Here is a 1,116,045-nt window from a genome sequence, read left to right as displayed (position 1 = left end):
CAGGCTTCATTCAAGATTTTCTCTTGGTTTTTGATTTTCTATTCATCCTTCTTGTAAGGACAGAAGTGAGAAGAACTTCTAAGCTCTTTATATGCCAGAATGAAAACTGAAAATTATCTTCTATTTTAAATTCTGTTCTTTCTCCTGGCCTCTGTATTTCTGTGCATGACATGTTTCTTTACCCGTGACTCAGAAAACAAGAACATTGCCCTTAAGTTTGTCCTCTCTGTTCTCCAAATCTAATCCCTCACCAAGTCTAATCAGTTCTACTTCTAATGGAACCTTCAAACTTACCCCCTCTTTTTTCCACGCTCACAGTCTGTATCTTACAGCAGGTTCCCTGTCTCTCACATTGAGAAGACTCTAGTCTCCCCATCTCCAGCCCAACTCCTAATTTCTTTTCCATGTTGCTTTCATCATAAATCTGGTGAAATGCAAAATTGATCACATCATCCCTAACTGACAGCTCCCCCTTATTTTCTAAAGAAAGTCCAAGCTCCAAAATATGGCGAAAGGGTTTTTAATGATCTGAATAAATTCACCTCTTCTAACACATTCCTTGCCACTTTGCACTTATCATGCACCTATAAGCCAATCCTCTTCAAACTGCTTGCATTTCAGGATACACCAAGTTGTCTCATATCTTGTTCTTTGCACATACTGGGTTAGTCCTTCGTCCTTGCCTCGTGGGCTTGGCTTTCATCTTCTGTGGCTCATGTGTTGACTACCTCCACAAAACCCCTCATAGTTATCTCCCCAAGCCTCCCTCAGAAACTCTAGTGGATTTCTTATTAAATTCTTTTAAAAAAATTTTATTTGGGGCTGCACTGGGTCTTCACTGCTATGTGTGGACTTTAGCGCCAAACAGGGGCCACTCTCTGGTTGTGGTGTTTGAGCTTCTCATTGCCGTGACTTTTCTTGCAGAGTACTGACCCTAGAGCTCAGGCTCAGAAGTTGTGGTACATGAGCTTAGTTGCTCCGAGGCATGTGGGATCTTCCTGGATCAGGGACTGAACCTGTGTCTCCTGCGTTGGCAGGTGGATTCTTTACCACCGAGCCACCAAGGAAGTCTTCTAGTGAATTTCTTAAAGCCAAAACTAAGAATACATCTTTAATTTTTTAAGAAAGGCATTCTGTTTTATAAAGGATGATGTAAAGGAAATAATCATATAAAATGTAAATGGTATTAAATACATTTCCCTAGTACTTTTGCTGAGGTACAATTCCAGTAAGAGTTTTGCTCAGCTGGTCATTACTCAGCTCTCCCTGAGTACCCAATTATGTCTTCCCAGAGCTGGACTAGTTGTCCCTCATGCATTCTTCCCACAAATTCTCTAAAACATAATCATCCACTGCACTCCTAAGCCTCCAGACGCCCCATCACCCTCCAATTTAGTTCATTTTCCATTCAACAGATATTTAATGAACACCTAGTATGTCACAGGCTATGAATCAGCGTGAGTAACAGAGATAAGGTCCTTGCCCTTCCATTCTAGTGGGAGGGGAGCCAGAGGCCTAAGAACAAATTAAACTGGGACAATAGGGATTCTGATGCTCACCCCTAGAAAAAAAAAGGAGATGATCCCCATAAAGCACCCAGTTTGAGCTTAACTCATAGTAGGAGCTCAACATATATTCGTTTCTTTCCCTCTAGCTGTTTGGAGAATAGCATTGCCTTCCCGTTTTTTTCTGTTTGTTTTTGTTTTTGAGGATTTCAAGCATTTTTGAGTTCTGATACATGCAGAGGACCAGGATGAAGTGAATAAATGTGAAGCAAGTTACAAAGTTGTTAAAAATCTTAAGCTCTCACATTTTCCCCCAAGTTCAATAAAAAGAGATACTGATGTATTTCTGGAAACTAATAAAGTATATCAAACCACCTTAAATGTGTTCAATGTTGTTTGCATAATAATTCTCACTCTGGGGGTTATCTTAAGGAAATAATTTAAAATGAACCCAAAGATTTATTTTCTTGTACAAGGATATTTATTACAGCTCTATTTAGAATAGCAAAACTTTTGTTGAGGGGGGGGGAGGGATGGACTGGGATCTGGGGGTTAACAGATGCAAACTAGTATATATAGAACAGAAAAACAACAAAGCCCTACTGTATAGCACAGGGAGCTATATATTCAATATCCTATGATAAACTATAATGGAAAATATTAAAAAGAATGTACATATACATGTATAATGAATGACTTTGTTGCACAGTAGAAATTAACAACACTATAAATCAACTATACTCCAATTTTTTTTAATTGAGAAAAAAATTAGTAAAACTTTGGGAAGACTTAAATTTCTAAGAATGGGAGATTAATCAAATAAATCACATCATTTTTATTAAAAAACAGTACAACTATTGGAGTTTGCTCCACATATTCAAGGAACAATGATAAGTTACATCTTGCAAATTGTTGCTTTTAAGTGTGTAAGTAGCAAACACCTGCAGCTCTGTGCTGGACCCTGTTCTGGGTCCTGGGTGTGAACAGACAGATAGGCTCTTAAGGAGCTTACATTTTAGAGAAAAGAGAATTTAATGAACAAACAAGCACGTTGATGTTAAACAATAAGTGCTAAGTAGGATAAAAAATAAAATAGGGTGATATACTTAAGAGACTGGAGGTAACCAACTAATCAGATTGATAGATAGAGAAGAGATCTATGGGGAAGCGACATCTTTTTTTTTTAATTAATTTATTTTTTAATTTAAGGATAATTGCTTTGCAGAATTTTGTTTTTTTTCTGTCAAACCTCAACATGAGTCAGCCATGCTGCTGCTGCTGCTGCTGCGCCGCTTCAGTCATGTCCGACTCTGTGTGACCCCATAAGCAGCACCCCACTAGGCTCCTAGGTATACATATATCCCCTCTCTTTTGAGGGAGGTGACATCTGAGTTGAGACCTGAAGAATGAGGGGCAGCCATGCCACAGGGAAGAGTGTTCCTCCAGAAGGAAGAACAGATGCCAAGGCTTAGGTAGAAGGCTGGTGAATTTGAGAAGCAGAAGGACTGTGGGGCTGAGGCAGCAGGGTCAGGGGCAAGTGATGGAGTTGAGGTTAGAGATGGCTGCAAGGCCAAATAGATGAGGGTAGCACTTTGCATGGTTCTAAAGGTATTGGGAAGGCATTGGAAGTGTAGCCATAAGCTGCTCCAGCAGCACAGATTTTAAAACTTACCTGCATCTTCGCTCCCTACTGACCCTGGCATGTCTTAGAGCTTTTAGATAATGACTAGTTGAGTGGGAGACAATCTTGCTTAAGAATCCCAGGGACTGGCCTTAAGAATACGGGAGCAGACCAAGCCTGGAGTAGAAGACTAAAGGCACATAAACCCTTCTAGATGGTGCTGACCAGAACACCACATGACCAATTTATTATTATTATTGGGGCTGACTTTGCTCTTCTGCACATAGCCCCATCTCGAACACCCCTGAAACTCCACTTTAAAACCCTTTGTCCCATAACCAGCAACTTGGAAATGGCAACTATGGACATTAGTCCACCGTCTTCCCAGGTTGATGACCTCCTGAATAATGCAGCTAGTCCTTTCCCACCAATACGTGTCTCTTGAGTACTGGCTTTCAAGAAGCAAACAGATGAACATGAGTTCAGTACCAGCCCTGTCTGGTTTTAAGCAGGAGAATGCCAGGATTTAATTTAGAGCTTAGAAAGCTCACTGGCTGTGTAGAAATTGGATTATTCAGAAACAAGAGTGGAAACACACCAGGAGGCTATGGCAGTTCCGTAGGGAAAGAGCACAGTGACAGTGTGAGTGGAGAGGACAGACGCGGATATATTTTGGACACAGAACTGATAAGAAATCCTGCTGGAGTGAACCTTGGGAGCGAGAATAGGGAGGAATCAAGGGTGATTTGTAGGTTTTGGGCTGGAACAACTAGATGATCATAGTAACAATGAGATGGGAAAAACTAGGGGAAGAAGAGTTTGAGGGTGAAATTAAGAACTCTGTGGGGCCGCTTTCAGTCTCAGATAAAATACAGGCTGTGGAGCCAGACTGCCCAGGTTCCCATCCTATTCTAGACTGCTCAATGATTTTTGACAGGTACCCTAGCCCCTTGCCTCAGTTTCTTCATCTGTAGAGGGGGAATTACAATCCAACTATCTTACGCGGTTGTTGTGAAGATGACAGTCATTCTTATACATAAGTAAAGTCGCCCAGTCATGTTCGACTCTTTGTGACCCCATGGACTGTAACGTACCAGGCTCCTCCATCCATGGGATTTTCCAGGCAAGAATGCTGGAGTGGGTTGCCATTTCCTTCTCCAGGGGATCTTCCCGACCCAGGGAACAAAGCTGGGTCTCCCGCACTACAGGTAGACTCTTTACTGTCTGAGCCACCAGGAAAGCCATAGGTCAGTACCAAATTCTTCTTCACTCACCAAGTATTCAGTGAGCATTTTCATGCACTAGCTTCTGAGCATATAACAAAGACCAAATCAGACAAAAATCACTGCTTATATTACACTGTTTATAAATATAAAAATCACTGTTTATATTACAGTTGGGGCAGGGGAGACACAATAAATAAATGCATTGTTAAACTATTGAATATGTTGGATGTAGACAGGTGTTATGGAGAAAAATAAAGCAAGGAAAAGTGGTCGTGAGAAGAGTGGGTTGCAATTAAAATAGTGTGGCCAGGGACTTCCCTGGTGGCTCAGAAGTAAAGAGTCTGCCTGCCAATGCAGGAGACGATTGAGCGATTGAGACAATTGTGGGTTCGATCCCTGATCCAGAAAGATCCCACATGCCTTGGAGCAGCTAAGCCTGTGCACCACAGCTACTGAGCCTGTGCTCTAGAGCCTGGGAGCCGCAACTACTGGAGCTCGAGTGCTTAGAGCCCATGCTCTGTAATAAGAGAAGCTACTGCAGCGAGAAGCCCTCCCTTGAGCCACAACTAGAGAGTAGCCCATGCAGCAGTGAAGCCCTGGCACAGAGAAAAATAAATAAAAAACAAAATTGGGTGGCCAGAAAAGCTTCCATTAAGACAGTGATATTTGAGGACAGGCTTCAAAGGAGGGTACCTGCCACCTGGATATCAGGGGAACGATGTGCCAAGCAGGGAAAACTGTCAGTCCGAAGGCCATGATGTCAAGGCTTTGAGAAACAACAAGAAAGTAGCCATAGCTGTTATTCTGTGAGAGGTGAGGCGCCACTGGGGAGTGTGAGCAGATTGGTAACATAATCTGATTGACATTTAAAAGCATCCCCTGGCTGCCAAGTTGAGAATAGACAGGGAAGGGCAAAGGCTTGCGGGAGAACTGGAGCTTCGATCCAAGTGATGGAACATGGTGGATTGGACTAGGATGGGGCAGTAGTGGTAGAGAGAATTAGATAATAAACAAACGATACAAAAATTCAATATAAGAACATCACATGGTAACATGCACTCTGGAGAAAAGTAAAGAACAAGGGGGGACAGCAAACATGGAAGGTGCTGCAATTTTAAAACAGAATGGAAGACCAGAGATGGTGACAGTTAAGCGAGTCTTGAAGGAGAAGAGGGCATGGGCCCTGGGGCCACGCGGGAAAGAAGTCTGCAGGCAAAGTGCAGCCCCACTGAGCTTGTGGAGCAGGAGTGTGCCCCACACTGTCCAAGTATGAAGGGGCCAGTGAGCTGGATGGACTGAGCCTGGGGCGGGGAGGGGAGGGAGGGCGGAGTCACAGAGCACTCTAAGGACTTTGATTTGAGGGGGTGCAGTGGAAGGCTTGGAGAAGGCAAGGGCACCCCACTCCAGTGTTCTTGCCTGGAGAATCCCAGGGACGGGGAAGCCTGATGGGCTGCCGTCTATGGGGTCGCACAGTCGGACACGACTGAAGCGACTTAGCAGCAGCAGCAGCAGCAGCAGTGGAAGGCTTTGAGTAGAGGACTGACACGATCTGGTCCACCTGCTCGTTCTGGCTGCTGTGTGAACAGGGTGTCAACAGGACAAGAGTCAAAGCGGGGAAATAATTAGGAAGCAAGTGCAACAGTCCAGCTGAGGGAGGAAAGCAGCTTGAGCAGGATGGTGCCTGTGGAGGCGACGAGGAGTGGCCAGAAGCTGAACACCTATGGGAGATAGAACCAGCAAGATTTGCTGACAGATCCATTGTGGGTTATGAGAGAAGGAGAGGAGTCAAGGGTGACTCCAAAAGTTTGGCGCCAAGAAACTGGAAAGATGGACGTGCCATTTTCTGATGTAGGAGGGGAAGCTGCAGGAAGACATATGCTGGAGCAAGGTCATGAGTCTGACTTCAGACCTGTTATACTTGGGGTGTCTATGAGACAGCCACATTGGACAGTCACATTGTAAAGATATTGAGACGGCAGTAAATACACAAGTTTGGGGTTCAAGGAACACATACACCTTGGGGAGTCTTTAAAACCTCAAGGCTGGCAGAGCTCACCTTGGCAGAGTGTAGCTGGATGACAGACAGCCCAGGGCAGAGGCCTGAGTCACCCCAACTGCCGAGTCTGAGCAGAGGCAGAGGCACCAGCTGGAGAGTGAGAAGGGCAGCCGGAGATCCAAGGGACCAGGAGGGCCTAGTCTACCATCTAGTCTCCAACCGTGGTGTTTTCAAAGAATATTTAACTCTGTAGGAATTTATGGGCAGGGTGCCGGGGGGTGGTGGCAAGCAGCATGTGAAACAATGTTAAGTTACTTTCTGTACATGGTGGGAGTTGAGGATTATTGTTATTTTCTCCTTTACCATTTTCTGTATTTTCTTAATGCTTAACACTGAACACATATTACTTTCGTAAAAATTCTTTGACAAGGATATTTGAGGATCAATACTGGAAAGTGAGTTTTGCTGTTCCCAGAGAAGTCCAGCCTATTTCTTACCTCAAACGTGTGCCCATAGAAGGGAATTTAGCTCTTTCTCTCCATCAGGGGGTGCTGTGGAAGGGACAGTCCCCCTCAGCCCAGGTAGCTTCAGAAGGGCTTCGGTCAGTAGAAGCACCCTGGGGTGGGGGGAGACTAGCGGGGGAAGCACTGGAGGCTGTCCTGATGCCAAGCGGCCCGCATTAAGAGCTGCTGAGGGCTGCCGCTGGTGGTCTGCCAACCACGCTTCTCAGAACTAAGGGTGTCAGAAATGCCAAGTTGCATCCCCAGGATAGGCCATGGGCCCACACTCCTTAGCTCGGTATAGACTGACACATGGACAGAACAGCAGCTTTATTAAAAAACGGTTTATTAGCATCTACGTCTAGCATCTGTGCAAATGAGATCAGCTCCTCCCAGGGGCCCAGGTCTCCCACCTGAGCCCCTGGGGAGCCTCTCTGCCGGAGGCCCCTGTCTTGAGGCAGTGTCCTTGCTCATCTGACATCAGTCCCATTGCTTCTGGCTCAGGGCTAAGCCCCACCTCGAGAGGCCATGGGGATGGTCTCCCGTGAGCGACCGCTGCCTCTAATGTCTGAGAAGGCCCCGCCTCCGCCGGCTGGGGCTACGTCCACCTGGATGACCCCGTGCACCTGGGAGAGCTGTGGGCTATCCAAGCTGGCAATGAGCTGGCGGGGACCTGGTCTCACAGGCACAAACGTCTGGCGCAGGGTCACTGTCTCGTTGCCCCCAATGTCCCTGTGGGCAGAGATAGGGTCATGGGCCTGGGGTGACAGGGTGCGGAGTGGGGAGAAAGGGCTGATGGGGCAGCTGGAAGGAAGGAGCAGAAGGCGGAGCCCTTCCGGCATTTCTGGGCTCAGCTGGAATCTCTACACCCACGACCTAACCTACTGACGGAGGACAAAGCCTGAATCCCAAGTCCGCCTCCACAAAGTGTGATCAGCGGCTACCCAGCCAGCTGCCGAGCTGGAAATCTCCTCGGCATTCAGCACTCCTCCCTCCCTGCTCTCACAAACATCTGGGCCGAAGAGCGAGCACAGCCCCCTCCTCTCCATCACCAGTGCTCCTGCCCCAACCAGGTCAGCCCCATGCCCTGATGGGTTTCCAAGATCAAGGAAACCTCAAAAGGAGACTTTGGGGCTTGACACAGTGTTGCCAAATACTTCCAGGCTTGCCAAGGAAGAAGGTGGAAGAAAAGGAGTTCTCTGCTACCATCACCTCTTAGGATGTTATCTCAAAAACAAAACAAAACAAAACGAAACAAAACAAAACTGGAGTCCCCCAAAAGACAAGCAAACAAAACTGGAGTCCCTCCCAAGAACAGACAGGCGGCATCTTTAAATTAAATTGACACACACCAAGTGTGTATGTGAGAGAAATACACATGCTGGTGTACACAGACACACACCTCAGTGTCTTTATTTTCTTCCTTCCCATGCACCTCTAGTCCCAGATCACCCTCCAGGAATTTACAATTTCACCTGCCTTCTATCTGCCCTCCTTGCCTCTCATCTCATTTTCCATTCATTTTTCCAATCCCTCAGAGGTGAACTGAGCCTTTCAAGGGCTTGGCTTCCTTGTTGCTTAGGAGACAGACGAAACTGTAGCTCCGTAACCTGACACACAGGGTCACTCTGACTCACCCCGCCTGCCTGTGATCATTCCCCCCCACTACCACCACATTCCTCCTGCCCACCAGCCCCAGTGAGCTCCACCCCTCTCCTGAATTCACCTTGTTTTCATGCCTTGCCCCTGGGCTGCCTCCAGACCCAGTTCACCCTTCCTCTTAAGTGAGGGCTCCCTGGAGCACCTCCTACCCTCAGGAAAATGAATCTCTGAGCTTCTCCAGCGATCTGCGAGTCCACAGGCATACTGACTGTGATTGAATGTATGTTGCAGTTGTTCACACCTGTTAGCATCTGTCCTTTCCTGCCTCTGCCTGAAACCCTTACCTCTGGCCCCTGCTAAACTTGAGCCTGCCTTGGGGACCATTTCTGGAGCCAGACTTGTGCAAACACCACAGTCCTCCAAAAGAATGAGCCAACACCCCAACATCAAGGATTTCCTTGGGGCAAAAACATTTAGCTTGGAGCCTGCTGCCAAGGGACGTCCCTGGACCACTCTGTACTCCTTCTACCCCATTAACTGTGTAGTTTAGAACACGTACCAGTCATCCTCACATTCTGATGTAAAATGGAAGTGAATATAAAATGAGGGGGTGGGATCAGATGGTCTTGAAGGTGCTTCCAAGCTCTATGAAGGTGAGAAGTAGGAAAGTCTGGAAGATAGATGTCTACCTGATAGGTTGTAGACTTAATTTCTAGATTTTCTATCATAATATGCAACTTGAAATTCAGTCTACAACTTAACAGGTAGGCTATACTCTGCGTGCGTGCTCAGCTGCCTCAGTCATCTCCGACTCTGAGACCCTGTGCCCTGAAGCCCGCCAGGCTCCTCTGTCCATGGGATTCTCCAGGCAAGAATACTGGAGTGGGTTGCTATGCCCTCCTCCAGGGGATCTTCCCAACCCAAGGACAGAAATTGCATCTCCTACAGCTCCTGCACTGCAGGTGGTTTCTTTACCACTGAGTTACAGCGGAAGCCCCAAGCTGTACTTTGCCTGGTAACAAATCTGTGTTTTTAATTTGCGCCCACTTTTCCATTGATATGAGGTTAAAGGTTGTTTGGGTTCAGACCAGCCTTCAAAAGTCTATTTACCCATACTATAATTGAACTGTGGGGCTTCTCCAGTGGCTCAGGGGTAATGAATTTTCCTGCAATGCAGAAGACTCAGGAGACAAGGATTTGATCCGCAGGTCGGGAAGATCCCCTGGAGGAGGGCATGGCAACCCACTCCAGTATTCTTGCCTGGAGAATCCCCATGGAGAGAGGAGCCTGGTGGGGTTCAGTCCATAGGGTCACACAACTGAAGCAACTGAGCACACATATGTGTAATTGAACTGTACGATTTCAGAGCCTAGCCTTTATTTATAAGATTATTTCCAAGATAAATTGCTCTCTAGGTTCCAACTAGGGATGTCAAGATCTCTCCCTACCCTGATCTTAGTGTCAGGCAAGACCTTGGCTGCACCCTAGCTTAAGGCAAACACATCAGCTACTAACGCTGGAATGAGCCCACAACATACTGAGTGCCAGTAATAAAACTCTCTGACAGGACATCAGAACTTAGACATCCAAATTAGCATTGTCTTTGATGCTAATTTGAGTATTAGCATAAAATTAGCGTTTATGCTCTTGTTCAACCACACTGAACATTTAAAAAAGCTCCTCTCAGATTTTCCTTCACAGCCATTTAAAACTCCACACACATTACATGTACCCACTTGGGCGTGCACTCACACCTGGCCAAGTCACTGTCCCTCCTTTACAGCCAAGGTTCATTTCTGATTGAAAAGGGCATTATGACCCACCTAGCTCACTTATTTACCTTATTAATCAGTCTTAGTTCTAAATGACTTGAAGCTGTTTCCCCAAAGTCAAATCCACTTCCTTAGAAGACCACCCTAAGGACATTCTAGAGAATGTGATTCAGGCTCTGGGGGAAATTCCCAGAAGGGTTTGGAGCAGACTTCTAGCTTCCCTTGGTGCCTGTTTTAGTGGTGACAACAGCCATCTGGAGGAGTAAGTGCTGGAATGTTTATTAAGTGGCCAGTCAGCAGGTGGGGTGGCACACCTTATGCCATAATGAGGCTCCATACCACAGCCTTTGATGTCCAAATGAGAGTGAAGTAATGCCAATTTTGGAATTGCTTGGGTTGGCCAAGAAGTTTGTTCAGGGATTTTCTCTAAGATGTTAGGGGAAAACCCAAACGAACCTTTTGGCCAGCCAATAATACACCCAAATCAGCAGCTCGGGGCTCTCACCTGTGCTGGAGGCCCCGCCTGGGCTCACAGTAGCTGGAGGAGCCACAGAATGTCAACCGAGGGCCTGCCTTGAGAAACCACCATCCAACCCTCTCATTTACTGGTGGGGAGACTGGGCCCACAGTTGAAGAGAGGGGCTGAGTCTCCAGTACAGAGTGTGGGTGGCCCTTGCCTTACTCCCTGGAAGGGGAGAGAATCAAAGATCTGGCAGGGAAGCTGAGCGGAGCCCAGCTCCGGGGACCCCTCAGGACAAGGGAGCCTCTGCCTGTCAGCGGCAGGCGAGACCCCAGCAAGCAGGCTGCCTGGGAGTTCCACGCTCCGCTCTCTAAGCTGCCAGAAACTCTTTTAGGGCGACAGGAGGAGAGCGCTCCTTTGTGAGGTGTCCCATCACCCAGGAGCCCAGCATGGGGCAAAGCTAGAACAGCAGCCTTTTCAGCTCTGGTCTGTTGGCGAAAGTGGCAGCCACCCCCAGGCAGAGCCTGTGTGTGGGGAGAGGGATGGGTAGGGTGGTCAGGGACCCTCTGTTTCCTCACCCAGCCCCTCCGTGAGTGTGGTCACTTTCCCTCGGGTGCTCTTTATTGGATGAGGAAAATGCCTGCCCGTGTCACCAGAAAGCTGATCTTAAAGGTCAGCCTCTGGCCTTCTCTGCTGTCCCTGTTCCTGCATGTGTGAGTCCATGTCAGAGGTGGCAGCACGGCCCGGGAACACGACCTTGGGCACTTGCTGGGCACACAGCCTCCCCTGGCTTGGGATCAGGCCCCAGCAGGTGGGATGAGGGCCTGAGGCACAGGGCTCTTTCCTTAGGAACTGTTCACTCTGCTCACCACACCAGCCCAGCAACCAGCTTGAGAGCCTGCGTGAGGTGTGCACCGTGGCGGAGGAGTGGAGCCTGCCCCTTAGGAGCCGAGACGCTCTGGGAGATGTGGCCACCAGCCGCCCCATCTGTAAAGGGTGGGCAGCTACCAGCAGAGCACTGATGCTGTGCCCAGCACCACGCTGAGGGCTTTACATGTATTGTCTCCTGTGATTCTCAGAGCCAGGTTATTACTGTTATCCCCACTTTACAGGTGAGAAAACTGAGGCATAGAGAAGATCATACATATAGCACACAGCCCATGAGTGAAGAAGCCAGGACCTGAAGCTCATCATATGATTATCTCTAATGTACTTTCAAGGGTACTGGGCATCTCCAAAGGAGCTTACATTCCTGAAAGTGCCTGCTCAACTCTTGAGTGCTGGGCAACAGTAGTGACAAATAGCTAGTGATTCCTATATGAGGCTTTAGCTCCCTAACAAGCCAGCAAGGCAGGGCAGGGACACCAAGGAGCACTGCCTGAAGCAGGCCTTCTTGAACTCAGTCAGGAGGTGTTGCTGGCTGGCCCCAGGTGACAGACCTTACTGTCCTGACCTGAGCAGGAGAGGGACAAAGGTGGGACCCATGCAGCCAGGAGGCTGGCAAGGGCAGTGGCCGGGGCAGAAGGAGGGGTTGCACTCACCCGACATTGAGGATCTTGGGCCTCTGCAACCCGGAGCCCTCGAGCCGGAAGACGACGTTGGTGAGGGTGACAGGCAGCGGGTTCTTGAAGACAATCTGTACTTCGCACTCCTGGCCAACCACAGCTGCTCCCAGTAACTGAGAGAGAAAGAGACCCCCATTATCAGAGCCTCGGGCCAAATTTATGGGACTGGACACTCCCACCAGAGAGGGAGGGAAAGCTCCTTAGAATGAAGACCGCCCTGAGCCCACATTCTTGCCTCACCCAAAGCCAGAGAGGAAACTCCAACCTACTCCCCAGCTGAAGCCACTCCAGAGTAAGGGAAATGAGATCTGATTTTCCAGAACAGGGAACCGAAGCCCAAGAGCCCAGGCTGGTCCCTGACCTCCTCCCACCACTGCTTCTGGCCTCGTGCCCCGTGCCTCGCCCTCCAATCTGCCCCCAGCCCAGCCCGCTGCTCTACCGTGAGACTGAGGTCTGGGGTACGCAGACGGAAGGTGTGCTGCTTGGCCAGCACCTGCCCGTTCTCCTTCACGTGGCCTGAGACGTTGAGCAGCATGGCTCCCTGGTCTACGAGCTGGGCCCGGTATTCCTTGTAGGCCACGGGCATGGTCACGCGCTCCGCTGCAGGGAAGAGGCCTGGCGTCACCGAGGCCTGCTTCCCCAGACTCGGCCTCCCCGGGTCTCCATGTGCCCAGCCCTGGGCTACCCAGACATGGAGAGGGGTGCTACAGGCTGGGGAAGGGGCACTTACAGGCCCCCGGCGCCAGCACCACCTCCTTCTTGCTCTCCTTGAAGACGGATCCCGTGACGCCGGTGTAGAAGGTGACAGAGAGGTAGAGGTGCAGCTTCACGGTGCGGGGGCTGCTGCCGCGGTTGGTCAGCACCACGCAGACCGTCAGGTCCTGCCCCATCACTGCGTCCTGCGCCTCCACCTGCATGGCCACATCCTCCGTCGAGTCCCGCGTGGCGTACACGTTGGGTTTGCTGCCGTGGGCGGCTGCGGTCTCCACTGCCTTCCGCTCTGCTTCTGAGCCTGGGGGTTGAGGGTCAAGGGTGAGCTTACAGCTGCTGCTGGGTGGGCGGGCGCTTGGAAGGCACCCTTGGTTGTGGCCAGAGCTGGCCGGGATGGGGAGCTGGTACCTTCTGGGTGCTTATAGGTGTGCGTGACGTCTTCTCGCATGTTGGAGCCGATAGCCTTTGTAATGATGAGTGAGCCGATGGCTTTCTCCTCCACATACACGATCTTGAAGCTGCCGTCATCCTGTCGCTGCCAGTAAACTTTGTCACTGTTTACCTGTCAGGAGGGCAGTTTTGAGGGGTGTGAATCCGGAATGAATGAGCCAGAGGGTCTGAGGGTGGGCCTGACCCCCCAGCTGCCTTCCTGGGATCCTAGGAACTGCAGGGAAGGCTGGATCCAAAGGTTGGGAGCTTCCTGGCGAGTGAAACTGGGAGACTTTTCAAGCTGAGCCAGACAAGGCCAGAGAGCAGGAAAGAAGTTGATCTGGGAGGCTCCGCACAGTGCATTGGGCATTAATAACAGTAATCCCTTGCACTCACTTGCTGACTCCATGACTTATAGAGCAGTTTCATACCCATTACTTCTTTTGATCCCGAGCACAGAAAGCACGGCAGCCATTATTATGGCTTTTTACAGTTAGGGAAACTAAGATTTGCAGAATGAGTGACCTGCCCAAGGTCACAGAGGTAGTTGGTCAGCAGTGGGGCATGCCTGGAGAACCTAGGACCAACGCCAGTGCCCTGGTCTCCCCAGGATGCCCACGAGGGCACAGGGCGCACAGCCCTCACCTCTGCGAAAATGAAGGGTGTGTCGTACTTCATGTAGACCAAGCCATTCTTGATGGACTGCACAGAGCAGGGCCCACAGCAGAAGATGCCTACGGGAGTGAGGGCACCACAGGGGTGAGAGATCCAGGGAGGCTGAGTGGGACCCCTAGATCCTGGGCCCACCCTTCCAAGCCCACCCAGTCCCCACTGCCCAGGTTCAGCCCCCACCAGTCTGGATTCTCTGGTGGCTCAGATGGTAAAAAGTCTGTCTGCAATGCAGGAGACTTGGGTTCGATCCCTGGGTCAGGAAGATCCCCTAAAGAAGGAAATGGCAACCCACTCCAGTATTCTTGCCTGGAAAATCCCATGGACGGAGGAACCTGGCAGGCTACAGTGCATGGGGTCACAAAGAGTCAGACATGACTGACCAATTTGACTTCACAGTCCAGCTCAGGGAGGGAAAACAAAGGGGAGAGCAGTTCTATTTTGCTTCAGTCATTGGTGGGGATGTGGGGAGCAGCGACAAGTGTAGGGGGACAAGCCTGCCTTGGTAACCAAATTGCTGGCATACTTCCTCCACTGGCTGAAGCTGGATGTCGGCTGTCTATGACCCCCAGAGGTCAAGACCCCACCCCCCCCACCCCATCCTACATCAAAACAAACCCAGAGCCCATTATGGCTCTGCTTGCCAGCTGGGAGAGAGATGACATCACAGTCACCATTCCAGAAAGATCCAGAACCACCCTCAGCTCTACAGTCCATGGTATCCTCTCTGTGGGGAGGTGACTGGGGAGCTGGTAGGAAACAGTGTCTGTCTTCAACATGCTCCAGAGGGCTTTCTGGAGGAGACAGGTTGATAGAGAGGAGGTGTGGCTGAGAGGACACAGAACAGGAAGTGAGGGCTGTCCAACAGGAGGGAATCTTAGAAAATACCTCAAACTAGGGTCTTCTTTTACAGATGGGGAAATAGGCTCAGCAAGGCAAAGTGAATGCGAGGACGTAAGACAGCCGGACACAGAGAGACTGGAAGGAGCTAATCCTTACCAAGTAGCTACTAAGCTCCAGCCATGCTGCTAGTCTAATATGCTTCTCGTTTGATCCTCCCAATCACCCTATAAGGTATACATCATCCCCATATTACAAACAAGAACACCAGAGCCCAAAGGTGCAAGGAACTGGCCTAAGATGACATATCTAAGAAGTGATCAAGCTAGAATCAAGCCCTGGCTGGCCTCAGAATCCCTGCCTGCCACCTAGCCCACCCACTTCCTAGAGCAGGGACTGGAACTCATGTCTCCTGGTGTCCTGTGACAGGCTCTTTCAATATCACAGGCGTCTCTGGGGTTGTATAACTCAGGGGGCACTATTCACAGAGATGACTGGGAGGGAGGGGTCTGGTCAAGACCAGAAGAGGAAGGTAGGCTAGGAGAGGGCTATCTGACTCAGGGTGAGGAAGGGAGAAGCGGGATGCAGGGAGGGGAGAAGCAGCTGGAGGGGCAGGTGGGGGCCACCTGGGGCCAGATTATTAAGTGGGAAGGGTGTGGGGGACCTGTTTGAGACCTAATTTTGTTTTTGACCACATCTCACGGCATGCAAAACTTCCCCCACCAGGGACTGAACCTGCAGACTTGGCAGTGGAAGTGAGGAGTCTTAACCACTGGACCACCAGGAAAGTCTGGGGAGATCTGATTTTTGCAGAAACATATGTTGCAGAGAAGAGACTAGTAGGTTATGCCATCAGTGATTATTTCTTAGGCTGGACTGGGTTATAGAAGCTGTTACCTCCTTTGAACCTACCTGAACCCTGATTTTTTCCCCATACCATACATATAACTCAGTGGAGCAATGAGAAGAACTTGGTAAAAGCAAGAATATGTGTCAAAAGAGAGGAAGTTAGGGGCTGGGTTCACCCTGCTGCTGACCTAACACTGTGCCCTAGAGAAAGCCTCTAACCCAGCTGATCCGCAACATCACCAGGGGAACTTTCAAAAACACACAGATTTCTGGAATCTGTTCCTGGAGTTCAGGTCTAGAAATTTCCTTGAAACAAAACTGAAACCACCTGGGAGAGAATAGGAAGTTTTACATTTTACGTTATGCAATTCTATTTTTTTTCTTCCAAGCATGTTTTACTTAAAATGTGCTTAGTCACTCAGTTGTGTCCAACTCATTACAACCCCATGGACTATAGCCCACCAGGCTCCTCTGTCCGTGGAATTCTCCAGGCAAGAATACTGGAGTGGGTTGCCATGACCTCCTCCAGGGGATCTTCCTAAGCCAAGGAATGAACCTGCATCTCCTGAATTGGCAGGCGAATTCTTTACCGCTGAGTCACCTGGGAAGCTCTTCACTTAAAATAGTGACTTTTTGAACTATATATATATGGTTTAAAAAGGTCTTTCAATTAATTACCTCCAGGACATGTAAATAAAAATGTAAGTGGGAAAAGCAGGTTTGTCGGGCGAGGGAAACCTCTCACTGAATTCTCTCAAATCTTGGGACTTTTGAGCCATCTGAGTGTAATAACCATTATAAATAAATAAAATTGGGGCTAATAATTATGCAGAAAGGTGAAAATAAATGAAGGGTCACATGGTGATTGTCCTCATGAGTCCGTCTGAAGAACTGTGGAACGAAAGGACCTGACTCCAAGGCCCCGTCCAGGACACTGGAGTTTGTTCCCCTAGCTGGGGACACAGGGAGGGGCCCCCAAAGGGATCTGGGAGCCAGGCAGGGGCCCTGCTCACCACTGCTGGTCTCCTGGGGTGTGGCATCCACAACCTGCCACCCATCGAAGCCTGAGGGCAGATCTGGCCTCTTCATCCAACAGTCATTCCACACGTGGAAGTTCCTGGATGAACGCAGATGGAGGGTTCAGTGGGCTGCCTGCCTGGGGCCTCCCCAGCATCCCCAGCTCTCGGCATCCAGGACTCGCATCTCCGGTCACCAGCAGGGACAGGCAGCCCAGCCCAGCCCCAGCCTCACCAGACAGAATCATGGTTCAGGTGCTCCAGGGGCTTCATGTTCTCATCAAAGTAGATGTCCATGGTGAGGGAAGTGTCTGTGTCGTGCGCGGAGTTGAAGTTGGTGACAGTACGGGTGGCCAGGCCCAGGCAGCGCAGCACTGTGGGGGGGCAGCCAGGGTTGGGGTTCAGGGCCCTGGGCCAGGGCAGGGGTAAAGGGCAGGTGAGGCATGAGGTCAGGAATAGCAAGGGGACAAGGGCAACTGGGGTTGCCAAGCTGGGTCAGGGGTCACTAGAGTCAGAAGTTCACCGAGCCAGGGAGTGTTGGGGGTTAGGGGAAGCCAGGCTACCTGCCTGGCCTTGTGCCTGCCTGTCCCTTCTCCCTCCTCTCCTCTAGGCCTTTCTGGGTTGTTAACACTAATTAATGATAATTAAGGCCAGCCTGCCAGCCACCCCCGCCTGTCCCTGCACTGTAGCCGCAACTGGGCTGGGCTCGCGAAGGTGGAGCCTAGCTTCCTTCCATCCTCCGTGTAGAGCCCAGGCGGTTCGCGTCCCATCCCTCCACTACCTGTGGTGGTCACACCGGCGAAGACCCAGCACTGGCCGAAGGGGACAGAGTTGCCGGTGCGTAGGTAGCTGAGAAGGATCTCCACGCTGCCCACCCATGCTGATGGGTTGGTACCGCGGGAATAATCTCCAGACCAGTTCCCAATCAGGACCCCATTGTCATCCAAGGAGTTCACCTGTCCAGGACAGGATGGGGTGGGGCAGAGTTGGGGAAGAGGCTCAGGACCTGCTTTGTGGCCCCCAGCCTAGCCCCTGGCCCTGCAACCACCCCTCACCCCTAAACGCTCAAGATTCGGAGGCAGCCTGAGTCCTGCCTGCCCCTCCCACAGCCCTCTGCCCCCCCATCCTGGTCTGACACAGGAATGTGAATCCTGGGTGTGCCAAGTTTGGGGTTTGGCCCTACATTCCACAAGAGCTGGAACTAGAGCCAGGAAGGGGAGGGTTAGGGGGCAGGCTGGGAGGGGAGATGAGTGAGATCCCTTCCCACCGTACCTTTTGCAAGGGCACGGACAGGGCTGGGGTCCTGGAAGAATCAGAAATGGTAGGAATGGGGGAGGGAGACAGCAGGCAGACACTCAGTAGGTCTCAGAGGCTCAAGGGAGCTCACCATGGCAGAGATGACCCGGGAGACACTGACGGGGTCCCTGCGGCCTCCATAGGGCATGCCCCGCCGGTCCAGGATGTACAGGCAGGCGTCCAGCACCCCGTGGTCAAACTAGGGGGAGCCAGGGCAGAGGTGACCCTTAGGCTAGCACCTGCGCCGCCACCCCGCCTCACCTGCCTCTAGTGCCCCCGAGTGCACGAGGCCCCAGCGAACCCTACCTGGCCGTAGTTCCAGGTCCGCTCGCCAATCTGCGCTTCTGTCCCATAGTAAATTCGCCCAGACTCATTAAGCACATACTCCTGCCGCCAGTCCTCATGGTCCACATACACGATGTCCTCTGTGTCCCCAAAACACATATGCTTGGTCCCCTTCAGCCCTCTCCCTGGGTCCCACCTGCCCCTTGGCTGCTTCTGCAGGGCTCATGACTGCAGAGGAAGAGCAGGGACACCTCTAACCTGGCAGCACTGCTTCCAGGACGGATGGAGTAAACAGGATAGGGGACAATGGGAAAAGGGTGGCTGTCACCAGGGCCCTTCACTAGGAAAGGTGATGCAGCTCTGTGACCTTGGGCTGGTCACTTCTCTACGTCTTGCATTGAGGTCCCCTCACCTGGACACTGGGAAGCTGGCTTCTCCTAGGGCTAGGCACCCAGGCGCGTACCCAGATCTAGCAAAGGAAACCCTACATGCCCTCCCCTCCTGTCCACATTTTACTCCAGCAGCTCACCGGGGCACCAGGGATTGAAGAGGATGTAGATCTCGTTGCGGGGGTCAAAGGGCAGTTGGAACTCTCCAGCTTTGCAGCGTGTGCGGACAGTGAACTGAAACTTGCCGATGATGGCGTTGGGGGAGGTGTGGACCCGCAGGTTCAGATTCTGCCCGCTGGACTTGGTCACCTGGGCCTTCCAGCCTCCACTGCCCCCCTTGCCCACCGGGATGATCACGTGGGTGCCCTTGCCCACCTCGGGATTGTTTCCTGCCATGGGGGAAACACTGATTAGCTGCTGCAGCCCACTTGAAGCAGGGGGATGGAGCCTTGGACTTCTCTCAGCCCCACCCAGGATGTGTGTCCCAAGTTGGACAACTGCCTGGGCCAGACTGAGAATAGCTCTGTCCCCACCCGACGCATGCCCACATGTCAGGGCAGAGCTCCAGTCCAACATCCCAAACCTGTTCCCTCGCACTTAACTCGGAGGTGAGTAGAAGAGACCAGGTCACCGTCACCCTCCACCTGCCTGACTGTGCCAGTATCTGGGCAGGAGGAGCAGAGCCACCCTGTCTGGGTCTAGGTGTCCCCACCCCACATGAAAACACAGTTTCCTGTCCTGAAAGCCTGCCCGCTCTCTGAGGCTGCAGCTTCCAGAGCCCAAGGCATCCCTGCTGGAGGTGGTAAGGGTACCTGGGAAATTAGAGGCTGGGGTGGGCAAGGCTAGGCCCTAATCAAAGGGTACCAGGAGTCACCCGCCCCCGGCGGCAGCATAATCACCAGCCTAGGCAGTCAATGGCCACCAAGCAATGCAATGAGGGAGGCACATGCCCTGGGCCATGGGGACAGAGAGACAGAGTTGGACAGAGAGTGAAGTCACATCCTGGGGAAGGAGGGCAGACCCAGAAAGAAAGATACACAAAAGCAGCAACACTGGAGAGGATGCGGTAGTAAGGATCCAAAGGAAAAGTATCTTGAGACAAATGCTCCTGGAGGCTTGGAGAGGGTGAGTTTAGGAAATGAAAACAAGGAAGCCAAGACCCTCCCTCCGGGGGACATACTTACATGATTACACCTGCCTTAGCTGGCAGGGGCGAGGAGTGGGGCAAGGGAGGAGCCTAAAGACATCCCTGTGACCCTAATACCAGGGCTGGCAGCCCTGCTAACCAGCTCCCTATTCCTACTCCACCCTACCTGGGGTCTTCACCACCACCATCCCCATCCCCCACTGCAGGCTTCACTGACCGATGCACAGCTCCAGGGTGACATGATCGGAGGACTCATAGGGACGAGACAGGAAGAGGACCATATGGAAAGGCTGCCCACGGCGGAGAATCAGCTCATCGTACTCGAACTCGTCTGTGTGGTGCTCTCGGCGGTTCTGGTCTGAGCGTGAACTCAGCAGATCCATGCCAGTGACCACCAGCATTCCGTCTGCAAGGCCACAGCTCTGGCTCAGTAGAGCCCCACAGGGTGTCTAGGCCCCCACCACCAGCCTCCCAGGCCCCCAGAGATGTCAGAATGAGCCTCAGGCCCAATTAAGGCTTTTTGGCTCTCAGATAGCATGGCCAGGTGGGCCTCACCCCGGATGGTGCCATCTCCAGCTGCGTTCACAGCGCTGCCCCGGGAGCCAGGCCGGCGGGAGTCTGAGCGGCGGGAGTCTGAGCCGCGGGAGTCTGAGCCCCGGGAGTCGGGTCTTCGACTCCTGGAGCCAGACCCTCGACCTCCCCGGTCTCCGCGGCGCTCAGGCCCCCAGTCATCGTCTTCTGCATTCCTGCAAGAGCAGCAGCCGCAGCAGCGAGCCCAGAAGGATCGGCCCCCGCGGCGAGAACGTCTGTCTGGCTCTGGTTCCGGCTCTGGAGAAGGGGTGGTGGGGGGCCGCCAGGGGTTTCCACCCCAGCGGCCGACATCCGAGCGAGGACCCCCTATGTGGAAGAGGCAAGGAGGCTCTGATCACTCACTCAGACCTCCTTTACCCCTACAGGATGCTCCAGTCAGCTCACTCAGAAACCCTCCATCCAGAGAGCTGATTCCGTCCCAGCCAGATGACAGGTGATCTGACCCTGACCCTGAGATTCCCTCAGATCCACCCAGAGACCTTCCCCCAAAGACTCCTCTCACTCACCTAGAGAAACTTCCCACATTAGAGAGATGAGTCTTTTTCCCCTCTCACCCTCACAGGGACATCCTTCAAAGCAGATGCCCAATCCAGAAACCTGCTCCCAGACTCATCCCGGGAAACAAGTGCACGCTTGTCACCGCTTCGAGAGGCGGCAGCACAGACCATCCTGAGCCTGCTCCCCCTGCCAGCTCCTCAGTCTGGAGATCCAATGCTGAAGCCTCAAGGACCATTGCTTAGAAGGAATCCCCCACCCACTGCTCCCCGAATTAGATGAGTGACATTCACCACTGGGGGTCCTGGCATTTTCCCACGTTGTCGGGTCAAACACCCATGAGCAGCTGCTGGGAGGGGAAGGGGGTGGAGGTGCCTGCAGTCAGTCTTCCCAGGCAGGGGATCTCTGGTCGCCGGGAGCCTCGCTGGGGCGGACAGGCTCTGGCTGGCCCACACTCCACCTTGTTGGGACCCGACCTCGGCCCCCCAGACAGCATCGCTGGGGTTCAGCATCGCAGTGCCCCGTCGGAGCCCCTCACCTGATGAAGGTGTTGGCGACGACATCTCTGAGTCCCGCAGCGGAGGTGGAACAGGTCGGGACCGATGGGACGGGACAGACTCCGCCGCTCGAATGGAAAGCGTGGGGCGGGCCGGTAAGTGGTTTTTAAGGGGGGAGGGCGGGGCCGAGCTTCTGGGAAGAAGAGGAAGGTTGCTTCGTCACCCCCACTTGGGGGAGGAGGTCCAGCGTCTGGGGGCCGGGAAATGACTCTGGGCCACACCCTCTTTTCCCCTTTCGAGGAACTAAGGACCGACGAGTAGGGAGAGGGCGCGGTTGGTATCTGTGAGGGCTCAAGTTGGAAAGACTCGGGGCGATCACCTGTCTGGGGGATGCTGCCTGCCAAACTGGGTGCATCAGAGACACATTCTCAATGGAGAAGCTCAGAGGGCAATGGGCCAGGGGCCACCTCTATCCAGCAGACTTGCTGTTCCCAAGCCCAGGCTGCCTGCCTGTGTCTCTGAAACTGTCCATGGGCTGGCTCTAGGACCTGTCCAGCCCAGGGAGGTCCCTGGATCCCAAGTTGTTAGAGACTGGTGACATCAGCACCTGGCCCTCAGACTGGCTCCACCAGCCAGCCCTTGACCTGCCGGCTCTACCAGATCCTCTGACCCTACCATCCACCTGTTCCTCCTTCTTCCTCTGGCTCCGCCAAGCCCCCAGTATGAGTGAGAGCTGCTTCCTGCTCCCTGGGTCCCTCCACCTTTGGGATTAGGAAGGTCAGAGTGGAAGCGATCTCGTTTTCTAATGGTCACCCTTCCCCAACCCCCAGGGGTTTGGAGGTGACTTTAGTCTTTGCTCTGGGGCTCAGGTGGAAATGAAGTCTCTCTCCCCAGTCTGCAGAGTACCCCTTTCTTCCACTGAGACAAATGTCTGGTGAGCTGGAGGCCGGAGTTCTCAACTTGGAATTCTTCCTAGGAATCCTGACCAACCGGCTGCAGGCACCTGCCCAATTCCATCCCAACCCTGAGAGAAACACCACAGAGGCCACCAACAGAACCCCAAGGCAAAGAGGAGGTCAGGCATCTTCCGGAAGGTTGGGACCCTGTTCTTAGGTTCTCTTCTCTCCATCCTGCCATTGTCCCAGCTCTGCCCATGGGACACTGAACAGAAGACAGTAAAAACAGGGAGGGCAAGGAGATACAAGGAAGCTGCCTGGAGGAGAGGCTGAGTTTGGTGATGCATGTGGCAGGGAGGTGCCTAGGGGAGTGGGGACAGAGGCTCCAGGACCTAGCAGAGCCCTCCGCATCTTCATGACCTTTTCCTGTCCAAGTCTAAGCTCCAGACCTGGCAGGGGGTGGCTAACCCCACCTCCAGCACATTCAAGAATAGAAATCACACTAGCAGAAATAAAATTTCCAGGCAGGTCAGCCAAAGGGCTTCACGGAAGGCTGTTTGTATATCACTCCAGATACAGAAAGGACAGGGAGGGCCCTGAGAGTCCAGTGTGTGTACATGTAGGCCCAGGTAGATTCTCAGGGAAACAGGAAAATGCCTGGTCACATTCTCTCCCTCCTGTTTCAATCAATCTTTCTGTTTCCCCACCCAGCCAGGTTTGACTCAGGGCCCTCACCCCTGAGCCACTCCCCTTTCGTCCCAGGAGGCTCAAGTGCCGCAGGGCTTTCAGAGTCAGGACAAGGTACTTGTGTGTGTTGGAGGGGGGACCCTGGGAAAAGACACTATCTTTGTACTTTAGGAGCTAAGGCCAGGTTCTGCCCAATCCAGAAGCAAGAACATGAATCTGGAATCCCAGACCAAGTTACAGAGACAGCTTTGGCTCCAGCACTTGAGCTCAGCAACCTTGGGTACGTCTGAACAGCAGTTTCCTCATCAGCACAATGGGCCTAATCATCTCAGCCCTGAGAGCTTGCGGGGATCAAATGGGATCAAGTATTTTCAAGCGCTCTTTATCCTGGGCATGCTACTCATGGAGACTAATAGTGTTGTTATAAGACAGTGGAGCCAGGGCACCCTGAACACACCTCCTGGGAACAGCTTTGGTGAAGGAGAGCCAGGGCAGACAGGGTGTCTGGAAGGGACACAGATCACAGAAGAAACTTCTCTCAGCCTTTCTAGTTGGAGAGACTTCCAGGTGCTTTGTAGCCCCACTCAAACTAGAACCTGAACCCAAACCTGATGCCAGCCTGGAGGTTAGGCGCAGCCCAGCCCCAAAGCAGAAGGCAGACTCCAATCCAGCCGTGGCCCTGATTCTGCCCCCAACATGGAGGTTCTGCTTCTCCCCGACAGGGAACAGCAAGACTGAGCATGAAACGGAAGCACAGCGGGGGAGCCGACATATCTCTCTCCTTTTCTTGTCCAGAAAAGCAGTGGTGACAGCAATAACGGTGGTGGCGGCAGCAGCTTAGCAGTGCTCAGGGACCTCCTCATTGTTTATTCAGTTCCAATAAGTTAAAGGGCAAGGGTGGGGGCAGGGCCTCTTAGGTGAGGATGCTGCTAACCGAAGGCAGCAGCTCGGCCAAGTGCTCCGAGCTGCCCTCCGCCTGGCACAGCGGGTTGCCCTGCAGGTTGAGGAGGGTCAGCCTGGGGCAGGAGGCGAGAGGCTGGAGCACCGCAGGCTGTTGGAGGCCTTGGGCAGGAGTCAAGGAAAGCTCAGCTGGTTCTCCAGATCCGCCTGCTCCTGAACACCTGTCACTGCAGATCGAGCACTGCTACTGAGCAGCCCGCTGGATGGGCCCCTTGGCCACTTCACTGTAGGACACAGGCCTCTAGGCTGCAGATACCTGCCCCTGGGAGCCAGGCAGGAGGCACAGGACCCTGAGGGGATATGGTCCCGGAGGAGTGGTGGAAACTATGGCCAAGGGGAAAGCCAGCCCCTGCTGCAGAGGCGCCCATGATTCATCAGTGGCCAAGGGCTCCCAAGTGGAAATGCAGGCCAAAGCGTGCTTCAACTTACACATTTGAGAATAATCAGAATTCTAGATTTTTAAAGAATATAAAACCTCCTGATTTTAAACATACGATGTGGTACCCAAGAACATCTGTAGGCAGTGGTTTGTGAACTTAGGTTTGAGGGAGTCACTTCCTTCCATCCTGCAAAACTCTACCAGTGAGAGTCAATGACAGCCTCATACAGCGCCAGACTATCCTCTTCTCAGTTCAGATGGCCAATGCCCCCTCCTCACGCCCGGGGCATGCCCGCCCTGCCTCTTGGCCATCCCTTCCTGGTGTGGCACCTTGCCCTCCCTGCTGTCTGAATGGCACCCAGACGGAAGGATACGGTTGTTACACAGGACAAGCTCCTGCAACCGGGGCAGGTTGGTGACACCATCCAGGGATTCAATTACGTTATCATTGGCCTGCAGCACCTGGGAGCAGGGAAGACAAGGCAGGTAGGCAGGCAGCTGTCAGTATGGGATTTGTACAAGCCACCGGGGAGCCCAGGGTGATCAGCTTACAGGGCATGGAAAGGCTCCTGGGGTCAGGCTGGGTGACAGAAGAGAAGGCTGGGGTCATCTGTGGGGGCTGGGAGGACCCGGGCATCTCTTAGTAGGGTGGAGTGACTTGTGAGGTGGAGGAAGGGGAAAGGGAAACCCAGAACAATGACAGAGGATTGGGGGCTTTACCTCAAGGCAGCGCAGGGCAGCCAGAGCAGGGGGCAGGGCTCGGAGACGATTGTGTGACAGGTCAAGGTGAGTGACCAAGAGCAGCTGCTCCAGATGGCAGAGCACCGTCAGATCCTGAGGAGGGGGACGAGATACCCAGCGAGGCCTGGCGGACAGCTCTCAGCTGTCGTTTATCAGGCCTTTGCCCAGTGCGCCCCACACAGGCCCTGGGGGGTCCCCAGCTGAGGACAGGAGGGAGCAGCTGGGAAGCATACCTCACCACCCCCAGTAGTACATGCTCCTGATCAGGGACACGGGGTCGGGGTGGCCTGTAGTGCAGGGAGCGGGGCAGGTACACGGTGCTGGTATGAACACAGATACCAGTGGGAGAGGGCCCAGTGAGCCCGGAGTTGGATTGGTGGGAGCAAAGGTGGACAGCAGCACCGTGATAAAAATAACGTGTTGGGGAGATTGATTAGGAACGACTACAGAGGAAAAACAGAGTCAGGAGTTTGTCAGGAATCTCTGAGAACTATTCAGCTGTTAGGTGTTGGGGTCTGCCCCAGGGAGAGAAGCATGGAATGAGCTAAGGAAGAAATGTCCAGAAGGGCACGTGAGATGGAAGGCAAAGCGGGGGACGGTGAGTGTCTTGGCTGAGGCCTGAGGAGCAGATATAGACACAGCCGGTCCTGAGGAAGAGGGAGGCGGGCCAGCGGGGTGAGGGTGGGGGAGGCGCATGCGCACGCCCTACCTTGTGACCCAGGTGCAGCACGCGCACCTCCGCGTACTCCATCTTGAGCACGCTGTTCTCCAGCAGGAACTTGCTGCGCAGGTCGTCCAGGTACGCTGCCCTCATTGGGTCCACAGCCTGGCGGGGAGAAGAGAGCACAGGGGCTGTGTGTCAGCTGCCTGGCCGCTGCGTGCTGGGCTGCCCCGGTGCCAACTCCCGCGGACCCAGCTTGCCTTGAGGGTTTGGAAGTACTGCAGGGTCTCCTTCTCGTACTGCAGGGGGTCCAGCGCCCTCATCAGCAAGATGATGGTGAGCAGGCACCCTGGGGAGAGGGTGGGGATTAGGACAGAGGGATCCTCCTGGCAAGGAGCCTGCCTAGGATGGGCCCCCAGAGAAGCAGGAGCTCGGGGGAATCGGGCCTCACATTTATTCTCAGGCTCCAGCTCCTGCAGCTCCTTACAGGACTCCAGCTCCGACTGTAGCACGGTGGACTTCTCCACTGACAGCTCACACCTGAGGGTGGGCAGGGTGGGGGAGCAGTGCTGGTCATCCCCAGTAGCCAGTCTGAGACATCTGCTTGAGCCCTCAGCACCCCACCCAGCTGCCCAGAGTGCACAGCCCTGCTCCTATCCGTGTGCTTCCCTGTGCTCATCACCTGAAGAGCTGCTCATCCGTGGCGGAGTCCCGGCACCAGCCCTCTTGGCGGCCTGAGAGACAGAGCAGGGGTAGGAGAGGACACCCATGAGACGAAGACAGGGATTGGGGGCGCTGCTGCAAAGGGGGGAGGCTGCAGGCTGGCTCACCTTTTAAGAGCACACACTCCTTCTGGGCATCGCCTGCTGTCCAAATGACACGAAATGTATGCTGGGGCAATTGGTCGTTGAGGGAGGTGGCGGGCAGGTCACAGAGCTGGGAGCACGGGGTTAAGAGAAAGCCCAGGCTGCACCACTTTTCTGACTGTCCCACCCCAGCCCTGTCCCAGCCCCGACTCCACCCACCAACCCTGGGATACCCAGACGTGGCTAGGCCGGTTCCTGCCCTCTGGGGTCCTCCACTCCACAGCCAGGGGTGACTCATCAACCATGAGCAGCAAGGTCTCCATGCCGGAGCCCACCTGATGCAGGGGACAGAGACAGACCATCACTCCAACGGCACCAGGCCCACCATCCACGGTACCCTTCAGCAAAAGCTTCGGGACTCACGAGGAGAGGCCGAGAGAAGGAGACAGTCAGGCATGCCTCATCCCGGCTCACGTGCAGGCAGCGCAGGGCATCCTGGGGATCAGCTGTGAGAAGAAACAGTCTCAGGTCTCCTTAAATATCCTTCCATTCCTTCTTGGCTCCAATCCCCCACTTCTTCCCTACTGTTCACCTCGTCCCAGGAGCCAGCGATGGTAGAACCAGGCACTCTGATCATTGGGGTCAGTGAAGAAGGCGTTCTGCACCAGCTCCAGCTCTGCAGGGGCCAAGGAGGCATGGTGCTTTGGTTAGGACCCTTCTGGGCTCCTGTCTACCCCTACATACTGCCCTCTCTTTGGAGAACTTCCTGCCTTCAGTTTCACTTATATGCCAGCCTTACCCAGGGGCTGCGTACATCAGGAGCCAAGTGGACACTTGGGCTCTCTGCAGCCAGGGGCTGGATCTTATGCATCCCCAGAGCCAGGCATTTTCCCGAGTGGTAGGTTCAGGAGCAGGCCTAGGCATCAGGGTCAGAAGGGCAGCATGGGAGAGTCCTCTCAAGCACTCCCTGACCCTGCTTACCTTTGAGCAGCACATCCTCAGGGAGGCGCCCCTGGGGTCCAGAGTCTGGCTGAGGGTGCAGCTGGGGCAAGAGGCAGGAGCGGTAATGCCAGGAGGAGTAGTTGGAGAAGTTTCGGGTGATGAGGCTGTCAGTGAAGGCAAGCTCCTCTGCAGGGGGCACAGCTGCCTGTGCAGCCACAAACCGCCGGTAGTCCCAGCAGTGAACTGGGGGGATAGGCAGACAACACATCTCAGAAGCAGGGCAAGAGCTGCCTGGCTGGGACCGTGGCATCCCCTTGGAGACCCCAAGAAACACCTCTGTGCCCTCCATGGAGGACACATTTGGCCTCGTCATCCCTTGTGTCATCAGCTCAGTGGACCCATCCTGGCCATCCCTCCCAACTCTGGACCTTACTGAGGCCCTAGTACCGGGACATGGGGCAGGTGTAGGCAGAGAGACAGAATCTGCAGGCACGTACAGTTCCGCTCGTCAACCTCGAGGAAGCGGGCACACAACTCCAGCTCCCGGGCCCAGTTGGGCTCTGGCAGGCGGCCCAACAGCCAGCAGCGGTGGTGCCAGGTACCATAAGACTTGGGGTTCACCCTCAGGCAGCTCTCCAGGAAGCCCAGTTCTGCCTTCACCAAAGCGGCCAACTCCTCAGGGGACCTGTGCCCAGAGGAATGGGGGTCAGGGCCCTCCAACACCCAGTCTCATTTCACCCTTGACTTTTTGCACCTAGCCCTCCACTGCCCTCTGCCTATGCCCCTGGCTGCCCCATTCTTCTTCCACCCCTGGACCTAGGCCGGGCAGGGCCAGAGCGAGGGCCATCTTCCTTGGGCCCTAAACCTCTACATACTTCTGGACCTCCAGCTGCTGGAGCACCTCTCGTCGACAGTTCCAGAGGGTGGCAAAGTCAGGGTTGGCTCCCAGAATCTGGCTTGTCAGTTCCAGCACTGACTCATCCAGCTCTCCAGCCTGGCGCTGAGAAGATAGATAACAGGATCAGGGATCACATCACTCTTCTTCTACAGAGCTCCATAACATAAATAGAACTACTGAATGTTCTGTGAATGCCACACTTTACTACAAGTACTATACAAAGCCCTTTATGGGATAATATGTAATCTTGCAATCATTGATTTTCACAACAGCCTTATGCAGTAAGTACAATCGTTAGCCCTGTTTTACAGATGGGCAAATTGAGGTCCAAAGAGATTCAGTAGCTTGCCTAAGGACACACAGCTAGTAAGTGATAGAACCTAGATGTGGATTCTAGCAACCTGACTCTAAGGCGCAGTTCTTGGTCAAGTGCTATGCTAAGGGAGCCACGGTGGGAGGGGACTACCTCTGAGGGCCCCACCTTCTGGAAGACAGTCTGGGTGGCTGCCTGGTATAGCTTCAGCTTCTGTTCCCGCTCTAGTCTTTTGGCTTCCGCTTGCTCTTCCGATGTCTTCACCTTCAGGCGCCCGTGCTATGGTTGCAAGAGTGCAGGCTGCCTTGCTGGGGCAGACCCACCGGAACCACCCCTGCGGAGCCCCAGGTTTATATCGGGAAACGGAGGCAAGCCCACGCCGGACAAGGGCAAGGGCGTGCGCATGCAGAGGTGAGGAGCTGGGCTCAGGGTTCTCACCATGGTGCTGGCTCAGATTCAGGGCAGGGGAAGGGTCCAGTGGTGCCTGTGAAACCTGGCGAAAGACGTGTCAATCATGGGAGTCCCGCCCCTCGGAGCCCCGCCCCTCGATGTCCCCAGGAAACCGTGAGCAAGCCCGGGCGGAGACCCCTGGGGTGTTAAGGGGTCCCGGGACAGACACTGCAAGTCCAGGAGGAACCCACCCGAACTGGTCTTGCACACGTGCGGCCCTGCCTACAGCCCGATCCGCCGGAGCTGGGCCCGAGTTGGGGCACTTAGCTTATGGAGACCACTCTGTGCCCAGAGGTTGCCGCTACCCGCCCGCCCCAAGGTTCCCAAGCACTGCTGCCCCCCGCGGGCGGACCCACCTGTGCTGGGAGGAGGCGAGCGGGACGCGGAGCTGCGGCGCCCGCCACCGAGCCCGAGCGCTGGCTAGAGCGGCGTCACGCTCTGGCTTCTCCGAGGCGCAGCGCCCTCTGCAGGCCTGGGGAGGGGCTCGCAGGAGAGCTTCCGACTCCGGAAGCGCCTGCGCAGGATTCCTGCGCGCTCTGTTCGAAAACGCCAAGTCCTTGTTAGCCTTCTGGTGTGTTAGTGTGAACGCTTAACTCTGATGAGCTCGGGAAAGCAGCGCGGGGTGCAGTTCCCAGCCAGCTGCTCAAACTGCGTTTCAGTTGAAAAAATTTCTTCCACAGTCGGAAACCACCCTTTCAGCGCTCGAGTGACCTCACTCTGACCGCACTGGCCACCTCTTAGTTGCCAAACCTAACATGAAGTTTCCTGCCCTTATCTTCGTTGACCTCTGCAGTGTTTGATGCTACTGACTTTCCTCGACTTGACACCATGTTCTGGTCTCTCCTGCAGTTTCGTCCCTCTCTCCTCGTCTCTTCAGCTTGTTTTCCTCTAAATGATGTTGATCTCCTTTCCTACTACTTCTTTCTTCACACCCTGCTCCTGGAAGAATGTTCACAAATCCAAGCCTTAAACTGCTTGGAGCTGGAGCTCCTCAGAGCTCAGTCCTGGCCCACACTTTCTCTGAGTGACTACATTGACACTCTTGCTACCTGTACACCAATGGCACTCAAACTTGTATCTCCAGTCCACATGTCTTGCAAACTGTAATAATGGAAAAAAAAATACAGACACACACATATTCATAAGCCTATTAGGTATCACCTGGGTGTTCAAGAGACACCTGGAACTCCAGAAGTCAAAAAGTATCATTGGCTCCTCTCCTTCCAGTCTAACCTTTGGCCTTCATGTTACCTATATCAGTGGATGGCCTCCGCACTTTTCCATGATATCTCATAAATACCCCCTCCATTCCCACTGTGCTAAGAATTTCAGTTCATTTATTCCAGAGATAGTTGAAAGTCTTTTCAATGTCCCCTCATTTTCACCCTGCCACCTCTTTACCTCTGTTGCTGAGTCAACCTTTCTGAAATGCAGATTTGATTGTGATGTGTCTCTGCCAACAACCCTTCCATGAAGCTTTTTGGGAAAAACTCTGATTCTCTCAGATCAGCACATCAGGCTTTTTGGCATTTGGGCCCTCCTTATCCTTATGGCCTCATGTTCTGCCTCTATGAAAAACTCTTCATTTCTGCTGATAGAACGGCTTGGGGTTTCCCAAGCTTGTTAACCTGTTCCCTCTTCCTTACTCTCCTTCCTCCACACCTCTTCCTTTGCCAGAGTAACTCCCGTTCACCTTTAAAATTTAACTCAAGTGTCACCTCCAGGAAGCTTTCCAAAATACCTCAATCTGTCAATGATAACACTTATTCCTCTGTCCTACTCTGAAGTCTTGATGTGTATGCTAGCTTCTCCTAGGAGATTCAAAGTTCCTGGAGGACAGAAACAATATTTTTTTGATCCTCCTTCTCCAATACCTGGGCCCGATTTTCAGTAGTCATTGGATAGTTATTTGAATGACTAGAACACTGCATAGTGAGGGCTGGCTTGGCTGGGCCTAACGGTCAGTGCTGTGCACATTTAGGGATCTGAGAGATTGTGAGGCCTGGCCCAGCTCAGGAAGGTTTCCTGATGGAAGCTTCATGGGTTCAGAGTGGTCACTGATTGTGTATTTGTGAGAAGTGTGTGTCCATGTGGCATATGTATAAGACACATCTGGGTAAAATATGGCTTTAAATTCTTTATATTTCTTCCCCACCTTTCTTAGGCCCTGGAAATGCGTGTAAAGCATCCACTCTCTATTCTGTCCTGACAAGCTTCAGGGAAAGAGACACGTGCCCTGGCCTCCTATACTTGTAGTCACCTTCCTCACTGGGACTGCAATGACAAGCACCGTGTCAAGGGCTTTGCACACACACAGGATTACATGTGGGAGGCAGTAAGGAGAGTGCTTAGGAACATGGACTCTGGGGTCCAACTGCCTAGGTGCAAATTCTGGCTTTGCCATTGATTAGCTATGTGACCTGGGCAAGGTACTTAATACCTGTGTTGAGTTTCTACTGTGTCTCAGTATTTTCAGCTGAAGCATAGGGAAAATAATGTTACCTACCTGCTAGTGTTGAGTGAAAATTAAATGTAAAGTCTATGTAAAGTGTTTAGGACAGTGCCTGAACAGTACTAAGTAAGGACAGTACTGGGTAAGGTAGATAATAATGGTAATAGTTTTTTCTTTTTGGCTGGGCTGGGTGTTCATTGCAGCATGTGGGGGCTTCTCTCTACTAGTGCATGTGGGCTTAGTTGCCCCACAACATGTGCTATCTTAGTTCCTTGACTGGAGATCAAACCCATGTCCCCTGCATTGGCAGGCGGATTCTTAACCACTGGATCACCAGGGAAGTCGTAGTAATTTTCTGATTTTCTTAACAAATATGCCAGGAAATAGAGGCTCAGAGAGAAAGGCTAAGTAACTTGCTAAGTGTCACCCATGTAGTAAGTGGTCAAATGGACATAGGTCTGATCTGGCCCAGTCCTCGCTCCACCTCGCCAGCTACTTTTTTGTTTTGTTGGTTGAGTTTTTGGTCACCATCTATTCTTGCTTCCTACTCTATAACCACTCACATGTACAACCAGATATCTGGGAAGACAGGTGCCCACAGGTGCAGATGTGACAGGTGCAATCTTATTACATCATAGTTGCAAAGGGTGGAGGAGACGGGGTGGAGGAAGGCTGCAGTAGGCATGAAATATTTTTTCGTGATTAGCAATCCTGAAACTGGGAAGTTTGAGTCAAGCAGACTTAAGGGAGGAAGTGAGTCTTAAATCTGCTTCCAAGAAGGTGGAGCCTGGTTTTGGAAAGAGGACAGGAAGGGCATTTCAAGCACGTGTTATGACAGGAAGGTGGGTGAGAGATAGCCAAACAGACTTAGCTGGCTGGCAGAGACTGATCCAGGTGCCTGTAAAGATAAGAGCAGTGGAGCCAAGACAAGCCTCTTGCTTTAAGGCAAAAGGATGTGTCAGGAGTTATATTTGGCCTCCTGTGTGGGATAAGTGGGAAGCAGGCATGTGTCTGAGTCCACAGTCTGAATGATGCTTGAGGAAGGGATTTTACTCCCTTCTGTGCAGAGAAAAGAGCAAGAATAACCGAGTACTGATTGGGCCCAGATATCCTATTTGAGGCGCTCACCACCTATTATGATTGTACGGTGAGGACCAGTGCACACAGTGGGTTCCTACAGAGGTTAAGTTGCTTGCCCAAGGTCGCAGAGCTGGGAGGAAACCAAGTGCCCCTAACACCGCGTTCACTTACTGAGTTTAAGATTAGTCTCTCTAACTAAAAATTTATTCCCTTCCTTGTACCCTCTGATCTCAATCCTGTGCTAACTGAACATCAATCAACCAGAGTCAGATGACTAAAACTGCTGTTGTCGGCAACAGAAGAGGGCAGGGTGGGCACAGGTAGGAATTCCACCCAGTAGGGAATGGGGACCATGGGAGGCAGAGTTGAGAGACCCACCAACAAACTCTAGTAGAGGCATGTGAGGGCCAGACTAGGGCAGTGGGGCAAAGAATCCTCACTGGGGAGTGAAGGAAAAAATAGACTATGAAGAGAGGTTCTGTGACCTTGAAGCCAATATTAATAACAACTAAATTCTTTACAACCAGGATAAGAAGAAACTGAGATTCTGCCCAAGGTCACACAATTTGTAAGTGATACAGTCTGGTGTCACGCTGAAAATCAGGGTGCCCTTCAGAGGACAACTGAAATCACCCTTTATATACACACAATAAAGTTTTCTCCTTCTCTAAAACAAACTGACCAACCAACCAACCTTGGCTGTCTCGTTTCAGAAGACACCGTACTTTCCCTCTGTCTAGCTTGTCCACTGTGCTCAGCTGTGCCCAATGAACGTCCAGAGTGTGGGGATGTGAAGCGTCGCAAGACTTCCGGGAAGCTGGGGTGGGTGTGCTGGAGATCCAGGTTGGGAGAGAGTTCTACTCTGAGGAACTCAGAACTGATGGTCTGGATATTCTTGAGGCCATAGTTCTGCCGGGTATCAAGTGAGCAGTGGTTAGATGTTTGGGTGGGGGCACCCCAGGCACTTGAAGGGAAATCAAATGCTGGGAAGTCTGGGCCAGGCTCCTCTGTCCATGGAATTCTCCAGGCAAGAATACCAGAGTGGGTTGCCATCTCCTCTTCCAAGGGATCTTTCTGACCTAGGGATTGAACTGGTATCTCTTTCATCTCCTGCATTGGAAGGCAGGTGTTGTTTTTTTTTTTGTTTTTTTTTTTTACCATCAGCACTTTTTTTTTTTTACCATCCTGGGCTTTTGGGAAGCTCAGGGATCAGCTTAAGCTGCAGTAAAGGAGTTGCAAGGGGGAATAGCTGAGCCTGCTACCTGCCACCCTGAAGGAAGGGTGGAGTTGAAGCTTCTCTACACAGGAGCAGAAGTGCCCACTTCCTGTCTCTTGCAACATGGAAGCTTCTCTCCCTCACCTTCTTGACCTTCTCTAACCTTGACCACCACCAGAACAGGACGTCAGAGCTGGAGAGGGCTCCATGGATCATCTGGCCCCTGCTTATTTCCCAGCAGCCCTCACACACTTAGTAACGTGAAATCACATACACATTGGTGGCAGCCAGGGCTGGAAACCAGGTTTCCCAGTGATTATCACAGAGGTTCTGCAGCCATCAGCTCCATACTGGGACATGTTTAGGGATAAAATGGTTAACTGTGGGTAGGATGATAGGATAGTAGATATAACTGGTAGGAATTTCATCTCCAAATAATAGTGGTTAATGTGTGTTTGTCAACTTAAAGAGAAGTCTCTACTGGTGGGGGCACTTTTCAGTGACATGCTGGCTAAGCACACTGCCATTCTCAAGAACTGAAGGCTGCTAACACATAGTTGGGAGCAATGCTGGATGATGGAATCCGGATCTAAACTTAATTTGAGGGCCCAGATTTGACCAGATGGCATCGAATGGGGACAGAGGCACAGTCTGGTTCTTTGGTCCTCACACCATCCTCTGCACAAGGGCATGATGTGTGGGCAATGGGATGACACCAGTGGGCAGACAGGGTGATTCTGGTTGGGACAGGGTTGGTAAGAGCTAGCACCTTGCCAGAAGTAGTGGCCTGACTTTGAGCAGCATGAAGAGAACTTTAGGATCCAGAATGGGGGGGGGGTGCAGAGGCCCCAGATCTGTGATGGTCAGACCCTGTTGGGAGTGTGTGGTCCATTTAAGATGGACAGGGACAAACAGCGAGGTCCAGAGGGAGAAATCAAGATGGTGAGAGCAGGCCATGACCAGAAAGAGGACATGGGAATGTCAAACTGGGGGAGAAGACTCCAGGGGCAGATGATCTTCAGACTCTAAGGGCTTCTAGTTGGAACAGAAGCCACACTGATTCTGTTAATCCTGAGAGCAAAGACCAGTGAATGTATATAGACTTGCTACGGGGGAAGACTTTCTTACAATTAAAGCTGTCCAAAGATAGAATGGGCCTAAATAAGTGGTGGTGAATTCACCATCATGGGAGAGGGGGATAACCAAATGTGTGCTGGTCAACAACTTTGTGAAATGGGGTAGAGAACATTCGAGGACTAGAATGTTCTCCAAAGTTATGAAGCAATCTGACTCTTGGGATGGCCTCTGAGGGCTAGCATGACTCAAAGTCCAAGAAGATCCTTTATATTCACCACCTCCCCAAGGTTCTGGGGTCCTTCGTACTTGATTTTGAGTGCTACAATTTTTTTCTGTCCTCTCTGCTCCTCAGTTCACTCTGCCAGGTTGGGGAAATTCCTCAATGACCAGTGGTGCCACCAGATACCCATAACTGGAGAAGAAGAGAGAATAGACTGGCCAGTGAGAGGGAAGGGCAGGGTGCCAAGGCTGGGCCCCAAAGACAGAAGAGCCCCAGAGGGAAAGTCCCCATGCTAGAGCATCCTATTTCCCCCAGGGTGTGGCAGGTGCTGACGCAGGTTGGCAAATCTAGGGGAAGAGATGAAGGGAAAGCAACCAGGAAATGCAATTGAAAAGCTGGAAAAACTTCTTGAACCAGAACTAGTCTCTATTACTAGAGCCAGGTACTGCATGGTGGCTGGTGAAGATGACAAACTTGCCTTAAAATTGCCCAGAGTGTGGTGAGGCTGGGAACATGGCCGAGAAACTCACTGCTTGGCAGGGCCTGGATGACAACCACCAGTGCACAAGTCGAGGGTATGCCTTGGGTTTGGGGCATATACAATGGGGGTGGTGCCAAGAAGTAGTAGCCCTGGATTCTACGCCTGCATGAGAAACAGAATCCTTGGAACAAGGAGAGACTGTGGGGTGCTCTAGGTGGTAGATGAGAACAAGGGACAGAGGACAGTCCCAGGAAGGAGGAGCTGCTTGCTTTGGGGAGGACCCAGCCCTTACCTCTTCCCTGTCCATTCCTTTGTTCAACAGAGAGTGACTGGGTGCCCCAGCACTGGATGCCATGGTAGGCATGGAGGGCAAATAGATACATGGAGCTTATGGTCCCGAGCAAGGCTGTCCCACAGAACCTTTGGAAACAGTGTAGAGAGGCAGTCAGGTAATCTTATAGGCAAATGTAACATTACAGCTCTGCCCTTAGAGAGACACGTGTGACTCTGGGGGAGCTCTTACACTAGTGGGTGAGGTTCGCAGGGAAGTGAGCTTGGAGTTGAGGCTGCAGGTGCTGGGGAGGAATCGTGGCTTGGGGCTCAAACACGCATCTCCTCTGTGCCTCCCCAGCAGCAGGCCCTATGGTGCCTGCAGTCAGGTCATCCTGTGGGGTGCGCATCCCTGCTTTCTCTCTGGCCGCGCTCTCTCAACAAGGCTGCTTTGATTGCATGTCCCCTCACCTAGTCCGGTGCCTGCACCATGGTGGCCACTAAACAACTATTTACATAATTCAGCCAGTCAGTCCTTGAGTAGTCATCACTGAGTACCAATACAGCTCACCCCACAGCATGATGAAGACTGCCAAGGTGCCTGCTCTCATAAAGCTTATTCTCAAGCTGGGGAGACCCAATCTGCAGAAGCAAATACATACAAAAGATGGTTTCATCGAGTCATAAGTGCCCCTAGGAAAATTAAATACCCCTAGAAAAGATATAAGCATCTGAATGCAGAGTTCCAAAGAATAGCAAGAAGAGATAAGAAAGCCTTCTTCAGCGATCAATGCAAAGAAATAGAGGAAAACAACAGAATGGGAAAGACTAGAGATGTCTTCAAGAAAATTAGAGATACCAAGAGAACATTTCATGCAAAGATGGGCTCGATAAAGGACAGAAATGGTATGGACCTAACAGAAGCAGAAGATATTAAGAAGAGGTGGCAAGAATACACAGAAGAACTGTATAGAAAAGCTCTTCACGACCTGGATAATCACGATGGTGTGATCACTCATCTAGAGCCAGACATTCTGGAATGTGAAGTTAAGTGGGCCTTAGAAAGCATCGCTATGAACAAAGCTAGTGGAGGTGATGGAGTTCCAGTGGAGCTATTTCAAATCCTGAAAGATGATGTTGTGAAAGTGCTGCACTCAATATGCCAGCAAATTTGGAAAACTCAGCAGTGGCCACAGGACTGGAAAAGGTCAATTTTCATTCCAATCCCAAAGAAAGGCAATGCCAAAGAATGCTCAAACTACCCCACAATTGCACTCATCTCACACGCTAGCAAAGTAATGCTCAAAATTCTCCAAGCCAGGCTTCAACAATATGTGAACTGTGAACTCCCTGATATTCAGGGAATATTTAGAAAAGGCAGAGGAACCAGAGATCAAATTGCCAACATCCGCTGGATCAAGGAAAAAGCAAGAGAGTTCCAGAAAAACATCTATTTCTGCTTTATTGACTATGCCAAAGCCTTTGACTGTGTGGATCACAATAAACTGTGGAAAATTCTGAAAGAGATGGGAATACCAGACCACCTAACCTGCCTCTTGAGAAATCTGTATGCAGGTCAGGAAACAACAGTTAGAATTGGACATGGAACAACAGACTGGTTCCAAATAGGAAAAGGAGTACATCAAGGCTGTATATTGTCACCCTGCTTATTTAACTTCTATGCAGAGTACATCATGAGAAACGCTGGACTGGAAGAAACACTAGCTGGAATCAAGATTGCCGGGAGAAATATCAATAACCTCAGATATGCAGATGACACCACCCTTATGGCAGAAAGTGAAGAGGAACTAAAAAGCCTCTTGATGAAAGTGAAAGAGGAGAGTGAAAAAGTTGGCTTAAAGCTCAACATTCAGAAAACGAAGATCATGGCATCTGGTCCCATCACTTCATGGGAAATAGATGGGGAATCAGTAGAAACAGTGTCAGACTTTATTTTGGGGGGGGCTCCAAAATCACTGCAGATGGTGACTGCAGCCATGAAATTAAAAGACACTTACTCCCTGGAAGAAAATTTATGACCAGCCTAGATAGCACATTCAAAAGCAGAGACATTACTTTGCCGACTAAGGTCCATCTAGTCAAGGCTATAGTTTTTCCTGTGGTCATGTATGGATGTGAGAGTTGGACTGTGAAGAAAGCTGAGCGCCAAAGAATTGATGCTTTTGAACTGTGGTGTTGGAGAAGACTCCTGAGAGTCCCTTGGACTGCAAGGAGATCCAACCAGTCCATTCGAAAGGAGATCAGCCCTGGGATTTCTTTGGAAGGAATGATGCTAAAGCTGAAACTCCAGTAACTTTGGCCACCTCATGTGAAGATTTGACTCATTGGAAAAGACTCTGATGCTGGGAGGGATTGGGGGCAGGAGGAGAAGGGGACGACAGAGGATGAGATAGCTGGATGGCATCACTGACTCGATGGACGTGAGTCTGAGTGAACTCCGGGATTTGGTGATGGACAGGGAGGCCTGGTGTGCTGCGATTCCTGGGGTCGCAAAGAGTCGAACACGACTGAGCGACTGAACTGAACTGAACTGAGGGCATTGACTAAAATATTTTATGTCATGTTATTATGTGTGAAATCTTCATAGAAAATTGAAATAATTAAAATTCACAGCTTATTGTGTACTTTACCTTAAGTAGAGAACAACATCAGAGATTTGTTTGAATCTTTTTAATGAAAATTGGTAAAGTTAATAGCATTTTAAAGCAATTTTTAAAATTTAATGTCATTCTGTACATTGTGTGTGGAGAGATATTTAACTCTACTTAGTGTCAAGGATAGGAGAAGCCTTGACAGTGGTCTCATGTGACAATATTCTCAATAGGACACCACTAAAAAAGGAAAGGAGTCAATGCTTTAAAACAAATTCTTCTGGACAAGTAATGTATTTGTGTCATAAGTAAGTGGACCATGATCGAAAGCAGAGCCTATCCTTGTGGTCCTTCCTGTGTTGAGTGATGCGTGGGCACAGGGTGAACTCTCAGAAGGTCAAGTGTGACGTGGGGAAACAGGAAAGGCTGATGGGCAGGAACCTCCATGTGGACAGGCAATGAGAGGAGCATCATTTTTGTGTTCCGTGTATGTATATTTTTATGAGTCGTTTTCAAATCAAATTTTGTTTTTATCCTTTTGTTTTTTTGCTTGTAAAAGGAATCTGGACTTTTCACTCTGTAAATAGTGTAGATGCACCTTTGCAAAAAGAAATTCAACATCAGAAGACAAGGTTGCCCTTTAAAAAAGGAACGAGCTAGGACCTGTGTGCACATCGGGAGATTTAGACAGGAGCATGTGGAGCAGTGCAGGGTTGTTTATGTGGATACTATCGTTTGTTTCAGTCTCTAAGAGAGGATACTTAGCATAAAAATTATAAAGGTAATATTAACTACCATTCTTAGGTATTGCTTTATTTTTACTAGTGATTTTCAACAAAGGTGTCTCTAGGTGTTACTAGTGATTGTCAACAAAGGTGTCACTGACTGTCTCTAGGTCAGTGCTATTCAAAATGTGGCCCACGAACCAGAACTGGTCTGTGAACTATCTATTTATTGGCCTGCAATGAGATAAGAGCAAAAACTGACAGTAACCGTTTAGACACTTGCATGGTAATTTTTGTCTGTCAAATGCAATAAAATGGAACTTATATTCTGTATGTTTTAATTTTTTGTTTCATTTTCCCCTAGTGACTCTTTTTTTTTAAAATAAAAGTATAGATATTGGACAGATTATGGAGTTAGGGAAGGTAACTGGCTTTTTACCATAGGTAGTTTGAGAGACAGTGTCCTAACGCATATTTTAGGAATGTGTGGAGGTGTTTGGGAGTATAGTAATTGGGGGAATACAAGACATTCTGCTTCCCTTGTGGTTCAGCTGGTAAAGAATCCACCTGCAACGCGGGAGACCTGGATTCTGTCCCTGGGTTGAGAAGATCCCCTGGAGAAGGGAAAAGTTACCCACTCCAGTATTCTATGGAGAAGGCAATGGCACCCCACTCCAGCACTCTTGCCTGGAAAATCCCATGGACGGAGGAGCCTGGTAGGCTGCAGTCCATGGGGTCACGAAGAGTCGGACACGACTGAGCGACTTCACTTTCACTTTTCACTTTCGTGCATTGGAGAAGGAAATGGCAACCCACTTCAGTGTTCTTGCCTGGAGAATCCCAGGGACGGGGGAGCCTGGTGGGCTGCCGTCTATGGGGTTGCACAGAGTCGGACACGACTGAAGCGACTTAGCAGCAGCAGCAGGGCACTGAGATAAAGCTAGTGGTGGCGGTAGGGGTCCTGGGAAAGAATGAATGAGTGAGAGAATGAATGGCGAGCCATGGCAGTCAGAGCAAGACGTGCTGCACCCATCTGGGTGGGGCAGAGGAGGCCGAGCTGGGACTTAGATCCTTTAGATCCCAGGGCCAGGAGCTTAGGGTAAGGTGGGGAAGGGTAGTCAGAGGTGTCTGCACCCTAGACCTCATGCGAGGTGGGGAGGAAGTGGACGGGGAGTGGTGTGGAACCTCTGAATTCAGTGCAAAGAAGCAGAACGGCTGGAATTGCTGACTAAAGCAACACTGTGTCTCTGTATCCCCTTTGCACCCATTGTGACTCAGGCTTGAGTTCCGAGGGGAGTGGAAGGGTGGGGCAGGGAGGACCCGGAGCTGAGGTTCAGGGAGCTTGCAGGGTTGGCCAGCTTCCCCAGGGCTTGTTCCCACAGAGGTCCCCGGTGCCCCCACAGCTGGCAGCTGTCCTGTGCAGTCCTCTCCCAGGCCCCAGACCCCTGAGCAGGAGGCAGGGAGCTGAGGTTGAGGCAGGAAATAGATGGGCTCCAGGTCAGACATTTACAGCCAGCCCCCTGTTCACACTGCTGAAACTGTGTAACTCTGACTGTGACTTGAGTCCAGCCTAAACCCAGAATGGGACTTGAACCCACAGTTTTTTATTTGTGTATTTATTTTAAATGTCAAAGCCTAAACATTTTTTAATATTTATTTGTTTGACTGATTCGGGTCTTGGTTGCGGCACTCCGGATCTTCACTGTGTCCTGTGAGATCTTTCCTTTAGGCACACGGACTCTCCAGTTGTGGTTTGCAGGCTCAGCGGTTGCGGCATGTGGTCTTACTTGCCCCATAGCATGTGGGATATGAATTCCCTGACCAGGGATCAAACCCACGTTCCCTGCATTGCAAGGCAGATTCTTAACAACTGGACTGCCTGGGAAATCCCTCATCATCTTATTTTTAAGTTTATGGAGAGTCACACTTTAAATTTTTATTTACTTCTGGCTGTGCTGGATCTTCCTTGCTGCTCGTGGGCTTTCTCTAGTTGCGCCGAGTAGGGGCCACTCTCTAGCTGCCGGTGCTCAGGTTTCTCATTGCAGTGTCTTCTCTCATAGAGCACAGGCTCTGGGCGCACAGGCTTCAGTAGCTGTGATGCACAGGTTTAGTCGCCTGGTGGCATGTGGAATCTTCCTAGACCGAGGATCAAGCCAGTGTTCCCCGCATTAACAGGCAGATTCTTAACCACTGGACCACCAGGGAAGTCCCCGCTCATGGTCTTTTAATTGAGATCACAGGCCTGTTCTCAGGACTTAATGAAGCTCAGGTTCTTGATATCTCATTGCAGAAAGAATTCAGTGAGAGACAAAGGGATAGGTAAGAAGTGGATTTGAGAGAAACATGCTTCACAGACAGAGTGTGGGCTGTCTCGGAAGACAGGAGGCCCGGAAATATGGGGTGTCAGTTTTTATGGGCTGGGTAATTTCACAGGCTAGTGAGCGGGTGAATTATCCAACCATTCTGGGGAAGGGACAGAGATTTCCAGGAACTGGGCCACCACCCACGTTTTGATCTTTGATGGTTGGCCTTAGAACTGCCATGGCACTGGTGGATGTGTCTTTTAGCTTATGCTAACGTATTACAATGACCGAAAGCTGGAATCTGAGACCCCATGGTTCTGCCCGGCTTCCATCACCTGGTTTTTTGCGTCAGCTAGTTGGTCAGAGCTACCTCCCTGGGGACTCCCTGGGGACAGAAGCTCCACAGGTAGCCTCATCTGGGCACCCCTAATCCTTGGGCAGCTGCTCTAGAAAGAGGAGTCCACTTCAGGTGTGACGTGCATCTTGCAGGAGCAGTGTGGGTCCACTTCTGAGGAGCCCAGGGCTGGCCAGGCTGCTGAGGCCCGGCTCTGGCACCACTGCTGCTTCTTGCAGCCATTTTTCTCCATTCCTTAGGCCATCAGCTGCTGTTTCTCTTACTCTCCCTGCTAGCAGGGTAGGGAAGATTTTGGCGATGGGAGCAGCTCCATAAGAACGTGGGAAGTGGTGGGGCCTCTGGACCCAGGGCTGCCCCTTGCTTGGACACAGGGGTCCAAGTGTAGGACACAGGGGCCAGAACAGGCCTTTTGAGCCCAGAAAATACAACCTCTTAGCGCAAGAGAGGCCCAGATTTGCATGCAGTCAAATCTCTTCTCTGAGTATGCTTAGCTGTCTGCTTGCACAGGCGTGGTCTCTCTGTGGCTGCTTCTAGGTTGGGACTGGCAGTGGTGAGTAGAGATAAAAGGCTTCTTTGTATACGTTTTGGATTTTGACACATGTGAATGCTGTGTTTTAGAAATGTACATTTTAAAATGCTAATCAAAAGTCTCTTTTCCATCCTGCCCTGGGCTCCTTTAGGGGATTAAGCATCTCCTGGGGATTGACCAGATCCCTAGGTTTGCTCTGAGAGGGGTGGGGGCTCCATCTCAGCAGCCCCTGTGTCTCACCAGGGCTGACCTCCGGCAGGCTGGTGTCTCCTTCACAGCTCCAGCACGCTCTTTCTTTCTTTGTGCCTGTTGTTGCTTTCATGACCCCTGCGCTTGTAACACCGCAGCAGTCCTGCAGCAGCCCCCTCCCTTCCAACAGGCCCCGTCTGTTGACTCCGCCTCCTGCAGTCTCTCCTGAGCCCACACCCCCACTGCCATCACATCCTGGGACACTGGTCAGCCTCCACACAGCTCTTCTGATGCCTGCCTGTTTTCCCCCGGTCCATCTTCCCCACCCCTGAGCCCCAGTCAGCTTCCTCAAATACAAATTGTGCACACTCGTCTCCCGCTTACATCCTTCTATAGCCAACAGCATTAGTGCTCTGCTCAGCTCTGCCTGGATGCCCCTTTCCATTTTTGTACCCAACGCCCCCTTCAAGTGCTTTCAGGGTTGACACCTGCCACTATTCTTGGAGGGTTGCCCTTGATCTGGATCTGGTTTACTCCGCCCAGCCCCACCTGGGCTGCGCTGTGGCTGGTGACTGCTCAGTGGTAGCGGTGGTGGGGAATGAAAGCCCAGCTTCTTGCCCCAGCAGGGCTACCCTGAGGCCGTACACTCTAAGGCTGTCCTGCTGGGCCCTGAGGGAAGTCACCTCCACAGCTGAACTGGAGCTCCAGCTGGCCTCTCTCCAACCACCTACCTCCCCTGGGTATTCTGCCTTAATAGTCAGTCACTCAGCATCTAGATGAATCCCTCATGTGGAAACCTACCGCCTACAGTTTAAACCACTGATCTGTATTCATCTCCTTTCTCTGAAAATTTATCCCGTATCACATCTACAGTCACGTCATAGCAACTTCTAGCTGTCCTGCAACTTTCTGTGTGTCAATACCTGCCTTTTTTTTTTTTTTTCCAGTTAGGAAAAACTACTCCACCCCATTCTTTAAATCTCTGATCAATATCACTCCCTTCAATCCCCTAGTGGAGCCAGCTGCTTCCTCCTGTACTCTGTAACTTATTACAGCACATATCTCACCAAATTGAACTAGTCTTCTCTAGCATGGTGCTGGGCAGAATGCAGGTGTCAAAGAAATGTTCCTGAATGAATACTGACTCCCAACACGTCCTAAGACTCTCTGCTATCGGGTTTCTCAGATCTTAACACTCTTCTGCCAATCAACACTCACTGTCCATGTTTCATTCTCTCAGACCTCTACTCTACTGTTTACATTTCTAAGATTAATTACGTCTTGTTGGAGGGAAGCAGTGTGGTGTCTTTTGAAGAAAACCGCTCCCTCTGGCTTCTTGAGACCCCAGGACCAAGGCTGTACCCTGCATGGTGTGGACTCTTGGGGCCCCAGTTCACTCACTTCCTAGGGTAAGTGGAAGGTCTAGCTGACTTCTAAGGTCTTCCAGGGCTGAATGAAAGTCCTCTGTGGGCTGGAGCCTACTCTGCCTGGTTCTCTGCTCTCCCAGAGCCAAGAACAGTGCCTGCTGCAAAGCATACTCCTGCATATTTGTCAAGAGAAAGTACTGACTGACAACTTTACTGGCTCCATATTGCTTGGCCCATATGTGTTATTTCACTTAATTTTCAAAGGGGTGGAGTCAGGGTTTGTATGCAGATTTGTACACCTTTGAAGCCCATTTTCTTCCCATCATGCCTTCTGACCTTTAGGGGACAAGGCCCTCATGAAAGGATTTGTCCCAATGATGTCTTTTCAAGATGCCTGTGCAAGGCTGGAGGAGATCCTGAGGCCCTTGTCCTTCTTAAAGCATATAGGCAATTGCTGCTGCCCCTGACCAATCTCAGGGGAATTAAGGTGGTGAGTGGAAGGGGGTGAGAGGGTGTTGAGGAAATCTGATTGCTGTGATTTAAACAGGGTGCCTCAGCAAATGGTGGGGTTTAGGTACAGTTTCAGTCACATGCTTGTAAGCTGGCTGGCTCTTTTGAAAAAAACAAAACAAAACAAAACAAAAAACCCCTGGTTGACAGCAGTTGTTGATTCCTGTAGCATGTATATTTTCATCATGGCTGAACTCAAGCAACCACTGTGAAGTCGCTGGCTGCAGGACTGGAGGAGATGCACATATCAGCTCTCATGGGTCAGAGAGTGACCCCAGCAGTCACTGGAACAGTAACTGGGGCTGTTCCCAGAAAGCCACGGGAAGACTGCAGCTCCCATAGGCTCTGTGGGCAGCTGCGGGAAGCCTCGGCTCTCCCCCTGCCTTTTTGGAAGATTAGAAATGGCTTCTGCCACTCTGATTTATAGTAGCTCTCCCATTAGCTTGATGACCGTGGAGCTGCTGGCGGGAAGGTGGCCTCAAAGCGGCCTTTGGCTCCTCCTTGGAACATACCCGCTGTTGCCTTGCCTCAGGCTGGGACAGACCCCCAAGTGGGGAAGGCAGCCCTGAAAGGCTCTTGTGACCAGTTCTTCAGGAAACAATTCCTGGGGTGTCATCCCAAGAGGGAGAATGCGAGTGTGTCGGTGCCCTCAACTAGTCCTCTGCCTCTCCCTTGGGATTTTCCTCCCCAATTCCAGGAAGTCCTGAACATCATGGACTGTGCCCTCCCTGGATTGGGCCTCACCCTGGGATCAGGCCCAGCTAGAAGGCAGTGGGCATCCCTGAAGAGACAGCGGAATGAGGGCATGGGAAAGCAGTGAGGAAAGGGGGTGTGCCTGCTTCTGGCTGGGGCATGGGATGGGCAGCTCTGTAGGGAAGAGCAGGAGCAGATGTGGAGGAAAGGGGCCTTGTCCTGTGGATGCAGCTCCTTGAGAGCCTCAACATGTTGCATATTGTTAGGTCTTCCTCTAAAGTGCCTACCACCTTGCTGAGCAAAGGATAAGCACTCGAAAATGAGTTGAAGGAGAAATGAGAGCTTTATTATTAGCCCCTAGAACATTTTTCAGTGTTCAGACAAAAAGTAAAATGCAGGGTTAAGGAAGGCCTGAAGAAGGACCTATAAAGGCCCCCAGGGCTCAACCAGGGCACAGCAGAGGCTTCTCTTCAGATCAGTGGTGTGCAGTAGGTAGGCGGGGAAGGCGGCTGTGTTCCAAATGAGATAGACCAACCACTCAGTCCAAAGGGAAGAAGAATTGTGTGAGGCCAGCAGGGTTAGAACTTGCTAGCATAGAGGGTCATGACCCACTTGGGCACCCGGAGAAACCCAGGCAAGTAGGAGGCCAGCCAGCCCAGGCTGGAGACATGGGAGAGGGCGGAGCTCAAAGACAAATAATCCTGGACAGGGCGGCCTGTGGACCACAGGAAAAGGAGAAGGATTAGATCCTTGTTTCCCATTCCTCAGACACCCCCATGTGGCTGCAGAGACCGAGTGGAATGTGAGGAAGGAAGGGAGATGGGGAGGAGTGAGCTAGAAACAGAAGGAAGAGAGGTTCAGGCTGGCTGCTGGGCCAGAGCTCTTACCATCAACATCCTGCAGGCCGTAGCGCCGTGCGAGGTCACAGGACGGCAGCACCTTCCCGCTCAGGCTCAGGATGTTGGGATCTGTGGGCACACAGACAGCTGAGACAGCCTGCGAATGGCCCAGGGTGACAAGGCTTGGGCCCAATGGCACAGGGCATCACCAAGACAGACTTAAGAGCCCATATTTGTTTCTTTCTGTTCCTAGGAAGGTTTCTGGGCCTCTGGCTCCTGGCCACTGTTTCCAGGATCCGTTTTGAGGCTCCCACACCTCAAACTGGGCATCGGACCCTTTGGGTGTCCAGAAGCCATAGAAAAGAAGGGCATATTCTGGGCTCAGGACCCAGAACCAGTGGCTACCACCCTGCAGATCCTCCATGCCCTTCCTTGTTACCAGCTGCCCCCAACCTTTTCACCTGTTGCCAACGCCACCACACACTTGCCACTCATTTCTGTGGTCTCCGCGGATGAGAAACGAAATTTGAACTGAAATACAGGGGCAGAGAGTGAAGGGTTAATTTCCAAGAGCACTGCCCAAGTCCCTTTCCTGCTTTCAGCTTTTGTTTCAGGAGAGGGAGGCCCTTGTCACTGCACCTGCAGGACTCAGCATCTGGGAAGGTATGGGAATCACTCCTTCCCACATCCGTGAGCCCTGTAACCGCGTACTGGTACCCACTGCCTTTCTGCCTTTCCTAAGTGGAAGAATATGGGGATGCCACCTGTATCTGGGCCTTCTAGATTAGTTCAGAGTGGAGGTCAAGACTATGGGCTCTGGAGGTGGATAGTCTTTCCACTTACAGGATATGTGACTTGTAGCACGTTTCTTAACCTCCCTGAGTTTCAGTCTCCCAATCTGTAAAATGGAGCTACCATCTCCCTTACGGAGTGAAGGACAGAATGTGCGTCAGTGCTCAGCCCTGCGCCTGCCCCTCGAGCCCTGGTATCTACTCTTTGTTGCTGTTAATGTCTTGTCTTTGGGGAGGGAAAGACTGGTTCCTTGTATTCCCTGCCACCCTCGCCCTCCCCTTGGCCACCTGCTTAATCAGGGGATCTGAAGCATTCTCCTCCTTCATCATGCGCTCCTTCAGCAGCTCTGTCTGCACCATCCCCGGCCACAGAGACACGTAGCTGACCCCGTGACGCCGCAGCTCCTGAGCACAGTCCGCAGCCATCCTGTCGCACTGCAGAGGGACAGAAAGCCGGGTGGGAGTCAAGGCACCTGGTCGTGTGACCTCCCTCTCCTGCCTTGCCTGCTTCCACCGAGGATGCCCCCAACCCCTGGCCTTCCCAGGAGCCCGGTCTTAGCTATCCACCTTCCCCAGCACACTGGCCGGCCAGCTGAGAGGAGCCCAGGCTAAGGAACTGTCTATATAGGGGCAGAGGAAGAGGGGAGGGCCAATCAGCCTCACCGCCTGGACCACCAAGGACCATTTCTCCTGAGCTCTGGGAACCGTGACTGTCTACCCCAATCCCTGTGCCAGTGGGTCCTCACCGCAGCTTTGCCCACGCCATAGGGAACGCTGAAGAGATACTGCAGCCCCCCAATGGAGGAGATGATCACGATGAGCCCCCGGCCAGCTGGTACCATCAGCCGAGCCCCATACACTGAACACAAGTAATGGCCTCTAGAAGGTGGGGCAGAGAAGAAATGAACCACGTCAGGGCTGTCTCAAGAAGCTTCTTCTGCCCCCTAGTGGCGTCTGAGCCAGGTGGTGGTGGTGCTTTAGTCACTAAGTCGTGTCCGTCTCTTGCGACCCCACGGACTGTAGCTAGCCAGGCTCCTCTGCCCATGGGATTCTCCAGGCGAGAATACTAGAGTGGGTTGCCATTTCCTTCATCAACAGGGCCGCCAACATCGTGAACCAAGGGCCTGAGGCCACATTCTAAGAAACCCACAGGTAAAAGTAACCACCGAAAGAGGAGAAATGGCAATTTTAGAAGACTGTAGCAGAAGAAAAGTGCTCTGCCATGTCAGTGATGACAAAGCTAAAAGAGCTTGGGGGGATAGAATATAATAAACACATAGGATCTACAAGGAAAAACTATGAAGTTCTATTTAACATAAAAGAATACAGGCCGCTCTCTCCCTCTGAGATGGCCCACACTCTATGTGTGGATTGTGTTTCTCTCTGAATAATCCACTTCTTACCTAAATATGTAAAAAAAGAGCAAGTACAGACAGAACCTGTTCAGGAGAACCAACACGTAAAGCTTGAGTTCTGCTTAAATTAATCCGCAGACTCAACTTGAGTTATATCTCAAGACTTCTGGAGAAATTGATCATAATCTAAAGGTCAAGGAGAATAAATGTGTGAAAATAGCCGGGAAAATTCTGAAGAAGGAAGATTAATATCTTGTGGGTGAGGGGGATATGCTGCCATAAAATGTACAATGACATAATACGTAAAAGAATGCAGAGGGCTTCCCTGGTGGTCCACTGGCTAAGATTCTGAGCTTCCAATGTAGAAGTTTCAATCTCTGGTCAGGGAACTAGACCCCACGTAGATCCCACATGCTGCAACAAAGGTCGAAGATCACGCCTGCTACACCTAAGACCTGGCTCAGCCAAATAAGTAGATATTTTTTTTAAAAAGAATTCAGGACTGGCATTATAATACCTAAATACGTCAATGAAACAAAATACTCAATAGGTAATCCAAGTGTAGAGAAGAATCCAGCAGTTAGTAAGGGGACATTTCAAACCCACAGGGAGAGACAGTTGCTGAGAGGACCCTTGGAGACATGACTGAGAGGCCGAACAACGAACATCTGGCCAACACATAATTTGGGCTTCCCCAGGGGCACTGGTGCACAGAACCCGCATGCCGGTGCGGGAGACATGAGAGACGTGGGTTTGATCCCTGGGTCAGGAAGATCCTCTGGAGGAGGGCATGGCAACCCACTCCAATGTTCTTGCCTGGAGAATCCAAGGACAGAGGAGCCTGGCGGGCTACAGCCCACTTCAGAGTTGGACATGAATGAAGTGACTTAGCATGTATGCACAGTCAGTTATTTAGTGGGTGGGATGGGTTCTCTACCTCATTTATTGCTTTAAAATGCAGTCCCAAAATACCTGGGTATAAAAAAATGAGTGCCTAAAAGCAATAAAAGAAAGTATAAATAAATAAATTAAATAAATGAATTTGCTCAGTTGTGTCTGACTCTGCGACCCTGTGGATTGTAGCGTACCAGGCTCCTCCATGGGATTCTCCAGGCAAGAATACTGGAGTGGGCTGCCATTTCCTTCTCCAATATCTCTTTGAGCCCCTTTTTTGGAGGGGGGAGGCAAGAATACTGGAGCGGGTTGCCATTCCCTTCTCCAGGAGATCTTCCCGACCCAGGGATTGAACCCAGGTGTCCCGCATTGTAGGCAGACGCTTTACCATGGGGAAGCTTGTGTCAGTACCACACCAAGATATAAACGACTTATACATTAAGACATGTATATACGTAGATATACAAATACATACATGTATACACATTTAAGTACGTTTGGAGAGCTGAGGAAAGCATGCAGGCAAGTAACAAGTAATAAATTGGGAAAGATATTTGTAAAATACACATTAAAGGGATCTATTCTACAAAGGCATCTTATAAATTGATGTGAAAAGAATAATTTAGTAACACAACTCACGAAAGAATAAAGAACCGATACAAATGTAAAAAACAAAAGCTCAACTTCACAAATAATAGAGAAATGTGAATTTAAAAAACACCTTCAGATATCTTTGGCTTATTAGAATGACCAAACTTGCCTGACCTTGTGGCCCGTTATTGTCTAGTATGATAGAGGACATGGGGAAACAGATATTCTCCTTCATCGATCTGAGATTATAAATTGGTGGGGTCTTGGACAGTTTGATAATGTTTACTAAAATCTCTGAGGTACATATTTTTTAGCCTAATTTTTTCCCACTATTGCAACAGATAAGGGGTTAGATAAATTATGGTATCTCTTCCCAGTGGAATATTTAAATGAATGGTAGAATATATACTAGGCTATTAACAGCAGCTATATCTCAGGCAAAAGAGGAAGGGTTGGTGATTATGGAATAAGATTATACTAATCTACCCAGTATATTTGGGGGCTTCCCTGGTGGCTCAGTGGTAAAGAATCCACCTGCCAATGCAGGAGATGTCAGTTCGATCCCTGGGTCGGGAAGATCCCCTGGAGAAGGAAATGGCAACCCACTCCAGTATTCTTGCCTGGGAAATCCCACGGACAGAGGAGACTAGCAGGCTATAGTCCATGAGGTCACAAAAGAGTCAGACATGACTTAGTGACTAAACAACAACAACAATATCTCGGGCAAAAGAGAGGGGTGGTGACTAGGGGAATATGATTACACTGGTCTACACGGTATATTTAAAAAAAAATACTTGATAACCAGAAAAACAATTCTTTTGCACAGGAAACAGGACACTTCAAATGAAAACAAGTAGAGTGAGTTATGGTATCAAAAAGAAGGCCAGCCTCAGGCAATGCAGAGGAAAGGCACAAGTATGTGTGTGAGAGGTGAGAGGAGGTGTTGGTGCGCTTCCAGCAGGGTCCCAGAGTAACCTTCGCTTTGGAGAATTCATCAGGGCTCTGGCACCAGGGTCTGGGCCTTTGCTTTGCAGGCTCAAAACCCTGACCAGCAAGAGATGAGAGTGTGGAAGGCCCCTCTCTTTAGAGAGCTAAGGACATGGGTCTTGCAAATTTCTAGTTCTTTGGGTTTTCTTGACTCTTGGTTGACCATCTCCCTCTCCTCACAACATTTATTCCACTTTGGAAATGACAAGTGGATTGTAATCCTGCTTCCCTGGGATTGCCACTAGAAGCTGAGGGCATCCTTAGATGCTTTAGATGTAGATTTGCATATAATCTCTGGGTGACTCCCACAGGTGGCTGATCACATCCATGCAGGATAGTTTCTGAGAGGTGCCCTCTTCCCAACAATAAACACAGACCTGAAGGATGTATGTCATGCTGGGTGAGCTGTAAATGCTGTTTCATCTCATTCCTTTTCCAGATGTAGGTGAAACCCCTGCCCTCTCTACTCACACCTGGAACACTCTTGCCTGTAGGCCTGGAGTGAAGAGGGGAAGACTAAGATGGCTGGCACTCAATCTTCCTCACTGACCTTCTTTTGATCTAAAACAAAACAATTCTTTCCTCTAGCCATGTTTGGACATACCGACTATAGGTGGCATGCTTTACCGAAGGAAAGAGGCTTCCTTATGGATCATGCATTTGGACAAGCAGAGAGTGAGACAGGAGAGCCGGCAAGGGCAAGTTCAGATGAAAACTACTGACAGAAACAAGGCAGAAGTTGACGTTCCTGGGTCCAGATTCACCTGGTTGAAACTTCTTCAGAGGTCAGTGGACAAATAGAACAGATGGGAGAAGAAGGAGATGAGGAGATCAGAAGGAAAAGGAGAGGACACTTGTTAATGTTTGGCTGAGTGACTGACGGGAGCCCAGGCTCTTAGGTGGGTGGCCGGGGAAGCACCTACCTGAGTCCAACGTTGTTGATGTCATCCCAAATGGAGGCGGGGCTTTCCCAGAATGACTTATTGGAGTTGTTCAGGATCGACTGGAAGGCACAGGGAGAGAGATGAATAGTATGCTCTGGAGGCAAGAAGGGGCTGGATAATGGAAGGGACAACCAGTGGGGATGAGGACTCAGAGCTCAGAGGGGGAGGTCCGAAGTGTGAAGCTGGGGTCAAAGTTCGAAAAGCACCTGGACCCCAGCATAGGCATTGTTGACCAGCACATCCAGACGTCCTTGCTGTTCTCGATCCACCTGCTCAAACAGGTTTCGCACTTCACTCTCCTGGCTTGAATCACATACCACGGGCACACACCGGCCTCCCCGGGATTGCGCCTGGAGAGGGACAGAAGGGATATGAGCTCCGAGTTGCACAACGTGAGACAGAACTCAGCTCCCGTCAGCCCCAAGGTGGGAGCTAAGGCAGTTCTAGGACTCAGGCAGGAGCTGAGGCAACATGGTGGGCAATACTGCCCTCTGGTGTCTGTTTGAGGAGTTTCAGTGATGCTAGGTCCTGTCGTAGGGCAAGCGGGATAGGGAATCCCGGGTTTAAAATTTGCAGACATTTTCTGAGGTCTACTATGTTCAGGGCACTGTATTACTCTGCATGTGGAGGCCGAGGGACAAATAGGCTTGGAGGTTCCTTGAGAAAGGAGTTCTTTTCCTTCATTCTTAGTCATGTCCATCTCTTGTGCCCTTAGCTCCCACCCTTCACCACTCATCTGGAATCTCAACTCAATCCCAGCCTTCTTACCCTCACTCCACCAACACTGCTGCCTGGTAAATGAAAAAAACAAAGCTCTCAGACGTGAACTATCTCTACTTCCTATTCTGCCTCACCTTCTACAAATGTGTCCCCTCCTCTAACGTCAGAGAAAGAAGAAGAATTTATTCAAGAACAATCTTCATATCTTGAAGATTCATGCTCTGGGCCCCACCCTCTGACCTCCCTGCCTAACTGCTCACTCACCTTTCTAGTACATTCTGGACTCACTTATTGCTTATCATGTTCATATTCATTACTTTCATCTCATCACTTCCTGTATTCACATTACATTGAAATGATCCATTTCTGCCTTAGACTTCAGAGCAAAAGTTATGTCTAACTAAATTTGGTAACTCCACTGTTTCACCCAGTGCCTAGCAAATAAAAGGCACCCCCAAATTTATTTAACTGAAATTCAGTAGAAAAATCAAATGAAAACATACAATTCAATAAAATCTTAACAAGAAAAGAGAAAGAGCACAGGTCCACAACTCTTGAAATGCAATTCCAAAATCCCTAAAGCTCTCAAATAAAGTTGTTTTTTTTTTTTTTTCCATAAAATTCACTTAATGGCAAAATGTGCCCTGATCTGAAGTTACTTATGGGGTTTACTTATCCCACTTAGAATAAATGTTCATGTTTATTGAGGAATATTTTGGTTTCAGGTAAGGGATTAAGAGGAGTAGTTAATGGAAAGAGCTCCCTCAGGTGGTTTCTGCCCCCAGGGACTCCAGAGGAAGCACTCACCTCCTGAGCAGTGGCCTGCAGCGTGTCCAGGTGGCGGCCAGTGATGTAAACTGTAGCGCCTGCTTGGCAGAGCTGCAAAGCGATGCCCCTGCCAATACCCCTGGAGGCACCAGTCACCACGCACACCTGGCCCTTCATGGTAGCTGGCATGACTCAGCAAGCAAACGGGTTAAATCTGTGGAACCAAGGACTTGCTCTGAGGGAAGCCTGCAGACTGCGTTATTCGGAGGGGGGCGATCCTGATAGAGGTAGGAAGGGGAGCCAAGGTTGAGATCCTTTGATGGGGAGAGAAGTTTCTGAGAGGAATAACTAGCGCAGGCCCGGGACAAGGTTAGCTGTCCCTTTTGGGAGACCAAGGAGGGAAGAAGGGGGCTGCGTGGGGCTGTCCAGGCCGGCCACCTACTGGGACTCTGAGTGGGACTGTGGCGGGGCAGTCCCTCTCGGCACGTCTTGCAGAGTCCTGAGCTACGGAGTTCAGGCCCCTTGCCCAGAGGTGCGGCTTCTGCGTGGAGGGTTGGCGCGAGGCCCAGGGGCCCTGAGCCCGATGTGTACGGAGCTCGAACTCCATACCTGCCACCTGTGCTGCCGCTGGAGTCCTCGCGCCGTCTGGCTCACAAAGTTCTCGAAGTTGAGGAGTTTTAATTCTGGTCGCAGGGGCGGGACAAGAAGTCAAGAGGACGACGGTCGAGTGGAAGTTCACATTCCGGTCCGGTTTCCGCAGGAGACTCGGAGGATCGGGTCAAAGAGTTCGACACGCAGGAGCCTGGACAAGGGGCGGAGGCCAGGACCCACCAGCGGGGCGGGGCGATCCAGAGACTCAGCCACGCCTTCACCAGAGAGGCCGTCGCGAGGCTATGACGTATAATGCTGCGCCTTAAGCGCGCCGGCGTGTCTAAACTCTGCCGGGCCCAGGCCCGCACCCTGCTGACTGAGGTTCCCTCAGCGGCTAAGGCAGCTTTTCCGGGCGGAGCGGCCCCGACGCACCCATGGGCTTGGGTCCGCGTTCCCCCCACAAACGGGGGCGCCGGTTCCCAGCTGGCGGAAAACGAGGGCGCGGGGCCAAGGGCTCGGGGCGCCCCCCACCAGGCAGCCAGCGACATCCCTGCCCGCCTCCGGATGGGCGTTCGGAGCCGGCCCCAGATGCGCACCCTCACCTGAGCCCAGAAGCTCTGGGGTATTTCCGCCGGGCTCTGTCCGCGCTGAAAGAGGCCCCAGAGACGGGAGAAGAACGAGGTAGGGAGCAACTTGGGGAGAGGGATCAAGGGAGGAACTGGTTGGGCATAAAATTCAAGACAGTTAAGGACAATTTCGTGGGTCCCCAGGGTGTGAGGACTTAGTTTCATCTCCCCTAAGGCATAACCTTATCCTCCTCTCATTCTCTTTAATGTATTTTTTGGTTTTTTTTTCAGAGCTGATGGTGCACAATGTTTTGAAGGAAGTGGAAGCTCAGGCCCTAGCCTTGGCCACAAACCGGACTGGCAGTGAGATGCTGCAGGAACTGTTGGGGTTCAGCCCCCGGAAGCCGTTGTGTCGAGTATGGGCCGCTCTGCACTCCAATTTGCGCTTTGTGGCCTGTCATCGATGTGGGGTCCACGTTTTGCAAAGCGCTTTGCTGCAGCTGCCTCGATTGCTAGGGAGCCCTGCAGAGGAGGAGGAGGAGGAGGAGGATGGGAAGGATGGTCACGTGGAGACCCTGGAGGAGCTGGTCCTGGGACTAGCTGCTGAGGTCTGTGATGATTTTCTTTTCTATTGTGGAGACACACATGGCAGCTTCGTGGTCAGAACTTTGCTGCAGGTATTGGGAGGGACTCTTCTGGAGTCTGAGAGAGCCAGGCACCGTGGCTCCCAGTCACCTGGTAAGTATTACAAGAAAGGGGTGTGGACCTCCAGGGAAGGAGAGTTTAGGAAGTTCAGAAGGAGAGAGTAAGCAGAAGATTTCTTCATGTCCTTGAAGAATTAGCAGTGAAATTAGGACAAGGATATAGCAGGCCAAAGATTAGTGGGCATGGAGGCCCAGAGGTGAGGATGCCTATGTGTGTTTAGGGGACAGCTGTTAGAAGAATGGGGGTAAGTGGAAGAGGTTATTCACTTGAGCATTGCCTCTCAATTTTTTTTTAACTACAGCTCACAGTAAGAAAACAATTTTCAAGCATCATTCAATATACATGTGTGTGTATATACACATATTGGATTCAAGCCAAAGGTCAGGAAGCAAGACCCTTCTACATACAACCCACTGATATTTTCTTCCCCCCCCTTTTTTTTTTCCTGTGCCGTGTGTGGCTTGCAAGATCTTAATTACCCAACCAGGGATCAAACCCTTTCCCCTTGCAGTGAGAGTGCAGAGCCCTAACCACTGGACCACCAGGGAATTTCCTCCTTTTTCATTTTATTCTGTGTGTTACATTAAAAAGTGCTTGTTGAGACCCACTAGATTGATTCTATAATACACTTACAGGCAGCGGACCTACATTTTGAAAAACATTGGAAAATAGGATAGTGAGTTTAGGTGAGGCCTGATTTTGGAACACCTTGAATTCCTGACTGAGGAGTTTGGACTGTCTCCTATGGACCATGCGTTGAAGTTCCTTAGAAAAATTAAAAGGGAAACGGAGTCTCAGTTCAGTCATGGAGATGAGACGAGACGTTGAGTTGTACCATATGCATTCTGCATCTCCAGGCCACGTCCTTATTCAGCTGTGCGATTCTTCTCCCTTCAGGATGGCAGTCTGTGGTCTCACCACTGTATATGTTCTTGATCTTCCTTCAGAAGCACAAAAGGCCCCATCTCGGGAATGTAAGCCAACTGATTTTGAGGTCCCTGAAACCTTCTTGAATTGCCTTCAGAACCTGAGCTCCTGCTTTCTAAAGGACGTTGCTGGTAAGGAGGGAAATAGAGGAAGATCTCAGACCTTCTTTTTTGGAGAGGATTATCATCAAACAAGGCCCTTATTTCCATTGGTCTTATTTGTCTCTTTTTCAAATCTTGCCTGGTTTGATGTTGTAAAGGCTCTATTTAGACCCTTTGTCTCCATAGTCCCTTGTACCCTGTTGCCTGAGGTTTGAGGTTGTGTAGGTTGTCTGGATTGGGGGAAAGCCACTTTTATTATTTCTACCCTCCCCCACAGTGTTTATCACTGACAAGATATCCAGCTTCTGCCTTCAAGTGGCCTTACAGATCTTACACCGCAAGCTGCCCCAGTTTTGTGCCCACCTCTGCAGTGCTGTGATTGGCTATCTGAGTAGCCGGAATTCCTCAGCAGATGGCAGGTATGGACAGGGCCTCAGGATTGATCAAGGTGGTGGGCCATGTGAAATGAATGACACGATGTGGGTATTTTGTTTGTTTCCATTCTCTGTATGTGTGTGTTTATTTTTTTGTTTTACTTTTTTGTCTAGTTTTATTGAGATATAATTGACATACAGCACTATATAATTTTAAGGTATACAGCATGATTTGACTGGTTTACCTCACAAAACAGTTACCACAATAAGTTTAGTGAACATCCATCATCTCATTTTTATACAAAATTAAAGAAATGAGAAAAAAAAATTTTTTTTCCTAGTGATGGGAATTCTTAGGATTTAATTTCTTAATAACTTTCGTATATAACGTACGGTAGTGTTGTTATATTTATTATGTTATGCATTACATCCTTAGTATATATGTACCTTATAAATGGAATTTTGTAACTTTTGATTGTCTCCAGCCAATTCCCCCCCCCCCCCCCCCCCGACCCCTGTCTCTGGTAACCACAAATCTGATCTCTTTTCCTTGTTCGTTTGTTCTTGAAGTGTAATTGACCTACAACATTATGTTAGTTCCTGTTACACAATGTAGTGATTTGCTATTTCAGTACGCTTCAAAATGATCACCGTGTAAGTCCAGTGATGTGAGTATTTTGAACAAAGTGAAGACTACCTGATCGTCTTCTCCTTGTCCTCAGCCCCCTATTGCTGTTTCTGCGAGATCAGACAAGCTCCAGGCTCCTGGAGCAGGTGCTGCTAGTGTCAGAGCCCCCAAGGCTCCAGAGCCTCTTTGAAGATCACCTCCAAGGACAGCTGCAGGCCTTGGCTGCACATTCTATTGCCAACTTCCCTTTGCAGCGTTTCTTGGATGCTATCACCACCCCTGAGCTGGTGAGTTGAGAACTTGGCCAAGTCTGTTTCTGTTAGTTCTTGTTCACTGGGCTTTGGTTTATTGTGTACATGCCTCTGTATTTCCAACAGCGTGCTGGCCCTTCCCCTTGAGAAGTCACTCCTGGAGGCTTCCCAGAGCTTAGGGTGAAGGTGCCTTCTTCCCAGAAAGGATGTGCTTTAGCTTTTCTCAGGTGCCAATGTCAGTAGGAGATTGGCTTAATCCAAGTTCTCAGCCTGAGCTTCCGTGGCTTGCTTAGTGTCTGGGTGCTTGGCTGCAAATCCATGCGAGCAGCAGAACTGCTTTCGTAGCTTCTCTTTCTCCTTGCTGGTTAGTGCCAAGGCATGCTTTGCCAGGATCCCCTGGGTTGAGAGCTAGGATGGAAGGGCAGGTTTAATTCTAGTCCTCCCTTATCCTTCCCCTCTCCATGTGAGGGCTCACCTCTAAGACAGATCCTTTTGTTCTGGACCTTCCTTATCCATCCAGACCAAAGTCTTGCTATTGCCAATGCTTCCATGTTTTACCTAACCTTTTTAGTTGCTTTTGGCAGGAAGATTTCATCGAATAACTTAGCCCACCATTACCAGAATGTCAAATTATTTATCCCATGTCTCCCCTCAGCTGTCCCCTGTGTTTGAGGAGCTGAGCCCCGCCCTGGAAGCTGTGCTGGCCCAGGGTCACCCAGGGGTAGTCATTGCCCTGGTTGGCGCCTGCCGCAGAGTTGGGACCCACCAAGCCCAGGTCCTGCAGCTGTTGTTGGAGGTCAGTGGGGGTTACCTGCAACCCATTTGTACCCTGAGTTCAAGTTCTATCTGCTAGGATTTAGCTAATCTTCAGTTGTTGTATTTCTGGACCCATGGGATCTGATACCCAGCGAGTTCACAGGTATGGGGGAAATGAAGCCAGAGCCATCTCATGGCCCTGGAATGAAAAGTGTCTCCTCGGACAAAGAAAGAAGTTTTAAGGAAAAAATATTTATTCAGCCCCTATTATATATATGGAGGCTGTGAATACAGCAAGGAAGATAAGATCCTCTCCTCATGCAGCTTATGTTCTTGTGGAGTCAGGCACCTGTCCTGGCTGGAAAGCCGAGGTGTCGGATAAGGTAGTTCTCAGCTTCATCACGTTCTGTCTTCCCTTCTAGGCATTCCACTGTGCAGAGCCCTCTTCCCGGCAAGTGGCCTGTGTGCCCCTCTTTGCCACTTTGATGGCTTATGAGGTGTACTATGGACTGGCGGAGGAGGAGGGGGCAGTGCCCATGGAGCACCAGGTGGGTGAGGTAGGGGAGAGGCCAAGCCTGTGACTAGTTGGGAACCAGACCTCCCAGAGCTGAGGAAGTGCCTCGCCACCGAGGTGAGGCCGCTGGGATCTCTTGGCTTCATCCAAGTGAGGTGGCGGTTTGGTGGCTGCCTCCTAACTGCCCGTCTTTGTCCTCTCAGGTGGAAATGGCCACCGCCAGGGACCTGGGGGAAGTGACAGTTCTTGGGTCTCTCCTGCTGCAGCATCTGCTGCACTTCTCCAGGCCCTGTCTCATACTCCAAAGTCTCAGTGCCTTGACAGGACCGCAGCTTCTGACTCTGGCCCAAAGCCCTGCCGGCTCCCACGTGCTCGATGCCGTCCTCACCAGCCCCTCCGTGACACGCAAGCAGCGCCGCCGGGTGCTAAAGCTCCTAAAGGTTAGATTTTTGGCTCCTGTTTTAATTCCTCTGCTATCCCTCCATTTGGAGAGTGTGTGCTTTCCCCGGGACGGGCCTTCAGTCACAGAGAGGATGCGTAATTCCTAGACTGCTTCAACTTGGCCTCTTAACTTCACCTCCCCACCCTATCCCCACCAACAACACCCTTTTATGGACTGCCCTAGATGGCACTATCTTACTTATCTCAACGCAGGGACATTATGTGGCGCTGGCCTGTAGTCGCCATGGCAGCCGTGTGCTAGATGCTATCTGGAGCGGAGCAGCCTTGGGGGCCCGGAAGGAAATTGCTGCTGAGCTGGGTGAGCGCCTTGTTTTGACCTTTCCAAACGTTCTCTTTCCTTATTCTGAAAAGCTGAATGGCTGGGAGTGGACCTAAATTCAGCAGAGACTTCAGTTCAAAAGGGTGGTTTTGGCTGTGGGTTCTGAGCAGTCTGCTCTCCCCTGCCCCTCCATGTAGTCTGCCCCTCTGTGTAGCCCTCCGCTCCCATTTCCGTTATTTGGACAGTGAGGTGTTAACTCTATCCTGGGGTAGACCCAGGGTTCCAGAAAAATGGAGGGACCTTCTCCCCAAGTAGAGTCTCTTCAAGCCTAGGGGGATGACTGCATGGTGATACTGAACATGAATGGTTCCCTTTGCAGGGGAGCGGAACCAGGAGCTGATAAGAGACCCTTTTGGCCACCATGTGGCTCGAAACGTGGCCCTGACTACCTTCCTGAAGCGTCGAGAGGCTTGGGAACAGGAGCAGGGGGCGGTGGCCAAGCGGAGGCGGGCCTTGAACTCCATACTTGAAGACTGAGGGCTTCGGATCTGGGACTGGATGTTGATGGGGGGGTGGGGAGAGGAAGTATCTATCCTGCCCTGTTCTAGTTTAAATTGGAGTCAAATGTCTTACCGATAAACATTTTTATATTTTTATTGGAAACACTTTTGTTATGTTGCAGGGGGAAGGGTACAGAGAGATCTCAAGGTGAGGTTAGAGAGGCCTCTGTTCAGGGCACCGAGGAGCCTAGGGGAGCAGGGGAGTGGTAATGACTTCTAGATGTAGTGGCAATCAGGATGGGATCCAGATACCTGGGAACAGGCTGTGGCCATTCAGGGTAAGTGGGAGGCTGGAACGATGGTCAGGAAGGGATAGTGTTCTTCAGGAACAGGTGTAGGCTGGGAATGGAAGAATCATGCCGACAGGCCTGTTGTTACCACATCAGAGGACAGTGGGGAGATCAGGTGAGTTAGCCAGCCTGCCCTGTGCAGGCCCCCAAGCTCGATGCTGTCACAGTCCTTTACAGTCTGTTTCTTGGAATGAGGCTGGGGCAGAAGCTCAGACCCCCTTCTCAGTAGGGTTTAAGGCGACCCTGCCGTTGCCACCGCTCAGTCCCTTCTACTGCACGACGAAGGGTGGAGGAAATCCCAAGCAGCATATGGCCCAGGCCTTGCAGCAGTGAGGAGGCCCATCGGAGGAGCTCCCTGCAGGGTGGAGATAAGAGGAAGTCAGAGGTGGGGGGAGCCTGGGAGGCGGCCACAGGCTGGAGGCCGGGGGTTTTCTGCAAGGGAGAGCTAACAGGGTTGGGGGGCGGGGGGGCATGAAAAGGAATTGTTGGAGCTGCAACTGTAGGGGTGGAAAAGTGTGACATGTGGCCTCTGACCTGAGTATTTTCTTTGGGCCGAGTCCTTGAATGTCACAGCTCATGGAGTAGAGCCCGTAAAATGTGGCTTTGATATTCAGGCTGCCGAAGAGATCTCGAGGGCTCTGCTTGTATACGTCGAAGGTGATGCGGGCGATGTCCTTGCTGTGCTTGGGCTTCTCCTGGCCCAGGCCATACGACAGCACCCCACTCTGCAGGGCACCCCCCCTCATCAGTGTACTGAAGCTTCACCACTAAACCCTATCAGCCCTGGGACAGACACTGACCCCCCGCCCCTTGCCTGGATTGTTTGTCCTCTATGAGGAGTCTGACAACTCCTCACCTCTCTCATTGCCTCTGCCCTCAAGATCAGGGCTAGGCAAGACAAGAGGCTTGGGAGAGACAGAAGGGATCAGTGGTCTACTGCAGCCCCAGTATGGGCCTCTCACCCTGCGGGGGCTCCAGCGCTGTCCCAGCTCCAGCACCATCAGGCACGTGTCATCCTCCAACAGCTGGAAGAAGTCCTCGCTCTCCACGGTGGTCCCGTCTTCCTCCAGCACCAGTGTGAGTGCTCCACTCAGCGCCAGGGCCTCCAGAGCCTGCCCAGTGGCAAGAAGCAGGAGGGGAGGGGCAGAGCTTATCCTGTGCCCTGTCTCTGCCCAGCACCCAGCACCCAGCGGTGGGCCCTGGGTGCTGGGTGCTGACCCCAGCTCTCCGCGGCTCTCTGGCGTCCCTGCAGAAGGCTCCAGCTCACAGTGTTGTTTGGTTGTTGGGAAACCCTCATTAGGGCCCATTGTTTTCCCATTTGTCCTGTTTTGCTCCTGCCAGGCACTGTCACCTCTCCCAGCTTCCAAGCCACACCTGCCGGTTTGGAACTGAAAAACTAGCCAAGTTCTCTGGGGTTAAGGTATTATGCTGACAAGGCCTGCCATGATGGGGTCTCATCTCCAGCACCCCAGCTCACTCTCCCCAACCCTCACAGTTCTCCAGAGCTGTTTGCAGTAATGGTGACTTTTCACCTTTTTGAGTCTTCACAAGGGTCAAGTATCTGTTGTAGCACTTTCATACCTTATCTGCTATACCTTTCCACAGCCCAAGGAGGCAGCTGTATCGTTTCCTTTTTACAAATGAAGAAACTGAAGTTTTGATGGGCTGAATACCTACCCAAGATTTGACAGTAGGAAGCGGCAGAATCAGGATTTGAATTTGATCTGTCAGACACTGCCGTTCCATACATTGGAGTTCTGAAATGTATTGCTCCAACCCTATACACTCCTCCCCCACCCCCAAAGAGAAGCTTGCTCCTTAGAAAAAAAAATAAATCGCCTCAAATGCAGTAGAAGCCATCGGGCTGACCTCCCTGCTTTCAGCCCTCAGAGGGAGGGGCAGCCATGTAATAACCACAGCTCTTTCTGCTCATCATTCCAAACTCTCTCTCTTGACTAGCCCCTTGGCTGCCCCTACTCTTGGCACCCAGGGACTTGACTCACTCGCCTTGTCTAGCAGTTCCTGACGGGTAGCGGCTGTCAGGCCTTTCCGGGTGGTCCGCTTGTGATCACAGACTCGGAAAGGTCGCTGGGGTGGTGGAGCCGAGGTCCAGACCTTTCGGCCCAAATCGGCGCTCATGTTGGATACTGACCTGGTAGGTGGGAAGGAGGGTCAAGAAGGGGTGAGAGGCCTGCTGAGTGCACTGGGGGTGATGGGCATGGGTGGGGTAGCTGCAGCGTTAGGAGAGTTGGGAGAGAGGCTCTAGGTTTGCAGATTAGAGTAGCCCAGGGAGAGGAAAAGACTACCGAGCAGGGATGGAGGACGTGGGGGGCTGGCGGGGGAATGGGGAGAATGGGGGACTGGGTGTGGGGCAGAGTCTAGACAAGCCCACTGTGAAAAGTGGTGGCAGGGAGGGGGAGGGGCACAAAGGAAGCTAGAGGCTGAATGGAGTGTTGTGGCTCTGCCCATATACCCAGAGCTGGAGAGTGGAGTGGGGGGTTAGGAGTCACCTGAGCAGGCCGCTGGGGTCCAGGTTAGAGAGGTACTCCATGGTGGAGGGAGGGACCCGGAGAGGAGCCTCTCCCTGGATACCTAGGCTGGGTGCTTCTCTGCTGGGCTGGAGCTGAAGTGGTGGTGTTTTCTGTTACAGAGCTGGGATCTCAGCCCCAGTGAGTAGGGGGATGAGTCAAGCCTGGACTCTGGCCCCCTCTGCCTGGCCAGTACACAGGGCAAAGTCCAAGTTGGGGGTGGGGGTGTGGCGTGGTGGTGGAAGGACTGTGTCCCCAGATGCCAGGCAAAAGCCATGGAGGTTTTGTGAGAGTGTCTCTGGTGGCAGTGTGTGATGTGAGAGTAAACAGGAACTATGTAACTGGAATGTAATCTCTGGTGTTTTTCTTTATATGGAGGGAATTTCTAGCTGCCAATCTGTGCAAAGCTGCGTTATGTGCTTTGCTTTGTATGTGCTGCCACCTACTGAAAAAAACATTTACTGCAGTTTTAGGAAAAGGGAGGCTGTGCTGAGGATCTGCAGGGCTTGGAGAAAACAGGTTAGGAGGCAGTATGCACCCACGGGGTGTAACCCATGGATCTAGGATCATCAGGATCTTGTCTGGGACCTTGGCCTTCCTGCTTCCCTGCTCTTCCTTCTGTGGTCCAGGGGAGGGGCTGGCTTAACATTTCTCTGACTTCCGTCTCTAGAACTGCCTGCTTCAGTCACAGTGGATTAGTCACTCACTTTTCCCTCCCACTGGCCAATAAATAGCATGAAGGAGTCATGGATGGGGGCTTCCCAGGTGGCGCTAATGGTAAAGAACCCGCCTACCAATGCAGGAGACAGATGTGGGTCCAGTCCCTGGGTCAGGAAGATCCCCTGGAGGAGGTCCCTATGGACAGAGGAGCCTGGTGGACTAGTCCATGGGGTCGAAAAGAGTCACACATGACTGAGCGACAGGACGCACAGTCATGGTTGGGGGCAGAGAAAATGCCTCCTTTAATGGACTTTAGGTATCCCGTGTCCCATCTCTCACTTCAGCTGTGGTTGTGATAACAGTTGTGTGGAAGCTCAGACTCTCACTGTCAGTGAACACATCACACAAACACTGTCCAGGAGCCTTGTCTGAAGCTGTACAGGACAGGCTGCAAGTGTGCGTCAGGGCATTATAGCCTCTAGGACAACCCTCAAACAATGGGGAAGGTGAGCTGGACATAAACATCTGCCTTCCGTCTTTCGGGAAGGTATTCCGTGTGCTCAGAGGTTCCTGGAGCCCACTGAAGGAACACAATAACACACTCTTACTGGCTCCCCTCTTCCCCTTCCCTTGCTCTCACTCTGGCTTCCCGAGCTGACCGCCTAGAGACAGGATTACCTGAATCCACACCCTCGACTCAGGCTCTGCTGGGAGGGAAACCAAACTAATACTGGTGTCCTGGCTCCCAAGGAGCCTCTTTCTGGCTGTTAACAGGCAGAAGCCTTTTTCCTTCTTCCCTCACTGTTATCAATCTGCCAAATTTCATTCCTAAGTTTTGCCTGACCTCACCACCCAGAGACGGCTTCCTTCCAGTGTGTCTCTCACCGCAGCCTCTCCTTTTTCCTCACCTCATATCCCGGTGCAGCCCAGCAGTGTGGCCTCTTCATGGGTGTGTGTCACAACTCTGCACGCAGCCTATAAGCCCGTCACACCTCCGTGCATCTCCCACTCCCCCCAGGCACTTAGCCCCATGCTTTACACTGAAAGTTGTCACTGATAGCCCTCTGAGAGCCGTGAGGCTGGAGTGACGAGTAGGGCCCAAGGCAGGAGGTGAGAGGGGGTAGGTAGGAAGCTGAGGAAGAGGGGCTTAAGTGTCAGGAGTCCGAAAACAGGCAAAGATACAGCAGCTATGGGAATGAGGAGTTGGGTTGCCTTCTCTGCTGAGAGCTGGCAAGGGACGCCTGACAGTGTAAGAGCTGCAGGGTGGGAGGGCTGAGAACCGGGGGTGTGTGTGTGTTGCAGGGGGGAAATGAGTGCAGAGGCAGGACCCAGGGCCAGGATCCGGCAGGGTCCCTACTCACCCACACACCCAGGGAACCTCATCTGCACCCCCTCAGCCTATCCTGTTTCTTGGGGAGGCGGGCTCTCACATGCCTGGACGAGTTAGTGATGGGAAGCAGCAGGGTGAGGGAGGGCTCCTGGAAAGGCCCAAGAGGAGCCCCACCTTGTCCCTCCCTGTTTCTGCCTCACCCTCTGCCAACCTGACAGGCACAGGACAGACTTAGACAACTTGCCCACTGCCGCTTTGCCTTTGGGCTTCCCCAGGCCCCTGGAGAGCCCCCAACCCTGGTCCCGCCCAGCTGGGTAAGTAGATCTGCCCACTAGACCTTACTCCCCTCCACTCACTTTTGCCCTGCGGTATATACATATAGGGAATGGGGCTGGACCAAGAAGGAGAGGCTAGGTGAGAAGGGTGGAGGTGGAGGCAGGGACAGCCTGGAAGTCAGGACTGGGGAGGTGGCCTGACAGCAGGGGATATGGGTTCCAAGAAGTAGTGTTTGAGCTGGGGCTGGGGTCCTGCGGGGGAAGAGACAGAGACCCCCAGACAGAACAGAGGCAGGCTGCAGAGGAGTAGGGGATGCTCAGTCCCTTCTCACTGGCCATCAGGCGGAACGTGGGCTTCTGCCCCACCTGAATGCGCCCCACAACTCTTTCCAGCCTCCCGGAAGGACAGAGGAATGTCGGTCTGCTACCGTCCTCCGGGAAACGAGACGCTGCTGAGCTGGAAGACCTCGCGGGCCACGGGTACGGCCTTCCTGCTGCTGGCGGCGCTGCTGGGGCTGCCGGGCAATGGCTTTGTGGTGTGGAGCCTGGCCGGCTGGCGGTCCGCGCGAGGGCGCCCCCTGGCGGCCACGCTCGTGCTGCACCTGGCGCTGGCCGACGGCGCGGTGCTGCTGCTCACGCCGCTCTTCGTGGCCTTCCTGACCCGGCAGGCCTGGCCCCTGGGCCAGGCGGGCTGCAAGGCCGTGTACTACGTGTGCGCGCTCAGCATGTACGCCAGCGTGCTGCTCACCGGGCTGCTCAGCCTGCAGCGCTGCCTCGCCGTCACGCGCCCCTTCCTGGCGCCCCGGCTACGCAGCCCGGCCCTGGCCCGCCGCCTGCTGCTGGCCGTCTGGCTGGCCGCCCTGGTGCTCGCCACCCCGGCGGCCGTCTACCGTCACCTCGGGGCGGACCGTGTGTGCCAGCTGTGCCACCCGTCGGCCGCCCACGCCGCCGCCCACCTGAGCCTGGAGACCCTGACCGCCTTCGTGCTGCCCTTCGGGCTGGTGCTCGGTTGCTACGGCGTGACGCTGGCGCGGCTGCGGGGCGTCCGCTGGGGCGCCGGGCGGCGCGTGACGCGGGTGGGCCGGCTGGTGGGCGCCATCGTGCTGGCCTTCGGCCTGCTCTGGGCCCCCTACCATGCCGTCAACGTGCTGCAGGCGCTCGCCGCGCTGGCTCCGCCCGAAGGGGCCTTCGCCAGGCTTGGCGGGGCGGGCCAGGCGGCGCGAGCCGGAACCACGGCTCTGGCCTTCTTCAGCTCCAGCGTCAACCCGGTGCTCTACCTCTTCACCGCCGGGGATCTCCTGCCCCGGGCGGGTCCCCGCTTCCTCCTGCGGCTCTTTGAGGGCTCCGGAGAAGCCCGAGGGGGCGGCCGCTCTAGGGACGGGACCTTGGAGCTCCGAGCTACCCCTCGGCTCAAAGTGGTGGGGCGGGGCGGCGGCAATGGAGACCCTGGGGGCGGAGCACAGAAGGATAGTCAGGGTTGGGACCCTTGACGTCAAACCCTACCACCAGGCCTGCTCTTCCCTGTTCCCTTCCAGCGGCCCCTTGGAACTCAGGGAACCATCTGGATGGTTTGGGGATCCTTCTCCCGCCAGCGCTGAGATCTCTCTGGGCAGAATTATTATACATCTGGGGCAGGTCCAGGCTCCTCCCAGGACTGGGAGTGGTGATGGCCCGTGTTAAAGAATATCATGTACCTGCAGGCTGGCTTGTGCCAGTGTGCCAGAGCTGCTAACTTGTTGCCAATAGCTGTTGTGAAAGACACTGTGAAACTGTGTGAAATACATTACAGAATGGCTTAAGAGTGCTCCCTCCAGTGGTTCATCCTACTTGAGTGAAACTACACCGTGTTCACCTAGCTCACTGCTGGGTCAGGCCAAGGCTGGGCCATGCAAGCCCTCGGTGGCATCTTAACCTGTCCTCCCCAGCCCAGGTGGCCTGGTTCCCCCAAGCCAACCCATAGAATCGCTCTGGAAATAAAAGGAGAAAGAGGAAGGAAAGGTGTGAGTGATTGGCAGAGGGATGGTGATAAGATCTATTCTCCAGGTCTGTTAGAGCTAAGTGGGTGTGAAACTGGCCCTGGGAAGGGAAAGTCAGTCTGTAGGGTTTGAAAGGAAAGTTATCTTGTCTGTCTTGTGGTTGGAACAGTGAGGGAGGGACCTTGAAGTCGGAGACTTACCTTCTCTGAATGTAACTCTCCCTGAAAAGGTAACCGGACTCAAAAAAGGAGCTCAGGAGCAGACACTCATTCACCCAGGAGGCTTCTGGGGGTTGGAGTTGAGGGGTATGAGGAACAGTGCGGATATCTGGAAGACAAAAAGAATTTTTCAGGGAGATGCCACTTCTCCTTTCTCTCTTTTTCCTCTCTGCCAAGTCTTGGCTTCTCCCAAGACTGCTAGCTGTTCCTCACCTCCCCCAGTACTTCTCGGTTCCCATCTTTTGGAATCTCTCTAGGTCTCAAAACTGTTCTGGATCCTGACAATTTTGAGTTTGGGAATGTAGGATGGGGTACTTTTTAGGGGATGTCCATGTGCACGCACTTGTGGTCACTAGGGTAACCAGCTCATCTCCATTTGCTTAGGGCTTTCTCAGTTTTAGCACTGCAAGTCTCTTGTCCCAGCCCCCTGAGTCTCTAACAAACTTAAATGCTTGATTACTTGAGTGGTCCCACCGACCATCACCCTAGGTTCTGCTTTTGTGACTGTTCACACCACCCAGGCAGAAGTCAAGTCAGAGGAAATCCAGTCCTCAGGGTCAGGCCAGGGCCACCAAAACTGGGGTTGGACAGAGCTCTGGACTTGGGGGTGGGGCAGAAAGTATGGTTAGAGCATCTAGTCTGGGGCAAAGGGAGAAAGATCATAGCGATGGAGGTGGGGAGCAGTGTGGAAGAGGAGGCAAAGACAACGTAGTTCCTGCAGAAGGGGCCTCTGGGTGACCCCAGAGCTCTGAGCCAGAAGCTTCTATCCCCAAACACTGACTTCATGGCTTTCTTCCTGTCCTCACGCACCAGAGCAGAGGCTTCCTAACTTCTGTTACACATTCCCCATCCCACAGGCCGTCTGTGGTCAGAAAGCTCTTCCTCAACTCTGCCTCCAGTTCCTGCTGCGGTTTCAGCCCATTTCTTTTCATCATATCCTCTAGCTGATAGCTGCTGGGTCAACTCTGCTCTGGCTCGTCTCTTTTTTTATTTCTTAAAAAAATTTAATTTACTTATTTTGTGCTGTGCTGGGTCTTCGTAGCTGTGCACGGGCTTTCTCAAGTCGTGGTGAGTGGGGGCTACTCTCTAGTTGCGGTGTGTGAGTTTCTCACTGCGGGGGCTTCTCTCGTTGTGGCTCAAAGGCTCTAGAGCTCGGGTTCAGGAATCGTGGCACACAGGCTTAGTTGCCCCTTGGCATGTGGAATCTTCCTGGAGCAGGGATTGAATCCATGTCCTCTGGCAGGCAGATTCTTAACCACAGGGAAGTCCTGCTCTGGCTTTTATCAAAGCAGGAAAGCTAGGGCCACTACAAAGGTTAAGCGACCTCAATGACCACCATTCCACTCTTACCCATTACCACCATTATGCATATTTTCCAAGAAGTGGAGTTGGAAGGGAAGCAAGGCAGCTAGTGATTGGGTTGAAGATTAGACTTCTTGGTTCCTAGCTTCTGCAGGAGAGTCAAGAAGAGGAGCGTGCCCTCTTTCCAGGGAGGGGGAAGAGTGGTCCTTTCGGGGGATGTTTCGCTTTCCACATTCCTGGTTTTCCCCCTCTCTCACACCTGCTTCTTGTGCTCATCTCTGCTTTCCCTCTGTGTTTAAGGTGGGACAGAAGTCAGCTGTGGGAAGGTAGGAAAGAGATGGTACTGACTTACTTGCCCAGCGCCCACATCTTAAGTCAATTCATGTGGCAGCATAGCCACACTGGCAAGTGCAAGGCAAGTGGTTCAGGAAGGGGAAGAAATTGTCACTCTCTGCAATGGCACCCCACCCCAGTACTCTTGCCTGGAAAATCCCATGGACGGTGGAGCCTGGTAGGCTGCAGGCCATGCGGTCGCTAAGAGTCGGACACGACTGAGCGACTTCACTTTCACTTTTCACTTTCATGCACTGGAGAAGGAAATGGCAACCCACTCCAGTGTTCTTGCCTGGAGAATCCCAGGGACAGGGGAGCCTAGTGGGTTGCCGTCTATGGGGTCGCACAGAGTCGGACACGACTGAAGCGACTTAGCAATAGCAGTAGCAGTGATACTAGAGAGACCATTTGGCTTCTACGAAAGAAAAGGGAGATGGACCTAGAATGGAACTAGTTCTTTTAAATAAGGGGAGGGATGGAGGGTGCTAGAAGGGGGTCCTCTCCACCAAATCCCAGTCACGGCTTGAAACCAAGCCAAAGGCAGAGTGCTGTCCTCTTTAAGTCATGACGTCACCTGACCTGAACCCAGAACTGAGCCACAGCCCCAGCCCACATTTCCTATTAATCTGAAAATCTACATCGTTCACAGAAGATATAAAGATACTCAACATTCTGACCTCTCAGTCTGAGTCCATTTCCCCTCTCTGGCTTCCTTCCCTCCTCCTGCATGACACAATTCATCATTCTGTTCGATTCTTCAGTCTAGACCTGCATCTGAGGCCACACTTCAGCCTACCCACCCCTCCCTCCTCTTTCCTCTCTCACTACCCCTTTGGGGCGCTTCTCTTCTGGCCCCACCCCTGAGGAGTCCTCCTCCCCACTGGACTCTGGAACACAAAGACTATTCCACCCCACCTAGTGAAGGGAGCGGGTAGGAGTTTCCGCCCCACCCTCAGGAAGATGCATCTTCCCTCCCCTGCTCTGTGGTACTTCCTCTCTAGCTGACTTAACTGATAGCACCCAGACCCCAGGCCAGGCCCCTGGCACCGGCACAGATCTCGGGATAGGCTACACCATTCTGCCCTCACCCTGGGATTGGCACCAGCTTCCAACCAGTGCCCAGCAAAGCCTTAAGTAAGTACCCTGGGAGTAGGGGAGGTGGGGGGAGGGAGCACAGCTGTAAGGTCCAAAGGACTTCCAAAGAAGGCTGACCAGTGGTAAAGGAACTTCAGAGGACTTGGTCTTGTCTCCTGTCCACGAAATCTTCCCCGTCCCTGTTATTCTTGTTGGACCCTGGGCACCTCTGGGGTGAGTAGGTAGGTGATTGGAAGAGGGCAGTGGCACTTGAGTGGGCTGAGGGTCTGGCAGGGGTGGAGTGGTGGTCGGGGAAAGGAGCTAGCCTTTTGAGAGGTGCAGCATTGTTAAGGAAAGCCTCCACTTTGGTTCTGGGTTTTAGGGTCTCCTGAGGGATGGAGGCTGTCGGGTCTAGAAATACTGCTTCCGCTGTTGCTGTATATCTTGCAATTGGGTCTATGGGTAGGAAGGGGCTCTGTGGCCCAGTTCGGAAATTAATCTTTCTACTCAGCCAGATCCCCTTAAGACAGGTCAGTGGGTGGTGATGAGGGTAGTATTCCCTGGTGAGCAGCATCTGATGGTGCTGACGTTTGGAGACGGATGCGAGTGCCCAGACTAGGTGTGTCTGGAGTGTCAGGAGACCCTTCCTTCATGCGCGTGTCGCCCTCACTCTCCAGGTCCTTGCTATAGCCATGAACACCACATCCCCTGCAGCGGCCTCCTCATCAGGAGTCAGTTTCATCTCTCTGCTGGTCATCATCGTACTGTCAGTGGCACTGGCTGTAGGGCTTCCTGGCAACAGCTTTGTGGTGTGGAGCATCCTGGCAAAGCTGCAGAAGCGCTCTGTCACTGCCCTGATGGTGCTGCACTTGGCTCTGGCCGACTTGGCCGTGTTGCTCACTGCCCCCTTTTTCCTCCACTCTGTGGCCCAAGGCACCTGGACTTTTGGATTGTCCGGCTGCCGCCTGTTCCACTATGTCTGTGGAGTCAGCATGTATGCCAGCGTCCTACTTATCATGACCATGAGTCTGGACCGCTCCCTGGCAGTGGCCCTCCCCTTTGTGTCCCAGAAGCTGCGCACCAAGGCAGTCGCCTGGCGGGTGCTGGCCGGCATCTGGGTGGTGTCTGTTCTGCTGGCCACTCCCGTCGTCTTGTACCGCACGGTGCACTTGGAATCGAACAATAGGAGCCTGACCTGCTTCCCGAAGTACCCCAGCGAAAGACATCGGGCCTTCCATCTGTTCTTCGAGGTGATCACCGGCTTCCTTCTGCCCTTCCTGGTCGTGGTGGCCAGCTACTGCGACATTGGGCGCAGGTTGCGGGCCCGGCGCTTCCGCCGCAGCCGCCGCACCGGCCGCCTGGTGGCGCTCATCATCCTGGCCTTCGCCGCCTTTTGGCTGCCCTACCACATGGTGAACCTGGTCGAGGGGTTCCGCGCGGCAGTGGGCAAGGCCCTGGGTTCCGGACCGGTGGGTAAGCGGCTGCTCCTGGCCCGCCACGTGCTCATTACGCTGGCCTTCCTGAGCAGCAGCGTGAACCCCCTGCTGTACGCGTGCGCCGGGGGCGGCCTGTTGCGCTCAGCCGGTGTGGGCTTCATCGCCAAGCTGTTGGAGGGCACCGGCTCCGAGGCGTCCAGCAGCCGTCGCGGGGGCACCCTGGCCCAGACGGTAAGGGGCATCCCCGCGTCTCCCGAGCCTGACCCTGCCGAGAGCCTCACTGCCTCCACCAACCCTCTCGAGTGAAGCAAACTCAACTAGGCCTGCTGCGTGGCCGCAGTGCAAGGACGGTAGCTTTCCTCCAGGGGGAATGCCCTCCCCGCTGGCCTGACCCAATTTTTGACCAGCCCTCTCCTTCCCCCAGGAAGAGAACGCTGGTGGGAGAATGGAGCGGAAGGCGGGGAGGGGCACAACTCAGGGCTGAATGGGAACCGGGTCCCCACAGGCAGCTTTACAATTAAAACTGAAGTCTGAAACTGGGTCAACCCGGGTGTGTGTGATGTGTTCATGATGGCGGACTGGGGTGCTCCTGGTTGCTCCTCAATAGCAGAGTGGCACATCCTTTAGTTTCCTGTGCTTTTCAGTTTTGGGACACAGAGACAGAGAAATCAGACCTTCCCACCCAGATTCTGAGGAAGGTAATCTGCAGATCATACTTGGAAGAACACAGGTCTGCAGACCCCTGAAGGAGCTGGCCAAAGAAGACCACCCAGGTGTGCCCATCACTCCAGACTCCCTGACTCAGCACAGGAAGAACCTTTAGACCTGCTAAGAGGTGTCTGCCCAGAAGGCTGGGGTGGGGATCTTTGTTAGCGGGACTCCAACCTCCTGCCAGTACTCTTTGTCCTGTCAATGGGAGATATCTTAGGGGATGGCCTCTTTTTCCTCTCTCTTCCGAGGCAGTCTCACCAGCGAGCCAAGTCATCAGATCTTATTCCTTAGAACTCTGCACATCAGCATCTTGCCAGCCCGTAAAATGCTGTGGCACAGGCTGGAGCTGAAGGCCCTCTGTGATGTGATCACCCTTAGGAAATGAAGATTTGCAAAAGTGAGAGGGTTGGGTCATTCTTTACTTGGGAAGACTGTTGTCTTGGAGAGCCTTGGGCTGGCTCTGTTCTGACAGCATTTTAAGAAGATGGTAGTGGCAGTTTGCTTTTTTGAATCTCTTGCATAAAAAGAGAAAGACAACTATGAGAAAAGTCAAAAATCTTCGTGTAACATCTGCACATCAAGATACCTCCCATGGAACCCAAAACGTGAGCAGGAATGAGCCATGGATGCTTTAGGACCTATGTAATATCAGCATCTGGGCAGGAGGCAAAAGGAAGCAATGGAAAATCTGAGAGACCTGAGAATTGGAGACCCCCCAACTGTATACATGTCCTTGCTAGAAAGCATGGTGGGTCAGCTTGAGAACAGCAGCAGAAATGAGGAGGGACCTAACAGATTATACCCCAGGCCTCCCACCCATGCTACATAGCGAGCACATAACAGGTGCTTATTTAGTGTTTGTTGTGTAAATAAAAATCAAATGACATTTTCCTGGAGACTCTTTCCAGTATCTGTGGGTGGGAAGCAGGAGAGGACAAGTCTTTGTTTTGAGTCACGTGGATAAAATTCTTCATACTTCCAAGGGTGCCCAATACTGGAATCAGGTTGACATGCAGGCAGAGAGGCAGAGGCAATCCTTTTGCTGAGCTTGTGAGAAAAAAATCACTCCTTTTTAACACACTCATGCGCACACTTGCACACACACATTCAGTGTGGCCTGGGAAGAAGCAGTCCTACCGAGAGGCAAGGAGAAGATGCTCCTCAGCTAAACTAGCAGCTTCTGACATCAATTCTAACCCAGACATACCAGAGTCTCTTTACTGAGGATCTTACAGATGGAGAGGACAGGGTTGGGTTCTCAGCCTAGGGTGGCTGAGGGAGGTCCAGTTCGTGTCAAATCTGTGTTCAAGAAGTAGGTGCAGAGCTGCCCTTTGCCTTTGACCTTGATGATGCCCCGGCTGTAGCAGGTGTAGCCTAAGGACTGCAGGGCCCAGGCTGTCTCTTCTGTTACCTGCGATTGGAAAGGCGTGAAGGAATGCGGGGTGTCCTTAACACTGTCCCCCTGTCCCCACGCTTCTGAGTGGCTCCCTCACCTGAATCTTGCCCAGGACGCCTGTGCTTTCCATGCGGCTGGCCACGTTCACCGTGTTGCCCCAGATATCATATTGTGGCTTCTGGGCCCCAATCACTCCAGCCACTACAGGTCCGTGATTTAACCCTGGCAAGAAGTGTGGTAAAGAGGGGCCCTGAGGGGGAATTTTGAAGAAGGAGAGGGAGGAAGAATGCTCAGGGAACTAGACTGAAGGGGCTGGGGGCCTTGGAGGAAAGGACGGGCCAGAGGAGCGCTGCTTAGGGAAGGAAGTGGATGGGCCTCCTAGCTCCATGCTCCATCCCAAGGGGTGAATCTTGCAGGGGTTTTCCGGGATGAGCTGGGGAGCAGCTAACAAAGGACTTGGGGGAGGAGAGCTTGGGAAGCTGAGAAGGAGGTCCCAAACTGCCCCAGGAAGGGAGGGTCCTCACCTACACGCAGGCGGAAGTTGTTGAATGAGTGCTTGTTGATGACATCCAGCTTAGACCCAAGGGCCACAGCAAACTCTACCATGGTGCCAAGGTGGCCGCAGCTCTGCTCAGCATCCTGGCAAAGGGCCAGCCCACCAGGACGGGTCAATGAAGGCACAGGGATAAGGCCCACTTATGGGCCCACCAAGGAGAGCCCAGAAGAGGGTCAGTAGGTAAGGAAGGGAGATGCGGCACCTGCTGTGCATCCTGTCCCGAGGCGGCGTTCAAGCCAGTAGCTGCCATGTAGGTGCTGCAGATGGTTTTGATCTTCTCCACCCCACTGAACTTGGGCTTGGAGAGCAGCTGTACAGAAAGGAGGCTGTGTCCCCAGTCTCTCTGGCTCTCACCCAGAAGCCCAGCCCCAGGCTTTTGGAAGCTAAAGGACCAGTTGTGGGGTCAGGGGTGGTGGGAGGGCGAGAGTCGGCAGTGAGCAGAGTTGCTGGGGAAGGCAGAGCTGGGGGATCAGAGGAGGAGCAGGGCGGCTGGGGAGGGGAGGATGGTCCTCCTGGCCAGGAGAGTGAAATGGAAGGAGGGACTGGTGGGAAATTCTAGAATCTAGGACATAGGGTCTGGGGGTGATCCTTGGAGCTGTCACCTCATCAAAATCAGCGATTATCTCATTGAGCAGCCGCAGACACTCTAGCCCCTCATGGTTGATGCTGGACTCAGAGTAGAACTCCTTAAAGTCTGGGACCGAGGCGAAGAGGACACACACACACTCATAGGACTGGTGGTAGAGGTCCTGGGAGGGCAGGGGGCCAGGGTGAGGGGTCATGCCACATTCTTCCCCCCTCTGGGTCTGTATGGGTCCTCCTCCCTGTGTCCACACTCCTCCCCCTCAGTTTAAGAAAGATCAGGAAGGAAGGAGAGGGGTAGGGTCAGCTTACTCCAGGGATGTGACTCAGGAGTTAAAGATTGGGTGTCACTGTGATTCCAGGAAAAAGAGAGGTTCGGAGTCAAGATCACCTCACAGCAGCGTGAAGGGAGTCTCTTTTGGAACTGGGATCATATCCATGGGAATTATCTTTATATCTTATTGCTGAAAAGTGTTAAGTCAGCTTACAAAGATAGCTACACTTTGGAAGATAAAATGAAGCAGTAATAGCCTCCAGAACTCTGAGAAATAAATTTTGCTATTCAAACTAAAAAAAAAAAAATAGCAATAGTAGGGAAAAGAAGAGTCTAGAGCAGCAGCATCCAGCAGAAGTTTCTGCGGTGATGGAAATGTTCTGTTGGCTGCACTGTTACATACGGTGGCCACAAGCCAAAGCAGCGGCGGAACACTTGAAATGGGGACCAGCGTGACGGAGGAACTGAATCTTCTATTTTAATTAATGGCCACACTGGGGCTAATGGCTACCGAACTGGACAGTGAAGGAGTAGAGAGATAGGAGGACTGTGTCCTTCACACAGTTCCCATTGACACTCCACGAGGCTTTTGAAGGGTAGGGAGCAGCCGTCGGAGAGGACACTCCTTCCCAGGAAGACCTTGGGAGGCAGAGACTGTGCTCACCAAAGAGAGCCTAAGGACTTGTAAAGACGGAGGCCCCTGACAGGCGTGGGGGCTTGGGCGGCCGCCCAGCCCATCAGGCAGGAGCGCAGACAAGATGGGCCAAGCCAAGGCTTCCATCTCTGGGGCTGAGGAGTTGGGGCTGGGGAGTCACCTCATTGCGCCGATTCTGACCAATAAACTGGGGGGCCACGTGGGCAGGGAGCACGTTCTCCAAGAGCAGCCGAGTCAGGTTCTCCATCGTCTCCGTCTCCTCCTGCTCTTGCCTCAGCTTCTTCTTCCACAAAAAGTCCAGGCGGCAGTAATATTCGTTCTGTGGAGGGTCACAGGGGGCCGTGGGGAGATACGGTACGGGGGGCCCGGCTTCTGAGCATTCACCCCTCACTCCATGATGCTTAAAACACACTATACCCCCAGTTTAGAGAAAAGCTTAAGGTGCAACTCTGCCCAGGGAGACTGCCTCGAATCTAGATTCAAATGAGGGAGGGCAGTGGGGGCAGAAGATTTTTTTCTTAAACATGATTTTCCTAGATTGGTGTGGGAGGGAGGGGCGGAGGGGAGGATTTAGGGGCACACCCCTTGGGGAGCAAAGAAGAAGAAAGGGAGCAGGAAATTTCACTTAGAAGCTGCCAATGGACAGACCATTTGGGTTCGCCCCTGGAAATGTGAGATTAAGGGAAAGGGTGAGAGGGACTTAGTTACATATATGGGGACCCCGCCTCACCCTTCCTAGGGAGGCCCTGGGGTGGTGAGCTGGGAGACTTACCTGCCGAGCCAGGACTAGGAGGGTGAAGAAGAAGATGAAGAAGGAGGCTGCTCCCATCAGTTTGGGCTCCTTCAGCACCCCTGGCCTGAGGAGGCCACAGATCAGGGTTGTCCCATGGCCTCCCCATCACTTCCCGCACCGGGACCCATATAGCCCTCTGCCTCCCTCTCTCTTTGCCCTGTGGGTGGTTCAGGCAGAGAGATGTGGACAGTTCTGCTCTGTCCCATCCCAGCCTGGGCCCATCTGTGCAGCGGCTGTGCGCACCTGGAGTCCAAGGTGCCCAGGTAGAGGCGGGCGATGAGGCAGTCGGACAACCAGGCGTGGGAGTGCAGGAAGATGGAGCAGGAGGCCGTCAGCCACAGCAGAAGCAGCAGCAGCTTCAGTTCAAAGCTCATGTGCAGGAAGAGGGAGCAGGAGAGGAACCCCAACACGCAGCAATGCATGGAGTACTGAGGGCCAGGCAGGGCAGTCAGGAGGTGGGGCCTGTCCTGCGGGCAGGGGCAGGGGACACCCCAGGGCTCCCGTCCCATCAAGGGGGGGCAGAGGTGACAGCCACACAAACTCATACCGAGTGGGACTTGTGTCTGCCCCTGTCCGCAGGATGGAGTGGGGGAGGGACAGTCAGGGCTGTGGGGGACACTCACGGGCACGCTGATGAGAGGCAGGGACCCAGGGATCTCCCAGGAGAGGTTGGAATCCATGGAGGATACATTGGGAGCCTGGAAAGGGCAGGCTGATGTTGCTGGTAAGAAGACCTGTGGGAGACAAGGAACTGAGGCGGCAGGCAGCTGCTTGGGCACAATGGTGACTTTAGCTGGGTATCAGCTGACCCGGGGTGAGTCAGGGCCAGACTCTGCCAAAATGGCGGACCCTGCTGTCCTCCCTGGTTGGTGAGGGAGTCTCGGTGCTGGGGTCCTTGCTGGGAGTGAGCAGGGATTGGGGGAGTGGGTGTCATGAGCACTAGTCTGTCATGGATCAAGAGATCCATGATCCAAGATCACTGTGTGATCTTTTGCCAACCACATAATCTCTCTGGGCCTCAGCTTCCGCTTTTGTAACTTGGTTGGGGGATGATTCCTAAAGTGTTTTTCAGGGATAGAATTCTAGGAATGATTCTAAGTTCTAAACAACCTGCCAAACTCAGCTTTCAAAATCATAATTGTGTAAGGCAGGGCTTCCCCGGCGGCTCAGACAGTAAAGAAATTGCCTGCAATCTGGGAGACCCAGGTTCAATCCCTGGGTTGGGAAGATCCCCTAGAGAAGGGAATGGCAACCCACTTCAGTATTCTTGCCTGGATAGAGGAGCCTAGCAGGCTATAGTCCATGGGGTCACAGAGAGTCAGATACAACTGAGCGACTAATACTACTTTCATTTTAGAGGTAAGTAAGGAAAAGCTGCCTACATAGAAAAAACGATAGGAAGGATGTCCACCAAAGCGTTATTAATGATGATTATGCCCAGGTGATAGGCTGTGCATGACTGTAATTTTCACTTATACTTGTGGGGGAGCCTGGTGGGCTGCCATCTGTGGGGTCGCACAGAGTCGGACACGACTGAAGCGACTTAGCAGCAGCAGCAGGAACGTTTCCAGTATCCCCTGGCCTTAGTCCAGCTGTTCTCCCAAATCCAAGGGTCCTCTTTCAGCCTCTGGAAGGTCCAGCTTGGCCTGATGGGGATGCATAGGGCCCCTTCTCTCTCACCAGACTGGTAATGGCCATGACGAAGACGAGCAGGATGGTAGCGGTGCCCAGAGCCACTCGCAGTCCTGGCCGTGTGGCCACCAGGACAGACAGGGTGGGTAGCCAGTGCAGCATCTTGGGGCCTTTCAAGACACACTTCTGTGGAAGGAGCACAGGAGTCTTAGCCCTGCAGCCGGAGCACCCACGAGGGGCCAGGTCGTGGTCAGGGCCCCAGCTCACCACTCTGCCCCCAAGCCCACCTCACCATCAGGTGCTCTGAGAAGCAGACGAAGAGGAGGAGGAAGAAGAGGAGGAAGGTGATGCTATAGGTGATGGTCAGAGCTGGAGGCCTACAGAGAGACAAGAATGAGGCCTTGAGGAGCCAGAAGAGGCTTTCTGTGCGCTGGGAAGACATCCTGCAGTCTGGGTGGGAGACACAGGGAAAAGTGGTCCTGGGGATCTGAACTGGCTGCTGATGAAGATGAAAGACATTACATACTGCTGACCTGGGAAAGCTGCAGGGTCGTGGACAGTACTGGGATAACGCAGGGACAATTTCTGAAGGGACGGGGGCTCATGAGAGTGGCCGAGGCTGCATCAGACTGGTCTCTGGGCTTTTGGGCCAAAGTTCTTTCACCTGGCTGAGTTCTGAATGAGTCCTCACCCTTCCTAGCAGCGAACTAGGAGTGAGGACCTACTCTCTAAGCTCATTTGCTGTGAGATTTGGATTTCTTAATGGAAACAAAAGAAATCCAAATCTCATGGGACTGTTGTTAGAACAGGGAGATAGGCACGTGAAAATGCTCGGGGGGTATGCAGAAACTGCACAGGGTGGAAGACAGTGAGATGAGGGCTACATTACTGGTTCCCCAGAACAAGTGTTTCCATTTCCTCTGTGGTTCAGTGCCCTGAGCCGAGGGGAAGTGAGTAAGGGAAGAAAGTGTGGGTTAGGGGTCTGGAAGAGCCAGGGGATCTCTTTTGGAGAATCAGGGCTTTCCTTTTCTAGGGGTCTCTCACCTGTTTGTCACCAGCATCTGGATAATGAAGTTGGAGAGAAAAACCAGGAAGGTGCAGGCTGCATAGTATTTGAAGGCAGGGAGTGCAGAGAGCCGATACTGCAAGGGTTGGGGTGGGGTCGGCACCAGTGCTGCCCATCACCTTGAAGGTGTCAATCCCAAGCAAGAAGTGGCCCCCAGCCTCACTGTCCTACCCTCCAGTTCTGACCCAGGAAGCCCGTACCGGTTCTCCAAGGAGCTGTCCTCCTTCCTCTCATCACCACCCAGTAATTCAAAGGACTAGTACGAGCCCTTCACCCCTCCAAGGTCACAAACTGACCAGAACTGGGAAAGGGAGGTGGGACCACAGGGCCTGTGCCTCCCCAAGGCAGAGAAACTGAGGTTGGGAAACCCTCTGGTGCCATCTCCCCAGCCTACCTCTTTCTCCATCTCCTTCTCTCTGAAGTACAGTGTCAGTGGATTGAAGTCCTTTGACTGTTTCCACTGTCTGATGGGAGGTAGGGGGCAGTAAGCCCAGAAGAGGAAGGGGCAGGGAGGGGAGGTATGGTCAGGTGAGTGGAAAGGCTAGAGCCGGGAAGGTTTTCCCTTCCTTTCTGGGCAGAGGAAGCACTGTCCTTCCTCTACCACCCGAGCCCCGGCCTCCAGCCCTCCCAGCCCTCTTCAGATCTCCGTACTTCTGAGAATTGAGCTGTTCGATGACCTGGAAGAACTTGGCATCCCCAGTGTCTAGTTCCTCGTCAAGTGCCCGCATGGTACGGCTCCTGTACAGTGAGAGCCCAGCCTGTCACCAGGAAGACCCTCAAAAGCATCTGGGCAAAGCAGGAGGGCAATGCAGCCCCCCAGGAAGGATGGAGGTGGGTCACAGGGACAACCCCACTCAAATTTGCTCAGGCCACCTCACCGGTCCAGGCTCCACTGGGGGCTGAAGGAAGACAGGGCCTTCTCCTGCAAGGAGAACACAGGGATGGAGGAAGATGAAGGATGGTGAGCATCCTCCACCATGGTGGAGCCTCTCTGCAGCGAGGCATTTCAAATTTGCACGGGCCTTGACTTGAGCATCTGACCCACCTCTCTCTCTCTCCCATTCTATCTTTATCTCTCTCTCTATATATACACATCACCATTTCTATCTCCATTTCCTTCTTTACCAAATTCCACCTGCCCACAAACCACATTTATTTCTTTAAGCTTCTTTCTGACCTTTCAGACTCCAAGAATCTCTATGCCCTCTGATTTCCTCATAGTTTCTATCACTTAAGAGGCAACCCTGGATCTTCTTTAGGCTTGATGGCTGTGATTTCTTGTGTCTCATCTTCCCTAAGGGCTGCAACAGATCCCAAAGGCAGTGACTTGCCCGTCACCCCATGCCAAAAAAATCCCTGTTGGTTGAAACTGGAATGGCAATGCAGAACACTTTGAATCTCCTCTGCCTTTTCATGATGATCAGGCTGAGCTGGGAGGTGGTAGGGGAGAGAACCAAAAGTGGAGAAGAAGGGGGAAGAGGAAGAGAAACCTGGTTGGAGTCATTCTCTTCTGCACCAAAAGGAATATGCAATGTGTGCAGAGATGTGAGAAGGAGCATGCAACTGAGGATGAGCGCCAAGGAAGGAAGTGAAGTGCCGCAGCCACTACCTAGGGCAAGATGTAGGGTGACCATCCTTCCCCACTCCCCTGGCTCACGTGAAGAAAACAGGTCACAGGGGGGCCACCCTGTGGGTTTGGCCCACAAACCAAAACCCTGTGTACGTGAGAGGAGCAGAGAGGGAGAGACAGAGTGATTGAGAGGTATGTTTCAGGCATGGAACCATCTATACATCTACACCTGAGCCTAACTTTCATCAAACTACCTCCTGCCCTCCCCTATGGCTATAAATTATTTAAAGGCAGGGAACTATCTCATTCATTTCTGTCTTTTCAAGAACTACCCTAGTGCATGCCACACAGTAGGTACTGAAAGGCTGTAGAAGGGATAAATATGGATGGATGGTAGCCACCACACAAACACTGCCCAGTCACCCCGTGGTTCCACATTGTTTAATAATAATCCAAGTGTGATTCCCAGGATCCCTAACATTTAAATGAGACCCTGGAACGTCAGGGACTGAGAAGGGAGTTTCTGGGCTGGTGTGGTCCCACATTGAAAGATACCTTAGAACAAGGGGTTCCCACTCTGCCCTGACACTTATTAGCCTGCATGACAGTGAAGGATTTAGCGAGGTCTGGCAGGGTTCTGAGGAGGCATCCCCACCATGATGGATGAGGACTGCACTCAACACTGTCTTACAGCCCCTGGGCAAGCCCCCTTCTCCCCTACCCACACCGGGCGGCCTCATCCTGCACTAGTCACTGGGTCTTGGGTCCTTCCTTCCTCTCCACCCTGCCAGCATAGCATTCTGACCTCTCTCCTTCCCACGCTGAGGCACTCAGTCACTGAGCCACTGCTGCCAAGGTCCTCCACCCCTCCCCGCACCCCAGTGCTCACTGACCTCTGGCCTGCTTTCCTGTTGGATGGGAGAGGAGGGGGGATGGGACACAGAAAGGGTACTCTGGAGTTGTCCCATAAATCCAAGCAGGTTTACCTGGCTGAGAAGATTCTGGGAAGATCTGTGGACAAGTGGCTAGGAATGCTGAACAGTTTTGGGGAAGATGGGGTACAATGGAGGAGAACAGGCTGAGGAATCAAATCCCAGGGCAAGCCTTTAGGGACATGGCCTGGGTCCCTGCATGAGGGGGTTCAGGCCACTTGTCATCAAGTACCAAGAGCCTGTGGGGGAGATGCAGGCTCTCCCAGCAGGTGATGAATCACTCATTACTTCGAAGTGCTTTGCATAGATCAGCTAGTAACATCCTGCCCTAGCTTTCCCCAGACAAGGGGCAAGCCGGCCTCCCTGCCCTCTCCCCGACTGCCCACTCATGGTTACTTTCTTCTTCAAGGTCACGAGAGATTTTCACTTTCACTTCATCTTATCTGTGTACAAGTGCTGGAGAGTGGGGGCAATGAGTGATTGGCCCCCACTGTCCTGGTCCCAGTAGGGACTGAAAAAGAGAGCGTGCGGTCTGAGCTAAACAGACCCATTTCCTGGTGGGAACGGGTGTGCAGCACTGGCCTCAGAGTTAGGAGGGAGTATGGTTCTGGGGGAAGGGGCTTCCTGAATGGAGGCTGGGGAGCAATGGACACAGTGTCTATAAGGTCTTGAGTCTTCTCTAAACTGAGCTCAGAGGGAACTCATCTTCGTCCTTTCTCTGGAAAGAAGGGCAAGAAAGGTCCTGAACCAGTGACTGGGGTGACCAGACAGTTCAGGACCTTGGGATGTCATCAGGCGACTCACTGGTGGAGGGGCAGGAAGGGCTGGCAGTGGGCCACGGGGGTGGGTTGACGTTAAGTGCTGGGCTCATGAAGGAGGTGCACATACCGGGAGAGGGGTAGACGTGGACACAGGGCTCTCTACATGGCTCAGGTGGGCGAAAGGCTTGGCTGCACCCCAGGACTCCAGGTAGCGGGTCATCAGCAGGGATGGACGCATCTTGGGGCCCTCCAGAGAGGACAGCAGCCCTCCTGCAGTGCCCTTCTCGTCCTCCTCTGCAGCCTGGGCCATATGAGGGCTGAGAGTCAAGATCACGTTGACTTGACTTCCCCATTCTCCCCACACTCCTTTAAGGCTGTGTCCCCTCCCTCATGATTTATACATCAGGACCCAGGAGTTCAATCTCTGGCATGGACGAGATCAGGCTCATTGGCTGTGAATGTCGGGGCGGGCCAGGTCACGGGGTCCAGGCTGGGTTCTCACCCAGGGGTCGATGACCAGGTAGGTCGGCTCCCCTAGCTCCCGAAGGTATGGGTCCCGGTGCTCCATGGCTGCATCCTCCACAGCATAAGCCCCGGCCAGCAGGGCCAGCGTGGCCCCTGTGATATGTACTCGTCTGGAAGAAGAGGGCAGGGGGAGTCAGGAGGGAGGGATTCCACACCTCGCATTTCTTTCGAGGCTCATTCCTGGAGGTCTGACTTCCAGCAAGAGCCTGTGCTACAGGAGGTGTCTCCCAGCTCCCCCCCACCATCCCTAGGATCTCCCTGAGACCCACTTGAGAACATGCTCATTTTAAAGAACTATGAAACCCAGGCATGTGGGAGGCCTGATGGGTCTTTTGCTATAGCCTCCTGGAGCCCCAGCTCTCACCCTGGCACTCCACTCGCCTCCATGTGGTTGGCTAGAGTGACGTCATGGGACCAGACATCATACTGCCATTTCTGTAGCCCGATGACCCCGCAGAGCACGCTGCCTGAGTGCACGCCCACACGCATGTTGATATCCACGCCCGTGGCTGCCCGAAGTTTCCTGAGCAAGATGTGTAGAGAACAATCTGAGTGCTGACTTCAGCCCTACCCATGCTGTACTGTACCCCGCCCTCTTTCCAGGAGGACTTCCACCATCCTGCCTGCTCCCCCACACATCCGTCCTGCCCACCCCAGCTGACCTGATGGCCCGGCACATGTCCAGCCCCATGCGCACACAATTGATGGCGTGGTCTGGCAGGGAGAGCGGCAGCCCAGAGACACAGTAGTAACAGTCTCCCAGGATCTTGATCCGCATGCATTCATGCTCCTAGGGAAGGGTGTGCAGGGGGCAGGGGCACCTGGTGAGCAGCCAGAGGAAGCAGGAAGGGGCTGGGACAAGTGGGAGCAAATGTGGTATCCCTGAAGAACTTCTGAGGTTGGGAGTGTCGAGATCAGATCTAGGGCCTCCCTCAACTTGATATGGGGCTGGCTGAGGTTTTCTATGTGGGTGTCTTTCTCAGAAGATCATCTGAAGGGTTGGGATGTTTGTGAATCTCTCCAGCTTTGGCACATGTAGGGTGTATCCAGATTTGAGCATATGAAAGTCATCTCAGGATTGAGGGGTTCTTTTTGTAGGATATCCAAGATTAAATTTCTTGGGGGTATCCCTGGGGACTAAGAAGGTAGCTAAGCTGAGGATGCAGAGGGCAGAGATTTCCCTTGGAAGGGCCTCCTAACATTAGTGCATCAGAAAAATCCATCTAGATTTGGTTGTGGTGTCCAGAGACACCTGTGCTGGGACTCAGAGCCTGTTCGGGGGTGTTGTAGTTAGGGCATCTGTGAGGATGTTGAAAAGATCCCTCCAAGTCTGAGGTGTGCAGTGAGCAGTTCCATACCTGGGGATGTTTGAGAAAGTTTCCTACGGCAATGGAGTATCTGGGAGCCCCCATGAGCTTGGAAGTGGGACAGGGATCTTATAAGGCAGGACTTTCCCTGGCAGGGTCTCTCCAGGGTGGGGAGTTTGAAGGTGGGGAAGGAAGCCACCTCTGACCTTGGCGATTTGGTCGAACTTGCCAAAGAGTTCGTTGAGCATAAGCACCAACTCCTTAGGGGAGCACTCACTGGCCAGTCGCGTGAAGCCCACGATATCAGCATACAGCACACTGGGCAGGGCAGAGGGCATCAGTGGGGCTGGGGTCTCAGCCCACACTCCCTCCCCTCTGCCCATCCTTCATACCTGACTCCCTGGTGCCTCTTGACATAGAGGCTGTGGAAGTTGTTGGTGCTCTCTGGCCGTGACCCCTGTCCAGCCTGCAGTCGGGCCATGATCTCCTCCTTCATCTCTCGGGCCAGGTAGGCAGGAAGGATGGACAAGAGAAGGTGTTCCTGAGGGAGGCAACTATGAGCACCAACCCTCACCCCCACTCCCTAAAGCCAGAAGCCCCAACCCCCTCAAACCCCTAGGAGCCCACAGACTCCCCCAGCCCCAGAGGTGTTCACCAGGGCGATGGTCCAGGTCCTTCCCACCCCCCACAGCCCAGCTCCAGCTCTGCCCCAATCGATGTTACGGATTAAACTTCCAGCACCGACACAGGAATTAGAGCCCTTCGTTTAATATCATAAGGCTCTGAAGTGCTTTCACAAGATTCAGGTTTTTTTGAACCTCACAGCAGCCTTCCAAGGTGGGCAATAGCTATATTTTATAAAGGAGGAAACAGGTCAAGTGACCCGCCTAAAGTCATTCAGTCTCCGGACCCCGGTGGTGTGACCCAAACAACTCCCCTCTCCGAGCCCCAGCCCCGCTGGGCCTCCTGGCCCGGAGGACCTGATGCTTCTTCTCGGTGTCCAGTCTCCGCCGCGAGTGCAGGGAGCTAAGCGCCTCCCGGAACGTGGCGCGCAGCGCGCGCTCCATCAGCGCCTTGTGATAGGCTCCAGCCGCGTTCCCGCACAGGAACAGCACCGCGTTTGCAGCCAGCTGCGGGGAGCGTCAGTCTCAGGGGACGCTGCACCCCGAGGTGGTGGCGGGGGGCTAACCGAGATGGCAGGGAGGACTCTACAGTTAAGAGTATTTCGAGGCAACCGGTGCCGCATTGTGGAGTCTGTAGGGGGCTCTTCTCCCTCATCCCATCACCCCATCCAGACCCTTGGTTGCTGCACCAACATAGCCTCTTAGGTCGAGAAACCTTCTGCCGGAATACCTCTCCACCATCCCTGCCCACGTGGCAGTAGGAAACTACTTAAGCTCTAATTTTTACGTTCTCTGTGAAGGTTCTGTTATCCACATCTGTCCCCATCACCCTGGTCCCCTGGCGAACTCCCTTCCCTGGGGGCCAGAGCCCTCCTCTGGCGTTTGCAGGCATCAAGCTGGCACTGTGGACCAGCTCCACCAGGTCTGTGTTTGAACCCTGAGCCCTGCCAAGGAGTCAGCTCAACAAAACAGCTGATGAATCCCCAGAGAAAGCAAGCAGCGCCCAACAGAGCCAGCCCGGGACGAAGCCTGTGCTTCCTGTGTGCTCACCTGTGGCAGCAGCGCCGGCCGAGAGTCGGGCTGAGGCCCAAGATACAGCCCAAGGACCAGTAGGTGCAAGAGTGAGGTGGTGACCCCCGCGGTGATGGCGTCCCTCATGTCCAAGGGCAACATGGCATACACAGTGAAGATGACAAAAAGGAAAAAGGACACCTAGGGCAGAGGGGCACTGGAAGTTGCAAGCTTACGCTGTTCCTCCAGCCTGGGTGCATGCTTGAGGCCTAGGAATCCCCATTCCCCCGCCCCACCTGCCTCACCTGGTCCCAGGCGCTCACCACGCCCCCAGTGAACAGGAAGCTGTGGCCCAGTGCGAGCAGTGCTGCCCACACGAAGCCTGACAGGGGACGCGTCCAGCGCTGCAGTCGCTGCTCCCGGGAAGCCAGGACCAGCAGCAGTGAGAAGCCGCCCAGAGCACAGAGCACAGTGGTCAGGAAGGCTGGGTCTGCGGCCAGCTCCTGGTGGGGAGGGGAAACATGAGGCAAGATGGCAATGTGGGGTTTGGGGAGCTTATCCAAGAAGAGGAGGAGCAGACAGCAGTGAGCAAAGACCTCCACTTGTCTTTCACATTAGATTGAAATACATGAAAATGCTAATAATCTGTTTTTAATCAACAGAGCCAGCAGTCTCCTATGATTCAACTCACTATCTCACTTGCGTACTGCAGGGCAACTGACCCAGAAGACCTTGCTCCAACCTCATATTGGCCGCTTGTGAATCTAGGACCTTTCTGAGCCTCAGGTTTTTCACCTGTCAGATAGGAACTGTAGCACCCCTCCCATCCCTACCCCACCCCTGGAATCCCAAAGGAAGTAAAAAATTCTAGCTCACAGAGGGACTTAGCATGAGTGTATCCAATTTGGTCAACTGGCTTGGGAAATTCGAGGCTTGGAGTTTCAGGCCCTGTCCCCACCCTGCCAAAGCACGGGGACACTGAGAAACTCCTTTGCCTGCCTAGGAGCTGGATCTCCCCATTCCTCAAGGCGTAGAAGCACCACCCCATTCCCAGTCTCCACCGTTTGTCCCCACCTCTTCCTGGACTTGGAGGAGGACCATTGGTCTCATCCAGTGGGGTTCCCACCTTGCCTCCGAAATGTGGAAAGAAAACATGGAGCAGGATATTTCCAGAAATGGAATTGAAGAGCCCTTTTCCCCCACAAAAGAAACTGGAAATAGGTTATCTTCAGTCTAAATGAGAGCAGGATGGAAAGTGCTTTCTGGGAGTCTGTGGGTACAACTGCGGCACAGCCCCCGAAGAGGGAAAGAAAACCAGGAAACAGATTCCCATGGGGCCCAGTGTAATTTCCCCCCCGGAAAATCGGAAAACCTGGCGTCGGATTAGTCCTAGGACCAGCAGATCACAGGCGCTGGCAAGACTGGTCAGACCCACAGTGAAATGAGAAGCATCGAGGGCCCAGCTGTCTCCTTGCATAGACCCAGGACTGTGCCCTGAGAGGCAGTGACTTGTGCAGGGTCGCTGCTGCTCCTAGCAAGGTCTAGCACTTGTTTCCCAGGTCCCAGCAAAGAAAACACATTGAAAAGAAGACCCACGAATCCCAACCCTGAAAATGCCCTGGAGGCAGTGCCTGTCCCGCAGTCCTCAAGGACGCCTGCACCAGAGCCCCCCTTCGCTCCCCTGCTCACCCTGCCACTTGCCCAGGCCACAGGGAGCAGCGCCAGGAGCCCCAAGAGCACGATCAGCAGCAGCAGCAGCAGCAGTGGGTACTGCTGGCTCAGGCTGTAGTAGGTCTCGTAGAAGAGGTCTTCGCTGGGGGGCTGCCGGGGACTGAAGAGGCGGGCCATGGTCTCGCAGGGCCCTGTGCCACACCGCCTGGGGGTGGACCCCTGGGGCTGAGGAGGGCCAGGGTGAGTTACTGTCTGATGCCCCGACCAGCCCCAACTGTGCCCTTCTCACCAGGACCAAGCCACTAGCTCCCAGACCTCCCAAGCTCACGGCAATCCCGTCTCCTTCCAGGTACTCTCTGGGCCTCCCAGCCTTCTTCCAGCTGGCGGTGAGGGGACTCCCCACTCGTTTGATGTTGCCCCTCAAACCCAGACTGCAGAGGTGCTCAGGCAAAAGCCAGGGGCACAGGATTTAGGGTTAAAGCAAAGGAGCCCCAGCCCTCCCCTTTCCCCCCAACTCACGGCCGCGATGCTGCTGCAGCTGAACCAAGTAACTCTGGGGCAGGTTATGGAGTCAGCGTGCTGCTAGGCTAGTAGCTCTAAGCCCAGGGCAACAGGCACTTCCCTCCAGGCGCCTCGGCCCCCTCCCACTTCCCCGATGGGATAGCCCGGCCCTTCCTGTGCCCTAGCCAGGCTCGGCACTCCCACCTCCTCCCCCACTCCGATTGTCTCTCCTGACACCACAGCCTCCCCACATCTGTTCCCCTCAAGGAAGGGGAATGCAGACCACAGGAGAGATGCAAGGAGTGGTGTGGGCTGCACCAAGTGTTAAATGTCAAAATGGGCCCCAAACCTTGGGTGTGGGGAGACTGAGGGTGGGCTGGAGCAAAAGCTGGCAGGGATGTGGGGAAGAGGAGCATGGTGGCGTATGGGGACCAGGGTCTAGGTCCAGATGAGAGGCGATCCTTCCCTGCCCCTCCAGCCTGGATGGCAGTGCTGTAGCCACGTCTGAGCAGTCTATACTCCAGTGGTGTCCAGCTCCATGGGAGGGGCACATCTGCGTGTAGCTTCATGGAGCCATTGCTGTCCACTCCCAAATACCAGCTGAGAATCAAAGGTTTCCAGTGTGTCCATGGAAGCAATGTGTGCGTGAATATACGTGGGGGAGGGAGGTGGTAGTATGGGGGCTGACCTACGAGAGAGACTAGGGGCATCATGCAGGGCAAAGATGCGCTGGGGTCTGAGAATTCCCAGGGAGAGCCCCTCCCCAGGACTCCACTGCCAAGTGTCTACAGCCCAGAAGAGAAGGTGGTGGCAGGACCAGCCTGTATCCTCAGGGTTTGGTTTAGGGTGGGGTCTTGCCTGCTCTACAGGAAGTGCTCTGCCCTGAGATTAGAGCTGCCCCAGGAGCCAAGATTCCTTCCAGCCCCCACCGCCAGCAGGGCCCTGACCTTGTGTGCCACAACATTGCCCACCCACAGCCCTCAGCATCCCACTTCTGGCCACACAGAGAAGCCACAGTGCCTCCCATCCCCTCGACGTCAGCTCCGCCATCTCTCATCCATGTCTCTTCCTGCCCCTGGCTGAAGCTTTAGCCTCCTTCATGGTGCCTTGGTTAAACGGCCACATTTATTGTCTCCTGGGGCCACAAAGACAGTTCAGGTGAAGGCCTGATGGCCCTCAGAGAAAGTCTAGGCTAGCAGCCTCAAGTCCAGGTGGCAGTTGAGAAGCTGCTTCAATTCTTGCTATTAGGCTTCAGGTTCTTTCGGTCGTTCTTTTGAACTTTTTCCTTGAGGGGTGCACTGAGGGACCCTATCCACGGCCCCAGGTGCCACGCCCTTTGTGGAGAAGGCTGTTCTTCCTTGCATAATTATGCGGTTGTTGTTTCCAATCTGTACTCCTTGGCAGTTAAAGATGGTAGGAAGCCATGGCCCTTTAAGAGAAAGAGTGAGGATGTTCGGAGGATTAAGTGGCTGGAGATTTATAGCAAGGAGGAGCATCAGGATGGAGGGGCAGCGACACCTCGTGTTCACCCTGGGGAAATGCAAGTGTGGGGTCTCAGCCTGCCTTCAGCCTTTCCCTTCGGGCTACACCTTCAGAATTTGGTTTGCAGAAACTAAAGAGGAGTGGCAACTAACATCTGAGACTTTGATGTTGTTCAATCACTCAGTCGTGTCAGACTCTTTGTGACCCAATGAACTGCATTATGCCAGGCTTCCCTGTCTTTCACTATCTCTGGGAGTCTGCTCAAACTCAAGTCCATTGAATAGATGATATCTGGGTCTTTTCTGATGGGCGACCCTCTGAACCGACACAGCGACAGTGGAATGGAATTTAGAGGTTCACAGCGCTGGTGGTGGGGCAAATCCAAATGCTCAGGAGCCAAGTTGGCTTTAGTGTGTGACCTCAGTGGCTGTCAGTTTCTTCATTTACAAAATGAGAAGGCTGGGGTAGGTGGGCTCTAGCGCTTTCTCATTCCCCCTCCCCAAGTACCCTGGATCTGTATTTGGTCTTGAGGAAGAAGCTAGTAGAATTGAACAGGGAAAGGCAGGAGTGGGGAATGGGTACCTGGTACCAGATTTGGTGCCGGCCCTCTGGGAGGGCAGTTGGTGTCACGTCTCTCAGCCCCCTGCAAACAACACAGGGCTCTCAGGCTCCCTGTCCTGGGGCCTGATCCCTTATGGCAGACACCCTCAGCCCCAAGTGTCCCCTGGCAAGGGGACAGGATTCACAGGAGTCCTAGCGCATCCTGTAATACTTCCAATGTCTCACCTGACTCCCTTGGGGTCCAGGACCTGGGATCCAAGCAGAGGTGGGCCTGGGATTCTGGGTTCTGAAAGGTAAAGTCTCTGGAGTCTGAAGAGGTCGGGCTGTTGAATCTGAAGATGTCTCTGCTGTCCAGGCAGGCGGAACCTGCTCTCTCGGGACCCTGATGTTCTCAAGAAGGTTTGTACATTTTTCAGGAACAGAGCTGGGGCGCCCCTCCAGATTCAGCTTCATCATTTCAGAGCCCAGGGAATCATGGCTTCCTGTGGTTTCCTTAGGACTGTCTATTTCTGTCCTTTCCAGGCCTGGGCTGTTGCTGCCCCTGTACTCAGAAAGGAACTCCTTCACCTGTAGGGATGGGGAGCTGGCTGGGCATGGAGGTGGGAGAGCCGGAGTAAACCCAAGGGAGTTGGGTCCATATCTGTTGCCTGGGAACTCAGGGATGGGGTGAGGAGAGAGGGGACCATGGTCAAAGCTTAGAGAAGGGTGGTCAGTGGGGGGTCACTGAGTGGCCAAGGGGGCCGCGTTTGCCATCCTGCCCAGCTCCTGGGTGGGGGTGAGCACTCACCACGTAGACTGCGGCATTCATCTTTCTACCAGGCGCATCTCCTTTATTTACCAGATCAAGGGCTTTCTGGGTGTTTATTCGGCATTCTAGAGAGAAGGCAGAGTGGGTGGCAGGTCAACAAAATTTCTTTTCCGGGGGAGAAGCCCCTGCTGACAAATTCAGGCCTGTCTCAGCTGCCAGCCGGATGGCCAGCACACCTTGGAAGGAAGGCCTCTTCTGGGGCTCATGGCTCCAGCACCTCTGCATCAGATCTGCCAGCTCTTCCAAGCCAGGAGTCTCAGGCCCAGACGGGGGCAGCTCAGTCAGCGGGGGCCGGATCCGCCTCTCACACACTGCTTCCCGCACCAACAACGTCTGGGGCACTACTAGGGTGGGGGTAGGGGTGTGAAGAGAAGGCATTCAGAGTATGAAGGCTACCCCATCACGGAAAGGGCTGGGGAGTGTAGGAGATGTGAGGAGGGAGTGGGGCAGTCTGAGCAGGTAAACAGGAGGAAGAGGGCTTGGGGTTGGGAGACTGGGGGCTTAGAGGAGGGGGGCACCTGAGGTGAAGGATCCCAGAGTCTGTCTTACTCTCAGCTTCTCTTCCGGCTAGCACTGCCCATGTTAGGATCCCAAAGCTGCAGTAGACACAAAGCTGAGGCCTGACTCAACTGCTGGCAAGATTCCTTTCCATACAGCATCCCTTTGAAGGACCCAGGCAGGTGTAGAAATTGGGGATATATGTTTGGATATATGTTTGGAGTGGGTGCCTTACCTGTAGACATCACTGGCCCTGGAGGCCTTCTGGTTTATATTAGCCAACAGTTCTGGGGCCAGGTAGGCTGGGGTGCACCCTGACTCCCAAGATCCTGCCCCTGACTGTGAGCCTCCCTGAAATGTGGACAGGCCAAAATCTGCCACCTGCAAAAGGGAGATAAGAACGAGGAGATAGGGGATGGAACAAAAGGGAGATAAGAAGGAGATAGGGAATGGGCAGGTCCAAGAAACTCCCAGAACCCTTTCCTTACTCCTCTCCCCCCAAAAGTGCAGGCCCAGCCTTGCAAAGACTGTATGGAGGGTTAGGGGAAGGGTAGGACCAGTGGGGCCCCTGGCTGGAGGCCTGGGTCCCCTCTCCATGGCACCAGGTTGAGGTCTGAGTCTCCTGGGATAGATCAGCTACGGGTCTTTGGAGGCCCGTGGGGTGGGCCTGTGGAACTGACCAGGGTAAGTCAGGTGATGGTCAGGTGATGGTCAAGGCCTCCATCACCTGGTGTGGCAGGGGCCAGAGCTCCAGGCTAGGCCTTGACACTTGGGCAGCCCTGTGTCCAGAGGGAGATGCTGAGGGTATTCAGGAGACAGGGCTGCAGCAGATGCGGGTCCTATGTCCCGTGGATGGGGTTGGAGCAGCTCTGGGGCAGGACCTGGTCCAGAAGATGGGCTGGGTGAGGGTGGGCTGACCTTGGCGTGCAGCTCTGAGTCTAGCAGGACGTTGGAGGGCTTGAGGTCCCGGTGGAGAAGCACTGGGTTCTGGCTGTGCAGGTAGCACATCCCGAGCACCAGCTCCTGCAGCAGGCGGCAGAGGAGCGGCCAGGGCCGAGGGCAGTGGGGCTGTAGCAGCTCCGCCAGGGAGCCGTTCTCCATGAACGGAGTCACCAGAGCCGGCCCAGACACGTACTCCCACTCCAGCTTCTCGGTGACCCCCAGCAGGAGCAGCACATGCTTGTTATGCAGACTGGACATGGCCTTCACCTCCCTGGATATGGCCCTCCTGCTCTCAGGGGAGAGGTGCCGTCAGCTCTGCGCCCGAGCGACCCTCCCCGCCGCCCAGGCCCCGCCCCGCACAGCGGCCCCTCCTCCCCGGCCCAGCCTCCTGGACCAGACCCCACCTCGGGTCACTCACGAGTTCACGATCTTGACCGCCACTTCTACGCCCCAACTCCTGTGATGTGCCCGGAAGACAGAGCCAAATCCGCCCTTGCCTATTAACTCCGGGTTCTCCAGTTCCTCGATGGGCACCAGCGGGGCTGAGGCACCGCTGGGCCTGAGAGAGGGGGGCCACGTAACCAGCCGGCCGCGGGCCCAAGGCCTCCCTACTCCCCTCCGAGGCCCACCCCTCTAACCGCCCCCCGCGCCCACCTCCGTGACTCGGCTCAGCGCTGTCAGTTCGAGCCCCAGCCCCTCCCGTGAGACGCACTGTGCCCTGGTCTTGGCACGAGGCGCATCCATATCTCAGTCTCCACTCACCATAACGCAGAGCCAGACATCAGGCTGGAAGATGAGAGAAGCTTCTGGAAGTTGCGAGCCCCCACGGATGAAAGAGGGGTTGGGGGCGGGGAGAGGAATCAACCTCCAGGCTCCTTCACGGTTCCGCTTCCCGCTTCGCGGGGTTGTGCTCTCTGCCCGATCCACTTCCTTCTTTAATTGATGCCTCTACAGTCCCGCCCCGGGGGCGGGGAAGGGCACAGGGCAGGGTGCAGAACAGAAACTAGTGCTGCTCCCAAGGTGTCAGGTCAGGTCTGGTTGTCGCTGGGTATCCTCACCCTCCAGGAACCCGCAACCACCTCCTACCGCTGGCCTCTCTCCCTTCTTCCACAGGATTCCCAGCTCCAGCGCCAAGCTTGGGATACCGCGGCGGGGTTCGGGGAGCGGAGGGTTGGCGGGGGGCGGGGGGAGTGCGGGCGGTGGCGCTGAGTAGGATGTCATGGTCCTAGGACTCTGTTCTCCCACAGCTGCCCTAAGATCATAGTTAACACTTCTCTAAAGCTCACCACATGCCATTAGCTCACTTAATCCTCACATCAACCCAAGGGGATAGGTACTGCTTTTGTTACTTCTTTATAGGTGAGAAACCACTGAGCGTATAAGCACCTGGCCCAAGCTGACATGGAACTGACGTCAGAGCCTGGCTCTGAACCGTGAAGCTTTGCCGTTTTCACAAAGACGTCAGCTGGTGGGGAAGGTGACGGGGGAAGGTGTGGCTTGTCCACTGGGCTCTATTCTTTCCGAATACAGACCTCTCCCAGGGTGCTGTGGTCAGCTAGGTGAATTGGCCCACCAGAGAGTTGCTGATACTGTGGTGTACACGGCAGTGGAGACACCGCAGAGCCTCTCTGCCCTCTCTCCCCACCCTCCATTGCAAATTCTCTGGTTAATATTAATAAATCTTCCTGACAAACATGCTCTGGACAAGGGTCTTGGAGAACTCAGGAGCTTGGGGAGACTTAAGGATTCAGGGTTGACAAAAGGTGTTCATATTTTACCTGCCCAAGGCCTGACCATAGCTGAAGGTTATGGAATTAGATACGGCCAGCCTTAGGCACTCAGTCCTTCATGGGGAGACTCAACCCTGTGGGTCATGGGGCAAGACTCCCTGGAAGGTGCTCACCTTGTGGAACTTTCCATCCTGTCCAGTGGTCCATGGACTCCTCTAGCTGGAGCAAAAGTGGCCAGCAGTTAACTGTGGTTCCTCCAGAAACTGGAACTCCAGGATACACATCTTGAATTCTGATGGAGTCAGTGCATGCTATTTTTGACCTATTTAGGGAATTCTTAAATTGTAGTCTCTTTAAAAGCTGGTACAAGGTAGGTATCCAATAAATATTTGTTGAATTGGATTAATAAATGAACAACCCAAACTTTTTGAGGCTTCACTGAGATGCTAACCATCCCAGGTGGTGCTCCATAGTCAACAGAGAGGAGCTAGGAGGTTGGGTTTATTTCTGGTTTGGGGTCTCTTCACGTACCTGCGCAGTCGACAGAATTAATCTGAAGTCTTATGGTGATACGGTGGTATCTCACGGAATATAAAGGCAAGTCTGGAAGTTCCTCAAAAACGTCTAGTTCAGGACCTAAGAACCATCAGAGAGGACAGTCATTCCTTCCATGATTCTTTCTGAGCTCATGGTCTCAACACCTGGCCTCCGTTTGAGGAGAGTAGTCAGAAAGGAGTTAGAGCTACATTTAAAAACCTTTTACAGCTAGATTTCTTTAGACTGACATACGAACCTGAGAACTGGAAGAAGTTACTGTAAAGTGTAAGGTTGGGGATGGTGTCAGAACCTATAATAGTTTTTGACTCAAAATAAACCAACTTGGGCTTCCCTGATGGCTCAGTGGTAAAGAATCTGCCTATCCATATAGAAGACACAGATTCGATTTTTTGTCCAGGAAGATCCCACAAGCTGTGGGGCAACCAAGCCCGTGTGCCGCAACTACTGGGGCTGTGCTGTAGAGCCCCTGAGCTGCAGCTGCTGGAGCTTATGCACATTTGAGCCCATATTCCACAATAAGAAATGCCACTGCAATGAGAAGCCCTCGCATCTCAACTAGAGTCTTCCCTGCTCACTGCCACTGGAGTAAAAGCCCACACAGCTACAAAGACCTAGCTCAGCCAAAAATAAATAGACGTGCCCACTGAGTTTCCAGCAAATGTATGAAGAAAAAAGTCCATACTCAGGCACATCATCAAGAAATTTCAAAAAAATATAAAAAACAAACCAAGCATCTTTAAGAGAAGGAGGGGTAGGAAGAGGAGCCTGGAGTGAGTGCCTGAGAAGACCTCTGCTTTCTTCTTCCAGCAGTTGGGGAACTGGCAAGGCAGAGTTGATTCCTGGATTTTGAAGCTCTGGCCTTTTCTGAGGCCAGGGACACCTGACCCTGGTTGTCCCAGGCCTTTGGAGTCTATTTGGGTGTCTCTCATCCCTTCAGTTCTCTATAGCTGATTGTCTTCAGTGACCTTCAGCCCATCCTGTGTACCTGCTCTGATTCCGCATTTCTAGTTGCTGGGATGCAAGTGAGGGGCAGAGATTGTGGTCTCTCTTCTTGCATATTCTAGCCCTAATTCTCCTCTGTCGTTTGATTAAGAGATTTCAATTATAGAATAAATTGTATTAATTGAGGTGACAGTAAAAAAGATTATGGAGAATTTTTGTTTTCCTTAGTATTTGAATATTTTATATTAACAGGTATCACTTTTATAAACAGATAAAGAAAGAAAAGTGTTATGATGTATGCAAAGATTTAGCCAAAGTTTCAGGATATTCACGGAAATGTTGTTTAAAATAGCGAAAAAATAGAAACTTAAATACCCAATAATAGGAAAAAGATTGAATACATTATACATTGGAAGACTATGCAGCCATTAAAATGCTGTTCTAGACCTGTATTTATTGTACAACAGGGGTTTATTATATATCAAAGGAAAAAAATCAGGTTATAAAACAATATATACCATATAATCACATTTGTTTTGGTTTGCTTCAAAAATCCTCTTCCAGTAGTGTGACAGAGCTCATAGAAGCCTCCCATGGCAGAATACCTAAATGCTATATAAAGCACAACAAACATATTTTAAAAGTAACTTGGTGAGGTCCCGCGGAAATAAGGATAATCTCCCACATGCGTCCCCCTGAAGCAAACAAAATAATACAAAGCAAAAAGGAAATAGTAAATAAACAGAGAGGTCAACTAAGTAGAAACTTAGAACTTTGGGAACTGGGTAGGGGTAAGACAGTTTGGGGCAGAACCAGAGAGTAAAGAGCTAAATGTGAGACAACTCTACTCCCCCCAAAGCTTGGATCCTCAAGGGGTTACATTCTTAACAGAAAGGAAGAAGTCTGCCTGCTTGCAGAGAGAACCTACAAGCAACCTATCCAAAGTGCAGCACTAGAAGTTACCATTAATAAAAGGTTAGCTTCCATGTGAGATCTGCTAACATAGAGATTTGCGGTTGGAATTTTAACTTTTCCTTTTTTTAAGTAAACCATAAGCTTAAAACGTTAAATGGCCCCATGTTATTAATGCTCCTTGAAGTCTAACAGAAGCAAATAGAATTCTCCCTAGAGAAAAGCATCTTCAATTCAAACTTCTGGATTAAATTCAGCCAAATATAAACTCATCAAAAAATTACTGAATATAAATATGTAAGGATTGAAGTCACCACAGATGAGTATCAGCAGAAATGATAATCAACAGGCTTAAATCTTTAAGGGGTCCAGAAATTGGAACAATCAGATGAAGAATCTGAAGCTATTGGGAAGTGTTTAAAGAAACAGAAGATGGAATAGAGAACATAAACCAGGAATAAGAGATTATAATAATACCTGGAGATATGTAGAAAAAAATAAATTATCAAGAAATACAAATTTTTATGTAACCATTAAAATTAAAACTGCCATACAGACGATATAGCCGAAGAAAGTCCACTAAAAGATGGATCTGAGAAAATTAATCAGAATGCAGCAACAGAGACAAGCTGATAAAAAAAAAATTGAGGCAAAAAAATCGAGGTGATCTTTCAGTCATCAAATTGGCTTCTCCATGAGGAGAAGAGAAAGAAAAATGGGGTAAGGCAATATTGGAGGAGCAAATGACTGAAATTTTTCCAAAATTGATGGAAGACAGGAATTCAGAAATATAGGAAGCACGATTTATGCCAAGAAGGATAAATTTGAAGAAGTCCACATCTAGACACAATTCAATAAAACTGCAGAACAATTAAGAACAGCAAACTAAAGGCTAGAGAGAAAACATAGACCATCTATGAAGAAACACAGCTAAACCAGTGGCATAGTTCTCGACGGCCACTGGGAACCAGAAGACGTTGGAATGACTCAAAGTGCTAAAATAAAGGGGTGGGGGGAATCTATAAACATTGAATTGTATCCTCAGTAAAGTTATTTTTGAGACAAACTATTTTTTTTAAAGACACTTTCAAATAAGTGAAAATTGACTTTAACACCGACAGAGTCTTCTAAAGAAATTTCTGAAGAGTCACCTAAAGAAATTTCCAGTGGATGTGCACCAGGAATATGAAGAAAACCTGCCCCAGATGGAACATGCAAAATGCAAGAAGGAATATCAGTTTCCTCATAAGTTCAACCACAAAATCATTTAGCATCATATCAGACTCATAGAAATGAGAAGGTGTGGTTCACTGATTTTATAAAGGATCTGCTGGGACTTTCCTGTCTGTCCAGTGACTAAAAACCGAGTTTCCATTTTAGGGGTCATGGGTTCCATCCTTGGTTGGGAAACAAAGACCTCACATGCCACATGGCCAAGAAAAAAAGGGAAAAAGGAAAAAGGATCTGTTACCAGCAATTCCACTTCTGGAATTGAAATTCCACTCAAAGGAATTGAAAGCAGTGGCTCAAACTGATATTTATACACCAATGTATGTATTGGTGAAAGGCAAGCATTATTTACAATATTATTTGTAAATGCAGCATTATTTGTAATAGCCAAAACGTGGAAACAACCCAAATGTTCATCAGTGAATGAATACAAAATGTGGTCTGTGCCATACAATGGAATACTATTCATCCTTAGGAAGGAATAAGATTCTGACACATGCTATAATGTGGATGAACCTGGAAGCTATTATGCTAAGTGAAATAAGCCAGTCACAAAAAAGACAAATATTGTATGATTATACTGTCATGACCTACCTAGAATAATCAGTTCATAGAGACAGAAAGGAGAATGGTGGCTGCCAGGGGCTAAGGGGAGAAGGCCATGAGCAGTTACTGTTCGAGAGGTACAGAGTTTCAGTTTAGGAAGATGAAAATTTCTGAAGGATAGTGGTGGTGGTTATACAACAATGTGAATGTACTTAATGCCGCTGAACTGTGCACTTAAAAATGGTTGAAGTGGTAGATTTTATGTTATGTATGTTTCACCACAAAAAGACCTGCTAAAAATGTGATTCCATATATTAGCTAGGGAGATATGAAGATTTCTATTAATATTTAGTTATTTGGTTTGAACATTAAATTTTACTAGGAAGAAACATTAAACTTTCAGTTCAGTTCAGTCGCTCAGTCGTGTCCGACTCTTTGCGACCCCATGAATCTCAGCACGCCAGGCCTCCCTGTCCATCACCAACTCCCAGAGTTCACTCAGACTCACGTCCATCAAGTCCGTGATGCCATCCAGCCATCTCATCCTCTGTCGTCCCCTTCTTCTCCTGCCCCCAATTCCTCCCAGCATCAGAGTCTTTTCCAATGAGCCAACTCTTCGCATGAGGTGGCCAAAGTACTGGAGTTTCAGCTTTAGCATCATTCCTTCCAAAGAAATCGCAGGGCTGATCTCCTTCAGAATGGACTGGTTGGATCTCCTTGCAGTCCGAGGGACTTTCGAGAGTCTTCTTCAACACCACAGTTCAAAAGCATCAATTCTTCGGTGCTCAGCCTTCTTCACAGTCCAACTCTCACATCCATACATGACCACAGGAAAAACCATAGCCTTGACTAGACAGATCTTTGTTGGCAAAGTAATATCTCTGCTTTTTAATATGCTATCTAGGTTGGTCATAATTTAGTTCCTTTTCACTTTCTGCCAAAAGGCTGGTGTCATATCTGAGGTTATTGATATTTCTCCCGGCAATCTTGATTTCAGCTTGTGCTTCATCCAGCCCAGCATTTCTCATGATGTACTCTGCATATAAGTTAAATAAGCAGGGTGACAATATACAGCCTTGACATACTCCTTTTCCTATTTGGAACCAGTCTGTTGTTCCATGTCCAGTTCTAACAGCTGCTTCCTGACCTGCATATAGGTTTCTCAAGAGGCAAGTCAGGTGGTCTGGTATTCCTATCTCTTTCAAAATTTTCCACAGTTTATTGTGATCTATACAGTCAAAGGCTTTGGCATAGCCAATAAAGCAGAAGTAGATGTTTTTCTGGAACTCTCTTGCTTTTTTGATGATCCAGAGGATGTTGGCAATTTGATCTTGGATTCCTCTGCCTTTTCTAAAATGAACTTGAACAGCTGAAAGTTCATGGTTCATGTATTGCTGAAGCCTGGCTTGGAGAATTTTGAGCATTACTTTACTAGCGTGTGAGATGAGTGCAACTGTGCGGTAGTTTGAGCATTCTTTGGCATTGCCTTTCTTTGGGATTGGAATGAAAACTGACCTTTTCCAGTCCTGTGGCCACTGCTGAGTTTTCCAAATTTGTTGGGATACTGAGTGCAGCACTTTCACAGCATCATCTTTCAGGATTTGAAATAGCTCAACTGGAATTCTATCACCTCCACTAGCTTTGTTCGTAGTGATGCTTTCTAAGGCCCACTTGACTTCACATTCCAGGATGTCTGGCTCTAGGTGAGTGATCACACCATCGTGATTATCTGGGTCATGAAGATCTTTTTGTACAGTTCTTCTGTGTATTCTTGCCACCTCTTCTTAATATCTTCTGCTTCTGTTAGGTCCATACCATTTCTGTCCTTTATCGAGCCCATCTTTGCATGAAATGTTCCCTTGGTATCTCTAATATTCTTGAAGAGATCTCTAGTCTTTCCCATTCTGTTTTCTTCTATTTCTTTGCATTGATCACTGAGGAAGGCTTTCTTATCTCTCCTTGCTATTCTTTTGGAACTCTGCATTCAGATGCTTATATCTTTCCTTTTCTCCTTTGCTTTTCACTTTTCTTCTTTTCACAGCTATTTGTAAGGCCTCCTCAGACAACCATTTTGCTTTTTTGCATTTCTTTTCCATGGTGATGGTCTTGATCCCTGGCTCCTGTACAATGTCACGAACCTCCGTCCATAGTTCATCAGGTACTCTGTCTATCAGATCTAGTCCCTTAAATCTATTTCTCACTTCCACTGTATAATCATAAGGGCTTTGATTTAGGTCACACCTGAATGGTCTAGCGGTTTTCCCTACTTTCTTCAATTCTGAATTTGGCAATAAGGAGTTCATGATCTGAGCCACAGTCAGCTCCCGGTCTTATTTTTGCTGACTGTATAGAGCTTCTCCATCTTTGGCTGCAAAGAATGTAATCAGTCTGATTTCAGTATTGACCATCTGGTGATGTCCATGTGTAGAGTCTTCTCTTGTGTTGTTTGAAGAGGGTGTTTGCTATGACCAGTGCGTTCTCTTGGAAAAACGCTATTAGCCTTTGCCCTGCTTCATTCTGTATTCCAAGGCCAAATTTGCCTGTTACTCCAGGTGTTTCTTGACTTCCTACTTTTGCATTCCAGTCCTCTAGAATGAAAAGGACATCTTTTTGGGTGTTAGTTCTAAAAGGTCTTGTAGGTCTTCATAGAACCGTTCAGCTTCAGCTTCTTCAGCGTTTCTGGTTGGGGCATAAGCTTGGATCACCGTGATATTGAATGGTTTGCCTTGGAAATGAACAGAGATCATTTTGTCATTTTTGAGACTGCATCCAAGTACTGCATTTCAGATTCTTTTGTTGACCATGATGGCTACTCCATTTCTTCTAAGGGATTCCTGCCCGCAGTAGTGGATATAATGGTCATCTGAGTTAATTCACACATTAAATTTTACTGGGAAGAAACATTAAACTTTAGATATATATAAATATCTAAATGTACAAATAGAAAAATGTTTAAAGTGATGGATGGTAGGTTTTCAGGTGCTTTAATTTTCTTATATTTTATAGTCATATTTTTCTATGTATTTTTAAATTTTTATTTATTTATTTGGCTGTCCCGGGTCTTAGTTGGTGGCACACAGGATCTTCATTGAGCCATGTGGGCTCAGTAGTTGTGGCCTGTGGGCTTAGTTGCTCCAAGACATGTGGGATCTTAATTCCCTGACCAGGTATTGAACCTTTCTCCCTTGCATTGCAAGGCAGATTCTTAACCACTGGACTACCAGGAAAGTCCCGTTTATGTGTATTTTCTAACTCTCCTAAAGTGAATTTGATGGACTGCAAGGAGATCAAACCAGTCAATCCTAATATCGAATCCTAATATTGAAATCAACCCTGAATATTCATTGGAAGGACTGATGCTGAGACTGAAGTTCCAATACTTTGGCCACCTGATGTGAAGAGCCCACTCATTAGAAAAGACCCTGATGTTGGGAAAGAATGAAGGCAGGAGGAGAAGGGGACGACAGAGGACAAGATAGTTGGATGATGTCACTGACTCATTGGGCATGAATTTGAGCAATCCCTGGGGGCTGGTAAAGGACAGGGAAGCCTGATGTGCTGCAGTTCATGGGGTTGCAAACTGAGCGACTGAACAACAACACAGAAGTAAATTTATGAGAGTTATTTGGTAGGGCTCCATCTCAGCCTCCCCTTTCCCCCAGGACTGGAGGTGCAGCAGCTTCCCTCTCCCACCTATCACTACCCTGACCTGGAAATCCATTCTGCTGCTTCCTCTTGGCTTTTGCAGCTATCCATCTGCTGGCGTCACATTTATTACCAGACTGAAGTTGGCCCTTGGTGTTGCAGTGACGAATAGGGTTTTGACAGACAAAACCTGGGAGAAGTGATTCCAGCAGAGAGGATGTCATGAGCAAAACTGCAAACTTTACAGTGTGAACTTTGGGAAAGACAAGGGGTCCAGACTGGTTAAGTTGCCTTTCCCCACCATAAGTCATTATCATCATTATCATCAACAGTGATAAAAAGCTAGTCCTTTTTACACTTGGTGGTTTACGAAGTCCTTTCACAGAATGTCATCACAATTCTGAGAGGTCAGATCTATCGTCAAATTTTATAGATGAAGAAATTTTGTATTTCTCTCTCTCTCTCTTTTTTTATTTATTTTTTTGGTCTGGATGTGAAGAACAACCATAAAACAAGAACCTCTGTTACTGTGGCAGGGCAGGTCCTCCCCTCGCTGGCACACGGCTGCTTCTGCTTATCAGGGGAAATCTTATCTCTGCTCCCAGCTGCTGAAAAATACCCTCCCCAGAGAGGGAAAGGGTATAACTATGGGCAAATTAACTGTCACTTTGGGAGACTGGGCTGCATTCTACTTAGAAAAGTCACAAACCAACCCACCCCCATCCCCTACTCCAGGGAGCAGAGAAGAGTTATGCAGAAAACGTTCTGCTTGGAGAGGAATCTATGGTATTGTGATTTAACAAGATATAGCTGCTCTTTGGCCCCATTCTTGGCACAGAGCTCCTAAAACACTTGGAATTTCCAGTGTTGAGAGAGGAATGTTGCTACATTGATGAAGTGACTTTTGGGAAGCCCTTAGGTACCAAAGGGATGTGGGCTGGTTGCCAGAGGGACCAACCTTGTGATTAGAGGGCTGGAACCTTTGGTACCTGATCCATCTTCAAACTCTGGATCAGAGAGAGGGGCTGAAGATTGAATCAATGGCAATGAGTTAATCAATCATGCCTATGTAATGAAGCCTCCACAAACTCTGAAAGGATGAATTTGGAGAGCTTCCGGGTTGACGAACACATTGATTTTCTGGGAGAGTGGCACCTGGAGAGGGCATGGAGGCTCTGTGCCCTTTCCCCCGTACCTCACCATGTGCATCTCTTCCATCGGTCTGTTCCTGAGTTAAATCCTTTTCTAATAAACCAGAGATTTAGTAAGCACAATCTTTGTGTTCTGCATTCTCTAGTAGATTCATTGATATCAAGGCAAGGTTTGATGGAAACTTCAATCTATTGCCTGTTGGCTAGAAACCCAGGTGATAACCTGGAATTGAGACTACTATCTGAAGTTGGGGGAGGGGCAGACTTGTAGGACTGAGCCCTTCTCTACCTTGTGGGATCTGATGCTCTCTCCAGGTAGTGTCAGGGTTGAGTTGAATTGTAGGACACCCTGCTGGTGTTCCAGAATTGCTTGGTGCTGGGGGACACCTGCCCCTTCTTGACACACATTGGAATTGGGTCCAGAACCTTTAGGATCCCTACTGAGGTGGCCCCTGCTTCTCTCTGCCTTTGGATTCATTTTGGAGGGAAACCTTTTCAGTGCCCGGGGCATGCTCTTCTCCTTTAGTGTTCCAAGGAGGATAAAAGCCCCTTTTCACTTGTTTTCCTCAGCAAAGTGGAGAGACTGATGCTTTCACAAAGAACTGCTCTGTCTAGGGCTACCTGCCTCGGCAAATGGAATCTCTGCTCACCACTGGCTCTTCACAGAGCGGGTTTGGCAGAACCTAAGCTGCCTGTCTGCACCTTCAAGGCGAGGGAAGTTGGAAGGGTAGCTTCTTTCTGTTCCGCCTTAGCATGAAGAGACTAAAAAGATTTTGAACAACCATCAGTGACAAGTGTCCATACATGCTGTTCTTTAGTTGCTAAGTCACGTGTGACTCTTTGTGACCCCATGGACTGCCACCTACTAGGCTCCTCTGTCCACGGCAAGAAGACTGGAGTGGGTGGCCATTTCCTTCTCCAGGGGACCTTCCCAACCCAGGGATTGAACCGGCATCTGCTTCACTGGTAGGTGGATTCTTTACCACCGAGGCACCAGGGTAGCCTGTCCATACACAGACAGCCGTAATTCGCCTTCTAGTATCAGTGTGGAGCCTTTCTCTCTTTGCTTTCTGTGTCTAGTTAATGTTGATGATTTAATTTCTGTGCTCTCCTAGCCTCTCTCATCCCAGTAAGGCAGCTTTCCCAGCTGAATGTTCTGCTCTCTCTCACTCATAGGGAGTTAACTATAATCTAGTGGTCAAAGGTACAGGCTCTGAGGTTAGGCTACCTGGAACTTAATTCTGCCTCTGCAAGTTACTAGCTGTTTGATATTTAACAAGTTACTCAGTTTCTCTGCACTTCAATTAATTATACTACCGACTGGACTGGGTGACTGAGAGGATGAAAAGAAATAACACAGGAAAGAATACAGCCCATTTCCAGGTACATGTTGTGTGCTTAATAATGGACACTAATACAATCAGTATTATTGTGTTTCCAATCTGAGGAACATTGCTAATTCACTATTTGTAGAGCAGAGAAAAATGATTTCACTGCTGCTCAGTGAAATAGCTAGCTTTTCCTTCTGGTAAATTCCCAGCCCCACCCTTTCCTCCCAGGGCCCCTTTAATGACTCACCCCTCAGGTATTCTCACTCCTCTCTCCCAGACAAGTGTCCAGAGGGAGCAGTTGAGGAAGTCAGTTGTGTCCCTGCCTGTGGTCTAGAGGAGGACTTGAACCCCGGGTCGCAAGCTTCTCAACTGTCAAGTTGCCTAAGGTTGAGGAGGTCACATGGTTGACCCAAAGATGGGCTTTGGGCCCCAAGCAGCTGCTTTTGGTGCCCCCCACCACACATTCTCAGGCCCCTTTTGATTTGAGCTGCACCCACGGTGGCTCTGCCCCCCGATCCCCCCGCCCCAACCTGCCTCCATCCTGCCAGCGCCCCATCCAAAAGGCCTGTCTCAGTCTTTCTCCCTCAGTTGACAGAACTATGGTGAGAGGGGAGGAGAGTTAATGCCTTGGGGGCAACCCTCGTGGTGGAGGACATGGGTCAGTGCCCCGGTCTCCTGTCTTTCAAAGGGTCAGTTCTATTTTTTCTTTTCTCTTTATGGATCTATTGACTGTAGCCCGCCAGGCTCCTCTGTCCATGGAAATTCCCAGGCAAGAATGCTGGAGTGGGTGGCCATTTCCTTCTCCAGGGAATCTTCCCGACCCAGGGATTGAATCCGGGTCTCGTGTGTCTCCTGCACTGCAGGCAGAATCTTTTACCACGGAGCCACTGGGAAAGGCCCTTATGGTCTAAAAAATTAATAATTTTTTTTTTTTTTTTTTGCCGTGCTGGGTCTTTGCTGCTGCTCCAGCTTCTCTCTAGTTGCGGTCTGTGGGTTTCTTGATGTGGGGCTTCTCTTGTTGCGGAGCATGGGCTCCGGGTACACAGGCTCAGCAGTCGCAGCTCGAGGGCGCGGTAGGTGAGGCTTCAGGCTCAGGCCCAGTAGTTGTGGCTCAGGGCTTAGTTGCTCTGTGGCATGTGGGATCTTCCTGGATCAGGGATCGACCTGTGTCTCCTGCATTGGCAGGCGGACCCTCCACCACTGAGTCACCAGGATAGCCTCAAAGGGTCACTTCTGAGCTTTGTCCTATTACTCTTCAGAGGGCCTCTGACAGGACTGAGCTCCACAACAGTAGCCAGCTCAACAGATGCCTTTTGGGGACACCATCTCCTCCCCTGACTCACATTTTCTGCTCCATCCCTTCTGACCCTTGGGACCACCCTCCGGACGTCTCATGTTCTGGCCTCAGACGGTGTTTTCAGGGGAACACAATCCAAGCCCTCTGCCACGTTTCCTCCTCATTGTTTATCCTCTGGATGTCTTTGTGTCTAGGATCCCTCCCTGTCTGGAGGGAAAGAGGGCAAAAGTGGGAACAGAAATGGATCTAACTCCTTCAGAGATGGGAAATCATGTATTTATGTACCTACAGCTTTCTCATCTGTTATCTCACTCAAATTTTAGCAACAAACCTGTGAGGCAGATTATTATTAGCCCCATTTTATGGATGAAGAAAATGAGATGCTGTGAGAGTTTAAGTAACCCGTCTAAGGTCATACAAAAACTTTAAAAAACCAGGCCTATGCTCTTTCATCCATGGGGTCAAAAAGAATCAGACACTGAGCAACTGAACTGAACTGATGCTCTTTTAGCTGCTTTCTTTTATGGGTGACGTCCTCTGAAAGAGTACTCTGAAAGCAGGACTTTGAATCAATCAAGTAAAAGTTTATGTTTTTCTTTTTTTTTTAACTTCATCCTGTGGCATGTGGGATCTTAGTTTCCTGACCAAGGACTGAACTCCTGCACTGGAAGCTCAGAGTCTTAACCACTGGACCATCAGGGAAGTTCCTATCAACTTTTTTAAGTTAAATATTTTAACAGCATTATTTAAGTAGAGTTGACATTCAATACATTGCCCATATTTAAGGTGTACATTGTAATGAGTTTTGACATACTTATGTGCCAGTGAAACCATCAGCACAGTGAAGACAGTGAACGTATATATCACATCTGAGACTTCCCTGTACCCCCTTTTAATCTTTCCCTCTGCCTTTCTATGCTATTTTCCCTTTCTTGGCAACCACTAATCTGCTTTCTGTCACTTTAGATTGGTTCACCTTTTTAATTTTATTTTATTATAAATGGAATCACATAGTACGTGTTCTTTTTTTATCTGATCTCTTTTACTTAATGTGACTATTTTGAGATTCACCTATGTTGCTGCGTGTATAAACAGGTTAGGGCTTCCCAGGTGGCACTAGTGGTAAAGAACTCACCTGCCAGTGCAGGAGACATAAGAGACGCCGGTTTGATCCCTACATTGGGAAGATCCCCTAGAGGCGGGCATGGTAACCCACTCCAGTTTTCTTGCTTGGAGAATCCCGTGGATTGAGGAGCATGGTAGGCTACAGTCCAAAGGGTCACAAAGGACTGGGCGTGACTGAAGTGACAGCATGCATGCATAGTTTACTCCTGCTTATTGCTGAGTGGTTTTCTGTTGTACCACAATTTCTTCATCAGTTTATCTGTTCACGGACAATAATTTTCGGCTCTTACAAATGCACATGTCATGTACAAGTCTTCGTATAGGCCTATGTTTCCAGTTCTCTCAGGTGAATATCTAGGAGTGGAATGTTCAGTCACATGATAGGGATATTTAACTTTTGAAGAAACTTCTAAACATCTTGTCAGTGTGGTTGTACCATTTTACACTCCTACCACTGATGAGTGAGCCTGCGCTCACAGGGGATTGTCCACCGCAGAGTCCCAAACAGACCTACACCAAGACATATTATAATAAAAGTTGCAAAAATTAAAAGTAAAGAGAAGATCCTAAAGGGAGCAAGAAAAAGAAAAAGGTTTAATAACAAGATAATCCTCATAAGACTATCAGCTGATTTCTCTACAGAAACACTGCAGGGCAGAAGGGAGTGGCAAAATATATTCAAAAGCCTTAAGAGGGAAAAATCTACATCCTAGAATACACTACCCAGTAAGATTATCATTTATAATAGGAGAAATAAGTAATTTCTCAGATGAGCAAAAACTAAACGAATACAGCAATACTAAACTTATCCTAAAAGAAATACCGAAAGGTCTTTTCTATATAGAAAAGAAGCAAGAAGATATAGGAAGAAATTAATCATAATTGGAAAGTAAATCACTTAAATTAGCCAGTATAGAGATCAAAGGGGAAAAAATACCTATTTGTGAAAGTGATAATAAAAAAAAGGAACAGCAAAAGGTTAAACGGGAAAATGTGAAAAAAAAAAAAAAAGGACATCAAAACCATAAAATGTGGGAAAAGAGAGTAAGAACATGCAGGTTCTTCTTTTCTTTTGCAGAATGTGTTTGAGCCTCAAACAAGCAAAAACTAAAAGAATACAGCAATACTAAAGGCTGTATCAGCCTAAAGTAAACAGATATAGGAAGGGGTTAACATACTTGAAAAACAGGGCAGCCACAAATAAAAAACATACAATAGATTCACAAATGCCAAAAAGAAGAGAAAACAAGCATGAAATAAAAGGAAATTCAGTTCAGTTCAGTTCAGTCGCTCAGTCGTGTCCAACTCTTTGTGACCCCATGAATCGCAGCACACCAGGCCTCCCTGTCCATCACCAACTCCTGGAGTTCACTCAGACTCACGTCCATCGAGTCAGTGATGCCATCCAGCCATCCCATCCTCTGTCATCCCCTTCTCCTCCTGCCCCCAATCCCTCCCAGCATCAGAGTCTTTCCCAATGAGTCAACTCTTCACATGAGGTGGCCGAAGTACTGGAGTTTCAGCTTTAGCATCATTCCTTCCAAAGAAATCCCAGGGCTGATCTCCTTCAGAATGGACTGGTTGGATCTCCTTGCAGTCCAAGGGACTCTCAAGAGTCTTCTCCAACACCACAGTTTAAAAGCATCAATTCTTCAGCGCTCTGCCTTCTTCACAGCCCAACTCTCACATCCATATATGACCACAGGAAAAACCATAGCCTTGACTAGATAGACCTTAGTCGGCAAAGTAATGTCTCTGCTTTTGGATATACTATCTAGGTTGGTCGTAACTTTTCTTCCAAGGAGTAAGCGTCTTTTAATTTCATGGCTGCAGTCACCATCTGCAGTGATTTTTGGAGCCCCCCAAAATAAAGTCTGACACTGTTTCCACTGTTTCCCATCTAGTTCCCATGAAGTGATGGGACTGGATGCCATGATCTTTGTTTTCTGAATGTTGAGCTTTAAGCCAACTTTTTCACTCTCCTCTTTCACTTTCATCAAGAGGCTTTTTAGTTCCTCTTCACTTTTTGCCATAAGGGTGGTGTCATTTGCATATCTGAGGTTATTGATATTTCTCCCAGCAATCTTGATTCCAGCTTGTGTTTCTTCCATTCCAGCGTTTCTCATGATGTACTCTGCATATAAGTTAAATAAGCAGGGTGACAATATACAGCCTTGGCGTACTCCTTTTCCTATTTGAAACCAGTCTGTTGTTCCATGTCCAGTTCTAACTGTTGCTTCCTGACCTGCATACAGATTTCTCAAGAGGCAGGTCAGGTTCTCTGGTATTCCCATCTCTTTCAGAATTTTCCACAGTTTATTGTGATCCACAAAGTCAAAGGCTTTGGCATAGTCAATAAAGCAGAAAAAGGCAATTATCAAACTACCAAAAGAAAAAGAAAGAACCAAAAGAAGAAACAAAGAATCAACTGGAAAACAAAGTTTAAAATGGCAATAAGTACATATGTATCAACAATTTTCTTAAATTCAATGGACCGAATGCTCCAATCAAAAGACATGGAGTGGCAGACTGGATTAAAATTTAAAAAACACGAACTTACCATATGCTGCCTACAGGAGGCACACCTTTGGGCAAAGGACACACATAGGATGAAGTGAGGGAATGGGAAAAGATACTTCATGCAAATGAAAATGACAGGAAAGTGGCAGTTATAATACTCACAGGAGACAAAATAGACTTTAAAGCAAAAGCTATAAAGAAAGATAAAGAAGGACAATATATAACGATAAAAGGACCAATCAAGAAGATTTTATTAATACACTCATCAATATAGAAGCACCCAAGTACATACACAAATACTGACAGACATAAAGGGAGAAATTGACAGGAATACAGTAGTAGAAGATTTTAACATCAAAGGACAAATTTTCTAAACAGAAAATCAATCAGGCAACAGAGATCCTCAATGATACAATAGAACAGTTAGACTTAATTGATGTTTTCAGGACATTACACCCCCATGCCCATCCCCCCAAATCACGCTCTTCTCGAGTCCACATGGAACATTCTCTAGGACTGACCACATACTAGGGCACAAAACTAACTTCAATAAATTTAAGAGTATAGAAACTATTTCAAGCATCTTCTCTGACCACGGTGGACTAAAACTAGAAATCAACCACAAGAAGAGAAAGGACAAAAAAGCCCAATTACATGAAGACTAAACAGCATGCTGCTAAAAAACCAAAGGGTTAACAAGGACATTAAAAAATACCTTGAGACAAATGACAATCAAAATGCATATAAAATATATGAGATGCAGCAAAAGCAGTTCTTAGAGGGAAATTGGTAGTGATACAGGCCTTCCTTAAAAAAACAAAAACAAGAAAAATCTCAAGTAAACAACCTAACCTACCACCTAAAAGAATTACAAAAAGAAGAAAAAACAAGACCTAAAGTCAGTAGAAGGAAGGAAATAATAAAAATCAGGGAGGAAATAAATAAAACAGAGATTAAAAAAACAATAGAAAAAAATCAATAAAATCAAGAGCTGGTTCTTTGAAAGGGTAAACAAAACTGACAAACCTCTGGGCAGACTCAACAAGGAGAAAGGAGAGAGAACCAAAATAAATAAAATAAGAAGTGAAAAAGGAGAAATTACAACTGGTACTACAGAAATTGAAAGAAACAAACAAAAAAAGAACAATTATATGCCAACAAATTTGACAACCTAGAAGAAATGGACAACTTTCTAGAAACACACAGCTCAACCAAAACTGAATCAAGCAGAAACAGATAATTTGAACAGACCAATCACTAGAAGAGAAGTAGAATCTGGAACTTAAAAACTCCCCACAGGGACTTCCCTGATGGTCCAGTGGTTGAGTCCATGCTTCCAATATAGGGGCTGTGAGTTTGATCACTGGTGGGGGTACTAAGATCCTATATGCCATCAGTTTAGTTCAGTTCAGTCGCTCAGTCATGTCTGACTCTTTGCGGTCCCATGAATCGCAGCACGCCAGGCCTCCCTGTCCATCACCAAATCCCGGAGTTCACTCAGACTCACGTCCATCAAGTTGGGGATGCCATCCAGCCATCTCATCCTCTGTCATCCCCTTCTCCTCCTGCCCCCAATCCCTCCCAACATCAGAGTCTTTTCCAATGAGTCAACTCTTCACATGAGGTGGCCAAAGTACTGGAGTTTCAGCTTTAGCATCATTCCTTCCAAAGAAATCCCAGGGCTGATCTCCTTCAGAATGGACTGGTTGGATCTCCTTGCAGTCCAAGGGACTCTCAAGAGTCTTCTCCAACACCACAGTTCAAAAGCATCAATTCTTCAGCACTCAGCCTTCTTCACAGTCCAACTCTCACATCCATACATGACCACAGGAAAAACCATAGCCTTGACTAGACAGACCTTAGTTGGCTAAGCAATGTCTCTGCTTTTGAATATGCTATCTAGATTGGTCATAACTTTTCTTCCAAGGAGTAAGCGTCTTTTAATTTCATGGCTGCAGTCACCATCTGCAGTGATTTTGGAGCCCAAAAAATAAAGTCTGACACTGTTTCCACTGTTTCCCCATCTATTTCCCGTATGCCATCTGGAACAGCCAAAAAACAAAACAAAACAAAAACTCCCTACAAACAAAAGTCCAGGACCAGATGAATTCACAGGTGAATTCTACCAAACATACAAAGAAGACCTTATACTGATTCTTCTCAAACTCTCCCAAAAGAAGCCACTCTCACACTGATACCAAAATCAAAGATACTATCAAAACAGAAAATTGCAGACCTATATCTTTGACAAATATAGATGCAAAAATTCTTAACAAAATATTACCAGACTCCAACAATACATAAAAAAGATCATATACTACGACCAAGTGAGATTCAACCCAAGTTCATAAGTGAAGAAAGCGAAAGTGAAAGTCACTCAGTCGTGTCCAACTCTGTGACCCCCATGGAATATAGTCCATGGAATTCTCCAGGCCAGAATACTGGAGTGGGTAGCCATTCCCTTCTCCAGGGGATCTTCCCAACCCAGGGATCAAACCCAGGTCTCCCACACTGCAGGCAGATTCTTTACCAGCTGAGCCACCCGGGAAGCCCCAAGTTCGTTAGGATTCTCCTTTTCTTTTAGTTCTGCTATCTCTCCTGTCAAAATGTTCCTCTTTTGCTTAAGTTATAGGGAACCAGGCTCTGTTGCTTCCAACCAACCATCTCTTATGGATAGAACTGTTTTGTTACGTCACCTGAATTATTGGTTATTATTAAATTTTTTATTAGTTTATAACTTTCACCTTTATGTTTTATCTTCCAATTACATAATATGTAGCTGGAAGGAACCACTAAGTATCAGGGTGGTCTGTTACACAGCATTTGCTCAGGCTTGAGGTCCAGGATCTAGGTGATGAGATCTGGGCCCTCGTGCCTGAGCTTGGTGCTGTAATGGGATGAGACTTGAAGGTCTTATGGGGAGAGGATGAATGCGAGAGGAATGTGGATTGTTATGACCAGATGGAGACAGATTTAATTTTCTAAAGAAGACCATATGTATGTGTTTACTGCATTCTACATGCTCTTCTTCCAATATAACTGATACTTCTTCTACCCAGCGGCGGGGGGTTTATGTTCTCATCCCTTGATTCTGGCCAGGGGCTTGTGACTTTCAGGACTAGGACGTGGGCTTCCCTAGTGTGTCAGTGGTAAAGAATCTGCTTGCCAGTGCAGGAGACATGGGTTCAGTCCTAATCCCTGATCTGGGAAGATCCCACATGCCGCAAAGGAACTAAGCCCACGTGCCTCAACTGTGAAGCCTGTGCTCTAGAGTCTGGGAGCCTGAACTGCTGAGCCCACATGTCGAAGCTACTGAAGCTAGAGCACCTAGGAACCCTTGCTCTGCGATAAGAGAAGCCACTGCAATGAGAAACCCGTGCACTACAACTAGAGAAAAGCCTGCTCAGCAATGAAGACTAAGCACAGCCAACGATAAATTAATAAACGAAAAAATTATATATATTAAAAAAAACTAGGCTAGGAAAAGTACGTAGCGTCTACCTGAAGCATGCTCTCGAAGCTGCTGTTTTGTAAGGAAGCCCAAGCCACACCGAACAGTCATATGTATGTGGTACAACCAGTTGTTCTGGCTAGTTTCATCCAACAGCCAATGTCAATAGCTAGACATGTGACAGTTACAGCTCCTAGCCTTCAAGTCCCTCACCAGACGTTGTGGAGCAGATAAGGAGCCTTCCTCACTCCTGAATTTCTTAACCATGAGAGATAACAAATGATCATTATGGTTTGAAGGCACCTGGTTTTGAAAGTGATTTGTTATGCAATAATAGAAACTATTACAGTAAAAATGTGAAGTGTTTGTATTTAAAACATTTCAGTGAAGGAGGCACCTGAAAGCTGTTAGCTTCAAGGAGAAACAAAAACGTATTGCAATTTTTGGAACTTACTGTGAAATGGGATTGTTAATGAATTGTGCCAATCTTTTCCTTAGATTTTTTTCTATCTATTGCTTTCTGTGAAAAATATTTTTAAATCAAAATATTTAGTCATTAAAAGGAATGAATACTGGTATGTACTACCAGTGGATGAACTTTGAAAACATTAGGCTAAGTGGAGGCAAATTTATAGGGACAGAAAGTGAATTATTGGTTTCCAGGGAGAAAGGGAAGGGGGAAATCGGGAGTGACTGCTAGTAGGTAGGGCATTTCTTTGGGGGTTATGAAAATAGCCTGGATTTAGATATGGTGATAGCTGCACAGCCTTGTACATACACTAAAACCTACTGAGTTGTACATTCCAAAAGAGTGGATTTTATGGTATATGGATTATATCTCAAAAAATTAAGACTATGAAAGTTTTCTTTGATCAGCCATAAGTCAGACAGAACAACAAATCTGGCTGTACTGTCTACATGTGAAGATCAATTTTGACAAAATCATTGACAAATTTGCAAAAATTAAGACCTGGAACAGAAATTGTAATGTTATAATTCATTCTTATGACAGACCGATGTGTAAGTATATGTTTTTTCTTTATATTTAAAATAAAAATTATATGCATAAAATCATAATTATTAATCTGTTGCTTTTTTCTTATACTGCCATATATATATATAAATGTAGATAATCTGTAACTATATGCCATGTATATCTATATCTATATGACATATATATAGATATATTTACTTGCCTTTTTAAACACGTGAGCATATGAAGTCAATAAAAGAAAATTATTATTCTCTATTTTGGCTATTATTGTTTCATACATGATTAATACTGAAAATCATATAGATAAGGTTTAAAAATTATATGCTTCAGTTATCAAATGTGTAAAGTATGTCATTGATGTTAATACTGTTATTGAGAGTCAAGGTCTATACTGGAATGGCAATGAAGGGAATGCAAAGGAAGGAGATAGATAAGTATAGATAGATAGATACTCTGTGAATAAAATAGATAGTTCTGTACAGTTAGGGGGCAAGGAAGAAGGAGATGTCAAGTATGAAATGTATCTCCCACCTGATAATAACCAACAATTCTTGGAGGCTTGGTCTATAAATATAGGCACCCAATGCCCAGAAATGCCTCTAAACATTGAAGTTCCTCAATACATATTTTTTGTTTGAATGAAACATCTTAGATAGGACACATCTTACTTAGCTCACTTATTCTCCATCCATCTTTTTACTCCAGCTATTACTATGGCAACCAACTGCTTGCCCCTGTCACCTGAGAGTACCAGCTTGCAGGTATAGCTCCTATTTTTATGCCTCTTGCTCAGGGGCTTCTTTGCTGCAGCACTGTGGAATACCTACCATTTTCTGACACTTGTGTAAAGCTGGAAGAGTGAGGGAATTAACAGTCAAAGGGGAACTTTTGACCATTGGGGGTGAGGGTGAGTAGATGAATATCCTGTCTCTGGAATCACATTCTGTATGGCTACACAGAAAGTGCTCAGTGGGACAATGTTCCAAGTTGTTCGAGGTGGCCACCAGCTCCACATCACCTGTTTGGATGGCTTTTCCTCTTTCCCATTTCACTCTTCCCATTTCCCCATTTTTGTCCCCTGTGGTTGCTCTCCACAATACCTGCATCTCATTGTTTTTTAAGGGTTTGATTGTTTGGGGGTGGGGGGAAGGCCACTCTAAGATTCCTACATAAAATGTGGTATAGTAGAATTAGCACTGGACAAGGACCCAGAAAACCTGGGTTCCAGACCTAGCTTTCTCACTAATCTCAAATGAAGAGGAGTGTTTTTATTACTATTTTCAAATGTACATGTACTGACAGGAAAAGATCTCCAAGTCATTTGTTAACTGAGAGGGGGAAAAAAAGCAAGTGAAGAAAAATGCTTGCAACATGGTCTGACATACACAAGAAGGGCAGGCATGCATATGTGCATGCTCAGTCGCTAAGCTGTGCCTGACTCTTTGGAGCCCCATAGTCTGTAGCCCTCCAGGGATTTTCCATGGGAGAATGGGGACTCTGTCCATGGGATTTTCCAGTCAAGAATACTGGAACAAGTTGTCATTTCCTCCTCCTTCTTCCCAACCTCTGGATACAACCGGGGTCTCCTGTGCCTCCTGCATTGACAGGCGGATTCTTTATCACTGAGCCACCTGAGAAGCCCGGGCATGTGTACCATATACAGGTTAATAAACGTAGACAAAATGGTGGGGTATCACAGCTTACTATATATTTTTGTATGGCTTGAATTCTTTACAAGGAGACTGTATTTTGTGTAATTTAGAAACAGCAGCAACAACGAAAGTCCGCTTCCAAGGCCGTTGAGTCACGCTTGTGAAAGTGGAGAGCAGAAGTCAACGCTCCATGAACACAAGGTGAGAAAGAGGAGCTGTGCTCAGACGTGCGCGCTAGGGGATCGCGGATCGGGGACCAAGGTCAGGGGTCGAGAAACTGGACCCGCGGGAGGGCAGGCGGCTGGGTCTTTGTGGTCGCCAGGGGGCAGATGTGCGGTGTAACCCAAACCTACAACTACCCACTCTTCCCCGGACTTCGGGGGACTTCGCAGAAGTTATAAATTCCATCCCTTAGCTGCAGTTCAGACAGATCCGAGGGTTCTCAGAGTCGAGGGGAGCCCCCCCTTCCTCTGCCCCACGAGGAAAGCTTGGCGCTCTGAGCAGTCTGCAGGCTCGTTCATACCACTTTTACGCGCAACAACTCTTTTCTCCGTGCGCACTACACCTCCCGGCCCCCACCCGCAGAGGGGAAATTGAGTCACTGGAAGGCGAGGCCAGAGTCTCCAGGGGAATGTGCGCCAACGCCAGTCCTCAGGGCCTTCCAGATGCTGGGAGGAGGGGGAGGGACCTCAGGAAAATACACAGAGGGGGTGAGGGCGGGGGGAGCGGCTGGCTGGGCAGGAGCTGAGCCAGACACATGGAGAAACGCTGCCCAGGATCAAAGGAAATATGACATTTGAAAAGAATGCGCACGTCTGCTAGCGCTGCCGAGCGAATCAGGGGGCGGGGGGGCCGCGGGGTGCGTGGGCGGCGTGTCGGGGATGGAGAGCTAGAGCAGGGGCAGGGTCTCCACCCCCGCCCGCCTTGCCTCGGCTTCCCACGGCCCTCGGTCAGCCTCTTGGGTGCGGGTTGGCAGTCCGTCTCAGGATGCTCCTCACTCTCTCTCTCCTTGGGTCTCTCCTTTCTTTATTTCCATGATGAAGCTGGAAGGGAAATGTAACCTGAGGCGACAAACCAAAGCGGGGAAAAAAAGAAAGGGAAAAAAAAAAAATCAAACCAGGCCACCTCCCCGCTCGGCCTCGGAACATTCTTCTCTCCCCGCCGGCCTGGCTTCTTCTCCCCGCCCCTCCGGCGTCGCGGTCCTGGGCTCGCCGCCGGGGCAGCTCCGCACGTCACTGGGGTCCCCCGGGGCTGGGGGGTCCCCAGGGCGGGCCAGAGGGAGGGCGGGAGGGGAGGGGGGCGGGCAGTCGCCTCGGCCGCGGCGGAGCTCGGGCCGGCCGGGCTAGCCCTCCCCTGCGCCCCGGCCCCGCCGAGCCTGTTTCTCATTAGAGTAGCGGGCGCGGTCCCCGCCCGGCTCCCGAGTGTTTGTAAACGTCTGAGCGGAGGGCCGTCGCTTAACCCCTTCGGTGCGGGGCCCGGGCGCAGCTGCGGGCTGGGCCCTGAGCTGGAGGTCTTTAGACTAAAGGCAGCTGCGGCCTGCTGATAGGTTGGTAGCCTAAGGTCTGCGTAGGGGGAATGGTACCGACACCCATGCCCACACCCTAACCGACCGGCGTCTGAAAAACTAATTTCGACTTAAATCCCTCTCGCACAACAGGACCCCACTATGCCTGGCCTTTCTAGGAACTCCAGTCCGAGTCTTTCTTCCTTCTCCCGCCCAGGTGACAGGTGTCCAACCCAGAGGCCCACCCGGTCTCGGGACTGCTGGACGCCGGTAAACCTGGCCAGGATTCTCAGGAGAGCTGGAGCGGGATGCCAGCGGATCCGAGTTTCATTGCCGACTAAGGTTCTAGGGAGGAAAGAGCCGGCTTCCCTTGGAGGCTAGTTAATGGCCCCTCTGGGTGGCTGGGACTAGGGCAGCAGTAAAGTCCGGCCTGGATTGTCGCCCATCAGGAGTCATGGACCTTTGAACAGTGCCTCAAGACCAATAACTCTTCTTCACTTTTGGGGGACGGGGAGAGATGGACCGGTGGAGGGGCTGGTTCGGCCAGGCACAGGCTTCCTTACAGAAGGCTTAGGCGGGGCGGCCTCAGGCTAGAGTCTTTAAAGGAATGGCCTTCTCCACTTCAGAGCAGCCTGGAGCCATTCTGCACCCCAGAGCCTCGTTGGCCTTAGACGAGGGAAAGGGGAGAAAAGGTGGTGCTTCTTTGCTAGTTGCTGGCTGCACAACTCTCCAGAAAGGGTCTTCCGTGGGCCCTCTACACTGTGGGCCCAGGATGTGGCCCCTTTAAGGCATTCGGACCCAGAGCCCTAGAACTCAGACTAAGTTGGGGATTGCGGTGGGACTGCGCCCTGCGGGAAATGATTGTCACCACTGAGGGCCAATAGGCATCATTATGGTCCTACCAACCCTGGAGAGACCGTTTTCCAATTCAGTTTTGTTCTTTTTTTTTTTTTTTTTTTTTTTTGAGGGGGAGGGACTGGAGAGAGGACCAAGGGAGGGAGAGGGGGAGGGTTGCGGGAGGGAGGGGGCACAAGGAGCGCGTGGTTTTCCCATCTCATCCCTGGAGGAGGGGCTGGAGCATCCCCGGCAGCCAATCAGAGACAGGTTGGGGGAGCACTTTGAAGAAGTTCGGGGAAAAAAGTTTGGAAAAGTTTCTATAATAACGAGGGGGCGTCCGGAGGGAGGCGTCAGCGGCGGAGGAGGGGGCGTCTCAGAGAAGGGAGGGAGGGAGTCGCCGGTTAAGACACTGCAGCCTCCTGAGATCCCCCCTCCCGCCCAGACCGGGACCTGGGGGCTCCGGCCGGACCCATGGGGGCAGCGAGCTGCGAGGATGAGGAGCTGGAGTTTAAGCTGGTGTTCGGGGAGGAAAAGGAGGCCCCCCCGCTGGGCGCGGGTGGGGCGGGGGAAGGTCAGTGCCGGGCTGGGAAGGGGTCTGGGGCTCCGTGAGGGAAGGGAGCGGGTGTCCTGAGTCTGGGGGCTTCAGGAGAGAGAGCCTGGAGTGAGAGATGAGGGGGTCAGAGGTTGCGGGAAGTCGCGGGGCTCGGGGGGATCTGCGGACATGAGGCTGGGGGCCCAGCACCACTTTCTCCTTTTTAGGTCGTGACTGGGGTGGGGGTGGGGGTGCCGTTGGCTGCGCGCCGCCTCTCGGCAGGGCCGACTGTCACTGGGATGCGGGGCGGGTGGGAACACGGTCCTGAGAGCCCAGGGCGCCGCCAGGGAAAGGGGACATTGCGCTCTGGAGCTTGCCCCTCGGGGACGGAGCCCTGGGCCGGCAGACGGGACGCCAGGGGCTGGGGGCGCTCTCAGGCCCCGCCAGGGCGCCCCTCCCCCTCCCCTGTCTGGCCGCAATGAGAGGCAGATGGCTGGGATTGAGCCGGGGGCGGCGGCCGCCGCTCGCACGGAATCCGCGCAGCCCGCGCCCCCGCCCCCCCGCGCCTCGCCGGGGCGGCGCGCAGCACCCCCTTCGCTGCACCCCCGCCCCCGGATTGGGGGGAGTGAGGGAGGAGCCACCTTCCCTCGTCATCACAGCCCTGGCGCCCCCCTTCCCCTGGCCACCGTTGCGATGGCAACTGGGGCTCCTGCCAGCGCCGTTTGGGGGTTTGGGAACCGCTACTAATTGGGTTCATGTGTGAGTCGCCCCCAGCCCAGCCCAATGCTTCCCTAAACACGCCTCCAAACCCAGCTCCAGCCCCTCTCGACCCGCCTTGAGACCCGCCCCCTGTTTGGTACCCCAGATCCCAGCGCCAGAGCCCTGAGGTTCTCTGAGTAGGAAAAGGTCCGGCACTTCTGGATCTATCTTCTCCACCTTCCCAAGTCCAACTCTGCTTTTGTCTTTGTGGCTCTGAAGGGCATTTCAGAGACGTCTCTTTGCTGAGGCGGGGGTAGCATACCGGCTGGGGGTGGCTGCCCACTTCAGGAACCTAGACATCTCACCTGCCTCTTTCTCTCCCCGCCTTCTGCGTCATCCCTGTCTCTGTCTCCTTCCCTTTCCACAGAACTGGACTCAGAAGACGCCCCACCATGCTGCCGTCTGGCCCTGGGGGAGCCCCCTCCCTATGGCGCTGCTCCCATTGGCATTCCCCGGCCTCCACCCCCTCGGCCTGGCATGCACTCCCCACCACCCCGCCCGGCCCCCTCACCTGGCACTTGGGAGAGCCAGCCAGCCCGGTCAGTGAGGCTGGGGGGGCCGGGAGGGAGCTCCGGGGGGGCTGGGGGAAGCCGTGTTCTTGAGTGCCCCAGCATCCGCATCACCTCTATCTCACCCACTCCTGACCCACCAGCTGCGCTGGAGGACAACCCAGATCCCTGGGGGGAAGGCTCCCCCAGGGACTACCCCCCACCGGAAGGCTTTGGAGGCTACCGAGAGGCAGGGGGGCAGGGTGGGGGCCCATTCTTCAGTCCGAGCCCAGGCAGCAGCAGCCTGTCCTCCTGGAGCTTCTTTTCGGATGCCTCGGACGAGGCAGCCTTGTATGCGGCCTGTGATGAGGTGGAGTCTGAGCTAAATGAGGCAGCCTCCCGCTTTGGCCTGGGCTCCCCACTGCCCTCACCCCGGGCCTCCCCGAGGCCATGGACCCCCGATGACCCCTGGAGCCTGTATGGTCCGAGTCCCGGAGGCCGGGGGCCAGAGGATAGCTGGCTACTCCTCAGTGCTCCTGGGCCCACCCCAGCCTCCCCACGACCTGCCTCTCCATGTGGCAAGAGGCGCTATTCCAGCTCAGGAACCCCATCTTCGGCCTCCCCAGCTCTGTCCCGCCGAGGCAGCCTAGGGGAGGAGGGGCCTGAACCACCTCCACCACCCCCCTTGCCTCTGGTCCGGGACCCTGGCTCCCCTGGCCCCTTTGACTATGTGGGAGCCCCATCGGCCGAAAGCATCCCGCAGAAGACCCGGAGGACTTCCAGCGAGCAGGCCGTGGCCCTGCCTCGGTCTGAGGAGCCTGCCCCGTGCAATGGGAAGCTGCCCTCGGGAGCAGAGGAGGCCGGGGCTCCTCCTGGGGGTCCTCGGAAGGAGGCGGCTGGCATGGACTACCTGGCGGTGCCTTCTCCACTGGCGTGGTCCAAGGCCCGGATCGGGGGACACAGCCCCATCTTCAGGTGAGGGTTGTGCCTGAAATCACTACTGTCTCCAGCCATCCCACACAGGGAGCAGGAGGGTCAAGGGATGAATTTGGAAAAGGTCCTAGGGCACAGAAAAGAGAATCTACTACCAGCTTGACTGCTGCCATTCACTCAGTTTTAGGAAGCATTTTTTAACATGCATCTCTTTGGACAGATGATTTGCCTAAGGTCAGTCACTCCTTGTATATTAATTAGAAAAAGTCCCTGGAACCCTAGAAGGACCACCTAGGTAAAGGAGGAATTCCTCTAGGCATCCTCCATCCCTAGCTCTGTGCTGGATCCTGGGCTGGAATTCTGCCCTGCAATGGGCAGCGGGAAGTCCCCTTTCTCTAACTCAATTTCTCAGGCCTGACTTGTGGCTTAAATGTATATCTGCAAAATTTGGATGAAGTAGCATGTGTTTGCAAGTCAAAGAATTCATGTTAAAACAAGCAGTTCTTACTGCCCTTCTACACCTCTCACCCTCAAAGAACCGTGTCTATTTCTATAATCCTAAGGCTTGGATGTCAGATTGAGCTGGTTTCATCCAGAAAAATTCCCTGGGGGAAAGAAACCTTAGCACCCATTCCTCTGGGTTCTTATAGGGCAGGGTTTCTCAGCCTCAGCTCTCCTGATATTTTGAGCAGAATAATTCTTTGTTGTGTTGGTTATGCTGGACATTGTAGGATATTTAGCAGCATCCTGGCCTCTATCCACTCTCCTAGTTGTAACAACTTTTTAGTTGTTTCCAGACATTGCCGAGTGTCACCTGGAGGCACTTACCAGTTGAGATTCCCTGGCCCAGAGTGTCTGGGTGCTCACTACAAGGAATTTGCATCTGTATCCCCAGCTCTCTGGAACCCACCCGTCCAGCGCCAACTAGTGGAAAGTGTGCTGGCCTGGGAAGGCATGCGATCAGTCCCTGCTCTGTTAGTTGCTGGGTTGCTTAGGCCACTGTGTTCTACTTGAAATTCGAGATCTTAGCTCCTGATCACTAGACCAGGGATGGAACCTGTACCTCCTGCAGTTGAAAGCTTAGAGTCCTAACCACTGGACCACCAGGGAATTCCCTGGATTTGTGCTTCTTTATTTGACTCTTCCCATCCAGGCCTGGGAGGGTTAGACCGGGCTTGGGGTTCCTCTGTATCCCAGGGGAACACTTGCCCCACCCCCACCAGACCCAGTGTTCAGAGCTGGGAAGAAGGGAGTCTCAGTCCTGGTGTCCCCCACCCCCCTATCTTGAGGGCCTCTGAGAGGCCTGTCCCCATTGCCCCTGATTCTAGGCTGTGGACCATTTTACTTCTGCTCTGATTTCCTTTCTCTCAAACCCACCCGCCCCTTCCTCCCTCACACACCTGGGAGTTGGGACCCAGGGTTGCCCTGACTCAGGTCTGAGGCTGCAGGTGATCACTGCTTCTCTGTGTCTCTCTCCAGGACCTCTGCCCTCCCCCCGCTGGACTGGCCTTTGCCCAGCCAGTATGAGCAGCTGGAGCTGAGGATCGAGGTACAGCCCAGAGCCCACCACAGGGCCCACTATGAGACAGAGGGCAGCCGGGGAGCTGTCAAAGCAGCCCCTGGTGGTCACCCTGTAGTCAAGGTAAGTGGTAGAAGCCAGGCCTGATAGCCTGTCTCTTCTCCAGTCCCAGATCCCTGCAGATGGGCTCCAGCTGTGCAGACCCATGGCACTGCCCTTTCCCACACTCTCTTCTCAGCAATGACCCTGCAGGCCGCCTGGGGGAGGGACTAGTGCTGGGGGAGGAAGGGTGCACTTCAGGGACCCGGATGTACTTTCTACTCTTCTGTCCCTCCACCCCCACTCCATTCATCCCATGGGACACCAGCCTCCCGTCTACTCTGGAAGATGGTGGGCTGCCAGATGTGGGGGAGGGGTTAGGCTGAGGCCAAAGTTCACTGGGAGTTAGGTTTTCTCCGTTGAGTTGGGCCAGTCTCTCGTGGAAGATTTTCCCCTTCACCCAGCCCAGTTTGGGCCTCATTCCAAGAATAACACTGTGAACTCCAGGCCACGTTTTCTCCCCAGCTGGTGGAGAGTTGGTGCCCAATCCCCCCTGGGAATCCCTTCCAGGATATCCGTTATCTTTCACTCCTCTGGAGGGGGCTGGGGTGGGGACTGAAAACTTGGGGGTGGGTGAAGGATGAGACAGGGCAGATTTCAGCTGGGTGGCCTCGTCTCCCTCTGCCAGCTCCTGGGCTACAGCGAGAAGCCCCTGACCCTGCAGATGTTCATCGGCACCGCGGACGAGAGGAACCTGCGGCCCCATGCTTTCTATCAGGTGCACCGCATCACAGGCAAGATGGTAGCCACGGCCAGCTACGAAGCCGTAGTCAGTGGCACCAAGGTGCTGGAGATGACCCTGCTCCCTGAGAACAACATGGCGGCCAAGTAGGTTCTCACTCCACCTCCTTCTAGTCTTTGGGCTTCAGGACTAGCCTTTTCCATGGAGCCTAAGCTAGGCCAACTCTTCCTCTCCCCAGAGGAGTTAGACATCCTCCCTAGGAGGTGCCAGGCCCTCTCACTATCTAGAAGAGGACTTTGGGCGTGGGGAGCACTCTGGGTTAAAACAGCCACCCCCATAATCTCCCAGAGAAGGTCATTTAGGGCTTTGGATGGAGGATGGGGACTCCTTTCTTGGGGGGCATCCCCTTCTGGCCTCAGATGGGACGGCTTGCCTTCTGTTCTTTGGCTTCAGCATTGACTGTGCCGGAATCCTGAAGCTGCGGAACTCAGATATCGAACTGCGGAAGGGCGAGACGGACATCGGGCGCAAGAACACACGCGTGCGGCTGGTGTTCCGAGTACACGTGCCCCAAGGCAGCGGGAAGGTGGTCTCGGTGCAGACAGCATCGGTGCCCATCGAGTGCTGTGAGCAAAGAGGCCCTGTGCCACCTTTCTGCCTCTGGCTAACTTCTTGTCTGTGTATCTGTCTGCCCATCTCCTCCGCAGAGTGTGCCTTGCCTGGCTGGTCCCCTAAGGGACCCAGCCTTTATTTCTGTTGTGCATGGGCTGGGGGAAGTGTTCTATTTTCCCCCTGCTGCAGATTCGATCCCTGGGCTGGACCAGAGCAACCCTAGCCTCCATCTGCCCCTGGGCAGCCCCTTGTTGCCCTCTCTCTCCGCCCAGGAGGGGTTCCTTACATGGTCTGTGTGACCCCAGGAAGACTGTTGTTTTTCTTGTGTGTCTGCCGCTGAGGAGGGCTCCTCCAGGCCCTGTGGCAGTTATCCTAGGCAGGGTGGGGGCGCAGGAGCCTGTCCTCTCCATAGCAGCCCAGCCAGGCCTTTCCTGCACTGCTCTGCAGCCCAGCGATCAGCTCAGGAGCTGCCCCAGGTGGAGGCCTACAGCCCCAGTGCCTGCTCTGTCAGGGGAGGGGAGGAGCTCGTGCTAACTGGCTCCAACTTCCTGCCAGACTCCAAGGTGGTGTTCATCGAGAGGGGCCCTGGTGAGTACCCATTCCGGGAGGAAGAGCTTGGAACGGGGAGGGTGAACAGTCTCTCAACTAGCAAGTGGAGCCTCAATTTCCTTATCTGTAAAATGGAATGGAAAGGCTGCCCTTCCTCTTACACTGTCTGCTCCCCATGGGTATGACAGCCATCTGAAGTGCTCAAGATGGCGAATAAACGTAAGAAATACACATTCTTTTTATTAAAGATGAGTCAGCTGTGAGCTAATTTACCCCCATGTGGATAGGGAAGATGAGAAAGGAAGAGGGGACTATACCCTCACTGCCAGACCCTGAGCTCCTCCTGAGTTTCGGGACTGGCAGCACAGCTATGGCGACAGGAGCCTGTGAGGCACCCCAGCAGAGAGCTGCAGGGGTGCAGATGGGAAGACTGAGGGGCCCAGGTATACCCCCAACCTGAGGCTGCAGCTTGCCCCTAACCCTGCCTGCCCAGAGCCCCAGCCCCTGCCTTCAAGCTTAGCACCCTAGGACCATATCAGAGCAGAGTCAGAGGTTCTGGGTCCTGAGACTTGGAGTCTTATTGACTCCCTTCAAGCTGAGACCATTTCCTACCCATGAACTTCCTTCCAGCTCTATCATGGGAGGGGATGTTTGGAGTTGGGTGGGAGGGCTCATGAGTTTTTTCTGGTTCCTGGACTGGTCCTGCCATTTCTTTTGGCTCAACTGATAGCTTGAGATCTTGCAGACAGTTTTAAACCTGGCCTGTTCCATTCAGTTGAGTAAACAGGGAGTGGGTTCTTTTGTGAGCCAGGCTTTGTTGGGACCTTCCGAGTCTGGCCTTAGCTCAGCAAGAGGGGAAATGGCAGAGGCCTGGGCAGTGGGCAGGGACTGTGGGGCTGGGCTGAAGCTCCCTGTTCTTTCTGCACAGATGGAAAGTTGCAATGGGAGGAGGAGGCCACGGTGAACCGGCTGCAGAGCAATGAGGTACCCATGTTCCTAGGGTCTCCACCCTGGGGGTGGGAAGAGTCAGGAAATTCTCAGCTGACTCCCTTGCTTTGGGAGTTGACTCCAGAAGCTACCTGTTCTTTGCTAGAGGAGACGTCCTGGCCATTCTGGAAGCAGGGACACCTCTGGGGGATGAATTTTGCTCCTTTGCAAATGGAAGTAGCCAGGAGGTGGCGTTTGGGCTGAGCCTAGATCCAGAGGGCTCCCTGCCTCATCCTCTCCTCCGCCCCAGGTGACTCTGACCCTGACGGTCCCCGAGTACAGCAACAAGCGCGTGTCCCGGCCGGTCCAGGCCTACTTCTACGTCTCCAATGGGCGGAGGAAGCGCAGTCCTACCCAGAGTTTCAAGTTCCTGCCTGGTGCGTTCTGGCACAGCCTGCGGTGGCAGGGTGGGGATGTGGGGGCTAAGGCAGGGGCAGAGGGATGCAGTGCCCCATGGGGAGGGGCTAAGGGGTGGGTGAGGCCTGGGCTGGAGAGGTGGGGTTGACTGGTGTGTGGTGGGGAGACTGCCAGCCCTCTCACCAGCATGTCCTCCTGTTTCCCCTCCATCCAGTGATCTTCAAGGAGGAGCCTCTGCCGGATGCATCTCTCCGGGGCTTCCCCTCAGCATCGGGCCCCCCCTTTGGCTCTGACATGGACTTCTCACCACCCAGGCCCCCCTACCCCTCCTATCCCCATGAAGACCCTGCTTATGAAACTCCTTACCTGTCAGAAGGCTTCAGCTATGGCACGCCCCCTCTGTACCCCCAGACGGGGCCCCCACCATCCTACAGACCCGGCCTGCGGATGTTCCCTGAGACTGGGGGTGCCACAGGTTGTGCCCGCCCACCTCCAGTCTCTCTCCTTCCCCGGCCCTTCCCTAGTGACCCCTATGGAGGACGGGGCTCCCCCTTTCCCCTGGGGCTGCAGTTCCCTCCTCCCTCCCCCTTCCGGCCCCCACTGCCTTCATCCCCACCACTTGAAGGTCCCTTCCCTCCCCAGGGCAGTGTTCACCCCCCACCTGCTGAGGGATACAGTGAGGTAGGGCCAAGCTACGGCCCTGGGGAGGGGGCTCCGGAGCAGGAGAAATCCAGGGGTGGCTACGGCAGCGGCTTCCGAGACAGTGTCCCTATCCAGGGTATCACGCTGGAGGAAGGTGGGTGTGGGACCCGGGGCTGCGAGTGTGAGTGTGTGCAAGAGATTGCTCTGCATGTTTACTGAGGGCTGGAGTTTGGCTTTCCAGAGACTGGGCCCTAGTGGCCCCTCGGGGCCAGTTGGAGGTTCTCAGAAGGCAAGTGCCTGGTGCGTGTGGCCAGCTGACTCCGGTTAACTTAATTCTGAAGGGGGCAGGGAGTACCCACCCCACCCTTCTCCTGCCTAGGCCCTTGACCCCAGATCACAAAGACACAGGGCTAGAAGTACTTGCAAGACCATTCAGTCTAGCTCCCTCAATTTGCAGATTCAGACACTGAGTTTCAGAGAAGGGCAGTGGTTTGCTGGTGTTTCAGTCAAGTTTTCCCTTGTCTCACCTCCCCCCAAACATGGTGACTATGGTCTTAAGTGGCGATGAGGACACTTATTTCACCTCTTCTCCTTCCCATTGGCTACACCCACTTCCGGCCCTGCTGACAGTGTGGGCTGAGCCAGCAGGAAGGGGCTGGCGTGAGGGCTGGAGAGCCCACGTGGACAGAGTTGAGCAAGATTTGATTGAGAGCGGGTGTTAGGACACAGTGGGGAAACTGAGGCCCAGTGGAAGAGAAGCCAGCCGGTGCAGGAGGAATCTAGAGGCATCCTAGAGGGAGGCCTACCTGGAATGGATTGGGGGTCTCTGGAAAAGGAGGCGACCTGCCCTGCTCCCAGTCTCTCAACTGCCCCTCCTTTACAGTGAGTGAGATCATTGGCCGAGACCTGAGTGGCTTCCCTGCACCTCCTGGAGAAGAGCCTCCCGCCTGAACCATCGCCTGGCACCCCGTCCCCAGCTCTACCCACTTTCCCTTGTCCTGGGGTGGTGGTTCCAGAGGCTTGGGGGCCAATCTGGTTCCATTTTCCCCAGCTCTCGCCTCCTCTCCCTTGCCCTCCCTCCCCTCCTCTAGCTGAGGTGTGGCCCCCCCGTCTGGTGCTGCCTTGAAGGGGTGGGAGCAGGAGAGTGTGGAGGACTGGGGTGGGGGTGGACTCTGGGTGGGGCCTGCACACGAGGACTGGAGGGTTGCCGGGAGCGAAGGCCCTGCCTAGACTGTGTACAGGCCTCCGCATGGGGAGGTCCGGACAGGCTGATGGCTAATAAACTGCTCGCTGACTAGTGCTTCCGGCTCCAGAACTCTTTGGGGAGAGAGATATGGGGCAGCTTACTCTAGCCCTGGCTGGAGGAAGCTTAGAACCTGGTAAGGGGTGGGCTGTGGCTGGGAAGACCACATCCCAGAGTCATGGTACAGGGGGCTGGGGAGGGTTTGAAGGGTCCCAGAGGCTCCTTAGGGGGTTTCCTTGGTGGTGCAGTGGTAAAGAATCTGCCTGTCAATACAAGAGACACTGGTCTATCCCTGGGTTAAGAAGATCCCCTGGAGAAGGAAATGGCAGCCCACTTCCATCTTCTTGCCTGGGAAATGCCATGAACAGAGGAGCCTGGCGGGCTCTAGTCCATAGGGTCACAAAGCATCAGACACAACTTAGGGATTAAACAATACCAACAACAGAGGCTCCCCCTAAGCAACCAGGGCGAGGTTGGGAGCGAGAGCTTGTAAACCTCCTCCCTGGGGATTCAGATTCCTTTAGGCGCTTTGGGAAAATCTGTGTATTTTCAAGTTACTTTCTCTTACTATCACTGAGATGATTCTGATTCATAGCCAGGGTCAGGAAACACCCGTCTAGTCCCTCTCCCTCATTTATCAAGGAGGACTCATAGGTTCAGAGAGGGAAATGGACTTGCCCTTTATCACACAGCTAATCAATAGCAGGTTGAACGCTACACTCCTGGGCTCCTGCCCCCAGCCCACCCTCAGATGTCCTAACCTGTGGGGGTCAGGCCCCCGAAGCTTATTTCTCTGGAGCAGAGTAGGGGCTGAGGGAGGAATGGCCTGGGCCCATCCATGCTCTGGATTCTCCCCTCTGGGGACTGTGAAGATTTGGGAAAGATCTATGCTTCAGAGGTAGATTGAAGGAAGCTAAGCGGCTCCCCGGAAGCCCTGGCATTGCCTGAACTCCGGCCCACTCTAAACGTGCACCTTTAACCACTGACAAGCCCAGCCTGGGAAACCTGGATTGGCCCCTGTCTTCACAGCCTAGGGGGCCCAAGTCCCAGTGGGTTGGGGAGAGCCTGGCACACAGCAGGGGGTCATGCCCCAGAGATATTCAAGGTATTAGGAACTTGCCTTGCCTCAAGGCTGATGGGGCCTCTCTGTGTCCAGTGTGTACAGACAGGCTTGGCAAGTCCCCATGTGTTCAGGGGTGGGTGTGACAGAAGCTGACTCTGGAATGGAGCACAAGAGAACCAGGATGACCTCTGGTCTGGTCATTGCTGTTTTGCAATGAATTTGCTTTATCTTCCTGAACACAAACTGCTGCGAACCAGACTGACATCAGGTGATTGGCTCGCCGGGGCGTGGCTGCTCCTCAAAGGTATCCTCCACAGGGCTAGTGTGGTCACCCCATGCTCCCGTGGCAGGAGGGACCCAGGGCGCATGTCCTAGCGAGCACTCTTCAACTCCCCCTGCAAGATCTCTGACAGTGGATGCATCAGCCTGTGTGAATGAAAGGTTTTAGTGATGAGGGCTCATTGCCTCCCTGGGCAGACCATTTTACTCTCTGCCAGGGCACTGCCATTCATTCACTGCCAGGCATTTATTGAGCAGCTACTAAGTGCCAGCTAGTGGATCCTGGAGGACCCTGTAGCCTCATGGGGTGACAGATTAAAAACAGTGCATTGTAACTCAACAATTCAACTCAGTAAAGGTTTCTTATACAGACAGTATGTCAGATGGGTGGGGGGGGGAATAAATAATTTTAATATGGGATACAGAGAGTAGGGACACTCCATCCAGCTGTGGGGGTCAGAGGGAACTTTGGGGTTGACCTCTAGACTGAGATCTGAAGCACGACCTGGGGGTTGACTGGGCTGAGAGTGGTGCAAGGGCAGGCCCAGGCAGTACCCCCAAATGGACTATATCTGGAGGGAGGGCCCACAGATCAGGGCCTTGGCACACTCATAGGACGGGTGAAGTTCTAGAAATGGGGTGCCATGAGTAAGGACCAGGGGGAAGCAGCAGCTGGATTCTGAGGGGCTTTGTAGCCATAGTGGGAAACCTATCCAAAGGTAAAGGGCGCTTTCCCACTAGATGGTTGGGCTTAGGCTTCTCCAGTAGTCATGTATGGATGTGAGAGTTGGACCGTAAAGAAGGCTGAGGACTGAAGAACTGATGCTTTCGAACTGTGGTGCTGGAGAACACTTTGAGAGTCCTTTGGACAGCAAGGAGATCAAAGCAGTCAATCCTAAAGGAAATCAACCCTGAATACTCATTGGAAGGGCTGATGCTGAAGCTGAAACTTCAATACTTTTCCAATGAATTGGAAAAAGCCCTGATGCTGGGAAAGATTGAAGGCAAAAAGGAGAAGAGGGTGGCAGAGGATGAGATGGTTAGATAGCATCACTGACTCAATAGACATGAATCTGAGCAAATTCCAGGAGATGGTGAAGGACAGGGAAGCCTGGTGTGCTGCAGTTCACGGGGTTGCAAAGAGTCAGACACGACTTAGTGACTAAACAATGACAGCAACAGGTTGGGATTGGTACAGTCGATTTGCCTTACAGTTCTTCCATCTGCTTCCAACTGCTCTGCCACGGCACCGTTCTGCCCTCTGGGCCCACAATTTAAAGCGCTAACCCCTCTTCCCATTAGAATCCTAAAGTAGGTCAGCTCCCAGGGTCATTGTCTCTTCCCAGGTTCCTACAGACATCCAACTCCCTGAGGCTGGAGTTGGGGGAGAGAGGAGAAGGAGGGTGGACCTTTGGTTGGTGCCAGAAAACATTTTCTTGGCCAGGGTTTCTCGAAGTGTGGTCTGAGGATCACTTGTGTTTGAGTCATTAGGGAGGGTTTGGGGCTTTATTTATTTCTTTTTTCATTTTTGTTCTTCATACAGATTCCTAGGCAACCCCTGAGCTACTCTGTTGTATTCTCTGGGGGCAGGCCTGAGTTTCAGCATTTTAAACAGTACCCTAGGTGATTCTCCAGGACCAGGAAGCTTGAGAACTAGAGTTGCTTGTCAATTAAGGGTCATTCCTTCCCACTTCAGGCTCTAAAACGGCTCCCTGCCCCCTTCTCACAGATCTAGTCTGGCCTACTCTGGATGGAAGGTCACCTGGAAAGGTGTGCTAGGGGAGGGGAAAGGCACACACATTCTTGCCGTTGCAGCTCACCACTCCCCTCACCTGGCTCTGTCTTGCTCCCTGGACAATCTGAGATGGTCTCGGGGCAGCAGGGAGCTTTGGTGCAGGACGAGCTGCCCTAGAACTTTCAAGTCTCCTTCTCTGGCTGGATGTCTGGACCTCTAAGGCACGTGGGGAGGGCACACTGGGCAGGCTTCCAGGTGGGTTTGGGCTCTGCTTGGAGCACCCCTTGCCAGACTTGGTAAGTGTCGGGAAGGAGGCTGCAGAGGAGTAACATCTTACATACCTCCTGGAAACTCCAGACGCAGTTTGGGAAGTGTGCAGGGGTTTGGTGTATTTTTAGAAGATGGTTTTAATGGCATCATTGATGGATTCCACAAAAACATTTCAAGAAAAGAAAAGGGAAAAAAAGGAGATGGGGAAGGAACCTCTTGACTATATAAGACTTATAACAGTGTGGGTATTCTTTATAAGATTAAGCATAGACTTGCCATGCAATACCACCAGCAATCTCTTCCCTACATATTGACCCTGGTAAATAAAAAAATATGCCCATACAAAAGTCTGTTCCTGAATGTGTATAGCAGTTTTATTCATTAACAACCCAAACTGGAAACAACCAAGATGTTCTTCAGTGGGTAAACAGATGAACTGTAGTATGTCCATGTGGTGGAATGCATGCGTGCGTATGTGCTAAGTCACTTCGGTCGTCTCCAACTCTGTGTGACTCTGTGGACTACAGCCTGCCAGGCTCCTCCGTCCATGGGATTCTCCAGACAAGAATACTGGAGTGGGTTGCCGTGCTCTCCTCCAGGGGATCTTCCCAACCCAGGGACTGAATCTGTGTCTCTTACATCTCCTGCATTGAGGCAGGTTCTTTACCACTAGTACTGCCTGGGAAGCCCCATACAGTGGAACACTACCCAGCAATAAAAATCAATGAACTATTGATTCATGCAACAATATACATAAGCATTAAATGCACTTTGCTAAGTGGAAGGAGCCAGACTTAAGTGGCTACATTTTGTGTGATTCTATTTACATGACATTCTGGAAGAGGCAAAATGAGAGAGAGAAAACAGATCAGTGGTTGCAGGGGGAATACTTAGAGAACAAGCTGGTGTTGACTGCAAGGGGATCGCACATGGGAATTTTCAGTGCGATGGAACTGTTGTGGGTGATTATCGTGACTCTATGCCACTTTTCTATGTCGAGATCTATAGAACTCTACAAAAACAGAACTTAATTGTAATCAAAACTTCTAAAAGTCATTCAATCCTAAATAGAATGCAAAATGTACTATATGAATCTAACTGTATTATGAACATAAACAGAACATGTTGGGGAGGAGCTAAAACAAGTAGTTTTGGAAAACTGTTTTGACTGGATACTGTGAGACAAAAGGAATCACACATAAAGATCATAGCTGGCAAATGCGTCACAGGTTAACAATTCTGAAACTACTTAACCTGTATGCTAGTGTTGAACAGTAAGTAAATAAATTGTAGTGAGATAGGGTTTTCACTGCCAGGGAAAGAAGAGGGTGGTTAGTTTGATGTGGGGGGTGGAAGGCCAGAATAAACTGTGGTGCTGGATTCAAGTTGGAGATAACAGAATGAACTCATTCTCACTTTACATATATCTATGTCTATGTCTATCAACATAATATTATCCATGTTATAGAATATATATAACGGAGATATATAAATATCTACATAGACCAATAATCCATAGGTATCTCTATGATATATATATATATATATATATATATACATATTACACACAAACACAAAGAGATGCAGAGATAAATATAGCTATTGTGGGTATATAGGGGTTAATATACATACATATATTTGCTAGCTTTGTCTGCTAGGAAAGCCTGAAGTGAGTGGCACTCCATTAGCAATGGAGACACCTAGCATCTAGCTTTTGGCTTCTAAATAACATTCTCCAATAAAAGGAACCAGGGTTCTTTGGAAAAATGGCTAATTCTAGAACTGGGACAGGGAAAATACAAGGTAATTCTGGAGCAATGTACATTGCCAGAAAGTAAGTGCCAAAAAGGCAAGGCGCCTATTCAAAAGACACAAGAGCCAACTCAAATGATGTCCCAGTGGCCAGAGCTGAAACAATTTGAGCAATGTAAAAAGTAATGATAATATTAGATTATAATTCAAATAATAAATCTCTGTAAGTCCACGCTGCTACAAATAAATGACTGAATAACTGAGAGAAGGGACAATCTTTTCAGAAAAAATTTCCCTTAATATGTGTAGATGGAATAAGGGAAATAGGAAATCACCATTAGACCATGGTAGTAATGATTGTTATGGGCAAGATCCATTGATGAGTGCTAAAATCAGTAGGTAAAACTTTCAGGAAGACCAGGATATTTGTAAAGCCTCAACGTATCTGCTCCAAAATTAGCCCTACTAATTACTGTGAGGGTTTTAATGTACTGTCCCAAATTCTTTGATACCCCTTGCTCTAGAAGATGGAGCTTAATACCTCTTGCCTTGAACATGATCTGGACTTAGTGACTTGCTTCTAACAAATGGAAAGTATGGAAAGGGAAAAATTAAAACCTTCACAGTAGAGAAACCAGGCAAATACCACCCTAACCAAGAAATCAAGGTTAACATCACCAGCAATAAGTCATTTGATATCAGGGGGTCCCTGATGTGATACATTAAGAATCTCACGTAACCTCCATGATATTCTTTCCCTAAACCCATAAGAAAGCACCAAACAAGCCCAAGTTGGCAAGCATTCTATAAAATATATAACTGTGAATCTTGAAAAGGGTTGAGATGTTTATCTTTGTTACAAGGAAAAACACAAGCATGTTTATACACTGACGCCAGTGAGGGAGTGAAGCTGAAGCTCTGGTGGGGGGAGGGGCAATCGGCTCTCATGTGTCCCAGTCGCCTCACTTTTGGAGACACGGCCCCTCTGTCTGCTGCTCCCAGGCCTCGCAGCCACTGGAAGTGTCACAGGCACTTTGGATGCACTTTCCAGTGAACCATGAATGCCTGGTTTCTTCCCTCCCCTCCATCTAGACAGTTGCTGTTTGTGTCCTTGTCCAGGCTGAAGAGCCTGAAGAAAAGAGATCCCTTCCTTCCCAGCGGGTTTCCCTGGTGGCTCAGATGGTGAAGAGCCTGAGACCCAGGTTTGCTCCCTGGATAGGGAAGATCCCCTGGCAAAAGGAATGGCTACCCACTCTAGTAGTCTTGCCTGGGGAATTCCATGGACAAGGCTACAGTCCATAGGGTCGCAAAGAGTCGGACACGACTGAGCAACTAATACTTTGACTTTTTTCATTTCCTTCCCAGCAGGACCTAGCCAATCTTCGGTCCCACTTGGCTGTGCCCTGGGGCAGGTGGTGGCCCCTTCCTCCTAGTGACCCAGGGGTGAACAGCGCCCAGGAGCGCTAGGAAGGTGATAGACACCAGGGGGCAGCAGTAACAAGGGGGAGGGTGGGGTGGGCAGATGGGAGGAGGAAAGTTAGAAAAAGCAAGACCTTGTTCCTGTTCCTAAGAACTTCCCATGCCATAGCATTTTCTTCGGTTTCTCAGACCATCCCTTGAAGATCAATTCCCCTTTCTAAGAATTTACAGTCATGTGGTCCCTAGGAATCATAGATTTGCCTGTTAATTGTATTCTTTTAAGAGAGCTTTCCCTGTTTTCTCCTACTAGATTGTAAGGTCCTAAAGAGCAGAGTCAGTGTTTAAAACTCTGTCTCTCCTTGTACAGTGAATAATAAAAGCTGCCATTTTCGAGATGTGTGTTAGGAGCATGCATTATGTGTTTTAACTCCATGCTTGCTGCAACCAAGGCTCCGAAATATGTACCAAGAACAGCAGCAACAGAAGTAGATAACATTTGGGGAAGGCTCACTCTGCTCCAAGCATCTCATCAATCCCTCAAAAAGCACACCTCATTTAATCCTCTCCCAGCAATCCCAGGAAGTTGTTCTATTACTACTTCCCATTTCATAGATGAGGAAACCGAGACACAGAAGGCTTAAGTAATGTCGAGAGTCACACAGCTTCCCAGGGACAGAGCTGGGATTCGCAGGTTAGCTTGTAACTCCAGGTCCAGCAATATTTTCCACGATATTGCAGCCGGTTCCTCATCACATGAGTGAAATCAGGTGAAAAGTAAACATGCAGGGTTGCCTTCACGTGAGGCAGACAGACAGTCCAGATACTGAACTTCAGACTTGGAATCAAAGGCCCTGGGATTCATGCTCCCATTTGGATATCACTCATTTTTTAAGTAGTGAAATGCAGAGGTTGTGCTGGTCCAAACAGTGTCTGAGATTGCTTCCAATTCCAATGTGCTAGAGTTTTATGGTGTGATGGGAATACCAGACCATCTCACCTGCCTCCTGAGAAACTGGTATGCAGGTCAAGAAACAACAGTTAGAACTGGACATGAAACAACTGACTGGTTCCAAATTGAGAAAGGAGTATGACAAGGCTGTATATTGTCACCCTGCTCATTTAACTTATATGTAGAGTTTATCATGTGAAATGCTTGGCTGGATGAAACACAAGCTGGAGTCAAGATTACCAAGAAAAATATCAATAACTTTAGATATGCAGATGACACCACCCTTATGGCAGAAAGAGAAGAAGAACTAAAGAGCCTCTCGATGAAAGTGAAAAAGGAGAGTGAAAAAGTTGGCTTAAAACTCAACATTCAAAAAACGAAGATCATGGCATCTGGTCCCATCACTTCTTGGCATATAGATGGGGAAACAATGGAAACAGTCACAGACTTTATTTTCTTGAGCTCCAAAATCACTGCAGATGGTGACTACAGCCATGAAATTAAAAGATGCTTTCTCCTTGGAAGAAAAACTATGACCAACCTAGACAGCATATTAAAAAACAAAGACATTACCTTGCTGACAAAGGTCCATCTAGTCAAAGCTATGATTTTTCCAGTAGTCATGTATGGATGTGAGAGTTGGACCATATAGAAGGCTGAGCACCAAAGAATTGATGCTTTGAACTGTGGTGTTGCAGAAGACTCTTTAGAGTCCTATGGACTGCAAGGAGATCAAACCAGTCAATCCTAAAGGAAATCAACCCTGAATATTCATTGTAAGGACTGATGCTGAAGCTGAAACTCCAATTCTTCGGCCATGTGATGTGAAGAGTTGACTCATTAGAAAAGACCCTGGTGCTGGGAAAGATTGAAGGCATGAGGAGAAGGGGATGACAGAGGACGAGATGGTTGGATGGCATCACTAACTCAATTGACATGAGTTGGAGCAAGCTCCGGGAGTCGGTGAAGGACAGGGAAGCCTGGCATGCTGCAGTCCATGGGGTCACAAAGAGTTGGACAGGACTGAGCAACTGAGAAACAACAACAACAAGAAGAGCTTTATGTAACAAATGGCAGAGTGCAGAGGAGGCTACAGAAGGTGACCTTCCTTCTCAAGGTTGCTAGATAAAATAGAGGGTGTCCAAGCCCTGCCCCCAACCCCCCAGTTCCTCCCTGGTTGGGTGGAGTTGGGGTGGATAAACAGGCTGGGTGTTTGTAGAGACAAGGGGCAGAACTTGCTTTGAACCTTCACTGTGCCCCCTCCGCATCCATTCTTAGGTCCTTTAAGGATGTTGCTCAGTCTCAGAGAAGTCTTCTTCATCCTTTACCCCTCATTGTGGCAATAGGCAGAGGAAGAAAGCTACAAAACCATACCACTTAGATTCAACCAGGTGCTGAAACATCTTATCACCCCTAACACGAGTGAAGATACAGAGCATGAAAGGTTTTTCCAAGGCGAAGGAGGTTAAACTCCAATGCCATGTTAGGTTGTTTTGGTATCATTTTCTCCATTCTGAAAATGTTAGCACCTCTAACTTAGCACCCCATTGGCTACTGACCATCGCCTCACCTGATTTGGGGGTCATTCAATTTTGAGTGGCTCTGGCTATGCTCCATTTCCTGCCTCCATCAGGACTTCACATGGTGTCCCTGAAGTTGTAGTACAAGAGAGTAGAACAAGAGGGTGATCTTTTCTTCTCCGAAATGTGACACTGTCACAAGTTTGCTCTGGCTTCATTGTTCATTGCTCTGCTGTGCTTAGTCACTCAGTCGTGCTTGACTCTTTGAGACCCAATGGACTTCAGCCTGCCAGTCTCCTCTGTCCATGGGGATCCTTCAGGCAAGAATACTGGAGTGGGTTGCCATGCCTTCCTCCAGGGGGTCTTCCCGACCCAGGGATAGAACCTAGGTCTCCCATATTGCAAGCAGATTCTTTACCATCTGAGCCACCAGGGAAGCCTTCAGAAGGAAGTGGGAAGTTGTATTTGATTGGGACCTCAGACTTCAGATAGGGTTTTGATGGGTTGAGGAAGTGAACGAATGTAATGGACAAAAATTCAGAGTCTGTGTTATCTTTGTGCAAAGCAGATGATCAGTATGGTCTGAATGTTGGGAAGGTGAACAGTGCATTTGGGGGTGGAAGGACATCAGATTGGGCTGAGTGATTAGTCCTGTAAGCTGGGTAGAATCATGATGTTCAGATAACATGCGCTGATTTTTATATCTCATATTTTAGACTTCCTTTAAGATTGACTATGAGCAGGAGTATTAACAAAACCACTAAGAGCTAATGATTGTCAAATATTTACTATACATGCTAGTAAGCACTTTGGACTTCCCAGGTGGCACTAGCGGTAAAGAAACTGCCTGCCAATGCAAAAGATGTTAGAGACACAGGTTCAGTCCTTGGGTGGGGAAGAGCCCCTGGAAAAGCATGTGGGAACCCACTCCAGTATTCTTGCCTGGAGAATCCCATGGATAGAAGAGCCTAATGAGCCACAAGTCCATAGGGTCACAAAGAGTCAGACACGACTAAAGTGACTCAGCACGCATGCAAGCACTTTATGTGTTTTATCTCCTTTAAAGCCCCATAATCTCCCATCTCCTTGACAAGTAGTATTATCATCGTCTCTTTAAAGATGAATTTGGGATTCTTAGAACGAGGATGTCATCTCTGGACTACAAATATCAGAGCCTGTGCTTTTAATCATTATATTCTGCTGCCATCACCAAATGGGTTCCATGGATAAGAATATTGGAAAACCATTGGTAGGAGTTACTGTAAATGTCTGAGCAAACTCATGCCACAGAGAAAGTGGCATTCTTCTGTAACCTGCAGATCTGGATTCCGAGTCAAATCAGCGGTGAAGGTGGTGGGGGCATCTGGTGACTGGGCAGACTAGTGTAAAGATCACTTCCACAGCCTGGGCAAATGGTGTCTGTGGCATCTAAACCAAATAAATATCAGAAGATAAGGGCACATTCATGGGTCAGATAAGAAGGAGCAGTGAATGAATTGTTTGCAGAACACTAATGTAAGCACACCACTTCCTTTTTAGAAAGCTTGTAGGCTCCCTACTGCCTGCAGCTCTGAGTCTCACTGTTATTACATTATTGTATACATATAATTTTAAATAGGGCCCTAATGTGGCCCTAATGTAACTGTGGACTTTGGTTGGCACTGATGTGTCAGTGTTGATTCATCTATTGTTACAAAACCACCACACACCACACTGATGTGGGATGTTGATAGTGGCACGTATGTGAGTGGAGGAGGCATATGGGAACTCTGTACAGCACTTTCCACTCAACTCTGCTAAGAACCTAAAACTACTCTAAAAATAAAGTCTCTATGTTCAAAGTAAGGCGGGGTGTGAATTTCTGAGGTCAGTTTAGGAAACACAGGCAAATAAAGTTAATTTCTTAAAGCAGTTGCAGGACTTACAGCATTCCTTTCTTTCATAACGCTTAATACAATTACAATGAAATACTTAAGTCGTCCTTGTTGTTCAGTGCTAGAGATAGGCTCCAGGGACCATGATCACTGATGCACCTCTCATACTTAGAACACCATTTGGCACACAGTGGGCACTCACTACTTACTGGTTGAAGAGAAATCCATCTACCAGACTTGATGACAGGCTGGATGGGAGAGGCCAGGGAGCAGGAGGTGGACATAGCTTTGGAGTAGCTTTAATTAGTCATAGCCTTGTTAGAGATCCTGCTCCAAAGCTCCCCACAGCCTGTCCTGCTTTGTTTGACTTGTGCTGGCCTCTGACCTCTGGAGCCCCGCTTGGGCAGCTGGGCTCCCCACCATAGTGGTCTTCAGGAAGTCCTCATTTGCCCCAGTGACCCCCACCAGACCTCCAGCCTCTCCATACTGCTCACCCTAAAAGTCCTTCCACCCAGCTTCAAAGCCCCAGCCCCACACCCACAGAGCTCTGAAATATCGCTGGTCTTGGTGTTTTGCAACAATTACCCAAAGTGCACCAGTGTTTCATGGCCATAAATACAAGGAAAACGTGGGAGGGGTCCACGGGTGGCCCTGGGAAACCAGGGAGCGGATCCTCGTAAGCCCCGCCCCAGGCTTGTTCTAGGGAGGGCTGGAAATCTGCCAGGACTAAGGCAGGCAGAAATGGCCCTATCTGGAATGATGTCGGGGACAGAGACTCTCTTTGCCAGCTCAAGCCAAGATAAACAATAATCCTAAAACCCTAAAGCTGGTCTTTGTTTCAGGAATGAGTTCAAGAGAGATGTCACTGAGAAAATTCTCAATAACAGACGGAATCTATTCTTTCAGTAGTGATATATTTGTATAATATCAGCTATGTCTCCTTCCTGTTAGTATTAAAAACTCTAAAGGCAGTGCATGCGTGCTCAGTTGTGTCTAACTCTTTGCAACCCCATGGACTGTGTATAGTCCAGCAGGCTCCTCTAGGGGATCTTCCCAATCCAGGGATTAAACCCAGGGCTTCCCTGGTGGCTCAGATGGTAAAGCATCTGCCTACAATGCAGGAGACTTGGGTTTGATCCCTGGGTCAGGAAGATCCCCTGGAGAACGGAATGGCAGCCCACTCCAGTATTCTTGCCTGGAGAATTTCAGGGACAGAGGAGCCTGGAGGGCTACAGTTTAAGGGGTCGAAAAGAGTTGGACACGACTGAGCAACTAACACTTTCACTTGCAACACTCCCACATTGCAGGAAGATTCTTTGCCACTGAGCCACCTGGGGAGCCTATACTTGTTCACGAAAAAATATTTTTAAAATGTAGAGGACTCAAGCAGAAAGTGGAAGTCTCTTCCAACACTGCCTACCCACCCCCACTACCCTCATTTTAAAATCAAGTTCTATGTCTTGTTTTGCAGCCTGTGCCCTGCTCCCCCACTTTGAGGAACTGGTCAATCATCTCCCTCATTATTTTTATTGGCCATGTAATTTTCCATGGTCTCAGAGCACCATAATTCTGGAGAACAACCTGAGCAGGCACAGCCTTTAACACAGCAATTCTATTTCTAGGAATCTGTCCTACAGAAATGCCAACACCCGCTGAAAGGCGATATTACGTGAATGTTTGCCAGCAGTGAAACACGGGAAACAGTTTGTTAATTTGTCTTACAATTGGGGAGAGACAAGGAGCAAATGCTTTAGGTATGAGAAACTTGGCTTCGGTAACTCTGTAGAAGAGACAAAGGGCCATTATCAGATAGAGGACAGGGGTTTCCTACTAATAAAAGTTTCCTTTTAGGGGAGTCCAAACAGATAGTATCAGCCTAGCTGGACTCCTGAGGTTTAAGCCAATAGAAGGGACATTTCAGACAGTAGACAATTTTTTTCCCCCAAAGATAGAGGGTAGCAAGGGATTTAGCATTTTGTTTATTATTTTTGGTATAAAGCATAGAAAATCACAAAAATGTTTCTTTAACGTTAAGAAAAGCATAAATGTCACAAATACTGTAACATCCAGAAAAATATCATGGTATTTAAAAATTTTTACTGACTGCTGTGCAGTTCATGTGACCTATACCTCGGTGTGACCAGCCCAGATATGGTGATACACTGGGCAACAGGAATATTTCCGGAAGCCATTTCGACACAGGGACCCCAAGCAATAACTTGGTTCTGTCAGGGAGGTTACTCTAGGCCATATAAACCCATATCACCAACCTGTAATTAATGTGTCTCCAACCCACCTTCCGCCTGGCTTGGCTGCCCTGATGCCACCTGACACAAGGTGTCACAAGGTGTGACAGAGGGGAGTGTGAAAGGAAAGACACTGGTTTTATCAACTGGATTTTAAATATCTTTTGCAGATTTTACAAAAACACAAGATCTGAGCACAGCTGGCCAGGGCCTGTCCCAGGGCCTTAGCAGTGGCCTATGTGAGGGAAGAGCCCAGAAGCCTCAGCTCCCTTAGGGACACAGTGAATGAAGCTTTGGGTGTGGGTACTGGTGGATGGATTGGGGCAGCCAGCATCTGAAGGTACCCTCAGCCCTCCTTCCCTTGAACTTGGCTTTTTAAAGTTCATCCTCAGATGTCTTGGACATAGTTCCATATTAGGACAAATAGAGGACCTTAATTCTCAGTTCAGTTCAGTTCAGTCACTCAGTCGTGTCCAACTCTTTGTGACCCCATGGACTGCAGCACACCAGGCTTCTTTGTCCGTCACCAACTCCTGGAGTTTACTCAAACCCATGTCCATAGAGTCGGTGATGCCATCCAGCCATCTTACCTCTGTCGTCCCCTGCTCCTCCTACCTTCAATCTTTCCCAGCACCAGGGTCTTTTCCAGTGAGTCAGCTCTTTGCATCAGGTGGCCAAAGTATTGGAGTTTCAGCTTCAGCATCAGGTCTTCCAATGAATATTCAGGACTGATTTCCTTTAGGATGGACTGGTTGGATCTCCTTGCAGTCTAAGGGACTCTCAAGAGTCTTTTCCAACACCACAGTTCAAAAGCATCAATTTTTCGGCACTCAGCTTTCTTCACAATCCAACTCTCACATTCATACATGGCTACTGGAAAAACCATAGCTTTGACTAGATGGGCCTTTGTTGGCAAAGTAATGTCTCTGCTTTTAATATGCTGTCTACGTTGGTCATAGCTTTCCTTCCAAGGAGCAATCATCTTTTAATTTCATGGCTGTAGTCACCATCTGCAGTGATTTTGGAGCCCCCCAAAATAAAGTCTGACACTGTTTCCACTGTTTCCTCATCTATTTGCCATGAAGTGATGGGAACAGATGCCATGATCTTCGTTTTCTGAATGTTGAGTTTTAAGCCAACTTTTTCATTCTCCTCTTTCACTTTCATTGAGAGGCTCTTTAGTTCTTCTTCTCTTTCTGCCATAAGGGTGGTGTCATCTGCATATCTGAACTTATTGATATTTCTCCTGGCAATCTTGATTCCAGCTGTGATTCATCCAGCCCAGCATTTCTCGATGTATTCTGCATATATGTTAAATCAGCAGGGTAACAATATACAGCCTTGATGTACTCCTTTCCCAATTTGGAACCAGTCTGTTGTTCCACGTCTAGTTCTAACTGTTAGTTCTTGACCTGCATACAGATTTCTCCAGAGGCAGGTCAGGTGACCTGGTATTCCCATTTCTTGAAGAATTTCCCACAGTGTGTGATCCACACAGTCAAAGGCTTTGGCATAGTCAATAAAGCGGAAGTATATGTTTTTCTGGAACTCCCTTGCTTTTTCCATGATCCAATGGGTATTGGCAATTTGATCTCTGGTTTCTCTGCCTTCTCTAAATCCAGTTTGAACATCTGGAGGTTCACATTTCACATATTGTTGAAGCCTGGCTTAGAGAATGTTGAGCATTACTTTAATAGCATGTGAGATGAGTGCAATTGTGCAGTAGTTTGAGCATTCTTTGGCATTGCCTTTCTTTGGGAACAGAATGAAAACTGGCCTTTTCCAGTCCTGTGGCCACTGCTGAGTTTTCCAAATTTGCTGGGATACTGAGTGCAGCACTTTCACAGCATCATCTTTCAGGATTTGAAATAGCTCAACTGGAATTCCATCACCTCCACTAGCTTTTTTTGTAATGGTGCTTCCTAAGGCCCACTTGATTTCGCATTCCAGGATGTCTGGCTCTAGGTGAGTGATCACACCATCGTGATTATCCAGGTCGTGAAGATCTTTTCTGTACAGTTCTTCTGTGTATTCTTGCCACCTCTTCTTAATATCTTCTGCTTCTGTTAGGTCCATACCATTTCTGTCCTTTATCGAGCCCATCTTTGCATGAAATGTTCCCTTGGTATCTCTAATTTTCTTGAAGACATCTCTAGTCTTTCCCATTCTATTGTTTTCCTCTATTTCTTTGCACTGATCACTGAGGAAGGCTTTCTTATCTCTCCTTGCTATTTTTTGGAACTCTGCATTCAAATGGGTATATCTTTCCTTTTCTCCTTTGCCTTTTGTGTCTTTTCTTTTCTCAGCTATTTGTAAGGCCTCCTCAAACATCCATTTTGCCTTTTTGCATTTCTTTTTCTTGGGAATGGTCTTGATCCCTGGCTCCTGTACAATGTCAGGAACCTCTGTCCATAGTTGACCAGGCACTCTGTCTGTCAGATCTAATCCCTTGAATCTGTCACTTCCACTGTATAATCATAAGGGATTTGATTTAAGTCATACCTGAATGGTCTAGTGGTTTTCCCTGCTTTCTTCAATTTAAGTCTGAATTTGGCAATAAGGAGTTCATGATCTGAGCCATAGTCAGCTCCCGGTCTTGTTTTTGCTGACTTTATAGTGCTTCTCCATCTTTGGCTACAAAGAATATAATCAATCTGATCTCAATATTGACCATCTGGTGGTGTCCATTTATAGAGTCTTCTCTTGTGCTGTTGGAAGAAGGTGTTTGCTATGACCAGTGCATTCTCTTGGCAAAACCCTGTTAGCCTTTGACCTGCTTTGTTTTGTATTCCAAGGCCAAATTTGCATGTTACTCCAGGTATCTTTTGACTTCCTACTTTTGCATTTTGACCTTAATTCTACTCTCCACTTTTTGTTGAATGATAATATTTCATTATGTGAGTCCACATTTAGATTTTTTCCAATCTGCCATAACAAACGATGCTGCAAAGAATATCTTTGGTCATATATATTTTTAAAGCACATGTGAGAATATATCTGTAAAATACTATCTTAGAGTGCAGCTGGTGGGACACAGAATATATACAGTTAAAACACCGCCAATTGATGGATATTACCAGTTGCTGTCTTTGGAGTCTGTGAGGACATACCAGCAGGATACAAAAGTGGCTAACCCCGCTTGTTAACAGACATTGCTGATCCTTGCCACTTAGTAGGTGAAAAATGCTGTCTGGCTGTGGTTTTAATTTGTACTTCTCTTATTTGGAGTGAAGAGGAGCATCTTTTTAATATGTTTAAGAACCATCTTACATTTCCTCTTTTGTGGACTTTTTATAGCCTTTGTTCATTTTTCTGTTGAGTTAGACTTTTTCTTATTGATTTGTAAGATCTGTTTAAATACCAAGGAAACTAGGTCTTGGTCTGTGACATAATTGGCAAATATGTTTTTCCAGCTTTTCATTTTGTCTGTTGGTTCTGCTTAGGGTATTTACTTTCCTATGGGAAAAAATTCTATATTTATGTAACTGAATGTATTAAACAAGTTTTTAATGACTTCTGCTGTGGTGTCATTCTTAGAAAGTCATGCTTCTCCCAAATATAACAACAACAACAAAAATTCTCCCATAGTTTGTTGTAATATTTTCATGATGTTATTTCTGAAGTTTCACTTCTTTCTTTATTTTTGGCTGCATGGCACTTTGATGCTGCATGAGGGCTTTCTCTAGTTGCAGTGCTCCGGCTGGTTATTGCAGTAGCATCTCATGTCGTGGTATGTGGGCTCTAGGCATGCAGGCTTTAGTAGTTGTTGCCCATGGGCTTAGTTACCCCATGACGTGTGAAATCTTCCTGGACTAGTGTTCCAGGAATCTTGCTGAACCGTGTTCCCTGCATTGGCAGGCAGATTCTTAACCAGCGGACCACTGGGGAAGTCAGTGTCATTTTGATATTTAAATATTTGATTCTTCAGGAATTTGCTTTGTTGTATGAAGTGTGGTTTTATTTTATCGCAGAAGGCTATCTCATTGTCTCAAGATTATTTATTAAAAAATCCACGGTATCTCTTCAGTTCAGTTCAGTTCAGTTCAGTCACTCAGTCGTGTCCGACTCTTTGCAACCCCATGAATCGCAGCACGCCAGGCCTCCCTGTCCATCACCAACTCCCGGAGTTTACTCAAACTCATGTCCATCGAGTCGATGATGCCATCCAACCATCTCATTCTCTGTCGTCTCCTTCTCCTCCTGCCCCAACCCCTCCCAGCATCAGGGTCTTTTCCAATGAGTCAGTTCTTCGCATGAGGTGGCCAAAGTACTGGAGTTTCAGCTTCAGTTCCAAAGAACACCCAGGACTGATTTCCTTTAGAATGGACTGGTTGAATCTCCTTGCAGTCCAAGGGACTCTCAAGAGTCTTTTCCAACACCACAGTTCAAAGCATCAGTTCTTTGGCACTCAGCTTTCTTCACAGTCCAACTCTCACATCCATACATGACCACTGGAAAACCATAGCCTTGACTAGATGGACCTTTGTTGGCAAAGTAATGTCTCTGCTTTTAATATGCTGTCTACGTTGGTTATAACTTTCCTTCCAAGGAATAAGCATCTTTTAATTTCATGGCTGCAATCACAATCTGCAGTGATTTTCGAGCCCCCCAAAATAAAGTCTGACACTGTTTCCACTGTTTCCCATCTATTTCCCATGAAGTGATGGGACCAGATGCCATGATCTTCGTTTTCTGAATGTTGAGCTTTAAGCCAACTTTTTCACTCTCCTCTTGCACTTTCATCAAGAGGCTTTTAGTTCTTCTTCACTTTCTGCCATAAGGGTGGTGTCACCTGCATATCTGAGGTTATTGATATTTCTCCCAGCAATCTTGATTCCAGCTTGTGCTTCTTCCAGCCCAGCGTTTCTCATGATGTACTCTGCATGTAAGTTAAATAAGCAGGGTGACAATATACAGCCTTGACGTACTCCTTTTCCTATTTGGAACCAGTCTGTTGTTCCATGTCCAGTTCTAACTGTTGCTTCCTGACCTGCATACAGATTTCTCAAGAGGCAGGTCAGGTGGTCTCGTATTCCCATCTCTTTCAGAATTTTCCACAGTTTATTGTGATCCACACAGTCAAAGGCTTTGGCATAGTCAATAAAGCAGAAATAGATGTTTTTCTGGAACTCCTGGTGTTTCAACGATCTAGCGATGTTGGCAATTTGCTATATACTAAATTCCGAGATGATGTTATGACCAACCTAGATAGCATACTGAAAAGCAGAGACGTTACTTTGTCAACAAGGTCTGTTGAGTCAAGGCTATGGGTTTTCCAGTGGTCATGTATGGATGCAAGAGTTGGACTATGAAGAAAGCTGAGTGCCAAAGAACTGATGCTTTTAAACTGTGGTGTTGGAGAAGACTCTTGAGAGTCCCTTGGACTGCAAGGAGATCCAACCAGTCCATTCTAAAGGAGATCAGCCCTGGGATTTCTTTGGAAGGAATGATGCTAAAGCTGAAACTCCAGTACTTTGGTCACCTCATGGGAAGAGTTGACTCATTGGAAAAGACCCTGATGCTGGGAGGGATTGGGGGCAGGAGGAGAAGGGGATGACAGAGGATGAGATGGCTGGATGGCATCACTGACTTGATGGATGTGAGTTTAAGTGAAGTCCAGGAGTTGGTGATGGACAGGGAGGCCTGGTGTGCTGAGATTCACCGGGTCACAAAGAGTTGATCACGACTGAGCGACTGAACTGAACTGAAATTCTGAGATGTAGTCCAGATTCTTTTCATGCACCAGTTACATATAGTAGCTTCATATATTTTGTTTCAGGACTTTCAGCTTCCAGAACTTTGAGAGACTACATATCTGTTGTTTTAAGCCATGTTAGGGAAATTAAAATGGAGGAAGTCTTGTTCAGGTTTCAAAAGCAGGAAATCAGGCCTCTGACCTGCTTCTGACCTGCCTGGATTCCATGCTTGCCAATAAACTCAAGTCAGGTGCCACTTTAGATAAGAAAGGGAATGGGTCTCAGAATTTTCTTGAGCCCTTGAGGGTCTGGCTAACCCCCAGGGTCTAAGAAGCCTCGTGATCTTTTCCCATCTGGGACTCCAGATTGCTGTTAATGAGGGACCTACCAGCGTTATTCAAGTCTGGATGTTGGTCAACATAATTTGGTGATGTATGTGCTGTTACTGTTCTCTATTGTTTATATTTCTCTTCTCTTAATGACTATATATTGAAATTAAAATGAATAATCCTCTATTAAATATTGAGATTTTTTGTTATGTGTGATGAATGTTTCTAATGAATCCCTCAAAACTAAAAAGAAAGTAAAACTTTCAGCAAAACAAGCCACCCACTTGGGGTAATTTGCAACAGCAGCTCCTCAGAAACTGATACAGTGAGAGAGCTGGGGTTTGTACACAAATCTTTGTAAGTCCTGTGTTCTGCATAGGAGTGCAAGGATATTCTTCCCTGTTCCTAAATGAGTGCTGGTGAGGGGAAGATTAGTATAAATTCAGTGCCCTGGGACCTCATTAGCTTGTGGTTGCTAAGGGATGAAGGGGTATGCTGCCTGTTCTCTGTCCCTTCCAGCCTCCCTCCTTGCTGTTCTCCAACCTTCCCTATGTCCTGGAGGCTGACGTCAGTGGCCAGTTTGACCCCGCTGCCTTTGGCTTTTTATGGAGTTTGGCCAATGCTTGACTACTGGCAGAATGTTGAAAGGTAGCTCCCTTCCAGCTTGTCAGTGGCTCTCCATCTTTCCCTAAGACCACAGATCACATCTTGTGGCCTTTGGCAGCTCCAGCTCTGGCCTGTTGTTTGGTTCCCCTATTCCCTTTCAGGCTTCCAGGTATTTGACTGCTTTCCCTCAACAAGCCCTAGAGTACTACTGGTTTTCTCACCAGTCTCTTACTGGTTTTCCTTAATCCTGCCCACGCCTCATAAAAGACCCATTCCTAAAACTTCCTTCAGCCTCCCCTTTTGAGGGGATTCTGTGTTTCCTACCCAGATCCCGACCAACATGGGAGCCCCTGCTTAACCCATTTCCTCAGCTCTTGTCTCCACCTGCTCATTTGGAACCACCTTAAGCGCTGATCTTCCATGTGCCTTTGGGAGGTCATTTCTGCTCTGATGGAAGCCTTCCAGGAGCGCAAGCCGCTCAGGCACTCTGGCAAAGTTAAAGGGAATCCTGCCCCCGCTTTTGGTCACTCCCTCACAAAGGTCCCAAGCAGGCTGACTGGCTCTCAGGGCTCCCCACCCTCCATCCCCAGGAACTGGGCTAGGTGTAGATCTGAGCTAGGCAGGGAGGTATTGAGAGACAAGCCTCTTTTCCCACGAGAGCCTTGGAGGTATAAGAAAGATTCTATTACTCCGTCAGTCTCACAGGGCAGGCCCCTGCTTTAACCAAGACCGCCTACTCCTCTGAGGCCTCCTGGCAGGGTGTGCTATCCTGTTCTCAGACATGCCTGCTGCTGCTGCTGCTGCTAAGTCACTTTAGTTGTGTCCGACTCTGTGCGATCCCAGAGATGGCAGCCCATGAGGCTCCCCCATCCCTGGGATTCTCCAGGCAAGAACACTGAAGTGGGTTGCCATTTCCTTCTCCAATGCATGAAAGTGAAAAGTGAAAGTGAAGTCGCTCGGTCATGTCCGACTCTTAGCGACCCCATGGACTGTGGCCCACCGGGCTCCTCCGTCCATGGGATTTTCCAGGCAAGAGTGCTGGAGCGGGGTGCCATTGCCTTCTCCGCAGACATGCCTAGACAGACCTAATTCTACTTACACTTGAGCTGGGATCCTTGTGTAGAAGGTTGAGAAGGTAGATTTGGGCTCAGGGGAGGAAGGTTTCCAATGCAACAAGGTTTAACCCAATATTCTAGGCAAGAAACCACTGAATGTATCTGTGTTGGAGAGAGATTTAGGTCAAACACTGGGACAAGCTCAGTGTGTTGTCATCTCAGTGTCTGCGGTCTTGTGCCCCCTCTAGCTGAAATATCATCTCGCCTGAGAGGACCCCTTTGGGAACTCTCCACCATCACACCTTGTCTTATTCTCAGCAGAGCATTTCTTATTCTCTGAAATCACAGCTGTTTTCTTCTTTCTTCACCCATTCCTTGAGGGCAGGGAGCTATCTTTCTTAGTCAATGCTATACTCCCAGGGCCCGGCTCATAGTAGACAATCAGCATGTGTTGAATTTGTTGAGGGAGTAAATGTATTTGACTCAATGAATGAATTCAGATGAGGAAGACTGGATCGATCAAGGGACTTGGTTACCTGCTAAGAGCACATCAAGTTGTACTAGAACCAGGCTATATAACTAAATCTGCTACATCTAGGGGAGAGACAGGAGTGGGGGATGGGTTTGCAGGAAGGATAAGGAGAGCCCGATCTAGGCGATGGGCCGGTGGCCGTAAGCTGTAAAAAGATAGAACGGGACTTCCCTGGCAGTTCAGTGGTTAAGACTCTGCACTCTGCCTAAGGGGGCACAGATTCAATCCTTGGCTGGGGAGCTAAGGTCTCATATGCCATGCGGGGCGGGTGGCCAAAAAAAAAAAGGCTGGGAAGGAGGGGATCTCTGGGAAGGTATTATGATGTACTGGCCAGAAGTGAGGTGGAAGAAGAGACAAGAACAAGGTAGGGAAGATGAAAATGAACTGGGTGTCTACTTGGTGCCAGGCGATGTACCAGGTGCGGCACCCACGTGATCTAATTTACAACCCATGGCATAGGTATCATGGTTGCTGTTGCTCATTCACTAACCTGTGTCCGACTCTTTGTGACCCAGGCTTTCCTGTCCTTCACTATCTCCTGGAATTTGCTCAAACTCATGTCCATCGAGTCAGTGATGCTATCTAACCATCTCTTTCTCTGCTGCTCCCTTTTCCTTCTGCCCTCCATCTTTACCAGGATCAGAGTCTTTCCCAGTGAGTCAGCTTTTTGTATCAGGTGACCAGTGGAACAGTGTCAGACTTTATTTTTGGGGGTCCCAAAATCACTGCAGATGGTGACTGCAGACATGAAATTAAAAGATGCTTACTCCTTGGAAGGAAAGTTATGACCAACCTATATAGCATGTTAAAAAGCAGAGACATTACTTTGCCAACAAGAGTCCGTCTAGTCAAGGCTATGGTTTTCCAGAGGTCATGTATGGAGGCGAGAGTTGGACTGTGAAGAAGGCAGAGCGCCGAAGAATTGATGTGTTTGAACTGTGGTGTTGGAGAAGACTCTTGAGAGTCCCTTGGACTGCAAAGAGATCCAACCAGTCCATTCTGAAGGAGATCCGTCTTGGGGGTTCATTGGAAGGCCTGATGCTGAAGCTGAAACTCCAATACTTTGGCCACCTCATGCGAAGAGTTAACTCACTGGAAAAGACCCTGATGCTGGGAGGGATTGGGGGCAGGAGGAGAAGGGGACGACAGAAGATGAGATGGCTGGATGGCATCACCGACTTGATGGACATGAGTTTGAGTGAATTCCAGGAGTTGGTGATGGACAGGGAGGCCTGGCGTGCTGTGATTCATGGGGTCGCAGAGAGTCGGACACAACTGAGCTACTGAACTGACTGAACTGACTGACCAAAGTATTGGAGTTTCAGCTTCAGCATCAGTCCTTCTAATGAATATTTAATAGGGATCATTGTCCCTATTTTATGGGAAATGGGGATGCAAGAGTTCAAATAAATGACCCTCTTCTTACCCCCTTATCAAGTCCCTGATGCCTGAGTTTGACCTTGTCCCACCCTCTGCATGGCCCCTTTGAACATAAGATTAAGCCTGAGAGTTTTCCTTCAGGATGTCACCGTGCCTGCAGTTCATAGTCAGTTGTAAGAGGGCAACAAGAAATAAGTGTTTATTCAAGGCAGGAGGGGTGGGGCCTGGGTAAGAGGCTGTCATGTGCTTCAGAGGAGAAACTGAGGCACAATGAAGCAGGGGCTTCTTCTGATAAAGGGAGAGCAGTTAGCAGTGGGAAGAGTGGAGAGAGATGGGCGCTTCACTGGAGGGCCTTCTGCTGCAAGGCACTCTGGAGGGGCAGCCCAGGGACAGCAGACCTTGGAGCCAGAGATGACATTGGTCCGCTTTTCTGGATTTTACCCTAGGGTAGGTGGGAGTGGAGCTGTGGCACAGGAGGGGCTGAATCCAGACCAGAGGACTGGGTGTGGGCCCCTCTCCCCGCCCCTTCTTTGCAATGGGGTGCCCCTGGCTCTTTGCCTGCACAGAAATGTGCAATGGCCCCTGCAGCCCAGATGTCCCAGGGCAGGCCTGAGGTCCACTGCCCTTTGTCCCCATAGGTACACTCACGCCTGTCAGACAGAGGCTCTGGGTTTGGGGTTGGAAAAGGAAGTTCCCGGAGGCCCAGGATGCAGACTCTGCCCTCCACAGAGCCGGGTTCTGTTCAGGCCACAGGGCTGCATAAGGTGTTCTTTGTGCCCCTGATGCCTCCTGAGAAGGATGTTGGCGGCAGCCCCCCAGTCCAGGGCTGGTCCCTGACCACCGAGGCCTAGCAGCTGACTGGCGGCAGGTCAGGGGTTGAGGGAACCCTCAGAGGTTGTCAGCAACCAGACCCTCACTCCCATCCTAAAGCTTCCCCTCTCGGCTTAGCTCAAACTTGCTCAGAAAGGCTTTCATAAACAGTGCAAGTCTGAAAACTCCCGTAAACTCGGGCGCTCTCCCCGCCCCTCCAGGCCTGGGGGCTTCAGGAGGCTCCGGGCTGCCTGCCAGCCCCAGGCTGTCCCCAGACTTAGGGGCGGGGGGTGAGGGGGCGGTGCTTTTACCCTCTCCTTCCTGCTCGATCTCCGGCCCGGAGTTTTCCTCAGGCCCCAGCCTCCCAGGCTCCCCACCCTGCTCTCCTTTAACCCTTTCTTGCGAGGGAAGGAGGGGCGCGGCTCTCGGTTCTCCTGGGAGGCCTAGGAGGCGGCAGGGCTGGCCGGAGGAACGGAGAGAAAGGCCGGGTGCCGGAAACCAAGCCCCCTCTCCCCCACCGGGGTGCCCTTCCTTCCTCTCCCTCCCCCTGGGGAAAGGGGAATGTGGAAGGAAATTAACTTTGACCCCCGGATTCTGGCTCTGAGCCCGAGACTTGAGTGGAAGGCAGAGGTTTTCAGGACCCCCGCCCCCGCGCGTCCCTCTCCCCCTTCCCCCGCCCCGCCGCCTCCCTCCGCGCCCCTTTAAGCTGCCGGGCAGACACAGCTAAAGTTCATCCTGGAGGGGCTGGCGCGGCGGTGAAGCGGGGGAGGGTGGGGGCGGAGGGAAGGGCGGCGGGAGCCCGATCGGTCCCACCCCCGTTGCAACCCCTGGCAGGAAGAGATTGTCGCGGGAGCCGCCGCCGAAAGGCTCGGAGCTCCGGGGGAAGGGCGCCCGAGCCGCGGCGGGTGGGTGCGCGAGCCGGGGGTGGGGTGTGTGTGTCGGGGGGACCCAGGCCGAGGCGGGGGCGCGCCGCCCGGAGGAGGGGGCGTGGCCTAGGCGCCTCCGGCCGGGGGACGCCGGTGACACTGTCGGCTCCCTTCTTCCAGGGGCGGGCGGGGCAGCCATGCTCCTGTCCGGGGGCGACCCTCCGGCGCAGGAATGGTTCATGGTGCAGACCAAGTCGAAGCCCCGGGTGCAGCGGCAGCGGCAGCAAGTGCAGCGCATCTTCAGGGTCAAGCTGAACGCTTTCCAGAGCCGCCCGGACACCCCCTACTTCTGGCTGCAGCTCGAGGGACCCAGGGAGAACATGGGCAAAGCCAAGGTAAACAGCGTCTGGCTTCTTATCACTTCCAGCCAGACCTTTCTCCCGCCCTTCGCCCCCCTTCCCTCCCCCTCCCCCCCCCACTCGGGGAGGGAAGGGTCCCCAGAGGCCCCCCGACCTGGACTGGGCAGTATGGCGGGCAGGTACTGGGCCATTCTCTGCCGCTCCACTTCTGCAGCTTTGGGTCCTTCCCTCTGGTTCCTTCTTTCTTTTCTGCCCCACCCCTCTCTTGCGTGTCACTTCAGTCCCTCAAGTGTGTTGAGAAAGGCTCTGCGTTGTGTGTCCCCCCAGGAGCCTTCTCTGGCCAGGGGCCCGCATTTACAGCCTGTTCCTCCATCGGGGGAGCAACTTAAGGTCTGGTATTTCTGTGGTCTGTGCAGCGTATCTCTTTGTTCTCCACCCAGAGGCTGGAAGGCCCAGGTCTTTCTGCCTTCATGTAAGTCTCCTTAAATCCTGGGCTGCGTCTCGCAGCCTGAGCGCTGGGACTGGAGGGGCCATTAGAAACTCCTAGAGAAATGCTGGCATTTTACAGATGAGGTACTGGGGACTGGAGAGCGTCAGGGGATACTTAGGGTTGGGAAGGTGGGGGTGGCAGGGGCTCTGGGCTCAGCACCCCACACTCTTGATGCCGTAGGCGGCCTCTTGCAGGGGCTCAGGGGCAGGGGTGCAGCTGCTCTGGAAGGTAGCAGGCTTTGGGGATGGGTGGGAATCCTCTGGGAGGAGGGCTGTGGGCTTCAGATGAAAGGGCCTGCTGTGTGGGGCTGGATGCTGGGCAGGCCAGGTCACCGTGTGCCTCTCTCGCGTTTGCTCTAGCTTCTCTCACCCGCTTCTCCTCCACTTGGGCCTCTCAGGTTCCCTCTGATCCCCAGTCATGGCCAAGGTCTCCCTCTTCCCCCAGATTCCCTTATCTTATCTTTTCCTGGTAGGAATACTACAGCCTCCCTCAGTCCCAGACCACCCTTCTCCCCCATGCACCCCACCCCACCCCAACACACTCCCCTTCCCCAGCTAGGTCTCTACCAGTATCCTAATTGGTCAAGGCCATGGGTGGGGGAGGCCCAGAACACGCTGGCCAGTGGACAGGCAGGCTAGAAAGTTCCTGCCTCAGCCCCTCCGCTGAGCTGCTTCGTCAGCAGTTTGTCCAGTTCTGACAGAGGTGCTGGGGGAGGGGAGGGGTGCCTGCCCACATAGCAGATGTGCAGGAGCCCTGGAGATGCAGGCTTTTCAGTAGCTGGGATAGGCGGGTTAGCCCGAGGAGCCTTCGGGTTCTTTGGGGGTCTTAATCTTTTTGTTAATTTGAAAGACACCCGCTCACCCTTTTGTGAAACTGGGGGTGTCTAGCTCCCCTGACCCCTACTTACATCCTTCATCAGCTTCTCCAGCCTCAGCTACTCCTCCTCCCACCGCTGCCTCAGGGTCCCTGGGGCCACTGACTTTCCCTCACACCCCAGGCCCTGCTAGTGCAGCCAGTGGCTTTCTCCAATCCCCCCATCCCACCCCATCCTTTCACCTCTTTCCCACCTGTTTTCTTCTGGAGAAAAGCACAGTTTAAGATGGAAACAGCATGAGGGGTTTTGGGTAACTCCCTCCCTTATTGTAAAGAATGAGCAGAAAGAAGAGATGAGTAGAGCTTTGGAGCGGGAGGGCAGGGAACGTGGGGAGGGTGAGGTTTTGTTCTAGAAGTAGGAGATCTGGGCTCAATTTGCTGTCACCAAGTTAACTGCTGGGACAGATGGGTGTGGTGGAAAGAGCTGGAGATTGGGGTTTGCTACCTTCTAACTGGCTGACCTGGGTCAAATCACTGACCTTCTCTTGAGCTTATTTCCTCATCTAGAAAACAATGTAGTAATACTCACTTCATAGAAGAGTTGGTAAGAGTCAGCTGAAATAATGCATGCTGACTTTTGCCAGTGTGGAGAGTTATAGGGTAGAGATGTCAGTAAGTGTTGTGGTTAACAAGCTGTGTAACTTTGAATGAGTTCTTTTCCCTCTCTGCGTCTGTCTCCTTGTTTGTGAAGTGAGAGGCTTGGATGAAATGCTTTCTAAGGTTCAGCGATCTGATGCAGGAAAATTTCCCATGTATAAGGATGTCTTGAGCAGCTGATTAGTAGCTCAGCGGTAAAGAATGTGCTTGCAATTTGGAAGACCTGGGTTCAGTCCCTGGGTTGGGAAGATCCCCTGGAGGAGGAAATGGCAATCCACCCAAGTATTCTTGTCTGGAAAATTCCATGGACAGAGGAACCTGGCGGGTTACAGTCCACGGGGTCGCAAAGAGTTGGACATAACTGAGCACCCAAGAAGAAGGAAGTCTCGGGGTTTCCATGTAGAGGTGCTGTGGCTGACCCCCATCCCAGCTGTAAGGACACAGAACCATGCACCTTGATAGTGAGTTGATATACACAGCCAGCTGGCAGAGAGAGCTCAGTGAGACTGAAGCTTGTGGCATGGAGAAGGGGTGATGGATGTCCTGTCTGTGAGGGAAGAAGGGGTCAAGAAGGGTACGGGGTTCTTTGGAGAAGAGCTCAGATGTGTTTTGCTATTATATGCACTGGTTTTCTAGGAAATCTCTGTAGAACTCGAAAGTACCTTGAAGTAGTTTTCTTGTGGTGGGATTTAAAAAATAATGCAGGCATTGCTGGAAATCACATTCCTAGGCAGCAAAAACAGGCCCTGGGGAGGCGTGACCTTTCTGAGGGGAAATCAGCAAGTAGAAAGGAGAGTTTTTAGTTAATGATCAGAGTCTCTCAGAGATAAGCCCTGCCCAGCTTTTCTGTCCTCCTTGACAACGGTGTGAAGAAGGATTGGGTGCTGAGAGGACAGGTGACAGTTCGATTCTACTCTTTTTTGGAGATGATGGAACAAGGTGAGGGGGAGCTCGAGATTGAGATGGGGAGCCGTGGGACAGGGTGTGGTTTGCTGACTCTGGGCTTGGCTCTCAGGTGCAAGTTGGCCTGTTCCTGCCCCACACGGACTGTGAGCAGTACCATGAAAGCTGGTAGTGGCCAGGGGTGTGCTGAAACTGGCTCCTGCTGACCCGTTGTTGAAAAGTCTTGAAGTTTTTGAGTCGGCGGAGTCCTATTCGTAGTTTGAAATCAGCCAGGATGGGAGTAGTTACACCGCAGAAATTAGAAAATGCTACAGATCAGGACTGCCCTCCCCACAACTGGATCCCCACAACTTACCAGCACACATAATTGTGTTGTGGGCACCTGAGCCTTCTCCTTTAATTATTTGTTTTCATTTATTTTTTTAAAAAGATGCTTGCGCATTTATTTCTCTCTCTTCCTCTCGAGCTTCCCTCCCACGTCCTTCCCATTCAACCCTTCTGGGTCATCACAGAGCACAGAGCTAAGCTCCCTGTGCAGGACAGTAACTTCCCACTAGCTGTCTATTTTTACACATGGTAGTGTATATATGTCAATGTACTCTCTCAATTCCTCCCACCCTGCATACGTGTAGCTGATTCATGTTGTTGTACAGCAGCAATGACATTGTAAAGCAGTTATGCTCCAATTTTAAAAAGATGCTTATTTACATTTAGTTTTATTTAGTTTTTGGCTTTGCGGCACGTGGGATCTTAGTTCCCTGGCCAGGGATCGAACCCGTGCCTCCTGTAAAGGAAGCAAGGATTCTTAACCACTGAATTGCCAGGAAGTCCCTCCTTTATCTTGAACTTAATTTTTCTTTATCAAAGTAATACATAATTTAAAAGGCCAGTAATTTTTTTAAAATCCACAGTATAATGCAGTGATTCCCTGCCTTGTCCTGCCAACTCCCTCTTCTGTGCTGTTCTGGAATTTATACATCTCTACATTCCTAAAAAATATGTAGATCCTGTATCTTTCAATTAATTTTAGATACCTTTTTACTTCCTATTATTATAGGTGAGGACTTTCCTGATAGCTCAGTTGGTAAAGAATCCGCCTGCAATGCAGAGACCCTGGTTCAATTTCTGGGTGGGGAAGATCCCCTGGAGAAGGGATAGGCTGCCCATTCCAGGATTCTTAAGCCTTCCCTGGTGGCTCAGAGGTTAAAAGTGTCTGCCCGCAATGCGGGAGACCTGGGTTCGATCCCTGGGTCGGGAAGATCCCCTGGAGAGGGAAATGGTACCCCACTCTAGTCCTCTTGCCTGGAGAATCCTGTGGATGGAGGAGCCTGGTGGGCTACAGTCCACGGGGTCCCAAAGAGTCAGACACGACCGAGTGACTTCACTTTCACTTTCCAGTATTCTTGGGCTTCCCTTGTGGCTCAGTTGGTAAAAAAATCTGCCTACAATGCAAGAGACCTGGGTTCGATCCCTGAGTTGGGAAGATCCCCTGGAGAAGGGAAAGGCTACCCACCCCAGTATTCTGGCCTGGAGAATGCCATGGACTGTATAGTCCATGGATCGCAAAGAGTCAGACACGACTGAGCGACTTTCACTTTCATTGTAGGTGAGGATTTAGGTCCTTTATATTGCCATCCCTTTTGTCTTCCCAATATAACTATATTTCATTTTCTGTTAAATCTGTATTTATTATTCACAACATTGTGCCCATGCAAATATCACTCACATCTAAACGTTGAAGTGTACTATGATTGGGTTTTCTATCTTACTTTTCAATTTTTTCTGAGGTAAAGAGCTCACACCTTACCTGTTTGTTTGTTTTCCTTTGAACCCATTGCTAATTCTTATAACTTTCAGTAGCTGCTCACGACAGTTTTCTGCAAGAATAAGGCTTTGATTTCAAGGTGGCCTGTTACAGATTTTTTCCTGGGGGTACCCTTCTTTCTGTCTGGTCAGGCTTGCGTGGCTATCATCCTGAGACTCCTGTTTGCTGTCATTCTTGGCATCCTTTTGCTGTTTGTTAAACACCTTGTTTCCTGAACGCTGTGTCTTTGTCTTGGGTTGGTGGAGCACGTCTGTCAGTAGCGTCATTAAGTTAGAAAGATGGTGCTGTGCTAAAGATCATGCTGATAACTGAGGTCAGCCTTCCTGTTTCTGGAATTCCACTCTTCAGCCTGAACTAGTTGCCCTCTATGCCTCCCAGAACAATGCTTGAACATAGTAGATGCTCAGTAGTGATTTCTTGAATGGATGAATACATTCTGAACTTTCTCTCCACAATCATTCTGGAGATTGTCTTTGCCTTTTTTCTGAGTTAGGTCTCCTTTCTTGGTTTTTCCTTTCTTGATTTGCTGGAAAATACTCTTCAGGAACTTCCTGAGAAAGGCTTTAGAGGAGGTAGATTCTTGGGGTTGCATATCTGAGTATCTCCATGGAATAGCTGAAGGTCACTTGATTGACAGTTTGGCTGGTATCGAATTATACATGGAAGACTATTTTCCTTCAGAAGTGAGAAGGCATTAATCTATTGACTTCTTGCTTTGGGGACATCTGAAGCTATTCTTGGTCCCTGGTCCTTTGATGTGAAGTGTGTTTTTCTCTCTGGAAGTTTGTAGTTTCCCCCACTCTTCTAAGATGCCCCAGGGAGACCCTTTTGTGTGGGCATCGGACTTCATCCATTGTTGGTTACTATGGCTGAATCTCTGAATGAGAAGAATGAGTTTCTCTGCACTCAGTGCTCACTGTAGACCTCACTGTTGGCCTTCTTCTCTTCCTCCATGATTTTGTATGCTACCCACACTCTCAAGTACACTGATCAGCTTCTGCAGAACAAACTTCAGTGGGTTGGGTGGTACTTGCTCAGCCTTTGTGTAGTGGGGTCGGTAGGCTCCCAGATCTAACTGCTCCTCAAACAACTTTATCTTAGTCCACCTTTTATTTAATTTTTTTTTTTTAATGTACTTGGCTGCACTGGTTCTTAGTTGCAGCTTGTGGGATCATCAGTCTTTAGTTGTGGTACGTGAACTCTTAGTTGAAGCATGTGGGATCTAGTTCCCTGACCAGGAATTAAACCCGGGCCCCCTGCATTGGGAGCATGGAGTCTTAGTCACTAGACCACTAAATCCACTTTTTAAAAAATGTTCTCCTTCACTCCTAATTCTGGAGTTTTTTGGTGCTGCCATTTTTTTTTTTAACTTTTTGAGTATTCTGCAGTGTAATTTGGTGTGCTTCTGGAAAGCAGACAATGAATGGTAACTGACTTATGAGAAAGAAGAATCCTAAGTCAGGACTGATAAAGTATACAGCAGTAGTAAGCTGTCTGGTGGTATTATTTTTATTTAACTTACACATTGACCGATGACTCACAGGACACAGGGCAGTATATTTTAACAAATACACAAGGTTTTTCTGTGTGTACTTCATTCCTGCGTCTTCTCTACTTCTCCTCTTGGAGAAAAAGGTCTGGGTAGGCGTAAAGCAGGAAATCTGCTCCTGATTTTTCTGGATGTAAAGGTCTGGGTGGGCTTAAAGCAGGAAATTTTCTCCAGATATTTTCTGGATGTGAACGCCTTTTTCCTTATCTTTTTTTTCTCTAATGTGCCATTGGCTTCCTTAGTGGCTCTGTGGTAAAGAATCCGCCTGCCACTGCAAGAGATGCAAGAGCCTCGGGTTCTCTCCCTGGGTCAGGGAGCTCCCCTGGAGTAGGAAATCACAACCCATTCTAGTATTCTTGCCTGGAAAATTCCGTGAACAGAAGAGCCTGATGGGCTACAGTCCATGGGGTCGCAAAGCGTTAGACACGACTGAATGACTGAGAACACACACTCATATAGACAGCATCATGGTTAAGACCTCAGACTTTGGAGTCAGAGTGCCTGAGTGTCCCAGCCTCTGTCTGTGTGACCTCAGACATCTGTCCTTTCTTGCTCACCTTAAATGGGAAGGATAGTAATTTCCATATAGGTCTGAGAGAGGAATCAATGAATTAATGTATGTAAAGAGCCTGGCACCTAGCAAGGACTCAATAAATATCAGTTCAGGTTTATTATTTTGAAAGTCACCTCATTTCCAATATACATTTACATTTTCTTTCTTTCTTTACTGGCTGTGCTGTGAGCAGGCTGTTCTCTAGTTGCGGCGAGGGGGGGCTGATCTCTGTCTGCAGTGCGTGGGCTTCCCGTTGCAGCCGCTTCTCTACTCTTGTTCGCACGGGCTCTGGGTGTGCCAGCTTCAGTAGTTTTGCGGTTCCTGGTCTCTAGGCCACCAGCTCAGTAGGTGTGGCACATGGGCTTAGCTGATCCGTGGCACGTGGGATCTTCCCATGACCTGGGCCAGGTGGAAGAGGTAAGCTCAGACCTGAGCAACCTCGCTCACCCACCACCTGGCAAGGGTGAATCTGACCAGGTGGAATAACTCTTATAGGTCTGAATACCGTGATCCCCATGTGGTCTTTGGGATGGCTGTAGGAGATCCAAAATGGAGCCTTTGTTCCTTATGGATCTGTCAGGGGAAGGCAGGAAGAGGGGTGACTGTCACTGACACAGGGGTGAGGAGGTGCTTGAAGATGAATGCCGTCATCAGGGTTGGCCGATTAAGAGGCAATTCCCATGGTTCCTTGGAGCCCATGGGGTCATGCTGGTGGAACTCAATCAGAGAGTAGAAGAACCCAACCTCTTCCATCCCAACGGAATGGGAGACTCTAAAGGCTGAGTGTGTGAGCCCTGGAAACATGAGGGCCTGGTGCCCAGATAGCCAGAGGCCTCCCTTCCGGCTCAACCATTGTATATATCTGTGGGGATCCCTTGGATACCAGACCAGGGACTTATCTTCTCCTCTGTCCCCTCTGGGCAACAGTTACCATGGTTACAGTTACAGGTTGTGCCAGAGACCTTCTGCAGGGGGATTAACCAGAATCTCACAGGATTACCCCGTAGTCACTGTGTAGTCAACCCGCGGAGGTGGGAAGAGCTCTGGTTTCAGAGTCAGACAGATGGCAGCTGTGGTCTTCACCCAGTCACCCACTGACTGTGTGTCCCTGGGTCAGCGATATGGCCTTTCTGAGCCTGAAAAATGGGAGGAGACTGTACCAGGCTCAAGCTAAGCACTTCCTTTGTATTAACTCACTGAAACTTCATGATAGCCTAATGAGGGGGAAACCATTATCCCCATTTTACAGATGAGGAAACCGAGGCACAGGGAGAGTTAATAGCTTGGAGGGTCCTCAGTAATGTGCCCTCTCCTCCCCTCAGCTAGTTCCCAATTCTAGAACGCCAGGGTAGGCCTGGCCCTTGGGAGTGTCTCGTTTAATCCAGTTTTTACAGGTGAGGAGACAGAGCCTCTGAGAAGGTGATAAATTTTTCACAGTACCCCTAACGTATTGAGGTCAGGTTGGAACTAGAACCAGAACCCTTGACTCCAAGCCCAGGTACTCCTCTCCCGAATCTGTCAAAGCTCCCAGGAAAGAGATGAGAGTGTGAGGAGGCAGGACTAGGGAGAGAGGGCTGGGTCCTGGGCAGGGGTTGGGGCGGGGGGAATGGGTCATTTGGCGCACGTGCTTAGTGAGGGGAGTGAGCCCCAGGGACGGCCCCTAACAGCTGGCTTCCTTTGTGTTCTCCCCACCGGCTGCAGGAGTATCTGAAGGGCCTGTGCAGCCCGGAGCTATGGAAGGAGGTCCGCTACCCGGCGGCTCTGCACTGCGCCTTCCTTGGGGCCCAGGGCCTCTTCCTGGACTGCCTGTGCTGGAGCACCCTGGCCTACCTGGTGCCCGGCCCCCCGGGCTCCCTGATGGTGGGCGGGCTGACCGAGTCTTTCATCATGACCCAGAACTGGCTGGAGGAGCTGGTGGGGCGGCTGCGCTGGGGCCCGGCCCCTTTGCTCACTCCCCGTGGCATCTGGGAAGCTGAGGTGACCCGGGCCTTTGGGGCCCTGGTCTGGATCCGTGGTGACCAGTATGCTGGGGACCTGCTGCAGCTGCCCCCGGCGGTCCAGGAGCTGCTGCTGAGCCTGGTGCGGGATGCCGCTGGCAAGGAGGACATCATCCAGTGGCTCAGCCGCATCGGCACCTCCGACTCCCGCTCAGATCCTGAGCTCCTGATCTGTCCAACCCACCAGCAAAAGGAAGGTCCAACCATGGTGGCCGTGGGAGACGGTCCTGGCCCCTTTGTGGAGATGGGGAGCCCAGAAAATTCAAAGAGATTAACCAGCCTGGGAGCCACAGGGGCCGTAATCTCGGGTACCCCAGGCCCAAACACCCAGCAGGAGACAGCAAACCAGCTGGTCCGGTAAGTTCTGATGAATCAGTTTGGTTTCTTTCCTGTTTCTGTGCTCCAACCCCAGGGAAAGAGTTTGGGACCTAACTCACCTTCCCACCTTTCCAACAAACTCGGGTTTCCTCCAGGGTCACATCCAACAACCAAGGTGGTGTGGACTGTTCTCGCGAGGAAGGGTCAGTGCAAGCCAGCAGCAGCCAGGACCCCGTGGATCACACCCAAGCCTCGTCTCAGCAGAGGCAGGTCCGGAGAGGGGAAGACAAGCTCCCGCTCCAGCCTCCAGTATCAGCCCTGAGTGTGTGCTCACCCTGGAAGGCCTGGACCCCAGGGCCAACCTTTGCACCCATGTGGCCAGGGGCTATTGCTGCTACCTTCTGGAGGATCAATGAACTGCATTCTCTTCACCTGGCCTGGCTCCTGTCCCAGGCATGCTTCAGTTTCCCTTTCTGGCAGAGGCCACTGGGCCCCATTCAGTTCAAGCTGCCAGGGCAGAATCCTTTGCCCTTAAATCTGGGATGGAAACAGAAGGAGCTGGTTCCTCTGCCCAGTGTGGAAAGCCCAGACTGTACACCAGACGGCGGACCGGGAGGAGAGGCAGCCCTACAGAACTGCCCAGGGCCAGAGACCCCCAAAAAAGTCGTGAGTTTACTGGTGGTCTCAGGAGGCTCAGGGGTAAAGGACAAGTCTATCCCAGGACTTCCACAGATAGGGCCACCTTTGACCTCTACACCGCAGCTCCAAGCCAGAAGTGAGCTGGGGGATCAAGGAAGTGTGCAGTGGGATTGTAAGGGGCCAGAAGAGGGGCCCGATGCAGCACCACCCACTGGGCAAGGGGTGCCTGCTGCTCAAGGGGGACTGACAGCTCCATTGGGACCTGACTCGAAGACAGTGCCTGAAGCTCTCAAAGTGCCCATGGCTGCCGCAATGCCCACAGCTCAAACCCCACCCACAAGTCCAGCGCTGCCTGCAGCCCCCAAAGTGCCTGAAACACAGATGATGGCGGCAGCCCATGAAGAACGTGCAGCCTCCGAAGTGCCTTCAGTTCCAACAAAGCCGGCAGCTCAAGTGGTGCCCACAGCACAAAAGGCCGCAGCTCCCCATACTCCCGCAGCTCAGAAAAGACAGGCGGCCAAAGCATCGCCTACAGGTCCCCAGACACCCAGAGCCCAGCCTGGGCCTGCCCCTAAAACCGGACCTACAGCTCCCAAAGCCCCTGCCGCCCCCCAAACTTCCAGAACTCCGAAAATGCCGGTGGCTCAGAAGGCGCCCGCAGGTCCGGGGTCCACCCTGGATGCAGGCAAACTCGTGAGTGAGGGCCAGCCTCCGTCAAGGGGCAGTGCTTCCTTCCTGAAGGGCCAGGGGCAGCCTGGAGGTCAGGGGCCACAGTGCAGTGGCACCTTGGCTCCCAGTAGCAAGCGCCAGCCTCAGGTGGAGGGGCTCCTGGGGGCTGGGGAGGGGACCCCAAGGCAGCCGACTCGCCACCCACAGGCAAGCAACACAGTGACCAGCTTCCAGAGGTACCACGAGGCCCTGAATACACCCTTCGAGCTGGACCTGTCAGAAGAACCTGGGAACCCGGAGTTGCGGCGGGTGGTCATTGATGGCAGCAGCGTGGCCATGGTGTGAGTAGCCATGGGCCTGGGGTGGACTGGGACTGCCGGGGAGCTCAGGCACCGTGTCCCCAGGGCTTCCTTTCTCGATCTCTGTGTATGGGTGCCATGGGGTTCAAGTGGGGGAAAGAGGGGAGGAACAGGCACATGTTGGGCAGCTACCGGGCGCTGGGCGGTGCTCGCGGAATCGCCATAGCAGCGTTCGCAGGTGGCTTTCTGTTCTCCTCCCTTGATAGAGGCAGAAACAGGCTCAGAGAAGTGATGGATCTTGCCCAAGCTCCCAGAGCCAGTAAGGGGCCCCGCCGGCCTTTGGGTTCAGCTCTGCCCAGGCCCACAATCTTTCCCTTTCAGCCTGCCTCATATAGCAGGGGGCCTGTAAACCCCAGTTTTCAAATGTCCAGCCCAGCCCTTAAGGCCCAGCACCGGTCTCAGTGAGGATTTTCCTCACTGTGCCAACCTGTAGCGATCAGCTCCCTGCACAGCACTTCCTGCTGTATATATATGTCAGCATAAGTACGTGCAAGGTGTCTTCATTTGCCCGCGTGGTGGAATCTGTGCTGAGAACATTGCCAGCACACGATCGTGGTCAGCAAATGTTTGTTTGCTTCCAGCCCTAAACTGAGCTCTTTGGTTGTAGAGGCTGCCCTCTTCCTTTTGCCCTGGAGGCCCCTACACACGCGCGCGCACACACACACACACACACACACGCACACACAGAGCAGGTGAGTGGACCCGGCAGGTGCTCACTATTTGATGAGGGAGGGAAAGGAGAAGGCACGGTTGGTGCTGATGCTGGTGCCCTGGCATTTCTGATGCCCTGTGCTGTCCTGGGCTGGTTCTGAGGGAGGGGTGGAGAGGCAGGGCCATTCCTAGGGCAGAAAATTGCTCCCTCCCTGGTCCCCCTAACCCCTAACCCCACCTCCAGGCACGGTCTCCAGCACTTCTTCTCCTGCCGGGGCATTGCCATGGCAGTGCAGTATTTCTGGAACCGAGGACACCGAGAGGTCACGGTGTTTATACCCACCTGGCAGCTGAAGAAGAACCGGAGGGTGAGAGGTGAGCTGTGCCTGCCCCCCGGCCCCTCCAGTGTCACCACGCCTTCCTTTTCCTTGTCTTTCTGTTCCCATCTTAGCCTTTTCCTGTTAGCGCTTCCTCTGACCATCACTGTCTTCTGCCTTTCATTTCCAGAGAGCCACTTTCTGACAAAGCTACACTCCCTCAAGATGCTTTCAATCACCCCCTCCCAGCTCGAGAACGGCAAGAAGATCACCACCTACGACTACAGGTGTGTGGCTTTGCAGGCCTTCTCTCGTGGGGCCCCGGGCTTGGGCTGCACTGATGTGTGAGGCAGAGTCTTGCTTCATCTGCTCTGGGGAGATGGAGGCGAACATGTCAGAGGGTCTTGTCAGAGAGGGAAGTGTGGTGCATTGGCCCTCTGTAGGCAGAGGTAGGAACACAGAGGAAAGGGCTCCAAGATGGTTCTATTCAAGCCCAGGGACTGCTCCTGAATTTGGGACTCTGCAATCCCATTTCTCTGAGTTAATAGGCTTTCCTCCCCCATCAACTGTGGGCTGAAACCCTCTACTGTCTTTGGATGGCACTAGCCCATCCTGGTGACTCCTGGTGCTTCAAGCAAGCTGCTTCCCCCAGAAGCTGATTTGGGTGCCAGTTTGGGTTGAAGCTCAGGTTTTCTCAAGGAATTGCTGCAGTCTTTTCCTCCCACTGCCTTGTCTCTGGGAGGAGGTGTGTGTGTGACTGGAGCCCTGGCTCTGAAAATGGAGCCCGACTGCCCCTGCCGCCTAGATAAAGGCTGAATGACTCCCTATCTGTCAATCCTCAGCACACACTCAGCATGACTGCTGGTCCAGTGTGCACAGGGGATGCTGTGATGCTGCCTCTGCTGGGGGCAGAGAAGGCCCTCCCAGCTCACTGGCCCTGGGCTGGAGTTGATGCCTAGCAGGCACAGGTCTTGGCTTCACTTAGACACCTCCCATGCCAGGCAGGGAGAAGTTTGGTTCCTCCCTAAGATATGGTATCCACTCAGCCTTCAGGTTTGGGTAGGGCAGCTCAAGCATCCTTCCTTCAATAGCATAGACCCTAAGCATGCAGCTTAGACCCTGTATAAGGTCTTTAAAGTGAAAGTGAAAGTGAAATCGCTCAGTTGTGCCCAACTTTTTGGGACCCCATGGACAGTAGCCTGCACCAAGCTCCTCCGTCCATGGGATTTTCCAGGCAAGAGTCCTGGAGTGGGTTGCCATTTCCTTCTCCAGGGAATCTTCCTGACCCAGGGATCGAACCCAGTTCTCCCACATTGTAGGCAGACGCTTTACCTTCTGAGCCACCAGGGAAGACTCTAAAGTGTTAGTTTAGCTGCTCAGTTTTGTCTGACTCTGTGATCCCATGGTCTGTCCATGGGGTAAGAATTCTGGAGTGGGTAGCTATTCCCTTTTCCAGGGGATCTTCCCAACCCAGGGATCGAACCCAGGTCTCCTGCATTGCACACAGATTCTGCTGCTATTGCTATGTCACTTCAGTCGCGTCCGACTCTGTGCGACCCTGTAGACGGCAGCCCACCAGGCTCCCCCATCCCTGGGAGTCTCCAGGCAAGAACACTGGAGTGGGTTGCCATTTCCTTCTCCAATGCAGGAAAGTAAAAGTGAAAGTGAAGTCACTCAGTCATGTCCAAATTTTAGCGACTCCATGGACTGCAGCCTACCAGGCTCCTCCGTCCATGAGATTTTCCAGGCAAGAGTACTGGAGTGGGGTGCATTCTAGTGCCTTTTAATTCAGGCCTGGGTTTGAGGGAAGACAGCTTTTCTGTGGGGCTTCCCAGGTGGCGCTAGTGGTAAGAACCTGCCTGCCAATGCAGGAGACTTAAGAGATATGGGTTTGATCCCTGGTTCGGGAAGATCCCCTGGAGGAGAGCATGGCAATCCACTCCCAGTATTCTTGCCATGGGAGATCCCATGGACAGAGGAACCTGGCTGGCCCCAGTCCATAGGGTTGCACAGTATCGGACAAGACAAGCGACTTAGCGACTGCAGAAGGGCCCTCTGCTGGGCACTTGTGGAATTGCATGGTCGGGGCTGCTGGAATTGCTACTGCCGCAAAAGCTGAGAAGTAGGTAGCCTTTGCTTTCTTTCCTGGTCACAGCCCTCTTTCAAGGAGAAGTGATCCTTGGAAAAATGGATTTGTTTACTCAGGTAGGTGTGTGGCTTGGCATGTACATGAATGTTGTCAATTGTTGAAGAATAATCATGGAGTATTGGATATTGATATCTGCTGTGTAGCAGGCACTGAGCTAGACACTTAAGCGTATTGTCCCATTCAGTTTAATTCTCACAGCAGTCAAGGGTAGGTATCTTATGTTTGATCGACAGGTATGGAAACCGAAGCAATAAAGAGGTATGTGTGGATGTGGATAAGGCATGGGTTTCTGTGTGTGTGTCTCAGCATGTGTATGGAATGCCTATGTGTAAAATAGGGGGCTTTGTTTGCGTAGACAGTTGGGAGATGTGCATCCAGGTTGCCTTTCCGGGGGCTCGTGCTCCTCCAGCTAGCTGCAGAGACGAGGATGGGCTCTCAAGCCCTGGCTCCCTATCAAGGGTGGTGTTTTTGTCCTACAAAAACAACAAGTTCAGTTTCTCAGAAGACTGGGGAGGTGAGAGGCTGGGTACTGGGTCCATAGTGACCCCCCCCTCCCCGCAGGTTCATGGTCAAGCTGGCGGAAGAGACAGATGGCATCATCGTCACCAATGAGCAGCTCCACGTCCTGATGAATAATTCCAAGAAACTGATGGTCAAAGATCGGTGAGGCGGCTTCCATGGGATTGGGCTGTTCCTCCCCCGTGGGTGCCAGGCAGCCCCTGGCAGGGGAGGGTTGGAGGCAAGGAGGGGGGCGTTGGAGCAGTGCTCACCAGCCCCTGCTGGGAAGATGTATTGGTCTCTGCTCCAGCTGGCAGCAGGGTGTGGATGGGTCAAGGGCTCCACAGTGACCTTTCTTCCTCTGTCCCGGGCCCAGCCTGCTGCCCTTCACCTTTGCGGGGAATCTCTTCATGGTGCCCGATGACCCCCTGGGCCGTGATGGCCCCACCCTGGATGAGTTTCTGAAGAAGCCAAACAGGTAATGGGCTGGACCTCCCCAACCCCCTGCCACCTCCCAGCTCCTCCTGGGACTTTCCGGAAGCTTCCCCTTGGTGCTAGCCAACATTTGTTTAGTGCTTAATAGTGAGCAGGGTGATTTGACTTTTTCAGGTCTTTGTACTTCCACCCACATCTGCGCATCCATAAACTAATTACAGTATGGTTTTACAGTTTCACAGTCTTGCACGCGTGCTTTAGCACTGTACGTATCCTTCCACAGCTGGCATCTGTCCCCATGTTTGATTGTTTTTCCCAGGCGCGTGCCGTGTTAGTTCCTGTGTCTGGCTTTAACGTCCATTCCCTATTCCATTGCATGAGTGCCTGACAGGTTTACGGGGTTGATGGGAGGCCGTTTGACAGTTTCTGCGTTATGCTGTGGGCACCCGTGCTGCGGTGAACCACCTCATTCTTGTCTCATTGCATACAGAGGGTGCTATGTCTGGAGTATATACCAAGAGGAATTTTTTCCACGTGTCTTTCCCCCTTTGACCCTCACAGCTTGAGTTAGACACATGTGACCACTATCCTTGTTTTACAGATGAGGGATCTGAGACTCAAGTACTTTCCTCAGGTCACTGTGCTGGTGCCGGCAGAACTGATTTGCAGTAACTCAGTTCCTCTGGCTTCCACCCACTCGGAGCCTCCCAGTTCCCTGGGCCCAGCAGGGGACTGTGGTTAGCACCTTCTGGGTAGGGCACTGCTTCCTGTGTCAGGTCCCCCAGTCCTGTTTCCCCATTTTGAAGAAAAGTGCTGTGGCCGAGGTCTGTGTGCTGTGCCTCCTAAGCCCCTTGTCAGGCCCCCTTCCCCCTGTTGAGCTGCCCCGGCTTGCTCACCCTTGAGTCTGTTTGGAAGGACCGATCATCTAATTCTGATCAAACCATTGGCTTAAAACTGCTAGGAAATGTCACTTGGTCAATGAGGTTTTGATTAAATAAGCCTTCAAAGCCCAGATGAATATCTGACGTTGCGGTTTAGTGGATGCTGGGGCTGGAGGGAGTATCTGTGGGCAGGTCGTGCTGTGTGGGAGGCTGGCCTGGCCTCAGGGGCACTCAGCCATTTGGTTTCGCCTCAGGTGGCCTCTCAGGCAGGCTGTCCCGCACCTCCTCCATCAGACTCTTCTGCTCTGCTGTTTTGGTGTAGGTTGGACACCGACATTGGCAACTTCCTGAAGGTGTGGAAGACCCTTCCTCCCAGCTCGGCCAGCATCTCTGAGCTGAGGGACGACACGGACCCTGGCCCCCCGGAGAGTCTGCAGAATGTGGAAGAAGTCAGGGAGGAGCAGGAGGAGGAGGAGAGACAGGATGAGGAGCAGAGAGAGGAGCAGGAGATGCAGAAGCCAGCTGAGGAGGAGGAGGAGGACCTGGACTCTTCGCTGATGTCTGTGTTCAGGGCTGAGTGCCCTTCCCTCTCAGAGGAAATCCTCCGGTGCCTCAGCCTCCACGACCCCCAGGACGAGGCCCTGGACATTGATCTCCAGCCGGCAGTGGCCTCTCCCTCACTGGGCATCCCCTGGGATGGAAAGGCTCCCTGCCAGCAGGTCCTTGCCCAGCTGGCCCAGCTGACCATCCCCAGCAATTTCACCGCCCTCTCCTTCTTTATGGGGTTCACGGACTCCCACCGGGACGTCATCCCCGACTATGAAGCCCTTGTGGCGCCCTTGCACAGCCTGCTCAAGCAGAAGCCGGACTGGCGGTGGGAGCTGGACCATGAGAAGGCCTTCCTGGCCCTGAAGCGAGCCCTGGTGTCCGCCCTCTGCCTGTCGGTCCCCAACCCCCAGCTGCCCTTCCACCTGGAGGTGACGGTGAGCCAAGTGGCCCTGACGGCCGTTGTGTACCAGGAGCACTCGGGGAGGAAGCACCCTGTAGCCTATACCTCAAAACCCCTCCTCCCCGATGAGGACAGCGAGGGCCCGCAGTCAGGGGGAGACAGCCCTTACGCCGTGGCCTGGGCCCTCAAGCATTTCTCCCGCTACATTGGGGACACCCCTGTGGTCCTGGACCTTTTCTACGCCTCCCGGACCTCTGTGGACCCTGAGGCGTGGGACGGCCGCAGGGTTGCCAAAGCGTGGTTGATCAGATGGGCCCTCCTGGTACAGGACAAGGGCAAGAGAGCGCTGGAACTGACCCTTCTGCAGGGCCTGCTGGGGAAGAACCGGCTGCTGACTCCCACGGCTTGCATGCCTCGGCTTTTCCAGGTTCTGCCTCCTTTTTCCGACCTGTCCACTTTTGTCTGCATCCACATGTCGGGGTACTGCTTTTATCGGGAGGATGAGTGGTGTGCTGGCTTCGGCCTCTATGTGCTGTCTCCCACCAGCGCCCCTGTCTCCCTCTCCTTCTCCTGCTCCCCTTACACCCCGACCTACGCCCACCTGGCGGCCGTGGCCTGTGGCCTGGAGCGCTTTGGCCAATCCCACATGCCCATTGTTTTCCTCACGCACTGCAACTGGATCTTCAGCCTCCTCTGGGAGCTCCTGCCCCTTTGGAGAGCTCGGGGCTTCCTCTCTTCCGACGGGACCCCACTACCTCACCCAAGCCTGCTCTCCTACATCATAGACCTCACCTCTGGCCTCTCATCCCTCCCGTTCATCTATCGAACCTCCTACCGGGGCTCCCTGTTTGCTGTGACGGTGGACACCCTAGCCAAGGAGGGTGCCCAGGGGGGCGATCAGTGTTGGAATTTGCCAAATGACGTGCCGGCCCCCATAGTGACTCCCCGTACCGTATGCAAGAGGCCCGACTTGCTGGCGTTGCAGCAGAGCGACAGCACCCTGGCCGATATCATGGCCAAGCTGCAGGCCGGGCAGAAGGTATCCAACTCCTCACCCTTCAGTTCTGCCTTTAGCTCCCTCAGCCTCGACAAGGAGAGTGGCCTGCTCATGTTCAAGGGAGACAAGAGGCCCAGGGTCTGGGTGGTCCCGCGGCAGCTCCGGAGGGACCTGATTTTCGCTGTGCACGATGGCCCCATGGGGGCCCACCAGAGGCCCGAGGAGACCTACAGGAAGCTGCGCTTGCTGGGGTGGTGGCCCGGGATGCAGGAGCACGTGAGGCATTACTGCAGGAGCTGCTTGTTCTGCATCCCCCGCAACCTCCTAGGCAGTGAGGTGAAGGTCATCGAGTCTCTGTGGCCCCTCAGGTCCACTGCCCCCTGGTCCAACCTGCAGATCGAGGTGGTGGGCCCGGTCACCGTCAGCGAGGAGGGCCACAAGCATGTGCTGATCGTGGCCGACCCCAATACCAGGTGGGTGGAGGCGTTCCCGCTGAAGCCTTACACGCACACGGCTGTGGCCCAGCTGCTGCTTCAGCATGTGTTCGCCAGGTGGGGCATTCCCGTGAGGCTGGAGGCTGCCCAGGGCCCCCAGTTTGCCCGCCATGTCCTGGTGAGCTGTGGGCTGGCCCTGGGAGTTCATGTGGCCTCCCCGAGCAGGGACCTCCAGTTCCCTTGCCTGACGAGCTCCGGGGCCTACTGGGAATTCAAGAGGGCCCTCAAGGAGTTCATCTTTTTGCATGGCAAGAAGTGGGCGGCTTCCCTGCCCTTGCTGCACCTGGCCTTCAGGGCCTCCTCTAGCCAGGCCTCGCCCTTCCGTATCCTGACAGGGGCCGAGGAGAGGCTGACCGAGCCCCTTTGGTGGGAGATGAGCAGTGCGAACATTGAAGGGCTCAAGATGGATTTATTCCTGCTACAGCTCACGAGGGAGCTGCTGGAGCTCCACTGGAGGCTGGCCGAGAAGACAAGCGAAAAGGCCGAGAATAGGCGTTTCAAGCGTGAGAGGCAGGAGAAGGAGTGGAATGTGGGGGACCAGGTCCTCGTGCTGTCCCTCCCCAGGAATGGCAGCAGTGCCAAGTGGGTGGGTCCCTTCTATATCGGGGACCGGCTAAGCCCATCCCTCTACAGGGTCTGGGGCTTCCCCACCCCGGAGAAGCTTGGGTGCATCTATCCCAGCAGTCTGATGAAGCCCTTTGCCAAGAGCGTCACCCCGCTGTCCTTCAAGGTCTTGGAGCAGTGAGCTGGAGCAGTGGGGGAGCCCCCCTCCAGGGTCCTGGGCTGCTGCTGCTAGGTCTCCCCCTGCCCCAGGCATGCTCTCACAGCCCCCCCACCCCTACCCCCGGGACTCTTCACTGTGCCTTTTGTAGAGAAGTTACTTCACAAAGCTTTGCTGAACTGCCTTGAACTGGGGACCAGCATCCCTATGAAACATCCCCAGTATGGGGTACTGGGAGGATCTGCTGAAGGCTGTCGGATGTTGGCCTCTGGCAATTCTACCTGGGGGAGCGGAGAGCTCCTTTCCCGAGGTAGGCCAAGTTCAATGTCTCCCCCTGAGTGAGAATGTACACGCACACACGCACAGCTCAGAATCTTGCTCCTGGCTGTCCTTACCATGAAATGGTGTGGCTCTGGACCTCAGAATTGAAACCACATTCCCCTGTCAAACAGAAACCCCAGATATGGGCTCCTCCCCCGTCTGTCCATTTGGGGAACCTTTGCCCTTGAAGCCGTAACAGCTGAGACAAATCCATGCAGGCTAAGGAGAGGCACCCATCCTTGGTCTCATGGGCCGCTTTCTTAGGCCAGGCTAGGCCTGGCCATTGATCAAGGAAGGACTGGCAGTCCTAGGCCCTGAGGCTTAGAGCTGGGGTGGGAGGATGGCCAGCCAGGTGGGCGGGTCCTGCCTGTTGGCTCTGGAAGGGCAAGGGGGAGAGAGTCAGCCTACCTCATTTGACTCCAGCCAATGGAGACACTCCCTGACCCTGTCTTTAAGGACATGGACCCTGCAGGAGTCAAGGATCTCGATGCCAAGTGTGGCATCTCTACCTGAAGAGCTGCTTTGACTAGACCAAGGGGCCCAGGCCTCTGTTTTGGGTTGGTGGGGGGGTCACTGAAATGAGCAGTCTGGCACAGCGTGGTGCTGGCGTGGCTCTTCACTCCAGCCCCACCCCGAAACCCACAGCCTCCTCCTCCCACCGCCCCTGTGCGCTGCATCCCCAGACCCGACAGAGTGTGGCTGCTTGGTCTGGGTTCTCCCATCCCGCCCCAGTCCCCTCGATTTGCCTTCTGTGTAGAGACAATCCTGGCCCTCCCCTGGCACCCCCCAGCCACTCTTTGCAAAGATCAGTCAGTGCGTTGCCCACAGGTGTGTGCTTTCACTCACCCTCTGAATTGCTGCTGCTGCCAACAGAGAGGGTTCGAGGTGGAGGCCAGCACTGTGTCACTCTGGCTGAGCCTCTATGTCGTTTAACTTCTCCAAAGCTGAGCCAGTCTCCTTGTCTAGCTCATGTTGCCAAAACACTTGATATCGCTAGAGCCAGAGTAGAACGTGCCATCAAGTCCAATTTGCTTGTTTTACAGCCAAAGGAAGAGGCCCAGAAAGGGGAAGTGACTTGCCCAAAGTCACACGGAGTTGGTGGCTGAGCTGGGACCAGGATTAAGCTTCTTAGTTCTCCGTTCACCATAGATGGGGGTTCAAGTGAGAGCAGCTCTTAAAATCCTGTACCCATCTTCCATCCAACTCCCCATCTCCCAAATCTTGTAGACAAACTACTTAGGTGTTGCCCTTAAACCATTTCTAGCGGTTAATTCTGTCCAGGAAAGAACGATTGGGTGACAGCTGAGACACTGAGAGGTGAGCCGTGGGTTTTTTAGCAAATACCTCCTTCCCCCTCCTCCTCCCGCTGCATGTCCCCCTCTTCCCTTCCTCGTCCTCCCTCTGATGGTCTGCTCGACCTTGTTCTCCCTCCCCAGTGCTGTACCCCTTCCCCCGTTAACCACATTTATAATACTATACCTGTTTGTGACCTTTTTTTTTTTCCATTTGATTTGTCAATAAATGGATCAAAATGGAGCTAATGTTCAAGTTTTTGTTAGTTTGTTTTAACTTTAGACTCAATTATGGGCTTTCCGGTGGCTCAGATGGTAAAGAATCCACTTGCAATGCAGGAGACCTGGGTGGAGAAGATCCCCTGGAGAAGGAAATGGCAGCCCACTCCAGTGTTCTTGCCTGGAAAATTCCACGGACAGAGGAGCCTAGCAGGCTACAGTCCATGGGGTCACCAAGAGTCGGACACAACTGAGCAGGTGGGAATGAAGATGAATGAAGGCTGGTGTAAGAATGGCATCCATGCTGAAACAACTTGGTTGTGTCGGAAACACAATAGAACTAGGTCTGAATGCTGACTCCATGGCTGCCACCTGTGTGGTCCTCTCCTGAAGTCTTGGTCTCCCCATCTGTCTAGGGCAGGCTAACAATTCCTAAATTTCAGATGGTGCAAGGATCTTATGAAATAATCCATGCAAAGAGGCTCCTGTGGTGCGGGGTATGGAGTAAGCCTTCGTCACCGGGATAGACTGCATGTTTGCGTCCCCTCAGATTTATAAGTTGAAATCTCAACCCTTAGTGGGATGGTATTAAGGTGTGGGGCTTTGAGGAGGTAATAAGGTTTAGATAAAGTAATGATTAGTGTCCTTGTAAGAAGAGAGAGAAATTGGAGCTCTTCTCTCCACCACTTGAGGATACAATGAGCAGATGGTCATCTGCAAGTGAGGAAGTGGGCTCTTATTAGACACCTGATTTGCCAGCCCCTTGATCTTGAACGTCCGGCTTCCAGAGCTGTGAAAACTGAATTTCTGTTGTTTTTGTTATAGCAGCCACAACAGACAAAGGCAATCACACAGCTCATGTCTCTTCCTGTCCTAGAACGCTGGCTGTTATTGCCCCTCAGGCTCAGAGACCTTCCTAACCCTGGCCAAGCTTCCGCACGTCAGGTGTCTGCTTCTTGCTGCTCTTCTCACTTGTCCGCTCAGCACTGGTTGGGGGATGGAGGGGCCGGAAGGAGCCCTCCCTTCCTGAAAGCTCCCCAGCTCACGTGGGCACGGTCGCTTAGTGTTTATAAAGCATCTATTGTGTGCCAGGCCCTGCCTAGTGCGGAGTGGGTGGAGGCAACGGGAGTGGCATGGTCTCTGCCCCACTGCCAGGTGAGGGAGGCATTTCAACAAGCAAATACAATGCAGAGTGGTAAGGGAAGGGGCACGGCGTAGGAGCCCACAGCACAGGAGCACATGATCCAGAGAGGTCTTGTCTTCCCTGACCCCCTTCACTGAAAATAATGCATGTGCTCTTAGGACAGGCCAGTAAGTGAAAGGTTCGTAACCCCTCAGAGGAAGTTGATCCGGGAGGGGCTTGGCAAAATCACTACTTTCTACTCAAGAGAACTGCAGGCAATACTCCTGTTTTACACACATTGGCTTATGAGCCTCCTGTTGGTGAGATTTCTCTTCTTCGCTGTTGAACAATTTACAAGAATCTAATTTGAGATTCCCCCTATTTTTAGAGGGGCAAATAAAGAAGATGGTTCCATAGTTGAGCACCGTGGGCGCTGCAAACCACTAGTCACTGCTTCTCTCCTTTATTCCATCACAGTTTCCTTTTCTCATTTTGGGCACTGGCAGCTGAGTTTCCCGTCTCAACCAGAGAAATCACAAAGTCATCAGACAGTCCCAGACATAAACAAAATACAGAGAACATTCTATACTGTATCTCATTCTCACATTAAAAAGTACTTAAATTACTAACATATCATTGTAAATCAACTAAACTCCAATAAATTTTTTTTAAGTACTATCTGGTGAGACGGGCACCCCCTAAGCCTTGCTATTCTGTGTTTTCCTAGGGACTCTTTATGATATCCTTGTGTTTCTGGGTAGACGTGAACACATCTGAAAGAAAGAAGCATTATAACAGGTAAATGGCTACAATAAAACAATACAAAAATCCTACGCACTTTAAAAAGATTGTCCAAGAATCCTTAGGACATGGATCAGTTTTGACTTGTTTCTTAGTTCCTATGGTAACAGTAACTTACACATATTAGATGCTTGGTCTGTGCTTTCCAGTCCTGTGGGATAGATACAATGTTTCCTCTGTTTTGTAGAGGAAGATAAAAGGCAAGGGGAGGTTGAATAATTTGCTGAAGGTCATGTGCAGCTACTGAGAGGCTCCAGTGCTCATCACTTCACCACCATATTTACTGGTTTTCACACAAGTATATTCACTTTGTTGCTAGAGTTACTTTCTCCCCACTAATCTATGGCCTCTCCATCTTTTGTTGATGTATTCTATTAATATACATTAGTATAATGTATATTAAGATTTCTCCATCTAGGTTTGATTTCTCCATTTCAGTCTGGTCCAGATTAAGACAATTTATAAACTAAAACAGAGTTGGTCTACTTCAGTTGGGTCCAAGAACAATTCTCTTGGCCCTGATCAATGTTGACTTGAATGTCATGCCCTTGCTTTCTGAGCTATAATGAGAAAAAAGCTATTTCGAGTTGCTGTTTAGGCATTTTACAGTATAATGACCCAGAGTTTGGACATTTGGATAAGGACTTGAATTTAGGATTCCTGCCCCAAATTACCACTTGCTTTTCCTGGGGCACCTTTGAAAACGACCATTTAGAGTTGAACCTGTATAAAGTTAGTGACCTGCACCCCAATCACCTTATACGTAATACGCTCTTGCTAGCCTGTTCACATGTGAACTGGGTCAGAGCACTGCCCTTCTCCTTACTCACTGCCTCCCTTTCCCTGCTCCTGGTTTCTGGGATCTCTAAGTAATAAGTCTTTCAATTTTACTTCCTTTGTGGATTGTACTGTACCTTCAATCAAAACAACTGCAGGTCTTTACTTCCCCAGCTGGGCAACCGAGGGAGTCACTTGCTGATCCCGTGTGGTTGTGCCTCCTCATTTAGCAGGTCATAATCTGCATATTCTTAATTTAATACGCCAGCTACATGTCCCCCAACACATAAAGGGTGCCATTTTCCCTCAGCTAATAAATGGTGCTATTTTGTAAGTTTCTACACTCCTGTAAAATGAATAAAAGGAGATTGCAGTATCTAGATTGCAAAGGACCTAAAAAAATCTCATTAAGGAATATGGTTTTAATCCTAGACCCTCTCCCTTCCCCCACAATCCCCTAAAGGGCTTTAAGGCAGTGAAGCTCTTTTAACTAGATCACTATGGCAACCCCAGTGTGAAGAACAGACTCACCAAAGGCCAAGGGGCCAGTTAGGATGCTTTCATAGAACTCTATCTGCGATGTGGGTCGGTAGTTTGAGCCAGGATGGGTGGGAAACAATGGATGGAACTGATGGATGTGAGTGACTGGATGGGGTCGTGGGAGAGGGAGGCAGGATTGTGGCTGGTTGTTTCCTTGGGGCAACAGAGATGGTCTATTTTGAGACACAGAGAATAAAGCAGGAAACAGATTAAGGGATGAAAGCCTAGTTTTAGCAAGTTTACTTTGAGGTGGGATAGGCAACGTGGCAATCCACTCCAGTACTATTGCCTGGAAAATCCCATAGACAGAGGAGCCTGGTAGGCTACAGTCCATGGGGTCGCAAAGAGTCGGACACGACTGAGCGACTTCACTTCACTTCAGGCAACGTACAAGCCTGAGATTTAGGAGGGAGGTTATGGACAGAGATTAAAGAACGTGGAAGTTGTCAGCACATGGACGGAGACGCGTGCTTTTAGGAATGCGTCAGGACAAAAGGAATTCTAAGACAGAACCTCGAGGGAAACTGCCATTTAGGAGATGGGCCGGGGTACAGGAGCCTGAAAAAGGCCTCAGCAGAGAGCTGCAGGGAGAGCCCAGAGCGTGTACAGTCAGGGAAGTGGGGGCAGGGAGTGCGTCTAGAAGGAGCAGGTGGCCAACAGGGTCAAATGTTAGGGAGAGCCTGAGTGACAGAGGACCAGACTATAGTGACATTAGTGACACGCGAGTCCTGCGTGACCAGCTGAGGGCAGTTCACATACAGCAGCAGAGGCCACAGTTGACTTAAGGCGTGAGCAACCTGGGCGCATAGGTATCTGGCTGTAAAGGGGAGGAGAGGTGACGCTCACTAGCATATAAAGCTGAGGGTAACTACATGTCTACCACGGTTTCCACATCCATCTCTTTCTGTTTTAGATTTAAGAGACTTGAGTCTATTTAACAGCTAAACAGAAGGAGGGAGTGGGGAGGGAGACATCTAACCTACAGGAGGGAGGAGAGGAAGAGAAAAGGCTATGTTTGCAGGAAACGGAATCCACGACAGGTGGATGAAGATAGCTGCCTCGACAGAGAGAAGGATACAACTTCTACTGAGCCAGATAGGAAGGAGAGATGAGGAGGACGGTGAGTTTCCGGATGTGCTGGTGGAAGGGTCTCTCCTGGGGTTTCTGCTTTCTCAGTGAAGCAGAGTGAAGAGTCTGCTGCGGGTGGTGGGGGCAGAGTTGGAGGAGTAAGAGGTTTAAGGAGAGAACAGAAGTCTTCAGCTGGATTCTGGGGAGGATGAGAAAAGAAGCTGGCAAAGAAAACCACAAAAGAACTGCTGGGAGAACAGAGGACCAGGGGCAGCAAGAGACCATGGATTTAGCAGCACAGCATACCCTTCAGCAGGACTTTTCTTTGTAGCAATCAGCTGCCAGGGCGTGGGTGTAGAGAAGGTGGACAGTTGGATTCTATTCTTAGGTTCCTTAAAGTCCTAGGAGATTTTTGTGTCTGGAGAGGAACACTAGCCACCATCTGTGCTTTATTTGTTGTCTAATTTATTTACTTCACAAAACCACTTATGCAAAAATCGTCTATATATTCAAACACTGTTTATATAACCAAGTCAAAATCTACACATTTTGCACATCAAATTATCTAAACATTGATCGCAAATTTAAATCTTCCTACACATTTCAGTAGAATCATCATTATAATATGTCAGCTTCTCTACATGTTTCAAACATTTCGGTAAAGCACACATATCTTATAAGGATTATAAACTTTTTTACACTTACACTCATTATAAAAATGGGTTTGTAAACCCAAGAGAAGGACATTATCTCAGTTTAGACCAATTATTGAATTTAGATATCCGAGGTTAAAGCGTCTGCCTCCAACACGGGAGACCCGGGTTCGATCCCTGGGTCGGGAAGATCCCCTGGAGAAGGAAATGGTAACCCACTCCAGTATTCTTTCCTGGAGAATCCCATGGACGGAGAAGCCTGGTAGGCTACAGTCTATGGGGTCGCAGAGTCGGACACGACTGAGCGACTTCACTCATGCACTCACTCAGAAGAATATTATCTCAGTGAGATGATGTTTTGAATTGTTAATCAAATTATTAATCATTATCATTAATTATGAATTCTTGGTTGGGACCTGGGAACTACTTGACCTTCTAAGATGATGAAAATATGAGCCAGTGTTTACGTTATATGATGTTTTGAATTGTTAATCAAATTATTAATTATTATCATTAATTATGAATTCTTGGTTGGGACCTGGGAACTACTTGACCTTCTAAGATGATGAAAATATGAGCCAGTGTTTACGTTATATATCACTGGAAATTTTCAAGTCCACACTTTTCCCACGAATTAGTGTGTTATAACTGGATACTTTCTCTTTAATTATTTCACCTTTAAGTTTAATGATTATAACATGCAGATGTCCCAAAGATGTCCATACCCAAACCTCCTGCGTTTAATGGTAAAGGGACATTTTCTATGTAATTAAAGTTACAGGTCTTAAAATAAAGAGATTTCCTGGATTATCTGTGTGGGCCCAATCTAATCATATGAGCCATTAAAATTAGAGAATTTTTAAAGTCAGAGACATAACCTAAGGGTAGGTCAGAGAAGTACTGTGAGAAGTACTTGGCCTGACCTTGTTGGCCCAAAGATTGATGGGTAGGAAACTCAATCCTGCAACTATGAGGAACTGAATTCTAAATGAGCTTGGGAATGGATCCTTTCAGTTCAATGAAGATGGCAGCCCTGCCTACATGACCTAATGAAACCCCGAGCAGAGAATCCAGTCATGCTTTGCTGGACTTCTGACCTATAGACACTGTGAGATAATAAATCAGTCAAAGTTGTGTTAAGAAATGAACTTTGCGGTAGTTGTTACAGGGCAATAGAAAACTAACACAATAACTTTACTGACATCATTTATAAACTTAGCTCATTTACATTTTTACAAACTCCCCCAATATGGTTGTTTTCCCCAATATCCAATTGCTCCTTCTTTCTTATATAACTCCTGACATTTAGCTGGACATGGCTGCCTGGAATAAGGACTTATTTTCTAGCCTTTCCACCCCTACCCAATGTGGACACATATGACAAAATTATAGCCAATGAGATGCAATCAGAATTGTTGGACTTCCCTGGTGGCTCAGATGGTAAAGCGTCTGTCTACAATGTGGGAGACCCAGGTTCGATCCCTGGGTTGGGAAGATCCCTTGGAGAAGGAAATGGCAATCCACTCCAGTACTATTGCCTGGAAAATCCCATGGACAGAAGAGCCTGGTAGGCTACAGTTCATGGGGTCACAAAGAGTCTGACATGACTGAGCGACTTCATGTTCACGTTCACCTCTCAGAAAGCTTCTTTTAAAGGAAATGGGTGTGTCCTTCCTTCCTCCTTCCTGGGGACTGTAAGGCTGATGTAATGGCTGGAGCTCAAGGGGCCATCTTGGGTCAGAAGGTGATATGCTAAAGGTGGTAGAACAGCAGAAGGGAAAGTGGGCTGTGATGCTCATAAAACTGCCATCCACTCCTGGGCTCTTTATTTGCAGATTCTTCTATGTGAGACAGAAATAATCTACCATTTCGTTTAAGCCAGTATTATTTTGGGTTTTAGTGTTACTGTAATCTGATTATAATTAGTAGGGTAGTATAGAGGCTTTCTTTCCCAAGAAATGAAGGCTCATGTTTGAGCAGTGAGCAATTATCTTTTGGATGTTTGACTAATTCATCACCATGTAACGCACTGCTGGAATTTCTTCCTTCCTAGTTGTAATATATGGCCAGATGGTGCCAATCAGTCTCTTTCATTTTTGGTACAGTTCCAATTTTTTTCTGGAATTACTCAGAGCTCTCTTGATCCACCCATCCCTACTTTTGCAGATAAGAAAAATAAATGTACCTTATGAATAAATATAATATCTGCTATATGTATACTCTTCTACTTATCAAAATTAACTAAAAATATCCTATTATGGTCATACTTCTTCACTCGGTATATTAACTACATTTTTGCACATTGTATAGTTGCTTTTTTCTTTCTGAAAATCACAACAGAGTTGTGGATTTTAAAATTTCACCTTGTTCCAATTAACTATATTATTTTCCTTTTGATTATCAAATTGTCACAAATGCCACAAAGGTCAATTTGTAGAAGCCTATTAAAATTTGCTCCTTTGCCTTCATAGATCTAGCCCATACATTAAAAAAAAAAAAAAACTTTGCTTTTTGTCTTCACCAATATGTTTGAGGCCTAGGGTCATTCATGGCATGGAACTATTCTCTGAGGGAGCCTGAATCCCTTTAAAGGTGAATAATATTTGAGGCAAAGATCCAGGTGCTAAGAATGCACATTAGAGTTTTCCCTGATGTTTTATGCTACTTTAGTGATAAAGTTTGAAAAAGTAATTGCTTTTGAAAACCACAAATTCACATTGGTATTTCCTATTTAACTCAAGCACGACCAAATCCTTTTTTATTTGACTCTAACATACAATTTTACATGTATTGTCTCTACAACATAGCTCCTTGTATCCTGTAATCCCTGAACCTGTAACACCATCTTCTCTCTTTAGTGATCCTATAGCATCTCACTGACCATCATTCTCTAATTACTTTACTGACAGAGTCATCCATGCTGGGCCAATGGGACAGAGAGATGAGACAAAGTTTATAATACTGGCAGGAGAGTGGTTGAAGGGATGCACCATGGAATCCAAGCTAACAGGAAGTCTGAGAAGGAGGATAAGATGCCATAAATCAGGAGAAAAAAGAGAGGTTATGAGATGTGTGAAATAGGTACAGTGAAGGTCAACGAGAGAGTTGGGAGGAAGGAGGTGGTGGTCAGAGCATGAAGTGATTGAACTTCAGACTATAAAGGTGGAGCAGTTCTAGGAGGCAGTCACAGTCACTGATGTGTTCTATGCCTGCAGACCTACCATGGCCTGCGTGTGACCTACCTCTATCTCTAGCTGTCAAAAGAAGCTCTGTATACCTGCTCTCAGCCAAAGCAAACATACACACACCATGTCTTGGGTGGAGAGATGAGGGCCAGAGTCCATCTGGGATCTGCCACAAATAGATGCCTGGGTTCACCTTCTGCTGGCTGCCCCAGTGTACACAAAAACGAGTACTGTGTTCAGGCTGGGTGCATGCCCCCTTCCTGTTGCACCAGTCATGGGCTCTTGGCTGCTCTGCTGCCCTCCCTACACTTCTGCTAGTGGCTGAGCCTTCTTCCTTCCCTGGTCCACACAGTGCTGGCTCAGCTTTTGACTGCAATGGCTGAGATCTGTGATGCTGGCACTCCTCACAGGAAGGAGCCTGCTGGGTATGCTGAGGCTGGTCCATCTGGTCCCATGCAGGGGCCTGTCAGGCTCACCTGAACCACCTGTTCCCAAATAGCACCAAGCAGGAAGCAGCGTTGGGGGGGTGGGGGACAGAAAGAGCAGAGTCTGCAAAGTAGCACAGGTCTCCCTACCTGTCAAACCCTGCCCTGATCCGAGGACTGCAGGCAGGAGATGCAGTGGGAGGCTGGGGGGGCAATTGTGGGGGTGGAGTAAGAAGGGCAGGTCCTGAGACACCAGAGCTCTACTCTTCACCTTGGATGTCTGGCACAGGGTCCCATGCAAGCAAGTAGAATAAAAATACAGCCAGAGGGCATCTCTCTCCTGCCTTAAAGACAATACTTCTGGGGCAGAGGGCAGAGGGCAAAGGTCAGGGGCTAGGTTTCCATCCTTGAAAGGCGTGAGTCCTCAGAGTGGGAAAATGAGGAAGCCAGAGAAGCTTGAATATTTCCAACCACCCAGCAGGTTCCCTCGACGCAGGCGCAGAGATACCCGGTCTCCAGGGTCCAGGGGCAGTAGCACAGAGCTGGTGGCTGCCTCCCGGGTCACATCTGGATCGTTGGCAAAGGCTGAGACAACAGGCCATGTGTTCAGCATCAGGCTCACCTGGGGAGGGGAATCCACTTAGCACCTCTCCTTGGCCCTTGGCCCAGGAACCCCACTTCCCTCCTTTTCTCCACCCCCAGAGAGACACTCTGGAAGCTGGGGCTCAGTGCGCCCTCCTGGATGACTAATAGGTGGCCAACATTGGACTCTGTGCCTCCTTCCCAATCTCTGCTAAGCAGGCCCTCCCCGCTCTTGCTTCTGGCCCTCCAGGATATAGGTTAATGGAGGTGTGACTGGGGGTCCCCTGCGCTCCCCTCCTCCCTCCCCATCCTGAGCCAGAGATGGGACAGGGCCTAGGGTTCAGGTCACCTGGACAGTTTGGCGGTTGTACACCTTCACCACATGGAACCGGAAGCTGTAGACACCCCGTACAGGGGCCACGAAGGAGCCAGAGGTGCGGTCAAAGCCACCTCCCTCGTTCACCAGGACCTGTGGGAAGCAGACCCTGCTGAGTGGGGCTCGGGGATGCTTGGGGCTCTGAGAAGCCACGGCACTGGGGGAAGGGGCAGTGAGTAAGGAAAGGAAGGGGTGGCAAGTAGACTAAACAGGAAGAATGGACAGATTTAAAAGAAATGATGAGAAAGGGAAGGAAGGTATGGTGGGAGTGAAGGGAAAGGAGACGGGCAGCGGGCCCCACAGCAGAGCCATTTCCTTAGCAGCAGAGTGGGCTTGGACAGTGATTCCAGGCCTTTGCAGGGTAGGGGGATTACCTGGTCGAAGTAGATGGCTCCACTTGTGCCATTGCCGATCTCCCCTGCTGGCTCGTGGTGGTGGCTGCGGACTGCAGCAAATGCCACTCTTCCAGGGGGCGCCTCTCCCAGGGCTGCTCCCCCTGGCCCTCCTGCAGCAGCTCTGCCGGGCTCACAGACCACCAGGCACTCGCCTTCCAGGAGGACTGGCTCTGACCCCTCCTGGGCCCACCCGGCCCTCAGGGCCAGAAGTGTGAGGGCCAAAGGCAACCCCAGGCTGAGTGAGGGACCTGGCGGCCAGTGTCGCTTTGTTCCCAGCATGGCTGAGTGGCTCTGTGACCCACGAACCTTCTCTTTCTGCTCCTCGGTTCTTCCCGCCTCTCCCCCAGGCTCTCGCCACCCCTCAACCTGCTTCTCAGCTCTCTCTCTGGGGCTCCTGGTCACCTTGTCTCGGCGTCTCTCTCTCCATCCCTCTCCATGCCCCACGACTCTGTCCTGCCTCTCACCCCTGCTATCACTGCAGTTCCCGCCTCCTTGGCAGGGCACAAAATGACAGCAGTTGGGCGTTAGGAGGGAGAGGAGAAATGAGACAGCCAGACAGGGGGGCTACAACCAGAACCCCAGGGCAGCCCCGCCGGAGAGCACTGAAGGCTGAACTGGGACCACTGGGTGTCTGAGTGAGACTGAGTGCACGTATGCGTGTGTGAGTGTGTGCAGATGTGTGACAGCCCCTTCCTCTTCACTCCTACCCTCTTCAAAAATCCTTCACAAGTCAGCAGCCCTCTTAGCAGTATCTTTTCCACTGTTGGAAGAAAGGGAATGTTCTTGTGTTTTCCCCACAATTGTTTTGGTGGAAAGTGCTTGGGTCAAGGGTGTCACTATCCTGTGACCGTGGGCCAGTCTTTTTCTTTTCTTAGTCTTCTGTGTCATCATCCGAAGGGACTGGATTAGTCCCTTTAAGGCCCTCTTCACCTCCATCTCTCACTGAAGTGGTTCCTCATTCCTGAGAAACAACTGCGCCGAGCCCCTGAAAACTCCGAGGAGCTAGGAGACCCGACCCGGAAGGCTCGGAGCCAGAGCGGGCGAGTGGGCGGGGCGGGGGCGGGGCCGGGGGCGGGGCCCCGCTGGGGCCTGGGCCGGGGCCGCGGCCGGGGCTCGGGCCGGGGGCGGGGAGCAGCTGGCGGCTGGCGGGGGCGGGGGCGCGCTTCGGGGCTCGGTGCTGGCCCAGCCCCGGGAGGGGCCCAGCTGACTCCGCCCCCGGCCAGGAAGTGACTCAAAAAACTGTTTGTGATGTGGGGAAGAGAGGTCCCCGTTGGGTGAGGAATCGGAAAGGCCCGCCCCGACTCGGGCCCCCCGCCCTTCTTCCCTGGGCCGGGGGCGCGGGCGAAGCTGGGGCCGGCGGGCACCGAGCGGCGCCGGCGGGACCGAGGCCGCAGCGGGCGGCGAGGCGGGTAGGCGCGCTCTCCCCCGCGCCCGGGCGGCGGGAGCCAGAGGGCGCAGCGCCGAGCGCAGGCGGGGGGCGGCAGCCGCCAGCGGCTGTGGGCGGGGCCCGGCTCGGCCCCTCGGCCCAGCGTGGGGCGCGTGGCGCGACCGAGGGGGGCAGCAGGGGGAGGGGAGGAGTGGGAGTGGCCAGAACCTTGGAAATGGCCGACGAGGGTCCCCAGAGGAGAACCCAGTTCAAGCCCCGGTGAGGATTCATCTCTAAGAGGCCGTCTTGGACCCGGAGGTTGCAGAGACCCGGAGGAGAGGGACTCTTTGTCGTCACCTGTCCACTCCTTCTGGCCTCCAGACCCAGCTGGATCCTCCTCCCCGTTCCTGCTCAGGGCTGTGGTCGTCATTTTCCCAAGGCCACACGGCCATCCCAGATAGACAGCCTTGTTTATCCGTGACTTCGTCTCCGGGGAGAAGCCCCCCGTGTCCAGATAATCTGACATTCCCTCCCTATTCCAACTGGACTGAAGTGGTGGTTACCTCCTGGGTTGTTTACAGGTTTGATAACTAGGTGCGACCTGTTGCTAGCTGGTTAGGCCAGGAAACCAAGATTTGCGCTGAGGGGACATCAAGGCTGAGCTGCTTTCCCTTTTCCCAGGGTCGGGCGGCCAAGCAGCCATGCCTACCTGGGGGGCCGGCTCCCCGTCCCCTGACCGCTTTGCGGTGTCTGCGGAGGCCGAGGACAAGGTGCGGGAGCAGCTGCCCCGCGTGGAGCGCATCTTCAGGGTGGGGATGAGCGTCCTTCCGAAGGACTGTCCTGAGAACCCTCACATCTGGCTGCAGCTGGAGGGCCCCAAAGAGAACGCCAGCAGAGCCAAGGTGAATGCTTCTCCTTGACCCTTCCGGGGAAACGATGACTCCCTCCCCCGAGGAGGCCGGAGAGAGGAGGGGCTGGGGAGGATCTTCACTTCTTGCTTGTCTCACTGGCCCTGAGCTTTGACGAACTTGCACATTCTCTGTCCAGAGTTTTGGTTTCATTTCTGCTGTAATGACCCAGGTTCTGCCAGGGTTTGGAAAGAAGTGATTCAGGTCAAATCAGTTTGTACTCTTGGGGAGGATAGAGATAATCTGGTTGGGCAAGCAGGCCCCACCAAGGAATTCACTGTGTGGTGGAAGCCCACATTGCTTCCTCTAGAGTTAGTCAGGGCTTCCAGTAAGGCACCACCACTGAATACTATCCTTGTAGTCCTAGTTTCAGTTTCCTTATCTTTAAAGTATGAATAATAACAGTATCCACCTCACTGAATTTACTGTGAACGAGATAAAGCACGTAAGGCATAATGCATGATCTCTGTAAAAGTTAGTGTTGATGATCCTTACGATGGAAATATGCAACATACGTACACACACATAAATGTTTAGAAGAGACAGCCTTTTAACCAATTACTTATAACAATATCTTAAGTTGAGTCGAGTTCTAAATGGAAATTCAGCCACAGGTTGTTAACTGAAAAGGGAAAGAAGTGAGTTTCTCCATCCTCTTTTAATCCCCACCTTTTTTAGGATCTATAGGGCTCCATTTCTCTGCCCAGGCATCCTGGAGCTCAGGAGACAGCAGTGGGCCAGAAGAGGCTATGGGACCACTTAAGATTCCAGCAATCTCCTTTTTCTTCCTACCTGCCTTCCCTCCCTTTTCCCCCAGGAGTATCTGAAGGGTCTCTGTAGCCCGGAGCTACAGAATGAAATCCACTACCCACCCAAACTGCACTGCATCTTTCTGGGAGCCCAGGGCTTCTTCCTTGATTGCCTGACTTGGAGCACATCTGCCCACTTGGTGCCTGGAGTGCCCGGCTCGCTGATGGTCAGTGGCCTGACTGAGGCCTTCGTCATGGTCCAGAGTCGAGTGGAGGAGCTGGTGGAGCGGCTGAGCTGGGACTTTCGTCTGGGGCCATCCCCTGGAGCCTCTCAGTGTGCTGGAGTGCTGAGAGAGTTCTCTGCCCTGCTGCAGGCCCGGGGGGATGCCCACACAGAGGCCCTGCTGCAGCTGCCCCAGGCCATCCAGGAGGAGCTGCTGAGCCTGGTGCAGGAGGCATCCCGGGGGCAGGGGCCCCAAGCATTCCTGTCCTGGGGTTGGGGGGGCCCAGGTCCGCTGGGCGCTCAGCAGCAGGGAGTCAGGACTCCCCTGGGTGACAGTGGAGTGTCTCTGGACACGGGACCTACAGGGTGGCAAGAGTCAAGGGGAGAGAGACATGCCGTGGAGAAGGAGGGGACAAAGCAGGGTGGTGCCAGGGAGATGGATTTGGGGTGGAAGGAGTGGCCCGGGGAAGAGGCCTGGGAGAGACAAGTGGCCTTCAGGCCACAGTCGGGAGGAGGAGAGGCCGGGCAGGCAGGGCCTCCAAAAGGGAAGGCCCTGGGGAAGGAGGTAGTGCCCCAGGAAAGAGGAAGGCTCGGGGTCCAGGGCCAGCCTCCTGGTACCCAGGGCCCCTATCAGAGGGCATCTCAGCTCCGGGGAGCCTCCCTCCTCCAGCGGCTCCATAATGGGGAAGCCTCACCTCCAAGAGTGCCCAGCCCCCCACCCGCGCCTGAACCCCCGTGGCACTGTGGAGACCGAGGGGACAGGGGAGACCGAGCAGACAAGCAGCTGGTTGTGGCTCGAGGCCGGGGGTCTCCATGGAAACGAGGCACCCGGGGGGGCAACTTGGTGACTGGCACGCAGCGTTTCCAGGAGGCTCTCCAAGACCCTTTCACCCTGTGCCTCGCTAATGTGCCGGGCAAGCCAGACCTCCGCCATATCGTCATCGATGGCAGCAACGTGGCCATGGTGTGAGTACCTGGTGGGGCTGAGGGTCCCAGGGAGGGGATGAGGTAGAGGTGGGCAGTTGTGTTCACCCTGGGGACGTGTGCCAAGCGGAGGGCAATGCAGCCAGGCTGCCAGGTCTCCACTCGAGGGCCCTTGAGTGCTGACCCCTTCCCACTGCAGGCACGGCCTCCAGCACTACTTCTCCAGCCGGGGCATTGCCATTGCCGTGCAGTACTTCTGGGACCGAGGCCACCGCGACATAACTGTCTTTGTGCCTCAGTGGCGTTTCAGTAAGGACTCCAAGGTCAGAGGTGAGTTGGACCTGGTCTCTTGTGTCTGGGGATGGGCCCTGAGTTCACCTCAGGGATAACCCCATTGTGCGTCTCTGTTTCTCTAGAGGGTCACTTCCTGCACAAGCTGTATTCCCTCAGCCTGCTCTCCCTCACACCCTCCCGGGTCTTAGATGGCAAGAGGATCTCCTCCTATGATGACAGGTACTTGCTTCTCCCTTGTCCACAGACTTGACATTCAGGGAGCCTGGTGGGAGACTGAGGGGGAGACAGAAGCTCTGGCCCCTTCACACTAAGACTTGAGTCATGGGAAAAGGGCCGCTTCTCCGTGTGCCCCTATGTCTGGGGAGGTGAAGCTGCCCTGCAGACAGGATGAGATGGAGGGTGAACAACTCTGTTTCATCCTTCACTTTTTTACTGATCAAACTAAAGGATGCTTCGTATTTATATTAATAGTGCCTTACCATCTAGAAAACACTGTTTTAATGGAAACATGGGAAAGCTGGTGGTACGAATAGCTAGCTGACAAATGCCTCTTACAACCTAGATGTCCAAACACATAGAGAAATTCTCCAACCTTCTGGGAAAACCAGAGTAAATGATCCAAATAATGATAAATAAAGCATGGATTCCATGCATAATACGGCTGTACAAAACATGGTATTTAAAAAAAGATAAGTGAAAGATCAATGGTCTTAGAATTTGAAGGTCTGAATTTGAGCCTCAAGTTGCATAGTTATTGTAGATTCTCTTAGTGGATTAACCTCTTTGTCTTAAGTTCCTCTTCCATTCATTCATCCTCCTTGTGAATGTCAAAAGAAGCTAAGGTATGTGCTTGCCTCACTCAAGGTGCTCTGCCGGAAGACAGTGATATTCGTTAGTTTTTCAGGGACTCAATCAAGTGTGGCAGGGCGTCTTATCTCCATTGTACAGAAATGGAGACAGACAGAGGGTTGGAGTAGTTAGTTCTCTTGGCAAAGGCTATGACGTGGCAAAGGAAAAACGAGAACTTAAAGCTGCTAGATGGTTTAATTGAAGAACACAAGACACATTTCCTCCCTGGTGTACAGAGTGTGGGAGACAGGTGGATCTTATTATTCTTATTTTTCAATAGGCTTTTTTCCCTCCCTTTGGCTGCATTGGATCTTTGTTGTGTCAGGTGGGGTCTTAGTTCCCCCAACCAGGGACTGAACCCTCAATCCCTGCATTAGATGGTGTATTCTTAACCACCGGACCGCCAGGGACATCCCATGGGTGGATTTTAAAAGCTAACTAACCCATTTGAAAAAATTACAGTGATAAGTTCTTTATTCTCCAGGATTCTGAATTTTAAATTAAAAAAGAGTTCCCAAGCTGTACTGATTATATATTTTGTTTTTTCAAATACTTAGCTTTTACTCCCTAACAGGTAAATGGTATTCTACAAAAAGACAATTCATGTTCTCCCAGTGCAGTTCTGTTTTAGGCCTAGATTTCACAGGTTATCCGAAATACAGAACCTTCTTTACATGCCATATTGACACAATTAAAACTGAAGGTTGTCACTTGTAATAAATTTTGAAGGCACGTGTCTGCACAGTTGTGTAGGTCCTGACAGGCAGAGGCACAATATAAATTTTGTATTTTGCCTAGTTACAGTGGCATGTAGCACAGACCTACTGAATACTGGAGAACAACATACGATCTCATGTGGTAATAGTACAGTTATCCTTAATTTGAAAATACCTTTTGTGTATTATATGGTACCCTATATATTTATAATGTCATCTCTTTGTTTCCCAGATAGAAGCTCAGAAGCAGACATCTGTCATACTGAATGCTGGTTAATGGTCCCCTATATACCACACTAGGGCTTCCCTGGTGGTCAGACAGTAAAGAACCACCTGAAGTGCAGGAGACCCGAGTTCCATTCCTGGGTCAGGAAGATCCCCTGGAGAAGAGAATGGCTACCCACTCTAGTATTCTTGATGGGAGAATCCCATTGACAGAGGAGTGTGGCGGGCTACAGTCCATGGGGTCACAAAGAGTTGGACACGACTAAATGACCAAGGCTATACCACACTGTTTTTCAGATACTGACTGCCTGTGGGGTCCTAGGTGTCTGGGCTGCCGAAGGAGGCAGGAATCAGGGAAGACTGCATTCATGACTTCAAAAAGCCCAAAGAAACTATAAATCAAACACTACAGAACTGAGAGGAAAGGGATCTCCCTTCTGGCTGGGGTCTTGTGGGAAAGGAAGGATTTGAGAGTTTTTGTTGATTGACAAGGATATCGGATGCACTGGATCTCTTGGTTTCTAAACCTGTTAAAAGACTTATCTCATGAGTTCTACCCCACTCCTGTGGAATCAGAATTATTAAAATGGGGCCCAGGCATCTTTTTTTTTTTTGACGTTCCCCTTGTGATCCTATCAGTGAGGTCTGGTTTCCTTCCAGATGGAGGGAATAAAGGGAACAGTTTGAGAAACATGAAAGTCGGACAGTGCAGGGCATGTTTGAAGAACAAGGTGAAATCTGATCGTTGGTTTTTGGCAGGAGCTATGAGTGCATTAGGGAGGATGGGGAGAGATAAGGCAGTAAGAGTGGCTTGGAGCTAGTTGCTAGGCCTTAGCTGCCAAGCCTGGGAAGGGCAAGTTTGGAAGACTTGTGTAGGGGAAGAGCATGTTCTATCAGGGGAGGAGAGGCTGGAGGGTGGTAAATGGCTGGGGGCAGGAGACCGCCTTATCAGGAGGCTATGCAGTGGTACCTCAGTTGCATTGTCCAAGTAGTGCAGGTGGTAATGGCAGGACTGGAAATGAAGGAAGCGGAGTGGAAGGCCTCAGGGGAGGCGCATGAGGGATCTGTCACTGATTCAAGGGGCAGCGGGGAAGAAGCCAGAGCCAGAGCCAGGTCTTTCTGTCTCATTCTGACAAGACACAAAGTGTTGTGGAGGGTTGTGGTGACTGGAGGGGTTGCTCTTGGGAGACCATGAAAGGGTTCATCTTTGTTTCCTTTCTAACCCATGGCGCCTGTATCCAGTCAGTCATCTGGTGGTTGGTTCAAGGTGAGGGGCCAGATCTCCATCACTGGAAGTGCGTCACGGGAGTCAATAACGCGCTCTGGGGTTGGGACCTTGGAGAATCCCAATATGGCTGCTGTGGTTTTCGAGACAGGTTCATGGTGAAGCTGGCTGAAGAGACCGACGGGATCATTGTCTCCAACGACCAGTTCCGGGACCTGGCAGAGGAGTCTGAGAAGTGGATGGCAATCATCAGAGAGCGGTGAGGGAGCCCTCCCCTGAGAACAGGGCACAGACTCAGACTTTTCTCTAAAGCCAGCTCTGTCCTGCCACCGGGTGAGGACTCTGGGAAGGGGCTGACACTGCTTTGAAGGATGGTAGCCGGCAGCTTCTGATGGTGTTGGTCTTCGCTGTCTGGGCGGTGGGCAAGGGGCCCTCTGTGACCACACATTCTCTGTGCCCATCCAGCCTGCTGCCTTTCACCTTTGTGGGAAACCTCTTCATGGTGCCGGATGACCCCCTGGGGCGAAATGGCCCCACCCTGGATGAGTTCCTGAAGAAACCAGTCAGGTAATGCCCTGCATGCTCCTAGGCAGCCCTGCTCTTGCTCTGCAGGGCCTAGCAGGCCTGGAGAGTCGGGTGAAAAATGACTCAATCCAGGCCAGCTTTATCCTATAGTAGTTCAGGTTGCCTGGGCTTTGGCCCAAGGAATCCTGACGCAGACCCTTCTGGCTGGGAAGGAAGCTCCTGCTTCCTGTTTCCCCTCATCAGTGTGTTGGACGGAGTTATTTACGGAGTTACTTGGTAAATTGTTGCTTTTACTCCTAGCTGGTTGCGTCGAGTACGCCCTCTGCTGGACAGAAAGTAATTATTAGACTAAAGCTAGATTCGCCATCCGGTTCCAAAGGAACCAGCCATCTTCCCTTCAGAAGTGGGTTGATACTGCCACTCGGTGGTCAGTTTCTAGAACTTCAGGCTCACTCTAGGATGCTTACCAGCTCATTCTGTTCTCTCTGCTTCTTCCTAGGGCACCGGGGTCTTCTAAGCCTCAGCATTCTGCCAGGGGCATCACAGAGCACAGTAATCAGCAGCCGGGGAGAAAAGAAGAGGAAAAAGGCAATGGTGGCATTCGGAAGACGCGGGAGACAGAGCGGCTTCGGCGCCAACTGCTGGAGGTGTTTTGGGGCCAGGATCACAAGGTGGACTTCATCCTGCAGCGTGAGCCGTACTGCCGGGACATCAACCAGCTCTCTGAGGCCCTGCTTAGTCTCAACTTTTGAGCCTCACCTGGCTGAGTGGCTGCCCCCCCGCTCAGCTCCAGTCTCACCCAGTTCAGCTCATCCTGTGAGGTTCCCTCTGCTGCTCACACCCCGCCCCAGTCTCCCCCTGAGTTGGTGCTTTGTGTCAGGGAAGTTCTGAGGAAGAGCATTCGTATGTGAGGAATGCTCTGGTGTGGAGCACTTTGGGGACAGGTCCATGACGTGACCTGATCTCGAGTCAGGACCTCGACCAGCTCTCAGGAGGTTCTTCTCAGCCTTAACTTCTCAACCTTGCCTTATGCAGGGTTTCTGTAGGGAGTGGGGGCTGCTGCAAGGGGTGGGTTCCGGAGATTGGGACTGCCTCCTCCATGCCGAACTGGGGGTGGAGGCTAGGGTAGGTGGGAGGGGAATGGAGAACAGGTGGCTGGGAAGCTAAGCCTTTCCTCCTTGTGGCTGCTGCTCTGAAGGCCAGAGGACAGGGATGCTTCCCAGGCCTGGCTGGGCTCCTGGGCACACCAAAGGGAATGCTGGCCCCTGGAAAGGCTAGTGTTCCGGGGTCTGGGTCACAGTGGAGCAGCAGCGAGCTGGTGGAGAAGGCAGAGGGAGGCTTGGCTTCTGGTCTCAGCTGTGCCTGCCTGTCACCTTGACCGATCTTGGTCTTTACTTCTGCCTACAAGATGGGGGTAAAAATGCGTTGGGAGGAGAGATGAGAACGTGGAGGAAAACCCTTTGGACGACAGGTACTTGGACCAAGTCTCAGGTGTGTCTGTCTGTGGTTGCACAGGCTTCTTAACCAGAACCTCACTTTCAGAGAGCTGAGGGTCCTCTGTCCCCAGGGCCTGTGCCCTGGATTTTAACACTGCACCCTCAGTATAATGTGCCCTGTAATGGCTGCATCCCTTTTGGGCAACCCTCCCCCCCAATCCACATTTACAGAACAGGTGATTAGGGTGACTGCATTACCAGTAAACTCTCAGGGTTTGTTCCTCTCAACGGCAGCTCTCCTGTTGCATCCAGGTGTTTGTTTACAGATGAACGAATGTATCGGGTGGTCCCAGTCTCTGCTTAACGCACTTGCTCGAGCGCTGAGCAGTCACCAAACCGATGAAGCCATGTTCTGTGAGGACAGCGATCGTGTGACCCGACCCCAGCATTTTCTCTACAGGACAGATATATCGCATAAAGTGAATCCCACTTCTGCTCTGTGTGTGCGTGTGTGCAGATGGGAAGGGTCTACAGAGGTTGCACCTAGAGGAACTAATCTGGAAAATGACAATGGAAGGATCAGAGTCGGACCAACTGCTGTCACCTCAGGACTTTCTTTGTCCACCTTGGTTCCTACATGTCGTTGTCCTGTATCTGCTTGTAGTCCTCCAGTGCCAGGGAATCTACGACCTCCGAGGCAGCACATTCATCCATAGACAGTACCAGTCAGTCCTTCCTTCTGTGCAGCGCTAAACATGCTTCTGTTACTTCTACCTTTGAGGCCAGTCGTTCCCTCAGGAACAGTACAGAGCCAGGCAACTTCCTAGAGTCCAAGACCGGATAAAGAAGCAGGACAGGTGCCTCTGGGTTCAGAGCTGTCTGAGCCTTGCAGCAAGTCCCTGGACAAGGCTCTCTTTTTAGGCTCTGATTTCTGCTGCCTGAGTGATAACAGGGAGTTGAAATCACCTGAGATCCTCATACCAGCAACTAGCATGTGGAGATGAATGATGGAGGACGCCCTTGGGTCCCGGTGTTGCCACCCTTCCCCATGGCTGAGGCGCACACTGAGCAGGGCTGGGGGCAGTCGTATTGGGGAGAGACTAGTTGGGGCGGTGACAATGATTCAGAGACAACCCACAGTCCCCTCAGAAGAAAATAAATTGGTTAACATGGTCTGAATTGGGAGCTAGGGGAATTACTTCTAGTCAAACTGTGGCAGAAGTCAGGGTTGATAGAGGGAGATGGTCCTCGATGAATACTTGGGACTTTTTTCCCCCGAAATGTTCAAGTTTGTAGTTTTTGATAGGTTCCTTGTACCTTTCACTTTCAATGCTGGTGGATGTGCAGTGGGCTTGAGGTAACATCTGCCCTTTTGTGCTAGGGACTCTGGTTGACTGAAGCGGCCTGAGATGAGAGGCAGGTCCTTAGCTACCGACAGTCCTAAGCTTTGCACAGCTTTGTCCTGCTGCAGCTTGATGAACAGGCCAGTGTGTGATTGTTTATCAATTCACTGCTGTCCAGTGACAGGCCAGAGGCTGTCCTAGACTCTGGCCTTGTTTCTTCCTCTGCTGGTACCCTAATAGCATTGTGTGAACAAGTATGCAGGGTGACCACACCGCCCACTGGAAATGGATCACTGTCCCTCTTGTCTTCTCGCCTCTACCTTTGTTATAACCTTGTGCCTCAAATCTGTTGCCAGCTCTTTTGGCAGTCAAGGGACCAAGAAGGGAGATGTTGCACATTACCATTTTCAAAACTCCACGTAAAGGAAAGGGTCATCTCAGAGGACATTCCTTGAAATAAATTTTAGGAGAATCTAGAACAAGAGATGAGCTGAAGCTAGTCAATTAATTTGTCTTTATTGCCTAAACTGCAAAACAGTCTCTGAATACCAAGAAGGAGAAATGGGGCAGGAACAGGACACACAAGAAGACCAAACATATTTATCTATGAGGAGTTGAAGGTCCCAAGCTGATGCAACTGTAGCCCTGAAATAGCAGAAATCTCTATAAGATGGGGCAATGGGACAGTGAGCAAGAAAGAGGGCTTAAGGACCAGATGGTTTTCAGTCTCTAGAGGAGAACCCGAGCTTATGTAGTCTCTCACCAGCAAGCCCCTGCTGAGTAACAGGCCTCAGGCCCTGCCTTGAGCTTCCTGGTTTAGGCTATGACTTCCTTCAAGGCAGCCCCCAGCTCTGGGAAAGAATACTGGTAGCCAGCAGCCAGTGTCCGCCGTGGAACCACCTTCTGGCCCTCCAGCAGCATGACGGCACGTTCTTGTCCAAAGACAGCTTGTACCACGGCAGTGGGGAGAGGGATGAAGGCTGGGCGGCCCAAGGCTGTGCCCAAGGCCCGGGCAAACTCAGCATTGGTAGTGGAAGAGGCAGGAGCCACTCCGTTCAGGATCCCCTGCACATGGCTTGTTTCAAGGGCATGGGCCAGGATTCCCGCAAGGTCTCTGATGTGAATCCAGGGGAAGAACTGGTGACCTGAGCCAATGGGGCCCCCCAGGCCCAGGCGGAAAGGCAACAGCATATGACCAATGGCACCGCCTCCACGACCCAGCACAACCCCTAGAGCAGGCAAGAAGGATGGTATAGGGAGGCCCCTCGACCTCCAGGCACCCCCACTGCTCCTCTCCGTTTTTCCTTCATCACTCTTTACTTATACTGACTCTGTGGCAGGTGAGGGCTGTGGCTCTCTTTGGGCTGACCTGCAGGTGAGTCAGCCAGAAGTGGTGGCATCTCCTGTGAGCTCAGCTTCCCTTATCCCCACCCTCTCCTGGCCCAGAGAAGATACCAACCCTGTCTGATACCCAGACCCCTTGTTCTCACCGGAGCGCACCACCACTTGGCGTGTAGAATCTCCAGGAAGCCTGGCTGCAGCTTCCCATTTGGTTACGAGGTTGGAAAAAAAGTCGAAATCCCCTCCTGGGCTGTCCTCGTCGTACTCCGCAGTCAGACTGGGCTGGTAGTAAGCTGCCGGAGGAATAGCACTGGTTTGCCCTGGGTGTCCTTTGTCTCATCTGGCCCGTTGCAGTCAAGGCTCCCCTTACCTCACCCTCCTTGGTACCTTGGGAATCTCTCCATGGGTAGTCAGAGCCATGGATATTTTCCCCTACAACTTCTCCATGAGCTGACCTGTTCCTGCCTTGGAGTCATTCTTATCTTTCATTAGAGGGCTAAGCTGAGACTGCTAGTGTGCAGAAGCTAAAAACAGACTTTGGTGCCAGGCTGCCTGAGTTTTAATCTCAGCTCCAAAATTATTTGTCACTTTAGGCAAATTACATAACCTCTCTGTGCCCAACTTTTACATCTTTAAGAATAATACCCATCACATAGGTTTCTTGTGAGGACTATATGGAATATGTGCAAAGCACTTAGAATAGTGACTAGTGTATATGTACATGTAGTGTATATAGTGTGTATGTGTAGGTATGTATATCTACCCTGGTGGCTCAGTGGTAAAGAATCTGTCTGTAATGCAAGAGACGTGGGTTCAATCCCTGGATCGGGAAGATGCCCTGGAGAAGGGACTGGCCACTCCAGTATTCTTGCCTGGAGAATCCCATGGATAGAGGAACCTGGCAGGCTACAGTCTGTGGGGTTACAAAGAGTGGGACACAACTAAGCGACTAAATGTGTGTGTGTGTGTGTGTGTGTGTGTGTGTAAAATTTGGTCCCAAAGTCAAAATACAAAAACTGACAATTCTGTTCCTAAAGCTCTGTGCTATGAGAAATAAGGGGCCTGGGAGTAGGTGGGGCTTTCTCAGGCACTGGGAGCAGTGCCACTCCTCTCACTTTCTCTGAGGTCCCCATTTCTCAGTGAAAGTACACAAAAGTCAGGAGAAATATGGGTGGAATGAGGCCCTAGGTAGTTCCTATACCTGGAAAAGGCCAGCACTCTGGAGCCTGAGCTACCCCTCAATGTACTCCCTCCTTTCCCTGGCTAGTCTAAAGGCTGGTGACTTGGGGGGCATACCTACACCTGTGACTAAGGCCCAGGCCTGGGGGGGTTGTGGGGCCTTGGCTATGGCTCTAGCCAGTGTTTGGGTGGTCTCCAGGCGGCTGCTGAGAACTTCTTTTTGAAAGGCTGCATTCCACCTGCAGGAGAAACATGCGTGCATGCACGCTCAGTCATAGGAGAAACACGGGGGAATAAAACACCACTAAATACACGCACATACCCTTCCTTCCCTCTTTCCCTGGAGCCCACCTATATCCACACCTAGTAAAGCCCTCATTGCGGCTTAGAGAAACGGTCCACCTCTCCTGTAGAGGGAAAAGGCACAGGTACTTGGGGGCATCCTGAATGGGGAGTACGGTCCACTGACTGGGAAGAAGGGCAAGTGAGTGTGGAGGAGAGGGTGAGGGAACGAGTAGTTCGGAATATGGGTTGAGTTCTCCACCTGCCAGCCCCAATCTCCACAGCTCATAGGTTCCCATCAGAATCGGCCCTCTGCTCTGAAGAATGTCGGCTTCAGGGCCCGGCTGACCTGCGGAGAGGGTTGAGGATGTTCTCTCCCGCCAGGTTGACTGCAGCATCACAGCGGGGCAACCCCGACGTCGTGAGATCATCCTGTGGGAGAAAGCACACAGGGGCCTCGAGGCCTCGCTCAGCGCTACCCAACTAACCCTTCTTGCCAAGCCTCCAGAATATGGACATACCCACGTGATCCGATCTGGCCCTGGCTTTCGGGAGATCAACGTCACTTCGTGGCCCCTGGCCTTCAGCAGCTGGGTTAGGGCTGTCCCAATGAAGCCCGTCCCGCCACCTGATCAGAAAATACGAGGTGTTTATCCGCCCCGGGGGTGGGGGGGCCTTCCGTCCTCGCATGTGGCCCCCTTCTCTGGTGCCCTTCCATCTGACTTCAGCCTTCTCCCCTCCTTTCTGCCCCCTCCCCGCGATGCGTGCACGGTGAAACACAGGGTTTAGGGAGATTCGGTCCCTAGCGCTTGGAGGCAAAGGCCAGGTAGCCTGTGCACGAGACGGTACCCTTTCTCAGAAACAGTCTCCTAAGCCCTCAATTTCTGGCTGTATCTTCTTGTTATAAACCTGCCCCCTCCCGCCCCCACCCCTTTCCGGCCCTCCCTCACCCACAAGAACTCTCATCCCGACCACGACCTAACGCGCCTGCGCAAGGTTTAGAGCGTGCCTTTTCTAGGACGCCGCTATAGCCTTTTGCGCATGCGTTTTTCCGGGACGCGCGCTCCCCCTGTGGGGCGGGCCGGATTGAGGCTGGGCGTGGCCCTGCCTGGCGACCCGGAAGAATTCGTAGAGAAGGCGGTATTTTTCATTGCAAGGCGTGGCTGGGACCAGACTAGGAGGCGGGGCCGGGGAGTAGACTGAGGGGACAAGGCAAACAGGAGAGGAGGCGGAGGAGGGAAGATTTTAGCGTAGAAAAAAACCTTTGACCTAAAGCCCGAAGCTACTCAAATCGCCGAATTCTGGATGTCTATTCAGTTAGATGGATCAGTAGTCCAAGATAATCTGTCCAGCGGTACAATGGATTTCTTTCTGCCCAGCCTATTATTTTACCTTTTCTTCTGCCTGTTCCAGCTCCTTGCTGTCGGCATTTAAACGTCCTCAAGTTCTCTTCTACTTAAAATAATCCTTCTCCAGCACTGTTCTTCCTCTGCTAATGTCTTTATAATCAGAGTTCTTTAAAGAGTGGGGTCCGTTTTCTACTTTTACTTCGCAGCCTCTCTCGCCAAGATCACCAATTTCCCATGTGTCACCAAAACTAACGCCTAGTTTTCGTTTTTCTTGACCTCTGCATCGCTGGACACTTGTTGACTCGTCCCTCCCTTTAGAAATGCTTGTTTCTCAGCCTCAGCAAAAGTCTCACTCTCGTTTGGGTCTTTTGCTTATCTTTATTCAGTCTCTGTTGCTTGCCCTACCTCCAGGTCTTAAAATGTTGATATTCCTCGAAGCTGGGTCCTAGGATCTTCATCTCTTCCCATTTTGCACTTTCTCCCAGGTGTGTATCTCGGGGAACTCAGTTGCCAATTTTTAAAAATAAGACTTCCCAAATCACCTGCGACCCATAGGAGAGCCTGAGAGCTACTAAATTGTATAAAAACTTCCCATTAGATATCTCTTCTTGGATATCTAAAACTGTTGACTTTCAGTTCAGTTCAGTTCAGTCCCTCAATTCAATTCAGTCGCTCAGTGGTGTCCAACTCTTTGCGACCCCATGAACTGCAGCACACCAGGCCTCCTTGTCCACCACCAACTCCCGGAGTCCACCTAAACCCATGTCCATTGAGTTGGTGATGCCATCCAACCATCTCATCCTCTGTCGTCCCCTTCTCCTCCTGCCCAAAATCTTTCCCAGCATCAGGGTCTTTTCCAGTGAGTCAGCTCTTCGCATCAGGTGGCCCAAGTATTGGAGTTAGAGCTTCAACATCAGTCCTTCCAATGAACACCCAGAACTGATCTCCTTTAGGATGGACTGGTTGGATCTCCTTGCAGTCCAAGGGACTCTCAAGTCTTCTCCAACACCACAATTCAAAAGCATCAATTCTTCGGCGCTCAGCTGTCTTTATAGTCCAACTCTCACATCCATACATGACTACTGGTAAAACCATAGCCTTGACTAGATGGACCTTTAAGTTAACCTTAAATTAAATAAGGAGGGTGACAATATACAGCCTTGACTTACTCCTTTTCCTATTTGGAACCAGTCTGTTGTTCCATGTTCAGTTCTAACTGTTGCTTCCTGACCTCCATACAGATTTCTCAAGAAGCAGGTCAGGTGGTCTGGTATTCCCATTTCTTGAAGAATTTCCCACAGTTTGTTGTGATCCACGTAGTCAAAGGCTTTGGCATAGTCAGTAAAGCAGAAATAGATGTTTTTCTGGAACTCTCTTGGTTTTTCGATGATCCATTGGATGTCGGCAATTTGATCTCTGGTTCCTTTGCCTTTTGTAAAACCAGCTTGAACATCTGGAAGTTCATGGTTCAGGTATTGCTGAAGGCTGGCTTGGAGCATTACTTTACTAGCGTGTGAGATGAATGCATTTGTGCGGTAGTTTGAGCATTCTTTGGCATTGCCTTTCTTAGGGATTGGAATGAAAACTGACCTTTTCCAGTCCTGTGGCCACTGCTCAGTTTTCCAAATTGGCTGGCATATTGAGTGCAGCACTTTCACAGCATCATCTTTTAGGATTTGAAATAGCTCAACTGGAATTCCATCACCTCCACTAGCTTTGTTCGTAGTGATGCTTTCTAAGGCCCACTTGACTTCATATTCCAGGATGTCTGGCTCTAGATGAGTGATCACACCATCGTGATTATCTGGGTCGTGAAGATCTTTTTTGTACAGTTCTTCTGTGTATTCTTGCCACCTCTTCTTAATACTTCTGCTTCTGTTAGGTCCATACCGTTTGTGTCCTTTATTGAGCTCATCTTTGCATGAAATGTTCCCTTGGTATCTAATTTTCTTAAAGAGATCTGTTGACTTTACTTACTAAATATCTTCTAGATCCATCTATTTCTATCTGTGCCACCATTACTCACCTTCAAGTTATTAATATTATCCTCTTTGATCTATTTTCTGCAATAGTCTCTTTAATAGATCTCTGTTTTTGCCTGTTTTTTTCCTCTCCAAACTGTTCCACACACTGAAAAGCTGAATGAGTTTTAAAAAATATGTGGGAGGAACACTGTGCAGCATAAATTCCAGTTACAGAGTTCCTGAATGTTCTGGATAGACTTGAACTCATCTTCACTTTAATGCGTTGTTGAGTTAGCTAGAAAATAAATCTCCAGAGACTAAAAACAAAGTGTGTTTTGGGACTGAGGCTACCTTGTGGGTTGCCAGACTATCTTTGTAACCCAAAGGCTTGGTTGCCAGACAGTGCCTGGGAAGAGGCAAGGGTGAGGAGCTGTGGGGAGAAGCGGAGGAGTGTTTGCTAAATCAGGTACCTTTAGACCACAGATTCAGGAGGGTGGAGGTCCATCAATAGCCTCATGGAGGTGAGGTGGGAATCTCTTCTAGAGCTTTGTGCCCCTTGTAAGAGGGGATATACATACAGAGTGGGACAGCACTCTGATCCCAGCCACCACTCCTCCCCTGGGAGGCTGATGGAGAGCAGGCTTTTAATGCCTTAAAGATGTTTTTGTTTGGTGTTCTGGGGATTGGTGGGTCAGCTTCTCCTTCTTTTTCAGCCTCTGCTTTGACAACTGATATAGTTAGATTAAACGGTTCGCAGATCTCACAGTCTGTCTGACACATTGGCAGTTAAAACATTCAAATGTGAGCCAGATAACAAGACATGAGAAATTTCCATCTGCACATCTGGGTGGAAGGGCAAGTGCAGCTGGTGCCCTTCAGGAAGACAAGGGTCCCTCCTGAGTCTGTTGTAATCATAAGGACTTCATTCATTGAAATGGAACTGTTTCCCTCACAGTTGCTTCCTGAAACAGCAAAAGGAGCTGAGCACAGTCCCTCTGGGTGGTCAGGCCATCACTGTGGGGCAGGACAGTAATTCAGGACTCAGGGAGGTATCCTTCCTTTAGCAGGGGCTGAGGCAGGACAGGATGGGATGTTTGCTGGTGGCTCTGCATCTTCCCTGTGCAAGCTCTAACTGTGTGAATGCCCTCTTCATTTTGTTTGGGCAACTTCTCTCAGGCTCTTGGATGTGACTTGCTAAATGCTGTTCACACCATCATTTCACGTAGTTTCTGATTAAAATATGATAGAAACAATCAACCAAAATCCTTACATGGAGACCCAACAGATAGAAGACCATAGAACCCCTCTGGTCTCCCTTTTTAACACAGTCTCAGACCCCAGAGTTTGTGGTGATAGAAACAGTGTCCTCTGAGCCTTACCCTCTGTGCAGATGCCAACTCTTCTCCCAGGGCCATACCTCCTCTTCTCTTCCCTCCATGGAGATATCTAGATGCCACCCTCTCTAGCCAGACCACTATCCAGACATCCTTTCCCAGTGGGGCCTTACTCTGGAGTTGATACTTTCTCACCTCTGGCATCAGCCCCATGTCTTTCTGCTCTTGCTCTGGATCTACCATGAAGACCAAGAGCCCTTGAGATCTGTCTTTTTCTTTCCAGATGCTCCTGTGTGTTTGAGTACTGGAGTGTGTGTGTGTGTGTGTGTGTGTGTGTGTGTGTGTGTGTGTGTGTTTGAGGGATTGACCTTTGGTCAGGCTGAAGGGAAATGTTTAGCATGAGTAGCTCTTGTTGCACCACCAGAGGTCTCAGTAGCCCAGAAATTCCACTTCCTAGCCATTCAAAGGAAGGACTATGTTGTGATCTGAGCGTAGGTTGGAAAAGAATTTCCAGACACAAGGAAGAATGAGAAATGAAGAGAGTTTATTAGAGTGAGAGAGGACATTTGAAGAGCGCGCCAGGTCAAGGGAGAACTGAGCCTTTTAAGGGTTAATAGCAAATTTTTACAGCCTCAAAACAGAAAGTTCCTGCTGAATTGGTGGCATTAGTTCATTGGTTAGGGTGTTATAGGGTGGATATTTTTATCTACTGTGGAGTCAGGGAGCTGGCTGGTCAAGATTAGGGGCAACTCATGCTAAGGGGCTTGGTCAGTTCTGGAAATGACCTTGGTATAGATCTCCACATTTGTGACCTTGGTACAGGGCTCCACAGGCTACAGGCTGCAGATTGTTTCCAGGGTTCTGGCTTTGGGCTGTGAAACGGCCATCAGGAGACTTTTCCTGGTTTTGTTTCTCCCTGACTGATAGTACAGCAAATAGACAAAGGCAGGAAAAGCCAAGCCAGGTGAGAGATATGGTCCTCCTAGCTCATTGCTGGATCGTGAATCTTTTTATTTCTTTGGTAATTTACTAAAATTTGCTGCACAGGCTGAAATCACGATTGCCATGAGAAATATCAATAACCTCAGATATGCAGATGACACCACCCTTATGGCAGAAAGCAAAGAAGAACTAAAGAACCTCTTGATGAAAGTGAAAGAGGAGAGTGAAAAAGTTGGCTTAAAGCTTAACATTCAGAAAACTAAGATCATGGCATCCAGTCCCGTCACTTCATGGCAAATAGATGGGGAAACAATGGAAACAGTGACAGACTATTTTGGGCAACTCCAAAATCACTGCAGAAGATGACTGCAACCATGAAATTAAAAGATGCTTGCTCCTTGGAAGGAAAGTTATGACCAACCTAGACAGCATATTAAAAAGCAGAGATATTACTTTGCCGACAAAGGTCCGTCTAGTCAAAGTATGGTTTTTCCAGGATGTGAGAGTTGGACTATAAGGAAAGTTGAGCGCCGAAGAATGATGCTTTTGAACTGTGGTGATGGAGAAGACTCTTAAGAGTCCTTTGGACTGCAAGGAGAGCCAACCAGTCCATCCTAAAGGAAATCAGTCCTGGATGTTCATTGGAAGGGCTGATGCTGAAGCTGAAACTCCAGTACTTTGGCCACCTGATACGAAGAACCGACTCATTTGAAAAGACCCTGATGCTGGGAAAGATTGAAGGCAGGAGAAGGGGCCGACAGAGGATGAGATGGTTGGATGGCATCACCGACTCGATGGACATGAGTTTGAGTAAGCTCCGGGAACTGGTGATGGACAAGGAAGCCTGGCGTGCTGCAGTCCATGGGGTCACAGAGTGGGACACTACTGAGTGACTGAACTGAATTGTTACATCATAGTGCCTAGCACACGTCATTCACCCATAAACATTATGTTTATAATAAGAATAGTACTTTCAGCTTTATTCAGTCTAAGTGTTTGGCACCACATAAGCAAAAGAAAGTGGAAATCCATTCTATTTAATTATTATTATTGAGTAAAGCACTTAAAACAAAGCTTGACCACCATTGTTGTTGTTCAGTCCCCCAGTTGTGTCTGACTCTTTGCGACCCCATGGATTTCAGCACACCAGGCCTCTCTGTCCCTCACCATCTCCCAGAGTTTGCCCAAGTTCGTGTCCATTGCATTGGTGATGCCATCCAGCCATCTCATCCTCTGATGCCCCCTTCGTCTTCTGCTCTCAATCTTTGGAAGCATCAGGGACTTTTCCAGTGAGTCAGCTGTTCCTATAAGATGACCAAAATACTTAAGTTTCAGCTTCAGTATCAGTCCTTGCAAGGGGAGTATTCAGGGTTGATTTCCCTTAAGATTGACTGGTTTGATCTCCTTGCTGGCCAATGGACTCTGAGGCGTCTTCTCCAGCACCACAGTTCCTTCCTGGGTCCTACTGCCCGCCATGGTCCTAAATAATCTTTGGGGCTGTTGCTGCTGTTGCTCCTAAGTCGCTTCAGTCGTGTCCGACTCTGTGTGACCCCATAGACAGCAGCCCACCAGGCTCCCCGGTCGAGTCCCTGGGATTCTCCAGGCAAGAACAGTGGAGTGGGTTGCCATTTCCTTCTCCAATGCATGAAAGTGAAAAGCGAAAGGGAAGTCGCTCAGTCGTGTCCGACTCTTAGCGACCCCATGGACCGCAGCCCACCAGGCTCCTCCGCCCATGGGATTTTCCAGGCAAGAGTACTGGAGTGGGGTGCCATTGCCTTCTCCGATCTTCGGGGCGATGGTCCTTAATTCTGGGCATCCCAAACCCAAGCGAAAACCCACCCCCAGCGGCCTGGCAGCCCCGCCCCTGCAGCCAGAGCCGCGCGTGCGCGCTGCCCGGCAGGTGTTCAGCGAGTTCAGCTCCCGGCCGCCGAGCGCGCCTGAGCCCAGCCTGGCCGCTCGCTGTGTGCTTGGTCGCGTGCCAAGCTCTCGCAAGGCACCGCGGCCTCGTTCTCTCCCTCTGCCACTCTAGTTCGCACACCCCGGCAGGCAGCCCACTTTCTGTATTTAAAGGAGCTACAGCATTCACGCCTCCCTCCGCAGGCGGCCTTTCATTGGTGTCCGTGCCAGAGGTGCCCGGCCGCCCAGGAACATGGCGAAGTGGGAGCCAGTCCTGAGCCTCGAGCCTCAGCAAGAGCTCAAATCCTGGGGAAACGCCCCGCCTCCCCGCCCGGGCTGCGGGGTGGGTCACAGATTAAGAACGGAGGTTTGAAACCCTCTGTGGCAAATGAACAGCATAAGAGGGCTTATCTGATTTACCGGGACAAAATTCCAGAGTAAAGGACATGGACAGGCATATGAGTGTAGTGGCCCTGTGAGTGAGGAAGGCGTAGATGATCTTGAAGTGAAAACTTACCAAATGTCTATGGGAGGAAATAACATTCTTATGTAATTCTCAAAATCACACTTGCTTGTAATGTCTGCTGATTGTGTGACACAGTATAGTCTTAGAAGTTACTTTAGAAGACAAATCATTGCCAGATGAATAAAACTTTATGTATTCATTGGCCTTCTAGAACAATTTGGCGTCCTTTTTAGGAACTCTGGAATGAGTAGGTGAGGTAGTGAGAGGCAAAGTATACTTTTATGATTCAGGATGGATGGGAGAGGGAAATGGGAATGTGAAAAAGCGGACCACTCTCTATTGTGGGCCCCCTAACCAGACCGGAGAGGGCAAAGTGAGATTAGAGAAGCTGTTAATTTAATACAGACTGGACTATTTGAGGAAACAAAGGATGGACAATGCCTTTTTAGGGTGGAAATTAGAGGTGATGTTTTTACACAAGGTTTTAGGTTTTAGAAATAGACTGCAATATAAACCATACCAGGTAATGGTGTTTACACTCAGTTAAGTCCACATCCTTGTGGGAGAAGGGAGGTAACTGAGATACAATAGGAAGATTAGTTAGTGAAAAGTTGAAAGATACAATATCAAAAGGCAACAACCCATAAGAACCCTACAAATTAAGAAATAAATTTCTGGGTTACTTCTTTCAGGCACTTAAATTCTCCTTGGTGATTAACCAGCCTAGTCAAAAAAGCTGCAATAGGTAAAAATACCCCTTTTAAAAATACGGTGAAATTGGCTGGTTGGGGAAAAAGAGAAGTCACTGATTAGTAAGAATTAGATGGTAACTAGAAATAAGGCAACCAAAAAAGCTGGACTCAAAACCGACTTAACAAAAAACCCTCCTAAACCTTTAATTACAGTCTAACACTGACATAACTCAGTGTGAACACATCCATGTAACCACCACTCCAGTCAGGACGAGCACATCAGGCGCACATCCACACCACCCCCCCAACACCCCCCCCACCCCCCCACCTCCCCCCTCAGAAGCTCCCCTATTCTCCAACCTCCACCACTGTCTTGAATCCTGTCTCGTTGATCTTCACCAAAGGTAGGTGTCTATTTTGACTTTTAATACCATAGATTAGTTTTGTTAGTTTCTGAGTTTGATAGAGATGGACTGACAGTAGGTCTTCTTTTAAATCTGCCTCTTTTCCTCCCCTCAGCATTATGTTTGTGAGATTCGTCCAGGTTACTGTACATACCAGTGGTTAATTTTTATTGGTAGTATCCCAGGTGATATTACCATTCCACAGCTGTATTTTTTCCTCCTACTGTTGATGGACTTTTGGGCTGCTTTCAAATACGCTGTTGTTTTGAGCATGCTTCTTTATGCTTTATGATGCAGATGTTTCTTTAGGGCACATTACTAGGAGTGAAACTGTTCAGTTCAGTTCAGTTCAGTCGGTGAGGGGATATGCAAGTTTTCAGTTTCCCGACGGAGGCTGTCAAAGTGGTTGACTCAGTTTACACTCCCTTCATCACTAGAAGAGTTCCTGTGGCTCTCCTTGCCTAGACTTGTATTATCAATCTTTCTAAGCCATTCTGGTGACTGTGTAGTGATAGTGCATTGTAGTTTTAATTTGTATTTTCCTGATTACTGATAAGATTGGGTGCCTTTCACGTGCTCATTGGCCTTTTGGATATCTGATTTTGTGAATGTCCTGTTCAAGTCTCTTGTCAGTGTTTCTTTAGGGTTGTTTGATTTTTTCTTATTGATTGATGGGCATTATCTATAAATTCTGCACATGAGCCTTTGTTGACATATGTGGTGTATAGATCTTCCTCCGTGGGGTAGCTTGCCTGTTTACTCTCTTAAAGGTCTCTTTTGATGAGTGGAAGTCTTATAATCTGATTTATCAAATCATTTTCCCTTTAAGACAGTAGTTCTCAACTGGCGGTGAGTTTCAGGTAAAATACAGGACCCCTAGTTAAATCTGAATACTAGATAAGTAGTGAAAAAATTTATTGCCTAGGAAATTTTTCGGACACACACTATTTTTGTTGTTGGAGCTGAGATTCAATTTTACCTGGGTGTTCTGTCTCCCTCCCCAAATGGCAGCAGTTCCTCCCAGGGGCTATTTGGCAATGTCTTGGAGACATTTTTGGTTGTCGTGACTGGGGCTGTGATGGTGGTGCTTTTGGCATCAGTAGGGAAATAGATGGGGAAACAGTGGAAACAGTGTCAGACTTTATTTTCCTAGGCTCCACAATCACTGCAAGATGGTGACTGCAGCCATGAAATTAAAAGATGCTTACTCCTTGGAAGAAAAGTTATGACCAACCTAGACAGCATATTGAAAAGCAGAGACATTACTTTGCCAACAAAGGTCCGTCTAGTCAAGGCTATGGTTTTTCCAGTGGTCATGTATGGATGTGAAAGTTGGGCTGTGAAGAAGGCTGAGTGCTGAAGAATTGATGCTTTTGAACTGTGGTGTTGGAGAAGACTCTTCAGAGTCCCTTGGACTGCAAGGAGATCCAACCAGTCCATTCTGAAGGAGATCAGCCCTGGGATTTCTTTGGAAGGAATGATGCTAAAGCTGAAACTCCAGTACTTTGGCCACCTCATGCGAAGAGTTGGCTCATTGGAAAAGACTTTGATGCTGGGAGGGATTGGGGGCAGGAGGAGAAGGGGACGACAGAGGATGAGATGGCTGGATGGCATCACGGACTCGATGGATGTGAGTCTGAGTGAACTCCGGGAGTTGGTGATGGACAGGGAGGCCTGGCGTGCTGCGATTCATGGGGTCGCAAAGAGTCGGACACGACTGAGCCACTGAACTGAACTGAACTGAACTGAATTTATTTATGATGTGATTCCTGGAAGGGATGGTGGCTTTAGGACTGTCAACCAAAGACATGAGAGACAGAACAGGCCAAAGGACTCAGTGGAAGTTTCTCTTAGGAACTGGGCACAGACAGGAAAAAGCTCTATTCTCCACTCACCTCCTCAGATCCACCCTCCACCTTGCTCTGGGACCTATTTTTTGCCCTGCTTCTAAAGTCCTCCTTGGCCTTTGGTTTTCAATTTGGATTGGCAAGTGGGGTCACTGATAGGAATTGGGGGGCAAGGGAGGAGTGAGATGGTGGAATTGTCCACTTAGCCCCTCGGTGCCAGACCGCCAGTTGTGAATCCTTCTACCACAGCCCGCGGCTCCTGTGCTGCAGCCGCAGCTGGAGCTGGTGGAGGCAGAGCTTCAACTTGCCTTCTGAAGTCCAGGAACCACTCCTCCCCCAAGTCCCCTCGTGCCCAAGGGCCGTGGTGGCTTCTCACTCTTGCCATCTCCGGGGTGCGTCACCACCTACTGTTGCTTTCCTGTAACTCTGCTTCCTTTGCAAACAGATCCTCTAGTAAACTTTCCCTAAATTATTCTGTGCAACTGTGCTGTTGAACAGACACACCTGACAGATACACCCTTTGAGGATAAAGGCCCAAAGAACAGGTTGATGTGGTTGTTCCACAGCCCAGAGGTGGAATTGGTGATGGAAACATTCATTTAGTTGTGGCGTGCTTTTTAGAGCCAGTAGCCCCAGCAAAGATAAGCTCATGTGTGAGATGAAAATCAGAGAAGATTTTCATCAGGAAAACCATTATGAAAACTAGCAGAGATCTTATCGTCCTGTCTACCCTTGCTAATGGCACAGGTATTAATGAGAAAAATGAACCCAAAGGGATGCAGGCAACGCCTCTTTTGGGGAGGGGTGGTTTTGAATAGCCCTAAAGCCATGTGACAGAAACAAATTCCCCAAATTACAGAAACTTCCAAATAAACTGAAAGCACTGAAAAGGTTGAATAAGGACAGAAGCTGTCCATCATTTAATAAAAGACATATACTTAGTAAATAATAGCTCCAGCTGTGAACCATGTAATCTGGCCAGAGATCCATTAGCTTCTCATCTCTGTCTGGCCTGGTGGACTGAGATGAGATGTCAGTCATGTGAGAAGAGGAAAAGTCCAGGGTCTTCCCAGGAAAAACAAACACTGCCTTAGAACTCCCATACTAACACATATTTCCCCCACCCTTACTACATACACGATGTTGGATCTTGACACATAGAAACAAGCAGTTTTTTAAGCAGTCAGAAACAAGCAGTTTTTTAAAAAAGTTTTATTTATTTTGTGGCTTTGCCTTGCAGCCTGCAGTATCTTAGTTCCCTGACCAGGGATCAAACAGGTGCCCCTTGAGGTAGAAGTACAGAGTCGTAACCACTGGACCACCAGGGAAGTCCCTAGCCTCCTGACTTCTGTCCCTGCCTTTTTGGTAGAACCCAGGGTAACTGGCTGCTTTGGGCTCTGATTGTTAGGGTTTGTCCTGGGTAGGTCCTGGGTTGTTCTTTTCCATGGCATGGGGAAATCCTCTTATATCTGAGCTAATTCTACTCTAGATGTTGTAACATTTTCCCTCCTCTTATCAAACCCCAGCATCTGATATCCAGAGCAACGGCTTTCTCTGCATCTCTGAATCAAATCTACACTGGTTGATCTTGTTTTTTCTGGGTAAACTAGTTGATCAGTGTGCCATTATCAGCTTTTTCCACACTCTGTGTCCAAGAAGAGCTTATTTTTTCTGGACTCACGGCCCTGCAGAGCAGCCCTGGAAGAGGCCAGAGAGCTGGCCCATGATCCTCACTGAACAGTTCTTAGATGGCACTGCCCTGGGCAGGGGATGTGGCCTTTGACGAGGGCAGCTCCTGGGGAGGGACTGTGAGCCCCCAGCAGGCCACGCTTACCCTGATCCTGCAGGGCTCCTACAGCTGTGCAAGGCACACCTCTCTGAGCCTTCTTCCTAGGGTCACCAGGCCTGGTACTTGGACAACTTTCTAATATCCTGAGCTTCCGCATCTACTGGGGGCTCCATGGTGTGTCCACATCTCTCTCTGAGCAAGAAATGGAGGCTTTTGGTCCCAGTTTCTAGAACTGTCACTAAGTACTTTACATGTACTGTTGACTTTAATTTTAGGAGGAGCATTAGCTGTTATCCCCATTTTGTGGATGAACAAACTGATATTGGGGCTTCCCTGGTGGCTCAGATGGTAAAGTGTCTGCCTGCAATGCGGGAGACCCAGGTTCGATTTCTGGGTCGGGAAGATCCCCTGGAGAAGGAAATGGCAATCCACTCCAGCACTCTTGCCTGGAAAATCCCATTGACGGAGGAGCCTGACAGGCTACAGTCCATGGGGTCGCAAAGAGTCGGACACGACTGAGCAGCTTCACTTTCACTTTCAAACTGATATTCAGAAAGGTGAAATGAATGCTCAAGGTCAGGGTCAGAATGTACCCTAGGTCTGCCTGGTACCTTCACTGCCCTGTGACTCTGCCTCTCACTGTCAGACGAGTGAATGCTCCTCGGTTCTTTGTCTCGTCACAACAAAGATTTGGAGTGATGGACATTAAAGCCCCCTCAGCATGTCACAGCTCTTGGGTCTTGGACGGACCGTATTATAGCTCTCAGGTCTCGAACGGACCATGTTATAGCTCTTAGACAAATCAGTGTTACAGCTCAGTGTTACAGCTCTAATTTTACTTAGAAGATAGCAGGAAAATCCATCCTCAAGGCGTGAAGGCACGTCGATCCAAAGACGCGAAGAGAAGAGCCCCAACGCGCAGGAGAGGGAGCAAGAGAGCTGGCTCTGGCTCCTCTTTTTATATGTGGTTCTCTCCCTGGGCCTGCCCTATGTAAATTGGGCCAGCCAGGATTGTTGTTTGTTTCACCTGAGGTCTTCACTCCGGTCCTCAGGACCTTCCTTTGTTCTATTTTCGCGGGCTTTTCCCTTCCTTGTCTTTTAGCCACCGCCATTCTGGACTCCTTTTCCCTGTTCTACCTACCTAACGTCCCCATCCACCACTTTCTTATTAGCTGTGTCATCTTGAGCAGGTCGCTTAACCTCTTTTGGCCTCAGTTTTTTTGAAAACGAATTCTAGCCTCTGTTGTGACTCCCTCCGAGGGTTGTTTTCGTCTGACCCCCAAGGAGACAAGACATAGTGGACCTTGTGCCTGGGCCTGTGACCCTGCTTCTCTGACTCCCTGGGCCCAGCCAGCTTGCCCCCACCCCGTGCTCCCCCTCATCCAGGCCCCTGGTAGCTCTCAGCCCCTGATCCAGAAGAGGAGGAGGGAGGAGGGGGGGTGGGGTGGGGGAAGATCTCATCTCTGGCTGCTTGCGGTTTTCAAGATTGACTTGTCACCTTTGTAGTTTCTCTTCATGCCAGGAATTATGCAGGACTGCTGTGAACGATCATATGGTGTAGGTGCTGGGGCTTTGCCAAGGAAGAAGTGGGGGGTTGAAATCCAGCCCACGCTGGGCACCTCTTGCTTGGCTCAAAGGCACCATCTGCCAAGAGGATGCATCTGCCCAGAGGGGACAGCCTTTTAAAACTCTTACAAAGGCTACACAGAGGTTCGCTGTGGGCTGGGAATGTGTTGGCTTTGCAGGAGCCAGTCCAGGGCTTGCAGCTCAGCCCTCTGACCCTGGAATCCAGATGGAGAAGGGGCTGCTGCTGCTGCTAAGTCACTTCAGTTGTGTCCGACTCTGTGCGACCCCATAGACGGCAGCCCACCAGGCTCCCCTATCCCTGGGATTCTCCAGGCAAGAACACTGGAGTGAGTTGCCATTTCCTTCTCCAATGCATGAAAGTGGAAAGTGAAAGTGAAGTAGCTCAGTCGTATCCAACTCTTAGTGACCCCATCGACTGCAGCCTACCAGGCTCCTCCATCCATGGGATTTTCCAAGGAGAGTGAGAAGTAAACCCCAGATGCAGGGGGTTTACAGGTGCAGTTCCAGAAGTCAGTGGGATCCCTCCCTGGGAACTGCCCAGCCTCCCAGAGACGTGCAGAGGGATTCGCAAAGCCTTCGGCTCACTGCTCTCCGCAGACCTCTGCACGGAGGGCCCCACTCCAGACTGAACTCCCTAGAGCAACCACAGTCAGTCACAGTCTATGCCTTTACTTGCTCCAGAGAAGTTATTCTTCCTTATTCATCTCTCCCTTCCCAGTCCTTTCCATATAGGCTCCAGATCAACATGCCTCAAACCCAGACTTCACTACATTCCTTCCTCCCCTGGCTCAGAAACTTGTCCAGCATTCAGTGCACATGATCACACACACACACACACACACACACACACACTCACACACACCCACACACTGTCCTAATTTTAATTTCCCTTTGACCTACCACCTCCTGTCCCCAGGTCTCACCTTCAGACCTTTGCCTCCTGGATCTGTATCCTCAACCACTCCTTTTCACTCTCTTAATAGTGACTTCCCCTATGGGCGACACAGAGCCCCCTCATTCCAGGCAGAGGACCACTGACTTCAGGGGGGTGCTGTAGGCCAGGTGAAGCAGCTCGGTGCCTCAGGTGTCTTGAGGACTGGATTTGAAGCAGGTGCTCTGTGGGGCCTGCACCAGACAGCAGCTTCCTCTGTCATGGGGCTCCCCAGCAGGTGATGTTTAGGTACAGGTTAGAGGAAACAGAGGCGACACATGGAGCCCAGACCGTCGCAGGTGCCAGGTGCTGGCCCCAATGCTGCTCTGGGGTGGGAGGGCATGGCTGGTGCAGCTGCTTCCTGCTCTGGGTGCATCTCAGAGCTGAGCCTCTGCTGGTGGGAATGGCAGCATCCTGGGTGTCTGAGTGCATGGTGTGTGCAGATGAAGACCTGTGACTCTGGGGAGGAAGCAAACAGATCCTTTCCAGGCGGTCTTCTTACCATTCTGAGAGGTGACTCATCCAGACCCTGCTCCCCTCGGGCCACCCTGCGTAAATGACCACTACTCACAGCAAATCACTCTGAACCACAGTGTGTTGGGGAACTAGGGGTGGGGAGGAGGGGATTCCCAGCCAAGAACTGGGGTGTGAAGGAGGCCATGGTGCTCACTGCATCCACCCATGGGGCTCTGGAGCTTTCAAGAGATGCTTTCAGGGGGACCCTGATGGCTCTTCTGTCCTAAACTAGTTGCCATTTCCCAGCAAATCTGCAGCCAGAGTGAAAGGCTCAGGACCTCTGAGAACCAACACCAACACCAGATTCCTTCCCCCACCCTCTTCCAGTCCCCCAGAGTGTCTCTGGCCCAGAAGGCTAGGATCCTTCCCCTGCCATCCTTCCACCCTAGCCAGAGCACGGGGATTGCAGAGTGAATCTATGAGCAGGTAAGGTGCCTTTTCCCTGGGGCAGCCTGGCCTTCCAGTGGAGTCCTGGTTTGTGGAGGAGGTGTGCCCTCTGCAGGACTAACCTGCAGGCACAGGTTCCACAGCAAGGAGGTGGTGGCGGGTTCTAGAGCCTATACCTTGCAGCTGTAGGAAGACACAGTTTTGAAAAGGCCTTTCCTCCTGTGGCTACTGCTTCTTGGGTTGAAGAATAAAGGATCATTGTTGTTGTTCAGTCACCAAGTCATGTCCGACTCTTCTCGACCCCATGGACTGCAGCATGCCAGGCCTCCCTGTCCCCCACCATCTCCTGGAGTTTGCTCAAGTTCAGGTCCATTGTAATGCCATCCAACTATCTCATCCTATGTCGGCTCCTTATCCTTCTGCCCTCAGTCTTCCCCAGTATTAGAGTCTTTTCCAGTGAGTCAGCTCTTTGAATCAGGTGGCGAAAGTATTGGAGCTTCAGCTTCAGCATCGGTTCTTCCAATGAGTATTCAGAGTTGATTTCCTTTAAGAGTGACTGGTTTGATCTCCTTGCTGACCAAGGGACTCTTAAGTCTTCTCTAGCACCACAGTTCAAAATCATCAGTTCTTTGGCGCTCTGCCTTCTTTATAATCCACCTCTTACAACCATACGTGACTACTGGAAAAACCATAGCCTTGACTAAATGGACCTTTATCAGCAAAGTGATATCTTTGCTTTTTAACACACTGCTAGGTTTGTCATAGCTTTCCTGCCAAGAAGCAATCATCTAATTTCATGGCTTCAGTCGCCATCCTCAGTGGTTTCAGAGCTCAAGAAGAGGATATGCTTCCACCTTTTCCCCTTCTATGTGCCGTGAAGTAATGGGGCTGGATGCCATGATCGTGTTTTTTTTTTAATAGCTTTAAGCCAGTTTTTTCACTCTCCTTCATCCCCATCAAGAGGTTCTTTAGTTCCTCTTTGCTTTCAGCCATTAGAGTGGTATCATCTGCATATCTGAGGTTGATATTTCTCCTGGTAATGTTGATTCTAGCTTGTAACTCTTCCAGCTCGACATTGCTCATGATATGCTTGGCATATAAGTTAAATAAACAGGGTGACAATAAATAGCCTAGTCATATTCCTTTATCAGTCCTGAACCAGTCAATTGTTCCGCACAAGGTTCTAACTGTTGCTGTTTGACCCACATCCAGGTTTCTCAGGAGGCAGGTAAGGTGGTCTAGTATTCCCATATCTTTAAGAATTTTCCACAGTTTATGATCCACACAGTCAGAGGCTTTAGCATAGTCAGTGGAACAGAGGTAGGTGTTTTTCTGGCATTCTCTCACTTTTTCTGTGATCCAGCGAATGTTGGCAATTTGACCTCAGTTCCTCTGCCTTTTCTAAACCCAGCTTGGACATCTGGAAGTTCTCGGTTTACGTAATGCTGCAGCCCAGCATGCAGGATTTTGAGCATGACCTTACTAACATGGGAGATGAGTTGTAATTATCCGGCGGTTTAAACATTCTTTGGTACTGCCCTTCTTGGGAATTGGGCTGAGGGTTGACTTTTTCCAGTCTGTGGCCACTGCTGCTCATGGTGCACCTGAAGCCTGCAGTATCTGCCCAATAGCTGCCAGTTCTTTGAGTTGACATTTACTGGACTAAACACATTTATAGTCATTTGTGTTAATAGTCTGTAAAGTAGGTCTTTTTATTACTAATTTATAGGTGAGAAAACAGAGATGTGTTATGTGTTGTCCAGAGGGCCACACAATAGTTACCTGGAGTCTGACTTCAGAGTTCACGGACTAAACCAGTTTACCCTGCAACCTGCTTAGGGTGTGGCCTCCCAGGAGGGAAATAGGGCAGACAGCCCTGGTGACTGTCATTGTGGTGGCCTAAATGAGGGGAGGGTGATGGAGAGGTGGAGGGGCATGGGCCCTGGGGTAGGAGTAATACCAGGCCGTTTCTGAGTTCTCCTGAGAAGAACTTGTCAATCTCCAAAGCCCCAGCTGTGTGTGATAAGTCCCCACTGCTTCCCTTCCCCTCACCAAGGCAGCTTCATTCTGCTGCACATGCTCTGTGGTCAGCCACAGGATCCCTGTGGAAGAGAGAAAAACTCACTCATTGATTTGGTTTTCACACTTCCTCCCATTTCACAGAGGGAGAAACCGAGGCCCAGCTGTGGGTCGCCTCACTGGTCGCTTGCAGCCCTCAGGCCTGCTACTGTCAGTGAGTGGGCCTGAGTCATGAAGCTGTGTCTTTGCTGAGGAGAGAGGTCAGGAGTTGTCGCTGAGTGTTTTTCTGGGTCTGTGCTTGGGAGCCTCGCCCCTTCTCTCCCCATCACAGCAGACCTTGTGTGTCTTCTAAAGATTCCTTCCCTCCTTCCTCCTGCCTTTGTTCTGACAGGCTGACATCCTCCTCTACTGAACTTAAGACTTTTGAGAACTCATCTTCCCCAGTTCCGCCTCGCCACTTCTGTGCCTCTTTGGCATTGCTCTCATCTCATGCTGCTCGTGACGATGACCTTCACCACGCCCACCTCTCCCCCTGCCTCTTACCTGTACCCCCCGGCCTCTGCACGCACGGCCATCACCTGCCATTGCCAGCAGCATCGCGCTGTCGTCCTCCTCCTGACTTCCATCAGTCTCCCCTCCTTGTCGCCATCCTTTCCACCACACCCATTGTCAACATTACCTCTAGCATCCCCATGTCACCCATAGCATCACATCCTATATCACCCCTGTAGTTACCATCACCAGCACCACCGCCATCTCCGTCACATTCACCGTCACCTCCGTCACTTTCACCATCACCACTGCCACCTCTGTCACATCCACCGTCACCTCCGTCACTTTCACCATCACCTCCGTTGCATTCACCGTCAGCTCCGTCACATTCACCGTCACCAGCGCCACCGTCACCTCTGTCACATTCACTGTCACCTCCGTCACCTCCGTCGCATTCACCGTCAGCTCCGTCACATTCATCGTCACCAGCGCCACTGTCACCTCCGTCGCATTTGCCGTCACCTCCGTCACATTCACCGCCACCTCCGTCACATTCACCATTACCTCCATCACCTCCATCGCATTCGCCGCCATCTCCGTCACATTCACCGTCACCTCCGTCACATTCACTGTCACCAGCGCCACCGTCACCCCCGTCGCATTCGCCATCACCTCCATCACCTCCGTTGCATTCACCGTCACCTCCGTCACATTCACTGTCATCTCCATCACCTCCATCGCATTCACTGTCACCTCCATCACCTCTGTCGCATTCACCGTCACCTCCGTTGCATTCACCGTCACCTGTCACATTCACCGTCACTTCCGTCACATTCACCATCAGCAGCACCACTGTCACCTCCGTTGCATTCACCGTCACCTCCGTTGCATTCACCGTCACCTCCATCGCATTCACTGTCACCAGCGCCACTGTCACCTCCGTCGCATTCACCGTCACACCTCCGTTGCACACCGTCACCTGTCACATGTCATTCACCATCAGTGTCACCAGTTGCATTCGCCGTCACCTCCATCGCATTCACTGTCACCAGCGCCACTGTCACCTCCGTCGCATTCACCGTCACCTCCGTCGCATTCACCGCCACCTCCGTCACATTCACTGTCATCTCCGTCACCTCCGTCGCATTCACCGTCACCTCCGTTGCATTCACCGTCACCTCCATCACCTCCGTCGCATTCACCGTCACCTCCGTTGCATTCACCGTCACCTCCGTTGCATTCACCGTCACCTCCGTTGCATTCACCATCACCAGCACCACTGTCACCTCCGTCGCATTCGCCATCACCTCCATCACCTCCGTCGCATTCACCATCACCGTCACCTCCGTTGCATTCACCGTCACCTCCATCGCATTCACCATCACCTCCGTTGCATTCACCATCTGTCACCTCCATCACCTCTGTCACCTCTGTGCACCATCGTCACCTCCGTTTGCCATCACCTCCATGCGTGTGTCATCTTCTCAGCCATCCCCAGCCCTGCCACTTCCACCATCATCTCTCCCATCACCTCCACCACCTCCACCACCCCTGCCAACACTACTCTTTCCCCAAGAGAGAATGACCAGCATTGCACCAGGGACTTGGGTAAGGAACCCTGGCAGGGAACAGCCTCCTGCCTGACAGACACTGGCTCCCAGATTTCTCAGAGAAGACCACCAGCAAGTGGGTGTCAGAACAACCCTTCCTCTTGACCTTCCTCAGGATGCCTCTGACGGGAGACAGCTCAGCCCTCCGTGGCAGCCATGCCTGTACCTAAAGAGACAGCAGCTGTTTGGATGAGGGATCAAGGCCATTAATCTGGGACTGCCCTTGTTTGCATAATGATTGCATATATTTGCATCCTATTTGCTCCCAGCTTCTAAGCACAGCACTGTGGGTGTTTAGGTGCCATTTGCATATCACTGCAGGTGAGGCTCAGGCCTTTGAGATGCGGGCACTTATTAATTCTCTGTTCTTTTATGTGCTGGTTCAGAAAAGAACTTGAAATGCCTAATTCTAGAGTCATTCAGATGCAGGGTTCTGAGAGTGGGGGAGTTGGGACGGTCCAGTTAAGAGCCAGTGGGGAGAGGGCAGCTGGAGCCTTTGGTGTATCCAGGGTGTAACCGATGGTGGGGGGTTTGGCTGCAGAGACAGCTCTGGTTCTTAGTTCAGAATAGTGGCCTACGCAGCCACTCCTGTCCTCCCCTGCTATGATCCCTTCACTGTGTGACCTTGGGAATGTCCCTCCCCCATCCTGTGTGGAAGGCATTAAACCTCTAAGCTCACTCCATCCACTGTCTGCTCTGAGCGCAGGGGTTCTCCTGACTGCATATTGGAGTTAACTGAGGAGCTTTTTAAAAATACTAGTGCCCTGGCACTGCCCCCTGAGATTCTGATTTCATCAGTGGGCCCTGGATATGGGTTATTAATAAAAGCTCCCTGGGTAACTTTAATGTGCAGCCAAGATTAAAAGCTACTGCCTCTGGCTCTATCCTCCCACCCTGCCCCCTGCCCCCCAAAGCCTCCCAAGACCCACCTCCCTCATTTCCAGTTGCTGCTAATCTTTCTCTCACTGTAGGTTTACTTAGCCGCAGGGTCTGGCAGGACCATTTGGATGCTAGTGCTTCTGTTGGAGCCCTCAGAAATAAATCCACCACCCACCCCGCCCTCACCCAACCATGTGGCTGATGGCCCTCATGTGGCAGGAGAGCACTTGGCAGGGGCTGAAAACTCCTATCTCCGCCTTGGCCTTGCCCGGTCTCAGCTCTCTCAGTCTCATCACTCTGCCTGTGGCTGGTCCAGAGAGGGGTCTGCAGGGGCCAGATGGAGTGGGGGGCTGCTTCTGTGCAGCTCTCCTCCCCACTCCTCTCCTAGACTCATGCATCCAGCTCATCCCACCCACCCAGGCTTGGTTGTCACAGTTTCCCCACCTGGCAGAGAGGCCTGGTAGCCTCTCTTGGCTCCTTACCCTCAGCCCTGTGCAGTGGTCTCTCTGTAACCCCAGAGCCCCAGCCCAGCCTCCTCTCCCACCTCACTTCCCCACTCCCTGCCCCCAGACCCATTCTAGAGAAGGAATGTCCAGAGCAGCCTGAGCAGTATTTCAAACCAAGTTGTAGTAGACATGGCTGTCATTTGGTCTTCCCCAAACTTGCTGGACTCCTAACAGGCCTGTCCTGCACAGGGCAGGACGAGGGAAGCAGAATGGTGCCCCTGCACATCCCCCCACGTAGTCCAGCACTGGAACACCCCGGCCCACTTCTGGGTCCTCAGTTGCCAGGGGCCTGTGAGATGGAGGTCTGCGCATAGAGGACCAGACAGAACACCAGGCAGATGTGTGCCTCCGGCGAGATGGGAGACCTCGAGGGAGACTATGGGCAGGTGAAGATGTGAACTCAGGGACCGAGGCTAGCAGTGTGGGCTACGGGGTTTGCTGTCAGCGCTCACATTCTGACTTTGCCATCACTGGCTGTGCAGTCCAGTGCCTTGGGCTTCTCACCAGTAAGAAAAAGTGTGGTGCTGGCATCTGTCTTCTGAATTTGAGGATTATGGGAGAGGAAGCCTGTGATGTAGCATGCAGCTTGAAAGAAAAGTGAGTGTCAGTCGCTCAGTGGAGTCTGACTCTGCGACCCCACGGACTGCAGCCCACCATGCTTCTCTGTCCATGGAATCCTCCAGGCCAGAATCCTGGAGTGGATAGCCATTCCCTTCTCCAGGGGATCTTCCTGACCCAGGGATCAAACCCAGGTCTCCTGCATTGCAGGCAGATTTGTTACCACCTGAGCTGGGCTTGGGACATAGCAGTTGCTCAGTAAGTGCTGTTGTGATTATTGTGCTCTCCCTTCCTGACCTCCTGGGGCTCCAGCCACTCCTTACAGCCACAGTCCCCTCTCCCTTGGGTTCCAGGCCCCTAAGCGGTTAGTGGGAAAGTGGGATTAGGGAAGACTTGTTCCTTTGCCCTTTGGGGTGGGGACTTCAGCTCCACCTTCTGGGGCCTGAGGCTTCTCATTGGGGTTGGTGGTGACAGTAGCAGGAGCACCAGGGCTGGGGCAGCGCCTGCCACCTACCAGGATGCAGCTCAGGTCCCGCAGTTCACGAGCTTTGTTCCTGCAGACCCTGGCCTGAGTCCACCCAGAGGGAGGAGGGTCAGTGGGCATGGTCAAGCCATATTCCCTCCCCAGCAGTGACAGAACTGAGCACCTGGTCTCAGTAGGTATGAAACTGGCGGAACTCGGTGATGGATTGCAGTGTGTACGTGTGTGCATGGAGGGGAGGTGGCAAGCGCAGTAGGGAGGAGGAGCAGAGAGTTCCTTTAGTCTAAATGGACCTGAACATCCCTCTTCTGAAAGGTGGACAAAAGAGACATTTCCAACTTAGTTATATCTCAATCAGGTTGAACAAGAAAACCACCAGGGATACCCCGGGGCCGCAGTGTGTGTGTGTAGAGTGTGTGTGTGTGTGCATGTGTGTCTGTGCTCACATGTGTATTGTGGCTGGGATGGGGCAGTGGCCTGGGAAACACATCCGTGAGAAGCATCAGCCTTAAGACTCAGCGCACAAGCACCATTTGTCACTTTGCCACACTCTGCCAACACTATCGCGTCTGTTGATGGTCACTAAGATGATCGCTAGTTGAAAAAGAAACCTTACATTCCCTCCTATTTCACTGCCTCCCCCAATGTTCTATAGCACTTCTCTTTTTCTTTCCTTAAATTCCTGTTCATTCTCTTTCTTCCTCCTATGTCCCCTTGAGAAGCCAGTGTTACGTCTTTAAGCCCAGTCACATGAGTGCAATTGAGTCCCGGGTAGTGGAGGCCCCACCCACCAGCTATGTCCTTCCCCCTGCAGCAGGTAGAGCCCTTACCCCCCAGACAAAGGTCTGGGCTTCAGCACAGGACTGGGCTCTGCTGGCTACCAGCTATTTCCTTTATCCTTCTCTGAGTCAAAAATATAGACTCTGGGGCCCAGAGAACTTGAGTTTACACATGCCACCTCTGTGAAGCCTTAGCTGGATAGAAAACCATTTTCCTGGTTCCAGGAACAAAGAATGGGCTTAGGGTCACTCAGGTTTGCTGGAGAAGGGAAAATGAATAACCTCCAGGAAAGAGGCTTAGAACAAGAGTGAAAGGAGGAGAGGTGGGATGAAATCATAGAATGGATATAGCCAGTCCAGGCTTTCACATGAGGCTCAGGACCAAGTTTTAGAAAGCTTAGATAGGGCCTGGGTGCTTCCATTTACGTTATCTCTATGCTCATGACCGCTGTCGCTCTTTTAAAACATTATATTTAGGTCTTGCTCACTGGAAGTATGTAGACACTAGTCTTTCCAGAATGAATTTGTCCCTGTTTTCATCTCCATGACTGCCATGACTGCCATTACCACCAACCCCGTCACCAGTATCAATACAGAAATGGCCATTGTAGACCGTTTTTGTTGACTGAATGAAAGCCAGCACTACCATCACCACCCCTGACATCTTCATCTCTACCACTGCCAGAATCAAATCATCCCTACAGCCACCTCCACTGTCATCAATTAATCATACTTTCTGCCACCATCCACCCCCCACCACCACTGATACCAACAATATTGCTAGCAACCACCATTATCACCAACACCCCCCCATCAGCACCCAGACTTATATTGCCACCTCTGCCTCCACTACTGCACCAGTTTTGACATCAACACTACCACCATCACCACCACCGTCATGGACATCACCACTGTGGTCCTTATTGACATCACGACTACAGCCATTCCCATCGTTACCAACATTGCAGCTCCTCCCACCCACTGTCCTCCTCATCGCCATCATGCCTGAATCACCGCTGTTGTCATTGGTGCCACCGTCACCACCTCTCATTGCCATCTTCTCTCCTAGAACCATGTTCTTCCTTCAGAGCACAAAAGGATGTGCAGTTATATATTCTTCAAGGCAATTGTCTGGTTCCCACTCAACTGCGACTGCCATGGAAACAGGGATTGTGTCCTTCTTTTCCCCACGGTGGAATCCTCAGTGCCTGGACAGTGCCTCACAGTACAGACTCCATAAATGTCTGTTGAATTAGCAAGTTATTTAGACCCACACAATCTCTACACTGAAGGGAACTTAGATCTCTTGGATCTGAATGCTCCGCAGAGTTCTACCTCAGGACTGGACTTTACTAGAGGGGGAAAAAAACATGGGGTGATAAAAGTGATAAACTAAGAGAGGAGAAGCCTGTGCTGGCTCCCTGATGCACGCGATAACAGTGTGGGAAGATCTTAATCTGCAGTCCACCAGCCAGGAGCACAGCAGGCGAGCTGAGATGTTCAGTCTTCTAAGATCTTCATTTCCATCACTGTATCACTTGGAATTTATCTGAACCTGGATCAGTTCAGCATCAAGACTTAATCCAGCTCATCTTGAAGACAAACAATGGTGTTCACACATGCTCCCAGTAAGTCAGAGCCTCCTTGGAGGTAACTTGGAGGAAATGATGAGCTTCAAAAAGGGGTCTGAGAGAGCGATCACAGACAGGCAGACTTCTGGACTTCCCAACCAAATTTCAACCACAGAACTCTTACTGTAGATTTTGTAATAATGGAACTCCAGTAATTTTAAAATCAGGTTTGAAAACCACTGGCCTAGGTGGCAAGTACTTGAATTGCTTAGTTGTGGAGTGGATGTTTGTCATTGATGTCCCAAGCAAAAATCATAAGCCAATTAATGCCACTAGGCGAAAAGAAGCATTAGAAGATGCACATGTGACATTTTTATGGACTCTTCCCAAGGCCACAGTTAGCTCATCTTTTAATCTGGTTCTTTGTCGAAGTAGAAAACAGTTTTGTTCCTAGAGAACTGTATTCCACACAGGATCCTTATTTAGATAAATTGTCTTGGGAACAGAAGCTTGAGGAGGTGCACAGTATATGAATTTACCCATGTACCCTCTTGCCCAGCAAATGCTGGCTTATTAACCTTGCAGAAAAGACCCTGGATTGGGGGGGAAGCAGGACCCCACTCTTCCGAGGAACCCCCTCCAGCAGAGGCACAGCAGACAAGAGACTCAGAGCCAGCCGTGGATGGGAGATTGTCACCTGAGGGGAGGAAGACCAGCCACTAGTTGGGGACATAGTGCCTTTCCAGTGATGGTCACTGAGAGTGACAGGTGGGAGCAGGAGCATGACAACGGCAGTCGTGTTTCACCCACAAGAGCCAGGTCCACAGCGAAACCGCAGACCCCTCCCGCCCATCCATCAGCCCCCTCTGAAGAAGTGTAGCCGCTGGGCAGGGCTCGTGTGTGTACATACACACAGTAGGTGCACACACGTGCCAAGCAGCTATGGAAGCACCTGGCCAGACCCCCGTCTCTCTGCAGGTTCAGCTTTTTCCAGCTAGTCTTCATGTCTGCCCTCAGGGTCACCCTCAGAGCGTGGGCAGGCTGGGTGGGGGGCTTGGGGCAGGCGCACATGTTGGGGAGAGCAGGTGGCAGGAGCTTCTGCCCTCAGGGAGAGACTGCTCTGCCTGAGTCAGGGAAGAAATGCCACTATCTGGAGAGACAAAGGCTGAAAAGGGGAATTTAGTTTGAGGCAGCATTTCAGGCTGAGAAACAGAAGGTGCAATTGTGAGGGGCTTTGAAAGCAAGGAAGGAGCCTCTTGCTAGCCAGAGATTTGTGCTGTGACCTTTCCACAGGCTGCTGGGGAGGTTCTGGAAAAGCAATGTCATGTATGCTTCGTGTGTGGGGAGTACAGAAGAGCCATGGTGTGGGAAGCCCTGGGCTCGGGCCCCCTCTCTGGACCAGGGATTGAGCAAGCATGTTGTACGTGTCCATCTCTTCACAGGAGGCAGCCCGCTCACAGAGCCGGTTATGCCCGCAACCCTTTGCTGCCTGGCGCAGGACCACTGCAGCCTTGGAAAACCCACAGCCCCGAGGAGTCGCTGACCAGCACCGTCTCTTCCCAGTGTGTGCCCTTTCTCTAGCCCTCCCATCTCTCTTCTCATTAGACAATCCTGTCTCTGCCCTCACTCCCCACCCCAGGAAACACACTGCTCACCACAAACCATGACTCCAGAAGGCCGTTGTTATCACAGCTGTATTACCTACACCCTCACCCGAATGCCCCATCGGACTTCATGCTGACCTCACAGCTGAAGCACCACCTCATCCTGTCCATGGAGGGCGTCTGTCCACTGTGAGCAGTCTCAGAGAAAGAAATCCTTTAACGACTGAGGGACCTGGGGGAGAGGAGGTAGGGGTGGACAGACATCGGTCTGGCCCTTATTCTTCAGTTCATTCAGCCTGTAACGTTTCCCTGAGCCCCTGGGTGCCCAGCCCTGTGTCCACATCTGCCCGGAGGGATGCAGGGAATGAGGGATGAGAGCTGGGTTCTCAGAAAGCACAGTCTGCTTGGTGAAGCGCAAGTTATGCGTGCAAGCAGTGAGAAGTCTGTGCAGAGCAACCCCCGGGGGTTGGCGGCAGAGAATATAGCACAAGCTATGTCTCTGAAGTTGAACACACCTGCCGTAGACTGGGCTTGGGCCACTGGGGAAGGCCTCTTGGAGGAAGAAGGGAAGAAAGACAAATAATCAAAGTGACTTACATCCTTCTGGATGAGCTCAGCGTAAACTATGCAGGCAGCAGAGATCAGCTCGTCGGCATCGAGGTCAATGAGGTTGTTGCAGGCCTGTGCCAGAAGAAGGTGGGTAGAAGCAGGTCTCCCTAGGCACAGGCTGGCACAGGCAGTGACCCGCTGCTTCAAGGGGACGAGGCTGCTGCTCATGGCAGTCACTTGGGGCCACCCAATCTCTTCTCAACTAGCTTGGCACAGTGCCTGAATTTTACCATCGGAATTTTATATATTGGAGAGATGGGGAATGCAGTTTTCATTTTTGGCACTAGAGGGTCCCCAGGGTTTCCCCGAGTGTTTCATGGGATTCTGGGAGGACTCATTTTATGATGGGGGTGCCATCTAAGATGTGGATCAAAGACTTCAGCTGCTTTTCAGAATTGTTGGAAAACTCTAGGTCTTTGTCACAGGAGGACCCTAGGGCCAAAGAGTTAACTGTCAGTCAATCCAGCCTCAAGGTTAAGAACTGTTCAGGGCCTCAGCTCCACCAGATGCTAAACAGGGGTACTGGTGATGATGATGGCTATCACGCCTCTGTGTCAGGCTTGTCTGGAGGTTTACATGAGCTGGTCTATCCAAGCACTTGGCACAGTGTTTGGAGTATGTCAGTCTCCCCGGTATTGCCCAGGGGCAGCCAGGGCCCCTGAGTCGGTGTCAGGGGGCTCCGGGAGCCGGTGGGGCTGGGCTGGGCTTGGCTGGAGGACGCTCTCACCAGGAGGATATCGTCGCCTGTCATGCTCTCCTGTAGCACCTGCGGGCGCACCATCTGCAGCATGCTGTAGGCCACCAGCACCTGGAAGTTCCTGCAGGGCTTCCCTGTGAGCAGCACCTGCAGGGGCCAGTGAACTACAGTCTGGCCTGTGGTCTGAGACCGCAGGTGCCCTTAGGATGGTGCGGTACCCACCAACCACATGACCCGTCAGCCATGCCTGGGCCTTGCTGCCCATGTGCTCATTCACTGACTCTCATTCATTCATTCAAGCTCTGGGGTTCTAGGCATTGTGCTTGCTATTGGGGGACTCAGGGAAAAAGGCTTTAGGGAATTCATCAGCTAGAAGGAGAGAGAGAGAAAGAGAGAAGGAAGAAGGGAAGGAGGAAGGGAGGGAGCAGGAAAGAAGAAAGAGAGAGACAGGGGGAGAGAATGCCAAGAATGACTGGGTAACTCTCTGTAGCTTCCAGTGGTGCTTTGGCAAAACAACAGTTGATGGAATGTCAGCAATCCAGGGGTGTCACTAAAGGCCTGGTGGTTGAGCATGGAGATCAACAGGCCAGAAGTGAGGAATGAGGTAGGAGGAGTTCACCTGTGGGGCACTGAATGCCAGGCTGAGCAGTGGGCCCAATCCTGCAGGCAGCAGTGGCCACAGGGTAGGGTGGTGGGTGTGTTCCCTGGGGAGTGCATCTTGCCCTGGAGACTGGGGTCAAAGAAGTGCAGGTGTGACCTGTCCTTGGGGAGCCCCTCCCTCTCCAGGAGTCGGGGCTCAGAAGGTGTGGGCACTCAGCTGGAGGGGAAGGCCAAGGAAGAGGTGGCTGGGAAAGTGAGAGCAGAGTGAGGGCCCTTGGGCAGGCAGGGTGGCAGGGAAGCTGAATACAGATCAGGCTTCTGCTGCACGAGCCTCAATGCCCCTCCTGCCTGCACTGCCCTGAGAAGGTGCAGTGGAGGGCTAAGATGAACAGAGGGATCAACTGACGTTCTCATATCTCTCAACAGGGCAGGAGCAGGGTCATTGGCCCAATAAATCTCACTGAGCTGTATCCAAAATGAAGTGAAGTGAAAGTCGCTCAGTTGTATCTGACTTTTTGCAACCCTATGGACCCATGGAATTCTCCAGGCCAAAATACTGGAGTGGGTAGCCTTTCCCTTCTCCAGGGGATCTTTTTAACCCAGGGATAGAACCCATGTCTCCTGCATTGCAGGCGGATTCTTTACGAGCCGAGCCACCAGAGAAGCCCAAGAATACTGGAGTGGGTAGCCTATCCCTTCTCCAGAGGATCTTCCCGACCCAGAGATGGAACCCGTCCAAAGCCGGCAGTAAAGGGAAGCAAGGACAAGGGCCTCCCTGCTGCCTGCCCCAGGGGAAGAGCATGTTCCTCTGCCCCAGAGCAGCAGACACCTCACCTCCCAGAGCCTCCAGACGTCGTCAAAGGTCTTGAAGGCACGTTGAAAGCAGAGGCAGAACCAGGGGAAGAGGGATGGCACAGCCCCCGCACCCTTCCCTTCTGTGGGGAGAGAAGCCCAAGGGCCATGGTCAGGGGATGGGAGATGAAGCAAAAACACACATGGGCGAACAACAGCACGGAAACACACTTGGGAAATTTAAAAAACCCAGGCTGTCACATTTCCATCTGCCCTTGGAGACCATTCGGGGTGGATTTTCAACTGTCCAGATTCTAACCCCATCCAGATGAACCCTCCTCCCAAATGAGCTCACCAAATGATCTCACTTCCTCCCCCACGCTTGGGAGCTGCTGGCTTGGACTGGGTGCCAGCCCCTTCCCACGCCTTCCCTGGGGTTGAGGGAGGTGTATGGTAGCAGAGGGGGCCACTCACTTAAGTGCTCGGCAAACACGGGATCCAGGAAGTCGATCAGGGTGTTGAGCATGTCGAGGTTCTTCCCTACCCCGATGTTGATGACACAGCTGTGTTCCTGGGACAGATGAGTGGGCAGGAGGGACCCCCTTGAAAGCACTAGATGAGTCAGCCTTGCTCCGTCAGCTTCCCAATGCTGGAGGCCCTGTGTGTGTCTGGCTGGGCCTTACCTGAGTCTCTGTATGTGTCTGGGTGTTGGAGTATGGGTGTTTATAAACACACATCTTGTCTGCGTGATGTGTGTGCGTGGTGGGGATGTAGAGATGGACCGGATATGGCTCACAATGCAGTGAACTCAGGTATTCTTCCAGACACATACCATGGGTCTGAACCAATCAGGACAAGGAAAGAGCAGTGGCACGTTGTTTCAGGGATGGAGAAGGGGATGAGGGTGGGTTCTGGGCAGCCTCTCACATATCATGAGGAAAGGGAGTAACAGGGAGCAGTACCTTTAAAGCTCTCAACCTCACAGTGTGGGAATACCGAGTGCCTGGAGGGCCTGGGTGCAGGTCAAGTAAAAGTAGCAATGAGAGACAAGAGTGAAGACGAGGCCTGGAATGTTTGGCTGAGGTTTTGGGATTCTATTATGGAGCCTATAGGGAACCATGGAGGGTTTGCAGGAGCAGAGCCGTGTTTGAGGCAGGGAGAATGCCAGGGGAAAGGTGCCCTCGTTGGGCCTTTCCAGACTTTTCAAGGTTTGACAAGAGCTGGACCCAGTGCATCGCTATCCTCGTTTCTCAGTTCCAATGCTTCCACCCCCCAACCCAGAACAAACCCCACTAGGGCTGGCATTGCCTTTTTCTGGGAGAAGCTCCTCTGGGACTCAGAGGGCTGTTTCAGGGCTGGAGGAAATGACTGGGGCTGCCAGTGCCTGCCTAACCTCAAGGGGTCATTTGAGGAACGCGGAAGTCCTTAAGCCAGGCCCAGCTCTCACCGTTTTCTGTAGGAAGAACTGGAAAAGCCAGAAGGTCTCATGGTCATGTTCTAGCATCAGCTGGAAAATCATCACCATCTCATGGAAGCCCTGCTGGTACTCTGGAGTGAATGAGGGGCCAGTGAGGAGGGGCTGGGGTGGGGAATGGCGGGGGGATTACGTGGAGCCTGGGCTGGGGCAGGGGCACTGTCCCAGGAAGGAGTTGAGAAGGGGGAGCCGAAGGGAGGCCCCGCCCTGTGGCTCACCTGCTTGCGTGTTGCAGACATAACTCAGGAGCAGGATCTTCTCCAGCTTCTTCTTATCGAGGAGGACATTGCCCAGGGGGTCTTTGTCATAGAGTTTTTTAATGTCATATGCTAGGTTGGGGGCAAGGGACAGGTGGGTGTCACCAGATCACATCTAACAGAATGTCCACGGGTGAGTTTATTACCCCCAATCCAAGAGGGTAGGACCCAGGACATCCTGGGAAGGGGGGAATGAAAAAATCTACATCGGGGACTTCCTTGGTGGTCCAGTGGTTGAGAATTCTCCTGCCAGTGCAGGGCACAGAGGTTCTACCCCTGGTCCGGGACCTAAGATCCTACATGCTGTGGAGCAACTGAGCCCGAGTGCCACAAGTACTGAGTCCAGATGCCCTAGAGCCCATGCTCCAGAGCAAGATGAACCCACTGCAATGCAAAGCCCATGAAGTGCAACAACAGAAAGCCCATGCGCAGCAACCAAAGATAGAATGGAAAAAGATACACCAGACAACCAAGCTTTACCCTTCACCACAACCTGAGCTGCCTGGAATTTTCCCTGCCTCCAAATCTTTGACCAGTCTGTACCCTTTGCCAGGAATGTCCTGCCTCCCTGCAGTTCAAATCCAACCTAGTTCAAGGCTAAGACGGGAAGAGATGTAGACAACCAGCGAAAGCATACGCCCAGGGACACACACTGCTGGGCCACTTGGGGCAGCCGGTGGAGCCAGGCTGGTAGAGTAACCAAGATTGAGCCGGCAAAATTCGCAGCATGTGTCAAGGGAGCACCCAGGAACCAGGGCACAGACGTGACATAGGAAGAGCCAGGGAGGAGGGCTTCCAACCCTCCCCTCTGCCGGGCCCGGCCCACCCTCCTCGGCTCACTGATACTGTTCCGAGTCTCTATGAAGTTCCGGTGCAGGTTTTCCAGGAGGGGCTGAATCTTCTGGTACATCTGGCATAAGGCCTCGTAGTTCTTCCTGTGAGGATAGACCCGAGGCTGAAGGAGGCATTCTTCCCTGCAGGCCAGTCGGGGGAACTCCGAGCAGTGCCCTGACCCAGGTGGTGCACGCTCCCTGTACTGCCTCCCATCCCCCCAACTTGCCCAACCCTAACCATCCTCCGATGGGCACCTGGAGTGCATGGGAGGTGGCTCTGCAGTCTGACCCCTGCATCTGAATCCTGGATCCGTAATTTAAGAACTAGGTGTCTGCCATTAGGGGATAGCATGACTTGGGGATATCACTGCCCTCCCTAAGCCTCCGTTTCCTTGTCTGTAGAGTGGGGCTAACGCTAGCACCTGTGCCTCAGGATTGGAAGGACCGGATGAGGCGGGGTTTGTGCCCATCATTGGAATGAGCTTAGGTGTGTAGTGGGCTGAATGGTGACCTCCAAAGATAGGTCCATGCCCTAACACCTGGAACTTGTGAATATGACTTTCTTTGGGAAAAGGGTCTTTGCAGGTGTACTTAATTAAGGATCTTGAGCTGAATTATCAGGGTGGTCCTGGATCCCCCAGCTGTCCTGGAGTGTTCTCTGGCTGGCCCCTGAGCGTGTGGATATTCCCTACCTCAAGAAGGCTGCACAGGTCTAGGGATGGCTGGGCTGGGCTGGGCAGGGTGGCGGGGCAGTGCGAGGAGGTGCCAGGGTCGAGCTCAAGTTGGCAGGGTGTGGACTGGGTGGGGCATGCAGCATCCAGGGTGGGGGTGGGGGAGGTGCCTGCGCCCCCTGTGTGGGGGTCCTGAGTCAGGAGAGCCATGGGGTTTTGCCTCTTGAAAAGAGAAGTCCGTCTGGAGGAAGCAGCCTGGACCTAGCAGGCTGGGGTGGGCACCCCCTCCCACCCACACGGTCGCCTCCCTCCCTTGAAAGGATCTGAAGCGGTCTACCTCCTTGTGCTGTCCACCGTGAGCCGCTCGTCCTGGGAACTCTGCCATGAGTAGTAGCCCGTGAGGAACTTCCAGGCTTCTGTCCTCACCGTGGGGTGCAGGCCCTGGGTGCAGGCAGAGGTGAGAGGTTGTGAGCCCCCTGAATGCCTGAAAGAGTCCCCTCCAATGCCATGCCCGCCCCATTGCCCACCCACGCCCCCAGTTCCAGGGTGAGGCCGAGGGTAGCTTAGGACTGTACCCTTTCCAGGATGTTAACACAAATGAAGTCTCGTGACTTGGCCAAGTGACCATTCTCGTCAAAGAAGCCATCCCATTCCGTCTTGTCGATGGGCGGTTTTCTCTTCACCTGGCAAGGACAACCACCTCAGCCCTCGGTTAGGAACATTTGGCTTTTCTTTAAGAGTGAGTTTTAAGTGATATACTCTGGATTTTGCAACATGAAGCAAAATTCACAGCCTCTGACTCACTTCTGAAAATTTAACCTGAGGAAATTACTGAAAATATATAGAAAAATGCTGTATGCGCAATAATTTTCATTGCACACTGCTTGCTAGAATGAAAAATGCAAGCACTCTCTAAACGTTGTGCAATAAGGGAATAGTTAAGTAAACTATGGTTTCTATGCTCAGTGGGATATTGTGAGGCATTTAAGTGGATACTTACAAGGAATGAATAATAATCTGGGAAAATACAAATGTTAACAGAAAAAAACAGAAAGCAAAGCTGTATATTCAGTCTGTATTCTGTCTGTGTACATACTCCATATACATCTGTTACATATTGTAAAAACCACACCTTATATACTCAAGTGGATTAACCACTATAAAAATCCTGTTTTAAAAAAAGACTGAAAAAAAAAAACCCTGAAAAAAAACCCCACCTAAAAACAAAATAGTGATTGTCTTTGAATGATAGGATTATAAGTAATTTTCCCTTTTTCTTGTATTTTCAAGCTTTTCTATAACTATAATGTATACTTGCCTTGATAATGGAAAAATAAAATAAGTACTAATTGAACACATCTATGAGATCCATTTTACCTTTTCTAGAAGTGTAAAATGGTACATCATAAGGAATGGTTTCTGTTTACATAAGGGGTGTGTGTGTGTGTGTGTGTGTGTGTGTGTGTGTGTATGTGTCAGGGAAAGGTGAGTGCAGTGCACACAAAATACTTTAAAATGCTGATAAAACAATAATTAGGAGTTGAATTCCTGTTGGAACAGGCGAAGATGCCTAGAGGAGTCTTGCATTGAAGAGAATATCTTGAAATGCCACATCTCAGTCTTGAAAGTATACTGATGGACAGAGCTTGGCAGGTGAGTAGACATGTCTGATATATATATTCCCAACTTCCCACTGATAGATACCTGAATATGCATAGGTGTGACTCAAACTTAAATTTGTGTACAAGTCAACTGAAGATCTTAAAATTCTGATTCTGACTCAAAAGGTCTGGGGTGGGGGCCAAGATGACCCGTTTCTAACAAACTCCCAGGGCACTGCTGATGTTGATCTGTTGACCACAGGTGTAGAAAGGTGTTAGCGACAAAAACAGCACTGGAGATTAAGAATTAGAGCCCACAGGCCCAAATTTGGGGCAATTTCTGCTAACTCTGTGTGGTAGAGAGGGATCAAGCAATATACTTTAATAACACATCCATGCTCCATCTTCTAAACCAAAATAAGATATATGGGCCCAAGAAGGTACAAAAAATCTTGGCCTTGGCCTAACCTTGGGAAGCAGGGTCTGCCCTGATGCTACATTCCAATTGTATAGACATTGTTGTCTGAGCTGATCAGAGCCAGGTTTCTGCCCTCTGACAGCAGTCATGTTCTCACAACCTGTACTCAGAAACTGCAACACTTACTTGGCAGGAAATAGAAGAGAATAGGAAGAGCAGGGCTGTGTCCTGGGATCTTTCATTATGAAAGGGAATGACTGAACTTTAGGGATACATTTCCTTACGAATTTTAGTCAATTGGTCAATTTCTACAAAAAAAAAAAAAGGCAGCTGTGATTTTGATGGGGATTGCATTGAACCTCGGAGAAGGCAATGGCACCCCACTCCAGTACTCTTGCCTGGGAAATCCCATGGGCGGAGGAGCCTGGTGGGCTGCCGTCTATGGGGTCGCACAGGGTCGGACATGATTGAAGTGACTTAGCATCAGCAGGACTGAAAGTATAGATCAATTTGTGGAGAATTGATAATGCTATTGAATCTTCTGACCCATAAAACATAGTATATTTCTCCATTTATTTAGGTCTTCTTTAATTTCTCTCAGCAATGTTTTGTGCATTTTGGTATGTGTAGGTTATTCATATATTTTATCAGATTTATTCACAAATGTTTCACATTTTGGATGCTGTTGTAAAAGGTGTCATTTTTAAACTTTCAACTTCCAGCTCCTCATTGCTAGTATTTACAGATATAGCGGATTTTTGTGTATTGATCTTGTATCCTACAACCTTGCTAACCTCACTTATTAGTCTTAGTAACTTTTTTGGTGGATCAATAGGATTTGTTATATAGGCCAGCAACCAGCAAACTATAACCCATGGGCCAAATCTGGCCTTCAATCTGTTGTTTTTTTTTTTTTTTTCAAATAAAGTTTTATAGGCACACAATCATGCCTGTTCACTCATTTGTTGCCTACAGCTGCTTTTATGCTACAGTGGCAGAGTTTAGTAGTTACAACAGAGATGTATGACACACACAGACCTTACTGCTTTGACCCTTACAGAAAAAGTTTGCCAACCCTGACATAGATGGTCATGTTATCTGTGAATAAAGGCAGTTTCACTTCTTCTTTTCCAAGCTGGATGTCTTTTATTTATCATGTCTCATGCACTGACTAGAACTTCAAGGGCAATGTCAGATAAAAGTGGTGAGAACAGACATCTTAGCTTTGTTCCTAATCTTAGAGGGAAGGCATTTGGGCTTTTATGATTCGGCATGATGTTAACTGTAGGCTTTTTGTAGATGCCCTTTATCAGGCTGAGGAAGTTCCCTTCTCTTCCTAGTTTGGTGAGAGTTTTATCAGGGATGGATGTTCTTCATCAATGGAGATGATCATACGGTTTTTCATTTTTTAGTGTACTATGGTAAATTACATTGAATTATTCTGAATGTTGTCATTCCTCGGATAAACCCTTGTGGCGATGTATTATCCTTTTTAGACATCATCGGATATTATTTGCTACAGTTTTATTTAGGATTTTTGCATCAATGTTCATGAGAGAGCTTGGTCTATAATTTTGTTTTCTTGTAATGTTTTTGATTTTGATATCAGGGCAATGTTGGCCTCAAGGAATAAGTAGGGACCTATTCCTTCCTTTCAATTTTTTTTAGAATAGTTTGTATAGAATTAGTATTATTTCTTTCTTCAGTATTTGGTGTAACTCACCAGTGAAGCCAGCTAGATCTGGAGTGTTCTTTATGGGAAGATTTTTAACTACAAATTCAATTTTTTATTAGATTGAAGGATAGTGGCAGAAGAAATTATTTTATTTTTGACTTTTTAAAATTAGAGATTTATCAGAATAGGGCATTTTCCTTCTAATTCACTTTAAAAAATAAACAATACAGGAAACAGTAAGGAATCAATAAATGCATAAAGCATAAAAGTGATTGAAACCCAAAGAAATTAATTATGGAAACAAATGCTGAAGTTTCCTTAATAGTTGTAAACACTTTAAAAGCACTGGTTTTATTTTAAGCACTTTATATTTACAACTGTTTGATCTTCACAACTACCTATGAGGCAGGTGAGGTTGTTACACTGCTTTACATGTTAGGGAACCAGAGGTCTAGAGGGTTAATTAGTGTATCTGAAGTCACACAGTAAATATCAGAGCTGAGATTTGAACCCAGAGTTGTTTGGTGCAAGAGTCAGGGTGCTTAACTCCGATGCCATGCCACCAGGGAGTGTAAAAGGCAAGGATTTTCAGTTTAAATAAAAAAATATACACCCTCCTCGAGCTGTTAGGCTTTCCAGGTGACTCAGTAGTAAAGAATCAGCTTGCCAATACGGGAGTCTGAGGAGACACGGGTTTGATTCCTGGGTCTGGAAGATCCCCTGGAGGAGGAAATGGTAACCCACTCCAGTATTCTTGCCTGGAAAATCCCATGAACAGAGGAGCCTGGTGGGCTACAGTCCATGGGGTCACAAAGAGTTGGACTGAGGGACTAAGCATGCATGAGGGCTGTTAACAAAAGGTATACTTTAAATGCCACAGGGTAAAAAATAAATGATGAACAAAGACATGAAAAAGGGGTTACACATAATGAAAGTGGCAAACTAATCAAAGCAATATTCACAGAGCACTGTAATAAAAGCATCAACATAATAGGGCAGAGATCATTAGAAACATCACAAGACAGCATCTGCTGAGTGCTCGGAGAATCTGCATCACTAAACCTCTACCTGCAACAGTTGGCCATCTGCCTACTTTGCTTTGGCTGAATTTGTTTTTAAAAAGCCACTGACTTCCTCCAGTAAACTCTGCTTCTCTCTGCCCAGCCTCTTCTCTGTATCTCCCTGGACCCAAGCTAACTACGGGGCACCCACAAGAACTTGTAAGACATTCGCTAGCAAGCCAAGGACAAGCTCAAAAAGCCTGACCACCTGCAGAGGCCTGCAGGTTGGTGCGGGGGTGGGGGCAGAGGCAAGGTGGGTGGCGATAGGAATTTCCACAGGAAGTCCCCTCCCTCTCTTCACTAGTACATCAACACTGCCTGTCTGTGCCAGAAACCATAGAATCTGTATCTGGGGTTCTCCAAAATAATGAAGACAGTGATCTCAATGGCCCCTGAAATCCACCTTCATCCTCCTATATTCCTCTATTCCTTGCTCCGCCAGCCTGTTAACACCCTGCCCACAATCTGGGTACAAGGACCTGGTTATCCAGGAGGAGACCCTGGTAGTCTATGAGGTGCTGGGTACTCTTCAGCTCTGCAATAACACCTTTCCTAGTCCCCTAGAAGAGCACTGCTAGGCAAAGCAGGTATGGAAATCTCTTTCCGCCTTTGTGGTGTACCTCAGCAGGCTGAAACTCCCTACCGATAAACCTGGGGGAAGGTGGGCCATGCTTCCCCTGGAGAAGGGGGCCAGAGGTGGGAGCCTTAAATGGTTCAACCTCTCTAACAGCTGTTAGTGGCCCTTGCTGCAGGCATACATCTTTCCAGCCTCTTTCCCCCACTTCATCATTAGGTTAAGGATTTTCTCCAGTATGTTTTAGTAAAATAAGAAAGCCACTGGAGGATAAGAAAAATTTTCTTGAAGGGTTTTTTGATGCCATGTTGCTCTGCATCCTCATAGCAACAGTTGTTGTTTAGTTGTGTCCGACTCGTTGTGACCCCACGGTCTGCAGCATGTCAGGCTCCTCTGTCCTTTATTATCTCCTGGAGTTTGCTCAGATTCATGTCCTTTGGGTTGCTGATGCTATCTAATCATCTCATCCTCTGCCGCCCTCTTCTCCTTTAGTCGCCAATCTTTCCCAGCATCCGTGTCTTTTCTAATGAGTTGGCTCTTCGCATCAGGTGGCTGAAGTATTGGAGCTTCAGCTTCAGCAGCAGTCCTTCCAATGAATATTCAGGGTTGATTTCCTTTAGGATTGACTGGTTTGATCTCCCTTGCAATCCAAGGGACTCTCAAGAGTCTTCTCCAGCACCATAATTTGAAAGCATTGATTCTTCAGTGCTCAGCCTTCTTATGGTCCAACTCTCACATCCTGTGTAGCAACAGAGCCCCCAGTAAAGCCTGAGTTCAACTGTGGGACAAGACGTACTCCCAACAGTAACCATAATCGTCTCAGTGATTCCTACCAAGGAAAGAGGGGGTGTCCCAAGGAGGGCAGGCATATTAAGAGTAGACAGTTTGAGGGAGGGATGTGTGTGACCTGAGAGAGTTATCTGGGTGATATTTATCAACCCAGGTGTGGAGTGTGTATAGTAGTATAGTATCTTTAAAAAATGGCTTAGGGACTTCTCTGGTGGTCCAGTGGTTAAGAATCCACCTTGCAGTGCAGGGGATGCAGATTCGATCCCTGGTTGGGAACTAAGATCCCATATGCCGCGAGCAGCTAGAGATTCGTGTGATGCAAAGAAGAGGTTAGGTGCACATCAGAATCACCCAGAGGGCTTGTGAAACTATAGACTGATGGGCCCCACTCCCAGAGTTTCTGGCTCAGAAGATCTGAGACTCAAGAATCTGCATTCCTCATTAGACTGGAGTTGATGCTGATGCTGCAGAATCAGTCACCACACTTGGAGAATCACTGATTAGGAGATGGACTCCACAGCTTGGGCTTGAACACAACTCTGCCACTGACTGGGCTTCCCAGGTGGTGCTAGTGGTAAAGAACCCGCCTGCCAATGCGGGAGGCATAAGAGTTGCAGGTTCGATCCCTGGATCAAGAAGATTCCTGGAGGAGGGCATGGCAACCCACTCCAGTATTCTTCCCGGATGAATCCCATGGACAGCGGAGCCCGGTGGGCTGTGGTCCATGTGGTCACAAAGAGTCGGACATGACTGGAGCAACTGAGCACAGCACAGCTGCCATTTACTAGCAGCGGGTCTGTAGGAAGTTGCTTAGCCCCCTGGGCTCAATGTTCTCATTTATAAAGTGAGTGTAATAGCTTCCTCTACCTCACAGAGTTTTGATGAGACTGACTGTAAATAAATCATTTACAACAGTCATTGTACATAATAAATGCCATATGACAGTTTGTTATTTTATTATTATCCTTCTCTAAGTGTAGAGAAATGAAGAGAGATAAAAAAGAAAATTCAAATCAAGGCCTGGTGATAACTTGCAATAAAGCAGTAACATTTAAAACTCAGGGAGAGAGGTACCCATTTTGCATTTCTGCTTTTCTATGTATCACTCTCTAAATCACAATGATTAATGAGACTTGAGATTGGTTAAGGTCATTATAATTAGTCACCATGATTTTGAAAAATATACAGTGTGGAAAATTCTGACTGAGGCTGAATTCAAATGAATAGCTTCTCTTATTAATTGGACGTGGAACCACCTGCTAACAAAAGCATTACTGCCACCTGGTGGGAGCATACCAAAATTGTTGGCAAAAACACCAAGGAAAATTCAGCATCTTTAAGACAACTTGCAAACCAGGAACTCCTTAAAGTTAGAATGTCACATATGGGAGAAAAGTAACACTGGCTTAGATAGAAGGGTAAAGAAAGGACTTGTGTTTTTTAGTCCTGTTGTCGGTGATGATGGCGAGACCAAGGTTTGACCTACCCTGCTCCACCTTCTAGGCCAGCTCAGGGTTCCAGTCCTTCCCACCCAACAGGGAAAAATAGCCCTAACGGGAAAATATCCCTAATGCAAACCAGGGATTGGGGAGGGAGGGACTCGGAGCTGATGAAGAACACCCACCAGGATGAAGGAGGCCGACTGCCTGGCAGAGAGACTGTTTTCGGGAGAGAGGGTGGTCATGGCCCCTGCTGGCTGTCTTCAAGCAGCCTCTGACTGGAGTTTACTTGGAGCCCTAAGTGATGCTTTAATTAAGCAGGGGAAGGTGGTCTTCCTTTGGGGGGATGAGTTGCTTTCCCAGGAGGAACTGGGCCTCTGCTGACCTCCCATACTTGAACAGAGCCAGCCAATATGTCACAAAGCCCCTGGAATGCTCATCACAATGGCCTTGGAACATGGGAGCACTCAACTTTAGAGATCAGACACACCCAAGAACCAAGAGGACTAAACCTCCCAGTCACCCAGAAAAAATTGTAGTACTCACAGGATGTATAATGGGGGCTGGGATCAGAAGACATGTAGACCAGTGTGTTGGGCTGATCAGGGAGGGCTTCCTGGAAGAGGTGAACCAGGAAGTCTTTCCATCTCTGGCTCTCCCTCTTCCGGGCCCCCTTCACTTGTTATCCCACCAGACTAGTACAGAAACCTGGAAAGCACCTAGAATAGGAGATTTAGATCTCTTGAGTATAACTTTCAGAGATTCAGAATCAGAATGTCTGAGCTGGGGACATGGGGAACTGTATTTTGAAAAACTCCCTGGGTGATTCAGATTAGGTATTTGGATGGTAGCTTCAAGGGGTAGAGATCAGTTTCATTTATCTTTGTGTCTAGAGCACTAAAGACAGTGCCCAAGTGACTGAACAAATAATTTAATTGAGGAGAAGAGTAAATGAAGCCCTTAGATCTCCTCTTACTTTCCTCTCTGTATATATTACAGAGGTTTCTATACGTGCCTCATCCCCACTCCTTCCCTGAGTTCCTTTTGGCCAAGGTCAGTGTCTGGTCCTTGTGCTTTCCCCTCCCAGTGCCAGCCCCACCTCCTGGTGGTGCTCAGTATTTGCTGAATGGACCTGAGGAGCTGACTTCTCTTGGCTCCAGCATCAGTTCTCCACCTTAAGCGTTGCTTGCATTCCTGCTCAGGTCTCAGCCGTTAATGCCATCTGTCTCTAAAGCATCCTTAGTCATGAGGAGAGGATAGTAATTAGACCAACCAAATTGAAATCAGGAGCTTAGAGCTGGAGTGAGGACTCTGACCTCAAATTTGGATGTTCCCCCCTTCTGAGCCATGAATCCCCCAGCCATGAAATCAGAATACAGTCAGCCTCTGGCTTGCATGTCCTTATTAGCATAATGAATCAGCATCCACATGGAAGTCTTCAGTGGACACAATTCACTGTCTCATTTACTGTTACTGTTCTGCTCGCTTGTGGCACTGTAGGAGGCCTTTTAAATCAAAACGCTTTATTCTCTGCCTCTCTCCACTACTCCATCCCAACCTAGGAAAGCGTGACAGCCTCTTCCTCTGGATCTGTTGCCCCTAGGTCTTCAAGGAGCAGGAGGTGGGGCAGCTTTGAGTAGGGGAGGGGTGGAATAAGGACAGAGCAGCCTCTAACAGCAAGATACCTTCCTTCTGCGCCTTTCGAAGCAAATGTCTAGAGCGTTGGGCATGGCGAGGGCATTACTCCCCATTTGGGATTATCTATGCCTCTGTTCCTCCACATCAACAGCGCCAACAACTGAGAATTAACTATGATTTTGCCTCGAGAAGCTGAGGATCAGGCAGGGAACTGGAAAATCTGAGTGCTAAATCCGGTGTGGCTTCTAAAATGAACATGACGGGCATAGATCATCTACTGAACTTCCTTTCACCTCTGGCTCCTTATCTGCAAATTGCAGATAATAACCCTTCCCCAATTAGCCAGTATAGCTTGGTCATATCACAAAAGCCTCGTAGCAACTGCATGGAGACTTAATATTCAAACAGGACCCTGTGCTGAAGTGACAGGGATTTTGAGCCCGGTTTCCCCTCTTTCTGACTCTTATAAGGTATTTCCATGTGTCAATGTCATTTTCTCTAGGGCTGAATGGTCCTTCCCATGTCCATTTATTTGCATGTAGCTCAGCTGGTAAAGAATCCATCTGCAGTGCGGGAGACCTGGGTTTGATCCCTGGGTCAGGAAGATCCCCTGGAGAAGGGAACAGCTACCCACTCCAGTATTCTGGCCTGGAGAATTCCACGGACTATATGGGGTTGCAAAGAGCCGGACGCAGCTGAGTGACTTTCACTTTCCAAATTCTGTAGATTCTCCTGCATTACACTCCCCGCCTCCCTGGTGGGGGCCCACTTTTCTGCTTTAAATTCCCGTATGTGGGGATTCTTCCGGGCACAAGAATCCCAGGTTTTAAAATATTATTCTTGATATTAGAGTGTGGGTAAAGGTTGGCGAGATGGAGCATTTGTTATTAGAGAAGTCCTGGGAGGGAGAAAACCTCCCAGTCCATCTTTGCTCTGAGGACTCTGATTGTCCAGGGGCTGCCAGGACAGTGGTGGGGAGGTGGACTCGGAAGAGAGAGTGGCTATGGGAATCTCTTGGTTATAACTTACCCCCCACCCCCACCAGAGCCTATAGATCTATGCCTGTTCCACACTGCATATTTATTTGCTATTTGTAATGCCGATCTGGGTTTGATCCCTGGATTGGGAAGAGTCCCTGGAGGAGGGCATGGCAACCCTCTCCAGTATTCTTGCATGGAGAATCCCATGGACAGAGGAGCCTGGCAGGCTACAGTCCACAGGATCGCAAAGAGTCGGCCACGACTGAAGTGACTTAGCAAGCACACACACAGTGCTGATCTGCAGTACAGTTTTTCTGAACTTCTTAAATAGAAGAAGTAGGCAAGGGAACCCCAGTGATGCTGAAACATGCCTCAGTTCCCTGTATGGAAATGGTGAGAGGTGCCTGGCGGAGTGACATACAGTGCTGGTGCGATGAGAAGGCTCGTGGGCTTTGAAGCCAGAAAAACCCAGGTTCAGATCCTGACCCTGCCTCCCAGCCCTGATGTGAACTTGGCCCCACTTGTTGGGAGAGACCATTTCGTTTGTGCTGTCTTTCCACCCCTACTAAGCATGTAAGAGTGGGCCTTAGGCTTGGGGCACTCCCTTGCCAAGAGATAGGGAGCCCTTGCCGGCTATGCTGGACTTACTGCCTCGTGGGGGGTGGTCTTTCCCTGTTTAGATCTGGTGTGTGCTCCTTTGTTCTGCTTGAGTGTGTGCATCATATGGCACCTGGCCAATCCTGCTGCTGTATCTCCACCCAGCAGGGAGGGAAAGGGGGCTTTTCGGGGCCCCGGGGGACCAATGCCAGCTACTGAAGCTGGTCCTGCTCTGTCGCTTCTCTGAGTGAGTAAAGCACTCTTCCCTCCAGTGCCTGTGTGAGTCGTGTCTGTCTTGGTGACCCTGGCACACTTGCAGACCACAGAGAAGGTTGACATTCTGGGCTGCTGGTGGCAGGCATTGCTGTGCTCTTTGCTCTCCTCCATGCAGTGGGACTCCCCCCACCCCCACCCCAGAGGTGGTAACACGTGTCATTTGCTTGACATCATCTCTTAACCTTTCTGAGTCTCAGCATCATATGTCCTGAGGGGGGGAATGATAGCACCTCATGGAACAGGTACGTATGAACCAGCATGTGTTGAGAGCTGAGCAGGGTCCAGGAGCCCAGGGCACGGGCATGGTTAGGAACCTCAGCATCACCATTAGTATTACCAATGCCCAGGAAACATCTGTGAAAATCTCTATGAACTAGACTTGAGTCAAGATGCCGCCGGCTTCCACCAGGCTTGCAAAAACATCAGTGCAAAAGTTCAAAGAGCTTGTGAGCCCGACAGTTCCTGTTTCTCTGCCTTTTTCCAGGAACCCGAGGACCACGGTTGCTATGAAAGCGGGGTGAGGCCCGTATTAGAAACCAAGTTCACTCCAGTTCCCTTCATGTCAATGCAACATGACACGACTCTGTGAAATGAGATGCGCCAGGTCCCTGTAACAGTTATCAGGTAGCCTCCTTCAAAGGACACCTACCCGTGACTGTCTAGTCTGGGGCATGCTGCCTCTTGGTGTAAATCACATACATTCTGATTTGATTTCACTGTGAAGTGCCAACAACCTTTTATGCTAAAGCAGTGCATTTCTCTTTGCCCCTCCTTGTGGGGAACCGGGATAAGTTTAGGTTTTCGGCAGCAGGTTTTTTGCCCTCGCCCCCATGGAGTGCGGTATTTCTGACAATGCTGGAGACAGCTGCACCTCATGTGTCACTAGCAGGAGGGAAAGAGAGGGCTGGGGGTTGCGGGTGGAGACAGCTGTCTTCTGAGCGTGTGATGTTGGAATTCCCCAGAGCAATACCCTGCCCAGCCACCTGAAGTCCCTGGAGCCAGTTGGGGTGTCCTGGGTTATTTGCTGCACTAGGGGCCAACCTCATCATCTTGGGGAGCCCTCCCTTGCTCTATCCTTCCCCTTAGTTAGTTGAAGATGACACCGCTTGTCACTTTCAATCCAGCTGTCATGCACGCCGGGAATAACTCATAGGAGCAATTCTAGGTAGAAACCACCACAGTCAGCAAAGAAGAGGTGCTTTCAGCCCTGAGCAGCTGTCCCCACAAGCTCTCCCCTGCTCTGAAGGTGGTCTTGCTCCTTAGGGGGTCCTCATCATGGTTCTTCCTGACTCTTGCCCTCCAAGCCCTGGGGCTCCGCCAAGCACAGGACTCTGATTCTCAGTGAGAGGCTGCCTCTTTCATGCTGCGCTGTCTACTGCCCATTCAGTCCCCAGAAGCCCCTGTCTCGTCCCTGGACATCCTGACCATGACTTCCTTTTAGAGGGCACCCACTGTGTACCTCAGAGGAGGGGCTTTGTATATGTCATTGCCAACCTTGACCACCTGGTGAGGGCAACAGAAGCTACTTGCTTGGGATCTCCCAGCGAGTCGGGGGGGAGCTAGGAACCTCCATGCTCTACTTAGACTGGCTACCAGCCAGGCCAGCTCTGTGTCATGTCAAGCTGACCCCCTCATCCTATGAGCAGAAGTGGGCATCTATGAACCCCTTGCTGGCCCAGAGGACCATGACCCCAGAGCCCAGGGGGGAGGAGGGAGCTTGCTCTAACTCCTCATCCAGGCTTTAGAATAGTCATTCCATCCAAATTCAGAGTGTGCAGTGTCGGGGGAGACAGTGGAGCAGTGCTACAACCTACATGTAAAGAGGATGGGAAAGAGTGAAATGGAGAGGAAAAATGACAAGGAATTCCAGCAAACTCCAGGGACAGCTAATGGAGAGAGATGACATGGCTAATTACATCTCTGAAGGCTATCTGTTCCAAAATGAATTTTTAATGAAAAAATAATGCATTTCTCCTGCAACTGAAATCCAAGAAGAAAAGGAATGGGCAGCGTCTCCCAGCGCAGGCAAGAGCCTCTGTGTGTCCGGTGGCGTCTCTGACCACTTGACCTGAGTCCCTTCCCAGCATCATCCCCCACAGCGTGATGCAAAGCAGGCACAAGAACCAGCAGTGGGAGCCTTGCACACACAGGGCTCCAGGGACAGCAGTGTGGACTGAGATCTGTACATCAAGCTCCATCACCTGTCAGAGCTGAGAGGGAGTTCTCTCCAGTAGTTCCAGGGGCCTTCGCTAGGCGGTGGTGGAGGTGTTCAGTCACTCCATCGTGTCCGACTCTTTGCAACCTCATGAACTGCAGCACGCCATGCTTCCCTGTCCTTCACCATCTCCCAGAGTTTGCTCAAACTCATGTCCATTGAGCTGGTGATGCCGTGCAACCATCTCATCCTCAGTCACCTCCTTCTCCTTCTGCCCTCAGTCTTTTCCAGCATCAGTGTCTTTTCCAATGAGTCAGTTCTTCGCATCAGGTGGCCAAAGTATTGGAGCTTCAGCAACAGTCCTTCCAATGAATATTCAAGACTGCTTTCCTTTCGGATTGACTGGTTTGATCTCTTTGCAGTCCAAGGGACTCTCAAGAGTCTTCTCCAGCACAATTTGAAAGCATCAATTTTTTGGTGCTCAGCCTTCTTAATGGTCCAACTCTCACATCCGTACATGCCTAACTGGAAAAACCATAGCTTTGACTATATGGGCCTTTGTCAACAAAGTGATGTCTCTGCTTTTTATTTCCCCTGGCCACCCCCTCCTATTCTTCTCATCAAGAGTCATGGATCTTAAATCCATGGGTATAAAACTCCTTCTGTGAAATTAAGGTTTATCCATGGCTTTGTGAAGAAGTGAGCCCCATTCTCCCCTCTTTCTAAGACAGTCTGTAAGTGGGAATAGGGAGAGACGAGCACAAATTTTAGAGTCAAACAGTCTTAGGTTCAGATCCGAGTCTTACAACCTCTTTGCTGTGTGACCCAGGGCAAGTTATTTAATTTCTCAGGCTCAGTTTCCTCACCTGTAAAATGGGGAAATAGTAGCTACTTGGTATACTATTGTGAGGTTTAAGTAATGTCTATATGGTGCTTAGCACAGTGTCCAGCACAGACTGAGCAGTTGTTTGTGTTATTATTTCTTTCAGAACACATCTAGGCTAACCTTGAACCTCCCAAGAAACTCTCTCCTGGGACCCCAGAGAAAGTTATTTAATTTCCCAGGCTCAGTTCCCTCTCCTGAAAAATGGGGAAACAATAGCTACTTGATATACCCCAGCCTCAGTCAGCCCCTACCTAGCATGGCCACCTGGGCCGGGTATTAAGAACCACAGGGACAGCTAGGAGCACTGAGCTTGCTGCTGACCGTTGACCACAGACAGGCTGTTTGGTCAGAGGCCCAGCTTGCCCTTTGGTGCAGAAGATGCAGCAAGGCTAGAGTTGGCAGGAGGCTTCTCCAGGGAAAGACGAGACCATGATGCTCGAAGGTCTGCAGGTGCCCAGCCCACGTTACCCTCAGGGCAGACAGATCCCGATGTCAGTGCTCTACGGCCACACGCTCACCCCTCGGTGGGTTCACACCCCTGTCACTCATCCTACGTGAGAGCTCCAAACTCATGCATGACACCCCGCAAATTCAGGAGTCCACAAGCGCCCCTAAACTGCAGGACCACAGGCTTTAGTATCATTCTCCATGTAGTCACACCCAAACAGCCCCAGCAAAGTGTGTGCAAACACACACATATTCTCCCCCTACCCCCAACACACATCCACACATTTTCTGAAACACAGCATGATGTCAATCCAGGGCACCTCACCTCTACGCCAAACTTGCCGTCTAAAGTGTGTCCTGCAGATGATGGGATGGTAAAGCCTGCCGTGAGCACGTGTGTTTCTGAAAGGGAGGTGGGAAAACAGGCTTTTTATTGGTTTTATAGAAACAGAGCTCCTTTAGAAGATCAAGTTCCCTCCCCAGTTAAAGGCCAAATTGAAACCAGAAGCTGGTTTGCTGAATTAATGAGCCTCCCCAGGTGACTTCTTCAGGTCTCACACTGGTGCTGCTCTTGCGTTTATTAGCCACGATTACTGATGTTCTTTGGTCTACACGTGGAAAGGAGAGACTGGGAAACCGTGCTGACTTTAGGGGTCTTCTGTGGTAACCAGGCTGGCTGCGGTAGGACGGGGGCCTGAAGTTCAGTGATGCCAGGGCTCTCGTGAAAAGAAACGTAGAGGGCTTCAGTGAAAGTCACTCAGTCGTGTCCGACCCTTTGTGACCCCAAGAACTGTATAGTCCCTGGAATTCTCCAGGCCAGAATACTGGAGTGGGTAGCCTTTCCCTTCTCCAGGGGATCTTCTCAACCCAGGGATTGAACCCAGGTCTCTCGCATTGGAGGCAGATTCTTTACCAGCTAAACCACAAGTCTTTAGCTGGACAGAAAATGTGGGGGCCAGCACTCCAGTGGTGGTCTTGTTGGAAGCAGAAAGAGACAGCATTTGAGAATGAACTTCCATGTGAAGCAAGGTGATGAAAGGAAAAGAAATTCTAAATTGGGGGTTCTCCAGTTTCACTCCATCTTAGTCTTCTTCATGCTGATCCTTTAGTAATATAGGTCGAGTTACCCATGGCTTCAAATTCAACCTCGTTTACAAGAGGTTTTGCTACTAGAGATTACAAAGACTGGAAAAGTAAGGCGGGAAAGAATTGTGTTATCATGGAGGACTTTCAGGAAGGTATGCATGTGTGTCAAATTTGATAAAATCTCATCTTACATGTTTTTTATACTTTCATAAAGTGTGTACTACAGAGTACATGCACGTGTGTGTATGCGTATGCACACAAACACACGCCCACTCTCAGGCACACACAATGGGCAGGGTGGCCGGGCTGGCACAGCTGGGCCTAACCAATCCTGGCAGCAGATCACAGGTGGTTCCCGTTCCAGAGAAAGCCCGAGCTGCAGAGGCCAGTGAGGGGCAGTAGGCCAAGGGCTGACTCTGGGGACTTCCTGGAGGGCAAAACCAGAGGACTCCAGGTGTCCAGAGTGATGGGAGGGGGCATGCCATGCTGGGGCCTGGGGAGGTGAAGGAGGTGGCTGAAGGCCGAGTCCTGGAGGCAGAGAGGAGATCCTGACACACATCAGCACCTCATAGAGCAGGGAGGTCGAAAGTATTCCTTTCCCACCTGTTTTTTCTGGAACAGTTCTATCCCCCAGACCCTGGGAGACTGAGAGCACTGCTGGCTCTGACCTCAGGAGTAGGTCCGTGACTGTTCTAGGGACCAGACACAGGAGACTTATTACTGGGATTCTCAGCAGGAGGCGTCTGGCTGGTGCCTAAGCCATGTCAGCTCGTGGGTCCTGCTTGAAGGTCCAGGACTCCTGCGGTCTCTGTCCTCTGTCTTTGGGGCCTGCTCTTGGGGGTGGGGGGTGGGGAAGAACACAAGTAGAGAATCTTAATTCTTCTGTGTGTGCAACTGTTTCCCTTGCCCAGCTGGGGAGGGGCTGTACCTGTGTGGGGTAAGCTGGCATTCAGGGTAGAAGAGGCTTATCAGCCCTAACCTAATTCACCAGTCTGGTGGGATTATAAGCATGCCACATGCGGAAGCAGAAGGTCCTAAGAAGTTCCTCCTCCCACCGCCTGCTCCTCCCCTGTCCTGTGCCCCCTTCTCTTCTTCCTCCAGCATTCCAGGGACACAGCCTGCAGACTTCTCTGCTTTCTGTAGTCCTCGAGCAGCTGGGGACAGCTGTTACAGGAATTGTTCCTCCCCTTCATGAGCAGAACCCACGGACTCATCTTTCCAGTGATAGGATTATACAGAAAAACATTTGGCCAAGAACTTGGAGGCAGTCAGAGTTATGAGGGCTGTTCTGTGACAGGATCTGAGAAAGACGATGCTACCATCTGAACCTGAATGGAACCCTAGCCTGGGCACAGGCTGGTCTTGATCCCAGAGTTGTAAACTGAAAGCTGAAAAAACACAGCAACTCTGCTTCATAGATAGAGAAATTAAGCTCCAGAGTGGGGAAGTAACTTGCTCAAGGTCACACAGCAAATCAAAGGCAGACTTGTAAGCAGAATCCAGTCTCCTGCCTCCTGTCTTCGTGTCTTTAGATCTCAGCAAAATGTGATGTTTTAAAGCCAGGCTTTGAACAAAAGAAGGGGGACGTGCAGGTGAGGAGGGACCCTGATGAAACTTTAATGAAGGAGTTGAGGAAGCTCTCACTTTCTGCAGTGGAGGCGTTCTTTTACCTCCTCCTCCCCTCTGAGGTCGGGCTAGGTGAAGGCCAGAAAGTGCCAGGTTCCTCTCATCCCGGGGGGTGGATAAGGAGTTGAGGGGAAGCAGCAGGCCTGGGTCAGGCATTACCTGCTACTCTGGTCTCGGCCGGAGTAGCAGCGGCTGCAGAAGCTTGTGGTGCCACCGCATAGAGAAGCTGCGATAAGAAGGATTGATCTTTCTGCTGCTTCAAAGAGGATGGAAGCCGTCCCTGTCATGATTGTTGATCAAAGTCTCTGCAGAGGATGTTTTGCGTGCCCTCCCCTCCCCTGCTTCAGGCCGTTGGAGCAGAAGTCCCACTCCTTCTCGTCATGCTGAGGCCTTCCTCCAAGTCTCCCTGCAAACTAGAGAGAAGTCCTCCAGCTAGAATCCCGCAGCAGCTACCAGAAGCCAGGTGTCCAAATTCTCCATTCAACCTTTTCTCCAGGCAGCTCAGCCCAAGGTCATGACCCAGTCTGTGGAAACTGATACTAGCCTCATTGTACAGAGGACAAATTGAGGCATAGAGAGGTTAAGTGACTTGTCCACAGCCACAGGCTAGTTAACCTTTGGGAAACCACAATTATTATGGAGTTACATGGCCCTTGTCCTCAGAAAGTCCCCTGTCTGGTGGCAGAGGCATGCTCCTGCCTCTGGAGCCGGTTCACTTAGCATGTGTAGACTCCATAAAGACTGTGAAAATAACCTCTGTGAAAAAGGAGGGATAAGCCTACTTCTAAAATGTCTTATTTTAGGCATCTGGAAACGTCCAGATTCTTTGCTTTTACTTTGCCTCTTTCGCAGGACAGAACACAGATTTTTCCTTCCCCAGCCCCACCATCCCCCAATCTATATCCAACTGCCTCTATCTGCAAATATGCGCCTTATGTGTGAAAATCCTTAAATGCTTATCTATTAAATACAGTGCCAATTCCAAATTCCTTAGCCTGGCCTTCAAGGTTCTGAAGAACTTGGAGAGCCACGTGGCCTGTGGTTAAGAACTAGCTTGCCGGCTCCTCAGACTCCTAGATTTTGACCCATGTATTATTTAGCAAGCAGTGTGTTGCTTAATTTCTAGTGTTTGGGGGATTTTCCAGATATTCTCATTTTTGTTTCTTTTCTTTTATTAAGTTCCAAGTTTTCTTCTGGTGTCATTTCTTTCTTTCTTTCTTTTGGGAGAGGGCCTTACCATCTGGCTTGTGTTCCTCCACCAGGGACTGAACCTGGGTTGCTGCAGTGGAAGTGCTGAATTCTAACCACTGGACTGCCAGGGAATTCCTTCATTTCTCTCTCTTAAAGAACTTCCTCTTACATTTCATTTAGAGCTGGCATGCTGGCAATTAATCTTCTTGGTTTTCCTTCAACTAAAAATGTCTTACTTTGCCTTTAAAAAACATTTTCACTGAACATAGAATTCTGTGTTGACAGTTCTTTTGTTTCAGCACTTTAGAGATGGGGTTCCACTGTCTCCTGGTCTCCGTGTCTTCTGATAAGAAATCTGTAGCCCTCCTGGTGGCTTATTCGGTAAAGCGTCTGCCTGCAGTGCGGGAGACCTGGGTTCGATCCCTGGGTTGGGAAGATCTCCTGGAGAAGGAAATGGCAACCCACTCCAGTACTCTTGCCTGGGAAATTCCATGGATGGAGGAGCCTGGTAGGCTACAGTCCATGGGATCGCAAAGGGTGGGACACGACTGAGCGACTTCACTTTCTTTTATGTGTAATGTATTGCTTTCCTCTGGCTTTTTCAAAAATATTTTCTTTTTCTTTTCTTTTTTTTTTTTTTTAGCAGTTTGATTAAGATGTATTTGAATCAGGTTTTCTTTGAATTTGTCTTTCTTTTGGGGTTTGCTGAGCTGTTTAAATCTATAAATTTATGTCTTTTCACCAAATTTGGAAAATGTTCAGTCATAATTTCTTCAACATTTTTTTGCACGAAGCCTTTGCTCCAATCTGTCTGAGACACCAAAGATAGGAATGTTAGAGATTTTGCTCTTATCCTATAAATCCCCAAAACGCTATTCATCTTTTTCCCAATTTTTTTCTGTTTTTCAGATTCAATAATTTCTACTAATCTATCTTCAAGTTCGCTGACTCTTTCCTCTTCATCTCCATTTTGCCATTGAGCTCATGGAGTGAATTTTTTATTTTGGTTAATGAATCTTCAGTTATAAAGTTTTCTTTTGGTTCTTTTTTATAGGTTTCATTTCCTTCTAAGAGTTTCTATCTTTCCATTCATTTTAAGACCATTCCTCCTCACTTCATGAACTATAGTTGTAACATATATGATATGCTTTATATGATATATGCTGTGTGATGTAACAGTCTTCGTGTGATAATTCCATCATCTGGATCATCTTGAGGCCAACGTCTGCTAATTATCTTTTCCTTTGAGAGTAGCTGAGATTTTCCTAGTTCCTTGTATGTGGAGTTATTTGGGGGTGTTTTGAATGTGATATAATATTGTATAATCAATTCTATTTATTTTAGACCCCAAGTCCTGACCTGCCTTCTGCTTTGGGTCAGTTCTGTGAATGCACAGCTCAAGAGTGAGTCCAGGACTTTATACACAGTTTTAAGAGAGCTTCTTTTCCAGCTCTCCATGACTGACCTCACCCTCTATGGCTCCTAGAAGCCCTTTTCCTGATCCTTGGGCTGGAAACCTGGGCTTTTAGCCTCTTCATGTTGTCACACACTTCCCCTGACTGTGTTCACTTTCTGGGTAAAGCAAGATAAGAGAGAGAAGAATTAACAGACTCTCCCCCATATTCCCCAGAAGGGCCCCTTTACTCAGTTTCTCCAGCTAGAGAGAAGGATTTCCTCTCAGAGTTTAAGGTCCTGCGCCACCAACACTGCAGGAGTATAACCTCAAGACCAGGGCTTTCCTCACATCTCTCTCTGGACAGTAAATGGGAAAAAGTGGAGATTCGGCACCCCCCATCCCACTTGCCATCCTGCAGGGTCCCTCTCCCCAATCCTCTGGTAAGAGAAAGAGGGTTTTCCTGGCGTTATTTCTGTTTGTGCCACTGCACAATCTGGGGATCATGCTTTCTAGAGTCTAAGCTGGGAAATGGTGGAGGAAAAAATACTTAAGAAACTCATTTCTGTATTGGTCATCCTTTGAATGTTTATTTCCCTCTCCAATCCACCTTCTATTATTTATTTTTCAGAGTCCTTAGGCAGCGTTGTATGTACCTTTTCCAGGGTTTTTATTTATAATCAATGGGAGTGGGAAAAAGAAGGATGCTTATTCTATCTTAGCTGTAGCCAGAAGCCTGTAGACACGTAGTTTTACATTGAAAGGTATGGGAGACTCTAACAAATTTTGCAAAAGTACTGCAAAATTTAAAAGAATGTGAAAGTCACTGTATTTATAAATTTAATTTGTCAGACTCACAACAATTTTACGAGTACCAGATACTTGTTCAATTAGACATTTAAGTTACTTAGGAAAATCAAATATATTAAATGTTCCTATGAAGTTGAAATTGTTTAAGCAAATTTAATAAAGTTGTAAATGGTACTGATTGTTTAAGAGTTTAGTTTTTCCAACATGAGTTAATCAAACTTTAATTGGAAAAAAAAGTGAAGGTCTTGTGCTGATTACATTACACTTATAAATAGAATAAGATCAGTAAGTGGAACTTAATCCTGAAGAAAAGCTTTGCTTTCAAATGTGTGTCCTTAGTAAATTGAATATTAATTTTTAAAAGGCAACTATAAGTAGTATTTTTGTGTGCACAACCTCCCCTCTTGGTTCGGTTCAGTTCACTCGCTCAGTCGTGTCTGACTCTTTGCAACCCCATGGACGGCAGCACACCAGCCCTCCCTGTCTATCAGCTACTCCTGGAGCTTACTCAAACTCATGTCCATCAAGTTGGTGATGCCATCCAATAACCTCATCCTCTGTTGTCCCCTTCTCCTCCCGCCTTCAATCTTTCCCAGCATCAAGGTCTTTTCCAAGGAGTCAGTTCTTAGCATCAGGTGGCCAAAGTATTGGAGTTTCAGCTTCAGCATCAGTCCTTCAAATGAATATTCAGGACTGATTTCCTTGAGAATGGACTGGTTGGATCTCCTTGCAGTCCAGGGGACTCTCAAGAGTCTTCTCCAACATCACAGTTCAAAAGCATCAATTCTTCGGCACTCAGCTTTCTTCACAGTCCAACTCTCACATCCATAATACATGACACTGGAAAAACCATAGCCTTGACTAGACGGACCTTTGTTGGCAAAGTAATGTCTCTGCTTTTAAATATGCTGTCTAGGTTGGTCATAACTTTTCTTCCAAGGAGCAAGGGTCTTTTAATTTCATGGCTGCAGTCACCATCTGCAGTGATTTTGGAGCCCCCCAAAATAAAGTCAACCACTGTTTCCACTATTTCCCCATCTATTTTCCATGAAGTGATGGGACCGGATGCCATGATCTTAGTTTTCTGAATGTTGAGCTTTAAGCCAACTTTTTCACTCTCCTCTTTCACTTTCATCAAGAGGCTTTTTAGTTCCTCTTCACTTTCTGCCATAACGGTGGTGTCATCTGCATATCTGAGGTTATTGATATTTCTCCCAGCAATCTTGATTCCAGCTTGTGCTTCTTCCAGCCCAGCATTTCTCAAGATATGCATTGGAGAAGGAAATGGAAACCCACTCCAGTGTTCTTGTCTGGAGAATCCCAGGGATGGCGGAGCTTGGTGGGCTGCCGTCTAAGGGGTCGCACGGAGTCGGACACGACTGAAGCGACTTGGCAGCAGCAGCAGCAGCAGCAGCAGCAGCATTCTGCATAGAAGTTAAATAAGCAGGGTGACAATATACAGTCTTGACGTACTCCTTTTACTATTGGAACCAGTCTGTTGTTCCATGTCCAGTTCTAATTGTTGCTTCTTGACCTGCATACAGATTTCTCAGGAGGCAGGTCAGGTGGTCTGGTATGCCCATCCCTTGAAGAATTTCCCACAGTTTGTTGTGATCCACACAGTCACTCTGCACATACACTAAAAGTCAGTGATGGGGCATCACCTCCTCCAGAGATGACCATGCCGCTCTCAGACCACTCTCACTGTTGGTAAAATGTCTTTCTTTTCACCTGAAATCTTGGGGTAGTGTGGACTGAACAACTCTGAGAGATTGACTGCCCTGTTACTTTACTCCTTGGACACTCAGTTTTCTTATCTGCAAAATGGAAAAAAACCGACCTCTAAGGTCTGTTTTAAGATCCAGTAAGATGGTGCATGTGAAGTGCTCGCGTGTGTAAGTGCATGTGAAGTGCTCGTGTGTGTAAGTGCATGTGAAGTGCTCAGCATAGAAGCTGTAGCAGTCGGAGCAGAAGCAGAAGTAACAGTAACGCTGTTGCTGTTGCTGGTGGTGTGCTCTGAACCAGTTCCCAGAGGTGCCAGGCCCTGGCACTGGGAGAGGCAAGGAGAAAACCAAACTGAAATGGTGGTTGGCAGTAGGGCTCTTGCTCCTGCCCTGCCTGCCTGGCTGTTCCCGCCTTGGCCCAGGGCTCCTGACAGTGAGGCAGCTGTCTGGTGTTGCCAGATAGTGGCTGAAAGATGCAGAGCTTTGCAGAGAGACCCATATTCAGACCCAGGCTCTGCCCTTTCCCCTGGGTGGTTTGGAAAAGATCCCCAGGCTCTAAAAAAACAAGCCTCCGTTCCTTCCCCTATCCATGGAGGTGAGGATCATGAACCCAGTGGGTAGATCTGAGTCTTACATGAGGCCCTGTGCAGTGTCCAGCTTAGTACCTAGCATGAGCACATATACAGGGCTTACCGTGTATCTCCGCAGTGTGAATTTTATTCCAAAATGGGTTCTTTTGCTCCCGGTAATCCAGTTGTCTGCACTGACCCAAGTTATCTGGCTATCTTGTCTACACTGATCCAGCTTATTTGGTTATTTTGTCTACACTGACTCAGCTGAGGAGCAGAAGGCCAGGTCCTAGTCCTAGACCTCGATACAGGTCAAACCCCTTCTTCTCCCTGGGACTCAGATTTCCAGTCTCTAGATTGGGTATAATAATCCCCATTTTGGGGCCACTGGACCCGCATAGCTGAAATGGCCTATGGATGTGGAGGGCTTAGTTCTGAGGGGCGATTTGCCCTGACAGACCGAGGAGATCTGTGGACAGAGCAGGATTTCCTGGCCCCTTCTCACTACGACCGGAAGTTGTGCCTCTGAGGGCTGATAGTCAGCTTCCGTTATGATCAGGCCTGAGGGCAGAAGCAGGCAGCCATCTGCAGGCCTGTGTTCTGGGTCATTCATTCATTAGTCCGGTGCCCACTCCTTCACAGAAAAGGCAGAAGGGAAGCTCCTGGGCGCCAGTGCCATCCTGCCTCTGCTTGAATCCCCTTGCAGCCACTGCTGGCTCCCCTGCAGCTGGACTTCTGTGTCTGGGGGTCTGTTCCTTAGCACTGCCATGGGTGGCCTCCCAAGGAGTTTTGTGTGCCTGCCTTTGAGTCTTGCAACCTCAATCAGCCATGCCCAGGCTCACTGCAGCAGCAGTCATGTCCTTCAAGGTCAACTCAGGCCCTTCCCTTCTGCCAGGAAGCCCTCTTGGCTCATCTAGCCCATGCCACCCTATCCCTTTCCTGGAGCGTCTGAGCCCCACCCTTTAGCTCCTGCTCATACTCTGTCCTGCCCTGGCCTCTCCCTGTTCTTTAGGAGGCTCTGTCACCTCATCAACGCCCTAGGTGGGAGTTTCAGGAGGGAAAGCCCAGAACACCTTCTCTTCCTCCCTGACAGCCCTACTCTGGGATGGGCCCAGAGGGGCTCTGAAGCTGTTGACTGGTTGGGTGAGGGGCTGGGGCCAGCTCCTGGCTGTGTTCCTCAAAGTATAGGCTGCAAAGAGGGTCTTGAGCCCCCACAGTGAGACCCAACACTCCTTGGGGACCAATCTCTGGTCTTAATAATGAGAACATCTTCCATATATATAGGGTCTCATGAATTCAGAAGGTTTTTTTCATCCCTGCAGCCATTTGATGGAGTGAGTTTGATGACCTCTGCCAGCAAAAGAGACATTCAGGTATAGAAAAGCTGGATCTCCCAAGGGTGCGAGGTGCTAAGGCAGCTGCCCTGGCTAGAACCTCAGGTTTTGTTTGACTTTCAGCCTCTTCATCTCTGTCTCTGACTTGCATGAGGTGAGGTGGGAGGTGGTACAGAAGTGAGTGAGCGCCTGCCTGCAGCCTTTCTGTGCTTCCTTCAAGCCTTCTCTGCTGGAGAGGTGGCAGACCAGGAAGGAGGTGGAGCAGAGAAGCAAAGCTGGGGATTCTGCCTCGCATCTACTCCCATCACAGTATCTGAAAGCCACAAGGGCGTGGTGGATGTGAGTATAGGCCTGGCGTCCCTCCACACTGCTCTCCCAGCCCTGGACATGGGAACCCCGTGAATTCCTTACCCAGGCTCCTTCCTGGTATCCCAAGGGGCACAGATCTGAGTGTCTCTAGAATGAGCTGGAGGTGAGGTTGGAGAAAGCAGTGATCTCAGCTAGAGGCTGCAATCTAGCTCAGAGGGCCCTGCCTCCTCTCTTCCTGCACTGTATCCCAGGAAGATTTGCTGTCTGAAATCTCTTGTCCTTGTTTTCAATAAGCTGACCTAGAAGGGTCTTCCCCTTTCTGGATAATTTTTCTCTGGTTCATCTTCTTCCTTTCTCTTCTTTTCACCTGACTCTAGCACAGCCTGTCAGCATTCGTTCCCACTGGTCCAGCAGAAGCTGCCAGGAGATGAGCGCGCATGTGTGTGTGTGTGTCTATGTGTACGTGTCCCTGTGTGTATTTCCTAAAGACAGGCCAGGACTCCCCTGTCAGACAGGCAGGGACCCAGACTTGCCCAGCAGAGCTTGCAGGAGAGATGACCCCCAACACCAAGCTCACTGGCAGGCTCAGGAAGTGAAGGCTGCTGGCAGTCAAAAAAAGCCAGGCCAACTCAGTAGCCACCTTCCAAAGGTTTGGCCAGGGCTGCCGGCAGGCAGGGAGATCTGATGCTGAGCTTAGGGCCAGTGGGGAGTGGTGGAAGGAACCAGACCAGAGCTGGCAGCTAGAGGACTAGGCACATGGACGAGTGTCACAGATGCTCAGCATTGGCAGGGAGTGTGGAGAAGGGGCGGCACGGCCCCTCATTATGCACATGGGGAATCTGAGGCTCAGAGGGGTCAGGGCTTGGCCAGGTGTCACAGAGCAAGGTTGTTCATTCACCCAGTCGTGTTCAACTCTTTGCGACCCCATGAACTGCCGTGTGCCAGGCCTCCCTGTCCCTCACCATCTCCCAGAGTTTGCCCAAGTTCATGTTCACTGTGTCAGTGATGCTGTCCGGCCATCTCATCCTCTGATGCCCTCTTCTCCTTCTGCCCTCGATCTTTCCCAGGATCAGGGACTTTTCCAATGAGTCATCTGTTTGCATCAGATGACCAAAATACCGGAGCTTCAGCTTCAGCATCAGTCCTTCCAGTGAATATTCAGGGTTGGTATCTCTTAAGACTGATTGGTTTGATGGTCTTGCTGAGGAGCAAGGTAAGCACTGAAAATAGATCTTTGAAATTTTTTTTAAAATTTTATTGGAGTATAGTTGATTTGCAATGTTGTATTTAATTTCTGTTATACAACAAAGTAATTCAGTTATACATACTGCTGTTGTGAGCAGTGCTGCTGTGAACATAGGGATGCATGCATCTTTTTGAATTATAGTTCTGTCTCAATATATGCCTAGGAGTGGGATTGCTGGATGATATGGCAACTCTGTTTTTTTTTAGGAACCTGTATACTATTTTCCATAGTGGCTGTACCAGTTTACATCCTTACCAACAGTGTAAGAAGGTTCACATTTCTCCACACCCTTTCCAGCAATTATTATTAATGATGGTCATTCTGACCAGTGTGAGGTGGTGCCTCACTGTTTGATTTGCATTTCTCTAATAATTAGCCTTTTCATGTTATTCATGGGGTTCTCAAGGCAAGAATACTGAAGTGGCTTGCCATTCCCTTCTTCACAATAAACTGTGGAAAATTCTGAAAGAGATGGGAATACCAGACCACCTAACTTGCCTCTTGAGAAATCTGTATGCAGCTCAGGAAGCAACAGTTAGAACTGGACATGGAACAACAGACTGGTTCCAAATGGGAAAAGGAGTACGTCAAGGCTGTATATTGTCACCCTGCTTATTTAACTTCTATGCAGAATACATCATGAGAAACGCTGGACTGGAAGAAACACAAGCTGGAATCAAGATTGCCGGGAGAAATATCAATCACCTCAGATATGCAGATGACACCACCCTTATGGCAGAAAATGAAGAGGAGCTAAAAAGCCTCTTGATGAAAGTGAAAGAGGAGAGTGAAAAAGTTGGCTTAAAGCTCAACATTCAGAAAACTAAGATCATGGCATCTGGTCCCATCACTTCATGGAAAATAGATGGGGAAACGGTGGTTGACTTTATTTTTTGGGGCTCCAAAATCATTGCAGATGGTGACTGCAGCCATGAAATTAAAAGACCCTTACTCCTTGGAAGAAAAGTTATGACCAACCTAGATAGCATATTCAAAAGCAGAGACATTACTTTGTCAACTAAGGTCTGTCTAGTCAAGGCTATGGTTTTTCCTGTGGTCATGTATGGATGTGAGAGTTGGACTGTGAAGAAGGCTGAGCGCCGAAGAATTGATGCTTTTGAACTGAGGTGTTGGAGAAGACTCTTGAGAGTCCCTTGGACTGCAAGGAGATCCAACCAGTCCATTCTGAAGGAGATCAACCCTGGGATTTCTTTGGAAGGAATGATGCTAAAGCTGAAGCTCCAGTACTTTGGCCACCTCATGCAAAGAGTTGACTCATTGGAAAAGACTCTGATGCTGGGAGGGATTGGGGGCAGGAGGAGAAGGGGACGACAGAGGATGAGATGGCTGGATGGCATCACGGACTCGATGGACGTGAGTCTGAGTGAACTCCGGGAGATGGTGATGGACAGGGAGGCCTGGCATGCTGCGATTCATGGGGTCGCAAAGAGTCGGACACGACTGAGTGACTGAACTGAACTGAATAATTAGCAGTGACGAGCAACTTTTCATGTGCCTATTTGTCTATGTTTTTGTCTTCTTTGGAGAAATGTCTTTTTAGGTCTTCTGCCTATTTGAAAATAGGTCTTTGGATTTCAGGGTTTTTTTTTGTTTGTTTGTTTCTTTTACAATGCATCATGTCACATTGTTCAAAAATCAAAAGCTGGAAAGTGTATTCATCTCTATTTGCTGCCCCCTTCCCAGATGCTTCTTAGTATCAGAAACTCTGATGAGCCTCTGTGAGATCTAGGAGTCCTGGAGGCCTGCTCCTTCTATGGCCGGGCAGGACCTACTTACTATTCAGAAACTAGCAGAGCTCCAATGAGTTAATGGCTGTGCCACGGTAAAGCTAAGGCAGACTACAGTGGGATGTGGGGAGGGGCAGAGAGGAAAAGGAGGGAATTTTACTCATCTACACCTTGTGCTCTTCCTAAAAGGTTTAAGGTGGCTAGGAGGCTGTGTATCCATAAAGCTCTCTAGAGTATGACCTGACCTTGAAGGAAAAACAGGATACAAAGAGGACAAGACAGAATAGGCATTCTAGGAGGAGGGAATAGGTTGTGTAGAGATATAGTAAATGTGTGAGGCCTCACGAAGCCCAAGGTGGCTGGAAATGTGAGGGCAGTGGGAAACACCGAAGGAAAGGGGGACTCTACTCAGACTCCCTAATAACCAGCCCACTGTGGGCACTATTATGGATAAACTCACATCTTCCTAGGCTGATCTCCTTAGCCTCAGTCACTGTATAATCTCAATAATGCTGTGTAACAAACCCTTGGAATTCAGTGTTTTGAAATAATAAGCATTTAAGTTACTATTCCGTGGGTCAGCAATTTAGGCTGGGCTCTGCTGAGTGGTTCTTCAGGTCTCAGTTGGGCTCACTCACATGTCTGGAGGTTGGCTGGCCACCGACTGCCCTAGACTAGCCTTGGCTGGGGTGACTATGATGACTTGGCTCTGCTCCACCTTTCTCATCCTCCAGTAGGCTAGTGGGGTGTGTGTTTTCATGGTGATGGCAGAGCACAAGAAGGCAGGCTCTGGTGTCAAAGCACATTTCAAGCCTGCTGGCATCCCGTAGGCCCAGGCAAGTCATGGCTGTTCTCAGGGGTAGGGGAGGATAGGGAAGAGCAATGCAGAATCACACAATAAAGGGCATGGACATGGTGTGGGGGTAAAGCACTGGGGCCGTGAATGTGGTCCATCGTAGTCATTTTCTGTCCAGCCTTGCTTGGTGCAAGTATCCACACCTGCATCCTTGGACAGAGGCAGAGCAAGCCTCCAGGACCTAGTTCAAATCCTGCCTTCTCAGGGGAACACTCCGTGACGGCTTAGCTCTCAACTTCTTGGTCCTCTGAGGGCTCAGGTAGGAGTGTGTATGTGTGTGTGTGTGTATGTGTGTGTGTGCATGTGTGTGTGTGTGTTGTGTTGTGTTGTCACCTTAGTGAGATGACTGGATCTAGTGAGTGGCTGCCTGCTGTTTTTATTTTTTAATCATCCCACCATGCTGGGCTGTGGAGCACAGAGGTGAATCAGAGATACCCTCTGCCCTCCAGGATGCCCAGTTCTCTGAAGGAGACACTCCTTCCAGCAGTGACAACCCAGAAAGGACCAAGACACAAGACCATGGGGCACAAAGAGAGACCAGGGGTATTACTGGGCCTAACCTGGTGGCTAGGAAAGGCTTCCTGAAGAAGGTAGAGCTTCAGTGGCATCTAGAAGTGGACTAGAAGGACTAGAAGCAGACCAGCAGTTCTAGGCAGATCTGGGAGAATCTGTCCTGTGCAGAGGGCATAGCATGGGAGAGAGCAGGAGGGAGCAGGTGGGTGTGTTTGGGGAATGGCCGTGGCTGTGTGAAGCTGAACCCAGGGAGGTATGTTGGGGAGTGTGTGGATGGGCCTGGAGAGGTTACAGGGACCCTGTCACTGTACCGTGGGTGTTGGTGCAGGATGAGGGTGGTCATGAAGCTGAGCTGGAAAGCTGGCCCTGCAGTGGATGGGGCAGAACAGAGGCTGAATGAGCATATACTCAGTGGTCCAGGGGTCACGTGAGGAATGTCTGATCCGAGCAGAGGTAGTAGAACCAAAGAAGAGGGGGTGGTTTAGAATCTGCTGGGCTTGGTGGCCTGAGTCATCTTTGGCCTGGAATTTAGGGGCTGGGACCCCCTACAGCTCCAGAGACTGCCCACTGGTTAGAAGTCATTGGAACTAGGCTAGGGTGGCTTGGGAGCCAGGGCCCCCCAGAGGTCAGGGCTCTAGCCTCCTAGGCTGGGCCTGGGCTGCTGACAGGTTTCAGGGCCCTGCCTCTGCACAGCACCCACCCAGGGGCCCCGGCCTTCCTCTGGAGCAGCTTGGCACAGCCTGTCCTCCCCACCCCCGCTTCTTCATTGGGCGCATCCTGCCAGGACAGCACTGCTGACCAAGAGCAGAGGAGTCTTGAAAAAGCCACCAAAGAAAGGGGGGGTCAGAGCAACTTCCCAGACCTGCTCCAGACACCTCACTCGTGCCCCAGGCCTGAGGACGCTGATTGACAACCAAGGAGGACCCAGGTTCCATGTCCACTCCGTGGGGAGCTTTCAAAGACAGCCCTGGACGGCCAACCTGCTGTTTTCCACCAGAAGTGGAAGTCTCAGCCCCCCTGGGAGCCTTTGGTGCCTTCTCCCCTTACCTTTGGCTGATATTGGCTCAAGGAGCACCCCTTCCTCCCCCACGGTGTCCTCTGGCTCCTGGGCTCCCTTTGTGAACTTGTCAAACATGTCACTAACTGTGCCCCACTGGCCCAGAGCAAGGGCTTCTCTGCCAGAGCCTGAGACTGGCTCAGCGTGCAGGTGGCCCAGATTGCTAAGGGCAGTGAGGCCCCTGGATCTCAAATTAAGAATTCCCTAGGGAAGAACCATGTTCTGTTGAAGTCTTTTCTTTCCTTCTTTTATTTGTCATCAGGAGCTGGGCTTTGGAACAAGCTCAGGCTGCAGAATCAGGAAGCCTGGGTTCCTATCATTTGACTTTTGGAACTTCTTTGGGCTTCAGTTCCTTCAGCTCTAAAATGGTGCTAATAAACCTCAAAGGCTGGTCTGTGAATCCCTTGGCACATCATAGGTGGTAATTTTTTTAAAAATTCATTAATTCAATAATGTACATAAGAAGTTATCACACACCCTCAATTCCTAGTACATGGGGAAGCCCCAGAAGGGAGAAATCCTTGAGGGGAAGGACCTTGGAGAGTTCACAGGTGTATCCTGTTAAATGTCCCTGCCCCACACCCTGCATCAAAGGACACAGATCAGGATAAATCCAGCCAGCAGGTCCCAGGGTTGGAGACCTGGGACCAGGTCAGGCTTCCGAGGCTGGGGCAGGAGATCGTGGCAGGGGCTGGGTGATCAGGAGGAGAGAAGTGAGCTGGGCCTAGCATTTTGAAAGGCAGAGAGGATAGAGATAAGACATCCTCATAAGCCCAGTGTGGTACTGATCAGGGGCCCTTTAGAGGACCTTCTCCCCTGGAAGGAAGAGACTTTGATCTATGAATACTTGGTCTCTTGGCTGACAAGGTCATGTCCTATTGGTCTGGCCAGGGAGATCAAGCAATCCTACATTGCAGGCCCTGGGCCAGGTCTGCTCAGGCCCAGGATAGTGGGGCAGCATGGCCTTGCACCTCTTGGACATCCTGGAGCATTTTCTGCCACAGACCCACCTGAGCAATGCCAGGGGTTTTGCTGCTGGAATTGGAAGCCTAGAAGGGGAGAGGTCCTGGGATACAGAAACTACACAAGGACCAGGAGGTGGCCCTCCGAAGACCTGGAGTTCCTGGGTGGAGGGAGTGTCTTAACCTCTGGCTAAGATGAAGAGGGGGTGGGGAGAACCATAAAAAGGCAGAGCACACCCAGGGCTCCTCCAGAGCCGGAGACTGTGCCTCATTTTCTCCCCAGAGCGCAGGGCCTGGTGCAGTAGCCATGGCAGTGTTTGTCAAATTGGTTTGATAAGAAAGGTAGAGTGAGATGCAGTCACAGAGACGGGGAGACCAACAGACAGAGAAGCAAAGAGAGGAAAAGACATGCAGAGTCAGGTAGAAAAACCTAGAGAGATAATGGAAATGGAGAGAGGAGAGAGAGGAGAAATAAAACAGAGCAGAGATGGAGAAGGAGAGAGAGAGAGAAGATTGTGTCTTCACCAAGTCCCAAAATAGCAGCTGCTGGTGCCGGCAGCCTGCCCTGAGATGGCCCCTTAATTGGGGCTGAATTCAGCATTCTCTGAGCCCAGCGCAAGTGTCACTGAGGATGGCATGTGCTGGGCCAAGGTTGACAGAAAGGGCCCAGCTGGAGCTGAGATGTGCCTGGGGTCTGTGGCTTCCTGCCCCAGGCTTCCTACGCCCCCTCCAGCTCCTGTTATGCACACTCAGCTCACTCAAGGATGCTGCTCTGAGAAGGGGTTTCAGCCTGGGGAGGTCAGGGCCTCTTCTGCTCACCTGAGGAGGCAGGAGAGGGATTGGGCTGAGGGAGCAGGGAGACAGTGGAGGGGAACAGAGGCTCCTTGCATTTGGGAAGAGACAGTGGTTGAAAAATTGGATTCTTGGTGCTATTATTTCAGTACAAGTTGCACTTTCACAAAACGATCTTAACAGGCCGATTTGTCTGCTTACCTGCTCTCAGCCAGCACCCAGCAGTGTGGCCCCAGCAGCCATAATCTCAGGTACCACCCTCGCTCCAACCCATTTCCCTGCTGCTTGGGAAAATGGGCTGGTCCTGTGTCTTAAGGAAACACAGCCCCTGTTCCAGCCAGGTATAAAAGGAGGTCTGGCTGGCTTCCATTTCCCCTTAGGGCAAAATGAAAATGCCTGCTATTCCTTGTGCTGTGAAGAATTTTCGTTGGATGCCAAGAACTTTCCAGCAGCATGAAAATCAAGGCTAGCATATAAGGAACGTTGAGTTGATTGACCATCACCTACTCCCTTGCTCTGGCACATGGAAAATTCGAAACTTTTCCTGTAGACCTGTGCCACCCCTGTGCTTGTGATGCTCAGTACTGGGTTAACTAAAATTTGTTAATAGGCAGTTATATGGAAAGTGTCCCAGACCCAAAAGAAGAAGGAAAGGAAATTCATATATGTTGAGCACATTTTTATATGCCAGGCATTGTGCTAAACAGGTTTCCCTATGTTGTCTGTGATGTTTTTATTATAATTTCTGCTTCTGACATGGGAATAGTGACTTGAAAAGATTAGGTAATGAGCCCAGGTTCACCTAGCTGCTCAGTGGGGGAGCTGAGACCCAAACCCTGATCTTCTTGCATTCAAAGCCCATTTGAGTATGGCAGGTGACCCAGAGAACATCAGGGACGGCCTGCTGCTAGAAGCAAGACTGAGGGCTGTCATTGAAAGTGGAGTGAGCAGTCTTTAGAAAACTGGGGAAAAATTGATATGCAAGGTGGCTCTACTGTGCCTTGACGGGCCTGGATCTGAGTTCTCAGATGGTGCAGGGGTATCAGTAGGAAGCTTAATCCCATGGGGCCAAGATTTTAGTTTGTGTTCACCTGGAAGCATACCCTGAAATGATTAATATGCAGAAAATTTATTGGAGAATGGCCTCAGGGCCAATGTTTGTGGGGGAGGAAAGGGAGCAGGATTGGGCAGAGGGAGAGGCTGAGCTGCAAGGCAGTCTCAGTGATAGTCTCAGCTGACTCTGCAGGCGCTCTGAGGCTGGAATGATCCTGCTGAGTTGTCTTGAGTTGGGGTTAAGGAGCTGGGCCTTTATTCTGTGTCACTGACCAGTAATTGGGTATTGACTGCCTTGGGAAGGGAATGTGATCTTGGACAAGGACACTTTCTTCAGAGACAATTCCGATAGACAGTGGAGAGATGAGAGCTGTCAGACAGGCACCTCCCGTCAACTGTGAGAGTGAGTCCTGTAAGGGCCATCTGGGTGCTGCAGCACAGCCTCCATGGCAGGGTTTCTCACTGATGCCAATGGGAGAGGTGACTGGCGACAACATCCAGGCAGAATAAAGACCATGGGTGAGGGTTTCATAGGGGCGGGGTCCTACAGCCTATGGGAGGAAGAGAAGACTGGACTGAGGAGTTCTGGCAGGCAGCTTAAAGTTTGAATATTTCCCCTCTACTCCCTGTACCAACAATGCCAGATAGAAAAGGTGCCCAGGATGGGACTGTGAAAGGAAAAAGCTGAGGACAAATTCATCCTCTGGCGAATGCCTAGCCCTGTGTGGATCTGCAGTGAGCAGGAGGACAAGGAGGGAACAGAAGAGACAAGTAAAGGACAAGCTGGTCCTGTCTCAAGGCATCACATTCTGGGTAGGGGTGCTGCTTCATATGTGGGAGCCGGCGGAGAGCAGCACACGGTGTGCTCCCAGGCTGTCTTGGATGGTTCTGCCAGATCTTGGGGTAAATTAATTCAGAGAAGGGAGCCAGCAAGGTGGGAAAGTCAAGGAGAGATTCTCAGAACAAGAGACTTAGGATGAGCCTTGAATCACAGAGAGGAGTCAGGCAAGCAGAGATCCACGCTCCTGAAACGTCCTCTCACTTCCCTGCTCTGCGACCTTGAGGGAAGGGAGTCAGTATTCACCCAGGGCTGGTCCATCTCCAGTAAGAGGTGACCCAGAGACACACCCAGTGCTTTCTTTTATCTTCATAAACCTTTGCTTTCTCAGGCACCCTGGATCTATCCATGGTGCTGAAAACCAGGGCGCTTGTCCTGGCCTCACCTGGGGAGGACCAAGTCTGCAGAGTTTCAGTTTCTCCTTCTGCCAGAAAGTAGCAAGATGAGCCTCTTCACAGAGGGTTTGTGTATGGGGGCTGCAGCCAAGACCAGGAGATCTGCCCCTGGATACCCAGGCCTTAACTTCCCTTCACTGGGCAGAGCCGGACAGGATAAGTAGACTGTCCAATCTGTGAGCAGAGCACAGGGGCTCTCACGTCCTTGGTGCCTATGAACATTATAATGGGGGCCATTCAAGTTGTGCCCTCAAGGGAGCTTCTCTTTGGCAATAGAACCATTTTGTATCTTGATTGTAGTGGTGGTAATACAGATTTATACATGCAATAAACTTATAGAACGAAGAATTGATGCTTTCAAACTGTGGTGCTGGAGAAGACTCTTGAGAGTCCCTTAGACTGCAAGGAGATAAAACCAGTTAATCCTAAGTATTCAACTCTGAATATTCATTGGAAGGACTGATGCTGAAGCTGAAACTCCAATACTTTGGCTACCTGATATGAAAAGCTGACTCATTGGAAAAGGCCCTGATACTGAGAAAGACTGAGGGCAGGAGGAGAAGGGGGTGACAGAGGATGAGATGGTTGGATGGCATCACTGAGTCAATGGACATGAGTTTGAGCAAACTCCAGGAGATGGTGAAGGACAGGGAAGCCTGGCGTGCTGCAGTCCATGGGGTTGCAGAGTCAGACACGACTAAGCAGCTAAGTAACAAACAACAACTACACATACACATATACAAAAACTGAATCCAGGCGAAAACTAGTAAAATCTGGGTAGGGTCTATCGTCTAGTTAATTTATATTGTGCTAACATCAGTTTCTTGGTTTTGAAATCACTATAATTGTCCCTACGTTGCTCCATACCATTGGGGTAGCTGGGTGACAGTTACTCAAGGACATTTTTATGCTATTTTTGCAACTTCTTGAAGTCTATAGTCATTTAAAAATTAAAAAAAATACATCATGCCCAATGGCTGAGCTTGCTTAATATCCTCTTATCAGCCCCTGTTCTTCACCCATCTAGATGCTTTGAGGGCTGAGCTCTAGTTTTTTCTTCTCCAGGAAGCTTTCTGATTACCCTTGCCCACCTCTGGGTTCCCACAGCACTTATGCTGTGAACTCGTAGCCAGGCCTCTGACCTCTGTGGTTTCATGTGTCTCTTTTACTTCCATAGCCATGCTGAGAGTTCCCTGAGGGTGAGGATTTTATCTTCCGGGACTTTCATTTCCTTCTCAGATCCTGAGGATACACAACTGGTGCTCAGTTATTACCTGGTGACAGACTGATAAATACCTGCTTCTCACAGAACCCGGGCTTTCCCAAGCCTTTAATTGCCTCCTTCCTTCCAGCGCTCCTGTTAAGTACAGCCTTGTGGCAGCCTGTCTCCGACAAACATACGAGGAAGTGAGAGAACACGGGGCTTGGAGCCGCAAGAGCCACTGGGCCATGGACCTGTTACTGCACGTCCACATCATGACAGCGCTGAACGTCCCATGCCTCTAACCTAATCTTCATAGGAATGCTGCAACTAGGGAGCTGCACCCCCACTTTACATATGAGGAGAGACACACTGTAGGAGGGGGTCACAGTAAAGAATCAAAAACCAAAGCTGTTTCCCAGATGTGCCACTGTGTAAACTTGGGCCAGCTGCTTAACCTCTCTGCTCGTCAGTTTCCTCATCTGTAAAATGGGAAGAATAGTACCTTCATCACAGGGATTTTGTGAGAGGTCATGACATAACCTTCGTATTTTTCATTATTCTGTGGACTCCCTAAAGGCAGGACCAGGCCTAAGGTGTAGTGGATGTTTACCATGTATTTGCTGAAGTAACTGGTGAGTGACTTAATGACCAAAAGAATGAATGAATGCTTATAAAGTGCTCCCTCAGTTCTGAGCACAGGGTAGGGACTCTCTAAACGTCGTTGTTCAGTTGCTAAGTCATGTCTGACTCTGTGTGACCCCGTGGACTGCCGCACGCCAGGCTTCCCTCTCTTTCACTATGTCTCTGAATGTTAGCTCCTTCCTTCATTCCACCTCGGCCCCTTCTGGCATGAACTCCCGCTCAAACAATGCCAGAATGGTGGAGAAGCTGCCAGTCCCTTCTGTTTCCAGAGGAAGGAAAATGCACCCCTTGCAGTTTGGGAGGTTTGGGCGTGGGAAAGTGGCAAGTCCAGGCTGGACTTGAACTGGACTTGCCTTGAACTCCTGAACTCCTCTGCCCCTGAACTCCTCTCAGGGCTAGCGGAATGCTGTGCAAACCGGTTACCTGGGAGTTGGCTGCTCTAGGGTCTTTTCCAGGGTGCCTAGAGAGTGAGCCTCAAGCATCAGGCCTGCGGCCCCAGTGTTCTCCCACGAAGTAACCCTATGCAAATAGGTCAGGGCACCCAGGGAGGATTGTAAAATGCCCCCTGTGGGGAAAAAGCAACAGGGCCTTAGAGCATCTGTGTTTGTGTCCTTGACAAAGAATCTTGGAATCCAAGCTTATGAGGGAACTTGTATATCATTAATGCACACTTCAGAAGGCTGATTCCTGGTCAAGGAACTGGTCCAAGGCTTGACGCCACTAAGGATGGGATCTTTCTACTTCCTGGGCATGGCCATTCACTGCTTATGCTTGTGAGAAGGGCAAGAAGGACCATTTGCACATTTCTGCGATTCAGGGGTGACTGAACCAAGCTGAGAGAGCAGTGGCTGTGTAGTTGAAGGCTCCATGACCAATTCTTTTCACTGTGATAACTGGGACAGAATCTTGCATTTGCCTGGAGGGTCAGGCTGACAGATTAACCCCTTAGGGAAGGGTAAAGTGGCTATAGAATTCACACTAAAGTGTAAATGATTGACAGGCTGGGTTCTTCCCTGTCTGATCAAGACCTGGCCTGCTGGTCCCAAACACGGAACTCTGAGGGGCCATTCCAGATAGGTATTGTCTCGAGGGCTGTTTGACCAGGTGGATAAGACAGCACATCTCTACTGGTCCCTCTCTCCTTGGTTCCAACATCCCATCCCTCCATTTTGGCCCCAGGAGTCCACTTTGGTAGAGGATTATTGGATTTAATCAATATGTCCTTAGCTTGACATAATTCTCCTCATTCTGGCTCAGTTGTGCAGGTCCATTCCTTTTGCTTGTTTCAATTTCAGGGCTGAAAAGAATTCCCGACGCTTTTAAGGTCCTTCTCATAAATCATCTCCCATGGTTAAACATGGATGGATTTATAATTCTGTTTTAAAGATAAGGAAGCCAAGCCTGCGCAGGTGATGGTAAAGGGACGTGCCTAATGTCACACTGGGAGACCTTGGCAAGGCTGAGTCTGAATCCCAGGGCTCCTAGTTTCTGCTCTTGCACTTGGCTCAGGGTGTGTGTTCCCACCACCTTTCCAGTCTGCCAGCAAAGGTACCAACTACAGTGGTTTTACCTTTTTTACCGCTGCCAGCTAATGTCATCCTTTATTTCCAGTTCTTCCTGCTTAGACATGAGTGCCTGCTTTCAGGAAGAAATAGGGCTTTGTCCTCAGGAGGCTCATGTTTGGGTGGGCAGACAAGAGTGTGACTCAGCGAGCAAGGAGATGCAGCAAGGGGGTGCAGGCTGAAGGGGGTCAGTGCATGAACACCAAGGAGAGCTGGGAGATCACCAAGGTTTTCCCAGAAGAGAGCACTTGGGAAGGCTTGCAGCCCACTGTGGGCTCAGGGCAGCTTCTTGAGTGGAGTGTCAGCGAGGTGATGGGCTCCTTTTGGGAACAGAGGCTGGAGAGTCAGTGAGGATTCCGTGTAAATCCTCCCTACCTGTAGATATTTGCTTTTTTCCATCACACATCCCCTTACTCAGCAGAACCCTCCATATGCCCAGAGTGCCTGGTCAAGCTTGCTTCCTTCTCCAGAGGCCAGATGCCCTTCCCAGGTCCACAAGCTGCCCTCACATCCACTTCTGAAGACGGGCCTCCAGAGGGAGCCTGGATCTTAGCCTCACTTTTTCCTGCCTCTCCCCACCCCCAGCTTGGAGCATATTCTAACAGAGCAGCAGTCTCCCTCGAAGACTCCCCCGGGGACTTCCCTGGCAGTGAGTCTAGTGGTGAAGACTCCCGGTTTCCAATGCAGAGGGTGTGGGTTCAGTCTCTTGTCAGGGAACTAAGATTACACTGGCACATGCCATGCGGTATGACCAAAAAACCCAATTTTTTAAAAATTGAAAAAAAAAACCTTAAAAAAAATGTAGAAATTTATTTTAAAAAAAGACTTGCTCAAAGTCCCCAGTGGTCTTGATGCCCATGAAAGGCTGAGCCGCGGGAGCAGGGCTAGTCCGTGTCAGTCATACTGCAGTCTCGTCTCTAGGGGTCGAGGATTTTTTCTAAAATGATTAGTAGAATGAAGGCTCAGGTTAGGCCCAAAATGAAGTCCTGTCTCTGGACAGTCAGCGCTCAGTTGTAGGAGTCAGTGATGAGAGGTGTCCCAAACAGTGACACTACATGGTCTTTGTCTTTTGTTTCAGAAAGCAGGAAAGGACACGCAGCCGTACACATATGACTTTACTGTGTGTCCGTCTCAGGACCCCCCCCCCCCCCCCCCGCCAAGCCAGGTGCTGTGGGGGAGGTGGAGGAGACAAACCCCCCTCAAGGAGCTCCCGGCTCTGGAGGCCAGATTGGCCTTACTCAGAGAACAGTTCCCAAGCCTGTTCGTTTCCTAGGGCTGCCATGAGAAAGTACCACAGATCTGGTGGCCTAAAACAACACAGTTAATTTTCTTACAGTTTTGGAGGTCAGATGCCTGGCGCAGGTTTCACTGGTTAAAATCAAAGTGTTGACAGGACTGTGTTCCCTTCTGGAGGCTCTAGGGGAGCATCTACTTCCTTGCCTTTTCCAGCATCTAGAATCTGTCCCCATTCTTTGGTTCATGGCCCCTTCCTCCAATCTTCAAAGACAGAAATGCTGGTTGTGTCTTTCTAGCACAGCACTCTGACATTGACTTATTTGCCTTCTGCTTCTACTTTTAAGGACCATTGTGATTGTATGCATGCATGCTCACTTGTGTCTGACTCTTTGTGACCCTGTGGACTGTAGCCCACCAGGCTCGTCTGTCCATAGAATTTTCCAGTCAAGAATACTAGAGTGGGTTGCCGTTTCCTTCTTCAGGGGATCTTCTCCATCCAGGGATTGAACCTGAGTCTCCTGCATTGGCAGGTGGATCCTTCACCACTGAGCCACTAGGGAAGCCCCCTAATAACTAAGGTACTCTAAAATATTAAGAACCACTTTTCAGGGCACTGTATTTACCTGCTTGGCTGTAGCTGAGTCAGAGGCGGGTCTTGAGTATGGGCTTGTGGGAAGGGAGGATAATGGAGCACATGGCCCAGGCCTGGAAATGGGGTATACTGCATTCACTATTGGTGAGAATTTGGTCTGACAATTGCACTTGGTTGCACAGAGGTTGGGAAATATAGTCCTAGCTGACAACCACATGGCTAACTCCAACTTTATCATTATGGAGGGAGGAGAATGGATTTGGTATAGAACTAGCAGTCCTCACTGTAATTCTTTAGTTCTCTGCCATCTCATGGGGACAGGAATAAAATCTGTCCAGATCACAGCTTCAGCTGATAAATACCCTCTAGAGATGTGTCCTCATCTATTCCAACTCAGCCATAGCCTCAGGTCTCTGGGCATCCTGGTGACAATCATGATACCGAGGTCATGTTCAGAGTGAGGGTGAGCCAAGAGGAGAAAATGGCTTTATGTTTTGGTCTGCCTAAGTTTGAGAAGGCAGTCAATCTTAGAGAAAATCAGCCCTGAATACTCATTGGAAGGACTGATGCTGAAGCTGAAGTTCCAGTATTTTGGTCTCCTGATGCAAACAGTTGACTCCTTGGAAAACTCCATGATGCTGGGAAAGATTGGGGGCAGAAGGAGAAGAGGGCGTCAGAAGATGAGATGGTTGGATGGCATGACCGATGCAATGGACATGAACTTGGGCAAACTTTGGGAGATGGTGGGAGACGCGGAGGCCTGGTGTACTGCAGTCCATGGCGTCACAAAGTGTCAGATACAACTGGGAAACCGAATAACAACAAGTTTGAGTAGACAGAAGTTGGGGTTAAGGGGTCATATTTAGGATATTGGACATACTTACTTTGATTTGTCCCCTTGGAATCCATAAAACACTGGGGATTTTCAAGATATACCAAGGACAGCAGGATGGGGAACACACTGGTTCCTGCCCCTCCCCCTCTACCTGTATCATCAGTGCCAACATTTACTGAGCGTTCACCGCGTCTCAATTCCTGAGTTGTATGCTTAATGAGAAAGTGACTCCGTTTGCCAAAGACTTGAGAAATGCTCAAAGTTACAGGTGGGGAAAATGGGGAAATAGCTGTCCATCCACTCCTCCCTCCCTCCATATTGTTCCAGGAGCTTCTCAGGGTAAGGTGAGAGGCCTCTTTCTTCACACTGATCATGGCCTAGGGAGCGAGGACGGAGGTCCTGCCTTGCCTTGGGTTCAGAAGCCCAGGGAGTGCGTCTTCCGGTTTTCTCTCCTCAGTTGCACTGAGCTTCTCCATTCAGACTTTCTGACCATGGCGTGAATGTTCTGGACAGTCACTCCCAGGTGGCCTGTGTTTTCTCCCCTCTGGCCAGTGCTGGCTGAGCTTCCTGCAGAAACAGGGTCCTGAGCTGGGCTGTCTGGAGCTTGGGGCCAGGCCATGACTTCTGCAGAGGAACTCTGAAGAATGTGCCTGCATTTTCTGTGGCTGTTGGGGAAGATGCCGCTTGTTGTGCAGCTCAATGTCCCCTTAGTGATGGCTCCCATGATAAATTTTGCTTAGAATTTAATGCCGAAGATATGTTTATGTCTCCTGAAAAACTGGCCTTTTGTTCTGGCAGGGCGAACACTATATCCTTTCGGTTCCACTTTGGTCTGAGCTGCCAGGAACCTTGGAGCTAAATTTAATGATTAATTGCAACAACCTCAATATTTTCAGCAGAGGATGTAGTTCTTGCTTCCTTTCCCATTCACCAGAGCTTCTCAAAGAAAGGGCTGTAGATGCCTGGAACAGAATCAACTTGCTAAAGTGCAGCTTACTGGTCCAATCTCAGACCTACTGGAGAAGCATCTGGGAGAGGTGTGGGGGTGGGGAAGCATGTCTTCTGCATCCCAAGTCCATTCTTATGTAAACTGAAGACTCTCTGCTATGAGTCATGTTGATCTTTTATCTCAAACAGCCTCCAGTAAGGGTATGGTCTCCTTCGTGCATGCATGCTTAGTCGCTCAGTCGTGTCTGACTCTTTGCAACCCCATGGACTGTAGCCCACCAGGTTCCTCTGTCCATGAGATTCTCCAGGCAAGAAAACTGGAGTGGGTTGCCATTCCCTTCTTCAGGGGATCTTCCCAACCCAGGGATTGAACCCGGGTCTCCTGCATTGCAGGGAGAAACTTTACCCCCTGAGCCACCAGGGAAGCTGCATGGTCTCCTTCAAACCACTTCAAAATGTGTTTGGATGTAGAAAGATTTTTGAATTACGTAAAGTCAGCAATGGAATACTGTGTAGCTGTGAAAATGAATGAAGGGACTTTCTAAGAAATAAAAAGATCAAGATATCTCATTAGGTGAAATAAGAAAGGAGCAGAATAGGATAGGACACTATATAGGATATAGTATACTAACTTTGGTGAAAGTTAGTATAGGATACTATAGGGTATAGGATACTAACTTTGGTGAAAAATAGGGGAGAAATGTGAATATATATTTGGTTATGTTTATAACAGACATAAGGAAAGTCTGGAAGACTTCATAAGAAATTAGTAGCAGTTTGGAGGTGGGGGCATAGGAACTGGTTGGATCTTAGATGGGAATGAAAGGGAAACTTTCACTGTATAGCTTTAATGTATTTCCTTTCCAGGCTAGGTGAAGATATTTCAGATTCAAAAAAAATTTTTTTAATCTGTATACCTGGTCAAAAGACAGTGCTGTTTCACAACCGTGTTACTTACCAGTTCTGTTAAGACGTGTGTTTGGAGCCATAACGTTTCCTCTATGTGAATCCTTATCTCACACAACTCCATCCCAAGTCAGCTTTCTCTGAAAGTACCCTGGAGCTCATGGTTCTGGACAGAACCAGCTAAACCTTGAAAGAACGCAAAGTGGAGTGAGGAAATTAGCGTGAGCATGGTTCCTAGCTTCTAAGAATGTTCGATGTTCACTGCCCATGTTCAAGAATGTTTCTCCAACAATTTTGCCTGTCCAAGGGGGTTTCTTGCTAAGATAGGCTCCTCCGAGGCCATTAAATATCAATAAGACCGATCAGAATTTGGAGACTGAGGCTTTGGTTTGCATCTGGGTCAACAATGGGGTTATTTGCGGTCTGGCAAAAGGTGGTTTGAAATAAGCAGTTTGTCGGAAGCAGGATGGCAAAGTTCACGGCAGGCATAAATCAGATGAGAATGAAAAGAGAGGCAGAGTTAGAGAATAAGAGAGCAGAGGGAAAGAGGGCAGCAGGACCAGCGCCGAAGCCCCTGTACTGCCCTCCTGCAAAGAACAGCTCCCTTTGGTATCCTCCCACGGTGAGGGTGACAAAGCATTATCTTCACAGCCCCTGTGACGATCCTTGACTTTAACTTCTCTCCAGAACGCTGGGAGGCCTACCTTTTGCTAGCTGTTGTCGTTCAGTCCCTAAGTCGTGTCTGACTCTCTGTGACCCCATGGACTGCAGCACGCGAGGCTCCTCTGTCCTCCACTATCTCCCAGTGTTGGCTCACATTCATGTCCATTGAGTCAGTGTTGCTATCTAACCATTCCATCCTCTGCCCCCCTTCTCCTTTTGCTAGACTTTGCCTTAAATGAGCTGAGGTCTCCAGGACACATGCTTACCCAGTTTTTGGTGGCGGGGTGGGGGAAAGATTTAGAGTTCATCCAATCAGGCCCCTTCATTTTCCAGAGAAGGTAAGAGTGTGGAGAGTGAACTCTCCAAGGCTACACAGTTTGGACCTAGAGTTGCCATTGTTCCCTTGGAGACATCAGGGGTGAAGCGGTGGGGTTTCCCTGAAATGCTGACATCCCCAGGGGATCCAGCAGGCAAAGGGACCTTATCTTCTCATCATCATTCAGTTTGTACTTTGGGGACCTGTACCCTCAGATCAGAGGCAGGGACTATCCCAAGGTAAGTTTGGGGGAGATAATGGAGAAAACACCCCTGAAAGGGGCCGCAGATACACACGTCTTGGGTCATTAGGAATGGCTAGCCAGGGAGATAGAGATGTTTCAGAAAGACTGTCCCTAAGAAGGAGAGAGAATGGCATAAATTATGACTTATAACTCCCGCTGCCCCCCCCCCACCCCCAGTAAATCCTGACCTGGTATTTCACTGTTCTAGCTGCAGGCACAAATGCTGGGCCTCTGACGGATGGATGGATGGTGTACTTGAAATGATGGAGCGCTCCTCCTGCGTCTCTCCAGTCTCTTGAATGATGCTGGCCCTGTTTTATGCTCAGTATCTATAACAAGGACGTGTCCTGTAATAAATGATGGTCCAGGGATGGCAGGACCAACCTGTCTCCATTACATCCTCTTTGGCAATGGAGGCCTGCTGGCCCGCCTTGGGGCCAGTGGAGCTCACAGTCCAGCTCCTAGTGGCAGGAGGATACCTGGGCGCTGGCCTCCTCTCCCACCGTGTATCTCACCGCTGTGTGGCCATGGTTGGGGGGGCGGAGTGACTTTGATCCTTCACTACTGGCACAGCAGAGGGGGGACATTTATTCCAGTCTGTGGTTTCATTTTCTATGGCCTGGGGAGTAGGTCAGGATTGGGGAACCTGTTGTGTAGACATGAGAGTAAGAAGCCAGAGTCCTTGGCTGATTGGATCTTGAGCTGACTTGGAGATGGATTCATCCATCTGGGGAAGTGAATGCACCCCTGGGCACAAGCTCTACTCACAGAGAAACATTTGAGCCCATAGTGGCCTTGGACCTGCTAGGATTGCCTAGGAGTTCTGTGCACCCCACCCTGGACATTAATTCTGTGCTGAAGTTCAAAGAAACTCTTTCTGAATATTCTTTCTCATCTCTATGCATTTACCTAGGCACTGAGCCAGCCACGATGCATTCCGATCCTCTGATGTTTCAAGTCATTCTTTCTCGTCCTGCAAAGGTCAGATTCATGCCCTTCCTCATCTAAGAAGCCTGCACTAAGGACTCTGGCCTGCACAGAATTCCTCCTCCCCCAGCTCCTGTGCATTCATTCACCATGTGAACCACCTATCACTGTGGGTTACTACCTAAGTGACAAGTGACTTATATCTAATTACTAGGAATAGGTTTCAATTCCTAACAAACCTTGAACCTCTTAAGCTTCTCTCGCCCTGCCCACCTGGCCCTTGCAGGGAGTAGATTTTCAATAGATGGGAGCTCAATGACTGCCTTGAATTGGAGGACAAGTCTCTTCTCTGCCACCAGCCTGGGAGGTCACCAAGCATAAAGAAGCTGCCTTTTCTGCCAGCCTGTTGCCCTGCAGAGAGCACTGGCAGAGAATGCAGGGAGAATGCGGGCCAATAAAGCCGGCCAGTGCAGTCCCACAAAGCAAAGGCTGAGCTGGCTCTCTCAGTAGCGGCTGGCAGAGCAAGCCTGCCCCAGATGTCAGTGCTGAGCCCTTGTCCCTAGTGTGAATCTCCCCCTGGATCCCAGACACCCCACCTTCCATGAGGGCCTAAGCTCCTTCTCCTCCCAGTGTCCCTGGGCTTCTGTCCATCAGAGCCTCTGGAAAGCCCAGGAGGACGCCTGCTGCTTCTTCTGGGTTCAGGGAGTGGAATTCACACCCTCTGTATTCCTAGTCTAACGAGGGGCAACACCAAAAGAGAAAAAGGGGTTACTCGGAGCTGTCAGACCCAAGCACGGTGACATCCTCCTCCATGGGGGCCTGGCTGAGTTCCCACCCTCCCATTCTGGCCTGCAGAAGGGCTCTGGGACTTGCTATACACTGAGCCCCCTTCCGTGTGTCCTCTTCCCAAATGTCATCTGTGCAGACTCCTCACTCGACAATCAAGCTGTTCTTATTCCTACAGATCTTGGAGAGGTCAGTTCGTCCAGACCCCCGTGTCCAAGTCAGTCCAGGAGTGAAGTACATGTCCTTGGGGAAAGAAGATGATGTCCTTGGGGAAAGAAGATGATGTGACATTTATGCCAAAGTTTGCCCACCCGCTTCTCCAGGAAGTTCATCCTTGTATCCGACCCACATCTCTCTTGGTGCAGCTGCAGCCCAGCTTGCTCACTGTCCTCCACGGATCTTGGCTCCTATCCTCAAGCTCCCGCCCTTGCCACCTCTTCACTGGCTGTTGGCCAAGATGGGATCATCCCATGACCTCGCTTTAAATCTCAGAGCCTGGGGAACGGCTTTTATCATCCCCGCCGGTTGATTCCATCTGTCTTAATTACATTTTCGATTTTGTCACTTTACCGTCATTTCTTATTTCATTCAGCGGCTGAACGTGGCCATGAGGACCGGGGTGGGGGTGGTCCCTACCTTTCCTGGCCACTCAGCGGTTCCCAGCTCTGTCACTCAGGACTGGCAAATTGCTGGCATCTGCCCTGGGGCTCACTGCAGAGGAGGATGAATAAGTCGCCACCCTTACCCTCCACCCCAACTAAACAGTCTTGGCTGTCACCCAAGGCTCTGATCCAGGACGTCCCTGCTGCCAACTCCTCCAGCCAGCTGCCTGCCCGCCCGCCTGCCGCCTGCCCGTGGGTTTCAGGGTGACCTGGGGCTTGTCTCCAAAGCACTGCAGGAATCTGTGAGGGCACCAGGCTGCCCTGGGCTGGGCACCTGCTCAGCTGGCCTCTTGCCTGGTTCTGTCTCTTTCTGAACTTGCTGTGAGAGGCGAGGCAGCTCATCTTAGTCCTGTACCTGTCTTCGCTCTTCTACCAGAGGGACAAAGGGTCTGTACTACAAGTTTTGGGGAAGAGTGATGAGAGGGTTTTGAAAGTTAAGAATGATATAAATGAAGATATTACACTTATACCTGGATAGCCTTTAATTATGGTTTATTATCTAGGAAGCTGATGAAGTTGAGCTCGTACACAGGGGGTCAGTTAGTTCAACACTCTTTCCCCATCACAGACAAATCCAGGGGCTTCCCTGTGGTCCATGACTGAGACTGTGAACACCCAGTGCAGGGGACCTGGCTTCCACCCAGGGGTCAAGGGACTAGATCCCGCAAGCTGCAACTAAGCGTTAGCACCCCTCAACCAGAGATACTGCCTGCCACAACTGAGACCCGGTGCAGCCAAATGAATGAATATTAAAAAAAAAAAACAGAAAGACTAACTCCATACTCCAGCGGTAGCATGGACTCCACTGAGCCTTGCCAATGGTCCTCGTCACAAGCTAAGCTATGACCTTGGCTCCAGGCCAAGCCCAACCCTAGTTACCTGATTGGTCCCTGTGCCAGGCTGATTTCTGATCCTGGCCCTGGACTGTGCCTCTGTGCTGGACAATCCTGGCCTGGTCTCTACATGAGCCCCGACCTAGGCCAGCTGGGGTGTATCCTGTATCTAAATGCATACTCTTCCCACAGGTGGGTGAGGAGAGAATGACTGGTTGGCTGTGGCATTACCTTAGCGCTTGGCATGAAGGTTCATCTGACTGTCCTGTTCCCCAGGCTGCAGGCCCAGTAAAGGGATCCCTGTTTGAAGAGTGAATGCTGTGTGCCTTCCTAAGGAGGAGCCACAGGGTGGGGAGGGGGCTAGTCAGAACCCAGCCCCAGTTCATGACCTGGAGCCCATTACTTGAGGGTGTTCATCCCCATCCTGTCCTGTCTTCAGAGTCTAAATATCTGAGACACAGGGCTCTGCCTTTGGAGCCAGGCTTAGCCCCTCACCCTGCACACCTCCTGGGTCGCCATCTGGTCTCCATTCTGCTGCAGGTTGAAGGTAAGCCCCATCCGGTGAACCACAGGCACCACGGCACCACACCTCTCTCCCTCTGCCCCATGACAGCTTGCCGCTTGTACAGCCCCGGGAAAGGGAGAATAAAGTGGCCCCCATTGGAAAGCCTTTTTCTTCCTCCCTATCTCCAGCTCCGCCTCCTCCAAGAAGTCTTTCACAACACCCCATCCCCTCCGAGCACTCCACAACTTCCCTCCGCATAGCCGCAATGGCCCATGTTTGGCGCCAGCCATGCACAGCCCTGAATACTTCTTTCTCTGCTGATGGCATATTTATTGCCACACTTGTAATGGCCAGGTTTGAACTGCTCCTCCAGTAGCGTCAACACCACACATTCTGGAAGCGATACCTCTGAGACCTCATTTCACACATCACGATGCTGTGTCAGGACCCAGGCTTGGCTGCTAAAATGGAGATGAAACAAGGGAGAAGTCTCTGTCTCATTCATGCAAAGCCCCAGCCCCTCTGGCATCTCGGTGACCTCTGTTGTGATTCTCCGCCAGGCTGGGATGTCACCTTCACCCTCCTGATCTTATTTCAGCTGCCCGGAGGGCTGAGGGTGATACTGCTAGCGTTTGGCTCCCCACCCCACCCCCTCCGCCGTGCTTTCACTTTATCACAGGGCCTGGAAACCTCCTGACCGAATTTCTGAGTCCTATGAGACTAGGACCAGGTTATGAGTTCCGGCCCATGTGCTCCACCCACATGTAATTTGGAAAGCAAAACAAGGGCTGTGGCCGCTCTTCCTTAGGCGATAGGCATGGATGGTCTGTAGCCACTGGCTCATGGGAGTTTTGACAGTAGCTGGATCTTCAGTGCATTGTCTGGTCACCTCATGTCTGTTGGTGGCTGTGACTTTGGAGCCATTTCCTGGGGCATCCTGACCCCTGGTTTGTAGCTGCCGTGATGTGATCAGCAATCCTAGCAGCATCCCACAACCTCCATACTTCCAGCCCTGCCAGTGACTCTGTAAGCGCCTACCCCTTCATCAGGGCTTTCCCAGGTGGTACAGTGGTAAAGAATCCACCTGCCGATGCAAGAGACACAAGGGACGTGGGTTTGATCCTTGGGTTGAGAAGATCCCCTGGAGTAGGAAATGCAGTCCACTCCAGTATTCTTGCCTGGAAACTCCCATGGATAGAGGAGTCTGGTCGGCTACCATCCCTGCGGTCACAAAGAGTAGGGCCTGATTGAGCACAGCACAGCACCCCTTTATTAAATCTCATTTTACTTGGAAAACCTAGAGTAGTTTCCTGTTCTGCACCCAGACTGATTCTGACTCTCAGATTACATCCACGACATCCAGGGAGGATGAGAAGTGCAGGCTTTGCTCTGAGAGGCCATGTACCCAGCGGAAACACAGTCTACCTATTAACATTACCATAGGAAAGGGGAGCAAATGTGTGTGGAGGAGCACCAGGCATCTGCCTTGGGTACTATGATAAATCTGAGAACACAGGACAGGCCTCATGGGTGCTACTACCCCAGTTTATTACCTTTAAAGCTCCCCAAGACCACATAAGATTCCTGAACCCCATTCGTCAATCCAAATCCACTGACTTAGCCAGTTTCTCTGCCACTGATGTTCTGACCAAGGTATGGAGATGAAGTGAGATGAGTGGAGACAGTTCAGGCTGTGGGACACTGTGTCAGCTGGGCTTCCTAAGGGCCCAGCCTTTTGCTCTGTGCTAAGGTTACATTAAATTCATTCATCCCATAAGCCCCAGGTGGAGTGAGCTGACCCCTCTCTGGACTCCTGCTCCTCCAGTGCTTATCTCCAACTAGGCACCGGCCCCAGTGGATTGTACTGGTCTGTCCATGGCTCTGCCTCTCCCATAACATGGCATGTGGGTCTGAGTTGGCGGGGGCCTTGTCTGATCCTCCTCTGGAGTCTCAGAGCCCCGTGCCGCCTTACCTATCCTCAATCCACGTACAACCCCTGCCCTTCCCAAACATGTAGTACGTTCTTCTATCACAGAGACTTTAAAAGGGTACTCCTTCCACTACGTCTTCTCAACCTCCCACCCCTGAGTCTTACCAGACAAGACCCACCAGGTACCACCTCCTCCAAGAAACTTTTCCTTCATCCCCAAAGATGGACCGAGTGCCTCCTCTAGGCTCCCACAGCCTCTAAGCTTCCCTCTATACCCTCCCTACTCAGAATGTGGTCAAGGACCAGCGGAGCTGGCATCTCCTGGAAGCTTGTTGGAAATGAAGACTTTCAGGCCCCACCTTGAACCTCCTGCATCAGAACAAGCAGTTTTGCAACATCCCCAGGTGACCCCTGCGCACATTCAAGCTCCTGCCCTGCGGATTACAAGGACTGGGATCATCTGTCTGGGGTCTTTTATCTCCAGCCAGACGGTGAGCTTGTTCTAAGGGTGAGAAACACTTCTTATTTTTTTTATCCTTTCCTTCCTTCCCCAGTAGGGTTGCCAGACTTAGCAAATAAAAATACAGGATGCCCAGTAAAATTTGAATTTCAGATGAACGATGAATAATTTTTCCTAGAAATACGTCCATTACAACATGGGGGGTATAGCTACACTACACAATGACTCGTTGTTTACCTGAAATTCAAGTTCAATTGGGCATCCTGTGTTTTATCTGCAACCCTACCCCGGCCCTTGCTCAGTGCGGACTTGCACAAAACAGGTGTTCAACCCACATTTGCCGAATGGGGGCTTAAAGGACGTGTGAATGTGAGCCTCATCTGTAAACCAGAGAAGCTTGCCTGCCAGTCTCCTTCCCAGGGTTGCCACTAAAATAAAACTAGTGAAAGTGCTTTAGAAACGCTAAAGCTGTGTACAAATGTGGCTTGTTATTATAGTCATCATCACCATTGCCATCATCCAAATGGCCCCAAATACGCCTAAGCTAGGCTTTGCGAGCATTTGTGTATGTCAGTAATTCTTTTATATTGCTCAGATCAATCTGGATTTAGCACATTAGGGCAGATGACATTATATTATAATCATGTTTTTACTATTATTATTGCCACTATTGATATTGTTACAGTATGCTACTTTATGGATCACTGTGATTATTTTCCCTGCAGAGAATATTATGTTCTTGTCATTGACTTCATTATAACAATGATACCTGAGACCTTCCCCAGGGCTCTGAGTGGCAGGTGCCTGGAAGCCCTGCCTCTCTCTCTCTCTCGGAAGCGGAAGTGTGCCGGTCTTGGATCCTTCAGGAGAACCAGAGATATAAGGTTAATTTCTGAGTCAAAATCTAGGTCAGCAGTTCTCACAGTGTGCTCCTTGGACCAGCAGCGTTGGCATTACCTGGTAGCTGGTTAGAAACACAGATTCTTGGATTCCACTCTGGATCTTCTGACTCAAAAACACCCAGGGACCCGTGTTTTGACAGCCTTCCAGGGGATTTGATGCACCCAAAATATGAGAAACATTGGGACTTGGAGTTCTTGGGCCCCTTCCAACCCTACAACTATAATTCTACTTGTTCAGCAGGGTCTGGGGAGACAGGGGCCAAGGGAGTGGGGTGAGGGGAGCTTGGGTGCTGGGAGAAGGGATAATACTGTGGTGATAGGCCGCATGGCCAGGGCCCTCCTTCTATTCACAGGCTTCCTAGGGAAGAAATGGATTTCCACAGGTGGGACAGGGGAGGGTAGAGCACTCTAAGCAGAAGAAACATCGTGTGCAAAGGCCCTGAAACTTGGAAGAGAGGGCTGAGTTTGGGAACGGATGGGTTTCCAGGTTCTCTGGAATCTGTGATATGAATGAAGATCGTTCAGAGAGCTGGAGCGTGGCAGCCCTTGGATGCCATGGGAAGCTTCAGATTTCCTGCAGTTGGTTTGTGAAGGCCTCTGGAGGCTTTTGAACATCAGCAGAGCTGTGCTTGTATATAATGGAGGAGGTAAGACGGGAAGCTGTGAACACAGCCAGGGAAATTCTGTCAGGGCTGACTCGAACAGCCAAGAAGGCAGGCCTGAGTTTGCACAACATGCCACCCATGGCTCTGGCCCCAAGAGTAAAGCTGGTGTCCTCCACACAGCTATCATTTTTTTACTCACGGCATGAAAAAAAGTGAAAGACCAGTCCTGACTGGTTGGCCTTTCCTGCTCCGCTGACTAGGAGATTGCCATCTGGGACAGTGCCAGGCATGACAGGCCTGGCTCCCTCCGGCAGGCCCTGGGTCCCAGTCCGGGCAGAGGCTTTGATCTGGCTGCAGCTGGTGCCAGGGACTTTGGTGAGGGTTGTTGCCTTGCAGGAACCTGGATGGGTTTAGGGACACACAGAGGGCGTGGGGACAGATGGACCCTTGCCCTGGCCCCTCCCTGCGTCCCTGGCCAGTAGGGAGGAGGCTGCCTTTGGGTATGGCCTCATCAAGGTCTGGAGAAGGAGGAAGCAGGGTGGGGTGGGGTTGAAGGTGCAGCAGAAGGAAAGGACAGATGATTATGCTACTCCTGTTCCCTTTCTCTCGCAGCCTTCACCCTGCCCCTGAGCTGCCTCAAGGGACGGCGGCGGCAGCGGGGGGCGGGTCTCACCTCTTTCTTTGAGGAACATCAGAGAATATTGTGCCTCTTGGCCTCTTGAGGACTAGCAACATTGGGAGCACAGCCACACGTGACCTTCTCATAAGAGGGACTGACCGTGCAGGCAGCCGTGGGGCCACCTCCTATGGCTCTATAGGAAGTGGGCGTCACTGAGAGGGTCTCTGGCAGGAGAGCAGGGACATGGCCTACCCCCAACTGATGAGAGAAAATACTAGTCCGAGTACAATGGACATACCCCATGGAGACTCCAGGTATCACTGTATGTGCTGGGGGGCATCTGTACATGGGGCTGGTCCTTGGATGGCAAGTCAGGCAGTTGCGGTGACTGTGCCTTCACTATGGGCTTCCCTGGTGGCTCAGATCATAGAGAATCTGCCTACAATGCAGGAGACCCAGGTTCCATCCCTGGGTCAGGAAGATCCCCTGGAGGAGGAAATGGCAACCCACTCCAGTCTTCTTGCCTGGGAAATCCCATGGACAGAGGAGCCTGGCGGGCTACCGTCCCTGAGTCCCTGGTGGGCTCAGTCGGACATGACTGAGCGATGAACACTTTCACTTTTTTTCTTTCTGCCTCTATTGTGCTCCTAGGTTGGGGAGCCAAGAATTACACATGCAAAGTCCCTGGCATAATATTAGCACCCAATACATGTTCAAATTCCCTCAATTGTCTTGAGCAGTCACTGTGACCCAGGTTCTTTTGTGACCCTGTGGGCCTCTCCCCCCGAGTCCCTTGGAGACAGGGCCATTGATACCTCCAAGTCATGAAATGTATGTTCTCTGCTTCCCATGGACATCTGGTCTCACCTTCTGATGGGGGATTCCCAGGGATGCTTTACATATCCACTGCCTAAAGCCAAAATGTTGGATGTGAGGCTCTTCAAGGCTTTGTAACTAACGGCCCATTCACATGGTAGAGGTAAGAAAGGGGTCCAGTGGTGGAAAATTCCTGGCCCCAAGTCATGAAGGGAGTCAGGGAGACAGCATTAGAGTCTGGGATGTCTGACTCTCACTTGCTCCACTGAGTCGTGTTATCAGTCTCTGGTACCATCCCTGGAGGGGTGGAGGAGGGTTTGCCGCAGAGAGCCCTGACACCATGAGGCCAGTATGCCCCTTTCCCCCATCCTCCTGACAAAGGACCTTAGGAATGCTACTCCTCACCCCTCTGGATGGTTCCGGCTTTTGAATCACATCACCCATGCCTTTAGAGCAGTTGCTGGGCTTACCGATTACATATTGGGCAACTTAATGGTTAAGGGCACAGAGTCTGGAACCAGATTGACTGAGTTCATGTTCCTGTTTTGAACCTAATGCCTAGATTGACTTGGGCAAGAACCTCAACCTCCCTGTGTCTCAGTTTTCTTATCTCAAACTAGGAATACCAACAATGCCTACCTTATAGGGTTGCTGAGGATGAAGTGTTGACCATCTGGTGATGTCCATGTGTAGAGTCTTCTCTTGTGTTGTTGGAAGAGGGTGTTTGCTATGACCAGTGTGTTCTCTTGGCAAAACTCTGTTAGCCTTTGCCCTGCTTCATTCTGTACTCCAAGGCCAAATTTGCCTGTTACTCCAGGTGTTTCTTGACTTCCTACTTTTGCATTCCAGTCCCCTATAATGAAAAGGACATCTTTTGGGGGTGTTAGTTCTAAAAGGTCTTGTAGGTCTTCATAGAACTGTTCAACTTCAGCTTCTTCAGCATTACTGGTTGGGGCATAGGCTTGGATCACTGTGATATTGAATGGTTTGCCTTGGAAACGAACAGATATCATTCTGTCGTTTTTGAGATTACATCCAAGTACTGCATTTCAGACTCTTTTGTTGACCATGATGGCTACTCCATTTTTTCTAAGAGATTCTTGCCCGCAGTAGTAGATATAATGGTCATCTGAGTTAAATTCACCCATTCCAGTCCATTTTAGTTTGCTGATTCCTAGAATGTCGAAATTCATTCACTCTTGCCATCTCCTGTTTGACCACTTCCAATTTGCCTTGATTCATGGACCTAACATTCCAGGTTCCTATGCAATATTGCTCTTTACAGCATTGGACCTTGCTTCTATCACCAGTCGCATCCACAGCTGGGTGTTGTTTTTGCTTTGGCTCCATCCCTTCATGCTTTCTGGAGTTATTTCTCCACTGATCGCCAGTAGCATATTGGGCACCTACCGACCTGGGGAGTTCCTCTTTCAGTATCCTGTCATTTTGCCTTTTCATACTATTCATGGGGTTCTCAAGGCAAGAATACTGAAGTGGTTTGCCATTCCCTTCTCCAGTGGATCACATTCTGTCAGACCTCCACCGTGACCCATCTGTCTTGGGTGGCCCCACACGGCATGGCTTAGTTTCATTGAGTTAGACAAGGCTGTGGTCCATGTGATCAGATTGGCTAGTTTTCTGTGATTATGGTTGCAGTGTCTACCCTTTGATGCCCTCTCGCAACACCTACCATTTTACTTAGGTTTCTCTTACCTTGAACGTGGGGTACCTCTTCTCAGCTGCTCCAGCAAGGCAATACAGTCAGCAAAAACAAGACCGGGAGCTGACTGTGGATCAGATCATGAATTCCTTATTGCAAAATTCAGACTTAAATTGAAGAAAATAGGAAAAACCATTCAAGTATGACCTAAATCAAATCCCTCATGATTATAGAGTGGAAGTGAGAAATAGATTTAAGAGACTAGATCTGATAGACAAGAGTGCCTGATGAACTACGGACAGAGGTTCGTGACATTGTACAGGAGACAGGGATCAAGACCATCCCCATGGAAAAGAAATGCAAAAAAGCAAAATGGCTGTCTGAGGAAGCCTTACAAATAGCTGTGAAAAGAAGAGAAGTGAAAAGCAAAGGAGAAAAGGAAAGATATTCCCATTTGAACGCAGAGTTCCAAAGAATAGCACGGAGAGATAAGAAAGCCTTCCTCAGTGATCAATGCAAAGAAATAGAGGAAAACAACAGAATGGGAAAGGCTAGAGATCTCTTGAAGGAAATTAGAGATACTAAGGGGACATTTCATGCAAAGATGGGCTCGATAGAGGACAGAAATGGTATGGACCTAACAGAAGCAGAAGATATTAAGAAGAGGTGGCAAGAATACACAGAAGAACTGTACAAAAAAGAGCTTCACGACACAGATAATCATGATGGTGTGATCACTCACCTACAGCCAGACATCCTGGAATGTGAAGTCAAGTGGGCCTTAGAAAGCATCACTACGAACAAAGCTAGTGGAGGTGATGGAATTCCAGTTGAGCTATTTCAAATCCTGAAAGATGATGCTGTGAAAGTGCTGCACTCAATATGCCAGCAAATTTGGAAAACTCAGCAGTGGCCACAGGACTGGAAAAGGCCAGTTTTCATTCTGTTCCCAAAGAAAGGCAATGCCAAAGAGTGCTCAAGCTACTACACAATTGCACTCATCTCACATGCTAGTAAAGTAATGCTCAAAATTCTCCAAGCCAGGTTTCAGCAGTACATGAACCGTGAAATTCCAGATGTTCAAGCTGGTTTTAGAAAAGGCAGAAGAACCAGAGATCAAATTGCCAACATCCGCTGGATCATCAAAAAAGCAAGAGAGTTCCAGAAAAACATCTATTTCTGCTTTATTGACTATGCCAAAGCCTTTGACTGTGTGGATCACAATAAACTGTGGAAAATTCTGAAAGAGATGGGAATACCAGACCACCTGACCTGCCTCTTGAGAAACCTGTATGCAGGTCAGGAAGGAATAGTTAGAACTGGACATGGAACAACAGACTGGTTCCAAATGGGAAAAGGAGTACGTCAAGGCTGTATATTGTCACCCTGCTTATTTAACTTACATGCAGAGTACATCATGAGAAACGCTGGGCTGGAGGAAGCACAAGCTGAAATCAAGATTGCCGGGAGAAATATCAATAACCTCAGATATGCAGGTGGCACTACCCTTATAGCAGAAAGTGAAGAGGAGCTAAAAAGCCTCTTGATGAAAGTGAAAGAGGAGAGTGAAAAAGTTGGCTTAAAGCTCAACATTCAGAAAACTAAGATCATGGCATCTGGTCCCATCACTTCATGGCAAATAGATGGAGAAACAGTGGAAACAGTGTCAGAATTTATTTTTCTGGGCTCCAAATCACTGCAGATGGTGACTGCAGCCATGAAATTAAAAGACGCTTACTCCTTGGAAGGAAAGTTATGATGAACCTTGATAGCATATTCAAAAGCAGAGACATTACTTTGCCAACAAAGGTCCATCTAGTCAAGGCTATGGTTTTTCCAGTGGTCATGTATGGATGTGAGAGTTGGACTGTGAAGAAGGCTGAGCGCCGAAGAATTGATGCTTTTGAACTGAGGTGTTGGAGAAGACTCTTGAGAGTCCCTTGGACTGCAAGGAGATCCAACCAGTCCATTCTGATGGAGATCAGTCCGGGTGTTCATTGGAAGGATTGATACTGAAGCTGAAACTCCAATACTTGGCCACCTCATGTGAAGAGTTGACTCATTGGAAAAGACTTTGATGCTGGGAGGGATTTGGGGCAGGAGGAGAAGGGGACAACAGAGGATGAGATAGCTTGATGGCATCACTGACTCGATGGACATGAGTCTGAGTGAACTCTGGGAGTTGGTGATGGATAGGGAGGCCTGGCATTCTGCGATTCATGTGGTTGCAAAGAGTTGGACACAACTGAGCGACTGAACTGAACTGAACTGTACTGAACTGAGAATGAAGTGAATTCCTCTTTTTAAGGGACTTAGAGCTGTGTCTGGTGTACTGTGAGAGCTCGAGTTACATTAAACAAGAGTTTAATGTAACGACCTAAACTGTTGTAATTTAGGTTTCCTGGAAATGGAGCTCAAGACAGAGATTCAGGTGCATAGGATTTATCGAGGGGTTCTGGGAGGAGAATGGGAGGGAGGGAGAGAGGGAAGGAAGACAGAAGAACATGGGGAAGATTTAAGTAAGGATGTGGTCTCAGCTGGGGTCTGGCTGCCCCACTGTGAAACAGCACCTGCTTCATAGAAGGAGTCTCAACCTGAGGTAAGGGGCACATGGTAAGAAGAAAGGATGCAGCTTTCTGCCTATACAATTCAGTGCTTACCTATAGGGTGCTCTGAGTGCAGTGAGAGTGGAAGGTTCCAAGAGAGGTGAATGCTATTTGCCAAAAGCAGTTCTAGAGAAGAAGGAGCCTGAGAGCCATTGGCAGCTGACATTTGCAGCAGCTGGGCCCAGCAAAAAGGATCTGGGCAGGGCACCAGTGGTGCCAACTAGCTTAGAGCACTGCTACTGCTGCTGCTGCTAAGTCACTTCAGTCGTGTCTGACTCTGTGCAACCCCATAGATGGCAGCCCTCCAGGCTCCCCCGTCCCTGGGGTTCTTCAGGCAAGAACACTGGAGTGGGGTGCCATTTCCTTCTCCAATGCAGGAAAGTGAAAAGTGAAAGTGAAGTCACCCAGTCGTGTCCGACTCTTTGCGACCCCACAGACTTCAGCCTACCAGGCTCCTCCGCCCATGGGATTTTCCAGGCAAGAGTACTGGAGTGGGGTGCCATTGCCTTCTATTGCACTCAGTTCAGTTCAGTTCAGTTCAGTCACTCAGTCGTGTCTGATTCTTTGCGACCCCATGAATTGCAGCACACCAGGCCTCCCTGTCCATCACCAACTCCCAGAGTTCATTCACAGATTCACATCCATCGAGTCAGTGATGCCATCCAGCCATCTCATCCTCTGTCATCCCCTTCTCCTCCTGCCCCCAATCCCTCCCAGCATCAAAGTCTTTTCCAATGAGTCAACTCTTCGCATGAGGTGGCCAAAGTACTGGAGTTTCAGCTTTAGCATCATTCCTTCCAAAGAAATCCCAGGGCTGATCCCCATCAGAATGGACTGGTTGGATCTCCTTGCAGTCCAAGGGACTCTCAAGAGTCTTCTCCAACACCACAATTCAAAAGCATCAATTCTTCGGCGCTCAGCCTTCTTCACAGTCCAACTCTCACATCCATGCATGACCACAGGAAAAACCATAGCCTTGACTAGATGGACCTTTGTTGGCAAAGTAATGTCTCTGCTTTTGAATATGCTATCTAGGACCTCGCAAATTCCCCTTCCCTCAGCAGAAAGAAGGAAGCTGTCCTTGGTCCTGACTCTTCCATTCTAGCACCTCTTGTAGGCTGTGCTTCCTCTCCTACTCTGTCCCCAGCAAGAAATCAAAGCTCTCACCAAGAGCTAGAGAAATTCAAGTGCATTCCCTAACCCCTGTACCACTTTATCAGATCCCACCAGCACCCTCCTAGCAGAGCGCTCTCCCAAGGACCTCTAAGCTCAAGAGGTTCTGACTCCTGGCACTCCAGCTCTTCGGGCGATAGCTTGGTCTCAGTGCCTCCCCCCACCCCTGGGCCCCTGTGGTGGGTTCTTAACCATGCAGGAATTTCTATCACACCATGAACACCTTGGAGGAAAATTGGCAAAATTAATTGGAAATTAAAGTCACCAAATGAGCACTGAATTAAGAAACCATTAACTCCAAATGACTGCTGGAAGGGAGCGGAAGTTAATTACAAAGGCTGCCTGGTTATTTTGTGTGTTTTCAGCATCACAGTTATCATCTTAGATCCTGATGTCGGAGTCTGATTAACATTCTCGGCTATCAATATTGCTTTTGGTGTGATGTGCAACCCTCCCCAGGCATCCATGGACCAACTCAGGCATTGAGGAAGCCTCCCCCGCCCTGCCTGATGCACAGCCATTTCTTCCCACATCTGCCCCCTGCCTCAGTATCCTCTAAGGGAAGCCATTGCCGCTGGCATCCCAGGGAGTCCTTGCCCACACATTATCATTGCATAATGGGCACCACCATCCACCTCATTAGGCTCTGCTGGGGATCAGGATTAAATGGGATAAAATGGAAGAAACACATGGCTTATTAGCCAAGGGGGCTGTGGGAAAGAGTTGTGAGGAGAAGCTGACTGTTTGAGAAAGAACTGCCCAGCTGTACCACCCTAAAAGGCAACTCTGGGCCAGCTTTATTCTCTCCCTGGGAGCAATCTGAAGCAATAGAGATGACTATAGGATGGCTGCTTCATGAAGACATGGGTTTTTGTTATTTTGTTCACAGTTCTAGCCCCGTGGCCTAGACCTAGACCTAGAACAATAAGTGTTGAATGAACGAGTGGACTGAACTCCCAAGAAACCTTCACTTGCTCATTTGCTGAGGGAAAGTTGCTGTTTGCGATGACAAATCACCTGCTGGGAGCCAGGGTATCTCACCCGCAGGATGTGGTTGAGGCCGTTATGATCTATCACTGGTGCTGTGGCAGAGCCGGGCCCTCTATCTGACCTTGCATTCCCCTCCCCCTCCCCCATTCTCTATAGTACATCCCAGTGTGATTGTTCCAAAATCTCTATCTACGGGCGCTTGCATGCATGCTCAGTTGCTAAGTCGTGTTCACTCTTTGTGAACAAATCTCTGAGGGTCTCCAGTTCCAGGCTGGGGCTCCTGCCGCATCTCCTGCATTGGCAGGTGGCTTCTTCACTGCTGAGCCACCAGGGAAGCCCTCAGAGATTTATAATCCCCAAAGCTTCCCTTCCAAAATGCAGGAAGGCAATGGCACCCCACTCCAGTACTCTTGCCTGGAAAATCCCATGGTCGGAGGAGCCTGGTGGGCTGCAGTCCATGGGGTTGCTAAGAGTTGGACAGGACTGAGCGACTTCACTTTCACTTTTCACTTTCATGCATTGGAGAAGGAAATGGCAACCCACTCCAGTGTTCTTGCCTGGAGAATCCCAGGGACGGGGGAGCCTGGAGGGCTGCCGTCTATGGGGTCGCACAGAGTCGGACATGACTGAAGCGACTTAGCAGCAGCAGGAGTGCCCCATGAGTGGTTTCTGTCCCTCTCCATATTGATTATAATCTCCTTGGGCAAATGGATTAGTATATCCTTGGGCCTCCCACGGAAAGTGCAGGGAAGGGCTGAGAACATAGAGATCTCATTACGAAGGACATTGGTTGCTCGATCAATGAGTTCCTCGGCTTCCCCTTGTTGCACTCCCCCCCATATTCAGCACATCTCTGCTCCATAATTCTCACACTATCTTGTAAGCATTGATTTTCACATCTGGCTTCATCCTCTTGGCTGTGGGATCTTAGAGAATAGGGGATGAATGCCCTCTCTTCCTGTTTTCCTAGCAATTGGCACAATGCCTGGCACCCTCAGTAAACAAGAGATGATTAAAATGATACCTCCCTGGCTCTATGTTCTTATCCTATACTCTGAGAGAACCTTATCTATACCTTCCATAACATTCCTTTCATCTCTTGCTCATTTATTCATTTATTTGTTAAGGAACTGTTTATTAAACATCGATTCTGTGTCAGATATGAGGCTACATATTGGAGGCAGGGTGATGAATGATAAGACAAGCAGTCTAGACATTTTCATTTCTCTATCATACATTGAATTGCTTGAGGTTGGGAACATGCCTGAATGAACTCCATGGTTCCACTGCTTAGCTCAGGACTTGGCACTTGAAGTATTCACTAAGTGTCTACTGAATTAATCGAAAATGTGTCTAATTGACTTCAGTCCCCTTTAAGCTTGTGGTCACCCATTAATTCTATTTTTTAGGTGGACTGGAATTGCTATAAGGCTGGAGTTGGAGAAGTCACACAAAGGCCAATGCATTGGGAAGATGTTTTCATTCAACAAACAGTTCTTGAAAATGTCCCTGCCCTCAAAGAGCCCATAATCTAAAGGAAAAGACCACGAGTAAGCAAAGAGAAATAAGCCTTGTGGGATAAGTGCAGGATCAGGGGGAGAGTGGATGTTGGTATAAGACTAGCAGAGATGAGGGAATGCTTTCTTCTGCCCCGGGATGGGGAGCAGACTTCCCAGAGAATTTTTGATTTGGGCAGGGAATCAGAAGTGTGTCATGAAGACAAAATGAGAAAGGCCGAGGGAACAGAGTGTGCAAAGACACAGTAAAGACCTGGGACACTAGGAGAATTTCTGGTGAAAGGTCGACGCTGCTAGAGATTATAAGATAAAAGCGAGTGGTGGGGCAGGCAAGAGGGAGACTACGTGGTAGCCTAAAGCCCAAGAAGCACAGGCTTCAATTACATAAGCTGGGAGAGACTCAGACTTTGCTATAGCCTCTTGAAAAGACAGCAGAGAAAGAGAAAATAGAAATCCATATGGGAGAAATAATATGAACCCAGCAGGTGGGGTGAGGCTTATTTGTAGTCCTTGCTTTTCTACCTAAGTCTATCTAAGTATCTATCCAGTGGGGTTGCCTACCTGACATCCACCCCACCACATAGCCCACAGCTGACCAGTCACAATATTCTACTCCCCAGGCCAGTGGTTGGCTTAGAGTTGATCGTGTGACCCCATCCAAGCCGCTGAGACTCAGTTCTGGGATGTTTTGTTAGGATGAAGGGGATAGCTCTTCTGCTAAGGATGTTGAGAGGGTATGAGAAACTGAAGCTCTTTGCAGCCCTCTGCCCACCATGTGGTAAAGGCTGGCCTGAATGAAGCCAGTTTTGAGGGCTGCAGAGCCAGGAGATGAGGTGCAGCTAAGTTCTGGTGTCTTCACCTGACTGCTGGAAGCAGTGAGTTGTATTTCTGGATTTTTCAGAGAATTTTAAAAAATTTTTTACCATTTTTTAAAAATTGGAGCATTAGGCATCTATTATTTGCAACTTGAAAATTTCTAAGAAATTTTCTCTCACACTGAGAAAGATTAAAAAGGAAGTGTAAGTTTCCTAGGGGTGAATACCAGGTCAACTGCTGGCATTGTCTGGACTTGCTAGACAATGGATTAATATATTCTTGGACCTCCCACAGAAAATGCAGGGAAGGACTGAGAACATAGAGATCTCATTACGAAGGACATTGGTTGCTCGATCAATGAATTTCTTGGCTCAGGGAAGATAAGCATAAGGCCGTGTGCCTAAAATGGATAAGTTTGGGAAATGCCTGTAGGAAAAGGCCAGAGAACATCACTGAGTTAGTATCTGAGGAGAGTAGTGGGAATTTAAAGAAGTGAGATAGACCTAGGACTCATCTAGGCAGGGAAGTCTGTTTATCCAGGAATGGAGGGAGCTAAGAAAAGACCCCATCCTGAGTTAGGGGGAGAAGTAGGCATAAATGGAATTACCAGTAATACAAGATCGTGCTCAGAACTAAAGTTTGCCCCAAGAGAATAATCTAGAGCAGGCATTGGCAACTTATATCCTATAAAGTTCTAGTTAGGAAATATTTAGGTTTTGTGGGTCATAAAATCTGTTGCAGCTACTCAACTCTGCTGTTGCAGAGCAAAAACAACCATAGACAATAAGCAAACAAATGGGCATAGCTGTGTCTCAATAAAACTTTATTTATATGACTCAGATTTGGTTGTGCATCACGCTTTGCTATGTTAGGCCTTAGTTAGACCTTGCATAGTTAGACCTTCAAACTAAAGAACATAGACTGTTTAGTACTGTAAACAGAGCCATGTAAAAGCATGTGTTTATAACTCACAAGTCATTTTCTATTTATCCCTTCTTTGCCCACCATAGAGGAATTCCTCAGTGGAGTAGCAGGAGTGATGCTAGGGTGGACTGTAATTCCCTGAAGTCCTCTAGATCTTGGTATAAAAATTCAGCCTTGAAGCTGAAAAGAAAAGGCATTAAGGTCAACAGTACCAAGGACAGCGCCTCTCCTTGGAGGGCAAGTGTGGTTTGGAAAGCCCCTCGTGTTTCATACAGATAGAACGAGCCTGTGATCAAGGGCCAAGAAGGACATCTTTGCAACTCTTACCATGAGGTGGAGGAGCGAAAAAACAGGACCTGACATCCTGAGAAGTGTCCTGAGAATCTCAGTGCTTGCCTCTACCTGCTGACCCCTGGGCCTGTATAACCAGGGACGAAGAATCTTTTTCCCAAATGACCTAAAAATGAGCCACCATTTCATGCTAGTAGGTCTAGATATGAATGAAAGGGGCGGCTCCAGTGATCACTTTGGCTCATGATGTCTCCTCCTCACCTGTCAGATAGAGATAATAATTGCTTCCCCGCCTGGTTCACAGGGTCATTATGATTATCAAATGAGACAACGGGCAGAAAAATGCTGTGAGGAGCAGAAAGTACTCAGTCCAAACGTCCAGCTCAGCCTCTGACCTGCCATGACTCTCATCCTTTTCTTTTTTTTATCCCTTAAAAAAAAATAATCTTTCCTTTCCAAGTGATGCAGGGAGTCAAAACTAGTTTCAATCTTACTACCAGTAGCAGGCATTGCTGCTCACTTACCCAATATCCATCCCACCTTCCAACCATTTCTCCCTCTAACAGAGCTCAGGCTGTGTTCAGAGGCAACCCCCTTCTCTAGAAGGTGGTGGGTTTCATTAAAGTAGTCATAGTGGTCCCGTTTGCCTTGCCAATTGTTGTCTTAGGAAAGGATGACAATTCTGGCCAATGAGATGTAAGAGAAAGACTGGTGGGAGGTATGGATAATGAGCCCACATTGATTTTCTTAAAAGTTAAAGGGAACATTAGGAAGAACTGATCTCCCAGAATAGAGTGAAGCCAGTAGTGGAAAAGCACAGGGGAACGTCCTGGAGCCTCTGGAGTCCACCCCACCTTTGGGGCTCTTGTTTTGTGAGATGCTAAAATTCCTATTGTTTAAACCAGTTGAGCCAGAGCTTTCTCTTATCTACAACCAAAGGCATTCTCACTGGAAATCACGGCTCGTGAGGAGACGACCTGGGAATGCTGTGTGCTCACTGGTCCCTACCTCCTCCCAGATCCTCTCTTTCTAACCACAGCTTCCTTTCACCTTCTTTTCAGAGCTTCATTTGGAAGTGGAACTGACAAGCCATATGCTCCCCAGGCCTATGCTCATCTTTAATTAATCTTTGGAGGCAGAGAGCTGCAACTGTGGGGAAGAAGGCTGGCTGTTAGAAGCACAGTCCTTGTCTCCCCACAACCCGCAGACCTGAAGAATTTCCTCCTTCACTCACATGCCTCTCCTACTCACTGCTGAGGGATAGAACATTTTTAGGGAAATATTTACTCTGACTTGGACCAAGAGTGGAAGAAGGAACTTGTGGCTCCTGGGGTATGTGCTTGAGAAGAGCCAGGAGTTAAGGCCCATCCATTTGGGAGCACAGAGCCAGGCTTAGGCCCTGAGAGTTTATCTTGGAGCTTGCGTCTGGTATGGGTTTGTCTGAAGTGGATGGCTCAACTTACTCCCAGAGTAAAAAAGCCTCTAATTAGGACTCAGCCCCTCTTGGCTGCACCAGGCATCAGCTGTCTGTGAACAAAAGACGTTCAGAGCTAATGGATATTCCAAACCTTAGAGGACATGGCTGAGTTAGGGGTAGGGGTATGACATTAGGCAGACCATGGGGAAGCCCAGGACTTCCTCATAGGGTGAAGTAGATCAAGTGATGTGGGGCCCAAACTGAGTCAGCAGAAGTGTAAGGTGTGGTTGGGCTTATTCAGCTGGGAAAGAGACTTATCAGCTCCAGAGACTGGTAGACAAGAAGGAGGCTCAGATGAGAACGGGCAAGGCACGGGGTCACAGGCCAAGGCCAAAGAAAACAAGGTGATATCCTGCTTCTTAGAAGACTAAATTATGTTAACCCCAGAGCCATCTATTAATAGCATGGGCTTCCTTGCCAGCTCCAGCCCAATGTAGCCCATTCTCTTAGATGTCTTCCTCTCTGACAGCAGACTAGAATGCAAGCAAAAATGTTTCTGGCTTCACCAAGGAGCTCTGCTGGAAGATGAATCGTGGCCTCTACTCTGGGTTGGCTATAATAATAATCAGTTCAGTTCAGTTCAGTCGCTCAGTCGTGTCCGACTCTGCGACCCCATGAATCACAGCATGCTAGGAGTAATTGATATTTCTCCCGGCAATCTTGATTCCAGCTTGTGCTTCCTCCAGCCCAGCATTTCTCATGATGTACTCTGCATATAAGTTAAATAAGCAGGGTGACAATATACAGCCTTGACGTACTCCTTTTCCTATTTGGAACCAGTCTGTTGTTCCATGTCCAGTTCTAACTGTTCCTGACCTGCATATAGGTTTCTCAAGAGGAATCTCTTTCAGAATTTTCCAGAGTTTATTGTGATCCACATAGTCAAAGGCTTTGGCATAGTCAATAAAGCAGACATAGATGTTTTCTGGAACTCTCTTGCTTTTTCCATGATCTAGCAGATGTTGGCAATTTGACCTCTGGTTCCTCTGCCTTTTCTAAACCAGCTTGAACATCTGGAAGTTCACAGTTCATGTATTGCTGAAGCCTGGCTTGGAGAATTTTGAGCACTACTTTAATAGCATGTGAGATGAGTGCAATTGTGCGGTAGTTTGAGCATTCTTTGGCATTGCCTTTCTTTGGGATTGGAATGAAAACTGACCTTTTCCAGTCTTGTGGCCACTGCTGAGTTTTCCAAATTTGCTGGCATATTGAGTGCAGCACTTTCACAGCATCATCTTTCAGGATTTGGAATAGCTCATCAAATATTAAAATACATCCAGGCTTCCCCTGACTCAATCATTCTTGCTCTTTCTAACCACCATCTCTCACCCTGTTAGGAGAGCCTCCTGTTCCCCCAACTCCAGTGTCTTCCTCTTTTATCTACTGTCTCCCTTCTGGAAACTAGAAAGACCTTTCTAAAGCATAAGTCTTAACACATCACTCTCTTGTTTAGAACTTTCAGTGGCTCTTCATTACCTTCAACATGAAGGCCAATCCAATTTCCTTAACGTGGCTTATGAGGCCTCCTATTATTCTGCCTCGCTTACCTCTCAAGCTTCATCTTAAACCAGACCCATTTTTTAAATTCAGTGCATTGGCCATGTCAGACCCTCAAATACATCATGTTCTCTTGCATCGCTGAGCCTTTCTGTGTAGACTATTTTATTCCCTACAAATTTCCCTTCTCTCCTCTCCCACCCCCATCATTGCTTGTCTGTTCCTACCCACCCTTCAGCTCTTACTAATGCCGCTTCCTCTGGGAAGGCTTCTTGATGCCCCAACTCAGGCTCACTCCTCTCCTTGGGGTTTCCATAATTCCCTGTGCTTATTCCCATCAAAGCTTGTCATTCCATGTGGTGGTTGCCTCTGTATCACCCAACTGCATTGGAGTGTCCCAAGTATTTTTCCTTGCCACGCCATGTGGCACGTGGGATCTTCCCCAGTCAGGAATCGAACCTGTGCCCCCTGCACTGGGAGCATGGAATCTTAACCAGTGGACTTCCAGGGAAGTCCCAAATGTTCCAAGTATTAAATTGCGATATGCAACGCTCAGTATTTGACCATTCTGACTTACAAATCGGTTGCCTTCACATGGTTCTGCTCAACACAGTGACCGTGACTGTTCTGTTATCTGTTGGATCCCAGTGTCGAGCACAAAGTACAAAACACAATGAGCGCTCAGCAAACGTAGATCGCTGATTCTTAGTGCGACTTCAGCTTGAGTTTTCATGCCTGATGGCCAACATCGGCAGAAATCTCTTTGATGATAGAAACAAGGTGTATAAGGAAGAGGTCTCCTAGGGTCACCTGATCCAGCCTCCTGCCTCCTCTTGGCATTGAGGCACATGTGAGTATTGACTTCATCTATAGCTGTCCCCCACCAGAAGTATGCTCCAGCAGGACCTAGGGCATGTTCTGAAGCTGGGGGACACCAACCCAAGTCTAGTTGGTGACATCATCATGGTCACAGATGATCATTGTCTGATGAGAACATTCTGATGTTTCTTTGGCCAAAGGTTGAGCAGGTCTAGTACAGCTCTGCAAAGCCGTGCTTTATGCTAAGTCGTTTCAGTCGTGTCTGACTCTTTGCAACCCATGGACTGTGGCCTGCCAGGCTCCTCTGTCCATGGGATTATCCAGGCAAGATACTGGAGTGGGTTGTCATTTCCTCCTCCCAGGGATCTTCCTGGCCCAGGGATCGAACCTGCATCTCTTGCATTGGCAGGTGGGTTCTTACCACTAGCACCACCTGGGAAGCTCCCCTGCAAAGCCAGGCTAGGCCTTATGGACTATGAAAATCATACATTGCAAAGCCCTATTAAAGTTCTGGAAACCTGTAGAAAACATCAAAAAGATTAGACTTGATATTTGGACCCTCCTCATTGATACATGACATTGTGCTGCCTCAGCGACCACATAGGGTCTTGGATCAGGGATGGAGAGTCCAACTACCTCTCCCAGAAGCATATCTCTCAAGTGAGGTCTGAGTTAAGGCATCAACAACTCATTTGTCCTGTTCCTCAGTTAGGAGGGTGAAATGCAATGGCATCCTTCTAGTAATAATTAAACAATTAAGAGTACTTTTGATTTTCAATGACTTTTTTCCTTTTCCAGGGCCTTCTGCCTGTGATAAAGCCACAAGTGCATATGAGATCCAATGTATGGACTGATCCTGGTGCTGTTGCCTCGAGGAGAGGAGAACAGTTTGTGGGTCTGCCAAAGCATCCCACCATCTTCAGCTGAACCTCTGTGCCCTTGCAGTGCTGTGGGTGGTTTGGCAGAGTCCCTGTCAGCAGCCAGAGCCATGCTGGCACAGATGGTCCAGCAGCATTTCCTCCAGGTACGTGGGAGGCTGGCGGGGAGTCCTTACAATTACTTGTGGTCATGTCACGTCTCTGTAGGCCTGGGGTCCCAGTGACATTTTCTCAGCTCACATGCACTTTCCTCCTGCACACACATATATACACCTCTAGGGCGAAGCCGGTCGCTTCTGCCAGGATTGGCAGACTACACACTGCTTTGTTCTCATGCTTCTCAATCTCAAGAGGAGTCCAATCTGGAAGGCTGCTGGGAATTCCCAGGGCTTGCCATCTCAGGGCCCTTTTTCCTCTTGGCTTTGCCCTTTCAGTGCCTACCTCTGTCCTCAGCAGGATGGTCTAGGCAAGAAACCCCACCTTCTCCAGGCTCCCCCAAGGAATGCACTCATACCTGAGCATTAGTGAGAGATGCAGTGTTTACTAAAGAGTTTATAGGGCAAATAAAGGGCATCTATATCACACACTTCAGGAACATCAGGACCTGTCTCCAGAACCCCTACTTGACTGCCCCCACCAGGGCATTCTCTCTTGGGCCCTCCCCACTCCAGACTCAACCTCTGTGTCTCCCCTCTTCTCCAGGGTCTGATCACACCCACCCCTAGTTGCATCTTCAGCCCTCTAGGCTCCTACTCCCACACTTGACCAGCAAAGTACCTGGTGGATGGGAGGCCTTCCTGGTTCTCATTGCCAACCCTGGAGGATACCTGGAGATTCAGAAATTCTGTCCTGCCTGATTCTCCTGGTTGTGATACCACAGTATCCTTGCACCTCCTTTAGCCATGCTGCCTTAGCACCCCCGCTGGGTTATTTCCTGATTCCTCCCAGCTTCAGTTCTGCCCCTGGTTCCAGCAATGCCTCCTCCCACAGCCTGGGGTAAAGCCCCTTCCCCTAGCTCAGCTCAAGCCCCAAGACCTGTGATCTGTACGCATCCCTGACCTCTGACAGGCTGTGTGCCCCGCTCTTCTTTCCTCCTAGTCTTGCCAAGGGGACTCAGAGCACAGAAGTAAGGAGTAACAGATGGAATGGTTTACACTTGAAGAACCAGGAAACTGTGCTAGTGAAGAAGACAGGAGGGATATGGAATTCAGAGAAAATATTTTGGCAGTGGTGTCAAGGAATAAAGAGGAGCCACTTGAAGATTTTTGGAGTAGATTAAGACTAGGGCCATGGGCACCTGACCTAGGGTGGCAACCTTGAGAAAGGAATCAAGGGGACGGGCTAGGAGAGCTATTTTCTGAGCAAAGTAAAGAATTAGTTGTGGAGTTAGCTGTGGAGCTAACTGGGTGTGAACAGTTGAAGTTGAGGGAGAGAGTAGAAAAAGAAATGAAAAAGGAGGAGGTGGGAGAGATTGACAGCAAGATAGCAGGAATTTCAAGGTCCAGGAAAGAGATGAGAAGACAGAAGGAAGCAAATATCGAGAGAGAGGAAAGTGGAAAGACAGCTGGAGGCAGAGAACTGTGCAGAAATCATAGTGGGGTCCACCGGGGCCTGTCGCAGGATGCGAGCCCGCACTTGGGAGAAACTGCAGGGGAACGAGCCGTGTTCATCGTCCCTCCATGCCAGAGCCAGGCTGGCGCAGCCCAGGGAGAGTGTCCATCCTGCTGGGTGTCAGAACAGGGACCTGGGGCCTGCAGGAGGGGGACCTGATTTACTCACGGAAGATCAGCAAGTGCAGGGGTTCACTTTGAGTCCAGACCCCAGCCCAGGAACCTGCTTCTTCACCTCATCCTGCCCCAGCCTGACTCTGACTCCCTTTTCTAGGCAGCAGCCTGTGTGAAGGGGCTGCAGCCTGAGCCCTCCCTGGGGAGAGGAGAGACTGCAGGCCCCGGAATGGAACCAGGCTCTTAGTTTTGGAGAGAGAAGCAGGGCATAAGCATGTGGGGAACTGGGAGCATATAGCCCACACTCCCACCAGCTCCAGAAGGCCCCAGGGTGATCCCTTTCCTTGCCTGGAGTGGTAAAGCCTGAGTTCTTAGCCCATCACCCAAGGTCCTGCATGGCTAGGCTGCCTTGGGCTGGGGGAGTTTCTTGCTCCTCTAGATTGGAGTTTAGGGGAGCTTCTTGCTCCCCTAGAATGAAGGCCCAGCCGGGGCCCCATACACATGAGGGCCTCCCCACCTCCTCATCCATCCTCAGGCATTTCTCCTTGCCTGGGGTACTCCCTGTGACTCCCTGCCTCTGCTGACCTTCCTCCTTCTCTCATAAGCTGCTCCACACTGCCTTCTCCAGGCAACTGCGCAGATCCCTGCGGCCTGGGCAGGGGGGGCGGGAAGCTGAGGCAAGAACTATGCTGGGGTGGGGCAACATGACATCTGTCAAAATGGTCAGAAGATAGAATATGTATTGAAACTCCTGGAAGAATGGATACGTGTGTATGTATAGCCGAATCCCTTTGCTGTCCACCTGAAACTGTCACAACATTGTTGATCATCTGTGTGCTCAGTCTGATCACTGAGCAGTCGTGTCTCTTTTCAACTCTATAGACTGTAGCCTGCCAGACACCTCTGTCAATGGGATTCTCCAGGCAAGAATACTGGAGTGGGTTGCCATTTCCTAGCTATACCCCAATACAAAATAAAAAAAAATTAAAACAAAAACTCTCTATTTTGGCCAATTTCTCATTTACCAGCTCAACCCTAGACCCAAGATACAGGAGGGCGTCATCCCACAGCCTCCAGGGTGAGCTGCAAGGTGTGAGCTGGACACTAACCTCATAGCTCAAGGCCCAAGTGACACACACCTCCTCAGGACCCCAAGCAGGGAAGGTTCCAAGTCTCTGCCAGCCCTCTGCTCACCCGCAGAGTCCCTGACCCCAGCAGCCGAAGCCACATCCTCTGTCCATGAAGAAAAGATAGGAAAGGACTAGAAGGTGTGACCCGTCTCAGGGGCCTGTGTGGTAAAGCTGATCAGGGCAGGGTGCAGGATGGGGGCTCTTTGGAGTCAAAGTGGGGAGGGCACTTCAAAACCCCTCACAACACACTGGCAGCATCCCCAAGCAGAGCCTGGGGTCCTGCACCGCCCCTCAGGGCAGCCCTCACACCCGCCTCTATTCTAGGTCCCCCCCGGCTTCTATTGCTAGGACCTGCAGTGACTCAGAGACGGATCAGCTCCAAGATGTTTCCTTTTCATTTAAAAAGGAAACCAAAAAAAAAAGAAAAAAGATGCAGAAGAAAGTGTTTAAGATGCCCTTGGCTAAGAACCTCAGCCATCCTTTAATGCCAGATGTTAAAAGTCTGGCTTCCAAAGAGCTGCTCCTGAGTGGCTGGCTCAGCCAGGGAGGAGGCAGCGTGTTGAGAGGGCGGGCCAGGGTGCAAGCTTGCCCTCACTCAGGCTCAGCTGCCCCTTCCCTGACCTCCAGACCCACAGCCCTGCCCTCCCACTTTGGACCCTGTTCTCAGTAGCCCAGCTCATTCCTCCACAGCCCGGGGCACTGGAAGGAGCCCTCCGCTGAGGTCAGAAGGGCAGCCCTGCTGTGACGAGCTGAGTGGCCATAGGCAAGTCACTCTCCTCCTGATCTCAGCCACCTCACCTGGCAGAGGGCGTTGTGGGTATACTGATCACCAGGGACCTGAGGTTATTAACTGTTTTCTCGCTTTGTCTCCTTCGTGCGCATCTGGACATGCCTCGTGGTGCCTGCCCCCTCGGAGCCTCTTTAAGAAAGGCCTCCCTGCTGCAATCCCTGAAGCAGAGACTGTTCTGATTTGTCCCCCCCTCACCCCCCTACCTGGCTGCTGCTCATGGGACAGACATAGGCATGTGGGCCAGTGTTCATGAGCCAGTGACCTGTGTTGATGAGCACATGCCAGGGGAAACTGTCCTTGTGAGAGAGCTTCCTTGATAAAGTGGCATTTAAGCCAAGATCTGAATGGAAAGTAGGGTTGGCCAGGTGGGAAGGGAGCACAGTGTGTGCGGAGGCCAGGGACGGGGGGAGCCTGGAATGGGAGAGTTGGTGAGGCTGGCACTGCGGACTTGGAGGAGGGGGAAGCAGGGGCGAGATAGGGAGAGGGACAGGCCTCCGGGGTCCTGTAGAGCCCACGTGGCGTTGGGACTGACCCCTGCCTGCTTGCTTCTGTCCTGCCTCCAACTAGCTGTCTGTTCCCTTGTGGCTCCTGCTGCTTTGTAATTTCAGCCTGTCTGTAAACTCAGCCTCTCTGGAGACCTCTGTCTCCTGACGTTACTGCGTCAGCTTTTGCTGCTAACAAGTACCTGCTGTAAGAATCCCCAGCAGCTGCACAGCCACTATTTCCTGGGCACAGCCTCACTGCCCTCCACAATGACCCTGACAATATGGTCTCCACTTCCTAGATGGCAAAACCAAACTCGGAGAGGTGAAATCGCTTGCCCAAGCCAACGTGGCTGGCCAATGTCAGAGGCTGGATTGGGGCTCATATGAGTCTGATACCACCCCCACCCCCACTGGTGCTCCGGGTGCTATGAGACTGCAGGCAGGGTTGTGTGGAGTAAGCGGTCCACTGTGGTAGGCTCTAATGGGAGCCAAGAGGCCCAGGGCTTCTACAGGCTGATCTGGAAGGTCTGAGAGGTAAGCGTCTTCCAATGGTGAGGGTGGGCAGAGGGCAGAGCCTGGACCACCTGGGAGCACTGGGGCAGGAGCGTGGTCTATGGGTGTTCAGAAGGCCTGAGACCATGGCCTGTGCAGCCAGTCTGCCAGCATGGCCTGAGTTCCATCTATCCTGAGTCTGGGGCCCACTGTGGAACCAAGAGCCAGGGGCATCTAAGCCCTGCAACAGAAGTGACCCAGCTGAACCAAAGACCCTCAGTGATCTAGACAATCATTTATCCATGGAGCACCTCAAAACCAGATGCCTGAGACCGGTTTTGTTGGGTGGCAATGGATTTCACTCCTTGATTGTGCTTGATTTGGTTGAGATTAAATTAATTTGTGTTTCCTTCAGCACACGGTAATTAGAATAGCACAGCGATAGGAATGCGAGGACCCTTGCAAGTCACTTTGTCCACTTTTCTGAAGCCTCTTCAACTCCAGCCTCCCTCTGACAAATACAAAAAGCTCATACCTGGGCTTCCCTTGTGGTCCAGTGGTTAGGAATCTGCCTTGCAATCCAGGGGATACTGGTTCAACCCCTGGTCTGGAAAGATCCCACGTGCCGCGGGGCAACTGAACCCGTGTGCCACCACTACTGAGCCTGCGCACCCTAGAGCCCCTGCTCCACAACAAGAGAAGCCACTGCAATGAGCTGCCCGTGCACTTCACTAGAGACAGCAGCCTCTGCTTGCTGCCACTAGATAAAGCCCACGTAACATGGAAGACCCAGTGCAGCCAAAAATAAGTGTAAATAAATAAATATTAAAAACAAAACCTCACACTTGCCTTTAGTGATGGGTGACATTTCTAAATGGATTCAATGCTGTGGTTGTAGCAGGCTGAGTAATAGCCCCCAAAGATACCAGGTTCTGATCCCTGGGGCCCAGAAATGTCACTTTATTTGGAAAAGGGGTCTTTGGAGACGTGATGAGGTTAAGGGTCTAGAGATGGGGAGAGTGTATTTTGGAGTATCTGGGTGAACTCTCAGTGCTATCCCTGGTGTCCTTAGAAGAGAGAGACAAAGGGAGGTTTGGAGGGACGTGGCCAGAGGCTGATGAAAGCCACAGCTCCCAGAATGTGGAAGAGCAAAGAATAGATGCTCCCCTGGAGCCCCTGGAGGGACTGCAGCTCTGCAGAATCTTTGATTTCAGCTCAATGTAAAAAATTTCAGACTTCTGGCCCCCTAGGTGAGAATGAATCTATGTTGTTTTAAGCCACCCAGCTTGTGGTAATTTGTTATGGCAGCCACACAAAGTTAATACAATGATTTGCTAATACAATCAGAGTCACAGTGAACTAAATAAGCTGTTTACAAACCTGAAAAGTCACCCTTGGAGGTTCTGATGGTCTCCCAGGCTGAGTGTTTGATATTATTTAATGTACCCAATTTACAGAGAAGACTGAAGTCTAGAGAAATGCAAGGACTTGCCCAAGATTACAAAAGTAATTATTAGCAGAGATAGAACTGGAACCCAAGAAAATCAACTCTCAGTCCTCCCATGGCCCCAAGCCACCTCCTTCCACCTTTCATTCCCTGTCTGGGGAGAAGTTTCTAGAAAGTTTCGGTGAAACAGAAAAGTGAGATTGGGGCCAGGTTGGGGAAAACCTGGAACAGCACAGTTCAGAGTTGGAAGCTTATCTGATTGATAAAAGGTGCAGATAGCTCAACATTTTTCTTACTAAAAAGTAGCTTCCAGAGATTGTGAGAAGTGTCAAATCTGATGCATAAGGCCTTAAGGAAAGACTGTGGTTATAGACCCCATGACAGATGTCAGACCTGGGTACCTGTCAGTCAAGAAAGGCTTCTGGTGGGGAAGCAGTGCACAGAGAAGGACAGAGGAGTGGGCTGAGAAGGGAATGAGAGGCAGGGCGAGGGCCAGAGGGAGTAGTGGGGTCCAGCTACAAAGTCCTCAGACATCTCAACTTTGCCAAAGAACAGCCTTTGCCATGAGCAGAAAAGTGAAAATAGTGAAGTGAAAGTGTTAGTCACTCAGTCATGTCCGAGTCTTTTCGACCTCATGGACTGTAGCCTGCCAGGCTCTTCTGTCCATGGAATTCTCCAAGCAAGAATACGGGAGTGGATTGCCATTTCCTTCTCCAGAGGCTCTTCCCACCCCAGGGACTGAACCCCAGTCTCCTGCATTGGAGGTGGATTCTTTACCATCTCAGCAACCAGGGAAGCCTCCCATGAGCAGAAGATGTGACCAGTGTGATCACTGGTGTATGTATGCACACTGCATGTACACATGTGCTCAGAAGCACACATGGGACCCAGCCACGTATACACACACACACACACTCGAGGGCTGGAGCCAAGCCTGGGCATCCAGAAAGAGCTATCTACAATTTGCCAGTTGCCCTTTGGGTTGCATGTAAGTCCAAAAGCCAAGTGGCGCATGTTGCCACAGTTTGTTCTCCTGGCATCCCAGCTCTAGCCAGGATCCACAGTGTGAGATGCAACGTGGCCGAGAATCACACTGCTTCCTCTCTGTGGTGCTCTGCTGCCAAGCCGCCCAAGGGCCTCTCTCCCTGGACCTGACTCCCCCACCCCTCCCTGGTGTCCCCCTGCTGGATCCCCAGCACAGGAAGTGGCAGATCCAAATCCTCATGATCGATGGCCAGACTCAAATGCTCCAGGATTTTGGAAACACTGTTTTGTAACTATTTTTAAGGGGAGAGACAAGTTTTCAGCTTAGAGGGGAAGAGGGGGCTCAGGAGAGCAGCTGACCTAAGAAAAGCGCCTCAAGCCCAGAAGCACCTGTCACATGTGTCCAGCATCTATCTCAGAAAGACCATTGTCTTGGAGAGCAGGAGAAATATACCCAAGAAAACCAGCCCAGCAACGGGCGCCAGAGCAGAAAGTACAAAGCACACAGCAGAAAGTGAGGGCACAGCTGAACAGTCAGCCCCCTTGGCTTGGAGCAGGCGGCCATCCACATAGCACAGACCCCTGGGGTACAGGGACCAGAGGGTGACCTGCTGGAACCCAGGCACAAAGGAACATCTGTTACCATGATTCTGTGCTGAGGTTTTGCTGTGCTGCTGCTATTTTTTCGAGAACCTCCCTAACCAACCTGGAGGCAGGCCTAACACCAGGGGAAGACCAGGAAACTCTACTATGCCCCACCCAGGCTGACACATACATTCAGAGATGAACCAGGCTCCTTCTTGGTGCAGGGACAGGTATAGCCTCCTGGCAAGCAGTCCAGGCCGGTGGACTCTGGGCCTCGGGTCTAGCCTTATCCTCCTTCCTTAACAGTTTGTATGAGATAGATTGGGGCAGGGCACGGGGGCTTGGCTCCAGCTTCCATGGTTAGGGGTGGTGTGTCTACACAGTATGGTCTCCGTTCTGCTAGGTCGGGTGCTCACTGTCCACAGGTCTGTCTCTCCCTGTAAGGCTGAGATAGTTCTTCCCTGACCCCAGCATCACCCGGGCCAGACTTGGAGCAGAGCATGCCTGGTGGGCCCCCATCTTGGGAGAGATGAAGGAGTGCCCATCAGGGGCCCCTCAGTTCTTTTTTTTCAATTTTTGGTTGTAGTCTGTAGGACCTTAGTCCCCTGGCCAGGGATCGAAACCATACCCCCTGTGCTGGAAGGCAGAGTCTTAGCCACTGGACCACCAGAGAAGTTGCAGTGGTCCCCAAGTTCTGCATGGAGACTCCAATGTTCCCCTCTCCTCCAGAGTTTCGGAGACAATATCTGTTTAGGGCCCTCCTGGTGAAAAATGGTGGAAACCCAGTCTGAGCCAGTTAGGCACAACAGAGATGTTACTGGATCACAAAATCAAATGTTGGGGAAGGCCAGGGAGCTGGCTGCCTGGGGGAGACTGGACGTGAGGCTCCTACACCTCAGGTCCTCTTCTTGGCCTCTGCTCTCTGCTGGTCAAGGATGCTGGCCTCCTTTTCCCAGGCTAGACTTCTCTACAGCTGGACCCTTGCCCACAGGCTGCTCCAGGGTTCCCTGTACAGAGCACTCCTGGAAGAAAGAAGGAGCTCTCTTTCTTGGGCTGTAAATTTTCAGATCCCAGGAGAGAATGCTGACTGGCCAGACTTTGGGTGGGAAGTGGTGTTAAAGGTAGGAGTTCTGTTGTGTGTGTGCGTGCGTGTGTGTGTGTGTGTGTGCAGGGGGCGGTTCTATGATGGATAGCTCCCTGAGAAGCAGGGAGAGGGCTGGGCAGATAAAGCAGTGAGGATCTTAGATCGTCTACAACATTCCCTGCCCCTCTGAGCTGGCAGGAGTCAGAAGCAGGGGGTGGCACTGGTGGGAAAGAGGACACACAGAGGCTGTCACTTCTCTTGGTTCCCTGGCACCTCTCAGGTCACCTCTCAAACCTCTCTTTGGCATTTAAGTCCCTTAACAGCTCCTCCCCCACACACTGATCTGCCCAACTCCTGCCGCCCAAACCCTCCCTCCACTCAGGTAACTTCACACACAGCGGAGTGGTTATGAGCATGGTTTCCGGAACTAGACTGTCTGGATTCAAATCCCAACCTTGTCCATCACTAGCTGTGTGACTTTGGGCAAGTTATTTAACTTCTCCGTGCCTTATTTGCCGTGAGGGTTAAATAGATTTAACCATGCGAAACTGCTTAGAGCAAAGCCTGACACGCAGTAAACTGTCAGGAAGTGTTAGCATTATCCTGGCACCTAAGTTCACACCATCCCCTACCTAGGATCCCCCTTTCTCTTGTCCAAATCCTCCCCATCCTAAGGCTCTGCTGACCACGGAACCAATATGGACACTCCTCATCTCAGAATCCCTGCAGCACTCAGAGCTTAGCATCTGTGGGGAAGACTCGTCTTCCTGATTGGTCCAGGTTCCCTCTTGTGGTGCACTCCGTCCCCGGAGCACCCTAGCAGATCTAGGCACACTGGGGTGTCAGGAAATGCTTGGACTCCCCTCCCCCACAGGACAGGCCAGCAGTGGGAAGAAGTGGCTGTTAGCAACCCTGGAGATCAGTGTGGATGGAGGCCATTAGAGCTAAGTGAGCATGGCGTCATCTCCCTGGAAGCCAGGAAGCCCCTGTACCTGTGACATCACACCTTCACCCATAAAAATAGCCAGCACATCTTAGCAGACTGGGCACAGCCTGCTCTGGGAGGTGACAGGTTGTGAGTACAAGTCAGCACGTGCCCAGTGGATGATACCCCTCCTTTCTGGCCCCAGATCAGGGGATGTACACCATTGGCGAAATTCTCTAAGACAGAAAGACAGGAGAGGCAGGAAGACAGATAGAGACAGAGTCCAGATTTTCCAAATTTAATTCTGGAAACTGGAGCCTGTGTGGGTCCCTGCATCTGAATGCGAGGCCTTGCCCTGGCTCTGAAACTAGGTCTCTGCCCCTGCCCTTCTGTGAGTCTGCCTCGGCTGAGAGAGTGCCAAGGGCTGTGGGCGGCTGGGCAGGCAGAGGGCAGCATGACGGAGGTTTTAGGAAGACAAATACAGATTAGTCAAGGACTGTCAGACCCAATTACATCTCCAAGAACCCAACAGTGACATTATTTAGTCTTTGGGCCCTTCTGAGCCAGATACACTGGACTCCACCGCCTCCCATGGGGCCTCTTCTGGGCTCCAGCCACAGAACGGACCTGAGTGCCTCACTTCATGCTTTTTATTTTTACTTTATCTTATTTTTGTCTGTGCCGGATCTTTGTTGCTGCGTTCTCTAGTTGCGGCGAGCAGGGGCTACTCTTCATTGTGGTGTAAGGGCTTCTCATTGTGGAATTGTCCCAGACCAGGGATTGAACCCATGTCCCCTGCATTGCCAAGTGGATTCTTAACCACTGGAGCACCAGGCAAGTCCCCCACCTGACTCTCTGAGTGAGTCAGGATCAGAGTGGGTGCCCTACCTGTTCCTCTGGGCTCAGTGAATGTCCCGGGGTGGGGAGGGGCGTCCGCCTGCCCTCCCACCCTGAGGGGATACAGACAGTGGCAACTAGCGGGCTGGGGTCACTCTTGGCCTAGAGTCCTCCAATCTTCTGGTTGTCAGCATCTAAAATGTTACGAGATGCAGCAATGGCTTGGAGAAACACCCTGAGCTGCCCTGCACATGTGTGTGTGTGTGTGTGTGTGTGTGTGTGTGAGTGTGAGTGTGAGCGTGAGTAGAAGCAAAGGGTTGTGGCAACAGTCTGTGAGTCTCACGTGCTCTGAGGTGTGTGTGTACTTGAGCTTGGAGATGAGTGCTCAGAGATGAGTGTGAAATAGCTGGTTGGGAGAGTGTCTATGTGATGCCTATGAGGGTGAAAGCTGGGGAGGCTTCCTGGAAGGGGAGATGGTGAAGGAGCCTCCTGATACACATATCTGGGCTAATCCCCTTTATCCTCCTATCCTATTTCTATCCCTCCTGGTGAAGAGTGGAGCCACATAATTCCAAACGCCAACGCCAAGTCTGTATAACTTGGGACCTCATTACAGAATTATTTCTTTCCCTCAGAAAATTTGCTGAAGCAAAATGGTGTTTGGCTTCAGCAAATACTCAGCCAGTTTACTTTCCCAGAGCTCACACTGGAAGGAGAGTGATGAGGAGCCCTGGGCAGTGGGAGACCCACTGGGGACCTTTCATTAGCAGGGAAAACCCTCAGTAAGCAACCTCGCTCCAGAAAGGACCTCGTCCTTCTCTGTCTTTGCCCGGCTGTGCCCTTTGCCTGACATCTTTTCCTCTGCCCTTGCCCACCTGATAGACAGGAGCTCTTTGGGGATCAGTGTATCTGCTATGTCTGGGAAGCCATCTGATCCCCTTGCCTGCAGTGCCCACATCTTGAACTGCACTGGTTCCTCTGGATTAAGAGTCTAGCATCTTCCCCATCAAACTGGGGTTTCCTTGCAGAGAGGATTTTGTTCAATTCTCTAACCCTAGCACAGTAGCTACTTTTTATTTTTATTTGACTTTATTTTTTGATTGGAGTATAATTGCTTTGCAGTGTTGTGTCATTTTATGCTGTACAACAACGAATCAGCTATGTGTATACATATATCCCCTCCCTCCGAAGCCTCCCTCCCACCGACCCCCAATCCCACTCCTCTGTCATCACAGAGCGCTGGGCTGAGCCCCCTGTGCTGGACAGCAGCCTCCCAGCAGCTCTGATGCACACAGGGCAGTGCGCATGTCAGCGCTCCTCTCTCAGCTCACCCCACCCCTCCTTCTCTCACTCCCGGTGTCCACAAGCCTGCTCTGTACATCCGCATCTCTATTCCCAGTAGCCACTTTCCAAAAGTTAACATACTGGCCACCTACTATGCGCCAGGCACTTTATTTTATTCCTCTTTTATTCCTCAAAAAGCCTGTGAGCTCAGTTCTCTTCCCAGCATAACCTTTTATACAGGACATTGAGCCTCACACCGTCTGGGAGAGGAGGTGGGCCTTGAAACCATGCCTTTCCGACATCAGAGCCCAGGGCCATCACTGTTCCGTGCTGCTGCCTCCCTGCAGGCAGAAGTTCTAGAGTTGAGGTCCATGCTGGCCACGCCACTTAGCTCTTGTCACCTGAAGCCTTGGCTTCTCGATCCATACAGTGCAGACAGAGGCAGATGCTCCCAGCTTTAAAGGTCTCTGCCAGTAGCAGGAAAGGCAGTTATTGTGTGTTTAAAACATCTCGGTTTAAGGATTTTTCTCTCTGCTTTGTTTATTTGATTACAGTCTTTTGCCCGTGGCCTCCGCAAGCCAGGCTGAGACACAGGTGTGTTTCCTCCTGGCAGTTTGGAGCAGGGGAACAGAGCCCAGAGCTGAAGCCTCAGAAACTGGGTTTCAACTCCCACTCTGCGTGATCTGCACTATCCAGCCTCTGGTGCCCGAGGCCAACACGTACCCACTGAGCCAGACTGGAGCTGTCACTGGGACTGTGCTGACTGCAGACAGAGCGCCTCTTTACTCCTGTCTCTGAGGGTCTGTCATCCTGAGTGTCCCCGAAACTCAGGCTGAATACTGTACAGATCCTCCCCAGGCCAGCAGAAGGAGGCAGAAACCCAAGTCCCCAGCTGGGCAGGCAGTAAAGGGAGGCAGAGCCCAGGATGCTGGCTGCCTGAGCACCCAGCTGTGCCCATACAGCCCCTGGGCACTCCCAGACTAGCCCGCCCACACCACCCAGGTCCAGGACAAAGGAGCCCGGGAAGAATGAATCAATGGGCCCTGAGCCACGGCATCTGAGCGCTTCCCGCAGGGCAAGCTCTCTCTCCTCCCCCCACCCGCCCTCCTTCTTGTTCTGTCTCTGTTACCTCTCCCCTCCCTCGCCTCCTCTTTTCTTTTTTCCCCTCTCTCTCCCACACAGATGCCTCTTAAGAACTCCGGACGACACTTCACAGCCTTGAAGCAGAGGGAAGGCCACAGGGTCGAAGTTGTGCTGTTTGTTCTCAATCAGAGGCAATTCTCGCTGGAGACAGTCAACCCAGCTCAGGGTACCTGAACCCTGACCTGTAGGAATGTGCCTTTCTCACCAGCCTTTTGCCTCTGATTAAAGTCTCAAACATAGCTGGGAGTTTGCTGCATTGTGAAGTCACCCACTATACACACACACACGCGCATATGTGTGCACACATACATGTCCATGCACAGGCACACACATGCACACAATCACACCTGCCTGACTGGGCCAGGGGCTAAGTCGATGGATGGTTGGATGCTCGAGAGATGGAAAGGTAGGCGCCACCATGGGTGGGCAAACGAGACTGGCTTGATCAATGAAGGCGTGATGGGAGGGAGACTCGGGGGTGAATGGGAGAACAGAGAGCTGGTGAACAGAAAAATGAAAACAACTGTTTTGCATTATCCCAGCATGGAGGTGCTGATGAGCCCACGGGGGGCTAGGCTGATATCCTTACAAGGTGGTTATGACATGCCCGTGCGTGCATGGGAACTAAGAGATTACCTAAAAGTTCATGATTGGTCAGCTTGGCAGCTCCCATGATCCAGAAGGTCTCTAAACAGTCTCAGGTCAAGAGGAGAGTGACAGCAGCTCAGTAAAAAGATAAAGGCCCAAAGAAAGGTGAGGGATTGGTCTAGAGCACAGGTCAGAAACTTCTTCTATTAGTGATCACATAATAAATAGTTCAGGCTTTGCAGGTTACACAGTCTTGGTAGCAACTACTCAACTCTGTGGCTATAACACAGAAGGAGCCATAGGTCACAGGTAATGAATGAATGACCTGTGTTTTATTGAAACTCCATTTGTGGGGTGTTGAAATTTGAATTTCATATGATTTTCACATTTCATGAAATATCATTCGTCTTTCATTGTTGTTCAGTTGCTCAGGCATGTCCAACTCTTTGCGACCCCATGGACTACTACATGCCAGGCTTCCCTGTCCTTCACTGTCTCCTGGAGTTTGCTCAAATTCATGTCCATTGAGCTGATGAGACCATCCAACCATCTCTTCCTCTGTCATCCCCTTCTCCACCTGCCTTCAATGTTTCCCAGCATCAGAGTCTTTTCCAATGAGTCAGTTCTTGGCATCACGTGGCCAAAGTATTAGAGCTTCAGCTTCAGCATCAGTCCTTCTAATGAGTATTCAGGGTTGACTTCCTTTAGGACTGACTGGTTTGATCTCCTTGCAGTCCAAGGGACCCTTAAGAGTCTTCTCTAGCACCACAGTTCAAAAGCATCAATTCTTTGGGACTCAGCCTTCTTTATGGTCCAACTCTCACATCCATACATGACTACTGGAAAAACCCATAGCTTTGACTCGACAGATATTTGTTGGCCAAGTGATGTCTCTGTTTTTTAATATGCTGTCTAGGTTTGTCGGGCTTCTCTGGTGGCTTAGAGGATAAAGCGTCTGCTCAAAATGCAGGAGACCTGGGTTCGATCCCTGGGTCGGGAAGATCCCCTGGAGAAGGAATTGGCAACCCACTCCAGTACTCTTGCCTGGAAAATCCCATGGACGGAGGAGCCTGATAGGCTATAGTCCATGGGGTCGCAAAGAGTCAGACACGACTGAGCGACTTCACTTCACTTCTAGGTTTGTTAGAGCTAGAAATGTAAAATTCATTCTCCGCTCTTGGGACATAGAAAACAGGTGATGTTTGGCCTGAGGGCCATAGTTTGCTGGCCCCTGGGGTAAAAGGTGCCCGAGACAGATCAGGTTCCAGGGTGGGGAAGAAACCTCAAGCTGTTAAACAGCAAATCACACAGCCAACCCCCCTGCCCCCAACTCTCTAATTCAGATTTACCAAGGGAACTTCTGACACCTTCTAACTTGCTTTCAGAGAAAGAAGACAGATCTGGGAGTTCATGAGTACACAGGCCCCTCAAAAATTTGATTTCTCACTGTGAATTACCAACCCAGAATTTTTTATGATAATCTGACTTCTCCCATTACTTTCCTGCTGGGAGAAACTCTGTTCTGCCAAGGCAAACATCCGCTCCACTTGAGTAGCATTTCTTATTATAAATTAATAAGTTGGCATCAGGGTGTGTATATAAATATCAGTCCCTGTGAGCTTGGTAAATGTAAGTCTGTCACAGAGAGATGAATCTCCTTAGCACCCAGCTCACCAAAGCAGATTCCTGTGGCTCCAAGGCTTGCAGTTAGGCCCTCGGAAATGCCACTGAAGAAGTCTCCAGGGTGCCACCCAGGTTGCTGGTGAGGAGCCTCTGCTGTACTCACTGTCTGCCTCTCCATTGTGTAGGTAGCTGGCTAGAATGGGTGGCTGGGTGTAAGTGGATGGGTGGATGGATGGTGGATAGGTCAGTGGGTGGATGGATGAGTAGGATGAGTAAATGATGTATGGGAGACTGCTGGGTGGGAGGATGGGTACATTGTGGATGGAATCTACAGATTTCTGGGTTCAGGCACCCAGAAAAAGTGGTCCTGGTGGGCATGGAGGGTGACAAGGCAGCCACTTTTGCCACAAGGGATAAAGGTGGAGCCAAGAACAAGCATGTGTTAAGGCCTTCCATGTGCCAGCACTGAGAACAGGGCTGGTTCCCTCACCCTTTCTCTGCCCCTTTCTGTATTCTTCTGACCTTGTATTCCTGAGCTTGATCTTAATATGCCTTACTCAGGCCTTTTCTGGCTCATTCACTGATTAAGAGACTCCTCTCTTGTTACCAGGCCTTTCTGGAGCTAGGGGTCTCCTCACACCCTCTGAGCTCCAGCCCTTGGTTTATTTATAATGGGTGCAAAGTGTTTTTGCCCTAAACCTTACTTGAGGAACAGAGTCCATCTCAAGAGGATTTTGCAGTCATTTAAGCTTCCAAAATGGGTCTCCAGCCCACTCACTCATCTTTTTCCCCGCTTCCTTCTCTCAAAGATTGAGGGCGGAAGGAAAAAAGGGCAACAGAGGATGAGATAGTTGGATGGCATCATCAACCCAATGGACATGAGTTTGAGCAAACTCCAGAAGATAGTGAGGGACAGGGAAGCCTGGTGTGCTGCAGTCCATGGGGTTGCAAAGAGTCAGACACGACTGAGCGACTGAACAGCGACAACTTCTTCAAAGCAGTGCTGTACCCATCCCTGTCTGGGGCCCATTAGGGGTCAGACTCAGATTTCCCCCTTGCCATTCCCAGATATTCAGGTTCTTCCCTCTAGGAAGCCCTCCCTGATTGTTTCCAGTTGAGCCCCAACACCCATGGGATATTGACACTCTGAAATTCAAGTCACACTCAGAGATGTACTGGGCTATGGTCTGTGTGTGTGTGTGTGTGTGTGTGTGTGTGTGTGTGTTGGAGGGCTGGCCCCTTGGAGCTGACCTAGGATGAGCCTCCATAAGTGCTGAGCAGCAACAGCGCAGGCTGATTGCTCCATCTTAAATGAAGAGTCATTTCATTTTCCCAGCGAAGCTTCCCTCCGTGGACACACTGAGGATGTGCAAAGGGAACATGCCTAGCCCACTGGAGGAGGGAACCGCCAGGAAATAAACACTGAGCCTGACTATTATTACTTTTTTTGTTGTTAATTTATTCTGTGCTTAGCTTCTAATAGGCTCCAAGATGACTAAATAAACCTGGGAATTGACTCCCTGCTCCCCCAAACCCCATCTTCAGCAAGGGATAGCTCTGTCTGCGGCATAAATTAGCAGAAGCCAGAGTGTAAAAATATGATTCTGTGAACAAACAAAAGCCTCCAGTCATGAGACCAGCAGCGGCTGAGCTGTTCCCACTGCCGTCAGCTCTGTTTCCAAGCAATTAAAAGCAGAAGGAGAAGAGACGGCAGTCCCCCAGCGGGGCCAGGAAGGAGGCTGGCAGAAGGGCAGACCCCAGGACCCTGCTGCAGCCCTCAAGACCCTCAGAGCTTGTGCTGGGGCTGGCCTGGCAGGCAGGAGACCTGGTCCGTCTGGCCTCAGGCTCTGGGGGACCCTGGGGCACGGTTTTGCCTCCTGACCTCAGTTTTTTCATCTTTAAAATGAGCGTTGTTTTTTTTAAAGAAGAGGGACTTCCCTGGCAGTCCAGTGGTTAAGACTATGTGCTCCCAGCACAGGGAATGCGGGTTTGATCCCTGGTTGGGGAACTGGGATTCCACAGGCTGCTTGGGAAAAAAATTTTTTTAATGATCATGATAACTCCTGGGGGCTTTCTCACTGATGTTCCACGAGAAGCAGACAAAGTAAAGCGTGAGAAGTAGGTTGAAGAAAGGTAGAGGTGTGTGATGGGTGATTTCCAGGCCTTCTGGCAAGTCAAGGGGCTGCCAGGGAGGGTACAGCCCACCAGAGACCTCCTTTCTGTTCACAATCTCCACTTACACCCAGACTGTAGACCTCAAAAGTGAGACTGAAGGAGGTTGAGTTTGGCCCAAGGTCACTTTCTGGAAATCAAGCCATGTCTGCCAGTCATACAAGCCTCTGCCTCCCTGCTCCACCTCATAGAACCAGAGCATCAAGTCATGTACTTCAACTCAATGGACATGAGTTTAAGCAAACTCCAGGAGACAGTGAAGGACAGGGAAGCCTGGCCTGCTGTAGCCCATGGGGTCGCATCAGATTGCCCCACTGGAGACTCTAGAAACGTTAGAGGACAGAGCCAACCTTCCCCACGCACAGTCTCAGGGCTACGTGTTTGTCCTTCTCTCTCAGGCCTGTCCTCCCGCCCAGCTCCATGGCGCCTCGTCTCTGAGCCCGGCCCAGGGCAGTGAAGAAACAGGAATCCCTGCCCTGCTGGAGCTTCCATTCGAGTGAGGCCAGATAAACCTTAAACAGAATGAAGTATAGGATGGTGGTAGGCACAGCGGAGAAAAATAAAGCAGGGAAGGGGGTTCAGTTTTCAATCAGGTGGTCTGTTTGAATCTTTAAAATAGGACTTGACAATTGAGGAAATTGAGACTCTGAAAGGGTAAGTCACTTGCTCAAGGTCAGACAGTGAGGAAGGGAAGAACTAGGATTCAAACCAGAACGTTCTGATGGGGGAACTTTGCTCTAAACTACTGGGTGACCGTGACTCGAAACAACCCCACAGCAGACAGAAGCTCCAACAAGGCAGCCAACAGATTGAGGAGTTCCATTTATCCTGTGCAATCTGGAGGGCTTCTCATAGGAGGTGGAAGCACTTGAGGCTGGAGGGGAGAAGACCTTGTCGCCCCCATCGGAGGCTGCACTGGGCCTGGGAGAGAGTGCTGGTTCAGGCAGGGACAACCTCTGTTTCCCTGCCCGCCAGCCTCCCCTCTGCCTGTATGGCCTGCCAGACTCTCTAGCCAACTCCCGCCTTCCGGTGCCGACTTGACTTGGGAGGCAGGCCGAGATGAGAACCCTCCTGTGCCAGTCTAGGGCAGGCCAGCAGCCAGCCTGAGGCTGTGTCTCCTCCCAGCTGCCTGCATGAAACAGAGGAACTGCCAGCCTTGAGCTCTGGGCAGTAGCCTGTTGGCCCAGCAGAAAGCCTGCTGGGGGAAGTTTGGTAGAAAAAAAAAGGAAAGTGAGAGAATTGATTTTTTTTTTTTTCGGCTACACAGTCATAAACACAAACTGGAAGATACATCTCTTCCTTTATGGGAGACAATCTAAAAACACAATACAAGTTTATAGAGGGAATGTGTCTTACACGGGATATTTTCCCCCAAACACTTGGCAACTTGAAACCACTTCATTCTAGAGATAAGTAATCAAGCGGAAGAGGAAGGGTGGGGGTAGGAAGAGAGAACCCAGGGTTTTATGAGCCAGAGGCCCCAGTCAGTTAGGGAGGGGTGGCTCTCCCTCTACGTCTCACTCCCTTGGAGGTCCAGTGAGCCCAGGGGCCCAGAGTCAACCTTGGGCAGCCAAGGGCATCATCTGGGTCATCACCATACTAATTCTTTCAGTGCAGCTTCCCTGGGCAGCTCCTCTATGCTGGGAGCCGAGGACAGGCAGCTCAGACCTGCTCCTCACTCTTGAGAAAGAAGGGTATGTAGGCAACTGAGGCCGACCACAAGCAAAGTGAATCAAGAGTGTGTAGACGTCTTGTTCTTCCCCTCCTCCTCTGCTTCTCTTCTTCACTCTCCACTGCACTCCAGGGCACCCGGCTGGGCACCCGCCAGGAACTGCTCCATAGAGCCCACCCTCTGGATCACTGAGCTGGGGTTTCTATGGCAGCAGTAGTGTCCAGAATTTTGTGGTTCTAAAGCCATGCAACCCCCTCCAGTACTGTTGCCTGGAGAATCCCATGGACAGAGGAGCTTGGTGAGCTACACAGTCCATGGGGTCACAAAGTCAGACACGACTAAGTGGCTTAGCGCACGTGCACACTGAACTCACCTAACCCCCTGTAGCAGAGGCCAATTCTGGCGTGGCCAGAGGAAGGAACAGTTCTACGCCAGTTCAGCGTCCACCTCAAGGATTTGCTGCCAATCTCTCTTTCTGGTGCCCTAAGAGTCTGCTGGGCTCATGAGCAAGTGTGATCCAGGCGAGCAGAGGAGTGAACACCCTTCTGGGGCACCCCCCAGCCCATGGGGGATGGGACCCAGTAGATAAGTGTTCCAGCCTTCCATCACTGGGCAAACAGGTTGGAGAGGTCTTAGGGAGCACAGCCCAGTCCGTACCCTGGCTTCTCTGCTAATGCTCCTATACAGCATCTTTCCTGCCTTCCCCCTCTATCACCCCGCCCCCTCCTTCCTGCTTCCTGACACTCCCTCCTAAATACACCGCAGGCACCCAAGTCCTGGTCTCAGATTTTGCTTTCAAGGGAACTCAAACTAAGAAGGCCTCTCTAACTCCCACTTCCATACTCCCCAACATATAATCTCCCTGGCCTGCCAAGCACCTCTAGAATTGCTCAAGACAGGAACTTCTCTGGTGGTCCAGGGGTTAAGAATCCACCTTCCAATGCAGGAGAGGCAGGTTCAATTCCTGATCACGGAACTAAGATTCCACATGCCATGGGGCAACAAAGCCTGGGCACCACAACTAGAGAGCCTGTGTGCCACAAAGTCCAGAACCCATGCACTCGGGACCTCGCACACCACTAGAGAGTCTGTGCACTGCAAGGAAGATCCCGGGTATCGCAACTGAGACCCAACAGCAGCCAAAACTAAATAAATAAATATTAAAAAAAAAAAAAGAATTGCTCAAGACAGATAGATCTTCACGGCATAGGAGCAGAGCCCAGTCTCAGCTGTGGAAAAGAGGACAGTGGGCCTCTTGTCCGGCAACTTGTCCCTGTGTCCCCTCCAACCTGACCACAGAGTGAGGATGGGGACCCAATGGATGGAAGAGGCTGAGGTTCAGCTCCACCACCACCACCACCACCACCCATGTGACCTTGGATGAGTCACTTAACCTCCCCAGCCCCGTTCTTCCTGTCTGTCAAGTGAGGATAATAACACCACGCTGAAGAGCTGTGAGAACTAAATGAGACCGTGTGGAAGAAAGAGGCACAATCCAGACTGAATAACATGAACCACTGTTTGTATGAATTTTATCTCCCTAAACAGACTGCCAATTCCTTGAAGGCGAGGGCCTGCTCTATTTCTTCCTGTCTCCCCCACAGCACCAGCATGGAGCTGGTGCATAGGAGGCTTTCGCTGAAAACTCCCTGGTGGGAGTGGGGGTGGGCCCCGGGCCCTGGCTCCTCTAGATCAGCTGTGCCTGAGGGGCTGCGGGATGGCACTGGCCCTGAGTGTGCCCTAGACGGCACAGGCTGGCCTGGCCCCCTGCCCCCGGCCAGCAGTAGAATCCAAGCTGGCAATGGAGGAGGCACTGGTCAGAACCCTGGCAATGTAGTGCTGGCTGGCACAACCATGCCAACTCTTGGAAAAAATCCAGGATGTAAAAAATCCAAGATGACGATGTTGGGGGCTTCCATCAGCCCTGGACTCTCTTTGAGTAAAGGGAAAAAATTGGCTTCCACTCTGAGCCCAACTGCATTCGACATCTGGCAGCTCAAAGTGAAGTGACTCATGCAATCCTTAGATACAAGGAAGTGGGGGGAGAAGGAGAAGAAAATCACACAGAGCACGGAGGGAGGGAGGGCAGACGGGTGATGTGATGCTGCCCAGACAAAAGACTCAACAGCCAGGGTGGAGAGCAAAGGCTGGTCCTGTTTCTATGTGCCAACATTGAGTTGTCCAGCCTTTATTCTGCTTAGCTTTGGACCTGGTGTCAGAATCTCTGGCACCAGGCACTGCTGACTTAAAGAGACACAGATGCTGACCAGCCCAGGCAAGATATGGAGTGATGCTGCAAGTAGTGAGCAGCCTGTCGCTGGAGGCATGTAAGAGAAACTGGATGAGCCCTGGTAGGGTTGTGTTATAGACTCTGGGCTAATAGCCACATGTGCCTGTCTGACCCTGAAGTGATCCATGAAGGGCTGGGGAGGGGGCTGGTCTGGGGAGTGAGTGAAGTGGAGGTTAAAGTCACCTAATATCATGCCTAAAGCCTAGTAGTCCCACTGCAGGAGCAGAGGCCATCTCTCTGCCATGCAGGTGACGAGGGCAGGCAGGATGGAACCGAGGGGCCCTGCTTTGGCTTTTCCTGCAGACCAGGGCTTGATGGCCTTCTTCTCTCCAGCATGACTGCTCTGGGGGGATAGGGGAGGAAGAAGATCAGCCTAAGATAAAATCATCACCTCAGAGAGTTCAGGGCATAGCAGGGGAGGAGCGCAGGCCTGTGGAAGGACAGAGGAAGAAATTCTGATTTCACACCGTCCCATTCCCTTCAGCAGAGCAGACTCAGGCTAAAAGCCACTCAAGGAAGAGAGAGGTTGGCAGGTGGCGGCGATCTTGGGAGAATTCTTGGAGAAAGTAGAGCCTGGGGCTGTGTCCAACCACAGATAAAGGTCCAGCCAATCCAAGGGACATTTGGAGAGACAGAAAGGAACAGGGAGGTCATCCCTGGTGCCAGGGCTGCTGAGCCAAGATGTGGACTGAAAAAGAGTCTGGCCTGCAAGGGGCCAAAGCAGGCCGTCAGGGGCCAGGAGGTCTGCCTCTGTCCCTTTTAGGCCTTAGTTTATGCCTCTCTGCCAAAGATTTATCTTTTCAGGCTTCCTCCTGGATGGTTGGAAAGCTCAGACAGTGTTTCCTGCCTGCTGTTCCCCTGGGACCGCCACATACCAGCAGAAGGAGGTAGGAAGGCCTGAGAGCTGCCCTTCCCTCTTCGGGCCTCCTATTTCCCAGGAGCACAAGATGTGTTGGGCCACCTGATCTGGAAAGGTTCTGTTAGCTCAGCTATTCTCAGATTCTCAGGTCTATGGACTCAAGTCAGGCCAAAGCAGAGGTCGCTACTCAGCTGGCTTAGTGGCCTGACTGCCACCATCTGCCTTGGCCTCAGCCAAATCAGTTCAACTTGACTCTGGCCTGTGGGTCTTGAGCACCCCTCCCCACCAAGTCAGGCCTTCTCTTCCTCTCTAGGAAGGCCCCAGCAGTCACCCTCACTGGCAGGCCTTAGCTCATGCTGTTCCCCTTGCTGGTAATGCCCTTGCTCTTCATTTCTGAGCAAACTACACACCCTGGAAGGGCCAGTGGCAGATCCACGTCATGTTCTTTCGTTCAGCCTTTGAGAGAGAGCAGAGGCGCTGCGGGGCCCCGCCTGGGAGCAGGTCCTAGGCAGGGGTCTGCTCAGGGTGTGCCCTCGAGGAGGATCCTCTCTCCCCTAGGAGCCTTTGCCGAGTACCCCGCCCTGCAAGCACTGAGGAGCTCACATGCTTTCTTCCCCACCTTGCCCTGTTGCTGCCGACCTGCCTCTCAGGAGAGCACGATGTGGGCCTTAGGAGCGTGGGCTCCGCAGTGAGATCCCTGAGCTTGTGTGCAAGTTCCCCGCCCCTAACTGAAGGATCATGGACAAGTCAGGGAACCTCCCTACACCTCAGTGTCTTCATCAGTTAAATGGGGATAGGACAAAACCTACTCCACAGAGTTCTCATGAGCATAAATAGGTCATCTACATAAAATGCCAATATTGCACTTGGCTTATCGTAGGGGGTCTCTGTTACTCAGGCGCAGTGCTCAAATGGTACCACGTGCATTTGAGGACCCCAGCCCCTCCCCCCACTTGTCTCTGGGCTCTTCAAGGGCAGGGCTTTGGAGGCTTTCAGAAAGGGGCAGCGTGCATGGTTGAGGACTCCATCATGAATATATACTTGACTGTTTCATCAAGCCCTTGAGCCCCATGGACTCCCAGGGACCACCTGAAGGGAAAGAACCAGGACAGGTAAGTTTTGACTATACGGAGTAGGGCGCTTGAGGCATCCCAGAGGGGTTCCTAGATAGTTGAGGTACCTGGTAAGCTCTGGGGGTCAGGGCTACTGCTGAGGTTGAAGCAGCTTTGGCTATATCGGGCCTCATTCAGGGCCAGGGAGATGGAAGGCATGACATCCATGGACAGACAGGCCCCGTTGCCCTCCTCAGGCTTCAGAGCCCCAGCATCTGCCTTACTGCACACTTGAACTGGAGATGGAGGAGTTAGGGGCGCTGCCAGGGAGGAAGCCTGGCCAAGGGGGTCTGGGAACCACACTCTAGGGGAGACTGTCACCTGCTCCAAGGACAGGTATTCTGACTTTGGTCTGTTTCTTTCCTGAGATTCCCCCAGCACCCAGAATGGGGCCTGCACGTGGTAGCTGCTCAGTAAGCTTCTGTTGAATGAATGAGTGAATGAAGGGAAGGAGGAGTTATCAGGCAGAGCTCGCTTGTCAGACCCTCCCCCAGGTCTCCCAAAAAGCCCATGTTTCTCAATACTCTCACCCCTCTAGGCCCCGCCCCTACTCCAGCTGCTACCCCTAGCCTAGCCCCTCCCGGGGCCCTAATGCAGCCGGCGTCAGACCCCTTCCCGCCCAGCCCCCACTCGTGCCCGGCAGCCCCACGCAGGCTTCCAGGCAAACCCAGGGAGGGAAGCCAAGCTGCAGGCTTTCTGTTGTCATTCGCTGTCAGGTCGCAGGTAGTAGCTCCCGTGGAGAACCAACTGCCTTCTCCGAAGAGTTTGCAAATGCAGCCTGGGAGGGGGCAGCAGGCACACATCACAGCCGGCTCCATCTCTGGACACCCTGCCCCCATCACCGTCTGGGTGTGGTGGGGGGTCTCTTGCGCACTCTGAGAGCTCTCCCCTCTCGACAGGCTTTGAGGCCCAAGCAGTACATCCCTGGCCTGGAGCTCCTCTCCCCAGCCACACCCCTACCTGGTCCTGGCCACTCCTGGGCAAGGGGGAAGGCAGATGGGGAAACTGAGGCTCAGCCCAGGCACCTGCCCTCCTCCTGACAAATGCCGCGCTGTTTGTGAAGCAGCAGGTCCAGAGCTCATGTCTGTCTCCTGCTCTGGGTGGATGAAGTGTAGGCAGTGGGTGAAATGCCCAGGACACTAGTGGCGCTGACAGCCCCTGTGGGTCACGGTGTTGGCTGCTACAGGTCAAGAGGCCAGGGTGGGAGAAAGGGTGGCCCCTCCCTCCTATAGTTAGGAGGTCCCACCGCCCAGAAGGAGCCACAGGGCAGCTACTCGCACCCCAAAACTAGCGCTGTCAAAGGCACTGCTGCAGCTGCTGCTGCTAAGTCACATCAGTCGTGTCCGACTCTGTGCGACCCCATGGACTGTAGCCTACCAGGCTCCTCCGTCCACGGGGTTTCCCAGGCAAGAGTACTGGAGTGGGGTGCCATTGCCTTCTCCAGGCAAAGGCACTAATTGTGTCCAACTAGAGTGACCGCTCATCATAGTTTGCCTGAGGCTTTCCTTGTTTTAGCACCCAAAATCCCACATTCCAGGAAACCCCTCAGTTTCATGTAAACCTGGACAACTGCTCAGCCCACTTCCAAGCTGCCCTGTATCCACCCACCCCGCCGAATACACTTTGGGCCCTAATCTCTAATCAGTCACCTCCACCACCTCTGCAGGGTCTGGGTCTCCCTGGAAACAGCCTTGGTCTCCTATGGAGCCCTTGAAGGCCTTCCACCCCAGAGAGTTTCTGCTTCTGGGCGCTGCTCCAGTAAAGGCTTCTAACTGGCCTCATGGAGCCTGCAGCTCTTTCCTGTTAGGACTCTCGACAGCCATAATGAGATGCTGATAAAGGGGACTTTTCAGGTAGCCCTCCACTGAGGACAGGCCAAAGCGCCTGCCTCTCGCCACCAAGGGGGCAGTCCAGGGCACTAGAGTACTATACTTCCACACCATCCTGCCAGGCTTAACCTGCCCTCTGGCCCCCTCCTCTGCTGGCTCAGTGCCCAGTGCCCAGTGCAGCAGGGGCTGAGCATCTTTAACTGGGTCACCCCCGCCTCCATCCCCACCATCACGCTTTCACCAGTGATAGCATTTCAGCTGCAATTAAGAATTTCAAGTTGCAATTAAAAATTAATTGGAAACCGTGGGTTGTTTGTGTCTCTCTGACCTCCACCTGGCTGGCGGGGGGCGGGGGGGGGGGGGGGGGGTGGATGCGGTGCGGAGGAGGGAAGGACAGGTGAGAGGAGGAGGGCTTTTTAGAGGGCTCAGATGGTATAAAGAATCTGCCTGCAATGCAGGAGACCCGAGTTTGATCCCTGGCTCGGGAAGATCCCCTGGAGAAGGGAATGGCCTTCTGCTCGGTTCCCTGTGGACACAGAGGTTAAGGTCTCTTTAGCATTGTTTTCTTAGCCTTTGCCTTCTGGTGGCCTCTGTCCCCTCTCCATCTCTCCTTCTCAAGTCGTGCTGCCTGCAGGTGGCCCTTCCAGGCCCAGGGTTCCCTCTTCCTCCAGGAAAACCCTTCTAGTTCCTTCAGGCCACTGCCTCCTCTGAGTCCCAGAGCACCTCCTGGCTCCACGGACCTAGATTTTATCCCCTCTACACTGATGATATAGGACTTCCCTAGTGGCTCAGATGGTAAAGAATCTGTCAGCAGTGCAGGAGACCTGGGTTCGATCCCTGGGTGGGGAAGATCCCCTGGAGAAGGGAATGGCAACCCACTCCAGTATTCTTGCCTGGAGAATTTCACGGATAGAGGAGCCTGGTGGGCTACAGTCCATGGGGTCGCAAAGAGACACGCCTGAATGTCTCTTTTACTTTCACTTTTGTGCTGGTAATAAACCAGGCTATGTGAATCTATTTTCCCCAGGGTCTTAGAAAGGGCGAGTCCTGGGTTCTCGTCTATTCCATGATACAGAAATTTGATCTAACAGTACCAAAAGCAAAAAGGCTGTCAATAAAGCAAATTATAGATGCCAGATCATGGGTTTATACCCCCAAGGCCCCATGAGCCACAGTGACTAAAACCTGGGGTGGTGGACTGAGGAGGCGGTTGAACTCCTTGCTTAGAGAATGATTGTGACGGCTTCTCCCCCACTAAAATTGTGTGTGTGTGTATGTACACATATGTGTCCATGCCTTCTTGCAGATATATGTGCTTGTGGAGTGGGATCCATTTATCACATTTTCAAAGGAGTCAGTGCATTAGTTAGGATTTGCATTCAGCTGCTAATAACAGAAACAGTGGCTTAAGCAAATTAGAGGTTCAGTCTGTCATATGAGAAGTCTGGATTTAAGCAGTCTAAGGTGTTATTGTAGGTCCATGATGATTAAGGATCTGTGTTCCTTCTATCTTTCGACCCACTATCCTTAGCAGACAGCATTCATCCTCAAGGGTCCAAAATGGCTACTTGAGCTTCAACCATCACTTCTACATCCCAGGCAAGGAGCAGAAATCAGGAAGCTAGTGTAAAAGAGCACATGTCATCTGTCTATCTTCCCCTTAAGGAATATTCCCAAACATCCATACTACTGCTTATATGTCATTGGCATATAGTAGTATACACCTATATACCAATTAGTAGTATACACCTATACTTCTAGGTGTAAGGAAACCTGGGAAATGTAGTCTTTCAGCTGGATATATTGCTACTGAGAATAAAATGGAGGTTCTGTTACTAAGAAAAAATGGAGAGAACAGGTACTGGAATGCAATAAGTGGGCCATGTCACATTCAGTGACCCAAACATGCCAAAGAAGTCCCAACACCTTGAGGCTGGTGTGGGCCAAGATGTTATGTCTTTCTGGAAGTAAAGAGACTCCACATAGTCCCAGGGCCACCACTGAGTCGACACTTTCCTGTCTGCACAGAGTAGGAAGCCAAAGTTTACCTGAGCAGGCGCTGGGCAGAGCTTCCTCTTAGCTGAGTTTATAGCCATGCAGGAGAGAGTGGGAGGAAGATTGGCCAGGTGAGGCCTGGGCCCTGACATAGGCAGACAGATCAAGGACTTAATTATTTTATTCTTGAATTTGCTGTTTCATTTTGCATCTAAATTGCAGGCCTCCAAATTACTCTTCTAGAAGGTAGTGGGCAGCACGACTGCCCCCCTTCCTCAATTATTTTCTAATGAAACACCTTTGCCTGCCTCTAGCTCCTGCCAGGAGAGGTGCAGGATGCTGCCCAGAGCCTGCAATCACCCTGCTGTTTTAATTAGGAAAGAAGTATCTTCTGAGGATGTCCATAGTGAGGCTGGTAATTAGTGAGCAAACTAACTGCCTGCTTTTTCAAAACGGACTTGGATACCTTACAGGGACTGCCTTGACCAGGGCTGTTTGGAGCCTTATTAACAAACTTGTTTTGAGCACCTAAGATGTATTAAGCAGGGGCTAGGTGATGAGGAAGACAGACTCTCCCCACCCCATCCCCCATGACACAAGTAATTATAAATGTGATATAGGGATTTTGAAGGAGAGTCCAGGATGGATAGGGACCAGTCATAACCTGATAGGTAGAACAGGGGAGAAATGGAGGAGCAGGAGCCCTAAGCCCCTCTTCTGAAGGTTTAGGCCAAGGAGAGACAGGGTTCAGCCTCATGGGACAGGAATAGAAGCACATTCATTCAACCAGTGTTCACTGAGCACCTGCTGTGTTTCAGGCTCAGTTCTAGGCCTGGGCATACCTCAGTGTATAAAGCAAGAAGCTGCCCTTAAGGAGCATACACTCTAGCTTGCAAAGACAGCAAACAATTGAGCAATTCAGTACAAGTGCTATAGAGAAATAAAGCAGACTCAGGGAATATGGAAGAATGCAGGAGGGAGAAGGGCAGTCGGTCAGGAACTGTGCCATTTGTGATGAGATGGAAAAGCAGTCACAGAGTAAGTCTTCAGAGTCATCTAAGCCTAAAGCCTATAATAGGCAGAAGAAAACACAAGTGCAAAGGCCCGGAGATGGGGATGTGTATGCCCAGGATTTGCTGAGAAGCAGCAAAGAGGTCAGTGTGGCTGTAACAGAATGAGGGGAAGAGAAAAGGAACAGGAGGGGAGGTCAGGTTGGTAAGAGAAGGCAGGTCATTGAGGGCCTTAAAGGCCACAGTGAGGACACAGGGTGTTGAGCCCGCTGCAGTGTGGAGAGGAGGCTGGAGAGGGCAAGAGGAGGAACTGGGAGATCAGTTGGGAAAATATTACAACAATCACAGGGAGTAGTAAGTGTTTTGGTCAAAATTGTCAGGATATATTTTATTAAAAAAAAAAAAAACCCAAATGGTCTAGTTTCCAGTTTATTAACTCAGCAATTGCAGTGGAGGTCACCGTTTTCTCAATGGTTCCAGCAAGAGTCCCAGAGCAGGATCTCATTGGCCTAGGATGGATCATGTGACCACCATCATGACTCTAATTGGCTCGGCCTCAGTGATGTGCTCATTCTTATAAGGACAGGGATGAGGTAAACCCTACCCACATCTCAGACCGAAATGAAAAGAATGGATGTTTAACAAAAGGAAAAGATGATTATGATTTCCAGAAGAAGAGGGGAACTGATGGTGGAAGAGAAGAAAAAACAGGTTTACTTTACATGGCATATACAGAACAGCCAGGCTGAGTGCACAGCTGTTATTAGAGGAAAGAAAGGGAAGGAAAGGGGAGGAGAGGGAGGCAAGGAGGATGATTCAAACCTAGAGGACTTGTTCCAGGGGGTGGTTAAGGAGAAAAGCGGTATCAGTGAGGGTGTCCTGGAAGAGTAGAGCTGATTCACAGGCAGGAGAAGGCCTTGGATTTGGGCACAAAAGGGCCAGACTGATCCACTGCAGGGGCAGGCAGAGAGCCTGGCAGGCTAACTGCAGCAAGAAGACACAGTAGCAAGGGTGGGCCTGCCTGTGTCTACCCCATGCCCTTGGAATATGTCCCACCAACAGCCTCCCTGGCCACCTTTCTATTTGTGGAGCAGTCATCACGCCCCATGTTAGACACGGCTGCTGTTCCAAATGGATTATTGCAAATGATTTAATCACCCACATTAGCACTCCCTGGCTCCCACGTGGGGGCCCCGGAGCATCTCCTCTCACATCAGCCCTGGCAGAAGCTTTTCTGAAGGGGCTCCTGCCCAGATCACTGCAATTGACACAGGCTGCTAGCACGTGAAGTGGTCCCCAAAGTACTTTCCTGCCCCTGGTGGGGGCACAAAAGGATTCACCAGGGTGTGGGAAGAAGGTTACAGAACCTCTATTTTTGTTTGATTTTTTATCTGATCCTGTAAAAATTACTATTTTATATTCATTTTATAACAAATAGAATACATGAGCCCAGAAATACATGCATATAGTTTACAAATGAATCAATATCTATGTATACTCATGATATCCTTCAATTTTTTTTTTTTCTGATAGGAGTGAGCTGTCAGAAATGTTTGGGGGCGACTAGTGCAGAAAATGGGCTTCCCAGGTGGCACTAGAGGTAAAGAACCCACCTGCCAATAAAGGATATATAAGAGATATGGGTTCGACGGAATGGCAACCCACTCCAGTATTCTTGCCTGGAGAATCCCATGCACAGAGGAACCTGGTGGGCTACAGTTCACAGGGTCTCAAAGAGTCAGACGTGACTGAAGAGCCTGCGTGCACATGCAGTGCAGATAATCACAGCTAATAATTATGCAAAACTTGCCGTGTCCTAGGTCCTGTGCCCAATGTCATTTACTCTTCCCAGCAGCCCATTTTTACAAATAAGGAAACTGGTGCACAGAGAGCTTAAGTAACTTGCTCAAGGCTACTCAGCCTGGAAGACGCAGGGCTGGGATTGTCCCCAGTGGTCTTTCTGGGAATCCATGAGCTTTTCAAATTAGACTGGGATCCTCGGGAAGGGGCAATCTGGGATTATCAAGTATATCTCTTGTTTCTGACAGGATCATCCGTAAGCCATCCAAAATCAGTGACTCCGGTCCCAGAGGAGCCCCCCAGGCTCAGCCCATTCCTGCTTTTCGTAGCCCTCTCTTGCCAGCCCACCTGTGCCATTCTCATCACCCCCATTAGATTTCAACCCTTTTCTCCTCTTGGAAAATAGACAGCTCAGATTAGTTTTGTTGGCTGGAGCTGGGAGGGCTGGCCGGTGACTGGAGTTCTGTCCTTTTAGAAAACATCCAAATGGAGGAGAGGGGATGAAAGAGGAAGCCACAAAGTGTGAATGAATCCTGGAGTCATGTGATGGAGGGACTGAGAAGGGAGCCACGGGGCTGCTGGAAAAGTGAGAAAGAGGATTGTGGAGCCCAGGCTACAGGTGGGAGAGGGCATGGGGGAGGGAAGCCAGCTAACTGCCTGGGGTCCTCAGCTCAGGTGTGGCAGCTGAAGGGGTCAGGGCTGCAGGGCTGATCATCCCCCCAGAGAGCACAGGGCCACCACGCAGCGAGTTCCTAAAGCCTCAGAGAAAAATCGAAGTCATCAAAGGAGTGAGACTCCTGCCCTGAAAACTTCCCTACCCCAAGCCTGCCTCTCACTAGCTAAGATCCCCAGGACTTAGTGGCTCTCTTGACCAGGGCTGAGCAGTCAGGCTGGTCCTTTGACTCTCTGACCCTACTCCAAATCAGGAGGGCAGCGCTAGGGCCAGCCATAAAGTGGTGAACCCAGGAGCCTCCTGTACAATGATGTGGGCATATATGTCCAGACACGTGTATCACAGAGGCTAACATTTCCTGGCACAGTGTGCCAGGCTCAGAGCCAGCATCTTTTCATCTCATTCAGCCTTCCCAGTCTATGAAGTCCTTCTCATTTACAGGTGAGCAACTCAAGGTTTAGAAGCCAGGACATTGCCCAAGTGAAAGTTGGCAAGTGGTGAGCCAGGATTTAGACCCAGCCTATCTGATGCACAGCACCCTCTCTTAAGGCTGACCTTACACCGCTCCCAGCAGGCAGTCCCAGACCTCCGTTCCCCCACCCCACTGGAACCTTGCTCTAAGGAAGTTAAGTCCTAGAAACCTTAGCTTATGATAGCAGCCCCAGGCTGAACTCTGAACATGTTCACACAATGAACCAATCACACTGCACCCCACACCAGGTCACCCTCTGAGCCCCGATGGATGGCCACATTCAGAACAGCAGCCAACACCATCATTTTCTGAGCAGACCATTGCCAGTGGACTTGTGAGAGTCCAACCTTGTGAGTGGACTTGTGAGAGTCACAGCCTTCTCAGGAAGACGTTAGGATGTTCGTGCCCTGTGAGATGCTGATGGGATGTTGGGAGTTTGGCTGGGGACTCAGGATTCATATGGGGTTCTTCTTGCCATCAGGTTCTGAATCTTGGAAGTCAGGCCCTGGGAGACATACCAGGCAGGCAGCTGGCAGGAAGGATAAGCAGGCTGGAGGCTTCTGGGATGGCAGTGATTGGCACAGCGGGGACATGGGTGGGGAGGGGGGACTGTGTCTGTCCAACTGAGTCCAGCCAACTGGGAGCCTAGCCTATTGATCAGAGAGAGAAGGGTCCCAAGGGCCCCTGACCAGGAACATTGGGCAGCTCGAGCAGAGAGGTGGTCTCCTGTGCTCCCCACAGGGAATGGCCTTCACCTCTCCCGGATAAAACTGAGTGCATTTTCAGGCTTTGTGCTTGCCTGAAGCTTCCAAACAGAATCTTAATCACTCTCCAGCATACTCTCCAATACTCCCAGTGGAAGGAGGGAGCAGGGCAAGGATGCCACTTTTTATTTTCCAGATGAGGCATCTTGAGTCCAGAGAGGGCAAATAGCTCATTCAAGGTCCCACCCCTCTTCTCCAGGAAGCCTTTTTGATATCTCTAATCTTCCTCCTTCTTGTAGGTCAAGAAGCAACAGTTAGAACTGGACATGGAACAAAGACTGGTTCCAAATTGGGAAAGGAGTATGTCAAGGCTGTATATTGTCACCCTGCTTATTTAACTTATATGCAGAGTACATCATGCAAAATGCCAGGCTGGATAAAGCACAAGCTGGAATCAAGATTGCTGGGAGAAATCTCAATAACCTCAGATACGCAGATGATACCACCCTTATGGCAGAAAGTGAAGAAGAACTAAAGAACCTCTTGATGAAAGTAAAAGAGGAGAGTGAAACAGTTGGCTTAAAACTCAACATTCAGAAACCTAAGATCATGGCATCCGGTTCCATCACTTCATGCAGATAGATGGGGAAACAATGGAAACAATGAGAGACTTTATCTTCTTGTGCTCCGAAATCACTGCAGATGGTGGTTGCAGCCATGAAATTAAAAGATGCTTGCTCCTTGGAAAAAAAACTATGACCAACCTAGACAGCATATTAAAAAGCAGAGACATTACTTTGCCGACAAAGGTCCATCTAGTCAAAGCTATGATTTTTCCAGCAGTCATGTATGGATGTGAGAGCTGGACTATAAAGAAAGCTGAGCACTGAAGAACTGATGTTTTTGAACTGTGGTGTTGGAAAAGACTCTTGAGAGTCCCTTGGACTGCAAGGAGATCAAACCAGTGAATCCTAAAGGAAATCAGTCCTGAATATTCATTGGAAGGACTGATGCTGAAGCTGAATCGCCAATACTTTGGCCTCCTGATGCGAAGAACTGACTCCTTGGAAAAGACCCTGATGCTGGGAAAGATTGAAGATGGGAGGAGAAGGGGATGACAGAGGATGAGATGGTTGGATGGCATCACCAACTTGATGGACATGAGTCTGAGCAAGTTTCGGGAGTTGGTAATGGACAGGGAAGCTTGGTGTGCTGCAGTTCATGGGGTCACAAAGAGTCAGACACAACTGAGCAGCTGAACTGAACTGACCTTCCTCCAGCTCTCCATCCTCCTCCCACAAGCACCAAGAGCTCAGGGCTTCTCCTTTCACAAGGTCATATTCTATCTTTACAACTTCGCAGGCCTCAATGTTGGAGTAAGTGATGTGTTCATTCCTGGTGACTGGCTTGCTGCGTGGATACAGTCTGTGTCAACATCACAGATCATCCAAAAGCCTTCTCCATCCCTCATGCTCCATAGGGTTCTGGCCTCTATCCCCCTCTGCCCCTTCACTACAGAGATCAACTCATCCCCAGCTGTTGGTGTATGGGGTCATTCAAACTCTTGTGTGACCCTGGACAAATCACTTGCCTCTCTGTATAGTTCCATCATGGAAAATTAGGATTCCAATAGTGTCCATCTTACAGATTTGCTGCAAGGGTTACATCTGGCAGTGCATGTAGAGCAGCTTATAATGAGCGGGATCCAGGAAAGCACCTGGTACTTGCCTGGTCTTAGTTGATGGTCGATTCAGCCAAGTCTCAGTTCCTGCCCTCTGCCTACCACCTTCTCTATACCCTGGTTGGCAGGAGGTGGGGTAGGGTGTCCTTGCCTGGCCAAGGGATCCTGAAAGCCCAAAACCCTATTCCCACTGAAGTCTCAGACCATCCCGCCTGCTAACTCATTCCAGCCATTTTTCCACTCTGCCTGCCCCCACCTCCTGCCTTTGCTCTTGCAGTTGTTGGTTTAATGTGTGCAATACAATTAGGCAAAATGACTTTTCCATCAAACTCCCAACAATTTTCCTACCCCCACCCCACCCCAGCATTGCGAGGCCCCATTCCCACCCTCCCTTGGGGACTATGGAGTCTAATTTAAGGAAATCACTCCCTGAATAACTCTCCTCTATGGAGACCCCACACACACACCCCCAGAGAACCCTTAGAAGCCAAGTTGGGATTATGTTGGACAGGAAGCCCCAGGAAACAGAGTCAGATCCCAGTGAGAGAGGGAGTCCACAGGCAAGACGTTTCTACCATGTGGCTCACTCTCTGGAGAAGGGCTTTCTCCAAAATAGGATCTAAAACCAGAACTTGGAGAGCCAACGGGAAAGAGGGACAGGCGACACGAGGAGCATCCTCAAGGCCCCCAGGGTGGAGAGAAGCCGCCATTCTGCCTCCACGCCTGGGGAGTGCACAGACTGTCCCCAGAACTGTCTGCCTGAAAGGCAGGTCTCTGGAGCAGCTACACACTGGCTCCAGCCTCCCCTAGGCTGAGGCTTTCAGGGCAGGCTAGGCTCCCCTGCACTTTCAGCCTGTGTTTGTTCACAGGCCAGGCAGGCTTTTCCCTGGCATTGCACAAGGCCCTGAGGCAGAAAGTGAACCTCTCCAGAGTATGCTGTAGTGGGGACAGTGCCGGCAGGGAGCCAGCCGGAGCTCACCCAAAGCATGCGCCGCAGCTGTGGCTGTAATTGGAAGTGAGCAGAGAAGATGCGCTAGGCACAGAGAGATCCGCTATTCTGGGCAATGCCTTCCTGCTTCCTTTCCTTGGAGACCCTACAAGAGTGAAGATGACAGCCTTCCTCAACTGGAACCATCCAGCGCACTCACTCATTCATTCTACAAACATTTCTGGAGGCATGCTGCATGCCCGACCCTGTGCGGGGTGTTGAAGTCATGGAGATGAATTGGCTATGGATCCTTCCCTTGAGGACATCTCAGGCCAGGGGAGGAGGCGGAGCTAAACTTAAGTGATGCCACAGAGGTTTGAGAAAGTGGGAACACAGAGGAGAGAGTTAGCTAGGAGGAGTCAGGGAGGGCTTCAGTGGGGAGATGGTGTTTGAATTGGGCTTTGAAGGAGAAGTAAGAGTTTAGCAAGCTGAGAAGGAGACAAGGATTGTTTAGGTCTAGCGCCTGTTCACAGCACACCCCATAAATAGTCAGCAGATCACCTTTCTAAAATCCACAACGATCCCTTTAAGAGTTCCAGCCCAGCTCTGTCTACTCTCCTACCCCACCATGAACTGGTCTGGGATCTGATTCAGCACTGGGGGAGGCTCTTCCTGGACCTGAGCCATCATCTCTGGTCCATGCTAGGGCCTGGATCTCGGGCTGTGCCAACCCTCATATCCATCACCTACCAGACCTCCCTGATGCCACCTTGTGGCTCACAGCCCTGTGAACCCCATAGGGAGGCAAAGGGCCTTGGCACTAGAATCCTGGGATACAGATACCTGGATTTGGATCCTGGCACCAGAGTTGCCAGAGTTTCTCAAGTGGCTCAGTGGTAAAGCATCTGCCTTCCAAAGCAGGAGATGCAAGAAATGAGGATTCAATCCCTGAGTCGGGAAGATCCCCTGGAGAAGGAAATGACAACCCATTCCAGTATTCTTGCTTGTGAGATCCTATGGACAGAGGAGCTAGGTGGGCCACAGTCCACGGGGTCGCAAAGAGTGGGACACGGCTGAGTAACTAAGCACGCACGCACACCCCAGTTGCCAGATCTGCAGCAGAGTGCCGCTTTCTGTGAGCTCATGTCCATGGGATGCAGGTGAGGGTTACAGGTAACAACTAGAGGGGCGGTAGGTGGGAAGCATCTCGGGCACAGGAAGACAGACTGAAGGCGGGTGTTACCCTTAAATGAATTGTTATTTACTTGCCTGGGGAGATTGGGAAGGGGCACTATCCCACTCCTGGGCCCTGAGCTGTAGAACCTACCCAGCTGCCAGGGGACTGGATACTATGGTACCAGTCTGGAAAGGACCCTAGAGACGCTGGCCCTGTGCCCAGGGCCCAGGTTTGCAGTAGGTTTCTACTGTGGGCAATTTCCCCTTCAAGCTATTTCCAAACTCTCTCATATTAGCATGAGAATGGGAGCCGGCTGTGATCTAAGGGTTCAAAGGTATTTGCATTCCAGAGCGGTCCCTCTGTTCCCTCAAAACATCACTATCTGAGTTGGGAAGCTGGGCTGGGATCCAGAGGCCACAGCAGGGCGGGCGAAGGGAGAGAGACGCCCGTCAGAGGGGAGCCGCCCTGGGCTCCAGGCTTTCTGCCACCTTCCCTTCCAAAGCCCTAGCCAGCCCTCTCTCAGCTTGACCTGAGGGTCTCATAAATCCAGCCTGAGCTATTCTTACCTCCCCCACCCCTAAAGGGAGCCTGGGTTGTGTGTGTGTGTGTAGGGTAGGGGTGATTTTTAGTTTGTAAAAGCGTATTTTATATAATGAGTGCTTTGATTTGTTTTTGGCTTCAATCTTTTATTTCTTTGACGTTTTCCATCCTGTACCATCAACAAGAAGGGTTTGAGGTTGCATGCTTATCACAGGGAAGCCTGGAATTTTTTAAAGTTGAGAAACGCTGCCAGTAGGATTAATAATAACAATCATAATACTAGCTAACAGTCGTGAGCATTTGCCCCTTGCCAGGCATAATGTTAAGCAGTTCACATACATTATCTTTTTAATCCTCATAATGACTCCATGGGATACTGTTACAATCTCCATTTTATTGATGAGGCTGCTAAGGCTCAAGAGTAGAAGTGACTTGCCCAGGACCATCAAACCAGTCAATGGCAGAACCCCGCACCCAAGCAGCCCCAAGCCCCAATCCTCCAGTTGCCTCTCTGGGACGGAGTGGCACCAAGGCCTGGGGGCAGACACTGTCCCAGACAGATGTTCTCCCTCCACCCATCCTGTTCTGGAGGGGCCCACTGCCAGGAGGACCAGCCGGCCTCCGGCTCATCAGCACCCTCTCAACCTGCGTGCAGCACTGGAGCTCAGAGCCCCATTAGGGCTCTACTATGGGCTGAGCTTGGTGGCATGTCCAAGGGGAGGGCAGAAGAGTGGCCCCAGTTCAAGGTACAGCATCCAGTGCCGCTCACAAGAAAGAATCCAGGATGCTGAGTCTGCCCTGCAAGGATGCTCTCTGCTCATAAGCCCAACTCCCTCTCCCTGTCTTCTTGTCATTCTTGTCCAGACGCCCTTGGCACTTTCTCTTCCCTCTTCCTTCGCCTCCTCCTTGCCCGCTGCGAGCCCAGTACACAATGAGTGCTGGGGCCACTGGACAGCAGAAAGCTGCAGTCCCCACTGAAGGCATGCCCCTGACCCACCCAGACTCTCCCCTGAGAAACCTGTCTCTTGCTTCCTGTTCCAGGACTTAATCACATGAACCAGAAGCCTTCATGTCTGGCTTTGTCACTTCCTCATCCAAAGGGTCCAGGATTGAGGAGATCCTGGCCACTCCTTCCATATTGGGTAGGGCACATGTTGTGACCCCACAGGAAATGCTAATGGGGAATTCCAGGTACCAGGTAGTCCCTGTGACCTGGGCATCCCACAAAGACCATGACTTCCCAGATCCTACTGCAGACTGGGGTACAAGGTCTTCACTTGTGTCCAAAGAAGCTGAAGGTGGGGGGTGGGGACAGGCTGGGGGCTGAGGCAGGATGGGGGAGGGACTAGGGAGATACAGCCTTGCCAGGCTTTTCGTCTGCTCATTATCCTCTGCCTGAGAAGGTAATTAAGTCTTCCTCCCATCAAAGGCTAAGGGCTGGCTTCACCCCAAGGCTAGCTTGTATGGAAGGGAGATAATGAGCACTCTCACCAGGGCTGGGGAGGGGGCAGGAACCCAGTGCAGGCCCTGCTCCCACCCCATCACACACACACACACACACACACTCACACACACACACACACACACACACACACACACATCCAGGAGGCGGATTTGCTGCCCAGGGCTGGAGAGGAAGGCCCACTCCCAGGGTATTCTGATGACCAAAGGAGCCAAGCTACATTGTCCTTGGCCTTGGAGTTCAGGACAAGGCAGTGATGGAAACCAGGAGGAGAGGGAGATGCCCCCAAGTCACTCTTCTAACTCAGCAGAGCACGGGACAGGGACCAAGGATGCTCTGGGAGCTGGGGAGAGAGAACCAGATTCCCAGCCGTAGAACGATGGATGAAGGGGCTGGCGCTGCTCGCTCTGCTTGGGCCGGGCGTGGTGCTGGGCCCTGGGGAGGCGGGATCTCATTTGGTGAAAGCCGAACCACACCCTTTCTGAAGCAGATTCTTGTCATTCCCTCATTTTTTCTTCCCAAAGGTACAGTCTGAAGCTTGGAGAGGTTAAATAACTTGCCCCAATCACAGAGGAATTCTTCCTGGTGGAGGGGCCTCTGAAGGATGGGAAGATGACAGGAAGGCCAAGATGAGCTTGGAGGGGAGGACATCAGCACAGGTGCTGAGATGGTGGAGGGGCTGGTCAGGCTGAGCATAGTGACATGGGGAGGGTGAGCGGAGGGAAGGGTGACGGAACCACCAAATATTTAGGAGCAGAAAATGACCAATAACAGGAATAGGTCTTAGGAACAGTGTCAGATAGAGAGAACAGGCCAGTATGTAGCAGCGCCAAGAGCGTGGTCTGACCCCTGACCTCAAAAGCCCGCATTCCTGGGCTTTCCCAGGAATTCCCACCTTCCTGATGGCTGTCTTCCAACAAGGGAGGTGGTTGCTAGAGGCCAACACAGGGTACTCTGACCAGGGATAAGGTGGCGGGGGCTGTGCCGTGAACTCGGGGAGCCAGCTGCCCTGACGCTTGACCTGGTACAACTGGAATCAACCACACCTCTCTGAGCCTCAGTCTCCTTACCTGTGGGATGAGATGATGATGATGTTCACCTCAGGGGGCTGCAGAGAATTAAGTGACGTAACATTTGTGTCATAACAGACCTGGTCTGTGTTGCCACAGGTGTTTTCCAGACAGAGGAGGGCCTGGATATGCTCACTGCCTTGTAAGGGATTTTCAAACCTTGGGGATGTGCACATTTAATAGGAGGGTTTCAGGCCAACCCCCAATTTTCAAGTGCCTTGCCCAGAATAGCTACTCAATTACCCAATTACCCTTAATCTTGATGATGAGAAGCTGGGCCATTGCACGCCCCAGATAAGTCACCAGACAAGTCCCCAAGCCCTGTCCACCAGTTACTCAACCCCCTCCCCCACCACAACCAAGTCTCCTCTTTACAATCCCCAGGTGACTGGGTGCCCATGTGGACTGCTCAGGACAGCTTTTCTCTCCTGCCCAAAACCGCCTCCTTGTGCCAGCGGGTCAGACTGCCAGGCTGGAAGAGAAAATGCTTTGGGCCACAGAGACCTGGTTTGAAACTCCACCATTAGCGCTTGGCTCTGGGCCTAGAAGGCCCTTCTCAAGCTGTCAATCCCCTTCGGGCACCCTTATTAGTCATGAACAGCTGCCTCTAGGAGTGATTTTTATTAGATCCCTTCTAACCAGGAGATCTCTAGGTAGAAGCAAGTTTGGATGGTGGGAGAGCACAGCAGAGGGCGTCTGCCTCCGGAGGCTGGAAAGGAAGCCAAGAAGGCTCTAAGCCTGATAACCAGCTGGGCTGGGGACTCACCTCAAAGGCTGAACACAAGGGGTCCTGCCTCACACAGGGTGAAACTATGTTATTACAGGAGCCCCAGGAGGAAGTTCTTTAGGTGTGTGATAACACACATGGCAACTTCTATGCTGAGTGAGACCCCTTTGGCCATCAGAAAAGAGAAAGCAAATGAAAGGCTGAGGCTGGTATCTCAGGCAAGGTCTCACTTGGCTATGGACTCATTTTTTATTTCTGGAAAATGGGCAGATTTTCTGACTTCATGTGAGCAGCCTGTGACCCCATCCCCTTGTCCAGACCTGATGAAGGTACCACATAGCACTGAGCTCTGGGACCTGTAGCTCCAGATGAAAGGACTGAGCTCCGATGGCTCCCCTGGAGAAGGCAGTTCATTTTATCATGGACGAGAACGGCTGGATCAGATGTTTTGAAAGTGGTGAGACAGGCCTGGGCATGGAGGATAAGAATGGTGGGAGGAAAGTGTGTGTGTGTGTGTGTGTGTGTGTGTGTGTGTGTGTGTTTCACTCAGTTACTCTGGTTTCAAGAAGATGCTGCCACAAGGTGTCACTAAAGGCCCAGAGAGGTTGCCTGACTTCCCCAAGGTCACACAGGCCTTCAGATGCCCAGTCCTGAGCCTTTCTTGCCAGACCCAGTGTGAATCTCTGCTCTCCCTCTGAGGTTGGGTGAGGGAGCCATGCAGAGAACCTGGAAGACCTTGCTGTGCTGTAACACTGGAAGTAGCCTCCTGGGCTCAGGGCTCTGAGGGGTAAGGATGTCAGATCATTGGTGGGAAGAAGAGCTTTTGGGTAGGGACGTTGCCTGGGCCCTCTGACACTGGGTGGGGGTGGGAGGGTGGGGCGGGGCTGACATTGCTGAGAGCAGTGACCCACCCCTCGTGCCACAACCAGTTCATGGGTAACTCCACCCCCCCTGCTGGTCTGCACATCTTCTCCAGCCTCCAAAAGAAGCCACTTCATAACTGGTCAGGTGAAGTGGGGGTTTGGATCTGGTGGTATACAGTAGGATCTTATTGTTTATCCTAACCTTTCCATCTTTTTTTCTGCCTGAAAGGTGGACAGAAGTCTGGCACTGCTACAGCCATCTTGCTATTTTGAGGCAAAATCTCTAAGACAAAGGCTTTCACACTAAGGATGGGTGGAGGGGATGATGGAAGGAGCTTGGGGCCTGCACAGCCTAGTGGAGCTTTCACACTGGCCCTGGACTATCCACCCCTGAACTACAAGTTATATGGGACAAAGACCCTCCTGCCTGCCTTATGTGTTAGGACACTATTAGGTTTTCTTTTACTTCCAGCCATCCTTAATTGTTGGCTTCCCAGGTGGTGCTTGTAGTAAAGAATCCTCTTGCCAATGAAGGAGATGCAAGAGACACAGGTTCCATCCCTAGGTTGGGAAGATCCCCTGGAGAAGGAAATGGAAATCTACTCCAATATTCTTGCCTGGAGAATCCCATGGATGGAGGAGCCTGCTGGGCTACAGTCCAGGGGGTTGCAAAGAGTTGGACACAAATGAGCACATCCCTAATTGCTATCGTACCCTCCAGTCGAGAAATGCTGAGTCCAAGTAGAAAGGGATCTCTTTCCTCTGTGCTTAGTATTTGTTGCGGGGTTGGGGGGGGGCGGTGGTCAGGACCCTGCACTTTGAGTCCAGGACCCTCCTGGAGCAGGAACTGACCTGGAAATAAAGCTGAGTGTTGAATGTCAGTAACTCCAAGAATGGACTGAGATCAGGGACCACGTCATCTCTTACTCCCCTGTATAATTGTACATGCCTTTCCTACTCCCTGCACTCTGTCCCAGCTCTGTCAACCTCCTGATAGCTCCTTTTTATCTTTCTAAACCCAACCCTGCTCCCTCTTCCAATGCACCCCCAGCGCACCTTTAGTTCATCCCCAGGTGGATTAGACATTTTCCTTTGTGCCCCCGCGATGCCCTGACCCACTCTCAGCACTGCATGTATCACCCAAAGATGTGATGCCACTTGTGTATGTTGGCCTCCCTCAGCAGACCAGGTGTCTTTTTACCCTTATATGCCAAGAACATATAGTAGGGGTTCCAGCCATCCAGGGAGCCATGGTTCTTTTGCTCATTCCTCTGTTCAGGGTTTACTGAACAGAGCTCTCTTTATCATCTTGATGCCACATGGAGCAGCTCTGCTGTGCCAAGCTGTCACAGGGCCTAGAACATCCTTGCATAGGGGATCCCTGGGAACAGTCCCCAGAGGGCCAGATTCAGGGATGGGTACCTCCAGCAATAAGCCCAGCTGCTTACAGAGCAGGGAGGGGATGGAAGCCTGGAGCCAAGAGAGCAAAGTCTGTTCTCATTCTGAGTATTCTGCCCCATCCCCACTCAGCCCTGCAGTTCAGTGGGGAAGGAGAGTGGAGGGCAAAGTGTCAAGGGTGATATGTTGCAGGGCCCCACCTTGCCTAGGTTCTGGAGCTGGAGGGGTGGTCATGGGGTATCTTGCAAGGCCTGCAATTATAATCGCTCCTCTAGGATTCAGATTTAGAAGTCAGGGATCAGGGAGGAGGCAGAGGCAGGGGTTTGTGGTTGTAACCATCTGGCCCTGAAAGCTTACTGGACAGGGAAGGCCTTAAAACTCACCTCTCACTCCTCTGGACCAAAAACCTTCTGCACCCCTCCCCCATCTCCTGGTTGCCTCTCTCTCTTCCTATATGTATTACCTGAGTACCTGAGCACCATCAGGCACTCAGCACTTCTAAACCAGAGCTGCTGGGCCCATGGATGTGGAGGTCCTGGGGGCTCTGCTTCCCCTGGCTCCCTGGGGTGGGGGGTGGGGTTGGTCCAAGGCCTTGGACAGCCCCATCCAGCCTCAAGTGCCAGTCTTTCAGAGCCTTCCTGCCCTCATTCAAGTCTCCCTGGCATTTTAGAAGATTTCAGGTCCCACATCCAATGGGGAGGCACTGGCCCCCACCCTGGTCCTCTTAGGCCCTAACGGAGGGAGTGGTAGACAACAGGATGCCCAAGTGCAATGTCAGGAACCCTAATGTGTTCCAGGCCTAGGTGGGCATGCTGCTCAGTTACTATACACAGGGAGTAAGTAACTCAGTCAATATGCCCCCAAATCCTGCCCGGTAGGAATTGTTGTTATCTTCTTAAGGAGAAGGACATTTCTTAAAACTAATATGAGAAGAAATAGAAAATAGAAATGCTTCTGAAATTGTTAAAGACAATGAATTTGTCTTCAAAAAGTCTTCTTACAGAGAAAAGCCTAAGCCCAGATGATTTTCCTGGTGAATTCTACCTAATACTAAAAAAAAAAAAACCAAAAAAACAAAAAAACAAAAAACAAATAAACCTTATTATACAAAATCTTCTGAATAATAGGAGAAGAGGGAATTCTTTCCAAGTTCATTGTATGAGGCCAGCCTAACCTTGATACCTCAATTCCCACATCTGTAAATTATGTCTATCTCAGAGGTAGAGAGTGGGCTTAGGATTAAAGGAGCTGTATGTACAGCCCTTGGCATGGTCTGGGACACCCAGGACATGTTCAGTGTATGACAGTTGTTTCTACATGGACAAACCAGGATCCAAATCAAGGCCTGGGTCTTCTCTGTGCCATGCTGAGACCAGTACAGCATTTCCCTTTGACAAAGAAAGAGAGAAGAGAGTTGGGGGACCACCACGAAGAGAGCCCGTTGGGTGAGAGCCACTTAGCAAACTTGATCTCATTCAACTCAAAAAACTCTTCCAGGTAGGTGTATCAATCCCATTTTACAGACAGGAAAGCTCAGGCTCAGAGACTCTAGGACAGGCTGTGTAAAGTCTAAGCCAGGTCTGTCTGAAGACAAAGCTCATAATTTTCTGAGCCTTGCTAACCAACCAACTCACAGCCGTGGAGCTCTCTGAACTTGGACTAAGCTGACTCTGAACTTCAGGGTCCTGTCTATAAATGGGGGGTGGGGCAGCTCTCCAATTTGTTGAAAGACATGAAGCACAGGGAATCCCCTGCGCTGCCATGTCTGTTTGAAAAGTTCCCATGAACTAGCCCATCTAGGCTATCAGGCTCATGCCTACTAACCACAGCCTCCCCGGCAGGTCACCCCCTGCCCCAGTCCTCACACCACACCGCTCCTGACATGAGGAAATGGGTCACCAGAGCAGGAGCATTCCTCCTGTGTACCATGTTTTCACTGCACCAGCAGTACACAGAGACACTGTATATAACACACTGTCTACTTCTAATAAGAAGCTGAACCAATTCAGAAATATATTGGATGATGAAGGAACAAGCCCCTGTGCCCCATCTCCCCGCCCCCCCACCCAGAGATGAACATGGTTCAAGCAGCAGCAGAGGTCTCCTCCCAGGCCTACTTCTGTGCATTTCCTCTCATATACATGTATACACATCGGCACATGTCATTCTGAGGCCGTTTTGCACACAGCTGCAATCATCCTGTGTGTATGGTTCTGCAACTTGCTGTTTTCTCTCCCCAATCCCACGTGCTATTTATATCTTCTCTGCTTCCCGAAGGATTTGAGGAGGTTCACCGGAGTTCCTGAGGGCGGAGTGCAGAGCAGCGAGAGAGCGGGGCCCTGGAGTGCCACTGACCTGAATTGATACCCCAGCTCTGCCACCCACACCTGGGGCACCTTGGGCCAGTCCCAAAATCCTCTGGGCCGCAGTATCCTTCTCTGTGAAATGGGGAGAATGATAGTATTTACCTCCCAGGGTCAGTGTGACTTTGCTCCGGGACAACAAATTAAGCATCTCGGCTCCCCAGCCTCCCTGGGGCTTAAAGAAAAGGACCTACGGGGTCTGGAAGCCAGAAGTGGACCGGACAGTCCTTAGAACTTAGGTTCTAGACCTCCAGTCCTCCTGTTTCCCCACAGGGAAAAGACAGATATGTGGGGTGAGCAACAGAGGGGGAAGGTTGGGACTGACTTTGCTGCCCTGCAGCTGCGGGTCCCTGGGGTCCTTCAGTCACGCTGGATGTTCTGAGGGGAAGGGTGGGGCTCCTGCTCCCTTGGAGCCCACAGGAGTGGCCGCTGTGACATCAGCCTAGCCCTGCTTGCCCTAAGCAAGAGGAGACACAAGCTGTGCTTATTCAGTAACTGTCCATGTCCTTTTTAAAAAAGTATTTGTTTACTTACCTATTTTCGGCTGTGTTGGGTCTCAGTTGCATCATGCAGGAGCCTCCGTTGCAGGTCACGGCCTTTTCTCTAGTTGCAATGCTCGGGGCTCCAGGACACCTGGGTTCTACAGTTGCAACGTGCTGGCTTAGCTGCCCCATGGCATGTAGGGTCTCAGTTCCCTGACCAGGGATCGAACCTAAGTCCCGTGCATTGGACGGTGGATTCTTAACCATTGGACCACCAGGGAGGTCCCTATCGATGTCCATTGAATGATTCCATGACCCTTTCTTTTGCTTCTGAGATCTGGTGGCAACTTTGTTCTCCCTTTTTGGAAAACGGGGAAAGAGAGGACAGGGAAAATCAGAGCTGTTGGGTCTATGGACATTATCTAGCCCAGCATCTTCATCTGACACCAGGAAACAGACCCTGAAAGGAAGAAAGTTAACTGGCCCATGGATTGTTCTGGTATCTAGTTAGTACAATCAACGTTCACTAGATTGGGGCCAGGTGCTTTCTTTAATTCTCGTCCAGCACAATCAGGTAGGTGTTGCGGTTTCCCATTTTAGGGGCCAGACAGCTTAGGTCGCTTTCTCAAAGGGAGGCTGCTAATAGGAGTTACAGTCAGAGCTCCATGTGTGAGTCTCGGCAACCCACTGGCCAGGGGTGCCCATCTGCACAGAATGTCCTCTCTGCTTCCTGCCAGCACCTCCGCTGCCCGGCCTAATCCTCCTGGCATCACCGCAAGCTGCAGCTCCCAAAGGAAGTCTCTCCTGGCCCCAGGGGTGAGCGGGGGTAGCTCTGCCCATCCTCCTGTGCCCCGCCTCTCCAACCTGACACTCAGGACCCCTCAGCTCAATGACCTGATGCTGAATCTGTCTTCTCCCCCAAGACCGTGAGCCCACAAGGAGAAGGGTCTGGCTCTGATTCATCTCAGCACAAGGCCTGGCACAGAGTGAGCAAATGTGGATCTTTGTGGAAGGAAAGGAGGAAGGGGGAGGGGCAGAATTCCAAAGCCCACATTCTTTCCTCTGACCCACAACTTCTTTTGAGAGGGTCAAGGTCATGAGACAAGTCCCCCAGGTTTTACACCAAATTTGACCTCTTTCCCTGCTGTCAGCATCATTGCCCCTTCCCCGCTCTTCCATAGGCTGGTGCTCCCCACTGCCAAGGACAGCAGCTCCTCCCTGCCGCCCTTGCCATGCTACCCACAGCTCTCAGGAACCATCCTGCCACCCCACTCCCATGAGGGCCCAGGTCTCAGTAAGGGGTCTTCCCACCAGGCCACTCGCCTTAAACAGACAACAAAGCCTTGACCACAGACCAGCAGGGGAAGGGCCTGGACGCTTGGCCTTGCCTTGACTCTGAAAGCAACTGAGAAAGTAGCGCCTTCTCTGTCAATGGCATCCTCCTGCTCAGTGGGAGCCCTTGTGGTCCATGCTTTTCCTCCAAGGTGGGTGGGGGGCTGGGGAGACTCCCAGTGTTTATCAGCCAGAGTGCTAGAGTGGGGAGGACTGCGTTTCCATGGATACAAGCCATGGGAGCTGCTGGGAGATGGGGCCATGGTGTACACAGACACAGATCCACACGGACCTGCAAGAAAAATAGCAACAGATTTGCTGAGTCATTGGCCCCACATATTTATAGTCTCTGGCAAAGGCAGACCTGCCTATCAGAGGCTAATAATACTGCTGTAGCATGCTAACTGCAAAGACGGAGTCTTCAAGCCTCCATTCAGACACCCGAAACTGCTCCTTGAATAAAGAGTGGGGCCCTCACAATGAGAGCCGGCACGCGTGTGAGGGTGTGTTTTCAGGAGTGTGTGTGTGTGCAGGTATGTGGAACCAGGCGCTAGCAGATTAAGAAAGTGCAAATGTCATGACAACTGGTCTGAAACTACCCTACGGCAGTGTCTGTTAAAAAGCACTCTGCAATCCCCTAAGGGAGTCTAGGACTCAGCCCAAGTGGAGGGGTGGACGGGAAGAGGAGAGGAGGCTATCGACTATCTCCCTGGGATGGGGGTGGGAGACAGGATGCTGCCATGCAGACCTGAGTCCTCCATCCCACAGCCCATAGGGATAGCCTTGCTCCTCCCGCTCTGGGCAGTCGGTCAGTTAGAAGAAAGGGAGAACAAGCCTTCTGGGAGGTCAGCCCCAGGGGGCCACTTGACACACTTGAGATCACACAGGGGCTCAAATATGGGAAGCAGAGTCAGGGATGATGGGTGCCCAGGAGCCTGTGCGCCATCTTGAATAAATACCCAAGGGCCAAACTCAACTCAGGAGGAAAGTCTTTGCACCATCACCTCTGGGAACCAGGAAATCAACCCACCTAGCTTTGATTCAGACAAATCAAGCCCTCGCCTCCTACAGCTTCCATCTGGACCTGATGGTTCTGCCCCTGAAGCCTTACTGTGGTGTGAGTTATGTTCCCGTCCACCACCTCTGCCGCTCTGGCAGCTCCATAGAGACTGGGCCACATGTTCCCGGTGCCTGGCAGAGAAGGGCCTTGCTAAAGATTGTGGGTGAGAAACCGAATCCCTCCCGTTCTTTGAAGGCAGTTCTCAGATCCCCAGAGTCTTCTGAACTCCAAGCCAAGTAGGCCCCTGGCAAGGGTTCAGGACTCCTCTCTGGCTCTGTTCCTCTGGATTACTACTCCTTACACTGTGTGCCCCCCATGGAACAAAGAGGGCAGAGGAGGGGGCCCCAAGGGGTCGCAGCTGCAGACCCCATAAATTCACTCCTGCCCTCAGGACAAAGGGGTCAGGATTGCGGAGCCCAGCGTTGGTTTGGCTCCAGCTGGGACATAGCCCCCAGCCTCTGCCCCCTGTTTCAGCCTAGGAGGATGGATGCCATCCATACTCAGGGGTCTGACAGCACGGGGCGTGAGGGGCCTCTGGGGACCCACAGAGGAAAAACAGAGCAAGGCTGTGCAGGGAGGAAGGGTAACTGGGTTCGGTAGGGGCCCTGATTCCTCCTACTTTAACCCCCCAAACAACTCATTCATTCGTGACGCCATCTGCAGTTTTCTGAGGGAGGGAGGGAGGGAGGAAGGGGTGAAAGAGAAGGGCCATCCTTTCAGTTCTCAAGTCTCTTCAAGAGAACGTTGACTCAAGAGCTATTATTAATAGTAAATTAAATAGTGTGGTTATTCTGAATAATAAAGAGCTCTCCTGTTCCAAGTTGCCACTGTCCTCTCTCTAGGGAAATACCTGCTGTGGCCCGAGATGTGGTGTCCAGTGATGGGCATCTGTAAGTCAGTGCTGAGGCTCTGACTGAACCCAGTCACAGGCAGCCAAGTCGGCCAGGAATGCCTCCACCAGCCCAGCTTCAGCTATAGGGGAAGACATTCCAGGTACTCTCAATGAGTTCACCTTGGAGCCCAAAGTCTCCTCGCCCATGACACCCCTGCTGGCAGAAAGTAAGCCTTCCTGCTTGCTAGCCGTGACCTTGGGCAAGTCATGAACTGTCAGCTCCCTCACCTATGAAATGGGGATAATAATAGTACTACATCATGTTGGTTGGAAAAATTAAAAAGTTAATAATAATATTGGTATCATATATATAAAGTTAATAGACATAAAGAGCTCATCATTCTACTGGGCACTCAGTAAGCACAATGTAAATAAATTTGTTGATTTTTTAATATAATTAAGAGCCTGCCAGGATGTTCATATGGGCTTCCCTGGTGGCTTGGATGGTAAAGAATCCACCTGCAATGCGGGAGACGTGGGTTCAAGCCCTGGGTTGGGAAGATCCCCTGGAGGAGGGCATGGCCACCCACTCCAGTATGCTTGATAGAGAGTCCCACAGACAGAGGAACCTGGGGGGCTACAGTCCATGGGGTTGCACAAAGTCGAACATGAACAGGATGTTCACAGCACCGAGGCTGAGGCCCAAGACTGCAGGCATCAAGGTCCCTGTGCCTGAAATCATTACTCCTTGCAGCAAGTGTGGGCGCTCAGCCGTGTCCGATCCCTTGCAACCCCATGGACTTTAGTCCACCAGGCTCCTCTTTCACGGGATTTCCCAGGCAAGAATACTGGACTCTGGTTGTCCAGATCTTCCTGACCAGACATCGAATCTGCATCTTCTGCACTGGCAAGGTGAATTCTTTGCCAGTGAGCCACCTGGGAAACCCAATATTCCTTGCAGAGAGCTCCTCAACAGACACAAGTCCAGGCTGAGAGGGGCTTCAGCAACCTAACGTCTTATGCCTCTCTGGGACCTAGTTTCTCTATCCACCAGTGAGTGAGGTCTCAGCTTATGAGGTCACAGCTACACCCCAGCCTGCTCTGACCTGTAATGTATTGAGTTGGCCAAAAACTTTTATTCAGGAATTCCCGGAACATCTTACAAAAACCTGAACAGACTTTTTGACCAACTGAATGTAACATCAGCCAACATTAATGGAGCAAATACCGTGTGTCAGACACTGCACCAGTGCTTTCCAGTCAGTCGCTTTCATTTCATTTAATCTACACCATAGCCCTGGAGGTGGGCACTCTGTGCCTCAGATGAAGAAACTGAGGCCCAAAGAGATTAAGCAACATGCCCAAGATCACACAGCTAGCAAAGGGTGGAGTTGGAATTGGAACCCAGTCAGCCACCACCAGACCTGACATCCTTTAAGCCATGTCACCTGACTTTTCATCAGATTCTTGTCCAGGACTCTGTTGTATAACTCAGGATTGCTGGGGAGAGGGGTTGGAGGAAGTTGGGTGCAAGAGAGGAGTCAGGTCTGGGCTGCCCCCACCCCACCAGGGGCTTAGTAGCCAAGCAGGTCTCCATTTGATATCAGTTTGTCCCAAGGGATAAAAGCTCCAGCTGGCCACCTGGTGACTGAGGGAAGGAGGAGAGTTGAAAATGAATCCTCCAGAGCAGCGGGCCTCAACCTTTTTGGCACCAGGGACTGATTTCATGGAAGACAATTTTTCGTGGACCAAGGTGAGGGATGGTTTCCGGATGATCCCAGAGCATTACATTTAGTGTGCATTTCCTTTCTATTATTATTACATCAGCTCCACCTCAGATCATCCGGCATTAGATACTGGAGGCTGGGGACCCCTGCTCTGCAGAATGGACAGAGGAGACCCCAGGAGGACGAGCCTGAGGCCCAGTGGAGAGATAGAGGCAGCACTTTTGCAGATTATGTGCCAGCATCTAGGCTGCGAGGAAACCCAGGGGGGCACAGCCCATCAAAGGCCCTCCCGCCCGTCTATCCCCAGTCATCTGGTTCCTCCTGGGCCCACTTGTCTTCCCCCGCCTGCATCTCCAACAGCAGCAGTTTTGGGTGGGGGCACTCTCCCCTGGGGCCCTGATGCTCCGCTAAGTTGTTGTTTATGAGGAGGAAACAAGGCTGACTCCATTTTCTAAAGAGGCTCCAGGGAGCTGCTGCCGCCTGTGAGGCTGGCAACCACGGCCTCTCGTTGTTCACTGCTTTCGGAGCTGGGATAGCCCTGGGACTCACAGGTGGGTTGGGGGGCTCAAGTGGTGTGCATTCCTGAGTGAGCATATTGAGTGTGTTCCCAAGTGTGCTCACTCTAGGGCTGATGGAGTAACATGTAGTGGGGCTCGGGTCTGGGAAGTGGGACCCTGGGTGGAGCAGGCGGGTCTTTGGATTCCTGGAGCTGCTGGAGGTAGTGGTGCACAGAGAAAATACCTTCCACCTGAAAGAAAGTGAAGTCGCTCAGTCGTGTCCGACTCTTCGTGACCCCGTGGACTGTAGCCTAGTAGGCTCCTGCCTCCATGGGTTTCTCCAGGCAAGAGTACTGAAGTGGGTTGCCATTTCCTTCTCCAGGGGATCTTCCGGACCCAGGGATCGAACTGGGGTCTCCCACATTCCAGGCAGATGCTTTAAGCTCTGAGCCACCAGGGAAGCCCAACCTGGTGAGCCCCAAAGAGCCAGTGAGCTGAGGACTATGGCACTGGGGGCGGGGCTCCTAACCCAGCCCTCTAGGGCAGGGCGGCTCCCTGGAGGAACTGGAAGGAAGATGGGAAGGGCACTTCAGGCAAGGGAACAACATGTGAGAAGGCCCAGAGGCCCAGAAGGGCACATGGGTTTGCCATCTGCCAGGATTTCCATGTGATTAGCGGGGAGAAGGCGGGGTTATGGAGGGGTGGTGGGAGAGGGACAGAGGCTAATTGGAAAAGGCCTGAGCAATGTACCTAGAGACCTTGGTTTTCAGCTGAAGGCAGTGAGGAGCCGCGGAAAGGAGTCATCTGGTCTGACTGATGACCGGTGTTGGGGACCAAAGCCTGAGCAGGCTCACAGCCATGGGATTCAGGGCACGCATGCTCAGTCGCTTTAGTCATGTCCTACTCTTTGTGACCCCGTGGACTGTCGCCCGCCGGGCTCCTCTGTCCATGGTATTCTCCAGGCAAGAAGACTGGAGTGGGTTGCCATGCCCTCCTCCAAGGGATCTTCCTGAGCCAGGGGTTGAACTGGCATCTGCATCTCTTGCACTGTAGGAGGATTCACAGCACAGATCTGCTATTCAACCAGATTTCTTTCAGGCAGTGGATCTCCTCCCCATTCTACAAATGACTAAGTTAGAAATACAAGGGGGCAAAGATGATTATATATCAGAAAATCAGTCCACATAATTAATCATGTCAATTGCCAGAAGGGGATAAGTTATGTGACAATGTTAATAGACAATGAAAATGCATTTGATAAAACTGAGCATCCGTTCTGATGAAAAGCCTTATAATAAAAATAAAAGAACATCTCCTTGACATAATAAAAAATATTCATCTGCAACCAACAGTCAACATGATTCTTAACAATAAAATACCAGCAAGAGGTATTCATATTTAAGTCAGAGTGGGACAAGAATGCCTGTTATTACCACAATTAGTTTATATTGTTCTGGAAGTTCTAGCCAACAGAATAGTACTTTAAAAATAAAAAGCATAAGGTTTAGGAAGGAGGGGAAATTGCTATCATTATTTGTTCATGATATGATTGTTTATCCAGAAAACTCAAGAGAATAAACTGAAAAACTAATAAGAGACTATGAGAGAGGTCAGTAAGATGGCCAGAATCAAAATAAATACAGCTAGCAAAATCCAGTTAGAAAATGTAAAAGAAAAGTCCCCAACACGGTTCTTTTGTAACTTCCCATGTCCTAAGAAAATGGAGTGAGGAAGCAGCCCAAGGGTACTCAAAGGGCCCTGGTGGGGTGGAAGCGAAGGGGGCACACAGGGTGGAGCTGGAGAGGCCGGGGAAGGAGGAGGAGGGAAAGCAACAGTTAGGCTTGAGCTGAGAGCTGCCCAGTCCTTGGGCCTGGTTTTCAGCAGCCCTTGGACAATGAGACCTGGCAGTTCCCAGTGGCTCAGTGAACCTGGACTCTCTTGGGGGCAGGACCTGCCCACTGGTGGCTCCAGGCTGCACTGGATATGGAGTAGGAAGGTGCAGCTCCTGATGGAGAATTTTCAGCCACTACAGGGTACAGACTCCCAGCAAGTGAGATTCTAGCTAAAAGAGTATTTCTGAACATTTGATGGGCTGATTGCAAATTGCTCCTCTGAATTCATTAAAGCATAGTTCTCAGGAAAACCTGTCTGTGACAAAGAGAGAGACCCAGCCAATGTCCAAGCTCCACTCCAATGTCGGGGGTTCACTCCCAGCTCTCTGCATCCAGACTCCCAGCCTCGTGGCACTGCCTGGCTTGGGGTGGCATGATTTACCTGGAAGCAGCCTCCAACCAGGACTGTTGGTGCGAGGGGACTGGCTACTTTGTTCCCAGGGGCCATCTTGAGAAGGTAAAACTTGTTGATTTCTCCTCCTTTTCCATGGTATGAGTATGTCATGATATGCATATGTGGCTTCTCTCAGATGCTGAATAATCTGTGAATAATTAGTTTTGCATCACTGGCCATGAGGGTAACCCCTCAGCCAGTGGCATGACAGCTGGCAGCATTTCAGGGTAACAAACTCTTGTTCCTACCCCTTACTTTTCTGCCCTTACCCCCTTTCTCTTCTGTCCTCACTCGTAGGCTCTACCTGCACTAAAAAAGAATCACTGCTCCCACCTCCCAGCACTACTGCCCTTGCCCAGAGATGGAACAGTTACATTCCCCAGTGAGATGTTATTACTATGTAAAAAGAGGTTTGGTGCAAAGCAGTGGTGCTTCCATGGGAGGATTTTAGGCACTGGGACAATGTACAGTGGTCTTTAAGTCACCAAGGATGTGAGGATCAAATTATTCAGTGCCTGAAAGCAGGAAATTAATGAGGGGCAGTGTGGTGCTTCAGATCCCTTCAGGAAGCTGTGGTGGCCCCGCAGTGTGGGGGAGGGAAGGGCAGGAGTGAGGAAATAAACACTTTTTGAGCACTCACTACAGGCTTTACCCATGAAAGTGAACGTGAAAGTGTTAATTGTTCAGTCATGTCCAACTCTTTGCGACCCCAAGGACTGTAGCCTGTCCCTAGAATTCTCTAGGCAAGAATACTTGAGTGGGTAGCCATTCCCTTCTCCAGGGTGTCTCCCCAACCCAGGGATCAAACCTGGGTCTCCTGCATTGCAGGTAGACTCTCAGCCATCTGAACCACAAGGGAACTCCACATGCCTTACCCACGTATCCCATGAAATCTGCAACCATAGGGCACAGGTGTTATTTACACCTGGATTGAAACCCTGGTCACATGGATTCCACAGCCCATGTTCTCAGGCGCTGGCCCCTGGCTGATCCTTAGAACACCAAGCTTTACAAGGCGGATAAGGCCCTGATTCCTCACCAGATGATAATCTCCTTCTCCTTGCAAACTCACCCCTCAGTTCTATTGCCCACCTACCTCCGTCTCCTCACCTGCCTTGGTGCCTAGGGTTAGGAGTTTCCTATCCTTAGGATCAGAACATCTCCCTGTGGGTGCTCTGTGACCGTTTAGGTCTCCCTGTTAGGGGCCACACTCAGCACCATGCCCTTCGGCAGGACAAGGGTTGCGACACAGAAAGGAAAGAGGAGCACAGATTTCTTTTTCAGGGTCCAAAAAGAGCCTGAAAAAGAATCTTCGTGCCCCTTTATTTTCTTGGACTCCAAAATAAATGTGGACAGTGATTGCAGCCATGAAATTAAAAGATGCTTGCTCCCTAGAAGAAAAGCAATGACAAACCTAGACAGCATATCAAAAAGTAGAGACATTACTTTGCCTACAAAGGTTCATCTAGTCAAAGATATGGTTTTTCCAGGAGTCATGTATAGATGTGAGAGCTGGACAATAAAAAAGGCTGAGGACCGAAGAACTGATGCTTTTGAATTGCGGTGCTGGAAAACACTCTTCAAAGTCCCTTGGACAGCAAGGAGATCAAACCAGTCAATCCTGAAGGAAATCAACTCTAAATATTCATTGGAAGGACTGATGCCAAAGCTGAAGCTCCAATACTTTGGCCAAGAGCCAACACATTGGAAAAGACCCTGATGCTGGAAAAGATTGAAGGCAGGAGGAGAAGGGGATGACAGAGGATGAGATGGTTGGATGGCATCACTGACTTAATAGACATGAGTTTGAGCAAGCCCTGGGAGATGGTAGGGAAACCTGGTATGGATAGGGAAACCTGGCGTGCTGCAATCCATGGGGTTGCAAAGAGTTGGACGTGATGGAGCTACTGAAGAACTGCATGTCCCAAACCCCTTCCTTCCCACTTCTATAAACTCATGCGTTATATCCAGGCCCCTCCCGTCCAAGTCCTGGAGATGACTTGGGGGTGGGTTCGTTTGTCCTAATTCACCAAGTCCCCCTGGTTCCTTGGTCTTGTCACCATGGAAATCTTGTGAGGACACCAGCATCATTAAATAGGGAGAAAAAATCTCCCTCTCCCACAGTGAGTGCCCACTGGGTTCCGGTGGCTTTTGTGCAGTAGTGAGGAAGATGACGGAGGGTAGGAGGGGAGACCTAGCCCCATCCTCAGGGATGGATTAACCCCTGAGGCCCAGGGTGCTGGCTGCTCAGACATAAGTCTTCTGCCTCCCTGAAGTTTCTCACTTTTTCTCTTACCAGGGAAGAGAGAATCCAGCAGACTTGAGCACGTGCCCAGCGGGCTTCATGCTACACCAGGAGAAGTGAGAAAGGGCTCTTCGCAGGCAGTGCTACTGAGTAAATGCTCGTCTAGCAGGCTTGAGGCACTGCTGCTGGGGAATAGAGGGAGCCAGAGTTCTGGACCACTGTTCTGGGCCCTTCTCTCTATCAAGGCGAGAGCGGGATTGCCGGTTGGGGCTGACACAGGACCAGAGAGGGTCGGGGTCCATGGCTTCTGACGTTGGATCACGCGTCACACACCCTTCACACCGTCTTCCTCCACGCTGCCAGTGGCCCTCAGATGACTGCTTGCACTGGGGAGAGCCTACTCTGCCAGCTGCTCGCCTTCGAGGCCGGGAGTGGGACTGACCCCTCAGCTCCTCACACTCTCCTCTGCAGGCACACTCTGTCCTGCCTGCTCCTCAGCTCCTGCCCATCTTCCCCTCAGGATTCAAAAACATCTCTCTGGGCTTCTGTCCTGGAGGCCACAGTCCTCCGGCCACTCTCAAGACCCTTGGCAGCACCCACGGCCGCTGATTTGCTCTCTGGCCCTGCAGTGGGCCTCCCTGCCATTCTAGGCACTAGATTCATGTTGCTGCCTTTATTCACATTTTTTTCTCATCCTAAAGCTAATCTGTCTCTCTCTTCGTACCCATTTAATCCTATGTTACATTCCTCATCATCACTTACACCATTTTCACCTTCATATTTCCATAGCACCCAGTACTATCAGCAAAAACTTGTCCAATACCCCACCATCACGGCCCTTGACACCACCAGCACCACTGGGCTCACTTCACCACCAATACCCACTCTCAGCACCACCAGACCACCACCACTGCCCCTTCTGTCATCCACGCTGCCTCTCAGTGCCATCATCACACCTCATCACCCCACCACTGCCCCACCGTCATCGCCAGCATCACCATCTCCTTCATCAATGCTGTCCTCGCCAGCATTGCCACCATCGCCGTTCTCAGCATCATCCTAAATCATCACCACCAACAACTGTTTCCACTGCCCCCGCCATCCCACTGTCAACACCACCACCCCCGTCTCCATCATCACCATGGTGCTCACCATCATCACCACTGCTATCTGTCACCACCCCGACCTGGCCACGCGACCACTCATCGTTGCCATCACTACCACTGCACTCATCACCGTCACCCCCATTTGAAGGGAAACGATGTCAGTCTTCAAAAAAACATCAGTCAATCAATGTCAAATCCTTCAGTGGAAGCCTTGGAAGAATCCATATAGGGAGGGGCAGCTGGATCCCATAACCCCATTCTTGCTCCCTGGGAGAGTCTTTATCCTTTGAGGAACCTCTCACCCGTTGCCATTGTTGCCACCAAAGTGTTCACAGGGGCCCTTTCTGTAATACTTCAGGGCATAACTGAAACAAACTATTTCATTTATAGTAAGTAGGACAATAATACAAGCTGCTGATGAAGAGTGTAAATTGGCACAAACTTTCTGAAAAGTAGTTTAACAATATGAAAAGGCCTTTGGAAAGTGCATTTTCAGAACTTTTACTTCTAAGAATCTATCCTAAGAAAATAAGTAGATAAATGTGCATGGATGATGTGTGGGTGTTATAATAGCAAAAATTGGAAACAGCCTAAATGCAAAGCCGAAGAAGAGATGGTTTAAAGAAACCATATAGACTAATATGCAGCCACTAAAACAGAAAATGTAGATATATCTGTCAACATAAAAGTATGCTGACTCTGTATCGTTAATGAACACAAGCAGGTTTCACACCAGCATTTGTAGAATAACCCTCATTCCTAAAATTATAAATGTGTTCATGAAACAAGGTGAAAATATTTTATCTTAAAAGCTGGTACCAAAATTATTCTTAGACAGGAAACTGTTTGGAAAAAATATTTGGGGCAACTGTTCTGACCAGTGATGACGGCAACCTGCTCAGTGTGAGACAAGGAGAGGAATTCCTTTTGCTCCTGAGGAAGGTGACAGAGAGGTGCCTTGATTCGGGAGGAAGAGAGAGAAGCAGGGAAGCCAGCCTGAAGGAGAAAAGCCAAGCTGGTGGGCTCATGCCAGGAAACTCCCTGTGATGCGGGGGAGTGGAGGAAGGCTTTAAGAGCTAGACCCTGCCCGTTGCCTTTGGTCTGGAGTATGGGCCATTTCTTTTTCTCCCCAACACTGAGTATTTAGTCAAGTCTTCTAAACGCTCAGAGTTTCTGAATAGAATTGGAGAAGGGGCTGAGTCTGCAAAAGGTGGATCAGGTCTGACCTGCCCCAAAGTGACTATAGTGATGATAGTGGTGGCCGTGTAGCACTCTGCTAGTGTGCGTATGCAGCTTTTGTGTGGGTAATTTACTTTCCCAAAGTAAATTATGAGTGGTATATGTAGTTTTTAGTTTTATTTGCATTTTCTGCTTTTCTACAGTTAAAAAGAAAAGGGAGTTTCAGAAACCACCCATTGGGAATACACCACAGAGTCAGATGAAACTAGCAAACCCAGGTTAAAAAGCACAGCCTATGCCCGCCCACCAGAGACCCCAAGTTTCCTTCACACTGTGAGCACGGTCTTGAGAACCCCCACTTGGGAGCACCCATCTAGATGTCTCAGCACCTTGAGTCTTGGTCCCAAGATTCTCTCCCTGGGGAGACACAGGGAAGCCCCACTCCAGTGCTTTAGACCTGTGTTCTCACTCTGGTCTCTGCTTAGAGGACCTTCATTTCCTACAGGGTTAACAATAGGAATGATCTCTGCTTTGGGGGGATGTCCTGACATTCACAAGGACTTAGACGTATGAACTTTCACAAGATAGTATTTTAAGATAGTGTTAGTCGCTCAGTTGTGTCCAGCTCTTTGTGATCGCATGAACAGTACCCCCGTCAGGCTCCTCTGTCCATGGAGTTCTCCAGGAAAAAATACTGGAGTGGGTTGCCATTCCCTTCTCCAGGGGATCTTCCTGACCCAGGGATCAAACCCAGGTTTCCTGCACTGCAAGCAGATTCTTTATCATCTGAGCCACCAGGGAACCCCAGTATCTTAATATCTTAAGATAACACCACAGCAGTTCTGACAACCACACAAAAGATTCAAACACACATTAGTAGGGTGGTACACCACCACCACCACCATCATCACCTTCACCACCACCACCATGATAATCTCCAGCCTCCTTTCTGTCCAAACAGTGTACATTCTACCTACACTGAGGGTTAGCGCGAGGTGGACCTGTGAGCACACAAAGAAGAAAGTGGGGAGAGGCCGTTTGGTCCTCATGTCCTGACACATCCCTGATCCTCACAAAACCCTGTGCAGTTTATTCACTTGGTATTCAATGGAATAATGTAGCTGGTAATGAATTTGTTTTGCATTCAGTTGGATAACACTGTTAGTTATGAATTTATAATTTGCACAGGGCTAAGGCTTTTTTTTTTTCCTTTGAGGCGTCAGAGAAGCTGTTGCTTACAAACTTGTAATTTGCCACTGCAGATCCATCTGTAAATGACACTATTGCAAACTGAAAATCTCCCAGGCACAAGGAATACAGCCTTAGAATTAAATTGTGTGCTTGACAAGAAGCTGCTGTCCTGTCCCGCCCCAGCCTGGTTGGCCCTGCCCTTCCTCCGGGTTCAGCCTCAGCTTTTCCCCCATAGACCTCACACCCCAGCAGCCTGGCACCAAGCCCCTGCTCCTCTCCTTGCACGTCCAGAACGGGGTCAGCGGCCGAGCCAACGTTGCCTGGCTCTCTGGGAGAAATCGCAGAGTGGCTCAGCCAGCACGGTCATCACCTGGGTCTGTGGCATGAACATGGAACCCCACGGTCTACTTCTAACGGTCTGGGTCTTTGTTTCCTGTCGTTGTTGGGATCCCAATTCCCTTAGAGGTGTTTTCCCGAATTTATCAGCCAGAGTGTGGATACACAGTCTGAGTCTGCTCAGGAAAGCAACCTCTTAACCAGGCTTGAGTCCAGACCAGGGAGGGGATGTGGGTGGGTGAAGAATTGACCCAAGGCCCCAAAGGGAGAATTGTGTGGGGATATCTGGGATAGCTCAGTCCACAGACTCTATGGGGCCAAACCTCTGCCTCAACTGTTTCCAGGCTCTTGTATTTTATACTTTTTGTCTTATTTATTTTTGTGCTTCCCTCAATTATTGGCTCATTTATTCTTTTTTTTTTTTAGTAAAATTTCTTTTAAACTTTTATTCTTCAATTTAGGATGAAAATAAAAAGGAGGCTCAATCCATAGCTGAGCTAAAGAATGAAACTGGTTCTTGGCAGAAAGGCAGAGCTAGAAAAGAATCTGGGGAACTCATCAACAGAGAGTCAAACCAACAAGGGTACACAGTACTCCAACCCAGCCAAATGTCAGATGCTGAGCAAGAAGCAGGGGTATAGGAACACGTAAGATAGCATGGCCTCTGCTTGAGAGGCTTAGCAGGGAGAGGGGCCATTGCCCAAACAGCTAGGATAATGTGTCATCTGCTGCTCTGATAAATGTAATGTGTGTGTGTGTGTGTGTGTGTGTGTGTGTGTGTGTGTGTGTGTGTGTTGGGTCCCCTGGCAGAGGCACCAAAACTAGTTTAAAAGGGTTTAAGATGAGACTACTGATAAGCTGTGTGGCCTTAAGCATGTTGCTTAGCCACCCTGAACTTCCTCAGTTGTCAGTATTTGCTGAGCACTTATATTATAGTCAATAACAGGGATTTACATTCTAGTAGGGAATGCAGGTATGACATAATTAAAAAAAAAAAAAACAGGGGGCATGGGCTAGTTTGAAGGAAGGTTCTGGGAAGGGCCTTAAGGATGAGCAGGAGTAAGCTGGGTGAAGAAAGGCTAATACCTCTGGGGCACAGGGGACATAAACAGCACGTGTGCAAGTCCAGAGGCACTGAAAGGAGGTCTGTATAACTGAAGGGCAGAGGAGAGGTGAGGAGAGAGGGCAGGTGAGAAGTATAAGTCAGACCACCCAGGGGCTTGCCAATGTGGGGAGAATTTGGACTTTGGGACAATGTGAAATATGTGAGGGATTTTAAGCAGGAGAATGATATGCCAGACTCAAAGTTTTAAAAAATCCTTCCAGCTGCTGTGCAGCGAATACTTTAGAGGACCAGAGAGCAGCGCATGGTGGAAGGTGGATTTCATTGTCTGATGGAAAGATGACGGTGCTTCAGACAAGGAGGGTAGCAGCAGAGAACATCCAGATAGAAAACATCCAAGAGGCAGAATGGGCAAAGGCAGGCTCAACGTGGAGAGGGAGGAGAAGGTATGAAGGAATATTCCCAGAGTTTCTATAAGAGCAGCTGAGACAGTGGACACACGGGGAAGAACTGTTTAGGAAATATCCTGAGCTTGGTTTTGAATTTGATGACCAACTAATGGCCCAGGAGTCAGGAGGCTCTGCAAGTCTGGAACTTAGAATTGGGCTGGAGATGCTTATTCAGAATGGGAGCCTTACGGGCGGAAACAGCAACCAAAAAGGGGCATACAACAGAGCAGGAAGAGAGAGGGGTGAGAATGAAAAGGACACAGAACTGAGCACTGAGCAACTCCAGCATTCGAAGACGGGCAGGGGGCGAAGCAGTCAAAGCAAGCTGAGGGACAGTGGTGAAAATGAAACCAGCAGAGACCCAGGAAGACAGTGTCCCTGCAGCCCAGGGAACAGGGTGGCTGACAGAAGAGGTTGTGACTGAACCAAATGCAGTGGGAGGGCAAGTGAGATCAGGATTGTGGACTGAGCATCTTGGAGGTCACTGGCGACCTCAGCATTTAAAGTTTTGTTAGGGGAGCAGTGGAGGCGGACCCCTGACTGCAAAGGGAGGGAGAATGAGTGAGCGCTGCAGGAGGAGAGGCGGGAATGGGAACAGCTCTTGGGGCCACTCTGCTTACAGAAAGCAGAAAGATGGACAGCACATGGAGAAGGAAGCGGGATCTTGCTTTTGAGATTTTCGAGTTTAGAGAGCAGGTTCAAATACTAATGTAAAGGAAGCGGGAGAGAGAGGAAGAGAGAGGGAGAGGGAGGGGAGGAGGGAGGGAGGCAGGGAAAGACAGTGATCTGACCAGAGGGTGGACAGTAAAGGATAAAGGCCAGCGTAAGAACCCCCACCTGATGTGAAGAGCCAACTCATTGGAAAAGAGCCTGATGCTCTGAAAGACTGAGGGCAGGAAAGGAAGGGAGTGACAGAGGATGAGTTGGTGGGATGGCATCATTGACTCAGTGGACATGACCTTGTGCAAACTCCTGGAGATAGTGAAGGGCAGGGAAGCCTGGATTGCAGTCCATGGGGTCGCAAAGAGTCAGACACGATTAAGTGACTGAACGATAGCAGCAACAAGAGATCCCAGGAGGCAGGAGGGCTGCTAATGCCACCGTTCCCCCATGCTGTTGGCAGACTGATTGAGGATTCTTCGTGTGAAAGTACTCTGCAAAATATCATCTTCCTGGAATACTCCAACATCCCATTTTTAGAAGAGGAAGCAGAGGCACGGGGAGGATATGTGATTGGTCTAAGTCAAATATCGGGGTTTGACTTACAGGCCTTTCTTGAGGAAAGCAATGCTGAGTGTTAGAGGTTCATCGGAGGGGAGTGAAGGCTCAGGTTGTGTGTTGGGGCGACTCCTGAACTATGTGCCATACCCCTTCTCTCCAGCTTTTCCCATCTCAGGTCACCTTAAAATATTAATATTTTGTTTAATAAAAATATAAAACAACTAAGTACTTTTGAGATTTAAATTTAAAAAAAACATACCTTGAGAACTGACTATAGAAGACTCTGCTGGGCTTTGAGGGCATGAAGGTGTCTGCTCCCCAGCAGCTCGTGGTCTGATGGGAGAGAGTCAGGCTCACGGTGACAACGTGATGTGGCAGGTGCTGAACTTGCACTTGAGTGGGGACTCTATGGTGGCAAAGAGGAAGGACCTCACACACTAAAGGATACTTCAGGAGGCTCTGGCAGTTGGCCTGGAGGAGAAGGGTGAGAAGGGAAGCATTCCAAGCGAAGAGGACAGGAAGTAGATGAAGGTAGTAAGGCAGGAGCTGCAAGTCGCTCAGCCTGGCAAAGACATCAGGAGCAAGAGGCAAGAGACAGGAGCTCGGAGAGGCAGACAAGGGCAAGAGTGCAAAACTGAGGGGGCTGGACTTGCCTTGCAGGGATGGGGGATCCACGGAGGGTCATGAGCAGGTAGATCTGAAAGCCGACACCATCAACAGTGAACTCTGAGGGTAAGTCTAAGGGTTGGCAGATCCATTAGTTGACCGTGGGTGCCAGAAAGGGCCTGGTCATCAGGAGAGAGACAAAGAAACCTGTCTACATGAGGTCAAGAGGGTAGAACCCACAGGACTCAGTGGGAGAGTCAGAGTCCAAGGTGATCTCAACTCTATGGCTTGCATAGAGGGTTGTGTCATTCTCTGAGATGGGGAAGATAAAAGGGGACACATTTGGGTGGAGAAACAATAGGTTCTGATGTAAGCACATTGAGTTTGATGTGCATGCAGGACTCCCTCATGGAGATGTCCAGTAGGCAGGTGGCAACATGGTCTGAAGGTTTGGAAAGGTCTTGTCTGGAAATAGCAAACTGAAAGGCAAGAACTGTTGAGGATTTGAAAGAGCTCCCTTGGGGAAGGTGCATGGAGTGAGAAGAGAGCCCGAGGAGCCCACAGATAACCCACACTTAAGGGACCAGAGGGAGGAGACACTGAGCCGCATGAGAAGCAAGCCTCAGAGAGGCAGGAAGAGAATCACGAGAAATGAAATGTGATGCCACGGAGGAGAGGGTGCCTGGAAGTAGGATGAGCCTCAGCAGGGCTGAGTACCACAAAGCCATCACCTTAGCAAGCAGAGGAAAAGTGTTCACTAATCTTAGCAAGATCAGAGTCTCGCTTTGTGAGGGTAATTTCAGCCATGCAGTGCCGACTCAACCAGGTTACAAGGTTTGAGGGTGGTGAGGAGTGAGGAACAGGAAGTAGCCAGTGTAGAAAACTCTTTTGAGAACCTTGCCTGAGCTGAGGAGCTTACAGTGGGCAGGACCAAGACAGAAATCCCCAGACATTGCTTCCCCAACATGAGCCCCACCACCGTCCAGTCACAGAAGGACATAGGACACCTAGTTGAAATGGCCTTTCCTGGGAGACTCAGATACAGACTCTCCTTGACTTGGGGACATTCTACATGAAAAGTTTGTCTGTAGAGTTAGCCACTCACCCCACCTTTATGTTCAAAAAATTTCCCGAAGCCATAAGTATTCATAATAATAGCTTGGGACTTCCCTGGTGTTCAGGTGGTTAAGACTTCACCTTCCAACGCAGGGGGTGCAGGTTTGATCCCTGGTAGGGGAACTAAATCCCACAGGCCTCATGCCCAAAGAAACCAAAATATTAAAAATGTATATATATTGTAACAAATTCAATAAAGACTTGTAAAAAATAGTCTACATCACTGAACACTATTAAGCCCTGTGCTGAATATGTTACATGGACTGCTTTATTTAGTTCTCAGGATGACTCTCAGAAAGGGATTTCCAGAGCAGGGAAACTGAGGCTTGAAGATTTAGTGAGTCACACGGATAGTGGAAAAGCTAGCTGATGGGCCAGATCCTTCCAACTCCACTGCCTAAGTGCTGGCTACTCCATTCCTCTCTTTCACCACCTGAACACACTCACTCTGGCCCTGTCACAGCCTCCCTGGTGCCAGGACTCACTCCTTCTGTGAATCCAGTTTGCAGATTGAATCCTCATTCCCTCCTGATCTGCATGCCAATCTCATGCATTCGTGCTCCGTCGCTCAGTCAAATCCAACTCTTTGCAACCCCATGGGCTATAGCTCGCCAGGCTCCTCTGTCCATGGGATTTCCCAGGCAAGAATACTGGAGTGGATTGCCATTTCCTACTCCAGGGGATCTTCCTGCACAATCCACCACAATGGATTTCAGGCTAACAAAAACAGCTACTCGTTTTCTAGGTCCTGTCTCCCCTGCCCTCACTTTGGGCACTAAGTGTGTTCTTTTTGTTCCTTTTCTCATCCCATCCTCAAGCCAATCCTGTGCAGTCACTATCATTTTGTCTACTTCACAGATAAGGAACTTCAAGTCCAGAGAGGGCAATAACTTGCTTAAGATCACATAGCTGGTGAATGGCAAAGCTGGGACACAAATCCAAGCCTGCCTGATTCTGTGTTGTTCCAGCACCCTCCCTCCCTTCCATAGCCTCAGGGCAGCAACTCCCAACTCTCTAGCTTCAGGAACTTTGGACATCCCATCTCAACTGGGAATCCAGTCATTTAGTCAATCATCTATCCATTTAGTATTCCCTGAGTTTGTCAAGTTCCTATTGGTTTCATGAGACTAGAACCCAACAAAATGAGCTGGAACAATAAAGGAGCATATTGGCTCTTTTAGACAGAGACAGGTCTGAAAGGACTGCAAGAACCAAGGCTGTGAGAGCCCAAGTTGGGACCCTCAGCAATGCTACCAGCATGCTCTCTAAACTCCCCTTCCCTCCGTTGCATTGCTTGGATACTACATTTAGTGGGAAAGATGACTTGTTCACAGCCTTGGGACCATAGCATCCAACCTTGTGCCTCAGGAGAAAGAAAGCTTCCTCCTCCTGGCATCTACATATCAATCCCAGGGAAAGAGTCTGATTGGCCCTGTTTGGGAATGTGCCCACTCCTTGAACCAATTACTGGTGCTGGAAAATAGAGTTCTATGATTGGTGGAGTCTGGATCACACACCTACCTGCTGGCAATGGGGTGGGGATGGGTGGGAATAGTGGGCACATTAACAGACATCTCACCAGGGCTATGTGGCAACAGGGAGGAATTTCCCAAAAGAAAGGGATACCTGAAGTGGGATGATGGAAAACAGGCCAAAGTAAAAGTCACTAGCCGTCAACTCCACTCCATTCCACTGGTTCATGTGAAAGACAAGGGCAGACAGTGTCTGGGAGTTCACAGCCTCACAAGGAAATAGGCTTATGGACACAAAGCCATTAATAAGAGCTGAGAGCAGCTACAATCTATGGAGTGCCTACTAGGTCCCAGGCATTGGGCCAAGTGCTTCCATGTGCTCACAATGACCCTGAAAAGTAGGTACTATTATCATCTCTATTTTTCTGAGTCAAAGAGACAGCAGAAAATGACCCTTCCCCCGCCCCCTACTTTTGGCAAGACAGCCAAAACGGGGGAAAAAAAAAATAAAAATGTTTATGGGCTCCTTATCCCTGTTCAGAGAGGTTAAGTGACTCTCCAAAGGTCACACAGCTAGCACATTAAGTGAATACCCTGGGAAACATTTGGTAAAGGGCCAAAAGAGTACTTCTGCTTCTCCCTATTGACTGAAGGACTAGGGAAGGCTGTCTGGAGGTGGCGGTGGGGGTAGATCTAAGCAGAGATCTGAAGGATGGGATATCTGGGCAGATGGCCAGGGAGGCTGAGGGGAAGAGAGGATGGGTCAGTCTCCAAATACTAGGGAAGGTGAGCCTGAGCATCACCTCTCCCTGTGGCAGTCCTTTGAAGATTTACACCCAGAGCTCCCTGCTCCTGAGACTCCTCCAGCCTTCCCTGACCAGCCTAACTCTTCTTCACGGAGAACTAGAACTCTTCTTCTCCCCACTCCCCACACATATATTCTGCATCCTGGTTGCCCTCCTGCGGACATACCCAGTGAATCCGGGTCCTAGACATAGTTTAACCCACACGGAGGACAAGAAATGTCACCTTCCTTCTCCCAAACACCACACTTTACTAATGCACGCGTGCATGCTCAGTCACTTCAGTCGTGTCTGACTCTTTGCGACCCAATGGACTGTGGCCCACCAGACTCCTCTGTCCATGGGATTCTCCAGCCTAGAATACCGGAGTAGGTGGCCATGCCCTCCTCCAGGCTACAGTGTGACCCAACATCAATTAGCTATTACGTAGTTGCATCCTATCCCTTCAAACTGAGTTCACTGTCTCCTTACACACCCAAGTTCAAGTACACCTGCCCCAAGCCGTGATGTGGGCAGATGGTTCCATGGACCCCAGATAAGAAACTCACTTTATTTCCTCAGGCTCAGCCCATTTTTTACTCTGGCTATCCCTTTGCATCATAGCTTTCATGAAAGTGACTGGTGGGGCTGTACAATTCCACCTACATAAGGTATCTAAAGTAGTCAAACTCAAAGAGACAAACAACAGAATAGTAGTAGGTGCCAGGGGCTGGGGGGAGGGGGATGGAGAGTTAGTTACTGGGTACAGAATTTTGGTTTTGGTTTTGTGAGATGAAGAGAGCTCTGGAGATGGATGGTGGTGATGACTGGATAACAGTGTGAACGCACTTCATGCCGTTGAACTGTACACTTAAAGATGAAGACGGTACATTTTAGGTTATGTGTATTTTACCACAATCTTTACACAAAGTGATTTGTGAGCCCTCTGGACCCACCTTCCCAGGAGAACATTTCCCCTACCCCAGGCAGCTGGATTCACACTTCCACAGCTTCTGGAGGACCCAGTGCCTCCAAGGGACCCCTCTGAACACACCTCTGAGAGAACTAGGAGAACAAGGGAAACCATTAGTACTCACAATACATCACTGTCCCTGGAATTCAAGCCCCCTGTGGGCCAGCCTCAAACCACCACCCAGCTCTACCTCCTTTGACCCCTCATCTGCCTCTAGTTCAAGACCTCTAGTCCCCTGTCATCTGAACTTTTGACAATGTCACCTATATTTACTAACTCCTATTTCTCACCGCCCACTCAGCCCTCAATGCCGGACAATCTGCTTCCTCCCACCTCCCCACCAAAAACAACAACAACAACAACAACAACAACAAACAGGATTTCTCTGGTGGTTCAGTGGCTGAGACTCTGCACTCTCAATGCAGGGGGCCTGGGTTCGATCCCTGGTCAGGGAACTAGATCCCACATGCCGCAACCAAGAGTTTGCATGCTGCAACTAAAGATCCTGCAGGCCACAACGAAGATCAAGGATCCCGTGTGCTGCAACTAAGACCTGGGGCAGTCAAAAACAAACAAACAAACAAAGCCCCTCAAGCCCAGGCATGGACCAGATACTTAACTGTCTTCAGGGTGTCTCCACCCGTCCCAAATCAGACTCCTCATCTTCGCCCCAGATCTGTTCTTCTAACTCAGTGGGTGGCACAACTATCTACCTAGTCTCTCAAGCTATAAGCAGAGGCATCCTTGACCACCACTCCCTCTCCAAGTTGAACCATCTTCCAAGTCCTCCCACACTCTCCTGAATGATTTCTTGAAGCATTGCCTCCTCTCCACCCCTACTGCTGTGTAGAGCCCCTCCTCTCTCAGCCTCCTAACTGCTGGTCTCCTGTCAGGGGCCTCGCTCTCAGATCCACCATCCACAAAGCCCTGGAGGGATCTCCTGAGAGGTGAGCAGGACCAGGTTCCTCACTAAGACCACAGCTTCCCACTTTGTTGCTGTTCAGTCTCCCAGTCACGTCTGACTCTTTGAGACCCCATGGACTGCAGCACGCCAGGCCTACCTGTCCCTCACCATCTCCTGAAGTTTGCCCAAGTTCATGTCCACTGCACAGGTGATGCCATCCAGCCATCTCATCCTCTGGCATCCTCTACTCCTTCTTCCCTCAATCCTTCCCAGCATCAGGGACTTTTCCAATGAGTCTCCACTCTACCTCAGTATAAAATCCAAGCTTCAAACTATGGCCTCTGACTGAGTTTCTCAGGATCTGGTCTTCCTCTAATCCACTTTCCACAGAGCTGTCAAAATCTCTAAAAGGCCACAGTTGGTTCAAACTCCGCCTCCCCTCACTTCTGCTTTTGAGCCTCTGCTCTTACCCTCCTTCCTGCCTGGAAGGCTCACCCCCACCTCCTCCACACTGACAGTCACCTGGGTAACTCCTACTTCTCCTTTGAGATTCAGCTCAGGGGTTGCCTCAGGGACAGCCTGCCAGCCGCTGGGCTGGGCTGCTCCCCAACCCCCCCCCCCCCCCCCCCCCCCCCCCCCGCCCTTATCATCGCTTCTAGAACTTGCCTTTGCTCTGCATGTACCACCTGTGAGTTTACTCGGGAATGCCTCCACAAGCTGTGAGCTTTCTGAAATGCCGCTTTTCCTTCCTGTGACCCCAGAGTCTAGCGTGGGGTCTGGTACAGAGAAGGTGCTGAATAAATGTTGAGTGAATGGATAAGGAACTGAACAAAATGACCTGTGTCTAATGTATCGCTTTCATCCATCTGCGGAATCTCCAACTCCAGCCCCATGCAGCCCAGACACAGCCTGGCGGCATACAGTAGGTGCTCAGCAAATGTCGTCGGTATTGCATTTTCTTAATTAATCTGATTTAAGGCCATGTCTGGGAGTAGTTTGAGCTATGACAGGGAGAAGGAGGAAGGTCTGATGCGGGAAATTTGGCCGAAAGGGAAGCCCGGAGCGCACCGCAGTGGGGGCAGGGGTAATGGGGGCTTACGGAAAGGTAGGAACTGAGTAGGGCCCCTAGCCCGCTGCCCCTCCGCACCCCGAGGTCAACAGGAGTGCGCTCGGGAGAGTCCGCCTCCAGCCCCGTCTGCCCTGGACGCTTCCTCGTCCCCCGGGGTAGCGAAACCCCCCGGCTCGCGCGCTCGGTGCTCGGCGCTGGGAGGCGTGTGTGTCGCTTTAAAAGCTCCCTCCCGGCGCGCCGGGCCGGCCCCTTCCCTTACAGCGCCGAGGCGCGCCGAGCCGAGCCAGCCGGGCGGCCTTTGAGGGAGGCAGCGCCCGCCCGGGCGGCCAGTCCGGCGGGGGGCGGCGGGGCGGGCCGGGGGCGGCCGGGGCGCGGGCGGCGCGGCGCTCGGGGAGCGGGCCCAGGCCCGCGGAGCCCGGCGGGGCGGGGCGGGGCGAGGCGGCCGAGGGAGGCCCAGCCAGACCCGGCGCCCGGTGGCCCCGCCGGCAAACCCGGCGCCCGGGGGCTGGCCAGGCGGCGAGCCGAGAGCCCGCGGGCGGGAGGCGGCGCGGCGCAGGCTGCAAGCCCCGTGCGCCCCGGCCCGCCAGGCTCGCCGCGCGCCCCCTCCTCTCGGCTCCCCCCGCCTCGCTCCCTGCTCTCGCTCTTCTCGCCTCCTCCCCTCCGCCCGGCGCCCCTCCCGCCCGCGCCCGGGCCGCCAGACCCAGCCCGGCCGGGTTCCCTGCCCCGCGCGCTCTCGGCCCGGCCCGGAGGAGACCGGGTCCCCACGGCCGACACCGCCCCTCCCCCCGCGACCCGGCGATTCCGGACCGTTGCGACCGCGGACTGAGCCGCGAGAGCGTCGTCGCCCCGGGAGGCCCGCGGGGCTGGGCTGAGCGGACCCTCGCGGCCGCTCCGGACGCCGCAGGTGCCGGAGCGCGGTCGTTCTGGGTCCGGACTGAGCGTGTCCCGGGCGCCCACGGGTGCCAGCTCACTCTCGGCAGGGCAGAGACCACGGAGGAGCCCGGAGCCGGCCGATCTGGACTGGACAGAGCGGATCCCGGACGGTGCCGAGCCCGGGGAATACCGGGCGTGGGCTGAGGGGATCCCGGCGCCCTCCGATCCCTCCGACTTTGGCTCGCGCGCTGGGACCGGCCCGGCGTCGCCTCGGTGGCCCTGTGCCCGAGTCACCTGTGGCCTCGGAGCCCCGGACCCGCTGGAACCTTGCTCATTCCCCCCGACCGGAGCCCGGCGGGGGCTGACGGAGATTTTTCCTGCCCCCTTCCTTGGAGCGGGGAGGCCCCGCCCCCTCCCACCGCCCTGATGTCTCCGGTGGCGGCTCTGAGGACCTCCTTGAGGCCAGGGGCCGAAGGGTCCAGAGAGAGAAGCCCGCCCTAGGGAGCCTTGGGGGCCCCCAACCTCGTCTTGGGACTTGGCCCCCGACGCTGCTGGGAAGGAAGGTCGGTGCCCCTACCCTTGGTGAGTCCGAGAGCGGAGTGGGGGTTCTGACGGAAGGCGGGGCTGGGGAAGGGAAGGTCCAGCTGGGAACAAGAGCACCCCCGGGGCGCTAGGAGCGAGCGGGGAAGCCTGGAGGGGCCCTCCAGTGAAGCAGCGGGACCAGGCCTGAGTGGGGGTGGCGGGAGCCAGGGCAGGGTGCCCCATGGCAGGCTGAGGACTTATGCTTTTAAAGCAGGGGCTCTTTCCCCTCTAGAGGAGGGGCTGTGCTCTAGAGCGTCTGCCTCCACCATGCCTCCCCACAAAGGAAAAAACAAGCAAGCAAACAAAAAAACTCCAATCCCCAGCGAGGAAGGGTGCAGGCTGGGGTGAGGAGGGAGGCAGCGGCATTGCATTGCCGGCTGGTGCTGCAGCCTGGGAAGGCTGACGCCAGGCTCGCTCTCTCTGCAGGGGGCTGCCCTCCTCCAATCCGGCTCCCCTCCCAGAGCCACCCACATCTGGAGCCCCCTTCACATCTGGAAGGCCCTGGCTACCATCCCTCTGCAGGTGTCTGTTGCATCTTGACACCTCGGCCTTTGCAATTGCCTAAGAGTTGTGAGGGGATTACTGCTGCCTTCTGTCCATCCCAAGGGCACCTCTCACCCTTAGTCCCTGCAGAGTCATCCCCCTGCCTCTGTGTCCAGCTCAGCATACCCACAGGCACTTCAAGTTCTGGAAACCACTCCTGAGACCCACGGCCCCTCCCCCTGCCCTCCTGTGTCCTCACCTTGACCCCCCTCTGCCAGACTGTCTCCCTCTGGGTGTCCCATTCTCCACCCAGAGGTGGAGGAGCGGGGTGGTGGCAGGGGGCTGGGGCTGGGTGAGGGCCGCCCAGGGCCAGGGTGGGCTGGGGGGCCGTTAAGATGTGGAGCTCTGCCTGGCTGAGGGGGGCTCCGTGGAGGCAGACACAGCGTGTGCTTGGCTGGGGGGAGCATGGGCAGGCCTGCGGCCACGTGGTGAAGGATGAACATTCGGGGCACCCCGGACCTCGGGCAGCCCAGTGACGACCCCAGCAGTGGTGGCGAGCGGGAGCGGATTCGACAGCGCATGAAGATGGTCATCGGGCAGCTGGAGGACATCCTGCGAGAGCTTAAGGAGGTGGCCAAGGAACTAAGGGAGGTGAGTGAGGGGCTGGGCAGCCCCTAGGCCAGGTATCCTGGGCCTGGCACCAAAACATACTCACGTGTGTGTGTGTGTGCATGCGTGCACACACATGCACGAGCAAAGCTGGATGCACCTGTGTCCCTCTGCTTGGCACTTCCTTCTTGTTCTCCTTTCCCCACATCTGCTTTGCTAAAGATGTCACTGTACCCCAGGGCTGGAGGGGCCTCCTTGATCCAGGGACTGCTTAGGCAGCATGTGTGTGTGGGCCCATGGCTCAAAGCTGCCATGGTGGCCAATAAAAGACGGAATCCCACCACAGCCTCTTAGTAGAAGACAGTCTTCTGGGACCCAAGCTGACCTTTGACCCCACCATCTGCCTCCCAGACGCCGACTGGCTTATAGAGGGCACTGGGAGAGCGTGGGTGGCTTTACTGAGACAGTTCCTACCACTCAAGTCACAGCTCTGAGCATTCTCTGGAGATCACATAGATACTTAAAACCCTGAACCTGGAAAAATGAAAGCCAGCTTTGCCTTCTGTGCCCCGAAATGGGTCTAGGGGCTGCTAGTGGATATCATCGTTCTTGTGTATGTTGGCAGGGGCAGGGAGCTCCTCTGAAGGATGCATTCCTGTCCCATGGTTTCGAATGGTTTTGGTTTTTTTTTTTTTCCACCAAGGCTGAAAAGTCACCAAGAGATCCTGGTATGTGTATCCCTCTCTGCCTCTCTAAGCGGAGCCGGTTTAATTACAACTTCCCACATCGCCAGGGTAATGAGATTCACATGTCCTCAGCCCTGCCCCCTGGGCTGTGTTCGAGCCTGAAATGCATGACCAGCGTTCTGAGCCGCTGGCCTGAATTTGCCCACTGGGTGCCATTACATCAGCCAGGTGGGCTTTAGGCAAATTTCAACTCCTTGTAACCAGGGTCCCTGCAGAGATGGCAGGGAGAGTGACTGAACTGGAGTTATGGGCTTGAGCTCTCCCCAGCCAGCTGTGTGGGGAAGATGGGGGTTCTCAGAGGGTTTGGAAGAGGAGATGATGGTGGCAGACCCACTCCCGACTGGCAAAGTGGCATTCCAGCCTGGCCTGAGAACCTAGGAGCAGAGGGTATTTGAAGGGAGTCATGTTCAGAGCAGAGGGGATTGTAGAGATGCTGGAACAGAAGCAGAGGTTGGGCAGGGCAGCCCCTCTACCCAGGGTGAGCCTAATGGAGCATCCTTTCTCAAGAGGTAGGAATGGCTATTGCTGCAGACAGAGTAGTGGTGCTTCTTCCCACAGACTGGGCTGGCCGTAGCCTAAGCCAAACATCTTTGAGGAATGTCTGGAGATCAAAGACCAGGTGTCCCTGAGCAACCCCTGCTCTCCCAACCTCAGTGGTCCAGAGGACTGCAGTTCCCACTTTGACTCGTCCCCCCACCAGCTTTCAGAAGCTCTGTGGTCCCATCAGGGTCATGGGAACTATCCAAAGCCTCAGTCCTCGGCAGGAGGAGCATGGGACCTATGCCCCAGCAAGCCTGCTGAGAAAGAGCCAGGATTGACTCAAGCCGGGAGGCAGCTTTGACATGCATAGAGCCTCCTCCCAACTGAGCATCTTCCAGGCACCTAACTTCATCTTCCCCTGCTACGTAGCCATCCACAGTTTGAAGGCATCTCACAGTTCATCCAGACTAGCCCTGTTTGTTTGCTGTTGAAGAAACTGAAGCCAGAGAGGGACAGGGGCTTGTGTAAGGTCACATAGCCTACCAGTGGCAGAACTAAACCTAGAACTCAAGTTTCTGATGCTTATGCTGGGGCTTCAGCAGGTGGACTAATGATCGTCTTTGCATTTTGACAGGGGCCTTCTAGAGGGGGCACCTTATGCTCATGCTGTGATGCTCTGAGGGGTACCCTTTAGGGATGAGGCAGGGAGCTTAGAAGTGTGACAGTTCATTTGCGGATCTTTTAGGTGTTCCTTACCAGCACGCACACTCACCTGCTCCCATGTCTCAAACAGCAGAGCGCCAGATTCCCAGGCTTTGCAGCCCAGAGGCCTGAGCTAGGATGGGGAGAGATGAGTCCCCACCCCCCATACACCCTGTAGGCCATGTGCCTCCACCCAAGACTTTGGCAGGTTGCTATGGCAACCAGAGTCTACCCCGTATGCCATTGCCTGCCCGCTGCCAATGGCACCCAGCTGGGAGAGGGGCCAAGCCTCAGAGCTTCCCCATCCCCCAGGCAGGGTCTGGACATGGGGTGATGGGCAGAGGAAGTAGAAGGCAGGCAAGGCTCTGAGAGGCCCAGACAGAGGAAGAGATGCCATAACCGACTTCCTATAAGGTGGGATTTGTCAGGAATGGGGTTACTGGGTTCGGACGGGTTTGGAGTAAAGTGTTGCAGTCCCCCAGCTCCCTGGAACCCATGATCTGTCAGCCTCTCCTTGGTAGCTTGGTGTGGCATTTTCCCTTGGGGGTGTGGGTGGGGCCAAGGTCAAAACAGTGGCAGACGCTGGCTTCCTCACCTTATCACACCCTACTCCCCAGGCAGTACCAGCTCAGAGCTCACCAATGGGGTTCTCATGTCAGAGGGGGAAAGTACTTAGATGTGAAGACAAGATTTACAAGCAAGACTGCTGGGAGTGGCAGGAGATGCTGGACTAAGGAGCAAGGCCAGCAGACAGAAAGGGCTCAGTTGTATCCCCCTCTGTCATCCTCTCTCTGCTGCTCTCTTCCCCAACCCCGGACACCACCCTTCATGGCAGACTCTCCTCCCCATTTTGACCATACAGCCTGAAGTTCATCGAAAGACGAGGGACACTAAAGCCCTCCCTCTCCAGGCCCCTGAGCCTCAGTTTGCTCATCTCTGAGATGGGGATGGTGATCATTTGCACCTCAGTGTTATCTTAGCACTTCATCAGGGTTTGGCATGGGGTAAGGGGGCCAACGTGCTTCCAAGATGGTGCTAGTGGTAAAGAACCCACCTGCCAATGCAAGTGGACATTGAGACATGGGTTCAATCCCTGGGTCAGGAAGATCCCCTGGAGGAAGGCATGGCAACCCACTCCAGTATTCTTGCCTGGAGAATCCCAAGGACAGAGGAGCCTGGTGGGCTCAGGTCCCTAGGGTCACAAGAGTCAGACATGATTGAAGTGATTTAGCACGCACATATGAAAGGGGGCCAACACCTACTCATTTCCCTAAAGGGTTTGGGGTTTCCCATACTATACCTCCCCTACCCTGCCAAACCCCTTCTGCAGCTCTCCCATTGGCCTCCCAGGTGACGAGGAACAAGTTCTGTCCCATGAATGGGAAGAGTAGTTTAATGGACTGAGTGAGGTGAAAGCTAAAATTGTGCTGCAGAGAGATGTGATGGTCAATCATTAATTAGCCCTCAGCTCCCCTAGGTTCCCCAAAACTCCAGGGTGCCAGGCCAGTCCCAGCAGATTCTCTAAGCTCCTCAAAATTCAATGGATCTTACTTTAGAGATAGAGCACAGCCTCAGGGCCAAGATCATGAGCTCTGCAGCCACGTGTCTCTGGTTCAGATCCAACTCTGCCCCCTACCCAGCTGTATAAGCTTGGGAGAGTTACTTTACCTTGCTGTGCTTCCATTTTCCGTGTAAATAAGGATAATGAATTTTATACTCCCCATCCCACTCCTCAGACTCAGGGTTGTGATGAGAATTAAATTGTATTATATATAAAGTACTTAGCAGAATGATGGGCACAAAACTTACTCCGTATTTGTTAGATATTACTAATGAAATATTCAAGCACTGGCCTGCTCCCTATTCCATGTATGGCTTTTAGAATCACATCGCTTCTTGGCTGTCATCAGAGAGGTCAAAGTCAGGACCCTGACCTCCTGGCTGGCACCTTTATTACCGCCGACAGTGGGCAGTCCCACCCTTGTGCAGCAGGGAAAGGGGATGGAGAGTGATAGTGATGGGGATAGGAAGAGGGTTTCCAATAGGATGGCTGTTGAACTCAGAACCAAAGGAAGTGAGGGTGGTATCTAGGGGATGAGCTTTCCGGGCAGTGGGAACAGCCTGTGCAAAGGTCCTGGGGAAGAAATGTGCTTGGTATTTTCAAGATTAGCAAGGAAGGCAGTGCAGCTGAAGTGGAGTGAACTAGAAGGAGAAAAGCAGAAAGACAGGTCAGAGAGGGAGCAGGGAGTCAGGTTACACAGAGCCCTGCAGGCCATGTTATGGAATGTGGATTGTGTTCTCAGGGAGAACCCCGCCTGCTCTCCAGGAATCTCCTGGCTGTATTTCTGGGTGGGAGTCTGCCTCCCCACTGCTCTCCAGGTGCTGTGCTTAGTCACTCAGTTGTGTCCAGCTCTGCGACCCCGTGGACTGTAGCCCACCAGGCTCCTCTGTCCATGGGGCTCTCCAGGCCAGACTACTGGAGTGGGTTGCCATGCCCTCCTCCAGGGGATCTTCCCAACCCAGGGATCAAACCCAGGTCTCCAGCTTTGCAGGTGGATTCTTTACCAGCTGAGCCACCAGGGAAGCCCCTGCTCTCCGTGATCCCTTGCCAACTGGGAACCCCGACACCAGGGGTAAGGGCCTTGCCTTTGGCCTCCTGGGTGCTGAGCTTACCTTGAACAGGTCCCTGGCCTCCTCCTCCTCCTCCTCAGATCCCCCCTCGCCAAGATGTCACTCGGCATATCGGGGTTCAAGGGTGGTTATTGTGTTGATCACTAGTGTCTCTCACATCATCACTGACTCTTGGGTAGGACGTAGCTTAAGGGCACAGTTGCCCGCTTTGGCCCGAACACCTCAGGAGGATGGAGGGGTGGGCACAAACCCTGCACAGCCAGCGGTGGTGGAGGATCCCCCATCCAGTGTTCAAGGGGAACAAGCCCACTGATGATTGTGCAGTCCCCTGGGCAAGGCGCTGCATATGAGGTGGCAGGGAAGCCAAGGGCTGTGCGGGCATGAGATAAATGTGGCCCAGCCAGGAGGCAGCTGGAGCAGGAGAGGCTGGGGACCACAGAGCTGTGCCAAAGTGGGTCAGTTCCATCACCCGCAGCTCAGCAAGAATTGTGTGGATTTTTTCTTATTATTTTTTTGGTCTCACCTTCCTTTCCTCCCTTTTCCCTTCGAGCTCTCCTCCTCCAGACAGATTCACGAAGCTCCTTAGCCAGTTAGGCCAAATTGCAGGTTGAGAATCATGTATCATGGTCAACTCACTCCCCACCCCTTTTCCCCAACTCCACAGCCCCCCAGGAAGACAATAAGTAACATAATCAAGAATTAAAAAATAATCAGTGATCATAAATAATGCAGAGTACCCAGTTATGTAACCAGCTGCCCAGGGAGCTGGGAGGGTGGGAAGGAGTAGCAGCTTGTCAAGAGAGTTGAAGGGACCAGAGGTGAGCAGGGAGGGGATAAACGGGTCCCAGGGCTCCCCAGGTCCTCAACCTGGGGCCTTAGGGAACACATTCATGCTTTCCTTGGAGAGGGGTCTCAACCAGGGGTGGAGGCGGGCTAGGGCAGGCAATGTTGGGATTTCTAAGACTGGAACTTTTTCTCGTAAAAGAAGCCCCAGGTGGTTTTTATTAAGTCCTCTCTCTGAACTCATGCACTAGTCAAAAGCTGTGTCTGTAAAGAATGTGCCAATCCCTGTACTAAACTGGGGCTGCAGTGGTGGGCAAGACAGATCTAGTCCTGCCTTTCATGGGGCTTCCTGTCTAGTGAGGTCACAGACGTCAATCACATGTACACATAAAATGGTAGCAGCAAGAACTATTGGAAAATCAGGAGAGGTGCGGGGTGCTTTGAGATCCTTTCATAGGGAACCTGTCTTCAGCTGGGGATCAGGGAAGACTTCCTTATGGAAGCGAGAGGGAATGAGTAGGAAAGAAGGGAGACATGCCAGGTGAGGCACAGAGGCACAAGTGAGCTCTGTGGAGTGAGTCGGGCCAGTGGGCCTGGCAGGGTTGGAGGCTGCTTGCTGGAGAAAACAGAACCTGTGGTCAGATTTGGTGTTGGACTGTGTTTGGGAGGCTCAGGAGTTTGGGGAGCCAGGAAGAGCTGGAAGCAGGTGGGCGATGTAGTCCTGCTGGCTGACTAGGAAGGTCCTTGGATGGAAAGGGAGCTGGACTGGAAGCCGCTGTCAGTGGGGAGACTGGATGGGTGCCGTGTTCAGGGAGGTAGCTGAGGCTATGATCAGAACGTGGATTGTGGACACCCTTAGGGACAGGGTTTGGGACCCAGCAGGTTTTGTCGCAGCCCTTAACCCTGCCCTTCCTATCTAGTGTTTGCTCTTGCCTCACATAGAGTAGGTGATTCCTGTTCTGAACTCCCCTCCACTTCCAGCCTCAGCTCAACTCCTGGTCTCTGGGTCTCTCAGCTTCTCATCAGCAAGCACAATGAGAAAGGTGGTCTCAATGGTGGCTCCAGGCCCTGTTGGCTTCAAGGGTCTGTGGTTCTGTGATTTCTATTTCTCTCTCCATTCTTTCTCTTCCCCTTTCTTTCCTTCTGTGTATATAATTATTTCCCTGCACTCCAAGACAATCCCAAATTACATGTAGGCAAAATGATTATTAAATCTCAGAGAGAAATCATAGATTTCAAGACAGCCAAAGCAGAGAGGCAGTTAGCCTGGGACCTGCCCCCATTCCTGCCTTCCACACTGGCTCCGTGAAATGAGGCACCGGGGATGGGCAGCAGGGGTTGTGAACTGACCCAGGCCCTGCGTACCATCTGGGTCCCCACGGCGTGTCACTCCCTTCTGACCCACGCTTATGTCATTCATCTGATGAGTGTGACATGTCTCACCCAGTGGAGTAGACCAAGAGTTGCCTGTGAGGCTCAACTATTTGACCTGTAGTATCTCTTCTCCTACACTGTCTGTAGACAGCTTTACTTGAGGGAACATAGGTGCCACCCGTGTGCTGCAGTTTGAAAGGTCTAATAATATCCCATTATTCTGCCACAGGCACTGGAAATGTCCCTGTTACAGTGGCATTCCTTTGGTAAAGAGCTGACTCGCGTTTGCTCTTGGACCTGATGCCAGGGCCCTGGCCATATGTTAGCACCCACAGGTACACAGTGGATATTGGGGGTCTATGTTGTTCTATGTGCTCTCTGTGCATCGAGTCATTAACTCCTTACCAGAGCCTTAACAAGTAGATACTACTAGAATTCTCCTTGGATGAAGACATTTAGGCCCAGAGAAGCTGAGTAACTGAGCTAAGGTCACACAGCCTGTAAGTGGTGAGGCTGGACCCTACGTCTGGCTTCAGAGTCCAGGTTCTTAAGTGTCTGTGCGGACTCTGCAGTTTAAAGCACATTCCTATCTATTGCATCTCTAATATCTGGTGAATAGAGGCATGTCGTCCTATTTTACAGGGGAGGAAATGGGATATGGAGAAGGAAATCACTTGCCTCTCAAACCTCTTGGCCAAGATGAGGCAGGCTTGGGACCTGAGCCCAGCCCTCCTTCCCTTCCTTCCCTCCACTCTCCCAGAATGGAAGCAGAGAAGGGCATTCTGAAAGAGAAGGGGGAAGGGCCACAACCTGAAGACCTCCTGAGCAGGAGGCTGGCAAGGGCTTCTTGGGCAGGGAGAGGGTCTTGATCTGAGGGTTCTAGGGCTCTTGCTCTGTGGACCCTGCATCTTCCTCACAGGGGATTAGGAACCCAACTTCGGGGCCCGGCTTGGCCTCAGCCAACCCTGTGAGCTCACAGCCGAGTCATTTGACTCCAGATTCCTACCGTCATCGTCATCCTCGCACCCTCAGGTAGCAGCACTCTCAGCAGCAGTGCTTGATCAGGGAATCTAATTAGAGGGTGCGGCTGTCCCAGAGGCACAGGGCCTTTCCTGAGGGTGGCAGTGCCTGGACTGCTATTTTTCACCAGCTTAAATCCCCAGTCTGCTAGGCCTATTGCATGCATGTTCAGCTGTATCCAACTCTTTGGGAGCCCATGGACTGTAGCCCACCAGGCTCCTCTGTCCATGGGATTCTCCGGGCTAGAATGCTCGAGTGAGTTGCCATTTCCTACTCCAGGGGATCTTCCTAACCCAAGGATCGAACCAGGCATCTTCTGCCACTCCTGCACTGGCAGGCGGGTTCTTTACCACTGTGCCACCTGGGAAATCCAGTCCACCAGGCCAGTAGTCCTCCAAGTCTGTTCCTGCACCACCAGCAGCAGGTGAACCATCTCGAAGCTTGTCAGATATGCAACTCTCGAGCCCCACCAGGACCTCCTGCATGGAACACTGGGAGTTGGCTGATGCACATCTGGGGGTTTTTTGTCTGTTTTCATTAGAGTATAATTGCCTTACAAGGTTGTGTCATTTTCTGCTGCATGACAAAATGAATCAGTTATGTGTATATATACATCCCCTACTTCTGTGCATTTGGGTTTGAGAGCCCCTACCTTTGGGTTTGAGAGCCCCTACTTGAGGCCAGGGCTCCCACCAGCTCTCAGATGGGGCTTGGTTTACACAAAGGTTTCAGGGGGATGCAAGCTTCTCGGAGGTATAGGAGTCATTCTGGGCAGTGGAGGGCATGAGAAGGGGTGACCAGACTGGAGGATGGAGTTTATACTCGTTGGCTGTCCAGGCCCAGAAATCATGGCAGCACTTCAGCTGTGTGCAGTGTTGCAGGGCTGGTGGGGGTAGGAATCTCAGGTCCCTAGTGACTGGTCGCTTGGGCCCGTCATCTATAAATCCAGGCCGTGATGATCTCGTGGGTGGAAAGCCTGACACGTAGTAGGTGCTCAGAGCTGGGAGATGATGTCACTTCTATCACCAGTGCCCCCAGAGAGCCCTAGGGCATTGGGAGCAGTGGCCTCTCACTGCTCCCCAGAAAGCTCTAGTGAGGCTGGCAGGGCCGGGATTTCCATACCCCCTTGGTGTGACTGAAGCTGAAGTCCGGAGAGGTTATGTGAGTTACTCAAAGACACATAGAGCATTTGATGTCCAAATCAGGAACTTGGGGGTCTTTATGCCCCCATCTCTTCCATAGGCCTCTGCCAAGAGTTCCTTTCACCCCTAGTCTGGGGCTGTGGGAAGTGGGCATCCCTAGGCACTGACTCCCCCAAAGAGTGTCTCAAGTCCTCTAAGCACAGAGTCCTAGAACCTTAAAGATGGAAGGAAACTTGGAGATAGATAAGCCGCCCAACTCCCTGTTCACAGATTGAGAAACTGAGACCCAGAGGGGGAAAATGACTGAGCAGGTCTCTGGCTCCCGATGAGGCAGACACCCCACCGAGCCGGGCTCCTGGCCGGCCATCTTCACCCTGGCTTTCCTCTTGTACTTTGGAGCACTCACCAACCCCACTCCTTGCCGAACCCCTAGCATATCCCTGGACAGCAGTTGACTTCAGTAAAGGTTTGTTGAATGAGGGACTTCCTTAGTTAATGAACTGACTGGCCACTCCGGCCCCAGGGAGAGAGCTCTGAGAGGGCCGGGAGCTGCCTCCGGGGCCTGATGACTCACTGCGTCTGTCTTTGTCCCTGGGTCTCTGGTCCTCCCGCTTTGCTTCTGTTGTTGTTTTGCTGGTTTGGATTCTGGCCTGCATCTCCTCTCCCCGCCTTGCTCTGTCTTCTCCCTGTGTCTCTGCCTGGGTCTCCCTTCCTCCTTCACTGTCTTCATCGCCGGTGTCTGTGCTGACCTGGCCTCGGCGAGGGGTCATCCTGAGGCAGGGCCACCTGTACGGAGCAGGGCCAGGCAGGTGCACTGACCTCTGCAGCCCGAGTGCATTTAACAAGCAGCTCTGGGCCCAGGATGGATGGTTTTCTTACTGCTTACCAAATAATGCTTGCTTTATTCCTTCCCCTACAAGCCAGGATTGATCTCCACTCATCAAGCAGTGGGGAAAGGGAGGAGAGAGGAGGCTCTAGGGCTATCTGTGTAGGAGTGGGGTGGTAGAGACCCATGGGGGCCAGTTTCTGACCTGCTGCAGAGGCCAGTCCAGGATGTTTCAGAAAGCCTGGGCAGAGTCTGTTTGCGGTTCTCACATCTAATTTCCTCTCCAAGGGTGAGTGGGCTGCTCATCCCGCCACTGAATGGACTTGCTGGAGTCTCTCAGCCCTGTTTCAAATGGTCCCCAATCAAAGGAAGATCCAACTCTGAGAAATAGGGCTGCCCCCCAGAACAGCAGCTGGCTTTGGGACAGGAGGGGCTGTGTGTGAATGGACTGGGTGCAGGGCTGCAAGGCACCTTCCCTCTGCCAGAGGCACTGAAGGGGTGGAAAACAGGCAGATGGCCCGAACCAGCTGTGCTCACCCAGGTCCAGCTTTGGCCCTCAACAGGGGGAACAAACCTGTGAACTCAAGTCCACCGGTGTCCTGTAGGGTCCTGAGGCTACTCACTCGCACCTTGGTGATGCTGGCCCCTCACTCCTCTCCCCTTGCCCGGCCAGGTGGTGAGCCAGATCGATAAACTAACCTCGGACTTCGACTTTGAACTGGAGCCAGATGACTGGACCACAGCCACTGTGAGCAGCACCTCCAGCAGCGACAAGGCAGGCGTGGGCGGCCCCTTTGACCTGGGCCACCTGGACTTCATGACGGCCGACATCCTCTCGGACAGCTGGGAGTTCTGCTCCTTCCTGGACATCTCCACCCCCTCAGACTCCGTGGACGGCCCCGAGTCGACCCGGCCGGGGGCCGGCCCGGACTACCGGCTCATGAACGGTGGCCTGCCCATCCCCAACGGGCCCCGGGTGGAGACCCCGGACTCCTCCAGTGAGGAGGCCTTCAGCGCCGGCCCTGTGAAGGGCCAGCCGCCCCAGCGGACCCCGGGGACGCGGGAAAGGGTGCGGTTCAGCGACAAAGTGCTCTACCACGCTCTGTGCTGTGACGACGAGGAGGGCGACGGCGAGGAGGAGGCCGCAGAGGAGGAGGGGGGCCTGTCCCCGGAGCCTCCCCACACAGAGGCCCCTGCTGGCCCCCTCAAGCCCTCCTCAGCTCCCTACAAGCCCAGGCGCTCTCCACTGACTGGACGCCGCTCAGGCCCCACCTCAGTCCCTGAGCAGACCCGCAGGGTCACGAGGAATAGCAGTACCCAAACGGTGTCGGACAAGAGCACGCAGACGGTGCTGCCCTACACGGCCACCAGACAGAAAGCCAAGGGGAAAAACTAGGGCTGGGGAGGGGCTGGGGGGCGGTGGGCACATAGAGCTATAAATATATATATATATTTAAACAAACGCAGTCATAATAAAATTTTAAAATGCTAAGGATCCATCCCACAGGCCCCAAGGCTTTCACAGAGCTCATCTTAGACACGAGATGCCTGCTTACCTCTTAGTTCCCAGGAAGTGTGGCCAGAACCACCCTCCCTTCCTTCTCATGGCAGGACCCCTGAAGAGGGTGTCCAAATATGTAGAAATGAGGAAGGGGAAGTCTGACCTGGGACCCCCACACCCCCACCTGCAGAGCACGGTGGTGGAGGCTGGCTACCAGTCTGGGCCTTGCCCTGAAGAGGGTTCGTGAGCAAGAGGCGAGCTCCCAAGCCACAGGCCTGAGGCCAGGGCTCGTGGTCGGTGATTCGGAAGAGGCTGCAGGACCCAGGGTCTGGGGGTGGCGTCACTCCAGCTGGGCCTGGTCACTCACACACCCGTGCCTTTTATGCCTTTTACTCTAAGGTTGACTTTTGCTTCTCCTTCCCAAAGGCAAACTTACCCGGGTACATCTAGGAAAAAGACACTAGCATGATAGGGCCTCCACGCTCAGAAACCTGCAGATCCTGGAGGGCCAGGCTGGGCTGGGCAGAGGTCTGTTTCACGAACCTGGACCACTCCCAATCCTTTCAGCTCCCATGCACAGCCTTGACCTTTAGAGATGAAAGACTCAAGGAGAGCCTCAGCCAGTCCCTGCTTGGCCCTGAGCAGAACTGAGGTCCACGTGAGAAAGCAGGCAGCCACCGTCATGGGGCTGTGAACCAGAGCCAGAGACAGACTCCTGGCCCCCTTCCCCAGGCAGGCAGCTTGGAGTGGAATCCTGACTCCCTCCTCTGTCCCTGCTTCTCCACACCGGGATCCTGAGCCCAGCTTAGCAGGTCTTGTGCGACACCAACAGAGACAAGGTGGGAGCCTGGAGGTAACAGGGCTTTAGCTGGGGTGCAGCCTACCCAGGGACAGCATCTGAGTACCCTTGGGATAATAATCACAATCATTGCTCACATTTATGGAGCAGGCCCCCAGGCCACGACTATGCTGAGGTCATTTTATAGCATTATTTCATTTAATCTTCACAGTAATCTGACAAGGGGAGAAGGCAATGGCACCCCACGCCAGTACTCTTGCCTGGAAAATCCCATGGGCGGAGGAGCCTGGAAGGCTGCAGTCCATGGGGTCGCGAAGAGTGACTTCACTTTCACTTTTTGCTTTCGTGCTTTGGAGAAGGAAATGGCAACCCACTCCAGTGTTCTTGCCTGGAGAATCCCAGGGACGGGGGAGCCTGGTGGGCTGCCATCTATGGAGTTGCCATCTACAGGGTCGGACATGACTGAAGTGACTTAGCAGCAGCAGCAGCGATCTGACAAGGTAGGAACTATCACTATCCTTATTTTTCACATGAGAAGACTGAGATACAGAGAGGTTAAATAACTGGCCCAAAGTCACAGAGCCTGTGCCACCCTCCCCACCATCAGCATGTAGGTGATACCTGGCTCTGTCATCTAGCAGCAGTGTGACCTTGAGCAAATCCGTTTGCCTCTCTGAGCCTATCCACCTCATCTATAAAATAGGTCTGATAGTCCTCACCTACCTCATCGCGGGCTATGGGGCTTTGATGAGATGCGGGATGTGAAAGCACTTGGTAAATGCCAGGGTATAGGACATGCACGGTGGTCAATGCAACCCCCACCCAGATTCCAGTGGTTTCCAGGTGGGGAGCCCTGAGTGGAGTGGGCAGAGAAGCCACTTCCATCGACTGGGAGCTATCCCTGGGTCACTGCTTCACTTTGTCCCCCGCAGTACCTTGATTCACTGCCCCTTGTTCAGAGCAGGGGGTAAGGACACCACTCCTTGCAGACCTCCCTCCTGCACATTTTAATTAAGACAGATTCACAACCCACCTGTCAGGAGGGGTCTCTGCTCCTCTTGTGGGGGGCCAGAAGGGCCTGATGAGCAACCTAGCAGCACCTATTGCGCTTGTGCAGTCCCAGCAATGGGGAAGATAGAGATTGTGCAGGCCAGTGTGGAACAGGTGCTGAGGACGCTATCAGGATGAGATGGGCCAGGCCTAGGCTGCCTGGTTTGCAGTATGGGAATCTCCCTTCAGGCCCAGGGTTAAGGTCAGAGCCCTAAGGATCTAGTCTAGGTGCAGCCTCCAGAGTGGCAATCCAGCCAGAGGGGGTTGGAGCGGGGTAAGTGGTGGCTAGCTCTTCCTGGCCCAGGCCTGAGAACCTGGGGTCTAAACTCATTTATCAGTCCCAGGAAATGCTCAGGCAGTTGGGGCTGATCAGTGATGGAACCCTGGTTCAGAGGATGAATGCCAAGCACCCAGGGCCAGCTGGGTTCTGCCCTGACAGTGAGGAGGGGGCAATCCAGAGCAGCCCCGCCTCACCCCAGGTATGGACACACCTAGCTCTGAAGAAAGACATCCAGTGCTACCTCTAACACTTGATTTTCCTCTCCAGTGGCAAGATCGGTTTTAGACTTACAGTCTCTCGTCTTTACAAGTCAAGGAAAAGAAACCTACACGATAGTACCCATTTCTCCAAGGAAGAAACTGAGACCCAGAGCCAGGGGTCTCTGAGAGTCCCGGGGAAGGCATTGACCTTGCCTGGGAGCCCCTTCCCCACCCTCACTCTGGCTTTCTGTGATTGCATGTGGTCCCTGTTAACAGCCCTCAGTTAGCCAGACCTGTTCCTTGGTCCCCCACCTGGCTACTTGCCTCAAATAGGACAGAGGTATGAGGGTGTCCAGAGAAGGCAATGGCACCCCACTCCAGTACTCTTGCCTGGAAAATCCCATGGATGGAGGAGCCTCGTGGGCTGCAGTCCATGGGGTCACGAAGAGTCGGACACAACTGAGCGACTTCACTTTCACTTTTCACTTTCATGCTTTGGAGAAGGAAATGGCAACCCACTCCAGTGTTCTTGCCTGGAAAATCCCAGGGACAGCGGAGCCTGGTGGGCTGCCATCTATGGGGTCGCGCAGAGTTGGACACGACTGAAGCGACTTAGCAGCAGCAGCATGAGGGTGTCCTAGAAAAGGTGGGGGGATGGGTATTTGTTCTAGAAGACCCCCCAAATGACTTAACTTCCTTCGTAACTATGCCACCTCCAGTCTGAACCTTGCTGCCAGTGGCGTCGGATGCCCATGAATTTCTTATGACTTGAATTGGAGAACATGGACACTTAGGGAAAGAGCTATAACAGTCAGAGTTCCCCTAAGACCTCCCCCTCAACCCTCATGCTCCTCCGGGCACAGTCCCTCCCTGTTCTTCCCCACTTCCAAGCCTCTGCTGGTTTCTTTTTTATTTTATTTATTTATTTATTTTTTATTTGTCTGTGCCAGGTCTGTGGCAACATGTGTGTGCTCAGTTGCTTCTGACTCATTGTGACCCCATGGACTTCAGCCTACCAGGCTCCTCTGTCCACGGGATTCTCCAGGCAAGAGTACTGGTTGCCATTTTGGAAGATCTCCAGGGGATCTTCCCGACCCAGAGATCGAACCAGCCATCTCCTGTGTCTCCTGCATTGTAGGCGGATTCTTTACCACTGAGCCACCAGGGAAGCCCACATGGGATCTTAAGTTGCAGCATGTGGGATCTAGTTCCCTGACCAGGGATTGAACCCTGGCTTCCTGTATTTTGAGTGGGGAGTCTTAGCCACTGGGCCACCAGGAAAGTCCCTTTGCTAGTTTCTGGGGTTTCCTTACCCAGAATGTCCCATCAGATCTCCCTGTTAGCAAGAGATCTGATCCCACTGACCACCTCCTGTGTGCTTGGACTTGTGCTGACCCGTGCTGTGGAGGAGGCAGAGAGGGGCAGACCCTTGCGAAACAGTGTAGAGTCGTTCACATTCATCGAGCATGCGCTGTGCACTGAGTGTTGCTCTAAGTATTGTGTTTTGTTAAATCCTCACGGCAAATACGAGATAAGCATTTTTACTTATGCCTGTTTGCCAGATGAGGAAAGTGAGGCTCTGAGAAGTTAAATAATTTTCCTAAGGGCCCAGCATGGGTTATGGCACCAGGATTCGACCCCAAAGTCAGTGACTCGGCCCTAAAACATCTACTGCAGTCAAAATCCTTGGTGGAGCCAGCGCTCTGGTCTCTGGGAATGAGGGAGGGGCCTGGGGCTCTTAGAGCCAGGTGGGTGTGAGTGAGAGCGTTGGGACAGGAAGCTTGTGAATGCCATTCAGTCTTTGGAGAACTTGGCTACTGTTAACCTGAATGTCACAGCCGTCGACGCAGAGCCTGGCACCCAGTGGATTATGGGTTCAATAAATGTTTGTTGAATGAATGAATGAGCACCATTAGCAGAGAGGATTTGCTGTGCATTCATGCAATCAGCTTTTATTTCAGACTTCCTCCATGCCAGGTCTCATGTTACTGGTGCTCACACACACATACAACTCTGTGAGGGTCTGGTCTGATGAGAGCTGGGCAAAGTCAAAATGGAAGAATGTGGGGTTTCAGTGCTGAGAAGCCCATAGGTGGTGGGTCCAGCCTGTGGTCCCTGGGAAAGGAGCCTGGAACATGAGGCAGGAGACCAGCTTAGTGAGGAGACAGCTCTGTCCTTGTGGGGGCAGGGGTCCTCCATCTGATGCCACTTTCATGCGGCAGGCACATTGCAGTACCCGCATGTCTGAGAATCAGACACTGTTTTCCAGGCAAGGGATAGATGATCTGGTCTACAGAAGTGGTCTGATGAAACCAAGGGACAGAAAGTGAGGCCAACTATTCAGAGACCCAGCACCATCCCGTGCCCATCCCCCCTTCCTTAGGCCCTGTCACCTGAAGGGCAAAGAGGAAGCTGGGGGTTCAAGGCAGGCGCAGCCTTCTGCCTGTGCCCCTCCTGAGTTTCCTTTCTATGTTTCGACCTCCCCTCTCCCGCTGCCCCCTACACCGATATCCCATCCTCCAGCTGCAGCTTGCAGAGGAAAACTGACATTTTCCGACCACGTAGTATATGCTGGGCATTGTGCTGCATGTCTTAACACATACTAAATGACAGATCTAGTTGTGCCTGGCACCTAAGAAGTTACTCGAATATTATTTATTAAATAAATGGATGGACCATAATCTTTATTTTACAGGTGAGGGAGCTGATGAACAAACAAGGAATGTGTTTGAAGATGCACAGTAGGAAGTTGGTGGAGCTGGGGATTTACCATTGCTGTTATTATTGACACTGTGTAAGAGCTACTATTTATGGGATACCTATTATCTGATGCATTAGTCACTTTACATAAATTACCTACTTTATAGCAACCCTCCAAGTAACTGAGACAATTGGCATTTTACAAATGAGAAAACTGAGACTCAGAGAGGTGTAGTATTCATTCCCAAACAGCCAGCTCCTAAATGCAGAAATAGGATCTGGATCTAGACTTCCCCATGCTCCCCACACTCCCAGCTTCAGGATAACTGGAACCTCTGCAAATAGAAATGTTGTCAAAGTATGGATTTCCCTGGGCAAAACTAACCAGTGCTCACCAAGGATCAGGTCCTACTTTCTTCAACTCAGTCTTTAAGCCTCTGGGAGCAAGACTTCTAGAACATATTCTTGGTTCCCTGTGGGTCTGGGGCCTGGACTAGGGACCAACGGAAAACAGCCCCAGGTCCGAAATGTCCTCTTCTCCTTCTCATGTCTCCAGCAGAGTCAGGAAGACTAGGCTGCCCTCAGCCCAGGAAATGTCCAGCCCCTTTCTGCTATGGGCTGAACTGGCATTAGTTAGGGGCCAGAGTATCTAGGAAAGGCTTCTGGGTGGAGGAGGATTTGAAATGGAATTCATCTGCAATGGCGTAGAACTTGGTCATTTGAAAGTGGGAATGAGAGACTTCTGGGGCAGGTTCAGTTCAGTTCAGTCGCTCAGTTGTGTCCGACTCTTTGCAACCCCATGGACTGCAGCACACCAGGCTTCCCTGTCCATCACCACCTCCCGGAGCTTACTTAAACTCATGTCCATCGAGTCAGTGATGCCATCCAACCATCTCATCCTTTGTTGTCCCCTTCTCCCCCCGCCTTCAATCTTTCCTACCATCAAGCTCTTTTCCAATGAGTCAGTTCTTCGCATCACATGGCCAAAGTATTGGAGTTTCAGCTTCAGCATCAGTCCTCCCAGTGAATATTCAGGACTGATTTCCTTTAGGATGGACTGGTTGAATCTCCTTGCAGTCCAAAGGACTCTCAATAGTCTCCTCCAATACCTCAGTTCAAAAGCACCAATTCTTTGGTGCTCAGCTTTCTTTATAGTCCAATTTTTACATCCATACCTGACTACTGGAAAAACCATAGCTTTGACTAGATGGACCTTTGTTGGCAAAGTAATGTCTCTGCTTTTGAATATGCTGTCTAGGTTGGTCATAACTTTTCTTCCAAGGAGCAAGCATCTTTTAATTTCATGGCTGCAGTCACCATCTGCAGTGATTTTGGAGCCCAAAAGAGTAAATCTCTCACTGTTTCCATTGTTTCCCCATCTATCTGCATGAAGTGATGGGACTGGATGCCATGATCTTAGTTTTCTGAATGTTGAGTTTTAAGCCAACTTTTCCACTCTCCTCTTTCACTTTCATCAAGAGGCTCTTTAGTTCTTCTTCACTTTCTGCCATAAGGGCGGTGTCATCTGCATATCTGAGGTTATTGATATTTCTCCCAGCAATCTTGATTCCAGCTTGTGTTTATCCAGAGCGGCATTTCTCATGATGTACTCTGCATGTAAGTTAAATAAGCAGGGTGACAATATACAGCCTTGACGCACTCCTTTTCTGATTTGGAACCAGTCTGTTGTTCCATGTCCAGTTCTAACTGTTGCTAATTGACCCGCATACAGATTTCTCAGGAGGCAGGTAAGGTGGTCAGGTGAAACTTTACAAAGATGAGTGGCATGGTCATCAGGGGACAGCAGAGAAAGGCCTTGCTGAAGCAGAGTGTGCATGTGCATGCTGGCTCACAATAGAAAAGATGAGAACACATGCAGCAAGGGGATTGAGAGTCCCACGACCCCCTCAGAGCCACTGCATCCTCTTGACTGCAGGAGGGAGGCACTAGGCATCATTTCCCTGCCTAGTCTGAGACTGGGAGAAGAGAAATCAGGGAGCAAGATAATGTGTTATCTAGGAGAGACTGTCATGATAGGGACCCACTGTAATGAACTGGTGAGAACATCACATGATTAGCACAATGGTAAGTAAAATGGTAAAAAAGCTGACTTAAAATTTAATGTTCAAAAAACTAAGATCATGGCATCTGGTCCCATCACTTCATGGCAAATAGATGGGGAAAAAGTGGAAACAGTGACAGATTTTATTTTCTTGGGCTCCAAAATTACTGTGGACGGTGACTGCAGCCATGAAATTAAAAGATGCTTGCCTCTTGGAAGGAAAGCATGACAAAGCTAGACATAGTATTAAAAAGCATATACATCACTTTGCCAACAAAGGTCCATATAATCAAAGCTATGGTTTTTCTAGTAGTTATGTACCAATGTGGGAGTTGGACCATAAAGAAGTCTGAGTGCCAAAGAATTGATGCTTTTGAACTGTGGTGTTAGAGAAGACTCTTGGGAGTCCCTTGGGCAGCAAGGAGATCAAACCAGTCAATCCTAAAGGAAATCAACTCTGAATATTCATTAGAAGGACTGATGCTGAAGCTGAAGCTCCGATACTTTGACCACCTGATGGAAAGAGTTGACTCATCTTCTCCTGATGCTGGGAAAGACTGACGGCAGGAAAAGAAGAGGGTGACAGAGGATGAGAGTTGGATGGTATCACCGACTCAATGGACATGAGTTTGAGCAAACTCTGAGAGACAGTGAAGGACAGGAAAGCCTGGCGTGCTGCAGTCCATGGGGTCTCAAAGAGTTGGACATGACTTAGTGACTGAAAAACCACAACAACTTAAAACAGTTATGCTAAAGTCCCATTGTATCTCACAAGTAGATTAAACACCCCTCCTGAACACATTCTCCCTGAACCTTTCTTTCCTCTCTGGGGTGGGGGTCGGGATGCAAGAACCTCATTGGCCCCACTACAGGTGAGTTAGCCAAGATCCTGACTGTGCCCACCTGCCTGCCCTGAACACTGACTCCAGAAGTTGGCAAAGCTGCTGTCGCCACCCAGCTCTCCCACTCTGCTGTCTGCAGTCATGTCAGCCAAGGAGACCAAGGTGGGTGACCTCAGGCCCATTGCTGTCCACACCTAGGCATGGTGCCTGATCAGATCTGACTCCCTGCCAGGAACGCTCAAGCTCACACACCTGCCTGCGGCTCTCAGTCCCCTGCTCAAGCTGCTCCCTCCCCAGCCCTGCAGAAGGTGCGCGCTCCCTACAGCGGACAACAGTCAGCGGTGCAGACCCAGCAGCGCGTCCTTCCCTTGCCACTGCTGCTGCCACCATCTTAAAATGACCGCAGACACCAGCTCACCTGCCCTTCACTCTACCTAACCCAGCCTCACCCCCAAGAAAGCAGGACAGGGCAAGGGTCGCTCCAAGTCACAGCCTGTAGAGGAAGTGTGGCAAGAGGCGTGGAGGCCCTGACTTTTGCATCGTTTCAACGTGGCCAGTGGTAGGGCCTTTCCAGGAGATCTCTGCAGGGTTGGAGAATTTTCCATGAGTCAAGTAGTAGACTGTGGAGGGTTTCCCAGAGGAGGTAGTGACAGTTACATCCACTTTGGAGAGGTGGGGAAGGAAAAGAGTTCACTGGGGACCCCGGAGAACAGAGAGGGGGCAGAACTCTTTGCCTCCAAGGCTGACCACTCCCTTCCGGGTCATTGTTAGGGGTGGCACATTTGCCCCAGAGACCCAGGGTAAGAGACCCAGGGCAAGTGCGGAGAGTTAAGAAAATCAACGAGAAGATAAGTCTCGGAAGTGATGAGCCCAGAGTTTGGGGTGAGGATGTTTGAGGGCAGCTTGTCATCCAAGGGGTACCAAAGGGAGAGGGCAGAAGGTCCTTAGGAGAGAACAGGCACATGAGGCAAGAGGCCAGCCTGGCAAGGCCCAGGGGGCTCAGTCTAACACTGCCTTCATGGGCGGGGCACTTTGCAGTGTCCCTGGTGCCTGAGAATGAGGTGCCGCCCTCTCAGGATGGATTTCACTCCAGGCCTGCCTTAGGCAAGAGGAAAGGCCATTCAGGTAGCCCCCTAGATGTGGAGTCTAGTCTTGCCCACTCAGCATCTGGGTCTCCCTTGGGGTCCTGTGTCCCTCAAAGAAAGGCCCCATCCAGGCCCTTGCCTCTGGCTTTCCTGTGCTCAGTTCAGAGGCTGAGAACATGTCTAGAAAGCTGCAGGTGTTTCTCTTTCCGACTTCACTCTGTCTCCAGGTCCCCAGTGAATATATGTTGAATGAACATGCCCCTTGCTCAAACTCTCAGTAGCTCTCCTTTGCCTTCAGGACATAAACTCCTCTCCAGATTCACAGCGTGGAGGTGGGCGGGGGGGGGGGGGGGGGGGGGGGGGGTGGGGAGGCGGGGCATAGTCCCAAAGTCTTCCTAGGAGGGAGTGTCATTCTGGGTCTTGGAGGAACAAAGGGGCAAGCAGGGCACGTTGCCTGACTCTGCTCTTCTTCAAGGGGCCCACCTGCTTGAAGCGCTGACACATCCACTCAGTTTTGTTTTGCTTTCTTAGTTTTTTAATTTAGAGGCATCATTGCAAGACCAAGGGATGAATTCATTCTTTTTAATAAAGGAATCTTCAAATCAAATAGCCCTTCTAGCTATTCCATCAACAACCCACTGGAGTGCCAGTCACAGAGACCATTCATTTACCAGGTAATTGCTGTCATTCAAGTGTCAGATGGGACGTTGTAAGACAGCAGTTAGTGAATTTTTGCTTAGTCAAGCGCCTTTCCCCCATCAGGTTTGTACATTCTGAAAGCGCAGTGGATATCATGAGGGATGGACTTGGCTAGCCTTGCTTTCCAGGTCTCTTTATTCCTCTCCTAACTAAAACCCTGCTGGGATGTGGCTGGGGGAGGGCCTGGAGTCAAAGCGCTCGCCTGGAGGCCAGCAGAGCACACCCAGCTCCAGGTTATTATTACGTGCTCCATCACCCCCATCTGGTTGCAGGAAGCTCCAGGTTGTAATGAGAGTGCTCTTCATTATGGAAAGGAGAGCTTAATGTTCTAGGACAACTTCCTCTCCTCCCTGCCCTCTACCCCTCCTGGTGCTCCTCTGTTCACAGGTGCAAGGCAAGCATTGTTCAGTCATCCTTCACGAGGAAGCTGACACTCCTCTGCTTTTTAAAGATGTGAGCTCTGGGCTGCGGACTCAGTGACAGAGAACGGCTGTGATGAGTGAATCACTCTTTCACCTGATTGCCCCTGTGATCAGCGGCCTTCCTAGGATGGCTGGATGAGATAAGGGGTCAGCGGCTGGACAGGCTCCGTCTACATTAAGAATTAGAGCTCAGGGAGAAGCAAGGGAGGGGCTCTGTGTGTGACTAGTGTTGGGGCAGAGTTTGCTCCCCTGACTCAGCTTCCTGATGTCTTATTTAAACCATCCTTCACATACAAAATGCAAAACAACTTGTCACTCTCCTGCCTTAAAACCTCCTATGAAAGAAAGAAAGAAAGAAAGAAAATTTCAGTGGTTCTCTAATGGCCTCTAGGATCACAAAGGACAGTTAAGGGAATTCCCTGGCAGTCCAATGGTTAAGACTCCCCATTTCCACTGGAGGGGGCACTGGTTCCATCCCTGGTTGGGAAACTAAGATCTCACATGCCTCATGAACCCCCCCCTGCCCCCCCCCCAAAAAAACCACCAACAGCAAAAACGAAGCAGGACATTTAAGACCTTCCTAGCTTGGTGTCTGTCGGTCCCTGTCCTCCTTGCCCCTCCCTCCATGCAGCTTATGTTCAAGGCAGATGAGCTGCTCAAAGTGTCTGAAGTGCCTGCTTCCCTCTTGCCTCTGAGTTCTCACGGCAGTTTCCCATGGTGGGACTGACCTTGCTTCCCCTCGGTATTGTGTAAGGCCTAGAAGCTCCAGCTCTAGAACTGAGCAAAGCTGGATTGGATCCCTGCTTTATCACTTGCTGACTTGGGAGGAGGGGCAAGTAGCTTAGCCTTGTCAGAGAACAGAGGACGGACATGGCACCCATGCAAGGGCTGGGGTGTCTTCCAGGGCGTGCCCACTGATAGATTTTCACACATATGACCCACTTTTATTTATACATTTCTTCGCTGCATGGCGCAGCACACGGGATCTTAGTTCCCCACCCTGGATTAAATCTGCCCCCCCCCCCCCCCCCCCCCCCCCCCCGCGCCCCGCCCTGCATTGGAAGCACTGAGTCTTAACCACCAGATTGCCAGGGAAGTCCTGCGCGTGACTTATTTTGAAAGTGAAAGTGAAAGTCGCTCAGTCCTGTCCATACTAGAGTGGGTAGCCTTTCCCTTCTCCAGGGGATCTTCCCAACCCAGGGATTGAACCCAGGTCTCCCGCGCTGCAGGCGGATTCTTTACCAGCTGAGCCACAGGGAATCATTCATTATTCCCTGTTGTGTTTGTGTCTGGTTAACACTTGGCCTTCCATTCCTACCTCTTCCTAGTGGTCTTGTTAGACTGCTGTGATTGGAAAACTGAAAAGGATGCCTCCTTGGCCCCCTTACAACAGAGGCTGTGTGTGAGCGTGGGGGTACAGCAATTAGAGGCACCTTGGTGGGTCTGGAGGTTCTCTGTGGCTGCTTTGGACTGTCTGGGGCCGGCAAGCCTGGTCATGGAAATGCAGCCGCATTTCAGGGTTGAGTCTTCCGACTCGGGGTAAGGGGAGGCGGCAGCACCATCCTGGCTCCCTGGCCCGGCTACGGCAGCAAGGTCCTGAGCCCAGTGCTCCCAGAGATCCCTCCCTACACCCATGTGCTTTTTGCTGCCATAACCAAGTGCCACGGACTAAGAGACATTAAACAACACAGCTTTGTTTTCTTAACACTGAAAGTCAGAAGTCCAAAAATGCACTGGACAAAAAAGTCAAGGTCAGCAGGCCTGTGTTCCACCTGATGCTCTAGTGGAGAATCCATTTCCTTGCCTTTTCCAGTGTCTATAGGGTACCTGCATTCCTTAGGTCACAGCGCCTTCCTCCACATGCAAACCAGCTCGTACTTCTGTCATCCCATTTCTTTCCCTTTCTTTCTTTTTTTCTGACTCTGCTCTCCTTCCTCCCTCTTATATTAATATAACCTCCCTAGTGGTTATGTTGGGACCACCTGGATAATCAAGGATAATCTCCTCATCTCAAGACTTTTTTTTTTAAGTGACGTATAGTTGATTTATGGTCTTCCCTGATAGCTCAGTTGGTAAAGACTCTGCCTGCGATGCAGGAGACCCCCAGTTCGATCCTTGGGTTGGGAAGATCCCCTGGAGAAGGGGAAATAGTTGATTTATAATATCATTAGCTTCAGGTGTACAGCACAGTGATTCAGGGTTTTTTTTCCAGATTGTTTTTAATTATAGTGTATTACAAGATAGTGAATATAATTCCCTGTGCTGTACAATGAATCTTTGCTGCAGTTATCTATTTCATGAATAGTTGTTTGTTTTTGTTAATCCCATACTCCTAATCTGTCCCTCCCTTCTTCCCTCTCCACTTTGGTAACCACAAATTTGTTTCCTATGTCTGTGAGTCTGTTTCCGTTTTGTATATAGATTCTGCTGCTGCTGCTGCTGCTGCTGCTGCTGCTGCTGCTGCTGCTAAGTCACTTCAGTCGTGTCCAACTCTGCAACCCCATAGATGGCAGCCCATCAGGCTCCCCCGTCCCTGGGGTTCTCCAGGCAAGAACACTGGAGTGGGTTGCCATTTCCTTCTCCAATGCATGAAAGTGAAAAGTGAAGTTGCTCAGTCGTGTCCGACTCTTAGCGACCCCATGGACTGCAGCCTTCCAGGCTCCTCCATCTATGTGATTTTCCAGACAAAAGTACTGGAGTGGGGTGCCATTGCCTTCTCCGGTATATAGATTCACTGTCACTTATATTACTTTTAGATTTCACATATAAATGATGTGATATATCATTTGTCTTTCTCTGCTTTACTTCACCAAGTATGGTATTCTCTAGGCCCATCCAGGTTACTGCAAATTGCAATCTTTCATTCTTTTTATGGCTTATATTTAGGTCTTTAAACCATTTTGAGTTTATTTTGGTATATGCTGTGAGGGAGTGTTTTACCTTTGTTGGTTTACATGAGGCTGTCCAGCTTTCCCATCACCGCTTGTTGAAGACATTCCCTTCTCTCCATTGTATATTCTTGCCTCCTTTCATAGATTAATTGACCACAGATGCATGTGTTTATTTCTGGGCTCTTTATTCTGTTCCATTGAACCGTATGTCTGACTTTGTGCCAAAACCATGCTGTTTTAATTACTGTTGCTTTGTAGTGTAGTCTGAAGTCTAGAAGGGTTATTCCTCTAACTTTGTTCTCTTTTCTTCAGGACTGCTTTGGCAATTCTGGGCCTTTTGTGATTTCCAGTATATATTTTAGGGATGTTTGTTCTAGTTCTCTAAAAAATGTCATGGGTATTTTGATAGGGATTGCATTAAATTGGTAAATTGCTTTGAGCAGTATGTCCATCTGAACAAATATTAATTCTTCAAATCCAAGAACTAATGGATATCTTTCCATTTCTTAGAGTCATGTTCAGTTTCTTTTATCAATGTTTAATAGTTTTCAAAATATAGGTCTTTTACCTCCTTGTTTAAGTTTATTCCTAGGTATTTTTAATGCAATTTTAACTGAAATTGCTTCCTTTCTTTCTCTTTACAGTATTTCATTATTAGTGTAAAGAAATGCAAAAGATTTCTGTATATCAACTTTATATCCTGCTGCCTTGCTGAATTCATTTATTCTAATAGTTTTGTGTGCAGACTTGTTTTCTGTATAGAGTATTATGTCATCCATAAACAGTGAGAGTTTAACCTCTTCCTTCTGATTTGGATACTTTTTTCTTTTTATCTTGTCTGATTGCTCTGGCTAGGACTTCCAGTACTATGTGGAATAGAAGTGGTGAGGGTGGGCATCCTTGTCTTGTTCCTGAATTTAATAGGAAGGCTTTCAGGTTTTCACTATTGAGTATCATGTTGGTTGTGGGTTTGTTGTAAATGGCTTTTATTATGTTTAGATATGTTCCCTCTATACCTGCTTTGATGAGATCTGCAAAGTCTCCTTTACCATTATAAGGTAGTATTCAAAGGTTCTAGAAATTAGTATGAGGATACTAAGGGGAGCAGGAGGCATTATTCAGCCTACCATAATGCCTTTCTAAAGTGGTCAAGGCAGCAGGCTCCTGGCTGGTCAGTTCTATAGTATTCTGAGAAGTCGTTTCTGGAGACCCAACCTTACACCTCCTCCTTCAGCTCTTCCAGTGATTTGGAAACACCCAGCAAGTACCCTGTGTTCAATCCTTTTCTGCTTAAAATACAGTAGCTTCTGTTTCCTTCACCCAACCATGACTAAAATACCAATTATCCTTCAAGTCTCTGTTTATCTTTGGGAAGACTTCCCCAATTCCTCCAAAGTTCCTTCTCTCTACTCCAGACCCCACAAGTCCTCCTAAATCAAATCTCCCTAGTAGACCATGACCCCTCCATGGGATCAAATGAAAAGGAAGTCTGCAAATGAACCAAAGGCCATCATCTGAGATCCACTTCATAAACATTAAGCCTTGGATGTGGGCCGAGGCAGGCGTGACCTGAGAAGGACTGGGATTAGCCAGGGTGGGGCCATGCTGTCTGGGCAGCTAGCAACACAAGAAGGGAAGACTGGGATAGGAATGCTATCTCAACCTTACAAAACTCCTGGGACTCAAAAAAAAAAAAAAAAAAAAAAAAGAAGGGTATTTTCAGATACAGAAGGAAGTCGGCATGTGGATACACATGAAACAGTACATTCTTCAGGTCCAGGGTTGCTGTCCAGTCTGGGGCTTCATGGCCCTTAATCCAGAAATGCAGAAACAATGGCACATGACAGAAAGGACAGGCCCTGATCCTCAGGAAAATGTGGAGGGTCAAATCTAGAAAGCAACCAATGAGCAGAAGCTGCATTTCCCTTGACAAGGCAGAAAAGGGAACAGGCCAGGTGATGCCCTGGGCCTATGGCAGGCCCTGCCCCTACCAGCAGTCTGGCCCAGTACCCAGGAGGGCATGCCCATGCCTGGGTATCAATGGAGCAAGGAAACAAGTGTCAGATGCATCAGTTCAGTTCAGTTCAGTCGCTCAGTCAAAGACGACTCTTCATGCCACCTTAGATGACATGCATCTGAAGATGGGACAATAGGGAAAGAGAGCCTGGCAAAAGGCCACCTCCACTGGCAAGCAAGAACTTAAAAGCCCAAGCTAGAAAATGCAGAGGTTCCATTCAGCCCGTGGCTATCGTGTGCTGTGGCATCACACAGACCCCATGCCCTCCCCAGGCCTCAGTCTTTCCTGTCTGTAGAGGGGAACAGTAGACTCTATGGAAGGGTTCAGGGAAATAAGGAAAACAAGAAAGTGCTGTGCAAAGTAGGGGGTTAGGGAAGACAGAGGAGTGGGAGACGCAGATCCTGCACCATGGCAGGAAAGAGGCTCCGGCTGAGGAGGAGGCCTGGGAGGCCTGGGGTGTCACTAATGAGGTCCCAGCAGACAGGGCTGGGCATGAGTGAGCTGAAGGATCCAGCCCTCCTCCATCCTGATGCTCGGCACACTTCAAATTAATAATTAAAATGCTTCCTGTCAGATTCCAGCCTGACACGTAATTAGAGCAGCTCCAGGCTTTAGGCAATGGTGATGAAAACAGTTCTTGTTAGAAAGAGACTTTTCTGGGGATCAGCTGGATGAGGATAGAATCCTCCTCCCCGGATTTTGCCATCAGGGCCTCCCTCCATCTGCATTCCAGATAGATATAGACAGGGGTTTCCCTTGCAGCCTGGGGAGGGGCAGGGGCATGGAAAGGAGCATCCATTTCCCCTCTACCTGCTCCAGGAGGAGGCTGGACAAAGTTCTATCCTAGCTGACATGAGAGGGCAAAGCAGGGATCTGCGCAGAAGGAGGGAAGGTGGGGATTCCTTGGACTTTCAAAGTCCAGACAGATATATCTGGGTCCTGCTGCAGATTCTGAGTGCTGCTCCAAGATATTGCTATCATAGCCTTTCTTCCCATTGCTTGTGGGTAGTTGCTGAGCTCAGCCACCAACTCTTAAGAGGTCGAGGCATCTCAGGCCCCTCCCCACCTATTCCCTGGCATCTACCACCTCCTTCTAGAGCAAAGACCTTCCTATCAACAAAATGGGGCATGGACCCCGGAGTTCTAGCTCCCAGTCCCTGGGTTTCCTCAGCCTCTCAGGAGCAAAGCTTGGAGGTGCTGTCCATGGTTCCACAGAAACTTCCAGTTTCGGGCTCTTCTCCTAGCAGTTCTTCCAGAGCCTCAATCAGTCAACCCCTTCCTCTGGAGTCCAGTCCCCGAGCTCTGTCAAACCATCCTACCTGCTCATCTGCCACCCAGCCTGGCCCCCTCAAGACTGTGAAGGGACCACCACTGCTAAGCTCATTTAGGAGAGTCCCAAGTGCCTACCCAGGGGCTTCACCCTGCTGGCTCTGCCCTTAGGAGCTTGGCAATCAGCACTCATGCCAAAGCTACCTATTAGAAGAAGAAAATCATTTTAAAGTAATGTTGTGTTTCTTCATTGACGTTGCCTTCATAAATATTTCAAAGGTGTTTATTAGGAACACCACAGGAACAGAGAAGAGGCCGTGGAGCCTGAGAGAAGAGATTCCTCGTGAGGTCTCAGCTGCCTCTGCTGCCGCCACCAATGAAGCATCTACTCCCTCGGAGGCCTGGCCCTGTGGGGGCTGCAAAGAGGAGAAGCCCACTTTGTTGGGTTGCCCTCCCCCACCCTGGGGAGGCAGCTGCTCCGAAGCCATGTACCTGGCCTCAGATTGAACCAAGCTCAGGAGGTAATATAACAGAGTCCTGTGGACCCAGCGCTGAGCTGGTGCAGGGGCCTCCTAGGTCCTCCTCTGAGTGCTGTTCCCAGCTACTGGACAATTGTTCCCCTCCTCTGACTCAGGCTTCCCTTGTGGCTCAGTTGGTAAAGAATCCACCTGCAATGTGGGAGACCTGGGTTTGATCCCCTGGTTAGGAAGATCCCCTGGAGAAGGGAAAGGCTACCCACTCCAGTATTCTGGCCTGGAGAATTGCCTAGGTCACAAAGAGTCAGACAAGACTGAATGATTTCCACTTTCACTTTCTGACCCAGTGGTACAGGGGAAAGAGCTGGGAAGCCCCTTTGCGGGCAGGCTGATGTACCCAGATTTGGGGCTGCTGTCCTTCTTCACTCTCCTCTCCCCTCCCCACTGCCTCATTTACTCCCCTCTCCCCAAGCACATACTCATCCAGGACCACATCAGACTAGGAGCAGCAGAGCCAGAGCAGGTACACAGGGCCAAACAACCAACCCCAGGAGCCCATCAGCCCAGGCATCTCAGCCTTGTCTTGCCCCACTCCATTGGGCAGGGAGAGCCCAGCCCAGGATCTTGAAGAGGTGGTAAGAATGGTGTCTTCTTTCCCTTCTTCTCTCCGTGGGGGTGGGGCAGGGCTGGAGACACCACGACTGCCTCTGATACAGCTCCTCCCCTTGGGAAAGAGCCTCTTTCTCTTCCCCAAGCCAAAGCCAACAAGTCAATTAAACCCCGAGAAAGCAGATTCAATCTGCAGGCCAAGGGACTATATTGATCTGCAATGCTGGTTCCCTGGGGGCCATGGCTGCCTCCCCTCGAGCCTGGAGCTCCTCTTCTGCCATCTTCAGCTGAGACAAGAGCAATCCTCCCCGCCATCACCTCCATCCTCCTCCATCCCTCCACCCCCGCCACACCCTGTCTGATTGCCTATCCCCTCTCTGTTGGTCTCAGGTCAAATCTCTTTTGTTTGTGCAGGCTGCGCCTGAGGCCATCTGTTTAAACCTATCCATTCACTCAGCTTAAGTGCAGGTGAGGTGCCCCTTGAAACCTCAGTCCTTTGGGCAATCTCTCTTCATCCTCAGTCAACCAGAGAATGGGGGGGACTGTTCTTGACCCCATTTTGCAGAAGTGACCTGCAAGGACACAGAGTAGCCAGCACCCCAAGGGTTAGAAGGTAGCATTCCCCACATAGAATGTGGGGGTGGGTGAATGGAGCTCAGGGAAACTTCCATGGTAAATAAAAAGGAGAAAGACTTGCAATTACCATATCAATTGTTTCTGGGTAAATAGGGGCTTCTAAGAGATTTTTAAAATAGATTATTCCTTTAAATAGGTTAGGCACCCTTTGACAGCCTCATTTACATTATTCCTTTGCTGGGAAATTCTTTTTTTTTTTTTTTTTCTGGGCATAGTGCAGAAGTCAACTTTAGCCTCAGTGTGAATTCCATTCAGAGACTGGATGAATGTGGTTTGGGTACTTGGTGGAGGACAGGGGCTGCTCTGCACTCCAGGCTGGGCGAGGCAAATCCAGAACTGCTCTGGGGAGAAGGAGATGAACTTCCAGAGAGCAGCAAAGGAGCCAGGGCTTTATTATGGCTGTGAAACACTTGAGGTGCAGTCAGGGATCCAGGGGATTCACAGCAGGGAGTGCGTAGGATTTACACAGGCAGAGAAAAGAGGGGGCAGATTCAGTGAGGCACGAGCTTGAGCAAAGGCTTATAAACAGGACTGAATATGGCCCATCCAACTCCCCCCACCCCGTCAGTCATCCGTGGCCCCTTCTCCCTCATCACCCATCCTCCAGACAGAGCAAAATGGACTCCTCTCCCAGCACTAACGAGCCCACTCCACAAATGTCCCACGTCTGGAGTCCCTGGCGCAACTTCTCTTGCGGTGGTGGTGATTTTGAGTCATTAAGTCATGTTTGACTCTTTTTGACCCCATGGACTGGAGCCCACCAGGCTCCTTCTGTTCATAAGATTTCCCAGGCAAGAATACTGGAGTGGGTTGCCATTTCCTTCTCCACGGGATCTTCCTGATCCAGGAATTGAACCCAAGTCTCCTGCATTGGCAGGCAGATTCTTTTACTGCCGAACCACCAGGGAAGCCCACATTCTTTTGCAGGGCTGACCCCTATCCTCCCGGCTGCATTAGGTGGGTGGACACTCAGAAGGGCAGTCTGGATGGAGAGACCAAGGAAACCAGCATCCTGGCCATGCTTCCTGTGTCACAAGCCCTTGATGTGGTCAACCATGGAGGCTAAGCTCCCTCTGCAACTTGGCCAGCTTCAGGTTCTCAGAACGTTTGCTGATGTGCCCGCCAGTGAGCATATAGACTTCAAGCCGTTATGAAAGCTATAGAAATAAGGAGTAGCGTGTTCACTCATTAGCAACAAGTTATCGTAGCAAATAAGGCGAAATGTCAGTTTAGTGGCCAGCAGAGATACATGCTGGTCCCTCCCCCAGTGCCCTGAGAGTGAGGGTCACATTCTGCAGGCACTGTTTCAGAGAGGATATTGAAACACAAGGGGGCTTCCCAGGTTGCGCAGCGGTAGAGAAGTCACCTGCCAATGCAGGAGCCTTAGGATACATGAGTTCGATCCCTGGGTTGGAAAGATCCCCGGAAGTAGGAAATGGCAACCCACTCTAGTACTCTTGCCTGGAGAATCCCATGGACAGAGGAGCCTGGCAGGTTACAGTCCATGGGGTTGCAAAGAGTTTGGACATAACTGAAAGACTGAGCATGCACACTGAAACACAAGAGGCAGGAAGGGAAGGAGACAGGGTGCAGACTAGCACCCCAGAAGCCTGACAGCCTGAATTATGGGACCAGACAGGTAGACTCCAGATAGCTAAGCTTTAAGACCGAGGGCGGGCTAGAGGCCAGGGACCACTCAGGAGGGTGGTGGAAGGCAGTGGTAGAGGAAAGATGCTATCCTCTGGCTACTTCGGCTGCAGCAAGTCTGCAGAGCAGATAGGCCACAGAATATCCTGGGGCAGAAGCAAGTTTGAGGCAGGGAGGAAAGGAAGCAGGAAGAGCGTGAAGGCTGATTTCTTGAGCCTGGCACACACGCACAGCCTGCTGGGCTGCAGTGAGCAGGACAGATGGTCCTTCCCTTCGTGGTACTGGAGGGAGGGAGGGAACCAGAACCAGCCGCATGACTGTGCACATCTGGAGGCCTGGGGGCAACAACGGAAAGAGAGGGAGAAGGGGAGGCAGTTGGAGGAAAAGGAGGGAGCCCCCTGTCTCCTGTCCTCAGGCTGAAGGGGGCTGCACGGTCATCCCTGGAGCCCCCTCTTTTCTCACTTCCCCAGAGCCTGGGTACCAAGAGTGGGAGCTTAGGGTTCCTGCTCTCCTCTGGGCCCCACAACAGAAGGAACAGGCCCTCTTCTTCTCCACACTAAACAACATCCCTCCCTTAACCTTCCTTGCACCTGTATTTTCTGTTCTTCGTTTAGTGAGAAAACAAACACTCTTTGGTCTGATTCAGTCTCACTGAGAACAGCTGGCTTGTCTCTTGCCCCTGGTCCCAGAAGCCTCTGCTCTGGGCTGTCTCCCTGAATCCTGTTTTGCATTAACTTGTAAGGTAGGCTCAAGCCCCTGGGGTACACACATCAGCTATTTAGCAGTGATCCATCTAGCTGCATCAAAACTTCTAGGGATGGGGCCCAGGGAACTGCTATTATTAAAACTTCCTTAAGTGACTCTAAGGTGCAGCCAGGGTTAAGAACCAGTGGACTGCTGTGATGTGGAGCAGGAGCATGGTGCCCAGGATTATCTATTAGGGGCTGAAACATTTTGATCCATGGGCCTCCATCCAGAAGGGACAATGAGGAAACAGGTCCAGAGGAGGGCAGTGGGGGTGAGGAAATCATATCAGCTGAGGGAGCTTGAGGGGAGGGGGCGATTTTACTGCTCAGGTGCTGCGGAAAGGCTGGGGACAAAGGTCACAGACCCTCTGCTTCTGAGGGCTGGGATGTGTGTGCCCCGTGAGGCCAGCGTTCCCTGTGCTCTAACAGGCACCACCTCATTAGTGCTGAGATAGTGTCACCGTAATTACCTGAAACTGGTAGAGCCAAATGGCAGGTCACAAACACCCTCAGAAACAAGTGCAGAAAATTGAATGTGCCCTGAGACACCTGCATATAAGTGAGATGCTGATGAATGTGGCCCCATCCATTGTGGTCAGGTGTGCATGCAGGATGCACCTTTCAGCCCAAGGCCCACCCATCCATCAAGAGGCAGACACGCTCACCTCTAAGACTGGGATCCTAGAACCACGAAGACCTCTAGCTCCTGGGGAATTGAGGCGGGGCCCCCGCAAGTTAGGTGTTGAAGGGTAAGGCAGTGCAGGGTAGGTGGGGGAGGAAAAGAGGTCCGCAGGCCTCATCTGCTGCTGGGTCAAGCTCCACTGTGAGTCTGGGTGCCTGGCTGGGGTGGCAATTCCTGGCACCCTTGCTGCCCTGTCTAGAATTGTTTTGCCAGTGGCCCTAAGTGCTCTTCACTAGCACGTTCTTCCTGCCACGAGGACTAGCTGTAAAGGCAGCCCAAACAAGTGGCAACTCTACCAACACGTAATATCTACAGGCCTATGGGCCAGTGATTAGTATGAGGTTCCATATTGTAGCAACTGGAACACAAGGCTGCAGTATTTGTCTCCAAACTGTAGAACCTGCCAAAGTCTATTCTAGAACAGCAGTGCTAGGAGATACTATGTAGCCATTTAGAAAGAAGGAAGGAGGTCCCTGCAAAAAGCTAGACACAAAATAGTATATAAGGTAGGATCCATTTATATTAAGCTCAAGAACAAGCAAAACGAATCGATGGTGAAAACAGCCAGAGCAGTCTCTCTGGGTGGGGCCATTGACTAGGCAGGGTCAGGAGGGAACTTTCTGGATCCTGAAAATGCTCTATATCTTGATCTGGGTGATATTTACATGGTGATGTAAACACTTCTTTAAAAATTCACAAAGCCATACACTGAGGACTAGCATCTTTTTTACACACTAGGTGTATAACATAAAAAGTAAAGAGAACTGACCTGAGAAAATGGTAAATAAAACAGGAAAAAAAAGGTGTAGAACAGAACTTGTGATTTCATTTTTATAAATGAGTAAGCCTGGGGAAAATTCTGGAAAGATAGCAAACTGTTCGTAGTACTTTGCCCTGAGTGAGGGGATTGGAGATGAAGACAACCAGTTTCTACATTTCTGTATTATTTGCACTTGTGGTGTTTGAATCCTCTGTCCCTCATACCTCCTCCACGTTCCGGCCGCTCACTTCATGGTGGCTTCACTCTGGGTCATCTGAGTGTCCTGCACTTGGAGGCCTGGGTTCGGGCCTATTCAGGGCTATCTTTGGCTTCATGTCTCAGCTTAAGACTTGCATTAAGATCTCTGGCTATTGCCCCGCTCAGAATGTGCAGGATCTGGGACTTCCCTAACAGTCCAGTAATTAAGACTCTGTGCTTCTGTTGCAGAGGGTGCAGGTCCAAGTTCTGGTCAGGGAACTAAGATCCCACATGCCGTGTGGCCAAAAAAAATTTTTTACTACTACTAATAAAAAATAATCTGCCAGGGTCTCTGCTCATTGGGAAGATTCCCTGGAGAAGGAAATGGCAACCCACTCCAGTATTTCTGCCTGGGAAATTTCCTGGACAAAGGAGCAGCCTGGTGGGTAAGTCCATGCAGTGGCGAAGAGTCAGACACGACCTCGTGACTCAACAACTGTTCTTGGCCCACACGTACCAGCATCCCACTAGGTAACCACCTCCTGGGATGAGCCAGGTCAAGTGCCTCTGCCTGAACAGACACCATGGAAGGCACTGTCCATGCTTCTGAGAGAGCGCTCTAAAGAGGAAGAGAGCAGGGAGAGAAAGGCAGGGTGACTTGGGCCCGCCAGCCATTCTGTTTGAACCCTGACACCCAGGCTCCTCCTCCTGAACGGTCAGAGCTACTAATGGGTCTTCACAGCCTTGGTTACAAATGGTCCTGGAGGTGAATTCCGGTCACACCTCAAGCCAGGAAAATGAACCCTGCTCTGTCCCCTCTTTAATATGGATGTGACACCTGCAGGCTACAGCTTGTCGCACTGTGAGAATTATTTCTCCATTAAAATGCAGGAGTTGGAGTTTTGCCCAGGAAGAGCAGCTAAAAATACTGCTCTCTGGGGGCACCAGCTACTGGGGGGGAGTGGGCAGTGAATGGCCACCTTCCTCATCCTGCAGCCCCTAGGGAAGTCCCACACCTGCTGGGTCCCTCCCTCAAGCATCTGATACAGGGTCGTGTTTGGGCCATCTCCCAGCCCTCTCCGAAAGAAAAAGCACCCACTTGCCCTGGGTCACTGTGCTCCATCTACAAAGTCGCCAAGGGAGCCAGTGTGTGCAACCCGACTGCAGGGAGGGGAAGATAAGCCATCACATGTGCCCAGCACTTTATAGTTTGTAGTGTCTTCTTCCTACATTGTCCAGCCCTCACAACAATCCTACGAAACATGAACTACTATCGTCCCTACTGTACTGGTGTGGTTGACGCCTGGTGAGGTGAGGTCACATGCAAGGGTGCAGGGGGAGACAAGGGGCAAAAGACAGAGCCTTGGCCAAAGGTTTTTGAATCTAAAACCTACCCACAGCACCAGTGAAGGGGCCTTCTAGTAAGGCGACTGGACTCACTCCTAGGGCCATTGACTTTAGAAGAAGCACCCTTTGGAAAGAATTCCACATACCTTTCCAAAGGGCACTCATCACGCCTTCTTTTTAAAAATATTTTGCTGTTTTTAAAATTTTTATTTGGCCACGCGGCATGTGGGATTTTAGTTCCTTGACCAGGGTTTGAACCCATGACCCCTACATTCAAAGCACAGCATCTTAACCACTGGACCACCAGGGAAGTCCCTTCACCCCTTCTTAACAGATAAGGAAATGAAGGTTCAGAGGGATGAAGGACTTAGTCACAAGTCAGTAGCAGAGCCAGGAACAAAAGTCAAAAAGGAAGACAAGAAAAAAAATTAAAAAACAAGCGTCCTGAGCCCCAACCCAAGCTCTTCCTGCTGCCCTCAGGCCTGCAGAGTTTGGGGACTGACTGGCGGGCCAGTTCTGAGACCCTGGCCCCCAAGGGTAAAGGAGCCCAATGCACTCTGCAGGCTCCCACATCCTTGAACCTGGTTCTCTGGAAATAGTTTGCTTGCCATGTTCACCTCCTCTTCTTAGTCTTCGAAACTGGAAGCTGGTGAAAAATCTCAGGCCTGTTTTTCATATAAGAAAACGAAGGCCCTGGGACTTCCCTGGTGGTCTAATGGTTAAGATTCCAAATGCAGGGGGCAAAGGTTCAATCCCTAATTGAGAAATTAAGATCCTGTATGCTGCACAGTGTGGCCAAAAAAATAAAAAAATCTAAAGCCCAGAGAAGTTAAATGCCCAGCTCAGGATCACAGGGCAGTGCTGAATGAGGTCTTAGACCTGGACCTCTGACTCAGGCCCGATGCCCATTCCACTGTGTCAGCCAAAAAGAGCATGTAGAGTTCCTTTTCTGTGTTAGCTTCTTCCTGGGTCTCAGTTTCCCCATCCATGAAATGGGGACATTAGGCCTTAAACAAGCCTAGAGTCTGAATCTTCTGAGATAAAGATATTAGGTGACACTTCTAGGAGTGGGTGGAGCCCCATACAGTGACCAAAGGGCCTGGCTTTCTGGACAGCCAGCATCCTTACCAAGTGGGTAACTGAAGTTAGAAAAGGGGCCATGGAAACCCAGGGACTTAAGGACGGTGAGAGTAAGGAGATCCAGGCACCCCGGGCCTCAAATATCCAGAAGGGAATTCTTCCAGTCGAGCCCTGCTGCCACACAATTTACAGAGAAAAAACTTTCTACAAAGGCATTTATTTTTCCCAAAATGCACCCCCGGGTAACAAAATTTCTCAGAGTCCCACATTTAAATTAGAAACCCCCACATCTTTCATTCCTGGTGAAGGGAGGGATGTCAACAGGAGGACATCAGGTCCTCAGAAGTTTACTCCACTGGAGACTGGGGACTGGCTGGAGACATGCCAGAAATTGTCTGCCCAGCTCCGAATAGCACCATGGTGGGGGAGAGGCTGTCCCTGCCCTCAGGCTTCCCCTGCGCTGCAGCTCTCAGCTCCCCGGGGTCTGTCGGGTCCAGGCTGCCTGCTGTGCATGCCTGGAAAGACACTTTGGAAACCATCAGATGCTCCACTTGTGGCTAGAGGCTCTGTCTCTCTTTCCAGGTTTCTGGGCAAGGATTCGGGGTGGAATGGGAGTGAGGTATCCTGGGAGCTGTGGTCCAGAAGAGGGGTTCAGCAGGAAGCAAGGCAGGAGCCCCTCACGAGTCCCTCTTGCCTCACGGTTTCTCGGCTGAAGGGCGCGCTCCTTAGGGAGGGGCTTGTCTTCTCGCGCAGGGTCCCCAGTACCTAACACAGTGCTGACGCCCAGAGATGCTCAGTGAACGTTACTTGGATCAACGAAAGGAAAAGCAGAGGGACAGCAGCAGATCACAAGGGGGCCCACGCAGCCGCCCAGAGACCTGGTGTGACCAGCACGTACTTCCCACGGGGAGGGCGGGTGGAGCGCGGGGCTCACAGGGCACAGCCCAGGGCGCCCGGAAGCGGCAGGGCCGGGGGAGGTCCTCACGTGTTCCAGCACGTGCACCTGCTTGCCTGCATGCCTGGGGGAGGGGCCCTGTATCCACTTAGTGGAGGAGGGAAGAGGCTGACGCTGGGGCCAGAGCCCGAGGCGACGCCTCCAGTCTGGAGGACATACCGAGGCTGCAATGGCCTCGGCTGAGGAGACAGAGTTACGGACAGATGGGGGAGGAGGCTGAGAAGTGATAGCTCGTGTATCTGGACCACCGGAGACAAGGCGAGGGGAGACTGTGTACCACATCTTTGGGGGGAAATGGCAGCCAGATGGTCCGTGTAGCATATCCGTTGGGGAAATACGGCGGCAGGGAGGTCTGTGCATTGCGTCCGTAAGGAATAAAGCAGCGAGGTGATTTAGGTGTCGTGTCACTGGAGAAATAAGGCAGCAGAATGACTTGGGAATTGTGTCCCTCAGAGAAGTAAGGCTGCAGGGTGGTCTGTGTATCGTGTCCTTTGCAGAATGAGTAGATCCGCCAGAGTGGACGCCATCTGTTGGAGGCAGGGAAGCCCCCAGCCCAGAGCTCACACTGAGGCTCCAGTGCAGCCAGAGGTGGGAGCCCCACGGCAGGGGCAGCAGCCCCCTGAGCCTCGTGGTCAGACTATTTCTGGTCCATCATCTGCATTTCATGACGGGAAGGAAGAAAGAGGGGGGAGCATTAAACGCAGGAGTGTGCCAGACCCCCAGGGATGTGGGCACACACTCGGGGGGTGGGGGCACACACTCAGGGGGGTGGGGGGAGTATGTGTGAGGGGGCCGGCAGTCTGACTGGCAACCCCCACACGAAGCACTCACTGCCCTCAAGGCTCAGACAAACACATACAGCAGCTGGGCATCAGACTGACTATGAGGGTGCCTGGAGGAGACTGCCCAGTCTCTCAATGACCCTGGGTCCAGCCACCTTGCACCCTTCCCTTCCCTTGGTCTGGCACACTCTTCCTTTCCCCATGCTGCCCCCCACCCTGTCTGTCCCATTTCATCTTCTCCACTCCATACATTCACACCCATGGCCTTGCTCTCCGCTGTGATCTGAATGGAGAGTTTATTTCCTGACAGGGACAACAAGGCAACCGGAAAGTTACTTAAGGCTCCATAACCTTTGGCCAAAAATTAAGGTCCCCAAACTTTTGACCTTCTAAGTGGAAGCCACTCATATTTAGTGATAAGTCTGCATCGAGAAATAGCTTGTTCAAAATACACAGACACACAGAGAGATATACATATGTTTACAAACAAATACACACAGAGAGGTGTAGCACCTGGTCACTTTTAATAAAGAAGAATCTCAAACTAAACTAACCTCCAACCAACTACTTCCTAATGTAACTGCTGATGTTATGGTAATCTGACCAATAACCATCACTAACAATTATTAACCACTGACTAGGTACCAGGAGCGTACCTGTCCAGCTGAAAACCCCATTTCCTAGCCTCACTTGAGTTGCAGTCATGTGACTAGGTTCTGACAAATGGATATAAACAGGAGTGACAGGAGCTATTTCTAGTCAAGCCCTAAAAAAAATGTCCCCTCCCTCTCCTCTTTCCCTCTTGTTCTGGAGGGGGTGTGGCGGCTGAAGCAGCCACCTGGACCCGGCAATGGAAGCTGTGAGTAGAAGAAGGCAGAAGCCAGGTAGGAGGAAGCTGGTTCCAGGGTACCAGTGGCCGTAAGACAATCTCGACTCCTGTCCGGGTTACGCCTCTATCATATTTGCATCCTGTTACCTATCACTTCATGGGAAATAGATGGGGAAACATTGGAAACAGTGTCAGACTTTATTTTTGGGGGCTCTAAAATCACTACAGATGGTGATTGCAGCCATGAAATTAAAAGATGCTTACTCCTTGGAAGAAAAGTTAGCATATTCAAAAGCAGAGACATTACTTTGCCGACTAAGGTCCGTCTAGTCAAGGCTATGGTTTTCCCTGTGGTCATGTATGGATGTGAGAGTTGGACTGTGAAGAAGGCTGAGCGCCGAAGAAATGATGCTTTTGAACTGTGGTGCTGGAAAAGACTCTTGAGAGTCCCTTGGACTGCAAGGAGATCCAACCAGTCCATTCTAAAGGAGATCAGCCCTGGGATTTCTTTGGAAGGAATGATGCTAAAGCTGAAACTTCAGTACTTTGGCCACCTCATGGGAAGAGTTGACTCATTGGAAAAGACCCTGATGCTGGGAGGGATTGGGGGCAGGAGGAGAAGGGGATGACAGAGGATGAGATGGCTGGATGGCATCACTGACTCAATGGACGTGAGTCTGAGTGAACTCCAGGAGTTGGTGATGGACAGGGAGGCCTGGCATGGTGCGATTCATGGGGTCGCAAAGAGTTGGACACGACTGAGCAACTGAACTGAACTGAAGAGCAATGGGGACCTTGATTTCTCCGCCTGCTGCCATTTCAACAGGGAGGAGTCGAGGCTGTTCTCCTGGGGGAGGGAGCCTCGGGGCAGCAGCAACCCCATCACCAATGACCAGCCCCTAGCCTCCTACATACAAGGGCACACACATACACAGATGCACAAACACCACATGTATTTACCTTCTTTGTTTTCAGAGTGTTTCAGGGGCCTCAGGGCTGCAAAAGAGGAAGGAGTGCACAGTGAAGGGGGACTGTGGAAGGTGGTGCTAAGGAAGAAATAAAGTCTAGAAGAAGGACTGGGAGGAGGATGCAGGAGGGAGAAGTTGCGAGGGTGAGGGAAACATCACAGCGCTGGAAAAGGGTCTCAGCTGCTCCCCCAAGTTCCCGTTCTGCCCTGTGACTTGTCACTCCTCCCCCAGGCCTGAGCTTTTTGTACCTCTATAATGGGAACAACTTCCCAGCCCTCCTGTGAGTGAGGGATGTGAGAGTACCCTGAGCCTGCTCTACAAATAGGGTTAAGAGAGGCACTAACGGAGGCTGCAGGTGTCGCCAGCTAGGCCCAGGATCTTGCAGAACTGAGACTAAGCATGTCTCTAAGCACCCCTTTTCTCCCCACTCCCTCCCTTCTGCCAACTGCACCTGCCTCTGAACAAGAAAAATGAGGCCTGATCCCAGGCTGTGTCTACACCTGCCACACCCGGACACCAAAGGCAGAGAATGAATTGGCACAGTTTACAACAGTCCCCAGAGGTCAATCTTCTGCCCCTCCTTCTTCAGGGGTTGAGAGGTAACCCGTGTCAACTGGCACCATCACAGAGGGCTCAGTAAGAACCTGCTCCCCCAACACATGGGCCCTGGGGAGGGAAGGCAGTGAGGCCTCCAGTGGCCGCGGGGCACCAGGGCCTCGGCGCCTCCTCTCCAGGCTCCAGGCTTGTGTCCCCACAGTGCCAGGCCCTTCGCAAAGTCACTCAAGAGAGGTTCAAAATGGCCCTCTGGTGCCATCAGGGAAGGCCAGGAGGCCAGTTTTTACAGATGGGGAAACTGAAGCCCAGAGGAACAAAACGCTGACCAAAGTCCTTCAGCCTCTTAGCAGAGTGGAACTGTGTCAGGCTGAGAACACAGTGCTAGTAACAGGACTGAAAACCACGGAGCCCTTGCAGGCCCCCGGCACAAAACAGGCCCTTAATATACATGATCTCATTTAATTTAACTCACACCACCCATGGAAGGAGCAGCTAGGGGGAAACTGAGGCCCAGAGAGGCGAAGTGACTTGCTCAAGGCCACTCAGCTTATATGAGCTGGGGCCGGAATCCAGCCTGCCCTGCTTGCCGAGCCAGGTCCTTCAGGGCGGAGCGGCCCTCGTAGGGGGTAAAGGTCGGCAGGAGAAATAAAGCAGCAGCTGGGAGACCTGCCTCCAGGTCTACTGCTGAGCAAAGACCAGACTCAACTAGGCTGGGAGGCTCAGTCACAGGACACATTTCATTCAAACCTTCAAGTAAATGGGGCCCCTCCAGAGCCTTGGGTCCCCGCCCCTGTCCCTGCATCCGTCCTCAGCCAACAGTGTCCCTCTGGGTTCAGACTTACCCGTCTTGGATCCTTCTCCATCCCCATCGTGGTCCTCGGCTCCTAGGAACAGAAACTTCCTCAGCCCTACCCACCTTCATCACTGACCTTCTGCTCCTGGGAGTGCAGGAGGCAGGTGGATGGAGCTGAGCAGGCCTGGCCTGTGGCAGGATGAGAGGGAGCCCAGGCAGGAGGCCACCACTCACCTGGCCAAGGACTATCCACTCACTCACCCACCCACCACTCACCAGAGTCGACTTCCCTACCGGAGTCAAACCACCTACCTATCAATGTCAACCTACCACCTGCCAATCACCAAGTCACCCACACTGACCCCAGCAAACAGCAGCTGCTTCAGACACTGTCCACTCTAAGGGTGACGCATCCTCTCATGGTGACACGCAAACCCACAAAGCAGTCACGCCCGCGGGGCTCGGTTTCCACCTGCTCTCACTCACAGACACACTCATGTGACTTACGCTCTCACAGTCACACACAGACACACTCATCCCTTTGTTACACATCCACCACTCGCTCCTAGTCACAACTCACATCCACCCTGCATTTCTGCACACTCACGGGCAGGCTCTCACTTGTTTAAGCACACGAGGTCTGTTCAGCCTCCAGATCACACACATACACACACGATGTAGCTGCATTTGCACACACATTCATTCTGTCACTGGAAAGTGACACTCCTGTTGATGTCATGGGCACACCCAACATCCCCGGAGACACGTGCACACCCCCTCTCTCACTTACCTGCGTTCTCCTCCTCACAGCTCTGTTTGATCTTCCTCCAGCACACGAAGGCCAGGGCCACCAGCAGTGCGACAAGGCAGATGGAGAGCCCCACGGTCACCCACAGGGCCTCGGGGGGGAACGTCATGGGCTGTCCTGGGAGGGGAGGTGGGGAGAACGGGGGGAGACTGTCATGCCTGACCCCCAGTGGCCCTGAGGACAACCCCCCTGACACCAGACTGTGAACAGGGGGCTCCTACCCTCATGGGGCCCCCACACCATGAACTGAGCTTACATAAGATCCGTGCCCCTTCCCTCCACATCCACAAACCCTCCAAAGCCTGACACAGCTGGGATTGCCATGGGCAGGCCTCAACCTGGGAGGGCTGAAGAATCTGTAGCCCACGATGCTCAGGAACCTTCTATGGCTCCCTACCGACATGAAAATAGTGCTTCAGGCCTCTTTGCAATTCCATTTTCTGTAGAGATGACTGACTGCTCCCAGCCCCTGCACCATTGCTGTCGGTTTCCTCTACTGGAAAAGTGCTCCCTCACTCTCCACCTGGCGTATGATTCCTCCTCAGGAAGCCCCCTTTCTCCCCCAGCCCCACCTGGTGATAGCCTCCATCTTACAGACCAGGAGTTGGCAAACCACAGTCCATGGGCCAAATCTGGCCTGTGGCCTGTTTTTGTACAACCCAAGAGCTAATAATAGTTTTACATTTGTAAAGGGTTACCAGAAAAAGGAAAGACAGCAGCAGCAGCAACAGAGATGGTATGTGGCCCACAAAACCTAAAATACATATACATCCAGCCTTTGACAGAAAATGTGTGCAGATTCCCGCAGAAAGATGAGGGTGGACACAGAGGGCACCTGAGTACAGGTTTACCCCTGAGAAGGAGACTTGCCAGGGGAATAGTGCTGTGAAACGCTGAGGGCCCTCCTGTTGGCTGTCTCAGGGCAGAGGGAAGGAGCTGAGCTGCCCTCGGCTGGGTAAGGACCCGCAGCTGTGCCGAGTGCACTATCCTCCAGCCCAGCCCCAGGATCCACAGCAAATCTAACAAAAGCTCCTGCGGAAGATGCCATCAGAGCAGAGAGCAGTGCCTTCAACCCTCGGGCAGTGGAGGCCTTAACATGGATATGGGGATTTGCGGCCAGGGTCACTTCCAACAGGCATAGCCGGTTACACTGCTGCTCTGGATATGAGCAGCAAAGGGACCCATCACCCTGGGGAACAGGAGCAGAAGAGAAAGACAGCAGCTGACACAAGAGGACAGGCCAGCCAGTCCATGAAGCACATGGAAGGGACCCCTGGGAATCCAAAGCAGGGGAGGCTCCTGCAGGAAAGCATGGAGCAGACCACAGAAACACCCAGCAGGTGGGGCTCCTGCCCTGTCCAGCCCTGGGCTGGTGTTGGTACCTGGAGCACAGGTCTGACTTGCCTTCATCCCACCAGCCAAGGACAGAGTGGGGCTCAGACCTGCATCTTCAGACTCCACATCCAGGGCTTGCTCCACAAAGCCCCCTCCACATACAGCACATGCAACTAACCTCCAGCAGGTGCAGAGGGACCAGGCTGGAGGACTCAAAGTCTGAGTCCCAGAACGTTTTCCAAGGCACAAAGCTGCCCAAAGCGAAATACAGGCCAAGGGCTCCAAAGTAGGGCAGACCTGCTCTCAGAAAAACAGGAGGCTGGGTGGTGGGGAGGAGAGGAAATTAGGCTGAGAGGCTAAAAGTTGGATTCTGGTTCATCTGGTCACTGCAGGATGCTGGAGCCAAGGTCCACAGACCCCCATGGATGAGTGAAGCGGTGCCACAAGCCCTCAAAACTGACATGCAAATGACTGCATTTATCATGTATCCAGTTTTCAGAGAGGTGGCTAACCCCAGAGTCAGAGCCACTGGGCTAGGCTGTGGCCTAGAGAAAGTTCTCTCTTCTCTCTGGCCTTCAGCTTCCTCATCTGTGAAATGAACGCACTTTAAATGCCAGCTACTACAATTTTTAATATTTTTCTCTCAGGTGGAGAAATGTCCCCACTGAGCAGTGGCAGGAAAGGAGCACGGTACCAGGAAGCACACGGAAGAAACCCCTGGGGATCCCAGGGTGGGGCTCCTGCATAAAAGCAAGGAGCAGAGCCCCAGAAACACCCAGGCGGAGGGGCTCCCACTGTGCCCACCCCTAGGCTGGTGTTGGTGCCCGCAGCACAGGTCAGGCTTGTCCTCATTCTGCCAGTCAAGGACAGAGTGGGGTTTCAGACCTGCATCTTCAGGTATACGAATATAATCGCATACTCACAAGCCCTTTCTATACAGGGTGGCGAATAGCCAATTCAGTTCAGTGTGCAAATTATCATGAAGATCACCAATTCTTCAAGGTCCCCTCAACCCCACCTGTCCCTAGAGACTTCTCCTGAAACTGCAGCCCATTCTGATCACTCCCCGCTCCTCTGAAAACTTCACATTCTCTGTCAATCCTACTGTAGCTAATATTTCTGATTCTCTCCTGTGGCTACATCAGACCATATGCTGATGTATCTAAAAGGTCAGGGAGACCCCATGGGACATCCAACAGCCCAGAGCAGTAACTACCCCACAGAAAGTACAGGCCTAGGGGTCTCCAGAAAGAGGGTGAAGTCATTCTTGGGAAGGGGGTGGGCAAAGGGAACAAAGCCTTGCCAGAAGAAAAACCATGAAAGAGAAGGAGGAGGAATGAGCCTCAATTCCTAGAAGGCAAATGTGATGGACACTTGCAGAAGTGAAGGCCACTCAAGGTCCATGCAGATGGGGCGCAGGAAGACAGGAGTGAGTCAGTGAAGCCTGAGGCTTGCACAGAAACTGGTTATCAGGGGGATCAGGTCTTCTGCGGGCCGCAGGTCAGGTGGAAGTCATGGGAAAGAAATAGGAGAACCGGATGGACAGAACCTGCTGTCCTGATCCCAGAGAATGCAGGGAGGTCCCTAGGAAAGGTTGAGCTGTCCCAAGGGGAGGTACAGAGGAGCCAAAATGAGATCCAAATAAGGATGAAGACTGCCTCCCCCTGGCCTGAGTGTAGGTCTGAGCCCTCTTCACACCTCCAGGCACAAGGGGTACACACTGAGGCGGGCACTAAAGGAAGGGAAGTGTGGGCTAGGAGCCCAAAACTGTAGAGATTGAGGGAATTGCCAAAGGGGCAGCATTGATCTGGTGTTTGACCACATGGGGGCAGCAGAGAGAGCCCAGCCATTCCAAAGGCTGCCTGTGCTGTATGCTGTGGTTAGCTGCAACCCCAGGGACTGTAGCCTGCCAGGCACCTCTGTTCATGGGGATTCTCCAGGAGGGAATACTGGAGTGGGTTGTCATGCCCTCCTCCAAGGGATCTTCTCAACCCAGGAATCGAACCCAAGTCTCCTGCCTTGCAGGTGGATTCTTTACCAGTTGAGGTACCAGGGAAGTCCAAAGGCTGGCTGGGTCCAATTTAATTCCATCAGGAGAACTGACAATGACGGGGTGAGGGGCCTGACCACCTGGAGACAGCCCAGCTGTCTCGCAGGGGCTCACAGTCAGATGGTGCCCAGCAGCAGATGGTGACATAGCAACACCTTCTCAGCACTTGGAGAGGTTCCCATAGGAAAGCACTCCAGACAGAGCTATGCCTTGCGGCTGCTCCAGAATTCCCTCCTGGAACGCCTCCAGATTCCAGGCAGGTATTCAGTCCCCAGGTACCAACTAAGATACTATCTTAGGAGGGCAGATACTACAAATGATTCTTATTGCGCAATATAGCAAGTCCCTTAAGGACTGCTTGGGGGAGAATTTGAGACACGTGAAATGTAAGAAAAAACTTTTTTGGTTACGTTTCCTGACCACCAAAGCCTATCTGAATTCTGACTCAGAGTCTAGGTAAAAAGCCATGGTTCCTTCTATCCTTCACCTGCTGCTCGTCGGCCCCTACCTGTGATGGTGACCGAGCCGTGAGCGTCCTGCTGCAGCACGGGGTTGCGCACCAGGCAGCTGTAGGTACCATTAGCGCCCAGCACCACCCTCAGAACACTGTGCACGTCGAACAAGCCCTGTTCGTTGGCCATCTGCGACGTGGTCACGTTGCCGGTCAAGGGCGCACCCTGCCCATCCTGCCACAACACTTCGGCCTCGGGGTAGCCCCGGTAGCTGGAGCACGTGATGGTCACCGTGTCCCCAGGCCTCAGGTCCTTGTTGGGCTCCAGGGTCATGCTGGGTTTTGAGTAGGGGGCTGGAGGGGAGCAGAGGGTAGAGAGCAGAGGTCAGGTAAGGCAAGGGCAGTGGGACACAGTGGAGGGAAAGAGCGCCCGGGGCTGTGAGGACAAGGGTCAGCGCTGGGGCAGTGGGTAAGGGGAAGTAGGAGGGGCGTGCCAAGGGGAGGGCGCCCCCTTTCGCGGCTCTCACCTGCCACCTGCAGGCTGACCGCGGCGCTGCCGAAGTCCCGGATGCTCACGAAGCAGGTGAAGCTGCCCTCATCAGCCACGCGCACGCGCTGTAGCCTCAGGGACGCGTTGCCCTGAGCCAGCAGGTCTGGGAAGAGCGCTGTGCGGTTGGCATAGGCGCTGCCCTGGTCTCTGCCCTCGGCGAAGCTGTGCACCAGCTGTTTGGTGTCTGTCAGCTGCCAGATGAGGTTGAGCTGTGCCAGGCTGAAGCCGGGCTCGGTCGAGAAGGAGCAGCGCAGGGTGGCGTCGGTGCCCACGAGGGCCACCACGGGGTCTTCCGGAACCTGGACTTCCACTGCACCTGAGGGCGAGGTTGGAGCGGCACGGCAGTGAGGAGGGGTGGGGACACTCGGCTACCACCACACTGCCTCCCGTATCTCCTCCATCGACCCCCAAGTCCCATGCCATTTTCCCATTTTCTCCCCAGACCTAAAAACAGATTGAGTCTCAACACTTCCAGACGTGTCCCTAATCGTCTGACAAGAATCACAGCAGCTTGGCCTTGGCCTGACAAGGTCCATCTCGCTGGGGGACCTGGCCTGGGGCAGTCTGCAGCCCTAGCAAAACTCCCCTCTCTGCCAGGACCCATTTCCCTCTCCTATCTTCCGACTCTCTTCTGAGATCTGAATGCTTCTCCACTCTTTCCACAGGTTTCCAGAGCCCTGGAGTCAGGAGGCCTAGAGAGCTGAGAGGACCTGTGATCATCACCCTCACCTCCTGCCACAGTAAGCTCTCCCTGTACGCAACGTTTCATTTCTCTTATTATTATTAGGCGTCTCACTGTTCTGGGAGACTGAAGGTAAGGAGCTAGATTCAGATACCATGACCGCTGGAGACTGGACCAACTCCCCGCCCTTGTCCCCCACCCCAAGGGACATTTAAGAAAACAAAAGAAAAACCTGTGGGGTTTCTATGGGGCGTGATGGTGACTGAGCCGTGAGCGTCCTGCTGCAGCACGGGGTTGCGCACCAGGCAGCTGTAGGTACCATTAGCGCCCAGCACCACCCTCAGAACACTGTGCACGTCGAACAAGCCCTGTTCGTTGGCCGTCTGCGATGTGGTCACGTTGCCGGTCAAGGGCGCACCCTGCCCATCCTGCCACAACACTTCGGCCTTGGGGTAGCCCCGGTAGCTGGAGCACGTGATGGTCACCGTGTCCCCAGGCCTCGGGTCCTTGTTGGGCTCCAGGGTCATGCTGGGTTTTGAGTAGGGGGCTGGAGGGGAGCAGAGGGTAGAGAGCAGAGGTCAGGTAAGGCAAGGGCAGTGGGACACAGTGGAGGGAAAGAGCGCCCGGGGCTGTGAGGACAAGGGTCAGCACTGGGGCAGTGGGTAAAGGGCTGCGGGAAGTAGGAGGGGCGTGCCAAGGGGAGGGCGCCCCCTTTCGCGGCTCTCACCTGCCACCTGCAGGCTGACCGCGGCGCTGCCGAAGTCCTGGATGCTCACGAAGCAGGTGAAGCTGCCCTCATCAGCCACGCGCACGCGCTGTAGCCTCAGGGACGCGTTGCCCTGAGCCAGCAGGTCTGGGAAGAGCGCTGTGCGGTTGGCATAGGCGCTGCCCTGGTCTCTGCCCTCGGCGAAGCTGTGCACCAGCTGTTTGGTGTCTGTCAGCTGCCAGATGAGGTTGAGCTGTGCCAGGCTGAAGCCGGGCTCGGTCGAGAAGGAGCAGCGCAGGGTGGCGTCGGTGCCCACGAGGGCCACCACGGGGTCTTCCGGAACCTGGACTTCCACCGCGGCCCCTGAGGGTGGGGTTGGTGAGGTGGAACGGTGAGAAGACGGTGAGACACTTGTGACCTCCCTAGTTCCCCTCCTCTTCCAAGTTAACTTCAGGCCCTGTCCACTCCTTTTTTAAGGGCTGAGGAGAGTTTATTACTCGTGGTTCTAGTTCAGCCAACATGAATATAGTAAGTACATACTATGCCAAGGGTAAGAGTTAGGAATGCCACAGAGAACACCGAGGTCACAGCTCTGAAGAGCTTAAATTTTAGTGGGAGATGAGACGAACTAGCACACAAATTCTTGATAGCATGTGATTAGGAGTATGAAGGAAGAAAGAAGCCAATGGGTAGAAAGTAAAGAAGCCGTTTTAAAAAAAATCTGGCAGGTGCATCACACCTGTCTGTGCTGGCTGCATTTCCCATGTATACTCTATTTTTATAAATGGTGAAAAGAAAATCTAAACAATAATATGCATCAAAATGTCATTAGTGGTTTTCTCTGGATGAGAAAGAATCACAAGTGCTTTTTCTTTTCCTCAACAAACATGATTAGTTTTATGCAAGAAAGAAAGATTACCCATACATTTAAATATCGGGTGAACCACATTCTCCATAAAGAGATATTAAGCTGAGATTGAAAGGGAATGAAAAAAGAGTCTGATATAGTCAGAGAAAAGCCCCCTAGGGCAGGTTGCCCTGTTCCCACCCTGACCTCTTTCCTGTGGGTTTACTCTGTAGCTTCCCACCCAGTCACCTCTGCCTCCAGTCCAGCTCTTCTTTTAGAGCCCTGGGAAGTTAGGTAGGGGTTCCTGACAGCTTTTCTTTTAGTGATATGTGCCCCCTAGCCTGGCACTGCCATTCTTGGGCAATGGTTATGTTAAGTGTGTGCTCTGGGCACCAGCAAAGCAGGCACACTCAGAAAGTGTGAAGACCAGTCTTGAAACAAAGCTAGCTGAATACAGCACTCATGTGTACCTGACCCAGCCACGAAGGGGGGCATTTGGGGGATGAAACCTGAGGAGTCACCCAAAGCAATTTCTCTAGAGAAATCAATGTACCACCGGGTAAAGTGGTGCTTCCTTCTTTTGACCACCAGATGGCACCAGACATTCGGCTTTGTCTTCCCCCTTGGAGGAGGACGTCTCCCTCTGAGCAGATTAAGATTTGAAATATGATGGTGTTGTCATTAAAGTAGGTGCCATTATTGAAAGCCAACTCTGTGCCAAGAACTGTGTGGGAAGACTTATATCCTTTATTCAGGATGGTTATTGAGCACCTGCTATGTGGCTGGCATTAATCCTAGCCCTGGGGATACATTCTGCTCCTTGAGCAGAGCAGGCAATAAGCAAGTAAACATATAATATGTCAGGTGGAGATTAGTGTTGGGAAGAAGCATAAAGTAAGGCCAGCAAAAGGGAGGGAAGAGGTGTTATTCTATACCCAGTAGCCTGGGCGAGGTGACATTTGAGTAACGGCTTGAATGAAATATGGGATCGAGTCATGCAGATGTGTGCGGGCAGAAAGTTTTAGGCAGATGCAGTGTGTGCAAAGGCCCTCGGGAGGGAGCACACGTGTGGTTGGGAAACAGCCTTATCGCATTTAGAGCTCACGTTACCATTTTACAGAAGAGAAAACAGAGGCTAAGAAATGTCAAGTAAGGTGGATCCCAAGGTAGGAATGAGGTGGACAGGGCACAGAGGAGATTTGGAGGCAGTCAGCCAAAACCTTCCCAGCCCTGCCAGACAGAGAGGCCCCAAGGCCCCTCAAGGCCCCAAAGGCCCCTCAAGGCCCCAAGGCACCTCAAGGCCCCAAGGCACCTCAAGGCCCCAGTGCACCTCAAGGCCCCAATGTACCTCAAGGCCCCAAGGCCCCTCAAGGCCCCAAACTGCTCCCCTCACCTGTGAGGCAGAACCACAGCACTCCCAGGGCGGGGGCCACACTCACACCCGTGCTGCCCGGTCCACACAGCATCTTCTCGCGAGGCAGCTGGCCGCTGGGCTCTCCGTGATGGAAGGCTGCCTCTGCCTGTGAGGAAGTGAAGCTTCTGTCTCAAAAGGTCCTTACCAACCCCTCTCTCTCACCTCATCTCCCCTGGACCAGCCTGGTGGAGGCTGCAACAGCCCACTGGGAGGTCCTCCTTCCCACACCCTACAAGGCTCCCAGCTGAGGGATATTTTGAGAGATGCTGGCAGGAGGAAATTGAGTCACTGGGGAGGCTGGATCAGGGGAGGCAGGGCAGCAGGCAGATAAGATCCACCCCTTCTAAGATATTGATGTGCAAACAAAAGATAGGAGGGGCAAGGCCAAGAATAGTCAAGCCTGGCCCGCTCAGGGCAACTCAAATAGGTACACAGATCAGTTTGGCTCAGCTGGTAGAGGAGAACAAGGCTTAGAGATTAGCCAAGACATTATTTTGCTGACAAAGCATAGTCAAAGCTATGGTTTTTCTAGTAGTCATGTACAGATGTGAGAGTTGGACTATAAAGAAGGCTGAGCACCGAAGAATTGATGCTTTTGAATTATGGTGCTGGAGAAGACGAGAGTCACATGGACTGCAAGGAGATCAAACCAGTCAATCCCAAAGGAAGTTAGTCCTGAATATTCATTGGAAGGACTGATGCTCAAACTCCAATACTTTGGCCGCCTGATGTGAACAGCTGACTCATTGGAAAAGACCCTGACACTGGGAAAGATTGAGGGCAGGAGGAGAAGGGGGCGACAGAGGATGAGATGGTTGGATGGCATCACTGACTCAATGGACGTGAGTTTGAGCAAACTCCAGAGGATAGCGAAAGACAAGAAAGCCTGGCATGCTATAGTCCACAGGGTCGCAAAGAGTTGGACACAACTTAGCGACTGAACAACATGACGAGAGGTCAGAAGCTTATCCTGAAGGCAGCTGGGAGCCACTGAAGGTTCTGGAATAAAAGAATGGGTATGGCCAGAGCTGTGCGTCATAAAGATTATACTGACAGCATCTGCAGGATAAATGGGAAGAGCTGGACAGAAGAGACAAAGCAGGTCTGGGGGGAAGCAACAGCATGGAGGACAGGGCAGCGAGGGAGGGAGCAGTCGGGGTGGCCGTGGTCTGAGCCTAGGGCGCAGGTGCAGCATTCGTGGGGACAGAGAGCAGGGAAGGGTCTAGTGTAGGCTGTATGCAGTGAAAGGTATTTGTGCAGGAACTTCTTGGCGAGACTTCTGAAGGCGACCCGGTGAATGAGTGTGGGGCTCAAGGGAAAGGACATGGGCTAGTTTAACATGCATAGACTGAGTGCCCAAGACCAGTGAGAAGCGGAAGTGGCCTGTCCTGAGACTGGCCCCCGCCCGCAGACTGGAATCAGGATTGAGTGGGGTATTTCTGCAACCTCCCGGGTCCAGCCCTACTCCCAGTCTCTGGCTTCCTCCCACCCCACCCCCATTGCTGTCTGCCTTTTCCCCAGGTCTCACAGCTGCTGACTGTCACATCCTGACCAAGCCATGTGTCAACAGGGTTGCTTTATGCTATTCAATACAATTTGACAAAAATAGAAAAGGTTTCACATTCCTCAGACCACCCAGGGAGCCAGGCTGCCTGACTTGGTCCCATTTTGCAAGAGGAAAAACAAAAAAAATTAAAGCCCAGATAAGTGAGAGGACTTCATATTTTGCACAAAGTTGAGAAAGGTTTGTATTCTCCACCTCCTGCCGCACCTCTCTGCCCTTCCAGGGAGCGAATGGCATCAATAGTCGAGTCATGAGCGTCAGTTTCAGTCCCATCCCTCCCGCCTCTCCCCCTTCCCGTACACCCAGCAGCTGAGCTGAGGGAGTCCTTTAGCCAAGCCGGGTGCATCCTGCGCTCCCCCCACTACCACCTCCCAGCTGTCCACAGTGGGGAAGCCCTGAGCAGCCACTTCCTTCCGAGACAGTTCCGGTCCAAACCTGGCGGCCTCAAAGCCTTTCCGCCTGCTGAGTCAGCAGCCTTCAAGGTCCATTCATAAAGGCACCCTTGGCAGGCACCACATCATGCCTACAAGGGCCACCACAGACCAAAGGGAAATGCTGGCAGGCAGTGGCCGGCCATGCCTGCCCGTCTGCTGAAGGAATCACGGAGACTAAGGATTAAGGAGCTCTCCTTTACCCCAAGACAGAACCAAGGCCTGTCCTTCCTGGATCTCCCTCACTCTTCCCACCGCTGCCCATGCCTACCATCTCCCATCCTGACCTTGGCAGCCAGCACTCCTGGGATCCTCCCATGACTCTCCACTCTGCCCCTGCCCACCCCACACTCTGCGTCTCTCCTCTTAGGACCTGATGCAGGAATCTGCTCACATCTTTCTTCTACAAGGCCCTCACAGCGTTCCCCATTTACCACCGGAATAAACGCACACCACTCTGCCTGGCTTTCAAGCCTTTTCTGATGACTATTTCCTCCATTCATCAAGCTAATTCCTGCTGCTGCTGCTGGGTTTACTTGCCAGGGTTGCTTGGACTGGCTGCCACCTCCCTGAATGTGGGGCGGTCTCCCGATCTAATCAGGTTCCCCAAGGGCCGAGCTGTCCTTTCCTCCTGAGGGAAGGTGAGGATTCTGGGGGGTCTCTCAGTCATGTCCGACTCTTTGTGACTCCATGGACTACAGCACACCAGGCTTCCCTGTCACATCGAGTCAGTGATGCCATCCAACCATCTCATCCTCTGTCCTCCCCTTCTCCTGCCTTCAGTCTTTCCAGATTTGTTCCCTTCAACTCCTTTCCTAGACTCTGGACTCAGGGAAGTTCCTGTCTCAGGCGTTCCCTGGGGAGAAGCCTTGAGAGCCCAGAACCGAGGACAGGGAGATTGAGAGCCCAGAACCGAGGACGGGAGAGGCTCCCTCCCCGAAAGCTGGGCTCCTAGAGCTGAGGGCAGGAGAGGGGAACACATCTCAGAGAGGGATTGCTAGGCAACAGAAGCATGACCTGTGACCACTGGGACAGACTGGCTGCCCAGCACACAGAGCGTCATGGAGACGCACAGGCCTCCGGCTGCATTCACACTGCCCTGCCCACCTTTTCTACAAAGGGGAATTCTCACCCCCAGGCAGGATGGCCCTGGAGTCAGCATGTGCCACCCCTCCCGCTGAGTCACCAGCCGGTCTTCCCTCCTCCACTTCCTCCATCCTCATCTAGCCCCGTCCCAGCCAAATGTGGGAATTCCAAGGGGCCCTGGCAGGAAAGAGCACAGGCTGCCTTGGCTTTCAGAGAGAAGCAGGAGGGAGGGGCCGGGGCCACCCGAGGCCTGAGGTACAGTAAGTGCATCCAACCCCAGAAGAGGTGGAGCCACAAGAAACCTCCCCAGAGATGACCTCCATAAAGCCAAAACCAAAAATCAAGGGCTGAGGTGGACCCTATACCATGATGCCCTGGATCTGGGGATGTCTGAGGAGAATGCCTTGCCCCTACCATGACCACCAGCAGCACCCCATTTTCTCTTAACCTTCCTGCCTTTCCCCAATCCCTGCAGGGGCTGCTTGGACAACACGTCCCCCAGAAGGCAAGAAGGATCAAGTCACAGAACTAGTGTCAATCTTTGCTAACCAGCACTGGATAGAAGCATAGCTTTTGAAAACAGCAGTTAAGTCCCTGGATCCAGCTCTGCCTGAAGCAAGCTGTATACCTAGATTGCCCAGATACTTATGCCAATCTTTTTTTTTTTTTCCCTCAAGCTAGTTTGAGCTAAATTTCTCTTACCTGCAACTGAAGGTTGTTCTTGTCATTGTTTAGTCACTAAGCCGTGTCCAACTCTTTATGACCCTACATACTATAGCCGGCCAGGCTCCTCTGTCCATGGGATTCTCCAGTCAAGAATACTAGAGTGGGTGGCCATTTCCTTCTCCAGGGGATCTTCCCAACCCAGGGATCGAATGCATATCTTCTGTGTGGCAGGCAGATCCTTTACCACTGAGCCACCTGGGACCCACCTTGAATATATATTCCTGTATTTAGTTATTCACTGAACTATTCACTGAGTGCCTGGTAGGCAGGCACTGGGGACAGAGAGAGGACTAAGCTGTGTCTGTCCTCAAGGAACCTGAGTTAAATGCATAGAAATTACTGCAGTTCAGTACAGAGTACTATTTAAGTTAATTGAGAGCTATTTGGAGGCACATGATAACCCTAAGGGTGAGTCCTGACAAGTGATGAGCAGCTTCACAGGTAATTCAGTTCAGTTGCTCAGTCATGTCCGATTCTTTGAGACTCCGTGGACTGCAGCACACCAGGCCTCCCTGTGTATCACCAACTCCCAGACTTTACTCAAACTCATGTCCATTGAGTCAGTGATGTCATCCAACCATCTCATCATCCCCTACTCCTCCCGCCTTCAATCTTTCCCAGCATCAGGGGCCAAAGTCCTGGAGTTTCAGTTTCAGCATCATTCCTTCAAAAGAAATCCCAGGGCTGAGCTCCTTCAGAGTGGACTGGTTGGATCTCCTTGCAGTCCAAGGGACTCTCAAGAGTCTTCTCCAACACCACAGTTCAAAAGCATCAATTCTTCAGTGCTCAGGCTTTCCTCCATACTAACATGTATGGATGTTAGTCCATCTCTAACATCCATACATGACTACTGGAAATTCCATAGCTTTGACTAGACGGACCTTTCTTGGCAAAGTAATGTCTCTGATTTTTAATATGCTATCTAGGTTGGTCATAACTTTTCTTCCAAGGAGTAAGTGTCTTTTAATTTCATGGCTGCAGTCACCATCTGCAGTGATTTGGGAGCCCAAAAAAATAAAGTCTGCCACTGTTTCCACTGTTTCTTCACCTATTTGCCATGAAGTGATGGGACCAGATGCCATGATCTTTGTTTTCTGAATGTTGAGCTTTAAGCCAACTTTTTCACTCTCACTTCATCAAGAGGCTCTTTAGTTCTTCTTCACTTTCTGCCATGAGGGTGGTGTCATCTGTATATCTGAGGTTATTGATATTTCTCCCAGCAATCTTGATTCTAGCTTGTGCTTCTTCCAGCCCAGCATTTCTCATGATGTACTCTGCATATAAGGTAAATAAGCAGGGTGACAATATACAGACTTGACATACTCCTTTTCCTGTTTGGAACCAATCTGTTGTTCTATGTCCAGTTCTAACTGTTGCTTCCTGACCTGCATACAGATTTCTCAGGAGGCAGGTCAGGTGGTCTGGTATTCCCATCTCTTTCAAAATTTTCCAGAGTTTATTGTGATCCACACAGTCAAAGGCTTTGGCATAGTCAATAAAGCAGAAATAGATGTTTTTCTGGAACTCTCTTGCTTTTTTGATGATCCATCAGATGTTGGCAATTTGATCTCTGGTTCCTCTGTCTTTTCTAAATCCAGCTTGAATATCTACAAGTTTACAGTTCACGTATGGTTGAAGCCTGGCTTGGAGAATTCTGAGCATTACTTTACTAGCATGTGAGATGAGTGCAATTGTGCGGTAGGTTGAACATTCTTTGACATGCCTTTCTTAGGGATTGGAATGAAAACTGACCTTTTCCAGTCCTGTGGCCACTGCTGAGTTTTCCAAATTTGTTGGCATATTGAGTGCAGCACTTTCACAACATCATCTTTTAGGATTTGAAATAGCTCAACTGGAATTCCATCACCTCCACTACCTTTGCTCACAGTGATGCTTCCTAAGGCCTACTTGACTTCACATTCCAGGATGTCTGGCTCTAGGTGAGTGATCACACCATCATGATTATCTGGGTCATGAAGATCTTTTTTGTATGCTGCTGCTGCTAAGTCGCATCAGTCGTGTTCGACTCTGTGAGACCCCATAGACGGCAGCCCACCAGGCTCCGCCATCCCTGGGATTCTCCAGGCAAGAGTACTGGAGTGGGTTGCCATTGCCTTCTCCAGTGCATGAAAGTGAAAAGTGAAAGTGAAGTCGCTCAGTCGTGTCCGACTCTTCGTGACCACATGGACTGCAGCCTACCAGGCTCCTCCATCCATGAGATTTTCCAGGCAAGAGTACTGGAGTGGGTTGCCATTGCCTTCTCTTTTTTGTATAGTTCTGTGTATTCTTGCCACGATATCTGCTTCTGTTAGGTCCATACCATTTCTGTCCTTTTTGAGCCCATGTTTGCATGAAATGTTCCCTTGGTATCTCTAATTTTCTTGAAGAGATCTCTAGTCTTTCTCATTCTATTGTTATCCTCTATTTCTTTGCACATCACTGAGAAAGGCTTTCTTTTCTTTCTTTGCTATCCTTTGGAACTCTGCGTTCAAATGGGTATATCTTTCCTTTTCTCCTTTGCTTTTTGCTTCTCTTCTTTTCACAGCTATTTATAAGGCCTCCTCAGACAGCCATTTTGCTTTTTTGCATTTCTTTTTCTTGGGGATGGTCTTGCTTCCTGTCTCCTGTACAGTGTCATGAATCTCTGTCCATAGTTCATCAGGTACTCTGTCTATCAGATCTAGTCCATTAAATCTTATTTCTCACTTTTACTGCATAATCATTAGGGATTTGATTTAGGTCATACCTGAATGGTCTAGTGGTTTTCCCTACTTTCTTCAATTTAAGTCTGAATTTGGCCTGTCCTAGCCTGTCCCCAGGTAGACAGGCTAGGAAAGGTGGTCTCTCCCTAGCCCCCAAAGTCCTGGCCTCCTGGCACTGCTTTCCTGCCTGTCAGCCAGATCTCTTTGAAATAGTAAATAGTGAGCCCAAAGTTTGGTTCTAGTTCCAGTCTTGGCACTTTGCTGGTCAGTCTTTATAGGTGACTTCCCCTCTCTGAGATCAGTGTTGCCATCTATGAAAAAAGGGCTTTGAAAAAAAGTGAAAGTCCCTCAGTCATATCCAGCTCTTTGGGACCCCATGGAGTATAGCCCACCAGGTTCCTCTGTCCATGGAATTCTCCAGGCAAGAATAGTAGAGTGGGTTGCCATTCCCTTCTCCAGGGGATCTTCCTGACCCAGGGATCAAACCTGGGTATCCTGCATTGTAGGCAGTTTCTTTACAGTCTAAGCCACCAGGAAAGCCTGAAAGAAGAGCTTTACTGGATCCTGATGGAACTTCTTTAGTACGTTAAACCTTCACATACTATATCCTTAAGGTCTAGCCAGTTAGCTGCCATGTAGGTCACACTGAAATGTATAAAATGACTGTGGAAGAAACCACTAGTGTTCCCCGTACATCTAGTTTCCTCCTCTTCTGTGGAATATTAATATTTTGTTAGGCACAGAGCCATTTAGCTAAAGACTACAGATACCAGCCTGCCTTGCAGCAGGGAATGGCCATATGACCATTTTCTGGCTAATAGGATGTAGGAGGAACTGATGTATAACTTCTGGGTCATGCCTTTAAAGAGGCGCATGCCTGCTCTCTTCTCCTCCCCCTTCCCACTGTCTAGAACACAGATGTGGTGAGCCATCGAGGACCATGCTGCCAAAGGCAACACCCTGGGGACTGCAGAGCAGCAAGACAGAAGGCTCCCGGGGGGCTGCAGCATCAGCCCTGGACATACCCGGATTGTCCCACGGCTGAGAATAAGCATCTCTTCTAGCGACACCGTTATTTCGGGTCTTTCTCACAGCATCCAAAGTGACTAATTTAGGGACCCATCCCTTCCTTCCTCTCCCGCCTTCTCTTCTCCCGCTTCCCACCCCATGAAAATTGCTACTGCTCAGAACAGCAAAAGGAAACCACATCTAAAATAGGTGTTTCAAAATGTGAACTGAACACTCTCTCATTAGATTCATGCAATGATACCCGGACCCAGCTTAGGAGATATTTCAAGGGTAGTCATGACTTGTCGTGGTGATTGTATGTATGGTAGGGGGTGAAAGAGCCAAGGATGTACTGAAGGTTTCAACCAATGAGCGTGTGTGTCACACATAGAAGATGGAGAGACCTGGAAATGATGGGGGAGAAGAATTCCAACTGGGCTTGAGCCATGGATGGATCATCCATGAGAAAATGTATGATAGATTTCTAGACACACAGAGCTAGAGCTCATAACAGGATGTGGGAGCTACTCTTGGAAGCCAGAGCTGGGAATCACTGAGTAGATAATGGAATGAGAAGAGGCCCCCCGAACAAATTCTGAAGAAGCTGCAGAAGTTAAGAACAGAACAGGGAAGCTTTATCTGGCCACTCCCACAACTTCCCCCCAGAGATGGGTACCCACTACCTCCCAAGAAGTCCACCACCTTTTGGGCAGCTCTCATTGATGTAAAGCTCTACCTTTTATTGAGATAAAATCTATCAGCCTATATAATTCCTCATTTGACCCCTTGGACCACAGAGAACATGTCTGCCCCCTCCCTTATATCAGCCCTGCAAGTCTTGGGTCTTCCTCCCCCTGGTAGAAGTCATATTGGGCAGCCAGCCACTAACCCAAAACAACAGACTGTCAAATCTGTGGCCAGTGACCAGAGTCATTTGCTCACATTACTGTGGGTCCATGTCTCTCCTATCCTCCTCTGAAAGATTTAGGGAAGGGGTGGAGATTTATAGGATGTTTCATTTGTTACTATTATATTTCATCCAGTTAAGCTAAGTATCCAACTGCCATGATCTTTTTTTTTTTCTAATTATGGTAAAATACACATAACATGAAGTTTACCATTTTGTCATTTTTTAAAAATTTTGCCACACCCCTCAACTCATAGGATTAGTTCCCCAACCAGGGATTGAACCTGGGACCTTAGGAGTGAAAACGTATAGTCCTAACCACTGGACCTACAGAGAATTCCCATTTTAATAATTTTTAAGTGTACAATTTGGTGGCGTTAAGTGCAGACAGTGTTTTGTGACCATGCCATGATCTTTTGAATTACTGTTTTGACAGTACCTGGTACACAGGGGTGCTCAGTAATTTTTTGGTGGATGAAGAAAAGAACAAATGGGTGTTACCTAAAAAGGTCACCCTCTTCTCCTTACCTTATTTCTTGTGTCATCAAGGTCCTCTGGGAGAGGACAGAATCAGGAGAGCCCTGTAGCACTAGGGTCTGCCCCTGGATGTCTGTCCACCATTCAAGGTTTTGGGGTCCCAAGTCTTCCTACTTGTGCTGCCGCTCACCCAGCTTCCCATTTATCTCACCCCCAAAGTACCACTGCTTCTGGTGGGGGACCAATCACATGGAGAAAAACCAGAAAAAAAAGTCTCAATTGAAGAAGGTGGACTCTTCCTCAAGTGCTCAATTGATTATTAGTTCCAGGGTTTTGTCAAGATAAAGTCACCGATCTGTTCTTCCTGTAATCTACTTTAGTCCCCATAAATCTGGTTATCTGCCCGTCGTAGGTTTTTGAGCCAGAGAAGGCACTGGCGACCCACTCCAGTCCTCTTGCCTGGAAACTCCCATGGATGGAGGAGCCTGGTAGGCTGCAATCCATGGGGTCGCTAAGAGTTGAACATGACTGAGAGATTTCACTTTCACTTTTCACTTTCATGCATTGGAGAAGGCAATGGCAACCCACTCCAGTGTTCTTGCCTGGAAAATCCCAGGGACGAGGGAGCCTGGTGGGCTGCCATCTATGGGGTCACACAGAGTTGGACACGACTGAAGTGACTTAGCAGCAGCAGCAGCAGCAGGTCTTTGAGCAGTCGCTTATCCATTTATACAACAAACAGATGCAGGTTTATAGCAGGTATTACGGGAACGGAGGGCCAAGCAGTTCATGGAGGAATGGGGAGGCTTAGTTGAGACCTCATAAAGGAGGAAACATTCCAGCTATCTGGGGAAGGAGGCAGCACCAGCCAAGTCATGGAAGAGCGGGCAACCCCCATAGACTCTGGGAAGATGGGACTCTGAGGAGAGGCTGTCAAGAGATGAGGCAAGGGAGGTGGCTAGGGGTTGGTTGTTGTTCAGTCATGGACTGCAGCACCCCAGGCTTCCCTGCCCTTCACTATGTTCCAGAGTTTGCTCAAACTCATGTCCATTGAATCGATGATGCCATCCAACCATCTCATCCTCTGTCACCCTCTTCTCCTGCCCTCAATCTCTGAAGGAAGGAAGAGGGGGAAAAGACCAGTGAGTGGGCTGGGGACCCATTTTGGAAGCTTAAATGATTGCAAAATCCAACCATCTCATCCTCTGTCATCCCTTTCTCCTCCTGCCCTCAATCTTTTCCAGCATCAGGGTCTTTTCTAATGAGTCAGCTCTTCATATCAGGTGGCCAAAGTATTGGATTAGCATCAGGACTTCCAATGAATATTCAGGCTTGATTTTCTTTAGGATTGACTGGTTTGATCTCCTTGCAATCCAAAGGACTCTCAAGAGTCTTCTCCAACACCACAGTTCAAAAGCATCAATTCTTGGGTGCTCAGCCTTCTTTATGGTCAATTAGGGGTCCTGGATTGATTCTGTACACAGCAGGAAACTGTGAAATGCTGCAACCCACACCTTCCCCACCCCCATCCAATCTCTGCTGTCTTTCCCAGTTGTCCTGAAATATCCCTGATAGCTTCTCTGAGATCTCATCTCCAGGTTCACTCAGCACCAGGTCAGGCAATCTCAGGAGCCAGAAGACAAACCCATTAAAGCAGATTATCATCTCCCCTCCTGGCCTGAACTCTGGTTCCTTCCTAACAGCTTCTCTTCCTTTCCTTGATACAGAAGAAAAATAGATGCTGGGCAGACCTTCTCTGCCTTCACTAGACATTTTGCTCCACATCCTTTATTCTAGAGTGCCCCTCTCTCATTCTAGGCTGGATCATTCTGATAACAGGGCTCCAATTTCCTGCGGGGAACCCACTCCATATGGTACTGGTAGGGCTGACTCCCAGCCTCAGGCCTCAGCTGGGGACCAGATCTGGCTCCTTGGAGAACTCCTGCCCTGCCCCCACTCAGTGACAGGCTTGGAAATGAGCCTGTGAGCCAAGCCACACCCAATCAGAGAATTCCCAGGGCTTTGCTGCTGGCACTCTCAGAAAGCACTCTTTCTTGCTGAGGTTGCTAAGGAGGATGTGGTCTGGGGCTGTTGGCAATGAATCTGTCAACCAGGGACAATCTAAAGAATTGATCCAAACAAATACACAGAGGCAAAGGTGAACACAGGAGGGATACAGAGCCCAGAACACAACATGTACGTCCCTAGGCCTGAAGCAAGCTGCACACCTATACTGCCCAGATACATGAGTAATCTTTTTTTCCTCTTGAGCCAGTTTGAGCTAGGTTTCTACTATCTATAACTGAAGGAGTCCTTGACTATACATTGGTTTGTGTATTTAGTGATTCACTGAACTATTCATGGAGTGCCTGGTAGGCAGGCACTGGGGGCAGACAGAGGACTAAGTTATGTCTGTCTCCACGAGCCTGAGTTCCAATAGGGAAATGCATAGAAATCACTGCAGTTCAGTACAGAGTACTGTTTTAAGATACAGTGAGGACCACCTGGTGGTACCTTAGAGACACGACAACCCGCTAAAGTGAACCCTGAACACTGACCTGACGCTCCCCGGTGGTCAGGGCTAGAACAGGAGGTCATGTTTGGATTTTGTACATGATGAGAAAGGGTTTTGAGTAGAGAAGTAACATTGCTGCCATAGGTGGGCCACCTTTGATTAATTGATCCATATGTAATGTTAACCTTGCTGAGGATGTTTGAATTTTAAAGGATGACATTTTAAAAGGGCAATGGTTTACTCAAAATAAGAGCTAATGGTAGAATTTCAGGCATCAGAGGTTTTTTTTTGCTAGATTGTGTCCTCCTGGAGATGCTCAAAATACCCTGCTCCAACTGTGTGTGGACCTACTGCTGGTTCTGGATGTAGAATCGAGTCAGGCAGGGGTCAGCAGATTTCTTCTGTGATGGTCCAGATAGTGAGCATTTGAGGCTGTGCAGGCCTTCCCATATCTGTCCGAATGGCTCAGCTCTGCCTTTACCCCAGGAAAGCAGCCAGGGACAGTATATAAATGAATGAGCGAGCTGTGTTCCAATAGAAGTGTTTTTATGGACACTCGGAATTGAATCGAATACAATTTTCAGGAATCACATGATTTTTTTGGCCAATCATTCTTAGCTTCTAGACGATACAAAAAAAGCAGCAGAAGATTTGCCCCAGTATGGGGCTAGTCAGTATGGACTGGTTTACAGAAACACTAGTTCCATTCTCAAACACATCAGCAGCAAAAATGGAAAACAATAGGGAATGGGTACATTAATTATGGCACATCTGTATAAAGGAATAGCATACAGCCTTTCAAAAGAACTTGTACTAACATGGAAATAAGTCCATGTGGGTCACTGAATAAAGTATATTATATATTGGGAGTTATGTGACCTAATTTCTGTGTTAATGCATGGTCCCACGGTCCCAGATCTACCTCTCTCTCCATCTCCTATATTTCAGTGCAGGTCCTTCCGTCTCTGGCACTGAACCCCCAGGGGCTTGCTCCTAGACCCTCCCCTTAATTCTCTCTACTATTTTTTTTCCTAGATGATTTCATCCACTCCTGTGGCTTTAAATATCATTTATATGCTGATAACTCCCAATTTTACTTCTCCAAGTCCACACCTCTCATCCGAGCTCCAAACTTAAGCCCAACTGTCTCCTAAACATCTCTGTTCCAAAGATTGACAGGCACATCTCTCTTAACACGTCCCTCTTCAATCTCTTGATTCCTTCCCCAAACCTGTTCCTCCCCAGCCCTTCCCACTTCGTAAAGGCATCATCCTCCACCGCCTCAGATCAAGTCAGAACCCTGATTTCTCTTACCCTTATAGTTCATCACCAAGAACAGCCATCCCCAACACCCAAATATATCTCAGGGATCTGCAGACTACAGCCTCACCCCCAATTCTGCTCACCACCTGCTTTTGTTCAGTTCACCAGTTAAGACAGGGTTTACCTTTTCACATGGTTAGAAAATTAAAAGAAGAATTCTTCATAACACATGAAAATCATATGAAATTCAAATTTCAGTGTCTGTAAATCAAAGAAAGGCAATGCCAAAGAATGCTCAAACTACTGCACAATTGCACTCATCTCACATGCTAGTAAAGTAATGCTCAAAATTCTCCAAGCCAGGCTTCAGCAATACGTGAACCGTGAACTTTGTGATGTTCAAGCTGGTTTTAGAAAAGGTAGAAGAGCCAGAGATCAAATTGCCAACATCCGCTGGATCATGGAAAAAGCAAGAGAGTTCCAGAAAAATATTTATTTCTGCTTTATTGACTATGCCAAAGCCTTTGACTGTGTGGATCACAATAAACTGTGGAAAATTCTGAAAGAGATGGGAATACCAGACCATCTGACCTGCCTCTTGAGAAATCTGTATGCAGGTCAGGAAGCAACGGTTAGAACTGGACATGGAACAACAGACTGGTTCCAAATAGGAAAAGGAGTACATCAACGCTGTATATTGTCACCCTGCTTATTTACCTTATATGCAAAGTGCATCGTGAGAAACGCTGGACTGGAAGAAACACAAGCTGAAATCAAGATTGCCGGGAGAAATATCAATCACCTCAGATATGCAGATGACACCACCCTTATGGCAGAAAGTGAAGAGGAACTAAAGAGCCTCTTGATGAAACTGAAAGAGGAGAGTGAAAAAGTTGTCTTATAGCTCAACATTCAGAAAACGAAGATCATGGCATCTGGTCCCATCACTTCATGGCAAATAGGTGGGGAAACAGTGGAAACAGTGTCCGACTTCATTTTTTGGGCTCCAAAATCACTGCAGATGGTGATTGCAGCCATGAAATTAAAAGACACTTACTCCTTGGAAGAAAAGTTATGACCAACCTAGAGAGCATATTCAAAAGCAGAGACATTCCTTTGCCAACTAAGGTCCGTCTAGTCAAGGCTATGGTTTTCCTGTGGTCATGTATGGATGTGAGAGTTGGACTGTGAAGGATGAGCGCCGAAGAATTGATGCTTTTGAACTGTGGTGTTGGAGAAGACTCTTGAGAGTCCCTTGGACTGCAAGGAGATCCAACCAGTCCATTATGAAGGAGATCAGCCCTGGGATTTCTTTGCAAGGAATGATGCTAAAGCTGAAACTCCAATACTTTGGCCACCTCACGCGAAGAGTTGACTCACTGGAAAAGACTCTGATGCCAGGAGGGATTGGGGACAGGAGGAGAAGGGGACGACAGAGAATGAGATGGCTGGATGGCATCACTGACTCGATGGACGTGAGTCTGGGTGAGCTCCGGGAGTTGGTGATGGACAGGGAGGCCTGGCGTGCTGCGATTCATGGGGTCGCAAAGAGTCGGACACGACTGAGCGACTGAACTGAACTGAAATCAAGTTTCATCAGCACACAGCCACCCTCCATTCATTTACACATTACCTGTGACTACTCTTCCATCACAGCAGTAGAACTGAGTAGTTGCAATAATCACAAAGCCTAAACAATTTACTTTCTGATCCTTTAGAGAAAAAGCTTGTCAACCCAATGTATTTTTACTCTCTCTATTCCCCTCTACCTCGGCTTCTCTCTCTGGTCTGCCAAGCTGCCATCATCTCTTGCCTGCATGACTACAAAAGGCTCCTCACCAGTCTCTCCACTTTCTCTCTTGTCCCCCAACCCAGCTCTATACGCCCATCCAGACTTCTACACAGCAACCAGAAAAACAGCTATAAAAACAAAAGTGCATCACATCATCACTTTCGATGTCTAATCAGCCTACAGGGTCTTGCCTGGTTCAGCCCTGTCCACCTCCCCAGCCTCACCTCCTCCCATTCGCCCCTCATCAGAGCTCTTACGACGAGACCCTGTTCCCTACCTCACAGGGTCTCTGCAAGCACAGTTCCTTCTTCCCGGATGACAGCTTGAGGTTCACCTTGGCAGGAAAGCTGGGTTGGGGGTCTGCCACTCTATGGATGTCCCTGTTATGCGTTGCTGTTTACCTTGTGTCACACCGAGACCTCCCTGAGCAGGAACCATGTCTGCTTTATTTATTAGATCCTTTATCCTATTGGATCCTTAGTTTTAGCTAAGGTTTGGCACATAATGAGTGTTCAGAGCACTGCTCAATGAATGAATGAATGCCTGTGTATTTAGATAGATAGAGAGATGCATGGATGAATGTTTGTCTAGAAAAACGGCCTGGAAGCGTGATAGTGAACACAACCCTGGAGCATGGGAATGAAGGTAAGCATCTACTTCCACCTTCTAGTTACTTTGATACACTTCTGCTGCTTTGACAACAAGCATCTAGTTCTTTTGTTCATTAACAAATGAAAAAGGAAAACAGCAACATCGAAGATTTATGTTTATGCGGGCTTTAGACCAGGCTCTGTCACCCACTTGCTCTGCCCCATTGCCTCTCAGGGTCTTCATTTCCCTAACCCTCAAAAGAAGGTGCTGGCCCCCTTCCTGCGCTATGACCACCATCACACACTGGGCTGCTGTAGCACAAGAAGCCTCGTGGACAGAGTGAGCCCTGCCATTTTAGAAGATGTCTCTGGAGCTGGAGACACAGCTTCAAATCCAGACTCTGCCACTTCCTAGACATGTGACTTTGGGAAAACATCCTCTCTGAACCTCAGATGGCTCATGTGTGAAATAGGAATCTAAACTCTGCCTTCATAAGATGGTTATGGGACTCCACTGAGAAAAATTATCTAAGAAAAACCTGGCCTAATATTAATAGTATAGGTGTTCCACAGCAGGGTGGGAGCCTGCGAAAGAGTTTAGGGGGTCTCCAGAGTTGCCTAGGAACCCTGACGGCCTTCCTTTTTCCTGATAATGAGTTAGTTTGGGCCTTTGGTGTTCAAGGCTGTCTGCTGGGCAGTGCTCCCCATCCCCGTGATCCTACCCAAGAGAAGAAATCAATTCTTCTTCTCAAAGTGATTTCTGTGTGAGTCAAAACAGCAGTGTGTCATCAGCGCCAGCCCAGCGGAGTGGGGCCAGGCTTTTCTTGGCATCGGCAATCTGCTTCCTTTATGGATTTAGGAAGAACAAGGAAGAGGAAAAACAGGACAGAGCAGAGCCCCCAGCTTCCCCAAGCCAAACCATCCCCATCGAGGCACCCTCTCCCCACTGAAGTCAAGGCCTGAGACCCGGAGGAGGCGAAACCAGAGAGAAGGAAGACGGCTCAGTGGGTTCAAGAATATGGTAACTTTTGCCACAACAGCTGGCCTGCTTCTCACACCCTCTTCTGGCTAAGGAGCCACCACAAAACGAGTTTGCGTCTTCCAGAGTTCAACAGCCACTTGACAAGGCAGCATGAACTAGAAGTGTGTGCAGAGGCTACAAACATACACACGCACACACACCCCATCAGAAACATGGAACCTTGGAATAAAGTGACGGCTGCACTTAGCTCAGAAGAGGTCTGGCCAGAAGGAAGGAGTTGAAGGAGGAGAGTGGAGAGAGGACGGGAAGGCATGAGAGAACATAAGACCAAGTTGCAGGGCGGATCCCAGGTCATGTCCTGGCAGGCCCGTGCCACACACATCTGCATTCACCCAACCTCTGCTGAGTCCTGCTGAGTGCCCACCCGGATGTGTCTGGAAATTTCATCCCTCCCAGAAACCTTTCTAGACTTCACTCATGGAAGGGCTCACTTACTCCAGATGTGTTCTACCTAAACACTCCCTGCCCTGACATTCTTCAGGTTTCTACCCTGAAAGAGGTTTGCCCTGGCAGAAAAATGCTGCAGACCACTCTCCACCTAAGCACCAGCCTCTCTGGATCTCCAGGGGTTCCTCTGGAGTGTAGCAGGCTCCACCTAGCCTCAGAGCTGGAAGGCCTCTTGGAGCTGACCTGTCCAGCGCCCACTTCCATGCCCACCATACAAAGGGGCATCTGAGCCTAGGAAACAGGGTTCAGACTGCCGAGGGGCCCATGCTCAGTCATCAGTCACATCAGAGGTGACTAAGAGCCAGCTAGGTGCCCCTGGGCTTGAATTCCTCACCTGTTAAACACCATCATCAGGCTCTCTTGCCTGCCTCACCATACAGCTTAGACTCAGGTACAGCAGACACGCCTAGGCTCAAACTCTGACTCCGAAGGCTGGCTAGACATATGATCAAGTATAAATGACTTAACCTCTTTGAGATTTGATTCCATATCGTTGAAAGGGGGGAAGCAATCCCTACCCCACAGAGCTGCTGTAAGGATAAAATAAGAGGACATACAGAAAGGGTTTAAAGCACCCAAACAGTGGTAAGGATCATGACTACTTTTGTTATTATTGCCATGGGCATGGGGAGAAGACCTCCTGGATCCTCTGCACTGAGCCTCCACTGTCAGGCTATATGTACAGATCCCTGGGAACATTATTCTTTCTCTGGCCCCTCTTTGCACCTAGGACTCCACCAGCACCCCAACTCCAAAGCAGCAAATCACAATTCGGCTCCATCTCTGTGTCTGGCTCATCCCTGTTGGTCCTCTCCCCCTTCCTCCTCCAGGACACAGCCCCCGTGCTGCTACATACCCCTTTGTACAAGGCCTCCACATATTTCAGTATCTCTCCCATGAGACATCCAGTTCTGGGGAGCCTACATTGACTTTAGGTTACCTGGAAGTCCTGCCTCCCAGAGGCCTGCTCCAAGGCTCCCCCCAAAAATGTTTCTCAATCCCCACTCCCAGCAGTTCCCTCCAACATGCCCTCCCTAAGTCTTGGGAAGACCAAAGGCCCAAAGGCATTAGGGGTGTGGAGGAAGCATCCATTCTTGGGAGAATGAGGGATAATGGGGGCAGCTGGCCGGAAGCACTGGCCGGAACTGAGAGGGGCTCCTGAAAGGCACTAGTGTGCTGAGGCCTCTGGAACAGTAAGAACTCGTCACAGTGGTTCCAACTGCGCTGCAAGGACATTAGTCTGGGACACCCAGGTCAGGTCTGCCATCTCCCCAGTTCCCCAGATGAATCCTCTCTGCCTTGCACATCTTACTAGGGACCCTTAGCACATCTTACCAGGTTCCAGCTGAGTATGCCTCCAGAGTGGCAGAAAGAGCCAGCTCCTGGAGGAGACAGCAACCGAGCCTCAGCATTTGCCAGCTGCATGTTTTGCGGCATGTGATTTCCCTTTCCTGGGCCTCAGTTTACCCATATGTACAATGGAGCTAACGACTCCCTACCTCACAGGACAGCTATGATGATGAAACAAGATGATTCCTATTAAGCATCCAGCACACCCCTACAACCCAAAACCTGAAAACCCACTGCTCCTATCTGGAACCTTATTCCACAGGGGTGGCAGAACTGGGGGTGGCAGGTGAAGGTTACATAAAAAGGGGGGAAGCAATGCCTACCCCACAGAGCTGCTGTAAGGATAAAATAAGAGGACATACAGAAAGCGTTTAAAGCACGCCAACAGTGGTAAGGATCATGACTACTTTTGTTATTATTGCCATGGGCATGGGGAGAAGGCCTCCTGGATCCTCTGTACTGAGCCTCCTCTGTCAGGCTATATGTACAGATGTGTGATCCATTCTGACCAACGAGACCAAAGGAAATTTCTCCAAGATCACCAGTTCCCACACTCTTGTCCTCTTTTGGCCCTGACTTTGCCTTCCCTCTTTTGCCAGTGGACCTTCCTGTCATTCCTGCCCTAGGGGTGTGGGAAATGGACAGGAGTGGAAATGGCCAACCCACTCAGAGGATAAGCTCATGGGCAGTGACATCATCCTGCCTGCCCTTCCTCCTCCTCCCCTGACCCCATGACTCAGGGCCACTGCTCAGGCCCTGGGTGGTGTTCATCTCAGGGGCCGCTTGGACTTGGGTCATTTTTCCTCACATAGCACAAACCCAACCAAGAAGTGGCAAGCAACAGGCCAGACACGTGTCTACAATACTTTCTGAGTGCTGTGGCATCTCAGCTTCTGGCTCTGTGATCATACTCAGTCTCTGATCCTGAACTATATTGCTCATCTCAGTGTCAAGCCCAAATCCTACACCAAAGAATGAAGACTGATGACTCCAGAGCAGGTTAAAGTTTAAGGATAGAGGAATTCCCACAGGACAGTTCAAAAGTCAACTTCAAAAGAGTAAGGACACAGCCTCCACAGAAGGGACAGCACTTCTATAACTGTCCTTTCCACAGACATTCCAGCTTCTGACCCAGCTATCTGAGAATCTCAGTCAGCCAGTCAACCTGCTTCTATCAGGTGCCGGGCAGAGGTGCAGAGGGCCAAGGACAGGGAGGAAAATCAGTCCTCAATTCCCAAAACCCCTTCTCATCCTCAGTCCTGTTTTAAGGTAGGCTTCCCATCTCTTGGGCTTCCCTGGTAGCTCAGTTGGTAAAGAGTCTGCCTGTAGTGCAGGAGACCCTGCTTCGATCTCTGGGTCAGGAAGATTCCCTGAAGAAGGAAATGGCAAACCATTCTAGTATCCTTGCCTGGAAAATCCCATGGACAGAGGAGCCTGGTGGGCTGCAGTCCATGGGGTTGCAAAGAGTCAGGCACAACTGAGCAACTAACACTCCTATCTCTAACAAGCTGGATGGTCCAATTTCTTGCAACACAGGAGTCTGGAATACATTGGAAAGCTCACTGAGAGCAGGCAGGAGAAACCACCAGTGATGTCACGGAAGAGAGAAAAGAACTCCAAGATCAGTCATGGGACCAATACAAGCATCTCTGAAGCCACTTAATGCAAATCTCACTCCCCTGAGAGTCCCCTTAGTGCAAAAATGGATGTTCACAGCGCTGATCTGAAGTCATGAAGGAAAATGTCACTAACATCAAGAGGTCAGACTGTGATGTGCATAACACAGGGGAGAAAGATTTCCATGATCAATGATTAACATAAGTATTCATTTAATCTCAGGAACTCTAAATATCAGAAAAATACACTCACCCAAATTACTCCCATTTCCAAAAGAGCTGGAAATATAAGCCACCACTCATACACACAGCCTCAGAGCTCTGCCACTCAGACCAACCAACTGGACATGTTTAGGGTTCAATTTCAAGTTTAGACTTCAGTTTCCCTCAGTCTCCAAAAGCACCCACCTGTGTGCAGACCTCGAAATTACAGAAGGCTGCACTGCCTCAGATTTCCTAGGAACTTCTGGGAGGCAAGAGGGAGTCACAGAAGAGGCTGAACTAAATAAAGAACTCTCTTAAAAACAGAACAGCTTCATTACTTTCTAATATAGAAGCAAATTGCTAAAGACAGGCATGTAAGAAAAAGACCTAGGGCCTTCATTTAACGATGAAATCAGACTCATTTATAATTATCTACATCCAATTTGAACCTAAGTAGTTTTTCTCAATTAAGTCAAACAAACCCTCTCAACTCTCCAATGGGTTTTGCTTTCCTATTTGCTTACTGTTTTCCTCAATGATAGATCCCATATCTGAGTCATCCATCATGCATTTCTCATTAGGCTAGGTTTGGCTTAGAAATAAATCCCCTTTTCTGGCAGTTCACTGCCTTAGGCCCCAAACCTGCCAATTCGCTAGCTAAGCAGCAACAGAGGACTTGGGCCTCCACCCTGGGTCCCCACCTTCCCTCCACCACGTCTTCCACCTCTTCTCCATCCCACCCCACCCATCATCTCCCTGAGATTTCCCAAGCCCCAAATGTCCCATCCCTACTCCCTGTGCTCTGCCCCCTACCCACACACCTATTCATCCCTTCACCCAGGCCAGCCGTCCCTGTCTGTCCTTCTCTGAATCTGTCTCCCGCATGCCCACTGCTACACATGGAAGTCTCCAGTCGCCCACTCCATTTCTCTGGGCCAAGCAGAATGGGGCCCCCTATCCAACCCTTGGCCCTCCTCTCCCTGGCAGCTCCCCCTCCTCAGAGCTGGTGATCAGGTCAGGGTGTGTTCCTCTACAGGGCCCCGGGGAGACTCCGCTTCACTCCTAGCTCTAGACAGCGGCTTTCCAGATAGTGAAGCTTTCCAGAATCATCAACACAATGACAGATGTGCCTCTGTTCCCGTGCACACCCAGGGCCTCCGCGGTCACAGTCTCCCGCCCAGCCTCCTCCTCGAGCGGATTCCCGGGTGAGGGCAGCTCCCACATTGCTCAGGCCCCGCCGGCCAGGGGAAGGGGAGGCAGGGCTGGGGGCGGGATTGGATTCTGGCAGCCCCAGCCGCCTCCGGGCCCCAGATCCGGGGTCCAACGTGCTCCCGGCGCCGCGGCCAGCCCCGACACGGGGAGAGGGCTGGGGCGGGGGCGCCCTGCGAGGGCGGGGGCTCACCGCCCTCCAGCCGTCCTGCAGCAGGCCCGCTGCCCGGCGGCCCGGGGCCGGGCTCGGCCGCAGACAAAGGCCGCCCCGACCAGCGCCGGGCCCGCCACGCAAGCACTCACCGCGCCGCGCCGACTCCCGGGACTCGGGGACGCGGCGGAGCGCTGCCGAGTTGCCGCCGCCGCCGCCGCGAGGCCGGGCCCGAATGGGGGCCGGGGGCGGCCTCGGGAGTCCGAGGGGCGGGGCGGGCTGGAGGAAGCCGCGGGCCCGGAAAGGCGGCCCGGGTGCGCCCCAGAGGCCGGATTGGCCCCGCGGCCGCGGTTTAGGGCCGAGGCCGGAGCCCGCCTGCTGGGCAGGGCACCGGCCGGGACCCGCCCCTGCCCCGGGTCCAGACCCATGCGGGCGCGCTGGTAAAGGGGTGCTAGTCTGATCCCCGCCCACCCCCCATCGTGCCCCACCCTCCCAAGATCCGGAGTGTATTTTCTGCTAGGGGATAGCTGGACGGTCATCGGCCCCCCGGGGTCCTGCTCCAGGCCGCTGGCAGCAGAGCCAGAGCTCGGATCTGGCTGGCTGACTCCCCAGTCCAGTGTTCTCCTCTGGCACCAGGCTGGTACCGCGGCCTGGAAAGGGTTAATTCGACTGTGAGGCATTAAGAGCGGCAGGGAGCTCTCTATAAATACAGTGTGTCGTGGGCGCCTGAGCCAACCGCAGGGTAATTTCCACTGAGCTGGTTTTCCTTTTTTCCTTCCACCCACAGCCACCAGGCTGGCCCTGCCCCCAGCCCCATGCCAGGCTAGTGGCCACCCCAGGCTCCCAAAGATGGGACAGCTCTGACCACCTCCGACCCTGATCTGAGGCTCTGTCTTTCCAGGATTCAACTCCAGCCTGGGAGGAGATAGGGCTGGATCAGGCTTGGACCTCCAGCCTGCAGGGTGATGGGGGTCAGGCCTTTGCCTTGGCACATCCCGCCCCTGCACCTGTTCTCTGACCTGTTCTCCATCAGTTACCGACAGTAATAGTTAACGTGCAGCAGACTTCTGTGGGCCAGAGAGGAGGCTAGGAGTTTTCCACGTTGGGCCTGTTTAGATCCTCAAAGCAGCTGGACCAGGAAGGTAATATTATTCCTGTTTTACAGGTGGGAAAATTGAGCCTCAGAGAGATAAAAGAACCCCTGCGTTGTTTTACAGCTAGGTCCACCACCAAGTGGCAGCCACAAAATGGGAGAGGGCTTAGGAAATGTGTGTGAATACGTACGCATCTCTGTCAGCCACTGTTTTAAGCACTTTACCACTTTATCTAATTTCATCTTCACAACCCAGTGCTATGCTAAGTCGCTCAGTCATGTCCGACTCTTTGTGACCCCAGGGACTGTAGCCTGCCGGACTCCTCTGTCCATGGGATTCTTCAGGCAAGAATAATGGAGTGGGTTGTCGTGCCCTCCTCCAGGGGATCTTCCCAACCCAGGAATCGAACCCAGGTCTCCAGCATTGCAGGTAGATCTTTACCATCTGAGCCACCAGGAAAGCCCACAACTCAGTGAGGTAAATGCTATTATTAATATTATCCTCATGTTCACAAATATGGAAATTAAGGCACAAGGAGAGAGGTAACTTACTTAAGGATATCCAACCATTAAGTGGAGGAACTAAGATTTGCCCTCCTTGAATCTAAATGTTGAATTCAAACTTAATTGTAGTATGTGTGTGTGTGTGTGAGTGATGCATGGGTGTGTCTATTTGTGAACATGTGTAACTCTGCATCTAAGTGCACATGTGATCTGAAAGTAAGTTTGAGAGTGGCTGTGTCTGTGTTGGTGTCTGTGTGATTGCTCCTAGGGATGGGGCAGAGATTGGGGGTTCAAGGCAGGCCATCTGGTCCAGAGTGCTTGAAGGTCATCAGCCTCCCTTCCCTGCTGCTCCCTGCCCTGTCAGGTCCTGTATAGCCTGGGCCTGACTTCATGGTTCTTCTCGAGATGAGTGGCCCTTATTAGGCCCCAAAATCTAGGGGAGAAGCATCCCATGGAGAGGTGCCCCTGAGCTGCGAGATCCGGGAGACCTGCTGCAGGACTTAGAGCTGGTCTAGAGGAATTCGCTCTCTGTCCCTCCACCAGGAGTCAGCCCTGTGCTTTGTGCCCCAAGGTGGTAACACCGGTCCTGTCCCAGAGGATTTATAGTCCGGCAGGGAAGGCACGACTTAGCTGTGATGGACAGTGAAGGAACAGCACAGGGCAGTTTACACTTGGTAGAGGTTGGTGGGAAGACTTTAATTGTTGCTTGAGAGAACAGCTCAGGAGGGATGGAAACAAGTAGTGGCTGACATTCCTGCAGCAGTGCCTTAAGAGGGTGTTGATTTCCCCCAGAAAGGGCAAACACTGTGGGCAGGGGATAAGTGGAGTGTCTCTAGGACAGGCTCAGCTGTGACTCAGACACTTGCTCCTGGACATAAACACCTGGACCATCCCAGCACACAGAAATCTCCTCAGGTCAGGGAATGTGTGTCCTGTGCCGAATTAAAAATACATCCTTTCTCAGACTCCCTTGCAGCCAGAGGTGGCCACATGATCTAAGATGGCCAATGAGATGGAAGTGAAACTCACTGGTTGGAGCTTCAGGGAAAGCCCTTTGTTAAAGGGCTGGTACTATGGAAGACAGCATGGTTGTTCCTCAAAAAACTAAAGATAGAATTACCATAGAAGCCAACGGTTTTAATTCTGGGTATAGATTCATAAAGAATTGAAATTAGGGTCTCAGAGATATTTGCATCCCCATGTTCATAGCAACATTATTCATAATAGCCAAAGGGTAGAAGCAATGCAAGTGTCCTTTGATAGATGAATGGATAAATAAAATGTGGTAATGTGTATTTAGTGAAAGTTGCTCTTTCACTAAATTACACTAAAGTGAAAATCACAGAGTGGTGTTCAACTCTTGGGACCCCATAGACTGTAGCCTGGCAGGCTCCTCTGTTCATGGAATTCTCCAGGCCAGAATACTGGAGTGGGTAGCCATTCCCTTCATCCAGGGGATCATCCCAACCCAGGGATTGAACCAAGGTCTCCTGCATTGCAGGTGGATTCTTTACTAGCTGAGCTACCAGCAGAGCCTGGTAATGTGTATAATGGAATATTATTCAGCCTTAAAAAGGAAGGAAATTCTGACATATGATACAACATGGATGAACCTTGAGGATATTGTGCTAAGTGAAAAAGGCCAGGCACAGAAAGACAAATATTGTATAAGTCTGCTCTATGAGGTATTAATGTGGTCCAATGCATAGAAACAAAGCAGAATGGTGGTTGAGACTGGGAAAGGGAAAATGGGGAGTTATCGTTTAATGGGTACAGAGTTTCAGTTTTCCAAGACAAAAAAAGACTGGAGATTTTTTAAAATATTTATTTATTTGACTGTATCAAGTCTTAGTTGCAGGATGCAAGGATCTTTAGTAATAGCATTCGAACTTAGTTGCTGCATATGGGATCTAGTTCCCTGACCAGGGATCAAACTCTGACTCCCTGCATTGGGAGTGGAGAGTCTTAGCCACAGGGCCACCAGGGAAGTTCTGAGACTGGAGATTGACTGCACAACAATGTGAATGTACTTACTGCTGAACTATACACTTAAAGAGTGGCTAAGATAATTTTTATGTATATTTTCCCACAATTAAAAAAATAGAAAAGAGCAGTTTCAGCTGGCATGAACCTTGCCTTTCGCCTTTAATTACTCTTCTTTCTCTCCTGTGCCTGAAATGCAGACACAAAACCAAAACAGTAAAGCAACCATTTTGCAACTATGCAGACAGAAGCTAAATAAGGGAGGCACAGGAAAGGCAGAAGGAGCCTGGCTCCTGAAGGCATTGCAGAGCAGCTACCCTGACCCCAGATTGCTCCAGCCCTTGGCCTGGTCCTTGAGTTGCCACTGCTTACTCAGCAATAATGAGGGAGGAATAGTCAGTCAGTTCAGTTCAGTCACGTCCAACTCTGCGACTCTATGGACTGCAGCACGCTAGGCCTCCCTGTCCATCACCACCTCCAGGAGTTTACTCAAACTCATGTCCATCGAGTCAGTGATGCCATCCAACCATCTCATCTCTGTTGTCCCCTTCTCCTCCCGCCTTCAATCTTTCCCAGCTTCAGGGTCTTTACCAAGGAGTCAGTTCTTTGCATCAGGTGGCCAAAGTACTGGGGTTTCAACTTCAGTATTAGTTCTTTCAATGAATTTTCAAGATTGATTTCCTTTAGGATTGACTGGTTGGATCTCCTTGCAGTCCAAGGGACTCTCAAGAGTCTTCTCCAACACCACAGTTCAAAAGCATCATTTCTTCGGCACTCAGCTTTCTTGATAGTCCAACTCTCACATCCATACACGACTACTGGAAAAACCATACCTTTGACTAGACGGACATTTGTTGGTAAAGCAATGTCTCTGTTTTTTAATATGCTGTCTAGGTTGTTCATAACTTTTCTTCCAAGGAGCAAGCGCCTTTTAATTGCATGGCTACAGTCACCTTCTACAGTGATTTTGGAGTTAAAATAAAACTGTCACTGTTTCCATTGTTTCCCCATCTATTTGCCATGAGGTTATGGGACCGAATGCCATGATCTTAGTTTTCTGAATGTTGAGCTTTAAGCCAACTTTTTCACTCTCCTCTTTCACTTTCATCAAGAGGCTCTTTAGTTCTTTTTCACTTTCTGCCACAAAGATGGTGTCACCTGCAAATCTGAGGTTATTGATATTTCTGTTGGCAATCTTGATTCCAGCTTGTGCTTCTTCCAGCCCAGCATTTCTCATGATGTACTCTATATATAAGTTAAATAAGCAGGGTGACAATATACAGCCTGGACGTACTCCTTTCTTGATTTGGAACCAGTCTGTTTTTCCATGTCCAGTTCCAACTGTTGCTTCTTGACCTACAGATTTCTCAGGAGGCAGGTCAGGTGATCCGGTATTCCCATCTCTTGAAGAATTTTTCACAGTTTGTTGTGATCCACACAGTCAAAGGCTTTGATACAGTTAAGAAAGCATAAGTAGATATTTTTCTGGAACTCTGTTTCTTTTTCAATGATCCAACAGATGTTGGTAATTTGATCTCTGGTTTCTCTGCCTTTTCTAAATCCAGCTTGAACATCTGCAAGTTCATGGTTCACGTACTATTGAAGCCTGGCTTGAAGAATTTTGAGCATTACTTTAACAGCGTGTGAGGTGAGTGCAATTGTGTGGTAGTTTGAACATTCTTTGGCATTGCCTTTCTTAGGGATTGGAATGAAAACTGACCTTTTCCAGTCCTGTGGCCATTGCTGAGTTTTCCAAATTTGTTGGCATATTGAGTGCAGCACTTTCACAGCATCATCTTCTAGGATTTGAAATAGCTCAACTGGAATTCCATCACCTCCAGTAGCTTTGTTCATAGTGATGCTTCCTAAGGCCCACTTGACTTTGCATTCCAGGATGTCTGGCTGTAGGTGAGTGATCACACCATCGTGGTTATCTGGGTCATGAAGATCTTTTTTTGTATAGTTCTATGTATTCTTGCCACCTGTTCTTAATATCTTCTGCTTTTGTTAGGTTATACTGTTTCTGTCCTTTACTGTGCCCATCTTTGCATGAAATGTTCCCTTGGTATCTCTAATTTTCTTGAGGAGATCTCTAGTCTTTCCCATTCTATTGTTTTCCTCTATTTCTTTGATTGATCACTGCGGAAGGCTTTCTTATCCCTCCTTGCTATTCTTTGGAACTCTGCATTCAAATGGGTATATCTTTCCTTTTCTCCTTTGCCTTTCATTTCTCTTCTTTTCTCATCTGTTTGTAAGGCCTCCTCAGACAACCATTTTGCCTTTTTGCATTTCTTTTTCTTGGAGATGGTCTTGATCACTGCCTCCTGCACTATGTCAGAAACCTCTGTCCATAGTTCTTCAGGCACTCTGTCTATCACATCTAATCTATTTGTCACTTCCACTGTATAATCGTAAGGGATTTGATTTAGGTCATGCCTGAATGGTCCAGTGGTTTTCCCTACTTATTTCAATTTCAGTCTGAATTTTGCAATAAGGAGTTCATGATCTGAGCCACAGTCAGTTCCTGGTCTTGTTTTTGCTGACTGTATAGAGCTTCTCCATCTTTGGCTGCAAATAAAATCAAGCTGATTTCGGTATTGACCATCTGGTGGTGTCCATGTGTAGAGTCTTCTCTTGTGTTGTTGGAAGAAGGTGTTTCCTGTGACCAGTGCATTCTCTTGGCAAAACTCTTTTAGCCTTTGACCTGCTTTGTTTTGTACTCCAAGGCCAAATTTGCCTGTTACTCCAGGTATCTCTTGACTTCCTACTTTTGCATTCCAGTCCCCTATAATGAAAAGGACATCTTTTTTGGGTATTAGTTCTAAAAAGTTTTGTAGGTCTTCATAGAACCTTTCAAATTCAGCTTCTTCAGCATTACTGGTTGGGGCATAGACTTGGATTACTGTGATATTGAATGGCTTGCTTTGGAGACGAACAGAGATCATTCTGTCGTGTTTGAGATTGCATCCAAGTCCTGCATTTCGGACTCTTGTTTACTCTGATGGCTACTCCATTTCTTCTAAGGGATTCCTGCCCACAGTAGTAGATATAATGGTCACCTGAGTTAAATTCACCCATTCCAGCCCATTTTATATCACTGATTCCTAAAATGTTGACATTCACTCTTGCCATCTCTTGTTTGACCACTTCCAATTTGCCTTGATTCATGGACCTAACATTCCCTGTTCCTATGCAATATTGCTCTTTAGAGTATCAGACTTTACTTCCATCAGCAGTCATATCCACAACTGGGTTTTATTTTTGCTTTAGCTCCATCTCTTCATTCTTCCTGGAGTTATATCTCCACTGAACTCCTGTAGCATACTGGGCACCTACTGACCTGGGGAGTTAATCTTTCAGTGGCCTATCTTTCTGCCTTTTCATGCTGTTCTTGGGGTTCTCAAGGCAAGAATACTGAAGTGATTTGCCATACCCTTCTCCAGGGGACCACGTTTGTCACAACTCTTCACCATGACTGGTCCATCTTGGGTGGCCATACATGGCATGGCTCATAGTTTCACTGAGTTGATCAGTTTGGTTAGTTTTCTGTGACTGTGGTTTTCATTCTGTCTGTCCTCTGACGGATAAGGATAAGAGGCTTATGGAAGCTTCCTGATAGGAGAGACTGACCGAGGGAGAAACTGGGTCTTATTCTGATGGGTGGGGCCATGCTCATAACAGAGGAATGGTGACCTTCCATAATCTTGTCCTCCCCAGGATACCTGTAAAGAACATCAGACTACCATTTTGGCAAAGGGAGGGGGTGTTCTGACCCTCTTATTAGTTTCCCCAGGACAGAAATTCTGAGTTCATGGTGAAACTCAAAAACAACTTCCTTTTGCCTCCTTTGACATACAAAAGGACAGATGTCTCCCGCATCTGTCTGAATACTCTTAAGTTCAGCAGTTGGATTCCTTAACCTGGCTTTGAAGTGGGGGTTTAAGGCCCCATTTAGCATTTTTTCCCTGAGGGTCCCTGTGACACCAGTGTCTTGGCATTGGCCTCCCTCACTCTGGCTGATTGTTGCACATCACCCCCTGAGTTGTCTGTGTTTTCAGGCCTCAAGTCCTTGATATCTTGGCAAAGGCCACAACTCCCAACCCTCCCTACCCACTCATTTAGGGTTCCCAGGGCTGCCATCTGGAGCAGGCCAGCCAGCCCAGACTAAGTCAACTCCATTTCCCTGAATAAGCAGATCCAGTATGGGGCTGAACATGGTACACTGCAGGTTCCTGCTAGAAAGTTTCTTATTTCTGGCACTTGGGTATTAGAGTAGACTTCAGGTGCCTGGGCTTCACTGGTGACTCAGACAGTAAAGAATCTGCTGGCAATGCAGGAGACCTGGGTTAGATCCCTGGGTTGGGAAAATCCCCTGGAGAAGGGAATGACAACCCACTCCAGTATTCTTGCCTGGAGAATGCCATGGACTGGGGAACCTGGTGGGCTATAATCCGTGGGGTCGCAAAGAGTCAGACATAACTGAGCTACTAACACATTCACTTTTCGGGTGTCTAGATTCAAATACTTCCAGCTGGAAGCTTCTGGCCAGCAAAGTAACAGGAACAGCCTAAAAAAACAGAGGAACCGATCCTTGCTGGAGGATCATCCAGGAACACTTCTCCCCCAACACACGCACGTGCACACACACACACACACACACACACACCCTAACCAGGCTTGTATAACCATCTGCCTTCACCCAACCCACCATCCCTTCTTCATTATCTGTCCTAGGTGGAGCCATTCAGCTCCCCCTTCCTTCTCTGTAGCCCAGGCTTACAGTGTTCCCAGTCCTAGGAATCTATCTCAGATTCTGTGTCCTGCTGCTGGAGGGTCAGGGTTGTCCTCCCAACAGGAAGTTTGGGCCAGAATTAAAGAACAAAACAAGAACATTAAAAACTGCACCATAATGCCAGGGGAAATCTGTCATGACATTGGGAGTTGTTTTGTTCTAATAACTTCAAATCACTTAGCCCTTGCATGACCCTGAGAGCCAGCACCTCCTTCAAGTTGCGTCATAAGTGCCTCATATAGGGCGCCCTCACCCTGGCCCCGCTGTTAGGTTTGACCTATGACATTCAGAGAAGAGAGCACAGAAGAGGAAGAGAAAGATTTCCAGCTGGACGAATAAGGCACAGAGAACAAAGGGCCCAGCATCCAAAGTCAGCAATGGAGATCCTTGTAAGGAAGACGGTGGATAAACCTCTTGAAATCCAGCAGTCCTTATCTCAATCCAGGTGTTAAATCGTAGGTATTAACATTGCTGTTTGGTTTTAGTTGGGCTTGAAACAGTGTGCCTGGGCGTCTTCAGGACATCTTATCATAGTCCCAGACCTGGTGGGGACACAAGGAAAAGTGTCACTGCCCCAGTGATGAGAACGATTCATCCAATCCTCCTTGATGAGTCCTTCATTTAACAGATTTTTAAATTTATTTAATTTTGGTTTTGGTGGGTCTTCGTTGGCTTTCTCTAGCTGCGGTGAGCAGGGCTGCTCTCTGGCTGCCAGGCACAGGGTTTCTCACTGTGGTGCCTCTCCGGTTGCAGAGCGTAGACTCTAGGAGCACGGGCTCCCATAGTTGTGGCTTGTGGGCCTCATTGCTCTGTGGCACATGGACTCTTCCCAGATCAGGAATGGAAACTGCGTCCCCTGCATTGGCAAGCAGAGTCCCACCCATTGTACCCCCAGGGAAGTCCTGTTTGTTTATTTTGACTGCACTGGATCATAGTTGTGGCAACAGGGGATCTTGGATGCCGCATGTGAGATTCCTAGTTTTGGTGTGTGGGATCTAGTTCCCTGACCGTGGATGGAACCCGGACTCCCTGCTTACTCCCTGGACCACCAGGAAAGTCACCCTGATGGGTCATTCTTAACCTGCCAGTTCTTGATGTCCATCCCTAATTTCTGGGTCACAATTGCCCCCCTTCCCCTCTCTGCCTTCTCTCAGTCCCAGTGGCCCTCTCTTTGGGAGAAATACAGTGTGTGATGGAAGTGACCACTCTTGGACCATGTCTTGGGAACTGCTAGGTCTCCATTGGGTCCCTGCTCCCGGGAAAACAACTGAGACAGACTATGTGAGCTGCAACAGCTCCAGCCAGTGACCAAGGCTCAGTCCTCGTACAGGGCTCCTGCCTCCCCACTCACACCGCTGATGGAAACCAGGCTTTCCTCCCGCCTCACCCAAGATTCCCACATCAAATGTGGGGCATTACTCCTCATTGGCTTAACTGCTTTTTCCACGTTTGTGGCTGGCAGTGGCGAATGCATTCAATCTTGCATTTGTTTTCTTAAAACAGGGCTTTCAGCACAATAACGTATTTGGCATCTCTTCTCCTTTCCTCATTTCCCAAGATGAGATCATCACAAACACAACTTCTAAAGAAATCTCTATAACCAGACTTTTCGAGGAAACCCGACACCTCCACAGACAAGTGGTGATCAGCCTCAGGTTTTCAATAGGGAGCTTTAGCAGCAGCAAGGACTGTCCATTCAGGGAGAGGGGTGATACCTCTGAGGAATGACACCAGCCAACAAGTTCCTCCCCTCACCCTAGAATTTTCCCCACCAGCCCTTCATCATTCTGATGGGGTCAGCATTGTTGTCAAAATGTGTTCCTCTCCATCACTCTACACCCTCCACCCTAAGTACTCCCTCCCCTCAGGGAAAGGAAGTCTATCAGAAAAGGTTCTCTCAAACTGGACAGACGGGTTACTTCCTCCCATAAGTCGCCCTCAGGATGCAGGTGCCAACTTCAACCCTGATTGGATCTGACATGCCTTGCCCACAGTGTTCTCTGCTTGTCTCATGCTTTATCTCCATAAGCATTTGAGAGCTCCCTCGGGGCAGGGACCCAGGCTTATTCACCTCCAGGTTCCTCGCCCCTGCTCCTCCTGTACCCGCCCTACATCTTGTAGCTGAAAGAATAATTGAACTGTGGAGCAAATGCCTTAACCCTGGCTGGAAGGACTGAGGTGTAGACAGTACAATAGGCTGGAAGCCAGGACACCAAGGCTCACCTCCCAGCCCTGCCAGGGACTGGCCATGTGGTGGCAGGGGTGGGGGAAGAGTGGGTCATCTGTTCAGGGTCTCTGTCTCTTTTTCCTCCAAAAGAATCCACCTCAGGCTCCCCTGCAGCCGGCCACTTCTGAGAGCATCAGGAGAATTTCCCCCTTAGCCCTGTAGCAGGCAGGACTAATGAAGCTATTGCCACAAACAAATGGTCTGCAAAGCCAAGAAGGGGCTAATGGTGGTGGTGGTAAAGTCGTGTCAGACTCTTGCAACCCCATGGACTGTAGCCTGCAGGTTGCTTTGTCCATGGGATTCTCCAGGCGAGAATACTGGAGTGGGTTGCCATTTCCTCCTTCAGGGGAATTTTCCCTATCCAGGAATCAAATCCTGGTCTCCTGAATTGCAGGCAGATTCTTTACCAACAGAGCTTCGAGGGAAGCCCTAATAAGGAACTAAGTTTGCCTCCAAATTCCCTGCTTCCCCCCTCAACTCCAAGTTTTTCCCTCCATGGTTGACATAGCATTTGCTACCCTGCGCCCCCTTCTGGTGATAAGTGGAAAGATCCCACGCACCCCCCCCCCCCCCCCGCCCCCGCTCCACCCCTCCTCCGCTCCACCCCCCCCCCGCCCCGCCCACGCCAACCCCCGCCCTAGGTCCACGAGGATACTCCTCAATACTTGGAGCTGGAGGAGGGAGTGGGAGGAGAGAAGAGGGGAAAGCAGTGTGGACTGGGGCTGTGGAGGTCAGGGAAGGGTCCAGAGTAATCCTTTTAAACACAGGCAAATTAAGTCATTCCTCTGCTCAGAATCCTCCAGGGTAAAAGCTGAGTCTGACCCGGGGTTTCTGAGTCTTTGACTAGGCTCTCTCTATTTCAGGGAGCGGGGCTATTCTCTGTTGCGGTGCATGGGCTTCTCACTGTGGTGGCTTCTCTTGTTGTGGAGCATAAGCTGTAGGTGCATCAGCTCAACAGTTATGGCACACTTGGGCTCAGTTGCTCCCCTGCAGCATGTGGACTCTTCCTGGACCGAACCCATGTTCCCTGCATTAGCAGACAGATTCCTAATCACTGGGCCACCAGGAAGTCCAGTCTGGTTTTTAAACAGGGACAAAAGATGAAAGTTTGGAACAGCAATAATCACATATACTCTTCCCCTCCCTTATCTATTTAGGGGTTTGCAGGCAAGATTACAGCAGGGCAGATGGTTGCTAGGGGGAGGCAGGACTCCAGATCTCCAGGTTCAGAGTCTGTGCCTTACCTCCTGACCCATCTTGTTTCAGCTGCTCCCCTGACATGACTGAAGCCACCTGACCTCAGTCCTTCTCAAGATCTGGCTTCTTGATTATGATTGTAATTCAACCCAAGTGTGGCAGGACAGATTCCTGGGAAGCAGACTCTAATATGGAGATTAGCACCCAGGAAGTTCATTAGGGATGCTTTTGTGCTCAAGGCCTGAAGAAGAAAAGAACTGGGCAGAGAGAGATGTTGGGCCACAATATAGGCTCAAGAATGGCCTCAGCCAGCCCCAACGGGCACTCTGAAACTGGGATGACCTCTTTAGCATTATCTTGTGTTAGGGCCAGGGCTGGTCTTTTGTACCCAAGCACTGTTCAACCATTGGATGTGGGTCTCCTGGGAAGGGGGAATGGCCTGATCCAGGTTACTCTCTTCGGCAAAAACAATTCCCAAAGAAGACACAACTGAGAGCTATCTTCCTGCAGAGATGCTATGAGTGTTGGGAACAGGCTCTTCAGTCATGAATGAGGATTCCTGCAGCCCAGCACAGCATCCATGTAGTAATAGTGATACATGTTTAATTAGCCCTTGTTCTAGGCCTGACTCAGGGTCTCCCTCAAACTCAGTGGGGTCTTAGAAACTTCAGGAACTTACCTAAGGCACCTAGGTACAGGTATCAGACTCCTGAATGGGAGTAAGAGGCCTTGAGTTCTAAGTCAGCTACTGACTCTCTTTGTGACATCAGGCAAGTCCCTGACCTCTCTTAGCCTCAGTTTCCCCATATGTATATGAGGGTTGAGCTGAGGTCCTTGGTCAATAGTTTGTGGCCTTATGATACCTAAAATCATGGATGGCAAGGAGTGAAGCCTGCCTGTGCCTCATTCTTGGACCTCAGAGCCCACACCACCAGCCCAGCCCTCTCACTTTCTGAACTGTCAGACTCATGTCTTAGTGGGCATGAGTCTGGGTATGGGACTCATGGGACTACAGGTTGAATAACCAAATGCAAGTCAAAATTAGATCTAAGAGACAGTGAGCTCTTCCCAACTCCCCCAAACCTTCCCAGAATGGATTTCAGTTCTTCCCAATATTCATGGTTTCTGCCCTTACAAAGGGACACCACTGCGTATTTGACAGGCGAGATACTTGGAGGTCATTCAAGTTACCACCCTGTTTTCTGACATCACAGGTCACACAGAGACATCTATCTCCTAGGGAGTTATGATCTCACATTAGTTATTAGCAGCTCCTGGGGGCTGTCAGTGGGGCTTTTGGAAAAAAAGATAAAAGGTAATTTGGAAGTCTGCTTTTGCTTTGGGAATAATAAATCGTTAAATTATCTCCTTGCCACCAGTTTTACATTTCTCAGGATAGTCCTCTGTTCATCTAGCCTGGAGGTTCATTTTGGAATTGTTTTTGTAGATGGTTCATGCTTTTCTTCTAAGAGGAAACTGCCTTCGTTTCTCAGCTCTCCATTTTGACTTCTCATGACCAGAGTGAGATCAGGGAGAATGTGGTGCCGCCACCCACATTTCTAAACGAATGTGGAGTGTAAAGAAGGAAACAAGCCAAACAATAGCCGGGCGTAATCCTTGAAGTCATAGCACAAGAGAAGGGGAAGGCCCGCAAATACCACCTAGTCCATTTGCTCCCATGTTACAGATGGGAAGGCTAGGGAGAGGCAAGATGAGACCCCAGCTTCTTAACAAGTAGGAGATCCTTCAAAATAAGAGGAGGAAGACTTTCAGAATATGGCCTTGCATTTGAAATGACAGAGCAGATTTACAATCAACTTTTAAAGTAACCAATATATAATAGAAATAGAAAATAAGATGAAGAGCCATTGGGAGACCAAAACTATTGGGAAATTTCTAGAAAATGGAAAGCAGGAGGTTTCAGATTTCCATCTTGATGCTGAATTAAGAAAACTGAGGATTTCCTCCCCCGAATTCAGCCCTGAAGACAGTCTAATGAAAGAGGAGTGATGTATCCCAGAATCAAACTTGGAGAAATAGAAGTCAAGACAGGTCTCAGTCTGCGTGGATATGCAAATTAGAAGTGGAGAAAGTCAGATATCATGGATGGATGAGAATCTAGGGGAAGACTTTCTAGTTGTGGATTTTTTCTCCTCCACAATAATCTGCCTTTCCACTTCTATGGGCAGAAAACACCAATATTACACCAATATAATACCAGCTGCAAATGCAAGGTAACCTCAAAGGCAGTTTTGGAGCCAGCTAGGGTGAGAAATGGGCTTCCCTGGCAGCTCAGTGGTAAAGGATCCACCTGCCAACGCAAGGGATGGAGGTTCCATGTCTGGGTCAGGAAGATCCCCTGGAGAAGGGCATGGCAACCCACTCCAGTACTCTTGCCTAGAAAATCCCATGGACAGAGGAGCCTGGCGGGCTACAGTCAATGGGGTTCCAAAGAGTTGGACACGACTTAGTGCCTAAACAACAACAGGGGTGAGAAATAGATTCAACAAACAAAGGCTGGCAGGCAGCCACTGAACAGTCTCGCCTTCTTCCCCCACACCTTGACTGGGAAAAATGACTACACAGAGAGGCAGCTCTTAGGAAAGAGGAGTGACTAGGGCAGAGTTCAAACACGTTCTTTGAAAGGCAGGGTTCTCTGGTCATTGACAAACAGGAAACAGATGCTCAGAGGCTCTGCACCCTGAGGCGCTCCCCTCATAACTTCAGCAGGAGGAGTCGAAGCAGGAATCTGGTCTTTAATCACACTCCTTCCAAAGTACACATTATTGGCTGAGAGAGCTGACACTTCCAAGGAGACAAGAGCTCTGAGCCGAAAACAACCAACAAAGGAATGACTATCACAGAAGTGAAATGAACAGACTGGGTAGAAGAAGAATTTACATTAAGAACAATACATATATCCTTTCAAGGCATAAGAGAAGCATTGTAAATATAAAGCAAGAAGAGCAATTATTACAAAAATAACTAGCAATACTGGGAATGACAAGTGTAATCATTGAAGGAAATAACTGGGGTAAGCAGCAGAATGTATTTGGCGAAAGAACAGACGAGAGTGTTGCAAGATTAGGCAGATGACAAAAGTCAACATAAAATATATCACAGAGGATACAGAGAAGTTAAGAGGTATGGATGCCAAAAGGGGAGTGGATGACATGCATTCAACTGGAGTCTCAGAAAAACAAGCAAGATAAATTATTTTAAGACACAATGTCAAATTATTTTCCTTAATTAAAAATATGGAGCCTTTGATTGAAATGCACCTTTGCAGCATAGCCAGTCTTCTTTCACAGAACATTTGCTGAAGGAGACCCGGGCTAGATCCCTAGGTCAGGAAGATCCCCTGGAGAAGGGAATGGCTATCCATGCCAGTATTCTTGCCTGGAAACTCCAGGGACAGAGGAGCCTTGCGGGCTACAGTCCATGGGGTCGCAAAGAGTCAGACGTGACTGAGCGACTAACATTTTCACTTTTCAATGAGTGACACAGGAGGCTGGGGGAACTGTGTAGCAGGAAGGGTGTAGAATAAGAAAGTGAAATTTCCCCACAGATTCACAGTGCTTAGGAGACAAAGTCCTGCTAGAGGAAGGCAGTGGTTGTGTCACACAGCTAGTCTCGATATTTGCCAAATTTTGAAGCTGTATTGATTTGGAGGCTAATCAAATCTCTTAAAGGCATAAACAAATTCCCCACGGTGTCTTATGACGATGGAAATAAAGACGTGACTAGTTCTCAATCAAACCAGAGGGAGACTGAGTCAAAAAGAACTAGAACCCAACCTCGATCTAGTTTATTTTCTAATCACACTGTTGTGATTGGCACCATATCTTATCTACGTAATATATAGAAAGGGTAAAACCTATTCAGGGAAAATTCTTCCGTCTTAGTTCATATGTGTAAGATCTCTGCATGCATGCTAAGTTGCTACCGTCCTGTCCAACTCTTTGCGACTGTATGGGATTCTTCAGGCAAGAATACTGGAGTGGGTTGCCATGCCCTCCTCCAGGGGATCTTCCCCATCCAGGAAGTGAACCCACGTCTTTTAGGTCTTCTGCATTGGCATGTGGGTTCTTTACCACTAGTGCCACCTGGCAGATCTCTAGCATACAATAAAGAATTACAAGGCATGTGAAAAGGCAGGAAAAAGTGGTCATATGTGCTCAGGAGAAAAAAAGATAATAGAAGAAGACCCGCAGTTGACCCATATTTTCCAGTTACACAAGATTTTTATGATTTTTTTCTTTGAGAACAACGCCCTTTATTCAACACTAGTGAGGCAATGCATACAGCACTAAGGGTCTCCTGATTCACTCCATCACTGAAGTACCCCCGGGTATCCCCCTAGTGATGGTGCTGTCTGCACCACAGTCCACTGTAGCTACATGTTGCCACCTTTGTTTCTTTGTCCAAGTTTATGTACACCGTGGCTGGCCTTGGATCCCTTCATTCCTGTCACAAGATACCACCTGCCTTCTGACTTCACTCACAGGCTGCTCTGCTATCAGATCAATGGTAGAGTTTGCATTTACTTCTCTCTGACAACCTACAAATGAAAGTTGCCTATAGTTGGTAGGGTCATAAAACTGGCCAGTGTGTGTGACCTCCTCACCAGCTAGTGAGGACTGCACACTGAAGCACCTGGTGCCCCAGGGCAGGCTCCATGCCACCAGGCTGCCCTGGTCTAGCAGCCAGAGGAAGGTCACTGCTGCCACCACCTTGCCAGACATTGGGATACAGAGTCCCAGCCACTGGACCACCAGGGAAGTTGCTGCCCATTTTTTGCTTTTTTTTTTTTTTTTTGTTTGTTTGTTTGTTATTGAAATGTATGAGCTGCTTGTATGTTTTGGAAATTAAGCATTTATTGGTTTCATCATTAGCAAATATTTTCTCCCAGTCTGTAGGTCATCTTTTCATTTTGTTTCTGGTTTCCTTTGTTGTACAAAAGCGTGTAAGTTTGATTAGGTTCTATTTGTTTATTTTTGCATGTATTTCAATTGCCTCAGACAAGGCATTTTTTCCCCTTCAACTATGTTGAAGGGGAAAATGGAAAGTATGACAAAATTTTTAAGAAGAATACTTTAGCAGAGAATTGTAATCTATAAAAAATATCAAATGGACTTTTTCTGGAGCTGCAAAGTATAATTTCTGAAATTACAAACTCATTGATGGATTTAACAGCAACAAACAGAATTGGTAAACCCAAAGGTCAATATGAATTATCCAAACTGAAGCCCACAGAGAAAAAACAATGGAAAGAAGAGACATGCAAGACACAATCAAAGGTTCACACATAGTGAAACTGGAATCCAAGCAGAGAGGATGGAAAGAATGAGTTAGAAGCAAAGTCGGAAGAGAGAAAGATCAAGAACTTTCCAAAACTGATCAAAGATATCAATGTATAGATTCAAGATACTTGGTAAAACCCAAGTAGGAGAGATACAAAGAAAATAATGCCTAAATACTTAGTCAAATGGCTGAAAACCAAAGTAAGTAACCAGTAGCCAGAGAATAAGTAAGTAGCCAAGTAGCTAAGTAAACCCGTAGCTAAGTAAAAAGAAGCCAGAGAATAAAGACGCATTATGCACTCATCTCACACACTAGCAAAGTAATGCTCAAAATTCTCCAAGCCAGGCTTCAGCAGTACGTGAACCATGACCTTCCAGATGTTCAAGCTGGTTTTAGAAAAAGGCAGAGGAACCAGAGATCAAATTGCCAACATCCGCTCGATCACCAAAAAAGCAAGAGAGTTCCAGAAAAACATCTATCTCTGCTTTATTGACTATGCCAAAGCCCTTGACTGTGTGGATCGCAATAAACTGTGGACAATTCTGAAAGAGATGGGAATACCTGACCACCTGACCTACCTCTTGAGAAATCTGTATGCAGGTCAGGAAGCAACAGTTAGAACTGGACATGGAACAACAGACTGGTTCCAAATAGGAAAAGGAGTACGTCAAGGCTGTATATTGTCACCCTGCTTATTTAACTTACATGCAGAGTATATCAGGAGAAACGCTGGGCTGGAGGAAGCACAAGCTGGAATCAAGATTGCCAAGAGAAATATCAATAACCTCGGATATGCAGATTACACCACCCTTATGGCAGAAAGTGAAGAGGAACTAAAAAAGCCTCTTGATGAAAGTGAAAGAGGAAAGTGAAAAAGTTGGCTTAAAGCTCAACATTCAGAAAACGAAGATCATGGCATCTGGTCCCATCACTTCATGGGAAATAGATGGGGAAATAGTGGAAACAGTGTCAAACTTTATTTTCTGGGGCTCCAAAATCACTGCAGGTGGTGATTGCAGCCATGAAATTAAAAGATGCTTACTCATTGGAAGAAAAGTTATGACCAACCTAGATAGCATATTCAAAAGCAGAGACATTACTTTGCCAACAAAAGTCCGTCTAGTCAAGGCTATGGTTTTTCCTGTGGTCATGTATGGATGTGAGAGTTGGGCTGTGAAGAAAGCTGAGCACCAAAGAATTGATGCTTTTGAACTGTGGTGTTGGAGAAGACTCTTGAGAGTCCCTTGGACTGCAAGGAGATCCAACCAGTCCATTCTGAAGGAGATCAGCCCTGGGTGTTCTTTGGAAGGAATGATCCTAAAGCTGAAACTCCAGTACTTTGGCCACCTCATGGGAAGAGTTGACTCATTGGAAAAGACTCTGATGCTGGGAGGGATTGGGGGCAGGAGGAGAAGGGGATGACAGAGGATGAGATGGCTGGATGGCATCACTGACTCGATGGATGTGAGTGTGAATGAACTCCGGGGGTTGGTGTTGGACAGGGAGGCCTGGCGTGCTGCGATTCATGGGGTCGCAAAGAGTCGGACATGACTGAGCGACTGAACTGAAATGAACTGAACTGAACTGATGTACTTTCAAAGGAGCAACAGTAAGATTTGATCATTTTGCATCAAAATTTTGGAAGCTGCAGAAATTGAATGACCTTTCTTAAGGTGCTGAAAGAAAAAGAAAACCTGCAAATGTAATTCTATCTCCAACAAAAATACTTAAAATATGAAAGCAGGGAGGGTAAATTGGGAGACTGGGATTGACGTATACACACTGTTATATATAAAATAGATAATTAATGAGATCCTACTGTATAACACAGGGAACTCTACTCAAAACTTTGTAATGGCCTATATGGGAAAAGAATCTTAAAATGAATGGATATATGTATATGTATAACTGATTCACTTTGCTCTACACCCAAAACTAACACAACATTGTAAATCAACTATACCCCAGTAAAAACTTTTAAAAATATGAAAGCAAAATAATGACATTTTTCAAACCAAAAAAGTAAAAAAGAAAAACCCAAAGTGTGGCCAAAATAATATGCTACTGGAGAATGGATAGTCAAATAAACTAATGGAATCAAATAAGAGAGTCCAGATATAGATCCACATATATACAAACAAATGATTTTTTATTAAAATGACCAAGCAAATTCAATAGGGAAAGGAAAATATCCTTAATAAATGATGCTAGAAAAATTGGATATCCATATGAGAAGTAAAGGACCTCAACCTATACACAAAACAATTTGAGTCGGATTATAGGCTGAAACATAAGAGTTAAATTAATAAATAATAAAGCTACTAGAGGTGCTAGGGGAATATTTTTGTGACCTCTGGAAAGGCAAAGAATTCTTAGGAAGGATCCAGAAAGTATAAACCATAAAAGATTGATTAATTGGACTTCATCAAAATTTAAAATTTCTATTCATCAGAAAGCACCATCAAGAAAATAGGCAAGGGACTTCCATGGTGGTGCAGTGACTAGGACTCCACGATCCCAATGCAGGGGGCCTGAGTTCGAATCCCTGGACAGGGAACTGGGTCCCACATGCTGAAACTAAGAGTCCACATGCCACAGTGAAGATTGAAGATCCTTCATGCTGCAACTAAAACCTGATCCAGCCAAATAAAATAAAACAAATATTAGGGAAAGAAAGCCAAGGGGAGATCAAGAGGCCAGTCTCTAAGATGGTACTGAAGAAAGACAAGAAGCCCAAGAAAGTCAACCTGGAAATTTAATTTGAACCTTACTCACAGAGTCAAAAGATAGAACTTTTGACTCTGGAAATTTTGAGTGGTTTCTATAGAAGGTTAAAGTGAATGGAAAGACTAGAGATCTTGGGAATGTTACTCACATTGAATCCTTCAAGAATAAAATCACAGTTGTTTCTCAGAAACAGTTCTCTAAAAGGTATTTATAATACTTTACCAAGAAATACCTTAAAAAGAACAATCTTTGTGACTGGCTTCATGTGGTTGCATCTGAGAAGGAGACTTATGAACTTTGTTACTTCCAGATTAGTCAAGATGAAGCTGAGTCTGACTATGAGGAATAGATAAAGCCATCCTTTATAGGACTTTGCTTGCTAAAAAAAAAAAAATGAAGCATACAAGAGAAGCATCTTGAAATGGACCTTTAGTTTATCAGTGAATAAAAAAGCATGACTCTGTATGTGAAGCCTTCAGCTCCTTAAGTGTATGCTGTTTATATGGTGCTGGCTTTCCTTTAATACTTTTTTTTTTTCAACATTTATTTATTTAGCTGCACTAGGTCTTAGTTGCAGCACGCGGGATCTTTAGTTGAGACACGTGAACCCATAGCGGCAGCATATGGGATCCAGTTCCCCATCCAGGGATCAATCCCCGGCCCCTGGCATTGGGAGGGCGGAGTCTCAGCCACTGGGCCACCAGGGAAGTCCCCCTTTAATACTTTTAAAATTTTTATTGGAGTATATTTGATTTACAATGTTGTGTTAGCTTCAGATGTACAGCAAAGTGAATCAGCTATATATATGTCCACTTTTTTTAATTTTAAAGATTCTTTTCCCAAAAGGCCATTACAGAGTATTGAGTGGTGTTCTCTGTGCTATATAGCAGGTTCTTATTAGTTATCTATTTTATATATAGTAGTGTGTATATATCAGTCCCAACCTCCCAATTTATCCCTTCCCCCTTATCACCTGGTAACCATAAGTCTGTTTTCCACATCTATAACTCTACTTTTGTTTTGTAAACTTTTGTAGCACCCCCACCCCTGTTTAAATACTTTCTGTAAGCAATATTTAAATAGCTTATAGCTACTGGAATTTTTCAGGATTTCTGAAATGTACTGATTTTACAGATTTCCTTAAGTTAAAGTATATAGTGAAAAAATGAAGCACAATTTTGGGTACAACTTTGTATAATGAAATATTTAAATATCTTGACAGTCTCAAAAAAAGCTGGGGGGTGGACAACAAAAATTAAAGAAAAAATAGGCAAGCCAAATTGGGAGTAATATTCACAATACATATATATGATGAAGGGCTTTTTTATCCACAGTATACAAAAAATTCTTACAACACAAGGATAAAAATAAAAGCAGCAGCACATTTTTTTTTAATGGGTAAAAAAATTCAAAACATTTCACCAAAGATAGGGAAATACAGCTAGTCAACTTAGATTTAAAAAGTGCTCAAAAGCATTAGTCATCATGGAAATGCTAATTAAAGCAATTAGGCACCACTACAATAAGGGAAATCATATATACCTGATATAATAGGTGAAACGAAATAGATTTACAATAGTTTGCAATACTAAATGTTGTATAAGATGTGGGTCAACTAGGTCTCTCACACATTGCTGCTGGAAGTCTAAAATGTAGCAATAACATTGGAAAACTGATGGTTTCCTAAACAGTTAAGGATACAATTACCTTATGACTAACAATTCTACTAGAAAAATAAAAAAGCCTGTGTCCACAAAAAGTCTAGTATAAGAATGTTCATAGCAGTTTTATTAATAGTCCCAAACTGAAAATATCCCAGATGCCCATCAAAAAGAGAATAAACAAATTGTGGTATAGTCATACTATGAAACACTATTATTTTTTTTTCTTTCTTTTTTTTTTTTTAGTTTTTATTTTTAAATTTTAAAATCTTTAATTCTTACATGCTTTCCCAAACATGAACCCCCCTCCCACCTCCCTCCCCATAACATCTTTCTGGGTCATCCCCATGCACCAGCCCCAAGCATGCTGCATCCTGCGTCAGACATAGACTGGCGATGAAACACTATTAAACACTAAAAAGGATACAAGTGATAACACAGATGAATCTCAAAAATATTATTCTGATTGAAAAAAGCCAGATGCATAAAAATACATTCTATTATTATTCCTGGAATGTCAGGTGCATGAATCAAGGCAAATTGGAAGTGGTCAAACAAGAGATGGCAAGAGTGAACTTCGACATTCTAGGAATCAGCGAACTAAAATGGACTGGAATGGGTGAATTTAACTCAGATGACCATTATATCTACTACTGCAGGCAGGAATCCCTCAGAAGAAATGGAGTAGCCATCATGGTCAACAAAAGAGTCCAAAATGCAGTAATTGGATGCAATCTCAAAAACGACAGAATGATCTCTGTTCATTTCCAAGGCAAACCATTCAGTATCACAGTAATCCAAGTCTATGCCCCAACCAGTAACGCTGAAGAAGCTGAAGTGAACGGTTCTATGAAGACCTACAAGACCTTTTAGAACTAACACCCCAAAAAGATGTCGTTTTTATTATAGGGGACTGGAATGCAAAAGTAGGAAGTCAAGAAACACCTGGAGTAACAGGCAAATTTGGCCTTGGAATGCAGAATGAAGCAGGGCAAAGACTAATAGAGTTTTGCCAAGAAAACGCACTGGTCATAGCAAACACACTCTTCCAACAACACAAGAGAAGACTCTACACATGGACATCACCAGATGGTCAACACCAAAATCAGATTGATTATATTCTTTGCAGCCAAAGATGGAGAAGCTCTATAGAGTCAACAAAAACAAGACCAGGAGCTGACTGTGGCTCAGATCATGAACTCCTTATTACCAAATTCAGACTTAAATTGAAGAAAGTAGGGAAAACTGCTAGACCATTCAGGTATGACCTAAATCAAATCCCTTATGATTATACAGTGGAAGTGAGAAATAGATTTAAGGGCCTAGATCTCATAGATAGAGTGCCTGATGAACTATGGAATGAGGTTCGTGACATTGTACAGGAGACAGGGATTAAGACCATCCCCATGGAAAAGAAATGCAAAAAAGCAAAATGGCTGTCTGGGGAGGCCTTACAAATAGCTGTGAAAAGAAGAGAAGCAAAAAGTAAAGGAGAAAAGGAAAGATATAAGCATCTGAATGCAGAGTTCCAAAGAATAGCAAGAAGAGATAAGAAAGCCTTCTTCAGCGATCAATGCAAAGAAATAGAGGAAAAGAGCAGAATGGGAAAGACTAAAGATCTCTTCAAGAATATTAGAGATACCAACAGAACATTTCATGCAAAGATGGGCTCGATAAAGGGCAGAAATGGTATGGACCTAACAGAATCAGAAGATATTAAGAAGAGGTGGCAAGAATACACAGAACTGTACAAAAAAGATCTTCGTGACCCGGATAATCACGATGGTGTGATCACTCACCTAGAGCCAGATATCCTGGAATGTGAAGTCACGTGGGCCTTAGAAAGCATCACTACAAAAGCATCACTAGTGGAGGTGATGGAATTTCAGTAGAGCTATTTCAAATCCTGAAAGATAATGCTGTGAAAGTGCTGCATTCAATATGCCAGCAAATTTGGAAAACTCAGCAGTGGCCACAGGCCTGGAAAAGGTCAGTTTTCATTCCAATCCCAAAGAAAGGCAATGCCAAAGAATGCTCAAACTACTGCACAATTGCACTCATCTCACATGCTAGTAAAGCAATGCTCAAAATTCTCCAAGCCAGGCTTCAGCAATACGTGAACCGTGAACTTCCTGATGTTCAAGCTGGTTTTAGAAAAGGCAGAGGAACCAGAGATCAAATTGCCAACATCCACTGGATCATGGAAAAAGCAAGAGAGTTCCAGAAAAACATCTATTTCTGCTTTATTGACTATGCCAAAGCCTTTGACTGTGTGGATCACAAGAAACTGTGGACAATTCTGAAAGAGATGGAAATACCTGACCACCTGACCTGCCTCTTGAGAAATCTGTATGCAGGTCAGGAAGCAACAGTTAGAACTGGACATGGAACAACAGACTGGTTCCAAATAGGAAAAGGAGTACATCAAGGCTGTATATTGTCACCCTGCTTATTTAACTTACATGCAGAGTATATCATGAGAAACGCTGGGCTGGAGGAAGCACAAGCTGGAATCAAGATTGCCAAGAGAAATATCAATAACCTCAGATATGCAGATTACACCACCCTTATGGCAGAAAGTGAAGAGGAACTAAAAGCCTCTTGATGAAAGTGAAAGAGGAGAGTGAAAAAGTTGGCTTAAAGCTCAACATTCAGAAAACTAAGATCATAGCATCCAGTCCCATCACTTCATGGGAAGTAGATGGGAAAAAAGTGGAAACAGTATCAGACTTTATTTTTTTGGGCTCCCAAATCACTGCAGATGGTGACTGCAGCCATGAAATTAAAAGACACTTACTTCTTGGAAGAAAAGTTATGACCAACCTAGATAGCATATTCAAAAGCAGAGACATTCCTTTGCCGACTAAGGTCCATCTAGTCAAGGCTATGGTTTTTCCAGTGGTCATGTATGGATGTGAGAGTTGGACTGTGAAGAAGGCTGAGCACCGAAGAACTGATGCTTTTGAACTGTGGTGTTGGAGAAGACGCTTGAGAGTCCCTTGGACTGCAAGGAGATCCAACCAGTCCATTCTGAAGATCAGCCCTGGGTGTTCTTTGGCAGGAATGATGCTAAAGCTGAAACTCCAATACTTTGGCCACCTCATGTGAAGAGTTGACTCATTGGAAAAGACTCTGATGCTGAGAGGGATTGAGGGCAGGAGGAGAAGGGGATGACAGAGGATGAGATGGCTGGATGGCATCACTGACTCGATGGATGTGAGTGTGAATGAACTCCGGGGGTTGGTGTTGGACAGGGAGGCCTGGCGTGCTGCGATTCATGGGGTCGCAAAGAGTCGGACATGACTGAGTGACTGAACTGAACTGATTATTATTTCATTCACGTGAAATTCTAGAATAGACAAAATTGCCATAATTATAAAAATTGGAATAGTTGCTTCTGGAAAGGCGAGAGATTGTGAAAGAGCACAAGGGGACATTCTGAGGTGAACAAATGTCTGTTTCCAACAAAACTGATTAAAGAGTCCATTGAAGATCTATGATTTTCACTAAATATAATTTACACCTCAAAAAACATGCTTACTGAAGGCATTTTAAATTATGAACAAGGCAAGGATGAATAATATCCCCACCTCTGTTCAACCTTAGCATTAGAATAACACAAATTAAAAAGTGAAGAAAGAGATTTAAGGTTTGGAGAAGAGAAAAAATATAATTATTTTCAAAGGATAAATGTGATCATATGCATAGAAAACTCAACAGAATATCCGATAATTTTTTACATTAGTAAACCCAGTTGCAACAGTAATAAAATTTTAAAGTCAGTAGCATTCCTCAGTGGCAACCCACTCCAGTACTCTTGCCTGGAAAATCCCATGGACGGAGGAGCCTGGTTGGTTGCGGTCCATGGGGTTGCTATGAGTCGGGCACAACTTAGCGACTTCACTTTCACTTTTCACTTTCATGCATTGGAGAAGGAAATGGCAACCCACTCCAGTGTTCTTGCCTAGAGTGTCCCAGGGACGGAGGAGCCTGGTGGGTTTCCGTCTATCGGGTCACACAGAGTTGGACATGACTGAAGCGACTTAGCAGTAGCAGCAGCAGCATTCCTCTATATCATTTGTTAACAATCTGACTATGTAATAGAAACTCAGATCACATTCACAATAGCAATAAGCACTATATAATATTCATAGAAACTAATCTATCAAAGAACATACAAGAATAGCTTTAAATCTCTAATGAAAGACATAAATGAAGACCAGGATGTTTGGAAAGATATACCATGTTAAAGAGTGGGATATTTTAACACCACAAAGATGTAAATTATCCTTCAAATTAACAATACTTTGAGTAGAATTTCTATCAGAAATAATCTAGAAACTTAACAAATTGATTCTGAAATGTATAGGAAAGAATAGAAGATCATAGATAACTAAATACTTTGAGGAAAAGCACAAATTCTCCCTAATGTGTATTTCCATATTATACAAAACTATAGTACCTTTGTAGAACTGGAGTGGAAGCAAATAAATAGTTCAATGGAACAGAAACAGATATCAATAAGTTTTAAATATGACAAGGATGGAATCAGAAATCAGTGAAAAAATAATGAATTTTGAGAATATTGACTCATTTTGTGGATTATGATAAAAGATCTCTATACCTTTAAACATGAATTATTTAGATATATATAAAATCTAAGTGTGGAAAGTATATATATCACATCTTGTGACCTTGGGATGGGAAACGAGTTCTTAAACAAGATCTCCAATGCAGAAAATTTAATCTGGGAAAAATTGATGACTTATCTACATTAGCATAAAGGATTTCTGCTCAGTGAAGGACACCATCGACAAAGTTAACAGTTGAGCAGTGGAGAGAAGATCATTTCAACATTTAAAACTGATGAGGTAGCAATATCTTCTAGACCCTACGGACCTCTAACAAGTAACAAGAAAATAATAGGAACCAGAATAAAAATGGAAAAAGTATATGAGATTGGTAGTCATTAGTTCCACTCACCAAATATTTTTCTTTTTTTGTTGTTTGTTTATTTTTAAATTAATTTTTATTGGGGTATAGTTGATTTACATTGTTGCATTAGTTTCTGCTATACAGCAAAATGAATCAGTTATACACATACATATATCCACTCTATTTAGACACTTTTCCCATATAGGTCATTACAGAGTACTGAGTTCCCTGTGCTATACAGTGGGCTCTTATTCAGTTCAGTCAGTTCAGTCACTCAGTCATGTCTGACTATTTGAGACCCCATGGACTGCAGCACGCCAGGCTTCCCTGTCCATCATAACTCCCAGAGCTTGCTCAAACTCATGTCCATCAAGTTGGTGATGCCATCCAACCATCTCATCCTCTGTTGTCCCCTTCTCCTACCTTCAATCTTTCCCGGCATCAGGGTCTTTTCCAATGAGTCAGTTCTTTGCATCAGATGACCAAAGTATTTTTATAAGTTATCTATTTTTTATATATAGTAGTATATGTGTATCAGTCCCAATACATTTCTGTCAACTTGTACAAAAACCTTCATCTCTTCCTGAACCAATGGGCCCTTAAAAAAAAAAAAAAACTTTCTAATTATTGAAGCAATAGTCATGTGAAGGAGAAGGCAATGGCACCCCACTCCAGTACTCTTCCCTGGAAAATCCCATGGGCGGAGGAGCCTGGTGGGCTGCAGTCCATGGGGTCGCTAAGAGTCGGACACGACTGAACAATGTCACTTTCACTTTTCACTTTCATGCACTGGAGAAGGAAATGGCAACCCACTCCAGTGTTCTTGCTTGGAGAATCCCAGGGACGGGGGAGCCTGGTGGGCTGCCATCTATGGGGTTGCACAGAGTCGGACACGACTGAAGTGACCTAGTAGCAGTAGCAGTTATGTGAAAAAAGTTGGAGGATGAAAAACAGATGCAAAGGAGGAAATGACTTCTCAGAGGTAAGTCTGGTGAACAGTTTGTCACCAAATATTTCTCATTTTCCTCCTGGGTTTGTGGTACGATTACACTTTCTTGTCTCCATGAAGTTAGGTGTGACATGTAACTTGCTTAATTTCGGTAAAATTTCTTTGGAAGTGACGAGTGTCACTTCTAAGCAGAAACTTAAAGTCCTTAAATGGTTCTGCAGAAGCAGAGCCGTTGTGCAGTTTACCACATTTTTCCTGCCTTTGGTGTCCTGACAGGCAGTATTAGTGACGGTGGTGATTCCATTAGCCTGGGTTTCTGAGCGGCTCTGATAAGTGGAGACTCCTGCTGACACGCAGTGACCCAGAAATACTGCTTTGTAGCTTTGAACTGTTAAGATTTCATGGTTGTCTGTCATATTAGCGTAATTTAGTTTATCCTGACTGATACAGAAGTGGGGTCCTACCAAACAATATTAGCTAAAATTTGTGCAATGACTTAAAACTGGTCAGCAGATGGTGAGGACACTGTGAGCATGTGTTTGAAGATAGCAGTTCGTGTTATTTTGTGGCAAACTATTGGGTAAAATTGCCACCTGCAATAACTTGGAAGGTAGGTCCTTACACCTTATACACTTTTAACCTGAGGGGAAAAGAAGATAGTAGCAAGCATTAGTTTCTGTTGACTGTGTTTGAAATAATCTCAGAAAATAACTGACATGTTTCCAAGCAGGAATGGAAGGAAATTGAGAGGGGCCAGAAAATTGGGCTCTTGTGAAGTTGGAAGTGATAACTGCTTCTCAACCCTAACAAGTAAAAGGAAAATGAGAAGGACTTGAAAGGTCAAAAGCCAATTAACAACTCAGCGTTGGGACTTTCCTGGTGGTCCAGTGGCTAAAACTCTGAGCTTCCAGCGTAGGGCACCCAGATTTGATCCCTGGTCAGGAAACTAGATCCTAAATACTGCACTTAAAAAAAAAAAAAAAAAGGCTCAGCTTTTGGTCAAGGATCAAGTCAAGTTTATGACCATTTTATCCAGTCATAAAAACTTTTGAATGGTTGAAGATGTCTCAATTTGAGGGTCCAACTAAAGGTGAGGTATCCGGTAATTCCTTTTGATTGGACAAAAGAGCTCCCAGGAAAGAGTCTAAATGTGCAGCTCTTCCATAAAAGCTGAATACCTTATTTGCAATTAAGTGAAAGGGAAGAGGTGGGAACTGGATGAGAAAGAAATAATGTAGCAAATCCAAGTTCATTTAGAAAATAACTGTGGATGAGCTCTGTCACATGGAACTGACTGGAATCAAATAAATAACAAGGCTACTGTGTTTTACAGAGCATTGTATTACCAAAAAAGTTTCAGTGTTAACTTTAAAAGTCTGTGACCCTTTGAAACTTAAAATGACCCTAGGGCCTGCAACCATCAATGGACAGGAAATGTGTTGATGCCTACATCAGATAAGGCCAAAGAAGATGATAGAGAGGGAAGAATCTTCCAGAAGGTAGAACCAGGGGTTGCAAAGAATAAAGGACAAGGTAGCTACCCCCATGGAAGGAAATCTGGGTCAAAGCAAGGAACATATGTATCCCCCAAGGAACATATGAATAGAAGGTGGGTATGACTGCATGGAATATACAGCAAACCAAAATATGTTACCCCAACATGCCACTTTGGCAAAAGGACTGAATTGAGCTGAAGTCAGTGGAAAAGAAGCAAATACAAAAATAGTTCCCTGCCCTCTTCCTACTTGCCTTAAAGCAGGATATAAATTTTCAACGGTGTCCCCTCTCCCTTCTTTATGAATAAGAAACAAAAATTAATCACCAGAGGTAACTTTGGACCCTATCAGTCGGGAAACACCAGAGGAATCTACATAATAAATTTACTAACTAGCCTCTGCCTACCATTAATTCCCTGTATATTTATCTTCCTGCAGTTTGCCCTAGGAAGCCTAAGAAATTTTCTTTGTTCTGTCATTTTTCTATGAATTTGTTTTTCTTTGTTGAAGATGCTATATAAGCTGAAGTTCTAAGCCCCCTCCCTGAGTTACTCAACCTTGAGTTTCTCCCATGTATATATATGAAATATTTATGGGAATAACCTTCTGTTTGTTTTTCTCTTGTTAATCCGTCTTTTGTTACAGGGGCCCCAGCGAGAACCTAAAAGAGTAGAAGGAAAAAATTTCCCTACTTAACAATGTTTAGACAATTCTCTTAGGTAGGGAAGGGTGTATCTTATGAAGAGGGGAAAAAAAACCCTGAATATTTGTTGACTAGAAGGACAGGTGATGCTTGGTTACCAAATATTTTCAGTTCTCCTTCTGGACAGTAGGATTGTACTTTCCCATATTCTTGAGGTTAAATGTGGTCATGTAACTAGTCATGGCCAAGAAATGTGAGTGGAAATGATTTGTATCATTTCCGGGTGGAAGCTCCAGAGCCAATGCATGATTCATCATGTTCTCTTTTCCTCTGGGATAATGACTGGCAGTGTCCAAGATTATGGCTGCTTCAACACCCCTGGTCCCTGAGTGGCTAAGGACTAGAGCTCCCCTGACAATCACTATGGACATGTAGCAAAAACAGAAAATAAACATTTCTTTTTTAAGCCAAAAAGTTTTTTTGAGTAGCATAATCTAGGATATCCTGACTAACAGGCAGTTTGCAGATGGGAAAATCCAAATGGTTAACCTGTAGATGGGAAGAGATGCTCAAGAAACATAAATTAAAACAGCAATGAAATACTACTTCATATCCCTCCGATGGGCAAAAATTAGAAAGCATAAAAATAGCAAATATTGAAATATATGGGGAAATAAGAATCCCTATGAAGTGTTTGTGGAAGTAGAGAGTTGTAGGTAACCTAGGTATTCAACATGGAAAAATAAATAAACAAATGGAGTGGAGGATTATGATGGGCCGATAGATTGCACTCTAAAGCATTAATTGTATATTTATAGAATATGGTGGGTATATATTTAACAGTGTTGACTGAAAAAAGAAACAAATCTTTTTAGTACCATTTATGTAAGTTAAAAATACATAAATGCTTAGTCATTCGTGTCTGACTTGTTGAGACCCTTTGGACTGTAGCCTGCCAGGCTCCTCTGTCTGTGGAATTTTTCAGGTAAGAATTCTGGAGTGGGTTGCCATTTTCCTCCTCTAGGGGAATCTTCCTGACCCAGGGATTGAACCCATGTCTTCTGGGTCCCCTAAATGGCAGGTGGTTTCTTTACTCCCGGAGCCATCAGAGAAGCCCTAAAAATACATGAAGTAAAAATAAATTCTTCCTATAAAGAAGAATAGGAAAAAAAAAAAAAAGGGTTGATGGGACTTCCCTGGTGTTGCAGTGGTTAAGACTCTCCTTCCACCGCAGAGGGTGTGGGTTTGACCCCTGGCAGAGGAACAAAGGTCTTGCATGCTGCCTGGCATGACCAAAAAATTAAAAAAGAAAAAAAGTTGGAATATTGCATGAAGACCAAAATAAATAATAGTAATAGTACCAATAGCAGTACCAATAGATGATGATGATGGAATATTGTAGACTGATGATAACTGGTTACTGTGAACTGAGGATTAATTCAGTCTGATGCACCAAAGGCCCACAAAAGCAAAGTTCAATTAATGAAGATAGCATGCAATTGATGGAGAAAGCACAGCAGAGCAAATCACATGCTAAGCAAATATAGCAGTAATTTAAGACGTAAGTTAGAGATGTATTTTTCTCAGAGCTTCAAAGAGTTAACAAGGACAGGGAGCATGAGTGGACCATGGGTAACTAATTAAAGGTCTGCCCTGGAAAACTCAGCCAGTCATCATCTCCTCTATATATAGAGCAGCCGGCTGCAGTGTTTGGCCTCAGGATAAAGCCATGATTACCACTCTCTAATCAAATTGGAAAATCTGCCTGAGGGGGACTCCCAGTCGGGTCTTGGGATCAGAGAATCAGATTATGTGGAAGACAAGTGTTTAAATTCACAACATTTAAGGAGGAAAGAAGAAAGAAAATTTAAAATGCAGTCCACTCATGATTAAAATAAAGCACTCACCTTGAGTAAAGTCTTCCCTTTTTTAGCCACTTTATGAACTTTTCTGACTGTTTCTTACCTAGAGCCTTTCACCAATCCTGCAGTGAAGGAGAGATAGCAGTTGTGGAAATATAGCTTCAATTATTAAGAGAATGACTATAAAAAAGCTATATATCAACCTAGTCTTGCATTAAAAATATAAATAGATAATTAAGAATCATTAGACATTAGGAAAACCAACAGCATAGAAGAGAAGGACCAAGATGAACAAACAGGACATTCAACCCTAGAGGAAACAGTTAATTTAGGAAACAGAATTTTAAAAAAATTTAAATTACTGTTCTTGAAGATAGTCAAGCAAACTGCATCCATAAAGTAAGAATATGTAGCTATGAAAAGGTAGCAATAGAAGAACAATACAATATTACTGACATGCATTAAAAAAGAGAAAAACCATTGGGCAAGCATCCAATGTTGTTTTCCATATAAAACATTATTTCATTTCTAAGAAACAGAAATGGGCTTAAGCAATAAGGAAACAGAAAGTCTGGATGTAGGGGGTTCCAGAATTAGTTGATTTATTAACTCCGTGATACCATCTGGAGCCCAGGTTCTTTCCATACCTGTGTTCTGCCATCTCTTAGTCTCAAGCTGACAGCAAGATGACTGTCACAATTTTAGATGCTCTCCTGTGTTTCTTTCCTCTTAGGAATAAGAAAATCTTTACCAGAAGCCTTTTATTAATTTATCCTTATGTCTTATTACCCAAAACTGACTCACATTTCTGAGCCAATCACTAGCAAAATGAAACAGATTATCATTTTTTTTACCTGCTAATATTTAATTAACCAACTTTTCTTTTCTTTTTTTTAATAGAGGAAAATGCTTTACAATGTTGTGTTGGTTTCACCATACGACAATGTGAAACCGTCATAATTATATATATCCCCTCCTTCTGAAGCCTCTCTCACCACCCCACCATCCCATCCCTCTAGGTTGTCACAGAGCACCAGGGTGGGCTCTTTGTGTTATACAGCAGCTTCCCACTAGCTATCTATTTTACACATGATAGTGTATATATGTTAATGCTACTTTCTCAGTTTGTCCCATCCTCTCCTTCCCCTGCTGTGTACACAAGTCCATTCTCTTTATCTGTGTCTCCATTCCATGCCTGCAAATACATTCATCAGTCCTATTTTTCTAGATTCCCTATATATGCGTTAATATACAATATTTTTCTCTTTCTGACTTATTTCACTCTGTATAACAGGCTCTAACTTCATCCACCTCACTGCAATTGACTCAAATTCGTTCTTTTTTATGGATGAGTAATATTCCATTGTATACATGTACCACAACTTCTTTATCCATTCATCTGTCAATGGACATCTATTTGGGTTGCTTCCACATCCTGGCTACTGTAAATAATGCTGCAATGAACATTTGGGGTACATGTATCTTTTTGAATTGTGGTTTTCTCAGGGTATATGCCCAGGAGTGGGATTGCTGGGTCATCGTTATTCAGTAGTTAAATTGTGTCTAACTCTTTGTGACCCCATTGATTGCAGTATGCCAGTCTTCCTGGTCCTTTGCTCTATCCTGGAGTTTGCTCAAATTCATGCCCATTGAGTTGACGATGCTGTCTACCACTCCCTTCTCCTTTTGCCTTCAATCTTTCCTGGCATTAGGGTCTTTACCAATGACTCTGATGTATCAGGCTCTTTGTATCAGGTGGCCAAAGTACTGGAGGTTCAACTTCAGCATCAGTCCTTTCAATGAATATTCAGGGTTGATTTCCTTTAAAATTGACTTGTTTGATCTCCTTGCAGTCCAAGGGACCCTCAAGAGTCTTCTCTGGTGCCACAATTTGAAAGCATCCATTCTTCAGTGCTCAGCCTTCTTTATGGTTTGTATTACTGATCTTGTAAAGAAGGAAATATAAGTTGAATACACAGCACGGGACTGAGAGAAGGGAAACGAACATTGTGAGTCCTAAAATTTTCCCAACTTACTGCCCTGATGAAGTTTTCTCAGTGCAGGAAGGGAGAACTCAACCAGAATTGGTATTGCCAAGTTGAAGAAACAGAGATTTGAATTTGGAAAGGCTATCATGGCTAGAATTTGTGGGGGACTATGCCAAAGCTCTTGACTGTGTGGATCACAATAAACTGTGGACAATTCCGAAAGAGATGGGAATACCAGACCACCTGACCTGCCTCTTAAGAAACCTGTATGCAGGTCAGGAAGCAACAGTTAGAACTGGACATGGAAAAACAGACTGGTTCCAAATGGGAAAAGAAGTATGTCAAGGCTGTATATTGTCACCCTGCTTATTTAACTTCTATGCAGAGTACATCATGAGAAATGCTGGGCTGGAAGAAGCACAAGCTGGAATCAAGATTGCCGGGAGAAATATCAATCACCTCAGATATGCAGATTACACCACCCTTATGGCAGAAAGTGAAGAGGAATTAAAAAGCCTCTTGATGAAAGTGAAAGAGAAGAGTGAAAAAGTTGGCTTAAAGCTCAACATTCAGAAAACAAAGATCATGGCATCTGGTCCCATCACTTCATGGGAAATAGATGAGGAAATAGTGGAAACAGTGTCAGACTCTTTTTTTGGGGGGCTCCAAAATCACTGCAGATGGTGACTGCAGCCATGAAATTAAAAGACACTTAATCCTTCGAAGAAAAGCTATGACCAACCTAGATAGCATATTCAAAAGCAGAGACATTCCTTTGCCGACTAAGGTCCATCTAGTCAAGACTATGGTTTTTCCAGTGGTCCTGTATGGATGTGAGAGTTGGACTGTGAGGAAGGCTGAGTGCCGAAGAATTGATGCTTTTGAACTGTGGTGTTGGAGAAGACGCTTGAGAGTCCCTTGGACTGCAAGGAGATCCAACCAGTCCATTCTGAAGGAGATCAGCCCTGGGTGTTCTTTTGGAAGGAATGATGCTAAAGCTGAAACTCCAATACTTCGGCCACCTCATGTGAGGAGTTGACTCATTGGAAAAGACTCTGATGCTGGGAGGGATTGGGGGCAGGAGGAGAAGGGATGACAGAGGATGAGATGGCTGGATGGCATCACTGACTCGATGGATGTGAGTCTGAGTGAACTCCGGGAGTTGGTGATGGACAGGGAGGCCTGGCGTGCTGAGATTCATGGGGTCACAAAGAGTCGGACACGACTGAGCGACTGAACTGACCTGAATACTGGAAAGGAGGAAGGTATGCAAACAGAAAGCTCTAGAGCAGGGAACCCTAAACCTCAGTCTGCAGACCAGTACTGGTCTGAGGCCTGTTAGGAACTGAGCTGCACAGCAGAAGGTGAGTGGTGGGTGAGGGAGTGAAGCTTCATATGCTGCTCCCCATTGCTCTCCATCACTCGCATTACCACCTGAACACTGTTTCCCAGCTGTCTTCCATAAAACCTGTCCCTGGTACCAAAAAAGTTGGGGACTGCTGCTCTAGGATCAGCAGAAGGATACTTGAGACTAGTCTCTGGCTGAGTCTAAGCTGCACATGACTAGGGTGAAATCAGAAGGTTGGGGAAAGAACCACTGGAAAACAATATGCTGAACAGTTCCTGGAGCTCACACGCAGCTGGGACTAGTTTTTGTTCTCACCCGCCAGAATGAAAAGATTGTAAAATGAGAGGCATCCTCAGAAGAAGAACACCTTAACAGAGGGTTTTAATAAACCTGGGGAATAAACATCAACTGCTCTGATGTTATGACAACTCAGAAAAGCAAGCCTCAAAAAGATCAAATTGATCCACAATAATTAAAAAAATTTTTTTTGGATTATAGTTGCTTTACTATGTTGTATTAGTTTCTCTTGTACAGAAAAGTGAGTCAGCTATACATATATAATCCTCTTTTTCAGATTTCTTTCCCATTTAGGTTATTATAGAGTAGGGTTCCTTGCACTATACAGTAGGTTGTCATACGTTACCAATTTAAACAGAACCCAACATGCTTTGAAAAAAAAAAAACAACAAAATGCAACATAAAACAAGTTCTCATGTAGCGCATGTAAGGAAAATGACCAGGCAAACAAATTAGCAGGAAAACAATGACACAAAGCCAGGAGAAAAAATGATCGATAGAAACAAACTCAGAAAAGACAGGGGTGATGGAATAGCAGACAAGGACCTTAAAACAGCTATTGTAAATCTTATAAATATGTTCAATATGGAAAGTAAAATACAAAAATAATGAGACAAATGAAAAATATATAAAGACCCAAGGTGAAACCTGCAGGTGAAAAACACAGTGATCTGAAGTGAAATCTGTCTAGGATTGGATTAAGAGCAGATTTAATACGGAAGAAGAAAAGAGATCAGCAAATGTGATGACAAAAAGAACAAAAGCTATCCAGAATTAAGCACACAGAGAAAAGAAGACTGGGGAAAAAAATGAACAGAGCCTAGGAATCCTATAAGACACTATTAAGGGATCTAAAGTAGGTGTAATCTGAGTTGCAAAGGGAAGGGAGAAAGAAATTTATTAGAAGAAATAATGGCTTATTTTCCAAATTTGATGAAAGCTACAAACCTACAAAGCTAAGAAGCTCAATGAACTCCAAGTATAAAGAAACAAACCCACAAACAGCAAGGCACAATATAATTGAATTGCTGAAGAAACAGTGATAAAGAGAAAATTTTAAGAGCATCCAGAAATAAAAAGACACATACGTTTAGAGGAACAATAGCAAGAATTACAGATTTCTCATCAGAAACATTGCAAACTAGAACATAGGCAATGACATGTTTCATGGATTGAAAAAAAAACCTGTCAATTTGGAATTTTGTACCTGACAAAAATGCCTTCCAGAAGAGACAAAAGCCTGGAAAATTCATCACCAGCAAATCACCACTGTAACAAATGTTAAAGTTTATTAGGCAGAAAAAAATGATACCAGATGGAAATTTGGATTTTTACATAAGAATGAAGAGTTCTAGAAATGGTAAATATGTCAGTATAAATATAATAAATACTTTTTCTTATTTTTAAGCCTTTTAAAAATGTAACAGACCACTCAAATATATTTTAAACTTCCATTAAAATTTCTTCTTGTGTTATTTTGAAAGTATAGTGTTCAATTTCCAATTATTTGGAGAATTTTCCAGATATCTTTGTCTCATCCACTTGTAACATATTTCTTTATGGCTTGGTGGCTCAGTTACTAAAGAATCCGCCTGCAATGCAGGAGACACAGGTTTGATCCCTGGGTTGGAAAGATCCCCTGGAGAAGGAAATGGCAACCGATTCCAGTATTTTTGCCTGGAAAATCCCATGGACAGAGGAGCCTGCAGGGCTACAGACCATGGGGTTGCAAGAGTTGGGCACAACTTAGTGACTAAATCACCACCACCACCATACTTTGTATGATTTCAACACTTGTAAATTTGTTGAGATGTGTTTTATAGCCTCAAACATAGGCCATCTTAGTGATGTGTACTTGGAAAGAATGCATATTCTGCTCTTTTAGGTAAAGTGTTGTATGAAAACCATTAGGTCCAGTAGATGGATAGTGTTATACAAGTTTCTATATGCTTATAGATTTTTCTATCTACTTGTTCTGTCAGTCACTGAAAGAGAAGTGTTGAAATCTCTAACTATAATCTTGGACTTGTCTTTCATGCTTCAGTTTTATCAGATTTTATTTCATGTATCACAAAGCTCTATTTGCATGTACATACCATCTCAGATTATGTGCTCTGGGTGAGGACTCCATTATTATTATGCAATGTTTCTATTACTCCTTAGTATTATTTATCCTTCTGAAGTCTATTTTGTCTGATATTAATATAGCCATTCTAATTTTCCTTTAATTCTTGTCTGCATAGGATAGTTTTAAAATTCTTTTACTTTAAACTTATCTGTGTCTTTATATTTGAAGTGGCTTTCTTATAGATAGCATATAGGTGGGTCTTGTTTTTTATTTAATCTGACAATCTCTGTCTTCTAATTGGAGTACATACCTTTAATATAACTATTAATTTGAATGGGTTTTAATCTATCATATTACTATTTGTTTTCTCTTTAACCCATTTTTTTCTTTGTTAATTTTCCTACTTTCTTGCCTTCTTTTGAATTAATTGAGTATATTTTAAGATTCTATTTTATTCTCACTATTGTTTATTAACTCTATCTCTTTTGTTTTTTAGTGGTTACGCCCTAAAAGTTTTAGTTGATCACAGATTTCCTCCAAACAATATTATATCACTTCACATGTAAAGTGTGAAAACCTTAAATCAGTATATTCATCTTTCCCCACCCAAGCCCTTTATATTATTGTTGTCATACATTTCACTTCTACATAAGCAATAAACCCCACAATACATTATTATTTTTGCTTTAAATAGTCAATTATATTTTAAAGATATTTAAAAATAAGAAAAAACTTTTTAATATTTACAAGTTTATTATTCCCAAAGGATTTTCTCTATCTAATTTTAAGGCTTGGAATAAATTTATAGGAGTCAAGCCATGGTTTGGTAGAAGGCTATACACATAGATCAGTGGAACACAATAGAAACCAGAAATAGACAACACATATACGGACAACTGATTCACAACAAAGATGCCGAGGTAATTCAATGGGGATAGGATAGTATTTTTCAACAACTGCCTTAAAAGAAAGAAGTCTTGATCCTTACCTCCTACTATATACAAAAATTAATTCTGAATGGATCATAGACATAAATGCAAGAGCTTAAACTTAAGGCTTCCAGAAGAAAACACAGGAGAAAATCTTTATGTCTTTGGGTTGGGCAAAGATTTCTTGGATAGGGCATTAAAAAAATAAACATTAAAAGAATACATTGATAAATCAATTTAATCAAAATTAAAAACTTTTGCTCTTCAAAAGGCACTATTATGAAAATGAAAAGCAGGGTAGAAAATGGAAGAAAATGTTTGTAAAAAGTACATCTGATTTACGTTTAGAATATATAGAGAATTCTTAGCACTCAATAATAAGAAAACTCAATTAAAAATGGGCAAGATGTTAGTAAACATTTCACCAAAGAAGATAAGTGAATTGTCAATAAGTACATTGAAAGATGTTCAATGTCATTAATCATGAGGGAAATGCAAACTAAAGCCACATGGTTTACCACATACCTATTAGAATGACTAAAACGTAAGAGACTGACCTTGTGAAGTGTTAGTATAAAAGAACCAGAAGTCTCAAATGCCACTGGGAGCATAGTGGTACAACCAACTTTGGACAGTTGTTTGGCAGTTTCTTAAAAATTAATCATACACCTACCATATGATCCAGTCATTCCACACCTAGGCATTTACCCAAGAGAAATGAAAGCATGTGTCCAAACAGTCTTGCATAAATGTTCATGGAGCTTTATTTGTAATAGGCATTACCTGATAACAACCCAATAGTTCATCAACAGGTGAATGGATAAACCAATTGTGATTTATCTATACTGTGAAATACTACTCACAATAAAGAAGGAAGTATTGGGCTTCCCCGGCGGGGCTCAGTGCTAAAGAATCCACTTGCCAATGCAGGAGACACAGATTCAATCCCTGGTCAGGGAAGATCCCACATGATGCGGAGCAACTAAGCCTGTGTGCCCCAACTACTGAGCCTGTGCTCTAGAGGCCATGCACCGCGACTACTGAAGCCAGGGCCCTAGAGCGTATGCTCCGCAAAAGGAGAAGCCCCTGGAACGAGAAGCCTGCACTGCAGCTAGAGAGTAGCCCCACTCGCTGCAACAAGAGAAAAGTCTGCACATCAACGAAAACCCAGTGCAGACAAAAATAAAAAGAAAACTACTGACACATAACAATATGGGTGAATCTTGAGATAATTATGCAGCTGTCAAAAAATAATACACATCATATGGTTCCACTTATATAAAACTCTAAAAGAAGCCAACTTACAGTGACAGAGAGATCAGTGGTTATCTGGGGTAGGTGGGGAGAGATGGGAGGGGGAACTATAAAGAGGCACATGGAAACTTCTGGGGGAGACAAATGATAGGGATTTCACTGGTGTATAAATATGCCAAAACTTATCAAATGGTATACTTTAAATATGTGCAATTTGTCTGTTAATTATACCTTAATAAAACTGTTTGTAACATTTAATGACATGCTTCTTTGTGCCATTTACTATGTTGGTATACTGGTTCATTAGTTGCTAAGTCGTGTCTGACTCTTTGCGACCCCATGGACTGTAGCCTGCCAGGCTACTCCATCCATGGAATTCTCCAGGCAAGAATACTGGAGTGGGTAGCCATTGCCTTCTTCAGGGGAACCTCCCAAGCCAGGGATCCAGCTTGGGTCTCCTACATTGCAGGCAGATTCTTTACCATCTGAGTCACCAGGGAAGCCCATATTTACTATTCTAGATACTGGGGAATAAAACAGTAAATAATGCCCCTCCATGAACTCACAGTGGAAAGGGAACATCCTTATTTCTTGTTTGTCAGCTTGATCCTCTTTCTGAAGACTGGTTTCTTACACATGACAGGACTTCTAGCCACTGACACCTCAAGTCTCACATCTCATTGTTCATATCACTGAGGATATAAGTGAGATACTGTCCTTCCTAAATTTTAATCCAAAAATTTCCCAGGGCTTCTGAGTGGCCTTGCTGGAGTCTGGAGAGCTCCCTTGAACAAAACAGGGGAAAGAGGTCTTGCAAAAAAGAAGTGGTCTGATTAAAGCCATGTGGATCAGAGCATTTCTCAGGAGAAAGGGACAATACTAAGGAGACACGCTATTACCACCATAATTATTAACATGGAGACACTGGACATGTGTTTCCCAATTCATTCCCAACAGTGGGAAGATCAGGGACCTAGAAGCAACTTGGGCATTCTGATGCTAGCTCTAGTGTTGCAGACTCTATCCCCTTTAAAATCAGAACCTAATAATCCTCCTTTAAAAAAATGTTTAAAAACCTTTTAATGTATTTATTTATTTTTTGGCTGCATTGGGTCTTCATTGCTGCATGTGGGCTTTCTCTAGTTGTGGCAAGTTGGGGCTACTCTCTAGCTGCGGTGCATGGCCTTCTCATTGCCACGGCTTCTCCTGTTGCAGAGCAGGAGACTCAATATGCTCTGACTCAATACCTGTGGCCCATGGGCTCTAGAGCTTGGGCTTAGTTGTTCCACAGGATATGGGATCTTCTGGGACCAGGGATCAAATTCTGTGTCCCCTGCATTGCAAGGCAAATTCTGATCACTGGGCCACCAAGGAAGTCCACTTTGTCTTGTAGAGGCCAGTCTCAACGTGTGGTCTCCAAACCTAGAGCACCATCATCACCTGAGAGTTTGTTAGAAATTCAGATTATCAGTGCCCCATGCCCCCAGGCCTACTGACTCTGAACCTCTGAGGGTGAGTGTGATGAGAAAACAGCTATTGTGAACTGTTATCTAAGCGTTTTACAGTATAACAACTGTTTTCACACTTAGACTCTGAACATTAAGATGAGGACTTGAGTTTAGGATCCCCACCATGAGTTCCCACTTTGCTTTTCCTGGGGCCCCTTTTTAAATAACCACTTAGAGTTGAGGCCAAGAAAAGTTAGTGACTTCTGCCCCAACCACATTGTAAGGGGTTAAGTGCTTGCTACCCTGTTCTCTCCTGCTCCTTCTTGTCCTGAGACGGAGAAGTGCCCTTCGTCTCATTCATCATTTCCCCCAATCCCTGTTTCTGGAACTTGTGAAGTACTAAATCTTGTACCTTGACTTCCTTTGTGTGAATATATTGAAACTGTGCTTTCAGTCAAAACTATCCAGGATTTTCACTTCCTCAAAGTGGAGCTCAGATACTGAGGGAGCTGCCTGCTGCCCCTGTTTGGGTGGTTAGTGCCTTCTCAGTCACAGGTCATATTCTGCATTTCTTAATTTAATAAGCCAGCGATGACCCCCCTCAAGACAATGGGGCCCAGAAATCTGTGTTTTAAGTCTTGTCATTCTGCTACATACTTAGATTTTTTTCCCCCCCAAGATTGCATTTGAACACTTGTTCTTAATTTTAGCTGCATATTGGCATCATCTGTGGATTCTTAAAACTGACGCTTGGATCGCCCCTCCAGAGATTCTGAATTAATCGGTGCAGTCTAAGGGCTTGGCTTTTCTTAGAGTTCCCAGGTGACCTAACATATATCACAGTTTGAGAAGCAGGCATTATAGCACATTAGAGCTCATCGCACGGCTACACATGCTGGGCCTCACTTCAGATCAATTAAGTTGAAATCTCTGAAGATGGGACCCATATATTTATCTAACTATTTGCACATATGTATATATAATATTGTATTATACAGCCCAGAGATTTTAAATACATATACATAATTATATATATATATGTGCATGTGTATGCTCCATCGTGTCTGACTCATTTATATATATAAAATAAAGGGGGACACAGACTCCTATGTCTGTTTTAGTTGTGTCCATACTTGAGCGGGGATTAAAAGGGGCTTATATATTGACCCCGAAAGCCCATCTTTAACACAAGCTGTTAAGCTGCTGTTAAGTTGCCCTGTCCTGTCCTAGCACTGGTCATCATAGCAGAGGTGGTACCCAAAGTGCCTTCTGAAGAAATGATGAGCAGCCCAAACTCTAGGCCAGGAGATGAGCCAATCTTATGCCAACCTCAGCAGACCTTGCCCAAGGAGATTACTTCATCCTCAGATAAGATTCATGAATCTGAAGAGGGTCATCTTAGGAGAGACTGACTTCTTCAAGACGATGATAGCCACCCTCAGCATTTTCCCTTTGGAGTCAGTCCAAAAGATCTGGGTTCAAATTCTATTTGGTTTTATTACCTGCCAACTGAGGATACTGAATAAGTTGTTCTCCTTCCTGAGCCTTAGTCATCTTGCTTATGAAATGGAGTTTTGGTGACCAAGTAAAATGATGGGATATCGAATGTGGAAACGCCTTGTAAGCTGTGAAAAACTTTAAAAGGGTTTTAAAATGAGCTCATGTTCTAGATGGGGAGATTGGATATGGAGATATGTTAACTCATCACACAAGGTTTGATAACAGTTTTTAATGGTACAGAGAAAGGAAGCACTGAGAGCTGGTCATCCTTGGCAATTGCTGGAGTCTCTTTGGAACAGCAGAGTGGAAGGGGCACTGGACCGAGAGAGAGGAGTCTCAGGTTCTGGGTCCAGCTATGTGACTCATCTATTTACTCATGAGCTAGTCACTGAATACCCCATGAATGGCAAATACTGTGTTAGGCACTGGAGATTCAGTGGTGAATAAGTTGGTCACGGTTTCCTCCTCCTGGAAGTTTAGAAACTGAGACAGGTGTGAGTCAAATAACTGCACAAATAAATGTAAAATCCTAACTGTGATAAGCGATATCAAAAAGAGGCAAATGGAGCAATGGGTGTGTATTATACCAAGGTTTAATTGAGTTATGGAGCCCAGAAAAGTTTTCCTTAACCATGGACAGTTTTGTTTTGCACATTTTTGACTGAGGTGTAATTTCAATGAATTTTGACAAATGCACACCCAGTGAAATCACCCACTTCAAGACATAGAAAGTTTCATCAATGGAAAAATTCCCACATGATCCTTTCCAGTCAGTCTCCCAGGAAAACACTGAAACTGATTCAATTTCTATTAATATACATTAGTTTTGCCTACTGCAGAATTTTATATAAGTAGAATTATACAGTATATACCTTTTTTGGTCTCATTTCTCTCAGTATTACACTTCTGAATTCATCCATATAATTGCATGTATCATTCTTTTAGTATTATTATATTTATTATTATTCTTTTACTAGTCTTTTTATTATTCATTTTTTAAATTCTTTCTATTGCATGTGGTTCATTCTTTTTTAATTGGTGAATAGTACTCCACTGTATGAATATACCATAGTTTGTTTATCCAGTCACCCTGTTGATGAATGTTTGGATTGTTTCTTGTTTTGGGTATTATGAATGAAGCTGCTATGAACATTCCTGTTTAAATTATTTTGTGAGAATATGTTTTCATTTCTTTTAGGCAGTAGGGATACAAGAATAGAATTCCTAGTCATAGATTAGATATATATACTTAATGAGAAGCTGCCAAATAGTTCTCCAAAGTAGTTCTGCTATTTTTGTATGAATACCAGCAGTATATGTATGGGAGTTCCAGTTGCTTTATATCCCCACCAACATTTGTTACTGTCAGTTTTTAGAAAATTATTAAATTTGAGTATGTTTGTGAAGTGGTATCTAATTATGGTTTTAATTTTCCATATTAAGGAGGGATGATTTGAAGCTGACATCTGAAGGATGAGAAGTAGACCAGGTAAAGAGGATGGGGGTTGTGCACTCCAGGCAAAGAGAACAGAATGCATAAAGGTGCCAAGGGTACAGAGCAATCATAAAGAACACAAAAGGAGTGAGGTGTAGGGTGAGGCTGGTGAGGGGAGTGATGGGAAGTATCAAACCATTCACTTTCAAGGGATCATGTGGGTCTGGGCCATGCAGACACCAGCAGTGAGTGACCAGAGTGAACTTAAAAGAAAAAAAAGGTCACACCAAAAAACTCAGTAATGTCCTGGACCGCATAAAACCCCAGAAATTTCCTATTATTCTGGGAAGTAGAGAGGGAGGCTCATTATGACCAAAATTGAATTTCTTGTCTTCTTGGCAGAAAGGTGCTCAGAATGGATTAAATTTCATTCAAAGAAGTGAAAGAAATGAGCATTTCTTGCATGTGACCATTGCAGTTGCAAATTCATGCTTACTTCAAATGAAAGAGTAGGATTTCTGGGTGGTGTTGAGTATGCGTTTGAGGTTTGAGACCATGAATTTAAAATGATGTCATTCTCTGTATGATTTTTTTCTCAGGCAACATTCAGCTGCTCAAGCACATGGTGTGAAACCTCATCTCAGAGGTTGCTTAGCCAGGTTGTGGTTTTTCTAGGAAAGAATGTTGGCGAGTAAGGTGAGTAAGGAAACAATTATAATGATGAATCTTGGGCTCTAAACTGGACCAGGAGGGAAGTGAAGAATGGACAATGAGAATTTGTGGGATTAATGGATTAGTGGTCTCAATGAGATTGAAGAATGACAGCAAATGAGGTCCTAGAACATGGAACTGAAAGGATAGAAGAGTAAATGGAAAGTGAGATCTATGATATTTTCATATTCCAAAGATGGAGCCTTTTATGGATCACTAAAATGTTGAGGGTGTAACCATGGAAGTGGTGGCTCAGTTGAGAAGGTTTCTGGAGATAAGAGACCAAGGTATTGACTAGATCATAAACATGAATACTGAACTCACCCAGAGTTCAATGATTGTGCTAACAGCTGGAAGGAGCAGGGGAAAAATTACTTTGGTGGGTCAGAAGATGACAGCAATCAAGATGGGCAGGGTGGTATATCTGAATGGAAAGAGCAGATCTTTGCAGAGAAAAGAGTAGGGAAACCAGAGGGAAGTTCAATGTCAAACTCTATTAACACTTGCATCCTTCCAAAGACAATGAACCACACCAAAAACAAATGAACGAACCAACCAATCAACCAAACCAGGAAAGCCTTTCAATTGAGAATGCTCTATCTTGTCACTAAGAGGCACTATCAATACTGGAAAACCAGATCTCCAAGCAGTCCCTGGGATGGGAAAATCCCCTGGAGAAGGCAAAGGCTAGCCACTCCAGTATTTTTGGTCTGGAGAATTCCATGGACTGTGGTCCATGGGGTCACGAAGAGTTGGACATGACTGAGTGACTTTCACGTCACTTCACTTCACTTCACTTCACTTCAAGCAGTCCCTGGAGGCCAGGAAAATGTGTTTTAGCCTGAGCCCTGAGGACCTCTAAGTCTCTTATGAGATATTACAAGGAGTTCAGCCATCCTCCCACACAGCTGCACACACCTGTAGAGAGAATGTTTATGTGTAATATAAACCTTAAAAAAGAGGAAAAAGTTAAATTCCTTGTTGTTCAGTTGCTCAGCTGTGTCCAATTCTTTGTAACTCCATGGACTTCGGCACACCAGGGTTCCCTGTCCTTCACTATCTCTCAGAATTTGCTCAGACTCATGTCCATCGAGTCAATGATGCTATCCAACATCTCATCCTCTCTCGCCCTCTTCTCCTCCTGTCCTCCATCTTTCCCAAAATTAAGAGTTTTTTTCTAATGAGTCCGCTCTTCGCATCAGGTAGCCAAAGTATTGGAGCTTCAGCTTCAGCATCAGTCCTAGATTCCTTTAAAAAAGGTACTGAGTTATAAGATTTTTTTTCCCCCTAAAAGGAGGTCTGAAACCACAGCTACTATCATGGAATTTGATGACATTTTCTTCTAGGTAAAAAGAATCCTCATAACTGCAGGTTTTTAGAGTCGATGGTAACACTGTACTTTAAAATTTTCTTCCTGAATCACTTTTTGTAAGAAGCATGACACAGTGGGAAGAGCAGAGGGGCTGGAGTTAATATTGTAGCAGCAGCAGCAGCAGCAGCAGCAGCAGCAGCAATAGTATTTATCATTATCACCAACATTTGAGTGTTTACATGAACCAGAAACCGATCTAAACATTGTACATAAGTTTAGTCATTTACTGCTCTTAAATCATATGAGTTAAGTATGTATCAATACTATCATTAACATCATTTGACAGATAAATAGGATCCAGAGGGACAGGTCACTTGTCCAAGCCACAGTTAGTAGATGGTGGTGGCAGTAGTGGGGTGGACTTGTTTTCCCTACCCAGAATAGTCCAAGTTATGCAAGAGAAAACACCTCTGAATCTCAGTAGCTTAAGTCAATAGGAACTACCAGTTTAGCAGGAGGTCTGGGGTTTTCATGCTAACTTAGGAACCCAGGCTGACATAAGCTTCATTTTGACACATGCCAGTGATCATGATCACTGATCTCCATGCAGGGAAGAGAGTATGCTCCGGTGTCTTCAACTGAAAAGAAATCCTGCTTAAAAATGATGCATGTCACTTTTCACTGGCCTGGTGGAAGCAAGTCACATGCTATTCCCCCCTTCAAGAGGAAAGGAAAGGCACCCCTGCTGTGTTCCTAGAAGGAGGCAAACCAGATTTTTTTGGTAGTAATGATTACCAACACCATTCAGATCCTGGGTAATTTATGCCTCTCTCAGTCTCAATTTCCCAACCCACTAAACGAGCACCATTGTTCTGTAAGGATTCCTTGTTCAAAGTCTCCCCATCAGATACAGATTTTGATGATGAGGCAGGATGGTTGCATCCCATCAAAACTCCCATCAGCTGAAAATCCTGGTCTCACCAGGAGCCCTGTAGCCCTCCAGCCAGAGCTGTCTGCACAATGGCCTTTGTCCAAAGACACATGCCAAGCTTTTTATCACTCACCTGAGGTCTTGAAGGATAATGCTTCATTTAGGTCAACAATACGCCATAGTTGTAGCTTGCTAGAAAGCTCAGGCTGGAACCACCAGGTGTCTGGTTCACACTGAAAGCTTGAGACCACTTTGGCTTGAGTGAAGGTTATGGTGAATGCTCCTTCTTCCAGATTTTTCAAGTTTTCACTTCAAATTGAGTCAGGTCACCAGGACTGCTTACTTGGCCCCTCTCAGTTTCATTCCACAGACACTCCCCCGGATGTCTGCTCTGAGTCAGGGATGAGCTAAGACCCAGAAACTCCTTTAGCAACCAAGGACTGATGATGCTCAGGTTGTACCAAAAATATCCTTAGAAAGGGCATTCCCCAAACTTCCATCCAAACAGTAGTGACACTGCCAGAGCACCCAGCTGGTTCCTTTCCAATGGGTCGTTTTGCTGTGCAGTCATTTGCCCTCTTCCTCGCTCTTCTAATAAGCTGGGTTGTGAACTTCGTGATAGTAAGGACCACTTTTTCACGTAGGTTTCACGGCACACAGTAAGTACTCAGTAAATGTTTGCTGCACAAAAATACTTCTGAAGATATTTCGTATAGTTAATACATGTTGACTTCCTTGTAGAATTTAGTGCCCAAACTGCCTAACGAGCAATTAGTCTAGTTGATTTTCAGGCCTGAGATTCTAGGTAGTTAAAATAAGGCCAAAATGGGGGCGGGGGAATAGAAGGGCGAAGAAAAGGAGGACATTTCACGCAGAGGGAGATGAAGAAGCAGTAAAGCACAAGGTAATACCAGGCACGCGGAGTGCACCACTTAGCCTAGAAGGTTAATACAGGGGGTTAAAGTGGGAGGTTGAAGCCAGATGCGAGGAATAGGTCTAAGGTTAAAGTCCAGAAGGAAGTCCAGGAGGAAGAAATAATAGGAGTTTGATAGGGAACAATAAGAGTAAGGCCGGTGGTGCATTAAATTTTGCAGCCAAGACCTCCAACTAATGAAAGGCAGGATGGGCGGAGGAAATATATTCTCAAAGCTTCCTCTTATTTATGGGAGCTCCGACTTCGCAGAGGAATCAGCAGAACATAGAACCGTCGGTTCCCCAAGGCCAAGAAAGCCGGAGGAGCCCCGCCTCGAACCGTCACGTGGCCAGAAGCGCCCTTGGCACGTGACCCACCTCCCGCTAGGCCAATCAGCCTCTGCAGGGGCGGGGACGCGGAATCCGAGGGGCGGGGGATCGATTGAGCCTGCCTCCTCTCGCGAGCCTTGATGCTGTCGCTCCTCAGCCGCCCACGGCCCGGAGCGAAGGTCTCGCGAGGCTTGGGCGCTGCGGCGGTAGGAGGAGGACGGGGAAGGACGGAGCCCTGCCACGGCTGCCTCCCTCGCTCTCTCCCTCGCGCACTCGCCCGCCCCCTCCCTCCCTCCCCTCCCTTCCCCGGCCCCGGCTCCGGCCCCGGCCCATTCGCTGTTCCGTCTTCTGCAGGGAGGATGTCGGGCTCGTCGCTTCCCAGTGCCCTGGCCCTCTCACTGTTGCTGGTTTCTGGCTCCCTCCTCCCAGGGCCAGGCGCCGCTCAGAACGGTAAGCAGGGCGCCGGGGGCCGGCCGGGCGGGGGCTGAGGGACGGTGGCGGCCGGAGAGGGCATTTCGGGGCCGGAGGAGGTGGCGGAGTCCGGGGAAGGGGGCTGGTCGAAGTCTGAGGTGCTGCGGGCCCGACAGGACCAAATGCCGGTCGCGAGTTCGAAGAGGCGCGCGGGTGTGAGAACCAGAGGCGCCTGTCCGAGAGCTGGGGGCGTCCGATGAGAGCTTGAGGTGTTGCTAATTTAGAGGCTGCTCATCTTGGGGCTCGTCGCTCCGAGTCGGGGAGGGGTCCCCGAAGAAGCCGACCTGAGGAGCTGGAGTAGCGGGGGCGGATGAGGAAGGGGTGCAGTGTTTAAAGAAGGCTACACAAGACCGACATTTGTGTTTAAGGTGACAGAGAGTGGTATCAGGCTCCAGAGATGAACGGGGGTCCTGGGCGCTGGAGTCGTCCAAGGTTCTTCTGGGGCCCTGTAAGACTGGTGACATCCTTAAAAAATAATGAGACGTTGGGGGAAGGGAGTCCTGAAGAATACTGAGCAGAGTACTAGAGCCTTAAGGAGGGGGTAAGGAATCAGGGAGCCTTGGCTGTGGAGGTGGCGGGAAGGTGGGTGGAAAGCCGAGGTAGTGGGTTGACTGCAATAGGGGATCTGGAAAGAGGAGCAGCAGAAGCTGTAAACGAAGTGGGGGAAGAGGGCTGGGTTTGCTAAGGAGGGTGGAGTGTTGGGCATTCTAGGGTAGTGGTTGGGAGAGCAAAAAGGAGTTTCTAAATAAGGAGAGGAAAAACGAGCAGAGGATGGGGAGAAAGGGTTGAAACTGAGGTAGGGGGAATTATTTGTTAGAGAAATAAGGATGCCTGGCTATAGAAATGGAAGTAGGGGAAGACAGAAAATAAGGGAAGGGAGTAAAATGCAGGAAGCCGGGGGTGTAATGTTAGTTTGCAGTGTGGAGGATATATTAGGGAAGGGAGGAGCTGAGTTTTGGCAAGTGCTGTATGATATTGGTTGGGCCTTTCACACAGCTGAAACTGCAGTGGTGGGATTGAGGGCCGGCACTGGAGAGAGGGAGATGGAGGGAAGTGTGTTTTTAAGGTCGAAAAGTTTCAAAACAGAAGAGACATTATTTCTGAGGAACATAAAAGTAGTTCCTGGGATGTGTTCAGGGTACAGTGGAAAGGAGATGATTGAACTGAAGATAATTGAACTGGGTTTTGAACTGAAATCCCTTAGAGAAGATGGATACATGGTGGGAAGCATGGTGATGGGGGATCTAGACAAAAAAGATTCTGATTGTTAAAGATATGTGTTAAAATTCAGCTGCTGAATCAATCTTTTAGAGATGAGATTAGAAGTATTGTGAACCAGTTTCTGCTCTTGTGGAGACAGCCTTTAAGAAATTTCAAAAATATTTTTTCTAGGAAAAAAATTGTGAGGTTGAACTCATTCATGACTTTACTGGAAATTCTGTAAAAAACTGTAAAAAATTCTGAAAAACTGTAAATTCTTTTTGCTAATTCTTTGGTGTTTCTTTGTTGTTATGCTAGAATAGTTTAAAATTACTCTTGTTGGAATAGCTGAAATTAAAATGGCTTTCACTAAAAAATAAAATCAGTGATAAAGCTAATGGAGTTAAGCATTCTAAGGAGAATGCGTACTTAAAATGCTGAAGATTACACTGAAAATATATCAGTCAAGGTCGAAAAAGCATCAGTTAAATGTAAGTGTTTGTTGTACCAAATCATACAAATAAAATCTTATGTATGCTTCATGGCTTTGAATGATCACTGCAGGGGTCAGGAAGGAAACATTCTTCTATTTCTAGCATTGAATATGTGAAGCATATTGGGTATTTTACACTTCAAAGCATGAGGCCACTGTGGAAGGCAAGGTAGAGTTAGTCTGATTTGTCTCATCAGTTTTTAGTCTGTGTTACCAATAATTTCAGCTATTCAGTTTGTGGGAAAAGCAAGGTTTCATTAGGCACAATAGGCGAGAGATTTTGATCTTAACATGTTTAATCTCTGCGCTGGCACACAGCTTCTTAGAAAATTTATAATACAGTGAAATTGTAGTTTCTTAGCAACTAAAGCAAGGCTTTTGCATAGGCCTATGAAGACTCATCTGGCTATTCTCAGTGATATGTGTTCTAAATACAGCATAGTGCAGCCTTTTCCTTGAAATGAGCTTGAATTCAGTCACGTGACTCGTGAAGTGAAGCTGAGCTTGTAGTTGACCCAAATGAATGTAAATTTAATTCAAGAAAAAAAGGCTGTTTTTTGAGTTTGAGTCCATATAGGTAAGGATGCCTTTTTATAGCATGTCTGTAAGATTAAAATTTTCTATTGGTAATAGCTCTTCAGTAGTCTGACCTCATGTCTTGGGGTTTGTATTTTCTTATAGTGTTTCAGAAGTGGATACTGTGTTCTAGATGAACTTGAAAAGTTGGATTATCTATTTAAAATGATGACTTTAAAAAAGAAACCTCCCCAAACCTTGAAGTATTTCTGGTTTAAGTATGTGGTAGTTTAGATTGAGTGTAGATGCTTTTCAAAAGGTCTGTTGCATCATTCCTAAAGTGAAGAATTTGAATTAGATGACCCTTAAGGTCTCCTCTAGCTGTGATCCATGCCAGAGAGATTCAGGGCTTTTCATTCAGATAGGATTTGTTTCCCATCCAGATATAGACTTGTAGGATCATAGTTTCAAGTAAAATGCTTATTTAAGGTGTCATTTTAAAGGAAGAAGCCTGACCTAAAAAAGAAACTTCCTGGTAAGACTTTGAAAGCTTTAGACTGAAACTAAAATTGAATTTAGTTTAAACCAGGCAGTATTATATGATGGTCAAGAGCACAGACTTTGGATCCTGATAGACCTGGGTTTGAGCCCCATCTCTTAGACTGAGTGACCTTGAGTAATATGCTTACTACTTCCAAGTCTCAGTTTTATCATCTGTAAAATGGGGTTTATAATAATGCAGTCCCCTAGGGATGATGTGAGAATTAAATGAAACAGTTTTAAAGCACTTAGATGTCTGCCTGGCTTATAATTAGTTTTGGGGGAGTAAATTTTTACTATATGTAACACTTGTTACTATATGTAACATATGTTACTATATGTAACATATGCTACTTTACTATATGTAGCATAACAGTACTATATGTACTAAGTGTAGCATAACAGTACTATATGTACTGTGTGCTTACTATAGTGAGTGAATGTTAGCTGTTTACTATTATTATCCTTTAGAAATACCATTATTAATTACTTATTTTTCTTTGTATGTATATTGAGCTTTGTTAATGCTGCTCACTGTCATCTTAAATAAAGTTAAATAGGGCATTTGAAGGCCCCAGATTTGTGCTTTTTGCTTATGTAACTTTATTTAGAAAAGTGACCAGCTGTGTTGCGTCTGCATTTGTATATTCTGGTGAGGAAGTTCATATTTCCATTTCATTGTCTGGGAGATTTCATGTTTTTGTTTTGTTTCAGTGAACTAAATATCTTGTTGTGAATAAGAGAAATAGAATGTAGTGCCTGGACCACAGTGAAGTGTTGGAGGTGTTAGCTGATGAGTGCATGTGAAGTGTGAAAATGTAATATATTCATATTGAAAATATAAAAATAGATAACACTGTTTAGTGGGAGAAAATGAATCTAATGAATTTTATTATTAGTGATCTAAATTTTAAGAAACCATTTTGCTTGGATGGTACTAGATAGTTGTGAACATTGTGTAAAAATGCCAGTATTTGCATGAGATGATTCATGAATCTTTTTCTTTTCTGTCAAGTGCTGTTTGCTTCAGTGGTTTGGCAGTTTTCTCTCCTTGAGTATGTTTTTAGACATTTGCTGTTGATTGTGCATCTCTCCTTTGGGTGAACTAAAATGAGCAATGGAAGACATGGTATCTATGGCAGCTGTGGCACAAATAACATGCCAAATATCAAGCAACAAATCTTAACATAATTAGTCCAAAAAGAGATTTTAAATGACCAGAAGAAATTGTTTGCCTTGAAATTCATTAGCATTTCCTAAGGAGATCATAAGCCTCCAGACCCTCATGCAGCTGACAGCAGTGTCACTACTGATGTAATGAAGCACCCAGGCACGAGAAATTGGTCAGGGGACCAGGGTGGAAAGGCCATGTTACAACATCAGGATCTGTTTCTGGGCTGTTAGTCTTTGCCTTTCAGGGTTCCTGGATTCAAATTAGAAAAGAGATGCAGTTAGGTTTTTGTGTTGCCTGACATAACAGAGCTTATCCTGTTAGTATTCCATGGTTTAAAACAGCAAAAGACAATAAAAGCCTTTACGTGTAAATGTGCCCCACAGTCCAAACATTTGGCGTAAATTAAGATTGAAGTTCATTACAGGTCTGGTTTTGTGTGAGTTATGCAAATCCTCATGAAAAATTAGACTGCTTTGTCTTAAAGTAATTCCTTGATTTTTTTCATTAATACAGTTTTGATGGGAAACATTTTCTCTTGTGGAGTATACATTTAGACATTAATAAAAGGCAAAATGTCATTGTGTTGTCTTTATTCATATTTTTAAAATAAAAATAAATATTTAATGGGTCTGCAAAGATAACCAGATATGAGTAGAAAACTGCTCTGGCAGTTTGGACATTGTTTTTCATTTATTTAGTTTGAGCTGTTTTTTCAAAGTTAAGATATTTCATATTTAAAATCTGAAATTTTTGCTGGGTCCATGTAAAGGTATTTTTACAAGACAGTTTGGGAAGAAGATAAGGTGTTCATATCTGTACAAATGAAGCATGTAGAAAAGTAAGGAATGATTGGGATATCACACAGGAGATGTTCAATGAAAGCTTGAATAAAATTTTGCAAAGAAATTTTGGAAAAGAGAATTCTATGAAAACGTGTCTGAGGCAGTCTCTTTACAGTGAGCACATTCTGGGCGGGATCAAAGGTGGAGAATGAAGTTCTGAGAGAAAAGACAGAAGAAAGGCTATAGTTCTAGTACACGGAAGAAACAGGAAGCAAGAAATGAGAAATGAATCTGATGAGCATCTGGATAAATAGAATCTGTTAGAAAAGACCAGGGTCCTCTGGAGTAAATCTGTACATCAAAATTAAGATGTGTAATGATGAAAAATCATCTCCTGAATAGAACAGCTGACCTTGCTTTCAGTGTGCCTCTTTTAACAAAACACTGTCATTTTACATGAATTTTTATAAATGCCATCGATGATATGGGGCTTAATTTTAAGCACCTTAGATAATGCATTTTTAAATTGTGAGGTTTTGATGGATTTTTTTCCCCTGAATTCCTAATTTTAGTTGATAGGGATTAGCTTTGTAAAGGCAGGAAACCTCTCCAGTAAAACTAGTTGAAAATAAACTATTACATTCTATAAGCTTTTATATAGAAAAGTAAACTTCTCACTGAATTTAAAGTAAAATATTGTAGTGATCTATGTAAAGCATTATTCCAGAGGTATTGATATGTACATTAAAAAAGTTGAATACACAAGTAAATTTTATGTTTTTCAAGAGTTTATTCAAGAGTCAAGATTTGTGCAATTCAGGTTTACTGTGTAATCTAAAATCGAAAGTAACCTAAGTTTTTATTGTTTGTTTTTGTATATATGCAAAGACAGATGTTTAATAGTCAAACCTAATTAACTTGAGGTTATTTTTTTCTTATCATTGAGAACTTTTAATTGGTCTGTGTGGAAACGGGGTTTACTAAATGTTTAAAGAGTTCCCCTAAGTATCTAGATTATTTGCATACAGTAAGTTAGTTGTAGATTTATTTGATGTCCCTCAGACGTCTACTGGTTGTTTGTTTTGTTTCTTGTTTCTGTTGTGTTTCAAATTAAAAAACCCAGTCTTACCTTTTCATTAAAGCTGTATTAAGTTCCTCCTTCTTTTGCATTTCTGAAAACAATTATGGAATGTTTTAAGACTAACCTTTCCACATCCTGAAACCTTACAGTATAGTAATGGTTTTTTGCAGAAGTATGTCAGTTTGGATGTGCTTTGCTTCCCTTTGCTTTGTCTTGATTTATATCATTGTTACACCCAAGTATTGCTTCAAACTAACTAGACAGCGAAACAGAATGAGATGACTTGAAGTCACTCTGAAGGTGTCAGGATTATATATATTATGTAAAACTATTATTAGAAAACATTAAGTTCTAAATTGTACCAATAATTTTAATCAATTTCAAATGTATACTCATATTCTAGAGATGATTAAATATAAAATACAAGACAGGTCAAGTCCTTTCTGATAGAATACTAACAAGGCAGAATGTTTCATATGCTGCTAAGTTGCTAAGTAGCTTCAGTTGTGTCCAACTCTGTGCAACCCCAGAAACGGCAGCCTACCAGGCTCCCCTGTCCCTAGGATTCTCCAGGCAAGAACACTGGAGTGGGTTGCCATTTCCTTCTCCTGTTTCATATGCAGTGAAGTGAAGTCGCTCAGTCGTGTCCGACTCTTTGCGACCCCATGGACTGTGGCCTATCAGGCTCCTCTGTCCATGGGATTTTCCAGGCAAGAGTGCTGGAGTGGATTGTCATTTCCTTCTCCAGGGGAGCTTAAAATCACACAGTTCTATTAACCTTACCATTTAGAAGGCCTAGAGAGAGAATGCTTTGTTTTAATGAAGTTTAGAAACTTACTTTATTGAAATTAAGGAAAACTGACTTTGAGGCATCCACTGTTTTGAAATCCAACTGCCTGTAAACCTGTTTCAGATGACACTTGTAGTTTATGTTTCAGGGAAGGCAGAATGGTGTATGTTATAGAGATCGCATATTAAACTTGCTGGGAAAATTGCCAGTGTGAATGAAACAATTAAGAAATGAAAATCACTCCCTGGTAGGTAGATATTTTGTGTTTTCTCTGTTGGTTGAAAAGTAGTTGGCTACTGAAGAGGCAATGAAAAGACAGTGAAGCACACTTAACTAATTGTATTTTTATGTTATCATTTGAGGAGCTTTGCTTTCTATTTTTGAATTAATTTCTCTTGTCCCTTATGCATTTTTTAAAGACCTTTAAACCTGTTCATTATAGTTGAATGGGTAAACCCAAGCATTACTTGAATTAAGTCTGAGGAAGTTTGTAGATTGATATTCCTTAGAAACAGAGTGTCAAAGTCTCAGATTATAAATTTATTCATTATTTTACTATAAATTGGTTAGGTCCATTTCCTATTTTTTCTTCTGTACATTTTTGTCAGAATTTCAAACTTGAAAAAGTAGAATGAGTAATGTAATAAATGTCCATATAATTATCATCTAGTGTCAGTAGTTATCAGCCACATCCTTGCTGCTTATTAATTTAAAAATAACCTGAAAAATTAACATTACAAATTAAAATTTTCTAGGTGTTGAAATGTAGTTAAGGATTAGCTTATATTCATAATGTAGAAATAATTTGGTTCATATACAATCATGTTGTAATGACTTTAAAAATATAAAAGCTTTTTAGCAAAAGACTTTCAAACTTTTGACCCAGATAAATAGGTTTTATTTGTGACTAAGTATATGTAGAAATATGTAATGTTTTGTGAAACAATACCTTTCCTTATGCTGTAATATATTTAAAGGAAATTATTGTTACATTCTAAATTGATTTCATAATTCATTAACAGGCTTTGAGATTCATGTTTGAAAGAGCATTGTCACGTATGGAGTAGTTTTATTTTACTTACATTTACCATGTACTGTGGAGCAATATGATTTTTATAAGCATAATAAGGATTTTCACAAGGCATTTATCTGTGATATCAACATGTACTGTTATTAGTCATTATTAGTAAAGAGAATACAGCATTGTTTAACAATACATTACCCATTACTTATATAATATTGATTCTTCCATCCCATTTGAATTTCCGAAAAAGGGAAGGCTATAATAATTTGCATATCATGTTTAGTTGTCCTTTCTTTTAAATTAGAGCTAATAGTCATCATTCCCTAGCCCTACCTTTGAGTTATTGGTTGAGTACGAGACTGGAACGCTGCTGTTTTTTCCGAGCTGAATGCTTACTCTGATGCTGTTGTTTGAGGCACATTTCTGGTGAGTACAGAGTAACTTGAACACTGGCCAAGGGAAGGAAGGGAGAGGGAAGCAGAACCATCACTGAAGAATTATTTGCCTTTCATGTAAGATACTAGAGTAGCAAGTTTATTTTCTTGTCTTTAGATATCACTGCTACTTGAAGGAAAAAAAGGCAAGATGTCTTGTCCTGTGTTGCCAACTACTTTTGAAGTAATTTTCAATCCATAGACTGAATGAAAATGTTAAATTTAAATTAGGATTTTTCAATTTTATAAGTTTAACAGGTTGGAAGCCATTGTGGACCAAGTAGAAAAAAGTAGCCAAGCAGCTACAGCATTGAAATTATATCATTAATCCTGAATCTCAAATAATTCATCAAGAAGGATGAAATAAATGGCTTTAATGCAAACCAGAAAGGGCTGCTACCTGGAAAAGAGCAAGTATAAAGAGGTTTCAAGTAACGTGCAGTGAAATGTCATTGAATTACTCTTAGACCAATAAGATAGTGATCACGTATCAAAATTATGGTTTCTATTTTCTTGCTAGGATTGAAGTCCAAATAGTTATCAACACATTCCAACCACATTTAGGAAAAAATGCAGATAGTTAATACGCTGATGGTAGCATAAGACAGGAGAAAAACTTGAAGGAGCTAAATTTAGGAAAAGGGAGCACTAGGGGGATGTGATTATCTATTAATACCTTCAAGGTAGCAGTGTAAATGAAGTAAGGGAATTAGGTAGTCTCCAAAGATGGATGGGCTGTATCAAAGAGCAGTGGCTTAGACCACTGGGAAGAAAAAGCATAGGTTTAGTATTAAGAAGATGATTTAAATGCAACTAGCAGAATAGAGTTATTTGCACTCACTTATAATCAGAGCCATTATAAGTAGGGCAAAGAATGGGTTGATAGGGACCTCATAAAATAGAATATCTCTTTTTGTTATATCTAGTACTTGTTTAGGAGCTCAGTAGGAGAAAAAAAACCTCTATGGGAATGAATAGGCAATGAGATGGATTTTGAAGAAAGGTGTGGTTTTTTTGGCCATGCCCTTTGGCTTGGGGTAATGTCTCCTCCACCTGGAACTGAACATAGGCCTTCTGTGGTGAAAATAGAGAGTCCTAACCCCTGGCCTGCCAGGGAATTCCCTTTCCAGAAGTTTTTAAGGGTCAAAAATTAGTTTGTTTCTAGCTCTAAATTTCTGTGATTATGATTCAAGAAAAATAGTAGATTAATTTTGGAATCCATTAAAGTAGCTTTTAAGACCTGCTGGTAATACTTTAAACAGAATTCTGTTTATTATAACCTTCATAAGCAACTTCTTTTTGTTTAGTTATAAAAAACTGAAATTTTCCCAATGTCTGTTTAACACATAGAAGCATAAGCTTCATAAGAGTTCATTCGTTAGACTGGAGCCTAGTAAAAGTTTAATCTTTGGCTCTTAGAAATTAGGTCCATTTTAGCTGTTAAGAAGGGCTTATCAGAAAGTGAGCACTTCAGATTAATTCTTAAGGCTTTATCAGTCAAAACTGCTGTGATAGAAACCCCAGCATGTTTTATGAGTGGAGACGGTGGTGCAATACTTTGGTGGAGATGGGAGCTCATTTTAATTATCTGAAAGAGTGTAGGGTTGCCAGATCAAAATGCGGGATGCCCAGTTATATTTGAATTTCAGAAAAATAATGAGGAATTTTTACTTGGCTCATCTGGTGATCCTAGAAGAATGTCTTTTTTTGCTTTGCTATTTTTACCTTCCATTTAGAACTTAATAAAGAGTCTTGTAATTTGATAAGTTTTTGTGTATTAAAGTAGTGTTAGAATCACTCAGTCGTGTCCAACTCTTTGGAGTTCCACAGACTGTAAAGATCCCCAGGGTCCTCTGTCCATGGAATTCTCCAGGCAATAATCCTGGAGTAGATTGCTATTCCCTTCTCCAGAGGATCTTCCTGACCCAGAGATCAAACCTGGGTCTCCTGCATTGCAGGCAGATTCTTTTCCATTTGATCTACAGGAAAGACCTGTGTTGTGTATTCAAAGAAACCTTTAAAAAGTAGATTTAATATGAGCAAAATCATGTTACATTGCAAATTCTGTATGAGTAAATATAGTTTGAAAAGTGAAAGTGAAGTTGCTTAGTCGTATCCGACTCTTTGTGACCCTATGGGCTGTAGCCTACCAGGCTCCTCCCTCCTTGGGATTCTCCAGGCAAGAGTTCTGGAGTGGGTTGCCATTTCCTTCTTCAGGGGAATCTTCCTGAACCAGGGATCGAACCCCGGTCTCCTGCATTCCAGGCAGACGCTTTAACCTCTGAGCCACTGTTACCTCACATTTCTATATATATTTTTTCAATTCTGCTATCTTATATTTGACAGTTTTTCATTTATTCTTTTAAAAATTAAAGCTATTTTAAGGTGAGGTGAGGGTCTCAGGCTTTTTTTCCCCCCGCAGTTCCCCTTTTCTCTTCTTACCTAAGTGAAAAGTGAAAGTCACTAAGTAGTGTCTGACTCTTTGTGACCCCATGGATTATACATGTAGTCCATGAAATTCTCCAGGCCAGAATACTGGAGTGGGTAGCCTTTTGCTTCTCCAGGGATCTTCCTAACCCAGGGATCAAACCCAGCTCTCCATCATTGCAGGTGGATTCTTTACCAGCTGAGCCACCAGGGAAGCCCAAGATTACTGGAGTGGGTAGTCTATCCCTTCTCCCACAGATCTTCCTGACTCAGGAATGGAACCGGGGTCTCCTGCATTCAAGAAATACAATCATTGACCTTCCCTAGGAGAGGGGGATAATTCAGTGAAAAGGCCAGTCTGGTAACAATCATCTGAAAACGAGTATTTTATGATATGATAGAGTCATGACCAAACCTGAAATAATCTGGCCCTTTTCACTGGAACTTTATTTTCCTCTTCACTTTGCTATGAACTATTCAAGAATCAGCTGGCAGATTCTTTACCAGCTGAGCTACCAGGGAAGCCCTTCCTTAGCTAGAGTATTTTAAAATTTAGGACACTATTGTTTGAGGGTATATGATAAAAATGGGGCTCTTCGTTCAAAGATTGTCCCTTCCAGTTTTTCCTTAGAGTTTTGGAACATATTTGCTTTCTTGTCTTGGAAGAAGAAAAGAAATGAATGAAGATATGACTGCCCACACCCTTTTCTTCTTAGTGGGTTCAGAATAATTTTTAACTTGCTTAATTATAACCACCTGATTTAGAGAATTAGGGAACGTGTATGTGGGATGTAATTTCTTTATAGTTAAATTTCAGTACTAAGAAAAAATCATGGTTTCATGAGCTTTATTATAAAGTCTTTTGATTGGAGGTGTGTTGCTGTGTATCAGTCTTTCAGTATTAGAGATCTACTTCCTGTCCTTTTGTTGTGGTCTGGGATGAGGTGGCTATAAGAATGATAAGAATTGAACAGTGTACTAGCCTCCAGGGTTAATGATACTAAGTATTAGGTAGTATAAAGATCACCATAACTATTCTTATACATATTTATTTGAAATATATTTAAGGTAGTTTAACAAAGTATTAAAAATAATCCATGGTTTTATGAAACTAGAACATTAGTATATTTTCAATTTGGTGCCTAAACTGAGTTGGAGACCATAGTACTGGGTAAGTGAATTGATAATCTGAACATTAGTATATTTTAAATTTGATGCCTAAACTGAGTTGGAGACCATAGTACTGGGTAAGTAAATTGATGATGTCACTGTTGTAAATGAGAAATGTAAATAAAACCTATTAGATCGCCTTCTGGGACAGTGTAGTTGAATGGAAAAGGGTGCTCAATTTGCCAGTAGCTCTGGATTCTACTTCTGTTTAAGTTCCTGTGGTTTCTCTTTTTAAAATTAGTGTAATACTTAATCTGTAGGGGTTTTATGAGATAAGCTAGTAATATATGGAAAATGCTTTATAAACTGCTTTACTGTAGCGAGTCGCATAGGGATAGCTTTGAATTATAAGACAGGTACTTTTAAGTTGTTTCCTTTTAATATGCTAACTACAACTCTTGTAGTTTCATAGCAAAGTGAAGAGGAAAATAAAGTTCTAGTGAAAAGGGCCAGATTATTTCAGGTTTGGTTATGACTCTTATCATATCATAAAATATGGGTTTTTAGATGATTGTTACCAGACTGGCCTTTTCACCGAATTATCCCCCTCTACTAGGGAAGGTCAATATTGAATTTCTTATAATCCTTGATAAACTTCCCAGGTGGTGCAGTGGTAAAGAATCCTGCCAGTGCAGTAGATGCGAGAGACACAGGTTCGATCTTTGAGTCAGGAAGATCCCCTGGAGTAGGAAATGGCAACTCACTCTTGTATTCTGGCCTGGAAATTTTCCATGGACAGAGGAACCTGGCAGGGTACAGTCTTTGTGGTTGCAAAGAGTTGGACATGACTGAGTGACTAAGCATTGAGCAGCCATCCTCACTTTACATAGTAACTTCATTCCTGGAAAATTGATAATGAAAACCGTGCAAGAATACTTTGTGGTGTATTTAGAAAAGAGTTAGATTCTAGGCTCAGACTAAGTGTTCATCTTGAATACCGTTTGAAAGTTGTGTAGAAAGAGGGACAGTTCTTTGTTGTGCAAGATACTTTGTGGGATATTGAAGATCCTGGTCCCAGCCCAGGCTATTAATGATATCCAAATTATTGTGTTAACCAAAAATACACCTACAACTTTACATGCTTTGTAAAAGTCAGAGCAGCTTCAGTTGAGAACATCTCCATTTTGTGCTTGCACTTAAGTATCCTCTGATAATGGGTTATAGTGCCTAGTTCCTGAGACAACCTCTGGTCAAAACCACACCTCTTCTAGGAATGGAAAGGCAAGGAGAGCAGCTATTGCCTTGTTTTTATTGTCTTTGTTGACATGTATTAAAGCAGGGATGCAAACTTGTTTACCATAGGAGCTAGGCAAGTACTGTTTGCTAAAGTGGAGAATATGATAGATGCTTTGACTGAATACTGGACCTTTAAAAGTACTGTACGGGTCCTACAGTGTAGAACATGGAACTCTGCTCAGTGTTAGGTGGCAACCTGGATGGGAGGGGGGCTAGGAGAGAATGGATACATACATATGTATGAACATGAACCCTGGTAAAGTCTGGGAGATGGTGAGGAACAGGGACACCTGGCTTGCTGCAGTCCATGGGATTGCAAACAGTCGGGCATAACTTAGTGACTGAACAACAGCAGCATATGTATGGCTTAGTGGCTTTGCAGCACCTGAAACTATCACAACATTGTTAATCGGCTATACCCCAATACAAAATAAGGTTCTTAGACTGTCAGTGGCCCCCCGTTTTGTGTCCTCTTCACCAAAGAATTATGTTACAGATTTTGAAGCCTAAGAGATTGGATTGGAGTCTTGATTTTTGCTAACTCTCTTACTCTGTTTCCTCATCTATTTATTTGTAATAATACACATCTCACAGGTTAAAATGAACGGCATGCATAAATCAACTAGCATGATAGCTGACACAGGAATGTGCTTGATAAGATTTTCTGTCACTAATAGCCTTCAGTTATCTTGGTTTACTTTTTTAAATTTTATTTTTAATTGAAAGATAATTGCTTTACATTGTTGGTTTCTGCCATACAACAGTGTGAATCAGCCGTAGTATACATATGTCCCTTCCCTCTTGAGCCTCCCTCCTACCCCCCCACCCCACCTCCCCTTTCTAGATTGTCACAAAGTATCAGGTTGAGCTCCCTGTGTTATATAGCAACTTCCCATTAGCTTTAATCTTAGCAGAGAAATGATCTTTATTTAGCATATTTATTTTTGAAGTAATGTTGGAGCAGGTAATTTTGATAGTATTACAGTACCTTATTGCACCTTCAAAATTAGATTATGCCATAGAAGTGACATACTTTTATATTTGTTGCTTGAGCTAGAAATTTAGCAACATGATTTTTACTAGGAAACTGATTTATGATTTTCTTTCATTTGCCCAGTGTCTTGAAAGCTCTACAGTTTCTTGATTAGTGTAAAAAACCTTTAGAGGCATATACATCTTGTTGTATATCTTGTTTTCATACTTTAGCAGCAGAAATTTTTTAAACTTTTATTTTTCTTCAGTGAAGTGAAGTCACTCAGTTGTGTCCGACTCTTTGTGACCCCATGGACTAGTAGCCTACCAGGCTCCTCCCTCCATGGGATTCTCCAGGCAAGAGTACTGGAGTGGGTTGCTATTTCCTTCTCCAGGGGATCTTCCCGACCCAGGGATCAAACCCGGGTCTCCTGCATTCCAGGCAGACGCTTTAACCTCTGAGCCAAATGGTTAAAGCAACACTTGTGCTTTATTTCCTTGTTCCTGTTCTCCTTACTTCTGTTGTTCATCTTTGTAAGTCCCCCTCTCCCTGCTTGGCAACCCACTCCAGTATTCTTGCCTGGAGAATTCCATGGACAGAGGAGCCTGGCAGGCTACAGTCCATGGGGTTGCAGAGTCAGACATGACAGAGCAGCTAGCACACACATCTCAACTTCAGTGTTCTTACCCATCTCTGCTTGGTCCTGTCCTTTCTGGTATTTTCAGTTGTTTCTAGATAAACATTTGGCACTTTTAAACTCCTTGTCCTGTTTTATTTGACTCCCTTTGAGACAGAGGGGTAACAAATTCTGTTATACTTCTAATACACAAAATTTTGTTTAGTTGACTGATGTTTTGAGCTGATACATTTGCATACTGACTTCTGGGTATTTTTGCTTTTCCTAGTAGATGTTTACTGAGATTTTTCTAACATGCTTTTTTAATCCCCACAGGGTTGTATAAAGTCCATATTTTTCAGAAACAGCCTAGGTAGTCTTTCAGGCCAGTTACAAAGGAAATTAATTCCTGAAGGAACTGGGGACATCAAGGCAGAAGGAACTTCAGGCAGGCAGCTGGTAATGAATATTGATTGTAACCTGTGAGGTACTTGCTGTGGGCTGGTAAATTTTAGTGCTTCCCTGCAAGACTGCCTCTTAACTGTGGAGTGCACATGAAACATTCTGAAATGTCTGCCCATGGAGCATGTAATTTGCTCCTCAGTGGCAGGTAGACATTAAAATTCAATTATGGGTTGGGGGTAGTATTAGGGGTAATCAGATTTTACAGCTGTAGGATGAAAAGACAAATTTTGGTGTGCATTAAAGGAAAAAAAAATTAGAGTATACAGAGTAGTAAGTGAAAACTGCTCAGAAATAGCCAGAAGTATGAGCTTGCTGGCATTTGTATTTCAGTAACAGGTATGTATATTTTACCAGCTGTTTAAAGTCAGAATGGGAAAGAATTTGAGTGGGACATGTTTTTAGTAGTGTCTTAAGAGTGTCACCTTACCATTCTGCAGTACTGTCCATTTGCCACTGAAAAAGCTCAAGAAGTGTATTGTCTTTAACTCGCAAAATACACCATTGGAAAAACCTGACAGGCCCAGTAGTACCAAGTGAACCTGCAGTAACCAGATATATAAGCTTGTGAGCTGTCTCTGCCTAAAAGGTAATGAAGTTTTCATCAGGTTGAAATTTCAGAGAATAAATATAGCTAATTACTGGAGGCCGTATTAGAGGCAGAGAGGCTGACTCTTCCTACCTTGAATAGTGATTAAACAACATTTTGACATGGAATTATTTAACTTAAAATTTTTTTATTTTTTAAAAAATTTATTATTTTTTAATTAATTAATTTATTTTTTATTTTACTTTATAATACTGTATTGGTTTTGCCATACATTGACATGAATCCACCATGGGTGCACATGAGTTCCCAATCCTGAACCCCACTCCCACCTCCCTCCCCATATCATCTCTCTCTTGAAAAAGGAAAGTTACTGGAAAATTAGGAAAGGACTTGCTTAACGTAATTTCAAATAATACTTAGGTATTATAGGTAAAATATTAAAGTTCTTCCTTTCACCCCTCGATTCCCATTCCTCAGGATAAGCGCTGTTAGTAGTTTGTTGTGTTTCTTTTCAAAGCTTATCCTTTAAAAACATGAACATTTACAGGCTGTAGTACTTTGTTGTCATTGTTTAGTCACTAAATTGTGTCCATCTCTTTGCAACCCCATGCACTGTAGCCCGCCAGGCTCTTCTCGCCATGGGATTTCCCAGGCAAGAATACGGGAGTGGATTGCCATGCACTCTTCCAGGGGATCTTTCTGACCAGGAATCCAGCCTGGGTCTATTGCATTGCAGGCGAATTCTTTACCACTGAGCCACCTGGGAAGCCCCTGTATTAATTATGTTATAATTCATTTTGATACTTATAGCCTTCATTTTTTAAGTATAGTAATTGGAGTGACAGAACCTTTCATTTATATTAATGTATGGAGTCTCTAGGATACATCTGTTGTTATTGTCACTGAAGGGAATTATGTTGATGATGACTGAATTCTTGATAAGAAATTGGCTCACTGAGAGGACCTTTCTCATTCCAAACAAGGAAAAGCTTCATTAAATGGAAGAAGAACAATATATTGCTGTGTTTTTATCCTCAGTCATATTTTTTTGGTGAAAATCTTAAATGTTTATACATTTACTATTTGGCATGTAACTAATTCCTGGGACAACTCTGCTAATTTTTAATGGAAGCATACTGTATACAGTTTTGCTATCCCTTTTTAAGAGAAGCATACTGCCTGTGTTTGGGGCAGGAGGTAAGTAATATAACCTGATCCTTCTCCTCATTGTGGAGGTGGTGGTAGTACCTAATTGTGGAGTTATGAGATAATGAAGACTGAAACAAAATGATAAGAGTGTAATTAAGTAATTATGCGAGAATAGCTTTGGATTGTTGACTGAATATTGGGATTTCCAGAGGAATTGAGGAGGGAGCAGATTTTAGTAGATAGAACATTTGTGAACAGGAATCAGGAATTTTGGATTCTAGTAAGGGTTTTCAGCTACATTCTAAGCCTCTTTGGACTATGATATCTAAGTGTTAGATTGGGGTGAGAATTAGATTTAGGAATTTTCAAACTGTAGCAAGTTTTTCTTATTTAAAAAATAGAACCTTAATTTTTAATTAGATAAATGTAGAGCTGTTTGGGGGAGAAGGAATCCACTAACTGTTTCAGACTCCTTAGGGCCCAAGGAGCTGGGCTTTAAAATTATTGAAACAGATGACCCCTTTGTAGACCTACTTCTGAAGTTTTTGCACAAGGATGTTTCTTACCTTTGGTTTACAGTCTGCTTGGGCAGTCATGGTATCTGTGGATACTTTGCAGAGTAGACGATTGAAATATTTTTACTAATGCATGTGTCCACAGTTGAAATAAGACCAAAAGAAAGGATGATCCTTTTAAGACAGTCTTATTAGACAGCCATAAGCATAATCATCCTATGCAAAGTGTACTTGATAAAATAATTTTTATTGCAAAGTTTGTAAGCTTCTTTGTGAGAAAGAGCTACCTGTCATTTGTCCTGAGTTTTGAAATCCAAATGCAAATAGGAGAATACAGAGGTGTGCTGTTGAGACTCTGCTTGGAAAAGGATTGAAAGTGCTATTCCTTTTCATCCCTCAATGGGAAGAAAATCTTAGGGGTAGCAACCACCTTGAAGATCTGCCAGTAAGAACTGGAGATCTACCACTAAGTTCCAGTTTACTACTTAAGAGTGCCAGCTTAAAACAGTAAGTCACAGTAATGTCAAATACTTTTTAAGCTCACAGGCCCACACAATTTCCATAGAGATAACAGATAATTGGAGATGGCTGTGTAGTGATAAAAGCCTGAACTGGTAATGTCTATGAGAAAGAAGTAGAACATACTGTGTGATGGTCATTCTAATATAAAATGTTTTTGAATTAAATAATGTATGTAGGATGTTAGTTCTAATTGTTCATAGTAAACAAAACATTTCTATTAATGATAGTTTAATATAGTGTTTTGAACTCTGGAATTGTAACTACCAGAGAATGCATCCTGCCTCTGCACATCTGTAGAATGACAGTGCAATCTTAAGGAGTAGTGAATTAAATTGTATGATATACCTTGCCTGGTGCCTGACATATGTGAACATCAGTAAAACTTAGCTCCTGGTAAAATAATTTGGTTTCAGAGATGTTCAGTTATGCGTTTAGTAATCTATTTTGAGTGTTCTTAAAATAGAAAAAAGAATAGTTAGAAAATGTCCTACTCTCTGCCCCTTCCCCACAGATGTTTTTCTTAAAGGTTATCATTTCAAAGAAGGAGATTTCTAGGCTGTTTTTGATTCTAGAAGTACTTCCTTTTTAGAATTGATGATAGGCAGCATCATTACCTAATTTGAAAAAGAATATGAAAGTTGCAGTCTAACTAAAGTAAAATCTCAAATGAGAAATCTTACACTTAGTTTTTACTTCCTTGCCTACTAGGATTAAAAGATCTTTGATTGTAACTGACTGTATTACATAACATCTTGGGATGTAACTCAAAGATTGACTCAATGGACATGAGTTTGAGCAAACTCAGGGGGATAGTGAAGGACAGAGAAGCCTGGCGTGCTATAGTTAATGGGGTCATAAAGAGTCACACACGACTTAGCAACTGAACAACAAAAAATGAGGGTTAATGGATGTATAGCAAGAAAACAAACTGACATTAGGGATTTTTTTTTCTAATAAGAAACTTCTAGGGACTCTCTGATAAATTCAAATATGCCATAGCCTGGTCTCCTAGAATTTATGATTCTGTTGATACTCAGAAAAATGGCTCTGATATGAAAAACTCCGCTAATCTAAGAAAGACGGTTTCATTTATTTTGCTGTTCATTAACATAATTACTAGTATGTTATAAGTTGTTAATAGGTTAAATTTAATGAAAGAATTTTAAGGTTAATTCTTGGTGAGTGAGAATTGTGTTTCTCACCATTCATTTAACAAATATTATTGAGTGTAATACGTATAGCAAGGTATTGTGGGGATACAAGATTAGAGACATTCTGTGCCATTGTTGAAGTAGAGAATCTTGGTCGCTTGCCTGTGTTGCTGTCCTTATTTTCCAAAATCACATCTGGTTAATAGTTGCAGAAATATTGAAGTGGACCAGATGGCAGGAAAAAGAACATAAACATTGTTTCAGTTCAGTTCAGTCGCTCAGTCGTCTCTGACTCTTTGCAACCCCATGAACTGTAGCACGCCAGGCCTCCCTGTCCATCACCAACTCCCGGAGTTCACTCAAACTCATGTCCATCAAGTGGGTGATGCTTGCTAAGTCACTTCAGTTGTGTCTGACTCTGTGCGTCCCCGTAGATGGCAGCCCACCAGGCTCCCCCGTCCCTGGGATTCTCCAGGCAAGAACACCGGAGTGGGTTGCCATTTCCTTCTCCAGTGCATGAAAGTGAAAAGTGAAAGTGAAGTCACTCAGTTGTGTCCGACTCTTAGCAACCCCATGGACTGCAGCCTACCAGGTTTCTCCATCCATGGGATTTTCCAGGCAAGAGTGCTGGAGTGGGATGCCATTGCCTTCTCCATGGTGATGCTTGGACTCGTATAAATTTTGCCACCATCACAATTTTAAGTAGTGGGAAAGTTGCAGTTTCAACATATTGTTAATATGGTCCATAGTTAAAGGAGTAAAATTTGTCTGTTTTCATAAATCCTTGTAAAAAAAATGTGAAAATAAAACTCAGTGTAGTTCTATTGAGTATCCTCAAAATTTTAAATTTAGGGATCATTGAGGCCCAGAATGGGGAAGGAAATTTCCCATTCTGTGCCATTGTTGAAGTGAAGAAACTCTTGCTTGTGTGTTACAGTCCTTATTTTCCAAAATCGTATCTGGTTAATATTTAAAGAAACATTGAGGACTAGAAGGCAGGAAAAAGGACATAAACATCACAAACTTAATGAACTTTATCACAGCGTTAAATAGGAACTATAATTCTCGGTTTTTTCTTTTCCTCTGGAATCACTTGGTCTGTGGCATGTTGGCTTTGTTTCATTTCAGTCTCTGCTGCAGAGTGCAGGATGAGAGTTGGTTTAGCCTTGGGCTTTAGGCTAAGAGTGTACATTTTCCTTTTTTAAAAGTTGAGAAAATTTGTTTGGGATTAAGTGTTAGCTTTTTCAGAGGAAAAGCATTTCCCAAGGTACTCTTTGGAACCAGATAGGTGCTAATTTTATGAAAGGTTAAGGATTCTTTGTTAAGGCATTACATAGGCTACTCAAGTAAAGTCTAATGCTGCTGTGGGAGCTTCTGGCATGGATGCTGTGTCAGAATCTGAGTCCCTGACAGCAGAACCATGAAAAGACCCCTGTTAATCTTCCAAAGCAGAATAATAAATTATTCACGTGAAGTATTGTCCAGATAACAGGATTGTCCAGATGATAGGATTAATTCCTATTTTGGTGTATTTTATCCCAGTAAAAGTACATTACATTCAGTGGTGAATCATTGGAAAGAACTGTTAGTTATGTAGAAAGTTCCATCCTCAGTTCTTTTTCATCCTCTGAGTGATCTTATTTCTTCCCGTGGCTTCCACCTAAGCTGATAATTCCCAAGTGTATATTTGTAGCCTCTGATACTCTCCTGAATACCAGATCCATGTATATTTTTTTATGATAATATCTGAACATCTCACCAGCATAGCCCATCCTGTATGTGTCTCCAAAGCCAATTCTCAGCTTGCCTTCTTTTATTCCATTTATAGTATCACTCTCCACACCATAGTCAGTAGTTTCAGTTAATTCTATCCTGTAAACACGTCTTAAATCCGTCATCCTCTCACCGTTTCTACAGCTTCTCTACACTAGTTCAGACTCATTTTTCATTTGGATTAGTGAATGAGTTTCCTAACTCCTTCCCCAGTTTGAATCTATTCTTCATAGAGCCACCAGTCAGATCCGTCATATCACTTATTCTGTTGAAAGAAGTCCAAGCTCTTAGCCTGTAGGATGCTTGTCACTTTCCCTAAATTGTGAGGCCTTGAAGCTATAGATATCTTATTTTTATGAGTAGCATGAACATTTGACAAGTGCTTGGCATGTAAAATCACTCAAAAAATGTTGAATTTTTTTAGCTTTGTTTAGAACTAATTATTTCTACCACTTCTCAATACTGTATTCAAAACTATTTCCTTTTGGCTAGAGCAAGGCCTTGTCCCCCAGCTGACAAGGCTACATTCAGATTTTATGCCTGAGGTTTCTATGCATATATCAGCCCGCCCTCCTCAGTAAAATTAGTAACTTCTTTTATGATTTTGTTGTCTTTCACATGTCTGTTATAAAAGTGGCCTTTGCCAATTGTATTGTAATTGTTTTTCTGTCTCATGTTTTACAAAATTAAGTCCCTTTAGGAACAAGGTTTATTTTAGTTGTCCCTGTGCACAGTCCTTGCTAAGTAAGCCCTCAGTAACTTTCTCTCAGCTTACAGGTAAGTTGAACAAATATTAGATAAAAGTCATTGTTACGAAGTCATAGTGAGCGACACTTTTTAAGAAACCATTTTGCCCACATTCCTTCTTTTGGTTATGAATCAGACTCATTACTAGGAGAGTCTTTATATGGTTTCAGAAACATCTGTGTGGTTCCTTTGCCCCTATTTTCTTCTGTTTGAAAAAGCTAAAAATTGAGCAGTTTCAGACTCTCTAAGACAGTAGTTGTTGACGTGTGGTCTACGAACCAGCAATACCAGCATCACCTGAGAACTTGTTACAAATGCCTGTTCCTAAGCCCCATTCCAGATCTGCTGAATCAGAATTTCCAGGGATGGAGCCCAGCAATCTGTGTTTTAACAGGTGATTCTGATGCATGATAGTTTAAAAAATCACTGCTCTAGGATTTTGCCATCTAAAGAAAGTGTTGCCTTTAATATATAATAATAACAAAGTTCCCAGTGTGATTTCTACTATAAACTATTTATACTTTGGAAGTAATTCATCAGCTGGGAAGACTGTAACTGACTATATTGCCTAACATCTTGGGATGTGATTCAAAGATTGAATTTTCCTGTGTGCAAAGTGATTCTGGCTTCTGGGAATGGCTGTTTAAAAGAAGGTAGGAGAGGGACTTTTTACCTCTTCAGTTAAAATATCTTCTAGATTAAATTCACACTATCAGCTCCAACTACTTGTGTTTGCTGTCATTCTCATGGGCTATATGAGGATGAAAGAATGAGATAAATCGTATTATCCTCTGCAAGAATGTGCTGAATTGTGTTATTTTTAATATTTAAATCCTGGTTGTTGGTATGTTGGTATGTTGTCAGGGACAAGAAAGTGAGCTCATTATCAAAAGTTATATTGAATCTGTGATGGTGCTATGCATCCCAGTCGTGTCTCACTCTTTTAAGACCTCCTGGACTGTAACCCACCAGGCTTCTCTGTCCATGGGATTTCCTAGGCAAGGATACTGGAGCGGCATTTTCTTCTCCAGGGGATCTTCCCTACCCAGGGATCAAACCCGTGTCTCCTGCATTGACAGGCAGATACTTTACCACTGTGCCACCTGGGAAGAAAAACTAGTAAACTAAAAGAAAAATAAATCGTGTAATCTTTACTTAATTACTTTTTCTGCAAATTTCACTTGTCTAATACAGAAATTTGCAAAGAAAATAATTAGTGGAGATTACTAATTGCCCATGGCTTTTAGTGCTGTAAGTAAGGATCACATAATGTATTTTTCTCTTAGTATTACTAGTTTGTTTTTGTTTTTGGCAGTTGCTACAAGCCTTGTGGGATCTTAGTTCCCTGACCAGATATTGAAATCTTAGCAGTGAAAGCACGGAGTCCTAACCACTAGACTGTCAGGGAATGCCCCTCCACTCCCTCCTTGCTTTTGAGAATGGTTTATTTCACTGGAGTATTCAACCTTTCCAGAATATTGTTTTCATTTTGTCTTTAATAAATCCTGAATGAAGGGTCAGTTGAGGCACACTCTTCAAATACTCTGTTACTGTGTCTCTTCTCCAGAAACATTGTTTCTGGCTTCAAAATTCCATTTGGGTGTGTTTCTGTTGGCCCACAGGTAGTTTTCACCATCTCTTGGGATAAGAGCTTTTGTTAGGGTTTGCTTAAATATGTAAGGGTTTCATTGTTTGAAACCAGACCTTTCATTAAGAATGTTCTTTGAGATACCGCTGGTTTGTACGCATTGTCTGTTTCCTTTGAATGAAACATCTGTGGTTTTTAATGGCTAGCAAAACTAGCTTTTTTCCTTTGTGTATTAACAGTTTGAGTACTGTTTGTAGAGTTAAAAAGTAGATTTTCTGCAGTTCCTGAAAAGATGAGCTTGACAGCAGTTTGTGGCTACTGCATTTTTCCCCTTGGACACATCCTTAGTTGAAAACTAAGGTTATGGTCATTTTGATGTCACAGTCCAAATGGGCCCTTATCTATATTTAACTTCACTTTCTTTGCTCAAGATTAAGTTAAAATGCCTCTTTCCTCCCTGATGTGAGGAAGAAGTGTTGTTGGTCTCACGGGAAAGGGAAAGTCGCTCAGTCGTGTCCAACTCTTTGCGACCCCATGGACTGTAGCCTACCAGGCTTCTCAGTCCATGGGATTTTCCAGGCAAGAGTACTGGAGTGGGTTGCCATTTCCTTCTCGAGGGGATCTTCCCGACCCAGGGATCGAACCCAGGTCTCCTGCATTGTAGGCAGACGCTTTACCCACTGAGCCACCAGGGAAGCGGACTGTCTATAATAATGAAACTGTTTACTGCATTATTAGTAAAGGCATAGACTCAGTGGCTAGAATTTTATGATGGATAGCCTATAAGCAGAGTTTTCAATTTCTTATTGGCCATTTGAGGATATTCTGGGACATATGTGATGTTACTGAGCTCCCTTCCTGGAACATGTTGGATATGCATGAAGAAATGCAGGAGGGGTGAGTTCTGAGCTGATTGTTCTCTCTGCTGTTAAAAATTTCCAGTCCTTATTTCTTAGATTTGGTGTCAAGTTCTGTTTTTATAAGACCCTCTTTCTTTTAAACTAGTATTCTAATTTTTAAAAATTTAATGCTGGCAGTCTTACTTTATTTAATGTCCGTTTCTATTTAAAACACGTTGAAATTCTCTGGGTCACTGGTTTTCATACTTTTTTCGTTTGGAAAATTGAAAAATTCAGAAAAAGTGTAATGAACAACTCCCATCCCCCCGGGTGAGTCTTTGAGTTCTGTCCCCCCAACTTTTTCAACCCACAGTGTTTTTGAGGTACTTCAGTAGAATACTCAGAAATGATTTAGATTATCCTTTAAATTACAGAGTAGAATGCTTGCATAAAACAGCCATCTTATGTTATTATTACATTTTTAGTTCTGTAGGTTACAAAGTAACTTTACTTACATTGTTCATATGAACCTCACCATGACCTTATGAAGAAGGTAGGAATTATTATCCCCATTTTTCAGATGAGGAGACTGAGTTTGAAGAAGTTGAAGAAACCAACCCAGATGTTGTAAACCATGGCTCATATCCTTATAAGGTGAGCTCTCAATTTAAATAGAGAGACCCTTATCTCTCCACACATCCAGTATCAATACAGTCAAAACTCAGTGTTTAACCTGGTGTCTGGGACATCTCTCCCTATATCATATGCAAATTTTTGTGTGTATTTTCTGGTAAGAGACAAGCCTGTGACTTTTTTTTTTTAACCATCGTTGTTTAGTCGCCAAGTAATGTCTGACTCTTGGCGACCCCATAGACTGTGGCCCTCCAGACTCCTCTGTCCAGGGGATTTCCCAGGCAAGAATACTGGAGTAGGTTGCCATTTCCTTCTCTAGGAGATCTTTCTGACTGAGGGATGGAACCCACGTCTCCTGCATTGCAGACAGATTCTTTACTGCTGAGCCCCCAGGAAAGTCCCTTTTAATCATACTGTGCCTTCTTGTGTGTGTGTGTGTCACTGAGTTTTAGTCCCATGGATCTTGATAGGTCATGCTTGTTTAGCTTATGAAAGGGAATTGACAGCAGGACTGAATGAAAATTTGTGTTGAATGAAGAATCAGTCATATTGAATGCCTATTTCTTGTCTAATCTAAAGTAACTTAACATTTGTAGAACCTACAGATCTCTTCCATATATATCACATGACTTCTACAACTACCTTAAGTGGCATCATTCCCACTTGAAGAAACTGCTCAAAGTTAAGAGAATTTAAGTTGTGGAGGTACTGACTCAAAAGCTGACTCTTATAAAAAAATAACCTGATATGATCAAAGTCCTGTAACTACCATTTTTGTGAATTTACAGTTTGGTCTGCCTGATATCCAGTATCTTCCCATATATCACTGCCAAGCAGCTTAATTTATAATAAAGTAGGCCAATTTACTTTTTGTTTTTTTAAAGGAGAATCTTGTACTGCCTCTTTTTATTCTCATTACTTTAGGGCTTTCCATATTGTTCACATTATCTTAGATTGAATGACTTGTAATCCTGTCATAACATTTGCTGATTCCTTGAGTCCACACTTCTGTTACCACTCCCCTTATTTTTAGTTTGCTCTGAGGATAGGAAGGAATGAAAAATACCCAACTTTTTCATTGCCTTCTGCAATTAATATTTCCATTCTGGTTCTTATTTTTAACCTTAATTTTTAAGGTTAAAATTAATTTTATGCTGTTTATTGATGAAGTTGGATTCTAAGTTGGAGCTCCTTTAAGAGAAAATTTCTGCTTCCCAGACTGTCGTTGGAGCAGTGCTGAAGGCTGCTGCAAATGGCTTGTTCAGCATAATTTCTGTGGAGACATAGAATAATGGCTAACCTTCTTGAGTGCTTACTAGGTGCCAGGTACTTTTTTAAGCTGTATGTCAATTTCAAGTAATCCTCACAATAACTCTTTGAGGTTGCTACTATTATTAGTCCAGCCTACAGATTAGGGAGAAGCTCAGAGGTTAGGTCATTTGCCTAAAGTCATACAATTAATGACAGCACTTCCAAGTAATCCAGATTTAGAGTTTGCTACTTTTATCCACTAAACTACGTAGTCTCCTATTTCTCAAAACAGAAGGCTGACTAAAATATGCCAAAACAGATTGTTTTAGCCATTTGGGTGCTATAATTTCAGAATAAAGGATGGCCCTGGATTAGAAGCTGGTGAATGGAGAAGATCTTAATTTCTAAGCCTTTGTCATGACTCCTGGATAGAGATAGCTGTGAAAGGAATAGGTGTGACTTTGGAAAATGCTTTGTAATTGCTGCTGTCTCTCACCTGCAGATCAGACTGGTCCATGAAATGAGACCCATATACCTCCTTCCTGCTGTGGAGAATGAGGTTACCCCATTTTCACTCTCAGGACCTCAGGCCTGCCTTACACTTGGTTTTAACACACAGAATGAGTGCCTATGGATTTAGGACCTATCTTTGGTGTTGAGGGATAGTGTTAAGGATTAAATTAAGCAGTAAGAATAGGCAGGCTTATTGCAGTTAAGAGTCACTTAGATTTAAAATACCATACCTATAACTGAAGCTAGATACCAGTCTGTCTTGCTCAGAGTCTGTCTTCTTTTTGGGGTGCATGATATGAGTGAATGGGGGAGGGTGAGAGAAGCTCTCTTGTGTCCTTGGCTGTCATTTCCTCTTTATTATGAGGCATGAAGGAAAGAACAGCATGAGCCACCCACAGGGAATTAGCAGTGGAGAGGGGCTTGAAGGGAACAGCTTTTTTTTTTTTTTAAGGTGACAAAAACAGGCTAAATTTAAAGGCCCGGCCTTGGCAGTAGTCAGATGAGAGAGGAATATAAGTGAGTCTTACTGTCTGTTCACTGATAGCCCTGGAGGAAAATGAGAATATTGGCTGTAAAAAAATCACTGATGGTCCCTCGTGTATGGGGCTAGGATGGCATTTTTGCTTCCTTAGGGCATATGTAAAAGCAGTTTTCTTGGGATTAGGCTCAACTTGTTCTTCTGTGTTCCCTTCTTCTTCTCACCCTCGGCTACATATCTACACATTCAGTTTTCCCTGCCAGAGAGCTCCTCCTTTTCTCCGGCTGCTAGCCCCAGCTGTCATCTTCTCGTCCCATCCCCAGTTACACAGTTTTACTTTAGGCTTTTCCTGGTTTTACTGTCTTCATTTTTTAATACTATGCCTGCCACCCTCCTCCACACTCAGCTTCTAGTTCCTCCCTCCCACAAAACTAGTGACCACTCTTTGGCTTCCCTCTTTATCATTGTTGAACTGAAGGAACTGATATTAGTACTTTGTCAAACCTGTTTGAGTTCTGAGCCCAGTTACCTATTTCAGTGGATGGAGATGCTGGTAGAGAGGGGGCCAGAGGTTGTTTTTCTAAAATTAGGCTTTCCCCAAAATATTGGATGAGCTTTGACCTGGAAATCAAACAGATGCTTTTCCTGGTCTCCTGACTTTCAGCAGTATGTACTCTCATGTTGAGGGCATGTATTTGTTTGAAAGCCGTTGGTAATGAAAGGCAGGGCAGTGAGTCAGGCTGTGAGCTGCCTTGCCTCCTGCTGCTGCTGAGAGCTGGTTCTTCTCTTCTCCTGAATTGGAGCTAATTTTGGATGGATAATGAGGTAGATGGTTGCTAATAACTTTGCCTTGCTGTGATTCCACAGTACTGTATAGAGAGAGCATTGTGTGCTGTGTTTTTTTTTTTTTTCCTTTTCCCTACTGCTAGGAGGAGAAATAGATCTGTTTTTATGATTTTTGATGAGTGTTCAGCTATCAAGGAATTCCCTACTTGTTTTATTTAGAGGCAGTGTGTTTTTTTTTTTGGAAAGAATGGTACACTAAAAGCTGAAGATCTCTGTTTTGATCCCCACTCCACTCAGGATTAGCTACCTAAGTGATCTTGATCAAATCATGAACCTATCTCTGCACTTGACCTATGAACCTTGTGAATTTATGGGAACAAAATGAGATGTGATACGTGTAAAAGCACTTTGTAAACTGTTCCATAAATATTTCAGGTGCTGCCGTTTAGTAATTTGGCCACTAACTACAACACTAGAGAAATGCCTTTAATGTCTTTTAATCTCCTTCCTATGAAGCTAGGCTTCTTAAGAGCAGAGTGGTAGAATCATCAGAACTGTGGGGGAAGTCTTGCTTCTGAACCATCTTTTGTTTTCTCACTCTTTTCTACCCTTTCCCACCGTCCCCCCGCCCCCCACTCACTCACATTCACATAATTGCTTTAGGATTTCTTTGATCCTTGTGCTATTCTGTCTCTATTCTTTAGTAATTATAATTTTAAGGAGTTAGTCATCATAGTGTGCTGCACGTTCCAGTGGAGGAGTCTTGACTTTTCATAGGCAGAATTAATCAATTATATTTAAGTGGTGACCAAAATGTCTATAACTTTTCTGGCTTAGGGAGACACATTGACTGCAGTTGTGGTGTTAAGAGACCGAGCTTTGGCTTTGGACACACCTGAATTCCAGTCTAGACTCTTCACTATTAGCTTGTAACTGTGGGGAAAGTACTTAACTTTTTTGGACCTTGGTTTACACATCTTTTAAGGGGATTATAATTGCATCTGTGCTATGTTGTGAAGATTAAATGAGATAATATAAAAGTTCTTAGCACATTGTCTAACACATAACACATACTTAGAAAATGTTATCTATTGATATACATGTCTAATAATAATAAAAAATAATAATAGCCCTCAAAGAGAGCACAGATAGATGTCTGTTGTCATTGTTTTAAGAGATTTTTACTTTTGTTTTTAGATAAGTTTGCTTAAATATATATCATTGTTGTTTTTGTTTAGCTGAATCTCTTGCAACCTAATGTACTGTATAGCCCTTCAGTCTCCTGTGTCCATGAGATTTCCCAGTACTGGAGTGGGTGGCCACTCACTTCTCCAGGGGATCTTTCTGACCCAGGGATCGAACCCGTGTCTCCTGCATTGCAGGCAGATTCTCTGTCGCTGAGCCACAAGAGAAGCCCTAAATATATATAATATAATTTACTAGTCGATAATCAAGGAACATTATCGACTTGGTCCCCTTCCCTGTGTACGAGTAGAAAACTACTAAATCAGATCAGCACTACCTTAGAAGTAAGTCTTGTCCAGAAGTTGCAGTGTTGGTTTGAGTGACTTTCTTCGTTCTGGGCAGTGGAGAATTGTGTTCAGACTGTTTCTCCACTGTCTTTGAATTGTGGTGTCTTGGGATTTATCATTATTTTGAAATTGGATGGGTTCTTTGTGGTTCTGGACATACTTGCAGGTATTCCTTCTACTTAGCATGGTCAGTAAATTGAATAGGCTTAGATCTGAGCTTGTTTTGAAGCGCAATTCAGAAGAAGGGAGAAAAAAGACTGGAGAAATCCACTAACAACATATTTCTAGAGCATAATTAGGCACATTATCCCATCATTCAAGGGGACACAAACTCCCCCAGTTCACAGAGAATGTGAGAATAAGAGCATTTGTGAATTCCACTTAATGATCAAGAGTATGATTAAAGGAGAATAATACTTTTTTCTCCTTTCTAGGGATTTACTGATAAACAGTTTTCTCTAGTGATTGAGCCAGTAGTAAAATGAATGAAAAGATAGTGTGAAAGCTAAAACATAGCTCCTTGGTTACCCTTTTATCTGGAAGTGAGCTCAGCTTTGCGTGCAGTGGCTTGATGTCTTCTTTCAGGAATTCTGAAACTTCCCCTGCACCTGAGAATGATATATTTTTGGCTTTTTGGGGCCTCTCATTAGTAGTTCCTTTCAGGGAACTGATATCCGGTCTCAAAAGGTAGTTTAGGCATGTCATTTTGAAGGCAGAACAGTTAATCTGAGGCTGTTAATGACTGCTTTCCTATCCTTCCCAGATTCTGAATTTTTTATCAGTTGAAAGACTGGTATGAATTTGGCATTCTTGACCCCTACTTGAGTAAGTGTAGTATTTCCCATAGGGTTCTGAGGTCCATGGTGTAGAGTTTATCTCCAAAGGCAAATATGCTGAGGATATAAACAGAAAAATTTCCACTTAGCAACCTCCATTTTCAGCAATCCCATTATATCCTTGGCTTTTGGTCTGTAGGGAAACTGTTCCATTTAATTCATACTTATCCTCTGCAATGTTCTTAACCTGATGTTGGTAGATACTGTCCTTACTCTGCTCATTGCAGAGGATCTGGCTTGGGCCCAAAAGAAATTGCCCGGCGACTCAGAGTACCCTCTTTTAGCTTCTTGCCTGTACTTCAGATACTGAATTATTAGTACCTTTTAGCCTGAATTGGTAGAAATGCTGAATGGACCCTTGGTGGAGTAAATGGGTGAGAGAGAGTATGCTTGCACTGTGATATGGACTCCATTCCAAGTTCTTCCAATAAGTCTGAATTTTTTTTTTTGCTCTCTCTTTGCCATTGCCACCTTATCTTATGCAAGTGTAACCTCAAACAAATTATAGGCAAGTGGAGGTAGACATCAACCTTAAGTTCCTGGGCAATTCTTGGCAATGTTGGTGAGGCCTAGCCTTTACCATAGAGTTTAGTTTAATACATCATTGTACAGTTTTCATTCTTTTTGAGCTGGCCTCTAGGAACCAGGCAACTAAACAAAGTGAAGAGAGCCTGTCAGATGCCATGGATTTTTTTGTTTGTTGTTCTGGTTCGGTTTTTGTTTTTGTGTCATGGTTATTTTTTAAGACTGACTTTTCAGGAGATTTTTCTGGTTTATAAATTTATGGGATTGTGGAGGGAATAGTCCCTCCAGATGCTGGCAATAAGTTGAGTTACTGTTGGTTCTACTCCTAAGCTAACCCCGATAGTAATTCTCACTCTGAAATACAGACTGTCTTGCTCTCCTGTACCAGAGAGTTTGCTTTCAGATAGAGGCTGCTTCACAAACAACGGGGTTATTTGTTTGCCATGGGCCCACGGAAGAAGAGGATGCGGGAAAGTCTAACCTGAATTCAGGATAGGATCCTGCATGAGTGAGAAATTTGCTAGCCTTTCAGGTGAGATTTGGACTCTGACTCCCAAAAGAAGGTGTCAGTAGGTCATTAACGCTTCTTGTTGTGACCCATAAAAGACATTGCATTTCTAACCAAGTGTTCACCCATCCAAAAGAGAGATCCTGACTTGGCATGTAAACCTATTGCCACTTCCGGTTATCTTTCATCACTTGCCTGAGTTTGAAAAGGTAATGGTTTGTGTTCTATGGAAAGAGACTTCCCTGAGACCTGAGGCTTTCTCATTCCTACCGGCTGGGCCCATTGCTAAAATGCTTTCCAGTGGGCTTGCTTCTGCCTGGCCAGCACCTGGGCTGCCCCAGCTTGTAATTAGCCTGCCTTTGCTTCATAAGCTTCCCAGGGTGGTTCTTCTTCTAAAAGCTTGTATGAAATGCTATTTACTGTCTCTTTATAGTTTAAAAATGAATCCTTTTTGTTCTTTGCAACTCATTTGCTTTTTTTCTTTTCTTTTCTTTAAATTACTATTAACACCTGTTGATTCTTCTTTTTTTCTGATTGGCCTGTCACTGCATTCCTGCTCCCCCTCCCTCTAGCTGGGTTTGTCAAGTCGCCCATGTCAGAAACTAAGCTCACTGGGGACGCCTTTGAGCTGTACTGTGACGTGGTCGGGAGCCCCACGCCAGAGATCCAGTGGTGGTACGCAGAAGTCAACCGGGCAGAGTCTTTCAGACAGCTGTGGGACGGTGCTCGGAAGCGCCGTGTCACCGTAAACACCGCCTACGGGTCAAACGGCGTGAGTGTGCTGAGAATTACCCGGCTCACCTTGGAGGACTCTGGGACTTACGAGTGCAGGGCCAGCAACGACCCCAAGAGGAATGACTTGAGGCAAAACCCTTCCATAACATGGATTCGAGCCCAGGCTACCATAAGCGTCCTTCAGAGTGAGTCCAGCACCCTACGGTAGCAGTACTGTAGTCACTAGAGGTGGCCCGCGACCCTTCCCTCTGCTTCCTTTCCCTCTTCCCCAGTATGATCACTCTCCCCATCCCTTGTCTTCGTTTTTTCAAACCCACGACCCTTCTGGTTGTAGTGTATGAAGATATCTGTGGCAACTTTTTTTTTTGTATCTTTGCTGTCCTCTTGACCTCGCTTACCCCCCAACCCTTCTCTGTGTCTCTCTCCTCAGGAACAAAGAACTTGGGGAATCTGTGATTGTCCAAAATCATCTGCATTGGGAAGAGGTGGGGGGAGAACTGGGGAGGCTAACAACAAAAACTCTCGAAACTCGCGAAACCAGGCAGTCGCACCAGGGTAGCGTTGGATTGCTTCTTTCCCTCCCCTTGAATTTTGCAGTAGGGTTCCTGCTATCCTTTTGCTGATTTATTATCTGGTGCCTTTCTATTTTTATTTCTCTCCCCAATCTAACTATTTTTTATTTCTCTGTGCATCTGTTTGAAGCTCTCTGAGTAGCTGCCTTCACCTCTATGGTTTTAAGTTTGTGTCTGCCCAGCCTCTTCCCTCACTGTGACTTGGTGTCATCCTGTCTATGATGGGAATGTTGCCATGGGTGTGGTGTGGTGATGTGTTTTGGTTGTTGGGTGGCATGTAAGCTTGGATATTTCCATAGTTCTAGCTCTTTTTCTTTTCTAAAACAGTGGCATGTGCTTCTCTGATAACAGCCCTCCACTGCAGCAGTATATTTCTCATGGTCCTGCCCATCTAGTCTCCTATTCTCTAAAGAGCAGCAGCCTTAGATTTTCTCCATATGTCTTGCTGTTAGGAACTAGGTGACACTAAGCTGCACGGTATTTTTCTTTTAAATCTCGTCATACTGTTTCAAAGTCAGAGTTGGATCTGTCGACAGTTTGATGACTGACTATTGGCACAGTAGTCAGTGCCACACTATCATCCCAGAGGCTGGCAACCCCAGAAGTAGTTTGGAAGCCATTCATACTGGCCTTTTCTTGTGTCTTGAAAAAAGAAAAAGAGGAAACTAAATTCTAACCCTGTTCCTCTGATTGGTAAGAGTGAGGGGAGCGGTTGACTCAGAACCCTTCTTTTCATCCTGTAGTAGCAGGTACAAGTGAGAAACCAGACACAGGAGCTGGCCATCTCTTTCTGAATAGTGTTTACTGCTTGTGTGGTAGGAAGGAGAGGGAGGGAGAAGCTACCACAGAGCCAGTGCTTCTGACCAGGAAGGCTTTTAGCCCACATCTGTCCTGCCTGTAATCGAGGAAGCGTTCTCCATTTAATGGAAAGATCCTCTGGGTTTTTCACCTTCTTTTCAGGGACTCAGAGCCCCTAGAGCCAATTCTGGTTTAAAGAACTGACTGACTTAGAGAGATTAAATAAAAACAGTAAAATACATTTGTGAGGATGTTGGTAATAACACAGGAAGCCATTTGAAATGGGCCTTGAATCTCCTTCTGTGGAAAAGAGCAAGTCAGCTGTCTGTTCTTTATGGCAACTCAGGAGATGCCTATGAAGAGGACTTCGAGGAGAGGTAGAAGAGGCTGCTGCAGTTGGCACTGTTGAATCAGAGAACCTGCTTCTGGAAAGGGAAAAAGAAAACTTTGTCTATGTGAAAATGGGGGACATTAACCCAGTGATTTTTCTTTTATTTAATAATTTTTTTTCCCCTTGCACGCCTCCTTCTCCTGCCCCCATGCTCCTTTCCTTGTAAAAGCAGAGTTACCCAGATGGCCACAAAGGTCTGCAGAAGTTTGTAGGCATGGACTGGGCTGGGCATTTGGTACTTGTACTTGTAGGAGCCTGACTCAAGTGGACTCATAGTTAAAAGGTCATGCCTTGGGGCTGAAAGAAGATGAGTCTTTGGGGTACCTGCCTCTCATTCTCGAGAGTATATAGCCGTCTCCCAGTTTACTTAGAAATAAGTTTCCTAACTTAAGGGTGTCTGCATGTGATTGAACCAAACCCTGGCTAGTTTAGATTCTCCCCAGACTTCCCTATAAATCAGTTAATCCTAGTTAACTGATTCAGAGAGCTAATCGTCTTCATTTTGTAAACACCCTGAATTCCACTCTAATTGGACTGTTTTATGATTCAGCATCCTCAATGACATTTGTCTCCAAGGGGAAGTTGAAATTTTCTAAGGATGACCTCTTGGCAGTAGAAGTGTGCCCAGTTTGCAGGTTCTCTCTCTGTCCATAGTATGTTCTACATATGAATGATGACTAGCGTAAGGGTCTCTGAACCAGTGCTTCTAAATAGGAATAAGTGGCAGGTAAGAATTTTGAGCTTCTCCTGAATGTTCATCTCTCTTGTACTGTCATGAGTAATGCTCGACCACCAGTGTTTGATCGGAAATAAAAGCCCCACCTTCATCCTGGTGCAGAATGCAGTTGTGGCACTGTGACCAAAGACCTTGGTCTAGTACCTGTTTCCATACACAGCAATTATAGGAGGGAGGTTATGCCACCCCACAACCCTCCTATGGCGCAGAATCATATTTAAACCTGTTAAAATTATCGACTTGCTCCCTGCTGCCTCTCTCCTGGATCTTTAACACCTAAGGGAAAATGTGCTTTCCTTTGCCTTCTGAGAATTCTTGGCAGGAAGTTCACCAGGTTGCTTTCATCAGCTTCTTAATCTCCCTGAGCTGCAGTGGTCATTTGCATCACCACAGGTAAGAGTAGCATTTACTTTGGCCTCCTTATAATTTAAACATCTTGAAGCTCTGGGCCTCAAAGTTTACCCTTTCTCAGTGCAGTCTGAGAGGAAGAACCAGAAGACAAGTCCCAAATGGGACAGAAAATAAAATTGGATAATAAAAATTCAGTAAAAAACTAAAAGTGTGTTTGGGTTTTAATGTTGCCTTTATATTTTTTAATTTCTGTGGAGTACTGGTTCTCTTTATCTCTTTTGTTTTTGCTTGGTTTTGATTTTCCTGGAATTGTGATGCTTTCTGCTGATGGTGTATGTGCGCCTTCCATTGCAGGGTTTGCAGCTGTTCTGCTCGACTTAAGGCCCAGGGATTTGGCTTCTGTCCAGTGTGTTTTGGAAACCATGGGACACCACTGCGCTAATGTGTTTACATGCATCTGCTTCTGTCTTAGTGGCTGCTATGCCTCCATTATCTGTACATAGAGACCCTGTTTGGTGTTACCGATAAGGACCAGTGCTGATTGGAAGATAACCACTATCCTTTTGCTAAAGTTGGAAAATAATGAGAACCAATTTACTTGAGCAAACTTGAGGATTTGCTTTATTTATCACAAGTTTCTTTGACAATATGAGCTCTACAGTCAGAAATGTTACATTGATTAGGAGGTGCTTGGGCATTACACTTTTCAAGTGTCCCATGACTTCTCCATCCTCTCCCCCTTCCTGCACAATGAACAAAGCTTGGTTCAAGTGAAGAGAGAGAGAGAGAGTTTTGTCTTCAAGAATTATAGAGTCAGCACTATACGTGTATAAAATGGTGTCAGGGAGCTGCTAGAGAGTTGTAGACTGGAAGTAGCCAGGTGCAGGAAAATGAAAAGTTAGTCAAGGATTTCTAGGAAATAATTGGGAAAAAAGTTAAAGAGCAAATAGCTCTGATTGTGGATTGGGAAAGATTTTAACTTTACTTGAGAATGATTGACCTAAAGTAGAAAAAGAACTAACCATGGGAAATGATTAAAAATAATAACAAGAAAAGACGACAGACTTCTTGACTTTAATATAGTGATGGAATTCAAAGTGCTGTAAAGATGAACCTTTCAGGAATGGTATTGATACAGTGTGCCTTAAAATATTTCTGCTCAATGTATTATAACATTTGATACAGGTTATTTTTGTAGATACTAAATGAGTGATTCCAGGTTATGTAAGCCCAGGTAGAACCTGAAGATGAAATATAACTTTCTCTAGGGTGGAGTTATGGGGGTACTTTTGGCTTGGAGGGGGAGGGATAAAGAATTTGGTCAGATGTGTTTTCTAGGCCCAGCTTTGTCATTAATAATAATTGTGGCCTTGCACAAGTCATTTTTACCTTTTTAGCGCTTTAAGACTGGGATTCATTGAACCCTAAGAGCCTTTCAGCTCTAAAATTCTAGGAGCCCATAATACCAGCATATACTACATTCTAGTTATGATTATCTTAGAATGAAAAATATTTTAAAGTGAAATTCAGAAAATATTTTGTCTTTGGAGTAAAATATGGGCTGGAGAGAAGAACTGACGGTTCCTTAGGAATTTTCTCTCGGCAAAATTTGGAAAATGCAATAGACTTTCAGCAGGAAATTTGCCTTTAAGACCTATATTGTCTTTTTCTGCATAATTAATGGCCATGGCTGGTTTGCCATAGATTTATCAGATTTAAATGTGGGAAAGCCATACATGTATTACCTAATTGTAACTATTACTGTTTCAAGGCCTAGTGACTCCGTAGGAAGTTTATTAGTTATCTAAATGATACTGCCTTTGTCTTCAGAATTGCAAGGTGGAGCCTGATTTTTTAATTGAAGCCGAATTGGTTGGTGGTTCTTATCTCAAAAAATGATGGTATTCAAACGCGTAAGTGAATTGTTGCCAGTACAAGCATCCATAATACTCCCATTCTTTTCACGTCTAGGCCAGCTGGTCTTCAGGCTGTTGTCTGCGCTAGTGATCATTTGCTTATAATCATTGTTTTTCCTTTATTGACTTCCTCCAAAGTGGTAAAGTGAAATTCCTCATGTGGTCCTGTCTGCCCTCCCTCTTCTAGTCTCCCCAACCTACCCCATCCTACTCTCAGGCCAGGGCTACGGAGAATGGAACTATGGCTCCCTATCATTGTGCACTCTTATTACAGAACCAAGGATTGTCACCAGTGAAGAAGTCATTATTCGAGAAAGCCCTGCGCCCTCTGTTACCCTGCAGTGTAACCTCACCTCCAACTCTCACACCCTTACATACAGCTACTGGACAAAGAATGGGGTAGAACTGACTGCCACTCGTAAGAATGCCAGCAACATGGAATACAGGTGAGAGGGGCTAGCATCTCCTGGGAAGATGAGAGGGTACATAGTTGAATTTACTTCACATTCGTAACCTGTAATTAAGCTATGTGGGAGAGCTATGATATATATGGTCCTCCTCTAGAGCGTCTAATCCAGAGTATATCTGGGGTGAGGCTAGAATTTCCATGGATTTCCAAGTAATTTTTAATGAGCAACCAGGTTTGAGAGCCATAAAAGATCTCTTCCTTATGATAACAGCAACTGAGGGCATCAGGAGTGATTTGCTTGGGGTAGTAATGCTAGTCAATAAAAAAGCCACAATTAGAATGCAGGTCTCTTGACTTAATCCAGTGGTTTGAAGAATCAGACTGAAATCTGATCTAGGATTCTTAGAGCAAGATTACCATAAGTATTCGTCCCACTGAGTAGATTTCCTAGTGAGTTAGCTTTTAGGAGTGTTTATTATGACCGTAACCTCATCAGGCCCGGTGGATATAGGGCTCATTAGTGATCTGGAAAAGGATGGTACCCTGTAATTGCCCTTTGGTGAAAGGGGGATATTTGCTGGCTGAAGTTATCCAGCACCCAACGATTTGGTACATTTTGAAATATCTAGAACACATGGCACCTCACCTTTCAGGATAGTTTGTTCCTAGTTGAAAGGGATCAGCTAATCCTGTTTGGCAGGATGAGGCAGTGCGACTAAAGAGTGCACTGGAGTGAGACCAGGATAACCTTTGTACCCAGTGATAGCAAGGATATTCTGCAGTATTTTGCAGATTTGAGATCATTTCATATCCCTTACGGAGAAGGCAATGGCAACCTACTCCAGTACTCTTGCCTGGAAAATCCCATGGATGGAGGAGCCTGGTAGGCTGCAGTCCATGGGGTCGCGAAGTTGGGCACGACTGAGCGACTTCACTTTCACTTTTCACTTTCATGCATTGGAGAAGGAAGTGGCAATCCACTCCAGTATTCTTGCCTGGAAAATCCCAGAGACGGGGGAGCCTGGTGGGCTGCCATCTATGGGGTCGCACAGAGTCGGACACGACTGAAGCGACTTAGCAGCAGCAACAGCAGCAGCAGCAGCAGCATATCCTTTAAATAATTGACTCACATTAATTTGTGAATCCTCTTCCTCTTTTTTCAGGTAAGAAAACTGGGACTCAAAGAGTAATAACGTTTAACTCCTTTCAAGGCCACATACTGTGTCTAATAAGTTGCAGAACCAAGCCTAGGTTCCAGGTCTTCTGGCTCTTTAGAATCTAGATCATTTGGGATTTTTGTTTTTCTATTGTACTATATACCATTTTGTAGCAAGGTAGTTAATCTGTTTTCCACTGTAGTTTCTTCCGATATAAAATTGGAAATATAGCCTGAGATATGTCCTCATAGTTTGGAAAAGGTTAATTGAATAGCAGTATTGGGTGGAATAAAAGGCATCTATTCTTGGTCTGTCCATTAGTTTTGCAAGTTTTTTTTTTTTTTAAATAATACTTCTTTAAAGATACCAGATATCCAATCATGTTTCTCTTGGGTCTTGCACTGTTACCCCTAAAGCTTTGAGCTGTAACTTTATATAAAGTTTGAACCTGATTTTATAGAATGCCTCTTTTTTCCTCAGCCTATTTGAGGCTTTCCAGGGTGTTCTGCATTGTCATGAGTGTTTTGGGAAATCTGTAGAGTAACAACTCACATTTTGTAGAGTAACAGCTGAAGAGACCTTTGGGCTACCTCATAAGTCAGCCATGGAGCCCGTCACAAACCGTGCTTGTGCTTAGCCTGCAGGGGACATTTTTGATTTACTTCAGTTGCTTCCCAGTAGCTAGTTGAAGGAAATGTTGTGAGGAGATTTTGAGCCCACTGGCATGGCCCATAGTTTGGGAGTCATCTTCTCAACTTAGTACAATAAATCTAAACCCTGAAGATATTGCTGCTGCTGCTGCTGCTTCTCCTCCTCCCCCTCCTAACTCTGGGAACATTACTAAGAGCAACTGACTTGCATCTATTTTCTTACTGGGAGCATATTGATGTAAGAATAGTCATTTGTATCAATTTGAGAAGACTATTGACGGCTCCTCTTAGAATCTTATGCTGCTATGGGTATGCTAAGACAGTCTTGTGAATGGGCTGGGTCTCTCCTCATCCATAGTCTCTTAACTTGTTTCTTTTTTGAGATGAACAGTAAGATGGATAAATGCGTTTGGCCAGTGTTTTGAGGTTAGTTTTTCAGACATTAACTAGTGCAGTGAAGATTTGGTTATCACAAGTATCATGTTTTAACCGTTGAGCAGAAGAGTAGGAGTGAAACAATATTTATATTCTCATCTGGAAGCTGATGTTTCTTTGTTTTCTGTAATTACACACTAGCCTTTCTGCACATGTTTGGGGTGGTGGTGTATGTAGGTCAGTGTGCAGTTAGCTGATAAGCTGACTTTCAGGACCAAGAAAGCTTGTTTAGGATCACCCTTTAGAATTCAGAAGAAGTACTGTTATCATCACACACACTTCTCACAGTCCTTCCTTTCACTCTGCTTAACTTGGTCTGGATCTGTGCGTAGTTGTTCACTCTTGTTTGTGTTCATTCATTTTTCTACTATATTCTAGGCACTAGGTTATGTGCTGGGTATAGAATTGTGCACCAAATTAACAATGCCTGTCCACATAGAACTTGGTCTATTGAGAAAACAGGCATTCATCAAGCAATCGCATAAATAATTAGACATTGTGATAAGTGCTGTGAAGGGTTATAGTGTAGTATGAGAGAATGTCAGGGAGAGGGATGTCATTTAGATTGGGGGTGGGAGGAAATGACATGTAAGCCGAGACTCATGGAAAAGGAGTTAGGGAGATGAAGAATAATGGGACTAGCTTTCTATAGAACAGAGCATCTTTTGTCAGAGTTCTGAGCTAGGAACAAGTTCAGCACATTGAAAAACTGAAAAGAGACCTGCAGGGCTAGAAGGTGGCTGAGATGACACTAGGGAAGGGCCAGATCATGCAAAGCCCTGGAGTTCTAGCTGTACCCAAAAGAGTTGAGCTGCATCTCTGTGGCTGATGCTCTGATGGCAGATTATTTTCCCCCCACTGATCCTATTCTGTTATTAGACTTACTGAAAAGCATGCTACTAAAATACAGGGTAGGAAGAACAGTACCACTAAAACAAACTCTTCAGGAAAGTGCAGAAACAGATGCTTTCTTTCTGCTCTTATTTATCTGACTGGAACCACAAGGTGCAGCAAGAACTTTTGGATGATGGGCCCATCTTTTGTATCTAAGTATAGATTTTAGTACTTTGTTACAGCTCTTTTGATTACTTTTTTTGTAGTATATTTCTCCAATAGACTGAAATATCTTAAGGTTAGGAACCATCTCTGTATTCCTGGCATCCAGTAAGGAGTAAATCATTAGTACACAGAGGGAGGTTTTTGCTTATAGTTAGGAGGAAGTGAGTTGCATGCAGGGGCACAATTTGGAGAGCAGGGTCCCTGGTTGCCCCTTTCATTCTCCTTTTATTGTGTATTTTGACTGTTCCCAGCTTCCTCACTTGATTTTTCTTCTCATCTCTGCAGGATCAATAAACCGAGAGCTGAGGATTCAGGCGAATACCACTGTGTATATCAGTTTCTCAGTGCTCCTAAGGCAAATGCCACCATTGAAGTAAAAGGTACAACCCAACAGAGGCTGCGACGTGAGCCTCTCACTCTCCTTCTGAGACACTATCTTGGCTTGGGCTTCCAGTCTTCAAGCTTTTCTTGTTTTCATTATGGGAGGCAGTATATAATGTTATGGTTAGGACTGAAGGCTCAGGAGCTCAGCTGCCTGGGTTTAAATCTAAACCCCATCATCTAGCTGCATGACTGTGGCAAGTTATTTAACTTCTCTATGCTTCTGTTGTCCTCTTTTGTAAAACCTACCACATGGCACATGGGTTGGTTAGAGGGAATAAATAAGTTGAAGTTGCTGTTTTTGTAGTTCAAAAAATACTTCAGTGTTGGCAGCTTCATATGGTTCATCCTTAGGTAAAGCTCTTAGAATAGTGCCTTTAAGTATTATTGTGTAGTTGTGCCAGCAGGATTTGGCAAAGTACAGTGTGCAGGGTGAACATCAACTATTTGTAGGTAATTCATTAGAATTTTGATAGAACCTCTGGGTGCCTGGCATCTAAAGATGAGATTGTAGTTGGAAGTTGCACAGAAGGCCAGTAGAACTGTAAGACTTAGAGCTAACTAACATTTAACCCAACTTTCCTGTATTATTTCAAAGAAGCAACTGAGACCCAGAAAAGTGAAAACCGCTGGCTCTGTGTCATACCATCAGTTTGTGGCAACACTATGATAGCATGGACCCCAAGTCTTGACTCCCGTCGCCACGTTTTTCCATTTTATAAAATGACCATGGAGAGGCAGAGCTACTGTTTGAGGTCAGACTGAAGAGATGAGGGTATTTTCCAGGCCTTTTCATTTTTGCTTGGAAAGGATACAAACTTGTCTAAATCTATAGGGTGATCTCTAGAAACTGGATGGATTAATTTAGGAAATGGGAATGGCCTATATATAGCAGGTATTCAGATTTTCCTTAAAATATTTGGAAGACTGAAAATTTGGACTCAAAAAAAAAAAAAATTGGACACAGGCAGTTTCTATTACATGGTGTTACTAAATGAAAGTAGTGCCTTGTTGACACTTGCCCTGACTTGTGTCCTTGTTGATGTAAGGATGGGCAGTGCCTCTGGTGGCTAGATTGAATTCTAAACGCCTGCAGGGATTGAGTCACAGTGGCATGGTTACAGCCCACACAGACCAGAGAACCTAGGATTAGATTAACTCCGTGGCTTTTCTTTGAGAGATCTGGGTTTATCTCTGTTTTTAAAGAATGCCATATTTGTTCAACATAGGATGAAGGTGTGAGAAAACATTTTCTCTAAACCAGCTAAGGGCCCTTCCCCACCCAGATGAGCTGAGCTACATGGGTAGATGTTTGACTCCTTTGACTCCTCCGTAAGAGAGTTAAGGCCCTGCAGCATTCCAGACTGAGCCTTTGGCACAAAGTTCAAGTGCAGAGGAAACAGATCAGGACAGGTGAGGGAGGGAGGGAAAGTGGTGTGTCTAGTAAATCAAGCTCTCCAAGCCTAAAGAATAAATTACATACAATTGCAAGTCTTGACTAACTGATCATATTGATTAGGAGTTAATGATTTCTGTGCAGCCCTTTCAAGAGTGGAGAGAGGTTATTTTTCCGTTGGTTGGATACTTGAGAAGGTGGGGTTCAGATGCCCCAGAGGCATATTGCCTCACATTCTGTTTGGCAGGGAAGTGGTCTGGAAGCTGCAGGCAGGAGTGTCTTCTGAGGAAGTTACAGCATACACAGTATCTCACCTTAGTGAAGGCATGTACTGTGCTCTATTGCATTTGTACTGTATAATAGTCCTGTGAGGAGGATTGGGCAGGTGGTATTAACATCCTAATTTTAAAGAAGTAGACCTTAAGAGAATTCTGTTTTATATAATGCTAAAACATATTCTGTAACTAGCTTGGGCAGATATGTTAGTCTGTTAAGAAAACACATGGAATTCTAGTTATTCTCTCTTCCTACTCTCCCCTGACACCTGGATGGAAAACAGCTGAACACTTAATGTCTTTTGGGTTAGAGATAGTTTGGTCTGGTAAAGCCTGAACATCTGACTTTTCTTGTGTAAATTTAAAAAGGTTTTCCATAGACCCAGGATCATATTTGAAACTAGCTCCTGATTGTGGTCGGGGTAGAAAATTGCCTTAAATTTAGAGTAGTGTGTGTGTTATTCTCAAAACATTTTCATGTAAACTCTTGTTTTTTTTTTTTTTTTCCTCAGTTCCACTAGGGTGGGATAAGAGACAGTTATCTTTTTATAGCTATAATGATTTATAAAAACTCTACTAAGTAATAGGCAAGAGGTGGTGGTACTCAAGAACAGAGAAATTCAGGGGATTTTCAGGAAAAGTAAGTGACCTCTGCCAGAAGGAGATTCATAATCTTCATTTGTGGTTTTAACTAAATTGGCATTTTAAGGGCAATATAATTCAGCCCATACGTATATATTTTGTTAGCACTTACTCTACACTCAGACCCCTTCTTCCCTATCTGGCTTTCCCTGCAGTTGAGAGCTTCCCAAGGTGGTGTTTGGCCTCAGCTCTGTGGGGAGTTAAGGACTTAGACTAGCCAGGGACAAGGCATTGTATGTCACCTGACCAAATCTTGAGTTACTTGTTATGTACAAAAGAAAAGGCTGAAGGAACCACAGGGAGGGACACATATTTGGAAACAGACCTGAGGTGGCAGTGCTTTTCTACCCTAATCTGTAGATGCCTCTTGAGAGAGGAATTTTGGGGATGATTGTATATACATGTAGTAGGGAAGGCCTTGCACCTGAAGTAGAGTTTGTTCTTTCTCTTTTTTCAAAGGACAAGCACGAGGCACAGTGTAAACAAGAAGATACTATTACTGTTGAGGATTACATTTCTTAGGTATTTGGCAGGTGACCCGAGCAGATGCTAGGGGAGGAAGATGGAGCAGGGCTGGCCAGGGGGAGAGGGAACAGTGATGACTAGACCTTGTAGGATGACCTCTGTCCCATAAACAGCCTGTCTTGGGATCTTCTCCTTCCTTTTTGAGGCTTTGGACTCTTCAGAGTCTTTTGTCTTCCAGAGACTCCACACCGTACCCGTACAGCATTTGTGAATGAATAAATATTGAATTTTCTGTCTCTGAAAGTTTTCAGCTTTTCTAGCCCTTATTCCCTCTCTTTTCATCTTACTTGTTTTTCTGAAATTAAAAAATGTACTCACAAAAACAAGTTAAAATTTTCTATGTAGTTTACAAAGTTGAAAAAATACCTCTCATGACTCCCAGACCCTGTCCTCACCCTTTCATCTTTTTGATTAATCCAGCAAACAAGGAGTTTGAGGAGTATTGCTGTTTTTGGAAAAGGATTTTGGTGGTCTTCAAATTCTCTGCAGTAGACATGCCATCACCTCTTGTGAAAGGTCCATCCCAGCACCAAGAAGGTTTGGGTCTTGTGTCTTACTAAGCCCATCATTATGTCTCGCTGCTCATCGGGCATTTTAAATGCATTCAATCTTTTGGTGACAATGAGAGCCAAGACTGATCTTGTTTTTCTTGTCCCTACTTATTAGCTTTCTTTCTGTTTGAATCTTATGACTAAATCTTAGGGTTTCTGTGAGTGACCTTGTCCTGACTCCCTGCTTCTTATTCCGTTGCATGGACTTATGACTGATATATCAAAGTTCAGACTGGCCGAGGCAGACTGTATGGTGATGGTGACAAATACCATTATTAAGAGTAATAATACATCTCTCACATTTGTACAGCACTTTCAGCATGCAGACTGTTTTTGTGCTCGTTTGTTTGATGGGCAGCTAGTTCATCTTCTAGGTGAAGATGCTTTGAGGTTGTGTCATGGTTAAGTTCAAGCTCATGTCAAAGCTGGTTGTCTCAGAATTGCCCTGACTTGAAAAGTCTCTGAAAGCAGAGCTGCTTGAACATTTTGGACATCAGCCATAGCCCAAATAACCATACCTGTTCCTTCTTTTCCTCTCTTCAGGGTGCTACCCTGACCTACTTCATTGTTATAAGAATAAGAACAGCTAACATTACTGCTTGCTTACTGTGTGCTAGGTGCTGTGCCAAGTACATTACTTGTCCCGCTCCTCTCTTGTAGTCTTCACAACACTCTGAGGTAAATGCCATTATTCTCTCTACTTTCCAGGTGAGAAAATTGAGGCTCAAGGGCATTGAATGACTTGCTCAGTGTGACAGAGTCAACCAGTGGAGCCAGCGTCCTCACTCAAGCACTCTCATGCCACAGCACACGTTCCTAAGCATTACGCCATACTGCTGTGTTCAGAACATATTAAATAACAGTGAAAGGTATTGACTGAGAGAAGAAATGGGTTCTAATCCTGACCCTGCTATTAAAAACTTGCCATGACCCTGACTAGTCACATTCCTTTTTTGGGCCTCAGACTCTCCAAGTATATGATGAAGTAGGCTGAGGTAGATGATCTTGAAGGTTCTATAAGGCTCTAAAGGTCTGTGGTTTCCTTATATGGACACAGATGAGAAGCTGGGTTAGTGAAGGAAGTGATTTCTAAGCTTCTTTTCCTAATAGTAGTGACTGTCAGGTTCTTAACCTTGCAGCTGTCACCTCAGTGCCCCCTGTACTTCCAAACATACATCTCCCTGTCTCAGACACTCCCTCTAATCCCCTCAGACACTGAGGCCAGGAAAAGTGTTAGAGCAGCGGTTTACAAAGATGATTTTAAGGTATATGAAATGTGGCCTAGGCATCAGGCTTATTAAAAGCACCCCAGGTGATTAGAGTGTCTTAGTGGAGACTTCAGTGCCTCCTACCCAGTGGTTTCACCTGCAGGAAAAGGAAGAGCCTCATCTGCAGAAGGCAGCACCTAGACCCAGACTGCTCTAGACTTCACAGTCAGTGATGAATCTGCTCTGCATAATCGTTGAGCCAAAAAGCCAACATCTTTCTTGCTTCTGTCTCGGCCATCTTGTATTGCTTCTTGGGCTTGGCCCTTGGCTAGCAGTAAATCTTAACTCTCCGTCTACCTTCAGCCAAACTTCTATTTTTGCCTATAAAATTTGAGGTGTTTCTGGGATTTGATAGGTTGCCTGAAGGAAGCAGAGAGACCATCTCTATAGTATCAGTGTGTTGTATGGTGCGACACTGTACAGTATCTTTTAAGGATGGAGTTTCTCTGAAAATGAGTTGCAAGATTATGAATTTGCTTTGAAAAATGAGCACTAAATGAGCAGTGCAGGTAAGGGGCCCCATACCTTGATCCCTATCTCAGCTCTGTTGTGTTAACTTTATTTAACCTTTGGTTCAGTTCAGTCACTCGGTCATGTCCGACTCTTTGCGATCCCATGGACTATAGCATGCCAGACTTCCCTGTTCATCACCAACTCCCGGAGCTTACTCAAACTTAGGTCCATCAGGTCGGTGATGCCATCCAACCATCTCATCCTCTGTCGCGCTTTTCCTCCTGCCTTCAATCTTTCCCAGCATCAGGGTCTTTTCCGACGAGTCAGTTCTTCAGTTCAGCTAAAAATACCTCCGTTGCCTAAGTTGACACTCTGCACATCCACCAGCCTAGCAGAGAAGCTGGATGTTTTTCTCTAAGTGCCAGCAGCTTAGGCAGCAGAAGGTACTGAGGAACATGCGTTTGTCCTCAGCCAAAGGCCCAGATAATGAGATTGGATCAGGTATTGGTGGGTAACTTAAGACTTGGAACCCCAGTGTTGCCATTCATCAGGACCCTGGAAGGGTCCATCCAGTAATCCATGGGATTTAGAGTATGTAGCTAATAAGGCCAGATCATGAGTTAATTTCCAAATGGGTCTGTGATCTCTTTTAAAGATCCATTACTTCTTTGCTACCTAATCTGTGCCTTCCTGAAAAGGTAAAGTGAAGTAAGCAGTATTTGCTCTGTTCAACTCCTCAGACCTACCTGCAGACCAACAGGACCCATTTAAGTACTTCCTTATTAAATGGCAAGCCCATATAAGGCGAGGCACCATAATCAATATAAATAGGCCAGTATTCAATATAATTTTTCAGTATCTGACATGAGTAAACTTTATTAGAGCTATAAACAAGAGTCCTGTTTATATCAGCAAACAGGGAGAAGACGTAATATTCAGCATTTCTTTGATTTCTTAGAACTCATAACACCTGCCTTAGCCTAAACTTTCCTTGACTGAAAATGAAGTTTAAATATTTATTTTTGACACTGGGCTCCAATAGTGTGCTAGATTGATAGAGAGATGTAAAGTAATCCTCATAAGACCTCTGTGAATTGTGAGTATTTTATTCCCATTTTACAGAAGTAAATACTGAACCTCAAAGGATTTTAAATGACCCACCTTGGGTTACTCAGTGAGTAATAAAGCCTCAATAGAGCCAAATTTCTCTGCTTGAAGTCCAAGACACTTTACGTTATAATATATAAAGTACAGTAGTTAAATTACAGCAAATAGATCAGTCCCTCCTAGGGTCTAGAGTGTTCTAATACATCTGCAAGCAAAGAAAACATTTGGGCAGTTTGCTTTGCAGTTACCAGTAATGCATGTTGTATATTTTTATTTTTTGTGGACTCTGTTCTAGTTTGGTTTATTTCCCGTCCTGTTTGGTAAAGAACAAAGAACATGGCCTCTGGAATCAGACATCCCTGAATTTGGATTTTGGCTTTACTTTTTATTAGCAGTATAATTTTAGATCTTAAATAACTTTACCAAACGTGAGTTTTCTAATCTATAAAAATGGGGTAATATCTGCATCATTGGGTGATTATATTAATCTGTTGCTGATTAATACTGAGAAGGCAATGGCACCCCACTCCAGTACTCTTGCCTGGAAAATCCCATGGCAACCCACTCCAGTGTTCTTGCCTGGAAAATCCCAGGGACGGCAGAGTCTGGTGGGCTGCCATCTATGGGGTCACACAGAGTTGGACACGACAAGCGACTTAGCAGCAGCAGCTGCTGCATAATAAGTTATCCCCAAAATAAGTAGCTTAAAACAATAAATATTTATTACCTCACAGTTTATGTGGGTCAGGAATTCTGGAGCACATTCGTGGGGTGGTTCTGACTCAGGGTCTCTCAAGTTGTTGGCTGGGGCTGGAGGATTGTTTCCTAGATGACTGCCTCAGTGACTGTGCAGAAGGCCTTAATTCCTCACTATGTGGGCCTCTCCATGGCCTGTCGAGTGTCTTCCCAGTATGACAGCTAACCTCCCCCAGAGTGTGTGACCAGGAGAAAGAGAGAAACAGCATATGTGTGCACAGAAAGCCACTTTGTATTTTGTGAACTAGTTTCCAAAGTTGTACACATTTTAATATATATACATACATATATAAAAAACATTTTATAAATATATGTATGTATAACATATGCTATATTTTATTCTTTAGAATCAGGTCACTAAGTCCAGCCCACACTCAAGAGTAGGGAAATTAGGCTTCACCTCTTGAAGGGAAGAAAATCAAATAATTTCTGAACTATTTAAGAGGTAGACTCTGCACCCTAAGAGTCCCCTTCTTTGACCACTGCTGACATGTGTTCTGAGAGTTCAGTTACCTTTCTTGCTGTTAGTATGCCATCTAGCTCAGCTGGTGGGACAAGAACAGGCTTTCTGATTGAGCAGCTCCCCTAAAGAACAGAGAGAAGTGACCTACTTCATTGACCCAAAGGCTGAAGTGACAGTTGTTATAATCATTCCTTATAAGGGTAAAGTGATATAACCTGCATTAATTTCCTATCTGCTTAGTATACTAGTGATACTTCAACCAATCCAAGGGTGAATAATCAGGGCATTTTTCTTTTGAGTACATAAGGAAGAGGGGATATTATTCCTAAACTTCACTCAGTGTTCTTTGTGGAGTTGAGAAAGCAGCAGTAGATCTAACCGTGAAAACTTGTAGGCTTTACTATGTAAACATGGCCAGCAAAGGGTTGGGGGGGGGGGTGCGCATTAAATTCCTATTGTCTCTGTATCTGATAGCCTTTAAGGGACCTTCCCATCCGTAAATAGAAGCCTCTGTAGAATCTGGAAGTAGATGAATGAAAAGAGGGTGTGGTGTTTTCAACCTGAGCACCAAGGCGGGAGTGAAAGACCAAAACCCAGGTCTTGGTCTTCAAGAGTAGTAGCTTTTTAGAGACTGTATAGCCATAAACCAACTCAGGTTTTAGTCTTCCAAGTGGTTCTTATGTATAATCTTGGGGATGAGTCTCCAAGGCAAAATCTGAGGTTGCTGAATTCACAGCACTATTGGAATTAGTCAAGTAACTGAAAATGAGAGTCACTCAGTCGTGTCTGACTCTCTGTGACCCCATTGACTATCGAGTCCATGGAATTTTCCAGGCCAAAATACTGGAGTGGATAGCCTATCCTTTCTCCAGCAACTCTTCCCGACTCAGGAATCAAACTGAGGTCTGCTGCGTTGCAGGCGGATTCTTTATCAACTGTCCTAACAGGGAAGTACTTAACTGGGCCAGAGTAAATTGAGTTGAGTATTCTCTGTGGGGCAAAGGAGAATGAAAGTGGGAAAAAAACATCACATGTAAACTGATTTCTGAAAGTTATATCTCAACCATTTTCCTGAGCTCTGGACTTGATATGCAGCTGCCTACTTGACAACTTCACTTAGATGTTAAATAAGTCCTAAACTTAACATTTCCTAAACTTTGAACTCCTGGTTTTTTACTACCATCATTGCTCTATCCCTAAGCAAAACAAAATAAAAACAAACCAACAACAAAAAAATACCCATGCTAATTCTTCTGTAGTCTTCCTCATCTCAGTAACTGGAAATTCTATTCTTGAAGTTACTCAGACCAGAAACCTTGAGATCATGCTTGCCTCCTTTTTCTCTCACTTTCTACATTCAGTCCATTAACAAATATATTAACCTATAAAATATCCAGAATTTCTCACTTTTACAGCTGCTGCCCTCATCCAAACCTCCCCCTCCCCCTTTCTGGATTGCTTTCAGAACCTCCTAATTGATCTTATTTCCACTATCCTCTCTCTACAATTGTCCACATAGTAGCCAGAGGGAGCCTGTTAAAACATACAGATAATTTCATACCTACACTTAGTATTCACCAGTGGCTTCCCAGCTGACAGAGTAAATGCCAAAGTAATTTCATCATCCTACAAAGTCCAATCTAGGCTCTATTCTCTGATTTAATCTCTTACCATCATCCCCTTGGTTACTGTTTCAGCCAATTCCTCCATGCTGTTCGTTACACATAACAAGCACACTTCTGCCCCAAAGCTTTTGCCTTTCCCTCTACTTGGAGTGTTCTTCCTGCCGATACATGTGGCTTACTCCTTTATTTTTTTCGTGACTCTGCTAAAATTCACCTCATCAGAAAGGCCTTCCCCTGCCACTTTGTGACAAATTTGGCATATAATGAGTGCTCAACAAATGTTTGTCCAATGAATGAAACATACTAGAGGTACAGTTGCCGGGATCCAGCCCCGGTGGATCCAGAGAATTTGAAGCGGAGACGGCGTTGGTGAGGAAAACTTGTTTATTTATTAATATAAGATTAGATTAGGAAGAAATAGTGTAGTAGGAAAATTAAGTGGAGAAAGAAGGCTGAATAACTTGGCTTACTGGGAAGGCCAGTAAAGTTCCAGAAAAGGAGCTTGCACCATCTACGTTGGGCCACCGGCGCCCACTTGAATATCGGGGGGTGCCCTGCCTTGGGCTCCCCCTCGCGTGGATCTTAAAAGCCGGGACAAGTAAGTAGACATGGTGAGCTGCTCCGCTCCAGGTGGGAATTCAGCCTGAAATTAGAGTAAAGAGGAGAAACCAGTCCAGCGACTGGCCCCGTCCTCTGTTGTTCAGAAGGCCTATTATACTTTTGATAAAATGTGGAGATCAATGGGTAACACAAAGTTATGCGGCGTTAGCAGTCCAGACTCTTTATCAAAACCAGGCTTTTCTCTCTGCATACCTAATTGTATACACAAGTCTTACGTGATTTACATCATCTTCTGGCCAAAAAGGGCCAATTAACATTTTACAGCCTTTTTTCTGATAAGGGTTTGTTAACTAGAAGACTTATTTGTGTTGATCTTCCCAAAGTCTGGTGCCACTCTCAGAAAGCACTAAATAAAGTTACATTCTTACATAGCAAGGACACAAGAGGAATGCAGTGATATGTAACAAAGAGAAGTAATTAACCCAAAAGTCTAGTGTTGCTAACATCAAAACTACTATATATCTTCTTCCATATCTCGTTGACATTGAGTAACATCCTCCCAGGTGCCTAAAAGATAAAGAATATGGAGGCCTGGCAGCAGTCATTGAGTCAACAGTGAAAACCCTCTACCAATATGATTTTTAACTCTTTTAGAAAAGGCTGTGTATCTTTAAGATGCTTTAAGCTTTGTGCCTCGTGGTTGGGGGGCTATAAGCAATTCACAAGCTGTAAGAGGTCCGGGGGAACCTGTTAGGCAAGCTAGAGAGCTATCAGAGGGGTTTAATTGAAACATCCCTTTCAAATGCAGAAGGCTAAAGCCCTGATTTGACTTTTTCCAGAAAATATTAGAAGCGTGGAAAAGCAGGCAGACTCTTGTTTTTGGGGGGGGACGGGGGGTGGATGCTTAGGAAATTCCAGGGGGAAAACCTGAGGTCTGATTAGCCTTGCCATCAGAGCTCTGCTGCATGACCTTGTCACGGGTGGAATTCCTCACGCTTGCTCCCGGCATATAGTGTGATAGCTCTTCTGTTTATTGTGTCTCCCTGCTCCCCCATGATGGTGTGTTAGTATGCTGTGGAGCTTGCTCCTTGGTGTGCTTGTTGCTGCTGCTGCTAAGTCGCTTCAGTCATGTCCGACTCTGCGACCCCATAGATGGCAGCCCACCAGGCTCCCCTGTCCCTGGGATTCTCCAGGCAAGAACACTGGAGTGGGTTGCCATTTCCTTCTCCAGTGCATGAAAGTGAAAAGTGAAAGTGAAGTCGCTCAGTCCTGTCCAACTCTTAGCGACCCCATGGACTGCAGCCTACCAGGCTCCTCCGTCCATGGGATTTTCCAGGCAAGAGTACTGGAGTGGGTTGCCATTGCCTTCTTTTAAGAGGTTCTTAATATTTACTGACTGCAGAAAGCTCTGAGGAAGAGTGACCAGGTTAAACATTAGGCCTGAGAGGTGACTGATTGACTGTTGGAGAAAATTGGCATGTTGAGAACTTGAGCCAGCCTGACTCATTCCCTTCTGTAGTGAGGAATTGTGCCTGGGAAAACAAAAAGACATTTCTTTAATAATATCCTATCTGGAAAACACCTCATACTGAGTGGTAATGACTAGGCTTTCATTTGTCAGGTTGTAGAGGTGGCTTGGGGCCTTGCTTGTTCTTTTCCTATCCAGGTGCCTCAGGAGGTGGTCTAGGAAGCACAGTCTGAGAGGAGCAGGACATTGGATTATTTTTAAGCCGAGAAAAACCAAGCCAGTCAGAAGGAAAACATGAGATTCAGCCCATGGTATAATTAGACAGGCTTTTACAGTCTCAAAATGACATCTATCTGTCTATGCAAGACACTGAATGTAGGCAGGGGCTAGAAATAACTCCATCTGATAATGGGTATAAAATTCAAGCATAGAAGAATTAAATAACTCGCAAAACTGGAATTTGGACCAGGCCTATTGATTCTCTTTTCCATTTTGGCCAACAAAGTGATGTCTGGCCTACTTTGAGTTTTATTGCTTTCAGATTAGTAGAACTGATGTGGTAAGGTGGGAATTTAGAGTTAAGGTCAAAGAAGGCCAAATGCAAAGAATTAGCTCTCATCTCAGGCTTCTTGGGTCCTTGAACTTTCTCTAATATTTAAACCACATATGCTGTTTATTTCTTCCTAAATGATCATGAAAAGCAGAGACCAACAGCTTCCAGCATGTCTTGAAATTTCCCCAAGATTTGGTTCATTGAGAGAATTGCAAATCAGGTGTATAAATCAGATTCTTAAGTCGTTAAAACAACCTTATGAGACACTGGTTGAATTTCCTGTTCATTTCTTTCTTCTCTTGTGAAGACTAGTTTGCTGGATTTCCTCTTTTCTGGGAGAGCCTTGGCTATTGATATTCTTGGGTAGCTTCTCTAAGCATTCATCATTTATTGTTTTTATATACCTTACAATAGGACTTGATTTTAGGTGTTTGATCTCAGGGCTCTCTGATTTCCTTAACATAATGTATAGCATTTGATATAATACATAATTACTGCTCATGCAGGTGTTGTGAGAAAAAACCATGATTGGTAGAGAAGATAATAACTTCTGTTTGCATTTCTTTAAAGGATGGCTTAATTTATGCAGTTGCACCTATATTGTCTTCCAGTAGGTTGTAGAACCACCCATATTATTAGTAGAGCTTCATATACAGTAATCCTGGTACCTGCTTTGGTGGGTGGGAGGTTAGGGCATGGGATTGGTTCCATTGCTCTGTTCTGACCTGAAATGCATGTTATCAAAGCTGAATATGAGGGTGGGTCTAAAGACTGACTAAGAAGCAGGGCTTTGAGCCAGTAGTTGGGGCTTTGTATCTTGTTCAGCATAGGCTCCCATGGTAACTGTATTCAACACTTTCTCACAGCTGCTCCTGACATCACTGGCCATAAACGGAGTGAGAACAAGAATGAAGGGCAAGATGCCATGATGTACTGCAAGTCAGTTGGCTACCCTCACCCAGAGTGGACATGGCACAAGAAGGAGAATGGTATGCTCGTGGTGAGTAGGAGGCAGCCCTGGTCCTCTATATGTGGGTGTCTGTGGTTGCTGGAGTTTCTCCTGGGGTGCTCCAGACATCTGGACAAGTCTCTGCAACCTGCCATACCAGCTGCCATGGCTTGGGTCACCCTTTGGGGTCATGGTTATATCACAAATTTGAAGGGCACTAATAGTCTCTGCTTAGCATGGAATCCCTTCCCTACCTATGAATTTATTAAAGGTTTCCGGTAAAAGGCTTGGCTCTTTTTCTTCAAGATAAGACACCAAGAAGAGCTAACCCCAGGCTTAAAATTTTACTATTATTCTAGTCCATTTATCCTAGATAAAATATTGTTCTTGAAGTGGTCTTAATGTATTTTTCTTGATTTTTGGGAAAGGCAAGGCAATAAGAGCAGTTAATAGTATTATACATTCCTGAAACATATTAAATTACTGATTAGGAATTGAGACAATCTAAGGAGGCCCACTGGCAGCCTTAGACATTGGAAATCTGACAGTATCTGCTCCAGAAAAGGTCAAAGGAAGCATCTTTTCCAATCTATGGGATGACTCCTGATGATATTGGGAGAGTTAAAACTTTAGACTTTTGATTAATGCTTGACCAGTCTCCTGTTCTCTCAGATGGGATGTCATACATTCTTCTCCAGGCTTTGTATGCCTAGACTCTACTTTTCAGGCATCCTCTTTGATTGTCAGTCTTCAGAATCAGAAGGGACTCTAGAGATCATGTAATCCAGGTTCTTCAGAAAGATTATAAATATTAACCAGGGTAAATTGGTGGCGGAGCCACAAAAGTTCCTTGCACATGATAGTACTTTAAAAATACCCTTTGAAACTATAAGCAAGGTGAAAAGACAGCTCTCAGAATGGGAGAAAATAGGAAATGAAACAACTAATAAAGATTAATAAATTAATCTCCAAAATATACATGGCAACTTACACAGCTCAGTATCAGAAAAACAACCCAATCAAAAAGTGGGCAGAATAATATAAACAGACATTTCTCCAAAGAAGACATAAAGATGGCCAAAGAACACATGAAAAGGTGCTCAACCTTGCTTATTACCAAAGAAATGCAAATCAAAACTACATTGAGGTATCATCTCACACTGGTCAGAAAGGCCATCATCAAAAAAGTCTACAAGCAGTAAATGCTGGGGAGGGTGTGGAGGAAAGAGAACCCTCTTGCACTGTTCTTGGGGATGGAAATTGATACAGGCCCAATGGAAAACAGTATGGAGATTGCTTAAAAAACTAGGAATAAAACTATCATATGACCCAGTAATCCCACTACTGGGCATGTACCCTCAGGAAACCATAATTGAAAAAGACACATGTACTCCAGTGTTCATTGCAGCACTATTTACAATAGCTAAGACACGGAAGCAGCCTAGATGTCCATCAACAGATGAATGGATAAAGAAATTGTGGTACATATACACAATGGAATATTACTCAGCTATAAAAAGAAACACATTTGAATCAGTTCTAATCAGGTGGATGAACCTAGAGCCTATTATACAGAGTGAAGTCAGTCAGAAAGAGAAAGACAAATGTCATATATTAACACATATATGGAATCTAGAAAGATGATACTGATGATCCTATCTGCAGGACAGCAGTGGAAACACAGACATAAAGAACAGACTTATGGTCACAGAGAGGGAGGGAAAGGGTGGGATGACTTGAGAGAGTAGTATTGAAATATATACATTATGTAAAATAGCCAGTGTGAATTTGCTGTATGATGCAGGAAATCCAAAGGCTGGTGCTCTGTGACAACCTAGAGGGGGTAGGATCCAGAGGGAGTTGGGAGGACGGTTTAAGAGGGAGGAAACGTGTTTACCAATGACTGATTCATGCTGATGTATGGCAGAAACCATCACACTATTGTAAAGTAACTATCCTCCAGTTGAAAAAAAAATTTAAAAACCCTTTGAAGGCTTGTGGACCAAAGATCGTAAGTGAGAAATGTGGAATTAGTGAAGGAGTAGAGCAGGAGTTAGAGGAGTTGGCAGCTTTTCAAATCCTAGGGTTGAAGTTTCACAGAATAACTCTTAATTTTGAAGGCTATGAATTTCTCATTTTAGCCAAACCCATACTTAAATGTAGACATGATTTATGCTATAGCTAGATATCATTCTGGGGATTATATTTACCTTTCTCCTCTACTGTTTCTGATTACCCTTTAGTTGCTGCATGTGAACTGACGCAAGAGTCAGATTTTTCCCCTGCTAGTATCCCATGAGATCAGAGCTGCAAACCTGTCCTAGCTCCACCCAAACCCCTGGTCATACTCTCACCTCTGCCTTCCCACACATGCCTAGAGCATTCCTGGCTTGCTTGGTCAGCTCTCCTCTCCCACTGTCTAGTTTAAATGTTAGCTCTTCTCCAACTTTCCTTGACTCTTTCCAGCAGTGTCCACTCACTCAGTGCAGTGTGGCTCTATACATACCCTCTGTTGGCGCTTCTTAGACGTTCCTGGAACCATCCCTTTGGAAGTCTGCTTCCCTCTGGAGGTCATTTTTATGTCATGCTTTCCCTTTCTCACCTTCCTCTTAGGTTGGATATAAAACACGTAGCATATATTAGTAAATAATCTCTTTCTTTTAACCTTGTAATTCTGAAAGGAAGTGGAAGTTATGAATTTCCTCCATTCTGACTGGTAGCAAGTTATTAGCATTGTTTCTAGAGGAAGTTTAGGGAAACTTTCCAGAATTCAGCAGGTGTGAAGTAGATGTGCTGAATCTGAAGTCATTAAATAGGCCTGATGTTACCAGATACATACCTGACCACGGAGCTCACACCCTTTCTCCATCCTCTTTCTGGTTATAGAGTTCTTATCTGGTTTTTGGAGCAACATCTAGATTAAGTTGCCTTTTCTGGGTCTGCAGGGAAGGATGTCCCTTCATTAAAATTGGCGAAGTCCTGATTCTGCTAGAAGCTTATTGATTGGTTGTTGTTGAGATTGAAGGGAAGTCAGTGATCAAGTATTCAAAGTTCCTTGGACAAAAATGACCCTAGACACTGCTCCCTGATCCCGTTCAGTGTTTTGCTAAGGATGGAAAATAGTCTCACCCTGTGTTGGGCACTAATTCACCTACTCTGATCTTTGTGTGTTCTCATTTTTTCTGCTCCTGAGTAGGATATTGTCAATACCTCTGGCCGCTTCATCATCATCAACAGGGAAAATTACACTGAGCTGAGCATCACTAACCTCCAGATCACAGAAGACCCTGGCGAGTATGAATGTAATGCTACCAACTCCATTGGCTCTGCCTCCGTTGTCACCATCCTCAGGGTACGGAGCCACCTGGCCCCACTCTGGCCTTTCTTGGGAATTCTGGCAGAAATCATCATCCTTGTGGTGATCATTGTTGTATATGAAAAGAGGAAGAGGCCAGATGAAGTTCCTGACGGTAAGAGCATCCCTACAAAATAGCTGTAATGCTGGGGCTGGTTCCTTGGGGGTGGTTTCCAAGCACCCAGAGAGGACTATAAGGATGTTGGGATTCAGTCCCAAAAGGAGAGAAGGAAAAATTCTTATACTGGTTCCTCATCCCCCTGCCCCTAAGATTAGCCACTTTGAACTATAATCATTAGCTCTGTCCTTCCATGTGGGTGTTCTCGAACCCCAGTCCCTTCTGCCCTTCAGGCCCCTTGTGGGGAATGGGCAGTTGTCAGTCTCTTTGTTCAGCTCTGTCCTCCTCCAATACAGATCATCAGGCAGATTGAGCTTGAGGAGAATCCAAGTCAAGCCTAGAAGCCACCCCAAGATCGCAGGCCACCTGGCCTTTTCAGGCAGATTTAAGGTATCTGATTGGTTGTCACATGGTTGCCTGGTATAGTCCCTATAGGTAACTGCACCAGTCCAGTCAAACTGTTCTTGGGAAAAGCCATGGGAACAGTTCACCCTTTGGTTCCCTTGGTTGGCCCCTTCAGAAGGTTTTCAAGGTTCCTGGTGAAGCAGGCTCCTGCCATTTGGCTTTTTTGTCTGTCTGACAAAGAATGGTGGAGAGCATCTGACGCATCACCACCCCCAGTTAGAACAAATAGGTAAGCAGTACCGCCTGGCATCCCTGCCCAAGGTGGCACTCTCAGGCTGGCCCAGGGTCAGAGAAGGGATTGAATAATAGCAGCAGAGCTACAGCTGATTGTTAGCCATTGGAAAGAGCAAGAATCTTACATTGATAGACATACTTAGAGTCAGAAAAGGTTCTGGAAGTTTTTATGTTTTTTGTTATGGATGTTTCATTTCTAACTCTGTGATTGTAATTGGCGGGGGAGACTACTGATTAAGACTTGCACCCATAGTACTTCAGATTCCTAACTAGCTCCGCAGCTCCATCCTCTAGCCCTATAACATCGTAAGCAAAAACAAATCATTGACCAGCCAACCATGATCACACTTGCCTGTCACTGATTGGACTGGAAGAGTGTGCCCCTAGGCTGAGTGGAGGCCAGCTTTGGGTGACGGGGAGGTTGTCAGCTCCAATCTGGCTGTTCTGGGCCCATGCTTGTGTACTGGAGTGCTGTGCCCTGCCCCAGAGAGTTGTCTGTGTTCTTGTGGCTGGCCAGCAGGATGCACTGCCTGCCACATGTGTCAATGGGGAATGCTAAGGGAGGTCTGGTGCTGCCTTAGAAAGAGTGCAGCCCTGAAGGCAGGACAGTGGCTTCAGGTTCTCTGGAAGGACATGTCTGAGTGCAGCAGCCACCTCCTCTTTGCTCAGCAGCTCCTCAGTCTCTTTGCTTGTACTCAGTAGAGGGAGGATTGTAGTGAGGTTGGTGACAAGATTTTTTATTGAAACTAACAGTGTATTTGGATTTCCATCCAAGTGTACATTTAGCAATGAACTAGATGGAGGAATGGGATGGACTCATCTGGAAGCAGACAGGTCTTTGTAAATTCCTGGGCTTGTTCTGTGCAACTAAGAGTTTCCTGGGATTTTTTACTTTCCTTCTCTTGGGTCCACAGAACTGCTATTCTATGAAGTAAAACTGCTTTCTTAGGCTTATTGTGTATGAGTAATGCTTGTTTCTCAAAATTTCTCTTTATTACAAAGTAGGACTTCCAAAGCAGATATATGTTTAGATCTGAGAGTAAAGGGGAAGAGTTGCCTGTCAGTGTGTTTTCAGTGTTGGCTTACTAGGAGTGGTTTTGTCTCACTCCTGAAAAGAGGTTTTTCATTCCCTCTGAATGGTTTTGCTTTGTTAAATACTACCTTTCTTGGCTTCTGTTTTGGAAAGGTTGAGCTGCAAAAAGTCAGTAGAATAAGGTAAAAATGAGCTTCAAAACTTGATTTTTTAACTTTTAAGACAAGGCTGGCTGCCCCTCTGTTGGCAGAGTGACACATTGGCTTAGCCTGTCCCTGTCAGAGATTCTAGTCGTTTTTGCAGGAAGCCATTTCATTTACCAGGTTGCTGTCCCAGCATGTATGGAAGACCTCAGTGCTAACCTGAGGAATGGTTAGCATTGATTCTGACAACTGCAAGCACCTGCCCAAGGTAGCAGCTATCTTTTTTTTAAGAGCTCTGTGGCTGTTGAACACAAATGGGGATCCGTTTCTAATAAGAGACATCTGTGGCCAGCAAAACTCATGAACAGCTTCCTAAGGGGAAAATACTTCTTTTAAGATAAATTATTATGGAGAATGAATGAATCCTAGTAAAAGAGATGACTGCAGGGTAAGTGCAAAGTAAAACCTTCTTGCTCTAGTGTCTTAGAAAAATGCCGTAACGCAAGCAGCTTTTACTTTGTTGTTGTTGAATTGGGGTGAAAAATCTGGGATACTGGGATTATTGCGATGTTTGCCTTCTTTCCATCCCCCCCCCCCCCCCCCCCCCCATAGCCAGCACGGTCCAGGCTCCATTCTCTGTCATGTCCCTTGCCCTTGCTTGAGCATTTCCATCCCATAGTTTTCTCCTTTGTCTTTCTCCCTCTTTTTCTCAGACTCCTCCCTATTCCTGCCCTCCCCTTTTTTCTTTTCTTCTGGAAGTAATTTTTTAAAAAAAAGTTCCTCCATGACTTTTCCTTATGCTGTGTCTTTTTCTTCTTTAGCCAGTTTCCCCTCAACTCCTGTGCAATTCACAAGAGCAAACTCACCTCATGTGCTTTCCTCCCATCTGCCCTGCCTCAGATTTACATACAGATATATGCATACACTCCTTTTGGGAATGAATGAAGAGGTACATTATACCTGATACAGATTTGGAATTTTAGAGGTGATAAATTTTTTACCTATCAAATGACCGTTCATAGCTCTGTGTTGACTTATTTATACCATTGTGAAAATTGTTTTTTTTTTTTTTTAAAGAGGCCTGACATGCTTTTTCTTTGCCAATGGGTATACTATTCTCAAGATACAGCAATAATGTATTTCTAACTCAACCTTTTTTATATGAAAAAAGTTTATATAAAAGTCATAGTATTTATATTTGGGCAGTTTATGAGTTTTTTATAACTTAGCACTATATTAGAAAAGCACTAAGGGAATAATACAAAAGTATAGAAACACAAATTTCAACTTACATAGTTCAGCCTAAGTTTCACTAGAAAAGCAAATACTGCTTTAAATTTCTTACATAGAAAATACTTAGGGTTAATGTTTAGCAGCTTAAAAGGCCCATAACTTTTTGTCTACTAGAAAAAGTAGAGTGTTTTTAGGACATTTTGTAGTGAAACTTATATCTAAATCCCTTAGGTCCCTATTATGGTGTCTTTGAGGATTAGTGCCCCAATAGGTTGTCTTGTACGTAGATTATCTGCTTGTCACCTTTTACTGTCAATATTTTTAATAACAGATGAATCATGGAGCCAAGTGAGGGCTTTGTTTTTTGTTTACTCACCTCCTGACTACATTCTTTGAAAGTGTTAAATGATATTTCTCTAAAAAGACTAAATACAGCTAGCATCCCTCTAGTCTTCTATCCATCTTACTGCTGGACACATGTTTGGAGCACACCGTCTGTGTTGATTCCCTGCTGACTGAACCCAGAGGGTGAATAGAGTATGCTTTCAGCTCTCTCCCCAGTACCCTGAGGAGATGGGGAGTGAGCCTGCTCAGCTGTTGGGGCCTTCAGTTCTACTGCACATTTTACTGACCTTGAATGAAAACAGAAGCTGATTTAATAAAAGTGTTGGCATCAAAAAGAGTCTTCTACATTCACCATTAGGGAGATAACCTTTATAAGCAAGTATAGGCACTTTTCCTTTAAGTTACTGGTACGAAAGATACTTGCAGTTTTGTGGGAACCATTTTTAGTGGCTGTGATGTATCCAAACTCTCTTTGACACTTCAGAATTAAGAGCTAGTCTAATGTGCCAAAATCAATTAGATGGTCAAAACATTGGTAGCATATGAAGCTTTACAAAGGCCAGGAATGTTGGGAAAGAAATAGGAATTGTAAAAATGATGCATGAAACACGTGTTGTCTCTTAAGCAGGGGTCATCTGAGCCAGTAACAAGTTACCTTATGAAGAAAATATAATAGGACTGAACAAGGAAGCAAATTGGAAGTAATTGTTAATCTTTCTTGGGTTTTGTGCTACTCTTCTGAGATCTTGCAAAATTTAAGTGGTTTTAGAAACCATAAAAACCTCATCCTCAGTGAGATGAGGCAGTGAAAAAGGAGCTTTGACCAATCAACTCATTTTGACATTAAAGCCATCTTTTTTGAGATGGTGGTATATCAAGTAAGCTGCTATTTACTAGGCATCGCAGAGCACCCTTCCAGATTCTGGGGCAATGTAGGCGAAGGGGAGTGAGGGTTCTAGTGCATTCGATCGGGTAGACAACATTTAGCTGAATCAGTGCGTGAAACAGCCCCACCAGGAACTTCACTCATAAGATGGATTCCAGAAGCATCTTGTTTCCATTATCCCCCAGCCCTCTTCCTCATTTAGTCAGTGGCTGTGAGTAATACCCAGCTGGAGAGAGTAGTCATTGTTTAAGTGGCTGTCTTTTGGCCTGAGGGTTTGGGGGTATGTTGATACTTGTCGGTTACTATGACTTCTTTTTTTTCCCCCCTCAATTGCATCAAACCCTTAAAACATGGTGGTAAGTGAGTGATATGCATGCTTTTGGAGTTTGTTTAATCTCCGCTTCAGTCTATACGATGCACAGTTCATAATGTTAACACTTTTCTTCAAGTTTACTTCATTCACTTTCACAACTAATTTGGATTTCAGTTTGCTGTTTAATCCTCATTTACTTTAATTTTCGTACCTTTTTTCTGTAGTTCTGTTCTTTCCCTCTCTGCCGATTTCCCTGTTAGAGGTCAACTTGTTATTTTGTTTGACCTGTAAAGAGAGAGTGGTACTGCAGATAGTGGTTCAGTTTAGGGAAATGGGAGACTTGAGGCTCTTCGTTCCTTGTAAATGTGAAAGTGAGTTTGGGGAGAGAGACGAAGGGGCTGTGAGATGTAGACACTGTTGGGAACAGCAGCTGCTCCCATTTGCAGGCATGGTGGCAGCTACACCAGAGCCACTCTTGGTAAAACCCTTTCATGCAGCCCTTTTGCACATTAATCGGCTTGTTGGGCTGGGAAATGACGTTATTAGTCAGGCACAAGGGTGTACATACATCCACATTACTGAAGAAAGAAAAGCTCATGGTGTGAAGTGCTTGGGTTGGTGCTGACATTGTCACGCTTTGAAAAGATGAGCTTGGCGGGATCGCGATTCCCTCTCCCCTGCTTTTTTTTTCTCTTAAAATTGGGAGTAGATTGGTGATATTCTTGAATCAGCTATCTTGCTTTAGAATTTTGTGTTTTCGGGTACACAGCCAGAGCACTGAAAATACTCTACGTCTGCTCCCGTCAGTCCTGCAGTGCTTAGTTCCTAGCATGTAGCTGAGCTGGTGTGGCCGGGGCGCTGAGAGCGTTGGTTGATTGTGCTGAGGGAGGATCCAGGCCAGGCTCGTGTGTCTCAGTGCCCGATGCATCTCTGTACAATTCCACCGTATAACAGCGCACAGCTGTCTTGGGTGTCTAAGTCTTAGTGCGTTCTCTGTACTGTTCAATAGTGTGCTGTTTTAGTAGTAGAATCCTGTGGACACTGGTGTGTCACTAGCCTATTGTTTTGGCTGATAAGTCATTGGTTTGTGGTTAGTTTTGTTTCTGTTTTTGTTATTTTTTGTTTGTTTTTTTTTTTTTTTTTGAAATCTTTTTTGCTCCAGTCACTGTGTGTGCTGGCGGTGGCTTTGCCTCTCCGTTGCCTCGAAGGAACAGGTGGAGCAATGTCTCCCTCTGACAGACATTACTCCTGACGTGTGCTCCTGCAGATGCCTACACTGAGACTGTAATCTCCATAACTGCTTCATGTGCACCAAGCCCCCTTGTGGAATCCTGCTGAGAGTTTTTCTAGAAGCCTTCAGTTCTGAATCATTTAGTCTACCTGACTTTTGTAAAATAAAAAGAAACTAAGAGCACTTAACTTGTTCCCCCACCTTTATGGGCCTTTAAAAAAATCTTGTGTGTCTGTGTACATACACACACACACACACACACACACACACACACACATATACACACACACATATAACCCTGATTAAAGGGAACCAAGTTGCCCTTAGTTGAAACAGGGAAGAAAAACTTGGTAAATCAGAATCAGAAAATACCAATTTAAGAAGGCACCTAAACTCCAGATAATATAAGTGTTTTGATTAAAAAAAAAAAAAAAAGATAACTCATGGCTCATCTGGGTTCAGGTTCTGGTTTTGGCCAGGGCGCAAGAATGAGCCTGTTTTTCTGTCTGAAGTCTTCTCTAGAGGGATGTCAGCACTACTCAGCTTTCTCTGGTTGGTTACAGAGCATCTTCTGGTCTGCATATGCTTGCTGCTGGCACAGCCCAGCCTGACTGACCCACTATTAGATTGAACTGTTGTGGCTTCCTCTATCTTATTCTCCAGACTCCAGACACTCGTAAAGATTACAGAACAGCAAGAACAGTGTCCTGTGGGGAAGAGAGGATGTGTGGCTAAACGTATGGCACATACACATCCATATCCATCTTACTTTGCAGGATTGAGTCAAAACTATGCATGCATTCACCACAAGAAAACAAACAGCAGGATTTTACAACTGAAATGTTGGTTTGTCTTCTCATCTATATAAGAGTGAACCACTGGAACTTGGGGACAAGATGAGTATAATAATATTGCAGCCTATCTGTCCGCTACAGTTGCAGTTTTTCATGACAAGCATTCAAAGTGTTAACTAAAACCATTGAAACAACATACCTGCCATTAAAAACCTGAATCTAGAAATAATAACTCCATGAGTGTTTTGCACCTCCAGATGGAATGGCCTTGAATAAATGCTATGAATAGCCATGTTTGCCACTTGCCGTTTGCTGTTCTATTAACCCTGATGTAGAGTCTCACAGTTTTCTCCCTTCTTCTCCTCTCTCTCAATGGATTATTAAAACCTGGATACCTGTGTAGATGATGAACCAGCTGGGCCAATGTAAGTACTTTATTGGACTTTGGTTCAGTAGTTACTGGTTGGGTTATTTTATATTTACAGTTTAATTAAAGGGCATAGCTAAGATTGTAGGGGAAGACAGTGAATGGAAAGCAGTGTTGCCGTGTAGACTTCTTAGCTGGACATGGAGCTGACTGATAGCCCTTTGACTCCCAGGACAGGCTGTACAGTTTTGTTCTTAGTAGCAATCTAAAGTGGAATACCATGCAAAAAAAATGTTTAAAATTTTGCACACCCCATATGTTTAAATTGATACTGTGGGGGAAATGACGATTATATATGAGGCTTTAGGTTTTGTTCAAGCTAGACTATAGCATGGATAAACTGCCTGGCTCCATTAAATTGTGGGTATTCAAGAGAGACAGAACTACAAATTTTGAATCAGTCCAAGATTTGCAGTCTTTCTTAGAGCTGGGGACTAAGAAGTCAGAGGCAGAAGTGTGCCCAAATTAGTTAAGTGCCAGAGAGCACAGCGCTGCCTGTATATAATTAAGAAGAGACGAGACAGTGGTGGTAAGTAGAGAAAAAACTAATCACTCACTTTTGTCGTAATTATAGTTTATAAATCAAAGCCCACGTTACCTGGGTATTATCTGCCTTGGGAGTCAAAAGGATTGATTAAGGTTGTAGGTACTTTACACAGGGTGTATTAATTGTGTATTAATATCGTGCAGTAAAATTTCTTACTATACCAGGGATGGCAGTAAGTGAAAGAGTCCCTGTATTTCCATGTGTTATACTTTGAAAAGTTGCTACTGACCTTGAGTTTAACTCTTGTAATGCAATTTTTCCTCCAAAGGAAAACCAACTCTACCAACAATCACAAAGATAAAAACTTGCGCCAGAGAAACACAAATTAAATACTACTTATAATGTAAGTATGGACTTCTAACTTTAGAAGTTTTAAGTTATATTCAAATGAATGTGCCTCTTTTGACTTTACCACAAAGTCTTCAATAGCTGATGTTATGTTGCAAGATCTTTCAGTTGATTTCAGAGCTTCCAATACTGATGGAACAAGTTGTCTGTCCAGTGAAACAACTGGAAAGGAACATTTTCAGCTGAGTTGTAAAAAACATAGATGCTTTTCAGAGTGTGTATGATTTTTCAAAGCATCACCTTACCACTTTACTTCTTTAAAAAGAGGTAAAAGTTAAATTGTCACCTTCTTAGGTGGATTATTCCTGAGGCCAGTTGGTCCCACTTTGCTTCTGGGGGCAAGGCAGAAATGGTGGCCAGGCACAGCTGGGCCGAGTGCCTACTGCTTAGGCACATGGAGATCAGAATTTCACACCACATCCCTGAGCATGCTGTTTGAACCAAAGCTTTATGTGGTGCTTGGTGTACTATTAAGTAATAGTGCATGTTCCCTTCTAATTTCTACTTTCTTCACAGATCTTTAGGTTCCTGAAACTGGTGGCAACATGACCTGCTAAATTTTCTGCTTGGACCTCTTCGGTTCTTTCCCCTTTCAAGTGAGCAGCACCACGATGACTGTCTAAAGCATGCCTTATTTAGCCTCTCCTGTAAGGGTGATCTAGCCAGGTACATTTTAAACAATGCTTCAGTGTAGAAGGTGTAAACTATTTTGGGCTTGATGTGCTGTGAATGTTGCTTTTATTTTATTTTTTTTGTTAAAATATTTAAATAGAAGTGAAAAGGTGACCGCTGAGGGTCAGATCATGCATGCGCCATTTTTTACTTAATGCAGCTGTTAAATTGGCAAAGCTCTAAAATGCACTGCTGCCATCTAGTGATACATTTTTGTAAAGTACCGCAAAACATACAGATATATACAGTATATAAATATATATATATATATTTATATTTTTTGGGGTGGGAGAAATCCAAAATAAATGCTTGTTTCATTTTTAAGCTGCTGATACTCATTCCTTATTGTATGTTGTCAGATGAGGAAACTGTTCAGTTCTGGTACATAAAGATGAGTAATATAAACTGAAATCTATAATTTTAAGGGCTTAACATGACTGATAAGAAGCTGGAACAGTTCACTGAATGGATATAATGAATTACAGTATATATGTATGATTGCTTTTAAAGTGATTCTTTTCTCTTTTGTTAAATCATGTAAATTCCTAAATCCTTTTGCACTGATGTGTTAAAACCTAATTGTACATTCAATTAAGGCAAACTTTTATAATTTACCTTTTGTTTTCAATGATCTTGAAATGTTAAAGCATGGTATTCTATGCAACTAGTTATTCTTTGAGGTTGACACTGTATTTTTTCATTGACTGAGTGTAGATTTTCACGCCCAGCAGGGTTCTCACGAGGTGCATAATTGGTAGATGCATGTACTTGTGTTTTGTGTAATTGCTGAAGTGCAATGATGTAAAAAAAAAAAAAAGTGGATTCACCTGTTTTTAAAAATAAAACTGATAAAAGGTGTTGGAATAATACTCTTTATTCTCTATAATCTTAGGAGGAAGCCTTTTTTCCCATTGCTCCCAATTTCTGTATGTACACAAGACTGTTAACCACTCAGCCCTGTCAGCTTTTTTAGTTCTTTTTCCACTTCTTCCACAAATGCCGGGAAATTCTGATCCATGAGGCACAAGCGTAGAAAGGGGCCTAACCCTTCCGCATTCCATGCAGATTGTTCATAGACAAGTGGCAGCTCCTCTGATGCCATGAGAGACTGTGGGGATTCCAAAAGAGTAGTTTATTAGAGATTACAGGGGAAAGCAACAGCCTGAATACTAGAACACAGAAAAACTGCCTTAAGGTAAGATTTGGGAAGTATGACACCAAAAATTAGTGTTAATTAGCTTTGCAAGTTCCAAGTTCCTTTATATAATGTTTCTAAATATACATACAAAGTGAGATAAACTTGTATCCTTAAGTATTTCAAGTATACTAATAAAGTGATTTGCAAAGATACTGACCGCTTTAATGAAGAGTACAGTGCTGATTAAGTTTGTAGATTGAGAAGTCTATCAATGAATGAACTCCACTTAGTTCATCCTTCCCACCTAATAGGTGGAAGAATGGGTGTGAGCTGTTCATCATATGGAAATTGGATTCTGAATGTAATAAAGGTTACAAACTGACTATCCCAAGGACACAGCTCGCTGTCTTTCTCTGGTTCTGTCCATAAGGCTTGACAAGTAGAGGCCTGTGTCTGTCGCTACAATCAAGGCAGACCATTTCCATCACCCCCGGAAATTCCCTCGTTGCTGTCCACCCTTACTGTCAAACCCTCAACTCTTAGCAACCATGATCTGTCCTCCACACTGTATATAGTTTTGCCTTTTCCGGATGCCATATAAATGATGTTATGTAATACTGCACGCTTTTCACATGCTTATTTGTCATCTCTCTGTCTTCTTTGGTAACCTGTAGTATTTTAAAGTCAGTTGACTAAGCTGCCAATATTTAAACATTAGGAGAGTTCAAAGAAAAGTCTGACTGTGCTTGGCAATTTGGAAGATTAGGCAAAAGATGCACTGATTCAGGCAACGAAGACGGCTTCAGCTCCATGTGTGGTCCACCTACTTCTGAGCCTTGACTTAGCCGCCTTATTCACTCCTCATGTTAATTCTACTAGGTAGGTAGGTTTTCTACCCTTTCCATGGATTGCATGGTTTGATGTATATGTATACAGTTGACATTTCTCAAGGAACTATCTATAATAGAAACTGACTTTTCTAAATTCAAACCAGCTTTTCAGACTATCTAAAGGTAGAAAGAAGAAAATGAAAGTCAAATGAAGCCTGTTCTCCAGCGAGAGCCACTATTAACATGGTAGTGTATCTCCTTCCAAACTTATTTTGTGTGCATGTCTTTACTACAAAAGTCAAATCATGTGTGCTGTTTTGTAGCCTTTAAAAAACAATGTACTATGAATATCTTCCACTGTCAACAGATTCAGACAGACATCACTTTTTATTGACTATATTTTATCCCACTTATGGTTATGGCCCTTTTTAACCACTCAGTATCCCATTAGTGGATAACTGTTTCCTATTTTGTTACTATTAAAATTACTGACAAACATCTTTGTATGTATATTTGTGTAGATGAAATGGTATTATAGGTAATAAAATACTAAATTTTATCTACATTGCTAAATTGCTTTCAAAGAATTTTACCAATTTATATTCAAAGAATGACTTGTTTAGAAGGTTATAGCAAACAAGTAACATATCTGAGCTTCTAGCCTGAGGCTTTTTCTTTATACATGATTCTTCTATATAATGTAAATAAACTGGGCCAAGGTTCATCTTTTGTAACAACTGATACTGCCTGAGTAAGGATATCACACCCTGCTCTGCTCAGGCTTTTCTGTGGCTTCGTCACTCTGATTCAGTTAACCTATAACCCTGGTGGAGAAACAAGGTTACAAACTGGGAACTACGGAGTCTGCCCTGCTTCTGGACAACGAGGTTTGTAAATTTTTCCTGTCATAGTTGCTGACTTACTAAAAGAAATAGACATGAATTCTTAATTTAGTCTTAATTTTCAAGTTTTAAAATCTGACTACCCATTTATTTTGCCTGAGTGGTGTGCCAGGTGGAGAAAACAACCCATTATCTTCTTTCTTACACCACTGTTAGCACAGTGTAATAGATAAAGTAGAAAGGAGATTTATGGAAATTGGATATTGATGAATTCCATGCAGAATTTTACAGAAAGCATAAACTGTTGGCTGAGAACCTGCTGTCACACACAGCAGGGAATGCAGTGAGGAGACCAGCCTCAGGAACCCTGAGCCTAAATGAATAGTTCTGCAAGAGTGTTTGGTAACAGCAAAATTCAAGTGGAGAGGCCATGTCCAAAAGCAGTTCTTTGGTAACAGAGTGGAGTCTTCCTGGGGCTCCATACATCCTTAACCTGAGATCCTCACACTGAAGATCTGCCCCCATAGAAACCATGGTTGATCCGACTTAAAATTCATATTGCTAGTTGTCTTAGAAGAGTTTCCAAATTTCATTTCCAAAGTTAAACTGAAATTCTTAGCTTTATTCCTCTTTTAGGAAGGTGGTGAATAAATTTTTTATCTCATGTGTTTAAAATCTAACATTACAGACTACTTTTCTGTCTTTTATTTCCTCAGGAAGATAGTTCTTCAGTATGTGCCATCATGTCTAATCTCACAACAAGTATAGGTGGAAATGGCCTGTCTCTGTCTTTATCATCTACTATAGTAACATTTTAAGTTACTGTTCTAGAACAGTGGATTGAACAGAGGGATACAAAATTCTTCAGGATCACTGTTTTTCCTGACATGAAAACTGAATATGGAAATAGGCCCTACCTGAGCTAACCAGGCCACTGAGGTCCTTCGTCCCGGACTGCTTGTGCCAGCTGGTACCCACTGCTGCTGATCTGAGTTCTGCAGTGAAACAACGTGCAGTTAGGAGACTGGCTGAACATAATCATAAATACCACAGGCCACTGAAGAAGTGGAACGCATGCATTAATGTTAAAAGAAAATCAGTAAAGGTTCTAAAGTCATTGTTGGTGTAGTCTGTCCTGGTTTAAGCTTGGCTGTTATCTGATTTACCACAGCAGAGATACAGAGATAAAATTTGAGGCCCCTGCCCTGTGCCTGGCGTTCCTTTTGTCTCACAGGTTGGTAACGCCTTTTCCTGCCTGACACCGTGGTATACTTCTGTCTTAAGAGGCCCAGCCCAGGACCATGTGCTGGTACTGGAGGGCAGTGGATATTGCCCAGCTTCTGATAATCAAGATTTGTCACCTTCTATAAATTATTACTCGGGTAATATACATGTTCCTTGTAGAAAAGCAAAATGGGGGCAGGGGAAACACTATAGTTGCAAGATAACCATATCTTGTAACTTAAAAAAAAATCTCATTTTAGACATTCTGAGGTTATGAATAAGTTCTTCTGTTAGTAAAATTCCTAGATATATTCATTCAACAATGTTTGTGTCTACTGCGTTGACATTGGGATGAAAAAAGGAAGGGAGCCACAGAAAACAAGGTAGAGGTCTGGCCCGCAAGAACCCACAACCCAGTAAGAATCTAACAAGTAAAACAACTTGCATGCTGGCATGGAGGGGAGAATAAGACTTCAGGCTTGCAGTGGAGGGCAGTACAGGAAGGGTGTGTGTGCTAACAAGCATGAGGGGTAGGAATGCTCCAGAGCCCGAGCTACTTCTTATGGGAGGGGCTGTTCTTGAGTGGAACTCAGGATGTTTTCTAGGAAAACAGAATGAACAAGGTGTAGGAGAAAGCCTGGAAGCATAAGAGGCTGCTTCTACCTTAAAAAAGCTTCTCCAAGAGCCCCACCACCCTTCCTTCATAGCCACGTGTCTGCAGGCTTAGTTGTGTTCTGGATAGCAGTGGCACTTAAAGTACTAATCTGCAGACAGTTGTGAGCTGGTGGTATCACACAGGGAGAATCCAAGACCCTCCCTGGAAGATGTGTATCAGCAGTATGTTCTGACTGCCAAAGTAAATGTCCTGCTAATTTCAGTGGGTGTTAGCAGAAATGTGTATCTGGAGGCATCAAAACGGGTGGTGGGACAGAGAGGAAGAACAAAGGAAAGAAAACTAGTCAGGAATACTAAAGGAGCTAAAAGGTAAGGGGCTTCACTGAGTCTGGAATCCTTGGGCAAACCCCATTTTCCTTCATCCAGAAAAGTCCAATTCCACTGCCTAGTGTTTCTTCCAGTTCTGAAGTTTTCCTAGGAGACATCAGTTCAGCTCACACCATGTTTTTCAAACAACTAGGAAAGACTAACCAAAATTCATATGCCATTGATCTACAGCCAAATGTGATGGAAGCAGTGGAAGTCAGTGGGATGGCTCTAAGGACTGGACAGTCCTCCACCTAAGTGCACACAGATGGCAGGTTCTATGCACACAGGAATGAGCCCTTGGCCGCCACCTCCTGGACTTCTAGTGCTAACAGAGGAAGAGCTAGGAACTGTCGTAGGCTAGGTTGCCTCAGAAGCCCTCAGGTTGAGAAACACCTGGTTAGGCCACAATTAGCAAAATTACAAGGCAGAGGCAAGCCAGGAAGTGACTCAAGAACCTGAAATAAAAAGATATGGAATTACCTCTCATTTGGAAAAAAAAAAATTATTTTAGACAAAAGTAATACAGGTACTGGGAAAAAGACACCTGAATGAGGAGGCCTCTTAAAGCTTGGCCAGAGCTTGCACCTCTGGAGCTGGATTCTGAAAAAGGGAGCATGATACCAAACTTGAACAGTGGCAGCTAAGGGCAAGCCTTAGGAGTTTTCGTCTCCTGCTCTGCAGCCTCAGACACTTCATCTCACTATGGCCCTACTGACTGGTGAGTGCTGACCCTTGATAATAAAAGACTGGTATGCTTATTTGTTCACCTGCAAAGCAAGAGAGATCTGATAACAAGACTGGCAGTAATAATGAATCATCTTAAGTATTTGCCAGGAATTGTCCTAGGTGCTTTATAGACAGAATTTCGGTCTCACTACATGGTAAGTGACTTGATGAGAACACATAGCTACTAACAGGGCAAGGATTCAAACCTAAATCCATTTGGATTCTAAAGCCTATGGTCTTTTGTACAACACTCTACATCTCATCTACCCAGAACACCAAACTACAGATCCAAGGAGGCCTTGAATACAGAATCAAGAAAAGACATGAACATTTTCTAGCCACTTTGGGGATATTTCTACCTCGGTATTTGGGATGAGCTTAAATAGAGAGCCAGGGCCTTCATCTGCCACTGTAGTTAATGACCCACAGCCTACTTTAAGGTACTGTCTCAGTTTTTCTTTTCATATTTAGATAGTAAAGGTTCTACCCTGATGTGTGTATGTCTTTACTATATGTATGTCATGTATATCATTACCTTTATGGGGCATTCCGGACCTAGTTCCCAAATTCTGGGACCCTGTTTGGTTCCTGTTGCACCCCATGCATGCACTGGGTACTACAATCTCAGTCTAATAGCTGGTCAGTGACACCTACAAAGAAAGGTGATCTATTTAAGGGGTAAAGGATCGTTAAGCAACAAAGTATCATAATAAGCCATATCATTCCATTTTTAGAGAGGGGATTCTTAATAGAAGCTGATGAGGCAAAATGTTTTAAATTAGATCCAAGGTTTGTAAGAAAACCAGCTTTGGTGTTAAGACATGTTCACAAAAAGTCATGCAGAAACAAATGAACAAGAAGAATTCTTAAACATTAAAATATGATCTGGCAAACTAAATATAGTCACAGGGAAACCACACAGTACTTGTTTAAAGAAAAACATTTTATGATAAATAATATAAAATCTGTTTGCCCCAGATATGCTATGAAAAGAAAGTTGGTGATAAAACAGTAAAAATGAATTGTCTTGGCCCAGTTAGTTTAAGGGGAACTTTCAGGATGAAGTAATGGAAAGCCAGGTTTGGAAAGTCATTGCTCAAAATAGAAAATAAAAAACCCAGCCTGAAACTGGAATTTCATCCTAAGAGCAGAGGTAGCTTATGCTAGCAGCATGTGGGACTATGCCAACGAAATGCTTGAAGATGTACCTGCAGGAGAAATTCTGTAACTGATTCTCAGAAAGTTTTATCACAAGACTCCTTTACATTCCTACAAACTACTGAGGCCCTCAGACAGCTTTTGAGTTACATCTATCTGATATTTATATGTCAGGAATTAAAACAAGTTTTAAATATTCACTTAAAACTAAAAATCTATTATATGTTAGTATTAAAAACATTTTAATGAAAATAACTTTCCTAACAAAAATATAACTTTTGCTATTCTCTTTTACTATCTAGCTGGACTCTCATATTTACTTCTGCACTCAATCTGACAACATGTTGCTTTGGTTGAAGTACATAAAATCTGGCTTCATACAGATATATAGATGGAAAAAGTTATTTTTTAAAAATGTTTTTCAGCTAATTGTGGATACTCTGACATCAAAATTCAACGAGTGATAGTTTCTTAAAGGCTAGTTTCAACACAGAATCTTAAATCATAGCAATGAACTTTTTATACTTGTCATATTAAAATCCTTTGGTCTGCGGAATCTCTGGACTGGTTTCCATAGCAGTTGTGCCGGTTTACATTCCCACCAACAGTGCGCCAAGGGTCCCCTTTTCTCCATGCCTTGTCTTTTTGACAAGAGCCATTGTGATAGGTAGGTGTGAGGATATCTCATTGTGGTTTTGATTTGCATTTCCCTGATGATGTGACGCTAGCATCTTTTCACGTGTCTGTTAGCTATCTGTATGTCTTTGGAAAAATGTCTATTCAGGCCTTCCGTTCTTTTGAATATTTTGAATAGTAACCCTTTATCAGATATACCGTTTGTAAATATCTTCTCCCACTTAGTAGGCAGCCTTCTTAATTTTGTTAATAGCTTCCCTTGCTGTGCAACAGTGATCACAAAAAACAGTGATTTTTCTTTTAGTTTTGCTTTTATTTCCCTTGCTTGAGGAGATCCATAAAAATATTGCCAAGATGTCAAAAAGTGTACTGCCTATGTTTTCTTCTAGGAGTTTTATGGTTTCAGGCCTTACATTTAAGTCTTTAATCCCTTTTGATTTTTGTATGATTTTATATGGTATGAGAAAGTCCAGTTTTCCCCAACACCATTTATTGAAGAGAAATTTTAAAAAAACCAACAACAGGACTAGCATATGATACAGTAATCCCACTTCTGGGTATTTTTCCAAAGAAAATGAAAATATTCAAAAAGATATTTGCACCCCTGTGTTCACTGCAGCAATATTCACAGCAGCCAGGATGTGGGAGCAGCTTAACCCTAAGTTATCTATTGATAGATGACTGGATAAAGAGAATGTGGTGCTATTCAGCCATAAAAAAGATTCTTGTCACTTGTGACAAAATGGATGGACTTAGAAGGTATTATGCTAAGTGAAGTAAATCAGAGAAAGACAAGTACTGTATGATTTCACTTATATGTGGAAATTAAAAGGCATGGATAAACAACTAGAGTCTATAGATACAGAGAATAAACAGGAGAGGGGAATGGAACAGTAAAATAGAGAAACAGGTGAGGGAAGTTAACAGGCACAAAAACAAACAGAATCCAGGGATAGAGCTCACACTTTGGATCTTTCACCCACGCGTGGTTTCGTAGCACCATGTATTTGCCACTTGAAAAATAGTGGTTCACTGGGTTGTACAGGTCTTCCACGTGTTGAAACATTTTGTGATGTAGTTATTTTAAAAATAATGTTCATTACCCGTATCATCAAGAAAGTCTTCTGGGTTAGGAAGCTGTGAAGCTCAAGTGGCGGGTACAAGTTTTCCAAGATTCTAATTTTCACTTGGAAAGGTTATTTCATCATTGTCAATAAATACTATCAATTGTATTCTTGAAGTACTTTTCTTGTAGTTTACTTGAAGTAACTACATTCACTTGAGAAAATGTCCACCAGCCACCCAAATCTAAATAATCATAGTTCATCTGTTGTTAAGTAATAATGGTGTTCCATAAAGAGAAGCTGGTTCAGTACCCAGTGCTGTCATACAGGTGCTTTCCTAGGAGGAAGCCATCGTGCTTCAGAACGCAGATGGTTTTGTTAGTTGGTTCTTATTGCAGTGACAGTGAAGAAAGAACATGACTACTGGTATGGCTAGCTGCCACTGCCTTGATCTATGCTAAGGTGAGAGCAGCTCTGCTCACACAGTTTCTGTCCCATTAAATAACAAGTATCAATACAGGAAAAGGACAAATAATATGTGAATATTATGGCAAAAATAATGAGGACTTTGTGGATTCCTGAAAAGGTCTCAGGGAAGGGTCCGTTGGATCATACTCTGAGAACCACTGTACTATAGTAACACCCATGATATACCTGAGACTCCCAGCTAATCTAATTTCTAGCCTTATACATAACTACAGTGAGAATCAACCCTGAATTAAAAAAAAAAACTCAGTGTCTTCTCTGGAATAATGTCTATTCAAGTCCTCTGCCCACTTTTTAATCAGACTGTTTTATTTGATACTGAGTTGTATGAGTTCTTGTTATTTTGGGTATTAACCCTCTACTGAATGTATCATTTGCAAATACCTTCTCCCACTCACTAGGTTGTCTTTTTGTTCTGTTGATGATTTTCTTTACTATGCAAAGTTTTTTAGTTGGATTTAGTCCCATTTGTTTATTTTTTGCTTTTGTTGCCGTTGCCTGAGGCAAACTGAAAAGATGCTCAACATCACTCATCATCAGGGAACTGCAAACCAAACCACAAGATAGTACCTCACAACTGTCAGAATGGCCGTCATCAGAAAGACAAGAAGTAAGTGTTGGTGAGGATGTGGAGAAAAGGGAACCCTTATGCACTGCTGGTGGGAATGTAAATTGGTACCTACTATGGAAAGCAGTATGGTGGTTTCTCTAAAAATTAAAAACAATTATCATATGATCTAATAGTTCCACTTCTGGGTATTTATCCAAAGAAAACAAACTAATTCAAAAAGATATTTCCCCCTTATGTTTACTGCAGCATTGTTTACAGTGGCCAAGATAGAGAAACAACTAAGTGTTTGTCAATAAATGACTGGGTAAAGATGAGGTATGTGTGTGTATATGTATACACACACACTGGAATATATACAAAAATGAGGTGTGTGTATATATATATATATATGTATATATATATATATATATATAGGGTGGGCCAAAAAGTTCATTTGGGTTTTTCCCTATGATGTCACAGAAAAACCTGCATGAACTTTTTGGCCCACCCAATATATACACAATAAAATATGTAGTATCTAAAAACAAATATAAAATGACTCGTAAACACAGAGAACAAACATGGCTGCAGACCTGGTGGGATAGGCAAACCAGGTGACTGAGATTATGAAGCACAGACTTCCAGTTACAAATGAATGGGCTTCCCTAGTGGTTCAGGGGTTAAGAATCTCCCTGCCGATTCCAGGGACATGGGTACGGTCCCTGGTCTGGGATCCCACATGCGGTGGAGCAACTAAGCTCATGTGCCACAACTACTGAAGCCCACGAGCCTAGAGGCTGTGCTCTGCAACCAGAGAAAACAAAAGCCCGCACAGCAATGAAGACCCAGTGCAGCCAGAAATAAGTAAGTCTTTTTAAAAAAAATTAAAAACAAATGAGTCATAGGGATATAATGTACAGCACAGGGAATATAGTCAGTAATACTGCAATGCTTTTGTGTGGCGACAGATGGTAACTAGATGTTGCGATCATTTTGTAATGTATAAAAATATCAAGTCACTATATTGTATACCTGAAACTAACACCATAATTATATATATGTCAATACAAGTAAGTCAGTCAACCTTAGATAATCTTTAGGCTACAGTGTGGTGGACTTGGCAAATCCCACTGTGGTTTTGGCCCCCACAGAGCATTCCCTTCTCAGGTTTCTCATCCGCCTGCTTGCGTACTTACGCCATACTGTGGCAGGATGCTCTGCACACAGCCCTTCCCTTGGCCAGGGCTTGGCCTGAACTGGCTGATTCCGTCGGGCACCTGGACGGTGATGTACTGGGCTAGGTTCTGCACGCAGCTGTAGCAGTGTTCCAGTGCCTGCTCTCTGGAGCTTCCACTGAACTGTACCCGGAACATACGACTCTTGTTCTGTGTGATAAATCAAAAGTTATCCTCAGCAACCCTCATCCTATCACTTTACTTTTATTTACTGTGGGGTCTTCCCTTTGTTTGCAGGGAAGGGGTGTCAATAAGGTAGCAGTTACCCTAGATTGTTGATGTGGGCATACAAAACACAATAATTAGTTTTCTTTCCCCTTTTGGGAGCTGTGCCTCATAATATATTCATTTCCTTCAAGGGACTGACATCAGCAAAAATGGAAAAGCCCATCGTAAAGAAGGTCAATATACTGACTGCAGTAAAAGATCCATGTTTCATCTTACTTTGGAACAAAGATTGCATACGGTCTAATTGCTTAGGTGGAGAATCAGTGAAGCTAACAGTCCTGGCTGAACAAAAATTTCCAAACCTGAGTATATAGAAGAGCTAGCCAGAGAGATACCACATTAAATAAGCCAGTGAATCTGAAAAACAAAACTGGGTATCTGTGGACAGGCAAATGCTAACAGCCAATGTATCTCATTAATTTGCAGTGCCCTTTTATCCTTAAAGAGGCCAGACTTACTACACATCACACAGACAAATCAATCACATGCTGCCTTTAATTAGCTGTATGATTTATATCCCCTGGCAAACCAGCAAATGTGGGAGAGATGCAATTGAAATTTTCAAGTGTGGCAAGTACATCAAATTTATTTTACTGTAAGTTTAAAAATAGAACTAAATTGTATCAATAACAACAATAAACCTATTATTTTAACAGAAGTAGTTTCCTTTTTTTCTAGTCTGATATCTTGTCTAGTTTTAGAAGACTAAGCTTATCCAAAAGCCACCCAAAATAGGTGATACGTATCGTGTACCTTTATTCAATTTCTTCTGTAAAGAAATTCGGATGCTAGCATAGTAATAGCATTTTGTATTTTTTAAATACACAAATCACATTGCTAACTGGAAAATGTTTCTAACTATAGTTAACAAAATCCTGAAAGTTGCTGTAAGCAGAAATCCTTGATTTTCTTGTTCACAATTTACACGATTTAAATTTTTAGATAAAACCATCAAGCAAAGCCACATCTTTAGGATACAGAAAACTTGGCATGGCTAGGCAGTGGTAAGGTGTCATGTCCATTGACACTGCTGCCCATTCACTGCCTCTCTTGGGTTCTCTTCATTTTTTAATTCATTAAATTTCTTCCCCTGAGTATAAAGGTAATCCATTATCATTGCCCCCTCCAACAATGAAAAAATATGAATACTTTTGAGTATTGCCTATTCATTTCCTTAGCCATTTTTCTCTTGGATGAATAATCCCCAAATTATCAAGAGTCTTTGAAAGCTAACTTTCCTGAAGGAATGGGGAAGAACTCATAAAGAGAACTCCACATTGAGTTTTTGCTAATTCTATGAATCTTCTGTGAAACTGAGCTTTCTTGTTTACAATTAATTAGCTATTTCCACCTCTCCCTAGTTTAGACTGTAAATAGGGACATCTATATGTAGCACCTTTGTATCAGCTATTTCCATGATGATTCTGTAATCAACCTTTTGAGAAGTAATCACATAAAACACTGCTAGATAGGATAGAAAACTATATACAGGAACTAGAAAACTATATACAGAACAGATAATTATTAAGTATATAAGCAGGGCAAAAATCTCAGACCACTTGTCTGGAGGTATCTATCTATTTATCTATGTGAGTGTACACAACAATGAGTTTGGACAGTTAGTGTTTGGAATGTAGTTCCAGGAAATGACAAGGAAAGTTGTATGTCTGATAGCATAACTGTTGATTTGCTCCATGTTCCTTCTATAAAATTCTCAGACAGAATTTGAACTTATCATCTGAAACCAGAAATACCACTTCAATACATGTGGACCCAAGATAAAGCCAAGGTACGTCAGGAGAAATCTGAACATGAGCTTCATCTTCATCCCACATCCTCAGCATCAAAACACCACAACAGAAAACCTGCCACTTGGTCAACCAAAGGGCTCCTAGGTTTAAAATCTGGAGGTGATTTCTTTTTATGCCAGAATTAAAAGTCAGAAAGAGCTCCTTGTGAAATGAAAGTCTTTCATGCATACATAATAGCCACGAACTATCCCAAATAGACCGTCTCTGGTGTCTATCATCTAAGGAAACTACTGGCCATGTCACATGGCTTGTGAGGTCTTTAGTTTCCCAGCCAGGGATTAAACCTGGGCCCTCAGTGGTGAAAGCACAGAGTCCTAACCACTGGGAAGCCAGGGAGTCCCCAGAATTACTATATTTTAAGTGCCTTCAAGAAAATTATAGAGTTACCAAGGGAACATTTCATGCAAAGATGGGCACAATAAAGGACAGAAATGGTATGGACCTAACAAAAGCAAAAGATATTAAGAGGTGGCAAGAACACAGAACTGTACCAAAAAAAGGCTTTAATGACCCAGATAACCATGATGGTGTGGTCATTCACCTGGAACCAGACATCCTGGAATGTGAAGTCAAGTGAGGCTTCAGTTCAGTTGCTCAGTTGTGTCCGACTCTACGACCCCATGAATCACAGCACACCAGGCCTCCCTGTCCATCACCAACTCCTGGAGTTCACTCAAACTTACATCCATCGAGTCGGTGATGCCATCCATCCATCTCATCCTCTGTCGTCCCCTTTTCCTCCTGCCCCCAATCCCTCCCAGCATCAGTCTTATTCCAATGAGTCAACTCTTCGCATGAGATGGCCAAAGTACTGGAGTTTCAGCTTTAGCATCAGTCCTTCCAAAGAACACCCAGGGCTGATCTTTAGAGTGGACTTAGGAAGCATTATTATGAATAAAGCTAATGGAAGTGATGGAATTCCAGCTGAGCTATTTCCAATACTAAAAGATGATGCTGTGAAACTGCTGCATTCAATATGCTAGCAAATTTGGAAAAGTGAGCAATGGCCACAGGACTGGAAAAGGTCAGTTTTCATTCCAATCATAAGAAGGGCCTTGCCAAAGAATGTTCAAACTACTGCACAAATGCGCTCATTTCCCATGCTAGCAAGGTAATGCTCAAAATCCTTCAAGTCCAGCTTCAGCAGTACGTGAACCAAGAATTCCCAGATGTACAAGCTGGATTTAGAAAAGACAGAAGAACCAGAGATCAAATTGCCAACATCCACTGTGTCATAGAAAAAGCAAGCTAATTTCAGAAAAACATCTGCTTCATTGACTACACTAAAGCCTTTGACTGTGGAATCAAAACAAACTGGAAAATTCTGAGAGTTGGGAAAACCAGACCATGTTACCTGCCTCCTGAGAAACCTGTACAAAGGTCAAGAGGCAACAGTTAGAGCCAGACATGGAACAGCTGGTTCAAAATTGGGAAAGGAGTACGCCAAGGCTGTATATTAATCACCCTGCTTATTTATTTCACAGTACATCATGTGAAATGCTGGGCTGAATGAATCACAAGCTGGAATCAAGATTGCCAGGAGAAATATCAATAATCTCAGATATGCAGATGACACCACCTTAATGGCAGAAAGCAAAGAGGAACTAAAGAGCCACTTGATGAAGGTGAGAGAGGGGAGCAAAAAAGCTGGCTTGAAACTCAACATTCAAAAAACAAGGATCATGGCACCCAGTCCCATCACCAGCAAACAGGTGCAGAAAAAATGGAAACAGTGATAGACTTTATTTTCTTGGGTTCCCAAATCACTGCAGATAGTGACTGCAGCCATCAAGTTAAAAGACGCTTGCTCCTTGGAGGAAAAGCTATGACAGAACTAGACAGTGTATTAAAAAGTAAGACATCAGACATCACTTTGCTGACACAGGCCCACACAGTTGAAGCTATGGTTTTTCCAGTAGTCATGTACAGATGTGAGGGTTGGGCCATAAAGAATGCTGAGCACCAAAAAAATTGATGCTTTTGAACTGTGGTGCTGGAGGAGACTCTTATGAGTCCCTTGGATAGCAAGGAGATCAAACCATCAATCCTAGAGGAAATCAACCCTGAATATTCATTTGAAGGGCTGATGTTGAAGCTGAATCTCAATACTTTGGCCAACTCACTGGAATAGACCTTAATGCCAGGAAAGATTGAGGGCATGAGGAATAGGGTGTGAAAAAGGATGAGATAGTTGGATGGCATTGACTCAATGGACATGAGTTTGGGCAAACTCCAGGAGACAGTAAAGGACAAGGAAGCCTGATGTCCATGGGGTCGCAAAGAGCTGGACACAACTTAGTGGCTGAAGAACAACAACAAAAGTGGTGACTTATATGTTAAAGTGTTCCCACCCTCCTTCAAAATACTTCAGTTCTTACAACTAATAGAAAACTCCGTGAAGAAACAAACGTTAAGGATAAGTGCTTATCTCTTTACACTTATCTTCATGTACACACAAGAAAATGAGGCTTCACCTTCTGGGAAGCATTGGGCCCATCACATACTGACTCACAAGTGTGAATGGCATCTCCATGCAGAGATCTTAAGCTGCAGGCTCTGTAGCTAATGTATCAGGGTATCAGCAACACGAAGACATGGGCCCAGTCAGCACCACGTAGGAAGACAGCCGAGGAGATGTGAGAATCCTCACAAATGTGGCCGTGTCTTCCTGCTGGTTTTAGATTCATCACCCAGATCTGTAAGAATTTCCCATCGTCACTAGGACCCCAGCTGGAGCAGTTTACCCCACCACTAGCAGTGAATTCCTCTAAGTAGAAACTGGGGGTGGGGGAGCATGGAAAAGGGACTTCAACGTCTTCTTTGATCCTTTGTTTTGAAACCAAGAGGTGATACTCAAGGCTGAGGCCAGAGAGAACCATGAAAATATTCTTCGGTGAGTTACTGGAGGTGAGTCACAACAGTGGTTTAGGATTATTCCTTTGAATCAGTCTTTTCACATAAGGAATTAAATGTTGACTGTTAGCCAATCAGCCAAGATCATTTTGATTACAATTACTGAAAAAAAAAGAAGCCCATATTACAAACAGGCAGATCTTTTACAATCTACTTATTTCAGCCAAAGAGAAAAGAAACGTAGTCTTTATTGCCCCTTGAATTTATGTTAAATTTCTGATAAAGGAACAAATATTTTATTTCTAAATATTTCTATTTATCAATTTATAGAAAAATGTTTGTTTTGCAGTACTTGTAACTACAAGTTATCCAAGTTAAGAAACAAAAAAGTTGTGTGCCCTTTGTCAAATAAGGCAAAAATAACAGTGTGTTGGCTCAGTATTATATCAAAGGATTAAAAAAAGTGAAATGAAGAATGATCTTGATAGGAGTTAAAATTTAATATGTAATCCTGATAAAAGTTTCAGTAAATAAACTATAGTTGAAGGATATCTCCCTAACATGGTAAAGAATATCCAATCAACAGGCAGAAATATTCTTAACATCTACACACTTGTTCCCATTCAAGTCAGCAAGATGTCAAGGATGACTGTATAACTGTCAAATTACAGTGTTCTGGAAGATCTAGATAATCCAGTAAGGTGAGAAAAATAGTAAGTATAAACTATAGGAAGAAAATTATCCTTGTTTGCAGATTATAAAATTACTTTCCTAGAATTAAATTACCAGAGCTAATAGCAGTTTAGTAAGGAAGCTAAATTTAAAATAATTCAGAAAAAATCTGGTACTAGACAGCTAGAAATACCTTTGGATAAAGAATACCATTCCAATAACAACAGGCAAAAGGATCCTAAACTTGAATATTTAAAAATCTACATATAAAGTATATGGTATATACATAATCACTTTTAAAATTATATAACTACACAAAATACATGCATTTAACATGTAATCTCTACACAGAGAGAGTAAAGACTTTGAAGAGAAAAATTAGGCAAAAGCGGTAGATGGTGATTCACAGAAGAAATACAGATGGCTGGCTAACAAACACACACAAAAATATTCATTCTCACTAGTTACCAAAGAAATGAAAATTAAAGGAAGATGCTCATTTTTGCTTATCAAATTAGAAATTAGTTTTTAAATTTAAATTATATCACCCTGTTGGAGAGGACTTGGACAAATAGGCATTTTTATAGATCGTCAGTGCTGTAGAAACAGGAAAGACCTATCCAGAGGGCACATCTGCGAAATACACATTCATACTTCTAGTACTTTCATCTCAAGAACTCTGTAAATAAATCCTAAAGAAAATCAAAACATTTTTACAATACTGAAAAATCAGGAATTTGTTAACCGATTCATGGGGCATCCAAACAATAAAAATACTAGGTAGTCATAGAAAATCATGTCTCAAAGACTAAGAAATGCCTTGGTATAATGTTCCAGATACAATGTTAAGTGAGGAAAGCAGGATACAAAGCCCTCTGTAAACCACAATCCCCAAATTATAAATTATCTGTATGGCAGACACTGTTCACCGCCATGAGGCAGTCCGTACCAGAGGCTGGATAAGCCAAACAGTCACTGGCTAATCTTGGCAGATGGGGATGACCACATTACACTGTTCTGGTCCCTGAGACAGAAGCAGACATCTTTCAGGGACTATGGGAGGTAGAGAGCCTTACAGGGAAGTTTATGCTTTCCTTATAAAAGGAACAGATGAAGCTGGTTTCCCACGAATGGAAATATGCCAGAGCTGTAGTAGCCATTTTGAAAATGTGAAGGCAAGGCCAAGGGAATTGCAAAGGTACAAAGGACTTTGGTACAGTGGAGCTGCTGAGCCAGCTGCCAGAAACTGCCTGCTTCTGGCTTTTCTATTTAGTGGAAAAAATAAGCCTTTATTTTGCAGGGTGGGGCCATTACACTTGGAATTTTGGTCACATGCATCTGAACATTATTCTGACTGATACAATATATATGCCTAGAAAAAACTTTAAAATGTTAGTGATTTTTTTTGAGCAGTCAAATTATTTTCCCCTTTACAGTTATTTTAAAAAATTTTAATAACAAAAAAAATTAAAACTCAAATATCAGACACGTGGCATAATATAACTTTTTAGAAGACACATACATTCATTCAATGTGACACCATCGATAGGAGTCAGGAGACCAATGGGTGGTCCAGTTTTCTGATAGCTAGTTGGCTACTGGCTTATGTTGAATTCAGTCCCCTCACATGTGAAATGAAAACGGGCTCCTGAATGTTTTGAGTATGTGCTTCAGACCCTTTTGGCAGTCAGATGAAGCCAGAGGACCCCTTCTCAGAAAAATGTTTTTAATCACATAAAATATATGAGTTCAAAGGAAACCAATTATACTGAAGTATACTTAGATAATTCATCACACTGTTAACACTAATTTATACTCTAATAAGATACATGCTTCCTTACTAACGTACTCAATAAAAAGATCCAGCAGCAGGACTGACCACCACCACAACATTGGGGTGCGATGAGCATAAATGCCATTGAAGATATCTGAGACAGCTAAAAAGCTACACGAAGACATTCAATTTCTACTGGTGCAGGTGTGGGCTGATGCCAACTAGCATTGCTGAACGAAATCATAAATTTCAGTTAAAAGTCAGTGAAAATCCATGCAGTTCATGGACCCTCTGAATTCTCTGGGGATCCTCTGGAGTGGCTGGTGCTCTTGAAGACCTCTTTCAACTCTCAGTTTATGAGCCCAATAAAAATTAGGATCTTTTACCTGAACTTCAGTGATTATCTAGTCAGTGAATGTTAACAGATTGGTTTTTACAGTTATTTCTGAAAGAAAATAATACAGGTGATTAGTTTTCATGTTGCTTTCATGAGGATCATTCTTTATGTTTAATACAGCCAAGAAAGCAAATAAAAAGGAATTTTATTATTTAGTATTAAAGAGAGAAAAATGAAAAGACATTCAGTGAAGCATTTGAAAGCACGCCACCTTTAAAATCTAAACAGCAAGACAAACAATGATGTAACTCCACCTTCTCCCAATTTGTTTGGGGAGATGGAGAATGGTCGCAGAGCTCCGTCAGGCAGGTATTGACAGATCAATCACAGCCCTGGTTCTTCAGCGTCATCCCCTTATTAACTATGCTTCTGCCTCTCGATAGTCCTTGTTTCATGTTTTGCTCAGAATGCAAACCTTTCTTAAACAAATGTGTCCTTCCCAGTACCATTTCACCTGCAAAGAGACGCTCCTGCACCCACTCCCATGCTCACTTAGCAGATGAGAAGTGTATGAACAGTTGCTTGAAAACAGTTCGCCACACAGAATCTTACCTTTATTGTTGTTCCAAACAACAGACAATCCATGCGTCTTACAATCTTCAACCAGTTCTTGCTACCGATGAGTGAAAACCCCTCCTGAAACAAAATAATTAAGCAAAATTAGCAACAGAAGCAAAAGAGACATGAAGAATAGTTGTGATGCTGCTCCTTCGTATTAGAAAGTTGTCTATTTAGTTATTTTATAACAAGCACAATAGAAATGACTCAATATCACCAACTGCCAAGGATGGCCCTTCCAATGAGTCCCAGTATCTCAGTGCTCTTCCTGAATCATGATCAACATTAACAGTCTCAGCTTGTATTGCTTTTCTTAACCTTTTCATATTGAAAATCAACAAACCATTAAAGATATTTGCTATAAAATACAATGTTACGCCTCTAGGATTTGGCAAAATATAAATTTATAATTCCTGGAAGCCAAAGGTTTCCATTATACTAATTCATTAAGTTATCTGCCACATCCCCAACTATATAGTGAGATTTCTCTTCATGAGAATCTTATTTTCAGATTCCTATGAATGGAAAAATGGAAGCAATTTGGTTTGGGATGCCGAATGTCTAGTTATTCATTTCAATCTGAAAAGAAAACAAAAAAGGCAGAGCAGTAGAGGGAGGGCACATAAATCTCAAGGGAGGGACAACTGCTGGATCCTAAAGGTGTAAAGATAGACTTTTCTGTAGCTTACTAATAATGTAAATAGAATGGGCTGCCTAATGACTATGGCCGCTCATGAGAAGTGCTTAGCATTTAGTACTAACAACTCACTCGGGGAACTGATAAACCGACAGTATACAGAATCGAGCAACTGCATTTGCCTTAGTGTTAGTCCACCACAGCCAGTGGGGGCGCTGGAGGGACGCAAGATGTCTACAGCTCTTTATAAAAAAGGTTTCTGAACTCATCAAATCTCCCTTCCTAGATATGGATATGATGAAAGCTACAACCTGCAAAGAAATTTGTTGTTCAGGAAAACTGTAGGTTAATTTCTTGACTTTTTTTTTAAAGGAGAAAAAAAAGACCATTCTAAAATGCTAATTCTAAGAATTCTATCATTAATAGGAGTCTTTTTTTTTTTTTTTTTTTTTGGTAATGAAAAAACAAGTCAGGCAAACCATTCGTGATTTCTTTTTAAAACTCTCTCAGAATCAGCAAAAAGAAACGTATTCATTATTACCTCCAACATGTAGAAACCGCTGTTTAAAATGGAAGCATGTGGGAAACTGGTGCACATACATTGCTAGGAGGAGCCTTATGGAGGGCATGGTGTTATCAGAATCACGAATGCTTCTGCTCTTCAACCCAGCAGCCTCTGCTGGACTGAGGATTCCCTTCACAGATCAGTTTGCACATACGAAGTGATGCATGGATGGGGTTAAGCATTTCCATATTTTTAATGGTAAAAGATTGGAAACAACTCAGGTATACATCAACAGTGGACTGGTTAAAGTATGATACTCTATGCAATGACACACTAAACAACTGTAAAAAAAAAAACCGTGATGCTCTATATCAGTGCTGTCCAGTAGAAGTATAATTTGAACCACCTATGTAATTTTAAACTGTCTACTAGCTACATTTTAAAGATATAAATAAACCGGTAAAATTTTAGTATTTAACTTAATACATCAAAATGGAGTAGGAAATAGCAATCCACTCCAGTATTCTTGGCCTAGAGAATCCCATGGACAGAGGAGCCTGGTGGGCTACAGTTCATGGGGTCATAAAGAGTCAGACATGACTGAGCGACTAATATATCAAAACATGATCAAACACTGTAAAACATTATTAAGAGTTTATGTTCTCTTTTTTTGGGGACTAAGTCTTTGAAATTCAGTATGTGATTCACACTTATACCACATCTCAGCTGAGATGCTGTATTTTAAATGGCTAACGAGAAATGCAATCCTACCAAATCAATAGAGTTTAGTGGGAAAATATTTTACAGTGCTTTAATTTTTAAACCTAAATTTTAAATAAAAGTTAAAATTCTGTTTTTCAGCTGCACCAGTCACATTTCAAGCGCTCAGTAGCCACGGCTGGCCTACAGCTCCCTTCCTGGACAGTGCAGGTCTTTATGTGTTGATCTGTGAGGTACACTGTTCTGCTGGAAAGCAAGCTACAGAACAATGTCCATGATGTGATATCTTTGTATAAGGAAAGGAGGGAACATACAAGGTATACTCTTATTATCTGCTTGCATTTACATTTTAAAAGGGCTTCCCTGGTGGCTCGGTGGTAAAGAATCTGCCTGCCAATGCAGGAGTCTGGATCTGATCCCTGAGTCAGGGAGAAGGAAATGGCAACCAACTGCAGTATTCTCACCTGGAAAATTCTAGGGGCAGCGAAGGCTGGCAGGCTACCATCCACGGGAACGCAAAAGAGTCAGTCACAGCTCAGCGACTGAACAATAACAACAACATTATAAAAACTGGAAGGATGAGTACACAAGAGACTAATAAAAATCATTATCTGTAGGGAGCGAGAGTGAACAGTACGGATGGGGCAGAGGTTGAAGTAAGATTTTTTACTATGTATCCTTTTATATTGTTTTGACTTTTCAACCACATTAAGCCTCCTATGCATGCATGTGGGAATATTTGGGTAAACAAGAATTCCCATTCCAATATGGCATAAACTCAAGGAAGAGATGAAAGCAGGACCTAAATAAATCCCTCTATGGGAACCCTGTACTATCTTTACAATTATTCTGTAAATCCAAAGCTATTCTAGAATAAAAAGTTTATTAGAAAATAGATGAGCGGGCCCTGGCCCTGGCCTGACTTCCTCTAGTCCTCTGACTTCCTCCCTCTAGTCCACTGTGGACCCCTGAGACTTCACTTGGCTAGCTCACACACCCCTCCATGCTCAGCCAGGTTGGGAGTTTTCTCCACAGACACTGCCGTTCCATGCGGCTGCCTCCACGTGTGGCATCACACATCCCAGTCACCACCCCGAGTGATCAACCTGGCATCCCACTGGGCTCCTTTCCTCACTGCTCCCTCAACACCAGCCAATGCCCAGGTCTCAGAGAGCCAATCCCCAAACAGCTTTCTCATCCCACCACCCTCCTAACGTACGCTGTCTCTGCTGCATCAGGCTGCTCCTCACACGCTGATTTTGTTGTAGAGCTTGTTCCTGAAGTGGCCTTCCTTTTTCACTGGTCTTTTAAAACCCCACTTTATCCCAACTAAACCCCACAAGGCAAAGCTGGCTGACCTCTCGGAATTCTATGCTCTCTCAGGATCTTGTACTTACCATGCTATACTGTAATTAGTTACATTTCTTTGTCCCTGATAAGAATGAGGAGGAATCCCTAGGCAGTGCAAGGCAGGTTCTATGTGTCTTGCTGCTGCTGCTGCTAAGTCGCTTCAGTCGTGTCCGACTCCATGTGACTCCATAGATGGCAGCCCACCAGGCTCCCCCGTCCCTGGGATTCTCCAGGCAAGAACACTGGAGTGAGTTGCCATTTCCTTCTCCAATGCATGAAAGTGAAAAGTGAAAGCGACATCACTCAGTCATGTCCGACTCTTAGCGACCCCACGGACTGTAGCCGACCAGGCTTCTCAGTCCATGGGATTTTCCAGGCAAGAGTACTGTGTCTTACTACCTACCCCTTGAATCCTTGGGAACTATTGCAATGTTTAGCAAATGTCACTAGATTAGCTCCTGCAGCCCCTCAGTTCAGGACTCTGGAGTGGCTGTGCCAGAACAGGTATGGCCTTCCTCCCTGACAACACCTTTGAGATGAGCCATCTTATGGCTCTTACTTTTCAGCTTAGCCAAACCACCCTTCCTTAGAACTTCACACATCTCTTCCCTCTGCCTCTTCTCCCCGCTTTTTAACCAAGTTAACCTCTAACCACTGTTCATTTCCCCCTAACCCAAATCTCAGCTGGGTAACCCTAGGACACTTTACAATAGCACCAGACTTTTTTCTTTCATAGCACTTATCAGTTTGTGTGTATGTGTGTGTGTGTTGATTGTTTAACGTCTATTTTTTCACTAGACTATTAGCCCAGACAGGCAGAGGCTATGTTTGTTTTGCTTACTATTATACATACAATGGGAAATCTTGGTGGCTCAGTGGTAAAGAATATGCCTGCTAAGGCAGGAGACTCGTGTTCAATCCCTGGGTAGGGAAGCTCCCCTGGAGAAGAAAATGGCAACCCACGCCAGTATTCCTGCCTGGAGAATCCCATGGACAGAAGAGCCTGGAGGGTTACAGTCCATGGGGTTGCAAAGAATCGGACATGACTTAGTAACTAAACAATCACAACAGCAATACATATAACACTCATTATAATCTCTGACACTTAAAAGATGATTCAGCAAGTTTTACTGAATGAAATAATGAAATTTCATGAAAATCAACAAAATATTTCATGCCAATGTAGTTTCTTGGGAATGAGATCCACAAATTTATTACCTGTCCAATGATGTAGAACACTTTGCCTTTTTAAAATTTACACTTCATCTTATTCAAGATACAGAAAGAGCTTTTTCATTCTAATGTTTTGGGATTTAGTAAAAAGAAGTCTGTATACCTAACTACTTGTCATTCATACAGTCCTACATTTTAATAGTTGATCTCCTTATCTTTGAAAATCCACCTCTCGGAATCTCCTTTAAGGAGATGGCTCCTCTGTGCCACCTTTTCTAACTTCCTCAGTTAAGTGACTTGCTCTGCGCTCCCACAGCATGCTGCACCTGCTCCTACTGAAACACACACCGTCTCTGAGCTCCTGCTATGGCCAGCCACTGTGCTAGGGTTTAAAAGAGACCCAGAAGCTGCCCAAAAGGAAGGGAGGATGCATCACACCCACCCACGGAGCTCGCCTGGGATGCTGTCCCCCCACCCAGCCAAAGGAACCCACTGTTAACTGGTGAGTCTGCCAAATGCCCTGAAAGTGCTGGGGTAGAAAAATGGTTTGGAATTGATAACGGGAAGGAAGAGAAGTGGAATACTCTAGGAAACACCAAATTTATTATAAGACAAAAAGAACAGAAGCCAATATCCAGAACTCGAGACTAGGATGAGGAGTGTGGAAGCTTAGAGGAGTGAGACTTTCTAGTGAAGAATGGTCAGCGATGTCAGGTGATGTCCAGGGACAGCTTAAAAATAAGGGCTGAAAATCTGCACTGAAACCAGCAGTCAGGAGGTGCTGTGCACTGTAATGTCTGTGTGCCTGTCTGTCATTCTGTCTCTCCCCTTCTAGTTCCCCCTTTATCGAAAACTATGAAGAACATTCATCTTTGTATCTTGCATATCTGTTGAATAAAAAAGAATGCCAATCGCTGACACCCCCTATTTCCTCCAGCCATACTTTGACCCATCCTCTCATGCTGTCCAGCTCTGCAGTCTCCTTGAGGTGCAGTGGCCAGAACACCACACGACTCCAAGGTGGGGGTCACACTGCACTTTTATATAAAGAGAGCCTCAGGCTTCGACTTTCAAGTATTATAAATTATGAACTTCATTTCTAGATTTTAGTTATCCATGTTCTCCTTGGTCCCTGTCATTATAAGTAAGAGTTACAAGTTATTATAAAGATAAACCAAAATGATCACAATAAACTGTGGAAAATTCTCAAAGAGATGGGAATACCAGACCACCTAGCCTGCCTCTTGAGAAACCTATATGCAGGTCAGAAGCAACAGTTAGAACTGGACATGGAACAACAGACTGGTTCCAAATAGGAAAAAAAAAGAGTACATCAAGGCTGTATATTGTCACCCTGCTTATTTAACTTATATGCAGAGTACATCATGAGAAATGCTGGGCTGGAGGAAGCACAAGCTGGAATCCAGATTGCCGGGAGAAATACCAATAACCTCAGGTATACAGATGACACCACTCTTATGGCAGAAAGTGAAGAAGAACTAAAGAGCCTCTTGAAAGTGAAAGAGAAGAGTGAAAAAGTTGGCTTAAAGTTCAACATTCAGTAAACTAAGATCATGGCATCTGGTCCCAACACTTCATGGCAAACAGATGGGGAAACAATGGAAACGGTGTCAGACTTTATTTTTCTGGGCTCTAAAATCACTGCAGATGGTGATTGCAGCCATGAAATTAAAAGACACTTACTCCTTGGAAGGAAAGTTACGACCAACCTAGACAGCATATTCAAAAGCAGAGACATTCCTTTGCCGACTAAGGTCCGTCTAGTCAAGCCTATGGTTTTTCTAGTGGTCATGTATGGATGTGAGAGTTGGACTCTCAAGAAAGCTGAGTACAGAAGAATTGATGCTTTTGAGCTGTGGTGTTGGAGAAGACTCTTGAGAGTCCCTTGGACTGCAAGGAGATCCAACCAGTCCATTCTAAAGGAGATCAGTCCTGGGTGTTCATTGGAAGGACTGATGCTGAAGGTGAAACTCCATTACTTTGGCCACCTGATGTGATGAGCTGACTCATTTGAAAAGACCCTGATACTGGGAAAGATTGAGGGCAGGAGGAGAAGGGGATGACAGAGGATGAGACAGTTGGGTGGCATCACCGACTTGATGGACATGGGTTTGGGTGGACTCCGGGAATTGTGATGGACAGGGAGGCCTGGCGTGCTGCAGTTCATGGGGTCGCAAAGAGTCGGACACAACTGAGTGACTGAACTGAACTGAAACCAAAATGAAGCCAACAAAGTAAGAGAGAAAAGGATGTAAATAAATGGACGCAGAGATTAGATGTAGACAGGGCTGGTGGGGAAAACTACCTGTGTCCTCACCGTAACCAAGCCTGTTTCCCTTGGTGTTGATACTGTCACTGAGCCACTTTCTCTAGTGCTTTAGAAACCTCTCAGGTCTGACTTCACCAACTAGTTTGAGCAAGCAAGTCAAGAGGGTATCATAGTGGTCGCTGGCATTTAGCTAGGTAAATTAGCTTTAAAACCATGCTAGATATGATTGTAAGGGCCCTAAAGAAAACACAGCATTTAACTTTTATGGAAATAACAAGAGAAAGTGCTCACATTTGCTACAGATACTCTGAATGAGAGGAAAAGAGCACAGGAGAATATGGTTACAAAAATAACTTGATGACTAACCAATTCACAATACAAGTGAGTGCCCAAGCCCAGGGTACCAAAAGGTACCATGAATGTGAAGCACTGAGGTGCCAGGTGGCTTATTTGAAAAGGAGACTCTGACTTAACCATCATGATTGTTTTTCTGACTCACTTTCCTTGGAGCTCAGGGTTTGCGAGGTTCAAATTACACTGAAAACAGGAAAGAAAATATCCATGATAAGGGAGCTGCTACAGAATATGAAGGTGATGTGCAGAATGAAGAAAGAAAGCAAAAGAATTGGATTTTTTAATCTTAAAATGTCAATAATCACAACCAATTGCTATTTATTAAGCAAATAACAAAAAATAAGTAACAAAAAATAATTTATAGTTGGTATGAGGATAGATTTTGATCTTAGATTTGAATATGGACATTTTTCACTACATTTAGAAATACACAATACTGTACTTGGAGAAGAAATAATTGTCTTACTTGGAAAGAACTACACCACACTTACCATGAGGATAAACATAACCCTATCTCAGTTCAAACACACAGCCATTCAGTAACCTGCCTCAATTTAGAGTTATATTTTCCTGATTTGTAAGAGGTATATAAATAGTTTGGCTTCATGCTGAAATACAGGCTGTTTTGAAGGTGTAAGATACATAAATATTAATGAATAATGTCAACAAAACAAAGACCACATTTTAGAATGTTTAACATCTAGAAATCACAATATGCCATGAAAAGTCACAATCTGTTCCAAAAATATTTATTAAGGATCTAACATGTGCCAGTTATGTACCAGATTCTATGATTCCAAGTCAAATAACACATGGCCCCCACCCCCAGGGACCAATAGTTTGAGGAAATCAATCAAATGAACCATTCAGCAGGAAGAAACAAAACAAAGGTGGCAAGTTCACGTGTCTGCAGAAGCGCAGAAAAGAGGCATTAGATGATGAGGTCGGAGGAGATAACCCCTTAAGTGATTTTTAAGAGACTTTTATTTTGAAACAATTTATGTTCAAGTTTGCAAAATAGATTTTCAAACATTTATGACAGTACAGAAAACAGTATAATGAACTACCACATACCTATCTTCCAGTCACCGTTTTCATAATATGGTCAATCTTATTTCACAACTCCATAATACCATCAAATGTCTTTATCACTGTTCATGTTTCTGATTTTATTTTACACTGCTTCATTTTTTTGAATAGGGGTCCAAATATGATCTACATACTATGACGATTAATATGTCTCGTAAGTCTGGTAACCCACTGATTCTTTCTTTCATCTCTTTTTTCTCCTTACTTTTCTTTCTTTTTTTTTTGAAGAAACTGGGCCATTAATCCTCTAAATGAGAAGGAAATGGCAACCCACTCCAGTACTCTTGCCTGGAGAATCCCATGGACAGAGGAGCTTGGTGGGCTACAGTCCAGGAATTGCAGAGCTGGACACGACTGAGCGACTTCACTTTCTGAGAAGATTCAGGGCTTCCATGGTGGTTCAGATGGTCAAGAGTCTGCTGCAACTCAGGAGACCTAGGTTTGAAGGGAATGGCTACCCACTCTAGTATTCTTGCCTGGAAAATGCCATGGACAGAGCAGCCTGGTGGGCTACACAGTCCACGGGGTCACAAAGAGCTGGACACTAACTAAGCGACTAAGCGACTAACACTAACACTAAGCTAACACTAACACTAAGCGACTAACACTTTGAGAAGATTCAAAAGCTATGATGCCATTTCTGGCCAAGAAGGAATATGAGAGTCAAAAATCATACTTCTCTCATAAACAACTAGAAATCCGGACAAACGACTGGCAACAGCTGTGGTCAGACGATGGAAAGCAGGTAGTGCAGGACTGTTGCACTTGATAAAAAGGTAACAAATGAAGTGAGCCCTAAACAAAGGGAGGCATATACATGTTCTTAGACTAGATTATGACAGTGTTAAGGTTTAACTCTCTCCAAGGTGACATATTGACTTAAGGAAATCCCAGTTAAAACCTTGTAGAAATTTATAGATCTGACTCTAAAATTCACATGAACACACACAAGGCGTAGAATAAGCTTGAAAATGGTAGAATTGAAGGATTTACACAACTAGTTTCAAGAGCTCTATAAAATTAGGGTAATCAAGACAGTATGGTTTTGGCATAAGAGTAGGCATGTCATGTCACAGAACAGACTCCAGAAACAGACCCTCACATACATGGGCAATTAATTTCAATAAAAGTGCCACATTAGTTCAACAAAGAAAGCACAGTCTTTTAAACAAATGAAAATAAATAAATTTTAAAAAACCAAAAAATTAAAAATAGAACTCCCATATGATCCAGGAAGCTTACTTCTGGGAAAAAAAAATGGTATTGGGACAAGTAAATTATTCATATGGGGGAAAAAACCCTTGACCCTTACCTCACACCATGTATAAAAATTAACTGAAAATAAATTCAGGCCTAATAAATAAATTACAGGCAAAGAGTTATTTTATAGGACACAGAAAGTATGAACCCTGAGGCAACATTTCATAAACTGAACTGAAAAATTTAAATCTTTAGCTCCTCCAAAGACAATATTAAGAAGATGAAAAAGTAAGCCATAGTATGGGTGAAAATGCTCACAGTACATACATCAGATAAAGGTCTTAAAATTCAGAGTATATATATTTTAAAAACCTCTGACAGACTATCCAGAGAAAAACCATAATTCAAAAAGACACATCTACCCCAGTGTTCACAGCGGCACTGTTTACAATAGCCAGGACATGGAAGCAGCCTACATGTCCATCAGCAGAGGATACATGCATACAGTGGGATATTACTCAGCCATAAAATGGTATGAAACTGGGCTATTTGTAGAGACATGAAGGAACCTAGGAAGTGTCATACAGAGTGAAGTAAGTCAGAAAGAGAAGAACAAATACATATTAACACATATATGTCAAATCTAGAAAAATGGTATAGATGGTCTTATTTGCGAAGCAGAAACAGAGACACAGACGTAGAGAACAAATATATGGACATCAAGGGGGAGGAGGGATGGGAAGAACTGGGAGACTGAGACTTAATACACATACACTTGATACTAGGTATATAATAACCAGCGAGAACAGACTGTGTAGCACAGGGAACTCTACCTGATGTTCTGTGGGGGCCTGGATGGGAGGAAGCCCAACAGGGAGGAGATACATGTACACCTACGGTTGTCATTCTGCTACACAGTAGAAACTAACACACACTGTAAAGCAACTATACTCCAAAAAAAAATTAATTTAAAGAATAAAAGCTGACAAACAACTCAATAGGTAAAAGGTAAAATTGATAAAAAGGTAACAAATGAAGTGTTACCTTTTGATCATCCCAATACGAAAGAGGAGGTATTAATGGCTAATAAACACCTTAAAATATACTCAGCATTCATTATCAGAGAAATGTCGATTAAAATCACAATGAGATACCATTACAAACCCAACAGGTAAGCTAAAATTAAAAAGATTAACAATACCAAGTGTTGCCTAGGATAAGAAGCAGCTGGAATACTCATGCATTGCTGGTCAGTTTATAATGGTACACAACTACTTTGGAAAACAATTTGGCAGTTCCTTATAAAGTATAAAACAAACTTACCATACTATCCAGCAATTTCACTCTTAGGAATTTTCCCAGGGAAAAAGAAAATACATATCTACACAAAACCTTATACACTGAAAAAAAAAGGAAACTTGTACAGTAATGTTCATGATAGCTTTATTCATAAAAGCCTCAAATTAGAAACAACTCAAACGTCCAGGAACATGTAATTGGATAATCTACAGAATATACATAAGATGGAGTACAACTCTGCAATAAGAGAGAATGAGCGACAATAACATGGGTGAGTCTCAAAAATATACTAGGTGAAAAAAGCCAGACACGTCAGAGTTCGTATTATATGATTCTGATCATGCGAAACTCTAGAAAATACAAATTTAATCTGTATTTTCTACAGAAAGCAGATAGGTCAGTAATTACCTAGGATTAGATGTAGGGGATATTTACGGAAAAGTTTTCTCCTTTTAAGGGTCATAAAAATGTTCTACATATTGACTGTGGAGGTAGAAGTTATCCAAAGGCCTTTTACTGTATATAAGGGGAGGGGAGACTGTGCTGCCAACATCTTCCCAGGATCCTGTGCTAACTTCTGAAGGATAAGTCTAAATTACTGGATTAAGAACAGGTAGTACAACACGAGCAAAGATAGAGGCAAGAAATAACTTGGGATTCAGCAGGTACACACTGCTCCATATATGGCTGAAGGATCGTGTGCATAGCTACCACCACCAAGACAGGGGATGGGAAGACAGGCAGAGTCTTTGAAAGGGGCCTTTTCTGTTGAGTCGAAAAGTTTAATCTATCAAAATGTTCACATAATTCTTCTAGCTTCTGTCAACATCGTGAAATACATTGATTTTTTAAAATATTAAGCTATCCTTGCATACTTGAAAAAACCTACTTTTGGCTGGTGCACTGGGATGACCCTGGGGGATGTGATGGGGATGTTTGGCAAAAACCACTACAATACTGTAAAGGAATTGGCCTCCAATTAAAATGAATTAATTTTAAAAAGAGAAAAAAACCTACTTTGTTGTAACATATTATCCTTTTTATGTATTCAATTTGCTAATGTTTCATTAAAGACTTTTGCATTCACAAAAAGGTAAGAGAGATTCTCCTGTAATATATTTCTGTAAATTATTCTTTTGATATCTTCCTTATAAGAAAAATTAGGAACTTCCTTCTTCTGTGTCTGCAAGAGTTTGTATGAGACTAGTATTAGTTCTTCCTTAAATGTCTGAAAGAATTTGCCAGAAAAATGATGGGCCTTGAGGTTTTCTTCATGGGAAGGTCTTAAATAATGGAATTTGTCTTCTTAATAAATACTGTATTACTTAAATTTTCTATTCTTTTTTTTCTGTTTTGGTAAGTTGTATTTTTCAAGAAATTTATACAGTTCATCCAAACAACCAAACTGCATGATATAAAGATGTGAAAAGTATCTTCTTTTAATTTCTTTAATGTTTAATGCTCTTCAAGTGGTATCCCCCTTTTCATTTTTAATATTACATTTTCTCTAGTTTTTAAAAAATCAGTCTTTGTTAGGGCTCATCAATTTTGTTAATCTTTAAAGCACTTATTTTTGGCTTTGTTGGTTATTTTTCCATATTTGCTTTCTAATTCATTGATTTCTTCTCTGTTTCTTCCCTTCTGTTTTCTTTACACTCGACGTGCTATTTTTCCAACAATTTAAGCTCTAAGTTTAAATCACTGATTTTCAGTCTTTCATCTTTTCTTATCATGTAGATTAGATCTGATAAACAAAGTGCCTGAAGAATTACGGATAGAGGCGTGACATTGTACAGGAAGCAGTGATCAAGACGATCCCCAAGAAAAAGAAATGCAAACAGGCAAAATGGTTGTCTGAGGAGGCATCAAAAATAGCTGAGAAAAGAAGAAAAGTGAAAGGTAAAGGAGAAAAGGAAAGATATGTCCATTTGAATGCAGCATTCCAAAGAATAGCAAGGAGAGATAAGAAAGTGATCCTCAGTGATCCTCAGTGATCAATGCAAAGAAATGGCGGAAAACAATAGAATGGGAAAGACTAGAGATCTCTTCAAGAAAATTAGAAATACCAAGGGAATATTTCATGCAAAGATGGGCACAATAATGGACAGAAATGGTATGGGCTAACAGAAGCAGAAGATACTAAGAAGATGTGGCAAGAATACACAGAAGAACTATACAAAAAAGATCTTCACGACCCAGATAACCATGATGGTGTGATCACTCACCTACAGCCAGACATCCTGGAATGCGAAGTCAAGTGGGCCTTAGGAAGCATCACTATGAATAAAGGTAGTGGAGGTGATGGAATTCCAGTTGAGCTATTTCAAGTCCTAAAAGATGATGCTGTGAAAGTGCTGCACTCAATACGCCAACAAATTTGAAAAACTCAGCAGTGGCCACCGGATTGGAAAAGGTCTGTTTTCATTCCAATCCCAAAGAAAGGCAATACCAAAGAATGTTCAAACTACTGCACAACTGCACTCATCTCATACGCTAGTAAAGTAATGCTCAAAATTCTTCAGGCCAGGCTTCAGCAATATATGAACCATGAACTCGCAGGTGTTCAAGCTGGATTTAGAAAAGGCAAAGGAACCAGAGATCAAATTGCCAACATCTGTTGGATCACTGAAGAAGCAAGAGAGTTCCAGAAAAACATCTATTTCTGCTTTCTTGACTATGTCAAAGCCTTTGACTGTGTGGATCACAACAAACTGTGGAAAATTCTTCAGACAGGAATACCAGACCACCTGACCTGCCTCCTAAGAAATTTGTATGCAGGTCAAGAAGCAACAGTTAGAACCGACATGGAACAGTGGACTGGTTCCAAACCGGGAAACAAGTACATCAAGGCTGTATATTGTCACCCTGCTTATTTAACTTATATGCAGAGTACATCATGCAAAATGTCGGGCTGGATGAAGCATAAGCTGGAATCAAGATTGCCGGGAGAAATATCAACAACCTCAGATATGCAGATGACACCACCCTTATGACAGAAAGCAAAGAATAACTAAAGAACCTCTTGATGAAAATAAAAGAGGAGAGTAAAAAAGCTGGCTTAAAGCTCAACATTCAAAAAACAAAGATCATGGCATCTGGTTCCATCACTTCATGGCAAATAGGTGAGGAAACAATGGAAACAGTGACAGACTTTATTTTCTTGGGCTCCAAAATGACTGCAGATGGTGACTGCAGCCATGAAAATTAAAAGATGCTTGCTCCTTGGAAGAAAAGCTATGACCAACGTAGACAGCATAATAAAAAAGCAAAGACGTTGCCTTGCCAACAAAGGTCCATACAGTCAAAGCTATGGTTTCTCCAGTAGTTATGTATAGATGTGAGAGACGGACTATACAGAAAGCTGAGCGCCGAAGAATTGATGCTTTTGAACTGCAGTGTTGGAGAAGACTCTTGAGAGTCCCTTGAACAGAAAGGAGATGAAACCAGTCAATCCTAAGGGAAATCAGTCCTGAATATTCATTGGAAGGACTGATACTGAAGCTGCAGCTCCAATACTTTGGCCATCTGATATGAAGAAGTGACTCATTAGAAAAGACCCTGATGCTGGGAAAGACTTAAGGCAGTAGGAGAAGGGGATGACAGAGGATAAGATGGTTGGATGGCATTACTGAATCGATGGACATGAGTCTGAGCAAGCTCCAGGTGTTGGTGATGGACAGGGAAGCCTGGTGTGCTGCAGTCCATGGGGTCACAGAGTTGCACAGGACTGAGCAAGTGAACTAACTGACTAATCATGGAGAGTTGGGCCGTAAAGAAGGCTGAGCACTGAAGAACTGATGCTTTCTAACTGTAGTGCTGGAGAAGACTCTTGAGAGTCCCCTGGACAGCAAGGAGATCAAACCAGTCAATCCCTAAAGGAAATCAATGCTGAATATTCAAAAAGCCGACTCACTGGAAAAGACCTTGATGCTAGGAAAGATTGAAAGCAGGAGAAGGGGATGACAGAGGGTGAGATGGTTGGATGGCATCATCGACTCAATGGACATGAGTTTGAGCAAGCTCCAGGAGATAGTGAAAGACAAGGAAGCATGGCATGCTGCATTCTGTGGCGTCACAGAATCGGACATAACTGAGCAACTGAACAATATAGTTTTATAACGACTACAAAATGTCCTCTAAGCACTCCTTAGACTAACAAATACTTGACTTTGGCACTTATATTATGGGGCTTCCCTGGTAGCTCAGAGGTTAAAGCATCTGCCTGCAATGCGGGAGACCCGGGTTCGATCCCTGGGTTGGGAACAAAATGTCCTCTAAGCACTCCTTAGACTAACAAGTACTTGACTTTGGCACTTGTCTTATACATACTTTAAAATGTGCATGCAGTCATTTTGGGTACAGTGTTGTATGTATGTTGATTAGGTCAAGACTGTTCATTGTTTTATACTCTCGTGCTCACTGACTTTTGTCTGCTCCACTGTTTGCTATTAAGAGAGGTATATTAAAATTGCCCACCAAGACTGGATTTGTTTGTCTACTTTTTCTTAAGTTTTTTTTTTTGTACATTAAGAAACTTTTAAAGTTTATCCCAGTCATTGACCTCTGCTAAGAAGACTTTCTTTATACCTTGTCCACGCTATCGCTGCAGCACACACCCCTCTGTCCTATGCAGCTTTCCGGTCCATGAGACCCCTTGAGAGTGAGGCCCACATGCACACTTCTATCTCTTAGCTCAAGAATAACATTCACATGCTTGAAGAGGGTCAAAAGGTACAAATTTCCAGCTATGAAACAAGTCATGAAGATGTAATGTATACCACGGCAACCACAGTTAATAATATTCTATAGTATGTTTGAAAGTTGCTAAGATAGTAGATCTTCAAAGATCGCATCAGAAGAAAAAATAATTTAACTGTGTAGGATGCCAGATGCTTAATCAGATTATTGTGGTGATCATTTCTCAGTGTATACAAACATCAAATCAGTACGTCATACACCTGGAACTAATAAAATGTTACTGCAATTACACCTCAGTAAAAGTAAAATTTTAAAAAAGAGTGATATTCAGTAGGCATTTACTGCTGAACGAGTAAAAATGTCCAATGGCATAAAAGAAGGCATGGATTGATTTCTTATAAACAAATATAATGATGAATTACGAACTCCTGGGAACTAGATTTGAAGTACTCTTTTAAAAAAGGTAGTTTCAGATAACACAACACAACTGAACTATGTAAGGCTAGGAAAATGAGGGTAAGTGGGTCATACAAATCTATCAAAGCCACTGCAGAGTAAAGCTACCATTTGGTTCAGAGGTATAGCCAGCACAAAATGGGACAAGGTGGTAGTGGTGGCATGCTACGCACAGCTTCTGATAAATTGAACCCCTAACATTTCCATGGCTTTGGCTATATGCACCAATCCTTACTGCAAAACGTCCTTAAGACTTCCTTAAGGAAATCTATATAATTTGCTGAATTAGTAGATATGTCTTTGAATTTTTTTAAATTGTGGCAAAACATACATAAAACCATCACAATCATTTTTCAGTGTATGGTCAAGTGGTACCAAGTACATTCACACTGTTGTACAACACATCCCCAGAACCTTCTCATCTTACAGAACTGAAATTCTGCACCCTTTAAACAATAGACCCTCCTTCCCCCCTCCCCCGGGAAACCACCATTTTCCTTTCTGTCTCCATTAATTTGACTACCCTGAGGACCTCACAGAAGTGGAATCATATAGTGTTTGTGTTATTGGGACAGGAGTGTTTCACTTAGCATAATGTCTGAGGTTTATTCCTGTTGTAGCATGTGCCAGACTTCCCTTCCTTCCTAAGGATGAATATTATTCCACTGTTGGATACACCACATTTTCGTTTATCCACTCATTTGTTGACGGATACGTGGGTTGCTTCCACCTTCTGCCTATCTACTGTGAATAATGCTGATAAAACATGGGTGCACAAATATCTCTGAGACCCCCCTGCTTTCAGTTCTTTCAGATATGTACCCAGAAGTGGAACCGCTGGGTCACAGGTTGTTGCTGCTGCTGTTGTTCAGTCGCTCAGTCCTGTCCGACTCTTTGCGACACCATGGGCTGCAGCACGCCAGGCTTCCCTGTTCTTCACCCTCTCCCAGAGCTTGCTCAAACTCAAGTCCATCAGGTCAGTAATATCATCCAACCATCTCATCCTCTGTCATCTCCTTCTCCTCCTGCCTTCAATCTTTCCCAGCATTACGGTCTTTTCTAATGAGTCAGCTCTTCGAATTAGGTGGCTAAAGTATCTGAGGTTCAGCTTCAGCATCAGTCCTTCCAATGAATATTCAGGACTGATTCCCTTTAGGATTGACTGGTTTGATCTCCTTGCAGTCCAGGGACTCTCAAGAGTCTTCTCCAACACCACAGTGCAAAGGCATGAATTCTTTGGCGTTCAACTTTCTTTATGGTCCAACTCTCACATTCAACCACGACTACTGGAAAAACCATAGCTTTGAGTATACATACAGACCTTTGTCGGCAAAGTACTGTCTCTGCTTTTGAATATGCTATCTAGGTTTGTCATAGCTTTTTTTCCAAGGAGCAAGTGTCTTTTAATTTCATGGTTGCAGTCACTATTCTACAGCCCTGCTAACAGTGCACCAGGGTTCCAATTTCTCCAAACCCTAATAAACATTTATTATTTTCTGTTTGCTGTTTTATAGTGGTCATCCTGACTTATGTGAGGTGATTGTCCTCACGGTTTTGATCTGCATTTCTCTAATGACTGGTGATATTAAACATCTACTCAAATACCTGCTGAAGGTTAGTTATTATTCAGCTTCCCAAAAGGGGAGCAGTACATGGAGCAAAAATAATTACCTTTCTCTAGCCATAAGAATCAGACCCAGGGGCCCTTTCTATAAGCTATAGTAACAGAGAGATCTAGTCATCCTTTACGCCGAGAAGTTGCCTACAAAATACACTGCAGAAGCAGTTATTCCAATATATTGAGCCAAAGGCTTATTTTACAGCTGAAGTAGATGTCTGTTGTTTCCACCTGCCCAGCATACCTTCTTCCTTCTTCAGGGAACACATCTTGATCTTCCTTTGGGAAATCACCTTACTCATAACCCATGTGATTCAGACAAGACTGACTTTCTTATCTGGCCCAGATCCAGGGGTGAGAGGTGACTCAGGACTTACCTGTCAGCATATCTAATTGCTTCTGACCCAGGTGGTTAGTTTATGGATAAGCCTATGATATAAATGAGAAAAATCCTAGTAAACCCTGAGGTTGTTGCCAAAACTGGGAAAGAGGGATACTCTTTCTATTAGAATTGTAAGGATTAAAAAAAGGCCTTAAGTTGCCAGGGACCACCAGGAGAAATCCTTCCTTAGAGGAAAGCAGAGCTGAGAGATAAAGATAGAGACACAGAGATACACAGCTACACAGCTAATGATACTGTTGGAGCCCCTAGATTCAAGGTCCCAGGGGCCACTTCTATCCTTGGACATGAGAATTCCACAGGGCAATAAGTCATTTTGTTTAAAGGAGACTGAGTTGGGTTTCTGTTATTTGCAATGGAAAGAATTTAGTTAATACATGGATTACAGCAAACATAATTCTCTTTTTAAGAGTTCAATTATCTATCCAGACTTCCCTGTCCAATATGTCACACCATTTTCGAAACTCCACATCTTCTTGTTTAACAACACACTAATTAACTCATTTTAAAAATGTTACTGCTACTCAATGTCTTGGCCGTATTCACCATAGCTGAGCCCCTTTCCTTTTTGAAGTACGGCTGCCTTGGCTTCTGTGACCCCACACTCTCCCAGCTTTCCTCCTATCCCTGACAGCTCCTTCTCTGCCACCTCCTTCGCTATCTTAATCTCCTCAACCTCCTCTTTTCCATCGTTCATCTTTTTTTATCCCCTCCCCAGGATATTCTCACCACATCCACAGCCTCAATTACTATTTAAATGCCTGTGATTCCCAAATCTTATCTCTAGTGCAGACCTCTATCTGACCTTCAAAGAACCCCTTTAACTGTTAAACAGTAAAGAGAATGTTTATGGAACTGACATCTCTGCTTGAGTGTCTCAAAGACACCTCAAATTCCGACTGTCCAGAACCAGAGCTGTAGTAATCACACACACTCGCTGCCAGCCTGGCTCTGCTCTGGAGTCCCCTAACCAGAACGAAGGATGCCACGTTCAGCTGAGCCAGAAACCTCGACATTCCCCGTTACTCTCCTCTCTACCACTGCCATTTCCAATCTGCCACTAGTTACTGATTCTACCTTTAATATCTCAATCAACCCACTGAATCAACTCCAATCATCTGAGTACCAGCCACCATTTTCTTAATTTAGTAACTAGCTTCCTAAAGTATCTTCTGGCCCATCCAGCCGTTTTGCTGCACAACTGTGAGAAGATCATTTTCATTTAAAAAATCACAACTGTCACTCCCCTGCTTAGAATCCTTCAGAAATGTCCTCCTGTAATAGAGCAGGATGAGCACAGCCCTTAGCAGGCAGCCATTGCTGTGCCTCATTACTCTGCACCTGTTGCTAGGGAACAAGGTTTGCTCAGCCATTGCTCAGCCTCGGTGGGCCCCACCCACAAGCAAGCAACCAACTGTCAATGAGCGCCTGTTAGTGTCCTGCTCAGCTACTGGTCAGCGCCACAGTGGGCCCTGCCCACTGGCCCCTGTCAATGAGGGACCGCTGGGGAAGTGATTCAGTCAAGGCTTAGTGGTGTGGTGGTCATCAGGTGGAGAGTGAGGTAAGAGGCAGATTCAGGTCTTTTCCTGGAGGCCCCTACTGCTCACCCAGCCTTGGGCCAGTGGGTGAGTTGGAGGGCCTGGGGAAGAGACTGGGGACTATATCCTGCAGAGCTCCAGAGCCCTCACTAAGGCCCTCCATTAGCCATGACCCAAGTTTCATCCCTGTCTCTGCGACCTACCAGCAGTGGCCGTCTGCCTGGGCTGCAGTCTGTGATACTGGGGGTCTCCCACTTGCACAGCCCAAGGAGATTGAGGGCCAGTCTGGGTTGGGTGCCTGGCTTCCTCAGGGACAACAGCTGGGCAGGATGTGGGAACCTGGCCCTGAAGGAGCTGCCAGCTGAGCTCTCCCTCCCCTTCGTCAGGACCAGGACCTTGGAGGGTGAAAGCTGTGCCTTGGGACTTTGCCCTTTCTGGTCAGGTTCTAACATTCATCTGGTAGAGGTTTACAGGAACATCATTACCCGACCATGACCTGACCCCAAGAAGTCTGCAACAACCAACCATGCTTCTCCCTCACCTTTTGCCTTGAAAGGGGCTTGCTGAAAGCTTTCAGTAACTTTGGGGTTCTAGGGCATGAGCACTCATCTCCTTGTAGGAATCTTTCTCTGTTCCAAACTCTAACGTTTAGTATTGATGGGCCTCATGGTGTGTCAGGCACACAGGCTTGTGAATTTGGTAACACTATTTATCTCAGAATAAAACCCAGCTCTTTTCTATGGTGTACAAAGGAATAAGTGGGAAGGGTGACGTATATAAACACCTACATATCTAGTTTATAAACAGAAGACTTTTGAAGATCACAAACTGCCAAGAAATCCTAAGGACTATTAAGGACCTGAAATCTCTTAAGACAAAGGTCTAAAGACATAGAAGACACCTCTGCTCTGGTGAAGTTCTCTCAATCCCTGCCCCCAAAAAACTGTTGGGAGCAGTGGAATCCATAGATGTGGTCTCAAAAAACTATAGCACCTTGGGGGCTTATACAAATCCTTCACAGCATCTCTTTTGCATAAGGCTCAGCCCAGAATGCTGTCTCATTTCCATGGCATGGGGTAATTCACTCATCAATATATTCTCCAAAGTTTTGCTGGTCTACCTTAATTTACTTTTTCTTAGGACTCAGCCTGGTAGCAATCTTGTCTCCCTGGGAAATATTTCTGTATCTCTATTTTAACATAAAAAATACACATATGCATATGTATACATACAGATAGAGTAATATATAATGGAAAACAGTCAAAATGTTAAAAAGCATTTCAAGTAAAGAGTAGATCCTCTTCGAAATGTGGATGGCCAACTGGCATATGAGAAGAGGCTCAGCATTACTAATCATCAGGGAAACACAAAACCACCATGAGATATCGCCTCACAGCTGTCAGAATAGGTATCATCAAAAAGAACACACATAACAAATGTTGGTGAGATGCGGAGAAAAAGGAACCCTCATACACTTGGTCTCAGACAGTAAAGCGTCTGTCTACAATGTGGGAGACCCAGGTTCGATCCCTGGGTTGGGAAGATCCGCTGGAGAAGGAAATGGCAATCTACTCCAGTACCACTGCCTGGAAAATCCCATGGACAGAGGAGCCTGGTAGGCTACAGTCCATGGGGTCGCAAAGAGTCGGACACGACTGAGTGACTTCATTCATTCATTCATACACTTGGTGGGAATGTAAATTAGTGCAGCAACTGTAAAAAACAGTATGAAGATTTCTCGAAATAATGAAAGAACTACCATAAGACCCAGCAATTCTACTCCTGGGTGCATATCTCAAAAAAACCCAACAACACTAATTCAAAAAGATACATGCTCCCCAATGTCCACAGGAGCATTATTTACAATCACTAAGATACGGAAGCAATCTAAGTATCCATCAAAAGACAAATGGATAAAGAGAATGTGGTGTATACGCAACATACATATACTACTACAATATATCCTGCTGCTGCTGCTGAGTCTCTTCAGCCGTGTCCGACTCTGTGCGACCCCATAGACGGCAGCCCACCAGGCTCTCCTGCCCCTGGGATTCTCCAGGCAAGAACACTGGAGTGGGTTGCCATTTCCTTCTCCAGTGCATGCATGCATGCTAAGTCACTTCAATTGTGTCCAACTCTGTGACCCTATGGCAGCAGCCCAACAGGCTCCTCCGTCCACAGGATTCTCCAAGCAAGAACACTGGAGTGGGGTGCCATTTCCTTCTCCAACAATATATACTACTCGGCCATAAAAAAGAATGAAATTCTGCCATCTGCAGCAACAAGGAAAGGATGGACTTGGACGGTATTACGCTAAGTGAAATAAAGTCAGAGAAAGACAAATACTGCTTGATATCACTTACATGTGTGATCTAAAAGGTACAAGTGGTGCACATAACAATAAACAGGCAGACACTAAGATACAGAGAACAAACCAACGGCTACAGTAAAAAACCAACGGCTACAGTAGGGAGGGGAGGAGGGGTTACACATGGCTCAGGGCTGGGAGTTACAAACTGTCAAGTACAAGGTGAGCTACAAGGATATACTGTACAACACAGAACAGAGACAATATTTTATAATAACTATAAATGGAGTATAACCTTTAAAAATTGTGAACCACCATACTGTATACCTATATCATAATATAGTAACTCTAAAGGAAAAGGAAAGTGAAGTTGCTCAGTCGTGTCTGACTCTCTGCAACCCCATGGACTGTAGCCTACCAGGCTCCTCCATCTATGGGATTTTCCAGGCAAGAGTACTGGAGTGGGTTGCCATTTCCTTCTCCAGGGGATCTTCCCAACCCAGGGATCAAACCTGGGTGTCCTGCATTGCAGGCAGACACTTTACCCTCTAAGCCACCAGGGAAGCCCCTAAAGTATAGTAACTATACTTCAATTAAAAATAATAAATTTAATGAGATTAAAAACTCAGCTCCTCAGTTAAACTAACCACATTCCAAAAGCTGATTCCAAAGGCACATGTGGCTATTACCATATTGGACAGTAAGAATTTTCATCATCAGAAGTATTTCTATTGGACTGTGCTTATCTATGGCAATACTCATTTAAAACCAATTTTGTAAAATGGGAAATTAAAAATTAGTAAGTCCTCTTCTTTTCTCTGTCCTCAGCCACCCACTCCCCCTCCCTGAGTAACCACTGAAACCAAGTTTTTATAAAGCCTCTACATAAATAAGCAGATATACATACATGATATATTTTATCTAAAGTGTACACATACATAGCCTCCATTTCTGTCGATAATCTTTTTATATCCTTTGTCCATTTCAAACAGGGTTATAATTTATTATTAACTGAACTGTTCACATTCTTCATATAATCCAAGAAATGAACACTTGGTCTTAACTTGAAAAATTTTTTTTTTAGTTTGCCATGTATCTTCTTCTTTAAAAGAAAAAACTTTAGGCCATTTTATCCATGCAGAAAATTTTTATTTTTTTAATACAGCAAAACTTTATCAATTTTTTATAGATTCTGGGTTTCTACATCTGATTTAGAGTGGCCTTCCTTATACCACTTTAAATTTTTTTTGGTTTGGTCATGGATTTTATCCCCTTCATGGATCACTGCCTTGTCATGGTGAAGGGGCTCGTGTAACTCAGGGAAGCCATGGCCCTATAGGGCCACCCCAAGACGGACAGGTCACAGGAAAGAGGTCTGACAAAATGTGATCCACCAGAGAAGTGAATGGCAAACCACCCCAGTATACTTGCTGTGAGAACAAGGAGATCAAACCAGTCAATCTTAAAGGAAATCAACCCTGAATCCTCACTGGAAGGATTGAGGCTGAAGCTGAAGCTCCAATATTTTGGTCACCTGATGTGAAGAGTCGACTCATTGGAAAAAACCCTGATGCTGAGGAAGACTGAGAGCAGAAGGAGAAGAGGGTGTCAGAGAATGAGAGGACTGGAGGACAACACCGATGCAATGACACGAACTTGGGCAAACTCTGGCAGATGGTGAGGGACAGGAAGGCCAGGCGTGCTGCAGTCCACGAGGTCACAGAGAGCCGGGCACGACGAGGAGACGGAGCAACAACAATGGGTTTTCCTGGGCATGCCAAAGTTTCCCACATTTATACAGTCAGTACCTCTTGATCTTTCCCTTGGTAATTTAGAAAATCCTTTCTAAGTTTCTAATTTATGAAGTTAGTACAGAAATTTATATAAGTACCTTCTCTTAAACCCGTATCGCTCTTGATCTCCTAAGTTTGACACGGTCATCGGTTTCTCAGGCATATAAATAAGACAGGATTTACAAAACCCCTTCATTTATTCCCTGGGTCGGGAAGATCCCCTGGAGAAGGAAATGGCAACCCGCTCCAGCACTCTTGCCTGGAAAACCCCATGGACAGAGGAGCCTGGTAGCCTACAGTCCATGGGGTTGCAAAGAGTTCAGACATAACTGAGCGACTTCACTTTCTTTCACTTTCATTCATTTACATTTATACCCTCAAAGATTTACTGCTGTAACAATGATTCTACAAATGAATGGATTTAGTTTTGATAAAGAAATAAATACGGCTGAATTAAACTATAACCAAGCATATCCACATTATTCACTGCTGACATTAATTTCTGATCTAGTTCCTAAAGTACTAAATACAGCACTTCCGTTGAAATCATTCCTAGTGGCACTTCAGCCATGTTGTATCCGCACCACAGGCATCTTTTTAAACTTTAAACTTTTAAATTTCACAAGTAGTAGTAATTATAACAGTGCAGTGAGCCAGCTGAGCTAGTATAATGCCACCTCTTGCTATTTCAGTGCAGCTTAGATAATACTAAGTGACATTAAAAACAGAAACAAGACAATGCGGCAGAGCTTTTTCACAAAGAGAAGGGTCACAATTCAGAGTCCTATTTCTCAGTTCTCTATCTTCCATTATTAGAAAACGTGTGTGACAAAAGACCAAGTGCAGACAGGAAAGCTTTTAGCTTCTAAGAAATAACAAAGCTTTCCTTAACTCTAATTTATGGACCTACTGTAAGTTTTCTGCATAAAAAGACTAAATCAATACAAAAACATTTATTTATGAAATGAAAAAAAAACAGCAGTGGGGCATTAATTCTTTTCAGTTTGGAAAGGATGTTCTCTATACAAACCACATTTCTCAGGCATGCCCTCCTCAAATGCTCCATCAGCAGGAATAAAAATTTAAAAAAAAGCTTTTTCAAATTAAAGAGTACAACGTTAAAGAGCTACAATAAACAAGATATAATCAGAATTTTTCTATGAACTATAGCCACATTAAGACAGAGAACCAGAGCTGAACACTGGATAAGAAATGGCTCTATTTAGGACAAAGGGCATTGGTTAAAAAATAATAATTGTAAAAGGATCCCAACCAGCTTGCACCAAACAGATGGTCAGAAAATTTATATACGCAGCAACAGGAAGAAAAAAACTATTTTCATAAGAATCTTGGTGGATCTAGCAAATTTGAGATAAATAGGTTAAGTATACATAGTAGGACCTAACCAATAACGCATTCATATTTAACTGGTAAACAAACTGACCAAATGCTGAATCAAATTATAGAGAAATTTAAAACTTTGATACATGAAGACCACCACAAACAGTGAATGTAGGATCACTCACTCAGGGGCTCCTACTACATTGTAGGAACAGTGCAAGGTAAGTGCAATTAAAAGATAAGTATGACAATGAGAACTCACATACCAGTGAGCGAGGTAACACGAAGCAGAGAGGGGGCGAAAAGTCATCCTGGAAAATGAGGAGAGCAGACACAGATGCTCAGAGGAGGAAGGAATGTGGCATGACCAAGGAGCACAATGTGATTCAGTTTGGCTACAGAAAGGAATGAAATTTTGTTGTAGATATTTAGACAGCCCAAGGTCCAGGGTTGCTTAATCCAAATTAAAATAGAATACAATAAAAGGTTTATATTCTCTAACAAAATCCGTAAGATTTTTTTATGCAGCATATATGTATAATTAATGCTTTTATAAATAACAAAAAGCAATGTAAACAGATCATTCCAGGGCAGCCCAATGTGTAAAATCAGCAGTAATCTGCTCCTCTCCCTGCCTTCCTCCAAAAATATATTTCTGAGGAAGAATTTTAAATGACCAATTTCCAAACTTTGAGGGGAAACAAAGCTAAAGAGCACAAATCTCAAGCAATCTAAAGAAACTCAAGGGAAGGGGAAACAACTGCTAGTTGTGAGCGGAAAGGTGAGGCTAGGATTCTTCCTGCCAAGCAGGACAATGGCCCAGGAAGGTAACCAACGTCAGCAGGCAGCCCAGGGATGAACAGTAAGAAAAGGATAGTATACGGACAACTGGTTATCCATATAGAAAAAACAACAACAACAACTGTGTTTCTACAACACACTATACACAAAAAGAAATTCCAGAAAGATTGAAAAACAAATGGATATGAAAATATTTCTGCAGAAGCATTTCTGAAGCAAGATATAATAGCATAAAACACAAACACATTGATAAATCCACCTATGTAAAAACTAGAAACTTACGTGCAGGTAAAGCCACCATAAACTAATCACAATACACCAGTGACACACTCTTCTTGGGGATGGTCTTCATCACAGCCTCCTGTACAATGTCACGGATCTCCATCCATAGTTTTTCAGGCACTCTGTAATCAGATCTAATCCCTTGAATGTATTTGTAACTTTCACTGTATAATCGTAAGGGATTCGATTTAGGTCACAGCTGAATGGTCTAGTGGTTTTCCCTATTTTCTTCAATTTAAGTCCGAATTTGCCAATAAGGAGTTCATGATCGGAGCCACAGTCAGCTCCTGGTCTTGTCTTTGCTGACTGTATAGAGCTTCTCCATCTTTGGCTACAAAGAAAAACATCTACTTCTGTTTTATTGACCATGCCAAAGCCTTTGACTGTGTAGATCACAACAAATTGTGGAAAATTCTTAAAGAGATGGGAATACCAGACCACCTGACCTGCCTTCTGAGAAGTCTGTATGCAGGTCAAGAAGCAACAGCTAGAACCGGATATAGAACAATGGACTGGTTCCAAATCAGGAAAGGAGTACACCAAGGCTGTATATTGTCACCCTGCTTATTTAACTTATATGCAGAATACATCATGCAAAATGCCAGGCTGGATGAAGCACAAGCTGGAATCAAGATTGCTGGAGAAATATCAATAACCTCAGATATGCAGATGACACCACCCTTATGGCAGAAAGTGAAGAAGAACTGAACAGGCGGCTCTTGATGAAAGTGAAAGAGGAGAGTGAAAAAGTTGGGTTAAAATTCAACATTCAAAAAACAAAGATCATGGCATGCAGTCCCATCACTTCATGGCAAATAGATGGGGAAACAATGGAAGCAGTGACAGACATTATTTTCTTGGGCTCCAAAATGACTGCAGATGGTGACTGCAGCCATGAAATTAAGACACTTGCTCCTTGGAAGAAAAGCTATAACCAACCTAGACAACGTATTAAAAAGCAGAGACATTACCTTGCCGACAAAGGTTGTCTAGTCAAAACTATGGTTTTTCCAGTAGTCATGCATGGTTGTGAGAGTTGGACTATAAAAAAGCTGAGTGCCGAAGAATTGATGCTTTTGAACTGTGGTTTTAGAGAAGACTCTTGAGAGTCCTCTGGACCGCAAGGAGATCCAACCAGTCAATCTTAAAGGAAATGAGTCCCAAATATTCATTGTAAGGACTGATGCTGAAGCTGAAACTCCAATACTTTGGCCACCTGATGTGAAGAGCTGACTCCTTAGAAAAGACCCTGATGCTGGGAAAGATTGAAGGCGGGAGGAGAAGGGGATGACAGAAGATGAGATGGTTGGATGGCATCACTGACTCAATGGATACGAGTCTGGAGCAAGCTCTGGGAATTGGTGATGGACAGGGAAGCCTGGCGTGCTTCAGTCGAAAGGGCTGCAAACAGCTGGACACAACTGAGCAACTGAACTGAACTGAATGACCTGCTGGGAAAAGCAATCTGCAACCCATATACTAGTCCATGTCAAAGGACTAATATCCAGAATATATAGAGGTCTAACATTGATGAGCAAAAACCAAACAAGCTAATGTGAAAACAGGCATGGTACAAAAAAAAGGCAATTCACAGATGAGGAATCCTGAGTTGCTAATCTAAAAAAATGCTAAAGCTCACTATAATTAGGAAAATAAAAATTTTAAACATGAGATCCCATTCCACATCTATCAGATAAGCAACACTCAAAGTTTTTTATTACAGGGCATTTCAAGCACATATAGAAGTAGACAGAACAGCAAAACAAACAATTCGTGCACTCATCCTTCAATCCAACAACTCATTCGTAGCTAATTTTATTTAATCTATGCTTCAACTGCCAAATCTGAAGTGAATTCCAGGCATTATAGCACTTTTTTCCTACAAATGTTTTTGTCATACCCTTAAAAGATGGGAGAAAATTAAGTCATAACTATTAAGTTGTAATTCACATACAGCAAAATCTACATTTTAAAATTTACAGTTCTATGAGCTTGACAAACCACCACAGCAAAACGCCAGGTAGAGGGGACGGCACAGTAGGCCCTCTCCTCTGTTGGCTTCTTTTACTTGCCAAATGCACTCAAGATTCATCTACGCTGCTGTGCGCCTCAGCTGAGAAGACTCCTGGGATGTACCACAGTTTTGCTGATAACACTCAGTGACGGAGAGACTTTGTGTTCTTTCCAGGTTAGGGTGATAAATAAAGCTGCTGTAAGCATTTGTGAACCAATTTTCATGTGAAAACAGGTTTCCATTTCATTTGAGTAAATATCTAAGGGCCTTCAGTTAGGTCATACGGTAAGCACATATTTAACTTTACAAGAAACTGCCAAACTCTTTGCCTAAGCCCTTGCATGATTCTGAATCCCCAGCAGCAAAGTGTGAGAACTCCATCTACTCTGTATCCTTACAAATAGTTCCTATTGTAGTTTTGGTTTGATCTTGGCCATTCTAATAGACATATAATGGTATGTCACTGGTATGTGTTTAAATTTGCATTTCTCTAGTCAATGAAATTGATTTCAGTAAGAATTGATGCTAATGTAGAAAAACATTAGACTGATTGAAGCTGGGTGCAAGGTGTTTTATTTTTTCCCTACATTTTTTTATTTGAACTATTTTCATAATAAAGTATCTTTAAATAACCCTTAAATCTGTAATTCCTTGTAAATGAAAAAAGCAAAATTACTTCATTTCACTACCAACATATGCCTTGAAGAGATCATCCTTTTTCAAATAATAGTCTTCAAATAGTTTTGGGAGGGAGAGAATGGTAATCTAAATAACTGGCCAGAATTTCACAAAATCAACACAAAATTAACAGAAAATTTTCAATATTTTTAATTCTCTAACAGATTTTCAGTACTAAAACTTAAAGTGGAATCTAACCTTAATTAGTGGGATAAAATGTTACTGTGGAAATTTAGTCTTCAACTTGCTATTTTCATTTTTTCCATAATATTTGTTTCTTAATAATGACATGGAATCCACAAAGTATATAGAATGTTACAGTCTGCATGGGCTTCCCAGGCGGCTCAGTGCGTAAAGAACCCACCTGCAATGTAGGAGACACAGGCGATGTGGGTTCAATCCCTGGGCAGGGGAGATCCCCTGAAGGAGGGCGTGGCAACCCACTTCGGTATTCTGGCCTGGAGACTCCCATGGACAGAGGAGCCCGCAGGTGGCAAAGAGTCAGACAGGACTCCAGAGACGGGGCGCACCAGCACGCAGCCACGTGAATCAAAATTACCTTCTCTCCTTCCTAACTTCACTCTCAGTGCAGTACTGTTCACAGCAGAACTTTCCTAAATCCTGAGCGCATTTACAGAATACGACCTTAACAAAACTCATTTCACAAGAAAATACACTCTTCCTGAATTTTATATATTTAAGTATTTACTGCTCCAATGATTACGCTGCATCTTTCCATCTGCTCTCCATTAAATGAAACATTTATTTTGAAAAATAAACCATGAAATCAGCTTTCTTAAAGGGGAATCAATGCTGTCCTTCCTCAATAAGACTGGAAAGACCCACAGGATAAACTTTCATCATTTATTTTGGACCTTCCTATAAATTTTTATGCTTTTTACATTTTCAGTCATAATATGGAAACACAAGGGGTTTCTGGATGCAGGAGATGCAAGTTCAATCCTTGGGTTGGGAAGATCCCTTGGAGAAGGAAATGGCAACCCATTCCAGAACTCTTGCCTGGAGAATCCCATGGACAGAGGAACCTGGTGGACTACATACAGTCCATGGGGTCGCAAAGAGACGAACACAACGAAGGGACTGAGCATGGTATGGCCCAATTACATCAACTTAGAAGGCTTCTAAGAGCAGAATGGGGAGAACACAGGACAAGAGCAGCTCATGTTGCCAGGGAGGTCATGGAGGCTTCAATGAAGACTGACTGGAAAAAAAAGTTGAAAGATTTGCTGTTAGTACTGCAGTTGGGTGATGGATGCATGGGTGTTCATTATACTATCCTCTTTACTTTTGTGTATGTTTGACAATATCTAGAATAAAAAGTTTAACTTATATCTTGAAGCATGAATAACAGCTAATCAGTGAGACAATTAAACAAGAGCATATCAGGCAGAGAAATTTAAAAGGCAAAACAAGAGCATGTCAGGCAGAGAAATTTAAAAGGCAAAGGTGACAAGTAAAACTACAGTTTCCATGGAATCAAAAGTCATTTGAGGAAGTGCAAGAGTTAAAGACAGAAAATTCAGGCAGGGTCCAGATCACTGAAGTACTTGCATTCTACCCAAGAATCCTAAGGCAACTGCAAGCCACTGAAGCAACCATAAGGAAGAGAATGATCTGATCAGACTTGGGTTTTAGAATGATTACTCAGAAAACAGTACAGACACTAAATAAGAGATGAGAAGTGATGAGTGGAAGGCTACTGAAATAACCCTGGCAGAAGATAAGCAGGGCCTAAAATCTATAATTATTTCAAAATAAACTTTTAATTAAAAAAGAAGAGCAATAATGAGGGCCTAAACTTGAGAGAGTGGTAACAAAGATGAAGGGAACACAAGTGTTAAAGATATTTTGTTTTTAAATATAATTTATTAAAAATTATCTAGTCATTCTTTGTCAACCAAGCCGAATGATTCAGCATGAAGGGCTGAATTTGACAACAACAAACTGAATTTCTGTGTGAATATTTAATATTTCTATTTAAAAATTTTCCACATGGCCTTGCAGCAATTAAAAAATATTTTTCCACAGTACTTCCTCCTCATAAGGGGTTTCAGTTCCACTAAATGAAAGGAATCGGAGTAAACTGACTTAGCAGTGTCAACACCTTCGCAGGTGCTCCATAAGAGCCTGATGTCCTCACTGCAGACCAGGTGAGAACGGCAGTCACAACGGGGAGAGCTCGGCTGAGTGCCACCGTGCAAACACGTAAACAGCTAGAAACCAAGTTTCAAAAAATAAGAGATGAAACTCCAAGCTAAAGCCAAAAGCTAAGCTAAACCACTAAGTTTGAAGTTCACAGCAATATTGTTGATTTTGAGGTCTCTGTGGATTTCATAAAACATCCATCCTACAAATAACTGGCACAAAACAGCAACCTTTGATAGCTTCTGCACTTCTTTCTAGCTCTCATAAACACACACATACAGCAAGGTGGCAAGTCTAGTCTCCTGCACAAGAACACAGAAGATGGCAACAGAAACAGCCAATGCCCATTAATATAATCATTTACTGTGATCTCTTTATCTCATTCTGGGTCCATGCCTTTATTTGGCCATATTTGTTAACATGAAATAGAAAAAACACACTCCATGGTGTGAAATCTTCTGTTTCCTCAGTTACAAATGTTGAACAAAGTGGAATCTCATTTATCCTTCCTTGACTATTTGCAGTCCAAATACTGCTATTTCAACCCTCTGTTCCCAGCACTAGTAACTGCTGAAGTCAGGAAATCTCATTAGAATTTGCTACCTCACCATGCTCAGGCAAGTCGACCTACTTAGCAGCTTTGTCTACTTTTGCCTGATTGTTTTGACAGGAAGAAATAAAACCTTCATCCCCAAAGACAAAAAATAAAATAAAATCTTAAACCACAAATTTAGCATTCAGTAGATCCTCCAAACACCTAGAGCAAACAGGATGGAGGAATAAATGATCCTGGGCATTTATATATTGATTCAGAAACCAAATAAGAGAAAGTCACATCAAGGACTGCTGCACCCCGTATTGTCACCACTATCTAAAAAGACTCACAAAACAAATCCGGGAAAAAAAGCCAAAAGTAGTAGCATCCACAACACTTTATGGCTCCGTGGGCTTCATACATCCATTAATAAAGTACATCAGAGGTAAATAACATTTCCAAACCAAGTAACAGTTTGAGGTGCAGGAAAAATTAAGTTAATGTTGTTTTTATAAGTCATGTTTAAGTTGGTGGTATATTTTGTTATATGAAACAAGGGAGTTTTCAAAACTAATAGTCAAAGAAATACACTTACTATTGCGTAATATTCTAGGGAATTGAGAAGGTGTTTACTGTACGGCAGAATGTGAGAATCCATGCTGCTTTGTATTTCTATGATTCATTTCTGGCTTTCTTCTGGTTACCTTCATTCTTGGTCCTCCCTGTAGAAATTGGTCAACAGTCTAAAGGAATTAACTCTCAAGGCTGCCCCTGAAAACAGCCTTTGATCTCTAAATAACCACAGGCATTTAAAATAATTGACACTATTACCATTTGTATCACATTTTATAGTTTGGAAAACTATTTTGTATACAACAGGACAGATAGTATTTCCATTTTATGGCTGAAGGGAGTGAGGGCAAGAATAGTTGGATATCTTGCCCAAAGTTGAATTTTACGGCACATGAGGAAACTTAAAAATCCTGATAGTCTAACTCGTAAGGTCGTGTTAGTGACAAAACAAACAGCTATCTACAGAATAAAGTGAATATCCATGAGTCCATACTGATATAATCAAATGAATAAATAAATAAATAAGGGAAAACCTTTTTTAGAAAATAAGGGAATTTCAACTACTAAGTGTAGAAAAAAATCATAAAGTTACCATTTGACAAACACCAGAGAAACAACCACTGCAAGCAAGAATCATCGAAGGATGCTAAAATGAGTGGACAGAAGTACGATGAGAAACAGGAAACTTGGGTACCTCAGAATGTCCCTCCACAAGACATTTATTAATTCTAAAGGGAGAAACAATGATGTTACAATTACATAACAATGGAGGAAGCTGGTAGATACCACCTTAACCAAGTAATCAAGGTTACCATCACCGGTAATGAGACATATCCACGTCATGTACTGTCTAGGATGATGAACTGAGAAAGGTCAAACATCTCTGTCTTTCAGAGACATTCAACAAAATAACTGTCCAGTAGAAGTCATAAATGACAAAGACTGAAGAACTGTCCCAGACTAGAGGAGCTCAAGGAGACATGACAAGTAAATGCAATGTGGGATCTTGGGTTAGACCCTGGGCCAATGAAAGGACGGTGGGAGAGCTGGCGAAATAAGAACGAGATCTGTTAATTAACGGTGTTGTGCCAAGGTCAACTTCCTGCTTTTGGTCACTGTCCTATGTTAAATGTGGGCTTCCCAGGTGGCTCAGTGGTAAAGAATCTGCCTGCCAATGCAGGAGATGCAGGCTCAATTCCTGGGTCACAAAAATCCCCTGGAGAAGGAAATGGCAACCCACTCCAGTATACTTGCCTGGCAAATCCCATGGACAGAGGGCTACAGTTCATGTGGTCGAAAAAGAGTTGGACACGACTCAGTGACTAAACAACAAATGTTAAATGTTAAGGGGAAGCTGGGTGAAAGGTATATGGGAATTCCATGTAGAATTTCTGCAACTTTTTTACAAGTCTGAAATTATTTCCAAATAAAAAGATTTCTTTTTAAGATTATGGTGCTGGTGCTTATAATCTAAACCTCATCATTTGGAACTGACTGCATTTTCTTGGCTTCAAGTATATAAATTTGTGCCTCCTTAACAAGTTCCACCATGAAATTAAAAGACGCTTACTCCTTGGAAGGAAAGTTATGACCAACCTAGACAGCATATTCAAAAGCAGAGACATTACTTTGCCAACTAAGGTCCATCTAGTCAAGGCTATGGTTTTTCCAGTAGTCATGTGTGGATGTGAGAGTTGGACTGTGAAGAAAGCTGAGCTCTAAAGAATTGATGCTTTTGAACTGTGGTGTTGGAGAAGACTCTTGAGAATCCCTTGGATTGCAAGGAGATCCAACCAGTCCATTCTAAAGGAGATCAGTCCTGGGTGTTCTTTGGAAGGACTGATGCTAAAAGCTGAAACTCCAGTACTTTGGCCACCTCGTGTGATGAGTTGACTCATTGGAAAAGACTCTGATGCTGGGAGGGATTAGGGGCAGGAAGAGAAGGGGACGACAGAGGATGAGATGGCTGGATGGCATCACCGACTCGATGGATGCGAGTGTGAGTGAACTCCGGGAGTTGGTGATGGACAGGGAGGCCTGGTGTGCTGCGATTCATGGGGTCGCAAAGAGTCGAACACAACTGAGCGACTGAACTGAACTGAACAAGTTCCACCAAAGTATTAAACATTCACAAGTATTAAACTGCTTTAAAGGTTTAAAAAGAAGAGTTTAAGTATTAACAGTAACAGTCAAAGTAAAATCTGCTCATTGTTTCTTTGCTAATATTGCTGTTAAGTCACTCAGTTGTGTCCGACTCTCTGTGACCCCATGGACTGCAGCCTGCCAGACTTCTCTGTCCATAGGATTTTCCAGGCAAGAATACTGGAGTGGGTTGCCATGCCCTCCTCCAGGGGATCTTCCCAACCCAAGAATCAAACCAGGGTCTCCTGCATTGCAGGCAGATTCTTTACCAGCTGAACTACCAGGGAAACCCAGCTACTAGGGAAGCTAATATTAGTGATCTAAAAAATTACTAGATATTAGGAAATGGTCTCCAATAATAATAATAAAAGATTTGCTATTTTAAAGGAATCCAAGTAAAGTTGATTCCATTGAAACTAGTGTAGACTTGAACAATGTGGGGGAAAAAAATTTATACCAAAGATGTGTTTTCAGAAAGACTAAATTCTATAATGTCTTAACAAGATAAGGAAACAAACAAACAAACAAACAAACAAAAAAAACAAGATAAGGAAATCCAAAAGCCTAGCTGAGAACTATGACCAAACTCATGCCACATAATTTGATAAGAGGGTAATAGGGACATATAAGAATTACTCTGTTACATTCAAAAATGATAAGAAGGAAACTTTTTAAAGACTTTTTTTTGTACTGTAAAAGAAAATTTAAGACCATGGTATTTACAATGGTCTGTTTGAAGTTATGACATTGATAGTAAAACATATTACAGATATCTGGTGAGCTACACATTAATGGAGACTTTCAACATTACGCAATAAAAATCGACCAGAATTTAGCCCCCAAGAGGCACTTTTCCTTCCAAACTACAAATCTTGTAAACTAAATGGGAGCTCTAAAAATAAAGACACAATCTATGAAATCTGGCAAATTTGACTCTGAGATATTAGGAAATGAAAAAAGGAGGAGGGGAAGGCACTTGGGTTTTAAGTGCCAAAGTAACTCTTTGTGAGTAGCTAATGTTTTTCCAAAGTATTATTCCCAACTTATGACTCACTTTAGAGAAAAGATGAGAAAAAGAGGAAATGGTCAGTATTAACGGCTTCGTATGCTTAGGATTTTCATACTAAATATAAAATAGAAGCACTTAAAAAAATTGTCAGTAATTAGTCTCTGAAGAAAGGATAAAAAATACATAGAAAGACCACAATGATGTGCTACAGAACAAAGGTATAATTATAGTTTTAAAAGCAAAGCAGGCTAGATAAGGCCTTAAATTCCCTATCAGAGTCATTACCATATCAGTGAAGCTAGAGATACACACTCACTTCCCACAAAACACTTAGTATAACAAAGTAGCTCAGGTTTAGGTCAAAGATCACCCAATTAGAGTGCCTCATTTGTCAGACCCACTACAGTAAGCAGATTACTTTTATCTACACAGATGCTCTTGATTTGTATTTGGATATTCTAGCCACTGACAACCCACTCCAGTGTTCTTGCCTGGAGAATCCCAGGGACGGGGGAGCCTGGTGGGCTGCTGTCTATGGGGTCACAAAGAGTCGGACACGACTGAAGTGACTTAGCAGCAGCAGCAGCAGCCCACTGACAATAGATCACCCAACTGCTAAGACATAAGCTCATCTGAAATACCATGAACAACCAAATCTTGCAGAAAAATGCAAAGGAGAAAAGGTATACTTTGGCAGAATACTGTTTTAGTCAGAAAAAATTAGAATAATAACCTAAAAGGTTTTATACTTCTAGGGATGAGAGCCTCTTGAATATAGGCATTTAACTCACACTTTCACCCCAGCACATTTAAAATGCCAAAACAAGTCTAAAATAGGAGAGAACTACATCAACGCTGGAAGCTAGGAATGGATGCCAATTCACATGACGAAACTGTTGAAGAATTTCTGTAAGACATGTTAGATAGATTTGGATGGAAGAACAATGTCAAGAGTCAACTAGCGACTTATCTTCCTGAAAAGAAGTGCTGTGACTCAGAGAGAAAGCAGAAGCAATACTGGCAAAAACACCATTAAGAAGGACAAGAGCTAGGGAAAAGGTGGTCCATAGGGAAAAAATAAGAATCCCTCCATCTGGAATCCATTTTACCACCACCAACCAAGGGCACTGGAAACAAGTGCCCCAGGACATGTACGGCAGTACACCAAATGATGATCTGGGCAATTTAAGAATCTCTCCCATGAACAGTGGGCAGAAGCAGCAGGAAGGTGGATGAGTAATTATAGCATACCACCGTACAAAACACCCATTGTGGGGGGAAAAAATCAAGGAAAAAAAAATCGAGAAACAGAAGTAAGTTTTAATTAAAACTGCCTGTGTGAAATTTAACAAATATTCCTAAAAACTGTCTTTTTTTTGAGACAAGAGATGAAAGATCCTTTACTGGAATAACAAGCTGAGGTTTGGCTAAGACTAAGACAAAAGTCAGTTAGAGTTGGAAGAAATAAGTCATAATAAGAAGAAAAATGTGATCACAGTGCACTGGGATGACCCAGAGAGATGATATGGGGAGGGTGATGGAAGAGGGGCTCAGGGTTGGGAACTCTTGTACACCTGTGGTGGATTCATGTCTATGTATGGCAAAACCAATACAGTATTGTAAAGTGAAAAAATAAAATTAAAAAAAAAAAGAATAAGAAGAAGCATAAAAGGGGAATAAAAACATAGTAACAGAAGCAAGAACTGTATCAATGATAACCTAATAGAAAAATGAGAGGATTTCAACAGATAGTTGACAAAAGATAATATCCAGATGACCAATTAACGTAAGAAAAAACATACAATTTCATTTGTAATAAGAAAAATACAAATTCAATCCAAAATGAGATATCACTACACACCTACTCAAATTGCCAAAATTAAAAAAAAATACCAAGTTTTGTCAGGAATGTGGAGTGCTTTCATACATTATTAGTGGGAGTGTAAACTGGCATAACCACCTTGGGAAGCTCTTTGGCAGTACCTCCCAAGGCTTAATGTAGGCATACTCTCTGAACGTTCACTCTGAGGATGTCCATGGACTACTAACAAGGCATCACCTAGGAATTTGTTAGAAATACCCAAATCTCAGACCACACCCCAAACCTGCTGATTCATATTCAACATTTTACTAAGAGTTCAGGTAATTATTATGAACATTAAAGTTTGAGAAGTGTTCTGTAACTCATCCATTTTGCTCCTGGTCATATAAGTCAGTCAGTCGAGTTGTTCAGTCATGTCCGACTCTTTGAGACCTCATGAACCACAGCACGCCAGGCCTCCCTGTCCATCACCAACTCCCGGAGTTTACCCAGACTCATGTTCACTGAGGTGGTGATGCTATCTAACCATCTCATTCTCTGTCATCCCCTTCTCCTCCTGCCTTCAATCTTTCCCAATATCAGGGTCTTTTCAAATGAGTCAGCTCTTTGCATCAGGTAGCCAAAATCAATATTGAAGTTTCAGCTTCAACATCTGTCCTTCCAATGAACACACAGGGCCGATTTCCTTTAAGATGGACTGGTTGGATCTCTTTGCAGTCCAAGGGACTCTCAAGAGTCTTCTCCAACAAGCGTTCACCAAAAGAGATATACTAAGATGTTCACAGCAGTATACTTCTAAGAGCTAAAAATTGGAAGTAACTCAAACATCAACAATACAACTTCTAAGCAAATTGTGATATATTCCAAAAGGAGCATGAACAATCTATAAATGCAAACAATAATAAGGACAAGTCTCATATATATAATAAAGAGTGAAAGAACCCAGACAGAGGAGAGTCCTGTACTACTCACTTTATACAAAGTCCAAAAACAGGCAAAAGTCATCTGTTCTGGTAGAGGTCAGAATGGTGGTTAGCCTTTGGGAAAGTGGTGGTCTATAATAGTGACTGGAAGGGAACACAAGAGAGGTTGGGGGCTCCTCAAAATGCTCTGTTTCTTAGGTACAAATTTCCAGTTATAAAATAAATAAGTGACGGGATGTAACATACAGCATGGTGACTACAGTTGAACAATTCTGTATTGAGAATGTGAAAATTGCTAAGAGTTGCTATCTTAAAAGTTCTTATCATAAGGAAAAAAACTTTATAACCATGTAGAGTGAGAGATGTTAGCTAGACGTATTGTGGTGATTATTAGACAATACAGACCAGTGTATGTATTGTATGCATGACAATACATACCAACATTATGTCGCACACCTGAAACTGATATATTGTTACAATGTCAACTATACCTCAATAAAATGTTTTGTTTCTTAACCTGGCAAACAAGCATATGAAAGATGTGCTTCATTAGTCATCCAGAAAATGAGAATTAAACCACAATGACATACCATTACCCAGACACTAGAACACCTAAAGCTATAAAAATTGATAATACAAAGTGCTTGCCAGCAAGAGTACAGAATAACATGGACTATCAAATAGACCTGTTGGGAAAGCAAAACCATGCAGTCACTTTGAGGAAGAGCAGAGCAGTTTCTTTTGAAGTTAGATACTCACTTACCACGCAACCTAGCAATTTCATTCTCAGGTTTTACCCACGGGAAATGAAAACATATGTCCACACAAAGACTTCATGTATATAAATGTTCACTGCAGCTTTACTCATAATTGCCCCAAACCAGAAATAACCCAATATCCATCAACAGGTGAATGGATAAACAAATGTGATACCACTCATAAAATGACATTCTAATCAGCAAAAAGAGAGGACATGATACACACAACAGCATGGACAAGACTTGGAAACGCTGTGTTGTACAAAAGAAGCCAGACACAAAAGAGTACGTACTATATAGTTCTGTTTATATCGATTGTTAGCAAAGGCAAAACTAATCTGTAGTGACAGAGAGCAGCGAAAAAGACAAAACAGTTGCCTGGGGCTAGGGGTGACAGGGTATGAAAAAGCTCTTGGCGATGAAAGAAATGTTTCGTATCATGACTCTGGTGGTGGTGTATACTGTTGTCTACACTGATCAACCCTCAATGAACTCCATCAGTACATTTAATGTGTGTAAGTTACATTCCAACAAAACTCACTTTCAAAAAAGCCAATGACAAATCGAGAAAAAACATCTCAACATACATTTAAAGATATTCTTACTCTAGAGAGATAATGCCAATAATACCAACAACAAAACCCTAGTAACTCAATAAATAATGTGGATTTCCAGGATGCTGAAAAACTTACAGAAACACCTGAGGACTGACAGCTTTCAACTTTAGAAAATGATTTAGATGTGAACCCAATGCTTGGAAATATCCCTTTAGTCAGAAGCTAATGGATACATTTTTCTGGAATGGTAACAGGAATCCCTGCTTTCTTCAATTTAAGCCTGAATTTTGTAGTAAGGAGCTCATGAGATGAACCACAGTCAGCTCCACGTCTTCTTTTACTGAATAACTATGGACAGAGGTTTGTAACACTGTATAGGAGGCAGGGACCAAAACCTTCCCCCGAAAAAAGAAATGCAAGAAGGTAAAGTGACTATCTGAGGAGGCTTTACAAACAACTGAGGAAGAAAAATGAAAGGCAAGGGAGAAAGGGAAAGGCATACCCAACTGGATGCGGAGTTTCCAAGAAAAGCAAGGAGAGATAAGATGGCCTTCTTAAATGAACACTGCAAAGAAATAGCAGAAAACAACAGAATGGGAAAGACTAGTGGTCTCTCCAAGAAAACGGAATATCAAGCAAACAATTCATGAAAGGATGGATACAATAAAGGACAGAAATGCTAAGGATCTAACAGAAGCAGAAGCTATTAAGAAGAGGTGGTAAGAACACACAGAAGAACTATATAAAAATGTCTTAATAATTCAGATAACCATGATGGTGTGGTCACTCAGCTAGAGTCAGACATCATGGAGTGTGAAGTCAAGTAGGCCTTAGGAAGCGTTACTATGAACAAAGCTACTGGAGGTGACGGGATTCCAGTTGAGCTATTTAAAATCCTAAAAGATGATACTATTAAAGTGCTGCACTCAATATGTCAGCAAACTGGAAAATTCAGCAGTGGCTACAGGACTGGAAAAGGTCAGTTTTCATTCCAATTCCAAAGAAGGGCAATGCCAAAGACTGTTGAAACTACCATATAATTGTTCTCATTTCACATGCTAGCAAAGTTATGCTCAAAATCCCTCAAGTTAGGCTTCAGCAGTATGTGAACTAAGAACTTCCAGATGTACAAGCTGGGTTTCCAAGAGGCAGAGAAATTAAACAGCCAACACTCATTGGATCATGAAGAAAGCAAGAGCCCCACATAAATATCTACCTCTGCTCCACTGACTGCGGTAAGGCCCTTGACTATGTGGATCAAAACAAACAGTGGAAAATGTTTAAACAGATGGGAGTACTAGATGGACCTCCTGAGAAACCTGTACGCAGGTCAAGAAACAACAGTTAGAACTGGACATGAACAACTGACTGGTTCCAAATTGGGAAAGGAGTACATCAAGGCTGTATAATGTCACCCTGCTTATTTAACTTATATGCAGAGTACACCATGCAAAATGCTGGGCTGGATGAATCGCAAGCTGGAATCAAGACCGCTGGGAGAAATATTAACAACCTCAGATATGCAGATGATACCTCTTTAATGGCAGAAAGCAAAGAGGAACTAAAGAGTCATTTGATAAAGGTGAAAGAAGAGAGTGACAAAGCTGGCTTAAAACTCAACATTCAAAAAACTAAGATCATGGCATCTGGTCCCATCACTTCATGGCAAATAGAAGGGTAAAAAATGGAAGAAGTGACAGGTTTTATTTTCTTGGGCTCCAAACTCACTGCAGATGGTGACTGCAGCCACGAAATTAAAAGACGCTTGCTCACTGGAAGGAGAGCTACGATGAACCTAGACAGGGTATTAAAAATCAGAGACATCACTTTGCCAACAAAGGTCCGTATAGTCAAAGCTGTGGTTTTTCCAGTAGTCATGTACAGATGTGAGAGTTGGACCATAAAGAAGGCTGAGCGCCAAAGAATTGATGCTTTCAAACTGTGGTGTTAGAGAAGACTCTTGAGAGTCCCTTGGACTGCAGGAAGATCAAACCAGTCAATCCTAAAGGAAATCAACCCTGAATATTCACTGGAAGGACTGTTGCTGAAGCTCCAATACTTTGGCCACCTCATGGATAGATAGTATCACTGACTCAATGGACATGAATTTGAACAAAATCCAAGAGATAGTGGAGGACAGAGGAGCCTGGAATGCTATAGTCCACGGGGTTGCAAAGAGTTGATCATGACTTGGTGACTGAACATCAACATGAATCCCAAGTATAAAAAGGCTATGGCTTAGGAAAAAAGAGGTTTTTCCAGAGCCTGGCAAAAATGGTGTCATCAGACAACACGGTCAGGGAATGTTCTCCTGAGATTCACTGTATCTACTGCTGCCATGAGTGGTCACCTTGCTTTTAATAAGATTCTACTGCCTTTGCCAATTAATTAAGGAAATTAATGTAACTCCACTATGTATGAATGTGCTTTTTCCCTCCATTCATCTGAAATACATCAGTTGGCATCAGAAGTGAGACTGGACTGGCAGACATACCACCACCCTCGTTTAAAGTTTGGAAGGAATATTGGGAAGACAAGTGAAGAAAATATGGGTGGAGACAAGACAGATGAGAGCACTTATGTGAGTTTTTCCCTGCAGTACTCATGGAGTGGCGTTCACAGACTGTTCTCTTTACCTCTGAAAAGTTGAGCCCAATGAATAATCGAAAAGAGGAAAGACAAGATAGTCTAAGGCCTAATTCACCTGGCACCTCACTAAGGTGGGGAGGATGATCACAGATCCCCAAAGGAAGCTGAAAAGCCAGGGGATGTGGAGGAGATTCGCTCTCACACGGCTCTGGGATGGGTAGTCAGCAACTCTTCAGACCAGGAATGCATAAGAGCTGAAATGTATTTAATGGGGGAAAGTACAAAAACAGAGCAGCAAAATGCTTTATTAACTCTTGCCAGCCCAACTCTTTCTGCAGGAGAAGTAACACACAAAAACCTGGTATTGATGCCAGTATTTTTAAAAGTGAGACGTGGGTAATAATAAAATTAGGGAGGACTTTGTCTTCCTTGATCCTTCCTGAAGAAGTGACCAAAGACTGGTTCTAATTTAAAGAACTTAATTGATTTTAAAAGTTTGTGCCAAATTTTTCCTCTCAGGAAACTTTGAAATTAAGACTGTGATTTGGACAAATATTTTTAAAAATTAATTAATTTATCTTAATTGGAGGCTAATTACTTTACAGTATTGTAGTGGTTTTTGCCATACATTGACATGAATCAGCCACGGGTGCACATGTGCTCCCCATCCTGAACCCCCCTCCCACCTCCCTCCCCATCCCATTCCTCAGGGTCATCCCAGTGCACCGGCTCTGAGCACCCCGTCTCATGCATCGAATCTGGACTGGCGATCTCTTTCCATATGGTAATATACGTTTCAGTGGTATTCTCCCAAACCATCCCACCCTCGCCTTCTCCTACAGAGTCTAAAAGTCTGTCCTTTACATCTGTGTCTCTTTTGCCATCTCGCATATAGGGTCATCATTACCATCTTTCTAAATTCCATATATATGTGTTAATATACTGTTTTGGTGTTTTTCTTTCTGACTTACTTCACTCTGTATAATCAGCTCCAGTTTCATCCATCTCATTAGAACTGATTCAAATGCATTCTTTTAAATAGCTGAGTAATATTCCATTGTGTGTATGTAGCACAGCGTTCTTATCCATTCATCTGCTGATGGACATCTAGGTTGCTTCCGTGTCCTGGCTATTATAAACAATGCTGCAGTGAACATTGGGGTACACGTGTCTCTTTCAATTCTGGTTTCTTCGGTGTGTATGCCCAGAAGTGGGATTGCTGAGTCATATGGCAGTTCTATTTCCAGTTTTTTAAGGAATCTCCACACTGTTCTCCATAGTGGCTGTACTAGTTTGCATTCCCACCAACAGTGTAAGAGGGTTCCCTTTTCTCTGTACCCTCTCCAGCATTTATTGTTTGTAGACTTTTTGATAGCAGCCATTCTGACTGGCGTGAGATGGTACCTCATTGTGCTTTTGATTTGCATTTCTCTGATAATGAGTGATGTTGAGCATCTTTTCATGTGTTTGTTAGCCATCTGTATTTCTTCTTTGGAGAAATGTCTGTTTAGTTCTTTGGCCCATTTTTTGATTGGGTCGTTTATTTTTCTGGAATTGAGCTGCATGAGCTGCTTGTATATTTTTGAGATTAATTCTTTGTCAGTTTCTTTGTTTGCTATTATTTTCTGCCATTCTGAAGGCTGTCTTTTCGCCTTGCTTATAGTTTCCTTCGTTGTGCCAAAGCTTTCAAGTTTAATTAGGCCCTATTTGTTTACTTTTGCTTTTATTTCCATTACTCTGGGAGGTGGGTCATAGAGGATCCTGTTGTGATTTATGTCAGAGTGTTTTGCCTTTGTTTTCCTCTAGGAGCTTTATAGTTTCTGGTCTTACATTTAGATCTTTAATCATCTTGAGTTTATTTTTGTATATGGTGTTAGAAAGTGTTCTAGTTTCATTCTTTTACAAGTGGTTGACCAGTTTTCCAAGCACCACTTGTTAAAGAGATTGGACAAATATTTTGTAATATTAACTGAGTTAAAATTAATGTTTGACAGTTCCAGAGCTCACTTAAATAGGAATATAACATTTTCACTGGTTAACAATCTATTCCTTTGGGAAGAATATTTTAGCTGAATGTGAAAAGTAAGACAAACCAAAAACTATGAACCCCATTTCCAGGATGACCTGTATTTCCCAAGAAAATAGAATTAAAATTGTCTCAAGGCCATTTAACTTCTTGTTACAGACATAATTTTGTTTAGGTGAAGACACTTGGGCTGGATCAGAACCAACTGAGATAAAAGGGAATGCCTGGAAACAGAGGCTAAAGTAAGTATTAGAGAATAATTTCCCCCATTTGGCTATCTTTGCTTCCCTGATAGCTCAGTAGGTAAAGAATCAGCCTGCAGTGAAGGAGACCCCAGTTCAATTCCTTGGTCGGGAAGATCCCCTGGAGAAGAGATAGGCTACCCACTCCAGTATTCTTGGGCTTCCCTTGTGTTTCAGCTGGTAAAGAAACCGCCTGCAATGTGGGAGACCTGGATTCAATACCTGGGTTGGGACGATCCCCTGGAGAAGGGAAAGGCTACCCACTCCAATCTGGTCTGGAGAATTCCACGGACTGTATAGTCCATGGGTTCGCAAACAGCTGGACATGACTGAGTGACTTTCACTTTGGCTATCTTTAAGAACCTTAGCTTAAGACTCTGGATTCTGCAACTTCTGAGTTGAGAAGGGAGATGCTGATAAAAGGCAGATCCTTATAGATTTATAATTGTAAACAGAATAGGTTTTTTAAATTTTATTTATTATTTATCTGTTTAGCTGTGCTGGGTCTTTAAGGCTGCGCATGGGCTTTCTCTAGTTGTGGCGATTGGAGACTACTCTCTGGCTGTGGTGCACAGGCTTTTCACTGGGGTGGCTTCTCTTGTTGCGGGGCATGGGCAACTGGGTGCACAGGCTTCAGTAGTTGTGCACGGGCTTAGCTGCCCCATGGAATGTGGGATATTCCTGGACCAGGGATCGAACCCATGTTCCTCCATTGGCAGGTAAATTCTTTGCCACTGGATCACCAGGGAAGTCCAGAATATGTTTTTAAATGTAGAGAACTATTCCAAAAGAAGTTATGAAGTCCACATTAAAAAAAAAAAGGGTTTGAGAGAAAGGAAATAGATGGCAGCTCACTGAAGGGTAAGTTCACTATGATCAGCAACTGTAGCACCTGGACAGGAGGAGCCAAGCAGGACTGAGAGGGTAGCGAAGAAGCAGGCGGCAAGAGCAATCTTATACTTAAGGGTGGCTGCATGAGCACGGTACAGAACTCTGTGCCCCAGAAAAGCCACACCTCCACGTCCCTAGCCTTAAAAAGGCTTACAGGACTCATCCTGCCCTCAATGCAAGCTGAAAGAAGAAGAAAATCATGTGGAACCTAGCAAAAAACAAAAATAAAAAACACCTGCATTCACCAGCTTAACTGTGTGTGTGTGTGTGTGTATGTCTGGAGACGTATCATAGTTTTAAAAACTTAATCCCACAGTTAGTTCAACAATAACAAAAACCCAATCAGAAAACAGGCAAAGATCAGAATAAACGTTTCTCCTAAGAAGATAAATGAATTGCAAGCTAGCAAATGAATAGATGTTCAATATCACCAATTATTAAGGAAATGCAATGAGGTATGACCTTACACCCATTATAATGGCTACTGTTAAAAATAACTGAAAAAGGGGAGACTGAGAAGACAACAGGAAAAAATATCAATGAAACTAAGAGCTGGTTCTTTGAAAAGATACACAAAATCAACAAACCTGTAGCTGGCTTCAACACTCAACAAGAAAAAGAAGACTCAAAGAAAATGAGAAATGAAAGAAGAGACACCTGACACCAGGGAGATACAAAGGGTCATAAGAACTACATCTGAGCAATGTAACACACAATTAGATGCCAACAACCTGGGCAACCTAGACGAGAATTCCTAGACAACCTACCAATACTGAGTCATGAAAAACAGAAAACCTAAACGAATCAGCTACTAGTGAGATCAAACCAGTAATTAAAAACCGCTTAAAAAATAATCCATCAGGATCAGTATGGCTTCACTGGTGAATTCTATCAAACATTTAAAGAATTAATTTCAAACCTTCTCAAAGTCTTCCAGAAAATAGAAGAGGTTCCAAAAATCAAAAAGGCAACATTTGCAGACTCATTTTATGAGGCTAGCACTATCCTGCTACCAAAACCAGACAAGGATGCCACAAGACAGGAAAATCACAGGCTACTATCCCTGATGAATGGAGATGTAAACATCCTCCACAAAACATTAGCAAGCCTAATTCAATAATATGTTAAAAGGATCATACATCACAATCAAGAGGGATTTATTTTAGGGATGCAAGGATGGTTCAACATCTACAAAGCAATGTGATACACCACATTAAAATGAAGGATAAAAATCAACAGATCATCTTAACATATCCAGAAAAAGTATTTGACAAAATTCAACATCCATTTACGACTTAAAAAAAAAACTCTCAACGAAGTGGGTATAGAAAGAATATTCTTCAACATAATAAAGGGCAAATATAACAAACCCACAGCTAACATCACACTCAATGATAAAAGCTGAAAACTTTACATCTAAGGTTAGGAACAACACAGGGTGCCCGCTCTATAGCCACTTTTATTCAACAGAGTATAGTAAGTCCCCTACTTATGAACACATTCTGTTCTGAGAGTACCTCTGTAAGTCCAACAACATTAGCCTAGATACCCAACTAACACAATCAGCTCAATAGTATTGCACTATAATAGGTTTAAAATAGTTTTCACAGAAATAATACATAAAAAAACCACAAAAATTAAAAAAAATTTAATCTTATAGTACATTGAAAAGTACAGCAGTACAGTACAACAGCTGGCACAGGGGCTAGCATCAAGTGAACAGGCAAGAAGAGTTACTGACTGGAGGAATGAGAGGAGGTGGGAGATGGTAGGGCTGAAGGATCCTCAGCTCTAGGAGATGGGGGCGGGGCAAGCTACAATTTCACTCATACCTGATGTTGATGGAACACATATGTGCATCTTTGGAAGTTCACAACTTGAAGGTCCATATGCAGGGGACTTATTGTAGTGGAAGTCCTAGCCAGATCAGTTAGGCAACAAAAAGAAAAAGGCATTCATCTTGGAAAGGAAGAAGTAAAATTATCTCTGTTTGCAGATGACATGATATTATACAAAAAACCCTCAAGACTCCACCAAAAAACTCTTAGGACTAACAAATTAATCCAATAAAGCTAGGGGATACAATATCAGCATATAAAAATCTGCTGCATTTCTATATGCTAATAATAAACTACCAGAAAGAGAAATTACAAAACTCACTTACAATTGCATCAAAAACAATAAAATACCTAGGAATAAATTTAACCAAGGAGGTTAAAGACATGTATACTGAAAACTGTAAGACATAATGAAAAAGAAGACACAAATAAATGGAAAGAGTCCATGCTCATGGATTGGAAGAACTAAGTGTTAAAATGTCCACAGTACCCAAAGCAATCTACATATTCAATGCAATCCCTATCAAAATTCTAGTGGCACTTTTTACGTAAGTAGAACAAACAATCTCCAAATTTTAATGAAACCACAAAATACCCTGAATAGCGAAAGCAATCTTGAGAAAGAAGGTCAAAGCTAGAGGCACCATGTACCCTGATTTTGAACTATATTACAAAGCTATAATAATTAAACAGTATGATATTGGCATAAAAAAGATACATAGATCAATGAAACAGAATAGTAAGCTCAGAAACAAACCCAGCATATACAATCAACTAATTTACCACAAATGAGCCAAGCATACACAATGGGGAAAGGACAGTCCCTTAATAAATGATGTTGGGAAAACTGGACAGCCACATGGAAAAGAATGAAACTGGACCATTATCTTACACCATAAACAAAAAATAACTTAAAATGGATTAAAGACTTGAATATAAGGCCTGATATCATAAAACTCTAAGAAGAAAACAGATATTTATAGTAAGCTCCTTGACAAAGGTCTTGGTGATAATTTTTTGAATCTGACATCAAAAGCAAAAGCAACAAAAGTAAAAATAAACAAGGAGGGCTACATCATCAAACTAAAAAGCTTCTTCATAACAAAGGAAACCATCAACAAAATGAAAAGGTAACATACTAATAGGAGAAAATATTTGCAAATCATATATCTGATAAAGGTTAATACCCAAACATAAAGAACTCCTACAACTCAATAGCAAAAAACCCCAAACAATCTAATTAAGAAATAAGCAGAGATCTGAACAGAAATATTTCCCAAGAGGACATACAGATGGCCAGCAGGCATATTAAAAGATGCTCAACATCACTTATCATTCAGTTAGTTCAGTTCAGTCACTCAGTCATGTCCGACTCTTTGCGACCCCATAGAATCGCAGCACGCCAGGCCTCCCTGTCCATCACCATCTCCCGGAGTTCACTCAGACTCACATCCATTGAGTCCGTGATGCCATCCAGCCATCTCATCCTCGGTCGTCCCCTTCTCCTCCTGCCACCAATCCCTCCTAGCATCAGAGTCTTTTCCAATGAGTCAACTCTTCACATGAGGTGGCCAAAGTATTGGAGTTTCAGCTTTAGCATCATTCCCTCCAAAGAAATCCCAGGGCTGATCTCCTTCAGAATGGACTGGTTGGATCTCCTTGCAGTCCACGGGACTCTCAAGAGTCTTCTCCAACACCACAGTTCAAAAGCATCAATTCTTTGGCGCTCAGCCTTCTTCACAGTCCAACTCTCACATCCATACATGACCACAGGAAAAACCACAGCCTTGACTAGATGGACCTTAGTTGGCAAAGTAATGTCTCTGCTTTTGAATATACTAGCTAGGTTGGTCATAACTTTTCTTCCAAGGAGTAAGCATCTTTTAATTTCATGGCTGCAATCACCATCTGCAGTGATTTTATCATTAGGAAAATGCAAATTAAAATCACAATAAGGTATCAACTCATACCTGTTAGAATGTCTATAATGAAAAAGCCAAGAAATAACAAGTATTAGCAATGATGTGGAGAAAAGGAAACCTTTGTGCACTGTTGGTGAAAGTGTGAACTGATAAGGAAAACACTACGGAAGTTCCTCAAAAATCTAAAAATACAACTTTTAAATTAAAGATTAAAAACAGAACCATATGCTTTAGCAATCCCACAAAGTACTTATTTGAAGAAAATTAAAATTCTATCTTGAAAAAACTATATGTACCCCATGTTCACTGCAGCATCATTTTTAACAGCCAAGATATGGAAACAACCTCAAGTGCCATCAATGAATGAATAAAGAAGATGTGGTTTACATATACAATGGACTATTATTCAGTCCATAAAAAAATGAAATCTTGTCACCTGCCAACGTGAAAGCACCTTGAGGGCATCATGCTAAGTGAATTAATTCAGACCAAGACAAATACTGTATGATCTTACTTATACATGGAATCTAAAAATAAAAACAAAGGAACAAGCTTATAGATACAGCAACTAAATTAGCAATTGCCAGGGTTGGGGTCAGGAGTGGGAGAAATGGTAAAAGGGATCAAAAGACTCAAACTTCTTGTTATAAAATAAGTAAGTCCTGGGGATGCTGACTGATGTTGAAGCTGAAACTCCAATACTCTGGGCACCTGATGCGAAGAACTGATTCATCTGAAAAGACCCTGATGCTGGGAAAGATTGAAGGCAGGAGGAGAAGGGGACGACAGAGGATGAGATAGTTGGATGGCATCACTGACTCAATCGACATGAGTTTGAGTAAACTCTGGGAGTTGGTGATGGACAAGGAGGCCTGGCGTGCTGCAGTCCATGGGGTCACAAAGAGATGGACACAACTGAGCAACTGAACTAAACTGAAGTCCTGGGGATGTAAGGTATACCAAGGTGACTATAGTTAATAATACAGACAGTTGCCAACTTATGATGATTCAGTTTAACAATTTGACTTTATGATGGTACAAAAGCAATATAAATCCGGTAAAACTACTTTGAATTTTGATCTTTCCCCCCATGCTATCAATATGCTATATAGTACTCTCTCGTGATGCCTGGCAGCGACAGTGAGCTGTAGCTCCCCCAAATACTACTTGATTATGAGGATAAACAACCAATACACTTAAAATCATTCTGTTTTTCACTTTCAGTGCAGAATTCAATAAATTACATGAGATATTCAACACTTTACAAAATACGCTTTGTGTTAGATGATTTTCACAAGCTGTTCAGTTTGGTTCAGTCACTCATTCTTGTCCGACTCTGCGACCCCATGAATCGCAGCACACCAGGCCTCCCTGTCCATCACCATCTCCCAGAGTTCACTCAGACTCACATCCATTGAGTCGGTGATGCCATCCAGCCATCTCATCCTCAGTCGTTCCCTTCTCCTCCTGCCCCCAATCCCTCCTAGCATCAGAGTCTTTTCCAATGAGTCAACTCTTCACATGAGGTGGCCAAAGTATTGGAGTTTCAGCTTTAGCATCAGTCCTTCCAAAGAACACCCAGGGCTGATCTCCTTTAGAATGGACTGGTTGGATCTCCTTGCAGTCCAAGGGACTCTCAAGAGTCTTCTCCAACACCACAGTTCAAAAGCATCAATTCTTCGGTGCTCAGCTTTCTTCACAGTCCAACTCTCACATCCATACATGACCACTGGAAAAACCATAGACTTGATTACATGGACCTTTGTTGGCAAAGTAATGTCTCTGCTTTTCAATATGCTGTCTAGGTTGGTCATAACTTTCCTTCCAAGGAGTAAGCTGCCTCCCTGAGCTCGCCTTAGCCAAGGAGTAAGCTGTAGGCAAATGTAAATGTTCTCAGTACATTTAAGATAGGCTAGGCGCTGCTGCTGCTAAGTCGCTTCAGTCATGTCTGACTCTGTGTGACCCCATGGCACAGATGGCAGCCCACCAGGCTCCCTCGTCCCTGGGATTCTCCAGGCAAGAACAATGGAGTGGGTTGCCATTTCCTTCTCCAATGCATCAAAGTGAAAAGTGAAAGTGAAGTCACTCAGTCATGACTGACTCTTAGCGACCCCATGGACTGCAGCCTACCAGGCTCCTCCTTCCATGGGATTTTCCAGGCAAGAGTACTGGAGTGGGGTGCCCTTGCCTTCTCCCATAGGCTAGGCTAAGCTACTGAAATTAAAAGATCCTTGCTCCTTGGAAGAAAGCTATGACTCCTTGGAAGAAAAAACATGACAAACCTAGACAGCATATTAAAAAGCAGAGACATTACTTTGCTGACAAAGGTCCATATAGTCAAAACTATGGTTTTTCCAGTAGTTGTATATGGATGTGAGAGTAGGACCATAAAGAAGGCTGAGTACCAAATAATCGATGCTTTCAAACTGTGTGGAGAAGACTCTTGAGAGTCCCTTGGACAGCAAGGAGATCAAACCAGTCATTCCTAAACCCTGAATATTTATTGGAAGCACTGATGTTGAAGCTCCAATACTTTGGCCACCTGATGCAAAGAGCCAATTCACTGGGTAAGAGCAACGCTGGGAAAGACTGAAGGCAGGAGAAGAGGCAACAGAGGATGAGATGGTTAGATGGCATCACTGACTCAATGGACGTCAGTTTAAGCAAGCTACAGGAGATGGCGAAGGGCAGGGAAGCCTGGTGTGCTTCAGTCCATGGGGTCACAAAGAGTTGGAATGACTGAGTGACTGAACAACAACAACAAGGCTAAGCCATAATGTTTAGTAGGCTAGGTGATTAAATCAATTTTTGAATGAATATATTAAATTTATGATGGGTTTATCAGGACATAATCACATATTAAGGAAGATGTGTGCTATACTGCATATTCAAAAGTTGCTATAAGAGAACAGATCTTACAAGTTCTCGTCATAAGAAAAAAAATTTGTTAACTATGGAAGGTGATGGATGTTAACTAGATTATTGTGGTGATCATTTTGCAAGGTACAAAATATCGAACCACTGTATGCCTGAAACTAATAATGGTATATGTCAATTATATACTACAATTAAAAAAAAAAAAAGAAAAGAACAACCATAAGTGAGGATGTAGAGATACTGGAACCTTTGTGCACTCTTGATGGGAGTGTAAAATAGGGTAGCCACTGTGGGAAAAAAGTATGGTAGTTCCTCAAAAAATAGAATTACTCTATGTTCCATTAACCCTTCTGGGTATATACCCAAAAGAATCGAAATCAGAGTCTCAAAGAGATATTTAAACACCCATGTTCATAGCAGCATTACTCACAATAGGCAAAGGGTGGAAACAAACCTAGTGTCCATCAACAGAAGAATGGATAAACAGCACATGGTATATACATGCAACGGAACAGTATTCAGCCTGAAGAAAGAAGGAAATTCTGACACACACTCTAACTAAATGAATCTTGAGGACACTGTACTCAGTGACATAAGCCAGTCACAAAAAGACAAACACGGTATGATTCTACATACATGAGGTAACTAAAGTAGTCACATTCAGAGACAGAAAGTAGCCTGTCTGTTGCCAGGGGCTAAGCTGGGAGAGAGGCGATAGGAGTTATTTAATGAGTACAGAGTTTCAGTTTTTCAAGATGAATTCTGGAGATATTCTGAATTGGCGATGACTGCACAAAACGTGAATGTACTTCATGTATACTTAACAATGGTGAAGATGTTAAGTTTCATGTGTGTGTATTTTATCAGGATTAAAAACAAAGTTTAAAAGCCCACACTATATAAGAGAGAATCTGTTCAAAATCCAAGACTGACTGGAAAGGGGAATCCAGTTGAACTTGGGCCATGGTAGACTGGAGATGGAGCCAATGTCTCCCAGCCCTTTGGCTGTACCAACCCTTTGAAATAAATAACAACAGAATGGCCTAGTGGTGGTTCTGAATGGAGCTTTTTGGCAATAATGTTCTTACATGGATGCAGGTGCTAATTTAACAGGCAAAATGGAAACCTATGGTACTACTGTACCAAGCTACAGTTTAATCTGAAGCATTAAGTTCCCATGGACCTCACAGGAGGTGGCAAAGAACTATGAAGTTTAAGAGAAATCAAATCTAAATAGCTGCCCAAGTCCAAGCAGAGAACTCAAAGCCTGTTTGGATTTCGATAAAATAACATCACAGAGGGAGCTGTTACCGGGCCTGAGCAATTAATCTTTCTGAAAAAAGTGAGTTTGTACTTTTTTGGGGGGAGGAGTTGTGCAGCTTCTACAAAATTTGATAGCATAAATACAGTGCATTTTAATCCATGCCAATAATTAGATTCTCATACTAAAAAGGAAGTGGCTAAAACTTTCCATGGCTATCCTGCCCCTACCTTTTATGGGAAAAATTCTAAAAATATATCACAATCCAGATTAGTATGAAGAGAGAGGGCATGTAAATGTAATACCAACACAAAACTGCAAATGAAATGTGCTATAATCTGAAAATGTTTCCTCTTCTATGTGTTGGTTCTTGTGGAACCCAGAAAATACTGACTACACTGCTTAAACTGACAAAACTATCCTTTGATTTAGGGGCAAAATGTTTTTTAAATGTTGCGGTTCAGTTGCTAAGTTGTGTCTGACTCTTTGCAACACCCCCTCCATGGACTGCAGCACACCAGCCTTCTCTGTCCTTCACTATCTCCCAGAGTTTGCTACAATTCATGTCCATTGAGTTGGTAATGCTATTTAACCATCTCATCCTCTGATGCCCTCTTCTTTTGCCTTCAATCTTTCTCAGCATTAAGATTTTTTCCAAAAAGTTTTTTAAAATGTGTGTTATTATTTTTATACACACATATACATAAGTAAAAATAAAATTTCTATAATACACATTGATCTGTAACAGCTAAATATTTTTAAAGTTTTTAACAACAGAACTGAAAAGAGGAAAAAAACTTCTCAATAGATACAGAAACATCATTCAACAAAATTCAACCCCTATTCATGATTGAAAACTCTCAGCAACCTAAAACAGAAGGTAACTTCCCCAATCTCATAAAGGGTTACTGCCAAAAACCCTACAGCTAACACTATACTTACTGGTGAAGACTGAATGCTTTTCTCCCAAGACAGGAACAAGACAAGGGTATCAACTCTCACTATTTCCATTCAGCATCATAATGGATATCCTAGCCAGTGCAATCTTGGGGGCAAATAGCAGGGAGGTGGGCAGAGTATGTAGACTGAAAGAAGGAATGTAAAACTGTCTATTTAGACAACAGATCACCTATGTAGAAAAAACTACAAAACACCTACAAAAAAGCTGAAGAATAAATGACTTCAGCAAGATCACAGGATAAGGTGAACATGAAAAAATTCAAATATATTTTTGCTCATTAGCAACAAATTATTAGATATTCAGATTTTTAAAAATTCTATTTTAACCTAACTATAAAGTATTTGTGGACAATTTAGCTAAATATGTCATTAAGACCTATTGTGGAAACTACAAATTCACTGCCGAGAGAGTTTATGAATAAATGGAATAAATAAAAGATATAAATAAATGGAGAGTTATAACATGTTCATGGGTCAGAAGACTGTATTAAGATGTCAGTTCTCCCCAAGATGATTTATAGATTCAAAGGAATTCCAATCAAAAACCCAGCAGGCTTTTTTGCAGGAAGGCCGACTCTAAAATTTAAATGGAAATGCAAATAACAGAACAACTTAGAGAAAGAACACGGAGGAATTACACTACCAATTTCAAAAATTACAACAAAGCTAAAGTAATCAAGACAGTATGTTATTAGAGTAAGAACAGACATTTAGGTCAATAGAAGAGAAAAGAAAGTCTAGAAATAGACCCACACATACACAGCAAACTGATTTGTAAAAATGGTGCCAAGGTAATTTCAATGACAAACAGACTTTGCAACAAATGATGCTGGGACAATTGTTATATATGAGTGAAAAAAATTAACCCAGACCCTTATCCCTCACAATATATTAAAAATTAATTCAAAGGTTCCAGAAGTATGTTCCCTAAAATCCATTATTATGTTCCATAACAGTAATGTTTTCAATACCATATTGCTTTAATTGAAGAGAAGAAAGGATTCTATACAAAATAATAATAAACATTAATGTTATGAAATGTTACAAAAAAATCATAATGGGCTATAGGTCTAAATGTAAGGGCTAAAATCATAAAATTTCCAGAAGAAAACACAGAAAAATATCATTACAATTTCAGAGTAGATGGAAATTTCTTACATAGCATACAAAGAGAATAAAACAGGACTTCATTAAAATTTTAGGCTTTGGCTCATCAAAAGACACTGTTAAGAAATGAAAAGGTAAGCCACAGACTGGATGAAATATTTGCAGAACACATTTCTGATAAAACAGCTATAATCAGAATAAGAACTGAGAAATGCAAATCAAAACTACCATGAGATATCACCTCACACCAGTCAGAATGGCCACTGTCAAAAAATCTACAAACAATGAATGCTGGAGAGGGTGGGGAGAAAAGGGGACCCTCTGACACCGTTGGCGAGAACATAAATTGGTATATCCACTATGAAGAGCAGTATGGAGGTTCCTTGGGACACTAAAAATTGAGCTCCCAAACGATCTAGCAATCCCACTCCTGAACATATATCCAGAGAACATGGTTTGCAAGGATCACACGCAGCATAATGCTCACTGCAGCACTGATTACAATGGCCAAGACCAGGAAGCAACCCCTGAGTCCCTGACAGAGAGAGAGGATGTGGAACATATCACACAGCGGAGTGAAGGAATGAAAATCAGCCACTGAAAGAAGAAACCACACTATCTGCAGCAACATGGATGGTGGACCTGGAGAGAATCGTGCTAAGCGAAGCCAGACAGAGACAAACACCACATGGTATCACTTACGTGCAGAATGTGGAAGAAACGAATGATACACGTGAAGTTGTTTACAAAACATGAACATACTCACAGACTTAGGAACAAACTTACTGTTGCCAGGGGCAACTCTGGCACGGACAGACAGATTGGGAGTCTGGGATTGGCCTGTCCTCACTACTGCACTTAGAACAGATAACCAACAAGCACCTACTGCACAGCACAGGGGACGCTGCTCAATATTGTATAACAACCTAAACCGGGAAAAGAATCTGAAAAAAGAATAGATAACATATATGTATAACTGAGTAACTTTGCTGTACACTTGAAACTAACACAACATTGATAATCACCTATCTCCAATATAAAAATGTTTAAAAAGAAATGTGAAAAAAGGAAAAAATAATTCAAATATGAAAAGACAATTCAATTAAACATGGGAGTAAGAAACAAGACACTTTAATAAAATACACAAATGGTAAATACACACAAAAAGATGGTCAATATCATTAGCCTTTAAGGAAATTAAAATTAAAAGCATCATCAGATACTACTACATAGGTACAAGAACAGTTAAATGGTTAAACTTGACAATACCAAGAGTCAGTGAGGACATGGAACAACCAGAACCCTCATACACTGCTTGTAGGAATGCAGCCCTGAAAAACAGCTTTGCAGTTTCTTATAAACACAGATGTACCATAAGATCCAGCAACAGTTCCTCTCTTGGGAATTTACTAAAGAAAAATGAAACAAAAGGCAGTACGCAAATGTTTATACCAGCATCATTCATAATAGTAAAAAAATGGAAACAACCCAATGTCTATCAAAAATTGAATGGATAAACAAATTAGGCTTATCTACATAAGAGAATACTATTCAGTAATGAAAAGAATGAACGATATGGATGACCCTCAAAAGTATTACACTAAGTGGAGGAAACTGGACACAAAAGGACTACATATTGTATGATTTTATTTATCTGAAATTCTAGAAAAGGCAAATCTATGGTGACAGAAAGCAGATCAGTGGTTTTGCTAGATGCCAATGGTGGGCGGAGAGAACGAACTACAAAGAAGCACAAGGAAACTTTCTGTATTAATTGAAATGTCCTATATCATGACTGTGTGGTGGTTATACAAATACATATGTTCATCAAAACACATCAAACTGAACACTTAAAATTAGTGAATTTTACTCTATGTAAATTATAACTTAATAAAGGTATCCTTCGAAAGTGTTTAAAGACTTTTTAAAATATTAAGTTATACACATATGTGCAACATGTACCAAACGGTAGACATCTCAACAGTGATGTCTTATAATTTTATAAACTTGGTCTTGTTACTGCTGTGCAAAAATCATTCCAAGTATGATATAAAGTTTGTAACAACTACAACTATTGGTGCAAAAGAATGGAGCAGAGACAAGAGTAGGATGGGACCCTATGTTTGAGGAAGTCAAACTGCATTAATGTCATCATTCAGCAAAGATCCATGATACCGAAGGAGAATTAGTTTGTGCTAGACATCCATCAGTTCACCATCTGGAATATCCTACTTTCGAAGTTAAACAAGAAATCTTGTCTCCTGGCAACTGATATAAGCCCTAATCACGGCTTATAAAGTCCAAGCAGTGCTAGAATTTTAAAAATAACAAGGAACACAAAGATGCCTTTGCAGGTCATCTCACATTCAAAGATAAAGCTATCTTCCACTAGAGTGACGAGATGAGTTGTCACAGTATACAACTGTGGGATGCTGCCATATTATAACAGAACGTGTAAGGGATTCATTAAAAATTCTTATCTTTTAAATATATTTGACCTATTTATTACTGCTTGTCCCCACTAGAACGATGACACTTCATCATGACAGGGATTTTTGTTTTTGTTGTTCACTGCTGTATCCCTAGCACCTAGAACAATGCCAAGCATACAGTAACTGCTCAATAAACATTTGTTAAATGAATATATTATGTCTACGTAGTCAGTAAATATCTATACAAATTTATTATGTCAATATAGATACCAATCACAGCTAAATGATGTAATAGCCTCCTCTTACATTTCTTTTCTTGTACAATTTCTTTGACTGGAAATTAATAACTATCTTGTTTCTCTACTCATTTTGTTTCTAAATACCAATTCAAACATAAACTTTCAATCTACAAATAATAAATCTGTAGAGGATGTGGAGAAAAGGGAACACTCCTGCACTGTTGGTGAGAATGTAAAGTGGGACAGCCACTACGGAAAACAGTATAGAGATTCCTCAAAAAACTAAAAATAGTTACCATATGATCCAGCAATCACACTCCTGGGCATATATCCAGAGAAAATGAAAACTTTAATTTGAAAAGATGTATGTACATCAATGGTCATAGCAACACTATTTACAACAGCCAAGACGTGGAAGCAACCTAAACATCCGTCAACACATGAATGGATAAAGATCCGGTACACCCAATGGGTATTACTTGGCCCATAAAAAGAATGAATTTTTGCCATTTGTAGCAACATGAATAGACGTAGAAGTTATCATACCAAGTGAAGTAAGTCAGATAGAGAAAGACAATTAAATGAATTTATTCACAGAACAGACACAGACTAACAGACACAGAAAACAAACTTATGGTCACCGAAGGTGAAGGGGGAGAGAAGGATAAATTAGGAGCACGAGATTAACATATACACATTACCATATTTAAAACAGAGAAGCAACAAGGATTTACTGTACAGCACAGGGAACTACATTCAATATCTTGTAATAACCTATAATGGGAAGATAATCTGAAAAATATATATATAACTGAGTCACTTTGTCATATACCTGAGACTAACATGATACTGTAAATCAACTGTACTTCAATTTTTAAAAAATGAACCTTCAAACAAGGAGATTTTTATTTTTCCTTTATATATTTTATTCCGTAAGTTTTCTATGATATGTCTGTGTTTATGTGTATTCAGAATAAAAAACATTTTAAATGTTAGGCATTTTTATAAAACTAGAGCTTTTGGAAAACAAGATTTAAAATGTTAGTAAATACATATCCATCAATAATTACTTTAAATTTCAATGAACTAAGTGCTCCAATAAAAGATACAGAATGGCAGGCTGGATATAAAATAAGCACCTACAATATGCTGCCTACCAGAGACCCATTTTAGGATGAAGGAAACCCATAGATTGAAAGTGAGGAAATAGAAAAAGATATATTTCATGCAAACAGAAGTGACAGGAAAGCAGGGGTAGCGATATTCATATCAGACAAAACAGACTTTAAAACAAAGGCCATTAAAAGACTTAAATATCAGATATGACACCATAAAACTCCTAGAAGAGAGCACAGCCAAAATATTCTCTGACATAAATCGTAGCAATGTTTTCTTAGGTCAGTCTCCTAAGGCAATAAAAACAAAAACAAACAAATGGGACCGAGTCAATGCATTAAAAAATGACAATACAACCTATGGAATGGGAGAAAACATTTTCAAATGATGTGACCAAAAGGAGTTTAATCTCCAAAATATACCAACAGATAATATAACTCAACAACAAAAAACCAAACGACCCAATTTAGAAACAAACATTTCTCCAAAGAAGACAAACAGATAGCCAGACATGTGAAAAAGATGCTCAGCATCACTACTTATGAGAGAAATGCCAAAGCCAAACTACAATGAAGTATCACTTCACGCTGGTCAGAATGGCCATCATTACAAAGTCAACAAATAACAAACGCCAGAGAGAGTGTGGAGTAAAGGGAATCTTCCTGCACTGTTGGTGGGAATGTAAGTTGGTGCAACTACTATGGAAAACAGTATGGAGTTTCCTCAGAAAACTAAAATATAGAACCATATGATCTAGCAATTCTACTAATGAGTACTTGCACCCCTATGTTCATAGCAGCCAAGACATAACAGAATATTACTCGGCCATAAGAAAAGTGAAACTGTGCCATCTGCAGCAACATGGATGAATCTAGAGATTATTACACTAAGTGAAGCAAATCAAATATCATAAATCACTTACATGTTGAATCTAAAATACGATATAAACAAACTTACTTACAAACAGACTCACAGACATAGAAAACAAATCATGGTTACCAAATGGGAAAGATGAGAGGATAAATTAGGAGTTCGGGATTAGCAGATAAAACAACAATATATAAAATAGATAAAGAGGAAAGATTTATTGTATAGCACAGGGAATTATTAGGTTGGTACAAAAGTAACTGCAGTTTTGCACTGCTGAACTTTGCCGTTTGATATTGGAATACATTCTTAAGTAAATGTGGTTATGTTATACATCATTTTAATGTGCATTTCTTGCTTTAAGTTTTTTGCTAATAACTTACTGAAGTGGAAGTGAAAGTGTTAGTCACTTGGTCATGTCTGACTCTTTGCAACTCCACAGACTGTGGCCTGCCAGGCTCCTCTGTCCAGGGAGTTCTCCAGCCAAGAATGCTGGAGTGGGTGGCCTTTCCCTTCTTCAGGGGATCTTCCTGATCCAGGGATTGAACCTGGGTCTCCTGCACTGTAGGCAGATTCCTTACTGTCTGAGCTACCAGGGAAGTATTCTTGCCTGGAGAATTCCCTGGACAGAGGAGTCCAGCGGGCTACAGTCCACGGTGTCGCAGAGTCGGACACGACTGAGCAACTTTCACTTTTCAGTGACTTATTGTTTGTGGTTTTTTTCTACTTATTTTAGACTATAGAAATGATGTAAGACAAAAAGCAAATTTGAGCAAAGTTTTCATTTGCGTTCAAAATGGGTTGTAAAGCAATAGAGACAACTTGAAACATCAACAACGCACTTAGCCTGATGCACTGGTGGTTCAAGAAGTTTTGCAAAGGAGATAAGAGCCTTGAAGATGAGAAGCATAGCAGCAGGCCATCAGAAGCCGACAACAACCAACTGAGAGCAAGTCAGTTACTAAACAACAATTCCTCTGCACATGTTCTTTATCTGGAAAACTCTCCATCCACTTCTCTATAAATCTAACCTGTCTTCAACCCAATCTCTCCAATGAAGAATCCTTTATAATATTGATTAATCTTAACCCTTTGATCCACTTTGACTCCCAAGAAAACCCTAAAATCCCTTTAATGGCAGGAAATACTATGTCTTTTTATTTCTGTTATAGAACATTCAATAATGCTTAATTTGTTGAATCTGATAAATTTCAATGAGACTGAAGAACCTTAAGGATACAAAATTAATGTAAAGCTTACAAAGAAATATATCCATATATGCATATTATATGCATAAAACCTACCAACAGTGTCTGTCCTTGGGAAATGAAGAAATGCCCCGATATAACTATGGTGAGAACAAGATGCCCAGATTCTTCACTGGAGTCAAAAACCTTGAAAAAGAAAGAGAAAAATGTATTTAAGACGTTTCTGTTAGTTTTGATAGTTAAAACCAAACTATCTTCTCACATTGATCTTCCAATCTAAATGTTCCCTTTCCCTCATTTAATCTGTAATCATTCCCCTAAAGTTTCAAGTTTCTCCTCATACAGGGGTTAAAAACCAAGCTTTTAAAAAAATATAACTAAAACCAATATTTTAAAACAACAATACTAAATCAGGAATTGAGAGATATGGAGCCTGAGTCAACCACTTTCGAATTACATTTTAATAAATCATTATCTTTGAGGCTGAATTTCCTTTCTGTAACATGGGACTAATACCTTACAAGTTGTTGTCAGACTAGAGTCTGTTTCTTCAGCCATGTACTCCATTTTCATAACCTCTCAAAATCTGGTGTTTTTCTTGAGATGGGATTTAATTTGTAATGTCACTTCTAAAAACAGGGTACCCCAAACTGACCATAATACTCTTGGTGTGATTTCATTTTCTCCCATTACTTGCATAATGAAACCTACTATTTCACATTAATCTTGTGTGGGGGTAATCCCACTGAAGAGTGATCACATCAACAAAATCTCCTGAAACTTCATCATCTATGTTGGTAAATCACACTTTTACTTTCTTCATCTGAACCTAAACATAAGACCGTGCATTTACTCCCATTATATTGTATATTGCTGGATATATTCAACAGTTGTGGTAGAGAGTTGAGACAATTAAAGCAAAATAACTCATAGATACTCAAGATTTCCTACTGACTTTTCTCTCAGTTCAGTTCAGTTGCTCAGTCATGCCTAATTCTTTGCGACCCCATGGACTGCAGTACGCCAGGCTTCCCTGTCCATCACCAACTCCTGGAGCTTACTCAAACTCATGTCCATTGAGTCGGTGATGCCATCCAACCATTTCATCCTCTGTTGTTTCCTTCTCCTCCCGCCTTCAATCTTTCCCAGCATCAGGGTCTTTTCTAGTGAGTCAGTTCTTCGCATCAGTGTTGACCACAGTGTTGGAGTTTCAGCTTCAGCATCAGTCCTTCCAATGAATATTCAGGACTGATTTCCTTTAGGATAGGCTGGTTGGATCTCCTTGCAGTCCAAGGGACTCTTAAGAGTCTTTTCCAACACCACAGTTCAAAAGCATCAATTCTTCACCATCAGCTTTCTTTATAGTCCAACTCTCACATCCATACATGACTACTGGAAAAACCATAGCTTTGACTAGACAGACCTTTGTTGGCAAAGTAGTATCTCTGCTTTTTAATATGCTGTCTAGGTTGGTCATAGCTTTCCTTCCAAGGAGCAAGCGTCTTTTAATTTCATGGCTGCAGTCACCATCTGCAGTGATTTTGGAGGCCCCTGAAAATAGAGTCTGTCACTGTTTCCATTGTTTTCCCATCATTTGCCATGAAGTGATGGGACTGGATCCATGATCTTCACTTTCTGTATGTTGAGTTTTAAGCCAACTTTTTCACTCTCTTCTTTCACTTTCATCAAGAGGCTCTTTAGTTCTTCTCTTTCTGCCATAAAGGTGGTGTCATCTGCATATCTGAGGTTATTGCTATTTCTCCCGGCAATCTTGATTCTAGCTGTATTTCATCCAGCCTGGCATTTTGCATGATGTACTCTGCATATCAGTTAAATAAGCAGGGTGACAATATACATACAGCCTTGATGTACTCCTTTCCTGATTTGGAACCACTCTGTCACTCCACATCCACTTCTAACTGTTGCTTCTTAACCTGTATACAGATTTCTCAGGAGGCAGGTCAGGTGGTCTGGTATCCCCATCTCTTTAAGAATTTTCCACAGTTTGTTGTGATCCACACTGTCAAAGGCTTTGGCATAGTCAAGAAAGCAGAAGTAGATGTTTTTCTGGAACTCTCTTGCTTTTTTGATGACCCAGTGGATATTGGCAATTTAATCTCTGGTTCCTTTACCTTTTCTAAATCCAGCTTGAACATCTGGAAGTTCACAGTTCATGTACTACTGAAGCCTAGCTTGGAGAATTTTGAGCATTACTTGCTAATGTGTGAGATGAGGGCAATTGTGCAGTAGTTTGAACATTCTTTGGCATTGCCTTTCTCTGGAATTAGAATGAAAACTGACCTTTTCCAGTCCTGTGGCCATTGCTGAGTTTTCCAAATTTGCTTGCATGCTGAGTGTAGCATTTTCACAGTATCATCTTCTAGGATTTGAAATAGCTCAACTGGAATTCCATCACCTCCACCAGCTTTGTTCATAGTGATGTTTCCTAAGGCCCACTTGACTTTGTATTCCAGGATGTCTGGCTCTAGGTGAGTGACCACACCATCGTGGTTATCTGGGTCATGAAGATCTTTTTTGTGTAATTCTTCTGTGTATTCTTGCCACCTCTTCTTAATATCTTCTGCTTCTGTTAGGTCCATACGATTTCCGTCCTTTATTGTGCCCATCTTTGCATGAAATGTTCCCTTGGTATCTCGAATTTTCATGAAGAGCTCTCTAATCTTTTCCATTCTATTTTTCCTCTATTTTTTTGATCACTGAGGAAGGCTTTCTTATCTCTCCTTGCTATTCCTTGCAACTCTGCACTCAAATGGGTATATCTTTCCTTTTCTCCTTTGCCTTTTGCTTCTCTTCTTTTCATAGCTATTTGCAAGGCCTCCTCAGACAACCATTTTGCCTTTTTGCATTTCTTTTTCTTGGGGATGGTCTTCATCACTGCCTCGTGTACAATGTCACGAACCTCTGTCCACAGTTCTTCAGGCACTCTGTCTATCAGATCTAATCCCTTGAATCTATTTGTCACTTCCACTGTATAATCGTAAGGGATTTGATTTATGTCATGCCTGAATGGTCTGGTGGTTTTCCCTACTTTCTTCAACTTAAGTCTGAATTTTGCAATAAGGAGTTCATGATCTGAGCCACAGTCAGATCCTGGTCTTATTTTTGCTGATTGTATAGAGCTTCTCCAACTTTGGCTGCAAAGAATATAATCAATCTGATTTCTGTATTGATCATCTGGTGGTGTCCATGTATAGAGTCTTCTCTTATATTGCTGGAAGAGGGTGTTTGACCAGTGCATTATCTTGGCAAAACTCTGTTAGCCTTTGCCCTGTTTCATTTTATATTCCAGGGGCAAATCTGCCTGTTACTTCAGGTATCTCTTGACTTCCTACTTTTGCATTCCAGTCCCCTATAATGAAAAGGACATCTTTTTGGGTGTTAGTTCTAGAAGGTCTTGTAGGTCTTCATAGAACCATTCAACTTCAGCTTCTTCAGCATTACTGTTTGGGCATAGACTTGGATTACCGTGATACTGAATGGTTTGCCTTGGAGACGAACAGAGATCATTCTGTCGTTTTGAGACTGCATCCAAGTACTGCATTTCGGGCTCTTTTGTTCACTATGATGGCTACTCCATTTCTTCTAAGGGATTTTTGCCCACAGTAGTAGATATAATAGTCATGGACCTAACATTCCAGGTTCCTATGCAATACTGCTCTTTACAGCATCGGACTTTATTCACACCCACAACTGGGTGTTGTTTTTGCTTTGGCTCCATCTCTTCATTCTTTCTGGAGTTATTTCTCCACCGATCTCCAGTAGTATATTGGGCACCTACCAACCTGGGGAGTTCATCTTTCAGTGTCCTATATTTTTGCCTTTTCATGCTGTTCATGGGGTTCTCAAGGCAAGAATACTGAAGTGGTTTGCCATTCCCAGGGGACCATGTTTTGACAGAACACTCTACCATGACCCGTCCATCTTGGGTGGCCCTACCCAGTATGGCTCATAGTTTCACTAAATTAGACAAGGCCGTGATCCATGTGATCAGTTTGGTTAGTTTTCTATGATTGTGATTTTCATCCTGTCTGCCCTCTGATGGATAAGGATAAGAGGCTTATGGAAACTTCCTGATGGAGAGACTGATGGGGAAAATTAGACTTTTTTCTAATTCACTTTAAATCCAAATTTAAAAATCAAGTAACATTCTGGATGTCAAAGAAGGTATGCTAAGCCCTGCACTATTTCCCTCAGTGGTTGTTATTCAGCCTCTTTCCCAATATTAGGAATTCAGTTATTTGTATAATGCTCTTCCATCATAGTTTAAACAGACTACCTTGTAATTTTCATGAACACTTAAAATGGCAAGGGTAGCTAGCAATCAAGCATAGCTATTGAAACTGGAGCCTGAAACAAATTCTTTGGGAGGCAATATTCTAACATTTTTTAAACATTTTTAAACATTTTTTTTAAAGAACTATAACATACGTCCCCAAAAGTGCTCAGCACTTAAGTGAACAGTTCAATGATGGATGATAAAACAAACACACAATCACTATCGAGATGGTGGCTCAGACGGTAAAGTCTGCCTGTAATGCAGGAGATGTGGGTTCGATCCCTGGGTGGGGAAGATCCCCTGAAGCAGGAAATGGCCACTCACTCCAATATTCTTGCCTGGAAAATCCCACGGAAGGAGGAGCCTTGCAGGCTACACTCCACGGGGTCGCAAAGAGTCGGACATGACTGAGCAACGAACACATACATACGTCCAGAAATTACTCTAGGGCTATCTCCCAATCACCACCTGCTCCCTCCTCCCCCTAAGATAATATTTATCCTGACTTCTAACACCATGGTTTAGTTTTATTTATACGAATGGAATCATAGAGAATTCTTTTAATGTCTAGCTTCATCCATGTTGCATGTACCTGAGTTCATTATCATTACTGTAAAATACCATTCTATGACTATACCACAATTTATTTTTTCATTATTCTGTTGATTAATATTGTTTTCCAGTGTAAATCTACTGCAAATAATGCTGTTTAGAACATTTTTATATATGTTTCTTGTTGGACAGAAATGTTCGTTTATGCAGATGACAATTCTTTCCAAATAATTTTAACATTTTTTTTTCTCCCCTGACCTTCTAACTTTTACCTCTTTTTTATTTGGCTGTGCCATGCGGCGTGTAGGATCTTAGCTCCTCAAGCAGTAGGAATCACAGTCTTAACCATTGGATCACCAGGAATGTTCCCAAACTTTTACACCTAATTTGGACACTCAACATCTCTACTTAACAGTCCATCATCTCAAAATTAACAGCCCTTAACTTGACATCCAAATCTTCCCATTCATTCAATATTCACAAACTGTCAAGCAAGTGGCATCTGTTGCCTGTCACCGGAAGTAGAAGGCCAAACACTTCTGCTCACTGTATCGTGGCACTGGAGTCACCACAGAAAACAACAGTCAAGCAGTGGAGGAAACAGCACCTGATCAAGCGCAGTCCTGGAGGCTGGTTTCCCCATGGCCAGCAAATCCCTGTAGGCAGCCATGGAGGGCAGCTGGCCAGTACTCACCCCTCATGGCTGTAGCAAAATGACTCCTCCTCCTCTCCCCAGGGGACAGATACAGCAGTGCAGCTGGCCAGGTGCCGTATGATGCTTAAGCAGAACCTAGAAGCACAGGCTCTGAGGACTCTCTCTCTTGCTAAGTAACTGTTCCAGGTCCAAGGCCCACTCTTTATAGCCAAAAGGGGAGGTTGCAAGGCTGCACGCACAAGACATCTACCATGGACCAGACTGCTGTAGGTTTCTGACTCCCCCAGTTTTCCCACCTCCTACCTCAGAATATAATTCTATACTTCCATTTTGTTAGGTCAAACTGTGGAATCATTCTTGAATCCTGTACTTTTTGCATACCCACATCCAAGAACAAGTCCTTCAAAATATGCAGAATCTAACCACTTCTCACAAGTCTGGTCTGAGTTAGCATCATCTCTAGCTGGATTATTATAATAACCTCCTAACTGGCTTTCCAGTTTCTATTCTTGCTCTCCCTTTCCAACACATTTTATTCAGCCAGAGTGGTCCTTTTTTTTGGCAAGGAATAGAGACGTTATTCAGCAAGCCAGGGATCCAAGAAGATGGTGGACTAATGTCCTAAAGTACCATCTTCCAGAGTGATCCTTTTAAAACCTAAGTCAGGTCATGTCATTTCTAGCTCAAAACCCAATAGTAGCTTTCCACCTCTTTCAGAGACTCACGCAGGATGCTCCTCAATCTAGCCCTCCAATACCTCTCTGCTCTCACTGTCCCTTTGGCCATGCTGCTCTGGCTGCACTGGCCTCTTTGCTGCTCCTTGAACCTGCTAGGCACATTCATGATTATAAAGCTCAGGGATTTTACAATTGCTGTTCTATCTGAAATTGTCTCCTAGATCCACGTGACTCATTCTTTGATCTTTTTCAGGCCTTTGCTTAAACATCATATTTTCAAGTAACACCTGTCCTGACCATCCTACCGAAAACTGCCAACAACTCCCTGCCCCATTATCCAAATCAGGTATTAGGTTGGTGCAAAAGTAATTGCAGTTTTGCACAGTTGAACTTTACCATTTGATACTGCAATAATTCTTAAATGTGATTATATTATACATCATTTTAATGCACATTTATCACTGTTTTTTTGCTAAAGACTTATTACTTACTGTTCATTTTTTATTTTAAAACTAAGGAAATGATAGACAAAAAGTAAATTCAAGCAATTTTCTTATTTGTGCTCAAAATTGGTCATAAAACAGTAGGGACAACTTAAAACATCAACAAAGCATTTGGCCCAGGAACTGCTACAGAATGTACAGTGCAGTGGTGGTTCAAGAAGTTTTGCAAAGATGAGAGCCTTGACGATCAGGAGGGCAGTAGCCGGCCATCAGAAGTTGACAGTGACCAATTGAGAGAATCATAGAAGCTGATCCTCTTACAACTGCACAAGAAGTTGCTGAAGAACTCAACGTCAACCATTCTCCAGTCATTAGGCATTTGAAGCAAATTGGAAAGGTGAAAATGCTTGGTAAGTGGGTGCCGCATGAGCTCACTGAAAAATCAAAATAATCATCGTTTTGAAGTGTCATCTTCTCTTATTCTACACAATAACAATGAACCATTTCTCAACTGGATTGTAATGTGCGATGAAAAGTAGATTTTATATGACAACTGGTGATGACCAGCTCAATGGCTGGACTAAGAAGTTCCAAAGTATTTCCCGAAGCCAAACTTGAACCAAAAAAGACTGGGGTCACTGTTTGGTGGTCTGCTGCCAGTCTGATCTACTACAGACTGAATTCTGAATCCTGGCGAAACCATAATATCTGAGAGGTATGCTCAGCAAACTGATGAGATACACCGAAAACTGCAGTGCCTGCAGCTGGCACTGGTCAACAGAACGGGTCCAATTCTTCTCCACGACTATGCCCAATCACACCAATTCTTACCAATTCTGTTTTTTTTTTAATTTACTTATTTATCTGTCTACATATCTTCTTTAAAAGTAGATGGATATAAGGGGTTAAAAACAATATTTAATGAATCCAAAATAAAAGGAATATAAAAGGAAGAACAAGTGGGACAAAGACAATGAAAATACCAAGACTACTTACACCTAACCCTCTCAATGACCACATTAAATGTAAATGGTTTAGACATGTCAATAAAAGACAATCTGAAAACAAGATGAGAAGACAAGGCACAACTACATATGAATATAAACATATAAAAAACAAAAGGGTGAGAAAAATACACACTGCTAACACTGTGGTGTTGGGGAAGGCTCTTGAGAGTCCCTTGGACTGCAAGGAGCTCCAACGAGTCCATCCTAAAGGAGATCAGTTCTGGGTGTTCATTGGAAGGACTGATGTTGAAGCTGAAACTCTAATACTTTTGCCACCTGATACGAAGAGCTAACTCATTTGAAAAGACCCTGATGCTGGGAAAGACTGAGGGCAGGAGAAGAAAGGGACGACAGAGGATGAGATGGTTGGATGGCAACACCAACACAATGGACATGAGTTTTGGTAGGCTCTGGGAGATGGTAATGGACAGGGAGACCTGGTGTGCTGCCATTCATGGGGTCAAAAGAGTCGGACACGACTGAGCGACTGAACTGAACTGAATACTAGTAAAAAGAAAACTGGAATAGCTATATTAATTTCAGGCAAGACCATCAAAAGGTATAAAAAAGAGCATCTTATAATGATAAGGAGTCAATTAATCAAGAGACATAATTACCCTAAACATTTACATCACCAATAAGAACTTAAAAATACATGAAGCAGGCAAGGTTCTGCCTACCCAGGCCACTGCTGTGCAGAGACAGCAAGGGACGCCACCATCATCATGTCTGACCAGAAGGCAAAATCTTCAATTGAGGACTTGGGGGATAAGAAGACAGGAGAACACTTCCAAGTGAAAAATGATGACATATCTCAAGAAACTCAAAGAAGCAACTGTCAAAGACAGGGAATTCACATGAATTCAACCAGGTTTTGTTTGAAGGCCAGAGCACTAGTGATAGTCATACTCCAAAAGACCTGGGATTGAAAGGAAAAGATGTGATTGAAGTTTATCAGGAACAAACAAGGGGTCATTCAATGGTTTAGATATTCTTTTTATTTTTTTCTTTTCCCTTAATCCTTTTTTATTTTTTAAAATAGTGCTTCTATAATGCGGTGTTTAAACCACAATTGAAAACTGGCACCCCCTCTCTGTAAGATATCTAGTGATTTGAATTCTTGTGTCTATTATTTGTTATTGCTTGTCTTCATTGTGCTGATTTGGTGATCAATCCTCATGCATGCATGCTCAGTCACGTCTAACTACTCTTTGCAACTCCATGGACTGTAGCCCCCCAGGCTCCCCTGTCCGTGGAGCATTCCAGGCAAGAATACTGGAATGGCTTGCCATTTCCTACTTCAGGGCATATTCCCGACACAAGGATAGAACAAGCATCTCCTGCACTGGCAGGTAGATTCTTTACCACTGTACCACCTGGGAAGCCCGGTCAAGTCTCAGCTCCCCTTCAGACTGCACTCTCCTTTTTAAAAACTATATGTGTGCATAGAGAGGCCACCTTTCCCAGAACTGTGGATTTGCAGGCTTGTGATACATAAGATCAACTATTTCAAGTGTTATATAATGACTTTTCAATCAGTCCTGTGGCATATGACTGCTTCACTCCCGGTCTATGACTTTCAGTGGGAGACGGAAGTCTTTCAGAGAACTGAACTGCAGAAAAATGATCTTTCTTTAACTTGAACCTACTTTTAACATCTGAGAAAGAAAGAAAGTGAAGTTGCTTAGTCGTGTCCGACTCTTTGTGACCCCATGGACTATAGCCTACCAGGCTCCTCCGTCCATGGAATTTTCCAGGCAAGAATGTGGGTTGCCATTTCCTTCTCCAGGGTAACATCTGAGGGTCTGGACCAAAAGAAGCGGAATACCAGTTTGGCATCAAGATGACAGAGGTGGTGAGAATAATGACTAACTCCAAAGATGGCTTCACTGAAAGAAAGCATTTTAAGATGAAAGAAAAATCTTGTCAAAAGATCTCAGAAAAGTTCTAATTTTCATTAGCAGTTAAAGTTATTCATGCAGAAGTATATATAACAGAACACTCTATTTATACTTTTTGGCCTGGGATACATAGGTTTTAAATGGACATCATCTGTACCAGCTTCATTAAAATAAACAAAATATTTGTAAAAAAAAAAAAAAACATAAAAATACATGAAGCAATAATTGATAGAACTGTAAGGAAAAGTAAACAAATCCACAATTATAGTCAGATTTCAACACCCACTCTCAATAACTGACAAGTACACAGAAAATTAGCAAGCATATAGTAGACTTAAACAACACTACCAACCAACATGACCTGACATTTACACAACACTCCACTCTATAGCAATGGGCTTCCCTGGTAGCTCGGCTGGTAAAGAATCCGCCTGCAATGCAGGAGACCTGGTTCAGCTTCTGGGTTGGGAAGATCCCATGGAGAAGGGATAGGCTACCCAATCCAGTATTCTTATACTTCTTCGGTGGCTCAAATGGTAAAGAATCCGCCTGCAATGTGGGGAGACCTGGGTTTGATTCCTGGATTGGGAAGATCCCCTGGAAGAGGGCATGGCAACCCACTCCAATATTCTTACCTAGAGAATCTCCATGGGCAGAGGAGCCTGTCGGGCTACAGTCCATGGGATTACAAAGAGCCAGGCACGACAGTAACTAAGCCCAGCAGGGCACCACCCAATATCAGCAAAATATATCTTCTTCTCAAGTGTACACAGAGCATTTACAACATAGACCAAACTCTGGGCCATAAAACAAGTCTTAGTAAATTTTAAAGCATGTTCTCCGAGCACAAATTAAGTTAGAAATCAGAAACAGAAAGATCTCTGAAAAGGTTCCCAAATATTTTGGAACTAGACAATGTACTTCTAAATACTATAAAGTTGGACTATAAAGAAAGCCGAGCACCGAACAATTATGCTTTTGAACTGTGGTGTTGGTGAAGATTCTTGAGAATCTCTTGGACTACAAGGAGATCCAACCAGTCCATCCTAAAGGAAATCAGTCCTGGATATTCACTGGAAGCACTGATGCTAAAGCTGAAACTCCAATACTTTGGCCACCTGATGTGAAGAACTGACTCATTGGAAAAGACCCTGATACTGGAAAAGATTGAAGGCAGAAGGAGAAGGGGACAACAGAGGATGAGGTGGTTGGATGGCATCACTGGCTCGATGGACATGAGTCTGAGTAAGCTCTAGGAGTTAGTGATGGACACGGAAGCCTGGCATGCTGCCATCCATGGGGTCGCAAAGAGTGGGACACGGCTGAGTGACTGAACTGAACTTCTAAATAACCCATGGGTAAATAAGAAATTAACAGAGAAATTAGGAACTATTTTGAGCTGAATGTAATTCACCATGTTAATAAACTAAAAAAGAAAAATCACAGGATCACTGCTTAATAAATGAAAGCATATATAAAAGACATTTGACAATATTCAGTATCCATTCCCGAGTTTTAAAAAAAATATATCAGCAAACTGGGAATAGAAGGAACTCCCTCAAGTTGATGAAGGGCATTTATGAAAAAACTATAGTTAGCATCATGCTTAACAGTGAAAGACTAAAAGCTTTCTCTCTAAGGGACCAGCATATCACCACTTCTATTCAACACTGTATTGGAAGTTCTAACCACTGAAATTAGGCAAGAAAAATAAAAAGCACTCAGACTAGAAAGAAAGAGGAAAAACTGTCTTAACTATCTTAATTCACACATAAAAAGATCATTTATATAGAAAATCCAATTTACTTCCCTAGAACTAACAAATGAATTTTAGAACAACTACAGGATACAAAATCAATAAATGAAAACTAAATATATATGAACTAGTAAAGCACAACTGGAATCTGGGCTTTTAAAAACATCAACATTTACAACAGCATGAAAAATATGAACTAGTTAGGTCTTATATGACAAAAGGAATAAAAGATCTACAAGCTGAAAACTGACAGAAATTTAATATACAGTAAATATATGGAGAGAGACACTTTGTTCACAGGTAGGAAATTTTAATATCATTAAATGCTGCAAATGCTGACATAGGCAGAATAATAATCCCCACCAAAGCTTCCTGACATTATCCCTGGAATCTCTAAATATCTTATCTTACACGGCAAAGGGGACTTTGCAGATGTGATTAAGTTAAGGATCTAGAGACAAGAAAGTATTCTGGATTTTCCAGATGGGCCCAATGGAATCCTAACAGTCCCTATAAGGCAAAGAAGGAGGCAGAAGAGTCAAGAGTCAAAGAAGGAAACGTGACTGCTGGCTTTGAAGATGGAAGGGTAGTAGAAGGCAAGGAACTCAGGTAGCCTCTAGAAGCTGGAACAGGGAAGAAACAGTCTCCCCTAAAGCCTCCAGAAGAAATGCAGCCCTGCTGACACCCTAATTTTAGCCTTTTAAGACCTGTTTTAGACTTCTGACCTCCAGAACTGTAAGCAAAGTGTAAACAAACAAAGTTGTTTTTTTTTTTAAGTCACTAAGTCTGTGGCAATTTGTTACAGTAATAATAAAATTTTAAATTCTTTTGCAGAAATTAACAAGCTGATTCTAGAATTCATGTGGAAACTCAAGGGTCCAAAGAAGAGGCCGTAAACCAAGTGTTTAGGTCAGTCAGTTAACAAGTACCCACTATGTATTGCTGTCTAAGTGTTTGGGAAAGAAAGAAAAAAAAACATAGAAAGGAATATCCTTGACTGCTTCACTGATTCATCTGCTCATTCAACAAATATTTACTGAGCACCTAACTGATGCTCAGAAGCATTTTTTTAGATGGGCTACATCACTGAACATTAGCGGCCCTCGTGGATTTAAAGCCGGATGAGATGCAGACAAGGTACACACAACAGGCAACAATAAGCGGCATAGTAAGAGTGGGAGGGTGAGAGCTGTTAACCCCGGTGCAGGCAACAAGCGATGCTTTGTTGAGAATTTATAAACAAGAGTGGAACTCACTAAAAAGCAGCTGCTCTTTATTACCACCCAGTGCTAGCAATTCTAATCAATGTCACTGATGAAATACCCCTCCCTGAAAAAAATCTTTTGTCGATCTAAGTTCTAAACAACTGCTGAGTTTAAATACTACATACTGCTGCTGAGTTTAAACAATACATTACCTAAGATTCAAATTTTCAGATTTTTATTATTTATTCTTTAATAAACTTTGTTTCCTACATAGACATTCACCTGGAAAACTCCCAGTTATCAAGTTGGCACACATATATGCAGACTTAACCACATATATCTGCTTCAAGAGACGCTCACAAGGCTTTGATATACTTCAAGCCTGCTGCAAAGTTTTTGTCTCAAAGCCTTTCTCAGGATGCACTTCATTTCAACCCTGTGGTACAACATTCTTCTACATTTAAATCAGATTCAAAATAAACAATGACAGCACAGGGATTATAAAGACTAGGAAACAAAACCTGAGTTACTAGAAAGCTGTCATTTCATGGAACCTTCTCTTTGGCATTTATATTTGTGTCTAAAATTTTAAAACAACCAAAGTGCAAGCAACAAGATGGACTGTTTTTGTTTGGCAAGTTCAAATTTTAGTTCACACTCAAAATATTTTACTAAATTTGAATAATGCTTTTAATATTAAAATATTCTTTAAAAACTGTTAAATGTTTCCAAACTAAATAACAAAAAGAGAATAAAACATATCAGCAATTTTATCATTAGTTGCCTAAATTGTACCTGTGGAGATTTTCAGTTTTACTTTTTAAAATCACTTCTCAAATAAATTAATTACACAAAATATCAGCCTCTAACCAAAGCAGCAAAGTTCAAACATTTAGCTGTTCAATAGATATAAGAACAACTGGCTGAGCATTTGTGCTTTTTTTTCCTGCCTTATACTATAGTGTGCCTTTCCTTTTCCTTAGTTATCTTACTGCCATGCTTATAAAAATGAATCTCAAAGAATTTTTGCTGTTTGTATAATAAATAATTTTATTTGTGAAATTTTTGTGAAAATAATTTCATCATTTAGGAGAGGAAAGTGTTAAAAATTATCCATTTTGGGCTTCAGATGTTCTAGACACACCACTAAACATAAATAAATAAGTAAATAATCTGGTATATAAGAAAGTGCTAGGCACTAGAGAACAAACAAAGCAGGGTAAGAGGTGGGGGGGTTGTAAAGACAGGGCATGGATGTTACTATATAAATAGGGTAGTCAATGTGGGCATCACTGAGGTGAGGCTTGAGCAAAAAGATCTGAAGATTTCTGGGGATTCCACAGTTACTGTTTTTCATACATTTTGCAATATTTCATCTAAAAGATATTTACAGTATGCTGAGCTTGAAACAGAGAAGGCAATGGCACCCCACTCCAGTACTCTTGCCTAGAATATCCCATGGACGAAGGAGCCAGGTAGGCTGCAGTCCATGGGGTCGCTAAGAGTTGGACATGACTGAACAACTTCCCTTTCACTTTTCACTTCCATGCATTGGAGAAAGAAATGGCAACTCACTCCAGTGTTCTTGCCTGGAGAATCCCAGGGACGGGGGAGCCTGGTGGGCTGCCGTCTATGGGGTCGCACAGAGTCGGACACGACTGAAGTGACTTAGCAGCAGCAGCAGCAGCAGCAGCAGAGCTTGAAAATGTCTAATCTAAGACTTCTAAGAGGTTCAAGAAAAAATATAATTTGATTGCATTCCTGCAGGCTTCCCTTCCCAAACCCAACCCAAACACCAATTACCTTTCCTTGCTGCTGCTGCTGCAAGATGGCAGCCTACTAGGCTCCTCTGTCCCTGGGATTCTCCAGGCAAGAACACTGGAGTGGGTTGCCATTTCCTTCTCCAGTGCATGAAAGTGAAAAGTGAAAGTGAAGTCGCTTAGTCATGACTGACTCTTAGCGACCCCATGGACTGCAGCCTACCAGGCTCCTCCATCCATGGGATTTTCCAGGCAAGAGTTACTAAAATAACCATCCAAGTAGGCTAGAAAGGTGGGCTGAGTCTCAGAATCCAGATGAAAAGAGCTGGTGTGTTTTCCACCTCATTCAGAGTGGAGACCCAAGCCTAAGCAAGTAGCCAGAGGGCAAAGGCAGGAATGCCCCAGTCCTTGGGAGAGAGCTTAACCCACAGAAATTGGTCGATTACACCAGAAGATTAGCCTGTGTATTCTGAAATTCCAAGTGCTCTCCCAGCCTCTAAGGAGTCATAGTGGAGCTGGGCAACCTACTCAGCTGAGTTCTTTGTACTCCTCTGCAGAAGACCTAGAAGGTGAGACTCATGCACTTTCCAACATTTAACATGTAAGGTATATTGGGCTTGAGCCCCAAAGGTAAGAAGAGGCATAAGTTAAGGAAAATAACAACATATCAAATAGGCTACAGAGACAAAGAACAAACAGAAAACACAGAACACGTGGCTCCTAGCAGTAAAAAAAAAAAAAAAAAACAAACTGCAGCAGGAGATCAACAACAACTTGAGCCAAAAAATAATTATTATTATAAATAACATTTAATGAGCCTTGGAGCTAGAAACATACTTTACAAATATAAAAATTCAGTAGCTTAACTGAAGAACTGGATGGACACTGGTGAGACCAAATTAATGGTCTGAATGATCAAGTAGGAGAAATATTCAGAAACACAGAGCATAACTACAAACAGGAAGAAATCACATGTACAAGATAATGTGAAACAAAGACTCAGCCACAGGAGAACAAATGTTAAAAACAGGAGCTAAAATGGAAGAAGAGAAACAGACGGAGTAAAGGCAATGATTAAACAAATAGCAGAACAATTACCTACCTCTGCTTCATTGACTATGCAACAGCCTTTGACTGTGTGGATCACAACAAACTGTGGAAAATTCTTAAAGAGATGGGAATACCAGAGCAGCTGACCTGCCTCCTGAGAAATGTGTATGCAGGTCAAGAAGCAACAGAACTGGACATGGAACAACAGACTGGTTCCAAATTGGGAAAGCAGTACATCAGGGCTGTATACTGTCACCCTGCTTATTTAACTTATATGCAGAGTACATCATGAGAAACGCTGGACTGGAAGAAACACAAGCTGGAATCAAGATTGCCGGGAGAAATATCAATAACTAGAGATACAAAGATGACACCACCCTTATGACAGAAAGCGAAGAGGAACTAAGCAGCCTCTTGATAAAAGTGAAAAAGGAGAGTGAAAAAGCTGGCTTAAAACTCAACATTGAGAAAACAAAGATCATGGCATCCAGTTTCATCACTTCATAGCAAATAGATGGGGAAACAATGGAAACAGTGACAGACTATTTTCTTGGGCTCCAAAATCACTGCAGATGGTGACTGCAGCCATGAAATTAAAAGACACTTGCTCCTTGAAGAAAAGCCGTGACCAACCTAGATAGCATATTCAAAAGCAGAGACATTACTTTGCAGACAAAGGTATTAGAGTCAAAGCTATGGTTTTTCCAGTAGTCAGGCATGGACGTGACATTTGGACCATAAAGAAGGCTGAATGCCCAAGAATTCATGCCTTTGAACTGTGGTGTTGGAGAAGACTCTTGAGAGTCCCTGACAGTAAGGAGATCAAACCATTCAATCCTAAAGAAAATCAACCCTGAATATTCATTGGAAAGACTGATGCTGAAGCTCCAATACTCTGGCCACCTGATGTGAAGAGCCAATTCGTTAGAAAAGACCCTGATGCTGGGAAAGATTGAAGGCAGGAGGAGAAGGGGACAACAGAGGACAAGATGGTTGGGTGGCCTCATTGACTTAATGGACATGAGTCTGAGCAAGCTCCAGGAGATGGTGAAGGACAGGGAAGCCCGGTGTGCTGCAGTCCCTGGGGTTGCAACGAGTGGTCATGACTGAGAGACTGAACAACAAAAAGACGTTGTGCTGCAACAGCTGCAACTCCAGAGACATGGATGGGCATCACACACTTCCGGGAGGTGTGCCTGCCAGGAAGTCTAGCCATAAAACCCCCCAAACAAAAAAACCGAATCTGAATTTTATCCAGCCTCTGGACTCAGCTATCAATTCACAAGACATACAGAGAACTAAGGATCACATTAATTGTACTCCAGAGATGCAGTCACAAAATCATAAAGTCAGAAACTCTTCAGAACTCAGTTTCTTCAACAAATAAATTGCAAGGAAGGAAGAGAGGTAGATCAGGGAAACATAGGAAGAAACCTCAAAGAGTAAAACAAATACTAATCAATCACCATGTTTGGTCCTGTTTAAAAGAATTATTAAACTTATGAGACTATTAGAAATTTGAGCACTGACTATTTGATAATATCAAGGAACTGGTCTTTTTTTTTTTAGAGTAAAAAATGGTATTATGATTGTGGGGTTTTTTAAGTTTCTATCTTTTAGCGATACAAACTAAAATATTTGATGAAATGGTAAGATGGCTGAGATGTGCTTCAAAATAACATAATGGGGACTGCCCTGGTGGTCCAGTGGTTAAGACTCCGTGCTCCCACTACAGAGGGCCCAGGTTCCATCTCTGGTCAGGGAACTAGATCCCATGTGCTGCAACTAACACCAGGTACAGTCAAATAAATAAGTAAATATTTTTAAAAACAACATGATGGACATGGAAAGAATATCAATGAAGCTAGATTGACCATGAGTTGGTAACTGTTGAAGCTGTTAATATGTATGTGTGAGTCTACTATACTCTTCTATCTACCTTTATTAAAGAAATTCAAGCATAATCAGAAGTTTTACCTAAGGAGTTTTTGTTGATTAAGCAGAAGCAAGGGTAAGAAAAGCATTCAGCTTTCATGTGGTAGGGTACTACATGAAGTATCCTAACCCATCCAAGAAATTCCAAATATTATAATGCCTAATACAATCCAGGAATCTGAGAAAAAAAATTACTTATTTATGGCTCTTGAGAAATATTTTTAATGGGTGATAATTTAGCATTTTGCTGGAATGTTCACATTAGCACAACAGAAAATTTTTTAAAAAGCTATTTTTAATGATAAAGTCTTCACAGAAAAAGATCATTTTAAGGTGTCAGAACATCACATTCATATCTTCTCTTTCTACTGGCTTAAGATTTAGGACATCAAAACAGTATTTGGTACAGGAAAATAAAAACAGACACATAAACCAATGGAACACAATAGAGAACCCAGAAATAAACCCATTTATATACAAATCAACTAATACTTGACAAGGGAGCCAAGAATACTCAATGGAGAAAAGAGTCTCTTCAATAAACGATACTGGGAAAATTGGATACTCACATGTAAAATAATGAAACTAGACCCCTATCTTACATCACTCACAAATTTAACAAATTTAACTCAAAATGAGTTAAAGACTTCAATGTAAGACCTGATACCATAAAACTTCTAGAAGAAAACAACGGGAAAAAGCTCCTTGACATTGGTCCCAGCAATGATTTTTTTTTTTTTTTTGGATATTAAAAAAAGCACAAGCAACAAAAGCAAAAATAAACAACTGAAACTACATCAAACCAACAAACTTCTGTACATCAAAAAATGACCAACAAAATGAAAAGACAAGCTCTGGATGAAAATATTTGCACACCACCTAGCTTACATGGGGCTAATATTAAAAAATATACAAGGAGTTCATACCAATCAATAGCATAAAAGCAATTAATTCAATTTTAAAATGGGAAAAGGACCTGAAAAAACATTTTTCTAAAGAACTAGTTCAAGTCCAACAGATACAGGTGCTCAACATCACTAACCATCAGAGAAATAAAATCTAAAACACAATAAGATATCACCTCCTGTTTGTCTGAATGGCTATTAATATTATCAAAAAGACAAAGAGGTAACAAGTGCTGGTAGGATGTAGAGAAAGGGAACCCTTGTGCACTGCTGGTGGGAGTGTAAACTGGGACAGCCACCATGGAAAACGGTATTGAGCTTCCTAAAAAAAAAAGTTAAAAGTAGAACTACCACGTGCTCTAGCAACTCCACTTCTGTGTGAAATACATCATAAGGAAACAAAATCACTATTTCAAAGAGGTATCTGTACCCCCAGGTTCACTGCAGCATTATTTAATTGTTTAAGTGTCCACCAACAGATGAATGGATTAAAAAAATATGGTGTGGATACACACATACACAGTAGAACATTATTGGGCCATTAAAAAAAAGGAAACAAATCCTGCCATTTGTGACAACATGAATGAACCCTGAGAGTATTATGCTAAGTGAAATAAGTCAGAGAAAGACAAATACTGGGTGATATCACAGTGGGATTAAAAAAGAAAAAAAAACAAATTCACAACAACAGGACAGACTGGTGAAAAAAAAGAGGGTGGTGAGCAACATGGGTAGGGGTGGTCAAAAGGTACAAACTTCCAGCTACATGATAAATAAGCTCTGGAGATGTACAACATCATGCCTACAGCTCGCAATACTGTATTGTGTATTTGAAAGTTGCTGACAGATTTTTTTTTTAATTTAAAAAATTTATTTATTTTTACTTTTTATTTGTTTTTTTTTTTAATATAGATTTTTAAAGTTCTCATCACAAGGGAAAAACGTGTCACTATGTGAGGTGATGGAAGTTAACTAAACTTACTGTGGCAATCATTTCACAATATATACATATATCAAATCATTATTTTGTAGATCTTAAGTTTATACACTGTTAAATGTCAGTTATATTGCAATAAAACTGGGAAAAGAAAAGATTTACATCAACCTGACCTCTGGCTATGCAGTATTTTGCCATCAACACAGTAGCACACACTGAGATACAGAGCGTGCCTATCACAGGCAGGCTTTTCAGGCACAGCTTATATTAATATATTGGTGAAATGATCAGAGAGTCTTCTATTTTAAATTCATGTATTTGTGCAAGAATGTACTATAGGACTAATCTAAAACTAGCAAAAAGATTAAAAGAAATATATGAAAATATAGAAAAGTATTTCAAATGTACTTAAATCATATTTACATGCAAGGCTACACTGGCCCAAACTGCTGATTTATGCATCATAAAGTATAGAAATGTGTGAAACTGTTAAGCAGACTCACTCTTCGTAGCTAAAGAGCCTCATAAATTATTTCAACAAACTTGTAGGGTTTGTTGCTAATTAAAGTGGTCCTGCTACACACCCATTACCAAACTGTAAAATTCAGTATTTTGGTTTTGATGTTTCACAGAAATGCAAAGTGTTAACAGTAACAAAAACACACAATTATTAAGAGCATAACACCCAAACCAAAAAAATATACCTGGGGAATTTGTTTTTTCTTTAAATCTAAAAATATGATCTCATGCATTAGAGCAAGAGATGTGATTCCCCTTCTTTCTACCACATATATGCAATGAAATTAATGACTGTAAAATTTTCAAGTGCTTTTAAACCTAGCTATTGAAGTTAACTTGTTCACCTTGATTACTAGCCGTAAGTGGAATATATTTACTCAAATACCTACCTTCCAACAGAGGAATAAGATCTTTATGTCCTGATTACTAATCAAGGTCCCTCTGGTTATTGGTCTTTCTATAAAACACAATTATAGGACATTTCTCCAATACATTTAGAAATCCTTGAAAATCTCCCAAACTAATAAATACTATAAAAATCATCAATTATACTAGAAAGTAGGGTTTCCCAGGAGGCGCCAGTGGTAAAGTGCCAATGCAGGACACATAAGAGACGCAGGTTCCATCCCTGGGTCGGGAAGATCCTCTGGAGGAGGGAATGGCAATCCATTCCGGTGTTCTTGCCTGGAGAATCCCACAGACAGGTGGGCTATGGTCCATAGGGCTGCAAAGAGCTGGATACGACCGAAGCAACCTTGGCAGCAGCACACCAGAAAGCAGCATCTCCCGCTGGCACACCTTTCCTAGGTCTCTGCACCTGCCTCGCTACCTTCATAGTCATTATCTTCTATTTATTCACTAACAAGGTTCATTCACAGCTACAACAGTTCCAATATCCAAACTGTTTTTAATCTGAGGTAAAGAAACACTTTATTTCTCAGATGCCATATTGTCATTTTTAGGTGAAAAGCACCCTATATTCCAAATAAGCAGGTACTTGAGCTTAACTGGCTAAATCTTCCAATGAAGTGAAGTCGCTCAGTTGTGTCTGACTCTTTGCGACCCCATGGACTGTAGCCTACCAGGCTCCTCTGTCCATGGGATTTTCCAGGCAATAGTCCTGGAGTGGGTTGCCATTTCCTTCTCCAGGGGATCTTCCCAACCCAGGGATCAAACCCGGGTCTCCCGCATTGTAGACAGATGCTTTACCATCTGAGCCACCAGGGAAGTCAGATCTTCCAATGGTGATGCCTTAATCATCTCTAAACAGAGCCCTGAACAGTATCCGGCACATAGCAGGCAGGGAACAAATCCTAAATATAAATGAATTTTTATTTTCTCGGACCTCATTTTAAACTATAACTTCTGAGACTTCTTCAACCACTAAACTGAAAAAATCTCCTTCAAAATATTTGCCTAGATAAATTCTACCTTAAATCATGTTTGCGAACAAGCCATAGCCTCTATGAAAACTATGTCTGTTACACAATCAAATTAACTTTTTGTTTTTTAAGGAGAATAGAGTTGGGAATATGAATTTATAATCTGGTACTTTGGAACAAGTGATGATTTTGTCAAAAGAAAAAAAAAATGTTAGAACATCTGTTAGAAGATCCTTCCACAAAAGCCTAAGCAATCTACAATGTATGCTGTATGTGACATACAATTCAATTAAACAACCACAATTATAAAAATTATTTCTGTATCAGTCAGATGTAGGCTACATTGTGCTGTAGAAATTAACAACTCCCCAAAGAAAAGGTTTTATTTCGCACTCACACTACCCATGCATCCTTCTGCTACCTGTCTTCCCGCCTTACCTCACACTACCTATCATTCTCGCTAGAGGACTTACCCTGACAGGGCAGCCAATGCTTGCCATACTGTAGCAAAGAGAAAGAGGATGATGAATCATCCACTGGCTCTTAAAGCTCCTGCACATTCCATAGGCACCTTCTGCTCATCTGCTCACCTTTCACTGGTCAAAACCACTCACATGACACACAACTTCAAAGAGATCAGGGATATGCAAACTTAGTATAATCTGGTGAACACCACTAATGACTACTACTTTTTAAAAAGGCACTATCTGGAATAGAAAGATTTAGGATCAAATCCTTGTTTTGCAACTTTCAAGTACACTTACTTCCTCATCTATAAAATACAAACAGTAATAACTACCTTATAGGGTCATCAGAAGCTTAAATGATATAATGCAAAATCAGATATTTACCAGAATACCTGACCTTGATTCCTTGATTCAATAAAGATTTGGGAGGTGTCTGCCAATCACCTTTATAGGTACTGATATACAGTAATTATGTACTAAATAAGTTTTTTTTTGCTTGTTGCTGTTGTTATTAGAAATGCTTTTTGAGTTCCAACCAGGAAGAAGTTGTCATTTCTTAGCTGAGACTTCCAGTTGTTTTCCAATAACCATTTTCTTCCTTATATGCTGAGAGCCCCTGATTTTCAGATGGACACATGATCTCATGGAATTCAGACTACATAAGCCAGCTGTTCATATAGTTAAGACAGCCATAGGTCTAAGTTCATGCGGCAACTAACCAGAAACTTCCTTACGGGACAGCAGGTATGAACCCTTTGTCTACTTCCTCATCCCTTCCTCCACCAGGCCATACAGAACATCAGTTCTATTGTGGACTATGAGACCACAGCCATGCATGGCAGAGAACAAAATAGAAGGATTCTCATTTCCTGACACTGTGGAGTATCATACCAGCCCTGTGCTGTTATTTAAATAATAAACTTTCATTTTATTTAATCCATTGTTATTTTGCGTTTTCTGTTATTCACAGCCAATCTTAATACTAACTAATAAAACAACATAATCTGTCAACTTTTTAAAAAAGCAACCTACATCAAAGAATAATAATTCCTGATGACCCCTCTACATCTTCATAAAAGAGGAAGCAGCAGTGCACAGCAGAATGGCTTAAAGGAGACAAGAGTTTTAGAAGCAGCTCTTCCACTCCTTTGTACACCTTTGGCAAGCTATTTAACCTAGCGCAGCTCAGCGTCTTGTGTATAAAAGGGTAATAAGATTTAAATAGAGATCTTAAATGTGAGAACTGGTGGAAAGAGGTTTACGAAATTACTACATAAATTATAAATCATTAAACAATATCAGTATTACTTTATCAACTGTTCCCTCTCCCTCACCTTTCCTTCAGAAGTGGGGCATGAAGACAGATTGCAGTACGTAAGAATCACTCAGAGAGCCATCCTCAGAGATTTTGCTTCATTAGGCCTAGTGCAGGAACCATGGATCTGCGTCTTCAACCAGCACCTCAAGGGACCGGTGAAAACAGTCTGCCCACTGCACCTTGAGAAACACCACTTCAGCGACCAGACCCTACTTGTAATCCTGTACTCAAGTGCCCCAATATTTGAAGACTGTGATGCAACTCAAGGATAGTTCCATAGCTTCTCTAGTGCCCAAGTAAATGACAAGTACCCGGTAGATAATTCAGTAATTTTTGTTGAATTGATGAACTGAATTGGAAAATGACAAAATGGGGCTGAATCAGATGGTCCACTATGGACGCGCACTTCTGGTCAAACTATCGTATATAACAGGGACCATCTGCCTTCCTGCCTGAAACAACTACAAAGCTGCACGAGGAAACAACAGTTTTTAAGACACTGGATATCAAGTAATAAAAGACATGATTCCTGAGAAATAACAGAAAAAAGGAAGTGAGTCTTACCATTGACCTAGAATACTTCTTGGAGAAAGTTTCCAGGCCAAACTACAAGAAGGAGCACAGGCAGAGCCTTGTCCCTAAGTGGAGGGGACGGAGTCTCAAGTCCAGGAAGGCCAGGGTGAGTTTGCAAGCTGGGATTCGGAGAGTAGGGCGCCACACCAAGAGAGACCCCTCCTCAAATCTTCAGCATATACACATGTGGGAGCAAATGCCCAGAGCCTGGGCAAAGAACCACCTGAAAGGAGTTCGGGAACAATCCTGAGTGCTCACACAGAGCAGGGAATAGGGTCTGTTCTTATCAGCCAGAGAGAGAAACCTCACAATGTAAGGATATTGGGTAGAGCATGTATGTTGAAGAATTTCACCTCAGGAGGGGGAAAAAAAAAAGATCTCCACATCAAATGCTGCTCTGGTCACACCTGACAAAGCTCAAAAGCAAGACTTGAAAGGATCACACTGCTTCCAAATAACTTATCCTAGCAAAAAGCTCAAGAGTATTTATAGGAATCCAAAAATATCCTGCACCCAATAGGACAAAATTCACATCAGGCATCCAATCAAAAATTACCAGGTAGGCAAAGAAGAACTACTACTTCACTATTTTCAAAAATAATTTTCTTGGGGTTTTACTGAATCTTAAATTTTCCTTAAAAAAAAAAAAAAGCTACAATCATTTTTTATCATTTTTCACCCTGTGTGTTAATCTCAAAATTCCTCATCTATATTACTGAACTGCTAGTTCCCATATGAAATATTAACAGTTCTAAGACAAACGGCATAGTGGTTAAAGGGACAAGTTTTACAGGCATAAAAACCAGGGTGTGAATTCTCTCTGAAGTTCTCTGTGTTCCTGGGAAGTCACTGAACCTCTCTGAGTTTTAGTTCCCTTATCTATAAAATGGTACAATAATATTTGCTTCATAGGACTGCTGTAAGAAATACACCAAAATAAACAATAAATAGTAGCTATCACATCATAGTAGAAATATCTTCTCAGGCAGATCAGTCGGTAAACCATCTGCCTGCAATGCAGGAGACCACCAGCAATGTAGGAGATCCAGGTTCGATCCTGGGTCTGGAAGATACCCTGGAAAAGGAAATGGCAACCCACTCCGGTATTCTTGCCTAAAAAATTCCATGGACAAAGGAACCAGGCAGGCTACAGTCCATGGGGTCACAAGAGTCAGGCACAACTGCGCAACTAAATCATCACATCATAATTATCACACTATCTTAAGAAAAGTAAGCTACCACACAGTCAAATATTTACTGAGCACCTATCATATGCTAGGTAATATGTAGGCACATGAAATACAAAGAAACAAACGATGCTGTTAAGAGGACCCAAAGTATATCTCATGTTGAATCTGCATTTAAAAGTTCATTTTAAGTACAAACTTCATTTTCTATTTCTTGTTAACTTCTAAGTAGGGCAATTATTTTAAGTTCCTTCTATAAAAACTAAAGGATTTTTCCCCCTTTTGAAAGGAAAAAAGACGGTGTCAGGTTCAACCAATTAGGGCATGTCTGAGAAATCCTTGGAGTGTGGAAAATGTGGTATAACTTTAATTTAAAAGCAACTTGCAATTAACATCACCTTTCAAAATTATTCTCAAATTAGTAGACTAAATTACATTCAACCATAAAATACATAAAATGGACCAATCTGTTATTATTTATGATAATTCTTTCAGAAAGGCTGGGCTAACAGATGTAAGGAATTAAAATCAAGTTCAAGATGTATTTCATTTGCTCATTCCACTTAAATGACAGATGGTTTAAATATTAACCGTATTAATAAAACATTTGCATATTCATTATTAATCTTATTGCCTTACCTCATAACCCCACAAATTCATTTTTATTAATTTTACTATAGGGTTGCCATTTTATTCAAGGTCTTCTAAACTCCTGCTCTGCAAAGTATGGTCCTTGAACCAATAGCCCGTATCACCTGGAAGTTTGTTAGAACTACAGAATTTCACTGCCCACACCAGACCTACTAAGTCAGGATTTACAAAATGATGGATATGCACACTGACATCTGAGTAGCACAGTCCTAAACTGTTGATTTTTTAAATATCTACTTATTTAACTGGACTGGGTCTTAGTTATGGCATGCAGAATCTTCAGTCTTTGGCATGGAACTCTTAGTTGAGGCATGTGAGAGCTAGTTCTCTGACCATGGGTTGAACCTGGGCCCCCTGCATTGGAGCCTGGAGACTTAGCCACTGGTCCACCAAGTAAGTCTCTAAAGTGTTGATTTTTTTCACACTTTTTTCGCAGTATTACAAACAGTTTATTTGCGCTCTTGCACTGTCAGTGGGAATGTAAATTGATGCAGCCACTATGGAAGGCAGTATAGAGATTCCTTAAAAAACTAGGAATAAAACCACCATGCTGCTAAGTCACTTCAGTCGTGTCCGACTCTGTGCGACCCCATAGACGGCAGCCCACCAGGCTACCCTGTCCCTGGGATTCTCCAGGCAAGAACACTGGAGTGGATTGCCATTTCCTTCTCCAATGCATGAAAGTGAAAAGTCAAAGTGAAGTCGCTCAGTCGTGTCCAACCCTCAGCGATCCCATGGACTGCAGCCTACCAGGCTCCTCCGTCCATGAGATTTCCCAGGCAAGTGTACTGGAGTGTTGCCATTGCCTTCTCCATAAAACCACCATATGACCCAGCAATCCCACTCCTAGGCATATATCCTGAGGAAACCAGGATTGAAAAAGACACATGTATCACATTGTTCACTGCAGCACTGTTTACAATAGCTAGAACATGGAAGCAAGAAGAGGCCCATCAACAGATGAATGGATAAAGAAGTTGTGGTACATATTCACAATGGAATACTACTCAGCCATAAAAAGGAACGCATTTGAGTCAGTTCTGATGAGGTGGATGAACCTAGAACCTATTAAACAGAGTGAAGTGAATCAGAAAGAGAAACAGAAATATCATATTCTAATGCACATATACGGAATCTAGAAAATGGTACTGAATAATTTATTTACAGGGCAGCAATGGAGAAACAGACAGAGAATAGACTTATGGACATGGGGAGAGGGGAGGTGAGGGTGAGATATATGGAAAGAATAACGTGGAAACTTACATTACCATATGAAAACAGAGAGCCAACAGGAATTTGCTGTATGGCTCAGGAAAGTCAAACAGGGGCTCTGAATCAACCTAGAGGGGTGGAATGGGGAGGGAGGTGCAAAAGGGAGAGGGTATATGTATATCTATGGCTGATTCATGTTGAGGTTTGACAGAAAACAACAAAATTCTGTAAAGCAACTATCCTTCAATTTAAAAAAAAGTTTATTTGCTTCCAAACTGTGGTTAACTGATCTACAGATAGTAACTTTCCATAAGAATAATTCAATTCAGACAAATAAATCAATATACATATACATTCCATAGTCTATATATAAGATATCTCAGACTTGACCTTACCTCTCAACCATGACTCCAAGTCTTAGAAGTACTCGACTTGTTGTACTATTCATTTTTTTCTCTTAATCAACATTTTTGCCTTAGCATTGTGCCCATTGTGATGAAAGTCTCCTTTCTCATTAAACAACTATATAGAACAATAGCAGGAAATCAGATTCTCCCCACAATTTTAGGAAAAAAGGAAAAAACTCAAAATAGTTTCAACCAAGGTTGAACTTAAAAAGTCCCCTAGAGAAAAAAAGAGTAGAATGACTATTCTCCAAAATAATATATTTTTATGTTTTACCTAACACACATTTTTTTTTTTTCTTACTGCAGGTACCACATTTTTAAAATAAGAAATTCACATGGGATTTAGTGCAGTACTTTAGATGCCTCATCTTTTATCATTACTATTGCACAATAGGCACAGAACACATAAAATAGAACAAATCTTGTTTTCTCTTTCGTTTTTCCCTCCCAAAATGACAGACCTAGGCTGAAACTGATCACAGCAGGTAGGATGGTTCGGCACAGATTCAAAGGAAAGTACAAATGTTCAGTTTTCAAAAGCACTGCAAAAGCAAACCTCATCTCTTGTCACTGTAGCTGTGGCTTTATGCCAAACATTTGAAAACTGCTGAAAAGTGCTGCTCCTTATAAGCAATTATGAAGAGCCTTGCAAAGAAGAGGAAAGAAATGTAATAACTCCTTAGAATGGTCTAATGTCCCTGACCTCCAGGTTGCAAGATAGGAGTCTAATAGTTACCCAGTTGCATCTGAGGCTGTGCACCCAACAAAGATGCTTGAGGAGAAAGAATTATAAGGGTGTGAAGAGACGGTATTAAGGAACCTGTTGGACAATTTCAACAATTAATTATGTCCTCAAATGTTTCCATTCTTTCAAGATCCTATTATAGATTAGTGATTCTTTGATTTAACGTTATTCATTCAATTTTGCATTTGCAAGCTATACTACAACTTCCCCTTCATGGATCACAGCTTTGTTATGGAAAAGTGGCTTCCATAACTCAATGAAGATATGAGCCATGCCCTGCAGGACCATCTAAGACAAACAGGTCATAATGAGTACTGATAAAACATGGTTCACTGGAGGAGGAAAAGGCAACCCATTCCAGTATTCTTGCCTGGAGAACCCCATAGACAGTATTAAAGGCAAAAAGATATGCTGGAAGAAAAGACCCTGATGCTGGGAAAGACTGAAGGCAAAAGGAAAAGGGTGGTGGTGGGGGGCAGAGGATGAGATGGTTAGATAGCATCACCGACTCAGTGACATGAATCTGAGCAAACTCCGGGAGAAGGTGGAGGACAAAGGAGCCTGGAGTGCTACAGTCCATGGGGTTGTGAAGAGTCAGACACGACTTAGTGACTGAACAACAACTACTACAATTTCTCAGGATGTGCTCTACAGAATACAACTAAGTATTTAATGCCTTTTTTAATGGTCTTAGCTCTAACAGTCTAGAAACTGGTGAACAATTAATTATGCCCCATCTCCACTCACATTTACAGCCAAATCTCTCAGAAGAACTGTCCACACACACTGGTCACACTTTCTCACTTACCAGTTACTCTTCAGGCCACCCCTATCTGGCTTCCACCCTCTTCATTCTACTGAAACTTCTCTTGGTAAAAACCATTAAGGATCTTCATGTTGCTAAATCCAATGGACACACCTTAGTCATCATTACTCTTCACTCTGCAGCGTCATTCAACAAAGTTAATTGTTCTCTCCCTCTTGTAATAATCTTTTGTAGCTTTGATGGATCTGCCTTTTCCTGGTATCTCCCAACTCTCTGACCCTTGGCAATCTGCTTTAGGGACTCAGTTCCCTCTACTTGTCCTGTTATACCTACCCTGAAGCTTGGTCCTGAAATCTTGTATCATCTCTTAACTATAAATGTCACCTTCATGTTGATGACACATTTACATCTCCAGCCCAGATGTTTTTCCATTCAACATCTCCACTTGGATGCTGCATAAATGCATTTAAGCCCAATACATCTAAAACTGAAGTCTTGGATCTTTCCTTCACTGTTCTTCCTCCAATGTTTCCCAGTTGCTCCTGCCAGAAACCCAGGAGCTCTTTATTCTCACCACTCATATCCAGTCAATCTCCAAGTCCTGTCATTTTGGCCTCCAAAACATAGCTTTAACATGCCTGGTCTCCCCATCTCTACTGCCATTCTCCCTCCCTATCCTCCCACCCTTGCCCTCCTAAGTCATTATCAGCTATTGCCCACATCACTGCAAAAGCATTTTAAGTGATCCTTCTGACTCTACCTGTTGTTGTTACTTAGTCGCTGAGTCATGTCCGACTCTGAGACCCCATGGACTGTAGTCCGCCAGGCTCCTCTGTCCATGGGGATTCTCCAGGCAAGAATTCTGGAGAGGGCTGCCATGTTCTCCTCAAGGGGATCTTCCCAACCCAGGGATCAAACCCAGGTCTCCCGCATTGCAGGTGGATTCTTTACCATCTGAGCCACCAGGGAAGCCCAAGAATACTGGAATGGGCAACCTATCCCTTCTCCAGGGGAATCTTCTGAACTCTACTTGTATTCGTCTCCAATTCTGTCTCCACTCTTCAACCAGAGTGATCTTTCAAAGAAGAAAATGCTCCAACTTAAAATCCTTTAGTGACTTCCTATTGGTTTTAGGACATTGTTCATAAGGTACCTGCCTACCTCTCTAGACAACCTCATCCCGTGTTATCTGACCCCTTGTTGTCTAAGCACCAGACTTATTTGTCTGTACATTACACTCTCTGAGGTTGTACAGGTGCAAGGCCTTTGCACGTGTTGTATCCTCTACCTGAAATTTTCATTCTCTTTTATTTTTCTCCTACTCACTGCTGCCGAAATCATACCAACATACATACACATGCACAATCCAAAACCCCAGGGTCCACATCCAATGGTGAAACCAGACCAAAAGGAAGTGAATGATGATCAACCCGTGGCATTAAAACATATCACGAGGACAAACTAAAACAATAATGATCATACCGGTAAACACTTATATAACTTTATACGAGGCACTGTTTCAGTGATTTATATATATATTAACCTAGAGCTCACAACCATACTACCCAGTGGGTACCATTATTCTAATTTAAGATAAGGTAAACAGGTAATTTCTGCTTTATTGACTATGCCAAAGCCTTTGACTGTGTGGATCACAATAAACTGTGGAAAATTCTAAAAGAGATGGGCATACCAGACCACCTGACCTGCCTCTTGAGAAATCTGTATGCAGCTCAGGAAGCAACAGTTAGAACTAGACATGGAACAACAGACTGGCTCCAAATAGGAAAAGGAGTACGTCAAGGCTGTATACTGTCACCCTGCTTATTTAACTTCTATGCAGAGTACATCATGAGAAACACTGGGCTGGAAGAAGCACAAGGTGGAATCAAGATTGCCCGGAGAAATATCAATAACCTCAGATATGCAGATGACACCACCCTTATGGCAGAAAGTGAAGAGGAACTAAAAAGCATCTTGATAAAACTGAAAGAGGAGAGTGAAAAAGTTGGCTTAAAGCTCAACATTCAGAAAACAAAGATCATGGCATCTAATCCCATCACTTCATAAATAGATGGGGGAACAGTGGAAACAGTGTCAGACTTTATTTTGGGGGGCTCCAAAATCACTGCAGATGGTGACTGCAGCCATGAAATTAAAAGACGCTTACTCCTTGGAAGGAAAGTTATGACCAACCTAGATAGTATATTCAAAAGCAGAGATATTACTTTGCTGACTAAGGTCCATCTAGTCAAGGCTATGGTTTTCCTGTGGTCATGTATGGATGTGAGAGTTGGACTGTGAAGAAGGCTGAGTGCCGAAGAATTGATGCTTTTGAACTGAGGTGTTGGAGAAGACTCTTGAGAATCCCTTGGACTGCAAGGAGATCCAACCAGTCCATCCTGAAGGAGATCAGCCCTGGGATTTCTTTGGAAGGAATGATGCTAAAGCTGAAACTCCAGTACTTTGGCCATCTCATGCGAAGAGTTGACTCATTAGAAAAGACTCTGATGCTAGGAGGGATTGAGGGCAGGAGAAGGGACGACAGAGGATGAGAGGGCTGGATGGCATCACTGACTAGATGGACGTGAGTCTGAGTGAACTCCGGAAGTTGGTGATGGACAGGGAGGCCTGGCGTGCTGTGATTCATGGGGTTGCAAAGCGTCGGACACGACTGAGCGACTTAACTGAACTGAACTGAAACTAGGTAGGGGCTTCCTAGGTGGCTCAGTGGTTAAGAATCCACCTGCCAATGGAGGAGACACAGTGCCTCAGGAACCAGGCTGCAGTCGTCCCTCTTTCCCTGCGCCGGGTGAGAGCCTCCCAACCCTTCCTGCCCTCAGGCCTCACCTTCCAGTTCGGGGAAGAAGCCATCCCAGCTTCCTGGCCAGGCCCAGGCGGCTCCCCAGTGCCTGAGGGCATGAAGCGGCCATACCGCTGCAAAGGCCACTGTGCCGCGTCTCCTACTGGTAACCCGAGACCTGCGTGCTCTTTTCCCGCCTCCGCCATGTTTCTCTTCCTGGCTTGGGCAGCCGCAGCACGCCTGTCAATCGGTGCAGCTAACCAATCAGAAAGCGAATTGACCCAAGGCCCACCCTCCCCCAGAGTGGAAGCCAATGGACAAGCCCCAGAGACTCGTGTGGGGGTGGGGCGGATGGGGAGTCGGGGTTGTCCTCTGGTTAAGGGCGTAGCTCTGGACCTTGAGCATCTTCTCATCGTGGAGGGCAAAGTGGTGGTAACTTCCACCTTGAAGTGGAACTGTGACGCTTATAAATGGTAGTTGGCCCTCAACTTCTGTCAGGCAGCCCAGGACATCTTTTGCCGCTCTGAGACCTTTCTGATAACTGGGCTTGTGATTTCTACACACTGGGACTAGGCTAGCTCTGTGCGCTATGTGGACAAGTGTGGTTTCCTTTTTCACAGCAGCCTTTCAGATGACACAGCCCTGCCCACCTCAGCCCCACCAAAACATAGCCCCAATTCCACCCACCAGTCAGGAAACCCATATTCCTGCGGCCCCTAGACATATTCCCTCCAGACGGTCCAGTTCTCTTTAAAAGAGAGGAGCAAATGGGTGGGATGTTGCCAACGATGAAAGGGGAGGCTCAAACAGCAGGTGCAACTCAGTAACAGGTCTGAATGATTTATAATCAACAAAGCACTTCTACATCTGTTATTTGTTCTCTCAAGAACCTTGTGGTAAATTAAAGCAAAACAGAGATTATTACCCTCATGGAATAGATGGAGATGCAAAATAATGTCCTGAGAGTAGGAGCAATTTGTGCAGCCGGTGAAGAACTGTGGACTCTGCAATCTCTCCTTGAGTCCACCCCACTTGCAAAGAATTTGGGTATCTATGCAGGATGGGTCCGGAGAAGGCACTGGCATCCCACTCCAATACTCTTGCCTGGAAAATCCCATGGATGGAGGAGCCTGGTAGGCTACAGTCCATGGCGTCGCTAAGAGTAGGACATGACTGAGCGACTTCTCTTTCACTTTTCACTTTCATGCATTGGAGAAGGAAATGGCAACCCACTCCAGTGTTCTTGCCTGGAGAATCCCAGTGATGGGGGAGCCTGATGGGCTTCCATCTATGGGGTCAAATGGAATAGGACAGGACTGATGCGACTTAGCAGCAGCAGCAGCAGGCTGCGTCAAATTGGAAGCATCGTGTATGGAAGATGGAAGCTGTGTTAATCCAATACATAAAGTTAAAATGCAAAAAAAAAAAAAAATTAAAACCATGCATTTAAAAGGGTATTAAATGCATAGGCCATGGTTGGAGAAGTGGTCATTTATTCACTCAACAAAACACCTTTAAATGTCTACAGTATACAGCTATGTTAGTAACTACGGGGGTTATGGAAATATGTTAGGCATGAATCTAGCCTTCTAGGACCTTAGGATCTAATAAAGAAGACAAAGAGAGGTACATGATATTTGACATTAATGCCCAGTGAAAGGTGCTTTAAGCATTCAGGTAATGTAAAACTCTACAATCTGGAATGGCAGTGGCATTTCAGTCCCAACTTGAAAGGTCAGTAAAAGCATCCCAAGGGAAAATGGATGAAACTGGTATTCCAGGTGGAGGGCAAGTTGAAGAGCAAAGTTGCAGAGATGAGGATAGTGACATAACCAGCCAGAATGCCAGGGGTTTTAAGGAAGATGAGGCCACAAAGATGAGTTAGGCAGAAAAGCACTGAACAGCAGCTAAGGAGAGTGAATTTTACTTGGTAGATGGTGAAGAGTATGGAAAATTGACATAGAGAAGTGACACTATCACAGTGGTGGTCCAGGCAGGCTCCTCTTTGAGGGACATGTAGAATAACTTGCATTCAAGATAAGGGGTATTTGTTAGTTATCTTTCTATTAGTCTAGCAGAGCTTGAAGGGGTCAGATTTGAGAAATGGCTTCTGAAGGTCCTTAAATGACGCAGCAGTACTGCATTTAATATAGTAGTAAATGGTTAGAAACTTGGTTTGAATCCCAATTCTGCCACTTGCCAGCTGTGTGACCTTGGGATGCCACTTTACCTCTCTGTGAAACAGAGTTAGCCAATACCAATCTCTTCCAGGGTCTTAGGGAGTATAAAGTAAGATCATCTGTGGGAAAATTCTTGGTAAATTACAAAGCAGTACATGTGTGGGTACTTTCTGTTTGTAGGGTTAAAGTGACTTTCCATACACCCCCATAGGCAGGAGGATGGGGATGGGAGCCTGATATTCAATCTCAGAGGCGCTCACCTTCCAGGTCCCTGGCTGGATGCTGTCAGACACCCTTCATAGGAGCAGATGGTGCTCACAGTTGGGACCCTGTCAGTGCCCAAGGACACCCAGGGCCCTGCTGGGCTCCCACCTGCAAGCTCCCTTCCTAGACAATGCACCTGTGCTCGAGCTTCTGGGGCCACCAGCGTCTGCCAAGAATGGATCATGTCTGCAGAGGGAGATACAAAGCCACAGCTCAATGCACAGAGGCTCTTTAAAACCTCTGATATTAACAAATGTGACTTGAGCATTCAAGAGATCCAAGACGCTGTAGTAGGTGCTGGGAATACAGAAGATAAAACAGATGTTCTGTCCACCTGAAGCTTACGACTGTGTGGCTGAGGGGGTGGGGTAGACAGACCACAAATTAATCCATGTTTTTAATGGCCGTTGTGTTTTCTTTTTTAAAGATATGTCTGTAATATTTATTAAGATATAATTTTATATAATAAAAAACACAGATCTTATATATTCAATTAGGCAAGTTTTAACAGCTGTATACATTCATATAAGTACCATCTGTAAAAGATACGGAACATTTCCGAACTTGGAGCACCAAGTTCCCTTAGGAGTGTCTCCTTCCAGTTAGTCTCCTACTCCCAGGGGCAACCATTGGTCTGATTTTTTCCATTGGTCTGACTTTAATCACTGTAGATAAGCTTTTTTATTCCTGGACTTTATACATATATATCTATGTATGTGCTCAGTCACTCCATTGTGTCCAGCTCTTTGCAACCCCATGGACTACAGTCCGCCAGGTTCCTCTGTCCATGGGATTTTCCAGGGAAGAATACTGGAGTGGGTTGCCATTTCCTCCTCCAAGGGAACTTCCCAACCCAGGGACTGAACCCACATCTCCTGGACCTCCTGTATTACCACTGAGCTACCTGGGAAGCCATATATATATATATATATATATATATATATATATATATATATATAAAACCACAGGATATATTCTTTTATATCTGCTTCTTTTGTTCAGTGTAATTTTGTCTTTTAGCTTCATCCATGTTGTATAAACCAGTAGTTCATTTCTTTTTAGTGATGAATAACATTCTGTTACATGATTATATCACGATTTGTTCCTCACTTGTTGATGGGCATTTGAATTGTTTTCTGTTTGCTTGGCTTTTTAAGCTGTTGTAAACATTTTTTGTATTAGTCTTTTTTTGTAAAGATGTGCTGTCATTTACCTTCATTAAATACCAAGGAGTCGAATTGCTGGTTTCTAGAGATAGATGTGTTTAACCCCATAAAAAACTGCCAAAGAGTTCTTCACAGTGGTTGTACCATTTTGTACTCCTACCAGCAAAATATGAGAGTTCTAGTTATCCATGCTGACATTTGCATGGCAAGTCCTTTTAGTTTTAGCAACTCTAGTGGACCTATAGTAACATCTCACTGTGGTTTTAATCTGCATTTCCCTGATACTGAATTATGTTGAGCTCCATTTCAAACAGCTTACTGGCCATTTGTGTATTTTATTTCATGAAGTATGTGTTCAAATCTTTATCATTACTGATTTGTAGGGGGTTCTTTATATATTCTAGATACAAGTTTGTTGTTAGATATATGTATTGAAAATACTCTTCCCATTCTATTACTTGTCCTTTCATTTTTTAACAATGTTTTCCAAAGAGCAGAAGTATTTAATTCTGAATGAAGTCAATTTTATTAATTTTTAAGGTTTTTTTTTTTTTTTAGTGCTTTTTGTGTCCTGCCTAAGAAATCTGTGACTACTTTGAGGCTGTACATATATTCTCCTATGTTTTCATCTGAAAACTTTATAGTTCTGTCTTTTACATCTAGACATATGATCCTCCTTGCATTAAATTGTTTGCATGAAGTGAAGTGAGAATTAAGGTTCATCTTTTTTTGCATTGACATTACTATTATACAGGAACCGCCCTCAACCAATGACTGATGGAAACTGGGATATAAATACCCCAGTTTCCTCACTCCTCAGGTGGGACAACTCAGATTTGTGTAATATCCCGTTCCCCAGGCTTCACCCGTGGGATCAGGCTCCAGTTACCCATGATATAACTTCTTGGTAATGATTCTTTTTTTGGCTTCCCCGCCTCCCTCTCCTACCAGTGTTTCCTGTAATCTCCTTTCAAATAAATTGCTTGCACTTAAATTTTTGTCCCAGCATCTGTTTCTCGGGGAAGCCAAACTACGACAGTGACAAACAAGGCAGACAGTTCCCTGCCTTCATATATTTAGCTATAATTTAGACACACGCAAGAAGATGGTACAGAAGGCATTAAGAGGGGAGAGAAGTCACATCCAAAGCAGACCCTTCAATACCTTGCTGACTAACAGCATTAAAACAACAGTATTTGTGATCAGGACTCATGAATGACAGGTGACTATGAGTTACTCTGATCCCCTCTTAGAAGACTGTTACTAGCTTTTTTAAACATTTTTTTTTAATCCCAAATCCTTTTACTGTGTAACTCTATTTTGTAGGTGGCATGATGACAGAGATGCTTGTCTCATGAGTAGTCAGCATCAAATTGGAGGCAAGCTGCAGGGCTGGTTTCAGAATCCTAGTGTGTCTTTTTCAAAACAGGCTAGGGACCCCATGTATCCCCTCTTGCTAGGAGGATGAGACACCAAAGAAAAGGATGGCTTCGGTCTCCTAGATGACAGAGAAATACACATCTTTACTCTGCCTGCTGTGTCCCTCAGCCACAGCTCCAGGAACCACACAGGGATTGGAAACTGCAGGCACTGCTGGTGTCTGTGGGGTTTCCCAGAAGAGTCCTGTTTGCATAAGTCAAGCCAGGTGAGGTGTCTCCATGATGTCAGACCTGGGGATGCTGTGTAAGAAGGGGATGTTTCCATGCAACTCTACACTCACTGGTAAAAAGCAATTATTTTCAGGTTTCTGCTCTGTTTCTTTCACAGGCAAAAACTAACTGCTCCATTTCAGGTAATTGAAGGGATTTCAACATGACTGGGCACAGACAATCCCAACCTGTCCACAGGTTGCTGATCATTGGCACAACATGAAGAGAGATTAACACAGACTCTTTCCGTTTATTAAACACACAGAGAATAATAATAAGCTAGTAAAATGTTTGCCTGCTGGTAGATTTAGGGGCACATTTTACCAAGTTGGATTAGAGTCAGAAAGAGGAACTTCAAGCAAACCCTAGAGAAAGACTATGAATTTCCACTTTGAAGGGCGGGTTTATGTTTTACTTAGGTTGGAATCCAGAGTTCCTGGCACATGGTAGGTCCCCAATTATTTCTAACAAAAAGATTGCACATTTTAATATGGAAGAGTGAAAGGAATAATTTAAAAGTCATTTTGAGGAGCAAGAAGAAACATCTTCATATCAGTGAAGCTAAAGTTGAAGAAGAAATTTTTGTTCTTCAAAATCTCAGTCTCAGAGCTGTGTCTTCAGGAAATTTATAACCCCAAAGCCTACAAATATGTAATCGTATATAAGAGCATAGACAGGAAGACCCCCTTGAAGTCTTTCCCAATTTGATGCGTCACTTATTCCATCATTTGTTGCCTGACCCAGGAGAAGTCATTTAACGCACCTCTGAAGAGTGAGGCTGCGATATTTGCAATTTACGCCTCAGAGGACAGATGAGAGCCTCATAAAGAAAACGCTTTGTGCTGGAGAATGACTCAGCAGAAGCATTTCTGAGCTTCGTTATTAAGAATATTTTGAATATTTGAGTCTGCAGTCATTGCAGTTGCACCTCCAGCAGATGGTAGGTTAGGGCTGGCAGAAGCCAGGAGGTCAACATTCTCAGGGGACCCCAGGGAATGGTCAGGGCCCCTTGCACTGCTTTCTCACAGGGAAGGCTTCAGCCCTGAGAGTGTCACAATCTGTTTCCAAGTGAAAATCCTTTCCCCAGGGGAGCATTCTAACAATAAATTGAGAGACCCTGAGGAAGGGCGATTTTATTTTTTCTGAGCGGTTGTGTTTGAGTTCAGGTAATCTGTTCATTCATTGATTCAGCAAGCATTTGTTGGGCTTTCTCTGCGTCAGACACTAAGCAAGGTAACAGAGAAACAAATCTGAATTGGACACAGCTCTTCTATTGAAAATGTTTATAGTCTGACAGAGGGATAGACACAGGTAATTTGCAATGTAATGTGGAAGATACGCACTAAAGGGACAGACCAGGTATCGTGCCGGTGCAATTAAGGAGTGATACGTTCAAATGGGAGCAGTAGGAAAGGTGTGCAGAATAGAGACTCTTTTTTTGTCCTGTGGTAAAGTTCACATAACACAAAATTCATTATTTTAGCCATTATAAAGTGTGCAATTCAGTGGCATTTAGTCCATTTAAATGCTGTGAAACCCTCACCACTATCTAGTTTTGGGATATTCTCATCACCCCAAAAGGAAACACCATACCTCCTATTGGTCATTCCCGCTTTTCTGCTCCCCCAGTTCCTGCAAGCCATCAGTCTGCTTTCTGTCTCTATGGATTTGCCTGTTCTGGATATTTCATATAAATAGCATTATACAACAGACAGCCTTTCATGTTTGGCTTCTTTTACTTAGTATATTTTCAAGGTCCGTCCATGTAATTGCATGTATCATCAGTACTTCATTCTCTTTAATGGTTGACTAATACTCCATTATATAAGTATACCATATTCTGTTTACCATTTATCAGTTGATGGACACTTGGGGGGTATTTCCACCTAGATGGGGACTCTTGAACAGTGTTTTATTGATCTGAATAAATATGGCTTTGCCATCCTTGTAAAGCAAAGCAACATGGACTTCCAGGCACCATAGTATATAGTTGTTTACTGCTCTACAACTTCTTCCATCTCCAGAAACATAGCAAGGACAGGTTGAATATTAAAAGATAACCAAAAAGAGATAACTGGGATCAAAGGCAAGGGAAGCATCTCTGGGACCAGAAATTTGCAACAGTGAGCAAGGGTGAAAGACAAGGGCATGCTGGGCTCCAAGTCTGGATCCAGACAATGGTAGTGGGAGACCCATTCCAAAAGAGAAATAGGAGCCAAACAGCTCCACACAAGGTGGGAACAGAGTCAGGCTCCCTGCATGAAGCCAGGAGTAGGAGTCAGGGCTCCTTCTTTGAGGGGGCTTAGCAAGGCTGCCACCCTGCCTCTTGGTGTAACTGTTTCCAGGTCAATAGGAACCTGAGGAGACAGCAGAACAGACCCAACAGCACAACCAGGAACTGAGCCAAGTCTCCTGCAGGCTCTGAGACTGGATAGCCCCAGGTTGCAGCAGGAGAGGGGTGCTGAAACGTGCCTGTATCAGTTCTGGACTGGGACTTGGGGAGTTAGAGGAAGGCAGGAGCACACCCCTTCCGCTACTAGAAAATAAAGGAAAGAGTGATGTATAACTGATTCACTTTCTATGGCAGAAAGTAACACAACATTGTAAATCAACTATGCTCCAATAAATTTTTTAATTAAAAAAAAAGGAAAGATGAAGAAGCAGAGAATTTCCCTGCTTTAAGGTCACTTAAAATGACCTTAAAAATCAAAAGTCTAAAACACATGAGGAAATCTAATTCTAAGAAAGACAACAGAAGCAACAATAAGAATACAAACTCACTTCTGAAAAAATGTAATCGAATAACACAGACTGACAAAAATGTTTTAAAATGATAAATACAACATGGATGAATATAATTCATAGATTATATTATAAATCACATATAACAATTAAAATTGTATTGAAAGTGAAAGTTGCTCAGTTGTGTTCAACTCTTTGCCACCCCATGGACTATACAGTCCATGCAATTCTCCAGGCCAAAATACTGGAGTGAGTAGCCTTTCCCATCTCCAGGGGATCTTCCCAACCCAGGGATCGAACCAGTGCAGGGAAGTCCTACTCCTGCATTGCAGGTGGATTCTTTACCAGCTGAACCACCAGGGAAACCTATTCAATAATACAGATAATATAATACTGAAAAAAGCTGGACACAAGAGTACACAAGGCATGCTTACACTGACATAATGTAAAAGAAAATACAAACCATACTACCAACTACTAATCTATGATGTTAGAAGTCAGGAGAGTGGTTATCCTTGAAAGAGAGCCCAAAGAGGTGCTAGAAATGTTTCATTTCTTAACTTGGGTGCTTGTTACATAAATGTCTTCACTTCATGAAAAGCCACTGTTACCTATATAGTCAATCCTCTTTATTTGACGATTTTATGTTTGCAAATTTGGCTACTCATTAAAGTTTCCTTGTAACTCCCCCAATCAATATATGCCTCCCCTTTATGGTCCTTTATAGACTTACACATTGAGGGGGAAATTCTGAGTCATCAGATCCTTGTAGTCCCACCAAAGATGGAACAAGGCAACACTCGGCCTTCTTGTTTCAACTCTCATATCGTAAATTAGGGTACTTTTTGTAGTCTACCTACTGTGCATTTATATGCTTTTTGTTGGTGATTTCACTGTTTGAAATGACTCCCAAGCATAACGCTGAAGTGCTGGCTGGTGTTCCGGAGCTCAGGCAGAGATGTGTCTTATGAAGAAAGTGTGTTTGGGCTTCCCTGGTGGCTTAGATAGTAAAGAACCTGCCTGCAATGCGGGAGACCTGGATTGGGAAGATCCCCTGGAGGAGGGCATGGCAACCCACTCCAGTATTCTTACATGGACATAGGAGCCTGGCGGGCTATAGTCCATTGGGTTGCAAACAGTCGGACACAACTGAGCGACTAAGCACAGATAAGCATCCTTCAGACATGAGTTATAGTATTGTTGGCTTTGAGTTCTATATTAATGAATCAACAAATTAAAAACTTGCAAGCAAGACATTTTCCTGGTCTCTGCTTTGTGGGTGGATCTACAGCATGACGGGCTTCCCTGGTGACTCAGAGGGTAAGGAATCTGCCTGCAGTTTGGAGACCCAGATTTGACCCCTGAGTTAGGAAGATTCCCCTGGAGAAGGGAATGGCTACCCACTCCAGTATTCTGGTCTGGAGAATTCCATGGACTATGGGATCACAAAAAGTCGGACACAACTGAGCGACTTTCACAGACAGCTACACTGTTACATCAAAGGTTCCCAAATTTATTATGATTACAAAAAAAAACACCTTTATTCTTTTACGTGTTTCCATGTAACCATGTGTAATTTATTCTCTAGGGTGTAAACCTGAAAATATTATTGCTCAATCACATGTGTGCATTTCCAATTTTATTAGCAACTGTCAAGTTATTTTCTCATGTGGTGTACTAATTTAAACCATTGTCCATACTGTTGAAAATTCACATTTCCCCACATCTTCTTCAATATTGATGTCGTCTGATTTCAATTTTTGCAAATAGTCATTATTGTTTAGATATCCATTTCCTTGATCACTGGTGAGATTAAGCAGCTCTTCATAAGCTCACTGCCCATTTTGTTTTCTTCTTATGTGAATTCCTCGTTCAGCTCCTTTGTCCATTTTATACTGAGTGTGTCTTTTTGTTATTAATTTACAGCAGTTCTTCGTATATTCTAGATACTCTTCCTTTGTCTGTTAAATATGTTGTGAATATTTTTTACTGGCATTTTAGTTGTGTTCTAACTTTGTCTATGATAATTAGTTTTTATTTTTAATGGATTCAAATCAATTTTTTCCTTTATTGTCCATTTTTGTGCCTTATTTAAGAAATCCTTTTTTTTCTTAGAAGCTCATAATGATATTTACTTATTTTCCCTTCTCACAGTTTTGCAGTTTGGCTTCACATTTAGGTCTAATACATCTGAAATTTATTTTCACGCATGGTATGAGGAATCAGTGTTTTTGAGCTAATAAGCATTGAGAAGAAGCTTTTTTTTGCAAAAACATCTTGGCATTTTGCAAAATGCGCATGTGTCAGACTAGAAATGGCAGAGTTTGCAGAGGAGGGAGGAAGCAGGAAGAAACTAGGAATAGTAGAGGAATTCCACGTATCATTCAATTGTGAGTGCTGTGACCTTGTATAGGCAAAGCAGTCATACAACCACCACTTTGAAGAGGTTTACAGTGGGTCTCAGTTATTTACAGTAGAACATTAACAAATATTTTTCCATCCCCTCACCCCCCTAATCAGTTGAAATATGTTCTGGGACATTGTGAAAACTATGAGGAAAGAAAATAAGTAGTTTTACTCTGAACTAAACACAATGAAAAAAGGAGGTCTGCAGCAAGACGATCACATTGTAAAGACTAAGCTAATGGGTTGGGAATTTTCTGCTATTTTGGAATAGCTTTGAAGCTTATATTCATTCATTCAAAACACATGTATTGATCACCTGCTCTATTTCAAGAATTATCTTGGGTACACAAAATACTCCTGTGTATCTTGGGTACACAGGAGCTATAGAGATGAATATGTCCCACTTCTTGCCCTCAGTGAGCTCCTTTCTAGGCAAAAAGACAAATATAAGGAAATAAGTCTCCATCCTAGGTGATAAATGTGAAAAAACAAACAAACAAACCAACTACAGGGTACCACACAAACTTAGCACAGAGCACAGAGGAGTGTTTTCAGGTCCAGGAAGGTAAGAGATCAAAGACATGCTCTTGGAGAAGTTGGCACGTGAACAACAACACACGAAGCAAACGGAGCAAACATGGGCTGAAATTTACCTTCTTTTGCATAAATACCTAAATTTCTTTCATTCACTAATAAAGTTTTTAGTTAAGCACCTACTGTGTGCCAGGTGGTAGAGACACAAGAGGAATTCTTGTGAAAAGATGGTCGTGTATACCTAAAACTAATACAATGTGGCATATGAATTGTATCTGAGGGAAAAAAGGGCAGACAGGAGTACAGAGGTTGATAAGACAGATCCTCCAATGGAGAGTTGTACACAGATCCAGCATGTATAAAAACAGCACCCAATTCTGTCTGGGAGGATCAGAGAAGAGGGGCCCAAGAAATATGTGGTCCTTGGGTTCAGACTTGATAGGTGAATGGAAAGTTTGCCAGGAAGAAAGGTGGGAAGGTGTCCATTCTGTGGAGGTTGTAGGATATAATGAAAGAAGCCTGATCACAACCTCCCTTCCAGCTGTACCGCCTCATCCATAGAGCTGACTCAGAGAAGAAAAGCAAAGCCATTCTCTGAAGTACTGTGGCCACTGATTGCACAAGAGATGACCTCCTGACAAGTAGATAATGTCTAATGCAGTAACTGGGCACAAAGGGCTTTGCACAATTAGCAGGCACTGGAAACTGAATTCAGTCAATCAGACTGAATTCCTTAAGAATTTAGAGAATACAGAGTGGGCTGTCCAGTCAGAGTAGAAGCCTGTGCTCAGAGAGAAGAGGGCATCTGACTAACGCCTCTGGTGCCTGGAGTACCCTCAAGTCCTGGAGAGCTTTTTGATGCTAGATCAGTCCACGAGTAGCCTCATGACTCTAGGTCTTATAGTCAAGCCCCACACAACTGCTCACACTCATATACAGTGTACAAAGTAATAGACTGGGTAGCAAGACATTTTAGGGAACTTGTGAAAAATGAAAGTGTTAGTCATTCAGTCGTATCCAACTGTTTGGGACCCCATGGACTATAGCCCACCAGGCTCCTCTGTCCAAAGAATTCTCCAGGCAAGAATACTGGAGTGGGTAGTCATTTCCTTCTGATCCACGGATCAAACCTTGGTCTCCCCATTGCAGGAAGGTTCTTAACTGTCAAATTCCCACCAGGGAATTTGGAATCTAGGGCAGCTCCGGGTAAGATATAAGAAAGGTCAGGGACTTCCCTGGTGGGCCAGTAGCTAAGGCTCCACGCTCCAATGCAGAAGCCCTGCATTTACTCCATGGTCAGGGAACTAGGTCCCACATGCCACAACTAAGAGTCTTCATGCTGCAACTAAAGATCCCCCACGTGCCACAACTAAAACGTCCTGAATGCCAGCAAATAAGACCCAATGCACCAAATAAATGAATGAATTTTTTTTTAATTAAAAGAAGAAAGTCATAAGAGCTCACGGTTACTGAGTGTTCACTATGTGCCAGGATTTACCAGTAAGGAAATGCAAGGACAGAGATGTAAAACAATACACAATGCACAGCTACTAAGCGGCAAAGAATTTGAATGTAGGTGGTTTGACTTAGCCACCAAACCACACCCATTCTAGAGAATTAAGAGATGTTGGTGGAAAAGGCGATGGCACCCCACTCCAGTACTCTTGCCTGGAAAATCCCATGGACGGAGGAGCCTGCTGGGCTGCAGTCCATGGGGTCGCTGAGGGTCGGACACGACTGCGCGACTTCACTTTCACTTTTCACTTTCATGCATTGGGGAAGGAAATGGCAACCCACTCCAGTGTTCTTGCCTGGAGAATCCAAGGGACGGGGGAGCCTGGTGGGCTGCCATCTATGGGGTCGCACAGAGTCGGACACGACTGAAGCAACTTAGCAACAGCAGCAGCTGTAGAGGTAAGCAGGGGACAGATCATGAAAGACCTTGTATGCCTTGCTAAGGGGTCTACATAATTCAACAGAGCAGCGCTGCATTTATCTGTTTTATATATTGCATTTCTGTTTGAAGATTTCATTTAGATACAGGGTCTGCTTCTAAAACTGCAAAGGCAGTGGCAGTGACTGAGGAATTTTGAGTTACAGTGTGATGTGGTCTTTTGATTTGCCTTTTAGAAAGATCAAGCTGGCAGCAGTATGGAGAGTGAACAGGTGGTATCTACAACTAGAGGGAAGGCCATTGCAATGTTCCAGATGAGAGATGAACAGGCTTGATGAAGAGCAGGGTCGCAGGAATGTGTATGCAATGTATTTAGGAGGGGGATTCAGTAGGACAGAAGAGACTGACTGAATGTGGAGGAAGAGAGTAGGGGGCCCGGGAGGCTAGGACTTCACACTCTGTAGTCAAGGGCGTGCTTCACACATGTGCACATTGGTTTGCATGCACACACTATGCCTAGAGGAGCATTACTGGCTCCAGGTAGGAAGACACACACTCAGATTCACAAATGTATTTCCACACGAGGTGTGGGAGTCTGCAACTCTCCTCCCTTTTCTGACTCTCAGGCAGGATCCCATTCTGAAATCTGATGCTGTTCTATTACAGATAAATTCGCCATAAATCTGTCTATCTGCATGGTTCTCAGCCTGGGGCATCCCACCCCTCCACAAAGGGAGGTTTGAAAATGTGTGGAGGCAATTTTAATTGTTACAATGACCTGGCCATGCTGGTGACCTTTAATGCTCAGGGAACAGAGTTGCTAAACAATGTGCGAAACAAAATCGTACCCATAGCAAACCTCTGAGAAATACTGGAAGAACTTTGTATCCCAAAAGTCCCAGACTTGAAACTTATCACCTCCCTTTACCAGATGGGGCAAATTATCATTTTTGAGCCTCAGTTTCCAGACGTGTAAGATAGGAGTCTATTGCGTGCTTCCCAGGATACTTACGAGGATCCTGCAAGGTAACATAATGCTTCACATATATGGAGTTCTTGATAAGAATAGTTTCCTTTTCTTGTTTAGCATCACAGTCCTTTCTCAACTTCCTTTTATGGGTCATGAACTAGTGTTCTCATTTCCAAGAAACAAATGTTGCTCCCGCCCCTCTTATGATCCTGGGTGCAGAGCAGGCTGTGCAGTCCACTTCAGGGGTAAGTGATTGACAGCAAAATGTCCCTTGAAATAACTCATGAACAGCTTGTGGAAGTTAGCTGTCAGAAATTCCAGTTCAGGAAGAGTTGTTTCCAGCACTAGTGGCTGTCAGCCCATTATATTTATAGAGACAGGGCAGCGTGGATGAGTGGATGGTTCAAGCCCAAAATGGGGGTGAAATGATGGAGAGGTCTGTGCCTGAGTTTCCTTTACTTTAGAAATCAGAGGACTAATCCTACAATTAATCACTGAGTTTTCTGAAGTTTTCCAACCAGCCTCTTTGAGATGGTAATAACAGATACTCATGTTCGTTTAACTCAGTGATTAACTAAAATGTCTAGCACTTAGCTAAACACTTTATTTGTGCATGTGCGTTTAGTTGCTAAGTCATGTCTGACAGGCTCCTCTGTCCATGGGATTTCCCCAGAAAGAATACTGGAGTGGATTGCCATTTCCTTCTCCAGGGGATCATTTTTATTTACATTACCTCTAAATGCTCATTAGACCATCACCAACTCGATGGACATGAGTTTGAGCAAGCTCCGGGAGTTGGTGATGGACAGGGAAGCCTGGCAGGCTGCAGTCCATGAGGTTGCAAAGGGTTGGACACGACTGAGTGACTGAACTGAACTGAAATGTTCATAACAATTTTCAAGGCAATTCTTGCATTACTTATAGATGTGAACACTGAAGCTTGGCAAGGCAGAGTAGCTTACCCAAGATGACACTGCTGCAAATGATCAGGTTCATTTTGACACTGGCTTTTCTTGACTGTGATGCTGTCTTTCTTCACTAAATGCAACAGAGGCCAGGAAGGCTTCTGCTGAGTTTTATTTTCATTCTCTTTAGCTCATACTTCCCTTCCTGTTTGACAATAACAGTCCTGATCTCTCTTGAAGTGTGCATCTGGCTGTGGGGATCCTCCATCCAAGTTTGGTGAAAGGCTCGGTGTCAGTAAGGATCCCTGGGCTATGATGGGGTGCCCAGTACTGGTGACTGAAGGTAGACCAGATGGTTGGATGTGGTACTCTATGTTGACAGTGACTGCTAAGTGATAATGACTATATTTGTTGCTGAGGTCACTGATGCAGTGTTAAGAGCCAATGATCCCCTGATTGATTGGGTGACCACTCAGACTGATTTATAATTGTGCCATGCTGTTCATTAAATATTTTGAATATCACCCCTAATTGTATTATTAAGTGAAGTCTGACTTTAGAATGCTGGCCTCATTCTATATATTACTATGAAGAGGGCTAGTAAAAGGAGTTTGATATTTTTTGTTGCATCTAGAACAGTATTGTTATGAATATCAAAAGCATTTATACATTTATGTTTTCTTCAGTTCCCAAAGAAATACAACTTCTTTGTAAAAAATACACTTAACTATCTTTATCTGTTAGCTGCCTAGCCAGCCACTCTAGCAATACCCAAGATTTTTTTTCCAGACATCTCCCTCTCCTGACGGTAGCCCATCTCCTTTGGGTGGGTCCTGATTATTTGGGGATAATCAGGATAATGACTCAGAAATGGAGATATGACACAATATGACCAATGAGACTCAAGTGTCAACTGTCTGGGCCATATGAGAAAGAAACTTCCTCTTGTTTTGAAAGTGCTACCTGCAGAGGGATCTTCTCCCAGGGACATTATGGTTCAGTTCAGTTCAGTTCAGTCGCTCAGTCGTGTCCAGCTCTTTGAGACCCCATGAACCGCAGCATGCCAGGCCTCCCTGTCAATCACCAATTCCTGGAGTTCACCCAAACCCATGTCCATCAAGTCAGTGATGCCATCCAACCATCTCATTCTCTGTTGTCCCCTTCTCCTCCTGCCCTCAATCTTTCCCAGCATTAGGGTCTTTTCCAATGAGTCAGCTCTTTGCATCAGGTGGCCAAAGTATTGGAATTTCAGCTTCATCATCAGTCCTTCCAATGAACACCCAGGACTGATCTCCTTTAGGATGGACTGGTTGGATCTCCTTGCAGTCCAAGGGACTCTCAAGAGTCTTCTCCAATACCACATTATGGTAAGCAGATGCAAAGCCTGGAACTTCTGCAGCCACTTTGGCACCATGAAGGGAGCCAGCCTTGGGATAAAGCTGGAGCCTTGGAAGGCAGAACAGAAAGAGGGAAGGAAACCAGACTCTGAAGGGGAATAGCATCAATGAACCCCTGAACCAAATAAGCCCTGAAGCTCCACTCACCTCTGTCCTTTTCAGCTATATGAACCCATAGATCCCCTTTATTTTTCAAGCCAGTTCAATTTGGGTTTCCCATTTCTTGCAACTAAAAGCAGAGATGGTTGGTTAACTGCCATAGAAATCTAGAAGGAACATAAATAACAAGCTCATGACAGCCTACTATCAAATCAAGACACATTGCGAAGTCCATCAAACCTGCATGGCAATATTTAAAGTGAGTCTCATTACCTTTAGCTAGAGGACAGATTGCGCTAAAAATCAGACCAAGATCTGATTGTGAAGGAAGATGAATTCATAGCCCTAACAAATCTATGCTAAAATCAGGGTCTTGGTAAGATAAAATCAGGATCTTGACACATAGGATAGGCATATTTGGATAGATGCCTTTGAGAACCTGGAATCCTCTGGACCAGCAGAGGTGCCCCACACTTCTAGGAGAGTAGCTTTCCATTGCCAGCCCTAGACTGATAACTGGGGTTGGATTTCAGCATGGCTTTAGGGGGTAAATATTGTCTTTTTTGTGTAATAAAAGAGATTATTCCCCCGAAGAGCCTCAGATCATGACAAGTCTATGACAAATATATATATGGAGATGGATCTCAAGATTACTGGACAGAAAGCTTTGATATAAGGCTGGTAATAGAAGGTTTAATGATATGGAGACACTTCCATTGTGCCATGCTGTGCTAATTTGCTTCAGCTGTGTCTGGCTCTGTGCGACCCTGTGGACTGTAGCCTGCCGGGCTCCTCTGTCCATGGGATTCTCCAGGCAAGAATACTGGAGTGGGTTACCATGCCCTCCTCCAGGGGATCTTCCTGATCCAGGTATCAAACCCATCTATGTCTTCTATGTCTCCTGCATTGGCATGTGGGTTCTTTACCACTAGTGCTACCTGGGAGGCCCTGACATTTCCATTACTTTGTCTTTGATATCACGGCAAGGATGCCTGGAGCTGGCACTAATAAGCTGCTGGAATGGCTCCTTGAAGCTTGGAATCAATGATGGTCTACAGGAAATAAGGTGGAGATGCCTTGGCAGAGTGTTAAGGAGGAGGTCAAAACCCTCAAAGAGGTAAGCATTTGAATGACTTATGTAATGCCAGAGAGCTCTCCTGTTGACTGTGTTCCCTGGGAAGGCCCAGAAGACACTTCCTTCATTAAGGCAATGAGAAATATGCTAGGGAGAGGGCTCAGTGCTGTTGGTCTTCTACAGGCCAGGGTTGATGGTAAGAGATGCTGCTGCAGAACTGGCATCCCTAGTGTCGATGAGATGATAGAATTCTGGAATCGGGAGGTCAGGAGGCAACACTTAACTTCAGAGACAATGTGGGTGTAATTACCATAATGAACATCAAAGTCAGTTGGAAATCAAGGGCCTTGATCCATGGGGATCAGGGCAGTGGCTAATAGACAATGATGTTTTTAAGGGCAAGAAGTGGACAGCCAATGAAGATGTGGCTTAACTACTGTGATCAAAATAAATCAGTAGAGGGTGAGCAGCAGGTTGATTGCAATGAAAAAAAAGTCATGATTTCTCACCTATTTTCCAAACCTGAGCCAGATTTTAGAGCACATGATCGAAGGGGCTGAGCTGTGTTGAAGAAGAACCCTGCAATGCTGCAGCAAGAGTATGTGGCAGATACTCTCCCAATCCTTCCTCCAAAGGGACCTACAGTCACTAGTGTAATTGCACACTGAGTGCAGTGAGAAGACCCAGATATTTGAAGGCTGCTGGACATAGGGTTTCAGTTGACACTGCTATCATGGGGACCCCAAAAATGCCATTATGGTCCCCATGCCTAGGGATGGGGTATGTGGAGGCCAGGCATCACATGGAGTCCTGGCCCAAGTCCATTTTCTCAGTATCTGATTGCATAATTGAGATGGATATGCTTAGCATCTTGTTCCCTGGCCTGTGGGGCAAGAGTCATTATAATAAGGAAGGTTTAAACCATTGCCCCCTGGGCATGATAGTAAATCAGAAATAATACTGCATCCAGCACGGAAGAGCAGAGATTAGTGCCACCCTGAAAGGGAAAGGGAAGTCGCTCAGTTGTGTCCGACTCTTCACGACCCCATGGACCGCAGCCTACCAGGCTCCTCTGTCCATGGGATTTTCCAGGCAAGAGTACTGGAGTGGGGTGCCATCGCCTTCTCCGGAGGTAATGTGCATGTCAATGCTATTCTCTCAAATCATCCTACCCTTGCCTTCTCCCAACAAGTAAGCTTAAAGTGTACATCACAATGGTTTGATCTATGTACAGATTGTGAAATAGATATATATATATATCTCCTTAATTCATTCACCCGTTGATGGACACAGGTTGTCTCCCTGTCTTGGCTACACTGCTGCAATAAACATGGTGTGCTGATACCTCCCGAGGATAGTGATTTTGTTTCCTTCAGAAATATGCCCAGAAGTGGAATTGCTGGATCACACTGTAGTTCTATTTTAAATTTTTTGATGTGGAGAAAAGGAAACCATTGTGCCCTGTTGGTGAGAATGCAAACTGGTGCCATCGGGATGGGAAAAGAATATGTAGGTTTCACTAAAAATTAAAAATACAACTTTGCATGAAATAGTCTCTTTTTTCTAACAATTATAGGTGGGGTTGAATCAAATGAATCAGGGCAAAGATGGTTCATTGCTTTTACCATAAATCTAAACAAATTATAATCCCAATCCCAGCTGTTATGCCAGATATAGTATCTTTACTGAGAAGATCAGCACAACCTGTGGTACTTGATAGGCAACTACTGAAATGGTGAAGGTGTTATTTTTAATCTCCATCAGAAAAGCAAATCAACAGCAGTTTGCATTAACCTCCAACAGAGAGAAGAACACATTCATAGTCTTGCCCTAGAGCTAGATTACTTCTCCCACGTCTGTCTCAGTGTAGTCCAGAGGCACCTTGATAATCTCCACATTCCACAGAACCTCATGGTGATTGGTCCGCTCTACTGATGAAATCATATTACTTAGAGCTGGTAAGTGGGAATGATAAGTATTCTAGAAGCCTTAGTAAGGCACTGGAATGCCAGAAGGTAGGAGATAAATCCTATAAACATTCAGGGGTCCTAACACACTGTGAAGTATTTGGGGGTCCAATAGTCTGGGGTGTGCTGGAATGCCCCCCTCCAAAATAAAAGAGAGACTATTGCACCTTATACCCCCAGCATTGAAAAGGGGCCTTGGTAGGTCTCTTTAGATTTTAGAGATAACACATATCACGGTTGGGAATATTATTCAGTCCCATTTATCAGATGAATCAGAAAACTGGGTTTTGAGTGGAGCCTAGAGTCAGACAGGGTGCTTCAGTAGGTCCAGGCTGTCACAAAAGGCTCTGGGCTCATATAACCCACAGAGGTCAATGGGGCTAGAAGTATCTCTGGCAGATAAAGGTGCTGCATGGAATCTCTGGCAAGTTCTATTGGGAGACAGTAGCAGGACGAATTCTTGAGGTTCTGGACTACTCAAAGCTATGCTGTCTGCAGCAGAGAGATGTTCATCATTCAAGCAACAGCTCCTGGCATGCCACTGAGCCCTGGCAGAAGCGGAGTATACGACCATGGGGCACCAGATGACGATGTAACTTATGAAGGTTGGATCCCGTCACTTCCACTGAGTCACAAGCTTGAGGGGCACAGCAGTAATCAATCGTAGGAGAGAACTGAGTTCAAACAAAACTGGAGAGCTCAAATAATTTACACTATCAGGTGTTCCAAATCCCCACGCCACCTCCTTCTGTGGTACTAATACCTCTCCCTCAGCTCAGACCTAAGACCTCATGGGGAGCTCTAAATGACCAGCTAATATAAAAAAATTTTTTAAACCTGATTCTCATTCATGAATGATTTGTTGCTATGAGCCAAAGATGTACTGCTGACCCATTATGGCTCCACTCAAGGCCATAAACCTCCTAATAGACAGAACTCTATGCGGTACATCTGGTCATCAACTTTTGTTGAGGGAAAAAGCAACCTGAGATAAAGTGTACTAACATTTCATTGCATGACTCTCCTTTGTTTATCCGTTTGAGTTGATGGACATTTAGGTGTTTTCTACTTTTTGACTATTATGCATAATACTGTAATGAACATCTGTGCATAAGGTTTTGTTTGAACACATGCTTTCTAATCCTCTTGGGTGGAATTCCTGGGTAATATAATAATGCTATGTTTGACTTTTGGGGAAACTGCCAAACTTTCCGACAGTGGCTGCACCATTTTACACTCTCACCAGTTATGTAAAATGGTTCCAATTTCTCTATATCCCACCAACACTTGTTATTTTGTATTTGTTTTTTCAATAGTCATCCTTGCCGGTGTGAAATGGTATCTTGTTGTGGTTTTAGTTTGAATTCCCCTGATGGCTAATGAAAGATTCACTTTTCTCTCTTGTAAGCTAGACCACACATTAAAAAATAATATTGGTTGTTATATTTTTTGTCAAAGTGTTTGTAGTGGACATACCCAGAATACTTTTCCCACCACAGCAGAGTCTTTCTCTGCAGTCAAAGATTATTAGGGTTAAAGGAAAAAAACAGATTAGAGTTAAGTATACAGACGAAAGGCTAGAGGGAACAATATGTTTTCAGATAGCTAGAACTGGTATCAGGAGAGGATTTCACATAAAAGATTTTGACATATGGAATAACTAGCATAGAATTGAGATGGCTAATAGCAAGGCAAGAGTTTGTTGAGGAGATTGCCTCCCCCGTTATAACAGAATGCTCATTTTGGGACCATATTCATATATTCAATATTTGGAGAGATATAGAAACTGTTCAAACCTAGTTTTTCCTATGTCCAGAACCTTCTCATGCTCTGGATCTGAAAATCATGTCTTGAAATATGGGATTTAAACTATATCCAAGTGACTATCCAGACTACCCCACTGGATTGTTAATATGACAACACAGCTGCAAATTGTTCTTTCATTCATTTAAGAACTAGTTATCAATGGGACTTTCCTGGCAGTCCAATGGTTGGAACTCCATGCTTCCACTGCAGGGGACATAGGTTCAATCCCTGGCTGGGGAACTAAGATCCAGCATGCCATGCAGCATAACCAAAAAATTAAAAATAAGTAAAAATTGAAAAAAGAACTAGTTATCGAGCATCAAGAACCAGCATTGGAAACAGTGGCAGTCATTGTTCAAGGTACAGAATGTATGGGATTCAACATGAAAGGGCATGTCCCTGCTCTCCCAAGTCTTATAGCAACACTGAATACACAGTACTAGAGAGCCTCTGGAGAAGGCAATGGCACCCCGCTCCAGTACTCTTGCCTGGAAAATCCCATGGACAGAGGAGCCTGGTGGGCTGCAGTCCATGGGGTCGTGAAGAATCGGACACGGCTGAGCGACTTCACTTTCACTTTTCACTCTCATGCATTGGAGAAGTAAATGGTGACCCACTCCAGTGTTCTTGCCTGGAGAATCCCAGGGACGGGGGAGCCTGGTGGGCTGCCGTCTATGGGGTCGCACAGAGTCGGACATGACTGAAGCAACTTAGCAGCAGCAGCAGCAGAGAGCCTCTAAGTGTTCCTGGACCTGCTCCTCTCCCTCTTAGAGTTTCTACCCTCACACAGGACAGTCACTTCTTCAGAGCCCCCATGGCACCCTCTCAGAATGCAATTAGAATGATCCAGATAGAGAGTATCAAGTGTGCACTTTCACAAAGAGACAATCTCGATTTAATTAGAGCGAGGATGCCATTAACCCATTATTCAATCAACTGAAAGGCCCTCTAGCCTAAAAATTTGGAAATGCAAATGAAGGCAGACACAGTTGGAGAGATTTTTAATATCTAAGTGTCCAAGGGCCAGATGACAGCTCACTCCGCATGTACAGTCCACACTCTCCGAGCCTTTTCACAGTAATTACTGTAAAAAGCTTTGAGATACCTTGAGCATAATCACAGTTCTGGGGAAACAAATTAGACAGTACATTAATTATGTTGGTTGCTGAAAATATGGGGGGCCAGGGGACCAAATGCAGAAGGATTGGGGCCTTAGAGACAGCCAGGATGGAACTGTGTACTTCAACTTGTTAAAAACACAATCCAGGACATCTGGGAGAACTGTCATCTGGAATTCATACAGTCACAGGGAAAAACACTGCTGACAGAGAACTTGATGATTAAAGGCAGATTCAGCAAAGCCACTGAACTAGTTATTGAGCGTCAAGGACCAGCCCTGAGAATGGGGGCAGCCATTGTTCCAGGTACAGAGAATATGGGAATCAACAAGGGCTGGGCTGGACCCTATAGAGGAAGCATGACCTCGCCCTGCACAAGCGAGGTGTGGTGTGGGAGAGCCATGGGGCAAAGCTCTCCTGAATGCCAAGTCAGAAAGGGCAGAGAGACACACTGACTGAATTGATACCCTCTAACCTTAATGATTGGCTAAGGGCAAACCAATCATTGTCTCCAAAATTGGCTAGAGTTTCCCCACATCACTGCCATTGCCCATGCTATAATATCTTCCACTCTCTTTTGCCAATTATCAATTTCTATTTATCTTTCAAGACAGTTCCAATGTGATTTCTTCAACCAGATAACCTACATTAATCTCTCCCTCACCCAAGCACTGGTGGCTTACTTGCAAAGCCCATATACTGATCATGGACTGCCTTAGGTGAAGAATGGGACCTTTATTCAGCTCCCCATTTCACTCCCAGCTCCTTCTTGCTCAACAGCTATCCTAGGCTGGCCATCCAATTAATGACCACCCAACCCTCATTTGATAAGTGGCCCATCAGTATTGCCAGAGCTCTTTCTTTGTACCAGCCCCTGTGCTGGACGCTGGGAATATAGTGCCTTTTGGACAAGTCTAATATGGTTCTTGTTCTCTCAGAGCTTATACTGTATGTCTCTTAGGTTGTTCTCCTCTTGACTGAGAGGTAATAAAACATATAATTCACAAGAGCTGATTACACCAGCCAGATCTCTTAGGTCCAAAAGGGTCATCCAGGGAATGTGGAGCAGGGCAGGGAAATAAAACTGCATGGATCACAACAAACTGTGAAAAATTCTTAAAGAGATGGGAATACCAGACCACCTTACCTGCCTCCTGAGAAATCTGTATGCAGGTCAAGAAGCAACAGTTAGAACCAGACATGGAACAATGGACTGGTTCCAAATCTGGAAAGGAGTATGTCAAGGCTGTATATTGTCACCTTGCTTATTTAACTTATATGCCGAGTACATCATGAAAAATGCCAGACTAGATGAAGCACAAGCTGGAATCTAGATTGCAGGGAGAAATAACCTCAGATATGCAGGTGACACTACCCTTATGGCAGAAAGCGAAGAGGAACTAAAGAGCCTCTTGATGAAAGTGAAAGAGGAGAGTGAAAAAATTGGCTTAAAACTCAACATTCAGAAAACTAAGATTATGGCATTCAGTCCCATCACTTCATGGCAAATAGATGGGGAAACCGTGACAGATTTTATTTTCTTGGGCTCCAAAATCACTGTGGATGGTGACTGCAGCCATGAAATTAAAAGGCACTTGCTCCTTGGAAGAAAAGTTCTGACAAACCTAGACAGCATATTAAAAAGCAGAGACATTACTTTACTGACAAAGGACTGCATAGTCAAAGCTATGGTTTTTCCAGTAGTCATGGATGTGAGAGTTGGACCATAAAGAAAGCTGAGCACTGAAGAATTGATGATTTTGAACTGTGATGTTGGAGAAGACTCTTGAGAGTCCCTTGGACTTCAAGGAGATAAAATCAGTCAATTCTAAAGGAAATCAGTCCTGAATATTCATTGGAAGTACTGATGCTGAAGCTGAAGCTCCAATACTTTGGCCACCTGATGCAAAGAACTGACTCATTGGAAAAGACCTTGATGGGTCTTTTTGCAAAAGACTGAAGGGAGGAGGAGAAGGGGACAACAGAAGATAAGATGGTTGGATGGCTTCATAGACGCGATGAGTTTGAGCAAGCTCTGGGAGTTGGTGATGGATAGGGAAGCCTGGCGTGCTGCAGTCCGAGGGGTCACAAAGAGTTGGACACAACTGAATGACTGAACTGAACGGAATCCTTAAGTACTCCAGGGTGAAGCTTCCAGCTTAATACTGGAGTCCCAGCTTAATACTGCCTGGACCATCAGCATGGGGCTAGGACCCTAGGAGAAAAATGAGGCTTTTTTACCTGTCCTTGTGATGACCCAAGTGACCCAGAAATGCCCTTCTCTCAGCTGTGTGGCTAACCCTTTCTGAATCGAACTACTGATGTTTGAGTTGAGACAAATGTAAAGTAGATGGAAAAGTCTTTACCCTGGAGACAAGAGGGTATTCCTGGTTCTGATGGTTACTAATTAATGGCCTTAGATGACTCATTTAAAGCTTTCAGATTCAGTTGCCTCATCAGAAAATGGGGATGGGCTTAAATCAGAAGGTCTCTTAAAGTCTTTTCTGAGTATAATTCTGAAATGTAATACCCAGGGAAGTGCATAAAACATGAATGCAGATTTTAATCATTCTCGTGCAGTGACCACCCAGATAATCAACACAGGTCAAGAGAAACTATATCTAATACCACTGGAGCACCTTCACACATCCCTTTCTAATTATCCCCCCTTTTTCCCCAAGAGGGGTACACTATCATGATATGGACAATAATCACAGCCTACCTAAGTATGCAAGCCTAGATTGAAGTAGTTTCATTTTGCTGGTTTTTAAATGTCATGTGGATGAAATCATGTAGTGTTTATTCCTTTGTTTCTGGCTTTTGGTCAAATTGTGTTCATGAGATTCATCTATGTTGTTGAGTACAATAGCTGGGTTCATTTTGTTGCTGTATACTATTCCATTGTATGCACTGAATATATAATACAGTTTACCCATTTTACTGTTGATGGACATGTGGGTTGTTTCCAGTTTGATACTTTTGAAAGCAATACTGCTACGAACATTCTGGCTCATGTACTTTCTTATTCAGGAACTTCTGAGTCACAGGGTTAGCAAATCTTTAATGTTATTCAAATATGCCAGTTTTCCAAAGTGGTTGCACCAGAATTATACTCTCATATGTGGGATCTAGAAAAAGGGTACAGATGAACCTACTTGCAGGGCAGGAATAGAGACATAGAGAACACACTTTTGGACACAGTGAGGGGGGATGAATTGGGAGATTGGGACTGGTGTATGCACACTACCATGTGTAAACAGACAGCTAGTGGGAACCTGCTGTATAGCTCAGGGAGCTCAGCTTGGTGCTCTGTGGTGACCTAGATGAGTAGGGTGGGTGAAGGGCGGGAAGGTGATCCGAGAGGGAGGGGACGTATGTATACATATAGCTCATTCACTCCACTGTATAGCAGAAACTAAGACAGCATTGTAAAGCAACTGTGAAAATAAATAAAAAATTAAAAACAGTGTAAGAGAGTTCCCCACCCGAGCCAATACCTAATACTACCAGACTTTAGAATTTTTTTAACCCATATGAAGGATGTGTAACAGAATCTCATTGTGGCTTTAATTTGTATTTTTTGATTACTAATAAGACTGAATTCCTTTCCTTAAGTATATTCACCCTTTTGACTTCTTTTTTACAACATGTCTGTTCAAGTACTTCCCCATTTTAAAATTAGGTTCTTTTCTTATTGATTTATAGGTGTTCTTTATATAATGTCAGTTATAAGTATGGAAAATATCTCCCTCCACTCTATGTCTTGTTTATTCACCCTCTTAATAGTGCTTTTGATAAACAGAAGTTTTTAATGTAGAATAATTTTCTCTTTTATGATTGGTATATTTTGTATCTCTTATGAAAATTTTTCCTTCTCTAAGGTCATGAAGGTATTCTCCCATATTATCTTTTAAATACTTTATTATTCTATGTTTAATTTTTAGGACTCCAATCTACCTAGTGTTCCAATTCACCAGAAGAAATTTATAGATGATATCGGAATAGAGTCAGATTTTTATACACATGGATACCTATCTACATGACCACCTCTCTTTCCTCATGTTTTCCCCAGTAATCTGCAATCTTATTCTTCTCATATATTCAGTATCTATACATGCAAAAGCTATTCCTGAGTTCTCTATTCTACTCCACTGGCTCACTTCTCTATCTTGGCACCAATATCATACTGTCTTAATTGCTGTAACTTCGCAGTAAATCTTGATATCTGCTCGAACAATTTCCCTTATCTTGTTCTTTTATAAGAATGTCTTGGTTAATCTTCCCTTTTTATATTTCCACATAAATCTTAGAATTATCTTGCCATGTTCCATAAAAGCATCTTGTGATTTTAATTGGGATTGCACTGAATCTAGTGATCAGTTTAGGGAGAGCATTTCTAGTTTTACAACATTGGCTTCCAGTCTGTGACTATGGCATATATCTCTCTTTATTTAGGCCTTCCTTAAATCGCTCAAAACTTCATAGTTACCTTCCTTGAGGTCTTGTGGTGGACCATCCACAATAGCTGCTGACCTCAGGACTGTCTCAGGGCTCCTCTCCAGCACTACCGTTCGCCTCAGGCCTCTCTATCCACCCAAGCCCAAGCCAGTTCAGCAGGGACAAAGACTGTTCTTCCACCTCTACCTCCTCAAGCCATTTCCTCTTCACCATTTCTCTTTTAAGTTATCCCAAATGCTGTAACCAACCTCTACACCAACTCGACCATGAGCACAATTCTCTGTTAGCCCTGATGCTCCCTGCTGGCGCCACACAATTTACTGGCATGTGGCCTTGGTCTGCTGGTAGCATACACTCCCATGGTAATGCTCCAACACCACCATCTGAAAGGTCAGTTTCTCAAGAGATATGCAGTGGCCTCAAGAATTCTACAAGTCCACATTACTTGTCCAAGATCTGGGGGTGACCGCAAGGGACATTGAACCAAGGAGGCTGATGAAGGGTACTCCTTCACCTCTCTCTGTGCAATGCACAAATTCTCTGCAGGACAGACTGACATATTGTCTGTAGTCCACATTCTCTTAGTTCACTCAGGCTTATCATGTGACTTCTTTCAGCCTTAGTTTCCTTATCTGGAAAATCTGGACAACACCTGCCCTGGCAGCTACCTACCCTGAATCAGCCACCTGATTCAGCATTCATTTCAACCATATTATCTTCTGCCTTATTCTCCTGCAGAGACTGGCCAGTGAATTACTTACATTTTAGTTTCTTTTTCAGATAGAGGTGGCCATGGCATGACATAGCTCTAGCTGATGAGATGCAGGCAGAAGACCCCAGGGAGGCCTTCCCTTCCGAAAAAAGGCAATATCTGACAAGGAGGAGGCTGTTGCTTTTTACCTGTTACAGTTTGCATCACTCAATCCCCTTTCTTTCTGTCTGTAACATGGATGGGATGTCTGGAGGGGCAGCATCCATTCTATTCTATTCAAGAAAGATAAACACACTAATCGTGGCAAAACAGGTAGATAGAAGAAAATTGAGCTTCCCTGGTGGCTCAGACAGTAAAGAATCTGCCTGCTACGCAGGAGACCCAGGTTCAATCCATCAGGAAGAACCCCTGAGGGAGGAAATGGCTACCCACTCCAGTATCCTTGCCTGGGAAATCTCATGGACAGAGGAGCCTGGCAGGCTACAGTCCATGAGGTCTTAAAGAGTCCAACACAGCTGAATGACTAACACTTTCACTTTTCAGAAGAAAATTAGTTCTTCATAATGACTTTAACCAGTCAGACAGTGCTGAGTTTCCTAACTTGAAAACCCATTCATGTGGGAAAAAATAAACTCCTTACTTGTCTGAGTAAGTGGAAGGGTTTTCTAATGCTTATGGCCAAAAGCATTTCTGATACACTTACTTGACAAGGTTGTGATCAGAAATAAAGAAGAATGCATGGAAAAACTCAACAGTACCTTCAGCAGCTATTATTATAGACTGCTGTGTGTGTGAGCCCGTTGCCTCTTTAGACAGACTACTGCTGCTGCTGCTGCTGCTAAGTCACTTCCGACTAAGTCGTGTCCTACTCTGTGCAACCCCATAGACTGCAGCCTACCAGGCTCCTCTGTCCCTGGGATTCTCTAGGCAAGAACACTGGAGGCTCACGAGCTAACCCGAGCCAGCGGCCCGGAGCCAGCCGGCGGGTCGTCCGGGAGGCGGCGGCGCAGGGAGGGGCCCGACGCGCGCACGTGGCCCAGGCGGCCGCCATGGCGGACAGCGGCCCCGCGGGGGGCGCGGCGTTGGCGGCCCCGGCCCCCGGACCGGGGAGTGGCGGCCCAGGGCCCCGCGTCTACTTTCAGAACCCCCCTGGGGCTGCAGGCGAGGGCCCGGGCGGCGCGGACGACGAGGGCCCAGTGAGGCGCCAAGGGAAGGTCACGGTCAAGTACGACCGCAAGGAGCTACGGAAGCGCCTCAACCTGGAGGAGTGGATCCTGGAGCAGCTCACTCGCCTCTACGACTGCCAGGAAGAGGAGATCCCAGAGCTGGAAATCGATGTGGATGAACTCCTGGACATGGAGAGCGATGATACCCGGGCTGCCAGGGTCAAGGAGCTGCTGGTTGACTGTTACAAACCCACTGAGGCCTTCATCTCTGGCCTGCTGGACAAGATCCGGGGCATGCAGAAGCTGAGCACACCCCAGAAGAAGTAAGGGTCCTCGACCCAGCTGAACGGTGGCTCCACAGGACAATCGCTGCCCGCTGACCTCGTAGCAACAGCAATACCAGGGGGCCCTGCGGCCAGGCCTGGTGCCACGAGCAGGGCTCCCCGTGCCCCTGGCCCAGGGGCCTCTTCCCTGCCCCCTCAGTTTTCCATTTTTGGGGTTTTTTATTATTATTAAACTGATGGGACTTTAAAAAAAAAAAAAAAAAGAACACTGGAGTGAGTTACCATTTCCTTCTCCAATGCATGAAAGTGAAAAGTGAAAGTGAAGTCGCTCAGTCACGTCCGACTCTTTGCAACCCCATGGACTGCAGCCTACCAGGCTCCTCCATCCATGGGATTTTCCAGGCAAGAGTACTGGAGTGGGGTGCCAGTGTCTTCTCCCCTTTAGACAAACTAGATACTTCCTAAAGACAAGGGCCAAGAAAATGGGCTGAGCACAGAGAAGAGGTCAATACAGACTGAATTGAACTGAAATGAGATCTCTCCTGGGCAAAATGTTTCATACCGACATACCTATTTTAGCCTTTGCTTTATTATATTTTTTACAAACTGAAGGTTTGTGGTAACTCTACATTGAGGAAATCCATTGGGACCATTTTTCCAACAGCATTTGCTCACTTAGTGTCTTCAGGGTCATATTTTGGTAATTCTTACAATATTTCAAAAATTTTCACTATTATTATATTTTTGATGGTGATATGTGGTCAGTGATCTTTGAGTTACTATTGCAAAAGATTACAACTTGGAAGGCCAGATGATGGTTAGCAATAAAGTATTTTTTTTTTAATTTCTATTTATTTCCTTGTTTTGTTTTTGGTTGTGCTGGGTCTTCAGTGCTACACATCGGCTTTCTCTGGTTGTGTTGCATGGGCTTCTCATTGCAGTGGTTTTTCTTATTGCAGAGCACGGACTCTAAGCACATAGGCTTCAGCAACTGTAGCACAGAAGCTCAGTAGTTGTGGTGCACGGGCTTAGCTGCCCCATGGCATGTAGGATCTTCCCTGACCAGGGATCAAACTGGTGTCCCTTGCATCGAAAGGCAGATTCCTAACCACTGGACCATGAGGGAAACCCAGGTATTTTTGATTAAGGTACGTACATTTTTTAAAAACATAATACTATTGTACACTTGATAGACAATAGTGTCAACATAACTTTTATGTGCACTGGGGAACCAAAAAATTGTTGTGACTCACCTTATTGCCATATTTGCTTTATTGCAGTAGTCTGGAACTGAACCTGCAGTATTTCTGAGGTCTGCCTGTTCTTAGAGGATCTAGCAGAGGACAGATGCATCAGTCTGTTCAGTGCAATGAACAGAAATCACTCTAAGTATTTTGTCCAGAAGGAGATTTAATACAAGGAATTAGGTTTGTCTGGCGAAGAGATTTGTGGTGTGGAAGTCAGGGTTCTGCCACCAGACTGCTGAATAAACGAACACATCACTGAAGTTATCAGCAACCCACTATTGCTGCCCCCTCTACAGATACCACAACTGGACTTTAATCCCACAAATATGGACACTGGACACAAGAAGCCAGAGTCTAGCTGCTGCCATAGCAGAAAGAAGTCCTCCCCGTCACTTCTTATTTCCAAATGTAATTTGAGAGCATTTATTGGTGATAGCTACTTTGAATCCAGGAGCTTAGCTGCAAAGGAGTCTAAAAAACACAGCTTTTAGCTTTTTCATCAATCTAACTAGAAGGTAGAATGGAAGTTGAGAGGCCAATCTTCCCCAGCAGGGACATGGAGAGGAGATGGGTAACAGGAGGGGAAGGAGGGAAAATTGTGATCCGTGCTTTCTTGCAGTTCTGTTGGAGGCACCAAGGAAAGGGGATCAACCACGGTATTTTCTAATCACTGATGGTTTTGCAAGAATAAGTTCTGACAGGCAAGCTGACAGCTCCTGGGAAAGGAGAAAGCAGCCCACATGCTCGTATGTGTCTCATTTTCTTAGTGAAACAGAAATAAATAAGGATGAGCTGGGGGAACCCAGACTGAGGAGAGCAGCCTCTGTGAATTGCCGTGCTCCTGTCACTTTTCTTTTGTCTGGCTCCACTGCACTTTAGAGGGTGTGCACAGGGAGGGGAGGGTAGAGAGGCTGGAGCTGCCCTTTCCCCACACTCGCTCATCCTGCGCTTGGTCAAGGACACTCTGGGTCTGAGACTTGGCTAGAAAGTCATTCAGGGTGTCTACTCACCTAGCAGCTCTCCAACCAGCACCCAGAGTTGCCATGATGGTGTCTGCATCACTGTGCGCCAGGCCTTGTGCTGACTGCTTTGTGTACAGGTTTCACTCAACTGTCAATGAACATCCATTTAACAAATATTAGAAAGGTAGAATGCCTTTTGTGGAGTAGGTTCTGGTCTAGATGATCAAAGGAAACAAAACTATCTGACCTTATGACAGATATAAATGAAAGTCATGACCTTCAGATGCAGGAATTTTCATATATATTTATTTTCATGGGCCAAAATAAAGCAATCTCTGAAGCACCTCAACCCTTTAACATATAAAAACGTGCTCACCATGTTGCCCCAATGCTTTGCCTCCTTCTCTCTTACTATTGGGCCATATTTGGATTCTAGGGTTTATCTGGAGTCCAGTCTTTAGCCCCATGTGGTTAACATATTTTTAACCACATGCATATTTGGTTATTTTTGCATATTTTTCTTGCATATTTTTCTGTTCCCTGTCTCCTCCCCAGGGAAACCTAGTGTGCTACAGTCCATGGGGTTGCAAAGAGTCAGACATGACTTAGAGACTGAACAACAATCTCCTGCACCTCTGGTCTTTATGGAGTACTAACTCACTCATTATAGCCATCTACCTACTGACCACCACCCCTGTGCCATTCCAGCCTTCCTCCAACTCAGTTTGCCCTACTGCTTTCAAGGTGCATGTCTCCCACGACAGAGTGGGGGCTTCCACTTGCAGAAGGACCCCTGGAAAAGGGTTTTCTGCTTATATGAGTGCTGCTCAGAGAACTTCTTCCATTCTCTGAGTGAGAGGAAAAACGGTTCTTCAGAAAGGCATCTATGAAGCCTGAGGACACTGCCTGAGTCAGTGAGGCCTGATCTATATTATCATGAATTCTAACTGGAACTAAAGAAAGAGGAAATGCACCCTGTTCTAATAGTGGCAGTCACCATCCTCCTGCATCCTTGCCAGATGAATCTAGCATGCATACAAGCCCAGGCTAAAATTCTGAAACTCAGAACCATCAGCACATTAGGGGAGAAAATTCCCTAATGAGAGAAAATGACTCTCTTGAGAGATAAAGAAAAAGCAGTTGATTCAACACTCACTCATGATTTACAAAATAAAAAAACAAAACAGAAACAAAACCAAAACCCTCTTAGCACAATAAGTCCAGGAGGGAGCATCATCAACCTGATAAAGGATATTAACCAAAAAACTAGAGCAAATGCACAAAAAGCACTCCTTTTAAAGTTAGGAATAAGACGAGCAGGGCCACTAATGTGACTTCTTTTCAATAAGGTACTGTGAGGCTCCAGCCGGTGCAGAAAAAAAAAAAATCTTGGAAAGAAAAAAATATATACCTTTAACAGAGCTGTCATAATGTATTAAAAATAAAGAAGCAAAACTATCATTATTTGGCAAAGAAATTTGCATTGGAAAATTATTTTCATATAAAAATCTAAGACAATCTGCAGTTAAATTATTAGAACTAAGAATAGAAGAAAATGAAAATACTCAAGTATCAATTTGTCATATACAGTAACATTAATATTTATAAATTATAGTTTAAAAATATAAGTAACAAACAAAGCTAGTGGAGGTGATGGAATTCCAGTTGAGCTGTTTCAAATCCTGAAAGATGATGCTGTGAAAGTGCTGCACTCAATATGCCAGCAAATTTGGAAAACTCAGCAGTGGCCACAGGACTGGAAAAGGTCAGTTTTCATTCCAATTCCAAAGAAAGGCAATGCAAAAGAATGCTCAAACTACCACACAATTGCACTCATCTCACATGCTAGTAAAGTAATGCTCAAAATTCTCCAAGCCAGGCTTCAACAATACATGAACCGTGAAATCCCTGATGTTCAAGCTGGTTTTAGAAAAGGCAGAGGAACCAGAGATCAAATTGCCAACATCCACTGGATCATGGAAAAAGCAAGAGATTTCCAGAAAAACATCTATTTCTGCTTGATTGCCTATGCCAAAGCCTTTGACTGTGTGGATCACAATAAACTCTGGAAGATTCTGAAAGAGATGGGAATACCAGACCACCTGACCTGCCTCTTGAGAAATCTGTATGCAGGTCAGGAAGCAACAGTTAGAACTAGACATGGAACAACAGACTGGTTCCAAATAGGAAAAGGAGTACATCAAGGCTGTATATTGTCACTCTGCTTATTTAACTTCTATGCAGAGTACATCATGAGAAACGCTGGGCTGGAAGAAGCACAAGCTGGAATCAAGATTGCCAGAAGAAATATCAGTAACCTCAGATATGCAGATGACACCACCCGTATGGCAGAAAGTAAAGAAGGGCTAAAAAGCCTCTTGATGAAAGTGAAAGAGGAGAGCGAAAAAGTTGGCTTAAAGCTCAACATTCAGAAAATGAAGATCATGGCATCTGGTCCTATCACTTCTTGGGAAATAGATGGGGAAACAGTGGAAACAGTGTCAGACTTCATTTTTTTGGGCTCCAAAATCACTGCAGATGGTGATTGCAGCCATGAAATTAAAAGACGCTTACTCCTTGAAAGAAAAGTTATGACCAACCTAGATAGTATATTCAAAAGCAGAGACATTACTTTGCCAGCAAAGGTCCATCTAGTCAAGGCTATGGTTTTTCTTGTGGTCATGTATGGATGTGAGAGTTGGACTATGAAGAAGGCTGAGCACCGAAGAATTGATGCTTTTGAACTGTGATGTTGGAGAAGACTCTTGAGAGTCCCTTGGACTGCAAGGAGATCCAACCAGTCCATTCTGAAGGAGATCAGTCCTTGGTGTTCTTTGGAAGGAATGATGCTAAAGCTGAAACTCCAGTACTTTGGCCACCTCATGCGAAGAGTTGACTCATTGGAAAAGACTCATGCTAGGAGGGGTTGGGGGCAGGAGGAGAAGGGGACGACAGAGGATGAGATGGCTGGATGGCATCACAGACTTGGACGTGAGTCTGAGTGAACTCCGGGAGATGGTAATGGACAGGGAGACCTGGTGTGCTGCGATTCATGGGGTCACAAAGAGTCGGACATGACTGAGCAACTGAACTGAACTGAACAAAACAAAACAAAAACTAGTAATTAAGAATGGAGAAGGCAATGGCACCCTACTCCAGTACTCTTGCCTGGAAAATCCCATGGATGAAAGAGCCTGGTGGACTGCAGTCCATGGGGTCACTAAGAGTCGGACATGACTGAACGACTTCTCTTTCACTTTTCACTTTCATGCATTGGAGAAGGAAATGGCAACCCACTCCAGTGTTCTTGCCTGGAGAATCCCAGGGACGGGGGAGCCTGGTGGGCTGCTATCTATGGGGTAGCACAGAGTCGGATATCACTGAAGCGACTTAGCAGCAGCAGTAATTAAGAATAAACTTAATCAAAACATTTTATAAAACACTATTGGAAAGATTTTAAAAACAGACCTAAATAAGTGTGTGTACATATTTTTATATACAAATATATAATATTTATATTTGGATAAGTATAACATTTGTTTAGTTTATTAATAATATTTATTATTAATAAATCTATTTGTATTGGGATAAAATCAAAATTACAATGATGGCAGTTGTCTCAAATTCAGTCAATATACTTTCAGGCAAAATTTCAATAAGGTTTTTAGTGAAACTCAACAATCTGATCCTAACATTTACATGGAATGTTGAAGGATAAAAAGCAGCTGGGAAAAATTTGAAGGGGAGAACTCCTCAACTAGATATCAATATTTAGTATAAAGCTATGGCAGTTAAGGGGCTTCCCCAGTAACTCAGTGGTAAAGAATCTGCCAGCAATGCAGGAGCCACAGGAGATGCAAATTCGATCCCTGGTTCAGGAGGATCCCCTGGAGCAGGCCTGGCCACCCACTCCAGTATTCTTGCCTGGAGAATCCCATGGAGAGAGGAGCTTGGCGGGCTACAGTCCATAGCAATTTGGCATGCACACATTGTGGTTAAGAGAGTATATTATTGGAATAAACATTAACAAATTGAAAACCCTACATAATAGAGAGCCCATCAACATGTCTGTGCCTAAATGGATGTTTGATATATGATAGAAGTTTGAATGAGAAGTGCTGTTGAAAACATTGGTCATATTAATATAAAAGAACTGTAGCTCATACCGTACACAAAAATAAATTCCAGATGGATTAAAGATCTAATTTTGAAAGTCAAAACCTCAAAACTTTCAGAGGAAAATATAAAAGAGTATCTATGTGACCTTGGAGTAGAAAAGCATGTCTGAAGTTACAGGGGGGAAGAAAGCATTAACAATAATGGAAATCAGATAAATTCAACTACATTAAAAAATAGGAGCTTTTGTACAAAAGAGCTATGATGATTAAGAAGTCAAGTTATTGACTGGGAGAAGATCTGCACAACACAGAAAACCAACCAAGGGTCAACGTATAGAATATACAAAGAACTTCTACAAATCAATGAGTAAAGGACTAATAATGCAATGGAGAAAAACTGACTGAACAGAGAATTCACAGAATAGGAAGTTTCAGTTACCAATACATGGGGATAGATGCACAACCACACAAATAATCAGTGACACAAAATTGCAACAATGTGCCATACCATGTCACACTCAACAGAAGGGCGAAAATTAAGAAGTCTGATGCAACATGGACTCATACATCTACTTTGGAGAGAAGTTACTAAATACAGGATGTGTACACTCTAAAAATCAACAATTCTTTTACTACCAATGATATAAAATTCCAGCGGCATACAGGTGCATGAGAAAACATGTACAACGATTTTCATTTTAGCATAGCTTGTGTTAGAGAAATGTTTGAGTTGACATAAATGCCCATCAACCGAAGAATAACTGAATAAATTGTGATATAATCAGGATCCACACAGATAAATCTTGTGAAAATGTGAGTGGAAAAAAGCGAATTGCCAAAAGATATTTGAGTGTGATATCATTTATATAAAATTTAAAAGTAGGCAATCCAGTGCCAATTATCATTTACATCTAGATACATACCTAAATAGTTTAGGTGTGAAACGTTCATAGGAATGATGGACACCAAATTCAAGCTAGTGGTTACCTTGGAGGAGAAAGGGAAGAGAAGAGAATTGGAGACAATTCATAATGGCTTCAGCTGTATCCTTAATATTTTATTTCAATTTATTAAAAAGATATCAAGTAAAGATGGCAAAATGTTAAGATTTGCCACGCTGAGTGGTAGGTGCATGGATGTTAATTCAAACTGTTTTACATATTTTTTTTGGTTCCCGAACTATATCCTATTTTCTTTTTTTTGGCTGCATCGGGTCTTAGCTGTGGCATGTGGGATCTTTCATTGCAGTGCGCAGACTCTCTTGTTGTGCTATTCAGGCTTAGTTGCTGCACAGCATCTTTAGTTTCCCGACTAGGGATCAAAACTGCGTTCCCAACATTGCAAAGTGGATTCTCAACCACTGGACCACCAGAGGAGTCTTCTAATTTTAAAAATTATATGGAAAAGAGCTACCAAGGCGGTCAACCCCTAAGTTCTCAGGAACTCTTCTGTCATCTGTCACTCCAGGCACACTTGGTCTCCTAATTCTCAGTCTACTTGGTGTAGAAAATGAAAGTTCTAGTCCCTCAGTCACGTCTGACTCTTTGCAACTCCATGGACTATAGCCCGCCAGGATCCTCTGTCCATGGAATTCTCCAGGCAAGAACACTGGAATGGGTAGCCATTCCTTTCTCCAGGGGATCTTCCCGACTCAGGGATCGAACCAAGCTCTCCTGCATTGCAGGGAGGTTCTTTACCATCTGAGTCATCTGGGAAGCCCCTTCTTGGTATAACCTGATCCTAAATAGAGCCTTCTTTGTGGAAGGGAGGGTTAGAACAGTGTACATCAAAATTGCCATACCATCTGTCAGGTGGTGGCATGCACCGCTGGAATACTGGAAAGGATTAATTAGTCCTTTACTGGGTTAAAGTGCTATCATTCTGCTTTTATGAAGCTGGTTGTTAGGAAAGGTACTTGGATCTGGGCCCCTTCCTGGGTGACCTTGCTGCTTTCCTCCTCTACTCTGGGGAGAAGCGTGTGACCCAGGAGGCAAGAATCTCTCTGCACCCTCCCTTCTCCCCCACAATCCTCTTGTCCTTATTTTAGCTTTGTATTAGGAAAGATTTCAAACACATAAAAGTAGACTGAATGGTAAAATGAACCCTCACATCATCACCCAGTTTCAACAATGATTGATATTAATACTTTGCCAATCTTATTTCCTCTATCTCCCTGATTTTTTTTTTGCTGCAGTATTATACAGCAAATCCAAGACATCATTTCATTTCATCCATAAATACTTGTGTTAGCAGATGACTTTTAAAAATTACCATAAGATCCTTATCATACCTAGCCAAATTAATAATAATACCTCAATATCTTCTGATATAATAATACAATATTACTTTCAGATCTGAACTAGTCCCTGTTCTTTAGAGGTTTCCACATATTTCAAACACACAGAACATAAATTCATTAAGGAATGCATGGGCACCTCTACCCCTGCAGACACAGCACTGCGGTCTGGCACAAGTAACCCAAAGGCCTAACATCCGCTCTTATAACTAACACATTTCAAGCCCCAGGGAATAACTTATCCACCCTTTTTGCCCTAGAACCTCTAGGGAAAAGGTTTGCTTTTGAATACTCAGTAGACATCTGAACTATACTGCTCTTAAGGTTGGAGATGTGTCCACTGCCAAAAGCCCACAGGATTTTAGCAGCGGAAGCACTTAAGTACAGCCAAATTAATTCACTTGTCAAATCCTTCCTCTTGGAGAGCATGAATGTGGCAGATTTTACACAATGAACATCCATCCTAGTAGTGCCAAGAGATCATTTTCCTGCTCCTCTTTATATTCTAGTTCACAGTTCTGGGGTCATTCATGAATTTGCACAGTAGTTGCAATAGTTGTACATGGTGACTGAGGAATGTTTTGCAAAATTAAATAATTTGTGTTAGTCTTAAATGTTTATGTTAGATCTAGATGTGATACCCCTGAAATATGATGCTGATTCTTAACTTTAGCAACTAGAAAAACAGTGAATGCTGAAACTGTGATTTTTTTTTTTTTTTTTTTTGGCTGTACATTGCAGCTTGAGAGATCTTAGTTCCCTGGACCAGAGATCAAGCCCAGGCCCCAGCAGTGAGAGCACTGAGTCCTAAGCACTAGATCACCAGGGAATTCTCATGAATATTTTTTTGAAAAAAATTTTAATTGAAGTATAGTACAATATTGTTTTTAATTTCTGCTGTATAAAATTATGAATATTTTATAAACATACTTAAGATAGAATATTTAAAATAAAATTTCAAGTTTAGCTAAATAATTTAGATTTAAATTCCTGATATTTATACTTTTTCCTTTTAAATTCAATAGATACTTTAGAATATTTCAGACGAAGGGTGTGCAACCCTTATTTGTAAAAATCTAGATTAAAAAAATGGCCTAATATAGCATACAGTTTCTGTTCTATAGTCTGTTTTTGTTTGTTGCTTGCTTTTGAAAGTGAAAGTGTTAGTCAATCAGTTGTGTCTGACTCTTTACAACCTCACGGACTGTAGCTGGCTGGGTTCCTCTGTCCATGGAATTCTCCAGGCAAGAATACTGGAGTGGGTTGCCATTTCCTTCCCCAGGGGATCCTCCTGACCCAGGGATCAAACCCAGCTCTCCCACATTGTAGACAGATTATTTACCAACTGAGCCACTAGGGTTGTAGCTTTTATAACCCTTTAAAAATTTAAAAGCCAACCACAAAGAGATACCACTTTATAGCCACTGGGATAGCTAAAATAAGAAAGACAATAATACGTGTTGACATAGATGTGGAGAATTTGGAACCATGGCACATTGCTGGTTGGAATGTAAAAGGTAAAAACTCTTTGGAAAACAATTTGGCAGTTCCTCAAAAAGTGAAACATGACCTAGCAATTCTATTCTTTGATGTATACCTAAGAAAATGGAAAACATATGTCCCCACAAAAACTTGTGTATGAATATTTACAGCAGCATTATTGATAATAGTCAGAAGGCAGAAATAATCCAAATGTCCTTCTGCTGATGAATGGATAATCAAAATGTGATATGTTGTGGTATGATAAAAAATGCACTTGGTCTTTGTCCCCTGTTCCTGGCACAGAGCTCCTATAACTCTTGGAATGTCCTGAGTGATAGTTTGTTGCTCTTTATAGACCTTTCAGACCACACATGATTTTATGCTAATGAGGTGACTCAAAGTGGGAATCCCTAGATAGCTTCAAGATGGGGTTAGTCATCAAAAAGACCTAACACATGGTTAGAGAGGGAAAACGTTCAGCCCCATCCTCTGACCTCTGGGGAGGAGAGAGAAGCTAGAGATCTCAGTGTAAAAATTCTTGAGCCAGGAGATTCAGAGAGCTTCTGGGTTGGTGAATACAATGACCTACTGGGAAGATGGTGCCCCCTAGAGAGGGCATGGAAGCTCTATGCCCGCTGCCTATACTCTATACTTTGCTCTATGTATTTTTTCCAACTGGCTGTTCATTTACAGCCTTTATAATAAGCCAGTCATTATAAGCAAAGCATTTTCCTGACTTCTATGAGTTGTTCTGGTGACTTGCCAAACCTGAGGGAGGTCAGCTCCTGAATTTGTAGTCAGAAGTGTTAGTAACCCGGGCACTTCATTTGTGGTTGGCATCTAAAATGCAGGCAGTCTTGAGGAGCAACTAAGTCCACCAGCTGCAACTACTTAAGCCCGTGCGCCTAGAGCCCGTGCTCTATAAGAGAAGCCTCTACAATGAGAGGCCTGCTCACAGCAGCTAGAGAAAGCCTGATGCAGCAACGAAGTACCAGCACAGCCAAAAGTAAATCAATCTTTAAAAATAAAGTGATATAAAATGGGGGTGGTCTTGTGGGACTGAGACCTTAAACTGCGAAGTCTGTGCTAACTCTAGATAGTTAGCATCAGAACTGAATTGAAGTTTGGACCTGCAGTTGGTATCTAAGAATGGTTTGTTGTTGGTGTGGGAGATTGACATGTATTTGGTATCCAAGAAAAAACCCACACATGCGATGTCAGAAGTGATTTCAGAAAACATGACATTTATATCCATAGAATGGAATATTATTCACATGCACTATGTATATGGCACATGCGACAGCATGGATTAATCTTAAAAACATTATATTCTAGATCATCACAGAGCACCAGGCTGGACCCCCTATGTTATACAGCAACTTCTCAGTTATCTATTTTACATGCGGTAGTGTATGCTATTTTCTATGCTAGTCTACACTAGTTTCTCCATTCATCTCACTCAGGGAGGTGAGGGAGGCTCAAGAGGGAAGTGACATATATACAATTACAGCTAATACATATAGCTGTTTATATATTATATTAATGTATATATTAGTTCAGTTCAGTTCGGTTGCTCAGTCGTGTCCGACTCTTTGCGACCCCATGAATTACAGCACGCCAGGCCTCCCTGTCCATCACCAACTCCTGGAGTTCACTCAAACTTACGTCCATCGAGTCGGTGATGCCATCCAGCCATCTCATCCTCTGTCGTCCCCTTCTCCTCCTGCCCCCAATCCCTCCCAGCATCAGAGTCTTGCCCAGTGAGTCAACTCTTTGCATGAGGTGATCCAAGTATTGGAGTTTCAGCTTTAGCATCAGTCCTTCCAAAGAACACCCAGGACTGATCTCCTTCAGAATGGACTGGTTGGATCTCCTTGCAGTCCAAGGGACTCTCAAGAGTCTTCTCCAACACCACAGTTCAAAAGCATCCATTCTTCGGCACTCAGCCTTCTTCACAGTCCAACTCTCACATCCATACACGACCACTGGAAAAACCATAGCTTTGACTAGAAGGACCTTTCTTGGCAAAGTAATGTCTCTGCTTTTTAATATGCTATCTAGATTGGTCATAACATTCCTTCCAAGGAGTAGCTGTATATAATAAAACATATATAATTATAGCTAATTTGCTTTGTTGTACAGCAGAAACCATCAAAAACTGTAAAGCAATTTCCTCCAAATAAAAAATCAAAAAAATTATGCTAAGTAAAATAATTCAGGTAGAACAGGTCACATAGTGTGTGATTCCATTTAGATGAAATGTCAAGAATAAGTAAATTCATACAGACAGAAAGTAGATAACTGGTTGTCAGGAACTGGGGGTATAGGGGGATGGGAAGTGACTGTTAATAGGTACAGATTTCTTTCGGGGGTGATAAAATATTCTGTAATTAAATAGTGGTCATGATTGTATAATTCTGTGACTATACTGAAAACCAGTGAATTGTACACTCCAAAAAGGTGAACTTTATGGTGTGTGAATTATATCTCAACAGAGCTGTTATTTAAAAATGTAAAAGGACTCAAGTGAAAGTGGCTCAGTCATGTCCAACTCTTTGTGACTCCATGGACTATACAGTCCAAGGAATTCTCCAGGCCAGAATACTGGAGTGGGTAGCCTTTCCCTTCTCCAAGAGATCTTCCCAACTCAGGGATCAAAGCCGGGTCTCCCGAATTGCAGGCAGATTCTTTACCGGCTGAGCCACCAGGGAAGTCCAAGGGCCATACAAAAGCAGGCCAAGAGCTGAATCTGACCTGCAGACTGCAGATTCCTTTTTAGATGACAAAACTTTTTTTTGAAACGTATGAAAAAATAACTTATATTTCTGGTCTTAGTCTGACCTGTGTAAATGTAAGTGATGTTCCTGATCTAATATCTATTCTATTTTTAAACTTTCTTGATTTTGTTCAAAATGTCTTTAACACATTCATTTTCTCCTTCCAAGGTTCTATCCTCTCTTGTGTTCCCTCTAAAGCCAATAGTTGGTCCTTCCCTATCCGTTGTTTCATCTGGTTCCATATCAATGGGGGAAGAAGAGAAGTGGGGAGAGGTCCTGGATCAGATATCTAGAAGACAAGCAGATTTTTCACACTGTGGAGATTCAAGAGCATCAGTCCTCTGTATTTTATGGAATGCTGTAATTATGGCGATGATGGGAACAGACTGAGGGTGATCATGCATGCTGATGGTGGGGGGAGCGTGTTGATGGTGCTGGTGGCAGGGGAGGACAGGGTTCCGATGCAGATAACAGCAGTCCCTAATGGGATGATTACCAAATAGGAGATGTTTTGAGAAGAGCCCCTTTTTTGTTCCAGGCAATTCTGCTATTTTCTCTTATTCTTTAGTTGGCCTGGAAAATGAGTCTTTGCCAGGGTCTGGGCAAGTAGGAGTCTGCAGTAATATTTAGAGTTCTATTTTGTGATTTTATGGAACTGCTGAAAAGGTCAAGAACATTTCTTTAAATGTCAATGGCCTGAGGGTCCAATTACCCAGGGGAGGACATTCTTGGAAGAGATGCTTTGTGAGTCTAGCAGAATGGTGTGGGAGGAGCTCAGTATGGAGGATCCACGGAATGGCCCCAGGCTTCCCAGGGAGAGGGTCCTGGGCAGAGAAGCAGAGGAGGATGGGCTTCTGCAGAAGCTGCTGCTGCTTCCCCCTCATAGACAGGGAAGCCCAGCTGAGCTGCCTTTTCTAAGCAGAGCTCACTACTCTCTCTGCCCCTCTTGTACTCCTGGGTCTACAGTGCCTACTCATTGGAAAAGACCCTGATGCTGGGCAAGACTGCAGGCAAAAGGAGAAGGGGGCAGCGGAGGGTGAGATGATGAGATAGCATCACCAGCTCAATGGACATGAATCTGAGCAAACTCCATGAGATAGTGGAGGACAGAGAAGCCTGGTGGGCTAGAGTCCATGGGTCACAAAGAGTCAGACACAACTTAGTGACTGAAGAACAGCAACAGCCGCGTCTACTGGAACTTGAGGAGCACCCTCCTCCCAAATTCCAAACTGTAGAGATCCCTAGGACTGACCTAAGAAAGGCCACGTGTTCAAATCCCTGAACAAATGTTTTCAAATTCTTAGTGAATATAGGTCTCTCCTGGAGCATGTATTGCAAACGCAGAGTCCTGAGCCGCACATGGACTCAGAGATCTTACAATGAGCAGTATCACTATTTTATAATGAGACAGGAAGATATTTTTGTGGGAGTTGGCAGCTTGCTAAAATGCATATTCCTAGGCCCCCAACTCCATTGAGTCAGTTCCCAGAGAAAGGGGGTGCCTGGAGGGAGGGGATGGGACACCAAAATTTGCATTTTCAGCAACTTCCTCCAAGGATTTTGAAGCTGGTCCTCTCCAGATCTCCCTCTAAGAACCATGCATTTGACCTGAGGATGCTCTGACCCCTCTGAATCTCTCTTTTGGAAAACTGTGTCTATTAAAATACAGAGTGGGCAGTAAGATAACAGAGCTATGAAATCAGAAAGATCTGAGGTTGAAAGCTGGCCCTGCCACATTCCATATGACCTTGGGCAAGTTACTCAACCCTTGAGCCTCTATTCCTTCATCTGTAAAACAGAGATATTAATGCCCACTTCTAGGGGTCATGGAAAGTATTCACGGAAATCATGAAGGCGAAGAGTTTATCCCAGAGCCTTGTACATGGTGAGTGCCCTGTAAATACAGCTCGATTACTATTATTAGGCATCTGGGAGGCTTCAGGTAGGGCTTCTGGTCCTGGCCATCTGGTTCCCTCTGCACACAGGGCCGGCAGTGTGTGGGTGCATGTGTGTGCTCACGTCTTTGATCCTTCTAGCTGTACCCAACCCACCCATCACTTCTATGCTTACCATCCAGAAGCTCAAGGATGCTGGCCCAAACAAGAGGGGGTGATGTGTTTTGCCAATACGCCATACCTGGTCAGGGCCAGCTCCTCAGAAGCGGCAGCTGGTATTGATGAACAAGGCTGCTTTGAACACAGAAGCAGACCGTGGTCCCATGGGACCCTGTGTTCAGGGTTTTCTCTGTGGCCTGAAGCAGATGTAAGAGACACGGGTCAGGAAGATCCTCTGGAGGAGGGCACGGCAACCCACTCTAGTATTCTTGCCTGGAGAATCCCATGGACAGAGGAGTGTAGCAGGCTACGGTCCATAGGGTTGCAAAGAGTTGGACATGACTGAAGCAACTTGGCATGCACGCCCACTGTGGCCTGAAACATTTGGAAGCTGAAGCTTACTCTGGACAGAGGTGTCCAGGGCCCCTGATCCACTCTGCTCTCAGGACAGACTCCAGGGAATCAGTCCTTTCCCTGAGGCCACTGGCAGGCCTGAGAGCTTGGCTTTGGCCTTCTCTCAGCAAACAAGGGGCTCCCCTGGGTTGGCCTGAAAGGATGTGTGTGAACTCAGCTGGGGAAGTGGATTGAAGTTCCCTCCCCCAGCCTGCTTCCAGGAGCCTGGAACTGGAAGATAATTCCGCCAGCCTTACCACCAGCCACAAATCGCTCCTGCTCTGGTACAGTGGTCCTGCTGCTTGAAAAACGAGCTGAGAAGACTCTACACATTGGCATGGCTTTTCTTCAGGCTACTACTTATGAAGTGCCTACTTGGTGCCCAGAGCCTGCATCCACTACCTCTTATAAACTGTACAATAATCCCGTTGATTAGGTACTATTATCTTCTTCATTTTAAAGGTGAGAAATCAGGACCTCATAGAAATTAAGATCTAATAGATAGGGAATTCCCTGGTGGTCTAGTGGTTAGTATTCTGCCTTTCTACCACAGGGACCCAGGTTCATTCCCTGGTCAGGAAACTAGGATCCCACAAACCACGTGGCACTACCAAAAAAAAATCCAATAGGTAGTAAATGGTGACACTTAATTCAAACTCGGGTATGCTGCTGCTGCTAAGTCGCTTCAGTTGTGTCTGACTCTGTGCAACCCCATAGATGGAAGCCCACCAGACTCCCCCGTCCCTGGGATTCTCCAGGCAAGAACAATGGAGTGGGTTGCCATTTCCTTCTCCAATGCATGAAAGTGAAAAGTGAAAGGGCAGTCTCTCAGTTGTGTCCAGCTCTTAGCGACCCCATGGACTGCAGCCTACCAGGCTCCTCCATCCATGGGATTTTCCAGGCAAGAGTACTGGAGTCAGGTGCCATTGCCTTCTCCGAAACTCAGGTATAGCAAACTTCAAATCCTAGGCTTTTATCTTTGAATTTTACCCCAACTGCTGGTTGGGATAAAATTTTATCCCAACAGCTGGTGCTCAGATGGTAAAGAATCTGCCTGCAATGCAGAAGACCCAGTTTTGATCCCTGGGTTGGGAAGACCCCTGAAGAAGAGACTGGCAACTCACTTTAGTATTCCTGCCTGGAGAATTTCATGGACCATGGGATTACAAGGTTCGTGGGGTCGCAGAGTCAGACGCAACTGAGCAACTAAGCAACTACTGAGCAACTACTTTCACTTTCAAGTAAAGCTGACTAAGATGAGAGGATGCCAGGGCAAGATGGCAGGTGTGGGTCACCAGGGCCAACATGTGGGGTGACAGGTGAGAGCAGTCCATGAGGCAGGTTGACAAGTTAGGAGTTGTAGAGGAGGGAAGGGAATACATCCAGCTTGTCTGTGGCCCTAACAAACCAGAGCTGGTGAGAATAACATTCACAAAACTTCTATAATAGGAACGGCAAATATATTGCTAGTGACAGGGCAGGTGAAGTAGGTACCTACTCTCCATTCCTCCTCCCAGTTTCTGGGCAGAGCCTCACCTCTTCTAGCAAATTGCTCCTTCTCCCTTTCCACCATAGGATTCCCATGGGAGCTGCCATTTGTTACCTGGTCCACTGGCCATAGTTGAGAGCTCCAGAGCAGGAGCTCTGGAACACCCAAGCTGAGCCAGTCTGATGTCTTTTCTGGGACTTTTTGAACTGGTACTGAGATAAAGACCTCATCTCTTTCAAGGAGCTAAGGCTGTTAGGGATGAAGCTCAGGAGGTGTAGGAAGTTGATCTATAGTCAGATCGGAGCAGAGATAGGAATGAAGACGTAAGGCCCCTGATTCCTGGCAGCATTCAAGACTTGAGCTCAATGTTCCTGAGGCCCAGTGGTATTCCTGCTCCCTCTAGGTTAACTGTTCAATGCTTCTTCGGGTTGGAATGTTTTGCCAGTATCCCATATGTGACTCCAGCCAGCTTTTCATGAGGGACAACCTGGGACCAGCCCATCTACCAGTAAAGTCTCTTTTGTGCCCAAGGTAGTATGAGCTGGGTTCCCTTGCCACCAAGAGACCTGACCAATCCATCCCGTCATCCATCACTACTTGCACGAGGAGGACAGAGCCAGCATGTTCCAGAAAGCTGGGGCAGTGAAACCAACCAGAGAGGCTCAGGTGCTCAGTGGTGACACGGGGCCAAGTCCAGAGAAATCTCAGACCTGGAACAGTCAGCCCCAATTCTGGGCTGCAGAGCCCTGGTCAGAAGCCAAACTTCTGGGCTAGGCTGGCTCCTGGTACCCAAGACAGAAGCCAAAGGGGCTGGGCTTGGAGGTGGCCACTCTAAATTTGTCATCACTCCATACCTGAGCCAGAAATGATGCCTTTCCTCTGACCTGGGCAGCAGGGCTGACTTTCAGGGAATCACTGTGAGATTCACTAGACTTTCCCTGGGAGTCCAGGGCCTGCTCAGATCCCTCAGAACTCCTCAGCCAGTCGTCCCTCAAAGCCAGCATGGCTGGGGAACAAAGAAAGGGTGGGAGGGAGAGAGGCAGAGAGGAGAGGAAGAGGAGAGAGAGGTACTCTGAGAAGTGAGAGGAAAAGGGAGATAGGGAAGAGGAATCTGCAGAAAAATCCATCTTTATTTCTTTTGTCAGCAGCTCCCAAGAGGTTCTTCTCCTTTTCCTTCCATCAGCAGACACCATGGACTTTATTCACCCTTTAAGAAAGAGCTTTTCTGCTCAGCTTGAAGGAGTGGTCAGGAGTGTGGGGCTAAACAGGCAGGCTCAGCAAGGCTCCTGAGCACCCGTCTGGGTCTCAGCTACCCCCCAGGGGCTTTAGGTTCTAGGGGAGGGTCCTAGAGCAGGGGTCCCCAACCTCTGGGATCTAATGCCTGATGATCTGAAGTGGAGCTGATGTAATGATAATAGAAAGAAAGTGTACAATACATGTAATGTGCTTAAGTCATCCTGAAACCATCCTCCTCTCCCCAGTCCATGGAAAAACTATCTTCCACAAAACCGATCCCTGGTGCCAAAAAGATTGGGGATGACTGTCCTAGAGGATACCCATTTTTGGATGGAGAGAGCTAGACCCTGAGACTCTGCAGCTGGCCCTCCTGCATACTGAAGACAGAACTGCATATTTGGACCTCAGTTTGCTGCCTGTGTGTGTAACTGAATAGGGTCCAACAGATGCTGTCCTGGGGGTCCTCCTGCTAAGGGTTCAGGGCAGAAAAGAAGAAATGCCCTGCCATCTCCCACATCCTCACTACCCTACCCCAGTCTCCTTTTGGCTTACACTAAACTTTCCATTGGGTTTTCTCATGGGAAGGTCACAGGAGTCCCCAAGGGAAAGCCAAGCAATAGCCAGCATCTCCACATCGCCACATTTCCAGAAGGATAAGCAGCCAGAATGGGAGGTTCCCCTGTTCAGAGCTGCTCAGCGTGTCCCCATAGAACTGACTTTTGCCCACTGCACCACTCTGCCCTCTCCTGCAGCCCCAGCCCCACCTCTGTGCCACTCCGCAGCTTGGCACTCCCCACCTAGTCACACGCCTTTCACAGGGCGCTTCTAGCTTTTGTCATGGGCTAACTTTACACGCTGTGCGCAGTCTCTGACTAGAGTGAGCTGGCAGAGGTTCAAGGCTGTATCTCACCATCTCTCTATTCCACTGTCTCTCAGTGCCCCCTCATACCCATTGCCCCTTCCCCTCTGAGAGCAGCCCCTGCCTTAGGACACAGTGGAGCTCTGAGATATTAGGGGAGATGCAGGCTGACTGGTGGAGGAGCATGCTATGCTGTGAAAAAATGTTTGGACCCCATCCTAGCCCTTCTCCCCTTCCTCTTTAGCCTTTCCAGATACCCCTGAGGGCTCTTCAAGGCAGACCAAAGGCTGGTTAACCTCCAGGGTGCTTGGGAGAGAGGGAGGGGAAAGAAGATGCTTCATTAAAATTCACATCAAGAGAAATAACTAATCAGAAGACATTTGTTGCTTAATTGGTTTTAAACTTCAGGAAGATTTCTCATTAGCCTAAGGGTGACCTCTGCAGAGCAGCCCAATTGGGAATGGGAGAACAACGGGCGGTGGGGAGGGGGCAATGAGAAGGAAGCCCTTTCCCCTCCTGCCACCTGCCCCCTTCTCTCTAGTTGGGCCATCAGAGATGGTTCCCAGAGCCAGGCTCAGGCTTGGCAGTCTTTCTTTCTTCAAGGCTCCCTCTTCTAGGAAGCCCCCTCTGAATTGTCAGGGGAATACCTCCCAGTCTTCTGCATGTCCAGTCTGTGCCATACAAGCTGGGTGCCTTTGACAGGAATTGATGGTCCTTTCCAGCCTGAGAGCTTCTAGAGTGCTGAAGCTTCCTCCCCATCACCGCCCACCCCTGCCCCCTGCCCCGCTCCTTTCCTTCTCCTTCCTCTGCCTCCCTTCCTCTCTCCTCTCCTCTCTTTTCTCCTGTTCACCCTCCTCCCTCTGCTCACCCACTTTCTCTCTCTTCATTGTCCTTCCTCCTTTTGTGCGGCTAAAGAAAACATCACGCTAGTGACCTGCACAAAGGGATAGTAAAGTCCCCATTATTTTCATCAGTATTCCAAAAGCTACTTCTCAAGCCTGGTCCTCATTCTACCAGACTGTTGCCTTCTTCCCAGGAGTGGAGGAGGAAGGGGGTTGGAAACCCATCGTACTTGGAGAGATGGAGGAGCTAGAACAACTATGCTTGGAGAAAAGAAGATTGGGCAGGCCATAATGACCCTTCATGTCTCTGAGGAACTAGTTCTGCAGAGTGAACAGCCTTGTCTTATGCAAGACAGGAGGACAGAGCTAAGGCTGGTGCTGAACAGAAGGCTGTCAGAAGGACAAAGATCAAGCCCGATGTAAGGAAGAGTAGTGAGCATCTACTGGTTTTCCACAGGTTTCTAGAAACAGCATTCCTCCCTTTGGGGACCCTATCCTCCCACAGTTCCAACATGGCTACCATGTCGAGTACACCATCTCTCCTCCCTCAGTCACATGACAGGGCCTGTCCAATCATAACTGTCCATGGTCCTGTCCACAGGGGCCTCCCTGGTGGCTCAGATGGTAAAGAATCTGTCTGCAATACAGGAGACCAGGGTTCAGTCTGAGTTTAGAAGATCCCCTGGAGAAAGGAATGGCTGCCTACTCCAGTATTCTTGCCTGGAGAATTCCATGGACAAAGGAGCCTGGTGGGCTACAGCCCATGGGGTCTCAAAGAGTTAGACATGACTGAGCAACCAGCACACACACTGCTCACAGCGACTGGCTCTGGATAGGCATGTTACTCAAGGCTGGTCTGTGTTAATCATTCCCTATGAATCGATGTGTGGTCACTGGGAGAAAGAGGCTGTCTTCTGGTTCACAACGATGTGATGATATATGCTGAGAGCTGTTGACTGCCTTCTCCCTAGTTACACGGAAAAACAGAGTCAAGAGCTGCAAAGGAGAGAAGGCAAGTCCTGACAACATTATTCGGCTCTCTAGAGCCCTTGAGGTCACCTCCATTCCTATCCTTCCCAATTTCTTAAAACAATAATTCCCTTTTTTGGCGAGCCATTTGAGTTGAATTTCTGTCACTTCAACTCAAAGAGTTCCTGACTGACGTAAGGACTTTCTCACAGTCAGAGCTATCCAAATGGGGCCTGGGCTGCCGCAGGACTCAGTACCTCCCTGGGCAGAGCTGGACAGCCTCCTGCCAGGAATACTGTGGAGAAAATTTCTGGATCCAGTTGTGCCTGATAACAGCTAACATTTATCGAGTGCCTGGCGCTATAGAACCATTACCTCAGCTAATTCTCACAACACCCCCTATAGGGAGGCATTATTCCCCCCATTTTATAGATGAGGAAACAGAGTTTTGGGGGAGGTTCATCAACTTGTCAGTCAAGGAGGCACAAATCCAGGGTGAAGTGCAATTCTTTTTTTGACTCTAGGACTCAGGCTTCTTCCTATAAGCCCAGAGATTCAGAGGGCTTTTGCTCACACCCCACCTCAAAGCCTGGCCACCTCTGGAGGGGGCGGATGCAGACCTGGTTTCTGCAGTCAGTTCAGCAGCTCCTAAATAGGGCAGTCAATAGAGGCGCGGCACTGTGTCCAGGTGAGCAGAGCTGGCTCTGGGGACAGGCTGCCAGCAGAGCCACGGGAGTGGAAGAAACACAGAGGGGAGGGCGGGCCTCAAGGGAAGTGGCCGGCCAGCAGGAAGCACTTCTCCCTGCAAAGATGTGGATGAGGGGCGCCGCACCTATCTGTGTGTCTCAGATGCCTTTGGGAATGCAGTGAATCTGTGGGCCTTCTCCTAGAGACAAAGATGCAAGTGCAAGTCTGAATCTTTGAACACAATTTCAGGAGACTCCCCTGGAACAAGGCGTGGAACCCTAGAAGCCTAGTTAAGAAGTCCTGATCAAGAAGCATGAAAAGTGCTCAGGGGCCTGCCTCAGGCCAAGTGGCAGTATCAGTAAAATCTCAGAATAGCAGACCTACCACAGCCAGCATGTCTAACAGAGGAAGGTGACCAGACGTCTTTGTCCCCTTTCCCTTAGTACCCTGCCTCCCAGTGTCTTGCTGACCCACAGTTCCCTTGTCTCCAAGAGTGTTCCTGCCCAGGTGGAGGTGGAGGGATGTATCTGATGAGTTTCTTCAGCCTGAGATGGGGAAGGGCAGCTGAATGCCTCCTCATCTCTTCTCTGTCCATGTCTACCCCAACCTGCTGCACCATGACTTTGACAATCAATCCACCCTCCCCCAAATTTCATGAGCTGCAGAGTGACATGGGGAGCAATTCTTCCCTCCAGGATCCAACAGCCAAAGGTCCACAGAGCAAGGTTTGGTCCAACATGGTAGCCACATGTGGCCATGTAAACAAAAATAAAGTGAAATGAAATTTAAAACTCAGGTTCTCACTTAGCCACACAGCCACATTTCACATGCTCAAGAGCCATATGAGGCTACTGGCTACTGCACTGGGTAGCATGGTTATAGAATACTCCCATCACTGCAGATAATTCTATCTGACTGGTTTCAACAGATTCTGAGCAAAGACAGAGACAGAACAACAAGCTAGGTGCCAAGCTGCCTTGGTTCAACTCTGTATTCTAGCTGAGGATCAGGGTAAGTTCCTTAATTTCTCTGACCTTCAGGTTCCTTCTCTCTAAAATGGGGATAATGCATAGCTCAGAGCACTGTCATGGCCCTTAAATGAGATGACCCACGTGGCACTGTGTGCACTGCACATAGTCAGATGAACTGGAGACCTTCAGTTGGTCCCTCCAGACCCGCTCTCTGCACTTCTCCACCCTACTGTGGCATGTCTGAGAAGCTGACCTTGTGGACTGCGTCAGGGGATCTCCTTGCCCTCTGGCCTCTGGTTGGATTTGTTCACTGGAGGGTACCACAGAGGACCAGAGGGCAGGCTAGGGCATTTGTTCCAGGGCATCCTCCCTGCCAGGCCACTGTGGGTGGGCTCTGTCCCTCTGTGAGAGGCCACAGCTTCTGTCAAGTGGCCATCTTTGGACACATCCTCACTCCACACTCAGTAGCTGCTCCTTCCATTTGCCCCTTCAGGCCAGGGGCGGAAGCTGCTTCATGCTGTTTCTCAATGTCCCCTGTTGGTTTCTCTTTATAAATATAAATATATATATACATATCTGACTGTACTCCAAGCCATGTGAGATCTTAGTTCCCTGACCAGGGACTGAACCCACACCTCCTTCAATGGAAGTGCAGCCTTAACCACTGGACCACCAGGGAAGCCCCTATGAATGTTCTTTATTAACCTCTAATCCGTGACCTTCCCTGGCGGCTCTGCAGTAAAGAATCCGCCTGCCAATACAGGAGATGTGGGTTCGATCCCTGGGTCAGGAAGATCCCTTGGAGAAGGAAATGGCAACCTACTCCAGTATTCTTGCCTGGGAAATCCCATGGACAGAGGAGCCTGGTGGGCTACAGTCCATGGGGTTGCAAAGAGTCAGACATGACTTAGTGACTAAACAACAGCAAACCATGACCTAGTGTGAATATGTCTTCCTTGTCCTGGGGGGATGCAACTGACACAAAGGCCCCTGCCTTGGTTAGCCCTCCTGTTAGGGCTGGGAGGAGGAGGAGGATCATGGGTGTTCCTCTTTCTCCATCTCTGTCTCTGCCTCCAAACCTCCCCAGAAGAGAATGGGTTTCAGGAGTGATCCAAACAAAGAAGGCTGAGAAGGCTGGGGGGAACAACTCAGGATTAGCTGATAAAGCAGGAGCAGGTAAGTTGTTAAGAGAGAGGGAGAGGCAGAAAATGGGAGGATGGAGGTGAAAAAGGAGAGCAGAAAGATGAGGAGACATCTAGGACCTCCTAGAGAAGTTTACCCCAGGGACGGGGGAGCCTGGTGGGCTGCCGTCTATGGGGTCGCACAGAGTCGGACATGACTGAAGTGACTTAGCAGCAGCAGCAGCAGAGAAGTTTTGGCTTCGAAACAAAATGGATTCGAGGTTGAAGAGCAGAACCCAGTTTGACTGCCTGTGGGAAGAGGCTGCTGAGAGGGCCATGGAGCTCAGGCCTCCACTGTGGGATCCACACCTCCCCCACCAAGTCCCCTCAAACAGGACAGCAGGTCCTTTCCTTTTCAGGAGCCTGACACCCCTGCCTGAGGCCCCCACCATCTGAGCAGCCTGCCCCACTTATCTGTCCCCTTAGACTCCAAGCTGTGACTCTTATCTGGGTGCCTGGGCTCGTGGAGCCAGGCTTCTCAGAGAGCTGGAGAGAGAGTGATGCTGGATTGCTAGGGAGGTGGCCCTAAACAGGCTCCATCCAACAGGAGTGTCTGCTCCCCACCCCAAACAATCACCCCAAGTCTATGCTCCCCTTGCTGGGTACACCTTCCTTATCATAACTGCCTGTCTCTTCTCTTATCAAGGCACTATCTAGTTACTGTTACATCACTAGCATCTAGTGACTTGCTTGACACACAGTAGGTATGCAACATCTAGTAAGGGTTCAATCAACATTTATTCATAAGAGAAACTGCGTTTCCGGAGCAGAAGACCCCAATCCCACAGGCATTGAGGGTGGGAAGAGCCCTGCAGGGTGGGAGCCAAGAGGCTTGAATCACACTTCATTCCATCAGCCTGGTGGCTTTGGACATTCTCTTCTCTTTCTGGACCTTAGTTTTCTTATCTGAAACTTAGACTTGATTGGATGTGATAATCTATGGTTCTGCTGCCAAGGAAAGATTATTTAAAGTACCATGATTAATACATATAAATGACTAATACAGGAAAGTTTTGAATCACAGTCACAAACCTTATCTGAGTCTTTCTTTTTAATCCTGGCCAAAAACCATAGGTATTTTTATATACTCTCCATCCTAAAAAGAATACATGTCCTTGTCCATCCACATAAGGCCTCTGTGCCCACGAAATTAGGTAATTGATTAATTCACTGCTGCTATTGCTGCTAAGTCACTTCAGTCGTGTCCAACTCTGTGCAACCCCATAGACGGCAGCCCACCAGACTCCCCCGTCCCTGGGATTCTCCAGGCAAGAACACTGGAGTGGGTTGCCATTTCCTTCTCTAATGCATGAAAGTGAAAAGTAAAAGTGAAGTCACTCAATTATGTCTGACTCTTAGCGACCCCATGGACTGCAGCCTACCAGGCTCCTCCGTCCATGGGATTTTCCAGGCAAGAGTACTGGAGTGGGGTGCCATTGCCTTCTCCGTTAATTCACTACCACACTCATTTATTTATTCAACAAATATTTATGGAATGCCTGTCATGAGTCAGGGATGCATCGCCCATTTCCTTCGCTGCCTTTGTGGGAAGATCAGAGAGAGCTAGCGGGTAACAAAGATGACATATTGGCATGGAGATGGCTTGGGCTTCCCAGGTGGCACAGATTAAAGAATCTGCCTGCCAATGCAGGAGATGCAAGAGACTTGGGTTCGATCCCTGGGTCAGGAAGACTCCCTGAAGTAGGAAATGGCAACCCATTCCAGTATTCTTGCCTGGGAAATCCCATGGACAGAGGAGACCGGTAGGCTACAGTCCATGGGATTGCAGAGAGTTGGACACAACTGAGTGTACACACACACACACACACACACACACACACACATACACACACACGGAGTGGGTCAGGGGAGGCCCCTCTCTCATCACTTGCCCATTTCACTCCTCCTATTGTTCAGCAAAGGTGCTTTTCCTGGGAGACAAGCCCTGTTGCACCAAGCAGAGGTCTGTGGCTGCCTCACAGGCTTCCTATGGGACATGTGGTGACATCTGATTGTGTTCCAAAGCTCAGAAGTCTGGAAAGAACAGGGGGCCAGGTAACCCCCAGGCCTTTCCATATGGCCCAGTAGAGTCCCACTCATACCCATCAACTATGCCCTGACACACACCAGCCAGATATAGGTTGGAAGTAACTCCAAAGAGGCTGACCTGGAACAAAGCCTCTGAACCCAGCAACTGCCCAAAGGCTTTTCCTGAGTCACAGCCATTGATATGTGGAGGATGGGCCAACACCCCAAGGCAGAATAAGCATGCTCACCATCCAGCTCAAGGATGGATGCTGAATAGGACCCACCAAGGACTCTGGCTAGAACTGAAAGGGCCTTTCCTCTGAGTGCTGGGTTCTGGTCTGGCCATGTGACTTTTTCCCACATAGCTGTGGAAGATATCTGACTGTAACAGAGTTCTTGTTCCTCTGTCCACAGTCTGTCAGTACAACCATGGCTTCGTACAGGCAAACACAGCATTCATGTAATCAGAGTCACAGGCACAGCAAACAGCAGTCTGTTCCTTCCAACAATCCCTTGGATATTTCAGCCTTCCTAAAACCTCCTCTCTCTTTGGTCTTGGGCTCAGCATAGTCATCTGCAGGGGTGGGAGGAGGGAGAAATTTTCATTTATGGCATCTGGATTGAAGATGCTGGCTCAAGGATGGTGGGCTGTCTGTGGAGCCCCAGATGGGCAATGTGGGACAGCTCCTCTAGGACGTGTCCCATGGGTGGCACCCAGCAGCACTGGGCTGGGTACAGTGCTAAATTTGGCCAGGTTGTTTCCTCTTTGGAAAGAGGAGCTGCTGAGGGCAGCTGGAGAGAGTGCATCCAACGGCATCCACTAGCCCCTCAACAGATTCCTCCCTCTGGCTCAGGTGTGGCCCTATTGTTGCTTGGCAATTTTTTCACAAAATAACCGTGCTATTTAACTTACCAAAAACAATAACAACAACAACAAAACTCAATACAAGCACATCATAGGAAATTTAGAAAATAAAGGTAAATACAAAGAAAAATCACCCTTGATTCCACATTGCACACACTGCTACCTGGTATATATTCCCACAGTCTTACATCTGTTCATAGTTAGATCTATTACATATTCTTCTCAAAAATCAGATTGTCGTGTTTATACTAGTTTCTCAATGAACACATCCTGAATATTTTTTCATTTTATCAAATGCATTTTTTTCCCTAAAATCATTTTGAATGGCTGCATACCATTCTATTACATGAACCTGCTTTATCAGGTTGGGGTATAAATTAGATGAACATTTCATAAGCATTTTTCTTTAACCACTTAAGTCCATCTGAAGTAAAAAGAAATACAGTATCTCTCTTGAGTTCATCCTCCACCCTGAATTGCTCAAGCAAATTCCTTGAAAGGGTGGTACATCCACGGCCAGGTGATAAGAGCACTGGAGCCTCTGATTGCGTGACTTCTGCTGCTACTCCCAACGTGTCCCTGTAGAACGTGGTCCTGTACAGTCTCAGCATCTTTGTCCACCAATGCAGTGACGTCCTCACTGTCCAGATTTCTAAGAGATCTCTAAGGTAGTTCTCCAATAGAGGTAGGCCCTCCATGTGCCAAAGCGCCTAGGAGGGAGGGGCTTCCAGCTCTATACACACACAAGCCAGAACCCTGACAACTTAGCACTTGGCTCTGAGTTTGGACAGCCTATCAATTCCCACCACCAGTGGACCTCATTCAGAACAATTCTTATCTAGTAGAGAGAGTCTGACCATGTTGATCTCGAAAGGGAAGAAGTTAGATGCTTCCAGTCCTTTCCTTTTGGAGGCTTTTGAGTGCATGCTTGCATGCTACGTCACTTCAGTCATGTCCAGCTGTTTGCGACCCTATGGACTGTAGCCCGCCAGGTTCCTCTGTCCATGGGGATTCTCCAGGCAAGAATGCTGGAGGGGGTTGCCATGCCCTTCTTCCCCGGTCAGGGATCAAACCCGAGTCTCTTACATCTCCTGCTTTGGCAGGCGGGTTCTTAACCACTAGTGCCACCTTGGAGGCTTTTGGCCTGCTATCAATTTGCCTGCCTCCTTCTCAGCCACTACTCTTAAGAAGTTAAATGAATTCCTTCAAATTCTCTCTCTGCACCTCAACTTTTCACTGGTTTGTCGTGCATTATTTTATTTGCCTCTCATATAACAGAACTGTCTTCTCTTCCAAGCTCAACTCATGTCTTGCATGGGCCGTTAATATTCCTTCTATCCCCTCCTATATGTCTTCTCTTTATTATTTATCATGCCTATATCTTGCATCTTCAATCTCTCCCTCTTTACTAAGTTCTTTTCCTACCCAGACAGACAAATTCCTCAAGACTCCAAAACCAACAAGCAAATGAACCTTCTTCCAATCTTAATTTCCCTGCAGCTAAGACCCAACTCTCTCCTTACTTTTCTGGCCAAACTTAAAAAAAAAATTTATTGGAGTACAGTTGATTTACAATGTTGTGTTAATTTTAGGCATGCAGCAAAGTGACTCAGTTATACAGATACATGTATTCATTCTTTTTCGGATTCTTTTCCATATAGCACATAAGTCATTACCCAAACCTCTGAAAAGAAGTGAGAATCTACTCTTACTGTCTTGACTCTTCAACCCATGCACCTGGGCACCTTGGCCATCATCAGCTGAGACCACTTTCTCAGAGGTCACTACCAGCCAGGCTCACCATGTGTTCCAGTTTGCCAGGAATAATCCTGGTTTATTCCTGTTGTCCAAGAGTCTTCTCCAAGTGTCCCAGTTTAAATACTAAATGATAAGGTTACCTTACCAGTAACCAACAACAACCAACACAGCCCACGGCTCCTCCACAGTCATTCTCCACCATCTGCCAGAATACTGGCCTCTATTGACTGTGCCATTCTTGAAATGTTCCCTTCCTCTGACTTACTTGACACCTCTCTGCTGGTTTCTCACCTCTCCTTTCCACATGCCTGCTCTCATTCACATCCACCGCTTTCACTTTCCCCATAAATGCTGGAGCCTTGCAAGCTTCTGTTGCTCTCATTTAGCATTTACTCTCCTTCTGAATTTCACCCACACCCACAGCTTCAGCTTATCATCCCCGCCTTCGCCCTCAATTCAGTGCAAATCTAAAGACTTCTGGAATCATGGTAGCTTAAATGCAGGTTTACAAAACTACCCTCCCCAAACTTGTCAGAAATGAACAAAAAGAAACAAAAATGAGAGAAAAGGCTGCACCAGGGCTGAAACCATGGCAGGATGCTCCTCAGATACAAAAAAGATTTAAATAGAGACCGACTTTCCTCTTGCCATGATATAAAGATATATATATACACATATATCCCTCCTAAATTAATTTATAAATTCAAAGTACCAGCATGATTTTTAATATAATCAAATAATTTTATGGTTAATCTGGTAAAAGAAATAGTTAGGAGAATTCTAAAAGAGATGAGGAGTAGAGGATAGAGATTCCTTTTTTTAACAAAAAAAGAGAGAGAAGAGTACATGACAGTAATGCGGTGGGCAAGAAATAATATAGGAATAGCACAAGCAAAGGAAATCATGGAGCATATATAGACTCCAGAAATGTGTATAGAAATGTAGTATATGAGAAAAGAGGCATTGCTAAGTAATGGAGGAAAATGGGTTATACGTGTATATGAAAATGCATTTACAGACAAGAAAATGTATTTCTTGAGGTGGGGAGGAGCTCTTTAAGTATGTTATCTAGGTCAGAGATCATAAAAGCAAAGTCTGATATGCTTCACTTCATAAAAATGAAAATTTCTGCATGACAAACACTCCATAACAAAAGTTAAATAACAAACAGGGTGAGGGGGAATAAGTATTTATAGCAATAGATGATAGAAAAAGGGAGTATTCTCCCCAATATAAAAAGCATTTCTTCAACTGTATAAAGAAAAGATGAAAACTAAATAGAAAAAGGGGGAAAGGAATGAGAAGGGTTTGCAAGTCATTATTTGCTTAATCAGCTACCTTGGATAAAGGCAGGGAGGGTGTAGTCAGCTGGAAGAGCTACAGAACACTAATGTTATCAAACCCTCCCGTCTGGGACTATAAATAAAGTTCCATTAACATCCATCACCCAGAGTTCCTGCTGTTTCTCTTCTGGCACCTACAGGACCTCTGCCCTCTTCCTCCTCTGCCACAAGTATTTCTGGGAGTTCCAAAAAGGGAGCCCACATATGCTGAAGCATCACCCCAGCAGCCACAATCCCCATATGGCTTCTTCAGAATTCTTCCTCTCCTGTCCTAGTTCAGTGCCTGCTGCCAGCAAAACCATTCCAACAGTGACCTGTGTGTGATTACTGCTCTGAGGAGGCATCTCCCATCCCAAGTTCCCAAAGCCACCATTCCCTGGAGCCAGAGTGCACTGGGCTTCCTCTATCACCCAGCATCTGGCCTCCCAGCTAACACCAAGGGGTTTAGCCCAACTCCAGAGAAAGACGTGGGGGAGGGGCGTGGGGACAGAGCGGGAGGGTGAAAGGGACTGCATTCATTTCCCATCACCGCTGGAACAAATGACCCCAAACCTGCTGGCTTGAAATAATACGCCTTTGTTCTCCCGCAGCTCTGCAGGCCAGAAGTCCAAAATCAGTTTCCCTGGGCTGACGTTGGCAGGGCTGTACTCCCTCCAGAGGCTCTAGTGGAGAATCCTTGCCTTTTCCAACTTCTAGCGCCACGTTGTGTTTCTTGGCCCGTGGGCCCTTCCTCCATAGTCGAAGCCAGCAGCATAGCACCATACTTCAGGGGTCATGCTGTCTTTCTGTTCTGCGTCAATGCCCTTCTGCCTCTCTCTTACATAAGGACACTATAAGAGGTGCTTTTAGGGCCTGCCCAGAAAATAAAAAACAATCTCCCCACACTCAAGATCCTTAATCACATCTCCCAAGTGTGTTTTATCATGTAAGGTAACATTCACAAGGTTCCAGGGATTAGGACGTGATTATCTTTGGGGACCGTTATTCAGACCATCACAGGGGCAGATGCCTTTTCATCATCTCCTTTCTTCCTAACCCCAACCACCTTCCCCACTTTAGGAAAATCACCTTCATGCATATTTAGAGATGCAAATAAACGGTAATGTTGTCCACACCAGGAGTATCAGATCCCTAGCCTGACAAACCAAGGGCCCCGTGAAGTGGGTTAGGCCACCAGTCCTGAACGTGTATGGAGGGTAGTTGGCTAGTCAGGGCTGCCGAGCGAAGCTTCTGAGGACAAAGCACCCCGCAGGCTGATCACAGAGAGTCACAGCAGAGAGAGCTGGCTGGAGCCCTTTCCTACAGTCCCCTGGCAGATCTTGTCTGTCTCCCCACCCGGTCCTGTCAGCAGCGGCATCTTTGCATGTATCACCTTGCTCCTCTACCATCATTGCTACTGCTGCTCCTTCAGCAACATGCTGAGCCCAACTCACGGCTGGAAAGAGATGTACATTGGATGTAGGTTCGGGCTGATATCTAAGAGTCAACATGGGACAACAGTCCTGACCAGAAACTCCTAAAATAATCCCCAGGAGAGATGGTCCTGAGATAGGCACCCATAAACAAATGGGAGATAGGAGCAAGGAAGCACTGTGGAATGGGGTCTGCCTCCAAAGATTGCCTTTGAAATGCGGTGGGCGATGTTTTAAAGTTATCACCATAATTATCAACAACTGACATCTCCATAATCACCAGCTCAGCCATTAACAACAGAGTCCCCATCACTACAAGCTGAAAGCCTATGAGTGTGCATGGGTGGAGGGTGCCAGGGTAAGGAGGGCATTGCTGAGAGGGAAGTCTGGGGAACTACTGTCAGCCAGGCTAAAAAGCAGCTTGCTTACCAAGTTAGAGACTTTGGGTTTTATCCTAATTCCAGAGGAAGTCACTGAAGAGTCTTCAGTAAACATAGCCATTTTTACATTTTGGAAAACCACTCTGGCAGCATTGTGGATAATGGATTCTAATAACACAAGGCTGGATGCGGAGAGAACAGTTATGAGGCTGCTGCCATAGCCTAGGCAAGAAATAATCTGAAGTTGTGTCATTGGGCATGGTAAGAAGTAGATATATTTGAGAGATACTTCTAACAGAAAAACAGCAAGATTTTTGAATTGATTGGATGTGGGAAGTGGGGGTGGAGGAAGACATCAGGAATGATGCCCAGGTTTCTGGCTTTATCCACTGGAAAGATGTTGGCATCATTCACAGAGTGGAAGAACAGGGGGTCTTTGGAGAAGAGCAAGTAGAAGGGTACTTGTAAGACATCCAAGAGGCCATTGGTCAAACAGGTCTGGAGTCCAGGGGAGCGGTCTGGGCTGAAGGCAAGGATGGGAAGGCCTGGATGTGAATGTCCAGGGATACAGATCACACAAGAGAATAAAGGGCTGGCAACCGACTTAGGAACAATGCCAACAGGTGAAGAGCCAGAAAAAGAGGCCTTCTTCCCTCACAAGGGAAATCAAGGACTGGCCAGAGGTACAGAAAGAAAATCAGAAGAATATGTATTCCTGAAGTCAAGGGAGGAGAATGGGGGAGGACAAGCGGTCAGCAGCATCACACGATGCTCAGGGGCCACATAGGAACAGGAATGGAAGGTGGATTTGGCCTTGCTGAAGACACAATGTGTAATGAAGCCCAGCCTGTGGGCTAAGGAATGAGTAGTAGTTGCTGTTGTTGAGTCGCTCAGTCCTTTCTGATTCTTTGTGACCCCACTGACTGCAGCATGCCAGGCTCCCCAGTCTTGCACTATCTCCTGGAGTGTGCAAAACTTCACATCCATTGAGTCAGTGATGTTGTCTAGCCAGCTCATCCTCTATCACTCTCTTCTCCTCCTGCCCTCAATCTTTCCCAGCATCAGGGTCTTTTCTAATGAGTCAGCTCTTCATATCAGGTGGCCAAATATTGGAGCTTCAGCATCAGTCCTTCCAATGAATACTCAGGGTTGATTTCCTTTAGGACGAACTGGTTTGATTTTCTTGCAGCCCAAGGGACTCTCAAGAGTCTTGTCCAGCACCACAAATCAAAAGTATCAATTCTTCAGTGCTCCAACTCTCACATCTGTACATGACTGCTGGAAAAACCATAGCTTTGACTATATGGACATTTATCGGCAAAGTGACGTCTCTGCTTTTTAATATGTGTCTAGGTTTGTCATAGCTTTCCTTCCAAGAAACAAGCACCTTTTAATTTTGAAGTTGCAGTCACTGCCTGCAGTGATTTTGGAGCACAAGAAAATAAAATTTGTCACTGCTTCCACTTTTTCCCCTTCTATTACCATGAAGTGATGTGACCAGATGCCATGATCTTAGTGTTTTTGAATGTTGAGTTTTAAGCCAGCTTTCTCACTCTCCTCTTACATCTTCATCAAGAGGCTCTTTAGATTCTCTTCACTTTCTGCCTTTAGGGTGGTGTCATCTGTCTATCTGAGGTTCTTGATATTTCTCCCAGCAATCTTGATTCTAGCTTGTGCTTCATCCAGCCCAGCATTTCTCATGATGTACTCTGCATAGAAGTTAAATAAGCAGGGTGACAATACACAGCCTTAATATACTCCTTTCCCAGTTTGGAACCAGTCAGTTGTTCCACGTAAGGTTCTAACTGTTACTTTTTGGCCTGCATTCAGGTTTCTCAGGAGACAGGTAAGGTGGTCTGGTATTTCCATCTCTTTAAGAATTTTCCACAGTTTGTCATGATCCACACAGTCAAAGGCTTTAGTATAGTCAACGAAGCAGAAGTAGATGCTTTTCTGAAATTCCTTTGCTTTCTCTATGATCCAGCGGATGCTGGCAATTTGATCTCTGGTTCCTCTGCCTCTTCGAAACCCAGCTTGTACATGTGGAAGTTCTCGGTTCATGAACTGCTGAAGCCTAGCTTGAAGGATTTTGAGCATTACTTTGCTAGCATATGAAATGAGCACAATTGTATGGTAGTTTGAACATTCTTTGGCATTTCTCTTCTTTGGGATCAGAATGAAAACTGACTTTTCCAGCCCTGTGGCCACTGCTGAGTTTTCCAAATTTTCTGGTATATTGAGTGCAACACTCTAACGGCACTTTTTAGGATTTGAAATAGCTCAGCTGGAATTCTATCACTTCCACTAGCCTTGTTCATAGTAATACTTCTTAAGGCTCACTTGACTTCATATTCCAGGATGTCTGGCTGTAGGTAAGTGACCACACCATTGTGGTTATCCAGGTCATTAAGATCTTTTTCGTATAGTTCTTTTGTGTATTCTTGCCACCTCTTCTTAATCTCTTCTGCTTCTCTTAGGTTCTTACCACTTCTGTTCTTTATTGTGCCCATCCTTGCATGAAATGTTTCCCTGATATCTCCAATTTTATTGAAGAGACCTCTAGTCTTTCCCATTCTTGCTATTCTCTGGAATTCTGCATTCAGATGGGTATATCTTTCCCTTTCTCCCTTGCCTTTTGCTTCTCTTCTTCCCTCAACAATTTGTAAAGCTTCCTCAGACAACAACTTTGCCTTCTTGCATTTCTTTCTCTTTGGAATGGTTTTGGTCACTGCCTCCTGTACAATGTTACGAATCTCCATCCATAGCTCTTCAGGCATTCTGTCTACCAGATCTAATCCCCTGAATCTATTCATCACCTCCACTATATAGACATAAGGGATTTGATTTAGGTCTACCTGAATAGCCTAGTGGTTTTTCCTACTTTCTTCAAATTACACCTGAATTTTTCAATACGGAGCTCATGATCTGAGCCACTGTCAGATCTGAGTCTTGTTTTTGCTGGCTGTATAGAGCTTCTCCATCTTTGGCTACAAAGAACATAATCAATCTGAGTTCAGTATTGACCATTTGGAGATGTCCATGTGTAGTCATCTCTTATGTTGTTGGAAAAGGGTGTTTGCTATGACCAATGCGCATTCTCTTGACCAAACTCTGTTAGCCTTTGCCCTGCTTAATTTTGTACTCCAAGGCCAAACTTGCCTGGCATGAGTGGCAGTTGAGAAAGGAAGGCAAGTGAAGACCACCCTTTAAGAAGATTAGGGACAGGACAGAAAGTGACAGTGGAGTTCAGGGAGGACCTTTTTTGGAGAGAAAAGATGTGCTTAGGTTTAAATGTGGGTGGGAAGGATCCTGCAGGGAGAGGTTGAACACTGTGGGGAACTGGTAACTGATGGATGAAGACAAGGTAGATAGGAAAACACAATGGGGTTGCCAGGCGGGTTGCACTGAGGCATCTAGACAATGAACTTGAGCAAGAACAAACTTGGGTGGCTGTGTGGCTTTTTCCCTGGCCACACAGGGCTGCTGTAGGCCAGAACCTCAGAGAAGGTGGGTGGCTGCACTGACCCAGGGCTGGTGTTTCCAATTTGACAATCAAAAAAGATTGTGAGGCTGGAACAAGAGAGCAGAGGGCACTGGAGGTAAAGGCTGAGGTGGTTGGTGGGTCTTGAAGTAGAAGCTGGGGAAGGAAGGGATGAGACTTCCTTCATGTGGGATGTGGACAGGACTCACTGTATCATCAAAAAGCAGGTGTGAAGGGAAGATCCAGAGAGGGTGGAAGGAGTGGAGGCTGAGGTCAGACGAGGGAGCCTGAACTTCAGATTGCAGAGTGTGGACCGCTGCTAAGTGATAGCCATGGAGAGGGTGACTGAGGTTGAGAAGGGCTCTGAGCATCCAGAGTCAGGGCCATGGTCCACGTGGAGCCCTCTCCAGGTGGGTAGGAAGCCAGCTGGGAATGACCCTGGTGACAGCCATGAGGGGATGTGGCTTGCAAGCCTCAGAGGAGCGGGCGGGGTGGAGTGTTATGGATGGTAGAGGTGCAGTGGTCTGGGAGAAGCAAAAGGGACTAGCCATGCCACCACCCCTGACCGCGGGCTGGGGGTGGTCTGTGATCCATCCCTCAAGGACAGCAGAGGAGGGTGGTCTCTGTGAAAAGATCTCTGTTCTCAAGGGACCTGGCCGAGAATTCCCTTCTGAACATGACTCCAGAAGGGTGTTGAGACAAGGGGCCATCAGAACAGATTTCAAAGTTAGCACAGCAAGACAGGACAGTGACTGCTTGTCTAGAACCGTATGACCCACGTCAGTCAGTGAGAGCCTGGCCAAGAGCTGCAATGACCACCACAGCCTTGGAATCGTTAGAGCTATCCTGTGCTTTCCTTGAGCAGAAAATCATGTCCTGCTCATCATTAATCCCCTGCAATGTTGGAGACCTGGGTTCAATTCCTGGCTCAGGAAGATCCCCTAGAGAAGAAAACGGCAACCCATTTCAGTATTCTTGCCTGAGAAATCTCAGGAACAGAGGAGCCTAATTGTCTGCAGTCCATGGAGTCGCAATTGTTGGACATGACTTAGCGATTGAACCACCACCACACGGAGCGGCAGAGAGATGAGGTCCCGAAATGCCCATGGGCTGGAGGAATGCTTCCCAGTAGGTCCAGTTGGAGTACAGGGACCTCTTTTTCACTGAAAACAAAAGTTCTGACTTTGAAACCTCAAAATATATCTGACATGGGAGCAGCTGCCGTGGAGAACACGGCCAGTGGTAGGCGAGGGTAAGAGACTGGGTCAGACGTAACTGCCTGCAAACCCTGGCTCTTCCTCTATCAGTGGGAGGGTGGACAACTCAGTCATCCTCTCCAGCCTCAATTTAATCATCTGTAAAATGGGGATAATTCACCTTACCTGGCAGGGATCTAGCAAGGATTACACAAGCTAATCCATGCTAAGTATTTGGCGCAGCGCCTGGCACTCTTTAAATGTTAGTTATCATGACTATGAATTCAGTTATGCTTTAAAACACATTTCTGTTTTACTCATCACACTAGCACCCACACACGGGAGAAATGGTTGTTCATATCCATGGAAGGCACATTTCTTATTCAGTCAGCAGGCTGTGCCTGGGGAGGCCATGGAGATTCAGGGACCCCTTGCACTAACTCGAAGTCTCGCAGGGCCCCTCGGTCAGTCCACATTATCCCCTGTCTCACCCTGCGAGCTGATTCTCCCCAAGGCCGGCGTAGTAAGGAAACTGCAACCCAGAAACTTGCACCTGGAAGGACGAACAGGGACGCTCGGAAGAGTTGGTGGAAATCGGCCTCGCTCACCTCCCTCTCGCGCTCTTCCTGTGGCAGCTTCAGCCTGTTGGCGGCTCCACAGACGCCTGGGCCTGGCTGGGCCTGTGTGTTTGCAGTGTTGCTGCTGTCACCGCCAACTGCGCCGTCGGCCGTGGGAGTGTGGGCCTGGGCTCCAGGAACTGTTGTCCCAACTCTGACTGTGGCTCCAGACAGTCACACTTCCGTCTCGGTCCCGGCCTAGTCCCTGTCACAGTTCCTGTGTCAGACCCTGTCACAACATCTGTCATGGTGTCACAGCCTTTGACACAGTCTCCATCACAGTCCTGTCACAGCCTCTACCACAGCGTCTGTCATAGTTCCTGCCAGCCTCACAGCCTCCGTCATAGTTTCCGTTACAGTGTCTATCACAGCCCCGACGCAATCTCTATCACAGCCTCTGTCATAGCTCCTGTCACAGTCCCTTGTCAGAGCCTGTTACTGCCTCTGTCACAGCCTCTGACACAGCTCATTACAATTCCTGTCCAACTTCTGCCACAGCCTCTGTGACAGCCCTTGCACAGCCCATCAAAGTCCCTGTCACAAGGCCTCTATCACAGCTCCTGGCACGACTCCTATCATAGACTTGGTCATAGTCTCTATCACAGCCCCTGTCATAGCCCTGCCACAGTCTCTATTACAGCCTCTGTCATTGTTTCTGTCACAGCCCCATCAGTCTCTGTCACAGCTTCTGTCATAGCCCCTGTCACAGCCCTGTCATAGTCTCTACTACACCATGTGTGATAGTCTCTGTCACAGCCCCATCATTGTCTCTATTACACCTTGTGTCATAGCCTCTGTCACAGCCCCTGTCATTGTCTCTATTACACCTTGTGTCATAGTCTCTGTCAGTCTCTATTACACTTTATGTCATAGCCTCTGTCACAGCCCCTGTCATAGTCTCTATTACACTTTGTGTCATAGTCTCTGTCACAGCCCCCGTCAGTCTCTGTCACAGCAGCTGTCAAAGTGTCTATTACAGCCTCTGTCACAACCCCAGTCACAGCCGCTGTCATAGTCTCTGTCACAGTCTTCTCACAGTGTCTATGATAGCTCCCATCAGTCTCTGTCGCAGTCTCCATCACCCTCTCCCTGACTCTGACTCTGCTCTAGACCCTGCAGGGTAGTCTGTGGGGCACAGCTTTCATTACACAGTGGAACTGTCTCTTCCTGGAAGGCGTCCAGCAGAAGGCTCATGTAATAGCAGGTTATCCTGACGTGCAGGGTTTGTGGGAGGGAGGCTGGGCCGTGGGGCTCATACAAAAGATGTGCTTTGCAGGGAGCTGGAGAGCAGATCTCCCCACCAGCCTCCTGGCCCTGGCTGTGGCACATTCCCTGCACCCAGGGGTGGGGGGTGGGGGTCCATGCCTCTGTCTCTGGGAGGATGACTAAATGGTTTTGTGGTTTTCCTTCAGTCTCTGCAATCCCACTGTGAGCTCCCAAGAGCAAAGACTGTCTGATTCTTTTCTCATTCCCTCACTGCAGAGCTGAGCACACGGCTGGGCTCCCAGGGCACAACTTGAAGGTCACGCCCAAAGTCCTGGCTTGTCTTGAATTGGTTCCAGTCGCCTCTGTTTGCCTCCAGAATGAACCCACCGTGCTGCTCACTGCTCCCCAATGCCAGGGCTGAGGTCTCCAGACCCAGCCCAGTGCACTGGGTCCCGGTGCCTGGTGCACCCACCACTCTGCCTCCACTCTTCCAAACCACACATGCCTTCTTCAGAGACCAATTCAAACATGACCGTCTGCCCTGTTCCCCTCCTCTATGCCCTTCCCCCTCCTTCCTCTGCTCTCCAGCCACTTGTCCACATCACATGACCCCCGTCCCTGGCTTCCAGATGGGAGTTTCTGTATCTGTCTTATTCCTTCCACAGCGGAGGTGCCTGGAGCTCAGGGGCTGGACCTTCTAGCATCATATAGGAGGTTCTCTACATTGGGCTAGATAAATAAACCGGTGGGTGACCGAACAAATGAAAGGAGTGACATGAAATCGGGAGAAGAACATGCAGAGGCATGGGGAGGGGACAGAGGGCATGTCAGGGAGGATGGCACAAGCAGAGCTTGGGAGTGGGGAGCCCAGTGCTTGTGGAGGGCGATGAGCCCACTCCCTGGGCCACCTCATGTTCCCGGGTGAGCGCCACCTTCCCAGATCTCCTCACTACCCCTTCCATCTTGCCCCATTTGCCCATACTCTTCCCCCTCTCCCAGGCCATCCTGTCTCTTCCTTCCCTCCCTGACACCTCCTGCCCCGGCTGCTGAAACCACCGCCAGGGCCCCTGTCTAAACTCACTTCAGCCCTGATAGATTGTGAATTCCAGACATAGGGCAGAGGAATCTCTAGTACTTACTTCTTGGCAGCTCGGCTCAGCCGGCACCTCAGGGGCCTCCTCCCACCCCAAGTGCCTCACTCTCCAGCCAGGCTCTGAGTCCAGGTGGCCCAGACGCCCTGGAGCCCCAGCAGGACACAGAGACACAGTCCAGGCCTGGCTGAGCTGTCAGCACATCTTTCTTCTGCCTCCCTGGGAGGAGAGGGGCCTGGTGTCCCGGCCAGGGCTCTGGCAGAGTACTGGGGGAACAGCTGGGAGTGCAGGATAAGGAGCTGGGGCTGGCCTGCAGATGAAAGGCCTCTGGGCTCAGCTGGGCACCGGGCACTCCCAGGTGGGGTCCTGCACAGAGGCAGGGGTGGAGAAGAGGACAATAGAATAGTTCACACTCCCAGATCCTACAGAAACCAGGCAGAGCTGAGAAGAAAGCAGTTGGCAAGGCCAATAGGAAGTTGAACTTGGCAGGAGGCTATCTTTCACTAGTGCCTTAATATCATTGGGAAAGGGTGGGCATGGGGCCCCTGGGGGAGGTTGTTGGGAAGAGGGGATTGGAAGGACTCAATACCCTTTTTCTATGGGGACAGCAGACTTTCTCCTAATACAAGCTTAGGATAACAGGTTAGTGACCCCTTAAACTAGATCTTTACTCTAGCCCTGCCTTGTTTACCCCACTGAGAGAGGCCTCACCCCTACCAGGCTGCTCCACTTACTATTTCCCCCTTTCTTAGGGGAAATACACCAGTAGAAAATCCTACTAGAAAACTTGGTCTTACTTTCCACCTCCTCCAGGAAGCCTACCTGGACCATACATGCTCAGGAGCACCATTGCTCTGAGCTTCTGAACCACTTACTCTGATCCTTGATTGCAAACCTCTGGGTGGGATAGCCTTTCTTTGCTTCAACCAGACTAGGAACTGCCCAAGCTAGGGAATCTTTCTGCCTTCTTGGCCTCCATCCATGTTGTGGCTGTGGTCAGGGGTGGACACCCAAGGGCTTGGTCAAGACTGAGTGATTGACTTTTTCTCTCCATACATGTACAACCAGTTGGCCAGCTCCCTGTGTGTCCTACCCCGCCTTCCCATTTCTTCATCAGGAAGCCTGAAGATAAAAAACCTGAAGGAATACAATGGGTTCTCAGGGGCCTAGTCCCCAGATCAGGACTCTCAGTAGGAAGTGGATACATCTCTGATCCAGCCCACAGTGCAGACCTGCTTCAGAGGACAGCAGAAGGTGCACGGGCAGAATGGTATCTGTGATAAACAGAAAGATGAAGTCGTACATGTATTGGGGGCATGGTCTCGAGCACAGGCTCAAGGGTGTGACCTCTGAGTCAGTTCCCTCTGATCCCACCTAAAAAAGTGCCTACCCCAGAGAGAAGAAAGCCTGCCTTCTGGACACCTGGCCAGGACATATCAAGGATGGAGAATTCAGAAAAAGCAATCTGTATAGCAAGGCATCCCTTTCATCCCAATAGCAATTTTTAAGATGACCTAAATTGAATTCCTAAGGCCAAGTGTCTCCCCCTCTTTTGGCTAACACAGGTTTCATTCAACATCCCATCACTCAGTGTTTATTAAGAACAGACCACACTTGAGAAGCCATGCCCACTGCATTTGTTTTCTCATGTAGTTTTCAAAATAATTTAGGAGAGCCACGTCATTTTTTCTTTTTTTTCCTTTTTGGCCATGCCACGCAGCATGCAGGATCGTAATTCCCTGACCAGGGACTGAACCTGAGCCCCCTGCCATGGAAGTGCAGAGTCTTAACCACTGAACCACCAGGGATCCAGGAAGTACATATCATTAAACCCATCTTACACACAAGGAAGACTGAGGAATACATGGGCAGTAAATGACAGTATTTCATTCTATAGCTTCTGTTTCCTGGTCTCACGCTCTATTGTTTATAGCAGGGGCTTCCAGGCTTTTGGAATCCACAGATGAATAACATTTCAAAAATGATTCTGGGGAACAAACACAAAATCCTATGCCAACTTTTTATTTAGCCAGGGACGTGAGAAATACCCTCTCCCAGCACTATGATTTCATAACGTCGCATTTTAACACAGAAGATGCAACAAGGATATAACAGTAGGATAAAGACAGCTTTCTAAGAAAGGATGTTGGCAACCTTACCCTAAAAATCCTACATTGTTCTCTCTTTTTCTGGTTAAATTTCAAGCAGAACTGCCCAAAACCTTGGCATTACACAGTGTGGGAGCCACTGCCCTATCCCAGAGCTGCCCCTTTAAGCAAGAGCAATGCCCTCAGACCGTGAGCAAATAAACTTCCAGAATTTTCCATTCCCCTCTGCCCATGCAGATTGCCACTATTGTGGCACTGATCTGAGACTGGTATGTAATAGTCAGCTACATCCCCACCGTATCACCAGCAGGTCTTCTGATATTCAGCATTCCTTCCAGGGAAGGAAGTCTATTCTCCCCAGCCCATGCTCTCTTGGACCCAGATCTTTTCTGGGTTTGCATTCTGGGAATACCCAGGCCCCCTGCAGCCTGGCAGGGTACACATCTGTCTCCCAGAGGTACTCAGTTCTCCACTGCAGTGGAGAGTCACAGATCTCCTCCTTATCTCAGTCCAGAGGTAGGGCCTTCCCCTTGCTGGGGTCCCCAGATCTTGTGTATTGTGTTACCAGATCAGTGCAGAGCAGATGTCAGGCTTTCTAGGCAGTGCTGGAAACTGCCTGGAAACTGTGTGAGACCTGAGTGAAGCAGGGGGGAGACTAAAGACGTGGGGGCTCCATTCTTTACTTGCTGTCCGCTTTAGCCACATGAGACTCAGACCTGCCTCTCCCTCCTGTACCTGGCCCTGCCCCCACCCCATCTGTGTGAGTCACCTGGTCAGCAGAGAAGAGGCTGACCTGTAGAGCCTCAGGTGGGGCTCCAGTTCCATCATATTCTTGCTGTGGGATGTTTAGCAAGTCACTTAAGTCTCTGGGCTTTAGTTTTCTGGGTTGCAAATGGGAGTACGAATGATAGGCTGAGCTTTGTGAAGCTGGAAAGTTTTGACCATATTTGGCCCACAAAAATTTCATGTGGTTTAATAAATGAAGTGTAAGCTGTAAAGTGCTGATCTCTCACCAAATTTGACACCTCCTCCAGGAAGTGCTCCCTAGCTACCTCCAAGCCTCAGTGAAGTACCCCTCCTCAAATCTCATTGGTCAAGGCATGCTTTAGCACACACTTCTTTTTTGTCTTGCGTTTTCTCCTCTTTCTTGAACATGAATGTAGATTCTCCACGACATGGAGCCCATCAAGGGCAAGACCTGGGTCTCCCCCTCCTAATTCCCTCAGATTGCTGGCATGCACACCTATCCTCTATTACAGTTTTCACAGAGAGGAGACTAGGCTTCACAAGGGGTTTCCATGAACTTGCTTTAATAAACAGTCATTTCTTCACCCAAGGGTAGTCCTAGACAGTCCTGAATGGGTGGTATTAATTAAACTGAGGGGAGGGGAGGTGCTAGATAGGGGGGAATTAAGGGGCCCTGACTCCTGGCCAGCCTGTGATGCCAGTGTGCCAGGAAGCAGAACCCTGGTTGAATCCACCATCTACTACACAGAGCCCCTTCAGTGACATTAACTAACTTCCAGGGTCCCTCACTCATGTGTTGAGTTGACATTATGGATCTGCTCTTTGCCCCCTCCACCACCACCACCACTCTGAATTGGTGCTGAGTTCCCCAAGATGAGTCTGACCTGTCCTCCCCCTACGGAGCTCAGTCCTGAAAGGGACACGGACTGCATTGTGTAATCAACAGTCAGGCTGATGGGAGCTCCTGGGCCATGGGACCCCAAAGCAGGGACATGGCCAAGGTTTGGGTGGTCTGGAAGGGGCTTCCTAGATGAGCAGATGTCCCTGCCATGGATCACTGGGGAGCTGGTTTGGGTTGACTTCCTAAAGCTGGGGTAGGGCAGCCTAACTCCCGGGTGACACAGATACCCAAAGAAGTGAGTTAAATGGCGCACCAGGGCAGGCAGGGCTCACCACTGGATAAAAACACTCCTCCTCAAGGAGACCCAAGGACATTCAGGGATTAGGCCTCCCAGCATCTGTGCAGAGAACTGGCAGCTCAGAACCGCTCAAAAGTAGAAATGCCAGCAAGCAGTGATGTCATCACCCCAGTCCTTCCCTCTCCCCCGGGAGGTCCTGTAGTCCAGTGGGTAGAGGGCAGAAAAGCTTCTGCCAGATTGCAGAAGATTTCTGCTCTGAATGGGGTGTGAGAGATGGTCACAAGTGGGCTGAGAATGAGAATTAAAAATTCTTTGAAGAAAAACTTGATGTTATTCTTTAGAGAGGTGGCAGGGCTGGGGGACCTTTTTGTCTTCCCCCTGTCAGTGCTGAGAATCCACTTCAGCATTAACACGAACTCCAGCCTTCCCCTGCCAACCCCTTCCCATCTCATCTCTGAGCTAATCTGGCGCGTTGGCCCTGACAGGGTCTAAGTAACCCCTGGGCCATCTCGGCAGCCCCCCACCCCGGGGGGAGGGTCTGGCCAGCCCGGCTTGTGAGGATGGCGGTCAGGGTGTCAGGCTCTCTTAGAGTGCTGGAGAGGAGAACCGCTGTGTCTCTGGCAGAGCTGGTGGGATTTGTCCATAAGCCCGGAGACTGCACGGAGAGAGATAAGCACGGAGAGAGTGCACAGCTGGATCGCCGGCGGGCCTGGGGGTGGGGGTGGGGAGCGGACTCAAAGGGAGTGGGGGCTGTGCAGCTGCTCAGGGGTAGGGGGCCTGGGTGGAGCAGGAACTCCCCTAGCGTTGGGGTGCCACAGTTTGCAGGAGAGCCCAGGGAGAAGGAGGTCCACAGCAAGTCCCGGAATGCCAGGTCGCCCAGGAGAGCCCGCTTGCTGGCTCCCCTCTGCAGCCAGCTAGTCTCGGAAACCCGCATCGGAAGCACCCCGGAGTGCGTGATCCGACCCCGCATCCGTGACTGCTGCAGGCGCATTTCCTCGAAGTCTTACCTCGAAGGGCTTGGGTCGCACCCGCGCGCCCTGTGCCTCCTGGAGTTTCCCCCACGCCCTCCTGGCCGGGTCGCCGCGAGGCTCCGCAGGGGAAAGACCAGCGGGGGATTCGCCCCCGCCCGTATCACAGGAAAACCCCGGGAGCAGCCCCGACGCAGTGCATTTCCCGGAAACCCCCTCTCCAGGCGCGCTGCGGGAAGGCCCGGGACTCCGCAAACAGACGGCCCGCCTCCCGGGAGGAGGGTCGGAGACCCAGCTGAAAAGCATAACCGCGGGGGAGAGGCGAGCCCGGAGCTCAGAGAAGGAGAGATCGGGAAACCCCGCCCCACCCCCCTATCTTGGGGTGGGGAATTAGCAACCCAAGCCCGAGCCCTGGGTTTGGGCGCGCTCCCAGCCTTAGGCCAAGGAAAGACACTCGAGGGTTGAGGATTAAGGTCGTCTCTCACCTCAGCCCCTAAGGTCCGGCAAGGGTCCACCCAGCTCCCCGCGCCGGGCCCGCCTCCGCCCCCCTCCCTGCCCCTGGCCCGCGCGCCACTGCCCCTTTAAGAAGCCCAGGTAGGCAGGCCGGGCTGCGGGAGCCGCTCCTATGGCAACCCGCGAGCTGCGGCGGCTTCATGAATATTCCGGGGCGCGGGAGCCGAGGGCTGCCGGAGGGCGCTCCGGGGGAGGCGGCCGCTGATGTAAGCCCGGCGGGCCGCTGGGCTCCGCTCGGCTGCAGCGGGAGCCCCGGGACGTGTTGGCCGGGCTCGGCCAGAGGAAGCGAGGCGAGCTCGCGAGCAGCTGGCCACAAAGCCCGGGCGGCGGAACAGACAGACAGCCCGCCTGCCCGCGGGACACACGCCCCAGAGGAGCGCTGGCCGTGCGCTCTGCGCTCCGGAGCGGTTTTCCGAGCGCCGCGGCTGCAGCTCCGTTTCAACCCGCGCCCATTGTTCCCCGCGGGGGCGGGGCGCCTCGAGCCCGGCCGCGCGCCGCGCCCCTGACCGCGGGAGTGAGGGAGGGAGGGAGGGAGAGCGGGGTCCCCGCGCCCAGCCGGACCCAGGAGGAGGCGCAGCGCGGAGAGCCCCGGGACCCGAAGCCGGACTAGGAGCCTCCCCGCCGCTCACAGCCTGCCTGGCATGGGCGCCTGAGGCGGCTGGCGCCGGCGGCGAAGGACGCGTCCCTGCGGGCGGACTGACCGGCGGGAGGAGCTGGAGCCGGTCCGCGGCGCCGCACCCGCGCCCCTGCCCCTGGCCCGGTTCGCGCCCCGGCCCCTGGAGCCATGGACAAGCTGCCGCCGTCCATGCGCAAGCGACTCTACAGCCTTCCGCAGCAGGTGGGGGCCAAGGCGTGGATCATGGACGAGGAAGAGGACGCCGAGGAGGAGGGGGCTGGGGGCCGCCAGGACCCCAGCCGCAGGAGCATCCGGCTGCGGCCGCTGCCTTCGCCTTCACCCTCGGCTGCCGCGGGCAGCACGGAGCCCCGGGGCGCGGCCCACGGGGCGGCAGACGGCGAGGGGTCAGCCCGCGGCGCGGGCAAGTCCAGCACGAACGGCGACTGCAGGCGCTTCCGCGGGAGCCTGGCATCGCTCGGCAGCCGGGGCGGCGGCGGCGCGGGAGTGGGGGGCGGCAGCAGTCACGGGCACCTGCATGACTCCGCGGAGGAGCGGCGGCTCATCGCCGAGGGCGACGCGTCCCCCGGTGAGGACAGGACGCCCCCGGGCCTGGCGGCCGAACCCGAGCGCTCCGGCGCCTCGGCGCAACCTGCAGCCTCGCCGCCGCCGCCGCCCCAGCAGCCGCCGCAGCCGGTCCCCGCCTCCTGCGAGCAGCCCTCGGTGGACACCGCGATCAAAGTGGAGGGAGGCGCGGCCGCTGGAGACCAGATCCTCCCTGAGGCCGAGGTGCGCCTGGGCCAGGCCGGCTTCATGCAGCGCCAGTTCGGGGCCATGCTCCAGCCCGGGGTCAACAAATTCTCCCTGAGAATGTTCGGCAGTCAGAAGGCGGTAGAACGCGAGCAGGAGAGGGTTAAGTCCGCCGGGTTTTGGATTATCCACCCCTACAGCGACTTCAGGTAAGGGGGCCCGGCGACGGTCCTGTGGGTTCTCTGAGCGGTCGCAGGCATGCTTCCTGTCTTCTCGGCCCTGCCTCTCAGCCAGAGTTAACTTTCCTTCCTCGCGCTGGGAGCTTGGGGCACCTCGAGGCTCCGAGACACCCCCAGACCTCCTCTTGCACCGCGCTGAGAACTTTCCTCTGTGCTCCAGCCTCCCAACCTCATCCTCTCCGGGTCTCGGCCGCATTAGAGGCAAGCTGAAAAGGTGTTCTGAGCCTGGCCTAGCCCTGCCCGCAGCCACGATGAGGCTCTGCCGCCTTAAGCCCCACATCCCGCCTCCCTCTTCTGGGCTGCAGAGTCGGGGTGGACATCCCCAAGTCTGCTCCAGGTCTTTCAGCCTGCAGAGCAGGGCCCGGAAGAGAGAGACTGACCTTTTGGCAGCTGGGCCAGCTCGTTGGTCGCTGACCCCAGGCATTATTATCTGCCTTCTGGTGTCCTGGGAAGCTGCAACTGGGGAGGAGCTCCAGGGAGACTGAGGTCACTGGGGCCTCAGGTCCAGGGTAAAAGCCTTCTGCACCTACCTTAGCCCTGGGCCCAGCCCCTCATGCCAAGTAGTGGGCCAGGAACAGGCACCCTGGGCAGCTGGCATCCAGATGAGCAGGGCAGCATGACCTTGCTTGTCGTGGTCAGTGAAGATGCCTGGTGTCCTGACTGACGAGCAGTTGCCCTGTGCCCCATTCTCACCCCAGTGGTCCAAGCTGCAGCATCTGCTAGGTCTTTCATGGGTCAGCTATGGTTTCCTAAACGGTGTGACTACCAGTCAGGGAGAGGAACCCCGCCCCCTCCTCATCACCAGAGTAGATGCCGCTGAGGAGCAGATACCACTCTGGGCCTGTGGGGGTACTGTGCAAAAAGAGAGATTGATGATTTTCTCTGAAGTTAGAACCAGCGATGCCCCTACACTCATCAAGATCTTGGGGCCTCCCTGGGGTTTCCTGATACACAGCATTGAAGTGAGGGTCTGGAAAACATTCACTCTTTTGAGGTGGGTTTAATTCATTCTCTCTCTCTCTTTCTCTCTCTCTTTCTCTCTCTCTCTCTCTCTCTCTCTCTCTCTCTCTCTCTCTCTCTCTCTGGGGGCCCTGCCCCCTATTTAACTCTCTTCCCTGCCTTCGCTGCTTGCCTGCCAATATAAATGAACATTTTGCCAACGCAGAGCCCTCTTTGCAAACTCCAGGGAAGCTAGGTTTGTAATGAGAGCAAAGCCGTTTTCCATCCAATGAGAGAGATTTCTTGTGCTAGGAATGACCAGTCAGGCAACACTCAACGGCTTAAAATAGGTGGTGAATGGAGGGCCCCTGCCTTTTCCTATTTTGAGGGATCACTCTACCTAACCCTAATATCCAAGATTCCTGTTCCCAGAGGGCATGGGCATTCAGAGGACAGACTAAACAAACAGCTGCAGTCCTCAATGAGCTGATGTGTGAGCTGATGGGAGACCCTCCATGAGGAACTGTGGATGCTTCCCTATACCAGTTTCTTAAAGTGTGACCTCCTCTCAGGTCAATACTGGAACCTGAGGATCCCAGCCTGAGCTAGGGGAGGCATGGGAAGGCGCTGTTGTCTCCTGTATTCCCCCCCTCCCGGGGTGGGGGGGTGTCCTGGGCTCCTCCTGTCTCTGAACTCCCTGGTGGTGCTGGCAGGTAGGCCCTGTCAATATCAACCTTCCTTCCCTTGCTTGGCTCCCTGCTGTCTTTGTTGTCTGAAAGCCTCTGTTCAGATTTCTCACCACCAACCTCATTGCCTGGGATGGGAGACTGCTAGGGACCAACCCCAGGAATGCCTAGCTTCTGCTGACAACAGGCATTAATGGAGCACCTTCTGGGAGCTGGCTTTTACCCTCCCAGATGCCCCTTCCCCGGGATGCTGAAGGGTTGGGGCCAGGCTGACTGCATCTATGCAACCTCCCCTGCCTTCCTGATCGAACTCTGCCTATCTTGGCATGTCTGTCTGCAGTCCTCTTGCTGCAGAATCTCCTACTAACCGCAGGCCACCTGGGACATGGTGAAGAGGGTGGTAGGGATAGGGAGGTGTGGCTGCAATGGGATTGTTAAATGGGCAACCGAAAAAGGGTCAGACTGGGCTTTGAATTTGGGTTTGTGCAACAAGCAACAGGAAATGGTAGCAGCAAGTATACACCTTCTGTGTGCAGCCTGATGCTAGGTGCGGTGCAAGAGAAGAAATCCAAGAAAAACTATCTGTGTGTGTGTGTGGAAGGGTTGTGATCATGCCTCTAGAACAAAGCAGCTGGTCTCATCTTCACAAGGTCAAAGAGGCAAGGATTATGGCCAAGTCTTCCAGGCTGAGAACACCCACCAGCTCAACCCAGCCTCACCACCCTGCCCCACCCGCCCCAGTCAACCCAGCACCCCAAGCCTCAGTGCCTTGAGTTTCAGTCACTGGCCTTGGGCCTCTATGTGGAGCCAATCCAGCTCAGGCTTCACAAGAGCTTCTGCGAGCATTGTTCAGGCCTGTTGAGGATTTGTTCATCATTTTGACGGGCAGGAAGCATTGATCCAACAGAATTGGTTTAATAAAGAATTTCCAGCAAACCATGATAGATTGAGTTTGTGGTTTGGCGTTCAGGGCTTGCCGTCACAGACTGCTTCCGGCATCTCCTCTTCCTGGAGGAGAAAAGGTGGATGCCTTTTCCTGGGGCTGGACTTGGCTACGCTCTGAAGGGCCCACATAACTTGGGCCCTGTAGATAACAGGCTTTTCTTGGTTGCCTCTGCTCCACACCGCCCGCTACATGCACACACACCGTGTCCTGGCTATCCCCATGCTTGTCTCCCTTCCTCTCCCCTTCTACTCCGCATTTGCCTTTTGAACCCATATTTAGGGTTTGGTGAGGGAAGAGACCAGAACATGCAGCCCCTCGGGACTTTGCTTCCCAGGCTCCTGCCCAAGGCTGGTTGGGCCCTTGGGTCCTGGGTGGGTCCTTCCTTCCACATGAACCATGTCTTGGAAGCTTAGCTTGGTGGTAGGAACCTGGAACAAATAAAAAATAGTATCTGTGTGATCTTGTTTTCCCAAGAGGAGAGAAAAGGAGTGGGGAGACCGCTCGCCCCCCCAGTGAAGATGTACCTGGTTTTGCTCCCGGAAATTAGGCTTTCACGTGTCAGTCTGAGGGGGTTGTCCTGAGTATGTGACCTCTAGGTATCTGAGCAGATGTCTTGGGGCTGTGCGTGTGGCCTTGGGGGCTGGAGGGAAGTCCCTACGTAGGACGTCAGTTCTAGGGCTACTCCTATGCCCCAAACTCCAGCTTGGCTCTGAGAGTGGAGACAGGCAGAAACTTGGCTCTTCTCATCCCCCTGCCCATTCCATCTCCTCGCCTAAGCTTTCTGAAACTGTGAAGAAAGGAAGGAAACAGCAGGCCCTGGAGGGTCCCTGGGGGCAGAAACAGCTGGGTCCAAAATCACATAAACTGGGCCAATGGCTGGTAGGTCCCTGAGCTGGCCTAAAACTGACTTTCTGTGCTGCTCCATGGCCCAGGCACTGCCGCTGCCCACCTCATGTCAATTCCTAGCCCTGTCTGCTAGGGGCACCTGCTTGGTATATGAGCCGTCCCTGTGCCTCAGTTTTTCCATCCAGAAAAATGGGAATCCTGTTGCCTATGGCCAAGCAACTGGACACCAGTTGTCCAGCTGTGGTCACCCAGTGGAGTTAAGGTGAACTGTGAGAGAACAGAAATTCGAAGGTGAGCCCCACCACCCTGGCCTCACTGCTCCCTTCCCTTAGTTCTGAGCAGACCAGATGGGCCTCTGTCCTTGGTTCAGGCCAGTGGTTCTGGATCTGCATCAGAGAACTGAGAACCTGCTGGAAACTATAGAGTCTCTATCCAGAAAGACACACGTATCCAGACACACTTGATATGAACACTCTCAGTTTCTGGGGTCTGTGGACCCCTCCTAAGTTGAAAACCATCTAGGCTGTGAACCCTACTCTGGACCAGCCCCAAAGAGAGTCTTGGCCTGGGAGGGGCTGGGGTTGGCCTCCCAGAGCCTTCGCTGGGGCCCTCTGTAACCTGAGGCTTTCCGTTGCCTGCAGGATGCAAATGAAAACGGGCGAGGAGATGCTTTAGGAGGAAAGGTGCCCTGCTGGGGGATGAGTGATTTGTCTGCCTCCTCAGTGCCCTGCCTGTCTCTCTCCCTTTCAACCATGGGAAGGGTTGTTCGGGTCAGTGGTGAGGAGAAAGCAGGCAATAGCAGGATGCCGGGCGTGGGGCTTTCTGGGGCCTTCCTGGGGGGGTCTTGTCCAGGACCGTGCTTCTGCTATCAGTGTGGAAAGCCAGAAAAGACACTGCAGGCTGCTGTGGTGCTAGGGGAGGGGGAAGGGCGTTGGTGCAGAGGGGAATTCCAAGGTGAGCTGCCTGGGCGGTGCTGTCAGCGGGCCCAGTGGGCAGCAGGATTCTCCAGTGACGAGGACGTGCTCAACCTGCTAAGACTCGGGCAGGTGGAGGACGCGCTGCAAAGGCCAGCATCCAGCGCAGGGCTGAGGTGCTCCCGGGATGTCGGGTGCACTGAAACCCAATGGGGCCAAGGGGCCAGGACCCTCTGGGTTCTCCCCATTGCAAGGCTTCAATTCCGTGTCTGGCTGCTGCAAGATGAGGCTGGGGGCCTTTCTCCTGCCTGGCCCCGCCCCATTTGTTCCCTTAGCTGCTGTGAGCACCAAGCTTTGGGGCAGTCAAATGGGCTGTCTCACACAGTGCTGGGCCCCCTGCCTTCCATGTGCCCTCCTCTCCCAGTCTGAGGGCACTGGGGTCTTCTGGGATGCCCTCTCAGCCCAGTGTGGCCACCCTCATCCATCTCCCCCTCCTTGCCCATCACATGGCATTTGCATAGAGCTCTGTGTTGGTTACAGTGCGGTGGTTCTCATGCCATCCTGTCATCCTACTCACCAAGGGTCTGTTAAAATGCAAATTCTGACTCTTTAGGTCTGGGATGGGTCTGAGCTTCTGCATCCTGATAAGTGCGCAGGTGAACCAAGGCTGCTGGTACCCAGCCTAGAACCATGCTGAGAGAACTGAGGTTCAGAGCGTGTGTTCCATGCATAACCTGGGCTCCCTAACTGAGTTTCTTGAGACCAGAGACTCTCTCCTCCTCTTGGCCTCTAGGACACCAGCAGAGTGAGTTCTGTGAACTGAGTTGAGTGGCCCGCAGCCACAGAGGTCGGCACAGGCTTGGGGATGTCAGATCCAAGGCCTCCCTCCCTTCCTGCATCACTGCCTGGACACTGCCGGCCCCGGATGCTGGCTGTTGGGATGAACAGGAGGAGGCCAGGTGGCCCGAGGGCCCTCATTAATCCATCCCATCCCACTGTTTTCACAGCTTCTTGCCCCTTCAAAGGGCTGGAGGGATGGCCGGCTGGAGAAGGGGCAGGGAGTATGGTGACTGCTGTGTTGTAATGAGATTTCTGGGAAGGAACAGATGTTGTCAGTGAGGGAGTCCAGAGGTGCCAGGCAGGCGAGCTGGTGTGAGGGGTAGCTGATGGTGGCTGGCTGGGAGGAGGACAGACACAGTCAGTGAGAGCAGTGGTCTTGGCACCTTCGGAGTGGGGGTCTCAAGCTTAATGCCCCTTCCTCCACCCCAGACCATGCCTAGCGGCCCCACTGAGCTGGACTTGCCTGTCACTTCTCACTGCCCCTGCCCAGCCTGGTAAGCATCCATCTACATCTCGATGACGAGGCTGACAAGTGTCATCGCAGCCTGACTGGCCCTTGTGCCTGTCACAACACTGGCCACCATGGGGGAATTCACCCGGAGCAGAAGGTCTGGCCCCAGTCCCCCAGGGGACTTGTCATGTAACTGAGGAGGCAGCCGGCTCCAGCACACATACCTCTTGGCTCAAGGCTCTCACGAAGCTGCTGCTGCCAGCTGCTAATTAATAGAGGGCTACTGAGGCCGGCCAGGCGGTCCTGCTTGGGCCCAGGGGATGTTGAAGAATCCACATTTCCCAGCCAGAGCGGGCCACAGGGAGGCCAGGGGCACTGCCTTGGCTTCAGAGAGGATGTTCTCTGCCAGCCAGGCTTTACCAAGAAAGCATTGCCAGGGCCCTGGAAATCTGTGATCCTGGAGCCTAGGCAGCCACTCAGAGACACTCTGTCTCATCATCAGTTACCCAGAGCTGGGGCGAGAGTCTGCCCAGTGAGGTAGTGAGCTCCCTGTCACTGAGACTGCTCAAAGTGAGACAGCAGTACTTACACCAGAGGTTGCTAAGCAGCATCCTGTGGACCAAAGACACTACCCAGATGTGTTCTGTTTGGCCAGCACAGTGTGTCATAACAAGTCTGAAACAATGTTTAAAACGGAAGGATGTCAGACAAAAATTTGGCTTCCCAGCTTCTCTTGAAAAATCGGAAGCTGGTAATGCCGGCCCCACGTTCCCACCCCATGTCAGGGAACTGGAGCTCAGCAGAGGCCTTAAACTGGTTTTTGGTCCCCAGCTACCCACAGTCCCCTCCTGTCCTGTGGTCTCTCGCCTGCACCCAGCCGTATCACTTGTGCACGCTTAGCTGCCTGACCCCGTAGGCTTCTGAGTTTATGACTCTGGACTCAAACCAATAGAGATCGGAGCCAGGTGGACTCACAGACCAATAACCACCACTTATGAACCACAACCATGTGCCAGACTGTGCTAGGAGCTGCATTTCTCATGTTTCACTATTTCTTCATAGTGGCCCGAAAAATAGGTTCTATTGTCCACAGTTTACAGATATGGGAACTGAGGCTCTGATGGGCGGGGGAAAGGATTTGCTTGAAATCACACAGCTATGAAGCACCAGAATTTTTAATAGAATTTGAACCTGTTCTCTAGGACTCAAAACTTGTACTTGTCCCTTTTCTCTCTTCCTTCTTTTCTTTGTGTGTGTGTGTGTGTGTGTGTGTGTGTGTGTGTGTGTGTGTGTGTTAGCTTTTAAAAGCCAAATTACAAAAGCAGTTCAAGAAAACATTCTCCTAAGAATGAACACATTGCAGATAATATTGAACACACATTATCTGTGTGGAGGAGCTCAGCTGGCATGGGAAATTGAACAGGCCTCAGAGTACCAGATCTGGACGGGGCTTAGCAAGCTCTTGGCCTAAAGCCTTTATTTTATAGGTAGGGAGCAGAGGATCAGAGAAGGAAAGTTACTGGCCCAAGGTCAGAGAGTAAGTCCAAGTTAGAGATGAAACCGTAACCCAAGAAGGGTTTTGACTCAGAGGTCTTAGGGCTCCACAGCCCACCCCACCCCCAGCCAGAGAGGGGTCCAGGGAAGACTTCTGAATGGTCTCATCACTGGAACTCCTTTTTGTCTCCCCAGCCTCATGCCTGAATTTTGGACTGTTGAGTACATTCAGGATCCTTCTTAATTTAAGCTCATCAGTGAGAAGGGAGCCTTTCCATACCTGAGAATGTAGCATCTGGAGGCTGAGCAATGCCTATCCTAATCCCCCACCCTGGGGCTGCTGCCTCTGGGGATCTGGACTGGGACACTTGCCCATCTGCTCCCCCTGCACAGCCTGACATGGAGACCTTTGGGATTTTGGAACTACATCTGGATGCCACTGATGTGTTTGGGGTTCAAAGGGGGAAGGGAACAAGTAGCCAGTGGTGTCTGTGTTTTCTCCACCAGAGAAACATATGGTCATGGGGTCTGTGAAGAAGTGGAGTCAGTCTGTGGTTTAAGGCTCAGTGTGCGACCAGGATCAGGGTTCAGTCTGGGACCAAGATAAGACCTTTGTCTGAAGTGAGGAACTGGAGTACTTGAACAGAGCCTTGGAGCCAACCTCAGTGCCTCCCTGAGACACTGGGGCTGGGGACAGGGTGGGCAGGTTGCCCATTCCATCCTCTGCCCTGCCACCCCCACCCCCAAAACCATCCCTTCTTTTAAGCTCCCAGAGCTCCTACACCTCTTAGCATCTGAGCCAGCTGCCTGTGGTCTGCTCAGGGAGGTAAAGTACGAATTATAAATACTCAAAGTTCTACTGCTACCGAAGCCAGAGCCACCAAACCTCACACGTGCCCACTCCTGCCATGCTCTGGTCTCTCATTGTCTGGGACTGTGTCTATCTTCCCAGCCAGGCAGCCAGCTAGTGGCTCCTGCAGAGTAGTGCTCAGGCTGGGCAGAGAGATGTGCTGGCTTGGTAGAGGCACTCCCTACTTCCCACTGCATCCCCACCTCTGGGCTCCCACAAATTGCTGAGCAAGCGGTGGGACCTCCAGGTCTGCTCTCGGCAGCTGCGGGGGCCTGATAATTGGCTGATGATGATTTTGTGTCTGTCTAAGCATTTACCTGTGTGGGTGGATATGTTATGTCTGCACAAACGAGGCTTTCAGAAATTAATACATAACACAGGACTGGCTAATACCTTGTCTTCTGGGCTTGGAAAGGGGTGAGTGAAGGCAGGTTGTGCCCACTGGGAGACCAGATGCTCCAGTCCAAGACTGTTTTCACCCATCATGGAGAATGGGGATCTCTACCCATCTGGCAAATAGGAGGGTAGTATTTCAGCTCCTCTTAGGGTCCCCTGGTCGGGTTTGCGGGAGAGCAGACAAGAGATAGACCAATTTGGACTGATGGTCAGGGAAGGCTTCCTGGAAGAAGCAGAGCTGAGCTGGATCTGAAGGAGAGAGAGACCCATTTTGCACAGTTTTCTTGGAGGCAAGTGCCTGGGAGCTTGATCCGTCTGACTTGGTATTGTCAGACAAGGGGGGCAGATTATTCCAAACCTGCCCTTTTGGACCTGCACTCCTGAAGCTTAGCCCTTGAGGACTCTGACCCCATGGCCCCAGGTCTTGCCCCCCGATGCTGCCTGAGTATGTGTGTGTGCATTTGCAGGTGAGTTTGTCTGTGTCTGTCTCTGGCCTCTGACCCTGGGTCCTTGCAGCCCAGGCCAGCTCTTCCAGGCCTCAGCCCTAGCTGTACAGCCTCTGAGAAAACTGCCTTTTTCTTCCATCCTAGACCCGGAAGGCAGATGTTACCACTGTAATAATGTCACTGAGTGTGTGGCCTGGAGCCCAGAAGTAATTACCCTGCGGTTCCCCATCACAGGCTGGAGCAGCCCCTGTCAATAATTAACCTGAGTCCCCGGCCACTTGACGCCAAAGGCAGCCATGGGCTTCTCCTACCTACGATTTGCCAAAGGAGACTGGGGGATATCCCCTTCCCCATGGACAGGAAAGTCCCTCCCCCTCAAGCCCACAAGGCTCCTAAATGCCACTGGCAGCTTTTTGAAGAAACATGGTCCAGGAGGGGGGACTCTGCAGCTGTGGCCTGTCCTCATGTAACATCAGGGCCAGCCCAGCCCGGAACCCTGGGCCTGTCATCCCAAGCTTCCCCAGCTTGTAACTGTCCACCCTCCCACGCTGGGTTTGCCTTCCTGACCCTCATCCTGTTCTGCCGGGTGACCTCAGCAAAGTCCTTTCCTCTCTCAGGGTCCAGCGTCATAGCTCAGTCTGAGGCTGAGAAGGGAGCAGAGCTAATTGGCCAAATAGGTATTGAACCCGTAATCCTGACCCCATTAGTGCAAATTGAGCCGGCAAAGCAGGGACCGCGCCGCTGACAAGTAGAGCTGATGAGAATCTCCTGCCCTGTTTCCTGAGACTCTGAGAGGCCCATCTAGGCGTGATCTTGGATTTACATGGCCCCTGTGCTCCCAGGGTGTGTGTGGGGTTCCTCTTTCGGTGGCGTCTCCACCAGCCCCTATCCTGGGGATCAGGGCTGGGGCTCCCTAGCACATTGTTTGGTTATGCTGTGTCTGCTTCCTCCACCCCCTGGCGATTAGATCACAGCCCCTGTTGGGGTGGAGATCAGGCTTTTCTCTGGGCAAAGGCCCCCACCCACCCCTTCCTCCCAGTCACCTCTTCTCTGGGGCCAGGGCTACTGTCCCCTCCTGGAACCTCCAACATGGTCTCAGTTCAGATGGGGGGATCCACAGAGACCAGGTCACATGAACAGCTAAGGCTGGAAGAGTCCTGCAGGGCAGAGCAGTAGGACCATTGGCTTTGGAACTGGCAAGGGAAGGAAATGCGACAATGTCCATCCTGTCCCAGAGGCTCTGGGGAGTCATCCTCCTGCCGTGTTGCTCCAGGGCTTCTGTGGACAGAACCGAGGGAGCCAGCTGGAGGAAGAGGCCAGGTGAGACCAGGCTGTGTCCCATGTAGCTGGGTGGGCTGAGCCATGACCTTACCACCTTGGCCTTGCTCTCCTCATCTAAAAACGGAGCTGGAGAGGGGTTGGGTTTTAGCATGACCCCCAATCTGAAACTGGTGGTTGTAGAGCCACCTGGGAGCTTTCTGCAATTATGGATGCCCGGATCTCCGTGCATGAGGCTCGGGCAGGTAGAAGTTTGGGAAGCACCCAAGTGAGCTGGGCACCCCGAGTGCCCTTTCTGCGCTAACCGTCTGCCTGTCTCCAGCTGCAGTGTGTTCACCATAGCCCTCCAGTGCTTCCCAGAGCCTGGTAGAGAGATACCTCCAAGCCATTCATGACGTTCTCCTCCCCAGGGAGTCATTCCCTTTCCTTCCTCAGGGCAGGAGCAAAGAGAATCATAAAACTCTAGGCCTGTCGGGACCCCAGGGAACATGGCCCTTGCTCTGTGTCCTTGTCAAACTGTGTTTTCCTGGAGGGAAGGCAGAGTCCCATCCAACTCATGTCCCCAGAGCCCAGGCACTCCCGGGAGAACCCCATCCTAACAAGAAGAGGGGCCCGTAGGGAGAGTCAGCGTTTAGCCACAGCCCTCCCCCCATCCCCGCCAGTGTCCTGTTCACCCTGTCCATCGCCTGCTTGGCCTCAGGAAGTTTCGCTCTGAGTGCATCCCGTCTCCTCCTCGATGAGGTGTGCCTTCCTGCAGGAGCTGGTGAGCCCTCCTACCTGATCTCCCCTGAGCTTGTGCTCACGTGTGACTCCGCAGCAATATTCTATTTTTACTTCATTCTTCTAAGTGGAAAGAGCTGTGCTTGAGCCTTTTTTGTTTCTTGTAAGCCAGCTGAAGAATTTCTCCATTGCTGGCCCCCTCTACAATTTCCCCCAAATGGTCTGAGTGAAGCTCAGAGAGGTTGGACCACTAGCCTGAAGGAACATCCTGGCAGTTCAGGGTCATTGTAGAGTAGGTGACCCCTGCTGTATAGTTTGGTGTGTGTGTGTGTGTGTGTGTGCATGCACACACACGCATGCTTTTATGCTACTGTGTCTCCGATGAGTGCACAGATTTAGAGTCTCCAGTACAGGGCTGAGGCCTTCAGAGAAGCAACGGGTTGATGTCTTGGGTGTTCCTCCTGGCCAGGACTGGGCTTGGCTGTGCCGTTGAGAAGGTGCAATAGCAATCCTTTCCCTGAGGAACTCTTTCCTCTGCACCTTCATGGCTCCCCATGTCCCCAGAAGAGTCCTGACTGCTCAGTCTGACATTCAGTATGCCCCCATCCTTTCTTTGGGTCAGGATTGGGTTGAGGGAGGGAATGTCATGGTTTTCTGAGATGGGCATTCTTCTCTCAGCAAGCTTTCCCCCTGGCCAGCTGCCCTTGGCTAGCCTCTGCACTGCAGAGATCCATGGAATCAGTATGTCTTTAGAGAGTGTCTGGCTCCATCCTCTCATTGTACCAATGGGGACACTGAGGCAGGGATCGTGGGCACACAGCAAGTAAGAGACTGAGATGGGTAGAACCCAAGACTCTTGGCCCCTGGTCTAGCTTCCTTCTGCTGGATACCACACACCTCCTTCTTGCAACCACAAGGCCAGCCTTCCTGACCAGTGGGCACTCTCAGGCCCTGTCCTTTTTGGGGTGTTTGTGCCCAACAAGCCATGCTGCTCCCCCCTAGACTGAGGGCTTCTCCAAGTGGGACTGAAACCGCTAGGTGGCATTTTGGGGGGCCCTGAGGAGCTCCAGTCCTTTATGTCTCAGCTCAGAAAGAATTCAGCAAGAGGCAAGTGATAGATAAGTGATTTATTAGAATAGGATGCTTGTGAGGCTTACAAGTGGGTGGGTGAGAGGGTACCATGCCAAGAACTTAGTAGGTTACAGTTTTATGATCAAAGGAGACTTGGGGAAGGGGGAGAACCACCTTCTTCCTCGTCTTGGGTAGGCCTCACACTCCCATCATCAGTCCCTCCTCTGCGCTGTGTGGGGGAGTCTTCTTGTCCCCGTATGGTCAAGCCAGGACTGTCATGGAACTACGGAAAAGTTATCCCAGGTCTCAGTACAGTGAGGGTCTTTCACTGCGAAATGTTCCCTTTGCACACACCTCTGGATCCCCTTAGTCCTGAGGCCAGGACCTGCATCTGAGTGGTTATAAGAATAATAATGATGATAGTAACAGCCGGCATGTGCTGATTACTTGCACTGTGTAGTACATTATTAACGTTATCTCATTGAATCATCTTGGAATCCTGTGAAGCGGGATTAAAGGTCTCATTTTGTACACAAGAAAACAGACTCAGAGAGGTTGAGCGATTTGTCCAAGGCCACACCGCCAGGTATCCAGACACTAGAGAGCGTCACTGCTGCACTGCCTGCTGGGACCTAGCTGCTCCAAGTGTGGCCCCTGGACCGGTGGCCTCAACATCGCCTGGGAGCCTGTAAGCAATACAGGTGTCAGCCCTCACCCTGCACCCAGTGAATCCAAGTCTGCATCTTGGTAAGATTCCCCAGGTAATTTAGGCACTGTGCCATGTGATTAAAAGATCACAGAAGGGGAAGGGAAGGTTCTGGCAATTTCAGCCCTCACGCAGCTTACCTTCTCCTTGGGGAATGGCTGCAACTAGCCCTCATTGTATGCTGAGGGACGAGGACCTCAGCCCAAGACTGAGAGGGACCAGGGAAGAGGCAGGGGTAAAAGGTCATTTTGTCTGCGTCTTCAAAAAAACAGAAACAAACCAAATTATGTTCTTCAGGTAATAGCGTATCCTCACAGGAAAGTGAGTTCCCTAAAATACTCCAGAATCCGGATAACCCACCATAAGTCCAGCGCTAGCTGGATGCCCTTGTCTGAATCGCACTGGTTGGGAGGCAGCCTCAGGCGGCCGGGGGGAGCTGCTACCTGGGAGCCCTGTGATTCTGAGTCAGAGTTTGAGGTGGGTTAAAAATAGCGCCCTAGTGGCCAGGCGGGGGTGGAAGACAGCAATTCATCTGCTGTAGGGGAAGACCCCAGGCTGGGTCAGGGGAGGGTGGACCAGAGGAGGGGGGCTTGGGGGGCGTTTATTCCTCTCGGAGGCCGGAGTTGAGGGCGGTGGGAGGCAGCGCTTTCCAGTGTGAGAGAGGCCGAGAGGCAAAAGCTGCCCGACTCCTGCGCCGCGCGCCCCTCGGCTGGGCTGGGCGGAGCGCGGCGACGGGGGCTGGGCCGCAGCTCTGCCTCGGAGGACGAGACTCGAGAGCCTGAGGTGGGGAGGGGCTGCTCCCTGCTTCCCAACAGTTGCTGTCGGTTGTGGGGGAGGGAAGGCAGGGAAGGTGTCCCACGTGTGTGCGTTCCCGCGCGCGGGGCGTGCGTACGTGTGTGTATGTGTGAGTTGTGGGCAGGCACGTGGTCTCCTTTGCCGGTTACACCTGCCCTTCAAATGGCCTCCCTCTGTCTCCTCATCCTTAACCGCCTCCGGAAAATCTGCTCCTCCTGCCGTCGCGTTAAGACAGCACCTTTGTCTCGGCGCCTAGGAATTCCCCGCGGACCCGCGTGTCTCACATGAGCGGACTCTTCACCGTGTGGGTCACTGATCTGTGATTAATTTTTGGGGGGGATTGTTTTTCTGATTAAAAGGTAATATTTGCCCATTATGGGGAATTGAGAAAATAAAGAAAGCTATAATATAGGAAACAAAAATCACCCATAATCCACTACTTAGAAATAGCCATGTGAATTCATTTTTAAAATTGACAGTCACCCTCTCCCCCACCCCGCCGCAACAGTCTTTAATACGCGCACTTATTGAACGATAAGACAATTTTACTGAGACCTCACTCCCCCCACCCTTCTCCTTCTGGGTGCAGCTATTGTGTCTACATCTGGGAAAAGGAAGAGGTGTCATTTCTGCTCTTGGGGAGCACACAGCAGGTGTGAGGAGACGAGACTAATCCTGGGTCTTCAAGTTAGGGGCGATGTAAGGGAATTCAAGGGAAGAAATGGAGCTGCCTCTTCCCTGCCCTCCACCCCGGCCTCCCCCCCGCCCCTCCTCCTTCTGGATCTCTGTGCAAGCCTACCAAGTAGGTGGGAGAATCTGCCAAGTCCCCACCAAGGGGGCGTGCCTGAAAGCAGGGGGCTTGGTGTGTTCTGCCTTGCCAGGCTTGTGCTGGTCAGGCTGGAAACACAGTCATGGCCTTGGTTGACATCTTTAGCCTCAGTCACCCCCCACCAGCCCCTGTCATCCCTCTGTGTCAGAACCCTGACCCCACGTTCTGCTGGCCCGTCTCTTGTTCATCTACCTTCCCCCACCCCAGCTCCCCACTCCTCCTCCGCGACGTTTCAGCCATCATCTTAACTAGGTGGGAGCCGTTTGCTAGTGGATGTTGTTGGGAGTCTTCAGGTCTTGGCGGGGTGGCGGAGGGGAGGGCGGTTTGCATGGGATAAGTTCCTCCCTGCTCTTGGGAGGCCTGTGAAAGCTTCGTGGGAAGGAGTCGGGGTCTCAGAGGGCTGCCCATTTTGTGTAGCTTCTGCCGGGCCTCCTGCCACTCAGCCTCTGGCTCCCAAGGGACTCATTCAGTCATTCATTTATCACTCATCCACCCATTCCCAGGCGTTTTTTGGACCTACCTCATAAAAGGAAGTGCAGCAAGTTCAGAGAGTCGAGTGACTACAGTTACATCCTAGTGTGACAAACGGCTCCATTCAGTTCAGCCGTTCAGTGGTGTTCAACTCTGCGACCCCATGGACTGCAGCACGCCAGCCTTCCCTGTCCATCACCAGCTCTCAGAGCTTGCTCAAACTCATGTTCATCAAGTTGGTGATGCCATCCAACCATCTCATTCTCTGTCATCCCCTTCTTCTCCTACCTTCAGTCTTTCCAAGGGGTACCTTGCCAGATTTCCTGGGAGACAAAAAAAGCCTCCCAGGAAAAATGACAGCTCCTCTGAACCAAGTGGCCTGGAGTGGGCAAGGCTGGGGAGGGTATCTCCAGGTATAGGACAATATGTAGGAAAGCCTAGAGGAGAAGAAAAGTCCTGGGTGCCTGGGACACTGAAAGCTGCTGAGTGTGTCTGGAGCAGAACACCCAGTACAGGGCTGGAGGAGGCTGAGTCAGATCAGGAAGTGCCCCCAAATGACAGCAAGGAACTTAGATTTTAACTGGGAGCTTGGAAGGACTTTGGGTTTGGCAAAGCAGGGAGAGGACGCAGACCCTGAAGTCTGGTGGGTCCTGGGAGAGGCAGGAGCCCAGGTAAGAAGATGCTGAAGTGGGCCAGCTGGTGGGTTGATGAGCCGTGCTGGATCCCACATGACTGAGTGTTGGAGGTAAGCGAGATGGGAGAGTCGAGGATAATTCCCAGGTTTCTGGGCTAGGTGTCTGGATGAATGGTAGTATCACATGCTGGGAGCACAAGTTTGTGGGGGGAGCTGCTAAGTTATATCTGGCTCTGTCAAGAATGAAGTTCCCATCGGACATCCAGGCGTAGATGTGTAGTCAGCAAGAGAGCACATGGCTGCGGGGCTCAGGAGAGAGAGGTCTGGTTTGGAAGCCAGCCGAATAATTTTGAGACCTTGGGAGTTGGTGAGGTCACCCCAGGAGAGTGTAAAGAGGGAGAGGAGGTGGGGGCCCCAAGGAACAAAAACATTTAAAGGTCACAGAGGGAAAGAGGAGCTCCTGCGACGGGAGGGAAAGGAGAACCAGAGAGAACAGAGAAGAGCCAGTGGAGCAGAATGTCTCAGTGGAAATGGTGCACAGTGTCAGATGATGCAGAGGGTCAGGATGGAATGGACTGGAAATTGTGGGATCTGGCAGCAGGATGTGTGCCTTGGCAGTGTTGCTGCAGGATTGAGAGGCATGCTGGGGAAATGGACGTGGAAGTGAGAGAGTGGGGACGGCCACACGTCTTTCAGGAAGCTTGGTTCTGAGGGGAGAAAAGATAAGACAGTCGGGGTTCAGGAGTGATTTTATTAAGTGCGAGATCTTAAAAGCTGATCGGAAGGGACTGAAGATATGGGTGAGAGAGAGGATAACCTGTAATGTTCCTGGGAAGGAAAAAGGGAACAGTGTTGAGAGAGCAGATAGTAGAGTCATCGACTGATCCCTTGTGACTGGGGAGGGGGAAAGCGGGGAGGGAGACAAGCAAGGGAGTAGTTTGATGGCAGGAAGAGAAGGGGGCATTCTGCGGGCTTCTGTTTCCTCTGTGAAGTGCTGTTATCTGCTGGGAGGGAGGGGGAAAGTGGTGGTTTCAGAGCTTTGAGGAGAGAGGAGATAATTTGGAAAAGCTGCTGTGGGAAATGGGTGGGAAAGGCTGTTAGGGTCTCCTGGAGGATGGGCTGGCAGAGGTGAGGACCCTGCTGAGTACGGAAACACTGATGAGGAAATAGAGACACAAGGAGCTAAGGCACTTGGTATTCAGTAGGACTGGTCTGAGGTTGTGAGGTCTTCTGTACAGCCCACCCCCCTCCATGGAAACAGGGAAAGAGCTGATGATGGCTGTGAGTTACAGTTATGATCTAGTGAAGTTGGACCCAGAGGACAGGGCAAGAGAGGTTGATGAGCAGAACCACTATGTGTGGGGGGAATGGGGGGAGGCAGGAGGGTTCTCATAGGATAATTAGAGGGCCGGTGACTGCAGGCTCCTGGGACACCAAAGAACAGACTTAGCATGATTGGATAGAAAACTGGCAGAAAAGGAGGTTAGGGTGGGAGAGAGCACTACTTATCTGAGATTAAAGATGGACCAACTGCAGACAGTGACCCGGTCCAGGATGTGCTGTTGGAAGGGACTGGAGTGAAGACTTTAGAGGTGGGACATCAAGCCAGTGGGAGGCTGGGTGTTATTGCTGGGTTGATGATGGGGAGTAGAAGTCACCTAGGATGAAGGCGGGATTCACAATGGAATAGAAGATTGTGGACCAGGTGCCAGCCTCACCACGGTCCCCAAGAGTGGCAAGTGGATGCTGTGAAGAAGGCCAGCAAATGACAGGATGCTCAAAGGATCTTGTAGGCATTCCTACCACAGGCAGGAAGAGGCATTAGTGTGGACTAAGCTGCTCACCCCACCCTAACCTTGAGGTCTGTGGGGTTTGGGAGAGTGACATCCTTAGGACACAACTAAAGTTCAGTTAAGGGAAAAAGCAGGTGGGTTAGAGGGTGAAGAAGTTGAGAATGAAGGTACCATGGAAGAGAGCACAGGGGACAGGTTTGGGAGGGAGAGAGGGAATAGGAGGAGGCACAGAGTTTAGGAAAGAGAAAATACTGTCAACTGGGTTTATATTTGTATAGAGCGATAAGAAGTGGGACTCTGGAGTCAAGCTGTTTGAGTGTGAAATCCTGATCTACCATATACAGCAAATTTCCCAACTTCTTGAGCCTCAGTTATCTCAACTGTAAAATGGGCATATTCATAGTATCTACTTCATAGGATTAGATGAGATAGTCTATATAAGGGTCTCAGATGAGTACCTGGCAAATAGTAAGTTGTTGATGGCTGTCCTGCATTCTCATCAGCTTCACGGTCAGCTTGTGCGGTTATCTGTGCTGGGCCTAGAATGGAGGGGGAAGCTCTTAGCTCCCATCTAGTTTTCAGACATGAAGCTGCCTGGCTTCTGATGACTGCTACTGCAGACACCCTGCACAGTCAGGTGAAGTTCTGAACTGCCTCCTTTTGGATGAGAGAAGGGACTTCAAAAGCTGAGGGTTCAAGAGGTAGGGGCAGTTCTCTGAAGGAGGAACCAAGAGGTGGACAGACATGAGGCCAAAAGTTGGGTGTCCAGTTGGCTCCTGTGAACGAAGTGGAAGGGAGAAGAAGGAAGAGAAGTCGGGGTGTGGATCTAGGAGCTTGAACCTTCCTCTATAGCCACTGGGGTCTCCAAAGTGGAGTTCAAGCATGGAGTGGCATAATCATAATGTTTGGCCAGATAACCCAGAGAGCATGTGACACGGAGGGAAAGAAGGAGGAGGCGGGGGACCAGGTGGGTGGCAGGCACAAAGTCTGGGTGAAGAGTAGTGAGGAACTGATCTAGGACAGAGCTCTGGGGACAGATTCAGAAGCTGTCATTGACGGGGCCAGGCAAGACTTGGTTACTGCTAGAGGGACCTGCAGGGGCAGGTGGGAGGACAGAGAAAGCAGCTGAGGGTGGCTGCAGGGTTTCCAGCGGGTGATTGAAATGCTGACTGTGCCCTTCAGCTTTGAGAAGGAAGATGCTGAGCTCAGCCTTGGACTTGTTGGGTGGAGGAGCCAGCAGGCCCTCCAGGTGGCAGGCAGGAATGCAGTCTGGTGCTAGGAGTGGTGTCTGAGCAGGAGCCGTCTGCGTGGGGGGTGGGGGGAGGGGCACAAGATGGAGCTGTGGGTGTGCTGCTTATCCGAGAGAAAGCACGGGAACACCTCCCCCTGCTGCCGCCAGCCCTGCAGGGGCACAAGCATGTCTGAGACAAGGCCCTTGCACTCAAGAAACCCCCAGCATTCTAGGAGATCCAGGGCCAGACCTTGGGCTGGGCTCCAGTGAGAGGTTGAGGAGGCTCAGAAGTGGTAGCACTTCAGATGAATGTTGAAGATGGAAAAGATCTTAGCGGGCAAAAACCTAACATTCTCTTCCTTGCAGCCGACAGGATCCCCAGTGGCTGCCATTTGTGTCAAATTGTGTGCAAATGGTTGTGTAAGAATATATGTGTGAAAATGAATATGTGTACAAAGGCAAAATTGCCAGATGACCCTCCCCATCCCATTGTTCCCTATGAACAGTGGTACAAAGGTGAGCGTGTGTAAAAAATGTTTTCATGTGTGTGTGTTTGAGAAAGCATATGTGCTCAGAGGCAAGCGTGGGCAGGGGTGGACAAGAGGAAACTAAAGTAGGTCATCCCTGCTCTGGGACCTCCACTTCTGCCTCTGTTTTATCACCCTTTGCATCCTCTTCCACCTCCAGGGAAGAAGAGGGCCCTTGGTCTGGCCCTTGAGTTTCTGAGTTCAGGGTCAGGAGCCTCCTGTCTTCTCCTCCCTCAGCTCCCCTGAGGCCATAACCTTCCTCTCAGACCGTGAACTGTTCCAGGTATCAGTGGAGTGGGCTGTTGGGCTTCGTGCCACCCCCTTCCTTCTGCATGTGCCCCCCCCCCACCACTCCACTCCACCAAAGCCGACCCACAGGCCATTCCCTCCCTTGCTGGCTCAGACTTTCTCTTAACTTAGAGAACACTGGGATGGGGAAAGTCGTCTGGCTCTGGGGAGACCAAGTCTTCTAATTCAGGTTTGTGCCAACTCCAGCATGCCCGAGTCTGGCTATCCATTGCTTCCCTGCCAGGGCCTGCCACCCACCACCATGGATGTATAGAGTCTGGACTGTGGGATTTATTCATGAATGATTCTACAGCCAGTGGGAGTGGGCAGGGGAGCACTGGGCATACAGCTTGAGGCTTTGGAATGTTACTATTCCTTCCTTTGTGGACCTCAGTTTTCCTTTTTACAGGTTGGGTACGACTATGCCCTACTGGCTGCTGATGACTGGGGTGCTTTTAATACTCGAAAGTTGTGTTGGTTTGCTCAGGAAGTACCTCAGGAGGCCTGGCATCAGGAGGATAAGTCCCCTTGAAACCTCTTTGCAACCTTCTTGTCTCTGGGGTGGGGGCTGCACCTGCTGTGGCCAGCTTACCTCCCCAGTGTGATGCAAAGATGCCAGAAAGGTTTGTCCACCTCCCCACATTCTACTGAGGTGCCTAAACTCCCAAGAGTCTGGCAGGAGTTCCACTGACCTCTCTGAATTTGGGGTCTGCTCCTTCCTAGCTGTGAGGACTTGGGCTGATACTGCTCTCTGAGTCTCAGTGTCATCATCTATAAAATACAGATAATAGCAGCCACATTAGTCCTGGTGTGAGTAATAAATGAAGTAATGCATTGAAAGCACCAAATATTAGCAAGTATTTGATATATAAGTTTTGGGGTCTTTTTGAATAGAGTGTTTTCAGTCACCAAGGAGTCCCCAGTGAAAATGCACAGGGGCATTAAGGAATCATTTGAGATGCTTCTGATCACTAGGACTGGAGGAGAAGAGGGGCCAGAGAGGCGTGGAGGCTGTTGCCAACTTCCCCTGGCTGGACCAGTGCAGTTGGGCTGGCAGGCACACCGGGGAGCTGTCCGTGGTGCTGAACATCAAATTTTTTTTTTTTTTTTTTTTTTTTTTGCTCACACCCGGCCCAGCCTTCAGAAATTTGTGCAATCGTCTGGCAAAGAGTAAGGAACATGGTGTACATGGCCAAGGTCAGCTCCCAAAGCCCAGCTCCGATTACCTCTTCCAGGAGCACTTTATGACCTCATCTGTCTAGGCCCCCAGGAGCCCACCTTTTCAAATGCCTAGGCTGCCTGAGATGGTTTCTTACATCATTGCCCAACTTGTCTTCTGTTTAAACCTTGTCCTCTGATTGGACATGAGCTCCCTGAGATCAGGGCATCTCTCTGCTGAGATAAATAGATTCTGCCATCCAGTTGTCCAGGGAATATTTTGGGCTCTGCCTTCCACCACTGGCTACTTGAACCATTGTAAGTTCCCTTCCACCACCCCAGTAGATGCTTTGCTTTGACTCTTCCCTGGAGGATTTCACCTGCCTCCCTCACCTCTTTCCTGTTGATTTGAATTACTTATTTACTCATTTAAAAATATGGGCTAGGCATAGGTCAGAGCATTTTACAAATATCAATTCATTTCACTCTTAAAAAAGTTCCAGTAGTTCATTAATATCATCCTCATGGAGCAGATGAGGAAACTGAGGCTTAGAGAGATTAAATGACATACTAGTAAATGATGGAACCAGGAATCAAGTTCAAGTTGGTTGGCCTAAGAGCCTGTACTTCTTTCTTCTTACCACATTATGCTGCCCTTTGAGTTGCTCTTTGATGCTCCAGAACAGTGGTGTGTGGGAAGAAGTGCTCTACTATTCTGACCCCAGCCCAGATCAGGCACCAGAAATATCCCTTAGCATCTGGAAACTCATGATTGAAACAATTAGTCAGAATGCAAGGAAATGGGTGTTTTTGCCTCGTGTAATTTGGTTTTATGAAGATCACTAAATGCAAACATTCTCCTGTTAATTACTGCCTCAAATTTGGGCTGTAATTGAGAGAACTAGAGCTTGGAGAGTGTAGAAACCGCTGGAGTGGCAGACCTACCCGAGTCAGCATTCCCAGCCGCCTTGCACCCGTTCTGTTAAATTTAGACACTCTTCCAGTCTGGGTATATTATTAGCTTTATGTACAGAGGGCCACAGGGCCCTCCATGGCCTCTATATAACAATTTTTTGTTTTGTTTTTCCCAAGAGATTAAGTAAAAGGAACAATGACCATGTGTATATCGGGGAGTTTGCACACTGGCTGTGTGAAAGGGGATACCTGGGTATGGCACTAATGAGTTGTCAGCAGCTGTTTTTGAATGAGTTCATGAGGCTGAGTGAAGCATGTACTCAGCTTGAGAGCAGCATAGAAGCTGAAAACACTCTCGCAGGGCCCACGAGTCATTAGCAGGATGCACCGTGTGCTGTGTAGTGGGTGTGAAGGCTGGGGTGGGTTTTCCCAGGTGGCATAAAGGGAGTGGGGCTGGTGAAAGGGTGGTGGGCTGTGGGGCAGGGAAGGAGATAAAGTTGACCTCTTGGCACCAGACTTAGAATGAAAAGCCTTAGCCCAGTGAAGCTCTGACTTGAAGTCTCATCTTGAGCCCCTGAAGAACGTGGCTTTCAAAGGAGCGGCCGGAAGCTGTCTTTCGGGAAGCCGCACTCACCTGGGCTGTGTGACGTGGGACGGCTGTCTCACCCTCCTTCCCGGAAGCAGGCCCTGCCCTCTGCTTGACTCATAGCACCATTTTGAGTCTGACAAAGAAAACAAGTTGCTGTGAAGTAATTTCTTTTCAAACTTTGACCTCATTAGGCAGGGGCACTTTGGCTTTACGGTGGGACTCTCCGAGGACTCGAGCACAGTTTGTCTTTCTGTCTACACTCTTCCTCCTGGCTTCCCTGCAGTAGGGAATTAAAGATGGCTGAACTGTTATTTCTCTTGGGAGAAGATAGGCTATGTCTGCCCAGCATAATACCTTTATCTGTCATTGGGTAACTGTCTAAATTACTCGCAGAGAGAAAAGCTCTGCAGTGCAAGTTTCTTGTTTTAGGGCCAGCTCTGGAGTGGCTGGATCTTGGGCAGGGCGCCTGGTCATGCCTCTAGACATAGGGTCTACGCTTACCTGTGCTGTCTTCATACTCGATAGGGGCCCTTTTGGGGCCAGGTAGGAGACCTGTGAGCTAGTTTTTACCTCCTCATATTGCTTAACCCTTCAGAGGCTTCACCTTGAGGATCCCTCCCCGCCTCCCCCAGGAAGTATTAGCAGTTGCTTTGAGGCCTTGGGAGAAGTGATGCTGGAAGCCCCCACTGGTCTCATTCCATTGCGTTGAGTAGTACCTGAAATCCCCCATTAACACTGCCTATCACTTTGCTGTACACCTGAAACTAACAAACATCAACTCTCATAAAAGTTTAAAAAAGATTTCCATCACAAAAACTTCCAGTTAACTGAAACAATGTATGTACCTTCTACCAAATAATGTTTAAAGGAAACTTATTAAGAAAAAAATGAGAAAATATTTGTAATAGTTTATTGTGATTAATATATTGATTGTATAATCTGTGTTTATTTAAATGTGTACTTGAACATGAAAAATATCTACTTTGCTAAGTATAAATTATTTGTTAGAAAAAATGAAATTGTTGAAATATATTAAAAAAAAACCCTGCCTGCATTTGAAGATATCACTGACCTTCCCGACCACTGTGTTAGAAGCAAACCTCTAGGAGAGATAGATGGTCAGAAATTTTCTGACTGTAGGGAATAGACTAAAGGGAGACCTGTCCCCCCGCGCCAACCCCGAGAGCCAGTGCGGGAGAACGCCAGATCAGAATTATAGGACTGAGTGTGCAGACCCCACCTCTCATGGCACAGTGGGGAAACTCAGGCCCAGAGTGGGGAGGGCACCGGCCTGATGTCGCACAGCGTTAGTGACAGAGCTGGGACTGGATCCCACGCCCACAGCCTCCCAGACTCCCGCTGTGTGTCTGGTCCTCCCCTGTTCTCTAGTCACGGTCTGTGGCACGTCTGACTGCCAGCCTGTCTCAAGCCACAGTTGACCATCAGGGAGGATGGAGCAGCCTGGCCTGAGCCTGGGGGTGGTGCGGGGTGAACTACTTCTGCTGCTAAAACAGCCTCTCACCTCTCTCTGGATGTCATTATTTAGTTTGCTTCTCAGCCTCTCACTGGGGTATAGGGATTGGAGTAGGAGGCTTGTCATCGGGGAGTTCATGGAGAGGCAGGCAGAAAGCATCCCTAAGGAAGACTAAGGAAGAGCCTCTCTCTATGCCAGTCACTACATCTTGCCCTGGTACCCATCACCTATCTCCTGCAGGAGTTTGGAAGCTCTCAAGACCTCTCTCTCCACCTTGCTGTCTTTGAGCTTTCTTTTGGGGTCTGTCATTTATTCCCTCTCCCCTCCTATGACTGACCGGTGTGTCTCTGGGCAGATTTTACTGGGACCTGACCATGCTGCTGCTGATGGTAGGAAACCTGATCATCATTCCCGTGGGCATCACCTTCTTCAAGGATGAGAACACCACACCATGGATTGTCTTCAACGTGGTGTCGGACACGTTCTTCCTCATCGACTTGGTCCTCAACTTCCGCACAGGGATCGTGGTGGAGGACAACACAGAGATCATCCTCGACCCGCAGCGGATTAAGATGAAGTACCTAAAGAGCTGGTTTGTGGTGGATTTCATCTCCTCCATCCCTGTGGACTACATCTTCCTCATTGTGGAGACACGCATCGACTCGGAGGTCTACAAGACTGCCCGGGCCCTGCGCATTGTCCGTTTCACCAAGATCCTCAGCCTCCTGCGCCTCTTGCGTCTCTCCCGCCTCATTCGATATATTCACCAGTGGGAAGAGGTGAGTGTTCAGATCCAAACCTCTTCAGGGAAGAGTTACCTCCCTGCCCTGAGGGGAGTGAGGGGTCAGCAAATAGTTGGATGTGGGCTGTCGGATTGTAGTAGGCACATCTCCTCCAAGAGGACAAAAATTAGTAATTTCTTGACTTCTTAGCATGTGCTAGATACTACACAAATCACTTTACAGGCAGTATCCCATTTAAGTTTCTAACAAGCCTCAGTTCAGTTCAGTCGCTCAGTCATGTCCGACTCTTTGCGACCCCATGAATTGCAGCATGCCAGGCCTCCCTGTCCATCACCAACTCCCGGAGTTCACTCAGACTCATATCCATCGAGTCGGTGATGCCATCCAGCCATCTCATCCTCTGTTGTCTCCTTCTCCTCCTGCCCCTAATCCCTCCCAGCATCAGAGTCTTTTCCAATGAGTCAACTCTTCACATGAGGTGGCAAAAGTACTGGAGTTTCAGCTTTAGCATCAGTCCTTCCAAAGAGCACCCAGGACTGATCTCCTTTAGGATGGACTGATTGGATCTCCTTGTAGTCCAAGGGACTCTGAAGAGTCTTCTCCAACACCACAGTTCAAAAGCATCCATTCTTCGGCGCTCAGCTTTCTTCACAGTCCAACTCTCACATCCGTACATGACCGCAGGAAAAACCATAGCCTTGACTAGATGGAAGGTACCAAATAGGTACATGTAAGTACTCATTTTTCACATGAGGAAATAGAGAAAGATGAAGGGATTTAGATAAGGGATTTATGAAGGGATTTATATAATGTCACAGAATTATTAATTGGTGAACCTGGACTCCATAGCTTGCATTGTCAATCACTGCACTTTATTGTGGGGTCTGAAAACTCATAAGCCTGGCAGAGCATATGAAAATGGCCATTTGAAGATGATAGGGAGTGTGGTGGAGTGGGGCAAACTGGAGAACGTATCTTCCATCTGTATCAGGCACTTCAGCTCATCTCTGGCCACTGCAGCCCGGTATGGGCCCGGGTTTCTAGAGCTGTCATAAGAAGCAGAAATGGGGATTTTTGTGCAAATTTTGTTGACAACTATCTTAGATTGGGCTCTTCTGGTGCAGACCCTCAGGTGAGGATTTGTATAAGGTGATTTTTTTTTTTTTTTTTTTTGGGTGGGGAGAAAGTGTTTCTAGGAAAATCTGGCAAGAGATTAGAGAAGAGGGACAGGGGAAGGAAGGAAAGGAATAGAAAGGAAAGAAGGAAGCCAAACAAGGCTGACACCAAGCTAAGTCTCAGGGGACACTCTGTGACAGGACACAGCATGCCTCAAGACCTCAACTTGAAGGCAACAGAAGCGGTGGCAGAGGACGAGAGGGTTGGATGGCATCATTGACTCAGTGGACATGAATCTGAGCAAACTTTGGGAGATGATGAAGGACAGGGAAGCCTGGCGTGCTGCAGTCCGTGGGGTCACAGAATCAGTGTGACTTAGTGACTGGGCAACAGCAGCAGCAGCAGCACACCTGGGAACTGTCCCAATCAGGGCAGAGGAGCTGGACATTTTATATCCCTTCACCGGTCAGTCACAGGTTCAGGGCACTGACAGCCCTCAGCGCTAGCAGGCAAAGTGTTTTCCTGTAGCCAGCCCTCTGATAAAGAACTTTGAGTGCTGGCTGTAGGGAATGCAAGCCTGGCGCTTTTCTGGAGACATGTGAGCACAAACTGTAAAGGGATGCTAGGGGCCCTGGGCAGAGCGCTGGCTATAGAAACGAAATAAAAATTGTAAAAGAACGAAGTGGCCGAAACCATTCCGAACAAACCTAACTCATCTGTGGGCTGAATGCAGCCATCTGTGGGAGCAAGAGAGGACTATAGGCTGGCAGCAGCAGGCAGGCCAGCCTGGAGGTGGCAGGCTCAGGGTCCAGCGTGGGCCTCCACCTGAGGAAGCTTCTGCAGAGGGCCATGCCTTGCCATGACTCACTGCTAGCCTCCAGGTCTTTGGAACCTCTGCGTGATTGGATGGAAGTGCCATGCGCAGGACAGCAAGCCCCACCCCCTGCCCACTCCCTGCAGCAGCCTGGGCCCTGGGCAGCAGCACCCATGGCTGATAGTCAGGGCACTGGCAGATTGAGGTCAGAGGTGTCATGAACACCTGGCTGCAGGAGTGCCTACACCAGCCTGGCAGAATCCCTTCATGACAGGAATTCTCTTTGGGCTGAAAAATTTGCATGATTTCTGCTGATAGAAGGAGCAATGGCTTGTCCAAGGTCACACAGCAGACCTCTAGCAGAGCCGGATCAGATCCAGTTAGCACTTTTGGCTCCCAGCAGTGTGGTCCACGTCCCTGCGGAGGGTGCTGAAACGCGTGTGGGCTTTGGGGTCAGGATGACACATGTGAGACCTGAATTAAAATCCTGGCTGACTGACTGAGAGGCAACCTTACCCCTGAGCCTCAGTCTCTTATCTGCAAAGTGGGAGTAAGTCATACCTTCCTCAGTGGATTGTTGTGAGGATTAAAAGAGATAATGTTTGCAAAACCCTTGGTGTGAAGCCAGGTGCAGAGAACTGTTTAATAAAGCCCCTCCCCACTCAATTTTCTTGTAACCCTCCTGTTTCTATGGGGTGTTTACTCTTCTCAGATACTTTCTGTCCGTGGTTTCATTGGTTCCTCACACCTGGCTGACAAGGTCAGCAGGGTGGGATTTATTATCCATATTTGTCAGAGGAAACTGAGGGTGAAGGGGTCAGCCGCCCCAGTGGCAGGATTTTGACCCAGGTCTCACGACTCTGGTTTCCTGCCCTTCCCAAGTTCTCAGGTAGCCTGAAAGGAGGCTGACTGGGTCTGTTACCACTCCCTCTGTTGGGAGAGACTCCCTGCTCAGGCAGGGGAGGCAGGCAGTGGAGGGGAGGAGCATGGGGTGAGTTCTTTGGGACAGTTTGGGTTTGAGGAACTTGGAGGACATGGTGCAGAGAGGGGTTAGCGTGTGGGTCTGAACTCAGGGCTAAGAGGAGACAGTGCCTGTGGGGGTCAGGGTAGTGGTGGCCAGGGCAGCTCTGAGTGGCTGCCGAGGGAAGATGGAGGTGAACCTCCTGGAATGCCCTGATGGGCTTGTCTCTTGGTTTCTGTCCCAGGTAGAAATTCAGAACCATGTGGGGCCCCTCAGTCCCCAAGAAACCCCAGAAGTTCTGTGTGTCTTGAAATTACCGCTAGTCTGCGGATTAAAAGCAGAGGAGTCAGGACTTCCCTGGCGGCCCAGTAGTTAAAATCCTACACTCCCAGTGCAGAGATGCAGCGGGTGTGGTTCGACCCCTGGTCAGGGAACTAAGATTCCACATGTTGTGGACTATGGGGGAAAATAAAGCAGAGGCGTCGCTCTTTCCCTTCTCTGACATCAGTGCATGTCTCCAGGCCCCAGACCCCTGGGGGCGAACCTTGCTCCTCATGTATGCCTGGGCCCTGGGTACCATGTATTCTGGGGAGAGCTGGCTGAGTTGCCAGTGGCTGGGCAGGGTGGGCCCATGGATGGGCCCTAAGCACACCTTTCACTGTCCCCACCACCCCTCTGGCCTGTTTCCCCTCTGGGCTACCCAAAACTGGCCAGGCAGGCTCTCACCCTGGACAAAGGCCCCAGGTCGGGGCTGGAACTGGACAACATTACCCCCTCTCATGGGCAGAAAGGGAGATCCTGGGAGGCCAGATGGAAGACTCCCTCCCCCTGCCCGTCCACACACACACCCTTATCTTGACGACAGCTGGGAAGGAAATTACTTTGAGTTGGTGGCTGCCAGGCACGCTGTCTAGCCAAGGGCTCCCACTGAACCCCTGGGATTGGATTGGGGTTTCCCAGCTGGCCCCGGGAGCCCTGATTCCAGATCCTCAGTAGCCTACCCACATCCTGGGGCTTTTCCCAGTTTCACTTTGGCTGGGAGGAAGCTGCAGGGAGACCCTCCGAGGCCTCCAGTCTCAGGCTGAACTGGGGAAGGAGGTATTTCACAGGGAAGACTCGGCTCTGTCTCCTCCTCGGACTGTAACTCACACGAATCTCTTCCCTTCTTTGGGCTTCAGTTTCCCCACCTGTCACATGTGCTCTGATGTTCTCGGAGGCTGGGCCTCAGTGCCCCTCCAACCTTCCTCAGCAAGGATCACGTTAGCTGGTCGTCCTGAGGACACGGTCCTGGCCCTGGGTGGGGGCTGGGGAGTTGGCCTCCTGTGGGGAGGGAAAAGCTGCTGAGAGGCTGGGTTCCCAACCCTCAGCCTTCAGATCCCTCCCCCAGCCCAGCCCAGCCCAGGCCAACCTCCTATCCAGAGGTCCTGAATGTTAGTGTAGCCGCTCTTAGGAGTCAGGGCAGGTGGAGGGTCTTGGCAGGCGTAGGCGATTGTCTCAGAGGATGCCAGCCTCTGCCTCCATCCTGGGTGATCTAGGTCAGCATCCTCCTCCCAAACCTCTCCCAGCCAAGCCTCTTCCCTCCCTCTGAGGTGAGAGCTTGTTATAGGCACGGAGGCTATTGTTAGAAACCATGGTTACCCCCCTTCAGATGTTCCCCTGCAGGGCCCAGCACCCCAGTGACCCATCCCAGAAGCCTCTTCTTTCCCTCAGCAGCATCTTGGAGTGGTGGGAGGGGCTGGAGGCAGAAGGTCAGGCTGGGGCGGCTGTGTAAACCTTGATAAGTTTCTTCTCCTTTTGGGGCTCAATTTTTCTACCTCTCTCAGAATTGGGAGTTCAGGATGACCCAGAGGCATGGTCCTGGGGGGTGGGAATGGGTCCTCTCTACCGGCCCCAGGAAGGGACCTAGCGTGACGCTCAGCTCAGCCACCTCCATTTGGTACCCAGGAAACACACACATCAACCACTCTCTCCAGCCCTGGACTGCTGTCCTTAATGTGGTCACTGGTTCCAGAGACACAAGGAGAAGGTTTTTCCTCTTCCCTAGGAGGAAATGAGTCTTGGGAGGAAACTCAACCAAGAAGAGGCCTTGGCAGAAACTCCAGTTTCTGGTCTCTCCCTAGGACTGAGGAAGTCAGCTTTTTGTTTTGAGGGCTGGGAAAAAGACGGGAGGAACGGAATTACCATGTGCTGAGTACCTCCTGTGTGCCAGCTGATCCCCAAGACAGCCCTGGGAGCTGGCATGAGGAAACTGAGGCTCAGAGCAGAGAAGGCGCTTGTCCACTGTGGGAGGCGGTGGGAGACCCATGCTGCCGTGTGGTCCAGAAGATGCAGAAGGGAGCAGGGGTAGGAGCATCCCTTGAGTGCCATGCTAGGCTTGGAGAGGGAACTGCCCAGGCCACCTGCCTGGCAAGCCTTGTGGGGCCCTCAAAATGAAGATACTCAACCCCTGGAGTCAGAACTAACATCATAAAAGGGGGTTTTAATGAGGTATAAAGAGCAAGACAAATATTTGCACAGTGCAGCTGACTTGCAGGTGGCCTGTGGCCCAGCTCACAGTGGGGACACACGAGTGTTTAGCAACCTCTCCCAGCAACGTTCAGCCTTGCTCTCAGGAACCACACCTGGGTGCTGTGGAGTGTTGGGGGAGGGGGGAGTGTCCACTATCTGGGGTCTCCTCTTAGACTGAATGGAAGTGCCCCCCCCAGCTCTTTGCAGAAAGCTCAGACTTTGCATGTTGGTGCCCCTGGCTTAGTGTGTGAGAGCCATCCACGGTACCCCTCACACCACCAAAACTCTCACTACCCACCCCTACTGGAGCTCCTAGCACCTGCACCCTTCAGCCAATACGGGGCACACTGCCACCATCACCACCACAACACTCTCTTGTGAGGATATGTGAGTCTGTGCTACGTGAAGGAAAAAGCACCTTTTTCCTCCTCCAAAGGCAAGTTCCCTGTGGGCTGCGTCTGCTCAGTGTACGCATGCTCAGCTGCTCAGTCGTGTCTGACTCTTTGCGACCCCATGGACTGTAGCCTGCCAGGCTCCTCTGTCCATGGAATTTTCCAGGCAAGAAAACTGGAGTGGGTAGCCATTCCTTCTCCAGGGGATCTTCTCAACCCAGGGATCAAACCTGGGTCTCCTGCATTGCAGGCAGATTCCTTACTGTCTGAGCCACCAGAGAAGCCCAGAGTGGGGCCTTTTTCAAATGCCACTGTGTACCCTCATGGCACCTCTGACCCCTATCGTCCCCATCACTGTCTTCCTCACCTTCACCTTTGTCACTTAAGCACTTTCAGTTCCGGAGACCCTGCCACCTGTTCTGCACACTCATTGCTGAGATCATGATAAAGGCAAGATTAGACAGGGATCTGATCTTGGAAGAAAATTAGTTACAAAGAAAAGAAAAACAAGGATGATAGAAAAAGGAAAGACATTGCATTAAAATGTGCCAACCTTGATCTGGTCTTTAAGACCCAAAGTAAGACAGAGGAAGAAGCCATTATCATAGGCTGTAGAGTCTGGGATGTTTTTTAAAACTGGTCCAAGGCTTAAGTGTGCAGTATATGGTTCAGGCTATTAGCACAAGATACCACAGGCTGATGGGCTTAGACAACAAATATTTATTTTTCACAGTTCTGGAGGCAAAAAGGATATTAGAATGCTGTCGTAGTCAAGTTGTGGTAAGGGCCCACTTCCTGGTTTGTAGATAACCATCCTCTTTCTGTGTCCTCAGGCAGCCATATATTGTTTCATATGTCTCTTCTTAAAAAGGCACTAATTCCATTCATGGAGACCCCACCCTTATGACCAAATCGTCTCCCAAAGGCTCCACTTCCTAATACCATCACATTTGAGGCTTAGGGCTTCAATGTATGGATTTTGGAGAGAAAAACATTCAGTATATAAGAGTTGGAAATGAAGGAACTTAATAATAATGATTCTCTCCCACTCCACCTCCTATGTGTTTCTGTATGGCCCAGAGCACTTTCTAAGCCAGTTTAATTTCTTGAACAACCCTGAGAAGTGGGGGCAGATGTACAGCTTTATTGTAGTTGAGGGGAAGTTGAGTGGTGGTGGGAGGTGAGTACAGATGCTAGCCATCTCTGAGACTAGGTGGTTCCATGTCACTCACCCTCCCCATCCCCCCAGAGGAGGGGAGCTGGTGTCACCCCTGTCAACCAAGACTGTGAAAGTTAGTGAGTCCAAGGTCATGGAGCTACTGAGTTTACCTAAGCAGGTACTGACGAGACATAAGTGGAATATTCCCTTGGAGCTGCAGCTGGGGCGCTGGTCCTCAGGAGCTGCCTGCCCTGCCTGGTCTCTAGTGCCCAGCTCTGCTTACACAGAGATGTGTCAGCTTAGCCAGGCAGCAGCATGCTGACAGCCCTGGGGCTGGATTATGGGCCCCAGCGGGGCTAGGCTGCTGGGCACACAGCTCTGTCTGCGGTATGACACTGTGTGCCAGGCTTCCAAGATGAAGCACCTGAGGTCCAGCTTGCAGTGTGGATCTGGCCATATCACTTGGTCACTTTGGGTTTGAATTGTAGGGCTTCCCTGGGGGCTCAGATGGTTAAGACTGTGCTTGCAATACAGGAGACCTGAGTTCAATCCCCTGTCTCAGGAAAATCCGCTGGAGAATGGAGTGGTAACTTGCTCCAATATTCTTGCTGGGGAAATCCCATGGACAGAGGAGTCTGGGGGGCTACAGTCCATGAGGTCACAAAAAGTCATACACAACTGAGCGACTAACACTTTCACTTTATTTACAAAATGGAGATACTAAAAACCACCCTTTCTGCCCTGGACCAGTCTAAGAATTTACTGGTAGCCCTGGGTTCCAATCTGCCTCTTCTGTTGCCACCATGACTGAGGGCAAGTCCCTTCACTTCTCTGAGCCTGGGTGTAAATGGGTTAACAACATCTTCAGCAAAGTGTTGCTGTGAGTTTGAAAGAGATGATGAATGAGGGACTGGGTGCCTCCTGGCAGGTACACTGTTACTGTCCCTCTGCCCCAGGGATGTAAGGGGTGACGGGACAAGCTAGAGCTGCCATCGTTCATGAAACTGTCCAAGGTCTGTTTCGTCTTTTCAGCTGGTACACCCAGAGTCATGCTATTAAGGGGCCCACAGGTGGGCGCAACCCATGGGGTGATGGACAAGATGTATTCATCTTCGGTTTTTCCAGACCAAGACCCAGGCTAAGCCCACATTTCAGAAGGGGAAACTAAGAGGCTTCCCTGGTAGCTCAGTGGTACAGCATCCACCTGCCCGTGCAGCAGACACAGGTTCGATCCCTGGTCTGGATCCCTCCACATGCTGTGGAGCCACCACGCCCGTGCACCACAGCCCCCGAGCCTGTGCCCTGCAGCGGCCGGAGCCCGTGCGCCTGGGGCCTGTGCTGCGCAACGAGGGAAGCCGCTGCAGCAAGAAGCCCGAGCGCCGCAGCCCCGCTCGTCGCAACTAGAGGGAAAAGCCCCAGCAGCGAAGAGCCACCACAGCCGCAAATGACAGTAATGGTTTTAAAGAAAGAAAGCGAAACTGAGGTCTCAAGTGTCAGAATATCCTGCCACCAGCGATGGGGCTATTACTAAAAGACCACTAGCCAGGGGCTGACATATCCAGAGTCTGTTTCTTGAGGTCTCAGGTTCCGCCATCTGAAATGGACTTGAGCTAGCTCTCTGTGGCACTTGACAAGTCTACAGTTTTTGCCCAAAGCCCCTCTCTCCAGGAAGGCTGTCTACCTGGGACTCATATGGAGGGACCAGAACTCTGGATGGGGACACCCCCAAAGTCTCCCAGGCCAGAGGCAAAGTCAGAACTTCCAGAAGCTTCCCTCTAGACTCGCTCCCACCTCTGTCCCCTCTCCATCCTGTCCAGGTTGACCCCTGCTGAAACTGGGCCAAGAGGCAGCTCTGGGAGGCGGGGATGGGGCAGGGGAGCTGGAATGTGCCCCTCAGGCCTGCCCAGCCACACTTCAGCCCCCCACTTTGGAGCCACAGGAATAGAGATAGATGGGTGGCCATCCACCTGGGGATGGCCTGGGGCCCCTCTGGGGGCTGAGGTGGGCTGGGGTTGAGGCTGCTGTATTTTATTAAACTGTACTTCTCATACATATTAACTCATCAGAAGGATTAATTATTAACAACTTATCAATTAATAATGGTTTGCAATTTATTGAATACTTCCATACCTAGTACTAAGCACTTTATATGTATAATTTAATCTTTTTGACAACCCACTCAAAGTTAAGAAGTTATATTGCATTTTCCAGATGAGGCAAAAAGGATCAGAGAGGCTCAGGGACTTTCTCAAGGTCACACAGCTAGGAAGTGGGCAGGAGTGGGGTCTGGGATCAAGGACTGTGGGAACTTGGAGCCTGTGTGTCGATACCGCTCCCCCTCAGTTCCATGGCTGCCTTAGGCAGAGCCCGCTTTCCCTGGGGTCTACTGAGAGACTAGTGACGGCAAACACCATTTGCCTGGCCTGACCATACACGGTGGTCCCCTGAGAAGCCTCTGGCGGGCTGGCTCTTCTGCGTGTTGTCCTTAGAGCCCATGCGAGCTGAGGAAGCAGCTTCTCTGCCCACTTTGGGCCTCATGGACCCCGCAGGCCCTCCCTTCATGTGTCTGGCCTGGGCGGCTGGACGCCCCATGGGAGGTGCTCGGCATCCATGCGGATCTCAGATGGCATCCCTCTGGGGCCCCACCGCCTGCAGGCTGCTTCTCCTAGCGCCTGGCCTGATGCCTTCTCTCCTCGCCACGGCTGGGGCATGCACCAAGCTGGGCGCACTGCCCCATGTGTACAGAGCAGCCGCGGGCTGCAAGCAGCTGCTGGATCTGCCAAGTCCGGGAGCGGGCCAGCCCCCCCAGCCCCGCAACTGCCCGGTGGGCCACTCTCTCCCCTCTGCCCGCAGATCTTCCACATGACCTACGACCTGGCGAGTGCCGTGGTGCGCATCGTCAACCTCATCGGCATGATGCTGCTGCTCTGCCACTGGGACGGCTGTCTACAGTTCCTGGTGCCCATGCTGCAGGACTTCCCCGACGACTGCTGGGTGTCCATCAACAATATGGTGGTGAGCGCCGGCCCGGCTGTGGGGGGGACTGAGGACGGTGCCCCGGCCAGAGCAGGCCCCGTGTGGGGCCCTTGAGTCCCGGCATGTAGGACCTTCCACCGAGTGCTGGTTAGGGCGGCGCCCCCGCCTCCCTGCCTCTGCTTCTGCCACCTTACAGCCTCCACCAGGGGCCCCGACTGCACCAGGGAGACTAAGACCAGACCTCCCTCAGATTATACCAGGTGTGAGAAGGCCGGCCTGGTGGCTCCTGCCCTCTTACACATCTGCTCCCAGGGGCAGAACAACCTTTAAAGGCCTAGGAAAGAGAAGCCGGGGAGGGGCACTGTGGGCAGCCCACACAGAACCCCAGATCCCACGTGGCTGCCACTTTCTGCTCCAGCAGCAGCCCAGGGCTGCCTTTCTGCCCCCTTGCCCTTTCTCACGCAACCTCCATTCCCTGCCCCACAGACGCACACTCTGGTCACGCATGGGGGTCCTGAGCAGAGAAAGCAGGATAGATGGAGCCTGATCTCCCTCCCCCTCCAACCCTGTGGGTGGGTGAGAGGAGCCATGGGGCAGGGTGAGCTCCAGGCAGGGTGGAGGATCCCCTGGATCTTTGAGCCTTTCTCTGGCTCTGGGAACCCTTGCCTTCTCCTCTCAATCCCAGTTAGTTTGGTTTGGTCTCTAGGGACCCCAGGGGTGGGAAAACTGGCTTTGAAAGAGGTGAAAGAGACCCTGAGGCATCTTTCAGCATCAAACAGGCCTTTACAAAACAGCCTTTTGATGAGCTAAGTGTAAATGAATTGGCCATATGGATTGAATTTCCGGGTCCCCAGAGGCTCAGCAGTAAGGCCGGAAGCCCTGGTTGGAGGCAAGTGGGGGCTGCCCCCCCAACCCTGTCCCCCAGGCCGGGAGCCCAGGGCCCCTCCACCCCTGAAGATCATCCCTGCAGACCTCCCACCCTGTCTGAACTGAGAACCCCAAGACTAGCTCAGCTCTGTCCAGGATGGTCCAAGTGACCTTGAACTTGGCAGCTCCTGTGCCTTCCTCCGGGTGCTGGAAACAATCTTGGTGACCTCTTGGTGACCTCAGAAGTGCTTAGGGCTCTGGGCAAGAGTCTGGGGGGTCGTGTATGAGGGTTGATTTCCACGTCAATGCTAATGCACCCGCCTTGTGGGCAGAGAGCACTGGGAGGTGGGGTGTCACCACCTGGTGGCCCGCTCATTTGGGGCAGTTTACTCTGCTGCTTGTGTGGGTGACAGGCCCACACATGCACTAAATTTAGGAGGTGGCCCTTCCAAGCCCAGTGTCCCCACACTGAGCCTTCCTTGAGACACCGACTGGCTTTGCAGACAAAAATAGCCAGGAGCCTCGCTCCCTTTCTCTGTCCTCCCGCCCCCAGCATTGTGTGGGTTTCGGACCATTCACCTTTGGGGTGGGGGAGGGTAACTAGCGGCGCAGCCCTGCTGGATGCAGGCTGGGTTCACACAGGAGGCACCTTAGCGTGGCAGCTCTTTAACTTTGCTCACCCAAAATGAGGACAGCGCTTTTGGCTCAGTCTGCCCGAGCTTGTCCCCCCAAGGGAAGCATATCTGGTTTTATAATTGAGGTCAGTGGGGAAATGGGCTTCACTTGGCGGTAGCTTGGTTGGGGGGATGGAGCTGCTTCAGCAAGTGCAGGACAGTGGGGTGGCCCAGCCCGGAGCCCTGGCTACTGGGGAGACTCCAGGCTGCCCCAGGGGCTGAGATGTCAACCAGGGGCTAGGCTGAGCCCATCCCTTTGCTGGGACTTCTGGTCTAAGCCCTGCCCTCCCTGCCTTGCCAGAGAATGGCCTAGGTGAGGGATTCACTTGGTCACCCCCGGCTGCCAGTGTGAGCCTCCTCACTCCTCAACCAAGGTTTTCAGCTGACAGCAAGATTGGGAGCCTGGGCCCCAGCCGCTGGGAGTTAGGCTGGGGGGAGGGGTGTGGCTTTTCTAGGTGCTGGAGAGAAGGGCCTGCCTCTCCTTGGCCTACCCCTTTCCCCATCTGCCCACCTGTGCATCTGTCCTCAGAACAACTCCTGGGGAAAGCAGTACTCCTACGCCCTCTTCAAGGCCATGAGCCATATGCTGTGCATCGGGTATGGCCGGCAGGCCCCGGTGGGCATGTCGGACGTCTGGCTCACCATGCTCAGCATGATTGTGGGTGCCACCTGCTACGCCATGTTCATCGGCCATGCCACCGCCCTCATCCAGTCCCTGGACTCCTCCCGGCGCCAGTACCAGGAGAAGGTAGGGCGGAACGCTGGGGTCCACCCTGGGCTCCTTAGGAGAACCTGCCCGTCACTCCTTCCCACAGGGAGCACAGGCTGATGGGCACCGGGCTTCTGTGGGTCCAGCCCCCTCTGATGGGGGCTCCCTGGGTGGGCGACGGGGGGAGGGGGGACTCCTCTTAGGTGACGCTCAGCTCCCAGCCTTTAAACACTTCTAATGTCTTTTATCCGTACCCCTTTCCTCCTGCTGTAATGGGGGCCTGTGTCTCTTGCCTGAGGGCCCCTTTCCCACCTGGCCCCCTACGCCGCATCTGCAGTCCCTTCAGGCCTCCTCCTCTCCAGGGCCCTCCTATCAGCACTGACGCTTGCTCCATCTCTCCCTTCTTAAAAATGTCTGTCCATCCATCATCATTTGGCTTTGGCTGCTATCTTTTCTGCTCTCTGCCTCTTTCTCATGGACAAATTCCTAAAACAACCAACGCACCATCCAACCAACTTGCATTGTTTGTGGCTGCTGAATCTGCCCTTCTCTCAGCCTACTGAGTCTGAGGTCACCTCTGCCCTCTGTGTTGCTAAAGCCAGCGGGTCCTGTGGGGTCCTTGTCTTGCTTGGCCTCTGACAGTTATGACTCCCTGCTGGGCTTCGTACTTGTTTGCACGACCGCGTGCTCTCTGCCCTTTTCCCCACTCTCCTTGGCTGGCTCATCTTCTCAGTCATCCCACGCTGGGCGCCTGGTGGCGTGGGCCCAAATCTCTGCTTCTCTCTCTCCCCGCATCCCTACCCCATGTTCTGTGTCCGTCTCACTGCAGTGAGATGGTATAATCAGCCCCCAGCTCCTTCTTAAGCCCCGCACTACTTGATGCCTCTTTGGACCTCACCCTCATCATGTCCAAAATGAGAACAGTCTCCAGCCTTCTCCACTCCAAGCTCCCCTCTCGCCTGTCTTAGTGGATACAGTAGTGCAGACGCCCAGGCCGGAAACCGGGAGCCATCTTTGGTGCCTGGTAGCGGCTGCCCTGTCACCAGCTCCTTCTCCTTCATCCCCGCTGGCCCCCGCCTGGGTCACGGCACCTGGAAGAACCTGAGGGAACGTCACCTCCTTCTTGTCATTGCTCGGTCGCAGCTCTGTGTCCCCACCTCTTTGGAGTGCTAGTACATCCTATTTCTGATGGTTCCTGGGGTACAGGGACTTCCCTTACATCCCCCTGTGGGAACATCTGTTTTTTGCCTAATTGTGCCTTCTGTCCCAGCTATGCACCTGAGGATCCCTACTCTCCACCCACAATCCAGGGATGGCTGGAGCGGCACCCACCTATCACCCCTGGGGGCGGGGGGCAGGAGCGTTTCTCAGTTGGTTAAGTCCTGGGCACTTAGGTTCACAAATCTCTCGTCCCCAAACCTTTACTTAACATCCCTTCTCTACCCAGCCCCTCCTCCCTCCAGCTGGTAGGCCCAGCTGGAGTTGCTCTCTAACCAAAGACTCAGCCTGACTGGAGGCCATGGTTGGATACATGCCCCACCCGATGGGTCAGGCATCCTGCCTTCAGTCTCCAACCCCTCCAAACCTCTAACGCAGCCCATTCCGCTGCTCTGCCAGTTTGTTACAACTGCTGGGAAACAGCTCCTTCTCGAGTCTGTGAACGCGGCCGCCCTGGTCCGCAGTGTGACACAGAGGAGACTGACCTTTAGAGGAATCATTGTACTCAACATGGTGAAGACTGGATACTCTAGTGCCCCTCCTCTACCCCAAGTGGCTGAGAGTCAGGGCCACACCCATGCTGAGGCCCTCACTCTCAAAGGTCAGCCAAAAAGGCCCCCAGCAGCCATGCTGGCTCTGGTCACCAGCAGCCGAGACAGCGTGGTGCCAGCTGGGGCGGCCAGACCGGCTGGCCAGGCGGTGACACTCTCTCTCCCGGCGCTCAGTACAAGCAGGTGGAGCAGTACATGTCCTTCCACAAGCTCCCGCCTGACACCCGGCAGCGCATCCACGACTACTACGAGCACCGCTACCAGGGCAAGATGTTCGATGAGGAGAGCATCCTGGGCGAGCTGAGCGAGCCGCTGCGGGAGGTGAGCTTGGTGGCCCGGGAGGGGAGCCGGGCCTTCCTGCCGGGCGGTCTCCCTCACCTCCGCCTCCCTTTCTCAATTCACCCCATCTTGGGAGCAGGAGATCATCAACTTTAACTGCAGAAAGCTGGTGGCCTCCATGCCGCTGTTTGCCAACGCGGATCCCAACTTTGTGACTTCCATGCTTACCAAGCTGCGCTTCGAGGTCTTCCAGCCTGGGGACTACATCATCCGCGAAGGCACCATTGGCAAGAAGATGTACTTCATTCAGCACGGGGTGGTCAGTGTGCTCACCAAGGGCAACAAGGAGACCAAGCTGGCGGATGGCTCTTATTTTGGAGGTGAGGCAGCTAAGGGGTCCTGGGGGGACAGGGGAATGGGTTGGGGAGTCACCAAGGATGATACCACAGACCCTCACGCCTCTGCCTGGGAGTGGGTGTCTGTGAGGCTGGCACATGCTATCCGACCCTTTTCAACCCCATGGACTGTAGCCGGACAGGCTCCTCTGTCCATGATGGGGTTTTCTAGGCAAGAAAACTGGAGTGGGTTGCCCTTTCCTCATACAGGGGTGGTTCCAGAGATGGGAAAGTTAGTTTGGTACCCATTTGGTTGCAGGCTGGCATCCGAAGGGGTCACAGCCTGGGGATGGGGCCTTGTGAGCCTGTCAAGCTTCTGTCCCAGACAGCAGGGCCCAGGTCAGGGTGGGACGGGGTGGGGCTGGGGTTCTGTGCAATCGGCTGGGAGCCCCCTGACTCCTGATATCCTGGCAGAAATCTGCCTGCTGACGCGGGGCCGGCGCACAGCCAGCGTGAGGGCTGACACCTACTGCCGCCTCTACTCGCTGAGCGTGGACAACTTCAACGAGGTGTTGGAGGAGTACCCCATGATGCGGCGGGCCTTCGAGACGGTGGCGCTGGACCGCCTGGACCGCATCGGTGAGCGGCTTGCCTGGAGGGAGGCGGAGGCGGAGGCGGAGGCGGGGCGGGGCGGGGGCGGGGAACGGGCTTCTGTCTGCTCCCACCCCGGCCTAAGCGCCTGATCTCGTTCGGTGGTCCAGGCAAGAAGAACTCCATCCTCCTCCACAAAGTCCAGCACGACCTCAACTCAGGCGTCTTCAACTACCAGGAGAACGAGATCATCCAGCAGATCGTGCAGCACGACCGGGAGATGGCGCACTGCGCGCATCGCGTCCAGGCCGCCGCCTCCGCCACGCCGACCCCCACGCCGGTCATCTGGACCCCGCTGATCCAGGCGCCGCTGCAGGCCGCCGCCGCCACCACCTCCGTGGCCATCGCCCTCACCCACCACCCGCGCCTGCCGGCCGCCATCTTCCGGCCTCCCCCGGGGCCCGGGCTCGGCGGCCTCGGGGCCGGGCAGACGCCCCGGCACCTGAAGCGGCTGCAGTCTCTGATCCCATCGGCGCTGGGCTCCGCCTCGCCCGCCAGCAGCCCGTCCCAGGTGGACACGCCGTCTTCGTCCTCCTTTCACATCCAACAACTGGCTGGATTCTCCGCGCCGGCCGGCCTGAGCCCGCTCCTCCCCTCGTCCAGCTCCTCCCCGCCGCCAGGGGTCGGCGGCTCCTCCCCGGCGCCCACTCCTTCCACCGCCGCGGCCGCCGCCACCGCCGGGTTCGGCCACTTCCACAAGGCGCTGGGGGGCTCCCTGTCCTCGTCCGACTCACCCCTGCTCACCCCGCTGCAGCCGGGCGCCCGCTCCCCGCAGACCAGCCAGCCGCCGCCCCCGCTGCCGGGGGCCCGGGGAGGCCTGGGACTCGCGGAGCCCTTCCTGCCGCCCCCGCCCTCGGCCAGGTCCCCGTCGTCCAGCCCCGGGCAGCTGGGCCAGCCTCCCGGGGAGCTGTCCCCCGGGCTGGCCGCCGGCCCGCCGAGCACGCCAGAGACACCCCCGCGGCAGCCTGAGCGGCTGTCCTTGGTGGCAGGGGCCTCAGGGGGGGCTTCTCCTGTCGCCTTCACCCCCCGAGGGGGGCCCAGCCCTCCTGGCCACAGCCCGGGCCCTCCAAGAACTTTCCCAAGTGCCCCGCCCCGGGCCTCCGGCTCCCACGGATCCCTGCTCCTGCCCCCTGCATCCAGCCCCCCGCCGCCCCAGGTCCCCCAGCGCCGGGGCACGCCACCCCTCACCCCCGGTCGCCTGACCCAGGACCTCAAGCTCATCTCAGCCTCTCAGCCGGCCCTCCCCCAGGACGGGGCGCAGACTCTCCGCAGAGCCTCCCCGCACTCCTCTGGGGAGTCGGTGGCAGCCTTCCCGCTCTTTCCCAGAGGCGGGGGCGGCAGCGGCGGCAGCGGGGGCAGCGGGGGCCTCGGTCTCCCCGGGAGGCCCTATGGTGCCGTCCCTGGCCAGCACGTCACTCTGCCTCGGAAGACATCCTCAGGTTCTCTGCCACCCCCTCTTTCTTTATTTGGGGCAAGAGCCACCTCTTCTGGGGGGCCCCCTCTGACTGCTGCTCCCCAGAGGGAACCTGGGGCCAGGTCTGAGCCGGTGCGCTCCAAACTGCCGTCCAACCTATGAGCTGCGTTCCCTCCCTCCTCCTCTCCTCTTTTTATTTCTTTTTCTCCCTTCTTTCTTCCTTCAGGTTTAACTGTGATTAGGAGATATACCAATAACAATAATAATTATCATTAAAAAATCCACACCAGAAAAACAAAAGAGCAGAAAATAACCAGGTATTCTTAGAGCTATAGATTTTTGGTCACTTGCTTTTATAGACTATTTTAATACTCAGCACTAGAGGGAGGGAGGGGGGAAGGGAGCAGGCAGGGCCCAAGTGTAAAAGCCAGAGGAAGGCAGGTGGGGTCTCTGGGGCTTGGCAGGGGTGGGGATGACCCATGTTTGGGATTCCTAGCACAGACGGGTCATTGTATTCATTTTAGGGCAATAGCCACCACTAGGCCCTTAGCTGTGAACCTGGAGCCCCACTCTGCTGGGAGTCATCTCCGTTCCTCCAGGAAGGGCTGCCCATGAGTTTGTTCCTAGGGAGCCTCAGTTGCCTGAGTCCTGGGGACAAATGGGCCAGGGTCCAGAGTCTTGCATTTTTTTCTACTGCAAATTTAGCAAGATGTATATGTATATGTATGTAAGATGTGTATATGTATAGCTATGTAGCGCTCTGTAGAGCCATGTAGATAGCCACTCACACATGTGCACATGTGTGTGCAATCTAGTTTAACCCCATGTTGCCAGGACACCCAGGTCACCTTCCATCCGGTAACCTGCCTTGGCCCGCAGGCTGGGCACCACAGGCCCTGGGGGAAGTATCTTCTCCAGTCCTCAGGGAAGAAGACCCCAGGGCCTCTTGGCAGGCCTCCTCTCTCCCCATCTCTGGTCTCAAATTCAGCCCCAGCCCGACCTCCCCTCATGGAAGCAGAAGACTCCAGGCCATGCCTCTCCTACCCTGTAGGGCCTCAAGCAGATCCCATCACCTCTGCGGTCCTCAGTTTTCCCAGCTGTAGAATGGGAGGGGAGGGAAGCTTCTATTTATTGAGTCTGCTCTGTGCCAAGCACTGGTTTAGCACTTTACACACATTAACTTCTTCAATTTTACAAATTGAAGGAGGTGTAGCTGCTTTGATTCTTCCCATTTCACAGACGAGGAAACCGAGTATTACTCATCGTTCCAGAATCGGATAATTGCAAGTGGCAGAGCTGGGACTGATCTGAGATTGTAATCTAGGCCTACCTTAGGCTAAAGCTGATGTTCCTTTCATTAGCAAATTGTGTTGAGAGGAGCTGAATTTGACACCATGCAGGGTATAGAGGGAAGAAACCATATTTTGGAGGTAATCAGACCTGGATTTCAATCCCAGACCTGCCACTTCTTAGCTGTGTGACTTGGAACAAGTTATCTGGGCTTTCTGTTAACCGTCTGTAAAATGGGAATGCTCGTGGTACCACCCCACAAGGACCTATGAGGGCCAGATGAGAACTGTAATACACGTGACATGCCCAGCCCAGCGCCTGGCACACACCATAGTAGGTGCTCAATAAATCATGTCTATTCTGCCCCCTCATGTGCCCAGCACCTTGCCCCAGTGAGCTCTGGTGAGATCCCAAGGAGCTTTGGCTGCTGTCTCCAGGACTTACAATCTCAGGACCCAGGAGGTAGCTGGAACTTTCTAAGGGTCTAAGGAAGGTGTGTGGCCAGTGGTGGGCTTGAGCCAGGCCTCCAGGTGTGGGAAAGTTAGAGGGAGGGAAGGAGGGAGCAGGGGGTCAGATGGGGTGCACAGTGGGGAAATGACTGAGGTGGATGTGGAGTTGTGGAGTCAGGGGCTTTGGGAAGAGATCCAGAAGCTATGGTCAGAAGGAAGCCTTATGTGACAGGCTAAGGGAACTGACTTGGATTCTGAAGGCAACCAGGAGCCAGAGCAGGTCCAAAGTGGAGGCCATTGTGAAAACAGCTCAGAGGCATGGTTAGTGGTACATCCACTGCCTAAAGCGGGGGAAGAGGTTCGGCTGCCAAGACCTGAATAATGAGAGGGGCTGGTGTTGCCTTGTCCATCCGGAACACTCCTCCACATTCTTAAGGCAGAATGTTGGCGAGATCAGGCTTTGTCCTGGAATGTGGACAAAATTTCTCTATAGATGGGTCACGGCGTGTGAGGCAATAATCCAGGAAAGGAAAGGGGGAAGGATCCTGGGTCTTCGGAAGAGCCACCTGGCCTTGGTCTCTGCTGGGCAGATGAAGGCCCCTTGAATTTTCAGGGCTGCACATAGCAGCACCTTCTGTAAGTGCTGCTCATAGAAGTCTGGCACCTACCTATGCCCCACAAGGAGGGCAGGACTGGATCCAAACTCGGTCTAGACCTGGAGGTGGCAGGGGGTGGGGAGGAGGGAGGGGTAAGGGAAGGGGTAGGGTGGGGGGTGTAGGGCCATGAGTAGTGAGGACCCTCCCTGCCACCAGGACTTGGTCTCACCACCCTCCACATACACACAGGGGCACAGATACACACGCAGTTTATGAAAGCTCCAACTCAGCCCAGCCACTCCAGAGACTGAGAAAGCCAGGTCTGGTCCATCCTCCATCTCTCACAAGCAATTTTCAAATCTTCCACTTTTAAAACAGAAAACGGTAAATGCACCGAGTTGTATATTTTATTTAAATAAAAAAATTCCAGCAGATGCTGCCTTCTTCTAGGGGCAAGGGATGGGGGGTGCAGCGTGGATCCTGAAGCCTCAGGAGCCTGGCCGTGGAGAGCAGTGGGACATTGTCCCTAGAGCAAGGTGTGCTTGTGCGCACAAGACTGTGCCCCCAAGAGCAGGGGGTGGGGAGCAGAGCTGTGAGAGTGTGAGGTCTGGCTGTGGACAGAAGTGTGCACTGTTGGTGGGCTGGTGAGAGAGAAAGCGTGTGTCCTTGGCTGGTGTAGGCGTGAGACCCTGACTGAGGTCCTTCCCAGCCCAGCTGTGGGGGCTGCAGAGTCCCTGGGACTCCTTGGTGCTGCCTGGAGAAGGATGGTCAGTGCGCACAGGGACTCCACTGAGATCCTGAAGACGGAGATGCCATCTCAGCCTGATCAGATGGGTCACAGAAGGTTACCAGGCTGGGGGAGGGTGTCATGGCTAGGGCAGAAGGTTGCGTGTTAGCGTAGCCAAGGAGGCAACACAGCTGCCGGGCCCTTGCGGGAGCTGGGGAACCAGAGAGGCCTCACTGTAAGGGGGTGTGACCTGGTGCTCCCGACTGCGGGCACCGGAGGGGGCGCCTGACTCCAGACCCTTTGAGAAGACCCTCAGGGCTGCTTCCTCCACCCCTAGCCGAAGAGGGTCCCAAGGGCCCTCAGAGTTGTGCCTTGCAGTGTAGGAGAGAGGCAGCGATCTGAGTCTGGAAAGCAAATTCCCCAGGGCTGCACTGTGGTGGCGGAGGATTGCCGTGTTGCCCGCGCTCCAGAGGGGAAAGTCCTCAGAAAAGGGCAGGGAATCCGTCCCCATCCCCATCAGTGATTGCCTAGTAGATGCTGTTGCCATGGTAACTGGCCTGGGAGTCCCGTTGCTAAGGAGGCAGCTGCAGCAGGCCCTGTGTCCCCATGACAACTGCCCCCTGCGGCCCAGGAGGCCATGGGTCCTCAGGGACCCACCAGGAGGGCAGGGCAAAATGCAGGCCTGGCGTCTGGGGCTATGGTGAGGCCTTTGCAGACAGACAGCCACTGGGGGGTGGGACAGATTAGCTACACACCCAGCCAACTTGCAAGGGGTAGAGCCAGGATACTTGCCTCCACTCAGCCCCTCGAGGATCCACCACAGGCTTGCACTGGGCCTTGCTTCTCCACCGGGGGCTGGAGCAATATGAGTCACTATCTTCTCTGTTCCCTGACTACAAAAGGTCACTTAGTAAGCACCTACTGTATGCTGGGCACTTGGTGCTTTCCTGTTCTCTCATTCCATCCTCAAAAATATACTAAGGGAGGGCCTCAATACAGTGAGTCCAGGGGCTCAAAGAGGGAACCTGCCTAGACCAGTTGGCTAGAATGTGAAGGAGCCAGGGTGCACACTTGGGGTCTGGAGACTCAAACCTGATCACTCCCATTGGTGGCATGTACCAAGGGCTGAGTGTCAGGAGCAGTGTGTCCATGCAGGCAAGAAGAGGTGCACAGTCTGTAGAAAATTTTTAAAACCGAATATAAATGACTAAATGTGGTTTGCTTTCTCTTACCTTTCACCATCTCCAGCTAGCAGCAATTCTGAACAGTCAGTAATGATACACTTCTCCCCACCAGGGCAGTTAGCCAGCCCCTCCTCGAAATGCCACTGAACCCCCTGCTTCGACTCCAGCGGACACCTGCTGTGCTTACAGCTGCCAGTTGCCCAAAGACACTCTCTGCCCTAGTGGGGTTAAACCAGACTGGGATTAAAAAAAAAACAAACATTTAAAAAATTGAATAAAATCCCTCCTTGACTCCGAGTCTCTTCCCAGCTGCTGCTCCTCATCTGTCAGCCAAACTTCTTGAGAGCTGTCTGGACGCCCCACCGTCATCTCCCTTCCTCTGAGTCAGAGCCTCCTCCACAGCGATCTGGCCCCAGCAGCTTCTGCACAGAACACAGTATAGACGAGGTCCTCCCCAGTCCCCTGGTAAACCTAGGGTGGCTCTCCGCCAGTTTTGTCCTGCTGCCCAGCCCACCCCAGCTTTTAGGACCTGCTTTCCTCTCACTGCTCTTTCTGTTCAGCCTCAGAAGAAAGAGCTCTCCTTTCTCCCCAGGCTCAGTGCTTTGGGCCCCTGGCCATCTCCTCTCTGCCCACTTGCTTCCTGGAAGCCTCACCGTACTCATGGCTTCCCCTCAATTCAATCCCTCCCACATGGCTCCTTAAACTTTTCTGGCCAACCATGGTCCTTTCATTGCTTCTTGAGTTCGCAGTTTCCAGTGCATCCGCAGTGAGTTTCCTCCAATCCTGGCCCTCCCCCTGATGTGGCATTTTCAATTTTCTCTCGAGGGTGGAATATTTCATCACACAGAGAAGAAGATATAACCATAACAAATACCTAATATTGAAAATGTGATAAGTAGCCATACACCAATCACTTGGTTTTAAAAAATAGAACATAAGGCATACCTTTGGAAGCATCTGCTGGTCCCCAACTGTATCCCTGTCTTGCTCTCCAAGATAAACCACTCAGATGAACTTTAGTCATCCCGTTGCCATTCATGATACTGTTTTTTACTGCAGAAATAAAATGTCTCTAAACAGTGTGCTCAGTTCTGTACCAAGACGGAAGGGTGGGGACTGGAACTAGTGGTCTTTGTGGGGAGGAGGGTTTCATCAATAATATTGTTCGGAATCGCTGATGCATAAGGATAAGCAGCAGCAGATCGAGTCTGTTTTTATTACTGTTTAAAATTTCTTTACAAATAACTCACCTTTTCATTGCCTGCACTAGGGGTGGACCATACTGCTTCCACTTACGTACACCACTGAATGTATCTGTAAAATTTTGAACTTTATATAAGTGGCATCCTGCTGTATGTATTCTTTAGTCATTTGTGGGTTTTTTTCCATTCAGTATTGTAATTTTGAGATCTTGTTGATGCACGGAGCGTAGTTCACTCATCTTCACCACTGTACAGCATTCCAGTATCTGAATATGTCACCATAGACATATGTGTTCTTCTAGAGACAGATATTTCAGTCATTTCCAGTTCTCTCTATTACCAACACCGTTGCTACAAATGTTCTTATTTGTAGCTCCTGATACAGATATGTCGCGGCATCTCTAGGCTCTGCATCTAGGAGAGGAAGAACTGAGTCACAGGGTGACTTAACCTTCACTTTACAAGATAATGCCAAGTTGTTTTAACTAGTTCTAACAATTTACACTCCCACCTGCAGGAATTACTGTTAATCCACATTCTTGCTAATGATTGTAATTATCAGACTTTCTTATTTTTCCCAATCTAGTGACATCTCATCGTGTTTGAGTGTGCAAGTCCCTAACTACCAGTAAGGTTGGCTTTTTTTTGAATATTCATTTGCCATTTATGTTTCCTCTTCTGAGCAATATTTTTTCATGGATTTTGCCTGATTTCCTATTGTCTTTTGTTGATTCATAAGAGTTTTACACACAAACATCTATTTGTTCATTGTATGTGTTATAAAGATCTTCTTCCAGTATATGGCTTATATTTTCTTTCTTTTTTCACTGTTCTTTGGTGAACAGAAGTTTTACATTTTAATGAGATCAATATTAGCAATATTTTTTTAAAAAGTCTAGTACTTCCTTAGTGCCTTTTTTGCTGGTTTAAGAAACCTATCTTACTCTGTTGTTATATTCTTCTGTGTTAATTTTTAAACTGTGAAGTATTGCTTCTCACATTTACTTAACCTAACTGACCCAGACTTTGGGTATGATGTCAGGACACAGTTTGATTTCATTTCTGTCTTATACAGACAACCAATTGTTCCTACTAATTTACAATGTCACTTCTATGTCACATCTGGGTTTATGTCAAAGCTCTTTATTCAGTAACATTAGCTTGTCCATCCTTGTTCAAACCATCTTAGTTACTGTAGCTTTATGAAGTGTGTAGATCTTAGTAGAGCCTGTCCTCTCACCTCCTTCTTAAACAATGTCTTGGCTACTCTAGCCTCTGTGCTATCATATACTGTGTACAATCAGTTTGTTAAGATGCATGAAGAACCCAGCAGACTTCTGCTTTGAAATCACATGAACGCTCTTATTAAAGTTTGTATCTCTATGGATGAATGAGACCCACATTTGGGTCATCTTTACTGTTTCTTTTGTATTAGGGCAATTAGCACTTGTGACCCCAACAGAAAAAGCCCAACATTTCAATGGTTTAACACAGTGAAGATTTATTCCAGCTCAGGTTAAGTCCCCAGCAGGCCAGGCAGCCACTCTCCTTACTGACAGCAGCTGGAACCCATGGTCTCCAAGATCACGTGGAAGGAGAAGAGAGAACTGGAAGAGACTGCGGATTCTGAATGACTCTTCTCCGGCAGTCTCTGGCAGTGACACACCTCACTCCTCATCCTTGCTCGTCACTTGGCCCCAAAGTAACTGCAAAGGAGGCTGCTTGGTGTGGGCGGGCGTGTGGAGCATTTACTGGGCATCATCTGTCTCTGCCAAGTCTTTCACACGGCTTTCCAGTGTTCTTCTTGAAGGTTTGTGCATTTGGCTAGTTTTATTCCTAATACCTTTAATTTTTGTTGCTCTTGCAAATTGTGTCTATTTTCTTTATCGAGATATAATTTATAGATAACAAAATTCGCCAATCTCCAGTGTACAGTTCGCTGAGTTCTGACACATCTGTCCAGTCCTAGAACCACCTTGATAACGCGGATGATCAGCATTTCCCTCACTCCTCCAGATCCTGCTCCACCTCTCTGCAGTCAGCCTCCTGCTGCTGGCTCCTGGCAATCTGCTTTCTATCACTAAAGTTTTGCCTTTCTGGCAAACTATAGGTAGAATTTCATACAAATGGAATCATGAAGTGTGTCAGCCCTTGTGTCTAATTTCTTTCCTTTAGTCAAAAGCCTTTAAGGCCTGTCCATTTTGTTTCGTGCTCTGTGGAGCAAGTGTCCCTGGCTGAATATGCCAGGATTTGTTATTCCTTCACCCACTGGTGAGCAATTGGGCTGTTTCCAGTTGGGCTACTAAGAATAAAGCTCCTATGGACATTCATGAACAAGTCTTTATGTGAGCCTGGATTTTCATTTTTCTTGAGTGGCACTGTTGAGTCATTTGGTTACTATAGATTTAACTTGATCAGACACCACTAGATTATTTTCTGAGGTTGGAATACTGCTTTGTATTCTTACCAGCAACTGAAACAGAGTTCCAGGTACCGCAGATCTTTGCAATATTTGATTGTGTCTTTTATTTCTACCATTCAAGACAGTGTGTTATATCAACTCCTGGTTTAAATTCCATTGCCATAATGACTAAAGATGCTGAGCATCTTTTTGAGTATTTATTTGCTATCTATATGGGTTCTTTGATAAAGTGTTCAAATCTTTATTCATTTGTTTGAGTCATTTGTTTCTGATTATTAAATTATAAATAATATATTCAGGAGACTAGTCCTTTATAAGATGTATATTTTGCAAATATTTTCTCTCAGTTTATGGTTTACCTTGTCGTTTCCTCAACCATGTCTTTCAAAGAGTAAATATTTTTAACTTTGAGGATGTTCAACTCATCAAATTTTTCTTTTATAATTTGTGCCTTTTGACAAGAGCATTAAAATGGTACCCTGAGAAGTGGACACTTAACACAAAGGACAGTCACAAAGTAACAGAGGGACAAAAATTGAAGACATATAGAAAACAAGCAACAAAAACTAAGTGTAAAAACTACCTTATCAGTAATTAACATAAAATGTAAATAGATCAAGTACTCGAAAGGCAGAAACTGGCAGGACGGATTTTAAAAAACGATATAATTTTGAGATATACCTCTCTCAAAATTATATTACATAGCTTTAATATATAAATATATAATTTATATATTACTAATAGCCATTAATATTAATAATATAGAATACTATTTGTTGATATTATATTATTTAGCATATATATTTTGGGCTTCCTAGGTGGCGCCGGAGAAGGCAGTGGCACCCCCCCTCCAGTACTCTTGCCTGGAAAATCCCATGGACGGAGGAGCCTGGTGGGCTGCAGTCCATGGCGTCGCTAAGAGTTGAACACGACTGAGCGATTTCACTTTCACTTTTCACTTTCATGCACTGGAGAAGGAAATGGCAGCCCACTCCAGTGTTCTTGCCTGGAGAATCCCAGGGACGGGGGAGCCTGGTGGGCTGCCGTCTATTTGGTCGCACAGAGTCGGACACGACTGACGCGACTTAGCAGCAGGTGGCACTAGTGGTAAAGAACCTGCCTGTCAAAGCAGGAGATGTAAGAGACGTGGGTTCCAACCCTGGGTCAGGAAGATCCCCTGGAGGTGGACATAGCAACCCTCTCCAGTATTCTTGCCTGGAGAATCCCATGGGCAGAGGAGCCTGGTGGGCTGCAGTCCATGGGGCCGCAAAGAGCTGGTCATGACTGAGGTGGCTTAGAACGTACACTTGCATTGTGTGCTTTATGGGCTTCTTTTTGAGACAGAATTGTCGCTAAAGATGAAGTCTACTTTAAAGTGATAAAAGGATCAAAAAATGAAAGGAGCAATCTGTCAGGAAAAATTAACAATTTAAACATATATACACCTAACAACAGAACCCCAAAATTCATGAAGCAAGCTTGACATAATGGAAGGAAGGGATAGACAGTGCAACAGTAATAGCTATAGACGTCACGCCCATTTTCAATAATGGAGAGATGAACAGGATAGACGATCAGCAAGGAAGTGGAAAATCTGAGCAATATAATCAGGGCATCTAGAACCCTCTACTTAACAACAGCAAAATTCATATTCTTTTCACGTGCGCATGAAATATTCTCCAAGACAGACTATGTGTTAAGTCACAAAACAAGTCTCAAGAAATTTAAAAGGATTGTAATCATATGACATGTGTTCTCTGACCATCATACAATGGTTTTAGAAATCAATAACAGAAGGAATTTTGGAAAATTTGCAAATATATGGAAATTAATGCATTTTTACTGAACCAGTGGATCAAAGAAGAAAGCACAAGAAAACATTAGAAAGTAAATTAAGATGAACAGAAACAAAAACACAACATACCAAAACTTATGGGGTATAGCAAAAGCAGCCGTCTGAGAGAAATTTATAGGCGCTTACTGCTATCTAATGGAGAAGGCGATGGCACCCCACTCCAGTACTCTTGCCTGGAAAATCCCATGGACGGAGGAGCCTGGTGGGCTGCAGTCCGTGGGGTCACACAGAGTTGGACACGACTGAAGCGATTTAGCAGCAGCAGCAGCAGCCGCTATCTAAAGATCTTAGATCAATAACATAAGAAACTAAGGAAGAGAAGAGCAAACTAAACAAAGCAAGTGGAAGGAAGGAAGTCATGAAAATTAAAGAAGAAGTAAATGCAACTGAGACTAGAAAGACAGTGCAGAAAACTGGCAAAATCAAAAGTCGGTTCTTTGACAAGATGAAAAAGACTAACAAATTTTGACAATTGGATCACTGACCCTATTGGAGACAGTAAAGCAATTGAGAACATTTTTGAAAAATGATGTCATAGAAATATGAACTCCTCTTTGCAAAATGCACATTCTTTTGTATAAAAGGATGGACACGGTATTAGAGTGCTGTCAGAACTCTTACCTAGAGAACATTTTTCCCCTGGTAATTATGACTCGGGGATAGAATTGCTATTACTGAACCAAAACCTTGCTCACAGGGCACAGTAAAGCCAATCTACAGACACCAGGTTGTGGTGAAGGAAAGTGTAGCATTTATTATAAGATGCCTTACAGGGAGTCCAGGACATGAGTGCTCAGAAAGCCCAAACTCCCTGATGGCTTTGAGCAAAGCGTTTGGTGTCCCAGGGTCTGTGATCAGTTCAGTTCGGTCGCTCAGTCGTGTCCAACTCTTTGCCACCCCATGAATCGCAGCACGCCTGGCCTCCCTGTCCATCACCAGCTCCCGGAGTTCACTCAGACTCACGTCCATCGAGTCGGTGATGCCAGCCAGCCATCCCAGCTCATGACAATTCTCTGTCTGGCTGGTGGTAACGTAACAGGGCAGTGTCACAGGGGTGAACATCATTAGTCCTTCGGTGCCAGGAGGTGAGCGTGGGGTATTTGGTCATCAAGTAGTTAATTTCTTCCATTTGGTGGGGGTTTTGACATCTATGAAACAACTCAGGAATTGTTCATCAGATACCGTCATCAGGCACTTCAGAGAGGAGTTAAAGCTATGGGAGGGAGAGGTGTCTGTCCTGGGAAGGGCCCCATAGCATCCTGCTCAGTTACACTGCCATTTTGAAACTTCCCAAATTAACAAATTACTTCCCACTGCACCAAATTTTTATGTGAACAAACTTAAGTTGAAGTATCTTTGATCTGACAAGCCATAACAAATCTGAATAAGTGTTTGAAGGAAAGTTTTCATATGCAAATGTTGCAGCGTTACCTCATTTGGGGGGCATCAAATTAACTCTGTTAATTCTTCTTTTTTTTGGTTGCACCAAGGTATGTGGGGTCCAAATTCCCCAACCAGGGATCGAACTCGAACCCCTTGCATTGGAAGCACAGAGTCCTAACCACTGGGCAACCAGGGAAGTCCCAACTCTGTTAATTCTTCACCAAATAAAATAAACCTGCTGCTTGAAAGTTTAAGAGAGAGAGAGAGATTTACTGCCAAAAAGGAAAGGAGAAAGAGAGAGACAGACGCAGAGACAGATATATTGGGTTGTCCCAAAAGTTCATTTAGATTTTTCCATTACATCTTATGGAAAAACACAAATGAACTTTCTGGCCAATCCAATACTAACAGGAAAGAAAGATGGGATAATACCACCAACTTTTAAGAAACGAAAAGGGACATAAGGGAACCCTATGAACAATAGTATGCCAAAAAATCAGATAACCTAGGTAAAATGGACAAATTCTTAGAAACACACAAATTACCAGAACTGAATGAAGAAGAAATAGGGAATCTGAATAGACCTATAGTAAGTGGAGAGATTCAAATAGGAAGAAAACTTCTCATAATGAAAAGGCTGGGATCAGATAGCCTCACTGGTGAATTCCACCGAATGTTTAGAACCATGGACACCAATCTTTCACAAACTCCCAAAAAGTAGAGGAGGGAGCACTTTCCTTACTCTATGAGGCTGGTATTACATGGATACCAAAACCAGATTAAAAAATTACAAAAGAAGAAAACTACAGACTGATATCCCTTATGAATATTGACACAAAAATCTTCAACAAATTCTGAAGGGAGATGAGAAATTTTACCTGTTTTTTTAAAATACGGCGGTGCCAGCCAGACTTGCTTGGTGTCCTTTGCCGACGGGCGGGTCTCTCCGGGGCTGCCCTCTCACGAGCTTTGGCTCCCAGCTCCCAGTGCTCCTCTCCCTGCTTCCATATTCCTGTTTATTTGGCTTTTCCTTAGGGAAGCACTAGCTTCTCTTTCTGTTTGACACTTGTGTTCAGGTTTCGGGTCCTCTGTTAGGGAAATCCCTTACTTTCTTTTGAACAAATAATTCACAAGTGTCTCTGTTGTTATTTGGGCTTCACAGATGGCGCTAGAAAAGAACCCGACTGCCAAGTGCAGGAGACTTACGAGATGTGGGTTCGATCCCTGGGTCGGGAAGACGCCCTGGAGAGGGGAATGGTAACCCCCTGCAGTATTCTTGCCTGGAGAACCCCGCGGACAGAGGAGTCTGGTGGGCTACAGTCCATGGGGTCGCAAGGGGTTAGACACGACTGAAGCAACTTAGCACTGTTCTTATTTAGCCAGTATCTGTGTCTTCCCTGCTTTTCAGATCTAGTATGAGCAGTGCTGGAAGAAACACCATTTCCTCTCTCCAGTGAACCCCCCACCACTCTCACCAGCCTCAGTGGTACTTCCTCGGTGTCTGGCAGAGGCTGTAGTCCGGGTTGGAAGCTCCTTCCTGGCCTTGCCAGATCAATGGTCAGGTCTCTTAACACTATTCATCCTGGGTGGTAGCTTCTGTCTGTTTCATGTCTGAGCCCTCCTCCAGATTGTGAACACATCAGCAGAGACGCTCGTACTCATTCCATATCCTCAGTGCCTGACCTGTAGTTGGTCCTTGTAATAGGGTCAGAGTAGGAACCAAATAGCTCAGAAATCCCATTAGGATTGTGGATAGACAGGGAGCTTTAGAGGGATTTGGGAGACCCCTATAAGTTAATGATCACTCAAGAAAACAGGTTTGCTTGGCCACAAAACCAAGCAGGCCTGCTAAGAAGCAAAACCACACCACAGAAGCCTGAGACAGGCCCCAACTCAATAAAACAATGGTGGCTGAGACCCACATGCTGCCCAGAGAGCTGAGTAAGTTAATGACCCCTGGGACATGCTCTCTGCACACATAAAAAACAATCATTTATGGGAGAGGGACATTCCAAAGTGAAAGACCCTAATTGTACTGAGACCTGAAATAATTTTCCTGTAGTGCCTTGACAGTTCTTGCTTGACCGTTTAGGAACAAGGAAACTCCCCTGTCCTACCTGGAGGAGGAGATGATGATGGAAGCAAGGCATCTACTCAAGAATAAGGAAGAAGATGGTCTTTGCCATCTCCCCACCTTTTCTTTGATTACGAAACTGTAGCCTATAATGCTTGCCCGCTCACTTGTAAGCCTCTCAAGGACCCTGTTCTAATAAATCACTTCTTATCTATCAGTTTGCCTCTCACTGAATTCTTTCTGTGCTGAGAGAGACTGGAGCTCTCCAGAGCCCTGCAAAAAGCAGGAAACACTAGTGAAACCAGGAGCGATTCCCAGCTTCTCGAGGGGGGAGGACTTTTCTGACTGGCCCGTAATATTCCTTTTCTCATTCCACCTACCCACCCTGAGATCTCTTTGGTTTCAGTTCCTGTTTCCCTCCTGTGTGTTGGTCTGGAATGTTCATCAGCTGGTTTTCTTGAGTGTGATCCATCATTTTGCCTTCAAGAATAGATTCCAGCTCTTTGTGTCCCTTACAGGAAGCTGCCCAGAATTCTCTGTTAGACCCTGGGGTTTGAGTTTATGGAAAAAACTCACCTTATACTTAACTCACTAAGATTGACCCCACCACACCCAGCTCAACCAGGCCAGCATCACCCTTGCAGTGTTCAGGGCTTTGGGGAGCAGAGCACTAGCTCCTTGTGCTCACCATACCCGGGGCTCCCTGCACTTTATCTAGTGCCAGGAGGCCTGCACGGTCCTAGAAGTTGCAGTGCCGAGCAGGATGGCTGGATCCGCAAGGTATCTCATGACCACGTGGAGCAGATCAGATTCCCAGCACTGGCCTCCTCCTCCCTCCAGACAGAAAGCCTCATTAATTCCTAAACTCAGCTCAGCCTTACCTCTGCTCCAAAACCTTTCTGAATATAGGATTTTGTCAAATTACCCCAGCACTGGCCCACAGTGACTGCAAGTCCATCTTCCTCACCAGGCACGTTCATCAAGTGAACGCCTCTAATGCGCTAGGCGGATGGAAGGGAGAATCAAACACAAGCCTGTTTTCCTGAAGGAGTTCACAGTGTATTGGAAGAGGCAGAGACCAGGAACAAGAACCGTCAGGGGACTGAATGGTTAGGCTGGGTGTTTAAAAATAAATAGAAATTTATGAGGCAGAGAGAGCCAGCAGTAAGGGTAGGTAGGGGTTAGGGAGACAGTTTGAGCAAAGGGAACAGTACAGAGGTCAGACATCAAGGTTTATTCTCTAAGTGCAAATGGCTCTGTATTGCTAGGGCCAAATTTGGGTCAAAGGCAGAGTAAGTGGCAAACAAAAGCCAAGAGGCAGCAGGCCACACCGGATTCTGTTTCTCAGGGCAGGTGACAGGGGAGCGGCCGCATGATGCTGAGCAGGGGAGGGAGGCCAGAAGTTAGAAAAATCAAATCCTTGTGTGGAGGCGGGACTGCCTGTAGGGCTGAGGTGGGGCGGTGGGGCGAGGAGGAGTTTGCACAGAGAAGCCAGTCTGGGGACATTTTGATAGCTGTAGGGGTTGCGGAGCCACGTGCTATCATATTGAGGGAAGAGTTTAGAACGGCCCCCAGAATTTCCCTTGGGGAGACCACCTCCACAAAAGGCAGGGACAGCCACGAGAGGCAGGCGCCTGTGTGCACCATGACGGGTGATGGGGCTTTGCTCCAGGCCACTGAGGTGGAGGGTGTGGAAGGGTAGAATGGTGGCAACCCAGACACCTCTGCCTCTTCACACCTGGATAAGGCCGGCTGGGCTTCTCATTTCTCCGCCTGGGAAAGGTCTCGTGCCTTCTCCTATGTCCCCTGATTTCCGCGAACTCTCAGGTTTTAAACTTGGTCACTTTTGGCTCGTGCCAACCCCATTTTTGGTCACCCTCACTCACCATGCCACACTCGTGGTCTCTCACCATGGTGGCCCAGATGCTCCTTCCTTGGAAGGGGGAACGTCAATAATCTGTGCAAGGCCTCGTGCACATGGAAGATGTTGCGCAAGATGAGGGGAGTTCAGGTCACAGACGTGCAGCGAGCACACGACGCTGAACCCCCTCTCAGATCTCATTTCTGAGCCTTCTTTGGAGTGCCTCAAGGGAAGCCCCTTCCCACTGCAGACATCTTCCCGCCAGCCCTCATTCTCTCATCTCCTTGTTGATATACCTGCTGCTTCCCCTCTCCTGATTATTTCAGGAAGTTCCAAATTCTCACTACAGCACAGCCAGAGCTCCCATCTTGAGCTTAGTCTAGGCCCATGTTTTCATTTCTCTAATCCAGTCAAGTAAGACAGTGTCTTGAGATGAACATCATCCACTGTGCTTGGAGGGTAATTGTAGTTGTCAATATCATTTTTCAACATTACACACTTCTACAAGATTATGAAAAATGTAAAGGACTATTTCCTTGAACTATTTTCTCCCACCTTTCCCCCTTCCCACCCTCACCTGTGGAGACCCAGGGTGAAGAGTCAGGCACCAACTGAGATCCTTTGTATGGGGGTAGGGCAGCCCGGCTTGTCCAGCCCCTGCCCATGTCCTCTCCCCATCAACTTGATGGCTGAGGCTTCCCTGGGGCTCAGATGGTAAAGAATTCACCTGCAGTGCAGGAGATCCAGGTTTGATCTGTGGGTCAGGAAGATCCCTTGAAGAAGGACATGGCAAGCCACTCCAGTATTCTTGCCTGGAGAATCCCATGGACAGAGGAGCCTGGTTGGCTACAGTTCATGGGATTGCAAAGACTTGGACATGACTCAGTGACTAATAAACACTTTCACTTTCAGCACGGTTACCGTCTTTCCTGACAGCTCCTCACCCCTGACCAGAAGGTGGCTAAATTCAGGAGGAGTTGATGGACTGGGGAAGGAGGGCATTTTTTCATATAGAGCATTGTTCAGTGTTCGTCTGAGAACCAGTTGGAGGATATCCTTTTCCTAGTTCCCAGCACTCAGTCCATCATTGTGGCATCAGCTTCATTTCTTATGACTGTGCCAGGCAGACAGGTCTTTGTTGCCATTCAAGTTCACTGCCGGATACCAAAGGGCCAATAACACTAGGGACCTACAAGGGTCCCTCTAAGGGAATGGGAGGGGGTGCATATGTTGGAAGCCTTCTCACACACTCCAGGCCTTGAGTCCCTGAGCGTGTCTGTCCATCCACCTGGGAGACAAGCATCTGCTATGTTAGAATCTGCCTCTGGCATTAGGCCTTCAGAAAAGAGTGAGAAATTCTGTCCCCACTGAGTCCAGTCAAGTGGGAAAAGACTGAAGACAGATAAATCACTATGAAATGTGCCAAGAGCTCCATCTAGAGATGCAGAGGAGGGCCCGGACGGCTTCTCTGGCTGTTCGAACAAGGCGGTAGTGGTGTTCTGTGTGAAAACACTGAGAAGCGTGTCCCAGGCTGCCTTCCTCAACTGGACACCCAGTGCACGAGGCGATCTGGACTGGGGTGCTGCGGCAGACGGGCACAGGCTCCGGCACTGGGAGCTCTGACTCCATGGCTAACGGGAGTGATGGGATCCAGGGTTCCTACCGATCACTCGGCTGCAGAGCAGACGAAGTCCCGGGACTAAAGGGGCAGTGAGTAGGGACGCTAGCCCTGGCCCTCCTCCACATCCAGGCAGGACAGGGCCTGTGGCTGCTGAACTCACTTGAGCCGACGCTCACACTGTGAGAAAACTTAGTGCTACAGACTGAATGTGCGTGTCTCCCCAAATTCATGTGTTGAAATCCTAATCCCCAAATGTGAAGGTGATAAGGCTGTGAGGGTGGGCGCCCAGGATGGGATTAGTGCCCTTATAGTAATAACAGAGACCCCGGAGAGCTCTCTCACCCTTCTGCCAGGTGAGACACAGTGAGAAGATTCGAACCAGGAGGTGGGTCCTCACCGGACACCACGTCTGCCCATTCCTTGAACTCCCAAACCTCCAGAACTGCGAGAAAATAAATGTTTGCTGTATAGGCCTCCAAAGTCTATGGTATTTTTGTCACAGCAGCCCAAGCTAAGACGCAGTGAACATAGTCAGCATGTGAGGCAGCCCAGGACAGGCAGGGCTCCTTGCAGACACCTGCTCTAGGGCTCTGTCATCACACACTGGGGTGAGGTGCGGGTGGGGTCAGGAAGGCCCTGGCTAAGTGTGGGTCCGGTGTGTGCTCCAACACAAACCAAGCTGCTTCCCCAGACATTGCCACATCAGGGACAGGGCCTACACACCATTTAGGAATGGCTGTGCTTTCCCGCTGGGTCACCTATCTCTTCCTGACAGGTGTGGCCTTCAATCCCTCAGACTCTCAGTCCCTGCCGGGGAATAACGGGGGTGGGAACAGGACTCATCTCTGGGGCTGGTGGACCCCTGGGCCACCACCTAGCTTCCCCCGGCGCACCACCCTGTGTGCCTCTTAGCACTCCAGCCTTTATGGTGACGAGGGCAATGGTGTCCACTTGAGGCTGGGAAATGGGATTCCCCACCCCCGCAAGTTCTGTTTCCCTAAGGAAAAAGGAAAATAACTCTTTGTCCAGACCACAGTTTGATTGAATTAAAAAAAGTGTATTGGATGTCCAATACTAAATAAAAACATGAAACTGTTTTTCAAAAAGCCATAGAGTTTACAGCATCAACTACAGAAAAGGCCAAACAAGTGTGTACAGAAACTAGTTCCCAGCAGCCCTCCAGGCCCCCCTCCAGCAGGCAACAAGGCAACAGACACGTGTGTTCCAAATCTTCCTGAAGGAAGCTGCTGGCCAGCAGCTCAACTAGGACATGACAAGACACACAATGGTTTAATTTCAAAAATCACAGGAAAATGTAAGAAAATGTATTAAATTGTGAAAAGGTGCAATACAGAATAGCTTTCCTATTTCTTACTTTTAAAAAAATCCCCCAACTTTGAACAGTTATTTATTTAAAAATAGGTCCCTCCCCCCGGCCCAGTTCTGTGGCAGTATGCAGGTACCAAGGCCCTGAGGTAACAGAAGTATCAGGGTTCATGGGAGGGAATGCCCCGAATACCGAGCATGTCTCTTTGGGCAAAAGGTAAGACAGTTTCTGGGGAATCTAGCGCTCCTGGTGTCCAGGGTGCTCTTTGCAGGATCAGCTGAAGTGCACTGGATTTCCAGAATCCTGCCCGGCACTATCCTCCATGACCAGCTAGCAGGGCAGCAGGAGGCCCAGCACTGCTCTTTCCATTGCCCCCAGTCAAAAAACAGAGAGTTTCTCTCCTGGAAGAGCCAGTGAGCAATGAGACCTAAATGGGGGGAATCCCCTATGTAGAAAGGCAAGTGGGGCTGGGCGCCCCCTGCTGGTCTCAGCCACTGAGATGATAGCTCTTGACTACCAAACCACAGGTCCACCTGCCTTGCACACTCTCTTCTAGGATTTGCTGGGGTGTCAGGGAAGATGCCTGAGGGTCAGTCCTGTATTTTTTCTTAATATATTCTTAATATATAAAACAAACTCAGCTTCTTTCCTTTTAAAGAAGAAGCACACGAGAACCACCTGTAAAAGCCAAAGGTTCCTTGTATGGCTGGTCTCTCAGAGCCCCTCAGAGACCTCCTGCTGCCCTGTTCGAATCAGGGGCTTAGCTGAGCTGCTGGGAGAGTGGTGGCGGGGGAGCGCTCTCCTGGTCCCTGCTACTTATGGGGCAGTGTTCAGAAAGAACTGGGAGCCTCGCTGGTGCTGCAGCCCCTGCTGCTCCGTTCTTGCTAACGCTGTCTCCACACGGGCTCCGAGACATAGAAATGAGGGCTGGACTGACCGAGGACAGGAACTAGAACTAGGGAGAGGCAAGGAGTCTTGTGTGGGAACAAAATCCCCACCTTAACTTCCCCCAAGTCAGAGGGTTAACAGCAGGACAGCGGGTCCACCCTCTTCTCTGATTTCCTAGGAACGTGCCAGGCTTGAGCCCTGACCTTCGTCACTCCTGTAATACGACGTCTGACTCCTCAGCGTGGCTGTTATTATCCGGATATTACCAAGATGCCAGGGCAGCTACATCCTTGAACCCACCTATTGCACAGAAGAACCTTTTTTAACTAGATCCAAATGAAACTCCAGTTGCAACTTAGTGACAATAGAGATGGACATGCCAGGACAATAAAGAAGATGCTTCCGTTCTCTGCAGGCTTCTGGAAGAAAGTACAATGACTGAAACATTCACAGGGTCTCAGCAGCCCCTCCATTTCCGATTCCCAACCCTCCCTGCCCGCCCCCACCCCAATACTGAAACTGCACAGAAACCAACAAACAAGTCCTTTCAATGTTACATTTCATTCAGATAGATCTGTAATCTCACAGTGATGAGAGGAGAAAGTCAGGCCTTTAATAATTATAAAAAAATAATAAAAAGCTTACAAACAGCAATGCAGTATTTCCTCCCCCCTTCAAAGTGATGGATTAACAGCTGGTAGAGGATGCAATGACTCAGAATCAAAAATAAAAACAAAAACAAACCAACCCCTGGAACAACCCACACTGTCAATGACTTTCCATACATAATTCAAACAAGTAGTCAAATGTCAACCACTTGTGGAGAACACCACGGACTTCCTTGGTTTTGATAGTGTTTTTCTTTTGAAGGTAAAATAAAATAGAACACAAATAAAATTGTACAGAAATGCCAATGTCTACACTCCATAAAGGCGATGCCGTCGCAGCATGAAGACACGGCCTGCCCACCAAGTGAAACATAGGTTGCACTTCTTGCCTCTTCCCTGGACACAACATTCTGGCCCACGGTGCCCAGTCCTGCAGGGTATCGGCAGGCAAAGGGAAGCTGCCTCCACACGGGCGTCTTCCAGGCTGACTGGGAGAAGGCAGGTGGCCAGGCCTGGAGCCAGCCCCACGCGGGGGCACTGGCCGGGCGGCCTGCTGACTCTGTGTTCTCAAGTGCTGTCCTCTGGTGCTCTGTACAACTCCTTGATTTCAAGGCTGAGTCCCAAGACTTCTAGACTCGGGCCGGGAGTCACGTCCCGGTCAAGGTGGTCACGCTGTCGTGATGGCGTTCAGGTCCTTCATCAGTCCTTCCAGGTGGGCCATCTCTTTGGTCAGCTCATCTGGCTCATAGCTCTACGGAAAAGAGAATGCTGTTACCGGGCACGACCCAAACAGCCGTCCAGAAGTAGGGCCCACGGAGAGAGGTCACAGTGTCGAGGGATGAGTGGAAAACTGCTGCAGCCTGGACTACCCACGCCCCTGCCAGCCCGGGAGTCAGAGGCTGCAGGATGCGCCCGAGCCTGCAAGCACTCATCTCTTCCCATCGCAAAATGCCTTTCCTCCAGCCTGCGCTGCCAGGGTCACAAGGACCTCACGGGCCCCACCGTTTGCCCTTCTAGTCTCTGTGGGAGCCAACACAGTTGGTGTGACCCCTGGATCTCTGCGCTCCAAGCTCTCCTCCTAAGAGAGTCCTGTACCAGGAAATGCAGAGGGAGGGCATATTTATTGGAATGTGGGAGTGAATGATCAAGGAGAGACTCTATCGATTTTGTTTTGAGAGCAACCACTCAGGCAACTTCCTCTATTGCATCCTGCTCAGGAAATGAACAGGGGCTGGGGGGTAAAAGAACATGTGTATGGTTCGAACCAAGACAAGAGGATCAGAGAGACAGGCCAGAATTGAAAGGAAGGCAGGTGTGACAAGCTAATCCGAGCAGATCGAGCCTGCGGCACAGCCCAGGTTTAGGGGAGCAGGTGAGTGCTGGCCTGCGGAATGAGCGAGCCTACCCCGCACTCTGGGCCAACATGGGAACTCACACTCTCGGAGTCTTCCAGCATCCTTGTGGTCTCCTGCACTTCAGGGGCACTGGGGACCACCACTGGCATAGGAGGCCGGCTCCTTCCTAAAGTCCCGATGGAGGCCGTCTTCACGGCATGGATGTGATGATTCAGAGCTGCAGGGGGAAAGGGCACCATCAGGGGTGTGTCTGAGCCTGCTCTCCTGGTCCTCATAAAGGTTTCTGAGGTCCAGATGCTGCTCAGGGTGAGGGATGCACACACACCCAGCACAGAGCTCCTGCTCTGAAAAGGGACTGGAACAGGGTGGAAGGGGGAGAGAGCAGGGCATCCAAGAGGCCAGAGAAGATGTCCCGCTTGGCTTTAAAAACTCATCTCTTAGACCAGTGGTTCTCAGTGTAGAGGTTCCAGGGCCCTTCGCAAAATGTCTGGGAGGTCAAAACTCTTTTCATAATAACACCGAGACACATTTTGGTGGTACAAAAGCAGTAGTGGGAAAAACTGCTGGAGCCTTAGCACAGATTAAGGTATTGGCACCACGCTGTAAAGTCATTCACGAACATGCACACTTGCCAAGTTTAAAACACAGCCAGTGTAATTAATGTAGAAAAAGTTATGATATGGAATTGATTACAATCCATAATCTTGTAAATATTCTAAAATGGAAATGCAGGTAAAATACTACTGCACACCAAAGCATGATGGCTGTCTTCAATAAAGGCACTTGTAATTGAGTTGTGAGCTGAACTTTCGCTTTCGTTACGAAACACCACTGTTATTAACAGTTCAAAGAAAGACTGACACACAAACAGGTTATCTAGACTTGAGCATTTGGCAGACATTTTCTAGAAAGTGAACGAAGTCCGTCAGTCACCTTAGGGAAGACAATGGACAGCATTTATTTCCAATGATAAAATTTAAGTTTAAAGTGAAAAATCAGAATTTTGAAAAACTTGTATCAGCTACCAAGAGCTTGAGGGCTTCCCAATATTTACAGACTTCGATGATATTAATGAATGATTTTTAGATACTATTTAACAAAGTGTATCAAGATTTGGAGGATCTGTATAACTCAGTGAACCAATACTTTCCAAATGACCAACATGTGGTGTTTAGTGTCATGCATTCAAAGTGCAGGATAGATGGATTTAACAGGACAGAGTACAAATAATTATATGGTTTTGGATTCCATGTGACAAACAAATCTATAAAAAATCACAGTTTGCTGAGTTTTGCTGTAGTGTCAAAGAAGAATACTCACAGCAGTCTAAAAAGTTTATATAAATAATTGTTCCTCTCCAACTACATATCTGTGAGGCCAGATTTTCTTTGACCAAAACAACACACTGCAATGGATTAAATGCATAAGCAGGTAATGACAATCTGGCTGTCTTCTATTAAGCCAGAAATTAAAGAGATCTGCAAAAATATAAGACTGCTACTCTTCTCACTATATTTTTATTTTGAAAGTTATTTCTCATGAAAAAGTGTTATTTACCTCAACATGACAGATTTATAGCTATTTTTATATGAATACAATAGTTTTAAAATCTGTTTTGATTTCTAATATAGTGAATAATCACAGGTATAACTCATGTGAAGAAAAAGCTCTTTTGCAGCTTCAATAGCTTTTAAGAGTTAAAAAGGGTCCTAAGACCAAAAGCTTGACAAGTGACTTATTCTGAAACAAACCATCATAAGAGAGAAATTTATGTGAAAGAGGTAGGAGGTGAGGACCTTTGCTGAGCTGTGTGAACTCAAAGAGTTAACAACCCTTCTGCAGGGTTATTTCTGCAGCCTTGGTTTTTCCCTTGCTTCCAAGTCTTGGACTCCCTAATCCTCTAGCTGGCAGGAATCCTATGGAGTGAGGCAGTTCTGGGAGGCCCAGATCTGTTGTTCACACTCATACCACTGGATTCTACCACCAAGCATCCTGCACACCAAACATACTTCAGAAAGTCAGCCTTTGCTCCCTGCCAAATTATTCTCTTGTTTATGTATGTTCCCAAAGGAGGAGCCCATCTCCTCCCTGAGAATAAGGACAGGCGTGGAGGACATTAGCTTTGTTATTCTGCAAAGACGTGGCGACTGGTGTCTTGAGCCAGAGCCATGGGGCCCCTCCAGTGGTGCTGCTGTCCTTGCTCACCTTGCTGGGAGAGTAACGGTGTGCTTGGCAACGCTGGATCATAGGTGGGAGGCCCGGGGGGTGGGATTGCGGGCACAGCAAAGCTCTTCAGTGGGTGGGAAGGGCGAACGTGGGCTGTAGGGAGACTCTGGCCCGAATCTTCCTCTTGGGAGCTGGCCAAGTAAGAGGAGCTGGTAGCACCTTCAGGATCCTGGTGATCGGTACAGCATGTCTGAGACGAGGAGGCTGGCATGGTGTCAGTGCTGGGGGTGTTTCGAACAGATTCTACAGCAGGAAAGTCTAAATGTTAGCATTTATTTTACCACTGAACATATGCACATTCTGGGGTTCTGGCTACCTACCTCTAAGGGCCCCTGAAACTGGTTCAACAAGCACTTTGGGTCAATGCTAGTTCAAGGGAACACAGATTGGCACCACTGCCAAGGCTAAGTAAGAATGGTCTAATTTCAGAGTCCCCCCAGAATCTGTCAACCAGATGCTGAACTTTTTTCACCTATACAGCTAAGTGGTCACAATTTTACAGATTTAAAGCTCTTCTCAGTACTCACTATGGAACACACATAAAGGTTCCTGATACGTTGTCTGTTAAGACGTAAACAAGAAAATTTAAAATTTTATTCACTGATTGACAGCCTCTGAGACTAGCCTTTCACAGACAACACATCACCAAGGCTACCTGGGTACCTGACAAGGAGCAGCTCTGCCCTGAGGCCTGGTGGTCCCTGAAGGAGAGGCCGTGCCACAGGCCCCACACCCCCTCTGGCAACTGCACAGCCTCCCCAGAGCCAGAGCCCCACAGCTCAAGTGCAGCCTGGACAGCCAAAAAGTCCAAAGGTCTGCCAATGGCTTTAAGATAATGCCATGAGGTGTCTGGGTGTCCAGAAGAAAAACCAGGGGTGTATCAGCCTGAAGAAGGGGCAGCTCAGGAAAAACATGACAAAAAGCTCAAAATAAGTGAAGAGGCGTCAGAGCTGTTCTGGAAGGCAGCATGCTGGGATAGAAAAAGCACTGGCTCTGGAGTCACATAGACCTGAATCCTAATCTCCTATGAGCTGAGCGAACCTGGCAGTAACCAAATCTGTTTCTTCACCTACAAAAATAGGGAGAATAACACATAATTTACTGAGGATTAATTAAAAAGATGAATAAAAAGTGCTGAACACGGGGCTCGAATGATTGATAAGATTTTTTTCTTTGTAGATTACCAGGTGCTTACTCTGAGCTAGGTACCACACTAAGTGCTTTAGACTCATTAGCTCATCCAATCCTCACAGTAACACATCAGATGCTGGGAGCCTAAGCATGGCCCAAGGACACAGAACTGATGGGCAGAATTCCGAATCCCGGCCCCTGAGTCCCAAGCCCAGGCTCCATCCACTGAACACTACCTGCTCTTCCAAGCCCAGTCCATACGTCCCCGATGCTGCAGGGGCAGAAGCAGCACCAGTTCCCAGGGCGACCATATGAGGAAGGCTTTTCACAGTGTGAGCTGGTGCAGACCACCATCCCCACCCTGAGGAGGGGCCTGGAGGACACCAGGTAATCTGAAGGAAGACCTCCTTTGACGCCTAGAGTCCTCAACCTCATCAAGGAAAATTAACCCTTTTAAGTAGTAATCCATGAGCAACCTGCTGAAACCCAACCTCTCCCAGCCTTTGTTGCTGAGGCAGCCAAGAATCTGTTCCCTTGGGCTCTCGGGAGACGGGCCATGGCGGTCAAGAGTGCTACTCAAAGGTCTGGCCTTGGGTTCCAGCAATAAAGGACTCATACCCCCTCCCCGAGTGGTGAAAGCCTGGCTATCTTAACCTCCCAGGCCTAGGTCACTTCTTGTCCTTTCCAGGGCTGCGCTGAGGGTCTCATTTCTCTTGCCTGCTCATGTCAGCTATCACCTCACCTGGGGAGCTGCTGGTCCCACTCTGTGATCCTGGGCTGGGTGGAAGTTGATTAGCGGGGGTAACAAGGATGAGGAGAGAGAAAGGATGAGGCTCTAGCCCTGACCATGTACTGGCAGATATGTTAGGACAGCTCTACCACGGCTGCCTCCACTGCCTCACTTAGACATATAAGCTTCCGAGGGCCAGAGACGGCGGGAAAGGTGCAAAAGGAGGAGAGGCCTGCCTACGCGGAGCAGAGTGCAGTGCACCTCCAGAGGGCATGGCGCGCTGTACTCTCTGTGAAGGGTGTGCCCTGAAATTGTGCAGCACCCCCGGCTCACGAGGGAAACGATGCTGTAACTAGAATTTCTACCTCCTGACTGATCTCTCAGAGCTGTCTAAGACACAAAGAGCACAGTGGCTGAGCACCTGGACAAGTGGAAAGTGCGTTTTCTGCATCAGGCGGTAGTGACCATAGCAAATGTCCAAGGAAAAGACAGAAAATGCCCTCTAGGCAAGGATGGCCTGGCCCAAGATGGGCTGAGGCAACAGCAGGGTCTAGAGACATAGGGAAATACAATAGGAGCAGAGCTCTGATCACTCTAGACACCTGCTCCACATTTCAGATCCATCTTCAGAGGCTCCATTAGGAGTTTCACCTTCTTTTAACCTCTCTGGTCATTAAAACAAGGAACCCTTTAGTGGAGGAAATCATTACTTTCTCCTCTTTCTGCTTTCTGCCTAAATACATACAGAACCAAACTTGTATCGACACTGACCCCTTGAGTGAGGAGTGGGTGGAAACTCTACGCTTTCTGTCAAACTTCAACCTCCTTCTCATCCAGGAGGGAGGAGGCAGGGGGCTGACCTGATTGGGAAGACCCTGCCACACACTTAGGTATGCTCATATTCCAGTGGGGCAGATTTTTTTGCCTTAAAAATGGAGAAATAAAGTCAGGACACAAAAACCTCTTTCTAAGAGCAGGTCTGGAGGGCTGTTTTTGCTCTGTTCTGAGATTACGTCTGTGAGGCAGAGTCTGGTTCTCCATACAGCCTCCTGCAGGCTGTCTTTCCCTAAAGGCAGGAACCCACACCTGGACTGGAGGGAGGGAAAGGCCAATTTCAGACATGAGTTCAAGCAGCATTCTCCAGACAAAGTAAGGGTTTGGGAGCAGATAACTTTGGGAGTTATCAGGCATGTCTTAGTAAGCTTGGATCTCCATCTGATGCTTTGCGTATGTTTATAACTGACCAAAACTTAAAGGAGGAAGGGATGTTACTGGCAACCCAAGCTTCTAAGCATGAAGTTTTGAAGTTCTTTTAAAAATGGGATTCACATGAAACTCCCTTATTTTCTAGAACTACCAAAACTCAGCTCTACTACTAACATCTGTAACTATTAAAAGACAAGTTTCAAGTTTCAAATGATGGAAAAAGGGTATACTGTGTATATGAGAATTTTTTTTTTTTAGCACTTTAAAACTGATAAAGCTGTTTCTTAAGATTTTCAAACTGAGACACGGTGGTCTAGAACTGTGTATCTTTACATACACTGCAATTGTTAGGCTAATGTCCCATCTATTTTTAGAGATGATCCATGCTTGGGAGCCCTTTTTAATTTCACTCCACTAGGCAACCTGAGGTTTAGAATCTGCAAAACTTCAACGTGGCTGCTGGCCCTGCTGCCCCCAGGTGTTGCTCTTACTTTGGTTCCTGGCAGATATATGTAATTAAGAGCTCACATTAGAAGTCCCTTATGGTTGCCCTAAGTACCCTCCCACCATTACGCAAAGGCAATTTCTAGTGTCTAAAAATCATCCAGATTACATTTTCCTTTCAAAGTGAAGGATTAAACAAACTGAAAATATGATGGAATTAAGATGCAAGTTGATGGAACAAGACATGGCTGTGTGATTAGAGCTGTTTCTTACTAAAATGACACCTTGCCCTGAGCACTGAACACTCTGGGAGAAAAATGAAGTGAATTTTACAGAAGAAAACTTGAGTCCATAACAGAAATGATACAACAGACAGATAACACTGACAAAAACTCCAAATCCTTCTAAGTGGGGCAGGTCCTCCCCCTGGCAGCTTGCCGACTCTTTCAGAATGCTTTCAACCTGGGGCTCCATCCTCATCTCTCACCTGTGGAATTGGCCCTGTCTGAAAGGGACATGGATGTGCCAATGGGCCATGGGCTGCCCGGGTGGTAGAGATGACTGCGAGCTGGAGAAGCGAGGCTGCTGGAGTGGAAATGATGGTGAGGGTTATCGAGGGAATGGATGGGATGGGCACTAATCACAGCTGTGAATGAACACAAGACAGAGAAATGCTTAGCATGCTTGCACAGACACACACACACCACAGTTCAAGAGCAGTGACCCCACACCCCCTGCCCCTGCAGTACCACCATTCCCTGGTTTTCTGGTGGCAGCTTAGGCAATTAGCCACGGGTTTGGACCATTTGCCATGGGTTTTACATTTGTCTTTAAAAAAAATCAACACGCTCTTATGCATATGTCTGTCTCTATATATACACAGAAAGAAAAAAGCCTGAGAATTTTTACTAAAATGTTAACACATTATCTTGTAGGGAAAAGTGGTGAAGATTTTTTTAAAAATTTCTTTTGGTTTATCTCTATTTTCCAATTCTTCTACAGTAAACATGGATTACATGAGTTATTAAAAATACCTACTTGAATATGTCACAAAGTATAAACCCATAAACCAACAAATGATGGATTCGGTATCTATAATTTTTTTTCTTCTGCTTATAAAGATAGAAGTCCCTTTTCCTTCGAGTATATTCCTAATTCATTCTGTCTTTTCTTACTTGCTGAGTGAAGCATGAAATAGGTATTTAGGTTGAATGAATAAGTGACTGTTTAATCAGTTTTCATATCTTAAAAGGAATGCAAATGGAAATGAACTGTTAAGGTCCAACCTAGTACTAGAAGCATGAAATGCTGGCCTAGGGCACCATCTCTTCCTGCTTCTAGTCTGGGACCTTAGCCATATCTACTCACATTTTAAAATATAAATGGATTTTTTTCTAAATTCTCTCTTTCCTTCCCACACTGGCTAAGGAATTCAATTTACTGAATTTAGCAAATGAATCCACATTTTCACATAGATATTCCACATAGAACTTTCTATGAAGAAAAAGTGCTTCTTTAATGAGCTTCCTTATCGATCCCAGAGATGGAAAAACAAAATCAGAAGCACAGCTGAGGCACAAACTTTTCTTAGGTACTCCATTAGAGTAGCTGTGGAAGCACAAAGTTTAACATCAAGATGGTGGTGGTGGTGGTGTAATTGCTAAGTCATGTCTGACTCTTGCGACTCCATGGACTACAGCCCGCCATCAAGATAACCAGCTCTAGAGTCCCGAAATAGGCAAACAGTAGGGCTGATCAGAAACAAGTGGGATCTTTCCTGCCCACCCTCCCTTTCCCTTTAGCAAGGACTTCACAAACTCTGTGATAAAATTCAATTAGCCCTTGGATTCTATTAAAATGTCAGGTCACCAAGAGACTCCCTGATCTTTGGGGGTGGGGGGCACTCAACATTACTTAGGTGAAGAAAATCCCAGGCAATACAATAGAGGGCCTTTGTTCTGCAGCATTCTCCTCACCACGTTCAAGCAAGCAGGTGGCACAACCAGCCAGGGACCATGGAGCAGGGCCTCCCCGCCTCAAGGCCTGGGAAACTAATCAGGGGCTTTCCCTGCTCTCAGGGCCCAGAGAGTGGAGGCAGTCCCCTGGGATAAAATACAGCGTGGTAAAGCTGGCTGAGGATAGGTCTCAGGGCAGCTGGGCAGTCAGCATCTCCTCCATGGAAGACAGGAAGTTTTCAGAAGCGGGGTGTTTCAGAATCAGTGTTTTTCACAATTAAGGCTAGGGTGAGGGGGAAAGGTGCCTGACTTTTTACCCAGGAAGTGCAACCTGAAAGTGTTTTAGGCATAGAGACTCTCACAAAAAGTAAAACAAAGCTGATTTTTGTTAAGGCTTTGTCAGTTTTTCCAAATTAAGTAAATAAAAAAATAAAAGAATGTGACAGTGCCTGTCTGGAATATAGCTGGCAAGCACCAGCTATTAGTTGAATCAGAATCCACTGCTTCTGTGCAAGGCCTTCGATGGAACCTCATCCCACCACCACTAAGCCATTCCCAGCCATGCTCAGACATTTATAGCCACGGTAGGTGGGTGGGGGATGCAGCCTCCAGGGAATCCTGGCTTGTAAAAAAAGACTGAAGCCATGTGGGGAAAAGCATATCTCAAGCCTGATCCTAAGTATATCTGGGCACTTGGTATCAGATTCTTGAATTAAAGAATCCACTCATTCAGCTGCTGGAGCACAAATAAAATAACACTGTATATTTATACATAGTCCTTCCCACCACCAAGAAAAGAAAAGAAAAGAAAATTAAAAAAAAAAAAAAACCAAGAATGCTGTCAACTAGTACAGCTTATCTTTTCTCTGTAACATATTTAAAAGTAACAAATCTAGGAAGAGGGATAGTCAAATTTTACAAGTTTTAAAAATAAGCCAGTTCAGGCAAGAACTAAAGCCTTATATAAAACAATCAAGCAGTCAAGCTACCATCTTCTTATAAATCAAAAGTAACTAGAATGAACTAATCTACTCTTTTTAGAGGTTTCCCTGGTGACTCAGATGGTAAAGAATCTGCCTTCAATGTGGGTGACCTGGGTTCGATCCCTGGGTTGGGAAGATCCCGTGGAGAAAGAAATGGCAACCCACCCCAGTATTCTTCCCTAGAAAATCCCATGGACAGAGAAGCCTGGGAGACTACAGTCCATGGGGTCGCAAAGAGTCGCACATGACTGAGTGACTAACACTTTCACTCTTTTTGGACATTTCTAAACCTGAAAATGTTTGGACATTTCTAAACCTTGTCCAGGGCATGTCTGATGAGAGGAAAACCAGTTTTCCTTGCACATGTCCAAGTACAGGCCCCTCTTCTTATCATGGACCCTAAGCAAAAACTACTTTGTGCAGAAATAAGCTATTAGTACATCAGTCTTTACTCTTCCAAGGCTGATTCTTAGAGTCTTGTGCAAGTGACAGCATGCGTGCAGACATGACATCCTCAGGGATCCCCCTGGTTTCCAAGTTTACAGTGCCATCTTCTGTGTGTAGGGTATCTGTGATAACTTAAAATCTCTGTCACTTGTGGACAGACATGGCTGACAGTCCTGAAATGGGACATCTTTTAAGAAATGAATAAAAAATCCCAAAGCTCATTTAGGTTAAACTGAAAAGTGATTTTTCAGGATTTAAATCTAGGTCTGACACTCAAATGGTAAAGAATCTGCCTGCAATGCAGGAGACCAGGGTTCGATCCCTGGGTCAGGAAGATCCTCTGGAGAAGGGAATGGCAATCCACTCCAGTATCCTTGCCTGGAGAATCCCACGGACAGAGAAGCTTGGCGGGCTAAAGTCTGTGGGGTTGCAAAGAGTCAGACACAACTGAGCAACCAACACAATGACTGACAGTATTAATGTTTGCTAACCTACTGTTCAGCCCAAAGCAAATTTCAAGATTAAATAGTTTCTTAAACTTGCATTTGGTATTAGTAGGCAGGTGGCTGCCTATCTCTTTAGAATGGCTCAGAGGACCCTCAGCTGGAAGCCCCACTGTGCCAGCTCATCTGAAAGGCTTCCTCATCTTGAAAACAGTAACAAGGGAGAAGAAACACTAGTGTAAAATGTAATTGGTTCGTCCCATTGCATTTTGGTTTTTAATCGTTATAATTGAGTTTCAAATACTACAGGAGGCTGGGCAACTTTTATGCTTATCAAAGTGAGGCACAGGTCAAGCAAGGTTGAAAAACATTGCTATAAAAACAGAAACTCCACGCTATCTCCCTGAAACTCCTCTAAAATATAGTCTATTGATTAAAAAAAATTCTGCAATGCCTATCAACACTGATCATGTATCGGGAAGCCTAAGGAACACTGTGATACCTGGCTGTGCTTAGCCCCAGCCTAGAGCAATGACGCCCCATCTCTCCTGAACAGACCTGGTCTACTTTTAAAGAGACTGATTACTTCCCTAATGCCCGAGAGACTTGTGGAAACTGGCCTTGTAGTTTATTTACACTGAAATTAAAGAAGCTACTAGTAAGAATAAATACTAATCACAAAATATGGCAAACGTTTGATTCTTCTTCTCTCAAGGTGCCAAAGCTTTGGTAGATTAATTTTTGCATTAGGATCAAATGAAGTCAAAGAGATCATTTGTAGCTGTTCCCCAATATGACTGGATAATTGGCAGCACTTGGGAAAAGAGAAGCTTTTAACTTACGCTGGGGTGGCTGGGAGTCAAAGGGCATCATCATTTTTGGTCTCATTCCCCGCCTTCCTGCCAGTGTAGACATGCTGTCCTCTGATTCATGCCCTAGACATCAAATATGGAGGTTGGTTACAAACATGTGTCTAGGCCAGTGAGCAGCCTCAGCAGTAAAACATTTCAAGTGAAGGCAGATTCAGGACTCACAGACAACACAGTAGGGACAAGGTGTTTTTGCAGGAAGTGAAATAAAGAGGAAATTGACCATCATCACATTACAGGAGTCCCTGTTGAGTCACTGCAGTTGACATGATGCTGCCTAAATGTTTCAACGCAGGTCTGTGAGGAAGAGCAGGCAGACCAAGAATATGCCAAACACGACAACGAGAGCCGGGCTCCAAGTGAAGGGATGCAATGAAATGCACAGACGTGTGCCAGGCTGTCTCAAATCTTGAGCTGGTGAACTGTGATGAGAGACCTAGGAGAGCTAGGAGACTGCTTCATCTGGGTACAGAACCTCTCTCTCTTAACAGGCTAGTTATTCTTCATCAGAAGTTGCTGCTGTAACACACGTTTCTCTAAACCTAGCTTCTTATAGGAATTACCAAATTAAGGCAACTTTACAAAATGGAAAATGGTTTAAATGAAAAAACCTGTACCTCTATATGAATTCCGCCTTTGATGGATGTTGCTGTCCATGGAATTGTCAACTGGTGTGATATCTTGAGAATTACGAGGAATTGGTGTATCAGTCATGATGGGGTTTGGGTCTGGAGACTTATCAATGGGTTTGAGCTCCAGTCTCTCATGATGGATCCAGAGGTCTGGGGGTTTGACATCTTTGGAGTTCCCTTTATACTTGTGGGAGCCATTCACTGATTTGCAAGCAGCTCGTTTCCTAGGTACAAAATTAAGAGGATTTTAAAAAGTAACTTGTAAGTATTATTGGTCAAAACAGTTTGAAGTTTAAAACAGTCCTTCTGAGAGATGCTTCAGGCAAAATCAGAAACTACACACAAATAAGAAAAACAGAGGCAAGAAGTTTTACCCTGGGGAGAATGATATGAAATGATGCTGGCAGGATGGGCTGGGGTCAGATCATTAAGGAATTTTAGAGCCAAGAGCAGAGTCTGAACTTGCCTCTGTGAGTAAAGAGAAATCCCTAAATGGTTTTAAGCGGGAGAGTAAGGAGATCAGTTTTGAGTTAAAAGGTTAATCCAACTGGGGTATGAAGAATGGATTTGAGGAGGAGGGGACAAAACAAGGGGGCCGTTAGGGTGCAGCTGCAGCAACTGCAGCCTGACTGACGGTGGCCTGGGGCCGTGAGGATGGAGGGGAGAGGGGGATCTGATGGTTATTAGGGACCCGGAAATGACAGGGCTTGTTGGAAAAAACGGATGTGCGAAAAGACAGAAATAAAGACACAAGAGGAATAAAGGATACTGCCAACGTCTCTGGCTTAAGCCATTTACTAACACTGGGGAGAAGCGGGTTTGACAGAAAGAATTATAAATTGTTTTGAACATGCTAAGTGTCCATCTGAGACATTAAATATGAAACATAAAACAGGCAATTGGGTCTGAGACTGAAGCAAGCCTGAGACGCGGAAGAAAGAAGTCTTGGCCAGAGATAGAAATCTGGACACAGTTGAAATGCAGAAGTAAATGAAGCCACAGGAGTGGGCAGCTCCAGGCCCAGGCCCTGAGGAACGTCTACCTGCTGGCAGAGTAGACGGGAGAAGCTGTGAAAAAGAACACACAACCATGGGATACAAGAGAAGAGAGGGTTTTAAGAAGGAAGGAGTTGACTGTGTTAAATGTTGAGAGAGTAAGATGAGGACTGAAAAATTTCCTTTGGCTTTCGCAACACAGAGGTCAGTAGTAACCTCAGCAGAAGCAATTTTGGTGAAGCAGTGGGGGCAGAATTCAGATTAGGAAGGACTGAAGCATGAGTGGGCAGCAAAAGAGTGGACAGGTGAGTGGAGTGGAGGCGAGTCTTCAGCCTTGTGGTGAAGGGAGAGACAGGGTTTCTTTGTGGTTGGCGGTAAAGGCCATGCAGTAGAGGAAAGGTTACACTTCTTTCTTAGGATGGAAGAAGTCTGAGCACACTTGAACGCGAGAGGACGGAGCCAGTGGAGAGTGAGAGGTCAGGGGTACTGACAGAGGGCAAGCGCAAGGACCAGGTCTTTGAAAGCAGGAGGCACTGGGATTCGGCAGGTAGATGGAGAGCAGGTTTCCCATGCGAGGAGGGGGAGAAAATGACTGCTGCCGACACGGTAGGGCTTTAGGCCTAATGGTGATACACTGAGGTAGGAGTTCTCGTCTGTTGAGTTGGGGGGGCTCTAGAGGGATGTGCTAAGAAACTGAGGGGCTAGACTCTAAATGCTCTGTCGGCTTTGAGGCTGTGAGAGTCTATAAACAGCTACAATTGAAATGGGAGGTGCCTCAGATATGAGAGAAGACGAAAAGTACTAAGAAAAGCTCACATATTTTTCCACAGTCAATGGAACACTTGGAAAGTAGGTCAGTGGGGGAGGAGGAGGGGAAAACTCTATAAAGACTTGATACAACTCTCTTAAACAAAGGGACCCAAACTGTAGGACCTGCAGATTCAAACAGAGTACAGAACCTTTGACAAACTCATTTTCCTGCCTCTTAATCTGAAGACTTAAGTATTTCAGTACTTTATTTTTTATTGACTTTAGATTTTAGATTCCCCCCAGTGAGAAGGAATTCTGTCATTTTGTTTATTCAGAGTCTTTAAAATAAAGATCTCAAGGTCTTTATTTAAAACTAGATGTAAAATCAAGTTCATAAAGATAGATAAATGGGAAATGCTGAAAAAGAAGCTTGTAGAAAAGTTCTAGCATAGAAAAAATATGATTTTAGAGGTTTTAGGGAGAAACAGTTTTCTACAATCAAATGCAGGGGAAGCTGTAGGAGGCAGTGATCAAGAGGCAGTGATCCAATGTAAGCTGCTGAAAGCTATTTAACTTGGGCAAAAGAAAGATTAAAACCATCACATAACCTATAGAAAATGACAGTCATTACTAGCAGCAGTTAGACTGTAGCTTGTTCTTGACCGCTATACTGAAAACAAACAGATTTATGGTTATTAAATACATGCATCCTTGCCTTGGGCAGAGTTCTGAGGATAATCACACAGACATGAATTTCTTTCTCTCTTTATGGAGCAATACCTCCATCTTATGACCTTTTAGGATATTGCATCTAAAGTTGTTCTATTACTCATACTGTGTTTTTGCTATTAGGGGTAACTCAAGAGTCTCCTTTTTTTTTTTTTTTTTTAAATGGCACTGTCTTGCTGGCCAGAGATATGAAGAGAACGTGACCTAGGGTCAAGGATTCCCTCAGCTTCAGGAGTGAAGGCTATTATCAAGCACCACATAATGGTGATCACCTTGCTATCTGCTCTAACAGCCACAAGCCTCAAAATCCCAGGTGAGTTCAGGGCTAGCAGCCACCTTCCCTCTCTGCTAATATGATACACTGATTATAAATAATCCTTTTCCATCAATACATCTCCCCATCACACCCCCAACCAACTCTGCTTCCTGTGGTCCCAACCTCAACTGCTACTTTTGGTGAGTGAAAGTCGCTCAGTCATGTCTGACTCTTTGCAACCCCATGGACTTATACAGTCCATGGAATTCTCCAGGCCAGAATACCAGAGTGGGTAGCCTTTCCCTTCTCCAGGGAATCTTCCTAACCCAGGGATCAAACCCAGGTCTCCTGCATTGCAGGCGGATTCTTGACCAGCTGAGCCTTTGGTAGCACTTCTTTAAAAATACTCTTAAACTTAGAACTAGAGGTCTATGGTGTCCTCCCATCTCAGCTGGCATTTGTGCCATGAAATTCCACAGACTCCTGTGTATCTGGTTCACTGAGTACCCAGAGACAGTCAGTCCTCCAAAGGGGCTCCCAACAAGGCTGGACGTCATCTACTTTCCTCTCCCAGATTGATTCTGCACACTTGGCTCTTGTGACTTCAGAGGCTGAGTTAAATGAACTGTATCTACCTGGTAACTCTGCCCTGGCTTCCAGTTGAGTGTGGCCAGTAGAAGGCACAGACAAGACTGGAGGGTGGGAGGTATTTCCTCTTCTGCCCCATCCCTGCTGGGCTAGAGGGTGGCAGTAGTTACATTCCTACCACCATACATGGTTCCTGTTGCAAGTCCTCTCCTGCTGCTTCAGAGCTCTGAAAACAGCTCTCTCTTCTTCAGAAAAAGCTCTCACCTTCCTAAGGATGACAGTGGCCTGTCACCGCTGCTGCCTAATGCTAACTTCACCTTGGACGTTGCAAATGGTCCCTTCATCAAAGCCCCCTTCACCCATCTTGAGTGTGCCCCTCTTCCCTGCCAGAACCCAGAAGGACACATATTTAGCAAGAGGAATCATTCTGCATTTTCTTTAAAAATATTTAAAACATTGCTCTTCACGTATTTTCTATTTTAACTTTGTGTACAACTCCAGACACAGAGGTCACACAGAAGCAAAAGAATACATACAAAAAATGTATGGGCTACATCTGGGGCTCCTTACTTTTTCTGGTGAGAGGTAGTCCGCCGGGTGCAGAAAACAGCGATGATCACGACCACCACGATGGTGATGACGCCGACAGAAACGATGATGACCAGCAGCATGTTACTGTCTAGAGGAGAGGTGGGGCTTCCATGAGGGCTGTTACTGCCTGGGAAGGGAAAAACCGTACGCTCGTTGGCATTCCAGAAGTCTAAAGACGCATACAATCAGGCTGCAGAACCTTCACGTGAGTACAGATAACTTCTGTGAGCTTCTGTATAAAAGCAGTCATTACTGTGCATTCTATAAAAATGCCTTATGAATATGGCCATCTCCTCTAGATGATGAAATCTAGAGAGCTGAGTTTCTGCCCCGGGTGTACCTGGCACAAAGTTGGTGTTCAATAAAAGTTTCTCAAGACTGTACTGAACACTAAGCTTGGACCAGTAAGGGAGTCTGTCCCTTGGTGTCTTATATATAAACTCATCTTATAAAGCACCATTTGTAAATCACTTAAGTTTTCTGACTTTCAAAACCTTTAAAAAATGCATACTCATAGAAAACCAAAGTTTTTTTTCCAACATATAGCATTGGGATGCAGTCAAAAAACTACCTGAATCATAAAGTCTGTTTTTATAAATACACATTGTGTGCAGAGTTGATTTTCTTATTCAGATTCAGGAAAACGAAGGTCTGTACATACGCATTAATTTGACAGATATTTACTGAGTGGTTACAATGTGCCAGGCATGTTCTAGGAACCAAGGATACAACAGTGAACCACAAAAATGTGAATGTTGGGATAGGAATGGGGGCAGACAATGAATAATTAGTTTGTAGTAAGTGCCATGAAAATATAAACGGGGATATGGTACAGAATGACTGGGTGGCTAGTTTAGATTAAGCGGCTGGGAAAAGCTTCTCTGAGTAGATGGCATTTGGGCTGAGATTTGAATGATCCTACCATACAAAGGCCCGGAGAAAGAACATTTCAGAGAAGGGGGAAGAACAGTGGAAGGATCCTGAGACAGGAATGAGCTTGGCATGTTCAAGGGAGAGAAAGGCAGCCAGAGTTGCTGAAGCAAAGAGAGATATGCAAAGTTAGAGGGAAGGACGTGAGCAGAAAAAAAGATGAATATGAGGCTGGAGAGATGTGCAGAGGCGAGATCATTTAGGACCTTGAGGAAACAGATCTTCCTATTACCGTTCCTCTGTGCTCACTGGGTGCAGTTCAGTGTCTTTTTTTTTTTTTTTTAACAAGGCTGTTTGTAATCCTGCTCTATTCTCAGTCTTGCTCTCCCATTTTCTGAAACACTGTACTTTCCTTCCCACCTCATTACAAAAGTTATGCATGCTCGTATTGTAAAATATGGAAAATCCTACAACACAGATTTAACCACCATGGATATCTTTTCTTCCAGCTCTAATCATCAAAGCTGTACAATAATGGGATGAGCTGCTTTGCTAAGTAATGAGTGTTTAGTCACTAGAAGTACTTAAGAAGAGTCATCCTACATGTCTGGGATGCTGTGGAAATTTCTACCACGAAGGTGTGGCCTGGGAACCGATGTTCTTAGGAAGGCCCCTAAAGTGATTTTCATATACAACCTGGTTTATAAACTCATGATCTAATTCAAACTACATTTACTGTGGGACTCCCATAACAGTGGATTAGCTGACCTTCTGCTTCTTATTCTATGATTTTATAGGGTACATCCAAGCACAGTGCTAAAGCTGGGCTAATTTTGAAAGCTTAAGAGCTTATTCTTCTACATTTGGTTGAATCACTTCTATCCATTTCGGAGAAGGAGATCAGCAGACAGACAACTTAAACTGGATATAATGACCTTCAATAAAATAACATTTTTATATTTGGGAAAGACTATGGAACTGGGGGCCAATACAATGAGACCAAATTAGGGCTTTCCATAAAACCATTAATTAACAGCAGTACTGAGCTGTTGGGTGGGGCAAGCGGTAGAACAGGCGCTGCGAATCAAAGGCAGGGAATCTGGGCTTTGGGAGGCAGTTCTTTCCTGCATTCCACAGAGACAAAGTCTCATTTAACTGCAAAGGACCTCTACCTTCTGAGTTGGCCAAAGGCCGTCTTCTAAACTAGAGTAAGAGTGAGCTGCAAATGGGACTCCAGACCCTCCTACTAGGGATATTTACTAAGCCTCACTTTTTCCTGTGGTCATGTATGGATGTGAGAGTTTGACTATGAAGAAAGCTGAGCGCCGAAGAATTTATGCTTTTGAACTGTGGTGTTGGAGAAGACTCTTGAGAGTCCCTTGGACTGCAAGGAGATCCAACCAGTCCATTCTGAAGGAGATCAGTCTTGGGTGTTCAGTGGAGGGACTGATGCTGAAGCTGAAACTCCAATATTTTGGCCACCTCATGTGAAGAACTGACTCACTGGAAAAGACTCTGATGCTGGGAGGGATTGGGGGTAGGAGGAGAAGGGGACGACAGAGGATGAGATGGCTGGATGGTATCACCAACTCGATGGGCATGAGTTTGAGTGAACTCCAGGAGTTGGTGATGGACAGAGAGGCCTGGTGTGCTGTGATTCATGGGGTCGCAAAGAGTCGGACATGACTGAGTGACTCAACTGAACTGAACCGGACTATTCCAACAGCTTCCTAACCACTCTGTTTTGACTTTGTACTCTTGGCACCCAACTCCTTCTCCACCGTCATCAGGGTAACAATAGATACTCAATAAGTGGGAAGTCATAGTTTACCAGTAGTATCAGACATCTTACATATGTTACTCACACGAGGAAGCTTACATTTCTTAGCATCAGCACCTGAGCTTTTGACAAGTTGGTTTTAACCTACCTTCTCTAACTTGAGCCTATCCTGTTTCTAGGCAGTGTGGTCCCTGGAGAAAGCAGGCTGTTTTAAAGTGGGTTTTTTTTTTTATTTGGACCATTTTTAAAGTCTTTATTGAACTTCTTACAATACTGTTTCTGTTTCATGCTTTGGTTTTTTGTTTTTGGTTGTGAGGAATGTGGGATCTTAGTTCCCCGACCAGGAATCAAAACTGCATCCCTGCATTGGAAGGTGCAGCCTTAACCAGTGGACCACCAAGGAAGTCCCAAGCAGGCTGTTTTAAATTGCCACACTTCACACATGTTCTTACTACATTGCATCCTAGAAATGTCTGACCCCCTCCTAGACATTCAGTAATTTTCTCTGTGCCTTTTAAAATCTGGGTCAGAGATCTCTTCCAGAAAGCTTTCTCCTCTCTCTGTCAGATAGCTTGTTATATACTCCCCCTGCTTCTACAGTCTGTTACACAGCACCCGAACCTTTAGAAATGTGAGTGAATAAATGAATGATTCCATAAACCAAAGAAAAGACAAAGAAGTAACTGCTTTTCTCACAGTCTTGTGGACGACACATAAACGTAACATATACATCCCAGGAGGAGAAACTCATAAAGTCCTAGAAATCACAGCCTAAAAATTTCTTGAAGCAAGAAAGTTTGTCTGGCTCTCCAAAGAAGTGGCCGATTTCACTGAAGTCTGGGCAATACTTTTTATTTAAATTGTTAGTTGGAGATTAAGAGAACACTTTATTTCCATAATGAGACCAGGAGTTTCTGGAGGACTAGAAACTCTTTTTCCTTTGTCTTCCACGTGTTTCTCATGAAACAGTAAGGTTCATTTCTAGGAACTACCTTTGCGGACATTTTACTGTCCTGGATTCCCACATCTGACCTAGAAGGCTGTGAGCGACAGCAGAAAAGGCAGAATATGAAGTCGGAAGCCCCGGGTTTCTAGGGCTTCTATAATAAGTGGGTAGGTCCAGGCACATTACCTCTCCCCTGAGTCTCTTAATGTAAAACCTGGGAATAATGATACCTGTTCTCCCTCCCTCACAATATTATGACAATAAAATACGATTTCACGTGCAAAAGTAACTTATATATGGTGACGTTGTACAGAGAAGCAGGGGTCACCATTTAAGCTCTTAGGATGGCTAGGAGAGAGGGAATAATTTTTTAGAATTTCCAAACTAAGAACACCACAGTAAGCAGTGTGGAGAGAAATGAATGATTCCAAAGCATCTCTCAGGCTTGTTTTAGATGATAGCTAATTCCACCAGAGGGTTTATTTTTGAAAGTAAGGTTCTAATTATTTTGAAAAGAGGCAGTGGGCAATGAGAAGACTTGTTTGTTTAGAATCATTTTAAGTTGTATACACAAATTGAAACAATTTTATTTGTGAGTCTATAATAAATGGGTTTACAGTAATTTGGCAAATATCTGCCAGAAAATGCCTAAAGCCAGCTCTGTCGAATAAAAAGAAATAGGTAATAGGCTACAGTTCACAACACAGGAGCTGCAAGACACATTTCAAGATTTCAAGCAGAACTGCATTGTGCCCACAGGAAGCCAAATGAAGCCAGAGGAAGGGCTTTACCGCTCATTGGAGGTTTGTAGTCGGATCCCAGGTCTGGCAGTCGGCTTCCTTTCCCTGCAGACCCCGAGGCTGAAGAAGAAGAAATCATGTCAGTAACAACCTACTCCATTGGTGTGACAAGTCTACTTCACAGCTAGTGAGTGTTTTCTACAAGAAAAAAAAAAAAAAAACACCAAAACCAAAAAAACTCAGTCTACGCTGTCCATAAGAAAAGGAAGCAGCACGTACACACGACAGGGGAAAATACAGCCTATTTGTGCAAAACAAAGGGAGCGCTTTCTACTCAATGAGGCATCTGAAAGGCTGACACTCCTGTTCCATGGCTGTGTCCAGGGTGTAACAAGGCTGCCCCTTGCTGCTAAGGTTTCTCTAGCCCAAGAAACAGTTGCTGAGAAACTGCTCAGAGCACTTAGGGCAGAAGCAGCTTCTGGTGGAAAAAGGAACCAAGGGGACCGGTAAAGAAATGGGTTCATCTGAAGGACTGGCTTGATCTGGCTGAGCAGGTGCCAGCAGTGTTTGGATTCTTTTCTCAAAATAGGAAGCTGCCTTTCTAAATATAAAGTTACCTTAAGTGGGAGCAGGAAGGCAAGCAGAGGTTCAGATTAGGCTCTCAGTTTCTGCTCAGTCAACCTAAATACCCAAAGATAAAAAATCAAAGTCTCCCCTCTGGTTGCTCACAAAGACACTGTCTCCTACGCCATCATCATGGAACGTAAGAAGTGAGGCTGCTGACGTTGAGCTTGGGACCACCTCACATGCTGGACTGCCCTGGTGGCTCAGATGGTAAAGCATCTGCCTACAGTGCGGGAGACCCAGGTGCAATCCCTGGGTCGGGAAGATCTCCTGGAGAAGGAAATGGCAACCCGCTCCACTATTTTTGCCTGGAAAATCCCACGGACGGAGGAACCTGGTAGGCTACAGTCCATGGGGTCGCAAAGAGTCAGACACGACTGAGCGACTTCACTCATATGCAGGCCTCAGAAGATACCTGGGGCTGGAAGGCAGCCTCAGACTTCTCTTGAAGAAGTCTGCAGGAACTGCAAGGTAAAGCTGATCCTTCGTTCATCCAGATCAACAGACTGCCTGTGCTGGCAAACCAGCACCATCAGGCACTAACTGTTGGACCTCTGGCCAGTTATTTAGCTACTATTCTGGGGTCTTGGTTTCCTCATTGTAAAGCAGTGATGATAACGGCACCTGCTTCACGAAAGGGTTGTGAGGATTAAATAGAAATTTAATCCCATAAAATATTTTGAATCCTGCCTGACACACCGTAAATGTTTTATAAATATTAACTACTAAATAAATCTTTAGGGAAGAATCTCATCTTACACTCTGCAGAGAGCATGAAGCTTCAGAAAATGCTTATAAATTAGAGTTATTTCTACAAATAAAGCTTGACTAGAAATGCATAAACAAGATGGGTTGCTGTAAAACATTACAGCTAATATCAAGTACCTATATTAAATTATCAGACTTGGAGGAAATGGAAGAAATTAAAGTCTGAAGGTTTCTATGCGTAGTTCATTTAACAGAATGAATCTAGAAATGAAAACAAAAACAAACCTACTTTCTATGTTTCCAGAAGCTCAGTGTCCCCAAAGGTAACAGAAGTTCCTGGATATCTACGGGGCATATTCTAGAACTTTAAACTCACAGTCCTCAGACCTCTTTCACTGTCCACACCCATCACTTCACTTCACTTCTATTGCCACATTCCTCCCAAATGACACACAGCACATGTCACGAGTCCACTTGTTCTTTTCACTATGATAAGCTGGCAGAGACGACGCAGCCTACGTAAGGCTCTTCATAGCTAAGGGACTTCTTTGTCAGGTAGCCCATATTGAAGCCAAACTACTCAGAGTAACACGTTATATAAATAATTGCCAATGAACACTTTTGCCAATAAACCAACTGGCTTAACTCCTATATTTCTTAGTGTTTTCCTTTTATATTTAACTTACGAACAAGAAATCCAAGGATTAGCCAAATACCAAAATAAATATGGGCAAAGAATTTTAAATGCCAAAGGGGTGGTGTAGCTGAGAATTGCAGCCTGGCTTATGAGGTGAAGTGAGGGAGGGAAATGAGCACATATAGCCTGTACACATTCCGTGTTGTTACTGTTCTAGTCTCATGCGTAAGGTACAGGTTCCACCATGATCAGGGTGCTTTACACACACACACACACACAGACACACAGACACACACACACAGAGACACACACACAGATACACACAGACACAGACACACACACAGACACAGACACACAGACAGACAGACACACACAGACACACACACAGAGACAGACAGACAGACAGACACACACACACACACACACACACATACACACGGGCATGTCTGCAGTTTTCCCAACATACAGCAAAAGACTCATTGAATGCAAACACATTTCCAAAGCCCTAAAACTTGAAACCTCAAACTGCGAATCTTCCTTGCCATTAACCAAGATCCAAAGACTTTGTATTTCTAAAAACTACTCTTAAAGTATAAAAGAAACCATCCAATTTACTTTAACTGCTCCTGCTATAGAAAACAGATAACCAACGTTAGCCGACTTCCCAGAGATGGAAATCAAAGTATAGTTATCTCTCACCACAGCAGCTGCAGTGAAGAGACTATGCTGACAGATAATTTCCAGAATGGTGACACTGAGACCCATACTTCCTAAACTTCCATTGTACACTGTCTCTATCCTCTTATAAAATAAGCAAATATATTTAAGAGAAGAAATGGAAAAAGAGCCCTGAATTAAGCTTGCAACAAGAGAATGGAGAGCAATAATTTTGTGAAACATAATCATACAATTCAGTAGGGGACATTTGTATATTCTCTGTTGAGGGAGGAAAAAAGGGTATTCAATTGAATTTGATTAAACTTTTCATTTAGAGACATCAATAAAACTCTAGATGCTACAAATATGACAAATTGGTGCACTTGTTCTCATTATGGCCCAAATCCTTATCTGTATCACAGAATTTTAGTTTCTTAGCACAAAGGATAATCTGACCCACATTTAAGGATTATCTCCTCACATCTGTAGAAGTCCAACCCAGTTTTTTTTCCTGCCAGTCTGTTTAGCTCCTAAGTAGATTCTCCAGCTTTTCAGATACCCCAAGGGCCACAAACATGGACTCAACTCTACTTTGGCCAATAAACACGTGATTTCAAACACACAGTACTGGTACTGATTTTCAGGAAAAAACAAAAACAACCAAAAGCTAATAATAGGTCACAAAAGAGAGGAAAGGAAAGAGAGGCCAGCTACTCATTTACCTTGATCATTAGCCATTTTATCAGAGGAGTCCGCTAACAGGCCAAGCACAGGGGAAGAAAAAAACAAGAGCAAGGATCACAAGCTTTGAAGATGGGACAGGCAGAATTTTTAAAGGAAAAAAATTAAGACCCCGCAAACTTCCAAGCACCTTGAGTCTTCTTTTTCATGCTAACAGAAAAGAAACCCATGTATGTTTTCCATATTTCCACAGACTCAGTCCCCGACTTACTTTTACTTCCTAAGCTCACCTGGTTCAATATTTTACTGTCACTTTCTTATCTAGAGTTTTCTTTAAAGGGCCCCTTTTGTCTCTTTCTCTCTACAAAGGTCAGTGAACAAGCCTTTCACATTAAGAGCCTGCATGTGTTGAAAGAGAATCATCCACCACGATAACACGCTACTACTCTATCTGGGAACCAAGAGAATCCCACCTGATCTGACTGTTTTAGATCACTGCAGTTCATCTGCCTCGAGCAGCCTGGAGTCAAAGTTCCCCTGTCAATGATAGGTTTAGGGCAGTAACCTAGGGAGCACTGATCTGGTGGTCAGGGGGTAGGATCATTTTCAGATAATGCCCACATGGTGGCTCATAAGCACCTCATCAGGATTTCCTGTATCATCCACAGTCTCTACATGCTAAAATGACATGTACACGTATAATCCCACTCGAGAGACACACAATGGAACACTCTGTTTGGGGGCCTTTACCTTTGGGTGTTCTGAACTGGACAGCTTCAGACATGGGCCCCATGCCCTTTGAGTTCCGGGCTTGGATTTTGAAGTAGTATGGCGTGTCAAGTGTTAATTCCTGTATCTGGTGAGTCAGCCTGTTTCCCACAACAGGCTCGATAACCCAGTCGTGTATCTCTGCATTCACATCCGTGCTGTAATATATGATGTAACCTATCCAAAGGGATTAATGGAAAAAGAAACCTTATTCCCGCTTTCTTTTGCAATCAGTAAATCAATAAAAGATATATGTTACAGCATATACAAATAGAGAACCAGTTACAGATTAAATTAGCAATAGTAACAAGTATTTTAAATGCTACACTAAATATAATACAGAGAAAACCACAATTTCAACAGTGCCAGACTATAAATTATTCTCTGTATCAGTAGCTGAAATAATAAAAGTACTTAAGATAAAAATATAGGGTTAACTACTCTCAAAAGCTAGGAAATTATATAAGGAAACCATCCTAATCATCATTCCAACATTCTGTACTTCAGTGGTCTACTTCAATTAAGTTAATGCAGTTTTGAAAAAACTTAATGGCCATTACCATCAGTAACGGCCTGACAGTGCTATCTGAACTGTCATCAATGTGATTTCCCAGGAGAAAAATTCCGAGATGGGCAGCCACCTTTGCTAGGTGGGTAGGTGAAGCCACAGTGAAACATCACCTGATGCATCCACCAGAGGGCGCTCTACATCCACAGATGAGGAAGGAAGAGCTACAACCACAAGCCTACACAGTACAAAAAGGCACTGACAGCATCATTACTGGTTTTTAAACACAAAATATAATGTAATCCATGTCAAGTCACACTTAATTCTTTTAAGGAAGAGGCAAATTCTAAAACCTAAATTAAAAATGACATAAAGACTGGGGATTTAAGGAAACGGATTCCTAAGGAAAGCTGACTGCTCAGTTCAGTTCAGTCACTCAGTCGTGTAAACCCTTCGTGACCCCATGGATTGCAGCATGCCGGGCCTGCCTGTCCATCACCAACTCCCAGAGCTCACTCAAACTCATGTCCACAGAGTCAGTGACATCATCCAATCACCTCATCCTTTGTGGTCCCCTTCTCCTACTGCCTTCAATCTTTCCAAGCATTAGGGCCTTTTCAAATGAGTCAGCTCTTCGCATCAGGTGGCCAAGGTATTGGAGTTTCATCTTTAGCATCAGTCCCTCAAATGAATACTCAGGACTAATCTCCTTTAGAATGGACTGGTTGGATCTTCTTGCAGTCCAAGGGACTCTCAAGAGTCTTCTCCAACACCACAGTTCAAAAGCACCAATTCTTCAGTGCTCAGCTTTCTTTATAATCCAACTCTCACATCCATACATGACCACTGGAAAAACCAGAGCTTTGACTAGATGGACCTTAGTCGGCAAAGTAATGCCTCTGCTTTTTAATATGCTCTCTAGGGTGGTCATAACTTTTCTTCCAAGGAGTAAGCGTTTTTTAATTTCATGGCTGCAGTCACCATCTGCAGTCATTTTGGAACCCCCAAAATAAAGTCTGACACCGTTTTCCCATCTATATTTCCCATGAAGTGATGGGACCGGATGCTATGATCTTAGTTTTCTGAATGTTGAGTTTTAAGGCAACTTTTTCACTCTCCTCTTTCATTTTCATCAAGAGGCTCTTTAGTTCTTCTTTGCTGTCTGCCACAAGGGTAGTGTCATCTGCATATCTGAGGTTATTGATATTTCTCCCGGCAATGATTCCAGCTTGTGCTTCATCCAGCCCAGCGTTTCTCATGATGTACTCTGCATATAAGTTAAATAAGCAGGGTGACAATATACAGCCTTGACATACTCCTTTCCCCATTTGGAACCAGTCTGTTGTTCCATGTCTAGTTCTAACTGTTGCTTCCTGACCTGCATACAGATTTCTCAAGAGGCAGGTCAGGTGGTCTGGTATTCCCATCTCTTGAAGAATTTTCCAGTTTGTTGTGATCCAAACAGTCAAGGGCTTTGGCACAGTCAATAAAGCAGAAGTACATGTTTTTCTGGAACTCTCTTGCTTTTTCGATGACCCAACAGATGTTGGCAATTTGATCTCTGTTTCCTCTGCCTTTTCTGAATCCAGCTTGACTATCTGGAAGTTCACGGTTCATGTGCTGTTGAAGCCTGGCTTGGAGAATTTTGAGCATTACTTTACTAGTGTGTGAGATGAGTGTAATTGTGCAGTAGTTTGAACATTCTTTGGCATTACCTTTCTTTGGGATTGGAATGAAAACTGACCTTTTCCAGTCCTGTGGCCACTGCTGAGTTTTCCAAATTTGCTGGCATATTGAGTGCAGCACGTTCACAGAATGATCTTTTAGGATTTGAAATAGCTCAATTGGAATTCCATCACCTCCACTAGCGTTGTTCATAGTGATGCTTCCTAAGGCCCACTTGACTTTGCATTCCAGGATGTCTGGCTCTAAGTAAGTGATCACGTCATCTTGATTATCTGGGTTGTGAAGATCTTTTTTGTATAGTTCTTCTCTGCATTCTGGTCACCTCTTCTTAATATCTTCTGCTTCTGTTAGGTCCATATCATTTCTGACCTTTATCGTGTCCATCTTTGCATGAAATGTTCTCTTGGTATCTGTAATTTTCTTGAAGAGATCTCTGGTCTTTCCCATTCTGTTGTTTTCCTCTATTTCTTTGCATTGATCACTGAGGAAAGCCTTTTTATCTCTCCTTGCTGTTCTTTGGAACTCTGCATTCAAATGGGTATATCTTTCCTTTTCTCCTTTGCTTTTCGCTTCTCTTCTTTTCTCAGCTATTTGTAAGGCCTCCTCAGACAGCCATTTTGCCTTTTTGCATTTCTTTTTCTTGGGGATGGTCTTGATCCCTCCTGTACAATGTCACGAACCTCTGTCCATAGTTCTTCAGGCACTCTGTCTATCAGATCTAGTCCCTTAAATCTATTTCTCACTTCCACTGTATAATAGTAAGGGATTTGATTTAGGTCATACCTGAATGGTCTAGTGGTTTTCCCCACTTTTTTCAATTTAAGTCTGAATTTAGCAATAAGGAATTTATGATCTGAGGTACAGTCAGCTCCTGGTCTTGTTTTTGCTGACTGTATAGAGCTTCTCTATCTTTGGCTGCAAAGAATATAATCAATCTGATTTCGGTATTGACTATCTGGTGTCGTCCATGTGTAGAGTCTTCTCTTGTGTTGTTGGAAGAGGGTGTTTGCTATGGCTAGTGTGTTCTCTTGGCAAAACTCTGTTAGCCTTTGCCCTGCTTCATTCTGTACTCCAAGGCCAAATCTGCCTGTTACTCCAGGTGTTTCTTGACTCCCTACTTTTGCATTCCAGTCCCCTATAATGAAAAGGATGAAAAGGACATCTTTTTTGGGTGTTAGTTCTAAAAGGTCTTGTAGGTCTTCATAGAAACATTCAACTTCAGCTTCTTCAGCGTTATTGGTTGGGGCATAGACTTGGATTACTGTGATATTGAATGGTTTGCCTTGGAAACGAACAAGAACAAAACGAAAAAAAACTCTGTTGTTTTTGAGATTGCATCCAAGTACTACATTTTGGACTCTTTTTGTTGACTATGACGGCTATTCCATTTCTTCTAAGGGATTCTTGCCCACAGTAGTAGATATGATGGTCATCTGAGTTAAATTCACCCATTCCAGTCCATTTTAGTTCGCTGATTCCTAAAATGTTGACGTTCACTCTTGCCGTCTCCTGTTTGACCACTTCCAATTTGCATTGATTTATAGACCTAAAATTCCAGGTTCCTATGCAATATTGTTCTTTATAGCATCAGACTTTACTTCCACCACCAGTCACATCCACAACTGGGTGGTGTTTTTGCTTTGGCTCCATCCCTTCATTCTTTCTGGAGTTATTTCTCCACTGATCTCCAATAGCATAGTGGGCACCTACTGACCTGGGGAGTTCATCCTTCACGTCCTATCTTTCTGCCTTCTCATACTGTCCATGGGGCTCTCAAGGCAAGCATACTGAAGAGGTCTGCCGTCCCCTTCTCCAGGGGACCACGTTTTGTCAGACAATGCCAAGAAATGCTTTTCCATTTCCTTTGTTGTTCAGTCGCTCAGCTGTGTCTGACTCTTTGCAACCCCATGAACTATAGCACGCCAGGCTTCCCTGTCCTTCACTGTCTCCATCAGTTTGCTCAAACTCACGTCCATTGATTTGGTGATGCTGTCCAACCACCTCATTCTCAGTCACCTCCTTCTCCTCCTGTCCTCAACGTTTCCCAGCATCAGGGTCTTTTCCAGTGAGTCGGCTCTTCACATCAGGTGGCCAAAGTTTTGGAGCTTCAGCTTCAGCATCTGTCCTTCCAAAGAATATTCAGGGTTGATTTCCTTTAGGATTGGCTGGTTTGATCTAGTTGCATCCAAGGGACTCTCAAGAGTCTTCTCCACCACTGCTGTTCAAAAGCATGAATTCTTCAGCATGCAGCCTTCTTTATGGTCCAACTCTTAACATCCATACATGACTACTGGAAAAATCACAGCTATGATTATATGGACCTTTGTCAGCAAAGTGACAAAGGTCACTCTGCTTTTTAATATACTGTCTAGGTTTATTACAGCTTTTCTTCCAAGGAGCAAGCACCTTTTAATTTCACAGCTGCAGTCACCTTAGGCCATCTTTTCATACAAAGGAACTTCAGGAGGAGAACTCTGGCTCCACAGCATACATTATCTGGATCAGAGGCAGGTTTTTCTCCCTGATAAAGATGAGGAAGGCATAGTGCCTTCTACTCTGGAAGTCCAAGGGAAAATTCAAGGTCCTGTCAGAGGTCCAGGCCAACTCAGACTTTTAACTTGAGTTGTAAGAGCACAGGAAGCTGAAGAAGCAGTCCTGGGTGAAAAAAGAAACTCTAAGCCTAATGGGTATCTTTGAGCTTTGGGGTAAAAGAGGTGAATCTGTATTTATTGGGTATCACCCTGTAGAATCAGGCAGCGTCTTCAACCCCAAGACCCTGGTCATCTAGTCAAAGACAGAGAAGAATAGCTCTCTGGAGGAAAATAAATAAGTCTGTATGTTCCACCATAACCAAAGGCTGTCTAGTGCAATCCACACCCATCAGAGTTTCATGAAATATGGGTCAGAACAACCAGCTGGCGACTCCTTTTTATGTCACTAAACAGCAGCCCTTGCTTCAATTTCCAGGACCATCATGACACGTAGCACCCCCAAAAATGGCCAGGTCAAGTCCTGAGACCCCCATTCCTCCTAAGAACAAGGCGCTCTTCTAGAATGTAGGAACAGGGAGCAGACACACACTCCCAGGCATCTCTGGCCTCTCACCTGTAATCTTGCCGTTGGCTTCAGAGGGAGGCTGCCAGTTTACAATGATGGTCCTAGGTTTCCCCTCTTTACTCACAACCGTCACATCCTTGGGTGGAGAAGTAGGAACTACAAAAGATAACACTTTCAGTAATTCCTGTTCATTTCAACTGAATTCACCATTTCCTCAACCCTCTCCATTTAGAAGGCACAATAAAGGGTACAGCCTCTTGGCTTCAAAGAACTCACTGTTTGTCTATAAATAGCCCCCCAAAAAGGAAGAATATGCAAAGTACCAAAGGGGAAATACCATATTGAGAGGACAAAGAACAGGCATCCCAGATGGGGAGGTCAGGCAGGATGGTTAGGGAAAATTAAAAGCCACCTGCAGTCCCTGCTTGATAGATCAGGAGACTGAAAATGAGAAAAGTTATGTAATGTGCCCAAGACTACGTTTTCTCCCCTAATTTGGATTATTTTGTTAGAATATTTTTAAGTGTAAAGTAACTTTGTCTCTACCTATATATAGTTGGCTTTCCAACCCAAATATGATGTTTGAAAACCACCATTCCCCCAAAGAATAAATGATTTACAAATTAATGTTTTTTATATTAAATTTGTACTGAAAAGATACTATCAACTATTAAAGGTTATTGCTCTGAAATGTAAAGCTGTTTATGGAACAGAAAAGCCAATTAAATAAAAATGACAGTGCATCGTTTCCATGGTAGTGGCGGCTATGTTTCTAAGTCGTGTCTGAAACTTGCAACCCCATGGACTGTAGCCCCACCAGGCTCCTCTGTGCATGGGGATTTCTCAGGCAAGGTAGCCATTGCTTCCTCTAGGGGATCTTCCCGATCCAGAGATCAAACCCACATTTCCTGCATTGCAGAAGCCCCTTATGTTTCCATATTATGGCTGAAAACTTTTAATGTGTTAATACTAGTTGGGAAATCAGCATATTAAGTATATCCTTACATTTACTCTTTTCCTAAAATACTAGAATTCTCCTGGTATGAAATGGAAGGAAGCCCAGTGAAATGTAAACTCCTAATGGAATATCATTTATTACCTAATGGGCTGGAATGAAAGCACAAAGGTATTTTTAAAACTGGCAAAGAAAGCAAACTCAAGTTCTATTTAAGTTTTTGTGCACTGAATTTCTTTCTCTCCGAATCTATCCCTTTTTTTTTCTCTGTAGGAAATTCAACCAACTGTGCCAAAGATAAGACATCAGGGCCAAACCCAGTCTGGAGAGACTTTATAGCTCCATTTTTTTCATTATTCACATAAAGGAGAGAAAGAAATAGGAAGGTGGAATAGATAGAGCCTCCCAATGGTTACACACATCCCCATGCCAGGGAAGTATAAGGGGCAGAAGGGCAGGCCTACAAGTGAGCAAAAAGCAAGCAAAACTTTCAAATCAGATGGCTTGCTTTCCCCTTAATTTGCTTAGCTGTATTTTTTCTTTCATGTTTACTTACAGACAAAAACCCTAAGAATACTCCAGTGGGAGACTATATAAGACACTAACCAGTTGGCAAGAAAGCTTCCAGGGCAGTTTAGGAGAGCTCTGGAAAAAAGTGCTGAGGCTCTGGCAAGCATGGTATTGGTAAAGGGCAGGCTACTTCATCTTTTCTATCTCAATCTTCCAGGAAGGCAAGGTTAAAAACCGTAATTCCTTACATCTACACAGTGCTTTATTACTTACCATTTGCTTTATTTATTGGGTAATTTATTTTACCCTATCAAGTAGAAAAGACAGCAATTACCCCTCTTTTATAGATGGAAGAAATAGCTTCAGAGAGGCTGGATGACTTGCTTATATAGTCAGTAGGTGGCTGACCTTGGAATTGAACTCATGTCTCATGATCCCTAAACTCTAGTACATTCTGCACTATTTCTTTCTGCTATTGGCTAATGTTCTTGAACAATGATGAAAAAACCAAAATTCTTCCTAAGAGAGAAACACTGAACTCCAGCTGTAGTTGCTCACTGTGTTCCGTAAATATGTCAATTCACACACTTGGTTCTTTCCTTGGGTAGTAAAGCGAGGTGATAGGCGCCTCATGACTCGGGGTGTGGTACATTAGCAGGGACTTTCCCTGGCTTTCACATCTAGCGAAGAGAAGAAAGGCCATGTGACAAAGTTCCGACAACACATACCTAATTCAAAAGTAGTCCCATGGGCTGTCATGCTCCATGTGCTTGACCTTCGACCTTTGGTCACCATCACAGAGAATTCATAGAGTGTATTTGGTTTTAAACCAGTCACCAAATAACTCAAAGTCGTTGCATTGGCATTCTGCAAACATATGAACCAAGAGCCTCAGAATCAGAAAGTGTGAATAATTAGCTTTCCTTACCCAGAGTGAATGTGCTAGTACCTTGTACTTGGTGTTTGCTGGGATGTTGGTTTTCCATCGGACTGTGTAGTACCGGGAGTCTGTAATCTTCTGGTGTTTGGGCAGGGAGTTGTCCGCCCAGGTGATCCTTATGGTGTCATGGCTCAGAATGGAAGCCTGAACTCCCACTGGTGGCATCATGGGAGTGGGATCTGGCACTGGAGTGTATGGAGCATTAATAACAAACAAATCAACTTCAGAAGTGTCTGGGGTAAAAAGTAATTAAAAATGGAAGTGGCATTTTAACATAAACAAAAATAAGAGGGAAATGCAGGGTAATATAATGGAATGAAAGGTGAGAAATGGAGAAAGAGAAAGAGAATCCAGAGTTAATATATAACCGTCATTCATTTAAAATAATATTTCCACTTGTGTTCTTTCAGGAAACACTTGCAGGAAACCACCTAGAGAAATAGTAATTAACTATTTTCTACTACTATAAACTGCCTGTATATTGAATGCTGCTGCTGCTAAGTCACTTCAGTCGTGTCTGACTCTTGTGACCCCATAGACGGCAGCCCACCAGGCTCCCCCATCCCTGGGATTCTTCAGGCAAGAACACTGGAGTGGGTTGCCATTTCCTTCTCCAATGCATGAAAGTGAAAAGTGAAAGTGAAGTCGCTCAGCTGTGTCTGACTCTTAGCGACCCCATCGACTGCAGGCCACCAGGCTCCTTTGTTGGTTATCCAGTGTTCCCCAGTGGCTCAGATGGTAAAGAGTCCGCCTGCAATGTGGGAGACCTGGGTTCGACCCCTGGGTTGGGAGGATCCCCTGGAGGAGGGCATGACAACCCACTCCAGTATACTTGCCTGGAGAATTCCCATTGACAAAGGAGCCTGGCGGGCTACAGTTCACAGGGTCGCAAAGAGTTGGACACGACCGAGTGATTAAGCACAGCATACATCATTCAAACCTGACTTTTCTTTGTCTTAAGATGAAAACTGCTTTTAAAATCAAGGGTATTTTTCCTAAATAAGTAACACAAAGCTCATGATCTATTTTGGTATTTCAGTGAATGTGGTTGAATTTTGGGGATGTTGCTTATCACACTGGACATGTAAGGGCCTCTCCTCTAAAATCTGAATCAGAATATCAGCCAGTGGCAACTTAGCCTGGTCTTGGAACTGGGTGTATCTGAAACCCACACAGGGTCCAATTCAGATCTGCTGATGTCCAGGGTCTAAAAGCAGTACCACAACATGGCTTACATTCAAGTAAAGCAAAGGGAACTCAAGGGCATTACTCTTCAGGAAAGGTAAGCTGACAACACATGGGAGTATTTTATACTTTTTCCAGTAGACTGAGAGAACCCACTGATTAACCCAATCAGTTATGGGAAATGCCCCAGCTATCAAGGATTTAAGTGACAGCCTTTTTGAACTTAAGAAATCAGAGCACTTTCTGATAGAAGGAAAAGTCTATACTCAAGTGCTGTCCTACACCATATGCAACAGACATATTCTCTAAGTAGCACCGTCGAAACAAAGGCCAGAATGAGCCCAAAGGCACCATGACACAGGGCAATACGGAAGCATCCATTTGGGCTTTCCCAGCTCTAGGTCAGTTACTTAAGCACATACACACTGGTTTATTTTATGTGAAGGTTTTAAAATGGGTATCCCATTTAGCTATGGTGACTAGTCCTTCCTATAACCTAAAATCTGAGACGGCAGGGGCCTTATTTATGAATAACTGCCAAGCTAAAGCAATAATCTCTATTTGTGTATTTCCTACACAATGAAGACTAAAAATAACAGAAGAACAGCACACATTATAATCAAGGGCTTTGTTCAAAGATCAGGACACATACCAATTAGCTAAAGAAAATGCACCTTCAGGTGCAAAAATCACTAAGACTGCGAGATTTTCTTCTTATTGTAACAACTCTTAGAAAAGACAGCTAGGTAACATGACTTATGAACATTTCCTCTTGTATATTTCTAGCTACGCTATATTTTTAAGTCACATAAGAGAAAATAATTCCAAATTTGTTTTTTCCCTATTACAGACTGATTTAAGAAAGTAGCAAACCCTTTATTTAAATATTCTCTTTCATCTTGTTTTTTCTTTTCTGACATACCAAAGCTATTTTTAAAAGAACTTATAAATTGTAAGCACACAGGAGCAGAAGACAGGACAGAACTATTAAATATGCAGTAATGATATTGATCTTGTTAAGTAAAAGCATAAAAATGGGGGACAGAGATTATCTTTTTAAAATAAATAATGCCAAATCCATACTGTAAGCAAAGTATCCAGATTACATAGCAGGCAATACAGAGTTACAATTTTGTTTTGAGAAACAAAAGAGTATTACTGAAAGTGATAAATTCTTTGATTTCCAGTACCATTTAGAAAAATTTACAATTCTAATATATTCACTTCAGTAAATTTTCTCATTCAGATCTAGATCTAAATCATGTTTTATATATCTAGAGAAATTTTATTCTTTTAAAGATATTTTAATAGGTAAATTACAAAGAAAAGTAATAAATATTTGGTCTCTTTTGTAATAAACTTACAGTTTATCAAATGGATGGTACATATAGCTTTATACTCTATATAAATAAAACTTATAAAAAGCACATAGAAAAATACTTTCCCAACTAATTCAAGTACTAATAAAGAAAATGTTGGATTTATCAATCTAACACATTTATTCCATCAATAATCTATATATTTTCTCAGAGATATGGAGATCCTTTAACTTTTTTCTCCTTTTAGTTATAACTAACATGACCAAAAGATGAAAAGTCACTTTTAATTCTCTCATGACTATGCTTTCTAGATCCCAACATATTAAAAACATGTGCTATACATTTACATAGATGTGTTTACATGACAGGATTAATATTTTCTAAAAAGCAAAGCAGGATTTAACAGAACTTTCCATGTTGAAAGCCCATTTACCCTCCTATGAGGCCTGACCCTCAACTGCCATATCCTTTTCCTTCCACTGATACCCATGGGGCAGGCCTCATGCTAACATTCTACTTAAGCTGCCGGAAAATATGCGGACAGCCAGAGATGGACAGGATACCTTACCTGTGTGAGGTCTGGTCACAGCACTCTCATACAAGGGGATACCTTCACCTACGTTGTTAAATGCTTTCAGGGTAATCACATAGTGAGAGCTGGGATCTGAAGGAAAGAAACAAGTGGAAACACGTAAAAAACTCTCACTATAGAATTTTTAAAATTCATAGATGATTGTGTATAATCTTCATTGTAATAAAAGCCAAGTCAGAGCAAGCGAAGTCGCTCAGTCGTGTCCGACTCTTTGCGACCCCATGGACTGTATGCAGCCTGCCAGGCTCCTCTGTCCATGGGATTTTCCAGGCAAGAATACTGGAGCGGGTTGCCATTTCCTTCTCCAGGGGATCTTCCCAACCCAGGGATCAAACCCAGGTCTCCTGTACTGTAGGCAGACGCTTCTGTCTGAGCCACCAGGGAAGTCTCCAATAAAAGCCAGGTCATACTTTAACATTTTTTTATGTGGGATTATTCTGAGGGGTGGGGAGGAATGGAGATGGGAGCATACAGAGTATAGAAAAACTAGCTGGGATCGACTTCCTATAGTCCCAGGAGCAAGGCAGACTGTTTCTGAATCTTCTCTTGGCTTCACCTCATCAGTGGTTTAGTGATATTACTGTATAGTGAAGAGTTGGATTAAAAAGAATAAATAGGACTTCCATGTGTTGGAAGCCCACAGGTCCAGCTTGGACTTAAACAAACCCAGTTCCTTCTCAGGAGGAGGCAGTGATTGGAACAGCCAAGCTAGAGAAGTAGGAGAGAAACTGTTAACCCAGTTAACCGCTGAAGGTCCTTAACTCTCTGGGATGCCAACCTCATCTAGCTTTCATGCAGACTTCTTGGTTGGAGAAGACATGGCCCAGGATTTCAACAGGCTAAGAAGGTGATCACGTAAAATGCTGCTAGTTAGATTTGGTGAAAAAGAGGGGTATTATATGGTTGGAATAGCATTCATTCTCCTATTGTCTACGGCAAATCAGGAAGAGTCCGCTTTATCACATTCCTGACCCAGGGAAGGTTTAGTACAGGTACTTCAAGAGTCTAGTTTCAGAAATGAAGACTGGGGTTCCACTGAAGTACTGTAGGGTGGGAAGCTGACCCACACCACTCACTTCTCGTAAAGCTGGGCATTTTTTCAAGGTGGCCACACCTCAAGCGGCCTTCATTTCTTTAAAAGCTGCTTGGTGGCCCATTTTCCAGATACCACTGAGCAATATATAAAGGCAGCTGGTCTTCCAGTGTGAGAAAGAACTGACAACAAATGGAATATATAAGACTTTGTACTTGACTGTTAGGAAAAGGTGCTGATTTGGGCAACATGGTAGAAGGTGATGCCATTCATTGAGACTGGGGACTGAAGACTCACAATACACATTTTCCAGACTTGTGTATTTCCAGACTGTGGGCCCCCTTCTAGTCCTACTCTTCACTCTCTCCCAATGTGCTTCCATTCATTTCCTTGGTTGGATCAGCATACATGTGTGATCCAATGCAAATTAGTCCCGACTTTTCTTCTGAGCACCAGACCTGTTCAACTGTCTGTTGGGCATCTCCATCTCTTGGATGTCTCAAATCTCTCTTTCTCTCCCCTTCCTCTGCCCCTTCAGATCTGCTCCAGTTTTCCCTCGAGTTCATAAATGGCATGACTATGCACGCTGTTGTTCAAGTCAGAAACCTGGGAGTGGTTAAGACCTCTCTCCCCCTCCTTCCCTACGTAAGTGACCAAGCCTTGCTGCCGCCCACCACTCTGCCTCTTCCCTGTGCTCGCTCTTTCCCGGCCACCTCTCATTTCACCGAGCGGTGTGCGCTCTCCTACTGCAGTGCTGTAACCTGTGCAGCTGCCCCTATGCTGCGGACACACAACACTCTCACTCAGACACTGCCTGCGCATCTGAAAGGGGCCGTCCCAGACCGGACTACCTCTCTAAATACATAGCCTGTAGCACCTCATTTCTCCTCTTCGGCATTCTAAACAATTTAAATTATTTAAAAATTATATTATCTCTAATCACTGGGATCACATCTGCTCGATACTCTATTTCTATTGTGCTCTATTTCTAGCACAGTGTCTGGGATATTTGCTGATTGAGTGAAAGTTTGCAGACGATATTAACTGTAATTTTGATTAAATTATGATAGACTATAAGATATTCTATCATGATTTATGATATTCCAGTACAGATACCCAGCAAGCAGATGTTTATATAGGTTTGAAGCTCAGGAGAGAGCTCTAGTTTGATTAATAAATGAATTCCTATGTGTATTTCTCCACTCCACTGACTTTCCTTTTGTTCAACGTTTATGTATCTTAAATCTATCTGATAAATACAGCAAGCTTATTTTACTTTATGCCAGTCAATTTTTTGGCTGCTTCTCAATGTGGATTTCTTCACTACTAAACTACGTCTACTGCCTTCAGCACACGAGTGCTCCTCTCAGCTCTTGTTTCCAATCACTATTCTCACTCTTTCAAGGCCAAGCCAAGCTTCTTCCCTGACTGCTCTAGGGTGCCTTACCACCTCTTCCTCCTCTGAACACACTTCACTTCAATGCTTCTCACTGTCTCCTGTTTTATTTTCCTTCTCCTGCTAGACTGAAAGAGGATTTTCATTTCAGTAGATCTGTAAAGGAAACAGTAAGAGTGGGTGACCACAGAAGTATTTTTATCCTATAGTCTGTTCCTTTGCTCTCCTACTACTGCCTTATAAGACTGTTCATGCGGGGAGCACTTTCCAGGTTAGCTGTGCTGTTTCTTCTTGAAAGGAAAAAGAAAAAGGCCGCTCTGTTTTTGACCAAAGCATTAAATTGCTGCTTATCTTCTACCAGAAAAGATGACCCTAAGGAATTTATTGCTTGTTCTTGTGCTTAGTCGCTCAGCTATGTCCAACTCTTTGTGACCCCATGGACTGTAGCCCACCAGACTCCTCTGTTCATGGGGATTCTCCCAGCAGGAACACTGGAGTGGGTAGCCAGTTCCTTCTCCAGGGGATCTTCCCAACCCAGGGATCAATTCAGGTCTCCCACATTGCAAGTGGATTCTTTACTGTCTAAGTCACAAGGGAAACCCTAAGTACTTTATTAGACACTTAAAATTGTCTTTAGGAAAGACATTTACAAATAAATTTGAACAAAAAAGGTTGGTCAGGGAAGATTCTAAATTAAAAGGCAAGCCTTTCAAAGAAAGATCTTAATAACGATATATAATTTGGAAAAATATGCCTATCTAAACCAATTCATTTTCTATTATAAAATATTACTGTTTCTCAAAATGTTGGCTTTGTAACTCACCTTTGAGGTAATAATTTATATATAATACAATATACCCATTTAAGTGTACCTTTTTAGCTTTTACAAATACATACACCTGTGTAAGAGTCTACTACTTAGCACTAAACAAAAACAAATCATGACCACAGCACATATTCCCAATACTCTGAAGAGTTCTCCTACTGCCAGTCAACTGCAGTCAATCCCACCTCCTCGCTTTCTAGCCAACCACTCATCTTGCTGTGTCACTGTAAGGGCCACGCATTCTGCAATTTCATAAAACTGTATTAACACAGTATGTATTCTCTTGTGTTTTGCTTCTTTTGCTCTGCATAATGTTTGTGAGATTTGTTATGTCACTGAGTGTACCTGTAACCTATTTCTTTTAATTGTTGACTAGTATTCTGTTGTATGGATATAGTACAATTCATCACTTAACTTGTTTACCCCTTTAGATTATTATAAGTCAATTATGAACATCTGTGTAGAAATCTTTGGGAAGACACACATCTTTCTTTCTCTCGGTTAAGTAACTATGAGTGGGAATGTTGGACTGTATAGCCAAACTTTTTCAGAAACCTCCCATCTGTTTTCTAGAGTAGTTGTGCCATCAGATGTGCCCACCAGCAAGTATGAGTTCCAGTTCTGCATCCTTGCTGATATCTGGTCTATTAAATTTTAGCAATTTTAGAGGTTGTGTAGTGATATTTAATTGTGGCTTTATCTGCATTTCTCTGATAATTAATGAAGTTGAGAATTTTTTCATGTGCTTACTTCTACTCATATATCATCTTCTTTGGTATACTGTCCATCCAAATCTTTTTCCTACTTTTTTATTGGACTCTTATCTTCTGAGTTTAAAAAATATTTTTTTAGAACATATTCCAGATTCAAATTCTTTGTCAGATACTTGAATGATGAGTGTTTTGTCCTGGTCTGTGGTTTACCTTTTCATCTCACTGGTATCTTTCCAAGTATTAGTTTTAAATTTTGATGAAGCCCAATTTATTTATTTTTCATTTTTTAAATTTGTACTTCTTTGCATCCTGAGATCCCTGTGTACCCCAAAGTCACATAGAATTTTTTGTGATTCTACTAGACAGCATATTAAAAAATAGAAATATAACTTTGCTGACAAAGGTCTGTACAGTCAAAGCTATGGTTTTTCCAGCTGTCATGTGTGGATGTGAGAGTTGGACCATAAAGAAGGCAGAGTGCTGAAGAACTGATGCTTTCGAACTGTGGTGTTGGAGAAGACTCTTGAGAGTGCCTTGGACAGCAAGGAGATCAAATCAGCCAATCCTAAAGGAAATCAACCCTGAATATTCGTTGGAAGGACTGATGCTGAAGCTGAAGCTCCAATATGTTGGCCACCTGATGGCAAAGAACTGACTCATCTGAAAAGACCCTAATGCTGGGAAAGATTGAGGGCAGGAGGAGAAGGGGACGACAGATGACAAGATGGTTGGACAGCATCCTGACTCAATGCACATGAGTTTGAGTAAGCTCTGGGAGATGGTGAAGGACAGGGAAGCCTGGTGTGCTGCAGTCCATGGGGTTGCAAAGAGTCAGACACAACCAAGCGACTGAATAACAACAACTAGAAGTTTTTTACTTTATGCCAGTCAATTTTTTTGCTGCTTCTCAATGTGAATTTCTTCACTACTAAACTACGTCTACTGCCTTTAGCACACGAATGCTCCTCTCAGCTCTTGTTTCCAATCACTATTCTCACTCTTTCAAGGTCAAGCCAAGCTTCTTCCCTGACTGCTCTAGGGTGCCTTACCACCTCCTCCTCCTCTGAACACACTTCGCTTCAACGTTTATTTATTTAGGTCTGTTTTTGTGTATGGTATAAGGATCAATGAAGGTTCCTTTTCCTTCTCACAGAGTTATCCAATTATTCACTCACCTTTTGTTGAAAAGACTATCTCCTTTTCCACTGAATTATCTCAGTGTTTTTGTCAAAGATCAACTGAGCATATATCTATTTCTGAACTCTATTCTGTTCCATTGATCTCTAGCACCTAACCTTTACACCAACACTACCACAGTGTCTCAGTTACTGCAGCTTTATAATACGTTCTGAAATCACATAGTACGGGTCTTCTAAACTTTATTCTTTTTTTTCAATTAGCAATAATCGCGCCTCGGATAAACCTCATTGGCTACGATACTGCCACTGCGCAAAGCTAACTTTATTCTTTTTTTAAAAAAATGTCTGCTCCTTCACTTTTTTCATGAAAACTTTAGAATAAGTTTATGAATGTCCAGGAAAAAAGTCTACTGGCATTTTACTTGAGATTGCATTAGAGAGGACTGTCATAATATACTGTAATATACATAATAATCCATAGGCATGGTATCTCCATTTAAGTCTTAACTTTTCTCAGCAATCATTTTCCACTCTTCAGTGTACAGATTTTCTATACATACACACACACACATATAAATAGCTTACTGTTAGTATGTAGAAATACAACTCTTTCTGCATATTGACTTTATACCTTGCGCCCTTTTAAACTCAGTTATAGTTTTAGTAGCATTTTTAATACATTTCTCAGGATTTCTACCCCAGTAACAATGAGCATGAATAGTGCTCAAATACTGGTTTCCAAATATCATTTTCTATAAAAGAAACAAGGAGCAATGGCTGATTCAAGGGCAAAAGCTAGGAAAATACCAGATAAGCCTGAAACATCTTACTGAATCAAAAAGGAAGAAAGTGCTCAAAGAAAGACAGGAGATGTCAAACGGACAGAGAAACTAGTTATAGAGAGATTCCCATTGGCTATTCCTTCAATATGGATGAGGAGCAAAGCTCTTCTTTTATCAAAGAATGCTAATAAATGCAGAAGAAATAATGGAATTAGAAAATCACCACTTGAGAAACACCATAATAATGATACTGAAGATGATAAAATTACTGAGTAAAAGTTTGACAAGAAACCAGATATTTACAAAGACTCAAGGCATTTCCCTACAAGGTACTTTTTAGCTATGAAGGAAAAAAATAATAACGTTATAGAGGAGAAATGTTGAAGATATCATTTTAACCAAGTGGTTAAAGTTAATGTCACTAGCATTAGGCTCTCATCTGCCTCCTGATATGGTGTGCTGTCAAGAATACACACATCTGTGCTATTCCTTCCAAAAATGTGTAAGCTGAATATAATGATAAAATAGTACATAGGCCTAAATTAAGGGTCATTCTATAAAGCATAAATGTACTTTTCAAAAATGTCATAGTCATAAAAGAGAAAATCAAGGAACTGTTCTATATGAAAGAAAACTAATGTAACACACTAACTAAATACATGTGATCATGCACCAGAAAACAGTGTTTTTCTTTCATTACAAAGGACATTGATGAGACAACTAGCAAAATATAAATGAAGTCTGTAGATACTGTCTCACAGTTAATTTGCTGATTTTGTTAACTACACTGTGATTATATTAGAAAATGCCCTCATTTTAAGGAAAGGGACATTAAAGCATTAGTGGGTGGAGGGGCATCATTACTCTCAAATGGCTCCCAGAGAAAAAAAACAAAAGCAGGTACATATAGCAGACAAAACACATTTCCCCAGTGGCTCAGTGGTAAAGAGTATGCCTGCAAGGCAGGAGACATGGGTTCAATTCCAGGGTCAGGAAGATCCTCTAGAGAAGGAAATGGCAACCCACTCCAGTATTCTTTCCTGGAAAACCCCATGCACAGAGGAGCTACAGTGGGCTACAGTCCATGGGGTTGCAAAGATTCAGACACGACTGAGCACACACACTGGGCACACAGCAGATAAAGCATGTATGATAAAATGTTAACCTCTGGGGAACCTGGGTGAAGAATAAAAATTGTACTATTTTTGAAACCTTTCTATAAAAATAAAATATACAATAAAAAGTTAGAAACAAATCACACATGCAGCTACTTCCTTTACTTAGCATACATACCCAGATTTTCGATGGTGTAATAGCGTTGTTTATAGTCTACTTTTATGGTCTGGGCATGAGGGCTGCCAATGCCATAACCAATGGCATAACCTCTGACCACAATGTTTTGATTCTCTGGAGGCGTCCAGCTTACTACGATGCTAGTGACCAGTGGGCGGACGTGAAGAGAACTAGGCACTTCTGGAACACGAGTTTCTGGGAAGGAGAGAAGAACAAGATGAGATTCAGATCCACCTTCCTTTGTTAATATTTCATTGTCCTTGGGGCAAGGTGTTTAGGCTTCTGCCAAATTACCTGGGGCTAAGTTTTTTTCCATTATGGCCAAGAATTTTCAGAGAATCTGTATGTATAGTGAAGTATGGCTGCAGTTTAACTGCAGCCTAACTCAAACAACCTGAAACACGAGACACTGCAGCTATTATTATAACTTGGAAGGAAAGACAACGAGGTCCAAGAGCCTTCCCAATGGAGAAAAATAAACTGTCTTTCAACTGCTGCCCACTCCTCTCAGTCCCACAGCTGATTACCACACTCTACCAGGTGGAATGAGAAAGGCACAGCACACTAAATAGAAGCCTGCTGTCAACAGATGATCACGTTTCACATGACGGTGATGATATCAGTTATTTACTCCCCAAACTAATGTGGTAAGTCAGAAAATATGAAACTTAGAACCACAAATTGATTTAAATGGTGGGAGACTAAGAGGCTTTAAAAGGTAGCAATTTGCAGTATCGTTCACACATATTATCTCAAGGCATAAATTCCTACCTCTATTTAAAAATCAGTAAACAAAGAATTACATTAAATACCCAGGTCTTTTGCCTTTTAAGTGCAGCACTTGTCTCTGATAAAAGCAACATACACATACTCATATGGAGTCACTGAATAAACTGGTGAGAAAAAGGGCGAGGTTTCTAGGACTAAGGGAAAAGGGAAACTGTAACTAAAACAAAGGCCAGTCTATAGGGTGCAGCCTTAAATTTCAGATCATCCACCTACTTACTGGCCTTGGTAAAATAGCCAGACTTAAAGTACCTGCACATTTTCACTTGTTCTGTTTCTACTTACAGGGAGAGTTCCCAAAAGGCCACTATAAACATTTCAGGAGACTTGCTGTATTATAGGAATGACAGCAGTAAAATCCACTAAAATTTACAGATTTTAGCCACATACACCCCAAAATCTATGCCTTTATAGTTTGACTCATTCGACTTCAGTTAGTACCCAGATTGTTCCAATCCTGCTGATTGTTGCTCTTACCATCTAAGTCACTTTCAAAAGTTTCAGCTGACAGCCAGTCAGTAGCTGGGCCTGTACCATTGACTGTTAGAGCAGCCACTCGGAAATTATATTCAGTTCCCCGATCAAGACCTGTGATGCAAACAATTTTTAAAAAGGGGATGAAACAAGAGCTTTGGAAAAACAACAGATTAAAATCTCCCATTAAAGCAAGTATCTCACTCACCATCTTAGTACAAAGCTACCCTGGTGGCTCAGTTGGTGAAGAACCTGCCTGCTACGCAGGAGACCCAAGGTCAATCCCTGGGTCAGGAAGACCCCCTGGAGAAGGGAACGGCTACCCACTCCAGTATTCTTTCCTGGAAAAGGAAGCGGCTACCCACTCCAGTATTCTTTCCTGGAAAATCCCAGGGACAGTCCATGGAGTCACAAGAGTCAGACATGACTTAGTGACTAAACTACCACCACCACCACCACCACCACCACTTCCTGATAACATTTCAGTTAAAGTTAATTCAGAACAAGCAATACATAAATACAGCACAGAGGAGCTCCTATCTCTAGATAGGAAGCCCAACAAGCCAAGAGCAAAACAAAATAAATAAAGCTCCCAGGAGACTTTAGATCTTTTAAAAGAGCTTGAAGGCACCTTAGAAATGAGGGCTTTCCAGGCGGTGCTAGTGGTCAACAACCTGCCAGCCAATGAGAGCTCCATCCCAGGTTGGGAAGATCCCCTGGAGGAGAACATGGCAAAATGGGCTTCTTGGTGGATCAGACAGTAAAGAATCTGCCTGCAATCCAGGAGATCTGGGTTTAATCCCTGGGTCGGGAAGATCCCCTTCTTGCCTGGAGAATTCCATGGACAGAGGAGCTTGGCAGGCTACAGTCCATGGGGTCACAAAGAGTCTCACACGACTGAGCGACTAACACTTTCACTTTTTCACTTTATTTTGTTACTAAGGAGGCTAAGACCAAAAACAGCCCAAAGGAATGAAAGAGTTACAACAAAGGAACAAAGTCAGCTGGTCTCAGAAGACACCAAAGACCAGAAAATAATGCAGAGGTGTAACTCCTACCATGTTACCTCTGTTCTCTGGGTCACCCCATAACCATAAAAGAAACATTTTAAGCATCAAATATGGCCTAGAAATATATTTCTCAACAACCTACTTGCTCATAAGTATATACAATAAGTAAAAGAGGAATAAAGCCTTTTTACTATGCAAGCTTTCATATTTACTGTTACCTAATGAGGTACATGATGTAAGAATGCATCAAAGGTAACAAAGACCTACATGTGAAAGTCTACAAAGTGGGGTAACAATTTTTTTCTTTTTGTGTTAAAATACATATAACATAAAATTTATCATCTAAGACATTTTTGAGTGTACAGTTCACACCGATACATTTTTTAGAGCACTTTGATACCAGATATTGTGAAAGGTCTTATAAAGGTTATGAAAAGTTATCCTACACCTCCCATTATTCAAACAACAGGATCATTGGCCAGAAACTAGTACAAAAATTCCTACGAGAGAGCTCCTGCGAGAGAGGTTGGCCAGGATGCAGGACGAGCCCTGGCCCAGCTAATTCGGTCACATGGTGTGAGAGGAGAGGTGGGCCTGTTCTCTGTATGCCCATCCTGACTGGTGTTGGTCCACAAGCAAGCAAGCAGGAAGACAGGAAGAGAAACAGAATAGCTGGGCCCTAGTCAGTTTACCCCTCTCTCCTCCCTGCACACACCGAACAGAAAGTGCCAGAGTGGGCCACACAGGCATTGGTAACTATTAACAGACAACAGACAACAGTCTGGACTACTAGCAAACACGGCTCAGTTGAGGCGCTAGAAGAATTCAGCCCATCAGGTTATCATTCCCTCTCTGGGGAATTGGAATGTAAGAGTGAGGGCAAGTGGGAGAGAGGGCACATGAGTCGGTGCAGTGAGAGTAAGTGCAGAGGGTGAACTCCTCTCCCTGAAGATGACCTACAAAGCTCGCAGGCTAAAACCAAGGCACTTGATTCATATCATAAAGGTATGGCAGAATGTGTTAAGTGCTCTAAGTAGTACAAAAAGAAGAAGAAACAACAATTACTGGCTAAACCTTTAAAATCCTGTAATTTGTTGTTCAATACAAGATCTTGGGAACCCATACTATTCCCTTTATCAGCTTGAAGTTAATGCTCAAGAGAATATGAAGAATCAAAGCTACTCCATTTTGTAAGGTTCCGGGAAAAGAGCCTTTGGAAATCCCCTGACCTCACCCCCACCACCTGCGAACCAATCAGAACCCTTGGCCAGCCCGGGAAATTCGGGTCAAGCCTGGGAAAGGAAAACCAATCAGAACTCAACACCTAACCCTTCACCAGAAGGTGACCAATCAGACCCGGAGACTCCCAGTTTTTGAATTTTTTGCGCGATAATACCCTATATAAGCAATGTAACCCAGAGCTCAGGGCTCCTCCCTATAGCTGCTGTGTCGGTATCCGTGGGAGGCCCAGCTCGAGCTTGGTAATAAAAACTCTCTTGCTTTTGCATTGGATATTGGCTCCCTGGTGGTCATTGGGAGATTTTGTGACTTGGGCATAACATTTGGGGGCTCGTCTGGGATCTCCCACCGGCTCCACGGGAAGACCGATCCGGAGAATCATCTGTAGCCGGTAAGCTTTTTTCTGTCTGTCTTTTCACTCCTGGTAGGGCCTGGTATCTGAGACCGGTATATGACTCAGGCGGACGCGCCGGAGAGTCACCAGTGGGGGTCGTTGGGAGACGTCCCCAACCCCCGGCGTGGGGGGACGGAGTGCCCCTGTTCTCTGTAGACGATACCGGGTCGCTCCTGCTGAACGGCCAGAGGCCGTTGTCGTTCGGTTTTACCTCCGGATTCCTGGAGGTGTATTTCTCCTGTCTCTCTTTCTGTTTGTGTGGCTGTTCGTATTGTCTGTGTTAATTTACCAACATCTGACTGATCCAGGGACGATGGGGCAACACCATTCTAGCCCCACACCTCTATCCTTGGTTATTGATAATTTTAAGGAGGTCAAGATGTGCGCTCATGACCTCAGTGTAGAAATTAAAAGGAATAAATTAATCACTTTTTGCAGCACAGAATGGCCGACCTTCCATGTAGGCTGGCCCTCAAAAGGCACCTCTGACTTGGGAACTTTACACCGGGTTCTGACCACGGATCGGACACCCTGACCAAGTTCCCTTTGTCAGCACATGTGTCTCCTCGGACAATTCATTTCCGAGTGTTAGACAAGAGCCCAGTTTCGGGCCCTGGAAGGGGTCCCTCTTCCTGCAACAAATGGCGACTCTGGCGGGGACTCTTCTTCGCCGAGACTGACATCCTGACCACTCGGGGTACTCAAGGGCCAGCTTGCCTGCCAATGGACCAGACCCAGTGGCCGCAACTGGGACCCTTTTGTCCCTGGTCTCCTCCTGACGCGGACAACTGGCCAGAGTGCCCTGACTGGTAAGGAACAAGAGACTTTATTGATCTCTCTCCCCTCCCCTCTCTGTCTCCTCTCCTTAACCCTTCCTATCCTTCCCTGTTTTTCTAGTCCTCCAGTCCTGGACACAGGAATCTGGTCAAAGGGCCCTCAGCCTGAGCTGAGGATTGGAGACTGATCACCTCCTCTTGGCAGAGAACTCGAATTCTGGTTCTGATTTCTGGTAGGGCCGAGTTCCAGTCCTCCCTTCTCTGGAGGCCCAGGGAAAAGTCCCGTAACGCCTGGGTATCTGTAGGTGGCAGGAGACGTCTGTAAGGCCACCCCTTTTGCCCCCCTCTCCTGCCTCCTCTCCCTTCTTTTTCAACCTGGCTTCCTTTCCTTCCTTGAAATCTTTGATGTTAGTACTTGGATCTGAAGTTCTGTGTCTCTATAAGAGGTTTTCTGAGAGACTGTATTTTTGTATTTAATGGCTTCTCTGGTGGAGCCGAGGTTAAAGCGTCTGCCTGCAATATGGGAGACCTGAGTTCGACCCCTGGGTCGAGAAGATCCCCTGGAAAAGGAAATTTTGCTTTGTCTGGCAACCATGTGGTTTAGACCTGCTGCCATTTTGTTAAAACTTGATTTTCTTTCCCTGTGCCTTGAGACCAGGGCTCTCAGGAACACTTATCTAGACCATCTCTAACTCCTGACACTGAAAAAAAAAAAAAGACTTAAAGCTAGATCTTACACTGTGTCTGTCTAAATATGTCTTGGTAATATTTTTGTATATGATCTCTATTTATTTGGCTTAAAAAAAGGTAAGCACTTACAAATCAAGTAATTCTAAATTAAACAATAAATTCCAGGTTTATGTGAACTGGGAAATATTCAGTGTTAAATACCTGATATTAATGTTTGTTTGTTGACCTATTTAATATAGACATGTCTTAGAGTACTTAACGTTAAGTAAAATATTTTCATTGTACCTAGGTTTAATATGAGTTAAACATTATATCTGTTACAAGTTTGTCAACAAGAAAATTACCTCAAGTAAGAAAAACTTCTAAAAAATGTAAATGAGATATGAGCATTTAGATAAACTCTATTAAGAATAATTACGCTTTAGGAATGTCTGTCTGAAATAGTCTGTCCAAATTGGGGTAACTTGAATTGGGTTGTGCTAAACTAAGTGATGGAAGTTCACTGACTAGCTAGCTCCTTTCCAAACAGAGTAAAATTTTGAAACGTTTATTACTAAACATTAGTTTCCTCTTACAAAGAAGCTAAAAAATTTGGGACTGTTAATGACTAAAAATAAGCTGGTGCAAAAACTTAAATTTGGCTTTTCTCTCTGTTAAAAGGACACACTTTCTTCAGATGTTGAACTGCATTTGACAATAGATTTAAGTTCATTTGCTTCTTAAATGGTCTGTTCTGTATTTGCTTCTGAAATCCCATATTGTTACTTTGGCTGAGTGAACAGCTATTGTTTCACAGTGACCTATAGTCCCATCTGACTGAGTGCTCAAAACCTTTCTGATATTTGTTGACAAAACTTCCTAAATCATTCTATGAAGCACTTTTGGCTTCTAGCTAACTTTGGGGTGCTTCAGAGGGCCCCTGAAGCATCCCAAAGAGATATTAAACTGTGTTTATTTGGTTGGTTAAATTACATTAAAAAAAGATTATCAAATGAGTAATAAATCTGCTCATATTATAATGTAGGGTAAAGTTACTAATACAGATATCCTAAAAATTATATGGAGTTTTTAACATTCTGATATGTCCTGGTATTTTAATAAAAAACCTGATGACTTCACAAAAGTTAGCAAAAGGACTAAATGAACCAGTGAATATGCGTATAACTTTTATGGTTTCTATCTGAAAAAATTATGGGGTTGAATCTTATGTTTTCAGGGAGTATTGGAAATCTTCCTCTCAAACTAATTATGACAATACTTTGGTAAAATTAAACGTTATAAACAAAACAATTATATTTTCTATCTGACTCCTCCAAAAATTAGAAGTTCTTAGGTTTCCAGTAAGTTTATCAAATGAGTTAGGAAGGTTTTCTAATGGATACAAAAATCTCAAGAAATTTTTGAGACCTTAAAAGGGAAAAATTCACCTAGATTTGTTATGCAAAATCTGTGATAAGCCTTTGGTGTGAGTTTCCCAGCCCTGTTTTATTTTAAAAGTTCAATCTGAGACTCTATAAATGTTTCAGCAAAATAAAAAGCCTATAATCAATTATGGTTATAGAAATCATCAGACCAAAATTAGTGAGAACAGACCTATTTTGCAAACAAACTAGCCTTAATTTGGTTATATTTAATAAAAATAAGGGTAACTTTAAGGAAAAAAAGGTATTTCGAAATGTTAAATACCAGTTTGTAATGGAGGTCTGCATCTAGTAAGACTCATCTCTTAGATAGTTCTTTACTGTTATGTAATGTTGATATAAAATTTAATTGAATTCTTGAAGAACACCCTAAGTTTGTTTCTGAAGCTTATCTCAGTAATCTATCTTTGGATGAAGATCAGATGCCTCATGACCTGCAACCAGGACTGGAAAAGACATAATTTAAGGGACTGTCGTCTCCAACATGGATGGAAGGACTTTTTTTTATCAGGAGAAACCACACTACACCAGGATGAGAAGACGACGACATCAGAGGTAGACAGCTTCCCCAAGATGCGGGACCTGATTCGTATGATCATTTATGTTTTCTTGACTTCTTAGACCTTTGCATATAAGTCAAATGCTTTTCTATCATAGGCCTGATCCTATGCTAGTTTCAAAATCAATCCAATTGTTGGGTTTGTGGCCAATAACCTGTGTCTAGTTCTGGGTTACCTTGGTAAATTTCTCTATTACCAGACTCTAACTGGTTGGCCCTGAAAAAATTTATTTAAAAAATTAAATCAAACTAAAGATAATCAGTCTAGTGACACTAGAAAACTGGGCTATGTTCCTTATAGATGGTGCCAATATATAACTTCCCTGGAAGATAAAGATTCTACAGGGCAGACTAAGTCAGATAACCTGAAGATATACTGGGCTACATCTAATGGAAGTTCTTAACATAAGTCTTACTTGTGACTTTACTAATACTGCTGGCTACGTTATTTGTATTTCACCTGTTTTACAAAATTGCTGTTTCTTACACTGTATGTGTGTGAGGCCTCTAATACAATAATATATAGTCCCATATGAGATCAATGATGGTAACAGTGTAACTCTAGATATGGCAAGAAGCAACAAGAGGGAATATTCTCCTGGACCAAAAAGCTAGTAAGACAGGTGGTCCACAGAATTTTAGATACTGTTTTATGGCCCAGTCCAGTAACAGCACATTGAGTGGCCTGTTTACCTGAGAATGGACACTCTCAGCACCATGGGATAAAATGGTCATGAACTGCCTCCCTCATAATCATGATCAAGTTTATGAGCAAAAAGGGGCTCTGCCAACTGAAGACTGACACTCGCCATCTGCATCTACAAAGATTAAACCATGGCCGCTGCAACTGCTGACTTTCAACGCCCCTGAAAAAGGAGTTCAGGGTGAAAATCAGGAATGAGGCACTCTGTGCTCTGGGAAAAACTGGCAGAACAGGCCTTCAGATAGTTAGATCTTTTCAGGAAAAGATTTTATGAGTCCCAATTCTTGCATCTTCTCATACCTAGAGAAACTGACGTCATTAACAGTGAAATCTGCTTTGGCTATTAAGGAAAAGTTTACAATTAAAAGTCAAAATAGAATAGCTATGGTTCAGATAATCCTGGGAAATAACTAGGTGATGCTATGAGTATACTTTCAGATTAGACCTTGTGTTGCTAAACCCTTGAGTTTTCTGAGTCGTGTCAGGCTTGGATGCCACCATTTTCAAAACAATGTCTGCTGGAAGCTACTAACCTGACTTTTTATAAAACTAGGCAACTGGCTACATGGCTACAAGTCTCCCTGAAGTGCCAGGTCCAGACTGGGTTTCAGACCTATTCTTCTAAAAAGAAATGAGATTACGGTTTTAATCATACAAGACTCAGATCTAAAACTTGGAACTCAGAAATACTTCCAATTCAGTGTCTATACTCCAAGCTGGGGCAGTTCTATGCCCCATTTTGACAGGAAGTTATCACAGTCACAGTTGCCTAGTTCCCTAAAATTAAAACTGAGTGGGACTCTGGGGCTCTGGAGTGCAGATCTGTGTTCTCCATTTCTTATCTGTAGGATATAGACTTTGTTCAGCCTCCTTGGCCTTCGCTGAATTCCAAAGCATGGCTTCAAACAATTGCTAAGCAGGGAAGGGAGGGTCTACAAAAACAGAAACAATCAAAGGTTGGTACAGCCTCCAGACAGAGTCCTGGTTCCTACACAAAGAAATATGCATAACAATGTCTTTGAGCCCCCACCCAGGTGGAAGATGGTAACTTCAGACTGAACACAAGATTCCTGGAGCACAGCTCTGTTGCCTCACCACCAACCCATCAAAAGGGGTCACAAAGCCTGCAACCCTCACCCCAAATGTTGCCTTCTGTTTCCGGGGACCAGAGATGACCATCCTGTTAGGTCTCCTGTTTGGCCCTTAGTCGATTTCATCTCTGAGAGGGGCCAACTAAATTGCTGTTACTACGAGGGTAGAAGCTGGTTTCAGATGTGGAAAACCCCAACTTAGATCAGGTAGAGAGAGACTTCTGCTCTATTAGGCAGGCCTACGCCCATGCACAGCAGGAAGAAGTTACAGAAGAAAGAGACCTCTGCCCCAATTCCCAAAAAGTATCTTGAGTGTGAAGTCTCTCAGGGGGCCTATGTGCTGTGTTAGGGGAAGAACGTTGTTTTTATGTGAATCACTCGGGGGTAGTCAAAGAGTCCCTGGCCAAGATAAGAAAAGGGCTGAGTCAAAAAAAAAAAAAAAAGAGAAAAATGTCTCAAAATTGGTTTGAATCCTGGTTCAACTCATTCCCCTGGTTTACAACTCTCATATCCTCCTTGGTGGGGCCCCTGATTATCTTGTTACTGCTACTCACCCTCAGGCCATGCTTACTAAACTAACTAGTGGCCTTCATTAAAAACTGCATCAACACAGTGCAGCTCATGGTGCTCAGATCCCAATATGCGGCCCTGCCAACGGTCCCCTTAGCAGGCGACAATATAGAGCTGACCTCAGACCCATGATTGGGTCTGTCTGGATCCTAGAGAAGGGGGGAATGAAGAATCAAAGCTACTCCATTTTGTAAGGTTCCGGGAAAAGAGCCTTTGGAAATCCCCTGACCTCATCCCACCACCTGCGAACCAATCAACACCCTTGGCCAGCCCGGGAAATTCGGGTCAAGCCTGGGAAAGGAAAACCAATCAGAACTCAACACCTAACCCTTCACCAGAAGGTGACCAATCAGACCCGGAGACTCCCGTTTTTGAATTTTTCGTGCGATAATACCCTATATAAGCAATGTAACCCAGAGCTCAGGGCTCCTCCCTATAGCTGCTGCGTCGGTATCGGTGGGAGCCCCAGCTCGAGCTTGGTAATAACTCTCTTGCTTTTGCATCGGATATCGGCTCCCTGGTGGTCATTGGGAGATTTCGCGACTTGGGCATAACAAATAACAACCTTCTCAGGTTCGATCTCTGGGTTGGGACGATCCCTTGGAATGGGAAATGGCACCCTACTCCAGTACTCTTCCCTGGAAAATTCCATGGGCAGAGGAGCGTGACAGGCTGCAGTCCATGGGGCTGCAAAGAATCAGACATGACTGAGAGACTAAGTGCAGATACAGCTTTTGCTCATCATTATATAAAAGTTCAATAAAGTCTATTAAATGAATGAATGAATCTAAATATAATTTTTAAATCCAAGAATTTTCTTGATAAACAAAAGGCTATTTTTATTAAGAAAGTGGTATTTTGCTTATACATCAAATGTTTCATTCAGAAAATGAATAGTCTCCTCAGGGGCAAGGACTGTATCTATTCTTATTTGCTAGAAACAAGAACCGTGCCTGGTATATAATAAGTACCTACTATTAAATATTCAAAATAAAAGCCTCATCTTTGGGAAATGTTATTCATCTGGGTCTGGAGTATAATCAGACTGACTTTTAAAAACATCCATGACCAGTTTTGCAGTAATGCTCCTTTGGTGAGATTTCTCAGCAACACTCCTTCAGTCGTCTTTATCTGCTGCAGCTTAGAGCTGCAGGGTTCAAGTGAGGAAATGAGAAAACTGAAAGGTACCCTTGAAGACAAACATTCACCTTGCATGGCTGCGGCCACTGACAAATGTTTCAGGTCACAGATACCCAAGTGGTATCAGTGTTGGAAGAAATGATTTTGTAGGCCTCTGCTACCACCCAGACTGAGTAAGACTCTGCTTATGTAGCTTTGTTTACATGGATAATACATTAAAATATTTTCACCACAGAACAGGCAAAACCTGTAAGAGTGTATTTTACAATTTTTACCAGGTCAGAAGTTGACTGAACTATTACACATTCTTTTAAACCATTTTTGATTTGTGTAAGTCAACAGCCTAGAGCAGTCATTAGACTAGTGTTAATTCAAAGTTTGAGAGAGACACTATCTTTGAGCTTTTGCCTACATGCAAAGCAGCTTACCTTCAATCAGCTGTGACAGCTGTGCCCCAGACACCAAGGTCTCAGTGACATCACTCTTTCGGGAAGCCTTTCGGTAGCGAACCTTGTAGCCAGTAATCTGTCCATTTTGTGCAGCTGGAGGAGGTGGCTGCCAGTGAATCACAATACTCTAGGAAACACAAGATTATAGGGAAAGACAACATATCAAGTCTCGGTCCTGTTTTACGTATCATCACCCTGAATTCACTGTGTAAGAGAAGGAATACGAAGGCAGCAGAGTGTTCAGAGTTTCATTACTAAGCTATCTGGTAATCACTCAAAGATGGTTTTAAGTTTCAAAACCCTCAAAAGAGGGAATGGGGAGATTGTGTTTGTGGGCAGTGCACTCTGGCACCTGATCTATTTTGCTAGAATGATACTACCAGGCAAAAGTCTCAGGAAAGTTTCTGAAGGAAAGCACGAGGCCAGAGGCATGTGGATGAGGCAGTAAATCGGTGTTAGGGTCTCTTCTGCCTCTACGATAAGAAGAGTGGAATTAGGTCGTCTCCGTCTAAAACTTTTCCACGAGGGGACTGTTAATCATCAGCTGATTGTTTCTTCAAAGAAAAGGAGTCTCAGATTACTTTTTGAAAGGACTGCCTGTCTTAGTTGTCTATGCAGCCCAGGAGGGGCTCTGGGCATCTGAGAGGCACACGTGGTCTTCAGGGCACAGTGAACTTGCCCAGGAGAGCTGGCTACAGCAGTGCAACCATAGGACAGATGTCTGTCTGCCTTTGACTCACTCTGGGTTCACCTCACAGTACTAAATGGCTCCAGTATCATAAACAGCATCACCAAGGTACTGGATGTTGAACGTCTATAACGCCATGGTTTACATAATAATAGCAGCATACTTGCAGAAAGGCCAAAGTAATTTTGGCATTAGAGAAAGGCAGTAAAATTAAACAGAATAAACCAAAGTTGGCATCTAAGTCTAGCTTTAAACTGGCAAGTGTATTATCTATGTCACTTTCTTTCTCTGCTTGATTATGCTTGTTTTGATAGAGAATCTCCCTCTTTATAAGCCCTCCTGAGGCCTAACAGGCTACCAGTAAAAATGAACAACAGCAATATAAAGCTTTACCTTTGAATTTCTTACTTCTAAAGACAGATTCTGAGGAGCAGCACTGGGAACTGCACAGACCAAAAAAAAAAAAACAGAAAGGAAATGAAAAAAAATTTAAATTTCAATTACATCATGTGACTGTTCTTGGCCAGACCTTATAGAAATGCACATCTCAAACACTGATACGCAACCTGAAAGTCTAACCCAGGAGCCAGGGTCCTCATGTTGACGGCAGTATTTGGATAAGGTGTGGCCATATATAAGTCATTTAAAATGAGACATTCACATATACACATCCATACCCAAGTCAGGATATACCTTTGGGAAGTCAGATACTTATTTCAAGGATACGATGATGACTCTAAACTTTTCTAGAGCCCAATTATATTCTTAACCTTCAATGTATTCTTCTGAATATGCTTGGGAATAGTTTTCTTTATTTTGGGGTACAATTTCTGGAAATGAGCCTAATGAATATGGGAAGTGAATCAGCTGGGTAGTATCATTACGAGTCCAAAGTGTGATGCACACAAATCAACAACCTTGGCTTTCTTGTGGGATTCCTAAACTGGTTTTGAAGGCAGTTTCAAGGAGAGCAAAGAGTTGTTAAACAATGGAAGTCCAGTTGAGTAATCATTTGGCTTCTGAAGGCAACTATATAGCAGGAAATAGTCATTCAGATGTGAGAGGTTGGGGACTATTAGTTACAAAACAGCTGTATAACTAGTTTCTCACATATTAGAATATAAGATAGGGTATCTCAAAATTTATTGTACATATGCCCTCCAGTGTCTTCTCTTGTAGTAACTATAGAAAGAAAAAAATTTTAAGAAAACTTGATTAGTTTCTTCTCTAACCACAAAATGCCGACTTTAGCTTTTCTCTCCTAATCCACACATGGAAATTTCTCCCTTCCATTCTGACACTTGGTGACCAGACATGTAACTCAGTGCCCACTGTGGTATAGTCTTCTGGAGGACAGAGAGGATAGAGACCTCTCAACCCAGAGATTCAGAGGGCCTGGAGAAGGACTTCTCCATTTGTGTTCTGAAAAAAGGCCATGGATGGTTTCAGTCATTTCCTTTTTAAGAACTTCTGACTCAGCTGCAGAGGCACCAACATAATTGTTGTTGCTGTCTTCTCTTTCAACATCACCACCACCATCACAGCTAGGATCTGCTTCCTGTTCCTACATGGCAGGTAGTTTAATCCTTACAACAATCCTACAAAGGAGTTTCTTTATTATCTCACTTTATAGATGACAAAAAAAACAGCTGCAGCTCAGGGGAGTTAACTTGCTCAAGGTATTTGTTTCAACTGGTGTAAGAACCAAGATTTCTCTTCCTCCAAAGTGCTGCCCTTAACCAACCGCGCTGAGACACATTCAGTTCTTGCAACAGGCACTGTAGTCAGCATGCCAACCCACTTGATGCAGTTAGAAGTGGCTCATGGGTGGATTTAAAGGCCTATGTTAAACACAGGCTAACCAAAATACAGTCTGCATTTATTTCCCCCAACTTTTTATCCTGAAAAATGTCAAGTGCAGAGAGTGGCAAGAATGCAATGAACACCATATACTCTTTTCCTGCATTTACCACTTGTTAATATTCTGCCAAATAAGCTTTATTTCTCTCATTATATTTATACATATTTACCTATGTACATATTGTTTCTGGAGAGCTGAGAGACAGTTACAGTCATTATGATACTTCACCCTTAAATACTACAGTATGTATCTCCTAAGAAAACATTCTCCAACAAAATCATAATACAATGATCACATTAAAATCTAATCAGCACAAAACTATTATCTAATATACCTAATAACATATCTAATTTTTAATACTGACTGATACTATACCAACCTAATTATTAAGTAATTGTACCAAGAGTGTCTTTATACTGGTTTTACTCCCAGATTCAGGAATCAAAGATTAAACATGATTTATTTAATTCTATGTGTCTTTACTTTTCTTTAATCCTATAATGACTCCTCTTTTTAGTTTCTTTCATTAGACTAATATTTTCTAAAGTATTCAAGCTAGTTTATTTTTTTGCAGAATGTCCACCAATTTGGATGTATATCTCGTTGTTTCATCACGATCATACTTAAAACATTTTTGGCAGGGATACAGCACAGGTGAAATAGATGAAGTTATGTCTTTCTTAATGCAACACATCACATGATGTCAGTCTGTTCCAAAGGTGATGTGATGTCTCACCACTTGTTTAAAGGAGTCAAATTACAGCTCTTAAAACTTGTTTAGACATTCAGTGTAAAGGCTATAATACATACACACATTTTTAGGAAAAAGACATTTTTGAAACATTTGGATTTAGCTGAGTTTCAGGATATAATATATACATTAAGTGCAATGAACTGTTATTTTCTGCTCTACTCTAAAAATATCTTTTAAAAAAATGTGGGTCTTGACCTACTCAGTTTCACTGGCAAGCTGTACTTTGAAAACCACTGCTTTAGGCCATGGGTCTAAGCAAATAACAGTGAGATATAAACTGTCACAAAATAATTAAGGAGTTAAAAGACCTATTTGGCATGGAAATATAATTGCTGTGTAGAGTAAGGACAGCCTTCCAATAGCCTTGGATGATCTGTTCTATGAACAAGCAATAATACTCACTTATACAAAAAAATCTACTAAAAATAAAATACCAAGAAGCTATTCAAGTACCAGGTACTACATGTTCTATGACCTCTCAATGGATTTTTATAGCCACCCAATGAAGCTGGTATTATCTAAATTTCACATGTAAGGAAACACGCTCAGACATGTAAAGTGACTTGACTGAAGTCACACTACTAGAACTGGTATGTGAACCAAATCTTGATATCGAAGCCCGTGATCTTGTTACTATGCCACCAGGGCCCCCAAGCTCGGGATTCTGTTCCAGAGGAAGAAAACTCACCATCTGAAAAAGTTCGAACAGCAACATCTTGTGTGGAGACTCCAGGACCATGTTTATTGTAGGCCACCACTCGGAAACTATACTCTGTATACTTTTTCAATCCGTTAATGGTGTGGGAGTGACTTGAAACATCAACATCCTTAAGTAAAATAAAACACACACACATACACATATATATATATACACACATACACACATATATATATACAACTCAAGCCAAAAGAAATGAAGCAAATAATTAACTATACAAATTCTATATTTGACACAATGCAGACTTTTATCCCTCTTACAGAACGTTATTTCAATAGTCAAAGCAAATTTATCATAAACACTGGTAATTTGCTTAGAAATACTTCTTAATAATGTTTAGTGACCGGTGATGGCAAAAACTACAGAATGAACCTTGGTATTAAGAAACAGAATTTATCAACTCATCATTTCTTATACATATTTTTTCCTCAGATTTCTAGACAAGCAGGTATTGAGTTTTTGAAGTATATTTCAAATCTACTACTCCAATCAATGCATTAGAAAAAGGCTTGATATTATACCTGTTCTTTATCAGTCCCTTTTTCCATGTAGTACAGTTTGTAATTCTGAATTTCCCCATTTCCAGACAACGGTGTTTCCCAGGTGACAGTGATGGAAGTAGGTGAAGTTGCATGCGCTCGGATGTTGGGCGCCGGGCCAGGGAGCTGAACTAGAAAGATTTCAAGATGGCAAGACATCAATAAAATTTATTGTACCTCTCAAGACCACTCTCAGCAATAATGGCACCCTGGCTATGTTTGCAAAACAATAAAAACAATTAAACTAAGAAAACAAGTGATTTGACTCAAGAGGTTTCAGGATAATACATAATTAAATGATTTCCCTCTTCATGACCCCAAAACCAAAAAATATCTGTGAAATATCTCAAATTTATTCAAAGAAAAAAGTGAACACTGAAGAATTCTTGTGGTTTATAAAATCCTATTTTGCAGCAGGACTGCAGCACACAAAGGCAGACATCACAGAAAGGAGCCTTCTCTTGACAGCCTATGGGGATACAGTGAAAGATGGACAGAGGCCCTGCCCACAGAGAACTCCAGTCTAGAGGGAAGTCAGACATACAGTTACAAAGAAGATCGTAAGTGCTGGCAGACTAGGCAACAACTGTAATGAAAATGGAAAGAAGAGAGTACATAATTCTGCTCTGGGTAGGGCAGTTAGCAAAGGGAAGGACTGAAGCAGACTTAGGGAGCCAAAAGAATGAACAGTTTCCTCAGACATCAAAGGAGATACTGCTCTAGTCAATGGGGGTGACAGGTGAGAAAACAGCGTTATATGGTTCAGGCTGAAACAGGGATTAGATAAAAGGATACAGAATGCTATAAAGGATGACAAGAGCCAGATAAGGCCCTGCTCTGAGTCTGGATCATTTCTTCTAGGTGTTAGACAATTACTGAAAAATTATGAGCAGGAGTATGACAAGACATGACCAGATTTGCCTTTAGAATGAGCATATGAACGCACGTACAGAAGAAAAACAGCAAGGGAATAAGACTGGATAAACACTCATTTTAAAAAGAGCTACCATTTATTGATGTTTGCTATCAGTCCAGCAGTAAGTGCTTTACATGTATGTGACTAGAAGACCCCATGAGTGATTGACCAATCATCTGCCCAGTTTACATACTTTTTCACTATATTCTTTTTGTCTGACTGTCAGGTTCCACTCCCAATTTATATACAAATCCTGGGCAGCTGCCCGTGTCTACACTTTGGTGGACACTCTGCATCTGAAAATCATTTCTCTGGTGCCAGCACTTTTGTAACAGACATCCATTAGACTTAAGGAAAGGGAAAAAAAAACTAACAAAATGTAAAACAAACTGGCTTTCTTAAATAACAGCATGACAGCTTAAGATTAGTTCAGCTACCAAAGTAGAGAAACCTGAATATGGTTATTCTGACAGTTGTTTGCTTTATTTAGTCATGAATCATGTTATTCACTTAATGTTAAGAGCATATTTTGCACAGCCTGACAGGTGGGATTTGTCACACTGCTGCTGCTATGGAAAACTTTCCTCTAACTTTTTAAAAGGGAAGGAAAACAGAACAAATTCCCTTAAAATCACTTTCAGTATATTTGCTGGTTAAACATAGGCAAATATGATCCTAAAAAAGGCACTAATAAATTCTTTTGTCTATACAGTGGCATTAAAACATGTGAAAAAATTTAAGTTGGCTTGAAAAACTAAAAATGTAAAATATTTTCCAAGGGCTGACTCTTAACACTTTGGCCTCCCCCACCCGCGCCCCAGGCTGAACACATCCAGATGAAATCTCTTTCCACTGACTCCTCTTTTGCCAAAACATGTTAATAGTCACCCTGCATCTCCTAAACAGTCTCCCCAGAAGCTGTTGCTCCTTCCATCTATATTCTTCAGTTCAGTCGTTCAGTCATGTAAAACTCTTTGTGACGCCACGGACTGCAGCACACTAAGCTTCCCTGTCCATCACCAACTCCCGGGGCTTACTCAAACTCATGTCCGTCGAGTTGGTGCTGCCATCCAACCATCTCATCCCCTCTTGTCCCCTTCTCCTCCTGCCTTCAGTCTTTCTCAGCATTAGGGTCTTTTCTAAGTCACTTCTTTTCTGAGTCAGTTCTTTGCATCAGGTGGTCAAAGTATTGGAGCTTCAGCTTCAGCATCAGTTCTTCCAATGAATATTCAGGAATGATTTCCTTTACTTCTGACTGGTTTGATCTCCTCGCAGTCCAAGGGACTCTCAAGAGTCTTCTCCAACGCCATAGTTCAAAAGCATCCATCCTTTGGCTCTCAGCTTTCTTCATGGTCCCACTCTCATACCTATATTCTTAGCCACTTTCTTTTAATCAAACTCCCTTGAATAAATGAGCACAATACTGCCCATTTACCAGTCCTTGTAAGTCCTTGTCTGGCACCAGACTGTTTTGTGAACAGAAGTCTCACTCATCTTTACATCTTGCTGCCTAGCACAGTGCCTGGCACATGGCAGGCACTCAGGAAGCCTCTTCTTTCATCTCTAACTTGACAGTGCCCCTTTTAGTTCTGTAATTCTCAGCAGTCTGACTTTAGGTGCTGAAGTGATCAAGAAAGCCACTGGTTCTTCCCAAAGGCAAGCGTGAGTACGTACAGACACACAAATATTTTCATGTACCTTCAGAAGTTCCACGGCCCCGGGATGGAACCCTTGCACTCAATCAAATTCAGTGGGCTCTCTCATTTTCATCATGACTCACCCTGCATGGACACGGCTAATCCTAGCTTTGGGACTGGGTCAAGCGGTTTCCTTCCCCAAGAATGTTTGCTCTAAGCCAAATGCTTTAAGGCCAGCCTGGGGTTTCATGTTTTCCTAGGAAAACATGAAACAGATTTGATTTACCTAACTTTACAGTAACTGTTCCTTGTTCTGTATTTCATTATCTCTCATGAATGACACCTGTATGTGAGAATTAATAAAGGAAAATTGAGTCCAAAATCGAACAGATTGTTCCTGCTCTTATCTGAACACAGTAATTGTGAAACTCAACATCCTTTCCCAGTAGTGAGAACACATTCTTTCCTTAAATCAGCACCCCCACCCCCTACCTGGCTCTCTTTGGGTCCTCTTGTTGTTGCCTGGGTTTGATTCCTGACCTTTAATGCCCTATTACAGAGATGATGAATGGCCTCCTATCTTGACTGCTCATTCTTTAAAGGGAGGATTCCTGTCCTGTCCCCTGCATCTCTGATAGCTTGTGCAGGGCCTGGTAGAGGAAGTCCTCAGTAACTGATGGGTGAACGATTTACTGCAGCATTAGAAAGTGAAATTCCACAGCTTCTTGACTTTTCTTATTCCACCCATCAGGCAGAGTCCTTGAATTATTTCCATAGTTTCAGTGGTAAATACATTTAATCTGTTTAGTACCCTAGTCAGTAGCTTCCTCAAATTCATCACCCATTCCCCTCAGCTACAGTAAAATTTTTGTTACTGCAAATTTGTTAACACAGAAACACTAGTGCAGTTAATAGGAAAAGAAAACTGGAGAAGGCTCCCCAAAAAAACAATGGCTTGTGTTAAAAGAAGGTACAAGTGTAGAAGAAAGCTTCCTGAGAAAAGCATTAATTCTAAATTTGACTGCTTCTCATAATTTCTGACCTATAGTTTAAAAAACCAAAACTTAAGACATAGAAGACATTTATAAAGCAAATCACTTGACACTAATTTCAGTTGGAAAAATCTTAAGAAATGTAACTGGAAGTAACATTATTTGGCACAAATGACAACAGGTCCAAGGTAAAGCCTTGAAGAGATTTCGAAGAGTATGGTATGTATAAAGACCAGGGCAATTCCACTGATAATAACTATTAAATACCTATTTCCTGTGTGAGGTACTGCATTAGACATGGTGGGAAATAAAAGGACAAACAAATACTCTGTCTTTGCCATAAAATTAATGAAATACATTCATAACCATAATTTAAGGAAGATGTACAATAATATATCTCATAACTTAAATAATACATAATGTACCTTAGGACTGTAGAAAAAAATATTAGATAAGATCAGAGGAAGATTTTAGAACGGCATCTGAACTGGGTCCAAAGAATCAGTAAAATTTGGGCGTCTTCCAGCAGAATTATATTGTTGTACACTATTTGCTGCTGTTTGATGCAGTTAACTTGATCTCCTGTATCTAATTCACTAAGATCCCTAAAAGTGAGGCACTGTTATTTCCTGCACACCTAAGGTATGCCAGGCTATACCTAAGATAGCCCTTCATACAGGTCTTGCTACAGGTGGGGCTGACAGACAGGTGGGAGACTTACCCTCAGGCTGTGTTTCTACCCGTAGTGGAGCTGAACTCTCTCCAGAGCCATGCTTATTTTGAGCCATAACTCTAAAGATGTACACTGTTGCTGGCATTAGGTTTTGAATGGTCACCTGCATTTCTCCCGGGCGACTGGTATTCTCAACACGTTCCCTTTGGATAAACAGGGATTTGGAAAGAAATAACATTGATTATGGAAATTTCTAAAATGCGCAGTTTCATTTTCATTGCAATATCTATAGATACCACACTACATCAAAATCTTAATAAATTTAAGTCAAATTAACTCTCAAAAAAAGGAAAGTTTCAGGGGTGGAATGGTGCTTGGAATATAGACACTGGTTAACAGCAACGTCACGCATGTCTGAGAAGTCGCTGATGTTCTTGCTTAAACATCACTGATATTGTTGGTCATAATCACAACTTCCTTTCAAGAGTCTTCTCAGTGCCATCTCAAATAGGGTAGCTAGTCACCAATTCTGTACACTTTAAGAATCACTGAGTTTTAAGGGGCTATGTTTAGGGAAACAAACAGAAGGTGATTATAGGTATGATCCAATTTTCACAGAAAATTATCAAAGAATGTTGCATATCTTCTGGATAATAAACTTTTAATAAAAGGAAAATTAGAGATTATCACTTAAAACTGGGAACAAAACATTAAAAATTTAAATGAATCTATAAGCTAATAACTATTCTGATTTTTACAATCTATTTCTTATTTTTTAAAAATTATTTTCAAACTGATCTGAAATATTTTAACAAATCTTATCACAAATGGTGCAAATGGCTAGTGGTCTGGTGTTACGAGATGAAAACATAAAGGGAGTTATCAGGTTCTTTAAAACAGGTGGCTTTCAGGCTCTATTTTGGGGGTCTGTGTGTCTACAATAATTATGCTCAGTGTACTGTGCTCACTATAACGAAGACTATTTGCTTTTGTTTTAGACAAATAGCTGGTTTTTTTTTTTTTTAAGAATTACTGATTATGTAAGGAAAGATCTGTGTCTGTCTTGAGAGGGTCATAAAAGGGCCCAAAACTACTTTGTGGGAGAAATTATTTGAAATTACCTAAAAATCTATTGAATTAAATTCTTACTTTAAAATATTGACAATTTTCCCTGAAATTTGTTTAAATAAATGGTTAAACAAACTGATTAAAATTTGTTAAGTTCTACGTAACCATATGCCGATTTGTCTGATTGTATGTGAATGCATTTTAGAGATTCAAGTGTTTTTCAACAGTTTTCTATGGTTCTTTAAACTACCTTATTTTAATTAAAACAAACAGTACCCACCCACATCATGTTTATAGAGGCTGCTTGTCTACAGTCAGCTCCACTGGAAAATATCATGGTAACAGAAGTTACTGCTCAGAGACTCTTGAGATATCTATTGATATTTTCTCTTCAGCTAAACCTCTCGATCACAAGATTTAGTAGAATGTCCATTGATTTCCTATGATGTGAGGTTTCTGACATTCAATCCAATCCCAAATGACTGCTGTCTAGAACAAAGTATGGTATGTGACACTTCACTAAACTAAAAGCTCAGTGCCAGAGCACAGATTAGTTTGTTTTGCTCACTGCGCATCACAGTTTGAACAAGACCTTTCTGAGAAAGACAGAGAAAGGGGCACTATTTTACTTTAAATTGAAGTGAGAGAGTGTTTCATTCGTGTTCACGTACTAGAGAAGCACTAGCAGAAGGCTCACACACCGAAGCAGCATCACAAATGTACATGGAACGAATGAATGGAAATTTGCCTTCTAATGTGTAAATTTTATACAGGAATGATATCATCTTTATCTTTTTGTTTGTTCCTATGTAAAAGAGGGGCTTCCCTGGTGGCTCAATGGTAAAGAATTCACCTATCAATGCAGTAAATGAGGGTTTGATCCCTGGGTTGGGAAGATCTTCTGAAGAAGGAAATGGCAACCCACTCCAGTATTCTTATTTGGGAAATTCCCTGGACAGAGGAGCTTGATGGGCTACAGTCCACGAGATCACAAAAGAGTTGAATACAAACGACTTAGCGGCTAACCAACAACTTAAAAGGGGGGAAAAAACCTAGAACAAATTTCTACAGAAGCATTATGATAAGAAAAAATTAATGGTAGATATGATTCCCTAAGATCAAACATCTAACACTCGAAAAAACTTCTAACAGTAGACTGATCTGAGGTCACAGAACCAAGTCTGTCAGGAAATAAAACTGACTTCAGGGAAGATTTGGGGTGAGTTATGAAGGACAATTTCATAAATATGTGAGGTTCCAATGGGAGTTAGGTTAGAATGTCTTAGCTAAGAGTCAAAAGAAAAAGAAAAAGGTATATTTTGTACCAAGACAGTGCTGGGTCAGAACTCAGGAGCTCCAATTCTAGTTCTGGCAACACTGCTGGCTTGCAAAGTCACTTTCTGGGTTTGTTTCTTCATGTATTAAATGAAAGAATGAGCCCAGAGTGGTGAACTTCTTCTTAAAGGGCTTGATAGTAAGTATTTACAGGCCAAGACACAAAATGAAAAATATTACCCACCATCTCCACAGTTAAAAATCTACGTATAACTTTACATAGGGAGCTGGCCCTCCCTATCCACAGTTCTGTAATGGGGATTCAACCAACTGTGGATCCTGCAGTACTGTACTACAAATTTACTGAGAGAAATCCACATGTAAGTGGACAAGTGCAATTCAAACCCATGTTGTTCAAGGGTCAACTGTAGTTATTTATATAACCTATTAAAGTATAACCACTTGAAAAATGTAAAATTTATCCTTAGGTCTTGGGCCATAAAAACAAGTTTGATTTGGCCCACAGTATGAAGTTTGATGATCCTGGAGCAGACTAACAGATTTCTAAGGCTGCATGCTAAGTTGCTTCAGTCATGTCAGACTCTATGCGCCCTATAGACTGTGGCCTACCAGGCTTCTCTGTTCATGGGGATTCTCCAGGCAAGAACACTGGAGTGGGTTGCCCTGCCCTCCTCTAGGGGATCTTCCCGACCCAGGGATTGAACCTGCGTCTCTTAACGTCTTCTGCACTGGCAGGCCGGTTCTTTACCACAAGCACTACCTGGGAAGCCCTTATCCAATTCTGAAAGTGAGAGTTGCTCAATCTTGTCCAACTCTTTGCAACCCCAAGGACTATACAGTCCATGGAATTCTCCAGGCCAGAACACTGGACTGGGTAGCCCTTCCTTTCTCCAGGGGATCTTCCCAACCCAGGGGTCGAACCTAGGTCTTCCGTGTTACAGGCAGGTTCTTTACCAGCTGAGTCATGACGGAAGCCCGATTATAAATGCTATTAATTTCTGGAATAACTTACTCTGTACTTTCCACTTAGTGGTTAATAGAAAATACTGCTGTTTAAAGGCATTGGAAACAAAAGTGAATATTTCACAGGTAAAATGGCAGAGGAAGGGCCCTTTGAAATTTCAGGAAGCATCTGCGTGCAATGCAGGAGACCCGGGTTTGATCCCTGGGTTGGGAAGATCCCCTGGTGAAAGAAATGGCAACCCACTCCAGTATTCTTGCCTGGAGAATCCCATGGATGGAGGAGCCTGGTGGGCTACAGTCCACAGGGTCGCAAAGAGTTGGACACGATTGAGTGACTTCACTTACTTACTTGCTTAGAGTACCCAATAAACTCATACAGCTCATTACCAAGGCACATAGTGCCCCCTGGTGGTTGAATTATCAGATGCAAGAAGTAGGGGAATTGCAGGCAGTAGCATATACCCTCACATCGAAAGGTTGTTAAGTCTATGAATATAATACATTACCTTCAATTTTTAGATGGGACAATGTAAACTTATAAAGATTAAATAAATTTTGTTTATAAAACAAGTAACGGGAATTTAGTCTGACTCGGTGTTACTTCTATTTCTTCACTGCTTCTACTCAGAAATCATGATCTTAAAGTAATGAGATAGCAAAAATTATTACTACAATCTCCAAGAATCTTCCTTTGAAATATTCCCCCGATTTACTGTTCCAAGTCACTGCTCTCATCTTCATCTAGGCCTACCACATGCTTGTGTGTGTGTGTTTAGTTGCTCAGTTATGTTTAATTCTTCACGACCCCATGGACTGTAACCCATCAGGTTCCTCTGTCTGTGGAATTCTCCAGGCAATAATACTAGAGTGGGTTGCTATTCCCTTTTCCAGGGGATCTTCTCAACCCAGTGATCGAATCCGGGTTTCATGCAATGTAGGCAGATTCTTTACTGACTTCCCACCAGGGAAGAAGCCCCACCACATGTTTAGATCAACCTAACTACTGCTGATCTGTCTCCCTGACTCCCCCACTCTTCTCTAATCTTGTATAGAACCTGCCAAGAACTGCTAATAAAAGCTGTTTAATAAAACCACCTGCACACTTGCTCAGCAGTCTGAAATGGTCCCTTCTTAATTGATCATGTCCGGATTCTTACTTGCATTTTAACACCTGGCTCCAAACTTCCTTCCACTTTATTATAATCTCTTACTAATTCTGACCAAAAACTCTAGGCCAAAGCTTTCTTACTTTTCCATCTTTCCAACAACAGACACACAAATTGGATCCTCTTTATGTATATTGATAATTGTCTTGTCCTCCTACTCCTGCCAATTGATAGAAATGGTTTCTATGCTTTTTTCTAATATACTTAACAAGTTTTAAAAATATGTTTTGATACATTTATAACATTGTTATACACAGACAAAGATATAACTTTTATTCCTTCTACTAAATGGGGGTTAATTATCAACATTATTTTTTGAATAATTATTATTTTTCCACTGTCTGAAATTACTCACTCAACAAATATTTATTAAGTGCTACTGATAAGCCAGGCTCTGTTCTAGGTGATGGTGATACTCTACTGAACAAGACAAACGCAATGAATGCGTTAATAAAAAGAGAACATTTCTGAGTGTTACATGTTTTGGGAGAAAAACAAAAACATAAAAGCTAAAAAACAAAACATGGTGGTATGTTACAGTGATGTTCCAGAAAATGTTTAACAACTGGCTCTGGTTTGTAGCACTTGTCACTGTAAATACTCCCCCATGCCCAACTTAGAGCTACCGGGTCATCATTGGGTTTGCAAAATTTCCTGAAAATTTAAAAATTGGCTTGGGAACAAGCCACCAAGTGCCCCAGGGTGTAACAGTGCCCAAGAGGCTATGTTGGGTGGGTAGTCATGGAAGACCCTAGAAGAGACCTTCTGAGGATGATGGACAAGGAGCCAGACAGTTGTTTGCAAAGGAAATGCAATCCTGGTAGAAGGAACAACAAGGCCTTCTCCTAGAAGCAAAGACCCTATCATGTATGTAAGACTGCTTCTGAGCAATTACGAAAAGCTTCTGTCCTTCTGTGAAACCCCATGGACTTTGCAATGGGATTTGAAAGTCTACTGGAAACATTTCAAGACAGGTGCTGTTTGGTAGTCATATCTTGCCTTTCTGTGACTAGCAGGACGTTTCCTTATCGCTGTCACTGCAAAACATCCACTGCAGTGTTCAGATGAACACTCCATTACCCTGTGAGCAGCGCAATCCATCTGACTCAAATTACGTCACTCACTTAGATGTCTCAAGAGTCTCAACCCAAGGGGCATTGACTTGACTAAGGTACCTATACCTTCTGAACTTGCCAGTTTGGTGTTAAATACAATATATATCAAATGTAAGCACCCTAGCAGAAATACAAGCTTAACTGCATGGGCCAGAGCCCTAACCCAAACAGGTATTTCAGCTTTCTTATTCTGGTGTGAAGTAACAGCACCATGAAGGGGTCTACTCAGCAATGTTAAGAATATACAGTCAGCATGTGGTGTGGGGCCTCCCGAAGAGCGGATGACTGGCTGGGAAAACAACATGAACACACATAAAATAACAGAAGAGTGACAACTACGGCGGTATCAGATCATGTGCTATCATAACTAAGTGCCAGTATCAGTGGCACAAATATACACAGAAGAGAAAGGCTACATGTGCTGAAGGAGGACAGGAAGATTTATGAGGGCTCCATTGGGCTTAATCTGAGCCAAGAAAGATTGACTGAATTTTATAGTGGTGGTTGAGAAACGGGAAAGGGGGAAGTGACCAAAGAGAAAACGGGGGAAAAAAAACGCTGCAGAGTGACAGGAATTAGACTGGTTTCATCAGAAAGTGAGTTACCTAGGGTTAAAGGAAAATAATGTTGGATAGATAAAATACAGGTAGACTGTGCCGTGAAGTAGTAGCCTTGTGATTCTGGAAAATCTCCAAAAGCAATGGAGAGGCAATGTGAGTTCCTGAAAGAAGTGGCGATGGAGAGGAATGTAATGAAAATACTGTTTTAGGAAAACGGGTCACTTAGTAATCTTGTGTCATCAAGCAGACCCCTTAAGCTCAGCAGCCCACAACTGCTTAAGGGTGCAGGCAGATATAACTCCCTTAATTTCTAGAACCTGAAAGTTCTAAGTAAGACATAGCCTATAGGTTGTACTTGACTAATCATATTGAAAAGGGTATTCTTGGTTACATTTTAATATTTCTACTTAAATACCTTTATTTACCCTCTCCCCAAGTCATCTCAGAAAGGCAGGAAAGAATACCAGGACCTTTGTCTGTTTAGGGATTTACTTCTCATGACCTATGACTAGAAACGACGTATCTCTGTGACCACATTTTCTGGACTTAAAGCTGGTACAGATTCTGCACAGCAGAGAGTCAGGAAGGATGGGCACAACTGGTCTTGGGAGGACAAGATGCAACCAACTGGCTCCAGACATACAGGCACTTACCTAGCAATGCCCTCCTTGGTGTAGAAGACAGAGTAGGTAAGGTTGTCCCCGTGAGGATCTGATGCAGGTGTCCGCCACGTCAATTTGATGAAGCGGGTAGAGACCAGGGAGGCCACGACATCCCGTGGAGCTGAAGGCAGTGGTCCAGTTGTGGCTGGTGCTAGATGGTCAGTAGTGGCACTGGTCAGTGAAGTGGGAGGTAATGTTGGGATGGCAACATCTTGTCATGTGCAAATATTGGGGAATATGAAGGGCAAACCACGACGGTTTTAAAAAAGAGAACAGAAAAAACAAAAAACAAAAAAAGAAATAAACAAAACCACGATGGGAAATAAAATAAAATGAATGAACATAAAAAAGGCCATTAAACTGAAGGCTACCATGCAGGCCAGGGGTAACTACTGAAAACTAATGGGCACCAGTCAAGACACAGCACTGCAGAGCAAGCAGACTTTCTGGTCACTGTGATGGCTGTGGGTGAGGGCAAGGGAGGGTGCAGCTGAGGACAGGACATCTCACAGGGGCACACGCCAGCGCCCAGGGCATTTTCTCCAGTTCTGAAAGCAGCATGCAACCTCTGCCAAATTTTTGCTTGTGTAAGTCTTATATGTGATTAAAAAACCTCAGTATTTTTTCCCACTTTATCAAATATTGAACAATGTGTGTAGTATGGCTGAGCCTACTTACACTTACCTTGGGCCCCAGACTATTGTGACCTCACTTGCAGAGCTGTGTATGCCTCTAGCTCTGCAGGAGTTCAAAAGTCACATCTTCAAGTGAAATCTAACATTAAAGTCTGCTCTCTGTGGTTGGCAATACCCAGCAAAGTTTGATAACCTTCCTCAATTCACTAAGTTACAGTTCATTTGCCATCTTATCAATTCATTTAATTACAACAGTATAATATCTTGAATCACAAATTCCAAAGCCACACAAACACAATACATATTGTTTTGTGCTTACACAAAGTACATTGTTCCATCTGTTTGGTACAGTCCTCACTACCAAGTAACAGATTACAACTGCTAGCAGACTTCAGGGACTCAAGGGGACAGATGAAGCAGATGGCAAATCAGAGCTCTGCTGTTCAAATGCTTGTCTGTATGTCCCTTCTGTTGCAGGACACTCTGATTTTAGAAGTCCATTCCTAATATACACCTAAAATATCCTTCACCTTGAAGTACACGTTTAATCACACAATTTTAATTGTAATCTCACAATTTTCAGATGAAGGAATTCATTGGAAATGTGTGATAACTTTAACGGGGAAGTTAGAAGAAGAGAGGCAGACAGGGAAATATGAAAATTCTGGACCTCATTTCAATGAAATAGTAGGAAAACCACCTCCTGAAAGCGTCTGTGAACTAAGAGAATCTTTTAAACTGAGGTAGTCTAAATGAATATGCCAGTGAGAATAAATACTCCAAGGGAAAGGACAGAGGAAGACCAATGTAAAATCTCCCTACAGCTACCATTTATTGAGCACTTTCTACATGGCACTCTGGCTCTCTCTATGAAAGTGTTAGTCACTCAGTCATGTCTGACTCTTTGCCACCCCATGGACTGTATCCCGCCAAGCGCCTCTGTCCATGGAATTCTCCAGGCAAGAATACTGGAGTGGGTTGCCATTCCCTTCTCCAGAGGATATTCCTGACCCAGAGATCGAACACGGGTCTCCTACATTGCAGGTGGATTCTTTACCGTCTAAGCTATCAGGATTCTTTATGTGGACTCATTTAGTCTTTACAACCTTATGAAATAGGTACTATCACTGTATCTCTGTATTATATATGGAGACTACATTTAAAAGGGCTAAATCACTGTTCCTAGGAATAGGAAGTGGTGGAGTGTTAAAACCAACCATAGTTTTTAGCTTAAGAGACCTCTGGATTTATTCAATAGGAGTTTTTAGCCGTGGTCATGCCATTCAGGGTAACGGCAGTGGTCAGGGGCTCCTGCTTCTTTTTGTCAGCTCCCCCCTGCCTGCAAATCCCATGAAGGCAACGCAAAGGGCCAGGACAAATGCCTGCATATGCACTAGGTGTCACAAGAGAAAAATCACTGATTTTGTGAGATTTACCACTTTGATAGCAAGGGAAAGCAAGCTCTAGACAAAGAACAGACCTGCTGTGGATATCTAATTTGATTCTGTTGTGCTTTTTATGGCTTCGGTCTTTAAAAAGATACTGAAACTTGTTTTGTGTCCCAACATATGGATTATCCTGACAACTGTCCCATATATGCTCGAAAAGAATCTGTATCTGTAGTCATTGGGTGGACAGTCTATAACGTTAGCTAGGCCGAGCTGACTGAGAGGATCGTTTAAGTCCTCTATATTCTTTTTAACTTTTGCTAATTGTTATCAGTTTTTGAGAGCAAGATATTGAAATCTCCCACTATTATCACTGACTTACATATTTCTTTTTTGAAGATAACAACTACAAGTGCATATACTTACAACAACAAAGCCCCAAAATATATGCATCCAAAGAAATCTGGGAAAACTCAAATATTTGGAAATGAAGCAATCCATGAGTTAAAGAAGAAAGCACAAGAAAGAAAAAAATTCAACACTTTTAAACTGAATGAAATGAAGATACAACATATTAAAAACAAAGACATGCAATTAAAGCAGTGCTGAGAGGGAAATGAAGATGTCTTTATCAGAAGAAAAGTCTCAGGTGAATTGTCTAAGCTTTCACCTTACTGAAGAGTATTGATCTTAAGCATTTTTACACACAAAAAGGTAACCGTACGAGGTAAAGCATGTGTTACCTAACTTAACTGTTGGAACGTTTTCGCAGTGTATATGTATCAAATGATTATATTGCACACTTCAAATATATTACCATTTATTTGTCAACTGAAGTGAAGTGAAAGTCACTCAGTTGTGTCCGACTCTTTGTGACCCCACTGACTGTTCATGGAATTCTCCAGGCCAGAATACTGGAGTGGGTAGCCTTTCCCTTCTCCAGGGGATCTTCCCAACCCAGGGATCGAACCCAGGTTTCCCACATTGCAGGCGGACTCTTTACCAGCTGAGCCACCAGGGAAGCGCAAGAATAATGGAGTGGGTAGCCTATCCCTTTTCCAGCAGATCTTCTCGATTCAGAATCAAATCGGGTCTCCTTCACCGCAGGCGGATTCTTTACTAACTGAGCTCTCAGGGGAGCCAATTTGTCAATTATACCACAACACAAATGGAAAAATTTATCCACATTCTTAAAAAAACACAAGGTTAATAAATCAAGGGAAGATGTTGTTGTTGTTGTCGTTCAGTTGTTTAGTGGTGTCTGACTCTGCAATCCCACAGACTGCATCAAGCCAGGCTTCCCTGTCCATCACCAACTCCTGGAGCTTGCTCAAACTCATGTCCATTGAGTCAGTGATTCCATCCAACCATCTCATCCTCTGTTGCTCCCTTCTCCTCCTGCCTTCGATCTTCCCCAGCACCAAGGTCTTTTCCAATGAGTTGGCTCTTCCCATTAGGTGGCCAAAGTCCTGGAGCTTCAGCTTCAGCATCAGTCCTTCCAATGAATATTCAGGACTGATTTCCTTTAGAATGGACTGGTCTGGTCTCCCTGCTGTCCAAGGGACTCTCGAGAGTCTTCTCCAACACCACAGTTAAAAAGCATCAATTCTTCAGTGCTCAGCCCTCTTTATGGTCCAGCTTTCACATCTGTACATGACTACTGGGAAAACCATAGCTTTGACTTGACGATACACACCTTTTGTCAGCAAAGTGATACCTCTGCTTTTTAATATGCTGTCTAGGTTTGTCACAGGTTTTCTTCCAAGAGCAAGCATCTTTTAATTTCATGGCTGCTGGTCACTGTCCATAGTGATTTTGGAGCCCAAGAAAATAAGTCTGTCACTGTTTCCATTTTTCCCTGCCATGAAGTGATAGGACCAGATGCCATGATCTTAGTTTTTTGAATGCTGAGTTTTAAGCCAGCTTTTCCATTCTCCTCTTTCACCCTCATCAAGAGGCTCTTTAGTTCCTCTTCAGTTTCTGCCATAAGGGTGGTGTCATCTGGATATCTGAGGTTATTGATTTTTCTCCCAGTAATCTTGATACCAGCTTGTGATTCATCCAGTTCAGCATTTCGCATGATATACTCTGCATATAAGTTAAATAAGTAGGGTGATAATATATAGCCTTGATGTACTCCTTTCTCAATTTTGCACCAGTTTGTTATTCCATGTCCGGTTCTAACCGCTGCTTCTTGACCTGCATACAGGCTTCTCAGGAGGCAGGAAAGGTGGTCTGGTATTCCCAACTCTAAGAAAATTCCACAGTCTGTTGTGATCCACACAGTCAAAGGCTTTGGCATAGTTAATGAAGCAGATGTTTTTCTGGAATTTCCTTGCTTTTTTAATGATAATCCAACGGATGTTGGCAGTTTGATCTCTGGTTCCTCGGCCTTTTCTAAATCCAGTTTGTACATCTGGAAGTTCTCAGTTCACATACTGTTGAAGCTTAGCTTGAAGGATTCTGAGCACTACCTTACTAGCATGTGAAATGAGTCCAGCTGTGGAGAAGGCAGTGGCACCCCACTCCAGTGCTCTTGCCTGGAGGATCCCATGGATGGAGGAGCCTGCTGGGCTGCAGTCCATGGGGTCGCTAAGAGTCGGACACGACTGAGTGACTTCACTTTCACTTTTCACTTTCATGCATCGGAGAAGGAAATGGCAACCCACTCCAGTGTTCTTGCCTGGAGAATCCCAGGGACGGGGGAGCCTGGTGGGCTGCCGTCTCTGGGGTCGCACAGAGTCGGACATGACTGAAGAGACTTAGCAGCAGCAGCAGTGCAATAGTTTGAACATTCTTTGGCCTTGAGCTTCTTTGGGATTGGAATGAAGACTGATCTTTTCCAGTCCTGTGGCCACTTCTGAGTTTTCCAAATTTGTTGGCATTCTGAGTGCATCAATTTAACAGCATAATCTTTTAGAATATGAAACAGCTCAACTGAAATGCCATGATCTCCACTAACTTTGTAGTAATGCTTAAGATGCACTTGCCTTACACTCCAGGATGTTTGGCTCTAGGTGAGTGACCACACCATCATGGTTGTCCAGGTTTGCATAGTTCTTCTGTGTATTCTTGCCACCTCTTAGTATCTTCTGCTTCTGTTAGGTCCATACCATTTCTGTCCTTTATTGCACCCATCTTTACATGAAAGGTACCCTTGGTATCTCTAATTTTCTTGAAGAGACCTCTAGTCTTTCCCATTCTATTATTTTCCTCTATTTCTTTGCATTGATCACTGAGGAAGGCTTTTTTTTATCTCTCTTGCTACTCTTTGGAACTCTGCATTCAAATGGGTATATCTTTCCTTTCCTGCTTTGCCTTTAGCTTCTCTTCTTTTCTCAGCTATTTTTAAGGCCTCTTCAGACAACCATTTTGCCTTGTTGCATTTCTTTTTCTTGGGGGTGATTTTGATCACTGCCTCCTGTACAATGTTACTCTGTCCATAGTTCTTCAGGCACTCTGTCTATCAGATCTAATCCCTTAAATCTATTTGTCACTTCCACTGTATAATCGTGTTTAGGTCATACCTGATTGGTCTAGTGATTTTCTCTATCTTTTTCAGTGTAAGTCTAAATTTTGCAACAAGGATCTCATGATCTGAGCCACAGTCAGCTCCCGGTCTAGTTTTTGCTGACTGCACAGAGCTTCTCCATCTTTGGCTGCAGAGAATATAATCAATCTGACTTCTGTATTGATCATCTGGTCACGTCCATGTGTAGAATCATCTCTTGTGTTATTGGCAGAGGGTGTTTGCTATGACCAGTGTATTCTCTTGGCAAAACTCAGTTACCCTCTGTCCTGCTTCATTTTGTACTCTAAGCCAAACGTGCATGTTATTCCAGGTATCTCCTGACTTCCTACTTTTTCATTCCAGTCCCTTATGATGAAAAGGACAATTTTTTTTTTTTTTTTTGCTGTTAGTTTAGAAGATCTTGTAGGTCTTTGTAGAACCATTCAACTTGAGCTTCTTTGGCATTAGTGGTTGGGGCATAGACTTGGATTATTGTGATACTGAATGGTTTGCCTTGGAAACAAACAGAGATCATCCCGTCGTTTTTGAGACTGCACCCAAGTACTGCATTTCGGACTGTCTTGTTAGTTTGAGGTCTACTCCATTTCTTCTAAGGGATTCTTGCCCACAGTAGTAGATACAGTGGTCATCTGAATTAAATTCGCCTGTTCCTGTTCACTGATTCCTAAAATGTCAATTTTCACTCTTGCCATCTCCTGTTTCACCACTTCCGATTTACACTGATTAATGGACCTAAGATTCTAGGTTCCTATATAATATTATTCTTTACAGCATTGTACTTTAATTTTACTACCAGACACATCCACAACTGGGCAGCGCCATGGGTGCCCAGTCTCTTTCATTCCTTCTGGAGCTATTTCTCTGCTCTTCTCTAGTAGCATATTGGACACCTATCAACCTGGGGTGGGGTTCATCTTTCAGTGGCGTATCTTTTTGCCGCTTTGTACTGTTGATGAGGTTCTCAAGGCAAGAATGCTGAAGCAGTTTGCCATTCTCTTTTCCAGTGGACCATGTTTTGTCAGAATTCTTCACCATGACCCATCTTCCTTCGGTGATGTAAATTACCAAAATAAAAAATTAAGAGGGAATAATGCTACCAACCATTCAGGTGCTAAAAATCACAAGGGAATATGTGGCTTCCCTGGTGGCTCAGATAGTAAAGAATCTGCCTGCAATGCAGGAGACCCGGGTTCAATTCCTGGGTCGGGAAGATCCCCTGGAGAAGGGAATGGCTCCCCACTCCTGTATTCTTGCCTGGAGAATTCTATAGGCAGAAGTGCCCGGTGGGCTACAGTCCATGGGATCACAGTGTCAGACACGACTGAGGGACTAGAGAGAGAGAGATTGTGAACAAATTTATGTTAATAAATTAGACAACTTAAAGAAGTAAAAATGTTCCCAGAAAGACAGTAATTATCAAAGCTACTCAAGAGGAAACACAAAATCTGGACAGAGTTATGTAACAAATTGAGAAATTTAGTTAGTAAATAATAATCTTCCCACAGAGAAAAGCCCAAGTCCAGATGATTTTGCTGGTGAATGCTATCAAATATTTAAGAGGATTTGGTACTAATCCTTCACCCCTCTTTCAGAAACAGAAGCACTTTCAACTCATTCTGTGAAGTTAGTATTACTCTGATATAAAAGCCAGACAAAGATACCACATGAAAAGAAAACTACAGAGCAACATCCCTCATTATCACAGATACAAAATATTAGCAACCCATTTTTGGGAACATAGCAAGAGGTTTTTTCTGGGCTCCAAAATCACTGCAGATGGTGATGCAGCCATGAAATTAAAAGACACTCACTCCTTGGAAGGAAAGCTATGACCAACCTAGATAGCATGTTCAAAAGCACAGACATTACTTTGCCAACAAAGGTCAGTCTAGTCAAGGCTGTGGTTTTCCCAGTGGTCATGTATGGATGTGAAAGTTGGATTGATGCTTTTGAACTGTGGTGTTGGAGAAGACTCTTGAGAGTCCCTTGGACTGCAAGGAGATACAACCAGTCCATCCCAAAGGAGAGATGCTAAAGCTGAAACTCCAATACTTTGGCCACCTCATGTGAAGAGTTGACTCATTGGAAAAGACTCTGATGCTGGGAGGGATTAGGGGCAGGAGGAGAAGGGGACGACCGAGGATGAGATGCCTGGATGGCATCACTGACTCGATGGACATGAGTCTGAGTGAACTCCGGGAGTTGGTGATGGACAGGGAGGCCTGGCATCCTGCAATTCATGGGGTCGCAAAGACAGGACTGAGCAACTGAACTGAACTGAACTGAAGTAAGAGGTTTATAAATCAGGGTCAAGTAGAATTTATCACAGGAACTGAAGACTAGTTTAATAGAACTGAACTGAACTGAAGTAAGAGGTTTATAAATCAGGGTCAAGTAGAATTTATCACAGGAACTGAAGACTAGTTTAATACCCAGAAATCAATGTAATACACCATATTAAGAGGAAGAAAGCCCAGTTCCACTATCGTTGTTGGCTCCAGTTTAATGATGCTCTAGACCTTGACAAAGTATCACTTTTAGTAGATTACAATTATGAGCTTTACCAATAGATCTATGCACTTAACTGTTTCTAGGTACAGATCATTAAATTCAGTACTGCGCATGTTGCTCTCAGTTAAGTGGATGCAGTTATTTTAATCTGACACTCACTTATACCAGCCAAGCAAACTATCTGCAGCAGGCACGTTTAAGTTTTCTTTGGAAATTTCATTTTGTAAAAATTTGTTTTAAAAATTTGTTCCTTTTTCATAATCTTTCTCTGAAAATAGATTAGGTTTAGAACTTCTTTAAAAATCTTCCGAACCTCCGTCCAAAGTTAAGAAAGTATTGGGGAAAATGTCTGTTTTGCCAGCCCCGCATTTCCATATGTAAAGGAATAACTTAATTTGTATTTCCCAGGAACATTCATAGCAGCATTATTCAGAATTCAGTGAACACTGAACAGAACTGAGTCAGATTTACATGGTGCTTATTGCTCCAAACATAACAGCAGTGTGAACGAAAGCACAGTTCCAGAGCACTTCTTTGGGGGAGTGTTAACAAGTATGCCATAGAAAAGGAAAATCATCGTATTTGAAAGATGTGGCGATTGGTCGTGCTTATCACGTTAAAGACTCAGCAATTCTGTAGGGAAGAAAGCTCTTCAGTTTGTTAACCTAGCATTTCTTATTCTTATTTGATCAGGAAATCTCTTTTTCCGCAAACAGTGATCTCGTTTAGGCAATCCTGAACTAAATGATACCCAAGTGATACCTGAGATACTCTTGAGCAGAGAGAGCCTTTACAAGAGCCCCTGTCTGAAAACCTCCAGTCATGGTTCAACTGCTTTAGCAGATAATCTATTTCACATTTTTTATTTAAAAATAAAAATGAATAAGCTTATTGTAAAAGTTACGTATATAATACATAAATATACAAAGTATCTTAAGAATCAAAAGTTTCACTTTGCATTATCTCCAAAATACCACCCTTATTTTGGTCCATGTTCTTCCAAAAATTTTCCTTTTCATAATACACTTACATGTACATATAACTGTGAGAATGAAATTATACTAATCATGTTACTTTCCAATCTGCTCTGTTATAATATGTCTTTAAGAGCTTCCCGTGAGTATAATAAAGAGGCCTCATTATTCTCAATTGCTGCATATTACTCTATAATACAAATATATCACAATTTTATTCATTTCTTTATATTGTTTGCATTTATGTTGGTTAATTAATTACTTAAGGCTCCTATAGATAATGTTTCTGTAAACTTTCCTATACACATATCTTTCTGCACATGTATAAACATTTCTGTAAGATAAATTCCTAAAAGTGAAAATGCCGAGCCAAAGGTTTGTAAATTTGAAAGTTGACAGAAGATGGTTATTTTGGCTTCAGTTTCAGGACAGAGAGTTGAATACATCTTTGTGTCTACTATTTTATTAAAAAACAACAATAACAAATAGGACAAGAAATAGACACACAAACACCACTTTGGATATGTGCAATCTGCACTCAAAATATATGAAAAACAAAACAAAACCAAAAATGGAAAGAGAAGTAAATTAATTAATGGAGCAAAGTCAATCTAAGTGCCTCCAGAGGGACAGACTGATAAGACTCAAACCAACTGACCCTGAGGAACTGGCAGCACTTCAGAAGACAGTGGTGATATAGGGGGCAAAGGCCTTAGGAGCTATAAAATCTCCAACTCACCCATAAAAATGGAGCTTTACATTCAGGAGAAACCAAATCAAAGAGGCTCTGGGCTCACAGGAGACCATCAGAAGGACTGAGACCACATACTAAAAAGTTTGGAACTGCCTATCTCCCTGGCTCAACAAGTTCCAGTAGGCTGGCAACCAGGCAGGCTTAATATCACTCTGAAGGAGATCGCAGTGACGATGTGAAGATCTGAAGATTTATCCTGATCATTCTCTGGATAAACTGAAGCAGAGAACACTTACAAATACTGCTACCTGGTGAGTTCTCAGCAACAGTTACAAAACACATGGCTACCTAATTATTCTACACTAAAGCTCAGCAGTTAAAAAACTTTACCCTCAAAAGTTTAATGAAAAACAGGATATTTGCACAAAAAGTTTAATGGAAAACAGGATCTTCCCAATCTAGGGATCAGACCTGTGTCTCCTGAATTGGCAGGTTGAAATCTGTGTAGAGCTACGTTAATAGTAATTATATTGGTATTAACTTATGTCAGCCTTTGGGCATAGTTCAACAAGACAGTTGAAAAGATAAATTTATACTTGTAAGCATCATTGGTTTTCCTTAATTCTTGCAAACTTCTGCTCCTCCAAGGGTTAGTGCAGATGTCATATTCTTCCATAAAATTTTCATTTAGTTCTTTTATACATTTCCATTTCTTTACTGAATTACCATTTGTTCCCTCACAATGTTCATGTTTTCCTTTACATCTGAATACATTTATAATAGCTGCTTTAAATTCCTTGTCCGCTAATTTCACCATGTTTTCCATTTCTGGGTTTGTTTTCTACCAATTGACTTTTCTCCAAATTGTGGTTCACATTTTCTTTTTGGCATGTCTACTAATTTTGATTATATGTCAGCTACCGTGTATGCTACCTGCTGCTTGTTTAAAGTTTGTCATTTTTTAAAGTAGAGTGTTGAATTTTGTTCTGGCCAGCAGTTAACCCAACTTGTTCCTATCAAGGTGTGTTTTAAGCTTTTAGTATGGTTGTACAGTGGCCTTGAATTTAGAGCTGTATTTGCCCTATTCTTAAAATACAGCCTTTTTATAGTATCTGCTGAGTGCCTGGAAGGTTTTATGAGGTCTCTCTCTACTCTGGTTGAATAGAATGTGAACATTTCTCACCTCTGTGTATACTCTAGTAATTTTTCAGCTTTCCAGTAGCTATTCTTTTTTAAAAAAATTATTATTTTTAATTGGAGGATAATTGCTTTACAAAGTTTTGTTAGTTTCTGACTTATATCAAGATGAATCAGCCATAGGTATACATATGTTCCCTCCCTCTTGAACCTCCCTTTCACCTCTTACCCCATCCTACCCCTCTAGGATGTCACAGAGCACCAAGCTGAGCTCCCTGTGTTATAAAGCAACTTCCCATTAGCTATTTATTTTACATATGGTAAAGTATATATTTCAACGCTACTCTCTCAATTCATCCCATTCTCTCTTGCCCCCACTGTGTCCAACGTCTGTTCTCTACATCTGAGTCTCTACTTCTGGCCCTGCAAATAGATTCATCAGTACCATTTTCTAGATTTCATATATATGCATTAATATATGATATTTTTCACTTTCTGACTTACTTCACTCTGTATAACAGGCTCTAGTTCATCCACCTCACTACAGCTGATTCAAATGTGTTCTTTTTTTACGGCTGAGTAACATTCCATTGTTTATACGTACCACAATTTCTTTATCCATTCACCTGTCAGTGAACATCTAGCCTGTTTCCACATCCTGGCTACCATAAATAGTGCTGCAATGAACATCAGGGTACATGTATCTTTTTCAATTACGGTTTTCTCAGGGTATGTGCCCAGTAGTGGGATTGCTGGGGTCATATGGTAGTTTTATTCCCAGTAACTATTCTTTCCTTAGTAGGCGTTCTTTGCCTGGACCATGGAGAATTTGGTCTGTTTTGTGCAGCTTGGTGTTTAGCAGAAGACTCAAGGGGGACCCTGTACAGCTTTCCTGAGCTTCTTTGCACATCTCTCTTCTCTCTAGCAGCCTGTCCCACAAAGTCCACTATCATTCTAGCCCTAAACTCTCATCTCTGTCTCCTTAGCTCTCTGAGACTGCTAAGCTCTCTGCTCCCCCTTCCTAACCCCGTACTCCAGCCTGGAAAGTGCTTCCAGGAAGAAAGCTGGGTGTCATCTCTTAGGGATTATTGTCTTGCATATTTTCAGATGTCTAGAAACATTTCATATAATTAGTCCAATTTTCTAGCTGCTTACATGAGGAAAGCCAGTCCAGTACTAGCTACTCTGGCATGGCCAGAAGTATAACTTCCAAGTACTTTAAGTTTTTACAATAAATATCTCTTTCAAAGAAGTACTGCTATAATAAAAAACACTGTATTAAAAATATTTCTAAGCTCTTATCATTATAAGAAACATTTATGTACTTTTACATTAATTGTTGTATTTTCCTTTGCAGGAACTAATATCTACTACATACTCAATAAATATTTATTCAGTGATTGAAAGAATAAAAACTTTAAGTCTGGTTTGCCAAAAGAAATAAAATAAAATGATTTAGTGAAATTATCCCAGCATTTCAGATACTATCTATAAGGTAATGTCACCATAAAACCAGTGGGCCAAAGAGATAAGTTATTTTTATAACTGCTGTTGGAAAGCCAATCAAAATTGCCATAACTGCTTGTCCCATTCTGAAATTACCATAAAAATGTATATATGAATGTTCAAGTATCTCAGTGTTCACCCTTAAAATTTCTCTACTGGGTCCTACTTCACAATTCAAATAGAGAGGTTCATTTTCCCTCACTGTAGATACCTCACACAAAGCAATCAAAAAATCTTGAGAAGCACAGAAAAACAACAAGAGTCCAATAAAACAACTGTTCCTTCAGATTAAAGACATTCATATGAGGCATTTACACTCAATGGGGAAACAGCAATTACACTAAGGCTATTAATCACAACATTTCATTAAAAATAAAAACACACAATGTGAAAAGAGCTGCAAATTATTTGCTCTTGAGAGTAATCTGTCATATAAAGGAGCCAATGAAACACATGTGGCAGCTGCAATGAGTTCAAGGCTGTACACTGGTTGTTTTCCCAATGGTATCTCTCAACAGAGTAGGCATATTTCACGGAAGCTCATTAGAGAGATGCATAAGAAAAAGATGTCTTTTTGCTTTCTCAAACTAAGAGGATTCATCACTATTTCCAAATTTAAAATGGAATGATACTGAATTAAAGAAAACTAAAGCGGAGGAGTACGGAGAAGGCAATGGCACCCCACTCCAGTACTCTTGCCTGGAAAATCCCATGGACAGAGGAGCCTGGTGGGCTGCAGTCCATGGGGTTGCTAAGAGTCAGACATGACTGAGCGACTTCACTTTCACTTTTCACTTTCATGCACTGGAGAAGGACATGGCAACCCACTCCAGTACTCTTGCCTGGAGAATCCCAGGGACAGAGGAGCCTGGTAAGAGGCCATCTATGGGGTCGCACAGAGTCAGACATGACTGAAGTGACTTAGCAGCAGCAGCAGCAGCAGCAATACTACACAATGGTGATGGCTTAGGCTTAGCCATGTCACAGTCAGATTTATAAACATCTGCTTTCAGGAGACTTTGTATAAAGAACAGCTGTAGCCCTACTATCTATGCCCTATCCCATTCTGCCCAACATGGAAGTTACTGTTAAAAAACCTTAAGATAAGTTATTTTTATAATTGCTTAACTTCTGCATTGGCCAGAATGCCAGAAATTACAGGTAACATAGGTTCAAAGTACAGGTAACATAGAAGCTTTAGAAAATAGAAGCAGATTTTAGTTTAAAGCAAGGAAGAATTTCTTCCATAAAGTTCTACTCAACAGTAGAATGGGATAGATGTCTTGTGAGAAAGAATGCCCTATCACTGGAAAATACCAAGGGTGACTGACTGTAAAGACAATAACTGTATAGGCAAAATTTGTAACTATAAAATTCTATAATTTTCTGAAACAGGAAAAAAATGGTCTTTCCAGTAAATCTCAAGGATTCTATGCTTAACATATCACTTGTTTGAAATGGCACAAATCTGTTACATACTATTAAAAAGATACTTTATATAATCAAACTGCTTTGTCAAATTGTGACATGGATTTTAAGACTTGACAGATACATACTATTCTCCTAGGTTTACTGTGACAGAACAATGATCTATTTGATGCCTATTTTTGATCTATGAATCATCTTCCATATTATGATTCAATGTTATTTAACTTCTAGAAGCAGAAATCAAAATGCTTATTTCACATGCAAATAATTTCCAAATATCTTGAATCTCCTTGAAATATTTATGCAAATTCAGATACCTTTATCCATACCAGTATAACGAGGACCCTCTAATTAATTCTAGAACTATTTTTTATTTCCCAAATATTCATAAATATTAATCCCAACAGCAGGATTAAAACAGATATGCTCAAGACCTCTACTCACATTTAAATAAAATCCACACAAATATTTATAAGTCAACATGATGCAGAAGTTGATTTAGAAGGACCCACTTATAAATTAAAGACACAAATGAAGCAGAATAAATGTAAATTATTTATTAATAATACTTACCAAAATGGTACATGTTAGGCAATGCTGGGAATCATAAAGATAAATGACAAAAACGATAGAAGGCACAAATGCTTTTCACAGTGACCTTTCAGTTTAGTAGGGAAGAAATTAACATGCATCATGGGGTCGTAAAGGATCAGACAGGACTTAGCAGCTGAACAGCAACGACAATGACAACAATAATAAAACTGAAAACCAGAATGGCTATATGGATAGCAGAATGCTTGTAAACGTTATTGGTTGTTTACCCTTAAGACTATATGATTGACTGGGAGCTCTGGCTTGCTGCTGCCCAGTACCATAAAGATATTGTGTGACATACCAACATTCACAATTCAAAGTACAGTTACTACTGAATGTGTATTGTTTTTGCACCACTGTAAAGGTTGTCTGTACTTCAAACTCTATGCCCCAATAATTTGGTAACTTAATGAAATACATTTCTTGAAAAATATAAATTATGAAGACATACACAATAAGAAATGTATATCATCAAAAGCCCTGTATCCATTAAAGAAACTAAGTCAATAATTAAAAACCTTCTATAAAGCAAGCACAAGCCCCAGATGATTTCACTGGTGAATTCTACCAGCCAGTCGAAGGATAAACAATACTAATTCTCTACAGTTTCTTTGAGAAAATAGAACAGAAAACTTCTAAGCCATTCTATAGAGTAAGCATTATCTTAATATCAACACCACACAGATATTGCCAGAAAACTCTCGGCCAGTATACCTCATGAACACAGATGCAAAAATCCTTGAAAAACATATTAGCAAATTAAATAAATAAGTAGGGGAGATAGACAAATCTTCTGTGCAGAAGAACTGCAAATAGTTTATGCACTCTGCCTATGAGGAGATGCAGCATAGTTCACCACTCCTTGAGTGCAGGCTGCGCACTGTGGCTTCCTTCCAAAATGTACAGTATGGAACAGACCTGACAAACACTACCTCAGCAAGTAATCAGCGTCAACACCCAGTGATCAGCCATGCTGATAGTATACACCTTGACATGATGTGATGAGAATGCAAATTTACTTCTTCAATCTTCCTCCCAAAAACACATATTCCAGTATAATCACAAGAAAAATAACAGACCAATCCTAATTGAAGGACATTCTACAAAATACTTGACCAGTGCTCCTCAAAACTTGTTATCAAAAAACAAGTAAAAGCTGAGAAACTGTCAGAGCCAAGAGAAGTCTAATGAGATATGCTGACTAAATGTAATGTGGTATTCTGGAGAGATACCGAACAGAAAAAGGACATTAGATAAAAATTAAGCAATTACTAATAAAGTATCATCTTTAGTTAATAAGAAAAAGTATCAGCATTGTTTAATTACTTGCAGCAACTGAATCTTACTAATGTAAGACATGAACAATAGGGGAAACCGCATGGGATATAGGGCAACTCCTTATATTATCTTCATAACTTTTCTATAAATCTAAAACTAATATCTAAATAAAAAGCTTACTAAAATGTAGGCAGAAAACCAAACTGGACTCAAAGATAAAATCAGTGGGCTGGAAAATAATTCTAAGGATTTTTCCAGAAAAAAAAAAAAAAAACACTTAAGAACAAGAAGTGGCATGTAAAGCGAAAGTTTAAGAAGACTTAACAGAATAAGCAGGAAAAGCAATAAATGTCAAATACATAAAGTCATAAAAATGTTCTGAACCCAAACAGATGTCTGTTTTAAAGGGATCACTCAACACTGGATAGTATAAATTGGGAGTGGAGAAAGAAATCCACATCTTACAACTGCAGAATTCAAAGGATAAAGATAAAAATTCCAGAAGCTTATAGAAAATAAAACAAGTGACTATTATCTAAAGATGAAAAAGATTTTCAACAGTATGCCAAAAGACAATGAAACCTTAAAAGAGAGCAAATAATGTATTTTCAAACATGTAGTCTTGAAAATTTATTTCTCACACATCCTTTCTAAAAAACATATGATGACATAGCATGATAACTTAAAAATGACAATTCCAAGAAAGCAGAAATTGTAATCCAAAGAATGGATTTGGGGGGAAGGTACAATACGTGACCAAGAAAGCAGTGAAAGCGTGGTGAAGTCTTGTAATTATCTGGTGAGGGGAAAGAGACCACGATTAACCCTAAGTGCTGCTGGGAGAAAACATGGGTGGATATGTATGCCAAATTTCAAGGATAACTACTTGATAAATAGAAACAAATTAAGGTGGATTGGCAGGACTTATAAGGACATAAAGACAATAAGTGTAAAGCTAGGTCTATAGTTAATAACCATAAAATTAAAAAAAAAAGGGGGGTGGCTTCCCTTGGGGCTCAGCTGGTAAAGAATCCACCTGCAATGCAGGAGACGTGGGTTTGATCCCTGGGTGGGGAAGATCCTCTGGAGAAGGGAAAGGCTACAGACTCCAGTATTCTGACCTAGAGAATTCCATGGGGTTGCCAAGAGTTGGATACAACTGAGCAAATTTCACTTCACTTCACTATAAGATAAATAAGAACAAAAGTATGAAAATGAAAAATTAGAAAATATACCTATCAGGCAATGCTGTTAAAAAGAAAGCAGGCATAGTAAAGTCAACAGTGGACAAAACATAATTGAAGGCAATAAGAAATAGGGCAAAATGAACGTTTCCTGCTGATAAATAAATACCCTGCTTTTTAAATTCTAAGATGCTTTCTAAATTCTAAGTTTTCTTTTTTTTACATTTTAATGTCTCTGAAGTCTGGATGCATCTTATAACCCATGGTATCTTACACTGCATGAAACATAGTAATCCACCAGGAAGCTAGGCCATGATTCCTAATGTATTAACAACATAGTTCCTAAATATATAATGCAATAATAGAAACACTAGAGTTGAACAAATCCACAATCACATCTTTCTTAGAAATTGGCAGATTTAGTAGACAAAAATCAGGTGAGGCTCTAAAGAATTTTGCAAGCATACTTAATAGATTTAATCTAATATTTATAAACCATAACATCCAGTAAACGTAACACCCATAGAACTGTCACCAAAAAACCAACCATGAATTATATCAGAAAAGGAATCTCAAATTCCAGTGAATTGAGAAATGCAGTCATCTGCTAACAGTAAGGGAACAGTAGATGTAATATAACTGCTATACAGGGAAGGTGAAGGGAGCAGAACAGAAAACCCTAAAAGGAGTTCCCAACAGTCTGCAGCCCAAATGAAGTTGTATTAATTCAGTACTGGTCTTCCTGGTTGTGAGAGAATAACACGCTCCAAAAGGAAATAATTAAAAACTACCCAAATACCTGAAATGCCCACTGGCACAGCTGCTGAATAGCTAAGAGACTGGTTAGGGGCACAATGTAAGTGTGAACACATGCTCAAAAAAATGGTTGGCTAAGGCTACTTATTTTGAGTGTTCAGTTTCAAAGAAAGGGAGTAGAGCTGCATGTGAATGCTTCTACAGACTTCAAAGCTCCTCCTCTGAGGAACTAAGTCCCAAAGGCAGAGCAGAACTAACCTGATACCAGAGGAAGGCATGCTATTGGAAGTTTTAGTAGGTGTATGTTCTGTTAAGCAGCCCTGGCAGTGAACTGCTGGTTTAAACAAATCACTTATATAAACAATTGAAGGAAGTTATAAAACAAAATGAACACTAAACACTCCTCCCATTCTTGTGTGTGGGAGAGATTTTTCAGTTTTAAGGAAATCATCTGACATTTTCCTGACATCAAAAGCACTCATTAAAAAAGGTGTGCCAGTCGCTAATGACGCACCAATCACAGCAGTGAGCCCAGAAAAAAGATAGCCTTCTCTCCTTTCATCCTAAATCAAAATGCTGTTTCCTAAATAAGATTCCAAAACCCAACAGGAAAGGGAAGACAGACCGTGTAAAGTATTTCTGTTCATTACCCATTTAGACTAAACAAAAAGGGAAAACTGACTTTATTCCAGTGTGCTTAATGATTTACACTAACATCTAATCACAATTTCCCAAGACAGCATAGCATTTTTAAAGATTCGTAAGTCCAAACTCTTGACAGTTTTTATTTCCTCAGATTGTATGAAATGTTAACAGCGTGCAAGAAGCACCTAATCCGAATCTTTAACAAGAAACTACAAGAAACTGTCGAGAAACTGCAACGACTAAAATGTGTAGAGGAGTGTAAACTGAAGAGGAGCTCTAAATATTAGGAGAGAATTGTCATCAAACTAGAAGCCAGCTAAAATGTCTTTCACATTCTTTCTTTCTATAACTGTAAGAGGAATCTCAGAGAGTAATGTTGGTGATGAACAAAGACGGTTTTTTTTTTTAATATGCATACAGCTAAAATATTAGGACATTATAGTAGTTATGAGTCAGTAGTGACATTTAAAATGCTAACACTATAGAAAAACATTTCTCAAAATGCATATCAAATTAGACTATACTTTTTATGTCTAATTCTCTCTTAAGGATGCATCAACAGGGAGATATTCTCAACAACACTGAAATCTGAAATGAAATACACTCTGATCCAGCACTGAAATTATATGAAATCAAGCAGCCAGATTGTCAGTGATGTCTTTTAGACCCAAATGATATTCTGCCAACTATGACATTATTGTATAATTTAGCATCTTTTAAATATAGCTACCAATTAAAAGATATTCAAACATACTATCTTCCTTCTGGTGTTTTAGCACTGCATAATGGACTCTTTCTTTATAACAAAATAATAGCATCAATTGAAATTCAAATCTACTCTCTGATAATCTCTAAATCCATTTTTGTGTCCAGGAAGGTCACCTGCAAAACTTCTATTTAACTTTTAAATGCCAAAAATTATAATTAAGGCACTAAGTTACTACCTGAACCTCACAAGTTCTGGTCTTAAATTCATGATTTTTGACACAGATGAAATGTCATGTTTGTTTAAATGTTAAACAAACTAATCATACTTTAATTCTATTTCTACCCCCCAGAGCTACCTAAGGGCTTCCAAGGTGGCTCAGTGGGTAAAGAATCCATCTGCAATGCAGGAGAAGCAGGAGATACTGGCTGGATCCCTAGGTTAGGAAGCTCCCTTGAGGAGGGCATGGCAACCTAATCCACTCCAGTATTCTTGCCTGGAGAATTCCATGGACAGAGGAGCCTGGCGGGTATAGTCCATAGGGTAGCAAAGAGTCTAGAACAACTCAACAGAAATGCTGACAAACTTCCTAAGTAAACTAAGCTCATAACCTTGGATTTATACAGAGAATCTCTCTATCTGTATTCAGCGCAAAACTTCAATCTTTTCAGCTTCCTTATCTTAAATATAAAAAAAAAACACAAATCATGTCCTATTTTCCTTGTAGAAATATCTACCTGCCATTTAATAAACATTTCCCATATATGAGCCATTGAAGGATAAGAATTTTTTTTTCCACAGTCAGCACCTAGTTGAGGGTCTCAAACATGATATCTGATTTGGTAGAAAATTCTCCTAATCAGTATCACAGATGCCATTATTTTCTTCTCTAAACTCATTCAATGTATTTCTAATATCCAAATCCTCCTAAAGTGCTATTGTTTCATCATGTACTTTTGAAAATTCCTAGGGTATAACAGCTAATCAAAAGACTCCAAACTTTTAACTTGGTATTAAATAATCTGGCTTATACACATCTTCCACGATGTACAATCTTGTATTTCTGAGAATGCTAAACTACACTGCTTTCTACTGTTCAAATGTAGTTTGAGCCTTCTTACTTACACACCTGAAATGTCATCCTTTTTTTCCACTTTGTGTAACATGACCAATTTAAAATTCCATTCATCCTTCTATGCTAAGTTTAAATGCCATATTCTACAAGAAGCCTTCCTTGTTTGTCAAATCCAGCAGATAGCACTTATTCCCATTCAGAATTACAGGAGCACTTTGGCATTCAGCAGAGCTTGTACTGTAATTCTTTACACTCATAATAAAAAACCTCTACCCTAGTAACTGTTCAGAACCTTTCAGATTCAATACACTAGAAATATTGGAATGATTATAGAATATATCGTCCATACTCAGATAACTTTGAGAGTGAACAAAAGGCACTTTTGATGATTATGCTGGGACAACAGTCATAAACTAGAATGTCTCTGGGAAACTAGATTCGTGGTCATCCTTGCAAAATGATAAACCTGACCGACCTTGTCAATAAGTGTAACCGCAATAGACTGAAGATTTAAAAGACAAACTTGAAATTAATGCTAATGATTCATGTCTTACAACAGTAAGTTTTCTTAAGAGATAAAAGTGAATTTTGAAACTGAAAACCTAGTTATCAGTCCTAACTTTGATGCTCGCTAGCTTTGTGATACAAGATGAGTCACTTAACTGAGACTCCAGCTCAACTCTCATTCTTTTTCTGATGGACTACATAGTAGGGTTAGTAACTATGAATTTTCATTTACACTGTATGTGTCCTCAATAAAATACCTCGCTTACCAAACGTGCTTTCAATATTTTAATGAATTACACTGACTGTCTTAGTATTTATATGACACGATTCACCTTCCAAGGGAAAATGCTGTAATAGAAGATGTTATATTTGAAGAGAAGAAGATAAGCTACTTGGAGGTAGTTGCCAAATAACTGTTAAAAACCTGTTTTTCTCATATAGCATTTTCTTTCAAGAAATAAAAACTCAGAAAGTTTTAAACTACCCTGAACACTGAGGACTTTTTTTACTTAAAAAGAGTCAAAATCACTATGTATAGACCTGATTGCAATATTCCAAGCTTAATTTCTAATAGTTTTTACTCGGCTTTTCAAAAACTTACAATAGTACATTGTTTGTTCTCGCCTCATCTTTAGATTTTACCAGTCCTACTCCTCATATATAATCACAATTAACAGATTCTAGTGAAGATTTTTAAAACTTTCTTACACCACCACCATAACCTATCTATTGGGGCTTCCCTGGCAGCTCAGTGGAAAAGAATCCCGCTGCATGTGGAATTGATGTGGGTTCAATTCCTGGGTGGGGAAGATCCCCTGGAGAAGGAAATGGCAACATACTGCAGTATTCTTGCCTGGAGAATCCCAAGGACAGAGGAGTCTCGCAGGCTACTGCCCACAGGGTTGTAAGAGTCACACATGACTTAGCAACTAAACCACCACCACCACACATACAAGCGTACATAAACCCAAAGCCTTCTCTCCTACCACTTCCACAAATCTTTTCTGCAACTTGCTTTACTGGTAATATAACTTGAGTATTTCCCCATATCTACCTTATTTACCTTATACAGATCTACATTATTAACAGGTATCTGGTATTACATTATATTCATGTATTTATTAATAATCAGCCTCCTTATTGGCTGCACGATTGGATGGGATTGTTTGTCACTCAGTTGTGTCCAACTCTTTGCGACCCCATAGACTACAGTCCACCAGGCTCCTCCGTCCATGGGATTCTCCAGGCAAGAATACTGGAGTGGGTTGCCATTTCCTTCTCCAGGGAATCTTCCCGACCCAGGGATCGAACCCAGGTCTCCCATATTGCAGGCGGACACTTTAACCTCTGAGCTATCAGGGAAGCCCAAGATTTATGCTAGTCTAACACAAATATATAGATAGCATATTCAAAAGCAGAGACATTACTTTGCCAACAAAGGTCCGTCTAGTCAAAGGTCCATCTAGTCAAGGCTATGGTTTTTCCAGTGGTCATGTATGGATGTGAGAGTTGGACTGTGAAGAAAGCTGAGCGCCGAAGAATTGATGCTTTTGAACTGTGGTGTTGGAGAAGACTCTTGAGAGTCCCTTGGAATGCAAGGAGATCCAACCAGTCCATTCTGAAGGAGATCGGTCCTGGGTGTTCTTTGGAAGGACTGATGCTAAAGCTGAAACTCCAATACTTTGGCCACCTCATGCGAAGAGTTGACTCACTGGAAAAGACTCTGATGCTGGGAGGGATTGGGGGCAGGAGGAGAAGGGGACGACAGGATGAGATGGCTGGATGGCATCACCAACTCGATGGACGTGAGTTTGGGTGAACTCCAGGAGTTGGTGATGGACAGGGAGGCCTGGCGTGCTGCAATTCATGGGGTCACAAAGAGTCGGACATGACTAAGTGATTGAACTGAACTGAACACAAATGTCTTTAAATATTTAGTAACTATTTCCCAAAGACAAATTATAAAGAGGATTATATGATGAAAGGGTATGTCAATTCTAAATTATTATTAAATTGCACTTTAAAAATTTATATTGTCATCAAGAACGCAAAACACTAGCCTCTTCACACTGAAGTCTGATGAGAATAGAGAAGTTAAAACAAAAAAGGTAAACCCTTAAGTACTGACATGTACATAAAATACTATTTGGTAAAGTCACAAAAAATGATTTCATATCTGCAAATAAAAAGATATAAAGCTTTTACATGAATGTGTGTGTATCTATATACATACACACACACATATATGCATATATATATATATAGAGAGAGAGATTACTGTAATGCTCAGGTCCCAACTTGCACAGCCCATTAGAAAGGCCTCTGTCTATCCTATTTAAAGTAACTCTCAATATACCCTCAATAACTCTTAATCAGAGCATTCTTTTTATTTTCCTTAAGTACACACAAGGCTGAATTAATTTCGTTTATTTATTTGCTTAAGGTCTGTCTCCGTTAATACACCAGAAGCATTATGAGGGCAAAAAATCATATCTGCTTGTTGATTATTTAATCCCCACCATGTAGCGCAATGCATATAAAATTTTATATCATATACAGAATTCTGTTCAACAAATATTTACTGAATGAATAAACACATATACAATGTCTGTTAACAAGGGCTATCTCTAGAAAGTGAGACTGGGGAAGGATGAAAAGAAAAGTCCATTTGCTTTTATTTCAGTCAATTATGCATTCTAAGTTGTGATCATGAACATGTATTATGTTCATCTACTTTCACGCCAAGCTTAGTTTTATTTCAAATATCTTGCAATCTGGTCACACAGATCTTTTCTCTTATTTTACAAATTTTAATGATATAACTGAATATTGAATGGATTTTTGTTGTCTCTTAAAAAAAAATCCTCAAAATTTGCTTCATGAACTTAGCCTTTTATATCACTTTGATTTGCTTTAATGACAACTGGATTCCCATTCAATAGTTTTGCCTTTGCATACTCTTTCAAATTACTACTACCTTAGAGTACTTACTGGAGAAGGCAATGGTGCCCCACTCCAGTACTCTTGCCTGGAAAATCACATTGGCGGAGGAGCCTGGAAGGCCACAGTCCATGGGGTTGCTGAGGGTCGGACACAACTGAGTGACTTCACTTTCACTTTTCATTTTCATGCATTGGAGAAGGAAATGGCAATCCACTCCAGTGTTCTTGCCTGGAGAATCCCAGGGACGGGGGAGCCTGGTGGGCTGCCATCTATGGGGTCACACAGAGTCGGACACAACGGAAGTGACTTAGCAGCAGCAGCAGCAGACAGAAAAGGTGTCTTGAAAAGCACCTTATATTTAATGCATCTATTTCTAAAACTGCATTTAATAGATTATTTGAGTGATGCAGGACCTCAGATCATTTAATTCCTTAACTATATATAAAATTTAAAAATCACAGAATTTCAGTACCTGATCCAATCACTCAGCAATTTAATGCCGGATAAGAACCAGATCCCAGGAATTGACATTAGATGCATTTTCAATATTAGAAAGCTCCTAGACATGGAATTCATGTTAAGAAGTCAAATTTCAACATAGCTATCTTGAGTTTAGAGTTTTCTTAAAGTTATAATTACTATTTGTTGCTGTTGTTTAGTCATTAAGTTGTGTCCAACTCTTTTGTGATCCCATGGACAGTAGCCCTCCAGGCTCCTCTGTCCATGGGATTTTCCAGGCCACTAATACTGGAGTGGGTTGCCATTTCCTTCTCCAGGGGATTTTCCTGACCCATGGATCAAACCCATGTCTCCTACATTGGCAGGCAGAATCTTAACCACTGAGCCACTAGGGAAGCCCATAATTACTAGTACAAAAAAAGCAAAAAACTAACTGGAATTTATCTTTTAATTAAAATCAACACCAAACTATTATACATTCTAGTACATCAGATTTAAAATATTCCACTAATGACTAACAACTTCCTGCTATCTAGCCAACTTTTAATCATGCCAGGTCATGAGTCACTTATTCCAGAACTTCTACTATTCAATATTTACCTCAGATACAAAATGGAATTTTTTACAAACGCTTCTGTTAAAAAAAAAAAAAAGTAAAATTCAGTATGTATCCTTATCTCCCATGGCCATAATATCCTAGAAGTCATTTAATGAGTCGGTAAAGTATGAATTTCCTTTACTAAAAACAAGTTCACATTACTCCCTTTTCATCAATCCACCTTCCCTTACTGGAACTAAAAAACTGCCAATTATCAGACTTGACATGAATGAATGTACAGAGAAAAATTACATTTGTGTTTTTACATTTTAGCCTTACATGATAGTTTTGGAATCTATTTTTAAATTCCAACTGACAGGAAGAAAGGGTAATAAAAAGTTAACAGACAAAAACACATTTTACCTTGTTTCTTACTACTCATACTTGCAATAATTTATATGCTAATACTTTAAAAATAATTCAAACATGATTATAAAACAAAGTATATTAGCATAAAATGCAATAATTTGAACTAGCAGCAAATACTGCTATGTTAATACTGCCGTGTTAAATAGTTTTAAAGCCACCATCTTCTAAAATCAAGAAATACTGTTCCAAAAATGCATGTGTTAACACTAAAAATTACATTTTAAATGTTTAATATTAAGGAAGTATGTTTGACATGTAACTCAGAGAAACAACAGAATAGTATGGTGGTTGCCAGGGGTTGAGGGATGGAAGAAATGGGGAGACGCTAGGAGATGGGGAAATGGGAAGAAGTCCAAGAGTATAAACTTCTAGTTTAAGAGTTTTAAGTTCTAGGGATGTAACGTACAACATGTTGGCTATAGTTAACAATTCTGTAGTGGATACTTGAAAGTTGCTATGAATATTGAACTTTAATGTTCGCACCATAACAACAGAAGGATGTGTTAACTAACCTTATTGGTGGTAAACATTTTACTATATATATATATATGCATCAAATCATCACATTGTACACTCAGTGTTCACCTTAAACTTACACAATGTTTTATATGTTAATTATGTCTCAATAAAGCTGCATGGGTGGAAAGGAAGTATGTTTGAGACATACTCATTCTCAAATAATACTTTCCAATTTGATTAGAAACTGTTTCCTAGTGTTGTTGCACAGATGTTTCATATATTTTAACTATAATTATGAAGTTTCATTTAATGTTCATAGGTGATAATTTACTTAAAAATCATGCTATCCAATTATATCACAGCCCAACTGTGGGTGCTTGAAAGTACCTTCCTGCATCCAAGCACTAGCCAACAGCTTGATGGTCAGGATTTACAGCTACATACTTCCAAGGAGAATTGGAAAATTCCTTTTACAAAAATAAGACTTTGTGTCAAAGACACTCAAATACTTTCAGTTCAGTTCAGTCGCTCAGTTGTGTCCGACTCTTTGCAACCCCATGAACTGCAGCACGCCAGGCCTCCCTGTCCATCACCAACTACCAGAGTTCACTCCAACTCACATCCACCGAGTAGGTGATGCCATCCAGCCATCTCAACCTCTGTAGTCCTCTTCTCCTCCTGCCCTCAATCCCTCCCAGCATCAGAGTCTTTTCCTATGAGTCAACTCTTCGCGTGAGGTGGCCAAAGTACTGGAGTTTCAGCTTTAGCATCATTCCTTCCAAAGAACACTGAGGGCTGATCTCCTTTAGAATGGACTGGTTGGATCTTCTTGCATTCGAAGGGACTCTCAAGAGACTTCTCCAACACCACAGTTCAAAAGCATCAATTCTTTGGCGCTCAGCTTTCTTCATAGTCCAATTCTCACATCCATACATGACCACTGGAAAACCATAGCCTTGACTAGATGGACCTTTGTTGGCAAAGTAATGTCTCTGCTTTTGAATATGCTGTCTAGGTTGGTCACGTTACTTTTAAACAAGGTATGGGAAGATAAGCACCATCACAAGTTTCCACTTTCCATAATTTACTCCCTGGTGTTTCTAGTGCCGAACTGTCTCAGAGGTAGCAGTGACGATGTGTTAGCAGACTCTGCAGTTCATAGATCTCCATCACAGGTCCTCCTTGGAATTAGTCACCATTGCGCATCTTCTAGTTATCTACATACCAAGTCTGACTTTTTTCTCTTGTCCTTTAATCCTCAACCTCCTGACCCTCTTCTGCTTTTCCCTACCTACCCAAATTTATTTAAATTTAAAAAATTTTAAGTGACACAGACTTTCACTGACCCTCACAAACTATCAGGGTTAAAAGATACGTTATCAGAGTAGAATGCCTGGCAAATTTTTTTTTTTTAAAGGGCGAGAGAGTTATGTTTTAGGTTTTGTGGGACATATGGTCTCAGTCTAAACTACTCACTTCTGCCATTATAGAGTCAAAATTTTTTACAGACTGGACAGACAATCTGTGAACAAATGTCTGTGGCTGTGTCCAATAAAACTTTATACACAAAACCAGGAGGCTGGCTGGATATGGCCTGTGGGCCACTATTTGCCAACTTTAATCTTGTCCATCCTCCTTTGAATACCTCTACAATGACGATTCCCAAATTGCACCTTTTAAGATATCAATGGGTCTACTTAAAAAAAACAAAAAATCATGGCCAAATAGATTTGGGAAATACTATATATATGAACTGAACCTGTACTGGAGAAGGAAATGGCAACCCACTCCAGTGCTCTTGCCTTGAGAATCCCAGGGACGGGGGAGCCTGGTTGGCTGTCGCACAGAGTCGGACACGACTGAAGTGACTTAGCAGCAGCAGCATATATGCTCATGGAGATTCACAATGCTATGAACACAAAGGGAAAAGTTCCAAGTGGGTCAGACTCTACCCTTCTCCCGCAGGCTACTTGAGTTTCTGGTCCTTGTTCCACTAAATCAAAGGATATCAATGAGGTTTATCAGAATTTGCTGTTTACTTCTGCCACACAGCCCAGCTCTCTTGTGAAGGGCATTATTTGCAATTCTTAACTGCTATCCATGATGTTTTTGGTAAAGTTCTCAAAATTATGTATTTGGTATCTTTTCTAAACCGCAGCACTGACTGAAAGATGGCTTTGCTATTAATTTAAAAAAACAACTTACTAATTATAAAACTAATATAGAGCTATTTTAGAAGACTGAGAAAATATCACTACCTAAAGATAACCACTGTTAACATTTTGGTGTGGGAATGTCTAAATGTGTAACATATTAATCTTTTCAACTAAATTTAGATTATTTGATATATATTATTTTGTACTTTACCATTTGACCAAGATTTTCCTGGTATCAGTAAAGACTGTTCAAAGACATGGTTTTTAATGGGCAAATAACTTTTCCATCATAAGTTTGTATACTATACTTATTTTAACTATTTCCTCTATTTTGGGATATGCAAGTCATTTCCTAACTCTTTTCTCTGTATCCCTACCTTTTTCTCTTTTAATTACTAGTGCTGATATTAATAGTTCTTGTCCTAATCTCTGATTCCTTCCTTAAAGAAAAATCCTAAAACAACAATTAAAGGGTCGAGTCAGTAATTTTTAAGATAATTGTCCAAATGGATTTAGTAAATGATGTAACAATTTACATTTTCACTGAGGGTGAAAGCCACAAACATAATCACCCTAACCAGTCATAATAAATGAACATTATAGTGAATGTTCATTAAAATATATAAAATCTTTATTAGGTAAAAATGGCATATCACCAAAAGTGATTTAATTTTATATCTTCAAGTGAGGTGAAACATTTGTCATGTTTAGAAACTATCTTTCTTTGCCATATTGTGAATTATATGCTTATGCTAGTCACTTTATCATACCCATTTGTGAGCATTCCTGTTACATTCCCAACACTCAGTTCAGTTCAGTCACTCAGTCGTGTCTGACTCTTTGCAACCCCATGAACCACAGCACACCAGGCCTCCCTGTCCATCACCAACTCTTGGAGTTTACCCAAACTCATGTCCATTGAGTCAGTGATACCATCCACCCAAATTTTCTGTAATTCTTATATTCTTCCCTAGCTTGTCCTCTTTAAAGTATTTCTCATACTTTACATGTAGTTTACAGTTTTATGTACGCTTCACATTTCTTAAAGTGAAGTCGCTCAGTTGCGTCTGACTGTTTGTGACCCCATGGACTGTAGCCCATCAGGCTCCTCCATCCATGGAATTTTCTGGGCAAGAGTACTGGAGTGGGTTGCCACTTCCTTCTCCAGGGGATCTGCCTGCCACATTGCAGGCAGACGCTTTACCGTCTGAGCCACTTTACATATAAAACATTTAAATTTTTATATCCTGAGACACCAAATTTTCCCATCTGTATTCTTTCATTTCTTTTATAAGTTAAATTATGATAGATTAGAATCTAAATGCTTATTAACTGGTGAATGAATTAACAAATCCTGGTGTACTGTAAATGGTAAGACTCTATCATCTTTCAACATTTTAATGGATTTAATTTAAATTTTAACTCTATTTCATTGATATAAGGTAAATGTATAGTTTAATTCTTTCCAAATCACTAACAAATTGTTTATGCCATATAATGTATTATCCTTCAACCTACACTGATTTTATATTTCACTTTTTCATACATTCAAGAATTGTGAAGTGTTATTTTTTCTATATAAGTTCCCTTTCCCAGATTCTTTTAGACTACCATATTTTTAAAATGATATACATAAGCTTGAGATTAGAGACAAGTGTTTTAAAAATCAGCAGGATAGATGCAGGTTCTATTAGAAATAACTTAAGTAACTGGAACTGGCAAGAAGGAAAAATCAGTAAGGGGATAAATCCTATCTTTAAGTAGATAACATAAGACATTGAGGTTTAAGTCCACAGAAAATAGTGGTGGTTTAAGGCAGAAATAAGAATGAGCTCCTGACCATTAAATATATTTGTTACTTGGTGATAAGGTCATGGTTGGGGAAGGTGGGATTTTCGGTTGTTCTAATACAATTTTGGCTAAGATCAAGTATAATATGGGTGCTTCTCAGGTGGCAAAATGGTAAAGAATCCACCTGCCAAGCAGAGGACGTGGGTTCAATCCCTGGGTTGGGAAGATTCCCTGGAGGAGGGCATGCAACTCACTGCAGTATTCTTGCCTGGGGGAATCCCATGGACAGAGGAGCCTGTGGGCTACAGAGAGTCAGAGCCAACTCAGCAACTGAGCACACAATACAGTCTCGATATTAGATAGGCCTGGTGCCTCTTCTTTCCATGGCAGCCAGAATCTGCTTTGTATTTGTGTTGGTCTTTAGTGATAGTTCCCTATTCTTCTTTCAGTAATAAAGACCTCTCCTAGCTATTGGTGTAGGATCATAGGGCCCAAAGCAGTTTTATGCACTTCTTTCAGAGGTAAAGGGTTTTCTCTTCTACCCTTCCACAGCAGCAGTGGGTCTTTGCCTGTGTCCTACAGACCAGACGTTCCTCCCTCAAGAAGCTGAGTAGCTTTGCTTCTAATGTCCTTTCAGTAATTTATGAAGTAAGTTTTTCTGCCCCTGCCCTACTTGTTGGAGGCTTAAGGGAGTCTGAGTAAATGGGAGGGGCTTTGTACCTGTCTCTTAGCATCCACAGATCACCTCCTTCACCTTTACTCCACCAAAATGACTTTTTTCGAGTTCTCTACCTTGTCCCCAGTCTTAACACTGAACATCCTCTGAAGCCCCAGGGAAATATATTTGTAGGCAAGTGTGAACACTTGCCTTTTATCTGAGGCCCCCAGTGATTCCAAACTAGGCCATACTTAGTCTTCAAAATTCTGTTAAAATGTTAGTTAATTTCTTCTTATGCATTTCTATGCCAGCCATCTCTTTCTCTCATGTTCTACCAAAGGTGAAACAATTTATGACCCATTCTTTGGGACAGGAGGGTTGTCTAATTCTTTGCAATTTAGGTTACTTGGTTTTTTCGCAAGTTCAGCTCTCTGATGGGCTCACAGAAATTATGGTTTTGTAGATGATCCAGCTTTTGATCATAGGTGAGGGTGGTACGTTCCAAGTACATTCTTTACAGCTTGAGTAGAAGTTCCCTTCCACTTTGATTACATTTCTTCTTCTATTTTTGTAAAGGCATGATCATTTTTTCAGTCGCCCAAATAAAACCTTAGAAGTATATTTGATTCCTCTATAATAATGTTTTACATCCGGTCAGTTGATAAAGTCTGAATTAGATACTACCATCTCTTTATTAGGATTCTATTTCTCTAGTACAAGTACTTCTTATTTCCTCATGGCCTTATAACAATATTTCTTCGGCCACTGTCTTCTAATTAAATCTGACTTTATCATTAGATTCCCTTACTACAGAATTGCTTTGATTGTTTATAACTAACGCCATAATTAATCTGATCCTGTTCTGCCTCAACACGCCACCTTTTTATAGGAACAGATACTCTAATTATTCTGTTTCCATACTGAGCCAGGTCCTCTTTTTAACATCTGGTCCTATCATCTGAAGTCTATTACAAAGGGAACATGTTACATGAAAAACCTCCCTGTTCACACAGAATTCCTCTCTCCTAAACTGTATGCTTCCTTATTGGAATTATTATGGACTGGGTATTCAAGTCATGCACATCTCTCACATCCCTTACAATATCAAAAACTTCAGAAAGGCAGAAATAAGATTTTATAAACTGTTATAATCTCTTTTTGTTTTCCACAGGAATATTTATCTCACAAATTAAAATACCAAAAATAATAACAAGACATTTACTCTCCTTCTTGGAATCCATGCATCCTTAATGTATACCTGACAAGGTCACTAAAAATTTTCAGTAGCTCACAAAATGTCTGTTTTTGAAAGCTTGTTTCAAAAAGGATAAAACAGAGGTCAGTGCAGTTCAGCTGCTCAATCATGTCTGACTCTTTGCGACTCCAGGGGCTGCAGCACGCCAGGCTTCCCTGTTCATCACCAACTCCTGGAGCTTGCTCAAACTCATGTCTATTGAGTTGGTGATGCCATCCAACCATCTCATCCTCTGTTGTCCCCATCTCAAAACAGTATATAAAAATCCTATATGCTATTTGAGTGAAAAGCCAGAGTAGATGCCATCTTTGCCAACAAGCTTTCCTGACCACAATGGAACCTGGACTTAAATTTGACTCAGATATCAAATCAGATGCCTAAAGCAGCTCTTCCTTATGCATCCTTGAGAAACGCACAAAATGAAAAATACTTTTCCTGCTAAAACAAATCGTATACCCAACAGTTACCCTTATCAATTTCACATAAAAGTGTCATCCAACAATTCAACTTCTAATAATTTAGTATGAGAAAATAATCATATAAGGAAGTTTAGCATAGCCTTGTTCATCATAGTAAAAAATAGGAAACAATTTAAATATTAACCAATAGGGAATCATTTATATAAAACAAAATACATATATACTATTCAACAATGAAAAATGTTTATGTAGATCTATATTCAATGATATGGAAACATGTCCAAAGCATGCTGTTGCAAGAAAACAGGTTATAAAACCATATACACATATATGCATGCTTATACCCAGTACTCCTAGATGGCAGGGATTAAAGCATGTGCCTGTAATCAATTTACTATTTAAGCTCCACATTCATACTTTATTGCCTGCTCTGCAAAAATGAAGCTGAGCCCTTTACATTATTTCTCCTTTTGCCAGCTGACATGTGTTAAAACCTTATCAGTACCAAGTGCTGGTGAGTAGCTTCCTTCAGTACCCCAACTCTGCTGGTGTATTCTTTTTTTTTAAAAGCAGAATGCCTTCACTGAGACATCTCCTTGTGAACAACTTTTCCTCAGCACACTAGACAGCAGGCTTCTAGCAAGCTTCTGTGGGACGGGAGCATGGCTATTTCTCCATCACCCACTAAACCATGGCCACATCCTCTCCAACACGGTCTGGATCAGCCTGGAGAGAGGCCTCTTCCTGAACATTCTCAGACCTATGGGTTGTGGCTGCTCCTATGCCTGCCATTCTTTTATATTCATTAGAATTCTTTTTACTTCTTACTAGCCAATTCCTTGGTACTTCAATCCCCTGTTATAGTTAACAGATTTTTACTAAACAATATTCAATTTTTTAATTTGGTTTTAAGTGAAATTACTTTGCGGTTTCTGTAGAACTGACCCTGACTGATACAAAATGAGTTTTTTCTCCCCTTTCTCAATGTTGTCTGAATTTTTAGTAAGTATTTTTTGGGTGTGTGAAAATCAGAAAAGGCAAGTAAATTTTTACTTTGGAAAAATTAAAAAAAAATTCACTGCAAAATAAACATTAAAGTTTTTCTATTTTAATAGATTAGAAATATATTTGTAAGATTAAATAAGATTAAATCTGAAGAGTATCCATTTATTGTGTAAGACTATAAATGTTCAGTTTTTCTTTTCTTAATACCAATTTCTTTGCAACATTATCCAAAACTGTGTTTCTCACTTAAAAAAATAATTTAGACGGCTATTTTTTCTCTCTTAGTTATGTCATATATTAGCCTTTATAAATAGTTTATTAATCACTATGTATCCTGGAGTGATAGGTCCTGTGATAGGTATGAGCTCTTCACACACAGTCTCTCTCATCTTACTAATTCAGCCCCTCTTACCATGTTCAAGAATTATCAGCTGGGCTCCAGCTTGTGCATTTCCAACATCATTTTCAGCAATGCATTGATAGAACCCTTCATCTGATTTCACCAGACCCAAAACTTGAAGATTATGTTCCTTCTGAGGAAAAAGAAATAAAATTTTATGATTCAACTTATGAACATTAGTTCAGATCTCAAGGATATGCTCTTTCTGGAGAGAAAAAAAACAAGTACAATTATATGATTCATATACTGTATATTATTTACCTATGAACATGCTGACTCAATTTTAATGACAAAGTACTGACTTAACTGACTAGAAAAGGAAGCACTATCATCAACAATTAAGAATTCAATCCTTAAAGAAAGGCATGTCTGCCGTGTATGCACACTTATACCTTTGCCTGGTGGGATATCTGGCAGGCAACACTGTCACCATAGTGAAAGTCTGCATTTGTGAATTCAAGGCACTTTCTTAAAATTATTTCTAATATCTATCATTATAACGTATTAGAACCCCCCCTGTATAAAAGTTTTACTTTACTAGCATGTGAGATGAGTGCAACTGTGTGGTAGTTTGAGCATTCTTTGGCATTGCCTTTCTTTGGGATCGGAACGAAAACTGACCTTTTCCAGTCCTGTGGCCATGGGATTGCAAAGAGTCGGACACGCCTGAGTGACTGAACTGAAATAAAGGTTTTTCTTAAACTATCAAGTACCATATGAATGTCAACTATTATTATTGCTATTGATATAATACAACATAAGTTTAAGATTTTTTATAATAGGATGAAAATAATGATAAAGAGTAAAATGCTAAGTTAACCGTAACATACTGCTTTTTAATTAGGATTAAATACTTGTGAATTACTTTTTTGTAACATTAGGCATTTTAAAAATAGAAACTGTATTCCTATGAAGAATGAATTACTTATGTGAGAAATTTGTAATTAAACATTAAGTCTTTAACAACTATAATTACTTCTGATTATGTCTATGAATGTCATATATGCATCTTAAGATATATCACTTATTTAAAACCTAGATAATGCTATTATAAGGATATTAGATAATGATAATAGTAACAGTAGATAATATTTACTAAAGTGGAAGTTAAAGTCGCTCAGTTGTGTCCAACTTTTTGTGATCCCAGGACTATACAGTCCATGGAATTCTCTAGGACAGAATATTGGAGTGGGTAGCCGGTCCCTTCTCCAGGGGATCTTCCCAACCCAGGGATTGAACCCAGGTCTCCTGCATTGCAAGTGGATTCTTCACCAGCATTTACTATATATCTATGAAGTAAAAAGCAGAAATGGCTGAGTCTTCTTAATAGATTAAGGCTAATTAATTACTTTTGCTTTACTTTTTAAAAGAATCTTTAAGTCTATTTTCACAACTGCCCAACACTGGGTATACTTATTTTGAAGGGCCTGAGCATCAGTATAACAAGGACAGATTTCTGCTCCTTGACTAAAGAGCTATTAAGACAACTGGGACATGTGAATACACACACAGGATAATCATTACCCAGACGGTGGTGCAGGCTGTATTTACAAATGCTAGTATGTCTGAGTTGGAGGACTAAAGGGAACGTGAATTTCAGGCTAAGTTCAAACACTGGTTTCCTCTGGATCGTATGTGAGCTACCAAAACATTTCTGGGCTAGGTTTCTCATCAGCCAATGAAAAGATTATATTCTAAGTGAATTTTTCTATATTCATCATAATATACCAGTTCATGTATTATGGATAACAGATCTCTTGGTGACTGCATTTAAAGAAACTTAAAGGTTTCAGAGCTAAGTTTCTTTGAAAGATACTTACTACAATCTTAAAGTAATCACTTGGGATAACCATATCCCCATTCTTGACCCACTTCACAGTTGGAGTTGGCTTTCCAGTGACTTCACATTCAAACACGATATCCATAGATTCATGAGCATATATGTTAGTAGGCTGCTTCAGGAATTCAGGTTGGGCTTTAATAGAAAGGAAATTAAGATATTAATAAAAGTAAAAACAGTTATTTGTATTTCAAGCAATTAAAAGTCATAGAATTATAAAGTTTTTAATTATTTGAGACTTTCACATGTTTTAGAAAAACGTAACATATATTTTTAAACATATGTTAGGAACATATGTTTAAAAATTGATATTCTGGTCTACTTAACTGGCAGAATAATTATAATGATAATTCTGAGTTTCTCTATTGAGAAATATTTACTAAGTTGACTGTACTGAAAAACTGGAAAGTTCTAAGCTGTCTTTAAAAATGAATATGAAAGTCTATTTCCTTAAGATTTAAACCATTTTGGAAGAGCCACGATTACAATTCAAAAAGAGTTGATAAAACTGACATTATCTTCCTTTTCAGTCAGATTGATGAGTAACCCACCCTCCAAAGAAATACAAATGTCACATTCAGTTCAGTTCAGTTGCTCAGTTGTGTCCAACTCTTTGCAACCCCATGGACTGCAGTATGCCAGGCCTCCCTGTCCATCACCAGCTCCTGGAGCTTACTCAAACTCATTTCCATTGAGTCGGTGATGCCATCCAACCATCTCATCCTCTGTCGTTCCCTTATTCTCCTGCTTTCAATCTTTCCCAGAATTAGGGTCTTTTTCAAGGAGTCAGTTCTTCGCATCAGGTGGCCAAAGTATTGGAGTTTCAGCTTCAGCGTCAGTCCTTCCAATGAATATCCAGGAATGATTTCCTTTACGATTGACTGGTTTGATCTTGCTATCCAAGGGATTCTCAAGAGTCTTATCCAACACCACAGTTCAAAAGCATCAATTCTTCAGCACTCAGCTTTCTTCACAGTCCAACTCTCACATCCATATATGACTGCTGGAAAAACCACAGCTTTGACTAGATGGACCTTTGTTGGCAAAGTAATGTCTCTGCTTTTTAATATGCTGTCTCGGTTGGTCAAAACTTTTCTTCCAAGAAGCAAGTATCTTTTAATTTCATGGCTGAAGTCACCATCTGCAGTGATTTTAGAGCCCCCAAAATAAAGTCTCTCACTGTTTCCATTGTTTCCTCATCTATTTGCCATGAAGTGATGGGACCAGATGCCGTGATCTTAGTTTCTGAATGCTGAGTTTCAACCCAGATTTTTCCCTCTCCTCTTTCACTTTCATCAAGAGGTTCCTTAGTTCTTCACTTTCTGCCATAAGAGTGGTGTCATCTGAGTATCTGAGGTTATTGATATTTCTCCCAGCAATCTTGATTCCAGTTTGTGCTTCATCCAGCCTGGCATTTCACATGATGTACTCTGCATATAAGTCAAATAAGCAGGGTAACAATATACAGCCTTGACGTACTCATTTCCCAATTTGGAACCAGTCTGCTATTCCATGTCTGGTTCTAACTGTTGCTTCTTGACCTGCATATAGATTTCTCAGGAGGCAGGTAAGGTGGTCTGGTATTCCCATTTCTTTAAGAATTTTCCACCGTTTGTTGTGATCCGAACAGTCAAAGGCTTTGGTGTAGTCAATAAAGCAGAAGTAGATGTTTTTCTCTAATGTCACATTAGAGGCCTTAAATAGCTCACTCACTGCAACACACACACTTCCATTAGTAACACTCTTCATTACATGAAATGGTTTTTAAGGGTGGGAGGTAGAGACAGAATCTTTGGGGACGAGTTAGATATATCTGGAAAAGCTCGATAATTCCAGTATCTCCCTTTCCCCTTAACCCAAAGTTGTAAATTATTGGCTTAAAAAGAACAAGATTCAAGTAAGATTTTGTATTTAAAGGGTAAAAGTAGATCTAGTCCAGCTTCCTACATAGTGCCGTAATTTCCTATTCCTACAACACACATGACAAGTGGAACTTACAAACTTCTGTTTGAAGTTCCAAATGACAAGGAATTCCCTATATCAAATAATGACAACAGCAGCACTAAAAAAAAAACAAAAAACCAAACAAACAGCTGGGCTAAAATGTGCTCAGCCTGCTGGAATTCTGATTGTGGTTGGGGAGAATTTGCAGCAATTTAACCTTAATAACACTGAGTGTTCCTTTCTATGAACATGGTTTCTCACTCCATTATTTAGATCTTTGGTTTCTTTCATCAATGTTTTATATATTTCGATATACAAATTTTGTTCACACTTTGTTATGTGTATCCCTAAGTATTTCAAAAACTTTGATGCTACTCTAAGTGGCACGTACTTTTTTTTTTGTTTGTTTCTAATTGTTCACTTAGTATTGAGAGACGAAATTGATTTATGCATATTGACCTTTTATCCCATGGTTATGCCTAACATATTCATTAGTTTCAGCAGCTTTTTATAGATAATTCTGGGATTATCTATATAGGCCATGTTGCCTGTGAATAGAGACAGTTTTCTTTCTTTCTTTCTGACCTTCTTTCCTCTTTTTTCATTTTTTTAATCTACCGCACTGACTAGATAGGTTCAGGTCCTGGGAAGAAGTCGAGACTAGCTTTATAATTTGAGTAAATGAAGAGTAAGAGTATAGAGAGCAGGCAGAATCCCAAGTAAGCAGTAGAATCCAAGGAAGGTAAGAATGTATATAATATTAAGAAGTAACATAGTAACACAATCAAGAAAATAAAGTCTGCACAACTAGATGAAGTCAGGGAAACCTATTAATAGTGAATTTAACTCTCTTCAAACATTGGTTATTGTTGTTGATCAGTAGTCCAGTGGTGTCTGACTGTTTGGGACCCCATGGACTGCAGCACGCCAGGCCTCCCTGTCCTTCACCACCTCCCGGAGTTTGCCCAAGTTCATTTTCATTGCATCAGTGATGCTGTCCAGCCATCTCATCCTCTGACACCCTCTTCTCCTTCTGCCCTCAATAATTCCCAGCATCAGGGACTTTTCCAGGCAGTCGTCTGTTTGCATCCGTTCAGTTTAGTTGCTCAGTCATGTCCGACACTTTACAACCCCATGGACGGCAGCACGCCAGGCTCACCTGTCCATCACCAACTCCTGGAGCTTGCTCAAACTCATGTCCATTGAGTCGGTGATGCCATCCAACCATCTCATCTTCTGTTGTCCCCTTCTCTTCCTGCCTTCAATCTTTCCCAGCATCAGGGTCTTTTCCAAGGAGTCAGTTCTTCACATCAAGTGACCAAAGTATTGGAGTTTTAGCTTCAGCATCTGAACTTCCAATGAATATTCAGGAATGATTTCCTTTACAGTTGACTGGTTTGATCTCCTTGCAGTCCAAGGGACTCTCAAGAATCTTCTCCAACACCACAGTTCAAAAGCATCAATTCTTTGGCACTCAGCTTTCTTTATAGTCCAACTCTCACATCCATATATGACTGCTGGAAAAACCACAGTTTGACTAGACAGACCTTTGTTGGCAAAGTAATGTCTCTGCTTTTTAACATGCTGTCTAGACTGGTCATAGCTTTTCTTCTAAGGAGCAAGCATCTTTTAATTTCATGGCTGCAGTCACTATCTGCAATGGTTTTGGAGCCCCAAACTAAAGTCTCTCACTGTTTCCATTGTTTCCCCATCTACTGGCCATGAAGTAACGGGACTGGATGCCATGATCTTAGTTTTTCGAATGTTGAGTTTTAAGCCAAGTTCTCACATCAGATGACCAAAAGTGTTCGCATCAGATGACCAAAATTCAGCTTCAGCATCAGTCCTTTCAGTGAATATTTAGGGCTGACCTCTAAACATTGGTTAGTCACCTGTATTTATCCTTCTGTGAATTATCTACACATGTACTCCGCTATTTTTTCAGTTAGAGTATTCACAATTTTCTTATCTATTCGTAAGAGCTTTTCACATTATGCCAGTTACCAATTCATGGTCTCTCAGCTCCAAATCCATTCTTCTTTGCAAGAGACCACTTCATAGGCAGTGCCTTGTCCTTCCATCAGGAGGGTTCATAACGTGTGACTGTGCCTCTCGTGATGTTAAAAGCCTTTGATAATCACAAAAGGAGTTGCATGACAGTACTGCTCATTCTATCATTCCATCTACAAAGAGAAGAGGCTGAATGTGCAGCAACTTAACACCTTTACAATGCTGAATCTTCCTTTCTATGATTCTCATCAATTATTTGGTTACCCTTAAGCATAACACCTACTGAAAGAACAGGATAATGCTTGATTCTTTTCCTGTGCTTACCAATTTTCAAAACAATGATCTGGTTCTCTAATATCACATCCCAAATGTGACCAGTGAAGGCTTTTTAAAAGTATTATTATGGGTTTGTGAATTAAAATATATTTGGTTTGTTTCAATCCACTAAAGTTAACCCTCTTTTCATTTTCATACTACCCCATCTCTGACCAAAAGAAGATCCACTGGAATTTCCTGAGTCCTTTTTGACATGACCCGAGTGGTTTTTAGTATCTTCTGGTCACTGATTTTAGGCCCTATTTGCGGATAAAGCCAGGAAATCTGTCTGTACTTTTCAAATATAAAATTATGATTTCATTTTAGTATCTTCAATTAAGTTTGGGACTATAGGTTTTAACTGGAACCTATTCATTTTACATCTCTATTTCCTTTCTCTCATGCAAAAAATTTCTATTCTCAGTGATGCCAACTTAATTCCTTATATGCTTTATCTTACACCCAGCAGACTCAGAATAACAGTACCAACATTTCCATCAAGAGAAAAAAGTTGAGGATTTTGGGAGTTTTGTCCTTGTGCATATTCTGCTAGGTGTTTATTGTCCACTTACTATGTTACATTTATTTGAAACAGTTATTTTCACTTGGAATTTTAACTCTCTGTCTGGCTATACTACCAAGTAGTCACACATTTAGAGTCATTCGTTTCATTTTGCTTCTCCTTTCTGGCAATTTTAAACATACTCCCTCCCACCAAAAAAAAGTATATTCCAACAGGTCTTGCTTCTACCCTGTTTTCTCTACCCTTTTCCCTCTCTTCACCTATATAGGTAACCATGAACATTTTTAGAAAATGATTTACCCTTCCACTTAAAAAATTATACGCAAATAGTCACATACAATTTGTATCCATCCCTCTTCTTTGGATTAAATAATTACACACGAAATGATCTTTTCTACCTTCGAAGCCTTCAGTCTTTAACCCCTATGGTACCGCTTCTGAGGAACTGACATATTCCTTAAGTCTAAAGGACTGAGACTCCCCTTAAGGCAGAGTACATAATTCTGGAAAACAGCAACATTCTCTTCAAAAGAAAATCCAATTAATATAATTTTAGTATGCATTTTTAGTAAGCAGACTTTCAAAGACTATTAGAAAAAATCATCACACACAATGTTCCATTCATCATTTACTTTTCCCTTTCGTGAATCATAAAATAATACCTTTAAAATGTTCTCTGGATCTTAACTCCTCTGTAGATAGAATTCACCCCAATTAAACACAATGTAAGAGCAGATGTTTGTGGTTGGGAAGTTAAATTGATAACCAGAGAGCAAATGAGTCAATTACCATAAGAAAATAAGCATCCTAACGGAAGATTATGCATTTCATTACCAACGAGATAATTAACCTTCAAATTCTCTTTGACAGTTCCCTATCCCTTCTAATGCCATCATCATTACACGAATAATTTTAATTGCTAAATGCACAAGTAGAACCTAATACTAAAACATATTATACTTGCAAAATTCCCTTACTGGAAACATCAGTGAATCACATCAGTGTTATATAATGCCAGAAACTGCCACTCAATTCGAACAGAAAACAATACAGGGCCAACACCAATGTTTCAAGGTTACTTGATTATTTAGAAGATGTACCAGTTTTCGTTTACATTAGCTCTGAAATGTTGGAGTTTCTATTGTTTGATTTTAAACACTTAAGTACTGAAATTCTTAAAAAAGTACTTTAAATAGAGAAACAAAGCAATTTTGCCCATTTTATGTTAAACCACACACTTGCTGTTTTTAAGTTTCTTTTCTATAATTCACAAAATTACATGTAAGTCCTTAAAGAAAACCCAACAAATAAAGCCCAAGCATTTTTAACAGCCTGAAATCCCTTCATGGATATTGTCTGACAGTCTAATCATAAATATGTTATAAGTACTGGCTCAACTAATGGAACAAAAATACATTAGAACCCTTAATACTTCTTGAGAAAGCTTCTTGTTCCAAGGAAGGTAAATGTTTCCCTTAATCTCCAGGTGAAACAGGTGAAACCAGTTATGAAGCAACGTTAAGACAGAGTTGCCACACGGCCTTTAAATTACATTTCTATCCTCTCCCTGCAGGTCCACGCCAGGTGCATTGCATTTCCTTAACCCTACTTCTCAACTTAGCTAACAGGTACTCATCCTTCAGATTTTTAAAAACAATCCCTTAAAGAAGCTTTTCTTGATCCACAGCATCCCACCCCCTGCCCTTTCTTCCCCATTCCTAGGCCATCACTGCCTTATTTACTGCGGAAACCTCAGTGGCCTAAACCATAACAGGTGTTCAATGCTGTTGTTCAATAGTTGTTGACATCAACGGTTACCTGAACTGTAAAAATTCCATTAGTCAGCACTATCAAAAAATTACATGTTGAGAATAAGAATTTTTCAAGCATTCTCAAGTTTCTCAAGGATTTAATGTTTTATACCACTGCTTCTCCAATAGAAATGAATAAATCTATTCTTTGCTGTGAATTTTCTGCATACGTTTTAAAATGTGCTTTTAAATGTTTATGATAACATAAAATCTTAATAATCATATAACTTCAGTGCTCACATTTATGTTTATAAGCTGGCTTATGTGCTTGTAGAATTTATTTCTAGTGCAATGTTTCTCAAACTTGGGGTCTTAGGGTGCTTAAGGCTCTTAAATTGGATGAACATCTATAAACATGATTTTTTATGTGTGAAGAATTCACAAAAATCTTTATTAAATGTAGGTTCCTCTTCCCTGACAAGACTGAACAGGCATTCTTTGAACGATAGCCCTCTATTATGAGGAGCATTAACTGTGTGCCATGTTTACGCAGAGAAGGCATGGAGGCCTCAAGGTTGATTATTTTCACTTTGTATTATACATTAGACATGCTCCCAAAACAGCTAAACTCAATCTGTAAGCTCTCTCCTTTCAGGACTGTATAAGTGTACAAATGACTCAGGACAATGTTTCTCCAAGAGAGAATCATAGACTACGTGCAGAGAAATGCCAAGATTCTCAGAAAAATGTTGGTTGTTGGGTTTTGCCACACATGCTTGAGAATTCCAAACAGTCACAGAATCATCATCTTAACAAGTTTTCCCAGATTACTCTACTGTGCTAACGTGTGAGAACCTTGGATGAGAAGTCACTAAAGGAGAACGCTGTCCACATCACCACCTTTCTATATACACAAGAACTCCCCAATTCTTGTGCCTTCCAGGACCACAAAATTCATTTGTTTGCTCAATTATTAAACAGGTATTTAAATGAGCAACTACTAAGCTACAAAGACATTTCACTGCATGCTGTGAGTGGGATAATAAAGATGTGTTTAAGAAACTGTTAAGAAAAAGGTATGACATTTTAAGAGAAGACGACCAAGTGTTTTACAGATGTGAATTCAAAGGGAAGAGATGTAACTACCAGTGATGCATAGAAGGATACACAGAAAACTGGTCCAGTGGTTATCGCATAGGAGGATAACTGCGAAACTTGGGAAACGAGCAGACTTGTCACCACATACTTTCCCCCTCAAATTTAAAAAAAAAAAAATGGTAAAATAAGCAAAATATGAAATTTACTATCCTAATCATTTTTAAGTGCACAATTCAGTGGTATTAAGCACATTCATAAGTTGGGGCAACCATTACCACACTCCATCTCCAGAACTCTTCATTTTGTAAAACTGAAAACTCTATACGTATTAAACAGTAACACCCTACTCTGCGGCCTCCCACAAGTCCCTGGTAACCACCATTTTAATTTCCATCTCTATGATTTGACTACTCTAAGTACCTCATATAAGTGGATTCATATGGTATTTGTCTTTTTTGTGGTATTTGTCACTACAGATAATATGCATCTCTGTATACAGATCTTTGTACACATGTGTAAGATCTTCAGGAGAACAGAATCTTAGCAGGAATAGCTAGTCAAGGTGATTTCATATTTTAAAATTTTATAAATATTACCACAGGCTATACAAGTTTTATGTTCCCATCAAAGAACCATTATCAGTAAGACTAATTTACATTCTACTAGAGGGCCTAGTTAGTACAATTTAAAAAAAGAAAAATATAGATACAGGGGTGAGGTTGGAGAAATCTGTTCCCCCAAACAAGTACACCATGGCAATGACTACCAGAACATTCAAGTAACCTTTCATGGAAAAATGCCAGTGTGTACTGTTATACTATTTGTAGTCAAGGGGAAACTTCAATGATTTAATCAACTGGATAATAACTAAACTATGGTACACCTAGCTGAAGGATACGTTATAGCCTTCCCATTCAAAATGTGGGACCAACAACAGCATTGGCATCATCCGGGAGCTTGTTAGCAACACAGGATTTGTGTCCTCCACCCTAAACCCTCTGATTCACTATCAGCATTTTTACAAAATCTCTAACATTTTAACTGTATGTTAAAAGTTTAATAAATAAGCACTGCTTTGAGCATTTAAACACTGAGCAGTCTGACATGTACAAACATGGAATAATCTAAAGACTGTCGAAAGCAATGTCAAAAAGCAGTTTGTAGAGCAACACAGATGGATGGAATGGTCCTATTCATTAACAAAAACTATATATTTCTAGATGTACACATCTGTAAGTGCTTTTTAAAGACAGTTTAGAGGTATATACACTAAACTGATGATGAAGGTTACTTCTGAGGAAGGGGGTGGGAATGAGGATGGGACATTGAAGATTTATGTTGTTAACATGGTTTGACTCTTTAACAGTGGTACTGTATTTCTTATAAAATTTAAAAAGGAAAAATTAAAGCCAAAACAGTAAACTGAAAAGCTATTAGAACTAAATATAAAATTTTAACCTAGCAGTATAAATGCTTAACATCCTTTTCTATGTCACTCATATACAATAAGATATATGTATAAATTTAAAAATATAATTCACAATAATGACAAAAACAATTAAATAGGTATGCACCTAATGAGGAAAGTAAAAAACCTTTAAGAAGATAACTGTAAAATTTTACTAAAGAACATAAAAGAAAGTGCAAACACATGGAGCCACCAATAAACACCCAGGCATATATGAAATTCTCATGATAAAAGTGACACATTAAATCAGGAGGAAAAGATGCCTACCTCAGTAAATAACCCTAGAAATGATGTAGCTCTTCAGAAAAGAATAATGCTGCATTCCAGCCTTATTCCTTATACCAAAATAAAGCCCATATCTAAGATTTAATGGTTAAAAAGAAACAGACCCATAAACAGACTAGAAAGAAAACATGAGATTTTTAAAAATAATCTTGGAAGGAGGACTAAGTATGACATAAACCAAGAAACCATAAAAGGTAAACATACTGTGCTACATAAAACTGTGCATCGTTCAGTTCAGTTGCTCAGTCGTGTCCGACTCTTCGCGACCCCATGAATCGCAGCACGCCAGGCCTCCCTGTCCATCACTAACTCCCAGAGTTTACTCAAACTCACGTCCATCAAGTCGGTGATGCCATCCAGCCGTCTCATCCTCTGTCGTCCCCTTCTCCTCCTGCCCCCCAATCCCTCCCAGCATCAGAGTCTTTTCCAATGAGTCAACTCTTCGCATGAGGTGGCCAAAGTACTAGAGTTTCAGCTTTAGCATCATTCCCTCCAAAGAAATCCCAGGGCTTATCTCCTTCAGAATGGACTGGTTGGATCTCCTTGCAGTCCAAGGGACTCTCAGGACTCTCAAGAGTCTTCTCCAACACCACAGTTCAAAAGCATCAATTCTTCGGCACTCAGCTTTCTTCACATCCATACATGACCACTGGAAAAACCAGAGCCTTGACTAGACAGACCTTTGTTGGCAAAGTAATGTCTCTGCTTTTCAATATGCATCATTAAGAACTATCATAAATTAAAAGATGGGGGAGAGGGCACAGAAAGGTCTAATTTCTTTAATATATAAAAGTTCTAATAAAGTAAAAAGTTCTCAGTCTTGTGAAAAAATGAGAAAAGGATATGAAAGGACAGTGTACAATAAAGAAATACACAATTTCTAAATATATGAAAAGATGTTAAACCTTATTTGTATAAAAATAAGCAAATAAAAATGTCAAGATACTATTTTTTACCTCTTAGGTTGATAAGAGTAGAAGAAATGGACATTTTCATATATCTTGGAATTAATACAAACTGACACAAAGCATAGAGAGAAAGTATAATAAAGCAAAATCTAAGCTGGTTATACTCTTTAAAATCCAGCATTTCACCTTGGGAGATACATCTAACAGACAGACTCACATATTTACATAGACATGAGGGTATTCTCTGCTGGCTGGTTTTAGCAGTAAAAGATTGGAACCATTAACTAGTAAGCTATTTTAACTACAAACCATTAAGACACTCCTGAAATGGTATGGACCTAATAGAAGCAGAAGATACTAGAAAGAGGTGGCAAGAATACAGAGAAGAACTACACAAAAAAGATCTTCATGACCCAGATAACCACGATGGTGTGATCACTTACCTAGAGTCAAATATCTTGGAGTGCAAGTCAAGTGGGCCTTAGGAAGCATCACTACGAACAAAGTTAGTGGAGGCGATGGAATTACAGCGGACCTATTTCAAATCCTAATAGATGATGCTGTGAAAGTGCTGCATTCAATATGCCAGTAAATTTGGAAACTCAGTAGTCATCACAGGACTGGAAAAGATGAGTTTTCAGTCCAGTCCCAAAGAACAGCAATGCCAAAGAATGTTTAAACTACTTCACAAATGCAGACATTTCACATGCTGGCAAACTAATGCTCAAAATTCTCCAAGCCAGGCTTCAACAGTACATGAACTGAGAACTTCGAGATGTTCAAGCTGGATTTAGAACCAGAGATCAAATTGCCAACATCCAATGGATCATAAAAAAGCAAAAGAATTCCAGAAAAACATCTACTTCTACATCTGTGACTACATTAAAGCCTTTGACTGTATGGATCACAACAAACTGTGGAAAATTCTTAAAGAGATGGGAATACCAGGCCATCTCACCTGCCTCCTGAGACACCTGTATGCAGGTCAAGAAGTAACAATTAGAACTGGACATGGAAAAACAGATTGGTTCCAAATTGGGAAAGGAGTACCAAGGCTGTATATCGTCACCTTGCTTATTAAAGTTATATGCAGAGTACATCATGAGAAACGCTGGGCTGGATGTAGCACAAGCTAGAAACAAGATTGTCAGGAGAAATACCAATAACCTCAGATATGCAGATGACACCACCCTTATGGCAGATGAAGGTAAAAAAGGGGAGTAAAAAAGCTGGCTTAAAACTCAACATTCATAAAACTTAAGATCATGGCATCTGGTCCCATCACTTCATAGCAAACAGATGGGGGAAACAGTGGAAACAATGAGATACTTTATTTTCTTGGGCTCCCAAGTCACTGCAGATGGTAACTGCAGCCATGAAATTAAAAGACACTTGCTTCTTGGAAGAAAAGCTATGATCATGCAAACTAGTACAGCTACTACGGAGAACAGTGTGGAGATTCCTTAAAAAACTGCAAATACAACTGCCTTATGACCCAGCAATCCCACTGCTGGGCATACACACCGAGGAAACCAGAATTGAAAGAGACACGTATACCCCAATGTTCATCGCAGCACTGTTTATAATAGCCAGGACATGGAAACAACCTAGATGTCCATCAGCAGAAGAATGGATAAGAAAGCTGTGGTACATATACACAATGGAGTATTACTCAGCCATTAAAAGGAATACATTTGAATCAGTTCTAATGAGGTGGATTAAACTGGAGCCTATTATACAGAGTGAAGCAAGCCAGAAAGAACTAACACATATATATGGAATTTAGAAAGATGGTAACAATAACCCTGTATGTGAGACAGCAAAAGAGACACAGATGTTTAGAATGGACTTTTGGACTCTGAGGGAGACGGAGAGGGTGGGATGATTTGGGAGAATGGCACTGAAACATGTATACTATCATGTAAGAAATGAATCGCCAGTCTATGTTCGATACAGGCTACAGGATGCTTGGGGCTGGTGCACAGGGATGATCCAGAGAGATGATATGGCGTGGGAGGTGGGAGGGGGGTTCAGGATTGGGAACTCATGTACACCCGTGGCTGATTCATGTCAATGTATGGCAAAACCAATACAGTATTGTAAAGCAAAATAAAGTAAAACTAAAAATTTAAAAAAAAGAAAAGAAAAGCTATGAGCAACCTAGGCAGCATGTTAAAAAGCAGAGACATTACTTTGCCAACAAAGGTCCATCTAGTCAAGGCTATGGTTTTTCCAGTAGTCACGTATGGATGTGAGAGCTGGACGACAAAGGCGGCTGAGTGCTGAAGAATTGATGCTTTTGAACTGTGGTGTTGGAGAAGATCTTGAGAGTCCCTTGGACAGCAAGAAGATCAAACCAGTTAGTTCTAAAAGAAATCAACCCTGAATATTCATTGGAAGGACTGATGCTGATGCTGAAGCTCTAATACTTTGGCCACGTGATGCAAAGAGCTGACTCCTTGGAAAAGACCTTGATGCTGGGAAAGATTGAAAGTGGAAGGAGAAGGGGATGACAGAGGATGAGATGGCTGGATGGCATCCCGACTCAATGGACATGAGTTTGAGCAAGCTCCGGGAGACAGTGAAGGACGGGGAAGCCTGGTGTGCTGCAGTCCATGGGGTTGCAAAGAGTTGAATACAACTGAGTAACTGAACACCACCACTAAACATGCTGGGTAATGGTGGAGTGGCTGATGGCACCTCTGAACTCAAGGGAAGCCAAGAGGAAACTGAACTACATACACCTTTGGCTGGTTTATTGGGATGATTTGCCAAAACATGATTTGCTGGTTTATTTCTGTGATTTGCCAAAACATCCATGTAAACACAAGTTGTCTCAGTATAGAATGGATTCCAGAATATTCCTTCTGCCCAGTATACTAACATGACCCAACAAAGACACAAAGGTTCAGAGTCATATTCATGTTACACATCCTAAAGAGCAAAAAAACCCTACTTAACTTTCTATTCTCATAGAAAATGATCTTAAAAGAAAAATCACTGTCCTAAGAGGAGACAATCAAATAAAATACAGCCAAAATAAATATGACATAAGTGTAATAGTCAAAAAGTAATGCTATTTTTCTGGAATTTTGTGTGGTTTACAGCATTTATTTCTTAAAAAAAAAACAAACTATAATTTGTTCTGTTTAATCTTCTCATTGTAAATAACTATTCATTTTCTTACACAAGGCTTCCAAAATAATTTTCACTCCAAGCCCCACAAAAGCTGAATCTGCTTGTAATGACAATAATTTCTGACTGCTGATTATACCTAACGTGATTTTTACACATAAAATTTTTGCTTGACTAGGCAAAGAATATCTCTATGTGAGTCAGTTCAGTCACTCAGTTGTGTCCGACTCTTTGCAACCCCATGGATAGCAGAATATCTCTAGAAAGATAGAAAAAGAAATTAATGGCAGTGGTTGCTTCTGTGGAGGGGGTTGGGACACAGAGTTATATTTCATTATATATATATTTTATCTTGTGGATATGTCACCTATTTAAAACATTTAGCCAAAAACAATAAAAGTGGAGAGACATATATATACCTGGCTGGCCAGATTTGATTTTGTAAAAATGTTTTGAAGTTAATCTATAAAATAAATTCAATGAAATGTCATTTACTATTCCAAGAAAAATTTAAAGAGAACTTGACATGCTGATTTCCCAGTCTATTTTTAGAAATGTAGGAAGCTATATATATGAAACAGAAACAGACTCACAGACATAGAAAACAAACTTACAGTTACCAAAGGGGAAAGGGAGGGGGAGGGATAAATTAGAAGTCTGGGATTAACAGACAGAAACTACTGCATGCAAAAAAGATAAACAACAAGGATTTACTGGATAGCACAGGGGACTATATCCACTATCTTGTAACTTATAATGGAAAATAATCTGAAAAAATATATATCTGAATCACCTTGTTGTATACCCTGAAAATAACATAAATCAACTATATTTCAATTCAAAAATTTTCTGACCAAATTTTTTATTAAAAACAATGAGGAATTCTTAAAAAATATCAAAACTAACTCAAACAGTACAGTATTGATGTAGGAATAGACAAATTGAATGACAAAATGGAGTCTAGAAATAAGACCATATAATTTTAGAAACTGAGATTATATAGGGGTGATATTTCTTTTTTAAAAATTTGTTACTTGTTTATTTTGGCCATACCACACTGCATGTAGATCTTAGTTCCCTGAACAGGGATTGAAGCTGCGCCCCCTGTAGTGGAAGCATGGAGTCTTAACCACTAAACCACCAGGGAAGTCCCAGTGATGATATTTCAAATAACTGTAGGCAAGAATAGTGTTGGTGTAACAATCCATTTGGGAAAATAGAGAGTCTGATCTCTACTTGTTACTATATACTTAAAAAACTCTATAGATGAACCAAAGATTAAAAAGTAAAAATAAACTACAAACGTATTAGAAGAACAAGGGAAACAATATTTTCAGTTGAGGAGAGAGGGAAATCTGTAGCCTAAGCAAGATCTAATTCCAAGAGAAAAAAATCTCAACATAGTTGATACATAAAAATGAAAATTTTCTGTATGATAAAATACACCTTAAAATTAAATGATAAATTACAAGAATGTTCATAGTAGCTTTAAGTAGACAAAATTTGGAAACAACTAAAACGTCCATCTGAAGAACCTAAGCCACCCCATTTTGTTAAAAAGGACTCTATTTTAGAGTTCTGAGGAAAGAGTCTTTGGAAATCCCCTGACCTCACCCCCACCACCTGCGAGCCAATCAGATCCCAGATCAGGATCTCCTGACTTTCAGGACTTATGACCTGCCTGGGAAATCTGAATTAAGCCCGGGAAATGAAAACCAATCAGAATCCAACACCTAACCCTTCCACAGAAGGTAACCAATTAGACGTCTCCCAACCTGGAAACTCCCATTTTTTGAACTTTTCTGGAGAGAATACCCTATATAAGCAATATAACCCAGAGTTCCGGGCTCCTCTCCTTAGCCGCTGCGTCAGTAACGGTGGGAGCCCCAGCTCGAGCTTGGTAAGAAAAACTCTCTTGCTTTTGCATCGGATATCGGCTCCCTGGTGGTCACTGGGAGATTTCGAGACTTGGGCATAACACATCAAAGATAAATGAACAACTGTGGTACATTTATATACTAGACTACTACTCCGCAAAAAAAAGAAAAAGGAACTACACGCAATAGTGTGGCTAAGCCTCACATAGGCTGAATGAAGACAAAAAAAAGAGAACGCATGTAACACTTGTGTAACTGCATGCACATAAAACTCCAGAAAACGCAAACTAACCTACAGTGACAGAATACACATCTGTGGCTACTTGGAGACAAGGAGTGTGGCGGGCAGGGAGGAGGGATACCAAGATATGAGCACTATACCCAGTGAAGCCACAGAAACAAAACTAGAATACATGGCATTACTTCATTTGAAAAACTCATGAATTTGTTCATGAAATAGCTTGAAATATATAAACTAAAAGGTTAACAGCAATGATATTTATGGATGATGAGATTAGAGATGACCTTAATTTTTCTTGTTTCCAGATTCCTTTTGCTTTTGTGGAGGGAATATAAAATATCAATTATTCTTATAATGTAAAAAAAAACAATAGAATTATTTATGCAGTATCAATCCACAGTCTGGAGAAATAATTTTGTAATCTCGTTATGAAAACCTTGAATGAATATAGTTCCCTTAACTATAATTAAATCAAAATGATTAAATAATCATTAAGCTTCTTCTGAACTAATTCTGCATCTCCAAAGATGAAAAGCTTGTTCTTAAACATGTTCTTTATTTATCAAACTGTTACTGGCATATTTATTTTTCACTCCTTACCACTCATGAAAATTCTCCAAATTGGCCTAGCAGAGAAAAATCTCTATGTACTTTTTCCAAATGCAAATTAAAGTACGTATGTTTGAAAATTCCACACAACAGCTGAAAATGAGCATGTTAGCTCTGAGTAGAAGTTTAAGAAGTCTCTGAATGTGCTGCTGGAGCAGTTCAGTGCAAAGCAGAATACCTCTTTTCCAAACTGTTCCCCCAGTGGTATACCAAGGGCAACCCAGTGGGCACAGCCAATTCTGGTGCAGGCACTGACGAAGTACATTGTCCACAGAAGGTAAAAACAATAACTTCAAAATTTAAACATTAATATCTTTAACTCTAGCAATAGTAGTCTTAGAAATTACCATAAAAAGATAACTAAATAAGTTACACACTGATGAAAAAAAAATCAGTATGTACCAGCAATTCTCAACAGTATCAGTGATTAGATACTCCATCAGGGCAGACTATTCCCACCCCTTTGTCAGCTGACCTATCAATGTTTCTTGAAATCAATTTTTTAAACCATGGAATAGGAAAAGACAGGATGGGGAAGATTAAAAAACAAAGTTTATCTCACACAGTATGGGTATATATTGCTTTGTAAAACTTGTTTCAGAGACAGACATATATATGTATATTAGGCTATAGCTTAAAATGTATTTCTTACTATTTACAGTACATAAAAATGTTTTAAAACCATTGAGGAAGAATAAAGACTCTAATGAACTGGTAAATACTGACTGATTAAAGAATATTAGACTAGGAATCAGAAGTTCTGAGTTTTGCCTTCAAATGTGTTTTCTGATCTTGGGGAATTATTTTTCCTTATAAGGATATAAGAAATATATATGTGAAAACAGCTTCTTTGTTAATTCAAAAGGTAATTTAAAGAATTTTCCAGGTAAATCCATATAACATAAATGTGATAAAGTATACAGATTACACTTCATGAAGAAAATAAAAGTCACTGGAGAATATTCTACTATAATAAAATTTCTTGGCAAATCAGAATGGTTCATAATTCCACTGTCCGCACTATTCCAATTTTTAAAAATGCACTGGCCAACTATTTTCAGCATACCGAGAAAAAGGTTTAAGTGGAAAATATAATTTGGGGGCTTTCAGAAGCTTTATCAATCAGTAGATTAGTAACACCATCTCTTAAGGGTTTTACAAAAGAAAAAGGAACTAAAATCTATTGAGTGTCAGCTATGAGTCAAGTATTGTAACATGTACTTTATAAAAGTCTCAAAATGCAAAGCATATATATATAAACTATAATTCTGCTACACAATCACTGAAAATCAACCATGATGCTCCCACTAAAAAGGGCTGAGGATGACAACTCTGGCCAGTGTGACAGTTTGCTCACACATTATTTTCTCATTTTAATACACTAGTGATTTGATCTAGATTCTCTAGTTCTCTTTGACTGGACACCACGGCCAATGAATCATAAATAATTTACCTACAAGCATAAAATGCCAAAATAAAATCCCAGGGGTTTTGGCAAAAACGTGTTTTACCACCACCAATGCAATGACTAGATTTTATAATCAGATTTTTAAAATACTTGTACTGCAATTAGATGAAGACTAATTTATTACAGGTACAGATGTTATCAAAGAACAATATATGGAGGCAAATATATTTGGGATCAATCTGTAACTTACTGACATTTCATAGCACATTTAACATTACTTCTTTGCTTCTTCAAGAGAAATTCAAATAGGTATCCTGAGAAAAATTTCAAATCCCAAAATAATAAAAGTAGAAGTGATGGAGAACTAAGATTCAATTATTTCTAAAGACATGAAAACCAAAGGCTTGAAATTATATTAATATTTTAATTTTTCTATTGGCTATTTCTTTCAGGAACCAATAAACAGACAATTGCCTAACATTCTCTTTATAAAGAAACCTATGTTTAGAAAATCTAGAAAATAACCTCATAAAGATACAGGAATGACCAAAAAGTAGATGGTAAAGTATTCAACATTATTAATCACCAGGGAAATGCAAGTTAAAGCCATGGAGAGATACTACTACATACTCACAAGGATGACTGCAATTAAAGAGACTGACAACACCAAACGCGAGCTGGTAGAAAGTTACATTGGTACCAACAAACTTTCTACATTGTTGGTAGAAAGGTACCAAAAATACATTGTTGGTAGGTAGGTAAATTGGTACAACCACTTTAGGAGATCTACTATAATACACGGAGAAATACTACTACTCAGCGATATAAAGGAATAGACTGCTAATATATGCAACACCATGGCTGAACTGAAAATGTTATACTTTGTGAAAGAATCCTTATATAACAACTACACGTGACATGATTATGTTCATATGACAGTTTAGAAGAAGCAAAAATAAGACAGTGTGAAAACACCAGAAGGGTAGATGGCTCTGGGGCAGTTAGGAGAGGATTTCCTGGGAAGGGAACTTTCTGCAGTGATGGCAATAGTCTGTATCTTGATAACAGTTTTGGTTGTACAGTAACACGTTCTGTTGGAACATTGTATAGTCAGGCCACCCAAGACGGCTGTTCTCTTCCTCTCTGTACATCCCTTGCATGACCAGTGCCTGCTTCTCCTATACCCTACTCACATGAGTGGCCTTCCTACAGACATGCCCCAGGCCCCAACTAATGATGTTCAGTGATGTTCTAGCTTTAGAACAGAGCTCTCTACTTATCAAAGGGGCAGTGAGGGTTCTGCCCCTCTGTGATTTCCCTGGTAACTGATGAGCCATCAATTCCTCTAAAACTGGTAGTCCTCCTATTCCCCCCATCTCTGGGAATGAAGACTGCCACCATATCCTGCCCCACCATCTGCTGCACACAGCCGTGTGTCACTCCAGGATCTTGTTCCAGACATGTAATATCCCCCCATCCATAAAACCACTGATATCTCTGTGGCTGACTCTGGGCTCTTTTTTCAGTCTTGAAGCTGGGCAAATACAGCCCTTACAGACCTGCATGGTGTAGCCCAACAAACACATTCACAACGCACTTAAGATCTGTGAATTTCACTGTATATAGATCTTTACTGGAAAAGAATAAAAATCCCACAAACAAAATATTATGTCTAGCTAATGATATGAACACTGAAGTATTCAGGGATGTCTACCACTTACTCTGAAACATATCAAAAAATTGAGACGACTAGATATAGCGATATACATGTGATACGAGCATTACAATAAAATGTCAGTTGCACACTCTAGGTGGTGGGTGTTTGCTGTAAAATCTTTCAACATTTTATTATGAGATTTTCCCAACACAGAGAAGTGTTGAAAAAAAATAGAAAAGATTTTCTTTTTCCGTAGGCAAAAAAAAATTACTCTTCAGCACTCCATCATTCTTATTACTAGAAAACTACTATGATTAAGGGTTTAAAATCAAGGAAGTACTACCATTTGAAAAATAGTTGAGAAAAGAGAATATTACCATGAGACAGAAGCAGAAATGGATGGTAAAGATCAGCATCTTCCCAAATGATCTGGTTTTGACAATGACACAGAACACCTAACTGACCCTAGTCATTTCGCAGTATTCCAAAGTTCACATGCCAGGGCTGTTCATTTTGTTTCTTCAAACTATAGAGGAAAATAATTTAGTCCTGTGATCATTACTGGATTTTATCTTTCACACAAATATTCCTTTCTTAAACTTTTACTGAGAAATAATTCACATGTAACATTATACTATTTTCAGGTATACAATGTAATGATTCAATATATGTAATACTGCAAAATGAACACCACAATAAGTCTAATTAACATAAAAAATGTCACTACAAATATTTTTCTTATGATGACAGAGTTTAAGATTCACTCTCTGAGCAACTGTCAAATATATAACCCAGTACTGTTTACTACAGTCACTATGCTACACATACTATATCCCCAGGGCTTGTTTATCTTATAACAGGAAGCTTGTACCTTCTGATCTCCTTCATTCATTTCACCCACCCTCCACTGCCAATGATCACCAATGTTTTCTGTTGTCTTTAAGATCCCATCTATCAGTGAGATCAAATGGTATTTGTCTTTCTCTAACATTTCATTTAGTATAATGTCCTTGAGGTCCACCTAAGTTATGGCAAACGGCAAAGAACAACTGAAAAAAGAGCCTGGATTCATTATCCTTTTCTGACTTACAATATGATGTCAAGAATTTGGGGAACAAATTTATCTATTAAAAATATCATGTCATTTTTTTCCTTCTACTTTCTGAATAGGAATCACTGAGATCAACTGAACAAGGATGAATCTCAAAGACAGCTGACACATAACACTACAGCTTTTGTCATTGTGGAGGAGAAATGCTTAATTACTTCTGTGTTGCCTACTGTATCCTTGAGGAAAAGGACTTCACCCAATTTGATTCTATCTCCAGTGATACTGGATTCTGCCTACTGCCTAATTTACAGTAGATTCTGAATAAATATTGCTTGAAAAATATCTTTGATACTACTTTTAATATAGTTACTGAAATCCTGTATTTGTAATCACAGACAAGACAGAAAATCTGAAAAGCAGTGGAGGGGTGGGGTGAGGAAACTCTACCCCTACCCTGCCCAACTTGCAGTAGAGTGCATGCATGCTGTCATTTTATTCATGTACAACTCTTTGCAACCCCATGGACTGCAGCCTGCCAGACTCCTCTGCCCATGGGACTCTCAGGCAAGAATACTCAAGTGGGCGGCCATGCCCTCCTGCAGGGGCGCTTCCTGACCCAGGGATCAAACCCATGTCTCTTCCATCTACTTGCACTGGCAGGCGGATTTTTTACCACTAGCACCACCTGGGAAGCCCTACAGCAGAGCAGTTCCACATTTACCTGTTTTAAATTTCTGGCTTTCAAAGTGAGATTTTACTGTAGTTCCTTGCCCCAACCTCCAAAGAAGTTTGAAAATCTCTGATGTGATCTCAATCTAAGAAATCTTTCTGGACCAAAAGGACCAGTAAAATGTTGATTATCATTACAGTGAAGGTTGGGGAAAAGCAGAATAGACTTAGATTCATTTAGCTTTTCAGCAGTTATTCTACAACGTAGATCACTACTCAAAGCAGTTATAGTTCAGATAAGTTGAGGGTAACTGTATTGTGATACGGAGAAGGCAATGGCACCCCACTCCAGTATTCCTGCCTGGAAAATCCCAAGGATGGAGAAGCCTGGTGGGCTACAGTCCATGGGGTTGCAGAGAGTCAGAACGACTGAGTGACTTCACTTGCCTTTTCCTTTAGAGTTACTATATTATGATTTCACTATTTCTGCTTTATTGACTACACCAAAGCCTTTGACTGTATAGATCACAATAAACTGTGGAAAATTCTGAAAGAGATGGGAATACCAGACCACCTGACCTGCCTCTTGAGAAACCTGTATGCAGGTCAGGAAGCAACAGTTAGAACTGGACATGGAACAACAGACTGGTTCCAAATAGGAAAAGGAGTACGTCAAGGCTGTATATTGTCACCCTGCTTATTTAACTTCTATGCAGAGTACATCATGAAAAACGCTGGGCTGGAGGAAGCACAAGCTGGAATCAAGATTGCTGGGAGAAATATCAATCACCTCAGATACGCAGATGACACCACCCTTATGGCAGAAAGTGAAGAGGAACTAAAAAGCCTTCTGATGAAAGTGAAAGAGGAGAGTGAAAAAGTTGGCTTAAGCTCAAGGTTCAGAAAACGAAGATCATGGCATCTGGTCCCATCACTTCATGGGAAATAGATGGGGAAACAGTGGAAACAGTGGCTGACTTTATTTTTCTGGGCTCCAAAAATCACTGCGGATGGTGACTGCAGCCATGAAATTAAAAGACACTTACTCCTTGGAAGCAAAGTTGTGACCAACCTAGACAGCATATTAAAAACCAGAGACATTAATTTGTCAACAAGTCTGACTAGTCAAGGCTATGGTTTTTCCAGTAGTCATGTATGGATGTCAGAGTTGGATTATAAAGAAAACTGAGCGCTAAAGAATGATGCTTTTGAACTGTGGTGTTGGAGAAGACTCCTGAGAGTCCCTTGGACTGCAAGAAGATACAACCAGTCCATCCTAAACGAGATCAGTCCTGGGTGTTCATTGGAAGGACCGATGTTGAAGCTGAAACTCTAATACTCTGGCCACCTCATGAGAAGAACTGACTTATATGAAAAGACCCTGATGCTGGGAAAGATTGAGGGCAGGAGGAGAAGGGGACAACAGAGGATGATATGGTTGGATGGCATCACCAAATCAATGGACATGGGTTTGGGTGGACTCCAGGAGTTGATAATGGACAGGGAGGCCTGGTGTGCTATGGTTCATGGGGTCGTAAAGAGTCGGACATGACTGAGCGACTGAACTGAATAAGTCACTATCAAAAAAAAAGCTGATAGAAATGCACATTAAAATGATGTACAACATAACCACATTTATTTAGGAATTTAGTCCAATATCAAACAGCAAAGTTCAACAATGCAAAATCACAATTACTTATGCACCAACCTAAGAGGAAGTAAGGCCAAAGATGACAGTCAAACCTCTTCACTTATTTCTATGCTGGAAGGCACATGAATTTGCCCTAATATTGGAATTCTTATGTTAAGTAAAGACTGAAGAATACTTACTCATATTTTGTTCAATCTTCTCATCTAGACAAGCAAAGCCTGGCACACATAGCTAGACTGGGCACAAGAGTGAGTATGACTGGCCCGGGTCACAGACCACAAAACATGGTGCCAAGGTCATGTGACAGTTGGTGGCATGGGAGAAAACTAAAACAGAAAGTCATCTGAGATGTCAATCTCAATGTCCCAGGGAAGAAGCAGGATCTAGGTAAGTAGGCAAAAAAGAATCAAAGAAAGTAGGATCACGGGAAGAGGGCTCAAATAGAAAGAAAAGATTCTTTGAATCCCAAGGACATTAGCTGAGGCACATTTATTAAATGCCTGTAATGAGTCAGGTGCTATATTAGGCATTTTCTTTACACCATCACAACAAAGAAGTCTGTTCTCATTTTATAAGTAAGAAAAATGAAGATGAAGTAAACTGATTAATTTGCCAAGATCATATGGACATGCCTCCAAAAACACCTCTCTTTTCATCATACCATATTCCTTCCATGAGGTGCTCTTAGTGGTTTTATAGAAACCAGGGGTCCATTTCTATACCACAATTCCAGCTTATTAATTCCACAAAGCTTCCTCCTGATTAGGGTCATTTGTTAACATAAAAGCACATAAGAGCTGAGTTCTCATGCTGTATTTTGACTAATGCATGAACAGCAAGTAAACAAAATCTTTAAGCATATCAGTGGCTCTTCTATTCTGTAACATTTTCATGGTCAAAAATTGTGTATTCCACATAAATCTAGGCTCTAACTGTACATCACATTTCATTTAATTCACTGGATATTCATTGTCTTTTCTAAAATACCTTCAGGTTCTCTCCTGAAGGTGATTAGTTACCATGGAAATGAGGCTACCATAGTTCAGACTAAATTTACATAACTAGTAGAAAATTATTTCAAGCTTGTAAAATATGAGATTTATCTGAAAGTTAACATGACCACTAATATGATAAAAAAATAACTGAAAATCAATTCAAAATGATTTAGTTCCCAATGTAGGATTATCAAGCAATTGTAAAGAATTCTTAATTCATAGAGATAACATCAAAAATGTAAGTTTATAAAGTGAAATAGTGAAACAGTCTGGATACAGACAGCAAACTGTAAAAATGTCCCAACATCTCATCCATTAGTTGTCAAATATGTAATATCACGCACTATGTTAGGTGCTAAGGATCTAACAGTTGACAAAACCTAGTCCTGTCCTCAAGGAACTCAAGTCTGGTAAGAGAGAGAGATACACAAAATGGAAAGAAATTTAAATGTGACAGGTAAAGCAAGAAAGACATGTATAAGGCATATATGGAAAACTGAAGAGTATCCAACGGAAGGTAGTGGGAAGAGAAAGGGTAAAAAGAATGGGAGTGAGCAGGGCCCAGAGTATCAGAGATTTCAGAAGAAAGCCAGGAAGAGTGTGAAAAGAGAAAAAATCGACACAGAAGGGACAGTACTACAGAACAGGGTTTAAGCAGCTAGCTGTTGTCCTTGAAATTAAAATACCTTGAGAAGCAGTAACAATATGCTCAGACTTAAGCTCCATGTAAATATCTAGCATTCTGAAAATTACAGGGAGGAGACCTTAGGGGAAGAAACTTAATTGAAGTAATTTTTAAAAGAAAGTCAAAGAATATGATAATTTTATGACATAAATTATATCTCGTACATATTATTTCGGAAATTTTTCTTTAATAGTCAAAGCATCTTGTCATTTAATTGTTCTTCTAAAATATGATTTTTGCTGGATGCATAGTATTCTGACACGTTTAGTTGCTAAGTTGTGTCCAACTCTTTTGCAACTCCATAAATTGCAGCCTGCCAAGCTCCTCTGTCCATGGGATTTCCCAGGAAAGAATACTGGAGTAGGTTGTCCTTTCCATCTCCAGGAGATCTTCCCAATCCAGCGATCGACCCTGCATCTCCTGCATTTCAGGCCTATTCTTTACCACTGAGTCACCTGGGAAGCGATACGTGAGTAGACCATTATTTATTTAATCAATCATGTAGTACTGGCCCTTTAGGTGGTTTAGAATTTTTCTTTAATTCCAATAAATATATATCATCACAACTTCTATGCCTAAATTGTTAACACATCAAGGATTATTTCATTAAAGCAAATTATTAGAGGAAAAATTGCTTGTTAAAGTAGGTCTAAGTTTTAAGGGTTTTGATTATATCATCAAACTGCCCTCCAAAAAAGGTTAAATTTGCACTGTTATTACCAGCAATGTGAGGTTCCCTGGTGACTCTGATGGTAAAGAATCTGCCTGCAATGCAGGAGATCTGAGTTCAATCCCTGGGTCAGGAATATCTCCCAAAATTCCATGGACAGAGGAGCCTGGAGGGCTATAGTCCATGGGGTTGCAGAGTCGGAGACAACTGGGCAACTAACACTTTCAGAAACTTTCACACTTACCAGCAATGTACGAGAATCCCCATTTCACTGTAATTTTGCCCCAAAAAAGGGGCTATGTTAACCTGCATTTATTCTACTACTATCAAGGGTGAACTCTTTTCAGGTCAATGGATAATTTTCAACCCATTTTTGTAAACAGACTATTTTATCTATCCCCTTTCTCCAGGTAGCAGTGGTAAAGAATCTGCCTGCCAATGCTGGAAACACAAGAGATGGGGGTTCGATCCCTGCGTCAGGAAGATCCCCTGGAGTAAGAAATGGCAACCTGCTCTAGTATTCTTGTCTGGAAAATTCCATGGTCAGAGGAGCCTGGTGGGCTATAGTACATGGGGGTCACAAAGAGTCAGACAGGACTGAATGATTACACACATTCACCTGGTTCCTGTTGATTTATAACTGCCGCTTGTATCTGCTGAAATTATTTTTCCAAATTTTTAATGAAAGGATTTTGATCACTTTAGCCACTGTGAAGAATGGAATTGAGGAGGGAACAGGTTAGAACAAGAGAGACAAGTTACTATACTACTGCAGTTACCTAGTAGCAGTAGTAGTTGCTAGCTGCTCAGTAGCGTTGGACTCTTTGCGACCCCATAGCCCGCGAGGCTCCTCTGTCCAAGGGATTCTCCAGGCAAGAATCCTGGAGTGGGTTGCCATTCCCTTCTCCAGGGGACCTAGGAAACAGATTAACTGAACTTGAACTAGGGGAGTAAAAGCAAGGAGAAAAAACCCTAAAGAACTGGATATGGGAATAAATAAAACAGATCAGAATGATCAAGAATGCTTCCCAGGTTTCTACCACAAGAGAATAGGTGGGCAGACACAGCACTGAGATATGGAATAATCAGAGGAGAAAGACATTTAGGGGAAAATGTTAAGTTCAATTTTGGACATGTGAAGTTGGAGGTAACTGTGGGCACCTAATTATAAAAGTCTGAAACTCAGCAGAGGGTCTGGTCTAGGAATTTGGAAGTTATTGTTATGTAAGTTATATCTAAAACCATGAGCATGAAGAGTAATAAGCTGAAGTCAAAACTTTGTGGAACCAATATTAGTAACTAATAAAATACTAATATTTTAATGAGCAAGACAAAGAAATGATGCTCATGAAAGAAAAAGAGAGGAAATAGAGAAATAAAAGGAGAAATAGGATATAGATGCCAAAGGAGTGGAGCACTTCATGAGGTTGTAATTAAAATGGGGGGATTCAATGTGCAGTCTTGACCAAGACAAAAATATGGATTATGAGAATTTTTAAGCAGCCATTTGGAAGAAAGTTCCTCTTTTAATGGTCTTTATTTTGTTTTGTTTTATGTTGACTTATTGAAGGCCTCAAAAGGTCAAGAATGGGAACGTAAAAAGATGATAAAGTACTGTTTATAAACATAGGTGTATATGAAGGTGGTAATTATAATTTCAATTATATAAATGAGGGCAGTAATTCATCTTCTTTCAGAATAACTTTTCAGTGGTTTTTTAAAATCCCAGTTGCTTTTCATTCCCTCATGCCATACACAAAAATAAACTCAGAATGGCTTAACAACTTAAATATAAGACATGATACTAGAAAACTCCTAGAAGAAAACATAGGTAAAATGGTCACTGACATAAATCATACCAATGTTTTCTTAGGTCAGTCTCCAAAGGCAATTGAAATAAAAGCAAAAATAAACAAATGGGATCTAAGCAAACTTAAAAGTTTTCGCATACAAGGGAAACCATAAATAAAATGAAAAGACAACCTACAGAATGAGAGAAATACTCTGTTATGTGACTGAAAAATATTTATTTTCCAAAATAAACAGATAGCTCATACCACTCAACAATAAAAAGCAAACAATCCAATAAATAAATGGGCAGAAGACCTAAATAGACATTTCTCCAAAGACATACAGATGGCTAACAGGCACATGAAAAGGTGCTCAACCTCACTAATTATTAGAGAAATGTAAACTAAAACTACAATGAGGTATCTATCACCTCACGCTGCTCAGAATGGCTGTCATTAAAGTCTACAAATAATAAATGCTGGAAAGAGTGTGGAGAAAAGGGAACTCTCTTATTCTGTTGATAGGATGATGCAGCCACTATGGAAAACAGCATGGACTTTCCTCAAAATACGAAACGTAGAACTACCATATGATCCAGCTATCCCCCTCTTGTGCATATATCTGGACAAAATTATAATTCCAAGAGATATATATGCCCCAGTGTTCATAGAATTCTTTACAACAGCCGAGACATGAAAGGAACCTAAATGTCCATCAACAGACAAATGGATAAAGAAGATGTGGTGTGCGTCTATGTTCATTTATACATACATACAAAGGAATACTACTCAGCCATAAAAAAGAATGAAATAATGCCATTTGCAGCAACATGGATGGACCCAGATACTGTGATCCTAAATGAAGTAAATTCTAAATATCATATGATACCACTTATATGTGGAAGCTAAAATATGATACAAATGAACGTATTTATAAAACAGACTTAGAGACATAGCAAACTTATGGTTACCTAAGGGAAAAGATGGAGGGAGGATAATTAGGAGATGGGATTAGCGAATACAAACTAATATATGTAAAACAGATACACAAGTCTTACTGTATAGCATGGGGAATTATATTTAATATAAAACTTATAATGGAAAAGAATATATATACTACATATATATAACTGAATCACTTTGCTGTACCTCAGAAACACAACACTGTAAATCAACTATATGTCAATTAAAAAATAAAAATAAATTAAAGAAAATAATTCCAATTGCTTTAAAAATATTAGAACTTGAGACTTCCCTGGTGGTCCAGTCGTTAAGACTCTGCGGTCCAGTGGTTAAAACACCGCAGGGGCCCCAAGTTCAATCCCCAGTTGGGGAACTAAGATCCTACATGTGTTGTGGCAAGGCCAAAAAAAAAACAACTAAAATCTATTTGGAGAAGGAAATGGCAACCCACTCCAGTATTCTTGCCTGGAGAATTCCATGGACAGAGGTGTCTGGCAGGCTATAGTCTATGGGATTGCAAAGAGTCAGACATGACTGAGCGACTATCACTCACACTCACTCAGAAATCTATTAAAAGCAAGGTGCAAAGGAAAACATGAATAATAAAGAAACCACAAACATGAAATTATTCTAGCTGTCACATTTCAAAATTTCAACACAAGGGTTTATTCACTTATTCAATAATTAATTGCTGACAGTCTACAACGACCATGGCTTCCCAGGTGGTGCTAGTGGTAAAAAGCCTGCCTCCAATGCAGGAGACCTAAGAGACTCAGTTCAATCCCTGGGTTGGGAAGTGCCCTGGAGGAGGAAATGGCAAAGCATTCCAATATTCTCGCCTGGAAAATCCCATGGACAGAGGAGCCTGGAGGGCTACAGTCCATGGGGTTGCAAAGAGTCAGCCACAACTGAAGTGACTTAGCACAATGACAAAAAATTATTATGACCAGTCCCTGATGATAAGAACCTCAGTCTAGTAGTAGTGGGGAAAGGCACATAAACAAATCAGTGAGAAACACTACTGGTAGAAAAGAAAGTTATTTTAAGAGACATAATAATTACCTAAGGGTAAGAAGATGATTATGAAAAGCTTCAAAGAGAAATCAGGAAAAGAACTATCTGGAATTTGGAAATTTTAGCTGAGGGTGAGAGGCTACGGGGCTTCCCAAGTGGCTCAGTGGTAAACAATCTGCCTGCAATGCAGGAGATGTGGGTTCCAGAAGATCCTTTGGAGAAGGAAATGGCAACCCACTCCAGTATTCTTGCCCAGACAATTCCATGGACAGATGAACCTGGCAGGCTACAGTCCACAGGGTCACAAAGAGTCGGACATGACTGAGTGACTGAGCACATGCTCATGAGAGGATGTAGGGGAACAGAGCCCCATCAAATCACACAGTGTGTCCAGGACACTAAACACAGTTTGATCAAGATGAGTTCCATTTCCATCCCAGGTTCTGGTGGAAGAGTGCCAGAAGTTTCTTTAAGCCTTATAACAACTCACTTAACTGATAAAAGAAACTAAGACACAGGTAAGTTAAATAACTTTGCCAAGTTCACACAGCTAGGAAGTGACAGACGTAAGACTGGAACCCAGGTATGCTGGGTCCAGAGACTGCTCGTAACTGCTTCTCTGTGGTGTCTCTCCGTTAACACATGAAGGGTGGGCTTGTGATCTGTACATAAGCCATAAGCAGTTTGCTTCTACCCTAAGCCAAGAGAACCGAGAGTTCTAATAAATGAGGGCAGACTATTGTAAATTGTCATGAAGTAAAGGGAAATGAGATCATGAAGATGACTAGGAGAAGAGGGGCGATGAGTGTCTTAACGTGGACAGAGATCAGAGAGAGTAGAGCAGAAGGGCAGGAAAAGTAGATGATGCTACCGTATGACTTCAGAGACAGACTGTGGAATTCTAAATTTTTAATCAATTTAGAATATATCAACTTACCTCACAAAAATACAGATGGAAAATTTTCTTCTTTTGTGGGGAGGGAAGATGTGTATCATAGACTATAATGAATGTTTTAAGAGAAAAGGAAAAATTGCTGTTTTTAAAAAAAACAACTCATGACCCATTTTAAGTGTTATCAACAATCTAAGATGACAGGAAATACACGGTGGGCTAATTCACGTCACAGCATGTGTAGAAATCCCAGGAGTTAACGATAAAACAATAAATTTGAAATATTTAACAGATGAAGACTGAACTTATAACCCTTTCTGCATTAACACTCACTATGGCATTTCCTGTAACTATAACTTTTTAAAAAACAACAGAAATCAGACAGGTATGACTATAAATACAAAAATAACTATGTAAATAAATTATTTATATATATATAAAACCCCAAACCATTTCTCGTAATTGCTTTCCCACCAGAAAAAGAAACAAATATTTTCAGCTATGGGACAAGATTCAAAATTTTCCAGAAAGTTTTTGTACATGACTTTTTATCTGTAAACAATGAAAAAGACCTCATGTGACACACATTAACATTACAGCCTGAATTACTGTAACTACCACCTACATTAAGAAATAGAATATTAACACACCAGAAACTCCACTGTACAAGAGTCACTACCCTGCCTCTGTCCAAAAATAATCACTATTTTCACTTCTAAAATGACAGATGAGTTCTACCTATTTTTGAACTTAAAAATGGAATCATAAAGTATGCATTATTTCTTGCCTGGCTTTTTCTTCTTTCAATGATATTTGTAGATTTATCAATCTGCTGAGTACTGGACTCCCAATTTTCATTGCTGGCTATGTGAAAAATAAGGAGTTAGCAGATCTGGTCCATGGCGTGTAGTTTGCTGACTCTTGGTCTAAATAAAGATCTTGTCAATTTATATATGTCTTCTCAGGGGTTTATCAACGTTGTTATTCTTTACAAGCACTAACTTTTGCCTCTGTGGAAACACCTTATTTTGAATGTCTGCTTTCTATTTCATTAATTTTTGTTCTTATGATTACTTTCTTTTTTCTGTTTTCTTTGGGTTATATTTGCTATTCTTTTCTCTCTTAGCTTTTTTTGAGATATTTATTTACGTATGCGTTCTATTAAAATATAGCTGATTTACAATGTTGTATTAGTTTCTGCTGTACAGCAAAGTGATTCAGTTTTATATATATATATACTTTTTCATATTCTCTTCCCTTATGGTTTATTACAAGATATTGAATATAGTTCCCTGTTTACACAGTAGGACCCTGTTGTTTTACGTATAGTACGTTTGTATCTGCTAATCCCAAACTCCTAATTTATCATTCACCCCTCCTTTCTCCTTTTGTAAACATAAGTTTGTTTTCTATATCTATTGAGTCTTTTGTAAGTTCATTTTAATCATTTTAGCTTCCACATATAAGTGATATATGATATTTGTCTCTGACTGACTGATTTCACTTAGTATGATAACCTCTGGGTCCATCCATGTTGCTACAAATGGTATTATTTCATTCTTTTACCGCTGAGTAGCATTCCATTGTGTGAATGTGTGTATACATATACACATATATATTAATACATATACATATCACATCTTTTTTATCCATTCATTGAGACGAATATTTAAATCACTAAACTTTCAGCCTTTCTTCCCTTCTAATATATGTACTAAGTAAGAGCTTCATAGGTGGCTCAGTAGTAAAACAATCTGCCTACCAAAGCAGGAGACACAAGAGATGCGGGTTGGATCTCTGGGTCCAGAAGATACCCTGAAGTAGGAAATGGCAACCTGTTCTAGTATTCTTGCCTGGAAAATTCCATGGACAGAGGAGGCTGGCTGGCTACAGTCCATGAGGTCGTAAAGAAGAGAACACAACCGAACATACACAAGACTGTACATTTCCTCTAAGCATCCCCTGCGCGTTGCAGACTTAGTTGCTTCAGTTGTGTCCGACACTTTGCGACCCTATGGTTGGTAGCCTGCCAGTCCATGGGGTTCTCCTGGCAAGAATACTGGAGTGGGTTGCCATGCCCTCCTCCAGGGGATCTTATTGACCTAGGGCTCAAACCCGGATCTCCCGTATTGCAGGCAAATCCTTTACTGTCTGAGCTACCAGGGAAGCCCCTAGTTCTGTAATTAATTTCAATCTTAATTCCACAGAGGTCAAATCCATAGAATTTCAATTTTCTTAAATTTGTTAAATTTGTTCTATGGTCAATATATGGCATATTTTAATAACAGTTTCATAAGCACTTATAAAAATAGTTTATTCATTTGTTTGGTGCAATATTTTTAAAATGTCAATTAAGTCAACTTTGTTAATTGTGTTCAGTTTTGTCTTATGATGGTTTGCAGTTTTTATTTTGTTGGTATTTACTTGCTTTGTTCTACATATCCTATCTACTACTGAAGTGTATTAAAATCTACCACTAGGGACTGTGGGTTTGTTTAGTCTACTTCTTGTAGTTCTATCAGTTTCTGCCTTTCCTATTTGAGATTATGTTATGAGGTGATATATATTTGGGCTTCCCTAGTGACTCAGACAGTAAAGAGTTGCCTGCAATGTGGGAGACCTGGTTTCAATCCCTGGGTCGGGAAGATACCCTGGAGAAGGAAATGGCAACCCACTCCAGTATTCTTGCCTGGACATGACCCTAATGGCAGAGAGTGAAGAGAAACTAAAGAGCCTCTTGATGAAGGTGAAAGAGGACAGAAGCTGACTTAAAACTCAACATTTAAAAAATTAAGATCATGGCATCTGGTCTCATCACTTCATAGTGAATAGATGGGGAAAAAGTGGACACAGTGACAGATTTTATTTTCTTGGGCTCCCAAATAACTGCTGATGGTGACTGCAGCCATGAAATGAAAAGACACTTGATGCTTAGAAGAAAAGCTGTGACAAACCTAGACAGCATATTAAAAAGCAGAGATATCACTTTGCCAACAAAGGTCCATCTAGTCAAAGCTATAGTTTTTCCAGTAGTCATGTACAGGATGTCAGAGTTGGATCATAAAAAAGGGTGAGTAAGAACTGATGCTTTTGAAATGTGGTGCTAGAGAAGACTCTTGAGAGTTCCTTGGATAGCAAGGAGATCAAATCAGTCCATTCTAAAGGAAATCAACCCTGAATATTCATTGGAAGGGCTGATGCTGAAGTTGAAGCTGCAATATTTTGGCCACCTAATGCAAAGAGCCAACTCACTGGAAAAAGACCCTGATGCTGTGAGATTGAGGTCAGGAGGAGAAGGGGGTGACAAAGGATGAGATGGTTGGATGGCATCATTGACTCAATGAACACGAGTTTTAACAAACTCTGGGAGATAGTGAAGGACAGAGAAGCTGGGCATGCTGTAGTCCGTGGGGTCACAAAGAGTTGGACATGACTGAACAACTGAACAACAACAATACATATTTAGAATCATTTTATTTTCCTTCTATACTAACTCTTACTAATATGAAAAGTCAACCATTTCACTATTTGCTTTCTCTTAGTCCACCTTATTCTATGTTCCTTTTCCTTTCTTTTCTTACTTTCTTTTGGAGAACTTTTTATTTTTACTTTCTTCTTCTATTATCTTGTTATAGTTAGATTGTTCTATTGTTCTTTTAAAACCTCCCACAAAGATTACAGGACACATCCCTGCCTTATTAACCTCTAATATAACATGGTACTTTTACCACTTTCTGGACATTTTAAGAATCTTAGAAGACTAACTCCACATCCTTACTCCTGACTTATACATGTGTATACTCTATTTTAAATCCCATTTAACATTATCATTCTACATAGTCAACATCCACTTAGATTTACCCAAATATTTAATCCATCCTTTGCTCCTCATTTCTTCTTCATCATCTGAATGTTCAAGAAAAACACACTTTATCAGACATGATTCAAGCCATCAATGTCTTGCCTCATGATTTCTGCATCCAAACTTTTATTTAAAATAATCTTTTCCTGCTCCTGGGTGACAAAGTTATCCTCCTATACTTTCTTCTACTAACTTTACAGTCTGTAGAGTAAATGAGATGGAGTTCCAACTAAGATGGAGTTCACTAATATTTTATTTGTCCAGTTCCATCAACATAGAGGCAAAGAAATAAACCGGTCATTCTACAGTTGGTCTAAACCTACTTTCCATCTAGCTAGAGCAACAGCTGAGCTCAAGTGAGGTAACAGTTATATGAACTCTAAGACTTGCTCTTTTGGTTTTCAGAGATTATAAGTCCACCCACAGATAGCAGTAGAGAATATAAACATTCTATGCCTCTGCCAGCATAGAACCCCAATATGCTCAATTCCTATCAATCAGAGTAGGAATGTGACTACTTCCCACTCTGAATCCCACAAAATGTACCAAGAGAAAGACTTTTATATAAAACATGAAACCACCCTAAACCACACAGCAGGAACCATTCTATCAAATATACTACACTTGGAGACAACTTGAATGTCATGAGCTAACGTATACTTCCACGTATCCAAGCAGTGTTGGATTTCCCTAATAGTAACAGAGGTCCTCAAGATTTTTATTTGAAACAAATATTTGCAGACAAATCATAGGAGAGAGAGCAAATGTTCCTCTGACAGTACATTTCCAGATGGAGGAAGAGCAGGGAAGATGGGGAGGTTGTCTGTATATGCCATGGTCATTTTCTTTGGCTTCTGAATCACAGAACCTATAAGGGAGATGCTCTGATGGTCAGCATTAGTTGAAAAGAAAAAAAATCATAAAATTAAACAGGTGTTACATTGAAAGCCACAGCGCACTCCTTCCTAGGTGATCTATTCACCTGAAAGGTGGGAACACCAATGCTTAGGATATGTGGTTCTCGGTCAGAGAAAGATAAAGCATTCTGAGACAAAAAAAGTGATCTTCCAGATGCCACAGACTGCACCCTTCTCTACCTTATATTACAGAGAACAACTAATTTTGAGCTTATACCATATTCTAGTCACTATTCTGGGAGTTTTACAAGCGTTACTCTTCTGATCCTGAAAACAACTCTTATTATAGAGCAGTAAATCTCCTATAGTTCCGCAGCTAGGAAATACAAGACCCAGCATTTGAGCCCAAGCAGCCTGGTTTAAAGCTTAGACTTTCAACTATTATGCTGTATTTGCCTCTTCTAGATTAATGTTTAACAATTAGCAAAACCATAGAGTACGACAGTATTTTTAAAATTTATACAAGAAATATTTGCATACCTTGTACTGTAAGCTCTGCATGAGCTTCAATGGTCTCATTTCCATTATCAGCTATACAAAAATAAGTCCCAGCATCATCCTCGGTGACATCATTGATCTCCAGACTACCACCTGCCAGCAATACCAACCTTCCAGAGCTGCATTAAAAATATTGATATGTTTCAGAATGAGAAATATGACACCTGAAAAACTCTCTACATAAAACAGATAAAACACAGATTATTTATACAGCTATAGATGGACTGAGACCAATGCAAAATATCAGAATTTAATTTAGTCCAATTTACTTTGCTCATATTTTACATGCATAAGTATCATAAATACAAATCAAAATGTTACAATGAATTATCTCTGACACTAATTATTCCCAAAGGGATACCACTGTTGTGACCAATTCCACTCCCCACAATCCATCCCTGCTTACCTACTCCACCTAGTTTTGTTTTGTTTTGTTTTTTCAAATTGTGTAATTCTGAAGTCTGGTTTCACACTGAGAGTCACACCAGCACAGTGATGCCACACTCAAATGACTAACAGAGAGGGCAACATGTCAGATCAGAAACAGAAAGTCATGGGGTCACAGTGCCTACTGAAAGTTTCCAATGATAGCTTGGCTAGGAAAGGAAGGAAAAGAGGAAGGGAAGGGAGAGAGAAGAATGGTTGACAGCAATTTCCTGGGTGTGGCAACTCGGCACAAACTAGCCACCATCACATCATTATCAGCAAGGATGCTAAACATTACCGACCCAACTCTACATGACTTAAGTCTATTTAAAGAGAATATATATTTTTTAAATTTTTGTACAGGTGAAGTATTTTTATAAAGGAATTTTGCTATCTGTAACATTGTAGGATGTTATATATACATTATTTGAAGTAATCCCTGGAAAGTGAAATAGCTACCACATGAAAATCTCATTTCCTGTCCCACTCCCTCCCTTTCTCTCTCTCTCAAAAAGAATATTTAAAAGGAAAGCTGAATCATTCTGTAACATCAAGGAAGAAATCACAAATCAATATTCTGATGAAAATTTTATAAAGTTAATAAGTTTAGTTAAATTTGGAGACTTTGGAGAGTTACGATTTTACTTTTACTTTAAGGTTTTGTAACTAACTGGCTTTCACAGGCAGATTTTTCTCATAGATCTTGATATTGTTATAGTTCCTGTCTATTTATGCTCAACAAAAAAGTTCTGATTACAATTTGGCTTTTCATATGAATTCCTGATGGGAAAGAAAAATCAGAGGAAATCACTATTCAGTCTGGGCTACGCTTAAAACAATTCTCATTGTAAGTAAAGTACTACACCGGTTTAAGTTTTAGTACACTGTGAATTTGAGTAATTAGTCTTCCTGAATCCAACAGGCAAGATTAAGTTTCTGTACCAAGAAGGGAAAACCAGAATCAGATGTGGTGACTTCTCTAAGAAATACTCTGAAAGATCATGACTAAATTTATCAAGTGGCCTTCCAATGTGAGCTATCTTAATTACACCCTCAAATTACAACTTCATGTGATAGACAAGCTAGACAACATATAATGGAGGAAAGCAAGAAAGAATGACTAGGATAAAAGAAACAGATAAAACAAGGTTTGGGTACATCACAAAACAAGGCAAATTTACAAAAATTAATATCCTATATTTTACTACTGGTCAAATTCACTACTATGTTTCATAAATGGAAAACAATATTCATAAAGGGGAAATCAGCCCTACACACATGATATCCAGGCTGAGTGGAACATAATTTGAAACATTAGTTAGTACTTTTGAAACTGAGGTATAGCAATTTATATCTAATAATTATACTAAGAAACATTCCGGATACTTGCTATGCCTCATATTTGCTATGAGTACAAGAACAGTAGAAGTCAGTCTTTCTTAACGCAGCTGATTTTACTTTCCTTAAAAGAAGTCTGGGAGGAAGAACGTCCAACAGATTTTCAGAAATGATTTAAGTTGTTCACGTAATAATATGGTGGCTTATAGTACAAAGGAAATCAAGGTCTTAGAGCTCCAAAATTCAGAGATGCAGTCAACAGAAACAGTAAGTGGAAAAGTATTCATGGTGAATGGACCCAAACTGAGCACTGCTGGGCATAAGGAGTGCATGTACAGATGTGTCTCTGAGTAGCCGGGGGTCAGTTGAGGAGAACATGGTGTGCTAAGACCTATTTCTTTGGCCAAAGGGAAAGGCTTTCGAGTAGATTAATAACATGGTCAGATTTAGTGAAGAAACAAGTAGAAGTTGTAAAGTCACTGTAATGGATTTAAAGAGAAAAGGATGGAACATGGCAGTAACAACTGGGGTTAAAGAGAAGGCATGAAATAATGTCTACTCTTTGGAAAAGTTGGATGATGAAGTTAAAGAAAGGGATTTATTCATTCATTTAATAATTATTTACTGGTGTCTCTATGTATGTCAGGTAACATGTCAGCTGGGATACTGAAGCAAGCAAAAACAAAATCAGCGCTGTCATACAATTCAGAGGGAAAGACGGACATAAAAAATGGTAACTCTACACAACGGTAGAGTTATGGGCTTCCCTGGTGGCTCAGACAGTCAAGAATCTGCCTGTAATGCAGGAGACCTGGGTTTGAGCCCTGGCTCGGGTAGTTACCCTAGAGAAGGAAATGGTGACCCACTGCAGTACTCCTGCCTGGAGAATTCCACAGACAGAAGAGCCTGATGGGTTATAGCCCATGGGGTCACGAAGAGCTGGACACTACTGAGCGACTTTGGTATACGACACAATGGTATACCAAAAGAATCTGTCAGAAAATCAGAAAGAGACTTCACTGATAAAAATGACCTTTGAGCTGAGATCTGAGGAATGAATAGCAACTAACTAATAATGAAGGGGAGGAAAAGATTTCAAAAGGGAAGTCTAGCACATGCAAAGGATTGTGAAAGAAAGGATCACAGTGTATCTGGGGATCCGAAAATCACAAACGTGGCCAGATGTAAGAATTAAAAAAGCAAAAATATGAGGATGGAGCCAGACCACACAAGGCTCTGAAAGCTATTTTAAGAATCTGAATCTTTAACTTGAAAAAAAATGGAAGTCCAGTAAACATCTTTAAAAGTGGGTGGGAAGTTGACAATGATGTAGTTAAGACCTGGGCTTTGAAAAGACTTGCTATGGCAAGGGCATTTGGAATGAGGCCAGAGTATATGTGGGGTTAAAAGGAGGCTACGTGACAGTCAATAGCACCGTGGAATAAGGTGTTAGCAATGCACATGAATTTCAGAGATATTTAGGAGGTAAAATGACAGATGGACTGGACAGAAAAGCTGAGGAAGAAACACACGTCAAAAAAAACTCTTAAGGTTGGGGCAGTAAGTGTGAAGGGGAACACAGAAGGAAAATGACTTGTTTAATTTAGGTTTCTCTGTGTTGTTATTTGAGTGAGAGAGAGGTGAGCTTTTTTAAAGACAAAAGACAGGTAGCCATTGGAGAGGAAAACATCTGAAAAGAGGATTTACAAAAGTACTGGAGAAAATGGAAAATAATATCCAGAACACAAAAGAACTTCTTAGACACCTCTTCCTCTAAAACAGCAGGTGAGGAAGGGTAGCAGAAAGCTAATCTCACATACACTCTCATTTGCTTTTTTTCTTTAAACTTTTTAGAGGTACCTGTAGATTCACATGCAGGTCCAAGGAATAATACAGAGAGATCTCATGGACCCTTTACTTAGTTTCCCTCAACAGTAAGACCCTGTGGAACTATAACTAGGAGACTGACATTCCCACCACCAAAAAGATCCCTCCTGCTGATCTTTTACAGCCATATCCACCTCCCTCCCTCGCCCACCTCCTCATTAATGCCTGGCAACCACTACCCTGTTCTCCACTTCAATAATTTTTGTATTTCATGAAGAATGTTACATAAATAGTCACATGGTATGCAACCTCTGGCGATTGGCTTTTTTCACTCAGCATAATTCTCTGGAGATTCATCCAGGTTGTTGCAACTGTCAATAGTTCATTCCTTTTATTGCTGAACAGTAATTCCAGAGTATGAATAGACATTGTTTATTTAATCCTTCACTCAATGAAAGACAGCTGGGTTGTTCCTAGTTTGGGGGTATTATGAATAAAGCTACTATAAATATACACCTGCAGGTTTCTGTCTGAACGTTTCAGTAGGATAAATGCCCAAGAATGTAAATGTTAGGTGATATGGCAGTTGCAACAAATTTCTTCAGAAACTGTCCAACAGCTCTTCTGAGTGGCTGCACCACTTCACATTCCTACCAGCAATGCCAGAGTGATCTCATTTCTCCACATACTTGACAACATTTGGTATTGTCACTCTCTAAGTATGCAGTGGTATGTTATGGTTTTAATTTGCACTTCCTAATGGCTAATGATATTAAACAATTTTTCCTGTGCTTATCTACCATCTGTACATCTTTTCTGGTGAACCATCTATCTAAGATGACAGAGGATGAGATGGTTGGATGGCATCACCAACTCAAAGGACATGAGTTTGAGTAAGCTCTGGGAGTTGGTGATGGACAGGGAAGCCTGGCGTGCTGCAGTCCACAGGGTTGGAAACAGTCAGACACCACTGAGTGGCTGAACTCAACTATCTAACTCTTCTGTCTACATTCTAACTGTATTATATACTTTTTTAAATACTGAATTTTGAGATACCTTTACACATTTTAGATACTCCTCCTTTGTTTGATATATGGTTGGCAAATATTTTGTCCCCACAAGAAAACTGTAGCTTTATCATTTCATCCTCTTAACATGGTCTTTCACAGAGCAAAAGTTAGTAATTTTATTGTTAAGTTGCTAAGTCATGTCCTATTCTTTCATGACCTCATGGACTGTAGCCCTCCAGGTTCCTCTGTTCAGTGTTTCCCAGGTAAGATAACACAGCATTTACATGCACCCAAAATGTGAGGCATAATAAAATTCTCACTATATAATATTAGCTCCAATTCTTTCCATTTTCCAGAAAGACTGTGTAGAATTGGTTCCAACTCTTTAAACACTGATAGAATTCTCCAGTGAAGCTATGTGGACTTGCAGACTTTGGGGGAGAGTTTTAAAATTACAAATTTAATCTCCTTAAGAGTTAAGAGGGCTACTTAACTTATTTCATATTGGGTTAGATATGGTGGTTTGTGTTTTAGAGGAAATGGTTTGTCTCAGTCAAACTTATGTGATGTACAATTGTTTATGTTGTCGTTCAGTCACCAAGTGGTGTCTGACTCTTTGCGACCTCATGGACTGCAGCACGCCAGGCCTCCATGTCCTTCACCACCTCCTGGAATTTGCCCAAGTTCATGTCCATTAAATTAGTGATGCCATACAACCTTCTCATCCTCTGTCACCCTCTTCTCCTTCTGCCATCAATCCTTCCCAGCATCAGGATATTTTCTAAAAGATCCTGGCATCAGGCGGCCAAAGCATTGCAGCTTCAGCATCAGTCCTTCCAATGAGTATTCAGGGTTGATTTCCTTTAGGATGGACTGGTTTAATCTCCTTGTTGTCCAAGAGACTGTCAAGAGTCTTCTCCAGCATCACAGATCAAAAGCATCAATTCTTCAGCATTCTGCCTTCTTTGTGGTCCAGCTCTCACATCCATACATGACTACTCTACTGCATGACTAGTAGTTGTTTATAGTATTCTCTTATTATCCTTTCGATGTTTGCCGCGTCTGTAGTGGCAACCCCGGTTCAGTCCTAATATCGATCATCTTGTGTCGTCTCCCTTTTTTTCCAGTTCACTAACTCTTTCCTTTATCCCATTCAGTCTCTTGGTAACCCATCTAATGAGTTGGGTTTTTTTGTTGTAGTTGTTATTGTCTTAGTTCAAAATTTTCCATTTAGTTCTTCTTTAAATCTTCTATTCCTCTGAAGAGACTATCTCTTGAGATATTCTGTTTTTCTGTTTATTTCAAATGTATTCATAATTCCTTGTTGAAGCATTTTAATGATAACTGCTTTAAAAATCTTTCTTACATAATTCAAAGACCTGTAATCTCAGTTTTAGCATAAATTGTCCTTTCTCATTTGAGATTTTCCTCATTCTTGATTTGGTGAGCAATTTTCCATTGACATCTGGATATTTGGGGCATTGTAAGTTTCTGGATCTTACTAAACCTTTTGCTTGCAGGTGGCTTCTTCTGACACCCAGTGGAAAGGGGAGGTGCTACCTCATGAAGTCGGGTGGAGGTGGAAGTCCAGGTTCCACTCTCAGTCTTCACTGACATCTGAGGGGGAAGGGGGACTCTGCATTATGCCTTAGCAGGACCGAGAGTCCTGGCTCCTCATTACGCCTCCACTGAGCCTGCTCTCTGGCTGGGTGCAGTAAGAGTGCCTTGTTACTGTTCCCCACGTGGCACCCAGTAACACCATGAGGAGAGAGGGTTCACCCTTACAAGGTACTGCAAGTCCTGACTCTCCACAGGCCTCCTTTGATACCACCCTAGTGGAGAAGGGAAGCTGGGAAAGAGTGTCTCTGTTGCCAGGTGGGATAAAAGTCCAGGCTCCCCAGGCACCTCCACTGACACAGCAGGGGTGGGGGCCTCAGTATTGCTAGGTTGGGATGAATGTCTTGGCTCTCTACTTAGCCTCTGACACCACAGGGCAGGGAGGATGGGAGACTTCATCACAACCTGGTTGAAGGCAGAGGTCGAGGCCTCCTTCTGGGCCTTTGCTGGCATGGGAGAGGACGGGGTCACAGTTCTTTATGTGGTATTTGGCTGGAGTAGGAATGATTAGAGTAGTTGGAGTAGTTTTTATCTTGCTGCCCCTTTCTGGTCCTTTGGCTAGAGAAAACACACTTTGGTAGCGCATTTTTGTTTGTGCCTAGTGGTGGTTCCAGGCTACCAGCTTCTTCAGCTCAAGCTGGGATATACAAGGTAAAAACAAAACCCAGGGAACTTAACATCATGTTGTTTCTTAGGTCTAAGGTCCCTTCCTCTCTCCACCTTTCAGAGTCTTGCATCTGTTCTACATGTAATGTCCAGAGTTTTCAGTTGTATGCAACAGGGGAAAACACTACTCAAATCTTTCCAGAAATGGAAGTCCTCCACTTGTCCTTTAAACAATCTAATTTTTCTACTATTGTCAATTGTAATCTAACATTAAGCATTTTTATAACCATAACCTGTTTCTTTTGCAGCTGGGTTCCATCATTCCACTAAAACATAACATTATTTAATTACTAAATTACATTTTGCTGTCAGTCACCGTGCACTTTAGCATTTGTATTTTCTGAATTCTCTCCCTTTCAAACGAAACTACTCAATGAATGGGATACACTTCTACCACCACCCCCACTTCAATAGCTATGTTTGGTTTGGATCCAAACAAATGTGATCAAAAGATTAACCAAATATATCAATTCTTAACACATTTATAAAAGTCATGGAAATGTTTTGAAATACTCTTAACTAGTTCCTAAGATTAATAATTGAGAAGGATGTCTAATAATTTGTTTGGTTTTTCTTTTTCACTAGAGCCAGCCCAGTTACTACCTAGATTTCTAGCCACATTTTTCTTTCAATTTCTAAATTTCTTTCTAATTTGAGGTCTACATAATTTATTAACTAAGGTCCATCCACATATGTCATAAGACTCTGGCAGAAACAAGGATACTTTGAATGATCACTTGTATCTAATCTGAAGCATGGTTGTGTTCCATTCACCTACTTACATTTCCCTATACTACATTCAGATATTCAACCAAAATACACTGGTCACACTCTTCCTACCCAATTATATGCCAAGTACTATGCCTGTGTCTGGAAACACCAGTGTGACGAACACCAACACTGTCTTGCTCTTATATTCTTCTGAAGCTTCCTGAGACAGTGGTACGGCAAAGCAATGCTTCTCAGACTCTTCCACCACATAACTGAAGTGTTGAGAAGCCTACAAAACTCAAGATGGGAGAGTCTACTCAATCTTTTCTCTCCTCTTTATCCTTAAAATTCAAAGTAATGTAACTAGGAAATTACTAAATTTGTCTTAATTTCTTCAAAGCACTTATTATAAACTGAAATTTTACGTTCATATAATTATTGCCTGACTCTTGTCCACTAGAATATGATCTCCCTAAGAGCAAAAAATCTATGTGGTTCACTACTCTATTTCCTGTACCTAGAATAGGGCCTAACATAAAGAGCATTTAATAAATATTTGTTGAATCATTATTGAATAAACAAATGAGAATCATGGAAATTCTCACTTTTATTTCTTATATAAGAAATCAAATTCTTATTATTTGTCTTAGAATGTACTTCTACCGAGATACAATATAAAAGCTTTAAAATAACCTATCTCAGCTCTCCTATTCCTGAGACTTTGTTCTAACATGTAGCCAATCAAAATTTCTACTCTAAGAGCTTAAAATTTATATAGTCTATCTTAAGGTTCCTCATGTTTTCAGTTCGTGTAGGTTTAAAAAAATTCCCTTAAAGTCTTAGGAATTCTTTTAATAATATTTAGCTGGAAAACAGAGTGGGGGAAAAGGGAGTAAAGTACAGGCAGAAGTCGGTGACTGGACAGGTGCTCAGTAAGAAATCAGGTGACACTGAAGATGGTACTATCAGTCTGGCTAATGGAACATGTGAGGAACAATCTGATTGTATTCTAGCATCCCCACCAATCAGAAAACGTTGATCACCAAGCTGACCAGACAAATACTCCTTTCCATATCTTGTTTACTGAACTACACAAATTAAGATTACCTGCTTATGCTGAATTAGTCAACTGGGAAGCTCTACACTTGCTCTATCCAAACAACAGCCACCAGCCACATGTGGCTACTCACACTTGAAATGTGGCTAGACTGACTGAGGAAATGAATGCAGGATCTGAAGCAGGACTAAACACAAACTTTATTGTTCTGGCAGAACTAAATTTCACTTTAACCAGTACATTGTATAAATTATTGTATTTAGCAGTGCCATGTGTTCCAGAAATTTTTTAATTATATATGTGGCTTTCATCATGTCCCCACTGGACAGCACTGCTCTGGGAAAATGGTCCTCAACTGGGCATAATTTTGTCTCCTGACAGATATCTGGCAATGTCTAGAAACATTCTTGGTTGTCACAACTTGGGAGTGCTATTGCATCTCATGGGCAGAGGCCAGGGCTGTTACTGTACATTCTACAATGCACAAGATGACTTTGTTATGGAAATAAATCATACAGAACCACTACCACCTCCATCGTCACCACCCAGTTCTCTTACCAGAATACAACTGAGAAAAAAATCCATTACCTAAGGAAGTAAATGGCCCTTCATGGATCACAGCCTTGTTGGGGTGAAGGGGCTTGCATAACTCGATGAAGCTATGAGCCATGCCATGCAGAGCCACACAAGAAGGACAGGTCATGTTGAAGAGTTCTGACAAAACATGGTCCACTGGAGGAGGGAATGACAAACCACTCCAGTATTCCAGCCACAAGAAGCCCATGAACAGGATGATAAGGAACCCCATGAACAGTATGAAAAGGCAATATGACATGACACCAGAAGACAAGCCCCTAGGTCAGAAGGCCTCCAGTATGCTACTGGGGAAGAGCCAAGGGCAATTACTAATAGCTCCAGAAAGAATGAAGCAGCTGGGCCAAAAGGAAACAGCACTCAGTTGTGGATGTGTTTGGTGGTGAAAGTAAAGTACGATGCTGTAAGGAACAATATTACACAGGAATTTGGAACGTTAGGTCCATAAACCTAGGCCAACTGGACATGGTCAAGGAGGACATGTTAAGAGTGAACATCAACATCTTAGAAATCAGTGAACTAACATGGACAGGAATGCGTGAACTTAATTCAGAAGACTATTATACCTACTACTCTGGGCAAGAGTTCCTTAGAAGAAACGGAGTGGCTCTCATAGCCAACAAAACAGTCCAAAATGCAGTGTGTGCATGGGAATTCACTTCAGTTGTGTCCAACTCTTTGTGACACTATGAACCAGAATCCACCAGGCTCCTTTGTCCATGGGATTCTCCAGGCAAGAATACTAGAGTGGGTTGCCGTTTCCTTCTCCAAGGGATCTTCCTGACTCAGGGATAGAACCTGTGTCTCTTATGTCTCCTGCATTGGCTGATGGTTTCTTTACCACTAGCACCACCTGGGACTTGCCTGAAATCTCAGAAATGATAGAATGATCTCAGCTCATTTCCAACAGAAATCATTCAACATCACAGTAATCAAAGCCTACGCCCCAACCACTAATGCTGAGGACGCTGAAACTGACCAGTTCTGTGAAGATCTACTAGATCTAAGGCCTTCTAGAACTAACACCAAAAGAGATGTCCTTTTCATCACAGGGGATTGGAATGCAGAAGTAGGAAGTCAAGAGATACACAGAGTAATAGGCATGTTTGGTCTTGGAGTACAAAATGAAGCAGAGCAAAGGCTAACAGAGTTGTGTTAAGAGAACACACTGGTCATGGCAACACATCCTCATCCAACAACACAACAGACGACTCTACACATGGATATCACCAGATAGTCATTACTGAAATTCAGACTGATTATATTCTTTGCAGCCGAAGATGGAGAAGCTCTATACAGCCAGCAAACACAAGACCGGACTGACTGTGGCTCAACTCATGAGCTCCTTATTGCAAAATTCAGACTTAAATTGAAGAAGGTTGGGAAAACCACTAGGCCATTCAGGTATGACCTAAATCAACTCTCTTGTGATTATACAGCAGAGGTGAAGAATAGAGTCAAGGGATTAGATCCAGTAGACAGACTGCCAGAAGAACTATGGATGGAAGGTCGTAACACTGTACAGGAGGCAGTGACCAAAACTATCCCCAAGGGGGGAAAAATGCAAGAAGGCAAAGTGGCTGTCTGAGGAGATTTTACAAATAGCTGAGAAAATAAAAGAGGTGAAAGGCAAGGAAAAAAGGAAAGATGTATCCAATTGCATGCAGAGTTCCAGAAAATAATAAGTAGAGATAAGGCCGCCTTCAATGAACTATGCACAGAAATAGAGGAAAACAACAGAATGAGAAAGACTAGAGATCTCTGCAAGAAAAGTGGAGATATCAAGGGACTATTTCATGCAACAATATGCACAATAAAGGACAGAAATGGTAAGGATCTAACAAAAGCAGAAGAGATTAAGAAGAAATGGCAAGAATACACAGAAGAACTGTACAAAAAAGATCTTAACGACTTGAATAAACATGATGGTGTGGCCACTCACCTGGAGCCAGACATCCTGGAATGTGAAGTCAAGTGGGCCTTAGGAAACATTAGTATGAACACAGTTAGTGGAAGTGATGGAATTCCAGCTAAGCTATCTAAAATCTAAAGTACTGCACTCAACAGATCAGCAAATTTGGAAAACTCAGCAGTGGCCACAGGACTTTGGGATTTCTTCACTCCAATCCCAAAGAAAGGCAATGCTAAAGAATGTTCAAACTACCATACAATTGTGCTTATTTCACATCCTAGCAAGGTTATGCTCTAAATCCTTCAATCTAGGCTTCAACAATACATGAACTGAGAAATTCCAGACATACAACCTGGATTTAGAAAAGGCAGAGAAACCAGAGGATCAAATTGCCAACATTCGTTGGATCATAGAGAAAGCAAGGGAATTCCAGAAAAACATCTACTTCTGCTTCACTGACTATGCTAAAGCCTTTGACTGTGTGGACCACAAGAAACTGTGGGAAATTCTTAAATAGATAGGAATATCACCATACCTGTCTTCAGAGAAACCTGTATGCAGGTCAAGAAGCAATAGTTAGAACTGGACATGGAACAATGAACTGGTTGAAAATTGAGAAAAGAGTATGTTAAGGTTGCATATTGTCAACCTCCTTATACAACTTCTCTGCTGAGTACATCATGCAAAATGGTGGGCTGCATGAATCACAAGCTGGCATCAAGACTGCCAGGAGAAATATCAACAACCTCAGATATGCAGATGATACCACCTAATGGGAGAAAGTGAAGAGGAACTAAAGAGCATCTTGAAAAAGGTGAGAGGAGAGTGAAAAAGCTGGCCTGAAACTCAACATTCAGAAAACTAAGATCATGGAATCAGGTCTCATTACTTCATGGCAAATAGGGGGAAAAGTAGAAGTAGTGACAGATTTTATTTCCTTGGGCTCCAAAATCACTGCTGATGGTGACTGTAGCCATGAAATTAGAAGACACTTGCTTCCTGGAAGACATTTATCTATGACAACCCTAGATAGCATATTAAAAAGCAGAGATGTCACTTTGTTGATGAAGGTCCGTATAGTCAAAAGTTATGGTTTTTCTAGTAGTCATGTACGAATGTGAGAGCTGGGACCATAAAGAAGGCAGAGAGTTGAAGAATTGATGCTTTTGAATTGTGGTGCCGAAGAAGCTTCTTGAGAGTTCCTTGGACAGCAAGGAGATCAAAACACTCAATGCTAAAGGAAATCAACCCTGAATGTTCACTGGAAGGACTGATGATGAAGCTCTAATACTCTGGCCACATGATGTGAAGAGCCAACTTACTGGAAAAAAAAAAAACCCTGATGCTGGGAAAGACTGAAGAAAAAAGGAGATGGGGGCAGGAGAGGATGAGAGGGCTAGATAGCATCACCAACTCAATGGACAACAATCTAAGCAAACTCCAGGAGATAGTGAAGAACAGGGGAGCCTGGCATGCTGCAGTTCATGGGGTTGCAGAGTCGGACATGACTTAGCAACTGAACAACAGCAACAAAAGGAAGTAATGACAGTGTTTGGGAGGGAAAATAGGGTGGTCAATGTCAACAGAAAAGCCTTATGTGTAAGATGAAAAATTTGAGGTCACAGAAGGAAGCTGGTACGATTCTAAAAGTCAAAAACAAAAAAATGAGGAATACATTTTCTTTTACTGTGTAAAGGAAAAAACTATCATCGACAAAATGTATATGCGAGTAAGTTAGACATCTCAGGTAGTTAGCATTAGAAACTCTAGGAACAATTTAAGGAAGGAAATCCTAAGGGCCTTAAGCTAAGAAGAACCAATGGAAAAATTATCCCTTAATATCTTAAAAGCATTCTTTGAACATCCTAATCATATACAGCATATAAACATATTTCAAGAATGATAAATAAGCATCATGATGTGTTTAAATAAAAATAAAAGAGATAACCTTTTTAAAATTAATCAGTAGTCTCAAATAAGATTAGACGAAGTCACAAGCCAAGGCTGAAAAAGGCTTTTAGGCAGACAGAGTTACCTTTCTGTGTCAACTGTCTCCTCATTTTTCATCCATCTAATGGCTGGAGTAGGAAGTCCTGAAGCAACACACGGCAACACTGCACTCTGACCAATGACTCTGACTAAGGAAGAAGGCTGTTTCAAAAACACCAAGCTTGATGTGGCACCAGGATCTGAGAAAAAAATTAAAACAAAAGAAAACGGTTAAGAGTCTGTGTGGCTTTATACAACGAAATAGTTTAAGCAAAAATTCAGGAAAATTCCATTTAAATTAGCAAGCATTTCTTAATAATTCCCGTGTACAAAACTTTGTCTGAGGCTCTCTGGGAGGCTTAAACATGTTTAAGTGATAGCTCTTGCTTTCAGTGTCCTTACTGGTCACCTGAGTGAGATCTGACTTGACCTCCCTTCATTTTAAAAGATAACATAAGGAAAATACTTCATAAGTGGTACAAATAGGAAAAAGACTGAGCAAGCTCAGGACCTTAGCATCCTCATCAATCAGAGATATCATAAGAGGTTTCCGTTCTTTTCCTTTCCTATACCTGTGTGCTACTTCTAAAAATCTTTGAGCTTCATCTATTTAATTTGCTTATTGAGATAGTTACTCTTTTAATTTTTACAATGGTGCAACTATCAAGCTACCACTATATGTGTGTTCACACTTTACAGAATCACCCTCTTCTAGGCATATGAAAAGGTCACTCCTGGGGTAGAAGATCTATTAGATGGGGGTGATATTTCTAGTTTGTTTTTTTTTAATTGGAAGATAATGGTTTCATAACATTGTGTTGGTGTTTGCCACACATTAACATGAACAAGCCATAGGTATACCCATGTCCCCAGCCTCTTGAATCTTCCTCCCAACTCCCACCCTTCTAGGTATCATAGAGCACCAGCCTAAGCTCCCAGCATCAGAAAGCAATTTCCCACTGGCTATCTGTTTTACATATGGTAACGTATATGTTTCCATGCTACTGTCTGAATTCATCCCACTCTCTCCTTCCCCTACTCTGTCCAGAAGTCTGTTCTCTATGTCTGCATCTCCACTGCTGCCCTGAAAACAGGTTCATCAGTACCATCTTTCTACTGTTAAGTTTTGAGAAGAAAGACTGTTCTCAGGCAGAGATGAGATTCTTTGCTCCAAACTCTTAGGAAAACATGTTCTATAACCATTGTGACAACCACCAGAGCTGGCTTTAAACTTGTGTAACTAATCAATGACAGTTCTGTAGTCATGCTAACAAATACTGTATAATAGTTCAGCATAACTCTCTTCAGTGAACATGCTTTGAAAGCCAAACAATGAGTTTATCCAATGCCTCTAAAAGTTATTAGCCATTCAGTGGTGGAATGCCTTGCTTCTAAGGCTGACATTGTTCTCATCTCTGTAACCAATGATAAAACATGTTTCTGTTACTGACATCAACCCATCCCAGTCTCCTAACCAACACACTAAGAACAATGTCTTTCAAAAAATTTTACAGGAGACTGTTGGTTTAGTCACTGTCATGTCTGACTCTTGTGGCCCCATGGACTGTAGCCTGCCAGGCTCCTCTGCCTATGGGATCCTCTAGGCAAGAATATTGGAGTTGGTTGCCATTTCCTTCTCCACAGGATCTTCCCGACCCAGTCTCCTAACCAAGAACAATGTCTTTCAAAAAATTTCATAGGATATTAGCAGTCTGCATTATTCAAGATGACTATGCTTTACAATCATAGCTCTCCCTTAGGTAAACAAAACAATCTGTATTTTTTGTTTCAGACATTTCATGGTGGTTCATCTTTTGACACCAAGAATCTTACTTATTTACCTCAACCTGGTCTGGAGGATTTGTGATTGATACAGATTCAGAGAAAAAATATCACCTCTGTCTGCCATGAAATAAGACCTCTTCTATATAAAAGCAAGTCAGAAAGTAGGTTGGAAGACATTGCTATAGAGCAATAGTTCTTTCTTTTCCTACCTTGAACTAGGACTTCCCTGGTGGCTCAGACAGTAAAGCATCTGCTTATAATGCGGGAGACCAGGATTCAATCCCTGGGTCGGGAAGATCCTCTAGAGAAGGAAATGGCAACGCATTCCAGTACTCTTGCCTGGAAAATCCCATGGACGGAGGAGCCTGGTAGGCTACATATAGTCCATAGGGTCGCAAAGAGTCGGACACGACTGAGCGACTTCACTTTCAGTTTCAAATTTTTATTGAAACAAACAAATCTGTATATTTATTGGCTTCTGTGTACCAATCACCATTCTCGGCAGCAGACAAAATTCCCTGCCCTAGTTGAGCTTACATATTAATAAGGGGAGAGAGACAACAAATAAGAGATATAGTGTGTCAGATGGTGATATATTCTCAAGTAAAATGCAGGGGGAGAAAGCACTGGGGCAGAAATGGAAGACTGTTGTCTTAAACAGTGGTCAAGGAAGGCTTCACTGATAAATGGTATCTGAGCAGAGAGGTAAGGCAGAGAGTCAAGCAGAGCTATCTGAAGGAAGAGGATCCAGGCAGAGAAATGGTAAGCAGAAAGACCCCGAAGCAAGAGCATGTTTGCAGTTGTCTAAAAACATCAGGTGGCCACAGTCACACAGTGAGGGAGAGATGGGGATGAGATGTAAGAGAGATGGGGAGGGAAGTGGCTTTAGGATTATACAAAACCTTACAGTCCAAGGGCTTTTAACATTTACTCTGAGATGGGAAACTATTAGGAGGCTTTGAGCAAACATGTGACATGTGGTTTGAGTGTCTCAAGAGTGGTTGCTCATAATGTTGGCCTCCCTTTGCAAGCCAATCCATGGGCTAAAAAAAAGTGTATACAATCATTATATATATATAAACTGCCCAAACAAGGTAGGAATGGTCCAATTATATTCATAAACTAGATTTGAAATATAAGAAATATGAAATACAGCAGTTAGAACAGAAGGTAAAAGGTCATGAAACACCAAGAAGTTACAGGGACTATGATGAGCCACAAGTGAGAGGACGTCATGAGAAAACAGAAGTTACACATTTGAGAAAAGACACACAAAACAGATTATGAGGAAAGCCAGTAAGGGCAGCAAGGATGAGAACCCAGAAAAAGAAGGAAAGACAGAGAGAAGAGCTAGGCTGACATAAAATGAGGGAGCATTATGAAGACCTCTGACTCACCAGTATCTCTAGAGCTGCTACATTAACAATTACTATTCTGCCCATCCCTTATATGAACTAGCCTTAGTAAGTCTGTGATTCTTATAACTAAAAAGATTTAACTTCACAAGGAGGTATGAGAACTATAAAAAGTATATTACTGGAGGAGACAGAAAAGAAAAAGGTAGACAAGAGGTTTGACAAAAGACGGAAAGAAAAAGACAGAGGTTTGACAAAAGACACAGAACTAATGTTTGTTTTCCAAGAATGCCATAGATACTGACTGTACCTTACTGCTTCGTAAATATTTACTGACCAATCTATTCACCAGAGACGATCTTTCTGGTATATTTTCTTCTTCTCTCTCCCTGCAAGAAACTGAAATTCTTTACGCTGGCATTAATATATCATACCACACCTGTAACCGTGTTTATTTAAAAAAATTCTAACAGGACAATTTTTACCCATTAACAAATATAAAACCATCAATCCTGATAATGAATTAATACCTGGAAGAACTTTTAATTCAGCTTCCTCACTATACTTTGGTGGCCCACCACTTTCAACCATGCATCGATAGAGTCCCCCATCTCCTTCAGTTGCGTTGCTGATAACTAGCATTCCGCTTGGAAGTTTGATTACTCTATCATCCAGAAGAAGAGGCTGTTTGTTCTGTTCCCACCTCACAAATGGGACCAAATCTGCATTAACTTCACAATTCAGAACTGCACTGTTCCCAATGTAAACTGAAGAAGGCTCTGGCTGGCTGGCAAATCTTGGAAGACCTAGACAATAAAGAAAAAGAAAAAAATAAAATGTAGTTAAATATTACTTTAGTCACGGAACTAGGAACAAGTTAGCCTGTTTGGCCACAAGTATAGTGGAACCAGGTTTAAAAAGAAGGTCTGTGGGTCAGGAAACTGGCTACATACAGGGATACAGATCAAGTAAATAATGTACTAGGAATAACTGGAGTCAGATTCCTCATAGTTGAATAAACAAGGTACAAATATATATATATACATTTCACCTATAGTTATTACAAATATGTACACACACACACACACACACACATATATCCTAGCCCTGTCCAGAAAGAGCCCAGAATCAATCTTACTCCAGTAACAATGAATACATATGGTGACCTGATCATGATTACTAAAATACAATTCTCTACCTCAAGGAACTAATGCTTCTTGGATAAATGGCTGATTCTAGGACTATTCTAGGAAATATGAGTCTGGAACATCTTGTGACAGAAAGTAAGTAAGTACCCAAAGACTAAAATGGACATAGCCAAAGGACACAGAAGTCAGATCAAAAGGAGTTCCCTCTGGCTAACTCTGGGATAATGATAATTAATGCAGCAAAGAAGGAAGAATGGATGCTAAAACTAGTAAGTGAAAGTTGGATGAGGACTAGGGATGTTTATAGAGTATCAAATTATATCTTCTCCAAATACTTAAAAGTACAAAATATTTATTAACTTTAGAGTAGAGAGACATAGTACAGACAATCTTAACCAAGTAATAAAAGTTAACACTACCAGTAACGAAACAAAACACCACATGCTTTCTGATACGATGCACTAAAAATACACCATCACTTCTGTGACATTCCTCCCCAAAATGCAAAACCTGAATCCATTCATGGAGGAAAACTAGAAAATCCAAAATAAGACAAGGATGAACTGAATAATGGTTTGAGATGGTAAAAATCTAAAGAGAGAATGACTAAGGACTAAACTTGCAATCCAGGACTGGAAAGGACGAGGGATGATGGGGCAGAGTTTTTACTTTTGTTTTTTCTGCTATTAAGAACATTATTGAGATAACCAGTGAAATCTGAACTGTACCTATCAATTAAATGATAGTATTTTTTATTAAGGTTATTTTCCTAATATTGATGGATATTTACTAAGGTTCTTGTTTTTAGGAAATATAAACAAAAGAATTCAGGTTGGTGACATTTGCAAATTACTCTGAACGAGTCAGAAAAAAAATTATGTGGGTATGCACATATTAGCGGAGAAGGCAACAGCACCCCACTCCAGTACTCTTGCGCGGAAAATCCCATGGTCGGAGGAGCCTGGTGGGCAGCAGTCCATGGGGTTGCTAAGAGTCAAACACGACTGAGTGACTTCACTTTCACTTTTCACTTTCATGCACTGGAGAAGGAGATGGCAACCCACTGCAGTGTTCTTGCCTGGAGAATCCCAGGGACGGGAGAGCCTGGTGGGCTGCCGTCTATGGGGTCGCACAGAGTCGGACACGACTGAAGTGACTTAGCAGCAGCAGCACATATTAGATGATAAGGCAAATGTGGTAAAATGTTAACAATCGGGTAATAAGAGTGAAGAATACATGAGATTTCTTGGTTTCATTCTTGCAACAATTCCACAAATTAGTAATTATTTCAAAATAAAATATTAACCAAAAAAAACAGTCATAAATACTCTGTAGATGCCACAGAATGTAATGGTTAGGAACAGATATAGAGAACAAATGAGTGGTTATAGGAGGCAAGTATGGGGGTGACACAAGGGAGGGGGAGGTACAAACTACTGAGTGTAAGACAGGCTCAAGGACGTACTGCACAACACGGGAGCACAGACAATAATTTTTATAAAAACTGTAAATGGAAGTGAAAGTGCAAGGCACTCAGTTGGGTCTGACTCTTTGCGACTCCATGGACTCTACAGTCCATAGAATTCTCCAGGCCAGAATACCAGAGTGGGTAGCCTTTCCCTTCTCCAGGGGATCTTCCCAACCTAGGGATCGAACCCAGGTCTCCAGCATTGCAGGTGGACTCTTTAACAGCTGAGCCACAAGGGAAGCCCAAGAATACCGGAGTGGGTAGCCTATCCCTTCTCCAGCAGATCTTCCTGACGCAGGAACTGAACCGGGGTCTCCTGCATTGCAGGTGGGTTCTTTACCAACTCAGCTTATCAGGGAAAGTAACCTCTAAAAATTATATAAAAATGAGGCCAGAACCTCTCTTGGCTTGGTCCACCTCTTCCTTAAGGTGTTCTTTCCATTCTTTCTTCAATAAACTTGTTTTTGCCAAGGGGAAAAAAAAATTGTATAAAAAAAAAATTAAGTGACTTTAAAATGCTCAGGCTGCAACAAAATGTTTCTTTAAAGGCTAACAAATTAAATTATGAGAAACATAATTTTCAGTTTTTCCTGTTCTATGATGGTCAATTACTCCATATGGATAGAATACTCTTAAAAGTGTCTAACCCTGCTACAATTTTTTATCTTTTTATTTCAAGAGGACTTTTGAAGTAAAAAATAAACATATAATTAGCCAAATATCTACTTTTCAGAAATTAGAAAATTTGAATAATTAACAAAGATAAACACAGAAACTAATAAAACAGGAAAAAGGAATCAAATAAAACCAAGGACCAGTTAGTTCTATTTTTAAAAAGTCAAAATATTCTCCCTCCTGTGCTCTCATGAAAATGAGTAGTTTTTAAAAATACAAACCCACAACAACATATGTGGAGTTGGCAGACAAGAGATTTCAAAAAGTTTCTGGATAGGGAAAGCAGATGGAGAAACTCGTAACTGACATATCAAGGCAGAAAATGCTGCGGCTTCCTGTGCTCACAAGTGGGAGACCAGTTTGTCCTACTGCCTCTGGAGGACTGCAGAAGGAGAGTGGGAGTGAGATATGAGGTTGACACGATGGGATTAACAGTGTCTGTATTTAGACTACCCAGTCATCCCACCTTCGGGCACAAAATACCCACAGCTAGAGTACTGCCCAGACAGTCAAAGAAAACATTTCTGGTGTGGAGAGATGAGACAGCCCAGGGAAAATGACCTCTCACATTTAATTCTATGAGCTATCAACTTAGCAGGTTTTCAAAAGTTCCTCTTCTTTATTTGACTTGGCCAGCCAGAGTCAGTTTCTATTGCTTGCAAACAAAGAACTCTAATCAATAATCTTTTGAAATGGCAGCAGCATTCTTTTTTTTTTTTTTTTTGGCAGCATCTAAAAAAAGTTTAATTGAGCTACAATTTATATACCTTAAAAGGTACCATTTAAAGTACACAATTCAATTTTCTGGAAGAGTTTGAGTAGGATAGGTGTTAGCTCTTCTCGAAATTTTTGGTAGAATTCAGCTGTGAAGCCATCTGGACCTGGGCTTTTGTTTGCTGGAAGATTTCTGATTACAGTATCAATTTCCGTGCTTGTGATGGGTCTGTTAAGGTTTTCTATTTCTTCCTGGTTCAGTTTTGGAAAATTGTACTTTTCTAAGAATTTGTCCATTTCTTCCATGTTGTCCATTTTATTGGCATACAACTGCTGATAGTAGTCTCTTATGATCCTTTGTATTTCTGTGTTGTCTGTTGTGATCTCTCCATTTTCATTTCTAATTTTATTTATTTGATTTTTCTCTCTTTGCTTCTTGATGAGTCTGGCTAATGGTTTGTCAATTTTATTTATCCTTTCAAAGAACCAGCTTTTGGCTTTGTTGATTTTTGCTATGGTAGAACTACCTTATGACCCAGCAATCCCACTTCTGGGCATACACACCGAGGAAACCAGAATTGAAAGAGACACATGTACCCCAATGTTCATCGCAGCACTGTTTATAATAGCCAGGACATGGAAACAACCTAGATGTCCATCAGCAGATGAATGGATAAGAAAGCTGTGGTACATATACACAATGGAGTATTACTCAGCCGTTAAAAAGAATTCATTTGAATCAGTTCTGATGAGATGGATGAAACTGGAGCCGATTATACAGAGTGAAGTAAGCCAGAAAGAAAAACACCAATACAGTATACTAACACATATATATGGAATTTAGGAAGATGGCAATGACGACCCTGTATGCAAGACAGGGAAAGAGACACAGATGTGTATAACGGACTTTTGGACTCAGAGGGAGAGGGAGAGGGTGGGATGATTTGGGAGAATGACATTCTAACATGTATACTATCATGTGAATTGAATCGCCAGTCTATGTCTGACGCAGGATGCAGCATGCTTGGGGCTGGTGCATGGGGATGACCCAGAAAGATGTTATGGGGAGGGAGGTGGGAGGGGGGTTCATGTTTGGGAATGCATGTAAGAATTAAAGATTTTAAAATTTAAAAAATAAAAAACTAAAAATAAAAAAAAATAAAAAATAAAAAAAAATAAAGTACACAATTCAATTGTTTTTAGTATATGCCCAGTTTTGCAACTATCACTATAATCTAATTTTAAAACACTTTCATCATCCCCAAAGAAACTTTCTATTCACTTGCAGTCATTCCCATTTCTTACACTCACCCCTTTCCCACCCACTCCATGCCCTTATTCCTCCCATCTTCAGTCCTAGAAAACCACAAATCTACCTTTTGTTTGGTTCTACGTATTTGCCTGTTCTGGACATTTCATATACATGAAGTCATATGATACGTGGTCTTCTGTGAGTGACTTATTTCACTTACCACACTGCTTTTAAGGTTTATTCATGTTACTATATACAGTGGCTGACTTTATTTTGGGGGGCTCCAAAATCACTGCAGATGGTGATTGCAGCCATGAAATTAAAAGACATTTGCTCCTTGGAAGGAAAGTTAGGACCAACCTGGACAGCATATTAAAAAGCAGAGACATTACTTTATAAACAAAGGTCCATCTAGTCAAGGCTATGGTTTTCCCAGTGGTCATGTATGGATGTGAGAGTTGGACTATAAAGAAAGCTGAGCACTGAAGAATTGATGCTTTTGAACTGTGGTGTTGGAGAAGACTCTTGAGAGTCCGTTGGACTGCAAGGAGATCCAACCAGTCCATCCTAAAGGAGATCAGTCCTGGGTGTTCATTGAAAGGACTGATGTTGAAGCTGAAACTCCAATATTTGGCCACCTGATGTGAACAGCTGACTCATTTGAAAAGACCCTGATGCTGGGAAAGATTGAGGGCAGGAGGAGAAGGGGACAATAGAGGATGAGATGGTTAGATGACATCACTGACTCAATGGACATGGGTTTGGGTGAACTCCGGGAGTTGGTGATAGACAGGGAGGCCTGGCGTGCTGTGGTTCATGGGATTGCAAAGAGTCGGACATGACTGAGCAACTGAACTGAACTGGATACGTGTGTGTGTGTGTGTGTGTGTGTGTGTGTGTGTGTGTGTGTGTGTGTGTGTGTGTGTGTGTGTGTGTGTGTGTGTGTGTGTGTGTGTGTGTGTGTGTGTGTGTGTGTGTGTGTGTGTGTGTGTGTGTGTGTATCAGCACTTCATTCCTCCTTATTGCTGAATAATATTCCATGTATGAATATACTACATTGTAGTTATCCATTCATCACTTGATAGACATGTAAGCTGTTTCCACTTTCTGACTATTACAAAAAATGCTGCTATGAACATTCATGTACAAACTTCTATGTGGACATATCTTTTCATGTCTCCTAATGCACAGGAGCAGAACTGCTCAGTCATATGGTAATTCTATAGTTAATACTCTGAGAAACTGCCAAACAGTTCAGTGCTATCTTTTTAAATGACATATACACACAGAGTATACCCTATGATCCAGCTATTAGTAGAATTACAAATTCTAACAGTCTATTCTATAGACATAAAGATTAACAAAAGTTTGTTCACTATGTTACAGTATTCGACAAAAAGGGAATGTTTAGATAAAGCCCAATATATACAAATACAAGGGATGCTATGCAACTATTAAAAAGAACTTCTATTCATCGCTTAGCTTAGATACTATTTCCTCCTGATATCCAGACCAAAAGCATATTAAACTCTCCTACAGAATCCTATTGGCAGCAAAAGAATTTTGGTTTTGTATTAAAATAACCTGTTTACTTAAATATTAAGTCAAAAATGCCAGTCTAGGTTTGATGCAGGATACAGGATGCTTGGGGCTGGTGTACTGGGATGACCCAGAGAGATGGTATGGGGAGGGAGATGGGAGGGGGGTTCAGGATTGGGATAAAATTTTAAAAAAACATGCTTCCTAAAGGATATGAAAGCTAAAAGGAGGCATGAACCAGAGGAGAAGGAGGAGAAGAAAAGGTAGAGGATAGGATTAATAGGCAGTGAGGAAGCCATAAGCAAAGGCCAGAGGCAGAGGAGGAAAGGGAAGCGAATCCGCTAGAGCCTAAAAGTGGTGAGGGTGGTGAGGTGGTAGGGAGCAGGGACAGAAGCAGGGTGGAGTGCTAAGAGATGAAGCTGGAGAAGTGGAGGCCAGCTCATGAAAGGACTCAAGAAGCCTGTTAAAGAGTTCAGCCATTAACTTGATGCAGTTTACATTAGAGTCACTGAAGGGTGAGAAAGAGTCCTCTGACCACAGAGTGGAGATGGGGTAAGAGAAGGGGAAAAATAAGATGCCAGGTAGTTACTAGGCTGTGCCGAGGGATGACCAGGAGTAGCCTCAGGAAGGAGCCTGTGAATCAAGTACAGAGAAATTAGGAAGCAGAATTCAGTGGATTTGGTGACTGGACGTGGGGGACAGCTGAGAGGAATGAGTCAAGGTTAAAAGCCCAGTTCAAGAACTTGAGTTACAGAGGCAGTCAGTCATAATGCTAACTTATTTATCAACAGTTGGAAAGAGCCTGGCAAAAAAAGATTTTTAAAAGAGAGAAGAAAAAAAGGAAAAGGCAAATTGTCAAGAGGCCTGATTCTTTTTTTTCCCCCAATCCTCAATCTGTGATTATGAAATAATTATAGTGGCTATACATCACACTCAAATTCAACTTTGAGTATTTGGTTCCTAAGAAGAAAAGAGCCGTCATACACTGATTGAATGAGCAAATATTAATACAGCCTGGAGTGAGCAGGGGAGGGGGGACCATGACTCTGGAATGGGAATAAAATAGGAAACTACTGTCTCAGACATACTCTTTTTTCACACGTTCACATTTCACCAAGGTGAGAATATAAGCCAAAGATAAAACAATTTTTGTACAGTGTGACCCTTTACAAGAACTTATTTCATCTGATTCTCAAGTGTAGAAACAATGATCTGAATGTTTGTCCACTACAACTCTTTAGGAAACATAGCTTACTCTTCTTGATCTTTAACTGTTGTTACACTTTCCAACATTCTTCAAATAGGAATGCTCTAAAAGGGAGTGACCTTTTTCTCTTTATAACTTTTCTGCTCTTCATTCATACACACACACACACATATATAGGCATACAAGCATGCGTGCATGCATGCTTCAGTTCAGTCGCTCAGTTGTGTCCGACTCTTTGCGACCCCATGAACCGCAGTACAACAGGCCTCCCTGTCCATCACCAACTCCCGGAGTCCACCCAAACCCGTGTCCATTGTGTTGGTGATACCATCCAACCATCTCATCCTCTGTCGTCCCCTTCTCCTCCTGCCCTCAATCTTTCCCAGCAATGGGGTCTTTCCAAATGGCCACATCAAGTGGCCAAAGTATTGGAGTTTCAGCTTCAGCATCAGTCCTTCTGATGAACACCCAGGACTGATCTCCTTTAGGATGGACTGGTTGGATCTCCTTGCAGTCCAACGGACTCTCAAGAGTCTTCTCCAACACCACAGTTCAAAAGCATCAGTTCTTCTGTGCTCAGCTTTTTTTTATAGTCCAACTCTCACATCCATACATGACCACTGGAAAAACCATAGCCTTGAGCGTGCATGCTTAGTCGTGTCTAACTGTCCGCGACCCCATGGACTACAGGACTGTAGACCACCAGGTTCTTCTGCCCATGGGATTTTACAGGCAAGAATACTGCAGTAGGTTGCTATTTCCTACTCCAGGTGATCTTCCTGACCCAGGGATCCAACCTACATCTCCTGCAATAGCAGGAGGATTCTTTACCACTGAGCCACCTGGGAATCCTATACGTGTTTTTATATATATATGTGTATATATATACACACACACATATATACACACACATACACACATATATACATCCTACAGATTTTAAAAAATCCAATTAAATATTATTTTCCTGATTAAGGCATAAAGAACAAAGTCTCTGGCTATACTACAGGCTTTATAGAATCACACTAAATGATTATGCTGGGTAGGATAAAAGCTCGTAATCAAAGTGGCTCAACTTTCCTACACAACTTTGGTCATTTCCAGGTTAAAAAGATTACAAAACCTGGTTCAGTACTTCTGATAACACCCTGAAACCATTAGAAAGTAAAAAAGTGCTCCAGTTTTCTCCCTACAGAATGAGCAAATCCAAGCATAATCCTATACACAGTATATGCTCAATTGATACTTGTTAAATGAGTGTATTTGCTGTAACCAATTTAATGAAAACTCTAGGATAATACCACTTTTACCAAGATTTACTCTTTATGAAAACCTGAAAATACAAATAAATTATTCAATGAAACTTACCTGCTACTGTGAGCTTGGCTGTTCTGCTGACAATAGTTCCAAGACTCTCAACAGTGGCTACACACTGATAATAACCTTCATCAGGTTTATTGTGTTTGGAATGCACCACACTGCTGATAAACAAAGACCCATCTGGGAGAAGCTGGCGTCGATCATCTGACACTAAGTTTAAAAGAGTTCCATCTTTTTTCCATTCAATTTTTGGAGAAGGCTCAGAATGTGCTGAACAGTTTAATATAACAGAAGAGCCTCTAACTGAGAGTGTATCCACTGGTTCCACCAAAAAATAAAATGGAGTGAATGTCCGAATGCTGGATCCTATAAAAATAATAAAGAAAAAGAACAAAGTTAAACAAAACTTTTCTCTATTATTTCTGTGAGAAAATATAACATGTCCAAAAATTATTTTTAAGTGGCTTCTCCTTTAGGTATGATACAAAAATACAGTCATTTTACTATGAATATTCAATAAATTCATATCCATATCTAATAAATAAAACCTATTTTTATTAGGAAATCAAAACTTGACCCATTTAGGAAAAAGACCTTGCTACGGGAAATAATCCAGCCTTGCTAGATGATATGAATATCTAGTAGACGTTTTATTATAAACCCTAAAATGAGATCTAGAAATATTTAAAATTCTAATATTCAAAAAGTGAAATTTTCTACAGAATGTAAAAGAGGCAGAAAATTGAAATGATTCTTTGGTAATAAGGTATTTCTTCTATGTTTACTGGCTGTATTTCTTTCATAAATTCACTATACAGATACTGTCTCCATTTTTCTAATGGATTATTCATCCTATTGACTAAAACCAATCTTTGGACATAGATAACTGTGTTTTGTAAATGTTCTTTTTTCTACTTTGATTTTTAGTTAATACATTTTAACTACCTAAAAGTAAGCCTGTTGTATTTTAAAAGGTTTTCTTTGTCCTAAGATTATTTTAAAAAATTTAGCTTTGTTTTGTGCTACTACTTTTGTGGTTTCATTGTTTCTTTAAGCAGAAATAAAGCTACTTTCATCTCCATATACATAGTGTGCCTAGAAGGCAACACTATGAAAAGTCTAGGGTATGTTCATATACTGAGATTTAATGATTGTCAAAATGCATATATTTTCTAAATAAAAAACATTCAAGTTTTAAAATGTGTACAGGATGTCCCACTTATATTAAAACATATGTACACATGACTATATATGTCCATGTGCATATATTTAAATATAAATATAGAAGAAGTCTGGAAAAATAAATACTAAACAGTCAACAGAGTTTTCTCTTGGGGAGAGTAGTGGGATTGAGCTGCTGATGGAGAGCGTATGGGGAGAAGGGTTTTCAGTTCATGGATTTCTGTATTATTTACTTTTAAAAATATGAACAATTGCTTATGCATCCTTGTCATCCTTTTAATAACAAATTTTCTGTTGTTGGTGGTGATTAATCCTTTGTTGAGGACAGAGGATTATTTTCCAAAAGATCCACCACCACTGTCTCTAACCACTCTTCCTTTGTCACAGCAGGAGTGTTATCAGACACCCATTTCTCAGCTGACTTTGTAAAAAAACCGTCCTATACTTCTCACCAGGGTTCTGAGTCCCTATCCACTTGTTCGTTTAATTTTAGTTTACTATAACCAGAGTCACCATACACATTATTCTGAAATAGGTTTAATGATCCTATCTGATCTCTTCTATGCTCCCAAGTCTCTGCAAATTTCTCACTTCTTAATGGAATAGCTCTCACTTCTTGATAGACTATTCCTCACTTTTTGATAGAATATTTCACACTTCTTGATGGAATTCCATCTTATGAAAGGAAAATATCCACAAGAGATTCATTTCAGCTGAAATGCCCCTACCCACAAATATCAACAAATCATAACACTCACTGCACACTTTATGTGACCAATAATTATTCTTAAATTGTATCGCACCCAGAGTTAAAAAAAAAAAAAACCACATAGGACATGAATACTGGCAGAAATAAAAAGATATCTAGCCGTCTTATTGCCTAAAGAAGTTCAAAGTTATTGATAGTAGCAGGAATATGAAACAGAAGGATAAGCAAACATTTTTATATACCTACAAATATAAGTACTCTGTACAGTGTTACCCTAGGAAAATTATCTCTTCGCTCTTTATGGACTTCATATTTCTTTTACTCTTTAACATTACTTTTGATCATCCTATTCCATCTAGTCAGTCCTTAATCCCATATTTTACCCTTCCTGATGAAGGAGCTCTCAGAGTTCACTATCACCATAGAGTTCAGGTTCTCTTCTTTCTGGTTCTCAATTTATAATTAAAACATTTAAAAGTCAGTTCAAGCAATTCAACATTCTAAGGGCTCAACCAAATACATTAATGTTATCTATTAAGAACAGGCAACACTCAAGCATTAACAAATGTTTTCTATCCCGTTTTGCTAGACAGCAATCAATGTCCCCTCTCAGCCCTGTACAGCTAACTCCTCCAAAAACTGAATCTGTTAAGTACGCAGAACTCCTTTCCTGGGAATTTCAAATTAGATAAGTGGCTAGTTGTTAATATTACATGGATGATTTTAACTGATAAACACATTGTTTTGAAAAACTTTTACGGTACAGATATATCATTTAAAAAACAAATGTCCACTTATTACCAAAGCTGGATCAGAAATTTTCAACATCATAATATCCTAATACAGAAATTCAATTTGATTGTTCTAATTTACAGCATCTACCTTTCCAATCACGTTTCAAAATGAAAAATATGTGACTTTATTCAATAAAAATTTATTATAGTAACAGCACTTTCCTTTTCTGCAGTCTTAAACCTTCTTCCCTTCTCCCTCCCCTAGCAAAAACAGCCAAGTGGGAAAAAACTTTGGTAAAACGCAGTCAGGTAGACATGGTTGCAAATCCTAGCTCTGAGGGGCTGATTTCTTTCTGTATTCAAAACTTTCTCCCTTATAAAATAATTGCTTCTCCCCTCAGTTCAGTTGCTCAGTTGTGTCCAATTCTTTGCAACCCCATGGACTGCAGCACACCAGGCTTCCCTGTCCATCATCAACTCCTGCAGCCTGCTCAAACTCGTGTCCATTGAGTCGGTGATGCCATCCAACCATCTCCTTTGTCGTCCCCTTCTCCTCCTGCCTTCAATCCTTCCCAGCATCAGAGTCTTTTCCAATGAGTCAGTTCTTCGTGCCTGGTAGCCAAAGTATTGCAGCTTCAGCATCAGTCCTTCCAATGATTATTCAGGACTGATTCCCCTACAAAACAATTTTCTCCCCTATAAAATATGGCTTCCTTTTAAGTAGATTTCTGTGAAGAGTGTAAAAGCATCCACCTCACTGCTTGGCAGGTAAGTGAAGTGAAGTGAAAGTTGCTCAGTTATGTCCGACTCTTTGCAGCCCCATGGACTCTACAGTCTATAGAATTCTCCAGACCACAATACTGGAGTGGGTAGTCTTTCCCTTCTCCAGGGAATCTTCCCAACTCAGGGATTGAACCCAGGTCTCCCACATTGCGGGCAGATTCTTTACTGGATTCTTTACCAGCTGAGCCACAAGGGAAGCCCGAAACTACTGGAGTGGGTAGCCTATCCCTTCTCCAGCAGATCTTCCTTACTTAGGAATCGAACCGGGGTCTCCTGTGTTGTAGGAGGATTCTTTACCAACTGAGCTATCAGAGATGCTCTGCTTGGCACGTAACAGGTCCTCAATTAATAGTAACTATTCATAGTCTAAAAGCCTACACTATTTTCCCCCAAACTGCTAACATCTAGCAACTCTGTGTTCACCAGTCACATTTTAGAAATTGTTATGCATAAAATATGGACTTTTTTATTTTTAATCACATTTTTACAATTATGTATAAAATAACATGAAGAGCTCTTAAAACTCAAGTTTGGTCATCTTTCTTCTCTGCCTAATCTTTCAACAGCTCCCTATTACAGCTAATATAAAATCCAAATTCATTACCAAGGCATTCAAAAAGTCTATAGAATCTGCTTCCTGTTTTTTTGCAACCTAATCTTATATCACACTCTAACTCAGTAAACTCGGGCCACATAATTTAGTTTCCTGAACAAGCCATTTTCTCTCCCATACTAAAGTCTTTGCACTTGCTCTCCCCTCTGCCTGAACACTTGCTCCACAACCACTCATATCACAGGTCTAGCTTCTCATTCTTCATGTTTCAACCCAACTGTCACTTCTACAGAGGCCTTCCCTGACAACTCTCTCTGAAAAAGTCTTTTATCCTGCCCTGTATGTGCTCTTCTCAGGAATTAACTTTGTTTTTAAGGCCTATCTTCCCAACTAGAAGGCTAGACTACAGAAGAGTATTAAAATGACCTCTGGTTTGTCAGTGCTTCTTGCCCTTTGTACCTTGGTTTGCTTTGTGTTTTGTTTGTATCCTTTTCAGAACTCTACAGGTTTGAAGGGTGGGTGTGCCAAGATGAAATTAAATATTAGTGATCCTTAGTGACTTTGCATAACATCAGATTTCCACTGTTTAAGATCAGCCTCATTCTTAAAAATTTTATATTCAGATGATTTCAAATCTGTCCTTTGTAAAATGTTTTATTATCACTTTTCAAAGTGTCATAAATAAAGAACATTAATATTTCATAACTTTCTATGTGATCAGCAAGAAGACTAGGTACAATCTGATAACCTGCAAACAATATCACCAATGCTTTGAACAACTACCTGAAAATCCTCTAATTCTTAGGAAAGGTATATTAATAATAGTTAACATGCCAACAATATTAGCAATACTTGTATTTCAGCTCAAAATTAAGGGAAAATCTGAATTTTTCATTCTGCTAGATGAGAAAGATATAAAAATTTTTATACTGAATAGAACTTTTATTAACTATATAAATCTTCATGTTTAGTTATCTAAACATCTTATAAGCAACTTTTTGTTATTTGTGGCCAGAAGACTGTCCTAGAGTAACACATCTCACCCAAAACCTGATCCAAGGTCTTCTAAATTTCTTAAACAAGAATTTTTTAGTTCCATTTTTGTATATTATACAAGAAAATATAAGCTCAATGATATATAATACAATGCAAATATTAACACTGAGGTGTAACCCAAAGATCTGAACGGTGACAGTTTTATCAATACACTGTAATTCTATACTACTTTGTTAAATGTTTCACACTTTTCTACCATGACTAATATTTTAAAATTTACTAGTACTCTGACTGTAAAATGTTTTATCACAGTAAATTGTCAAAATTTTTAAAAAGGATGTGTCCTTTGTAAAATTTCATTAACTACTTCCCGTGCCATCATCTACAGTTACTCTGACCTAATACAAAAATGGATAGTAAACTAAAACACATTCTAAATAACTCTGAACCAGATACAACTATCATGAATATTCAAGATCACCTCTACTCCATATGTTAACATTTTATCTCGCTGCTACAACTACATAGGCTTTTGTAATAGAGGGGAATTTTTGGATTTTACAAAGAGAAATACATCAACCCAGTGTTACTATAGCTGTCAATCTTTTGTGGGTTTTTAAAAAAATCACAACAATAAGTCTTTTATTAACTCACTGCGATTTGCAGAGTTGGATTTCCCCACTCATTTCAATGAATTATAGTAACTAGAGGATTAAATACTCAAAAGCAAAAGTGTCCTGGAAAATCTAGTTCATCTTATTGAAGTCACCACACAGGAGGTAAAGGAGACTAAGGGCAACAAACAGCCTGATACAAAAGTGAAGTCAAGGGATCCAAGACCTAGTCCTATTTCTAAAAAATACAATGACACTTCTATGAAAAAATGGTAATTATGGGACCAAGTCTAAAGGTACAATAATAATAGTTAACATTTACTGAATACTTACTATGTACCAGCCATTACTCTAGTGCTTTGTTTGTATTCTTTCAATTCTCCAAAACTAGTATTAGTAATTATTATTCTCATTTACAAAGAGAAAACTGAGCCACAAAGAGAATGAATAATGTCCAAAGTCATGAAGCTACCTATTCTGTTTGTTAATTAGTTGCTCAGTCATGTTCGACTCTTTTGCGATCCCAGGGACTGTAGCCCACCAGGCTTCTCTGTCCATAAGGGCTTCTCAGGCAAGAATACTGGGGTGGGTTGCCATTTCCTTCTCCAGGGGATCTTCCCAACCCAGGGATTGAACCCGTCTCCTGCACTGGCAAGCGGATTTTTTATCACTGAGCCGCCTGGAAACAAACAATTAACACTTTTAGAAGCTACCTATGGAGAAAGCAAAATGTGAATCAAGTTAGTCTGGCTTTCCTGTGACCAAGATCATAACCACTAAACCAATATCCAGTTGGATATTGGCACTGCCCAGTAGAGCAGTCACTTAGTGACATGCGGCTATTGGGAATGTGAAATGTGACATTCTAAATACATAAAAAACACACCAAAATTAGAAGACTTAGTGTGCACACACACACACAAAGAACGCAAAATATCTCAATAACTTTGTACTGATTACATGTTTAAATATTTGGGATATATTTAAATAAAATATCTTAAAATTAATTTCACTTGTTTCTTTTTGGTTTTCTAATGTGGTATGGTACACGGAAATTGGCACATTAAAAATTTTAATTATGTACATGGCTTACACTGCATTTCTACTGGTCAGTACTGCAAAGGACTATGTTACTCTTCACTAATATTCTTTTTCAGCAAACAAGCAAGTTCTTTCTCAAAAAAAAGTTGCACTGTTTCTGCAAAGAGTAAAAGATTATGAATTGTGACAGTAGATGTGAGGAATCAAAGCAAAGCTCTTTCTGGCTGTCAAATACAAACAACCAGTCTACCATATCCAAATAGTAAAAATTACGGAATTTAAACTATCAACATCTTCTCTTTAACACTTACTCAGAAACTCCTATTTAAAAACAAAACTTTTTAGAAACTTAATTTAAAATTGTAGTAATAATTAATTCATTATTGATTATTGCTCAAACTACTAGGTGAAGGTTTCTGGAAAAAAGGATAGTCACACAATTTCAGAGTGTCATCCACAAATTACTCATTAACTATAAAGAACGAAAAGTACTTTCATAACGAACATAATGATCACCACCTTAACTGAGGGATCAAATTTAGTATTAAGAGTGGTATGAAAAATGACTAAAGAGACAAAAATTCAATGAGTGAACTTTTATTACTGAGTCCTGGTTTACAAATAGCATATTGGGACATATTCAGGTGAATTAAAATTTTTAGTATATTAGATAATATTCATTTTAATTTTCTTAGATGGGATTAATGGTACTGTTATATACAAAAACGTCCTTACAAAAAAAAAAGTCCTTACTCCTAGATGCTTTTGCAATGTTAAAACACTGAGAGTGAAGCACTCCACGGGACTGTTGATTGTCCAGGCAATTGCAGTATATCAGACACTGTACAACAGGCAACATATATATCCTTAGGCACAATGTCTCAGGAAAATTCAAACAGACAGAATTAACTATATAACCAAGATGAATTATAATTTATAGAAAAATAACCTTTTTTTCTAAATGATATAGCAGACACTTTGGTTCTTTAGTTTTTCCACTGATCCTTTAAGCTATCTAACATCATTCTAATAAACTTTCTTTTTTGCTCAAGTTACTTAAAATCTGTAATGCTTGGAATAAAACACCTTAATTGATACTCTGGGTAGGAAAGACTTTAAGGTTATAGGAGTCATTGCTAATTGCTCATACAGTCTCTTAAGCATAAGGAGAGAACAACTGCCGATGGTGTGCGTAGGCTGGAGATGTAACGATGGTGTTTGCAGGTGGTGGTGAACACCCGAAGCAGCTTTAGTCAGGAAGAGAACACAGAGAGAGGGGAAACTGGATTACTCAGTGCGCTGAGACCCCAGGTAAGGTTGGTAACTGTATCTAAAGAGGTTCGAACAAAGAACATGACTTTGAGGAGAATAAAGGGAAGAGAAAGTTTAGACATTTAAAACTGATTTTTTCCTAGGCACATGAGTAGAAAGTGACAATGAAATAGAGAGTTGAAGGTATCAGCAACTGGTTGTCAATGGAATCTAAGAAAGATAGGGAAAGGAAATAAACAGGAGTGAACTCATATGGGTAAAAATGGTGCCAGTTTAATGTGAGAAACCTGGAAAGACAGGAGACTATCCTGAGACTGTTCTATAATTTCAATATTTCAGCACTGCTGAGTGATGACAAGGGGTAGGATGCAGTGATGGAAGCTGATATTTGAAGGGGCATAAAAGAGAAGTCTTTGGAGATGAGGAAGTTAACGTACTGAAAGTACTGAAGATGGCATTAAAAAGATAAGAAGCAAAGCAGACACACAAATTACCCAGAACTTGGAATGGAGAGGAAGATGGTCAAACAAGACCTAACGTTCTCAATGAACCAAAGAGAACAGTAGGTACACAGTGGTAGTAAACAAAAGAAAACAGATAAAATCCAGTGGCCCCCATCTTTAAAGAGCAGAAATTTCTCTGACATTTAATTATTTCACATTTTTTAAAGCTTTTTTCTATTATTATTCAGTAATCAGCTATGTTCTGGAGGGCTGAGGTTGCTCTAAGGATCACTAATAGACTACTTTCCTCGTACTGAAAACAGGCATTACAATTTGTATTCAAGTGTACTGTACACCATATGTCTACAAATTGTTATCAAGTTCAGCTAAAAAAAGTCCTGCATAAAGATGCATTAATTCTTGAACACAGAAAACAAACAGCATATGAATAATTTATTGAAAGCTTTTGCTGTCAGCAGCTTTACTAACAAAAGCAATATTTATGAAATCCCACAGGACAATCTAACAACTTAAATATATACAAAAGAGGATAACCTAAGACTACAAATCCTTAATAATGAGTCTTACAATATCAAAACTATTTTCTGCAAACAACTTCATGCATGTAAAGCTCTTGTTGCAAAATAAGCAGATGTTTCAGAAAACTCATGTGATAGTCTTACAAGGTCTGTAGACCAGGTTCTAGAATCCTTCTGTTCAACTGTATTATTTACCGATGAAAGTAAACTGAATTTAGATTTGTTGACTCAAGCTTGCATTACTAAGCTGTAATGTCATCATAGACAAATTCATATTTCATTCACTGGTCTATTAATCTCCTGGTGACATACTTATGATTGAAATAATCAAGGGAAGGAAAAAGACTTCTAAAATCTAAGAGAGATGCCAACAGTATCAGAAAGATAAGAATGAGCCCCAAAATACACACAGTGAAGCCACATATATGAATGTATATGATAACCAAGTAGTTAGTTGTAAATACATTTGTGGAAGTAAAATATGACTTTCTATACTACTATAATTACATGCCGTTTTCACACAGATGTAGAATTAGACTGAAATGGTCCTTTTATCATTTTTAAAGATGCTTAACCTCATTCATAATAAGAAGGATGCAAATTAAAACTACACTCAGATACAACTTCTCCCCTATCATAATGGCAAAAACCCAGATGTTTTCAACATACTCTACAGGCAATGGAACAGGCTGATGGGAATGCAAAATGGCATGCCCACTAGAGAAGGGAGTTTGCAACATGTAGCACCCTTTGATTGAGCAATCCCCTGTCTCTGAATCTACTCCTTCCACAGACTGGCCAAAATACAAAAACAGGTACAAGCAAGACTCATCACCGCAGCACTACTTGCAGTAACAGCACGGAAACAATCCTGATACCAACAACGGACACACTGACCAAACCATGGCACACTGACACAATGAGATACTACGCAGTGGCAAATAGGAAAAAGGACAGAACAACTTTATATTCTACCATGGAGTGATCTCTAGAATAAATTAAGTGAAAAAGCAAGGTGGAAGAAAGTAGATATATTTATCTAAGAAAGGTGAGATACTAATACATATCCACATAGTTGTTAATGCACCTAGGAAGGAAAAAATATGATTACAGGAGACTGGAATTGAAGTTGGATGTCTCTGAATAGATCTTGTTCATAGATTTGACATTGAAGTGAAGTGAAGTGAGGTCGTTCAGTCGTGTCCAACTCTTTGCGACCCCATGGACTACATGTAGCCTACTAGGCTCCTCTGTCCATGGGATTTTCTGGGCAATAGTACTGGAGTGGGTTGCCATTTCCTTCTCCAGGGGATCTTCCCAACCCAGGGATCGAACCCAGGTCTCCTGCATTGTAGACAGACGCTTAACCATCTGAGCCACCAGGGAAGTCGATTTGACATGAAGACATGTAAATATTTTACACAGTTAAAAAACAAAAAAATAAAATTTCAAAGCCTCTAAAAATTAAAATCAGATGTGAAACAAACCTAAATATCCAGCTATTCTTTTAACCACACAAAAAGAAACTAGTCAAGAATTCAGGGCACAATTTAAACTGTTTTAGTAACCATTTTATTGCAGTTACTATTGATACTGAGACTGGGAATGGGGCTGGGGGTTGGGTGGTGTGTGTGTTTGTGTGTGTGTGTGTTGGAATAAAGCAAATGAGTAAATTTACTGAGTTACAGAAAACAAGATTCTCAGTATGGAAGCAACACAGATGTAAAATCAGTAAGATTAAGTAAAAGCCATGTATTCCTCTGTTTTATTGTGTGCAACATGAATTTGTATTTTATTTATTTTAAAAATATGTTATTTCCTAGTAACACTTCACATTAAAAGGATTGGTGACAATGCTCAGCTCAGTAGCAATAAATACTTTCCACACCCAGATGTGGCCTCTAAATTCCACTTTTTCTCACAAAACATTAAAAAAAAACAAACTGGTTAATTCCAGGTTTGCAACTGGAACATGAGATGAATCTGCAACATCTTGTCACACCAGAAAATGCAAAGCTATTGATAATTACTAAGGTCATCTCCAAAGACTCAAGACTGGCCAAACATGGGACACTTAAGCATCAGTCACTATAATTACATAAAACGTTGAAACACTCAGATATGCTGGGTACCAATGGCTCAGATGGTAAAGAATCTGCCTGCAACCCAGGAGACCTGGGTTCAATCCCTGGGTCAGGAAGATCCCTTGGAGAAGGAAATGGATACCCACTCCAGTATTCTTGCCTGGAGAATCCCATTGACTGAGAAGCCTGGTGGGGAACAGTCCATGGGGTCAAAAAGAGTTGGACATGACTGAATGACTAATAATACCAACAAACAAAAACACTAATTGGTCAACTTTGGAGAACATTACAGAATCAAATCATTATTTTTAAAAGTGGCATGTAATTCAGTGTTTTTCCTAATCAAATTGTTCCTGATGGCAATAAAATTGATCAAATAAGTTTCTGTTTATGGAAGCAGTCTACCTAATAATTAAAGAATGACATGATATCACAATTTTGCAACCCCTGATAAATTAACCACCCTGGGAAATAAACATCATTGACCCGGGAGTCAGCAAACTTTTTTTCGGAAAAGGGTGAGATAGTATGTTAGGATTTGCAGGCTACATACAGTTTCCGTCACATATTCTTTCTTTCTTTTTCATTTTTTTAACACTTTAAAAATATAAAACCCAACTTTAGCTTATACACTATGTACAAAAACAGGCCACAAACCAGATGTGACCCATGGCCACAGTATGTTGAACTCTGGCGGCTAATAGCAACAGGGAAACACACATGATATGGCTCTTGATGAAAGCATACACCACCACCACCTATGTGGTAGTCTCACAAAAACAAAAGCAAAACCCTGAATCAAGCTCTAGATCTAATGACAAATTAAGAAAAAATAAATTAAAAGGACAGAGTAATATGGTAATAGACCCCATGGGGTTGCAATCAACATCATCCCCATTGAGAGAAAATTCTTGGTGACAAATGACCCAGTTATTTCAACAAATAAGTTACAAGGAATAAAGGGAGGTATAGGGGGATAATTTTAGCTTAAAGGAAACGTAAAATGCATACGAACCAATTGTGTAGATCTTGATTCAGATTCCAACAGAAAAGCTTTGAAAAAATTTTGTACACAAATGTACACAGCCAAAAAGTAGAAACACGAAAACAACACAATATCCATCAAACAATGAATGGATAAATACAATGTGATATATCAGTACAATTGATTATTATTCAATGATGAAAGTAAATGAAGTACTCATAGAAGCTACAACATGGATAAACCCTGAAATCATTATGCTAAGTAAAAGTAATGTGCAAAAAGCTACGTACTGTACGATGTCATTTATATGAAATGTCCACAACAGATAAATTCAGAAACAGAGTGTTATCCTGGTGGGGAGTTGGGGGAAAACAGGAAATGCAAAGTGAGTGCTAACAGGGTACAGCGTTTCTTTTTGTGGGGATGCCTGTGTGTGTGTGCTTAGTTGTGTCCGACTCCTCTGTACTCTGCCAGGCCCTCAGAGGTCAGGGCACAAGCTCAGGTTTGGTGGGGTGGAAACAGGAGCTGAGGTGTCAAGGCCAGGTTGTCTGGGCTGCACTGCCCTCCCTCTAGGCCCCCTATCCACTTGGAATCATGTATCTTTATTAAAAGACCTGGGAGCAGCCGTCAAGAGAACCCGAGTCCAACGTAAGAGAAACCCAAGTAAGACGGTAGGTGCTGCAAGAGGGCATCAGAGGGCAGACACACTGAAACCATAATCACAAAACACTAGCCAATCTGATCACATGGACCACAGCCTTGTCTAACTCAGTGAATCTAAGCCAGTCCGTGTGGGGCCACCCAAGACGGGCAGGTCATGGTGGAGAGGTCTGACAGAATGCGGTCCACTGGAAAAGGGAATGGCAAACCACTTCAGTATTCTTGCCTTGAGAACCCCATGAACACTATGAAAAGGCAAAATGATAGGATACTGAAAGGGGAACTCCCCGGGTCGGTAGGTGCCCAATATGCTACTGGAGATCAGTGGAGAAATAACTCCAGAAAGAATGAAGGGATGGAGCCAAAGCAAAAATAACACCCAGCTGTGGATGTGACTGGTGATAGAAGCAAGGTCCGATGCTGTAAAGAGCAATACTGCACAGGAACCTGGAATGTCAGGTCCATGAATCAAGGTAAATGGGAAGTGGTCAAACAGGAGATGGCAACAGTGAATGTCAACATTCTAGGAATCAGTGAACTAAAATGGGCTGGAGTGGGTGAATTTAACTCAGATGACCATTATACCTACTACTGTGGGCAGGAATCCCTCAGAAGAAATGGAGTAGCCATCATGGTCAACAAAAGAGTCCAAAATGCAGCACTTGGATGTAATCTCAAAAACGACAGAATGATCTCTGTTCGTTTCCAAGGCAAACCATTCAATATCACAGTAATCCAAGCCTATGCCCCAACCAGCAACACCGAAGAAGCTGAAGTTGAATGGTTTTATGAAGACCTATAAGATCTTTTAGAACTAACACCCCCAAAAGATGTCATTTTCATTATAGGGGACTGGAATGCAAAAGTAGGAAGTCAAGAAACACCTGGAGTAACAAGCAAATTTGCCCTTGGAATGCGGAATGAAGCAGGGCAAAGGCTAGCAGGAGTTTTGCCAAGAGAAGGCACTGGTCATAGCAAACACCCTCTTCCAACAACACAAGAGAAGACTCTACACGTCAACATCACCAGATGGTCAACACTGAAATCAGACTGACTATATTCTTTGCAGCCAAAGATGGAGAAGCTCTATACAGTCAGCAAAAACAAGACCAGGAGCTGACTATGGCTCAGATCATAAACTTCTTATTGCCAAATTCAGACTTAAATTGAAGAAAGTGGGAAAACCACTAGACCATTCAGGTATGACCTAAGTCAAATCCCTTATGATTATACAGTGGAGGTGAGAAATAGATTTAAGGGACTAGATCTGATAGATAGAGTGCCTGATGAACTATAGACGGAGGTTCATGACATTGTACAAGAGACAGGGATCAAGACCATCCCCATGGAAAAGAAATGCAAAAAGCAAAATGGCTGTCTGAGGAGGCCTCACAAACAGCTGTGAAAAGAAGAGAAGCAAAAAGCAATGGAGAAAAAGAAAGATATAAGCATCTGAATGCAGAGTTCCAATGAATAGCAAGGAGAGATAAGAAAGCCTTTCTCAGCGATCAATGCAAAGAAATAGAGGAAAACAATAGAATGGGAAAAACTAGAGATCTCTTCAAGAAAATTAGAGCTATCAAGAGAACATTTCATGCAAAGATGGGCTCGATAAAGGACAGAAATGGTATGGACCTAACAGAAGCAGAAGATATTAAGAGGTGGCAAGAATACACAGAAGAACTGTACAAAAAAGAGCTTCATGACCCAGATAATCACAATGGTGTGATCACTCATCTACAGCTGGACATCCTGGAATGTGAAGTCAAGTGGGCCTTAGAAAGCATCACTATGAACAAAGCTAGTGGAGGTGATGGAATTCCAGTTGAGCTATTTCAAATCCTAGAAGATGATGCTGTGAAAGTGCTGCACTCAATATGCCAGCAATTTTGGGAAACTCAGCAGTGGCCACAGGACTAGAAAAGGTCAGTTTTCATTCCAATCCCAAAGAAAGGCAATGCCAAAGAATGCTCAAACTACCAGACAATTGCACACATCTCATGCGCTAGTAAAGTAATGCTCAAAATTCTAGAAGCCAGGCTTCAGCAATATGTGAACCGTGAATTTCCAGATTTCAAGCTGGTTTTAGAAAGGCAGAGGAACCAAAGATCAAATTGCCAACATCCGATGGATCATGGAAAAAGCAAGAGAGTTCCAAAAAAGCATCTATTTCTGCTTTATTGACTATCCCAAAGCTTTTGACTGTGTGGATCACAATAAACTGTGGAAAATTCTTCAAGAGATGGGAATACCAGACCACCTGACCTGCCTCCTGAGAAACCTATATGCAGGTCAGGAAGCAACAGTTAGAACTGGACATGGAACAACAGACTGGTTTCAAATAGGAAAAGGAGTATGTCAAGGCTGTATATTGTCACCCTGCTTATTTAACTTGTATGCAGAGTACATCATGAGAAATGCTGGGCTGGAAGAAGCACAAGCTGGAATCAAGATTGCCGGGAGAAATATCAATCACCTCAGATATGCAGATGATACCACCCTTATGGCAGAAAGTGAACAGGAGGAGCTAAAAAGCCTCTTGATGAAAGTGAAAGAGGAGAGTGAAAAAGTTGGCTTAAAACTCAACATTCAGAAAACAAAGATCATGGCATCTGGTCCCATCACTTCATGGGAAATAGATGGGGAAACATGGAAACAGTGTCAGACTTTAGTTTTCGGGGCTCCAAAATCACTGCAGATGGTGACTGCAGCCATGAAATTAAAAGACGCTTACTCCTTGGAAGGACAGTTATGACCAACCTAGATAGCACACTGAAAAGCAGATATATTACTCAGCCAACAAAGGTCCATCTAGTCAAGGCTATGGTTTTTCCAGTGGTCATGTATGGATGTGAGAGTTGGACTGTGAAGGAAGCTGAGCACCGAAGAACTGATGCTTTTGAACTGTGGTGTTGGAGAAGACTCTTGAGAGTCCCTTGGACTGCAAGGAGATCTAACCAGTCATCCTAAAGGAGATCAGTCCTGGGTGTTCACTGGAAGAACATGCTGAAGCTGAAACTCCAATACTCTGGCCACCTCATGCAAAGAGTTGACTCACTGGAAAAGACCCTGATGCTGGGAGGAATTTGGGGCACGAAGAGAAGGGGACAACAGAGGATGAGATGGCTGGATGGCATCACCGACTGGATGGACATGAGTTTGAGTGAACTCTGGGAGTTAGTGATGGACAGGGAGGCCTGGCATGCTGCGATTCATGGGGTCGCCAAGAGTCAGACACGACTGAGTGACTGAACTGAACTGAGGCTCCTCTGTCCATGGCATTTTTGAGGCAAGAATACTGGAATGGGTTGCCATTTCCTACTTCATTTTGTAGGGATAAAATGCTCTAAAATTGACTGTTATAACTACACATTTCTGTGAATATCTGAAAAAGTCACTGAACTTTATATTTTAAACAGGTAATTGATATGCCAATTATATCTCAATAAACCGTTATTTAAAAAATGTATTATGAAAGCAATCAGGGCCCAGTGGAGAAATGGCTAATTCTAGGAACAGGGCAGAAAAGTCTGGAACATCTTATAGTGATGAAAAGTACAAAAGGAAAAAAAAGTTAAACAAAATATAAAAGCAAAACAAAGCCAAGATGGTACTATATCAAAGGGACAAATGAACAAATGAAAGGTCTTCCAAAGCTAGAACACTTTGAGCAGCAAAATGAAGTGGTAGTATTTGTTGTTGTTCAGTTGCCCAGTCATGTCTGATTCCTTGCCACCCCAAGGACTGCAGCACGCCAGGCTTCCCTGTCCTTCTTCATCCTCTGGAGCTTGCTCAAACTGATGTCCATTGAGTCGGTGAAGCCATCTAACCATCTTGCCCTCTGTTGTCCCTTTCTCCTCCTGCCTTCAATTTTTCCCAACATCAGGGTCTTTTCCAATGAGCTTGCTCTTTGCATGAGGTGGCCAAAGTATTGGAGGTTCATCTTCAGCATCAGTCCTTCCAATGAATATTCAGGGCTGATTTCCTTTAGGATTGACTGGTTGGATCTCCTTGCAGTCCAAGGGACTCTCAAGAGTCTTCTCCAACACCACAATACAAAAGTATCAATTCTTCAATGGTAAGCCTCCTTTATGGTCCAACTCTAACATCCATACATAACTACTAGAAAAACCATAGCTTTGACTATATGGACATTGCTGGCAGTGATGTCTCTGCTTTTTAATACGGAGTCTAGGTTGGTCACAGGTTTTCTTCCAAGGAGCAAACTTCTCTTAATTTCATGGCTACAGTCACCATCTGCAGTGGTTTTGGAGCCCCCCAAAATAAAGTCTGTCACTGTTTCCATGTTTCCCCATCTATTTGCCATGAAGTGATGGGACCAGATGCCAAGGTCTTTGTTTTTTGAACGCTAAGTTTTAAGCCAGGTTTTTCACTCTCCTCTTTCACCTTCATCAAGAAGCTTTTTAGTTCCTCTTAACTTTCTGCTATAAGGGTGGTATCATCTGAGTATCTGAGGTTACTGATATTTCTCCCAGCAATCTTGATTCCGGCTTGGGCTGCATCCAGTCTGGTATTTCACATGATGTACTCTGCATATGTCTGAGTGAACTCCGGGAGTTGGTGATGGACAGGGAGGCCTGGCATGCTGCGATTCATGGGGTCGCAAAGAGTTGGACACGACTGAGCAACTGAACTGAACTGACTCTGCATGTAAGTTAAATAAGCAGGGTGACAATATACAGCCTTGATGAACTCCTTTCCTGATCTGGAACCAGTTCATCGTTCCATGACCAGTTCTAACTGTTGTTTCTTGACCTGCATTCAGGTTTCTCAGGAGGCAGGTGAGGTGGTCTGGTATTCCCATTTTTTTAAAAGAATTTTCTACAGTTTGTTGTGATCTACGCAGTCAAAGGCTTTAATGTAGTCAATGAAGCAGAAGTACATGTTTTTTTGGAATATTCTAGCTTTCTCCATGATCCAACAGATGTTGGCAATGTGATCTCTAGTTCCTCTGCCTTTTCTAAATCCAGCTTAAACATCTGGAAGTTCTCGATTCATGTACTGATGAAGCCTAGCTTGGAGAACTTTAAGCATTACTTTGCTAGCGTGTGAGATGAGTGCAATTGTGCAGTAGTTTGAACTTTCTCTGGCATTGTGCTTCTTTGGGATTGGAATGAAAACTGACCTTTTCCAGTCCTTTGGCCACTTAAGAGTTTTCCAAATTTGCTGGCATATTGAGTACAGCACTTTCACAGCATCATCTTTTAGGATTTGAAATAGCTCAGCTGGAATTCTATCCCCTCTACTACCTTTGTTCATAGTAATGCTTCCTAAGGCCCACTTGACTTCGCACTCCAAGATGTCTTGCTCTAGGTGAGTGATCACACCATCATGGTTATCCGTGTCATTAAGACCTTTTTTGTACAGCTTTTCTGTGTATTCTTGCCACCTCTTCTTAATATCTTCTGCTTCTGTTAGGTTCATACCATTTCTGTCCTTTATTGTGCCCATCTTTGCATGATATGCTCCCGCGGTATCTCTAATTTTCTTGATGAGATCTCTAGTCTTTCCCATTCTATTGTTTTCCTCTATTTCTTTGCATAGTTCACTTAGGAAGGCTTTCTTATTTCTCCTTGCTATTCTTTAGCACTCTGCATTCAGATGTGTATATCTTTCCTTTTCTCCTTTGCCTTTCGCTTCTTTTTCTCAGCTATTTGTAAGGCCTCCCAGACAACCATTTTGCCTTATTGCCTTTCTTTTATGTGGAACGATTTTGATCACCACCTCCTGTACAATGTTACAAACCTCTGTCCATAGTTCTGCAGGTACTCTATCAGATCCAATTCCTTGAATCTATTTGTCATTTCTACTGTATAATTGTAAAGGATTTGTTTTAGGTCATTCCTGAATGGTCTACCGGTTTTCCCTACTTTCTTCAATTGATGTCTGAATTTTGCAATAAGGAGTTCATGATCTGAGCCACAGTCAACTCCCAGTTTTGTTTTTGCTGACTGTATAGAGCTTCTGCATCATCAGCTGCCAAGAATATAATCAATCTAATTTTGGTATTGACCATCTGGTGATGTCCACGTGTAGAGTCATCTCTTGTGTTGTTGGAAGAAGATCTTTGCTATGACCAGTGTGTTCTCTTGCCTAAGCTCTGTTAGGCTTTGCTCTGCTTCATTTTTTACTCCAAGGCCAACCCAAAGTATAAAACAAATATCCATGAATCATACTGATATATATAAATGGTTGAATACATGTAACAGTAGAGAAGAAAAATCTCCCATGTACAAGAATTTCAAACAATTTAAACAGATAGTCTACCCTGAAGGAGGAGGAGCATAATCTCCCATCTTTAACAATAGGCTATGCAAAGACCTCCTTCCCAAAAGAGTATGGTATTGCAGCGGAGGATGAGGAGATGGTGCTAACTTTACAGTGGAGAAATTTAACATTAATTATCTTAGGCAGGTGATCAAGGTAAACATCAACAGTGATAAGCTATATTATGAAAAGTGAAAGTGAAAGTCCCTCAGTCGTGTCTGACTCTTTGGCACCCCATAGACTGTATGTAGCCTGTCAGGCTTCCTCTGTCCATAGAATTCTCCAGGCAAGAATATTGGAATGGGTAGCCATTCCCTTCTCCAAGGGATCTTCCCAACCCAGGAATGGAACCCAGGTCTCCTGCATTGCAGGCAGATTCTTTACTGTCTGAGGCACCAGGGAAGCCCAAGTCGTATTATATACCCTGGAAATGATACGATTGCAACAGTTAGCAGTTTACCTCTAAGGTCTTCCTATTAAAAAACTATAAACCCAGTCAACTCATGAGAAAAACACCAGAAAAACCCTAACAGGAACACTACAAAATATCTGTTCAGTACATCGCAAAAGTGCCAATGTGATTAAAACAAGAGTCTGAGAAATCCTCAGTCAAGAGGGACTAAGGAAACATGCCAACTAAATGTAGTATAGTATGCTTGCTAAGATTCTGGAACAGGAAAAAAAGACATTAGGTAAAAACTAAAGAAATCTGAATGAAGTACGGACTTTAACAATAATGTATCAATACAGGCTCACTAATTATAATAAATGTATCATTCTAATAGAAGATGTTCATAATTGGAGAAACTGTGTGGAGTATGACAACTCGGTACTATCTCTGCAATAGTCCTGTAAATCTAAAACTAATTTTAAAAATAAAGTTTATTAAAAAGTAATAATTATGACACACAAAACAACTGGAAATATAATTAAGTGGGTATTATATAACATAGCTATTATTTTCACCTTTCTTGTTTCATGTGTGAAAATTTTTATGACTAACATAAAATACAAACACAAGATAACGGGAAAAGAACAGGTACACAAGCTACATAATGCAACCATTCAAGATCAAGGGACTAATGAACATTTCCAATGAAACTGTCATCAAATAAATGCTATATTGAATGCAAAATATTTTAGAGAGATTAGCAGAAGTGCCATTAAAAATACTGACAAATGACATAATTCAGCAAAGAGGATTCTAAATTACTTGTTGGATAAAATAAGAACAAAACACATTCTTAACAAGTATCTAGAACTCCAACAGGTAAGCTTTAGAATAAAGCTCTTAATTATCTCCCTCAGACCAAAGACAGCAGCTGACACTTACCTAGCTAGCACTTAAGAGTTCTCTACTAAACTGATGCTCTATTATCACCCAAAGATAAGAGAGCAGTAACTAACCTAGATCCAGGGAACAGAGTCAGAAAGCTATCTAACCCCTCCTACATTATAAATCTGACTTCTCTAAAGGAATCCTGTAATTTTACCCTATTTCAACACAGGCATAAATGCATATTCTAAAGGCAAACAAAAGCTTTGGGAATTAACCATATAATCTCTCCATGGGAACAGACAGTTCAACATTACACACTATTATTGAGTAACCACAAGTCATTTTAAGTGTTTACTCAATGACTTTTCTTACAGGTGTCATGTGAAAGAATATAATAAAACACAAAAGTAGAATCTGTGAGGGCACCAAACACAGTGCTGAGTTCACTGCTGATTTTTGTTAAATACTTTTATTATTTGAGAGAAAAAATACTGTTTTCCAGAGAACTAATTCTTTAGAATAGTGAAACTAAAAAAAACAAAAAAGTGATTATATAAACAAATTTTCACCTTGTATCTTTTCAGGAATGTAATGAATAAGGAAAGGTCAAATAATACTAAACCATAACTATATATACCCGTACCCATAAAGGTTCCTGAAGAGGAGGCACCAGATTGTTTAATTTGAAACTTCTGAGGATCAAATTTTAAAGCCTATAAACCAGCTGTATAACTAATGGCTAAATAAATTATAGCGCATTGACATTATAAAGTCACTAAAAAAAATTATGAAAGGAGGGAACAAGAGTAGTGGGTAACAGTATGTGTTCAAGAGTCAAGCTTACGAATTCAGATCCCATTTCCATCATTTGCTAATTACGTGACCTTAGGCAAACTATCTAATCTCTGTTTACTCACCTATAAAATGGAAATAAAGAGGTCATTCCCTCATAATGCAGTTGAGAGGGTTGCTAAGTCGCTTCAGTTGTGTCCGACTCTGTGCAACCCTGTAGATGGCAGCCTACCAGTCTCCTCCGTTCTAGGGAGTCTCCAGGCAAGAACGCTGGAGTGGGTTGCCATTTCCTTCTCCAATGCATGAAAGTGAAAAGTGAAAGTGAAGTCACTCAGTCGTGTCTGACTCTTTGCGACCCCATGGACTGCAGCCCACCAGGCTCCTCCATCCATGGGAGTTTCCAGGCAAGAGTACTGGAATGAAATCATGTAATACATGGAGAACATTTAGCACAATATGTAGCTAAGCATTCACAAATGCCAAGTACTAGACTAACAAAAAACATACTACAGAGTGTGAGTTTAAAAAATATGAAATTAATTCTGAGCTCTGATAACAACTATCTAAAACTATGTATATACAGAGACAAGGAATAGGAAGGAAGGAATATGAAAACATTATTTATTTGCAAAGGTGGAATTATAGTGATAAATTTATGATTTCCATCAGTACATTTTTTTATTTTATTTATTATTATTTTTTAATTTTAAAATCTTTAATTCTTACATGCGTTCCCAAACATGAACCCCCCCTTCCACCTCCCTCCCCATAACATCTCTCTGGGTCATCCCCATGCACCAGCCCCAAGCATGCTGTATCCTGCGTCAGACATAGACTGGCGATTCGATTCTTACGTGATAGTATACATGTTAGAATGCCATTCTCCCAAATCATCCCACCCTCTCCCTCTCCCTCTGAGTCCAAAAGTCCGCCATACACATCTGTGTCTTTTTTGCTGTCTTGAATACAGGGTCGTCATTGCCATCTTTCTAAATTCCATATATATGTGTTAGTATACTGTATTGGTGTTTTTCTTTCTGGCTTACTTCACTCTGTATAATCGGCTCCAGTTTCATCCATCTCATCAGAACTGATTCAAATGAATTCTTTTTAACGGCTGAGTAATACTCCATTGTGTATATGTACCACAGCTTTCTTATCCATTCATCTGCTGATGGACATCTAGGTAGTTTCCATGTCCTGGCTATCATAAACAGTGCTGCGATGAACATTGGGGTACATGTGTCTCTTTCAATTCTGGTTTCCTCGGTGTGTATGCCCAGCAGTGGGATTGCTGGGTCATAAGGTAGTTCTATTTGCAGTTTTTTAAGGAATCTCCACACTGTTCTCCATAGTGGCTGTACTAGTTTGCATTCCCACCAACAGTGTAGGAGGGTTCCCTTTTCTCCACACCCTCTCCAGCATTTATTGCTTGCAGATTTTTGGATCGCAGCCATTCTGACTGGTGTGAAGTGGTACCTCATTGTGGTTTTGATTTGCATTTCTCTAATAATGAGTGATGTTGAGCATCTTCTCATGTGTTTGTTAGCCATCCGTATGTCTTCTTTGGAGAAATGTCTATTTAGTTCTTTGGCCCATTTTTTGATTGGGTCATTTATTTTTCTGGAATTGAGCTGCATAAGCTGCTTGTATATTTTTGAGATTAGTTGTTTGTCAGTTGCTTCATTTGCTATTATTTTCTCCCATTCAGAAGGCTGTCTTTTCACCTTGCTTATATTTTCCTTTGTTGGGCAGAAGCTTTTAATTTTAATTAGATCCCATTTGTTTATTTTTGCTTTTATTTCCAGAATTCTGGGAGGTGGATCATAGAGGATCCTGCTGTGATTTCATCAGTACATTTTTAAAATATAAGACAGTGTAACAGCTATAATTTTATGTTAATAGTTACTTTCTTAATGATTTCTAGTTAAAAATTATAGAATCTGCTGGCAATCAACAGTTCCCTCCGTTTCGTTGCTTTTATTAAAAAAAAAAAAATCAATCAACATATGGCCATTCATGGGGTCGCCATCTCTCTCTGCTGCTGCTGCTGCTGCTAAGTCACTTCAGTCGTGTCCGACTCTGTGCGACCCCACAGATGGCAGCCCACCAGACTCTCCCGTCCCTGGGATTCTCCAGGCAAGAACACTGGAGTGGGTTGCCATTTCCTTCTCCAATGCATGAAAGTGAAAAGTGAAAGTGAAGTCGCTCAGTCGTGTCTGACTCTTAGCGACCCCATGGACTGCAGCCTACCAGGTTCCTCAACCCGTGGGATTTTCCAGGCAAGAGTACTGGAGTGGGGTGCCATTGCTTATTCCGCATGTCTCTAGAGGTTTACATTTTAACAAATTAGTGTGACTCCTTCCACATCTTTTTAACAATTCTCTCAGTCTCTTTCATTCACACACACACACACACACACAGAGTTTAGGGATTTTACTTTAAAAGCTCAAAGGGATAGTACATATTATTTTGCAACTCACTTAATAATATATCTTGAATATAGCTCCATGTCAATGCATATAGTTCATTCTTGAACAGATGCATAGTAATCCATGCTACTAGTGTGCATATATAACATCTAAATTACCTTCCAAATTAGGACACTATTGAGAGGGAAATAGGAAAAGGAGTACATCGACGCTGTATATTGTCACCCTGCTTATTTAACTTATATGCAGAGTACATCATGAGAAACGCTGGGCTGGAAGAAGCACAAACTGGAATCAAGATTGCTGGGAGAAATATCAATCACCTCAGATATGCAGATGACACCACCCTTATGGCAGAAAGTGAAAAGGAACTAAAAAGCCTCTTGATGAAAGTGAAAGAGGAGAGTGAAAAAGTTGGCTTAAAACTCAACATTCAGAAAACAAAGATCATGGCATCTGGTCCCATCACTTCATGGGAACTAGATGGGGAAACAGTGGAAACAGTGGCAGACTTTTTTTTTGGGGGGGGGCTCCAAAATCACTGCAGATGGTGACTGCAGCCATGAAATTAAAAGACGCTTACTCCTTGGAAGGAAAGTTATGACCAACCTAGATAGAGTATTAAAAAGCAGAGATATTACTTTGCCAACAAAGGTCCATCTAGTCAAGGCTATGGTTTTTCCAGTAGTCATGTATGGATGTGAGAGTTGGACTGTGAAGAAAGATGAGCGCTGAAGAACTGATGCTTTTGAAATGTTGTGTTGGAGAAGACTCTTGAGAGTCCCTTGGACTGCAAGGAGATCCAACCAGTCCATCCTAAAGGAGATCAGTCCTGGGTGTTCATTGGAAGGACTGATGCTAAAGCTGAAACTCCAATACTTTGGCCACCTCATGCGAAGAGTTGACTCATTGGAAAAGACCCTGATGCTGGGAGGGACTGGGGGCAGGAGGAGAAGGGGACGACAGAGGATGAGATGGCTGGATGGCATCACCGACTTGATGGACATGAGTCTGAGTGAACTCCGGGAGTTGGTGATGGACACGGAGGCCTGGCATGCTGCGATTCATGGGGTCGCCAAGAGTCGGACACGACTAAGCGACTGAACTGAACTGAGAGGGAAACAGAGCACTCTTAAAATTATGCTGGCAGTGCAGGTATAAATAAGACTCATCCCAAGCTCACTGGGACATAGGGCCACCTTACACAGAAGAGTTATACCTACTGGTTAGCATTTAAGCCATCTCCAATTTTTTGCTAGTAGCAATAGTAGCACAGGAGAAATTTTTTGCTACTATGAATAATGCCTTGATGAGCATCCTTGTACCTACAACTCTTTGCACATGTAAGAGATACCTGTAGTAGAGATTTCTAGAAGCAGAATTACTGAGTAAAAAATATCTATCTTAAATTTGGTAAGTATCACCTACAAAAAGGATGTATCAATTTATAATTAACATCTATAGTATATAAGATCTCATTCTTTGTATGGTGACACAGGTGTCTAAAAAGTCAAGTGACTGGTCCATTAGTTGATATTATACCATATTTTGATGGAAGTGAAAGAGAAGAGTGAAAAAGTTGGCTTAAAACTCAATATTCAGAAAACAAAGATCATGGCATCCAGTCCCATCACTTCATGGCAAACAGATGGAGAAACAGTGACAGACTTTATTTTGGGGGGTTCCAAAATCACTGCAGATGGTGACTGCAGCCATGAAATTAAATTGCTCCTTGGAAGAAAACTATGACCAACCTAGAGAGCATATTAAAAAGCAGAACTTTGTCAACAAAGGTCTGTCTAGTCAAGGCTATGGTTTTTCCAGTGGTCATGTATGAATGTGAGAGCAGGACTATAAAGAAAGCTGAGTGCCAAGAATTGGTGCTTTTGAACTGTGGTATTGGAGAAGACTCCTGAGAGTCCCTTGGACTGCAAGGAGATCCAACCAGTCCATCCTAAAGGAGAGCAGTCCTGGGTGTTCACTGGAAGGACTGATGTTGAAGCTAAAACTCCAATACTTTGGCCACCTGATGCAACGAGGTGACTCATTGGAAAAGACCTTGATGCTGGGAAAGACTGAAAGTGGCAGGAGAAGGGGATGACAGAGGATGAGATGGTTGGATGGCATCACCGACTCAATGGACATGAGTTTGGGTAAACCCCGGCAGCTGGTGATGGACAGGGAGGCCTGGCGTGCTGCAATTCATGGGGTTTCAAAGAGCCATACACGAGTAAGCAGCTGAACTGAACTGAGCAAATTAATTCTAATCTGTACTCCCACTTCTTTTATTATAAATATGCCAAGTCTTAAAAAGGCAAAATTTCCTACTTAACAGAGTAGGAGGGGACAAAAGAAATTTGCTTGTAATGAAACAAAATTTAGTTTCATAACTATAATCACGAAACAATGACACAGGAACACGGATGGACCTGGAGGGTATTATACTCAGTAAAGTTAAGTCAGAGAGAGAAAAACAAACATTGTCTGTTAGAACTTTATGTGGACTATAAAAAATAAAAGAAAGTATACCCAAGCAGAAATAGACTCCCAGATAAAAGAACTAGTGGTGACCAGTGAGGAGAGGGAAGAGAGGAGGAGCGAGATAGGGGTAGGGAATTAAGAAGAACAAACTACTATGTATAAAATAAGCTTTGAGGATATATAGTATAGTACAGGGAACATAAATATTTTATATTAATTTCAAGTGGAGTATAATTTATAAAACTTCTGAATCACTGCTGTACACATGGAACTAATATAACATTGTAAATCAACTATACCTTGAATAAAAAATATTTTAATACATATGAAGAAAATGAAAGAATGACACCAAAAGCAAAGGGAAAAATATGGAAGTGGGACTACATTACACTAAAAAGCTTCTGTACAACAGAATGAAAGGGCAACCCATGGAAGAGGAGAAAATATTAGCAAATCATATATCTGCTAAGGGATTAATACATAAAATATACAAGTAACTTATACAATTCAACAGGAAACAAACAACAAAAATGAAACAAACCCAGTAAAAAAAATGGGCAGAGGATCTGAATAGACAGTTTTCCAAAAAAGACATACAGATAACCAACAGGTACATGAAAAGGTGCTCAACATCACTAATCAACAGGGAAAAGCATATCAAAACTATCATGGGATCAGCTCACACTTGTTGCAATGGTGATTATCAAAAAGACAAACAAGTGTTGGAGAGAGGGTATGGGGGAAAAAAAACCCTTTGCGCACTGCTAGTGGAAATGTAAACTGGTATAACAAACTATGGGAAAGAGTAACAAAGTTTCCTCAAATAATTAAAAACAGAACTAACATATGCCCCAGTAATTCTCCTTCTGGATTGAAATGAAGGAAATGAAAACACTATCTCAAAAAGGTATCTATATCCCCATTTTCACTTCAGCACTATTTACAAAGGCCAAAGGCCAAGTGACAGAAACAATCCAAGTGTTCAAAGATGGATAAATGGATAAAGAAAATGTGGGATATACATACAATGTAACAGTATTTGGTCATGAAAAAGAAGGAAATCCTGCAAGGATGGACTTGAGGGCATTATGCTAAGTGAAATTAGAGAAAAATACTATAGGATTTCACCTATACATGGAATTTGAAAAAAAAAAAAACAACTCAAAGATACAGAGAACAGGCTGCTGGTTAACAGAAACAAGGGTGGAGATGGAGAGTAGGTGAAATGGATGAAGGTGGTCCAAAGGTACAAACATCCAGGTATTAGATAAACAGGTCATGGGTAACAAACAGCATAATGACTATAATTGCTGCTGCTGCTGTTTAGTTGCTAACACACGTCTCACTCTTTGTGATGCCAAGGACTGTACAGCCCGCCAGGCTCCTCTGTCCATGGGATTTCCCAGGCAAGAATACTGCACTGAGTAGCCATTTCCCTCCGCAGGGAATCTTCCTGACCCAGGGATCTCCTGTACTGGCAGGCAGATTCTTTGCCACTGAGCCACCAGTGAAGCCCAATGACTACAGTTATCAATACAGTGCTGTATATTTGAAAGCTGCGAAGACAGCAAAGCTTAAAAATTCTCATCCAATGAAAATAAATGTAAGTATGTATACATTAAGTAAACTTATTCTGGTAATCATTTTATAATACATACATATATCAAATACGTCATACTCCTAAAACTAATACAAAGCTATGTCAATCATATCTCAAAAAAAGAAACAGATGTAGCAAGATAAGTCGTTTGAAGATTTAGGACACTGTTGAATTATTAACCAAAATAATAATAATAATAAAAAAACAACCTTTTCTCCGTATTTATTTTCTCATTTTACTCATTTTCCAAATTTCAGCCTACAGCTGAAACAACAGTACACAAATTTGAATTTCTTCATGTCGACTCAAGCCCAACAGGTAAAACCTAACACCTCTCCCTCCTTTCCAAATCTTCTCGGGGAGAAATATTTCTTTACTCCTGTATCTCACCCAATTCCATCCCGGATTAACTGGGAATGACCTCTTTCCGGTGTGCCCACCCTCTCCATTCCTCAGTGCTTCTGTTTTTTGTTAAGTCCATGCCTCTTGATTTATCGATATCTTGGACTCCCCAGCCTAAAGTTCCACACAGTATATATCCCAACCCTTTTCCCTGTTTCATGAACTGAGCCCATTATAATAAGTGAGTCTGCCTCCTATTTGATGGAGAAAATGCAATCACTTTTATATAAATTAGACATATCTTTGTACTTCAGAACTTCTTTATTCCCATCTTTTACATTCTGTCACTAACATCAAGCTAAACCATTCGAAATTACAAACTTTTTAGGTAAAAACTGGTCAGGTATCAGCAATCTCATATGGTTTAACTAAAGTGAAAGTGAAGTCACTCAGTCACGTCCAACTCTTTGTGACCCCATGGACTGTAGCCTGCCAGACTCCTCCATCCATGGGATTTTCCAGGCAAGAGTACTGGAGTGGGTTTGCCATTTCCTTCTCTGGGGGATCTTCCCAACCCAGGGATTGAACCCAGGTCTCCCGCACTGCAGGCAGACTCTTTACAGTCTGAGCCACCAAGGAATCCCAGTTTAACCCTAAAAGAGGCATAATTCCTTTGCTCCCATTTTTCTCCTTGGTATCATTTTTTCCCTCAGATTTTCATCTATATCTTATTTCATCATTTGGAACAACGCTCTTGCTCCCTTGTTCCTGTTCAATCTCTTTCTACTAGATCTTTGCCTTGATCCCCCAAAATGCCCCGTTTGTCAAATGAAAAAAACAACAACAACAACTGTCTTCTTTACCTTTCCCTCATGCTTGCAAAGGCCCTGAGATACTCTCTTCTCTCACTCTTTCCCTTCCACTGTCAAACTTCCTGAAACAGCAGTCTGTACTCCTGCCTTCATCTTCCTCACTCTTCATTCCTTAACATTTTACAACCTGGCTTATGCACTCGTCGGCTGTACTGAAATTTTTTCCAGGACTACCAACAATCTCTGTTTTGTCAAAAAATCAAGGCCTTTAGCTTCTAGAGCCTTGAGGTGTTTCATGCTGACCACCCCACCCCCTCATCCTTCGGGCTCTCTGCTGCCACAAGTGCACTTTCAAAGCTCTTTCTTTTATCTCGACTTCCCTGCCACCTTCTATGATTCTCTAAATGAAAGGATTTCACAAAGATCAGTCCTCTTTTCTTTTTCTATGTTCTTGTCCTTTGGTGACTTTATGCAAATTTTCTGGCTTCATGACAGCTGAAATCTGGGTTAATGCTTTGGAAGTATCAGTAGAATGATGTTAGGACAGTGCTGAAGTCACTTGCTGTTCTTTGGTCGTCGGAATATAGAGAAATGACCAGGATTGTCCATGGGAAGTCAGGTGTCAGTTAGGACAGGAGAACTATGAAAATTTAGACTGGATGGAAGAGTTGTTTACAATAAGATGAATTTGACAGGATAGTAAAGAATCCTCTCAGAAATGATAGTAATGAGAGGTTTTGTATAAAACCCCTTCTCCTCTGATACTTGAGCCAGTTATTAATTTATCGCCTCTCAGCTTTAAATCCACCTTCATTGCCCTACTTTTACCTATTGGAACTGGATTCTTCAGATAACATGCTTCCTCTATCACTGACCCAATACCAGGCTCAGCCAAGACAAGGGTACCAAAGGGATGTACCTACGTCTACATCTTAAATAGTTCTCTTTTACTTCTGTTAGCAGTAAAGGAGTTACTATTACAAAGGCAGTTACTCCTGCCTTTGACCTGAGTAACAATTATTTTTATTAACATTTCCTTGCTGAAATTACTGGCATGGTTTCTATCTCCTCATTGGATTTTGATTGATCTGGGCTTATGCCCTTTGGCTATAACACTCTTACTACCCTCTTATTGCTTGTCCCTCCTTCCCCCTTCTCCTATTTTCTTTAATGTCATAATTCAAGCTTTTAAATGATATTAAGACAACTTTGACCTCACATAAATCTAAACTGGATGCTTTATGCATCCAGATTAACTCACTTTCATGCAGGCCCAGAATAAAGTGTATATATAACTAGACTTAGAACTGAACATTTTCTAAATTTGTCATTGATAAGAAAAGTTCTTACTACATTGTTGTCCTTACTATATATATAAAAATTGTTGTCCTTTATATAAAATCTTACTGAGATTTTTATTAAATTTAAGCCTGCATAAAAACTCACATAAAATGTGTTCACAAGAACAACAGAAAAGATGCACCTAGCTTGATTAAATTCCAAGCAAGATTTGGGCACATCTATTCAGTACTCTTGCCTGGAAAATCCCATGGACGGTGGAGCCCAGTGGGCTGCAATTCATGGGGTCCCTAAGAGTCAGACACGACTGAGCGACTTCACTTTCACTTTTCACTTTCATGAATTGGAGAAGGAGATGGCAACCCACTCCAGTGTTCTTGCCTGGAGAATCCCAGGGACGGGAGAGCCTGGTGGGCTACCGTCTATGGGGTCGCACAGAGTCGGACACGGCTGAAGCGACTTAGCAGCAGCAGCATTCTACGTAGATTGCGTAAATTTATATAGGAAATAGTGGATTCCTAACACATCACACCGTGATACTGCAGTTTTAAAGTTCAGAACTGTGTGTGGGTGTTAGTTGCTCAGTCGTATCCGACCCTTTGCCACCCCATGGACTGTAGCCTGCCAGGCTCCTCTATTCATGGAATTCTCCAGGTGAGAATACTGGAATGGGTTGCCATTCCCTTCTCCAGAGAATCTTTCCAACCCAGGAATTGAAACTGGGTCTCCCACATTGCAGGCAGATTCTTTACTGACTGAGCTGCCAGGGAAACCTTAAAGTTCAGGATACCTAATGCCTATTTTTAGTAAAGTATATGTTTAAACACTGTCTTCCCCCATAAACTATATGCTCCATAAGGACACAAACTGTTTATCTTATTCAGTGCTCATCCCCTGAATGTAGAATAGTACCCAGAACATAGTATGCATAAAATAAACTTTCTGCTTCCCACAGTTTTGTGCTTTGCAGGTTGTATTTCTTCTCTAGCTGCCCTGAAATAAAGCATTCTTTGCATTTGGATTCATTTTTCATTTTGTGAATCTTGGCAAAACACTTGTCACAAATTAAGCATGGATAAAGTTTATTTTTTGAGTCCAGGCTTCTATCTATACATACCAAGACATGGGAAAAAAAGTTCTGTTTTTCACACTGTCTCAAAGACCTGAAAATGTAGTCTATAGTGGGAGGAAGCAATAATTGTTGTCCTGTTACTCTGTTAAAGGGAACTGAATAAAACTGAACCTACACTGAAATGGTGAATTTTAAAATGTTGGTACACAAATACAAAATCAGTTATTTTCAAAACTGCCACTGGAAAACCATATTTGACAAAGGATTGCCAGATGTCAAAAAATGCTATTTTTCCTGAGCACACATAATTTCCTAAATACCAATCTGAAAGTTCCTTAGTTGGTTAAACTTGGTTCAGAGATTTTGATAAGTTTATATACTGAAAAGGTCAAATTTATTATAAATACAGAGTGATTTAGATAAATTTATTATCCAAATCAGGACATTTCTGAGAGTAAGAGAGGACAGCAAAAATAATTATACCAGGAGCAACAGGTAAAAACTTCCCCAAGCAAACCAGGACTTATGGTTAACTGTATACATGTAACCCTGCTAAAATACATGGAAAAACAGATTCCTGACTACTATGTTTGGGTGTCTTATCTACTTTTATACCAAAGGGATATGTTTCCCTAACTGTATAAATCAAGATATCTATTTGACACAAATGACATAAGCGTTTCGTACAGAAAATTTAAAGAACATATTTTCAAAAACAATTTTATTAAAGGTATATTGTGTAAAATAAACTCAATGATAAAATCAATAGAGAATAATATTATGGAAATTGTGTTAGCAACTAAACATGTATTTTTATAATCAGAAATTAAACAATGTAATCCACCAGACTAAATGTAATCTACCAAACTAAAAAGGAAAACTGAATGATCTCACCAAGGTGCAGAAAAGTCCTTAACAAAATTCAAATCTTACTCATGATAAAAGAAGTCTCAGTAAACTAGGACAGAAACTTAACTTGATAAATGGCATCCACAAAAGTCCTAAAGCTAACATCACTAATGGTGAAGAACTGAACTGCTTACCTCCTAAGATTAGGAATAAGTTAAGGATGTCTACACTTAAATCACTACTATATCACACTTTACTGGAAATCCTACCAAGTGTAATAAGGCAAGAAAAATTAATAAAAGGTCAACATACCAAAAAAATCAATCATATTTCTATATACTGGTAATCAACAATCAGAAATCAAAATTAGAAAACAAAACCATTCACAATAGTTCCCCACACAAGAAATACTTAAGCATCTGAGAACTACAAAATGCTGATGAAAGAAATCAAAGGTGACCTAAATAAATGAAAAGACATTTTGTTTTTGGACTGAAAGTCTCACACAGTTAAAATGTCAATTCTTCCCCAAACTGTTCTATAGATTTAACACAATTCTAATCATAATTCCAACTAGTCTTTTTTGTAGATAAAGAAAAGATGACTCAAACGTATGTAGAAAAGCAAGCAAAGTAGAATAAAGAATTTTTAAAATGAGAAACAAAGTTGGAGAATTCAAGTCACTCTAAGACTTACTACAAAGCTAAGGACATCAACCCTGATTCATTGGAAGGACTGACATTGAAGCTTTAATACTCTGGCTACCTAATGCGAACAGCTAACTCATTGGAAAAGACCCTGATGCTGGGAAAGACTGAGGGCAAGAGGAGAAGAGGGCAACAGAGGATGAAATGGTTGGATGGCTTCACCAACTCAATGGATGTGAATCTGAGCAAACTCCTGGAGACAGTGAAGGACAGGGAAGCCTGGCGTGCTGCAGTCCACGGGGTTGCAAAGAGTTGGACACAGCTGAGTGACTGAGATAGAGTAATAAAGACACGGTGGTATTAGCAGAAAGACAGACACACAGATCACTGGAACCAAAAAGATAATCCAGTACACTCACACCATTATGGCAACTGATTTCTGAAACGGATGAAAATACAGTTCAATGGAGAATGGACAATCTTCTTAGCAAATATAGTTGGAACAACTGAACATCCATACGCCAAAAAAAAAAGAGCAAAAACCGTGACTTTACATGAAAAATAACTCAAAATGAACTATAAATCTAAATATTAAATGTAAACTATAAAATTCCTAAAAAAAAATCAGAAGAGAAAAAATTTTATAAACCTAAGTTAGACAAATTCTTAGACCTAATACTTAAATCATAATCGATAAAGGAAAAAAAATCTGATAGGGCTTCCTCGGTGGCTCAGTGGTAAAGAAGCCTGCTGCCAGTGCAGGAGACATGAGTGTGGTCCCTGCTCTGGGGAGATCCCACACGCTGCGGAACAACTAAGTCCACTCGCCACCAACTATTTAGCCTGTGCTCTAGAGCCTGGGAACCACAACCACTGAACTACTGAACCCCAAGCGCCCTAGGATAGGGCCTGTGCTCAGCAACAAGAGAAGCCACCACTACGAAAAGGCCATGCACCGCAACAACAGAAAGTCCACATGCAGCCACGAAGACATAGCACAGCCAAAAATAAATAAAGAGGATACAGGGATTTTATTTTTTAAAACTAATAACTCGAACTTCATTAAAATTTAGAACTTTTTTGCTCTGTGAAAGATTGAGAGTGTGAAAAGACAGGCTAGGAGAAAATTTTTGTAACCAGTAACAGAGAAAATTGTGTATATATTATATAAAGAACTAAAAACTGAATACTCATCCATCAGAAAACAACCTAATCTGGGCAAAAGGTTTAAATGAATATTTCACCAATAATGGCAAGTAAGCACAGAAACAGATGCTCAACAACTTTAGTAGTGGTAGTTCAGTCACTAAGTCGTGTCTGACTCTTGCAACCCCACAAACTGTAGCCTGCCGGACTCCTCTGTCCATGGGAGTCCTTTATTCAACTGATGAAGGCCAACCAGATTGCCTTCAGTTTATAGCGATTATGAATAAAAGTTATTAGCATTTATCTATGGGTTTTTGTGTCGACATGTTTTCATTTCTCTAGAGTAAATATCCCAATCGCTGGGCCATGTAGTAGGGCCATGTAGATAGCTCAGCAACATTAGTCATTAGAGAAATGCAAATTTAAACTTCAAGATACCCCTAGAATGGCAATAAGCAAAACAAAAATTGACAATAACAAGTACTAGTAAGGATACCAATTAGAACTCTCACATATTGTTGAAGGGAGTAGAAAAAAGTACAACCACTCTGGAGAAGAAGTTGGCAGCTTCTTATAAAATTAAACACCTACTACATGGCCCAGCAATCTCACTCTGGGATATTTACTCTAAAGAAATGAAAACATGTTAACACAAAAACCCATATATAAGTGCTAATAAGAGTTTTATTACAAACCCTACAAACTGAAGACAATCTGGTTGCCCTTCATCAAGTAAATAAAAGAATCCACCATACACTGATAAAATTCCTATAACTACATGTACCTGCACAGTTAATTTTATGTTAATTTAAAAATTTAACTAATTATCTTTACTCAACCCCTACTTTTGCCCCAAACTTTCTCATCACCTATGTTTCCTAAATCAGTAAATAATACCCCCATCCACCTGGTTGCTCTGATGCACTTCTTTAAGCTTCATGTTTCAGCTAAGTACTTAGTATATCTAGTTGACAATTCTACACTTATTGTCTAGAATATCATAGGTACTCAATAGATATGTTATCTAAGTAAGGAATCTAATACTACTAAAAAAGCAGACAATGTAGGAGACCAAGAGTCACTAACACAAAAATGCACAAAGAGTAAAGTGAAATTTTTTTTAAAAAATCAATAGATTTAACATTAAAATTAATGATTCCTATTCAAAGGACACCACAGGCAAAGTAAACAAAGGACAAAAAAAAAATGATTTGTAATATCTAGAATCAAAATGGTATCAGGAATGCACAAAGAACTGCAAATTAACAAGAAAAACTAACAACCTGACACAGAAATGAGTACAGAACGTAAATAGGAAAGTTACGGAAGCAGAGAGGTGAAAGGCTGCAGTCACTGCAAAACACCCATCAGGCATCAGGAATGCACAAAGAACTGCTGATCAACACGACCGACTGGACACCTGACATAAAAATGAATACAGGATGTAAATAGGAAAGTCAAAGAAGCTGACAGCTACAAGGCTGCAATCATCGCAAAACTCATTAGTAATCAGAAAAATGCAAATTTAACCAACACTGAAATAACATTATACCTGTGACAAAATGACAGGTTAGAAAGGTAAGTCCTATCAAATACTGGCAAGGATAGACGAGATGGTAACTCACATGTATTGCTGGTGGGAGTATAAACTAGTACAAACATTCTGGAAAACAATGAGGCCACACTGAATGAAACTAAATTATAAGTATGCTGTAAGTATGTCTCCCTTGCTAGATTATAAACTCCACAGGGTTAAAAAACATTTGGGTTTTTATTCACTGCTTTTTCTTCTATACTTAATACAGTTCCCAGTATATAATAAATATTTGTTTGTGTTAATAATCTAATCGAAGGCCATAAGATATTGCTAATCTATTTGCTAAAAAAAAAAAAAAAAAGCTTTAAAATGCTTGCAGCTGTTTTTCAAAGTGAATAAACAGCATGCTTTATTTCTCTCTCCAAAAAATTGTCCTATGATTTCTTTTTCTGAGTCAATGACTATTCATATTAAAATTTTAAAATAATTAACAAACTTCTCAAAAAGCTCATCTTTTTCAGTTTAAGGGGAGTACATTCTCATATTGATTGGAGTAACTATTCAACTCAGTAATATACAAATTTCATTAGCCAGGAAGAGTTCTATACAATGCAGTCAACAGAAATACATTAATTGAAATTTCCCTATTATAAACATTTTCTCAGTCAAAAAAATTAGGAGAGGAAAACGTCATATCTAAAGAGCTTAAGTAGACTTTATATACATCTTAATGCTTATCAACTATTTAGTGCTTGCTGTAATACTTCACCACCAGGTGGCAGATCCATACAACTTTGTAGAAATGCTCTTTATCAGTCCCGAGAAGTTAGTCCAATTTGAAGGAATTTTCGGAACAGTGAAATTTTTTTTAATAACTTTTTTTTAAAGATTTTTTTTTTAATGTGGACAATTTGTAAAGTCTTTACTGAATTCGTCACAAGATTACTTCTGTTTTACACTTTGGTTTTTTGCTGCAACATATGTGGGATCTTAGCTTCCCAACTAAGGACTGAACCCGCGCTCCTTGCATTGGAAGGCAAAGTCTTAACCAATGAACTGCCAGGGAAGTCCTGGAAAAGTGAAATAATTTTAAGCATATCTGAACCTGAGTCAGTTAACCACAGGCTAGATACAATTGCTCCTTAGAACATTACATTCTATTTAACTGTAAATTTGTCTCCAGACTATGCAGAACACACAATTATCTTTAAAGAAAGCAGAATACTAAAATACAATTTTAAAATGTGGTTACCCACAGTCCAGTCATTCAAAATCCTCAGAAGTGTAAGAAAGAGCTTTGAATTCAAACATAAGGAAAGCAAGAGATGAAAAGAAGTTGTGGAAAAAGAAATGAAGAGTAAAGAAGAAAGGACAAAGAGAAGAACACCTACCAAAAACCAAGAAGCTATCAACACTCAAGTTATAGCAACCCGGAAAAAAAGAAATACCAGTGACCTTTCAGTGTTTTCAGAAACATTCAAATCAATAAAGACTAATCTCAAGAGAATCAGTTAACTAAGAAATTGACTTCTCAAAATTTTTCAAAAAAAGTGATTCTTAAATTCTAAAAATACATTAGATTTCAAGATGAAGCATGTTATCTTGGAATGGATTCTCAGTTACAAGATGCCATTAGAAGCACTTCTTGCAAACGCTTATTTTTCTGTCTAAGGAGAACATCCTCACCTGGCCACCACCCAGGCTGTGGCACACTGTCCCTTCCACCTCTTCTCCAGCCCTAATTCAACTTCTCCTGCCTCCTCCTGACCCATGTTTGCAGAAGCAGATAGCGCTCCCAACACTCAGAAATAAACCCCTGGCCACTGCAAATTTCAGGAAATAGCTCAGCTTCCTCACTAATATTTCCTTCCTGGTATCCTCCTTCAAATCTACCTCAGCCACAATTAGAAATCAATACTCAAGCTGCCTGATGAACCAGGGCCGATCTGAACTTTGCAGGGTTTGAAAAATATATTATAATATGGGGGTCTTTTGTAAGAAAAAGAATAGGGAAGAAAGTCTCAATTTTGCAGACTTTACAAAAATATATATATAAGCACTGAACACGTTGTCAGAGACTCTCCAGACCCTAAAAGGGGTCCCTGAAAGTGAGGGGATCCAGAACTCATAAACTTAAGGGTGAATCGCCCTGCCATGAACACATGCTAAAGAAAAACAAGCCCCTAAATCCAGTTTGCAAAATACAACAGCTGATACATAAATTCCAGTCAATAAAAGGAAAAATACTGCTTAGAGAGTGAGTGTTCTCAGTTACTTTGGAACAAAAAGGCTAAAATTAAGGACAGAGCCAAACAGTCTAATGATGACAAGAGAACAAAGCAGAGAAGAAAAACTGTTAGCACCAAGGAGGGGAGCACAGGGGACAATTTCCCCCCTGGGCTCTTGTTTACATAACCCAGCTTCAGAAAGCTCTCACTTTTTTCTTCCTTGACAGAAACGCTCAAGCAGAGACAAAACAATTCTCAAACAACTTTGCTTTGGGAAATTTTTCTTTCAACTTTGCACCATACACTCCAGCATTCTAGAGTCCGCAGCCCCTAACACTATCAGAAGAAAGTTGCCAAACCTCTCATTTCTTCCTCTAATACAAACTGTTCTAATATACACAAAGGTTTCAGCAGCTTATCTAAGTGAACAAGAACACAAGTTCTCATTTCCTAATAACTTCCTGAATATTTTATTATCGTTTCCTCCCAGGAAATGTATTCACTCTATGTAGATCCAACACTAACAGTCCGTTTTTGAAGGGAAACTATTCAAACTATTCAAAGTTTTGTATGAACTATTCAGAAGTTCATACAAAAGATCACCTCCACTACCAGATTACTGTTTGACATAAGCCCGAGTAGAAAAGATATGAGTTGAAAATACATATGAATTTCATAACATACATAGGAAACAAAGAGAGACTATTTAAATCAATATATTTTCACAAACCAATTGGAAAAATGCAAAAAATTAAAACTATATATTCAAGCTGACTGACTAGTACATTTAAAATCGACATCTACCTTTCAACTATATCTACATTTCAATTATACCTCAATAAAAATTAAAATTAAAAAAAAAGGTCAAGACTAAGATTAAGTAATTTCACCCATTAACAAGAAAAATTACTGGCATTTTTTACTAACTCTGGTTTCAGGGGAAATGATTTCTAAAAATTACCTTGTTATGTCTTAACATGAGGATACTTTTAATACAAAATTTGTATTTTCCTAGGGTTACAAATTCGGGATCCTATCATAACAGCATACGATACAATATATACCAAACTTTTTACAGCAAAACCTCTGCTCTTTGGAGCAAAGGATTTGGGTCAGTAAATAACCAGTAACAATAAGACTCCAATACTGCAATGGGCCTTATCTTCACCATAGACATTCCCAAACAATTTAAAAAGAACTTCTTTCCTTTCTCATCAGAACAGCAGTAGGTACAACTAAACAAAGGGAACGGGAATGAGTGCATGTCAAACAGGGGAAAAGCCAGCATTTCAGGAGGGAAATCTACCCTGTTCATTATTTTGCAGTATAGCCAGCTGGTTAACAGTCTTGCCTAAATTCAAATTCCTGCTTGTCACTTACTAGGAATAAAACCACAGAGTAAATTACTTGTTAGGTGGAACATACTTCTTAAGTCTCTGACATATAGAGCTTTCCACAAGAAAACTGAGGCACAGAGAGGTCAACCAACTTGTCCAAAGTTCCGCAAATCTTAAACACCCAGCACTGCTAGTGAGTAGGAATAAGGAAGAGATTTGCAGAAAGACAGAAGGAAAATATAACTAACTGTACGTTCCACAGCAGAAGCATAGGGCATCTCCTATAGCTGTGTAGCCAACGACGGTCTACACCATGCCCTACTCCACAGGGCCCCTAAAACCTTCTAAGAATGTTTTACTGTGCACTGGACTTCTTACGGAGTAGGAAGGTAGCAAGCACTGCCATTATCTAAATTACACAGAACCTTCTGTGGAATGAGAAGAGGAGAGTGAGGTCAGCCCAATCATCTACACTGCTGTTCTTCAATCATCCTTGAAGACATCATCATGAAACACTGCAACAAATTTCAAATGCTAAAATCTATAGAACACTGGAACAGCCACTATTTTTAACACAGAAACAAAACTGAATACAGTGTATCACAGAAGTCATTCCAAGACATCAGCATCAATTCTTCCAAAGAATTCTATAACTTAGTTTAGTAGAGAATACCTTTCCCCCCGCAATAAAACCAGTAACTTCTTGACTAGAGCAACAACGGTCCAAGAGACACCAATTTTTGGTCAACAGCCTAGACTCACAACCTATTCCTTCAATTCACAGCGCACTCCATTGCCAGATCAAGCACCCAGCCCCATTTTGTGCTTCACATTAACACTCTAAGTGGCAAAGTATTTTCTGTGCCTATACACAAATGCTTTCCTACTCACAGATGTTTGCTCATGGTATTTCCTGTCCCCCTTCCCATCTCCACATCCTCTACTCAGCCAGGGCCAACAGCCTGTTCCAACACAGCCCTTCCCCATCCAGTTCAAATTCTGCCATCCCTATAAAGTGTATCCTGAGTCACTCAGGGTAATTGAGTAACTTTCTGGAAGTAACCACTCCATCTTTAGAACTCCCAAAGCACTCTGAACCCTTTTTATAGCATCCATCACTTTCTACACAGCATTATGACTATTCTTATGCATGCCATGCCCTGTATTAGATTGATAACATTTCTTCCATCTCCCAATACCTAGCACAGCGCCTCACACGTGTTAGCTACGCAATGCAAACACTTGTTGAATGATTAAATGAGTCTGAGAGTCTGTTTCCCATTCGCGAATCATAATTAAGTCTTTACTAAACAGAGTTAAATAGACTGGACTTCTCCCTCAGAGAACACAAACTATCTGAACTTGCCAAGAGCTACATCTTAAATCAGAGAAAGTCACTGAGCTATAGAGCACAACTTCATTCACACAAGCTTCCTTGTACTTATTTGTTTACGTGTTCTTCTCTGTGAAACAGGCCTTTATACTGCCAAAACTGAGGAGGGTGGAGAGCATAACTAGTTTAATTTGTGTTCCAAAAAAACACAGCCAATTAAAAGGTAGTTACAACAGCCTGAAAATGTGGCTCAAAAACTGCTATGTGTCACCAATCCTACAGAATTTTCCTCTTAATCACAGACGTTTTGAAACTTTTTCTGGTAACTCAGGTCTTTCCCAGATAATGCCTCACCTCCCCTTCAGGGGAAGAGGGAACTAGGACCTAAGGAAACACAGTCACCTTATAAACCAAAACATGATCCCTCTAAATCCAAGGAGATAAACAGCCACGACTTCAGAAGAGAAGAAGGAAGGAAGAGTAAGGGAGATAAAGCAGTGGCAAAACCAACGTGAGAGAATCAGGCCTGCTTCAGAAGAAGAAATCAGTTATCAGAAGGAAGAGGCAAGAGGTGGGAGGAGTGGGAGTGCTGAGGTCACAACAGTCAGAAACAAAATCAGCCAGAAAAAAGTTACTCCCCCTTTGCACTGCTCGAGATCCCAGCCCTTCTCCACCTGCCACAGCCCTCAGAGGCTCTCGCATGTTTACTACCAGTACCTTCTATTTATCCATCAATCGACAGTAGTAACAATAGTAGTGTTAGCTTATGTCCGACACTCTTGCGACCCCATGGACTATAGCCCGCCAGGTTCCTCTGTCCATGGGATTCTCCAGGCCAGAATATTGCAGTGGGTTGCCATTTCCTTCTCCAGGGTATCTTCCCTACCCAAGAATCAAACTCAGGTCTCTTGCATTGCAGGCAGATTCTTTACCGTCTGAGCTACAGGGAAGACCCCCATCAATCAATACTTACTGAAAACCAACTACCTGGCACTTTTCTAGACCCTGGGCAAACAGTAATGAACATTCATCTGGCACAAAGGACAAGATATACGCCACAGTGGTTTAACTTTTCCAGGTCCTTTAGCCCTCAATCAGACCATAAATCTTTTGAAGGTAGTACATCTCAACCAGATTACAAACACTTGAGAGTAAATGTTATACACTAAATGCCATTATTTTCATAGCTTCTTGTATCTCTAAATGTCACAGGATCCCCATGTTGCTATTGAGAAAAAGGAAAACACTCATCATGACTGTCTGCATGTGAAGTTATACCATGACTAACCAAAAGAAGCCAGAAGGGAGACCAGAACTGCACCTATGTTCCAGGTTCTCTGTACTTCTGATAAATTCACTGAAGTCAGCATTTCACCATTTCCCTCCCAAATTTCTACCCTCACGTTCCACACTCAGTTCAGTTCAGTCGCTCAGTCATGTCCGTCTCTCCGCGATCCCATGAATTGCAGCACGCCAGGCCTCCCTGTCCATTATCAACTCCTGAAGTTCACCCAAACTCACGTCCATCGAGTAGGTGATGCCATCCAGCCATCTCATCCTCTGTCGTCCCCTTCTCTTCCTGCCCCCAATCTCCCCCAGCATCAGAGTCTTTTCCAATGAGTCAGCTCTTCACATGAGGTGGCCAAAGTACTGGAGTTTCAGCTTTAGCATCATTCCTTCCAAAGAACACCCAGGACTGATCTCCTTTAGGATGGACTGGTTGGATCTCCTTGCAGTCCAAGGGACTCTAGAGTCTTCTCCAACACCACAATTCAAAAACATCAATTCTTCGGCGCTCAGCTTTCTTCACAGTCCAGCTCTCACACCCACACAGGACCACTGGAAAAATCATAGCCTTGACTAGATGGACAAAGTTGTTGACTAGATGTTGGCAAAGTAATATCTCTGCTTTTGAATATGCTATCTAGGTTGGTCATAACTTTCCTTCCAAGCAGTAAGCGTCTTTTAATTTCATGGCTGCAGTCACCATCTGCAGTGATTCTGGAGCCCCCAAAACTAAAGTCTGGCACTGTTCCCACTGTTTCCCCATCTATTTCCCATGAAGTGATGGGACTGGATGCCATGATGTTCGTTTTCTGAATGTTGAGCTTTAAGCCAACTTTTTCACTCTCCTCTTTCACTTTCATCAAGAGGCTTTTTAGTTCCTCTTCACTTTCTACCATAAGGGTGGTGTCTTCTGCATATCTGAGGTTATTGATATTTCTCCCAGCATTTAATCATATATTGCTTTAAGCCATACTGATTCTTATGTTGTCTCATGATACATTAGACAAGTTCCATTAGGGCAAAAGCTACATCTTCTGTAACTCTGTACCCACAGTATCATAGTATCCCAAAAATACCGGCACCAGAAAAAAAACAAACAAACAAAAACCACTACCATCAAACGCTACCCCACCATCTCATCTAACACACACACACACACACACACACACACACACAGAGGAAAGCTGCTAGATAAATGGCTTACTGACATCCTACTTAACCCGGGGTTCCTGGAAGGGCGCAGTTATATATTATATTCACTTACCTCTTTGTATGGTTTAAAATATAATTAGCTCCATCAGAGGAACATAAACAGTTACTACTGAATCTAGGCCTCATGCTTTTCATCTATACAATCAGAAAGATAAATAATGTCTCCTATACTTTAATTCTGAAATAGTCTTTCATTCAAAAATAAAACATTTCTGGAGACATCATATATGCCAGATACTGGATTAAGCCCTGAGGATACAGAGATAAAAATTAAGGCCACTACTTAGAGAGGGCATGGTCTACGGATCATAATCTGAATTCCATTTGGCCTCTGCACCTTGCCTGACCTTGGTCACACTCTGCTCAGGTCACCAAATGACAGCATTTCATACTCCGGCACAGCAATCAATGGAAGCAGGGAGGAGGAGGAGGCTGGGGATGCCTGGGGCTATGGGTTAAGACTGACAGTTACAGTGGGGAGGAGCGTGAAGACAGACACAGAGAAAATGGCTACTCCCCACCCATTAAAAGCCATATGCCTATATGGAAACATACGGAAATAATTCTATCTGCCTGGAACTGTTCGTTATCTCTATCATCTAAATAACACACAGTGAAAACCCATTTTATTACACTAAATATTATAACACGTCTGACAGATTCCAATGGACCACAGAAATAAGAAGGAAGCAGCAAGAAACTAGCCAGCAAGAGAGTTTCAGTTTAGTCATTAATTTATCTCCTTTCTATGCTTTTCTTCTCCTTACCTTACCCATGGGTAACAAAATGGCCAAAGCCAGGGATAGGTTAGAAAGGGAGAAGAGGCTGCCTAATCTTGAGAAAAATAAACTACATAATTAGCCTCTAAATGGGGCAGGGAGGGGGGACAGGTTACAAAAGTCCCCATTTTTAGACATCACAGGTTTTTAGAGATGGATGTGTCCAAGTGAATTGCCCTGAGGTCAAATTCCAAATGCATTTACAATGTTTCTTAACTATGCCTGAGCTGTTGTTACCTCTATCTGTTTAGACATGGATTGAGTCCTCAAATGAGCAAAATCTGCTGCTTAAATCAGATAGTTAATTAAAGAGAAAAGCTTATTAGTAGGCTGCAGGGAGAGATTTGATGAAATGGTGAATTAAACACAGAGGAAGAGACCTCCTTCACTTATTAATTCTATCATTAGTCTACAAAATTTAAGACAGTCAAGAGTAGTTGCTGTTGATGCATTTTTCATTTAAAAAGCCTAGTTTAGGGTAAATATTTACTGAGAACCTACTACCCCGAGGTGCCGCCTCATGGGCCCCTGGCTTATGAGAGGGGAAAAGGCATAGAAAACCATGCTATTCCCACAGAATTCAAATTCATGGTTTATCTAGTATGGTATATTCTTGTATCAGTACTTTTAAAAAGTATTGATAATAATAACTCTGTGATCAACTCATTCCCCAACTCTCCTGAAAACTGGTTCTTGCTTTTCAGCTCTCTACATGCACAGCAAAGACCTCACTTCCATACTAAGAATAACCACGTCTTCTACCCTCCTTCCCTCCAGTTGAAGAGTACCTTATCTCCTCTGTTGTTGCTGTCTAGTCACTCAGTCCTGTCCAACTCTTGTGACGCTGCGGACTGCAGTGTGCCAGGCTCCTCTGTCCCCAGGATTTCCCAGGGAAGAATACTAGAGTGGGTTGCCATTTTCTCCTCCAGGGCATCTTCCTGACCCAAGGATCAAACCCACATCTCCTGCATTGCAGGCATATCCTTTACCGCTGAGCCACTGGGGAAGGCCCTCTCTCTGTGACCTACTATAAATCTTTCTACTTGTGCTTAGAACCAACTCCATATTCTCCCAACCTTCCCAGGAAACATATTATTGATTATTTCATTTTCCTTGAATATTCAAACTACCGCCTCTCAAACAGTCTTCTAATGCCTTTTAAACACGCTCAAGAGTCTCGCCCATTAAACACACATACCATTCTTATTAGACCTCAGCCACTACATTCAGTCATCCCCATTCACAGCTAAATTTCTGGAACTTTTCAGCCTTCATTTTCTCCCTTCCCACTTGTCCCTCAACCTGCTTTCAAATTCCACTTAAAACTCTTAGGTAAAGTCACCAAAGACTCATGGGTAGTCCAATGCAAAGACATCCTTCGCATCTCACCATACTTAATCTGTCAGCAAATCTGATGCTCCTTCCTTGATGTCTCTGACACAAGCCTCTCCTGGTTTTCCTCCTACTCCTCCACTCGCTTCCTGCCCTCTAACAGCCCACCCTCTTCACTTGACCATACTCTAAACAGATGACGCACAAACCCATGGTCCACACCTTTCACTGCACTCTGGACAGTAACAAACTGCCCCCCTGGATAACTCTACTGCTGCTGCTGCTAAGTCGCTTCAGGCATGTCCGACTCTGTGCGACCCCACAGATGGCAGCCCACCAGGCTCCCCCGTCCCTGGGATTCTCCCGGCAAGAACACTGGAGTGGGTTGCCATTTCCTTCTCCAATGCATGAAGGTGAAAAGTGAAAGGGAAGTCGCTCAGTCGTGTTCGACTCTTAGCGACCCCATGGACTGCAGCCCACCAGGCTCCTCGGTCCATGGGATTTGCCAGGCAAGAGTACTGGAGTGGGGTGCCATTGCCTTCTCCGTGGTAACTCTAAGGCATATAAAATTCATCATGTCTGAAATTAAACTCAGGTTCTTCTCGTTCCCCATAAACTTACTTCTTTCCCCTCACAAGATAATGCCATCCATCCTATTAAACAAATCTTAAAGAACCTTAGGAGTCATCTTGGACACATTTCTCACCACAAAGTCCAACCTACCACCAAAATCTACTTTATCACCTAAATGTCTTCTACTCCATAAACTCTTCACCTCCATCATCCTAATCCAAGAAATCAGTGTAGGCTGTGCAGACTATCACACAACCGAACTGTAAGGCAACACCAGCACCACCACACACGTATACACACTGTGGGCTTTTTTGTTGCATGTATTATAATGGTCATTTAAATACCTCTTAGTGGAATTTCAAATTCTTTAAAGTTAGGCCATGCACAGATCACCTTTCCTATCTCATTCCCATTAAAGTGAACTTGACTAAAGCAAGGTATAAGTCTGAATCATCCTCAATACTTTCAACATAAAGTTTAGCATACAGCATGTACTCAATAAAAGTTTACTGAATGAATCAGTCTGAAATTCACTGTTTTGGAGAGAGAATTTTTCAAGTTTATATACATAAGACTTTCAGTCAACACTTAGAAAATATTTCTCAAGCTTTCGAATAAGAAACCTTGCTGTTTCTTAAAATGCAGATTTCCAGGCCTCTGGAGTATAGATTCTATGTTAGTTTGTGTACAATAATGCTCTGAAAAATAGAGACTACACTTCAAAAATTACTTAAGCATGCTGGCCTTGGCTAAAGCAACCAGCTCCTATGAAGACCTCAACTGATCTTAAACGATACTGTAAACCACTGATGTCATTGGGGAGGCATGGAAGAATCTTACTTCTGCTTTCTTCTACCTCTTCCATAATTCGTTTTCATCATGAAATTATCCTGTGTTACAGTTCACAACAAATATTCATTAAACATTTCCTCAAGACTTCCCTGGTGGTCCAGTGGTTGGGAATCTACCTGTCAGTGCAGGGGAAAAGGTTCAATACCTAATCCAGGAAGATTTCACAGGCCACACAGCAAATAGGCCTGTGCACAATGACTTCTGAACCTCTGCGCCGCGCCTACAGAAGCCTACATGCCCTAGGGCCTGTGCTCCGCACCGAGAGAAGCCACCACCACGAGAAGCCTGTGTACAACTAGAGAGCAGCCCCGGATCGCTGCAACAAGAGAAAGCTCTCACACAGCAGCGGAGACCCAGCACAGCCAAATACAAATAAACATATAAATTAAATTTTATTTTAAAAAATATTTCTTTAACCGAACTACTGAACTGCACTTATATGTCATATTTACAGTTTGTAGAATAATACTTCATTTGTTCCATGTAATTAAAGGTATTAATACTTCACAATATCTCACAAAGCACACCACTACTTTCAGATGCTGTAACACTTAAGTGTGAAAGCCAGTGCATTAAAAATGGAAGATCTGGCATCAAGTATACTTTGTCATATCAAATCCATAACATAACATACATAAAATAATCTATTTAACCTAAGAACAACATATGAGGAAAACAACTTACATCATAATAAAACATTACTCAGGAAGACTCCATTTAAATAGCGTCTCCTAAATTGCACCATTCTTACTGGATGGTAAGACAGCCAAATTTCCTTACAGTGTATTTTATGTCTGTAACAGATAAAACCTTGTTCTTCTGACACAGCATGATGAAACTGGCCATGTTCTTTTCCAATCCACCCTGTGGCCTCAGCTATCTACTTTCCTAATTCCTGCTACTATACCTAATCATTCAAACCATTTTCAAAGAATGATTCTCAGACTGGCAAACTCCAGATTTAAGGCTAAAGCAGATTCCTAATTTTTCTTCCTGTAAGTAAAAGGTTGTATAATGAACATATAATACTTCTACTTTTCTGTTTCATGTCCTACCCATCTTACTGAACTCTGAATTACTTATTAAAAAAAGAAGTCATGCCATCCTACTTTTCATAATACATGAGTAAATGCAATCATATGTAAAACATGAACTCTTATTATTTGATATGGTCACCTGGTCGATGACAAACTGAAATTTACTATATATGGGGGAAAATGAGTAACACAACCAAAATTATAAATAAGGCTTTAACTGGAATATTTTCTACATAAAGAACTACTATCAATACTTTATACACATGAATAATTAACAATAGGTAAAAAACAAATCAACATTTTAAGAACAATGTTGCTTTCATCCTCCCAAAGAAAAGTCTTTCAACCTCAAGAATAGATAACATAGGATTGAGAGACTTGCTCAAATCTATAATCCCCAAACCTCGCACAGCCCTGGAAATATACCCAACATTCACAAAAAATGTCTGTGGAATAAAAAATACTCCATTCTATAACAATTCTTGGGTTTCCCAGGTGGTGCTAGGTGATAACGAACCCACCTGCCAATGAAGAAGATGTAAGAGGCACAGGTTCCACCCCTGAGTCGGGAAGATCACCTGGAGGAGGACAGGGCAACCAACTCAAGTATTCTTGCCTGGAGAATCCCACGGACAAAGGAGCCTGGCAGGCAAGAGTCCATAGGGTCGCAAAGAGTCGGACACAACTAAAGCAACTTAGCATGCATGCGCAGGAGTTCCTATCAGGCAAGAGTTAATTGGCCTATTGGAGTCATTCAGAAATTTCATTATAATCTATATGTACATAAAAGTCAAAAGAAAATAATAAGAACTATTCTTTTTTAATTGCATCAGACACCAAACTAAACCAACTGAAAAAGAGAAAACAGGCACAGTGTGGATCATCAGTTCAAGATGGCAAAACTGGGCTCATAAATGTAATCAATGCCTACCCAACACTCCACCACCGATATACACTGAAATAATCAAAGGATTACATTTTTTAAAAACACCTGGGAGAAAAATCTGTAGCCCAGTGAAAATCACAGAAGAGTGCCAACCATATGTGGGCCTAGGGTTGCCTCCAAGAAAGAAGCCTGGCAAAGCATTTGGCAAAGCACTCACACTGCAGATCATGTGCTAAACAAAGTTATGAGACAAGGGGTAGAAAGAAAAGAGGCTGCTATTGCTATCTCCACAACCAACTGCCAGCATTTAAATTGCAAATTTTTTAATTCCAGCACTGAAAACAAACACTGTAGCAATAAACCTCCCGATTTCACAAGAGACTAACTATACCTTGCCCTTAATCCCTGCTAACCACCAAACCAATGATCTAGCAACATAAAATTACTGAACTTTTCTCTCCTTTCATCTAGACCTGAAGCATTAGAACATAAGCCCACAAAAGTTTACAAAAGTCTGTATCAACCAGCAATACTGAGCACACACAGACACCCACTCCAGCACTCTGGCCTGGAAAATCCCACGGAGAGAGGAGCCTGGCGGGGCTACAGTCCATAGGGTCGTAAAGAGTCAAACACAACTGAGGAACTTGTCAAGAGACCTAGGAGCTAAAGAAGTAATTGTTCTATCAACTGAAGCAAAATATAACAGGGGCAATAAATGCAGACTGCACATGATGAAAAATGAGACAAGTGTGAAATTTTCTCATAGAACACAAATAAGAATGATGATGAAAGGGGCATTGCAAGACTCCAGCTTCCAGGAATGACAAAGTAGATGATTCGCATCAACCCTTCCACTGAAAAGAAATAAAAAGTTAGACAAAATACAAAAGATCTGTGTGGGGGCAATCAAGGTCATGAGGAATTACGGGACCAAGATCTAGAAAATGAGAAAATCCAAATAAATAAATCTGGTATTTGACGCTGCATTTTTTACACCTAGAGGTATCTGTGGATTCCAAAGGCCACCACTGCTGAAGAGACTGAGAAGATGAGTGAAGCTTTTGACAGATATCAGCCCTGAAGGGACAAGAACTGGAGTGAGGGCCTGCCAAGGAGGAGGGTCAACTCCTTAAACTGTCAATTAGGACCTCAAAGGGCTACATACAAGAAACAAAGGTAAACCCAAAATATTTCAGCTCATAAATTCTGAAGCCCAATTTTAAATCATCTCAATCCCTGAATGGATTAAAGTGATCTGAGATTGTTAGTGACTTCATATAACCACATACCAGAAGAGAAGCAAAGGTACATCCTTTCTGGGAGAAGGATTTCATACACAATCCCTGACACTCAATCACAAATAAACAAGCACATAAAAACACACAAAAATCCTTAAACCAGAAGAAAGAACAAATACAAAAGCAAATCTTCATGGGAACACGTATGACAGGATGGATTAAAGGAATAAAGATACAATATAAGAATTTCAGCAGGGCCCTAGAAACTATAAGACAAAATAGACAATCTAGATTTGAAAAATGCAATAAATGAAATCAAGAAATCAATAGAGTGCTGTCTCTGGTTAGAATGTAGAAGGTCATAAGAGACTTGCTCTTACCCAATAGCCAAAATAGGACAGACCAGCTACAAAAACTACAGTTGTTCTGAACCCATCAGAATGATGTGGATTCAAAAAAGCCAGACTAGACTAAACACAATGGGGAAGAAATATTTGAAGAGATAATGGCCAAGAACTTTACAGAAGTGATTAAAGTAATCATTCCACAGATACAAGAAACTCTGTAAGGCTGAAAAACACAAAGAAACTGACAATGAGGCTCATCACAGTCAGATTTCTGAAAGTCATAGATAGAAAGCAGATTTTAAAAGTGGTACCCAAGGGGCAAAGAAGGAGAAAAGCACATTCTCCGCAAGAGGAAAAATAAGACTTATGTCTGATCTCCCACCAGAAATAGAGTTCAGTGCACAGTGAAATGACATTCTTAAAGGGCTGAAAGAAAAAACCGTCCACATAGACTTCTACATCCACCATCCCCCACCAAAAAAAATTAAAGTTGAACATGAAACAAAGGTTTTCAAACAGACAAAAGCTGGATGAATTCATGTCCAGCAGACCTGAACACTAAAGAATATTCTCTAGGCAGAAGGAAATAATCCCAGATAGAAGCTCAGAGATGCAGAAAGAAAGAGCAACTGATAAATAAAAACAACATGAGTAAATCTAAACCAGTGATGACATAAAATAATAATGTCTCGTGGATATCAAATATAAACATAACTAAAATATGTAACAATGGCAACACAGAAATTAAAAGAAAAGGAAAAATAGAATTAAGGTGTTCTAAAGGCCTTTTATTACCCAATAAATGGTAAAAGTAATGAATCAAAGATATATTTAAGAAGCACAAGATGAAGAGTAAAAGAATATACAACTGGTAAACTAAAAGAAAAAACTGCAACCAAAAAGAAGCAAGAAAAATAGAGAGAAAAGAGAACACAGAACAGGCAAAGAAAATAAATAAATAAATAAAATGGGAGATTTAAAGCCAAGTATATTAGCCATTATATTACATGTAGATAGACTAAGAGCCCTAGAAAAAAGGCAAAAACTGTCGGTGTAAATAAAAAAGAAAACCTAACAATCTGCTACATATAAAACATAAGATTACAAAACAGGCTGAAAATAAAAGGGTGAAAATTCTTCAACACTAATCAAAAGACAGCTGATACTACGATATTAATATCAGAAAAAGTAGACTTTAATCACCAGAAAGATAACAATCTAAATCTCTATGTGTCTAATAACAGTCTCAAAACCATAAAGCAAAAATTAACACACCAAACAAAGAGAAATAGAGCATCATAGAGAAAAGAGACAGAGCAAATATACCTATCTAGAATTCCAGAAAGAGATCACAGAGTATAGGCAGTAAAGTAACAGAAGAAATCTTCCTACCTTGAAAAAGATAAATGTGTTCAGAACAACAACAAAACTAATAAGAGAAATCACATCGTACACACATTTTAAGTTAAATGAGTTCAACCATACATGAAAGAATAGGAAATAATTTAAACAGAACAAGCCATTCTACCTGCCCTTCCATATAAGCATGCGATATGAGATATGAACTTGTTCTACTTGAGCACAGCTCCAGTGTGCCTCTCTTAGTATGCATATCTCATTCCACTTTTAATTCTAGAGTTTAAAAAATGGTTTCGAACAATGCAAATCTTCCTCTTTATGTAGTGATCAACAACAAAAAAATGTTGTTTCAATGCTAAGAAGAAAAGCTATCTAAGCCCAACTTATTGAGAGATGAAATATCAGCCTCCAAAGTAGGGCTCCCATGGAGAAGGAAATGGCAACCCACTCCAGTGTTCTTGCCTAGAGAATCCCATGGACAGAGGAGCCTGCCAGGCTACAATCTATGGGGTCACAAGAGTCAGGCACGACTGAGCGACTAAGCACAATGTAGGGCTTCCTAAGGAATGTAAAACAGGAAAATAATAATATGCAATCTTCATATTGCTGGCTGAATTTAAATCTAATGCCTAACCAAAATGCAACTCCATGTACCTACTTTCTAAAAAGGAAAAAAAAATCAATGAATAAACTTCCATCTAATCATATTCTGGTGAAATTTCTAAATCTCAAAGTTCACACACACAATTCTACAAGTATACAGAGGTTTTTAAAAAAGATGAGGGTATAAGGGTACCTAGTAGACATTAATATTATATACAATATTGAATTGGAGGGGCCAAGGGGCTGTCCAGTGAATTCTGAAGAAAAAGACTGTAACATGAGAACTTCATATCAAAGGCCAAAATATTATGCATATGCAGAGGCAAATTTAAAATACTCTTAAAGTGGAACTACATATCGAGTTATTACCATATTATCTGATATTTTTACCCACAAATTTTAATTGCTGATAGATAAGACTGATTCTTGAAACTACAAAATCTCTTACATAAATACACCTACTCTGAAGTAGTAGTACACTATTCCACAAAGCTTCTACAAAATTTTTTAAAAATAAGGATCTCTTCAGTTCAGTTACTCAGTCGTGTCCAACTCTTAGCAACCCCACGGACTGCAGCACGCCAGGCTTCCCTCTCCATCACCAACTCCCAGAGTTAACTCAAATTCATGTCCATTAAGTCAGTGATGCCATCCAACCATCTCATCCTCTGTCATCCCCTTCTCCTCCAGCCTTCAATCCTTCCCAGCATCAGCGTCTTTTCAAATGAGTCAGTTCTCTGCATCAAGTAGCCACAGTATTAGAGTTTCACTTCAGCATTAAGTCCTTCCAATGAATATTCAGGACAGATTTCCTTTAGAATGGACTGGTTGGATCTCCTTGCAGCGCAAGGGACTCTCAAGAGTCTTCAACACAACAGTTCAAAAGCATCAATTCTTTGATGCTCGGCTTTCTTTACAGTCCGACTCTCACATCCATACATGACTACTGGAAAAACCATAGCTTTGACTAGATGAACTCTGCTGGCAAACTAATGTGTTTTTTTTTAATACGCTGTCTAGGTTAGTCATAACTTTTCTTCCAAGGAGCAAGAGTCTTTTAATTTCATGCCTGCAGTCACCATCTGCAGTCATTTTGGAGCCCAAAAAATAAAGTCTGTCACTGTTTCCACTGTCTCCCCAATTATTTGCCATAAAGTGATGGGACCAGATGCCATGATCTTCGTTTTCTGAACATTGAATTTTAAGCCAACTTCTCCACTCTCCTCTTTCACTTTCATCAAGAGGCTCTTTAGTTCTTTGCTTTCTGCCATAAGGGTGGTGTCATCTGCATATCTGAGGTTATTGATATTTCTCCCGGCAATCTTGATTCCAGCTTGTGCCTCATCCAGCCCAGCACTTCTCATGATGTACTCTGCATAGAAGTTAAATAAGAAGGGTGACAATACACAGCCTTGACGTACTCCTTTCCTAATTTGGAACCAGTCTGTTGTTCCACGTATAGTTCTAACTGTTGCTTCCTGGCCTGCATACAGATTTCTTGGGAGGCAGGTAAGGTGGTCTGGTATACCCATCTCTTTCAGAATTTTCCAGTTTGTTGTGATCCACACAAACAAAAGCTTTGGCATAGTGAATAAAGCAGAAGTAAATGTTTTTCTGGAACTCTCTTGCTTTTTCAATGATCCAACAGATGTTGACAATTTGATCTCTGGTTCCTCTGCCTTTTCTAAATCCAGCTTGAACATCTGGAAGTTCATGGTTCATGTACTGTTGAAGCCTGGCTTGGAGAATTTTGAGCATTACTTTGCTAGGGTGTGAGATGAGTGCAATTGTGCAGTGGTTTGCGCATTCTTTGGCATTGCCTTTCTTTGGGATTGCAATGAAAACGGACCTTTTCCAGTCCTGTGGCCACTGCTGAGTTTTCCAAATTTGCTGGCATATTGAGTGCAGCACTTTCACAGCACCATCTTTTAGAATTTGAAACAGCTCAACTGGAATGCCATCACCTCCACTAGCTTTGTTCATAGTGATGCTTTCTAAGGCCCACTTGACTTCGCATTCCAGATGTCTGGCTCTAGATGAGTGGTCACCACCGTGCTTATCTGGGTTATGAAGATCTTTTTTGTATAGTTCTTCTGTGTATTCTTGCCACCTCTTCTTAATATCTTCTGCTTCTGTTAGGTCCATTCCACTTCAGTCCTTTATTGTGCCCATCTTTGCATGAAATGTTCCTTGGTATCTCTAATTTTCTTGAAGAGATCTCTGCTGCTGCTAAGCTGCTAAGTCACTTCAGTCGTGTCCAACTCTGTGTGACCCCATAGATTCTCCAGGCAAGAACACTGGAGTGGGTTGACATTTCCTTCTCCAATGCATGAAAGTGAGAAGTGAAAGTGAAGTCACTCAGTCGTGTCTGACTCTTAGCGACCCCATGGACTGCAGCCTACCAGGCTCCTCTGCCCATGGGATTTTCCAGGCAAGAGTACTGGAGTGGGTTGCCACTGCCTTCTCCAGAAGAGATCTCTAGTCTTTCCTAATCTATTGCTTTCCTCTATTTCTTTGTACTTATCACTGAGGAAGGCTTTCTTATCTCTCCTTGCTATTCTTTGGAACTCTGCATTCAAATGGGTGTATCTTTCCTTTTCTCCTTTGCCTTTTGCTTCTCTTCTTTTCACAGCTATTTGTAAGGCCTCCTCAGACAACCATTGTGCCTTTTTGCATTTCTTTTTCTTGGGGATGGTCTTGATCACTGTGTCCTGTACAATGTCACGAACCTCCATCCATAGTTCTTCAGGCACTCTACCAGATCTAACCCCTTGAATCTATTTGCCACTTCTACTGTATAATCATGAGATTTAATTTATATCATACCTGAATGGTCTAGTGGTATTCCCTCTTTCTTCAATTTAAGTCTTAATTTGGCAATAAGGAGTCCATGATCTGAGCCAGTCAGCTCCCAGTCTTGTTTTTGCTGACTGTATAGAGCTTCCCTATCTTTGGCTGCAAAGAATATAATCAATCTGATTTCAGTACTGACCATCTGGTAATGTCCATGTGTAGAGTTTTCTCTTGTGTTGTTGTAAGAGGGTGTTTGCTATGACCAGTGCGTTCTCTTGACAAAACTCTATTAGCCTTTGCCTTGCTTCATTCTGTACTCCAAGGCCCAATTTGCGTATTACTCCATGTATTTCTTGACTTCCTACTTTTGCACTCCAGTCCCCTACAATGTTTAAAAAGACATCTTTTGGGGGTGTTAGTTCTAGAAGGCCTGTAGGTCTTCATAGTACCGTTCAACTTCAGCTTCTTCAGCATTACTGATCAGGACACAGACTTGGAATTACTGTGATACTGAATGGTTTGCCTTGGAAACTAACAGAGATCATTCTGTCGTTTTTGAGATTGCACCCAAGTACTGCATTTTGGACTCTTTTGTTGACTATGATGGCTATTCCATTTCTTCTAAGGGATTCTTGCCCATAGTAGTTGATATAATGGTCATCTGAGTTAAATTCACCCACACCAGCCCATTTTAGTTCACAGATTCCTAAAATGTCGATGTTCACTCTTGCCATCTCCTGTTTGACCACTTCCCATTTGCCTTGATTCATGGACCTAACATTCCAGGTTCCTATGCAATATTGCTCTTTACAGCATCGAACCTTACTTCCATCACCAGTCACATCCACAACTGGGTGTTGTTTTTGCTTTGGTTCTGTCTCTTCATTCTTTCTGGAGTTATTTCTCCACTGATCTCCAGTAGCATATTGGGCACCTACCGACCTGGGGAGTTCATCTTTCAGTGTCCTATCTTTTGCCTTTTCATACTGTTCATGGCATTCTCAAGGCAAGAATACTGAAGTGGTTTGCCACTCCCTTCTCCAGTGGACCACGTTTTGTCAGAACTCTCTACCATGACCCATCTGTCTTGGGTGGCCCTACACTGCCTGGCTCATATTTTCACTGAGTGAGACAAGGCTGTGGTCCATGTGATCAGACCGGTTAGTTTTCTGTGTGGTTTTCATTCTGTCTGCCCTCTGATGGAAATGGGTAAGAGGCTTCTGAAAGCTTCCTTATGGGAGAGACTGACTGAAGGGGAACTGGGTCTTGTTCTGATGGGCATGGCCATGCTCAGTAAATCTTTAATCCAACTTTTTGTTGATGGGTGGGGCTGTGTTCCCACCCTGTTATTTGACCTGAGGCCAAACTATGGTGGAGTTAATGAAGATAACTGGACTGGAGTGACTTTGAGGAGATACCCCAAGTTGAAGGGCAAAGGAGAAGCCCCAGCAAGATGGTAGGAGGGGCAAAATCGTGAAATCACATTTAGAATCAAATCCCATACCTGCCAGAGATGCTCAGAAGGCTCAAACAAACCTTGGGTGCACCAGAACCCAGAGACCCCACAGAGAGTGAAACAGAGTTGTGTCTGAGTGTCTCCTGTGGGGTACAGGTCAGCAGTGGACTGCTGCAGGGGCAGGGGCTCTGGGTGCAGTAGACCTGGGTACGGCATAAGCCCTCTTGGAGGAGGTTGCCATTAACCCACCACAGAGCCGCCAGAACTTACACAGGACTGGGGAAACAGACTCTTGGAGGGCACAAACAAAACTGTGTGCACCAGGACCCAGGATAAAGGAGCAGTGACCCCACAAGAGACTGATCCAGACTTGCCCGTGAGGGTCCAGGAGTCTCTGGTGGAGGCAAGGGCTGGCAGCAGCCTGCTGCAGAGCTGGGGGCACTGAGTGCAGCAGTGCATGCTTGGGACCTTTCGAAGGAGGCCACCATTATGTTCATTAACTCCACCATAGTTTGGCCTCAGGTCAAATAGCAGGGAGGGAACACAACCCCACCCATCAACAGGATCTCTTGATAAAAGTAGCAAAAATTTAATTGCTCAAAACTTCCCGATACACATCATCCTGAAGCTTATTTCGGCAGTTCTGAATAAAATCCAGAGAAATCAAATGTTTCAGAAAAGATACTCATGATGCCTAGTAGATTTTAGGAAACAAATATGTCACGATAAGGTCAATTTTCAGGCATTAAAAACTGGAACAAGCACTACCTCCAGCTTCCTTTCTAGCATCAGAATCTTTAAAAGATTATCTGGCCTATGATTTCATCATCTAATAATCACCCCTCCATTTCATAACAAATGATAAACTTCAGAGTAACAGAAGTGAGCCTTTTCAAGAAACAGTTTCCTGATCAAGAACATTCTGCCTCAACTCCTACTGCTCTTCCTTTCACTCTCCTTGCCAGAAGAGCCTGCCCAAATAAAAATCTTACTCATGCCTTCAAAACCAGCTCAAGTCTTACCTCCTCCAAGAAACTTTTTAACCAGACACTCCAAACTAAACAAATTTTTATCCTTCCCTACATAAATTCACTCATTTAACAATCTAGTAATACATGCTAAGACACTTCAGTCGTGTCCGACTCTGTGCGACCCCAAGACGGCAGCCCACCAGGCCCTGCTGTCCCTGGGATTCTCCAGGCAAGAACACTGGAGTGGGTTGCCATCATCAGATAATATAAACCAACTTATATAAATTTTATCTAATTTTCATGTATCTTTAGCTAGCCTCTCCATTCGGTTTATAAAAATAATAAAAAACAAGAGTTTATGTTTAATGAGTAATTAAGATAAACCAGGTTCTGTTCTAAGCATGAACACACAATTCATTTACAGCCTACCTCAGTTCAGTAGAGTGGTAAGTTATTACATATGTTATTTATAGCAAAGAATTACTCAGAATTGTCTTTGTAAGCCTCCCTCTCCCTGCCTAGCACTCTAACCTAGGGCCACGACATGCACGTAGAGGTAAGGGAAAATAACAAAGATTACTTTATCATTATCCCATTTATTCACACAAATGTTTCTAAATAAGATATCCAGGAGCTAAATGAATTTTATCATTTTGCATAGCTCTGATTCTAGGTACTTACCTTTTTCTGCAGACACAGTACTACTTCATTCCTTTGGACACCCAATGAAGGGTATACTTTGAAGTCTTTGCCCTAGGTTTTCTTCTTCCTTCCTCAGGGAAATGATCTTGTCTCTGTAGCTCAGTGGGTAAAGAACCTGCCTGCAATGCAGGAGACCCGGGTTTGATCCCTGAGTCAGGAAGATCCCCTGGAGAAGGAAATGGCAGCCCACTCCGGTATTCTTGCCTAGAGAATCCCATGGACAGAGGATCCTGGCAGGCTACAGTACATGAGGTCGCAAGAGTTGGACACCACTTAGCAACTAAACCACCACCACCATGGCTTGAAGTATCACCTCTATTAGACAACTCTTGAACCTACATTTCTAGCCAGACCTCCCAATTCTGTAATACCTTTACAGAGACGTTATGCTGGCATCTCTGTCTCAGGGTATTCAAAAATGGAAATCAGATCCTGTCCCTTAAACCTGTCTTTCCTGTTGCATCTTTAATCCACTTTCCACTTTAAACCACCTTGGTATCTTGAGACAAACCAGCCTTCAAATATTTGATTAACTGAACTTATTCTAAACTAAAAGTAGTCACCCTGTCTTAAAAGAGGTAATACCATGTTTCAACTCCCATTTTTCACTCAAATCAATGATTAAGATTTTTTTTCCTTCAAAATAGAACCGTTTGAAAGTTTATGAATCCACATCAAGCAAATATTAGCAGTGGCTAGCAGAAGTCGGGTAAGCAGACTGACTCAACTACTCTGTGTGCCTCTCATTTTGTGAAAACCACAAGTAGCCATGGGAGTTTTGACAGTAGTTTTAAATTGTTCCTATTCTTAAGTATATTATCTAATTTATATTTATAAATGAACCATCAATTTGAGAAAGGATAGGTGGCTCAGGGGCTAAAGCATCTGCCTACAATGCTGGAGACCTGGGTTTGATCCCTGAGTCGGGAAGATCCCCTGGAGAAGGAAATGGTAACCCACTCCAGTATTCTTGCCTGCAGAATCCCATGGATGGAGGAGCCTGGTGGGCTACAGTCCACAGGGTTGCAAAGAGTCGGACACGACTGAGCGACTTAACTAACTAACTAAAGGAATAGGAACAAAAGACAGATAATTCTCAGAAATAATATAAACCATTAACAAAAATCTGAAAGATGCTCAACTCCATTAATAATTTTAAAATATAAAATTTAAAGAGATATATTTTATTCATCTATCAGACTGACAAAGCCTGAGGTCTGAAAATAATATTTTGGCAAGTGTGTGGATAAACAGGCTGTTGATAGAGAAAAATCAGCGTTTTGAAGAACAACTTGGAAATAACTAGCAAAAATTTTAACACACGCAGTTTTATCCTACAATTCCACCATTTACAAACTTATTCTATAGTATATTCGAACATGTGCGCAAAGACATTTGTTAAAGTGGGTTCACTGCATATGATTGCAATAAATAATTTGAGAACATTAAATGGAATTGGTTAAATAAATTATGACACACCTATAAAATACCATGTGACTATCAAAATAGCTGTGATAAATTATATGTACTTACAATGGAAAGATGTCCCAAAACAAGCTGGAAAACAGAATGCATGGCACAATCTCACTTGTATATGTATATATTATATAAAGATTTAATTATATACATAAAACAGAAAGTCCATAGCTATTGAAAGTGATTATCATTTCCAGGGAGTGGGTTGAAATATATGATTTCACTTTATTTTACATATTGTTTGAAATTTTTAAAATATTTTTTATTTTCTTAAAATCAAATCAACAATTAATGTCACTCCCCAAATTTAAATTCATATAAATATTTGAGCCATCAGGGTTTAAAATGCTGCTAATAGAGAAATTCTACAGCCTGAGGGGCAGGGACTAGCAGAGAAGAAACCCTGCCCTGTCACCTCACCTCCCTTTCTACTCACATTTCCTTTTCTCCCACCTCAAGGGCCGAACTGGACTCACACGGATACTCTGAAATGAGATGGGACTCCAGAGATTTCTGAGGGAAGATATCTCTTCCCAGACAGTGACTGTATCTATAGAAGGAGGGGCAAAAGAAATGGCCAAGGGCAGGAAATATCCATTAGCAGAGATGGAAAGGAAAAGAAACTCCTCAGTCTGGCTGAGACAACCACTCCTGTTTAAGAGAAGATCTTTGTGTTCTTATACTTATTTTACATCTTCTTCCTTACAAAGGTGACTAATTGCTGTTATTAAAGGTCATTTCCAAAATAAGTCTTCCAACCAGTTCTGACCAACTATGGACTCAGAAATCAGATAACAGAGTTTGCTAGAACTACACGTGAATTAAAGATAAACAGGCTCTAAACAAAGACTTCGGGGACGCTGAGAAACTTATTTACTTTGATATACAGATTTTGATTATTTCTTTTATCCTCTAGTCTTCAGCTGTGTTTTGGAAGTGAGGGTTCAAGACAGTTGACTTCTATGTAGTTGGGGTGTCATTAATAAAGGGGGCTTCCCTTGTGGCTCAGCTGGTAAACAATCCACCTGCAGTACGGGAGACCTGGGTTCAATCCCTGGGTTGGGAAGATCTCCTGGAGAAGGGAAAGGTTACCCATTCCAGTATTCTGGCCTAGAGTCAGACACGACTGAGCGACTTTCACTTTCACTTCACTAATCGCCACAATACACACCATCTCCTGGATATACAACATTGTGTAACTTTGAAACAACTAACAACACTCTTCAAACCAAAAGCTTTCAAGAATTAACCAAAAAGATCCTCAAATTTTAGTTTTTACCTGAAAAGTCATGCTACGAGTAAAAAACTATAAATAAAACTTGCAATTTGTTATTCTATTCCCTGAATTTGTATATGATAATATTATCATCTTAATTAGACCTTAATATAAGGATATATCTTGGTAATTTTTTTACTCACTCACTTTGCAGCTGAGAAACAAATATTCTGTATTCAGTTTCCATGAGGTTATCATTTTAAAAATTTACTCTGCTCAGGGCTCCTCTGTAAGTTTTATTGGCTATTACTGACCAGTAATAAATAAATCCTGAAAACCTGTATGATCAATCTCCGGATTTCCCGAAGACATGGAAGTAGCTGAACCCCTAGATGGTTCCATTATTAGCATTCTCATATATTCAAACATTCCAATAATCATTTCACTCAGAGGAAATGAAAAATAACTCCCTTTGAGACTTCTAGTCTACTGACTTGTTAAAACTAAGTTGGGACTACTCTAAACACATAGAACCAAAACTATGGGAAAAGCAGTACTATTATTTTGATTAACAGTAACACAATAATTCCAGAATTTGTTTTTCCACCTACAGTAGTAATTATACCTTCTCTCTCCAAATTAAGTTATTATCTCCGCTATTAGACCGAGGTTTCCTAAGGATAGAAAACATGTCCAATGAATCTTAGTAACTCCACAGTGCATGGCTTTGGCATAATTATACCTCCAAGATAACATGTTTGCAACTAGTCAAAACTACCTTGATTTTTAGTTTTGGCTATACAACAACTATCCAACTGACTACAAAATTAAATTGAAAATTTCCTGCCAAAAAACGAGTTTAAAGAAGTTATTTTTTAATGTCATCTGCAACAACAGGTGGAGAAGGCAGTGGCACCCCACTCCAGTACTCTTGCCTGGAAAATCCCATGGACGGAGGAGCCCGGCGGGCTGCAGTCCATGGGGTCGCTGAGGCAGACACAACTGAGTGGCTTCACTTTCACTTTTCACTTTCACGCATTGGAGAAGGAAATGCCAACCCACTCCAGTGTTCTTGCCTGGAGAATCCCAGGGACTGGGGAGCCTGGTGGGCTGCCGTCTGTGGGGTCACACAGAGTTGGGCACAACTGAAGTGACTTATCATATCATACATAAAATGGATGAACAGGTCCTACTGTACAGCACAGGGATTTGTATTCAATATCCTAAAATAAACTATAATGGAAAAGAATATGAAAAAATATATATATAAATGAATCTCTTTTTAATAATAGCATTGTAAATCAACTATACTTCAATAAAAAATTTTTTTCAAAAAAAAGAGGTTGTTTCTCATGATTCTTTTTAATAGGAAAAGCAAAGACACAATGTGAATCTCAAACTGTCCAACTGCTAACTCTTTAAAAAGAAGAACTCAAGTACTGATTTTAGTGAAATAAGACATGAAAAGCCACTACCTCTCTCTCTCCCCTTTCTTTACATAAGCAAGTCAAAGGGAGAATCAAAATCTGCTCTTTTCAACTAGATCAGTAACCTTGCCAGTTTAGTTTACATCCCTTATAAGCCTAAAATTATCTAATATTTCAAGTAATACTGCAACTTAAAACATGTTACAACTGCTTAACACTGAAACTTTATTTCTTGAAATCAGCCCTAAAGCTATCTTTACACACAGGAAGTAAAATTATATATGACCATTAATAGGCAACTTAAAAGATTCTCCCAATCATATCCAACTTCACATTAGGGGGGAAAAACGATGTACAGTAACTTGGGCTTTCAAGAATGACAAAAGGTAATTCTTGAATCAAAGAACATAACTAATCTGTTCAAACACACGAATGGAACAGAAGTCAGTTAGCTGAGATAAACCTACCACTTAATTTTATAGACTTCAGAGTTATAAAAACTTGGAGATAGAAGTGACCTTTGAAATTACTTATTAATTAAGTAATTAATCTCTTCAGTTTCGAGTCAAAACAGAGAAGCTATGGGACCTGCATTTCAAAATATTGACCTTAAGTTCACAATTAAAGATGAAAATGTCTTGAAGAATCGTTAAAGTACAGGTCAATGATATTATTCTTAATGATCTCATTACTCTTTCAAAATTAATGGAACCCTGATTCCCACATACACAGAAAAATTACCTTTTCACCAATAATCCCATATGTGGGAATCCAAAATATAGAGGGAAAGACTATATGTTCATTACAGCATTTCCTATTAGAGCAAAATATTGAAAACAACATCAACATCCATAAAAGGAAAATAATCATTAGCAGCAGTATGCAGTATACCAAAGGTCAGTATAATGATCGGTCTTTGGACCAATAAAGAACTACACCTGAATGCCAACTTTTCCACATCAGAGCTGTGAGGCCTATGGCAATTCACTTAATATTTCAGACTCAGTTACCTCACCTGTAGAATGGGGAGATATTACAATCTTCCTCACAGGGTTGTCTACTGGATTCAACATGTGTATTAGAGCACGGCACAGCACTTACAGCTCAGTGAGTACTCAATATATAGTACTTTTAGTGGCCACTATTAATATTGCACTGATCCACTGGAATAGTATACAGACATTTTAAATATTATAGGAAAATCTGTAGGTAGTGGCATGGAAAGATTGTCAACACACTGTCAAGCAAAAACAAATTGAAAACCAGTAAGTAGCATGATCTTGCATATGTGTAAAACACAAAACCATACACATATATAAATACAGAAGGAAAAGTATTAGAAGTGCTTATTTATGGGTTAAAAAAAGGAATTTGTTGGTGGAAGTTTTACTTTAGGTACTTTTTATTTTCCTTCAAACAAACATGCATTTAAGTATTTTAAAAATTTTTAATTGATGATTTAAAGATAGTGTGGTAACAAAGAAAAATGGCATAATGTACATAAAAGGTTGTACATATACCACGATTACAACATAAAAATTATGTGACTAGAAAGAAAAATACCAAAATTATACCAGGAGGTCTATATGAAATTTTCTGTCTCTATTTCCAAAAATTTTTAGTCAAAAAATTCATTTGATTCGGAACAAATCCCAATATTGGGGCTATATTTTAATATCATCTTTCACTGCTTGTGTCCCATGACAAAAATCAATTTTGAAAAAGTCATAAACATAAGATTTTTTTTCTCACCTCATTAGCTCTCTGATCAACAAGATCTTAACTATAGTCATCTCCCCTGACTACTTTCCTATTGTTGATGCAATTTTACCCAGAAGCCAAAACACCACCAACTGCCTGGTAAACATCTCCCAATCACACAAAAGTAAGTAAAAAAAAATGAAGGGTTTGGCAAGAAAGACTACTAAATATAGAGCTTCCACATAATAAGATTAATATTATCTCTATATTTTATATTAGCAAGAAGTAATAAAGAAACCAACAATGATCAACACTGGAAAAAAAAACTACACTTCCAAAAAATTTAACAGAATTATATTACATTTTTAAGTTCATAAAAAGCATTAAAACCATTCTTTCTACACAGACACTGTACTTTTCAGTTTATCAACAATTTTCTTAAGACACTGTATTCTTCTGATAACTCAGATAAGCAAGGTATTATTCTTGCCTGCCTACAGCCCCGAGCAGATGTATGGCAATGTATAGAACCATGAGTCATGTTCAAATCCTCAGCCTCTATATGGTAAGTCTTTTTTCACCATTCACATATAAATTTTCATATGGTTTACTAAAAGCAGTCACATTTCTAATCTCTGAGCACTCACCCTGCAAATCTATGAACTCTTTTATACTTCATTCTATTATGCAGGCAAAGCAGGGCATTAGCCTCTGTTTACAGATCAATTAGTATGATCACTGATCTTTCCTAAGATGACAAAACTGCTAAATACTAAAACTGCAGCATATCCAGAAAAAGATGGCCAAGCTCACAAAAGGTGGAAAACTAAGCAATATGAAGAGTGGTTGAAGGAATTAGGATGATTAATTTAGAAAGAAGAAAGAGAAGCAACCCATACACACACACAAAATTTTTGTTATCAGACATGTGAAGGACCATCATACAAAGGAATCAGACTTGTGCAATAAGGCCCAGGAGTTAAAAATAAAAGAGATCCAGTATTCAATAAAGAAACAATTCGCGGTAATCAATTCTGTGCCAGATGCTTGTTTTACACCAGGTAAGAAAAATCCAAACCCTCAAGAGGTTCAGACTAGTAGAGAAAATAAGAAATAAGTGACACTACATGAAAAGGACTCAAAGAGCCATAGGGACACAGAGAGTGATGACTCTAAGTCTCTTTGGGGGTGCAGGCCAGGAGAGAAAAATTCACTGGACAGATGAGTGTGAGTTTCAAAAGTAGATAAGATGGGAAGTGGCATTACCAGGAAGAAAGAACAGCATGAACAAAGGCCTGGAGACCTGAAGTTAACCTGGAGAGGTGGACCACCGGGCACACATTAGAAGAAATGAGGCTTTAAACTGGGAGTGCGGGAGCCTGTGGTAAAAGACACAAATGCCTCACCATTTCCATGCCAAGAAGTTTATACTCGAACATGCAAGCTATGGAGCACTACTATGAGATTATAAGCAGCACGGTGGCATGCTCAGAAAAAATATATAAGAAAGCTCATTTGGGCAGGCTAACTGTGGAGATAAAGAGATTAATTACAGAGCCACTGTTGTTACTCTCAGTGAGGTGGTGATGATTCAAGAAATACTTAGGAGGTAAAAATCAAGAACCATTGGCTATAGTTGGGGTTGCTTTCCAGGGGCACAGTGGTAAGAACTATTGGCTATAGTTGGGGTTGCTCCCCAGGGAACCCCTGCCAATGCAAGAGACACAGGAGACAAGTGTTCAGTCCCTGGGTTGGGAAGATCCCCTGTAGGAGGAAATGCCAACCCATTCCAGTAACCCATCTTGCCTGGAGAATTCCATAGACAGAGGAGCCTGGCGGGCCACAGTCCGTGGGCTGGCAAAGAGTCAGATACGACTGAGCACACACACACAAACCAGCTAGGGGAAAGAAGGAGGGGAAGAGTCCAGGGTGACTTCTAAATCTCAACTTGGTTGAGTAATGAACAGTGATGTCCAAGGCAGGTAACAAAGGAAGACAAGTCCACGTAATCAATCAATCAATGTAAGAGTCCCAGACCAGAAATTGGTTTGTTATTGTCTGGAGAGAAGAGATGAGAGAAGAGGAGCAAAGATAAGTTTACCTTTGGTTTTATGTAATGTATGGTACCTCTTCAGTGAAGCTAGAGTGTGATACGTGAAGAGGGGACCAAGAGAGTCATTAGCTCAAATCAGCAACTGAAGACAAGTGAAATGTACAGAATAAGATCGAACTCAGACACCAATATGCAGTGAGAAGATGAAAGAAAAACCTGAAAACAAATGCAGAACTGATTACAGGAGTACGAGATGAATCAAGAGATAGGGTAATACCAAAAAAAGGCAAGAAAAGAGAAAAAAATTCAAGAAAGATGGGGAGGGTGAAAATTAAAGTTAAATGTACTGCATAAAACAAAGTTATGCTCTGTTAGTTTAAAAAACTAACAGAAGTTATTTGAAACAGGAACAGACTACTTTGTGAGGTAATGAATCACATCATCAAATTAATGATTCTGGCTGATAATCACCTATGCAGGATGTTAACAAGAGGAGTCTTACCTTAAATGAGAAGTATAGCTACATGGCCTCTATAGTACACCTCTGAACTCTAGGTCAAGGCTAGCCTCAGTGTCATTGTGACCTTTTATCAAATATTCTTCTGCAATTTGATCAGAAAATTGAATATTTGATTATTTTAATAAAAGCTTTAAAAAAACAATTTCTACGTTTCATGTAACTCAGAAGTAATCAATACTGAATTAAAACTTCTCACTAATTCTGCTCTTGGGATACAAAAAGTTGCCATTGAAAGTGTACACAGCTGATCGAGTCTCTTGAAACTGGAACTTCAGATTTCAAATGAGCTCTCACATTGTTTTCCGACCAGTTTCCATCCTGGCCCCTAATTCCACCTGTGCACCATTCCTCATCATTCTAGTCAGAGAAGACTTGCACTGCACAGGCAGCTCTGTCCTGTCCTCTTTCTCTTGGTCCCTGCACATCTTTCCAGTAATCTGCTTCTCCTTCCTTCCCGAAGACCATGTACCTAATCACTTCCAACCCTCTTCCATTGCTGACCATTTTCTCTCATCAGTCCTCCCCTCTTTCCTCTACCACCTCTCGTCTACCTAATTTTGGAAAAACACCCCATTTATCCTGCTGTCCCACACTCTACTGTTCTCCTTTTATTACCAAGTGTCTCCATATCCCACCACCTATTTGCTATAGTCCCCTACAGAAAGGTGTCTGAGTCTACCCCTTAGTGGAAATAAAAAATTTAAGCCACTGACAAAAGACATATGATTTACTGAAACAGCTTGTTCAGTCACTGCTGACTCCCTTTTCAATTCCCTAAATGTCTTTGCAGCCTGCAAATGAACTGACCAACCCTTCCTAGCTGCAGTTACTCCTTTTCCTTTTGCAGTGAGGCTGGATGGATTGTGGAAAGCACTCTGCAGAGAATCAGAAGATTCAGGCTCTAGACCAACTATACCACTAATTATCTGCGCGTCTCCTCATCTCTGCTCCTACTCAGATCTCACTGCTGACATGCTGACACCCAGTCTAGGTTAGGTCCCTGCAGTCTAAGCTTTCTCAAAACCTAGTCTTCTCAGTAGTGCTTATCAGAACAACTTAATTACTATATAATTAGTATTTAAATGGCTGTCTTTCCTAAACACGCAGGACTGCAAACTCCATGAAGGCAAAGTGCACACTTCAGCCATGCTTCTCACCTCTTATCAGCACAAAATAAAAGTCCATCAAATGAATAAATGGTGAAATAGTTGTCATGACTTCCTTAGAGACTTCTTGTTTTTATTAATCTAAAATTACTAGCACTTTACTTACAAAATTACTGACAAAATTTTAAACAGAAACTCCTACCACAAACATGATGAACTATATTTAAAAATTTACATATAAAATTACATAAGTCTTCTATGATAGCTATATTTTTCTTGCTTATCCACAAGAATAGAAAGGGGTGGGTCAGGTACTTACATTTCAGGACCAACATGTATACTCCAGGTTGAATGTACAAGTGTAAGCTTGATACTAAAAACCTATTGTTTATGTAGCTGATTTGATAGTACTTTGGGTTTAAAACTTTTTAACACTGGTAAAACCTATGTGCTACATATACTCTGAGGAAATCAAAAAAGAAAGCTTTTATCAGACAAGTTACATTGCAGTGTGATTTTAAATATAAACCAGGGGAAAATAAGTAATAGTTTAGTTGAATAGAAGCTGCCACTGTGCCTGATAAAATGACTTTCAAATATAAAAATTTCAGCTCTCATGCAACTAGGTGAAAGTTGTCAAGTTTTATGATACACCGCCTTGGTCAAACAATTTAAACAGATTACATGCTAATCTGCCCTTCTGGTGAGTGTGTCCCGCTCCTCAATTATACAGTAAGGTCCTTACGGGCAGGTTTGGCGTTTTGTTCATTGGCCCCCTTAAATAAATAGGGATGCAGGTGATTTCAATGATCTATGATCTACAAAGCCTGAAAATAGCTTTTGTGGATAACTATATTTAAATATTGCCACTTGAAAACAACGTGCATATACTTAAAATCGGATACTTAGACAATTCCCTAGGTTAACAGCCCGATAACAGGCTATAAATATTGTTGTAATCCCCAGGAAAGACGAGGTATTTTCATAACGGAAACACTAACAGATATAATCACTTGGAGCTGTTCTCCAAGGCGCTCTCATCGTTAAGTCAACACCACCAGTTACGGGGGGTGAGTCGTATCCCTCGGACACCCTGGCTCTTCCGCTGCCTCGGGGCTGCAAATCCCGCACGAGGAGTCCCTGGAGATCAACCAGCGCTTCCCTGGGACTTCAGCTGGGAAATCCCTGGCCAGGGAATGCGGAGTTCAGGCCGCCCCCCCCCCTTTCCTGAAATTAATGAATTGGCCATACGATTGTTTATTTAATGAGGTGTGTAGTGGCCTCTACTGGTGCTTGTGTGAGCACAAGAATGTCCCACTCTTACAAGTGGGATGAGCCTTGGGGGAGGGGAGGGAGGCGAGGGGTGAACCTGCCTCCGGGTACAAAGCGCACAACTAGACCCAGGAGCCCCCGATGCGCCCCCACCGCCGCCCCTCTCCTGGCGGCGCCCCAGGCTGCCCACTTCACTCTCCACCCTGCGCGATCCCCTTTCTCCTCCGCAACCCGAGACGAGACAGAGAAGTTCCTGCACGTTTCCTCCTGGATCCTAAACAAAAACACCGCAGCCGCCGCCGGTGCCGGTACCGCGCCCCCGCCCCCACCCCGAGCCTCCCGGGTCGGCGCCCCGCGGCCGCCGCTTACCTGAGGACTGCGGCGGGGAGCCGCTCCTGGCGGCCGCGACGCCTGGCGCCCGGCGCCCGAGCAGCAGCAGGCAGCAGAGCCAGAAGAAGGAGGTGCTGAGGAGTCGCCAGGCTCCCGGCTCCGCCGCCATCTCTTCCCGGCAAGCGGCAGCGGCGGCGGCAGCACCGCGGAGCCCTCGCCTCCTTCCCTCCCGCGCGCCTCAGCCGGTCCCTCGCTGCAGGCTTGGCTCCCGCGGCGGCCGCCGCCGCTGCTCCAGCCCGACCCGGCCCGGCCCGCGCGGCCCCTCTCGCGGGAGGGGAGACTCGGGGGCGCCTCCCTCCTGCAGGGAGGCGGAGAGGGGAGGAGAGCGGAGAGGGGGGAGTCAGTACATTCCGGGGCTGGGGGGTGGGGGGGCTGGGTCCGTCTCTAGGTTCCAGGCGCCGCCACCCGCCGCCGACTCCGGCTCCACACACACCAGCGCGAGGGGGGCGGAGACCGCGGGCGGCAGGGGTGGGGGGCGGGGACCCCGGGCGCGCACCCCCGCGCACGCGCAGGCGCGCGTCTCCCTCGCCCGTACCCTCGGCTCCGCGCGCGGCCCGCCCCCGCTGCAATCCCGGCTGCCGCCTCGCGGCCGCGGCGACAGGCCCATTCCCCTCCCCCTTCTCCCCGGAGCCGCGGACGGGCGCGGGGAGCGCGCGCCGAGAGCTGCTGCTGGCGTCAGGGAAACCCCGGAGAAGCGGATCATCCTCCTCCTCCTCCTCCTCCTGCTCCACCTCCTCCTCCACTTGGCCTCCTCGCACCCGGGAGAAACACACCCCTTCTCTTCTCGCCGCCCGCCTCACCTCCCCAGACGCCTCTGGCTGCGGAGACCAGAGGATGAGAGGCGCTCCGAGCCCGGGCTTGTCCAGGAGGCCGGAGCGGGTGCGCACCTCTTTCAGCCTGGGCCCGGCGCCTCTATATAGGGCCTCAGAGGAAACCAAATGGCCTCCGGGAGGAAACCTGGGTGCGCAGAGGGTCGGCGCGGGGATTTATGTGCCAGCCAAAAACAATAGCGATCCCGCCCGGCTCTTGCTGGGACCTGGCGCGGCCCACCGCGCCGCCGCTGACCTCCTGCTTCCCGGCCGGGCTGCCCTCGCCGCGAGCTTCCCCGGGACAGTGCCAGGTCCGCCCGGACCGCGGGGCCCGCGCCCCCACCCGCGGCTCTCGGCCGGGGTCCAGGGAAGCGGAGCGCAAACAAAGGTGCCGGTGTCCGCTCCACCAGCCGGTGCGGGGGCCTGGGCGGAACCCCATGACCCCCTTTGGGCCGATCCGCGGGCTGTACCTGAGACCTTTTACCTCTACCTTTGCGGGCCACCTCGCGTTTTCGTACCAGGAAATCACATCTCTTCGCTGGTGAACCGGGAGCTGGAGCGTTGTGATTTTAAACCACTTAGTAATCGTGAGGTAGAACCAGGCCACCCAAAGTTAGGAGAAAGCAGTTTGTCCTTACACGGCTGATGAGATTACTGAAAATCGTACAGGTTGCACCCATGGAAAATATTTTGAGAAAAAAAAAATTTTGTGTGGTTATGCACTTGGAGAGTCATGTTTGATTGTTAATATGAGTTAACAATTATTCTGTATACGGTATACTCAGTAATCAAAATGTGTTGCTTTCCACAAGTAGATGGCTAGTTCTCTGCCTTCCATAGCCCTCTGTGCCATCTCGTAATTACTTTCTCCCTTTATTTTCTTTTATTCTGAAGTGACAAAGCAGTGTAAGCTTTGCGGTAACATTGGAAGGGATAAGCTCAGAATCCTTGTAAAACCTCTCAAATCATCAAAACAGTGGAATCAGAAACCCTTCGAAACAATTGACTCTTAAAAGAGCAAACACAGGCTTATTGTTTTCCACTAGGGAAACAATCTAAATATCTTTTTGTTTTGGTTAGACTTGTTAACCAGCAAAAATATTTCCTAAATACTCCTGATTGACCTGTTAAATTAGAAATACATTACTTCCCAATTACTTCCCAAGTATTTGCTTAATTAACCTTTAATAATCACATCATTATTCAGTTTTCTGAGATAATTAATGAGAAAGCTCTTTGGAAACTATAAATTGCCTGGCAAATGTTAATATTCAGACATTATTTCTAAGTCTGGGAAATTTTCGTTGTAAATATAAAATGCGTGATGTGGGTTCTAAAACAAAATTTGCATTTATCTCCCAAGTTCAAAAAATATATGATTTGTGACTAATAAAGTAATCAGATTGATTTTCATGTATGACCTTTGTGAACTGTCTAGTTAATTGATCAGTCCACTGTGTGTATCAGGGTTAAATCAAAACTTTAAAGCACTTTGTGTAAAATAGGGTGACTGAGTTGTATATTGCTGGATTGTGCTTAAATCACAGTTTTAACAAAATCCACTCTAATTACTAATAAATGGAGCCCCAGATTAAAAGTTACAATTTTGTAACTATTCAAGAGTAAGATCATAAAGTAAGCCAGACACACTTGAATTCAGATCCTTCACCTTGTTTCAATGTAAATGACTTTGTAGAGGTTCCCTTTAAAAATCATCACTTGGGGTAATTAATCTCTCTTTTCCTAAGTAAGGCATCTCAGAAAAGATTTTCTTAGGCATCATATCATTTTCATTCTCCAAACAAGATTTTCAACTAATATCTCAATCCGCATTTATATGAGTAGTGAACATATTTTATGTAGTCTAAACTATATTAACCTATGAAGTGATATTAAACCATTCATGAAATTAACACTTTTTTTTTCATCTAAGTAAAGTTAGAACGTGAGGCCCATGTTCAAGGAATAGTGCACAAAGACACTTTTACAGCAAAGAAAACAGACTGGCCATTGTGTTAGCATAAGTTATCAAAGTACAGGCCAAAAATAACTAGAGCAAATATTCCTGTGAAATTTAAGTGTACTTTGATAGAAAAATTAAATGAAAATTTAATAAAGCCTATGAATATAAAACTTAGTAAGAATCTTATTATCTGTAGGATTACTTTTCAACTTTAGAGAGGCAATATAGTTCAGTGTTTAATTGTTGGCAGTAATTAGGTGCTGCAGCTGATTCCCTGGCTGAAAACCAGTATCCAAGTTAGGAAAGAAAGCTAGCTCCCTGACAAGTAGGTCCCAGTATAGAACATTTCCTAGTCACAGCACTTTTTAACTAGGAGTTATCCATCTCTTAAGAACATGGCTTTTCTTCTGCGTAGATGTTGACATTTTTACATTTGCACTTTGCACGTGTTCTTGCCTGGAGAATCCCAGGGACAGGGGGAGTCTGGTGGGCTGCCGTCTCTGGGGTCGCACAGAGTCGGACACGACTGAAGCGACTTAGCAGCAGCAGCAGGTAAGAATTTCTATTTCTTCCTTTCTCTTCCAAAAGCCACCTGTTCTAGGGAACCATCTCTGATTAAACCCAGTTCAGAAGAATATGTGCTCCTTAAGGACAAAGCCTTCATAGTATTAATTTTGCTTCTTACACATTTCTTTAGTTAATCACATATATTTAGTTCAACAACAGACTATGAATTCAACAACTATTATTGAGGACCTCTTATTTGCCAGATGTGCTGAAATAATAAAATTATTGGTCCTTTCATTTTAATGTCTATAATGCCTATGTCTCGCGTCCTTCCAGGTGTTAGGAGAATGCAACGGTGAGCCAGATAGACAAGGTTCCCAGCCTAGCAGGAAAGATAAACAATTATAACAAAGAAGTGTGAAGAGTGTTATGGTAAGGAAAGATAAGGAGTGTGGGAAAACATAGTAAGTGCATCTAATCTGACTAAATTGTGTGTGGGGGCAGGGGAGGAGAGAGGAGGAGGGATGAAGAATTAGAGGAGCACCATGAGTCTCTAAACTGAGAATACAGAAGGAGAAGGGTAGGACTTGACTACCCCTGCAGCGGGAATTGACATCAGATTCGCATTTTAGAAGGATTACTCAGGCTGCTTCATGGAGTGCAGGTTAAAAAGAGACAAGACCTAGAAAACCAGTTCAGATTTTTGTTAACAGTAGTCTGGGAAGAAAATACCAGTGGCCTGGAGTAAAGCAGAAGGAATTAAGAGAAGCAACAGATAAGAGAGAGATTTAAGAGACAGAAACCACAGGGGTGTGGGGGGAGAGGAGACATGGATGACAGATTTCAGCTTGGGCCACTGAATGAAGGTGGTGACATTCACTGAGAAGGGATCAAGGAAGAGGAGTAATGGGAGACAGTGTGAGTTTAACTTTGGACAAGTTTAATTTGAAGTGTCTGTGACATTTGAGTAGAAACAGCAAACTGTTTGTTATTTACCTCTAGGGTTTCACAGGGAGACCTGGGCCAGAGAGAGGTGAGTCATCAACTAAACCATATATACCCAAATGTAAGGTGCCTCTGAATACAGAGTGAGGCCCCATTTTCCCAATTAAAATCCATCCACTTAATAAAATTGTGGTCAACATGAATGTATAAATTTTTAGAGATATAGGTGAAATAATCAAGAATCCACTTATAATGTTCAATGTATTAATTGAATTATACTTACTTGAAATTACATATTTAAAGTAAAATGTAAAATGTAATTTTTAAAATAAAACATTTTATTTCTATAAAATGTAATTTTAAAAATAATCTTATTGAAACTCCTGATACAGATTTATGATCACCAAAGTCACATTTTGAATCTGTGATATCACTAAAAAAAAAAAAAAGTACTTTTTTTTCAGATGCAGGCAGATTTTTTAAAATTATTTATTTATTCAGTTTTTTTGGCTGCACCAGGACTTCATTGCTTTGCCTGGGCTTTCTCTAGTTGCAGCTAGTGAGGGCTACTCTTCGTTGCAGGGCACAGGCTTCTCATTGTGGTGACTTTCTTCTTGCAGGACAGGGGTTCTAGGGTGCATGGGCTTCAGTAGTTGCTGCACACAGGCTCACTGCAGCTCCCAGGCTCTAGAGCACAGGCTCAGTAGTTGTGGTGCATCAGCTTAGTTGCTCGTGGCATGTGGAATCTTCCCAGACCAGGGACGGAACCCATGTCCCCTGCATTGGCAGGCAGATTCTTATCCACTGTGCCACTACGGAAGTCCCTCTGACATAGTTTTAAAAGGCACTCATCTCCCCTTCCACCTAAGTTTTTGACCATATAGATGATACTGTCACTGGGGATTTTATTCCAGACCACAATATCTAATCACATTATGTCATTCATCCTGTAATCATATTCACTATCATATCCTCTTCTATATCATCTTTCAAAGACTTATTTACAAGGACATCCAATATTTGCAAACATGAAGAAATTTTTTAGAAGTAATTTCTAAATCTGTGTTAAATTTCCTTGTTTCCTTTCCTACCAATTCTGTCAGGTGGCTTCTAGATGAACATTGCTACTGCTACTGCTAAGTCACTTCAGTCATGTCTGACTCTGTGCGACCCCATAGACGGCAGCCCATCAGGCTCCCCCGTCCCTGGGATTCTCTAGGCAAGAACACTGGAGTGGGTTGCCATTTCCTTCTCCAATGCAGGAAAGTGAAAAGTGAAAATTGAAAGTGAAGTCGCTCAGTCGTGTCCGACCCTCAGCGACCCCATGGACTGCAGCCTTCCAGGCTACTCCGTCCATGGGATTTTCCAGGCAAGAGCACTGGAGTGGGGTGCCATTGCCTTCTCCGAGATGAACATTGAATGAGATCATTGTGTACTAATGTGTATTCCCCCAAAAGAGCATTTTGTTGTTCAAGGACATTTTAAGGGTCAGGATGAATATAAAGTGACTCCCTCTTTTCTGAGAGATTACTGTATGCTGAAAGAGGTAGGGTGTTTGTCTTATACTCGGGCATATATGGTAATGCCAAGAAAGCATTTCAATTGTCCCAGGAAAGTTGAGGACAGAAAGGAAGGTTGAGGACTAGGTGAAAAGCCAAGGAACACCAGTATGTTTAAAGTATAGAACAGAAAGAGGAATTTGCAAAGAAACAAGCAGACTTGTGAGAGAAAACCAGAGGCATATGGTACCACAGAAGCCAAGGAAAGTTTCAGGACTATAGGAGTGATCAGTAGTGTCCTGTGCTCCTGAAAGTTCAGGTAAGGTAAGACCTGAAAAACATCCGTTGAATCTGGTGATAAGGTGGTCATTACAACCTTAGTAAGTGCATTTATAGCAGAGAGTAAGGCCACCTGAGGGCTAAGGCTTGTCACTGAGTCTGAACAGCTTTTTCAAGGAAGAAGAAGAAGGAAGAAAGAGTTGGGAAATCTCGAACGGATTTTGTTGAGAGGGGAGTGGACTTAAATGCTGATAAGAGGAGCAAATATAGAGGGACGTGTTGAAGATTCAAGAGAGAAAGGGCATAATTGATAGCTGTAGAAACAGCATAGTAGATAATTTGGCAGCTGTAATTCAGTAAAGCCCATGATTATCTGACCTCCGTAGTCTCAGGCAGCTGGCAACAGGCGAAAAGGACTTCACAGAAGAGTTACACCCTGGCCTTGTGGTTTCCAGGCAACTTTCAGCTGTATTTGAGCATGTCCCGTTCTTGTGACGCCTTAATGAAGACGGAAAGTAAGAGGCAGTATTCTGACACTTGCTGCCCAGCAGTCCTCTAAAATTTTATCCTCAAAAGGCACATGAGTGGGTGCCAACAGACAGCACTCACGAAACAAGGCAGTCCAGCTTTTCAGTAAGAATGACAGAATCTTGCTTTTTGATTGCAAGTAACAAAAACCTAAAACAAAATACTATCAGACGCAGAAAGAAATTTTAATGGAAGAACCCTGGAATCTTAGAACAAAGATGCGACCTGACCTCAGGAATAGAACCAGAGGCTAGAGCACCTTAAAGAATTCAAAAAACCCTCTTTTGGAAAGTGTCTTGTCTCTGTACATTTCTCTGAATCCGCCTCAGCTTCACTCTTGTTGCAGAACGGCTTTCTCTGTGTCTTGGTCCATATCACAGAAGATGGCCGCTCCTATCAGCTTCCTAGTTACTCTGTTTCCTTGTGATTCTGTCAGTCCCAATCACAAATTTCCCAGTGAAAGGACTGATTGCCAGCCTCGATTTAGATGCCCACTCCAAACCATCCAGGGAATAATGTGACAGTTCCCACTGTAACCAAATAAATAAAGGAGGAATGTGCAATTCATAGAGAAGAGGGGCCAAACAATTCAACAGGCATTGCAGCTGTGTTCTGTTTGTTGTTGTATCTCAATTGCCCAGCCTGCTACCTGGTGTTTAATAATCATTTGTCTAAGGAATACATATTTAATGTTGATACAAAGATTTTTAGATTATGGGAGGGAATTTAGATGCAAGTCAAGGGTTTTGCCTGGATGGGAAGAGCCAGAAAAGGAGGCAAAGATGTGTGTGTGTGTTAGTCACTCAGTCATGTCTGGCTCTTTGTGACCCCATGGACTGAAGCCCACCAGGCTCCTCTATCCATGGAATTCACAGGCAGGAATACTGGAGTGGGTTGCCATGCCCTTCTCCAGTGGATCTTCCCAACCCAGGGATCGAACCTGGGTCTTCTGCATTGCAGGCAGATTCTTTACCATCTGAAACACCAAGGCTGATGGGTACAGGCAGATAGGATTGTGAGAGGATACACTGTGAGATGCTCCCCTAGAGCATCTTGATATTATGCATGATGTAGGCAACATGGTCATCACTACAAGAAAAGAGGGGATGTGGTAGGGTATTTAAGGAGGGTAGTAAAGGTTTGCATCACAGAAGGGTTATGAGAAAGAACTATAGATGGGGAAGGGAAGCAGGCAGAGGCAGCTGAAATTAGTAATGATACATTGGTGATTCTTCTCCACCAGGCAATGCACGGTAGGAAGAGAGATGGTAGATAGTTCCACTGACCTAGAGTTTCTAGGTGTAGGTGCAGAAGTAAAAGGACAAGGAACTGAGGCACTCAAGGATTCTGAAAGTGAATTTATTGAGGTGGTAAATCATTTAGTCTACATAGGGAAGGAAATAAGTCCAGAATGGACAGAATGACTAAGATAAAAGGATAGTGTCAAAGAATTGGAGCACTCAAGAAAACCAAAGAGTGAAGGTGCCATGTGTGAGTAAGGGATCAGGAGCACAAAAGAGAAGACTATGTATTCAAGACTAGAAGTTCACTGTTTCAGGAGAGTCAAGGAAACCGTAAAATTTTTAGGTGGTAGTATTCTTCAGTGCTTTCCCTTGTGTGGACTACTTGTGTGTTTTGGAAATGTTGGGAGTTTCCCTCTTACTGCTCTGAACTCAGCTCTATCTGGTTTCCCACCATAGAGCTTTCATATCTCACATAACCCGCGCACACACACACACACACACACACACACACACGCATACACACCCCAAGCTGCTTTGCACAAAGGATTTGAAGTGACAAAAAATAAAAGAGATTACCAGAGGTGGTGATGTAATTAGATAACAGAAGTAAGCAGTGACTCAAGCAGAGATTATCAGTCTCCTTATTCCAGGTTATAACTCCTCCCCCGACACACAGACAGTTCTCCAACACTAAGAAGCTGATTAGACAACGTTAAAAACCACAAGAAGCTTATTTATTCCATTAGCTTATGTCCTTTATAAGGGCCACTTGTGTTTTGGTCCCTTTTTCTCAGCCCTTCCTGGCCCATCCTGAGCCGAGAAACTCCCACACCAAAGGCACCACCACTACTACCCCCGCAACCTCACTACTAATGGGAAACAAAAAGAGACTTGCCTCTTTCCAGGTTTTGCTCTAGAAAGAATCAGCGGGAATGCTATTTTTGTATTGGACCTTTCCTGCCATGCACGTTGCCATGCAATCTCTTCCTAGGTGTTGAAGGTGGTGGAGAGGGAGAAGAAGGGGAGCGGGCAGAGGCAATGTACTGCAAGCCACTTTAGACTTAAGATATCTGAGAAGTGACTCAGATGTCCATCATTAGATGACCAACAAAGAAAAGAAAAAAGACACTGAACAGGTTGCCTCGATGCCATGTTTCTCAAAATTGAACAGAATTTTTGCTTAGGATTTTTCATTTTTGCCCCCAAATATAAGCAAAATATTGAGAAATGACAGTGGGGGCCCAGGTGAATATTAATACCTGCTCCTGGTCACTTGAGATCACCCTGAACAAATAGGGTCCACAGAAGTGGCCTCAGAAAAGAGTGAGCTTTCAAATAAAGCAGGAGATAGAGGGAGTGCAGGTTCAGAGATTTGGGAAATGGAGGCATTTGTTTCCTGTCCAGTAGGACTTCCAGGGAACAGAGGAAATGGTTGTGAAGAGGGGTCAGCATTGAGAGCTTACATCATTGGGGAGGATGTACAGAATGTTTTAAAATGGGCCTGTAGGACAATGACATTTGGGTGAGGGGTTCTGACTCAGTGGGGACACTAAGCCCATATATCATGTTGACACCTATGGAAGGTGAGGAGCCCGGCCCAGCCTGGCACAGCCTTTGGTGTTTGGATCAGTACATAGAGGCCCAAGGACCAGAGGAAGGCCAGTCTGTTGGCTCCTCCAGTGAGGGTTCTAGATTCCTCACACATGCCCTCAGCTGGACAGCCAAGAACTACACCAGTGGGGGCAACACTGCAGGAATGATAGTGACCCAAGGGCAAATGTAAGAGAGGATTCTCTACCCCAGAGGCTCCAGGGTGCTCCTCCTAGGGGGGAGTCTTCCTGTCACTTAACCCAGAGATTTCCAAACACAGAGTCACCTAGGGACTGTGTTTAAAACATACACAGGGGACTTCCGGTGGCTAAGACTTCGTGTTCTGAATGCAGGGGGCTCAGGTTCCATCCTTGATCAGGGAACTAGATCTCACATGCCCCAAGTAAAGATCCCGCATTCTGCAATGAAGATTGAGGATCCCACTTACAACTAAGACCGAGTTAACACACACACACACAGATTCCCAGACCTCATGCCAATCCTCTTGAATTAGAGACTCCCAGGTGGGCCCCAGCAATCTGCATTTTTGAGAAGTCACGCAGTGATTTCAGAATTTCTACAGAGGAGGAGCTTAAGGGTAGTGATCTAATTAGATAACAGAAGCAAGCAGTGACTCAAAAAATAAACAGATTTATAGATTTTCATATGCTAAGCCCAAACTTATCTAATTATACAAAAACAAATCAAAGCATGGGCTTTCCTGGTGGCTCAGCAGTAAAGAGTCTGCCTGCAATGCAGAAGACCTAGGTTCAACCCCTGGGTTAGGAAGATCTGCTGGAGGAGGGCATGGCAACCCACTCTCGTACTCTTGCCTAGAGAATCCCATGGACAGAGGAGCCTGGCAGGCTGCAGTCCATAGGGTTGCACAGAGTCGAACACGACTGAAGTGACTAAGCAGCAGCAGCAAATCCAAGCATTCACTTATAATTTCCTGGTTTTAGCACTTTTGCTTTTTCTCCTCTCTTTTTCCTGCTTATCGTTGTTTTAATTTGAAATAATATCCTCTTATCATTGGTGATTTTTACAAAACTGTCCCCATTTGGTGTTGCATTTATCAGATTTTCCAATATTAAAGAAATGCATTTTTGGAACACCTGGAAAATGCACGAAAGTAAATTGAAGATGAAAATCACCTGTGTTTAACTGTACTTCCTTCCATTTTTATTTCTCTCCACAAGTTTCTTTCTCTATATTTGTAATTATAATGTATATAGAAAAGGAAACTTTGAAATTTTTTATGTGTGTACTAACTTTATAGGAAACTAGTATAGGAAAATTCATAATCATTACACACATGCACACACACACCAAAGCTAGTGGAGGTGATGGAATTCCAGCTAAACTATTTCAAATCCTTAAAGATGATGCTGTTAAAGTGATGCACTCAATATGGCAGCAAACTTGGAAAACTCAGCAGTGACCACAGGACTGGAAAAGGTCAGTTTTCATTCCAATCCCAAAGAAAGGCAATGCCAAAGAATATTCAAACTACCGCACAATTGTACTCATCTCATATGCCAGCAAAGTAATGCTCAAAATTCTCCAAGCCAGGCTTCAACAGTATGTGAACAAAGAACTTCCAGATGTTCAAGCTGGATTTAGAAATGGCAGCAGAACCAGAGATCAAATTGCCAACATCCGTTGGATCATAGAAAAAGCAAGAGAGTTCCAGAAAAACATATACTTCTGGTTTATTGACTATGCCAAAGCCTTTGACTGTGTACATCACAACAAACTGGAAAATTCTTTAAGACATGGGAATACCAGACCATCTTACCTGTCTCCTGAGAAACCTATATGCAGGTCAAGAAGCAACAGTTAGAACAGGACATGGAACAATGGGCTGGTTCCAAATTGGGAAAGGAGTACATCAAAGCTATATATTGTCACCCTGCTTATTTAACTTTTACGCAGAGTACATCATGTGAAATGCCAGGCTGGATGAAACATAGCTGGAATCAAGATTGCAGGGAGAAATATCAACCTCAGCTATGCAGATGACACCACATTTTGGCAGAAAGCAAAGAGGAACTAAAGAGTCTCTTGATGAAAGTGAAAGAGGAGAGTGAAAAAGCTGGCTTAAAAACTCAACATTTAAAACACCAAGATCATGGCATCTGGTCCCATCACTTCATGGCAAATAGATGGGGAAACAATGGAAACAGTGACAGACTTTATTTTCTTGGGCTCCAAAATCACTGCAGATGGTGACTGCAGTCATGAAATTAAAAGATGCTTGCTCCTTGGAAGAAAAGCTATGACCAACCTAGACAACATATTAAAAAGCAGAGACATTACTTTGCTAACAAAGGTCCATCTAGTCAAAGCTATGGTTTTTCCAATAGTCATGTATGGATGTGAGAGTTGGACTATAAAGAAAGCTGAGCACTGATGATGCTTTTGAATTGTGTTAGAGAAGACTCTTGAGAGTCCCTTGGACAGCAAGGAGATCAAACCAGTTAATCCTAAGGGAAATCAGTCCTGAATATTCATTGGAAGGACTGATGTTGAAGCTGAAGCTCCAGTACTTTGACCACCTGATGTGAAGAACTGACTCATTGGAAAAGACCCTGACGCTGGAAAAGATTGAAGGCAGGAGGAGAAGGGGACGACAGAGGATGTGATGGTTGGATGGCATCATCAATTCGATGGACATGAGTTTGAGCAGGTTCTGGGAGTTGGTGATGGACAGAAAAGTCTGGTGTGCTACAGTCCACGGGGTCACAAAGAGTTGGACATGACTAAGTGACTGAACACACACACACACATATATCCTGCTTTCTTTTTTTTTTTAATTTTAATTTTTTGGCTGCACCGTAAGGCATACAGGATCTTAGTTCCCCAACCAGGGATCAAACCCATCCCCCCAGCAGTGGAAGCAGAGTGTTAACCACTTATAACCACCGGATCAGCAGGGAAGTTCCCTATCCTTATTAGTTCATCATAAACTTATTTGTTAAACTTTCTATTTCATCATAAATACTTCCCCATGTAGTAAATTATTATTCTTAAAAATGTATATAATAGCTTCACAATATTAAGTAAATCATTATTATGCAAACCATTTCTTAATTGTTGGACATTTGGATTTGTTCATTCATTCTGCAAATATTTGTCAACTTCCTAATATGTGCTGGGTAGGGTTCTAGAGCCTAGAAATATAGTAGGAAACAAAGTAGGCAAATTCTCCTGGGGTTACATTCTAGTGGGGGAAAGACTGGCAATATACAATCATCATATGATAATAAATGCTATAAAAATACAACAGGGAAAGAGGGCTGGAAAATGGCAGAGCTCCTATTTTATAGAGTATGAAGTGAAGTGAAGTGAAGTCGCTCAGTCGTGTCCGACTCTTTGTCACCCCATGGACTTTAGCCTACCAGGCTCCTCGGTCCATGGGATTTTCCAGGCAAGAGTACTGGAGTGGGATGCCATTTCTTTCTCCAGGGGATCTTCCCGACCCAGGGACTGAATCCGGGTCTCCCGCATTGTAGGCAGACGCTTTACCGTCTGAGCTACCAGGGAAGCCCCCAATGCTGAAGAGAGTAGATTGGTTCACAGGACTTTCTACTTTTTAAAATTATTTTGTCAGGGTAATTTACCAGTGAAAGATTTACAGAGTCAAGAAGTGTGAATATTTTTCACGTTCTTGATATATATGTACTCTTAATTACATTCCAAAGGTTATAGCAATCTGTACTCCCACCTTTGCGGTGAGATCATTGTGTTTTGACACTATTTTATAATCTTTACTTATTTGTATTTCTTATTAATCTGAATGAGTTTTTAAAGAGCACAAAATTAACTTTTATCATATTTGCTGCAAATTTCCAAATTCTTGTTTGACTCTTTTAAAATTAATTAACTTTTGGCTGCATTGGGTCCTAGTTGCTGCATAAGGGCTCTCTCTAGTTGCGGTGAGTGAGGGCTACTCTCTACTTGCAGTGTTTGGGCTTCTCACTGTGGCAGCTTCCCTTGTTGTAAGCACATACAAGCTCAGTAGTTGTGGCATGTGGGTTTAGTTGGCCCTCAGCCTGTGAAATCTTCCTGGACCAGGGATCAAACTTGTGTCCCCTGCATTGGCAGAAAGATTCTTAACCACTGGCCCACCACAGAAGTCCTTGATTGACTCAGGTTTAGTAGTGTGTGGCTTTCTCTTTCCATAACCACCATTTGTCCCGGTGCTCTTTACTGAATATATTGTCCTCATACATTGATTTGTGCAATTACACTTATCATATACAGTATTAATATTTTAAGCACATCAGGATCTGTTTCGAGGTTATTTATCCTGTTCATTTATCTATTTTGTATTAAAACCACAGTGTTTTAATTATTCAAGTTGAGACATTCTAATATTTGGCAGGGCTAATTCTCCCTCATTATGCTTACCATTAATATATATTCTTTGTCATTCTCTATAATTTATTCTTCTAAATAAATTTTATACTAATGATCAAATATTCATCCCAGTCTGCTCCCTACCATTTTTGCATTTTTGATGCCATTAGGAATGATGTTTCCTTTTTTACCACATTTTTAACACATTATTGCTGTTACAAGGCTGTCTATTGATTTTTGTGTATTTATCCTACCATTTTATTGAACTCTTTTTATCAATTCAAATAGCTTTTTGATGGAATCTCTTTGATTTTATACATATACAATTCATTTTCCCTTGTACTTCTAATAGGTTTTACTCTGTGTTCTTGATAATATATTACTTGATATTTTAGGATTTATTCCTACTGTTTTTATTTTGAAATACACCTCTTATCAAAATAAGATTAGTCTCTTTACTGAATGGTTTTGGCTTCAAATTTTACTTTATGTTTATTTGTGCCTAAGATTGCCTTGCTTTGCTAGTATGTTTAAGTGTTTTCCTTCTTGCTCTAGCTTTATGTAGTGGACACCTGTGGAGTGCTTGTCACTCACCCATTCTCTTCCAAGCACTTGGTGCTACTGTGTTAGTTCAGTGTGATCCTATTTCCTGGCCACAGTTGATTGGGGTTGATATAGACACCTGACCTGAGACTGTCGTCATGGCACCCTAACGCACTAGCCATAGTTGATTGCTTTACGTATGTGCACCTGACTTAAAGTGAAAGTGAAGTCGTGTCTGACTCTTTGCGGCCCCATGAACTGTAGCCCACCAGGCTCCTCCACCCAAGGGATTCTCCAGGCAAGCATACTGGAGTGGGTTGCCATTTCCTTCTCCAGGGGATCTTCCCGACCTAGGGATCGAACCCAGGTCTCCCGCATTGCAGGCACACACTTTAACCTCTGAGCCATCAGGGAAGCTTGGAGTCCCAAATCAAAGGGACTCTTTGATTTGAATCCTGAAAGAATGAGTCCAGTTTCTGGTGATTTAAAGCCTAAAATTCTAAAACAAAAACTAAGGCCATGTTTTTCAGCATGTGGAGAAAACTCGTGTCCAGCAAGGGAGAATGAAGCTGACATACAGGATTTCAGCAACAATAAATAGGACACTTGAGTGTCGTCTGAATCCTCAGTTTCTGGTGTTTCTGAGTTATAGCTGCGTCACTGCACTAGACTGGTTCAACCATACTTTGGGTTTTGTGAAATGCTTCAGTCTTGGCCCAGAAAGTTCTCCTCTTTGCTCAGGCTAATTTGGTTTTCTGTCACTTGCAATCAAAAAATTCCCAGCTAATATAATATATATCTTTGTAACCCACTGAGATTTACTGTTGAGGAAGGAATGCAAGTGAGATACTTTCTAATTTCTCAAGGTGATAAATAATTTTTAGTGTTCTGTTAGCCAGATCAGTTCATCAGGAACCTAAGAGAGGGAAGAATACAATACATTGATTTAGGTTATCTTGGTCCCTTTCTCCTAATCTCTTATGCCATCAATTCTCCCATTGGATTAAGGTCATGGGTGGTCTGGTCGTTATGTGAATGCTTTTCCAGAGCCCATATCTGAGCAGCAATTAATTTCATGGCCTCTGAATGAAGTTAAGGGGAAAAGAGACCAGACTGATAGCTTTTGAGAATAACCTGTTCCCTTTCTACAACATGCCCTGTGGTGCTGTCTTGAGGGCTGTCAGCTTGTACATTTTGCCAGCTAAAGGTAGTTAGAGAAGAAAAAGAATCACTTCAGGGAACTGACTTTCTAAAAGGAACATCCATCCTGTGCCCTCCCAACATTCTTAGGGAATTGATGGTCCAAGTCAGACTCTTCAGGCATGTGACACTGAGAGGTGCTGAAATGAAACAGTAGATGAAAACGTAATCAAAGCCTACCACATTTCCCTGACAGTTACGCCACCAAGGATGTCAAGATCTGCACTTCTGCTTTCAGGACATGGAGTTATCGTTTTGGACGGTTCTTAGTCCCTTACTAGCAGCTTAGAAATCAAATTACTTTACTCAGTGCCAGAGGCTGTAGCTCACTGACTAAACCACTAAATCAGACTAATTGAGGTAACAAATATGCCTGAATAGTGCTTCCTTGAGAAAATGCACCCTTCAGAAGACATGACATTTACTTCTGACTTAGCTAGATGTACTGACAACTAGGCATTTCTAAGGCTGCCCTTGATTTGTGTCTATTAAAAGAAATACGGAATGAATTTTAACAGTCCAAATGTAACTTTGCCCTGATTCAAACACAAGTGGAAATACAAGGTGGAAAATTGTGAGTAGAATGCAAACCTAGCCCAAGTCAGTCACAACTGAGAGCTCTTATCACCCGACAGCCGCTTTCATGCCTATGAAATGATTTGAGGGGTTCGGTGTAGTTCATAATAAGCCAAGTGTCAATGGCACAAATGCCTTCTAGAAATTATTACAGTGGTTTGGCTACTGTGTTGGCAGTCTCAGCAAGACAAATAAGAAGTATTAGGTTACCAACAGCTTACATTCCTCTCCCAGTTCTAGATGTGGTGCTCTGAAGACAAAAATGGGGTGAGGACAAATAACTTTTACTATTTCTGTCAACTTGACAGATATCTTCAAAAGGTTCAGTTTAGCTCTTTTAATCCTAGTGAAGCAAACAGTAAGGGGAAAACATCAGAGGATTCCTTTAATAATTGGATTGTAAAGTTAACAGCAAGAAGGAAATGCTGTAATATAATGCAACATGATAAAATGCAAAAGAAATCCCCCAGAAGTGTGTACAAGGAAGGAAGATATTTTCTGAGGATTGCCATGTGCTGATATCATCATCAATGCTTAGAACCCTAAAATAACCTCAAAGATCCTGAGGTTTTACTTTAAATGGATTATTCATAGACCAAATAGCAAATTAAAAGTAGTATTATTTGGACTTCCCTGGTCTAGTGGCTAAGACGCAATGCTTGTAATACAGGGGGCCTGGGTTCAATCCCTGGTCAGGGAACTAAATCCCACATGCCTTAACTAAGAGTTCACATGCCACAGCTAAAGATCCCAAGTGCTATAACTAAGACAGGTGCTGCCAAATAAATAAAAATAAATTTTTTTTAAAATAGCATTATTGCACAATCCCTTTTTGCCAACACAAAGCTCTAAGAGAAAGAAAGGGTAAATACAGTAAGTAGAATAATTAAAGCCATAAATCAAAAGAGTTGGACTTTTTGTGTGCCTCACTTTATCCCTCACTAGTTTACTTTCATAGATTACCCACATTCCTTCTATCTACATGTGCCAGATTCCAGAGATACTTCAACAACTATGAACCATAATGTGGACCATGTCAATGTAGATAATAACCTACAAACTACGTGGTTTAGTTTTCTTCCCCTGATTTTGATACTGAAAGATATTTTATGAGGAAACATGATTTTCTTTCAGGGGGCGGGGGGAGGTCAGCCCTGAATATCCGCAGCTTCCTTGATTGGCCATTGTGAACCATTTGCCCATTTCAGAGTAATTCTCCTAAAGCACAGGCTCCAAGAGGTGGTGTGGCTGCATTAGAGGAGAAAGAAGGTGTAACAGGAATCGGGAGGCAAAAACAGCGTCCTGCTCGGCTCTAGTGAAACCTGTTTGCATTTACTCCATCTGGTTCCAATACAGGTAGACTCTGAGTGCCGCTGAGGTCACAGGTGAAGTTGAACTGCTAATTCCCTCAGTCCTTGGGCTGGCTGAGTGATCACAAACAGATTCAGTAGTATGTTCAACCCCAGCTTCTGTAAACGTATTATCAGTTTCTATAAGATCCAAGATATTAAAAACACTGGGTTGGCTAATATTGACATTTCTCGGTCTAGAAATACAAAGGCTGAAATAGGACTGAAGCTTTACTATTTTTAAAATTTACTATTTGTATATTTATTTTTTGCTGCACTGGGTCTTCGTTGCTGCCCACGGGCTTTCTCTAGCTGCGGTGAGTAGGGCATCTCTCTAGTTGCAGTACCAAGGCTTCTCTAGTTGCAGAGTATGGGCCCTCAAATGCAGGCTCAGCAGTTGCGGCACTTGGGCCTAGTTGCCCCAAAGCATGTGGGATCTTTCTAGACCAGGGACAGAACCTATGTGCCCTGCAACAGCAGGGAGATTCTTAACCACTGGACCACCAGGGAAGTCCTTATCCCATGTTTTTCATGCCTCCATACCTTTGCTCAAGCTGTGCCCTCTGGTTAGAGTGTGTATGCCTGGTAAATTCCAAGTCTTTCATATTTCAACTCTTCAAGAAAGCTCTCCTTGCTCCAAACCCCATATTCTTATAATCCCGCCATCACACAGTCATCAGCTCCCTTCTTTTTAGTTACCATCTCGAGCACCCTTCTGTGATCACAATATTTGCCATATTATAACTTGCAGGTCTGGCTCTCCCACTCAGGCAGGAACCACACCTTGTTTGTCTCATTAATTCTGAGAGCTGGCACAGTAGGCACTGGGGTAGTATTTGTTGGGCAGATGGACATACTGACAGATGGTTGAATGGATGAATGAATTCAAGTTAATGTGATCTTGTTCACCAAATCAATACAACAGCTTTATGAATAAAAAGAAGTAAAATTGTATGTAATGTAGACTCATTTGGTACTTAGCATGTCACAATTTATCCTCTTATATTAATCTCCAGTTTCTCCCAGGAGATCGTAACTTACCAACATACATATCAGTGAGGTATACTGTAGGTAGCAAGTGACTTGATTCTTCCTAGATTTTATATTGCAAGTGTCTTGTCTCCAAGACAAGTCCAGCCACCATTGTTTCAGGGATCCTCCTGGGAGCAGCATTATTTAATGGGCCACCAGTTAGAACTGTGTGGGGCTTAAGATTTGTTGCCAAAGCCAAAGGCCTGCCCTCCCTCTAATCTCTGGAGGTGTTCCTATGAACCAGGAAGAACCCTCCCTTATCTTTACTTCTGAGCCCAGAGCTTAGCTGACTAAAGTCAATAGAGCTAGAATCAAATGGCTGTTTTCTCTCTAATTCAAAGCATCATCTCTGAAGTGAATAATGAAGTTGAATTAGGGATTTTGATTTTTTTAAGTGATTTTTTTTTTTTAAAGGTGGTTGCTACAGCAGAGAAAAATATCTGAACAAAATAGGACGCTTCAATGGAGTGAGAATTACCTTTCTATTTCATTCTCTTCCTCTCAGTGCTGGGATTCAAGAACTGTGGGGATTATGTAGATTAGCAGTATCTATAGTTATTCTTTTCATCTAAATCAGAGGCCCTGAATCATGGAAATGCTATTTGCTAGGGAAACAGGACTTTTTTCTGTTAAAGCCTCTGTGATGCCCCTGTAAGAAAGCCCTTATTAGGTTGGCCCTTGCAATGTCAAGCTTCAGGAAATACTCGACTCTTCTAAGTTTACGAGTTACTGCTTTCAGGAAGCATTTTTTGCTGCATAACTGGAGAGTGTCTTTTTGGGTTTGGACTTCCTAACCTTGAGAAGGAGTTGACGTGCTTCTTCAGAGTGTGAAATGAGCAGATGGTGTTGTTTCACTCCAATTTGTTTTGCATGGACTGAGGAGAAGGCGGTGGGGGGAGGGATAAATGTGTTCTTTTCCTGATGGCTAAAACACAACGTATTGGCACAAAAAAGCCACTTCACTAACATTGGATCATCTACATCTTAATAAAGACTGGCGCTTTACTCACTCCACCTCAGTCTGGAAGTTATTTTCACCATGTTTTTCACTTTCTCCAGAAGGGATTATGCTCTCATTACAGCAAAAACCAACATATTTGGACTCCCCAAGCCAATAACTGAAGGAGCCTACTGTGAGCCTTTTGAAGTAATGAAGTCGCTCAGTGCTCTTTCTTTTTCAGTATTAGCTGTCCCTCTCCAGGTGTGTTCACCTCATTTTCAACTCTACACTCAGCTCACCAACACCCAAAAATGTCTCCAGGGAACCAAGACAAGGAGCCTGAACACACTCACGGAAAAGCTGCAAAATTTTCAATGATCCTCAGCTATCTATTTATCTATCTGAATGAATACAGTCCAGAAAAGTTGTGAGACCTCATTTTCCACCTTATGCTAGAGAACATTTGGGCCTTCTCCTAGACAAGCAGGTAGAAACTCTATTCCAATCTCATCCAAGGAAAAGGGTTTAAAGGGCTAGCTGCTTTGGCAGCTGTCTCCCTATGTAAGTTCTGTTTCGACTACACCCGCTTTGATACAGCTAAGGCAGACTCTTATACCCCACCCCACCCCTACCCCGCCCCACCACTCACCCTGTTCCATCTACTGGTACAAGAAACATCAGCAATTAATGTAGACTTTGCTGAAGATTTCACTGGGGAGAGAGAAGAAATAGACAAGAGAGTAAACGTTCATACCACCCAGAAATGCCCCCCAGACACCATCATCTGTGGGTGCATTGAGTTTCTGTCTACTCCCTTCATCCATTCAGCTCTAAATTCAGCTCTGTCCTCAGATTTGCACAGTTCTCTCAGTAAAAGCTTTGCAGTTATTGGACCTATCACTCACTTTAGAAGGCAAGTTAGTAACCATTTATTATTATGTAAACTTACCCTCTGAGGGGTTTCACCTTCACTCCAAGAGACACTGAACAACACCAATAGTCTTCCCAAGAAGTAATCTTGTTAATATAATCTTTTTCACCTCCTTGTACCAGCTCCAACCCAGTCTCCAAATTTCACTGAGGCTACATCCTACTTTGCTTATTTAACCCGCTACTCCTCACTGTTGTCTCCTGTCTCTTTGACCTCCTTTGGTCTCTGCCCCTTGGCAACCAAGACTCATCTTAGCCCTTCCTTGCTTTGCTGACCTGTTTTGTATATCCTTCTTCAACCAGGTCCACCCATCTCCCTAGAACAAGGACCCATGCACTGCTACCTCGTTAGGGGAGACCCCCCACTGCTTCCATCCTGCCTGGACCACTTGCTGAGGGCGGTGAACTAGGTAATACCAAATCCCTGTCCTTAAATGAGACCCTGACATAGCATACAGATAATTTACAAATGTGTTCATCCCCTACTAACCCCTTTCACTCTGAGGATCAGGATACTAGTAGCCACAGAGACTAACCATATGTTGGAGATGACTAATCACAGTGCACCTCTGAAATTCTTCCCGGTCTGTGCTCTGTCCACTGTTTGTTGAATTTAACACTTATGACCAGCTTGCTGGTTTTGACAGCCGTCCATTTGGGCCTGGCTCTGCCTTTGGAACACTGACCCTCAAAATTAGAGGCTTGCCTCTGCATGTGCTTCCCTAGTGGCAAATCTGCCTGCGATGTGGGGGACCTGGGTTTGATCTCTGGGTTGGGAAGATCCCCTGGAGAAGGGAACCCACTCCAGTGTCCTTGCCTGAAGAATTCCATGGACTGAGGAGCCTGGCAGGCTACAGTCCATGGGGTCGCAAAGAGTTGGACACAACTGAGTAACTTTCACTTTTCACTTTTTTCTGCATGGCACTGTTAGGTTTGATGCTGCCTGGAGGCTCCCTGCTTTCATCTTTGGTGGCCTTGCCTTACCACAGCTGTGGGAGGACCCTCTACCTGGGGACCTGCTTGGTGGGCATCTCCCACCACCCACTCTAGTCACTAAGGTGGCACGAAACACAGCAAAGTTCCCAGGGAAAGAGCTACATGAACTTGCAAAGTTATAATAGGTTTGCCTGGTATCTGGTACTGAACCAGACAATCTGGTATTTTCACTTCTTATCTAGTTAAAAACCAAAAAATTTTTAGAAAAGAAAACACATACTTCTGAATACTTATGAGATAAAAGAACTATTTCTAAAATATTATATATATATATATAATGCTACCAAAAGATAAATACAAACATTTGAAATAGGCAAATAAATTATTTAAATCAACTTCTACATCATTCCCTCTTCCCTCCAAGTTCCACCCCAAATGCAGGTTTGGCACCTTTGTAGAAAAAAACCTAGAAGCCTAAATTATTATTGTTGAATGGCAAACCTCTTCTTTTTTTTTTAATTTAAAAATACACTGCTAAAAAAAAGTACAGTAACTTGCTCGGTCATTTTTCAAAACAAACCATGTATGTTAGGAAGATATACAGATAACAAAAGTATGTATTCGATCAACTATCAACTATTTAGAATTATTTTCTGTGAAATTGTTATCAAATGTTTGGTTTTCAACAGAATACAGAATGTGGTCTCCCTGGAATTTGTCTCCTAATCTTTAAAATACAGATGGATTTCAAAGGATATTTAATCATGATTTTCATTCCTTTTCATTTAATGATGTATTTTGAAAGTGCTATTTGATATCTAAGAGAACCTCATGAATTCTTTTAATAATTTCCTCTCCTTTGAGCTAAGGAGCATTTTGCCAAAAAGAATTGGAACCTACAAAGCTTTGGGACTATATTAAACTGTACTGGCTTTTCATTTTTCTGAAAGCTTGCCAGAATGTTATCTCCTCCAGTTTATAATTTTTCCCCCTTTTCCCCTCACCTACCAGTTGAATAAAAAGTTAAAAGGTCACATCTTTCTCATCCTATCACCAAAGTAAACATTTCTCCAATTACCCATAAAGGGCAGTTGCTTCCAAGAAATTATTTATTGTATATTAGCAAAAAGGCCCAGGCTGTAATAGAAGGCTCTGTGTCACAGATATAAATTCTCAGCCATAATAATAAAGTATCCCTAAACCTAGGAAAAAAATAAAAAGAAATCCTGCCACATTGACTAGATTCCTAAGAATGTGTTAACCAACTGGCTGCTAAGATTCAACTCTATTGTGGATTTGAGGAATGGCTTCTTGTAAGTATCACCTTCACAATTCATTTGTTTCACAAATGTTTATTGCCTGGCCCTGTTACAGACACCGGAAATGCAGCAGCAAACAAAATACAGGCGAATCCCTGTACTTTACAGCTGTGAGAAGAAAGTCTCAGTTTCTCTAACAGCACTAGCTTACTAAAAGTAAACAGAGGACATAAAAGATGACTTGAATCCAAAGAAATCCAGGCTTTCACAGTCAGACTGTAGATCTCTTTTTGCGTGGTACCCTTCTGGAATTCCCCTGGTGGCTCAGACGGTAAAGCGCATGCCTACAATGCGGGAGACCCGGGTTCAATCCCTGGGTCAGGGAGATCCTCTGAAGAAGGAAATGGCAACCCACTCCAGTACTCTTGCCTGGAGAATCCTATGGACAGAGGAGCATAGTAGGCTCCTACAGCCCATGGGGTCGCAAAGAGTCGGACACAACTGAGCAACTTCACTCTCTCTCTCTCACCCTCCTGGAAGGAAGGGCTGAGAAGTATGCATCTCCAGACTTCTCCTCTGCCCAGATCAAGCGTTTGTTAAACACTTCAATAATTTGTTTAAACCATGGATGGTCCATTCCTGGATCAAAAACTTCTGCATCCCTAGAAGGATTTCTTTTTAATGTTTATTTATTAATTTTAAGCTGTATCAGGTCTTAGTTGCACACGGGCTCCAGAGCACGTGGGCTCTGTAGTTTGCATTAATAGTTTGATCTGTAGTCTGTAGTTTGTGGCGCGTTGGCTCTCTACTTGAGGGGTGTGGGCTCAGTTGTGGCTCACAGGCTTTGCTGCCCCATGGCATGTAGGATCTTAGTTCTCTGACCAGGGATCGAACCTGTGTCCCCTGCATTGGAAAGTGGATTCTTAACCACTGTACCACCAAGGAAGTCCCCCATGGAAGAATTTCTTTATGTAAATGACCAACATTTTTTTCAGGCTTATCTGATTGTCCACATGCAACAACCATTCTTTAAACATCTCTAGTACAAGAAAACATAGTTTTGGTCATTGAAATGTAATCAAATCAAATAAGGAATTATTCTCACATTGTTGCAGGTAGGTTTGCATTACAAGTACAATGCTACAAAATGGCATATGTTATGGAATCAACTGGAAGAAACCAGGGAAGTCCCATCCACCCATACTCCCCTCTCTCTATCCCAACTTATCTCTTCTACCCAGATGTCTCACTGCAGGAAAAAAAAGGAAATCCACTTGGGACTGTGCTGAATTGCCTTCTCTAGGTATCATTTTTTAAAATATGCAGATACCTCTTGGGGGAGGTTATCACACTCTGCTAACAGTCACCACATCCGGAAGACTGAAGGGAACTAACACTGAAAGGGTTCAAGCTGCGTTCCAGGCACTTCACATGTCACGTTGGTTAATTCCTACGACAACCCCTAAGAGCAGGTTTTCTCAGCTTACTGATGAGGAATCTAGGGTCCAGACAGGTTAAATGACAAACTGCCAGATCACACAGCCCACAGTCCAGGAGCGAAGAGTCAAATGTGACCTTTCCCTGCCTCCGTCTGAATTCATTTATCAAATCCCTTTCCTCTGTGGCATAGAAAACCTACAGATAGCCTTGAGAGTGATGACTGCCTGGCAAGAGGCTTGAAAGTGAGGGGAAAGAACAAAGAAATGAAAATAGAGACAAAAAGGGAAACATTTTGCTGACTTCTCAGTTTTCTCGGAGGTCAGATTCAGCACAGAGCTCCATGCGTATTGCTTTGATAAAATTCCTGATTCTCAGAAATACTGACTTGGCAGGACCTTAGAGGTCATCTAGCCCAACCCACCATTAAAAGCTTTATTCAGTCATTAACTCACTTTATTACTGTTGGTGATCTGGGAAGGAGTGTCATTGGCTTGGCAAGTGAGAGAATTTCTTTGAACCACATTTTTCCACTATCTCACTGTGGGCTTGTCTGGAGAGATTTGACTTTAAATAATAAGAATTCCTTACATCTGCTGATCTTTTCACAATTGTCAAAAAGCCTTCGCATACACCATGCTCTTTAAACCCTCATTTTTTTTGATATAGGGAGAGGGGGTTGTTTTATAGGGGTGAGAGCCCAGAGCTCGGCTGGGTAATCAGGGTTCAAACTCTCAGGAGCAACATACTAGCCATGGGAACTCAAGGAGATCATTTAATCTCTATAAGCTTCCTTGGAAAAGTTGCCTTTTCCTTTGAGGCTCCAAGTCCTCATCTGTAAAATGGGAATAATCATAATGTCCCACGTGAGGCTGACCTTAAGTGAGGTGTGTATATAAAGTGTTTGCTCATGGCAAGTGCTTAGGGTTGGTTGCTTTTTCCCTTTCCCTCTCTTCTTTTTACAGCCAAAAAGCTGGTGATGAGAAGAGATCAAACAACTTTCCCAAGATGAAAGAGCCAAAGATTGGTGAATAGAAGATAAGCCCTTTTGCTACAATTCTAGGGCCCTTGGTACTATATCATCCTGCCTGGAATCACTTTGTCTTTCTTTTCTGCCCTACGGATTTGTACACACCTGACTCTTTTCTTTTTTCTTTTTTTTAGTTTATTTATTTAGCTGCACTGGATCTTAGTTGCGTCACATGGGATCTTCAATCTTTGTTAAGGCATATGAATCTTTAGTAGTGGCATATGGGATCTAGATCCCTGACCAGTGATTGAATCTGTTCCCCTGCATTGGGAATACAAAGTCTCAGCCACTGGACCACCAAGGAAGTCCTTACCCCTGACTCTTTTTACCTAACTCCTGATTTCTTTGTAGTGGATTTCTTCCACTCCCTTCTTTACACAAGGCCTTCTGTTTTGCTGTTTTTGAAAGCCTGCCAGTTTCTGTGCCTGCCGCCTCTTTCTAGTTTCCTGTGTGTTTTACATGCTCTTTGGAAGTTCAGGACAAATGGACAGGGTACTTTCAGCCATGTCCCTCAGACATGAAATCTGCTTCTCCTACAGGTGACAGTCAGCATTTGGGCAGATGGGCTGTGAGTCACCTGGCTCTGGTGCCCGTGTCTGATGTGTTCCCGGCTGCCTTCTGGATTTTGATTCTGCTCCCAGGGCGCTGCAGCTTCCCAACACTCCTCCAACAAACCCTGATTCAAACAGCCCCATGCTCAGCCTTCCACCTACCCCTGTGACACATGTGCAGCCCATTGGGAGCCCCTCAAATGAATCGCTGCCAAAGGAATGGGTGTTTTCAAAGAGGTCATGCTTCCATGGCTAAACAGAAACACATGCAAGCCTTAAACACTATCTTTATTTAGGTAGTTTGCAAAATGCATGGTCACAGTGTTGCACTGGAGTGTGAAATAAATGTGTAGGCAAGCAGATTTATGATACAGCCTGCATACATAATATGGGTGTTTATGCAGAAGACATAATAAAAAGGTACTTGTCACTCATTTCCTTTGTCATAAATTCTAGTACAACTGGAATATTACCCAACCCAGAGAAAATACAGTATCATAGATCTGAGAGAATTCTCAGGAGATCATCCTGTCGACCTACCTATCTATCTGTAAGCGGAGGAAATGACTAGACTAATCCAAATTGAGAGTTAATGCTTCCTTATTGTATATTTCTATTCTGCTATGAAGCCTAATTCCATATCTAAAATTGTTTTCTTCCTACAAACAACCCTTTGGGAATTGCCACGAACAAGGAGGATCATATCTGTGTTCCTCCCCAGGGAAGGCCCTAGGGAGATGATCTTAGAATATTTGTCAAGAAATTCAAGGTCACTCACCCTTCAAGTCTGCGGAGGACTCTGTTCCCGCCAGGTTCTCTCTTGCCATGCCCTGAAGGGTCCTCTGGTGCTGGCACACCACTGCCCAACTTGGGTAAGACCTATTGCCTGCTTGATCCCTTTGGTCTATAGGATTGCTGTTTTTCTGGGAGGGCTGAACAAAAGTAAATTTAGTGGTTGGCTGGAGTTCGGTGCTCTTCTGGGGCCCCAGTAGAACTTAAGATTCTTGTAGTCCATTACAAACCAGCTTCACTTTTTAAAAACATTTATTTAGCTACACTGGGTCTTCGCTGCAGCACTTGGGGTCGTCTTTACTGTCCATAGGCATTTTTATTTGGGACATGTGGACCCTCTTTTCTTTTAAACTTATTTTTAATTGGAGGATAGTTGCTTTACAAAATTGTGTTGGTTTCTGGCACACATCAACATGAATCAGCCATAGGTATACATATGTCTCCTCCCTCCTGAACCTTTCCCTCCCACACCTCTCTAGGTTGTCACAGAGCACCAGCTTGAGCTCCCTGCATCATACAGCAATTTCCCACTGGCTATCTATTTTACATATGGTAATTTAGACATGTGAACTCTTTAGTTGCAGCATGTGGGATCTAGTTCACGGACCAGGGATGGAACCCCTGGCCTCTGGCATTGGGAGTGTGGAGTCTTAGCCAATGAACCAGCAGGGAAATCCCCAAACCAGCTTCACTCTTTTACTGCTCCCCACCCCTGAGCACCAGCATGCCCCTCAAAGAATGAGAGAAGGGGAGGGACAAACTACATAGCAAGCAGTGGAGATGGTCTTGATTCCATGTGTCCGGTCCAGCGTGCCCTTCCCCGTACCTTCTGCCTTTCTTCACACTGGTCCTTCCTCCCATGGAGCAAAGCAAGCAAAGCAAAGCAGATAAAGCACAAACGTAGACCACGCATAGGCGCCTGCAGAACGCAGCAGCCTTTTCTGCGCCCTGCCTGACCATCCACCATGCTCAGCACGCTCTTAAACTTCTTTACACAGTTGCCAGAATTTATTTGAAAGGACAACTGGAGTTTATCTCCCTTTCCCTGGATTCCCATCTCTCCAGAAAAATCCAGTTTTGTGGAGTAACAAAATTACGCTGTGTCCCCACACAGTTTTAAAATATGCTTATAAACAATATTGTAAGAAAGAGGGGGAAATAAGTGTACACAAGAGCTGGCTTAACTGTATTATGAGTCAATTATTAAAAGAAATCTAATTTTTAAAATTTTTCATTAATTTATTTTTTGTGTTGGATTTTCACAGCTGCACGAGGGCTTTCTCTTGATGCGGTGAGCAGGGGATACTCTTCCTTGCTGTGTTCAGGCTTCTCATTGCAGTGGCTTCTCTTGTTGTAAGCAAGGGCTCTAGAGCAAGAGCTCAGTAGTTGTGGCACACGGGCTTAGTTGCCCCGTGGCATGTGGGATCCTCCTGGGCCAGGGACCAAACCTGTGTTCCCTGCATTGGCAGGTGGATTTTTAACCACTGAACCACCAAGGAAGTCCAAGAAATCTCATTTTTATCTGTGAGAAGACAGAGGAAGCAAATAGGTTCCATTCAGCCTCAGGAGTCAAAATCTACAACCACACCAGGGAAAGTCCTGTCCATACCAGGAGTGATCTGCTTCCACTGGATATAGAATTTCCACCCCCAGCAACTCTCCCAGGGCCCCAAGATTCTAACATCCACTCTCTCTGGACCCTGACACTGGCTCAGAGCTAATTTGGGACACAATTGCTTACCCAGTCTGTAAGTCTGGGCTTTCCTGGTGGCTCAGTGTAAAGTATCTGCCAGTAATGCAGGAGACCTGAATTCAATTCCTGGGTTGGGAAGATCCCCTGGAGGAGGGCGTGGCAATCCACTCTGGAAATCTTTCCTAGAGAATCCCATGGACAGAGGAGCCTGGCAGGCTGCAGCCCATAGGGTCACACAGAGTTGGACGTGACTGAAGCGACTAAGCAAGCAGCAGCAGCAGTCAGGAAGTCTAGTTAGAGCCTCATTCACAACTACCATTTCTTATAAACATGAACACACATTTTCTGTCTTTTACCTTCTCTTGCTTTTCTTTTCTAGAGTACTTCCTGTTCCAGGTCAGGGCCTGGAACTTTGTGAGCTTCTTTCTGGCCCAGCCCAACTCTGCACCACCCAGCTCCACCCAGCCTCGATGCTCACACTAAGCCCATCATCTGCATTCTTGGTCCTGCCCTTCAACAGCTTCCTGTGCATTAACTGGGCTCCATAATGTTTCAAGCAAAAGATCCTCGTGGGTGAGGATTGACTGCCAGCAGAGTTCAGAATGTGGGATCATAAGTGTCTTCTCAGCTGGATTGTCTCTACTCAGTGCTCTCATTGCACCATGACTGGTCCATACCTTGCTCTTAGTTTCTCCCAAAGGGAGAAGTGAATTGGGTATTTATATTATCCTATAAGGGCTGCCATAACAAATTGCCACAGACTGGATGGCTTTCACAGCAGGAATGTGTTTCCACAGTGTTCTGGAGGCTGGCAGGTGAAGATCGAGGAGGCCTGGCTTCTTCTGCAGCCTCCCTTCCTGGCTTGCAGACAGCTGCCTTCTGCTGTCCTCGCATGGTCTTACGCCCCTGGTGTCTGTGTGTATCCTAATTTTCTCTCCTTAGAAGAACACGAGTCAGATTGGATTAAGGCCCACTCTAATGACCTCATTTTCTTCCTTCATTACTTAAAAAAAAAAAAAAAGACAGTTTATTTGGCTGCACTGGGTCTTAGTTGTGGCACATGGGATCTTTTTTAGCTGTGGCATGTGGGATTTGGTTCCCTGACCAGGGATTGAACCCAGGCCCCTGCATTGGGAGTGCAGAAAATTAGCCACTGGTCCACCAGGGAAGTCCCAGGGCCTCATTTTAATATAATCACCTCTTTAAAAGGATCTGTCTCCAAGTGCAACCACATTCTAAGGCCCTGGGGGTTAAGGCTTCAACATACAGATTTGGAGGAGGAACACAGCCTCTAACGGGTGGGTTTGCACCTTCCCGTACAAAGTGCCCTCTCTGGACAGATTTTATGCCACACTACATTGGAGACAGTTACCATGTCCAGCTCATGGGAGGGTGCCTTTGGCTTGGCATCAGTGTCTGGTGAAGCCAGTTACAGTGAGGGTAATGAACTGGTTTCACTCAAAACATGGCATAAGCAATAGCAACTGCCACAGGAAAGAACCGGTTTGGGCCACTTTCCTTGAAAGGTAACTTCAGGTGTGGCAGGTGTTCTGAGACTCCGGGAGCACAGGCTGAGAAACCATGAGGCTGCCAGCTGCTGGCAAGCCATCAGGTGCTTCCTCCTCCCTCCCCACCAGCCCAGGTCTCAGCCTCTGGGATCCGAAACCCAGGATTGTGTCCTCCCCACCCAACCTCACCTAGGACCTCTCCAGCCTGAAGCCAGTTTCTGTACCTGGTTTGACTCTTCTACACACACACACACACACACACACACACACACACACACACACACACACACACCCTCCTCTGGCAAAATGCATCTCTCTCTAGTTTCTTGGTTACTACCCCTAGATTCAGCTTCCACTAACCCATCCTACAAATCACTTAGTTCTCTTGGCTTCTAACCTCGGTACAACTTCCTCACTATTGCTTTCAGATCTCTCTCGTCTTGCTTTCCGGGTCACTCTTGACTTGGCCTCCAGTACTTCTCCACCAGTCTGCTCCCTGAGGCAGCCCCTTCTGATCCTTTTAGGATGTGGACACAGACCTGCACATATTACCTTGGACACAAAGGTGTGATGAACTTGGTAGGTCAGGGTGAAGGTTTTGGCTTTGGGGGAACATAGTGCTGAAGCTTCTGACGTTGCGGAAAGATTTATCACCCTATATACTTTGCAATTCTCAGGGTAATTGAGAGAATGGCTCTATTAGTCAGGGTTCTCTGGAGGAAAAGAACATATATACTCACATCTAAAATAAGAAATGGGCACATAAGATTACAGACGCTGAGAAGTGCCATGCTCTGTCATCTTCAGGCTGGAGACCTGGGAACCTGAGTGGTGTAACACAGTCTAAGTCAAAAGGCCTGAAAACCAAGGGAGCCAGTGATGTAAATCCTAGTCCATAGGCAGGAGATGATGAGATGAGATGTCTCAGCTCAGGCAGTGAGACTGGTAAAAAAGAGAACAAATTCCTCCTTCCTCTGCTTTTCATTCAATGAACTGGATGATGCCCACTCACACTGGAGAGGGTTATTACTGAGTCCATTGATTCAAAGGCTAATCCCATCCAGAAACACCCTCACAGACACACTAAAAATTAATATTCAAACTGGGCACTCCATGGCCAGTCAAGTTGACATATAAGATTAACCATCACAGGGGGCTTTTTGGGTTTTTCCCTGCTGCGGGGAGGGTAAGAAGTGAGTCATCCTCACGAGCTAGACACAGAAGCACAAAGAGTTTATTTGGCAGTCTGCCCCCTTAGGCATAGCAAGAGCTATTCAGGCCCATGCTGGAGAGGGGGAGATAGAGGAACAAATGAGACTCTTCCCAGAAGCACCTCCAGCCATGGACCAGGTGGCTAGGTCATGCCTAAGTTGAGATGCTTGAGTCAGAAAAGACCTGGACTTCTGCCATAGTAACCCACACCTGGGCAGGCAGCTGCCTTCCTCCTGGGGGCCATCTTACCCTTCTCCCCTCTTCATGCCAGGATGACCCAGGACATACAGACTGCCCCCCAGGGAGCAGAAAGTCAAGGGACTGCCCCCTTCTTTGGTTTTCAATTAGAGCCTTACTGCAGACCCAGCCTGAGGGTCCCTTCTGGCCTAAACTCAGCTGCTCCTGCTAAGTTCTGGTGCTATTTGAATGGAAAAAACAACTATCAGTGAGCTGAGGTTCCACCTGTTCACCAGGCCTAAATGCAGCATTTACTGAGCTCTGATACCTGCTCTTACTCATCCATCTGGTGAAGGGACCCAGTGTTCCCAAAGCTGAATCTTTGAGGGGAGCAACCAGGTGTGCAGAATCATGTTCATTCATGGAGGAAGCAGGAGAAAGCATCTCCCAGAAACACTTGACTCTGTGGATTCCACTGCCCAGCATAATGCATTAATCTTGCCCTTTGGGACCTAGGGGTGATAAAGGTCTTCAGGTCTTCAGGCTGTCTATGAGAAATCTGGAGAACTGTCTACTGACAAATCCCTGGATTTCCTGTTAGATGTGGCCAACGCTGTCAGATGTGGCCAATGCTGTCAGAGCAATCCAAATTCTAGAGTGATGTTTCTTTGTAGTTATGAAGCTAACACCATTTCACCATAAACTTCTGAAGAAGTATCTTATCACGTGGCCTTTGAACTAAAAGTGTTCAAAGATTCCTTTTACCTTGTTTAAGTTTGGACTATGTTTTTGTCTGCCAGACATCTTTCCTTTTGGACAAATTTCCCTCCTTCCAACTATGTGATTTCAGGAAAGCTACAGATCAAGGGGACCTCCCCCTTCCCTCACAATCCCCAGTCAGACCCTTCCTCCCAGGTGTTTGAACCTGCAGTGGGAACACAGAGAATCATAAGACAGGGGCAACTGGGCTTTCACCAAAAACTGTTACACTGGAGGAAGGCAGCACCTCCTTTGTGGTAAAGATGGGAAAACTGAGACTCAGAAGATTAAATATCTTGGATTGACACATATACTCTATTAGTACTATATACAAAACAGATAACTAATGAGAACATACTGTACAGCTCAGGGAACTCTTTTTAATGTGCTGTAGTGACCTGAGTGGGTAGAAAGTACAAAAAGAAGGGGATATATGTATGCATGGCTGATTCATTTTGCTGTATGATTGAAACTCACACAACATTGTAAAGAAGCTATACCTCAACAAAAATTAATTATAAAAGATTAAATATCTCATCCAAGGTTCCACACTAGTAGATGGCAGAATTGGATATGAACCTAAGTCTATGTGACCCCAAAGCCCATGATCGTCCTGCTCATCCAAAGAGTCTCCATATACAAAATACTCACTTGTTACAATGGTGACATTAGGGGGAACTGGTGTAGTGCTCAGCCCTTTCATTCACTGAGTTTGATGTAGAAACATACACGAGGTTCAGCTATTTCTCATTTATTGCATAGTATCATGGTGTTTCACCTCCCCACCTTGCTGCAGTTTCCACATCTGATGACCCTCGTGTTTCTCACACCTCCTACTATTAGCCAGTAAGGGGGTTGCAGTCTTTTTTGATGCACACTCTTCTCAGATTTCAGATCTGCCCTCATCTTCACCTCCATTAAACAGGCACTGTCCTATGCATGTGCTCGATTTTCCTGAATCTTTCTTTTCTCACCCAATTACTGTGCCCTGCTGGAGTCCTTCTACCCCACCCCAACTGCCTGTAAAAGCAGGCTGGAAGCCAGCACGTCCCAGTAAATGCCGAAATTGTTCTTGTGTTTTGTCATTAGACATTACGCTTTAACCAAATAAAGCATGTCTGCGGAGGGCACTGGAACCTCTTCAGAGATGGTTTATTTTCATACGACCTGGAGCTTCTTTCTCGCTGATGAATCAGCACTGCCACTCTGCTCTCAATGCTCCAGCAGTAACAAGGCACAAAGACGGTGAAGCTTCAGCCCATAAGTGACTCTAAATGCACTTATTATTCCATTGTTTTTCCAGTTGATTCCTCCTGAGTTCAATACTCTGTTCTAGACAGTTGTAAGCACCCCTATATCTTGTTGAAGGCTCCCAGGGTTCGAAAACGCATTTGATTTCTTGGGTGTGCTGGACACTTTGGGAAAATCAAACCAAACAAACAACTCTTATTTGAAAATCACAGTCTTTTCATAATTCTCAAAGGGAAAACTTAAATACAGTGTCAACCTCACCCAATTAGCCCAGAAGCACATGTCAGCCTGTTTCTGTGAAGATAAACTCCATAAAAAAGGACCTGCTTGACACACCCCTCATGGACTTGAAAAACGCTTTCAGTGCTATGTTGCCTCTGGCCTGCATGTACTTAGAAGCAATGGAAGGTGCACTGTAATTTAACTTAGCTTGAGCACAATTATTTCCTCTTTCAGGTCTAAGGGTCGTGATCAGATGTGCTTGGGTTAATTCTTGCTGTCATTTCTCTGCTTCTGCTGTGGACTCCATCAACTCTTGCCTCCCCCTCCCCAACCCCCAGCCTCCATCCCCCTTTTATTTAAAGTGCCTGCCTTTCTAGGCACTGTGGGAGGGAGACACAAGATATGACCAAATAACTTTCTTTCAAGGGCCTCTCAATACCAGTAGTGTAAGCAGATTGTATCACTGGTGGCTGGACCCTGAAAAGAATTTCAATTCTAGCCGAAGCAGACGGAAATAGGCTTTTAAAATCCTTTGCCGAATTCTAACCTGCTTGGGAGCTGGCTGCCCACTTTTGCTGGTCTCCTAGCAACCGAGCCCCTTCCTCTGCAGGCGCTGCTGCTGTCCAATGGGCCAGACTTGGGAGAGACGGCTCTCCCAGCACAGGGAAAGGATGTCACCGAGGGAACGGGTGTGAGCACTTGGAAAGATTGCTAAATGGTCTGTAAATTCATGAGGAGGACGAGATCTAAATGGGGCCACCTTTCACACATATTTCAGGGGATCTTGTGATTTAAATTCATCCTTCTGCTTCTTCCAATAATAGCTTGCATGGGTGGAATGCTTTGTATTTTACAAAACACTTTTGCATCCATTACCTCATGCAGTTTCCCCAAGAGCTTTCAGAGACCTCTACAGGAGGAGAAAGCAGAGGGGAAACTGTAATAGTTCACTTTTCGATGCTTTTAAAGGACCCAAGAAGACCCGCCAGGTCATTAGATTAGTAGGGTTAAAAAAAAGTGGGGAAAATTCCAGAGACAAGTCTTTATTATTATTATTGTTGTAGTAGTAGTGGTGCTACACTACTAGTAGCAGTAGCAGCAGCGGTAGTAGCAGCAATAGTAGCAGTAGTAATAGGAGCAGCAGCAGCAGTAGTAGCAGCAGCAGCGGTAGTAGCAGCAATAGTAGCAGTAGTCATAGTAGTGGTAGCAGCAGCAGCAGTAGCAGCAGCAGCGGTAGTAGCAGCAATAGTAGCAGTATTAATAGGAGCAGCAGCAGCAGTAGTAGTAGCAGTTGTAGTAGCAATAGTAATAGCAGCAGTAGTAGTAGTAGCCAACAAAGGTCCATCTAGCCAAAGCTGTGGTTTTTCCAGTAGTCGTGTATGGATGTGAAAGTTAGACTATAAAGAAAGCTGAGTGCTGAAGAATTGATGCTTTTGAACTGAGGTGTTGGAGAAGACTCTTGAGAGTCCCTTGGACTGCAAGGAGATCCAACCAGTCCACCCTAAAGGAAATCAGTCCTGGATATTCATTGGAAGGACTGATGCTGAAGTGAAACTCCAATACTTTGGCCACCTGATGTGAAGAGCTGACTCATTTGAAAAGACCCTGATGCTGGGAAAGATTGAAGGCGGGAGAAGGGGATGACAGAGGATGAGATGGTTGGATGGCATCATCAACTCAATGGACATGAGCCTGAGTAAACTCCAGGAGTTGATGATGGACAGGGAAGCCTGGCATGCTGCAGTCCATGGGGTCGCAAAGAGTCAGACACAACTGAGAGACTGAACTGAACTGACCTGAAGTAGTAGTGGTAGCAGCAGCAGCAGCAACAGTAGTAGCAGCAGTAGTAGCAGTAGTAATAGCAGCGGCAGCAGTAGTAGCAGCAGGAGCAGAAATAGTAGCAGCAGCAGCAGCCGTAATAAAAAAGTGTTCCTGCCACTAAGCTTTGCCTTGTGCCTAGGAGTTTGAGTTGAGCCCAGAAAAGGTGATGTATTCTCTACCATTCTTGTCCTTTCCTCAGTAGTCACTGTTGGATAAAAGTGCTAGAAGTCTCTGTTTATAACTATCTTATTCTAAGTTTTGCCTGCAATATTCTTCCCTTTTGGTGAAAAGAAAAGTGAAAATGAAAGTCATTCAGTTGTGTCTGACTCTTTGTGACCCCATGGACTATACAGTCCATGGAATTCTCCAGGCCAGAATACTGGAGTGGGAAGCCTTTCCCTTCTCCAGGGGATCTTCCCAACCCAAGAGTCAAACCACAGTCTCCTGCATTGCAGGCAGATTCTTTACCATCAGAGCTATCAGGGAAGAAGAGGAAAAGCATAATGGAGAAAAAGCTCTATACCAGTCTTCTCAGGCTTCCATAACAAAATACCACAGATTGGGTGGTTTGACCAACAAAACTTATTGCTCATGGCTGTGGAGCCTGGGAAGTCCCAGATCAAGGTCTGGCTGGGTTGAATTCCGGTGAGGCCTCTCTTCCTGGCTTACAGACAGCTGCCTTCTCACTGTGTCGTCACATGGTGGAGAGAGCTCTGGTTCTCTTCCTCTTCTTATAAGGACACTAATTCTATCAGATCAGGGCTCCACCCTTATGATCTCTAACAAAAATCACCTCCTGAAGGGCCCCATCTCCAGTATAGTCACATGAGGGGTTGGGACTTCAACATATGAATTTAGGAAGAAAACATCTCCTTCATTCAAGCTCCTTCTTTCTTTGCAGGATAGAGGGAAGAAAAGGAGTCTTCTCATCTACTCAGAAACCAGGCAAAATCTCCCTTAGCTGGAGATGTAGGCAAGTCTTTAACCTATGGGTCAGGAAGTTTGACCCAGTGATAATATTTGTTTGTGTTTCCCTGTCTCTTGCATGGATTGAAACTCTTTGAAAGAAGTCATTGATTCTCTGTGGTTTACAGTTTCTTTATCATTTTAATGGTGTTCAAACAACCAGCATAATTGTTCTAGAAGACACTGCTACTAAAGATGGAATCTAAGAATGCCATGGAGGAAGATGCTCCTGTGGTCTCCCTTACATTGGGAAAGATGACAGCAGCTGGTGGTCTCAGAGTCACCCCTTCAACAGCACCCCAGAAAGCAGCACCTGCAGTGATGGTGATACCCTAGGTGCCAGGAAGACCAAATACGGCAGTCTTCCAGGAAACACACACTCCTTCACACTTGCCCTGGCTGTTGATGTCATCTTTTCACCAGTGTTTCTGATTATCACACTTGGAGGAAAGTTACACAGCTCAAAATAGCATGCAGTTAAAACTCCCCTCGGGGTCCTCCCCACCATTCTATGCAAAACAAAGAACTCTCTCACCTGAAGAAAACAAATGGACATTAAGGTTGATTTGCCCAGCTCCCAGCCAGTCCAGCCTCTGGCTGATCCTCAGAATTCCTTGCCCCAGCCATTTAAGAGATAACTACTCTGAACCACCTTGGAGAAGAACAGGCCCCCTTCAGACAGTAGATTTCCACATATATGCCTATATATACTTACTCTTCTTGGGTTAGTGCAGCAGCTCACTAATCTGACTACTGCCCCTTCTCACCTCATTAAAGGTGATCTGTTCCTGTAAAGTGCCAGTCTCATTCTTTTTCCAAACCTCACCTTCTCTAACTTCCTAACCCTACAACCCTGAAAGGAAAAATAAGAACTCTATGTTGCAGCCACAAGAGCAGATTCTTCATCATATCACAGAAGGCTCTGAATAAAAAGCAATCAGGCTAAACAAAGTCCCAACTTTACTGGTTCACAATATAGAAAAGAGACAATGCAAATATAAAATTTTAATATAAATTTTACATTTTGGAATAATTTCAGATGTATAGAAAAGTTGCAAAGATAGTACAGAGAGTCCCCGTATAGCCCTCAGCTATTTTCAGTGTCCCCTAATATTATCTCATATCACTAAGGTACATTTGTCAAATTGAGAAACTAACTTTGGGACATTACTGTTAACTATAGTCTAACTCTACCCAGATTTCACCAGGTTTTCCATTAATGTTTTCTTTCTGCTCTGGAATCCAATTTTGGGTTTCACATTGCATTGAATTGTCACGTCTCCTTAGTCTCCTAATCTGTTTCTGTTCCTTAGTCTTTCCCTGTCTTTCATGCCCTTGATATTTTTGAGAAATATTTTAAAAATACTGGTCAGGTATTTTGTAGGATGTTCCTCACTTTGGGTTTGTTCTGATATATGATGATCAGACTGAGGTTATGATCAGACAGAAATTATGGCTCTCTTTTTTGGAAAGAATACCACTGAGGTCATTTGCCCTTCTCATCACACCATATCAGAGGGTACCTGATGTCTGCATGACATCACTGATGATGCCGACCTTGAACATTTAAACAAGGTGGTGTTTGCCAAGTTTCTTCATTTTCATACTCTATTCTTTGCAAGTGATTCACTAAACCCAGCTAATCCTGGATGGTTGGGAATGAGAGGAGAGAGTTTCTAAGTATATTATATTGGAAGATTTGTCTCTTACCCCCTTATTTATGAAATATATATTTTTAAAAAATCATAATGCAAGCTCTCAAAGTTCAGTGTTTCTAAGTCAAGTACTCTAAGGCAGGAATACCAAAAAGAAAATTTTAAAAAATCGGTTTAAATCCCATTTCAAAATCACGGAATTTTGAAATTGTTAATACTTATTTTTAAGAATGTTTTAAAATACACCATACCTACAGAAGAACAGATTATTTAACTACTTCCTAATATATACTCATTGTTAGAAAAGGTATCAAACCATAAGATTTCCAGGCCTTGTGAAGGACTGGCAATTACTTCCAAAAATTGAGGCCATAGAGGACAGCTTTCAGGGCAAAAATGATATTGTCATTTGTGATATGTGAATGTTAATTTTCAAGACTGAAAAGAGAAGTAAAGGAAGGGTACAAGCTCCTTCACAAACCAGACAGCAGAAGCCTGACAGGGGAGTGGAAGCCAGAGGTTGCACCTCTCTTGTCTGGTATTGCAAAAAAAAATGGCAGTATTGGTAGCAAAAACAGTCTGAGGGTCTCTTGAAGAAACAGTGCCTCTTTCCAACTTGGGGTTGGGAGAGATCATTCAGCTGGATTTGCAGAAACCAGTTGTCTTTTGGAAACTTCAACAAGGCCAAGAACCAAGCAATAGAGAACCAGAGGCTTCCCAGGTCAAAGAAGCATCAGTGAGGAGACCTAAACCCAGCGTTTATTCTAAAACCAAGGCAAGAATGTCAACCACCTGGCAAAACAAAACCAGGGAAACCTTTTTTTAATGTTTACTCTTAAATTTTAAAATAAAAAAACATCTTGTAAAAATAAAATAATCAAAAGGGTATACAATGAAAAAGAAATCTCCTTCTTATTCCAAACCTGTGGGCCTGTTCTTAAAAGGCAACCTTGGACTGGAGCTCTGTGACAACCTAGAGGGGTGGGAAAAGGTGGGAGGTGGGAGGGACATTCAAGAGGGAGGGGACATATGTATACCTATGGCTAACTCATGTTGATGCATGACAGAAATCAAATACTGTAAAGCAATCATCAATCAATTAAAAATAAATTAATTAAAAGAAATCAACCTTGGGTCATTCCCTGGAGGTCCAGTGGTTAAGACTCCAGCTTCCGGTGCAGAAGGTGCACCTTCAAACCCTGATCAGGAAATTAAAATCCCGAACGCTGAGCAGTGGAGTCAAAAAAATTTTTTTTAAAAAGGTGCAATCTCTATTAATGATTTCTTATGTTTTCAGTGATGCCCACTGCAGCATTATTTATCACAATAAAAAGATTAGAAGTTAGCAGGTGTTCACAGGCAATGACTAGTAAAATAAATTATGGTTCATCCATACAATGGGATGCTATGGAGATATTACAAAGAATGAATTCATTATAAGCACTTATATGGGAAGGTCTGCAGAACATATTATTATGTGAAGCAAAGCAAGGTATGTAGAGCATGACTTGCCTTTCTGAGGATTTAGGTCATATGAGCTTTATTCGAAAATAATTGCCCTGACATCACCATTAAGGTTAGTCTTATCAGAATATGGGAGAGAAGTCACAGACTTGGCAGCAGGATATTGGAAAGATTGTACCAACTAAAATGATGTTACTACTGCTTTGTCTTGAATCTAAATGTCACTAGAAATTTTGCCCTTGACATTAGCATGACACTTCCCTTTATAACTCATGGCTTACTGCAATAACCCGTTATGAATACTATGTTTCAATTGTTCTAAAACACTCTTTTACACATTTTAACAACTCTGAAATCAGGATGTGTCTTAAACATTTCTATCTTCCAGAAAGCTGTTGAAGAGGCTGTCATTAGCCTGCCCCTGCACAGCAAAATCAGGTGAGGGGCTTGGAAGAAAATCTAAGAGATACTAATGAAGAATTCTGAAAGAAATGTTGCATCAGTGAGGATGATAGTGTGTGTGTGTGAGAGAGAGAGAGAGAGAGAGAGAGAGAGAGAAGGGGAAAGATGCACTCTTAAAAAACATTAATTCAAGAAGTAACTTATCAGAGTCAACTTCTGCGTGTGCAGTTTTAAGAACACTGTGGCCAATTTATTTTGCTTAGATTTTTCCTTTTTATGTACTCACAAGAGTAACGTAGGGTGAAAAACCTATGTTTAAATAAGTTTAAAAGAATTCTTTCAACAAGCACAAAAAATTTCAAGTGATAAAACAGCGTGATATCAGAGTTTAATCGGCAGTCTTTATTATTTCTTGGCAGAACATAAAACAACGGCAAATCTTACAAACAATGGTATTTTCGATTCAGTGAAACATGGAGTGTGTTTCTTATTTAGAAAGATAACATGCTGAGGGATTCAGAATACACAGTTCATATCTTTGGTAGACTCTGCTCTTAAATAAATTGGCTGATTTTCAGGCACCCTTCTGTACCTATGAAAGGAAAGGTTTAGATTTGGAAAACATTATTTGGAAAATGACAAGAGAGAGGTGCTTAGTGAAAGTGTTCTTTCCTTACCTATAAGTTGTCTTTTACATCGAATAAGTATATATCAACAATCATTCATTTGTTCACTCTCTCCTTTTGTAGATATGTTCTCTGATGTCATTCCAGCTTGTGGTTTATATAGGTCACTTTGATGATGACAAAGTGTATTTTTCTAATTTGTCCCAACTGCAACTCAGGAACTAACTACAAAGTTGCTTCCCAATTAGCAACTATTTCTGGATTTACCTGGAGTACCTCTCATGCACCTGGCGAGTATGTTAGGTCCACTGTATGAGGCTCTGTTATTTATGTCTTCTCCTTTGGCCTGCTCCCCTTCCCTTGAGAGTGCTCAAGTCCACTCAAGTCCTCTTAGCCAGGCACTGCTGCTGCTCCCTCTGGCTGATGCTGGTGCGTGGTTTTCCCCACGTTCTATTGCAAACCAGGGAGAATAACTTCTGCATCTCCCTTTTTGGCTCACACTGTGGCTTACCAGATAGGAATGGGCGAGTGACAACTGAGCCAATAAAGCCTTTTGCCTGGAAATTTTGAGCTTGAAGCACTCTAGCCTCTAGAGTGGTAAATCTAATGTGAACTTGGGAGTTGCTGGCACAAGTTCTGAGACTCGGATGGCTCGGGGCAAAGAACCCGCCTGCCAATACAGGAGACGCAGGTTCCATCCCTGGCAGAGGAAGATCCCCTGGAGGAGGAAATGGCAGCCCACTCAGTATTCTCACCTGGAAAATTCCATGGACAGAGAAGCTTGGCGGGCTATAGTCCATGGGGTCGCAAAGAGTCCGACATGACTGAGTGACTTGGCACACAATGTGGGCCAGACACACAAGTTTCTGAAACTGTTTTGAGTCAAGAAAGCCAGCAAGCAGAGAAAAGCAGAGATCTGGATTTCAGGTCAGGCCCAGCTGATCCTTTGCTCTTCTTGTGATCTTGTTACATTGGTCAAATTTGCTTAAGCTGGGACTTTCCTGGTGGTCCAGTGGTTAAGAATCTGCCTTGCAATGCAGGTGATGTGGGTTCAGTTCCCAGTTGGGGAACTAAGATCCCACGTGCCTCAGACCAGCTAAGCCTGCACACCACAGCTATTGAGCACGAGTACCACAACTAGAGAGTCTGTGCGCCACAATGAAAGATCCTGTGTGACCCAGCGAAGATCCCGCATGCTGCACCTAAGACCTGATGCAGCCAAATAAACACATTTTTAAAAATTGCTTCAGTTAATTTAATTTGGGTCCTGTGACTTGTACTTGTGTACTTGTGTTTATCACTCAGTCGTGTCCTACTCTTTGCGACCCCATGGACTGTATCCCACCAGGCTCCTCTGTCCGTGGAATTCTCTAGACAAGATTATTGGAGTGGTTTGCCATTCCCTTCTCCAGGGAAACTTCCCAACCCAGGGATTGAACCCAGGTCTCCTGCATTGCAGGCGAATTTTTTACCATCTCAGACACCTTGGAAATCAAGGTGACTTGTAAACCAAAGCATATTAACCAACACCATGACACTCATTGTTCTCTATTTATACCTATTCCTCTTAATATTTGAAGCCATGATAGGCTACAGTGGGAAATAAACTCAGGTGGGTAACCCTACACTGAGCCATCACTCACTGTCTCCATCAGTCAAAGCTGTGGTCTTGGGCTAAACTTTCTTCTGATTCTCTCCTATGATAAGTTTTCTACCAGACCATTCATTTCTACACAGCTCAGCACTTCTCCCTTACTCAAACTCTAATTTTACCCTGGCTCCCAAACCCCATCTCTTTTCCTGTTTAAGGAATGATGCTCCCATTCCTTAAACACCAAATTCCTTTATATCTGCAGTATTTTCATCAAACATTCCCTTCATTTTCGGTCTTAATTGGTACCAGACTTTCTCCCAGAGACATCACTTTCTTTGCTCTCCTCTTGAAAAGAGGCTGCTTGTTTTTGTATGCTTCACGTTCTTCAGCCTCAGAAATTGACTTCTTGTCCTTGTTCCAAAAGGCTGATTCTAGAACATTGTCTTCCTACTCTGTTTTGAAACTAAGAAGCCCACTTTCAGCCCTACCACCTCTCCTCACCTTGATGCCCACGTTGACTGCCCTCTTAGTATCTCCCCTTAGTTCACTGGTGACATTGTCCTTGATTCACAAGCTATCTCTCCGTCCCAACACAGGCAATCATCTTGGGTGACCTCAAGGTCTCCAAAGGAACAGCCACACAAAATCTCAGTCTCCCAGTCACTGACTTTTTCATTGCCAAAGGCCTTCTCTCTGATACCACCCCAGACATCTCCCATTGTTTCTGTTTGATCCTGTCATTCCCCTAAAAGTGTACCAGTTTTGAACCAGAAATTGCCCTTTTCTTCACATCCTGTAAGGAATGTTCCATTTGCTTGAATATCTGTGGTAATTTATAATTCACAATTTCTATTTAAACCATTATGCTAATGTCTTTCAGCTTAGAAAAGTAATCCTTAAATCTTTATTTCTTTATCAATGGCAAGAACATAAATCTTTTCATAAAGCTCATGTTATTAGCATTTTTTTTTCTGTTTAGTCATCAATGAATGAAGCAAGTAGATTCAGACTCAGGGTTTTCCAACAGACAAGATATCAGAAATTTGCTTCACCCCTTCTGTTCAAAACCTACAGACTGAGTTGATAAAGGAGCTCCCAGTTGACATTCGTGGGTACCTTTCTGCCAAACCCAGAAACATACTCCAATCAACCTGCCTTCTATTTCAACCTGTAAATATTCTAAACAAGAAGTCAGATGCAGTTGGCAGCATTTCTCTAACCAGTGTCAGAGTGAGGCCCATGGAACGCTGGCAGCCTTGTTTCCACTCCTGCTCACACGGCGGAGGTGACTCTATCCAGGATGTGGGGCTTCTTGATTTGCCTCCTACTACTTCCTGTTACTTGCTGGGAGTTACAGCCTACAAATACCTGGAGAGCAATGCTAATGCTGGTAGAATGACAGGAGGCTGAGCTAGCTCTTTCAGACTCCAGCAGTTAGGAAATAGCAATTTGTTTTTCTGGGTTGTCTGGTCTGCACCTGAATTATGTTTAGATAATGAAGGAAGACTAAATAATTCCTTCTTTCTCTAAGGCCATCTGCCCCTTTCTCCTTCAGAGGGTAGAGCATGCAGGATGCAAATCAAATAATATGCTTCTTAATCCTTCTTCTTGTCTGCCCCACTGCAGGCCTATGACCCTGTCTTATTTACAGCTTACAGTGCTGTTGCTAGTTTTTCCCTGTAGTCTGTCCTCCTGGCATCTAGTGGGAAGGCAAGGGGACTGTATTAGGAAGAGCACTCTGCTGCCCTGCTAACCCAGAAGCCATCTATATATCTTTTCTTCACAGTAAATGATGTAACTTAAAACCTACCCAATTCAGGAAATGCAAAATTTGCAGTTCTTGTGGGAATATTATATCACCATCTTTGCATTCACTTAGGATATTTCACTTAAGATGCAGAGTAGTAATCCAAGATATTTCCCACTTTATATGTATTAATGCAATAGTCACAGTTAATATTTCATTAGGATTGAATTAACTGTTTACAGATGTGCATATTAAGGGTGACTATCTTAATATTGTATTGATGGGGGCAGGTTGATAAATCTATCCATTTCAAAATGATTCATACTAACCATAATGATGTCTCCTTATAAGAAAGTATAGTTCTGCATTGACATGTTTTTCCCAGTGGGACATTAGTAAGTTTATTTTCTAAGATGTCCTGCATAGTACCTAGCTGTTATGCCCAAGTCGCAAAATCTCCCAATGACCACCAGGGAGCCGATATCTGATGCAAAAGCAAGAGAGTTTTTATTACCAAGCTCGAGCTGGTGCTCCCACTGATACCGTTGCAGCAGCTATAGGGAGGAGCCCTGAGCTCTGGGTTACATTGCTTATATAGGGTATTATCGCGCGAAAAATTCAAAAAACGGGAGTCTCCGGGTCTGATTGGTCATCTTCTGGTGAAGGGTTAGGTGTTGAGTTCTGATTGGTTCTCCTTTCCCGGGCTTGACTCGAATTTCCCGGGCAGGCCAAGGGTTCTGATTGGTTCGCAGGTGGTGGGGTGAGGTCAGGGGATTTCCAAAGGCTCTTTTCCCGGAACCTTACAAAATGGAGTAGCTTTGATTCTTCATTCCCCCCTTCTCTAGGATCCAGGACAGACCCAATCATGGGTCTGAGGTCAGCTCTATATTGTCGCCTGCTAAGGGGACCGTTGGCAGGGCCGCATATTGGGATCTGAGTACCATTAGCTGCACTGTGTTGATGCAGTTTTTAATGAAGGCCACTAGTTAGTTTAGTAAGCATTGCCTGAGGATGAGTAGCAGTAACAAGATAATCAGGGGCCCCACCAAGGAGGATATGAGAGTTGTGAACCAGGGGAATGAGTTGAACCAGGATTCAAACCAATCTTGAGACATTTTTCTCTTTTTTTTTTTTTTTTGACTCAGCCCTTTTCTTATCTTGGCCAGGGACTCTTTGACTACCCCTGAGTGATTCACATAAAAACAGCGTTCTTCCCCTAACGCAGCACATAGGCCCTCTGAGAGACTTCACACTCAAGATACTTTTTGGGAATTGGGGCGGAGCTCTCTTTCTTCTGTAACTTCTTCCTGCTGTGCATGGGTGAGGCCTGCCTAATAGAGCAGAAGTCTCTCTCTACCTGATCTAAGTTAGGGTTTTCCACATCTGAAACCAGCTTCTACCCTCGTAGTAACAGCAATTTAGTTGGCCCCTCTCAGAGATGAAATAGACAAGGGCCAAACAGGAGACCTAACAGGATGATCATCTCTGGTCCCCGGAAACAGAAGGCAACATTTGGGCTGAGGGTTGCAGGCTTTGTGACCCCTTCTGATGGGTTGGTGGTGAGGCAACAGAGCTGTGCTCCAGGAATCTTGTGTTCAGTCTGAAGTTACCATCTTCAACCTGGGTGGGGGCTCAAAGACATTGTTATGCATATTTCTTTGAGTAGGAACCAGGACTTTGTCTGGAGGCTGCACCAACCTTTGATTAGGGTGTTCAAGAATTCAATTAAATTTTACATTAGCATTACGTAACAGCAAAGAACTATCTAAGAGATGAGTCTTACTAGATGCAGACCTCCATTAACAAACTGGTATTTAACATTTTGAAATATCTTTTTCTCCTTAAAGTTACCCTTATTTTGATTAAATATAACCAAATTAAGGCTAGTTTGTTTGCAAAATAGGTCTGTTCTCACTGATTTTGGTCTGATGATTTTTATAACTATAATTGATTATAGGCTTTTTATTTTGCTGAAACATTTATAGAGTCTCAGACTGAACTTTTAAAATAAAACAGGGCTGGGAAACACACACCAAAGGCTTATCACAGATTTTGCCTAACAAATCTAGGTGAATTCTTCCCTTTTTAAGGTCTCAAAAATTTCTTGAGATTTTTGTATCCGTGAGATAACCTTCCTAACTCATTTGATAAACTTACTGGAAACCTAAGAACTTCCAGTTTTTGGAGGAGTCAGATAGAAAATATAATTGTTTTGTTTATAATGTTTAATTTTACCAAAGTATTGTCATAATTAGTTTGAGGGGAAGATTTCCCCTATTCCCTGAAAACATAAGATTCAGCCCCATAATTTTTCAGATAGAAACCATAAAAGTTATAAGCATATTCACTGGTTCATTCAGTCCTTTTGCTAACTTTTGTGAAGTCATCAGGTTTTCCACTAAAATACCAGGACATATCAGAATGTTAAAAACTCCATATAATTTTTAGGATATCTGTATTAGTAATTTTACCATACATTATAACCTGAGTGGATTTATTACTCATCTGATAGTCTTTTCCATGAAATTTAACCAACCAAATAAGCACAGTTTAATATCTCTCTTTGGGATGTTCCAGGGGCCCTCTGAAACATCCCAAAGTTAGCTAGAGATCAAAAGAACTTCAAAAGAGTTCTATTTAGGAAGTTTTATCAAAGAGATCAATTAAAAGGGTTTAGAACATTCGGTCAGATTTTAAGTTACACCAAACTGGAGAGACTATTTTAGATGGATATTTTTAAAGAATAATTATTCTTAAGAGTTTATATAAAAGCTCATATCTCATTTACATTTTTTAGAAGTTTTTTTTTACTTGAGGTAATTTTCTTGTTGACAAACTTGTAACATATAATATTTAACTCATATTAAACCTAGGTACAATGAAAATATTTTACTTAATGTTAAGTACTCTAAGACATGTCTATATTAAATAGGTCATCAAACATTAATCAGGTATTTAACACTGAATATTTCCCAGTTCACATAAACCTGGAATTTATTGTTTAATTTAGAATTACTTGATTTGGAAGTGCTTACCTTTTTTTAAGCCAAATAAATAGAGCTCATATACAAAAATATTACCAAGACATATTTAGACAGACACAGTGTAAGATCTAGCTTCAAGTCTTTTTTTCTTTTTCCTCAGTGTCAGGAGTTAGAGATGGTCTAGGTAAGTGTTCCTGAGAGCCCTGGTCTCAAGGCACAGGGAAAGAAAATCAAGTTTTAACAAAATGGCGGCAGGTCTAAACCACATGGTTGCCAGACAAAGCAAAATTTCCTTTTCCAGGGGATCTTCTCAACCCAGGGATCGAACCCAGGTCTCCCATATTGCAGGCAGACGGTTTAACCTCGGCTCCACCAGAGACGCCATTAAATACAAAAATAAGTCCCTCAGAAAACCTCCTATAGAGACACAGAACTTCAGATCCAAGTACTAACATCAAAGATTTCAAGGAAGGAAAGGAAGCCAGGTTGAAAAAGAAGGGAGAGGAGGCAGGAGAGGGGGAGCAAAAGGGGTGGCCTTACAGACGTCTCCTGCCACCTACAGATACCCAGGTGTTACGGGACTTTTCCCTAGGCCTCCAGAAAAGGGAGGACTGGAACTTGGCCCTACCAGAAATCAGAACCAGAATTCGAGTTCTCTGCCAAGAGGAGGTGATCAGTCTCCAATCCTCAGCTCAGGCTGAGGGCCCTTTGACCAGATTCCTGTGTCCAGGACTGGAGGACTAGAAAAACAGGGAAGGATAGGAAGGGTTAAGGAGAGGAGACAGAGAGGGGAGGGGAGAGAGATCAATAAAGTCTCTTGTTCCTTACCGGTCGGGGCACTCTGGCCAGTTGTCTGCATCAGGAGGAGACCAGGGACAAAAGGGTCCCAGTTGCGGCTGCTGGGTCTGGTCCATTGGCAGGCAAACTGGCCCCTGAGTACCCCGAGTGGTCAGGATGTCAGTCTCGGCAAAGAAGAGTCCCCGCCAGAGTCGCCATTTGTTGCAGGAAGAGGGACCCCTTCCAGGGCCCGAAACTGGGCTCTTGTCTAACACTCAGAAATGAATTGTCCGAGGAGACACATGTGCTGACAAAGGGAACTTGGTCAGGGTGTCCGATCCGCGGTCAGAAGATGACATCTCGGACTCGGTGTAAAGTTCCCAAGTCAGAGGTGCCTTCTGAGGGCCAGCCTACATGGAAGGTCGGCCACTCTGCGCTGCAAAAAGTGATTAATTTATTCCTTTTAATTTTTACACTGAGGTCATGAGCGTGCATCTTGACCTCCTTAAAATTATCAGTAACCAGGGATAGAGGTGTGGGGCTAGAATGGCGTTGCCCCATCGTCCCTGTATCAGTCAGATGTTGGTAAATTAACACAGACAATACGAACAGCCACACAAACAGACAGAGAGACAGGAGAAATACACCTCCCGGAGTCCGGAGGTAAAACCGAAGGACAACGATGGCCTCCGGCCGTTCAGCGGGAGCTACCTGCTATTGTCTACAGAGAACAGGGACCCTCTGTCCCCCCATGCCGGGGTCGGGGACGTCTCCCAACGACTCCCACCGGTGACTCTCTGGCGTGTCTGCCTGAGTCGTATACCGGTCTTAGATACCAGGCCCTACCAGGAGTGAGAAGAAAGACAGAGAAAAGCTTACTGGCTGCAGATGACCCTCCGGATGGGTCTTCCCATGTAGCTGGTGGGAGATCCCGGACGAGCCCCCAGATGTTATGCCCAAGTCGCGAAATCTCCCAATGACCACCAGGGAGCCAATATCTGATGCAAAAGCAAGAGAATTTTTATTACCAAGCTCGAGCTGGGGCTTCCACCGATACCAACCCAGGTTACATTGCTTATATAGGGTATTATCGTGCGAAAAATTCGAAAAACGTGAGTCTCCGGGTCTGATTGGTCACCTTCTGGTGAAGGGTTGGGTGTTGAGTTCTGATTGGTTCTCCTTTCCAGGGCTTGATTCGAATTTCCCGGGCTGGCCAAGCGTTCTGATTGGTTCGCAGGTGGTGGGGTGAGGTCAGGGGATTTCCAAAGGCTCTTTTCCCGGAACCTTACAAAATGGAGTAGCTTTGATTCTTCACTAACAATTGCGAAAAGAGATTTTTTCGAGCTGAGGACAGGTAGGAGGGCAAATGAGTTCTCGGGACAACAAAGAAAAAGGAGAAGATAAAAATTTTAATTTTTGTCTTAGCTTCCCCACCCCCAAATTGTTATTTCTTTGCTATGAAGTGCAGCAGCCCTAAACTTTATTATTTTAACATTTGCTCTTATAACTCTGCCTCTGTTAACTTTATGAGCCTGGGCAAGGCCTGCACCTGATTTTCTATAAACTGTAGAGTGAGGCAGGGAAACATGGGGCAAAGGAGGTAGGTTACATGACAGCTGGTATAGCTAGAATTTTTCAGTGAAGCACTGGGTCTCATGGGTAGAGAGTAGAAAGTAAACACTTATTAATCTCTGTTAATAGACTCTGGCACAAGAAATCTGTGACCCAGATCATTCTGAACTCAGGACCACAATGGAGGCATCGTGTTCAAGTCCAGGCCTTTCATTTCAAGAGAGACACAACTGAGAGAATGCAATGTGCCTGAGAAAGAGTATGCAGGTGGCAGAAATTAAAATGAAAGAAAACAAACACCCCCACACCATGGATGGTAGAAGAACAGATTGAGAAAGGGGCAGAATATTTTAGAATTAGAATATTTTAAGTAGCACTATGGAGAAAAGATGTTACCATTTGCCTCTATAGCTCCAGGAGGCAGAACCAGGAATAATGCCTGGAAGTCTCAAGGGGACAAATTTGACTCGAAGTGAGGCAGGATTTTCTCACAATGGGCATTATTTAGCTCTGAGAGAGGCTGCCTGCCGAGTCGTTGCATTTCCTTAGTACTTAGAGTTTTATTATGTTAAGTCAGAGGCTCAGGACACAGGCCAGGATTCCTACTTGGAGGGAACAAATAATTAGATGATCCATGTTCCTTCTGACTCCAAGATTTCTATTCCACTTTCCTATTATAGTCTGGGATTATAACTGAAACATTATATTATAATATTTAAATTCATGTAATACTTTTATACACCATCAGAGCATGCAGCAGTAGAAATGCATGAGAGGGATTTGAAACACAAGGAAATCACAAAAAGCCTTCTTTGTTCCAGAATTTCAGAGCTAAATTTTTATAACCCAATCTTTAGACAGTTAAAAAAAATCCTAGTTCTTTTTCAATGTATGACAGTATTTTCAAAATACCTCTCGATTTAGGTTAAATTATTTTTAAGCCTCTCTCCTGCTCTCCTCACTGACTCTTAAGGCTTAGCCATAAGGCTGAGTTAAGGAGGAGGAGGAAAAGTAGGGAGGAAGAGGGTATCCTCCTCTTCTGGCTGAGGTTACTGAGAAGGAGTCCTGGGCAAACAGGAAGAGGAAGGAAGAGAAACATCCCTTCCTCTGGCCTAGGAGACTGGAATGAAGAAATCGGAGAAGAGCAGGAGAATGAGAATGTGCCCCGAACTCTTCATTGGAGACATCAGCTCAGAGTGGGAAGGAGGGTTAGTCAGGTTATGGAGAATCTTAGGGGGAGGCCGCTGTCTGTTTTGTGTTTGGGACTCTGGAAGAAGCTCATCTCAAAGGTTGCACTGCCCCAGTTTTTTTGGGGGTCACCTTGGAGTACTATTTGATGGGACAGCATGATTTGCGAAGAAGTTTGGTTTTTCTGAGTGGCTGCTGGGTTTGTGTGACTTGGGTAAGACCTAGAAGTTTCCATATGCCCCTGAGTGGAGCTGCATATCTGAGACACAGCTGAGTCAACGGTGGTGGGCCTGCAAGAGGGTCTGTGATAGTGAGGAGCTGAGTCAGACCTGTCCAGGGTTTGGGTAGAAGACAAAGCAGAACCCCAGAGGGGTCTGTGATGCTCACAAGAGCTGAGGAGCCAACTGGCCAGAGAACTTCACTGTGGCTTGGTCAGGCTGAAAGACCAAACCACAGGCAATGGCAGAGGAGACTCACAGAGCAAACAGAGGTGAGTCAGAAAGAGACACTATTGCCACAGAGGCCAGTGAGAACATGGTGAGCCACACAGGAGCACAAATCCAGAACTAAGACCTTCTTTCCTGCTGCCAAGGGCACTGAGCCATACCCCTGTCTCACCCACCTAGGCGCCATCTTTCAGAGGAGCAGCAAAAACAGCTGGATATCTGAGAGGCAGAGCATTTTTGCCTAAAGGGATTGAGAACTTTCTTAAAGACATCATTTAAATGACTGTACCACTATACCAGGTTATAAGAGTGGGCTAAAACTTGAGAGTTTTTGCTGGCTTTCCAGGAGGTGAGATCTCATCAAAGATCTGTTATAAAAAGCCTGAAGGAACAACATGCTCTTTGCAAGTTGAAGTTGGAGCACAAATAAAATTTTAAATCCATTATAAGTGTCAATAGTATAAAAATTGTGACACTGAGTTTGCAGATAGACATTTGTATTTCCGGTGCCTAGGATGCTGCCTAGAATACAGTATGTGCCAGATAATTATTTGTTAAGTTAATAAATTAATTAATAGCCAATTTTCAGTAATAGGGTGGAAGAACATTTTTACAAACTCAGATGTATTATTGTAGAAATATCAGTCACTTCCTTGGTTCGATGCAGGCTCTCTGGGGAATCTATATAATTCAGTCTCCATCTGAAACAGAACCAGCAAGATAAGGTATCTCATCAGGGAGAAATTGAAAAGATGAAATGGAGTAGGAGGGCCTAGCATGAGAAGGGACTGTGTAATAAAGGTCACTGAGAGGAGATGGAAGAAAAAAATCAATGAAGAGCTGCAAAAGCCAGAAAAAAAATTGTAATAGCCAAAGATAATTTAAGACAATGACAAATGGAGTTGAGTTTGGGTTATATCTATGAGGTCTACCTTGTATAGTCCATTTTATTTTTATGCAAAAGCCTTAATACTCCATGTCATAAAGCACTTAACATAAAACACTCAATAAGAGAATCAATTACCAACTGGAAAAGATATAAAAATAATTTAACATTTTTTTCACATTGCATTTTCATACCAATGAATTTCAAAACGAGTTGCTAGTTTGTTGATCTGCATATTTACTACTGAACACAAATCTCCTCTTTGCATCAGCACAATCCAATACAGTCACAGCATAGAATTTTTTAAAAAGTATTTCAGGAGGCACCAGTGGTAAAGAATCCGACCACCAATGCAGGAGATTCAAGAGGTGCGGATTCACTTCTTGGGTCAGGAAGATCCCCTGAAGGAGGAAAAGGCAACCCGCTCCAGTATTCTTGCCTGGTAAATTTCATGGATTCCAAAGGAGCCTGGGGGGCGACAGTCCATGGGGTCGCAAAGGGGAAGACATGACTGAGCGAGCACAGATACACATAGAATCGAAGCCTCTGGGGGAAATGTTTTCATAACACACTTTATATGAGAATTTCTGCAAGGCTAAAGATGAACCACCCATCCTAAATACCTTTTTCTTCCTTATCCATCTCTTTTGATTATTTTTTATATTATTAACACATCGTATCTCAGATCTGCCCAAGCTCAGACTCTCAACACCTCTTGTCTAAACCAGTGATAGGAGATATACTTAACTCCTGTGCCATTTCATATGGATGGGGGTGCTGTGCTTTTAAAATATTTCTTTCTTTCTTTCTTTCTTTGGCTGCCTCAGGTCTTGGTTGTGGCAGGTGGGATCTTTGTTGCATCATGCCGGATCTCTCACTGTGGTGTTCAGGCTCTCTGGTTGTGTTACGCAAGCTCCGGAGCATGCAGGCTCAGTAGTTGGGGTTCCGAGGCTTAGTTGCTCTGCAGCATGTGGGATCTTAGTCCCATGACCAGAGGTCGAACCCAGGTCTCCTGTACTGCAAGGCGGATTCTTAACCACTAGACCACGAGAGAAGCTTCTGGATGCTGTATTGAAAAGGATTCTGAGGCATCATCCAGATACACAGGGAAAACATCACGATCGTTGAGTGACGTCTACTGTGGATGTGGGAGGAAGGCCAGTATGCCAATCATGCATGGACCATCCCTGGCCCAGATGTTTTTAACAACCTCCCCACTATCTCCTCATGTTCAGTCTCTTACCTGCATCATATTGTCTTCCTAAAATAGTCAGGAATATTCACTTTCCCCCTCTTACACCTTTCGTGGCTCCTTATTTCTTACTTACAGGAGTCTAGTCTCCTTAGCATGGTGTTCAGGGACTTCACTGTCTGGCTTCACTTTTCCATTATTCAGTTCTGTGATAGCTTTACATCCCTTTACTAATCACCCCACTTTCCAGCCGCTTTGGACTAGTCAGAGAGATTGCAGGAGCATGCCTGTATTTGTGTTTTTCTCTTTCTATGAAATACCCTTTCACTTGTATATCTTATCTTTCATGCTTTAGTTCAAATGCCCTCTGCTTTGAGAAACCTTCTCATGTCCCTTCCCTCCAATCAAATTTAATTGGCGATCCTGGAATGTATTATGAACCCAGATGAAAATGAGCTCAGTTAAGCATTCTGAACAAGAAGCTACTTGCCAGGTTTTGCCAACTCTGGGTCTCAAGACCTATACTGTGGTAGAGAAGTGGCCTCCTAACCAGAAATGTATGTATTGTAATACCTGAACAGACATTATAATTGAAACAATGGGAGGATCAGTAAACCCATATTCTGGAATGAGACTAAATACGTTGAAATTAAGTTATCACAAACCAGTGGAAATCTTAGTCAGACTCTGTTCTGATTCAACAGCAATCAATATAGATGAGATAAAATAACCCATTAAAAGTAAAAGACTCATAAACTTTTTTTTTTCCCCAAATATTTATTTGGCTGCGTCAGTTCCTAGTTGCAGCATGTGGGATCTTTTGGAGAGGTGCCCAGGCTTCTCTAGTTATGGCTCGTGGGCCTAGTTGCACATGGGATTTTAGTTTCCCCACAGCACATGAGATTTTTTTTTTCCCGAACCAGGGATCAAACCCATGTCCCCTGTGTTTGGAAGGTGGATTCTTAACCCCTGGATTGCCAGGGAAGTCCCTAGGGTTTTATTTTTTAAATGACAGTATATGGGTTATTTGAGACACTTTCACAACATACTGAATGAAAAATGGAAAATACAAAGATGAGAATGTGAACAAACAGAAACAAAAGGGATTAAGATATTATCAGATAAAGTTGAATTCAAAGCAAAAAAAAAAAAAGTTGAACAGAAAATATTGTCACCATAATGAAATACAACACTAATGAATCTTTTTGTACCATTGACATAGCAGTAAAATTAATCAATACACTATGCTAGTGAGAATGAATGAAAACAAGGGTTTTTCTGGAAAACCTGCACACAGAAGGGCCCAGGTTACTCTCACAAGACCCAGACTTCACTGATGCCAAGTTACCTACTGAACATCTTCACTGGATATTTAACGAGCATCTTAAACTTAGATTTTAAAAAACAAATTCTTTATTTATCTCCAGATATGTTCTTCTGGCATTCTCTAACCTCAGTAAATAGGAATTCCATTCTTCCAATTGCTTGAACCAAAAACCTTGGAGTTTTTCTTGACGCTGTTCATTTTTCCATAGCTCATATCTATTCCTTCAGCAAATTCTGTTGTACCTCCAAAATACAGCCCAAACCTGATCACTTTACATCATCTCTTTAGTTGCTACACTGGTCCAAGCCATCCTCACCTTTCTTCTGAATTATTGCAATACCCAAAGCTGGTCTCCCATGTCCTTATGAGAACAGCCAGAGCAGTCTCTTTTAAACCCCAAATGGTGTCAGCCCCTCTGCTCAAAGCTCTTTAATTGCCTTTTATTGACTCAGAACAAAAAAAGGCAAAGTCTTTACTCTGTTCTACAAGGCCCTAAGTAATCTGGCTCCCACTTAACTTTATTTCCTTTCATCTTCCCCTTGTCTCACTGTGTTCCAAACACACTGACCTCCATGTCACTCATAAAATAAGTGAGACCTGTCCTTACCTCTGGGGCTCTGCCCTAGCTGTTCCCTCTGGCTGGAACACTCTTGCCTGGAAAGAGCATGGTTCTCTGGAGTTACCTACCAAAGGCAGTGACAAATTTTCTCTTGGGCTCCAAAATCACTGCAGATGGTGACTGCAGCCATGAAATTAGAAGACACTTGCTCCTTGGAAGAAAAGCTATGACAAACCTAGACAGCGTATTAAAAAGCAAAGACATCACTTTGCTGACAAAGGTCCATCTTGTCAAAGCTATGGTTTTTTCCAGTAGTCATGTATAGATGTGACAGCTGGACCATAAAGAAGGCTGAGTGCCCATGAATTGATGCTTTCGAATTGTGATGAAGAAGACTCTTGAGAGGGTCCCTAGGATCCTAAAAGAAATCAACCCTGAATATTCATTGGAAGGACTGATGCTGAAACTGAAGTTCCAATACTTTGGCCACTTGATGTGAAGAGCTGATTCTTTGGAAAAGACCTGATGCTAGGAAAGTCTGAGGGCAGGAGAAGGGGGCAACAGAGGATGAGATGGTTGGATAGCATCACTAACTCAACAAACATGAGTTTGAACTCTCTGGGAGATAGTGAAGGACAGGGAAGCCTAGCACGTTGCAGTCCATGGGGTCACAAAGAGTCAGACACAACTTAGCCACTGAACAACAGCCACCATCACCTACCAAAGCAGGCTTTCCCTGGTGGCCCCGCCCTCAGTGAGAGCAATCCCTTCTTTCCCACCTTCCCCTTCCCTGCACTCCCCATCTCCTTTACTTGCTCTATTTATCTATATAGTCCTTATCACCAGCTGACCTACGATATTTTCATTTTTTAATTATAAAATTATTTATCTATTTTTGACCATGCTGCGTCTTCATTGCTGTGCCTGGGCTTTCTCTTGTGGGGAGTGGGGGCTACTCTCTAGCCGCAGTGCTCCGGCATCTCATTGCTGTGGCTTCTCGTGTTGCAGAGCACAGGCTCTAGGGTGTGTGCTCAGTTGCTCTGTAGCATGTGGGATCTTAGTTCCCAGTTCAGTTCAGTTCATTCATGTCCAACTCTTTGCAACCCCATGGACTGCAGCTTGTCCAGGCTTCCCTGTCCATCACCAACTCCCGGAGCTTACTCAAACTCATGCCCATTGAGTCAGTGATGTCATCTAACCATCTCATCCTCTGTTGTCCCCTTCTCCTCCAGCCTTCAATCTTTCCCAGCATCAGGGTCTTTTCAAATGGGTCAGTTCTTTGCATCAGGTGGCCAAAGTATTGGCGTTTCAGCTTCAGCATCAGTCCTTCCAATGAATATTCAGGACTGATTTCCTTTAGGATGGACTGGTTGGATCTCCTTGCTGGCCGAGGGACTCTCAAGAGTCTTCTCCAATTCTTTGGCATTCAGCAGAGATCATACCCATGTCGAATTGGCAGGCGGAGTCTTAACCACTGGACCACCAGGGAAGTCCTGTACTTTTTATTATAGTTTGTCTGATTTCTTCAGCTCCTTCCCCTCGAGAATGAGCCGTGAAACCTACTCAGGGATTTTTTTTGGGGGGGGTGGGGGTTGGGTTATTTGTTCATTGCACTAGCCTCAGAATCTATAACAATGCCTGGTATATGGTAGAAGTATAATAGATTAGTGGAGTGGTTTGAATGATTGGTCAGTTACCCAGTTATCCTGAGCTATCCCTTGGAACTCAGGAAAGATCCATCAAGGCCAGGAGAGGTAAAGGTGGTTGGCTGAGCTGGCCTGGACTGACCACTGGAGGAGGGGCCTTGGTGCTTGGCTCCACTTCAGTTAGGAGAGCAAATGTTGTGGGTCCCCTGCCTTATTCGCAGGGCCTCCCCCGTGTGTCTCTTGGCCTTTCTTGCTTTCGCTTCCTTCCCTTTCTTCTCACTACCATCACCATCACCCTGGTCAAAAAACCTTTTTGAAGACTTTATGAAGCACTTTCTAGTTCTAGGGCATCTGCTGTGAGCAGCTGTGGGGCTCCAGGGTGTGGAGTGCCTGATATTTTTAGGTGAAGAGAATGTTGGGCAATGAGATCACCCACATGAGCTGGAACAGAATAGGGTCCAACCACCTGCCCTGATCCTGCGGGGTAACTGTTGCCTCCAGGTGCTGTTAGCATGCTTATTCAATTAGTCCTTGTACTTGAAGGCCAGATGTATTTAACTCTGACCTTCTGTATTTAGCTCTGTATGTATTAATGAAGAAGTTAAGAGTATGGATTTTGGCAGACCTGAGTTCAAGCTCTGCCATTGAGGAGCTCTAAGAGACTGGGAAAGACACTTAAACTGTCTTGGCCTCATTTTCCTCATTATTGAAATGGATAATGCTTGCATCACAGAGCTGTTGTCAGGGTTAAACAAAAACCTGGGTTAAAAAAAAAAAAAAACCAGTTCAAACATTCAGCACAGCAACACAATGCTTAGCCTACAGCAAGAACTCAGCTAATACCAGACTTTGCTATTAACAATGGTTGGTGCGTGCATGCTCAGTTGCTCAGTTCTGTCTGACTCTTTGTGACTCCATGGACTGCAGCCCAACAGACTCCTCTGTCCATGGAATTTTCTGGGCGAGAATACTAAAGTGGGTTGTATTTCCTCCTCCAGGGGATCTTCATGACTCAGGGATCAAACCAGCGTCTCTTGTGTTTCCTGCATTGGCAGGCGAGTTCTTTACCACTGCCTTACCTGGGAAGCCCACAGTGGTTGGTATTTTCACCCACATTATATAATAAAGCTCATGTATCATGAGAGATTCCTGACAAGAGGAAAATCACTTACTCAAGAAAATCCTGCTCTCAAACACTTAATATGGGCCATTTGAACTCTGAATTCTCAGGGACTGTGTTGTGTCCTTGAAGTTGCTGAGTGGCTACAACTGGGGAGAGTCCGTGAGACAGAGCCCAAGGGATTAACAAACAAAATAAATGTTTACCTGTATTTTATGTGCTTGGTCTGTTAAATAGCTCTGTTTTCATTGACTTGGCCCAAATTGATCAGTGATTCACAGGAGACCTTAACTGTGCACTTCTATATATACAGTTGATTTAGTTGTTTGTTTTTTAACGACTTTGATATTTCTGGACTTTCAGAGAATACTTTGCCATTACTATCAACTGAAAAGTAACGTTCCCTGCTCAAAATGGATTTCTAACCACTACTGAAGGAACTGTGGCCTTGGGTTACCTCATATGTACCTTGGGATAGTGCTATCAGACACTTTTTTCTCTTGATTGTTGGATGTCTGTGTAGTTTTTGCACATATGTTAATCTGGAGACCCCTCTGAGATTAAAAAAATAAAAACCTGGGATTTCACTTTCTTTTTGTTCTCCACAAAATCTAACTGTGGTCTGTACAGTAAGAGAGCTTGAACAACAGTAGATAGTTGGATGCCTGAAGTGTGGATTCCTGACTCATATTTGCATTCTGCCATCTCAGTGCTTTTGGGAATCACAGGTGGCCTCTCTCCCAATCCCTTAGGACTCATTCCTTTACATTCTTAGCTCTACTGGTCTCTGTTTAATACATATTCATTAGGGGGTCTGTGTGTGTATGTAAGAGAGAAAGACTCGTCCTTAGCCTGCAGCGGGATTCAGACCTACCCAGGAATGTCTGATGAACCAAAGAATAGATCCAGAAGAAGGAGCTGATGTCTGCTGGAAACTTGTTCCCTGGCTCCTCTCCCGCAGACTCAGTCTTGAGGTCTGTGGAGAGAGGGACTGGAAGAAGGAACCATTTCCGCAGGGGCTTGGAACATCCAGAGATCACTGCGTAGCTTCCATGCAGTAAGGAGCTCTTCTGGTATGGGCCTCCTTTGGCAACTTCAGGAAAAAAAAGGAGAGGACTTGAGGTACAAACAGCAGCATTCTCACAGAGGACCCAGCAAAGAGGGTAAGGATTAGGCATCCCCTCCAGCAGCTTCTTAGATAATACCCATCATCTGCTGCAGTGGGTGGGAACCACACCAACATTCTTATCCTCATTGTTGACATTGAGCGTGCCCATCTGCCAGGCACAGTGCAAAGCACACTTAATGCCAGTTTACAGCTTGAAATAGTAAATTGTCCTAGGTCACTCACACAGCATGTGATGTACTTGGTTTTTTAAACAATTTATATTTCGTATTGGGGTACAACCAACTAACAAAGTTGTAATAGTTTCAGGTGAACAGCGAAAGGGTTCAGCCATACATTTACATGTATCCATTCTCCCCCAAACTCCCTTCCCATCCAGGCTGCCACATGACATTGAGCAGAATTCCATGTGCTATACAGTAGGTCCTTGTTGGTTATCCATTTTAAATACAGCAGTGTTCACATGTCTGTCTCAAACTCCCTAACAATACCTTTCAATTTTAATCCAGGCAGTTTGATTCCAAACCTCTTGCTCTTAATCATCCCTTGACATATCTCCAGGGTTGTATGGAGCACAATAGAAAATCCAGAAATAGACCCAAATACATTTGTCTTATAGATGATAAAGGGAATATCTTCAAAAAGTGTAAGAAAAATGGATTTATAAATAAATAGTATTGGGGAAAGTGTGCAATCATCTGGAGAACAGTAAAATTGGATCCCTACCTCACACTGTATGCTAGGAAAAACTTCATACTGATCAAACTTATGTTTCGGTATAAACATAAAATAATATGCACACTAGATGAAAACATGGAAAAATTCTTCTATAATACTGGGGTAGGAAAAACCTTTCTTACAGTGATTCAAAAGTCATACATGAAAACTATGATAAAGTCAATTATATAAAAAAGTCAAAAGACAAAAATGGAAAAAAATGAACACATATCAGAAAAAGGGCTGGTTTATACAAAGAGGTCTAAAAACTGATAAGATCAAGACTAATTATTCAATAGAAAATTAGGTAAAGGATATGGACTGTTGACAGAAAAAAAAACTTAAAGGGTTTTTAAACATATGAAAAGATTCTCATCCTAACATATAACAAGTGAAATACAATGAGAGACCATTTGAAATGATGTTGAGATACCATTTTTCACTTATCTAATCAGCAAAAATCCAAACATTTGACAACATACTCTGTAGGCAAAGTTATTTGGGAAAACAAGCGTTTTCCTCTGTATACCTTTGGTGGATGTACACAGTGCTACAACCTTGTGGAGGGCAATATGACAATATCTACTAAAACACAAATGCACTGACCTTCTAACCCAACAAGTCTATTTCTGGGAACTCATCCTACAGATCCACCTGCACATGTGCAAAATGACAGACGTGGCATGTCATGGCAGTATTGTTTGTCTTGGCAGACTGGAAATAACCCAAGTGTCAGTCATATGGGATCGGATTAAACCAGGCCAACAGCACAGTAGAATGCTGTGTATTTGTAAAATGAAAGGAAAAATGCATAGGAACCTCTTTCTATATTGTTTTGTCAAAATAAACAGGTCACATTGCAAAAAAAAAAAAGGCACAAAAGAAGGTATGTAGTTTGTTATCTTTTATGTAAGAAAGGAAAAAAGAAAAAACATTTGCATTGGTATAAAGAAATGTAAAATACAAAGTGTCTCTTGGGACAGGGGAACGGAGAACAAGCTTATGGGGAATGGAAGAAAAACCTTACATTCACTCTATAACTTTTTATACTGTTTTGATTTTTAACCATGAGAATGTATTATCTAAAAAAAGTAAAAAAAAACCCTTTATATATTTATGTTTGTTGGCTGTTTTCCTCAACACTGTGTGCTGATTTGTGCCTTGGATAACAGAGGCTGACCTAGTTTTGGTCTGTCTTCAAAACAGTCAACTGCTCCCAAAGTTATCAGCCGTGCAAATTAGAACAAGGTCAGTTGTATTTGGTCCAAGATTGCAGGCAGAGGCAGCTGGAGCAGGACAATTTCTTAAGAATTTTGAAAGAGGCTTATAACTGAGTATTATTAGGGCAAAGAATGATGAGAACCCAATTTAAAGTTATAAGTAGCCTACTCCAAGAGAAATGCAGTTCTCCAGGCTGTTCTAGTATCGAGACGCAGGTCAATATCAACCTGGAGGGCTCTACTGTCAGCTCTGTATCTTGGAATTCTCTGCATGGCTAGCCTATCTGACAATAAGGGGGAAGGAGGTCTCAGACCTGGAGACATGCCAGAGACAAGGAATGATGTTGAGATACCATTTTTCACTGATCTAATTAGCAAAAATATACCATTAGCCTCCATCATTCTTTGAAAAACAATAGAAGAAGTTGAAATTGAGAAAAGGAATAAAGGAGAAGAGAAAGTGACCTGCGGACAGAAGAATCTGAATAGACATTTTCCAAAGAAGACATACAGATGGCCAACAGGCACATGAAAAGATGCTCAACATCACTAATCACAGTGTGCATGCTAAGTCGTTTCAGTCATGTCTGACTCTTTGTGACCCTACGGACTGTGGCCAGCCAGGCTCCTCTGCCCATAGGATTCTCCAGGAAAGAATACTAGAGTGGGTTGCCATGTCCTTCTCCAGGGGATTTTCCCAACCCAGGGATCGAACCCACATCTCTTAAATTTCCTGCGTTGGCAGGTGGGGTTCTTCATCACTAGCGCCACCTGGGACGCACTAATCACCAGATAAAATGCAAATCAAAACCACTACGAGATATTGCTTCACACCTGTCAGAATGGCTATCATCAAAACATTAACAGATAACATGTTGGCAAGAATGGGAAGAAAATGGAACCATAGTGTACTGTTGGTAGGAATGTGAATTGGTGCAGCCTCTACGGAAAACAGTATGAAGTTTCTTCAAACTATAAATAGAATTACTATATGCTCTAGCAATTCCACTCTCGGGTGTGTGAAAAAAGCAATGATTCATAAAGATACATACACCCCAATGTTTATAGCAGCATTATTTGCAGTAGCCCAAACAGGAAGAAGACAGTGTCTATTGACAGATGAATGGATAAAGAAGGTGTGGGATATATACACAACGGAATATTATCCAGCCATAAAAAGAATAAAATTTTGGAATTTGCAACAACATGAATAGACCCGGAGAGTAACATAGTAAAACAAGTCAGATTAAGACAAATATTATATGTTATCATATGTGGAATATAAAAAATAAAACCACTAAATAAAACAAAAAAAGAAGCAGATTCACGTATGAAGAGAACAAACTAGTGGTTACCTGTGGAGAGAGGGGAGAGGGAAGAGGCCATGTAGGGCAAGGGGATTAAGAGGTACAAACTCCTATGGATAAAATAAACAAGCTGTACATCAGAGGGAATATAGCCAGAATTTTATACAATAACTATAAATGGAGTATGTTCTTTGAAAATTGTGAATCACTATGTTGTACACCTGAGACTAATATAATATTGTAAATCAACTATACTTCAATTTTTACAAAAAGAATAAGTGACCTGACTCAAGAAGTTTAAATAGAGGAGGGAAGGAAGGAGAAGGGAATAGTGTTGGAGTGCCTACTGTTTGCCAGTATTTTGTTATGAAGTCCTCCCAACAGCTCCATAAGGTAGGCTTTATAACACACGTTCTAAAGACAAGGAAACTGAGGCTCAAACTGGTTAACCAGTGCAGCGTTGGTGGTATAGCGGTGAGCATGTGTACTGTGCTAAGTCGCTTCAGTCAGGCCCGACTCTGCCTCAGTCTGTCCATAGGGACTGTAGCCAGCAGACTTCTCTGTCCATGGCATTCTCCAGGCAAGAATACTGAAGTAGGTTGCCGTGTTCTCCTCCAGGAGATCTTCCTGGCCGAGGGACTGAACACATGCCTCTCACCTCTCATGCATTGGCAGGCGGGTTCTTCACTATTAGTGCCACAGCATACCTACCTTCAAACTGGTTAATGATGCCAAGCTCTCAAAGGTAGTAAGCAATGAAGTCAGAGATTTCTGATGCCAGTATCCAGGCTTTCTGTTCTGTAACTTTCAAGTTCATATTTAGCAACAAGCTCGTCAAGTCATTGTCACTTGTTTCCAAATAGCTCTTGTTTTTCCTGGTATGGGGCTTCCCTGGTGACTCAGATGGTAAAGAATCCACCTGTAAGGCAGGAGAGTTGGGTTTGATCCCTGGGTTAGGAAGATCCCCTGGAAAAGCGAATGGCTACCCATTCCAGTATTCTTGCCTGAAGAATTCCATGGACAGAGGAGCCTGGAGGGCTGCTACAGTCCCTGGGTTTGCAAAGAGTCAGACATGGCTGAGTGACTAACACTTTTACTTTCTCCTTGTACCCTCAGCCCCAGCTTCCACCTAGAGAGGAAGCTCTGAAGCCTCCTTTCAGCTGCCAGAGCTCCCTGAGTCACATCTTCTCTTGAAGTTTTTCCTGCTGGTCCTTGATCTCTCCCTGCCCTGACCAAGGCCTCACATAGTCAGTGTTACATCTCTTACAGATACCTATTGAAAAGATGATCATATTCTCTCAAGGTTTTTGTTTTTAGAGCTTTTTCTCTTGAGAAACTTGCTCTGGTTCTGTCGATTCCCAGTGTGAGTGGTACCACCTTACTCCAAAATTCAGGTCGCCCTTTGGTGCTTAACATTACAGGTGTGACACTTCCATTCCCTCTCTCTGACTTGCTTACTGCTTCAGGGAACACTGATGAGTTAGGAAAAACCCTGTGCCTTCTCGTTGACTTAGAGAAGCTTTATCTTGAGGTAGAAGATCTTTTTTTAAAAGTTTTATTTATTTATTTAATTTTTGGTTATATGGGGTCTTCGTTGCTGTGCACAGGTGCTCTCTAGTTGTGGCGAGCAAGGGAGGGGGACTACTCTTGGTTTCAGTGTGTAGGCTTCTCATTGCAGTGGTTTCTGTCGTCTGGAGCACCAGCTCTAGGTGCACGGGTTTCAGTAGTTGTAGCGCAGGGGCCTAGTTGCCTTGTGGCATATGGACTCTTCCTGGACCAGAGATCAAACCCATGTCCCCTGTATTGGCAGGTGGATTCTTAACCACTAGATCACTTGGGAAGTCCTTTGAGGTAGAAGAGATTTCTGACTTCATCTCTCTACAGGATTGTGGGTCTTGATGCCAACGCTTGAGGTTCCATAGTGTATGGCCGTATTTGCCTTTAGACCTTTGAAGTCTCTACATTCAGATAAGTCAACAGCCACACTGGATCCGGTCCACAGATGTGTTAGTTGCTCAGTTGTGTCTGACTCTTTGCGACCCCATGGACTATAGCCGGCCAGGTTCCTCTGTCCATGGAATTCTCCAGGCAAGAATACTGGAGTGGGTGGCCATTTCCTTCTCCAGGGCCCACAGTGGTGGCAGCTAATTCAGGCATTTCTCTCCAGGCCCAGGACTTCCCAGCCACTTATAAAAGTATCACAATGCCATATACTGCAACCTACAGACTGCTTTCTGCCTGCCCAGCCCTCCTTTCAGCTACCTCTTCTAGAATCAATAAAATCTCAAATACACTTAATCATTTAAATAGCAGTTTTGCGGTGTTATTCATTTGGCTGAGGTATAAACATACATGTAATACATGTGTGAGACACACCACACACTGGTGTTTACCCAAGTTAATATGCTGCCATCCTGAGGGGCTGTGCTCCTTTTTTCTTTTTTTTCTCACTGAATTTCTCAGGGACAGCCCAGTGACCTTTTGTCTGAAACAAGGCCATACTCTGTGAAGTTAGCTTCCACTACTGCACACATTTTGGCTTGTAAGCCATAAAGGGATATCCGCAAGTCCTGACTCTTTATAGATAAATTTAACGCATACATATGTATCATCCCCGGGCGCCTCAGATTAGAAGTCTTTGGAAGAACACAGTGTTCATTTATATTCCTCTCATAGCTGGAAGCTGCATTAAGCAGTTACTTTTTTATTGATGAGCCTAGAGCCTGCAGGCCAGGGAGTTCTGTCTCCTGCCGGTCACTCCTCCAGCCAGCCCTTTCGGGAGCCTATGAAAACTATTTCCCATCTTGAAATAGCTAAGAGTGCTGGGTAGAAGCATCCTGAAGAGATGCCACTAGCAGCTACAGTCCCTGCTTGAACTCTGGGAAACAAACCGCCCACTTTCCAAACTGTTGCAATTTACTACAAGTCTTAGCATGAACAGTCCTTGTTTCAGACTGGCACCCAAATGTCTGGGGTTTGGAAATTTATAATTGGTACTTGAAAGAGCCACCAAAACTTCTTGGAAAAAAAAAAAAGGTTGAAAGACTTTCTTGCAAACATCGATATTTACACTTGCCAGGTAATTCAGCAATAGTCCTCGAGCCATTTTCACCTGCAGACAAATGAGCACCCGGTTTCTCTGTAGGACAGCTGTGCCCCTCAACAGCCCCTGGCCCCAGCCAGCTTTGTACAACTTGGATTCTCTCCACTCTGGAAGCTGCAGAGGGATGACTTGGAGATTCAGGTGGGAATGTTCAGGAGGTACAAATGAATTCTGCCAGCCGTTAGCTCACGTTCCCGTTTGCATACAAATATCCCCAAAGATTTAAAAATATTGAAGTGAGATGGGTAAGTCAATGATTTTCTACCTTCTTCATTAAGGCTTCATGCTGGAAACTGACAGGAGAAAAGCTCTCCACTTCAGCAGATGAACCAGGCTTGCTTAAATGTGGGTCTATGTCACTCTGTTTAAAAATTCCAACCCTTTCATTTTAAATAGTTGTTAAATAAACTTACTTTTTTATAATGTGAAAATGATAAGGTTGTCTCTATATCATTTTTGAAAAAGCCAAAAGTAAAAGAAATCAGTGGGTGGGGGAGGGGGGACTCCCAATCATCAGCCTGCCATCCAAAATCAAGCGCTGTCACATTCTGTTGCACTTTCTTCCAATCTTTCTAAAGTTTTGGCTTTCAAGAGTTTGCTCTTTTTTTTTTTTTTTTTTAAGAAATAGATTCCTTTGCCAATATTTGCCTCTCCAGAAACAAAGCAAACCTTATAAGACAACTGCACTTTTCTCATTTACCGCTGGGCCTTGTAGACAGCCCTGGGGGCCTCTTCCTCTCCCACAGCCCTTTCAAGAGATGGGGCTGAACCTCATCACAGCTTGGGAAATAACCTTCCCTTCTTTCCTTTTGCGGAGAAGGCAACGGCACCCCACTCCAGTAATCTTGCCTGGAAAATCCCATGGATGGAGGAGCCTGGAAGGCTGCAGTGCATGGGGTTGCTGAGGGTCAGACACGACTGAGCGACTTCCCTTTCACTTTTCACTTTCATGCATTGGAGAAGGAAATGTCAACCCACTCCAGTGTTCTTGCCTGGAGAATCCCAGGGACAGGGGAGCCTGGTGGGCTGCCGTCTATGGGGTCGCAGAGAGTCGGACGTGACTGAAGCGACTTAGCAGCAGCAGCAGCAGCAGCTCTCCTTTTGGAACCTATACATTAGGGCTTTTGGGAGTGGACCCTGGTTTCCCTTGATGTAATTCTCTGGTGATTTAGCCAATAGGCTCTGCCTCCTTTCCCTTTAGACATGGTTTATCAAACACCCTCCACCACTCCCGTTTCCCCCACCCCTGGAAGTGTTATTTACACTCAGTCTGTCCTCCCAGCTCAATCCTGGGAATTAGCAGTTTCCTTCAATAGGAGACAGATGTCCCCTTAACAGCACCCTCTGTGAGCAGGAAGCCCAGGAAAGGTGGCAGGACCCAAGCAGCCTATTGCCAGGATATTTCTGCAAGCAGTTCTATTTCAGAAGAGCTAGGCTGAAACTTGACAAGATGAATAGGCATGTTTAAGAAATCTAAACACGGGCTGGAAGAATGCCACAGAAGTCATTAGCACATGAACACACACAAACTTTTCTCTTTCCTCACTCCCTCTGTGCCATCAGATTCTGGATGAATTTCCATTCGGTTTTTCTCAAAGTTGGATGAGAAGGCCTTAGAAGATGAGTTCTGGGGTATCTGTAGGGAAAGAGATCTCATTTGTGGGACACAGCGCAAAAATAAAAACTCCTGCCCCAAAGTATTAAGAATGTCACAGAGGTGACAGCAGGGCCGTATACACGCTGCTATGTGTAAAACAGAGAACTAATGAGCCTGCTGCATAGCACAGGCAGCCCTACTCAGTGCTCTGTGGTAGCCTAAGTGGGAAGGAAGTCCAAAAAAGAGAGGATGTGTGACTACGTATGGCTGATTCACTTCACAGTGGAAAATAACACCGCATTGCAAAGAAACTATACTCCCATACAATTAAAAAAACCAAAACAACCCCCCCACACACAAAAACGAGCACAGGATCTGTCTGAGCACGGGGTCCTATATGCCCGCACAGACTGCAAGTATGATTCATATTCATGTACCGTGTGTCCATGTGCCTGCGCTGGTCTTAGGGATCTGCTCTGTATGTAGAGAACACTATTTCACTTTCTTTATAACAGGGCAGTAGAAAAGGCCTGAAATGGAATAAGCCTAATAGGATATGCCTAGGCCCATTCCACTAATAAACTCAGCTACTCATGATTAATTTGGGGTCAAGAATTAAACCAGCAAGTGACTGAAAGGGGGAAAATATTGACAAGTGATATGTTATCAGTTAAGAAAAGATGAGTAATTTATTTCATCCCGTTATTTTCTCAGTTATGTGCTCTATGTTACCACTTTATACAAAAGAAACCAATTCTTGATAAATCCTTGGGAGCCAGGTCCACACTGGTTTCACTTCTAACTCCTTCAAGGCACTTAGCACTGTGCTTAGCACTCGCTGATGTTTTAGGAATCAGTTCAGATATGGTCAGAATGTCAGGTTTTGGAGATGAAAGGGACAAAGGAAAAGGAAGACCTAATGCTTTTATTTCTTTTTTTTTTTAAAGTTGAAAATACAGGAAATGTTTCTTCGCTGGGCCCGGGCAGAGCAAAGAGATTGAACCGCATTCAAGGTTCGGTGGAAAAGAGTAAACAAGGGAGAGATTATACATAATTATAGACAATCATGTTTTGGGGGATAAACAGCAATCAAAAGCAAGGAGGTGCCGAGGGCTGGCCCCTTTCCAGCCTCAACCAGGACCCAGGGGTGGAGAGAAAGCCGTGGTAGGAAACTCTCCCTGGAGAGCTGTGATCAGTTAGGGGATGGCTTGTTGAGCTCTTTTGTGTTATTTGGATTTTACTTTTTCTGCCCAGGGGTGGGGTGGCAGTTATGGAGTTCCTTTGGCTGTTCCTTTGGCATTTTGGATTTCTTTTCTCTTTTCGTTTCTGGCCTAAGGCATTACCCAAAAAAAAAAAAAAAAAAATCAACTATCCAAAGGAACATTGAAACCAAAGCCAAATCATTTGAAATGCTTGGCCAGTACAGAGGAAAAAAAGAATTCTGAACCCAAATCTCTCCATTTGTTTAACACATCACAGGATAGCACACCAAAATGTATTCTTTGCAAAAACAAACAGTGACCAAGTTAATGCTAGAGCCAAAACAAGAGACCAAGAAGATATTGACCACTCAGGGCCCAAAATACATTTTGGGAAAATAAAATTACATTTGACATATTTTGTGGTCAAGTTATCCAAATAATTACATTTAGATCTCTGCTGGGACAGATTTAGTTATCTATGGGACTCGGCTGTCGTTTTCCTGAGTTTAAGCCCACTAGTGGCATTAAGACTTAATTGGACGCTGTAAAGACTGACTTGGGAATCAGGGAGCCCAAATCTTGAGAATTCTACCAGCACCAGATGGTATGGCATAAGCTTAGGAAGGAATAGCTCCCATGCTCTGTTCAAAATCTGCTCTTCACACCCTTAGGCCCCTGAGCATCATCAGCGTAATCTTTGCCCCTGTGTTTAAATTAAACGTGTATTTCACACATAATTATAGGGTTCCGTGGGACTTCCAAGATGGTATCCACCTGAATTAATCATGTCAAGCTTCTACATAGGTAATTAACTGGGTAGAAATAGCCTGGGGCATTAAAATAACCCAAACTGCTTCAGTGTTGGGACATTGAAATATCTTCAGAAGCCTAGCAAGGATGAGGCATGGTAGTTCTTAAAGTTAATATACATTAGCCTCACCTGGGAACTTGTGAAACACAGAATTGAGGCTTCACCCTCTGAGAACCTGATTAGGTGGGCTGGGGTGGTGTCGAATCTCCATGTTACAAAGCCAGGTGATTCTGACTAAGGTGGTCAGAGGTTCATGCATGAAGGATGTTATAGGTCAGGGATCCCCAGTCTCTGGGATCAAATGCCTGATGATCTGAGGTGGAGCTGATATAATAATAGAAACAAAGTGGAAATGTTAGTCACTCAGTCACGTCCTACTCTTTGCAACCCCCACGGACTATAGCCCACCAGGCTCCTCTGTCCATGGAATTTTCCAGGCAAGAATACTGGAGTGGGTAGCCAGTCCCTTCTCCAGGGGATCTTCCTGACCCAGGGATCCAACCCAGGTCTCTTGCATTGCAGGCAGATTCTTTACCATCTGAGCCACCAGGGAAGCCCAATAGAAATAAAGTGCATAATAGAAATAAAGTACACAATAAATGTAATCATTTGAATCATTCCCAAACCATCCCTCCCCCCAACTCCTGTCTGTGGAAAACTGTCTTCCACAGAGCAAGTCCTCTGTGCCAAAAAGGTTGGGGATCACTGCTATAGGTTTTCAAACTTGAGCAAACAGCAGATTCACCAGGAGGGGTTGTTAAAACACAGATGCTGTGTACCTGCCTCCCCCAACCCCGGAGTTTCTGATTCAGGAGAAATTCATAGAGAACCTGAATTTCTAACAAGTTCCCAGTGACCCTGCTGCTGCTGGTCTAGACATCACACTGTGTGACCCACTGCCTTAGACCCTTAATATTCAGAATATGGTTCCTAGAAACCAGTAGCATTAGCTTGAAAGCTTGTTAGAAATGCAGAATCTGAAATACCATGCCATACTTCATGAATCGGGATTTGCCTTTTACTAAGATCCCTATGTGATTCACATCCCAGGAAGTTTTGAAACATGTTGAAATCAATTCTAATAATAGTTTGCAACCTTAAGTACACATTAGAATCACCTGGGCAGCTTTTAGACTGGGCTGATACCTTGAACCCAGCTTAGGAGGGTTCTGGTTTGTTTCATTACTCTGGGTACAGCCCAGGTATCAGGATTTATCAAACCCCTCCAGGTGATTCTGACATGCAGTCAAGATGGAGGACCACTGCTGAAGAAGATGCTGGATGAGTATTTATTGTGTGATTGTTGATGGAAATTTCCAGCAATGCTGGCGACATGGCTTTCCAGGTGGTGCAGTGGTAAAGAATCTGCCTGCCATTGCAGGAGACACAAGAGACGATGGTTCAATCACTGGGTGGGAAAGATCCCTTGGAGGAGGAAATGACAACCCACTCCAGTATTCTTGCCTGGAAAATTCCATGGTCAGAGAAGTTTGGTGGGCTACAGTCCATGGGGTCGCGGAGAGTCGGACACAACTGAGCACACATCGAATCGCATCATCTTCACTTTAACTCGAGTCTTCTTCCTGCTGAGTTGTAGACAGGGTGCCGGCCACACTAAGCGTTCACAGTCCTGACACTAGCAGCCAAGGCAGAGGAAAGTCTCTTAAAATGTGAGTACTCTGGGCATGCACAGAAATTAATACTGAAAAAAGAAAAAAAACACACTCTAATTAGTATTCTCAGTGAGACTTGAGAGGACATTGCAGTGCTAAAATAGAAAAAAAAAACTGTCACTAAAAAGGAGCAATCTGAGAACAACGAAAAGTTCTTAGAGATGAAAAACATTGTTAAAATAAAATGCTCAGTAGAGCAGTAAATGGCAGAGTGGATATTACAGAGTGAGGAATTAGTTATAAAAAGTGGTTTCTAAATGTCCAGCTAGCTGAATTAAAGTCACCAATCTTCCAGTGCACTTTAATTTTAAAAAAGTCTCTGGACCTTACCTTAGACTTGTAAAATCAGAATCATCAGCTGGGGGCTGGGAATCTTTAAGAAGCTTCTGGAGGTCATTTTAATCTTTAAGAAGCTTCTGGAGGTCATTTAAATGCCCTAACAGATTTTGAAACCACTCAGTCAAAAGACAGGCTTAAGGGATTCTCCCAGAACTCTTAAGAGAGGGAAATTTTGAGAACCCTCAAACAGTAAGGGGCACAGAAAGGGCCATAATGTTGCCAAACTCTGTTGGGGTGGCAGGAAGGGGGTGAGAAGGTGGGGTGTGGGTGTGGTGGGATGGAAGGTGAGCTGCCAGTACACCTTTCACTACTGTGAGTGATGGCGTCTGAGTTGTATCAGGCTGTGGTCTTGAATAGAGGACGGATGTTGAAAATATACTATGTGAAACAGAAGTTCCAGAAGTGGATAAATGAACAAGTGCAGATGAAATTATCAGACAAATAATAGATGATCACCTTCAGATCCAAAAGGACATCAGGGACTTCCCTGGTAGTCCAGTGGTTAAGACTCCCTGGTTCCACGGTAGGGGGCGCAGGTTCAGTCCCTGATGGGGGATCTAAGATCCTGCATGTCACGTACTGGCAGTCAAAAAAAAAGACACCAAATAAGAGGTTGGCTCTATTTTTGTGGGGGGCTTTGTTGTGGTATAAAAAACAGCTTACAATCACTCATTTAAAGTACAATTCAATGGTTTTTAGTACATTCCCTGTTGTTGTTTAATCACTAAGTTTCGTCCTACTCTTTTGTGACTCCATGGAGAAGGGGACGACAGAGGATGAGATGGTTGAATGGTGTCACCGACTCAACGGACATGGGTTTGAGTAAACTCTGGGCGTTGGTGATGGACAGGGAGGCCTAGCGCGCTGCAGTCCATGGGGCTGCAAAGAGTCCGGCATGACTGAGTGACTGAACTGAACTAGATTGTATCCCACCAGGCTCCTCTGTCCATGGGATTTCCCAGGCAAGAATAATGTTAGGCAACTATTAATTACAGAACATCTTCATAACCTCAAAATGGTAACCCATACTCATTAGAAGTCTTTTCTCATTCTCTACCTCACACTGTCCCACCTCCCAGACTTAGACAACCACTAATCTACTTTCTATTATGCCTATTCTGGACATTTTATATAAATGGAATCATACAATATTGGTCTTCTGTGACTGGCTTCTTTCACATTGCATGTTTTCAAGGTCCGTCCATGTTGCATATTTCAGTATTTCATTTTATGGCTGAATAATATTCCACTGTATAGACATACCACATTTGATTAATCTATTGCTAAGAATCTGGATTGTTTCCACTTTGGGGCTTTTATGAATAATGCTGCTGTGAACATTTGTGTATAAGTTTTTGTGTGGATATATGTTTTCATTTCTCATGGGCATATACTTGGGAGTGAAATGTCTGCATCATAGGGTAGCTCTGTGTTTAATATTTTGAAGAATTACCAAACTGCTTTTTAATTTTACTGATACAATCCCACCAGCAATAGATAAGCATTTCAATTTCTCCACATCCTCATGAACACTTGTTATTGCCTGTCTTTTGATTTTAACCATCTTGGTGGGTATGAAATGGCATCTCATTGTGGTTTAGATTTGCATTTCCTTGTTGGCTAATGATTTTCAGTATATTTTCATGTGCTTATTGGCCACTTATGTATCTTCCTTGAAGAAATGTTTATTCAAGTTTTTTGCCTATTTTTTAGATTGGATTGTCTTGTTGAGTTGTAAGACTTCTTTATATATTCTAGGTCCTAGACCCTTCTCAGATATATAATTCTCAAATATCTTCTCCCATTTGGTGCGTTGTCTTTTAATTTTCTTAATAATGTCCTTTTAAGCACAAAAATTTAAGCTTGCTTAAGTCCCATTTATTTATTTATTTATTTATTTATTTTGGTCATTTGTGCTTTTGTTATCCTAAGAAGACTTTGTTTAACCCAAGATCACAAAAATGTACTCCTTTATTTTCTTCTATGAATTTTATAGTTTCAGCTCTTTATTTAGGTCTATTATTCATTTTGACATGATATTTGTGTATATGGTATGAAGTAGGAGTTCAAGTTCATTATTCCTCACGTGGCTCTTTTGTTGTTGCCATTTGTTATAGAGATGATTCTTTCTCCCATTCAACTGCTTGGAATACTTCTGGAAAATCAGTTGACTATAAATGTAAGAATTCATTTCTGGATTCTCAATTCTGTTTTATTGATCTATATATCTATCCCCCAACCCTCATACCAGTGTTATATTCTCTTGGTTACTATAGCTTTGTAGTAAGTTTTTAAATTGGGAATTGTATTATTTATTTATTTATGTATTTATTTACTTTATTCTTCTTTTTCAAAATTATTTTGTAATTCTGGGTCTCTTAGTTTTCTATATAACCTCTTTAGAATCAATTTGTCAATTTCTGGGGGAAAAGGGGCAGTTGGGATTTGATAGGGATTCCGTTGAATCTGCAGATCAATTTGAGTTGCATTACTATACTTAACCACTTCCACTTAGGCCAGGGCTAGTTACATCTGAAAGTGAAAGTTGATCAGTTGTGTTTGCCCCTTTGCAAGCCCATGACTATACAGTCTGTGGAATTCTCCAGGCCAGAATACTGGAGTGGGTAGCCTTTCCCTTCTCCAGGGGATCTTCCCAACCCAGGGACTGAACTCAGCTGTCACACATGCAGGTGGATTCTTTACCAGCTGAGCCACAAGGGAAGAAGTTACACGTAGGTTTGCCAAAAAAAATACAGGATTCCCAGCTCAATTTGAATTTCAGAAAAGCAACAAATAATTTTTTATCTTAAGAATGTCCCAGATATTGCCTCAGACATACTTACAGTAAAAATTATTCATGGTTTATCTGAAATACAAATTGAACTCGGCATCCTGTGTTTTTATTTGTTTAATCTGGCAACCCTATTCAAATAGTCACCCAGAGATATATAGAGGGTGTTGGAAAGGTGAAGTGAATATTTAGCTTTCCTCCCTTAAGGGAGGAAAAGATGAAGGGGTTGGCAGTAGGTGTTAGGTTATCTAACCAATGCTATCCTTTCTCACGATGCCTTGTTCTTTTTGCCACAAATTCTTCCTTGTCTAAGTTTACTTTGGGGATCCAGATTTTTGTTGTTTATTTTGACCTGGAATACATTTGTCCAGGAATACATATGGAGAAGGCAATGTCATCCCACTCCAGGACTCTTGCCTGGAAAATCCCATGGACAGAGGAGCCTGATAGGCTGCATTCCATGGGGGCACGAACAGTCGGGCGCGAACAGTAGGATACGACTGAGCGACTTAACTTTCACTTTTCACTTTTCACTTTCATGCATTGGAGAAGGAAATGGCACCCCACTCCAGTGTTCTTGCCTAGAGAATCCCAGGAATGGGGGAGCCCGGTGGGCTGCCGTCTACGGGGTCGCACAGAGTTGGACATGACTGAAGCGACTTAGCAGCAGCAGCAGCAGGAATACATATTTGACCTGGAATACATACACTGGTTATGTCAAGGCTATGGTTTTTCCAGTGGTCATGTATGGATGTGAGAGTTGGACTGTGAAGAAGGCTGAGCACCGAAGAATTGATGTTTTGAACCGTGGTGTTGGAGAAGACTCTTGAGAGTCCCTTGGACTGCAAGGAGATCCAACCAGTCCATTCTGAAGGAAATCAGCCCTGGGATTTCTTTGGAAGGAATGATGCTAAAGCTGAAACTCCAGTACTCTGGCCACCTCATGTGAAGAGTTGACTCATTGGAAAAGACTCTTATGCTGGGAGGGATTAGGGTCAGGAGGAGAAGGGGACGACAGAGGATGAGCTGGCTGGATGGCATCACTGACTCGATGGACGTGAGTCTGAGTGAACTCCGGGAGTTGGTGATGGACGGGGAGGCCTGGTGTGCTGCAGTTTATGGGGTCGCAGAGAGTCGGACACAACTGAGCGACTGAACTGAACTGAACTATATGTTTTATGGTAATTTGCCTCCTTAATGTATTATTTTTTTGTTTTGTTTTCTTTCTTCCTTTTCTGTTAACCCTGACCTCTCAAAATGGTTTTGTTTCCTTCTCCTTGTTTTCTTTTAGGATTTGAAAGCTACACATTGTATTTCTGATTTATCTGTGGCTACCTTTACCTTACAATTTGTAATAAAAATATTTGAGCCTATGTTTCTCTCAGAATTCCCTGCTCAGTAATAAATTACTGTTGGCAGCTATCAATTCTTTCCTCACCTCCTACTTTGTAAGTCTAAGAATTCCAGAGTACTACTGACTTTGTTTGACATTACATGTTCTTCTTAAAGAAACTTTAAAAAAAAAAAGTTTGCATTGTAATTTATGAGAGTATCAGCATTTAGATTTAACTCTTATTCCAGTTTCTCATACTCCTTCATCCTTTGATCCCTTTATTCCTATTTTCCATTTGGATGAAATTCTTCTTTGAGAAAAATTTTGAAAGGATACATGAGTGGCATCCTTCCCAAACCTTTCCATGTCTGAGCATGTTTCCCTCTGTCCTTATACATGAACAGCCAGTGGTTTCCCACAGATTCTTCAGACCTAATCCTCCACCCTCAGAAGTCTGTGAACCTTGTCATCTCTCAGTATTTAGTATCCCAGATGAAAAGTCCAGCACCAATCTAGTTCAGTTCTCATGGTAACAAATGTATTATTTTTTGAGTGTATGACTTTAAGATTTTTTTTGTTGGAATTCACAAGGCGTGAGGCTTTTTTTTTTTTTTTTTAAAAAAACTAACCATTATTTGTGATGTGAAAGTGTCAGTCTCTCAGTCGTGTCTGACTCTTTGTGACCCCCATGTGACCCCATCAGGCTCCTCTGTCCATGGGATTCTCCAGGCAAGAATACTGGAGTGGGTTGCCATTTCCTTCTCCAGGGGATCTTCCTGATCCAAGAATCAAACCCAGGCCTCCTGAATTACAGGCAGATTCTTAACCATCTGAGCCACCAAGAATACTCAAAGTAGAAACAGAAGGTGTATTCATTTTGTATTGCTGCTGCAACAAATTACCACAAATTTCTGGCTTAAACAATCCACGTCATTGTCTTAGTGTCCTGAAGTCAGAAGTCTGACACTTGTGGGAGGCTCATGCTTGTGCTCAGTCGTGTCTGACTCTTCTGCAACCCCGAGGACTGTAGTCCGCCAGGCTCTTCTGTCCATGGGATTTTCCAGGCAAGAATACTGGAGTGGGTTGCCATTTCCTTCTCCAGAGGATCTTCGCAAGCCAGGGTTGGAACCTGGGTCTTCCACTTGGCAGGCTGATTCTTTACTACTGAGCCACCTGGAAAGCCTTGTGGGATGAAAGTGAAAGTCACTCAGTCCTTTCCAACTCTTTGTGATGCTAATGACTATACAGTCCATGGAATTCTCCAGGCCAGAATGGAGCGGGTAGCCTTTCCCTTCTCCAGTGGGTCTTCCTGACCCAGGAATTGAACTGGGGTCTCCTACAATGAAGGCAGATTCTTTACCACTGAGCCACCTGGGAAGCCTTGTGGGATTCTGGGGTTAAAATTTAAGGTGTCAGTAGAGCTGTGTTCCATCTGGAGGCTCCAGGAAAGAATCCAGTTCCTTCCATTTTCCACTTCTGGAAACTGCCTGCATTCCTTTGTGATAACATTGGGCCCACCTGGATAATCTCAGTGACTCGCCCTATTTTAAAGCCAGCTGATTAGTAACAAACATTAATTGCATCTGCTAACGTAATTCCCCTTTGCCATGTAACCCATCATATTAACAAGTTCCAGGGATGTGGTCATCTTTGAGGAGCCACTATTCTGCCTACCACAGAAGTGAACTTCTTCAGCCTTTTAAGTACATCTCCAAAACAAACAAAAAACATAGCTAATAACCATATTTTAAGTCAACTTTTTCACTCTCCACTTTCACTTTCATCAAGAGGCTTTTTAGCTCCTCTTCACTTTCTGCCATAAGGGTGGTGTCATCTGCATATCTGAAGTTATTGATATTTCTCCCGGCAATCTTGATTCCATCTTCTGTTTCTTCCAGTCCAGTGTTTCTCATGATGTACTCTGCATATAAGTTAAATAAGCAGGGTGACAATATACAGCCTTGATGTATTCCTTTTCCTATTTGGAACCAGTCTGTTGTTCCATGTCCAGTTCTAACTGTTGCTTCCTGACCTGCATACAGGTTTCTCAAGAGGCAAGTCAGGTGATCTGGTAATCCCATCTCTTTCAGAATTTTCCACAGTTTCTTGTGATCCACACAGTCAAAGGCTTTGGCATAGTCAATAAAGCAGAAATAGATGTTTTTCTGGAACTCTCTTGCTTTTTCGATGCTCCAGTGGATGTTGGCAATATGATCTCTGGTTCCTCTGCCTTTTCTAAAACCAGCTTGAACATCAGGAAGTTCACGGTTCACGTACTGCTGAAGCTTGGCTTGGAGAATTTTGAGCATTACTTTGCTAGCATGTGAGATGAGTGCAGTTGTGCGGTAGTTTGAGCATTCTTTGGCATTGCCTTTCTTTGGGATTGAAATGAAAATGGACCTTTTCCAGTCCTGTGGCCACTGCTGAGTTTTCCAAATTTGCTGGCATATTGAGTGCAGCACTTTCACAGCATCATCTTTGAGGATTTGAAATAGCTCAACTGGACTTCCATCACCTCCACTAGCTTTGTTCATAGTGATGCTTTCTAAGGCCCACTTGACTTCACATTCCAGGATGTCTGGCTCTAGATGAGTGATCACACCATCATGATTATCTGGGTCATGAAGATCTTTTTTGTACAGTTCTTCTGTGTATTCTTGCCACCTCTTCTTAATATCTTCTGCTTCTGTTAGGTCCATACCATTTCTGTCCTTTATCGAGCCCATCTTTGCATGAAATGTTCCCTTGGTATCTCTAATTTTCTTGAAGAGATCTCTAGTCTTTCCCATTCTGTTCTTTTCCTCTATTTCTTTGCATTGATCGCTGAAGAAGGCTTTCTTATCTCTCCTTGCTATTCTTTGGAACTCTGCATTCAGATGCTTATATCTTTCCTTTTCTCCTTTGCTTTTCGCTTCTCTTCTTTTCATAGCTATCTGTAAGGCCTCCTCAGACAGCCATTTTGCTTTTTTTGCATTTCTTTTCCCTGGGGATGGTCTTGATCCCTGTCTCCTGTACAATGTCATGAACCTTCATCCATAGTTCATCAGGCACTCATTATATCAGATCTAGGCCCTTAAATTTATTTCTCACTTCCACTGTATAATCATAAGGGATTTGATTTAGGTCATACCTGAATGGTCTAGCGGTTTTCCCTACTTACTTCAATTTAAGTCTGAATTTGGTAATAAGGAGTTCATGATCTGAGCCACAGTCAGCTCCTGGTCTTGTTTTTGTTGACTGTATAGAGCTTCTCCATCTTTGGGTGCAAAGAATATAATCAATCTGATTTCAGTGTTGACCATCTGGTGATGTCCATGTGTAGAGTCTTCTCTTGTGTTGTTGGAAGAGGGTGTTTGCTATGACCAGTGCATTTTCTTGGCAAAACTCTATTAGTCTTTGCCCTGCTTCATTCCGCATTCTAAGGCCAAATTTGGCTGTTACTCCAGGTGTTTCTTGACTTCCTACTTTTGCATTCCAGTCCCCTATAATGAAAAGGACATCTTTTGGGGGTGTTAGCTCTAAAAAGTCTTGTAGGTCTCCATAGAACCATTCAATTTCAGCTTCTTCAGTGTTACTGGTTGAGACATAGACTTGGATTACCGTGATGTTGAATGGTTTGCCTTGGAAATGAACAGAGATCATTCTGTTGCTTTTGAGATTGCATCCAAGTACTACATTTTGGACTCTTTTGCTGACCATGATGGCTACTCCATTTCTTCTGAGGGATTCCTGCCCGCAGTAGTAGATATAATGGTCATCTGAGTTAAATTCACCCATTCCAGTCCATTTTAGTTCGCTGATTCCTAGAATGTTGACATTCACTCTTGCCATCTCCTGTTTGACCACTTCCAATTTGCCTTGATTCATGGACTCGACATTCCAGGTTCCTATGCAATACTGCTCTTTACAGCATCGGACCTTGCTTCTATCACCAGTCACATCCACAGCTGGGTATTGTTTTTGCTTTGGCTTCATCCCTTCATTCTTTCTGGGGTTATTTCTCCACTGATCTCCAGTAGCATATTGGGCACCTACTGACCTGGGGAGTTCCTTTCAGTATCCTATCATTTGGCCTTTTCATACTGTTCATGGGGTTCTCAAGGCAAGAACACTGAAGTGTTTTGCCATTCCCTTCTCCAGTGAACCACATTCTGTCAGACCTCTCCACCATGACCTGCCCGACTTCGGTTGCCCCGCGGGCGTGGCTTAGTTTCATTGAGTTAGACAAGGCTGTGGTCCTAGTGTGATTAGATTGACTAGTTTTCTGTGAGTATGGTTTCAGTGTGTCTGCCCTCTGATGCCCTCTTGCAACACCTACCATCTTACTTGGGTTTCTCCGGTCCCGTCACTTCATCGGAAATAGATGGGGAAACAGTGGAAACAGTGGCAGACTTTATTTTGGGGGGCTCCAAAAATCACTGCAGATGGTGGTTGCAGCCATGAAATTAAAAGACGCTTACTCCTTGGAAGAAAAGTTATGACCAACCTAGATAGCATATTCAAAAGCAGAGACATTACTTTGCCAACTGAGGTCTGTCTAGTCAAGGCTATGGTTTTTCCTGTGGTTATGTATGGATGTGAGATTTGGACTGTGAAGAAGGCTGAGTGCCAAAGAATTGATGTTTTGAACCGTGGTGTTGGAGAAGACTCTTGAGAGTCCCTTGGACTGCAAGGAGATCCAACCAGTCCATTCTGAAGGAGATCAGCCCTGGGATTTCTTTGGAAGGAATGATGCTAAAGCTGAAACTCCAGTACTTTGGCCACCTCATGTGAAGAGTTGACTCATTGGAAAAGACTCTGATGCTGGGAGGTGTTGGGGGCAGGAGGAGAAGGGGATGACAGAGGATGAGATGGCTGGATGGCATCACTGACCCGATGGACGTGAGTCTGAGTGAACTCCTGGAGTTGGTGATGGACAGGGAGGCCTGGTGTGCTGCGACTCATGGAGTCAAAAAGAATTGGACACGACTGAGCGACTGAACTGAACTGAATAATATTTAATGGTGAAAGACACTGTTTTACCCCATGATCAAGAATAAAAAAAGATGTCTACTCTTATAGACATTGTGCTGGAGGTTCTAGCCAGGGCAGTTAGGTAATAAAAAGAAATAAAATGTATCTGGATTGAAAATGAAGAAATATAATTGTCTTTATTTTCAGATGACATGTTCTTATAACTAGAAAATCCTAAGGAATCCACTAAAAACTGTTCAAAGTAATAAACAAGTTGAGCAAGTTTCAGGACATAGGGTCTATATACAATAGTCAACTGTATTTCTATACACTAACAATGAAAATATTAAAATAAAATTTGAAAGCAACTTCATTTATAATAGCATCAAAATGAATGAAATAATAAGAATAAGCTTAATAGAAGTACAAGACATATTCTGAAAGCTGCAAAACATTTTTTTACATTTAAAAACTTTTATTTTTAACTGAAGGATAATTGCAAAACCTTTTTGAAAGAAATGGAAGATAACCTAACTAAATGTTCGTGGCAATGCTATTGGGAATGTAAAATAGTATAGATGTTACGGAAAACCTCCATCTCCAGAACTATTTTCATCTTACAAAACTAAAACTCTGTACCCATTAAACAGTAACTCTGCATTTCCCCCCTTCCCTTGGGCCCTGGAAACAATCATTCTACTTCGAATCTTTATGAATTTGATTACCCTAAGCACTTTGTATAAGTGGAATCATACAGTATTTGTCCTTTTGTGACTGGCTTATATCATTTAGCATAAAGTTCAAAGTTCATTTATATCATGGCATGTTTCAGAATTTCCTTCCTTTACAAGGCTGAATAATATTCTGTTGGATGTGTAGACCACATTTTGTTTGTCCATCCATTCATTAAGGATCATTTCTGTTTCTTCCATCTTTTATCTATTGTGAATAATACATGTTAACTGGATCAACACCCTTTAAAAAGCTTTGCCTGTAGCCCCATCTTATGACTTTTATTTTTTGGTTAGAACTGAAAACCACCCACAAGGGGGTTTCAGAAATGTAGTTTTCACCTGAGTAAATTGAGTCCCAAAATAAATTAAGGTTCTGTTAGGATACTAGGTAAGCTAATAGCAGTCTTTGCATCAGATTGTTAAGCCTATAAAAAGTGAGTCTAGAGCAGCTGGCAGTCATCATGCACAGCATATGGAGCGAGCCTACCAAGAGCTGGAGAGACAGAAGTCAGGCATCATGTGACTGCTTGTTCCAGCTGTGCCTTAACCTCTCAGCTACACCAATACATTCGTTTGCTTCTTTTTTTAGTATTTATTTTTACATATTTATTTGGCTTCTTCAGGTTCTAGTCGTGGCTCACAAGATCTTCATTCTTTGTTACAGCATGTGGAAACTCGTTCCTTCACCAGGGATTGTACCCAGGCCCCCTACCTTGGGAGCACTGAATCTTAGCCACTGAACCAGGGAAGTCCCACTTTCTTTGCTTCTTACAAGCTTTTGAATTGGACTTTGGTCATTTGCAAGAGAGAGAGTTCTGAATAATGCAAGAAACACCAGGAAAAGAATAAATTCTAGTATATCCTTAGAATAAAATGCATATATATTAAAATTAAATGTACATAACAATATATATAATCTGTCCAGATATCTCTGAAAAAATTTTTTAAATATACCTGAATGTTCATGGTGGTTAATCTCTGAGTGATGGGACTCTCAGTAATATTTACTTTGTTTTACCTCTTAATGTTGCATAGTAAATATGTATTACTTCTAAAATAAAAGGTAAATATGTAGTTATTTTCTCTTGTAAAAATTAATAGAATTTTTATGATGATTTATTTTAAAGTGTGTGTGTATTTGAACTTGCAAAGAATAAAGTCTGGGAGGATATTCACTGACAGGTTAGCAGTGGTATCTCTGGCTGGTAGATCTCCTGGTAGCTTTTTTGTTTTATTATTTTCTATTGGGGGTTGTCTAAATATTTTACACTGGGCTTCCCATTGGTTCAGTGGTAAAGAATCTTCCTGCCAATGCAGGAGACACAGGTTTGATCTCTGAGTCAGGAAGATCCTCTGGAGAAGGAAATGGCAACCCGCTCCAGGATTCTTGCCTGGAAAAGCCCATGGACAGAGGAGCCTGGTGGGCTATGGTCCATCGTGTTGCAAAAGAATTGGACATGACTTAGTCACTAAACAACAACAAATATTTTGGATAGTCTCTTTACAATTAATATGTAATGGTCAATTTTATGTGCCAATTTGGCTAAGCTCTAGCTCTCAGTTATTCAATCAAACACTAATATAGGTGTTACTTGAAAGTGTTTTACAGGTGTGATTAATTTCTATAATCAGTTTTTTTTTTAAGTGAAGGAGACTATCCTCCATATGGGTGGGTCTGATTCAGTCAAAAAATTTGAAGAGCAGTGCTGAGGATTCCCTGAAGAAGAAATTCCACCTGGGACCTGCAGTGTCAGCTCATGTCTGAGAGTTCCAGCCTGCCCGTCCTAATGGACTACCATGTGGATTTCAGATGCCCAGGGAGACCCCTCTCCCTCTCCACCCACCCCCTACATATACACACACACACACATATTTTACATCTATGTGCATGTATATATATGTATTTGTATAATTTTTTAACTGGTTCTTTTTCTCTGGCAGATCCTCAACTGGTACAGATTTTAATACCTGGAAGTAGAGAGCTGCTGTAACAAATATAGTTGACCCTTGACAATGAGGGGTTAGGGACACTAACTCTCTGCAGTCGAAAACCTCGGCATAATTTTTAGTTGGGCTTCCTTGGTGGCTCAGATGGTAAAGAAACTGCCTGCAATGCAGGAGACCTGGGTGCAATCCCTGGATTGGGAAGATCCCCTGGAGAAGGGCATGGCAACCCACTCCAGTATTCCTGCCTGGAGATTCCCCATGGACAGAGGAGTGTGGCGGGTTACAGTCCATGGAGTCACAAAGAGTGAGACATGACTGAGCCCTCCGTATCTGGACTTTATATCCATGGTTTGGCATCATGGATTCAAACAACCTCAGATTATGTAGTACTATAGTGTGTAGTTAGTGAAAAATGCATATAAGTGGATCTGTGCAGCTCAACACTCAGAAAACTAAGGTCATGGCATCTGGTCCCATCACTTCATGGCAAGTAGATGGGAAACAGTGGAAACAGTGGCTGACTTTATTTTGGGGGGCTCCAAAATCACTGAAGATGGTGATTGCAGCCATGAAATTAAAAGACACTTACTCCTTGGAAGAAAAGTTATGAGCAACCTAGATAGCATATTCAAAAGCAGAGACATTTCTTTGCCAACAAAGGTCCATCTAGTCAAGCCTATGGTTTTTCCAGTGGTCATGTATGGATGTGAGAGTTGGACTGTGAAGAAAGCTGAGCGCCGAAGAATTGATGCGTTTGTACTGTGGTGTTGGAGAAGTCTCTTGAGACTCCCTTGGACTGCAAGGAGATCAGTCCTGGGTGTTCTTTGGAAGGAATGATGCTAAAGCTGAAACTCCAGTACTTTGGCCACCTCATGTGAAGAGCTGACTCACTGGAAAAGACTCTGATGCTGGGAGGGATTGGGGGCAGGAGGAGAAGGGGACGACAGAGGATGAGCTGGCTGGATGGCATCACTGACTCGATGGATGTGAGTCTGAGTGAACTCCGGGAGTTGGTGATGGACAGGGAAGCCTGGCGTGCTGCGATTCATGGGGTTGCAAAGAGTCGGACATGACTGACAGACTGAACTGAACTGAACTGTGCAGTTAAAACCCTTGTTGTTCAAAGGTTAACTACTAAACATGTGAAAGTGACTTTGGAATTGGGAAAAAGGGGAGAGACTGGTAGAATTTGGGGCACCTGATAGGAAAAGCCAAGATTGCCTTGAACAGACTGTTGGTAGAAATATGGATGTTAAAGCCTCTGCCAGTAAGGGCTCAGGAGGAAGTAAGGAGCATGGTAGAGAAAGCCTGTTATCATCTTTGAGTACACACATATTATCATAAATAGAATATTGGCAGAAATATGAATGTTAAAGGCACTGCTGGTGACAGTTCAGAAGGAAATGAAGAATGTGTTATTGGAACTTGGAAAGGAGATCCTTCTTATACTGTGGCAGGGAGCCTAGCTGAATTGTGTCCTCCAGTGATGTGGAAGTCAGAACTTCAAGCAATAGACTTGAATAGTTAGCTGAAGAGCTTTCCAAGCAAAGTGTCAAAGATGCAGCCTGGTTTCTTCTTATTGCTTCTGTAACATGTGAGAGGAAAGACACAAATTAAGAAAAGAAATGTTAAGCAAAAGGGAACCAGTACTTAATGATCTGAGAAATTCACAGCCTATCCAGGTTGCAAATTATGCTAATATTAAGAGATTCGCTGTAAGGAAATTGTGCTCTGGAGAGGAAGCAAGGCTGTGGCTAGATGATCTTTGGCCAGCGCTGAAGCACTGAAGGTAGCCACTTCACGGAGCCACTCAGTCAACAGAAGCCAGGAAGCGATGTGGGATGAGCCAGGGCTGATCTGTGGAGGACCATCCCATCTGATGCCATGAGTCTCAGTGAGATACATGGGGACTTACCAAACATGGTAAGCCAGCAGAAACACTGCTAACTCGTGCTAAAAGGGACAGGGAGAGGATGAAATAAAGGAAGATGATCAGACTCTCAAAATCTACAAGCAGGAAAACTACTTAGCTGCAAGCAAGGAAAAGGAAGAATAGCTCCTTGGGCCTTGGGCCCAGAATCAAGACACAGCAGTCAGAGCCCTAGGCCCAGAGGCCAGCCTCTTGAGCCAGGAAGGGACACTCCCAGGCCTGGAAACCTAACGAATTTTCCCAGCTGGCTTTAGAAATTGCTCGGAAGCAGTAACCTCTTTATTCTTTCCATTTTTCTCCCTTTGGAATGGGAATATCTACAACTGTTATACTATGCCTGAACCACCATTTTATTTGAGGAACATAAGTGCACAAATAGTGAAGAATTTTACCCCAGGTAGAATGATAGATACTTAATCTCCCCCATATGTGATATAGATGGAGAGATTTCAGACTTATGAGCCGATGAGATTTTGAACTCTAGTCGGTGCTCTAGTAGGTTGAAATTTTGGGGCTGTTGGGATGGGGTGGTTGTATTTCTCACATGTCGCAGGCATGAATCTTTAGGGCCAAAGGGAAAACTGTTGTAGGACGGGGAAAAAAAAAAAGATCCCTTCAAAGACATCCACATCCTAATTTATGTGGAAAAAAATCTTTGCAGATGTGATTAAGTTAAGACTCTTGAAATGGGAAGATTATCCTAGCTTATTCCTGTTGGCCCTAATATAGTTCTTATACGAAGAAGAAGGCAGAAGGGGAGAATGTTTACACAGAGAGAAAAGGCAATGTGATGACTTTGGCATGGAGAGAGAGATTGGAAGATAAATACTTCAGATTTTGAAGATGGAGAAAGGGGTCATGAGCCAAGGAATATGGGCAGAAATGAGAAGCTCAAAAAGGCAAGGAATGTAGCTCTAGAAGTTGGGAAAGGCAAGAAAAGGAATTTTCTCCCAGAGTCTCTAAAAGAAACACAATCCTATAGATATCTTGGTTTTGACCCAGTGAAACCAATTCAAACATCTTGCCTCCAAAACTGTAAGAGAATAAATCTGAGTGTTTTTAAGTCACCGAGTTTGTGGTGATTTGTTACAGCAGCAATGGGAAACTTTATGATCAAAAACATAATGTAGCAATATTAATTTGACTCACATGCTATCTATAAATGCCACTGAGGCTGAGTTCTAAGATTTTATTTGGAAATTTTATACTGGTATTCCTAAGAGGGTTGGTCTGTACTTTGCTTTCATTTACTATCTTTGTCAGGTTTGGGTGTCAGGATGTACTAGTCTCTTAAAAAGAAATGAGATGCCTTTCCACTTTTGCTAAGTTGTGAAACAGCTTAACTAGCAGTTAAAGCAGTGAAATTGTTTGCAGTGTTCTGATGAGGGCTGGCTCTTTGCCAAAGTTCTTAATGTCTTCCACAGTGCTTTTAAATTTTAATAATCACAGCAGTGCATCAGGCAAGCTGTTTACATATATCTTTTAAAATCCCCACATAATATTTCTATGGGGTAAGTTCTATTGTTTGTATCATTTTACAGATAGGGAAACTGAGGATGAGAGAGGTGAAGTAATTTGATATGGTCATACAGCTCCCATAGGGCAGAGCGCAGATCTGAAATGAGGAGTGTCTGGTTTCAAGTTTCATGCTTTTTATTTTTAACCTTTGCCTTGATAATGTCTCCTGGTTCTATACTTCTTGCATACTTTTACTAGCCTATATTTTCTTAGAAAATCTCTCATTTCATTTAGATTATTAAATGTATAGCATAGTATAGAAAGTATCCTTTAAGTTCTTTTAAATTTCATCTGTATTTGTGGTTGTATCTCCTTCCCTATTCTAAATTTTGTAGAATTATGCTTGTGCTCTCTTTCTCCTTGATTTTTTTTTTTTTTTTTTTTGGCTTTGCTGGATATTCATTGTGGTGCGCGGCATGCGGGCCTTCTCTGGTTATGGAGCGCAGCTTCTAGAGTGTATGCGCTCAGTACACATGAGCGGTGCACAGGCTTCCCTAGCTGCGGCGCGAGGGCGCTCCAGTTGCGGCACGTGGTTTAGTTGTTCCACGGCGTGTGGGACCTCAGTTTCCTGACTATTGTTCAAACCCACGTCCCCTGCACTGGAAGGCAGATTCTTAACCACTGGACCACCGAGTAAATCTCTCTTTCTTCTTGGATTGACTGCTTTATGGATAATCTCTTTTGTTGCCCTCTCCCGCCCCATCCGGCCATCTTTTTTTTTTTTTTTTTAACTAATAGTTAAAGTTTTAACATGTTTCTTTTATCCTATTTGCCCTAAGTCTAGCTTGTTGTTTTTAGTGAGTGTTTCTTCACTCACTAAATGTTTATTTGTTGCTTAATATGTGCCAGACATATTCAATCGATTACTTAGTTCATTTTTATTTTTTCTAATTTGGTGAGTTGTTTATACATTTCCTTCCAAGTACAGCTTTGGCTATATCCTAAAAGTTTTAAAATGTCGGGTTCACAATATTAATATTTACCAAACATTCTGTATTTGCATTTTGGTTCCAAGAAGTTTTTGGTTATTCTCCCGTTATCTATTTATAGTGGCACTGAATTGTAATCAGAGAATATGGTTTATTTATACGTTTTAGAATGCCTTGTAGACCAAGAGATCAAGTTTTGTAAATATTCCATGGACATGAAAACACTGTGTATTCTCTAGTTACTAGATCTAGAAATCAATATTGTATTAATCAGTATTAGATTATCTTTGTTCTTTCAATTATTCAGCTTCGTTGGAGTTCTCTATATTTTGCCAGCTTAACAGACAGTAACTGAAAAGGATATGCTAAATACAGAGGATTTTTTATTCAACAGGATTTGTTGTATATATGTCAGTTTAACAGTGCTGGTATAGGCCTTCAGCCAGAATATAAAAACAGAGTTCAGCAGTATCCTGAGACTCGCACACTCTGCAGAATGTCTCTTCAGTTTGTTTTCCCAGTAAAACCCCTTGGGTTTTTAATACCCAAACCTTATTGAACGCATGTATTTGTCAATATATTTTTGGCTGATCCTTACAGAGGGAGGAAAAAGGTATTTACAGACCAAAACCTCAAT

At 45.3% G+C, this 1,116,045-nt stretch overlaps 22 protein-coding genes, 3 long non-coding RNA genes and 4 pseudogenes across 69 annotated transcripts; 14 read left to right on the top strand and 15 right to left on the bottom strand.

The window, feature by feature from the left end:
- Window positions 1–7,177: 7,177 nt before the first annotated feature.
- TGM1 (transglutaminase 1) lies at window positions 7,178–21,603 on the bottom strand. Its single transcript, XM_004010301.5, has 15 exons — window positions 21,503–21,603; window positions 20,434–20,775; window positions 20,096–20,284; window positions 18,872–19,120; window positions 18,364–18,482; window positions 18,149–18,256; window positions 17,543–17,717; window positions 16,997–17,135; window positions 16,759–16,862; window positions 14,033–14,121; window positions 13,367–13,520; window positions 12,978–13,259; window positions 12,687–12,847; window positions 12,224–12,360; window positions 7,178–7,580 (listed from the first exon to the last, which is right to left on the bottom strand). The coding sequence occupies exons 1-15, from the start codon at window positions 21,525–21,527 to the stop codon at window positions 7,355–7,357; spliced, it is 2,499 nt and encodes an 832-aa protein (XP_004010350.2). The 5' UTR covers window positions 21,528–21,603; the 3' UTR covers window positions 7,178–7,354.
- Window positions 21,604–23,881: 2,278 nt separating this feature from the next.
- On the bottom strand, window positions 23,882–29,616 carry RABGGTA (Rab geranylgeranyltransferase subunit alpha). 2 transcript variants are annotated; one of them, XM_027971588.2, is made up of 17 exons: window positions 29,386–29,616; window positions 29,183–29,237; window positions 28,913–29,023; window positions 28,409–28,533; window positions 28,031–28,218; window positions 27,573–27,776; window positions 27,184–27,267; window positions 27,015–27,097; window positions 26,825–26,926; window positions 26,616–26,721; window positions 26,468–26,519; window positions 26,237–26,325; window positions 26,046–26,134; window positions 25,834–25,950; window positions 25,104–25,217; window positions 24,758–24,845; window positions 23,882–24,106 (listed from the first exon to the last, which is right to left on the bottom strand). In XM_027971588.2, exons 2-17 carry the CDS (start codon window positions 29,183–29,185, stop codon window positions 23,958–23,960), a joined length of 1,704 nt encoding a protein of 567 aa, XP_027827389.1. In that variant the 5' UTR covers window positions 29,186–29,237; window positions 29,386–29,616; the 3' UTR covers window positions 23,882–23,957. The 2 variants fall into 2 exon arrangements, with proteins under 2 accessions (XP_027827389.1, XP_027827387.1); XM_027971586.2 differs by having other exon boundaries at window positions 29,551–29,616.
- A 15,981-nt stretch (window positions 29,617–45,597) lies between these two features.
- Window positions 45,598–54,007, bottom strand: DHRS1 (dehydrogenase/reductase 1). Its single transcript, XM_004010299.6, has 9 exons — window positions 53,772–54,007; window positions 53,202–53,376; window positions 51,881–52,024; window positions 51,654–51,733; window positions 47,650–47,782; window positions 47,192–47,338; window positions 46,574–46,643; window positions 46,161–46,241; window positions 45,598–45,988 (listed from the first exon to the last, which is right to left on the bottom strand). Exons 2-9 carry the CDS (start codon window positions 53,349–53,351, stop codon window positions 45,852–45,854), a joined length of 942 nt encoding a protein of 313 aa, XP_004010348.1. The 5' UTR covers window positions 53,352–53,376; window positions 53,772–54,007; the 3' UTR covers window positions 45,598–45,851.
- An 82-nt stretch (window positions 54,008–54,089) lies between these two features.
- On the top strand, window positions 54,090–59,959 carry NOP9 (NOP9 nucleolar protein). The gene is made up of 10 exons (XM_004010895.6): window positions 54,090–54,434; window positions 54,611–55,057; window positions 55,972–56,082; window positions 56,330–56,471; window positions 57,149–57,341; window positions 57,961–58,101; window positions 58,484–58,609; window positions 58,779–59,015; window positions 59,230–59,335; window positions 59,676–59,959. The coding sequence occupies exons 1-10, from the start codon at window positions 54,188–54,190 to the stop codon at window positions 59,831–59,833; spliced, it is 1,908 nt and encodes a 635-aa protein (XP_004010944.3). The 5' UTR covers window positions 54,090–54,187; the 3' UTR covers window positions 59,834–59,959.
- CIDEB (cell death inducing DFFA like effector b) lies at window positions 59,935–62,779 on the bottom strand. The gene is made up of 5 exons (XM_004010298.5): window positions 62,657–62,779; window positions 62,154–62,298; window positions 61,109–61,258; window positions 60,681–60,871; window positions 59,935–60,501 (listed from the first exon to the last, which is right to left on the bottom strand). The coding sequence occupies exons 1-5, from the start codon at window positions 62,695–62,697 to the stop codon at window positions 60,369–60,371; spliced, it is 660 nt and encodes a 219-aa protein (XP_004010347.1). The 5' UTR covers window positions 62,698–62,779; the 3' UTR covers window positions 59,935–60,368.
- On the top strand, window positions 62,148–66,738 carry LTB4R2 (leukotriene B4 receptor 2). 2 transcript variants are annotated; one of them, XM_015096858.4, is made up of 3 exons: window positions 62,148–62,301; window positions 64,883–64,978; window positions 65,333–66,738. In XM_015096858.4, the coding sequence occupies exon 3, from the start codon at window positions 65,353–65,355 to the stop codon at window positions 66,427–66,429; it is 1,077 nt and encodes a 358-aa protein (XP_014952344.2). In that variant the 5' UTR covers window positions 62,148–62,301; window positions 64,883–64,978; window positions 65,333–65,352; the 3' UTR covers window positions 66,430–66,738. The 2 variants fall into 2 exon arrangements, with proteins under 2 accessions (XP_014952344.2, XP_027827386.1); XM_027971585.3 differs by lacking the exon at window positions 64,883–64,978.
- LTB4R (leukotriene B4 receptor) lies at window positions 62,148–71,823 on the top strand. Of its 4 annotated transcripts, XM_042252934.2 has the most exons (4): window positions 62,148–62,301; window positions 64,883–64,978; window positions 65,333–65,419; window positions 70,520–71,823. In XM_042252934.2, the coding sequence occupies exon 4, from the start codon at window positions 70,535–70,537 to the stop codon at window positions 71,582–71,584; it is 1,050 nt and encodes a 349-aa protein (XP_042108868.1). In that variant the 5' UTR covers window positions 62,148–62,301; window positions 64,883–64,978; window positions 65,333–65,419; window positions 70,520–70,534; the 3' UTR covers window positions 71,585–71,823. The 4 variants fall into 4 exon arrangements, with proteins under 4 accessions (XP_042108868.1, XP_042108865.1, XP_042108867.1 ...); XM_042252931.2 differs by lacking the exons at window positions 64,883–64,978; window positions 65,333–65,419; XM_042252933.2 differs by lacking the exons at window positions 62,148–62,301; window positions 64,883–64,978; window positions 65,333–65,419 and adding an exon at window positions 68,058–68,201.
- A 564-nt stretch (window positions 71,824–72,387) lies between these two features.
- Window positions 72,388–87,941, bottom strand: ADCY4 (adenylate cyclase 4). Of its 5 annotated transcripts, none has more exons than XM_027971584.2 (26): window positions 87,863–87,941; window positions 87,362–87,568; window positions 85,978–86,175; window positions 85,712–85,873; window positions 85,019–85,168; window positions 84,431–84,579; window positions 84,245–84,356; window positions 83,394–83,521; window positions 83,096–83,254; window positions 82,709–82,841; window positions 82,334–82,507; window positions 79,822–79,865; window positions 79,595–79,681; window positions 79,338–79,407; window positions 78,922–79,019; window positions 78,170–78,254; window positions 77,926–78,063; window positions 76,869–76,979; window positions 76,489–76,673; window positions 76,225–76,309; window positions 75,613–75,771; window positions 74,544–74,690; window positions 74,144–74,251; window positions 73,910–74,024; window positions 73,483–73,607; window positions 72,388–73,400 (listed from the first exon to the last, which is right to left on the bottom strand). In XM_027971584.2, exons 2-26 carry the CDS (start codon window positions 87,518–87,520, stop codon window positions 73,248–73,250), a joined length of 3,234 nt encoding a protein of 1,077 aa, XP_027827385.1. In that variant the 5' UTR covers window positions 87,521–87,568; window positions 87,863–87,941; the 3' UTR covers window positions 72,388–73,247. The 5 variants fall into 5 exon arrangements, with proteins under 5 accessions (XP_027827385.1, XP_060274910.1, XP_042108838.1 ...); XM_060418927.1 differs by having other exon boundaries at window positions 87,362–87,548; XM_042252904.2 differs by lacking the exons at window positions 87,362–87,568; window positions 87,863–87,941 and adding an exon at window positions 86,747–86,956.
- Window positions 87,942–88,940: 999 nt separating this feature from the next.
- On the bottom strand, window positions 88,941–93,051 carry RIPK3 (receptor interacting serine/threonine kinase 3). 4 transcript variants are annotated; one of them, XM_004010893.5, is made up of 10 exons: window positions 92,898–93,051; window positions 92,554–92,694; window positions 92,112–92,421; window positions 91,429–91,574; window positions 91,245–91,291; window positions 90,872–91,039; window positions 90,675–90,760; window positions 90,113–90,454; window positions 89,909–89,969; window positions 88,941–89,273 (listed from the first exon to the last, which is right to left on the bottom strand). In XM_004010893.5, exons 1-10 carry the CDS (start codon window positions 92,915–92,917, stop codon window positions 89,089–89,091), a joined length of 1,506 nt encoding a protein of 501 aa, XP_004010942.2. In that variant the 5' UTR covers window positions 92,918–93,051; the 3' UTR covers window positions 88,941–89,088. The 4 variants fall into 4 exon arrangements, with proteins under 4 accessions (XP_004010942.2, XP_012036301.2, XP_012036302.2 ...); XM_012180911.4 differs by having other exon boundaries at window positions 90,872–91,036; XM_012180912.4 differs by lacking the exon at window positions 92,554–92,694.
- Window positions 93,052–115,098: 22,047 nt separating this feature from the next.
- Window positions 115,099–127,019, top strand: NFATC4 (nuclear factor of activated T cells 4). 2 transcript variants are annotated; one of them, XM_042252156.2, is made up of 11 exons: window positions 115,099–115,230; window positions 115,330–115,420; window positions 119,219–120,314; window positions 121,752–121,914; window positions 122,519–122,718; window positions 123,026–123,198; window positions 123,632–123,772; window positions 124,662–124,717; window positions 124,971–125,097; window positions 125,292–125,873; window positions 126,603–127,019. In XM_042252156.2, exons 3-11 carry the CDS (start codon window positions 119,329–119,331, stop codon window positions 126,668–126,670), a joined length of 2,496 nt encoding a protein of 831 aa, XP_042108090.1. In that variant the 5' UTR covers window positions 115,099–115,230; window positions 115,330–115,420; window positions 119,219–119,328; the 3' UTR covers window positions 126,671–127,019. The 2 variants fall into 2 exon arrangements, with proteins under 2 accessions (XP_042108090.1, XP_027827384.1); XM_027971583.3 differs by lacking the exons at window positions 115,099–115,230; window positions 115,330–115,420 and adding exons at window positions 117,753–117,827; window positions 118,003–118,131.
- LOC105608561 (uncharacterized) lies at window positions 115,254–116,606 on the bottom strand. Its single transcript, XR_003589859.3, has 2 exons — window positions 116,345–116,606; window positions 115,254–116,262 (listed from the first exon to the last, which is right to left on the bottom strand). It is a non-coding gene; the product is annotated as an uncharacterized LOC105608561 (long non-coding RNA).
- A 24,295-nt stretch (window positions 127,020–151,314) lies between the features above and the next one.
- Window positions 151,315–172,423, top strand: NYNRIN (NYN domain and retroviral integrase containing). 3 transcript variants are annotated; one of them, XM_027971582.3, is made up of 9 exons: window positions 151,315–151,382; window positions 151,524–151,738; window positions 160,194–160,846; window positions 160,963–162,456; window positions 163,370–163,500; window positions 163,633–163,729; window positions 166,153–166,254; window positions 166,466–166,567; window positions 167,728–172,423. In XM_027971582.3, exons 2-9 carry the CDS (start codon window positions 151,541–151,543, stop codon window positions 170,588–170,590), a joined length of 5,640 nt encoding a protein of 1,879 aa, XP_027827383.2. In that variant the 5' UTR covers window positions 151,315–151,382; window positions 151,524–151,540; the 3' UTR covers window positions 170,591–172,423. The 3 variants fall into 3 exon arrangements, with proteins under 3 accessions (XP_027827383.2, XP_060274535.1, XP_060274536.1); XM_060418552.1 differs by lacking the exon at window positions 151,315–151,382 and having other exon boundaries at window positions 151,499–151,738; window positions 160,963–162,139; window positions 162,323–162,456; XM_060418553.1 differs by lacking the exons at window positions 151,315–151,382; window positions 151,524–151,738 and adding an exon at window positions 151,972–152,174.
- Window positions 172,424–176,486: 4,063 nt separating this feature from the next.
- KHNYN (KH and NYN domain containing) lies at window positions 176,487–192,257 on the top strand. 4 transcript variants are annotated; one of them, XM_042252152.1, is made up of 8 exons: window positions 176,487–176,759; window positions 184,371–184,591; window positions 185,415–186,535; window positions 186,693–186,823; window positions 186,910–187,006; window positions 189,954–190,061; window positions 190,268–190,369; window positions 190,827–192,257. In XM_042252152.1, the coding sequence occupies exons 1-8, from the start codon at window positions 176,651–176,653 to the stop codon at window positions 191,077–191,079; spliced, it is 2,142 nt and encodes a 713-aa protein (XP_042108086.1). In that variant the 5' UTR covers window positions 176,487–176,650; the 3' UTR covers window positions 191,080–192,257. The 4 variants fall into 4 exon arrangements, with proteins under 4 accessions (XP_042108086.1, XP_027827380.1, XP_042108088.1 ...); XM_027971579.2 differs by lacking the exon at window positions 176,487–176,759 and adding an exon at window positions 183,557–183,732; XM_042252154.1 differs by lacking the exon at window positions 176,487–176,759 and adding an exon at window positions 183,913–183,968.
- On the bottom strand, window positions 177,156–182,778 carry CBLN3 (cerebellin 3 precursor). Its single transcript, XM_004010296.6, has 3 exons — window positions 182,303–182,778; window positions 181,902–182,021; window positions 177,156–181,592 (listed from the first exon to the last, which is right to left on the bottom strand). The coding sequence occupies exons 1-3, from the start codon at window positions 182,600–182,602 to the stop codon at window positions 181,395–181,397; spliced, it is 618 nt and encodes a 205-aa protein (XP_004010345.1). The 5' UTR covers window positions 182,603–182,778; the 3' UTR covers window positions 177,156–181,394.
- A 1,346-nt stretch (window positions 192,258–193,603) lies between the features above and the next one.
- SDR39U1 (short chain dehydrogenase/reductase family 39U member 1) lies at window positions 193,604–196,899 on the bottom strand. Of its 3 annotated transcripts, XR_006060325.2 has the most exons (7): window positions 196,859–196,899; window positions 196,430–196,536; window positions 196,258–196,340; window positions 195,744–195,865; window positions 194,597–194,740; window positions 193,870–194,335; window positions 193,604–193,751 (listed from the first exon to the last, which is right to left on the bottom strand). XR_006060325.2 is itself a non-coding variant. In XM_027971580.3 (6 exons), the coding sequence occupies exons 1-6, from the start codon at window positions 196,872–196,874 to the stop codon at window positions 193,923–193,925; spliced, it is 885 nt and encodes a 294-aa protein (XP_027827381.2). In that variant the 5' UTR covers window positions 196,875–196,899; the 3' UTR covers window positions 193,604–193,922. The 3 variants fall into 3 exon arrangements, 2 of the variants coding, with proteins under 2 accessions (XP_027827381.2, XP_027827382.1); XM_027971580.3 differs by having other exon boundaries at window positions 193,604–194,335; XM_027971581.2 differs by lacking the exons at window positions 195,744–195,865; window positions 196,430–196,536; window positions 196,859–196,899 and having other exon boundaries at window positions 193,604–194,335; window positions 196,258–196,339.
- A 25,721-nt stretch (window positions 196,900–222,620) lies between these two features.
- TBC1D21 (TBC1 domain family member 21) lies at window positions 222,621–229,145 on the bottom strand (the record flags this gene model as incomplete). Its single annotated transcript, XM_004010293.6, has 10 exons — window positions 222,621–222,743; window positions 223,109–223,192; window positions 223,848–223,964; window positions 225,252–225,352; window positions 225,684–225,780; window positions 226,657–226,757; window positions 226,902–227,012; window positions 227,781–227,875; window positions 228,782–228,885; window positions 229,020–229,145. Coding segments are annotated over 10 exons (969 nt in total), but the record flags the coding sequence as incomplete, so codon positions are not given.
- Window positions 229,146–363,628: 134,483 nt separating this feature from the next.
- On the top strand, window positions 363,629–376,882 carry INSYN1 (inhibitory synaptic factor 1). Of its 4 annotated transcripts, XM_042252149.2 has the most exons (4): window positions 365,647–365,758; window positions 372,662–372,767; window positions 373,732–373,876; window positions 376,094–376,882. In XM_042252149.2, the coding sequence occupies exon 4, from the start codon at window positions 376,238–376,240 to the stop codon at window positions 376,814–376,816; it is 579 nt and encodes a 192-aa protein (XP_042108083.1). In that variant the 5' UTR covers window positions 365,647–365,758; window positions 372,662–372,767; window positions 373,732–373,876; window positions 376,094–376,237; the 3' UTR covers window positions 376,817–376,882. The 4 variants fall into 4 exon arrangements, with proteins under 4 accessions (XP_012036297.1, XP_004010339.1, XP_042108083.1 ...); XM_012180907.5 differs by lacking the exons at window positions 372,662–372,767; window positions 373,732–373,876 and adding an exon at window positions 363,629–364,605 and having other exon boundaries at window positions 365,051–365,758; XM_004010290.6 differs by lacking the exons at window positions 372,662–372,767; window positions 373,732–373,876 and adding an exon at window positions 363,629–364,624 and having other exon boundaries at window positions 365,051–365,758.
- A 24,737-nt stretch (window positions 376,883–401,619) lies between these two features.
- Window positions 401,620–484,049, bottom strand: CD276 (CD276 molecule). Of its 4 annotated transcripts, none has more exons than XM_027971575.2 (10): window positions 482,951–484,049; window positions 415,123–415,249; window positions 412,904–413,245; window positions 412,409–412,723; window positions 411,472–411,810; window positions 411,002–411,298; window positions 407,091–407,225; window positions 406,350–406,391; window positions 404,945–404,980; window positions 401,620–403,028 (listed from the first exon to the last, which is right to left on the bottom strand). In XM_027971575.2, exons 1-10 carry the CDS (start codon window positions 482,975–482,977, stop codon window positions 403,006–403,008), a joined length of 1,683 nt encoding a protein of 560 aa, XP_027827376.1. In that variant the 5' UTR covers window positions 482,978–484,049; the 3' UTR covers window positions 401,620–403,005. The 4 variants fall into 4 exon arrangements, with proteins under 4 accessions (XP_027827376.1, XP_027827377.2, XP_060274533.1 ...); XM_027971576.3 differs by lacking the exon at window positions 482,951–484,049 and adding an exon at window positions 436,376–436,681; XM_060418550.1 differs by lacking the exon at window positions 482,951–484,049 and adding an exon at window positions 424,096–432,099.
- LOC132660121 (NADH dehydrogenase [ubiquinone] iron-sulfur protein 6, mitochondrial-like) lies at window positions 451,021–463,945 on the bottom strand (annotated as a pseudogene).
- On the top strand, window positions 453,508–456,652 carry LOC105608570 (ribosomal protein eL22-like; annotated as a pseudogene).
- A 196-nt stretch (window positions 484,050–484,245) lies between the features above and the next one.
- NPTN (neuroplastin) lies at window positions 484,246–550,468 on the top strand. Of its 3 annotated transcripts, XM_042252141.2 has the most exons (8): window positions 484,246–484,509; window positions 521,118–521,289; window positions 524,839–524,933; window positions 537,444–537,577; window positions 540,723–540,996; window positions 548,020–548,041; window positions 548,859–548,933; window positions 549,455–550,468. In XM_042252141.2, exons 1-7 carry the CDS (start codon window positions 484,419–484,421, stop codon window positions 548,917–548,919), a joined length of 849 nt encoding a protein of 282 aa, XP_042108075.1. In that variant the 5' UTR covers window positions 484,246–484,418; the 3' UTR covers window positions 548,920–548,933; window positions 549,455–550,468. The 3 variants fall into 3 exon arrangements, 2 of the variants coding, with proteins under 2 accessions (XP_042108075.1, XP_060274534.1); XR_009601345.1 differs by lacking the exon at window positions 549,455–550,468 and having other exon boundaries at window positions 540,723–545,634; window positions 548,859–548,909; XM_060418551.1 differs by lacking the exons at window positions 548,020–548,041; window positions 548,859–548,933; window positions 549,455–550,468 and adding an exon at window positions 547,599–548,013.
- Window positions 550,469–733,696, bottom strand: REC114 (REC114 meiotic recombination protein). Of its 3 annotated transcripts, none has more exons than XM_042252143.2 (6): window positions 733,224–733,687; window positions 629,477–629,566; window positions 568,771–568,854; window positions 560,445–560,633; window positions 553,338–553,415; window positions 550,469–550,718 (listed from the first exon to the last, which is right to left on the bottom strand). In XM_042252143.2, exons 1-6 carry the CDS (start codon window positions 733,488–733,490, stop codon window positions 550,554–550,556), a joined length of 873 nt encoding a protein of 290 aa, XP_042108077.1. In that variant the 5' UTR covers window positions 733,491–733,687; the 3' UTR covers window positions 550,469–550,553. The 3 variants fall into 3 exon arrangements, with proteins under 3 accessions (XP_042108077.1, XP_014952340.1, XP_042108080.1); XM_015096854.4 differs by lacking the exon at window positions 733,224–733,687 and adding an exon at window positions 660,538–660,735; XM_042252146.2 differs by lacking the exon at window positions 553,338–553,415 and having other exon boundaries at window positions 733,224–733,696.
- LOC114115571 (small ubiquitin-related modifier 1-like) lies at window positions 637,737–638,151 on the top strand (annotated as a pseudogene).
- On the top strand, window positions 688,879–689,524 carry LOC114115693 (protein phosphatase 1 regulatory subunit 14B). The gene has a single exon (XM_027972171.3). The coding sequence runs from the start codon at window positions 688,882–688,884 to the stop codon at window positions 689,323–689,325; it is 444 nt and encodes a 147-aa protein (XP_027827972.1). The 5' UTR covers window positions 688,879–688,881; the 3' UTR covers window positions 689,326–689,524.
- Window positions 733,697–733,934: 238 nt separating the features above from the next.
- On the top strand, window positions 733,935–784,117 carry HCN4 (hyperpolarization activated cyclic nucleotide gated potassium channel 4). Its single transcript, XM_027971573.3, has 8 exons — window positions 733,935–735,269; window positions 758,942–759,365; window positions 769,133–769,294; window positions 771,326–771,544; window positions 773,449–773,595; window positions 773,693–773,933; window positions 774,363–774,527; window positions 774,650–784,117. The coding sequence occupies exons 1-8, from the start codon at window positions 734,482–734,484 to the stop codon at window positions 776,113–776,115; spliced, it is 3,612 nt and encodes a 1,203-aa protein (XP_027827374.2). The 5' UTR covers window positions 733,935–734,481; the 3' UTR covers window positions 776,116–784,117.
- A 9,536-nt stretch (window positions 784,118–793,653) lies between these two features.
- On the bottom strand, window positions 793,654–1,029,517 carry NEO1 (neogenin 1). 15 transcript variants are annotated; one of them, XM_027971564.2, is made up of 29 exons: window positions 1,029,063–1,029,517; window positions 960,472–960,789; window positions 951,631–951,906; window positions 948,007–948,160; window positions 934,796–934,932; window positions 899,908–900,062; window positions 898,100–898,220; window positions 865,017–865,236; window positions 858,244–858,398; window positions 853,960–854,108; window positions 853,409–853,547; window positions 850,499–850,548; window positions 849,397–849,544; window positions 839,379–839,489; window positions 838,116–838,310; window positions 830,910–831,005; window positions 827,847–828,070; window positions 827,626–827,764; window positions 825,481–825,588; window positions 820,164–820,358; window positions 819,455–819,487; window positions 816,158–816,226; window positions 811,750–811,897; window positions 807,847–808,085; window positions 807,203–807,295; window positions 803,020–803,178; window positions 799,001–799,264; window positions 796,876–797,012; window positions 793,654–796,191 (listed from the first exon to the last, which is right to left on the bottom strand). In XM_027971564.2, the coding sequence occupies exons 1-29, from the start codon at window positions 1,029,190–1,029,192 to the stop codon at window positions 796,108–796,110; spliced, it is 4,446 nt and encodes a 1,481-aa protein (XP_027827365.1). In that variant the 5' UTR covers window positions 1,029,193–1,029,517; the 3' UTR covers window positions 793,654–796,107. The 15 variants fall into 15 exon arrangements, with proteins under 15 accessions (XP_027827365.1, XP_027827367.1, XP_014952339.2 ...); XM_027971566.2 differs by having other exon boundaries at window positions 827,847–828,022; XM_015096853.3 differs by having other exon boundaries at window positions 865,017–865,176.
- On the bottom strand, window positions 836,209–836,358 carry LOC114115959 (U4 spliceosomal RNA; annotated as a pseudogene).
- LOC132660160 (uncharacterized) lies at window positions 841,811–859,345 on the top strand. Its single transcript, XR_009601424.1, has 2 exons — window positions 841,811–842,015; window positions 845,323–859,345. It is a non-coding gene; the product is annotated as an uncharacterized LOC132660160 (long non-coding RNA).
- A 2,315-nt stretch (window positions 1,029,518–1,031,832) lies between the features above and the next one.
- LOC121819950 (uncharacterized) lies at window positions 1,031,833–1,055,026 on the top strand. The gene is made up of 3 exons (XR_006060323.1): window positions 1,031,833–1,032,407; window positions 1,049,683–1,049,789; window positions 1,054,581–1,055,026. It is a non-coding gene; the product is annotated as an uncharacterized LOC121819950 (long non-coding RNA).
- Window positions 1,055,027–1,116,045: the final 61,019 nt, after the last annotated feature.

The sequence above is a fragment of the Ovis aries genome, chromosome 7 (assembly GCF_016772045.2).
Source record: "Ovis aries strain OAR_USU_Benz2616 breed Rambouillet chromosome 7, ARS-UI_Ramb_v3.0, whole genome shotgun sequence".
Lineage (NCBI taxonomy): Eukaryota > Metazoa > Chordata > Mammalia > Artiodactyla > Bovidae > Ovis > Ovis aries.
This window is presented reverse-complemented; position numbering and strand designations above follow the sequence as displayed.

Excerpts from the sequence above, each read along its gene's own strand:
- INSYN1 (XM_012180907.5), top strand. The coding sequence starts at position 365,603 with ATGAACATTCGGGGCACCCCGGACCTCGGGCAGCCCAGTGACGACCCC. Across the intron at positions 365,759-376,093 it reads TGGCCAAGGAACTAAGGGAG|GTGGTGAGCCAGATCGATAA; the intron begins GTGAGTGAGGGG and ends TTGCCCGGCCAG.
- CBLN3 (XM_004010296.6), bottom strand. The coding sequence starts at position 182,602 with ATGCTGGGAACAAAGCGACACTGGCCGCCAGGTCCCTCACTCAGCCTG. Across the intron at positions 182,022-182,302 it reads GAGCCATCTACTTCGACCAG|GTCCTGGTGAACGAGGGAGG; the intron begins GTAATCCCCCTA and ends TGCTTCCCACAG. Across the intron at positions 181,593-181,901 it reads ACAACCGCCAAACTGTCCAG|GTGAGCCTGATGCTGAACAC; the intron begins GTGACCTGAACC and ends TCCCCTCCCCAG.
- LOC114115693 (XM_027972171.3), top strand. The coding sequence starts at position 688,882 with ATGGCGGACAGCGGCCCCGCGGGGGGCGCGGCGTTGGCGGCCCCGGCC.
- ADCY4 (XM_027971584.2), bottom strand. The coding sequence starts at position 87,520 with ATGGCCCGCCTCTTCAGTCCCCGGCAGCCCCCCAGCGAAGACCTCTTC. Across the intron at positions 85,169-85,711 it reads GGCCGGCGCTGCTGCCACAG|CTGGCTGCAAACGCGGTGCT; the intron begins GTGAGCACACAG and ends CGCTCCCCGCAG. Across the intron at positions 84,580-85,018 it reads ACACCGAGAAGAAGCATCAG|GAACACCTTCTCTTGTCCAT; the intron begins GTCCTCCGGGCC and ends TGCCTCCCTCAG.
- DHRS1 (XM_004010299.6), bottom strand. The coding sequence starts at position 53,351 with ATGCCAGCTACCATGAAGGGCCAGGTGTGCGTGGTGACTGGTGCCTCC. Across the intron at positions 52,025-53,201 it reads TGCAGGCCACTGCTCAGGAG|GCGCAATCCCGGGGAGGCCG; the intron begins GTGAGTGCTTCC and ends GTCCCTCTCCAG. Across the intron at positions 45,989-46,160 it reads CGGCCTGCAGGATGTTGATG|GCCGCCCTGTCCAGGATTAT; the intron begins GTAAGAGCTCTG and ends TGTGGTCCACAG.
- NEO1 (XM_027971564.2), bottom strand. The coding sequence starts at position 1,029,192 with ATGGCGGCGGAGCCGGGAGCCTGGCGACTCCTCAGCACCTCCTTCTTC. Across the intron at positions 951,907-960,471 it reads AGCCAAGCTCACAGTAGCAG|GTCTTCCAAGATTTGCCAGC; the intron begins GTAAGTTTCATT and ends TTTATTGTCTAG. Across the intron at positions 828,071-830,909 it reads TGTGACCAGACCTCACACAG|ACACTTCTGAAGTTGATTTG; the intron begins GTAAGGTATCCT and ends TTTTTACCCCAG.
- KHNYN (XM_042252152.1), top strand. The coding sequence starts at position 176,651 with ATGTTTGCAGGAAACGGAATCCACGACAGGTGGATGAAGATAGCTGCC. Across the intron at positions 186,536-186,692 it reads GGCAGCAACGTGGCCATGGT|GCACGGCCTCCAGCACTACT; the intron begins GTGAGTACCTGG and ends TTCCCACTGCAG. Across the intron at positions 187,007-189,953 it reads ATCTCCTCCTATGATGACAG|GTTCATGGTGAAGCTGGCTG; the intron begins GTACTTGCTTCT and ends TTTTCGAGACAG.
- NOP9 (XM_004010895.6), top strand. The coding sequence starts at position 54,188 with ATGGGCTTGGGTCCGCGTTCCCCCCACAAACGGGGGCGCCGGTTCCCA. Across the intron at positions 56,472-57,148 it reads AATTCCTCAGCAGATGGCAG|CCCCCTATTGCTGTTTCTGC; the intron begins GTATGGACAGGG and ends CCTTGTCCTCAG. Across the intron at positions 59,016-59,229 it reads GGGTGCTAAAGCTCCTAAAG|GGACATTATGTGGCGCTGGC; the intron begins GTTAGATTTTTG and ends ATCTCAACGCAG.
- HCN4 (XM_027971573.3), top strand. The coding sequence starts at position 734,482 with ATGGACAAGCTGCCGCCGTCCATGCGCAAGCGACTCTACAGCCTTCCG. Across the intron at positions 735,270-758,941 it reads CACCCCTACAGCGACTTCAG|ATTTTACTGGGACCTGACCA; the intron begins GTAAGGGGGCCC and ends GTCTCTGGGCAG. Across the intron at positions 771,545-773,448 it reads GGCGCCAGTACCAGGAGAAG|TACAAGCAGGTGGAGCAGTA; the intron begins GTAGGGCGGAAC and ends CCCGGCGCTCAG.
- NFATC4 (XM_027971583.3), top strand. The coding sequence starts at position 118,032 with ATGGGGGCAGCGAGCTGCGAGGATGAGGAGCTGGAGTTTAAGCTGGTG. Across the intron at positions 118,132-119,218 it reads CGCGGGTGGGGCGGGGGAAG|AACTGGACTCAGAAGACGCC; the intron begins GTCAGTGCCGGG and ends CCCTTTCCACAG. Across the intron at positions 123,199-123,631 it reads ATCGGTGCCCATCGAGTGCT|CCCAGCGATCAGCTCAGGAG; the intron begins GTGAGCAAAGAG and ends ACTGCTCTGCAG.
- SDR39U1 (XM_027971580.3), bottom strand. Across the intron at positions 196,341-196,429 it reads GGCCAGATCGGATCACGTGG|GATGATCTCACGACGTCGGG; the intron begins GTATGTCCATAT and ends TTTCTCCCACAG. Across the intron at positions 194,741-195,743 it reads GGCCTTAGTCACAGGTGTAG|CTTACTACCAGCCCAGTCTG; the intron begins GTATGCCCCCCA and ends TTCCTCCGGCAG.
- NYNRIN (XM_027971582.3), top strand. The coding sequence starts at position 151,541 with ATGCTCCTGTCCGGGGGCGACCCTCCGGCGCAGGAATGGTTCATGGTG. Across the intron at positions 163,501-163,632 it reads GAAGAACCGGAGGGTGAGAG|AGAGCCACTTTCTGACAAAG; the intron begins GTGAGCTGTGCC and ends TTTCATTTCCAG. Across the intron at positions 166,568-167,727 it reads TTTCTGAAGAAGCCAAACAG|GTTGGACACCGACATTGGCA; the intron begins GTAATGGGCTGG and ends GTTTTGGTGTAG.
- NPTN (XM_060418551.1), top strand. The coding sequence starts at position 484,419 with ATGTCGGGCTCGTCGCTTCCCAGTGCCCTGGCCCTCTCACTGTTGCTG. Across the intron at positions 521,290-524,838 it reads GCCAGCAACATGGAATACAG|GATCAATAAACCGAGAGCTG; the intron begins GTGAGAGGGGCT and ends TCATCTCTGCAG. Across the intron at positions 524,934-537,443 it reads TGCCACCATTGAAGTAAAAG|CTGCTCCTGACATCACTGGC; the intron begins GTACAACCCAAC and ends ACTTTCTCACAG.
- RIPK3 (XM_004010893.5), bottom strand. The coding sequence starts at position 92,917 with ATGTCTGGCTCTGCGTTATG. Across the intron at positions 91,040-91,244 it reads AGCCGGAAGAGAAGCTGAGA|TAGTGCCCCAGACGTTGTTG; the intron begins GTAAGACAGACT and ends CCCCCACCCTAG. Across the intron at positions 89,274-89,908 it reads GGCACCAAATCTGGTACCAG|GGCCATGGCTTCCTACCATC; the intron begins GTACCCATTCCC and ends TTTCTCTTAAAG.
- LTB4R2 (XM_027971585.3), top strand. The coding sequence starts at position 65,353 with ATGTCGGTCTGCTACCGTCCTCCGGGAAACGAGACGCTGCTGAGCTGG.
- TGM1 (XM_004010301.5), bottom strand. The coding sequence starts at position 21,527 with ATGTCGTCGCCAACACCTTCATCAG. Across the intron at positions 18,257-18,363 it reads GGACCTGGAACTACGGCCAG|TTTGACCACGGGGTGCTGGA; the intron begins GTAGGGTTCGCT and ends GGCTCCCCCTAG. Across the intron at positions 14,122-16,758 it reads ACCCCAGGAGACCAGCAGTG|GCATCTTCTGCTGTGGGCCC; the intron begins GTGAGCAGGGCC and ends TCACTCCCGTAG.
- CIDEB (XM_004010298.5), bottom strand. The coding sequence starts at position 62,697 with ATGGAGTACCTCTCTAACCTGGACCCCAGCGGCCTGCTCAG. Across the intron at positions 60,872-61,108 it reads AGCGCTGGAGCCCCCGCAGG|AGTGGGGTGCTGTCGTATGG; the intron begins GTGAGAGGCCCA and ends GGTGCCCTGCAG. Across the intron at positions 60,502-60,680 it reads GGCCCAAAGAAAATACTCAG|GGAGCTCCTCCGATGGGCCT; the intron begins GTCAGAGGCCAC and ends TCCACCCTGCAG.
- REC114 (XM_042252143.2), bottom strand. The coding sequence starts at position 733,490 with ATGCTTTTCAGCTGGGTCTCCGACCCTCCTCCCGGGAGGCGGGCCGTC. Across the intron at positions 568,855-629,476 it reads CCCAAGGACAGACACTGTTG|GAGGGGTTTTCACTCATCGG; the intron begins GTAGGTTTTATG and ends ATTTTGTTTCAG. Across the intron at positions 553,416-560,444 it reads GCATCCTGCCACAGTATGGC|AACTCAGATCAGCAGCAGTG; the intron begins GTAAGTACGCAA and ends GTTTCACTGCAG.
- RABGGTA (XM_027971588.2), bottom strand. Across the intron at positions 27,098-27,183 it reads TCGCTGGCTCCTGGGACGAG|CTGATCCCCAGGATGCCCTG; the intron begins GTGAACAGTAGG and ends TTCTTCTCACAG. Across the intron at positions 26,722-26,824 it reads ACCGGCCTAGCCACGTCTGG|CTCTGTGACCTGCCCGCCAC; the intron begins GTATCCCAGGGT and ends CCGTGCTCCCAG.
- CD276 (XM_027971576.3), bottom strand. The coding sequence starts at position 436,651 with ATGGGTCTGGACCCGGGGCAGGGGCGGGTCCCGGCCGGTGCCCTGCCC. Across the intron at positions 407,226-411,001 it reads CGGCTCGGTCACCATCACAG|GACAGCCCATGACGTTCCCC; the intron begins GTAGGGGCCGAC and ends CTCCCCTCCCAG. Across the intron at positions 404,981-406,349 it reads TGGAGAAGGATCCAAGACGG|CCCTGAGGCCCCTGAAACAC; the intron begins GTAAGTCTGAAC and ends CCTCTTTTGCAG.